General features: G+C 36.1%; 118 protein-coding genes, 4 long non-coding RNA genes and 1 other non-coding gene across 290 annotated transcripts in view; 58 read left to right on the forward strand and 65 right to left on the reverse strand.

The window, feature by feature from the left end:
* Positions 1-1,344: 1,344 nt before the first annotated feature.
* On the forward strand, positions 1,345-12,047 carry Ack-like (activated Cdc42 kinase-like). 9 transcript variants are annotated; one of them, XR_013080893.1, is made up of 9 exons: positions 1,697-1,869; positions 2,147-2,239; positions 2,313-3,851; positions 3,915-4,118; positions 4,267-4,403; positions 4,637-4,867; positions 7,897-8,462; positions 8,546-9,361; positions 9,558-12,047. XR_013080893.1 is itself a non-coding variant. In XM_076780505.1 (8 exons), exons 1-8 carry the CDS (start codon positions 1,842-1,844, stop codon positions 9,264-9,266), a joined length of 3,519 nt encoding a protein of 1,172 aa, XP_076636620.1. In that variant the 5' UTR covers positions 1,697-1,841; the 3' UTR covers positions 9,267-12,047. The 9 variants fall into 9 exon arrangements, 7 of the variants coding, with proteins under 7 accessions (XP_076636619.1, XP_076636620.1, XP_076636622.1 ...); XR_013080894.1 differs by having other exon boundaries at positions 8,546-9,349; XM_076780505.1 differs by having other exon boundaries at positions 8,546-12,047.
* Positions 12,048-21,284: 9,237 nt separating this feature from the next.
* Positions 21,285-47,770, forward strand: LOC143349430 (uncharacterized). 4 transcript variants are annotated; one of them, XM_076780682.1, is made up of 13 exons: positions 21,285-21,525; positions 37,068-37,205; positions 37,778-37,922; positions 38,046-38,132; positions 38,253-38,379; positions 39,263-39,627; positions 40,044-40,326; positions 41,318-41,674; positions 43,187-43,825; positions 44,061-45,577; positions 45,715-45,812; positions 46,121-46,853; positions 46,969-47,770. In XM_076780682.1, exons 2-13 carry the CDS (start codon positions 37,087-37,089, stop codon positions 46,984-46,986), a joined length of 4,488 nt encoding a protein of 1,495 aa, XP_076636797.1. In that variant the 5' UTR covers positions 21,285-21,525; positions 37,068-37,086; the 3' UTR covers positions 46,987-47,770. The 4 variants fall into 4 exon arrangements, with proteins under 4 accessions (XP_076636797.1, XP_076636796.1, XP_076636798.1 ...); XM_076780681.1 differs by having other exon boundaries at positions 38,046-38,131; positions 38,249-38,379; XM_076780683.1 differs by having other exon boundaries at positions 38,046-38,131; positions 38,249-38,379; positions 40,044-40,281.
* Positions 47,771-47,894: 124 nt separating this feature from the next.
* Xxylt (Xyloside xylosyltransferase) lies at positions 47,895-50,622 on the reverse strand. Of its 5 annotated transcripts, none has more exons than XM_076780698.1 (4): positions 50,518-50,622; positions 48,914-49,353; positions 48,365-48,838; positions 47,895-48,245 (listed from the first exon to the last, which is right to left on the reverse strand). In XM_076780698.1, the coding sequence occupies exons 2-4, from the start codon at positions 49,301-49,303 to the stop codon at positions 48,039-48,041; spliced, it is 1,071 nt and encodes a 356-aa protein (XP_076636813.1). In that variant the 5' UTR covers positions 49,304-49,353; positions 50,518-50,622; the 3' UTR covers positions 47,895-48,038. The 5 variants fall into 5 exon arrangements, with proteins under 5 accessions (XP_076636813.1, XP_076636812.1, XP_076636811.1 ...); XM_076780697.1 differs by lacking the exon at positions 50,518-50,622 and adding an exon at positions 49,982-50,265; XM_076780696.1 differs by lacking the exon at positions 50,518-50,622 and adding an exon at positions 49,982-50,265 and having other exon boundaries at positions 48,914-49,862.
* Positions 50,545-55,996, forward strand: Eloa (transcription elongation factor elongin A). Of its 2 annotated transcripts, none has more exons than XM_076780686.1 (10): positions 50,545-50,676; positions 50,887-51,134; positions 51,549-51,817; positions 52,066-53,039; positions 53,344-53,516; positions 53,601-53,770; positions 53,832-53,923; positions 53,991-54,190; positions 54,317-54,596; positions 54,814-55,996. In XM_076780686.1, the coding sequence occupies exons 2-10, from the start codon at positions 51,066-51,068 to the stop codon at positions 54,891-54,893; spliced, it is 2,307 nt and encodes a 768-aa protein (XP_076636801.1). In that variant the 5' UTR covers positions 50,545-50,676; positions 50,887-51,065; the 3' UTR covers positions 54,894-55,996. The 2 variants fall into 2 exon arrangements, with proteins under 2 accessions (XP_076636801.1, XP_076636800.1); XM_076780685.1 differs by having other exon boundaries at positions 50,646-50,790.
* Positions 55,997-59,060: 3,064 nt separating this feature from the next.
* On the forward strand, positions 59,061-61,619 carry Not11 (CCR4-NOT transcription complex subunit 11). The gene has a single exon (XM_076780692.1). It carries the CDS (start codon positions 59,340-59,342, stop codon positions 60,702-60,704), a length of 1,365 nt encoding a protein of 454 aa, XP_076636807.1. The 5' UTR covers positions 59,061-59,339; the 3' UTR covers positions 60,705-61,619.
* A 132-nt stretch (positions 61,620-61,751) lies between these two features.
* Positions 61,752-67,940, reverse strand: LOC143349435 (carboxypeptidase D). 3 transcript variants are annotated; one of them, XM_076780691.1, is made up of 9 exons: positions 67,764-67,940; positions 66,312-66,565; positions 65,850-65,983; positions 64,850-64,986; positions 64,571-64,758; positions 63,470-63,765; positions 63,124-63,300; positions 62,726-62,818; positions 61,752-62,626 (listed from the first exon to the last, which is right to left on the reverse strand). In XM_076780691.1, exons 2-9 carry the CDS (start codon positions 66,562-66,564, stop codon positions 62,441-62,443), a joined length of 1,464 nt encoding a protein of 487 aa, XP_076636806.1. In that variant the 5' UTR covers position 66,565; positions 67,764-67,940; the 3' UTR covers positions 61,752-62,440. The 3 variants fall into 3 exon arrangements, with proteins under 3 accessions (XP_076636806.1, XP_076636804.1, XP_076636805.1); XM_076780689.1 differs by having other exon boundaries at positions 63,470-63,774; positions 67,764-67,902; XM_076780690.1 differs by lacking the exon at positions 67,764-67,940 and adding an exon at positions 66,659-66,674 and having other exon boundaries at positions 63,470-63,774.
* A 2,982-nt stretch (positions 67,941-70,922) lies between these two features.
* On the forward strand, positions 70,923-80,066 carry LOC143349433 (methyl farnesoate epoxidase). Its single transcript, XM_076780688.1, has 9 exons — positions 70,923-71,061; positions 71,142-71,439; positions 71,506-71,694; positions 71,768-71,954; positions 72,322-72,439; positions 72,840-73,020; positions 73,188-73,447; positions 73,526-73,718; positions 79,312-80,066. Exons 1-8 carry the CDS (start codon positions 70,977-70,979, stop codon positions 73,705-73,707), a joined length of 1,500 nt encoding a protein of 499 aa, XP_076636803.1. The 5' UTR covers positions 70,923-70,976; the 3' UTR covers positions 73,708-73,718; positions 79,312-80,066.
* On the reverse strand, positions 74,027-80,475 carry LOC143349578 (hexamerin 70a-like). Its single transcript, XM_076780923.1, is given in 12 exon segments — positions 74,027-74,430; positions 74,515-74,867; positions 74,936-75,252; positions 75,678-76,084; positions 76,272-76,605; positions 76,691-76,981; positions 78,114-78,529; positions 78,660-79,012; positions 79,078-79,394; positions 79,515-79,683; positions 79,769-80,021; positions 80,223-80,475. Coding segments are annotated over 12 exon segments (3,867 nt in total).
* A 3,580-nt stretch (positions 80,476-84,055) lies between these two features.
* Positions 84,056-86,745, reverse strand: Hex70c (hexamerin 70c). The gene is made up of 6 exons (XM_076780687.1): positions 86,524-86,745; positions 86,049-86,382; positions 85,405-85,823; positions 85,020-85,336; positions 84,599-84,954; positions 84,056-84,518 (listed from the first exon to the last, which is right to left on the reverse strand). Exons 1-6 carry the CDS (start codon positions 86,743-86,745, stop codon positions 84,115-84,117), a joined length of 2,052 nt encoding a protein of 683 aa, XP_076636802.1. The 3' UTR covers positions 84,056-84,114.
* A 4,453-nt stretch (positions 86,746-91,198) lies between these two features.
* On the reverse strand, positions 91,199-92,689 carry Max (MYC associated factor X). 2 transcript variants are annotated; one of them, XM_076780677.1, is made up of 4 exons: positions 92,559-92,689; positions 92,444-92,503; positions 91,845-92,079; positions 91,199-91,429 (listed from the first exon to the last, which is right to left on the reverse strand). In XM_076780677.1, exons 1-4 carry the CDS (start codon positions 92,595-92,597, stop codon positions 91,293-91,295), a joined length of 471 nt encoding a protein of 156 aa, XP_076636792.1. In that variant the 5' UTR covers positions 92,598-92,689; the 3' UTR covers positions 91,199-91,292. The 2 variants fall into 2 exon arrangements, with proteins under 2 accessions (XP_076636792.1, XP_076636791.1); XM_076780676.1 differs by having other exon boundaries at positions 91,199-91,471.
* A 2,596-nt stretch (positions 92,690-95,285) lies between these two features.
* Positions 95,286-100,238, reverse strand: LOC143349426 (uncharacterized). 2 transcript variants are annotated; one of them, XM_076780673.1, is made up of 11 exons: positions 99,971-100,238; positions 98,230-98,380; positions 97,973-98,154; positions 97,686-97,864; positions 97,360-97,501; positions 97,201-97,239; positions 96,961-97,120; positions 96,428-96,807; positions 96,054-96,346; positions 95,838-95,945; positions 95,286-95,680 (listed from the first exon to the last, which is right to left on the reverse strand). In XM_076780673.1, the coding sequence occupies exons 1-11, from the start codon at positions 100,046-100,048 to the stop codon at positions 95,671-95,673; spliced, it is 1,722 nt and encodes a 573-aa protein (XP_076636788.1). In that variant the 5' UTR covers positions 100,049-100,238; the 3' UTR covers positions 95,286-95,670. The 2 variants fall into 2 exon arrangements, with proteins under 2 accessions (XP_076636788.1, XP_076636789.1); XM_076780674.1 differs by lacking the exon at positions 99,971-100,238 and having other exon boundaries at positions 97,973-98,150; positions 98,230-98,367.
* An 886-nt stretch (positions 100,239-101,124) lies between these two features.
* On the reverse strand, positions 101,125-106,461 carry Msra (methionine sulfoxide reductase A). 4 transcript variants are annotated; one of them, XM_076780486.1, is made up of 6 exons: positions 105,185-105,302; positions 104,091-104,287; positions 103,177-103,343; positions 102,988-103,108; positions 102,056-102,192; positions 101,125-101,995 (listed from the first exon to the last, which is right to left on the reverse strand). In XM_076780486.1, the coding sequence occupies exons 2-6, from the start codon at positions 104,160-104,162 to the stop codon at positions 101,758-101,760; spliced, it is 735 nt and encodes a 244-aa protein (XP_076636601.1). In that variant the 5' UTR covers positions 104,163-104,287; positions 105,185-105,302; the 3' UTR covers positions 101,125-101,757. The 4 variants fall into 4 exon arrangements, with proteins under 4 accessions (XP_076636601.1, XP_076636600.1, XP_076636603.1 ...); XM_076780485.1 differs by lacking the exons at positions 104,091-104,287; positions 105,185-105,302 and adding an exon at positions 106,100-106,461; XM_076780488.1 differs by lacking the exon at positions 104,091-104,287 and having other exon boundaries at positions 105,185-105,324.
* Positions 106,462-106,944: 483 nt separating this feature from the next.
* On the reverse strand, positions 106,945-114,637 carry Mypt-75d (Myosin phosphatase targeting subunit 75D). 5 transcript variants are annotated; one of them, XM_076780463.1, is made up of 10 exons: positions 114,247-114,637; positions 113,264-113,434; positions 112,864-113,127; positions 112,472-112,774; positions 112,236-112,378; positions 112,014-112,139; positions 111,859-111,934; positions 111,558-111,775; positions 111,276-111,447; positions 106,945-108,599 (listed from the first exon to the last, which is right to left on the reverse strand). In XM_076780463.1, exons 2-10 carry the CDS (start codon positions 113,331-113,333, stop codon positions 108,292-108,294), a joined length of 1,680 nt encoding a protein of 559 aa, XP_076636578.1. In that variant the 5' UTR covers positions 113,334-113,434; positions 114,247-114,637; the 3' UTR covers positions 106,945-108,291. The 5 variants fall into 5 exon arrangements, with proteins under 5 accessions (XP_076636578.1, XP_076636579.1, XP_076636581.1 ...); XM_076780466.1 differs by having other exon boundaries at positions 108,522-108,708; positions 114,247-114,636; XM_076780465.1 differs by lacking the exon at positions 106,945-108,599 and adding an exon at positions 108,671-109,050.
* Positions 114,638-114,682: 45 nt separating this feature from the next.
* Positions 114,683-116,150, forward strand: LOC143349323 (transmembrane protein 42). Its single transcript, XM_076780491.1, has 3 exons — positions 114,683-115,615; positions 115,754-115,900; positions 115,988-116,150. The coding sequence occupies exons 1-3, from the start codon at positions 115,397-115,399 to the stop codon at positions 116,126-116,128; spliced, it is 507 nt and encodes a 168-aa protein (XP_076636606.1). The 5' UTR covers positions 114,683-115,396; the 3' UTR covers positions 116,129-116,150.
* A 1,037-nt stretch (positions 116,151-117,187) lies between these two features.
* LOC143349317 (dual specificity protein phosphatase 22-B) lies at positions 117,188-126,341 on the forward strand. Of its 6 annotated transcripts, none has more exons than XM_076780478.1 (8): positions 118,099-118,323; positions 119,754-120,284; positions 121,770-121,886; positions 121,958-122,082; positions 122,329-122,500; positions 123,338-123,516; positions 123,588-123,782; positions 124,169-126,341. In XM_076780478.1, exons 2-8 carry the CDS (start codon positions 120,264-120,266, stop codon positions 124,404-124,406), a joined length of 1,047 nt encoding a protein of 348 aa, XP_076636593.1. In that variant the 5' UTR covers positions 118,099-118,323; positions 119,754-120,263; the 3' UTR covers positions 124,407-126,341. The 6 variants fall into 6 exon arrangements, with proteins under 6 accessions (XP_076636596.1, XP_076636593.1, XP_076636594.1 ...); XM_076780479.1 differs by having other exon boundaries at positions 119,847-120,284; XM_076780477.1 differs by lacking the exon at positions 118,099-118,323 and adding an exon at positions 118,949-119,161.
* A 3,095-nt stretch (positions 126,342-129,436) lies between these two features.
* Positions 129,437-131,163, forward strand: Prbp (Prenyl-binding protein). Its single transcript, XM_076780492.1, has 4 exons — positions 129,437-129,942; positions 130,101-130,163; positions 130,236-130,493; positions 130,573-131,163. Exons 1-4 carry the CDS (start codon positions 129,902-129,904, stop codon positions 130,652-130,654), a joined length of 444 nt encoding a protein of 147 aa, XP_076636607.1. The 5' UTR covers positions 129,437-129,901; the 3' UTR covers positions 130,655-131,163.
* A 435-nt stretch (positions 131,164-131,598) lies between these two features.
* LOC143349320 (uncharacterized) lies at positions 131,599-134,010 on the forward strand. Its single transcript, XM_076780484.1, has 3 exons — positions 131,599-132,021; positions 132,386-132,588; positions 132,787-134,010. Exons 1-3 carry the CDS (start codon positions 131,811-131,813, stop codon positions 133,135-133,137), a joined length of 765 nt encoding a protein of 254 aa, XP_076636599.1. The 5' UTR covers positions 131,599-131,810; the 3' UTR covers positions 133,138-134,010.
* Positions 133,521-138,083, reverse strand: Cul2 (cullin 2). 5 transcript variants are annotated; one of them, XM_076780457.1, is made up of 8 exons: positions 137,915-138,083; positions 136,479-136,671; positions 135,897-136,395; positions 135,636-135,815; positions 135,338-135,556; positions 135,089-135,259; positions 134,017-134,961; positions 133,521-133,939 (listed from the first exon to the last, which is right to left on the reverse strand). In XM_076780457.1, exons 2-8 carry the CDS (start codon positions 136,595-136,597, stop codon positions 133,808-133,810), a joined length of 2,265 nt encoding a protein of 754 aa, XP_076636572.1. In that variant the 5' UTR covers positions 136,598-136,671; positions 137,915-138,083; the 3' UTR covers positions 133,521-133,807. The 5 variants fall into 5 exon arrangements, with proteins under 5 accessions (XP_076636572.1, XP_076636577.1, XP_076636575.1 ...); XM_076780462.1 differs by having other exon boundaries at positions 138,008-138,025; XM_076780460.1 differs by lacking the exon at positions 137,915-138,083 and adding an exon at positions 137,280-137,501.
* An 87-nt stretch (positions 138,084-138,170) lies between these two features.
* Positions 138,171-139,704, forward strand: Rplp2 (ribosomal protein LP2). Its single transcript, XM_076780493.1, has 4 exons — positions 138,171-138,321; positions 139,020-139,192; positions 139,352-139,453; positions 139,536-139,704. Exons 2-4 carry the CDS (start codon positions 139,021-139,023, stop codon positions 139,604-139,606), a joined length of 345 nt encoding a protein of 114 aa, XP_076636608.1. The 5' UTR covers positions 138,171-138,321; position 139,020; the 3' UTR covers positions 139,607-139,704.
* On the forward strand, positions 138,882-138,953 carry LOC143349631 (small nucleolar RNA Me28S-Am982). The gene has a single exon (XR_013080956.1). It is a non-coding gene; the product is annotated as a small nucleolar RNA Me28S-Am982 (small nucleolar RNA).
* A 358-nt stretch (positions 139,705-140,062) lies between the features above and the next one.
* Positions 140,063-149,648, forward strand: Chc (clathrin heavy chain). The gene is made up of 16 exons (XM_076780455.1): positions 140,063-140,202; positions 140,306-140,577; positions 141,526-141,733; positions 141,919-142,877; positions 142,948-143,382; positions 143,467-143,920; positions 144,015-144,334; positions 144,433-144,698; positions 144,792-145,026; positions 145,104-145,486; positions 145,556-145,853; positions 145,935-146,375; positions 146,448-147,010; positions 147,115-147,337; positions 147,420-147,495; positions 147,581-149,648. Exons 2-16 carry the CDS (start codon positions 140,536-140,538, stop codon positions 147,712-147,714), a joined length of 5,037 nt encoding a protein of 1,678 aa, XP_076636570.1. The 5' UTR covers positions 140,063-140,202; positions 140,306-140,535; the 3' UTR covers positions 147,715-149,648.
* A 487-nt stretch (positions 149,649-150,135) lies between these two features.
* On the reverse strand, positions 150,136-152,343 carry Pop4 (ribonuclease P/MRP subunit POP4). 2 transcript variants are annotated; one of them, XM_076780490.1, is made up of 5 exons: positions 151,822-152,343; positions 151,431-151,570; positions 150,764-150,947; positions 150,557-150,682; positions 150,136-150,478 (listed from the first exon to the last, which is right to left on the reverse strand). In XM_076780490.1, exons 1-5 carry the CDS (start codon positions 151,862-151,864, stop codon positions 150,342-150,344), a joined length of 630 nt encoding a protein of 209 aa, XP_076636605.1. In that variant the 5' UTR covers positions 151,865-152,343; the 3' UTR covers positions 150,136-150,341. The 2 variants fall into 2 exon arrangements, with proteins under 2 accessions (XP_076636605.1, XP_076636604.1); XM_076780489.1 differs by having other exon boundaries at positions 150,139-150,478; positions 150,557-150,947; positions 151,822-152,337.
* Egh (beta-1,4-mannosyltransferase egh) lies at positions 152,204-157,079 on the forward strand. Of its 7 annotated transcripts, XM_076780475.1 has the most exons (4): positions 152,614-153,189; positions 153,879-154,687; positions 154,760-154,943; positions 155,001-157,079. In XM_076780475.1, exons 1-4 carry the CDS (start codon positions 153,183-153,185, stop codon positions 155,321-155,323), a joined length of 1,323 nt encoding a protein of 440 aa, XP_076636590.1. In that variant the 5' UTR covers positions 152,614-153,182; the 3' UTR covers positions 155,324-157,079. The 7 variants fall into 7 exon arrangements, with proteins under 7 accessions (XP_076636588.1, XP_076636585.1, XP_076636590.1 ...); XM_076780473.1 differs by lacking the exon at positions 152,614-153,189 and adding an exon at positions 152,204-152,342 and having other exon boundaries at positions 154,760-157,079; XM_076780470.1 differs by lacking the exon at positions 152,614-153,189 and adding an exon at positions 152,360-152,594 and having other exon boundaries at positions 154,760-157,079.
* A 138-nt stretch (positions 157,080-157,217) lies between these two features.
* LOC143349319 (retinol dehydrogenase 12) lies at positions 157,218-160,796 on the forward strand. Of its 3 annotated transcripts, none has more exons than XR_013080888.1 (5): positions 157,218-158,028; positions 158,113-158,348; positions 158,417-158,714; positions 158,793-159,086; positions 160,393-160,796. XR_013080888.1 is itself a non-coding variant. In XM_076780482.1 (4 exons), the coding sequence occupies exons 1-4, from the start codon at positions 157,756-157,758 to the stop codon at positions 158,964-158,966; spliced, it is 981 nt and encodes a 326-aa protein (XP_076636597.1). In that variant the 5' UTR covers positions 157,218-157,755; the 3' UTR covers positions 158,967-159,933. The 3 variants fall into 3 exon arrangements, 1 of the variants encoding a protein (XP_076636597.1); XR_013080887.1 differs by lacking the exon at positions 160,393-160,796 and adding an exon at positions 159,941-160,380; XM_076780482.1 differs by lacking the exon at positions 160,393-160,796 and having other exon boundaries at positions 158,793-159,933.
* Positions 160,499-164,440, reverse strand: Uvrag (UV-resistance associated gene). Its single transcript, XM_076780456.1, has 9 exons — positions 164,004-164,440; positions 163,582-163,786; positions 162,870-163,457; positions 162,600-162,772; positions 162,241-162,467; positions 161,995-162,165; positions 160,956-161,915; positions 160,798-160,864; positions 160,499-160,724 (listed from the first exon to the last, which is right to left on the reverse strand). The coding sequence occupies exons 1-9, from the start codon at positions 164,106-164,108 to the stop codon at positions 160,533-160,535; spliced, it is 2,688 nt and encodes an 895-aa protein (XP_076636571.1). The 5' UTR covers positions 164,109-164,440; the 3' UTR covers positions 160,499-160,532.
* A 550-nt stretch (positions 164,441-164,990) lies between these two features.
* Positions 164,991-180,586, forward strand: Cyst (rho guanine nucleotide exchange factor 18 cysts). Of its 8 annotated transcripts, XM_076780399.1 has the most exons (20): positions 164,991-165,140; positions 165,463-165,559; positions 168,197-168,523; positions 168,642-168,818; positions 168,897-169,018; positions 169,176-169,325; positions 169,408-169,601; positions 170,552-170,680; positions 171,025-171,103; positions 171,185-171,314; positions 171,394-171,586; positions 172,616-172,687; positions 173,934-173,987; positions 174,108-174,660; positions 174,878-175,107; positions 175,179-175,723; positions 175,813-176,018; positions 176,097-176,276; positions 176,357-177,063; positions 177,136-180,586. In XM_076780399.1, exons 2-20 carry the CDS (start codon positions 165,520-165,522, stop codon positions 177,374-177,376), a joined length of 4,329 nt encoding a protein of 1,442 aa, XP_076636514.1. In that variant the 5' UTR covers positions 164,991-165,140; positions 165,463-165,519; the 3' UTR covers positions 177,377-180,586. The 8 variants fall into 8 exon arrangements, with proteins under 8 accessions (XP_076636514.1, XP_076636510.1, XP_076636512.1 ...); XM_076780395.1 differs by having other exon boundaries at positions 168,642-169,018; XM_076780397.1 differs by lacking the exon at positions 172,616-172,687 and having other exon boundaries at positions 168,642-169,018.
* Positions 180,452-183,075, reverse strand: LOC143349282 (WD repeat-containing protein 89). The gene is made up of 7 exons (XM_076780404.1): positions 182,496-183,075; positions 182,112-182,338; positions 181,548-181,882; positions 181,324-181,452; positions 181,048-181,142; positions 180,869-180,971; positions 180,452-180,779 (listed from the first exon to the last, which is right to left on the reverse strand). Exons 1-7 carry the CDS (start codon positions 182,654-182,656, stop codon positions 180,624-180,626), a joined length of 1,206 nt encoding a protein of 401 aa, XP_076636519.1. The 5' UTR covers positions 182,657-183,075; the 3' UTR covers positions 180,452-180,623.
* A 3,988-nt stretch (positions 183,076-187,063) lies between these two features.
* LOC143349579 (uncharacterized) lies at positions 187,064-188,874 on the forward strand. The gene is made up of 4 exons (XM_076780924.1): positions 187,064-187,171; positions 187,278-187,375; positions 187,849-188,067; positions 188,505-188,874. Exons 1-4 carry the CDS (start codon positions 187,142-187,144, stop codon positions 188,872-188,874), a joined length of 717 nt encoding a protein of 238 aa, XP_076637039.1. The 5' UTR covers positions 187,064-187,141.
* A 343-nt stretch (positions 188,875-189,217) lies between these two features.
* On the reverse strand, positions 189,218-197,475 carry Dsk (Drosulfakinin). Of its 2 annotated transcripts, none has more exons than XM_076780570.1 (3): positions 197,402-197,475; positions 189,861-189,990; positions 189,218-189,621 (listed from the first exon to the last, which is right to left on the reverse strand). In XM_076780570.1, the coding sequence occupies exons 2-3, from the start codon at positions 189,986-189,988 to the stop codon at positions 189,471-189,473; spliced, it is 279 nt and encodes a 92-aa protein (XP_076636685.1). In that variant the 5' UTR covers positions 189,989-189,990; positions 197,402-197,475; the 3' UTR covers positions 189,218-189,470. The 2 variants fall into 2 exon arrangements, with proteins under 2 accessions (XP_076636685.1, XP_076636686.1); XM_076780571.1 differs by lacking the exon at positions 197,402-197,475 and adding an exon at positions 190,108-190,120.
* On the forward strand, positions 191,311-192,729 carry LOC143349369 (uncharacterized). Its single transcript, XM_076780568.1, has one exon. The coding sequence runs from the start codon at positions 191,422-191,424 to the stop codon at positions 192,418-192,420; it is 999 nt and encodes a 332-aa protein (XP_076636683.1). The 5' UTR covers positions 191,311-191,421; the 3' UTR covers positions 192,421-192,729.
* Positions 193,206-195,415, forward strand: LOC143349370 (tetraspanin-7). The gene is made up of 5 exons (XM_076780569.1): positions 193,206-193,496; positions 193,914-194,102; positions 194,374-194,544; positions 194,731-194,862; positions 195,116-195,415. The coding sequence occupies exons 1-5, from the start codon at positions 193,419-193,421 to the stop codon at positions 195,269-195,271; spliced, it is 726 nt and encodes a 241-aa protein (XP_076636684.1). The 5' UTR covers positions 193,206-193,418; the 3' UTR covers positions 195,272-195,415.
* Positions 197,476-198,075: 600 nt separating the features above from the next.
* Positions 198,076-200,036, forward strand: LOC143349580 (uncharacterized). The gene is made up of 4 exons (XM_076780925.1): positions 198,076-199,322; positions 199,391-199,521; positions 199,598-199,786; positions 199,849-200,036. Exons 1-4 carry the CDS (start codon positions 198,076-198,078, stop codon positions 200,034-200,036), a joined length of 1,755 nt encoding a protein of 584 aa, XP_076637040.1.
* A 450-nt stretch (positions 200,037-200,486) lies between these two features.
* On the forward strand, positions 200,487-202,128 carry Rpl11 (ribosomal protein L11). The gene is made up of 5 exons (XM_076780420.1): positions 200,487-200,576; positions 201,010-201,192; positions 201,290-201,439; positions 201,517-201,664; positions 201,951-202,128. Exons 1-5 carry the CDS (start codon positions 200,571-200,573, stop codon positions 202,076-202,078), a joined length of 615 nt encoding a protein of 204 aa, XP_076636535.1. The 5' UTR covers positions 200,487-200,570; the 3' UTR covers positions 202,079-202,128.
* A 298-nt stretch (positions 202,129-202,426) lies between these two features.
* On the reverse strand, positions 202,427-214,302 carry Qtc (GRIP domain-containing protein quick-to-court). 3 transcript variants are annotated; one of them, XM_076780417.1, is made up of 8 exons: positions 213,864-214,302; positions 212,031-212,564; positions 209,224-209,502; positions 208,596-209,141; positions 208,278-208,514; positions 208,034-208,129; positions 207,219-207,320; positions 202,427-205,838 (listed from the first exon to the last, which is right to left on the reverse strand). In XM_076780417.1, the coding sequence occupies exons 2-8, from the start codon at positions 212,520-212,522 to the stop codon at positions 205,629-205,631; spliced, it is 1,962 nt and encodes a 653-aa protein (XP_076636532.1). In that variant the 5' UTR covers positions 212,523-212,564; positions 213,864-214,302; the 3' UTR covers positions 202,427-205,628. The 3 variants fall into 3 exon arrangements, with proteins under 3 accessions (XP_076636532.1, XP_076636533.1, XP_076636534.1); XM_076780418.1 differs by lacking the exon at positions 213,864-214,302 and adding an exon at positions 213,220-213,238; XM_076780419.1 differs by lacking the exon at positions 207,219-207,320.
* A 281-nt stretch (positions 214,303-214,583) lies between these two features.
* Positions 214,584-215,884, reverse strand: LOC143349339 (uncharacterized). Its single transcript, XM_076780515.1, has one exon. The coding sequence runs from the start codon at positions 215,422-215,424 to the stop codon at positions 214,705-214,707; it is 720 nt and encodes a 239-aa protein (XP_076636630.1). The 5' UTR covers positions 215,425-215,884; the 3' UTR covers positions 214,584-214,704.
* A 607-nt stretch (positions 215,885-216,491) lies between these two features.
* LOC143349286 (uncharacterized) lies at positions 216,492-225,339 on the forward strand. Of its 2 annotated transcripts, none has more exons than XM_076780410.1 (6): positions 216,492-216,953; positions 220,575-222,635; positions 222,959-223,279; positions 223,840-224,073; positions 224,144-224,605; positions 224,915-225,339. In XM_076780410.1, exons 1-6 carry the CDS (start codon positions 216,939-216,941, stop codon positions 224,933-224,935), a joined length of 3,114 nt encoding a protein of 1,037 aa, XP_076636525.1. In that variant the 5' UTR covers positions 216,492-216,938; the 3' UTR covers positions 224,936-225,339. The 2 variants fall into 2 exon arrangements, with proteins under 2 accessions (XP_076636525.1, XP_076636526.1); XM_076780411.1 differs by having other exon boundaries at positions 224,150-224,605.
* Positions 225,340-226,647: 1,308 nt separating this feature from the next.
* On the reverse strand, positions 226,648-246,917 carry LOC143349581 (uncharacterized). Its single transcript, XM_076780926.1, has 23 exons — positions 246,512-246,917; positions 246,154-246,343; positions 244,958-246,035; positions 239,154-239,398; positions 238,411-238,537; positions 237,640-237,783; positions 237,413-237,540; positions 237,136-237,318; positions 236,641-236,843; positions 232,717-232,866; positions 232,369-232,558; positions 231,905-232,232; positions 231,402-231,754; positions 230,526-230,624; positions 230,152-230,422; positions 229,302-229,465; positions 229,069-229,222; positions 228,770-228,964; positions 228,517-228,573; positions 228,273-228,459; positions 227,502-227,827; positions 227,231-227,422; positions 226,648-226,887 (listed from the first exon to the last, which is right to left on the reverse strand). The coding sequence occupies exons 4-23, from the start codon at positions 239,301-239,303 to the stop codon at positions 226,736-226,738; spliced, it is 3,753 nt and encodes a 1,250-aa protein (XP_076637041.1). The 5' UTR covers positions 239,304-239,398; positions 244,958-246,035; positions 246,154-246,343; positions 246,512-246,917; the 3' UTR covers positions 226,648-226,735.
* On the reverse strand, positions 239,324-242,651 carry LOC143349598 (sentrin-specific protease 8). 2 transcript variants are annotated; one of them, XM_076780950.1, is made up of 2 exons: positions 242,195-242,651; positions 239,324-242,049 (listed from the first exon to the last, which is right to left on the reverse strand). In XM_076780950.1, exon 2 carries the CDS (start codon positions 242,009-242,011, stop codon positions 241,337-241,339), a length of 675 nt encoding a protein of 224 aa, XP_076637065.1. In that variant the 5' UTR covers positions 242,012-242,049; positions 242,195-242,651; the 3' UTR covers positions 239,324-241,336. The 2 variants fall into 2 exon arrangements, with proteins under 2 accessions (XP_076637065.1, XP_076637063.1); XM_076780948.1 differs by having other exon boundaries at positions 239,324-242,060.
* A 144-nt stretch (positions 246,918-247,061) lies between the features above and the next one.
* Positions 247,062-258,976, forward strand: Tp53inp (Tumor protein p53 inducible nuclear protein). 4 transcript variants are annotated; one of them, XM_076780946.1, is made up of 4 exons: positions 247,062-247,180; positions 253,585-253,759; positions 254,326-254,714; positions 255,356-258,976. In XM_076780946.1, the coding sequence occupies exons 2-4, from the start codon at positions 253,609-253,611 to the stop codon at positions 255,509-255,511; spliced, it is 696 nt and encodes a 231-aa protein (XP_076637061.1). In that variant the 5' UTR covers positions 247,062-247,180; positions 253,585-253,608; the 3' UTR covers positions 255,512-258,976. The 4 variants fall into 4 exon arrangements, with proteins under 4 accessions (XP_076637061.1, XP_076637060.1, XP_076637058.1 ...); XM_076780945.1 differs by lacking the exon at positions 247,062-247,180 and adding an exon at positions 247,262-247,394; XM_076780943.1 differs by lacking the exon at positions 247,062-247,180 and adding an exon at positions 247,982-248,444.
* Positions 258,977-259,923: 947 nt separating this feature from the next.
* On the forward strand, positions 259,924-264,262 carry LOC143349608 (uncharacterized). 2 transcript variants are annotated; one of them, XM_076780969.1, is made up of 5 exons: positions 259,924-262,671; positions 262,745-263,000; positions 263,185-263,333; positions 263,492-263,562; positions 263,631-264,262. In XM_076780969.1, exons 1-5 carry the CDS (start codon positions 262,603-262,605, stop codon positions 263,764-263,766), a joined length of 681 nt encoding a protein of 226 aa, XP_076637084.1. In that variant the 5' UTR covers positions 259,924-262,602; the 3' UTR covers positions 263,767-264,262. The 2 variants fall into 2 exon arrangements, with proteins under 2 accessions (XP_076637084.1, XP_076637083.1); XM_076780968.1 differs by having other exon boundaries at positions 259,926-261,501; positions 261,589-263,000.
* Positions 261,005-262,167, reverse strand: LOC143349609 (uncharacterized). Its single transcript, XM_076780970.1, has 3 exons — positions 262,056-262,167; positions 261,643-261,807; positions 261,005-261,331 (listed from the first exon to the last, which is right to left on the reverse strand). The coding sequence occupies exons 1-3, from the start codon at positions 262,165-262,167 to the stop codon at positions 261,018-261,020; spliced, it is 591 nt and encodes a 196-aa protein (XP_076637085.1). The 3' UTR covers positions 261,005-261,017.
* LOC143349607 (uncharacterized) lies at positions 264,025-268,899 on the reverse strand. Its single transcript, XM_076780966.1, has 5 exons — positions 268,434-268,899; positions 266,457-266,626; positions 264,408-264,492; positions 264,297-264,346; positions 264,025-264,197 (listed from the first exon to the last, which is right to left on the reverse strand). The coding sequence occupies exons 1-5, from the start codon at positions 268,682-268,684 to the stop codon at positions 264,025-264,027; spliced, it is 729 nt and encodes a 242-aa protein (XP_076637081.1). The 5' UTR covers positions 268,685-268,899.
* A 1,266-nt stretch (positions 268,900-270,165) lies between these two features.
* Positions 270,166-278,157, reverse strand: Ack (activated Cdc42 kinase). 3 transcript variants are annotated; one of them, XM_076780962.1, is made up of 5 exons: positions 277,664-278,156; positions 276,374-276,916; positions 275,132-276,111; positions 272,926-275,059; positions 270,166-272,686 (listed from the first exon to the last, which is right to left on the reverse strand). In XM_076780962.1, exons 2-5 carry the CDS (start codon positions 276,895-276,897, stop codon positions 272,587-272,589), a joined length of 3,738 nt encoding a protein of 1,245 aa, XP_076637077.1. In that variant the 5' UTR covers positions 276,898-276,916; positions 277,664-278,156; the 3' UTR covers positions 270,166-272,586. The 3 variants fall into 3 exon arrangements, with proteins under 3 accessions (XP_076637077.1, XP_076637076.1, XP_076637075.1); XM_076780961.1 differs by having other exon boundaries at positions 272,931-276,111; positions 277,664-278,157; XM_076780960.1 differs by having other exon boundaries at positions 272,926-276,111.
* A 1,289-nt stretch (positions 278,158-279,446) lies between these two features.
* On the forward strand, positions 279,447-292,536 carry LOC143349606 (neprilysin-1). 3 transcript variants are annotated; one of them, XM_076780965.1, is made up of 15 exons: positions 279,447-279,592; positions 281,014-281,159; positions 282,238-282,889; positions 283,927-284,152; positions 285,762-285,800; positions 286,658-286,903; positions 287,212-287,420; positions 287,887-288,066; positions 288,382-288,593; positions 289,616-289,832; positions 290,137-290,319; positions 290,630-290,792; positions 290,953-291,269; positions 291,572-291,844; positions 292,182-292,536. In XM_076780965.1, exons 3-14 carry the CDS (start codon positions 282,785-282,787, stop codon positions 291,842-291,844), a joined length of 2,370 nt encoding a protein of 789 aa, XP_076637080.1. In that variant the 5' UTR covers positions 279,447-279,592; positions 281,014-281,159; positions 282,238-282,784; the 3' UTR covers positions 292,182-292,536. The 3 variants fall into 3 exon arrangements, with proteins under 3 accessions (XP_076637080.1, XP_076637079.1, XP_076637078.1); XM_076780964.1 differs by having other exon boundaries at positions 291,572-291,840; XM_076780963.1 differs by lacking the exon at positions 279,447-279,592 and having other exon boundaries at positions 281,009-281,159; positions 291,572-291,835.
* Positions 292,537-292,923: 387 nt separating this feature from the next.
* Positions 292,924-308,138, forward strand: LOC143349303 (NACHT domain- and WD repeat-containing protein 1). 2 transcript variants are annotated; one of them, XM_076780443.1, is made up of 20 exons: positions 292,924-293,268; positions 295,406-296,121; positions 296,381-296,560; positions 298,595-298,674; positions 298,882-299,004; positions 299,352-299,494; positions 299,764-299,921; positions 299,991-300,380; positions 300,447-300,857; positions 301,010-301,356; positions 301,448-301,978; positions 302,113-302,353; positions 302,769-302,952; positions 303,896-304,370; positions 304,469-304,775; positions 305,017-305,242; positions 305,403-305,598; positions 305,716-306,244; positions 306,911-307,174; positions 307,533-308,138. In XM_076780443.1, exons 3-20 carry the CDS (start codon positions 296,452-296,454, stop codon positions 307,544-307,546), a joined length of 4,728 nt encoding a protein of 1,575 aa, XP_076636558.1. In that variant the 5' UTR covers positions 292,924-293,268; positions 295,406-296,121; positions 296,381-296,451; the 3' UTR covers positions 307,547-308,138. The 2 variants fall into 2 exon arrangements, with proteins under 2 accessions (XP_076636558.1, XP_076636559.1); XM_076780444.1 differs by having other exon boundaries at positions 296,388-296,560.
* Positions 307,881-315,092, reverse strand: LOC143349582 (bifunctional 3'-phosphoadenosine 5'-phosphosulfate synthase). Its single transcript, XM_076780927.1, has 10 exons — positions 315,076-315,092; positions 312,158-312,374; positions 311,100-311,625; positions 310,740-310,840; positions 310,458-310,645; positions 310,035-310,281; positions 309,602-309,808; positions 308,585-308,690; positions 308,175-308,351; positions 307,881-308,096 (listed from the first exon to the last, which is right to left on the reverse strand). The coding sequence occupies exons 1-10, from the start codon at positions 315,090-315,092 to the stop codon at positions 308,014-308,016; spliced, it is 1,869 nt and encodes a 622-aa protein (XP_076637042.1). The 3' UTR covers positions 307,881-308,013.
* A 27,447-nt stretch (positions 315,093-342,539) lies between these two features.
* On the forward strand, positions 342,540-531,680 carry Dnc (phosphodiesterase dunce). Of its 16 annotated transcripts, XM_076781000.1 has the most exons (15): positions 352,045-352,108; positions 358,207-361,053; positions 369,495-369,734; positions 490,717-490,905; positions 493,132-493,164; positions 495,030-495,050; positions 509,184-509,285; positions 509,675-509,739; positions 510,271-510,383; positions 522,469-522,562; positions 523,520-523,749; positions 526,652-526,915; positions 527,183-527,282; positions 527,586-528,244; positions 528,368-531,680. In XM_076781000.1, exons 3-15 carry the CDS (start codon positions 369,652-369,654, stop codon positions 528,500-528,502), a joined length of 2,088 nt encoding a protein of 695 aa, XP_076637115.1. In that variant the 5' UTR covers positions 352,045-352,108; positions 358,207-361,053; positions 369,495-369,651; the 3' UTR covers positions 528,503-531,680. The 16 variants fall into 16 exon arrangements, with proteins under 16 accessions (XP_076637110.1, XP_076637115.1, XP_076637116.1 ...); XM_076781001.1 differs by lacking the exon at positions 495,030-495,050 and having other exon boundaries at positions 352,046-352,108; XM_076780997.1 differs by lacking the exons at positions 352,045-352,108; positions 358,207-361,053; positions 369,495-369,734 and adding exons at positions 400,303-400,829; positions 410,890-411,199.
* Positions 531,681-531,905: 225 nt separating this feature from the next.
* On the reverse strand, positions 531,906-535,525 carry Klp64d (kinesin-like protein 64D). Its single transcript, XM_076781008.1, has 9 exons — positions 535,263-535,525; positions 534,652-535,070; positions 534,393-534,583; positions 534,185-534,324; positions 533,915-534,112; positions 533,450-533,841; positions 532,930-533,347; positions 532,733-532,858; positions 531,906-532,654 (listed from the first exon to the last, which is right to left on the reverse strand). The coding sequence occupies exons 1-9, from the start codon at positions 535,275-535,277 to the stop codon at positions 532,517-532,519; spliced, it is 2,037 nt and encodes a 678-aa protein (XP_076637123.1). The 5' UTR covers positions 535,278-535,525; the 3' UTR covers positions 531,906-532,516.
* A 945-nt stretch (positions 535,526-536,470) lies between these two features.
* On the forward strand, positions 536,471-555,448 carry Superdeath (Suppressor of ER stress-induced death). 3 transcript variants are annotated; one of them, XM_076781006.1, is made up of 17 exons: positions 545,949-546,627; positions 546,704-547,157; positions 547,779-548,090; positions 549,101-549,470; positions 550,474-550,772; positions 550,983-551,141; positions 551,213-551,512; positions 551,676-551,859; positions 551,993-552,149; positions 552,212-552,293; positions 552,377-552,560; positions 552,637-552,844; positions 552,981-553,258; positions 553,350-553,549; positions 553,629-553,940; positions 554,063-554,144; positions 554,292-555,448. In XM_076781006.1, the coding sequence occupies exons 4-17, from the start codon at positions 549,114-549,116 to the stop codon at positions 554,439-554,441; spliced, it is 2,952 nt and encodes a 983-aa protein (XP_076637121.1). In that variant the 5' UTR covers positions 545,949-546,627; positions 546,704-547,157; positions 547,779-548,090; positions 549,101-549,113; the 3' UTR covers positions 554,442-555,448. The 3 variants fall into 3 exon arrangements, with proteins under 3 accessions (XP_076637120.1, XP_076637122.1, XP_076637121.1); XM_076781007.1 differs by lacking the exons at positions 545,949-546,627; positions 546,704-547,157; positions 547,779-548,090 and adding exons at positions 539,913-540,045; positions 542,765-542,976; XM_076781005.1 differs by lacking the exons at positions 545,949-546,627; positions 546,704-547,157; positions 547,779-548,090 and adding an exon at positions 536,471-536,843.
* Positions 538,018-544,797, reverse strand: LOC143349620 (organic cation transporter protein). Of its 3 annotated transcripts, none has more exons than XM_076781010.1 (2): positions 544,726-544,796; positions 538,018-540,294 (listed from the first exon to the last, which is right to left on the reverse strand). In XM_076781010.1, exon 2 carries the CDS (start codon positions 540,064-540,066, stop codon positions 538,378-538,380), a length of 1,689 nt encoding a protein of 562 aa, XP_076637125.1. In that variant the 5' UTR covers positions 540,067-540,294; positions 544,726-544,796; the 3' UTR covers positions 538,018-538,377. The 3 variants fall into 3 exon arrangements, 2 of the variants coding, with proteins under 2 accessions (XP_076637125.1, XP_076637126.1); XM_076781011.1 differs by lacking the exon at positions 544,726-544,796 and adding an exon at positions 544,305-544,321; XR_013080952.1 differs by lacking the exon at positions 538,018-540,294 and adding an exon at positions 541,256-541,381 and having other exon boundaries at positions 544,726-544,797.
* A 109-nt stretch (positions 555,449-555,557) lies between the features above and the next one.
* On the reverse strand, positions 555,558-581,318 carry LOC143349583 (uncharacterized). Its single transcript, XM_076780928.1, has 51 exons — positions 581,162-581,318; positions 580,401-580,865; positions 580,011-580,194; positions 579,321-579,480; positions 578,842-578,923; positions 578,233-578,588; positions 577,597-577,874; positions 577,287-577,477; positions 576,748-577,059; positions 576,599-576,677; positions 576,223-576,425; positions 576,021-576,148; positions 575,093-575,501; positions 574,580-575,035; positions 573,768-573,948; positions 573,524-573,674; positions 573,380-573,461; positions 572,616-572,980; positions 572,269-572,546; positions 571,469-572,037; positions 568,554-568,666; positions 568,075-568,480; positions 567,857-568,018; positions 567,318-567,789; positions 566,626-566,864; positions 566,190-566,557; positions 565,822-566,102; positions 565,233-565,420; positions 564,986-565,153; positions 564,774-564,926; positions 564,103-564,690; positions 563,682-563,840; positions 562,936-563,407; positions 562,616-562,854; positions 562,194-562,555; positions 561,851-562,128; positions 561,540-561,727; positions 561,053-561,220; positions 560,824-560,970; positions 560,678-560,759; positions 560,058-560,599; positions 559,720-559,875; positions 559,357-559,650; positions 558,902-559,085; positions 558,392-558,548; positions 557,678-557,940; positions 556,914-557,569; positions 556,623-556,790; positions 556,276-556,428; positions 556,103-556,181; positions 555,558-555,975 (listed from the first exon to the last, which is right to left on the reverse strand). Exons 2-51 carry the CDS (start codon positions 580,730-580,732, stop codon positions 555,730-555,732), a joined length of 12,927 nt encoding a protein of 4,308 aa, XP_076637043.1. The 5' UTR covers positions 580,733-580,865; positions 581,162-581,318; the 3' UTR covers positions 555,558-555,729.
* Positions 581,319-582,353: 1,035 nt separating this feature from the next.
* Positions 582,354-586,701, reverse strand: Polr1f (RNA polymerase I subunit F). The gene is made up of 4 exons (XM_076781009.1): positions 586,132-586,701; positions 585,890-586,032; positions 585,628-585,823; positions 582,354-585,554 (listed from the first exon to the last, which is right to left on the reverse strand). The coding sequence occupies exons 1-4, from the start codon at positions 586,320-586,322 to the stop codon at positions 584,075-584,077; spliced, it is 2,010 nt and encodes a 669-aa protein (XP_076637124.1). The 5' UTR covers positions 586,323-586,701; the 3' UTR covers positions 582,354-584,074.
* A 447-nt stretch (positions 586,702-587,148) lies between these two features.
* On the reverse strand, positions 587,149-588,948 carry Rpl13a (ribosomal protein L13A). Its single transcript, XM_076780336.1, has 6 exons — positions 588,866-588,948; positions 588,296-588,426; positions 588,029-588,138; positions 587,696-587,841; positions 587,356-587,478; positions 587,149-587,279 (listed from the first exon to the last, which is right to left on the reverse strand). Exons 1-6 carry the CDS (start codon positions 588,884-588,886, stop codon positions 587,196-587,198), a joined length of 615 nt encoding a protein of 204 aa, XP_076636451.1. The 5' UTR covers positions 588,887-588,948; the 3' UTR covers positions 587,149-587,195.
* A 547-nt stretch (positions 588,949-589,495) lies between these two features.
* On the reverse strand, positions 589,496-600,608 carry Brwd3 (bromodomain and WD repeat-containing protein). Its single transcript, XM_076780534.1, has 22 exons — positions 600,413-600,608; positions 600,268-600,326; positions 600,168-600,197; positions 599,898-599,957; positions 599,182-599,332; positions 598,997-599,095; positions 598,580-598,917; positions 598,033-598,187; positions 597,554-597,871; positions 597,041-597,458; positions 596,723-596,948; positions 596,318-596,639; positions 596,013-596,208; positions 595,683-595,931; positions 595,161-595,382; positions 594,699-595,077; positions 594,174-594,573; positions 593,827-594,057; positions 593,477-593,657; positions 592,894-593,047; positions 592,666-592,776; positions 589,496-592,590 (listed from the first exon to the last, which is right to left on the reverse strand). The coding sequence occupies exons 1-22, from the start codon at positions 600,453-600,455 to the stop codon at positions 591,620-591,622; spliced, it is 5,313 nt and encodes a 1,770-aa protein (XP_076636649.1). The 5' UTR covers positions 600,456-600,608; the 3' UTR covers positions 589,496-591,619.
* A 900-nt stretch (positions 600,609-601,508) lies between these two features.
* Positions 601,509-603,416, forward strand: Dhdds (Dehydrodolichyl diphosphate synthase subunit). Of its 2 annotated transcripts, XM_076780605.1 has the most exons (6): positions 601,509-601,813; positions 601,994-602,182; positions 602,283-602,444; positions 602,530-602,678; positions 602,759-602,943; positions 603,007-603,416. In XM_076780605.1, the coding sequence occupies exons 2-6, from the start codon at positions 602,022-602,024 to the stop codon at positions 603,226-603,228; spliced, it is 879 nt and encodes a 292-aa protein (XP_076636720.1). In that variant the 5' UTR covers positions 601,509-601,813; positions 601,994-602,021; the 3' UTR covers positions 603,229-603,416. The 2 variants fall into 2 exon arrangements, with proteins under 2 accessions (XP_076636720.1, XP_076636719.1); XM_076780604.1 differs by having other exon boundaries at positions 601,509-602,182.
* A 995-nt stretch (positions 603,417-604,411) lies between these two features.
* Positions 604,412-606,793, reverse strand: Hook (hook microtubule tethering protein). Of its 2 annotated transcripts, none has more exons than XM_076780603.1 (2): positions 606,646-606,793; positions 604,412-606,544 (listed from the first exon to the last, which is right to left on the reverse strand). In XM_076780603.1, the coding sequence occupies exon 2, from the start codon at positions 606,536-606,538 to the stop codon at positions 604,427-604,429; it is 2,112 nt and encodes a 703-aa protein (XP_076636718.1). In that variant the 5' UTR covers positions 606,539-606,544; positions 606,646-606,793; the 3' UTR covers positions 604,412-604,426. The 2 variants fall into 2 exon arrangements, with proteins under 2 accessions (XP_076636718.1, XP_076636717.1); XM_076780602.1 differs by having other exon boundaries at positions 604,412-606,556; positions 606,646-606,781.
* A 495-nt stretch (positions 606,794-607,288) lies between these two features.
* Snup (snurportin-1) lies at positions 607,289-609,555 on the forward strand. 2 transcript variants are annotated; one of them, XM_076780388.1, is made up of 6 exons: positions 607,289-607,443; positions 607,689-607,874; positions 607,958-608,213; positions 608,293-608,481; positions 608,576-608,947; positions 609,021-609,555. In XM_076780388.1, the coding sequence occupies exons 2-6, from the start codon at positions 607,702-607,704 to the stop codon at positions 609,045-609,047; spliced, it is 1,017 nt and encodes a 338-aa protein (XP_076636503.1). In that variant the 5' UTR covers positions 607,289-607,443; positions 607,689-607,701; the 3' UTR covers positions 609,048-609,555. The 2 variants fall into 2 exon arrangements, with proteins under 2 accessions (XP_076636503.1, XP_076636502.1); XM_076780387.1 differs by having other exon boundaries at positions 607,293-607,586.
* On the reverse strand, positions 609,344-611,293 carry LOC143349584 (centromere protein L). The gene is made up of 5 exons (XM_076780929.1): positions 611,161-611,293; positions 610,453-610,661; positions 609,864-610,255; positions 609,557-609,731; positions 609,344-609,471 (listed from the first exon to the last, which is right to left on the reverse strand). Exons 1-5 carry the CDS (start codon positions 611,291-611,293, stop codon positions 609,364-609,366), a joined length of 1,017 nt encoding a protein of 338 aa, XP_076637044.1. The 3' UTR covers positions 609,344-609,363.
* Positions 611,294-611,759: 466 nt separating this feature from the next.
* On the forward strand, positions 611,760-613,469 carry Polr2m (RNA polymerase II subunit M). 3 transcript variants are annotated; one of them, XM_076780453.1, is made up of 5 exons: positions 611,760-611,898; positions 612,131-612,309; positions 612,382-612,637; positions 612,718-613,083; positions 613,164-613,469. In XM_076780453.1, exons 2-5 carry the CDS (start codon positions 612,158-612,160, stop codon positions 613,383-613,385), a joined length of 996 nt encoding a protein of 331 aa, XP_076636568.1. In that variant the 5' UTR covers positions 611,760-611,898; positions 612,131-612,157; the 3' UTR covers positions 613,386-613,469. The 3 variants fall into 3 exon arrangements, with proteins under 3 accessions (XP_076636568.1, XP_076636569.1, XP_076636567.1); XM_076780454.1 differs by having other exon boundaries at positions 611,883-611,983; XM_076780452.1 differs by having other exon boundaries at positions 611,884-612,003.
* Positions 613,470-613,800: 331 nt separating this feature from the next.
* On the reverse strand, positions 613,801-618,447 carry Mfs9 (major facilitator superfamily transporter 9). The gene is made up of 11 exons (XM_076780451.1): positions 617,920-618,447; positions 617,702-617,799; positions 616,768-616,826; positions 616,302-616,485; positions 615,913-616,146; positions 615,505-615,810; positions 615,322-615,445; positions 615,118-615,251; positions 614,902-615,044; positions 614,275-614,395; positions 613,801-614,159 (listed from the first exon to the last, which is right to left on the reverse strand). The coding sequence occupies exons 2-11, from the start codon at positions 617,774-617,776 to the stop codon at positions 613,980-613,982; spliced, it is 1,560 nt and encodes a 519-aa protein (XP_076636566.1). The 5' UTR covers positions 617,777-617,799; positions 617,920-618,447; the 3' UTR covers positions 613,801-613,979.
* Positions 618,448-621,083: 2,636 nt separating this feature from the next.
* Positions 621,084-624,411, reverse strand: Dpa (disc proliferation abnormal). The gene is made up of 8 exons (XM_076780450.1): positions 624,248-624,411; positions 623,770-624,116; positions 622,811-623,703; positions 622,416-622,735; positions 622,071-622,348; positions 621,595-621,995; positions 621,310-621,520; positions 621,084-621,220 (listed from the first exon to the last, which is right to left on the reverse strand). Exons 1-8 carry the CDS (start codon positions 624,342-624,344, stop codon positions 621,125-621,127), a joined length of 2,643 nt encoding a protein of 880 aa, XP_076636565.1. The 5' UTR covers positions 624,345-624,411; the 3' UTR covers positions 621,084-621,124.
* Positions 624,412-624,618: 207 nt separating this feature from the next.
* LOC143349387 (uncharacterized) lies at positions 624,619-626,600 on the forward strand. Its single transcript, XR_013080905.1, has 4 exons — positions 624,619-624,758; positions 624,960-625,187; positions 625,298-625,686; positions 625,797-626,600. It is a non-coding gene; the product is annotated as an uncharacterized LOC143349387 (long non-coding RNA).
* Positions 626,601-628,557: 1,957 nt separating this feature from the next.
* Exo70 (exocyst complex component 7) lies at positions 628,558-631,867 on the forward strand. 3 transcript variants are annotated; one of them, XM_076780984.1, is made up of 7 exons: positions 628,558-628,694; positions 629,018-629,254; positions 629,350-629,888; positions 629,965-630,516; positions 630,589-630,823; positions 630,897-631,166; positions 631,372-631,867. In XM_076780984.1, exons 1-7 carry the CDS (start codon positions 628,685-628,687, stop codon positions 631,641-631,643), a joined length of 2,115 nt encoding a protein of 704 aa, XP_076637099.1. In that variant the 5' UTR covers positions 628,558-628,684; the 3' UTR covers positions 631,644-631,867. The 3 variants fall into 3 exon arrangements, with proteins under 3 accessions (XP_076637099.1, XP_076637100.1, XP_076637101.1); XM_076780985.1 differs by having other exon boundaries at positions 628,567-628,699; XM_076780986.1 differs by lacking the exon at positions 628,558-628,694 and adding an exon at positions 628,700-628,832.
* Positions 631,868-632,009: 142 nt separating this feature from the next.
* Rac1 (ras-related protein Rac1) lies at positions 632,010-634,871 on the reverse strand. Its single transcript, XM_076780987.1, has 3 exons — positions 634,385-634,871; positions 633,542-633,929; positions 632,010-633,476 (listed from the first exon to the last, which is right to left on the reverse strand). The coding sequence occupies exons 1-3, from the start codon at positions 634,417-634,419 to the stop codon at positions 633,321-633,323; spliced, it is 579 nt and encodes a 192-aa protein (XP_076637102.1). The 5' UTR covers positions 634,420-634,871; the 3' UTR covers positions 632,010-633,320.
* Positions 634,872-635,475: 604 nt separating this feature from the next.
* Positions 635,476-641,662, reverse strand: LOC143349610 (facilitated trehalose transporter Tret1-like). 13 transcript variants are annotated; one of them, XR_013080950.1, is made up of 9 exons: positions 641,337-641,662; positions 640,575-641,197; positions 640,034-640,277; positions 639,552-639,962; positions 638,964-639,485; positions 638,602-638,889; positions 638,228-638,386; positions 637,855-638,155; positions 636,951-637,062 (listed from the first exon to the last, which is right to left on the reverse strand). XR_013080950.1 is itself a non-coding variant. In XM_076780971.1 (8 exons), exons 1-8 carry the CDS (start codon positions 641,466-641,468, stop codon positions 637,928-637,930), a joined length of 2,607 nt encoding a protein of 868 aa, XP_076637086.1. In that variant the 5' UTR covers positions 641,469-641,662; the 3' UTR covers positions 637,397-637,927. The 13 variants fall into 13 exon arrangements, 12 of the variants coding, with proteins under 12 accessions (XP_076637094.1, XP_076637095.1, XP_076637093.1 ...); XM_076780971.1 differs by lacking the exon at positions 636,951-637,062 and having other exon boundaries at positions 637,397-638,155; XM_076780972.1 differs by lacking the exons at positions 637,855-638,155; positions 638,228-638,386 and having other exon boundaries at positions 636,884-637,062.
* Positions 641,663-642,250: 588 nt separating this feature from the next.
* LOC143349275 (pseudouridine-5'-phosphatase) lies at positions 642,251-644,319 on the forward strand. Its single transcript, XM_076780384.1, has 4 exons — positions 642,251-642,468; positions 642,967-643,185; positions 643,266-643,498; positions 644,001-644,319. Exons 1-4 carry the CDS (start codon positions 642,405-642,407, stop codon positions 644,178-644,180), a joined length of 696 nt encoding a protein of 231 aa, XP_076636499.1. The 5' UTR covers positions 642,251-642,404; the 3' UTR covers positions 644,181-644,319.
* Positions 644,320-644,702: 383 nt separating this feature from the next.
* On the reverse strand, positions 644,703-654,212 carry Dnapol-alpha180 (DNA polymerase alpha catalytic subunit). 4 transcript variants are annotated; one of them, XM_076780379.1, is made up of 22 exons: positions 653,906-654,212; positions 653,567-653,764; positions 653,193-653,496; positions 652,667-652,937; positions 652,198-652,602; positions 651,686-652,054; positions 651,247-651,451; positions 650,721-650,989; positions 650,422-650,538; positions 650,153-650,336; positions 649,720-649,857; positions 649,231-649,406; positions 648,734-648,974; positions 648,199-648,338; positions 647,450-647,655; positions 646,928-647,189; positions 646,669-646,843; positions 645,991-646,160; positions 645,553-645,801; positions 645,302-645,377; positions 645,012-645,226; positions 644,703-644,813 (listed from the first exon to the last, which is right to left on the reverse strand). In XM_076780379.1, the coding sequence occupies exons 1-22, from the start codon at positions 653,919-653,921 to the stop codon at positions 644,808-644,810; spliced, it is 4,392 nt and encodes a 1,463-aa protein (XP_076636494.1). In that variant the 5' UTR covers positions 653,922-654,212; the 3' UTR covers positions 644,703-644,807. The 4 variants fall into 4 exon arrangements, with proteins under 4 accessions (XP_076636494.1, XP_076636493.1, XP_076636492.1 ...); XM_076780378.1 differs by lacking the exon at positions 644,703-644,813 and having other exon boundaries at positions 644,866-645,226; positions 652,667-652,928; XM_076780377.1 differs by lacking the exon at positions 644,703-644,813 and having other exon boundaries at positions 644,866-645,226.
* A 254-nt stretch (positions 654,213-654,466) lies between these two features.
* Nd-13a (NADH dehydrogenase (ubiquinone) 13 kDa A subunit) lies at positions 654,467-655,420 on the forward strand. The gene is made up of 3 exons (XM_076780386.1): positions 654,467-654,832; positions 654,917-655,093; positions 655,168-655,420. The coding sequence occupies exons 1-3, from the start codon at positions 654,698-654,700 to the stop codon at positions 655,228-655,230; spliced, it is 375 nt and encodes a 124-aa protein (XP_076636501.1). The 5' UTR covers positions 654,467-654,697; the 3' UTR covers positions 655,231-655,420.
* LOC143349273 (uncharacterized) lies at positions 655,332-657,149 on the reverse strand. The gene is made up of 4 exons (XM_076780381.1): positions 657,103-657,149; positions 656,936-657,000; positions 656,688-656,869; positions 655,332-656,631 (listed from the first exon to the last, which is right to left on the reverse strand). Exons 1-4 carry the CDS (start codon positions 657,107-657,109, stop codon positions 655,638-655,640), a joined length of 1,248 nt encoding a protein of 415 aa, XP_076636496.1. The 5' UTR covers positions 657,110-657,149; the 3' UTR covers positions 655,332-655,637.
* Positions 657,150-657,155: 6 nt separating this feature from the next.
* On the reverse strand, positions 657,156-660,496 carry LOC143349274 (activating signal cointegrator 1 complex subunit 1). Of its 2 annotated transcripts, XM_076780383.1 has the most exons (8): positions 660,357-660,496; positions 660,016-660,287; positions 659,836-659,945; positions 659,308-659,623; positions 659,063-659,226; positions 658,867-658,994; positions 658,660-658,788; positions 657,156-657,174 (listed from the first exon to the last, which is right to left on the reverse strand). In XM_076780383.1, the coding sequence occupies exons 2-7, from the start codon at positions 660,231-660,233 to the stop codon at positions 658,663-658,665; spliced, it is 1,062 nt and encodes a 353-aa protein (XP_076636498.1). In that variant the 5' UTR covers positions 660,234-660,287; positions 660,357-660,496; the 3' UTR covers positions 657,156-657,174; positions 658,660-658,662. The 2 variants fall into 2 exon arrangements, with proteins under 2 accessions (XP_076636498.1, XP_076636497.1); XM_076780382.1 differs by lacking the exon at positions 657,156-657,174 and having other exon boundaries at positions 657,245-658,788.
* A 1,979-nt stretch (positions 660,497-662,475) lies between these two features.
* Positions 662,476-732,078, reverse strand: Cad87a (cadherin 87A). 3 transcript variants are annotated; one of them, XM_076780581.1, is made up of 30 exons: positions 731,419-731,458; positions 718,203-718,265; positions 712,200-712,257; positions 704,683-704,718; positions 692,747-692,802; positions 673,937-674,154; positions 672,523-672,780; positions 672,005-672,139; positions 671,314-671,506; positions 670,916-671,226; positions 670,625-670,783; positions 670,351-670,538; positions 669,974-670,136; positions 669,441-669,885; positions 669,154-669,345; positions 668,664-668,917; positions 668,292-668,424; positions 667,968-668,183; positions 667,594-667,893; positions 667,260-667,504; positions 666,865-667,158; positions 666,588-666,785; positions 666,257-666,479; positions 665,653-666,197; positions 665,404-665,579; positions 665,194-665,329; positions 665,002-665,126; positions 664,833-664,934; positions 664,501-664,714; positions 662,476-664,317 (listed from the first exon to the last, which is right to left on the reverse strand). In XM_076780581.1, the coding sequence occupies exons 4-30, from the start codon at positions 704,685-704,687 to the stop codon at positions 664,201-664,203; spliced, it is 5,601 nt and encodes a 1,866-aa protein (XP_076636696.1). In that variant the 5' UTR covers positions 704,688-704,718; positions 712,200-712,257; positions 718,203-718,265; positions 731,419-731,458; the 3' UTR covers positions 662,476-664,200. The 3 variants fall into 3 exon arrangements, with proteins under 3 accessions (XP_076636696.1, XP_076636694.1, XP_076636695.1); XM_076780579.1 differs by lacking the exon at positions 712,200-712,257 and having other exon boundaries at positions 731,419-732,078; XM_076780580.1 differs by lacking the exons at positions 704,683-704,718; positions 712,200-712,257 and having other exon boundaries at positions 731,419-732,078.
* Positions 732,079-736,478: 4,400 nt separating this feature from the next.
* Positions 736,479-741,105, reverse strand: His2av (Histone H2A variant). The gene is made up of 5 exons (XM_076780666.1): positions 741,014-741,105; positions 740,791-740,868; positions 739,442-739,555; positions 738,762-738,891; positions 736,479-738,603 (listed from the first exon to the last, which is right to left on the reverse strand). The coding sequence occupies exons 1-5, from the start codon at positions 741,014-741,016 to the stop codon at positions 738,542-738,544; spliced, it is 387 nt and encodes a 128-aa protein (XP_076636781.1). The 5' UTR covers positions 741,017-741,105; the 3' UTR covers positions 736,479-738,541.
* A 556-nt stretch (positions 741,106-741,661) lies between these two features.
* Positions 741,662-743,397, forward strand: LOC143349351 (uncharacterized). 4 transcript variants are annotated; one of them, XR_013080900.1, is made up of 4 exons: positions 741,662-741,883; positions 742,410-742,589; positions 742,661-742,739; positions 742,866-743,397. It is a non-coding gene; the product is annotated as an uncharacterized LOC143349351 (long non-coding RNA). The 4 variants fall into 4 exon arrangements; XR_013080898.1 differs by lacking the exon at positions 741,662-741,883 and adding an exon at positions 741,976-742,274; XR_013080899.1 differs by lacking the exon at positions 741,662-741,883 and having other exon boundaries at positions 742,289-742,589; positions 742,866-743,126; positions 743,205-743,397.
* A 1,395-nt stretch (positions 743,398-744,792) lies between these two features.
* Sparc (secreted protein, acidic, cysteine-rich) lies at positions 744,793-749,793 on the reverse strand. Its single transcript, XM_076780748.1, has 6 exons — positions 749,655-749,793; positions 747,060-747,145; positions 746,780-746,998; positions 746,471-746,689; positions 745,920-746,270; positions 744,793-745,796 (listed from the first exon to the last, which is right to left on the reverse strand). Exons 2-6 carry the CDS (start codon positions 747,135-747,137, stop codon positions 745,740-745,742), a joined length of 924 nt encoding a protein of 307 aa, XP_076636863.1. The 5' UTR covers positions 747,138-747,145; positions 749,655-749,793; the 3' UTR covers positions 744,793-745,739.
* A 308-nt stretch (positions 749,794-750,101) lies between these two features.
* On the reverse strand, positions 750,102-760,588 carry Rin (ras GTPase-activating protein-binding protein 2). The gene is made up of 9 exons (XM_076780511.1): positions 760,412-760,588; positions 758,602-758,784; positions 758,350-758,530; positions 757,714-758,070; positions 757,109-757,540; positions 756,857-757,034; positions 756,424-756,683; positions 756,180-756,345; positions 750,102-756,091 (listed from the first exon to the last, which is right to left on the reverse strand). The coding sequence occupies exons 2-9, from the start codon at positions 758,697-758,699 to the stop codon at positions 755,943-755,945; spliced, it is 1,821 nt and encodes a 606-aa protein (XP_076636626.1). The 5' UTR covers positions 758,700-758,784; positions 760,412-760,588; the 3' UTR covers positions 750,102-755,942.
* Positions 760,589-761,979: 1,391 nt separating this feature from the next.
* Positions 761,980-774,401, reverse strand: Sqd (RNA-binding protein squid). 12 transcript variants are annotated; one of them, XM_076780324.1, is made up of 10 exons: positions 774,122-774,401; positions 770,735-770,770; positions 770,385-770,425; positions 770,061-770,188; positions 769,664-769,810; positions 769,461-769,592; positions 769,150-769,375; positions 766,277-766,348; positions 764,301-764,416; positions 763,862-764,101 (listed from the first exon to the last, which is right to left on the reverse strand). In XM_076780324.1, exons 1-9 carry the CDS (start codon positions 774,244-774,246, stop codon positions 764,349-764,351), a joined length of 975 nt encoding a protein of 324 aa, XP_076636439.1. In that variant the 5' UTR covers positions 774,247-774,401; the 3' UTR covers positions 763,862-764,101; positions 764,301-764,348. The 12 variants fall into 12 exon arrangements, with proteins under 12 accessions (XP_076636435.1, XP_076636432.1, XP_076636434.1 ...); XM_076780321.1 differs by having other exon boundaries at positions 769,108-769,375; XM_076780320.1 differs by lacking the exon at positions 764,301-764,416 and having other exon boundaries at positions 761,980-764,101.
* Positions 774,402-775,931: 1,530 nt separating this feature from the next.
* On the forward strand, positions 775,932-780,680 carry LOC143349586 (uncharacterized). Its single transcript, XM_076780930.1, has 11 exons — positions 775,932-775,949; positions 776,476-776,638; positions 777,200-777,378; positions 777,456-777,662; positions 777,740-777,961; positions 778,068-778,260; positions 778,434-778,644; positions 778,709-779,015; positions 779,794-779,939; positions 780,017-780,233; positions 780,461-780,680. The coding sequence occupies exons 1-11, from the start codon at positions 775,932-775,934 to the stop codon at positions 780,674-780,676; spliced, it is 2,079 nt and encodes a 692-aa protein (XP_076637045.1). The 3' UTR covers positions 780,677-780,680.
* Positions 780,681-780,751: 71 nt separating this feature from the next.
* Positions 780,752-786,602, reverse strand: LOC143349422 (uncharacterized). 2 transcript variants are annotated; one of them, XM_076780667.1, is made up of 10 exons: positions 786,450-786,602; positions 785,773-786,157; positions 785,266-785,496; positions 784,716-785,125; positions 784,365-784,621; positions 784,119-784,273; positions 783,886-784,033; positions 783,488-783,716; positions 783,202-783,401; positions 780,752-783,111 (listed from the first exon to the last, which is right to left on the reverse strand). In XM_076780667.1, exons 1-10 carry the CDS (start codon positions 786,473-786,475, stop codon positions 783,068-783,070), a joined length of 2,085 nt encoding a protein of 694 aa, XP_076636782.1. In that variant the 5' UTR covers positions 786,476-786,602; the 3' UTR covers positions 780,752-783,067. The 2 variants fall into 2 exon arrangements, with proteins under 2 accessions (XP_076636782.1, XP_076636784.1); XM_076780669.1 differs by lacking the exons at positions 780,752-783,111; positions 783,202-783,401 and having other exon boundaries at positions 783,489-783,560; positions 783,658-783,716.
* A 16,713-nt stretch (positions 786,603-803,315) lies between these two features.
* On the reverse strand, positions 803,316-844,263 carry Acj6 (abnormal chemosensory protein 6). The gene is made up of 4 exons (XM_076780744.1): positions 843,383-844,263; positions 820,640-820,696; positions 814,782-814,988; positions 803,316-810,907 (listed from the first exon to the last, which is right to left on the reverse strand). Exons 1-4 carry the CDS (start codon positions 843,542-843,544, stop codon positions 810,143-810,145), a joined length of 1,191 nt encoding a protein of 396 aa, XP_076636859.1. The 5' UTR covers positions 843,545-844,263; the 3' UTR covers positions 803,316-810,142.
* Positions 844,264-853,772: 9,509 nt separating this feature from the next.
* LOC143349553 (E3 ubiquitin-protein ligase TM129) lies at positions 853,773-855,986 on the reverse strand. The gene is made up of 6 exons (XM_076780902.1): positions 855,517-855,986; positions 855,185-855,443; positions 854,914-855,103; positions 854,467-854,661; positions 854,246-854,394; positions 853,773-854,182 (listed from the first exon to the last, which is right to left on the reverse strand). Exons 1-6 carry the CDS (start codon positions 855,716-855,718, stop codon positions 854,065-854,067), a joined length of 1,113 nt encoding a protein of 370 aa, XP_076637017.1. The 5' UTR covers positions 855,719-855,986; the 3' UTR covers positions 853,773-854,064.
* A 235-nt stretch (positions 855,987-856,221) lies between these two features.
* On the forward strand, positions 856,222-862,484 carry Remo (Remoulade). Of its 2 annotated transcripts, XM_076780892.1 has the most exons (13): positions 856,222-856,391; positions 856,686-856,893; positions 857,004-857,147; positions 857,247-857,318; positions 857,393-857,464; positions 857,578-857,649; positions 857,737-857,820; positions 857,899-858,228; positions 858,305-858,441; positions 858,503-859,351; positions 859,428-859,674; positions 859,768-860,061; positions 860,137-862,484. In XM_076780892.1, the coding sequence occupies exons 2-13, from the start codon at positions 856,706-856,708 to the stop codon at positions 862,460-862,462; spliced, it is 4,815 nt and encodes a 1,604-aa protein (XP_076637007.1). In that variant the 5' UTR covers positions 856,222-856,391; positions 856,686-856,705; the 3' UTR covers positions 862,463-862,484. The 2 variants fall into 2 exon arrangements, with proteins under 2 accessions (XP_076637007.1, XP_076637008.1); XM_076780893.1 differs by lacking the exon at positions 857,393-857,464.
* An 832-nt stretch (positions 862,485-863,316) lies between these two features.
* On the reverse strand, positions 863,317-866,094 carry Coprox (oxygen-dependent coproporphyrinogen-III oxidase). Of its 3 annotated transcripts, none has more exons than XM_076780899.1 (2): positions 865,653-866,094; positions 863,317-864,972 (listed from the first exon to the last, which is right to left on the reverse strand). In XM_076780899.1, the coding sequence occupies exons 1-2, from the start codon at positions 865,708-865,710 to the stop codon at positions 863,804-863,806; spliced, it is 1,227 nt and encodes a 408-aa protein (XP_076637014.1). In that variant the 5' UTR covers positions 865,711-866,094; the 3' UTR covers positions 863,317-863,803. The 3 variants fall into 3 exon arrangements, with proteins under 3 accessions (XP_076637014.1, XP_076637016.1, XP_076637015.1); XM_076780901.1 differs by having other exon boundaries at positions 863,317-864,976; positions 865,579-866,093; XM_076780900.1 differs by lacking the exon at positions 865,653-866,094 and adding an exon at positions 865,286-865,421 and having other exon boundaries at positions 863,317-864,976.
* On the forward strand, positions 865,100-868,085 carry Serrs-m (Seryl-tRNA synthetase, mitochondrial). 2 transcript variants are annotated; one of them, XM_076780898.1, is made up of 5 exons: positions 865,100-865,241; positions 865,960-866,078; positions 866,147-866,877; positions 867,046-867,213; positions 867,538-868,085. In XM_076780898.1, the coding sequence occupies exons 2-5, from the start codon at positions 866,016-866,018 to the stop codon at positions 867,857-867,859; spliced, it is 1,284 nt and encodes a 427-aa protein (XP_076637013.1). In that variant the 5' UTR covers positions 865,100-865,241; positions 865,960-866,015; the 3' UTR covers positions 867,860-868,085. The 2 variants fall into 2 exon arrangements, with proteins under 2 accessions (XP_076637013.1, XP_076637012.1); XM_076780897.1 differs by lacking the exon at positions 865,100-865,241 and adding an exon at positions 865,447-865,580.
* A 137-nt stretch (positions 868,086-868,222) lies between these two features.
* On the reverse strand, positions 868,223-871,160 carry Kra (basic leucine zipper and W2 domain-containing protein kra). Its single transcript, XM_076780896.1, has 8 exons — positions 871,016-871,160; positions 870,360-870,431; positions 870,005-870,285; positions 869,618-869,922; positions 869,272-869,515; positions 868,981-869,200; positions 868,727-868,904; positions 868,223-868,668 (listed from the first exon to the last, which is right to left on the reverse strand). Exons 2-8 carry the CDS (start codon positions 870,418-870,420, stop codon positions 868,659-868,661), a joined length of 1,299 nt encoding a protein of 432 aa, XP_076637011.1. The 5' UTR covers positions 870,421-870,431; positions 871,016-871,160; the 3' UTR covers positions 868,223-868,658.
* Positions 871,161-871,184: 24 nt separating this feature from the next.
* On the forward strand, positions 871,185-875,157 carry LOC143349548 (fanconi-associated nuclease 1). Of its 2 annotated transcripts, XM_076780894.1 has the most exons (8): positions 871,185-871,761; positions 871,837-873,107; positions 873,194-873,325; positions 873,400-873,846; positions 873,943-874,354; positions 874,440-874,562; positions 874,697-874,808; positions 874,964-875,157. In XM_076780894.1, the coding sequence occupies exons 1-8, from the start codon at positions 871,642-871,644 to the stop codon at positions 874,987-874,989; spliced, it is 2,643 nt and encodes an 880-aa protein (XP_076637009.1). In that variant the 5' UTR covers positions 871,185-871,641; the 3' UTR covers positions 874,990-875,157. The 2 variants fall into 2 exon arrangements, with proteins under 2 accessions (XP_076637009.1, XP_076637010.1); XM_076780895.1 differs by lacking the exon at positions 874,440-874,562 and having other exon boundaries at positions 873,943-874,216.
* LOC143349554 (NAD-dependent protein deacylase) lies at positions 874,727-876,792 on the reverse strand. Of its 2 annotated transcripts, none has more exons than XM_076780905.1 (6): positions 876,674-876,792; positions 875,898-876,218; positions 875,595-875,809; positions 875,381-875,523; positions 875,153-875,303; positions 874,727-874,925 (listed from the first exon to the last, which is right to left on the reverse strand). In XM_076780905.1, exons 2-6 carry the CDS (start codon positions 876,135-876,137, stop codon positions 874,871-874,873), a joined length of 804 nt encoding a protein of 267 aa, XP_076637020.1. In that variant the 5' UTR covers positions 876,138-876,218; positions 876,674-876,792; the 3' UTR covers positions 874,727-874,870. The 2 variants fall into 2 exon arrangements, with proteins under 2 accessions (XP_076637020.1, XP_076637018.1); XM_076780903.1 differs by having other exon boundaries at positions 876,548-876,792.
* Positions 876,793-876,921: 129 nt separating this feature from the next.
* LOC143349555 (uncharacterized) lies at positions 876,922-877,908 on the reverse strand. Its single transcript, XM_076780906.1, has 2 exons — positions 877,717-877,908; positions 876,922-877,613 (listed from the first exon to the last, which is right to left on the reverse strand). The coding sequence occupies exons 1-2, from the start codon at positions 877,769-877,771 to the stop codon at positions 876,970-876,972; spliced, it is 699 nt and encodes a 232-aa protein (XP_076637021.1). The 5' UTR covers positions 877,772-877,908; the 3' UTR covers positions 876,922-876,969.
* Positions 877,909-882,517: 4,609 nt separating this feature from the next.
* LOC143349463 (phospholipase B1, membrane-associated-like) lies at positions 882,518-886,028 on the forward strand. The gene is made up of 7 exons (XM_076780745.1): positions 882,518-882,928; positions 883,168-883,266; positions 884,010-884,221; positions 884,487-884,663; positions 884,889-885,187; positions 885,256-885,434; positions 885,579-886,028. Exons 1-7 carry the CDS (start codon positions 882,799-882,801, stop codon positions 885,728-885,730), a joined length of 1,248 nt encoding a protein of 415 aa, XP_076636860.1. The 5' UTR covers positions 882,518-882,798; the 3' UTR covers positions 885,731-886,028.
* Positions 886,029-887,470: 1,442 nt separating this feature from the next.
* Positions 887,471-892,097, forward strand: LOC143349464 (phospholipase B1, membrane-associated). Its single transcript, XM_076780746.1, has 8 exons — positions 887,471-887,574; positions 889,630-889,739; positions 889,809-890,013; positions 890,148-890,324; positions 890,402-890,561; positions 890,639-890,798; positions 890,921-891,072; positions 891,456-892,097. Exons 1-8 carry the CDS (start codon positions 887,473-887,475, stop codon positions 891,632-891,634), a joined length of 1,245 nt encoding a protein of 414 aa, XP_076636861.1. The 5' UTR covers positions 887,471-887,472; the 3' UTR covers positions 891,635-892,097.
* An 18,432-nt stretch (positions 892,098-910,529) lies between these two features.
* LOC143349367 (E3 ubiquitin-protein ligase AMFR) lies at positions 910,530-920,247 on the reverse strand. Of its 2 annotated transcripts, none has more exons than XM_076780566.1 (8): positions 919,827-920,247; positions 918,329-918,610; positions 915,694-915,951; positions 914,071-914,226; positions 913,629-913,951; positions 913,164-913,551; positions 912,861-913,087; positions 910,530-912,679 (listed from the first exon to the last, which is right to left on the reverse strand). In XM_076780566.1, exons 2-8 carry the CDS (start codon positions 918,581-918,583, stop codon positions 912,508-912,510), a joined length of 1,779 nt encoding a protein of 592 aa, XP_076636681.1. In that variant the 5' UTR covers positions 918,584-918,610; positions 919,827-920,247; the 3' UTR covers positions 910,530-912,507. The 2 variants fall into 2 exon arrangements, with proteins under 2 accessions (XP_076636681.1, XP_076636680.1); XM_076780565.1 differs by having other exon boundaries at positions 912,837-913,087; positions 919,827-920,246.
* A 5,723-nt stretch (positions 920,248-925,970) lies between these two features.
* Hnf4 (Hepatocyte nuclear factor 4) lies at positions 925,971-951,876 on the forward strand. Of its 3 annotated transcripts, none has more exons than XM_076780762.1 (7): positions 925,971-926,189; positions 942,727-942,928; positions 943,308-943,402; positions 943,534-943,670; positions 944,542-944,812; positions 946,077-946,229; positions 947,030-951,876. In XM_076780762.1, exons 1-7 carry the CDS (start codon positions 926,156-926,158, stop codon positions 947,536-947,538), a joined length of 1,401 nt encoding a protein of 466 aa, XP_076636877.1. In that variant the 5' UTR covers positions 925,971-926,155; the 3' UTR covers positions 947,539-951,876. The 3 variants fall into 3 exon arrangements, with proteins under 3 accessions (XP_076636877.1, XP_076636878.1, XP_076636879.1); XM_076780763.1 differs by having other exon boundaries at positions 946,095-946,229; XM_076780764.1 differs by lacking the exon at positions 925,971-926,189 and adding an exon at positions 930,293-930,667.
* Positions 951,877-951,937: 61 nt separating this feature from the next.
* Psf3 (DNA replication complex GINS protein PSF3) lies at positions 951,938-953,921 on the reverse strand. The gene is made up of 4 exons (XM_076780773.1): positions 953,609-953,921; positions 953,340-953,484; positions 952,736-952,865; positions 951,938-952,572 (listed from the first exon to the last, which is right to left on the reverse strand). The coding sequence occupies exons 1-4, from the start codon at positions 953,751-953,753 to the stop codon at positions 952,345-952,347; spliced, it is 648 nt and encodes a 215-aa protein (XP_076636888.1). The 5' UTR covers positions 953,754-953,921; the 3' UTR covers positions 951,938-952,344.
* Positions 953,922-953,951: 30 nt separating this feature from the next.
* Positions 953,952-976,506, reverse strand: Galphao (G protein alpha o subunit). 8 transcript variants are annotated; one of them, XR_013080919.1, is made up of 10 exons: positions 975,868-976,505; positions 971,344-971,544; positions 968,153-968,195; positions 967,648-967,789; positions 966,097-966,257; positions 964,140-964,268; positions 962,204-962,333; positions 961,737-961,890; positions 954,292-961,244; positions 953,953-954,212 (listed from the first exon to the last, which is right to left on the reverse strand). XR_013080919.1 is itself a non-coding variant. In XM_076780771.1 (9 exons), the coding sequence occupies exons 2-9, from the start codon at positions 971,459-971,461 to the stop codon at positions 961,057-961,059; spliced, it is 1,065 nt and encodes a 354-aa protein (XP_076636886.1). In that variant the 5' UTR covers positions 971,462-971,500; positions 976,257-976,506; the 3' UTR covers positions 953,952-961,056. The 8 variants fall into 8 exon arrangements, 7 of the variants coding, with proteins under 7 accessions (XP_076636886.1, XP_076636885.1, XP_076636884.1 ...); XM_076780771.1 differs by having other exon boundaries at positions 953,952-961,244; positions 971,344-971,500; positions 976,257-976,506; XM_076780770.1 differs by having other exon boundaries at positions 953,952-961,244; positions 971,344-971,500; positions 975,868-976,506.
* Positions 976,507-977,416: 910 nt separating this feature from the next.
* LOC143349587 (uncharacterized) lies at positions 977,417-978,656 on the forward strand. Its single transcript, XM_076780931.1, has 4 exons — positions 977,417-977,503; positions 977,600-977,991; positions 978,236-978,470; positions 978,543-978,656. Exons 1-4 carry the CDS (start codon positions 977,417-977,419, stop codon positions 978,654-978,656), a joined length of 828 nt encoding a protein of 275 aa, XP_076637046.1.
* Positions 978,443-984,959, reverse strand: Rab8 (RAS oncogene family member Rab8). The gene is made up of 4 exons (XM_076780774.1): positions 984,470-984,959; positions 983,105-983,165; positions 982,557-982,902; positions 978,443-980,575 (listed from the first exon to the last, which is right to left on the reverse strand). Exons 1-4 carry the CDS (start codon positions 984,591-984,593, stop codon positions 980,477-980,479), a joined length of 630 nt encoding a protein of 209 aa, XP_076636889.1. The 5' UTR covers positions 984,594-984,959; the 3' UTR covers positions 978,443-980,476.
* A 986-nt stretch (positions 984,960-985,945) lies between these two features.
* Positions 985,946-989,648, reverse strand: LOC143349472 (protein sel-1 homolog 1-like). Its single transcript, XM_076780759.1, has 7 exons — positions 989,328-989,648; positions 988,444-988,934; positions 988,118-988,365; positions 987,501-987,980; positions 987,121-987,349; positions 986,593-986,999; positions 985,946-986,468 (listed from the first exon to the last, which is right to left on the reverse strand). Exons 2-7 carry the CDS (start codon positions 988,889-988,891, stop codon positions 986,043-986,045), a joined length of 2,238 nt encoding a protein of 745 aa, XP_076636874.1. The 5' UTR covers positions 988,892-988,934; positions 989,328-989,648; the 3' UTR covers positions 985,946-986,042.
* A 522-nt stretch (positions 989,649-990,170) lies between these two features.
* LOC143349474 (uncharacterized) lies at positions 990,171-993,396 on the reverse strand. The gene is made up of 3 exons (XM_076780761.1): positions 993,181-993,396; positions 992,592-992,703; positions 990,171-992,487 (listed from the first exon to the last, which is right to left on the reverse strand). Exons 2-3 carry the CDS (start codon positions 992,611-992,613, stop codon positions 990,605-990,607), a joined length of 1,905 nt encoding a protein of 634 aa, XP_076636876.1. The 5' UTR covers positions 992,614-992,703; positions 993,181-993,396; the 3' UTR covers positions 990,171-990,604.
* Positions 993,397-995,426: 2,030 nt separating this feature from the next.
* Positions 995,427-1,006,020, forward strand: LOC143349622 (uncharacterized). 6 transcript variants are annotated; one of them, XM_076781017.1, is made up of 14 exons: positions 995,427-995,589; positions 996,167-996,379; positions 996,624-996,785; positions 996,883-997,080; positions 997,350-997,469; positions 997,915-997,974; positions 999,353-999,464; positions 999,549-999,672; positions 999,763-999,898; positions 1,000,298-1,000,354; positions 1,001,281-1,001,406; positions 1,001,484-1,001,737; positions 1,001,797-1,001,984; positions 1,002,061-1,006,020. In XM_076781017.1, exons 2-14 carry the CDS (start codon positions 996,364-996,366, stop codon positions 1,002,359-1,002,361), a joined length of 1,854 nt encoding a protein of 617 aa, XP_076637132.1. In that variant the 5' UTR covers positions 995,427-995,589; positions 996,167-996,363; the 3' UTR covers positions 1,002,362-1,006,020. The 6 variants fall into 6 exon arrangements, with proteins under 6 accessions (XP_076637132.1, XP_076637131.1, XP_076637133.1 ...); XM_076781016.1 differs by lacking the exon at positions 995,427-995,589 and having other exon boundaries at positions 995,785-996,379; XM_076781018.1 differs by lacking the exon at positions 995,427-995,589 and having other exon boundaries at positions 995,786-996,379; positions 997,915-997,950.
* A 136-nt stretch (positions 1,006,021-1,006,156) lies between these two features.
* LOC143349623 (uncharacterized) lies at positions 1,006,157-1,019,070 on the forward strand. 2 transcript variants are annotated; one of them, XM_076781023.1, is made up of 5 exons: positions 1,006,157-1,006,549; positions 1,006,662-1,006,743; positions 1,006,820-1,006,964; positions 1,018,503-1,018,634; positions 1,018,716-1,019,070. In XM_076781023.1, the coding sequence occupies exons 1-4, from the start codon at positions 1,006,294-1,006,296 to the stop codon at positions 1,018,629-1,018,631; spliced, it is 612 nt and encodes a 203-aa protein (XP_076637138.1). In that variant the 5' UTR covers positions 1,006,157-1,006,293; the 3' UTR covers positions 1,018,632-1,018,634; positions 1,018,716-1,019,070. The 2 variants fall into 2 exon arrangements, with proteins under 2 accessions (XP_076637138.1, XP_076637137.1); XM_076781022.1 differs by lacking the exons at positions 1,018,503-1,018,634; positions 1,018,716-1,019,070 and adding an exon at positions 1,007,261-1,007,456.
* LOC143349621 (uncharacterized) lies at positions 1,007,454-1,018,423 on the reverse strand. 3 transcript variants are annotated; one of them, XM_076781013.1, is made up of 37 exons: positions 1,017,650-1,018,423; positions 1,017,189-1,017,371; positions 1,016,908-1,017,104; positions 1,016,784-1,016,799; positions 1,016,334-1,016,413; positions 1,016,061-1,016,241; positions 1,015,871-1,015,993; positions 1,015,377-1,015,502; positions 1,015,240-1,015,290; positions 1,014,950-1,015,087; positions 1,014,781-1,014,876; positions 1,014,574-1,014,705; positions 1,014,386-1,014,496; positions 1,014,218-1,014,313; positions 1,014,003-1,014,137; positions 1,013,867-1,013,908; positions 1,013,672-1,013,755; positions 1,013,502-1,013,594; positions 1,013,205-1,013,363; positions 1,013,039-1,013,134; positions 1,012,819-1,012,887; positions 1,012,646-1,012,735; positions 1,012,338-1,012,484; positions 1,012,090-1,012,185; positions 1,011,697-1,011,759; positions 1,011,434-1,011,529; positions 1,010,732-1,010,815; positions 1,010,452-1,010,595; positions 1,010,281-1,010,328; positions 1,010,097-1,010,194; positions 1,009,522-1,010,011; positions 1,009,204-1,009,449; positions 1,009,028-1,009,108; positions 1,008,804-1,008,950; positions 1,008,428-1,008,675; positions 1,008,178-1,008,370; positions 1,007,454-1,007,793 (listed from the first exon to the last, which is right to left on the reverse strand). In XM_076781013.1, exons 1-37 carry the CDS (start codon positions 1,017,857-1,017,859, stop codon positions 1,007,617-1,007,619), a joined length of 4,866 nt encoding a protein of 1,621 aa, XP_076637128.1. In that variant the 5' UTR covers positions 1,017,860-1,018,423; the 3' UTR covers positions 1,007,454-1,007,616. The 3 variants fall into 3 exon arrangements, with proteins under 3 accessions (XP_076637128.1, XP_076637127.1, XP_076637130.1); XM_076781012.1 differs by having other exon boundaries at positions 1,009,028-1,009,126; XM_076781015.1 differs by lacking the exons at positions 1,010,452-1,010,595; positions 1,010,732-1,010,815 and having other exon boundaries at positions 1,009,028-1,009,126; positions 1,017,650-1,018,422.
* Positions 1,019,071-1,021,257: 2,187 nt separating the features above from the next.
* Positions 1,021,258-1,022,550, forward strand: LOC143349366 (uncharacterized). The gene is made up of 3 exons (XM_076780564.1): positions 1,021,258-1,021,392; positions 1,021,862-1,022,049; positions 1,022,408-1,022,550. Exons 1-3 carry the CDS (start codon positions 1,021,326-1,021,328, stop codon positions 1,022,537-1,022,539), a joined length of 387 nt encoding a protein of 128 aa, XP_076636679.1. The 5' UTR covers positions 1,021,258-1,021,325; the 3' UTR covers positions 1,022,540-1,022,550.
* Positions 1,022,551-1,022,966: 416 nt separating this feature from the next.
* Black (glutamate decarboxylase-like protein black) lies at positions 1,022,967-1,027,405 on the reverse strand. 2 transcript variants are annotated; one of them, XM_076780538.1, is made up of 5 exons: positions 1,027,041-1,027,405; positions 1,026,544-1,026,932; positions 1,026,133-1,026,472; positions 1,024,225-1,024,625; positions 1,022,967-1,024,024 (listed from the first exon to the last, which is right to left on the reverse strand). In XM_076780538.1, exons 3-5 carry the CDS (start codon positions 1,026,427-1,026,429, stop codon positions 1,023,037-1,023,039), a joined length of 1,686 nt encoding a protein of 561 aa, XP_076636653.1. In that variant the 5' UTR covers positions 1,026,430-1,026,472; positions 1,026,544-1,026,932; positions 1,027,041-1,027,405; the 3' UTR covers positions 1,022,967-1,023,036. The 2 variants fall into 2 exon arrangements, with proteins under 2 accessions (XP_076636653.1, XP_076636652.1); XM_076780537.1 differs by having other exon boundaries at positions 1,026,133-1,026,932.
* A 150-nt stretch (positions 1,027,406-1,027,555) lies between these two features.
* On the reverse strand, positions 1,027,556-1,040,075 carry LOC143349355 (alanine aminotransferase 1). Of its 2 annotated transcripts, XM_076780540.1 has the most exons (9): positions 1,039,898-1,040,075; positions 1,039,749-1,039,807; positions 1,039,486-1,039,639; positions 1,038,870-1,039,034; positions 1,033,198-1,033,591; positions 1,030,287-1,030,616; positions 1,029,681-1,030,125; positions 1,029,147-1,029,415; positions 1,027,556-1,028,726 (listed from the first exon to the last, which is right to left on the reverse strand). In XM_076780540.1, exons 5-9 carry the CDS (start codon positions 1,033,468-1,033,470, stop codon positions 1,028,448-1,028,450), a joined length of 1,596 nt encoding a protein of 531 aa, XP_076636655.1. In that variant the 5' UTR covers positions 1,033,471-1,033,591; positions 1,038,870-1,039,034; positions 1,039,486-1,039,639; positions 1,039,749-1,039,807; positions 1,039,898-1,040,075; the 3' UTR covers positions 1,027,556-1,028,447. The 2 variants fall into 2 exon arrangements, with proteins under 2 accessions (XP_076636655.1, XP_076636654.1); XM_076780539.1 differs by lacking the exons at positions 1,038,870-1,039,034; positions 1,039,486-1,039,639; positions 1,039,749-1,039,807; positions 1,039,898-1,040,075 and adding an exon at positions 1,034,156-1,034,321.
* On the forward strand, positions 1,034,927-1,036,250 carry Galla-1 (cytosolic iron-sulfur assembly component galla-1). Its single transcript, XM_076780561.1, has 3 exons — positions 1,034,927-1,035,311; positions 1,035,546-1,035,809; positions 1,035,880-1,036,250. The coding sequence occupies exons 1-3, from the start codon at positions 1,035,158-1,035,160 to the stop codon at positions 1,035,975-1,035,977; spliced, it is 516 nt and encodes a 171-aa protein (XP_076636676.1). The 5' UTR covers positions 1,034,927-1,035,157; the 3' UTR covers positions 1,035,978-1,036,250.
* On the forward strand, positions 1,037,867-1,044,506 carry Ctl5 (C-type lectin 5). 3 transcript variants are annotated; one of them, XM_076780547.1, is made up of 5 exons: positions 1,037,867-1,038,021; positions 1,042,628-1,042,731; positions 1,043,496-1,043,690; positions 1,043,785-1,043,990; positions 1,044,072-1,044,506. In XM_076780547.1, the coding sequence occupies exons 2-5, from the start codon at positions 1,042,638-1,042,640 to the stop codon at positions 1,044,228-1,044,230; spliced, it is 654 nt and encodes a 217-aa protein (XP_076636662.1). In that variant the 5' UTR covers positions 1,037,867-1,038,021; positions 1,042,628-1,042,637; the 3' UTR covers positions 1,044,231-1,044,506. The 3 variants fall into 3 exon arrangements, with proteins under 3 accessions (XP_076636662.1, XP_076636661.1, XP_076636663.1); XM_076780546.1 differs by lacking the exon at positions 1,037,867-1,038,021 and adding an exon at positions 1,039,804-1,039,995; XM_076780548.1 differs by lacking the exon at positions 1,037,867-1,038,021 and adding an exon at positions 1,040,852-1,041,425.
* A 162-nt stretch (positions 1,044,507-1,044,668) lies between these two features.
* On the reverse strand, positions 1,044,669-1,054,256 carry Rpl35 (ribosomal protein L35). Of its 3 annotated transcripts, none has more exons than XM_076780559.1 (4): positions 1,054,115-1,054,256; positions 1,053,551-1,053,725; positions 1,045,682-1,045,818; positions 1,044,669-1,044,944 (listed from the first exon to the last, which is right to left on the reverse strand). In XM_076780559.1, exons 2-4 carry the CDS (start codon positions 1,053,680-1,053,682, stop codon positions 1,044,713-1,044,715), a joined length of 501 nt encoding a protein of 166 aa, XP_076636674.1. In that variant the 5' UTR covers positions 1,053,683-1,053,725; positions 1,054,115-1,054,256; the 3' UTR covers positions 1,044,669-1,044,712. The 3 variants fall into 3 exon arrangements, with proteins under 3 accessions (XP_076636674.1, XP_076636673.1, XP_076636675.1); XM_076780558.1 differs by lacking the exon at positions 1,054,115-1,054,256 and adding an exon at positions 1,053,874-1,053,908; XM_076780560.1 differs by lacking the exons at positions 1,053,551-1,053,725; positions 1,054,115-1,054,256 and adding an exon at positions 1,046,180-1,046,295.
* Positions 1,047,277-1,049,818, forward strand: Uri (unconventional prefoldin RPB5 interactor). 2 transcript variants are annotated; one of them, XM_076780541.1, is made up of 6 exons: positions 1,047,277-1,047,791; positions 1,048,036-1,048,285; positions 1,048,358-1,048,504; positions 1,048,564-1,048,711; positions 1,048,952-1,049,471; positions 1,049,661-1,049,818. In XM_076780541.1, the coding sequence occupies exons 1-6, from the start codon at positions 1,047,732-1,047,734 to the stop codon at positions 1,049,772-1,049,774; spliced, it is 1,239 nt and encodes a 412-aa protein (XP_076636656.1). In that variant the 5' UTR covers positions 1,047,277-1,047,731; the 3' UTR covers positions 1,049,775-1,049,818. The 2 variants fall into 2 exon arrangements, with proteins under 2 accessions (XP_076636656.1, XP_076636657.1); XM_076780542.1 differs by having other exon boundaries at positions 1,047,278-1,047,801.
* On the forward strand, positions 1,051,686-1,057,330 carry LOC143349361 (uncharacterized). 4 transcript variants are annotated; one of them, XM_076780551.1, is made up of 4 exons: positions 1,051,686-1,051,917; positions 1,054,515-1,054,694; positions 1,056,513-1,056,819; positions 1,056,906-1,057,330. In XM_076780551.1, exons 1-4 carry the CDS (start codon positions 1,051,897-1,051,899, stop codon positions 1,057,073-1,057,075), a joined length of 678 nt encoding a protein of 225 aa, XP_076636666.1. In that variant the 5' UTR covers positions 1,051,686-1,051,896; the 3' UTR covers positions 1,057,076-1,057,330. The 4 variants fall into 4 exon arrangements, with proteins under 4 accessions (XP_076636666.1, XP_076636667.1, XP_076636668.1 ...); XM_076780552.1 differs by lacking the exon at positions 1,051,686-1,051,917 and adding an exon at positions 1,053,655-1,053,745; XM_076780553.1 differs by lacking the exon at positions 1,051,686-1,051,917 and adding an exon at positions 1,053,814-1,053,985.
* Positions 1,057,331-1,059,730: 2,400 nt separating this feature from the next.
* LOC143349359 (uncharacterized) lies at positions 1,059,731-1,062,351 on the forward strand. The gene is given in 7 exon segments (XM_076780545.1): positions 1,059,731-1,059,831; positions 1,059,833-1,059,905; positions 1,059,907-1,059,921; positions 1,059,923-1,059,970; positions 1,061,342-1,061,722; positions 1,061,813-1,062,117; positions 1,062,245-1,062,351. Coding segments are annotated over 6 exon segments (900 nt in total). The 3' UTR covers positions 1,062,095-1,062,117; positions 1,062,245-1,062,351.
* Positions 1,062,352-1,064,663: 2,312 nt separating this feature from the next.
* On the forward strand, positions 1,064,664-1,067,271 carry Pyd3 (beta-ureidopropionase pyd3). The gene is made up of 5 exons (XM_076780543.1): positions 1,064,664-1,064,797; positions 1,065,494-1,065,744; positions 1,066,010-1,066,398; positions 1,066,706-1,067,023; positions 1,067,103-1,067,271. Exons 1-5 carry the CDS (start codon positions 1,064,691-1,064,693, stop codon positions 1,067,187-1,067,189), a joined length of 1,152 nt encoding a protein of 383 aa, XP_076636658.1. The 5' UTR covers positions 1,064,664-1,064,690; the 3' UTR covers positions 1,067,190-1,067,271.
* A 175-nt stretch (positions 1,067,272-1,067,446) lies between these two features.
* On the reverse strand, positions 1,067,447-1,071,893 carry Br140 (bromodomain-containing protein 140). 2 transcript variants are annotated; one of them, XM_076780536.1, is made up of 9 exons: positions 1,071,521-1,071,893; positions 1,070,805-1,071,087; positions 1,069,893-1,070,736; positions 1,069,355-1,069,654; positions 1,068,761-1,068,935; positions 1,068,271-1,068,683; positions 1,067,850-1,068,218; positions 1,067,565-1,067,790; positions 1,067,447-1,067,475 (listed from the first exon to the last, which is right to left on the reverse strand). In XM_076780536.1, exons 1-8 carry the CDS (start codon positions 1,071,641-1,071,643, stop codon positions 1,067,610-1,067,612), a joined length of 2,688 nt encoding a protein of 895 aa, XP_076636651.1. In that variant the 5' UTR covers positions 1,071,644-1,071,893; the 3' UTR covers positions 1,067,447-1,067,475; positions 1,067,565-1,067,609. The 2 variants fall into 2 exon arrangements, with proteins under 2 accessions (XP_076636651.1, XP_076636650.1); XM_076780535.1 differs by having other exon boundaries at positions 1,067,447-1,067,790.
* Positions 1,071,894-1,072,784: 891 nt separating this feature from the next.
* Positions 1,072,785-1,073,663, reverse strand: Smd3 (small ribonucleoprotein particle protein SmD3). 2 transcript variants are annotated; one of them, XR_013080902.1, is made up of 3 exons: positions 1,073,172-1,073,663; positions 1,072,929-1,073,099; positions 1,072,785-1,072,844 (listed from the first exon to the last, which is right to left on the reverse strand). XR_013080902.1 is itself a non-coding variant. In XM_076780562.1 (2 exons), the coding sequence occupies exons 1-2, from the start codon at positions 1,073,485-1,073,487 to the stop codon at positions 1,072,987-1,072,989; spliced, it is 429 nt and encodes a 142-aa protein (XP_076636677.1). In that variant the 5' UTR covers positions 1,073,488-1,073,663; the 3' UTR covers positions 1,072,867-1,072,986. The 2 variants fall into 2 exon arrangements, 1 of the variants encoding a protein (XP_076636677.1); XM_076780562.1 differs by lacking the exon at positions 1,072,785-1,072,844 and having other exon boundaries at positions 1,072,867-1,073,099.
* A 2,233-nt stretch (positions 1,073,664-1,075,896) lies between these two features.
* On the reverse strand, positions 1,075,897-1,085,965 carry Drn (zinc finger AN1-type doctor no). Of its 3 annotated transcripts, XM_076780556.1 has the most exons (5): positions 1,085,500-1,085,965; positions 1,080,424-1,080,808; positions 1,079,416-1,079,864; positions 1,078,764-1,078,935; positions 1,075,897-1,078,674 (listed from the first exon to the last, which is right to left on the reverse strand). In XM_076780556.1, exons 3-5 carry the CDS (start codon positions 1,079,698-1,079,700, stop codon positions 1,078,526-1,078,528), a joined length of 606 nt encoding a protein of 201 aa, XP_076636671.1. In that variant the 5' UTR covers positions 1,079,701-1,079,864; positions 1,080,424-1,080,808; positions 1,085,500-1,085,965; the 3' UTR covers positions 1,075,897-1,078,525. The 3 variants fall into 3 exon arrangements, with proteins under 3 accessions (XP_076636671.1, XP_076636669.1, XP_076636672.1); XM_076780554.1 differs by lacking the exon at positions 1,080,424-1,080,808; XM_076780557.1 differs by lacking the exons at positions 1,080,424-1,080,808; positions 1,085,500-1,085,965 and adding an exon at positions 1,080,043-1,080,393.
* Positions 1,085,966-1,086,764: 799 nt separating this feature from the next.
* LOC143349497 (uncharacterized) lies at positions 1,086,765-1,092,333 on the forward strand. Its single transcript, XM_076780812.1, has 8 exons — positions 1,086,765-1,088,085; positions 1,088,148-1,088,292; positions 1,088,366-1,088,517; positions 1,088,631-1,088,943; positions 1,089,212-1,089,587; positions 1,089,658-1,089,894; positions 1,090,104-1,090,331; positions 1,090,419-1,092,333. Exons 1-8 carry the CDS (start codon positions 1,087,299-1,087,301, stop codon positions 1,091,007-1,091,009), a joined length of 2,829 nt encoding a protein of 942 aa, XP_076636927.1. The 5' UTR covers positions 1,086,765-1,087,298; the 3' UTR covers positions 1,091,010-1,092,333.
* A 46-nt stretch (positions 1,092,334-1,092,379) lies between these two features.
* On the forward strand, positions 1,092,380-1,094,445 carry Osi23 (DUF1676 domain-containing protein Osi23). Its single transcript, XM_076780820.1, has 4 exons — positions 1,092,380-1,092,933; positions 1,093,150-1,093,442; positions 1,093,806-1,093,972; positions 1,094,123-1,094,445. Exons 2-4 carry the CDS (start codon positions 1,093,150-1,093,152, stop codon positions 1,094,443-1,094,445), a joined length of 783 nt encoding a protein of 260 aa, XP_076636935.1. The 5' UTR covers positions 1,092,380-1,092,933.
* On the reverse strand, positions 1,093,063-1,103,925 carry LOC143349504 (uncharacterized). The gene is made up of 5 exons (XR_013080928.1): positions 1,103,751-1,103,925; positions 1,103,421-1,103,651; positions 1,094,120-1,095,496; positions 1,093,773-1,094,023; positions 1,093,063-1,093,683 (listed from the first exon to the last, which is right to left on the reverse strand). It is a non-coding gene; the product is annotated as an uncharacterized LOC143349504 (long non-coding RNA).
* Crh-bp (corticotropin releasing hormone binding protein) lies at positions 1,095,265-1,101,241 on the forward strand. Of its 3 annotated transcripts, XM_076780817.1 has the most exons (7): positions 1,095,265-1,095,556; positions 1,097,854-1,097,947; positions 1,099,425-1,099,585; positions 1,099,694-1,099,907; positions 1,100,025-1,100,203; positions 1,100,303-1,100,411; positions 1,100,633-1,101,241. In XM_076780817.1, the coding sequence occupies exons 1-7, from the start codon at positions 1,095,431-1,095,433 to the stop codon at positions 1,100,761-1,100,763; spliced, it is 1,014 nt and encodes a 337-aa protein (XP_076636932.1). In that variant the 5' UTR covers positions 1,095,265-1,095,430; the 3' UTR covers positions 1,100,764-1,101,241. The 3 variants fall into 3 exon arrangements, with proteins under 3 accessions (XP_076636932.1, XP_076636931.1, XP_076636933.1); XM_076780816.1 differs by lacking the exon at positions 1,100,633-1,101,241 and having other exon boundaries at positions 1,100,303-1,100,614; XM_076780818.1 differs by lacking the exons at positions 1,095,265-1,095,556; positions 1,100,633-1,101,241 and adding an exon at positions 1,097,538-1,097,671 and having other exon boundaries at positions 1,100,303-1,100,614.
* Positions 1,101,683-1,110,051, forward strand: Oseg2 (intraflagellar transport protein Oseg2). Its single transcript, XM_076780822.1, has 15 exons — positions 1,101,683-1,101,758; positions 1,102,457-1,102,600; positions 1,102,692-1,102,804; positions 1,102,885-1,103,070; positions 1,103,787-1,104,200; positions 1,104,381-1,105,010; positions 1,105,102-1,105,548; positions 1,105,812-1,106,547; positions 1,106,672-1,107,232; positions 1,107,375-1,107,818; positions 1,107,897-1,108,220; positions 1,108,302-1,108,718; positions 1,108,930-1,109,541; positions 1,109,665-1,109,834; positions 1,109,922-1,110,051. Exons 1-14 carry the CDS (start codon positions 1,101,720-1,101,722, stop codon positions 1,109,800-1,109,802), a joined length of 5,205 nt encoding a protein of 1,734 aa, XP_076636937.1. The 5' UTR covers positions 1,101,683-1,101,719; the 3' UTR covers positions 1,109,803-1,109,834; positions 1,109,922-1,110,051.
* LOC143349505 (uncharacterized) lies at positions 1,107,290-1,108,963 on the reverse strand. 2 transcript variants are annotated; one of them, XR_013080930.1, is made up of 4 exons: positions 1,108,878-1,108,963; positions 1,107,879-1,108,772; positions 1,107,654-1,107,792; positions 1,107,290-1,107,588 (listed from the first exon to the last, which is right to left on the reverse strand). It is a non-coding gene; the product is annotated as an uncharacterized LOC143349505 (long non-coding RNA). The 2 variants fall into 2 exon arrangements; XR_013080929.1 differs by having other exon boundaries at positions 1,107,654-1,107,798.
* On the reverse strand, positions 1,110,042-1,119,808 carry Sec71 (ADP ribosylation factor guanine nucleotide exchange factor Sec71). The gene is made up of 13 exons (XM_076780811.1): positions 1,119,345-1,119,808; positions 1,118,381-1,118,880; positions 1,117,868-1,118,256; positions 1,117,225-1,117,629; positions 1,116,299-1,116,655; positions 1,115,786-1,116,097; positions 1,115,370-1,115,611; positions 1,114,804-1,115,084; positions 1,114,324-1,114,654; positions 1,113,443-1,114,039; positions 1,113,027-1,113,247; positions 1,112,746-1,112,949; positions 1,110,042-1,112,429 (listed from the first exon to the last, which is right to left on the reverse strand). The coding sequence occupies exons 1-13, from the start codon at positions 1,119,460-1,119,462 to the stop codon at positions 1,111,290-1,111,292; spliced, it is 5,097 nt and encodes a 1,698-aa protein (XP_076636926.1). The 5' UTR covers positions 1,119,463-1,119,808; the 3' UTR covers positions 1,110,042-1,111,289.
* A 737-nt stretch (positions 1,119,809-1,120,545) lies between these two features.
* On the forward strand, positions 1,120,546-1,122,861 carry Ykt6 (YKT6 v-SNARE homolog). The gene is made up of 4 exons (XM_076780821.1): positions 1,120,546-1,120,765; positions 1,120,954-1,121,150; positions 1,121,504-1,121,775; positions 1,121,835-1,122,861. The coding sequence occupies exons 2-4, from the start codon at positions 1,120,961-1,120,963 to the stop codon at positions 1,121,973-1,121,975; spliced, it is 603 nt and encodes a 200-aa protein (XP_076636936.1). The 5' UTR covers positions 1,120,546-1,120,765; positions 1,120,954-1,120,960; the 3' UTR covers positions 1,121,976-1,122,861.
* A 370-nt stretch (positions 1,122,862-1,123,231) lies between these two features.
* Nd-42 (NADH dehydrogenase (ubiquinone) subunit ND-42) lies at positions 1,123,232-1,127,380 on the reverse strand. Of its 2 annotated transcripts, none has more exons than XM_076780814.1 (5): positions 1,127,355-1,127,380; positions 1,124,980-1,125,052; positions 1,124,005-1,124,643; positions 1,123,549-1,123,944; positions 1,123,232-1,123,469 (listed from the first exon to the last, which is right to left on the reverse strand). In XM_076780814.1, the coding sequence occupies exons 1-5, from the start codon at positions 1,127,363-1,127,365 to the stop codon at positions 1,123,332-1,123,334; spliced, it is 1,257 nt and encodes a 418-aa protein (XP_076636929.1). In that variant the 5' UTR covers positions 1,127,366-1,127,380; the 3' UTR covers positions 1,123,232-1,123,331. The 2 variants fall into 2 exon arrangements, with proteins under 2 accessions (XP_076636929.1, XP_076636930.1); XM_076780815.1 differs by lacking the exon at positions 1,127,355-1,127,380 and adding an exon at positions 1,125,143-1,125,226.
* Mcm7 (minichromosome maintenance 7) overlaps positions 1,124,967-1,129,053 on the forward strand; it is a 4,355-nt gene continuing 268 nt past the window's right edge. The window contains exons 1-11 of the mRNA XM_076780813.1: positions 1,124,967-1,125,221; positions 1,125,666-1,125,945; positions 1,126,050-1,126,258; positions 1,126,369-1,126,526; positions 1,126,609-1,126,789; positions 1,126,856-1,126,993; positions 1,127,276-1,127,461; positions 1,127,551-1,127,764; positions 1,127,840-1,128,317; positions 1,128,418-1,128,569; positions 1,128,652-1,129,053. The exon at positions 1,128,652-1,129,053 is cut by the window's right edge and continues 268 nt beyond it. Coding sequence (XP_076636928.1) covers positions 1,125,906-1,125,945; positions 1,126,050-1,126,258; positions 1,126,369-1,126,526; positions 1,126,609-1,126,789; positions 1,126,856-1,126,993; positions 1,127,276-1,127,461; positions 1,127,551-1,127,764; positions 1,127,840-1,128,317; positions 1,128,418-1,128,569; positions 1,128,652-1,129,053 — 2,158 coding nt within the window. The 5' untranslated portion in view covers positions 1,124,967-1,125,221; positions 1,125,666-1,125,905. The remainder of the gene's footprint in view (positions 1,125,222-1,125,665; positions 1,125,946-1,126,049; positions 1,126,259-1,126,368; positions 1,126,527-1,126,608; positions 1,126,790-1,126,855; positions 1,126,994-1,127,275; positions 1,127,462-1,127,550; positions 1,127,765-1,127,839; positions 1,128,318-1,128,417; positions 1,128,570-1,128,651) is intronic.

The raw sequence follows: 1,129,053 nt of genomic DNA on the forward strand, positions 1-1,129,053 counted from the left end.
CAGAAACAGCTGCAAATTCAGTGCCTTGTACTGTATTATTAGATTTTACGATTCATTAAATAAAATAGAGCTAATCTTTCTTAATGGTAAAGTTAACCTTTAACGATACTGCCACGATAAATCTGAAGGGAAAACTGGAATTTGAGAATGGAATGTTGTGTTTGCAAGGCTTTAAATATTATTTGTTTCATTATTAATCGTATATAACGACAGAAATTATCGACACCTTTTCGAGAAAACATAACCTTAAATTTAGAGCTAGGTCCTAACCGAAGTTGAACTATCTGTACGTTAGACTTAGTATTTTTAGCCTCAGGAATGTTTACAGTAGAACTCTGGTAAAGACTGATACTCTAGTTTCTAAACAAATAGAATAGGGATACATAGGCAAGAGGGAAATGTTGTTAGTAAAGAAAACAGCTGCAAATTCAGTGCCTTGTACTGTATTATTGGATTTCATGATTCATTAAATGAAATAGAGCTAATTCTTAATGTTAATCTTAACCTCCAAAGATACCGCCATAATAAATCTAAAGGGAAAACTAGAATTTGGGAATGGAATGCTAACTGTGTTTGGATGTTTGAATAGATTAATGAAACCTGTACTTCTGTTTGCGAATCCTTACATATTATTTGTTTCCTATGTGAAATTCATGTCAAACTAATACAAAAGATAGAATACCACCGAGTCTATTTGAAATTGCACGCATTAGTATTTCTAGCTGAAATTATTGTTATCAGCAAGCTCTTTGTATAATTATTAGCTTTTCTAATAACTTCCTTGTAACCTGCAAAAACTCATTTAGTGCTATTCAGGCATTTATTTTCCATATAACAAATTAAACCCCAGACATAGTTAAATTTACACAAATGCCTTCTTATAAAGATTTAATAAGTACAAAAAATCAGATAAATTAACCAAGAGCTACTTCTTTAGCTACTGGAAGGTTTCTGCTCAGGACTTCGCTAAAACATTCAAAAAAGTAATGTGATCAAATCGTCTGGCTTTCCAAACAAACCAAAAGAAAATTCACCGACAAAACGAAAATAATTCAGCACATTTTTCACGGTTAATTCTAGACCCATACAGTATCGCATGAACGAATTTTTGCACAAAATAAAACAAGTTGTTGGCATCGCAAGAAGCTACCACGATTACATGACTAGAAATATCCAACTCTCACCGACAAATACACAAGAACTAGACCGACAAGGTTAGCAGCCATACTTACTCTCACTACAGATGTTTTCTCAACTAAACTCTAGAGGGCCTGGAATCGAACTAGCTAGAGAATCCCCAAACCAGTGGATCCATCTGGCGGAGAATTCCAGGAACTCAGCCACAGCCCAAAGACGCGCTTGCAAACAAATCGGATGGTTCGCGATAGGATAGTCCTATCGAGCTGCGAGGACCAGGATTTCGTCGCTTAAATTGTCGCACGTTGAACGCTTCTCGCGTTCCCCATCTTGGAAACGTCCGCTCCGCGTGTACTGTAATAACTGTCAAGGCGATTAATCGTCGCTGTTGGAAAAATGTGAACCCGGGAAGAAGAGAAGCGAGGAATTTGCATGGCGGAGGGGAGAGTGTACGGAATCGAAGAGAGAAGTTGTCGCGATTTAGCAGACGGTCGCGTCCCATGACAAAGAGAGGAGGTCGGATCGTACCGTGCTGCGTCATCGTAGAATGGGTGAGCGCCGCGACGCCCAGCCAAATGCTTTATAAATAGTCTATTTGAAGCCCGACCGGGGCGTGTCTTGCAACGGAGAACCATTCTAGACAAGACCTGTTCTTCGTTTCTGGTTCCCCACTTTCTTGAGTTTTCGATTTGTTACGATTACTGATGAACGCCGATGACACTCAGGGATCGGGTACGATAATCCACTTGGTGCTCCAACAACCTGGTTTTTCAAGGCTTTCAGTAGTTTTTTTTGTATTTAGAGTAGCTGTCGACGCTGAGTGAAAGTTGTAATTCTTTTTAGAAAATTCTGTTTGTATAAGGGTGATTTCTAAATTTTGGGCAAATCGTGTATTTTGTTTAGATCGGATCAAACACTTTTTACTCTTTGATTTTGTAGAATGCGACATGTCTCTTACAATTAGTATCCATCGTTCAATTAACAACTAATTATTTCTTGTTGCATAAAGACACACAAGGAGGAATGTCCCGCAACACTGGCCCTGGTTTGTACGAGTTCCTGATGGAAGCAGAGCTCCAACAATACTATCCTGGCATTCGAGGTGCGTATTCCCCAAATCAAATTTCTTCTATCTAGAAATCTGCAAATTTCTTAGTTTCCATTTCTTCCAACAGGGGATTTAAAGGTGCATACAACGGCACAGTTGAAATATGTAACAGAGGAAGACCTAAATGCGATAGGAATGAGCAAACCAGAAATGCGTCGTCTGAAAAAGTACTTCCAGAAACACTTCCCACAGAATTACCTCTCTAAATTTAAAAAGATGCTTCTACCTAAACGCGAAGAGCAAACTTCAGGCTCGTTGACTATGCTACCTGAAGAAAGACAAGACAGACCGCCGATTCGTGTCCCGAACAAACACATGATCCCCGCGGATGCGATAATAGTAAACAAAGAGTTGGGAACAGGGGAATTCGGGGTGGTTCAACAAGGAGTTTGGACGAACGATGGCGAGAGGATCCAAGTGGCGATCAAATGTCTGTCCAGAGAGAGGATGCAGAATAATCCGATCGAGTTCCTCAAAGAAGCAGCGATAATGCACGCGATAGACCACGAACACATTGTTAGACTCTATGGTGTAGTATTGGATACCAATTCGTTGATGCTGGTCACTGAACTGGCTCCGCTACGCTCGCTGCTGGAATGTTTGAAGGAGCCCAGTCTGCGCCCCAGCTTCCCTGTCTTGTCACTCTGTGACTTTGCAGTGCAGATTGCAGATGGGATGCAGTACCTCGAAGCAAAAAGACTGATCCATCGAGACCTTGCCGCGAGGAATATCTTGGTCTTCTCGAAGAACAAGGTGAAGATATCCGACTTTGGACTGTCTCGTGCTTTAGGCGTTGGAAAGGATTATTACCAGACGAACTTCAACGTCAACTTGAAGCTACCAATTGCTTGGTGCGCGCCAGAGTGTATTTCATATTTGAAATTCACTTCAGCGAGCGATGTGTGGGCCTATGGCGTGACTCTGTGGGAGATGTTCAGCTACGGATTCCAGCCGTGGGCTGCGCTAACAGGCCACCAGATACTCGAAGCGATAGACGAGCCAAATTTTCAGAGATTGGAGCAACCGGAGTGCTGCCCGAAGGATTACTTCGTCCTCATGCAGCAGTGTTGGCAACACGAGCCTGCGAAACGACCCAAATTCTCCGAATTGATCAATCTGCTACCCGATTTGAAGCCTGAACAGGTTCAAGCGGTTCAGGATAGCGCGGAGAGTCAACTAGTTTACAGACAGGGTGATGTCATAACTGTTTTGGACAAAGGAAGCAGCAACACCCTGTGGAAGGGAGTCTTGAACAACGGAAAGACTGGATTCTTCAATCCTGCGCACACGATTGCTTACTTAGGCTCGAATTTGCCTAGCAACAAGCCTGGAGAGTTCACGCGTGGCGATGGGAAGAACGCTTTCTCCTCGCAGCGGCGCAAGATTCGAACGGACATGATCTCCTCTCCGCAGGGAGACTTGAAGCACACCGGCCACGTTGGACTGGACGGAGCTTATTTTGGGGACATCGGATTCCTCGGTGGGAAAAATCCACATTTGCCACGGCAGGTTGTCACTCCGTACAAACCACAGGAGGACAATCTAACTGAGAATTCTAGTCAGAACCAAGACACGAACAGAACGACGCAGGATCAAAACAAGCATGGTAAGTGTTTTGCGTGTATGGAATTCGTGTAGCGTTTGGTGATATTGCGTTTTCCTGCGGTAGAAAGTTTATGGTCGGACAGCAGTTCGGAGCTGTGCCAGGCAGTGGCCAATTCGAGCCAATCGGAAACGCTTGGCGCCGACCACGAGTACCACGAAATCAGCGACGAGGAAAATCAGGACAGTCCGCTGAGATTTGACAAGACTTTGAACTTCGACTTCGGACCGAGTCTGTTGGCTGAAATGGATCAGATGTTCAGATCATTGGGTAAGTTTAATAGGGTTTGCACAGTTTTGTTCCGAGATAAGCAACTCGCCCGGGATCGGTTAGTCGCGTTTATTTGGAGTCAGGAAACAGTTGCTTATTACGGATCAGGACTGTCTTTGTTGTTGTGTTATAAGTTCGTATCTGTTAGGGTCGTCCCCGCCTCCGCCACCACCAGTTCACCCGCTGGCCAGTGAACACGAATCGAGCAACGCCAGGAACGAGCTGAGGGAGATCCAGGCGAAGCAGTGCGGAAAGAAAAAACAAGCCACCGTGAGTCCGATAAATGTACAGTGATCTTTATTTATTTATTAATGGCTTCTTTACGTATCGACGAGTCAGTTATTTTGTTCGTTTATTGAGCCGCTGTGGTATCTGTGTGTGTGTTTCGCATGACGAAAGCAATAGTGACCCAGAATTCTTAGCGTCGAAGACAAGAATACACAAGCTAACGAAGTCGGATAAAACAGAAATGTTTGAGAGCGCAACACAGAGACGGTAAAGATTTCTCTTGTATTTAGGTGAAGCCTATCTCAGCGGCCGATCAGAAAACACTCTACTCAGCCATTGCTATGGCACAGGAATTGACAGCGCGTTCCATGACAGATCTCGAACATCCACCGGAGTCTCCCCGAACACCTGCCAGTCCTTCAAGGCGCAGAAAGTTCTCTTTTAAGTTGCCACATCAACACAGTCCTAAACCAGACAGACGACACTTTTCCGAAGAAGCAGCCAGTATACCTGACATACAGGTACATTTGTTTTTTTTTTTTTTTCTTTTGGATTGTTTTGGGGATACACTAACACTGTTGGGACACTGGCAAACATTACAACTAGTTTGATTTGGGAATTAAACTCTTACGCGAGGAATAGAATATGGTTTTGGTATACTTTTAGTCTCAGGGAACGAGAGTCGAAGATAATTTGTTAAGTTAGCGTTGGAACAAGGGGGAAATAATGTGTTTTAATATTAATTTTACTCGTGATGCTTTTAACATTGATAATTAACATGGTTTCACTAAATTATACTTGCAAGAATCGAAGATAATTTGTTCCGTCGGCGTTGGAGGAATTTCGAAATAATGCATTTCATTTTTCAATCGCATACAACGAGAATCAAAGACGACTAAAAGAAAACTTGTTCTGTTCATTCATTCTTTTCGTAAATTAGGAGGTTTAAACGTAAACAGGCGATCAAGTATTGAAAAATGAAATCCATAATTTCCATTGCACTTAAATACCAACGTAACAATTATTTTCGCCTGTGCAAAGCTTAAACGATAGCATGATTGGAATGATTTTCAAACTGATCTTCGATTGATAGAAACTGTTATGGAACAGAGTTAATTCCTGTTGCCACTTTGAAGAGTAGGTATACTAACTCTAGTTGTTAATCCGCCCGCAAAATCAATTAACGAAGAAGACTAATCTCGACTTTCCTCCGATCCTATCCCGTCTGTTTATTATTTTTTTGGTTTCTTGACTCTCAAACCTTTGGTTTCGTGTTGGTCGTTACGTAATTCCCTACGAACCTCTCCCGAAATGCCTTCCTTCTCCTGTTCAATGTTGCTTCTGCGCTCTGCATGCTCTGTGGCTTCTTATACAATCTTACCGAAGTGGCTGTGCTCTAGTTTGCAATCGCTGTCATCCACCGTCTCCAGCATAGAGTCCCTGGGTGCTCCGTCGACCTTAAAACTGCCTCTGTGGGACAAAGCATCCGCAGAATTCTGCTTTGCAAAGTCCAGGGAGCTTTTAACGAAGCCCAGCGCCTGGACTTCCTACGTAGACATGGATCTGGACGACACTTCCACAAAACAGAGCTTAAAATCCACTGATTTTCTGGAAAATGGGACCAGGATTCACTTAAACTATCCGAAGAGGGTGTCTACAAGCTACGTGGACCGATACTTCGAGGAGGAAAGATTCGTGGACCACTTGAGTCCCCGACCAAAGCCTTCGCCTGATCCTCCAAAGCTTCCATTACCAGAATTCCCGAAAAAAGTAGAGTTGCCCAAGTCCAGAGTGTCTTTTGCGCCCAGGACGGCGAAGCAGGAGTCTAAGAACATCGTTTACGGGTCCACGGACAGCATAAAGGCGTGCCCCAGGTCCGGAATAGAGAGAATCAGTGTCCAGAGCTTCAGAAAATTGGAACAAAATCAAAACGGGCACGAAATTTTTCCTTTTTTAATATCTAACAATCCTCTGTTCGTCGCGGAGTCCGAGAAGAAGGAGTCCCCAGTGTACAGTAGCTCCGAGAGCCTCCGGGTGAACTTCCAGCGACTCAGACGGAAATCCGACGCGGAAGCGAGCAGCAAACTCCTGGCGGAGAAGTACCAGCGCGAGGTTTCCGGCTTGGAGACCGTGAAAAGCTACCTGGACGCTAAAAAGGGGCAAGGATTGAATCTGGGGCTCGGGAAATTGACCCAGAACATGCTCCAGCTGGGCAAGAACATAGCACAGAACTCCAGGAGCACGGAAACAGCGGCGAATGTTAGGAATTTGGAGTTTAGAAAGTTAAATCTGGGGCAGAAGCTTCCGTCGAGCCCCGGAGTCCACCAGCACATTTTGGAGCCCCCCAAGCTCTACCAGAACGATACTTCTAAGGTAGAAGTAACTAAAAGTGAAGTTTTTCAAGAGAAGACTACCACTACTACCACTACCACTACTAACGTCTATCGTCAGAGGACCTCTTCGTTGTCTGAGAACAGAAAACCTACCGCGATGAATGTTAGGAGGTCCTTTCATCCGGTAAACGACTCCAGCGAAGACTCTGACTCAATTTCTCATTCGGAGACGGATATTAGGAGTAGATTAAGATATAAGCGAAGAAACAAGAGGGTTCCCCAGAACCTGAGACTGAATTTTAAGAATAAGGGACAGTTTCTCCATCCGGAGTCAGCCAGAGGATTTTCTGCGATTGAACTGTGCGGGAAATCTCCTCCTCCATCGACTAGTTTTTTGAATTCTTTGTCTCCACCCTTTTCTTCGAGGAACAATTTGCTTTCGTGGCCTGAGAGCGCTCCGAGCTCTAGCTTGACGTTTACTAGTAACTCAGAATTGGATTCGGATAGTAGTTCAGAATATCCGGAATTCAGCAACGACATTTTGACATTTCCACCGTCCCCTGCGCCGTAGAGCTTTGGGAGCTTGGGGTTTAGATGGATTTTGAGTGGGTTTCGAGGATGGGTCGGGGAATTTAGGCTAGGTTATTGCATGACGAGTTGGGGAAATTGGGACGCCAGAGTTTGAAGCGTAATTCGGTCCAGCAGTTCTTAATCTGGGACCCGTGGACCATACCACTTGACGCTTCGATATTAAAATGGCTATTAAAAAGAAACTTCTGGGTTTCGCTACGTTTTCTAATATTTATAATCGTAGGAAGATTATGGAAACTCGCTGGTTCGTTGGAAAAGCAATTGAAAACAGGATTCTTCCAGAAATCATTCAGGTTGAGGCATAATTCTTCTTGTAAACCTTTGGTATCGCTATGAGCCTCGAAACCCGACTCTGTGACGTCCCAAGTGATTCACGGTTGGCATAAATGCTTAGCATGGTTGCACGGTTACACTAATTAGCGAACAAAGTTCTATTGTACGGTTTGGATGCATTTACACGTTTCTACTGTTTGTACTCGAAGGAGATTTGGGATCGGTGGACCCGTAGAGTATCGACGACGACGATTTCCTTCGCGTTTAACGGACCCCGTCCCCAGTTTGTTTTTTTTTTCTTTAATTTCTGTTCTCTTCTTTCCCGGAATCTATCCCCTCCCACGCTTGTTTAGGCCACGTTGTCCGACGAAGCGAAGGAGGTGTACAACAGCCTGGTGGAGGCTCCAGGCGTGGACGGAAGCCAGGACACGAACCCCCTGAGGATGCTGCGGTCAGGCGTGCCAATAGTCAGGCCCAGAATCCGAGGGAACAAACATTCTTCGCTTTCGGGGCATCAGGAGGACTTTCCTGGGGATTCCTTCCACTTCGACGCATACCACAGTGGGTCTAGGACTCTGCCCAAGATCAGGGCGCCCCCTCCACCCCCGTTGCCTCATACCAGGCACTTGGAGAGACACCATTCGCTGGAGATTGAGAATAATCAGAATCAGAACAACGTGGATGAAAATCCCATTCCCCTGCCGCCCAGGGACAGGTCCAAGACGTTGCAGCCCAAGTCTAGCTTGCCCAGACACCAGAGAAAACATCCGCTGATTATTCCTGGAGGAGGGGTCACTAGGACTTTGGCGAAGATGGTCACTGCGCCTGTCGAGGACCAAGTTGATGGGAGTCAGAGGACCTGCGGAGTCGCTGGGACGTCTGCGCAGGAAGGGTACTTGGCGGAGAGTTCGGGGAACAGGTGAGGATATTGAATAACACCATCAATCAATCACACAAGCTTAACTGGCACAATTATCTAACTAATTGTTCTTGGAATTACAGTCCGGAAGAGTTCGAGCAGCGCATAGACTCGGAGCTCTCCGCCCTGGACGCCCTTCCCTCGGACGAGACCAGACTCCACCGTTTCAGCGTCATCTCCGAAGACCTTCTCGAGTTCTCCGACAATCTAATCGATTGTGACTCGTCGGATTCCCTCCAAGCCACCAAGGAGTCCACCGACTCTATGGATCGTTTCCAGAGGAAGGTCAGCGTGGAGTCGAAGAGCTCCTTGAAGACTTCTTCGAAGAGTTCTCAGGAAAGTGATGCCCTGGAGTCGAACAAACAGCAAGAAACGACTCAGGCGAAGGATTCTCCCGCCGTGGAGGGCTTCCAGGGTCTCTCGAAGACGTGCACTAGGTTGTCCAGCGACCTTTCGAGGCAGTCCGACCATGTTTCGTGCGAGGACCTTCTGGAATTCGCCTGCGACGGGCCAAACGCTCGGAGAACCCGAGGGCCGCGAAACGGAGAACAGTCGGACGAAGTCAGGATCATGATGAAGGTGTTGCACGAGCAGTCGACGCCGGAGTCCTGCATCGCGGCGTTGAATGTCACCGACTGGGACGTCCTAGCTGCGCTAAAGCTGGAGCGACTGCAGGGATTGTTGAAGAAGGAGAATAGTTTTGTTGGACTGGAGGATTGCAAGGTAATGTTGAACCAATGTGCTGGGGATGTTGTTAAGGCGGCTGCGATGCTGAGGAACGCGGACGACACTGCCGCCGTTTGAGTGGGTTTGATGGAATTGGGTCTGATGAGTGCAGCAGGGCGAAGAGAGGACGTTGATGAGATGTATGGTCCTTCTCCAGGGGGGTAAATAGATTTGTGAGTGAACTTTTGGGTAGTTTGCACGACAAATCGGATAACTTTTTGGGGTTGGGAAGAAATGTCCCTTTGAAAGTCACGAACATCAAATTTTAAAAGATCTGTCCCAGAAAAGTGTCCGGTTTGTTACAAAGTAACTTTCGTTTGCGCGTAGGATCGATAGAAGAATTGAAGCTTCATTTATTTATTATTTTAGGGTAACTAGAGAGAGAATAGTATCCTCTGAGACGGGGCAAATTTAATTCAGAATTTCTGCAGGGAAATTCTATGGCTTGATCGCACCAGGAGACAGTTTTCGAGCTGGCGTAGCTTTCTGCCTCATAACGAGTCGAGTAGTCTTAATTAATTATCAATTATGTGTCTGGGGGACTCGTTTCAAATTTTAATATGTTCACGATTGAAATTTGAAACCATTCAGAAACGATGGAAGCGATTAGTAATGTTTCAAAATTCCTTTTTAATTGGAAATATTGGATAATTTCTGAGGGTAGTTTGACATATTGCTTCATAGACGAGAATAATTCTTTTTGATCAGTTTTCAGGCTAAAAAAAATTATTGAAAATCGATAGTAAAGTCCACGCTGCGGAAATGTGGGCCCATTGTTGCTGGTCGTACGTTTCCCAGAGCTCTGTACCAGCGAAAAGGAGTCGTTTTAGTTTAGGTTAACTCTACGATAGAAAAAGATTGCGTTTCTTTTTCTTTGTCATTTCTACTGAACCGTGATGTGATAATTTGCACAATAAACGCGACGCTTTTTGCGTCCTCTGTTAGGCGAAAGTATTATATTAAGCAAATGATCCTTGTATCGTGCGATACAGTGATTGAAAGACTCTCTATATTTTGCGTTTTGTGTATTTTCTACAAGACAATCATTTTTCTAGTACCGACAGAACGAAACCAAGGATGTAGACAGAATTTTACTTTAAAAAAAAGTAAAAGTTTAATTATTAATCATAGATTGTTTTATATAGCCGTACAATCTTTAAAGAATAATCGAATATACACTTGCTATTCACGTTTTCCTTTGATGCTAAATTTTATTTATATCTTTTGGCTATTTGTTTGCAAAGGAAGGTGTTTAAAAATTAGTTTCATTATTAATAGTACCCTGGCTACGTCCTTGAATGATACTAATTGATATCGAAGATGATCGAATATCCGTTTCTTTAACGAAAAAAGAAAAGAAAAGCATGTTGCTGGTGAAGGCAAGTTTCGATTCCAAAGATAATGATCCTGATGGTATTATTGTTTTGGTATCTCGTGCACCTGTAGCTTAGTACTCGATTATAGCGATTAAAATCAACCTAGACGTGGTGGTCGAGCGAGATCTTGGAGATTTGTCCCCATTAATTTGTTTGTATCGTTGAGAAACAGAAAAATTACATGTTTAGTGTTTCGTTGCAGTTCAGGAAATTGTTTAGAAAACTTTCAATTTAATGCATTGTATTTAAACACAATTTTATTGTAAATGCATTAATAATTTAGTTGTTATATTTTTGTTTTCATTATAGTGATCATTGTCGACGATGCAAACGAATTTAAAACGAATCCTGTAGATTAGTGGTAGATTTAGAAATTTATACGCTGAAGAACGTTGGCACAAAACAAGAACTGTTTGTACAATTTTATTTTTTACTGCGTGGTATTTTTTTCAATTCAGCCAATAGCGAGCAAAATACGAAAACGAACAAAAACAACTGTCTGGTCAGCTAGAATAAAACGTTGTTTGTTTCTTGGAAGCCATGCGAATCGAGGGCCTAATTCATAAAGTATTCACCGTTGGAAGTTTCTGACCTCGCCTTTCGGAGTGTGTGAAACATATCCAGAACCCAAAGTTGGCCTAATTTCACTCACCATCGGCGAATAACAATTAAAAATTTATTTAATCGCTAGAAATTAAGTTTCGAAAATTTGGTGTTCGCGACAGATTGAAACTTTCGTATTCGTTAATCGTGAGTAGAATGGGTTCAATTATGGTAGTAGTGAATTCTGTGTGGCCAGGGCGACGAACGTTTGTCCGTTTTTTATAGTTTTCTACCGCCCCCTCCGCCCTGGTCGAGCAGGGTTCAGAAATTTGCTCACAGAAACGTAAAAGAAATCGCCTAACTAGATTTCTTTTTTTCTAATACTAAACAATAAGGGTTTGGGTTCCTCGATAAAAGAAGAAAAGAGATTTCATCGTGTGCGTGGGTATAAAAATTTCAAAATTAAAATTACTTTCTACTCGATCAACACGAAATTAAAAATTATATCATTCGAATTGAGAATTATTTTCAGTACAGTTATGTGGGTGTTGAGGACAAAATTTGAAAGAGTTTCTGAGAAATTTACCACAATTGACTTGGGGGAAATTATTTTGTTTAAAGAGACTACGCGATGAAATTAATTAGGGACATTAAAATGTCAGAAATAAAGGAACCAGGAATAAATAAGGTAGAATCAGTACTTAGAGGATTGTTCGAAAGGGAATCGAAGGAATTCGGAACATGTATTCGGTGAGAATGGGAGGAAACAATCGAAAATAAGTGAAATAGGAGTAAGCTGATCCTATAACCCGTTTTTTATACGCGATCTAATTATTATAAGGCAACATGTTTGTATGTACACGATTATTGTGTGCGGAAACACACGAGGATGTTTTATATCGACTGTATTTACGATAATATATACACCATAAACCAACAAGCGTAATTTTTGATTGTTTGTTTCTCGATATTCCATCTTATTTTCACTTTTTAGCGTAGCCATTTTTGTAGATTTTTACTCTTTTCGAAACCGTGTCCTCATCCTCCACTTATTCAAAATATCTCTGATAACAACTTGTTAAAAACAGTAAGGATATTTATTACACGAATGTCGTCCAATTGTTACGAAAGAAAAAGAGATTTTCACTCGCAATGGGTTTTATTATACTTCGCGCTGATGATTCAAGCCCCCTCGCGATGAATTATTCATTCAGAGCCTAACGGATCGACTTAGCAGCAGAATTCACGCGGAATGCATTTCCCTTCTGTGCAATCACTATACTGCGTGTACACATTTTTGCCCCTAAAGAAAAATTCTATTATAAAATACTGACAAAAACTATGTCTCTATTATACTATATAAAATAACAAGAGTGATAATTAGTAGCCATTGACTCTGTATTACAATAGATGAGGTACACAAGTAGACCTTACACCTTGTGTACTTGACCACACCTTATTAAAACTTGAATGAAACAAATTCAAGGGATGTAACTACAACTCAGAGTTCCACTAAGATTTTTAAACAATTTATCTGGACAATTATTAACCATTTACTCTGTATTACAATAGATGGTCTGATCACTAGTGGTCGGTAGTGGTCAGAGGTGGTCAGCAGAGGTCAGCATCCCTCAGAGGTTCCCTTCCAGCCACGTATACACTTCCAAAATCGCAACGAAACTCGATGTCAAAGCCAAAGGCAAAGGTGACAGTCAAGATCGTCTGATTTACAGAACTATTTCGATTGGTTCTACTTTCTGGCTATTCCTGATCCTTCACTGGGCAGCTGACCTTGAGATCAACCTCATTCTTGACCATCGACGACCATAAACTGACCACTATTGACCATCGAATAATCTGTTATCTATTAAAACCATTACTTAGTGAAAACGTCAAAACAGTTTTGCAATTAATGTTACAACAAAAATTCTGATTAATCGACATACAATCGCATCCATTAATTGATTGATTATTCCAATGAAATTAATCGCTTGATGCCCCAACTTTGAACAAAGAATTCCTGTAATTTCCTGTCTCATTTCCTCCTGTGTTCATTTCTGTAGCTTACTGGTAACGTTGAGAGTGACACGAATATGATAATGGGGCCCTAGAGTCCCAGAGAAGTGGGCCGGAAAAATACATTGGATGCAACATCTGCTCGTATACCTGGTATTACCATCTAAGGATCCCATATTGGTCTGTATTGTCGATTACTATTTTTCTCCTTTCATTCAGTTCTGTTTTTCAAGTTTCCAAATTTTAATTTCCCTTGTTACCGATGTATCCACAGGAGAAACGTGATCCATCCCGCTTCAATGAAGATCAAGAGGAGATAAATTCCGGAAATCAGATCTCTACGAAAAAGAGAGCACCTTGATAGATTGTTTAATCAACTGGTTACGAAGAAATTAGTTTGAAGTTTGGTAAATTATTTAAAGATTGTAAGACTGAGACGAGGATCCTGGATTTGCATTCAACGAAGGGAAAATAGCAGACGCTTCTTTCGAATTCAGTTTACTCTCTCAAAGTGTCGTACGTGGCGCCAAATCGACGACGATCGGCGATTCGAATTTTCAAACAGAAACCACAGAACGTAGAGAATAACAAAAGCGTGGCCGTTCACGTAATCGAGCACTTTCCACCTTCGTGCTTTTCGCTCGGAATTTACGACGCTGGAACGCAACGCCACTCTCGGTATTGCGCAACAACGGCTGTAAAACTTAATTACGCGTCTCGCAATTATTTGTAAAAGTTTGTAAAAAATACAATTTTTTCTTTTGCATTTCATCCAACGAAAGGAATAATTGTGTAAATCGAAGATGAGTCGAAACTCTAATTCGTAGTCTCGCGATTTCTCGATTAATATATCTATGAAAATATTGCTTTAATCTTGTTAAATTAAGTATAAAGGGTAAAAGGTTGCTGGTGACCACCCTTGGCCATCAAAGTCTTAATAAATATTGCATAAATTGGACGACTCAGCGTAGACAAAAGAATTCGATTGTTTAAAAGAATTGGAATCGTACAATTACCTTTCGAACGGGTTAAAAGAACGGAATGAAAACAGTAATTTTAATGAAACTCATGCGGGTCCAGGATCAGGGAGTCCGGTTGCTCTGTAATTTTCATGGGGGTCATTATCACTGGGAGGGGACAGGGAGGGGGCTCAAGGAAAGATTCCGAAGGCAGCCTTCAGTACAGTTATAACTTCGCTGCGAGCCTAACGTCTCTCGCCTCGCCTCGCGTCGCCATCGGGAACAAGCTATCTATCGCTCACAGTCTCGGTTCCGGTCGATTCGAAATCACATTCTAGACTCGAATCCTCTACTCTCGATCCCGATAATATCAATTTCGTTATCGAATCGGACTCAGCAAACCAGTTTTGTAATCTCCAATCGTTCCTTTCGGCTCCTGTTAGTGGAAACCAGTGTCTCTTTTTATTAGAAAAGCGAGTGAAGAAGGTAAAACTACATCCTAAACGTCGAATCCTCTACTAACAAACTCGAATTCGTAGCATTTGATCTTTTTTCTGATATCTTTTCACTCTTGCTACTTGGAGACAAATGTTTCTTCATTGCTGATTTGAGTTCTTGGAAAACATGAATATTGTACCGTTCAAATTGTTTCTTTCGACTTTTATTGCCTCAAAGTAAATATTTATTAATTAAAGAGTAATCAGAGAACACCAAATCTTGTACTAATAATCCCAATAGTAGCAATTTTTATATGCAAATTGAACTCAAGTACCCTTTATTCTATTTATTGTTTGGACCAAATGTGTCTGATAAAAAGCTCAAATCCCATAGTAACAATCAGGAAAGGGGGGTTTCCCTATGCAAAACAGTCCTACCAAACCCGTATCCTGCTCTTCTAATCGACTCCTAATCTTTAACCAAGTGTTACTTGATCCTAAAGTGCTTGTAGAACCGTGGCAAAGAATCTCCAGTGAAAAGGAATCGTGTCCATCGGCAGGTGACGTCCGAAATGGACCGGGAAGCAGTGATTTGAAGGCAGTTGCCAGTGTCGAAGAGTCGTTATGAGGTAGCTGAGGATCGTAACTAGGAAGAGGGTCCATAGAGAGCAAGGATGTTGTGTTTGAAGAAAAGGAGGACCTACAGCTTCACGCAGGGCGTCTGCAGCGACCTGGCCAGGCGACCCAAGAAGGACGATCGGTGTTATGAGAGATCCTTGAACGTGGCTGTTACGACACTGCCGCGTAAGAACAGGTGAGTCACCTTTCCTGCCATGATTTCACCGATTACTTTTATTTCCATCGGACCGTAAGTCGAAGAACCTCCACTCCCAGTACCATTTTTAACGATTAAACAATACTTCGCGCTGACGAGGGCGCCCTCTTTAAAACTAACATTTCGTTCCGTCAATTTCTAAATATAAAAATCGAGTGCTTCGGTATTGATTTCATTATGGTCGCTAAGTGGAGTTGGTCACTTTGACTTTTGAATGGGTTGTGATTTGTTTGGATAACTGAAGCGGTGTTGCACCTCGTTACGTGACGAAGGTTATGGTAACTGCACAGGACGATCGAGAGAAGCGTTTTCCGTTTGAAATGGTCGTGGAAGCGAAGGTCGACCGGAGGTAAAAGTAGGTAGAAGCCATGGTTATAGTGGTTTGGCAAGTGGCATGACTTCCTACGCGTGCAACGACGGGAACCGATCCATTGCCCTCGGGATGTTGTGTATCCTGCGTGTTCGCGGAACGCGGTCGCGTGTGACGCACAGGATTATGTGGGAGAGCAGACTTTTACACGATTCCCTTTTAAGTGATCCGTAAACGACATCGATCATAGTGACCGTCGCTTCCTTTCGACTGATATTCGCGTTCCAAACAGTCGAGAGTGAAAAGACAGAGTGCAACGGAAGAGGAAGGAATCGACCGGATAGACGAAAGAATAAAATATTCTTTTTTCATTTATGCAAAATAGACATGGGGGAAAATCTAGGCCGAATACATATATGGAAACGTTCGTTCACGGCTCGTCGAGCAGACGTTCGGTTTGCAATCCTTTTTCATAACCTCACTTTTTATGAATCTGGCGAACAGAAGACCGATTCTTCATCCTTCGTTGTTTAATCTAGTATATTCTCTGGAGAATTATACTATCTTAGTATGATCTCTGTTTATAAATAGTATAAATAGTAGGAGTGAACGAGGTCTGAAAATTCATGGCCAACGAGCCAAACACGGGACTCGTACGAGATTAGTTTTTCTTTTTCAAATGGGTATGCATACGGTATACACTTTTAATTTCAGTTATTAACTCGTTAATTATTCTCGTTGCCTCGCTGAACAATTTCCTTGCTTTAATTCGTACATGCATACACACAGGCTTGTGTAAATGGATAGAAACGACGGTCTCGAATACGGTCATTAGTTCCTGCTACCGTTAGAGATGGAGGGAAAGACAAGAGCAACGGTGCGAATCATAATTGCGATACTACGTTGCGTAACTTATTAGCCACCTTATTTTTTTTCCTATCTTCGAAGCCAACGTTCTCAATCTCGAACAAAGTACACGCATTTCCGTCCACGAGTCAATTCAAACTATAAAAAATAAATTTTCATCGAAAAAAGGCGCCAAATTAGATTTTCGGTAAAGAATTTTTTTCTCGAAATTGCGTAGAATTTCGGGGGTATGTGTAATGACCAAAAATGATTGCAGTTAACCCCTGCAACCGAAAATAATTTTTCCAAAACGATTTGACATTTTCTTTTTTCATCGAAAAAAGGCGCCAAATGAGATTTTCGGTAAAGAATTTTTTTCTCGAAATTGCGTAGAATTTCGGGGGTATGTGTAATGACCAAAAATGATTGCAGTTAACCCCTGCAACCGAAAATAATTTTTCCAAAACGATTTGACATTTTCTTTTTTCATCGAAAAAAGGCGCCAAATTAGATTTTCAGTAAAGAATTTTTTTCTCGAAAATGCATAGGAATTCGGGGGTATGTGTAATGACCAAAAATGATTGCAATTGACCCCTGCTACCGAAAATAATTTTTCCAAAACGATTTGACATTTTTTATTTTCGTTGAAAAAAGGCGCCAAATTAGATTTTCGGTAAAGAATTTTTTTCTCGAAATTGCGTAGGATTTCGGGGGTATGTGTAATGACCAAAAATGACTGCAGTTGACCCCTGCAACCGAAAATAATTTTTTTAGAACGATTTGAAAAATTTTGTTTTCGCCAAAAAATTTCACATCTTCTCGAATTTTTTTCTCGAAAGTGGGTAGGATTTCGGGGGTATGTCTATTGACCAAAAATGATTGCAATTGACCCCCGCAACTGAAAATAATTTTTTTAGAACGATTTGAAAAATTTTTTTTTCGCCCAAAAATTTCACACCTTCTCAAATTTTTTTCTCAAAACTGGTTAGAATTTCGAGCATATGTCTATTGACCAAAAATGCTTGCAATTGACCCCCGCAACCGAAAATAATTTTTTTAGAACGATTTGAAATTTTTGAATTTAATTGTTAATAACTTTTTAACGAAGCCTCCATCGATAAATTGGTATTCTTGATTTTCGTCTTACTTGGGCCTCTAGAATAATTAATATTCTACCAGAATGTTATTTTCAATTTTTATAATATTTAAGATCGAGTCTTCTTCGTAGAGTTTTTAATAAAATCGTTGCAGATGGGAGTTATGCGAGTTGGGAAAAGGAAAGTTGGGTTAGGAAATCAGAAACTAGAAAATCGCACGTTAATATTAGGGAAATATTGCATAATGCAATGATTCTACACGGGTTAATAATTGCATTTTTTTTAGAAATTCGTAGAAGCCGCTGTAAACCTTTCAAAATGATTGCATAAGAATATTTCGATATTATGAACATAAATATACGATGTTATTTAATTTCACGGAGCCACGTTACGAACCTGTTTGCCCATAGTTTCTCCAATACGTAATTTTGAAAGATTGGTCGTAAATAAACGACGAAATATTAACAAAAGGCGCATAAATAAATACTGTTGAAAATATGTAAAAACCATTTATCGTTCGAGTACAATTTGCAATTATTTTTAGATTCCAGACTGGCTTATAAAGGTGTGCAGAAGGTCTTCGTGTTTCCATAAATCTGTTTCCACACAGAACATCCTGTGTGAACATCTTTCCTTGAAAAATAATTAATCACATCCTGTGATAGTTGGAATAATTAGAAGATAGGTAATCGTCTGCTCCTATCAAGTAATCGATACTACGAAAAATACATTCGTGATTCAGGTTTTCCAAACTAACATTTTCTTTTTATATTAATAGGTCAATGCTTTTGCAGAGAATGGCTCTTAAAAGTCAACAACCGTTAATTGACTTTTTAAATCGAACGATTGACGATTACTTTCCCGATCTACTGTCCTCCATTTCGAATGATGTCGAACACCTGTGCCTAATCATCGCATCTGAGACGCCTTCGCCAAACGGTCGATCGATGGATCCGCGATGAATTCATATCGTTTCCCGTCCCGGAACGGAAACGCGTCGCGCCGCGAATGGAATAATTGAACGATTGGAAACCCGTCCGCGGTTCTGCGCCATGTTTCTCCGCAACTAGGCGGGGCAGCCATCGTTGCACCCTCTTGCCAAAAGGACTCCGTGTCTCTAATGTTAAACGCGCGATCCCCGCGGAATTTAGATCGTCGCGACACGACCGCCATTCTAATCCAACTCGTTTATTTCACCCAACGCTTTTCATAGCTTTCGTTTCCATCGTCTCCAGCCGTTTTAATTCAAAAAAATTCCATCGAATTGTTTTGGAGGTCAAAAGAAAAGGTGGATCATTTGCCACAAATTAGTAGAAAACCCCTCTTCCGAGTTAGTCGAAAGTCCTCGAGGATTCTGCATACGAAAGTGGAGGGGTTCGCGTTGCGCAAGATCAAGAGATTCTCGCGGGTGCTAATTATCTGCAATCACAATTAATTATGCCCCATTCGCCTGCCCGTTCTGGCCCAGCTCTGAGAACAGTGTCGTTCTCAGACAATTTGTCGGCTGTTCAGAGATTGTGTTTCGTCTCCTTTCAAGAACCATCCTCGTTGCTCACCGTTAGCTTCTTCTCCTCCGCGAACCTTGCGCCTGACGCTTTGGAAAATCCAACGAATTCGTAGAAAGTGCCCTCGAGCGATCTACCTGCGTGGTACTGAGTCCTTTCACTGTCACGGTTCCTCTGCCATCATAGTAATTACCATTTTTCATTAGAATGTGAAGTGTCCTTGACTAATTATGGTTTGTTGCATGGATCTCTGTCGAGAACGTTATGGAAGGATTAAGGAACAAGAATTCTCAAAGGCCATTCGACAATTACGATTCAAAAGTTAGGGTCTTAGGAGCAATGATGAATCTAGGATCTTAGGTTCTAATACTTTATTATAAAGTGTATTAGGTATTGGGGCTCCAGGGTTAGGTTAATTTGTAACACCCAAGATGCTTCTTTATAGGCAGAGTAGTTTGGAACGTGATGGAAGGATTAAGGAACAAGAATTGTCAGAGGCCATTCGACAATTACGATTCAAAAGTTAGGGTCTCAGGAGCAATGATGAATCTAGGATCTTAGGTTTTAATACAAATATAAGCTGTACTATGTATTGGGGCTCCAGGGTTAGGCTAACTTGCAACACCAAGATGCTTCTTTATAGACACAGTAGTTTGGAACATGATGGAAGGATTAAGGAACAAGAATTCTCAGAGGCCATTCGACAATTACAATTCAAAAGTTAGGGTCTTAGGAGCAATGATGAATCTAGGATCTTAGGTTCTAATACTTTATTGTAAGGTGTACTAGGTATTGGGGCTCCAGGGTTAGGCTAACTTGCAGCACCAAGATGCTTCTTTATAGGCAGAGTAGTTTGAGTATGTTTTTACTGTGCATGTTAACGAGGACGTCTGATATTATCGTACGTCCTCCGATGGAGCGCGATTTCAAAGGCAGAAGTTAGAAAGCATGGCTGCCACGTCGCCGTTTCCGAAACGCGATGGTTCGTTCTCGCGATTCGTTTCGGATAAGCGTGCACGATTCGCGCAGTTTTCGTCAGCTTTCGATTCCGCGCAACCCAACGACGTCTCCATTGTGTGTGTGCTTCGAAAGAAATATGGCTAAATTGTTCGAGATAAAGGCGTAAAAGAATTAAAATTTTGGGTAACGTATTTTAAATTCTATTAAATTAGAGAAATATTTATTTGATCAGTACTCAATTTGGTATAAATAAATATACCCAACAAAACCTATCTTATTGGCAATCGGTTCAACTTCACTGTGGTAAATGCGGTCGGTAATTTCTCTGTCGGTCGTAAAAGTCACAATGCTTCTTTATCGACTACTTCGCGCCAGAACCTTGAGCCGGAATTTTAATTGATCGAAAGTAAATCCATCGATTTAGTAATTAATAACAAAACATTCACCGACGCTAATTTTTTCTTTTTTCCTATCATAATTCATTAGAATCACCGAACTGTATTTCACTCGCATAAACATAAATCGGGAAAGAATAACAAGTAATTAATGGTTTACGGCGTAATTAAACTGACGAAAGTCTTTTTCTTCGCGTAAACGTAGCGGATATTCGTGACAGAGTATGCGAGTGTAATCGAGAATGTAAAACGAGGGACTGGATGCGGTTTTACGATCAATCGAGGCTCTAAAGTCGACGACGTAACTTTCTCATTGCCAAATCAATCGTTTATTGCAAAATTACTACGAAATAAGTACATTTTTAATCGAATATTTTAATCAAATGACTGTACAATCAAGCAGAGTGCATTCAATCATAGGCCTTTATTATTGTCGAATAAAAAGCAAAGACAATTGGTCATTAATTGTGTATAGTATATACATATAATAAATAGACAGAAATCAAGGAATACATCTCCAAAACAAATAATAATAAAGACGAGAAGGTCACAAAAACGCAGTAAACACGTAAATAAAAGAAAACGGGAATAACGTCTCGGAACAGTGATTAGCCAATGATCAGATTCGTGATCAGTGATCGTGATCGGTGAATCGAGGGTTGTTTACCCCGTTAATATATAAAATATAAATAATAGTTATCATTTAAGGGTTAAAATACTCCACGATAGCAGTTTGGGCGCGAAGAATCACGAAGGTTACCGAGTGTCGACGGAGATGTCCGAAGTATCACGAAGACCTACGACGGTCGAACGTGAAGGCAGCTGCTTCAGTCGTTGTCCCGCGCTTCGGGAGTGTAGTTTCGTTGGAAAGTGTCTATCACGTGGGCTTCGTCGACGTAACTAACCGAAAAACTTTCAATTCCATTCAATCGTAATCGCGGAAATAATGTATTCCTCTAACTAAAATAATCGAAACTGTTAGTGGAAGGAAAGTGTCAGTTGTGAGGCGAAACCATAGCAGAGAACTTCGATGATCGGAATGACGACTTAATCGCGAGGTGAGTTGATCACGTTTTCCTAATCTCGTAAAAATGGTGATAAATTCCCTAAAAATACACTTTTAGTTCCCCATTCGATATAAAATCGATAATAATGTTAACGGGTTGATTCCCTGTTGTATACATAAAAAAACAAGGAAAAGAAAATTTAGATGGATTAATGCAGTGTTAACCTTGTTTTAAAAAGGTGAAAAGAAGTCTAATTGCAATCTTTTTCCTCTTCCACTTAATGTTGGTCAGTTTTCGAGATTTTTCCCCGCAACAGTCTAATTAACCGGTTAAAATTAATGTTATAAAATGTATTAGTGCTGTAGTTTTTATGGAATTGGGCAAGTTTGGGTTTGTTCTTTGTCCCGCTACGCCAAAAGATTAAATTTCATCGTTTATCCGTTATACAAACATAAAAGATGCCGATCGTCGCAACGAAGCGATAAAATGTATACTGAATAGCAGGCAAACAGCAGTGCCATGCTGTCCAGACTTGTATTTAGTGCAATAGTACATTGTGACAATCTTTATAAGGAAAAATCTTGTAACTACGGTCGACTGACATGGAGGAAAAAGTTGTTCAAAATAATGACCTTAACGACATATTTCAAGTCCATTCGAATCTGTTAGGATGGATCGACAAGTTCACTTATATAGATAAAGAATCTACACAACGTTGATAACGAATTCGTTCATAAAGAATTCTACATAGACCAAACACGCAAATATGTATTACATTTCTTACTTTTGACAAACTTCTTAAATTAGGTAACATTTGATATCTTTAAGATTACAGTAAACTTATAACAAACGATTGCAAACTTTTGCAAAATTTTCACGGTTGCAACGTTGCACAAGTTTACAACTTTTTGTTATCGTGGCTCGGTTAAATCTGGAAAACAATTTATTTCGCGATAAAGTTTCGTTTATCTCTGATTTAACCTTCCAAATAGATCGAAACTTGAGTTTTCCTTGTACTTCAAATCTACAAACTTTAATATTAATATTGATTTAATATTTTTAATTCTGGACATAGAAAATGTTCAACAATTTTCTTTGAGTTATTTTTTTAGAACTTTTATCCAACGTTTACGCGAACACGATGCCCTTGGAATCTCTTCTTCGAACAATAAACACTAATCCCTAGTCTTATCTCGAAGATAAGTGTACTAAGAACTATAATCTTCGATTGTTGTATTATCGAACTAGATAACAAGTTTCGATACCTTAAAAATAACTTTACAAGCTTAAACTAAATTTTAAAAGGGTACAAGTGGATTTAGAATTGGTAAAATTGAAGAGAATTGAAGATTCAAAGAAGCATTTGAGATTTCCCTTTCAGTATTTCTGCTTTGCAACGCCATAGGCGTCGCGAATCAATCTTTGGACGTTCGTTGCGTAAAACGGAAAGAAAAAAAAGCGTTTCGTAACGCAGGTACCGTTTGGTAAAACGAAAACGGTACTCTAAATAATAAACAGGTCGTGGGACTTCTAGGAGGATTTAATTTACGCGAATTGAGGTCGTTCCCTCGATGATTTAATTAAAGCAATCGATGGAAGCCTGAATAATGAAAATTAATTCCGAGAGAACTGACTTTTTATTTATTTATTTAATTTACAGTCTATCAGGACCATTTTCGATCGAAAATTGTTTACATTTTGCCGCGTGACATTTGCAGAATACATTTCTCGAGGTTTGCGTATTTCATGGAAGTATTTACATCCTTTTCTTCAGTTTTTCTTGGAACGTTCGTGTGGAACCCAACCATAACACACAAAACACATTCGCGCGCGTCACGCTCGTGTTGTATTACGTATGAAAATGATTTTTATGAGAATGGTAATTATCAAACATCACTGTTGTTAGAATTGTGGGAAATTACGGTATTTCAACATGTTTACTATTATGGTGGTCACCGGTGACCGTCAGGACAACTTGACGGTCACCGGTGACCGTCAGAGTACTAAAAATGCTACAAATTTTGCTACAACCATATTTTTCTTAAAACATTCGTTTGGAATCCAATCATAACCTATTTTGATGAGAATAATAATTGTGAAACATCACTGTTGATAAAATTGGGGGAAATTTACGGTATTTCAACAACTTGACGGTCACCGGTGACCGTCAGAGTACTAAAAATGTTACAAATTTTGCTACAACCATATTTTTCTTAAAACATTCGTTTGGAATCCAACCATAACCTATTTTGATAAGAATAATAATTATCAAACATCACTGTTGATATAATTAGGGGTAAATTTACGATATTTCAACATGTTTACTGTTATGGTGGTCACCGGTGACCGCCACGGCGTGAATGAGAAGTTGTCTCGACGGTCACCGGTGACCGTCAACATGACCATAACACATTTTGATGAGAATAATAATTACGAAACATCTGTTGATATAATTGAGGGAAATTTACGGTATTTCAACATATTTACTGTTATGGTGGTCACCGGTGACCGTCACGGCGTGAATGAGAAGTTGTCTCGACGGTCACCGGTGACCGTCACACATTTTAATGAGAATAATAATTACGAAACCTGACTGTTGATAGAATCGAGGGAAATTTACGGTATTTCAGCATATTTACTATTGTGGTGGTCACCGGTGACCGTCACAGTACTAAAACTGCCATGAATTTTTTAGCAAACAAAAAGTAACGTTAGAACCATACTCGCGGACTGTGTAATGGAATTTTCGAGTCTGGTTGGAGAGTGGCGAAAAAACGGTGCATCGAGGAAGCTAGGAAACGGGCAACCATAACTGCACTTAGCGCAGCGGCCGTAGACCGAGACGAAATACACGTTATAGTTGGAAAACGATATATTATGCGGCCATATATATACAATATATACGTATATATTCCAGTCAGTGAAACTTTTACCCCGGAATTCCTCGTTTTGCGAATAATTTTTGTGTCTTCGTTGAATAATTTATCACTCTGATTAATTATTAGTCTGGCAAAATGGAAAGCCGATGTTGCAAAATTTTTCGAAACGTTTCCGCGAGGTATTCGGCGGCTTTCTAAATTGTTCCTCCATAATTTCGTAAAACTGAAATTACATCAATTTGTAGATCAATATTAGATCAATATTAGATCAACATTTCCAACTGAATGCAAAAGGTTTGAAACCTATTAAATTATTAGAAATAACGAGAATCGAAGGACTCGTTTGTAATTATGTAATTTGTTCAGAAATGCACGATTACGTAGCTCAAGAAGAGTTGTGTGCATTCGATTCTTCTGGATTTCGTCAAGGTCGTGGATTGGTTGTTCCGCGAGTGCATTTCGCATGCAACGAGACGCATAAGATGCACCGTTACTCGCCCTGCAATGCAGATTCGGCGATAGGTAAATGCAATTCGGTTTATACTCTTCCCTAACATTCGTTTCACAATAGTCCCATGTTTTTCTAAAAGTAATTATAATATTTAGTGCACCAAATAATTGTCATAATGTAAAATACATTTACACTTAAAAAAACAAGACAAATACCTGTTCGTGATACAACACCTTGTACAGGTTTGAATAATTAACTTTTTGCGTTATTTAATTAATTGCTACGAATTCTCAGACTTTGCAAATAAAAGACACATAAATCTTCAGATTCTTATGCAAACAAAAGACACATAAATCTCTGTATTATCGCGTATTTGGCTTTCTTATCAGTCCATACAGACTCCTCTGTTGCAGTTTTAAAATAGTCACGGCAAGAAACGCAATCAGGCGCTGACAAAGCACAAAATTAGATAAAATTATATTACCCATTCGTCTGTCTACGAGTGATTGATTTACTGGCGTCCATTTTAGTTTTCCCAGGTTCAGAAATGCTTCGCAGTTTTCCAGGCGAAAAAAGAAACAGAATAATTTAATAGAATTATTTGTTTTTCTACGGCCGGGACGTTTGCCAGTGCTATAGGCGCGGTGGAATAAAATTTCAAGTCGCCAGGCAACGAGGAAAGTATGCTCCCCGGACGAGAAAAAACGCCAGGACGACTGGGACCAGTTTTTCCAACGCGGATCGCCTGGCGAGCGATTCTCGCGAAACCGCTTCTTGCATCGGCGAAGTTCGACCGAAAGTCCACTCCGGGGGAACGTTAATCGCCATTCTGGTCGCGATTACTTTCGATCAGCCCCAAAACTTTCGAAGAAAACTGGCAAAGCTCGCCTCGACGACGAATTTCTGTTCAGAATAGTAATTTTGTCAACAAACTTTCGTTATTTTCCCCCCCTGTCGAAATAAAGAAAATCTTTAAATGAATATTTCTAAAATAGGTGCCATTTCCATCAATTCATGCATAGGATTATAGTGTCTCGTTACTGAAAATCCATTCCATTGTTCATTGTAATCATTTTTGGTGAATACATATACCCCCGAAATCCTACCCACTTTCTAGGTACTGAAATTTTTAGGCGAAATTAAAAAATTTCAAATCATACTAAAAAAAATATATTTAGTTACAGAGGTCAATTACAATCATTTTTGGTCATTAGACATACCCCCGAAATCCTACGCATTTTCGAGAAAAAAATTGTTTACCGAAAATATAATTTCTGGCCAGAAATTGTTCCCCGAAATGTCATGCGTATCTTTAAAACGTCATAACTTCTGAACGGATTGACGGATTTTAATGTTCATAAAAGCAAACGACGCGTATTTTAATGAAGAATATGTAGAAATGGTAAAAACATTGGAAAAGTTACTCCTTGACCTTGGAAAATGCGTAAAACCCCATAAGAGTAGTCCAATTTTCAAACGTTCATAACTCCTAGAATAGTGAATGTATCTCATTGAAACTTTTTTCTGAAGTAGAGCTTACGGGTACCTACAAAAAAGTATTAGACAACTTTTCTATAGAATGTCAAACAAAATTACTAAAAGTGAAAAACGAATTCTTAAGAAAAATCGACAGGGGGTAGGTGCCTAAATTTTTCGACGAAAAAAAAACATTTCAAATCGTTCTGAAAAAAATATTGTTAGCTGTGGGGGTCAATTACAATCATTTTTGGTCAATAGACATACCCCCGAAATCTTGCGCATTTTCGAGAAAAAAATTCGAGAAGATTTGAAATTTTTCGACGGAAAAAAAAAATTTCAAATCGTTCTGAAAAAAATATTGTTAGCTGTGGGGGTCAATTACAATCATTTTTGGTGAATAGACATACCCCCGAAATCTTGCGCATTTTCGAGAAAAAAATTCGAGAAGGTTTAAAATTTTGCGACGGAAAAAAAAATTTCAAATCGTTCTGAAAAAAATATTGTTAGCTGTAGGGGTCAATTACAATCATTTTTGGTCAATAGATATACCCCCGAAATCTTGCGCATTTTCGAGAAAAAAATTCGAGAAGGTTTGAAATTTTTCGACGGAAAAAAAATATTTCAAATCGTTCTGAAAAAAATATTGTTAGCTTTGGGGGTCAATTACAATCATTTTTGGTGAATAGACATACCCCCGAAATCTTGCGCATTTTCGAGAAAAAAATTCGAGAAGGTTTGAAATTTTTCGACGGAAAAAAAAAATTTCAAATCGTTCTGAAAAAAATATTGTTAGCTTTGGGGGTCAATTACAATCATTTTTGGTCAATAGACATACCCCCGAAATCTTGCGCATTTTCGAGAAAAAAATTCGAGAAGGTTTAAAATTTTTCGACGAAATTAAAAAATTTCAAATCGTTCTAAAAAAATTATTTTCAGTTGCAGGGGTGAATTACAATCATTTTTGGTCATTAGACATACCCACGAATTCCTTCGCACTTTCGAGAAAAAAATTCAGGAAGGTGGACAAATTTTTCGACAAAATTAAAAAATTTCAAATCGTTCTTAAAAAATTATTATCAGTTGCGGGGGTCAATTATAGTTATTTTTGGTCAATACATATACCTTCGAAATCTTACTCACTTTCTAGAAAAAAATTCTACAAATAACTGTCGGTTATGTATACAAATATTATGTATACTTAACCTACATAATTTGTAGCGTGGATTATAATTCGTATATAGGTTAAGGATCTTCTAAAATGTCCCAATAGTTATCTCACTTTAAATAATTTGGCAGAACTAATTGCGAATATCGTTTTCAATTATACGCGTACTATGATACGCGAAATCGCGTGAGAAAAGATGGTCGCCACGGGGAGGAACGACCGGTTGAATATTTAACATAGTAGTCTCCTGAGTGGCGAATCGCGTGCAGATGTCGATCCCCGAGCAGCTTGCGTCGAATTATCGATCGAGTTACGTACAGGGTGATCCTGAAAACTTGACCAAACTTTTATATTCCGATGCAATTATATTCCCGTATTTCTTGTCGAACTGAAAAAGGATATACACGTTACCAGTGAAATTCCCAATGGCAATAAAAATTTACGAGTAAGAACTTGAACGGTGTCTCGTTGGACCTTTCAACTTCTTCTCTTCTGAACTTTCTTTCAACTTTTTCGCCTTTCGTTTCGCGTCCCGACGTCTTATTCTCTGCCATCTGCGGACAGAGTGTCGTTTCTCTTTGGCTGGATATGGCGACCCGTAGTTTCTTTTCCCCCGCTTTCCCCTACGTTCGTTAAACGTGACCCTGACCCGACACTGGGTATAAGTTGCACGTCGCGATTAATACGCCGATTGCCACGCCACACGGTGGTTCGTATCTCCTAAAATATTAGCTTCGGTAGTTAAATACGTTCCGAGATATCAATAAAGAAATGTGTACTCAAAGGCCGTGCCGCCGCCTAAAAATAGCGACAAGGGTGCCTTGTTCCTTCGCGATAATCCGACCGACGTCTCCGCAGTGAAAACGTTGCGTGTGCAGGTGTGTGTGTGTGTCGGTGAAACGTGTGCATTCTACAGATATCATCCTCGCTGCGAAAGTGACACAACAGAAACGAGAACGCCTTGCAAATTGCGATAAAGTAATCTCTTTTGAGTTGTATCATTTCTGTAGCAGAGGTATGTTCGTTTTTCTCAAACGTTCCCGGGGAAAAAGAGAAAGTTACCCAAGAACATTCGAGATGACTGCAGCTGTCTTTCGTCAATCCCTGACCTGGCTCGACTCGAATCTGCACTTTGTCGCCAGACTGCGTCGCAATGTTTGTTCTTTACCTGTTGGTGAACTTTTCAAATAAAATAACTTATTAAATATAATGTACCAGATCGCGTTAATGTATTCTCGAAAACTGGTATTGGTTTTTAGAAAAGGACACACACGAGCCACCAGAGAAAGTAACTAAACAGTAGTGATAGTACCTGCGACACGCGCAACACATTCTTTTTGCGATTCAAAAGAGACGTCGACCCGCTTCCACCGTGATCCACACACGGCCTCCACGGTTTACTTACCTTTGCTCTCTCGAATCGATAAGATCGTACGCGAGTGGAAAGGTCCTTGAATGTGAACAACTTGTGGGACGAGGCAGGTGACAACGACCTTGCCTCTGCGACACATCCTCGTGACACGCTTTTCGCCATCTCAATTTCACCTTAAAACCATAGGTCACGTGGAAACAAGACACTATATTCTTATCAAATTTTTAGATTAACCTTGAAATGACCTTAAATGACCTTGAAAGTCTTGTACATCATTGGATTTCGTTTCGACCTTTGCCATTACATTCCGGTAACAAAAGTAAAGTTTATCTTGTTCACAGTTGCTTGTCATGATATTTGCCTCTTAAAAAAAGTAATCCTCTAAAATAACGCAAATATTAAAATTGCTGGAGTATTTCTAGATTAGGTGTACTCAAGGTCATCGAAGGTCACGCTGTTATATATCCGTTCTCCAGCAAACAGTGCGTGCAAACCTACACTCAATCAGTCCATCGACTACGTCACGTTGTACGGTTACTTCAACGCGTTCGTCGTTAAATAAATTATAGTTCATTCAGAAACTACCACATGAAACATGGCCGTGTCCAACATAACTTCTTATTTGCCTCGGTCGTTAAACCTACGTCGATAATTACAGCATTCCGATTTAGTTCCAGTAGCTCGAGGTACCATGATATCAGTAACTTCAACTTTTATCACGAATTTGAGAAACTTACGACGATCATAATCGAAGACGAAGTTTAATGATAAACGTATTTTGTATCTATACTATTTAAATGTAAAGATAAAGAAAATTTAATCGATTATCGACGTTTTACAATAATAACAATAGTAGCGAGAATAAGAAGTGATTTCGAAATTGGACGATAAAAATTCATAGCTATTGCGTGAAAAGCTATTCTGCCGGGGCGATTGAACTTATGTTTGCACTTGGTGGACACGTAACACGTCAGAATAACGAACGCTGAGACGTAACCATAGTCCCACACACACAGTGCCACACGAAACACGATGCTGTCAGGTGAGCCGTGTGTCCATGGCGTGACCTTATACACTCCACGAACAACACTCTTCCGCGAAGAAAGCTTCTCGAGTCGAGATCCCGTACACAGGATCTAACGGGTGCCCGCCAAAGAAAAGGAAATTTTTCTAACCTGCAAAAGAAATTTGATTCACGATCGAGTTCACGCAACGAGCAATTTGCTTAATTTGATGTACCGTGAATATTGGAGGAAAGTAGAACTCACCCAAAACGTCAAATAACGAATAAAAAATAAATAAATTTACGAGCCGGCTCGATCCATTGTTGAACGAAGAATGTTGGTAATAAAAACAGAAGGAACGTAACGCGATAAAAATGTCCCGGTATTACAATACTATTCGCGTTTCGTGAAGAAACACGCGTTAGAAAATGACGGTTGGCGCGTCAGCTGGAATGAATTATGCTAGCTTGTGACCCTGATCGTGTGCAAATAATACGATAAATCAGTTTGCGTCATTGGAATGGAATATTGTCCTTAAAGGATACGATGACACTCGTTGACGGCCTTCGGGGCACGTTCCGCAGTCGTAATCGTCTATTCGAAAATTTCTGTTTAGCTCGAAACAATTGGCTTCCTTCGCTGCACACTTCTTACCGGAAGTGAAGTTACCTTTGTTCTTCTAGATGGCGTCCATCTGGCCCATTTGCTCGCGTAGGGCTGGGCCTGTAATTGCGATACCGCCGTTAGTTGTGGCTGTTGCAATTTCCACCTTATTTTCGAAGGTCTGTCTCGTATTTGCACGTAAATTCGTTCTCTGCTCGTCGCCTGTTGTGTATGCGAGCAGCATGCTGACCGCAGTCTCCGATGTCCGGCGCGATAAGCACGTGTCGGTACTAAAACGGCCCCACAATCGAATTTTCGATTAATCTAACGAACGATCGTAGAATATCGATAGGAACAGTATTTGGTGTCGACCTTCGGAGGCTGCCAGTGACGACATCCTCGGAAAGAAAAGAAGATGGCGTCGGCATTGCAAGGCTGTTGTGTTGCAATCCTTCTGACGCAATCGGGCTCGAGTCGCGACACTGAAACTCACCAACCTTGCCCAGAGTTTATTTCGCGTTTCCAAGTTTCACGGCGGTCACCAAATAGTAAACAACGCATAGCAGATCGCTAAAATAATCATTTTTAGAGACACTAATTTCATTATCTTCGAAAACTGTTGCAAACCCACCTTCTATTACTCGCATGAAATAGTAATTCGAGTCGTAATAGGAACTAAAATTGATTCTTACAACGTTCAATCTATCTTTTATTGCCTCTAGCAACGCCACCAACCATAAGTGGCCACATCTGGCGTGATAGCACCTGGTGGATTCACGGTACATATTCTCTTTTCCTTTTACCAACGTTTCCATCGTGTTTCAAAGTATTCGAATATCCGAGAGTTCATTTTTCCAAGCTTGAATATCGAGAATCGAATTTTTTAAGTAAGTCGTAATGATCGTTTTGAAACGTTGTCTTCGCGCCTTCCGTGTCCGAGATTGCCCTGCGCATGCCCGAACCGACGAGGAAAGTTGTTTTCAGTCTCTTTCTCGCCATTCGGCTGGTCGCGTGAATTCTAATCGGTTTTTACGTAATATCGACGAGGAATGCCTCGTTGCGCTTCTTCTTGCACGACTGGCGATTCCTGGACACGCAGAAACTCGAAAATCTATTATTCCAACGGTAGAGTCGCATTTAAATCACTGTTTTAACAAAGAGAAATTCGATCGTGTACTCTCAGACTCTTTCCAGAAAGATCGTTACGGGCTAAAGTGTTTGAACGAATTTAACTATCGTAAAATTTCCAATAAATTGCGATGCTTTCTCGAAAGCAACCATAGAGACACTTATCTGCTTTAGGCATCGGGAGAACAATTATGGTATGAGCTAAACGAGCAAGACTTCACACCAGGTTTATTACTTCGTTTCAGATAACAATCCGCGAGCGATTATCTGCATATAGCTACGTTTCTTGATCGGAGATGCGATTGGTATAACTGGAATGGCGAAAAACTTGTCGGGGTAGTGTTCGTTCTGGTCGGACCAGCTTTCCAATCGGACCATCCTACACGACTAGTAATTAACAAATTTTGACCGTCCATTAGGGGAACGATTCGATTTATTCGCGATCGAAAGTTTGATTTAGACGTTAGGAATGGCGAATAATTGAAACAATTACAAAAGAGGGGATTCTAATTCGATATTATTTATTTCGTATATTTTACAGTTTCGTGGTTAAAATTGGTGCAAAGTTTCCAGACAGAATGTTGCATTTCCCGATGCACCGGCAGCGAACGAATGCACACACGTATGATTATGCAAGATGCCGTTGCAACGACTCCTTTCCCCTTCTCATAATTTCAGCTCTTCCTGATTCTGTTATAACGTTAGAATTATGCAAACATTCCATCGCAACGACGTGTAACGTTGCTCGACCTATTGGGCAGTAAACAATCCTCGTTTTTATTTCATCATAATATTTCTCTTGCAAGCATACTTCGTATACATTCGTGTCCCAAACTATTTCACGATTCCGATATCGAATAAGTCGTTTCTGATCTCGGAGGAATTATTGAAAATTCTTTCGCGGTTAGTGCCCATTGTAAACGATTTTTAAAGATGATCGAGACGTAGACTCGAGGGAAGCCACCCGTTAGATAAAGCCTCGATGAGTCCTGGAGCATATGCGAGTTGAGATCGAGCTCAGAAGGGCAACGCCCGAAGTGGCCTTGCTCGCGACCTCCTCGGAGAGAGCTTCTGCAGCGACTGGTCTTCTCGTCTACTCGCACGCGCATTCGACGCGCGCAGGATGCGTGCCTCCGTTGCGCACTCGAGGAAGAGCCGCGAGACGATAAAAAAACAAAAGGATCAACAGGTTACAGAGAACCGGGCAGGAGAACACGATAGAAACGACAAATAACCGGGTCCAATTAACCAGCTTATTTCCAAAACGTTCTCCAACCGATTTATTTATTTTCACCGGGCTTGAATGACGCAAATCACATAGTCACAACGTGTACGATCTCCCAATTATTCAATGGCGGGCAAAAATGGATTTCTGGTACATTATTATGCACACTGCCGTGTATTTAATTTTCAATGCCGTCACCTTTATACACTTTGAATAATAGTCTGCGAGGTAATTGCTACTGTTAAAAATGCATATCCACGCCTACTTGCTGTCACAGATACCTGGTTATGTCATAACTAGATTATTACCGATCTTTTAGTTCCCTTTTTTTGGGAAAGCAAACGTTGGGAGGGGCTTCACATTTTCTTAAATGGAAAGTGGTATTTTTTGTTATAGCTTACCTTAGATCGAATAACGTTTGCTCGAACTATTTTTTTCTTTTATTCTACATCGTTAAATTTTCACGAGCACGATTGTCTTTTATAGTCCGCGACAACGCAGATTCCAGACTATTTGAAATTCTAATGATGCAAACGTATAGGAAATTATCATTGAGCAACCGATTGAATATCGCAATTATAATTTGAAGGTCGTCGCGTAGTAGGAATAACGATCTCGAGATTAATAATACCGTATGTTAATTACACGCCCGGAGGCCATTGTTTATTGTGATTGCTGTGTGTTTACAAGCGGCAGGTGTGTTTTTACTTAGAACACACTTGTGCCTCGTATGTAACGCGATCTTGGTATGTTAATTAGCACGTTCGTCATAATTTTGCAATTAATAGACGCGTACCATCCTTAGTCGAAGCTTGACGATACATTTTTTCAAATCGATTTTTATTTCCTTTTAATCTACTAAATCTATTAAATATTAAATTTGAAACAAATTCAATAATACTAAACTTGAAATCGTAACAAGTGTATACATCGTTTATGACTTAGTAATATTTAAATCAGGTGAGAAAATAATATCCATAATTGCGGTAATTGGTTCACATAAATGCACATGATTCACGAGGAATTATATTCAAATTTATTACGTCAGTTATTGTTGATTACATTTTTTATTCTACCCTGATTGTAACTAATTACTGTGTAACATAGTATTGAAATGTGAATTATTATAAAACAACTGTATTTTTAATGGCGAGAAAAAGTCCCACGATAATGGCGAGAATAATCTAATGGCGTTATTGACCTAAACGCCGTTATTCGACGAAATTATGCCACGAAGAGTTTATTATTATTCACGATTTCATATTTTTACGTATAACAATTTTCGAAGTTTGATGTAACGTTTGATTACATTTTATTATAAAGAGGATAAAATAGAATTGGACTTTGATAATTGTACGACGATATAGGTGTGACTTCTGTAGTATCGTGGAAAAATATAAAACTACTATAGTAGGTTTGTAAGCCAAGAAAATGAGTCATAAATGATAACAGGCGCGTAACAGTTGTGCACATTGTGCAACAAAAGATAATAATTTCCAAGTTCTCCATTTGCAATATTATCTGACCAATTAGGCTAGAGAATAATTAACAACGTATTGCATAGGAAGAATATTTTCTCCTTACTTTTCCTTCCAAATAATTTCAAGGTACAACTCTTTTCTTTAATCTCCAACAAAAACAAAAAAAGAATTTTGTATAAAATCAGTGATATTTCAAAGTTATTAAGAAATCTTTTTAGGTAGAAAATACAGGGTGTTCGGACCTGGGAAAAATTTTAATGGAGGATTCTAGAGGCTAAAATAAGACGAAAATCAAGAATACCAATTTGTTGATGGAGGCTTCGTTAAAAAGTTATTAACAATTAAATTCAAAAATTTCTAATCGTTCTGGAAAAATTATTTTCTGTTGCAGGGGTCAATTATAGTCATTTTTGGTCAATAGACATATCTTCGAAATCCTAACCATTTTCGAGAAAAAAATTCAAGAAGGTGGACAAATTTTTCGACAAAATTAAAAAATATTAAAACGTTCTAAAAAAATTATTTTCACTTGCAGGGGTGAATTACAATCATTTTTGGTCATTAGACATACCCACGAATTCCTTCGCACTTTCGAGAAAAAAATTCAGGAAGGTGGACAAATTTTTCGACAAAATTAAAAAATATTAAATCGTCCTAAAAAAATTATTTCCAGTTGCAGGGGTGAATTTTAATCATTTTTGGTCAATAGACATATTTTCGAAATACTAACCATTTTCGAGAAAAAAATTCAAGAAGGTGGACAAATTTTTCGACAAAATTAAAAAATATTAAATCGTTCTAAAAAAATTATTTCCAGTTGCAGGGGTGAATTTTAATCATTTTTGGTGAATAGACATACCCCCAAAATCCTGCGCATTTTCGAGAAAAAAATTCAGTACAGGCGAAACTTTAAACGTCAACAACTTTTTAACGAAGCCTCCATCACCAAATTGGTATTCTTGATTTTCGACTTATTTTGGCCTCTAGAATCTCCCATTAAAATTTTCTCAGGGGTGGCGGAACACCCTGTATACTAAAATTGCAGTCAGTAATCTGTTTGCTGGAATTTCCATGAAATCAAGTAACCAAATCAAATCGAAAGCAAGCAAGAGTTTTACGACGCCCCGACGTTGGTTTCCGCCACATTCTAGAATTCGCCGGATAATTTGCGGGAAAGTAACGATTACGAGGAGAAAGAAGAGAAAAAAAAAATGTTGCTGCCCGTGTTAGAAAAGGCTTCTGGGAAGATTGTTCGGCACGGACGGTTTTGCAATCGATGCGCCGATCGATAGCGCAGCACAATGCAGTCGAATCTCGATTTCTCGTCGTCGAGGAAATCGTTAACTCGTCCAGTGAAAGGATTCTGCCCGCGGGCATATCGAAATCGACGTGTTCCGGGCAGAGAAAATAGCCACGCCGATTCGAAACGCGAAAAAATCCGATTTTCGAGAATTTTCTATCGATTGAGAATGAAGTATAATCGTAAACAGGGAATAAGATCGTCCGAAACTTGACAAAATCGTAGTGTGAAGCCACGTAATTGGCGCATATCCTTGAAAATTACATAAGGAGCAGAGGAGGATACAAAATGGCGGGAGGGGAGAGACTCGTTCCATAGCTCGAGGCCCTGGCCTTCCTAAATTCCAACAGAGCATCCCGTTAGTTCTCCACCTGTCCAATCGACTCGATCGAGGAAAAATTTACCACTTTCCAGTCTGTTTACCGCGCTGTTTGATGAAGATTATGAATGGGACGAGCACACTAAGCTTCAACGTCGAATGATTTATGAAATATTTATAAGCACTTCGCGTAAATATATGTTAATTATCGATGAAAATACGCGACACCTCGTGGGAGCTAAGGGGAATTTATTTTTACGGAATTGCTGGAATCTAATAGAAAAATTTTTAAATATTCATTGAAGAAGAATATGGAGCATGTGTCCGTGCACGTGACTGCAGAGCGTCCCTAGAGCGAGAGCCATTCGTGATACGCGACGACTTGCCCAATCGGATTCCATGGTTGCACGTTTTCCACCACGAGAAAGAAATGTGGTAATGGGACGGAGCAATGCGTGCACGGGGGATTAATTACGTTATTGCGACAGAAAACGCGAAGAACGACAAACTGTTTACCAAAAGTCCGGAGCAGAGAGTTTCTCTGGCAAGCCAAAAATCTTGGAACGAGAAAACTAATTTAATTCTTTTAAAATTAGCAAAATTTTAACGGGAGATTCTGGAGGCCAAAATAAGACGAAAATCAAGAATAGTAATTTGTTGATTGAGGCTTCGTTAAAGAGTTATTAACGTTTAAAATTACGCCTGTAGATAGGCAACCTGCGTGACAGTGGTTCTCATTCAGCATGAGAAATTCTACTTACCGACTGGGTGGGAACCTCTATCCATAGATATCGAATACCCTGTATAATAAAAATAATAAATAGATGTTTTTCTATTAGAATAACAGGCAAACTTCAATTACAACTGATAAATCAGAAAAGATCGCTTCTCGAGAAATTTTCACCGTGTAATTATCGTATTATTAGCAAAGCGTAATTAAGAGTGGCTTACGACTCGATGTGCTTCGTTAGATAATTATTGGCCACCTTTTATATTACGTAACCGTACGTGTGATGAACTATTGTTCGCAAAAAATGTGCGGAGAAAGTTATGCCTGCTTTGAATATAATAACCGTTCAAGCTGAAACTCCCATAAGTTGTATTATGTTATTTTTATTGTTTCGAGAGAAAAAAAAAGAGTTTCGGAGTAATTGAGACCTTGTTTTTTGTTTGTTTTGTGTGTTCAGAGAGGAGAGGCCATCTAGAATGGTTCTGACCGTGACTGAGGACACACCAGCAGACATGCTGGCCGGAAGTATGGAACTTCTGGTCCAGTTACCTCGGGAACACCACCATCAGACGCAGAGAGTCACGGTGCAAAGAAGGTGAAGCTATTTTTTAAAATTTTAACTTGTACGATTCAACTTTGAAGATAAATTTCAAGTTAAAATTTTAATACAGTCTTAATGACATCGCGAAACGTAAACAAAAGCGTTCCCATTACGAATATTCGGTGCCTTTCCGTCGATTTACTTTCTAAGAATGTTAAAAATGGCTCGAGAAGGAGAAATTCAGCCATCGGAACGTTTTTCTATGGATGACGCTTTCCAGAAATTCGGGTCGCAGCGTAGGAAATTGTAGCAGCTGGTTGCCATAATCTGTGTCTCCGAGAGAAACGATAGTCGTTCTCGATGCAAGAATCATGGCTAACGATCCGTTTACTGGCGCGAGAAACCGTCCCAAAGGAAGTTTCTATTCGTCTCGTTGCAGTCGTAGAGAAACTTCCAATTTGAGGAACGACCGCCATCTTTGGGCCACCCGGGGGCCATCGATTTTAATTAATTTCGAACAGAAATTCAATTTGGAAACCTTCTTTACATCTATGTTAATTTTCGATAAACGTATAGCGTTAAATTAAAGATGGAATTGTATAGAAAATGAATGTTTCTGTTTTCAGCACACCGATGATGGACCTCCTGGTGCAGATCGTCACTGCCCATAAACTGTCAGCCTCAAGTTACACCTTGCAAGCAATTGGAGAGCGTGGAATGGTCCTACCTCATCAACCGAACACACCTATTGGCGCATTAGATGCTCTACAGGTACACTGTCGAAGGCTTTAACCCTCTATCGCCATACTCTCGATCATTTACAGACTGAGGTGGTTCCAAAATTTATTTCTGAAGGTCTTGCTTTCCGTTCATAGCGATTAATCTCTATTCCAGGTAAAGCTGCTACCAAAACAGGGAACTTTCATCCCCCAAAAGACGAAACAGGCCAATCAACCTTTCGAAACCACTTTTAGGTTGCAGGTAAACAGACATTTTAACACAAGAATCCCGGTGAAATCAACTCAAAACGATTTTTATGAGACACGCGGCCCTTGTGTGCAAAATCAGTTTGCGATTACGACGATTGTGCAACTGCTGCAGGTGCATCTGCCCAGGAATCAACTGTACGTGTCCAGAGTCAGTCCAAAGATGAACCTCGGCGAAATTTTGGACGAAGTTTGTCGCGAGAAGAATTTGGACAGGAATAAATACGAGTTGCGTCATCCAGGTACGTTTCGTACGTCTAGATTCTTGTTCCTAGACACGAAAAACGAGTATGGCAACTAACTAATCCGTATCGACTTCCAGTTATGCTATAAAAGTGGTCCTAGAGTTCATAAAATTTCTTACCACTCCCGTTCATTTAATTAATCTTTAGGACATTAACATTTAATTATTGTTAATTTGCATATTGTGGTTTGCACGCAGTTCTAGCGGTCGCCGGGCGTCAATATCAATTTTCATAAATACCTTTCCGTGCGGCGCGTATCAAATTCGCGAAGGCGTCTGGAACTGCTTTGACTGGGTTTGCACCGACAATATGGCTTCCGAAGCCATTCACGTCACGCATATAAATATATACATATATATGCGTGCATAACTTGCTGCCCTGATCTAATTTTCCTGAGAATTCTGCATTTCTCTTTATCGCGAGAATGAAAGTCTTCTTTTTAATCTTCAACCTGTGGCACAATCCACAATTATACACTCTGGGCCAAAAAGATGAGGTTTCTCATATTTCTTTTTTCGTACGCGGTACTGTAAACTGAAGAAAACAACTGTGTGTTCTGAATAGAACTGAGTGTTATCCCCAATATCACCGTAAAACCAAACCAATCATATTTATATTTTAAGTTATATATATACTAAACAGATATATAATATTGTGTACACAAATTGTCTTTCTTTTTCTCTCTAACCTGGTCTCATAACATGTTACCCATGGTGGTAGCATTGCTAGGTCAGTAAGTAAGAGAACGACAATGCCACCATAATCCTTATCATACCAACGCCATCTGCAATAAATGCAACGAGCTGTTACCAACATCTTTTTTACGTGGGGGAACTCCCTAAAACCCTTTTTAATAAAACGATATTTGTTTTCCCCTCAGCGAATTTGGAAGAGACGTTAGACCTGTCTCTGTCCCTGCAGGACTACCACCTCCAGGAAGTGACACTTTACGCGAAGCAAGGGCGAACACTGGGCGCTGCCCTAAGTACGCAGGACATTATGGCTTTACAGAGGCAAGAGGAACGACGGAGGCAGCAGGCGAAGCAGGGTGTGTTCGGGTTCGTGTTCAAGAAGTCGAAGGAGGGCTCTTTGAGCACGGACAGCCTCGGCGGGCGGAGTGCGTCGCCCGCGAGGAGCGACGAGACGGGCAGGAGCACCAGCCCACTTTACCCACCTACACGACCGCAGAGGAAGCGGAGACCAGCACCCAAACCGCCCGTTCAGACACAGCCAGAAGTCAGCAACGTTAGTACACCAAATACAAGTACTATCCAGTGATGACTTGTTGGCTAGGCACCTACAAACTAAACGGGGCAAGGGCAAGAAGAGAAGGTCTTCGCCCCTTCTTATGCTGCACAGTAGTAGGGTCTCCATAACCACGAGAAATACATTTTTCTCCTATTCACGGCTAGTATTTTGAGCGTACGGTTACGCCAATGCCTCTCAGTCTTGCCCTATCCTACTCTGTCCCTATACGTTTCGTTCACGTCCTTTGTCAGGCGATGGAATTGTAGTTGTGAGCGGCTCAGCCAATAATGACAATGCGTCGCTATTACGCTACGGCCAATCAGCGTGCCTAGCCATCAAGTCATCACTGGATAGTATGTAGAAAATCTTATAAGAGATTTGATGATGTTATGTCTTTGCGTGATTCGTTTCAGAGTTCTGAAGAGAATGCTGGAGATTCTGGAAAGGAGAAGGTGGTGATCAGCCACAGTCGTAACAGCAGCGACAGTTCTGGTTATCACGAGGCTTCTGTTCTGAGCGATAATCCAGATTCCGCTGGAAGGCTTCCGGAAACGTTGCCAAGGCGAAACAGGGTACCCCCGGAATCGCCCAGGAAGCTGGCGCATACGTCACAGTCCAGCAAGAGCCTCGGCAACCTGGCCACCGTTTCTGGTACGCTTTCACGTGGAATTAGCAGCACCTCGTTGAGCTCTACAGGTAGAATTCTCGCTTTTTTATTGTAAACGTCCTTTAATCCGCTATTCTACGTTTCAAATTAGACCGCGAAACCTTTCCCGCCCTCGTGTTCGAGGATTATCAGTAATACGGTCACAATTACCATCATTAAAATAGGATCCCGTCTCTGATTTCGGTCACAGGTTATTAAGAGACATCCTAATTATTATTTGCTAGAGTGTCGAGAGTTTCCGTTTAATTCTCGTTGTGTCGTTTGCATCGAATCTCTGTGTTTGTGATTGTCAAATTGCAAGTAAATAAACAGAACCACGCCAAAACAAGTATATATTTAATTATTTTATAGGTTTATTTTCATGGAAATTCAAAGTAAAAAAGAAGTACAAGTTTTGAACGAAATTCTTCTTGATGGAAGGCGAATTAAAGATGGCGTTCGAACGAGAAATACTCTAGGAACGTTCATAAAATAATTAACATTTCTGTGTTACCTCCTTAAAAATACTAACCAGTATTTATATTATATTATTGTAAAAATGGTACACATGAATAAATAAATAAACACAAACACAAAAACATTAATAATTATCACACACCTGATACCTTCAGACACCAAACAACACCTAAATTGCCCTGCGAACTATATTATTATAATTGATGATGCATAATGCAGAATTGCATTTCGAGCTTCCACCCCTTTCCTAAATGAATGGGTGTTGTTCTGGCCCTTGCACGTAGTTCGTAGGGCCGGATAACAGTGTCGTTGACCACTAGTCCACCCACTCTGTCCAAGTAGGGGCACTACAACCACAACATGACGGTTGTTCCCTGGAAAGCATAACCATCCTTTGGAGACCCGACAGAATGCTAGTCTTCTACCTTTACCCAAGGGTAAAATTCTTCGAAATTAGGCTCGATTTAACATTATTCCTCTTAGACAACGACACATGCCTCCCTTCCTCGATTGAAAACACTTGTTTTTTTACAAGAATACACAGAATTCATCTTATTGCTGCAGGCCTCCGAAAGAAAAGGGCGGCGCCACCCCCGCCGATAACAAGACCCCTGTCCTCCGCCATGTCTACGCAAGCATTGGAACGCATCGTGGACTCGGAAGAGTCCTTGACCTCTGACATGGACCCTTCCAAGCCTCCTTCGGACATCGGAGTACCATCTAAAGCAAATTCGGACATCGGAATGACCACTGTAGCCCCGAACCTGTTACCTACTGCCTCGAATATTGACCAAAAGGTTGCAAAGTCCGATTTGGAACCTTATCGAAGATCCGGATCCATAAACGCTAAGTTACCGACCGTCGGAACGGGGGACCCCGTAGAAGACACCCCCGTAGACGCTAGAGCACCCAGAAAACGAGGTAAGCTAGTGCGTAGTCGCGGTAGCATAGAGGATAGCATGCCATCTTATAGTTTCGTGTCGAGGAATAGTTTCGAGCAGCTGCTCGAGGCGGAGGAAGGAACGAACACCATGAAATGTCGCCGTAGTTTGTTCGATTCGGAGAAAATTAAGCTACAGTCGAGGATAGAAGTGTGCTTCAAGTCAAAGAGTAGCTCCCTGGACTCCGACGAGGGCAGTTTTAAGAACTCTTCTAGGTTGCAGGGATCCCAGAGCTTAGTTTGTGGAAATGCTGAATCTTTGGAGGCTAGGGAATGCTTGAGAGTGTCCATCTCTCAGGGCAATTGCGACCTATCTAATAAGAAGTTGTTCATGTCAAAGGGTAGCTTCCTAAACTCTAATGACGACAGTTTTAAGGCTTCTTCTAGGCTTCAAAAGTCCCAGAGCTTTGTGTGCGCGAATGATAGCTCTTCAGGGGCATTCATTTCTCAGCGCTATCGCAAGCTGTGTAGTCAAAAGTCCTTAAAGAAACGGAATAGCTTGTTGGAATCTAAGTACAGTAATTCCAAGGCCTCTTCTAGGTTACAGGAGTCCCAGAACAATCGCAACTCATCTAGTCAGGAGTCCTTCAAAGAAGTGAGTAGATTGTTCAAAATGCAGACTCTAGTTAATTTGGACGACATAGGAACGGATTTAGAGAGCAGGCTTCACGTCGATGACAATAGTTGTCGGCCCAAGACTCTGAAACACAGTTTGAGCGTTCAAAATGGACGCAGGCTCCGGGAAACGAAAATCGTCAGCAGCTTCGAGAAGCAAAGTTCGCTACGGCGAAGTTTCCAAGTTAGTTCCTCGGATGATCAGCCAAAATTAGGGAAATTGAGTGTTACGAACTGCTGTAGCGATTCGATTTCGTCCAACCTCGATGGCTTGGATGGTCGAAGATCCAATCTCATCGCGCCGCCTCTGAGCAATTTGCAGATTTTTGCGATTTCCAAGAAACCATTGGACATTGCAGTAACAAACGTAGATCCGTTGCCTAGCAAGGTTGATAGATTGCCCCCCTTTCCTATTGTTCAGCACGGCAATTACGGACTGGACCTGAAGAAGAAACTGAGTATCCTGGAGCCCCCGCCCCAAGGCTTAGTGAGCAGAGAGGAATCCACGCAGAATTGGAACAGATTTTTGAACCAGTTGAACTCTATACTGGAAAGCAGATCTGGAGAATTCGTTTAGTTGGATTTATTCAATTAATTTCAGTATATTTTTATGGTAGATTGTATGATCGTGTACTGATGTTTCCATTCCTTCCTCAACTTCGAGAACACAGCATTATTTTAGTGCTATAGTAGATGGAGTAAGCTTTTGGGGGGATTTTAAAGTTTACTTGAAGAGTAGAGAATCTTTTTGATATCTGAGAAACCTTACGGTATCGCGTTCCTGATCCTGTCAGCTTATCAAACACATACTCTAAATGCACTTATGCTTTCTATCTCCGCTTTTTGGTTATGGTTGTTTCTTTTTCTCCTCTGCACAGTTGGCCAACCAATGCCGGTAGCTAAATGTAGAAAAGCTTTGGCCAGGCCTGTGGCGCCCCGACGCCAACTGGCGGCGTCTAGTAGCGTCCTGGACACCTCCAGTAAATTAGACTCCTCGCCAAACTCTCCTCGACATCCCGACGCCGGAATTGTCAACGAAAAACAAACGAAAGTAAAGAGAAGTGACTGTTTCGAGGACACGGTGGTGGATTCTGATTCGATAGAAATGGGGGTGGAAGCTCGAAGAGTCCAGAAAAATTCCAAAATCGGATCGAAAAAGAAAGACGTTGGCGAAAAGAGTTACAATTCGAAAATTGACGCCGTGGTGATTTCTACGATACCAAAATGCGAGTATTTGAAATTATTGACGAACGAACAGCCGCCATTGCAGTTTGGGGAAGGCAAAATGGCGCGGGATAGGAAGGCGGAGGGTGGAAAATCTGCGAACGACCATAAGAGGATCAGGATCCCTCGAACTGCGTCGAAATCAAACGATTTTGAAACAAATGCTTTGGAGAAACAGAAGCGGCATCTGACATCCTCCGATGACATAACGTTTGCTTTGAATATCAACATGGCGTCGAATTTTGGGGACCAACATGAGAGCGTGGGTGGAGGAAATCGGAGTCGAGGATCAGGTGCATGTTGCTTGTAATCGGGGTTTGAATGAAACTTAATCTTTGTGGATCAGAATTGATTAGTGAGATTTTGAGTAAAATTTAGTAAAATGGTACTTTTGGTTTAGAAATTGCAATGCAAAGAATTTCAGAGAGACTTTTTTTGTAAAATGTCAAGATCACCCTCATTTTCTTAAGTGGTATATTATATTTACGAATTTTTCAAGTAATTGCGATAATTAAATTTATTTTTTAGATACAAATCTCTTAGAAACGGACATGCTGCTGCAGAAGGTATCAGCCACCCTGTCTCACACTCTGCCACTCCCAGTCTCGAACATTGTACCTGTCGATGGGTTTTTCCTTGAAGAAACAAAACTAGAAACATCGACCATTTCCAAAGAAACGGACTCCTTTAATTCAAAGAGTCCCACGAACGAAGATTCAAAACAAAACGACTACGTAGTAATCACCAGCACTCCAAACTTAACCCTCAATTCCCAGGACACGTCGGACTACGTGTCAGCGGGCGATGAAGACCTGGTGGAGTGGGAGTACCAGCTTCCGGCTCCACCCACTGCCTTTAGAGACGCTTCCCCTGTCTTTGACAGTTCCCAAACCCTCGTTTCGTCGACCCAATCTTACGGAAATCCTACTACCGAGACAGAAAAAACTGAAATTTCAGCTAAAAGGAGGGACCCTAAGAATACTTTGGAGACAGAAGGAGAACTTTTGAAAGAGGAATCTAAAGAAAAAGTAGAGAAACATGAAAGATTGGAGACGCAACAAACCTTTAAAAATCCCAAAAGTGAAGATAAACCCGACATTTCGGATGCGCGAGAAAAGGACCCTAGAAACTCATTTGAAACAGTAGAAAACCTCTTAGAAGAGAAGTCCGAAGAAAAGATGAAGAATCTTGAAAAATCGAATGATAATTCGAGGTTGGAAGCACCCCAGGCTTTCAAAAATCCCAGAACTGAGAAAAAGCCTAACATTTCAGTTAAAAGAGACCTTAGAAACTCCTTAGTAACGTCAGAAGAAGGTCTCTTAGAAGATAATTTCAGGGAAAAACTTAAGAAACGTGAGAGATTGGATGATAACTCGAGGTTAGAAGTCTCCCAGACCTTCAGAAATCCCAATACTCGGGAAGACCTCTTGGAAAATGAATCCAGGGAGAAAATAGAGAAACATGAAAGACTGGATCGTAAATTAAGGTTGGAAGTGTCCCAGTGTCTCAGAAATCCCAACATTTCAGATGAAAAGGACCCTAAAAACTCGCCGAAGACACCAGAAAACCTCTTGCAAGAGGAGTTGAAGAAAGAAATGGAGAAACGTGAAAGATTGGGTGATAATTCGAGGAAGGAACTAAACTTTGACTCATCGACGCCCAGAGTTACTCCCACGGACAATACACTGTCAAATTTCACTATTACCACGTACACAGGGCAGCAGGATCGATTCCTAGAGTCCAAAATGGAAGATTCTAGCGATTACCAGGAGAAAAAGAGTCAGGAGCCGAAACCAAAGACCAAAGAGCTGTTAAATAGGTCCAGCAACGTTCAGAGGTCCAAGAGTCACGTGCCTGTGTGGGACAAATCCAAATTCCAAGGGAATGGCGCAGATTTCAGGGGTCTGGTGGACATGAACAACCCGGGGATGAGGTCTAATGGTTTGAACGTCACCAGGAACAACGAGAAGTTCTCGCAGTGGAGAGACAACAGTTTGAAGCGACAGGGAGAACCCACCAAAGAGAAACAGCTGCAATCTTTGCAGGTGAGTGGCTTTTAGAACACATTTTAGTGGAAGTTTAAATTTGATATTAATTTATAATTATTTAAGCTCTATCTTTTAAGACCAATCTTCTGAATTTCGTATAGATTCTTAGTATCTGTTTTGTTTGAACGTTTCAGGTACTGAAAACCATTTTGCCGCAGTTGAAAAATGCTCAACAGGCGGAGGAAAATGTGCCCAAAGAATCCGACGATACAGTATTATCCGAGAAAACAAGGTAAGTATATTGAGATAGTTTCTACAACATACAATATCTCTGAAACGCATTAAAATATATTTGGGATACCGTTCAGTTTAAGCAAATTCGAAATATGATAAAACATGATTGGAATATTAGGAATTACTGCAAGGTCTAACTACATGTGAAAAAGATCTCTGCTCTTCAAGTAAAATTTGTATCCCTGACACTAGGGGGATACGCCCCCTCGCTCCTCTTAAAAAATTAGTACCTTTTAAAATCTTAATTGATTGTTGTGTTTCATGTGCATTCATTTGTACATAACTTTCTCATCAATTTCTCGTCAGATCTAAGATGTCCGCCACGATCGACGAAAAGAGTGATTCGGAATCCAAAAAATCATCGTCAGAGCCAATTTCAAAGCACTATACTTACGCAGGCCCGCCTGCAATCATTTTAGGCAGCTGGTCAGAGCGACAACCCGCTAACGTCCAAATAAAAATGGACACAGACTATAAGTTAGGCTCGAACGAGATTACTCCGATCATAAATAGCTCAAGAACCGAGTTAAATATCGAAGACAATCATAATCGACGCGGAAACTCCGAAAAGAATAACGGATTCCATGGAAAAAGTGGGTCCAAAGACTTGGCCAAAAAACTCATAGCTCACACGACGCCATTAGGCTTCAAAAAGCCACAAAATGACGACGATAGACCAATAGTGACTGCAGTCGAGCTGAAGAAGAATTTCGTGGAAGATAAGCAGAACAGCAACGTAATAGACACGTCTCCGATGAATTTCAAGCAGCTTTCTAGGGTTTTCGGCCAGGAAGTTTGTCTTCGATCGAAATCTAAGCGATTGGAGACAAATTCTAGGAAAGAAAATGAACCTTCGAAAGGTTTCAACGCGTCCACAGAGTCGAGGAACAGTGATCAGAGATCTGGGTTACCCACGATGCCTGTGATCACTGGAGTGACCTTGAAGAGTGCTAGATCGAAATCTGCAGTGGTCCAGGACTCGAGGGATGCATTGTTAGAGTCTATACGCAACTTCGGAGGCCGAGAAAATCTGAAGAATGTAAATTTATTATATTAATATTTTGGTTTAAAATGTAAATGAACTCTGAGGAAGCATAATAGATTCTTTAAAAAAGCTATTAAATGTATTTTCTAACGAGAACTTATGATTGCAGACCGTGGAAAGATGCTGAACGACCTGGGAACCTACGAAGTGTTGCGAAAAACGAAGGATATTTTAGAGTATTCAGGGATTTTGACTTCCACAGGCATCCGGAAGGAAAATAGCGACTTGTCGTGGAGCCCTAGAGGCAAGAAAATTAGCAATGGGTGGGATTTATTTATATATCTTTTGCTCTATCCTGTTTTAGACGCAATTCCAAGGTTGCGTTTATTGTAAAGTCAAGCATAATTTAGGTTGTAAAGGGATAATTGTCTGGAATGACTCAATATGGTGGCCGATGGCAGTTACAGAATTAGTCATTCTCGTGTAAATATCGCGTGTAAAAAGTCAATTTTCCCGCCAATCGTGTCCAAATAGTCATCGAGTTTGCTCATTGCGCCACGCAGATTTTAACCGTTAAGTTTTCCCTTCATTTTGTTCTCCAACCGTCAGGTTTCAAGCAAGAACGTAGCCAGAAAATGGCAAAAATGATAGATTAAATTCTAATTAACAATTGTGCATAATATTTAAAAAATAATGGGTATAAAATTAAATTCTTACAATTCGCAATTAACCAAAAAATGGCAAAAATGGCTACGCTCTTGTTTTCGAGTCTCTAATCCTTACAATTAGCATTAAGTATCTATCAGTGGGACCAAAGGTGATATCTTCTACTTTCTTAAGCATAACTATGGATTACTGTGTTTCTTTCTTTTTTTCTCCGAGAAACAATGTCTGTTATTGTTAGAATCGAAGAAACTGCGATGAAGTTTCAAAAGAAATGGGAAAAAATATATTGTGTTGATGTTTTTGGAGAGGATTATTATTATTCTATGATACTCCTTCTCTTTACTCCAAAAACATTAAAATAGCAATCTTCGACCTTCTCCTTCCATTTCAGAATCGTGTTTCAAGACTGAGTCGTTAAAAAATGCACAGTATTGAAATCAACAAAGCTTTATTTTCCAAAAAAACCAATCTTCTGAATCGCTTTAAACATACCATCGCTGTATTTAAACTCGAATCGTTACAATTGCACAATATAAAAAATAGTCCTGTCGGCGAGTAGAAGTCCAGAAGGACCTAATTGTCAGGTACAGGGGTATTGCAGTTCCCGTGCCATAATTTGGTCTCCGAGTCGCAGCTGGAATAATTTTGGAAGACGTCCGCGTAGCCACGGTCTCTCCACCATGTGCAGAGTTGTCTGTTCCAACCACAGTCGATGGTTCGAATTAGATCTGGTCTCTCCATGCCAAGCAGCGTGTAGAAATCTTGGTCTCCCAGATGACCCTGCAAAACCAATTCCACAACCGACGAATCAATACCCCTAATTCAAGAGAGGTCACAGCTTTGAAGTCACCGATTATATTCAAACTTGTGACTTCTCTTCGTAAGTTATATTCGTTTACCTTGAAGTGGTACTTCTCCGTCATGGAATCGACGCTCTCCTTTTTAACGATCTGCTGGTAAATGGACGAATTTCGAAGCCTGTCCAGGTTGAACAGCACCACTCCGCTGTTGTAACCCGGGTAGCCACCGGACCCAGCAGGTTCACCAAACACTGTGTGTGGATGTTTATTGCGATACAAATACAAAACGTGCCTATAAACCGGTGTGAGCTCCGGCGCCAAACCGAACAAGGCTTGGCTTCCGAAACTGTTGAACTCTTCGAACAGGTCTTTAATGTCCTTGCGGAACTTGGTGTCCGCGTCGAACATTGCCGCCAGGCTCTGTTCGACCGGGGCCACTCGGTGCAAACCCAGGGACAGAAAGAACAGGGCATCCGAGTAATAAGTCCCTGGCTTGCTGCTGAAGTGCGAAGACATGACCAGCACGATATCCTCTAATCGAGACGCCAGCTCATGTACGTCATAGTATTGTACCTAAAGCAAACAAACTCATGTCGATAGAAAATCGGAGTAAAGTAAGTTTGCGAGCCGGAATAATGGTAATCGAACCTTCATGAATTTTCCAGTGGAGGACAAGACGCTGTCGAGAACTTTCTCGGCCACATCCTTGCTGTCTTCGTCAGTTATCACGTGTAACGCGATGTCGACTGAAGATAATCGGAGCAACGAGTCCGCGAAGATCTCGAACTTGCGTCTCATCGGCGAGTTGCTAGCGACTTTGGTGAATATGCACCACACGTTGTAGTAAATGTTTTCGCTCGCGAGCAACACACTCGAGAGCACAGTGTCCCCAGAACGACTCGACTGGAGGGTCGAGGCATTCTGAGGGGTAATTCGCACGGACCAACGGAAACCATTTAAGGTTTGGTAACAGTAGAACAGCACTAGGACCACGGCGAGCACCGTCAGATTTATTAGCACCTTGCGTAGCAAGAGCATTTAATTAAAGGGGCATGATCGAGCTTCCTCTGGGCATACTCATCCAGAACCTAAAAACTGCTGTGATGAGTAATGGGTACTGAAGAGATATCAAGAAACTGTATATTAAGTTTTTGGAGATGATGGTAGAGATTAAACAGAGCTGATGTTAAGTTTTTAGGTTTGGCAAACATTACAAATTGAACAGTTGCCAACAAACAAGATATTAACAATCTAGCTTCTATGAGTGTTAAGGACAAACAGTATGTTAAGTTTTTAGTTTCAATAGGTATTATGAATTAATTGTAGCTGACATCCAGAAATTAAAATATTAACCCATTACCACACCCAGCTATCTGCTAGATAATCATGCTTGCAAGGTCGATTTATTGATATCTTAAATTACAGCACAAGGGTATGTGTGGAAGCCAGTAAAGGTTAATTTGCACAAGTGAAATATACAGAATTGCCATTTTTATCTAAAAAGTCCACTTTAAATGAGCGTTAAAGTCAAACAGAGCTAACGTCAACAAACGGAATATCAACTCCATCTTCGACGAGTGTTAGAAATTAAACTGAGCTGTTGTCAACAAACAAAATACGAACTGATTAGGGACACTGTACACCTGCATAACTTCAAGAAAAATTAATACAATTATAAAGTGAGAGTTTTAAGATCGAGTGAAACTTTACGTTTACTTTAATTCCTTGCAAAATCCTAATCCCCAAGCTGCGGAATGTCCGTACGCGATAGGTTAGGAGTATTTTCCATTTCGGAGCAGCTGCTCCAATTCGCGAAAGTTTTAACAAAGCTCGTGAAACTCATTCGAAACGACTAATCACGAAGTTGAAAGATTGCTTTGGATCGAAGAACACAGCGATCAGACGCAGATTTCTCAATGTGGTTAAGACAGATCAAATACAAAAACAACAAACTGTCCATGCAACAGGTTTCTTTGCGGATTATAGTATCCGTGCATGAAACATTGATTAATTTCCAGGTGAAAACATTGACTTTTCGGAGCCGGTTATCTCTTGGTTGTGTCGTCGAACGTTATAATAGGGAAATTCTGAACACAAAAGGAGTTAGCGCCCGTGGATCCACTGATTCCTATACACCGTGTTAGATTACTTTATGAACAAATATCGCATAGATATTATTTAGACAAAGATTTTCACGGTTTCGTATAAGAAAGCGTTGGCAAAAGAATTAAATGTATTTCACAGAGTAGTACTTCACGTATAATAGTACTGTGCAGACTTGATGTTCGTGTTTAAATTTTGTTCTTAATTTAACTGTCGATATCGCGACGATGTCGTAGGTCGTAGCTAAATGAAAGACGTCGGGGTTTCGTTTCTGTACAAGTACTCTGTGTTACAACTATATTTAACTGGTGAAAAGCTAATCGTCAGGTTTCACTTTCGCCATTTTATTATATATTAATTCCCTTCGATGGCTGCGTTTCTCGTCGAAGACAGTAAATTCTCGTTTCTATAGGAGTTTTATAGTAATTTCTGATTATTAATTTTCACTTTGTCAAACGGCTATTTAAAGATGTCGTATATAGCGTCGAGTCAGTAAAAATGATCGGAATCATTTTCAGATCGCATCGTGTAAATTATATTTGCCACTTCCTGATCTGATTACGGATGTAAATCAGTCGATGGAATTTTCCGCGTGGTCAATAAACGTATATTTCTATTGAAACTACCTTTCTCATCCATCGTATCCATCTGTCCATGAATACGGGACAACAGCAGTTAGCAGCTGGCGGCCGCAATAATGTCTGTTGTGGATAAAATTAAACATTATCAACGAAATATTGAAAAATGCGATGACAATGAAGATAGAGTATGTATTGCTGCGTTAATTTCCATGTTTATCGAATTCGTAGCGATGCATACGACGTTGCAGTTAGATTAATAGCATTCGAATATAACCTCACACTAATGTTTAAACACAATCACGATAATATTTAAATTAGACGCATTATCGTTCAAACTTTTCTCTTGTACAATAACAGAAATTGGAATATGTTTTTAGCTTTAAATATAAATCGATCTGTTCGATATTCTGATTTATTTTCATTTTGGTCTTGGTCCTTAAATAAAAATAATCATTTCAGAATAATATGCGTTTTCCTTGATTAAATTTATTCCCATCACTTTTAAATTAGAGAACGTGTATTTAAATGTATCTCGTTTTTGTTCCGTATTCGATGTGTACGTATTTTAGTCTAATATATTAATTTTGGAATGTTCGCAGATATTACATTGCATTTCAAAGCTATCCAATTTGCCAGTGACTGTGCAACACCTTCAAGAGACCGGCGTAGGACGCACAGTAAATGCCCTAAGGAAGTACGATGGTGGTATAGGAGATGCTGCAAAGGCACTTGTCGCTAAATGGAAAGTCATGGTTGCTAGCGAAGAAACTAGCGAAGGTGAAGATGAGGATGAAGCATGCGTTCCCGATGCACCTGAAAGTTACAGCGATAGCCGCGAATCTCCAAAATCTGAAGAAAGTGTCACAAGGTACGGTGCATTTTCAGTTTCTTAATATTTCTATTAAATATGGTTATTATTGCTGAAACAATTATGACTCAAATTTGTATCGTACGATTGTAACATGGGGCAGAAAATCAACCGTAACTGATATTTATTTTAAAATATTTGGTGAATCTAGAAGTGTGACTATGTATCACCAATAGCAAATATTGTACATCAAACTAATAATTGTTTCTCAAAGCAAATAGAATCATATATTTGATATGACTTTTCAGACACAAGAGTCAAGAAAGTGGAAAACATAGGCACAAGATAGAAAGAAGCGAAACATCAAATATAGTACACAGTAATAAACATGCATCTAAACAAGAATCAAAATTAAAACTTGATAAACCTCAAGCTAAAAACAATTGTGATGTTGCCAAAAGTTCAGGGAGTGAAACAGAAAAGCAAAAGAAACATGAGAGAAACAAACACAGCCATAAGTATCAGTCGCGAAGCGATAAAGAATCTTTAAAGGATAATAAAAGTGCCTCTAAGAAAGATGATGTTCATAGTTCTAAACATCAGAATCATAATAAATCCGATAGCTTGGAAAAATATTCTAATAAGTTGTCTGATAGTAGTACTTTATCCAAAAGCAGCGAAGAAAATCAGAAGAAACGAAAGATCGATGGTTCGAGTACCGTGAGAAAAGAAAGCAAACGGAGAAAAAATTCCGAAAGCGAAAGCGACGAAAGTAAAATTCAAGTACCTTTGACTTTTGAAAAGCATAACAGTAACGCTACGTCTAGTACAATTAAAATAAAAGAAGAGCCTAAGGATAAAGATGTATCGATTAAAACTGAGATTAAGCAGGAAAAGAAAGACTCCCCTGAAAAATTTAAGAGCAGTTCTAGCAAACACAGAAACGATCCATCTAGTAGCAAATTAAAAGACAACGGGGAGAAATTAAAGTATAAAAGCGAAACGCAAACAAGCTGTAGTAAAGATGAAATTAAAGCAACTGAAAGTTATCATTCCAATAAGGAATCTTCAGAGTCAAAGCATAATAGTTCCTCTAGTGATAAGCATCGCGATAAAAGTAAAGATCGAAGTAAAAAAAAGGAATACAAAGAAGGGAAAACTAAACATGAAAGTAAATCTAGTAAAGAGTCAAAGCATTCAAAGCATGGATCAAAGGAACCAAAAGAATTGTCAAAGACCAAACAAGAAATTAATGGCGATGAGGGGATAGATTGCAATTCCGGTTAGTTTGCAAAAACATGTTATTTTTAAGATAATCGAAGAATATGATATTTATTTTCTTTATTACTTTAAAAGATGTTCGATACATTTGTTTCCTTACTGTACTATTTCCTTTGTTGTACTATTTTGTGATTATAATGCTTATTAAAAATAAAGTAGAATATTTTTATATAATGATAGTGTATTAAAGAAATATTCCCTTTTACGATGCCGTTCAGAAAATAATTGAGTAACTTATATTTCGGTGTGTATTTAGCCTTAAAATATTTAATCAATGCTTTTCCGTACTTTGCTCTTATATACAGGGGCTAGTTTTGCAGAGGCACTTGGTATGTGTACAATGGCTCAGCCATCTAGAAAACGTAGTAACAATTCTTCAAACCCAACTTCAACAAAACTGATTAAACAAGAACAACCAGCTACAAATAATAAAAAATCAGTACCAAAAACCGAATCGACGAGTAGCGATCCTTTACAAGTAATTTTAATTATACAACGTGTAATTATAAAAAAAGATATTTATTTATGAATTGCGAAATACAATTCATATTTTTGCTTCCAGCCACCATCTCTTTTGTCATCGACCGTAAAATTAGAGCCATTGAGCATAGATTTGGCGTCTACACTGCCTGAAATTAGTCCCAATTATAAGCCATTACCGTACATAAATCCAATGCATCGCAAAGAAGAAGACAAAGCTCTTACCGATGTGATCTACGTTAAAAATCAAAGGTAGCTTTTTAATAATTATACAAATTTACGGGATAAGTTATACGTTGATTTTTAATTCCAGAACAAAAGTGTACTCAGGAAATAAATCCAATTATACAAGTGTGCCAACTCTGTTCGAATTGTGTATTAGAGTACTGATAGAAAACATTGACGGTAAGTGATTTGTTAAATAAATTTATAAATAATGAGTAATAATTATTTTGCTTTTTATTATGTGTAGCACTCGAAGTTACTGGTGGCGTGCCTTTCGATATAATAAAACCCGTTCTGGAACGCGCAACAGCCGATCAATTGTTCATGTTGGAGCATTATAATCCTTATTTAATCGAAGACACAAATTGTTTGTGGCAGTTCCATTGTAATCGAGAATTTAGAAGTAAACAGCGGGAGGAAATGGAAACGTGGCGTGAAATGTACATGGTATGTACTCCCTATCAAATTATTATAGCATTTAACCTTTAATATATTGGTTGATTCTTGTTAAAATAATAAAGTCATGCAATTTTCACCGTATATTTAAGTTATTTTATTTATTATTTTTATTAGCGCTGTCTGGATGAAAGGGAAGCAAAATTAAAAACGCTCACTGCTAATATAAAACAATCGATCGATAAATCGATTCCCGTAAGATCTACCAAGCTTGCATACGTTGATAATGTCGTAAAACCACCGAGGAATATTCTTAAAAAACAAGCCAAATATGGTACTGCAAATTCGGTACCTAATACTGCCTCTAGTTTAAAGAAAAAATTAATTAGCGGTGGTGGTCCTGCAGCCGCAACAAACATCGCTGTTCCGCCTCCACCTATGCCTCGTATAAAAACAAGTAAGTGATTTTATATGTGTTAAACAACAATTTAAGCCACGCTATTACACTGCTGATCCTTTCATAGCTGAGATCTTCAAACGAAAGTGCATAATTGGAACGATACAGTATTAATTTTTAACATGTAACATTTACAAAGTCACTGGACTACCGAAACAATATAAAGAAAAGTTGTTTTTCTTTTTATTGGATCGAAAAGTAATATTTATTTTTGCAGCATCTGGTAATATGAAGAAAACAAAAGCACCGCTAATGGCTAAAGCTCTGCAGTTAATAAAAGGACGTTACAAGCGGTAGTTTATAAAACTTTTATCGATATTCAACTAATTAAGTAAATCATGCATCAAGTCATAAATAAATCATTTTGCGTTTATGCATGAGTCATATCAGACACTTCCGGTTACTTCATCTACTTATGAAACATGTATGTATTCTGAACAGAAATACGTTTACGACTTTCGCATGCCGCGTTAACGTCAAACTAATTAATTGTGTAGTGCTTTCGTGTTTGTTACGAACGTTATAATCGGGCTCTTAAATTGTATGAGAGAGGGGTACAAGTATCTAAACTTTCTAATGATTTATCCGAGTTTCATGAATTTTTGTACAAGATTATACGGAGCTATGAGATTTTTTTTATGAAAATATGACATTTTCTATTAAAAGTGAATAATTCGTGTAAGTTCATGTTTATGTGACAATATTGGAGACATTTAATAATTCCATAGCTTGGATGCACAGACATAGAATTCAATGCAAATATTTTATGTATCCATAGAAGTTGCTTCTATCAATTTCGTTTTACAACCAACGTAATTTTAATGCTTAGTAATTCATGTATAAAGTATCTATTCATACAAAAATTCAAAGTTGCATATATACCCAATGTGTCCTATTTGTTGCTGTGATTCATTAATTTCATTAAATTATAATTGTAAATATTTGTTTGCGAGAAGATCTAGAGAGGTGTTTGTGTTTATCAGAATAAATATTCCAAAAGCCGAATAAAATTATAATGATCATTAATATTAAGTGTACTGTGTATTTTGCATTCTTTTACGAGTCATAATAAATCTTAATCTTGATGAAACGAAGCATCACAGATCTATACAGGGTGTTCGGCCACTCTGGGAAAAATTTTAATGGGGGATTCTAGAAAACAAAATAACACGAAAATCAAGAATACTAATTTGTTGATGGAGGCTTCGTTAAAAAGTTATTAATGTTTAAAGCTCCGACCGTACTGAATTTTTTTCTCGAAAATACGCAAGATTTCGGGGTTATGTCTATTCACCAAAAATGTTTGTAATTGACCCCCGCAACTGAAAATAATTTTTTCAGAACGATTTGAAATTTTTTTTTTCCGTCGAGAAATTTCACACCTTCTTGAATTTTTTTCTCGCAAGTGGGTAGGATTTCGGGGGTATGTGTAACGACCAAAAATGATTGTAATTGACCCCCGCAACCGACAATAATTTTTTCAGAACGATTTGAATATTTTTAATTTTTTCGAAAATCTCAGCACCTACTCGAATTTTTTTCTCGAAAGTGCGTAGGATTTCGAGGGTATGTCTATTCACCAAAAATGATTGTCTTTGACCCCTGCAACTGAATATAATTTTTTTAGAACGATTTGAAATTTTTTAATTTTGACGAAAAATTTCACACCTTCTTGAATTTTTTTCTCGAAACTGGGAAGGAATTCGGGGGTATGTCTATTCACCAAAAATTATTATAATTGACCCCTGCATCTGAAAATAATTTTTTCAGAACGATTTGAAATTTTTGAATTTAATTGTTAATAACTTTTTAACGAAGCCTCCATCAACAAATTGGTATTCTTGATTTTCGTCTTATTTTGGCCTCTAGAATCCCCCATTAAAATTTTTCCCCAGGTCGAACACCCTGTATAAAGATGGAGTATATTTATAAGCAGTAATTAAACACACAATGATGCATTACAAAATACTTTCTTAATTACAAAGGAAATCAGTAAGAATTATAAATTAAACATTATTTTAGTAATCGGAAAGAAGTAGCATTCAAAATAGTACGAATTTTTTTTTATTTTTATGCGAATAATAGTTACAAATGTTATTTTTCTCCAATTCGTGATTATGGGTATGTTTACGAGAGTTTATAATCAACTAAATGCATTTAGTACAATGTATGATTTAAACGATAGTTTCGACATAAATTTTAAATGTTTTAGAATGGTGCTTTATACACCTTGTACAATAGAATCAAATGGAGTGTGTTAAGTTGATTTATTTAGGAAAATTAGTCCTGCTGCACGATGATTTAATTACGTATTTTAAAGTTCGAAATTCCATTCTATTAACCCAAGTATAATTTTATAATTTTTTTTTAGAGAGAAATTTTTATAAATTCTTGATATCTAAATGTTGTTACAATTTAATTAAATGTCAGAAATAGTTTTACATTTATTAGATGTAATGCATTAAGAGTACAGAGCAGATATTGTAATTGAAAAAGAAAAAAAAATTAAAAATTAAAAAGAGTATGCCAGCAAAACGAAAAAATTAAAAAAGAAAATTAATTTTTACATAAATGCATAATATTATTATATACTTTAAAGTTAGGTTGCTTAGGTTTTTGAATTTAATTTAAATTTAAAGATATTAAGTTTAACTAGTAGTATACTGTGGCCAATATAGGACTCAATTATAATCATGTGTGTAAACAATTTGATATAAATAGTGGCACTCGAGGCGATGTATTTATATTTTGTTTATAATATAAAAATCTAGTTGTTTCATAAAGTACGATAATTTTGTAACTGTAATTCCATAAAGTAGTATATGGGCGTCAGAACTTTGAAAATGGAAATTAGAAGGATCTATATTATTTGTGAGAAAACAATTAAATATTACTTCGTATGTTTTTAACAGATATCGATTCTTGTACCTACCTGTCTCATTTTCATAGCCAAGATTTTATTCCAATACAATGTATCAGGCTCTTCGGAAAGTTCGTTTCAAGTCTTGCACGCGAATTCAAAGGACGACATTTTGTTTAACTGAATTTGAAGCAAAACAGCTGATTTTTAAGCTCCTCTATGAATCCGAATTTCTTGTCACGAAGAAAATTTTTTAGTGAAACAGATTAAAATTTCTATCAAAACAAAGGTATTTATTAAAGCTTGTGAAGTTATGTTAGCTAAGTAACACGTCCAACGTACGAATTTGAGAACGAACTTTTCGAACAACCTAATATAACGTGCAACGATGTTCATAAACGAAGTACTTTATTATTCATATCCATTTAGATCAGATTAAGAACATAATTAGCTATTTTGTAGTTCTAATCGATTGTATACTTACGATATCTAATGGAGATTGTAATACTAGTAAAATCTGAGCTACATAGGGATAGAGTACTTCATTTTACGAACGTCTTGTAAAATTACGTTTTCGTGTAACAAAAATTGCAGAATAGAAATAAAAGTAATGGAAACAATTGTATACAATATAATAAATTACATCTGATTGATGTTATAGTATAAAAATTATTTATATCGATAGATGGCATAATGAATTATATATATGATTATAGTTCAGTGTCAGTTAAATGTAATTTATTATATTATACGCAATTATGCTTGCTTGATATTGATTTGATTCGGGAGGGAAAGAAATTAACACGTACGAACTTTTTAACGTGTCGAATTTTAATTTATCCATCTGTAAAATGATACATTTATGTACAATTCTGTAAAATTTAGATAATTGATGCTGATATACATTGGTTATGCATATTGAAATGTTTTACTAATTAATGTAATGCTAGGGAATTAAAAACTACTTAAACGTTAGGTAAAATATTTTGCTCTGCATCTATGAATGTGATTGAATTAAAACGATGAAATTACATTTTTCTCATAATTAGTGTATTATAATTCGAAAAGTAATATTTTCATATAGAAAAATAACGAGGTTAGATGATTTTCAAACTTTTCACTTAAACTGTTAAGTTATAAACTGTATACAGATTACTTGATAAATACTGTAGCTATAGTATTATATAATTTATTTTTCAATTTAATGTACTGAATTACTTTCAATAAACATTTACTGTTAGAATTGTTTAAATGCTGTATTAACTAATAAGCTCCGGCTAATTTATCGTGACTAATGGGAACGTTTTCACTTGTATTTAAATAAAATCAAAGTATATATTTTACAAGCTGAAGTTTGTCCATATATTTAGCCGTGAGCTGCGTATACATGCATAATTATATAAAATATCGCTAATATATATAAGGTATAGCGTGTTCCATCCCCACTCCTGCTACAGTCCGCTGACTCACAGTCATTGGTCGAAATCGGTGACAGCCAATCAGCGGACTGCAGCAAGAGTGGGGATGGAAGCACGCTATGCCTTCTTCTCATGAAAGGACGGTAGTTAGCGGTGAGCCGTTGGCGGCGCCACAACAGTAGTGCGACGCAAGTTTTCGTTCTTTGCTATTTTGTACGTTTCGAGTATCATTATTACGGTTTAGTGACTACTGGAAATAAATCAACGTAATCGACTGATGTTTCGGAGTGTGTCGTAGTTAATTGTACTCCAATAACGGCAGTTTATCGCGAATTACAAATTAATATGTTACATGCATTTAGTGACCTCGAATATGAATCACTGCGTTTGAAAAGTAGTATTCATGAACGTAAAGAAACATAATCAAGGTGCTATAACCTAGTTCAATTTGTTACTTGGGACATCATGACGCTTACTCCTAAAGGATTAACAAAACTGTTGGACATCCTCGAAGAGGAGAACCTTGACACAAGTTTGGAAAGCCTGTGCAACCAGTTACATCAAGTATTCCCGAAAGAAGATCGATTTAAAGTAGGAATGACATTGGTTCTTCTTTTACAACATATAGACTTATTGCCAAAAAATGTTCAACGAATAATAGCAGTGGCTCTATTATTCGACCTTTATAGAGGAGAACCGTTAGCTTCTACGCCTTTCGCACCTGTTTTCATTCAGGTGTTAAAATCACAAGAAGATACGAATAACGGAGTACCGAAAACTAATTTTTCTGGACATATTCCAGTTTTGTCGCAGTGCGAGAAAAACCTCTTAGTAAATTTGTTAGGATACAATCAAAAGGACATTTTAAAGAAGACTCCAAGACAGATTGTGGATGAATTATATTTCGTATCCGTCCCGCCTATCGATTTGAGCAATTTACAAGCGCAGTTAGCGGAACGACATTCGGAGTTACCTTCCATCGTAAAATGTGGAAATCCAGTGATTTTACCCGATATGGATCATTCCAAATTAACAGAGATCGATAAAAACACTATGAAAAGTATGACGGAAATCTTAATTGCTAACGATTGTCCGTTATATAGTCAAAGCTATCGTCCCGAATTTTTAAGATTAGCGCCTCCTCTTTATCGTTCGGTCGACGAATTACCATGGTTTAACGTCACGGAACCGTCGCAATTTACCGTCGAATACGATAGTAATATGTGCGTTTCGAATTGTGCTGGCGCAGAAGCTCGCAGATTGATGGGCAAAGCATTTAAAAGCGTGCTGACACTGCAACAACAACAACATCTCGTTAACGAGTTAGATAGAGATCCAAAACTGGTGTATCATATTGGTCTTACTCCAGGAAGACTACCAGATCTGGTAGAAAATAATCCATTGATTGCGATCGAGGTTTTATTGAAGCTTATGCAATCGAGTCAAATAACAGAATATTTCAGTGTGTTGGTAAACATGGAGATGTCGCTTCATTCGATGGAAGTTGTTAATAGATTAACTACCACTGTTGATTTACCAACAGAATTTGTTCACTTGTATATAAGCAACTGTATTTCAACTTGTGAAACTATAAAAGATCGTTACATGCAAAATCGTTTAGTACGCTTGGTTTGTGTTTTTCTACAATCCTTAATAAGGAACAAAATTATAAACGTGAAGGAACTTTTTATCGAAGTACAAGCATTTTGTATCGAGTTTAGCCGGATCAGAGAAGCTGCTGCTCTGTTTCGTCTTCTGAAACAACTAGAATCTGGTGATATTGGTGGACTCAATGCACCACCTACGAACAATAAGTTGGATATGTGTTAATAGAATTAACATTAAACTCTTGAACTAGTTGATAATAGATTAATAAGGTAACAATGTTTTTAACTATTTTTCTGCTTAATTAAATTTTAATGAACGAGAATGTAATGTAGTGTTTCACAGTGTATTTTTGAAAGTGAACATTTATAAATTTAATCATATTTTATACATAGTTTTGATATATGTAAGTAAATTATTGGCTCTAATGACTTTATATTTTATGAATTATGTAAATACCAATATGATAATACTTTCAGTTCGAAAAATGAAAGATAAATGTTTTTATAAATATATATACAAAGTATATGAATCTACATGCCCTGATTTTTCATTGTTGAAACTAACAAATTTATCCTCGAGTAGAAATAAAAAAAACATTATTATTGACATTCGTATGAAATATTACTTGTTTACTAGTATTCAAGTATATCTTATAGTACTTTGTACATTTATTTATTTAAAATATACCTATCCGTAAATCATACATTTTGTACCCCAAAAATCTAAAGAGGAAATAAATAATACTTTTTACACTTTCAACATAAAAACTGAAGTATTTTTCGTGATTATGAATTATTTTTTAGCGTTTTGTCTTATCGTAAATTTAATAACATACGTATCACACTTGTATAGTAAAACGTACAAATTTACGTGAATATACAATGAGTATTAATTAATGTGTAAATTGTATTATTTTAAATGATTCATTACTTAAGTAACAATTTAAACAATTGTTTATAAATCAAATATTATCTATATGATCAGGTATAGAATTTTAGGAAAATTATAGTAATTTGTAAAATTTATACGAAAGTATTAAATATTTTCAAGTAGCAGTCTGAAATAAATAGCTAAATAATTTGTGTTAAAATCTTGAAATTGTATAATTTAGAATAATAAAACGAGATACTTGTACAATTTGTGTGTGTCGAGCATTCACGCGCTCCGATTTCCTTCAGTTTTTTAAATAACGATGACTTCGATCCTAGCGATTGCAGGATCATTTTGTCAAGTGCATGCATATTAAAATTGCAAGGAAACAAATATTAAGTAACAATTTTTTATAATTCGTCTACGAAATTCTGAACAACAAATACATTATTTATATCTCCGTGCATTATTTTAGAATCAGTTTAGATATAACAGAACGTAGCATTTAAACTTAGGTAATGAGTTTTACACAGCACACAGTGATAAACATAAAAATTACTAAATACATTATATATTTTTAAATATTCTTAAAAATAATATTAACAATAATTAAATATCATTAATTAATTTATATTACAAATAAATTATTGGAATTGCAAAAGATTATAAAACTAAAAAAATTGAGAAACAATGGAAAGAATTCTAATTCAGTCTCTATCGCAATATTTATAAGTTAAATTGCACTTACAATTTCAACAGCTTTTAAAACAAATGTTCATTTACGGAAAATTGTCTGAATCCTATTGGATAAAATATATTTTAAACATTTATTTTTATGCTAATGTCTATAATTATTTTAATTCTTTTAACTATAATATTTTCAACAACAAAATATTCATGTGCCTTAGTAACACGAATATTTAAATATTTTTAACAATGTTTTCATTGTTTCTATTTTCAGTATAATCGCCTGCCATTTAAAAATCTAGCTTCAATTTTTGTATGATCGTAATCGAATCGATGTGGTTTATGCATGAAACAACAATGATGCGATTTGACAAACAATTCATTCGTTAAATTGTACTTGATCATCCAAACCAATTACTGACGAATGAATTAAATCCGTTACTGAGGGATGAGAAAATTCCACTATTCGCGTCGGCAGCCGTGTTGGTCCCAGGATGTGGTCGAAAATGTATCACATGATCTCGATGACCTTGATCCCTGTTTCCATTGTAGAAGCTCGATGTATTTTCATCTTCAGTTTGATGTCTCTATCATTACCATACGCGAAAGCAAACTTTTACAAATCAAATGATATTGTTGTATCATGTGATACATGTTAATTAATAGCAATTTTATTTTATACTTACGCTTGTCCTATGTAACGTTACATTGAAAGACGTTGGATGTTGTTCTACTACTCTAAATTCTACTTCTCGCGGAAGGTATCCATTCGCGTATACCTGGATTAAAAATTCTTTATTAATGCCCTGAATACTAATTATTAAATTAATTATAATTGTAACAATTTTAATGGGGGATTCCAGAGGCCAAAATGAGACGAAAATCAAGGATACTAATTTGTTGGTTGAGGCTTCGTTAAAAAGTTATAGAAACATTTTCGAACACACGGTATATTTTCGGTAAAGAATTTTTTTCTCGAAAGTGCGTAAAACGAAACCAAACTTGAAACTTTTAAATCTATCGAATTGCAAAATAGTTCTGGCATAAGTGGGTTCTGTATTAAAATATCAACTGATTATGTTACCTCGAGTTTGTATATTCCTGGTAATAAAATTCTCCAAAATTCGCCGTATTTTGTGGTAAGAAAACTGACGTCTCGCGATTTTACTTTAATGGACGCTCTCTCGATTGGATTTCCGTTTTCATCGATGACAAATCCACGTACTCCTCTGTGAGCTTCTGCTAAGAACTTAATAAGAGCCTAAAGAGAACAAAGAAATCGTACTTTATCAGTATTCGAATTAGCCTACCCCTTGCAATATGAAATTACTTTAAAATATTGTAATTTTCGATACGTAGAATGCTATCGTTTAAATACAAAACGTTTGGATATATCAATATTTCTCTATTAGACTCTAAATCAAACTTACTGCGCGATTTTCGTCCCAGTAAAATTGTAAATCGGTAGCTGGTGGATATTTACAGCACGAAAGTTCTAATGTGATCTCCATACATCCGTTCCATACGTAGTTGAAGTCTTGCATTCCTCCAGTAAGTGGGTACCATTGTGCGCCATTAGTGATACCATTTTTGAATCCCGGTTGAGACGACGAACAGGGCAGTCCTTGGTACATCGAACCATGGTTTTGCGAATATACCAGCGATAGGTGTTGAAAAACGTCGTCGTCCGGCGATATACTTGGCGCTGAAGTATAACTCTGAAACACTGAATTGCCTGTATAAATCTTTGATCGGATATCATCTTTCCAAATATCCTCAACTTTCAAAGAAAATATAGTATTCAATCGCAAAGTTTGATCGACCAGCATGAACCGCGAGGTTTGCGACAATATTTAAGACAATTTTAAATAAATTAAGCTGCTAAGTTTTAATTAATCGAAAACTGATAAGAGGATCATTCAGTTAGCAAATACATTGTATACCTGCGCATAATGGCGCTGACCGGCATATTCCTGACAGCATGAAAAGTTACACAATACGATGACATTGCTTTTAACGATGTTTATTAATGGAATATAATTTGCTTTACAGCCACAACAAGTGTTCACATGTACAGTCTCTGTAAAAAGTATTCGTACAATGGCTAATTACGAATAAAATGCTGAATGTTTACTAAACAATATTTTCTAAACAAACGTATTACGTGTATACTCGAAAATCTGTAGAGCAACAATGTCAAATAAACAAAAGAAATATTTATATTTATGCAAATATCAAGAAAAATAAACAAAATGAATGGAATAATATTATTAATAAAATCACATCTAATTTAGTTAATTAAATATTTAGAAGGCTGGCTGCAATAATAAAATCAAAGGGAAAGTAACAGTCACTGTACGAATACTTTTCACACCCACTGTACAATTCAAGTTTAATTTCTTGGAATACTCGTTGAGTTTTTTGTAAATGAAAAATTTTTTAGTGCTCAATTCAAATCAAAGGAATGTATTTGATCGTTAATGCAAAACAGGAAACGATATAGTGATAAGCGTGTATAAAACCAAACTTACGTGAATTAGGCGTGTTATCGAACGGATAACTGGCGACTAAGGCACCTCCGTGTAAGCTCCCAGATAATACGAACTGGATTTTCGATACCCATTCCTTAACAGCCTCCGTTTCCGGTTGGCTTTTCCTATTGTTTTGTTTGAAATAGTCCGGGAAATTGCGGTTCAAATCAAATCCACGCGCATTATACCTACGAGAAGTGTACAAACCTGCTCATTTGAAGCTTCGTTTGGATTGTTAGGTTTATTGTATATTATCAATAAAGAGTCGTAACGTCTTACCTGCCTTGGCCCCCTTCACAGTACCCTTCCTTTGAAACCTCGAACCCATCAGGGTTCATCGATGGAAGAATATGAATTCTAGTGTTGTCTAGGAGCCACGTAACGTATGGATCCGATCCATAATTCGTCACGAAGTACTAAATTCGAAGAACAAAATTTAATCTATGTTAGTACTTAACATAATAGTTGATTTAAATTGTTCATTTTTGAGGAATAACTTTGTTATGAACTTTTTAGAATAAATAAATTAATGTTCTTTAGTATTTATACGAACTTCGGGTTAATGGCTGTAGAAGATATACAGGGTGATCGGCCAACCCTGGGAAAAATATTAATGGGAGATTTTAGAGGCCAAAATAAGACGAAAATCAAGAATACCAATTTGTTGATGGAGGCTTCGTTAAAAAGTTATTAAAAAATTTCAAATCGTTCCAAAAAAATTATTCTCGATTGCGGGGGTCAATTACGATCATTTTTGGTCAATATACATACCCCCGAAATTCTATCCAGTTTCGAGAAAAAAATTCATTACTGAAGATGTAATGTCTGATCATGAATGAATGATTCCCCTGAAATTTCATGTGTTTCAAATCGTTCTGAAAAAATTATTTTTAGTTACAGGGGTCAAATACAATCATTTTTGGTGAATAGACATACTTCCGAAATCCTACTCATTTCCTAGAAAAAAATTCGAGTTGTGAAATTTTTCGGCGAAATTAAAAAATTTCAAATCGTTCTAAAAAAATTATTTTTAGTTGCAGAGGTTCATTACAGTCATTTTTGGTGAATAGACATACCCCCGAAATCCTACGCACTTTCGAGAAAAAAATTCTTTACCGAAAATATACTGTGTGTTCGAAAATGTTTCTATAACTTTTTAACGAAGCCTCAATCAACAAATTAGTATCCTTGATTTTCGTCTTATTTTGTTCTCTAGAATGTTTTATTAAAATTTTTCCCAGAGGTGGCTGAATACTCTGTATATTACACGGTTACTTACATGAATCAGATGTAACATTAATTCACGACCCACGGCTTCATTTCCATGTATATTGGCTACGTACTTCACATCTGGTTTACCGATCATGTGTTCATACGGCGAGGAAGAAACAACCATCACCCACAAATCGCGACCTGAAAAATTGCGATCTTGGAATTCTCCTAATTTTTAAATACTAAAGAAAATGAAAACTTTTTCGTTTCAATAATATCGAGGTAAGTAACTATTATAATATAATTAGACGTATGTAACTATCAAGATCGATTTTCAGTTCATAGTTGTCATTTGCTGGAATCAACAGGTTTCTCGCGACGAAGAAAAGAAATGGCGCCAAGACGAACTCCGCGCCTTCTCGTCGAGGAAGACATTCAGTCGATAAACAAAGTAATAGTGTATTAAAAAGTATTTAAAAAAATGCAAATAGTTGTAAGATATGATATAATTTTGTTTCGTGTGGCGTACCTTTTACAGATTTCCCGATAGAGTACAGGGCAGTTAAGTTTTGAAAACGAAGCGACGTTGTTCGCAGAAAACGGCTCATTTGCTCGTAATTATGGTAAGTGAAGTCGATACTGTATGGCTCTTCGTAAGCGTGAAAACGAGCATTGTACTGGTTGAGAGAACTGGAGAGATCCTTGTTGACGTGTTGCGAAGCAGCTGAAGTTCCATGAAACGCTCCAAACACGAAGGCAAAGAGTAAAATCGGTTGAGACATTCTGCGGATCAGAAAGCAACGCAAAGCATCTATCAATGTTGGTTTTATTTATTTTAAAAGTTAGTTACGAAAAATAAACTTTACTATAATTCACCTAGTGTATTGTTCGTACCTTGCTTTGTTCGACTAACACCTTTTCTGAGCAATACCGCGCTTTATATGCGGGAGGTGATTCGATAATGACAACGACCACAAACGTAAATGACGGTGTATTTTGCAATCAAAGAATCAGCGTGATATAATAAAGGAATATAATTGCTTTCGGAACAATGGCAGGAGATCGTAGATTATCATGGTTGGAATTATTTTTTATTGTACGCGTTTCCTGTATTGCTCTTACGATCGAACACGCTTAAGATCGATCTCTTTTTAAATGATTGTTCGATGTTTTCAATGGGCGCTTAAAAATACAAGACGCCGCTAAAAAAAATTGGGTTACAATTATTGGGGCTGGGACGAAATTAGTCGTCGATCAATCAGCGCACACTTGTGTAAAATCAAAGGTTAGCGGTATTCGCGGGAGGAAATGTAAAAATACTGTTTAAATATACCGAAATAAAATAAAAATAGCAGTTTGCGTTCCTTCTTTTAGTAAATATAAAGCAAACGATATCACCAGCGTCAAAAGATCACTTCTTTTAGGAGTGTTGTCATTTTCAATAATTTCAAGCTTGTTTTCTAACAATAAGTGACCGTAGTTTGGGTCTAGTTTAACCATAGGGAATCATAGTGATACCATAAAGAAACCAATCTCGCTATAAGTTGAATGTATCACGGGGCCACAGGCAGCGACCTCGAAAATCCAACAACTCAATTATATCGCGTAATGTCGAATTACACCGAATTGATAAGCGGAAAACAGTTTTATTTCACAGCGTCAAATACTTGACGAGGTAATAGAGGACCACACGAACCTTCAAGTAATTACATCAATATATATTTATCAATTGTTGCCTTGGAGTTGCGTGTGACTGCAGCGGCCCCAATAATTCAAACAAGGGTTAAACAATTGTCAATCGTCACGACTATGGTTTAAATAATTACCAGGTTAGACCTTATTACGATATTTATACATTTGATAAGGTGGAATACTCGTTTGAAAAATTGATTACTGTCGAACCAACTGTCGCCCAAGCGTCAATGAGCGTGTTCTTGAAGATCGTGAAGAAGAAGAGAGTAAAAGAAAGAAGAAGAGTTACCTGATTCAGCGAGGACGACCGCAGACAGAGTAGGAGGAATCGGACCAACCAGCGTGGATAGCGAAGGTAAAAAAAGGTTTGAAAAATCGTCAGCAAGCACGTGGCAAGGTGGAACACTAACGGAACTCCTGTATCTTCCTTCAGGTTTATGGTCTCAATGGCATAGCACAGTTGCAACAGTCGCAAGGCCAAGGCCGTCGCTTGCGGTTGAACGCATTGGATGCTCGATCCTTTGTAAACACGGTTAGAGAATAATCATGGAGAAAGAGAAATAATTCCGCGACCGAACAGAGGAACGGTTTGTTTCACCTGCGAGAGTAACCCGAGGTGCGTGATACTGTGAGAACTTACAAAGAGAAGCGCGAAGTGTGCCGCGCGCTCACTACCACCACCTCCACCACTACTAATGAAAGCCACTTCCTTCGTCACTAGCATCTGACGTCTGGAACGACTACCACCACACCTTCATCGTTTAGTAAATACGCAGTTAACACCATTGCGCCCTACCACTACACCTTCGGCAAAACAATGAGTAACACACGAACCGTGTCATTCTGACCCCTTCTCTTCTTTTCTCTTCTCTGCTCTCCTCCTCCTCTCGCCGCCCGCAACCAAGTCAACTCTGCTTCCTCTCTTCTCGCTCCCACCTTCTCTATCGTTCGCCAAAAATCTCAGGTAAACGGTTCCTGGATATTTCCAAGCTTCGTCCCGTTTATCAACGTCTGCGACGATATTACGCGAAACGGGTACCATTTGAGAAATCTATTCTTGGACCATTCGATTTACATAAGATACCTGCATTTCCTGTACACGCCTTCTTACTCGCTACGAATACTAATGTTAGGCACTCGGACCCATTGATTTTATGGCCATTTATCTGCTTTTTTAAATTGTTACAGAACTGCCAAAAAGAAGAGTAAGAGGCAAGGGGCACGTGGGTATCCTGATGCTGTAGCCTACTCTCGCAACTATGATCGTTACAGGGATAGAAAGGACAGGTTTTTATTGTATTATAATTAAGTCTTGGGCCATTTAAAACGGACCTTCGATTTTCTTTTTACGTGTCCGTTAATTTCTGCAAGTACTGTGCGAGGTACTCGGTTTCGCATCAGAAGTCTTGGATTCCAAATTTTTTGCACACACGCATATACGGGAGCAACTCGGGCGTAAAATGTGAATCCCACTTGAAAAAATACGAAAACAGAGCACGGCATACGAGGAACGCTCGTATAAGTTTGCTTTAAATAACGGTGCCAGTACGAATACGAGAGAGAAAGTAAGTAGAACAAAGTAATCGATATATCGTTCGAAATTTTCGAGTCAGTGAAAGCTCGTTGTTTCACACTTTTCTCGGAGGCCTACGAACGCCGACGATATTGGAAAAAGTACGCGGTAGTTTAGACTAACGATTCTTTTAAACGTGAAACGTATTCAAGTGTTTTGTAATTAATATTATTTTGTTAGACGTAAGTTTCATCTGTGATATGTCGGGTAATGTGTACGTAAGGTGGATAATAAAACGTTGTACCAGAGCGGGAAACAGCCCTTGCACTGGTTCCAGGAACTATCGAGACCAGTGTCCTACTAGCAGTGCTTAGTAAGTAACAGATCATACTCTCGGATGGATCGTTGAACCTTGTAGTATGGAACGCGTTTGAAAAATATTCCAGTCGGAAGTATGTCACAGCGGTGTATGAGTAGCTGTAGAGAGTGGAACTGGGGAAAATGGGGGTGATGGTAAGAGGGAGAGAGTGGGGAGATTGGAGAAGAGAACTTCTCACGGTCGATGATCTACCTTGAGATGACCACGGGACCTCATTCTTAAAGGTCACTGGATATTTTCAGCTTCTAATTTTAACATACTTAGTACTGCATATTTTACTTTCTCAACTGCAATTTCAGAGCATTACCGAAGATCAGAGTCATACGTGCCCAGGTCTCGTGAAACTTGACCGGAGCCATTCGTTTCTCGATAATCTATACACGTTTCTCATGGTGTTGCAGAGAGACATTTTCATTTTTTAAGTGCTGTACAAATTGTAGAAACTTTATTTGTCATTTTTTACATGCGATATATAGGGTGCAAGTAAACTACAATCAGGCCAGAGATAGAATTGACTTGATAGGCGGGGAAAGTTCGAGGAACGGGAGTCTCTACTTTCTACTTTACTCCTAAAGGTCTCTTCACGCTGACATGCAAAGTGACTTGGGCAAATTTTATTCGATCGACAAATTAATGATCGATAAACCCAATTTATTCGTGACGTTTATTCGATCTAACGGTTAAAGTTTTATCTATATTCGACATTTGTATCTTGATACCCCGACTTCCGTTTGTACACCGGTATTACAAACACATTCTGCCCTACTTCGATCTTGTACTATTAAAACGTAATAGTACAAGAGGCGGTCCACAGTGGGTCATTTATGATCCACGTGTAAATAGTACACAGGTAGAAAAGTGTTCAGAGTAGAAAGTTACTTAAAACATGCTAATGGAGATGTGACACTAACGTGCTCAAAACCTGTTCCTTATGTACACCAATACATAGTAGAGTAAACACTATCCTACTAATAACTATATATATTTTTAGTACGTTTTAAGTTACTCTCTACTTTTAAAACTTCTTTACTTGTGTTCTGTTTTATGTAAGAAAACCATATTACTCTTTCTTCATTCCGTTGCATCATCTAGCTGCAGGTGTAACTCTTTCGTAATTTTGGAGCTGAAAATCCATACATATATGTACATATGTACGTAAATATAAAGCCTTGTGCTTTGGCAGTCTTGGCCAATACCTCGGTGAAAGGATTATCTTACGTATATAATATCTTTCGAACCAATCTTTTCGGTATTTTACTTTGTCGAGTTCATGGGAAGAGCAAAGTTCTATCTTCCTTCTACAAATCTTGTTTCGATTAAAGTGAATACAGTAAGGGTCAAACACTCTCTAACATTCTGTGAAGTACCACCAATGTATATGTGTTCTAATTGGATAATACATGGTTTTACAGTTCAGTTGATTTAAGTAATAAAGAATTAATTACACAATGAAAGCGAAGTTCTTAAAATAGACAATTAAATACTTCAACGAAACAGTGCTTCAATAAATTACGTCGAGTGTTTGACCACCGTAACGAGTGTAATTATAATAATTTAAACAATAGTAGTTAGAAGAATTAGCGATATTAAAGCTATTTGCCAAACCGACAATGTGGTTGGGTATTTTGTGTCTTGTGACAGTGTTGATTTTAAAAATATTGTTCGATTATAGACGACCCTACAAATTTCCACCAGGTGACATAAGTTTCTAATAACGATTTTAAGTTGAGTAAAAATTTAATAGCAGATATTTTTCATTCGTTTTGTTATTTAAGGCCCGCGAGGACTTCCCCTTATTGGGAACATGATCGATGTCGCAAATTTACTCAAAGAGACAAAATATTATGCCGATGTTTGGAATCAACTGGCTGACAAGTATGGTCCAGTCGTTGGTCTCAGATTAGGCTTCGATAAACCGGTGGTTATAGTTTCCGGAAAAGCTGCCATTACGGAAATGCTAAATCGACCAGAATTTGATGGCAGACCGGAAGGATTTATGTTTAAATACAGATGCGGCGGTATTCAACGAGGATTGGTATTCACAGATACAGATGTTTGGCAAAAACAAAGGAGGTATATTCGCAATAAAAATCGAATACTCGAAAACGAACACTTATGTAAACAATTATAATTATACAGGTTTGCATTGAGAACTCTAAGAGAGTTTGGCTTTGGAAAGTACACGATGGATTATATAATTCAGCAAGATGCAATTGCATTGAGGGATATTATTATTGAATTAACAAAAAATGAGGAAATGACAAATTTGCAGTCTCTCATTAGCGTAGCCATTTTTAGCAATTTATGGTTCATCATAGAAGGAACAAAGTACGTGGTTAGACTGAAGAAAATTAGATTAAAAAGTTACCGAATTTCAATTGTCATGATTTTTTATGTTTAGATTCGACGTGGGCACAGAAACCAAAGAATTAAAAGAAACAATACACAGAATTAAAGATATTCTTAAAAGTTCGAATATTTTCGGTGGCATTTTAAATTACTTTCCTTTTCTGAGGCACATATTCCCAGGATTAACAGGATTTTCATTATTCAAAGAGCGACAAGTCCAAATAGATGGCTTTTTTGTGGTAAGTCATAAAGAATTTTTTTCTCGAAAGTGCGTAGGATTTCGGAGGCATGTCTATTCACCAAAAATAATTGTAATTGACCCCCGCAACGAAAAATATTTTTTTCAAAATTATTTGAAATTGTTTAATTTCGATCTTGTATACATAAACTTACTAGCTGAACTTAATTAGAGACTTTGCATTTGACCTAAGATTCGTAAATAGGAGGTAGTTCCTTTATGAATAGCTCTGTTATACAGGGTGATTCGGTCACTAGTGTACTCAAAGGCCTCATGGTCCTTGAGTACACACGCGTGTATTATAATTACCTCATGTTTTCGTCTTTAACTAACGCTTTATTTTTAACTGTTATTATTATGTCTTTCAGGATGTAATATCGAAGCATAGGGAGAATAAAATGCGTGGCCAATCGACAAACTTTATAGATTCTTATTTGCAAGAAGTGGACGAACAAAAAGCAAAGTCATCTTTCTCTTCTTTCACAGGTAATTTTGTTTCCTGTAATTATTCTTAAGTTTAAGTTAAAATAAACAGTGGTCCTCATATCATATGATAATAATATATATTTTGAAATAAAAATGGTGCTCGTCACATTTCCGTCTCGTAGTGAGAACAGTCCTGAACAACACTTTCGCAAACCGATAAATAGGACAAGGTGGAACCAACACATGGCCACCCCGGCCGCCACGGTCTCTTGACCTCAATTCGTTACATTTTTACCTTTGGAGCCATTTAAAATCGTGTAAAAAACCGTTGTTAGTTTAATCTGCTCCGCGGAGTACGGAGTGTCTGTTCTCACGAGATGCAGACGGCAAAAGATCCCATATGCGATTGTAAATGTTCGTCTCTGCCCACTTTTTCCATGGATGAAATATTTTGTTTTAGAAAATCAATTAACGTACGTTTTAAAGGATTTGTTTATCGCTGGGGTAGATACTACGGACAATACCATTGGCTTCATAATCGCGTTCCTCGTAGTACATGAGGATGTGCAAAACAAAGTGCACGATGAAATTGATAAAGTCATAGGCAGGGATATTTGCCCTTCTCTTAGCGATAAAAATCGGTAAGATATATCGTGAACATCTTATAAGCGTATGGTTTAAAAGTAAGAAAGGAGCGTAGGTTGTTTAAAATTTCTTAATCTGAAAACTCTTTTTAAGGAGCTCTAAAAATATTTTTAAACAATTGCAATCTGATTCCTTTTTTAATTTCTACTATATTCGCTTATAGATTGCCATATCTGAACGCAGTCTTAACAGAAGTATCGAGAGTAGCGAACATCACTGCAACCACTATTCCACATAGAGCGTTAGCAGATTCGAATTTACTAGGTTTTGAAATTAAAAAGAATTATTCGTTGTTAGCGAATCTTAAAAGCGTTCACATGGACAAAGAACACTGGGGAGATCCAAAAGAGTTCCGTCCCGAAAGATTTATCGATGAAAATGGACAATTCGTCGATGACCCCTGGGTTATGCCTTTCGGATTAGGTAGTATTATCTTCTATTCTGCTAGAGATATAATTAATAAATGTAACTAAATCTTTGTTGTTATCTATTTATGTCCAGGTCGCAGAAAATGTCTGGGAGAAACCGCAGCAAAAAGTACGCTTTTTCTCTTTGCAGCATGCTTATTCCAAAAGCTGCATTTCAAGCTGCTGGAAGATCATCCGGAACCTTGCCTTCGAGGAATCGATGGCTTCATCCTTGCACCGCCTGAGATGGACATTATGGTCGTTCAAAGATATTGATACCAAAAATGGTAAGATTTTATTTATTAAGCTAAATCTATCCTTTAATACGACACTGTATACAATAAACGTGTAAAAACATTTGTCTCTAGTCCTTTCCTGAGATGATATTCTGAAAAATGTTTTTTCGACTCCTAACTTTAGGGGCTGTGAACATCCCTTGATATTTTACGCTTAAGTTTAATACAGAAAAATATCTTTTTATTGGGGTATGGGAAAATGAAGGAAGATAGATTGGTAGAAAGACAAAGTAACATTTATTATAAGAAGTATGTTATTACAAAAGTAAATGCGAAGGGTACAAACGAAAGAAATGTAATCAATAAGTAATATTCATGTCGTAGTCGTCCTTGTGATAAATGAAAACTTTTTTGAACATTATGTTAGGTCCCTTGAACGGGAAATCGTAGTAAGGCTTATCCAGAGGGAAACCAAATGATTTACCATCGAACACATAGTTGCCCCATATTCTAGAATAGAACGGTTCCTCCTTCGAGACTGGATTAATGTACAAGAACAATTGGAAAGGCATTCCTTCTTTTTTGCCTCTTGGTAACAGCAATCTTTCTGGGAATCCTGAGATTCGTTTGTTGTATGTGAATGGTTCGCTGGTATTCAAAGATCTCATCACCTTTTGGTAAAACAGTTCACTCGGTTCTTGATCGGGGCTCAGGAAGTAACAGTCTTTGCTGCTACGTGTGATTTTGTTTAGTCCTGCGTTCACTGTTGAAAATATACAAGAACTCGCATTATTATATAATTTCAGATTAATTTGCTTAATGTAATAATCAAAAAATGAATACTTACGATCGACGATCCAGTTGTCCATTTCGTAGAAATATTCCAAACTCTCTTGCAGGTCTATTAATTTGTAATGCGAGGTACTTGCTGGGCCAAGGAAGATCCTAATGGCTGCCTTCATTGGTTTGTCCGCGTTTACCGCGATGTGGAAGTTGAACGGTTTGTGATTCAAACGGTATTGCCTGACTTTGATGTAAAGTGTTTCGGCCTCTGCGTCGTCTTTGACCATTAAACCGTTGCTGATGGTCGTATCGAATTGATCGAAATACGTTATTAACTTATCAACGGCGAAAGATTGGATGTTTAGATTCGGGAAAACAATTTCTTCCATCGTGTATGGCTTCTCGCGCATTTTGAATCTGCAAGCATCGAATAACGTTAACTTACCCTTTGTTTCAATGGATAAAAAATGATTTTGAATGGTCACCTGCGATAGTAATCGAGAATCCTCTTGTACAGACGGTAGAAGGCGGGATCCCTCATAGAAGCGGAATAAGTTTCCAAAGCACTAGGAAGTATTTGATAGTTGGTCATAGATTCTAAATTGAAGCCTAGGATCTTCCTGCCAAAGGCGTCGATGCTGCCATAAAACTCTCTGTTGCAAGAGTCTGCGTTACCCTCGATCATGTTCCCGAGCATGTTCAGGCCTTCACGGGTGTAAATATTGTGCCATTTCCCGTTACTGCCCAGCACAAAGCCAGAATCGATCGCTGCAGTTAATCTAGATTCCATATCACTGATATCCTTTAACAAATGCAGTCGTATTAATCGATTGGTGCTTAATTAGACTACTCAGAAGAGAGTAAGACTTTGGGGGGCGACGATTTAAGCGAAACTTTGTCTGATGGTAGAGTTTAGGATAGATAAACATTAAGTAAGACTTTAGGGGGCGACGATTTAAGCGAAACTTTGTCTGATGGTAGAGTTTAGGATGGATAAACATTAAGTTATAAAACTCTTAGGTGCAAAGTGTCGTAGGGCCCATGAAATAATTTACAAGCAAAGTGAGGTCCTCACGGAAGATGATGGGGGCCTTGTCGAACGTAGGCTTGGGTCTTGGAATTATTTAGAGATGGGCTCAGTATCTCGATGTAGAAAGTGAACTTGTAAATTGTGGATGTGAGTACTGTGAATTGCGTTGGTGAACTTTGAGAATATATTGTTCTTACCTTGATGTATTTGTATTTGTAATACGGGTAGGAGATCCAGCTGGGCCTCTGAGCGAATGGTAATCCATTGTTGAAGGTCATCGTCGGGTAGTAACCGGGGTAGAAGGGTTTGTTCCAATTAAAGTCTTCGATCTTGGGCAGATCGTTGGCCAATCTTTCGAGATTGTATCTGTTCAACAATAGCTTATGACCGTATAAATATTCCTCACCGCGGTAAGAAGGGAAACCATATTCTTTGGACTCTTGCCAGAACGGGTACTCTTGCCGGAAGAAGAAGTAATACGAGTTTAGGCCGATATCCTCCACGAAATAGTTCAATTTGTTCTCCATGTAGTACTCGCGATTGAAGTACCAGCCAGAATAATTTGCGTTGATTACGTATGTTATGTTGTTTGGAGATTCCGAAACTGAAATTAAGCATTTGTTAACATTGGTGGCTTTGTGAAAACGCTCAACCGTGGTCGTTAGTAGCTAATATCAATTGATACGACATTTTTTCACCTTTCAGTCATAGGTAGTGCTTCTGAACTGACGTTAGAATTAAAGGTAAACGAGACTAAATAAAGTTCAGGACCAAATGAATGAGATAATTACCCAACATGCCGAAATCCTTGGGATGATGGGCCTTGTTAAGCACTTCGGAGTTGAAGAAACAGTATGGATAAAGTTCGTACATTGGCGGAAGTTGAATATATTTGGTGTCTGGCCTTTTCAGCACCGCGTTGTAAAGGGCAAAGATGAATTGGCCCTCGTTCACGTTAACCCTTGCCCACAGGGCTGTCTTGTAGAAAACTTCGAAGTCGTTCGCGTAATAGAAAAGGTCGAACAGAGCTGCCATTTCTTTCAGCAACTTTGGGTAGTAAACCGAAAACATTTCCCCGCGACCAAGCATTCCATTCTCGTACACGGAGAGGAATTTCATCGCGGCCTAAGAGAACAAAGAAAAGGAAAGAATAGTAATCTTTTGAAAATTATTAAATTCGCAAAGATTAACCTTTCGACTAGTTACTGACCTTGTTCCCGTAGGAATTGGCGTTTGCTTCGATGTTCCATGCTTGGCCCTCCTCGTACAGGTCACGATTCACCACCATAGGCTGGCTAACATGGTAGAGAAGATTGTAAACTTTCTTCTGCTTGAGAAGAAAGGCTGTGTCGGCCGTTTTTGTGTCGTAGTACGCCGCCTGGACGAACGAAACGGCCAGCAGCCCTAACAGCCACAGCCTCAGCATCTTGTATCGGGTGACAAACTGGATCCCAAAGCGTGGCTGGTTGTTCCGCTGATCATTCTTATACTCCATCATCCCCTCCTTGATTATTTATTATTCGTGAACGAGCAGTTTGTTCGGTACAGTGGAACGTCGATTATTGCAACGTCAATTAACAGAAATGTCAATTATAAAAAAGTCCATTATCGGTAAGGGCGAGGCAAGCACGTACAATATCGCGAGCAGGCCGCGGATGTTTATGCGAACGCATATTTTTAAAGAACGAAAACAGGGGCGTGCAACTCGTATAGAAATTTATTATGTAATTAGAGGATTGGAAAAGTATGTTTTAGTATTGGGATACGTGACCTCAACGCTCATAATAGTTGTGCAACAATCTTTGTAATGTCATTTTAAAGGCCAAACCCGATACTTTCGCGTGGTTAAATTCAATTTTCTCAAGCGCCTTTGTACGAAAAAATTCATTTTCGTAAAAACGATTTAAACACGATTAAACACGTTTCGATGTACGTACATGTTTGTATACGGTTACTTTAATCGTAATTTATTTATATTTTCGTAACGACAGATATAAATGTATTAAGACACGCTATCGAACGATGATAATTGTTATCGTGTAAAACACTTGCTTTTTACTCGAGATCATAGCTTTTCTTTCCCGTTAGTAGTCCATGCTTCGTTAATAACGTACGACGATTCTTTTGTCTGGCCGATAATTTAATGATTTATGCTGGAAAGGAAGCCGCTTTGTCTAAGCAGCTGCTACTTTATCGCGTAAATGTTTACTTGCATTGCTTTCGTTTTAATGACAGTTTAATATCCGTAAATAGTACTAATGTTCCCTCGTATAGAACTTTGGGAACGTTAAACGCACAATTTGAAACTGTTTAAAAGTGTTTATATCGTAGTATTATGAACAATTTTATGAACAAATAAAGGTCGTTTACAAAGACACATTGTTAGGCCAATAATCTCATCACAGACTACTAAACAAGTGTGACAACAACACCCGTGTTTTACGTGTTTGAGTACGCCAATAACAGTTCTCGTGCGTTTGTTTAATAAACAAATACTTACGCTAGGATCGTGGGAGAGTACGTAAGGGTTGAGTGAAATCTATGAGAATTAGTATAATTTCATTTTATTCTGTCTCTTTATACATCTCTTTCTCGAGGAAACTATGACCGGTGATAACTTAAAAATACCATGCTCGTATCTAAACGGGAACGTTCAGCTCCTCCATTTCCTTGTGATAGATAACCACATCGGTCAACATCATGTTAGGAACGGCGAAGTGTAAGGGGTCGACTGGTCGGTCCAAGGGGAATCCCATGGAACGTCCGTCGTAGGGCTGACGACCCCAGGCGGGCAGCACGATGTTCGTGAATTTCTTCTCATCGATCGGCGAAACCATAACGAAAAGCTTGTAGGTCATGCCCTCCTTCCTACCCTTGGGCAAGATGAGTCTTTCGGGGAATCCGGTGGTCTGCGTAGAGTAGCTGAAGGGGTCAGCGCTGTCGATGCTAGCCAGGATCTTCTTGTACAACGTGGTGCTGGAAACCTCGTCCGGCATCACGTACAGAGACTCGTGGCTGCTTCTGTCGATGTTGTTCATTCCAGCTTTCACTGAAAGAATAACCATTTTGTCAGTCGTAGAAGCTTAACGAAAGCTTCTCTTCCATCAACCCCTTGTTTACCCAGTTGTTACTAGATCCTAGAGTGCCTAATTATTTAATGATTCGTGAGGTATACGTACGGTCAACGACGAATTGGTCCATCTCGAGGAAGGTCATGTAGTTCTTCGTGAGGTCAAGCTCGTGTCCATAGACGTCGTGTTTAGGTCCCAAGAAGATGCGCACCATCGCTTTGGTGTTCTTGTCGCTGTTGACGGCGATGTGGTAGGTGAAGGGTTTGTGGTTCAGACGGTGCTGGCGAGCCATGATGAGAGTGTTCATGGCTTCCTTGTGGTTGTGGATCGACACGCCGTTGTTCAGCATCGAGTCGAAGTGATCAAAGTAAGTCATCAGCTTGTCCACGGTCACGGATTGTACCTCTACGCCAGAGAACAGCAAATCTTCCCTCGTGTACTTTGGAATGTTCTCCTTGTATCTAGAATTGTTCGAATCTTTAGATTTGCCTGGCTCTCTTAATTCGTTAGTTAGTTTGATGCAAACCTGAGGTAATAAGTGAGGATGTTCTTGTACATGCTGTAGAAGACAGGGTCCCTCAGGCTAGTGGTGAAGTATTCGAGGGCGCTGGGCACTATCTGATACTTTACGTTGGATTCCAAACCGAATCCTAAGATTTTCCTGGCGACGAGGTCCAATTCTCCGTATAATCTCGGGTTGACGCTGTCTGCGTTACCTTCTATGATGTTACCTAAAATGTTAAGTCCGTTCTCTGTGTAGATGTCGATGTGGTGGCCCTTGGAGTCTACGACGTAACCAAGATCGATGGCGGTTGAAATTCTGTTGTGGAGATCCTTGACCATCTGTAACGGATTTCGAAGATGGGCATCGTCAATGAACTTGTAAAAAGGACTTCTGAACCTGGCTTTTACCACTGGCAAGTACCATCACTGCTCATTACTGGTTATAATTAAAAATCTCACCTGAATTAATCTGTGCATTCGAAGAGGCACGACTGAATTCGATTCCCTGTGTGGGAGGGGAAGTCCATTGCGATGGTGCATCGTGGGGTAGAATCCATTTACAATAGGCCTGTCCACGCTCACGTACTCGATCTCGCCCAAGTCGTTTGCAAGTCTCTCCAAGTGGTATCTGAAACGAATTTAATTATTGTGTAAAGCCACTTGTCTCGTTCATACTTTTGTTCAGGAATAAAAAGATAACAAGAGCGTTATACCTGCACAATAATTGCTTGTGCACGAAGAAGTAGTATTCACCACGAGCTTGGCTTGGTAAGTTGTACATCTTGCTTGACATGAAGCGAGGGAAGACCTGGTTTATCAAGAAGTAAAAGTTGTTCAGCTCAACATCCTCGGTGAAGTAACTCATTTTCAATTCGGGTGTATCTTTCCTCGTCACGTACCAGCCACTGTAGTTTGCTGGAAGTACGTAGTGGTTGACACCCTCCACCGTCTTCGTCACGCCCATCGCTGAATTAAAACAATTTTCATTAAAATAGGCTCCTCATTAACTTCTATTAGTACAAAATTTAAACAAGTGTTTATTCGTTAGTTTATTGGTTCTCAAAGGTACCATTGTCATCGTATCGAAGAAATGGACGACGTACGAATAGAAGAGCAAATTAGCACAGTTTATCGTCTTCTTTGACCTATAAAATGAGTTGCACTAACCTACGTCGCCCATAGCAATGTTGTAAGCTCTTTGCATGACGTCGTCGTTGAAGAACATGTTGGGCAACAGTTCGTACAACGGCGGCAGCTTGAAATGCTTGGTGTCAGGACGATGCATGATAGCCACGCTCAAACTGTAAGTGAACATCATCTCGTTCACGTTGAATCTGGCCCAGACAGCCGTGTTGTAGAAGGCGTCAAAGTTCTTCGCGCTGTAGAGGACTCGGAAAAGCACCACAGCCTGATGGCGCATTTCAGGGTTCGAGACCGTGAACACTTGTCCGCGTGGCAGGATTCCATGTTTCAGAAGGTCCAAGAACTCGGTGATTGCTTCCTGGAATTAATTATCATTTTTAAATTCAAAGGCTCAAAATGCCAAAGAAGACAAAGGGAGTAACTCGATGAATCTTGTATGTACCGTGGAAATTAATGGAAGAAATGAATAGAACAGTCTCCAAGCTTATGTTGCTGATATTTTCAAAGAAATAGAAATAGAATCGATGGGAAATCGATTGCTTCCTGGGATTAATTAACGTTTTTAAATTCAAGAGCTCAAAATGCCGAAGAAGACAAAGGGAGTAACTCGATGAATCTTGTATGTACCGTGGAAATTAATGAAAGAAATGTTATAGAAGTCTCCAGCTTACGTTGCAGACATTTTCAGAAGAATAGAAATAGAAATGGTGGGAGATTTCACCTTGTCCGAGAACTTGTCGACGTTGTCAGCGACGTTAAAGCGTCGCGATTTCTGGATGAGTTCTGGGAAGAAGATGGTGGGTTGGTCGACATGCCAGAAGAGCTCGTAGATGATCTTCTGCTGGACGAGGTGCGACTTGTCGGTGACCTGGCTTGGAATTTGCACAGCCTGCGCCAGGAAGAAGCAGCCGGCCAAAATGCACAGAACGGATCTCATCTTCGCGATCATCGTTGAACCAAAGTTGGATTAACCGAATTTGTCGAGAGATTTATATACCGTGCTTCTTATGACACTGGTCCTGATAACAGGTTGATAATGTATCAGGGTCGATTTAGACCACGGTCGCGAGGGTGGTTAATCGCTTTATCTTCTTTTTCGCTTCTGTTTCGCAACCGTTTACGTTGATAGGGTGAGATTCAGCCAAAACCAGGCTCTTTCCATCAAAAATTGACTACGATACTATCTTTAATAACAAATTAATATTTTTTATTGGATCGTACATATACTTTCCAAAATAAAATATTTTACTGCTTGGAAAGATTTGTTTGAACTAAATTTTATTCGAAGGTTGTTTGAAAAATATTTCATTACTCTAATTTATTATCAGATGATACAATATCTTCATTTATTTTTACAAGAATAAAATAATTTAATTTGGGAGAATTTTATTTCTTAAAAAGATTCTTTAAAATACGATTTTAATCGAAGGTTTCTTGGAAAATATTTTTTGTTACAATATTTTATTATTTTAATTTATTATAAGGAAATACAATATCTATATTCATTATCAATTGCATAGTTACAATTTTTTTTATAATATTGTATAAATATTTATAATATTTAATTAGTTTTCGATTATCTACTATTGATTAGGTTTGTCGTGGTCTGGAACAAACCGATTAATCGAAATATCATCGTGTTTACATGAAATAACGATAATATACTTTCTCCGGCTGCATGATCCGACACAGCAGATTTTAATGTCAAAGGTGACCGACAATCGTATAGTAGATTTCATTGGTCAAAGGATAACCTGATGTTATTTAACGAAAATTGAATATCTATCGGTATGTTATGTATGTATGTATTTCTTAAAATTTATTTCACGTTCCAAATTAATCTAAGCTTATTTTTTAATGCTTCGGGAGAAAAGAATACAAGTATTTTATTTTCTGACAATAAATTAAATAAATAAGATATTTTATATAATCACAGAAATATTTCCACGTAATATTTGAATAAAATCCTATTTTAAAAAATTATTTCAATGAATAAAATATTTCATTTTAATAATTTGAAGCATCATACTTTCTCTTTGATTAATAAATACGTGTTTAAAAGAGTTCTTAATTCGAAAGTAAATTGTGAAAAAAGAGTACAGTAGTTGTACTAAAAAGGAATTTGCTGATGATGAATTTTTTAAAAATAAAGCGCCATTTGTTTCTGCGCCACCTACAGTTCTTTTGAATTACTACTTTTGTACGGTGTGTCTTTTGTCTGTAACGAAGCGTCGACGAGGATGCCTCGTGTACGTAGGTAGGTACTTTAAAAGGTGTTTCTGAGAGGAAATTTTGCTCATTTGAACCCCCAAATTCCCACAAAATTAAAATAATAAAATACTGTACACTCTAAAAGAAATATTTTCCAAGTAACTTTCGAATAAAGTACTTGCAACTTAAATTTCTTTACTTCGTTTAATGCTCCTTGTAAAAGAAAGCAAAAATTTCGAGATTTTCATTTCTTTTACGTTGCATCGGTTTATATTACAATATTATGAAATAATTATTTCCAAATGACCATGATTATGTCACTGTCATAATTATCAGAGATAATTCCACCTCTGTTATCTTCATTAAGTCGTTTATTTGTTGCATACATACAACTGTCATGGCGTAACAATATCTTTTTAGTCATAATCGAACAAAATATTTCACAACTAAGAAAGAAATGAAATTTTGCTCATTTCTCTATCATTCTTAAGAAATTATAGTAAAAAGTTTATTGCATAATTTGTAAATTACTTTTTTCAGTCGAAATTCCGAGTTGTAGGCTTTTATTATAAATAAAACTAGTTTATTCTATTTTTATAGGCTGACTTACTGCGATCAGTGTTGCATTATTGATATAAATATGAAAAATAATTTAAATATTTTTTATTGCTTATATTTTTTTGGCAAATATTTTTCCTATTTGGAAAGTGATTAATTTTCAACGAAGTATTTTATTTATAATGATAAAAATAAAGAACTAAATCAATATAAATAAAATTTTCAGACAATTTCAACTTAGTTATAGTTTATAGGAAATCCAATTCTAATTACTCATGTTCAGAATTTCTGTCTGCCTATTAATATATTTTTCTATTTTGTTCCAGATCAATTCAAAATCAACTGAGCAAATTTTGAGTAGGTGAGTACCATAATTCTGTTCTCTAGATATAGTAATATCTACTGTGCAAAGCTGGTAAGATGATTAACAGGTATTGGCATACTTCATCCCTGTCTTTAATGTTCCTTCAGTTGCCATCATTCTGTTCTTCTTGGTGGTAGTATCAAATATTAGATATTAAAAATAAGATCGACGAATAATTTGTTTGGTACACTCAGAAAATTGTTTGCTTTATCATAGTTATATGTTCAGGATTTTATTGAAAAGATAATTATTATAATACTAGGTTTTATTTGGAAATGAAGGCATATTTTACAAATTTAGACAGCATAATATTTCATTATTCAAATTGATTTTTATTATCACATTCAAATATGAATAAACTTGAGCATTAAGTTAATTTATTGGCATAGAAACACTCAGACGCGAATATTGTTACATACAGTCACGTTCAAACACAGATACACACGGTCGCTGTTACTCACACTGGAATACAAACATTCAGATGTGGATATTGTCACATACAATCACATTCAGCTACAGATAAACGCAATATCATTTACATTACCGCCAAATGCGATTATTTTCACGTACAATCACATACAGACACACATCCATGCTATTATCGCCACATATCAATGAATTTGACGATATTTTCATACAACCATCGAGATACCATCGCATGGGGATGCAAGTGACTGACTTTGTTGGTGAGAAAAAACGAAAGAAATTTTTTAGAAATCTTTATTCGTTGATTTTTTAGTCATAATTTAACAAAGGAAAGGACTCTCGCTATAAACGATTCCTTTAGTACTTCAGTTCTTTGTCCAACACGCTGTAGATGTTGACGTCTTTCATGAACATGTTAGGAACAGTGTAGTTCCAGCCAAAGACTGGTCTGTCCAGGGGGAATCCCAGGGACTTGCCATCGAACATTATTTTACCGAACATGGGGAACTCGTAAGCGTTCACGTTGCTCTCGTCGTACTGGCTCAGGAAGAAGAACATTTTGTAGGGCACTCCTTCCGGTTTGCCTTTAGGCAGACTGAGACGGTTCACGAAACCGAACTCTCTTTCAGAATACATGAAAGGCTCGCTTCCGCCTATTGCCTTCTTCAGCTTCTCGATGAATATGTCGCTGGGCATCATGTCCTGCATCGTCATGAACGAATCTGTGCTGCGGCGGTCGATGTTGTTGCTTCCAGGACGAACTAATGGACAAAACGTGTTAGTTGAAGATCGACACGCTAACAGAGAGCTAACAAATTTAGTTAAAGCAAGAACAACTAACGTGATACGACGAACTTGTCCATTTCTACAAAGTATTTGTAGTATTTGGTCAGATACAAGGCGGTCTGTGTGATGTCGTCGAAGGCAGGGCCGAGGAAGATTCGAAGGACAGCCTTGGTCTCTTTGTCGGAGTTAATGGTGAATCTGTAGTTGAAGGGCTGGTAATTGAGACAGAGACGACGAGCCTTCAGACGGAAGGACACGCCACGGTTGAAGTTCTCCACGGATACAGCGCTGTTGACCAGAGTGTCGCAGTTGTCGAAGAAGGTCGTCAGTTTGTCCACGTTCACGGACTCGATCCTCACTCCGGGGAACTGCAACTCGGACTGGCTGTAGGAGCGTTGGTTTTCCTTGTATCTGCAAACGTAGAAATCATTAGCTCGGTGAATAGACAGTGTCGTAAGGCTGTTAGGAAATAGTACCTGAAGAAGCAAGTCATGATTCTCTTGTAGAGCATGTAGAAAGCTGGGTCCCTCATGTTGGTGCAGTAAGACTGAAGAGCGCTAGGGATTATCTTGTTCCTGTTCCTCTGTTCCATGCTGAAACCAAGTATGTCACGAGCTAGGGCGTCGTACATTCCATAGAATCTTTTGTTGCTTGAGTCGACGTTTCCTTCGATCATGTTAGCGAGCATGCCCAGGCCTTTAGGTGTGTAGATGTCCACTTGTTTCCCTTGGCTGTCCACGAAGTAACCAGAGTCGACAGCGTCCATTATACGAGACTCCAGCCTGTTTATTTCCTGAAATATTAAATGAAAGGGTTTATTATCACTGTTGTAAAATAGGATTTCCTGGATTGTTCATTCACCTTGAGGTATTTATATTTGTAGTAGGGTACCGACGAGTATCGGTTCCTCTGGGGGATTGATATTCCGTTGGAGTACGTCAGGGTGGAGTAGTATCCAGGGTAGATGGGTTTGTACCAATCGAAGTCTTCTATCTCGCCCAAGTCGTTGGACAACCGTTCGAGGTTGTACCTGGCCAATAGTTGTTTGTGAACAAAGTAGTAAAACTGTCCGCGAACCTCAGGAGGAATACCAGACTGTTTGCTGCTCAGCCAGAATGGGAACACTTGTCGGAAGTAGTAATAGAAGGCGTTCAGTCCGACGTCCTCCATGAAGTAGTCCAGCTTGTATTCACCGTTTACTCTTGGCATGTAGGCACCGGTGTAATTTGCGTAGATCATGTAAGTCTCCGCATTTTCGACTCCAGGTGCTCCACCGAAGCCTGAAACAATTTTTTTTTCGAACAATTCGTACGGAAAATTTGATCGTGTTTGAAATAAAGCGCCATGTGTTTCTGCGCCATCTAGAGTCCTTCTGACTTACTATTATTGTAATGTGCGTCTTTCGTCTGTAACGAAGCCTCGTGTGCATTAAAGGGTGTCGTTAAGAGGAAGTTTTGCTCATCTGAACCCCCAAATTCTCAAAGAAAGGTAGGTGATATATTTACCTCTGGCCATCTTGATGTTCTGTGCTTCTTGGATCACGTCAGAGGCGTAGAAGAGGTTAGGATAGATTTCGTAGATGGGAGGCAGTCTCATGTACTTGCAGTCGTTTCTGTACAACACTGCAACCGTGAAGGCTGTGGTGAAGAGACCAGAGTTCAAGTAAACGCGGGCCCAGGATGCAGTTTTGTAGAATGTTTGGAAGTCTTTAGCGGAAGTTAACAGCTCGAACAAAGCCTGCATTTCCTGTAACTGCTCGCTGTTGAACGGAGAGAAAATAGCATTGCGGCTTAACAGGACCCCCTGTTTGTAGCCCCATACGAACTTCTGCACTGCGGACTGAAAGAAAATGGTCAATTAACAATTTAAATAAAAGTGTAGCGTTTAATTATACTCTTCAAGGATAAGAAATTGCAAGGACTTTATTGTATTCGGATGAAACGGACAATTTAAAGTTGGAGGTTCTAAATAGATAGTTACCTTGTCTTGGAACATGTCAATGTTGCTTTCGAGATTGAAGTTTCTGCCTACATTGTAGAATTCGGCGTCGATTAGGTCGTTTTGCCGAACGTAGAGCAGAAGTTCGTAAATCTTCTTCTGTTTGTGCAGGAAGTCCATGTCAGCCGTGTGGCTTCCGGTGACCTTCATGCCCTGTGCGGCGCATACTGCGCACAGAGCCACGAGCAACGCTATCTTCAACATCCCTTACGAATTGCGGCCAAACCTCGAAGGAAGTTCAACGTTAAGTAGCTGGTCCTTCGACCATCGACAGCTTTTATACTTTATTCGTAACATAGTAATCGCTTTGAACTCATGACCCATATCGCGTTCCCAAGATATCGTGTGCCATCAATTGCACGTATATTTTCGGGATTGTTAACAAGCGGATCTCTTAAAAAACCACTGGCGATTTATTTGCTAAAAAAAAAAATACGTCGCGTTGTTCGTTTCTCGATAAACTCGATGCGATTTCGGTGGATTTCGTACGGTATCATTTGGCAACCATTTTGTAATATCTCTGTTTCTTATTTTGGTAGAATATTCCGTGGTCTTTAAACTTTTTCGTTGGTATTTAATTTTTAATTTTTCTCTGACTAGAAATAAGTATTTAATAGTCTCAAACGAGTTCGTTCGCCATCTTGGATGCCACCAAAGGCTTGAGAACTCGATGTGATTTTGATAGATTAGTATTTTCGTACGGTATCATTTGGGAACCATTTTATAATGTCTCTGTTTTTTTATTTTGGTAGAATATTCCGTGGTCTTTAAACTTTTTCGTTGGTATTTAATTTTTAATTTTTCTCTGTCTAGAAATAAGTATTTAATATTCTCACACGAGTTCGTTCGCCATCTTGGATGCCACCAAAGGCTTGCGAACTCGATGTGATTTGGATAGATTAGTATTTTTGTACTATCTTTGTTTTTTATTTTGGTGGTGGAATATTCTGTGGTATTTAATTTTTTATTTATAAACGCTTATAGTAGTCCAGTTTTTAAATTTATAGTGGATAGGTCCATTAATTTATGCTGCTTCTTTAGCAATCTACCAATACTAGACAAAATTTATTTAATATTAAGAAAACAGTGGGGTTTGATGTCTTTTTGTCGTTTCTTCAATATTCGACTATAAAATTTGCATAATAATTTATTTACAGACAGTAAATTGAAAAAGTAAAATACTTTATACTGTAACGAAAATATTTTTTCAGTAGCGTTCGAATAAAATGCTATTTTAAAGAACATTTCCAACAAATAAAATATTTATTTGCTATTTGCTAATTAAAATAGTATTTTATCCCGTCTCTTTATTGATTAAATTATTTTCAATAACACCCTTTACGAAACTAAACTTTCTCCGGTTGTTTGTCACTTTTGTCGTAATCTATCAAAACAGTGATACATTCGATATACATGTTTTGACATTGCTCACCACGCGGTGGAATTAACCAGCAGATGCTACTCACCTATTCGTTGACCCGTGGATCATGCAGGGTATATCAAATCATGCTCATAAAATCGCCATCGACGGACAAAAACAATAAAAATTCATCCCTGTAAACATTTGTCCTGTTCGATCATTTTAAATCTTGCGAACATTTTTATAGTCTCAAAATTAATTAGAGTAAAATCGTCTGAAGTGTCTATTTTCTAAGAAAAGGCATCAAGCTACCAAATTTTATTTCTTTTTTAACGATTTCGTAAAGCGACGATTGATTAGTTATTTACAAACATTTCAGATAGCTTTTAATTATATCAATTACATCAGAGATTAAACTCATTAAAAGTAATCGATAACATGCATCACGAGATAGATATATGTATGCATTGATTCGAGTATTATTCTAAAAGATTATTTTCCAAATTTGACGATATATTATTATATAAAGCTCTATCTTCGTGTTAAATGACGCAGAACCATAGTGATGTCGATAACCTTGCCGAACTTGGCGATTATTATAATATATTCATTTTTTACTCATGTTCTGCCATTATGTATATCTATATGTATATACAAAATGATCATTTTAGAAGTTACAGATCAAATATTTCGTAAATAATGCATTTTCAAGAGAAGTGTTTCAAATAAGTTTTTTTGTTTCGAGGTAGAAATGCAGCCATCTTGTTTATTTTTTATTTCTCGAATGTTTTTAATGTCATTCAAATGTGAACTTTGTTCTTTTAAATGGAAACAGTAGTAGTAGGACACATTTTTTTATCACACTTCTTATTCAATAGAATTAATAAAAATATTACTTCAAATAAACAAAATTTCTCAAGAATAAAACACTTTTATTTCTGAAATCCATAGTAAAATATTTTATTTTGATAATTCAAACCAAAAGGTGAAACATTTTAAAAAAGAATTAAGCTATTTATTTTTTGATAATAAATTAACTATACCAGAAATATTTTCCAATGACTTTCGACTAAATTACTATTTTAAACAATCGTTTCGACGAATTAAATAAAATATTTTCGAAAATACATGTGTAATCTGAAATAAATTATTTATTTACTAATTAAAATAGTATTTTACCTGGCTCTGCCGAAAGGTTCCTCGCGTTTCACCTCCATTGAAGCCAAAGGCTTATTTTTTATAAACAAATTAACTTCGAAACTCCGTAATTTACAACAGCAAATCAATTTTTTTTTTTTTATTTGCACCAGCCCGTCTGAATTTCTCCATCTTCTTTTTTTAACAATTCTAACACAGTTTTGATTAAATCTAATTCTTTTATTATTCAACACCATTGCCTGTTTCACACTTCTTAACTCTCTGACGTTTAACTACAGAATTACAAGATATTGTATTCAAACATGAATTTGACGAAGTTGATGCAATAATACAGCTTCATTGTGTCAGCCATTAAATATAGGCTATCCAATTACTATTTAGTTAACAATATTCTCCCAAATCTAACGTTAGTCGCGTTACAAGAGATGCAATAAATATTTCCATACAGCACATAAGAACTATAGCTACATCTTCCATTTTTAAGAATTTTGAAATTATATACAGGGTGTTCGACCCTGGGAAAAATTTTAATGGGGGATTCTAGAGGCCAAAATAAGACGGAAATCAAGAATGCCAATTTGTTGATGGAGCCTTCGTTAAAAAGTTATTAACGTTTATAGTTTCGCCCGTGATGAATTTTTTTCTCGAAAATGCGCAAGATTTCGAGGGTATGTCTATTCACCAAAAATGATTGTAATTGACCCCCGCAACCGAAAATAATTTTTTTAGAACGATTTGAAACTTATCGATTTCGCCGAAAAATTTAGGCACCTACCCCCTTCGATTTTTCATAAAAATTCGTTTTTGCTTTTTAGTCATTTTATTTGACGCCCTACAGAAAAGTTGTCTAATACTTTTTTGTAGGTACCCATGAGCTCTACTTCAGAAAAAAGTTTCATTGAAATATATTCACTATTGTAGGAGTTATGGTCGTTTGAAAGTTGGACCATTTTTATGGGGTTTTTCTTACTTTACGGGATCAAAGAATAACTTGTTCAGTATTATTAGACTTTCTACATATTCTACACTAAAATACGCGCCGTTTGCCTTTTTAAACATTAAAATCGTCCAATCCATTCAGAAGTTATGACATTTTAAAGATTCGCATGAAATTTTCGAGCTACATAAACTATATTTTCGATTAGCAATTTTTTTCTCGAAAGTGCATAAGATTTCGGGGGTATGTCTATTCACCAAAAATGATTGTAATTGACCCCCGCAACCGAAAATAATTTTTTTAGAACGATTTGAAATTTTTAAATTTAATTGTTAATAACTTTTTAACGAAGCCTCCGTCAACAAATTGGTATTCTTGATTTTCGTCTTATTTTGGCCTCCAGAAACCCTCATTAAAATTTTTGTTTTGTTAGGACAAATAAATAAATTAATTAAGAAAACAGATGGTCAAGTTTTTCTCAGAGTTTTTATTATCCTTATAATAATATTAAAATTCTTATCAATATAATTAAACTCTTATTTAAATGATAAAACAATTCTCGAACATTTGCATTACAAGAAACAACTCTAAAATTTTCATCGAATCTTTTTAGTTAAGGAATGACTATGATAAATAATCGAACTATGATAGATTATTTATGGATTACACTTAATTCGAAATTGTAACCGATAGAAAATAATTGATATTGAATTCCAGTATTTATAATTACCACTAACTTAACCGAACGATTATATACTCTATAGCTAATTTTAAAAATAATTAATAGTATATCTGACAATAGTATTATACAATATTATTTTTTTTTTTTTTTTTGTCGAATGATTAATTGATCAACAAATTAATTCCAAGTATTCTATGAATTTGTAAACAAAATAATTAAGGGGTAATTCCGATTTAGAATTTCGAAAAAATGTATTTCCATTCTAAAAAATTGCTATGTATACTCGAGACATGCCCACTACAAATCAAAGTAGAATTCTCTTTTTTAAAAAATAACAAAAAAGGTGTAAAAATTGCCTAAATCGGAATATTCCCTTAAAATATCGATCGAATACATTTAACAATAATTCTACTTTTTCGTACGATTTTGTACACTGGCTCTAACTTAGAGCCTCTAGGGGCATTCGAGATCTCACTGAAAGTTTCCTTTTTTCTTTCCCTTCTCGATATTCAGCGGTGTCTTCTTTTTCTTTTTGGAAATAAATACTTCTATAGAATTCGGTCGCGAAAGGAAAGTGAATTTTCACAGAAACGAAATGTGGATCAAAGCATCGGTCAATGATGAAGCCCTCCGACTTTTAGCTTTTTCGATTGACGTATAGTTCTGCTCGCTTCGCTATCGGAAGACTCAGACTCTGTGTCGTTGTACCCAGACATTGGTACGCCTTCTGATTTCACTTCGCAAGTTTCCGCTGCAAAATTTCCCGTTATCTTTGCTTTTTCTAGTGCTCGAACTATAAATAATACATTTCGAGGTGATAGAAATATCGTATTTCAAAAAGTTTCAGAGTTGATTGATAATTGTTCGATATGGTCCAGTCGAGGAAATCGAAAATTCCTTATTTAGATATCAAAAGCACACGAGAAAGACAGAATAAGTCTTGAAGGACATGATATTAAATAGTTAAATTATTTAGATATGCTAAAAGAAACATTCGATTTATTCGATGCTATCCAAAATAATTTAATTATCTTTCAGACATTTTGATTCCAATTTGCAAAACGGTATACATTAAAAACAATTTGAACAGACATAAATATCAAACAAAATTCATAGTTATTCTACTTAATTGATTACTTTGAGATTAGAGATTATAAAGTAATTACTTTGAGACTCCAAGAGATTATTCTGACGCTTCAGGTCGTCGATGTCCTGCTGGTGTGAGGAATTCTTACGGCGCATGAATTGTATGTATTCTGCAGCCTTCTTAAGTATCTGTGCTCTGCTTGCAACCTTCTCACCCTGCAGAGCCGGTACAGAGTCTCTGAGACTCGAGAAGCTGTCCTTAATATGGTCTCTACGTTTCCGTTCCAAAGCATTATGATGTGCACGTTTCTCTGCCTAGAAACGCGTAGTTAGTATTCTCAAACGACTACATTCACCATCTTGAGTGCCACCAAAGGCCAAAAGACTGGATTTTGAAGTTTAATCGTTAGAAATGGATTGACTTATTTAATAGTAACATTACATACTATATAAAATACTAGAACGTTAATTCGAAGCTTCGATCGAATTCCAAACTACTTAAAGAGAAATATTATTATATTTCGTGACTGTTTGGTAAACGTCAAGCTAACCTCAAAAACATTTCAAGCTTGAATTTCTTGGACTAATTACGTTAGTATCGTTGATCGAGTGGCAATTAATAATGGGAACTGGATTCGAAAGGAAATAAGATTAAAGGAAATAGAAGGAATTTACTTACTTGAGAATAATATTGCGTGTTATTCGAATGCCTCTGTCTAGAGTCGGAGTCGTCGCCTTCCTAAAAAACGATGCCTTTAAGAAGACTAATTGAAACGACGTTTTTAAGGACTTACATCGCTCTCAATGTCGATTTCACGATCATCGTCACTCATTCTAATTTCCTTGGACGACTAGCAATTGGTAAACAAATAGCTCTTATCGAATACTTTTACTGTTTGCATGCATACAAATCCATACAAGTTTGTCGTGGAATAGTTCCTATTCTCCACGCTAGATGGATTTCTCGACAAACTTTAGCGTTTTAGCACCAGGGGACTCGACAAACTTCGGCTTTTTGTTGTAGGTGGCTGTGCAAATTATGTATATCACCAATGGGTCACACTTCCTTTTACTTGTAGACAGGATGCATCATGGACAAACTAAACGTTTGAGGTGTAGTGTGTGGATGGCAGGCTTTGTATCAAATTAAATAGACATTCTAATTAAACATTTTATTAACAACATATGTATATAAGTTTGTACATTGAGAGCTTGTAACAGACTGCATGAATCCTTTTGTCTTAATTAATAAATAAATAAATATCAAATAAAGACAGATGAAATATATATATGAATCTTCTCAACCAACAGTAGCCTGCAAATTCTTAATTCCTAAATCGCCACTGCAATAAATGACGGCTTTTAATGAGGTAATACTCGATAATTTATTAATTACTCTTTTCCTGAGATTAATTTATGAACTTTTAGAGTTTAAGAATATAGCTGAGACCCTTAGCAACATTCAAGGATACTTTTTAGAGCCATGGCATGCGTTATTAAATAGTTATTAAACAATACACACTTTAGGGATCTATCGCTAATAATTAATTAATTAGAGCAAGGAGCGTAGTAAAATTGGCCCTTGAATGTTGCTAGGGATGTCTACTTTGTTCTCTAATAGCCTAAATATATGTGTCATTGTTGAAAACAAGATAATTCATCGATTAAAGTCGACAGTGGTAAAAATTTACTTTCCTCTACTTTTCTTCCACTAATTACTTAATTTTTCTTCTATTCTAAAGTTAAAAAAAATAATTCGAAACTAATTAAGTTATTTAACCATCTTTCTATGCATTATTTTATCTAATTAATTAGTTATAAACAATTTCTGGAGGCGATATGTACTTGTTCGAATATTGCGCCAAAATTGGCAAGGTATAGTATCGCCATCTATCGGAATCTTAGAGGAAGTATCCGGAGTAACCTCCCCTTGCCCCCCAAGGTTTGGTGCACACGAATGGTATCGCCATCTAAGAACAGGTTTCGTACTAAACAAAGTACAGCTACCCCCACTCCTGCTACTCCTGATATGCAGTATGCACCTTGATTATTCGTTAATAATTCCTTTTCTGAGAATAAAATATGAACTTTTAGAATTGAATAATATAGAATAGACCCTTGGCAACATTCAGGGATAGATTTTGTACCCATGGCATGCGTTATTAAATAGTTATTAAACAATACACACTTTAGGAATCTATCGCTAATAATTAATTAATTAAAGCAAGGAGCGTAGTAAAATTGGCCCTTGAATGTTGCTAGGGATGTCTACTTTGTTCTCTAATAGTCAAAATATGTGTGTCGTTGTTGAAAACTTCATAATTCATCGATTAAAGTTGACAGTGCTAAAAATTTACTTTCCTCTACTTTTCTCCCATTAATTCCTTAATTTCTTTCATTCTAAAGTTAAAAATAAATAATTCGAATCTAATTAAGTTATTCGACCATCTTTCTATACATTATTTCATCTAATTAGTTAGTTATAAACGATTATTGGAAGCGATCCTTATTCAAATACTGCGCCAAAAGTGACAAGGTATAGTATCGCCATCTATCGGAATCTTAGAGGAAGTATCCGGAGTAACCTCCCCTTGCCCCCCAAGGTTTGGTGCACACGAATGGTATCGCCATCTAAGAACAGGTTTTGTACTAAACAAAGTACAGCTACCCCCACTCCTGCTACTCCTAATACGCAATATGTACCTTGATTATTTGTTAATAACTCCTTTTCTGGAAATAAAATATGAACTTTTAGAATCCAAGAATATAGTACAGACCCTTGGCAACATTCAGGGATACTTTTTATATCCATGGCATGCGTTATTAAATAGTTATTAATCAATATCGGGAAGTCGGCACACGTTTTCGAACTTTTTAACGTGACACCTTAGGGATCTATCGCTAATAAATAATTAATTAGAGCGAGGAGCGGTGCAAAATTGGTCCTTAAATGTTGCTAGAGATGTCTACTATATTCTCTAATAGCCAAAATATGCGTGGCATTGTTAAAAAGTTGATAATTCATGGATTGAAGCAGGCGGTGATACAGCCGTAAGTGTTCCGACTTCCGATATTTGTTAATAACTATTTAATAACGCATGCCATGGGTATAAAAAGTATCCCAGAATGTTGTCAAGGGTCTCAGCTATATTCTTAAACTCTAAAAGTTCATATTTTATTCCCAGAAAAGAAGTTATTAACGAATATGTAATCAAGGTACTGCATATCAGGAGTAGCAGGAGTGGGGGTAGCTGTACTTTGTTTAGTACAAAACCTGTTCTTAGATGGCGATACCATTCGTGTGCACCAAACCTTGGGGGGCAAGGGGAGGTTACTCCGGGTACTTCCTCTAAGATTCCGATAGATGGCGACACTTTGTCAATTTTGGCGCAATATTCGAACAAGTACATATCACCTCCAGAAATTGTTTATAATTAATTAATTATATAAGAAAATGAAAATAAAGGTAGGGGAGAGTGTAAATAAAAGTCACGAAAAATAGATACTGTGATTTTAATATTTTTAATAATAAAAACGTAAGGAATGTCTTACACTTTTCAAATATCTTGAAATATTGAAAACACTGTTACAAATAAATTAAATTATCATCGAGACTTATTCTAAAACACATATGAAATGTATATTTTGTAACGATATTCATTTTAACAACAAATGTCAATTGTAAATCGAATTCTCTGTCTTGTAGTACTGTTCCTTAAGGATTTCGTCATACTGTTTCTAAAATCAATTTTGCATTCATTTAATACTAAGGAATAACAATGTTAATCCTTCGCTCTGTTTGATTTCTTCAATAGACGTCGCTGAAGACATTTGTTAATGAATGATCCAAGTGATGTTTTGTAATATCCCCTTCTTTCCTCATGAACGGATTTTCTTATGTAATTCCTATGTTGATCTAAAAATAAATTTTTAATACTTCTATATGTTTCATAAAGAGATCAACAGTCCATCATAAAAATACAAATACGATAATACAATGGGTGTGCATCATATTATCGCAAATGTATAGTAAGAGAATATGAATAATTCGTTCTGTACTAATGGAAACTTACAAATCTGAACACAATGAGTTTAAATCTTGAGGTATGAGGTATCGCGCATGCGGAGATAAATCAACAAATGGATCACCTTCATTTTTAAATCTTTCAAATCCTTTTAATCTGAAATATAATACAATACACCAATAATATTTGTCTTTGAATATAAGAATATAATGGTCATAATTTATTAAAAATCTGATGTTTTCTACAAAGTATATTTATACTGACCTTACGATAAAATGTTTACGCTGCTCCAGCGGTGAATGTTCAACATTGCGTTTCGCTAGATTAAATATTGTAAGAAATACTGTGTCACGAAAATCACCAATTTCTATGGCATCATATTGTTTAGAATTCTTTACGATAAAATCGGTTTTAGGTGTTCGTGTGATTAAAGATCGCATTGCTGGGATATCGATCCAAATAACGCGATATCCCTTATCGAGCATTTCAGCAAACCAATCAGAACCACCGATCTCAGCCACGTAATTCCACTCTGTTCCATCGTACCAATCATGTACCTATAAAATGTAGAACATTAAACAATGTGCAAAGTATAAAATATCATTGCACTCTTGAAGACAAAAGCAGCTTTAACTTACGCAACAATGGCAAACTCTCTGAAGCATTTCTCGAAAATCTTTCATTAATGCCATAAAAGATTCAGAGCTTTTAGGATATAACAGTACAATATCTGTGTTTAGAGCATGAATGCTTTCACATGATGCTTGCTTGATATTCTTTAAGGCACATATATTAAATTTATTAGATTTCTTCTGATTTATCTTTATAATATTACTTTTACCAACATTTACGCAGAACCTCTTTTCTTGTATACAAGTGTGCACGGTATACAAGATGTACAAAATTCCAAGTACTGCAAACATAATTAATGTGATAATGCCAATTGACCAGTACAAATAGGAATTTGTGTTCACGTAAGGTTCGGAAATACCAACTTCATTAGATGTATAATGACAATCTGTAAAAGAAACTTTCAGTTATTGCATACAACTTACAAATTTGAAGTAACTGATTTCTTGAAAAACATCGAAGATAAATTATTAAATAATTTTAAACCCAAAGAATGTTCATTTTTGAACGATTATAATAAAATTGATGAATGTTTGTATACCTTTAATCCACTGGCATGGTTTGTGTTTATCTATAGGGGGTCTCCAGAGAGTGTGTTCTTTACATCTTCCGTCATATAAAATTATTTTAAAACAATAATTCGATTGCTTTGAAACTTCAATTTCGAATTTTTCAGTTTTTTCGTATTTCCCATTTCTTAACTAACGAAGGAACATGAATTGTTTAAATATTAGTTATTAGTTACAATGCCGTTGAAAGATGACAAATACATCAAACTTACCAAACTTGTGTTAGAATTATATTCATTTTCTGCATAATCCTGAAAATAATATAAAAGATTAAAATTTACGATATAAAATAATATTTGAAACAAAAGTTTTATTATGCCTTATAAAGATATAGTACATAGATGATAAATTTTGTAGCATTAAAATATTACCAAAACATCGAAAGTGTATTTTAATGGTTTAACGTTCGGAACACAAATTTTATTTCCATCGTGATAATAGAATGATCCAAATTCCAATGTCGCTTTAAAAATTATTGATACTGAAAAGTCCACTTCAAAGTGGTATTTTGTACTGTAGGATTTAAATATAGCACATTAATTTTTTAGATCAATTACTGTGAAAAATTTTAAATAAATTAAAATTACTTTGTAATATATAATATAAAGACTATTCAATTTTTCTTAATACTAATTTTTATCATGTATTTCTATATTACTTTACAAAATTTATGTTTCTATGGTTGATTGAAACCTACCCCTTTGTAGTATTATATACATTGAGATATGAACACTTTAATTCTGGTTCTGTAATTTCCGTACGTTTGTAATGCGTATTTAAGAACTGATTAACTCTGAAGAATTTATCTAGACCATATTGAAATTCAATAGCATAGCATGCTGTAAATACATATGGAAAAGTCATTGAAGTATTGCTCTATGATACAAAAAAAAAATATATATATATAAAACATGTCAAATCATAGAGAAATATTAATATTATATAGCTTATAAGAACTGTACAGATTTAGAAAAACGAAGTTACCTGAAACTCATTATTATTTGAAATAAAACATAAGGTGGTTGTAGGTGTATGCACATTACTATGAAGTGAATTTTTAAAGTTGTAAGTTGCACATTTTGTTTCATTAATTAATTCATTTGCTAATAAAACCACACTGTACTTGCATGTTCTTTTTGGTGGCATAAAACTGATTTCCAAGCTAGCTGCCAAAAATGATTTATTTATAATTGGCATATATTATTATTTGAAACACAACTATGCATTTAATTATTACTTACCAGACAGCTCAAAAATTTCATGTTTAGTTTCTATTAATCGAAAATCCACATCATTTGGAATATCTTCCTTTGTACAATATCTTATGATTTGATAAGTTTTACTTAAATCAGATACTAATGAATGCTCACACTTATTGCTGGTACAAAAATACTGTAAAAAAAAAATGTTGTAAGAGATTTGTATTTAATATTTGTACCCTATATATATTTTTTGTACATTTGTTCCAAATACAATTCTATTTGTTAAATCCTACAATATAATATACTTTAAAATTCAATAAACCCGTGTAAATTTCGGCCATCCCTGGGAAAAATTTTAATGGGAGATTCTAGAAGCCAAAACAGTACGAAAATCAATAATACCAATTTGTTGATCGAGGCTTCGTTAAAAAGTTATTAACGTTTAAAGTTCCGACTGTACTGAATTTTTTTCTCGTAAATGCGTAGGATTTCGAGGGTATGTTTAATGACCAAAAATGATTGTAATTGACCCCAGTAACCGAAAATAATTTTTCCAGAATGATTTGGAATTTTTTAATTTTGTCGAAAAATTTCACATCTTCTCGAATTTTTTTCTCGAAAATGCGTAGGATTTCGAGGATATGTCTAATGACCAAAAATGATTGTAATGGACCCTTGCAACTGAAAATAATTTTTTTAGAACGATTTGAAATTTTTTTTTTTTGCCAAAAAATTTAGGCACCAACCCCCTGTCGATTTTTCTTAAAAATTAGTTTTTTATTTTTAATAAATTTGTTCGACTCTGTACGGAAATTTTGTCTAATACTTTTTTGTAGGTACCCATGAGCTCTACTTCAAAAAAAAGTTTCACTGAAATATACTCACTATTGTAGGAGTTATGGCTGTTTTAAAAAGTAGACCAATTTTATGAAGTTTTTCTTATTTTGCGGGGTCAAGGATCAACTTTTCGAATATTTTTATGATTTCTATATATTCTCTAGCAAAATACGCGTTGATTGCTTTTTTAAACATTAAAATCCGTCAATCCGTTCAGGAGTTATGATATTTTAAAGATTTGCATGAAATTTTGGTCAAACATTTCTGGCCAGAAATTATATTTTAGGTAAGGAATTTTTTTCTCGAAAATGCGTAGAAATTCGGGGATATGTCTAATGACCAAAAATGATTGTAATGGACCCTTGCAACTGAAAATAATTTTTTTAGAACGATTTGAAATTTTTTAATTTTGTCGAAAAATTTCTCACATTCTCAAATTTTTTTCTCGAAAATGGTTAGGATTTCAAGGGTATGTCTAATGACCAAAAATGATTGTAATTGACCCCTGCAACCGAATCTAATTTTTTCAGAACGTTTTGAAACACATGAAATTTCAGGGGAATCTCATTCATGATCAGACATTACATTTTCGATTAGGAATTTTTTTCTCGAAAATGCGTAGGAATTCGGAGGTATGTCTAATGACCAAAAATGATTGTAATTGACCCCCATAACCGAAAATAATTTTTCCGTGAATGATTTGAAATTTTTGAATTTAATTTTTTAATAACTTTTTAACGAAGCCTCAATCAACAAATTGATATTGTTGATTTTTGTCTTATTTTGGCCTCCAGATTCTCCTATTAAAATTTTTGCCTAGAGATGGCCGAACAATCTGTATTTCAAACTATGTAAACACATGAAGTATCAATATGTGAAACAACAAAGCTACACATTAACCTGCAAAATTCAAAAATTCGTTTCTTTAAGATTCCATACTCACATTGCAATCTGCCCATCCTAAAACAGATGAACAGTGAACGACAATGATAACTGTAATTATTACATAACCTTTATACATAATTGCACTGTATTTTTAAACAACGCGTAACTGTAAAATTTATAAAAAGTTATTGCTCCACTTCATTCTAATATCTAAATTTTTCACAAGTTTGTAACATTGTATTAGTTATATCAACGACGCACGCTGTTTCGTTTGAAAGATTAACAATACTGTTGACACTATCCGTTTTCGGTGCATACTCTTTTAACTGCGCATTTAACTGCCGACGCATTTAACTGCGTGCAGCAGAAACGTGTGGTCACTTGTCAATAATCGTTAAAAATAAGACGAATAAAAGTACTATACGCGAATGCCACACGTAGAGAACTTTTTTAAATTTATTAATAGAGTTACATATAAAAACTACGATTAAAATATATTTTATCTTCCATAGAAATTATGTTATCAATATTTAAATAAACAATAAAGATAACGAGAACAAACAAATTGTAACTTACTGATCCGAATGTACAATATTTAATTTCACCAGCAGAAGGATTCTAAAATACATTAGCACATAATTTTTCTATGTATTCATAGTATGAAACATGCTTTGTAGACCTTGATGTTTTACGTGTAAAATTATTATTATTATTTATACATTGTTATCTACTAATGTATAAACGATCTCTTACATGTAAAACTTCAAGGACTATGAGTCAAGTTTCCCCATGATCCAATTTACCTGCAATTTTGCAGGAATTATTTTTTATAAACTAAAAACTGTTTTGGAGGATAAAAGAAACAATAGTCGCACAAAAATTTCGACAGGTGTAACAATTATATTTGTTTATATATTGTAACTATTCTGATAGGAAAGAGAACGAGTAAAAAATATTATTATTTTATTCTTTTCATATTTTAGTAAATTTCATAGATAGTTATAATATATATTTTGATTTTTCTAATGCAAGCCAGTTACACATAAATAAAGTATAAAAGATACATAAAACAGATAAGTTTAAGCACATTTAAAAATGTGTGTACCCGGGGGCCGTTAATGTGCATATGCGCGTGCGTTTTTAATAACGCAATTGTCCTAAAATTATATACATCTTTCAATACTCATGGCCAATGAGATTACTAACAATAAATATTGGACAATAACACTTTTATTGATAATTATAAATTCATATTAATTATACTATGTTATCGTAAAAGGACAACTTAAACTGTTTAAAAGAAAAGTCTGCATTACTCTAATTATATCCTTTACGTCTATTTATTTTATGCGATAAAGAGTATCGTGATAAACTTATAAAACTTATAGAACGTACACGGTAATTAAAGATTATTTTTTCACAGCCTATCTAGCATTCTTACTGCAAGCTTTAATCAGTTTTCATAAAGTAAGATACCGATGTACTATTTGATTGTGTAAACAAATAATCTTATGATTCTTTTGCTCATATAAAGGATAGCGTAATGAATAGTGACGAGACTTACGCGCTATAATAACAATTATAGGAAACGAGAGAATGTAATACTAATAAAGGATACCTGTCGCGTAAATTGTTTCCTAAAATCATGCTAAATACTTGTTTGCGTTGTTTAAATTCTAAATAGATGATTTTAATCACGTTTTCCTAAGAGACAGGCGCATAGGAAATTAGAACAACACAAACAAGCCTTACATCAAACCTTAAAACTTCTTCTCGCGAAGAAATAGACTGTTTCGATATGAATCACGTGTGAGTTATTTGCAAATATTATAAGTTTAAAATTAGCTAGCAATATAAACCGTTTCCTTGATTTTCGAGCACATATTTTTGCAAATACTGCACCGCTTTCTCGCTCAAGCCAAGATTTGGCAAGTCTTTCTCAAATTGTTCAAATGTCCCAGCGCCAGCTATATAACCATTCAGTTTAGCGGCCAAAGGAGAATTTCGAAGGATTTCGTCGCTGACCAGGCCAGTAGTTTCCATCAGCCATGGATGATTTCTAAGTCGATATTTTTGGTGATAGCTGAAAAATGAATAATAAATTAAATAGTAGAAAAATCAATTTACGGCGTAACATACTTACTCTTCAGCAGGATAAAATTTTTCGAATCTTCTAATTTCTGTGAGCACCAGATCTGAACGTTTACGTTGCTGACGTTCGCGTGATTTTTCAGCTAGTAACTTCTGTTCTTCGTCGTGATACAAAATCAACGACATGTACTGAAATTTCACATGCATACAGTTATTAGTGGAGAGGAAAAGAAAAATTTTGAATAATGTATTTTTTGGTAATTCACAACATAACGATACGTCAGAAAACTAAACGAGAACAGCATGAAAGCGTTTTGGTGGCCTTGACATGTTTAGTTTGCCTCGAGCGTATCGAGTTCAATAACCGAAACGCGGCTTTAATTTCCATGCTAGTCAAGTCAGTTTTCGAGAATTTCACAACGCTAATCCTTCTACAATATGTTAATGCTTCTCTGACACTTATTAATTCCTGAAGGTTGTTTTACGATCCACCAAAAAAGTGAACAAATCTAGTCTGTGAAAAAGTCAATCTTTCGTGATACGCGCGCTATATTAATAAAGGATATTAACTACTAATATTTGATAATATCAATTTCATATTTACTACTTCATTTCAGATTTTTTCTGTTAGAGTTGTGTAAATTCAATCACCGTAAGATGAAACATAAGAAATAGTATCTGTTGGGCATTAACTTTTAAATGTCTAGCTGTATCGTTCGATGCATAAAAAATCTCAATCCAACTCGATACCATTCAAGTTTCCTTCATCAAGATGTCAATATCGGCTGAGACATCTTGTATATTTAATATGTAACTTACAATTATATATTTGCATTAATAAATACATTAGTACGTTTTACAAAACATATCAAACCGGAAGAGAGAGTAACCCGCGCGGGGGTATCCTACTTGGTGCCAACACAATGTAATAAAACGTTGCCAACCTAACTATCTCCAACAGTATCGATGTGTCAATTGATTTACCTGTCTCTTGATCTTCGTGCTAAGACCGTATTCATGATTCTGCCAGAAAAGTGCAAGTAATTGCACGTACGATATTACATCAGGATTATACTCGATGTCAACGACTTCTGTATGGTCACCGCTGTAATAAGACGAATTATTTAATAGAAAGATATAGCGAAAATAAAATACAATAGAATCGAAACGTACATATTTCTATAGGTTGGCGACTCTGTTTGTCCACCTGCATAACCTACGCAGGTTTTGATGACACCCGGCAATACGCCGAAGAGGCAATCGCCTGCCCAGAAGCAACCCATTCCAAAAGTTGCACGTTTCGCCTTGATTTCCTCCAGTTGTCCAGGCATTTTATTCGACTAATGAATTATTCCAATTGCAACACATAAAGAAAAATTTAATCATTATAGAAGCCGTTACAAACCATGTATTAAAATCTAATAAACCAGCTAATAATATTAACGCGAGAATCGCAAGCACCAGCTTATACGTTTTACGTGATTCGCGCGAAACCTATTAAATAACGGTTACGTTAAAGTTGACAAAGAATAAAAGTTTCCGTCGTTGAAGATTTCTGTGGGACAATCACCGTGCCCCGATGTTGACAAAAATAAAATTTGGCATCGCGTCTTGTTAGCTCACCAAATGGATTGATCTTATTTAACAACGCCGAAGAAATTTTTCAAAACAACAATTTTACGAATCGGCTATAGTTTTCGTAATGTTCGTAACTACAAATTTATGAAATTGTACTTGATAAGAACGATTATTGTCAAAAATATAAATACGTAATTTATGAAAATACGAATTATTTTAATTACTTTGTTGCATAAATTATAGAACATTTTCTTTCAATTGCACGCATATCTATTACTTTATTCTTTTTAGCATTGATCATGGAAATCATTGAGAACGTCAATTATCGAAACGATGAATAAATTGATCGTGTGGCATTTAAATCATTATAATGCTTAAAATATTGTAATAGTTTAACAAAATAACGAATAGGCGTGTAATGTACATAAAATTTTCTATAAAATTTGTATACTTTGCCCAAAGTTTATCTTAAACGAAAATTTACAATTTTCAAAATGAACGATGTTTACCTCTTTCACGAACAAGAGTATTATAACACACGAAACAATTTTAAGCATTTTGGCACCGACAAAATCTAACATTATTAAAGATTTTTCGTTTGATAATAAAGGATTATCTTAACATTGTTCACTGTCCTCATAGCTTTATGTTCAGAAATTCCTGTCTTTTTAGGACACCCGGTATGTAAGGTACAGGTCCGATACGCCTACAAAAAAAAACACGACCAAATACATATACAGGGTGAACCATATAACTTGATTATCTTGATCATTACTAGTTTTAAACGAATGTTCAAAAATTCTCTTGACCAATTTCGTTTGGAGATTTAATTTTAACGTACATTTTTTATAATGTCACTTTAAAAAAATTCTGAAAATTTTATTCTATATATTTTCTCCGTTGGATCGAAAAGCATAATGGAAAGGATTAGCCAAAAGGAAACGTATTCAGAAGCTGTCAATCTTGCAGTATTTAAAATGCTGTTCATCAACTTCGGACGTACTTGAACAATGAACGCCTACCTAGATCCTTAGATTACGCTACATTTTAACACGTTCGTCGAGCATTCTTATACGTCATACCTGATATTTGGTATTGTTTAAGAATCTACATAAACTTGATTGATTTATCAAAAAATATCTATTAGAAGTGTTTATTACTTCCTCTCATTGGCGTTTTGAAAAATAAAATTTACGAAAACCGTACGCTTTGTTCCAGACCAAAATATTAGTCTAATCAAAAACCAAATAGTTTTTTCATTGTACTTTCAGTTCTAACATTGAAAAATATATTCGTCGATTCTTATTAAATTCATTATAATTTTAAAAAAGAGAACAAGATTTCAAAAGATTTAGATCGTTTCACGAGTAACGAAAATGATCAAGACGATATAGTTATATGGTTCATTATGTATAAAAGACGACGCGTTACCACAAACATCAATTTTCTACGCTTCTATTATATTCAATTCAATTACAAATTTTTAAAACAGATGACCCTTGAGTAATTGGAATGAATTATAGCATATTGGCCAACTTGTTCTATAATGTGAAGCTCACCTGTGCATACTAAGAATTTTGATTATACTCAAAAAATTGTTTACCTTGATTTACAAGAAAAAAGAGAGTAGTACGTAGAGAAACAAAATTCACTTGAAATTTAACGAAAGATACCTTCATCGAGATAGAAGCAACACGAGAAACTACCGCGTGCTTCGCCCAGCACTACTTTTTATCTACTCTGTCCCCCCTCTTTCTTCCCCTACTTCGGATTCACAACTTCACTACTCCCTTCTCCGTGAGCATCGTTTTCAACCTTTTATCCTCACACGTTCGAAACTTTAATTTAATTTATCCAGTTGGTATATATTTCTATTACACCTTTTACGACACCAATCGTGGCTCGTCGTCTGACAACGAGAAACGTGCTTTACGCCACGGTAGAGTATCATCGATTAACGGTAAACGTGTCCAGATCACGTTAGTATTTACACGTTGCTAGTAACTTTTTTATTATAGACAATTCACGAATCAATAAGATTCAGAATGTCGATATTAACCTCTCTCCTGTCTGAATGCTGTCATTAATAAATGGGCTTCATTGTATCGATTGTCAATTTAAGTCTAATAAATTCTCTGTTAGTTGCATCAGAAATTTGATACCACGTGTGTCCGTTTAACTACATAGATAATAATTGCTGGACCGACTGATGTAATCTCTGTTTCCTGTAAACTAAGCTCAATTGCTCGACACTCTTGATTCAAAATGTGCGGTGCTTTTGTGACACGCATTCGATATGAAGGTTACTATCATATCTTTCGTTTCCTGCCTATTCGATGCTTACGCCGAGCAATTACTTAATGTGTGTAACTTGTAAACCTTAATCGTATCCGATAACATTAATAATTTCGTTTCGAAACGAGAATATTGTCAGATCTCGTGTCACAGTGGATTCTAATCAGACATTTTACTTAATATAATGTATGTCGTTGAAAAATGAACAGTAATGGTTACATACCGTATTACGATATCCGATTCCGATTAAACTCCGACGTAATAAGTTGATTAAATTTGGAGTGATCATCTTCGATACGAACATTTCCGAAATTACAAGTGTTCTGAAAGAAGATCCGTCCACTCATCGACATCGTGAAGCGACTTAACGCAGTTGTGTCTACTATCTTGGCTTTGTCATCAAAAATTTTGCTTTAAACGATAGAAAACCTTTTCTCAATGAATTAAAAATTGATGAAATGAATTTATTGACTGTTTTGTACCTTTAACTGGTACAATGACATGATTACTATTATTGCGTTCAACGAAGAAAAATGTCAGGGAAATTTTGAAACATTTTTGAGAACTTAGAACAAAATTTATTGTATGCTCATGATTAAAATAAACATCGTTCCAAAATTGAATCCATTGATTTTGTTTGTTTCTGCGTGTTCTAAAGATACAATTTGTTTAAAAAAAAAAAATACAATCTACATTGATATAGTATGTTCAATTTTCGAAAATTATATCTATTAACACTCCTGTTTGTCTGTGTGTATGTATATGTATATCTCTAAAGGACAAAAAAATGTTTTAATAAATGCGATATGAATTAAAAATAATTTGGGCATTATCATTGTTGATAACATCTGTGTAATAATGCCCATGATTATTTGTAGAAAATTTTAATTAAAAAACGTATTATTGCGAATGACATCCAGGGTGTATAAATTAGAAAGTTTTCTAAATAAGAAATGCAATAGTATTTACATTTTATCAGTGTCCATAAAATACATTATTGCATACATTGCACTGATAAAATATTAATATTTAGATGTTCCATAAGATATGAGATTAAGTTTAATTAGATGTCATATAATTTACGATGTATTTTAAAGGAAGAAATAGGACATATATGATAGAAAACATCGAAATTTACAAATAAATGTGTTTGTAGAAATATAGATATCTAAATTAATATAAAAAAATACTCTTTACGATTAACACTTTATAAAAAACGCGGGAAATACTCTGTACGGTATCATACACATTAGCTGCAAAGACGCGTTTCGCGCAATATACAATTTGATAATTATTGTTCGAAATATACATTATTTTACGCAATAATAAATAAAATTATGTACAAATTCAAGACACATCTTCGAATTTCATTAAAATTACCTCTCGCATTTCAATTGTTACTTAAATATTCGTTTAAGTACAATACATATTAAAAAATCCATTCGTAAATCTTAGTCTACGAGCGTAATAGTTTAAATAAAATTTACACGATTTTAATACAACCGTACGAAGTGCTCGCAAAATTAACAAGGCTTTAAGAAAATATCTCAAAAAGAGATTCGAGACTATTTAAACTAAAGATGCATTACATCGTATTCGAATTAGAATATTGTTCATTCTGTACAATTACTTCTGATTTGCTTTCTAAATTAACCCTTTCGCTTCGAGCGTCGAATATATCCGGCATCTACAGGGTGTTCGGCCACCCTTGGGAAAAATTTTAATGGGGGATTCTAGAGGCCAACAATTAAATTCAAAAATTTCAAATCGTTTTGGAAAAATTATTTTCAGTTGCGGGGGTCAATTACAATCATTTTTGGTGAATAGACATACATCTATATATATCCAAAGGTGAAAACTGAAGTCGAAGATGCGTCGTGTGCAGTAAAAACAATAAAAGATCTGAATCGCGATACGAGTGTAAAGATTGCAACGTTGGATTATGTATAGATCCATGTTTCAAAATACATTATACAGAATTATATTACTAGTTTCTACATATTAATATACTAATAATTTGCGTTACATTATTAATTATATTAAACTTTTAATTCTAAAGTCCTGTAAATATGTAAATACCTAAAAACATGTCAACTGTAATTGGTCTAATATTTTTAGAATAATTAATATAATACTGTATAAATCTTTTCATTTAAAAAATATAAAGAATACGTGCTATATTATAGCAAGAATTGTTTTATTAAGCATAGGAATTATTTAAGACTTAGAAGAACGTATATACAAAAACCACGCGCACTGTGCACATTTCTGGCGCATGTTTCCGTTCGGTGACGGCACTTCGGCGGACTGGACTGCCGAAGCGAAAGGGTTAAAAGAACACATCAGATTGTTTACAATAGTAAACATGGTAAAAGCATGCAAATAAAAGAAATTAAATGCAGCGAACGAAAAGTGTTATATGACGATGCAGCAATTTTTCTCGGAATGATTGTCGCCGACAATGTCGCTGGTGTTTCCGGTAAATCGCTGGAAATCCCCGGCAGCGTTGAGTTCAGAATTGGCGATGGGCGATACAGGAATACCATTTCCATTTGCATCTATCGAACCAGTAGATATGTGCCGATTTTGCGCCCTTTGTTTCTTCAAATCCGACAACGATTTGACAAATACTACCGAGACGTGTATGTTGATCTTGCCATTGGTATCACGGTCCGGCGTGTAGATCGGCTGCTGATTACCAACCGGTGATTCGGATCCTGTCACTGCCGAGGCAAATATGTAAATCCAAGTTTTCTTCCTCGAAATTTCTTTCCATTTCCTCTCATTCCATTCCATTTCACTCGTACACCTTCACTTCGTGTAACCCTCCACCTAATTACCCTTTCTCATATACTGAAACTGTACTTGAAAAGAAACTCGACTAGTATCAACTAGTGGCCATGCGCTAAGCGTTACATGCTCTAGCGATAAGCGTTAAAAACATTGCATCATAGAGCACCAGGAACATGTTTCTATATTCTACATGTACCTACGCAAACACTTTCTCCTCCACCCATGTTCCAAGTCATTGCAGTTATTATTAAATTTCCAAACTTTCTGTTTTCAGAAGAAAGAAGAAACTTTCAGCGACTTGTTTGTTTCTTCCTTGCTCCGATAAATAATGAATTTGCTTATTCTTTGGCAGTTTGCAAAATAAACTTGTAATCTTTGTACCTTAAATGCATCGATTCCAGAAAGAACACTTAGTTTATAATTTGTATGTAATAACTTTGACATATATATATATATATATACAATGTATATATACGAAAATATACATGTAAAGCATATAGTTGAATTCTCTGGAACATTGAAATCACTTACTTCATTTTCCTTTAAGCATGAATTAATATTATTTTGTGCTGTGTCGATGTCCAAATAACATATTTATATAATAGATTAATACCATCTCAAATCAATCATTTTTTTTATCCACTAATTTTGATTTACATAAAATTATAATTTATTAAAATATAACAGTAAATATTGTAAACAATACAATGAAACAACCATGGATTGAACCATTTTTTAATAGTAATTAATTTACTACATAATGTTAATCAGTATTAATACCTTATAATTTATTTTTCTTATTGAATTTTTCTAATAATAACAATTCAAATTTACTTATCTAAAATTTACAAATTCACTTCTCTATGGCTTACAGAAACTCAAGTCAGCTGTAATCACATTAATTTTGAAAATTCATTAAGAATTATTTCGAGTATATTACGTTTTACTTTTAATTTAACACAAAAGCAATTATTCAGTTATATAAAAAACGTTGCGTCATTATGATCGATTTGATTGTGGAATCTATAGTAGAAATTCATGAATGACTAGTATATGGTATTAAGAATGTGAAACGATCTAATGTCGTGACACAACTGACCTCGTAACGACTTTATCGTTTAGCAATAAAACTAAAAAACAGGAAGACACATTGAGTAAATACAGTTTGTCATCAGCGCAACTAATATGTTAGATCTGTGAAAAAACTTTGTTCCCCTGGATTATTGTACTCAAAATTTTATAAATGTTACAAAATTAAACAATTGTAAGAAATTAGAAATGTAATCTTAGCTATAGTTTCAGAAAAAAGTGTAAATTTATATGCGAGTCGAATAAGGTAAATCTTAAAAATGGTAAGCAGTCTTAAATAAAAATAGTTATTAAAATATCAATTAACGAAGATATTCATTCTTGTTACGGCATTATAAAATATGGAAAAAGAAAAACGAAACAACAGAATTTTCTCATAGATCTAATACATATATAAAAGTTAATCGATATGTTTAATAGGCGAAATACATTTTATTTTACTAATATATTCGTTTATATGATATGTAGTAAGTATATCTGAAATTGTTCGTTGAATATTAATTATGAATGTATTGCAGTATAGTTCAAACTCTGGTTATTCGATTGAGGAATGGAAAATTGAAAATTCCATTATCAAACATTACTAATTTCTAAATACCTACTTACTTTAAAAAGTGACGTTGGGAAAGATGTTCAAAATGTAGTTGTTTTGATTTTACTCGTATACCTAGCGGTTATTTAGTTGTGTAATGTAAATGTGCGTTTAAGTTTAGAACGCTCTGAACTGTATTAGGTATAAAAACAATGTCATTTGTAACAGTCAATAAGCTCTGCTAAACGCTAACATATGATTTGCAAAGAAGTGCTAAGAAGAAAGCCAATAGAAATTAACCCTTGCCACAAAAAAACTCGACGTGGTTAAAACAATGAACGTCTCCATACCAGAAGAACATTTTCAAAGAGAAAAACATATTACATATGCACACAACATATAGAAATAATTCATCATGTTGTTGATTAATATTTCAAAACATACGATAATGTAGAAAATTTGAAAATAATACAAACACAGCGTTCAATAGTACGTTTACAGAAATAGGAAAGTGACATAGAAAACTGACCTCACAATTATTCAGGAACACGACCCAGTAATAACAGAAAAAGGAAATGGCTAATAAATGATCAATACTTAATATTTTGCTTAATAATTTACCAGTAAAAACTACTGTTCTACTTTTTCTATGCTACTATAATAATGCATATTCATCTCGAGTAATAAATTTTATTTCTAGTCATAGAACCGATCTATGGTAGATCTTTCCTTAAATTAGGAAAGAATTTCCTCTATTATTTTAAAACACAAATAAACGTTCTGTTTTGATGCAAAACACGCATGTTACATTATAAAATTGTAATTACTATGTCACGTTACTAAGGCCAAGTTATGCGTTACGAACGCACAATTTTAGTGGACACAACACGTTATGCTTTCTTTTATTTTATGCACAAAAATACCATTTACCAGAGGATTCTACTTAACCACAACCGATGCAAGTGTAACATGTTTTGGAATATACCTGATTCTTTATCGACGTCTTCGTGAAGGAAAGATTCATTATCCTTTCCTTCTGGAGCTTTACGTACTGCTGTTGGTGGTGCATTAGAATCTGTCTCATTATTTGTATTTTCTCGTGCATTAAATTCATTTTCCGTTTGAGGCATATTCGCAGTAGAACCGCCAACGTATGTCTAAAATATATCATCTTTTTATTACTGAATTTCCATAACTTCCAATAAAGTATTCAAAAGGTATTCTTTTTTTTTAACGCATAATTCAAGATATATTGAAATTTTATTACCTGTTGAGCTTGTAATCTAAGACGAGCTTCTTCTTGAGCATCCTTTTTCGTAGTCAATACCTTATCTCTGATTGAAGTTCGTCTTACACTTTGAGTACGTGTATTTATACTTTGAGATCTACGTACTCGTCTTCCTTGTGCTTCCCGTAATCGTTTACTTTCTTGCTCTGTTTTAAGTTCCATTATCCTTTCTCTTATCTCAGGATCCTCACAAATATCTATAAAATTAAATTGAATACTTAATACTGGCATTAGCACTGCACAGTAAGTTAGCCGAAATTTTTGCTACAATCGTTTTTACCAGCTGGAGTTTCATCATGTTTGTTTTTGGCATTCAAGTCAGCTCCATTTTGTACCAATAACTCAAGAACTTCTAGCTGTAAGCAAATAACGATGTTACAAAATACTTTTCGTTCGAACAATTTAATTAACGTATGTACAATATGTTATTATTACATGTCCCCAGCATGCAGCTGCATGAACTGGTTGCCATTTGTCATTGTCTTCAACGTCGGTTGAAACATGCTGATCCAAAAGAAATTCAACTACCCTTAAGTAACCATTTGCAGCTGCAATATGAAGCTACAATTCGAAAAAGAAAAAGATTACATTCTACTTTCTAAATAACAATTTAATATTTATTGTCTGAAAGCGAGATTAACAAACTTGTACACATACCGGCGTAGCACCTTGATGATCTTTATAATCAAGATCGCCACCTAGAGTAGCTACATGTTGTAAATGTCTCAACATCTGAACTTCTATAGAAGCTCTAGTTTCATCAATTAATTCTTGAGTAACACCTCGTCTTGCCATTTCTCCTACATTATATAAAAGAAAAGTGGAAAAATGATATAATTTTATTGAAAATTATTTACTCGATCAAAGTTATATATTTTTTTCCCGATTTTTACCTTCAATACAATCCAATGTTTTTTCATCTTCACATATATCATAAGGCATATTACCATCGGCATTAACAGCTAATAAATTGGCACCTCTGGCAATAAGATTTTTGACTAAATGCAAGTGGCCGCAAGTAGCAGCGGCATGTAACGGTGTCCATTTTTCACTGTCTTCTGCATTGACGTTTGCCCCGAATTCAATAAGTAATTTCATCATTTCTTCGTTATCATCTATGCAACATTGATGTAAAGCTGTCAGTCCATCTTCGTTCGTTGAATCTGGATTTACTCCTTTTTTTAAAAGCCGCCTTACTAAAATTGTGTACCGCTTATTAATATGTAATAAGCTACAAGAAATACTATCATATATAACAAAATTTATTGAGTTCATATCATATCACCTTCGTCAATGTCATTTCTTGCTGCAGCTTCTAAAAGCATGACACTATCGCTAAAATATATATGACGCTTGTTACTAGTGTGTCTAGTTTGATGCCGCATCCATTCCTTTTCTCGTTGACGCCATACTTTTAACTGTTGGAGCCTTCTATGCCGAGCCAAATGTAAACGTTCTTGTGTCGTCAATCTTTCTACGTGTACCATTTCTGCGACTAAGTCGGAATGTTCCATGGTTACAGGCATATGTGTTTTGCAGCAGTATTTACCTGATCAAAAAGTAAACTATATTTGATTCTACTTATGTGGTTACAAATTACAATGATATTTTTGATACAATAAAGCAATGACAATAATAAGAATACTATGGTATTTAAAAAAGGGTTTGGATGCTAACTAATTTACCTTTACACTTATAAAGCCATGTATGTATTCCAAGGTATTTTAAAATTTTACGATAAACATTAGACATCATTCTGACATGATATCAAATTTGTTGTTTGAGATTCAAAAACCTTTATAATACAGGCCACTTTTTTGTTCGGTATGTAAATTAAGTGACCTTCATCCAGAACTCTGTCATAGTTATCAAGTATTAAAATAAGTAATAATTATACAAATGTTTTTAAATATTGTTTTATAGCTATTACGCAATAAATAATAATGAGTTAATATTTTCCTGTATTCTTTTTTAGATGAGCTATAAAATTATAAAGAAAATACATATCTACTTGATAATTTTGAAAGAGTTACTATATGAAAATACTATTTCTTAAAAGAATTTTATATTTCTTAAAAACTTACATAACACAATTCAATCATTAATACTTCTAAAAAAATGATCATCTTTACTACATAATAAATTTTTCTAATAAAAGTACATCAACTAAAATGTAACTAAATTATGTAATTAATAATGCAATTGATAACATAAAACAATTATGTTATTTAACACCATCTGCAATTGATTCATTATAAAATAGTGTGCATAATTCTTAACTTATCATATGCACACTGTTATACAACTTTCCCATAATGCACCCCCCAATTAAAAGGTCCGAATGGATAAAGAAAAATAACATATGTAAACACATTACAACGAAGGACATTGTTTTGCTCTCCTTCTTTATTTTTTGCTTCTTATCTGTTGAAGTACAAACAAAAAAGAAACATTAATACTTGCATGAAAGAAGTAAATAATAAGCACGGTGTGAAAATAATGAAAAAAAAAAAAAAAATAAAGATAAACGGAACGAAATATCAATGGACGTGAATTAGAAGCGGAAGTGCGGATATGTTGGTCACTTCGCGATCGTAATTCGAGAGTAAATGCAGGTGAAAGAAATCTGTTCTAGGACTGGCGGTACAAAATCGCGATATCTACTCACATTGGCAAGCTATTGCTTGTTTGTTCAATTATTCATTCGCGATCCAATGGAATGCGGAAGTTTGTTCGTTCGTTCGTTCATTCGTTCGATTTTTTCTTTTTCGTTGGCTTGGAAAACGACCGAAAAGAGTGCTGAAAATTTAGTCGTGCCGTACCCGATCTAAGCGGAACTGAGACTCGCGAGTACGACGTAGCGGAGAGAAAGTCACCACCGTGTTGACCGACGAAAATGCAACATAATTTACAAGATATCTTCGATATAACGATTCCACTGTGTAAAATTTAATCGAAGGGGCTGAATGAACCTCCGCGGTCTCGATTTCACAAAAATTACGTCGTTTCTGGTCCTGTTGCGGCGTCGTGCACGCGAGGAAACGCGTACCTGTCAGTCGCCATTTTTAAACTACCTGTAGAAAATCATTCGCGCGTTGCCCTTCACCGCGCGCTAACTTCGTCTTTTTTCAAATTACTCGTATGCTCGGCTTGTCTCCATGCGCTCGTGCACGCTGCGTGCAGATTTTATCTCGCGCGGAACTTTCAGATGTGTATTTGCAATCTACACATAACTCAAGGTCTGCAAAACTTCAAGCATAGAATATTCTCGGAAGTTCTGATATATTTGCCATTTTATATTACTGTTATCTTAACTTTCTCCAGCAAATATAATCGCGCTAATTTATTTAATCGTGAAATCTTAAAATTCAACTTATCTCAGTAGCTCATCGACACATCTACGTACTTTTATCACGTTCTGGTTAAATATTTGGTTAAATATAGTCCGAAATGATACGGTTTATTTATATTCAGCACAAAATGAAATGTGTACTATTAAATTGTAACAAAAATGATGTATTCTGTTTCTACTACTGTACACGATAGTAGAATAAGAAATTTCTTTCTATACCTATCATGTTATGTGAATGTATCACATGATTAAATGTGTACTAGTAATTAGGATATCGTTTCGCCTTCGACTAATTATTTCAAAGTACCCGCCATATGAAGACGGAATTATTATTACGAACAGAGTATAAAAATATTAAAAGTTTCAGTTCCACGTTGGTAAGGTGGAGAGTAACCTGAAACTGAGAACAAAAATTAGTATTACTCATGAATAGATAATAACCATTGATATTGCTTCCCGCGCGAAAATGTGGAAACGACAACAGACTTTAGCAGCGAAGCGTAAACTGTTAACGGATTCTTCTTCGTTGTCATCGGTAAACAGCGATACAAAGTCTAACACGGCAACATGGACAAAAGAGAGAAAACAAGATGATAAGGTCCGTTTAGCCGTGGTCGCTGGACTTTTTACAACAGTTGGAAGCCTGTTTGGAAAACTTGCTGGAAACGTCGAAGTAGTTTCTGTAGTAAGTAAAGCGCCTTTCAAACGTTTCGTTGTCCTGTATGCTAGTAATGGTTAGAAATATTAATATTCACTGTTTTTTGCATGTAAATTATGTTTTAACAATACCTTTGTAAAACATTATGTAATGTTCCTAAATAAGGTGCCATTAGTACTTAAAGGAATACTTTTGGTACTGATGGTAACGAGCAACACCGTGGGTTGCTCGTTTTTTGTGAAAGCGCTGAATGCAAGTGGATCTTCTTTACCATGTACGATCGCCAGCGCCGCCACGAGTTACGTTTGCTCGGTAATTTACATTTTTTAGATGAAAATATTAGCGCGAGAGAATGCAACAGTTTCATGCAGGTGTATTTTTATAATTTATTAATTATAGGCTCTGGCGGGTTATATAATTTTTAACGAGTCGACTTCGCTTTGTTGGTGGTGTGGTATAACGTTCGTTACTTTGGGTTTATTGTTCATCTGCCACGTCCCAACAAAACCCGATTCCATAGACAAAGTGAAACAACAATAATTAAAAAGTGTTCTCATTAACATTTTTTAATTTTTTCTAATTATTTATTCTACCTTAACGTTATTTTATCTAGGTATACGATTTTGTAACAGTACTCATTTTAATTTGTATTTGAATAAATAAATGTACAATCACATTGAGAGTTTCTTTAGAAAAAAAAGACCTCCTTTCTTCCTACTTTCGTTTTACATTAGTTAATTTTACTCGTTAAGATGCCATAGCTGTTTTAAAAACTATTCAAATTCAATCTTTGTAATTAGAACATTATCAACTTAAATACAAAATAGCTAAACAAATGTATCGAATTCTGACTGGTATGCGTATTATCAAAATTTTATTGGCGATATAGTTAATTTATCGCACGGAATTTTCGTTAATGCGCGAGTATACGCTATTTGCGTTTCGTACTTGAATTTAAGTGAGCGTATGAGAAGTAATAAAGACACGTCGTCTTCAAGTCTTATTTCTCTCTTGCTCTTACGGAAAAGTAATGAGAAATGCGGAAAGAAAAACGAAGAGACGGGCAGGGAAAAAGATCTCGAGTGGTACTTGTTTTAGAGAGCAAAGTGGATCTACGTACCTACTTGCAATAGCACTGGATAAGAGAGGCGAGGAAAATAAGAATAGAAGATTCTTCCGCCCTATTTCCTTCTACACACGGATTATGCAAATAACTCGACTTTTTTCAACAAAACAAGACTAATTGTAAACTAATATTTAAGTAAAACAGTCTCGGAGGTGTATAAATATGATTACGTTTAAAGTTCGATGAAACTTTGCTCGAAGGTCATATTTACGAAACTTGAAACAGTAATTATACATTATGCATAGAAATAGTTTAACTACGTTTACGAGAACTGTAATCCTAGGTTTCAAACATTTAACTAAATATTAACTAAATCGATAAAAGAAGTGAACATTTATTTACTCCGGGTATAGCAGGTACATACGTGTACCTACGTGTACGCAGAATGGTTTAGGTTAGGTTTCAAACATTTAACTAAATATTAACTAAATCGATAAAAGAAGTGAACATTTATTTATTCTGCGTATAGCAGGTACATACGTGTATCTACGTGTACGCAGAATGACTTAGGTTAGTAACAAACATCTTACTAGTCCAGGGTTACTAGAGCCTCGTTACAGTAGCGTACCCTAGTTGGTACCGTGTGTATGTGTACCGAGCTGGCCACTAACGCAAGTTTCAGTCGACCAGGTTTTCAGTTTGTGGGGCAGGGTCGGTGGTTCATAGGTGTATCATGCAGCCGCGAAGTACGGTATTAGAGGAGAAGCAAACGTGTAAGAAGAGCAAGAGGACGGCTTTATCGAGCGGCGACTGCGCCGCAGTGATATTCTTCACACTGCCGCCTATCGGCTGCCAGTCATCCTCCAGAGTCGAGAGTACAGTAATCTCCCTCTTTCTTTCTTTTTTTTTTTCATGTTTTCTCTTATTATTGCCACTTTAGATTTCTTTTTATCTCAACGAACCACTCATTCCCGAATTTTCCGACTCGAAACGCTCGAGTTTAAACGCCAACACACGAAATCCTTCCGACAGCCTCCCCACCTCTTCCCATTCGTTCGGAATACAGAGACACTTGATTTATGTAATTGCGCATCTCGGTAGATTTACTCACTATACTAGAATCGTTAACGCGACGCGTTCCATTTTAGTCGTATCGAGTCTCTGTAAACAGACCCATTGATCAACGCGACAGCTGTCTGTCAGAACCGTAAAGTACAATGATTGGCCACGCGACGTTTCTATCGGAACAATCGAAAAACCGATCGACCACCGTCAAATTGATCGCGAAGGACACCGAAAGCGATTCGGTTTCGATCATCTCTGTGCTTATTTTACCTCATAACCCTTTCTAAAGGGAGACCTTCGTTATTCGACGAGTTCCACTGCCCCGTGCACGCCTTACTTTCCCCCACTATATCTACACCACCGCCCCCTTGCCCCCTACCCTCTCGCCCCCTCTTTTTCATTCTCCCTCTCGGTAGCAAGTACCCCTAGATTCTGGCAACACTTCTTGCTACTGAGACAACGGGACAGTTTTCGTACGGCGCACCCTCCTACCAATAGACTCGGAACGTACGGATCCCCAGCCAGTGCGTTACGCGGTTCGCGTATCCGTTCGCTTAATCGCCCGTTCGTTGCGTGTGCGTGCACAACGTGTTAATTAGGAAAGGTGCCTATAACGTGAAAGTGTTGACTGGATTCATGGCTCTCCCTTAAAGTTCGTTCCAATCGGTTCTCCTGCACAGAATCACCGTAACCGTCGATGCATCTCACCTTGCTCCTTCTTTTTCGTCGCTTCTCACTCGATCACGATAAATCCTCGACACGAAGAGTAATTACGCGAGCCATACGTAAACTTATGCCAGAGCCAAAATTCCTGAACTTTTCAGATAAATGCTGATTTGCTCCCCATAGGTCTTACACGGTACTCTCGAATAGATCTAGAATTTTGTCCTTTTTGGAACCAGTTTCATCGATACAAACAACATGTTTATTTTATCAGGGGATCAAATTAACACTGGACGGGAATTTTTTCAATTGGCCAGAATGGTTTGCAATCAAAAAATAGTGTTTGTTGATTTTTTAATGTATCGATACACCGCTTTCGGGAGTATAATGTTTAACAAATGGCGACCTTGAATATCGTTCGATAACCTACGCGAATTGATACGATTGCAATCATGCTTCTTCTCATAATAGACATTAATTGCTAAATAAGGAAAACAAGAGATTGCATATACTTCGTCTGATTAAAATTTTTGCGATTTATAAATATTACATTTCTCTTAGATTGTTTTCAATTGTTTTAAAGAAATTGTTTATTGAGCCTTCGAGTCGTCGCGACGAAAAGACCGTTTAATTCTATTATTATTTTCTATTTATATCGCGAAACTGTTTCGTTGATCCATAACGTGAATTATCATTTAGTCGAAAATTTGATTTTTGGCAGGATCAGCACACGCAAGACTAGCTTCGATTTTCCATTTGGCAGTCGTCCAACTAATACGGTAAAACCAAAGACGCGAAAAGTTTTTAATTTATCGCCGTAGGGAAAATAACGATTGTACCCTGCATTTCATTCTCTCTACAGACGATGTTCTTTCCACTGTGCATTTAAAACGTCAGGCGAAACCGAGATGAAAAAAAAAATATATAAATCCGTTTGATTGGAAGAAACGAACCATTCCCTTTTAAATTGTTTTATCGTCCGGTAATAACAACACAAAAGCTTCAGTTCCGTAATTACTTATACCGAATAATCGAAATAGTAACATTTAAATATTTTGCATATCTGATTTTATCCGAGCCAGCATTAATTTTGCACGCACGGAACTCGAAATTGTTTATCACGATGAAAAGTCTCCGATCGTTTACAAAGTACGCTCGAGTCGTTTATAATGCAGCCTAGTGGAATAAATGCGCTTTAAAGGCTGCAGGTACATATAGATGGGTCCCAGCGGGGAAAAGTGTAGAAACGCACATGCTTTGACATACTTGAAAAGAGTTTCGTGACAATCTGCTTTATCTCCGTTAACGTATATCTATAAGATTTATGGCACAAACCGTTTTTTTATCTTTCGACTATATTGTCACAAACAGCGAGGAGAGGCAGGCTGCAAAGCGAGTTTTTCATTATTGCTCGAAGAGCATGTTTCTTATGATCGTATGAACGCGCGTTAAATTGGAGAACAGGAGGGATCTGTGTCAACAGAAACGAGTCGGTGGTCTCTGGTAGAGAAACACGGGACATTAAAGTTCGATTAAATTCTGATAAAAATAATATCGAACATGCTGGTGCGAAAATAGTGCATTGGAAGAATCGCGTTTGAGGACTTGCAAGGTTTCAATTAAAGTAATCAAGTAAAGAGGAACTCGTGTGAAACCATCTTCAACGATGATGCTGAAGGAGGGATGCGGTGGCGGGAACGAAGCAAGCTGTTGTCCAACAATAAGACCATCGGGGAGCAAGTTCGAGAGACGAAAGATAAGGGAGGATCGACGAATCGTCTTGGGTGTGACCAGCGATTAAACTGATAGTTTTTATCGTCAATCTACGATTACTTATTGCAGCCCGGGGGAATTTGCGCGCGCTACAACCAACCTGACATCATGGGGAATGGCATGAACAGGGTAAGGAACGTAGTCACGAGCAAACGATCTGATAATCTGTTACGATCGATGAAATATTATAGAATCGCTACCTGGAAAATACATTTGCTATACTATAGATTCCACGAAGAGGAATGCTTGAAAATTCTATCGAATTTAAAAGGTAAAATACCCAGACCTAACCCAATCCTGACCCAGACCTGACTCAACCTGACATCATGGGGAATGGCATGAACGGGATAAGGAACGTAGTCACGAGCAAACGATCTGATAAAATTTCCCTGTTACGATTCGTTTCCATGTTCCGTCTAACCCAGACCTGACCCAGACCTGACCCAACCTGACACCATGGGGAATGGCACGAACAGGGTAAGGAACGTAGTCACGAGCAAACGATCTGATAATCTGTTACGATTCGATCGATGAAATATTATAAAATCCTGGAAAATACATTTGCTATACAATTCTGTTGAATTTAAAAGGTAAAAGGAGGATTACACGCGTAATTACTACAGTATTACAAGTTTATAGCCAGATCTGACCCACAAATGGACGTAAAAGACAAGAATTGATCCCTGACGCAGACTTGACCAGTATTTACGACAATACAGACCTAACCCGATGTAGACGATTTTCTCACACCGGTACCACGATATTACGAGTTTCTAGAACGAACCCAGAACTGACCAAGAAATGGACGAAAAAGACTAGAATTGATTCCTTTTGCTTGTTACGTACGGTTCGCTGGTGCTTCTGATATGCTAATGGCGCACGTGCTTTCGCAACATTTGGTTTCATTATTTTAAATATATGCGTCGGATCATTAGATTGTTGCGACGACCTGAATACGAGGATCGAAATTTCAGTAGTATTTCTGGTAGTCGGTCAGACCGATTTAAACTGTTGTAAAGCGTAAACATCGGGGGCGAATCGCGAACTTGTTGGCCCATTTGTCGATGGTTTAATGGCCATTGTCGATGCATAGAACGCGAGACGGGGGGTACACGGTTAAGATTTTAATCGATGGTCCCGATGAAAAGTTAAGAGCTGGCAGCATTGTTCCCGGCGTTCGACTAGAGACACCTCATTTAAGAATGCAGCATCGATTAAACGATTATACACCCTGTCTCGACATGTTCTACTCGTTCGAGTGATCATCTACGCCGATGAATGATTAACAACGGAGCACCTGCATTGAAAAGCTGTTCTATCGATTTTTTCAATGCTATCTCGAGCACCACTAGACTCATCTCCTCGCGTTTAATTGCAACAGGAACCGTCGCGTCGATGGAGAAACGCGAATTATCGTCCCCGTGCGTGTTCAGGCATTGCTCATTACGAAGTCGAGAGCACCGGGAAACGATTCTGGCGATCAGATTGAATACATAAACGCGTTTTTCCCGTGACGCTTCGCGAATCACACGAATCACCGATCGCGCTTACGACTTGTTAGACGCGCATGAAACTTTTATTACGATTACGTGTTGTGTGTTTCGTTGTCTATAGGTCCTACCCGGCCTTTATATCGGGAATTATCATGACAGTAAGGACGCTGATCAATTGGAGCGATTCGAGATCACGCACATACTGGCGATCCACGATACCGCGCGTCGATTGCATTCCGTAAGCGCGCGAGATTATCTCTTTTTAACGAGACTGCCTGGTCACCGTTTTATTTAATCAATTGTTTGTAGGACAAACATTATTTATGCATTATGGCGGCGGATAGTCCGGATCAAAATTTGTCACAGTACTTTTCCTTGTGCAACGACTTTATACACGCAGCACGTCTACGCGGCGGGAACGTCTTGATACACTGGTGCGTACAGCTTTTCTAAAACGTTTAATTTCTAAAGGTACAAGCAATAGTACTTGGCAGGTGTGTGTAGTCACACTTGTAAAAATAACCGAAGGAATATAGATCTTGTTGTATCGTTTAATCCTTTAAATACGAATCGTTTCGATTGCATGACGCAGCCTGTGTATGCAATCTCCGCTCTTTAACGATCAATTAACAATCTAATTTCCATCCCAGAAACGTTCACGTAACGATATTCGGTTTCAGCTTAGCCGGTATGTCAAGAAGCGTCACGGTAGCAGTGGCCTATATCATGAGTACCACCAATCTTTCATGGAAAGAGGCACTCAAAGTCGTCAGAGTGGGTCGTTCCATTGCCAATCCAAACGTCGGATTTCAGCAACAGCTTAAAGATTTCGAATCCAGTCGATTGCACGAGGTATCAAAGATTCTTGTTAAAAACTACTAACCCTTTTAATTGCTGTAAACTGAACATATTCAAAAGATGGTTCTAATTAAAGAAATGTAACTTGGAAGTAACTATATGAACACCGTATGCTGTCAATCAATGTATCCTGACACGTGGAACCTACTTATGTGGTCGATCGAGGGCACAAAAACAATGGTAAAAGTTCATACAAACACGTGGCGTATTTAGCCTTGTTCCCGCGTTATAGCTAGGCAATTATTAACATAAACTGTGCTAGAATAATTAATTTTTTCGATAAATTCTTGTTTTCCTTAACGAGATATTAACAAATCTTACATAAATTACAAGAATTATTGTATAGTATATTTTCTCTTGGATGTTGTAGCTCGTGAGTGATTTATGCACGACGGGCCACTGTTCTATTTCTGTCGAGTAGCCAGACAGTTCTTGGACGAAAGATTTTCTAGCAGATAAATAGTTCCCGAGGGATCCATTGCTTTGGCCTCCCAGTTCGTCAGACTCGAATCCGCTGGACTTTTATTTTTCGGGTCACTTGAGAACATTTGCTCATTCAATATCAGTATTTGGGCCGAAGGGTTTCTTCTAAGCAGTCCCACATTACTGGGAACACAAAGGTGGCTATAACTTGGGAATAAGGTCAAATATAGCACATGTTTATGTGAAACTTTTTCCATATTGCTCTTTTGTTCTTGATCGACCGCTGAAGTAACTTATACTTATAAGAATTGTATAAGTATATTGTATTGCTTAACAGATTGAGCAACTCTAAAGAAATACGATTGTGATCGAAGAATTTAACAAGACGATCTCTTCTGATTAACATAGGAACGACGTAGGTTGAAGGAACGATTTCCAAGCTTACCACTCGCGGAATCCGATGCAGAAGTGTGTCGTACCACTTTAAGAAATTACGAAACCATGGCATTGGCACGAGAAGTGTGTGAAGGGAAATGTGCCATGGGTCGTCCTTGTCCGACTGGACTGTGTAGGCAACCTTCCAAAAGGTTCGTTACTTTTTCCTACGAAAGCATCAGATTCCAGACTATTCATCCTTCTTATTCTTTTCTGCGTTTAGAAGTCCAAGAAGGAAGGCTTCCACAGGCAGTACCAGTAGCTTGACCACCGGAAGAACGCCACCACAAACACCAAGAATGCTACCGTCTGCACCACCCTCGCCAGCCATGCATAGATCGACCAGTGTACTCTCGTCGAGACCAAGAAGCGGACCTGCTGGGTTACATTATTACACCGGCTCCGCGCCACCTTCCAGGTAACGTTATTCCCTAACATTAAATAAGTGACCTCAGAGAAATACTGTTCTACAAATTAAATTTGTTTTCTGCTTTACCAGATCCACTAGGTGATTCTTGTAGAGCTCCCAAACACGAATCTGGAAACGGAATTGCTGTATCACCCTCAGGGGTATTACGCGAAAACTGAAAACATCAGAAAGTTCCACTTACTCTTAAAAGTTAGAGGAGGGATTCCTGAATATGCTAACGTCGTTTGAACGGTTGCAAATGACCGCCTAGCCCTATAAGAATCACCTAGTGGATATGGCAAAACAAAATTCGTGTCAAACAATTATAATCGTTTCTTTGTTGCTATAAATACCTCAACGTTTGCACCCAACTGACTGGTTGTTCGATGTTTCAGGGCAGTGTCGAGGGTCGACCTGTCGGGGGCGGTGGCCTGCAGCAGTAGCAGCACAAGTTTGCAATCGATGGGTAGATCGGGCATGTCCGGGAGTAATTGGAGGCTGACGGCAGGATCCGCGCCGAATACACCAAGACCAACGCCACCGGTTTCCCCGCAGCGTTGGTCAAGACGATCATCCAGTCGACAGACGCCCCAATTGCCAGTCTCTTCCGAAACTCCATCCTCGACGACGTAGCATATGCGGAACTTTGCTTCGTTCTCGACTTTGCCCGAGTAATGACGGAGTCGATTCGCTCGTGGGACGAGTTAATTGCACAAGAAACGTCTTACAAAGAGTGAACCCGTCGTCAGACGTCCGACGAAGCTTGCAGCGATGCTAACGTAACGTCGGGACGCTTCCTCGAACGGACACGGCTTGCATATCAGAAAGCTTCAAACAGCGTTCAACGCCAGCTTGCCATTTAATTGCTAACGCAGCCTGTGAACAAAGATAGAAACGTTAAGAAAGCTATCAAGAACAGAAACCAAGTTACGAACTGAAGCTCGATTCCGAGAGCTGTTAAGATTAAGAGCTTAGCGTTCAGTGGATTCCTTAGTCGATAAACTGTGACGTTAGTTGATAAACTGGAACAAAGATGCGTCTGTTACCATAGTAGGGATATCGATGAAACTAACGTGCTACCGTTTATTGCACCCGTTCTTGGGATTTTATGGTTGTTTCTACTTTCATTAGTTAATTAGCAGACTAACGAACGGTTTTATCAGTCGACTCAAGCTCGAAAATTGTTGTTTTCGGTCGAACGCTCGCGCGGCTGCTTTTGTATTATAGTAAGTTTCTTCAAGCAACCGAACAACGCACGCGACATCGCACAAGATACTATCTTTTCGATCACAGCGAAAGCAAACGCGATCATCGAAAAAGTCTCACCGTCTGAGCAAGGGAACGGATTTCGGATAATTAGACGCGATGTACGAGGCGTTGGATCCAGAAAATAAGTTCCGATTGATTATTAAAAAAGATCGGGAATAGATTTTTTCTCTTTTACGTTCTTCGTGTGTACCTTGAACCATTTTTCTACATGGTTCCCATTGTTATTCAGATCCGGCGTGACACAATTTCGTTGAGAAGCGTCACCAAATCATTATCACGACCTTCGTTAAAGTTCCTAATCCATCTTCTTACTATTGAATCATATCTTTACGATATATTCGCGCGTTCGTAAGCATTGCAAAGCTGACGATTGTACAATTTCAAAAGAGAACTCACTTTTTGGATACGCCTCGTACGATTTTTAACTTGCGCGTGATACAGTAATCACCGACAATCTTGCGTACGATTGTACATAGACACAACGTGACCTCAATCGTATTCTCTTCGTAAAGACCGAACCTCTCGTTAATTAGCATGTTTTTTAAAAGCGCGCGATTGAAAGTTATCGTCTATAAGAGAGACGGAGACGCGAAGGATAACAATTAGCAGATATACATACACGTATATACGTATATCGAATTGTCCAAACGTATAAAAGTTTACCAGTAGAGGCACCCAAGTACTTTTCCAATATTATTAACGAAACGTAGAAGAATTCGCTGCTAGACGGTCAGAAAATCGCCGTGTTTCTAAACGCAAAAATTATTTTTATAGCACTGTGATACAGTGCACGATAATCTTTGCGTACGGAAACGTTCGTACGAGCGTCTCCTGTTAAATTCATCGGTCAGAAATTAACGATAATACCGTGCAATTTTTTAGCACCAATGCACCATCGGGTTTGCACACTCGAACGTAGAATATGTACAATTCGCGGATGAACTGCTTGAATCGTATAAGTTTTCATCGGGGCGCGTTGATTGTGTTCACGGTTTCTAGAAAAGCAATTCGCGCGAGTACAATTGTAGCCAGCTTTCCAGCCGGGAAAGCGAAGGGAATAAAGTATTGATAAGATTTTTGTCGAGATCGAATACCCGGAGGTCTGGAATCTTTGAAAAGTGACTCGACCATCCGACGAAAGACAAGAGAAGAACGCGAGTCGTTGTTCCTCGAATCGTTCCATTTCAGTTTGTTCGCAAACCGTCCATTGCAATTGTTGGATTTGTAGCGAAACCACGCTATTTAGCGCAAGTTGTTAATCCAAATGAAACCATATACATATATACGAATATATACATACATATACTCGAGGCGTGGATGTTAGTAAATGCGTTTTGTGCACAGGAAGTGTCGGATTATTATTCCATTAACCGCTCAAGGCCATTTCAGCCACTAAGATTTAGTCGAAAGATTTCTAAAGTGATACTTTACTCTTAGGCATCGATACTATTCGGATAAATCAGTTGAATAGTTGAGTAGCGTTACCATTGTTAAGAACGAAGAACGTAATCGTCTCGACTTTTGCTGTATTTGTCAACAACACTCGTAGGCTAGAAGAGTTGAGTTAATATTTTGAAATTTTTAATGCTTAAATCTTGCAAAAATTATTGAACAACTAACATTCTACAACGTAATCGTACTTGTTGTCCCTTACGGTTTGCACTTGGTTTCCTCAAAAGAAAATGCACGTTCCAAAGTGTAGATTTCCCTTGTAAATAGATAGATAACTGCAATGTGTTCTGGATCTGCAAGTTCTGGAACTTACGTTGAGCTGCAGTCCTGAAACTAAAGAACGATGTGATTTATCAAAAGTTAAAGACTCTCGACTGTTTGGTTCTATAATATATATTTTTAAACGCACTGTAAAGCACCATTATCTAGATGATCAGCCTCTTTCCATGTGCATAATACGCGTTTATTACCAAACACCTTGTATGCATACACACTCGGTAGGCATACGTTGTTACAAATGGGGATTTCAGAAAATTTTATAACTTGTTGGCAATGGTGATTATTATGCGACTATGTCGTACATTAAGTAGACAAATTGTTACAATTATTTCATGCACCGAAGTACGATTCACCGACGAACGAGACAGCAAGTGTTTGCGAACGGATCACCGATCTCATCTCTCCCGTCGTCAAAGCGTATTTAATCGATTCGCATGATAGAATCATTTATTTTTCTAGAACCATTCGATTTCTCATAGCGTAAAATGAAGAATCAATTAGTAAGTAGACATTTAAAGCGCTGTTAAAAGTATGAAAGGCGCACGTTTCATTCGATTTTTTAGCGTTATTCAATCCGAAGGATGATTTTAACAGTTTATCAGCGAGGATTTAGCTGATGTTACATCGTTAAAGTCACTTTCTCAATGTGAAGCTGCATTCTTTCGGATAGTCTGATCATTAGTCCCACCAAACCGATCAAATTAATTGACCGCTCCCATTTTTCGTTTATTTTCTTTTCTTTTTCTTTTATTAATCGTTTAAATTAAATGTTGATCAAGCAATAATATATATATATATAAAAAATGATCTAAATTAATTTCATCGGTCTTGGTTGGTTCAGTTATCGTTTTGATCGGCTCAAGAGAATACAGCGGTGATAATGTTAAAAATTCACAAAATATTTTTTATAAACTTATTGTTTTCAAGGTTTTGCTCGATATTGACATATCGCTGTTATATTAATTAAATATATATTTAAATATACACAAATACACATAGGACAAAGAAACGCATTAAGTAGGGAGGAATACTCTACGAATCGCAAGCAATCTTGGGTTCTGTTTTTCCATCTTAGAATTTTGCGCCAAATGAACAACGTTGTATTAACCCTTTACTGCGTCAACTATTTTTAAGAATAAACAAATTCTGTTGGATAGAAAATGGCACAAGAATTATAAGAATAATGCTTAAGAAATTATTTCTTACCAATATTTATGTATATACAGGGTGTTCGGCCAACCCTGAGGAAAAATTTAATGAGAGCTTCTAGAGGCCAAAATAAGACAAAAATGAAGAATACCAATTTGTTGATTGAGGCTTCGTTAAAAAGTTATTAACGTTTAAAGTTCTGCCTGTAGAACGGCAATCTGAGAACAACTGCGCATGCGTGATAGTGGTTCTCATTCACAAAACTGTAAGACTGTCGATACGTCAGTAAGTAGAGTTTCTCATACTGAATGAGAACCACTATCACGAATGCACAGTTGTTCTCAAATTGTCGTTCTACAGGCAGAACTTTAAACGTTAATAACTTTTTAACAAAGCCTCAATCAACAAATTACTATTCTTGATTTTCGACTTATTTTGGCCCCAAGAATCTCCCATTAAAATTTTTCCCAGGGGTGACCAAACACACCGTATATGGTACAGTTGTGGTACAGTATGGTACAAGATATTGTGATGAAAAAAAGAAACTGTACGATTAGACTGTGTGTAAACAAATAACAATTTCTATTAATAATCTAAACGTACATCAAATAAAAAATTTAGTATGTGTCATATACATGATATGCCATGCGGTAAGAGGTTAATATGATTATAACAGGCGATCAAGGATTCGACATATTCGTAAAAATATTTTCTATTTTCTATTGAATGCTTGAGCTACCACTACTTTCGGTTATGACTGCGAAAATAAAACACATTAAAATGAAAGAAAAAAGTACCAGAAAACCGTCTTCTAAATCAAGCAGTAATTCGATTTACGCTTATACATATAGGGTAACTTTCGAAATCAATTTAAAGTCGCTGCAAAAGATAATCCAACAAGTATCATCGTTCGATCCTTTTCTACGAAACATTAAACACGGTTAAAACAATTACAATGTACATTTCTGGACAAAATTAAATTTGAAATATTTTTGAAACGTTCCAAAGCGACTTGTCCGAGCTTCAAAAGTTATCTTTCTGTTGTGAGTTCGTGCTCATTACATATTGATATGTTTTTGTTAATTAGGTTATGTAATCATATTTTCTCAAACTTTCTATCGTCAAATGTTTTATATTTTCTATAAAACTGCATAAAATTTGCTCTAAGCATGGCGTATTATTTTGAAACATTTCTGTCGTGGAAACGGTTTCATATTTTTCAAGCAATTCAATCTCACTTTCGTTTCACGATTTCTTTAAATATATCGAAAAATTCGAGGGCTTTCAATAGATTCTAAGAACTGTTGAAAACATGTAAAACGTCTCCAATGATTTATGAAATATAACTGGGAAAACTTTTGGTATATATCTATAACACTTTAATAAAATTTCTGCCGCTTCTTAAAACAAGTTTGCAATGTTTTTCTTTCTAAGTAATAAAAGTGAATTCGTTTATATTTGCCAAGATTTATAAAAAAACAAACCATATTTGCCTCGTATATTTTAATAATAAAATATTTTTGAATGTTTCCCCATGATGTCCTCGATGCACCGGAAATTCATTCTATTCTCGCACACTATGACAAACCACACGACATACGTGAACTCTTGCAGTCGAGGAAGCCAAACTGAAATAGTTTCTATTGCGTCTAGAAAACACCACCAACGTCTACTTTTGGACAAATGTAATACGTATTCGTTCTTTCTACTTTCCTTTGTGCATGCACATAGTTTCCCATCGCAATAAGCGTAATATACACTTGAAATTATATGCATTAGTCTATTTCCATACTTTATTTTTATAATGAAGAAGGAATCTACTATTGCATGAAAGTCTGTGTCGCCATCTACGGCAAAACGCCCAAGCTCAATGCTAAATGGCGTTCCAAATATAATAGAGTCTAGTTCAGAGTTTCAGACTGATTATATGTTTGTATTCGGAAGTGATACAAACAATTTAACATCGTTTAAAATAAATCATGCCTTCTCGAAGCGAAGATATTTTAAAAGGTTTTCAAGTGTATCCTTTTTTTAATATATTAACGTGTATATCTCTTTCAAATAAACCACAATCTAGCTTGACAGTTTATAGGTTGGAATAAACTGTGGAACTTGTCTCACGTATTTCGGTCTTACAACATTTATAGAATTAGTTTCCTTGACCGTCATTTATTACAGAAACTGGATGAATTTACGAGATGCTGACAATGGTAAAATATTATGGCAGGCAAACGATGATTTGTTAGTATGACAAATTGTAAATGTCGTTACAATATAAGATGCTTTCTAGATAATGAAACGAATTGTTTAAAGGTCCGTGCCTGAAGTAGAACATGAAGCAAGAGTGCCTAAAAAAATTCTAAAATGTCGAGCAGTGTCGCGGGAAATTAATTTCAGTTCTGCTGAACCAATGGAAAGATTTAGGTTAGAACAGAAAGTGTTATTTAAAGGACGCTGTCTGGAGGAATGGTTTTTCGAATTTGGTTTTGTAATACCTAACAGTACAAACACATGGCAAAGTGCTTTTCAAGCAGCACCAGAAAGTCAAATGATGCCTGCTGATGTGTTAAAGTAAAGTTTGCACATATCATAATCATTAAAGTTTACATTTAAGTAGTAAGAATTTTAATTAACTCTTCTTTATGTCTAGTGGCAATGTTGTAATAGAGACAAAGTTTTTTGATGATGATCTATTGGTTTCTACAAGCAAAGTCCGTCTGTTCTATATCTAAACGTTTTCATTTTATCCTGATAATGGGTCCAACAAATGTGTTTCAATGTGCACTCAGGATGGAATACTAGAAACAATAATTTTAAGTAAAGTTTGTATCAAGCATTTTACTTTATGCACCTACTGTGATACGCATGTGCTAAATGTCTTTCCACAAAAACCTGACAGTGAGAGCACCATTTCTGTTTAAAATAAAGTCAATGAAGACTTATTGTGGTAACACTCAAACTGTGAGACACCTTTAAGGCACAATGCATTTTTATTTATTAACTATGAACAGACATCGTAAATTTTGTACATATTGTAATACGCTATGCTAATCTAATAAAGATATATATATGAAAACTATATGTTTTGAATTAGACATTCCGAATATAACTAAATCTTCAATCGGATTTTACATTTATTCTTTCAGATTTATAGATGTTTAGAAACAATTACTTCAGAACAGACTTGACGAACTTCTTCGTCGCGACTCGCACGACTTCCCCTTGAATTAGTCGATTCCCCCAACATAAAAAATGCAAGTGACGACAGTGTAAGACATTTCTATCCGCCACTTGTAACTAGAGTTAAACAAAACTTCAAAACAGTTATTCGTTTGAAAAATCGTTCAACATATTATGATCTGTTTCCTTTAGTTTAATTTTTACAATCTATGCCCGCAATATAAGAAATGTTACAAACTTTCCCGTCCCCGACTCGACCCGACTGAAATTTCAGGACCTGCACACCCCCAGCTATTACCATTTAAAAAAAATAATTATTGAACATTTAAAAACTATACACGATTAATTTAACGAAATATAGCGAGTATAGAAAAAGACTTGGATTTGCCTATTTTCCCACTGTACACCCGTGCTATTGATTCGTGGTGTACAAGTAATACATTTTTGAGGCTTCTCTACCCCTCTTGAGGGTGTTCATGTTGAATATATTCTATCCCCTACCCTGTCTACATTGCACAGGTGTAAGGAAAAAAAAGGAAGAAAAGAGAAAAGAAATAGCGGAGTTGTGGAGCTGCTGTAGTAACCACACGAACTTCTCAATCTGGTAGTGATTCAATTACCATTATCCTTCGTCGGTGTACCGTTCATTTAGTCTATTTGGTGTTTTAATTAATTAAATCACAATCACTGAAGATCAAGAGTGTCGCGATGGATTTGAAAGAAGAAGACGATGGTGCGAACGAAAGTGGCAGGCAGCTATTTTTGGTAGGTGCTCCGCGTGATCCGTTGGTATCAACCGGTGCGATCGTCGCTTCCTCTGGTGCACCAGACGAAATTAACTCCGGAGATCTACAGTCGACTGCTCTGGCTAGTCTGATAGGAGCACAATCGTCTTCGGTTTGCTTTCCAACAAAATTCTGTAAGTGCACCCTGCCACCCCAGACCTGATTTAATTAACTGCCACTCTCTACCTGTCGGCCTGTAAGTTGAGGCAGTCCTCAATTAAATTATTGCTAAATGCATTAAGCGAATCGGCAGCCCCTGTTTTAAATAGAGTTAGTGGTAATCAGTTTAACAGTTATGAACTATTTTACTTCGTGTGAATTCAACGCGATTAAGTGAAGCTATGTATGATTTTCCAATCAATTCCTGAACTTGTTGGGAGCATTTTACTATGTAATACACCGACGTTCAATTTTACAGTATTATCGTGCGATTAATTTCACACGGAGGAACTTGGAAGTATAAATCGCTACGTTGATCATACCTGTGCGTCTTTTTAGCCTATGACTTTTCACAAAGTCCTGGAAGCGAGGATAGACAGTCGTCCGGAGTTGGCAAAAGAAAGCAGCGGAGATATCGCACTACATTCACCAATTTTCAGTTGGAGGAGTTGGAGAGAGCCTTTCAGAAAACACATTATCCCGATGTCTTCTTTCGAGAGGAACTTGCGCTGCGTATCCAATTGACGGAGGCCAGAGTGCAGGTAATAGTTGTACAGGGTGTCAGGAAATTATACGTCACGGTGGATTATCATCTAAAGTGAAAAGTATAAACAAACATTGCTTTCATCTGTATTTTATCCAATATGTGCATCGAGTGTGAACAGTGAAGGAAGTAAAACCTTACTCTACTTTTGTACTCTACAGTTTACTTTTTTACTTACTCTACTTTTTGTTTGCAGGTATGGTTTCAAAACAGAAGAGCAAAATGGCGAAAACAAGAAAAACAGTGTAAAGTAACGCCTCACTTAACTTCGCATTTGCCGCCTTCGGACTGTCAGGAAATCCAACAACAACAACAGCAGCAGCAGCAGCAGCAACAGCAATCGGATCATTTGCTGCTGGAACCGCCATTGGGTAGTCCACCACCTATATATCTTGGCATGGAATGGGCTGGATTTTCGCCATACAGTAATGCAGCCACTGCATCGCCTCTTGTAGTCAATAGTATGAACAAACCGTTAGAATTGGAATCAGATGACAATCCCCTGTTGGATCCAGAACTATTGCAACTAAAAACTCCACGTTCCTAATGATACCACTTCGAGGCTATTTACCATAGTGTAGGGTGCCAACAATATTACTTTTAGAAGAGAACATCTCTACTGCAAATGACTGCTTACAATGTCACTTGAGTTTCGTCGTATATTGTGCAATATTATCAGTTTTTATTCATATATTGTAAGTAATTTAAAAATACGGGACCACCAGAAGTTTATCATTAATAACAGGGAACAACATTTAAAACTAAAAACACTTTGAATATTGTTATGTAGATTTTGTAAGAATATACATATAGATTTATTCTTCTTCGGGGGTCGACGAATTCCCAAATAAGCAATGTTAGTTGTATGTTACAAAATGAAATTAAATTTTTACCCTTGAAAGATTGATAAAAAGAAATTTGTCCCATACATAAAATAGTAACATTAGCTTTATTCGGTGTGCATATATTACAAATCATTGAATTAACTAAGTTATTAATTGGTTCATTCAGGAGCAAGTAAGCAATTCGGGATGCTTCGTCTGATCTTTCAAACGCGAAAGAGACATTCAATTTAGACAATTATCTTGAGGCTCGAGCAGAGAATAACCTACAGCAGCCGTTTTATCGAAACCTTATTAAATGTTCTTGTATTGTGAACAATCAAGGAGCATCCCGAATTAAATAAATTAATGATGGTAATGGATGGTACAATAAAATTATGCGACGTACGAATACTCATCTGCGTTATTCGGCGTACGTTCGATATACTGTTTATCTATGAGGGCTTCGATACATTTTTTGATCATGCTAATCGAGGGAGCAAATGTAACCTTAGATTGACTTAGTACCTGGAACGATAAACATCAATTATATCAATTATATCGATTAGATCGACCAAGAACACCAATTTAAAATGAAATCCCACCTCTTGTACAAGTTGATTGTGTCTTAAAACCCTACGACTCTTCATAGTACGGACGATAGCGGCTTGCAGGTACAATTTTCTGTCTTCGTCGACACTACGATGCGTGGCCTCTGTGTCATGGGTTTCGTGTGGTACATCTCGTTGCAACGAGCCGGTTATGCGGAATTTCGTCCTCTTATTAGAATAATTAAAATTGAGCGTCAAAACTGTGTCCTCCTCTAAATCTCCCACCGTCGACTTCTTCAAAATTTTACAATCAACCAAACTGGCCGCGTGTTTAACCAGTTGATCGTGCGACAAATGTAACGACGCGGCAGCCTCTCGACATTGTATCGAATTGCAATGCTCAAAAAGAAGCAACAATGCCATTTGATACGTTTGCACAATGACCAAATATGGTTTCCTTAAATAATTAAACTTTAATTCGCCTTGACAAAGGTGATGAAGCCAAGTGAGTTTCCTTCCGCTGAATTGTGCGTGATAAAACGTTTCGAATGCTTGTATAGACTTTTCTAATTGTTGAGGGATATGAAATGGTCCTGAAGACGGCGGTAAGGCTAACGGCCACGCACCCGCTTGCAATACATACACTACAAAACCTATGCCTAATTGATTCTCTCCGTCCCCTTCACGTAAACTAGCAGCAAATTTGGCATTCAAATCCCCTGAAACTGACATGTCGGTAAACATCCTGTGAAGTTTATTCGTGAATTCGTAGCCACACGCTTGTTTTAAATGATCGATCATAGATTCTTCGGCGTCCATCGATTGCGATTGCTGATGTATTAATCGTTTTGCTAGCATACGCGCGTAAAATTTTTGAAACACATCCTTGTCGTCGACGTATTTGAAGACGGTGATGCAACGACCCAGTTTCTCTTCAACTTCCACCTCTGACGCGGCCTTAGCTGACTTTCTCAGTAAAGAATCGCAATATTTTGCTAGCTAAATTGGAAACGTTGTATGTAACAAAACTTTCGTTAATTATTGTATAAGTTATTTGCAGGTAGGAGTGAGCGAATAACCATGATTCCGGACACACACCCCTACCAGCAACGATAAAGTTACTCACTAGTTCTGGTGCTCTTGCCGGTTGCCGTGGAACGGATCTATGGTTTACAACGGCTGCACAAGCTTTATCGAGAGCAGCCACGAAGGCTTGGTCAGCTTTGAACACATCTTTAATCAATTCCGAATATTTTTGATGTACATCCAGCATGCTATCCACAAACTGCGTGTGTACCTATTATATACCTATTATGGAGTACTGTATCGTTTTTGTAAATGTTAAATATATATTCATCATTGTCTCTCTCCTTACATTTTCTCCTTGTAAGTTTCCAATTGCCTTCAAACCTTGTTGAGTAATGTGTTCAGTAACTTTTTGTACAAGTGGAGTCAAGCCAACAGGTAATGGCCTCAATAATGGATACAGGAGAGACAAATCCCTTCTACGTTCGTTTTCTATCATGTTTTCTGCTTCTGTGTGAAGCCAGGTCACATACGTGGCTATCATTTTTTCTTCACAGCACTGCCTTACCTGGAAAATATTACTGTCGAACAACCAACTACTTTAAATTAATTGATCTCTCAATTAATATACAAGAGAAAGAGCATACTTTAGGCACAGAGCTCGTGTGAAGGAACTTAAGAGCACGAAGCTTTTCCTGGATGAGTTGCGATGTTACTTTCTCCATATAATGCGTTATATCCGATTGTTGGCGTAATGCAAATGCTTGTCTCATGTAAAATTCCCCGCTAGCCTCGAGGAAAGGCGTTTCGAATATCGTTTGATACATCTAGAACAAGATTGTTCATATCAGAATGTTTTGTAATTGATACCCAAGCTGGACAAAAAATAATGTAACATGAATAATTACATCCAGTTGTCCCACTAATTTATACTCTTCGACTCGAACAAAACTTTGTATAACACCCCAAATAACTTCTGTATTTGCTAGCTGAGCTTTACCAACTCTGTCTGCATGAATGCAGTCTAACAATTGAGAGACTAATTGTTTTCTTAATGGTAGGATCATTCTTTTCTTCCAAATATCTAAGCCAAGCTCTCCTATCTCCAGTTGCTCTTGATAATCAGCAGTCATAACGGAAGACGTACCATAAATAAGTTCTGCTTCAGAAAGCTTATGACTTTTAATATGTTGCTGATTTAGGTATAAGTATAAGCGATGTAAGTAGTTAATGCCCTGCGAATATTCGCACCAAGCACGATGATATGCCTGTAGCAAACCAGATTCGCTTTGGGAACAAACTGTTGTCAATAGCTGGAAGACATGATTGTCTAGAAACTTTTTTGTCTCATCGTACAATTCATCTGCAAGCGGCTCTGGGTATGCCACGCACATAAAATAGACATCGCTAAAATGAAATACAAATGATAGGTTTAAGACAAAATTCAATGACTGTCATAAATCTTCAATTGTAATATCAAATGCTGATACCTAAATCTAGCATTCCATGTTGCACGTGGAACATTTGACAATGTTATTATACACTTTGCAGTCTCTTCCAATAGATTCCATGTTTGTTTAAAATTAATTTGTTTAGGTTTCAGTGACATCCTTTTGCACAATTAAAAGAGCACCAAGGAATTAAGTATATAAATTCTATAATACAAGTATCAAATTTGTAACCCTACAAAAAATTATATTAATAGATTATGCTGAATGTACTTAATTTAGAGTGCCAAAGAAAAACAAAAAATTATTAAGAGTTCATTAGAAAGAGATTAAAAATGAAAAAGACGAATAATATTAAAAGCTGAGCGACTGAAATATATTCCAAGAATAATCTTTGAACTATAGACAAAGGCTGAATTTACAAGGTTTTCTTCGAACGTTTTATGCATCAGTGGTTTAAAAATAACAAAAGTAAAATACATAGTGAGCGCATTTTCATTCCGCAACCATCGAGAAATTTCTTTCGATTCGAACGCTTCTATTATTTTTCACGCGCAATATACATACGCGAGAAATTATTTCTTGGAATATCTTTTTTTTAACAACAGCACTGTAAGTTTCGATCGAACGACAAAAATCATTAACGAATCGTCATCGAACATGCACTGCGAATGATCATATTTTATTGAAAATCACGATTTATTGTTTGAAATCAAGATCGAATATTTTAAACGAAACGTCTCGAACTAATCATCGAACGAATTATAAATCACACACATAAACGCGTGTTCCCAGCTACAGCTGACTGGTACCATCCAGATGGTCATGATCAGAACCACTAACCAAAAACTCGTAGAGATAGGGATCTATATATTCTCATAGACACAATTCTCGATCGATTTTAATCTCTGTCGAGATAAATTCTTTTGGCACGTTTAACTTTAATATTTCGTTCTAAACATTCTTCGTTGCAATATACATGACATTTATGACGATTACGTTTACACAATACAGATTTATGTCGAAGTTATAATATCGATGTACAGTCACAGTTTATACAGTTGGTCCACTCCCCGTCGACTCTTTTGATCTTTGTATCGCCAATGTAGCCATGTTGTTAGTTAATTTGCGGGAAATTTTAGTAATACCGCGTATTTTAGTAACAATGCGTACCTTCAATTTCACATTAGAATTTTGTGTTTCTAGATTCCATAATACTCATAGTAATTCTACTAATGTTATATAAATACGTTAATTCATTATAAAAATATAGGATTCCGTCATGCTCCTGTTGTATTATTAATGCATCCTCATAAAACATCAGCGACACAAAAATTAAGGTAGCTAACTAACTGCACAAGTCTGACACGCATGTTACAGAGTGAAAAAATAGTATATACATTTCATTTCGCAACAGATAATTCATGAAAATACCTTTAAGTAAAATTAATTGTTTAATCATGTAATAGTATACTTACTTGAAATAATAAACCTGCTACATTTTCAATTTTTGTAAGAGCCTTTTCACACGACGATACTTGTATGCGATGCAAGTATGATTGGATACTGACCGTACATGTAAACTCAATAGAAATGTTCAGCAACGATTTTCGTAGTTTACGATGAGATTAATGTATTGCGTACATACAAGTATCGTCGTATGAAAAGACTCTAACATTATGAACTTATAAATAAGTATCTATATATAGATTATAAATACGGTTGCACGTTTAGTACTTCAGATGGCACTGTAATCGCTCAGAGGAATATATTACCTTCTTCCTGTTTTGTCTTGTCCACGTTCTTTACCCTCTGCCAACGCTACAAGCCGGTCGCACATTCTGTTCTTGAGCGTTACCCACGTTTCGTGTCGTAAGACTTAAAAGTAAGTATAAACATTATTCTATAACTTTTTAGTCTATAATATTAAATATTATAAGTATATCATATTTTAACGAACCAAACGACGTATTTTATTTACACGATAATACATCATAATTGAAGATGTTTTACGATTCGATTAATGGTTCACGTAATTCATTTGAACAAGCACACGTTCTTAGCACATTATTAAAAGTAAAAGCATGCAAGGTGTTTAGAAGAATAAAGACATACTCAACAAATGCATGTGTAGAGAAACATTTCAACATTTTTCATAAGAGCAATCTCGACAAAAAGTACTTTATACGTTTATAATTATATTATAAAGATGTACACAAGCATGTTCCGACTTCCGTCGTTTCTAATTGAAACGCGATCAGTATTATCTTATATTTTGCAACCATGTGTTGTTTTCGTCGAATATTAAATATAATACAACTAGCTTTTGCCCGCGAAGTTGCTTTAAAAAAATCCGTTAACGAATTCTAATTTACAAATGAAACATAAATTGAAGCTCTTTTATGAATAAACTTAAAATATGTATTCTTTTACTTGAAAATTGAATCTATATGATGATTTAAATATTCGCCATCTTTCGACTGATAACCATGATGGTAATTTTTTCTACTGAAAAGAATCAGTTCAATTAAAAATGCACTATAAGTTAAAACAAAGATTAACATTGAACTTTACATTTTTCAGAATGCGTTACGTGGCCGCTTATCTTTTGGCTGCTTTGGGAGGTAAAACTTTACCTAGCCAAAATGATATTGAGAAAATTTTATCATCTGTTGGCATTGAAACTGATGCTGAGAAGCTCAAAATAGTCATATCAGAATTGAATGGAAAATCAATTGATGAACTTATTTTACTAGGTATACTTTCATATAAATATAAATAATAATTGTATCTATGTACATGTGCATATGCACATAACATAAAATACTTAGTTTTAATTTTTTTTGCCATAGAATAATATATATGGCAAAAATAAAATATGTATGTATATATTTTTATATATTTTTTTATTATAGGACGTACAAAATTGTCATCAATGCCAGTTGGTGGTGCTGCTGTTGCTAGTACAGCTGTAGCACCAGCTGGAGCTGCTGCTGCTCCAGCTGAAGAAAAGAAAGGTAAATTTACATTTTGCTATTTGTCATTATTTCTTAAGGAAAAGAAAACTATAAAAGTTACTAACTTTAATTTTGTTCACAGAAGAGAAAAAGCCAGCAAAGGAAGAATCTGAGTCTGAAGATGATGATATGGGCTTTGGTCTTTTTGATTAAAATGCGTAACAGAAATAACTGCGAATGAATTACCTGTACAATACATGTATTATACAGTTTTTACAAAATGATTTGAAAATAAATTGTATTTTTAATTTGTCGTGCCTAACTATTAAATTTCTGTATTTTACAAATGAAGCAAGCATTTCTTGCATTTTCAGTTACTGATGAATGTGAAATTAACGATGTGTTAATCGGATCTTAGAAACGTACAAATGTAATTTAGAAGTGTCCAATTTTTATTAATTAATCAAACGATATATGACTTTTGTTGCATTTTCTTTGTGTACGTAACTTATTGGGTAATAGAGAAATAAATTGCGTCAAAATATTTGATGTGATATAATTGTAATTATATATTAGATTAAAGTATATTCATACACTAAAGGTTATTAGGAGAATGTATACTACGTGTACACTTGAGCGTCGTTGCGGCTTCATTCACAGTAGGTAGTGGGGGATGTGGATTGAAGAAAGGAAGGGGTGGTGTTCGAGATTTATCACAAAATTGAGTTGTATGTATTCTTACGCTGATGAATATTTAAAGACTATAATCGTTTCAACGTTGATTATAATATTGTTAGGTGTCAAATTAGGTGAATCATATAGTGTTATTATTTTGATGCATTTAAAAACGTTTGGCAATATCAAGATATAGAATCGATCGAAACACTTTTGTACTTGAGGAACTATTTTTAGACAGAGGGGCGGTCGTTGGCGGCCATGATGGGTGTCAGCGGCAAGTAGTGACGGCATTCACTTTGCGTCAGTTGGTTTTGTGCGCTGATGGTTGAGCTGAGGTTTTCTGGTTGAGAAGCGCACCATAGGTCAAAACACTTGTACATAGAAACGGTAGATAGCCGCAATATTATTTCGACTAAATAACAGCGGCTAGAAAACCTCAGAAAGTTTTGGAAAACATCAGAAAAATGACGCAGTTACTACCCATAAGGTTTCAAGAACATCTCCAGGTAAGTGACCTGTTTTCATGCCCGGTTCCTCAATTATTTCGACACGTCGTCAATGATATTCGTTTTTATGTTGTATTGTCTACTTTATGTTACATTTGTAATGTCTTATTATTCAGTTTTTTGGTTACTATTTATTACACTGATGATAGGACGGAAGTTCCGTTAAACCTTTTCAAATTGACATTACTTTGACAGGTATAATACGATTGTACGTTTTTCGAGATACAAAAATGTTAACAATTTAAGAGTACATTCGGGATAGAATATGTAGAGGTTAACCGAACATAGCGATATCGTTCTATATCGGAAAGTTGGCGAGAAAAATAAATTGATTTTTTTTTATCAATGAGGGCCATGTCTACTCGGCATATACGCCCCTTATTTCCGTCTTTATATGTCATGAATTTTCTAATTAAAAGGTTCATCTTTTCGTATTTAACTTAAGTATAGCGTGGACTAAACATATAATTTGATTTAGTATTTCGTTAATTATTTTTTTTACAGATGAGTTACAATTTTTATTAAAACACATTTTAATGTTTGCATTTATATATAATTATACACTAATTGTTCTTAGTTCTAGATGATATATTTTCGATTTTTACTATTCACTTTACATTATAAATACCTTAACATATGGTTTTCACAAAATTTTCAGAATGAATAAATACAAAGTATTCTTTCATTACATTGATTTATAGATGTTTAGATAATTATTAAGCTATATTTTATCTTGTTACTTTTTAAATGGTTATAATTAAATAAGTAATGAATATAATCAATATAACAGTATTATCTCTGTGTCTCTTGATTTGAAAATAGTTTAAAAGGATTAATGAATAATAATAGTATTAATAAAGAATGTATAGGAGATATTATTTGTAAAGAGAAATATTTAAAAGTAATATTAATTTACTTTATAAGTTTGTATTTTATTATTTGTTATAGCTTACAGCTGTTGGAATTAATGCTAACAATGTTAGTTTCAATACACTTACTATGGAATCTGATAAATTCATTTGTGTCAGAGAGAAAGTTGGTGATACCGCACAGGTAGTTATTATTGATATGAATGATTCTGCTAATCCTATTAGAAGACCCATTTCTGCAGATTCTGCAATTATGAATCCTGCGAGTAAAGTCATTGCTTTGAAAGGTAATGAATAATGTTTTTTTTTTTTTTTAATATGAATAAAAATTAGTATTACTAATGTTTAATAAAAGTATAATAATTTGTACTTTTAATTTTGTGATATTTAAATAATATTTGGTTATAAAAAGAACAGATTCTGTGTTTTAATGAAAAACATAATGATATATATTTTACATTTGTTATAATAGCGTTGAAAACACTTCAGATATTTAACATAGAGATGAAATCAAAAATGAAAGCTCATACAATGACAGAAGATGTAGTCTTTTGGAAGTGGATATCTTTAAATACTTTGGCATTAGTAACAGAGACTGCAGTATATCATTGGTCCATGGAAGGAGAATCAACTCCAAATAAAATGTTTGATAGACATTCTTCATTAAATGGCTGCCAAATAATTAACTATAGAACTGATCCAAAGCAAACCTGGCTTTTGTTAATTGGCATTTCTGCTCAGCATAATAGAGTGGTTGGTGCTATGCAACTTTATTCTGTTGAAAGAAAGTGTTCTCAGCCAATTGAAGGACATGCAGCTTCTTTTGCCCAATTTAAAATGGAAGGAAATGCAGAACCAAGTAATTTGTTCTGTTTTGCTGTTAGAACAGTACAAGGTGCAAAACTTCACATTATCGAAGTGGGTCAACCTCCTGCTGGTAATCACCCCTTTCCAAAGAAGGCAGTAGACGTGTTTTTCCCACCAGAAGCTGGAAATGATTTTCCTGTTGCAATGCAAGTCAGCTCAAAATATGATGTTATATATTTAATAACAAAATATGGTTATATACATATGTATGATATTGAATCTGCAACATGTATATTTATGAATCGCATATCTGGGGAAACAATTTTTGTTACTGCTCCACACGAAGCGTCTGGTGGTATAATAGGAGTAAATCGAAAGGGTCAAGTATTATCTGTATCTGTTGATGAAGAAAATATAATTCCATACATAAATGGAGTACTACAAAATTCTGAACTTGCATTGCGAATGGCTGTAAGGAATAATTTGTCAGGAGCTGAGGATTTATTTGTGAAGAAATTTAACATGCTTTTCCAAAATGGGCAGTATGCTGAAGCAGCAAAAGTTGCAGCAAATGCTCCAAAAGGAATACTACGAACTCCAACAACTATTCAACGATTTCAACAAGTATGTTTATAGTTTGAAATGAATTTCTGAGTATAATGTATCAAGATAAAAATAATTATTTGTATATTAGGTACCGGCAACACAAGGACAAACATCTCCGCTATTGCAATATTTTGGAATACTTCTGGATCAAGGGCAATTAAATAAATATGAATCTTTAGAATTATGTCGTCCAGTACTTGTACAAGGACGTAAACAACTTCTTGAAAAATGGTTGAAAGAAGATAAGCTAGAGTGTAGTGAAGAATTGGGTGACTTGGTGAAACAAGCTGATCCAACTTTAGCTCTTAGTGTTTACTTAAGAGCTAATGTTCCCAATAAAGTTATACAATGTTTTGCAGAAACTGGTCAGTTCCAAAAAATTGTATTATATGCAAAAAAAGTTTCATACACTCCGGATTATATATTTTTATTAAGAAATGTCATGAGAATAAATCCTGATCAGGGTGTAGCATTTGCCCAAATGTTGGTTCAGGATGATGAACCTTTAGCTGATATCAACCAAGTAAGTGTTGTAATATTGTTTACGAATACTTCAAATTATAGTATTTTTTTTCTAAAATGAATGCGTATTTCTTTATTTTTATAGATTGTGGACATATTTATGGAGCAAAATATGGTACAGCAATGTACATCATTTTTGTTGGATGCTTTAAAAAATAATTGGCCAAGCGAAGGAGCTTTACAAACGCGTCTTTTAGAAATGAATTTGATGTCTGCTCCACAAGTTGCAGATGCAATCTTAGGGAATCAAATGTTTACTCATTACGACAGAGCTCATATTGCGCAATTATGTGAAAAAGCTGGATTGTTACAGCGTGCTTTGGAACATTACACTGATTTATACGACATTAAAAGAGCTGTTGTACATACACATTTACTATCACCAGATTGGCTTGTTGGATTTTTTGGAACATTATCTGTTGAAGATTCTTTAGAGTGTTTGAAAGCAATGTTAACTGCTAATATAAGACAAAATTTACAAATTTGTATTCAAATTGCAACAAAGTATCACGAACAGTTGACCACTAAAGCATTAATAGGTATTTATTATGTTAATTATATATATATATTACATATTATTTTAATCTTACACATTGTGTCAGTTTATATAGCTAATTCTATTATTACTTTTAGATTTATTTGAAAGCTTTAAATCATATGAAGGATTATTTTACTTCTTGGGATCTATTGTTAACTTCAGCCAAGATCAGGAGGTGCACTTTAAATATATCCAAGCAGCTTGTAAAACTGGACAAATTAAAGAAGTTGAACGAATTTGTAGAGAGAGTAATTGCTATAATCCAGAACGTGTCAAAAACTTTCTCAAGGAAGCAAAATTGTCTGATCAGTTACCTTTGATAATTGTGTGTGATCGATTTGATTTTGTACATGACCTTGTACTTTATCTTTACCGAAATAATTTACAAAAGTACATTGAAATTTATGTTCAAAAAGTAAGTTTCAATATTAATATACTTTAAATTTAGAGTGAAATTAATCATTTTTACGCAAGTGATAATTTTTGTCTAATATTAATATTGTTCATTTGTAGGTAAATCCATCACGTTTGCCAGTCGTGGTGGGTGGTCTATTGGATGTTGATTGTTCAGAGGATATAATAAAAAATCTAATTTTAGTTGTGCGTGGGCAATTTTCGACCGATGAACTTGTTGAAGAAGTTGAAAAAAGAAATCGTTTAAAACTCTTACTTCCATGGCTAGAGTCTCGTGTTCATGAAAGTTGTGTTGAGCCTGCAACACATAATGCACTAGCAAAAATATACATTGATAGCAACAATAACCCTGAAAGATTTCTTAAGTAAGTTCGTAAGAATAATTTTTTTTTAAGTTTAGAAAAAAGGTTCAAGACATTAGATACTCGCTTATTATTAATTAATTTTTGTTTTTGTAGAGAAAATCAGTTTTATGACAGTAGAGTAGTAGGAAAGTATTGTGAAAAACGTGATCCACATTTAGCATGTATTGCATATGAGCGCGGTCAATGTGATCGGGAGTTAATAAGCGTATGCAATGAAAATAGTCTTTTCAAAAGTGAAGCAAGATACTTGGTACGACGCAGAGATCCTGATTTGTGGGCGGAAGTTCTTCTCGAAAGCAATCCGTACAAAAGGCAATTAATAGATCAGGTTAGTTTACATTAAATGCAATAATTAAAGTAATTACTTCGCAAAGGTATTCAACAATATGACATTCTTATTGATAGGTTGTGCAAACAGCTTTGTCAGAAACTCAGGATCCTGAAGATATATCAGTTACTGTCAAGGCCTTTATGACTGCTGACTTACCAAACGAGCTAATTGAACTACTTGAGAAAATTGTACTCGATAGTAGTGTTTTTAGCGATCATCGTAATTTACAAAATCTTTTAATTCTAACAGCAATAAAGGCTGATCGTACGCGTGTAATGGAATATATAAATCGATTGGATAACTATGATGCTCCGGATATTGCTAATATAGCTATTAACAATGAATTGTACGAAGAAGCTTTTGCTATCTTTAAAAAATTCGATGTCAACACATCAGCCATTCAAGTTTTAATTGAGCAAGTTAACAACTTAGACAGAGCTTATGAATTTGCTGAAAGGTAAGGTATAATTTGTAATAACCATAGTTTTATTACAAATTTTTTTTTTTATCAATTCGTTTCTTGTAGGTGTAATGAACCGCCAGTATGGTCTCAATTAGCTAGAGCACAGTTGCAACAAGGGTTAGTTAAAGAAGCCATTGACAGTTTCATTAAAGCAGATGATCCATCAGCATATGTAGATGTAGTAGAGACTGCTCATCGAACTTCTCACTGGGAGGACTTAGTGCGTTACTTGCAAATGGCTCGCAAGAAAGCTCGTGAATCTTTCATAGAAAGCGAATTAATATATGCATACGCGAGAACTAACAGACTTGCAGATCTTGAAGAATTTATTTCCGGCCCTAATCATGCTGATATACAAAAGGTTAATACACACGTGTTTTAAAAAAGTTATATAAAAGTTATATACTTATGAACATTAATTTATATTGTGTAATTGGTTTAGATTGGCGATAGATGTTTCGATGACAAGATGTACGATGCTGCTAAACTTTTGTACAACAACGTATCAAATTTTGCACGATTAGCTATTACGCTCGTTCACTTGAAAGAATTCCAAGGTGCCGTTGATAGTGCTCGTAAAGCCAATTCAACTCGTACATGGAAAGAAGTTTGTTTCGCTTGCGTCGATAGCGGAGAGTTTAGATTAGCACAAATGTGTGGATTACACATAGTTGTACATGCTGATGAACTTGAAGATTTAATTAATTATTATCAAGATCGAGGACATTTTGAAGAACTTATTAATCTCTTAGAAGCAGCGTTAGGACTTGAAAGAGCACATATGGGAATGTTTACTGAATTAGCTATACTTTATAGCAAATATAAACCTCAACGAATGCGAGAACATCTTGAACTCTTCTGGTCCCGCGTTAATATACCAAAGGTATACTATTAAAGATGTATTATTTAGAAATATTTAACTAAAAAGTACACTTTATATTTATTAATTAAACAGGTACTTCGTGCAGCAGAACAGGCACATTTATGGGCAGAACTTGTATTTTTGTATGATAAATATGAAGAATATGATAATGCAGTACTTGCAATGATGCAACATCCCACTGAAGCCTGGCGAGAAGGTCATTTTAAAGATGTGATTACTAAAGTGGCAAATGTCGAACTTTATTACAAAGCTATACAGTTTTATGTTGAATATAAACCTCTACTTTTGAATGATATATTACTCGTACTTGCTCCACGTATGGATCATACAAGAGGGGTTGCATATTTCAAACGGACAGGGCATTTACAACTTGTAAAACCATATTTAAGATCAGTTCAAGCTTTAAACAACAAAGCAATTAACGAAGCATTAAACGGTCTACTTATTGACGAAGAAGATTATCAAGGTCTTAGAACGTCGATCGATGCGTTTGATAATTTTGATAATATTGCACTAGCACAACAATTGGAGAAGCACGAATTGATTGAATTCAGAAGAATTGCTGCATACTTGTATAAAGGAAATAATAGATGGAAACAATCAGTGGAACTTTGTAAGAAAGATCGACTATTTAGGTAAATTATATCAACATATTTGAAGTTTTTTTAACTACTAGTAAATTTTATTTTTTTTAATTATTATTTATTTTTCTTGATTATTATATTTGCATTTCAAATAGAGATGCTATGGAATACGCAGCAGAATCTCGAAATACCGAAGTTGCCCAAGAATTATTAGAATGGTTCTTGGAAAGAGGGTCGAAAGATTGTTTTGCAGCATGCCTGTTTCACTGTTATGATTTGCTTCATCCAGATGTTATTCTAGAACTTGCATGGAGACATCGTATCTTACACTTTGCCATGCCATACCTTATACAAGTCGCACGAGAATATATTACTAAGGTATGACTATTTACAACTTCAAATACCTTTAACTAATGATGTTGCACAAATCACAGCAGCGGTTTCATGTATTTTTCAATAGGTTGATAAACTGGAGGAAGCTGAAAGTCAACGTCTTGAAGAAACTGATCATCAAGAACACAAGCCTATGATTATGCGTAAGTATTTATTCAATATTGTATAAAATTTTGCATTATATATGTATATATATATTTTACAATTATATACGTTGTATATTTGTAGCGGAACCTCAATTAATGCTAACGGCAGGACCAGGTATGATGGCATCTGGTTATACACCACAAGGTGTATATGGTGCACCTCCACAGAATGTTTATGCGCCTACTGCTGCAGCATACCAGGGTTATGGTATGTGAAATTCAATGTGCAACGCATTAAATAACAGAGATCAACAAAATCTACTTTTCTATAATATGTAGGTAGAACAAGATTATTTCAATAGCCCATAATTATTATTAAATGCTGACACAATATCGTTAAAGAGAAAAGCATTGCTGCAAAACAATTGTAATATAATAAAGATAATAAATTCAGAGTAAATTACAAAATATTTAAGCGCGAATATCTAGTTTATGGGTAACGTTTATAAAACGATTAATTTACTGTTACAATAATCAAAGAGTACCATATTATTTACTAAAATAAAACCATATTAAAAAATACATAATTTGCAAGTATGCATCATGCATGAATCTTTAAACAAACATGCAATAGTTAATTTTAGTAATCCATATTGTATTGAAACTTTCTCAAATTAAATTCGATTATTTCATGTTACTTTGCAAAGTAATCATTACATAGTTTTACATATATATCGATGTATTATGTACGTACGTGCCTTTGTTTAAGTATTGAACAGAATTTTAGTTTAAGGTAACGTAAAATTAATGGTCTTAAAAAATACTTGTAAGTTTCACTTTAATAAATATGTCACGAAATTATAAAGTGCTTCCTCTTTGGTAAAAAGATAAAAAGAAAAGAAAAAAAAATTTGGCTAATTATGTGTAAATGACCATTAAGAAAACAGAAATCCAAAATTGACGATTGTATCCATTTATGGAAAATGGTAAAAAAATATTCTAGTATATCATTTTTAGTAGGAATATGAATCTATTTAGATTCATTAAAAAGTTGTTGTCAGAGTTAACTGTATGAGCCTCAAAATACTTAGCAAAATAAAGAAAAAAAGCGGCATATATCAGTACATCAGTATAACAATAAAAAAAAACGAAGCTAAGTCTAAATTCTCTATAATGTATCTAGAAACTTAATATAGTGAGATATAAAATGCGTTTATCTGTCTATCAGTGTATACTTTAGTGTCTGTGTCGTTGCTGTGGCTTGCATAAATAAAAATTTAGTATCTGGCCTGGCAGCCAAAATATGAAATATAGAATAGCAACGTTGTTATATACTCTGCTAAAAAAAAACCGATAATGAAGATAATTCTCTGATATACTCTTACTAAACGAAGCAAATATTTAATCCATTAGAAAAGAACGAACTTTTTAACAATTCCGTCATATTGATGTATGGATATATGTACTAAGACTTGTTTATGTTGGTTTACAATATTACTACCTTACCTTTCTTTGTATACGTTAAATTAAAGCATGTAACGTCTGTAAAAATATTTGAAGGTGTTAAGACATATAAATTAATTGTACTTTCGTTTATTATCGTGTTTAGTCTTTAGAAGTGTAATTTGAAGTTTTTTTTTTACTTATTATATTTGATTTATATAATGTATGTATAGTATCATCCTATCTGGATGTATTATTCGTTATATCATTGTATTAATGTATAATGAAATTATAATACAAATATTAATGTATGTTGAGAGGTCATATTCCAATGCATATGTAGAAACTGACAGAATCGTATTATTAACGTTTCTGCTCGTTACACATTGTCTGTATAAAATGCTCTAGTAACAGATCAGGATCAGTGTATAAGATATATCGGAAAAATTACATTTTTCCTAACACATCTTACATTCAATGTTCCTAAAAGAGCAATCTTATTGCATAATACATTTTAAGTGACATTTTCATTTGTCACAAGTCTTAAAATAATTGAGGTATTCACTTATAAATTGTTCTCATGATTCATAAGTATAAAACGAAAGTTGGAAGTTGAAGAACTATAATATAACAATGTAACAGAACATTTTCAAATATATTTGAACAATGTTTGTTACAATAATTGTCTATTATGACAAAATGACTTTCGTTTGATATGTAATGAGTGCAGTAATTTTAGCTGCATGTATTAAATAAAGGTGTTAAAATTAGATGATGCGAACGAGAATCTGTAACATTCCTAATAATCACTTCATCTTCATTGAAATTATGTAATGAATAAAATTGTAGATTAAAAAGTGTATTTAATGCCGTTTTGAAAACAAATAGTAATGTAATTGTATCATTGTTTGGATATTACGAATTATAATAAAATATTAATAAATTTGGAACATACTAAGATTGATGTTAACTATACAAACATACATATATCAAATCAAAACCACATTTCTGTTATGTTGAAAGACAGTATAAATCAGTTACCATTGCTAAATTTATTGAAATAAACAGTAATATGATTTGGATACATACCTCCTTTATGTTAATTTTATATTCTTACATATTGAAATTAAACTCACTTTCTAAAGTCTCTTCATAATATTATTTCTGTATACCATAATAGAGTATTATTTATCAATTTTAGTAAGTCTTTTTAAGTAAAACATTTACAATCAAACATACTAAATATTACATTACTATAAATTAAAATGCATTGGATATAATTATATTTTTCTATAAAATGTATGTTTATTAGGTTACAAATATTAAATGGTGAGTTTACTTCTTAATAATTTTATAAATTGTAATTAATGATTTCACATAAATTACATAGTATTTGTACACAATTTTGTGTTTTTATGTTTACACATGCACACATTGCACAGAATACATTGATTCATATATTACAATTCATATATACGGCCACTCTTCAATTTTTTTATGGTACGGTCTGCAGGTTTAATGGAAATATCTTTTCCAAATAATTCCAGTTTTATTTGGTTTAAATAAATATTCATAATAATAACATCCTTAGGTATAGCTGAAAATCAATGCATATTACAATATGTAATATTTGAATAACATTTAATTTTAGGAAAATGTGAAATAATTTACATACTTCGAATAATATTATCTTTTCCACAAATTCTGAAAGTATTTTTACTATCTTGAATAACTATTCCATGTAACCCAATTAAACTAGGACATTTTGATCCTACAACTGATATTTCAGCACCATGAAAATCTGCTTTAATTAATTGTTGATTAATGGTTTCCCAATTAGAATCAGTAGGATCTTTTGGTACATTATTAAAAAACTTGTAACCTAACATTTGTTCCATATAGTTTAGCCACAATTGATTTAATGGTAATAAATCGTTATATTTCATGCTATCCTTATAACCAATTTTACGCAAACCAAGTTGCATTCGTTTTCTACTTGTTAATAATTTCCCTTTACATCTTTTCTTTTTATTCCATTTATTTTTATGTTTACTGAGTATAAATGACTACAAAATAATTATACATTAATGCATATTTAAAATACTTTATTTTATATAAACAAAATCTGGGCAATAGTATTTATTTGAATACAATAGTAATATATTATATTTTAAGTTATACAAATACTAAAGTGACCAATAATTAGAAAATAACTAGAAAATAATGGTCTTACATGAAAAGATAAATTGAATTTGTAAAATAATGCATTCAAATACATTCAGTTTAAAACTAATATGATAAAATGATTTGAACAAGTTTATACATAAAATTAAAACATTTATTAATGTACAAATTGTTGAAAATGCTAATCATATTGCTGCATACATAACTGTGCACCACAAATTATACAATTATGTATGCTGTGCATTATAATTGTGTTCTTAATTTTTTAAAAGTTAAAACAATTTATAAAATATGTTTTATAACAAGATTTTTTATATAAATTTTTTGTTTGTATCATTCTTTGTTAGATGTATATTTCATTGTACCTTTCTTAATTCATCAGCAATTGAATTACTGTCATTAGGTGGCAATGTATTTTGTAAAAAGTTTATGATATATTGTTCACTGTTTTTGCATGTACTAATTTGCTTTGTTATATTTTTAGGCAATGTTAAACATACATTCTCTGTAAGTAATAACGAATACTAATTATTAATGGAGAAACAATAGCATAGAATGATTGCAATGTTAACGTATTATTTCACAAATACATACGATTCGATTCTGCCATCACAATTATTAATAAATTTTTAAAATTAAATACTTAGATGGATTTTGTCACCATGAATTATCAATTGTAAAACAAATACAAATGCAACTACAGCGTATGTGTAAACTACAAACTAAAAGATGTCAAAACTCTATGAGTTCACATACGTGTGACCAGATTTGGCATAATTGAGTGTATCGATGGCGACATGTTACGTGAGCTCGGCTCTTCGTTCAACTTCGGGAAATCGAAAAAGAAGGCGAAGTGTGAACCTTTCTTTCTTGATATGATGAAATACACGTTTTAAAACCTCCTGACCATGTTTTAACTATTGAAAAAAAAACAAATTTTTGTTATTGTTAGATTTTGCTCATGTTTATGTTCAAAGGAACCAGAACTGGTTCGGAGAAGTTCGGGTCTGAGAAGTATATTTCAATGAAACTGCAGCCTCGGAGCCAATCAACAGCCAGTTAGGCTCCGATTGGTCGACATTCGTCTTAATACGTGCATAAAAACGGAGTCCCCTGGGGCACCCGCGGGAAACATCCCTCAACCGCCAAGCAAGACGGAAGGAGAAGAGAGACGAAGAATTTCATTGAAGATTTAGAGAAAGGCTCCCATTCACGTTCTTTATCGATTTCCCGAAGTTGCATGAAGTGTTGACCTGGCATAACATGTGGCTCGTGTGGTAGGATATGTCGGCTTTTCCCACTACTCCGTTAAACGCTAAGGAAGTTCGTCGTTTCTAGTGTCGTCGTCGATGCACTTAATTATGCCAAATCTGGCCAAACTGTTCCCACACGCGAATAAAGTGTCCCCAATGCACCGAGGGCTTCGTCTCGTATCGATGATTCTGACTCATTGAATTATTTATACCCGCGGTGATTATAAAACGACAGGAATTAAAATGTTCTTGCCAAAGTATAATGTTACAAAATGGGTATTTTTTCAAATATTAAAAATGCCCATTTCACTCTACATTTCTAAGCTGTAAGAAACGTAAGGATCAAGTTAGCACTTGACGAATAAAATCTTTTTGCAGTAATTGATAGAACTTTGCCAAACAATGACTATCCTATCGAGTTTTTAAAATATATTTGTATAATAATTTAATTGGAAAATTCCATAAAATCATTCTAGGCATACATTAAGAGTCGAGAGAATTCAGTATTTCCGCGAGACATTCCAATTATTCTTATTACATACTACGCTTTTAGGGCTTTGTTTCACTCCCTTTAAATTAAATTACCGCCAATATAAAAAATACGTGTTGCTTAGTTTTTTGTAGTTCTACAATATATGTGAAACAGAAATAAAATCTAAGGAGGATACTTATTTAGTGTTCCTTGTTAACGGAATTAAATACATACATTTTCATTACTAGTTGAGAGTGAAAAAATCGATTTACAAATTTCTTAGATTTGTTATCTCTTGTCAGTATTCTCTTGTCAGTATTTAGTCACTTCAGTAGTGAAATAGACTTAAAGGATGTGTGAATATGAGTAATTCTCTGATTCAATGAAAATCAATGAAAGGCAAGTGCTATAAAAATTATAAATTTTGTTCATACCGGTCTGTAATTATTTTATGCGACATCTAATTGTATTCACCTGTTGCCAAGGGCAATGGGTCGAGAAAAGATTTTTTCGAATAATATATCGGATTAAATTTGATTGCACAGAAAAGGTACATGTAACGAAATGTTTGAAACATCGTTTTAATCGAACAAATTGGAAGAATGATATATACTTACTAGGAATCTTAATATAATATTTGTATCAAAATTTACGAAGTAATTGATCACTCTCTGAAACTGAAAATTAGATTAATAAGTTATAATTTGAAATTGTCCGTGATATCAATATCAATATCTACTATTGTCTAATATGTTATGTAAGTTTTCAATTTACATATCTAAAAGTACAAGCTGACAAGGTTATGTTAATTTCAATGTTTGTTATTTTCATTAAGTTACAATATACTTTCTTATATAAGGAGAATTTATTACTAATTATTATTATATTTATTTCTAATCTCTTGTACACTAAATAAAAAATAAACATTAATTTACATTTATTTAAAAAGTTTTATTTTATTAGCTGTACTTATAAGACAGTTTTATTGATGTTTGTAGAATTTTATTACATTGATTAATGTTAAAAACATAGTGAAGTGTACTTATAATGTTTGTAATTGCTAATTTATTTAATTTTATAATTTGCAGGAATAATGCTGAACAGTATAACAAAACACATTTTACACTGTTGTGTATTATTTACGGTTATAATTGTTCTTGAATTAATTACTGGTGGACTTAGTTGGAGCATTGATAGGAAAGAACAATTAGACCCATGGGTTCAATATGGATTTGTTGGTGCATTTACTTTATACTTCTTACGGACACTTACATTTCTTTCTTTTCCTCAAGTTTTATTTAACTTCATTGGATTGATAATTTACAATGCATTCCCAGATAAAATTGTATTAAAAGGTTCACCATTGCTTGCACCATTCATTTGTATTAGAATAGTGACACGTGGAAACTACCCAAATTTAATTAAAACAAACGTGAAGAAAAATTTAGACAAGTGTATAGAAACAGGTTTAGAGAATTTTCAAATTGAAGTAGTAAGTGACATACCAGTTGGATTGCCTCTTCATCGTAGAGTTAGAGAAGTTGTTGTACCACCAAATTATCGTACAAGCAGTGGTGCTTTGTTCAAAGCACGTGCTTTGCAGTATTGCTTGGAAAGTTCAATAAATGAATTAGCAGATCATGATTGGATTGTGCACCTTGATGAAGAAACTTTATTGACTGAAAATTCTGTTCGTGGAATACTGAATTTTGTATTGGATGGAAAACATCAATTTGGACAAGGGCTAATAACATATGCAAATGAAGATGTTGTTAATTGGATTACCACTTTAGCAGACAGTTTTAGAGTAGCAGATGATATGGGAAAATTAAGATTACAATTCACTATGTTTCATAAGCCATTCTTTAGTATGAAAGGTTCTTATTTTGTCACTCAGGTAATCTTTTATTGCATAACTTACACTGATATTTGAATTATAGTGAAAACTTACCAAATATCTTTATCATAGATGGGTGCAGAAAGACAAGTTTCTTTCAACAATGGATTGGATGGATCTGTAGCAGAGGATTGTTTCTTTGCAATGAAGGCATTTGCTCAAGGATACACGTTTGATTTTATAGAAGGTGAAATGTGGGAAAAATCACCATTTACATTATGGGATTTTGTACAACAAAGAAAAAGATGGTTACAAGGTATATTACTTGTCGTACATTCCAAAGCAATTCCATTGAGTAAAAAGTTACTTCTAGGCATATCCTGTTATGCATGGGTAACATTGCCTCTTTCTACTTCAAATGTTATATTAGCTGGACTTTATCCTATTGTCTGTCCACCATTTATGGATTTTCTGTGCACTTTCATTGGTGCAGTGAATATTTATATGTATGTTTTTGGAGTATTTAAATCATTTTCTTTATATCGATTTGGTATTCCTCGATTCATACTATGCATATGTGGGGCAGTATCAACAATTCCTTTCAATGTGATCATTGAGAATGTTGCTGTCATATGGGGTTTATTTGGTAAGAAACATAAATTTTATGTTGTTAATAAAGAATACAACCCACGATAATAGAGTTATAAAATTTTTGTGTATATGGCAATAATATGCTTATATGAGTGCTCATGCATCATTAGTACCTGTAAGATTAAAATAAGTAGAGGTATCTTTATGTCACAAAGAGTTTAGTTATAATATGAATTATATGATATGTGCATGTAGACTGCCTAATAATCATTAGTACATTTAGAAGCCAGTATATGTATACAGAATGGGGCATTTAAAACAGTTCATTTGAGTAACTTGTTTGCTTTTCACAATAGAAAAAAAGTGTCAAAAGAAGTTGCTTAGTTTTAATAGGCTCATGATAGCTTTGACACTTTTTTCTATTGGGAAAATTAAGTGAATTATTCAGTTAACCAATTTTAAATGCCCCACCATGCATATACATATAGAGCTATTCATATAAACAAATCATTCATAAATCAGTTGTTAAATTATTTATTTAAAAGAGTTCAAAGTGTTAAAAACATTCTTTAAAGTGTTATGAGTTTTTTACTGTACCATAATTTATATAAAATTTAATAGATAGATAGATAGATAGATTCATAGATATTTTATTGTTTTCCAAAATTGGATTACAAAGAGATCGCTCCTCATATAATCTTCCTCCAACTTAAATTAATATATACCATTTGTATATAACAAATTTTTAACCTAAACATTATTTAACAACTACAAACGTAAAACTTAACTTATACTTAACTTAAACAAGGAATACACATATTCTTACATCTACTATTACATACTCCCTTATCTTTGGTCCACATATCACATACTTATATCTTTATTTTTGGAAGAACATCTAATCTACCAGACTCACTCCCTCAAATATATTTTTATTTTTTCTCTTTTCTCCTCTCTAAATTTTTCAGCCATTTCTTACCCTCTTCCCATGCTAAACTTCATAATTTTGAATTTTATTCCGTATAACACCAATTTTTTATCCTTTAAATACCTCTCTAGCCTCTAACATCTGTTGCATTTCTCCCTCTTCCTCAGCTACTTTGTTCATTAGCTTCTTTGCTAAAATTCCTGCATATTTATGCTTACTTAAATTTTTGGACACAATGTTTATAATTGACTATGTAAAGAATAAGGAAAGTACTTTATGCCAAATAATAATTAAATTTCTATCTCTTATAGTTTTTAAAATATCGGATATAAAGCACATTATTTGCAATATATAAATACTTTACAAATAATGGATTAATATTTACATATGTCAATGTTAATCAAGAACTGAATTTAAACTTTTTACATTAAAAAAACTAGTATAAAAAACAAATTTATAAGTTATATTGAAAGAAAAAAGAAAAAAACATCATACATTATGAATGTAAAATCAAGTATTACACTACAAATGCATCGTTTAAAAAAAAATTATTGTGTGTGGATGGATGTATAAATTATATATAAATGTATTTGAATGTACATAGTATCTTAGACTATGTCATATTAATATATTAACCCTCCGGCAGGCGCGCCAGTGTACAGAGTACATCGGATGTGATCGGACCGATTTCGGACCTTTTTCTATTCTTCATTTGAAAGTTTTCCTACCTATTTATCCCAAAAGTTAAAATTTCATAATATCAACGCCGCGTATACGGAGTATAAGGTACACCTGCTCGTGTTACGAAAAGAGGTGCGCCTACCAGAGGGTTAATATACCACCATATATTAAGGTTCATTCTATTTAAACTGAACAATTTAATAATTATTCAAAATTAATGTATATTTTATTTGATTAAAACAATGATAAACATTTTTGTGTTCATTATCTACGTTAAGATTGTAATTATCTAGATAGGAATGGGAAACCTGAGCTTTTTAGTGTCCAATGCAGCTTTTCATAATAAATGTTATTATTATGGTACTAATATGTTATAATAGTTGCTCTTGTATCGAAATATAATTTGTGAAGTATATACATATATTAAAGTGTATCTTAAGTAAGGCTAATTTAGAAAACGAAAAAATACTCAGAGTTTCGCAATTCATTCGTTCATAAAAGAAATATTAGAATACATATAAATATGCATTGTAACTATTTCCATTTCAATTCGCTCATCCTGTGTAAGCATTTTTTTTATTTAAATATCCGAGGAGTACGCATGGCATAGTTACTGACCAAAGGTCTTAGATAGGTCAGAAAGTAAAAATGCCTGAGCAGTTGAGATTCGAAATCATATATCGTTGACGTGAAGTCGATTAGTCGAATTTCAGTTGTTCAAGAGCGAGAAGGCAAATGTGAACCTTTCTCTCTTGACTCTCACGAGACAGTCCGAAGTGCGACCGCGCTCACTTCGGGCAGCTTCGGAGAATCGAGAAAGAGGGCAAGAGGGCATTTATGCGTGATCCGGCATAGTGTGAGGTAGTGGAATTAGGTGTCCCCGGTGCACCCGGGGATCAGTCAAGCATCTTTGTTACTACGTTTAAATATGGTATTTTCATGGTGTTACTTAATTTTACCAATAGTATTAATTATTGGTTTACTACGAAAATGTCGCGAACGTACTTGGGGAAGATATAAGAATATGGACAGTTTGCAAGGTCGGGTATTTATCGTGACAGGTGCAAATTCAGGTATTGGTAAAGAAACAGTGAAAGAATTGGCAAAAAGAAAAGCTACGGTTATCGTGGCTTGTAGAAATTTACAAAATGCTCGCAGCGCTATATCTGATATACGCTCTCACATATTTACTGGAGAATTGGTGAACATAACTTTATAACTTCTTTCTTTTTTATTATATATTAGTGCTACATACGATTGTATATGTACCTCATTGTCTTCACAGGTCCCAATGCAATTAAATTTAGCATCATTCTCATCAATCAGAGAATTTGTTACAGAAGTGATAAGAAATTTTCCTCAAATTCATGTATTAATTAATAATGCTGGAGTATACGTACCTGCTAAAGAACATGCTTTAACAGAAGATGGATTTACAATTCATTTTGGTGTGAATCATTTAGGTCATTTTCTGCTTACAAATTTACTTTTAGAACATTTGAAGAAAAATGCACCAAGCAGGTGCGTTGTAAAACATAAATAGCATGAATAAAATTTATTATTTATTTATTGTAATTTATTCATGATAGGATTGTGATCGTGACATCTAAGCTCTTTGAATTCGGTGAAATAGATTTTTCAAACTTGAATGGTGAGAAAGAGGTGACAATTAAAGGACGTATGAATCCTGCCTATTGTAATTCAAAGTTAGCCAATACCTATTTTGGTATTGAACTTGCAGAACGAACTGAAAATAGTGGTGTTAATGTTTACATGGTTTGTCCTGGATTCACTTACACAGGACTGTTCAGAAACGTTAAAAGAAGTTGGTTTCATTACATAATGTTTTCACCTGTAGCTTTACTGTTTTTACGTACTGCAAATCAGGTAATAAATATCTCTATATATTGTACATATTTTTCTAATTAATACTTTCATTATATTTGTATTCATAATTTTTCACAGGGTGCACAAACTGTGTTATACTGTGCAATCGAGCCTTCCTTATCTAATGAGAGCGGCAATATATATCGCGATTGTAAACAGTATTTTTCAAAAAAAGCACTAGACCCTGCTGTAGCACTGCGCTTGTGGACTGTAAGTGCAAAACTGACTGGTATTAATAGTGGTGGTGATTAGTACTGACTGGTATTAAGACTGGTATAATATGATTCATACGACACCACGGACGAGATATCTCGCAAGTCTATTTTTCTGAACGTCGTTCGTCGGATGATTTAGGCGATGATTTTTGCAAAGGTACCGCCAATACAATAAAAATATTATCTGATAAAACGGTACATAAGATTCCTGAATGAATATTTTTATGTATGCAAACTTACATTATTTTATTTTGAATATATATTCAATGGCCATTTGACATTTATTTTTGTATATAAATATGACAGTGTAATCATATAGTAAGTTTAATAAATTGTTGCCATAGGTTTCATAAGAAATAGTAACATATTTTTGTTTGCAATGTTATAAATAAAATACTCAAAATGAAAAGATTTTAATAGTTACAATAACGATAATATTTCTATACTTTATAGGCATTTCTATAATGCGACATATATCAAATATATACATGCTATTTAACTATTAACAAATTGAATAAAAATAAGTACTTCTTACGTACATAGGTTTATAATTTATCTTAGAGTAATTATTGTATATGAAGTTATTAACATAACATACTTAACTATGATAAGTAATCGCATTATAGAAAATATTTGATAACTTAGTAAAAAGTAGATACTTACACTGATACAATAAATACATTATAAAATACGATATTATGTTATTTAAACATTGTACATTTTGTATTTCATCATAAAAAGATATCTCATACTTTTCTGTTTTCTTTACACTGTAATATTTTGTTACGAAAGTTGCACAAATTTAGTACATAAATTACATTGTCAAGCAATAATTATTTTAATACTTTGATTGGTCCTCTCATATGTAGTTTGCATGGATAATAGTATTTTTATCTACAAAAATATGGAAACTGTATTTAAAAATCCAAATTCTCTGCTACAATTATTAACCAAATATTACTAAATATAATTATTATCAAAGTAGATTAAAATATGTTTAAATATTATTAGAATCCAACAGGAAATTGTAAATAAAACAATTAAATTATTCTAACTTAAACAAATTAACAAAGGAACTAAATAATTGATCCGTCACAAAATTACGCCTAGCAACAGTAAGTCGAAGTCAATGTTCACAATACTGAGAACACTTATGTATGTATGTATGTATCTATGTGCATACATGAATACCTAAATGTATTACGTATAGATAATACAATAGTACTAGAAACATACGTCTATCGTGTTGTATCTCGGAATTTTCAGAGTTTTAAAACTAATAAAATACAACATAAACCTATAATAGATATTAAAAACGTAACAAATATAATTCATCTATTTTTTTTAAATGTTTTTTTCCCTTTTGGTTTTTAGTAAATTCTGAACAAGATATTTAGTAGATAAATGCAGAGTTTCATATTTCGATAATTAAGGAAAAATGCATGAAATTCTTTTTGTTTCAGATTTTCATGTAATTAAGTAATAAATATCAATTCTAATTTTTCTATGCGAGTTGTGCATTGAATTTTACTAGGATCTGGTACATTTAGATATTAACTATTAGAGCAATAACAGTGTTGTGTTATATTTTAGAATGTAAATTTTACAGACGTGGTTTCATTACTTTAAAACTGGTTTTCTTATTAGCTAAAGCTTCAGTGCGTGCATACACATTTTCTGAACTACGCTTAATAATGTCAATGTAGTCACTTGATGTCTCAAAGTCACATTTGTTTGTTTCATCGTACAAATAACAGTCTGATTTCTGTGCTGTTTGTACTAATTCTGTTTCCAACTAAAATAATGAAAATAATATTATATTAGTAAGAGAAAATAATATTTCGATAAAAATTTACATACAAACTTACCAGTGGTTCTCTTTTTCCATCATTATGGCACCAATTTTTAGAATACAAAGTGTCTATCCTATCTTTCCTATGGTAAAAAAAAGGGTTTCTTTACCATTTTTATGTGTTGTAGATATAGCAAGAATTAATTATTTTTTTTTTTTCTAGTAAAAACTTACTTTGATTCTAAGTTGTATTGTTTTTGTGATACAGTATTCTTTGATGAAGGATATTCTTCTGGGTAACTACAAATAGAACTTGTCCTTTGTTTCTTTTTAGTGTCTTCATAAGTGCATAACATTATATCGTCTAATGATAAGCATGATGTAGCTAAATGTTCTTTATCGTATGCTGACGTTTCAATAGTACCTGCACTACGTTCATGAATATTAAAATTTGTTTCACTATCTGCCATTCTAGAATTATCACAATCTTGTGGCGCTTCATTCTCTGAATTATAATCTTCACTATGTTTTCCGTTTTTTAAAGCATTATCTATAACATCATTGACATTTTTTAATATTTCATTGGTAATTGAAATAAATTCTTCAGTTTCGTCTTTTTTAATTATATTATTATCGTTTGAATTATCGTCTCCATTTTGACTATTAGTAAGTGCCATTTCACAACTACTTATAGAATTTGAGCTTCTGTCTCTTACGCTCACCGAACCTTCCAAACTGTCTGCAGCGTTAATCAATGTAGAAACAGATGTAGGTACCATAATTTCAATATTACTTTCTATTACAATTTCATTATTTACTTTAGTGCTGAGTTCGACATTCTTATCACTGATATTACTTAGAATAGCGTTATTTAAGGTTTCACTGCTGCTATTACTCGATCTATCTTTTACTAGTACCAACGTTTTATTGTCAATGGCACTGTCTTCCGATTTGCAAATTCGTTTTGATTGACTGCCTAAAGCAAGGGGCTGTACAGGTTTGTCTAAACCTTGATCCAAAGAAGAACCAAGAGAAGATTTTATACTCTTCAATTGGTTCATAGATCGCGAAGCTCGATGACACTTTTCAAAAATTATTTTTTGTATCGGGGGAGTTAGTGGTATATTTTGTTTACCATTTCCAACTTCGATATCCAGGGATGAAATAGAATATGTTCGTTTTGAATTATCCAAACTATAAAGTAAAACAATTTTACGATTATAAAATATTTCGTAAATTGATGTTTAATTACAACAGAAGCTTAATTACATACTGTGATGGATTTGGTCTAATATTTATCAAAGTAGCGAGATTTGAAAGAGTTGCCCTTAAATCTGTTGTTGGAAGGCCACAGTACCACCTTAATTGAGCTATATTTTTATTCAATAGATAAACAGCATATCGAAAGTGTAGTTTATCTTTACACCGAGCAAATAAAGGAAATCTAAAAATATGATAAATTTTATCAGCTATTTATGTCACTTAAACGAAGATTTTTAGATAAAAATAAAATACTTACTGCCTTTCATTATCAGGTAGATTTTCTTTGATATGATCTATAACTTTACTACGTGATCCATAATGTATAATAGGATATCTAGTGGGTATATTAAGGAAATTAGCAATCATTTGTGTGGTATGTGCAACAAATCCCAATGCTACAGCTACTTCAGTATCATTTGACAATTCTAAATCTTCGCTATCAGGTAGATGTACATTATGTATTCGAAATTTTCCATTTCCATTCTGTATAATAAAAATATTTTAGAAATTGTGATTAAAAATATTAATACATTTTACACTTTCATTATTTAAAAAGAGGGTTAGACATATTATGTTTAGAAAAATGTATTCTTGTGTTAAGTGTTGCATACAGACCTGGGTAATAGGATATATTAAACTTAGTTCCGAAATTAATTGTCTCCTTCTATGAGCAAGTTGATTACTCAATTGAAAATATGTTTCTCTCGTATCTGTTTGATTTTGTCGCCATTCGTGTAATCTTTCTATATCTCTACTAAGTTCTCTATACCTTTCCATCAAATTCAAACCTGTAACACAAACAAATTTGTAGTTTAAAATCGTTTTACTTGAATTTTAATATATATAATGCAAAATTAATAAATAATATTATATAGTAATCGATACCATAATCTTGATTTTCTTCCATGATATTAGAATGCAACTGAGTTAACACTCTTAATTCACCTATTTTCCTTGTTCTTTCTTGTTCCAATAATTTTGCTCTAAATCTAGCCATTTCTAATTCCTTACGTATTTTTATTATCTCGGCTTTCTTTTCCTTATTTACTTTATGAGGCTGAAATAATCTATTTAACGAAGATTGAAAGTACTTTGGAGTATGAAAGTTATCTCCAGAAGCTATTCGTATCCGAAGTCTTTGCACTAATACTGTTTGGTGCATCAATGCCTCCATTTTAATTTTTAAGCTGCTTAGTTTACTCACAGTATAACTATCTTTTATTTCAGATGTATTGATTTTGATATGTAGATATCTTTTTAATTCAGGAGTTTCAATAAAACAATACACTGATGTAAAAAAACCACCATGAAATTGAAAGATTAGAGAATTCTCTTTTAGCACAGTTTCTAAGGTATTTGGTAGTTTTGGGCCCATGTATGCTAAGCCAGTAAAAGATATGCCCCATGTAAATACAGTTACATCAGTCATCGTATTATCTATAACCATCCTTTTCCATAGCCTTATGATAACCTCTGTTAAAAAATATATATTATTTATAATATAAATTTCAATGAAGTAATGAATAATAATTCTATAACATTCTCAATTGGAAAGCCTTGAGTTTCCTTGAAGGTACTAACAGATTGTAAAGCTCACCACTGGCAGTAGAATAACCGGTAGCATGTATAGTTGGTACTTCAAGGCTTGACCACCTTGGATTTGCATTATCAATTGTTTCACTTGTGTATAAAGGAGAAGACATACATGTTCTATGTAGAGTATAATAAAACCAACAAGTGTCATTACTTCCATTTGATTTTAAATTATATCCTATTACTTGTATAAGATTTCTAAGCCTCAACTGAAAATTATGTATACCATCAAATTAATTAGTATATACGTAAAATATAATTAAATGTATTAGAAGTTGTATGGATTAGAAGTTGACAGTTTATTCCATTTTTAAAAGTTTGAACATAACATCATCACTGATAACTACTATAAATTTTTACTGTATGTACTTAAATGCAACTATGTTTAAATTAAGCATACAATAACAATTTTATATAGATAATTACCTGTTGTGTAGCAAGAGGAAGCCAAGTTTTATATCGTGGAACAATACGTGGTTGTAGGGTTAAATCGAAATCTTTAATAAGGTTTGTTGTCTCCGAAACCTCCATTGTATAACTTCATAATACCGCGCATGTAATATCATTAAAGTATAAAATAAGACACAGTAAAATACAATAACGTAGAAAACTATAACTTATATTCGAAATTGTAATGTATTTTCAGGTTATCTAAATTGTTTCAAAATTTAAGCAAACAATAATGAATGATATTGAAATGCAATTTTTCTCATTCATAAAATATTTATCTTATTAATTATATTTTTTAATTACAGTTATTCTTTTTAATTATACATAAACTCGTTACAAAACATCATCATTTTCGAAGTTTTGACAGTTCTTCGTATTGACACTGATGCATTTCGATGTTCACTAGTTTTTTGACCAGATCTTTTCAGTACCGGCAAGTGTTTAAATTTAAAGTTACTTTAATACCCTTACTATTCTTAACAAAGTCAAATATTACCAGTTGCGTGTTACAATAGGGAAATTCTGAATCTAAAAGGGATTCGCGCCTGTGGATCGCTGAAGTAATCTGGAAACTTATTTACATATTTTTATTATAACTTCTCCGTTTTTATATTTAATAATAAATATTTATTAAGCATGATTGTGTACATTTAACTACTTAATAAGCAGAATTATTAGTTTGATCTAGGAGTATTATGAAAAGTTGTTGAAATAGTAAGACTATTTCGTAACAAAAATCACTGATCCATTCAGGGCGTCTTGAACGGAGAAAGTTTAAGAACCTCTGTACTAAACAATTTATGCGTTTCCATACTTTATTATTTCTTCGGCTATACGGTGATTTCGACGGATGGAGTTTTTTATGCTCTTTATCTATAGACATTACGCGGCATCAATTAGCGTTCTTGTATCGTAGTAACGATGTCAAAGTGGGGGAAGTTCGGTAAGCTCCGAAGCTTATGTTGGGCAGCACTGGGCTAGTACAAAATGGTCGACGTGCCTTGACTGCATGATACAGATTGGTGGATACAACATTTTGTTTCCTCATGAAGGAGCTAAATATAATAAACCACGTGTAATATTAATGGATTCGTAGAAATTATTACGCTTTAGGTACGTATCTTCTTCGATGTCGAGTAATAACTTTTAATAAACGCAGTAATCAATTCGTGCGTTTACCTGTCAATAAGGCTTCCTTTGGCAAGAAAATGTGTTCGTCGCCTTGATCAAAAGTATAAAGTACTTCACCCATATTCGATATTTTTCTTTCTAACTGTGAATTTTAAATATATTATTGGTGTTACGTGTTTCTTGGTTAGTAATTTTTTTTCTAATTTTTCTACATTAAATTTGTCCAGCTTTTGAGATTTCGTGAAATGTTTTCGAAATGTACAATGTAATTTAGTGTTATTTGGAATGTTTATAAATGTTTCAGTTTCCGCTCTTGGGAAAATTAAATATTTCTTCAACCGTCGGAAATAAAACAAAAAAGATGGAGAAACGGCAGGAAATACTGGCTCCGTTTTCGTCTGGTAAGTTATTACTAACACAAAGAACATTTCACTGACTACTCTTTATCTGTTGATATTATATACATTAATTGATATCTTTACTGTACACAATAAAATGTTTAAAAAGGAACCTAATATCCTTTAGAGTTAATAATATCCTGTCTATATTTAATTTATTAACATCCTATTTTTACACACCTTTATGTTGCATACGTAATTTTTTATATTTGAGCCCTATTAAAGCATTACTACTTAATGGAAATAAACATTTCTATAAGTGCCAAAAATTGTTTAATAACCTACATTAAAAATATGTGTGTTTTATTATTATTTACATAATAGATATATAGAGTTATATTGAATGAATTATATACACACTGATAATAAAAATATAATTTAAAGTAAATTGAATGATTGTACATTTCTGTACAAAATAGTAGCAGTATTTGATTTTCTAATTCATATACATGAAGGTTCTTGAATTTGCAAGCAGTTCTTAGTAACTTTTCAATGTATTAATATATAAATAATATCAATAACATTAAATATACTAGTATCAATAGTATGACATATGTAGATATTTTGTAACCTTGTTGATTTGCATAATTTCTTAAAGAGTTATGTAGTATAAGGTTACTAATTCTTCTATTTTCTTTGTAATCTTTAATATAATAGATATTATACTATATGTAAATAGTTTTTTTTTAATAACTTAATGTGACTTAGAACTTGTTTGATTTTGAGTTACAGCCATGAATGTATTTGAATTGTACTCTGACAAAATCTCATCCTTTTTTTTAGATAGTGTTTAAATGTTAAAAAACTTCCTAATGTACAACCTTCTTTTTCTCTTTTTTCTTACTTTTTTCTTCTTCTTTGAAGAAAACTTCTTTCTCTTTGGTATATTCATAGAATGTATACTGAGATTACATCTTTAATGTCTACTTCAATGGATGCGGTGTTGTCATGAATATAAAATTAATAAAACCAGTATATCAATTTTTCTAAATTTATACATTTTATCAATACTCTTAGGTATTAAAAGTAATACAATAAAGTTACTTAAAAACTATGAAACATATGCAGAGTAGTATTGCATTATTATGAAACCATGGTAAATAAATATTAAAACAAATATTATACATTAATAGTTATTAATTATATGATAGAAATAAAAATATGTGAAAAGAAAAAAGTAAATATAAAAATTATAATATAACTACATAACATGTTTTTATTGCAATTTTTATTATTTCTTAATGCATTACCTTTTAAATGAAAATTTAGTAAAATTTATGTTTGATAATGCACAAAATAACTTATTTTGTAAACTTGTTTCTTAATACATATAAACGGAATTTTCACTATACATAGAAATAAAAAAGATTATGTTAAACCAGTGTAGAATTGACTGTTGTAGCACTATAAGGTTTGTATCAGTTTTAAAGAATGATCTTAAGAAAAATGTAATTAAGTTATAATAAAATTACGATGTTAATAATCGATTAATAAAAACTCCGTAAAAATAGAATTTAATAAATTGCCGAAAAGAACACTATCACAAGAGTAGAACTTACGAACGCAGAACCACGAGATGAATTTACCAAAAAGGGTAGTAGTAAAGGTATTAGATTGAAGGTTGGAGGTCGGTTAAGGATCGGGGGTGCACGAAGGTGGGGTGGCACGCGCGGACCAACGGATCAATTCGCGCTCGGGAGCTACGGGGAAAAGCAACAGTGTGTCTATCCCCTGCTTCCTGGAAAAGTACTTGGCACGACTTGAACATATATACTTATTCTTAATACGAGGATGACAATAAAGAGCTCATCGAGTCATCGTGTAGGTAAAATAGAATATGATTGTTGATAGAACATCTTCATCGACAGTAATCGTTAAAACCTTGGTGTTTTTGTATAAGTTTATCGGCGTGTGTATAACTCTCTTTTCTCGGTGAATTGACCGTGTAACTGTTCCATTAAGTATAACAGGAAGTTTGCTTGATTAATCAAGGTGATCAAATTTAAAAAACCCATCTTATTCTTATCTGATGTTAACTAACGTTAGATCGATTCAAGTCGAATATCCTTACGCCCAAATTCGCAAGAACCGACAGACGGCCTTGAATTATCCCTGACCAGTATTAACGCGGCAAGATAAAATTACCGTTTCTAATTTCTCCTTTTCTCATTGATAAAAAGACCGAAAACATTTGTTTTATATTAACGCTTGTATATTGCAAGATGAACTGTGCAGATACGTGCTATGGAATATTTTGCCCTGATTTTCGTTGAATACGTCTTTATACATTACTGTAACATGAAAGCGGGAGGCTGTTGCGATTGTCGGGAGCAGATTCTGTTTGTTCCCTTTGCAGTCAATAGGCACGAGGACATTTAGATATCGGTTTTCTCATATCTCAATATAGTTTATAAAATGCGACATTCCTTGTTGCACGCGAGTTTTATCCTTTTTTTGGAACAATTAGGATATTTTATAATCTTTTTCTTGCTATTTGAGTAATTTATTTTGTCTCATATAATTTTTTAGTTTTAATGATCATTGTTCAAATTGATCACTAAGTGTTGTAAAATTACGAATTTAGTTTCATTATATCATTGTTACATAGTTATAATTGATTTGTTTTTAATTTATTTATAGATGAGTGTCCAAACAGTGGGGAGGATAGTGAAGAAGATGTAATAACTGATTATTTGGGATCATCGCATTCTGACTGCGATCGTATACCTCTTATTAATGGAGATCTTGGTAGTCTAAGTCTACATGGAAATATAATTGCTGAGTCCAGCTACACCAAAGACAATACAGAGAAAACGACTATCACTATGTCTGAAGGGACTGATGACCAGCAGCAGCACCCATTGCTTACACTCGGCTCTAACATTCAAACTCAGCCTAATCCATTGGTGCCAATTATTAGTGTCACACCTCATTCGCCTAGTCTTGCTAAGAACTATCCTGTTCTGGGTAAATTTCCTTGATTTTTTATCTGTTTACTGTGATGCATTGTACTGTATTGAACTTAATTCCAGTTTATGCTAAATTTTGTGCTTCTGTGGTTAACAATTGGTTCACCTCCTTGCAGAGGACAACTTACAACATTTGCATGAAATCCATGATTGCATTCAACGTATGAGAGATTTGACGCTGAACAACTGGGGATATAATCATCATGCATCCCACAATGATGTACCACAACGTTTAACTTCATCGTGTCCTTCTCTGTGTCCTTTAATTTCATCTGAGATTGCACCACGCTCGAGTAATAACGATACAGGATCTGATCCAGATCTCCTTGCTAACTGCTCTACCAATAGTTCCCCTACACATTTTCCATCAGTAGGTCCTCGTTCACAGAATGCACAGGGTATAGACAGGAGACGCAGTTGGACTGATTTGGAAGATACTCGATGTGGTCGCCGCAGATATTCTGGGCAAAATCATCTGCAAGCACAAAATATGGTTAATATTGTCTGATACATTTTTGATGAAATACATTATTTGTTGTACATTTTTTGTATGGACACGATTGCTTTATGCTTTTTTCATTTTGTTTCACCAATGCTTTTCATACTTTTTCGTTACTACAATATTCAATGATTATTTACTACAATTTCAGCGACAGCGCAGTATTAGTTTAAGTAGCCTAGACAGTGAAATGGAAATAGAATTACATGGAAAACCATGTACCAGACCTGTAGGAGTTGGTAGTCGCGCATGCAGATCGCAAGCAAGCACTCACTCGCTCAATGAAGCAGATCTAGAACAGGTAATTTAAAAGAAATTTACATCAACAAACTCTTTAAATGTTTTGTTTGTAATGAAATACATTGAAAATTTTTCTGTAACAGAGTGAATATCAGAAGATAGTCACAAAACGATTCAAAGGTAGTCAAAGATTAGCGGAAAATAGTGGTTTAATGCCTGGTGTCGCAGGTTCTCGTTTACCTCTCCAGAAATCTATTTCTACGCCTTCGATTGTTACGCCGCAAGTTAATGCTCATCTAGCAGAGTCTGTAACTAGGACAACACCATCGCTTACAGTGTAAGTTAATTATATATAATTTTAGATCGTAAAGCTAGATCAATAATCAATGAAAGAGCAGTGCATATTTTTTTTCCTTGTTTATTTAGTAAATAGTGAATAAGTTAATATTGAAATTATTACTAAATACAAATTTACCAAATTGATGTTTAAAATTTGAAATGAAAAAATTAAATTTTAATTTTACATTTATTTTATGTAACTTATATTAAAACTTCGATATTATTCGTAATATACAAAACAATATTGTAACTATTATGATCTAGCCTGCGATCTTTATGTTTTATCATATACTAGGGTGATCTATAAAACTTCGATTTTTTTTTCTTGAAATTCAAATACAATTATAGTAACAACAAGTAATAATTAATTGTTTGATGTATGGACCACCCTGGTACAAATAATACGCAAGGCAATGCACATATTTCATGTACATATTGTATTTGAATATTAATTTTTTAATTTGTACTTAAAAATCATAAATGCATGACTTATTAATATATTTAAAACAGATTTAGAAATATGCATACATCTAAGAATGCTTGCACCAACTTGTATCATGTAGATAAAACTATTTAAGCATGATTGCACCATCTATTACTATATTTGAAATTACTTCATTTTGAATTTTTAAAAATTAAAGTATATTTATACAAGAATCAAAGCGCTAATTCATATTTATACTATCTACATTTTAAAGCTGCGGAAAAGGTTTTTTTTTACATCTAGTGCATTTGATAACCATTTTTGTTTCAATCTTAATGTATACCTTCTTACTCATTTAATGGTTTTTCTTATATTCCGATCGACTTATATCTTTTTATCTTTATGGCGCTTTTGTTTCTCGGTGGTATACTACGCGAGAATATCTGATTTGCAATATCTTTTACACAATAGTCGCATACTTTGTGTTTGTACTTGACAATTTCCTACCATCCTGCATGGTACAGCCGAAATGAAAAGGGTAGTGGAAGCGAGACTGAAACCGAGGACCTTCATCCAACAAACAGCCATGAATTCCACGAAGATAGGGAAGGCACTCCAAATGCTCAAATATCCCTTGATGAATTCCTGACTGAGTAAGTATTTTATATTTTCATTTATGTACAAAATATTCTACTAACAACATACAAAGGAAAGTGGCTGGTTTGTATCAGCTTAATTACTAAGAATTTTCATGTACTGTACACATATGATAATAATACTGAAATACTATTTAAATTCTTCTGTGTGTATTATATTTCTTCATGAAATGCTTAGTTATATATGTATTTAGTTATAATTTAGATATACTTTAATCACTCTAGGCGAATACACCATAGCAACGCTTGTAGACTTTTGCTGCTGTGATAATTTTCATATTATAAATTTTGATGAAATTTGCAATTATATAATGATTAAAATATATAATTGCAATTTTCAGTGGAACAGTGTACGGTGATCATCATTCAGAAAAAACTACAAGAAAACGGGGGGCTTCCATTTTCTTTCGTAAAAAAAAGGTAGTTAAACATTGAAACGCAGATGTTTTAAATACGTTAAATATATTACAAATAATTTAAAAAATTGTAATGGCATTGTAGGATAAAAGTGGTAAAAAAACTAGTCTACAGCAACATTTATGGGCGACAATAATGGTAGGATCTCAGGGAAGTTTATTATGTGATGTTTGTATGAAACAATCAACAAATAAGCCACTTCTACATTGTGACAGTAAGAAACAATTAATATACTATTCTGTTTGTAAATACTTTGTAAATTAGTTGAAAATATAATACTTTTGTTATTCCAGATTGTGGAGTATCTGTACATCAAAGTCAAGGGTGTAAGGATCAACTAGTGCTAGAATGTATTAAGTCAAAACATCATTCTAGCAAAGCTGCCACCAAACCTGCATCGAACGTATCTACCATTTCGAATAGCTCTAATGTTAAAAGAGGTTCTACCGCGTCATTGCCTCTAGCAAGTTCATCTGGCAGCGGAAGGTAAATAACTTGTAATACAAAAATAATAGATTTTGTGCATTGGATCTACGTATCTGTGGTTCAAGATTCGCACGCAATTGGCATGGCTAGGTCTAAACTCGGAGTTTCTAATAAACTTCTCTTATTTGCAATATAAGTAATGTATAAGTTAGATAATACGTACACATGTTCACGTTTAGCAAGGAATTTAAATTCTTTTATATATATATATTTTTTTTTCTATTGCTTATTAGATTTTCTGTAAAAATATGTCATCCGATATAATGGACACAATCATTTATCATTATTTGTTTATTGATAATACAGTATAGTCAATTATCGAAAAATGATCCAATACATCGCTATTTATATGTATTGAGCAATCAAGATGATTACATTTTATGTTTTATTCTAAGAGATTTTACTGAATTTTTATATATAGTACAGAAGATGACTAGTTAGAAGGGGTATTGTATATTTGCTTATTATTCAAAAGCTTTGGCTGGCTCAAAAGCTTATTATTTCTAATTAATTTTGCAGTTTAGCCGATAGTATGGCAAGCTTTAGCGTGTTTATCCTCGCGTCTCTAACATCACTAATAAAAACTTTTGCATATACATGTTGGTTGACGTACAAAATACCACGCCCAAACTTCTTTAAACATTCTAGTAATGCTTATATAAATTTAACGTAAATTGTAGCAGAAATATTAACAGAAGGTAACAGCTATTTTAAGTTGATGATAATGGTTTATCAAGTTATTTAACCAAAGACAATATACAAACGATTCATACTTTATGCTATTACAATATGTATATCGTGACAAAGTCTATAATATTCTTCCCAAAAGATAATATTTACATATAAAGAGGTGTGTATTAAACAATTGATACGTAAAAGTTGAAAACATAATAGAATAAGAAAAATGAAGAAGGAGGGGAAACAAAAGGCAAAATGAAGTTGCCCTAATGCAGTGTGTGCTTTTTCCTTCCCCCGTGCATTCCCTCTCGTGCAACTACGTCAAACCGATCGATTGTTCGGCGATTAAAGGGAAATTAACAGCAAGAAAACCGTGACAAGCTACAGCCCTTGGCGGCGAGTTGCTACTAAGCTCGGAGTCAAGTAAGTCTCAGATATCTGATGTGTTCCTCCTATTCTGTCGAAGCGTTCGTACGTTTCTGTTCGTGTATTAATCCTACACTGTAGTAGGATGATTCGCGTCTATCGTTCTTCGATTCTTTTCTCGCACACATTGTTCAAAAGGCGATTGAATTGTCTCCTTGTGTTGTATTGGAAGAGACATCACCTTACCCCTGCCTATGCTTCTGATATGCTTGCTTCTATAATTTATGTTCATTCAATGATACATTTTGTGTACACACCTCGTTGTAATTTCACACGAAAATTATAGACCATAAGCTCACAGTTATTCAACAGCTAAGCATTTACTTCATCAAGCATTATCTAGAATGAATGTCATAAGCATTTCGTGTTTCCAAATGATTGGATTTCTCTATTATCTTCTTTTTTTAATATTCCTGCATATTAAAAATTGTAGTTCTATTTATAATCTCTTATATGTTTCTAAATGTATTTCTCAGCTCATTGTTAGCATTTTTCATTCATGTAAAATATCATTTTGCGGAGATATTGGGTCGGGTTGGAAAAAAATATATTACTCATCTACTTATATTTTTTTAAATATTTTAACAAATTGTGGGTCTTGATTTCTTCATACACATTCTAATATAAGTGTATTATTCTGTTGATATTGATATAATACAGGAATAAGTATTTAATGGTTTGGAATTTTTATATTGTATTCGGGATAGCCCCTACCCGACCTGAATATGAATATTTTTCTTGAACATACATCTATCATCAATGATCCTCTTATTCAATCTATAAGTTTTAAGTCCCGTTTATAGTAATGTCTAAAGATCCTATTTGTAGTTTAACATTACTGTCGTCTTTAAACTTGGCAATACTTCGACGAAGCAGTTACGAAAAATTATCGTTCCAATAACTAACATTCTTTCGTAGACGTAAGCGTAATTAGTTTATACAGGACATACAAAATTACGTATATACATCTTTGCGCACACATACATATCCTCATAAAATAAAACCTAGGTGCTGCTTTACAGATTACATTTATATAGAAGGTAATATTAAAAATAATAGTAACAATGCTGTAATTTGTTATTCTTGTTCGAGTAATTAATATGTTATAATATTTGAAAAAAATGCATTAAAATACTAAAGGTAAAACCAGTTTTAATATTATTTATTTCAGCAAAATATAATACTTCTCTTATAAAGAAAAAAAATAAATATTCTAATGTATAAAATTATATTTTCCTTTCAGCCAAACAATAAATGAAGAAAGAGATGGGGACGGACAACATCGTGATATGTCCAGGTTTGTGCACATTTAATTAACATTTTTCAATTAAATTCTATTATGTGAAGCGCCATTAATACTTCCGTAAATCCTTTTTATTTACTACTTTTAATTAAATAATTTAACGAAATATTTTAGTGGTTGGGAGGAATTCGATTTTGGAGATGATGCTCATCAGTTTACTGTTGCCGATCTTGAAGGTTTAGATCCTGAATTGGGCCTAGCTAAAGAAGAACCTGATTCTTGGAGTGCTGTCATTGGACATAGCGTTGCACTACGACTTGTTGATAATTGCGAGCGGAAAGTAAAAAGACAAGAACATATTTATGAATTTGTTCTTACGGAAAAGCATCATTGTTTAGTACTTCTAGCTATGGAAAGAATTTTTGCGGAAGGTATTCGACGTCACGTTCGTTTGAGCCAACGGGATGTAGAACGCATGTTTCCTCGATTACGCGATCTCATCGATATTCATTTACGATTTTTGCAAAAATTACGCAAACGACAAAACTCAAACCACGTTGTTCCTACAATTGCTGATATACTCGTTGATCAGTTCTCTAGTGAAAATGCGCAACGTATGAAGAGTGCCTATGGAGAATTCTGTAGTCGTCACAGGGACGCTGTTGAAGCTTACAAATACCATTTGCGTCATGAGCCTAGATTTGCATCGTTTGTGCGTCAGTGCCAGGTAATTATAATATAATACAGTATGGTATTAGAAACTATGAAAAAAAATTATATAATTAAATGATAAATAATCCTCATTGCGGAATTTAACATTTTCTTTTTCAATTATTTGTATCTTTGTTTATAATCTGTGTATCCGTTTATAATTTATGTATTTCATTTATTTTATTTTTTCACATAATAATATACAAACTATTATTTGGTTGATGTCCACATAGTCGCATCCTTTGCTAAAGAAGAAAGGAATTCCTGAGTGCATCCTGTTTGTTACCCAGCGTTTAACAAAGTATCCATTGTTGGTCGAACCACTTATAAAAACGGGTATTGTACAAGAGGAAGGTGAAGATTTACGTAAAGCTTTAGTTCTTGTAAAAGACATTTTAGCAGATGTGGACGCTTGTGTAGCTGTCAAAGAGAGAGAGGCTAGAAAACTAGAGATCTATAACAAGTAAGAAAACGATATTTTTTATCTATCTTTAATTAACATTACTTGCAATCGATGTTATTATTTTTATTTAGGATTGATGCAAAATCTGTTGCAACATATCGTGGTGAAAAATTCAGAAAGTCATATATTATGGAGTCTAATAGAATTTTGAAATTTGAAGGTACTGCATACTTAATGCAAGGTCGTGGAAAAATGACTGCCATTGTAGTAGTTGTTCTTTCTGACATATTATTTTTCTTGGCCGAAAGGGATCAGAAGTATGCATTTTTTGTACCTGACAATAAGGCTGGTATAGTATCACTTCAAAAGTTACTAGTACGTGAAAAAGCGGGTCAAGAATCTAGAGGAATCTATTTAATAAGTAGCAATCCAGCTGAACCTGAAATGTTTGAGTTGAAAATTCAGAAACCCAAAGATAAACAATTGTGGATTCAAGCAATTAGATCAGCTGTGGAAGCTTGCCCACAAGAACCTGAAAATGAAACTGACACACTAACTGAAAATAATAGTAGCAATGAATTGAGAGATACACGTTCGTCTTCTATATCGTTGCTTTCTGCCGAGGAAAGACAACGTCTAGTTAAAACTAAAGAATCACATATCCTAAAAATAGTTGGTACGCATAGTATTTTATTGTTAATCGTACATTTTCATTAAAGCTTAATTACATTATTAATAATTGTTGTTTTCCATTATCACAATTAGCCGAACTACGAAAGAAGGATACTGAACAAGCACTCTTGCTTGAAGAAAAAATCAATCTACAAATGCAACTTTTACATGCAGCAAACATTTGGAGTGGAAATGAATGTAGTGACACTGAAAGAATAGAAAAAATTGAGAAAGAAATTCCAGATTATACTAGACTGGTTCACAGTGAAGGAACTGATACCGCGCAGTTATGGCAGGAGGTTATAATTTTTATTATTATTATATTTTTGTGATTCTATAAATAAGATAGAAACTAAGAGAAACATTTGTTGTTATAGGTGGTTGTAACTGTTCAGGAAGCAACAAAACTTGCTAGTTCGTTGTCTTTTGGTGCAGGTGGTGCTACTCTGTCAAGAAGTTTAAGTTCTGCAGGTGAACGGTATAGCGAGGCCTATGTGCCACCTGCTCTTTGCGTTCCACGAAGAGCTGAAACATTTGCGGGTTTTGATCATAACAAAGTAAATACATAAATTTGTCTTTAGTTAAAAAGAAACTAGTTAACTGTGCATTACTGTACCAATTAAGTTTCTTTTTTTAGGAAAAATATCCGTTACGAGATTCTGCTGCGATTCATTCCGTAATTTCTCTGCCAAAAGTCGGTGAATTTATGAAAGAGAGTCCAGATGAAAAAGCAGGTCAAGATCCAGAGACGAATAAAGATCAACAGTGGGCAGCGATTCGTTTGTCTCATCACGTTTATACGCTGTTCTGTATAATTAGTAATCAAATGACGACAATCGATAGCTTACAGGCTCAATTAGCTGCATGTAAAGAAGGAAGTATGGGTAAATCGAATAATAGACCTAATCCGAATCGCCAATTAGAAGAGTTACGTAATTTACAAGATCAATTAAGCCGAGAGAAAGCAGCGTTTCGAGCAGCGTCTCAGCAAGAGCAAAAGCAACTTGAAGAAGAGCGAGCCGATTTGGCAAGGCAACGAGAACAATTGGCAGCTGAACAGCGAGACGTAACACAGCAACGAGATCAATTATATCGACGACTTGAGGCATTAGAGCGACAAGGAATGACATTAGTTACAGGGTCCGCGCCTGGTTCTGCAACTATTCACTTATCTCATATGACTCAAGGAACTGATACAGTGCAGTCACGAAAATCACAACCGGATGCTAAGCGAATACCATTAAATTTAATTAGCGCTACTAATCAGCAGAAAGTGCAAAGTAATCTTCCAGTGAAACAGCAGTTGCCTTTAAAACTTGCTAGCGGAAGCAACAATAATACTAGGTACAAACAACAGTATAAATAATGTACGTTGGTCATTTGTTTAAAATCATTTTTATATTGTACAAATAATAGGAGTGGAGGCACGAGTAATAATAGTCCAGACCGACACTCGCGGACTGGAAGTAGTCCAGCAATTGTGACTGGTTCTGCATACTCTTCACCGGAATTGGGCAACAGTCATGCTAGTACAAGTCAAATTCATTCCTCGAACCGTTCATTGCGAATTACACGATCTCCCCCGGAGTATTCCCATCAGCAACATCAACGAACTGAACAGCAACAACCTTTGGAAGAGGAGGTAATTTTTTTCTGACGACTCTTTCGTTTTGGTCGAAAGCATTCTCGATCCTCTCGTCCTGCAACTGGCGAAGCTACTCCGACTTCCACGCTAACTCCTTCCCGAAATCAATCAAAAGATGCTCAACCTAGAAGCCGTGTAAAGTCATTTTGACTTTCAACATTTTCTCGGTAATAACACTGAGTTTATTATTTTTAACATTTTTTTTTCTATTCTACCGTTACTTTCAAATTTTCTCTGCTCGTTTTCAGTTTGTGGACAATCCTTTTCCTCTCTTCCATTCTTTTCTACACTTTCTCTCTTTTGCACGTTCATTCTTTTGTACTCTTCCTTTAATTTTATTTTTCTCTATCCTTACTTGCTAACAATTTTAATCATGTTGTATATCGGAATGCAACATGATATACGTACATAAGTGATGCATTTAACGTGTCCGTAATGATGGCGTTACTGTCAATAAAAACGTATATATTATTCTCGATAAATCGACAAAGGATAATGTTACTTTTTAACTGCTATTGAGGGCAATAATATAATTTTACGTAAAATCTCATGAAATCTATCGTAAAAGGAATACATATAAAATATGTGGACTAAAAACAGATAATGGTTAGTGCTCAGAAATGTTTGTGAAAAAAAAAGTATTAAAAGGCCGGGCTTGGTGGGAGAGATCAATCGATCTTGTTGAATTCTTGCTCGTTATGTTATTAAGCTGACTGACAGTTTTAGAGACATGATTTTAGACGAATCTTTTAAGCAAATCTGTTGCTGCTTGCTAAAAAATGCAAGATAGAGAAATACATTATATTAGGAATTCATATACATAAATGTGTATATATACTTTTTCATGGCATATGTATGATGTCACACGTACGTATGTGAATGCAAACGTGCGAAAGAATATACGTGCATATGAATGAAAATAATAATGAATATACGCGTATGTGTACAACTTCATTTTACCAAGAATGTACATGTATGCACTTGTAGGTGTGTATGCACGTATTTGTATGAATGCATGAGTAACCGCGGTAGCTATTCTTATACAATAACATTAAAAGTATTTTAATACGTGCTAAAACGACGGGTGTGACTTATTATTAACAAATAATGAATCGCTATTATGTGTGCCAAGCCACAGATCGGAGTTGATTTTCTAGTATCATAATATCATTCCTTTAACAAAAAACAATCGTTTACTGTCGTTAATTTCAGTTGAATAAATAACAATTCAAGTAATGTTTCATATTCGATATTTTGCTTCGAGATTTTTCACTGCCATTATTATTACTTTGCAATTTTTTTTTTTCTTTTTAAATTATCTACAAGTTATTTTATTTATTGCATTATGTAAGATCAGTAATATTTCGCGATTGTCTAAAGTATTTTATTTATACGAGGCTTTTTCAATGAACAAAGCTTTCGAATGTTTGTGGAACAGGAACTTGTTTCAGAGAAAGTATTACACAAAATATGATCATACTGCACGTGTAAAATGTTAATTCTGTTACTTGATTTATTCATTCCTAAGATAAAAATTAAATTCCAAATTTAAATATATTAGGTTAACGAGGTGGAGATAATGATCTTTAAAACTTGGCTTTAGAACGTATTTTTATTATAAAATCAGAATTTTTTATTTTGACACACACATATATACACACACAGAGAGAGGTTTCATGTGTTTGCCTCACAAGATGCTGTAGCGTGCAATATGATCGAATAAAGGACAGCGTCGTCGAGGCAGAATGATAAAACATGTGACTAATTAATTTATCTTCGTAAGAAAACATAATTAACATTATCAGCTCGTCTCAATCAATCGTGGTGACAATAGTTCTAAAAAGTATTTCCATAAGATGTAAAGTGTGAAAAAAAAAACATAAATAATGAGTTCTTACAAGTCTATTACTAACAATGCCGAGCATATATCAGCTCATAAATAATATTATATTAACCTGTTAGTAGCCTTCATGGATGAGTGTTCGACTTCATTTCAAGAACACTTAATATAAATTAAACTGTTCTTAATATCATAATGCTCATTATAAGGGAAACATGAAACATATGTGCAAAGTAAGTTTTAACACTAAAGCGTAATTCCAAAAAGTCATTCCAGATAGATATTTAAATACTTATATATATATATATATTATATATATATATATTAAAGAATGTATTCTTTGTATGTATTAAGAACGTTCCACTATGTCGATACAATTAAAGTTCGTTGTTATTAAAGATTTTCTTTGTATAATGAAGTCGCACACCATCTTCAGGGTAACGCGAAGAATCAAATTGGGATAACAACTAAAGAGTAGTGCGGCGGCCTACATGCGTCTCGTGGCATCCAAGACGTTTGATGTCACCCGACAGCATAAGTTTAAGAAAGGACATAAAGAATTCTTAGTAACGCGGTTTTCCACGTTTTAGCGAATCTTTACGTCCCTGATGCTCATGGGAAGTATTTTTGTACGTTTACTCTGTACCTACTATTTTACTCTAAAACTATATCTACTGTTATCATTGTGATACTCGCTACTGCGATCGTCTTTGAAAACGTTAATGTAAAATTATAATATCTAATAAGTGAACGCGTATCTGTTTTAAGACGCGCTCGCTCGATGCATCAGCATTAATTCTCTTAGAGTTGAACACTTTTAAGCTGCTGGCCGTTATATCGGTTATGCTAATATTAATTGTTATAATCGTGTTATTTGCTTGATTACTTTATCAAGATTACCATTTATTCACAATACACTAAATATGTCTATTTTATGACAAATGCAAATCGTACACTCCTATTTTAATAAATCCTTACATTGCAAAGCGAAATAATTTTTCTGTAAGGCGATTTATTGCAGTTAATTTGTTACTCGGCAAAAGTAAACAAATATTTATAATATTTTTCTTCCTCTTGAAAATCATATATATATATATATATATACATACGTAAGTGTGCGCGCGCGCACGTGTGTGTATTACACACACACACTGGTATGTGATTTACATTCCTTAGCATTTATATACACATGTTTTGCTGCATTTTTCAATTGACACATAAATCGCTGTTAAATCATTAGCCACATAAAGAAATAATATCTATTTATTATAAATGTACATACAACCGTTATTGTAATAAAGAAGAACGTGAGGGAAATGTACGATTATGTTAATGTTACGTGATATTTCTCTTATGTTTATTACATTAACTTATAAAAACTCTTTATGCATTTACAAATTTTTATCCTGTCATTTTTATTCAGTATGGTTTGGTTCTGTGTTGACGGTCACGCCCTTTGCCAGTACCACACTTTGCCACCAATTTGTGGCTGGAATTTTGTTGCTTAGGTGATGTTTCTGTTTGTCTCCAAATGTTTATAAGTCCACTTTCGCCCACCGTTATTAACGAACCACTCTATAAATCATATTACAACATTTACATTTGTACTCAAGTATTATGAAATAATTAACTTTCCTTTAGATGTATGTATATTAAAACTATACCTTTTCATGCAGCCAACTGTCGCGTACAAATTGCTTATTCCCCACCATGTTGTAACATACTTCTAATCGATCATTTGTGATATTCAGGCATCTTAAATTTTCCCTACAATATTTTAATGTATAATTTTAATGTTTTATTATTTTATTGTACCATGTTTTTAAATTATGTAGCAATTTACCCTTTAACACTGCTAGTGCCTGCTATAAGAAATGGCTGTCCAAGTGCATTTGAAGCATGAAATCTCACAATGTAACAGTTGTCTGGTTCATTAATCTAAAATGAATAATTTTAATTATGTTATAATCTATTTATAGTTTTTATATTTATGCATAGATATTATTTTTAACTATTTTAAATTGATAATATACTTGTTTATTATTTTTAAATTAATAACTTTTCGAAACATATTACTGTTATTAAAAATTGTAATTTTTATAATCTAACTTATATTAACCTGGGAAAGTGCTAAGTTGTTACGTTCAAATTTAGCATATGGAGTTGCCCCATCACAGTCCCACAGTTGTAGCGAATGTGTATGTGTTGTGCACCAAAGATTATCTTCATTCAACCATCCTATCCTATCCTTTTGTATAAAACATATGTATGTCCAATGAAAAGAGTTTCATTCTACTTTGCAGTACTAATACATTTAAAATTTCATTAAGAATTACAACTCACTACAGAGGATTCAGTATTTAAGGAATAAGTTAATGCACAATCTTCAGATGGCTGTGTAAGATCAAAGACATTAATTAAACCATCTGTACTACCAGATGCTAAGATGTCCTGCTTATTAGAATGAAATGCCAAACATGTCACATCTTCCATGTGAGATTCCCAATATCCACCAAGTAGAGTATTTTTATCATACAATTTTGAATTAGTATTTCGTGTGTCCCAAAATAAAATGAATGCATCTCCTCCAATATGTTCAGTACCACCTGCTACAAGTCTTTCATCATGGCTTATATCAAAACTACATAGAGGTTTCATTTTTCCATCTTCCATACAATCTGGAAGGAACAACAGGACAGCATAAGTGGCACTATAAAATTTCTCAAAGAAACAAACATGTATAACCAAAAGAAGAAAAATGTATTGAACTACAGTTGGGAAAAATGTAATCTGATTACATTTTGCCTGATTCTATATTAAACACATTATGTACTTTGATCAGAGATGTAGACTTTGCGATAAATTTGACTCCATATTCATACTTTGAAATCTTTTATTAATGTGCACCTTTAAATTCTGCAATAATTTTTCCTTTGGCACGTAAATCACATGCTGTGATCTGTCCATTACTTGTTGCTGTGTAGAAAATGTTTCTAGAAGTAGGACTAAACTTAATACCAACAATAGGTGCTCGATTATGAGTTAATGTAATAGTTTGACTTAAACTTTCCCCAACAGAATATATTACACATGTATGATCGCTCAGAGCTGTACCAATCCTAAATTCTGGGTCACTGTACATAAGAAATGATTTATACAACACTCTAAAAATACTTTTTAAATGTATGTAAATTGGATAAATGTCAATCCAAGTCTAACAATCTAAAGCATTAAAATAATTCAAACTGGATTGAATAACGTAAAATGTTTTATAATAATACGAAGATTTGCCTTTGTGTTCCACAGATAGCAAGAATGTAATTGTGATCAAGAGATACTGTCTCCTCTATCGATGATATTAATTCGTTTCTTCTCTTAACGTTTCGATTGTCGTATTTTCGCGTACTGTGCTCAACACTCAGTCTCTTTAACGATTCGACTATTTTAGCCATGCTACTAGTTTCTTTATTTTCGAGCAAATATCACAAATTAAGGTTAATATCACATCCGGAATGTAGTAAGTTTTCCTAAATCCAAAGTGTCTGTCGTCTTAAACTGGATCCATATCGGGGAACTTTATACTAAAAATTGTTTTTTTCCCATATATAAAGCTATTTAATACACGTATTTTGCTTCAATTATAAATTTATAAAGAATTATGCAGTGAAGAAACGTTTAAGACGCAATAATCTCTGAGCCGACAAAACCAATTATAATAAAAACTAAATAAACTGTATAACACCGACAAAGTAAGAAAGGTGCGCTTTAAATGTTTAAATTTATATGACTGTCTAAGGATTAGTTTTCTATGTTGCTTAGTGTTTACTCTATAGCCATTAACTTTAGTACTGGCCATGCTGAGTAAGAGATAGCACAGCATAAACGTATCTAGGTAAGTACATATGTAAATTATTAATACGATTGAGTTTAAATAGCTGAGAGCTTGAGTTTAAAAATACAATTATTTTTGTAAGTATGATGTAAATAAGAAGCTTAATTGTTTGAAAGAATAAGCAAATAACAGGATCTGTTAAACCATGTAACTATTAAAGAAAGTGGGTATATTGTATTATTAAATAAATATATATTTATTATATGAAATAGATAGAATACTTCCATTCCTATGTTGAAAGTGTAAGATGTGTAAGATTTGCAATTCATATTTGTTGTTGCAAATATTACACATCAATTTAATTTATTTATAAAACGCAGTATCAAGATTACAAGGTATGTTTCTGTAGAATAGACTTAGAAAAGTGTAACACATTCTTTATTCTTATATTAATAAAACATTTAAATCATAAAACATGTGTTCCTTCCTTTTTATTTGCATTCCCCTCTACATTTCCCATTAATTCCTTAATTTCTTTAATTCTAACATTAAAAAAAATAATTCGAATCTAATTAAGTTACTCAACCATTTTTCTATACATTATTTCATCTAATTAATTAGTTATAAACAATTTCTGGAGGTGATATGTACTTGTTCGAATATTGCGCCAAAATTGACAAAGTGTCGCCATCTATCGGAATCTTAGAGGAAGTACCCGGAATAACCTCCCCTTGCCCCCCAAGGTTTGGTGCACACGAATGGTATCGCCATCTAAGAACAGGTTTTGTACTAAAAAAGTGACAGCTACCCCCACTCCTGCTACTCCTGATATGCAATACCTTGATTACATATTCGCTAATAACTTTTTTTCTGGGAATAAAATATGAACTTTTAGAGTTTAAGAATATAGCTGAGACCCTTGACAATATTTAAGGATACTTTTTATACCCATGGCATGCGTTATTAAATAGTTATTAACAAATATCGGACGTCGGAACACTTACGGCTGTATCACCGCCTGCTTCAATCGATGAATTATCAATTTTTAAACAATGCTACGCATATTTTGGTTATTAGAGAATATAGTAGACATCTCTAGCAACATTTAAGGACCAATTTTGCACCGCTCCTTGCTCTAATTAATTAGTTATTAGCGATAGATCCCTAAGGTGTCACGTTAAAAAGTTCGAAAACGTGTGCCGACTTCCCGATATTGATTAATAACTATTTAATAATGCATGTCATGGGTATAAAAAGTATCCCTGAATGTTGCCAAGGGTCTGTACTATATTCTTGGATTCTAAAAGTTCATATTTTATTTCCAGAAAAAGAGTTATTAACAAATAATCAAGGTACATATTGCATATTAGGAGTAGCAGGAGTGGGGGTAGCTGTACTTGGTTTAGTACGAAACCTGTTCTTAGATGGCGATACCGTTCGTGTGCACCAAACCTTGGGGGGCAAGGGGAGGTTACTCCGGATACTTCCTCTAAGATTCCGATAGATGGCGATACTATACCTTGTCAATTTTGGCGCAGTATTTGAATAAGTATTGCTTCCAATAATCGTTTATAACTAACTAATTAGATGAAATAATGTATAGAAAGACGGTCGAATAACTTAATTAGATTCGAATTATTTATTTTTAACTTTAGAATGAAAGAAATTAAGGAACTAATGGGAGAAAAGTAGAGGAAAGTAAATTTTTAGCACTGTCAACTTTAATCGATGAATTATGAAGTTTTCAACAATGACACGCATATTTTGACTATTAGAGAACAAAGTAGACATCCCTAGCAACATTCAAGGGCCAATTTTACTACGCTCCTTGCTCTAATTAATTAATTATTAGCGATAAATTCCTAAAGTGTGTATTGTTTAATAACTATTTAATAATGCATGCCATGGGTACAAAATCTATCCCTGAATGTTGCCAAGGGTCTATTCTATATTATTCAATTCTAAAAGTTCATATTTTATTCTCAGAAAAGGAATTATTAACGAATAATCAAGGTACATATTGCGTATGAGGAGTAGCAGGAGTGGGGGTAGCTGTACTTTGTTTAGTACAAAACCTGTTCTTAGATGGCGATACCGTTCGTGTGCACCAAACCTTGGGGGGCAAGGGGAGGTTATTACGGGTACTTCCTCTAAGATTCCGATAGATGGCGATACTATACCTTGTCAATTTTGGCGCAATATTCGAACAAGTACATATCGTCTCCAGAAATTGTTTATAACTAATTAATTAGATAGAATAATGTATAGAAAAATGATTGAGTAACTTAATTAGATTCGAATTATTTTTTTTAATGTTAGAATTAAAGAAATTAAGGAATTAATGGGAGAAAAGTAGAGTAAAGTAAATTTTTAGATGAATTATCAAGTTTTCAACAATGACACACATATTTTAGCTATTAGAGAACAAAATAGACATCCCTAGCAACATTCATGAGCCAATTTTACTATGCTCCTTGCTCTAATTAATTAATTATTAGCGATTGATCCCTAAAGTGTGTATTGTTTAATAACTATTTAATAACGCATGCCATGGCTCTAAAAAGTATCCTTGAATGTTGCCAAGGGTCTCAGCTATATTCTTAAATTCTAAAAGTTCATATATTAATCCCAGGAAAAGAGTAATTAATAAATTATCGAGTATTAGTTCATTAGAAGCCGTGATTTATTGCAGTGGCGATTTAAGAATTAAGAATTTGCAGGCTACTGTTAGTTGAGAAAATTCATATATATACTTCATCTGTCTTTATTTGATATTTATTTATTTATTAATTAATACAAAAGGATTCATACAGTCTGTCACAAGCTCTCAATGTACAAACTTATATACATATGTTGTTAATAAAATGTTTAATTAGCATGTCTATTTAATTTGATAAATTAAAACATTTATTAAAACATTTCGAATCGTTCTAGAAAAATTATTTTCAGTTGCAGGGGTCGATTACAATAATTTTTGGTGAATAGACCTACCCCCGAAATCCTACCCCCTTTCTAGAAAAAAATTCCAGAAGGTGTGAAATTTTTTGACAAAATTAAAATATTTCGAATCGTTCTAAAAAAATTATTTTCAGTTGCAGGGGTCGATTATAATCATTTTTGGTCATTAGACATACCCCCGAATTCCTACGCATTTTCGAGAAAAAAATTCCTTATCGAAAATCTAATTCCTGACCAGAAATGTTTGCCCAAAATCTCATGCAAATCTTTAAAATGCCATAACTCCTGAACGGATTGACGGATTTTAATGTTTAAAAAAGCAAACGACGCGTATTTTGCTAGAGAATATGTAGAAATCGCAAAAATATTCGAAAAGTTGACCCTTGTCCCTGCAAAATGAGAAAAACCCCATAAAAATGGTCGAATTTTCAAACAGCCATAACTCCTACAATAGTGAATATATTTCAATGAAACTTTTTTCTGAAGTGGAGCTCATGGGTGCCTACAAAAAAGTATTAGACAACTTTTCTGTAGGGCGTCAAACAAAATTATTAAAAATGAAAAACGAGTTTCTAAGAAAAATCGACAGGGGGGGTAGGTGCCTAAATTTTTCGGCGAAAAAAAAATTTTCCAAATCGTTCTAAAAAAATTATTTTCAGTTGCAGGGGTCGATTACGATAATTTTTGGTGAACAGACCTACCCCCGAAATCCTACCCCCTTTCTAGAAAAAAATTCAGTACTGGCGGAACTTGAAACATTAATAACTTTTTAATGAAGCCTCCATCAACAAATTGGTACTCTTGATTTTTGTCTTATTTTAGCCTCTAGTATCTCCCATTAAAATTTTTCCCAGGGTTGGTCGAACACCCTGAAGACAGTGAATTATAGTTATAATATTAATAAGCTTTAAACACTGTGCACCTACGAGTTCGAATTTCAATTGTTCAAGAGCGAGAAGAAAAATGTGAACCTTTCTCTCTTGATAGAAGAGAGGCATCTGATAGAAATTGTTTGCATTATACTATCGATAATGTTTGATGTTACATTCAGGATTTTTTCCATCTTTAGATCTCTTTGTCTGATTCACGATTAATGGTACAAGACTGCTGTCAAATTCTTTCGAACTGACATTGCAAAAAAGGCAAAATGTTAACGAAAGGAGGACCAGCTATAAGTGTAAGATTAACATCAGTATGAATGACAGCGCAAAATGTTTATATAAAATAATTTCAAAATGTAGAGACAAAAATGTTACACAAAAATATTATCATTTATATTGCAGACCATCTTTCCATCCTGCGAAGATAAAGCTAGGGACTTAGAGCCAATCGTTTTTCATGTTCCTACTACATACAACGAGAAAGTGAAAATTCATGAATGGTAAATGCACATACGTATTGAATAGGACGATTATTAATGCGTAGTATATTTTTTAAAGCACCCTCTAATAAAATCTGTATCGAAACTTTTAAAATATCGGTGTGTTAAGTACAAAATAATATTAATAATACTAGTAATACTAAACAGTTGTTATAAAAATTATAATGTCCATAAGGAACTGTTTCTTAAAACACAGTGCGTGGTACAGTTGAATTATTTACCGCGATCTATCGAATATGTTTCCCTCGTTTAATATCAAGCTGAAAGAGGGTGAAACGCAACCCCTGTTTTGCGTAGCAACCCACGTAAGTCCACCAATGGTTTCGAAACTGTTTCTGTCGCGACTAGTTCAGTGTGCACGAATTGGGAGAACTCGACTTTGAGTAATAATTAGCAAGATAATCTTTAAAAAAGTTAGCTGGTAAACGCCTCGTGGGTTGACGCGTTTAAATATTAATAGTGATTGTTTGCAGGCAAATGCGTACGTTGGCGGAGCCCAGAGACAATAAAAATATATTCCCACCGCAAGGGAATCTTAGTCTGTCGTCGTATAATAGACTGGGCACGGAAGATGGTTGCACAGGAGTTACAGAAACGCAAGCCATGCTATCCCAGATAGAAATGAAGCATTTGTACGAACCAGTTTATCCGCAACGTACCTTGCTCAATATTAAATCGCTTGCATCGAAAGTGTACGTATTTTATCAAATGTCTACGTAAAAGAGTGGAAAGTTTTAATATTTTTTTATAAGATTAATGATACCGATTTTTTATATGTGCAATATTTTTCAAGAAGCTGAATTTAAGATAAGAATTATTATATTCAGAGATCGAGACAACCCTCTAGCTCCAATTTCATTAATTCTATTCCATCTAATTATTCAAGAATTTACAAGTGTTAAGGATAGGGGAGGTTTTCCAAAAAAATTTTTATTTGCTTGTACCCTGCATCATGTATAAAAAATTCTTAAAATAAAAGAAGAATTATTTAGAAATTGAAACAACTCTCTAGGAAGCTCCAATTTCTTTAATTCTATTAATAAAATTTACATAAAGATTCCTCTAATAATAATGATAATAATGGCGTTGATTAGACGATAATAAAAAATAAAAATTTGACGTTACGTAGGTCAGTGGATAGAACAGTGCCAACCCTAATTGATGCGTTGTATGACCCCGAAGAGGCTCGTTGTATGGACTATAGAACGACGATGGAGCTTCATTACAGATTGCCTTATCCCTTAAAACGAAGACCTCCGCCACCCCCACCACCCCCAGAACCGTGGCTCTTAAATCGACGAACCATCGGTTATACCCTCGAGCAGTTGGAAAACCGAGATAGCACGCATACTTTTCTAGACGACAACATGGAAATTCATGAAAAAATAGCTGATATAAAGTCCAGACGTTACAAATCGAACGAGATTCTTCAAGAAACACCCCAATTTAAGGGTTCTTCCGCCACTGAACAAAAATTAGACGCAACTTGTCCATGTTAAACTCGATAAACAATTGCAATCATCGATACTTGTAAAAGAACAATTTTGTTTATTCTGGTAAAATGTCGCTCTATTTCTATGTATACTCTTGAATTTTGTAGATTTGAAATTGTAATAAAAATCAAATTATTAGAGGAACAATCGGCAATACTCATTTAACGACTCCCACTACCATAGTAATAATTGTAATAATTTTCTATATTGGTCTATAGTTCATTATATTTGTTACATTATATTTTATAAAACTTAGACGATTCAAATAAGCGACAAATATAATTAAAGTCGAAATATTCCATTTATTTATTCGTTACATTACATTTTATAAAGGGCACACAGGAAATAATTAATGTACTTCGTTGCTAGAAAAACACATTTTAAGAAGTAACGAATTATACACATTACGACGCAAGTAACACTTTGATTTTTATTTGTTATCAACAGTGTCCAGTGAAAAGTGAAAATCTAAGGTAACGAAATACATAATTGCAATGTAAAACATACTTCGCCTAGAGTCTAAATAAAACGTGACTCATGCAGCAACGACAGTGAAACGACACTGCACAATTGCATCTACGATCCATCAGTGTACATACTACTTATTCGTGACGCCTGCCAAATCGCATGTGACCATAATCGTCGAATTGTTCCCGTTTACCGAATCTCATATGACCATAATCGTCGAATTGCTGTCGTTTATTCAGATCCACGAAATCGTTATCTTCGTCGAAAGAACTTTCCACGGTATACCTGTAAAAGAAACATAACGATAAGGTCTGGGGAACAGTAAAAATCATTTTGGGTCTTAAAATGTTAATTATCATGCATGGTAGATGTCGAAAATTTTTTACTTTAAATAAAATATATCTGTTTTTGGGGAGATTTTTAGAAAATGTTTGGAAATTAGTGAAGTACACGTAATCGTATAATATCGTGGAAGCAAAACGTTTCGCTGAACTTATGGTAAATCGATTAAGTTTCATAATTACCCCCGTAGTAAAGGGTGGCTACGGAATTTTCGATACACATTACTAATGAGTTCTGGAGCTGCTTCGCATTTTGCGCAGAATAACCAGATAACCGCCATCGTGCAAAGTAGAGCAAAGGTTAAATTCATATCTGAAACATAAATGAAAACTTGTCGTTAACAACGTTTGTCAATTAGAAAGTTTGATGAAAATTATTCTCCGGAGTTTTAAGGAGAAACGAGCAGAGTAAAGGTAAAATGGTGTTCACCTGTATGGTGGAGGATCTGAAAACGGCGGAAGAATGCGCGATCCACACTTTCCACGTGGCTTTTTATACGTGAACTCCATCATCCCCGGAATCCCGGAGGAACGTTGAGCTCTTTGAATTTTAATTCACGTAGCTGTGGTCTGATAAACAATTTTCTTGGCTGTAGGCGCCCCCCGCTGTTGAACATTCAATATTCCATGATGGTATCCGATGATTGGCAGTTTGAATAACCGTATTACCATCTTAACTTCGCTTTTCTCTTTCTAAGACAATGGAGGCCGCTTTATCGACGCGCGAAGCGTCCCTGTTTGGCTAAATCTGAATGTTATTTGTAGATTGCTTTTCCCAGTTTGAATGAGCTTTCACACAGAGAGTGGCTTTCCTTGAAGCTTTCACAGTTCAAATTAAACCACATTGGAACAGGAGCATCTAAGAATATAATTACGCCTTGGAAATTATATAATTATTAATTAATTTCTTCATTTACGGGTGCGAATCCCTCGAGTGAGAACCAGAACTACAGGTGGAACATTAAACGTTAATAACTTTTTAACGAAGCTTCAATTAACAAATTGGTATTCTTTATTTTCGTCTTATTTTGGCTTCTAGAATGTTCCATTAAATTTTATATGCTGCATAATTGGACTATATCTACATATGAGGTGATAAAAACGAGAAGTATAATCACAGATTTCTGGCCACACATTATATTCGGTTAGGAATTTTTTTCTCGAAAGTGGCTAGGATATCGGGGGCATGTCTATTCACCAAAAATTATTGTATTTGACCACTGCAACTAAAAACAATTTTTTCAGAACGATTCGAAATTTTTTAATTTCGTAGAAAAATTTGTCAACCTTCCTGAATTTTTTTCTCGAAAGTGCGTACAATTTCGAGGGTATGTGTAATGACCAAAAATGATTGTAATTGACCCCTATAGCTGAACATAATTTTTCCAGAATGATTTGAAATTTATAAAATTCGAGATATTCAAATGTCGAAAAATTTCAGTTAACTCGGGTGATCACGATTTCAAACGTGTCATCAAGAATCCACTAGCCTAATACGTAACGCAGACAGCAAAATGGCAAACCGAATTTGACGTTCGCGGGAGGTCAGGGTCGCGGGATTAAAGCAGTTCTGCATCGGGGCTTCCGTCGTTGCAGTGCTTCGAAGTGACCCTATAAATCGCCAGCGAGGTCTCTTCGTAAGTTCAATCGCTTTCCACCTTGTCGAACTGTTGTTCCCCGTGGCCGGATGTGATCGTACGGAGCTGGTGGGGCTTCTGCTCGTCCAAGTGTTTTAGCAGCGAGCATGGCCGAAGACGTGGGCGCTCTGTTTCAGAAAGGCCTCTCCGAATGGTGGAACGAAGAAACTGAATACGTTTTCCAAAGAATCGAGAGATGGGCCGCGTACGCGAGAGGATACAATCGTTTGAGGTCACAAAGACTGTCCAGAGGACGGATGACCATGCAAGGAGGGCAGGAGTCTCGATGGAGCATCTCCTCCAATAAACTGATCATCGACGACGTCTCGTGGAATCCCCGTTTCCACACATTGAAGAAGTCTCGACGAAAGTCTCGACCGGAGGAGACCAAGATCAATTGCTGTGGCACGTTTAACTACCAATCGAACAGCAACCTGGACAGTAATTGCCTGGAAACGTACAGGTACGACCACAGTATCTATTTCAAGACGATCGGCGATATTAAGAACAGCAAGAGGGACGCTAGCGACAATAAGAACGAGCAGGACAGGATCTCCATCAGCAGCGAAGAACTCGTGGAATGGGATGTAAACTCTGTGTCGGATTTCATAGCTAACCAGCTCATGGAAGATGGTCTCAGCGATGATATTACGAGTATCTTTGCCTCCACGAGTGCCGAACAAGACGCGGATGGGATCGATTCGGTTACCTGGACGAACGTGAATCTGACGAAGCTCAATTTGAACGAGGCCGACGCCCCTGTTTCCGCCATTGACGAGCAGAACAACGAGAACAACTTGACCGTGTCAGAGATCGAAGAGGAACGTAACAACAATTACATCGAAGAGAAAAACGAGTATTTAAGGAATCAAGAAACACGGTTGCATTATGGAACTGAGAGTGAAAATAATAGCAAAGCGTTGCAGAATCGAGACAGATCTAAAACGCTTCTGGACGTTCGGAGAACCAGAAGATCGTCTAAAAAAGTGAAACAATCCCCTATAGTGGGCGATAACGATGTAATTTGGCCAAGTATTTTGTTGAATTATACTAAAAACATCGATCCCGCCATTTCTTCCCATCGTTACTGCATATCGCAAAAATAAATTTTCCTCCTAAATTTGTATAATATAAAAATTATTGAAATCATCGAACCTTCTAATCTTGATTAAAATCCTAATGTGGATTTAATAAAATTCGATTATCATATAAAAATATACAGGGTGTTCGGCCACCCCTGGGAAAAATTTTAATGGGAGATTCTAGAGGCCAAAATAAGACGAAAATCAAGAATACTAATTTGTTGATGGAGGCTTCGTTAAGAAGTTATTGATTTTGTATAAAAATAATTTATTTAGGGTTACAACAGCTGTACTAAAACGTGTAATTTAATAAACTTTATGCGTTAAACTTAATGCTGTTTCTAGTATTTTGTCAAAAAATTTTCATTACAAAAAACTGACGTTATCAACCCCTTACTGTACAATGGCGACTCTGGTTACAAGTTTTTGATGTCAAGTTTCACAATCATGAGTTTTATTAATAGAATTAATGAAATAGGAGCTTTGTAGAGGGTTGTATTTCTTATATTTTTGTATATTAAGTGCATAAACATTCACAGCTTACTCATGAAGCTACTCATCAAAAACTAACACATTTATACATTCACGAACTATTCATAAAACAAATCTATTCTTTTTCGTGACCCTTGTACGGGAAAAATTTAAAATTAAATAGTATTTGTACTATTAACAGTATAAACAGTATTTGTGGAGTATAGTATTTAGGAACAGTTGCAGCAAAGTTGAATTTATCAAATGTTTGGTGACAGTTGCCCTATCTGAGATAGATTTTTCAAAATTAACGTCGGGATCGCGTTCTTTTTATTAAAATAGGCTACCAATGGCACCAGGAAGTCCTAGAATGCGCATGCACCGACTAGTGGGGCAAGCCACGCACGCAAACACGTAAGCTCGTGCAATCTCGCTGCAAATCGATCGTCCACTCGTTACAGGAGACCACATAGTGCGTAGTGTTTTCCGAAATATTTCGTCGATCCGTGGTTGACAGGTTCAAAGAAGTCGTTGACGACCTAAGAAAAGAGATGAGCAAACGTTTGGAAGCGGTGGCCACGATGGCCTGCATGAAGACGCATCTGATGCTGTTCAACTTTGTCTTCTGGGTAAGCTAGCTGTTCAAATCCTGGTACGATCCACTCTCGACGCCGTAGGCTGAGGAAATCCCGAATCCTGGGATGAAAATACCCATCCACCCAACTGTTGCACAATTCGTTATAGTCATGCTACTGTCAGAACCTTGAATTTTCGTTTTTTGGAAACAATTTTATCACGATGGAGCAACATTTGTTAAGTTTCGAACGCCTGCTAAGGCAAATTGTTACCTTTTTTTATTTTTACAACTGTTCAACCTCGTTATAATTATTATAATTATATTCCTATAAGGTATAAAGGTACGACCCTTGTTGACCTTTTTTAAAATAATCCATAAGGTAGTGAAAAAATACTCAATTGCAAAATACAGTTAATTTTAAAGTCCTAAAAATTACCTTATTGCCAATTTGTAGAAATAATTTATTTAGGCGTCCGGTGTATTGATGCTATGCATCGGGATTTGGGTGAGATTTCAACTTTGGGCCTACGTCGACATGAGCGTGGAAGATAACGGAGCAATCTCCTTGGCACTAGTAAGTTTAGGCGCAATTATGACTTTGGCAGCAACGCTCGCTTGCTGTTGCACGGCTCGTGGTCATCCGGCTCTTTTGTACTTGGTAAGTCCAGTTGTACTTCGATATTTATTAATTTTTATAATCCATATATGCGATCAATTTGTCCCCGCGTTGAGGACGGGTCCTGCCGCCATTTTCAATTAGCCAAGCAATCTGTCGAGTCGCGCAGAAAATTAAAATATAATTATTATTAGCATTGCAACTTCATAATAGTATCGTAAATGACTCAGATGATGAGTAGAAACACGACCTGGTTCGAACTATTTTTAATTACACGTTATTCGAAAAAATATTTAAAAAATTCTACTTACAGTATGGCGCGTTCTTAGCTGTCGTCGCATTGCTGGAGCTCGGGGTCGGTGCATCAATTTACGCTTACCGTACCAATTTGAACGAGAAATTCGATCAGGGTCTTAACGAGAGTATGTCTGTCTATGGGCAGGACGCTACGAAGACTTCTCACATCGATTCTGTACAGACAGCGGTAAATTGTTAAACAGAATTATAATATTAAAATTATAGAAATACCTGAACTGGTAAAAATGATTCGTAATTTCTAATACAAATTTTTAAAAACTTACTCGACTGAATTTTGCAAAGGTTTTCTATAAAAGATCGAATAAACATTTATTTTAATTTATTAAAAGCCAATAGATTTATTGGTTCACAGTTGCATTGTTGCGGTAACAAAGGATACACCGATTGGCTCAATATGTACCATCCAAAACAAATTCCTCAATCTTGCTGCAAAGTATCAACCGATGTCTGTGACGTTAACAACGTGAGTGACATTTATGTTCAGGTGAGTTACAAATTACAATTGTTACATATAGGGTGATTTAAATTTGGGGACCGTTTGCGTCTTTCGCTTCCGTCAGTTGGCCTCTGCGTTCTCAAACGTTACACGGATAAAAGAACAATTTAATTTTAATTACTTTGCAACGATAAATAAACGTGTTTCGAACATATCCGGTTCCTTTTCTTAACAGCAACGATTTGAGAAACTTTTACAAACGTTTTATGTATTTCTATGCTCACGAAATTGTAATTTTCAGGGCTGCTACACCCGTGTTTTGGACTTAATAAATGGTAACATCGGTCTGGTCGCTGGAACAGCAATCGGTGTAGCTTTCTTCCCTCTCGTAGGTATATTCTTTGCATGTTGCTTAGCCAGCAACATTAACAAAGCCAAGTACGAGCAAGTTGCTTAGAGTTTTCGCGTGATTCGCAAAAAGATTAGCTGTACCAATAAGAGAAGTCTGCATTGCTCGTAAGAGCGGCGTTAAACCGTTTCCAAATAACAATGTTCATTATACGATTGTCTCGCAAAGAACAGGTCACCTGAATATCCTTGCCATTGTAAGTTGCAGAAAAAGGAACTGTACAAAAGTTGTACGTTTAAAATTAACTTTATTTAAATAAGGTATCCATGTTTTAATGGCAGAATTCGACGGAGTAAAGAATTTTTAGATAAAGTACAGGTACATCTATTCTAAGACTACAAGTTTTTGAGATATCCTGTTCCTAAAGTCTAATCTTGAAACTGTTACATTATACGCGTGTATACATTTAATCGTCTTTGTACACATTGTTTTAACTATTAATTTTAGGACACATGTACCATAATACTTTCACTCTCAGAACTCTGTCTTAAAAGTGGATATTTAAAAATATATATCAATTATTTAAAATAACAGAAGCTTAAGGTGGCCTGTAGCTAGTGGGACATTCTGTATAGTAACGACGATGTTCAAAGTTGCACGAACACGTAAGTACAAAACCACACAAATATGAAACCGTTGTAAGGCTGTTCTGGTAACGTCATTGCTTTCTTTCTTATGCTTGAGATTGCAGTACAAATATCAAAGCACAGCTACAAATCTACGAGTAACAAATATTCTTCCAAACCTTCTCAATATTTATCGTAATAATAAGACTGTATGCTTTTAATTCTTAATTTTGAGGACAAATAATAATTTGAACCGACATTAGAATCGCGTATTATCATTCGGATGTTCAGAAAGAAATTGTTCAAGAAATTTAAATTCCCTTTCATTGAATAGAAATCATTTCTAATATCTAATTGACGATTAGTTTTTTATTTTTATACACGATATCTCACCATTGTGTTCATATTTTTTAACGCGACAAAGTGTAGATTTTGTTAACCGCATATTGCAGATGCAATCGTTTTTAAAAATTAAAAAACGAAAGTTGTCTTTCCATTTATAGTGCAAATAGTTAGCCTTTATCGAATAGTTAGCTTTTGGGCTTTGCTTTGAAGAGAAGAAAGTAAAAGATTAAATATATGGTAGCCATCTTGGTTTTCTCGATCTTACAACACAGATATATGTATACATCTTACATAGATAAGTTACGAAAATATAATAAAATCCGTTCTTCAACTTGTTATGTAGATACTACAGAAACTAAGTTCCTAGAAATATATTTGTATTTTTTATTAATAAGAACACCTGAAGATAACGATGAAATTTTACTTTCTTGCGTCTTTAATGCGTTAAATTTTTTAAAGAAGTTTGCTAATTATTTACTAACACGACGTAAGATATTCATATAAAATATCGTATTTATATGAAAATCGTAACGATTGTTCTTTGCATAGTGTAAAAATCTCTAGATGTTTATTCTAAATGTAAATGTTTCGATCAGGACTGCACATGGCCAGTAGCTATTTATTAAATTTCCTCCATTTGTAGTATCATTCGCATATTTTGTTTTGCGGATAATATGTTGCCTGATGTGCAGCTCTGGTCTAAATGTTTCTTCTCAAGGTATTTTCGCCTACTATATCGAGAAATTAATCGCTAATCAAAAGAAAACAAATGTGTCTATTACATTCGTACATTACGTGCTTACGAGCTGTTTTAAAGTAACGTTACTTTACGATTTATTAAAAAATTATTTGCGCTAACATGCAAATATCTAATAGTGCGCAGAAAATGTTGAAACCTGCAACTATATTTTTTCATAGATGCCTTATTCAAGTTCAATTAATTGAACACGTACTGTGTTACATCATGTCTCTATATCATATTCAGATTCTGCATATAAAATATTAAATCTTGGAAAATATATTTATTATATCGATATATAAATATTTAATAAAAATATATATATATACACACACGTACGTACACATATTATATTATATTTTATTGTAAAAGATATAATTGCATGTAAAATATATTTCAATCTACACAGAGTTATTATTTGAAGGGTGAGCCTCAAACATTTAATGTTACGGAATTCGAATCACTTAATTGTTAAAATTTAATTGATGTTTTACAATAATTGTGTGATTATATATACATCATACATACATGCATATTTTACACATGTTCCAAATATTTCAATAAAGATACATGAAACGATACATCTCTAGTTTTCTTTTTATGTCATCACCTTTTCTTGAAGTTTGAAATATGAACCGGGGACTCTAACGACTAAAAAGTATTAGGATCACAGAAGGAAAGGAGACCGACGGTGAATGCACTGTTGCTCTCTCTTTCTGCGACGCTCAATGGCGCCCTAATCGACTAGAAAGAGAGGGAAATAGTGATTTGGCGGGAAATATGTTTATCATTGATCTCCTTTCCTATTCTGTAATCCTGATACTTTTTAGTAGTTACAATCCTCATTCATAAATACTGTCAGGTATTTTTTCGCGCAACATTTTAAACAAATATTGCTTCCAATAAGGAAGGGATTATAAAACTTATATACTTGATCTTCCATTTAATTTAACCACAGAGTACATGCTCTGTAATTTAATTGGTAAACGACAGGTAACTCTATAAGACAGAGACAGAGATAAGAAACAAACATATACCAAATATCTCTCATACAAACTTAACTAAAAGATATCTAAATATGAAAAAGTGAGCTGTAAATTGAATTATGCCGGGCATTTAAAACTGTAATCAATATAAAAATTAACAAAAACAATTGTCTCCAAAGAACTTTTAACTTTGATAAACTTGGTAAATAGAGAATCATGTCCATTGTGGATAGTGATGATTTACAAAGTGAAATAACAGACATCACAGTTGTGAGTTCCAAAAGTCTTGGGAATACAATTCCAGATATAAAGGCTTTCAAGGAATTGTGTATGGCTCAAACGAATATTTTAAATATCTTGCAGGGACAGATAAACAGCGACGATAATATTTCAACTAATCGTAAAGTAAACAATTGGTTGGCTCAAAAATGTACATCTGGTCCAGTTACACAGTTAATTTGTAATAAAAAAAATTGTGAACCACAGGAGAGCAATGTTTCAAATTGTTACTATTCTGAAAATGAAATAAATAAATTGAAAGAGAAATTAAATCATATTATAAATAGTTTAGGAAACAAGAAATATCATAAAACATATCTCACAGTAATTGATGAATTACTTGACTGGGTATATAATATCATATTGAATAATATACAAGTTACAAACAGCGAACCCAATGTAATAGATTCTGTAGTAGAACACAATAAATATATAGTACAGGGACAGAATCATGAAACAAGCAAAAAATCTGGTATATATTGTCCATCAGACTGTAGTATAGACACAGAATACGAAGATGCTTATAACGATTTTATGCGAGAAAGAATGTTCTCAGAAGTGTACAAAACTATTAAGAATAGTAGTTCTGATAGTGAGAATGAAATTTTTGATAGAGTTTCTGAGATATCGAATGGGCAAATACTACAACAAGAAGAATTGCTAACAGAACTTCCTAAATGCGATATAAACAGCAATTTTATGCATCAAATAACTATGAAAAATAAACATACTAAAAATTCTAATGCAGTACAAAGATCTGAAAAAGTTAATGATGCGAATTTTAATGATTCTAGCATTAATATTACAGAAGATGAGAGAGAATGTTCAAAAGTTAAGATGAGTAAAACTATGAAGCATAATGAACTCTTATCTCAATCAAAGGAAGCTATTAATCGAATTTTAAAACCAACTGTAATTAATTCAGTGCCTGTTGTTATGAATAATACATCTAATGATTTAAAACATTTCATGCAAGAACCAACAGTAAATGTGATTGAGAATGGAAACAAGGATATTAAGGAATGGAATAAGAAGACTGAAGAAACCTCTTCCATAAAATTTAAAAATAAAAAAAAATCGATATCATCAAGTGTTAACAAAGAAACTAAATTACTATCCTCTTGGGTTCCAAAGGTAATATGGGATTCAAATTTGGATTTAATTTTCGAAGGTAATTTAATAAAGTAAGTGTTGAAATGTACTTTACGTATCTATTTAATGCAATATGTATCATATCATTGTATTTGTATAGAGAATCTGGCCATATTATACGTAGAAAATTTAAAACAGACCCTATACTTTGTCGAAAATCACCGAAATTGATCGAGACAATATATCACGAATTTTATACCCTCGTTGGTGAATTAAGCGATACAAACGACGGTCAGAAATTGAAACTTTACAGTCAAATATTTTACGATTTCTATAAATAACTAAAAATACGTCATTATATTCATAGTGGTACCTAAAAATTTAATACCAAAATGTCGTCGCGGATGTCCCTTAAGAATAAAAGAGTTTTGTGAAAAATGGAAATTGCTGCAAAGTGATGAATGTACCAAACAGGAAGCAACTGATGTAGACGTGATAAGTATCGGTAGAAGTTTAAAAGGCAGGAGAATTATACCCCCATTAAAATATTGGACTGGTAAAAAATTAAAAGTTATTATCTTTGAAACTGTAATCAGAAGTCAAGAATCTTTCTTTCAGGAGAACGTGTCTTTTCTAAAGGCAATAATACATTATACACTCCGAGTACTTCGCAAGCCCCTCTGGCGGCTTTTTCAAATGATAACCCCGGTAAAAAGAAAAGTACACAAGAAACAATGAAACCTAAAAATAATAAAAGTAAAGAAAGCAATTCACGTGAATCAAAAGTGCCTACCACTAACACTTAAGCTGATATAACTTTCAACTTATTGTAATACATTATAATATTTACTCCAATTATTGTCATCTGATTAAATACTATCAAAGTAAAAGACTCAATTATTATTCCCTAACCAAGAACTGAATTCTAGCATCGATGAACAATATTTGGCGATACTTTTATGTCGTTTATAACATTTAGAACATTGTATAGACATATATATTATACTATATGAAAAAGTAGAATTATGAATTATAAAGTATACTTGCATAAATATTAATTAAAGATTCTAACAAGTCCAATTACAGAATGTACACGTTCCATGCTATTGTAGTACCATGAGTAGTAACAGCGCACAATTTTATTGCCCTAAGCAAATATTACAACGATAGTAATTGCAAAATGCGTAAATTGTTTGTGTCGACTACTGTCATCTAAATATTAAATAAAAGTAATTATCTAAATACGTTAAATTTATTTGGTTGGCAAGCCTAATAAGTGTTGAACATTTCTAATATTCGCCAATAGGGTGCATCTCGAGATACATTCTTTTCTTTTCATCATGGCGGTGAGTCTGCAGTCGTTGCGTTAAAAGCAGTTTTCTAATCCGTAAATATTAGCGACATCGTATGTGAAAAGAGAATTTCGTATAAATGACAAGAAATCTATAATTACTGATTTAACATTAATGGGATTCTTTTCTCTTTTAAACACATTAGCTTGTACAATTTTTAATATGACAGATGGGGTTATTGAATGGCGTGTGCATATAAGCATAACCTAAATAGATGTTCTGTTTTGTTTATACGGTTTATGAAATAATATCTTACATATAAATGCTAAAATGGAAAATGTTCTATATGTTCACTTTGTAATTTGCTGTTGCAAAACGAGTCGCAGTTTTGAGTATTTTTACTGTACATATTTTAATATACATTAATAAAATCGTAACCTACAAATATTAACGAATGAAACGTGCTGATAAGCCGATTTTATTACAGGATCTACAGGAAACCCCCGACAACGAAAAAAAAATTGAAAAGAAGGTTGGAAAAGCCAAAAAGAAAGTGAGGAAAGAGCCAAAAGATGCATCCAAGAATGTAATGCGTGAAGTCCGCATTCGTAAACTTTGTTTGAACATTTGCGTGGGGGAATCTGGTGATAGACTCACTCGTGCTGCAAAGGTGTGCTTTACAAATATTATTTATAATACTCGTAAATTTCCGATTACACTTATCATTACTGTCTCTCTATGCATAATGTATATTCAAATTGTTTTAGGTGCTAGAACAATTAACTGGGCAGCAACCTGTCTTTTCTAAAGCACGATATACCGTTCGTTCCTTTGGTATTCGCCGTAATGAAAAAATTGCAGTGCATTGTACAGTTAGAGGTGCTAAAGCAGAAGAAATTCTAGAGCGTGGTTTGAAGGTAATTCTAAATATTTATCGCGTGTATTTATATCGTAATTTTGTTTCCGCAAATCTAAAATTATTCTTTTGTCGAAGGTACGAGAATACGAATTGAGGAAAGAGAATTTCTCTGGTACTGGAAACTTCGGTTTCGGCATTCAAGAACACATTGACTTAGGAATCAAATATGATCCAAGCATTGGCATTTATGGTTTGGACTTTTACGTTGTACTTGGACGTCCAGGTTAGTTCGGTTTTATTACGATATAAAAGAATTAAACGTACGCACATTTATATGGCATAGATATTTCTGCATTATATCGTGTCTATTGTTTTATGAAATATGTGCTAGAGAAAATGCTTCATATTTGCAACCCATGCCCACTTCTTATACTGGGTGTGTTACTCAATTGATGCAACATTCTATATTTTATTATGCTCTAGTAGTGCCCACTTAAGTGTCCGCGTTGAAGCGGACAAAAAAGCGCGGACGCTTAAGTGCTCATTATTCGGAACTTTTCTATGTGCAGGTTTTAACGTAGCTCATAGAAGAAGGAAAACTGGGAAAGTCGGTTTCCAACACAGGCTTACGAAAGAAGATGCTATGAAATGGTTCCAGCAGAAGTATGATGGTATTATTGTAGCTGGAAAGAAGTAATATACACATTTTGTATTTTACGATTCTTCCATAAAAAATCTAAAAAGAAATTATTTGCCGTTTAATACAAATTATTCATAACACCTTACCTCATGTTACATATACAAATGTAATTTAGTATCGAAATTCGTATGCTTAATACATTTAAAATTTTTATAACTCTTGAAAAATTAATTTGATATAATAAATAAATTAACAATACGATAGAATTTGATGGATTTTATTTATATAATCACCAGAGCATAAAACAAAAAATGAATAGTACCAATAAAATTCACGTTGCCGTAAAGAAGATAATATAGAATTATTTTACGATCTAGCACCACAAACTGAAAACTCATTGCACTGTTTGTAGTTTAATATTTAGCTTATTAATTATCACAACTGTTTCTTTATACAAAACATAGGGTTGCAGTAGTGTATAGTACAATAGATAAAAGTGCAAAAGGTCCTATTATCTGCTTCCTTAATAATGGAAACACGTGATTCTGTTACTTTCCATGTTTTACATATATATATATATTTTTTTTTTAATTTTGCACGCAATACTGTGTATAAATAAGTTAACATAGAAACTTAATCGTTATGTACCGGGTATGTTGATTTAGATATTAGGCCTAGTTTTCTACATTACAGAAGAGGAACTTTACAGTAATGGTTACACGTATATTTTACATTAAAGATTTTGGATTAGAGATGTGAACACTGTATTTTTTGAAAATAATATTTTGTATTTATTTTAATTATTCGTGATATGCATGAAATACGTCAAATTCAAATATTGTTTAACAAAACTAGTTGCAAAAAGCGTTCATATTTCTATTACAGATACATCTTAAATACACACATTTAAAGGAATTCACCCTAGCACTAGTTGTCATTTTATAATTTATTTTCGACAGCTTTTAATAAGATAAAGCTACTGGGACAATTAAATTATTTTCTGATACCCTTGATAGTACTTTAGAAGTATGACTCTAATGAAATTTCGAAGATGAAGTAACTATCGCGTACTGAAAGTTTAATATCTAACGTTTTTGAATAGCAACTCTGGACAAAGCAAAGCATAAACGTTTCTCCCTTGCAGTCTATACTGCTAACGTTTTCATAATTTTCGACCATTTATTAAGTGTATCTTTGGTTTAACCTAATGATAAATATAGTGACTAATAACTTCAAGACGCGTGAAGCAGAGTCGTAACAATTGTAATAAGAAATGTGCTCTTAATCTTCTTTCCCTGACGTCCATAATTAGTTTCTGTATCGTACTTCCCTCGTAACATTTATCTAACTTGACATAACAGGCGAATAAAAAGGCAAGATATTTCCGTCAGTCTCTAAATTGTTTCCTTATCTGGACGCCATATTACCAGACTGATATAATTTAATATTTATATATTTTATAATAGATAGACATGTATGTATATTTAAATTAAATAATTTTGTAACATGTGATCAACGAAATAGACAATTTACACAACGACGAGTTATGTGTATACACATTCTGTTTCCTATCCTTTATCACAAGATTGGAATACATATTGTCTTTCTCGTACAATGTAAATATAAACTTATGTATTTAGTCTTTTGCATTGAAATAATATAAATCATATTTACTTTATACACTTTTATGTCCAGTTTTCAATATTTAATATATTAAACTTATAACATCGAGTATATTTTAGTAAAAACTTTATCATAATATATTATGTAGTGTACATATTATAATTAATAATATGTATAATAGCATCAGGTGTCTGTATGTACACATGTACATCTATACGTATATACATAATCTTTGATAATTTAAATATAAGTTCGTACTAATTTCTTTTATCTACACAATTTATTAAATATGTTATACATTTGTTTGTCACCCTGTGTACGTATAATACGAACGTGTTATGTAATCAAAATTGTTACTGTACACTTTAACTATATTAATTAATAACTTTAAATCTCAATGCAAAGGATTAAATTACATACTTCAATTTTTCCTTATACTTACATCGCTTTACTTTATTTTTTACCTGTCATGAAAGTAATTATAACAGTGCAAAAATGTTGGAATTACGTTTAAAAATAATGAAATAAAATTTTTAAATTTAAACAACTTAAAAAAAGGAATTTCTATTAGAATTACGTAACTAGTACATATAGTCAGTTGCAAATACTCGTTTAAACAAACATTGCTTACAAGTAAGAGAACTTGTTTTGTTTGTAAGGCGGGAAAATGTTAGATCTGAAATTTTGAGAAAAAGTACCACATTGTATTGTGTAAAATATCAAAAATTTAAATTTAACCCATTCAAGTGGATATAGTTATAAGTTCGAAAACATTTGTAAAGACTGTAAAACCAAATATTGCTATTATTAGCAAAGAATCAACTTACAATATAAATGGAAGTGGCTTTAATTTCGAAATATATTTTGGACGGACATTGTGTGATGTTAAATCATAGTCAGTTGAAGCTACTACTGTTCAATCTTTGTCTTCTTTTATTCTTTATCACCTCTTTATTGTATATTAAAGTCACGCACTGGTGCTTTTGGATCATAAATATGCAACCAGTTTCCTAACATGTACATAACAGCTTCGAAAATGAGGAAACTTTCAAACTTCTGCTTTAAAGATTGGTTTCGACAAGAATACCCGCCAATTATTGTAGAGAAAAGATTGTTATTATTTAATTCATGAATAGCATCATTATTTGGCAGCAGATGTCAAAATTATTTTTTAATTTTTAGTACTGTAAAGGATTAAAATATTTTTTCAATATTTCGAAGATATTATCAAAAATATGAAAAATCAGAGTTTGGAAAGTTGTTGCACCCCTAAAGCTTGGTTTTTTACATCAATACAAAATAGTAATGTTTCTACAAAACAAAAGATAGTAAATTATTTCTACAAAACTTCAGATTTTTATTACTATTATGGTGTATTCGTATGGGTCTGTTTATCAATTGCGCTATATTACGTTAGCATGCAATAAAAAAAAGTTATTTTCTCCTGATGTAGTCATCAATACATCGTTGATAATGACGAGAAAAAGTTAATTTTAGTTGGAATAAAAGAAAAGCTGTGGCATTATGAAAAAGTGGAAGACAAGCACGTTGACTGCTTATTAAAGTGTGTATAGAAACATTTTCACAAAGTTAAATCTTTGCTTATTATAGTTGTATACAAAATACAATGCATTTTGTAACCGAAAAACTATTTTCCTAGTAAAAATACCGAACATATTGTATAAGTAAAAAACAGAATTGTTCAAGTGCCTGAAGTGTTAAAAATCTATATTATTTTATCCAAAATTTGCATGCTTTTAATTTTCCCGTATTTTCAATGGTTGGTCATCAGGTAAGTAAATTAATATGATATTAGCATACAGGAATTTTTATATTGGTATAGAAGTTTTTAAGTAAAATGTAATTAAGGTATAATTCCTACCTGAACATATATTTTTGTACCAACTTTCACTAAAAACGTAGAATAAGAGGTCTCAAACCCACATGTCTATCTGGAATGAAATTTACTATTTAGAAGGCTGTATTACTTTCTTGCTGATCGATGTATTTTGTCGATATTGTGTTTCTCAGCCTCTGTGAATCCCAGAATGCTTTCAATGGCATTCAGATGACCATGATGATTTTCTTTGTCGGTTAGGAAATAGTAGATCGCCGATTTTAGGAACTGCAAAGTGATCTCTGGATCAAGGGCACCTTGATTACTTCTCGTTTCAACGATACGTCGATACATCGCCTGTTGACCAAATTAAATTTGTTAATTATTTACAAGTAATAAATAATTCTTTCCTTATATCCCATGTGTTGCATTTTCAATTATCTACATTCCTCAGTAGTGAATTTTCGTGAACATTAAATCGAGATGTAACATATTACATAAAATGAAACTAGAAAAAGTGTTTGTACTACCGTAAGCGTAATTTATTTTGTATAATCTTCTAGATTTAATACTAGTATAATGTTTATTTTTTATATAAACGGTGCAAGCATGTAACGCTTAAGCACGTGCAAACTTACATCAACTAAAAGATAATAAGAGGCTGTTTCTTCCAAGTGTACTGGATAATCTCCCCGAATTTAATAATAATGCATAATTATATGAACCAACTACATTTGTGCTTGATAATTGGCATGCAATCGCTGTGGCGAAGCATTTAATAATAAATACATTCTTTTGCAAAAATGCTTTTATAATATAATTAAAAATGGTAACACGAAGATCGAATTCCTGCTTCTATAGTCTTTAAATTTATTGCTCAATAGGTACATATTACAAGTTGTCATTTTTAACAAATACAGTAGTGCCCACATAAGTGTCCGCGACCAATCCAGAGGCGTGGTCACTTAAGCGGGCACTACTGTACTATACTGGCTATGTTGATTATATAACGTTAATTAAACTAATTTTTATTACTCGAAAATGTATAACTTTGTTATTTACTTAGAAAACTCATGCATAGCATGAACACCAATTTTCAGAATAATAGTTAATAGCTTTTGAAAAATTCAAGTGCTACCAAGAGTTTTGATACGTAATGTTAAGAATAAAAATTCATGAACGCTAAATTTGCATTAATCGACGTACTATTTACACATTTATTTGATATTTTATATTCATGCTTGAAAGACAGAATACACATAATATACAGTAGAATGAAAAATCTCTTTAATATCTAACTGACAACTTAATAGTTTTTAAAAAGAAAAGTTTATTAGTTAAACACATTAATAAAATTACGAAAAAAATAAGAGTTAAAAGATGGGGAATATAATATCAACATTTACGTATATTATGACCATGTATAGCTGCAGGATACAAACAAACATGTAACAGAACGAGGCCTACTTAAAGAATAAAATTTGCTAACTCAACAACTATGTATCCTTATTTAGGTACACAGAATAAACATTCTGCACAACAAACAGTATTTCCGAGACGATAAAGATACGTACACTGTCTTGCAAAAGAATTTGTAAAATGCAGAAATAGAAAAGGAGAAAGAGGGAGGAGTATAAAAGTTGTTTGTGCATCCTTTATGTGAACAAGTACAACGCAGATGCTTAAGAAACAGTGGGTAAGAATTGCATCGCGTGACAGTTCAGCAGAAATACAGACCTTACGTGTGCCAAGGACCCAGAGAGAAACAGCCTCCTGAGCACTTAATAAAGTGTGGCTACGATCGGCTGAAATGTGAGGTTCAGGCGAGTAGCTTGTGTCCTGGAGTGTGAGCGGCGACCAAAAAAAGTGGCACATTATTAGTACAAGAGAATCGTGAACTACGGAGCCGTACGAAAAGTGATGCACGATACTGTGATTTTCAAATTTTATCGTTTCTTTAACTTTTGGGCCAATTTGTATGTCTCCTCTTAAATTTTCGTTGCGCGTCAAAATGTAAAAAATTGAAATTTCTCTTGAAAAAAGTATAAAAATTATTCACTACGCCACATAGGAGGAGGGTAGGATTAATGTGTATAATTGATCAATACTGTCGGAATGAGGGAGAGGAATATCTAAAGAAAAGCTATATGATAGACAAACAATATCTACAGACAACATATAAAATGTCTTATTTTCTGACTTTTAAAACAGTATTCTTGAATCCAAGATTAAAATTATCGTCCGTATTATAAATAATAGACTACAGATAGTCATTTTTGTATGTTTTGCTGCTGTAAATGACTAGAAAGATTTTTTAAAATTAGTAATGCATTTTAATATTACTACGACCGGTAGAATAAATTTTAGTATATTATGTTAGAAATGTATTCCATGCTATTTTATATAGTCATAAAAATAAAGCTTCAATCGTAAATGATGTCAAGCACAAAGAATTATATAATTCCGTTTTTAATGTGCAACGTGTGTAATATCGCTATTGTAATATTGACAATGTAAATATTTAAATAAACCGATTTAAATAAAAACATTACCTTAATATTTTCTAATTCCGCTTGTGTAACTGTTAGTTGTTGAAGTAGCTCTGCAACAGTAACTTTTGGTGGCGTTTTATGTGCGTGTTCAAGTATCTAAAATTACACATAGGAAACCTAAATATTGATTGCAGCTTATGACTAGAAACTCAAGAAACACGGTGGTTAAAACTTGTGGAAAATTATTTTATCAAACTATTTTTTTGTTCTTTTACTAAATAATAAAATTAAAAATATATGTTACCTTATCAGCTTGTTCTATGCGCGCCGCTTCTTGACCTTTGGCATACATTTTCAGGTACATTTGTTTATTTCTCTCCTCTTGTTCATGTAACAAAGTCTTTTGCTCAACTAGTTCTGCTTTCACAGCCTCTAATTCCACTTCTAATTCATGAGCTCGAGTTTCCGCAGCGTCGACGTTTGGTCTAATTTCGCAATAACGTGTATTTACTTCGGCCAACTGATTCAGTAAACTCTCAATCTAAAATTTAAAACCAAAGTTGTGCTTTATTTCTCGACGATTACAAACTTTCAACTCAGTTTATCCTATAACGAAACATACCTTGTCATTGTGCTTTTCCTTGAGTTCTTGAAGCTCGTCAACGTGTCTGCGGTGCATTTCCTCGATCCTACTTTCGTAATGATTCACCAATTTGCGTCTCTCTTCGTCTCTTTCCGGTGTTTCTTCAGCTGATGTGGTATATGTATCGGAAGTAGTGTCTTCGGCAACTTTATTAGGCGTTGTGGCAATATTAATGGTTTCTGGCTGTGCTTCTGGTAGATACACCGAGTCTTTCGAGTGGATAGATCCGTCTTCGAAATGACCCGAGTCCGCCAGAGAGGAAGGTAAATCGGAATGGACACGTTTTTCTGGAGTATCTGGACTTGCGATTTTCTGTAGTGTACCCTCGTCCGGCAAATCCTTGGTTGGGGATTCTGGCGAGAATGGATTGTTTTCTCGTACGGTAAGAGCATCGCTGCTATCCGTTCTCTCATCTGGACTGTTCAGAGACGCTTTATACAATCTTAATTCCACCACCTCTTTCGTTAACCGAAAGATTTCTTGATCCTTTTCCTCGATTTCTTTTCGTGCTTCTTTCAATAGAGCCTGAACAAAATAACTTCAGTGTTAATTCTCTATTTCTGGTTAGTGTAATAAAACAAAGCTTGCATGTTTGCCCAACTCGTACCTGAAACTTCCTAACTTGTCTAGATGCTCTTTGGGTAGGCGTGAGGTACTGCTCATTGTCACCGTTATGATTGGAACAGTGAACAACGTATTTTTTTGATTTACCGGACCATGTGGTACCGTTGAAGGCAAAGGTAGCATGCTCACAGGCGCTTGCGGTACTGCAGGCACTTCCGTAACTTTTTATACTTTCCGCATCGCTATCATCGGCAATTCCTGTACTTGATCCTGCGGAGGCCGCGTGTCCAGATCGCGGCCTCGCCGGGGTCAATGAAAGGCTCTACAACACACGAAAATATTCTATTAATATACAATAAAATAATTTGATGATAAGTACACGTTGGGACTTACAAGATACACCTTGTGTTAATTGTTAAACAATACGGTACTGTGGCGTTGCTCTGCTGAGGGTAGGAACTCTGAGAACTTATCGTAGGAGAAAAGGAAAGGAGGGATACGTTTCGTCTAGGCCTGTTAGTGGACTCATCAGTAAGGCCCTGCTTTAGACGATAGGATATTGGGAATTATACAATAAGAACCGAGGGGTAGAGCGCTTGTGAGAGCGCGACCCCTCTGGTGGTGAGCATGGAAGGCGACGTCACAGTACAACAGACATTCATTATAAACACAATTTTACATCATGAAAGAACGCTGTTCACTATAAAAAAAAGAAGATGGCTTGAAAATATTAAATAAAACCTTTTTTTTCCATATGCTGCCTTTAAATCATTCAATATTATTTACTTGTATCAAAATTTCTATTAATTTTTTCACACTCGGGGTTGTTAGGCGTTTAGGAAACAATACGTGTTAGATAAATACTGATATGAGACCGTTATTTGATAGTTTTCTATCAAATGGCACAGGTCTTTTTCAATCGGTACGCTGGTCTCCTTCCTCTTTGAGCTGACCAAGAATTTACATGGCTAATGCAAGTCCTTCGGGTCACCGATTTAAGCGAAACCTTGCACACTTGTACATCTAGCCATCCTGTTCAGAAAAATGGACCATTATAGTGGCAAACGCTCAATACTTTTTTTATCACTTTAATTCTAATCTTAATTTTTTATTTATTTTCTATTAATCGATGAAAATCGTGAGGTAGAGGCTTTTAACATTCCGATTTTTTACTATGACTGGATGAAAATTTACTGATCGAGGAAATTATTACGTCATCTGTGAGTTTAATTTTATCTTATCAATTATAATATAAACAGTGTTAACGTAACGCGAGGCGTTCGAAGAAGCCGTCGGCAACGAGATCGCGGATCAAAGAGCCTACATCAAGATGTAATTAATACCTACGCGATAGGTTTTGTATTTCTCGTATATTTATTTAAACGTTCGCGGCGAAGCTTATAAATAGACAATATACGGTTTCAATTTTTCGTCGATTGTCCTTGCGTTAAGTAATTGTACGGATGCAAATGTGTAGAGATCCCCATCAGCTATTAAAATCAACACTCGCTGAGGGTCAACTGCGCGAGTTTCTGCCGCGTTGCAGATTCATGCGTCGAAAATTCTACAAAGTAGCATCGTTCCGGAGATGTTTTCGTAAAAGTACACGGAATAATTCCAAATAATTCCACGATTATTTTTCAACGTATCCACGTTCGCAATTAAATAATTTAAGACATTATTACGTTTATCGGGATTAAAGGCCAATTTCCGTTCCACTATCTCTCCGTCGTTCTTAAAGCGTCAACAAGTATTGACCATAATCGCTTTTTCACGGAATCTAGAAACGATCAGAGCGCCTCTTTGTTCCCTTATCTATGTATACCAACGGTTCGAAGCATAATTAATAGTTTAAAATTTGCTGCGCCAAGCGTTACTCGTCTTTTCTTTGCGAAGGCACACATAACCATTGATGCAATTTTTTTCTAAACTATGCGTTGCTTATTAGGACAAGAGAAAATGGAAAGTTGCTTGTCTGTGTTGCCAGCCTTTCAATTCCACAACAGTTTGACCGTTTACGCTTAAAGTTGCACCGAAGAAAATGTACAAGGCCACCATTTTTTCGCCGCCGCTCAGATAATGCAAACATTAAGATAACAAAGTTTTAAACTTTAAATTGGTAATTTATATTGTCCAAACGTGTAAAACAAAACGAACGATACGCGATAAAAAAAAAAATGAAAACAGATATTGATGTATACGACTTTGATTACTATTACGAATTTTATAACTTATTTGTATTTTATATGAATAACGAAATATTTATAATTTAATATCACTGAATAATGCTATCTTTAAGTTGAACACAACATAATTCTTATTTCATTCGGTTGTTAACGGCTTATTTGCAAACACAATTGTTTAAGAAGATAAAAAATGGTTTATACATATAATAGCATTCTTAATTTTACGCGTTTATCGTGTTTACATTGAAAATAAAAGAATATCTGTACATATGAAATAAACATTTCCAAGCAATGCAATGCCATTTTACTCTTATCTCAATAGTAAACGTCCATCTATCTTTATGACAAAGTTAATACAACAAACGATATCACCGACGGAACATTTACTTTCAGTTTAGCGTGGCAACATTTTACGCAGATTAGATCCGCAAGCCTGTTACGATTTCTATACAATTATCGTTGCATCCTTAATCTCTGATAAGCGTCCAGTTACATCCGAAGTCATCCGTAGGAATAGAGATATACTGATAAGATACGATCTGCGATCTATATCAAACCGAGTATAAAACGTAGTATCTGCTACGGACGTAGTAAATCAGCGATTCGCTCGTAGAATGATATAAACAAGGTTTTGTTAACGAATGTAAGTGTTGGTGACACTCACGAGAGAACGTTGACGCGGTGATTCAGTTCCATTCTCCGTGATGACAGGGAAAATGTGATGGTCCAGATGATGGTGTTGCTGGTGTTGCAAAAAATTCAAGCGCCGATGCTGGTGATGGTGTCTGGTCAGACCCGCGGTGGCCGCGGTACTAGATAGTGGCGATGGTTGATTCGGCGAAACCCTTTCACCGCGTATGCGCATGCTCGCCGAACGACGCAGACTTGTAGGCGAGGGTCGTGGTATTCGGGAGTCCCACGGAGAGGCTACCGAAGGTATCGAGGGTGATGAAACGGTACCCGTTGCAGTTCTGCTCGTGCTAACCACGTTGCAATCGGCATTGACCTTGGTCGTGTTGTCGTCGATACATGTTGCTGGCGACGTAGGGGCCAATTCTATCGCGGAAGCTTCATTGGTATTGTTTACATGGGTCGAGGAGCCTGGATGCATCGATTGGAGAGAATGCAAGGACCTTTCGCTACCGTGACGAGCCATCCTGTTTTGGTTCACAGCTTATCTCATCGCTTTACCGATTCCCTGCACAACAATCGAACATTTCGTTTAGTTTCGGACAGAACGAAGGGCGGGACACGTAGTTCGATTTGTTCGAAAAATTTCTACCCTCGAGACTCGCTTAAAAAAAATTCTTTTTACATGTAAATATTAATTGCGTGGTTGTATGTAACACACGGCAGATGAAGTATCGATGAATAGTACTAGATAGTATGCTTTTCTAAGTCATCAATATAGAAATGTTTTTCGAAATATAAAATTACATCAAAATACACGTAATTTATTAAGCGAAACTTTATTATTACAGGTCTCGTTTGGAACAGCCAATCTTTTCCAGTACGTTCAGCTGTAAATTATTTCAAGATTGTAACGTTTCTTTTGTTAACGGATAAAATAAAATTTGAACTAAGAACAATCGTATTAAAGGAATAATTGACAATTGAAAATGTTCCAAACTGTTTTGCAGAACACGTAGGGACTTTGTTTAAATGCAGTTGCGTGAAAGTTAACGCACAAACGTTTAATCGCAAAAGCAATAGTAAACATGGCTTCGTATTCGTTTTCGGTCATGTCGATCTCAACACCCCCTTATCTTTCTAATATACACCTGATAACGTCGTATGCGTGATCACGTATCAATAAGACTAACATAACCTCAATGAAAGGCAAAGTGACTTACGAGTGCTTTTACACAAGTGCACAGCTGTTACGAAAGAAGAATGCGGAATTCTGACAGCAACAGCGCGATTGTTTTCAGAACTACATATACCGATATTTTGCTTTGCATACGATATGAATTTATGTCAGTCGTGTCATTGTATTGCACTAGGTCGATGAATTAGAACAGTGAAAGGTCTATTTGAATGAAGTAATCGATCATTCGGTGTCCTATTTCAAGACATGCTGCAGTATTATGCAGCGTTCACATTATCCTGACAACGATAAAAGACATATCGTTTTTCATTTGTTTATCACATTATATATTTACCGACGATTAACTTGTAAACACTAGTAATATCTGGTTTTCTGCAAGATTGATTCCTATCGAGCTTTAAATATCTCGAATACTTCATATTGGGAATATTTCAAGTAACGCAAAAGTATTTTATAACTGCTGTTGGCGAATTTTTTCTTCGCGCAGGAACGTGCTCTAAGAAAATTTAGATCGACACACGCATCGTTGATTAAATAATTTACATAAATGAAATCCATGCGTCTCGACACAATACCGATTTCGCAAGACTCTTATTATGTACTGTGTGAATGGGAAATAATTACCAATTAGAAAGTAGTAATTAACGCAACTACGGAACCGTGTCTTACCTTCGAAACATAAATTTGAAATGGTAACAGTGTCCCCCCCTTGTGCGAGTCTTCAAAGGATTCTAGCATTTATTACACACACGTGTATTGTAACTATACAGTCATGAGCTTCGAAACGAAAATAAAACACGGAAAAATCGCAGTCGAGGAAGATTCGGTTTCACTATTAATTTGTGCCACGCGGGCTTATCGAGCGTAGAGATTGAACATAGCTACGAATACTAATACAGCGGTCAAAGATCTCTTACACCATGTAAATTACAGGTGTACGTTCATAGTAAGACGACTACTGTCTGCAATTTATTAAAAGTATATCCGTAGGAACACAGCACTGTACACTGATTACATCGTAGAACTTTTAATACTTTATATACAGTTATGAAAAACGTGGCCACTACGCGAACGTCAACCACCTACGATCCTGACGCGACTCGTGGAAACAAACACTGTTACGTTATAGCGGCAGAAAATCACGAGATGTCGTATCGCGCGTACCGATCATTGACAACGTTGCTATGTCAACTTGCTGGCGCCATCTCGCGGCAGCTTCCTCAAAATGGAATATAATCGACCATGGATAAATAATTTACTCGATTAACCTAATTACATCAATTATTCAATTGATCAAACACCTAAATATTTTAATCGATTTGTTAGAATGCATTTTACGAGTACTGGACAATTTTAGAAATTTAAATGAGTGATTTTTTAGTTATTCGGATCAATATATTTCATTTACAAACTTCTCTTTATACAACGAAAGGTACGATAAACATATATTAGTAGTTATGTTGGGCAGATCACCCGAATCCGACATTAATGATTATTATCTACGTGTATTTTAACTAGTACACGGATAAGTCGTTGGAAGAACACATTTTTGGACAGTTGGGTTGAATACTAGAATGGTTGGGCATGTTAAATTAGTATAGTTGATGATAGTTGTACCGTCCACGTAACAATAATAATACATTTTACAACTGGAACCTGGAATTGGGAATCTACCAGTTGTGAGACACGTAGGTTTTGTTGTTGTTGTTGATGTCGTTGGTACTGTCGATGATGATGAAACTGGCGCTTTCGTTGTAGGTGATGACGAAATTGGTGCTGTCGTTGTAGGTGATGACGATACTGGCGTTGTCGTTGTAGGTGATGACGACACTGGCGTTGTCGTTGTAGGTGATGACGACACTGGCGTTGTCATTCCAGATGATGACGATACTGGCGTTGTCGTTCCAGATGATGACGAACCTGACGCTAACGTTGAAGACGCTGCTACTGTTGATGTAGGTGGCGTTGTTTGCGTGCAAGGGTATTGTGTAGATGGCGTGCAGTAACCCGTTACAGGAGAAAATACCGTCGAAGGCGCACATTTGAATTCGTACGACACGAGTCCAACACCATTAAAAATACACATGTAATAATTTTGACATGTCCCATCAACGATCTCAAACGAGCCTTGCTTTGTGCATTTTTCCGGGGAAGCGACCGCTTGAAATATTCCAAATGGAATGAAATTAAAGACGTAAAGGATCGTCACCGCAACGTGAAAAACGCTCATCTTCTATAGCACACTGTTCTACGGACACTGTCGATATGATCGTTAATTTGCCCGTTGTTGCAAATATATTACCTTCATCGAGTTTATTGTTTTATAGCATCTGATAAGGAATCGGTTAAACGTTGAGCAAATATAATTTTTATATGCCTTGTAATACCTTCTTTGTAAGCAATTTCGGATTGTCCTCTGCTAGTATACGTAATAAATCGTTACTTGGGCAGAAATCGGTTTCCTCGTGAATCGTTTCGTGTTATTCGTCCGCTATAAATCCCTCGCGATTGAATATTCCGGGTGGCGCATTCAGAGTACGTGACTCTCAATTTTTTATTCTACCTTTTGTTTATACTCAGCGCCTCACGTCACAATCATCTCTCGAATAGTCACTCGACAATAATAGCGTGCAGCGTTATGAAACAGCTTTCGTACGTCTTATATAAAGAATTGTATTCGTTCCAAAACCGATGAGTATTGTAGAGAAACATTTTAATGTTGTACATATACTATAAAGTGTAATTTTGTTTTATTAATACAAAATTTCGATGCACACAATGTATATTTTGTATATGTATAGCCTATTGTGGAATTTCCCCTCAACATATATTTCTCATTATATTATATTATATTTCGCCTTTCTTTATTATATTTATTTTCTTCGTAGTTTTATATAATTATATTTGTGATTGTAATTGCTGCATGTTATTATATTTTGCCTCTCTTTGCTGTATTCATTTTCTCTGCAGTTTGATATTACAATTAAGACATTAAATCTATGTTTTTCATCAGTGTTGTCCCAAACGCCTTAAATGCATGCCTTGCAGTAAGTATATTTTCATTTTATACTTTTATCTGTAGAAAACCAAGGTAAGGTTGAATTCTAGTTTCAGTTATTTGAAAATACTGTTCGTTTGGTCAGTTGAGCAGTTTCTCCGAGCAACCTTAAAAGCCAGATGGGTCACCCCCAGCGCCGAATTGTTCTCCAGCAGGGGGTTCGCAGGTAAGGGAATTTTCGTGCAGGTATCCAATGTGGGAGAGATCGGTAGGTAGAAAAGGAGTTCGATTCTTCGGGAGCAAGAGAAAGGACAAGAAGATAGAGGAAGAAGGAAAACGAGAAAGAAGGAAAGAAGGAGCAAATGTATATAAGCGACTTGCATGGAAGACGCTCCAATGGACTCTCTCTTTGACCCTAGTGAAGTGTGCACCTTTCTTTCCGTTTTTCTTCGTTCTCCTTCCTCTTCGAAGTTCCTTCCATACGCTTCTTGCACCGGTGTCCTTGTTCGCCAATTTTTATCCTGACGTGAAAACGCGATCCGCTACGCGTAGATCTCGATCGTGTGTTGCAAAAATGGAACGTTGAATTCACGCATTTCGTCCAGCCGTCCTCCCCTTTTCGAAAACCTCAACTTCGCGACGCTTTTAAATAGTTCTCGACCGAATATAAAAAAAAGTGTGACAAACTCTCTGATATTGTTCTTGTGATATGCTCTCGAGGGAAACCTCGATTAAGCCGGAGAAAGATGGATGTTCTTCGAGTGAGTACAATACAATATTTCCAAACAATCGAAATAAAAAATAAAATTACATTTATTCTCGTTTCGATAGTTTGAATCGTAAATTTGTTTTATAAAACCGTGTCGTACCTATGGGGGTAGATGTTCGACTTTTCCATCGTAGATCTTCCGAGGCGAAAGCTAAACTGACGAAGATAAATCGCTGCTTCCAGATAAATTCAGTTATCAGCAATAAATCTCTGCAAAACTTTCTGAACGTGCATTTTGCAAATCAGCAATGTCGCCATTTAATTTCCATATATTTTTCATTCATAAGTTCGTCTTCTTGATCTAAACAAAAATTGTTTTTATGTAATTGTCAGTTCTTAATAAATTTAGTTATTAGCAATAAATCTGTGCAAAACTTTCTGAACGTACATTTTGCAAATCAGCAATGTCGCCATTTAATTTCCATATATTTTTCATTCATAAGTTCGTCTTCTTGACCTAAATAAAAATTAATTTTAAAATACATGTTTTTATAAAATTGTTAGAATAAAACACATACATACTTTTTTATGTAGAATTGTGCATAAAAGCACCTGATTTATCATGCAGAACACACGTGGCGAAAGTTAAATGTTACGAATTTAAAGTCTGGCAACATGACAATTTGACGATATGTACAGATTTAACTATTTTACGAAACCCGCTTTAGCGAAACTGATAAAATTTTGTTTTTAATTTCAATTGAAATTATTTAATTGCACTTAAATATAATAAAAAGTATATCAAACAAGGTGATTACATAAAATCTATAAAATATGAAAAAAAACTGATAAATTTAAAACTATTAAACAGTTGCTGTTTGAATTTATATATTTTTGTAGCGCAAGCTAGTTTTTGCGTTCAGAGAAAATATCTCTCAGAGGGAATTCTTTTACTTGGTAATTTATTACATTGAAACGGAGGAACAATGGAGGGAGGACAAAGAGAATTAATTTCGACGCATATCCGTTTGCAAAAGTTGTCGAAAGTCGGAACCGATCTGTACACATCGTGAATTACCAATTGCGCGTGGTCCAACAAGGACGACGTGAATGATGCGAAGAAAACACATGCTCAGCGCTTTCGAATGATCCTCGTTGTTTGGCATAGTGCCAACAGAGGAGCGAAACTCTTCCGTCTACGACCTAAATCTGTCGCTTTCCGTTTGCACGTTTCTTCGCCTTATCATAGTGTCAATACAAATTTTCTTCGAACGAGCTTATGTCCTTATGTCCTTATTTATTAAGTACCAGCGCGACTCGCGCGAAATGCATACCAGTCGCCTCTCACGGAAGAATGAATGCATTATAGCACCGCGTAACATTAACGCGACTGTTTCGAATTTTCTTTTGCACCGACTTCGGTCGCTTATTGTCACATTTAAGAGAAAATGTGTTGGGTAAAGAAAATTTTTTTATCATTTACCACCGGATTTCCAGTAAACAGAACCTTCCTGTTACAAAGTATGTCTGTCATCGTGACTTAACCGGAAAGCGATACGGAGATATCATCAAATATTACATTGCAATAACGATTTGACATTTTCAAACGTTGGCAATATCCTATAAAATATTTTAATCCCTTTGAATTAAATGGTAAATAATAAGATTTCATTTGTAGTAATCAATAGCTTCTAGATTCGTTGTTAGAAACAAAATTAAAATTATTATCCTGGGAATTAGGAAGGTACCTATCTTACCATCCTACATTACCGATATCTCATAAAAATTTTTCAAAATAACATGATCGAGAGTATGATGTTACTACCATCGTCTGTAAAAATAAGTCTACGATAAAAATTCACATACATAAATGATAAGAAGCTTAATATTTATATATATATTATTAATATTACTTTGAAGCTAGTGAAATTTAATGGCTGTTATCTCTTCAGTTCGTTCCCCTTTGTATATATCGGACACGAGAGTGTGGGACAATGAAAGCCAGTGAGAAGGAGCGAGAGCAAGCGAGGTATATTTAATATGGTGTAAAATCGTGACAACTTCCGAGGGAATTTTATGATACCTCGACAAATTGCTCGAGCTAGGCGGCTGATACTCTGGACTCTTTGGTTCTTCGACGTGGTCAGCAGGTGTCATAAACTGAAAAAAGAAATAAGTTTATAGCATTAGAATTGCAGTAGGAAGATTCTCATTATTGGCATTGGTTAGTCCCTATTAACTTTGGCATTCATTCAGGCGCATGTGTCGCTCACACGCGTGCACAAACACCTCGTATGAACGCGTATTATACAGATTACATGCAACCGCATATTACATCTTCTCACTATAGGTCGACTCTCGTAATACCCACAGCCCACTTACCTACATTATCCCTGCTACGCTGCTGTCTCTTCCATATGCTCTTGCTATTACTCTGTGTGAACCACCTACTCTTCAATGGAAAAAGAGATTCATCCGAAACGTGACTATCTACATACCAGTTTTCCATTAAGATCAAACGATAACGTGATTTTTAACAATTCAATCATCTAATAGTAATCCTTAAATTTCTATATTTGGAATATAGAAAATAAAATAAATATTATTCTAATCTTAAAACTTTTTCTAAATAAACTAGATTAATTTATCTTCACCTTATCCACAACATTCTGAGCATTCAAGAAATCTGCAATTTATCTTATTACCAATATGATTTAATTTTTTTTAGATAATTAATTTAGATATTAACTGTATAATGCTCAGAATAATGTGTTCTTTGAGAAAATAACTTGTCGCGTTGGCCAGGTAATTCCTTGGTCCAAAATTTTTTAAGAACATGAATTATTCAATCATCGTAGGAAATGTAAAGCGCACTTTGACGTTAGTAGGTTTAAAAGTGATATGAGGTGACTATTCGTTTTTTTTCGTTCGTTCACTTTCTTACGTAGTTCCGGTTCTCGTCGCACGTACGGTCATTCGCGAATACTCTCGTTCTCTCTCGTACATCTGCATATTTCACGGCAGTGGTAAAATAGCACACCAAGTCACATAGGAACACCATTGAATCCGTAGCTCGTGAGAAACTCGTAAGCAATAGTTGGTCGCGCAAATCTTCACTGGACTTGATTTTATGCCGTGCTTGTTCCCCTTTCACTTCTAATCTTCTGTTTCCAATAGTTTCATTAAATAAATATTCGTCGTTAGCCTTAACGAGCATTTTATTTAATACTTTCAGCTATAATAAATAAATAAATGCTCCATTTTAAGGGTCCATTGCTGTCTAGACTGTCATTCTTTCGGCCTTTGTGATTTTTTTTTTAATGCTAGGTAGGTCGTTTTGCATTGAGATTTTGCAGATATGTATATTCATCCTATAAGCATGTACGGTATTTTTTTCATCGAGAAATATTGAACATTGTGGGAGTTACAAATTCTTGTTTAATGGCTCCCCTGAAAAAGATGCTCCACTGGCTTTGATCCCCTAATCTGAAACAAAGGGGGTAAAATATCTTCGTTAGAAAGGATGTAAAAAAGATGAAAGGCGCTTGAAGTTTCGAATTTCCATTTGTTAACCTTTGGCATTTAAAAAAAAAATAGTAAAACTCAATATTGTTAAAAATCTCTAGTTCCAGCTATAAATCCTTAAAACAACCATCGACTTGTACGGTTACAGGTGTCGATATTACTCCTGATGGTCGTTGCATGCAGTACGTCAACGTTGAAAAATGATCGAGAAGCGTCCTTCGGTAGTGGTCGAAATTATATTCGTCGTAGTCGAAGAATAGCGTTGAACGAGTATCTCGTTCCACCCCCACCGCCACGACATCATCCGGTGAGATCTGGGAGGGTAGCCAATCCTCAGCCAACAGAAGCTCCGGGATACTTCTCGAAATTCATGGATTGGATAAATCCTTTCGGTTATGGTTCACCATCCCCTCAACATTCGAAGTCTCCTCCAAATCTTGAACCTTCTTTCTCCCCTCAATCTCATCCTCCACCATTCAACGTCCATCCTGGCTCTCCATCTGGTCCATCTCTGCAACCTCCTCCTGGTCCACCACCCGGTCTACCTTTGTACCCTCCTCCTGGACCACAACCCAATTTACCTTTGTACCCCCCTCTCAGCCCACCTCCAAGTCTACATTCTGTTCCAATTCTTACACCTCCTAGTCAGCATCCTGGTGTAGGTATTGCTCCTCTTGGTCCACCTCCTGGTCAACATTCTGGTTCGATCGTACCCCCTCTTGGTCCACCCCCTGGTCCATATTCTGGCTCGCTTGCACCTCCCCTGAGTACACATCCGGTTCTACCACCTCATCCCAGCTCTTTACCAATTTACAACGCTCCTCCGCTCGCCCTGCTCGATGTAAGACCCTTCGTTCTGCCTCCAAAGAACAATCAATACTTGCCTCCAAACAAGGGGAAGCCCTGCAATCCCTGTAATAAGTTTCCATGGATCCCCATGCAAGATGGAGGTCTTCGTCCCGACGTCTATCTTCCTCCACAACTTTCAAACGGTTATCTTCCTCCTGCTGTCCAAGCACATCACGATGCCCAACACGCAGCCTCGCACGAAGTCAGAATCCCAGACTTTTCTCACGCCCAGGCACATCAAAATGGGCAACAAGGCGTGGTTGGATCGCTACCAAACCCCCAGTTGTATACTGGCCCGATGCCTCCGCTGTACAAGGCAGAGCCTTTCAACCGACCATCGAGTCCTCACACGGAAAACGTGGCCCATTTGGAACCACCTCCTCTACCCGTGGTGCCTTCGACCGGTCAACACGCGAATCCACAGATCGACAACGAACGCTTTAATATTCGCGACAATCACGATCTGACGTCCAGCGGGACGCAAATAAATCAAGGACACGCGAGTGTCGTGCCACAGAATCACGAAACAGAGATCAACGAACAGTTCGAGGACCACAAAGAGTCGTTTGGTATTGCCATTCCCGATAACCAACCGCCCATTTCCGACCAAGGACAGGATGGAATATTGAATCACCCTGTACTAGATAATCAGCAGGTTATTACCAGTTTTGGATCGTCTGGTGTCGAGAATCAAGGTTTCAGCGATCAGGATAATGATTTCAATTACTTGCCACCAAATGCTTTTCACGATCAGAGCGTCGAGCACTTGAATTATCAATATTCTGATGACTTGTCGCCCAGCAGTAGCGTCGTCAAAGACTCTCACGCGGTGACGCAAGCACCCCCAGCGAGTAGTCCTTCTACCAACAAAGATCCTGTGCATTTTGAAGAATCGCCACTCCTGGATCTCACGCAGAAGAGCGAAAGTCGTACTGACAAACAGTGGCCACCGCCTACAGCCACTTACATCGATAACACGGCAAAAACCACTGCAAATTACAATTTGCAAACTAGCAACGCGTTAACCGATGATTCGCCAAGCTTCACGAAACCGATCGAGACTTATTCCGCGTCGAACATACAAAATGGCGACGGCGTTTCCACGCCATTGGCCGTAGATTTTTCCGAACATCGATATATCGAAACGTCGACGAGTAATTCTCGTTACACAGGATTTTCGTGGCCAAGTTTATCGTTGGACGTAGCTAACTCGAAGAACGAATCGTTCGAGAATGGTACGTTTGTGGATCCCCTTGTTCGGTGGCGCAATTCTTCCAGAGAAGTGCAAAATTCTGAACAAGGTAGATTAGATTCGAACGATTCTGTTCAGAGACAGCAAAATGTAAAAAGAAATAAACAAGTAAGCAAAACTGGTGAGATTTAAGGGGGTATTCTGGTGTGAACTTTTAAAAATATGAATTTCTTTCAATATAATTTGACTATGTTTGAGAGTACGCAGGGCCGCTAATTTTAACTCTTTCTCGCTCAAAAAATTTTGAAATATCACTGAAATATGTATAAATAAGTCCTGTAAATTTGACTGCAAAAGGTCTTATAGTTTATTCGCAAAAAATTCTCCAAGAAAACGATTCACACTAGAAGACTTTCTAGCGGGGGAAAAAGTCCTAACTTGAAATCTGTTGCATGATATTGTCAAAAATATAATAAATAATACAATTTTAGGTACAAGTTATTATACCGTATACGTCGGAATATACACCGATACCGTTTCAACAATCTTACGGAGATTGGAGCGTTAAGAACAACCACGAGAGAACGCAATCGAGGAAAGCTCCTCCCTCTCGCGATACAAGCGATAATTACGTTCAACAGGAATCGAGAAACGAGATTCGACTAATAAATCAATTGCAAACACAATTTAATTTAAATGATTCCAATAAACTGAGTGTAAAGCAATCAGATGCAAGACCTGCTACGACAAGAACAAATAATTCTATCGATGTGCGCAGGTTACAAAAAAATATTGATAACTGGACGATACAAGTAAGATTGATCGATTTGTCAATTATCTTGTTATAATGTATAATAGTCACGCACAGGGTGTTCGGTATATGTATGGCAAAAATTTAATGGGAGATTCTGGAGACCAAAATAAGACGAAAATCAAGAATACTAATTTGTTAATTGAGGCTTCGTTTAAAAGTTATTAACGTTTAAAGTTCCGTCTGTAGCGCGTGACAGTGGTTCTCACTCAGCATGACAAACTCTAAACTTTAAACGTTAATAACTTTTAAACGAAGCTTCAATTTAAAAACTACTATTCTTGATTTTCGTCTTATTTTGATCTCTAGAATCTCCCATTAAAATTTTTCCACAAACCAAGAATTGGTTCAGCAGTTAGGAGTAATATCCTTAAATTTTTAATAAAAAAACAGTACTAAAATAACATTATATGTCGCATATATTGTTCTACAATAGTCATCCCTATTAATCTCTATCAAATAAATTCGGTATTTTGAAATATGTCTCCCATTAAATTCTTGCCATATAGATGCTGAACACCCTGTACGATATGCATAGAATAACGTCGAATTTTTATTCAGGAATATTCAAAGTTCACAACGTCCAGTACAGTCTTGCCCAGCTCCTTGCATCCCTATCTATTGCCATCAAAGAAGATCCCAACGGAGTACTTAACGACGACAGAGCCTGGCGATCACACAAACGAATCAAACGATAAGAACGAAAGTGTGAAGACGTACTCGTTGGCTGGATTTAGTTTCAACGAAGTGGAACACGAGGGTTCCGCGAGTAATCACATCGAAGAATCTCGAGCGGTAATCTATCAGCCAACAGAAATTATTTAAGGATCGATGGTAGGGGGAGTAACTAAATTTTTGTTTATAGCCTCAGAAAGTCGTACGAATAGAGAGCTCTAAATCGACTACGAGTATCTCGGAAAGTACAGATAAGTCCACGACAAACGAAAAGTCGACGTGGGACGGATACTCTGTATTGATATCGCCTGTCAATAAAGAACGAGTTTACGTGGTGACGCCACAGCCGGTACCATCAACGTCTGCCAAGAGCAAACTCGACAAGCAAAAAGCAAACGAGGATCGAACAAATTCGAGCAACTCAAAGAAAAGCGAAGAGAGTTTGAGCGAGTTTGAGGCGATTGAGAAAGCTTACCAAGTGCTTCCCCAGGCGGTGAACAATCTTGCTGTCGCGTCTACGGGGAAGGAGGACGTTCCGTTATGGGGGATCATGGAGCACGAAGAATTTGCTTCGTTGAACTTGGATGAATCTGGCGACGAATCGGCTGGGGACATCTTGGATGGACCGGTGCTTTACTCTGGACATTCGAAGGTAATATTAGTTTTTTAAAAAGTCCTGTAAACAGAGTGAAAATTTAATGGGAGATTCTATAGGCAAAAATGAGACGAAAATCAAGAATAGTAATTTTTTAATTGAGGCTTCGTGATGGAGTTATTAACGTTTAAAATTCCGCCTGTAAATAGGCAACCTGCGTAGAGCTGCGTACGCGCGACAGTGGTTCTCACTCAGCATGAGAAACTCTACTCACTGACTTATCGACAAAGTTACAGTTTCCTGAGTTATCAATTAAAAAATTACTATTTATTTAATGTGTAACATTTATAGATGTATTATTTCCAGGTTTCTCGAGCTAAACGATGACATGGAGGTACATTTAAAATACAGAGGCTCAAAAACAATACTTAATAATTGTGAATAAATAATCGACTGATCATCTACGTCTTCTAACATTTGAAGATATTCCTGTTACTTTGAAAGTATTTTACGCCGAATGAAATAATTTCGGTGTTCTAAATGCAAGTTTAGAACATTGCTACGGCCAGTGAATACTTATGCACACTTGTATCGAGCATAAGTCAACTAGTAAACAATATGTAAAATATAAATAGCTAACTTTGTAAAAAGATACAAAGAACACTAAGTCTTCGATAAGCGTAATTATTTTACATCCTTTTATAATAAGGAAAACTGTAGTTATTACGAAAATACTATAAAATTATAAAAATCCCTTTCATTTACTTACTCGAATTTGTTATCTTGTAAATATACGCAAAAGCTGAGATTTCATTCGTATGATAAATAGAATTAATTTTAATTGTAATTATCGATAAATTAACCTGTAAATTTCGCAATTAGAATTGTATAATAGCAACAAAATTAATAACACTTGATCATCATATATAATAAATGGAACGCTTTCAAACATCACTCGACCATTAAATTTCTTGTGATTGAAACTCATTCTATTGTTTTGTGTCCACTATATAGTTACATGTAAACGTTTTTATATTATTTTATTTTAATGTAAAATGTTTAATAATAGACGGCTTATTAAACTGCTGGTACGTTTATGTTTGTTTTTGAAAATTTAGTTGATTACACGCTGGTCGATCTTGCAATATTTTTTCCTGAACGCGTAATCGTTCGTTTTCCCTTGTATCGTCACATTCGATAATTTCCCTTATTTGGTAGTCGGCCAAAAGAAGTTGGCCATTCGTATTCAGATGCCAGAGCGACGCACATTCATACATATTCCGTGTGCTGTCGGATTGACAATGTTTTAGACTTTCCCGATTATACAGTGAAAGGAGATCGCGTTTCGGTTCACGTTCTTTCATTGATTGAAAAGTGCGAATACTTTACCATAAATTCGTGACTGAAATTTAAGACGGCTCTCTACTTTTATCGCGCATTAAAATGTAAAATTCAGGAATATTTTTGCAATTTCTGATTATTTGCGTTAGGATCGGATGAAATTGGTAAAAGTTACTGAACCGTAGAATTTCGTATCACTAAAAGTATTAATGAACAATACGTTTCTTCGCGCACTGGCCTAGATAGTGAAGACACTTTCCAACGTCAAGTAAGAGTTATTCTCAATTAAGGAGCAAATCATCAATTAAAAGGAGTCGCGTATAATCGAGGAAGATGCTTATTTTTATGGGAACGTGTAGTATCGTATTTATCGCAGTTACGTCTAATAAATTTTTGGAACTGTGTCAGTTTTGTGAGGATCGAACAGGTAAACGCAAATAGTGGTCATTTGGTTCGAACAAAAGTTTTAGTCGTACGTTGTTGTCTTAACGGCGTGCGAGAACTTTTACCGGAAGATTCTGGGAAAAAACGATCTATTGTTACCGCGCAAGATCGCGGTGGTAAAATGGCTCGAGCCGCTTTTAACGAAACACTTCACGTCATTAAGTCTATTCCTGTGGCGAACGACATTGAATAAGCACACGACCTTAATTAAAGTGGAGACGATACAGTCACCATTCCACGTAGAAAATGGTGCAGATGTTTCTATTTAAACTATCTTGAAAATACCGAATTAATTTATTGAAAACATTTAATATGGTATTTATATACACGTCGGTAGAATGGAATGATTCTTGGTCTGATAGAGCAACTAGGATACGCCCTGTAACAGAAACTAAAGTACAATTAAGAATTGGCTTGTTGTTGCTTTCCCATTCGTAATTTTCTTCTCCGAACAATGAACATTTCCACCGTCCATATTACCACTGTGAATGCAGTAATACAATTCATCATGATTATACAGGACGCATAGGACCCAGTACTGTCGCGAATCACACCTAAAGCAGTCGTAAATAACGAGAAATCATATATAATTGCGTTAATGTCTATGTACTTAATATAAATAATAGACAGATAAATTTAAAACTTTAATGGGAGATTCTGGGGGCCAAAATAAGACGAAAATCAAGAATACTAATTTGTTAATTGAGACTTCGTTTAAAAGTTATTAACGTTTAAAGTTCCGCCTGTAGCGCGTGACAGTGGTTCTCACTCAGCATGATAAACTCTAAACTTTAAACGTTAATAACTTTTAAGCGAAGCCACAATTTAAAAGCTACTATTCTTGATTTTCGTCTTATTTTGGTCCCCAGAATCTCCCATTAAAATTTTTCTACAAACCAAGAATTGGTCCAGCAGTTAGGAGAAATAATCCATTCACAATCATTTGAATTCCCGATGCATTAGGTAACTTCTCAATTGGTACATAATGAGGTATTACTAGACTCATGTAAACTGTACGAATTCCTTTTGCAACCCCTAATCCAACCGCGACAAACACCATTGGAGTAAATGTATGGACAAATATTATCGCTGAAAAACGATAATGCAAAAAAACATAAATTACATTTTACACTTCTCTCTACTCAATATTGTATAATAAAATACGTACATGACCTGCTGATAATCAAAAGGCACAAACTTAGTAGATACATTATTCTTGGAGGCTGGTGAAACCATTCACCAAGAAATGGAGCCATCATTCTGAAAACGAGGTCCAAACTGCCAATGATACTCATAACGATTCCAATATCATTGGTGGATAATTTCATATCCATCAGGATGAATGGCGTCAACGTGGAAAAATTCGCCTCCGCAAAGATGGCGGCCGACATTCCCAGCATAATATTTACATATATTGGATCTTGCAATAGATCTAGATCAAACACTTGATTTATTTTCTGGAGTATTTGTTTCATAATTGACTTCTTTTCGGACCTGTAATGAAAATCAATTAATTATATACTATATGTTACGTAACTTTATTTATTTTTGTTGACCCTTGCTCCTCCATGGTTCTGTAATTAAAAATGGAGGAATGAAAATTAAAGCTACGATCAGAAGATGTATGGAAACTTTTATCATACAAATTATTAGTAATTTTAGACTAGAATGTTCTAGATCAGTTCGAATTGTCTATTCATGGCCAAGTAAATTCAGTCTGGATTAAATGCTGGTTTATCTAAGAATTAAACAAGGTTTTTCTACAGTGACTCATCCTCTTAGAGTCAGTATTTAACACGTGGTTTACTAAAAGCTTAGACTGTTATGCGAATTTTTCTCTCGAATATTGTTCCAGAAAGAAGCCCGATAACTTTATCGGTATATTTGGTGGGTAATTCCGAATCAAAGAAGTCATTTAGAAGTTTAAAGTTATACGTACTCTTCGCTGCAATCAGATCCTGTATTTACCATTTCTTTTTCTGCGTTATTTTTTAACAATAAATCCATTTCCATTTGAAAATCATTTACATTAGGAATACTCAAATTACTGTACTTCCTTTCAAACCCAGATCTCTCATCAAAAATTTTCACGCTGCTACCAAGATTGATCGTATCGATACTTTTATCTAAAAAAAAAAAAAAACGTTTATCTCTCATCTTCTTATCATTTTTTTTATACGTACACCGATCATGTTGCTTCCTGTTTCTGTATACATCGACATCCTTCTCTGCTGAAGAAACTAAATGGTTATTTATTATTGCAAACAATGCATTACCGAGAGATTCTAATATTGACCTTGAAGTGTCATTTGTTTAAAAACTTTTTAATGTAACAAAACTGGATACAAAAATAAAAAAAGAATTTTAAAAAAGCATCTAATAAAAAGTTATTTTACTTTTAGAATATAAAGTGAATTAAAACAATTTATTGATTACCGTTTATTGTATCTGAGAGTTGTTGCGAGAAAAGTATATCAAATCCGTATATACTTCCAATATCAGAATCATAATCGAGCTTCGAAGTAGTTCTTTTTCGTCTTTTTTGCAAGTTGCTTAAATCCAATACTGAGTTTAAGGAGTATTCGTCCTCTTGAAAATTAGTGTTTTTTTCATCAGAACCAGATTTCATATCTGTTACAAATGTTCGTAAATAATAAAATGGAATTGTATAAACTGTGTGCAATACGTACTAAAGGCAATTTTTATTATTTTATTGTATTTGTGAGAATTTTTACCTGTGGATTTGTTTTCTGTTCCATTTATAATTAATTCTTCGTCTGCAGTTTTCGATTGAACTTTTGCACTTTTCGCGTGCCATTTCAATGGCTGAAGTAATAAACTTCCTACCAACGAATGCAAACTATACGCTCCGTACAATAGAACAGTACCCTAATAATAAAATATTTGAACGCACAATTGAAAATATTTTATAATGAAAATTAAATTACAGTGCATACGTAACAAATACCTGAAATCCATAATACGAGAGTGAGATTGTCGTAACTTGTGGTACAATTATAGGACCGAGACCAATCATTGTTAACGCTAATGACATTGCTCGTCCCCTTTTTGTCGTGAAATAAGAATTCAGCGCGTACGAGAAGGCAGAAAACGTTATGCTCATGCCAAGTGCTATACAGAAAAACACTATTGTACGCCATTACGGTATAAAAGAAAGTCTAAAATTACTATAAGACCGATGTTCATCTTCAACCAGACTGTGAAAACCGGTCAATATGAAAAGGATCTAATGAGGGGACCTTACGGTCGTGGAAATTGCTTTTGAAAAGGTAGCAGGTGCAAATTGTAGTATACAGGGTGTTCGACCTGGGAAAAATTTTAATGGGAAATTCTAGAGGCCAAAATAAAACGAAAATCAAGAATTTCTTGACTGAGGCTTCGTTAAAAAGTTATTAAAATTAAATTGAAAAATTTCAAATCATTCTAAAAAAATTATTTTTGGTTGCGGGGGTCAATTACAATCATTTTTGGTGAATACACATACCCCAGAAATCCTGCGCATTTTCGAGAAAAAAATTCATTACTGAAAATATAATGTCTGACCAGGAATATTCTACTTCGAAAACAAAGGACCATTGTGAAGAAACCTATTAGAGTTTTTTGATACTAAATACTATAATTTGCACCTGTTATTTTATCAAAAACAATTTCCACGACTGTAGATCCCCTTGTAAATGTTAGATCAATTGTATTTTAATTATTCTAGAAAGCAGAGACGAGTAGAAAGAAATTCAATTGAAGAATGAATATCGTTCTATTTTGTCAATTTTATAATTCACGATATGAATTGTACTTACAAGCAAAGATACCATAGAATATTATAAAGAGGGTAAATGATCTGATGAACGCTGTCGTTGTTACTCCGATGCAATATAACAAACTACCAATTATAGCCATTTTTCTATATCCAAAAATTCGTAATAACGGCCCATTAATCAACCCAAGTACCATACCAAATGCCAAATTTATATTAATAATAATGGCTCCTTGCGTGGCACTGAACCCGAAACGAGGAAAAGTGTCTTTAAATACTAATCCCAACCCTTGCAATATAGGTATAGTCGATATCTGAGAATAATAATTCACTTTTTAAAATAAAAATATATTAAAGCTTATTTCTGTCGGTGAAAAAGGCATAAAAATAGTTTAAATTGTAAGTTTAGTTTATTACCCCGTTTAAAGCGTACGCTAAAGCAATCATCCAACCCCATTTTCCATTCGGAGGTACTTTAGCAGTTTCTTTTGCGGACATGTTTTCTTCTTTTTTATACTAACATCAATTTTATTGTTTATATCATACCACATTAGTTGTAAAGCGTTATACCAGTATCTTCATAAGATTAAAAGTGAAAAATACTGTAATATTTTTAAATTAAATATTTGTCTATTCGATGCAAATAACATACCTGATGGCGTAATCATGCAAACCTCGTTTAAATGATTTAATTCTCTGTAATCCTTGTGTACACAAACAATATCGCTGTACAAATTTACTTAATTTCTCTTAATACTTGCTTACCACATTATCACCACAATTTTCTACACAAAACTTGTTTTATAAATCATCACAGTATCGTTATCGTTCTTCGCGTCTGTTTGCGTAGCACTCTGAACCGTGTAAATACTGTTTGCAGTGGTTTTAGAAGTTTTTCGGTAAATTAAAACAAATTTTAGACACAACACGTAATAAGAGTATTATAAGAATAATATCAGTCTTGTGTTCTCACAATGACAGGTGTCGAAGTGTCCGCATAAAATGAATAGTCATCACGATTGATACAGATAAAAGCCTCTATAAAGTATCAATTAATCTAATCTGACCATTAGTCTTCAGTTATGCTCTATCGTTACAATAATCATTACGACACTGTTATTGGCAATTTCCTAAACGTAACGATTGCGCTGGGATGGAAAATGTGATTCGATATAAATATTTATTCATTAATAAATCATACTTGTTAACAAATTCTTTAAGTACAAGTATAAAACGTTTATTCTTTTTATTTGTTCGTTTTAATACAAAACTGTAAACTCCACACGCTTAAGCAGTTAATGGTTTGTTTTGCGTCTCGTTCTTTTCCGCTGACTTTCTTGATTTTCGTTTCGTGAGGTACCTCTCGAGGGACCAGGAAATTACAGTCAAAAATGTGAGAACATTTAGACTGTGAAGCAAGATTGCATAGTTGGATGTGATATCTCTGATCCAACCTACAAGAGGACCTAGCGAAAACGAGATTATACCGCTCGTTAACAATTGTATACCAGTTGCACCTGGAAGTCTCGATAAAGGGACGTGACCTGGAATCACAAGAGCCATGAATATCGTTCGCAAAGCTTTCCCAAAGCCAACTAGGACTGCAACTGCTATAATAATTCCAAAGTCACGCGTGTGTGCCAACACTGGAATAAATAAATTGAAGATTAAATATTTGAGGTTCAGACAGTGTTTTGAGGGAAGTTATTTCTAAGAGTATTTACTCGAATGTTATATAAATTAATTACTGCGTGGTAGAGATTTTAATTCTAGCTTAAAATTTATTAATACCTTACCGATGCGACCAATTGCCATTCCAGTGACACCCATAAGAAAGAATGTTCTGTTTTGCCAACCGATAAAATCGGCAATAAAAGGAATCGTTAGTCTGGTGCCTACATCGGTGCCAGCAAGTATCGACATTACAGTTGCGACTTGTGTTTTGGAAAGTCCGTATTCGCCCAAAATAAATGGCGTTAATAAAGCGAAATTCAATTCAGCGAAATTGGCGAACACAATGCCTAACATCATATTTGTGTAAACAGGATCGCGAAGAAGATCCAAGTCAAAAAAAATTACCAAAGACTGCAACCAAGTTGTTTTCGTCGTCTCTTTGGTGCATTCCTAAAATTAATGTTACAACAAAAATATTGTGAAGAGTAATTATCTTCTTTATATTTTAATATTCCTTGAGTTGTGATGACTTTTTCCTGACCCACAACTGCATTAAAAATTACAGGAATATATTATTTAATCTCACCACTTTTAAGAGTTTATCAGTTTCGACTTCTTCGGACGTCGCCAACTTTTGTTGCAGTTTTTGAATGCAGAGAGGATCTTTACAGTATTCAGCATCCTCGGTATGCTCGCAGGATTCATTAACAATAATCAGTGGAAGTGCAGGGAGCCCAGAAATTCTTCGTCGGTAACTTTCTGTTTCACTGTTTTGTCTTCAATGTTAAATAAATTTAAAGCTTATTACGAGCATAAACCCTTTCGCTACGATGGGCAACTATAGTCGACGTTTTTATTTGCGACACATATTTATTTTTCAACCGTAAATCGACATACGTATTTGTTAGATTTACTTTATACAACATATATTTACCTATTAAGATTTCTTACCGACGATACAGTATTTATACTAGATTGTCTGCTTAAAGGCAGCGATGGTTTTTGACTAGAATTCCTTGAAATGCTGTCCTTTCTCGATACTCTAGACGTTATTGATACAGTCGATGTATTTTTTCTGGAAAACCTATTTCAAATCGTTTCTTTTTAAATTTTTCTAAACTGTTTTTTCTTGGTATCAAAAATTATTTTTGGTTGCAGGGGTCAATTACAATCATTTTTGGTGAATAGACATGCACACCAATCCACAGCCATGTGTACCTGAGCTTAGTTGCTTTGGACAGTTTCAGGAATTCAAGAAAGAAGGCAAATGTAAGTCCTTCTTTCTTGCTTTCGAAACAGCTGAAATCCGATTTGTGTCAACCTGTGTACAATTTTGTCTTAACTACCCAGGCATTTTTATTTTTTAACCCATGTATACCTATTACGCATAAACGAGATAAAGAATAGACCTATCGTTAGTGGGATGAACGCTATCACTGTACCACGAGTGTCTTATAACATGAGACACCCTCTTCCAAAGTGGTACCAAACTTATGGTCACTGGGTGGTCAACGGTGAGGTTGACATTAAGGTCAGCGGTCCAGTGGAGATCCAGAAATGGTCAAGAGATTGAACCAATCGAAATGGTATTGTTCTCTAGACCAAGCGGTTCTTAACTCTTCACGTTGACACTGTCTCCCCACTCTTCGACTTCCCCACATGAAGACTACCGCTAGACAAGTTCTTCAGTACCCCTGGAGCATCCAGGGGGAACGGGTCTCGCGGGCCAAAGCCAGGCCATTCGTGGAGTGCTGACCACTGGGGGACCAGGAGTGACCAGGACTGACCAGGAGTGACCAGGACTGACCAGAACTGACCAGAACTGACCAGAACTGACCACTACTGACCAGTGCTGACCAGTGGAGATCCGACTACTGACCACTACTGACCACTACTGACCAGTGCCGGACCGTGATGACCACTGGTAAGAACTATTTAAAATTGCTCTCCCCACTTCTATTTTGTCGTTTGATACCAATTGAACGTTATGGAACTGTCTATCGGTTTTGCTAAATTACGAATCGTTTCTTATGTTACAGTTGGACCTCTGGTGCTGCTTCCTTGGTAATGATAACTAATGCTCAACAAGTAGTAAGTTCACTTTACTTGTTTATGTTATTATCACAGAATTGACCAGTTTATTTTATTTGTTTGGTCATAATTTAATGTTCCTTGATTGTCCGGTTTTATCTGATTATTATGTTGTCCTCCTCTATTTCTACTTCTGCCTTATTTTCTGAATTGACATGTTCGTGTTGACCCATGTATAATTCTTGTTTGATATTTTTCTTTGTCTCTGATATTTTCACTCTTCGTTGTTTATTATTTCATCGTTGGATTTTCAATTCTGGTCAATCTTTGTTTCTGTTCGTCTTCGTTGGTATGGTTCTTCGGATAATTTTCGTAATTGCTTGCTATTTTACTTCGACATTATCTCTCCTTCTATTTATCTCTCGTTACGCAAGTATAGGTAGAATACTTTGTTCGTACTATGTGTAAATTTTGTTAGGTGGGTTTAATTTCCTTAGGTAGATTTAACATCGAGAATCTCATAGATTCTCACTCTTCGGTACATCAGCACGACAAATTATTCCATCCAAATTTCCTTTCCTTTCGTATGTCACTAATATGGGTATCAATTTTAGTTTCAGATTATTAGCAAGGACATCGATGGAAAACACCACAACCGCCGAGGGACATTTAATTCTAAGTCGATTAGATTTAAGCTTCGTCGCGAATCTTAAAATTAACGTCGAAGATTTCTTTATTGTACATATTTCCGCGTCCTACCAAGCAATTATTAAACAAGTAGCTTCTCTCGCTCGTTCCCTCGTTCTTCGCTTCGGTCACCGCTGTTTCATCGATTGAAACATGTGATCGGCCGTGTATCTGGTCCTACAGATCTAATCGCCTTCCCTTGGTAAGCTTGGTTGAGGGAAAACGGCACTTCGCTGGAAGGTGTGGAGTTTCCGTATCCTGCGGAAACGCATACCTTCCAGCGGAAGACGACCCTGTCTCAGGTACTCTCTCTTTGTCAGACAGCCTAAGTCGGGTCCTTCGGGCTCCCGGCGGGTTGCGTTGGAGAAATGGAGACCTCGATTCGGGGTTGCAGTTCTCTGTTTTCTTGTTGAGATCGAGTTAGCAAGGGCAGTAGGTTCGATCCTCGGATCAGCTGCACGGTTCAGCATCGCGTCGCGTCGCGTCGCGTCACCCACGATTTAGCTTCATCCCTCTTTTTAACCACATAATTGCTTGGTAGAACTAACATCCAAGGAACCTTGTTTCCTTCTAGCGTCCGAATTTTAGCTTCGAGTTGACTAGACTTGAGCTTCGACGTTAATTTTAAGTCTCTAGTGTATGCGTCTCCCAATATTGCCAAGTAATTATTTAACAAGTAGCTTCTCTCGACTCGTTCTCTCGTTTCTTGCTTCGGTCACCACTGTTTCGCGGAACGAAACATGTGATCGGCCGTCCAGTTTGTCCGAAAGATCTAGTCGCCTGCCAATGATAGATCGATTTCTAGAAATAGAAATCAATCTACCAAGGGCAGTGTCGATTCGATCCGAAGATCTGCTGCACGGTTCAGCATCGCGTCGCGTCGCGTCTCCAACAATTTAGCTTCACCCCTTTTTAAACAAAATAATTACTTGGTATTTAGACTTAAGTCTTTAGTGTAGCCGCGTGTCCTGCCAAGTAATTATCTAACAAGTAGCTTCTCTTTCACTCGTCTCCCGTCTCCTCCGATCACCGCTGCTTCCATGTAGAAAGCAAGTGATCGGCCGAGTAGCTGGTCCGAAGGGTCAGTTGCCGTCCTCTAGCGAGACGATCCAAGGGAAAGGGTATTTCGGCCGTAGAGGGGATCAGGGACTGTTCCTGTCTACGGTAGCCCCGACTCGGGATCCCTCTCTCTGTCAGACATCCCGAGTTGGGTCCATTTGGCTCCCAGCAGGCTGCTTGGGGGAAATGGGGAACCCGTGTCGGGTGCGTCGATTCCCTTACCCTTCGATCGGACTTGCCAAGAGGCAACGAGCTGACCCTTCTGACCTCGCTATTCGGTTCGCGTCTCTCGTTCCTCGCACCATTGCATGGTGCATCGCGTCGTATCGCGTCGCGTCGCGTCACCCACGATCTAGCTTCGTCCCTCTTTTAAACAAAATAATTACTTGGCACGACTAATCTAGTTTCTAAGGATGTAAAAGGGAGATCGATGGAACTTGGATTCCATCCATCTCCCTTCGGGTCTCCACTCGCAGCAACCTCCACGTGGTGAGACCTGGTAATCGGTGTCACTCACGATAGAAAAGTTATTCTTCGTGGGTGACACCGAGCTAATGGCTGCGAATTTAGAATTGTTTCTTGATATAAAGATAGTTAAGCAGATGTTTGATTAATCATTATCTTAGGCAGGTTATTTTTATTTGGAGACAAATTCTTTTAACTCTCTTCGTTGGTTGTGCATCTTTCATTGATTGCACTTTCGTTTGTTTCTTCTTCGACCAACGATCGTTGGTCACAGAAGATCTTTATTAATAGAGGGTGGTTGGGAATCGGTTAGGGCGGGTCTCGATTCGCAGCAACCTCCTCGTGGTGAGACCTGGGTAATATTATTTAGCGTTTAATTAATAATCGTATCACTCTTAGCTGGGTAATGCAATTATTAATTAAAAACTAAATAATATTAGCAAATTAGCTGCGATCCGCTTTGCATAGGTCATCATGAATATAGAGCTTCTTCGCTAGGTAAGTTTTGATTCTCATTGATTCTTTAAAGATTCTAGAGTATTGTCAGATACGAGGTATACGAGTAGATCTTTTGTATACCTCGTCTGTGATTTTACGGTAATAACTTTTCACTTACCAACCATCATTAGCTCGTGCTATCATAGCGGAACCAGGACCGATTACGTCTATCCCAGACGCGCCATCTTCTTCGTCGTCGTAGTACAAATACTGGCTTCCGAATTTTCCTTTTGCAAGGTTCAAAGTACTGTTTTTTATGTTGTTAGCGACGTTCTCCAACGATCTGCTTTTCTCGTTTTCATTATTTGCCTCTGGCGTTATCTAGAAAAACGCAATTGCATTACGTTTAACGCGATGAAGTTTTTCATTTAATTGCTTCGTAACGTAATGCAGAGTCTACACGCGCGTAAAGAAATCAACATCGTGTAAGTTCACCATGAACAATTAGAGATTCTGTAACTATGTCGCGAACGAACATCGTAGTACCCGTGAAAAGATTCGTAGTAATTCCAGAAAGAACTGTACGACGCCAGGTTGTTAAAGCCTTGGAACCTCGTTTTACTCTCTTTGCATCATTATTTATATTATAATATTATTTATTATTAAATCGTACCTTATTGTACGTTGATAATTCTTCATCTTTGTTCGCATTTAATATTTCTGTACTTCGTTTCCGTTTCGCGTGCAGTGAAACAGGTTGCAGCAGAAGAGCACAAGCGACTGCATTAAACGCAACACCGCCAAAAATAAGAATGGTACCCTCTATACCATATTTCGGCATCAGCAATGTAACTATCTAAAAATTAATGCGTTCGTCAAACTTTTGCTTTACTTTAAAGCCCAACGTACTTTATTGTTTATAAATATTTTTGTATGCAATGCAAAATTACCTGTGGTATTATAATAGGTCCCATGCCTGTGCAAGTCCAACTGAGCCCCGTTGCAATTCTTCTTTTTTGTTTAAAATACGTGTTTAGAGCCAAAGCATTCGACGACATAGTGATACCAGTCCCAATAGCTAAAATTAAATATTTGATCAGCATCTATTTTCAAACATCTTTGTCTTAAAGTGAAGTTTCTTACTTCACTGTCGCATTTTATTCGCGTTCTAACCTACCGTATGAAATCGAAAAAAGCATCAAAACACCGACAAAAGTTTTCATGGTCGATAACGTCGTAACCGATATGAAACAAATAAGGGCGCCTGTGAACGACACCTGCCTGCAGCTGAACTTTCTGAATAGTGGACCATTGGCTAATCCTAACACACATTAAAATGTTATTAAAAACGCTTCTAAGATGCAGTAAAATTTCTTAAGGTATACTTATTTATTTTAACGATAAATTTCTAAAATAGATGAGAAATGGGGGGCAATGTAATAATTATATGTGTAAGTAAAAAAAAAGACTAAAACTTTTGCGTAGACCTAATAATTGCTGCGTTTATTGCCCCAAAAGTTAAATTCTCATTTTAATAACGTTACAGTTTGGAAGATAATATCGGTTGTCTATGAAATACCATTCTGTTTACTTCACATTCCATCGATGATTTACGATCGACGTAGAGAAATAATAAGAATCATTGCATCTAATTAACGAGACGCTAAAGTACACCAGAAGCATACGAGATTTGCTCATGACCTCACACGAATATCGATATTCCGGTAGAACGACTGATAAATGTACCAGAGATAATCGAGAAATTCGAGTATTTGGTACAATCGAGATAAGAACATATTTATTTCGTTGTCAATACGTCACGTTACTTTAATTAGTCACTATCGGTCAGTTACATCTCGAAATAACGACCGTGTTCGTAAGCAAATATTTAATATAAGCACGATATGAAGAGGATTTTAAAGTAATTAATATACGCGAAACGTCTCACCCATGCAAGCAGTCACAGCGCAGTTTATGTTAAGTATAGTTGTTGTTTCTGACGAATTGATTTCCAGCTCTGCGAATCTATCCCGAAATAATAGCCCGAAGGATTGCAATATTGGTAATACACAAAGCTGAAACAATAAACGTAAATATTTATGATACTTTCCATTCAATATTTTATCATAAAATGAAAAATAGAAATAATAAAATTTAATTTTCAATAGATGAATTACAGGGTATTCGGCCAACCCTGGGAAAAATTTTAATGAGAGATTCTAGAGGCCAAAATAAGACGAAAATCAAGGATACCAATTTGTCGATGGAGGCTTCGTTATAAAGTTATTAACAATTAAATTCAAAAATGTCAAATCGTTCTAAAAAAAATATTTTCGGTTGCGAGGGTCAATTACAATCATTTTTGGTGAATAGACATACCCCCGAAATCTTGCGCATTTTCGAGAAAAAAATTCAATACGAACGGAACTTGAAACGTTAATAACTTTTTAACAAAGCCTCCATTAACAAATTGTTATTCTTGATTTTCGTCTTATTTTGGCCTCTAGAATCCTCTAGAATCCTTTATAATACTTTCAATTCAATATTTTATCGTAAAAGGAGGAATAAAAATAATAAAACTTCAGTTTCAATTGACGAATTCTAATACTTTCAATTTAATATTTTATCGTAAAAGGAAAAATAAAAATAACATTTAATTTTTAATAGACGAATTATAAAGTTTGAACTCACGTTGGAAAATCCAGCCGCCATTACAATGATCCAACCCCAGCCACCATCGGGAGGCTCAAAGTTTTCGATAGAATTACGCGTGCTTTCTATTTTCTCTTTTAGCTGCTTTCTTTTTTCATCGTCCATTGGTACATTCTTTTTCGCAGTCATGATGTAATTTCATTGACTAGAACTATGAACACAACGACAGTTTATTCAGAAACTGGTCTTTATAGATCTAATCTCTCAAGGAGATCGAACGATACCTGAAAAATGTTAGGTTTCTCTCCGATAAAATTGCAATAAAGCTATTTTCCCTATTTCCACTTTTACTTCAATTCCATTTGAAACGTAAATAATAATAAAACTTGGTTTCTTTTCAAAACTTCATTTAATTATATTGAACGAATAAATTAAACATTATTTTATCGCCCAATTTAATATATCAGCTGTAACGTTTCGAGTGATACACTTGAAGCACTGAGTAAAATTATTCCGTGCAAGAGCATTGATAATTATTTCTTAATATCCTGTGCCAACAGAATAACACAAAAATAGTTTTAAACACAAAAACAGTACGATTGGAATTTTCATTTCACGATTAGGAGTTAAAAGAATATCTTCTTATTAATGTGTATCCGTGTTAATCGAACACTGTATTTAGGTCGTTAATTCGTACGTAAAGTGGATCGACTGACTGTTTTGACGCGTCGCGCTGGAAAGACTGACACGTTTTCGCTAGAAGCAAACCGCGCAAAAATCACGAAAGTTTAGACAAGCTTAACGTTCAATACGCGTAAAGATACTGGCCGCGTGCACCGCTTTGAAATCAAGGTACATATTGCAGCAGAGTTTTCCTTCTGCGCAAAGATGATCGATCGTCAGATCGAATATTTGACGATTCTTACAATTTCGCTTTAATTATTCACCGTAGACGATACACATATTACCCAGTGACACCGCCACATATTTAACACGTTACGTATATTCTACGATTAGATCCTCAAGGATAAATGTCTTGTTTACAGAAAAATCTCACACATTTTGCCAAAGATGACTTCTTCGCGTAAACTGCGATAGCAAAATGTATTGATACTCAACGATCGATCGCTGATTTGCTGCCACTGGATCATCACTGTTGCACTTCGATATTTATATTTAATTCCCATTTTGTGTGACATATACAAGTGACTCATTGTTCCATAAAATGTAACTTAATAAAAAGTGAAATTCTATCAATTTGTAAGCTACGCTTTAAATAATACTGTAATATTCAGGCTAATAAACATCAAGATATCGTGTAAAAGCTACACATACAATGCTGCATTTAATAAAGTTGGATTCTAGTCTTAAACAAGGATCACATCGACATCGATTATTTTCAGTACTCGCGTATATGCTTCGTCTCTAACTACCTTGGAAGAAACGTGAAATTAATACGTATAGTAGAATGTCGATTATCAGAATGAATCACTGTTTACATTTGATTATCACTGCATTTGAAATCTATATCCTTCGTATCTATTATCTTCGTAATTATTTTACTAACCTCTACGATACATTGTGTTTATATTTCAAGCGTTCGAGTTTCGTAACATGTAACTAAATACAAAAATTATTTTATAATAATCTGCAATGTTGTTAGATATGTCGGTAAGTAAGCTTTCTTAGTGGATGCACCATAGAGAGATCTGCCTAGTGCACACGGCTGTTTGCAAATTGCCGTGATCCATTCAAACGAAACGTTCATTTTTACAAGCATTTTAATAATATTTCATAACCTGTTACTAAAACGTTAATTGCAAAAAGTATACACGTCTTGGACATATAACGTATTGCAAGAAATATTTTAAATGTAGACCCTACGTACATACGTAAGAATCGTCCAATATTTATCCGCGCGAAGTATTAAAAACTATGCATTTGATCGATACGAGTAACCTGTAGAATTAATCGAATATAAGTATTAATTGCTATTTTTAATACAGACAACTATAGAATAAAATTTATATAAACATAACTTACAATTCAAAACCAATGTTTTGATCATTGTAGTCTAAAATCGAAAAGTATTTTATAAATATAAACATTTACGGCGAATAGTAGAACACACATTTATTAACAGGGTATATGACAACATTTAATTATATTTACAATGTATGTTTTAGAAAAAATATAGCAGCTATATGTTCTGTTATAACGCATCATTCTGGTACACTTGATTTATGCTTTAATTCGTTTATCAAATGCAATAATTGCGTGCGTTTTGTAGGCACCAAGTCTTTAGCTTTACTATAATCACATTCATCTACTCTTCCAGTTTTTATGACATTTTCTGTGATTATGTCTGTTAGACACAGAACATAAATTCCACAATCATACGCATTGTCCTGTTGCGGACATTCTGATTCAAAGAACTTCTTACTAGGTTCATTTTTATCAAGTAGAAAATTCATTAGATGTTTTGCAAATTTTGAAGCAATACTATTATTATAACCTTTAGACGAATCAAAATGGTAACATGTTTTATCCCTTTTACAATATACTAATAAACTCCAATGCGATCCTCCTGCTGTATCTCTGCTATTGCAGTTATTCAAAGGGAAAAATATGCATTTGCTTTCTAACATATTAGCTGGATCTAATAGTATACTATATTCAGATGGATCGGTCATCTTCATCAGTTGTGTTAATTCAGGGCTAATAAAGTATAGTTCTTTGTTTTCATTTTTGTTAAACTTTACATCCAGGTATTCAAAATAAAATCCTATTATAACATCGTTTAACCAATGCGGCCCTCGAAGTAACGTTAAATCGCTTGCTCTAATTAAACAGTCGTTATAGCTCAAAACAATTTTATCCGAGTTGTGCTTTGCCATGTTGTTCGATACATGTAGAATTTAGGTTTCCATGGAACCTAAATTGTAACTGTATTTAAATAACAAAGTAAAAGTTACGTCCTTACTTCGTAATATTATTTATTCGATGAAATACCAATTAAATGCTACGAATCTATATATATACTTCAAGAGATGTATTTAAATTATAGATTACATACTCACATTTTAAGCACATTTTACAATTTACAGTATTCTGTAAATTTCTTTGCTTAACATTAATAGTTTCATACGTATAATTTATCGTCGAAATGTATTAATGCATAAGTTAGGTCAATGCAGTAGTGTAATTACTCTACTTTCATGTGAGCTAACACATCGATCAATTTATTTTTCATCTTAACGAAAGTTAAAACACATCTGTTTATTTTATAAATTCGAATTATCTAATACGTCATACACGTATCAACTAAACTGTACAATCACATACTACGTATAACAGATAGAATGTATTTCGATAGTAACAAATTCAACTTCGTCTTACGACGCCATCTATCGTACAACAGAGAGACTATAATTTTCTAAATTTCTTTAGCGCTAAATTCAAAACTACCTGATAATACATAAAATAACAAATAATGGAGTTCCAGAAAAATATACTGTAAATAAACTACCACAAGATACATATGCTTTCTCTAGTCAATGATTAATACGTATACTTCAACAGAAAAATAAAGATTTTAAACCTTTGAGCTAATTTTACGAGCGTTACTTTATTAATAAAAGAATGTCGAAAAAGTAGAATCGAATCCAAACATTTCAATTTTCATTTCCAATATTTAAGTAGTATAAAGTATGTATATAAATTATGAGAAAATAAAATACCCAAACTAACCTAAACTGGGCCAAAGTAAATAACACAGTGAAAACTATATGTAATTAAACTATCGATTTTAAATAATTACGTTCGTTTATTTGAAGAATAGTAATTTGATAAAGAAATGTGCACAATGTTGCCTAAATATGATCCAAAGACTTATCTCCTGAAACTGTGTCGATGATGACCAGAGTCTAAACATAAATTAAATGAATATTACTTGATAATATACCAGGCAGTTCACAAGTACAAGTATAAAAATGCAAACTATTCTATACATTAATTAAAAAGATTGTTGATTCTCTGTACTAACAGAGAAGCTGTAGCTGTAGCAAAAGTTAGATATTTTCAGTTTATTAGGGCAGAAGGATTCGTCTATTCTCACATAGTAGATGAAGGGTTTACAAATGCTTGTGCTAGTTCTCTGTTGCAATACAGAAAACAGCTAAAAAAAGAACCTAGATGATTTTGTTTTGTCCTCAATAAGCAAAAAACTTTCTTCAGTTTCCTATTTGTTTAAGAATTGTTTGTATTTTATTCCTGATTAGTTCATATGTTGTGACTTCTGGGACAAGCTTGTCAGAAACAGTGAAAGCAAAGTTTTTCTAAGTCGATAGAATAATACTGACAAAATCAGTTATGAGCCATTCGGCTAATCCAATAGAACTTATAGGTATTTTATTTGCACTAACAAGTAACTTTTCGAAAATTTTGAAACTTCAATTACATTTGTCGATATTAAATCATTCTTTGTTAAAGTTATGCAGAGGTTAAAGAAGTAGAAGGTCTAGTGCTTAATAGTTCTGATGTTTCTACAGATAACATGGAAAGTTATGTGTACTCAAATAATTGTATGACCGTATTTTAAGATCGACGAAATTTGGAAAAATGCAATGGACGAAAGTCAGCAATTTTATGTCGAAATTAGGAAACTTACGAAATCTAGGGAGATAATATTTGCATTATAAACACACACTATACCGATAAACAATTCACTTCTTCCCCTTTTTTCAATCGAACGTTCTTATCGTTAAAATCATTGTAAATACAATGATGACAAAAAATTAATTATATGGCGAAGCGGAAACACGGTAACCGGTTTCATGGAACCTGTCCCACACAGAGGACGAATAGGCTCTTAATGGGTGGGGTATAAACACATAGCGACTCTAAAACCAAATTTATTACAATAGAAACACGAACTGTACTCAAAAATTTGCATAGCATCAAAAGCAACGATAATTTATTGACATTTGTTTGCTTGCCTCGCTTGGTACATATCTACAGTTTTATCTGTTTCTCATTTGTATCCTCAAAGTAATCGATGCACTTTAATTAATTTATTTCACGTGAAAAAATGAGAAATATACCCCTATCACAAAATTCATAAATTTTTAAACGTGTTAGAGACTTAAAATTTCGGTAATTTTTGGGCCTGTACCTTCAAAATGATCTAAGATAAATGAAATTGTCATATGAAAAAATAATGCACAATCCTAGTATAAAAAATCGATAGTTAAATTTTCAAGTGTTGCTATTTTGTAAATTATCGATTTTTTTCTTTCATTTTAATACACCTACCATAACCAAATTCATCTGAATTAACGTTCTTCCCTTTTCTACTACGTTCTAGAGTACGTAAAATGATCGAATGTAATTATTTTACTTTAAAACAATTTCTACATATTTTCTAAAGGTCGATAAATATATGTGACGTATTTGATAAAAAAAATTATCAAAAGAACCTAAAAATGTGTTTTGCAGTAGAATATTGCCTCAAGTTACGGTCGTTACAACATTATGATCGCTGTGTCGCTTAGAATTACTTATAATCCTGTTTTAGGGTAGAATCGTTGTCGAAAAATTAGAATTCTGTATCGAGTTCGAGTGAATTTAGTCGCGTTGATCGCGTCGTATTATGAGAAGCACTGCTACATACATATGATGCCATCTTGCCACTATGGGCAACGATGTCGCTGCAAGCTAAACGAAACTATTTTGTAGGTAGAACATAATCGATGATTAGAGAATGCACTTTGGAAAATGGATCTTTCATTTCCAACAGCAGTGATTTTCGTTTCCAAGAAACGATACGGGCTTTGGCGAAGTACCGGAAATTCAATAAACGCTGGTAAAAAGGAAGTTTTCCAAGTGTCCCAGCATTAACAGCGACCAGCAGCTGTTCGCCCAACTGAGCGTTCCCCCACCCACGATTACTATTCACTGCCGAACCAACGGATTCGCGGGCCCCTCGTCACGCATTTTGGTCGTCGATCATCGTACAAATCCGTCTTATATACGCGTCCATAAAAATAACAACGCTTTGTTAAATTGCGAAACATCGAAGTTACGCGGTTTGACGTTAATAGAACTATTCCATCGCGTCTAACCGAGCCGAAGGACGAAGTAAAAATACAAATCACCTGAAACGCGTACGCGATTCTCTTCGTTTTTTTGTTTCTACGATTAGCAGGAATGTTTCGACAGCGCACGGGAAGATTTTGCGACTCTGCGTGACCGCGGATTCCTCTCGATAATATTTATTATTGCGGTAGCCCCGTGATCTCGGGGGGTGTAACGATATCTATATCATGCACAATATAAATAACAGTAGTTAGGTGTTACATTATCATCGCGCTACATATTTCATACGAGAGCCTCGCACCGCCAGCTCCAAGACACCGAGACCTGCATCGATTTTCCACTTCCTGCATTTCCTACGATTTCGCGGTTCTTACCCTAACCCCGGGTACCATTTGCAATATCATCGCGACCCTGATGACCACGCTTTCCTTTCGGATCGATCTAAGCGAAGAAAAAGACAATCGACAAATGCACCAACTTCTCGACTTAATACAATTACCACTTTTACGACTTTGACAATCAGCTGTTCGCAGCTTATTATATTTTATATATTTGTATTCATAGTTTCTTATAATAATATTTCTAGGTCCTTTCCGGTCGAAAAACAGTTAGCAAGGGTTTATTTCATAGGGTTGAAACTCTTAGGGAAATCGCTGGCGGCGAGCCACAGTCTTCACGTTCGACCATCAAAGTGTTAAGCACGATACAATATACTATTTCCTGTTGAGCGTCGTTAGGGCAACGAGTTGTAAAATCGTCCGATGCTCGGTAGTGTACTGGCGCGTCTACACTTTCTCTATCACAACTTAATTTTATAGAGCCTCGCTGAAAAGAAATTAAATTACGTTCGTTAAGATGAGCTGTAAGGTCTATTCAAACTATTGCAAAATATGGTAGATTGACAATTATGTCGTAATTTGATTTAAACGAAGACGGAACCTACCCTTTTTGGGCGCTAGCGTAACTGTAACTGTTTTTTCTTCGCGAAGGATCGGTTGGTGCTGGAGGGGACAGTAGAATTTAGGGAGTGAAAACTATGAGAGAAAGTCGGTGTTGTAAGAAAATTCCTGAACTTCGCGAGCCTTCGAGTGGCTGCTATGGGGGAGGTTTATGGCGTTGCAGGTCTCACACGGCTATAAAAGACGATTTTTATATTAATAATTTACAAACGTCTTCAGGCAATTGCATTTTCAATTTCATCGTAGAGAGTGAAATATCTCTACGATGATACGAATAATGTAAATAATATTATATAATAATATATATTCGCTTTGTTGGATTTAAAGCTGGATTTAGCTTACGCCATATTATATGTCGTTCATCCCAAGCAGATCTGTTAAATTTAGACTCATCAACAAAAGTGACATCATCCAAACATTGTAACTTCTTTAAACAATCTCCAAACTGTCTGTTACCTCTATCCCCGCAATCTTCTTCAAATTCTGCTGTTACTTTCTTTCAGTTTTATCGGAAGCGTATTTCTTTTAAATTAAGCATAGCAGCGATTTGGCAATACTTGTTTTCTTCCTGATGAAAGCTTACTTATTTTTGTAACACATAAATTTCATGTTTATTATTATGCAAGTGTATTAAGATAATTTAAAAATGTTTACCCAATTGCAAAAACAATAAAGTCGTTCGATTTATAAATAACAAAGATATGGAGGTTTAAAGTTAAGCACAGCGTCCCGAATATTTTTGCGATTTACTGTATTTATTGTTTTAATAGCGAGTACTTTGGTGAGCCAGTGTAGATCGATGCGAGAAGGGGCACCGGGGAGTCACACGATGAATACGTTCCTGATATCGCTTTAAAAGCCCTTCCCGCAGCTCGTCCCCCACCATCTCCCCCGTACCTCTGCTCTCGCCCCTCACGACGGCTCGGCTACCCAGCAAGACAGTTGAAATCAGCTGACGACTATTACTGCGGGCAGTTGCTACCACGGCTCCTCACACGCAACAGTGTTCAGGCGAGTGAATCCTTTTCTTTATACACACTTGTTCCTCCTCTTTTTTTTACTTTCTGTCACTCTTTCGTTCCTCTTCCGCGTACACCTCTTCTGTTTCCACCGTGTCTCGAAAGAGGGGTCAACGATATCCTGTGGCATCGCGCGTACCCAATATACACGACACAACAATCATCGTTTGTCAGTGGAGATAAAAGTCGTACGATCGACTGTGCGCGTAAGTGTGTGTCTCGTTCCACATCTCTATTATTCTTTCTACCTGGCCCCCATCTACGATTAACCGTGAGTGTGAACGAAGAAGAAAGAGGATACGTCGCAAGGAACGAAGTACGATTGAGAATGCGTCCGAGTCTGCTTCGGGAGTGTATGTGAGTGACTGAATCGGAACTGCTACGAGATGCAGTGTGCGGGTCTTTCGCTCGACTACGTTACGAATGCGTCGACGGTGAGCTGCTCGATGCTGCCTGTCTTCGTACCTCGGTCCTCTTTTGAGAGGAGACGAGGGAGGGAGCAAACGCGTTCGAATTCGAATTTGAGATCAAGGTCGTTGTCACAGGCAGCTCGCGTGTGTACACGGAACTTGGCTTTTTCGTGCGGACTCTGCGCGTCGGTACACACAAAAATTCGTTGGGCAGCGCACGGTGCTTAGATACGGGTGGATCGTCCAGAGAACTCTCCTTGTACACTGTGTCCATTGGCACCGCCTACAATCGTCTTTGTAGGTCTCCCCGCGAATGGCCGTAAGAAATACGGCCAGTCGTTGACGCGAACCAAACGAACCGTCGAACGTAATTGTTTTGGACTGGCGTGCCAGCAGGGGGACGACGGTCGACGAATTTTACCGACGGAGTCATGGAGCGCTCGCGTTTGTGAAAGTGATATTAGGAAGACAACAGCAGAGCGTCCTTGTAACGCGGTCAGGATCGAAGTACGAAGAGAGAGCCCTTGGGTTTTGTGTGTATGACGGATAGAGCAATGGATGGCAGCGAGAGAGTGAGAGAGAGTGAGTGAAAGAGAGAGAATGACATATAGTAGTGGGGAATTCGATCGAAACAATGCAGTACAGGAGCCCGCTTTGGTAACCGCTTGATCGACGCGCACGGATTGTTAGAAGTGCAAGGGCAATGGCAGCGGCGTATGTCATTCGATGCGTCATCTTTCACTGTCGCTCCACGACGCTCTATTTACGACGAGCGCCAAGGAACAACGTTTGCCTGGACGTTTTCTCGTCGAACGTCAATTGTGCAATGTCGCTAATTCGCGAATGGTGTGAGAGCCAATTGCTTCTATTCTCGTCCCGATACATCCTTTTATCCGTGGATCGAACGAACTACGGTCAGTGATGGGATTTGAAGCACCTCAAATCGATTCGAATTTACATATATGTATAGAGTGTTAGACACAAGTATAGCATAGTACGCTATTTACGAACATTCACAACCATTGGAACAATTGTTTATACAACTTGTTCTTTCCATGTTTTTAGTATGTTTACTATCTTGTTGTGCAAATTCGAACCCTTTTGAAAGTTGAGATTCGAACAGTCCATCACTAGGTACAGTAGAACTCTATTTATACGAACCCAACTGCAGCGCGAGCAGTTCGTATAATAGGTGTCCAGCAGTGGTTGTTGCAATAGTCTCCCTAGGTTCATTCTGAGGGGTGAAACCTCTAATTTTATAAATTCTAACGATTCTAGATGTTCAGGGACGAATTCGAAGCGGATTTTTACCGAGGATTTAAACGATTCTGATACCAAAAATGTATTATTAATAAATTGAGTTGGGCATAAAAACAAATTTATAATTTCTTTTGTGTTTACAATCTTCCGTTATTCGGATATATGTTTAATCGGTGTGTACATTTGGAAATCATTAACCCTCGATAGCCTGAGTTCATCCTCGGTAAGATTTGATTTGCATGCAGGGCCCTCGTGAAGGATCCGTTACAAATTCGCCCCTGAACGGACCACCGTTCGCGAGTGGGCCGTGTGTTTACTGCTACCTAAACAGTTGTGATTCGTTTCGTTGGTCCTGACTATAGTCTTTCTCTTCTTCGATCTTCCACGATTCGTCCAACGATTCTGTTTACTCGAACGGTAGCAAACGAACCAGGGAAAACTACTGTCAGAGAGAGGAGTAGGAGTATCACGCTGATGGCTCTTACCCCGTTTCGCGTTCAACTATCTTCCTCTTCTTTGTTCCGCGAGTATCAACGACACTGCGACTCGATTGGTAGGAATATCGCTCAAGGGGGTATTATACATATATAGATATACAATATCCAGTCGAAAGTATACGCGAAATTTTCTATACAATTTCTTTTGGAAAGCTGCGTAAAATTTCTAATTCCATATATTATAAATAAGTTCTTTTAGGGTAACCGGGAAGGTTTGAAGTTTGGCGGAGCTTCTATTTTGGCCTCCATCGATCAGCCGCCGTATTATTAGAAACCCTGCAAACTTGTATAGAAATTTCATCATCGTCGTCATCCCGCGGTTCGGTTCTGTTCGGTCCCGAACAAACTGGTTTTAGTAATTTCACCGTTCTATCTCTCGCATTTTTCTCCGTTTTAGTTGGGAACACATTGACCCTGTTAATCGCTTCTCCACAAATTTCGTTCATCGTCATCTCGACGTAGCCAGATGCCAATGCTCGTCGCTCGTTGTTATGCAAACTAACCGCTCGCGAGGTTACATAATTTGCGAGATAAAAACGGAAATGTTTCATTTGGCACGCATTCGCGCCACTGTGGGCAATTGGATTCATTGATTCCGCGTGTATTCGGCAGACAGATTTCTCGAAAAGTCGGAATTCCAATTCTAGACAAACAAAATTATTTCAGAATGATTTATAATATTATTTATATTATAATTTTTTAATGCTAAAATGTGAGATTATCGGCAAGAGAATTTGACAAAATAGTATTTGAAATGGTACAAGTTCTCGCTTGGTCGCTTCTTTAAACTAGGATGCTTGTTTACAGTCAGTCGTAATATCAGAAAGGCGAGCTACAATTTCAGCGATGAAATCAGCGGAGTCTCGTGACGCAACGATAAGGTCTACGGTAACCAACGTGATTAGGTTGATTATGATTCACGAGGAAAGAGTGAAACCGAAACTCGCGTGTATCGGTTTGATAGCAGTCGTTACACGTGCGATATGCGCTTGAAAAGAAAACAAGATAACAGTGTGTTTCCATCGAACGACCGAAGGAACAATACCCGTGCAAGAACAGCAATTAATAGCGAAGTAACGGACGATATCGTCATCGCTCTTTTTAGACAGACGCAGTCTAGAACGTTGCGTTTTCCGTTGCCAAAACTGCTCTACGTTTTCGCTTCCTATCGTTATATGCTTAGAGCATCGATTTAACGTACACACCACACACACACGCGTCGCATACATACATGTAAACACGCCAATTCTCGCGAGAAATCATCGTCATACACGCTACTGTGTCTTTACGACTTATCCATCCCAACCATTGGCGCTCCTATCAACGTTTCAGCTTTCACACACACGTGCTGACATAGTAGCAGACTCTCCATACTTATACTATTTACATACGTTTCAAATTTCGAATATACATACAAAAATCCGGTGTACTCATTTTGCTTTGTGCTATTCATCGTTGCGTTTTGTTACTTTTTTTTTAGCAAAATTCTAGTAGCTACGCCATTTCATTCTCCGTTCCACTCTCTCTTAACGTCGTTGTCGTTATTTAACGATGAATTACGACTGTTCATTTTCAAATTAGAGAGACCCGTTATAAGGTAGTTCGGAAGCACCATTGTTAATTTCTTTGCGTTCCAAACCAACACGCTTCAAGGATTCGTATCTTTAAAGGAGACGCGTAAAAACCAAACCGTTGTCCATTAACATAATTACGCTGAGAGACGCTTAGCATAATTAAATATCGGCGGGACGACCTAACAGCGCCCGGTGCTGTGTTACATATACCCGGCGACTACGCAATTAATGGCACGGGATCGCGCGATGCGCGTAAACGCGAGGCGAAAAGAAAAGTCAAGCGAGTTATATGGCAACGAGGTATTTATACTCGCGTTAAAGAACGCGAGCTTCGGATACGTAATTCGCGCGCCGCTTGTGCATCGTTGGCAAAAAACGCTGACGTACTCGCGGACAAAACTGACCCAATTCGCTGATAAACAAACATTTCCCACGCAGGGGAAACAATTCAAATTTAGAACAGTGTAATAATTGGATTAAAATTATTCTTAATTTTTTTCGTAAAGAATTAAAAATTCTATACTAGATTTTTAGGGGCACGAAGCTCCCTTAAACTAGAAAATATTTTTTTAATCCATTTTTTATTATCGTTCGTTAAATAGTAATTAATCCTATCCATTATAGAGATCTTCTTAAAGCTGGTTGGTTTCCACTAGTGCTGAATCTATTTTAAACAATAAATATGGATAATTTAAAGAACTATAGCAGGAAGACTACTATTTAGTAAAAGATAATAATAAATGAACTAAAAATATATCGGGTCTAGTACAATAGATCTTTTAATTCTTTAACGAAAAAGCTTTAAATTCAGTTTTATATTTTCGAGAACTAGGAAAACTAGTGTATGCGATTTACCGTTTCAATCATTATCCACGCTCAACTGTTTGTTTGTTCAGGTTTAAATTTAATCCTGTGTGCTTGTTATGGTAACCCAACATTAACAATTCATTACAATAATATTTGGTTTATAATGTCATTATAGAATGTTGTTTACAAAAACAGTCGATAGTGCATCGACTTAAATTTAAAAACATTAATCAAATTTCAATTTCAAATAATTTATTCGATTAGAAATATTGAATCATTTTAAGAGTTGAATTTTTGAAATGTTTGTTAGCTGTTTCCTCGAGCTTTTCAGACCCCGGAAGTATTATTGAGACTTCAGAAGATTATTCAAATGTTGGATACCGTCCAATTGTTCCAAATATTGCAACTCAACGCTTCGACTGCCACGTTATATTGTACACGGCTCTCAGGACTTTTCACAATTAAAGAAAACTCAAGTTGAGACGTTGAAAAAAAATAAATTTAAATAGTATTTAACGAAAAGTTTTGCAAAACTTTGTCAGTGAACGTGTCGATAATGCTTATTGCGGATTATTTAGAAGTTGACGCGTAGAAGAAATGACGAATCGCGGGCATCGGTGTCACGTTTGTAATGAATTCCACGGTATGGTGTTCTCACACGTTTATCGATTGTGCAACGTTCGTAAAGTAATTGCAAGATGATATACATGCAATTAACTCGTGATCCTCGACGGAGAACCAACACAAACGCCGATTCGGTTGGTCGTCGCGCGCTCGAGGCTTCGAAACCGACACTGCCAGAGTTCTTGACGCGATTCAAAGTCTGGTGCGTCTGCCGACGCGCAACGATCTTGAAATAATTATAACATGGTGACCATGGACCCGATAGCAGGCGCTTTGCATTTTCCGTAACGCGCGCTAATGCGATTTGCGCGACTAGACCCACGCTAGTGAATTTACATTAAATTTAAATTCGATACCGACCGTTAGAGTCATCAAAAATTTCTAACCCAGAGAAGTCTTTTGTATTAAGTCGTCTCATTCTTCAGTTCTCCGGAACTTGAAACTAACTGGATCGCATAATTAGCAAAAGACACGATGTTCAGTCGTTTGCATTTTTTTCTCGAATATTCTTAATCATATTCATATTTTTGTATTCCCTGTTAAAAAATGTGAAATATTTCAAAATGAGGGATGAAATCGTGCAATTATTAGATCGTTCCACAAGTTTGGTTAGATTTGCCAAACGTGCCCTCGAACGCCATCTTGTGAAAGCACGTAACAAGACAAAATGTATTCATTTTTAAATATTTAATTAAAAATTTCATTATAGTTTAAAATATTGCTTCAAGTTGTAGTACAAAACGAACATATGGGATGATCTAATATTTCGAATATTGTTTTATAACTGGAATACTCCCTTAACTCGTGCTTGGTCAAGAATCGTTTTACGTCTTTTCAACCGAAGGTAGCTTCTAAATGGCGATCCTCATTGTTTGGACGGTTCCCCGTCGACTGAAAAGAGTTAGTGCGCTGACGCATGACTTTTAATCTTGAACGTAGAATGAATGGATTCACGATCGATTTATTTTAATCCTAACCGACTATAGATGTATGTTGTTCTTCGAGCATAACAAAGTTACAACGAAGCGTGCATATTTGTTTAACAGCACCGTTCCAAATCCTCTCTCTCCAAATCCCTTCTTTGGGATCACTTATCTGACTCACTTATCCTGAAAAAAAAAGATTTCTATAAACAGACATCTCCGAATTCTTTGATACGTCGAGACCCGTCGAGGTTTCCGTTATAATATTTTATTTAATCCCGACGATTCGTTGAGATTACAGGCGCTGAAGAGCAAGACGGTCAATATGCTGGGCAGGCTGGTAAACTATTTCGTCGGAGGTGTTATCTCAGGGGCGCAAGATGCACAGGAAGAGTCCAATAACGAAGTAGCAGTAATGCCGAGGCTCAGTCAGGTGGAGGTTGAGGGCGATGGCTGGATCCTCATTGACCGTATTGGTACGTCTGGCAGGAACGCCCTTTATCAAAGGAGCGTTGCTCAAGTAATCCGACAAAGTACCTTCACCCTTTGCTTATGTGACTGCTTCTAACGTTGGGGAGGCGTGTACTGAAACGTGTCTCTCTTGCTCGAGACGTAATATAACATAACAAAAACATTTACTGTAACTGACAGCAATACGCTATATTTAACTTTAGAATATCAGTTTATCGAACATATAAATATATACAAATGAAGCGCGTAAACAACAGGTGGAAAAATAATCATTAACAACGCCACGCTCGTACTTACCGGAATCATCGTTCAGAGCTAACTAACCTATAATTTAACTAAAGTGTATGCATCAATTCATAGAGCGCGCTCATGTCGATCATCCATTAACGGTAACAGACCCCGGTAGAAGGTTTAAACCGAAGAAAGTACCAGCAAAAAGGTTATCATATTTTGCATTATGGGCACAATGGGTCATTTTCGAGGTATTTTGATTTAAAAATGGACGTCGTGTGACCCTGGTCTTAGTTGTATACCAGGTTAGCATCGAACCTGATCTGTTTATGATCTGCAGTTGAGGGCGCGACGACGCTGGAGGAATCGTGGTACGTAACGCCACCTGCATGTTTCACACGGGCGGGACCCGTAAACGTGGAAACATCTCCGTTGGAGAACCTGCTCATCGAACATCCCAGTATGTCCGTATACCGAGCCACAGCGTTCCCGATCGCCCCTGACACTCCACCACCCACCCCGGACGCGCCGGAGGATCGAGACGCGGAGGAAGACGTTTTACCTTCCGTCGTATCCGGCGCGCAAGCGGCACTCTCGGCGGAACGCAGTCAGCTGACAAGACCCGTGAACAATCGAGAAGTTCGCAGGCCCTCCATTCGCGACGGAAGACCCACCGTCAGTCGTGCCCGCACCGAGAAGAGGACAGCTCAGAGTCGGTCGGCGCAAAAGGTGCTTGTCTCTCTTCCATTTGCAGCGTCAGCACTTATTAGTAGACTGCGTATCTTTATGCAAATTCTAGTGATAGAATCAATGAAACGGGAGCTTTGTAGAGGGTTGCGTGTTCTGCAAGTAAAGCGTTATATAACAACAAGTCTATAAATGCTTTGTTGAAAAGTTATGACAGAAATAGGAAATTTGTGAAATTTGATGTACTCTTCTATTAGGAAACATTTCAAATGAATGTCTGTATACTCGCGATTAGACTTTTGGCATTTTGAACACTCTAATTCGTTCATGAGACATAATGAAACTAAAATTGCGTTCGTGTACGACTTCAACGTTAGAAAAACGTTATTTTTACTATAACAATTAGGGTCCTTGGTTACCAACTTATAAGATGATAACTAGACTGTGGACCTAGACCTAAGCTTAAAATATTTCCTATATTCTTGCATGTTAAATGCATTCTATAGTTTTCTGAGAATTATAAATTCCCCATAAATGCTCAAACATCCGTCTAGTGATTATAAACACAATGTCATGACTTATTTTGTGAAAAATGAAGTGTGAACAAGAGAATAACAACACATGTATAGGTTGTAAGGTCCATATATTCGAATAACTGTAATATATGATTAAAATTTATGCAGGTCCTCGAGAAGAGGTCTACCCAATCGTGGAAACGGGGCCATTTGGAGAGGAGCAATAAGCTGACCGAGGTGTTTAGCGTAAAAGGCAGACGACCCCGTCGCCAAGACCGTTTGCGCGTCCAGAACAGTGGCGCGAACAACAACCGGAAATGCTAGTCATTCTATCTCGGGCCAAGGTGTACTCAAGTACCTTCTTCCTAAGGCAAACAAAAAAATAAACACACGCAAGAAAGCAAAAGAAAAGGGAAAAAAGCAAAAAAAAGTGATGAAATAACGACGACGTGAACTAAGTTAATCCCTATCGCGTTCTTGATCGTCGTCGTCGCGTGTCGCAACGACGCGGCGTATCACGTATATACACACATACACATACTAATAATCGCGCGAAAGTCACGTGGAAATTATACGTAAACTAGGAGCGATGAAATGGGATTCGACGGAATTTAATGGCGTGTCGGTGTCCTCCGCGGTCTCATCGCGCGATAATGGTTCTGTAATGTATTTTTATTTACTTGACCGGAGCTAAACGACGACTCTCTCGATCCTCGTTCGTGCAAAGGACGCGATAAGGACCTTGCGTAATTCGCAGGTCGTACCAAAGCGCGGATGACATCCGACGTCTCTTGAAACTTGGCACGGGCATCCGCGATCTATTTACGGATCGAGAAGAGGGATGGTAGAAGCCTAACTCTTGTTATCTGTTCGAGGTAAGGTAGTTGACCCAGTAGTCGATCAGTGCCTAGTAGTTGATCGGTTCCATAAATAGTACAATTTTAAAACGTTTAGTTATATATTTTTATATAATTTTTATAGCGTGATTAAATTTCTTTTACTGTATTCCGACCAGTGTCAGTGACGAACAATACTGGCCTAATAGTGGTAGCCATTCCTCAGGTACTCAAACACGCGAATAATTTCAAATGTTTGGCCGTATGGGATGTAAATTTAACATAGAACGATCTGTTTAATAATCAGATGTTTCTCACCAATAAAAACCTTTAAAAACTGACAAAAGAATTACTCTTTGCAAATATAAAATATTCCTCAGCGTTTGGTATGAATGACCGCAGGGTATTTTAAGTTTTATATGTTAAATAAAAGTGTTTTTTCAAATTTTGTCAATCTGCACGAGTAAGTTTATTTATTTCATTGCTTAACGTAAAATGGCGATCGATTACTGAGGACCTCTGATCTTATTAGAAATCAATTTTCGAACGTACTTTTTAGTGTCATTAATTTAAGTAATGCGTAAATTTACTGGGTCTGCTACCTTACCACGGGGGGGAAAAAGAAGAAATGAAGCCACGTAGCTAATTTGACCGCGATGAGATTCGGTAGGGTAATCCGGAAGCGCTTAGGGACGTCTATGGTATTCTCTTTAATCGCGTGTATATTTTTAGTCTATTTAGTATGGGCAAAATGTGTTTCTACTCGTACTCGTTAACGTTAGTTTTATTTAAAACGTGTACTTCCCCCCCAACTCACCCGTAGCGGACAGAACTTAGCGTAGACTTGGAATCCGTTTTGCTCGTCTGACGCGTTACCGGTCAGACGAACGAGCCAATCGCAGCACTGACCACGCCCACGCTTTCGGATCGTTACGTTTTTAGTTTTGCGACGCCAAAAGAAAGAGAGCCTTTTCGAGTTTGGTTCGCTGAATAGACGAGAATTGTCAGAGAAACACGGAGTAACGCTGGCCAAAAAAGAAATTCACATCGGGACCACGCCTTTTGGGTTCGCGTTTCAATTAATTCGCGCTGGAATTTCGCGATCATAGAGGGAGGGGTTAACCGGCGAATCACGAGGCTGCTAGGTGAGACGGGCCACCAGATGGCGCGCTGGCCATCCATTTGTTATCGCCCGTAGTCTTTGGAAACTCATTAGTAGATGTTACGTTACTAGAGAAAGGAACCGGTTCGAACCGTGCGCGCGATCGACGCTCCACGTGATCTTCTTTCTCGAAACTAGCACCGTCTGTACGATAAGTCCAAAAAGGGGGAAAAAATATAAAAAAAAGTAAAGTAATAAAAATAAACGAAAGGTCAGTCAGGGTGTAGACTTTAAGCAATAAACACTCGCAATTATTAGAATTTTTAGACCTCACGGCTTCTTTAAATTCCTTCTTGTTGAAAATTTCTCCTCTTGTAACCCATTGCCGTACGATGACGGGTCTGATCGTCGTAAGTTTCGTAGATTCGTTATTTTTTTCCGAGCACTGCATGCACGAACAGATGTAAACAGAATCAATTAATCATACGTCGAGGGGTTAAAGAAGTCATAATGCTGTAGTAGTATCTCACGGTTGAAATCGTTAAGTTTCCAAATTGTTCGCAATGTTTTAGGCTTTGCATTATCGTGGAATAGACTACATTGACCAGTATGGTCAACTTTAACCCAAAAGTTTCGTATAAATTTCAGATTGAGTCTCGAGAAAGCTACGGTCGTGTGTTTGTCCTTTTTTTTATGCGACAATATTATTAATTTGTGATTGTTTCGAGACTTTGATTTAAAAATCTCCGAATTATATGGACTTTTTAGCGTAACCCCGCGATTGAATTCCATTTAGATTTATAGCTAAGGGATTAGTACGTTTTTCTAAGTTTCCTGTCGAGCTTTCTTCTCGTTGCGAGATACGGTGTTTCCCCGATGAGTCTTACGTCGAGACGCATACGTGGAACGAAAATAATTTTCTTCCACGACGAGTTTCAATCGACAGTGTTTGTTGTGTGTTCGTAGATGCTATCAGCGTAGTCCGGGTCATTGTTGTTTGCGTGCAGCAAATTGCCTGCGATGTTGTCACTATTGTGTACTATATAGGGCAAGGAAACCTCTGCCTTCGCTGGCCGTTTGTATTTTACACAAGCAGTGCCTCAGCACGCCTGCCGATAGTACGATTTTGTTATTAATAGTTTGTAACCGACGGTTCTGTATTCACTAAACGCACTCGTGCACATATAGTTTTACACAATTTCGAGGTTATGAATTCGCAGTGCTCGTCGAGGAACGCTGTTGTCGTTGCTGTGTGTCTCGAGAGCGACTCATTGGACGCTACTATTGATTAATATTAAATCTAGCATTAAGTAGGATATCGTTTTAAACGCATCAAAGAAAGAAACACCAGGTTTCGGTACGTCAACGCGAATCACAAAGATTACAGACGACGTTTACGTAGCACGAAAGTAACGAAGAAGCTCGACGAGAACGATCTCGTTCGGGTACCGAAGAATCATTTCCGCGTGTGTGCTTCGATGAAATATATGTATATAGGGTACATGTATGTACGTCGACCGAACGTGGGCAGGTAGTCCGGGCCCCTTGGAATTTAAGGTGAGACAGGGCCGTAACAAGATTCCAAACGGGAGAATAGATCTCTAAATACATAGTTGACGCGCGTTGTAGCGCGTCGAAATCTCAAAACATTCGCGAATGCGTGAAGAAAACTTATAATGCAAATTGTCCACTTGGCCGATTAATAGGTTGATCCGTCGATACGCCGCCATTTCGTATCGGGATACGCGTCCTTGCCAGTGTGGGAGGATCCGTGCAACGTTCGAGCTCCTCACCCTTTCGCCCCTTGATAATACTGGGGTAATATAATACCTTATTAAATATTTAAAAACATATTTGAAGTTGTCATTTTACCTATCTGATCCAGGTAAAAGTGAAATATGCGTTTCTTTTAACTTTTTTGAGCAATTTTTTTCAATTAAACTGTGACACTATCTGCAGTAAAATTTACAGGGTTTATTTATACACATTTCAGTGATATTTTCAAATTTTTTTGGCGAAAAATAGGTAAAATTAGTGGCACTTCAAACATAGTCAAAGTCAAATGAAACGTAATATAAATGATTTTTAGACTGTATATTTCCTTCCCAGATAATTTCATCAAACGAGGACAATTTCTTATACAGGGTGTTCGGCCACCTCTGGGAAAAATTTTAATGGAAGATTCTCGAGGCCCAATTAAAACGAAAATCAAGAATATAAAATTTGTTGATGGAGGCTTCGTTATAATTTTTTTCTCAAAAATGCGCAGGATTTCGGGGGTATGTCTATTCACCAAAAATGATTGTATTCGACCCCAGAACCTAGAAATAATTTTTTTAGAACGATTTGAAAATTTTTTTTTTCGTCGAAAAATTTAGGCACCTACCCCCTGTCGATTTTTCTTAGAAATTCGTTTTTCATTTTTAATAATTTTGTTTGACGCCCCACAGAAAAGTTGTCTAATACTTTTTTGTAGGTACCCATGAGCTCTACTTCAGAAAAAAGTTTCATTGAAATATATTCGCTATTGTGGGAGTTATGGCTGTTTGAAAATTGGATCATTTTCAGGGGGTTTTTCTCATTTTTCGGGGTCAAAGATCAACTTTTCGAATATTTTTGGAATTTCTACATATTTTACACTAAAATACGCGTCGTTTGGCTTTTTAAACATTAAAATCGTCCAATCCGTTCAGGAGTTATGACGTTTTAAAGATTTGCATGAAATTTCGGGGAACCATTTCAGGCCTCAGATTATATTTTCGGTAATGAATTTTTTTCTCGAAAGTGCGTAGGATTTCGGGGGTATGTCTAATGACCAAAAATGATTGTATTCGACCCCCGCAACTAAAAATAATTTTTTTAGAACGATTTGAAATTTTTTAATTTTGCCGAAAAATTTGACCTCCTTTCTGAATTTTTTTCTCGAAAATGGATAGGATTTTGGGGGTATGTCTATTTACCAAAAATGATTGTAATCGATCTCCGCAACCAAAAATAATTTTTTCAGAATGATTTGAAATTTTTTAATTTAATTTTTAGTAACTTTTTAACGAAGCCTCAGTCAAGGAATTGATATTCTTGATTTTCGTCTTATTTTGGCCTCTAGAATCTCCCATTAAAATTGTTCTCAGAGATGGCGAACACTCTGTATAATACTAACAATAATTTATGAATATGTTTCAGGTGAAAGCAGACGCGACAGAATATTATCTCCAAGATGAATACAAGTGTATTTCATATTTTATCTTTAGAAGAGTGTCGTCGGTGGATTTGCATTTGGATAACAAATAATTAAAAATAGCCCGAACTAGGTCATATTTGGACTCATTTTCATCGGTAAAATTTCAGCGATTCGTTTATGATATTCTCGTAAAGGAACAATGGAAAATATAAACATTGTTATTCTGCACTGATTTTGGCCTATCTACAATAGTTCACTCAGTTAGTTAGCTACAATTATTCAGTCGAAATTTATCTCTAATTTTGTGGACGAGTATATTCAAATAGAATCCAAACCTGGCAAATAATTATCATTTTTGGGTATTATATATGTTTCTATTTTTCCTCCAAGGCTCCTTTTACATATAGTTTATAACTTTTTTGAAGGTTTAAATTTTTTCCACTTTTAAAAAAAATTGTTTTCAATAACTCGACCTGAACCAGCTGTTTTGCAGTAAAATCGTGGGTTCTTACACGTCGCTACAATTTCATTGCCGCGAATCGGTCATGCTAGCACAACGAATTCGTTCGAAACAGCGGAAAGGGGCTCGCGTAGAAAAGAACCGTGAACAATTCAATGACTTCGAGCGATTTCTCGTGTTTCGTCGCGCTAATTTTGCGCAATAAATTTGCAATGAAAGTTTCTTTTGTTATTCAGATCGATTTTCGACGTTTAATTGGTCAGGTAGCCGCTGAGCTCGTCGTCGGATCTCTTAAAATCCGCGATGTAGCTGCAACTGTGAACCGAGTGTGGCGTTCTATCCTTCGGGCTGAGGATCGAGTGCAGGTTGCTGTCGCAATTCAGGTTCAGTGACACTTCCCTCATGATGTCCGTGGAGCGATTTACTTCGTAGTCCACGTCGAAATCTCTGCCTTTGCGATTCTTTAGGAACAACAGTTCTAGACTGCAAATCACGCTGACGAGCTCTTCTTCGAGTTGTGGGTCGCACGAAAACGAAACCATACCAGGCTCGCAGCCTGGAGCCCCTGTTGAGTTGATTTCTTTTTTATTGCACCACTAAATTTACTAAAGATAGTGGTTCTCACTCAGAAAACTGTAACGTTGTCGGTACGTCAGTAAGTAGAGTGTCTCAGGCTGAGTGAGAACCACTATCCGGGCGCACGCAGATTGCCTATCTGCAGGCGCGACTTTGAATGTTAATAACTCCTTAACGAAGCCTCAATCAACAAATTGGTATTCTTGATTTTCGTCTTATTTTGGTTTCTAGAATCTCCCATTAAAGTTTTAGCGTAGACAACAACTTTAGAAATGAAATGAAAAGCAGGCATAGGGCTACCTTGAGTGTCTTGTACCGTTTCCCAACGGACCAAAGCTTCCTGCAGGGGTTTGTAAAGCTGTCTTCTGTTAGGGCAACACCAATTCCCTACTTTAGCGTCTAGCTGTATTCTATCTTCCCTGCATAGCTGGCTCCAGCTTAGAAACAGCTGCTTCAGTCGCGGAACTATCATAGAATCCCATCATAAGTACGCATCTATAGTCAGTTCAATCAAACGTGCATTACATGTGCAAACATCAACATTTTAAATGAGTCAAATTGGCTCAGTTCAAAATCTAGTGTTAATAGACTCGTCCACAAAATTAGATCACTAAATTTCAGAGATGCGAGAGCACCCTTTAAGTCGAAGTTACAGGTACTCAAAAAAATTAAAAAATACGTCATTGCAGTGTGTAGTTTCCACATTATCGTACCTTCGGGGATCAGGACGAATATCGTGTCGCATATCTGTTCGAAAATAGACTCTTCCATCAACTCATCGACGGTGTCTTCGTTGCTGACGGTAGTAGTAGATTTAGATTGCATCACGCATTTTCAACTGTGTGACAATCCCCGCCATTTTTTCTCCGAGTTAGAGAAAAAACACGACGAAAGAAAACAAACTCGTGACGTTCCACGGGTAACTTCTCGTGAATCTCCGACGTTTGTCACTTTAAATATTCGAAAATACTAGATTTGTCGTTCGATTGTAAAAAAAAAAAACATATAATACGTAGATAAAATCAAAAGTTCATGAAATTTTATGAAAACGAGGTTCCTGTCCATGATAAGTTGTATTCGACTTCTTTACCGACCGTGTCAACGAGAACTTCCGGTTATATGGATGCACGTTTCGTTTCGAGATACTTAAAATACGAAAAGAAGTTGTTTTTAAATCAAAAAAATACATCTGAACTATAGTTCCTGTCTGAGAGTGTACAGTGTGTAAAATAAAGTTTCTGAAGCTTCAAGAAATCCAAGATGGGCGACGAAGAGATAATGAGGCCCGAGCTCCAAGGAATCCTCGACGAATTTAAACGAATTCGAGATGTGCGGCAGACTGATTTTTAATACCGAGCTTAAAATGTTCGTAAGATGGTTATAATTTTGTGAAAATCAACAGGCATACATAGCTATGAAAGCTTACTGCGAAACCCAGGGACAGGTTTTGTCGATAGAGTACGAACGATCGCAGCGACTAAAAGAAAATTTGGAAAAACTGATGGAAACGTATCAGTTTCTCACGAATCGATACAAGGTCGACGTGGAGAAATGGCAAAAGGAGAAGGAAACTCTTTGTAAGACGGTCGAAGACCTAAAAGAACAGTGTGACCATTTACGTCTGATAGCCACCGACCGTAACAGCAGTGACCAACAAAGTAATAGACGATCGAACACATATTTCTTTCATTACATTTACTTTCCACGAAACTATTGTATCATCGATTATTTCTAAACGGTTTCTTAATACTAGATTTAGAATTAGGAATTATTGAAACCTATCATGTTGATAAGTACTTTTTTCTTTTAATTATTTTGTGCATTATTACATTTGTAACACAGCATTGAGAATGCAGGACGAGATTGAAGTTTTAAAAGCCAATTTGCTGCTACAGGAAGAGAAACACAATGAAGATGTTGCTTTGCTGAAGCAGCAACATTCTGATGAGATACAGAGATACAAGATGTTACTGAACTCCAAAGCTGCTGCTGTAATTCAATATTTATAATGATATTAATAAAGTAGAACAATACAGGGTTCCCCAATGGCTGTAGAATCCGATGCTCATTGTTTTATTTTAATGTATAAAAAGTTGTCCTTATTGGAAAACCCTGTTACATGTAATAAAATATAATTTTTATTTAATAGCTTCAAAATAAGAAAAAAGAACAACCAAACACGGCAAAGAAAACCAAGGAAAATATGCCTCCATTCTTTAGGTATTTTTTTTAAAAATAACAATTACTTTGATATTTAATTATAATATTGAACGATATATATTGTGAAGGTGGCCGGTATTGGACATTGAAAAGGTGAATGCCACTCCTATGGATATTGAGGAAGCAATTGGAAACTTTGGTAAAGGAAACAAGAAAAGGAAGTTATTTCATGAAAAAAGTGACACTCCAATTAACATTGTTTAAGGTATCTATTCTTTGTCAAGTTAGCAGACGAGTATAAAGTAATGTAATCACCCCTACTGTACATTTAAAACTAGTTAAACTATACCATTAGATGTAAATAATTTAGTTTCGCATAAAATTAGCTCCTAATTTCTCATCGTCAGTACATAAACGATTTACGATGCAGTTAAGTATCTGTACGGTGTTAAGCAAATAACGAGGAAGTTTTATTTTTACAATTCTTCTATTTCTTGTGCGTCGAGACGGATATCGATTAGATTATTTACTGATCTTGCGGTTCAGCGAGTTCCAACTGTTCGTATAATCGATCTTTAGGTGCCCATACGTGTTCAAGTCGAGATGCGGGGCTGGAATCTTTTGTATGTACTTTTCTTTCTCTACATCCGCCGCCATCGAATGATAATTTGGTTCAGAATATCGCTGCGGAACATCTGTAGAAATAATTTGTTTATAGGAAATAGAATAGAAATTATAATTTTTCGGTAGCGTTAGCTAATTGTTTAAATTTAGTATCATGTATTGAAGTTTACCCAATTCGACAGCATTCAATGGCGAGACACGAAGGTCAACGAACTCGGACCTTAAAAGAAACGATATTATTGATTAGTCGAGAAAATTAAGTAGATATTGTTTTAATATACCTGTGAAGTTCCCCCATCGATGTAGATCTACATCTGTGCTTGAATCTTCTATGATCCTCCATAAATTCATCGCCGTGTCTTATTTCTAAAAACAAAAACACGCGTTTTAAAGTAAATTTCTTGAACCACGTAGTACCGGAAGTTCCATGGTCAGCCAAGAGCATTCACTTCCTCATGGTTTATCGAACACTCGTTCATCGGTTCGCGTTATACAATGCACGCTTGAGTAATCCTCTAATTAATAGAAGTACAGTCGAGGTCTTCGCGTTTTAACAGGCTCGACTTTAATCTCTTAGTAGATTCAACGCCCATCCACGCCCTCAGTCTTTCGCATCGTAAACCTTGGATGGGTCGCGTTTACGATATGAAACGGGGACAAGAAAATTCTTATTGATGACTCGCACGGATTTCTTAATAGAAATACATCCAGGTAGGCGTTAGAGATTTTAGATTTAACTTTGAAAAATATAATAAAGCTTTAGAAACGTGGAAGACATGTCGTGACTGTTCTAACCTAAAATTTCAAGAGCAAGTGCACCCTATTTGATGGTGCAATTCCCACGTAGATGAAGAACCATTTTCCAAACAGATCCAGGTCAGTTCTTATATGACGATCGTGATTAGACTTGTTTAGAGATGTTTGAAACTAATATCTATTCATTTGAAAGAAAATTGTTAGACCATTTCCAAACAGATCTAGGTTAAGTCTTATATGACGATCATGATTAGATATTTTTGAAACAGGAATATTTATTCACTCGAAAGAAAATTGTTAGGCAGGAATTCAATTTATTCTATTTATCGGTGTCGAACGCTTTGTGCCGATGATTTACAGAAATTTCTTGGCACAGAACTTGTGGAGGAGATGCGTGAAAGCATCGCGAGTAAAACAGAAATTTCCAGGCGCGATTTAGAGCCGAAATTACGCTCTAGCCTGACAGTTATTTTCTCTCGCGGGCATTTGCAATTCAAATGACAGGTCGACGAAATGGTCGATGTCATTGAAAGAAATTTAAATTAAAAAGTAATGTTATTTCCGCGGTCGACGAGTCTACGCACGACTTTACGTTCGACAGAGAAAGTGGAGATGCTCGAAAGCCGCTGGAAATAATAATTACGCGTCGAACGTCAAATAGCGCGATGCATCGAGCCGTCCTCGCGACATAAGCGCGGTAGCATGATTCGTCACGGCGATAGAGACTTTCTAGGACACGATAGAAATCGGTCGAGTTATTGCAACGCATGATAAACGGACTATTACGACAGCCATTTCCAACGACAATTTTCCGCGAAATCGTTTCGTTCCCGTTCGTCATCGAGCGATTATTTTTATCGCCTTTTGCGACAGTTTTCTTGGCGATATAATCTCGTACACGATCCTAAACGAACATACAATCGAAAACCTTTACCGATACTTGACCAACGAATCGTCAGATCGATTGACATTAAAGTTTTTCATTTTTTTCGTACAGAATTAAAAGTTCTATTGCGCCAGACTTTTAGGACCATAAAGAGAGACGCTTAAACTATACAAAAATATTTTTAGATAGGAGTTAAGTCTTTTTCTTATACCAAAAAACAATTTATTCTTCAAGATACTACAGTTTTTTTAAATCTTCCATATTTTTTGTTTAAAATAGGTTCAGAACCGGTGGAAACCAACCAGTTTTAAGACAATTTTTCGTTTGTTGCGTTCTGATTTCTATGGTGGATGTTACAAGACTAAACTATTTAAGGAGAGGTAATAAAAAATGGACCAGAAGAATATTTTCGTATAGTTTAAGGATCTTTCTTCGTGTTCCTAATTTTTAGTTCCTAATTTTGTCGTCAGGGGAGTAGATTACATACATATAATCTTTAAATTGTACTGTTGTTTCGAAATAGGAAAGATTATTAATCTAGAATAGTTCAGCTATTGAAACGAAAATTGTACAAAGTATAAATATGGCGCCACCTTAAAAATCGACCCACCTTTGTCAGTGAACTGTTAACAAAGACCTCGATTCGATGCACTGTGAATACTGTCAGGGAAAGAGCAATTAATCTTACCAGAGAGAGGCGCGTAGACCGGAAACGGGGCGACGTAATCAGGCACCTCGTCCTCGTAGATCGGCTGGTGATAGTAGCAACTATTGTTCGTTGGCCTAGGTGGTCTACAATACAATTCTTCTACGAAAGCGGGTGCGTCGTAGCCCGGTTCTCTCGCCGAGGATGAATACCTGCAACCAGTGACGCATTATTCCTTCGTGAGGTCCAAAACAAAGGGACTCAGGGTCCCTATCTATCGAAAATAACAAACGAAGTATAGTTGTAGAATTTTTCCTCTTGCATAGCCTTCGTGAGGCCCAAAACAAAGACTCAGAGGCCCTCTCTATAGAATATAACAAGCGCAATATACTTTTAGGATTTTTTCTCTTGCAGATCCTTCGTGAGGCCCAAAACAAATGGGACTCAGGGGCCCTATTCATGGAAAATAACAATTTCCTCTTGTATACTCTGTCGATATCATTTGAAGCTTCCATATATCCACTATATGTACAGTACTTGAATAACATTTTATTAACAGAGTAGAAAATTACATAAACATTAGCTGTATCAGAGTAATGCAAAATTAACTAATTTCTTCGCGTCGGTTTCACCTAATTGCAATACATTAACAACAGTTTCCTCATCACGCAAACCGATTTACATGAATAATTAAACAGTCAATGTTACTTGTAATTCAACGCAGATAAGTTGCGTCGGTTTAACAACCGAATAGAATAAATAAAATATTATACAATCGACGAATGAAAGTAGATTTCCGACCCAAATGCTGGAACGGGTCCAAGCATGTTCGTTCAATTTCTAACGTCTCGACTAATATATTCGAACGACGGCTCGAAGGAAGATGCTCGAACTACCATGAAATGCTGCTAATCGATCTCGACGTGGCTGCATAAAGAAACCCGCTTTGTTTACGATCGCGGTGTTCTTTTTTTTCTCTCGTTCACAGTCTGTTTAACCCAATGTATTTTTCATGCCTTGCAATCTGCCCGAGAAAGATCCTATCAGTGGGCGCAAAGTAGGGCGCAGTGTTGTTCTCGCAATGTTTATCATACGTTGGTGGATTTGATGGTACGATTTTTGGTTTCAAATAATCTCTTAAGATTAGGTGGATAGGATTTTACAATTTCAGATTTATAAATGTTTTCGTAGGTGAGAGAAATCAGATTGTGAAAATCAAAACAGAGATAGTAGTTAATAGTATGCTATGTGAAAGCTATTTTATTTTCGATAGATGTCCTACTGTGAGTGGAGAATCATCACTAGAGTGTGGATATTTATGCATTTATGGGGAAATTTAAGTCTTCAAAAAATTACAGAATGCACTTGATATACAAAAATATTAGAGATACCTAAAGATACAAATTATTATATTTAGGGGTTGAGACAACCCTCTACAAAGCTCCCATTAATTCTATTAATAAAAATATGAATTTGCTTAAAAATCCACAGTCTACCATATTTACAATATCTACCATTACCATTTCATAAAAGCACATATCTTTTTTGTTTTAGAATTAAGGGAATCGCGTTTTACGTTTTAATAATTTGCTCGACATGGGCCACCAATGAGCCATAATAGTGCGGGATAGTTAATTGCCGGAAAGAGACACTTCCTTTAATCGTAATGGACAACCATCAGTAATTCGACGGAGTGCATTGAACCCCCTAACCGCGTTTAAATCGATGAATCGAATCGAACCAGTGAAAGGCGAAATCCCTTGAGCTATTTTGCGATGCAAGCTGCCCAGTTTAGTGGTTTCCAACCAGAGAAAAAACATGGAGAAAAAGACTGATCAGTCCTGGTACGAATTCCAAGTCGTGTTTGGTTAGCCATTTTAGTCAACCCTTGTAAAAGCTTCTGAGACACTAAAACTCTACTCTATATTGTACTCATTCATGGTACTATCTTCTTTCATCCTACTATTTCAAGCACTACATTCTTTATCCGAGCATTTAGGGGTTAATCGTGTAGCTCACCAATATTCAGAATGAGCACGTGCCTCCTGTGGTAGTCGGTGGGTCGGGCGTCGATGGTGTCGCGACGCCTGTTGCGTCAGGCCAGCGACGCTGTGTCGACGCAGGTACGCGTAGTTCTCCAGGTCCCACGGATCGACATAGTGGCGGCTGGCACTTCCGGAGCTGCAAGCGTCTCCGGAGCTGCCACCGGATGTCGAGCGCTGGGAACCCACAGAGTCCCAATATATCGAGGACTCTGCTGGCATCTTCATCGTGCAGATCTTCCCACTTCCTGGCGTATTTTACACCCTAAATTGATCCAAGTTAACTCTCAAATAAATCACAGTTCTTCCTTTCTTCTCAAACTTGATGTTAACTTGGGCTTTTTTAAATTTATAAAATTCGTGGGGCACGCGATAGATAATGTCTTGGACAGCAAGTAGAAATGGCGATTAATAGTCAGACGAGCCACGTAAACACCCCACAAATTCTCTCATTCGATTATTTAAAAAATGAAACATTGTACAAAGTTTTATATGTTCCGTTTGCAAGTAAAAATGTTTGAGAATTAGGTGTACACTTCCGGTCAATTTTCGAAAATAAAAAAGGAACTTCTTCGATGCTCGAAATCACCCTTTCCACAGACTTCGTTTCACACACGAGGACACCACAGAACTGAGTGTTCTCCTAAATCGTTCGAGCTTTAACTATTTTTTTGGACCGAGCCAATGCGTTTCCGGTCGATCGAAGCAGCGCATTGTGCGCGCCACGAGCACGATTTCGCTTCTGGATCCGTTCTGCCTCGAGCGACGTTGCACTGTTTTCCTCTCCTACTACCGGTCAGGTAGGCGCCGATCTCTTAGAAGACAAGTGAAACCGAAGACTTTCACGCTTGCGCTACTGATAGGCTAAGCACGACTCGAGGGTGGAGGCCAGGTGGGCCTAATTTCTTCAAATAATATAATAATCGTTTACAAATATTCCCCAGAAAATTATTCTCAAATTGCTAAGACGAGCTAATTGAAAATATATCAATAGTGTGCTTTTTGGAACACCTTCCTCCCTTTTTAATTATACCTAGAGACAACTTCTCCAACTTCTGGATCCTTAAATTCATCTTGCAAGCAGTATACAATACAGTGGTACCTCTCTAATTATCTTTAGATACAATTAGAGAGGTACCACTGTATTTTACACTACCCACAAGGTAAATCTAAGAATCCAGAAGTTGAAGTGATGATACCTTATAGTTTAGAGATGAATATAGATGAAAATAGATCCACAAAGAAGGGAAAGCTTTTTGAACAGAATGGAGATCAGATTGTGGAATCTGACAAGTGTAATGTTAGGTGTGTTTGTCAAATTATTTTACCGAGATAACTAGACAGGTTTCTCCGGTGAGAATTGTTGGCCAATTATGTTGATTCGTCGCTGCCAGTGGCGCATTTTTTGCACAAATGCTCCACCCAGCTCAGCTTAATTGATTCGCCCGAGGTATTATACGGTCGGTTGAAGTAAAATCTCGGTAATGGTTCGTGCACGACTGATATAATTAAATAGAATCGGGTTGACGGTCGTTCCTTCAAAAGGCCAATGAAAGCTTATTGCGTAACGACCTGGCGTGCATGAGACTTTGACTGGTCAAAAGAATGTCGCCTTTATAGATCTGTTTGGTTTTAGTCTATAATATTCTAGACTGGGTGTTCTAAAAGACAGGTGAACGAAAGAAATTCGATTGTCTCGTAGTTTACGCGTGTTTTATTTGTGAATATCGAACATTTTCTCGGTTCACGACGGTAGCCAAGATTATACACACGCTCCGTCGTCCCGATACGTGTCTCGGAACTTAAGGGAAAAGATTAAGAAATAGTCTGACTTCCAGCGAATAAATTAAGGCTAAAGTTAGAGAGCCAATCGACAGCGAACAAGCTTCGTTCGCTTCGTTTTGCTTGTTACACGGTGCATCGGAGCACAGACTACCTCGTCTGGACTTAACTTTCCGTTTTCCTTGCCGCAAAAACGCGTTTCGCAATGGAATTGTTGTTGTGTGCCCACTTTTTTATGCACTCTGCGTGGGTTAATTGTTTTCTGGTTTATCGGAGCAACAAAATAAAAAAAATCGATTAAGCAAGAAAATTACGTGAAATGGAAACGGGAAACATTGTCAGTGTCCATATATTTTCTTTCTCTTTTTGCTCTTCTCCCTCGTTCAAAAACGGTCGTTTAAAAAATAGTGTCTTTCATTTCTTAAAAAATAGGGACACAATTTTTGTTCGACGACTACAGCGTTTCCTATTTTCATTGTACAACTTAGACAAACTGTTACATTAAAGCTAATAAGAAACTTAGAACACAATTGTAAAATACGATCAAGAATGTGCGTAACAATCTTTCCTATCATGCAATCGCAACTCATTAGAAACGATTCTACCTTTAGTCGGCTCTCCTTTTGAATGATTTAAAGATCGGTTTTGAAATTAATGAAATTCTATTACAAAATATCCAGATTCGATTAGCTATTTTTTCTCAACTTTTCATCTGCTTTCACCCTAAGCAATGGTATTAGATTTTAATTTTATACAGAGGATTGCAAGATCAAACAGCTTTCTATAGATTCTCTTTCTGCGTAACACGGTTGAACCTCGATCGTCGAGCGGAACATCATCAGCTCTTAGCATTCGAGCACACTTCAATTACAGCTTAACTTAGTCGCTAAACGGCTATGTACACTCATGGTATTACGTAAATACAATCTACTCGGCCGGCCTATCCCTAAAAAAGTCAACAGAGAAAACGAGAGTCCTTTCTCTGTCTCTGAACAGTACTGCCTAGAGCCTTTAGTAACGCATATCACAGTTACAAATTCAACATTTTTTTTCCCAAACGCAATTTTCTCCCCGTCCAACTAAATCATTTTCTCTTTTCGTTTGTTGTGCCGTTTTATCGTCGCCCAATCGCGCCGCTTTTACTCGCAGCCACCAATTTTAATTATTATCCTCGTCCAGAACCTGCAAAAAATTGATCTTTTATTTATTTCATTTTCCATAGCTTTTCTCTTTTTTGAATTTCAAAAAAGGCTGTGGCTTCGAGTATCAGCGTCGAACCTGAAGTTCTCACGTCGAAAACTGGCATGCTGTGCTCGTTTTTTAATGGAACTTTCGTTTTAGAGTATACTACAGGCAATTAAAATCTAATGATGGACTAGTCCTTCCTTACGTTTCCCTATAAAATTCAGTCGTCTGACTCTTACGAGTACTTTCACAGAAATACTATCATGAATATGCATGAAATACGCTCGACTCGCAATCGGAGAAGAGTTTTTCGCTTTTACAAAGGATTCCAGAGAGTCGAACGAAGCCTGCTGGAACCTCGGTGATCCGTTTCACTTCCGGTCACGCAGGGCTTATTAAACGCAGTAATTATCGACGCGAAGCGCATCAGGTTCCAGATATTAGGCAAAAATACAATGCTACGTAACGGTACACGCGAATTATTTTTATTCGTGATAGCAAGTTCATTGACCTCGCTATTTCCGTTACACAATCGTTCCTCGGGAAGACGTTGTCCGTTCAAGGTTTCGAATATTTACTCGACACTTCGAAGCAACATTGAGTTTGGCATTTAAACGGTGATTCGTCGAACTTATCGTCAGATAAAACGGCAAAAGTAAACAGCAATTTTCGTTCACGAGTATATTGATTCTTAAAAAAATAATACGAACTGTCGAGACAATTTCGTTTCGTTTACAGCCCCTCTCCCCTGCGTTAAAAATATTTCACGCTGGCCTAGAAGCAATCGTTCGTTTTTTTTTTTCTTTTTTTTTGACGCGCGTAAAACGATTTGCTACGGAAGCTCGCGGGATTATGCTTGGAATGCAACGTTTCCTTTCTAGAAACTCTTTTGTCTCTTCGAACCAATAAACTGTTCTGTACAGGTCGACAAAAATCAAAATCGATTCTAGTTTTGGTCTTATTCGTGAAGAAAAAATGAAACAAATTATTGTCGTTTAACAATTTGGGTAACAAAATTCGTGTTCTTTTGGAGGGACACCGTCGTAGTCGTAGCCTCGTTTACGCGTGCACGGCTAGTGTTCATAAATATACACCTACACGTATATCGCTATAGTTATTTTACAATATTTCCAGTGACGCTCCAACACTTTTCACGCGTGCCTTCATCTGACTTGATCCAACAACAGGGAAGCCGCTAGGTCTACATCGTATTCAGTCTGCTTCAAAGCACCCTCGCATTCTTGTCTGTTCGCCAAGCCTAATCTGTAATTGCAACGTTCGATTATACAACTAGAAATGTGGATTGCGTAACTCTTATTCATAAAGTCTATTCCCAGTGCTTCTGCAATATCTACAAGGCGGTATGTACGAGATGCGATCAAAAACAATCCTTCAATCTTAATCGATCTAAATTAAAAACCGATTACTCTTAAGTAGAAATTGTACTTGTTGGCATCTCGCATTTCTTCATATGGTATTGATAAGTACTCCACACAAATTACCTTACAAGGGATTCAATCTTGGCCTGTCTGTCCTTCAGGATCTGTTTTGCAGCTTGATTGGTGTCCCAGCCAGTCGCTTGCAACGCGGTCAATATCTCCTGTTGTGACGCGTCGGTCGCCTCCCTCTGCACCTTCATCACTTTGTTCGCGCGAAATTCGTCGTTGAGGGACATGACCAACTGCTGGGAGGCGGCGGTCAATGGGGGGCTGACCCCAGAGGGATACGCCGACGCGGAGGGAGCTAATTGAGTATTAACGATCGTCTCGTTCATCTGAGGAGGCATGCCGCGCAACGAGGGGGTCTGCGGTATCATAATGCCCTCCTGAGACACGTTGGCGTGCGCTAGTTGTAGCAGATTGGAACCGTTGCCCGCGTTGCTCGATAAATTAGACTTCATCGCGGGCACCTGGCTCTGCACCAGACCGTTCTGGACAGATTTCATGGGGCTCCAAGCAGCGGGAGGAGGCGGATTGTACACAGGGGGCTGCTTCAAGTGAGAACTGAAGTCGCAGGGATGACCCTGCGTCGAGAAGTTCCTCGTTTGAGCGGCGCGAGCCTGCTGCTGCGAACCCCCAGCAGTTCCCTCCGAATAATGACTATGACTTAGATTACTAGAATCAGTGGCAGTTGACGTGCTAGCGGCGTAGTAGTTTCTGAGAATGTTCTGCTGGACGGTCTTGTTGTACAGAGTGTTAAACTCGTTCTGCGACAGCTGGTCCAGGTTGGGTACCGTTTGCTTCAGCTCGGCGTACACTTGCTCAGAGAACACTACGTTGGCGGGTTTCGATGAGACGCTGGAGTGCGTCGGTTGAAGGTCGTTCTGTATCTGAGTTATCCCGTGGCTCGCTGTAGACAGGACAGGACTCTGGAAGTTGCTGGCTTGGCCAGTGGTCGAGGAGTTGTGCGCGTGATTGATGTTCGTTTTGGACACGTTTGACTGACTTCCAAGATTGCTAGGCGCGATTTGCAGCAGGTTCAGGTGCATGTGGGTATTGCTGGGAGCTCGATTGACGTTCTCGTTGGTGTAAGCGTTCTGTTGGGACGCCTGCGACTGTTGCCAGATCTGGACCATCATCTGATCGGTAGCCGTCTCCAGCAGGCGTTGCTCGGGCTGCGCGCGTGGCGGTTGCTGTATATTAGTGGTCTTGGACTGCCAGGAGTTCTGTACCTTGCTGGGCAAATTGCTGGACCTGTGATCGGTCTGCGGAGACTTTGGTTTGGCAGATTGAGGCGGTGGTCTCAATACCGGAATCGTATTCTCCTGTAGCTTATTCACGGACGAATAGGAATCGGAAGCCCCTGGATTCTCTTGGCTGGCGTTCATGTTTTTGCTCGCCTCTTTTTCCCCCAAGTGCTTCTCCAGTTCGGCCAGGAAAGCAGGGTCCAGTTTCTTAGGTGAGACGGTGCGTGTACTGATACTCAATTCGCTCAGGCTTTGAGCAAGGTCGTGATTTGATTTCGGTTTCGACGGACTCTCGTTCGGAGCGATAGGCGGGGGAGGAGGGGCGTCGGAGCTCTGCAAGTTTCGACTAGAGACATTCGCGTACGTTTGAGCGTCGTTCTGCAGATCCTCCGGCCAGTTCGACCAACTCGTCATGGGAGGACTAGGCTTATCGATCTCGCTATAGTGATTCTGAGCGTACGCGTTGCTCTCCTCCGAGTCCACGTTCACGTTCACGTTCAAATTAATACTGTCGTTTCTGCTCTCCTTGCTCAAATTTATAGAATAGTGATTCATATCCGATCCGGACTCGGGCGCAAAGTAATTTGTACTCTCTTGACTGCTACCGGCGTCTTGGTTTTGCATGTTCCCGTACGTTTGGGTTTTTAAATATCGACTGCTCATGTCGGGTGGAACCTGACTGTAATACCTCGAATGGGGAAGCTTCATAAACACCGACGACGTGTCGAAGGGATCCGAATACGCGGGGTCTACGTTTCCAGGGAAATTAGCATACGTTCTAGGGTCGTCGTCCTGCCAGTTCGCTGGCTGCTGTCGTTCCATGTCGTCGATAGGCTCGTCGAGGATGTTGACGACTCGTCGACAAGCTGTCTCCGACTGTGCGATGTTCGTGTTAATTATTTCCTCCGGGGACAGGTCTATCAGGCTACCTTCCTGGCTGCTGCTCGTAGCTGAAGCGTTCGTAGATTTCACCGGATTAGCGCGTATATCGTTCTGAAATTTCGTGTAATTAAATTGCTTACGCGACCGTGGTGTTCCATAAAAGAATTTCTTTTTCAGGTGACTGTCCGGAGCGGTTGCAACTCCCACCACGTCTGGGGGCTCCATAGGATTTCGCAGATAAACGTCGTCTATGTAAATGGGACTGCCCCAGCTTTTACCGAACGGTGCACCGTGACCAGTATGGATAAAAGAATTTTCTAACGGTTTGCTAATGTCTTCTGGTTGCTTGCGTCTCATAGGGTCGACCAAGCACCGGGGGAAGAATCCTATTTGGAAAGTTCGTTGATTTTGCCCCTTCCACCAGTAATTTTCAGGTCGACCGTCCAGAATAACTATCTGATCGTTTTGTTCGATGTTCATTTTATCCGTTTCTTCAAAATGATTCACGGCTTTCATTACGGTCGGAACCATTCCTGTAAGAGACGTTCGCAGAGTACCGAAAGTCGGTCTTTCTGTGGGTTCACGAGCCCAACAACGCAACATCAGTTGATACATGACCGGTGGCATTGCTTCCGGTTCGTGTAATCGCTCCCCTTCTCTGTCGATCTTTCTTAAAATTTCTGAACCATTCAGACCGACCCAGGGTTCTTCGCCAAACGTGAGCATCTCCCATAAGGTGACCCCAAACATCCAAACGTCAGACGCGTGGCTAAACTGACGCGCTTTTAACGATTCTGGTGCGCACCAGGGAAACGGTACCTTCTTGTGCTCTGTCATGACATAACAGTCTTCTTGTTGAGGCAACGCCCTCATTAGGCCAAAATCACCAATTTTCACTTTGTCCACTGTACTCAGAAGAACATTTCTACAGGCTAAGTCACGGTGCAAGAAACGTTTCGCTTCCAAGTATGCCATTCCCGTGGCAACTTGCAGAGCGTAGTTGCAAAGAGTTAATACTGAAATTCGACCACACTGTTTTCTTAGATAGTCTAATAAGGCTCCAAGAGGTGCGAGTTCTGTCACCATCATCATTGGTTGCGATAACACTACACCGTATAATCTGTAAAAAATAGACGCGCGGTAATAATTACTGAAATGTTTAATTATGACGTAACTAAACAGTGGGGTAAACTTTACTTTCATTCTTATTTCACATTAGAGAGGAGGGCACAGACTTTTCTATAAATTAGCATACAATTGTCCAAGGAATAGGGATCCAAAGTAGTTTTACAATATTTCAATAAGAATTTGGAAGATTTTTTTAATCGAATGGGTTACTGACTAACGTTTAATATGTTCGCAGGGTTGACTAACGTGTATACCTAATAAGATTATGATGATCCAGTGTGTGCATCGCTTGAACTTCGGACACGAAGTCCTCTATAACGCTTGGCTGAGTTAAAGCATCCGCTTTTAGTACTTTTACAGCGACTGGCAACGACCTGCCAGAAGGGGACGTCCATTCACCGCGTCTGACAACGCCAAAGCTACCATCGCCCAGCTTAGTAGACAGCGTCACGTCCTTGTCTTGAATCAGGCACGTCAGCACCGTGGAACCTTCGACAGGTTGCGAAGATCTCTTATTGCTCTTCGCGCTACTGCCAGGTCTGATCTTAGTGATCAAACTCTTCTTCCATTGTGTGTTTCTCTTCTTTTTAACGGCGTCCAGCAATCGTCTGATACCTGGTTTCCCTAAACCTATCTTCTCGAGATCCTCCGGTTGCACGTAATCGAAATGATGCAATCGAGTCACCTGCAAATCGTCTCGTATTCTCGTGAAGAATTGCGAGAGCTGAACGTCGTGCAACAGTTCTTGCAGCCATTCGGTTCCCTCATCTTCTGCCATCTTCAATTATTCTAGCACTCTGCAATGAAAAATTTAATTAGTCTGCTGTAATTTGTCGCAAATTTATATAATCTTTTTTTAACAGGACAGTGTTATTCGTTACAATTAAAATGAAAATATTTTGAAAGAGATGTATAGAAGTAAAACTACCATGAACTTTCACAAAATGTAATAAATATACATATATTTAAATGTATATCAATTACTGTATGTAGTGTGGTACATGGTAGTGTTTGCTAAAGGTTTATAAAATCACAAAGACACAATGTTGTAGTCTGTAATGAAAAGAATATATTTTGATTAAATGAGGGAAGTTTGAAAGAAAATTGTGATAGCTAAGAAAAATAACTGTCAGTCTCATTTATTTAGTGTCTTTCTTAAGTCTTATGGTAGGGCACAAAATACGTTCTGTGGAATGATTGCGTAGGTGTGTGTAGTGTGATGTATGCTATTTATCGTTGGGTTCTGTCTCCCCTTGAACAGGAAATGAAATAATGTTTGAGTGTGAGGAGTACAGCTACAGCATGCTTTGGTTTGTACGTGCAGAAGAAAGATGCAAGGCATAAATTACAGTCTCAGCATACGTAGTAAATACTTGTGCGATATTTCGGGGAAATATTTTTACATTTCAAGGCGAATATCCTTGCTAAAATGAAACTTCGAAAAAAAAGAAATTTGGGAACTGGACGCTCGATGGAACGATCCAAAAATCGAACAAAGCGAGGAAAATTGAGGAAAATGGTTGTGGCGGGTAATTTCGAATCACCTTTTCGACGGAGAAAGAGCAGACACGGTAGCAGTTAGGTTTCCATCCCGAGTCTGTTTATCTTCATTTTTTTGTTCTTTTTCTGTCGTTCACGGGCACACGATCAAATAAAAGATTGGAAAGGGGGCGGAAAAACGGGGGGAAAAGTCGCTCAAAGAAGGGAGGAGGATGCGCGAGCGTGGAAATCGCAACCTTCGAGTCCGAATTCCGATCGCGAGTTCGAGAGACTTTCACCGTGCGAATTTCTCACGCGCATTGTTGTGCACCCGACGACGGGAGGCTCGTTTAACCTAAAACACGCGTTGCTTTTCGTTGCACTTCCGTCGACGATTATCGATCGCGGCCATTCGGACACGCGTTGCCCGTCGCATTTTGCGTCCAACGTTTTTCTCGGGTTCTTTTTTCGAGAATTTCACGCGACAGGAATCAAGGATACAAACAAAAAACACAGCCGTACGACGGTGTACTATTATGCTACTGCCACGGATTATGCACCGACGCGACTTGAACGCTCGCCGCCTAGATGGCGACACCTCCCCGGTGCAGTAATCGATCGAAAAGTGCAACGAGCGTTTCTTCGGTTCCCGCGAAGACCGTTATTATTGATTTTATATCTATCGTATCGACGTACGATTTTTATATAAAACTGTGATAAAAGTAAGCCTGAGTGTGCCGTTTCTATTCGACCGCGAAGGGATATTTTAAGTTCGCGTGTAATAGGGATTTTGATAAAAGTGAAACGAGGTTTCCAGGAGCGTTTCTGTGCGGGAAGATTCGAACACGTCGAAGCAATATTAAGAAGAACTTTGTACGCTTCTGGAAGGTAAAAATCACTATTAAATATGTTGGAGAAGTGTTGATTCGAGGATATAAATAAAAAATGCCACGGATTATGCATCGACGCGATTTCCACGCATAACGTCACATAGCATAACCTTCCAGGTGTAGAAATTAATTGATAAGTGCAGCTTTCTTTATTCGTTTCGAAGAAATTACTGTTGGTTTCGTATGTTTTTACAGCATACAGGAAAGAAAAGAGTTATATGACAGTTTTAGTTGACTGTTAAGGAATAGTTTAAGTTTGTGCGTAATATGAATCGATACGGAAGTGGGCAAGTTTTTTAGCGGGAATATTCCTCTGCGCGGGAAAATTTGAATGCCAACAAATAACGTACGTATGGTATTAGTAGTATTTAGTGTTATAGTAATTGAAGATTTGGTACAAACGATATCATTTATATGAAATATCGAAGAATATTAATGTAATAACTTTTATAATTTATTTAAATGTAGGAAACTTTATTAAACAACGTATTACATGCTGAATAAATAACTTGTTGTTTGTTTTAGTGGATTTTTGTGACGAAAATAGTTCCAATCGCATGTTTGACAACAGATCCGGTCTCGGAATATTAATGTCGATAATTGCGAAGTTGTGAATTATCATTATTGTGTCATCCATACCAGACACGTGTGCAGAATTCGTTCCTTGAATTTTAATGTCGCCTTACGAATGCAACACACGTTCCATCGAGACGTTGTTACGTCAGTCTGTTCGATATTAAAAAAAAGAGTTGCAAATCCGATCGTTCCCTGTTGCATTGTTTAAGAAATTCCTGTATTTTTTAAGCAATTCAGTACGTATAGTTTTCTCAAAATTTTTTAAATAAATAAATAGTCGCGTGTTTGTTTCACATTTCAGAATAAAAAAATCAGCTTGCTATTGGTTCAAATTGGAGCGAGGGGCGCAGTCGCGCCGAAATTCTGTCAGTCTGGCATTGACCGTCGTCCATGTTGGTGTTTCTCTCGGTTTTCCATGTCTACTGGAAAAATAAACATTTCGTCAACGAACAGTTCGCCATCGGTTAATTGAAAAATCGAAATTCGTCGCGATTACTGTGTTTCTCGTCGTATTTCTACCATTTTTTGGTAAACAATCCTTGTATCTAAAAGAAAACTAAAAAACTGTGCAATTCATCTCGAATAATTTCCAGAAATTTTCATCGACGTACTTTGACTCCCATAGTGTTAGATAATTGTTATTATTCGTGCACGATCGTTTTTCATTATTCTCGTGTACATTGTGCGTTTATTTTTACCAGTTACGAATGTAGTTGTTTATTTAAATATCAGATGGCGTTGGACGCGTCCGCGATATCGTAAAATGGGGGTGGTTTTCTCGCGCCACTTTCTACCAAAATTTTAAACAGTCGAACATTTTCTTAAATTCAAATTTTTTAAAATAAACGCAGAGTCTCGACGCTAAATTTTCAACGAGCTTCTTTCTTTCTATTCTAGTAAATATTTAACTTCGTTTTAGTGGAATATTTAATTATTTATTCGAAACAAATTATTCCCTATTTATTCGAATAGATATTTATTTATGGAAGCAAATAAAAATTTTCTTTCTTAAACAAAATTTTGCCAGAGTTCATTTTAACTCCAATTTGAATATTTTGTTTTTTTTTTTTATAGAAGGTTCCTGATAAAATTTCTGTATTCTTATGTTTGAAAATTCTTTATTTATATCATTATTAATTTCAATAAATTCGTGTACCCACTATAATTATTGTTATTTAGTAGAAACAAAAGTTTTACGATTTTGAAAGTAGCTTCAACGACTGAATTTAGATTATAAAATAAAAGAAAACTAGAACGAAAAGCAAGTAATTAAAATCACTGTACACAGTATTACAGGAATTGATATAAGATAAAGATATTAATAGAAAAGCCGGAGACATCGATCAATATTAAAACCTCGAACAAAATATTTTTAACTTTCCATCGACTGTAAATCGCTAAATAAATTATACGGACGAACGAATAATAACAAAATTATTAAAGCCTCAATCAGAATTGGGTATCATAATCATAATCATATTGGTATAAGTAATTATCCATATAAGTATTATCCCTAACAAATCATTTTCCATTCGAATAATTTTTCATTCATTATTTTTAATTAGAATTTCACTTCTCAGTTGTTTACAATTTCTATTGAGATTCCAATAGTCCAAGTAATTTCTAAAGCATGAATAATTGCGAATGAAAACTTTCTGAATCAACGTTCCAACAAAAGTCGATTCTAAAAGCCAATGCAATAAAGTTTGAATAAATGTTTCTCGTTTAGTACTGTCTATATAGACAGCTGTTGTTTGAACAAATCAGGTAAATTCTTATGAGAATATTCATCTAAGCAAATGAAATATTATTTCTGATTTTTTTAAAATAAAATTTTGGCCAACTCAGGTACAGATAAGGGGGTTGATGTTACGTTCGATTAAATTTGATTAGGGTTTCTTGATTTTTCTCAATATATTTTCTTGGATAACAGATATCGTTTGTTTTAGGATCCAGGGATACTTGGAAAGGAGAATATGTCTCCGACGATGACAAGGGAGGGGGGTTGGAACGTCGAGGAGGGTGAATTTGTGGAGCAAGTAAACCACGATGTCGATGTACCCAACCTTCTGATCATCGAACCGTGCCACCCCAGGTAAACGACTGTGTAAATTTGAAAAATATCGTAACCAGAGCTGGCTAAAGCACTATTTTAATTAGTAAGTGGCAAATAAATATTTTATTTCGGACCATACGTGCACTTTCGAAAAGAAAATAATTTATTTCATGGAAAAACACTTCACAATAGTGTTTTATTCCAAGGTTACTGGAAAAAGAAAGTATCTTAATTTATTTTTCATCCCTTTTTCAAGATCTCTTTCACAATTTTCGAATTAACAACTCCTTAAAATGTTTATTTAAAATACCTTTTCTGTAAATTTTACCCAGCTTCTATCGTGACTACCACAACGTTTAGCATAAAATAAAGTATGTTTAGGGGGAAGTAAATAATTTTGCAAATGGTATTTCTCGCGTAATCGCAATTTATTTTCGAATTAACAGCTCCTTAAATTATTTGAATCTTTAAAAGTTTGTTACTTATTAAACTTTCTCCGTAAATTTTACCCACCTTCGATCGCGGCTACCACAATTTTATTATCCACCCAGTGAACAGTAAAAAAGTATTTTTATGGCTTTAATGCGATATAATATTTAATAGCCACTTTCGCGCAGCGAGGTCTTCCATTTTATTCGAACTTTTTCGATAATTTTCAAAGAAAAATAAACGAGCCTTTTTCTAATGCTCATTATTTATAAAACATTTAATGTAATAAAAGTAAATTCTCAAAAATTCAGTCGAGTAAATCTTTCAAAAATTCTATTAAAAATTAGGTTCAAATTTTTACTACTTGCTGCGTTATAAAAAAATAGAAATGAAAAACCTTACGCAGCGTAATAGAAACAAAAATAAAAAATGTGAAACTGTCTCACGAAGTCACAATATCACAATCCCACAAAAATCACGCCACACAAATGCAACAATGCCACAAAATGACACAATACCACAAAAGATCACCAAATCACAATGTCACAAAAACGTAATTCGTGTGAACCCTCCTTCCTCGAGTGTTAAAAATTAGTGTAATTTCGATTGTTTCGGTGTGTCGTTAAAAAATGACCTTGAAAACTTGACGATCCTAAATTCGTAACAAAGACCATCGACTTTGTATCAGAGGCTGTGAAAACAGAGACGATGCTTCACTGGGAATCCCCACCCTGTTGGTGTGACTCTCGTTGTAAACAAAATCGAGGGTTGCTTCAGGTTGAGGAAAACAGAGCTGGTGGGGGAAGGGACACCGAGGAGGTGCGAGGTGTCCGTGGTAGTCGCCAGTAGCACCGCGGTCACAGATCCTTTCGGAACCGAATAGCTAGCTGATCTCCGCGGAGGAGACGCAAAACTTGGAGATTCGATCGAAATAGAAGAGAAATCCATCGTTCGAATCCACTAAAAAGCCAAAATAAGAAGTAAAAGTCGTCGAGATCGGTCGAGAAGTGCTCGATAATTGAAGATCGTCGAGGGTGACGGTTTTCGATGATCTATGACTGACCACTCGCGAGTGTGACTACGTTCTCGGTGACGATCGATCGATCCTGCTCGATCGAGAGGGCAGACGCGATGTCAAAGCTGCAACGGTCGTTGACATAGTTCTTGGATCGAGATTCAGAGGTTTGTTGGTCTAAGACGGGGTCGGTGTTTGATCAATTCGAGGAGGATCGAGGATGAAGGCTGAAAGCAACAACGGATACCTCAGGGCGACTGTGATCATCGAGCAGAACGAAGTATCTGGCGATGGACAGGAGTCACCAGCCACTAGTCCTCTTCAGGTAAAAATTAGTGTTTAGGTCTGGCCTGGAGAGAAACACTATTTCATTTAATTGTTAAATACTTGAATACTTTTCAAGTATTTCGTTCAAGTATCAAATAATTAAAGAATTAAGTGATCATTTAATACTCAAATGAAATTTGGAAATACTGTTTCATTAAATATTTAAATCGTGAGGAAATGGTGAACTGAAAATAAAACTTGCAAATTTTGAAACATATTTTCCATTCGAACGAATGTTTCTTGAAAATATTTCTAAACGCAGACGTCTTATGTTATCGAAAAAAGTGCATGCTACTGTAAAAAATTTAACGACAGAAACCTCTCATTTGCAATACTGTTAGTTGCAGTACCATTATATTAAATACTATTCAGTGAAAATTTTCCATAAATGCATAAACATCCGCAGTTTACTTATAACCTGTTCCCATCTTTCAGCTAATTTCGTAATAAAAAGATGTGGAATAAAAAAAGTTTGAATATTTCATAACATTGTATTTACAAGTATTTCTTCCTGGTATGACTTGACTCGTACAACGTGACTGAGTATAGTGAGTACACCTATTCTATCAAAAATACAACAAGTTCCAGGGTTATTAAATAATTTCAGAATGTTTTTCATTTTGCTACGAGCTATGGTCAAACTCATACTAATTAAGAATCTTTCACGTTTTTTCATTTCAAATAAATAGAATGTCTAGAATTATGGACACTGTGAGGCGTTCTTTTTTGAAATCAACTATGTTTGACTATGTTTGAGAGTATACAGGGTTGCCAATTTTAACTCTTTCTCGCCCAAAAAATTTTGAAATATCACTGAAATATCCATAAATAAACCCTGTAAATTTGATTGCAAAAGATCTCATAGTTTATTTAGAAAAAATTCCTGAAGAAATCGATTCCCCCAAAAAAAGGAGCTTCACTCTAGAAGAACCCCTCAAACGAATCTATGAGAATCGTTTGTTATTATAAATATCACCGAAATGTGTATAAATATGTTCGAAAGTCTTTCTTGGAGGAAACGTGTCCTGGTTTCAGGTGACCTACGGTCCTTGTGGGAACGCAACAACGACGGTTCTCCATCATCCTGGAAATAGGCCGATCGGTGGAATAACACGGGCCACGTCAATCATTCGTAGACGGGGAGGATCGACCAACAGACAGCAATTGCTGGTTGTGCTAGCTGTCACTCTACTCGCCACTTGTCTTTTCATTCTTCTGCTGTTGGCGTTAAACACGAGCCGCGAGTACGTGCAAGAGCCCCGTAAGTTCAATTAGTTGTAAATGGCGCCGGTTGCGTCGGACGATTCCGGTTCAATCAAGCGGCAAACGACAGGGATAGTCGAGCTTGCTTTCGGAAATAAATTATCGGTTAATATACTGCGTCTCGTAACTAGAAAACCACCCCCAAGTGTTCAATTTTCTCAATATATTCTACAATAGTGAATGTATTTCATTGAAATTTATTTACGAAGTAGAGCTCATGAACATCTACAAAAAAGTATTAAACAATATTTCCGCAGAGAGTCATATAAATGAATTAAAAATGGAAAACGAATTTTTAAGAAAAATTTACGGATAATTGAAAAATTTGAAATCGTTCTAAAAAAATTATTTTTAGATGCGGGGGTCAATTGCAATCATTTTTTGTCATTAGACATACCCCCGAATTCCTACGCATTTTCGAGAAAAAAATTCCTAATCGAAAATGTAATTTATGGCCAGAAATGTTGCCCGAAAATTTCATGCAAATCTTTAAAATGTCATAACTTCTGAACGGATTGACGGATTTTCATTTTCAAAAACGCAAACGGCGCGTATTTTGCTAGAGAATATGTAGAAATTCCAAGAATATTTGAAAATTTGTTCCTTAATAGCAGAAATTGTCACAAAACCCCATCAGTTTTCTATAATTCTTCCTTTGTCCAGAATATCGTTTCTCAAGAAAATTTTAAATATGTGTATACTTTGCTTTTCGTTTAGCAACATATAAAAATCGAAAATTTCAGAGTGCTTTTATAGTTGTTACGCATAGTGTAATTTTCAAATATACAAATGGGTCAATTAGCTACGAATCGTATTCCTGAAACCTTTCGGTTCGATATTTGTTCTCCAATATCGAAGAGGGGAACAAAAGCTACGAACGAAACTGAAATGGAAGGCTTTCAACGTCGAATATCGCGATGGTCGTGAATCGAATCGAGGCTATCGAGTTTCGCTCGAAAAGGCTGTGTCATGTCACCTCGTATCAACAGGAATTAATCACTTTACCAACGTATCCATGAAAGCCCAAGGAAAAGAAAAACGCGTGCTCGTGGTACCGTAACTTTTAATATCGAACTTTACGACTACGATAATCAAACTCTTGATTAATCTCGGTGTTTCATTTCTCGAATAAATAGTAAATCAGCAGAATATGTATAGGTATTTTAATTCTACATGAGCAACTTAATTTTTATGAAAAACATAAATGTATGTATGACACAAAACAAAAAGAAAAACAAATATTATTCTAATTTAATGCAATCTTAATTTAATTGTGGCGTCGCTTCCCATGCTCGTCACCAGAGGGGGTGTGTTCTCACAAGCGCTCGACTTCTCGGTTGCTATATATGTATATATAGCAGAAGTAATTTTGTTACCGTGTTAAAGCGAAACCGTGTTATAGGAGGGCCACTTGTATTAACTTCGAGGGATGCAAATACGGGTTTATTTCGCTTTAATTGGAAGAACACACACGGGAACGCTCCTTTTTCCACGATGATAACAAACCAACGTCGACACGCCTTTGTTTCACAGTTGTCGACACGGAAATTTGATAAAAATTGCATTTTCCACGATTTTTAAACGTGATTTTCTTTCCTCTTTTCCAGGTCCAAAGGTTTGCATGACAGAGGAATGCGTCAGAACAGGTAATTACGAGAGCTTTTCGAATTTGATTTTCTTGGAAGCCTCCCATCGGACAAAAGCGCCGTCCAATATTCGAGGCGTCGCGGCGATAGGCGAAACGCAATCAGCGAAAACTGATTGGTGGTAGGCCGGAATTGCGTTTATCTCATGACAAATGCGTGGCGTGCGCACGTACGCGAAATCGGATTAACTATTCTCCGTGGAATTGCTTGTCGACCAGCGTTGCGTGGTTTAAATTGTTCGGTCGATCGAAACAGACCGAGGAACCGAGGGCTTGAATTTTCCATTATTTATTTATTCGACGGGTTTAATCTGGGTTTCGGTTCGTTGGCACTGCAGTTGTTAATTACTTCTGCTCACAATTAATAGAATATAAAATACTGAGGGGAATTCCCGCGTAACAGCGTTTCAAGTTTATTTTTCAGGGAATTAAACGTTGTAAGAAATAAAAATAAGCCCCTTTCAAGACAATTGTCTGATTCGTTACAAGTTCTTGATGTCAAGTTTCACATTTATAAAGCTACACGTCATCAAATCTTACACAGGGAAAAATTTTAATGGGATATTCTAGAGGCCAAAATAGGACGAAAATCAAGAATACAAATTTGTTGATTGAGGCTTTGTTAGAAAGTTATTAACGTTTAAAGTTCCATCTGTAACGCGTGATAGTGGTTCTCACTCAGCGTGATTGCAGTTCTACAGACGGAACTTGAAACGTAAATAACTTTTTAACGAAGCCTCAATCAACAAATTGTTTTTCTTGATTTTCGTCTTATTTTGGCCTCTAGAATCTCCCATAAAAATTTGTCGAAAAAAGGGGCTCGCGAAGCAATTTAAAAATTTGTTTAAATGATTCCAGCGGCGAGTCTGTTGTCAGCAATGGACCAAACCGCGTCTCCGTGCGTGAATTTCTTCCAGTACGCCTGCGGTGCATGGAACAGAATGCACGTGATACCAAAAGACAAAAGCTCCACCAGCACGTTCGAGGTTCTGGCGGATCAGTTGCAAGTGATCCTCAGACGAATCCTCGAAGAGCCGCCGAACAACGACGACAACGACGCCACGTTGAAGGCGAAAATGTTCTACAAATCGTGCATGGACATCCGTGGGTACAACGAAAATCTACTAAATAAGTTTTCTTCGCTTTGTAATAGGGCTGGACAGCCACCCAAAACCATAAAAAAACACTAAACATTTACCAAAATTTCAAATTTTTCCTAATTTCTATAAAACAATACCCACGTTTTTAAAGAATTGTGAAGTATTTCAGAATTATTTATTGAAATAGTAATACAGTGGACAGGAAGAACATCTCACCTTTTGGTAGCGCAAAAGATGATAAATTCAGTGAATTTTCTCCGCTTATGAATATTTTTCTAACTGTTTTTAAATGGTTTTCAATGCTTTGCGTAGCTCGAATCAGGGAAATCGGCGATGCCCCGTTGAGGAGGGCCTTGAAACGCCTTGGCGGGTGGCCAGTAGTGGTTGGTCCGACTTGGAAGCCACCCCTTTATCCAGTTGAGGTTCTTCTGGGTCGTCTGCGCGGCGAATACAACGAGGGGGTGTTGATGGAACAGTGGGTCGGTCCAGACGACAAGAACTCCTCAGCCAACATCCTGCAGGTGCGCCGGCAAAGTAAGGCCCCTTGGTCGACGACTGGATAGCATTAAAATTGTAATGTAAACCGAAAAAGAGGGGATGAAGGGTTAAAATAACATTGGAGTTGCCTAAAATTAGCTCAGTTTCAACCAGTTCAAATGGCGTTCGAAACAGTGGCACTACTAGTCGACCGTAGGGGAACCCCCAAGTTAAGCTGGCCAGTCGGTCGCGGGGAATTCCCGTGCTTGTGTATTACTTTTAAAGCAGTTTTAATAATTAATTACGATCGAACCACAGAAACAATGCTGTGGAAAAATAGTGAATAGGAAATAAATAGGAAAAAACGTCACAGTGCTCCTCCCCCTCCCTCAAAGATTTTAATTATTTTAACAACACTGTCTCGAACGTCTTGATGGACTAGAGTTCTTCGAAGCCACCACCGCTCAACTGGAGAGTGAAAAGTTTATCGAATTAAATGTGTTTTTGCAGCTGGATCAGATGCAGCTGGCGTTGCCAAGCAGAGATTACTATTTGAAGAGGAACAGCGAGACGGAATTGAACGCGTATCATCGCTACATGACGAACGTCGCTTTGCTGCTTAACGCCAACCCCCAAACAGCCGCAGAAGAGTTCAGTCACGTAATTGGGCTGGAGAAACAATTAGCTAACGTGAGAACGTAATTTGCAAATTTATTTCTACGAGACACGTACTTTTTTATATCAACAACTTTAGAAACTGGTTTTATTAGAATAACATTGAAACGTTAGACGAATAGGATATAACTATAAAAATAGTTTAATTCGAGGGTTGATAGTTTCAAGATTGAAACAGTATGCAAACATCGACAGAGCATTCTTTATAATTCGCTGTTACAACTAGATTGCGGATGTCTATGCATTTATGGGGAATTTCAATTCTCAAAATACTATAGAATTCCTAATATTAAATCCTCATCCAATAGCAGTGAATTTTAAAATAAACAGGCGTCCTTGCCGGAGGCGGACAGGCACGACACGTCCGCCATTTACCGGAAGCTGACGTTGCGCGAATTGCAACGTGAAATCCCGGAAATCAAATGGCGTGTTTACCTTCAGGAGTTCATCAGTGCCCCCATAACAGACGAGGAACCAATCGTGGTGTACGGTATGCCGTATTTCGTCGAAATGGGTCGCATCGTTCACAGGACAGATCCGAGGTAACGAACAAAATAACCAGGGGATAGGATTTTTAACACTAAATCTACCGATACTTCGCGCAAAATATGGATACTTGGTACTTTAACCTCATACAGAAAATTAAGAAGGTGGTTAGTTCCAGAGAACACAATTAAATAAATAATTGATAATCCGATTTTATTGCATACGAGTCGTATAATCAATAATAATTGCTGAAACTTGTTTGGGTATGTGGTGTCAAAATAAATGTCAAAATAAACATAGAAGATGGCATAAATTATAATAGGTGATATATTCATTGGATAGGGGATGAAATGCCCTTTAAAATGAGCGTTTGTGAGAGTCGATAGCTTTATTAGTTCCGGAGATATAGCGATTTTAGTTTCAAGTCGATCGGATGGCTAGATCCGGAAGTAAAAGGGTTCATTGATCTCGTGCGCGCGTAAAAAGTAAACAGTGCGTAGTAAATTCTTGGAAATACTACGCCGCACTAGGTCACGCGAGTCACGTACGCGGGGTAGGTCAGCACCACGCGTGCGACAAGGAGGTCCGACGCGTTAGACGAAGACAGAGATAGTCGAATTAAGAAAAATACCACTTTACATAAATTACGATATCTCGAAAACGGAAAGTCCGATCGACAAAAACCAAAAGCCATTTTAAAGAGGAAGGTTTACCGCTGCTAACAATTGCTTAATTATTGACAAAGCACGAGTAGTTTCGAAATGGCGAGTAATTAAAGTTTTTAGTAATTTCAATGCGCGTCAGTGGTCCGCCGTAACACGGGAGGCGCCATAAGCGGAGTTTTAAAGAAATTATCGCTTCATATAAATTACGATATCTCCAAAACGGGAAGTCGGATCGACAAAAACCAAAAACCATTTTAAAGAGGAAGGTTTGCCGCTGTTAACAATTGCTTAATTATTGATAAAGCACGAATAGTTTTGGACTATTTTTAACACCCGTGATTAGACTGTTCTAAGACAGTATGGACTGTTAATATTGATGAATGTTAATGAAATTAATAAACAATTGTTTGCAGAACTTTGCACAATTACATCCTTTGGCGTCTGGTCATGTCGATAATGCCTTACATGATAGACGAGTACCAACAAAAGAGGATCGAATTTCGACGAATCCTTCAGGGAATATTGAGCGAGAGGCACAGATCGGTCCAGTGCGTCGAATGGACGAACAAAAAGCTAGGCATGGCTGTGGGGGCTCTCTTTATACGTGACAATTTCAATCACGAGAGTAAGGTGACTTTTTCCATTTCTTAACGAGACCTCGTTACGAATCGTTCTACAATTTCACCACCTTTCACAGCTGCAGGGGAAAATTTGAAATAATTTCATATAAAATAGTAAACATTTGAAATATTTTCCTATGTTTTAATTAAATACTTATTTCACAATACTGTTTCCATATGTAATAACTACATATGTGAAAAGATAGAAATATTTACATTCTATTTACCAGTTTCCCAACAGCCCTGCACAGCTGTTAATTCCTAAATCTACGATTCCACTATTTTTAGAATCGAAAGGATGGTTTGATTTCCAGGAGACGGCGCTCGAGATGATCCACACGATACGCGAGGCGTTCAATGAACTCCTCGATGAGAATCATTGGATGGACGATGAAACGCGAGCCGTGGCTAAGAACAAAGCTGACTCCATGAACGAGAGGATCGGTTATCCAGAGTTCCTCAAAGATCCTGTCGAGCTATCCAAGGAGTACTTGATGGTACGTGATGGTCCAATTTTTTCAGTCTACTACTAGTTAAGAAAATATAATAAAAAATGGAATAAAAAAATATTTTCGTGTGGTTTGAGGATCTCTCTTCGTGTCTTCAAAAGTCTAAATACAACAATCTCCAGGGAAACTCCAGAATCTCTTTCACACCCCAAAAATTCTAAAATATCACTGAAATATGTATAAAGAAACCCTGTAAATTCGACACTAAAAAGTCTTATAGTTTATTCACAAAAAATTGGCCAAAACAGCCTAAGAAAAAGACCTCGTTAATATTATGTCACAACGTTTGACTTTGTAGTTGAGCATTACTGAGGATCATTTCCTCGACAACATACTAGCACTGCTCAAATACGACGCATACCACAACATACAGAACCTACGAAAACCGGTGGACAAAGACAAATGGTCCACGGAACCAGCCGTGGTGAACGCTTTCTACAATCCCAACAAAAACGACATTGGTAAATCCAAACTTATTATTAGCAAACGTAAACAAACGGTCTTGAATGTGGACTGATCACGCGAATACTTAGTTTTTCTTCACTGACTCGTCTCGTTGACCCGTGTATAGTTCGCCTTTCGCTATAGTAGCAACCTGAATTGGTTTGTTCGTCGTTGCAGTCTTTCCAGCGGGGATTCTGCAGCCACTGTTTTATTCCCAGCACTTTCCAAAATCGTTGAATTACGGTGGGATCGGCGTGGTGATCGGCCACGAGATCACCCACGGTTTCGACGACAAGGGTCGTCAGTTCGACAAAGATGGGAATATGATGCAATGGTGGAACAACGCGACCATCAGAGCCTTTAGGCAGAGGGCACAGTGCATTGTGGATCAATATTCCAGATACAAACTACAGGACGTGGGGTTGTACATCAACGGGAAGATGACTCAGGGGGAGAACATCGCTGACAATGGAGGACTCAAACAATCCTTTCGAGTAAGTCTACGTAATGTCAGAATTCCTAAATAGTAGGAGAGGGTCTAATGACGCTCATGTACAGTTCAATCTATTGCATAATATATACAAAAACTTATCGATTGAATTAATGACGGGGTTACACGGAACTTCTAATTGTCCCACATTAATTATTTATATCTTAGAAACTATTGGATATCTACACCTAATGTTTTGTATATTTTATGAGGGATCATTCTACACATTGATATCGAAGTTATACAGTTTGTGTTCTCCACTTGAGGCCTAAGATATCAGGTATGAACTAGAATCGCGCATTCTAGGCATACAAGAAGTGGGTGTCGACCCACGGGGAGGAACCGTTGCTTCCTGGAGTGAATCTCACGCACGATCAGCTGTTCTTTCTGAACTACGCGCAGATTTGGTGCGGGTCTATGAGACCGGAGGACGCTCTGACCAAAATACGCAGCAGCGTCCATTCGCCGGGCCCGATAAGGGTTTGGGGGCCCCTGTCCAACAGCGAGGACTTCGCCAGGGCCTACGACTGTCCACCAGGCTCGCCGATGAATCCAATGCACAAGTGCAGCGTTTGGTAGGTGTGTTAAAGAATGAAAAAAGTAATATAAATGAGCCTGCTGACCTCGTTGACCTTCGAACATAGAACTAACACTGGTCTTTAAACACCCCTCATACAAGCATAGAAAACTCCCATCTATATTTCTTTAGAAAGACCAAATACAGCCTTAAAACCATAAAAAAATATACAAATTTAGGGCAAGGCCACTTTTTTTCTAATTCTGTAAATAACATGTGTTTTCGTTTAAAGAATTATGCAGTAGCTATTTCAGAATCATTCGTCACACAGTGAGACCATCAGTACGCGAGTAAGAATTAAAAAACACTCGCATAGAAACATTTGCATCACTATTGCAGGTAATGTTAGCAACGCCACGGAGAAAAGGAATAAGAAGACTACTATCATCGCAGATCAATTGTTGTCCATGATGGGGACCACAGAAGACTAGCTTTATTTCATCGTGGTTCGCTATGGCGTGAATCTCCATGAAAAGATTATATCAATGCGTGAGTGTGTACATGTGTGTATGCGTGTATCAATTGGGAATGATCAAAGGTGAGCATCAAGGTGACAGTCTAAGATCCTATGAACAACAATTACATGTGTATATACAATTTTAACCGTCTAATATTTTGCGTATCAATCGCTTCTGTATGATTCAGCTCGTCACGGACGAGCCTAATAAACTTTTCAATCAAAAGAATAACAAAAGCAGTGTTATGCAAGTAAGCGTGCCATTTACATATTCCTTTATCCTTGTTTTCTTTAGGTGTTCAATTTTAAAAATCATCTCTTTGTTTTATTTTATTAAATTTGCTCGAGTCAAACGAGATCAATTGGTCATCTCAAACAGGCTTAAAACCTATTGCAAACAGGGTCAAAAATTTAGTCAATGGACGTTTTCGTGCATAATTTAATTTCACGAAGTGTAAAACAAAAGCAAAAGCAATTTTCTTTGTGGTATTTGAACTCTGGTCCACAGTATAGAATTTTTCGTACTCCCAGTTATCGATTTTACCCTTTAACGAAGCTTGGTATTAAAAAACTGTAAACGCTAACTTGAAAAATACTAAGTTTCCACCCCCCCATGATGGTATACTTAAAGAGGGTGTTGAAGAATGTTCAAAGTATTGATTACGTAGGCGAGACGAAAATCGTGGTCCTGCTAAGAATAAAATCTGACACCCGTGAAATCGGAGGGTGAATCCGTCGAACTCATACTACGCATCGTAAACTTCCTCCTAATGTCCTGTGTGTTGTGTGTGGTTTGCGAATCTTCTCCCAGGTAGCGCTGCGTCAACCTGTTCCCAGGTGAAGAGGATCAATGCGCATGTGTGTCGACCTATCGCCTAACTCGAGCCACGCTCGGGTCTCGGTGTCAGCAGTAGTGCGGCGCCCGTGTTGAGGGTCGGTGTTTTTCGTCTCAGTCAAAGCGACAGACCGGTGAGCGCCTATTTAATTCTCTTTTTAGATTCTCTATTCCAGCCTGCCGGATCGCTTTCCGTCGAATTTTTTTAATCCCCCGACGTTACGGTACGTTCCATTTCCCGCGTTCCACCGCCCCCATCGTCGCGTTCCTCGCCCGCTTCCACGGATGCTGCGAACGTCCTGCTATTGTTTCGAGAAAATTAAGATTTAGTGTTTTTTTTTCTTTTTTATTTTTTTTTTGAGACTCCCTTAGCTCGATAAACATACCCCCACTCCGACCGCCATTTTGACTCGTCCTTACCGATCGATAGCAACGGGGTAATTGGAAATATTACCGACGCGGCGTGCTCTGCCCCCTGACACGACGAATTAAGAAAAATAATTATTCTCGCTTATCGATAGAAAGGTGGCGCTTCGATTCTGCTTTCGGGCGAATCGATCGTCTGTTTTTATATCTTTTTTTCCTTCGTTGTTCGCTCCCTTATCGCTGTTTACTATTTAAATACGATAAACGTTCGTTTACACGGTCAATCGCTCCGGAAGGATAAAATATAGATTTCGATTAGGCTCTCAGGCTAATTATTTTTTATCGCAAAATGTGCCGCTGGTTTCGTGACTATCGAACGAAACTTCCAAAGTGGCTATCGCCAAGTTCGATACGGAGCTAAATTTCAATTAGTAAATGGTACATGAATTAGTTTGGATCAATATTTTTGAAAATAATATATTTTACTCGTATTTTAAATAACCTGAAGATACTCTATTTCGTATTTTAAATCGTTTAAATAAAGTACTGTATTATGGGTTCGAAAAATAAAAACATTTTCCCTGTAAATTTTAGTCAGCTCTAATCTGATTGATGATAAACAAAGAATTTTAGTACGAGGGAAACTATTATTCAGGTTACTGTAAACAGTTTAAATAACAATGTAATTCAGGAATTGATCAATGTAATAAAATACAAGGATTGTTTAGTTTTCAGAAAATTCTGTATGTAAGCATGGATTTTATGCTCAGTTTTAGAGGGGAGTGTTCAAAATAAACCGAATATTCTTATTTTTTCGTTCTCCTCGCGTTTAATGGGTTACATGCTTATATCATTGTTATTGATTTTAGTTACTAGAATAATCTGCTTAATAATGCAGAATATTTAAGTGAGATCTCAAGACCGTGTTAAGACTTTAAAAACCAGAGGTCAAGTGAAACGGTATAAATAAATAAAAGTTATTCCAGAAAGTTTTCACTTTAAAATGATTTCTTTTCTGTTTTTAAGTCCAACGAAACAGTATATTTTTATAAATAAAAGTTATTCCAGAAACTATTTTTAAGTTTAGTATAAAAATTTTATTTTTATTTGCAAATTTCTAATAGTAACAATAAATAATTTTTGTTTGTTTGTTATTACACTAGTTTATTCGTTACAAATAGATTAAATTTGCTCCTTATTGTGAATAACTTTTGGCCAAGATAACTCCCTCTGTTCGTGTCGTAGTTTGACGTTTTATCTAGCGACATTATCGAAGGGAATATAGGTTCTTCCCTCTCGATATTGTTTGTTCTTTGAGAAATGCACTGTTTCGCCACTATGGACACGAAGAAACTTCGTAACCGGAGTTTACTGGATCGAACGAAACCTGGTTTCGTATAGTGCACTCAACGTCAGCGACAAGGACCAATCGTGGAACAGGCAGAACATCCATTTAACGAGGTCCTTTGGAAAATTTCGCAAGTCCATTAAAATTAAAGTGGATAAGACTGAACCTTCGCGAAACGAGAATCAAAGGGGTGCAAAGGGGTTGCATTCGAGAAATAAAAGAAGATGAATAATTTAAAAACCTAGAGAGCTGACTAAAATCAACGAAGAAAATATTTCAAATAATAAAATCTTTAATCTAATAATATCACTGAAAAATCACGGTTGAGAAATAATTTTTTTGTAAAGAAGTTAAATTTAAACTCGATTTCCGTGAGTTTGGAAATTCTGATGAATCTGCTACCCGCTAGAAATCTCTAGATTATTTTTAGATGGCGTTTGAAAGCACCGTGTAGCGATACCAGATGTATTATAAGTATCAAAGCGTTAGATCCCTCTGAGAACCTGTTATTATTCGTTTACAGTATGATCGAGGGACGCTTAATCTTTATGTTGCAGATTCGCTAGAAAATTAGACAAATATGCGCGCGACATAGTCCGCAGGGGGAAATTCGACAGAAGAAGATGAATGTCGTACGCGTTATTTGACCAGGACCATCAATCAGCAATACAAAAACTTGAGTACAAAGAATTTAAAAAAGAAAAGAAACAAAAAAAAAAGAAAATCGAAAAAAACGAAACTAAAGAACGAAAGGTACGAGGTAAGAAAGAGAACAAAGTGAAACGAGATAAAGGAAAAAGAGAGAAATTGAAGAAAGAAAAAGACAAAGTTCAAGGCGAGGACAATCTTCAACCAAAGTTACCTAACTAATTAATCGTCTATCGATTCCATCGTATTTCTATCGTCGACTGAAATCTATATTCATCTATAAATGTATCGAAAGTTGATAACGAGAGATTATTATTGATTACTGTTAACGTTAAGGGATCATTGCAAGTTTCACGGGACAAAAACAAGAACGATACAATCAATTTAAGAAACGATTATTATAACGAATAGGGTTGGATACATTTAATAAAGTATATATACATATATATATATATAGATGTTAAATATATTGTAACTATATGAAAGAAGTTTGTGTCCATGGGGTCCGTGTTTAAAAAGATTATCGAGAAAACGTTTGTTTGTTCTTATTGTTAGAAATTTTAGGAGAAGATTATATTTCGAAAAGTGTGGCCAGAACATCGAAAGGAATACCAAAAGATACAAGGTGATTATTCTTGGAAGTATTGAAAAAATACACTGGTTTTAATTGCATTAATTTTATTTTAATTACATTAATACGATTACTTTCATTCTAATATTTCTTAGATAATATCGTTTCTTAACGCAATTTCAAATATGGTACTCTTTGTTTCTGATTATTTTAACAGCAACATATAAAAATTGAAAACTTTATTTGTACTTATGTGTTTGGAATTATACAATTTTACAATAGCAACAATGAACTTACGCCATTTAATTCTCAGTGAATAGACTGCAGAATATTCCCGTGTCAGAGGGGACATTATTTTGAGCTGTTAGCCTAAGCGTCTTCGCAATGAATCTCGAAGTGGAGCTGATCGCGGGGGTGATCAAGGGTGAACCACCCCCGAAAAACCTGCCTGCTCCGAGGCTGATAAAAGTTTTCATCGCTGGAGAACGGAATGGTCTATTTAACAATACCTATTTAATATTCTTGTTCGTATGTGTTGGATGTTCTGTTAAATCGCGCAATTTGCATACACGCTTCCAAGCAACTGCCCAGCATCGATAGAAATATCCGTTGATTTGTTAACAATGCAACTTTGGAAATTCCAAAAGTGATGAAACTTGTCTAGAAATAGAGCAGGCCATTCATAACACACCTAATTTCCGTTCGTTCCATAATTCAATTTCACAATGGAACTCGAGAAGAAGAACAGTGATTATTTTCTTTAGTTTTAAAATTAAAAATGATTTTTTCAGAAAAGGGAGGGAGTAATTCGAAAATTTTTTTTGGACCATCTTTAAAATGTAAACGAGACGTGTAAATTTTGTTTAAACTTTTTTTCGATATCTGTTACCGTTCTCAAGATATTCGAGGAGAAATATAAGGGTTGATTTCACCCTCTGAAACTGAATTATGAAATAAACGAGAAATAGCTATGTTATGATCCACTCTACTTGTTGATTACCCCAAACGACATATTTTTTGACAATCTTTAAATGCAAACAGAAATGGGTATTATTTCTTAAGATATTATTAATAAATGTTGCTAATACCAACAAATTTAGAGTGCACAGTTTACTTAATTTAAGAGTTAAAAGGATAATGCTTTTGGAAAACTGTTCGAAAGCAGTGTAATGTCACATTTGTTTGGATTGTTGCCACGTTTTTTAACAACAAATATGTGAAGGAACTAGAAATTAGTTTAAAAACAGTTCCACGTTTGGCTCTTATTATATTTTAAGTCATTATATTTTTACAAAGCTGAACGTGCAATTGTCTGAAAACTTTTGCACGCCAAAATGAACTTGAAACGCTTTGTCTGTTATTTTATGAATTTATATTATACAGGGTGAACCGTAATATATGGAACCCGAGGGTGGGTTTAAAAACAGTAAAACAGAACTACTTATATCTATTTTTTGAACAATATTTTACAATCATTTTTTATTTTTTGAAAGGTATGGGTCAATAGTACAAAGTTCATTGCATGGAATATTCTGTCGACAAAAAAAATTAATAAAATCAAGTTATGATCATTAAAATAATTTATAATTAGGTGCACGCTTTAAACTTGCTTTTGAACACACTATAGTCTCGTTATAAATGCATTTTAATTGTTTAAAATACCAAGTAGTGTCTTAACATTGAAAGTTCCAATTGTTTATTCGATCTTCGAAATTAAGAATTTGCATAATTTTCACAGAATTTTACGTGGGTCCCACATATCACGAAACACCCTGCATTGTGTTTGTGTATGTTTTCTGTGGATCAGTGGATCGATTATGCTATTTCTTCGGCTTATGGCTGTCCAACTATGTGTTCGTAAATTCTTTTCCATTTGTTTAGAGATTTATTTCACTGCTTGCGTATTGGGGCAACGAATTCTGTGTTTGTGTACGTCTCTTTGTGTCTAGATCGTGTATGTGTGAGCAAGAATCGTACCTGTATTCTAAATATGTTTAATCGAACGATTTGTTGGATATTTAATAAATCAATTTGTTGATTATTTAATAAAGTCTTCTACCCATTTACTCATTCTACCACCTATCTAGTCTTTTATTTATCCACACCATTATTGATTTATGTGTTTGTTGCCTAAGTTCGCATATACAGGGTGTTTCCATTTACTGGGAATGAACAAAACTTATTTTTTTATAAATAATTCGTTCGTAAGTAGCGTAGTGTTTACGGTGAAATTGATTTGTTTAAATTATAAAATATTGTAAAGAACTTGTTGACTCGTAATTTGTAAACAAAGGAGGACACGTTACGATTTCGTCTGAGTTATTTTTTTAGCGAGACAACGTACTTTTTTCTATTGTGATGTTGTAGATGGCGTCGAGATCGATCAAACGATGACCTTCGAGTGACCTCAAGTATTTTAAGTGCTCAAGTTCGTTCGAAGGTCACGTTAAAGTGAACATCCTGTGTAAATATGTTGTGTATTTGTTCCCTGCGTTACGCTGCCACAATTTTCATCAAATATTTGCAGAATTCGTAGAGGAAAGGAAACACTTATTGGAATTCGTTGGACCTGAACTGCAATCGATTTATGACGACATGGGAATCGAGGTACGATAAAAGTCCAACTTAGAAAACAATTCATAACAAATTAGGAGATAAATAACTAAAACAAATTACGATATTGTGAATTTAATTAGTGAAATTTTATGTTAACGTACGTTTTAAAAGATTGGATATTATTGGTTTCGAGTTTCGATTTATTTACATTAAACATTTAATGTTTATTATTTATTTAATGACTGGAAAATTGTGTAGGTTCTCTTGGTGGACATGCAATATGCAACGAACGTGAATCCTGATAGAAACCCATACTTAGCTGAATATTTTTTTAACGAAATACATGCCGCTTATCAACACTCGAGGGGTTGTTTTCTACTAGTGAGTATGTAAACTGTATACAACAAAAGAGAAAAAAATAATTTCAACCCACACAAGGAAAATATTAATAGTAGTTTAATTTATAAAGTGACGGGGATTATAATTAGAGAGGCAGAAATAGTGAATTATTATTAGACTGTGAATATTTATGCAATGTAAAATAGAATTAATAAAATGGGGGCTTTGTAGAGGGTTGTTTCAACCCCTAAAAATAACAATTTGTATCCTTAGGTATTTCTCATACTTTTACTCGTGCAGAAAGTTCCATTGTGTTTTTAAATATTTCATATGAGGCATATACACGTGTGCAAAGTTATTAATAATTAAATGAAATTTTTGTGGTCAAGCTGCTGGTCGGAGACGAGTACAACGTTGGATGGCTGCCAACACAATTCAGCATAGAAAGTTATGAGATCCTTTCTAGTCGTTGTTCCATGATGGAGGAGTATTACGAATGCAATAACGATTGCTATGTCCTAAAGGCCGACAGGTAGTTACTTTTTATTATGGTATTTTATAGAACCGCAATAAAAACGAAGGAGGCGTGGGAGAAGCCAATAAAAACGATAGTGCCCCTATAAACGTAACATAATTTCAAACACTTGGCTACTTTTAAAATACTTTATTTTAAGAACCAACCAACAGAAATAAAAATAATGAACATCGGTTTGATCAGAGTTTATTGCTTTGTAGTAAAGTTACGGTACCTACCTACCCACTTAATTGTGTCCTGAACTATATTTAGTAAATAATTAACAGATTGAGGACGATGAGCGACAAATGGCAAAGCAAGGAGCCGGAAATGAGGGAAAGCTTGAGAAAGGTCGCGGAATCCGTCGTTTCCGATAAATGTGATACCGAAGAAATCAGAAACATATTGAAGAGCTCTGCTGAGAGGCAGCTCGAGTATGCTATGAGTAAGCTATCATAATTATTACAATTAACATTCGTTACAGTATTTGTCTAACTTTGAAACCTCTTTTCAGAATTGGACGAAACACGCGAGGGAATAATGGCTGTGATACGTTCGTGGAAGGGCAAGAAGAACTCGAAGGCAGTGACGTCTCTGAAGTCATTTGTCTCTGACAATCTGCCGCCTGAGAACATAATTAACGTAGAAGTGGATCAGAAGTCGGGTGGGATCAACCCGGATAGAGTTCACAAGGGTTACTTGTCTCACCTCTGTCGTTTGGTCGTGAATCGACTGCAGACCCTCGTCAACGCCTCCATCGAGGAGGATCCCGAAATAAAAAGCAAAAAAAAGATGGTGCAAGAGATTTACGCCGAGAGCCTGATGCATCTTGCCCTTTTAAGGGACATCAAACCTTGCGAGTACAACGAAAACGTCGAAAGGATCAAGGAACTCCTACAACTCGGTACACGAATCACTGTTTTTAGAATACACTTAATAAACTGATGCATTGAATTTGTTTATTTACCAGGTAAATCGCAGAAGCACAGACCAATATTGATAAAAGGGGGCAAGTACACTGAAAAAACCGCGCTGCTTTCGAGAATTTACACGGACGCCTCTTCCTGGTTGGATTGTCCAACGTTCAGGGTCGTTCGTCTCTATGCAGCGACTCCTAGATCCGCGTACAGTTTAGAGTTGCTCAGAGTGCTCTGTCAACACATTGGTTTCCTCTCCGGGTTGTTGGATGGTAACCTTCCTAAAGACGCCTCGTTCGATCCTCTTTATTTAAACAATTGGTTCAGCCAAATCATGAGACGAATCGAGGAGGAACCGATGAAAGAACAGCTTCTGATCCTCATCGATGACCTCCATCGACTGCAGCCACTGGAATGCAACATTGTCGCTGCCCTGTCGTGGCTACCTTTGTATTTACCAGCAGGTCTGGGCTGCAAATAATTATATTACTATAATAGAAATAGATCTAGTGGAGGGTATATTGGGGACGTTGTTGCTAGATATTCCTATTAAAAATAGTTTGTCCCCCACATTTACACCCCAAAATTAAAATGCAACGCTCTGATTGATTCTTAGGGGTGCATTTGGTGGCAACGACAGCTGTTCCCCCGGAATTATTGCGCCTAACCCCCGCACAAAAGGAAATACTACGCAGCAACGAGGTTTTGGTGGAACTACAGGACCCAGGAGTCGACTCTCATGAGTCTGAGAATGTCTTTGACGCGTTGGAGGGGCTCATAGGCGAGAACGCCGCCAACAGAATTGGCGCCATTTTGGCTTGCACGGAGTACGGGCTGTCGGAAACGGAAGTCCTCGAGATGGTCATGCAAACCACGGACGATGGTCCCTCGTTCCTCGAAGACGGACTGTTCAATTTTTCGACTTGGTGCTTGGTCAGAAGAACGTTCGACAAAAGTTTAAGGGTAACGTCTAAACGACCCATTATCCGAGACATAATTATTAAAGATGGAATCAAGTTCGATGTATAGGGTGGTCTGGTGGTTTTGGTTTAAGGTTCGCGTGATGAGTGGAAGGCTGCTTTTCGGTTGGCGCCACACGATTCGCGATCTGGCACGAAAAAAGTACTTCGTCAACCAGGAGACCTTGAAGAGCTACCACGGTGAGCTGGCGAACCTCTTCTTCTGGGAAGACTTCGACTTCAAGGACGACAAATCGTCGCCAGAAGTGGAGACGCCCAAGAAGGAAACGCCCTATCAAAGCAGACCGATATCCCAGGACATTGCGTACAATCTGAGACACGTCGAGGAGGCTTGGTTGCACCTTTTGCAAGCAGGCCACGTGGAGAAGCTGAAGAAACTGGCCGTCTGTGCTTTCGATTTCCTTCTGGCCGCTGTGCAAATGATCTCTGTCAGTTATTTGAGATGCGTTCTCGAGCACTCGAGGAGGTACCTACTGGAGAGGGACTTGGAGCTGGTTTATTATACTGTCAGGAAGTCCAGCGACATCTTGACGCGGGATCCCCTTCAGCTTGGAGCACAGCTCATTTGTTGGCTGAGACCTGTGGCAGAAGATGGAAGCGATTTGGTGAGAGACTATTCACTCAGATTGTTTTTCATACCAGCTAGGAAGTGTAGAGATGGCCTTCAGAATAAAATAGTCTGAATACATTTGTGTAGACCATTTTTTTTTTGATAGAAAACAAAATTTCTGTTTGAAAGGTTAGCAAAATGGTGACTGCAGCGATGGCATGGTGCGACGGATACACTGCTCCCTTATTGGTGCCATTGAATGGTTGGCTCCAGCCACCTTTACCCCTTCAAATTCGCAGTTTATCTTGCCCACAAGGGGTGAAACTCGTCGAAGCTACCCCTTCCGGACAGCACGTTATCGTCGTCCCTGCCCAGGGAGACGCTCAACTCTGGCACGTGATGTCTGGCCAGCTGGTTCACACTTTCTCTGGTACCTCTCTTACTGCATTAAGAAAACACTCGGTTAAGTGTATTTTAGTCCGCTATAATTGCGCTTTTAAAAACAATCGGCTCCGCAATTCCTCATTTGCTTCTTCTCGATAGCTTAGTCGTCGCTATATTCGAGTATACAAAGGTCCCCGGTTATCTGAAATGTCTTTACAAATATCAAACTGTTTAAAATTGAAATCGAATCAACCGAGGACCACTGTAGACGAGAAGCAATTGCAATTCAGAGTATTTTGTTTGGCTATCTTAGAGAGCATCGTTCGCCAATTGTTTTCAAGTAAATGTGCTTAAGCGTAGTTCCAGTTAAGCGAGCTTCCATTTTTTCCGTATCGTTGCTACCATCTACCTGCGTTCTGGCTTCCTTGTACGCTGTAACACTTTCTATAAAATCATTTCAGGACATTCGGGTCCAATCTCGTGCTTAGCTGTAACACAACACTCGCAGTATTTGCTGACAGGCTCCGAGGATACGTCGATTATAGTGTGGAACATGAAAACATTATCTATGTCATTGAAGATCCAAGAACACATCGCTCCTGTTTTGTGTTTGACTACTTCGCTCACGAAATTAGTGATTGTCAGGTTCACAATTTTATCGTATATCACTTTTTCGCGACCTTCTATCCGATCAGAACACGCTCTAAATTAGTACCAGAGTTGCAAATTAACCGTGTCGGACGTAAATGTTCAAATAATACGATTTATTTTAACGCAGACATTTTTAAGAAATTTTTTTACAGACAAATGAGATTATTAAAATATTTACGTCGATTCGTATGACACTATTTTATTACATGCAATTCTGGCTAGTACACAATTTTCAAGCGTGATAAAAATTGGCACGTTTAATTTTCACTGATTTTATATCGTTTATATCGTTTTTTTCAGATACTTTCGTAGCACTTTGTACACTCGAATCATTTCTCTACAGAACACTATTGTATACACATTTTGGGACGAAACGAAAGTATATACAGGGTGTCCAAAAAGGTTGGGACCAAACTTATATTACTTATGTCAAATAAATAAAAAAAGTTCGTATAAACTTGTGTACGAAAATTCTTTATCGAAAAAATATAAGCTTTTATAGATATTTAGGATTTATAAGCAGAATGCAGGCAAACTCTTTTAAATAAATATTCCGTCTGTTTTTTGTCAGGTAAACAATAATATTATTGAGAATTTATCGAGTACTTGCGAGAGAGCGTATCCCTCTGCTGGCGAGCGCGAGAAGCGCCACCACGTAAATCTTTGAACGCTTATATCCTTTGAATAAAGCATTCTCAGACATAAGTTTATACGAACTTTTATTATCTATTTGATCCGAGTAACACGTAGTATAAGTTTGGTGGCAACCATTTTGAATACCTTGTATATAAACTGTACAAATCTCACAAGATGAGATGATTAAATAATTACTGAAAAGTGTTATATTTTGGTCCCAAAGTGTATTTACAGTTTTTCTAACTAGTTTGAACCGCGGACCGGAATCGTCAAATGAATTCGAGTTTCTGTTTTCCTGTAGCGGCGGCGAAGATTCCAGGATCATCGTGACAAGCTTGCAGAACGGTGAGGTCCTGATTAGGATCGATCACCATAGGGGACCAGTGAACTCGATTCGCGTGGATTCCGCTGCGGAGATCCTCGTGTCCGGTTCGTCGGACTGTACAGTTTGTTTGTGGTGCCTGAAGACGTTCACGATGTTGAAGAGCATAGGATTACCATCTGCTGTGACGATGCTCGACGTGTCGGCGGATTCTGTGTTTCTGTTGGCGGCCTGCGAGGACAAGATGTTGTACCTGAGATCGTTGGCCACGGGGACCGAGATTCACACGTTGAGAGGTCGCCAGGGGGTCGTAAAAAGCATTTGTCTGGCCAGAGACTGCAGAAGAGCGATCGCTGGTTGCACCAATGGCAAGGTTTCCGTCTTCGACATGCACAGCGGAAGATTGACGAGGACTTTGAACACTAATCCTTCGGCGGACGTTACGGCTGTTAAAGTAAGGACGCGTTTCTTGCAAGAAAAGGATCTTTGCAAAGGGTCTCTGTTTAGTTGTTTATATAATTACGACCTTTGACAATCTATTTGTTTCGAAAGGTGACGGAGAAAGATGACTTCCTGATAACAGCTGCCGAAAATCGAGTGATGTATTGGAGTTTTCGCGGAGAAGAGGCGTTTTCGAAGCCCAAGAAAACCGGCAAGCAGGAATTCTTGCACCCTCACACGGCTTCCATCACTTGTTTGGATATATCCAGGGACGGAGCAATGGCTGTCACCGGGGGTGTCGACTCCCTCGTCAATCTCTGGCAACTGAACACCCACGAGTTGCTTTTCACTTTCGAGGGTCACATTGCCAGCGTCACGTGCATCGCGTTCTCGGCTTCCGGTTTATTTATCGCTTCCGGTGTGTACGTCGATCGTTTATTAAATTTCTCTTGATATTTTTAAATGTAAGAAATCCTACCTTACTTTAAGTATTTCTTATATTTTTGCATTCTACGTATATTAAGTGCATTCACTAGTTTTTTCATACTAATATTTTAACAATATTTTAACAATGATTTCTCCCAAATTCCCAAGTCATTCGTTATTCAAACAAAATATTAATACTAAATAAATACTAATAGAGAGTCTAACGAACACAGGTTCAGAAGACAAGACAGTTCGCGTTTGGGGGTTGACGTTAGGCCTCGTGGTGGCTACGTTTAAGCATCAAGCACCTGTTACAACCGTGACAGCGATGTTCGATGGTCGAAGAATCGTCAGTTCTGACAGGGGAGGTGCAATTCGTGTTTGGGCAGCCGACACAGGTACCCTAATTCAGTCTGTGTGCGGACCTGGTCGTTGCATCACAGTTGCTCCTGACATGAGGTACGTTCCACCGATTCTACTCGATAATATACTAATTACTTTGAGCCGTTCATAATCTCGTAGCAATAAGCTGATTTGAATTTTCGAATTAGCTAGTATCATTTGAAGATCTATCGATGTTTTCAGTTTTTGTACATTTTAGATAAATGTATGGTTTTAGGTATGCAGTGTGCGAAACTGGAGACAATCAAGTACGAATAGTAAGTTTAGGGGCTGGTCCTGAAGAGAAGTACCAGGTGTCGCATTCTCAAGACATCACCTGTCTCGTGGTCACTCCGGACTCTCGATCTTTGATCACGGGATCCATTGACATGAGCTTGAAGGTCTGGCAACTCGCTGGTGGCAAACTATCGCAGGTTAAAATAATTTTTTTAGAACGATTTGAAAAATTCTTTTTTTCATTTTGACCTCCAGAATCTCCCATTAAAATTATTCCCCAAATTGGCCGAACACCCCGTAACATTTTCTTGTAGGTCCTCGTGGGGCACACGGATCACGTGACCTGCGTGGCAGTTTCTGTCCTCGACAAGTCCATCGTAGTGTCCGGATCCAGGGACGCGAATCTCATAGTTTGGGACATAAATACAGGGGCCGATCTCCACACTTTGAAAGGCCATTTGGGTTTCATCACTTGCGTGAAATTATCTGGCGATGGAAGCCTCGCTGCATCGGGCAGCGAAGACAAGAGTCTGATTATTTGGGACACGAAGAAGGGCTGTTCTTTGAGCAGTATCATGTTGCACGTTCCTGTGGTGGGTCTCGAGGTGTCCACGGACCTCTCCAGGCTCGCTTTGCATCTTCTCGAGCACAAGTGCATGCCCATTCTCTGTCTGCACAATACTCCGGCGCAGTATGTCAAATTGCCGGATTATGTGGCGCCTTGGTGCGATATCAGAGATATGAGACCGCCTGGACCGAAAAGACCTAATAAGAGATTGCTGAAGAAGGAGGTGTCCTTGGATAGTGACACGTGGCACAGGAAATATGGTCATCTCACGTCAGGTGGGCTTCTTGGGTTTCAGCTAGTTAAAATTTATTTGCATATGTAAAATTACAGAGGTACTTTGAGGCACTTTTTTTTAAAACACAAATCATAATTCACTGAGTTCAAGCATTATTTTCGACAACAAATTGAAAAATACACTTTACAAAGTAAAGAAAATACAGATCGTTGTGTAACAAGATCGAAAATTGCTAACAGACTCCAAAGTATATAATCGCACTCCGTAATGGTTGCAAAGTCCTTGCAGATCATTTTTAACGTCCAATTTAACGTAATTGGATTCTGGAAAATACTGTAAACAGATACCCATTAGGAAAGCCAACAAAAGACTTAATTGCAGAAATAACGTCGCCTCTGGGGCTCCAATAATTACGAATTTTTTAAAATACTTACAATTTTAAAAAGGCTTCTTTAACTCTAGACTTACGAACATTCACTGCTTGCATTTTTATTGAAATCCGGTTATCTTGACAGTCACATTAAAATTTCGCTTTTATTTTAATTGGGATAATATATTCTTATCATTATACAAATATTTATAAGGTCCATCATCAAATTGTATTTGTAAATTTAAAGATCATACCATTTGTAATTTTTTAATCTCGTCATGTGGCGTGTTTTTTGCATTTGAAAACCGTGTTCTTCGACGTTAATATTTTATTTAGGGACATCGGCGTCTTCGGTGGAAAATTTACAACGACGATTTAGTGTAAGCGCTTCCATGGACGAGATCAGTAAAGTTGGACTAACGAATAGTCCTTCGGGCCTTGGACCGGAACAGGCAGCACTTGCTCAGTCCCAACATTTCGACCAACTCGAGGCTCTTTGGAACAAACCCTCAACGTCTTCTAGACCACGTATGCACGGCAGAACTTTGTCCAAGCAAAGCTCGTTGCAAGCCACGCGAATATCTGATTCTGACGAAGAAGGTTAGCTTTATCGGGGAATTTTTTCTGAATAAACTATACCACCTTTCGCAGTCAAATTTACAAGGTTTATTTAGACGTATATCAGTGATATTTCAAAATTTTTTGGGCTAGAAAAAGTTAAAATTGGTGTCACAGCATATTTTCAAACATAGTCAAAGATCGATTTTGCAGATATATTTGCCAAATTCTATTTTTTAAGTAAATGCAAAAATAGAAATCGACTTTTTCCAAAGGTTCACGCTACAAGTTCACACCCCAAAATTATTATAGTATTATTTTAAGACTTGAATTATTAGCGCTTCGTAAATATTGTTAAACAGAATGCAATTATGGTCGTGCTAAACGAGTTCTTTTTCAGATGCACCAGTATAAAATAATATTTCGTTAGAAGATGAATGGATTAAGCTGTGCAAAATTCCAATTGTCGTACCTTCTCCTCTCATCGATTGTCTTTCAAACAACAAAAACAGAGAAAAACGTAAAAAAATGAGTACGTCTCTAGAAACAGCTCCAAGTTACGAATTCTTCTCTGATGCAATAAACGTATCCTGTACGAAATCACGCATACATATGTATATCGATATTAAAGAAAAATAAATAACAATTATTTATTTTCATCTTTCACCTCTGCCTCATCAAGGATCGTTTCCGACGATGATTATAAATAAATTACTTTCAATAATTTGCTTGTTTTTTTAATGCACTGTTTATCTCTTATGGTAACACGTTTATTCTTTTATAACTAAATTAAAATCGAAGTGAAAATACTTCAGGTTTGTATGTATATCTCATCTGTTACATGAGAGTCGATCGAGAATTGTTGTTAGTTGATTTTTTCTTCATTTGTAATAGTCTGCTAGGATTCTCCAAGCTTTTGGTGCCATGAAGCCTTCTGGCGGATCTTGGCCAGACTTTGCCAATTCTAAAATAATTAAATTAACGTTTAAATCGGTGCTTAGCGTATAACTCGTTATAATTTTTATTTAAAAAAGTAATTTACCTCTCATTTTAGTTCCCGATATAAAACTGAAGTCTTGAGATCGTTCTGGTTCGAAGAACGCCATCTTTTTTGTTTTCTTATCGTATGCTGCTACCCTGAATGGAATTATCTCCAGGTTTCGAAGACCTGGTGCCATGGAGAGCACCCTAGCTCCATGCGTCGCGTCGTACAGGTTACCTTAAGTTGCATACACAAATATTTATTTATTTACTGACCGTCGAAACTGAAAAATCGTCGATATTTAAGTGGTTGTAATTTTGTTAAAAAAATGGGCTCATTTCAAAGAATAATTTTCTCTTTTTAATGAGTTCTCAGAAATTCTTGTAGTATTTATTCTCTCTATTTTATTTACTGATTTTATTTTAAATTTAAATAACAAAGAAATGAAATTGATCTTGTTTAGGCCTTACCATCTGGTGTTTTGGACTTGTCAGGATGCGGTAAACCCGCAGGATCGCGACCAACGATATAAAAATCAGCCCCTGCCATCATTCTTGCCTTGGCGTGCCATTGCACCTACAAAACAAAAATTATAGATCGATTGGAAGCAATATTTGAACTTGTATTATTTAAAATGCACGACATTCTACGTGTATGGAAATTTAAATTATTCTAAAGGCAATATTTTTATTTGTTTTTCTCAATTTGAGTGATTTAATCCGGACCAAAGAATATAATGGCTATTTGGATAGATAGTTTCAAAGTAAATGTCAAAACAAACATAGAAGATGGCATAAATTATAATAGGTGATATATTCATTGGATAGGGGATGAAATGCCCTTTAAAATGAGCGTTTGTGAGAGTCGATAGCTTCATTAGTTCCGGAGATATAGCGATTTTAGTTTCAAGTCGATCGGATGGCTAGATCCGGAAATAAAAGGGTTCATTCATCCCGTGCGCGCGTAAAAAGTAAACAGTGCGTAGTAAATTCTTGGAAATACTACGCCGAAACTAGGTCACGCGAGTCACGTACGCGAGGTAGGTCAGCACTACGCGTGCGACAAGGAGGTCCGACGCGTTAGACGAAGACAGCGATAGTCGAATTAAGAAAAATACCACTTTACATAAATTACGATATCTCGAAAACGGAAAGTCCGATCGACAAAAACCAAAAGCCATTTTAAAGAGGAAGGTTTACCGCTGCTAACAATTGCTTAATTATTGATAAAGCACGAGTAGTTTCGAAATGGCGAGTAATTAAAGTTTTTAGTAATTTCAATGCGCGTTAGTGGTCCGCCGTAACACGGGAGGCGCCATAAGCGGAGTTTTAAAGAAATTATCGCTTCATATAAATTACGATATCTCGAAAACGAAAAGTCCGATCGACAAAAACCAAAAACCATATAAAAGAGGAAGGTTTACCGCTTCTAAAAGTGGTTTAATTTTGAATAAAGCATGAGTAGTATAATATTACAACGATTTGTACCTCCGTAGGTCCTGCGTACATCATCGGGCTTGGAAAAATGGCGAGAATGGTGTCTGGATGTAGCACACCTTCCTCCAGAACGCTTTGGTGCTGTTTTATCCTTATCGGTAGTGGTACGTCATCCTCTTTCGTCCAACCTCCCAAAGGATGTAGCAAGAGGACTGGTTTTTTAAAATTGTACGCCTCCAGAAGCTGTTTTCTCGTATCCTAGGTTTCATTTTATTAAATTCAATTTAACGCAACAGAGCAATAACTGTAATTTCAAGTATATGACTTTTTGTCAAATTTTGACGTTGACACACGATGATAGAAATAAGAATTTAAGCCAAAGATTGAGAAACGTAAAATGTCAACTGCTTTAATAAAACAGCTATCGAAGAATAGAAGTTAATTATTAAATGGGATGAAAATATTTAAATTAAAATCGAGTTACCTGCATTAATAGTGCATGGCCATTGTGCACAGGATTTCTCAGTTGAAAAGCGAAAACAACATCGGCTCCCATTTCAGTACACTTTGCCCTAATTTCGTTTGGCGTGAGTCTGAATTGATCGAGACCATCGTTCCACCTAATTCTCTCGAAAACCTCCAGCTCCCCCCCAACCAGCCAGTCCCCAGACTTCTGAATCATTCTAACGTAAGGATGACCAGGATCGTTTGTTCCAAATTCCCTACAACATCTGTAAAAAAAATTCATTTTTATCATTAAATTAAAATATCAAAATAATACAAAATTTAGACTGGCCACTAATTTTTACACTACAATTTTTATTCATTATGATTAAACTTTTTTCCAATTTAATTTAATTTAATTTAAAATAGAAATAATAGAAATGGCAGAAGAATTTTTTCAAACCTTTCTTCCTTTCGATGTGGAAAAAATTCTGGCTTCCTCAAAATTGCTATGGTTCGGTTTTTATGAGTTAGGGTTACTGCTGGAGCGTTATTGCATCTCTCTTTTTGATCTGTGCCAATTGCAAGAACAATTGGTATCGATTGGTTGGTAACACTTCCATTTTGCTCGAGAGTCTTGAAATGTTGACACTGAAAAAAATGTTTCTCCCATTTAGTATCTTTTTTTTCAAATATTGTTGTCTCATCGTTAACAAAAAAATAACGTAAAATGTATTTTTCTCACTTGCAGGTACTCGTTTTCTCGCATGAAACCTTTGAGTGGACTGGCCCAACCTTCAGCGAGTACTTGGACCCATTGCAAATCAATATCAGTGATTTCGATACCTTTAAATCGATACAATACGAATTGTTTCTAATGTTACAAGAAGATGGAAAAGTTTTTAAAATTTTAGACGCGAAAGATGAACAGAATTAACAAAAATCCAGGTATACAAGTACTGCAAAATTTTATTTTTCATACAATTAAATAAAATTGAAAATTTTATAAATGTATACTTCTTAAATAGAAGGAATACGTAAAAACCAGACGTTTAGAATATTTTTTGACAGAGACTGACCATAATTAAAGGGTAAAAAAACTTACTGAGGAGCTTCTCCGCCTCCATTTTGGCGTCCTGAATCCTTTCATCCCCGATGAACAATTCTTCCACGCCTTCTCGAAACTTTGGAATGATTGCTTCCCTTTCCAAAAGCTCGATAACCATTTTCGTAGATGTTTCCACGCTATTAACTTCCGTATTGACGACGAGATCAGGTTGCTTAGGCACTTCGTACGCCTGGCCAACGGCCGTGAAACTTTGGATCACGCCTTCCCTAGCTTTTTTGTACAATCCCTTAACATCTCGTGCTTCGCAAATTTCGACGGAAGCTTTTATATAAATCTCGAAGAACTTCAAGTCGAATTCCTCGACGATCTTTCTGGCTAGTCTTCTGTCAGCTTCGAAAGGGGAGACGAAACTGCAAATGGCGATTATGCCACAGTCCGAGAACAGTTTCGCCACCTCAGCTGCCCTTCGAACATTTTCCTCGCGATCCTCTTTCGCGAAACTTAGGTTTTTGTTTAAACCTCTACGAACATTGTCACCGTCGATACTGTATGCAGGTATTCCCTATAATTCAGTCGAAAGTTGTTAATCAAAACTTAATTTTAGCATCAATTTTTTTATTGAGAAATTTTATTTACTGTTTATTCTAAATTAGGTGTTTTTATTGGGAGAAAAGCCCCCAGCGTGGGAGTTTTTGGATGTTTCAATTTTATTTGTGTATATTAAAATAAGAAATAATTAAAGTCTCTGAAGTTTCAAATTTATGCAACTAAAACTGAATAGGAAATATTAAAATAATACAAAATTCAATTGTTGCAAGGATAATTTTAGACTTTCTAATGATTAATTATATTTAACTAATCTCTCAATTTTACTTCTAATTATTATTATTCGATATTCGTAATGATTACGAATAATTTTTTATTTTATTTCATTAGTTAATGTTTCTGTAGTAAATATTGAAATGCTATTTAAATAAGAAAAAGAGACAGTTCCCAATTTGAAAAAAAGAATGAGCGATTATATTGAGTGATATATTATACAAACAATATACGCGATTGATATAGTGTTGTTTGTTAGACTGAGATAACTTCACCTGGGAAACGAGATAATTTTCAAGGTGAAACGAGATGGAAGTCTTCCCGGCGCCAGAAAGTCCCGTTAACCAAATGGTACAACCACGAAATCCTTTCAATCTGCCATAAGCTTCTCCTCGTTTCTCTCTCGATACGTGGTGTATCTGTTGCGTTACGTTCGTCGCGAGAATCTGCAATGCCGATAAGGAAATGAAAACACACAAAATAAACACGCAGCTGTGCAAATTGAAAACATTTAACCAACGAAAGATCCAACATTCCAGCGCATAAATAAAACGATAAATAACTATCTCACAAAATGATATACACGCTTATTAAACGAATCATTTATCAAACTTTCAATATTCCTATATACAGAGTGTTCGGTCACACCTGGGAAAAATTTTAATGGGGGATTCTAGAGGCCAAAATAACACGAAAATCAAGAATAGCAATTTGTTGATGGAGGCTCCGTTAAAAAGTTATTAACGATTAAATTCAAAAATTTCAAATCGTTCTGGAAAAATTATTTTTAATTGCAGGGGTCAATTATAAGCATTTTTGGTCATTAGATATACCCCCGAAATCCTACGCATTTTCGAGAAAAAAATTCCTAATCGAAAATCTAATTTCTGGCCAGAAACGTTGCCCGACAATTTCAAGCGAATCTTTAAAATGTCACAACTTCTGAACGGATTGACGGATTTTAATGTTTAAAAAAGCAAACTACGCGTATTTTAATCAAGAATATGTAGGAATTGCAAAAATATTCGATAAGTTGACCCTTGACCCCGAAAAATGAGAAAAACCCCATAAAAATGGTCCAATCTTTAAGCAGCCATAATTCCTACAATAGTGAATATATTTCAATGAAACTTTTTTCTGAAGTAGAGCTCATGGGTACCTACAAAAAAGTATTAGACAACTTTTCTATAGGGCGTCAAACAAAATTATTAAAAATGAAAAACGAGTTTCTAAGAAAAATCGACAGGGGGTAGGTGCCTAAATTTTTCGACGAAAAAAAAATTTTTCAAATCGTTCTAAAAAAATTATTTTTAATTGCAGGGATCAATTACAATCATTTTTGGTCATTACACATACCCATGAATTCCTACCCCCTTTCGAGAAAAAAATTCGAGTAAGTGTGAAATTTTTCGACGAAAAAAAAAAATTTCAAATCGTTCTAAAAAAATTATTTTCAGTTGCAGGGGTCGATTACAATTATTTTTGGTCATTAGACATACCCCCGAATTCCTACTCAGTTTCGAGAAAAAAATTCAGTACTGGCGGAACTTTAAACGTTAATAACTTTTTAACGAAATCTCCATCAACAAATTAGTATTCTCGATATATATCGATATATATATAGAGAGAGAGAGGGAGAGGGAGAGAAATCGTTGTTAGAAATTATATTATTCTAAATAAATGAATAGATAATTTTTTTAAATGATATAATACCTTGTCAGCTTTTTTCTTTGCACACTGATCTTCCAAGAAAGAATTCATGTACATTCCCATAGTGATTAATTTAAATACCAATTATAGTTATGGTTTTCAAATGTATTTACAAGATTTAATGTTTGTTGCACTGTATTAAGAATCGATAAAATGGTATTTAACGAATAGAAAAATTGTTTTTAAATTCTCGAAACGTCGTCTGGGTGTTTGATTTATTTAAATGTACGAAACATTGTTTAACTATTGCACCACTCGCACGATAAAGGGGAAAGTATTCAGATACATGGTTCCGACTCGACTGATGAGAATTAAGGTTCCGTTCATCCGAGAAAGTCAAAGGAAAGTAACTCGAACCGGTAGTGGGACCCACAAGAATTTCACAAGAAATAAAGAAATCGTAAAACCGCGATGAATAAGTCACGAACCATAATTTAGTATGGATTAGTTAAAAAAATAACGAATTATTTTAAATTTCCGCGTCAATTCTTGTAAATAATTAACGATAATTCCTTTCTTTTTACTGGATTTTTCATGTAATTATTCACACACTGTGCGAAAAACACATTTTACCGTGGTGTTTAGAAAAAAAATTAACGCGAGACTGATTAGAATCCGTGAACTAGTTTCGCAAGAGCGCAACGAGTGTATTTTTGTGAAGCTCTGTAAAAAGTTTGTTGAAAGGCGGTCACCGATTTACCAATTGTCACGATAATTGTTCCATTTAATTGTTGTTTCTTTTCTAATAATAATTTAATCGTACACGATTAACGACAAGGGTAAAATAATAGAGAAATACTTTAATTAAATGGTCACAACTTGCAATTATAATTTTATAAATTAATAATACACTGAATAATTAAATGTGGGCTTTTTTCAATTAAAAATTCAACAGCAATTTTTTAGATCGTCAGAATTATTGTCTTTGTTTGTAAAATTTGTTTAAATTTGGATTGTTAAGATTGAAAGTATGCTCTCACGGTACTGAATGGATTAATATAGTGAAAAATGAAATGAAACGAGAGCACAAGAAAAGTCATGCGAGCCACCTGTACGTAATTCGACCCTATTTTTTCTAAGCACGAAGAGAATGTAAACTAACAAGTTGCAAGCACTGTTGAACAAAAACAATTCAACACAATACTCGAACAACTAAGAAACTGACCAACAATCAGCATAAATCTAATATTTATTCACGTAGTTTTATGTATTTTAATAAAATTTACATTAATTTCGTTTCATCAAATACCAAATCCTGTTAAATAATACAAGTGCAATGATTTCAATTATTCTTACACATTTTTTATTAGTACTATATTGTCCAAAGTAATAATGATTAATTTGACATTTGAAAGACAAATTTATTTTTAATTTACAGGAATATCAAAACGTATTAAATTCAAGTAAGATAGTTTATAATGATAGAATTGAAATTCAAACTTCAGTTACCAATATAGAAATGAAAAATTCGATCAGCACTCACATAACTGGTGTCTCCATCGGATAGTATCGTTCTATTTTGATGGTTCATTGTTCACAGAGGTTTCCTCGTTGTTATTCGGGTATTAAATTTGCAAAAAATACCTCGATTCCGTGGCAAAATCGACCGGAGACTTGTCAGACGAGAACAATCGCATGAATTTTAAACAACAACGAGTAAACAATTTATGGACTGTGTGGTAGCACTGAGAATCTAGTGACGCACGTGTTCTTTCATATATCACCGGGAAGGGTTAAGATGGCGCGCGTTTTCCATCAGGAGGGGAGAAATTACACACCTTCTCTCTCTCTTTCTGTCTCTCTTTTTCAGTTACACGCGACCATGAATGCGAGAAAAACGAAAACTCGTGAAAAACTCGAGGACGAATAATAGCGAAATTTCTCGTCTCGAGATATATTATAGTAGAACAATGTCTAAGAGTGAACCATTTGCAAAATGAATGTTCATGAACGATTCCTTGATCGAGAAAAATTTTATTTTTATTAATTTCATAAAAAATCAATTGAAAAACTGAGAATCATAGGAAAATAGAGTTTCTCAAACTATTCAACTTTCTCCTTCGCTATTGCTTCCTATCTGGGACTGAAAAGTGATGTCACACGTTCGAGTCTCTACGATCGCACTATTATCGCTACACACAGATATATACCGTGAACAAAATCACTGACCTACATCTCTGTCATCAGAAAAACACATTTCTCTTTTTAAATTAATTATTGATTTAATACTAGATTTGCAAGAACAATGATTATTAACATTTTTACTGCAATCTGTCACGCTGATATATTCTATCAAAATCGACATAAATTGCTGGCAATTGATATTTATGAGTTTAGTAAATCTAGTGTTAATTGTTTAAACACTTTGTTCAAAGCTTTTGCTTTATAACAGTAGCCACATTATCGTTAACATTGATCTTACGAAACATATTTCCTGTCAAATGAGCCGTCACCATTATCCATAAGACTTAATTATTGATAACGGCGATGGTCACGGTAAACGATGAAAAAGCGATAACAAGATTGCGCAGATTAAAACAAGAAAAAGTCCAAAGAGATTTGTGGAATTAGTTTCTCCTAGAAAATTGCAAACTATGATTGTATCTACAGTCCCAGTTTACAATTCTATGTATATCGTGACAACTAACAATATTAGTATCCTGCAAAATCTCTAAAACATTAATTTTATTACTTATACACCTCGATTGAAGAGTCATTTACCACAGATAGGTATACGAATAAATTTTATACTTTATGGATTACCTTTGGTGGTCCAAACTGACTGCCTTACCGACCTAAAAATTCGGAGGTGATTTTAGCGTCCTTTTCTCATGGATGGCGGTTAGTTGAGAAACTATTCACTGAATTAGTTTGAAACAGCTATAGTATTGCGTAAATACATGTGAGTTTACTATGGAAGGGATTAAAATTCATTCTTTAATCTGTTGGTAACGTTGCGAATGATGCGAAAATGGTAATGGGGTTTCGAGACCCCAAAAGAGACTGTGGTCATAACGACCTAAAAATTAATTCTCATGGATGGCTTTCATCCAGATTCACTGGACTAGTGTGCAAACAAACTGTATCTTGACTTTATACAACCATACAATGCGTAATTAATTCTTGATCAATGCTGTTGTCGATATCGTATCAGAAGATAAAGTTCGTGAATTTGCTAAAGTTACCGACGTCGATAAACGGGTTAAATATGATTCCCAGAATCGTTGTTTTTAAGCACAGAGTGCGCTGTAATATTTCGATTCGTTAGAACGCAACCTCGTGTTGGATCAGTGGTGTAAACAACACCTAATTAGTCATTAAAGTATCGTTTATAATAGATCTATTTATTCTAAAACGCGTGATTTAGTTTCGTGAGTTGTATGTGAGTGCTACGAAGCGGTAAGTGTGGGCAGATTCGTGATATTCTGACGTTACAATCGATTATCGATGGTAAACAACGAGTAATAAAACACGTATATTACTTTTTGACAATTATTAAGTACTTCGAGAAGATCAGATTCTAAATTAAACTGCCCTTGACAGTCGTTTTGTCTATCCAGAAAGTAAAAATCTAAAGTTTATTCGTTTTGTTAGAACAGAAATTCTTCGATCGATAATCGGATCGAGACATTCGTCGTTTCACGTACGCACTCTGTGCACAAGAAATGCAACTTTGTGACTAGTGCTACAGTGTGATTTTCGAAGTGAATCAAGATTCTCATCCATTTATATGATTCTATAATCAAGGTAATTACGTTGTTCTAGTACACAAACTCGGTATTTTCATTCTTATATTCTGTATCTGTGCTTTTTACCGGAGGCATCCTTAGTTTCGCGAATTAACAAAGTTTCGAAAACGTGGTTTAACCTTCCTTTCCGAAACATAAGCTTCGCGAGATATTTGAGCTTCCCCATCCCGCTACCCGATTCGCGAGCGTCGTTGGCGAGAGGTCGCCATTCGCGATCTGTAAATTAACGTAGCAAGACGTGTCGAGACGTCTCGGCGTTTCGTGACTAACGAGGTTCGTATTTCTAACCTGTTGATATTTTGTCATTAATACTAGACGCGTTTATTCTCTGGCGGTGCTTACGTTTAAACTTAATGTCTTCCTACCTAAAATTCAGTCGAAATTCTGACAAAAAGTATATCATATTGCCCACGTTTTCTTTTATATCTAACCGGCGTCGATTCATAATATCTTTATAAACGAAATTACGCATCTTATGGATCTTATTTCGAGTTCCATGATTGTTTAATTATTATTAGACACGTTCATTGTGTTGCATTTGACTTTAATTTCTATTTTATTTCTGTTACAGTTTCTGGTCGAAATTCGAAGTCGAAGACATCCATTTTGAAATAGAAGCTTCGGGAATCGTCGGATTCCTCCGTATTAATTCGCGAATGATGCTGGGTACCGCGATCGGCCGCCATTTCCATTGTACAAATCGACGTAGTTAGACGTGTTCGAACCTGCTCGGCGTTTCTCGATCAAAAAGGTATATTTTTCATCAAAAATATTGCTCGTGTTTGATCTCTAACGGCGTTTTCGGTTAAATTTAATATATTTTTAATAAAATTGAGTCGAAATCGTGGATAAAAGTAAATTATATTTCGGATGCTTCTTCGTTGTCGAACCGGCGTCGGTTCATATCTCTCGAAACGAAATAACATATCTTGCAGGCATTATTTCGAGTTGAATTATTATTTAATTGGCGTTAGACATGTTTATTGGCATGCATTTGACTTTAATTTCTATTTTATTGCTATTACAATTTTTCATTGAAATTCGAAGCCGAGGGATGCCATTTTGAAGCTTCGGGAATCATCGGATTCCTCCGTATTAATTCGCGAATGATGCTGGGTACCGCGATCGGCCGCCATTTCCATTGTACAAATCGACGTAGTTAGACGTGTTCGAACCTGCTCGGCATTTCTCGACCGGAAAGGTAAGTTTTTCATCAAAAATATTGCTCGCGTTTGATCTCTAACGGCGTTTTCGGTTAAATTTAATATATTTTTAATAAAATTGAGTCGAAATCGTGGATAAAAGTAAATTATATTTCGGATGCTTCTTCGTTGTCGAACCGGCGTCGGTTCATATCTCTCGAAACGAAATAACATATCTTGCGGACATTATTTCGAGTTGAATTATTATTTAATTGTCGTTAGACATGTTTATTGGCATGCATTTGACTTTAATTTCTATTTTATTGCTATTACAATTTTTCATTGAAATTCGAAGCCGAGGGATGCCAATTTGAAGCTTCGGGAATCGTCGGGTTCCTCCGTATTAATTCGCGAATGATGCTGGGTACCGCGATCGGCTGCCATTTGCATTGTAGAAATCGACGTAGTTAGACGTGTTCGAACCTGCTCGGCATTTCTCGACCGGAAAGGTAAGTTTTTCATCAAAAATATTGCTCGCGTTTGATCTCTAACGGCGTTTTCGGTCAAATTTAATATATTTTTAATAAAATTGAGTCGAAATCGTGGATAAAAGTAAATTATATTTCGGATGCTTCTTCGTTGTCGAACTGGCGTCGGTTCATATCTCTCGAAACGAAATAACATATCTTGCGGACATTATTTCGAGTTGAATTATTGTTTAATTGTCGTTAGACATGTTTATTGGCATGCATTTAACTTCAATTTCTATTTTATTGCTATTACAATTTCTGATTGAAATTCGAAGTCGATGGCATCCATCTTGAGATAGAAGCTTCGGGAATCGTCGGGTTCCTCCGTATTAATTCGCGAATGATGCTGGGTACCGCGATCGGCCGCCATTTGCATTGTAGAAATCGACGTAGTTAGACGTGTTCGAACCTGCTCGGCATTTCTCGACCGAAAAGGTACGTTTTTCATCAGAAATATTGCTCGCGTTTAATCTCTAACGACGTGTTTGGTTAAATTTAATATATTCTTAATAAAATTGAATCGAAATCGTGGATAAATGTAAATTATATTTCGGATGCTTTCTTCATTGTCGAACTGGCGTCGGTTCATATCTCTCGAAACGAAATAACATATCTTGCAGACATAATTTCGAGTTGAATTATTATTTAATTGTCGTTAGACATGTTTATTGGGATGTATTTAACTTTAATTTGTATTTTACTTCTGTTACAGACTCTGGGTGGAATTCAAATACGAGGCATGCTACTGGCAAGGAATGGACACCATTATGGCACTTGGGAACTTTAAAATGGCGTCATCTTGAAAGGGTCCAGTAAGAATTGGTGAAATTTATACAAATTGTATTATTTTTATCATTTTATTGATTTATTATTTGTCGAAAGTGTGAGATATCAGTGCTGAGATAGAATAATTGAGTTTAAATAATAAATAATTTTTTAATTTGCTGTTTAATTGGCTTATTTTATTGCATTTTGATCGCGGTTATATATTTCTGGGCGTCAAATATTCACTATTTTTTCCAAAATCATTATGAATTGTTCCAATTGTTATTTGCATACAATTTTCTATGCAAGTTGTGTAAACCATAGAAACTACGTAATTATTACATGCTATTCAGTTACAATTAAAAACTTTAATTTTTGTACGTTTCAGAACATTTATAAAAATCGAAATATTAAATTCAATTCAGTTAATACCATCACACTTACGACTCTAATAAATAAAAGCTGATATATAATATTTTTAAATCTGACAATCATTGTATAATTGCTTTCATTAATAATATTTTAACATTTATAATTGTCGAGAAAATTTAAGTTTTACATTTCTGATGTAATTCAATGTGAACAGCAGTATTTCCATTGATAGTTTCTAACTGAAGAAAGAAACAAAGTTAGGATAGCACCAGGTGTGCTTGTGTTTTTCTTGTGTCCTTCCTTCTTATCTTTCCAGGAAAATTTGGTGGCCGCGCGCAATGCGGCCGGTAGATTCAGTGTTTGCTGCGTAGCAACAGATGTTTTTCTGGGGAAAGTGACCCCAGTAGGTTGTCGTACATATCTTAGGGAATCGCGATAATAGAAGCAGTGTTTCTTACGCTATTTTAAAGTATTTCCAGAGCATCGTGGCTCTCCTTGCTTTCTGAATCGCGAGACTAGAGTCATTTGTTCGCCGATTTCAATCTTCGGTCGCGGTAGTATAATTTAATACCTAATAAACATGATTTTCTTTTTAATTTGAAATTAAAATTGTTCGTTACCGGAATTAGAATCAGTGCATCACTGAAGTGGAGTATTTGGCGGTGCTCTAGAAGCACACAATGTAAGTATAAATTTATACCTTCAAATTTTTAATTAAAAATCTTTACAGTTTGAAGAATAGATTCTAATTGTTTTCTTACAGTTTTCTTACAGTCTGAACGTGATGCTGAAAAGCAATAGCTGTACCTGGGGAGGTATCAGGCGATGGACCACGAGCGAACAATGTAAGTATTAATTTATTTTTCCAGTTTTTTAATTAAAAATTTCTATGATTTTAACAACAGATTCTAATTGTTTTCTTGCATTCTTCTTACAGTCTCATCCTGGTGACCAGCAGGACTATGCTGACTTCGTTGATGACTTCATCATTCTACGATTGAGTGAGTTGCATGCATTTATGTTCCTCTGGTCCCCAACCATGTCGTAGGATGAAAGATCCGAATCGACACGGGTGACCAGTTGTATACTTGTTATTTTTGACGAGTCAAGTGACCACGGGTATGAAAAATACCCGTGAGTAGTAACAAAAATTGTTATATTTTTTTAGTGCAGGCTAGAGTCTTCTTGCACTCGCGTTTTTAAATGTTATAACTAAATATTACATAATTTTACTATTATACTATTTTTATAAAACTATATGAAACAATTTTTATGAAATATATGAAATATTTTTATTAACTTGAATTATGAATTGAATATAACTTAAATTGATATAATGTTCTCACATTATATTAATCATATGATGAAGTAGAATCTAAATATTAATTATTGTAACATTATACAGTCATTTTTATAATATTAATATAATTCTTAAATATCGATCGTGTTTAATGTATTTTATGTGCAAGAAGACGTTTCGCGACTGATCGATTTTTGAGTCAAAGTAACATCTATTGTATGCTAGTTTAAACTTTTAAAAAATTTACTTTGACGATAGAATCGATTATTGAATTCTTTACATAATGATTTATTAAATTTATTTCAATTTTCAAGTAAATTAATTCAATTTTAAATTATCATAATATCTGAAATAAAGTCTTTTGTTTTACATAATTAAATTTCAATTAATAGTTTTCTTGAATAATAATAGTTTTCAATATTAATACATTTTGCTATTTGCTATTTTGCTCTTTGATATAACAAGTCGAGTCACTTTGATTAAAAATGAAATAATAAATACCGTTTAGCTATGTTTAATTAACAACATTTTCTATTCAGGATTTTCAGGTTAACCCTTCCGTGTTCGTTGTCCAAGTTCATGCACACGCCCAGGTGCTATTTGCATGAGCGAGGGCAACGGGCACGATGACTTAGTTTATAATAATTTATAATAATATGTTGGCGACTGACATTGGCTAGTGCATCGTGCACGACGTACTTTCCACATGTATGTTGTGGTTAGGCTGTGGAAGTGCGTCGTTTAATTCATTACAATTCTGTATACTTGTATTAATTGCAACATATAATCTTCATTTACCAATTTATTAAATTAATTATCGATATTGCTATTGATATATCCATTTCTATACATGATAATTCTAGTAATTCATACTAGAATAATATAATAAATACGTTAGACTTGTATTATATAAAGATTTTATTCTATACTAAAATATTATCTCTAAATACGCAATGGTCACTAGGCTTTGTCAGTCGATTTCAGGAATTGGTACGTACAGTTAGAGTGTAAATGTTTGCAATGTTCGGGTGTCGGGGGAACCCCGGGGAGTCCCCTCTAGTTTAGGCCGCGCCCGAACATTAAGAATGAGAACCGTGGAGTGTATGTTTGAGAGATTGAGTTTTGTCATTTTTAAATATAGGGTTAGGTAGGTAGGTAACTTGATTTCTGGTGTGTGTGTTAAATCTAAGTAGGTAGGGTCAGGGCAGGGCTGTCCACTTTAGTAATGTCGGGTAGGCGCGTTTCTCGCGTGGCAGTCCTGTACCTTAGTTACGATTTCGAGTTGAAAAGCTGTCCGATTCAAACGGTTTCTACCGTTTGTTTTGCTGGAACTTTCCACTCTCGAAATCGCTGCGACTTTAAAGTCGCTCTTCGCGCTCGCGGTCGTGGTTAGCCTCCCTTCGAAACGCTCGTCCCGCTCGAGTTTCTCCACACGTGTTCCGATAACGATTCCTCGAATCGTTGGAGGTTCGCGTATCGCACGGAGTGCTCGAGCCTAGTATTAAGTTTCAGGCTTTGGCAGGACCGCCGAAGAAAAGAAAAGACTCGATGGAGTTGAAGAGGCCCTGACAAACTGTCTCAAGAGTGGGCTGCAACGAATGGCTTTTCATTTTCATCCTTGGATGAGGATGGAAAGTCATTAACGTTACTACTTTGTCACTTTATCTCGTCGGTAGTTTTGTAGTTTGTTTCTTTTTCTGGCTCACGTATGCATGTACTTTGTACATGATTGCACCATACATGCCAATCATCCCCTTGGCTGACTCACGTATGCATGTCCTTTGGACATGATTGCACCATACATGCCAGCCATCTCAGGGCAACTCGCGTTCTAAATATTAAATATGTTTACTGCCATTTCAAACTTGTATTAATTCTTTAATAATACTTTGAGCTTCAATATTTTTAATATAATAATAAAATAACATTGAATATATTCAATTTAGATTTTTCATGATATAATTTCTTTAAACGTGACAGTCGATATGTTAATAATTCTTCTCATTCAATATTCATAGAGTTGCGTATTCCTATTTTTCGCGTTTCCTTTCCAGGGTAGTGTTGCGAATAATTACCACTCGCGATTGTTTTTTTTGCAAACTTAGGCACCGGGAGTTTGCTTCTAAAATAGCGTTGCGAATAATTAATAAACGCGATTGTTATTAGTGTTGCGAATTACTGTTTTTCGCGTTTGCAATTTTCATACCATAAATTAGAGTTGCGATCTCAATAAATCGGGCGACTTTTTCTGTAGCGTTGCGATATTATCAATGCCCAAATTCTACCCCAAACTGTAGTAATAGAAGTAGTTAGTGTATGTGCATACACATGTACCATTAACCCCTAATTAAAGTTAGAGTTGCGAACAATATACAATATTCGCGTTTGCTCGTAGAGTTGCGAACATTTATCGCGTTGATATGTCAGTGTTTCGATTAAACTCGATTCGCGATTGTTTTATGCAAACTTAGGAACCGGGAGTTTGCTTTAAAAATAGCGTAGCGAATTATTGATAAACGCGATTGCTATTAGAGTCGCGTATTACTATATTTCGCGTTTGCTTTTCAGGGTAGCGTTGCGAATAATTACGATTCGCGATTGCTTTTGTTGTTGCAAGTCGCGTTTTGGAATTTTTCTATTATAAATTAGCGTTGCGATTATTGATTTATCGCGTTGTTTGCCCCCTTAGTGTTGCGTTTTTAAAATGTCTAGCTTCATCCCACATATGCCACTCTATTGTAGTTTGAAGTAGCTAGTTTATTTTATGCATGTGTATTTATATCGACAACTGAAGACACTAGCCCCCCAGCCAGTATTTTCATTAAAAATAGAGTTGCGAAAAATATGCAGTAATCGCGTTTGCTTGTAGTGTTGCGATTTACTATTTTTCGCGTATCCTTTTCAGGGTAGTGTTGCGAATTCCATACGCGATTGTTTTTATTATTTAAAAATAGTGTCGCGAATGCACTGATCGGTTTGCTCGTAGAGTTGCGAATTACTATTTTTCGCGTTTACTTTTCAGGGTAGTGTTGCGAATAATCACCATTCGCGGTTGTTTTTATTCTTATAAATCGCGTTTGGAATTTTTCTGTTATAAATTAGAGTTGCGATTATTGATTTATCGCGTTGTGTATCCTCTTAGTGTTGCGTTTGTAAAATATCTAGCTTCATCCCAAATGTGTCACAGTATTGTAGTTTGAAGTAGCTAGTATATTTTATGCATGTATGTTTAGATCAACCACTGAAGACACCAGCGCCTGAGCCAGTATTTTTGGGCAAATCGCGATTTTCATTAGCGTTGCGAGACATAAATATAATATTTTCATTAAAAATAGAGTTGCGAAAAGTATGCAATAATCGCGTTTGCTTGTAGTGTTGCGAATTACTATTTTTCGCGTATCCTTTTCAGGGTAGTGTTGCGAATTCCATACGTGATTGTTTTTATTATTTAAAAATAGTGTCGCGAATGCACTGATCGGTTTGCTCGTAGAGTTGCGAATTACTATTTTTCGCGTTTACTTTTCAGGGTAGTGTAGCGAATAATCACCATTCGCGGTTGTTTTTATTCTTTTAAATCGCGTTTGGAATTTTTCTACTATAAATTAGAGTTGCGATTTTGATTTATCGCGTTTTTATTAATTAGCGTTGCGATTCATTGCCCGAAATTTGACGCTGGCCACTGCTGCTCCAGGATCAAGATGTAGCTGATTGTAAGAAGCCTCAATAGGCTCAACGAGGTTATTAAAATTAGTGTTGCGTATTATTCAATATGGGTGCACGCGATATAATTAATAAAACAACCCTTTGTGGTTTATTTTACGTATAACAAGCACCACTCGCGTAGACTTTTCTATTTTATAAATTAGCGTTGCGAAAAAAGCCACTCACGGGTTGTTTTCTGAATTTATGAGTGGTCAGTTTATTTTTTTTTATATATTTGCTAATGGAAATACTGCTCAAAAGTACTACTGTTTCTAGATGAAAGTTTTTCATTTTTCATAACATATAAAAATTTGTAATTTTTATGTATTCGTACATTTCTATCACAGATTTATGATGTATTTAAAAATTGATCATAGACTGAATTCACGATTTCATTATATATATCAGCAATTATTCATTATTAGAGTTGTTTATTTTTACGGGTTAACCTTTCCGGCTGCAATATTTGTTTATAAATAGTGGATTTTTTTATAAATATTCAGAATTCTTTGCATAGATTAAAGTTTGATCGCGATCATTCTTTTAAGCGATGAAAGATAAAACTCTTGCTTGAAAAGTGTATGCAAATTACAATTCTACATTTCATAGTGAGTTAATTACCGCGTAGAATCGACATTTGTGTTCGTTATTGCATTTTTGTACGAACTTAACTTAATTCTCAATGCAATTAAATATAATTATTGCAATTTATACGTTTTGAAAATGTTGTTCTATAAAATCTATCTTAACACTCGTATGAATTTAACTTTTCTTAATACTCAATATGTATATTTCTAAATTTTCTAATATGAATTTTTACGCGCGGGAAGTCTAATTTAAATATTAACTTCATATTTTTTCTATGATCAATGATATATTCACAGTATATGATTATTTTTTTTCTGTGCACTAATCCATTTTCATTTCAGCTTCTAATCCTTTGAGTAAGTTCTTTTTACAGAGTATAGAAGAATGAAATTGGAATTGGTACCTACATGGATTCGACTTACTCGTTTCTAGGGAAATATCTATTTATACAACTTTATTTATTGTCTCAATTTATGTTTCAGGAAAACATCGTGGGATTAATGAAGACTCCAAGAAGAAAATATCTCCTCACATCTCTTGTTTTGTAATTAATTGTATTTTAGTGAATATTTTAGGAAAGCATCGTGGGATTAACGAAGACATCAAGAGGATTATTTCTATAAGTTGCGTTAGAATATAAGTATATGCATAGTTAAGTTGCGCGTAGGATTAATAATCATGGCGGTCTGTGTCATGTTAGCGCATTAATGGCGATTGTAAGTACGTACATCGTAGGACAACCGAACAAGCGCTTATTGTAACTTATTATAAAAGGCGGCGTTTAATTATAATTAATATTGCGAGGTTCATACGTGCAGTTGCACATTTCTTCTTGGTTCTTTAGTGTCACACGAGGCACTGTCAACGTCTATTTAAAAAGGAATAATTTCGTACGTGCACTTGCACATACTAGTTTCGTTCTTAGAAAACATGGGGTGATTTTGATCACACATGTATCAATATTTTGATAGGTGTTTTGTCTTTTTCTCAGACAATTTTCCTGTAAACTCACTCTGTTATTTGCTTCTAGCAACGGTCGAATTTCGATCGTTTTTTCTCATAGTAGAAAATATTCATAGGTGTTTGTTAGGATTTCTCGCCAAAAGGAAGGGTGGTTGGGGCGAGGCTAGGGTGGGTCTCCATTCGCAGCAACCTCCACGAGGTGAGACCTGGGGATTATTATTTGGCATGTAATTAATTTCATCGATTGTATAGTATAATTATTTAATAATTAATTACATAGCAAATAATATGAGCTGATGGCTGCGATCTACCTCGTTTAGCTTCTACGTCAGATCCAAAACGATCAATTCTTCGATCGTTTATCAAATCATGACTTGCTCCACATTTAGTTTCAATTATTATAATAGATATCGACGTTGTGGTTTAATTTCATTCTGAATCAATAATTAGATTTGACACCGAAATAGTAATAATTGTCTCTCGTAACTAAATTTTCAATCCTGTCTGTCAGTCGTTCGATCGCTCCACTAAAATTAATTACTCATTCCCTGTTAAAAAACAAAAGGATTCCTGTAATGTGATTTCTATTTGGTTCTTCTTTACCACTAGTTTCCTACTTTACCATCCGCTGCGATCGTTTTCCATAGTTGGCAACGTCACGAGCGTTACCGACATTACCAATGGTCCAGTTGTTCTTTACCGATAGTTGTTTCTAGTCGTTTGAGGGCGTCGTCGGGTGAGCTCGCGGCGGTCGTAGCGTCGCGACGCCGCCTCCCCTCGTGGTTTCCCCGCCTCACAGGCTTTGTTGTGACCGCGACGGCTTTGTCGACAGTCGCGCGTGATTGCGGCCGAGCGATGCGGATTTAAGATCGCTCACGTTTCCCTACTGCTAGAACTATCGCGTGTGCCGCACCTTCGATCGTCGGTTCACCCCTTCCTCCCTTTTCCCCGTGCACCTTGCTGGAAATAATCGTTCACCCACCCCTTGTACACCTTCAGTCGCGGTAGCGCGGTCAACCAGAACTCGTCGCGATCTTTGCTCCAGAAATAATTTCTGACCTCTCGTCGAAGGGACGAGCTCTCGAGCAAGAAACATCCCTTAGAGGGGGTGAAAAGCGTCCATGCGAGCTAAAGGGCGAATCTCGAGGCGTACGTGCGTCCCTATTTTTGGCAAACACGTGCTCGCTGGAGGTATCGCGCTACGGAAACGTGATCTCTGATTACGATTCGATTCCTGGACAGGAATGAGGCGATCGTTCGCGTCGCGACCGAGTGATCGAGTGGAGTTTTATGGCGTCGAACACACAACTTGCTACTTTTATCGAAAGTGGAGAGCTCAGTGAGAATCGGTGATCGCAAATAGGAAACTACGCGAAGCTTCTCGACGATCGTGGAACGTCGCGTGTGAGATCCAAGAATCGTAGATCGTTGGATAGTGAAAATGTGGTGGAAAGAAACGTGCGTAGTAAGAGTGACGTTGATTGATTCGGTGTCGTCGTAGGGAAAGAAGAAGAGCGTAGGTAAATAATTCTATTTAATTGAAATGGGGGAATTTCGATGCTTCTTTGAAACTATCTTTGAGAAATTCTGTGGGCATCGATCACCTGTTGAGATAGTCGATGCATCAAGGTGTTTGAAATAGTTGGACCATGTTTGACGCGAAATAATCTCGAGAACGATACTTGTTGCAAAGGTGGATCGAAATTTCCTGGATCTCGAGGGTTTTTAATAGTATATCGATGAATGGATTTGTCGATTACTCGAAGACCTGCAGTGGACGCGGAGAGAACTTGAACCGCGTGTTTCTAAAGCACGTCGCGTTACGAAATCTGCATTTGTCAGGCTTTCGATAGGTGGGTTCGTCGAAGTAGCGGAGTCGAGCAGCAGGGGAAAATAGCATCGAACAACCGTTTAAAATCGACGACGACGTCTTTGCGTCGAACTACGCAAATTACTGCTGGAAATTAACGGAATGAAATTTTCCAGAGTGTCTCGAGCAAAGGCGACTGTTGTTAACGAGGCTCGCGATCGCTACAAAAGTTTCTGAAAACTATTGTTCCTACCTCCGATTGTAAAGTTAAATTAGAAGTGGCCCGATCCTTTCATCGTTAAACGTTGGACAGCATTTGACTATTTAATTTTCAACGAGGAAATTTAATAATGGATCGTGTTTGAACTGATTCGATTGGTTATTGCATTGTTTGGAAAGGTTTGGTCGAAGGATAGTTCGCTAGATGCAAAACTTTCCATTGGGGTATTTCCAGTTATTTGTTTAGAACGTGACGTAGATACAGAGCCGTGCATTGCAGTTTTATGCGGATCTGTTGCATTATTTGCTTTGTTTGCAGATGTTTGACGTGGTTTCAACTGTGGTCGAGTGGACTTTATACAAAAGAACGAGCCAGGATGTGAATAACAAGAGCTTTGTTAAATACAAGTCGAGAAAAATTGCAAAAATTGCACTCGTAACGAACATTCGTTAAAATCGTTGAAAGTCTAACGTTTCTCTTATAAATGGTATAAAAATATAGGAAAACATGGAAAGAGAAATACCGTAGGGCAATATAATGGTATTTCTCGCATTCGCTGGCAGTGCTTTTCATCAGGACTTGTTCTTAGAGTTTCAAAGCCTTCCAGATAGCCTAACTAATGAATCCGGTAAACGACTCAGAACGAAATACGATTTCCTTCCATTTTATTCGTACCGTCCTTCTTAAATCTCTTTTAGCTGCTAAAGTACCGACCTTGACGACGAAAGAACAGCCAGCAGGTTCTAAATCCAATCTGAATAACGAATGACTCGAATAGTAAATGACTTAACAACTTGAAATTTTCATTTCGCGAATTAAAAAAGATTACTTCATTCGCGCTGCATGTATCTTGAGTCACCAAACTCAAATTGGAACAGTTTCCATAACGAATAACGAATTACTCGAATAGTAAATGACTTAACAGTTACAACTCTCACTTAACGAATTAAATAAAATTAGCGTCTTCGCGTAACTTGCATCTTGAGTCACCAAAACTCAACTTGGAACAGTTTGAATAACGAATAACGAATGACTCGAATAGTAAATGACTCAGGAACTCGTAATATTCACACGCCCGGTTAAATGAAATTGTTTTGTTCGCGCTATGTGTATCTCGAGTCATGAAACTCAACGTGGAACAGTTTGAATAACGAATAACGAATGACTCGAACAGTAAATGACTCAGGAACTCGTAATATTCACACGCCCGGTTAAATGAAATTGTTTTGTTCGCGCTATGTATATCTCGAGTCATGAAACTCAACGTGGAACAGTTTGAATAACGAATAACGAATGACTCGAATAGTAAATGACTCAGGAACTCGTAATATTCACACGCCCGGTTAAATGAAATTATTTTGTTCGTGTTTGAGAGTATGTTGAGTGACCAAAGAAGGAATAGGAAGGTTGGTACAATTTGAGTCGCTGTGAAGTAAGTGGTTAGTGGAAAATCGCGTGTCGAGCGGCCATTCGATGACGGTTTCGCGGTGGCAGCCACGTTAGAATTGGAAAACGCGGGAAATTACCTTCTGGTCGGATAGAACCAAGGACGTTTCCGGCTAGTGGACGTCGATTTTATGTACTCCCACGGGGGAAATGACGCGCAATCGGAAGCTGTGTATCCACTTTAATGTGGTGTTACTCGGCGTTGGCAAAACGTTGATAGTACGCATGTTCGAAATCGATTTCCTGCAAAACGAATGCACGCGTACCAAAACTATTCGATATATGAACACGTTTTTTTGGGTTTATTTTCCTTTGCAGGGGGATCAATTGCACGGTTTTACACTTTTAGTATTTCTAAAATAAAAAGGAAGGCTTCGAACACGTAACGATACCTTAATATTGCATTCCTTTTTAAATCTTTTTTTTTCAATAAACGGGGGGAAGCCCCATTAGTGGAATAATTAAAATAAGGTCACAAAGGTAATTTTAATTAGGCAAAGAACAGGAGGAAAAAACTGACCCCAAAAATTTATTGCAATTAGTTTATAAATGTTTTCTTTTTAACAATTGAATTCATATTTTGTCGATTCTGTAAGCAGTAGGTTTCGTAAAAAGGTTAACAAAGTCATTCTTTATTGCAAAATTTATTTTTCCATGCTTCAAATGAAAAAAAACAATATTTGTCCTGAATTAATTGCCTCGTTGCTTAGAACAATTTTATAATAAAATATCTTTCGAAGGCTTGAAAATCGTTAATAGCTCTCCATAAACTGCTACATTTTATTTATTTATTCATAACAATGCCAGGCAAAAATATTACAAAATTTTAAATACACAATTTTTGAATGACGTAAACAGATCCAAGGTGGTACAATAAAAATTGATCAACTGCAACAATCGAGGGCAATGATTACAAATGATGCATAAAAATGTGACCAGAGTCCATTGTGGTTGTCAAAAAACAATTATTTTTCTCGTTTACATTTCTCATCGTGTTCGATTAGGGACGCAAGGTTTTCGTTGAGTGGTTTCACAGTTTGATTCGCATAAAATGGGGAACGGAATTATTGCCAGGTGTGTTCGACCCTCGCGAAACACACGGTTTGTATCAAGTACCGCGTTCCCACGGGAAATCGAACGCAGCGACGTGTTTTTCAATTTAAAAAAAAAGCAGGACAGTCCCTTTTTTTCCACGAAAGCATCCGAAAATGTTTCGAGGGATCAGCGTAGTATTTACTCGAACGTTTTTCCGCTACACTCGCGTTGCTTTCACTTCGTCGAAAGGGAAGAAACCGATAAATATTGCAATACGTTTTTAATAAATTGCTTTCTAGGCTGAGCTTTAATTTTTATTCGATTTTTAATCGGGGCCTCGAAAACACCGAATAAAAACGGTTCTTTGCTTTAAAGGAAGTTTTAATTTAATAAATTTTATTTTAATAAAAGTAATAAAATTGCCCTTTTTCGGAGAAGTTTATACATGTTAGTAATTTGTAATCTCCTCATTTTTATAAATAAACCTTAAATCCAGTTGTGGTAGACATTCTGTGGCGCCATTGGAGTGCAAGGGGGTTCAAAGTCGACGAGTTTATAACCCAAGTTAACGCATTACCAACGAGAAATGAGAATTCTCGTTTTACGACAAGTGTCTGTTCTTTATAATGTGGATAATGTTAGAATTTTGTTGAAAATTTCAACAAAACATATTAATTACAAAAATACCAGAATTTTATTAAACACACGTTGAAGAAATTCTCTATATCATTAAAATCACCCATCGTATAGGAAATGTTTCAATGAAAATGCTTCGTCGTTAATGCGTTTAGAAACAAGTTTGAATGTGGCCAGAAACGATACAAAGAGAATAGATACAAAGGTTTTCCACCTTTGTGTATCGATGGAAATTTCTTATTGTTCCACGATCAGTCTTCTCCGCCAAATTGTTCGTAGCTTTCGAATAAATTACGAAGTTATAGAATTGAAATATTACGCAGGCAATTGGGAAAGTTTCACCAAATTACGGACAATGTCGGATGCGTGAAACAAGTAACCGATCATTCGTTTCTGTAGGGGAAATCAAATATCGATATTCGATATCGCGTACAACGCGAGCTACGGTGACAACGTGACTGGATGCAATTAGCGATACTGCCAGCCGATGATGTTAATTAAAGATATTCACGAGAACTACGCGCTCCGATAGGTCAAACGGGAACGTTGATTTAAACAAATTACGATATAGAAATCTTCTCTAGTTGAGTTCTTTATTATAAACGCTTTTTTTTTTAATTCTCTTAACATAGTACTTTATTCATTTGAAAACATCCACTTCAAATATTTGTTTTATCTTCTTTCTTTGATTCATTTGCAATTTCATTTTGCTTTGAACTTTTTCATTAAATAGAGTCTAGAATTTATCAAATTTTATTGACACGTACTTTTATAATATCTGGATATTAATTCTCTTAATATAGTCCTTTGTTAATTTGTTAAATTTTCCACTTAAATAAGTCGATGAACTGATCCATAAACGAGAGTATATCGACGCGACGCGACGCGACAGCCGTAAAGGATAAACTCGTAGCACGTAAAACGGTTCGCAGGTTCCTAGGATTCCACTTAATATTCCCTCGAAGACATCCGTGGCTGCCCTAAGCTGGCAGGCGAGGAATTCCAAGAAAGGACGCTCGATAAGCGTCGACAGAGTCCACACACTCACACACGCACTGTCGCTCTAACGAAAAGGAAACTAGGCGAAAGTCGTTAAACGAACCGGAAACTACATAAGAGGGCAAACATCTGACGTTTGCTTCGTGGAACGCGAGACATCTTACATGGCGACCGTAGTCAATCGTTCTTTACGGTTCTACGTCCTCGCGAGAACCTCACCTTTCTGTCCCTCGAGCAAACACCACGTGTGTACGGAGCTTAAAAGCCTCTGGATCCAATATGGCCGTGCTTGCAAAATATGCCTAGCCTTTGTGTGCACCTGTCCGTGTACGTCGAAATAACACAATACGCCGCACAGGCACACGCAAACACTCGACACTCGAGGGTTGACTTCGCGAACATGATTTATGCTCATAACCGAGGATGAGTCGCTTCTTTCGTCGTGGTTAGAGTCTGGGGGGGTTTTCCAGGAAGGAAGTTCATTTTATCGTATTCTACGATCGTTGCTAACTCAGGATAAACAGGGGGAAACGCAATTATCATCGGTTTTAATGCTATGCAAACACAGAGGTGCAGTTATGCTTACGTACAGTGATTAATGTCGCTTGGAATTGCATATAAACATATAAAAACGCGAGTAGTGTCAGGTTCGATCGCGATTATTGTCGATTCTATTGCTATTGCGGTTATCGTTGAATTTAGAATTTGATATCGTGCAAACACACACATACATATATATATAATGACAAAACTACAACAAATACAAACACGATTAATTGCATTTTTATTTGTAACGTCCTATCATTTTGTCCGACTAAAATCAATACATTTTTACATTGTTTTCCTTAATACGAATACCCGACAATTCAACTAAATCCATCTGTCAGAGAAATCCGCAATTACACAGTCGCCAAACCAAATATTCGAATTCAGAGAGAAATAGAGAAACCTTTGGGAAAAAACTACCCTCTGAGCCACATGATTTTCTAGAATGATCGCTCGGGAAGCGTAACTAAACGCAAGTAGCATGGAAATTCGGTCGTTCGCATGATAACGAGCCGCATAATCGTACACGAAACGCGATAACGTTCCGCGCGAACGCACCTAACGGAAAATTGGATTTAAATTTACTTTCCGAGTGGGCACTAGGAATCAGGAACGGAGGAAAGTATTGAAACGTAGGAAAATGCTTGGTTGTTGAAAACACGCGACTAAAACCAATTAATGCGATCGATCGGAATCCGATAATTGCTCGAAAATAGTCCGTGGAAATTATTCCAGTTGGCGATATCGATATCAGACTACGGAATCCGAGAGACGAAGAGTGTTTCACCCCCTCGAACTCGTTCGATGACCCTCGAGGACGAGGACGACGAGGTCGAACGTCCATTTAAATACTCGAGGAGATTATGATTCCTCGAATGTGGAGATTCGTGAAATTCCGAGGGGATTATGTTTAATTTCATATGCAAAAATTAACGGAGTCGAATACGTTGGGATATTCTAGCCAGCGTCGCTTTAATACCGTTCTAATTGAAAAGAATAATTATTTAAACCGTAACGATATTTACATGAATGTATTAATTAAAATATTTACAGTTCGCGACTGCTTGATTACGGAAAGAGCAACGACGAATATAAATTTCTGCTCTATATTAACACATTGCCGACCGGGAGACGAGAATTCTCGTTTTATTGAAATCTACGTTACCGATCGATTATTCTCGTTTTATTGAAATCTACGTTGCCGGCTGATTATTATCGTTTTACAAGTGCGTATTTTTCTGAAGATTTCTCCCATAATACAAGAAAAAAAATTCGAATATTAATGTTAATTACAAAAGTACTTATCAGATATCATTAAAATCACTCGTGTTAAAAATAATCCCAACGATAGAATTTAACAAATTTAACGAATGTTTGACGAGAAGATTATGGTTTCAAAGGTAACTTAATTGGTAGCACCAGGTGTAGCACTGGTTTCTTTTTGCAAACCGCGAGAAAACGAAAATAAAGAAATACACGAGCGTCGTTGACGCCAGTGGCCATCCCCGATAATCGAAGTTTATTAATTTCGTAACAGTTTGATGCTGAAGTAGGACGTCTGAGATAGTTGGCCGATAATATTATCTGGCATAGTTAGCGAAATAGCCTCCCTAGCAGGCCATTTCCTTCCAATAGATTGTCATCGCTAGATAGACGTGGAAATATCAAATATAGGATGACCAGTAACGAGCTTTCCACGGTTATCGTCGCGACGAGGCCAATGATAACTCTCTCTACCAGTATCACGAGACTAATGCAAAAAATTTCATACCGAGGGGAGCCTCGCTATAATATCCTCGTCCCACTCGTAACATGCGCCTTGGGGAGACATGCTGGGACGTAACGAACAAAAAGACTTAAGAATTTATTTTTACTCGTCTACCAACGAGAACTAACTATGCGAATCTAGACAAATTTCGTATAAATGATCTTCGACTCGCGATGTTACCGATAGAATTATTTGAAAATTAATCGTCTTCGTCAAAGAAAATTCTTCGTTATTCTTTAGTTTGAATAAGGGATTTATGAATGTATTTTTCTTCGTGAATTTAAAAATATGTTGATTTTAATAGATAAGGCTTGATAACAAGTAGAACTTGTAACGAGTTAGATAATATTAGAATTTTTTTTATTGAAAAACAGACACGCTTGTCGTAAAAAAAGAATACTCCTGTCGGTAACTTAGATTTCAATAAAAGTAGAATTTTGGGCAACGTATTAACAGTAAATAATATTTTGCAACGCGTCGCGATAGAATCAAAATTGTTGATTAGATTACTTCGCGATCTAGGAACGAGATTCCAGAATTATTTGAAAATTAATTATCTTGGTACATCAAAGGAAATTCTTTGTTACTCTTTAGTGAAAGGGTAGATTTTTTCACTTTTTGTAGTAACAATAAGGCGCAATTTCTTGGTCGATTAGGGAGACGGTAAACGTCAAAGGAAGTCACTGTGTTAGAAATCTTTGATATCAATTTCGCGAGGAGACGCAAGGTTAGTGGCATCCTCGTGGACGGGGACAAACCTTCAACCTTGTCTTTGTTGGAGCGAAGGGTGGTGACTGCCTCAGTGATTGGAGGGTAAATGGTTTCCTGGCCTGTAATAACTTTATATGTTCGTCAGAAAATAGAGTCGGGCTTATCCAACGAATAAGAAAATTCTCGAGGTCTGAACCTAGATCGACCAAAAGGTTGTGTCACCTGCAGATCAAATCGTTACGATTTTTTTAGTTAATTCTTACATTTTTTCGATCTTAAATTCAAAGATAAATGTTAGAAAAATGGAAAAAATACTCATTTAATAAAACTAAAATAGAAATAAAATGAAATACGTTGCTCAATAGATTAACATCGAAGAATATTTTTCGGTTATAATTAATTAGCAAAATAGAATCGCAAGAGAATGCTGTGTTGCGTAATATAAACGTGGAATTAGGATGCACGGAAATTCTAAACGCGAGTCACGTACTATGAATGGAAACTGGAAAACACACGCCGCATAGACGAGAAACACGTAAGATAAACATAAATAAATTAATGTCGGTCCTCGAACGTTCCTGACTGCAATTCAGATAGCTGTAATTCAATTGCATTTCAATTACTCTGCATTTCAATTCGATTGTATTTCGATAATGCTAGTCATTAGAATAAACAGCGATGGAATTGGCACGATTCTGACCACAGTAACGAAAGTTTATATTAATTCCTACTGAAATCTAGGGTGGTCTCTAAATATACATATAGTTCGTTCTGCTTTTCTCTCGAGGATTAAAATTTCCCATAAATGCATGGAGCATTCGTGAAAAATTTATGGTCAGGCATTATATTTTCGGTAATGAATTTTTTTCTGGAAAGTGTGTAAGATTTCGTGGGTAGGTCTATTCACCAAAAATTATTGTAATCGACCCCTGCAATCGAAAATAATTTTTTTAGAACGATTTGAAAATTTTTTTTTTCATCGAAAAATTTAGGCACCTACCCCCTGTCGATTTTTCTTAAAACTTCGTTTTTCATTTTTAATCATTTTGTTTGACGCCCTATAGAAAACTTGTTTAATACTTTTTTGTAGGTATCCATGAGCTCTACTTGGGAAAAAAGTTTCATTGAAATATATTCACTATTGTAGGAATTATGGCTGTTTGAAAATTGGACCATTTTTATGGGGGTTTTCTCATTTTTCGAGGTCAAGGGTCAACTTTTCGAATATTTTTACAATTTCTACATATTCTCCATCAAAATACGCGTAGTTTGGCTTTTTAAACATTAAAATCCGTCAATCCGTTCAGAAGTTATGACATTTTAAAGATTCGCATGAAATTTTGGGCAAACATTTCTGGCCAGAAATTATATTTTCGGTTATGAATTTTTTTCTCGAATATGCGTAGGAATTCGGGGGTATGTCTAATGACCAAAAATAATTGTAATTGACCCCTGCAACGGAAAATAATTTTTTTAGAACGATTTGAAAAATTTTTTTTTCGCTGAAAAATTTCACACCTACTCGAATTTTTTTCTCGAAAGGGGGTAGGAATTCGTGGGTATGCGTAATGACCAAAAATGATTGTAATTGACCCCTGTAACTGAAAATAATTTTTTTAGATCGATTTGAAAAATTTTTTTTTCGCTGAAAAATTTCACACCTACTCAAATTTTTTTCTCGAAAGGGGGTAGGAATTCGTGGGTATGTGTAATGACCAAAAATAATTGTAATTGACTCCTGCAACGGAAAATAATTTTTTTAGAACGATTTGAAAAATTTTTTTTTCGCTGAAAAACTTCACACCTACTCGAATTTTTTTCTCGAAAGGGGGTAGGAATTCGTGGATATGTGTAATGACCAAAAATGATTGTAATTGATCCCTGCAATTAAAAATAATTTTTTAGAACGATTTGAAAAATTTTTTTTTCGTTGAAAAATTTCGCACCTACTCGAATTTTTTTCTCGAAAGGGGGTAGGAATTCGTGGATATGTGTAATGACCAAAAATGATTGTAATTGACTCCTGCAATTGAAAATAATTTTTTCAGAACGATTTAAAATTTTTTAATAACGAAGCTTCAATCAATAATTTGATATTCTTGATTTTCGTCTTAGTTTGGCCTGTAGAGTCTCTCATTAAAAGTTTTCCCAGAGGTGTTGCGTTTAGAATTTGATATCGTGCAAACATACACATATATACATACATAATGGTTATACAAACATGGTCAAACACGATTAATGTCGTTTAGAGTGGCACATAAACACGGACAAACACGATTAATTACGCTTGTAATCGCATACATATATACACAAACGCGACTATTAACAGTACATCACTTAGAATCGCATACAAACATACACAAATGCTACCATTACCATTTTCAATCGCGATTATTATCACTTGCATTACTATTTTTAATTGAAATTGACGACGAGTGGGCAGATGGACTCGCGGAACGACCGTAAAAATAGTTGGCGACGGGTCGAATTATTCGAAAACCGCGGTATCGAGAATCAAGCTCGACGTACTCGACCGAGAAACCTCAGCCGCGGTGTGTTCCCCCGGATCGATTCGCGAGCAGTCGATGCAGAAGTCGCTTCGGAATTGTTAATTAATGCGTCGGTGAGTCGCGACCCGTGCAATAGGAGGCGAAACCCGCTATAGGGGATAAAGGACCGTCGCGTTGTGGGAGGGAAACCGACTAAAGAGGACGCGGAGGACGAAGGTCGCTGGATGCGAGAGAACAACTCGACGACCTCGTTTAACCTCGCCGCCAACGGGGAGGAAAAAGAAGGTCGACTGATATTTAGAAACTCGAATATGCAAAGCGATCGCTGGGAAACTCGAGAGCCAAGCATCGAGCATCGAGGATCGGTCCGGAGAAGAATCTTTTCTTTTATACCGGTAAAAAGTTTTCGAGGATGATTGACTTTTCCCCCTTGAACTCGTTACGACCACGGGAGGCCATTTTCCACGACGTAATTTACATTGTGCCGATGCAGAAAGTTGGCAGACGTCTCGCGTTTACGTTGTTTCAACGATCGAGTCGCCAACTTTTCTGAATTACAGTCGTTCGGTACAGTTGGAACTTTTTAAATCGTTCCAGTTAATCTTTTATTTAATAATCCTGTTTACGCGGTGCTCGACCGTGTAGTTCGTAACTCGACGGTGATGTATGAACGATTCGATCACTCTTTTCAACAGTTTCAATTATAGAATGAATACTTATTTAACTATTTATCCAAGCGATAGTCGCGTTACACGATTCAAAGAATAAAAGTTGAGTTACAAAGGCAAATTAGTTTCAGTTGCTTCGTAAATGTAATAAATAAACGCGTTTTTAACAACTTCTACTTCCTTTTTCTTAAATTTGTTTGTTCGTACAGGAAATGGCCACGAGAAAGAATAGATTTGTTTTACGAAAAATGTAAACGAGTCAGGCTCGTTATTCTATGGCAAGGGATTGACACATTAACGACGAGGCATTTTTATTAAAACTTTCCTATATGTGTAAAAATTACTAGAAAAACAGACAAGTTTGTCGTAAAAAGAGAACACTCTGTCGGTAACTTAGATTTCAATGAAAGTAAACTCGGGCGGTAACTTAACGATAAAAGTAGAATTTTTGATAATTTTGGTTAACAGTAAAGAATATTTTGCAACGCGTCTCGATAGAATAAAAAGCGTTGATTAGAGGATCCCGTTGTATCGAAGGGATTAAAAGAGACGAAGTAAGAGAGGGTAAGATCAAGGCTCGAAATGTAAAAGATATATTCACCATTAAACTGCATTCAATCAAGTGTTCTTCATGGTTTATCCGGGCGTCTGTCTTGACGGCGACGTAATCCTAGACGTCGTTTCCGCGATTGTTCGAGTGTTATCGAGAAACACTCGAGGATAGTTGCGCGATGCAATTTCACCATCGCCAATCGTTCCGCTGTAAAATAAGCACAAGTCAATCGACTAACAAAATACTCCAACGGGAACAGTGGGTCTCATTTTAAACAAACTTTTCACTCCACGATGCAAATAAATTTCTATTCGAGTACTGGAAAATATTTTATTCATTTGTTTATGAGTAATCGCCCTTTGATGAGGAATGAATACATAATTTTTTCAAAGATTCGATCGTTTCTTTCACGAAAACTGATTTCAAACTACTCCACGAGGCATAATAGTAATTTGAGCTTATTAATTTTGATCAAAAAATCTGGAAACTTTGTAAACAAGTTCCACAGAGCTGAGACTACTTAATGCTTAAGAAAGTGCGTGTTCCCAGACTGAATTTTTTCAAAGATTCGATCGTTTTTTCACCAAAAGACTCATTTCATCTACTCCACGGGGCATAATAGTAATTTGAGCTTATTAATTTTGTCAAAAAATCTGGAAACTGTGAACAAGTTCCACAGAGCCGAGACTACTTGATAGTTAAGAAAGTGAGTTCGCTGGTTTGGGGTAAAATCGTATCACCGTCGATGAAGGAAATTCGACCGAACTGCAGGCCAACGTCCTATATTCTCTCAAACACATCCAATCGATACATAAATCCACCTGCAACGGGGTTAACCCCGCGTTGGGCCACGACAGCGGCGTCCATTTTAAATTCACGAGATGCCGGCAGTGCAAAAGAGGGGGCAGGGAAAAAAAAAGAGAATTTCTCGTCTGCTCTCTGCAGTGCGTCTTGCACCATTGCGGAGATCCAGTGCAGTGCGTAGTCCCTCGTTTATATTCATCCCCAACAGCCTGGAACAGTGGTTCTTAATTTCTCTTTTCCTACTGAAAGCTTTAAGCAGCCTCACGGATCTCCCGGGACCCTCTGTGCAATGTTTTCCTATCCAAAGTTCCACAGATCCCTCTGCAAGACGAGAAACGTAGGAATCCTTCTAGTTTTCATTTTAAAAGATTTCGTAGAAAGGTAGAAAAAGGTTTCCTCAAAGGGCGATGACATAAAACAAAAGTTGCACAGCTCTTTCGTGACCTTTCTAGTTTCTAGTTTCGATTCTAAAAAATTCCGTAGCAAAACTGGAAAAATGAGTTCTTTAAAGGGCAATATTTATTTATTATAGGAATAAAAAATATAGATCAAAATTCTATCGAGGCTTACGATTTAAAAATAAACTATAAATTTGGTTTTTCGGACGTGGAAATTTAAATGGAAAAATATTCATGCCTTGTATATTTATTAACCAACCCGTAGATCAATAATTGTAATATTGTAAATCTGATTGTTTTAATCCGTGAATTTTAATGGCGAAAGATTGCAATATTTATTAGCTAACGCGTGGATTTATAATAAAAGTAATGCAATTACCGTACGTTATGTCGTCTCGCGGCGACAAATTTCGTAAGTGTGGGCAAATGATCGCACACTCTGCCGTCTCGGAGCAAACTTAAAGATCGTCCTATGTAGATAAAAGCACTTATGCTAATGCGGGTTCGATCTTTCGAGCGCATCCCGCTGTTACTTAAAGTGTCAGCCGATAATCTTGGCCCATTCTTTTTTCAAGCAAAGCACCACGGAGTTGCGTGCAAAGCAACACTCTGCAAACGATCCAATCAATTTTTCATAACCACTTGCGAAAATTAGGTACCAAGAAAGTCTCATTTCTTCCTTATTCAGATCTTCTCAGACCAGAAAACGTACATTGTAAACGACGCCACATCTTTCATTACGAGAGTATCACAAGATGGTTAAAATTATAATAATTTTCTTATTTACAATTTAAATATGCATAGAACAAAATAGAATTTATACTTGTAATTTATCAAATTCCATTATATAAATAATATTCTATGCATATTAACACAGTTTATATTTAAATTGTAAAATAATTAAATTTATTATAAATAAATAGTTATTTTAGTCCGACACTTTGAAAGGATCGAGTTTTCTCACTTGTTTAGTCATAGACAAACACACAATGGGTATTGTTACTTAAAATCGTCGTGTTATTAAAAGGAAGCATCGTTTTAATACAAAATTATTATAAAATCGCCATGAAAATGCAGATTTCGTAACTGGTGGAAAGTCTTGGCTGCTACAACGGGTGCAGAAGTTTCGTAGCTCGTGAAAAATTTACGACGCAGCGTTTTTTACGATTGCAGATGGACCTCCCGGACGTCGAGGAAGAAAGTGATGCAGCGAACAGGATCCTAAGATGCAATAAAAGTTAATTTGCTAAAATCTTTAGGCTCGCGTGGCGTTCGAGAGCATAACAGTGGCGCACACTAAACGCAATCAAACGAAATGAGCGAAATACATTAAGAAAATGTCTAAATAGAACCGTAAGATTTTCACGTTAAAACTGAACCTGCACCTTAATAAATAACTCCGTAAATGATACGTCTACCAGGGAGAACTATTTTTCTCGATCCAACGTCTTTACAATTTTTCATAAATATTCGAGCATCCACGCTTCGCTTTTCTACTCGTCGCTGTTTCCACTAGATTTTTTATCGAAACGCGGAAATAGAGGCGCGCGAATCGAGGGTCGAGAAGACGAAAGGGAATGCACAATTGATATGCACAAACGAGCGTAATTTAATCCTGAAAGACGAGAAGAGACGGAGCAAGTTAATTACAAATTTGAAGAAGAAAACTCGAGACGAAGCAGCTCGAGAAAACGCAAGCTCGAGTGGAAGAAACTAACGATCCCCCGTCAGAATGATCCGGGGAATTCCTGATGGAATAGAGGAAAAAGCACCCTGGAATTCAGTGTCCGCGAAAAAGGGCTGTTGAGAAGTTGTTGTCCCGCGGGTGTCTGGCGCTGGAAATTCTCTGGGTTGCCGGGGAAAAACCTTCTCTGTGACATTTGCCGCGCGCCAGACGGAAGGAACAAAGTGGGAAACGACGCAGAAGATGATGAAGTGCGACGACAGGAAACGCGAGATGTTTTCGAGGCGAGCGTGCAGCGAGAGCGGGCCGCATCCGGGAATCACGGGGACCGGAAGTGGACTCGGGGGCGGCAGCGGTCACCTATGGGGGAAGAGGAACTACGGACGCACCTCAGCGCCTGTCGTGGGCAACGCGAAACCGACTGCCATTATTCTGCGAACGAGGAGAAGCTGGCCAGTTGCACCTATGCACTGCAGAAGGTAAACAATTTTATTTAAATATTAATTTTCCTTTCCTAGTACACACGTTTATTTTGGGCGCAAAGAGTATGGAGTGTTCGCGTTTTCACCAGAATTTTCCTTGTAAAGGGTGAGTGTATGAAAGGAACGAAGGAGGGGAAGGTTTTATTATTTTTTGTGTAATTTATTCGGGTGTGATAAACAATAGAGCGTAGTTGCAAAGGTAGCGAAGAAGAGATGTTTTATACAATTGTTTCGATAGTAATGCTCACGCACGGGAATTTCCCGCGAGTTAAGGAACAATTTTACGAACATTCATAGAATTTTTAAATATTCTACGTTGAAGTATGCATTGTTTGCATTTTGAAACATTAAAATTCTCCAATTAGTTCGGGAGAAAATGATGAAATTCATGAAATTTCCGAGAAACATTTCCACGAATTATATTCTCGTTACAGAATTGTTTTCTGGAAAGTGGATAGGATTTCGGGGGTATGAGTAATGACCAAAAATGATTGTAATTGACCCCTGCAACTGAAAATAATTTTTTTAGAACGATTCGAAAATTTTTTTTTTCACCCAAAAATTTAGGCACCTACCCCCTGTCGATTTTTCTTAAAACTTCGTTTTTCATTTTTAATAATTTTGTTTGACGCCCTACAGAAAAGTTGTCTAATACTTTTTTTGTAGGTACCAATGAGCTCTACTTCGAAAAAAAGTTTCATTGAAATATATTCACTATTGTAGGAGTTATGGCTGTTTGAAAATTGAACCATTTTTATGGGGTTTTTCTCATTTTTCAGAGTCAAAGGTCAACTTTTCGAATATTTTTGCGATTTGTACATATTCTCCATCAAAATACGCGTAGTTTGCTTTTTTAAACATTAAAATCCGTCAATCCGTTCAGAAGTTATGACATTTCAAAGATTCGCATGAAATTTTCGGGCAACGTTTCTGGCCAGAAATTACAGTTTCGATTAGGAATTTTTTTCTCGAACATGCGTAGGAATTCGGGGGTATGTCTAATGACCAAAAATGATTGTAATTGACCCCTGCAACTAAAAATAATTTTTTTAGAACGATTTGAAATTTTTTTTTTTCGCCAAAAAATTTCACACATTCTCGAATTTTTTTCTCGAAAGTGAGTAGGATTTCGGGGGTATGTCTATTCACCAAAAATGATTGTAATTGACCCCTGCAACTGAAAATAATTTTTTTAGAACGATTTGAAATTTTTTTTAATTTCGCCGAACTGCACTTTTCTCTCGTCGATTTTTCTTCGAAATTTATTTTTCATTTTTGATAAACGCAACCATCGGTAATGTAGTAATACAATTTACTAATAGCAAGTAAAATATATAAAATTCCTACGCTTTTCGAGAGATAAATATGGAAACAACCTTGGGGGATCAAATTATATTATTTCACTAAAAATGTTCTTTTCACACGCGATGTATAAATCAGAATTATGGAATAGATGGGTAGATAAGGCAAAAGCCAAAAAAAGCAAGGACTAATACATTGACAAAGTTGAATATGAATGTTCAAACAACCCATATACTCTATCTACAATACTTCTTAATATTACACAATTATTTTTCAAAAATCTTTCTTCTAAATTATAAAAATCTTTAAAAATATCAGTGATGGTGTTAGTTATAATAACTAATACTAATAATTATTTCATTTAAGTGAATTTCTTTGGTAAAAGTCGAAGATGGTCCCCAAAAATTGAGCAAATTCAAACGAACCCACGGAGTTTATTAAATTTTTTACGCGGCTCGTTTTCAAATGAGTCATAAAGGGAGAAGCCTACCCTTTGCAGCGATCCCTCGAAAGTCGTACGATTTTTTCCCCCCCGGAGTTATCGTACTTTGAATGGAAAGTGTGCCGCCAGCGTCAGAATCACCCAAAGTATGTACATAACGTGTGGAGTTTGCACGGTCGGATTCGTACCTCGCGTGCATGTGTTTACTACAGTCTAAAAACGAGTATTGACCGAGAGAGAGTGGCGTTATTATTCCATTTAATCGAATTATTACTCCAAATAATATTGAAAACCTAAATTTTTTAATTCAATTACATTTCGTACGCATTAGAAGAAATGTTTTCGAATTTATTAAATAAGTCACCAGTTTGTCACAGTTATTATCGAACCCACAACGTCAGAGGCAGAGAAACAATTTATACACGGTCTGATTCGTTCAAGTTTTTACGTACGAATGATCAAAATGAAAGTGTATCAGTTTCACACGGGAAGAAAACAATTTTAAAATTCACAATTGTGCAAACGCGAAACAAGCATTCTCATAGTAGGTAGAACGTAGCCAATTATGGACGCTGTTGTCGGGCGAATATTACGTTTTATCGTGAAAATATTTAATTAAAGTTCATTTTGGAGTCTATTTTTGTCCACTTGTAGGCGATATTTAACTTTGCTTGCATATTTAAATGTTTTTTTACGGGAAAAGCTAATTAAATATGCAGCCATTTCCGTCTGTCGTTTGTTCCACCTTCGTCGGAAAGCAGCGAGCTCGAATCGATAAAATTGCATTCAGAATACGAGCTGCATTTAAACAGTGAATACGGAATAGCTACGAAATAATATAAAAAAATTTTCAAACGGTATCATGTTTATCGTTCGTTATTGTTCCGTGGAAACAGAATTTCTGCATTCGCGCACAGTGTCAGTTTTTGATGCGGAATTATTTCATCTCTGAACGTGAAACATGTCCAAATTATTTCAGGTTTATTTAACGCTAAATGATAAAGCTGATTATAATTGCAGGTTCTGTCGGATTAATGATAATACATTTATTATTAGTTTTATCACGATTAATTAGAATCTTCGCGAGAGAACATCGTAGAAATAATCTTCGAGATTTTTTAAAAGATCGAGTCGAGGATTGGCGAGACTTTCTCCATTTTCTTTTTACCACTATCCTCGTATGCACATTGCAAACGAAGAATTAGGTTGCACCAGCCGATTAAGCATCGCCGTCTGCTTCTCATTGTGCAAAATTCACTGGATTGAATTCCCGCTGCAGGGTCGCTTTTTATAATTCTTCTCGGATCGCAGAAATATTCGAGCTTCGCTCTGTGTTAATTAACGATATGCAGATAATATTTAATAGCGTGGAAATACGAGAAAAACGAGTCGCTAGAGTTTACGAAACTTTTAAGTAATTTTTTAAATCGTTAATTCGATAGAAGTTCTTTGAGAATCGACGGTCTCTGTTGGAAAGTCTCGTCGTAATCGCTCGTTTTGAAATCGATAGGTGGTACCACTTGCGTATTAGTTAATTCATTCTGTATCTCAGACTGACTACCCAGGTTCTTTCACCTACAATTTCATAACAGCAAATGGAGCAGACTCCTAATCTAGCCTGCAAATAATCTATGTTTAATTATAGATTGTAGAAATACATGGACAAAAGTTTCACAGTTCGTTCGAGTTAAAGATAAAAGTTTCTCAATTAAAAGTTCTACTTCCAGATGCAACATAGGCCATGTTTTAATCTAATTCCACACGCAAAGCTGGATCGCAATTTCTGCAATAACTTTCGAGCTACTTACTCGTTTCTCGCTAATCTTAATGTCCAAGTTACTTTACGAGTAATAAATTATTTATTTGTACAAATGGCCAGTGGAGAAACAATTTCAAAACGCATTTGGACGTCGAAATTGAGCTTCTTGCTCGGTATGGAAGTTTTGATTAAAACTGGTCTCCTATGGCATCGTAGGCTCCTTCTTTATCATGGTATGTCGATAAGTAACTTTGTCTTATCGACGATCGCATACTAGACATTGATCAAATCTTTGCGTTTTAAGTACTAGGTGGCTCTACTATCTAAAGTCTGGAGCAGTGGTACTCAACTTCAGGAGGCTGTTTACAGTTAACTAGATTTGAAGCTCTGCATAAAGAATTTTCAAATAGACTTTTACAGATTGTGCAATCCTAGTTGGCGTACAAACTTAGAAACTGTATTATCTTGTATAATTTAAGAATCTTGCACCTTATAGGGTATTATATAAGGTTTGAAAAACAATGGTATAGAGTTTCAGAGCTTCTTACCATTCGAGACTCGGCGCTTTTAACGTTAGGAATTGGAACTAAATACGGCAAGGAATAAAATGGCGCGAATTTAATCGTATGGTATTATCAACAAGGTTAACAATTATATTAACTATCGATCCACTTGACTAATCGGTCAAGTGTTGAGTCCCTTTTAAACAAGCAACTTCTAATTTATTATTTATGTTTTCTGTTTCAGGTGAGTCAGAGAGAAATCAGCCCGTGTAAAACTTGTAAAAATTAGGTGAGTTTGTCGCGTTCTGTCTGGAAATCATGACGTCTACTATTGCTTTGTCGAAATAGAATTATTTAATATTTCATAAGACGAATCGATCCTCAGGAAAGGAACGAACCCCACAATAAACTTCGGTGTTGGTTGATTTGACGGTGGTTGTGCGGAGCGTTCGTTAAAATTCTCGACGTTCGATCGTTGGAAACGAGCGGGTCGCCGGGCGAGGAAATCTATTTCTCGATAAATAACGAAAGAGAGAATTTATACTGGTCGTCGTTGGTTGGACGCGCTCGAAAAATCGATAGCTCTGCCTGGTCGGGGTCCCAATTGTGCCACATTCGAAACGGCACACCTGCAATTTACCCTGGCCTCGAAATCGACGCGAACAGCCCCCACCTTCCGTCGAGTTTAATGAACTTTCTTAATTGCTCGTCCGACGCGCGTTCTTCATTGGCTTTCACCCCTGTGCAACGTTAACGCGTGTTCCATGCACACGCTCTAGTCTGAGGCACTGCAATCCAGGTCCTTTTATCGGTTCCCCAGTTGCGGAGGGGTGAACTCGCCTCTTTAGTTGCTCTTCAGAGCCAGCTTTACTTTCAAACTTGCCTAGACGCCTCTCCAGCCTTCCACGAAACTTGTATAAACAATCGCAGGAGTCCTATTTTGGAAAATTGTTGCTTCTAAAAGTCGCCTTGGGATTGATCTTCTTCTATGTTGCACCATTCGATCGTTGTTGACTTATTGTTTTGTATATTATAGCACTAAGTCATTAAGGCATTCAGACGTTACATTAAAGTGCATAAGAAAGTCCAAAAAATGAAAACTATTCACAAGTGATACTTTTATTTGAAAAATATAATGTTTAGACCATGTTTCTTTCGTTAATATTCTCTTAGATTCTCAGTAATAATGATTTACACAAAACTTGTGGTTCAGTTATGCTCTTTACTGTAGTTTGATATGCAAAAGGAGATTTGTATAGATAAATGGATCTAGCAGGGACTATTAGTTGGGATAGAGGTGGTTTTACAATAGCAGGGTATTAATTAATAAGCAAGAGGCGATCGTAATCCGTTCTGGGTGCTGTGTGACCGTGGATGATCGCTCAAAGGGAATCCATCCCTTAAGGGAGCCCACCACCGAGACGCCCTCGGCCTCCAACCCCCTCCTGAACGGTTTAACTAATTTCGCTAATCACAGGCGAATATTTCCTCGTCTGAGCGTGCACAGGTGCATCGAGTTTGCCCCCGCCGTGCTATTTGCCGTTATCTCGAGACGAGAGTTTGGCAAATTTGCACAGCGGCTCGGGGAGAACGTCAACCCTGGCTGCTCGGAAGAGAGATTGTTTGGACGGGCGATCTATCACGTTTTCCGATTAACTTTGCCCTCGATATTCTATACCAGGGCTCCTTCGCCTTTTTCGCCATTCGACGAGCTTTTAATTTACATTCTCGTACTCTATGCTTAATTTATTTGTCGACGCTAATTTTCGTGTAACAGCCAAAAGATATTTCGTGGTCGATTATATAGTGGATGGGTTTCCTGTTATTTTATTTACTTTTCAAACTGACGCCTGGAAATTTGGAAAATACTTTGCAATGCACTGCAATTCATTGTATAATGAGCGTTTATTTAAAATTTTATCGTTTGCAGATTTAATTAAGAGATTTTGCGATTAATTCTACAGTGTCAGTCGTTAGACATCGATTTTATAGTGTGCATGTATTTCCTATTATTATCGTCAGAATATATTAAAAGATATTTTATATGGATATTTATTCTCGAAACTGACGTTGGAAATTTGGAAAATATTTTCCCGATTATTTGCAACGCATCTGTTTTGTAATTTCATCTTTCCATTGCAATGCACCGTATAACGAGTGTTTAATTAAAATTTCATTTTATTATTGATTTTACAACGTCCATGTATTTCCTATTATTTTATTTATTTTCAAAACCAACGTTGGAAATTTGCAAAATATTTGGATTCTATTCAAAATTTTTTTCTACAGTTTTAATTGTTACATATCGATTTCCTATTATTTTATTATTTTGTAATTGAATCTTTCCATTGCAATGCATTAAAATTTTATGAAACGTCACACACGATCGATTCTGTAGATGCGATTAAAAGATCCTCCAATTAATTCTGCAGTTTTAAGCCGTTATTACTAAAAGGTTTTTTACATTCGTGGTTGCAATCGTTCGTTCTTAGGTGCTTCGAAGCGCCCAAGAGGAGTTGGCGATCGCTGATGCGATCAACTTTCCTGTTCCTCGTAAAGTTCCCAGCGGAGGTAACTTCGTAAAACACGTTGTACACCGTTGATTTGGCACGTTTCGAGGGCAGTTTACCGTTAACGAGCGATAACTCGTGATATTAGTGCCGAATAGAGGACGAAAGGCAAACCGCGCAAGCGTTCGTTCGTATATCGACCCCTGACTATCTCTGCGAGCCTCTCTTTCACGGCTGGGAGCCTCGATTGTACGATTTGCTAACGATTATGCGCCATTCTCGTAATAGGAGGACGCACCTACGACTGTTTACCGGCTTTTGCTTTTGTTTTGCTGCAACCTCGCAGCGATAGTCGATAGGGGAACGTTTTTTTAATCATGCTCGAGTCGCTGCTCGAATAAGTTATAAAGCAAAGTGCAACAAAAGGAAATCTTAAACTGCTCGTAACGAAATAACACACGGCTGAGAAAATAAAGGAATCGTTAGATGATGAATTTTAAAAAACTACGTAATGCACTTTGCATGCAAAATATTCCCATTTCACTAACTTTGCCAATAAAAATATGAATTTGCATCGAGATCTGCAATTTAAATGTCAATCAGAGAGCCTAATAATTATAATTAAAATAAAGAAAAATCCATGTAACGATGGCCGTTTCTCCCATTGCATATTGGTTTTTAAATATCAGTTGTTATACTCTGATATTTGTTTATTCCAGCAAACAGGGAAATATTAAATAAAATTATTTGAAATGATCTGTAGCTCGAACAATGCCAAACTCTCTGGTTCCTCGTTATTGGAATATAATATTTTCCATTGGAATGAAATTTGAAAAATGACCGATCGCGTTCCCGGGAAAAATGGCGTCTTTTGTTCGGGTTAAATAACGAACCATCGAAAGGGAACGTTCCAGGCAGCATTTTAATTGCTATTTACCGAGCTTTCATGTCTTCCCTTGCTCCTCGTTGTTTCGAGTTCAAAGTGTGTCCCGAAGCACGTACTCCAGCAGAAGCGATGATGTTCATAGAGCAATTTGTGTACTTGTTTATTTTCTACCCGTTTCCTTTGTTTCGTCAATTCCCTCTGTGATGATTAACCGAAACAATGACACTCGCGTTTTCCGCGCGAGAAACTCCCCCGATCCTCGAGATTCGTTTCCAGACTGGTCGAGAGTTTTAATAATAGTGGTTTGTTTACGACAAGCTCTGCACAAGTTGATCTCGAGGATAAAGGGTTTTAATATATTCGTTCGTTATCTGGCTTATTACATCGTAGAAACAAAATCTTAAAAGGATAGATTGTTTCAATTTAAACAAAAATAAATTGTTCAATTTGATGGAATAAAAATTTATTTATCATCGCAAATGGGCAAAGAAAGAATGTATAAATATTTTTTCAAGCCTCATCGTTTCTGCTAATTTTTCTTGACGCGGAAAATTTTCATTGAGAATTCTGCGCGGACGTTTCAGGAATTGCTTGAACTATTAATGGACGTTGCATAAGGAAAACAACGTCCTTCGAGGTCGTTCCAACGCAGGTTAAGAGGAAATACTCTCGAGCTTCGTAAATTGTGCCAATCTTTGCGACAGATAGCGGTGTTATCATTTCGTACGTCATACAAGTGGGTAATAGTTGGGAGACCGTCCATTGAGTCTGTCAGTTCTACTTAAGGCGACACGATCGTCACATGACGCAAAATTATGGGACACGCGATCGGTCTGTTCATAAAGTCGCTCGCTTCTTTTCCGTAGCTGGAGGAAAAAGGTCACTGGATGAATTGGCCTGTCCCCGGAGGCACAAAATCCACTTTAAAATGCAGTAATAGCACAGTTGGGCATTATTCGATTACATAATTGATTCGATAATAGGGCAATTAAGGAGCTATCGCAGCGTAGGTGGTAATTGTTTACATGTTTTTAACACGTTCACGGACGGTAGAAATTTTAATTAGCTGCAGTAATGGACTGGCGATTTAATCTTTAGGTATTACATCGAAGTGCATAATAATTTTTAGAAATAAAAAGTATATGGTATCGAATGCTTAATGAGGCGACCTACTTTAAATGTTACAGCATTAAGCCATTAAGGCATTTAGAATTTAATGCATAATAATATTGGTTATTTTGTATCGTATAGCACTCAGTCATTAAGATATTTATCCATCACATTAAAGTGCACAGTAATTTCAAAAAATAAAAACTATTCGCAATCGAATGGACAATACTATGCTTTGTAAGTTTGTATATTATAGTACAAATAATAATAAAAACGTGGCTCAACGTCCACGAACGTGTTAAACGAAAATTGGGAAAACCTGAAAGAAAAGCTACGTCACTTTCATACCAGATTTCCTCACACGATTTCACAATCTCCAATGAGATTAAAGTTTCATTAATTTTCCACTAAATTCGATCAGTTTTGGCCAGTGTGCGGCGTCGCGTAGGTGCCCCACCGTGTTGTCGAGACCCTCCGCGTTTCCGGATGCTACGTTACTGTACCACGGCGACGCCGTCGAGAGAATCGTTCCGTCAGTCGGGTCTCGGCCGCCGTCAACGTCAATACGACGGCGCACGAGTTCATCGTCTCGTCTCGGCTCGGGTCTTCCGAGCCACCTCGCGGTAACAGCTTCGCAATCACCGTCTTCTTATCGTCTCACCCCGTCCGAATCATCCCCGTCCACCTTCTATTTCTCGATTTTTCAGCCTCTCGGTCCTCCCTGCGTCACCGATCGCGTCTGTCGCCCATCCCCGTGTGCCCAACGCCGCTTTCGCGACCCCTTCTCGCCTTCGAGTCAGTGTTCCTGTGCCAGTGCACGCTCCGATGCTCGACTTCCTGTGCGCATTTTCCTCCGCGAGCCTCCTCTCTGCCGGAAAAGTAGGCTGAAAGGACGCGGCAGGGTCTCAGGTGTCCCTGCGTGCAAGGCCACCGCGAGGGGACGCGGCCAGAGAAAGTTCTGCCTCGTGCAAACTGATTTCCCCGGTCTCCAGTATCCTTCCAGGACTCTCTTCCCCGCCATCCTGCAGGAGAAACGTCGAGATATCGTTTTAAATGCAGTGGCTAGCCGGAGTTTGGTTCGAAAGTTACGTCTTACGTGTTGTCGTTTACGGAGAATCGCAATTGGGGTGCTAGTTTCCTCGGTTCTATCGTTGTTTGTGACTTTGTGGAGATAATTATCGTTACGTGACCGTGAAACGCGGGACTCTTGGCCCCCAAGAAAGTGAAAATAAGGTGATTTCTTTAGATCTGTCTGCACGTGCGCCCCTCGGTATACTACCCTCTTCGCGCGATAAGTGTTTATTTCTTGTTTGAAATGTTTGGACGTGCCAGTGCCAGGAACGTTTCGTGCCCAGTCTACAGTCCTCTCTCCACCTCGATTATCAATTATCCCTACACACTTGCCTCGTCGAATTTTTAATAATCAAATAAATCGCCTTCAAACACGAACAAACCTCAATAAAACCACCTCGTTAAGTTCTACTCTTCTTCGTTCCCTGTTTCCTCCAATTCTTTCATCCCATAAAAGAAGTATTCTCGCCTTCAAACACGAGCAAACCTCATCAAACCCATCTCATTAAGTTCTACTCTCCTTCATTCCCTATTTCCTCCAACTCTTGCATCTCGTGAAGCAAATATTCTTGCTTTGAAACACCTACAAACACGAACAAACCTCAACAAATCCACCTCATCAAGTTCTACCTATCTTCTAAAAGAAATATTCTCGTCTTCAAATACGAACAAACCTCACCAAACCCAGCTCGTCAGTCCATTTCTGTTTGCCTATCCACTACCTCCTGTTTTCCCCGAGTTCTTTCATCTCGTAAAATAAATATTCCCTTCTTCAAACACCCACAAACACGATCGAACCTCACCAAACCCACCTCATTAAATTCCACTCTTCTTCGTTCCCTGTTTCCCTCAATTTCCCCATCTCGTAAAACAAACATTCTCGCCTTGGAACACCCACGAACGCGATCAACCCTCGACAAACCCAGCTCGTTAAGTTGATTCCCGTTTTCGTATCCGGTTTCACATCCAGGATCGAATCAAAGTATTAATTGCCGCCAGTCGGACAAACAAACGCCTACCAAATCGATTGCAATCCTTCTCCCTCTAAACATACATTTTCACACTCGTCTCTAACAGACTTCGACGAAGTCTCGTAAAATCCACTCCCTCGATTCATCGTTTTTTTTTTCCACCCCGTCCAATTCTTCCGTCGATGGCCCCATTTTTCCAACGCCGTATCCTGAATATTAATTTTCACCTTCGAACTCCCGACAGGGGCGTACAAACCTCGACGAATCCACCCCATTTCTCATGCTGCTCGCCTCCCTTTCTTCGGCTCTTCTCTCTTCGAAAGTGTCTGTGCGTTGGTGTGAATTTCTGTGCGACCATTTAGGGGTCGAGTTTCGCGAGAACTGTGCTTTCTCGCATCGTGGGTGTTATCCGTGAGCGTCGAGCGGACCTGGCCCGAGGCGAAGTCGAATCACTCAGTAAGCGCGCAGAAAACCCACCCCCGTCGAGCGAGTTGCGTGTCGCGTGCTACGTGCTACCTGTTGTCTACCACCCCTCCCACTTTGCCACCTTTTAAAACGAAAACATTTCGCTGTTAACGTATCGCCGAGCGACACGAAGCGTTCTGAATATCCATTTCGACGATTAATTCGATAGAAATAAATCACAATTGTTGGTAGCGTTCCAGTGTTAAAGTGGACACTATGTATAATATCAAGAAATTATCGAAAACGTTCTTGTAAAATTGGCAGTTTGTTTCGTAAAATAATTTTAGAGTAATGCACATTAAAATACCTTTAAACTATTCAACCTATTTTTATACAGTATTTATTAGTCTGATTAATTTCTTTTTAAATAAAGTGTAGTTGAGGGGTAGTTAGTACCCCTAGTAGTTAGGACAAGTTCTGTGTGCGACACGAGATACAGACGAAATGTATGGGCGCCAGGGGAATAGGATCCTCCGTAGTCAGACAGAAAATATCTCTTTGTAACTTCTCGCGCGTGCATTATTTTACAACTTGATTTGAACAAAATTTATGGAGGTTACTCTGAACTTTTAGACCATACTCCGAACAGTATTTTAATTTAGTAAAATTTATGTTTCAGCAGCAATATAATAAACTAACATTTAATAATCACGTTTCAACAAGCTACTTGTCTTTGTTTGTTTAAATTATCAGATATATAAAAATATAAAAATTTGGTGTCGATGATTAGATGAAATCCTCCATCCACAGTAGCTGAAAACAAAAGTGTTAAAAAATATATCTTTGCAAATGAGAAAAGTTTATTAAAAGGAACAAAACTATGTAGCTATATAGCTAAAATTACATTTGTAGATAATAATGAAACTTCGATCGTCACTGTTATAAATAAAGATACGTTATGTAGAAAATAATTAATGTTCTGTTCTAAAAATCCATATTAAAAGGAAAAAGAGACCAGGTAAAATTGTTGAAAGGTCCATGAAAAATGTCCCTGTTTCTAATTCCATCGTACTTTCCGCCATGGTTGAGATTTCGAAGTAAATTAATCGTAATTAAGCTCGAATCGTATTAACGATTCGTTTAATTTCGTGCTCGTTTTTGCCCAGAGTTTCTCTTTTGCGGTGTGTTTTCTAAACTTGGACGCTAATGAAACGAAAGGAAATCGCGAATACGAAGCTCGAGGAAGCGTCCGGTTTCCGGTCGACGGTTTTTCCATCGGCGTACACGTACCGCTCGTTCGTTTGGCCATAAACGTGATTTATCGCGGCCGCTACGATGAATTCCCACTATCTTTTCCTCGTGTTCTCTTCCGTTTCGCCAATGTGTCTCCCCGTTCTTCGCTTTCATTCCCGAACACGCGGTGATATATATTTAGAAACAGAGACGACGCTGGGAACGCGAGAAAATAAAACGTGGGCGGACGACGTAACGCAAACTCCATTTCCGCTGTATTAAACAGGAAAAAATATACAAAGTTTCGATACATTTTTAACGCTGGATTCACTGAATCTGTCAATTTTACGGGTTTCAGACTCCATACTTAAAGTGACTCGTAAATATTGTTTGTTAGCAATTTATATTGTATTTTATTTTTTAATGCATTCACAAAATTGATTTTCTTTTTTCACGTTGATATTTGAACGATTATATCCTTTCAATGAACCATTTTCAAACATAAGTTTCTACGAACTTTGTTTATTTATTCGATCATAGTACAACGCAGTTTGGTCCCTACCTTTTTGCTCACCCTGTATGCATTTCGTTTTCGAGATAATTGAATTTGAATCCATATCGAGCACGGCGTTCGATCAAATACGATTTGGTTGTCGCGTCTGACCATTACTCACCATTTCTACTTACGCCATTGTTGCCCTGATATTTCCACTGCACGCGTGCTCCATAAATTTTCTCAGAAACGAATCATCGTAAGAGGCACTTTCATTCTATATTCCCGACTTATTTTTAGTCCCTCGTCTTCTCTTGTTATCGTCAAATATTTTTAATTTAAAACGAAAATACCAGCGACCATAGAAAATCTATTTTTGTTCCTAAAATCAATAATTTGAGAAGAATGTTTCGGGAAGCTATTATTGTCACCCCTAAAATGTGTTTGACCGAATTATTGACGCCCCAGTTACCCTCAACTGACAAAAAACTGTCAAGATAAAAGACCCAATTTCTCTTTCCCTTAACCATAAAATTGAAATAGCCATTTACAAGAATTTGCATAAAGATCAACAAATATATTTCGTTTCTAATAAAGATATGAAATTCCGATCGCGTAGTTTCGATTATCGATCGTTTGGATTTGGAAATAGTCGCTGGATAACTGTAGAACTCTGCGTTTACCGATTCTGTTAAAACCATTAGTGTTTTCATTGGAGGAAAACGCGATGGACGTAGGATATGACAAAGTCATGCCATTTACGGCGCTCCCATAATTCTCGTCGAAATATCAAACATTCGTCGATTCGAGTGTAATATTCGACGCCGCTTCGAGCAGGAAATCGAGTAGTTCCGTTCGGGTATTCGATATTAGTCAGACAGAAATCGATAGTCGAGTGTAGTTATCTTCGAGGGCACAAAAGCTGAAAATGTACACGCGTTTTTCAACGATAATCTCGCTCCAACGCGATCAAAATTTATCGAAACGAGTGAAAACTTTGAAAAAAACAGTTTTCTGAAAATTACAATTTTTCAAAAGTAAAAATAGACGACCCAGTATTTAATATTGGAAAAAAACAGTTCTCTGAAAATTACAATTTTTCAAAAGTAAAAATAAGTGACCCAGAATGTAATATTCTATAGAATCGTTGGCAGAGAAAATTATTTAAACAATGATTTCTGTCTCGATGAAAGAGATTCCGTTCAGTCTTTGGAAATTTCTGTAACCTCAGAAATAAACTAGTCTAATTTCACAGTGGTTCGTGACAAATTGGCAGGAAACTTAGGAGCGAATTTATAGCGGAATGTTAATCACTCGAGACGTCTAGTATCGAAAAGTCGAAGCGTCTGAGTCTTATAAATAAATTGCCAGCGACGAGTCTCGTTTGCTCACTGTCCAAATGTCATAAACCTAATCGTTACGTCGTCCAATTACACGACGCCACTTGACATTTCCGGCAATATTGTTGCGTTTCCGTCAGGGAACCATTAATTTTTCACTCTGCTTTCCCCCAAAACACATTAAATCAAGCGAAACATCGCCATCTAACCTTTTAATCGTCCTATGAGTAATTTCTGGATATTATACAGTGTCCATCTTAACTTTGGAACTACCAACAATTACGATGTATTTATTTCTACTATCGAATGATTTTGAGGGCATGTAATTAATTAACATTTCGTTATTTTTCGCGACCAAATATCACGCTACTAGTTTAAAGTATATTTTAATTCAATTTTAATTCTCACTACTCTAAAATTATTTTATAAAACAGTGACAATTTTACGTATGATCGACGTTCCTTAACAACAATGTTTTCCAAGAAGTTCAAACATGATCACGCATAATCAAACGCGATTAGCCACCGTGCCAGGATCAAATTTAATTGGTTCTCGGTTACAAACAACTCTCCTTGTTAACGTCAAAGGGTTATCTTTTGCGAAACTTGTTCAATTTCCGCGGTTGAAAATTCCCGCGTAAGCCGATGGGTGAGTTTCGCGCGTGGAATAATCAGACCAGGCTCAAAGATAGCCTGACCGAGTTAGGCTCAAACCGGTGTAATCAAACAGAGACCGAGTCGGGGCTGGAATTTTTAATTTAACGCCAATCCACGCCAGTTTTTATTAACCATTACCCGGCAAATTGCCTGTAAAGTGCAATCACGCTGCCCGAGAAGGCTGTTTCTTGATCAGGATTGGCTGCAACACCTCCCCCTCCCTTAGTTTCTCCCCACTAGTCGAAGTTCTTTAATTTTGTAGGAAAGGAGAAACCTTCGACCCAAGAACTTGCTACGACAAAGGATTAGGGGGCTGAAAACCACCATTTTTAATATAACTTATTTCATACATCTGAGAAATAGTGTTCCGAGTGTTCTCAGGTTTTTAACTTATAGGTTCGTCGATAAAGATGTTTCCTAGGTCGATATGGGGGGGAGAGTCAAATCCCTGTAGTCTCTTGATTGTTCTCCATTCCTCCCTCCGCCTTCTTCTACAATACATCTCTCCGTCTCTCTTGCTCTCTCGTTCTAATTAAAATTCTGTTCGCGAAGCTGACGAGACGAATCTCGCGGACCGGGTAGAAATCATCGTGCGTCCAATCGACAATCAGTTTTGTGTGTGCTCGCGTTGATCGCGACACGAATGGAGTTTCGTACGCAACAGTGTGCCAAATCGTTTCGAGTGACTTGTTTTCACGCTGATACAGTGCAGTTCCTTCGAAACAGTGCCCGTCAAGTTGACTGTTTTAACCGGCCACCTGACGAAACAAAAGAGTCGAACCACGAACCGGAGGAGGGAAGATTGCGAAAGAGCCACGCTTGGAACTCAGCCGCCTAATTAGTCTCGTAGCTCGATATCAGAGAGAATGGCGATTAACGGGGGCTTAGTGCAAAGAGGATGAGCCCAGGAATCGATGTCACCGTCGCGCGAAGCTATGTTTATCCCGCGATCTGGCTGAAACATTTTCGAACACGTTCCGAGCGTGTTACCTCGCTGAAAGAGAAACTAACTGCGTAGTTCGAGTAACTCGATTGTGTTCTACAGTTGGTGTCTGTCGAAGAGACCACATGCTGTGGAGGCCTTTTCGATCTAGATCGTGCTCGTCAAGTTAGATAAGTTTCCGTGATATTGTCCACGTCGCGAACTTTTAACACACCCGGTAGATAACGCGTGCACACCAGTGTCTTCGTCATCGTCGACGTGTTCCGCGTTCTTTCCGAGAACGAGCATTCTTTTTAATGTAAAATGGAGCAGATCTCTCGAAGAAAGTCTGAGCGACAAAATTTTTTACGAAGAAAGACGACAAAGGCCTAGGACAAAGTCACAGTTGAAATTTCATTCAAGGATTAAAATTGTCAATCAAGAACGCAGTCTAAATAACGTGAAAGTAAAATACATTCTTCCTCTGTTCTTTGGGACAAGTAATTTATCACGGATAGAAGACAAGGAGTTTTCAAGTTTAAATGCAGCAATTTGTATTCGCGAAAAGAAACTGAGGAGACTGTTCAGCGAGATTGGACATTTTGTATCTGGAGGGACTAAAATGTAACAATTCAAACACTAGTCTAGGAGCCTCAAAGCCTAATCCTCCAGATTTAAAACTTTGTCTTGGTAACTTAACTGGTAGATCAGTTACCTTCGATTCTAGCACTGTATAAGGATCTAAAAATGTAGAGAATGTTCACCAACTGATGGCAGAATAAGTCTGCGAAGAGATTGCAAATTCAACTGTGTGGAGAATTCTTGTCCAAGAAGGATCCAAAGAATATATATCATCGTAGAGGTTGAGGTAGTTCTGTGACCTTTGATTCTAATAATCTTCAAGAATCTAGCAATTTAAACAATTTTAAGAAGGGTTGTGTGACCATCAAGGCTGATGAAAGAACTAGTCTGTAGAAGAAATTGTAGATTTAACTGTGTGGAGGATTCTTGTCTAAGAAGAATCTGCAGAATATATGTATGTGATCGTAGACTTTGAGGAGTAGCCTGAAGACTGGAACGAGAGTGTCTAGTGAGCTGGTGCAGGTTTTGTCCAAGTTTCCAGGTCCAGGATCCTCGTCTAAAATTGATGTAGAGAACATATGTGATCGTAGACTTTGAGAACCCCCCCAGAAGATAGAAAACAAAGTGTCTAGTGAGCTGTGCTAGTTTTTATCGTCAAGTTAAGAGGATCTAACAGAGGATCCTCATCGATATATGTGATCCTGGGCTCTGAAGTCCTGAAACAGAGTATCGAGTGAAGTTTCTATTGTCGAGTTAAGAGTATGTAACAGAAAATCAGCAATATATATGATCATGGACTCCGAGGAATCCCCAAAAGACCTGAAGCAAAGTGTCTACTGAGCTGGTGCAAGATCCACATCAGTATATGTGATTGTGGACTCTGAAGAATCTCCCAGAATATCTAAAGCAAAATGTTTAAGTGAGCTGGTGCAAGTTCTATCGTTGCGTTAAGAGGATCTAGCGAAGGATCCTCGTCTGAAAAGGATCCAGAGAACGTATGTGACTGTAGACTCCGAAGAATCCCCCAGAAGACCCGAAGCAAAGTGTCTACCGAGCTGGTGCAAGTTTCTATCGTCGAGTTAAGAAGCTGTAATGGAGGATCCTCATCAGTATATGTGACTGTGGACTTTGAATAATCCCCCAGTAGACCTGAAGCAAAGTGAGTGCAAGTTTCCATCGTTGCGTCAAGAAGCTCTAACGGAGGATCTTCGTCAATTTACGTGATCCTGGACTCTGAAGAAGTCTCCGTCGTCGAGCTAAGAAGCTCCAACGGAGGATCCTCGTCGATATATGTGATCCTTGAATTCTGAACGATCCCCCACCAAGCCTGGCCCAGAGTGAGGTGTTTCTGTCGTCGCGTTAGGGGGATGTAGCCACCTGAGGAACGTCTCCAAGTCTACCTGAGAATAATTCGCGGTGGTCGAGGGAGATTCCGAAGACGACCCTGGATGTTTTGACGTTAAGTGGCGCTAGGGTGCCGAGGTGGGGGGCGCGTGGTCTTGCTGCCTGCCGTGCGCCGGTGGCGGCGGGGGTGGGGGTGGTGCAGCTGTCTCGGGGGCCACCCCCGAGGCCAAGAAGGGTTCCACCGGCCACAAGTACCAACAGCACCAGCAAACCGGTCAACAGCAACAGCAACTGTTGCAGCTGAAGCAACAGGAGAAGCAACACCAGCAACAGCAGTCGAAGAAGGTAGCCGTCGTTCAGAAAAGTGAACTGGCGCCTTTGAGCAACCTCGACGAGGACTTGGACGACCTTGACGACGAGAAGGGAATCGATCTAATCAGAACAGATGAGGAGGAATTCGCGAAAGAGGGTGGCACACAGCATCGTCTGAGCCCCAGGCTGCACGACATCGAGGAAGAGGATGACGAGGACGGCCGCAACACCAGAGAGAGGTCAGTGAAACACGATTGTAAATTCGAAAGAATCGTCGACGCTCGTTTCTTTGATCCTTCGAATTGGGGGTTTCGACGTGTGAATTTGTTGGAAGTTGTCAGTGTAATTGGATTGGATTTTAATGGAGTCCGGTTTGTTCCTCGTTGGAGGATTGTGAAGCGTACGCGTGGAATACCAAGAAAGTCCGATGGGAGTTGAATAATGGAAACTTTGATTGGCGACGCGCTGGAGTATTGTTGTTTTAATCATAACTTTAATTGAAAATATTAATGAAATCGCCTGGATTTCGTTTCGGGGCGGTTTAACGTTAATGTACGCGCGACCAGGGCGGATTTCGGGTTAAATATTAATATTCATACACTCGCTATTGTAGGAGTTACGGTCGTTTGAAGATTTCATCATTTTTATTGGATTTTTCTCACTTTACGGGGTTGGAGAATGTAAATATTAATTTCAATTTTAAATAATCTGTGTCCCGTAAAGGGATATAATATATAAAGCTTATTACATATTATTCTACTTGTTCAATTTTGTTCGCGACTGTATCTTTTCACGAAACTCGTCCATTGTCGAGGGGATGATCGTATGGCAACGTTAATATCTATGAAAACATAACTCATGCGAGGGATTATTATCCTCTTAGAGATATTAAAGAATCCTCGTTTAAGCTATAGTCGCAAGGGTGGCGTCATTACTGTCCATTCAACTTGGGGGATAAATGCGGAGTCGTACCTTTCTGGACCACACCGTGTAGAAGCGCCTCCTTTGTCGAGGGTTTCGTTCAGCAGAAATCTTGTTAAAAGGGAACTCTTTGCTCGGATAAATTCGCTTCTCCTTTTATTCCTTTCGCCTGTGCCTCTATTCTCCTCGAGTATGCGGTTTAAATATTTGACGTTCAATTTGTGCATCGAAGGTACGCGCGAATTTACAATATCCATAAAACGGATTGCAACGTCGCGACGGAAATTCGTTCAGCAGTGTTTCGTTCCTTTTGTGGTGCCGCCTTTTTTAATTTCATGGAAAGTTGGTCCATCTTTAAAGATAAACGAGTTGTCTTGAAGGGGCCAAGACTCTTTGAAGCATTCAAAAATAAAAGATATTTGCATTAGGAAATACTGTTTCGTTAAATGTTTAAATCATCAGCAAACATTATTTATAACTCACGCTAGGTTTTGAGGTGTACTTTCGAAGGCGTCAAAGAGTCCTGCTCCCTTGAACGCTTGGTTTCAGAACGAAATGGGTTAAAATATCCGCCGTGACGCGTGTGAACGGTCAACCCGGGTCAGGTCAGAGGAATACCAGAACTCGAAAGTAGCTTCCAGGCACGTATGACCCAAAAGGGAAAGTTCGCCCGCCTAAACGCAGTTATCGCAGCAACAGATGTCTCGAACTTTCCAACGAGAACTGCAATTCTTTCCCGAACAATCACTTTTACAGTAATTTCTTCCGAAAAATTTTAATTGCAAAATGCGCTCGTTTCGTCGGTGTGGTTTCCAGTTTAACGCTAGAACTACTAATTAAAATAATTAACGTGTCGTGACTATAAAACTACCCTAAGATCTTTCAACATTTCCGTATAGTGTCAAAGAAATTTATTAAAAATCAAAAACGAATGAAAATGTTTAATTGAAAGAGAATGGGGTTGCAATTAAGAGATTAGAGACTACGTAACGTCTCTGTTTCAGTGAATTTAAACGGATACATTATCTCGGAATCCAATTGCTGATGTCTCGTTGAAAGCTAGAATCTCTCCTCGAAGTAGGAAAAAAATTTTAAACATGTTATTGCTTTTAGCGCGGGTGGGAGAGGGAGGAAAAAGAAAAATTCCTTAAAAGCGTCGCCTCGAGAGCCATCAGCTCGAACTCGCTTGTTTACGACGCGACGCCCTCGGTTTATCGATAAAACAATCACTGGTAACGTAGACCTCCGAGCAAGCTAAACGTGACAGTAATTTATACAGCACCGATCTGTTTATACAACGATGCACGACGCGAAAGTTGCGTGATCAGCCACGATCATGGCGACACCGGGGCATTAATTCAAAAAACAAGTCGCCCATTCAGGCTTCGCTCTTCATTCTAACCCTGACATCACGACCAGCGACTATTTACCTTTAAAACGTTCTATCTACTAAGAGGGTATCCTAGCGTGAACTGCATTTTTTTAGATTTTCTCGGGGAATTTTTTGTAGGTAAATTATAAAACCTTTTGCAATCAATTTTGCAGGGTTTATTTATACATATTTCAGTGATGTTTTAGAATTTTTTGGGTAAGAAAGAGTTAAAATTGGTGGCACTGCATAATCTCAAACATAGTCAAACATACTCGCTTTAAAAGTGCACTAGTCTAGAGTTTTTTAGATTTTCTTGGAGAATTTTTTGTGAGTAAATTATAACACCTTTTGCAATGTATTTTACAGGGTTTATTTATACATATTTCAGTGATGTTTTAGAATTTTTTGGGTGAGAAAGAGTTAAAATTGGTGGCACTGCATAATCTCAAACATAGTTAAACATACTCGCTTTAAAAGTGCACTAGTCTGGAGTGCATTTTGTTAGATTTTCTTGGAGAATTTTTTGTGAGTAAATTATAACACCTTTTGCAATCAGTTTTACAGGGTTTATTTATACATATTTCAGTGATGTTTTAGAATTTTTTGGGTGAGAAAGAGTTAAAATTGGTGGCACTGCATAATCTCAAACATAGTCAAATATACTCGCTTTAAAAGTGCACTAGTCTAGAGTTTTTTAGATTTTCTTGAAGAATGTTTTGTGAGTAAATTATAACACAAATCATCCGGTATATTTGTACATCCGATGGAGATAGTCATTAATGCTGTACCGATACCAGAATGTCGTTACTATCAGGTGGCTGCGGACTGTAGGTGGACCGCCATAATCAGGACTAAACAAGCAATATCGAATAGACCATTGCCACTTGAAGCCACACGCGCGTAGACAGTAATCAGAGGGCAATGCAAGGGATAAGGGACAGCTTGAAACCGTCGGGTAAAAAGGAATTACTACTCCTTAATTGTGATTGCTATGCCGTTCGAGGGGATCCGGGATTAGATTAGGTTAGATCTTCATTAGACTCGGCTATATCCACAGCAGAAGCTAGTTCGTGCATTGGTTTCACATTAGCTATGATGGATCTGCATTAGACTGTGGTAAATCTCTATCAAGCTGTGGCTGATCTATGTTAAATTGATCGTCATATTAAGATCACCGATTCAGTCTAGAGAAACGGAGATCAGATCTTTGGATCGACACACAATAGGTTTTTCTCCAAAAGATCGCAAGGACTTTTTTGTATTAGGTCGTCCTATATGTTGGTGAAAAATTAGAACAATATTTTAAACCAGAGTGTTCGACCAACAGTAAAATTCAAATAACAAATTTTATCCTCGTATATTCCAAACTATCGAACTTATGGAACGATCTAATAATATTTTTTAAGTAGAATTCTAAGAACAATTGCAACTTAGTATTGCATACAACATCATCGATCTCTAGATCTTTCGCTCCAATTATCGTCGCATGTTATTGTTATAAGGTTCTGTTTGAGAAGCGTCTGCATACGATTAGGTGAAATTCACATTAAACCGAAAGTTTGAAGGACCAAAATAGGCTCTGGAGAATTTACAGTAGAATGATTTTAGTCTTCGTTGCTTTGAGCTGCATTAGGCAGCTGGGTTAAGTTTATATTAAGGTAGGTTGGATCTGCATTAGGTTGTTGTGGTTCGAAATTAGTTTCCATCGTCACCACACTGGACGATTTACAAAGTTATGAATACGTTGGAAATATGACACGATTGCATCAACATTAAATTCTATTAAATTTGCGTCATGAATGCATGTACAGTTCAGGACAAAATTTAATGAAAGTTTAATCAAAGTGGCATTATTATCGTACACATAACTTTTATAATATATTTTTATGGTCCATTATTTAACGAATAATTTAATTTTCTGGTGGAGGGTCGTTATGGGGGTGCTTTTTGTGGAATGGAGTTGGCAATTTGGTACAGATTAACAGAATAATTAATGCAAACAAGTATTAATGCAAACAAGAATTTTTTCTTCAAAAGTGAGTAGGATTTCGGGGGTATGTGCAATGACCAAAAATGATTGTAATCGACCCCTGCAACTAAAAATAATTTTTTTATGACGATTTGAAATTTTTTTTTTTCGTCGAAAAATTTAGGCACCTACCCCCTGTCGATTTTTCTTTAAAATTTGTTTCTCAATTTTAATAAACGACGGGTAATGCAGTAACTGAATTTATTACTAAAAAATAAAGCACATAAAATCCCTACGCTTAATTCGTCAACTGTTATAATAATATCAACCTTCGAATATTCCTTTGAAATTACAAAAATCTTAAAAATGTCAGTAGTACTATTCACACTCCACAGCCTATTTTCGCGTAAATCATTCGTGTTATTTTACTCACCCTTTCCTACAGAAAGCATAGATCTTAACAGTATCCCCAAACGAACCTCCGACAACAGAATTCAATCCAACCCCTAAATCTTCAATTCGAATGTCACCCGTCACTCACAGCCGTACGCCCATAACAGAATTAATTCCCCATCGACACAGATACGTTTTAAAGGGTAGGATACGCGAAAGAGCTTCGCTATTGATTCATTTGAAACGCTATGTGGTCACGCTCTCCCAATAATGTTGCCCGAACGTCGTTTCACGAGGGTCGGGCAATATTCGCTGAAATTCACGTTCACGCGTTAACGAATCCCTCGATACAACGGACGTTAATTAAATGATTGTTGATATTCCATTGAATGCTCCCCCATAATTGGGGGGTTTCATCGATACGACGGCATAACGGGCTCGACGGGGACGAGTAGTCGCGTTTTATTCTGTGTCAGTCCCGGTAATTAAACACGACCGGGCCGGTTTTATTGCGCCCAAAAATGTTGCGTTCCGTTTACCCGTGACAAAAGAGCGCTTTCGAGGGGGGCAAAGCGTCGAACAATGTCTCGCCACGCGTGCATTGTTTCACCCACGTTGCGCAAGCAAAATCTCCCCGAGCGAGAATGCACGGAAAGCTCGCGATCGTCGAATATTTTCAGCTAACAGAAACACCCCTTTTGCACAGGCACAACGGACGCAACGGGCAGAATTTATTTGTCGCGTACTGAAAACTTTGCTTGTTAGCGGCGTTCGTTTATCAAGCGTACGGTAAGGGAGGATTCTTAATTAAACGAGTTTGTGTTCCTCTAATCTTCGATCCACAAGGTTTTGATAAACTGTTGCCTCGATCGATGGTGTATTCTGAACTTTTTCGTTGAAAATACGATGATTTGGTAACAGTGAATCGTTGTTGAGTTTTAAGGGTTGCAAATGGGGGTGTTTCTTTCGTTAAACTCGCGAGAAAAATTAAAATTTCACACCTTCTTTAATTTTTTTCTCGAAACTGGGAAGGAATTCGGGGGTATGTCTATTCACCAAAAATTATTGTAATTGACTCCCGCAGCCGAAAATAATTTTTTCAGAACGATTTGAAAATTTTATGAAATTTCAGGGGAATCAATCAACGGTATGGTCAGACATTGTATTTTCGGAAAGGAATTTTTTTCTCGAAACTGAGTAGGATTTCGGGGGTATGTCTAATGACCAAAAATGATTATAATTGACCCCTGCAACTGAAAATAATTTTTTTAAAACGATTTGAAATTTTTTTTTTCGCCGAAAAATTTCACATTCTCGAATTTTTTTCTCGCAAGTGAGTAGGATTTCGTGGGTATGTCTGTTCACCAAAAATTCTTGTAATTGACCCCTGTAACTAAATATAATTTTTTTAATGAGATTTAGTTTGCTAAAAATTTGGGTAAGGATCTTATTGGAATATTTGTTTTCTGGTTCCCGGATTGTTCCGAAATTGTATCGATAACAAATATTAGAAACAACGATAACGGAGGCTCGCAGATTACTTTTCTCCGATCCACGGTTCGTGGGTTTTTCGATAACCGAAGGGAACGTGTGGTATTGATAACGTGGCTAGTTGTAAAAAGTCGCATTTACCCAGCCAGCGAGGTACAGTTTTCATTTTCGTGGCAATCCCCCCGACATGTCGATGCATCGCGCGTTGATTCTCGAAAGCTCGACGTCATTTCCATTCGCTATTCAATTAGAGAATTCATGCGCGTATCGTGCGAACGAAAAAACGCAGGGAATTCGAGGTTGGATTAGTTTGGGAACCGATTGACGTGTTTTTCCTCTGTTAATAGTTAACGATTCGGGTGGAATATTGTTTATAATAAACGAGTTTCACAAAGTTCAGAATGTTTTGGCGAGAGATAGTCTTGTATGTTTCGGAAAATGTTTCAGTTTTCAAGTATTAGAAACAACCGTCGTTTGTCACTTGAGAATCTTTCACTATGAGGCGTATCGTAGTTTCAATTTTCATCTTAAAGCTAAAACAAGGTTCCAATCGCTAGATACATTTAATAATCGATCTCCTTGGACCACCTACGAACCCAAAACAAGATCTTACTATTACAATTGAGTCCTCAACGTCCATCCACGTTAATTAGACGCCGTCCAGGCTCCAAAGCAACGTTCAAGTCCACCTGTCGAGCGAATAATTCTCTGCCAGACGCAACATTGAGTCGACCCTGTAACAATCGAGGGTTAGTCACGTAACAATCACTACAAGCAGTAGAAGAAGCTCAGTTTATACAGACTCGCTTGATCTCCAAGCGAAGCGTGTGGTCGCTTGGCCATCCGCCAACACTTTTCAGCCGCTCATTAGGTCTCCATTTTCTATTGTATGCAGCGTACGTTTAGGATAGAACGGGACGTAATGAAAATATTTACTCTATCCTCCGGTGTTGGTCGCGCGTGTTTGCTCAGAACGCTTGGACGCTGAATTGGACTCGAGATTCTATCGTCAACACGAGAGCTTACAAACCACTGTATTACGAGAATTAGTCGCGAGGAACGACTAGCATTTTTATTCCAAGCATTCCACGGCTTTGTTTGCATCGTATAAACGTAAGAGATGCCAGATTGAAACGTTTTTGTGGCTCCTAGCATCGCTTAGTGTCTCAAATTATCCAGAAAAATTTCTTTTTAGGCATTTGGATACTCCTTTTACAGTTAAAATTTAAGAGTTCTAGATTTATTTTATTTTTAATATCTAATCTTCAGAATTAATTTTTTTGGCTTGTTAGATGTAATCATTTTCTCCTCTCTGCTTGTTAGCAATATTTTCTTCAGTTTTTTACTTTTTTATTATATAATATACTGTAGATTTAATAATTTGGCAATTTCAAGATAAGATTTATTTTCATTCTGTACCTTCAATATTAATTCACATTTACTTTCTGATTCATAATTAGAACAATCATGAAAAATTATACTCTACTCAATCTTTTGAACCACACAAAGTGCAACGTTCACATTTTATTCGCTAGAAATTCAATTTTCATTCACCTTGGACTACTTTTGTGCACTCAGTGCCTTGTAAATTCCGTTTTTGCAACGAAATATGTTCGTAATTTTACATATTCGTTCTCGTGACTCCTATAAGACTCTACCCACAATTTTATTTCGAAAACTTGAACTTGTTTAGAATGTAGATTGACAGAATTCGGATAGTTTCGCGAGCCACTCTATTACAATAGGTTTAGACGCTAAGGAATACTTAAAGTAAAGTTATTCTACCCTAGATACCACGGTTTCTATCGCCAGAAATTCCAGTTGAAGAGAAACAGCATTGTTTTCCTTCGATCTCATGAATATTTCATTCGAGTGCAGGTCGCATCCTCGAACGCGATCCTTTAATCAACGAGAACCGCGGTTCTATTAACACAGGAAGGGTTCTTTTGGTTGGCACTCACCAGGCAAATACGTGACAGTTTGTTTGCGAATTACTTTCAACACTGTTTTTCTCCCCCTTCGTCTTTGTAAGCAGCTGTCACGTTTCTTGGGCCGTGTGGCGGCCAAGAAGAAATCCGATAAAGCGGCGCTTGTTTCACCCAAGTGCTTCTTATTCGTTACATCTGGCCTGTCATCTTAACGATCCCTTTATCACGCTCATTCTTACCACCTGTTATTCGTTTCTGTTTCGTTCAAAGAGAGTCTGAGAGTGAAGAATTAAAAGATCTGCTCTACTAATATTTTCTTAAGATTTATCAGAATAAAAAAGTGCAATCCTGCAGTTTGAATTGCAATTTCAGTGAAAACTAAAATGTATTCGTAAACCTCAAGTTTATAAATAATTAATATAAAAGAAACTATCCTCTTGAATGAAATCGATGAAACGCCGTTCAATCTTGCGTGAGGTATCGGTGTTCAGGGGAAAAACAGGATGATCAAAGAAACGAGTGGTCGTGTTTGAAATCGGTCGAACCTCCGAGCGTGTGAAATTGGACGTTGGACGTCGCGTTGGCGGCGTTGTGAATTTCTTCCAGGCCGTACCAGAAGAAATCGCCGACACCAAGCGGCGGGGGCGGCGGCGGTGGCGGTAGCAGAACAGGTTGGCGATCGCGCAGAAGCATCACGACAGCTGGTGCACCGATACACCAGCATCACGTGATCGCCAGTGCAGCTGCAACTGCACAGGCCAGGATGCAGGCCGAGCAAGGGAGCATCGGTGAGCTGCGCGGCTACCACAATCTGAGGTCGCGTAGACACACTCTGGCCAACGTTCGGTGAGTCGAGCAACATTACCTTGATAGGGAATTTCGAAACTGGGGATTCAAAGTATCCAGGACGTTTGGAGAGTCGGGAAGCCTTTGGAGAACCTTGAGTCGTGGGTTACTTGTTGCTTCCAGTATCGATTGACCACTTGCGTCCATCGAGATCATGCTCACGGCGTTTCGTTCACTTTATGGTGGGGTTTGGGATGGGGATAATCATAGGGAAATATTTGATTGTCATGTGAGTTTGGTGTTTTTAAATTGAGGAGGATAACGTTTGTAGTTTGAACGAAAAGTTTAGGGGATTTCTGAAATTCTAAACAGATATCGATCAATATTAGATTGCACCATAAAATTGATATTTTTTGTCTGTTTTGAGAGGTTTCTGAGACTATCAAGTAAAACAACTGTCTACCAATTACGAATCTTACCATTCCAATTATACGAACGAAATAGAGCAGTCGTACGAATTTTTGAAAGAACATTTCTCCATCAACGCGTTCAGGTTTCACAACGTCCGGTTTCAGAGCGACGGAGTTTCTAGTCGTCCCAAAAATAACGTCCTAATAAATCATCGCGAATCACGGGGGATGGGGGACTGTCAACATTCTGGTTGAACAATCCGATTATTTCAGTATCGCATTGAAAGCGCAGACGACGTCTATTTGGACTTGTTTCATTTCGGTTTGGCGACAAATTGTAATCGTACCGTGCCAAACCCACGTTGGTGATCTATGCGGTAACGAAATCTCGTGAATCATGGAGATACTAACGTTTCTGCGAAGATCCCTGTAATATCCGCGGTTTGCTATTAATGTGCAAATTACCAAGGCTGTTTTCACGAGATAATGTTCAAGGCTACGCGTACGAAACGACGAAAATCTCGATTCGTTGCGATCTAAATCGCCTTTGAACATATTCGAATACGAGGAGAGAGAGAGATTCTTTAATGAAACAGAGCACAAATGATCGAATTTTTGATCATCTTCAATCGTAAAAATGTACACACGACTTTATTACAAATTTACATTTCGGTCGAACAGAGAAAGAAATTATTACAAATTATTATGGGACGTAGACACAGGTGTTTTGGTCGTTGAAATTTAATTTTATTTCGATAGCTGATTCTATTACGCATCCGGCAGATGAAAGGACTACCATTCTCTTCTACAATGGAGCCTTGCTATTGATTTTAGAAGAGTACCATTGAGTCGGCCACATTATTGGAAATTACATACCATTTCCTTTGTCGTATCCATCTTCGATTCTATCTTCGTGTTCGTTCGACTGGAAGCTTTTGTTGAGTGCGTTCGTTCCTCTCGAGGTTGGTTTCTTCATTCATGTTACGAACGCGTACCTCTGGCGAATTCCCTCTTTGTGCCTACGTTTTTGGATCACGGAAGACGTATCACTACCTGACGAGCATTAACACGAGTGCTACCGTTGCCAAAGGATCGTACAAAGTGCACTATTTCTGGCTGGAAAGCAACCTCGAGTCATTCTCAACCGTATCTTTGCAAAGAAACCTGATATCCATGATTCAGGTTGCAAGAATGATTAGAAAAACAAAATATTCACTCTGAGAAATTTCTATGAGCTTGTGATGTTGATAAATATTTCTTAAAATTTCGATTCATCTTGCTATATGTAAAATATTAAATGCAGATACTAATGTTCCAACGGGATGCAGATTTTAAAAACAGATGTTCTCAACTAACCCCCGCTAAATCCCCGATGCAACGTTCCGATATTCCATTTTCTCAGTCTCCAGCTGTTCCCCAGGACACACTGAATATGTAAATCAGTCTGGATCTCCGCAAGCACAGCGTACTTTTTTCACCACTCCAGGTTCAGTTTCCATCGTCGTGCTGCACGAACAGTCTACAGAGTCCTTGTCCTCCATCTTGCGTTCCTCTTTGTCCTCTTCTTGCATCTCCACAGTCTCCTGCGCGCTCGTTTCGACGTTCACCGTCTCGATCAACACGTCTATCCTTCTCGTCTTCTCGACCTTGATTTTGGTCATCCTCACCATGCAGCTTTGATCAGTCTTTTGCTTGTAGGACTGGAGTGACGGTTTCCTCGAAGACTGCACGCTAGCAGTGACTTGTTGATCGCGCGTCGGTCTTTTTACCACCGTCGGTAACTGTCTCGTCGAGTCTGGCGCTTGCAGCGACATTTGGAGCCTTTTTATCTTGCACACAGGGCAGATGGACTCGTGTTGCACCGCCTGGTCAGTCCCAGGGGACGCAGGTCTGCTCGACACGGGCAGAGCCGCCAGGATCTTGATCACTGATGAGTTCTCTTCTATCGAGGAGGATCTCGAATCCAACGGTGTATTGCTAGGCACAGACTTTCCACACATGCAGCAATTGCACAGTGCCTCAGCCTCCTCGGTCCTCTTCCCGTATTGAACGGATCTGAGCTCCTGCTCGTGACCGAATTTTGAGTAGACTCCGCTGGATTTCAGGGTCTGTAGAATCCGAAGGAAGCTCGATTTTTCTGTTTGGGAGCTGACTGTGACCGATAAGGTCACCGACGGGTCTTTGGAGATCTTCTTCCAGCGAGTCAGTCGCTCCATGATCTCTGGTTCCAAATCTACCGTAGTGCTGGTTATGATTTTAGGCGTAGCTCGTTTGAGCACCTTTGGCATCGAAGGCGTTTGCGTCTCCACGTCTGATACTGTTTGAGTTATTACTTGCATGGTAGTTTTGGTGATTTCTAGCTGACTGATCTCCGTTTGGGTTATCTCTGTTTGGACGACGTCCATTTTTATTGATGGCTCCTGCGTGGAAAGATTCGAATATTAAACTCTAGCAATTTGGATGAGACACTTAGCAATGGGCTGTGAATGTTTATGCATTTAGGGAGAATTTTAATTCTCAGAAATGGAATGCACTTATGAGGGTACCTTATAGTCGTGGAAATTGCTTTTGCTTAAAATTTTTTACACACCTAATAAATGAATTATTTAACACGCATAAAAATATCAATTTGCATAAAGATCCATAGTCTAGTTATCGATTTTAGGGGAGGAAGACTCATGTAAAATGGTAGAACGAAATGTTTTTTACGAACAGTACTAACTTCTGGCAGAGTTTCCGTTATCAAGATGACGTGAGGAGGTTTCTCTGCTCCGACAGCAGCATCTTCCGTCGAAATTCTACGAGTTCCATCGCAAATGCAAGTCAACGAAAACTTGTCTACTTTGGCTGCAGGGAACATTTCCGGAATACAAGGAGCGTCTTCGCATACGCAAGGAGGTAGAGTTTCGTCTATTTCCACGGGAGAAGTTCCCGATGAAACGCTGGGTGTTTCTTCGCAGACACAAGGAAGCGAAACCTCTTCGCTGATTGCAATTTCAGGAGGTACGATCACTGGCTCCTCCGCAATTGGCACTTCTGGCTCCTCGATAATGCCTTCCTCCAATAAATCTTTATCTACTTCCTCTTCTTCTACCTCTTTCTCAATTTCCTCCAGTTCTTCGATCGGTACTTCCACTACCTCGTCTTCTTTCGCTTCTACTTCAATCTCCATCTCTTCGTCCTTTGCTTCTTCTTCTTCTTCTGGTACTTCTGCTTCTGGTACTTCTACGATTTCTTTTTCTTGTATTTCTTCCTCTTCTGGTATTATCTCTACTTCAACGTCCACTCGTTCTTCTTCTTCTTGTTCATCTTCTGGCACTGGTGCTTCCTCTTCCTCTGGTATTATTTCTACTTCAACGTCCACTTCTCTTTCTTCTTCTGGTATTTCTTCCTCCTCTGGTACTATTTCTACTTCAACGTCCACTTCTTTTTCTTCTGGTATTTCTTCCTCCTCTGGTACTATTTCTACTTCAACGTCCACTTCTTTTTCTTCTGGTATTTCTTCCTCCTGTGGTACTATTTCTACTTCAACGTCCACTTCTTTTTCTTCTTCTGGTATTTCTTCCTCCTCTGGTACTGTTTTGACTTCAACGTCTACTTCTTCTTCTTCTTCTGGAGCTGGTATTTCTTCCTTCTTTGGTACTGTTTTGACTTCAACGTCTGCTCCTACTTCTTCCTCTTCTGGCTCTGGTATTTCCTTTTTCTCTGGCACTACCTCGACATCAACTTCTATTTCTTCTTCTTCTGTCACTGGTATATCTTCCCTCTTTGGTATAACTTTGACTTCAATTTCTACCTCCTCTTCTGTCGCTACTGGTATCTCTTCCTCATCTATTACCTCGACATCAACTTCTACTTCTTTCACAGGCACTGTTACCTTGTCCTCCACCGTAACTTCTAATTCTAGCTCTTTCTCCTTTCGAAGCAATAATTCTTCTATTCCAATTTCTTCCTTTTCTTTCACTTTTTCGACCACTTCTGCCTCCTCTTCCATCACTGGTGGGACTTCCACATCAATATCCTCTTTCTTCAATGGCATTTCAGTTTGTGGAATCGGTGTTTCCCTTTCAACTTCTTCTCTAGCTACTGTTTTCACTTTTTCGATTAATTCAGGCTCTTCGTCTTCGCGATCTTTGATTACGTCCATTTCCGCGGAAGGTTCTATTACGTCCGGTATCGCGACTTCATCGACTTCCATTGCTGTTGTGGGTTCATCCTCGTCAATTTCTACTTCACTTTTTTCAGCGGTTGGTTCCACTTCGATCGCTGGCGCTTCGATCTCGGGTAACGTGGCTGTTTCTTCGACTTCTTTTTCTATTTCTTCCGAAAGCACGATCGACTCCGCGACTTCTTCTGCTATTACGACCGCCTCATCCTCCGTCTCCGCAACTTTTACCTCGACTTCCTCAATTTCTGTCACGATCTCGTCCTCCGGCGCGACTTTTACTTCAATTTCTGCGGATTCCATCGGAGCCATTTCCTCGTCAGGTTCTTTTTTTACAGGCACGTCCTCCACTGATTCCTTCACTGGCGTCTGAAAGCAATGGTGCAAGTTTTATTGCGAACGTTCAGACACACTTAGACAAAGACATTTTACAGAAAGACGAGTTGATCGTAAATCGTGAACTGTTGTTCGATTAGAGCTCACAGACAATGAGCGTAGACTTTTATTAAATTAAAAAATTTCACGTCGTTCTATATAATACGTATATTACATTTACACTTACGCCAGTGTACTGTGCAAGCATCTCTCTCAAGATGTCAGCATCCTCCTTCACCACGAGACACTCTGGACATTTCTAAACACGAAAACCAGCTCGATTATTTCCCGACCAAAAACAAAACATTCATCCAACAGTTTGTAAAAATTAGAAGTACGTACCATTATCGTTCTACGAATTACAGAAACATTCCCCTGCCACGCTAACATATCCTCCCGTAACACAAGGATTTTATCACCAGGAGGTTCACCATCCTCGACGCGATCAGTCTCGTCAACCTCGTCTTCCTCGACGATATCTCCTTCCATCATTCCCTCCTCGTAAAGAACTTCTCCCTGGAATTCCTTTGGAGCTTCCTCCCTCGTTAAAGAAACACGAGGACCCTCTGTTTCCTCTTTTACCATCCTGTATCCTGGCAGTTCCAAACCTATCGTCTCTCTTCCTTCTATCTTAGCCATCTCTATCTCTAGCAGCTCCCTCGCAGTGACACGTTTCTCCCTCAAAGCGGTCATCTCCTCCTCGGTTAGGCCAGTTTCCGTGTCGACCAGGCCCTCCTGGCAAGCAGCCTCCGGAGGGCAGACGTAATCGTCGTCAGCGTCCAGCGCGGACAGGGAGCCCAATCGAGCTAGGTAATCCGCGGCTTCCACGAGCTTTTGCTCCTGAACGATAAAGTCCTCCGGGTGAATGGCCAGTCCAGCCTCGTCCACGTCAGGTTTCGCCAGAGTCTCCCTCTCAGTGGTCTCCTTCTTGTACAGCACGTCTTTCTCGTCCACATCCGCGAAATCGTCGTCTCCACCAATGGTTCTGTGCAAGGTGGAGACTAGAGCCTCAGCTGCCTCGTCAACAACGTCAGCGAAGTCGTCGTCCCTGCCTATCAGAGCCTCGATCTTCTCGATGCTCATGAACTTCTCCAGCTGGGACCTGCAAGTGGCCATCCTGGCCCTCAGCTTCTCCAGCTCGTCCTCCAGCTGAGAGATGCGATCGGCCATTTGCTGGTTGGCCGCTGTCTTGCTGGCCAGTTGTTCTTGCAGGGTCCCAGCTGCGTCGCCCTCGAATCTCGCCCAGAGCTCGTCAGCCTGCTGGAGAGTCCTCATGTAGTCCTCCTCTCGACGCTCCAAGTCCGCGATTTGTCTCTTCATGTTCAGCTCGGCCTCCGCCAGCTGCTGAAGCTTCTCCAGGCACATCACGTCCGTGGATTTTATGGACGCGTTGCTGGGGACCTTTTCTAGCCACTTCTTCTTGCACTCTATTACTCCACAGTCACCTTTGCAGGTTATGGTTCTGGGTTAGTACGAGAAGCTACTTCGTTAGCGTTAGTCGCGGAAGACAATTGCTACTTCGTTGTTGGGGTAATTGAGGAATAAAATTTCGGGGATCTCGAATAGATTTCAAAGCAAATGGGAATCCGGAGTACAACTCACCAGCCGTGCAAGCGTCATCGTCTTCCTCGACGCTCTTAGCTTCCTTGAGCTTCTGCACCTCAGCAGTGAGTTCTTGAATCCTCTGTTTCTGTTCCTCCTGCCTCTTCTTGGCTTCCTCCAGCCTCTTCTCTCTCTCCTCCAACGCAGCCATCTTCTCAGCCCAAAGCGTCCTTGCCTCTTCCACTCTCTTCTGCGCCTGCTTCCTCTCCGCCTCGATCTCCCTGACTCTGCAATCAAAGTGTCGACTAGGTGTGCTGGGACAATACACCTCCCCAGAAGCTGCTCCCTGGAACTGCTTCTCCAGGACTCTCTGGATGCTTGGGACAGATGCACCCTGAGACATTCGCCAAATGTTCCACACCATCACAGCCGGCATCGAGCACTCCAGTATGTTCAGTCGTTGCTTCAGGTCCCCCTGTTGCTTCACCAGCTCTTCGTTCTTGATCTCCCTTTTACCAATCATCTCGCGAAACCGTCGCTGACACTGCCGATGCAATCTGTTCATCCTTGGCCTTTCAATTTGATCCAACTTGTCCAGAGACGATTTCTTCCCACTCAGCGATAACTCCTGCGACATTTCGATGATTTCACTCAACTTTGACTGGTCCACCAAAGCTTCCTGATCGACATTTTGGCTTTCTCCGTTTGTCGATCCTTTTGTGCTTGAAGTTTCCTTTGCTACCGAAGTAGCAGACTCGATCTTGGAGGTCTTTGACGCATTCGAGGACTTGATTATTTTCAAGGAGCTCGCAGGATCGCTAATTTGGCTTCCTCGTAAGCCTCGTTCCGTTCCATTTGCCGATCCTCTCGTGCTTGAAGTTTCTTTCGTTACCGAAATGACAGACTTGGAGGTCTTTGACGCGCTCGAGGACTTGACTATTTTCAGAGAGCTCGAGGAATCGTCTGGTATTCCAGGAATCAAGTAATCCGACTCGTCGTCTTTGGAGGAATCGTCCTTTACAGGGTCTTCTGAGACCCCTTCCTTCGACATCTTTTTAGGGTTTCACGTCGAGAATCGCGAAATATCGTCAGCTGATGAGTAAAGGAGAATGGTAGAAATAGATGCTCTTTTAATTTTGACATTATTAATCGATTTTTATTTTCATTACTCATTATTAAGCTTCTGAAGTCGTTTTAAAGAAAATAAAAAATTACAAAATAAAAATCGATCGATAAAGAAGAGTTTCGAATTTTTAAAAAATAGGTTAACGAGATTGAAAAAGTCTATTTCGGGATCGATTCTCACCTGATCGATTGTACCGTAAGCGCATTATTTCGACGAGCAAATAAATCATAGTTTGTTTAACGTTTGGAAACGTTGGTTAGTTTGGTTATCCTGCTCGCTCGAATTAAATGCATTTTCAAGGGAAACACGATTGCTGGTTACACGACGTTTCCTCCGTTAAAATTTACACCGAGTATTAGATTCTCGTTGGTTCTTGGACGAATTTATCGAAAGACACGATTCAATTCCGTTTACACCATCAATTTTGCGATTTTATTTGAACGCGGTCGCGGTCGTGGCGAGACTTCGAGATGCGACAATCGATTATTCTTTATTCAGTTTCGAGTCGACGTGCAATTCGTTCGAGTTCCGTTCTTTCGAAAAATGGTAAAAAACAATTTTACACTACACTTAAACTGTAATCATTGATAATTTTTCTTTTAAAAAATAGAATCAAGCATCTTTCTAAAAATTCATTTCCTCATACTATAAATTGCATCACGACTCTCAAAATTCGACGCTCCCGATTCTCGACAACTAATTACCCCCCCGGCTTAACGCGATAAGATCCCCCTCCCTCCTCTAGCGTTTAACTTCATCATCCGACAAACAGAAGCGACTTTGATCGTAACGGTAACGTTCCTGTAACGCAAAGCTTATTCGAAAACCTGTCTCGTGCCCTTTCCCCGGGTGGAAGAGCACCGAGACCACCCACGCGTATCGTCGATTTCAGGGACGGGGTCGTTTAATTATCGTTGGTTCGCAATTTACCAGAGCCAGGAAAGAGAAAATGCCAGACAGGGGCCGTGCAATCGCGGTCAAGTTCTTCCGGGAACGTTTTCATTTAGTGCACCTTGGAGGAGGCCTTCCGTGGTCGTTGGAAATGGCACGTGAAATCTCTAGGGAATATCCTATCGTGTTTCACGCAACCACTCCGAGCCACGACCGCGTCGTTGGTCTTTATGCTCCCTGGATGACGTGTAACGATAATAGTTACTGTGTCCAAGACAAAAGAACTTCCACCGACCGGGTACTATCAACTGGGTCGCGCACTACGAGGAATCGTTGCGTTTATGGATCGTCCTTAGTAGCCAAGTATCAACGCAAAGAAAATAGAATGGTTGACGAAACTTTATTCGATAAAAAATTAAGCTTACCTTAATTTTTTTAGCGAAGGTGTATTTTTTTTATTCATCGATTGATGCGTCTTTGTATCCTCTGTAAAAAAGTATTTGACCCTTTGGGTCGAAAATTGAATAGTTTGGGAGAAGACTTTTCCAGAAGAGCCATTAAAGAATAATTCATAACTCCCACAATTTTTAATATTTCTTGATGAAAAAAATACTGTGCGTGCTTATGAGTTGAATAAATGTATCTGTAAAATCACAGCGCAAAAGAGCTCGCCTATCATTAAAAAAAAAATCACAAAGGAAAGTCGAAAAAATGACATGCCTGAACAGAAGAGCCATTAAACAAGAATTTATAACTCCCACAATTTTTAATATTTTTTGATGAAAAAAATACTGTGCATGCTTATGAGTCGAATAAATATATCTGTAAAATCTCAGTACAGAAGAGCCCATCTACTCTTAAAAAAAAAATCACAAAGACAGTCTATTGTCTCTAAAAATGACATTGTTTATTGTAAACGTTCGCGTCGATTAACCAGCGGCGAATTTATCCTTGTCCAGGTCGGAGCTTTTCTAAACAAGCTCCGTTTCCGTCGAGTGGAATGTCGACGTTGATGCAAAACCGAGATTTAATTATTTAAATGAGTCCATCCGAGCCGTATCAGACTCCGACGCGGAAGGTGCCGGACTTTTCAAACTTCTTAACGAGTTTTCTCCCCGAGAACTCGTCGGACAATTTTTAACGACGAACCCAGGGCACTCGTGGTAACAGTTTTTCGCCCTTTTCAATTTTTAAGGGCAGTCTCGCCCCTGAAACTTGAGTTATCGCGTCAGAAAAAGCACGTGTTCGCTTGTTCTTTTGCTTCCTCGTATTTCGAGGATGTCCCCTTGCCAGGAATAAGGAATAACGTCAGAATTCGTGGGATCAGTGTCCCATTTTTCACAAAATATTACCATATTCTATAGTGTAATATCGATTGAATTACAAATTAATCTTATCTATTTAAATTCGTCACAAAATATATGTAATGGTTTCTTTTGTCTAAAAATTAGTGTAAAATATATAAATTAAACAAGGCAAAGTTTCCAATCAAAAATTTCTCCCAAAATGACCGATCGTAGAAAAAGTTTAAGCTACAATCGCGAGAAGAAAAATTAATGAAAATCTGTCATCACGCATCTGTAACCGGTAGAACGATTTGGATTCGCCTGTGGCCTTCGAATAGGATCGCAGATTACCGTAATAAATTGTTAATCAAATCGCGTGCACTCGACGCGAACGAAGCACAGTCGAGCGTCCAAGCGTCCAGAATTGAACATGAATTTTTTCACGCGCGGGAACATCGTTAAGGGATTAAGCGGTATGAGCCCGGAAAAAACCCTGTTTAATGCGAGCCCGCCTTAAAAGGAGGTTGACCTCGCCCACCCTCCACTTTCTCTGCCGCCCTTCTTTCTGCAACCGTCGCAAAATCAATAGTATCGTTGTACCGGAGTTTATCCCGCGTTTGACCCGAGCCCGGAGCCGAAAGTTCACGCGCCCTCGGAACCTGGACGAGGCACAACCGGAAGCCACCAGATAGAATGCCTTGCATCGACGTCGCGACGTCGCTGGGAATCCAGATGGAAAATAATTTCGACTATTTCCTCCCAGAGACTCGATCGATCGAACGCCTTGGGTATCTAATGCATCTATGCTAACGTAGTTCCACTATTGAGACCCCCAAGCATTTAAAACGAGTTAAAAAAGAAAATTTCAAGTTTTTCAATCCATCACTGTGGTTCTCCCCTTTTAATAAAAATTGGAGTGACACCCATTTCATTAGTTCCATTAATGAAAACACGAATTTTCATAAAGTCAGAGTCTAGTAGCTCCTATCGATCATTTACTTTTTCTTCTCAATTATTTTATATCTTTTTTTGACTCTGTGGGACTTTTGTGTTTGGTTAACCCTGGGAAAGGTTTTAATGGGAGATTCTAGAGGCCAAAATGAGACGAAAATCAAGGATACTAATTTGATGATTGAGGCTTCGTTAAAAAGTTATAGAAACATTTCAGTAATGAATTTTTTTCTCGAAAGCGTTTAGGATTTCGGAGGAATGTGTAATGACCGAAAATGATTGTAATCGACCCTTGGAACTAAAAATAATTTTTTTAGAACGATTTGAAATTTTTTAATTTTGTCGAAAAATTTCTCACCTTCTCGAATTTTTTTTTCGAAAATGCGCAGGATTTCGTGGGTATGTCTATTCACCAAAAATGATTGTATTTGACTCCCGCAACTGAAAATAATTTTTTTAGAAGAATTCGAAAATTTTTTTTTCGCCGAAAAATTTAGGCACCTACCCCCTGTCGATTTTTCTTAAAAATTCGTTTTTCATTTTTAATCATTTTGTTTGACGCCCTACAGAAAAGTTGTCTAATACTTTTTTGTAGGTATCCATGAGCTCTACTTCGGAAAAAAGTTTCATTGAAATATATTCACTAGTGTAAAAATTATGGCTGTTTGAAAATTGGACCATTTTTATGGGGTTTTTCTGATTTTTCGAGGTCAAGGGTCAACTTTTCGAATATTTTTGCAATTTCTACATATTCAACATTAAAATACGCGTAGTTTGCTTTTTTAAACATTAAAATCGTCCAATCTGTTCAGAAGTTATGATGTTTTAAAGATTCGCATGAAATTTCAGGGAAGCATTTCTGACCTCACATTAGATTTTCGGTAAGGAATTTTTTTCTCGAAACTGGGTAGGATTTCGAGGGTATGTGTAATGACCGAAAATGATTGTAATCGACCCTTGAAACTAATAATAATTTTTTTAAAACGATTTGAAAATTTTTTTTTTGAAGTAGAATATTCCTGGTCAGACGTTAATTAACGTAAATTTGAGAAAATGTGGTTTGATTTAGTGTTTCACAAAGTCCGAATTTCAGTTTTTTCCCAAAGGAATAACGCGTTTACGATCGAAGGGCTCTCTCTTTCGTATAAATTCGAAATAGAATCCATTTAGTTGTAAACGCTGTTGTAATTGCGTGGGAACTTGCATATCGCGTTAATTGGACCTATTCAGGCTCGAAGGAGGGATGATGTTTTCAATTCGTAATTAAATAAGTTCACTCGACGAAGGGACGAAGCTTTCACCAACTAAGTTACGTGGATAATTATGTTTGGGACCGTCGTTTCGTTCTACGAAGCTATTCCCGCGTCTTCGTTTTCCTCGGAGGCCTAACCTTACGAACACTAAAAGATCTCCTCCATTGTTGTAATTTATAAAGTAGTACAATCGTGTTTGACGAGTCGTTTCGATAAATTGTTCACACATTAGAGTAGACATTTTTACTCGAAATTGAATTTTAAATTCTAGATACTGTTGAATGTTGAAGAAAATGAAACTAAATAGGACTGTCGAATTCTTAAGATGAGTTATCAAAGAAAATAAATCTCCATTGCTCTATGAATTTTAAACAATTTCTAATCATCTGAAACATTCGTTCTCATGTAAATAAAAATGCATGTTTTTGATAAAGATTTTATAATTATCATGTAGTGTGAATTTGAAAAAATAGATTCCTCGAATGACCCTTTCTCAGAGATTCTGTGCATCGAAACTTGAACAAACAGCCAGAGTACTTAATCTACCCCGTATTATACTTGCAAACATAGTTTCGAACTGGAATAAACGCGTTTAACTAAACTGGATCCGAACCGAAAACGAAAAAAATGAAGTTGATTTTCCACTTACACCGACGTCCAATTTCGATTTCCATTTCGCTCACGAATTTCATCGGTGCAATGTAATTCGCAATTTCCCTCGGAGATTCCCATAATTTAATAAAGCTCCGGCCAGAATTTTTCCGGCCTACTTTCCGCCACCGGAGGCAGAACCTTTAATCTCGCGAAAAGAAAACGCTACGAGGAATCGCGAGCGCGCGCTGAGACGCGTGTGTTCGCGTAATTACGAAAATTCCAGTTTTTAACGCTTTCACCGCCATGTCGTCCGTATCAGACCCGGGGAAATTTCATTTGAAATTAAAATAAGGAACAACTATTTCAAACAATATACTTCGGAGGTGTATTTTCAGTAGTTTTCTTTGAAAATAAGAATACTGTCGAGCTATTTGAGTTATTTACATTTTTATTCAAATGAAATTGTCTCAAATACCACACTTTCTCATTTTCATCATTTGAAAATAAAGGTCTGAAATAAATTGTTTCAAATAATTCTTTGAAATAATTTGAAATAATTTAATTTAGACCTTTAGAAACAAATAAGGAAATACTATTTCATTTTATGCTTGAATGAGATACATTTCATACAAAGTAGTAAACAGTGAAATATTTGTAGATGCAAATAAGGAAATGCTATTTCATTTAATGCTTGAATGAAATACATTTCACATGAAATAGTAAGTAATGAAATATTTCTAGAGGTAAATATGCAAACATTATTCCATTTGTTGCTAATTGAAGGTATTTTCTGGATTACAAAAGTGTCTGTCTATCGTATCCAATACAGAAATGCGATCATTTCTATTTGAAGCGATAGTGGCAGACTACGCAAACGCAGGAATAGCGGATGTTGCAGACGCTATTTTAGCTAGACACCTGCACTCGTAACATTTTCTTAGCAGATGTTTACTAAATAGAAAAACATTCTATATTCATGACGAAGTTGTTCTATATCTATGACGTCTTATATTTTCGAATTTTAAACACTCTACATATTAATAGTGTCCTTAGAGGTGAGCATAATTAATCTCGAGTTTGTATCTCATCCAGGGAAAAATTTAAGGAAAATACCGTAAAAATTATTGGGACGTTACAATAAAAATGCAATTAATTATAAAAGTATTTCATTCAACGTTTAACAAACGCTGAGGATTTGTAAAATTTTTAAATCTTTTTTTGTTTCAAGAGTCTACAATTTTTAATAATTCTTCGACATCTTTGTGTATTGAGATATCGACTTTTTAGATGTCGATGGTCGATTCCCACGATCCTGTAAACCATAAAGGTTGCTTTTCTAAATTTCTACACGCTTCTGCCAAAGGATTGTCTTTGGTACCCGTTTCATAGACGACCTGTCCACGACACTAAAAGCATACTCTGTTACCTGACGTTCCTATCAACATGTTCGAGAATGGAGTTGGATCTAAATATATCTTCGAGTCCATTGGATCAAGGATACGGGAGAACCGAACGGATTGCACTTGGTCCAAAGAGAACTTACGCGTTCGAGGAGATAATCGATCAGATTGTAACGCTTTCGAGGCAGGTTCGAGGCAAACCGTGACTGTTAAGAATCAGGAACAAACAGAAAAGTGAATGATCACACGATTCGCCAGAGGATTAAAAATTTTAACTTGGAAAAATGGATACTCGTGGAATGGGGTAGTTTAGAAAATCAAATATCGAAAATTTCGAGCTGGAAGAGTGGACATCGGAAAGAAGAGATCGATGTCTACTTAATTTTATTTTAAAATACATAAATACTCTTCGATTTGGTAATTAAAAAAGTCTTTGAAAGATTGAACGTCACAAAGAAACGTGAAATTTTGTTTTGAACTAAATGAAACACTATTTCCATATGAACTTCTACAAAGATTTGAATGCTTACTATTTCCTATAAAATCACATGAAATTTCCCTCAGTCCCGTTAAATTATACTGCATAACTCGAACGTATGTTACAACCCAACAATAATAACAGTTTCCAACCCCAAACGACGCGTCGAAAACAGTAAGTAATCCAAAATCCATGTGGGTCCATTCCTCCAGTGTGGCCAACTGATGAAAAATCTGACCTTGCATAGGCGTAGAATGGCTGCAACGTGCACGTACGAGGCACGTTCGCTCCGCGGTTAATGTTTATCACCTACGCCAGTCGAGGGGGTGGAGAGGGTAGAACCGAGGGCAGTGGTTCCTCCACGGATGTAGACGGACGGGGCGAAGGGGGGTGGCTAGTCGTCATGGCGACGGGTGGTGGGGTAGTTTGGGGGATCGATGCCGCAGTGGCGTAGCATCAGGTGGCCGGTGCCCTCTCTCCTTCGCCCCCTTTTTCGCGTCCAACAAGTGACGCGCTACGAACCAGCCCTTTTGCAACCCCGACACGTCGAAACCCTTTTGGGGGCGAGCTTCTTTTGGATTCGCGTACCGCTATTGAGATAACCGCGCTGGAAACCGGGGATAATGGGGTTACTGCTTGCCACAGGACCGAGATACTGCCCGGCTAAGCTACTTTTCGAACAGAGACTCCGAGGGTGGGTTTCGCGCGCTTAGAAATACCACGCCGGAGGGTTGATTGGGTCTGACGCGTTCCTCGATTCTCAGGAATCGGGATTTCATTGATCTTCGACATCTTCTTTAGACATATATAACAGAAGCCATAACATGTAACATCCAAGTCACTTTTATGATTAAAATGAAACTCAAAAATAATTTAAATAATAACATATTACGGTATCGGTTTCATTTCATAAATGTTTCGTTAGGAAACATCGATTTTAAATTAATTCTAATTCATTGCCTTAAAAAACAAAAATATTTCCACACCTTCGAAAGCCATACTTGATACACTTGATACCTGACGAAACTTAACGTAGGAACGATTTGCTTTAGAAGAAAATAAATCACTCGAAGGGTTGTTCTCGGTGGTGGAAGCTTCACTTTTAACGGCAACAAAATGCACGGCCTTTCGTCGATGCTTCATGAATTTGAAAGGACTTATTTTAAATGGATAGAGTACGGTTGAAAAGATTCCCTGGATTCGTTGATCGGGGATATTTACATCACAGAGGTTCCTGATGACGTGGTTATTTTATAAGGAAGAGATAGAAGTTTCTTTTTTCCACGTATATTTAAAAGTATAATTCACATAGCACCTGGAAACGTTCGAAAGCTTTCGAAAAGCAACTGAATATTATCTACGATATTTACATTCCGTGAATTTTCATTTTATAAACATTGCACTTCACGATTGTTCGTTTCAAAAATTGTTAAAAAGCATCGTTTACAATATTTTATAATTCTATTTTATGTTTGGTGTTCGAAATCATTGGAAGGTTATATACTTCAGACATTCTTAAATATATTTGATTATTATTGTTTAACAATTTTCGTGTAATTGAAAACAAGGAAGTAAATTTCATTTTAATATATTTGAGAATCGAAAGAAATACCAAAGAAAATAAAAGAAAACACATTTTACAGTAGATAATCTTCTTAATTGTTATTATTTTGCTGTTTTCATGTCATTTTTATTTAATAAGAGAATATTTGATGCTGTTTCCCTTTCGTTTCATCGAGAATTAAAGGAGAAATTCAGGAGTCTGATAACGTCTGATCATAGGTTGACTCATTCCACTTGGAATTTATTTCATTAATTAGAACACGTTGGGGGCGAATGGAAAAGGGCCTCTTTGTTTTCGCATTATCCTGGGTTAAATTAAAGCCCAGGAGTTTGATTTAATCGGGGCTTTACTCTTTACAAACATTCCACGGTTAATTAATCCGAGTTGAAAATATTCTGAAACTTTTGTCACATTTAATCTAAATTGGACATATAAATGAAACGAGAAAAGGTTTACTGATTCTCACAAAATTCCATTACACGTTTAAAATATTGTTTCAAGTTGGAGGGCTGTGGAAAAATCGCTAATCAAAATTAATGTAAACAGTATTGACAATCGTTCCTATACACTTTCAAGTTAGAACATACTTTTCTCTCGTCTGGATCTCCCTTTTCAAACACAGTGCGTCGCGAATTCTCCATTTCCCTCTACTTTTCCTTCCTTTTTCTCGTCTTTCCTCCGCAAAATTTCCCTTTCATCGTCCTTAAGCCACCCCACATCCTATTTCCTCCGCCACCTCCACTCTTCTCGTCCTTATTCAACGTTCTCTCTTGGAATTTTTATTGTTGATCCCTTCCTTGAATCTCTTCTCTCTCGTCTCTCCGTCCTCCTCCGTTCCCTGTCTGTTCACTCTCTTTGATCACTCTCTTTTTCACATGTACGCGTGGAAAACACCCTCGCGTGTGTGTCGCGGGCCGATATCGACGATGTTACGTCGAGTTGGAGGCTACGATGAAATGGTTGCCTCCCGTACACAGAGAAAATTGTTCCGGGGTTCATCAGCCGTGATTGAGCTTGCTTGTTGGACACTCTTTTGAATCCGCGGACGACATCCCTCTCGCGCACACCCTGAACTCCCCTGCAAAAGGGTGTATCGACACCATCCACCGATCGAAGATCCTCTTTTCGTTTCGAACCAATTAGCCCGCCAAGGCGAAGGTTGCAATCGAAAGCGAATAATCGGCTGGGCATCAAAGAGGTTCCTCTTTGACGTTGTCGCGGGACAAAAGGATTTATTTTTAACCACACTGGCCACTCTCCGGGTCGTCGAATCTTCTCGTGGTTCGAACCCTTCGAGAAACGACTGTCTCGAAAACGTCATTGTCGAGGGAGATATGTAGATTTCCTTTTGTTGCTATTGGGTGGGTTTTATGCTTGGGGGAAATTATCGTAGAGGTGTGGATATACAATATTTGGGAATTCAGAGGGAATTAGACCAAAGAAAACAAAAGAAAACACATTTTAACGTTAACTTTAATGTTCGTGTAATCGAAAGGCCTGGACGTTTAAGAAATGCTAAATTTTCTCTAGAAACGAACGGAAACGGTTCATCCCTTAATGGAACGCCTAATGTCGAGACTAATCCGGGATCGAAAGAATGCCCTAATCCTCTTCCCGAACGCGTCCGGAATTGAATTTCGAACAACGAGTTTGATCAACGACCTAGTTCGCGTCGGAATTCTTCCCTTCGATGCTGTCACTTTGACTCTTTGTCATCGATTCCGACGTTGAACCGAACGGATGCGACGACTGGGGGGCCGACGGGCGAGGGAATCAAGCGAAACTCGGGAATTTATCGAACAAAAGAGAGCTCCGCGAAGTTGTACCGTCGGCGACGGTGCAAACCGACAATAAATTCCGCCTACTATACCGCGGGGACGACATTTGTGTCAGCGAATGATCGCCAGGCAGAAAGCCGTCGCGGTGAGCACAGTACTCGTGCATCGTTATTGCAATATCTGCGGAATAACTGGATGGACGTCACGCGTGTACAGACATTAATTTCCACTTTGATGTGGCGAGGTTTCAGCGGTCGCTTTCGACGATATTGTTACCGCTACTTCGACTAGACGCGATTAGAAGACCATGGTTTATCGTTTTTCACGGTGACTCGAGACTGCTTCGACCGAGGATACGTTGCAGTAATTTTGGTGCAACGATTTAGTGAGACGACAATATTTTGTATTCTTTCGAGAACAATAGTTAGTAGGAATAGAGTTTATTTAAATGTTTGGCACATTGCAAAATTGTTGGGGTGCTAAATAATACCACTTGTGTCATAATAGTCAACAGTCCCTTCTGGATTTATTTTCTTCAACATTCAACGGTATATAATTAATGTAACTTGGATAAATTTTAGGGGATGAATCTACAATTTACGTTAATATATCTAGTCAATCTTAATTTTCAATGCAAATTCATATTTCTATTAATAGAATTAACGAAATGAAAGCCTTGCAAAGGTTTCTCTCAACCCTTAAACATAACAATTCCAATCTGACTTATTTCTTATATTTTTGCATATTAAGTGCATTCCGTACCTTTTTCAAAATTAAAATTTCCCATAAATACATAAAAATCACGTTCTACAAATCAGATACAAATGAAATCTGAATTACCGACCGTGTTATTTTCAATGCAAACACACGCTTTGGCGCGAAATTTAAAATCTACGGCACAAGGAATGTTTTCGTTGAATTTCTTTTCGCTACGTCTTAAATAAATCATGTTAAAACGATCATGGAGCTTCGAAATCATCCTTCCGTCTTCGAAAAGTCAATACTTTGGCACATAGTTACGCGGAGTTTGTACATAAGCTTCTGTAACCGTAACCGAGCATAAAATATGCAAATCCATCGACCGACACTTACCGGGGGTTGGCTTTGCCTCGGGTTACCAAGAAAGTAAGACCATGTATCAACAATGTTCAACAGTAAAATTGTCATACTTAAGACCAACGTAAATGCTCACTAAACAATTTCACAAATAAAATTTCAACAAACGGTCTCCATAAATAATCGCAAAATCGAGAAACGCTCCTTCGACAATTTCGTTCCGAATAAAATGAGTTTCACGAAACAATCACGAGCTAGGAAATCAACAATTAAATATTAAAAACTCATTCTTCTCTTTTGCGGATTAAACCATTTTCGAAAAGCATTTCTCCTGCAATTTTCTAGCTTTCAAACGCCTTTTACTCGAAACAGTTTTCATAATAACTGTATAAAAAGTTAAAGGGCTGGAAAGCGTTTGCAGTTTCGTCATTTTCTCGTTTCTGAAGCCGTCTTAATTGCGAAGCAACGTTGCATTTTTATCGACTGTAAAAAGGAGCGTCTGGCGTTGCTTGGGGGAAAATAAATTACTACGCTGGTAGTCGTAATCTGCTGTTTTTCCTTAATATCCGTAACCGTCTGGTTGCTCAGAAGTTTCCAAGGGAGAAACGACGCTTTTTGTAGCAATTAACGCGGAAACGGGGTCCGCGAAAGAAGATTACTCGACGTTGTGCGTGCTGTTTTGCATGGAGCATTGCACACCAGCTTCTTTCAATATCTTTTATGGGATGCGCCAGGCAAGGCAGCAGGTGCACTAACCAGATGGACTAGTTTTTATCCTTCGTGCAAAGAGGAAAGGAAACGTTTCCTATGAAAATGGCTCGCGAAGTAATAATTCCCAACAGTTGTTTTTCCTCTGGTTTAACTGGTTTTGTAATAATTTCTTCGTAAAAAGGTATTGCAATAAATTACGCAACGAATGACTATGGTTTTCTCCTTGTTTCAGGTGAGTGTTTCGATGGTCTCATCCAGTACTAGGAATTTTGTAAGTTGGCATACGTTTACTTTTACAAAACTGAAAGTAATTTCTCGAAGACAGCAATTTATATACTAAAATCAAACATATATTGCGCGTTGAATTTTAGACAATGTCTCGTCGAGTTTTCACACTGCAAACCGACGGCCGGTTCTGCAGGAAATGATAAAATTATATACACCTTACATAGAATAGGTAGGAAATTGCATTGCCCACTGCAGTTACCTGTATTACCTGCTCCTGATGCAACAGGTATCTTCATTACTTACGGGTGATAAAGACGAACATTAACTGCAGTCGACAATTCTTTATTCTCCATACGTTATTGCTACGAAGTATCGCTGTTAACTTCACTTACGTCTAAGGATGTCTTCTTTATCAGTGAGGTTCTTGATCGAAAACCTAACCCATTGATCGTAAAGAAGATAATACACTTCGTCTGTGTTTAAACAAACTGTACGATGGATTACCATGTAATCTATTACCATCTTATGGGATCTGGTGAGATTTCAACTTTTAGTTAGCCTCGACTCCCCCCACTTTGGGGCACGAGCAAAACTTATCAAGAATCCGAATATTAATTTAGAAAATTGACGTTACGATACAAGGTGACTGAACATTGAAGCAAGTGGCTGTAAAAATATCTTCGACTTGAATTCTCGAAAAAACAGAAGTTGCTGGGACATCTCAACCAGCAACTCTCGAATGTCATTGCCTTCGTCAGGATCACGGGTAACCGTAGTGGAATTTCGCGTTCGCGTCGCGATTTCGTTGAAGCATGCTACCCGAGAGCCACACGGATACGCGCCCCTCTAGTCGACAGCATTAGAGGCGTGATAAGGGAAAGGAATGAACCGAGATGCTGGAATACCGATAACTAACCTTTCCGAACGTGATGTCAGTCGAGGCCAAAGGCAGCACTACAACCACTTGCACTTCAGAAACCGATGGTTGGTTCTCGTTACGTGCTTATCTCGCTCTTTTCTAGTAGATTATCTCCTCGAATGTGGGGGCACAGACGAGGTACACGAACAGACCTAGCACCTTGTGGACTTTCATGGCCCAATGTGACTGCCATACCGACCTGAAAATTCCAACGTGATTTTAGTGTCCTGTTCTCGCGAATGGAGGTCAGTTGAGAAAGTATTCACTGAATTAGTATCGATGGGTAGACAGCGTCATTACAGAAATTCCATGTGATTTTTAAAGTTATTGCTTAAATATATTTCGAAAACACATTGGATGTAAGGTCTACTCCTATACCTCGTCTGTGCTGTGTAGTTAACGCTCAAACGACGTCTTCGATCAACACACTGGGTGTTTCGTTTATTCTAACCGAATCTTGTAACTCACGATCAACTTTCGATTGGCTGCTTTAATATTCCAAGCATTACATTCCTCTGGACGATAACTTCAGATGCCCCGAAGGCTTGGCCTCGCAAAGAACGATCGAACATCCCACGTTCATCTTGTATTTGAAAACCAATCCCCATATTAAACGTAGACGCAGAATACGAGACGTCCAGCGAAGGTCCACTTCGTGGAACACAGGTGAAACGAACCATCGAAACGTCGAGTGTAATCGCCAAAAAAATGGGTTCGAAACGCGACAATGAAGCAAGGAACACCAACTTCGAATACCAAGAAGACGACAGTGCCTCGACAGTGCCTCGTTTCGATCGACAAGGTTCATCGTCTGGCTTGACGAGATCAGAGTCACTCCCTGTGCTCAAGAACACATCCTCCACGGAAGTGACCAACGAAGAACGGCTTCCTCTGACCTCAGAGTCCTCGTTGGCCCGGCAGAGGAAGATGAAAATGATCGTTACTCGAATGGGATCCTTACTTTCGTCCATGTCTGATGCAACAATAGTCTCTACTGACACCTCAAAGGCCGATTTGACTGACGAAAACTACGAAGCCAAGAAACTGGAATCGAAAACCGAGCTACCTGTGCTACAGGTGAAAGTATAATACTCAATATTCCTAGTTCCCTAGTTCCCCGCGATTTTCAAAAGCAAATTGATTCTCGATAAAAAGTTAAGATCACCATTATATAATATTTTTAACTTCGAGACTAGTTGACCTTCCTTTCCCCTCCCCAGGACACGATAAACGACCCATCCAGTGAGACAATTAATCACGAAAAGTCGCGATCGTCTGAGAGAGCGAAGCCCAGCTCGTCTGGGACCGCAGAAAAGGTCACAGAAACTCCGAAAAACTCGCAAGAGGACGGCGATTTGATAGACATCGCGGAGAATCCTCATCCCTCCATCAGATCCTTCTACTTTCCACCGAACCCTCAGGAAAAGGGTCCTTCGACTCACTCGAGCATTCAGTCACGCGTCGCGAAAGACTTGGACGCTCTTCAGAGAATCGATGGCGAACTAGGTCCGCTCCAGCACAAACTGAACGAGATAACTGGCAAGTTCCGCGCCATGAATCTCGCTGTCCCATCTCTGTTGAGCCAAGAGCATTACTCCACTCGAGGCTTGTCTCAAAATATGTCTGGCTACTATCTCCATCGAACGGAGACCTTTGGTCGCGACTCGAACGTCAACAGCGTGGTGCATCTGCTCCCCAGGACTCCAGCCTTCACAAGGAACTTAAATAATCTCATCGATCGATCGTTTAGCAAGAGCACCAACGAGAATGTTAATAGTAATGTGGTGGTAAATGAAAAAGATAGTTGCCTGACTCTGAGGAACTCTGTTCAATTGGACCATTTTGGCAAGAATCCCTCTGGTTCCCTGATCCCTTGCGTCAGTAGCTCTTGTTACAAGTGTTTTAGGAGGAGAAGCGACTATCAGAGTCCACAGGTGTCTTATTATTTCGACGAACTGGAGACTGGAGTGCCCAATAGAAGCATCGACAGAGGCTCCAGCGAGTTGAACTTTGTTAAATCGAAGAAACTCGACGAGCCTAGATATGTATCGGAGGCGTTATGTGCACCTTCAACGAGCACTGAAGCTCACTGTTCAGGAAGAATCGTTGGTGGAGGAAATTCCAGCATCCTAGAAGAGAATAACTCAAAATTGATTCGACGGAACGATGGTACACGAGAAAAGAGTACTTTGACGTCTCAACCTCGGAATAGCAAAACACGCTACGTGAACTATACTCGAGTGAACAGTCAGACGTCTCTGATAATCTCGAAGAAGGATCAGAGCATAGAGACGATGGACCTTGGACGCTCGAAAAGCGACGAAACGAAGAAGAAGAAGATTCGTGACGTGGACGTGCAGTGTTCAGGCTACAATCTGACGTATCAGAAGGAAATAGTGCTTCGTAGATCCATGGAGAGTCTCTTGAGGCCCTCAGGATCCGAGGATAGCAATGTATCAAACTCGAATTTTGAGAAGACTAAGAGTTTGAAGATTCCAGACAGAGATGACAAGGTCATAGTGGTTCCAATCTTCTTCGTGGATGGGGTCCCGGAACCCCCAAAGATTCCCCTCTTCAAGTTCATAAAGTCCAAGTGTTATTTGCCCAAGACGAAGCACAGAGTGGTGAAGTTGGAAGAAAGAACCTCCTCTCTGACGCAGAGTAGCTTGCTTTCCGATACAAGTATCGAATCTCTAGCAATGGAGACTTATTTGGGACAGAAGTTCATGAACAGTAGAATGTCGGTTTCCTGCGTGAGTCGAAACACTTCTCATAGTAAGACTTCTCAGACGAACACTGTGAAAAGTTTGGAACACTATCGGAGGAGTAAGAGCAGGAGAGCCGCGAGCATGGTGTCTGAGAGCACTCGTGCTAGCAAATCGTGCTCAGAGTCGACGAAGAAAGGAACCAAGATGATTATGAGAGGCATGAGGAGCTCACCCGAAGACTTTCTTTGCGATACTTGAACGTTTCTGTCGGGTTAACGTATTGTCTGTGTCGTATGTCCGGTTGCTCGAAGCATTGCGGTTGGATCGACTCTTGGGAGCCATTTTGTTCAGTTGGATGGTTTCGTTGCAACGTTAGCAGTCGCTTCGAGTGTCCTTGAGTAGAGAAAGATGGTTTATTAACGATGGTGATGAGGATTCTTTAGGCTGTTAGGGAAATTTATTTCTTTCTTCTTTACTTTTCTATCAACGTCCATTGCTGATGATTCAGATTCTGTTGGCTATTATCAAAATTGATAGCTTCGAGTGTATTATTCGATAATTGCAAACGAGGATGCAACGTCTGTTGCAGTTTCTATTCAACTAGCTTCGATAAATGGAAAAGGAGACGCTTCTTCTTCGTTTTTCGAACGTTTCGTCGCTTTCGGGAGGATTTGCCGTGTGATTATGCTCGTTTGCACGGTTGCAACGACGCCAAAACGAATTATGCTAGCGGTGTCAGTGACGTACGTAGGTGTACCAACGCGAAAAGCGGTCGCGGATTATCAGAAGTCGGATCGCCACGGTGTTCGTAAACCGGTTTTCTGTCCAAGGAAATCTGTTTGAACAGCATTTCGCGGGCTGTTGCTAACTCATGCATGTGAAACTGCGTGCCCAATCATAAATTGAGGTTGATCAGATTGGCCAACTGTTGCATAGTTGTCGTTGGTACGCGTTCTGTCCATTCAACAGAGGGGGAGGGCAACTTCAAGCTGTTTTCAAGCCAAGACTCATCGGTTTCTAGGGAATAAATAAAACGAGACTCTTTTGTGGTAAATTATTCCACCTCTTGACAACGCAATTAGGGGCACAAACTTATCCTAGAGTTCACGAATCCCTGATAATTTGATTTATTTCATCTTTTCAATTTTTATCGAACATAGAATTTATTTTTTAAAAATTCAATTGCAAATTTTCGGTTTTGGAATGTCACAGAATTTCCTAGAATTTTGGAAAGTCTACGAGATTGGCAGCTCTGATGATAAATGTATGAAAGAAGCGTTTTGCCAACTTTTTTACTGGCATCAAGAATGTCAGAACTCGAACGACGCTGAAAGAAAATTATGCTACGCGTAAAAAGTTCCAGTTGAAAGTTTATTGTCAGCAACTCGAGCAATTATGCAAATAACCAGCACGTGGATAATTAATTTTGCGAGATAGTTTTTTGTCGAGACGTAGCGAGCGAGTGATTGCAATTGTGATTACTTCAATGTTTGTTCTTATTAACCTTTATATTAATTATTATACTAAAATATACATTTACATTTATTACACGGTCTGTGAATGTTTCTTATCGGGTGTTTATTAATTTAGAACGAATTTAAGGGGTTTTTTTTAAATGTGAAGCTTTGAAAAAATCGTCTTACAAGTCTAAGATGCACTAATATAAAGTGCATTTTAAAATCGACTATGTTTGACTATGTTTGACGCTACACAGTGTGACCAATTTTAACTTTTTAACTAAATTTTAAAACATTCCTTCAAATTTAAGTATTAATTTCGTTGAGTATATTTCAAATATAAATATTAATAATTATAATGATCATGTATTTTATTTGTACATTGATATAAGAAATTTCTCAGAAAACCGTGAATAGAAAATCCTTTAAATAGTGTTCCTAAATATATCGAATAGAAGAGCAGAAAATCCTTTCAAGAATAATTAAATTTATTTCACGAGAACATAGTCGAAGCCTCATTTAAACAGCGTGCTGCAACGAACCTAATATTTCCAATTATCTCGCGTAATAGTAAGACTAGCCAACACGGTAAATTTTAATTCCGGCCAAATAGGTAAGGGGCGTTTCACAAAGGGCGTGGAAATTAGAAGGCTCGTGTCTCAAATATGAAATGTCCTCGTTATCTCTCGCACACGTTAAACTTAAAACGAGCAGACCCTCGCCTTTGGAGCTTTCGAAGCTTTTAACGATTCCTCACAATCAGAGAGCTGTCCGTGTTCGCTGTGAAATCCGAGGCACCGGCTATTGAGTGAGTCATTAAAATCCTTTGTCGAGAGCTTCAGAAACAGGAATCCTTTTGCGGGATCCTGCCACGGCGAATAAAGGATCCTGCCGTCGTTACTCGCGGTGCAATTTCCTTGCACTTTCTTTTGCATTTGCTGTTCTCGTTACAAGAACGCTGGGCGACGGACCATTCCACGTTTTACTCTTTTTACAGTATTCCTGAAGTAAAGAGCAGTTAGTTTCAAGCGTTACGTTTAAATCAGTTTTCAATTTTTAGAAACGACCGTCGTTTGTCACCTGAGAATCTTTCGCTATGAGGTCTATCGAAGCTTCAATTTTCAGTCGGCTAAAACAAAATTCCGATCGTTCTTATTTTTCGACTTTCGATTACTTTTCCACGCACTGTAGTTCCAATTTCCAAACCGATCTTTACGATTTTTGGTACTGTTTATGAAAATTTGATCTCATTTTCGATTAATTTCCTAAAGTAGAGAGCAGTTAGTTTCAAGCGTTACGTTTAAATCAGTTTTTAATTTTTAGAAGCGACCGTCGTTTGTCACCTGAGAATCTTTCGCTATGAGGTGTATCGAAGCTTCAATTTTTAGTGAGTAGAAACAGAGTTTCAATTTTTCTGACCATCCCAATAGCAACATTTTGTTCATTGCGGTAAAATTATTTTGTAATTGTCTTGTTTCTAAATGCGAGATGAAAATCTTTCGAAGGAGATTAAAAGAATCCGCACACTAGCGGCGCAAGTGTTCTTTAAGTATGTATATCCCTATAAAATGAACTCTTACCTAACGTCTGTTAATCTTATCTTCGAGTTCAGGTTGTCTACAGTTAGTATAAACACGGTTACTGTGCATATTTGCGCTGAAGTAGTACGTACATCCACACAATCGGTTAAAACGTTAGGGTACACACAGATTAGAATATTTTCTAAAGCTGCAGCGATGGATACTGAAACGTTAACGCGGATAGAACACTGGGATATTTCTTAAGACTGATAGCCATTCACTGGTTAAAATAGTTTTAATAATCTATTAGCTGTTTATCAGATTTTCAATTTTTATTAATATTTTCCACTTGTAAAAATTAAACTAATATTTGTCCACTTAATTTTATCCACGACTTATAGTATTCTCCTAGTCTGGTTGGATGGATAGGATGTTTCCTCAGGTTGTTAGAACAGACGATGCTAAAAATATTTTACCAGGTATTATTAGCGTTCCAAAAATGTTCGATCAATGCTGTTGCCAAATACAAGATATTTGCAGGAATTAGTCGAAAGCATAAGTCGTTTGTCATCGACTCTGAAGACAAACAGGTATGACTAAAGTTATGCACAAATTCTCGAAATAAACGACCGCGGATGCAATCCGAATTTAAATGTACCGAATTCTAGATTCTCAATTTGGTGTCCCAATATTTACAGTTTCAAAAATTATATATTCAAAAGTAAATAATTTTGATATTATATCAGTCTTAAAAAATTTTCTCGGTTCTTCGAAAACGGGAAATTTCAAGAAAACAATTCAATTTGCTAGGAAGAGATCGAATATCACGACGAATCTTCGTCGACATAATAGCTTAATGATAGCGTTTCTCGGGATATCAGAAATTATAATTTGCACATCAGAGGTCGAAGCTCGCTAAGAAAAAGTCACATCTGCCACCTCTGATCTCCTGATCTCAATGAAAAGAAATTATAGCTTTGCTTTTTTAAAATAGTATTTACAATTCCCAAACACAAAAAAAGACAAGAAAAAGACTATGATAATACAAGCAGAGAGTAGGAATCCTACACGTGAGAAAGTCGTGGAAACTTGTAAGAACATCAATTTTTTAACTGAGGCTTCGTTAATAAGTTATTAACAATATTAAATTAAAAATTTTCAAATCATTTTGGAAAAATTATTTTTTGCTGCAGGGGTCAATTACAATCAGTTTTGGTCAATAGACATACCCTCGAATTCCTAACCATTTTCGAGAAAAAAATTCGAGTAGGTGTCAAGTAGTTTGAAAAATTAAAAAATTTCAAATCGTTTTAAAAAAATTATTTTTAGTTGCAGGGGTTAATTACAATCATTTTTGGTCATTAAACATACCCCCGAAATCCTATGCAGTTTCGAGAAAAAAATTCTTTACCGAAAGTATAATGCCTGACCATAAACAAGCAGGACTTTAAACGTTAATAACTTTTTAACGGAGCCTCCATCGACAAATTAGTATTCTTGATTTTCGTCTCATTTTGGTCTCTAGAATCTGCCATTAAAATTCAAAATTAAAAGACCCTGTATATCGTTTGATTGGCGGGGAAAACTGGAAAATCGTGGCTCGAATGAAGAAAAATGATCGAATTCGTAACTCTCGATCCGTGGAAAAGGCATTCGACTCCATACTTGGAGTGCTCGGAGGCCACGATGGAACTTACGGGATCCACTCTAAAAAGTTTCGACCAACAGTTTCGAATCCACTTATCCCCGAAAGTTTCCCTTTTTTCGCCAGTCACGAAACTGTCGAATTTTAACAAAATAAAACGAAGACCAAGGGAATCGTGTTCGATGAAACTTTCGTATTTCTTGAATACATTTTACAACCCGTACTCGTGGCGCGAATTTTTCCGTCAACGATTCAGAAACTCATCGATGTAGACGTATTACTTCCTTTTTTAGATCCAGCAATTAGAACTTCCATTAGCGTAAAAAAGAAATTACGATTCACGAATAATAAACGAATAATAAACGTGTGAAATAGGTACACGGAGATAATGCGAACGTTTAATACTCAAATTGCATAATCTATTTGCTTCCGTTAAAATGGCACTGCATTAATGTCGCGTCCAGACGTTAGAAATTAAACAATTTAATGTAACGTGATCGTTTAGAGATCAACATTCTTTTAATTTTCCAGAGTTTAAAAGAACGATCGTTTAATTATCAGTGGATACAACGTTTAATTATTTTATTTGTTCATTTATATATTCGATATTGGGCTATTGGAGAATGTCGATTAATAAAAATCGTGTGTTGCTATTAATAGAAATCAATTTTTTTAAAAGTGTCAAACGCCTGTTAATTTTTTTAGTCCGACGATTAATGATAAATGTAAAGTGTCTGGAGACAAATTACCAAATTAATTGCTACTGGTCTAGTACGTTTCTAATCTACTGTTATTAGCTCCTGTTTCTAATTATGTATTTCTGTTGACGTAATGGCTGTGTAATGGGCGATAAATGTGTGATGCCAATTATTGGATCGTAAGGAATGCCCAAGGCATTGCAATCACGTGTTTTTCATTACGTGTCAATGTTGTCCCCGTTAAATAGAGACGAACGAGAAGCATAAACGATGAGAGACAGGATCAAATGCCACGCTTCTGTTTCCTATTATTGCTAAATTAATTCCAAATGTGCGCCAAATTGTAGAAAATAAAACGAGAATAACGAGAAACTAACGAGCACCTCGAGAAATTGTACTTGAAAATATTGATAAAAATAACAAACTCATTAACCATTAATTAAATGCACAATTTAAAATAAAGCATCGTTCAAATAATTATAAATAATCAATCGATAAAGAAAACAAACTCATTTACCATTAATTAAATGCACAATTTAGAACAAAGTATTATTTAAATAGTTTTTAATATTAAATGAACATTGATCAAAAACAAACTCATTTACAATTAATTAAATGCATAATTTAGAACGAAGTATTGTTCAAATAATTTTAAATAATCAATTGATAAACAACAAACTCATTCGCGATTAATTAAATGCACAATTTAAAATAAATTATTATTTAAATAATCAATGAACAGTCTGAATTTTATTTTATAACGAAAAATAACGAACAAGACTAATTATATGTTCGTACAGTTTGGCATATTTATGAAAACTTTGTGTTTAGTATATTATACATGTCGAATACACATTTAAATTTCAAATGTATAATTGCATATTTATATATTTTTCACGTATAAGAAACGTTTTTAGTGCTAAAACGAAATACATATTCAAGTACACGGTGCCAGGCATCTCGATGCATAACCTGAATCGTAAAAAAAAGTATATAAAAAACTCAACACTCTTATTTGATTTTTCCACCTTATATTTCTTCCAAAGTGTTGGTCTTTTACTACATTTTTTAAGTGACTTGTTTGTCGGTGACTTAATAATATTCTCCACGTTGTTTTTCTTCGAAGTAACAATTTAATCTTGTATAATTTTATTCAAATCGTTTTGCAAGAAATCTATTAAGTGCAAGTCCACTTTGTTGACGCTTTGCTGCTAATATTGTCACCGCTTCCTACATATAATATATTTTCATATTATACGCAAATTTTGTAGCTCAAGGTCACACGTAGGTGAACATATTTATGATTGAATTTGTCCTTCTGCCAGCTATAGTATTCTAGTAACATATATAGGGATATTCTATTTAAAAAAAATCACCTACCTTGGTATTAAACAAAAATCAAAAACGAATTTCTAAGAAAAATCGTCAGGGGGTAAGTGTGTTAAAATAAAAATTTCAAATCGTTCTGAAAAAATTATTTTCTACTGTATATTGGGTGATTAATCGTTTAAGATATGTGTACTTATATTCGTTTATTACACATTGTACATTACGAAAATTCGCATTTACACCAGCTTCTATTGCAATTTCTCTCGCAGTGCCCGCAGAATTTAAATATTAGTATCAAATTATTAACCTGTAGAAACGTTAAAAAAAAGTAGCGTTCGATGAGGAACTGGGGTGGGAGAGATAGAGTTATCCCGTAAAAATAATAGCAAGGGTTGAAGGGACGCGCGTGCGATAAATTGAAAGGGACGAGTCCGCGATACGAAGGTTCGTGCGTTTCCGTGACTGTTCGTGCGAGTTCGTCGTTGGCCCGTGCGAGCCAGCAGCGCCGCAGCGCGGGTAGTTTTCGTGCCTCCTCGACGCGGTGGTCGTCGTCTCGATCGTGCTCGTCGCGATTTGCCACGGCGGTGGACGACTCGCGCGAAAAGCACACGCGCCCCGAGGAGGACGTGTGCCCAGGTTCCCCATTCATCCTCCGGCGGCCGTTGGCGCGTTGGTCAGGGCCGTCGTTCCTCGTTTCTCTCTCCCGTTGTTTTCTCCGGTCAGTCAGTCAGTCGTGTACAGTGCCTGCCGGCCGATGCACGCGACGCGGCGATTCCTACTCGGGCAAGGACACCAGCCAAACGATGTTCGTTCGGGCGTGAACCGTGTCGCGAGTCGTTTCCCGGGTACCGACACCACGATCGAGGAGGCATGCTCGTTTCGCGCGGCCGTTTCTTCCTCTCCGATCTTTCGTTCGGCTGACTTTGTGTCTTTCTCGGTGCAAGTGCGCGAGTGAATCGTACATGACCTGCCCTTTTTCACCGCCGGTGAGTGCGTTGACACGCCGGCGAACGCGCAGCGCACCGTCTAATTAGGAGGGAAAAAACCACGCAGGGAACTCGAGCGTACCGTGTGAGTAGAAAAGTTACTAGATTCGTTAACGACGCACGAGACCTCTGTTTCGTAAAATTTCTGTCGGGCCACGGCGGCCGGAGGGGGAACAGATCATTAAAACGAAAACGTGTACGCGGTTGTTTTTCGGTTACCCCGTAGCTTGGACTCGTCTTTCTCCACGCTCTGTTGCTCTTGTTGCTCGGAACGCGTGCGAATTAATAGTCGTGTCACGATTCGTTTATTTGGATTCGAAGCGTAAGGTAATCGGTTAATCCGTATAATGACCGCGACGACGATCGTTCTGATTTATCTATTCCGTGTGTCGAGTCGGGCTGTGCGTGCACTATGACGTTCTACATAACCTTACATTTCGCGGAACGCTGACAGGTTTCATTCTTACAAAATAGACGTATTATTTTATGGAAACTATCGCGTAACGGCGAATACTAGGATTTTCGCAAATTCCAGTGGATCGGTGAAAGTTAGAAGGCGAGTTTACATGCGTGAAACGTAATTTAGAGGATATGGGGCATATTTATTAAGAACGCGTTAGCTGTTGTAAACTATGTAGACGATACAGCAGATAAGACTAATTAAATGTAACCAAAGTGGTATAACTATTGTGCACTTAACTTTTCTAATATATCTTTATGGTTCATTATTTAACGTATAATTCAAGTTAATATTTACATTTGCGTAGAAGTTGTATTTAACGAAAATGTTGGTTAACCTTGTTCTTGATATCAAGTTTTATAATCATGAGGCTACTCACTCGTTAAGTTTTATATATTAAACACGTTTTAACATTCCATTGTACGAATGAATTTAAATGAAATTAAATAGTATACGTTAGAAAAATAAGGGGTTAATTGTCGAGGGACAAAAATAACTAGACAGGTTAGGATAGAAAATCAATATGACCACCCTTTGTTGTAATAATTGGTTTTAAATATCGTGGAATGCTGTTTATCGGATTCTCAATTTTTATCAATATTTTCATATTTGCAATTGATTTTGCTATCTTGCATAATAGTTATACTACTTTGATCAAATTTTATTCGTAACTGTAGGTATAAAATGGGGAATTTTTTGCATTTTGAAAACTGAGACAAACTGTAGCCTGTTTCGAAGCGAAAATAGAAAAATTCATGCAAGAAAAAATTGAATTCCCCACGTGGGACCATCTTTCGGTGACAAAAATTTTTTGTTTTCTCACGGTGTCTGTTTTTTGAATTCGGTTGCATCGACAACAACGGTACGTGGAAGATTTCGAGTCCGATGCACGGAGAACCGAGCAACAACGATATTAAATAAATTCCCTAGAATAAGTCTAGTAATTTTGAGAGATTATTAAGATTAGAAACTTTTAGAAAGCGTAAGTTTGAGAAACACTGGTTTGAGCGATCTGTTGATGCTCCACTCGCCCCCCTGGTCGCGTGCAAGGGTTGTCTGATAAATTATTGCAAATCACGTAACGTTGGAGGACAAGTGTCTCGTGCGGCGATCTTCAAAAGAAAGCGTTTAGAAATATACAGTGTGTGTAAAAAGTATTCCTACTGTGATTAATTACTGAAATATGCTGAATAATAATGTTTATTAAATAATCATTGATAATACATATATTCTCCAAAGTCTGCAGAACAAAAGTATCAAATAAACAAAAGAAATATTTATATTTATTTCTGTAATATATATACAGGGTGTTCGGCAACCCTGGGAAAAATTTTAATGGGGGATTCTAGAGGCCAAAATAAGACGAAAATCAAGAATACCAATTTGTTGATGGAAGCTACGTTAAAAAGTTATTAACGTTTAAAGTTCCACTCGTATTGAATTTTTTTCTCGAAAATGCGCAAGATTTCGGGGGTATGTCTATTCACAAAAAGTGATTGTAATTGACCCCCGCAGTCGAAAATAATTTTTCCAAAACGATTTGAAATTTTTTTTTCGCTGAAAAATTTCACACCTTCTCGAATTTTTTTCTCGAAAGTGCGTAGGATTTTGGGGGTATCTGTAATGACCAAAAATGATTGTAATTGACCCCTGCAACTAAAAATAATTTTTATAAAACGATTTGAAATATTTCAATTTTTCGAAGTATTCCACACCTATTCGAATTTTTTTCTAGAAACTGGGTAGGATTTCGAGGGTATGTCTATTCACCAAAAATGATTATAATCGACCCCTGCAACTGAGAATAATTTTTTTGGAACAATTTGAAATGTTTTAATTTAATTTCTTAACGAAGCTTCAGTGAAGAAATTGATATTCTTGATTTTCGTGTTATTTTGGCCTCTAGAATCCCCCATTAAAATTTTTCCCACGGCTGGCCGAACACCCTGTATAAACAATACATTTTCCAATACTTTTTACACCCACTGTAAGTGAAGAATAGACAAGTTCGTTGAAAGTACCAGTGCTATGTAACGCGCGATCGTTAGTTTTTCATGAAAAGATGTTACGTTTCTTTTATCTGCGCCCCCGCGAACGAAGGTTAGACGGAACACAAATAATGGAAACGCGTTTAGTGCCACGACAAGGTAAATGCAGCTTCCTTTTCTTCTTCGAGCTTTTCTTCGCGTTCGCGTGTAGACAATAGCATTCAAAGTGAAGCCTGTTCGTTAGTAACTGAGAGTAATTAATTATTAACCTATTTCTGCGGTTCTAATTGTACAAGGCAGGACTCTCCTGTTGCGGCCTCGCAAAAAGTTCCCGCGGGTTGTTTATAGTTTGGGAGAAGTGCTGGTTTATCGCAGCCAGCCTTTTCACGAGGTTCATTATGCTCGTTTCCGGCCCCGCTGTTTAATTCGTACCGAAAGTTCGGCTGTTTTTAAGAGGAATTCTTTAGTTATTTCAGACCTCCAATCGACGAAGATACATAGTTACGTTCTTTGGTCTATTATATTGATGAAATTCAGGAGTTATTTCGCTGGAAAAAATATTTCTCTGACTAAAATCAACGTAAAAAAACTCTGGAAAATATTCGACGCTGAATTTTATTAGAATCGTTCGAGAGAAGAGAAAAGAAACTAGTTTGTGGGACACCATATTGAATTTGAAACATTCTCAGTTACAAGAAAGAACCGTTAAAATTTTTCATTTCATCGAAAATGTGTAGTCTTTGGTTTCGAGATTTCTTTCGCGGAAAAAAACAGTTGTCATTTGTTATATTAACCGCTGATTTATTAAAACGAATCGTTTCTGCGACTCCAGACACCATATTGACTTTATAAACTCGTCAGTCACAAGAAAGAACTCTTAAAATTGAATTCTCTCAGTCTCTTCGATGAAAGTTCACGTAATCGTCAACATCCACATAAAATACAAGATACTTCCTCCTAGAGATCTCATTTTCCTCAACTATCGTCAAACGCGTTTAACTTAAGAGATTCTAGCTGTTTGTTAAGTTCCACCAAGATCGTTCTCGATGTTCCTAAGGTGGTCTCGAGCACCAGTTAGAAAATGGCGGGCCATCGGAGTTTGATTTAAAAGACTCGAGCATTTTTATTCGCCCTTGGCGATCGTTACGAGTATTTTTCATCGTTCTGTCGACTATATTCGTGCTGTGGCAGGCTCGCGAGAGACTCCTGTCTGTCAATAACGCTGACAAACGTCTCGAGTTAACCGAGAGATGCGTACGTGCTCGAAGAGGACGTTTCTCCGTCGCGAAATAAATCTTTTTGCTTTTATCGACGGCTGCAACGCAGAAGTCGTATGCAAATTTTACAAAAACATCGGGCAACGCGATTTAATAGTCCTGTTGGTTACATTTTCCATCTCACCGACGTTCTTCGCTGAATCAACACGCGTTTTTCAGAGGAAACTGTGATTTTCCATCGTTCCGGAAGAATACAGATTTTTCAAATAAAATAGATGGTTTCGAGGTCGAAATGTTTTTAGATATAATATTTTGGTGTCAGGTAGAAATAATTTCCCTTTTACGCGGTGTTTTGGTAGCTTAAAATTCAAATTTTTCATTGCAAAATCGATGTCCTGGATTTTGTTCAAAATTAAATAGTTACGTAGATTATACGATATTAAGGGTAGTTTATGTCATCATTTTGCAGGTTTTGAAATTGTTTAAAAAATACAGGCCTCTGAAATTTACGACTTTCTTGAAAACTATTTATGCAGAGAAAAAAACATCCGAATAGGATAAATAATTTTCATATAAATTTCGAAATCTTTAAATTTGCATATTTATGACAAATGATTCAACCCCTTTTTTTGCTTTCCTTTGGATCTTGCCCTTTAAACTTCCCTTGTAATTGTATTAGTTGCGAGCGTAATTAGCCGCGAGTACAAAGTGCATATTTAGAAAGCGGAGAACAACGTTGTCCCAGCTGGCTATGAAATTTTCACCGTTTGTAATTTCAAAAGGAAACAAAATATATTCAGCGAGAAACCGAGTCGACGCGATTTTCGCGAGGGCATTTCGCGTTTTACGTAATCATTCGCTCGAAAACTCGAAGCAAAACGAAGTTTACGCTTAAACTTTTATCGAAGTAAACTGAGAAAAGGCGAATATGCCATTACTTTGTTTAATATTATCGTCGGATGAGAGGAGACGCGTATCTCGTTTCTCTCATAAAGCCACTTTAATGACATTCTTGTTGGAAATTAATTTTTTTAACGATCGTAGATCTTTCCGTTTAAACGTGAACGATACTTGGAGGCTGATTTTCTGATTGGTAATTTGATCATTTGAAACGAGTCTCTGAATTCTTTTTTTATTTAGATAGGAATAGTGTTGGAACAACTTGGGAAAATTGTGTAATTTAGTTGCAATTTAATTGTCGAACATTGGACTGTTTGGTGTTGTTAATTTGTCATCAGACTGTGGATTTAATCAATTTTAATTGTTGAAGAATTGCAGTTTGCACAGCTGATGTTTATGCATTCATAGGAACTTTTAATTCTCAAATAATTATAGAAAATATTTCAAGATACGAATTATTATATTCACAACCCTCTACAATGCTTCCATTTCATTAATTCTATTAATAAAAATATTAATTAGAATGGTAATGAGTTACTTATCATCCAATAGAGTCGATTATTACATCCAAGTTCAATCTTTCTGCGTAGTTTTCAACTGATTTAAATAGTTGAAATAATATTAGAAGTTTACGGTTCGATAATCGACTTGCAGTTAGGTGGATTCTGCTTATTAGCTAATGGCAAAGGAGCACTTAGGTGTTTGCTACTTTGACACTGTTGTCTAATGATGTTTGCGATAAAGCCTCATCAAAACTGAGCGTAAAATGACACGTTTAACTCACCACAAGAATTAATGGTTCTTGTTAAAACACTGTCGCAATAATAGTCTTTTTTATTATATCTTTTATCCGTCGCATTTCCATCATTTTCTGGGCGTGTCAATAATTTCGTGATACATTGTAGCTGGCCAGAATTTGGACAGTCGAGTATGGAAACTGTGCTCGAGTGGCTTATAACGGATTATACGCGTACGGAAACAGGCGAATCAGTCTTGTTCGATCTGTCGTTGATGATAAACAGCAGCCAGTGGCTCTCAACGTCGCCTTAAGGGATAAGACCACTGTGAAAACCTGAAATAAAGCGTTTTTTTTTCTAGATGGGAAAGTAAGAAGATAATACTATTCAAGAATGTTATTAACCACGTCGTCAAGTGTTGGAAAAAAAAAAATATTTATTCAAAAATAGCGCAGAATAACGTAGCTGGAGCCATTCTCGCGAGACGCGTTGAATTTGAGGCACTCCGCGAAAAAAACAAAATATTTTCTCTCGATCTACACTAGTATAGCTAGAGAAATACGCAGGGGATTTTTGAAACATTAATTTTTGCATGATTGGCGAGCATTTGCACCTCAAATTCAAAACACGCTTCGCGAGAAATGGCTCCTATTGTTGAATAAATATCTTTTTCTCAACACTTAACGACATGGTTAATAACATTCTTGAATATTATTATCCTTCGTCCCGTAAAAAATCGCTGAAAAACGCTTTATTTCAGGTTTTCACAGTGGTCTTGCCCCTTAATGTCTCCGTGTCCAATTGGAGATTGGCCTAGAACTTTGAAACCGTTGAAACGATAACGAAACCTTTCCTCAGACCTCTGGGGGAACCTCGTACGTACAAGATTGATTGTCCCCACTTCCTAAGGAATCGTATCCTGGTCACTTTTCCGCGACCGCGTCGCCCGTGGATCTCCATCTGAAAGAAAGTCGCGGCGTAAATCATACATGAGACAACTTTACAGTCATTGTGTGGACGATTGGTGCTCGCGTATTACGCGCAGATAGGTGTTGCTACGCTTACGTCGCTTTTTAAGTTACCAATAAATATTAATGCGGCCTCTGGAAAAGCTGGAACCTCACGATTCAACGTTTCGTATTCTTTCGACGCCATTAAAACTTGCACGTTGACCAACGTTTGTTTGCAAAACGGCTCATACGAATTTTAGAGAGTCTCGAGATTAATTTTTTCTGGATCAAAGAATTTCTTTTTTTATAAAATAATCGAAATTCCTTTTCTGGGTGATTCTGTAGTTTACAAATTACGTTTCTGATACTTTACACGCCATGTAAAACAATTTTTGTTTTTACTGAATGAAAATTGGGAGTTTAAGATATTGACCACGAAAAAATCAGGCCTAATAATTAACAAGGGACTCGAAAGATAATATTTATCACGTGTGTATAGTGTAGAATGAAATAGTATGTATATGGGTGCGTCGAAAAGTAATTAAAACTCGAAAAACAAGGCCCATTCTAGACATGACCTCTCGTCTCTCTCGCAAGTGCTCGAGACTTGCCCAATATCCAGCCTTTTTCTCTCGTTTCTCGTTTCCTACGAGCAAAGTAACGCCATTAGTATTATCAAGAACACTCTGAACACCCATTTGCTCGGAATTTATTCGAGACCAATTTCACTGCGAAGGAATTCGAAAAGAAACGTTCGATCGTCGAACGTTTATCCAATTTCTTCAACAGCGAAGTAGAAACGCGTCTTACGCGACGAACAAAGAAGGAAAACCTATCAAGACGTGAAGAGAAACAGTCGTTTGAGGGGGTGGAGAAGGGGGTAGCGATTATGCAAGCTGCGTAAGAGCTCCTTTCAGAAGGTCCACCGAGCGAGAAATGGATGAGAACAGGGTACGCTTAAAAGCGCGGGAATCTGAAAGGCGCGTCGCGAGAAATACGAGAAACTCTTTCCCTTTGCTGGCTAATAGAATTTCCTCGTTGTCGTAGCCCCGGACGATATACCTTTGTGCCAATAAAATCTACTGTCTGGAAATATTCACCGATACAGCGACGCGTTCGCGCTTCAAAGGAGCCTGCGGACTTCTTCAATGGGCTGGTGAAACGCTAGCTCGTCGCTGGGATTTCCAATGCACGGTGTTTTTGTTTGCATACGGAGACAAGCACACTGTAAAAATATCTACTTTGTTGCGACGATGTATGCCGCTACGAAGTTGCAACAAAGTACATAGTTCAGGGACGGTGTAACGGTTCAATCGATCGAGAACATAATGTGCAACGATAAAATATTGTGGACGATCCGAGGTTACGTCGAACTTATTGTCCAGTTTTGTTGATTGTGTCCAGGGAACAGTGGATTAATCTTTGGTAAAAGACTTTGTTATTAGGAGAGTGGAAATGTTATTCAATTAATTGATGCACGAATCCAAATGTATGAAACCAAAAAAACACTTTGAATTCCTCGTTAGTTAAGAGAAATGATTCTATATGTCAGCCATACCTGGGAAAAATTTTACTGGGAGATTCCAGAGGCCAAAATAAGAGGAAACCCAAGAATATTAATTTGTTAATTGAGTCTTCGTTAAAAGGTTATTAACGTTTAAAGTTCCGCCTGCAGACATCCAATATATCACTTCATTGTTTGAATTTTGAATCATTAACATCCTTCAATCCGTTCAGAAGTTATGGTATTTTAAACATACGCATGAAATTTCAGAGAATCATTTATGGCTAGGCATTATATTTTCGGTAAGGAATTTTTTTCTCGAAACTGGGTAGGATTTTGAGGGTATGTCTATTCACCAAAAATGGTTGTAATTAACCCCTGCAACTAAAAATAATTTTTTTATGACGATTTGGAAATTTTTTTTTTCGCCGAAAAATTTGGGCACCTATCCCCTGTCGATTTTTCTTAAAAATTCGTTTTTGATTTTTAGTTACTTTGTTTGACACTCTATAGAAAAATTGTCTAATACTTTTTTGTGGGTACCTATGAGCTTTACTTCAGAAAAAAGTTTCATTGAAATATATTCACAATTGTAGGAGTTATGGCTGGTTGACTTTTTTAACATTTTGACTTCGCGTTGTTTACCTAATTTACATTAAAATCACTTTTCTAATTCGATTATCGTGTTCCACTTTGCACGGTAATGGGGTGTTCGAACGAATAAATGAAATAAGCTGTCCTGCACGGTTTTAAGGGAAAAGAGTCCATTGGAGGCTCTTCCTGGAATCTTCTTGGAAGCCTCGAGGACTCGAGTGCAGTCGACAGTAGTTGAAGAATGGAGAAACTCGAGAAAAACCGATGCAATCGATGATCCTTGTTTCTGCGAGTGACGTTCCCCGCAGTTTCGGACGTCAGAGAATTACGGGGTTTCTACACGAGATTCCTTAATAATTAGGATACCGGGGATTCCGATTCTGTCGCAGAGAGACGATCGGAATTCGTGCACGGTGCAGAACACGATCTATCGAACGCACTCGACGGAGATGCATCAACAAACAGAAAGCCACGAATCGCTGAATGGGAATCTCTCTCTGGGTTCCATCGTTACGTAACAAATATTAGAAATCGCTTTTAACACGTTGGTTGCTAGGTCAAAACCGTAGAATATTCCGCAAGACTGAAATTTTGACTTTCAGAACATTGTAAATTGCATAAACTGAAATTTCTTTGGGTATTTATTTTTGTAAGGTTGATGGAATTGCCCCAGCTTTTAGTTAACGTAAATTTTTAATAAATATAATATATTCAGAATGAAAATAAATCTAGGCGAATAAATTTTATGAACACGAAATTGAAGGTTGAAGACAAAAAAGATCATAACAAATATCATTTTACATTATATTTTACTGGCATTAATATTCATTATATACTTACAAGTACTTACAATATTACAACCATCATCAACCTACGGTATATTTTCTCAAGGATATTAAAAATTGTAGTCATCATACTTGATTTACACCCGAATTATTCCAATATTTATAGTGTCTGTAATATAGTATATTTTCTCGATCCAAGGCTATTAAAAATTCTGGTCGTTATAGCTGACAAACACCTGAATTATTTCTATATTTATAGTGTCTGTAGTATAGTATGTTTTCGGTTCTGGGGAAAAGCTGGAGGGCCCATGGTCGAACAGAAAAGTGGAAAAACAAGGGGTTGGGGAGTTGAAGTTTGATCGTGCAGAGGTAACCGTGGACGACGTAGGCGCGCGTTTGCTATTATTATTAATAAACGCGCGATTCGGTCTCAGTGAACCACATCACGATCGTAGCACCAGGTCGTGTGCAGCATGGGGGAAAGGGTCAAAGAAAGGCTTCAGCCTGCGCAATTAATGTGTATCGCGTTGCACGACGATGCAGCTGCACACGCGACCCTTATTATATTATAATTAATAAACGACCGCTCGTCGCGTATTAACTAGGAGTCACAGCGAGCCTCGTCGATCGATAATCGATCATTCTGCGTGCGCCAGGCTTCTCTTCGATGTTTTCGTTCGTTAAGAACGATCGTGGGATATTTAAATTCGAATTGAAACTTGAGAAAACTGTTCTTGGTGTTAGCAGAGTAACAAATTTGAAATTAAATGGCGATAAAATAACATTCTATGCAAGAAATTCGAAGAAAATAAATCTAGATACTGTCGAATGTTGAAGCAATTTCCAATCGTCTGAAAACAGTTTTTCATCGAACCTAGCGAATCGAAAGACAATAGATCATTTTTAACATAGAAAAGCCTTAATTAATCCGTAGGTTGTTGCGTTCTGCATAGCACTGGTAGCACTCACGATAAAATAGAAACCTTTATTGTCAAGTCCTCGTTTCGTAGTCTCCTCGGGGCGTCCAGTGTCCGGGGCAGTTCGAGTCCACGTACGATTCTCGTGGATTCGGTGGTAAAACCGAACGATCGAAGAAGTCGGTGATGCCTGACCGATGGATCCGCGCGGAGGACGGCCAGGTGATGTCGTTTTGGTGACGTGAAGCGTGACACGGTCCAAGATGAGCAGCCTTCAGGTACCGGAGCTTCGGCTTCCGGCCGGCGACGGCGGCGGAAATAGCGGAAGCAACAAAGGCACCGTGCCCTTGTTGCTCGTTCCGCAGAGCAACGTGCCCAGGAGAAGGCACTCTTGGATCTGCGGGTGAGTTTATTTTCACTTTGTACCCCGATGGACGTTTCACGATTTTTCACCAGGACGAATAGCGACGGATTTCAGCCATAACCGTGGCTGGACCTGTCCAACAGAGCGGATTCGACGGAAATTGCTTTCCCTCCGATAGACATTTTTTCTTTTTACGATCATAGATGTTATCGACAAATCGAACTGATGGAAATTTGTATCGAAATCCGACGTTTCAACCGCGTGCACAGAGTCGATTAAATTCGGGATTTGATCTTCAATTTGGTATTCTAATAGACTCTCGTACGTTTTATTGTTTTATAAATGTGAAATTATCAAATTATCTGTTTTTAGTATGTGTTACATTTAACCCTTTAGAAAATGATTGTTTAATGTATGTAAATGCAATTATTTGAAAATTTATGTAATCCTCTATTGATTCATTATTTTTAAAGTTGATTTCCATTTACCAATTTGGTAGAAATCAACAGTAAATAATTCAGTTGAGATTGAGAGTCCACTTAAGGGTTAAATCTGTTATTTAACTTCCCTACGTTTCATTTGTTTAATATTCTTTTGAATCACATATAACTAAATTTATCTCATGAAGCAAACAACTGACAATATCATCTGTTTTTATGATTTCTTATATTTAAAATCGCTGAGAGTAATGCCTCAAACGGACGTTTAAAATAAATTTAATTGCGTTTTACCATCGAACGCTCGCCAATTCCGCTCACAATCGGTCTTTTCGAGCTACGATCGCCAGCCGTGGGATTAAAATCGTGATCGATTATTCAAACGCACTTCCGTCGTCGCGATCGTGATTCGCAAGCTTATTATTCATGATGAACGTTCGCTGTACGACAGTTTAACGGGAACTCTCGCGAAAGAAAAGAAAAAGAAGAAAGTTATAAATAAAGTAACGACGAATATCGAGGTCGATATTAATTCTCCGCTCGTTTCGTTTGGATCAGTGTAGTAGATCCGCGGGGGGATCGAGGATGGACGATGTTTGGATCAGACTCGCGTGACTGGAATGCTCGAACGTCGCAAAAAGGTGCTCGTGTCACCTTAGAACGCTCGTACGTGGCGCGTGTAAATACGTGTCCGCAATAATCAGCTATTAAATATACTACGCACGAGTCTCAATGGTGCTTTCTTGGGTCCAGAGTATTGTTTATACAAGAATCGCTTCGCACATCGAATAAAATAGGAAGCACGAGTCGAGTCGAGTGTCTCATGGGTGGTCCAGAACCGAACAAAATCCTTTTGAGATAAACAGGATAAAAATTAAATTAAATGTAAAATATCAGCTGTTCAGGCATTAATTTGCAAGAAATTAATTTAAAAAATATTCCTGTTTCATTTAAATTATATACAGGGGGAAATTTTAGAGGCCAAAATAAGACGAAAATCAAGAATAGTAATTTGTTAATTGAGGCTTCGTGAAAAAGTTATTAACGCTTAAAGTTAAAGTCTGCAGACTATCGCGCGCTGTTCTACAGGCGGAACTTTAAATGTTAATAACTTTTTAACGAAGCCTCGATTAACAAATTACTATTCTTGATTTCCGTTTTATTTTAGTCCCTAGAATCCCCCATTAAAATTATTCCCAGGGGTGGTCGAATAAGTATCGTAATTCTTTCTTCCCTATTGACTTCCCCTTTCGAAGGAATTACTTTTTTATCGAGTCGATCGAATCCAGAGGGTCTCACATAAAAATTTCGATAATAAAAAATAAGGTCCACCCTATCGTCCACATCGAAAAGGTCCTTGTAACGAGTTCCATCATCGCCATACTTTTTCTGGCTGGTTCTATCCGAGTGTCTCGTCCAGAGAACAAGATAATAAACGACGTTTCGGACAGAATTCCCGTTTCTGTCGCCGCAAAGACACGAGGCGGGTAATCAACCCGAAACAGATCTACAGAAACGAGCACTGGGGGTCTCTCGTTTGAGAGGAAGGATTGGGGACAAGTGTGTCTCTCTATTTTCCATCGTTCGAGAGCGTTTTAAACCACTTTTCGCTTCCATTCTCGTGGCCACTCTACACTGTCTCTCGAGAAACCGTCTTCCATCTTTCTTCGCGATGGATTTAGACATTCTTGATTCTCGATTTTGAATTTCCTAACTATCTCGTGATGTTAGCAAAATCATCCCCAGTGGCGACTGTATATGTCTAATAAAGACTAGATATTTTTAGTACTGCAACTTTAAGCAATATTTCAAATATACAGTACGTTCGGCCATCCCATTCAACAATACTATCTACATTTATTTTCTTCGACGTTCAACGGTATTTAGATTTATTTTCTTCAACGTTTAATATTCATGTTGCATCTAAATTTTCCAACGATGACATGCAATGTTTATTTACGTAATTTGTTCGTGTACGACGTAATTGTCTAGTTGGAGAATAAATTCCAAGTGACCCGTCTCGAACAACAAACGCCGTGAAATCGATGAGCTCGATCGAGGAACGATCGACGCCGCGAAACTAAATGCATCGAACTCGATGTCCACAAAGAAGCCATCGTCGTTAGAGCACGCGTGCTGTTTCATAAAAAAAAAAAAAAAAATAGCTGCTCGAACTACGCCGAGAGGGTTCTCCTTTGTATCGCTCGCGCCTCGAGAAAGAAACGAGTTTCTCCTCGAGGCGAGAGGGGTTGCTAGGAAATTGAAATTTACCCAGCAAACAAGCCCACGATCCATATCGCGACACGCGACGATCGTTCCTCGATCTTCGCGATAATAAAATTCCCAAACGATCGCAATGAAGACCAGGAAAAATTCGAAATTGAGTCGAAGTTTAGTATTGGAATTGTAGGGCTATGAACATTTGATCTTTCAAATTCAAGATTTATTTTCTTGCATATTCAACAATCCTATCTAGATTTAGTTTCATCGACATCTGATCTTTACAATTCAACAGTAAATCTAGATAGGACTGTTGAATTCTTAAGATCAGATATCAAAGAAAATAAATCTACATTGGTCTATTGAATTTCAAAACAATTTCCAATCAACAAATTATAATCCTTGACCCTAGAATCTCCCATTAAAATTTTTCCCAGGGGTATTCGAACACCCTGTATATTCTGAAAGACAGCCAAGAAGCTTTTTGGAAACTATCATCTTACGACTAAAGTTTCGCGTAATATGGGTTTTCGAGTACCTGGCTCCCGAGTGCTTTGCATACTCGACTGTAGTAAATATTGCAATTCATGCGCGATCAAAGCAGTCTAGCGACAGCAGCGAATGGGAGCAAATGACAATGAGCGAAGGTAGAGTCGATGGCGTAAATATTTTCTCAGCTGGCCGAGCCAGAAGCTTAGGAATCGGACGTCCATAAGGCGCGACTGTGAAATCCGGAAATATCGATTTCGCGCGACCTAGGCTCGTCTTTTTTTCAGTTCTACTTCTTCTGTTTATTCTGTCGACGAAGACTCCGGAAATCGGGGCAGTTTTTCTCGTCCATGCATTCCAATATCCACGGTCTCTGCGATCTTCTTTTGCAAGAAAAATAGTATATGCAAAAGTATTTTTGTAGTTGATATATTTTAAAGTGTCGGGAGTTAATATCAGAATTTTCTGCTGGAAACGAGTATTTCTTTCGACTAGGAATTTCTTCGAATGAAAACAGATCTAACGTTCCCTTAATCACGGAGTGACAAACGTAGGGGATCAACGTCTACTTTTGTAACACGTGTCTCATTAGGTCCGGGATTCTTTCGACGAGCCACGTTACTCCAGTGACAACGGTGTCACAGGATTCCTTGGATTTTGCAACCGACGAAACTGTGCTGTCGCCTATTGGCGAACGTGCAACCTTGTGCAGCGGTTTGTATCGATCCCTCAGGACCAGGGACCTCTCCCCGATAGCCTTGCATCCAGTTTTCGTCCACAAGGTGGCCACACTTTTGGTAACCGTCCCCCTCGACAAGTTTCCAGTCACCCATTTTCCCATTCCACAGCATCTCGTTCGATAACTATAAAACACCCGGTATATACGACAATCTGGAACTCTAATGAAAGCTTCCATCGTGAGAAACAGCAACATTTTACGTAATAAACACTTTCGTGAACTATTTTTCTTGCAAGATAAGACCTCGAAGAATATAAATCTAGATAGGACTGTTGAACGTCAAAGAAAATAAATAAACATTATTCAAATTATTAGTTTTTGTAATATTACATTATATACTTAAAACATTTCTTTAAATTCACGACCTAATGTTACGAATAGATCGATTTACAGTAAATTTATCTCACGATAAAAAAACAAGTTTCTCGATTTTAGAAATTTTGTTCTGCACTCGTTATTCCGAAATTAGTCTTTGTTTTCTCTGATACGATAAAAGTTGAGCTCCTATTGTAAAGTCAGAGGTAATTTTAACGTCGTTTCCGTGAGCAGTTTCGTTTTTATCAATTCCCTCGTTAAAGCCGGTGGAATTTCTCGTTAATTCGAACGATGACGACGAAACCCCAACAGTATTGTTGAAACGAGTGCATCGCGCGTCGTGCAACATGCAATTTCACACCGTGTGCTTAACGAAACCGAGCCGCTCGTGTGTATTGGCATAATTTCGCGGTTATCAACACGCGTCTGGCGATATCTTGGCGCCTGCGTCGTCGTGAACGTGCATCTCTGTAACGACGATTGCAGCTCGATGCAATGGCGTCGATACCAGCCATAGGCGTCCACACAATTATTCGACAATTCTGTCGCGAATAGTATAAAAATTATGCAAACGTATACGTACGTTTCATATTCTGAAATTTGTAATTTAATGGAAAACAAATGGTGAATTCTTATTCTCACCGTAAAGTTGGGTCCAGAATATTTATACTTATATTTCACTGTTAGTGTTTAGATATTGTGTTTTCTATTTGAAAAGAAATAATTAGCAATTTTTTATCACAAAAGATTTCAGTCATTTTTCTAGAAGTTAATCTCTAATTCGTAATAACCATTAATTTTTAATTAAAAAGATTCAATTGCTTGGCGATTAAAGAAGTCATATCTAAGAAAAAAAATCCTAGTCTAGAGCAGAGATTACTTTCTATCGACATGCATTACTGAAAGGAGCACGTACCGTTTGTTTTACGAACGACACGTTTGTCTTTCTCGTCACGAAAAATATCACGTTTCGCTTCTTTTGGTAAAAAGGAGCACGTTTGGACCGTTAGCTGCGAAGAGAAGCACGCTTCGTCTGTTCCTGCAAAAATTAATACGTTCGAGCAATTGTTTGCGAAAAAAAAAACAAGAAAAATCTCGCGTTTTATATTCTACGCCACAGAAATCGATTTCCGGTTCTGTTGCACCATATATAAATTGAATCCAGTCTAATCAGATTTGTATCCCAATCTGGTCGTGAGATGTATTCGAAACAAAAATTCAATTATTTGAAACGATCATGCGAACGACGATAGTTTTCCTCGCGAATGTTCGAAATATGGCTGCCCTCCGCGACGAAACGATGTAATATTATTAGTTTCCTTGGCGGAAGACCAAAAATGATGTTCGTAAGAAGAGATGAGATCTACCTGTTTGCTTGACAAACTGAAATGTGCTTTTTTCAGGTCACACGATATATTGTCGAGCGATATTACTTGCTCTGGAAAGTCTGATAAATAGACTGGGGATTTTTATGGAAATGGGAGCTTTTTAGAGGGTTCTTTCAACCCTCAAATATATATTAATTTGTACTTTATATTCTTGCATATCAAGTACGTTTTATAATTTTTTTTATAAACGTCTACAGTCCAGTAATCGTAAACACAGTATCATGACTTATGTTTTATCATTGATATAACTATGTATGTTAATCTAGACACTGCTGAATGTTGAAGAAAATAACTCTAGATAGGATTGTTGAATGCTAAAGAAAATAAATAAGCACAAAATTTTGCAGTGGTATTTTAAAAGTAAACAATATTGCGACCCCATTTTAAGTTGAAAGTGCCGGTCACCGGTGACCACCGTAGCAATCACCGTGTTATTTTAAAATGGCGAATTTGAATCTATATTATTTTCTAATATTCAGAGTGCACGTTTGGTTCGAACGGAGCATCCCAAATCACACAGGTCGAGCACTCTGCACACAGAGATCGGGAATGTTTAATCTCGAAACATCGTATCGACGCGGCTGGAGCAACGATTCGTGTTGTTCCGTTTGTTTTTCGTCCGGTGGAAAACGATTGCACGAAACTGGGAAATAGCAATCGACCCGCTGGAAGGAAGATCGACGCTCCCCCGTATCTGTTAGTTGATCGTTCCTTGTCGACCCGGCTGGTAAAGCGAGATTCGATTTGCCGAAGGAAATTACCTCCGTCTGTTTTCGAGCGGAAGCGACCCCTCCTTCCGTTCGAAAAATAATGATCGCATCCCCATTGTGCCCCTGGACGCGAGACGTTCCAGAAATTAAGCTTCGAACGCGATTCCCCGCCCTCGTGATTGGCTGATGCACTCGATCTGCTTTTGCAGTCCCTTTAATTACGACTTTCGACGGGATTCGCCATAATCGAAACAAGGAACAATTATCGAAACGACTAATGCAGGGCAACCATTAAGTGGACAGGTAGAGGAAATTAGGATTTAAAAGCCAAAGTAGCATAATTTGTAATTTACCCCTGTAACTGAAAATAATTTTTTAATTTCGTTGAAAAATTTCTCCACCTTCCTGAATTTTTTTCTCGGAAATGCGTAGGATTTCGAGAGTCGTCTATTCATAAAAAATGATCATAATTTACCCCTGCAGCTGAAAATAATTTTTCCAGAGTGATTTGAAACTTTTTGAAATTTCAGCGGAATCGGAATGTCAGGGTCAGACATTGTAGTTTCGGTAAAGAATTTTTTTCTCGAAAATGGTTAGGATTTCGAGGGTATGTCTATCCACCAAAAATTATTGTAATTTACCCTTGCAACTGAAGATAATTTTTTTAGAACGATGTGAAATTTTTTAATTTTCCGGATAATAGACAGTTATGTTCAGACATTATATTTTCAGTAATTATATCTAACAAAGTAAATAAAACGAAAGAGTTGTGATACTCTAATGCATACAAGTGGTTATGTACAAAAGGTAAAACATTAAATTTCAAGCATTCTATTAATATATGAATCCTTAACATTTTCGTTACGTTACCACTCCAAAAATGGACCATTTGCAAGCAAGGACGATTGTACGAAATATGCTGCGATCGAAATTCTAATTTCTACGTTTGACCCTTTCGTTCCCTGGATAGGATTTATAATCGTTTGGAAAACCCAAATACCTACTGTGGTGTACACGTGTCTGAAGGCTTTATTTAGAAAATGATTCTAAAATAAACTGTAGACAATTTGGACATTTATACTGGTCAGCACGTGCATCTAGGATTGAATGCGTATAATCTATTAATTTCTAATATTTATATAATTAATTAATATACGAGAATGTCGTATATTATTATCTCTGAATTATTCCCCTCTATAAATATATACATTGGGAACATATGACCACCAAAAAATCTTAGGATATTTAATCCCCTTATAACATTCCATTATTAAATTCAATTATTCTAATTTCATTCGGATTTACAATTACACAAACTTGTAATTTATTACTGAGTAATAAATTAAAATATTCAAAACATACGTTATTAATATAGAAGCTTTTAATTATTGTGATGTATTCAAAAATTCAGGGGGTAGGTGCCCAAATTTTTCGGCGAAAAAAAAAATTTTCAAATCGTTTTGAAAAAATTATTTTTAGTTGCAGGGGTCAATTACAATCATTTTTGGTCATTAGACATACCCCCGAAATCCTACGCATTTTCGAGAAAAAAATTCATCACCGAAAATATAATTTCTGGCCAGAAATGTCTGCCTGAATTTTCATGCGAATCTTTAAAACGTTATAACTTCTGAACGGATTGGACGATTTTAATGTTTAAAAAAGCAAACGACGCGTATTTTAATCAAGAATATGTAGAAATCGCAAAAATATTCGAAAAGTTGACCCTTGACCCCGCAAAATGAGAAAAACCCCATAAAAATGGTACAATTTTCAAGCAGCCATAACTCTTACAATAGTGAATATATTTCAATGAAACTTTTTTCTGAAGTAGAGCTTACGAATAGCTACAGAAAAGTATTAGACAACATTTCCGTACAGCGTCAACCAGATTTATTAAAAATAAAAAACTACAGGCGGTAGGTGTCCTTCGTCGAAATTATAAAATTACAAATCATTCGGAAATTATTATACTTCAAATGAAGTTTGCACAGAAAAGTGCAAGGATTCAATGAAATCTGTGACTCTGAGAATTTGTTCTGAGCACTCTGAAACCGGAAGTCGTGGATTCCATCTGTAACCCAGATTAATAATTGTTTCAGCCACCGTTTAATGGTCACGTTCGAATGTGATTTTCAGATTGATATTCTATTTCGACAAAATGCAACCGTAACTGGCTAAAATTTGATTGTGTACCACTGCGCGGTGGCGCTTTGACGACCAGTGCTATCGACCGCCCCCGAAACGCGTCCTGGCCCCGACTCCCTTCGCGTCTCGTCGAATAACTACACCCCCTTTCTCAACTATCTCCGCCACTGCCACCCAGGCCATTAAACTTGCATTTTTTTACGATCCAATAACGAAATTCTCAAACGAAAACGCCAACTTCTACAGTAATCAATCGCGGGTATCCCAACGCGTTAGCTCGCCAGCGATGTAATTAATTAAATTCACCCCCAATGGCGGCTCTAAATTAAACCAAGTACGCGAGTAAATCTCCTCAGTGACTCCGAACCAAATTACACGAATTTGTAAAGCCCTATTGATCTCGAAGTAAATAAATACACGAGCCAGCGATGTGCACTGGATGAAGCATCAAATCAATTTTGATTACAACTAATCGTTAATATAGACATTTTTACGAAAGAAATTTGAGAAATTTTCCTTAGAGTCGTTATTCTCGTCCCTCCAGTTGTTTATCATAATTATCGATGACGGAAGTATGTTTAATTATCGATAACGGTGCAATTTTTAGTTAAAATTACCGATAATCGCTATCAATAACGAGTAGCAACATGTAAAATAGAGTAACGCGAATGGAAACAAATTTTTTTTTACTAATCTAGTCTATTATTTTAATCTATATTGATACTTGAAACTATTTTTGAACTATAGTAATACAGAGCTATATACATTATATTTGACAATACTGATTTCATCCTTCATTTATCAACAGAAAGAGAAACCCTTCTGTCTCCCTCTCTCTCTCTTTTAATTTTCTATATTTTTCCAAACGTAGTCGGTTAAAAAATTTATTTAAAACTCCCTCGCGATTTCGAATATTATCAGAAACTGGTTTCCCCCTATCGATCGTTGAAATCCGTCTGATTGAAATGCAAAAAGCGATTCGCTTACTTTCCCAAGCGTTTTCTTTTTTACTTCTGTTCGAGGCCATCGATTTCTTTTATCGGGAAACGCGAGCAAAAGTTGAAGAGCGCCAGGTAAAAAAGGGGCCAGGAAGTTATAATTTCGACTCATATTTCCGTGGAAATCAGATTCTCGATTTTCCGCGCCGCCTCCAATCAGGCCTGCATTCATTTCGCGAAATTCGGAACTAGTTCAATTCTACAATATTTTTATCCTTCATTTTAGAGCTCATCGTGTTATCGAATATTTCGAATTTGAAATTGAAAAATAAAAATTATCAAACCAGGATGTTCGGCCACCCCTGGGAAATATTTTAACGGAGTATTCTAGAAGCCAAAATAAGACCAAAATGAAGAATACCAATTTGTTGATGGAGGCTTTCTTAAAAAGTTATTAACGTTTAAAGTTTCACCCGTTCTGAATTTTTTTCTCGAAAATGCTTAGGATTTCGGGGGTATGCCTATTCACCAAAAATGATTGTAATTGACCCCCGCAACGGGAAATAATTTTTTCAGAATGATTTGAAACTTTTCAATTTTCAGGGTAATGGACAGTTGTGGTCAGACATATTTTCGATTAGGAATTTTTTTCTCGAAAATGCGTAGGATTTCGGGGGTATATGTAATGACCATAAATGATTGTAAGTGACCCCCTCAACCGAAAATAATTTTTCCAGAACGATTTGAAATTTTTTAATTTAACTGGGTCTCAGTGAAGAAATTGATATTGTTGATTTTCGTCTTATTCCGACCTCTAGAATCTCCCATTAAAATTTTTCCCAGGGGTGGCCGGTTTCGGGAGTTTCGTAGGCGTCATTCAATTTCATCCACATCGATTCGTGGCACCTAGTAACCTTGGACGATAGAGCAAAGCAGGAAATACCAGGTCGTGTGTTCTAGGCCTGGGTCAAGTCGCGCCCATTAACTCGCCAACACACCACGCCCGTGAGCTTTCGCCGCGCCTACCACGGCGAGACGAAACGAGAACTTGACCTATAAAAGCTCAACGATGAACCTTGGTAGCCGCGATGCACGCGATTCAGGTGAGAATCGAGGATCGTGCAGGCGATTCGTGTAGTAATGGTCGAAAGTACGCGCCCAGTGAGCACCGATTCCATGACAAAAACGAGGACGGTGCAAGTATATCTAAAGTCTGATATACCTGCGCCCCGAATAGGCCAGGTATTTTTTGGAGGCCACTGAGGTTTACACGAAACCCAACACGACTGTGTTTATGTATCGAGATAGGCAATCGTGATGAAAAGTTAAGACAAGCCGCTGAATAGGTTCTGGAAAAATTAACACCGATACTGAGTACATTTGTTAATACAATTTCAAATTATTTTTGACTGCGGGGGTCAATTACAAACACTTTTGGAGAACAGATGTACCCACGAATTCCTACGCACTTTCGAGAAAAAAATTCCATACCGATAATAGAACGCCTGACCATAAATGTTCCCCTGCGAGGAAAGAATTTTTTTCTCGAAAATGCGTAGGATTTCGAGGATATGTTTCTTCACCTAAAATGATTATAATTGATCCCTGCAACTGAAAATAATTTTTTTAAAACGATTCCACCTTCCTAAATTTTTTCATTTTAATAAAATGAAATATTCGAGAGTTACAAATGTTGATTTTTAAATCGCCCAAAAAGCACACATCGGTTAACTGAGCTTCCAGGGCGTCTTCTGCGCCGGATATTGTCCTATATAATCGGAGATTCAATCGCCAGGTCCTTGCATCGAGAAAATAAAAACGACGCCGTCGACAGATTGGAAAATTTTCTCGCGAATCGAAGTCGATCGAGTCGTTGGAAAACTTTTTCCACGTCGTATGAATAATTTATTTTCCCTATAACGAAGAACCGTTAATGGCGCCTGGCTCGTAACATCGTCGACGAGATTATGAAATTTTCAAGGCGAATGGACGTGGAAACGTATCGTAAAAAACGTGTTTATGCAAAATATGTAAATTGCACGCCTACTCGATGCTCACTGTGCTAAACACAGAATAGAGTTCGCGTTCTTGGATTCTGTTATGCTTTCGAAAGCTCGTCGTTGCGTGGAAGCGACTCGGAGAAATTTCCGGTATGGAACGAGTTTTATTAATAATTATCAAATTGTTCCAAAACTCGTTTAAACGCTGAGCTTCGAGAGGATGGGGAATCATAAAAAAAAATGAACGATGCTTCCTGAAGTTCCATTAACTTCTTTCTGCAATTACACGGTGACCCAAAATAAAAGATTTTATCGACCAGAACGTTTCGCAAAAAAGCTCAGCAAGATATATTCGTTCGAACAGCAGACGTTTATCGCTCCCTTTTCCACCGTGGAAGTATTCGGGAGCCATTTTGTCCATTTTTAGTCGCCGAAACGAGCTTCCTTCGAGCGTTTCGCGACGTCAAAGATTCGCGTGCGTGCGTTTAATAGCTTTATCTGCGATTGGGGGAAAAGGAGGCAAGCAGTTTTATCAATATCAGTCAGACATCCTAATCGAATTATGAAACTGCTCGGAACTTGCTTTCAGCTACGTCCCCGCGCGACTGGAACTTTTAATTTTTCTCGAGGAACTTGAAAATCGCGACAAAGGAACCTTTTTCCTCGATAGCTACGCTTAATACTCTTTACTTCAGCCTTAGCATTTCTTTAACTCGATGCATATTACCATAATTGCCATTAAAAGTCCTTATATAGTGCAATATTATAAATATAATATACAGAGTGTTCGGCCAACCCTGGGAAAAATTATAATGGGAGATTCTAGAGGGCAAAATAAGACGAAAATCGAGAATACCAATTTGTTGATGAATTAACTGACGCAAATTTGTATCTGGAGAAAAATAAAAAATTTAATAACTAGAGAAATACACAGGGGATTTTTAAAACATTAATTTTTGGATAAATATATTTTTTTTAACACTCAACAACATGGTTAATAACATTATTATCCTCGATCCAAAAAAAGTCGCAAATAAACGCTTTATTTCAAGTGTTTACTGCGGTCTTCCCCTTAAACAAACCCCTTTGGTGCTTAGGGAGTTTCGTAATTCCAGTTCAACCTAAACGCGAACCTAACCCAGACCACGGCGTGAAACTTGCAGTGGAGGACGCGCATTAGTTTCTATTGCATGCTCTCTAGTGTTTGTTTATCGCGTTAGCGACGCTTCGCTCGTTCCTCGAAACGAATCGTCGAACTGGCCCTTCCACGATGCTCGAGTCAATTTGCATTTTAATGTTCGCGAGCAATCGCGAAGCGGTTCTTGGCGCGCGTTTTAATAATGCTTTCATTTTGCGGCGGGTCGAAAACGAGGGAGAAACATTTGTTGCTTGAAGAGGAGGTGGTGGATATTTGTGTTCGAGTTATTTATGTGGTTTCTCTCGTCGAGTATAAGAAGTCGTATTTTCGGTAACTCCCATAGATTCTCTATGGGGTTGAGATCAGAAAACAGAAAAATTTTTAGTCATTTTTCACACTTTTAGCAGTGTGCTTAGGGTCTCGATCATGCATGAAAATTACATTTTCTTCTTGGAATATTTTCAACAGCATCTGTGAGATGTCTTTTTCAATCCCTCCCATAGTCAACTCACATATACAAATAGTTCCTCAATTGACCGCTATCCGTGAGAAGAGGCCGCTAAAATCATCTCCGAAGTTTTAGGTCGGTATGGCAGTCAGATTCGGCTGCAAAAGTCCATAAGGTGGATAGATCTACGCGTATACCTCGTCCGTGGTATAATACTCGTGGACAGTTAGTTTGTTCCAAAGCTACCGATGGCGCCACAATGTCGCTCGATTATTGACTTCAGATAGTCGATAGTAGAAGCAAGCTTTCAAATGCTAAAAGAATTTCGAAACTTTCTAAAACTTCAACAGATTCGAAAAATCATGAAATCACCTATTTCCGTTTAAAAACTTCTCAAAATCCAAGAGCTTTCAGGACGCTTTATCATATCAAAGAATTTTATTTTTAACGAAAGGATTTTTCGATCAAAAATTGCACGATTTAATTTTACCATCGAATTCGTTGTCACTTCGAAAACGGGTCAGTCATTTCGCGAATATATCGACGCATCTCGCGATTCCAAAGCAACATTACAAAATAACACGGATTTTGTGACAAGGCTGCGGCCTACATACCGTCCACCAGACTTTCGAGATTTTTGTTCCCGAATCCCCTTACAGAATTCTTCTACAGAGAATGTAACCGCGCTAAATTAATGAGCGTTCGCGACGGACCTTTAAATCAAATCGAAACGACGGGGAAAAGTCGTTTATTTACTGTACAACGTTTAAATCAAAGTTGAACTCGAAAAATACGCCAAGTGGAAGAGCAACTTGGCGGACGCTTCTCTTAGAAAATTATTTTTAAAATTCGAGAGAGAAACTTGATGGATTTTCTATTGCTAGATCTCTGGATCTAGAAAACTAGATACACTTTGTTTCGTTAAACATCGATTTACACGGTTCCAAAGTATTCTGAGAAGTTTTTGCGAGGGAACATGAGCAAAACATTTAACGATTCAAACTTCAGGCTACGTGGAACATTTTGTCCACCATTCCCCATACATTTACCTCTGATTATCATCTCGAAAGATACCCAATGTAAGTTTGCAACATATCGGATAGCATTAGAATAAAAAATACTCGAGTTTGTCTTCCATGAGCGAAATGAGCGTCTCGTTGAACGAGAACAAGGTCTGAAAATTAATAGACACCACCTGGAGTATTTTCAGTGAACGTTGACGATTCATCACCCAAAAGATGGAAGTTTCCCGTCGAGATGGTGGCTCGATGGACCAGGTGCGTGCACAGTTTCGTCGCGTATAGGTGCGTTCTACGATTTGGCCAGCAGCCTGAGCCAGGATTATAGCGGTTTATGATTCACGTCCCGTCTTCTTGCATCACGCGTCGTCGCGAGCGACGATGCTTTGCCAACATTTCGCACGGGTGTGAGAAAAATCGGCCACCGTGACGACGATTCTTGGCCACCGTCGACCACGGGACCACGGTTCCCGAAATACGGCCATTATAGCCCAGACACCCCTCTGGACTCCCACGACTTACATTCGCAACGCGGAGTTTCTTGTTTACGATAAATAATCGACGACCTTCCGACGGTGTCGCGTCTCTTCGCGATCAAGGCGATCTAAACATAACTCGCGTCGTTGAATCGGTTTCGTTACTCTCCCACGAACGCTTTTGCGGCTTTGAGAAAGTCGAGGATTTACTTGTGTAAATTAAGTAACGAGACTGATCTTTTTTAATTCCTTTATTCGAATAGAATTAGAACTCGCTATTGTCTCCCTCAAAGTAACTCCCTTGGGGAGCCACACAGAGCTGGAGACGATTCTTCCAATCCTCGTAGCCAGTGCTGGAACTGGGATACTGATACAGCCTTCAGCTGGTCGGTTGCAGCTGCTTTAATGTCTTCGAGTGTCCCAAAGTGGCGTCCCTTGAGGTGATCTCTCGATCTCGGGAAGAGGAGAAAATCACGAGGACTCAAGTCAGGCGAATGAGGAGGCTCAGGAGCCACAGAAAAAGATTCAACAAGTGAATAAATTTTCCGACAAAATTAAAATTTTTCAAATCGTTCTAAAAAAAATACTATTGGCTGCAGGGGTACATTACAATCATTTTTGGTGAATAGACATACCCTTCTAATCTTAACCATTTTCGAGAAAAAAATTCGAGTAGGTGTCAAGTAGTTGGAAAAATTAAAAAATTTCAAATCATTTTAAAAAAATTATTTTTAGTTGCAGGGGTCAATTACAATCATTTTTGGTCATTGGGCACACCCCCGAAATCCTACTCAGTTTCGAAAAAAAAATTCCTAATCGAAAATGTAATTTCTGGCCAGAAATGCTTCCTCGAAATTTCGTCTGTATCTTTAAAACATCATAACTTCTGAACGGATTGGACGATTTTAATGTTTAAAAAAGCAAACGACGCGTATTTTAATCAAGTATATGTAGAAATCGCAAAAATATTCGAAAAGTTGACCCTTGACCCCGAAAAATGAGAAAAACCCCATGAAAGTGGTCCAATTTTCAAACAGCCATAACTCCTCCCATAGTGAATATATTTCAATGAAACTTTTTTCTGAAGTAGAGCTCATGGGTACCTACTAAAAAGTATTAGACAATTTTTCTGTAGGGCGTTAAACAAAATTATTAGAAATGAAAAAGGAAGTTTTAAGAAAAATCGACAAGGGGTAGGTGCCTAAATTTTTCGGCGAAAAAAAAATTTTCGAATTCTTCTAAAAAAATTATTTTCAGTTGCGGGGGTCAAATACAATCATTTTTGGTGAATAGACATACCCTCGAAATCCTGCGCATTTTCGAAAAAAAAATTCGAGAAGGTGAGAAATTTTTCGACAAAATTAAAAAATTTCAAATCGTTCTAAAAAAATTATTTTTAGTTTCAAGGGTCGATTACAATCATTTTCGGTCATTAGACATACCCCCGAAATCCTACGCGTTTTCGAGAAAAAAATTCGAGAATGTGTGAAATTTTTCGACGGAAAAAAAAATTTTCAAATCGTTCTAAAAAAAATACTATTGGCTGCAGGGGTACATTACAATCATATTTGGTCATTGGACATACCCTCGAAATCCTAACCAGTTTCGAGAAAAAAATTCGAGAAAATGTGAAATTTTTCGACAAAATTAAAACATTTCAAATCGTCATAAAAAAATTGTTTTCAGTTGCAGGGGTCAAGTACAATCATTTTTGGTGATTAAACATACTCCCGAATTCTTACGCGTTTTCAAGAAAAAAATTCCTCACCGAAAATATATTGTCTGACCGTAGATGTTTCTGTGAAAATTCATGCATATGTTTAAAATACCATAACTTCTGAACGGATTGAACAATTTTAATATTTCAAAATGCAAACTATGCGTATTTTAATGGAGAATATATGGAAATTCCAAAAATATTCAAAGAGTTGACCTTTGAACCTGCAAAATGAGAAAAACCTCAAAAAAATGGTCCAATTTTGAAACGCCTATAACTCCTACAATGGTGAATGGTGAACAATACAAAATTATATTATTCTTTCTTCAATCATTAGGTGTCTCAGAAATCTGACAAATTTCTAAATAATTTTGGTCCCTAAATAATAGTGCCCCATTCAACATTGAATCCATTTCTTATTATCTTCGCTAGTGTTATAAGATTCTTGTCGAATCGTCGAGTTCCGCTGACGAAGCTAGATATGTGTTTTCGAAAATCCCTGGCAAAACCCCTGACAAGACTCAGGGGAAGGTGTTTTGTCAGAAAAGCCAGGGGTTTTCTTGGACAAACGAGCGAACAAACGACGCGTACGCGAGAAAAGCGACGTCGTTCGAAATAATCCGACTCGCTCTATAAATACAATGCGGCATTCAGTCCTGTGCGACGCGTCGCGAAGTTCGGATGTTTATCCAACGAGTGTTCCTTGTTCGAGGGTACCATTCGCCGATAAAGCGATTAAAACTCGAGGAATCCTTTTCTCGACGCGAGAATTCGTCGATCGTCGATCGATAGATCCTGCGAGCGTCGCGGAGCAGCGACGAATCCGAGCCGCGGTGCAAGTTTCGAAGCGTATTTTGAGAATATCGTGACAGCGGAGTTTCGTGGAGCTTCTGACAACAGTGTTCAGTTATCCGGGTGTCGAGTTTCCAAGTTCTCGAATCGTTTCGAATCGTTCTCCGGAGTTCTCTTTGCAAATTCTGTTTTGTTGTTAAAGATGACGAGTTGTAATCGTTGATACGAGTGTTGCTTCGGTGAGTGTTAGAGTGATTCTTCGTTTGCAAAGTTTGGTTCTTGTTAGTAAGCGTGAAATTTCATTGAATTATGAATTGTCGATGAAATATTAAACTCAAGTGACGAAAAGTCGAGTCCTGGTCGATCTTCTTTCCTCGAAGCGATTTTCTATTGAAAATACCGAGTGGAAGAGACCAAGTTCGTTGAAATTCCTTAAATTTCGTTTACGTGACTCGCCATGAGGATCTTTGGGCACATGGTGTGTGAGACGAGAGTTCGAGCTGCGAGACCAGTTTAATAGAAGTCGGAGAGATTTGTTGGGGGTCGCGAGATGGAGAGGCTCAGTGTCGCGGAAACATTGCGGAGAAAAGATAAGAGGAGGCGTAGGGGTTGGACGGTGGTGGTTGGCCACGAAGTGCGGTGAGTATAAATCACGCATATTTCACGCTGGATGAAACCACCCTTATCAGCCTCCAATCCTCCTGAGAGGATGAGAATCATCCTCTTTTCGCTGAAGAATAATCGAGCGAACGTCCTGATGTCTCTGTTCCCTGGACGTACAGTTGCTCTTCAAGAGTTAGTTGCACCCACGATAGGGTGGTTCTTAGCTAGAGGGGTTAAAATTTGTCTCAGCGCTTATAACTTAGCGTTGTAACGTAGCTAAAAATTCATGAATCCTATTCAAATTCATTTACTTTAACCCTCTGATAATATAATACATAGTACACGATACATTGTAGGAGGTATGAATGGTTGAAAGAGGAAATAATTAAACCTTAATCATTCCCATAAATTGTGACAGTTGATGATCATTTATGCCAAATTTTAGCGTGGTTGGGCAATTAGAACACGTGCCACATTTGATGTTAATAATTGTCTACTAAATGAAAGTTGGGAATTTAATGTTGACAATGAAATATTCTTTAAATTCTTTTTCATCAGCCCTAATAATTATCAAGGGACTCGAAAGATAGTATTTATTATGTGTATATAGCGTAGAATGAAATAGTATGTGTATGTGTCGTTTCTCGTTAGGGGTTGTTGCTCCAAAATTTAAACCTCGTTCAGAGATTCATACAAGTTGTCCTGAATGGTGAATAATCGAGATCGTAGAGTAAGATTTGATCACGTAGCCTAAACGAGACCTGGCAGCAGAGTAAGATATGCGATGATGCCATTTTGATCGATGGGATTACTTATACCTAGGTGACAGTCGTTGCAAAATTTTAACCCCCACCAAAGATTGATTTCTGCTGAATCGAATATTCTCTTACGTCATTGCAACCTTAATTTTCTAATAAGGGCTAACGATCTTACTCGATCCAAATCTAACAAAAACCTACCTATCATAAAATAGTTGCCTATTTGCACGTTTAGAACCGTACCAATAGATAAAAGTAAGTTTTAAGCTATCAATTTTTCACGCCCATTAATTTTCGTATATTTCGAAAAGATTTTCAGCACGTTTATTCAGAATTTAAAGTTTCGTCGATAAAATCGCGAGATAACAGTTCTGGATCGTCGGTAAAATCGCGAGATACCGGTTCTGGAGCGTCGGTAACGTCGCTTGGAGTTCGTTGATAAGCTTTTGAAACGAACAGCGTTGCCACCTTGGGCTGTGCTTCGAAAGCTCTCTGGATCAGAAGCGTCTCGTATAGTAAAGCACAGATCAATATCGCGCGCAACGATCCGCCATGTTTTTCTCCCTCAAGTTCTAACGAACGTTTTCAGAATTATTTCTAGCCGAACAAACAATATTTCAATTAATTAATTTCGTAACAATTAACTTCCATTAGAAATTAGAACAATAAATAACAGCTTCTCGAATATAATTTCACAAAACAAATTTTCCTCGTTAATTTTAATTCTCAAGTCTCTAACCAAGTTAATGGAAATAAAAAATAAATGCACTGTTCGCTAAGTGAGCTTTCACGAACGAGAAATTTTCTCGCAGAGAAAGTAAAAAAGTTTAAGTAGAATTTTCATGCACTTGGTCAGACTTATCGTTTATATTACCAGCGGAGTATAAAGTAATTTTTATTGAGTCATTTTCTCTACGAACGTTGTTTCTTTTTATTAAAAAAAAAAAATGCCTTAGCTCGTAATTGCTTTTATTTGAACGAAAATTTAAATTTGTTTTCGTATCTCTGGTTCGGTTTTTTTCTAGGTTTTCATTTTTCCTGGCTTTGAACGAGTTCGACATGTTCCCATTTTGTTATCAAAGGAACTGCAAATTAACAATTTTGCGGACTACTCGAAGGCCAGGCGCTTCAAAAAAATTTTCAACGTTAACGAACGAACATGTCGGAGTTACAAAGTAAAATTGAAGCATGTCTGTTGCAGCAAGAAATATTTTAAATACTGGCGTCGTATTATTTTTAATATTTCACATGTTTTTGCTAATTTAATGACTCGTAAAATTATATTAATTTATGTTTCCTTTTATTATTTATGTATCGCTACAATATAAATTTGTTAAACAGCAAAAAAATTAAACCTATCAGGAGAGTAGGAAATTTTTAGAATCGAAATCGTTGTCATAACGATTTCATTATACACAGACACGTTGCAGCTCTGCTAAAATTTTGATCGGTCACGGTATTTTCATGAAATGTAAATTTCGCTTGGAATGCAAGCTGAGTAAAAGCTGTCCGGGACATTGTGCAAATTTAAAGTACAAATTAATGGGTGTCGGCGTAATCCTTTATTAAAACGACGCCATTTCGCGTGACAAGAGAAATATAAAACACTCGGATTATTCAATTAAAAGTGTATTTCGTGTGGATAATTTCGAAAATTATATCATTCGATTTACAATGCATCTAATAATTATTATATGTACATATAAAATATGCTTGTATCACAAAAACAGGGGGAAATAATCGGCTCTTATCTATTTTGAATTGTTTTCATTATTTACAATTTTAAATATTTAAAATAGTAAATAATGAAAATAATTCAATGATATAATTTTCGAAATTTTTAATTTTCAAACTAAGTACATATCAGGAGTGATGTTCATCGTAACGCAAAATTGTTCACCGACAGATGTGAACATTTTAATTTAGATAATACATTTTAAAAATAATATTCTTCTGTATTTCCCACGCAAAGGAAATTCTACAGAACGAAAACGACATACCGTGCGGGAGTTTAAAAGGATTTGTAAATTAATACTTCTCTGTTAATTTTCTGTACCGTTGTGCCTGCAAAATAATTACTTTGGCGCATCGTACGATAAAAAAATAAAGCTCGTCTTCTTCCTCGTTAAGACGTTCAACATTCTTCGTCGCTAATTCGCTCCATCCGCGTTTAAACGAAAGTTACAGCCTGCCCCAGTTCTTCGAACTACCCTTCATATTTACGGTTCGTTATTACTTTAATTAGAACGAACAATTTGCAATCTATTTACGGTGTAATTTCCAGCGATGTCTCAAAGTTTCAATCAGTCGACGAACCATCGAGGAATTTCCGATGTCACCTGTAATTAAATACACACATTTTGAACCCCGAAACATTCCTTCTGACAGTCCTCTGTTACTCTTGCATCTTCTGCAAATAAGTCGACGAACGATCGAGGAATTTTCGATTCCGTTTACCTTTCGTTGGCAAGTTTGCAGATATCCGGGACGATGGTTGGATTCCTCGTAACTTGCACGAGGCTCGATGGGAATTGCAATTTGTTAAGCATGAATGGTCGTTGGCTATGAACTTCACCGTGCAATGTTTACCTACGCCCTCGCTATCGCGGTCTCCGAATTCGAAATTCGAAATTCTCCATCGAAAAATATCGGTTCCTCTTAACTTGCTTCGTTAATTACTCATTCATCTGTTTAATTGATTTATCGATCGGACGAGAGAACTTTTGATGGCGCGTGAAGCAATAATAAATAAAATAACAGATAGTAATTTCGAATAACTATTTATTTGAAATGGTTTTCTACCTTATGGTGATACATACTACAAGTATATTATATTTCAAATAGAATAACAAATACTACTTTCAATTATTAATTATTATTTCAATTTTAATTATTTGTTTGAAATAGTAAAGAATGAAAACAATTTTAAACAGAAAAGAAACGATTTAAAGGAGTTGTCAGAATTCTATTAATAAAATAATTTGTCGAGAAATAGAACGAACATTGTTATTTGTTGCTAACGTTGCTTTCCGTTTTGTTTCAGGTGAGTTCAGATGTTATGAAAACATAAGGCGAAGCGCACGCAGCTACGTAAATAATCTAAGAGCGTTTTTCGTGGCCGAAACTTTCGGTGAAACTGTTTTGGAGAGGATAATACCGGCGTGTACCGTGTATCTCTGACATGTAAAATTCATTTCTCCCCAAAGGCTAATTTCCACTTCGCTACTGCATCGTAGCCCCCCAGATACGCAATTATTTTCCAGCCAAAAATACTTTAATCGCCATTTTTCAGTCGTCTTGCCACGCTAATCGTGACATCGTTATCTTAATCGTGTTTTTTTATTTTACTGTGGTTTTCAATTGTATGACTAAATTAATTAATTGTATGACTAGGGTTGTCAGTTTCCAAATAGTAGGATCGTATTTCAATTTCACAAAGAAATAGACACAGTTTCATTGTGATTCACAAATCATTGCTTGTGAAAATTCTCCATTTCTGGTGCATTTCTTGCAATTAAATTGCATTAGAAATGTATGACTAGGGTTGTAATTTGTGATTGGGGTTGTCAGTTTCCAAATAGTAGGATCGTATTTCAATTTCACAAAGAAATACACATAATTGCATTGTGAACCACAAAACATTGCTCGTGAAAATTCTCCATTTCTGGTGCATTTCTTGCAATTGAATTACATTAGAAATGATTAATTGTATGACTAGGGTTGTCAGTTTCCATATAGTAGGATCGTATTTCAATTTCACAAAGAAATAGACACAGTTACATTGTGGATCACAAATCATTGGTTGTGAAAATTCTTCATTTCTGGTGCATTTCTTGCAATTAAATTGCATTAGAAATGTATGACTAGGGTTGTCAGTTTCCAAATAGTAGGATCGTATTTACAAAAAAATACACATAATTGCATTGCGAAGAGAATCACTGGCATCAGCTTGTAAATACTGCAACCGGGGGGGTTCCGAAATCAACCACGAATGTACACTCGGCCCCTCACCCCTTCGAAGAATTCGCCCTCTCGAGGTAGATTCCCGAGGTTGCCCATCCCCGATCGCGCAGCGACTGTCCGCATTCTCTGTCACCGGCACGACTCTAGGTACGAGGCCAAAGCCGCGTCGAGCAGCCAGAAGCGGAACAGAGAGAGCAGAGAGAGAAAGAGAGAGAGGGAGCGTCGGTGGGTGAGCACGACGCTGGTCTGGGTTCGCAGGAGGGCAGGTCGACGCTGCTAGTCTCTCAGTCGAACACCACGCGCGACCTCGAGCGGATCACGACACCGCTCGACCCGCGATTTCCTGCGTTCGTGGATCGTGGATCGCGAATCGTGGATCGTTCCCAGCACGTTCGTGGTTCGTGTTTCGCGCGGGGGACGATGAGAGACCGCAAATGCGATGCGAGGCGTGGGTGCGTACCGCGGAGCAAGTCCTCGCGGCTTCGTCCGTTTTGGTGATCCGTGGGAGGTCAGGAGACGGGACTAGGAGATAGTCGAGAGGTGAGGAGGGCTCAGAGAAATGGAGAAGAGTCCTTCGAACTGGGTCACTTGCATCGAAAGAGTCCAACTGCCCTTTGGGGATGAGAGATCGACGAGGATGTGATGGATGCTATTGGGATTCAGTGACAGAGATGTTGGATTGCTTTTTTTTGTGGTTTGCAGAGTCAGGTAGAGAATCTGAGAAAAACAGATTGCATTTTTGGGGGAAAAGTATACGATTGTATTGTGAGCTTCGATGTTCTTTTGTTTTGCGAAAGATCGTTGAAGTCGAAGAGTAATTGGGATTGTCAGTTTACAAATACTAAAATTTCATTTCAATTTCACAAAGAAATACACACAGTTACGTTGTGAACCACAAAATATTCCCTCTGAAAATTCTCTCTTATTCTTGTATCGTTCACAAATTGCAATAGAAATGACTGACTCCATGTCTGCAGTTGTCAGTTTCCAAATACTAAAATCACACAGTTACATTTTTCACCCCAAATCATTCCTTCTGAAAATGCTCTATCACTGTTGCATTCTTCGCAAATAAATTGCAATAGAAACGATCCTACAAAGGACCCTTTACGTGTCCTTTTACACACAAAAGATCAACAAGAATACTTCTGATCGATGCTTTGCCTTTCACTGACGACTGTTTCTTTTCTTTCTTTTGTAATCTGTGTAAACTCAGATGTAGAAACGTAGAATTCGTTTTAGATGTTTCCTGTCTTCGGAGACCGGATGCTCCCTGGTCAATTATGGCATTAAGTGCTCGCTAGCATCTCGAACTGAACGGTTGCGTGTTTTACAGGAACACTGTGGGGAATGAAAAGACTGCTTCAGCATGCTTAGTTAATGACCGGTTCGCTGGTTTCCGTCGAGCTATATTCGATCGTATTTATTATTAACTTCGAAGAAAAGAATAAGGCGTTACTCGCGACACCCACGGTCTTTCCTATTTTTATTGCGACCGTGCATTGGAAATCTGACGGAGATAACTCGAGCGAATTCGTTGCATTCGTAACGCTGGAATCTCTGTAATACCTGACGAGTTTACTCGTTTCTCGAATTCTTTGTCGAAATATGCAGCGACTCTGGAAAGTATTCGTACAGTGACTAATTACCATTTAAATATGAAGAATAATAATGTCCTGAAATCTGTAGAACAACGACAAAAGAAATATTTGTATTGTTTATAGAAATATTCTAACACAAACCGTTTCAAACTTCGTAAATGGTAATTTCTAATAATATAGAAATCAGTTCATCGTTAATATAAAATACTAAACAATATTTTTCAAACAAACATGTTACCTATATACTCCAAAGTCTGTAGAACAACAATATAAATATTTTTTTTCTTTACTTGATATTATTGTTCTACAGACTTGGGAGAATTTTGTTTAATAAACATTATTATTGAGCATTTTAGTCGTAATTAGTCGCTGTACGAATACTTTTTGCACCCACTGTACCGTCGAGATCTCACTGTTTCGAAACGTCTGATAAGCATTCCAGATATTAATCTCGCGTTAAAATTGCTGGAGTTTCGAGATCTATAGACGCTAAAAATCCAGAGTTGAGCTCGGGCGGATTTCGAACGTTAATTACGGGTTCTTAGTTGCGAAAGTTACGGTCGTCGTTACGCGTTGAATCCACAAACGGGAAGTTTTGCGACTCGAGGAACGAGTAAATTGATAACGCGGTCGAGCCGGGAGATGAAAATATACAAAATTAAGCACCAAACATCCGCTGTCAGTGAACCCTCGAGAGTTGAAAGATCCAAGCATATTTATAGGCGTCGGTGATTACAAATAATTAAGGAACCCCGTCTCTTCGACTTTGATTTTAACGAGTCTTTCTAATACGATAGTACATATGGTTTTAGCGATATGTGTAAAAACAATTAACCCTTTGATTATATAATTACAAGTTCTTGTTATCAAGTTTTATGTAGAACAAATTTATTCTTTATATATTTAAACGATATTAAATAATATAGATTTGAAAAATTATTTGGAATTAAATTGTTAATTAAGGGGTTAAAGTTACGAACCATGCCTATATAGCATTAATATTGTAGGGACTTTGATTTTTTCGATGCAAGTGCTCGTGGAAAGGGCTCTTCCACGATCATGGATGTATATTTTACGAACAATTTCCTTTCTTTTGGAGTACCTATGGTCACCATATCGCCTTTCTCGTGGGAAGGTTAAGAGCTCTCCGAAAAGCTCGTATAACATGATAACGCCGACCGCTCGATTGTCATAAACGTTGACAGAGAATCGATTCTGCGAAGAGGCACATCGTTCTTCTTCCAGGTTACGTGTTAAACGATTACGACGAATGAATTATCGATTCTTGTAGGTTTTTCGATTCCACGACTCGGCAGAAACGCATTAGGCAACGTGGCATGAAATGTGTTGGATCGTTTGAAAAAATAAAATGTAAACAGTCATGTCGGGTGGTGTATTTGATCTACCATTACGAATGGATCATTTTGACAGTTTTATTTAGTAGAAAATTTATTAACGATTACGCAAGTACTGACGTCTGTAAACTGTCGAAAAGAGCTGTGGGAAAATTCAATGTTTACTATTTCATATAAAATTATTTCAAATTTCCTGCTTTCAACTCAATAATGAAAACAGTAAAATTGCAACTGATATAAGAAACATCAAATCAGAGTTCGAATTAGAAATATTTCCCACGAATATGTTCAGTTTTCAAATTTATTTGCCTTATTTTCAATTTACAATTTTCTATATTCAAAACCCAAGTTTTAGTAGTATTTTCTTATGATTTAAACGTTTATTTCATTTAACTATGAAATTAAATTTCATTTAAGCGTGAAATGAATACTTAACTCTTTAATTATTTAATACTATAATTAAATGGTCGAACGAAGTACTTTGAAAGTGTTTAAGTATTAAATGAAACTTCAATGTTAACTATTTCATATAAAATTAAAGTTCCTGTTTCAACAAAATAATGAAAGCAGTGAAATTGCAGCTGAAATAAGAAACATCAAATCAGAGTTTAACTGCTCCATCATTCGAGGCGCAAGTGTTGCGAAACGTTCTCGATTTTAAAAGCTTCCTCCGTAAGAAAACACATCGTAAAACATCCCCAGCTCGCTCGTCGTCGTATTAAACGAAGCGTCGGGACGCTGTTTTATTATTATTCCACTCCGCCAGTGAAACTTGTCCTTTTCCACGTGTTATTACAAAGAAACGCGATACTGGGTTACGGTACGCGGAACACTTGGGTTTTTTCGAGACGCCAATTGTTCAAACAACGTGTACGGAACAGAGATACAAAGAAACGGATTCTCCGGTTAACGTTAGCGACTCCAAAGGTCTTTAGTTTCTTCGGTAACATCCTACTCAGGCTCAGAAAGCCACGGCTGAATCCGTCAAAGCTCGTGACTTAACTAAAGTCGGGCTGAATACTGAAATTTATCCCTTTGATGTTTTCAATTTAATCAGAGAGCGTGAAATTCTGCGAGGTTGGTTCTGCATTTATGTGTATGTGGGTGGGCACGTTATCGCGAACTCGAGCATTCAACATCCAGAGAATCTCAACTTCCGTACAGGGCTGTTAAACAATCTATACTAATTGTGTCGACAAGAAAGGATTTTATTCTTATCGAGTGTTATAGTAGCGAGGTATTAATGAAACGAATCTGTTGTTTAATTTCATCGTACGTCCAGTTAATTAATTTGTTATTTAACTATTCATTTGATGCAGAAATTTAAACAAAATTATATAGTGTACATTTTGACAATTATTTGGAATTTAATCATACGAGTCCAATAACTTGTTATTGAACTATTTCTTTAATGAAATAAATTTAAACAAAGTTAAATAGTGTACATTTGAGTAATTATTTGGAATTAAATCGAACGTGGAGGGATTAATTAATTTTCTAAATTGAAAATAATAATTAAACTATTTAAACTCTCATGAAGGAATATAACAAAATTAATTTTAGTTTTGAACTTCCAGAGAATCTTAATTTCCATCCACAATACGTACTATTAAACAATCTACACTAATTGTGTCGATAAATAAGGATTCGACTCTTATCAAAAGTCTTATACATTAAAATCGACGTGTAAAATTATTTTTAATTTAATTAGGTTCCATCCTTTTATCTATTTTCTAAAAACATGTGAATTTGCACGAACATCCATAGTTATTAATATAGAAGATAAAGAGTGTGTTTAATTAACTTTTTCTTTGAATTGAATTCTTTTTCTGATTTATATGAACGAAGCTCAGGAGGATTTTCTACCTTTTGATGGCCTCAGCCTTAATCCTGGAAACCAGTATGCGCCATATTGAATCTGATTCGCCTCTGACGCGCGCCTTTTGACGCGATTTTCTGTTTCCCATTTGCCAACTGGCGACCGAGAATTGTTTCGAAAATATCGAACGAATGCCAAGCCGCTGTCAAGGATTTTCGCTGTGTCATCGATCGAAATAATTATCCTAACGACCCTGAACGAATTGTCGATGCAATTTTAGAAGCTAGCGGATTCGGGGAGTTGGAAAACTCGTCCAACATTTCCAAAGCAAAGTCGTCGTGCTGCTCGCGACGTTCGAACAATTTTAAATTGAACTCATTTATTTTGATAAAATTCAATTCTAGGAAATTAGAAATTTAATTTCCATGCTGTTGTCCACAGTTTATGGGATTTTTTTCGTAGGATGAATACTCTTAAAGGGGTTCTTTTATTGTTTCGAAATTGAGTATCTTTATTTCAATCGAGTCATCTCTTATTTATTTTAATAAAATTTAATTCTACAAAATTATATTTGGTTGCAGGGATCAATTATAAGCATTTTTGGTGAACAGACATATCCCTGAAATCCTACCCACTTTCAAGAAAAAAATTCGGGTAGGTGTTGAAATTTTTTGGCAAAATTAAAAAATTTCAAATCGTTCTGGAAAAATTATATTTAGTTAAAGGGGTCAATTACAATCGTTTTTGGTCAATAGACATACCGTCGAAATCCTACTCAGTTTCGAGAAAAAAATTCCTTACCGAAAATATAATTTCTGCCTAATGTCTGCCCGAATTTTCGTGTGAATCTTTAAAAGATCATAACTTCTGAACGGATTGGACGATTTTAATGTTTAAAAAAGCAAACAATGCGTATTTTAATCAAGAATATATAAAAATTGCAAAAATATTCGAAAAGTTGACCCTTCACCCCGAAAAATGAGAAAAACCCCATAAAAGTGGTCCAATTTTCAAACAGCCATAATTCCTACAATAGTGAATATATTTCAATGAAACTTTTTTCCGAAGTAGAGCTCATGGATACCTACAAAAAAGTATTAGACAACTTTTCTGTAGGGCATCAAACAAAATTACTAAAAATGAAAAACGAATTTTTAAGAAAAATCGACAGGGGGTAAGTGCCTAAATTTTTCGACGAAAAAAAAAGATTTCAAATCGTTCTAAAAAAAATACTTTTGGCTGCAGGGGTACATTACAATCATATTTGGTCAATAGACATACCCCCGAAATCCTAACCACTTTCGAGAAAAAAATTCGAGAATGTGTGAAATTTTTCGACGAAAAAAAAAAATTTCAAATCGTTCTAAAAAAAATATTTTTAGCTGCAGGGGTACATTACAATCATATTTGGTCAATAGACATACCCCCGAAATCCTAACCACTTTCGAGAAAAAAATTCGAGAATGTGTGAAATTTTTCGACGAAAAAAAAAATTTTGAAATCGTTCTAAAAAAAATATTTTTAGCTGCAGGGGTACATTACAATCATATTTGGTCATTAGACATACCCCCGAAATCCTACCCACTTTCGAGAAAAAAATTCAAATAAGTGCCTAAATGCCTAAAACCGAGTATTTTCATTTTCTATCTGTCAGAGTAACTCACACGTTAAATTTTTATGCATTCTTTAATATTTTTACACTAAGTAGAATTATATAAAAATTGAGAAAAAAAAATGGAGTAAAGCTGAGAAGATATCAAAGTCGAAATTTAATTAATTCATAAATTATCGGTCGTTTCTTTGAAGATATTTATTTTAGCTACGAAATAAGGTACTTTTGTTAATATTTAAGTCGTACGTTTTGCATCTGACAACCGTGTTATAGAGGGGTTAGGTGTATTTAAGTACGCGAGCGCCCGGAAGCACATTTAGCCCCGAAGGGCCGCAAAGAGACATCCAACGAGCATCTTCTGCTTGAAAAGGCAAGCGTACGCGTACTTCTTGATAGAGATTTGCATGAAAATATAATTAATCCTGCTTTCGAGATAAGCTTGTCGCGTCTCTGCTCGTCCCTTCGTAAATATTCGCGAATCCGCTGAATATTTCATAAACAGCATTTAAGAAACATACAAGTTACTTTAGGAGTAGCTTCGAAAGTTTATTAAAAATATTGCAGTTTACCTTAGGGAAGAATAAATAGCTTCATATAGAGTAAAATAAGATTTGAAATCATTATAAGAACTACAGGAATTCGTTTTGTGCATTTATGGGGAATTTTAATTTTTGAAAAACTAGAGAATGCAAATTAAATTGCTTACAAAATTGCAGAATGCAAGTTAAATTGAATTTCTCAAAAAAGTACAAAATGCAAATTAAAATTAAATTGTGTGGGTAATTATTCTACGTCGATTGAAATTAACACGGAAAAAATTGGACTCTTTTACCTTGAAATCGCCATTTAATCGAACTGTGCATCGCCTAGAAATAAATATTGATGAAATCCACGTTCTCGCGTGTACGAAACAGGTTTTTCCAAATGAAATTAGCATGTCAACGGGAACATTAAAGCCATACTTCCCATCCTAATCGTATGCAAACGTGGCCATACAGCGAATTGCGAAATCGACGAGTAAATAGAATATTCTAAATCGCTTTCTTCGCGAGTCTCGAACGGTTTCGTTTTAAGAGTTTCAACACGGATATGCAAAGACAAGATGGAGCAACGAACAGGTCTGGTTCCCTTGGCCTACAATATTTTTGGTCAAACAATCGTGTAACCGAAGAGCAACAGGAACGTTGAAACGAGGTCGGACTAAATAAATATTCCAACTCTTCTCGCGATATCTCTGTCTTTCCTCCGGAAATCGTGCAAGCATTTCCTCAAACTGAACATTCCTTTTTATCTAATAAAAAATATCTGATGTTGAGTCGTTTGAATATTTAATAAATGGAACGATAATGCAATTTTATTTACAGTGTGTCGAGACTTTTCTGTTTAATTTAAATTAAAAATGTTTATACTAACTGTTAAAGATTCTGTGTTTTGTTCATTGCTCGATGTTAGGGTTTTTCTTTGAGGAACACAATCGCGTTTTGCAACATTGAAAATTCGTTCTCAGCCTGTAAATTGACTTTGAGCAACAAACTTGATGAACAAACCCAATATTTAAAAAATACTCGTAACGTATTCTAATTTAAATTTTAATTGATAATTATCACGCTTGAGTAATAAAATTAACATATTTCGAGTATGTTTTTGCATACTCCTGTATATTCAGTCATATTATCAGTGCACATTTGACATACGCCACTTACATATTTTGGCATATTTTATGGGCATACGCCAATGCAATCGGAGTAACGGCGAAAATATCGACGCATTTAAATTATTAACTTTATCAAAATGGTATTAATTCGACGATTCCAAAGTGCACTTGGCGTACATCGTTTCTGTTGATTTAAATAATGGATGTCCTGTAAATCGCTGAAAAACGGACGTATTTGCGTGGAAGCAGATTTCGAGAAAAATGCAGTTTCGCGTTAACGGAACAGATGCATTCGAATGCAATCCAATCAGTCCTTGCATCCGTGCGATTTACGCATCGTGGATTGTTTCTTTCGAACAGTAGGATTTACGGATTACGCGATTTTCAATTGTAATCGCCGCCATTTTAAAACGGCTTGAATTTTACGGAAAGATGCACAAAAAGGGCAACTTTTTGACGACAAATGTTCGTTAATATACAACTCGTTCGGTCAACCCTGGGAAAAATTGTAATGAGTGATTCTGGAGGTCAAAATAGAACGAAAATGAAGAATACTAATTTGTTGATGGAGGCTTCGTTAAAAAGTTATTGACGTTTACAGTTTTGCCCTTAATGAATTTTTTTCTCGAAAACGTGTAGGATTTCGGGGGTATGTCTATTCACCAAAAATGATTGTAATTGACCCCTGCAAATGAAAATAATTTTTTTAGAACGATTTGAAAATTTTCTTTTTCGTCGAAAAATTGAGGCACCTACCCCCTGTCGATTTTTCTTAGAAACTCGTTTTTCATTTTTAATCATTTTGTTTGACGCCCTACAGAAAAGTTGTCTAATACTTTTTTGTAGGTACCCATGAGCTCTACTTCAGAAAAAAGTTTCATTGAAATATAATCACTATTGTAGGAATTATGGCTGTTTGAAAATTGGACCACTTTTATGGGGTTTTTCGGGGTCAAGAATCAACTTTTCGAATATTTTTGCAATTTGTACATATTCTCCACCAAATTACGCGTAGTTTGCTTTTTTAAACATTAAAATCGTCCAATCCGTTCAGAAGTTATGACGTTTTAAAGATTCGCATGAAAATTCGGTTAGACATTTCTGGCCAGAAATTAGATTTTCGGTAAGGAATTTTTTTCTCGAAACTGAGTAGGATTTCGGGGGTATGTCTGTTGACCAAAAATGCTTGCAATTGACCCCTGCAACTAAAAATAATTTTTTTAAAACGATTTGAAATTTTTTAATTTTTCGAACTATTTCACATCTACTCGAATTTTTTTCTCGAAAGTGGATAGAATTTCGGGGGTATGTCTATTCACCAAAAATGTTTCTAATTGACCCCAGAGACCGAAAATAATTTTTTCAGAACAGTTTGAAATTTTTTAATTTCACCGAAAAATTTGCCAACTTATTTTTGTCACTCAGAAATTAACCAACATTTTCCTTCGGTACATTTCAACACAAATGTAAATGTTAATTTGAATTATACGGTAAATAATCTACGTACCATGAAGGTGTAATGTAGAAAACTCAAGTGCATAATAGTTACACTATTAAGTTTAATTTATACTTGTTTTCTTTTGCCTGTCCATTAAATTTAAAGAAAATTTTCAAGCGAACTTTCCTAAGTTTATCCTCTTCGGCACTGGCGTCGGGAATAAAATTCTATTTACTTTGGACGACTCTCGCGAACGAGTGCTGCATATGATACGACTCTTGACGAAGTCTAGTTCTGATATGTAAAGCACATGCTCGAGAAACTTAGGCGAGTAGATAGGCTGTTTTGCATAATTTAAACGTCAGCTTTCCCAGTTTCTGTCGCTTAACTTTCCTACGTCGTCCTTGTTTTCCTTCTTCTTCTTTTCAATCTCCAATTTTCTTCTCGTTTCCATCGTGTAAACGTCATTGCCATCGCGACGTTGAACAATATTTAATTCCAGCTGCGTTAAAATATTAACAAAATAATATTACTGGGACTCTTTCGAATTATTTTACATTTACTAGTAAATTCGAAATATCGTTGCACGAAAAATGTTAAAACTCGTATTTTGAAATCAGTCTTGGCACGCTGGAAATAAATATAAAACAAAAATTCCATCGCGATAGCGTTTAATTAATCCAAATCCCCCTGTTAGGAGGATAATAGCGTAATATCAATAAATTTACTGGCTCTATGCGCTGCGAATTCGACGCTTCTTTCGGTTAACCACGAAGAAGACATAATTCGTTTCGCGAACGATCTCAGCTTTAATTAAATGCCCGCGTAGGCACCCAGATAATGCAAACTGAATTCCATTACAAAGCGTCATTCTCGGTAATTTGAAACGTCCGTTTCTCATATTTTTATTATTTATATTCGAAAAAATTCTCCCAGCGTCGGTTCCTGAAATTAAAATTACATCCAAATGCTTTTTGCTTTTTTATATTCGATTCGACGATTGGTCGCTCGTATTTTCCCCGTGTTTTCTCCATTTGGCGCAAAGTGCAACCGATAACGGGAATGAAAATCGGAAAATCTCTATTTCGACGATGAAATATGAATAATAACGCGGCTCTGATAGTATGTGATGACCGATTAAATTGTCCCCGATGCGAAACCGTCGATTACAACGGGTAAAAATGAGCTAGAACCAGGTTGAAACGCCTGGAAATCGAGGTTGAACGACGTACGTTCACACGCACGCTTTCGCGATCAATAAATCAGGGGAAACGTTTCGACGTTTTTACTGTGCACGTATTAACTTATAAATAAAGCCTCATTTGTCCAACGAACGACGTTCCTACACATGCAAATGCGAAACACGAATTTATTCAACTTTAATGACTCACAAAGCAGCTTCAGAATCTCGTTTGGAGAATTATTGAGAAAATAATTGTTAAATACAGCTTGAGAAATAGATTTTTTTTTATTATAATATTATGTATCCTGTATAATTTTTATTTAGTAAGAATGAAAGTTCATAGAGTCACGTAAATATTTCGAAAGAAAGAACAATTGGTACCTTCATCTTTCATGTAAATATTTCTCGACGACAAAAATCGTCTCGTAAAAAATTTTTTCACCCCAAACATGATCGAATTCAACGTTAAATACAATTGATAAAACCATTAATTAATTAAAAATGATTAATGTGACCCACGATTACCTTCTCCCGCTTCCTCGAAATGGTAAACAGTAGCGAAATAAACGGACACGTCACACGTTCGACTTCCTCCAGCTACAAAGGGGTATGAATTTCAAATTAAAGCCCCGAGGCCGCATCATTCGCGAGTCCTTGGAGCTTTCTGGCCTCGTTCCCCGCCCTCCCCGAGAACTGACACTGCGCCAAACACGTTCACGATCCTGGATGTCGCTCCACTCGACGTCGTTTCCGGTCCCCGAGCGACTTCCGTGTCAACGATGGCCCCTCTGCTCGAGCTTTTGCCTAATCTCGATACGCTACTCTTCCAATCGAATCTAGACACTTCAATTTCACGTAGGAATTGCATCCGCTACATTTCGGTTTTTAAACAAATTTTTGTTTAACAACTGTCGGAGTAATTGATCGAAAGTCTCTTGATAAACTATGCAATCGATCATATTAAAATGCCATTTGTAACTTTAAATTGACATGCAACACGTTTGTTCGGTAATTTGCTTGATAGTTCTACTGTTAATAAAACTTTGGAAAATGTATCGAAAGCACCAGAAGCTTGAATAGTATTTTTACCAAACTCCTAGGAAATTTTCTACATAAATACGAGTCTCCGGAGGACGTCGCGTTGGAATAAAACCCGAAACGATTTATTTTTTCCCTTTCGTTCGTTCCGATTTCACGGTCCTGGGCGCGAAAGGTGTCGAGAGTGTGAGAAAACGATATAAAAAGGACGCCAATGGCGAACGCCATGTATTGTTCCCTTGAAATTCGATAGTAAGATAAATCTAGGTAATTTCCCCCTCGGTGACAAAGAGCAGGAGGGCTACGGGTCCTCGATATTCGTAATAAATACCATTGTTCTCGAATATCGCTCCCACAGAATGACTAGGTCCTTCAAAAGCTGAACACGTGATTTTAGTCGAACGATTAAACGCGAAACCGTTCAAGCGCGATCGTTTGCTGGAGAATTTCGGGAACTTTACCAATGAAAATCTCGTGAAAACACCAGTTTTTCTCCATTTTTATATTTTTGATAAAATTTTTAGTCAAAAGATGCATACTTGGTACTTTAACTTCATACAGAAAGTTAAGAAGATAAAACCCCCTTGAAAACGAATTTTGTTTCAAGTCGATGCCGTGGTTAGTTCCAGAGAAAACAATTATTTACGAAAAAAAGAGCTCTATAGAAATCCTGTATACAAATTTAAATTTATTTTCAATTAAATAGACAATTTATAGTTCAGTTTTATCGCACACTAGACGTACAATCAATAAGAATTGCTGAAACTTGTTTGGGTATGTAGTGTCAAAGTAAATGTCGAAATAAACATAGAAGATGGCATAAATTATAGTAGGTGGTATATTCATTGGATAGGGGATGAAATGCCCTTTAAAATGAGCGTTTGTGAGAGTCGATAGCTTAATTAGTTCCGGAGATATGACGATTTTAGTTTCAAGTCGATCGGATGAGACCGAAGCGCTTTGTTTACGTCCGCGAGATGAATGAACTTTCTTACTACGGCCTCGCCAAGGTCGTTGACCGCACGTGACTCGTAGTAACTAGGTCACTCGGCCACTCGGTCACGAGTCACGTACGAGACAAAGAGGTCCGGCGCGACGCGTCAGACGAAGACAGAGACAGTCGAATTAAGAAAAACACCACTTTACATAAATTACGATATCTCGAAAACGAAAAGTCGGATCGACAAAAACCAAAAACCAATTTCAAAGAGGAAGGTTCACCGCTGCTAACGGTGGTTTAATTTTTAATAAAGCGCCAGTAATTTCGAAACTGCACGCGTCTAAAGTTTTGGTATTTTTAATACGCGTTAATGGGCTATCGTACGTAAACGGTCACTTGACATGGTAGATTCAGTGTTAATAAGCTTGGAGATTGGTATATCTAATTTGTTATAAACAGACTGCAGATGTTTATGCATCTATGAGAAATTTTAATTTTCAAAAAACTAATATTTTTCAACGTGTTTAGTATTTAATTTAAATACCTGTGTCGTTCAATTTATCAATATAAAATTCCCCATTTAGCCTGTTATTAAATTAAACCTCGTCCAATTAAAATTGTTTGCCATTGATTAGATTGTATACACAATGTCGAGCGTTCTGTTAAAGTTTGCCAACCGTCGGAACGCTGTAAATTATTGAACGTCGATGATTAAGCCGTGCGTGCGAACAAATTTCCGAAGGTTTGATCGATGTATGCAGCTGACTGCAGTCACGTAGAGTTGCATATTATCTCGACGATTCCAGTTCACGAAACGAGGCATTCGGTTGACCTAGAACTTTGGCAATCTGGGTAAACCAGCTGGCGTTTCTGGCCTGGCCTACGGAGACCCTAAATCATCCGGAAACGGTGCTGGAGCGGAGGCTTCCGGTAGAAACGGCGTTGCCTCGACAATGAAACTCATACGCGATAACGAAACTTTCAATTTTATTCTTCACGGAATTCGAACATCGTTTCGTTGTGAATGTTTTTATAACCCTTTGCACTCGTGTGTCGTGAATGGAATTGATTGAAATTTATTTCTGAAGTAGAGCTCATGGATACCTACCAAAAAGTATTAGACAACATTTCCATACGACGGCAAACAAATTTATTAAAAATAACAAACGAATTGTGACGTTTAGAAATTCCAAAAATGTTGGAAAAATCGATTCTTAACTTCATAAATGGTGGAAACCTCTATAAAAATGGTGTGATTCAAAATGGAGGAGAAGTTGGACGGCAATTTTCGTAAAAGCTTACCCTTCTTAACGGAGAATCGATACGTAAATGGCGAGTGCATCTATATTCGAATGCAATCGAGCGTAGAATCTCAAGATTCGATCACGTTTTCACGTTATCCAATACGGGGAACGCCAATGCTGTGCAACATGATTTAAAAGTTAATAGTAGCTCAAGGCAAATTGTAAAAGTTAGTTTACATCTTTGGTAATTCTATTTTATTTTAATATCTCTGATAATTATTAGAATACAATTTCATTCATTCCATTATGAAAATTAAATTAAATTTTTCAAAATAACTACAGAAACACCCCTCTGCAAAGCTCCCATTTCGTTAATTCTGTCAACAAAAGCATAAATTTCCATGCAAATGCAGTCTAATAATCACTACTATGTTTGCTTAAACGATGAGAGTATAAATACTATTACCAAAATGTAATTAATATTTATATTAATAGATTCATGATCTTCACCGTTCTAAATTAAATTAATTATTATTATGTGATGCAAGTGAAAACGAAAGAGTAAGCAGACGTTCGCGTTGCGTGGCGATAATTAATCGACCGATGAAAGGGGATTGAAAAGCATAAGCCAAGTTGCGTTATGAATTTCGTTTATCTCATTTATAGTTGGCGGTTCGAGAGTCCTCGATGTTATTTTAAATGCATCGGTGAAGCTAGCGAGCAGGCAGTTTCGTATTATTCGAGGGAGAACGTGTCCCGAGGCGTTTGTTTCAAATTTTCGTTCTATTCGCTCGCTAGGGCAGCTAATTATCGCGACCTCTGACCCGATCGATGGGTCGCGGGGGCGTCAGACGCGCGGGAGAAATCAAATTCGCTTGGTAGGTTTGCCCTTTATCGCAGAGAAAATCCAGGAACGAATACGAGTTAACGAACCCATTTGGTTTTTCGAGAGAAAATTTTCAAACGCGAAATTATCTTTCAACGAGCACGCTTTGGAAAAGATGTCGGTGAAAACCAAACGGGAATGAGCGAACGCTTGAAATAGCGTGTAAACGTGCAAGACAGAATTAGAATGTAGGTTTTTGATTTTTAGAATTTGTTTTTGTCGTTAATTCTGAAGGCAAAAATAATTGTAGCGTTCAGTAATGAATTATGTTTAAATATATATTAGAAAATTAAAATATGATTGATAAATGAATTATCGAATTATCTATCATATTTCTAATTTTTCTGATATATATTGAATATAATTCAGTAATTCTTTTATCTATCGTATTTTAAATTTGTTTTATTTATTTCATTCGTTGCTTCTGACGTTTTGAATTATTTCTCTCCATTGTCATACCCGTTTCATCGTGTCTGTCACTTGGTACAGCCATGTATTTGTGTCTCCAGTTATTATATCACACAGAACTTCGTGCTGTCAACAGTCTCTGCTAAAAGGAGCATCCTGTCTCGACATGAGAGGGCAGCGAACAAAAAAAAAAGAAGAAAAACAGATTTAGAAATGCATTCCAGGGGGTGGTCTCCCAACGAGACCGAATATCTAAGAATATTTCAGTTTCACGTCGTAACATATTACATTTTTCCATCTCTATTGGCTTGTATTTATTAACAAAATGTTAAGCTCTGAATTCAAACCCATAGATCCAATTACAAACTAAAGATCACTATTTTCTATTCAAATTTGTCAAACCATCTTAATAATAATAATAATAAAATAGAAGTTTCTCAATCAAAATCTAGATCAAAATCTCACTTACTGTAAACTGAACTATTCTACTTTACTGTCGTCTAAGTACTAAGTCTTAATACCGAATTATACAGGGTGTTCTGCCAACCTTGGGAAACATTTAAACGAGAAATTCTAGAGGCCAAAATAAGACGAAAAACAAGAATAACAATTCGTTGATTGAGGCTTCGTTAAAAAGTTTGATGATTGGAAATTGTTTTAAAATTCAATAGACCAATGTAGATTTATTTTCTTTGAAAATATAATGTCTGACCAGGAATATTCTACTTCGAAAAAAGAAAATTTCTTGTATATAGAACACTCTATGTACAAGGTGGTCTATACGACTATAAAATTATTACAACAAATATGACAGAAGGCATACGAACAGATAAAACTGTTTGAATAGATTTTCTACGTCACTAAACAGAATTACTAAATCAAACATAACAAATTAACCGATAATTCCAGTGGACTTAATCCGATATATGGAGTACATAGAACTGTTAGAATAATCCGTACGAACGGATAGAAGAGACAGAACTGGATAAATAAATGTTAGTTGGATGTACGTACCAATTAAACCGAATAACGAAGTGAATTTTTACGAACATGGAAAAAAGGTTGCAACGTAAACTCGTCTACTCCGTGAAATGTAATTTTACTTTGTTACTACGATAAATGTGGCACAGAAACGTGGAATGAACGCTATCAATAAGTTAGTTGTTACTGGAAACTGGCCTGAAACTAAAATTCAACCGTTCAATGAGATGTAATTTAAAATTCAATCGGCCATATTTGGAAACTCTGACGCGAAGTTTGGAGTGAAATTGCTTGGTTCGAAATTCACCGAAAATCCTCATCAGCCTCGTCGCTCGATATTACCAGAGAACTCGATTAATCGCCATTTTGTAGAGACATTTATAATTAAATGAGAAACAAATCATTCGGTTGCAACGTGTCGTAATAAAAATGCAAAACGACCCGGGCGGAGGGGAATTAATTAATCATGACGACTCGTATCGATAATTAATTCAGCTCGTTGCATTCTGACCCAATTTACAGACGTGTACGATCTCCATGAAGAAATCGTCTCTCTGAGAAATTTCATACAGGTTTATGAGTTCGTTGATATTCTGAAATGTTAGGTCTTTTTAGTCGTTTTTTCCTTGTTCACTGTCTGTGACTCGCGTGCGGGTCACATAACAACGGTGGTTCCAGTTCCATTAGAGTAAAAAAAAGAAATTGCAGTCTGTATGGGTAGCTCGAACAGGAAAACCGATCCTATTCGCATCAATCGTCGATTCAATCGTCGTTAGTATAGATTCACCGGATATTCTCGCGAACGGTTTAATACGATTGCGGCAATTCCACTGCGACGACAATCTAATATCCCTCTGGAACAATCAAGCTGGCTGAACCGTTTCACGACACTGTAGAGAACATATTCTGCCCCGAAAACTGAAAGAAACTAAACGCTGGGTGGGCCAATTAGTCTATTCAATAATCAAACTGGTTTGGCAACTAAGTAATTAAGGATTTATTTAATAAAATAAATGGTGATCGCAGGTACTCGAAAAGTTAAAGTTTCTAATCGAAGAACGTTGTGAAAAAGTGGTTGACTCTTTCAGCAAACCGGATAGCGTAACAGATTCGAGAAGACGGGGAATCCTGCAGGAATCGGGAATCTATTATCCTTGGACAGTAATTGCAAAAATCGCAGCGTCGGAAGTAACTCGAGAGGACGTGTGATTGAAATGCGAATTTTCTGAGAGACCTTCGACCTACCGACGGCCGATAAGGAAGGACAAAAGAATCTCGAAGGGTAAAAAAAACTCGTCGAAATGGACGACGACGATACCGACGAGAAACGAGAGTCGTTGACCTTGGTGAACACACTGTCTCGCAAGGAGACCAAGACGAAAACCCTGGTGACCTCTCGATTCACTTCTAGAACCTCCACGTTAATGTCTCGACGGCCCAACTCGACAGAGGACTCTGACACTGTGGAGGGCGCTTCTGAGAACGAAGCAGAGAACATTCCCAAGGACGACGAGACGCCAGAGCCTCTGGTCACCGACGAAAAAGGCAACAGGATCTCGGGTGGTGATCGACACTCGCTGGACGTTCCTGAAGAGGCAGAGTCCCTGCTGCTGAGACGCCAGATGATGAACACCAGCCTCAAAGTGGGGGAGTCCAGGATATCCGGGCACTCTGGGGGTCGTATTGGGCTGTTGAATAAAACTGCTCGGTCGTCGTCTAGCGAGGAAGAGTACCAGCCAGAGGTGAAGAGCCTGTCCACCTTGCACAAGCAGCAACACCGTCAGCAACAGCACTTCCTGACGACAGTGAGCAGTGGGCAAATCACCGCTAGGTCCATGGAGAGCCTGAGAACCTCGAAAAACTTCCTCAGCGCTGAGGATCGCTACACAGACGACTCCAAGTCCCTAGAGTCGCTGTCTCTGTCCTCAGAGTCCCACGTGACCGGGTCTAGAACCCACTACAGAAGCTTCCTGACCTCCTCCACGAAGGATGTAAGGAAGATCGTGACCGTGGAGTCCAGAAGCAGCGATAATCTTCACAGAGAGGAGAGCCTAAACGCTGAAGTCAGGCGCGGTTTGTTCGCCAATACAGGCTTGGAGAGGAAGATCCCTCAACACCTGAGCCTACCACCGCCCACCAACGTGTTCTCGTTGACCAGCCCAGGTGGCAGCGATCGAAAGATCACTATACTGAGCCCCCACTCGCCGTTACAGCCCACGGAATTTCAGTTCGCGTGCCCGACGCTCAAGCCCAGACGCAAGAAGGCTATCGTTCTGCCGAGGTTGGTGTTGCCCAGAAGCGATTCCGAGGTCTTTTTAGAGTGAGTAGTTCACACATGATAGAGTTGATGATCGAAGAGATGAGAGACGACTCGTTTGGCTAGGGAATACATACTTGGTTGCTCTACCGACTTACCCACATCTATAAAGTAAATACAGGGTGTTCCCTGGGGAAAATTTTAGAATAGTAACTTTTTAATTGAGGCCTCGTAGGCTGTAGAATCTACCACTAAAATTTTTCTCAGGGGTGGCTGAACACCCTGTATGAGACAAAACTTTAAATCAAAATATCTTGCGAAGAAAAGCCATCGAGTCGTCTCTCGATGGTAAATGTGTCCACGAAGAGTTGACTAACGGGGCAGTCGCTTGCGTGGTGATACGCGTAACCGATACGTGGGCTCACAAAACGCTAGACTAGAGTGGGGGGCCAATTAGAGCCGCGTTCCTTTCACTTGCCTACTTCTCGCTGACGGACAGTACATTCTACACTTAGTATTTGCTTTGAACATAGCGACAATTTAAATGCTCAAGTCACCTAACGAGGGACCCGATTAAATGTTTCTTGATTTTTACATTTGATCTACATTAAGTTATTTTCTTAGACAAATTTTGGTATTTATTTGAACGTCAATAGTTTGCTTGCAAACGTGTCCTCGATAGGCAACGTGTGCAGTGTCATGAAATAGAACCGGTTGTTTCGTCGATAATTCGATTAGGCAGCGTTGTTTGCGGAGCACGTTCGGTTGTGTTGGTAACTGCTCCGTGATCGACTCGAGATATCGGTTTCTGCCCCACGCTAAGTGGATTTCTGCTTTGCTCTTGTTACACTTCCCATTCGAATTCGATCTCGTACGCGAAACCATGGAGATTCGGTTTCCACGGAGCAGACGGTAATAATCCGGGGCTCGTTAATTTCCTATTTCGCGATAGAAGCACCATGGAAGTATCCAATTTGAGATAGCTTGTTAATTAAATGGTCCTCGCGTTAAATCAAATATAGACGTGCATTTTGAAAAACGTCCAGGTGTTATTTACGAAACAAATTAGCAGTGTAGCTGAATAAATTATAATAGAATCGTCGAGGATAAAGATTCGATAAGACAAATTTAACGATGATTATTTATCGAAGAGGAATAGAGTATCGAGCATCCATACACCGATTGTAGATGTAGAAAAATATGTTTTTTATGGGCACAGATATAAGTTTTTTGTAACAAAATTGACACAATAGTGAGTAACATCGCTATTAATAATTACATAATAAAGAAGACCAGAAATAGGTAATCTAATTCAAGAAAACTTAAAACTACTGTTAGATTTGAGATTAGGAAAACTACTTTACCAACGAGAATTTTCTCGTACCGTACAGCGCTGCAGTCTTATTTCATTCTCGATCGATAACGTTGGATTCGACACTGAAATGGTAAGAGCAGTGGTTCTCAAAGTCTTCTTTTAGTTCGTGGCCTCTCGATTTTATTTATCGTACATCTATCGTGTCTATTGATGAAAATAATAGTATTGTTCGCTTATAGTGTGTAATATTATATTACAAAGCACACTACAACGAGTATAAAACTCAAATTATCAACCTTTATGGAAACTTAAAATCGAATTCAAAGTTCTGAGTGCTGTGAAAGCACCATAACGAATATTTTACCCCCTAATTACGTTAAATAACTCGATCAAAATTCTTTTGATTCTTATCTGGATAGATTAATGAGCAATTGAGCCCCAAGTTTCCACTAAATTAAATTAACTAGCGTTTAAATTTGTATAATCCAGGCAGAGGAGCCAATTTCTAATGAAGCAGTCGGTGTTGAATTTTTAGTAGATCACACTGTTCCGGTGATTTTCGTTGTTATAAGACGTGGCTCGTTCTCTCTGCTCGTAACAAGTTTCAGGGACAACCTCGGACTCTTTCACAGGGAGCTAAGATGTTTCTCGAGGTTAAAAGCTTCGTTCGAGTGTCTGGGCTCACCTCTGACGAGAAACCGAAATAGGAACTGGAAAATATAGATTCAATCGAACCATTCGAGGAGATTTAACGCGGTGGAAGTAATTCGGGCTACATTATCGCTACGAGGGGATAAATTTCATCTTCCATTTCATCTCTGAATCTCTGAACTTTAGCTTCTGATTAGTCTTGATCGATTGGACCGACATTTTCACTTTTACCATTTCTCTTTTAGTGATATATTAATGATTGAATTAGCCTGTTCATAAAATGGTAAATTCAGAGACTCGTACAAACATTTTGACTATATTAAAAATAGTAGACGATATTTTGACTATTATCATTTGATATCTACTATTATATTAACGATTAAATTACTATATTCAGAAAATGGTAAATTCCGAGACTCGACACGAGGATTGTCAGCATTTTAAAAATAGTAGACGACATTTTGACTTTTGCCATTTGATTTTTCATTTTTAATTTATCAACCCGGAAGGCCACAGCTTCCATTCGAACCGGGAAGGGTCACGGCACCACCGCCACCCACCCTCCCACTTTCCATTGATTTTAAGCATCGTGGGTGTGTTACCGAGCACGTGGTTATTGAAAGCTAAAAGTAACATTTTTGCTGCACAGAATGTACTACCTAAAAGCAAAACATAACATCGAACAAATTATCTACTAATTACGTTTTGCTTTGCGCGACGTCGACGATTTTCCGACAGTTATTACGCCGATAACCGACCGATAAATATTTATTTACGCGGAAGCTCGACGTAGAAATTAATTATAGAGAAAATTTTCAATATTGCATAAATATGCTAAATGCAAGATAAACTAAACGATTTGCTAAACGACTCGTTTGCTTAATAAATAGTTATTTTCCAATTAACGTTCTGGGTTTCTGTAGAATTGTAAAAACAACAATAAATCACAGTTTAGAGTGTTATACAGGGTGGATCTGATGTAATTTTTTAATTTAATTTAATTTTATTTTCGTATAAAAAAAGAAAATGGTAATTCCACATTTTCGATGTATTTCTTTCGATGTGGAATCGTATTGCCACGGATTATTCGACACCCTGTATATCGTAGAACTAGTATTGTCGGAGGTAACAGAATTTTGTTAGCGTCACGGTTTCTCAAAGCGACTAACAAAATAGAGGCAAACAAGCAAAGTTTATGACAAAACGACTGACTTCAATGAAACTTCCCCCTCCCCCCAGTTATTGTTTTGTTCAACCCCGGAGGCGCCTAACTTCCCCGTCAGTGTTGCTAATCATATTCCACGTTCTATATTCGAGAGATTGCGAGTTTTGTGAAAAGTGTGAATATTAATCGACGAAGGGAAACGTCCTGGAAATGGAAAACTCTGTGAATAAAATTGAAAAATAGCTGGAACATCACAGTAGAGATTCTGTATCATCTCTAGAAACTAGTTTTATCAAACATTTCTTTGATGTTAAAACTCTCGTCAAGCACAACCCAAGAATTCAACGTACCAAATCCAAAACCAGAAACCGTCAACAGGAAGATTAGAAAACTACCCCATTGTCTAGAGAAAACCATAGGTCGCTGGACAAATTGCATCCATCCACTGGACGAAAACAGAACTCTAACCTCGGTTACGAGCAAAAGTTTAACGGAACCACCCTCCTATCGAGCAGTCCACCCCTGGAGAAACGCGAGAAACGCGCGAAAACACCCAGGAAAACAACGGTTCCGGGGCAAAACGAAAAACAAAAACTGAGACCAACGATGTACACAAGGGTGAATCTTTCATACATTTTCCTCCCCCAATATCTTTACACAGCATGGCTGTATAGCAACTGTGAATTAAAACGTAGAAAATTGAATGAAAAAGATAAAAAAATCTTTCCAAAAACAATCGTGATGATTCCGGGGTGGCGTTCGAAAAACTGTCGACGCTCGATAAATAAGGTCCACCCGCTGTGCACCCTCGAAAACAATTCCACTCCACGCACCGTCTTCCGTTCCTGCCCTCCTCCCCCTGGTCGTCCTCGTTGGCCACCCCTTCCAGGAGTCTCGGCGTCGTCGTTTTCGGCGCCGAAGCCTCGACGGAGAAGGCGCTCGCGTCGATAGAGCCACGAGAGGACTCCTCGTCTTCCTCCAACGTGGCTCTCCCCTCTCTATCGCCCCTCCCGCACCACGACACTACATCCCCCGAAGAAGTTTACATTTTCCGCGGCCACGTTGGTGCTCGTCACGTATCCGACGCCCTACCGTGCCGTGGCAACCTTGCAGTCCCTTCAGTCAAACTCCAGCAACGCGATCCTGGTGATTTCGAACGACTCTCGCCTCCCAGACAACGCTCTCAAGCATCGTTGCACTCAGATTGCTACGCGATGACTCGATTCCCTGACTTTCTTTCCTTCCTGTGGTGGTGCAAAGTGTCATCCACGTGCTGTGATCGCAATGTACTGTCCTGGGGGTAGTTTCTACCTTGTCGCCCCTTCAGTCGAGCTCCAGCAACGTGATCCTGGTGATTTTGAGCGATTCTCTGACTCTGTTTCGTTTGCGTGGTCTTCAGGGTGGCGCAAAGTGTCTTCCACGTGCTGTGAACACAGTAGAGCATCCTGGGGGTAGTTTCTACCTTGTCGCCCCTTCAGTCGAGCTCCAGCAACGCGATCCTGGTGATTTTGAGCGATTCTCTGACTCTGTTTCGTTTGCGTGGTCTTCAGGGTGGCGCAAAGTATCGTCCACGTGGTGTGATCACAGTGTAGTGCCCGGGGGGTAGTGTCTACCTTGTCGCCCCTCCAGTCGAACTCCAGCAACGTGATCCTGGTGATTTTGAGCGATTCCTTACGACGCTTGGGAACATCCTTGCCTTGATTCGTTGATTTTGTTTCATTTGCGTGGTCTTCAGGGTGGTGCAACGTATCGTCCACGTGGTGTGATCACAGTGTAGTGTCCTAGGGGTAGTTTCTGCCTTCCAGTTTCTCATCAGTGGACCAGAGGAGTGAGTGACGAGGAGTGTCTCGAGGTGATCTAAATTGGAAGGATCGTGTGCGATCCCACAACTTTACTGAGAATCTTCTGGATAGATAAGATGAATATCGATGTTCTACCCTTGGATTATCTCTGTCCAAACGTAAAGCAATTATTAAAACAATACCTTCGTAAAACCATGAGGTCGTGAGAGTGGAGAAGAACGGATTTCAAGTTGGAAGTCGTTGGTTTTTAGGGGTGGTTGACGCATGGTAGAGTTCGATGAGAGAATCTTGGCGACCATCAGAGGATTGTGGAGGGTTCGAAGGTTGGAGGTTGAAGAAAATGCGTCCACGTTGGGTTCCCCGGAGGAGGACGCGCGTTCCTCTTCGAAGGCTCGCGGAGGATCGACGCGTGGACTGCTGGAAGAGGGGAAATTGATACGGTTGGACGCGGAGGATGGGTCAGGATTGGTGTGCACGTAGGAGGAAACGATTGAGCAGCGGTTGCTGCCCCTGTGGACCACGTGTTCATCCCTCAAGTAGGTTAGTGAAACGACAGGACAGTTTTTAGTGTGAACGATTTTCAAAATTGACGAAAACAAAGCTAGCTGACCATGAAACATCTCCATAAAGGATGAATCAAGGCACAAACATTGTAAAATTATTAAACAACTGTAAACAATTATTTTCAACACCCTGAACGCTCTAATTGTATTTCATTTTGAGTAACAAACATACAATAAGGGTGTTTTGTTAATCGCAGAGGCTCTGAAACGCTCTCTTTTCTCAACCGCCGAGAAACGTGCATTTATCTTTGATTCCATGCAAGCGTTCGCGACATCTTCCTCGATTTCCGCTTCGACTGTTGACACGCGCGACGCTCGAAAGGCTGCTGGCACGATTCTGAGCGTTTACCTTCCGACATCGAGGCAGGTAACACGTGACATCAGATGGGAATTTCTTCTCTGAGCACGCGAGACGCGTTTCAGACGCCTCCCACGCGCGACAAATGCTGAAACTTTTCCCACGCCCCCTCGATTTTCATTCGAACGCGTTAAAAAGAACTCTGACAGCTACACTGAACGTTCTTCGAGCAGTTGCACGTGTTATTGGATGCTGAGTCAGTCGAATTTCTAAACTGGGACCAGATCGATTATGCATCGTGATAAATTAGGATCGACATTAGGGTGGGTCCTTATTTTTCGACTATCGATTACTTGTTGACACCCTAGATAAACCTAACCAAAATTATTTATATATTTCTTGTATTTGTGACGTCTAATGATGGAGAAACAATAATATAATTTTGTATTTTTCACCTTTCTACGTACCAAAAGATTGGTTTTATTTTTTTCTTTTTTCATTGTACAGTTTCTTCTAATAAATATCCTCATTTTCTAAAATTAGGGTCGTGTTACTATACAGAGTGTTCGACCACCCCTGGGAAAAATTTTAATGGAAGATTCTAGAGGCCAAAGTAAGATAGTAATTTGTTGAGTGAGCCTTCGTTAAAAAGTTATAGACACATTTCCGGCCACACAGTAAATTTTCGGTAAAGAATTTTTTTCTCGAAAGTACGTAGGATTTCGAGGGTATGTCTATTCACCAAAAATGATTGTAATCGACCCCTGCAACTAAAAATAATTTTTTTAAAACGATTGGAAATTTTTTAATTTTGTCGAAATTTTTACACCTTCTCGAATTTTTTTCTAGAAAGGGGGTAGGAATTCGGGGATATGTCTAATGACCAAACATGATTGTAATTGACCCCTGCAACGGAAAGTAATTTTTTAATTTAATTTTTTGTGTTCCATCAGGAAATTCTGATCATTACAGAGCAAGGGATTTTATAGTACAAATAAACGATTCAAAACTTATCTAAAATCAAGAACTGCCCTGCCTCATCGAACTACCAACGAGATTCGTCCAAAAATTCTCAAAAATCGTTCGAAACTTTGAAATCCAGAGGACGGTGGTCTCTCAATTTTCTTCAATACCTTGTCCCCAACTCTCCTAAACCACAACACTTTCACAACCACGACTAAAGAGAAATTCTAGAACGCGCCTCACCCTCATTACTTCCGTTGCTTAATTAATTTCACCGCAAGCATGTCAAGAGATAAACTCAACGCAAGAGGACCGAGAGTATGCTACACCGGTGCCATTACAGATAACGCATAACAATTTCTCAAATGCACGCATAACCGTCGCGAAGGTATTCCAATGTTTCCCTAGATGCTTCCTGCAAGCATGTTACAAGCGTTAGAATACAATGTTTCGTTCACGATAAACTGAGGGGGTAGATTACGATAGCAATTTAATCGAAATCTATTTAACGCAATTTGTATTTATTCAGAGTAAACAGACAGACACTTTTGGAATATGTAATTTGATTTATATTGCACACTTTATAAACTGTATTTATCCAGTTTAATAGATAATTGAAAAGTTGTCGAATTTCAAAATCGAAAATAAAATTACACCGTTGGGATTGTAGAAGGTCCCGAACGTTCTCAAAATGTGTAATTTTAAAAGCATATAGCTCAATGACCTTTTCGAAATTCACCCAAAATCAATACCTCGGAAACGAAATTAAAATCTCGTGGAAAATCCGCAATTGAAAGAATGGGGAAACAATTGAGGGTTAATTCGCGGAATGCAGTAAGCATCGATTGACAGGGCAGTAATATCTATATAGCCGGATCAAAAATTTAATTAATACACCGCGAACCGGTTATTAGCGATGTTTCCTCGAATCAGCCGTGGCCCCTCTCGCCCCTTTCGCCCCTGGGAGCGCCGCGCGATTCGAACTGATCGATGTTGTGGCGGCGGAGGCTGCCTGGGCCAGTGACGTAATCGAGAACCTCCACCCCCCGAGGTTTGACGTCATTGATGCCCTCAAATGCGCGTGGCCAGGTGCGTATCGGAGAATCTCTGCAGCGCCCTTGCACCCTCTGTTTCTCGACCACTTAACCCCCCGGAGCTCACTCCTCCCCCACTGCAACGACGACTCATTTTGTTTTTCTTCTTCCCTCCACCGTCAGAGACGCTGCAAGGCGTATAGGTCAGAAAAATGGAGCGACGTCGGGGCTCGAAACGAGACGATTATTAGCAGGGAACAAAATTCCCGGATTTTTCCCGATCCCAGGCAATAATCCGGTTAACTCATCGCCTGGCATTAACCGTGGAGCGGGATTGAAAGGGGGAAATTGCGCTCGGAAATTGGAGCGAGGATCACTCCACGCCTGATCCGCTTAACAATCGCTAAGCTAGGGATTTTATTTCCGTTTGATTCTGTGATTTTTACACCCCACGCTAGGTGGCACGGTGCTCTTTTTCTGAAGATTCCTACTATACTTCGATGACCTTTGAAACAGTTGCACCATAGACGAGGTATACGAGTAGACCTTCCACCTTATGGACTTTCGCAACCCAATCTGACTGCCATACCGAGGTGATTTTACCGGCCTCTTCTCATGGATAGCGGTCAGTTGAGAAACTATTTGATAGGCAAATAGCTGTAGTGTGTGCATAAATACATGTGAGTTGACTATGGAAGGGATTAAAATTCATTTCTGAATCTGTTAGTAACATTGCGAATGACACGAAAATAGTTATAGGGTTTCGAGATCCAATAAAAATGGGCCGAAAAAATACATTGAGTGAAAGATCTACTCGTATACCTCGTCTGACAATACTCTAGAATCTTTGACGAATCAATGAGAATCAAAACTAATCTATGCAAAGTGGATCGCAGCCATTAGCTCGGTGTCACCCACGAAGAATAACTTTTCTATCGTGAGTGACACCGATTACCAGGTCTCACCACGTGGAGGTTGCTGCGAGTGGAGACCCGAAGGGAGATAGATGGAATCCAAGTTCCATCGATCTCCCTTTTACATCCTTAGAAACTAGATTAGTCGTGCCAAGTAATTATTTTGTTTAAAAGAGGGACGAAGCTAGATCGTGGGTGACGCGACGCGACGCGATACGACGCGATGCACCATGCAATGGTGCGAGGAACGAGAGACGCGAACCGAATAGCGAGGTCAGAAGGGTCAGCTCGTTGCCTCTTGGCAAGTCCGATCGAAGGGTAAGGGAATCGACGCACCCGACACGGGTTCCCCATTTCCCCCAAGCAGCCTGCTGGGAGCCAAATGGACCCAACTCGGGATGTCTGACAGAGAGAGGGATCCCGAGTCGGGGCTACCGTAGACAGGAACAGTCCCTGATCCCCTCTACGGCCGAAATACCCTTTCCCTTGGATCGTCTCGCTAGAGGACGGCAACTGACCCTTCGGACCAGCTACTCGGCCGATCACTTGCTTTCTACATGGAAGCAGCGGTGATCGGAGGAGACGGGAGACGAGTGGAAGAGAAGCTACTTGTTAGATAATTACTTGGCAGGACACGCGGCTACACTAAGGACTTAAGTCTAAATACCAAGTAATTATTTTGTTTAAAAAGGGATGAAGCTAAATTGTTGGAAACGCGACGCGACGCGATGCTGAACCGTGCAGCAGATCTTCGGATCGAATCCACACTGCCCTTGGTAGATTGATTTCTATTTCTAGAAATCGATCTATCATTGGCAGGCGACTAGATCTTTCGGACAAACTGGACGGCCGATCACATGTTTCGTTCCGCGAAACAGTGGTGACCGAAGCAAGTAACGAGAGAACGAGTCGAGAGAAGCTACTTGTTAAATAATTACTTGGCAATATTGGGAGACGCATACACTAGAGACTTAAAATTAACGTCGAAGCTCAAGTCTAGTCAACTTGAAGCTAAAATTCGGACGCTAGAAGGAAACAAAGTTCCTTGGATGTTAGTTCTACCAAGCAATTATATGGTTAAAAAGAGGGATGAAGCTAAATCGTGGGTGACGCGACGCGACGCGACGCGATGCTGAACCGTGCAGCTGATCCGAGGATCGAACCTACTGCCCTTGCTAACTCGATCTCAACAAGAAAACAGAGAACTGCAACCCCGAATCGAGGTCTCCATTTCTCCAACGCAACCCGCCGGGAGCCCGAAGGACCCGACTTAGGCTGTCTGACAAAGAGAGAGTACCTGAGACAGGGTCGTCTTCCGCTGGAAGGTATGCGTTTCCGCAGGATACGGAAACTCCACACCTTCCAGCGAAGTGCCGTTTTCCCTCAACCAAGCTTACCAAGGGAAGGCGATTAGATCTGTAGGACCAGATACACGGCCGATCACATGTTTCAATCGATGAAACAGCGGTGACCGAAGCGAAGAACGAGGGAACGAGCGAGAGAAGCTACTTGTTTAATAATTGCTTGGTAGGACGCGGAAATATGTACAATAAAGAAATCTTCGACGTTAATTTTAAGATTCGCGACGAAGCTTAAATCTAATCGACTTAGAATTAAATGTCCCTCGGCGGTTGTGGTGTTTTCCATCGATGTCTTTGCTAATAATCTGAAACTAAAATTGATACCCATATTAGTGACATACGAAAGGAAAGGAAATTTGGATGGAATAATTAGTCGTGCTGATGTACCGAAGAGTGAGAATCTATGAGATTCTCGATGTTAAATCTACCTAAGGAAATTAAACCTACCTAACAAAATTTACACATAATACAAACAAAGTATTCTACCTATACTTGAAGAAGAGAAGAGATAATGTCGAAGTAAAATAGCAAGCAATTACGAAAATTATCCGAAGAACCATACCAACGAAGACGAACAGAAACAAAGATTGAGCAGAATTGAAAATCCAACGATGAAATAATAAACAACGAAGAGTGAAAATATCAGAGAATTAGACAAAATTGATACAATAGTATGCAAACAAGAATTATACATGAGTCAACACAAACATGTCAATTCAGAAAATAAGGCAGAAGTAGAAATAGAGGAACATAATAATCAGATAAAACCGAACAATCAGGGAACATTAAATTATGACCAAACAAATAAAATAAACTGGTCAATTCTGTGATAATAACATAAACAAGTAAAGTGAACTTACTACTTGTTGAGCATTAGTTACCATTACCAAGGAAGCAGCTCCAGAGGTCCAACTGTAACATAAGAAACGATTCGTAATTTAGCAAAACCGATAGACAGTTCCATAACGTTCAATTGGTATCAAACGACAAAATAGAAGTGGGGAGAGCAATTTTAAATAGTTCTTACCAGTGGTCATCACGGTCCGGCACTGGTCAGTAGTGGTCAGTAGTGGTCAGTAGTCGGATCTAGGCTGGTCAGCACTGGTCAGTAGTGGTCAGTTCTGGTCACTCCTGGTCCCCCAGTGGTCAGCGGTGCACGAATGGCCTGGCTTTGGCCCGCGAGACCCGTTCCCCCTGGATGCTCCAGGGGTACTGAAGAACTTGTCCAGCGGTAGTCTTCATGTGGGGAAGTCGAAGAGTGGGGAGACAGTGTCAACGTGAAGAGTTAAGAACCGCTTGGTCTAGAGAACAATACCATTTCGATTGGTCCCATCTCTTGACCATTTCTGGATCTTCACTGGACCGCTGACCTTAATGTCCACCTCACTGTTGACCACCAGTGACCATAAGCTAGCCATTAATCGACCCATTAAAACCATTAGGAAGATTAAAGCCTTCTTACGAGGATTCCCTTACAATTTGATGCATGATCTTTACGTGATATTCTTTTAAGAATTTTGAAAACCCCAATCACGAAATTAGAATCTGTCTAGGGAGTTTATGACACGAGTCTTTATTAAACATTATTAATTTCCATGTGTCAAAAATTATTTCTTGAAATATATTCCCAGGAATATTATTCCACGACCAAGTACATTGCAATTCGATCCATCGAAGCGGTTATTAAACTGCACTGGATCTGTTGGTAGGTATTCGCTGTATGAATCTTCCTTACCAACGTACCTGCATTATCGTTCCAGTAATATCGAAAATACTTCTCTTATCCGGGGAGTATTAAATTCGTGAGCAGTTTCGTAAAAGCTTCGTCGCTTTCATCGTTCCGACATGAATAATTTATATTTCGTTCAAGCTCCCAATATATTTTTTCGTTAATTTTATTTCGACTTTTTTTCTCCACTGAAATATAATTAAATTTCCCACAAGGTTCCAATATTATATTTTTAAACATAAATGTTTCTACTTGTATCCACGTTAGACTCTCAGAAATTACTACTGAAAATAAACATTTTAAATTAACTTTTCTTGTAGAATAATCGTCGCAGTTAAGTTATCGGGAATCCATAAACAAATAAAATCTTTAACGTTCTAGTTCAATGTACTAATAATTTAAATAGTAAATTATATTTTAATATTACCGATTGAAATAATTTTTTTTAAATTCTTCGTGGTATCGAATAAAGCAGGTAAAAGTGGTCAGCTTATCGTCCAAGTCTGCTTTTCAATATTTCCCTATCGTGTGGCACACTTTCTAGATAAGGGTTCACTGATAATGCGCGACTCGCGAAATAAAATGGTAACGCGATGATAATTCGTTACGTAAAGCTTGTATAATGAACGTAACTTCTGCACGAGCGATCATTTTTTCGATTATTTATAATGCAAGCATTTATATTTCACAAGAATGGAATTGTTACTCGATTAAATTTCCATATTTCTCGAACGATTGTCACAGTAATTATTACTTTGGACGCTAAAACACAATCATTCTTTTATGGCCACTTAAATCGTCAACAAATGTCATTTTTATTATTCATTTTAATTTTTCATTAGTACGAACAAAAACTTTTATGATTTTCTTCAAATTTTTACATTACAATAAAAGCTACACACGATTTATTTTTTATATTATGGATTTACTAACAATATCTTTCCTTTTCTTGTTACAGGTAAGTCACAGCTGTAATTATTCAATACCTATTAACAACAACGCAGGTATCCTCATCTTACGTAAGTAAAATTCAATTGGATCTTTCGTTATCGTTTAATGGAGATTCTTAGGGGGATGTAACACCTTTAAAATTAAATCTTTCTTTCACTAAAATACGCGTCGTTTGCATCTTGAAACATTAAAATCCTCCCATCCGTTCAGGAGTCATGACACTTTAAACATACGCATGAAATTTCAGGGGAAACAGACATTTAGGGTCAGACATTATATTTTCAGTAATGAATTATTTTCTCGAAACTACGTAGGAATTCGGGGGTATGTCTGTTCACCAAAAATGATTGTAATTGACCCCTGCAACCGACCATATTTTTTTAAAACGATTGGAAATTTTTTTTTTCGAAGTAGAAAAAATTTTTTGCATCTGTTTGCTTCTGTGCGAGGGGTGAGAAATGGGGCACCGCGGGCCAAGGCTACGGTCATGGATGGCTTGCATTTAAAGCGCGCGAAGATATCGCAAGACAATCGATTTCTTTCCAACTCGCTCTTGCTGACGGATTTTCAGCAGTTCCACCTCAACCTTTCTCTTAGTTTGTCCTCGAGTGCAGCTCGAAACGCAGCTATCGATACATGCACCGTGCTCGCGAGATCAAATTCTAATTGTGAGATCGTTCGTACGAGAAAACTGTCGTGAAATCTCGTCTCACGAAATTCGTGCCACGCTTTTCCTGTTTTCCACGGGCAACAGATGTCTGCCTCCACAGTTTCCACTCCTAATTTCATCTCTGTTTGTTAGATTTTGTGGGAAAATTCGATTTTCCAAATTTGGACAAGATTTTCGAAAGTTGTGAGCTTTTTTGTGACCGTGTTCCATGTGTTTATTAGTTTATTTTCGTGTTTAAAAGAGCATATTATTTCATTTGAAGCATATAGATGCAATTTACGACATTGTGAAATTAATTTCTAAATTTGGACAGGATTTTCGAAAGTTGTGAGCTTTTTGTGATCGTGTTCGATGTGTTTTTTAGTTTATTTTCGCGTTTGGAAGGGAATATTATTTCATTTAAAGCTTATAGATGTAATTTACTTGGAAATAAATTTGGAAATCAATATCAAATTTCTGATGCAAGTAATTTACATCTATATGCTTTAAATGAAATAATATACTCTTTTAAACACGAAAATAAACTAATAAACACATGGAACACGATCACAAAAACACGTAATTTTGATTCCATTTCATTTGACAATAAATGTTTGAGAATGTTTAATATATAATTTTTTATAAAATTTCTAATCACGTATTCTATGTAACTTTTGCACTGTTTATTTGTCCTGAAACAAATTTTAACTGAAAAGAGATAATTTTCAAAATTGTTTGTTGTGGAAACTTTGGAAATGATTGAATGTTTACGTAAGGGGATCGATTATTCGTCGAAGGAGTCGCGAGGAGTGTAAAAATATGGAAATTCGGGCGTGTGCAACAAGGGATCGTGCAGTTGCGCCGCGACGCCCAGCGTCGCCACGTCGCGTGACCATAAAAGCGTGCCTTGTGCTTAGTTCGCGTCGCGTCACGTGGTGGTGCAGTTGTGAAACGTGTTTCAGTCGCTCTTTTTTCTAGTTTTCGATCGTTTCTCTCAATTAATTTCTCATTTCTGTGCTCTCTCTGCTTTAAACAATTTTAAATATTATCCCTAAATGTCATTGTAAACGAAAAAACTTTAAAAAAAATCTTCAAACTGATAACTATGAAATAATTTAAAAGATCTATAGACTATCAGTGAAACGTGAAATAAAAGAGTTTGTGATTTCTGTGAATGCATTGTTGATACATGTTTGTGATTCCAACGTGAAAATAAAATTAATAAAAGCACGATAGTTTTAAATAAAAAAGTAGAAACGTTCACTGGTCTCTTGGTAAACAGAGATGTTATTTATTTTCTGCGTTTGAAAAAGTTATGTAAGTCTGTGGGATTGAATATCACAAAAATTGCTTGCTTCCTGATGTTACTTTACATTCAGACTTCGAAAACTTCGATCTAACTATGGTTGAAACAGTCACTTTTTATTCTTTTTCTTTCTCGAGTTTCTAGTCTTAATATTTGACGTTTATCGTGAAAATTCACAAATATACATAATAAATAATATGAGTAATTTTCAACCGTATTTCGACTTTTAAAATTTAGACACTGTTCGTGGAAGGTTTCTGTTTTCCTGGAAATTTATTTCTGCATCGACTTCTTTATCGTCTACCGTGATTTGATCAAATGTTTATCGCGTTCACGTTAATTCGTCAGCATAGTTCACGTGAACGAAAGGAAGGCCACGGCTATTTCGCGCGCACGCGTTACGAACGTCGCGCTCGTTTTATCAAACGCTTGTTAAGTTCATTGAAAATTCAGCGTTGTTATAGAGCCGGTTATGTCATTGTTCGACTACCGAGCCGCGCGAACGAATTTGCATTCGACTGCAAATCGACACTGATCCTGCCACGGAGATACATTTTTCAAAAACATCGAATAACAAATACTAAATCTAACCGTTACTTAATGGTCACAGATAACATTCAATCACACAATCGTCCAGTCACTTTTAATTCGTAGCAAATTATCATTTACGAACGATGAACACCAATTCTGAAATAACAGATAATTAGAATTTATACGATAAATAAATTTTGATACTTTTCTTATTCCATAAATATAACAAGAAACACGAATTTTAAAATTGTGAAACAACAGATAATTAATTAGAATTTATACGATAAATAAATGTTGATATTCTTCTTATTCCATAAATATAATTTAGTATTACAAACAAGAAACACATGTTCAAAAATGGGAAATAATATCGATAATTAGTTCTCGTATAAACAGAATTAATTCCAATTTATCCAATAAATGTTTTCTTGACCAGTGACTTTGACAAGTAGTAATTATATTTGTTTATAGAAAAATTCGTGGACCCCTGTTTTTCTCGCGATTTTTCCCCCTTGAATTAAACGCGTGACACCGCGGGAATCTAAACTTTCAGTTTCCGTTTCGAGGCGTTCGCGTGTCGATTAATCAGCAATGCAAAACGATGTATCCGCGAATATTAAATCAGTTTCGTTTCGCGACGGGGGACGCGGGAATTTGTAATTAAGTTACCGTGCGAAGAGCACTGCCGGTTCAAATGCAATTAACTCGACACGCTCGGCGAGATAACATTTTTAACGCGCAACGACGACATTCTCTTCACTCCCGCGAGAATTTTTCCAGCTAGGCGACTCAAATTCGCGAATCTCTGTTGCAACGACGCTGCAAGAACTTACGGGTACACGGATAGGCACAAAGTTCTAAATAGAATTAACAGAATTAAGTGGGCAGCTAGGGGAAATGGGTACGAATTGAATTCAATCAAAGTTCTATAACTATTATGCACTTCAGTATTATATATGCGTTTGTGGTACATAGATTATTTAGCGAATAGTTCGGATTAATATTTACAATTGTGTAGAATTCACCAATATGTTCAGAAGTTATGATATTTTAAACATACGGATGAAATTTCAGGGTCAGCCATTGTATTTTTGGTTAGGAATTTTTTTCTCGAAATTGCGTAGGATATCGGGGGTATGTGTATTCACCAAAAGTTCTTGTAATTCATCCCCACAACTAAAAATAATTTTTTTAGAATGATTTAAAATTTTTTAATTTCGTCGAAAAATTTGTCCACCTTTCTGAATTTTTTTCTGGAAAGTGAGTAGGATTTCGAGGGTATGTCTAATGACCAAAAATGATTGTAATCGACCCCTGCAACTAAAAATAATTTTTTTAAAACGATTGGAAATATTTTAATTTTGTTGAAAAATTTCACACCTTCTTGAATTTTTTTCTCGAAAGTGGATAGGATTTCGAGGGTATGTCTATTGACCAAAAATAATTGTAATGAACCCCTGCAACCAAAAATATTTTTTGTAGAACGATTTAAAAATTTTTAATTTCTTATATAATTTCATATCTTATTTAAACCCAAACCTAAGTATTAATTTCATTTATACCGTTAAATAATCTATGCACCTCAAAGATATATTATAAAACTTAAGTGCATAATGTCTCTAAATAACATCGAAGAATTAATATTCGACTTTTCGATAGTTTAAACTTTTTGTCGCTCTCGAGGCGTTCAATATTAAAAATTGGAAGGGCACGCGCCCTCGAAAGTTCCATTTTATTAGAAGCTGGAATCGACAACGAGTCAGTGAATCGAGAAATCACGTAGACTCCGCGTAGCTCGATACCTTCTTCCAGGCCAGAGACATTGTTCCATGAAGTGGCAGGATCGAAGGTACTTGCTGAGTCCTCCGCGACCGGGAATTTCAATTTTCGTAATGGGTTCCATCGATTCTGTCCAGAGGAAACACGCCTCCGTCGCGATGCCATTGGAGAACCCTAATCCTTGGACATCGGATGTCGTTGGTGCATCAAATTAAATACATTGACGACGAAAATTGTAAAAAAAATACCTCGTAATCAATATGTTTCGCTATAAGATCGTCAAAGAGAATCGATATATGAAAAACTTCGAATAAACACGCGAGATTTCGTGCTCTCGTTGCCATCTATTTGAGTAACACATAGTATAAGTTTGGTCAGGGTTAGGACACCTAGTTTTCGGGCACCCTGTATACAAATATTATGTATTATGCGAAATATTAATAGTATTTACGACAAGTAACCTTTAAACATCGTTCGTAACGACAAAAATTGTGAAAAAAATTCCTCGTGATCAATATGTTTCGCTATAAGATCGTCAAAGAGAATCGATGTATGAAAACGTTCGAATAAACACGCTAAATTCGTGTTCTCTTAAACAAGGGCTCCCACAGACGATATTGAGAGCCACTTTCATGGAATCTAGCGGAAGTTCAACAAGTTTGATCGTCTCCCACGAACTCAATCGCCTTTTGTCTCGAAGAGAATCCTAGCCAGTAGATCGTGCGATTAAATTCGCGTTGTTTGACGAGGCGCAATTACCATCGTTGCTGGCGGGATTCTTTGTTCGATTCTGCACGATCGTCGTTCGATCGCTAAATATTGGCAAGGAGTATCGCGCTAGCGCACAACCAACCAAGTAATCTCGTGACGTCATCCTTTTGCAAAACGCGACGAAGCTCTCAGAGGCTACGAGCAAGGATCCCTGGGTTCGCGAAAACTATTAATATTTGTGAAGCACTCGGGCTGGCCGGAATTAATTTTTCTTCGCGACAATGGCGGGAAATTGCGAAAAATTGGACGTCGTCGACCTCGAAGGACATTATATTTTCGGTAATGAATTTTTTTCTCGAAACTGGTTAGGATTTCGGTGGTATGTCTATTCACCAAAAATTATTGTAATCGACACCTGCAACTGAAAATAATTTTTTTAGAACGATTTGAAATTTTTTTTTTTCGTCGAAAAATTTAGGCACCTACCCCCTGTCGATTTTTCTTAGAAACTCGTTTTTCATTTTTAATAATTTTGTTTGACGCCCCACAGAAAAGTTGTCTAATACTTTTTTGTAGGTACCCATGAGCTCTACTTCGGAAAAAAGTTTCATTGAAATATATTCACTATTATAAGAGTTATGGCTGTTTGAAACTTGGACCATTTCTATGGTGTTTCTCTCATTTTTCGGGGTCAAGAATCAACTTTTCGAATATTTTTGCAATTTCTACATATTCTACATTAAAATACGCGTCGTTTGCTTTTTTAAACATTAAAATCCGTCAATCCGTTCAGAAGTTATGACATTTTAAAGATTCGCATGCAATTTCGAGCAAACATTTCTGGCCAGAAATTATATTTTCGGTAAAGAATTTTTTTCTCGAAACTGAGTAGGAATTCGGGGGTATGTTTAATGACAAAAAATGATTATTATTGACCACTGAAACTAAAAATAATTTTTTTAGAATCATTTGAAATTTTTAAATTTTGTCGAAAAATTGCACACCTTCTTGAATTTTTTTCTCGAAATTGGTTAGGATTTCGTGGGTATATGTATCCACCAAAAATGATTATAATTGATCACTGAAGCTAAAAATAATTTTTTTAGAACGATTCGAAATTTTTAAATTTTGTCGAAAAATTGCACACCTTCTTGAATTTTTTTCTCGAAATTGGTTAGGATTTCGTGGATATATGTATCCACAAAAAATGATTATAATTGACCACTGAAGCTAAAAATAATTTTTTTAGAATCATTTGAAATTTTTAAATTTTGTCGAAAAATTGCACACCTTCTCGAATTTTTTTCTCGAAATTGGTTAGGATTTCGTGGATATATGTATCCACAAAAAATGATTATTATTGACCACTGAAGCTAAAAATAATTTTTTTAGAACGATTCGAAATTTTTAAATTTTGTCGAAAAATTGCACACCTTCTTGAATTTTTTTCTCGAAATTGGTTAGGATTTCGTGGGTATATGTATCCACCAAAAATGATTATAATTGACCACTGAAACTAAAAATAATTTTTTTAGAACCATTTGAAATTTTTTAATTTTGTCGAAAAATTGCACACCTTCTCGAATTTTTTTCTCGAAATTGGTTAGGATTTCGTGGATATATGTATCCACCAAAAATGATTATAATTGACCACTGAAGCTAAAAATAATTTTTTTAGAACGATTCGAAATTTTTAAATTTTGTCGAAAAATTGCACACCTTCTTGAATTTTTTTCTCGAAATTGGTTAGGATTTCGTGGGTATATGTATCCACCAAAAATGATTATAATTGACCACTGAAGCTAAAAATAATTTTTTTAGAACGATTTGAAATTATAAATAACAGAGGTATTTCTAGTGGCTCTTTAAAGCATTTTTACGTCTTTGACTTTACATTTTGGGGTAAAAATATTTTGAAACGATGTAGGTAAATATATATAAAGTTGAAAATTTCAGGTTTTATCGTCATGACACGCAGTGTATATCGAGTGTTTCGCGTAGAAGCATTATTTCTAATTTCGTGTTATCGAGAAAGTCTGGAAGAAAAATCTAACTAGCTCGTGGGGGAATCAGGCCAGCCTCGTTTCGCTGAAACCGCCATGTTGGTAGCACGCGACAACGCGAAACGGCGATTCATTATTCGCGAGATTTAGGACAAGTTCGACACGATGCAAGAACAATATTTATTGTTCTCGACGACGGCGACAATAACTACCGGAAACGTGTATCCCTCTCAATGTTTTTTTATCATGGAACGCAAGGAAACTGGACGACGTTATTTACATTTTATTCATAACTTTAGCATCGTTTTGCTAGAGAACGTTTCGCTCGCGACCAGGTGCCTCGAAACTTTTTATCTTGGGATAAAACACGAGGAGGGAAACACAGTTTTACTTTGATTGTTTTTAGGTCGAGGTTCGCGACTTTTTTAATCTCCACTGCGGATCCAAAAGTTGGACGTTAAGAGTGGAAATGAATATTGGGAATTGATCGAAACTCTTTGGATGAATTATTACATTTAAAAATTGGGACACAAAGCTCTCGATTTCACTAATGCTATTAATAAAAATATGAATTTGAATAAAGATCTACAGCCCATTAATGACAAAGGGAATTGACCGATATCGATCGTCGGAGATTAACGTGTTAATGCTCGTTTAATTAAAATAAACGATTAACACAGTAGTGTTCCCAGCGTTAATCGGTTGGGTAACTGGATTCTAACATTAGCAAGTTACATGAAGTTCGTTCAGATTTAATGCAGTTACGTTAGCGCATCGATTTTCACATGCTGATTTACACTCAATTGAAAAGCCAATTGGGATCCATTAGGAACGCATCGTGCGACATTCTTCAGCATCATTGAACCGTTCGATAACTGGATGCTCGATTTTAATCAAGATTTATCGTTACACGACATATTTTTCTCACGAAACGTTTCACGCAGCAAAGAGTAGAAAATGTGAGAAACTCGTCCATCGTTAAAGCTGCGTGCAACGTGAATTCGATAGGAAAATATGAGATTGAAAACGTACGATCGCCCAGCTTGACAATCGGTTTGAACTTTGGAAAAATATTCAACGACGTTACAAGGAAAGAAAGAAACTTTTTTTTTGGATTCTTTGTATTCGAGGCGAGGAAGATTTTCGCGGAGAAGCGACGTAGAAACGCAAACATTTGTCGTTTGAAAATGGAGGGGGAGAACGTGGGGTTTAGGTAGGAAAGAAATCACTCGATACGAGTTTGTCGAAGGTAAACGAAAACGGGAGAGCGACGAAATCGCGAATCGTATAATTCATGGGAACTGGGCTACGCGCGAGCTCAACGTTTCGAGAAGAATTTCCGTTATGAAATCGATAACGTTTCAAATAATTTCTCTCAGTGAAATGCAAGATCGACGTAAGTATCGGTGGAAATATATTCGACAATGGGTCGGAAATATGAATTTTTCTTACCTTCGATTCGATCTGGGTTCCAATTTATCAAATTCAGATCGAAAGGGTTATGGATTTCTTTTAATTTTCCAAGTCAAAACATAACTTAGGGTGTGCATTCAAAATTGAAGTCGTTATGGGGTTGAACAATTTTAAATATTTACAGATTAATTGATTCAACACGCCAGATATATTCAATTTGTTGATTTTGAGGCTTCGTTATTGAAAAATTGAATTAAAACATTTCAAATCGTTCTGAAAAAATTATGTTTAGTTTCAGTGGTCAATTGTAATCATTTTTGGTGAATAGACGTACCCCCGAAATCCTACTCGGTTTCGAGAAAAAAATTCGAGAAGGTGTGCAATTTTTCGAAAAATTAAAACAGTTCAAATCGTTCTAAAAAAAATATGTTTAGTTTCAGTGATCAATTACAATCATTTTTGGTGAATAGATGTACCCCCGAAATCCTACTCGGTTTCGAGAAAAAAATTCGAGAAGGTGTGCAATTTTTCGACAAAATTAAAAAATTTCAAATCGTTCTAAAAAAATTATTTTTAGTTTCAGTGGTCAATTACAATAATTTTTGGTGAATAGACGTACCCCCGAAATCCTACTCGGTTTCGAGAAAAAAATTCGAGAAGGTGTGCAATTTTTCGAAAAATTAAAAAATTTCAAATCGTTCTAAAAAAAATATGTTTAGTTTCAGTGGTCAATTACAATCATTTTTGGTGAATAGACGTACCCCCGAAATCCTACTCGGTTTCGAGAAAAAAATTCGAAAATGATTGCAATTTTCGACAAAATTAAAAAATTTCAAATCGTTCTAAAAAAAATATGTTTAGTTTCAGTGATCAATTATAATCATTTTTGGTGAATAGACGTACACCCGAAATCCTACTCAGTTTCGAGAAAAAAATTCGAGAAGGTGTGCAATTTTTCGAAAAATTAAAACAGTTCAAATCGTTCTAAAAAAATTATGTTTAGTTTCAGTGGTCAATTATAATCATTTTTGGTGAATAGACGTACCCCCGAAATCCTACTCGGTTTCGAGAAAAAAATTCGAGAAGGTGTGCAATTTTCGACAAAATTAAAAAAATTCAAATCGTTCTAAAAAAATTATTTTTAGTTTCAGTGGTCAATTGTAATCATTTTTGGTGAATAGACGTACCCCCGAAATCCTACTCGGTTTCGAGAAAAAAATTCGAAAAGGATTGCAATTTTCGACAAAATTAAAAAATTTCAAATCGTTCTAAAAAAAATATGTTTAGTTTCAGTGATCAATTACAATCATTTTTGGTGAATAGACGTACCCCCGAAATCCTACTCGGTTTCGAGTAAAAAATTCGAGAAGATGTGCAATTTTTCGAAAAATTAAAAAATTTCATATCGTTCTAAAAAAAATATTTTTGCTTGCACGGGTCAATTACTATAATTTTTGGTCTATAGACATACCCCCGAATTCCTACGCATTTTCGAGAAAAAAATTCATTACTGAAAATGTCTGACGAGGAATATTTTACTTCGAAAAAAGATGTTTCAACAAATATTTTCGTTTACCTATAGTGAATCGTCGACGATTACAATATTAAAAATTAGTAAAATTTGACGAAGACTGTTAAAGAACATAATTAAAGTGTGCTTCTTGGGAAAATTCATGTTTGTGATTGAACCTCTATACAGAGATCTAAAGAGTTTCACATTTGTTCTACCAAAGCTAAGAAAGAAAATTACTTAATTTCCCATCGTTTAAAAGTATCTCATCGCGAACGTGCACCAAGAAGATGAAAAGTGTTCTCCGAGTGATGGGTGAAAATTATTAAAAAGAAGAGTGATGGTCGAATGAAGAGGGGAGCCTCGAGTTCTGGACAATCGATGATCGATGCCTCGATCAATGAGCGAGCGTGAGGGAGGCGATGATCGAAGAGACGACGATGATCGCCGCATTGTTCTTCATCTGGACGATAGTCAGGTCAAAGGAGCAGCAGGATCAGAGGCAGGAGTCCAGGAAGAACTCCTTCTCCAGGGATAATCGAGATCGAAGCAATTCCAGACGAAATTCAAGGGAGACCTCGTCTATTGGTCTAGCTTACGTTGACAGACGTCGATATCGTCTTCGACGCCACTCGCGTCGTTATTACGTCGAACGTAACAAGAGGTGAGTACGGAGCCGTTAATTATATTTTATAGTGGCGCCTTCGAGGCAAATCATGTTTATTGCAGCGAGTAATTGCCTTTCTTTCAATCGGGGAAATAACATTCGACGCGTAGAGAAACGATTTGGAATTTCAGTTTTGTATGTTTTTCTGTAAAAAAAATGAAAATTTAGTGATCCATGCGTGGAAAACAATATTGTTGGACCGTAATAGAAGATCGAAGAACAGTATCCAGGAGGATATTACGAACCGGATGAAAAAGCCTCATGGAAACGGGAGCAATCCTGTTAAAAAGTCGAGGCCATGATCGCTGCATAGAACCATCCTTGGAGATCGTTGGCGGAACAAGAATACAACGACTTTTACGCCTTAAATATCCGACGTTTGTAGCGTCGTAAATTCTTCCGCGTACGTTCGATGAGTTTCTTTTACGACTTCTGGTACGTGAATATCGTACTCGGACAAGCGGAGGAAGGAGTTCTTGACACAAATCTGACGACCCTGAAGAGCACGTAGGTGATAAACACCCCTAACAACCGCGTGGCACGCCAACTCTTTTCGTGATCGATACCGAGCTTTCAGCTCGACCTTTCCAGGTGCTCGCTACTTCTAATCGGTTCGAAAAAATCTGAGAAGAAACTTCACCAACTTCGTGGACAATTTGTCTCGACCAGGGCACCTGGGAAAATTTTAAATAATTTAAATATTGGCGCGAAAAATTTTAAATAGTTGTACAATAATTTCGTGCCTCAGCCTATATATGTATACGTACGAAGGAAATTACCTTCCCGTTTTTCCTCGCCTCCACGCGACACGGAATTCAGTTGTTAGGAGTTTCCATCCTTGCGAGAGTTGGAAATATTTTGCTCCGCTTTCCGTTGAAATTTCACTGATGAATTTTCGCTGCTCCCTAGTACGATTTCAGATGAAATTGAAACGACGGGATTTAATTAAAATTACTGTTGCTAAAGCGCGTCGTCGAATAATAATCTGCTTTAAATCGGAAATTGGGATTTTAAAAATGGACGCGACCACTCAGACACGCGCGAAGGAAATTGAATTCGCGTTAATAATAACGTTAGATCTGCGGAGATGGGTAATTCCATAAATATTTGCCCACTGTTTTCGAGAAAACATTCGATTAGGTGAAATTTTTGGAAAAATTATTTTTGGTTGCAGGAGTCAATTGCAATCATTTTTGGTGATTAGACATACCCCCGAATTCCTACGCATTTTCGAGAAAAAAATTCTTTTCCAAAAGTATACTGTGTGGCAGGAAATGTTTCTATAAGCCTTAATCAACAAATTAGTATCCTTGATTTTCGTCTTATCTTGGCCTCCAGAATCCCTATTTACAGAAAGCTAATTTATTTATTATAAAAGTGAAGGCGAACAAAAGTAACATGTCCATTACAACTAAATGCATTATACATCCTTTGAAGACGTAAACATACCGAATTTATGTGGCAAACCAGTGTGAAGTAATTTAATATCCACCCACATAGAACATCCCTTATTTTCAAGAGTCTCAATTAGTTGATTTTTCATACTTTTTATTGGATTTTGTACTAAAGGACCCACGCTGTTGTAATTGCGTTTTTTAGTTCGGATATATTTTGATACTGTTTATTACCCGTATAGATTTTTCGAACAACAATGCTAGAAGTGTACTCTATTGGATTCTGGTCTGGTGAGCACGCTGGCCACTTTAAAACATCGATGTTACGATCCCCTAGCTACGGTTGCACCACTGTTATCAACGCCGGCGTTGTTTTCCCGAAAAGTCCAATTTGTTTCTTCATTTTCATTTATGAATGGTAACGATCGATCGTTTAGTATTTCAATGTATTCGTTATTATTAATTTTAGTCGTCGTGGATGCTAGAGGTAGCGTCACTATAAAAATAGTGATCGTTTACTCGCCGATTACCAAGAAAATCAATTACTTTCTCCACCAGGACACCGACTGACCTTTAAATAATTGTAATTTAGGAATCTTTATGAATTAGAGAAATGATTTATCTCGTACAATGGTCGTTTCTCACAGTTGTCGCGTTATTAACTAATAAAAGGTTTCTGGGATATTGTGCAATGACTTTCGTAATGCCCAGACGAGGATTTTCCGCGGCGTTCAATTAGGCGAGCGTGACACGTTCATTTTCTTCACGATCGACTGAGTCTATGGCTTTCCACGTCTTTCAATTTAGCCGGATCGTTCGAATCGATAAAACATCAAATAGAAACCGGTTAAAACTTGTCACTTGAACTGCTTTAATCCTGATTCTTCGATCGTCGATTGTCTTCGTTTAGCTCCGAACATGCCAAGAACCATGATTGTCCCCTTTATTCGAGTCAAGGAAACTTTAAAACGGGTTAAAAATATTATTTCTGTCGTTCAATTATTTTTATAAGCACGTTCACACCACTATAGATCAATTGTACCAATGACTTCGTTGCTATCGATTATACAATTCTTTAATAAATAATTCTTAGTGGATTTCAATGATAATTTTTTTATATTTAAGTTCTAATTACTCTGCATGAGAATCATTATTTTAATAACGATATTTTGTAGTAATTATTCAACAGAAAATTAACGAAGCTTAATATCAAATATTAAAAGCAGTTAAAATGCATCCGTAGAATTTGATAAATATATTACACAGTTTTTTACTTCTTCGAAAACAGAGGAAATTTTTGTTAAAATTTTCCAGTATTATATTTAAACATACGAAGCTCGATCAACACTTTTATCGAAAGAGAAATGGCGAATTTTCATTATTATTTACGAAGAACGAATGTCAACTGGAGGCTTCTCTTAACAAGTACTGCTACAATCTTCATTGATGCATTTAAGTTTATAGCTTCAGCCAATTTATGTTAACTGTTCCAACGTGTGGGACGTGAATTACAATTTAGTTTATCCTCAGAGAAAAATTCTTGACGTCAGAGATTTCATTGCTCCACAAATTTTCAGAAAATGGTCAGAAATTGGGTAGATCACGAGTAACAGAATCAATTTTTTATTCAGTGCACTTTGGATTAAATAATTTAACATATTAATTGAAAAATTAAAGATCATTTGATTTGTAAAACGTAAGTTTTATTATTTAATTGTTATTAAAGGTAGGAGGGTGGTCAGAAGTAACAATAAAATAGACTAGGAGCAAGAATGGTCTCTAAATGACTTGAAAGTGAATCATTTCTCTAGGGGAAAACCTATTGCAACGATCTCTTCGTAGGATCCAATAATTCAGGAAAAATGTGTTCTGGGACGTGGATTCCTCCACAGTGAATCTCTCGTGTTTACAAATCCATTTTCCCTACTTACGTTACACACTGTATTAGTAAAATTACGTTTTTAACGTTTGCCAATATTTTGGAACTTATTTGATAACGAAGGTTAAAAGGAATAAAAAATCGACATTTCTTCAAATATGTACCATTTGTACAACAATAGGTATTTTATTTAAAGTCATATCTTTATTTTCAATGTACGATACAGATCTATCACGAAATAAACATTAGTCTTATTTAAAAAGAAAGATTGTAGGAGAGAATGTGAAAAAGAATCATTCAAACGAAGGCAAACAGTTTGAGTTTGTAGGTTATAGTTTGTCCCAGATAATTAAAGGTTATATCGTTCTTTAAATTCCACATTCGACAAACAATATCGTGAAATTCTTAATTCCCAGTAATCTAATCTAAAAATTGCGAAAGTTTTATATGGTTTCAAGATGTTTGTAGTGAAGCAAGCGTACCAACGTGAAGAAACTATCATAACGAACGACGAATCGTTGCAGTTGTTGGCAGTATGGCGAAGGAGGTAGAGTGGTTTCGCGAGAGTCAAAAAAGAATCATTTAAACGGCCATCAAACAGAATGAAACAATTTTATCGTTCTCTAAAATCCACGTTTGATAGACGATATCACGAAAAATATCAATCTTTGCTCGAACATACATATCCTCAATTTTCAGTAATCTAACCTAAAAAAATTGCTAAGGTTTGATATGGTTTCAAGATGTTTATAGTGTTGTAGCCTCTCGGTAGAAAAATCAGCATTGTATCGAGCATTGTATCAGTTAAAAGCAATTTCTGAGAATATATGACGAAGGATATAATCCTGCATCGGAAGAAAATCATTCATAGTGCAACGGTTTGAGATTGTAGGTTATCGTTTGTCCCAGATAATTAAAGGTTATATCGTTCTTTAAATTCCACATTCGATGGACCATATCGTGAAATTCTTAATTTTCACTAGTCTAACCTAAAAAGAAATTGCAAAGTTTCATATGGTTTCAAGATGTTTGTAGTGAAGCAAGCGTACCAACGTGAAAACCCCATCATAACGAACGACAAATCGTTGCAGTTGTTGGCAGTATGGCGAAGAAGGTAGAGTTGTTTCGTGAGAGTCAGAAAAAAATCATTTAAACGGCCATCAAACAGAATGAAATAGTTATATCGTTCTCTAAATTCCACATTTGATAGACGATATCGCGAAAAATATCAATGTTTGCTCGAACATACATATCCTCAATTTTCAGTAATCTAACCTAAAAAAAATTGCTAAGATTTGATATGGTATCAAGATGTTTATAGTGGTGTAGCCTCTCGATAGAAAAATCAGCATTGTATCAGTTAAGAGCAATTTCTGAGAATATATGACGAAGGATATAATCTTGCATCGGAAAAAAATCATTCATAGTGCAACGGTTTGAGATTGTAGGTTATCGTTTGTCCCGGACAGTTAAAGATTATATCGTTCTCTAAATTCCACGTTCGATAGACGATATCGCGAAAAATGTCAATGTTTGTCCAAACGTTGTCGTTGGTCCGACACGCAGATACGTACACACACCTGTAGCGGCGTACATGCAACAGATACGCGGGCATATCGGCGCCAGAGTCAGTTCACAGCCGGCACGCGACCGACGAGGGTCGTTCTTCGTTTTTCTCGCGAACGATACGACGCTGTCCTTCCTAAAGGGCACGGAACAAAGACGATTCTATCGCGAGAAACGTTGTCATAACAAATTCGTGTGTGTTTCGTAGTCTCCCGTGGCCGTTTATCCGTGAAACAAAGTGCTTCGCGTTGCTTCGAATCACGATCGCCAACAATCGCCGAGAAAGAAAACGCTTTCTTCACAGTTTTCCTTCGGAGACGTTTCGAGCTGTTTTAACGCTTTGACTGCCACGTCAGGTGACACGATTTACCATTATTAGAAAAATTAATCCTCGAGACGTTGAGGGAATTTTAACAAGGTTGCAAGAGTAAGCGTCGAAACAAATGTTAGGTTATGTAGCTTACTGAAATCGAAATTTTACTTTTGCAGAATATTAGGCGGTTTTGATGTGGCAGTGAACGCGTTAATAGAGGAAAGGAAAAGACGATTTGAACAGTGATCGGTGCCGATGTGAAAGATTTGTGTCTCCGTTCGAACTCGCATTAGCGAATTGAAAACTTTTTCCACGAGTCCTGGAGATTCGTTTCTAGCTTTGATTCCGTGAGACTTTATGGGTAATTAAGAGTTCGTGCCCGCCCTTTCGACAGACTTTCTAGGTTTCCTTTCTGCCGAGATTTCGTTGGGACGAAGTTTCTTTATTTACTTCGTTTGTTAATTTAACGAAGAACCGTAGAAAGAAGGGGGATTAGATTATTCTTGGACGTTGGATCGCGATGATTTCGTTTACGTTTCCCGTGCGAATTTCAATTAAAATTTTATCTAGAAAATAGGAAGATTTTTATTTAGAAAGACAATTTTAACCTTCATATTTCGTTCTTGTTAGCGAAACTTGTTTCTCGTTAGTTTCTAGTGTCGGAGATAATGATTGGCTAGTGGAAAATCTGAGAGTCACATCACGCTATAGCACACTGGCATCAGTGGTGTATTATTAATTCTAACTAGCGTTCCTAGTCCTATATAAATAAAAATTGCCTTTTTAGAATCTTAGAAAATATCGCTCTTCTATTGCAGCGATATTTAACGTGTCAGTTTTAATTTTCGTATTAAAGATAATTGGAAATCGATACGATACGAGTATCGTGAAGTTTGATTCCTGATTCGTATAGGGGAAAACTTCGATTTCATTTTCTCGGGCCTCGGGGGATACACAGCTCCCTTTATGTCGCGTTTATTTTCGCACAATTCAAGCCAGATTGCTTTAATTTCCCACGATAATAAAGCGAAGCAACAATAAGAGTCTTCCTATTCAACGGAACCGTAATTTCCCTTAACGATTGACAATTTTACGAAACGTTACGAGAGCTGGGCGAGGCGAGAGGTTAGATCAAATATCACGAAAATGGAGAAGGGAATCTAGGGATAAAAATAAATAATTCTATTGTTTCTAGGGAGCCACGTCGAGTCGATAGTAACAAATTTAAGAAACTTTTGGTAACAAGGCGAACAAAAGTGTAATTTTAATCGACAACAACTTGTTAACTGTTTGCACCACAAATACCTTTATCGTCGTAATTATCGATCGTGTTTCCATCGTAATTTCTGAACGTTGTCTGACCGGAACAGATTCTAGTAACAATGATTTCGAGGCCAACCGTGAAACGAATACTTGGAAATCGCGAAATCATAAACGAGACGTCAGAGATGAAATTGGGGGAAGCTACGAGCAATTGTTAATTACCAGCGACGAGATTAACGCACAAAGTGATTTCGAAATCGCTTAACGAGTTTGTTTTCCTGTCGATAGTATTTTTCTCATAATTATGCGATGGAAAATTAGATTCCACGACGATTAATGAATACTTGATAAAGCTCGTGACACGGTATTCGAATGCAAATTGTTACCTTACGCATCCGTAGAAAATATATTATCTTAAATAAATAACGAATTATTAAACAGAATTGTGCCTATGTTGAAATAAAATTCCAATTCGAAAGGATATTTAGCTATAGAATACTTACGCAATTAAAAAATAAATAAAATTATAATCTCGTATCTAATTTGTTTTTAATTATTTAATAATTTCTTTTTATCGAATACAATATTTCATAATGCTTTTCTATACTAATATTCCAATTAATTTTCATTGGCCAATTAAAAACTAAGTTCATGTAGTAAATGATTTAAACATTTAATGAAATAGTATATCCAAATATTTCAATGTTTACTATATTATATAAAATTATTAAAAATTTCCCCCAGGCCTGATTATTTCATAAAATATTTTGCAATATAGGTTATGTATACGTTATATTCATAGTCCCTCGTATCTAGCCAAGTCATAAAGATTGCTTTTATCCAATACGATCTTCGACGTCGACTTCTAATCGTAAGCTGAACCGTTACGCGTTTTCTAATTTTAATACAACGCGTCTCGTATCTCGCCATGGCTCCCATTTGTCCATCAAGGGTTCGAGCTGTTAATCTTTTACGGCCTCCAACGTATACTGTTTCAAAATTTACCTCGAGTAAATCTTCCAACACGTTTTTTTATACCGAAATTCTGTCCACCCTGAAACTTTTTCCATTTCCATGTAAATCTTTCTTCCTCCCCTCGCGTCGACAAGTTTCGCGTTAAGGGAAGATTTCTCCCTTCAGTTTCGCTTACTTCCTCGTCTCTGACGACCAAATTTCGCGAGGTAACGTCGACGAGTCGTTCTCATTCTCGTTATACTTAAATATGAATTCATTAGGTTGGATAAAAAGCTTGCACCGAGTGTGCAAATATTATACGAGAGAAAATAATCCTTTTGTAATGTGAAATATGGTTATTCGATGATGAGTTTTTTATTTATTCCGTTCTCGTTGTACTTAAATATGAATTTATTAGGTTGAAATTTTTATTTTATAGAAAAAGACCACTTTGATTACATTCTTTTCATACATTTTACATCAATTTTTGTAAGTTTGCATCTTGTTGTTTCCTTCTTTCTTTGATTCAGAATTTTTTGTCACTATTTAAATGTTAGCTATTGATTGAGCTTTTAAGATTTAATCTGAAGTTGCGTTTTAGAATGTCAAGTAGTTCATACAAATTTCATTATTTTTACTTGAAAAAAATACTGTGTATACTGTAAATATCAATGAATATATCTGGGAAATCCCAAGACGAAGCAATCTACAGGTTTCTTTTTAAAAAATAACATAGAAGACCTAAAATTGTCTGTTCTAAAATACCCCCTGAAAGATAGTAATTGTGGCTTGAAAATTTTTGAAAAATATTTATTATCAAAATCTCCATGCATAGAAATGAATAATAGGTCCACTTTATCTTGGCTTTTAAAATAAAATTCGTCCCTTAACATATTTTAATAATCAAAAATTGCATAGAAACGACGTCGAAAGGGCAAATAATAAACTCTCGCGTGCAAAACGAAAGAAAATAAACCTGAGAAATTTTCTAAAATATATCCTAGCGCAGAAATTGTTTACATTTTTCGAGATCGGAGAAAACAATTACTGTTCGTCGAGGACTGGTTGAATTTTTTATTTTTCTGACTAAGAAAATCGCGTTTTAACGATTCAACGATAGATGGATCTCAAGTGAAGTTTGATATAGAGTGAAAATTGTTGATAATTATTGATGGGAAATTACTTACGCGTGCAATATTGACGTCGACATGAACGACTACGCTATTCTCGTGCCACACGAGGTCTCTTCAAGATTGGCACGCAGAGATTCGGGGACGATGAGAGTGACACTTCCGTTGACTTCGTTCCGAAGGCACAGCGGTTGCGTGTCGACGCTATCAAGAACGAAGCCACATCCTAAATTGGTCTACGTGGCCGTCCCGTAAGTGTTTTAGATCAAACATCGAGAAAAAAGAACAATCGCGAAGCCTGATATCTGAATTTTATTTATTTAGGGAGCAAAAGTATCATTCATTTGCAAAAATTATTCATTATACGTAAATTACGAAATTGGAAATTGTTTATCTCACCTCAAAATTCCTCAAACGGCCTTAAAATATTGTAATAGCGTTCACTGTCTGGTCTCTTAGCGGCCTATCCAAACGCATGGGCTTATGACTCGTATACGTGTCATGGACAGTGAAAGCTTTTAAGCTTTTCGGCAAATTTTTGTGGATAAACTATAAGACCTTTTGCAGTGAAATTTACAAGATTTATTTCAGTGATATATACAACTTGTAACGAACGCCCAGTACTCGATCACAGGTTAACGTTATTGATCAGGCGTCGAATCGATTACTGCGTACGTAGAATTCCTGATCCTGCCATTAATTCTCAGCCACTTGCCTCAAAGGTTCAGTCGCGCGAAAAGAACGCGTACCATCGTAAGTGAAACGCTGAAAGGTAATGCAAATTCTGTTTGCGTTGCGTTTCACTGGCCAGTTACTCAGCTCCCCTTTCCTTGGAACCTTAACTCACCGGTCAAACGAGCCTTTGCCATTTCCGCTAACGAAAGAATCCATTAGGAAATGAGTTCGAAATAATGGTCCGACTGATGATTCCGTTTAATTAGTCGACAGAGGGAGACTGGGAGCCTCTACGCGCGGATACAGTCGCGCGCAATTACCCTAATCACGGCGCAACGACTCATGATCGAGGGAGATTTATCGTTCGCTAGAGGATCGTCGGATTTAACGACGATCGATCAGAAGTAATCCGGCGGTACGCGAATCTCGATTGTTAATTCTCGCTGCGATCAGTGTAGTCAACCATGAAATTGTTTAAGACTCTAGAAATGCTCTATAGAAATCCTGTATACAAATTTAAATTTATTTTCAATTAAATAAACAATTTATAATCCAGTTTTATCGCACACCAATCGTATAATCAATAAGAATTGCTGAAACTTTTTTGAGTATGTAGCGTCAAAGTAAATGTTAAAATAAACATAGAAGATGGCATAAATTATAATAGGTGATATATTCATTGGATAGGGGATGAAATGCCCTTTAAAATGAGCGTTTGTACGAGCCGATAGCATAATTAGTTCCGGAGATATAGCGATTTTAGGGTTATTATAAGGGTCCGAAGTCTGTTTACACCTGTGCGGTCAATGAACTTTGAAGGTCGTTGACCACACGTGCTCGTAATAACTAGGTCACTCGGTCATGAGTCACGTACGAGACAAAGAGGTCCGGCGCGACGCGTCAGACAAAGACAGAGACAGTCGAATTAAGAAAAACACCACTTTACATAAATTACGATATCTCGAAAACGAAAAGTCGGATCGACAAAAACCAAAAACCAATTTCAAAGAGGAAGCTTCACCGCCGCTAACGGTGATTTAATTTTGAATAAAGCATTAGTAATTTCGAAATTGCACGCGTCTAAAGTTTTAGTAACGAAATGTTAGTAACGAATTTTTTTCTCGAAACTGGATAGGATTTCGGGGGTATGTCTATTCACCAAAATTGATTGTAATTGACCCCCGCAATCGATAATAATTTTTTCAGAACGATTTGAAATTTTTTAATAACTTGTGAACCAAGCCTTAGTCAAAAAATTGATATTCTTGGTTTTCGTCTTATTTTGGCCTCTAGAATCTCCCATTAAAATTGTTTCCCAGGGGTGGCCGAGCACCCTGTATAATACAGCGAAGAATATCACGTTTAGAGTGTCGAATAATGTATCAGATCCTCTATAAATTTCTAAGAGTCAATTTTGTAAGAATTTGTACAGTGTTAGAAAAGTTTTTGCGACAGATAACAACGCAGTGAATAACTCCCTAAACGCGTTAGTCAAACTTGTTCGTTATGATAACGATGGTGTCGAGTTTCACCGTTAAACAGCGTCAAACTACCATTTCCCTGGCCCACAGGGTCCCATAAATATATCTAATTAAACCCTGGTGAAACTGAGACACGACACTTTTCATATCGCAAATACAGTTCGTTGAGCGCCATTTTGGACGATAAGAAAATTTCACGTTTCCATTTAGCAACCATTTTTCGTAATTCACTAAGCAATTTTCAGCGTCAACTTTGACCCTTTATATTTATAAGATTATAAAACTAACGTTTATGGGCTTTCACGTTCCACTAATTTTTAAATTTACATTTGTTTAAATACCCAAAATAATTGAATAATTTTATTCTAAAATTAAAAATTCCGTCAATTTTGCTTGGAAGTTCCTAAGACATGGAAATTTTCAAAAGCAAAAGGGTAAAAAGAACAAACTCCGTTTTCATTATCGATCTGCGTCTTAACTTGCCCTGAAACAATTACCAGCCAAGATTGCGATCAATTCGCTCGTTAAACGGGTCTAATTACCCGGGGGGCTTAATTAACATTCTTTCGTTCTCATGCTCATCGACGTTGACCAGAAAACACCGTTCGTTTTCCTGTTCGTGATAGTAATCATTATACGGGATTATGTAAGCCACGATTAATGCTCTGACCTTGCTATTTAATGATTAAATAGTTCACTATTGTGACAGTGGTTGGCCACGCAATGAATCAAAATAAATGTTATCTTTTGGATTCAAACGAATTCAAACATTTCATTCTATCGCTTTGGTTTCTTTTTTTATTTGCTATTTCTATCGAAGATCTATAGATGAAACTTTATAGTTATAGCTATTTATTAATCCAGGGCTTGGGGAAAATTTGAAATAATTTTATATAAAATAGTAAACTGGAAAATATTACAATAGATGCCAATAATTACGAGTTAAAAATACGAAAATTAATTTCGATACCCATTTTCTATATTTTAATATCTGCCATATTTATAAACAAATCCTCACGTTTCCCCTGTAAATAATTCAAAACGTTGTCTGATGAAAACTGAATAATTTCAGATGTTATTCCAAGGGAGCAACCCCCAAGAGAAAAATTTTTTTTCTGTAAAAAGAATATTGAACCTCATGCGTCAGGCTTCTTTCGCCACGCGGTCATTCATCAAGTTTCCTTTACTCTTTGAGTCGCTCTATATCGACAGAATGACGGATTATGTGCTTTAGAAATTTTTATACGAGAGAAAATTGCGTTCGAGGTAATTCTTCCTTTAATTATCAATTGCATCATCTTCCAGAGTTGAAACTCAACGTTTCTAATTAATCTGTTGGGGATCGTGTGGCTTCCTTGCATTGCCCCGCCTAATTGTATAGCATGTACCATTAAAAATCAGCGTTTGTCAGAGTCAAAATTCTTCGTTTACTTATCAATTGCATCATTTTCCAAACTTGAGGCTTCTAATTAATCTGTTTAGAATCGAGTGGCTTATTTGAATTGCCCCGCCCAATTGTATAGTACGTATCATTAGAAATCAGCGTTTGTCAGAATCAAAATTCTTCGTTTACATATCAATTGCATCATTTTCCAAATTTAAGGCTTCTAATTAATCTGTTGGGGATCGAGTGGCTTATTTGAATTGCCCCGCCCAATTGTATAGCATGTACCATTAAAAATAAGCGTTTGCTCGAATCAAAATTCAAGGAATGAATTTTCAAAACGTGTTCCAGTGAAAATCGTCGAAGAAAACAGGTTTTCCCGGTCGCAGACAGTGTTGTGTGCGATCTGACAAGCTGAGGCAACAAGTGTTTCATTTCAGAGTGCAAACTAGCGAGTGATGGGGGTGGGGGGTTGGGGAATCGTGGCGTTTATCTGACACGGCCAAGCCTGTACAGCTAATATTAGTTGTCGAGCAGAACCAATAACAAAGAAGTGATTAAAAGGCACTTCCGTTCCGTGGCTGCCGCGCCTGTAACTCTCTTACGTAAGAACCGTTGTTCTGCATTGAGTAATGGTTAAAAGTAACACGATCGATCAACGAGGACTGTGCAAACTCAGAAATTGCCCTGGCCGAAACGACGCCCACGCTTTCATTGAACGAACATGATTTCCCTTTTGGACGAAACAAAGAAGAAACGAGACGAAATGAGAGAAAATTTCTCGCGGCGTCGCGACGACCGTGAACTTACGGATTTGGATCGCGACGGAAATAAAATTGAGATATTGAATATTCAGTAGAACCTCGATCATGCAGAATCTTCTGTTTATTAGGAGTAAATATGCTTGTATCGCCAACCTCGGTGTAATATATTAATACAAAGAATATTACGGTTCTTGGAAATTGACAAACACTGTCAAACATTTTTTATTCGCACAAAATTCCTCGAGGAAGCCTAACAAAATCACGCTTTACAGTAGACAGACTTAACACGTTCACTGTCCATGACTCGTATACGGGTCATACGCGCCATGCTTTTCTATAGGCCGCCAAGAGACCAGACAGTGAACACTAAGAAAATAACAACAGTAGGTTGTTTCAAATTCAGACTTTTGTTTTCGCAGGATACTTCGTTTTTTAAAGATTCTAAATTGTCAAACGCTGACAAACATCTTCAAAATAATAAATATTTAAAAAATGCCCAAAATATCTGATTACTATTTACCATTTTAAAATAAATAATTTACAGCTACCTAGCAAAGAGAAAAAAAGAATTTGGTCGTTGGTGAAATGAAATAAGAGCAAAGTTTCGAGTGAAATTTTTCTTTTCGAAATTGTGCAACGTACGTTCGATGCTTCCATTTAAAAAAAATTGAAATCCCTACGGAATGGAGTGAAAATTTATCGAAAAACTAATCTGTCAATCTGTTTCTCGTGACATATTGGAGTTTGTGTACAACTAGTATTTCGCTAGCAGTCTTGCGTTACAAACGAGGATCGGTCGTTTGCACGAACTAGTCCCTGTAATCCTCTATTCCCGAGCACTTTTCACGAAATTACGTCAGGGACGCTCGATTCCAGCTGCGTGCAGATTTCGCGTAATCGCTGTTGTACACGCTTGGCGTTAGCGTGACAGCTGAGCTTGCGATACGTACATCTGGAACAATGCTATTTTTTGCGAACGTTTTGTCAAACTTCAATCCACTCGGACATCCGCGATTTTTTACGATACTTTTCAGCTTTATTCGCCATTTTGCAGGCTTCAATTCCGAGATTCCTCGATCAAATATCACAAAACCACGTTAAAGAAACGATTCTGCTAGGGAAAGGTAATCGAGAACTCCTTTGACTTGTCAATTTTCGATTAAAGAAACCAACAAAATATCTAAAAGTGTGTAATAATAGTTTAATAATATTTTGCTGAGTATTAATTCGAACGGAATGACGAACCAAAAGTCTTTAGAAATATCCCAAAACCATGTTAATATTAAACCTATCATGACTGGTCAAATGATAGTTTTTAAAATTTAAATTTAAATTTAAGCCATTTAAATTTATGATTTTTCTTATAAAAGGTACACAGCCCTGAAAAAATTTTAGTGGGAGATTCTAGAGGCCAAAATAAGACGAATATCAAGCATAACAATTTCTTGATTGAGGCTTCGTTAACAAGTTATTAAAAAATTAAATTAAAAAATTTCAAATCATTCTGAAAAAATTATTCTCGGTTGCAGGGGTCAATTACAATCATTTTTGGTCATTACACATACCCACGAATTCCTACCCACTTGCGAGAAAAAAATTCGGGAAAGTTGAAATTTTTCGACAAAATTAAAAAATTTCAAATCGATTTAAAAAAATTATTTTTAGTTGCAGGGGTCAATTACAATTATTTTTTGTCATTAGACATACCCCCGAAATCCTACGCACTTTAGAGAAAAAAATTCCGTACTGAAAATCTAATTTCTGGTTAGGAATGTCAGCCCGAATTTTCAAGCGAATCTTTAAAATGTCATAACTTCTGAACGGATTGAAGGATTTTCATTTTCAAAAATGCAAACGACGCGTATTTTAATCAAGAATATGTAGAAATTGTAAAAATATTCGAAAAGTTGACCCTTGACCCCGTTAAAATGAGAAAAACCCTATAAAAATGGTCCAATTTTCAAACAGCCATAATTTCTACAATAGTGAATATATTTTAATGAAACTTTTTTCTGAAGTAGAGCTCATGGGTACCTACAAAAAAGTATTAGACAACTTTTCTGTGGGGCGTCAAACAAAATTATTAAAAATGAAAAACGAGTTTCTAAGAAAAATCGACAGGGGGTAGGTGCCTAAATTTTTCGACGAAAAAAAAAATTTTCAAATCGTTCTAAATAAAATACTATTGGCTGCAAGGGTACATTACAATCATATTTGGTCATTAGACATACCCTCGAAATTCTAACCAGTTTCGAGAAAAAAATTCGAGAAAATGTGAAATTTTTCGACGAAAAAAAAATTTTCAAATCGTTCTAAAAAAAATACTATTGGCTGCAGGGGTACATTACAATCATATTTGCTCATTAGACATACCCTTGAAATCCTAACCAGTTTCGAGAAAAAAATTCGAGAATATGTGAAATTTTTCGACAAAATTAAAACATTTCAAATCGTCATAAAAAAATTATTTTCAGTTGCAGGGGTCAAGTACAATCATTTTTGGTGAATAGACATACCCTCGAAATCCTACCCAGTTTCGAGAAAAAAATTCCTAAACTGTGCTTACCATTGGCCAGAACAATACTGGTCAAATTGAACGCTCTGTATAAATAGTACGGTATATATATGGTTTTAAAAAGGCCCAAATTGTTAGTTTTAGTCCCATTTACCATACGAATTGAACGGATGGATTATTTTTCGAACATTTCCCGTTTCTGTTCACAGTTTCGATGTGGAAAATGGCGCCTCGACACTGGACGCTGGCGCTGGAGGTGGCGGTGGCGCCTCACCAAGTGCAGGCCTTGTCCTCCAAACTCTGCCACAACGGAGAGAGAGCTTCCTCTATCGCAGTGACAGCGATTTCGAAATGTCGCCGAAATCAATGTCGCGCAACAGTTCGATCGCCAGCGAAAGGTGAGGCTCGAGAATTTTTCATTTGCTCGAACGATATACGTGTACTGTCCTTTTTTCTTTCTTGCCATCAGATGGTAGAAATACTTTCGAACCCCCGATTTGTAAATAGAAATCCCTGGGGTGTAAAATGTGGCGAAGAGCAGCTTCGATCGAACGGGATCAAAGAATTTCTTATTTTTTGAGCAACTAAATTTAGATAATGGATCAAAATGAAATATTGGAGGGTGCGTTAAACTTTCAGTAGAAACGGTCAGCCACGGTCAGACACTCGAGTTTACTAAATTAAATTTTGATTTCTAAAAGTAATATATATTTTCTAAATATGTGACGTCATAAATGAAACTTGAATCGAGCTATTGCGAGTGAAAGTTTACGAGTACGAAGAAAATTTAAATTATTTACAAGTAGAAGAAAAAAATTATAGGTAATTTTTTATTTTGTCACGGAAGGAAACGTTGCGTCAAGTTGGTCTGCATTTACGATAATTCGTTCATTGAGTTTGTCAGCTGTTTCGTATGCCCGCGAGGAATTCGTAATTACTGGTTATTCAACGCGAAACTATGGTTCATAATTAGGCGAGCTGGCTGTAATTTACGCCTACGTAAATCACGGGCTCTACTTGCAACGGGCGCCGTTAATGAGCCTGTTTATACAGAACGATGATAATTGGTATGTCGTAACGCAGTATGCATAGATTCGTAAATAATTAAAAGGTAATTACAAAATAAATGCAAGCTGGGTATCCTGTCGCTTTATCGGCTATTCGAGACCGACACGTGAACTATATAATCTTGCATTGTGTCGACCCGTCGATACTATCGAACATTTCGATTAACGATTCTCGATGGATTCGTATCGCAACTGCAGTATCGACCGAAGAGAGTTCGTCGCTACAGTATCGACCAAGAATAACGCGACTGTACTATCGATTGAGAACGTAACTCTGTCGATATCGCGTAGTATTACAGGCCCAGATAAAGTAGAGTTATTTCAATACCAGCGTCGAGTTGAATAAGACAAACCATCTAATGGTAAAGCAGAGTACTTCCTTAGATTCAAATGATTCGAAATGGAAGAATATGTTGAATTTACTATCTTATAGAATTACGAAGCAAACTATCTTTTTAATATAAAAAATAGATGACGAAGACAGTACCTTTATTATTTTAATTAGAATTGATTAGAATACTTCTTATGCTTTGGATATCTGACCGTGGTTGTACCAGTATCGTTATGGACCTACTTCCTGACATAACAGTAATTATCACCCGTTTCCTTTTAACGTGTAAATAAAAATATTGACTGTTCTTCAGTTTTGTATAAATGTTTTTTATTTCCACCATGTGATGTGAATTACTTTCGATGGGTATGTTTTGCATTTTGTCACAGTGTTTCCAAATTCCAACGATACGTGGCCAGTTGTAATTGAACAATTTTCGTCGAAGAAGAGTGTGCTTTATAAAAATCAGAGAATCGTTGCACATAGTGGCGAATCGCGTATTATTGCGTTCTTTATTTCAAGCTTTCGATGCAGCAAGGTGTGTCGAATGGAAAAAAAACAATTCGAAACTTTATTTAATTCACGAATAAAAATATAGTTGTCTGGATATTTTGTGCAAAGATTTCCTCGAATATAAAATATTCAATTCCCTATCGTTTCTACATATATTATATCTTTGAATGCTTCTTAACTTTTCTTTCGTTGTTTTATTTTTAGATTCTAACTTTTCAATCCAACGCCATGATATTTTCCCATTTAGCTGCAAAGTTTACTTTCTTCTTCATTTAACGACACTTTGTCGTGTTCACGCCTTGCTGCATCTTCGAAATTACTTTATTTTTAACCTCTTAGGCACGATGCGCCATTTTGGTCGGATGTCATCTTTTTGAATTTACGCGCCACTGTGGTGGCTCAGTCTAATGGCGCCATTTTGGCGGTTCAATCTAGTGGCGCCACTCTGGTGGCTCAGTCGTTCACTGTTTGTGTTAAGTGATAGTTTTCATAGTTTGTTTCCCACAATTTTTGCATTCTCAACGTTTTCTAACAGTGTTAACAACATACAGACAGAGTATACAGTGTTTGTTTCGATACGCCAGTGTCAGTGTCATTCGAATGTACTAGAAAAGAGTATTCTCCCGCGTAAAATTCAGCCGTGCCTAAGAGGTTAAGCGCGAGCAGTGGGTGTGGGGTGTGACGATATCATGTATATGATCCTTGGGTTACAGGTTCAAAGAGACCGAGCTTCCTGTTGAGCGAGCGTATGTACTCGATCCATATTATTTATTATAAATCTCGTTTTACTTCACATATACCCACAACACACTCACAAGACTAATCGACACCACGTGTCGCGTTAATTAGCCGCTGTGAAATCGATTCGATTCGCTGTCTGTCGATGCCTTTGTCCCATTCCTTTTCCCTCCACCTCTGCACGCGAAAATCGAATTCTGGCGTGCATGGGAAAGCCTGTCGTTTTGTTGGAGTGACGTTCAGTTCGACTGCTTAGCAAACAGAATGGGGCAAATTTTATTCACGAACAACGATATTTTAATTTTCGATTCCGTTGCCCACGCTCCCTCCATAAATTCACTCGCAAATCGGAATCCATTAACGTCCAATCGCGAAATGTAACATTTCAATCGAGGAAAAGATGTTTAGAAGTACTTCCAATGGTACAGTGGGTGTAAGAGGTATTTGTACAGTCAGTAATTGAATAATAATGTTTGTTAAACGATATTTTTTAAACAAACATATCAATATCAAGTAAACGAAAGAAATATTTGTATTGTTTATATAAATATCCCAACCCAAACCGTTTCAAACCACTTCAAACTGCACAAATGGTAATTTCCCATAATTCAGAAATCAACGATGGTCGTCAACTTTAAATCTGTACCATTTCAAACTGTTTAGTAAATGGTTCGAAGTGGTACAGATTTAAAATTGACGACCATCGTCGCTTCAAATATTGTTAAATATTGTACATTAACGATGATGTGATTTCTGAATTATGGGAAATTACCATTTATGCAGTTTGAAGTGGTTTGAAACGGTTTTAAACAACATTTAAATTCGTTATTCGTGAAAAAATTTTGCTCCACTTTGTTTAAAATCTTCTGGTAAAATAGGCATTGTTTGTGAATTTTTTACGATAAAATCGTGAAGTATTTCGAAACGAATCTGTTTCGTTTACTTTGTTATTCATTTTCCGAGGATATACGTAAATATTTTTGGTAAAAATTACTAGAAGACTCGAGTTTGCCTTCGTTTAACGTCGAATCGATTAGTAACCGCTGCTTGCCACTATAAAAATCGAAATAATTAGCTTGTTGCATACTAAACATTTCTCAACTAATCTCTCACTTTGCATTTAATTATTTAACAAACTTTTCTAAAATATTCTATCGATATTCAGTGAATTTTTAGAAATTCAGAACTCTAATTTGTAACCAAATTAAATTTTTTATAGAAAAAAGACTAATTCTGATCAAGATTTATTGACCAATTAAAACTTATCTCAAAATTAACATTTGGTATCTTTTTTTTTTTATTTTTGAATACGTGTTTCTTATCGAATAAACCATTTTATAGTTATTTTTCTATGCCTCCATATCAACAACTTTCCAGCAGTTTTTTTCGTCCCAGTAATTTTGCAATCGTAACGGATTCAATGGAATTGGGCCGATCAAATCGATTCTCGGAGCACACACACACACGCAAACAGAACGAAACAGCACAATTTCCTTTTGAAATTTCGACACGTTGTATTCCACTGGCAATAAACACTGCACAGCGTCGAAACAATGCCAATAAAAAAGGAAGAAAAGTTACAAACGAGTCTAGAGAAATGTTAAAAACAAATTGTTGCATTATTTACTAATTCCTTTTTTTTTTTATCGGTAGGTATCTTTATCGAGCAAGCAAATAGCGTGTAAAATATTCAGCCAGCTTTTGCAAAGTTATTTAGAACGATAGAAAAAAAAAGAAACAACGTTGACGTCTTTCGTTCTAATTTTTAAAAAATTTTTTTTTTTAGTCTGCGAGATATACGTAAATTAGTACGATTAATTGCATGTCGAGCATAGTGGAACGTTTTCGAATAAAAACGAATTCTTATTTTCAGGATATTTACCGATCAGTTTAGGTAAGTCGCATTATTACATAATTTGGGTTTCCTGTAATCGCTATAGTTGCAAACTGTACGCTTGGAATTTGCTTTTTTAATTGCAGAAGTTTTCCGTTTGGGGCATTTGTTTATCTACTGGTGAAGGTGGTGTTGCAAATAAGAGCAAAGGAGGATCGTTTATGGAAAGAATATTTGTTTTTTAGGTTCGAATTTAGACGAAATTAATTATCGTCGCGATAAATATTGAATGCAGCGTGAGTGCAGCGCGAGTGGAAGTGCACTGCGTGTAAATATTTTTATCTCGAGTAGAGCAAACACAGATAATACGTAGTGCAACGTATTCACTTTGGTCCATCTGTCGAGGCAAGATTATTATACATTTTACGCTTATTAAACGGTTTGAACCGGTTTGAAACGGTACAGATTTAAAGTTGACGACCATCTTCGCTTCAAATATTGTTGAATATTCTATATTAACGATCATATGATTTCTGAATTATGGGAAATTACCACTTATGCAGTTTGAAACGGTTTGAACGGGTTTCAAACGGTACAGATTTAAAGTTGACGACCATCGTCGCTTCAAATATTGTTGAATATTCTATATTAACGATGATCTGATTTCTGAATTATGGGAAATTATCACTAATGCAGTTTGAAGTGGTTTGAAACGGTACAGATTCAAAAATGGCTACACTGATAATAACTCCTAAATACGTAGTACAAGAAAACTATGTCTACCTGTTACTTGACACAATTTTTTAAAGTAATAAACTTTTCTTCAGTCCATTGGACTTGTTGCACCCCCACTATCAGGAAGTAGTTTCTTCCAACTGCAACGATATTTTCTTGGTTAAATTAAAATGAGTCACACTGTGCAATGAAGTCCTGTAAGTACCTTGCTTTCACTCGCGGCCATTTTCCACGCTTCTGAACCGTAATCAACGTGGACCCTGTTCGCGCATTGTTTCCGTAAACCTAATCTCAGTCAAATCCAAGCAATATCCGGGCAATTTCGCAGCCTCGAAAATTCCAGATAAAACGATAACGTTCCATGACAGGTTTCTTCGATTCTCCTCGAAATATCTATTCTTTGCATCCACTTTTAAACGTTTTCCAATCAAACTTCTTTAAACGTTGGTAGTTGTTTTTGTATATTTACTTTGTGACGTTTAAGATTATTCGTAGAGAAGGTTATTTATTTACTCGTAAAAGTGTTTTGTAACCTGTAGCTGCTACAAATCAAACAAGACGAGTTTAATTAATGCCACATTCCATCAAGCTCTGTGACAGTTTAATGAAGTTGTTGACAACAATATTCTCTATTCGTCTCGAATGAAAATACTATTAAACCAGACACAATATTGTGACATCCGTTTCTGTTGGCAATTAACAAGAACCGTATTTTTATATAGCTCAGAAACAAGCCCAATACAGAAAACTAATCATTCTTGGTCAACCCATAAATACTTTTTTTCAACACTCGACCGCATGGTTAATAATTTACTTTTCCATGCATCCAAAAAAAACGCTTTATTTGATGTTTTTACAGCGGCCTCCGCTCGAATCAAGACACAACGCGTCAGATTCCACAATTCTCTTCGCTCAGGAATTTATAATACAGTTAATGAAGCAAATTTTATTCTCGTAGTATCGTTTTGTCCATGGAAAACACGATTCGTCGTCTCCTTTAATCGCGAAACATTCTACGAGCCTATTAAACGTATCACTGGAGTCACGAAGCAATTGTTTCCATCTTGCAACCATCAACTATATTAAAGAATAAACGCTCCCCGTTGTCCTTGGCGGCAAACCTGATCCATCGCTTCGAATTCCTCGTCTTGGTCGTTCTACGATTCGCGATGAGGCGGTTGCATAGGTACTGTTAAAGAATCCAGGGAATTAAGAACGATTGAAGCATTCATTAAAATAACTACCGACGTTCGACGTCAAGACAGTCGTTTATGTATAGATATAGTACGCGTCTCTGGTCTATTTCATCTGTGTACGTGGCAATTACTGTCTTGCGGATGGTGTATCTCAATGTAGTACCTTCGTTTTGCTTCGAGTGACCAGTTCCTAGTGATCGATCGTTGTTATGCGTCGTTAGATATGTGTACAATAGTGATAGAAACAGTATCCTTGGAGGATTAGTCACGACAGTAATCGGTTAGACAAAAATACGATCAGACTGTTGATTATCTGGTAAAGTTTCGTTGCACATTGTCTACGTTGTGAGAAATCTCGTGTCTGTGTTTCGTGAATATCGATGACAGCGAAGGAACGTGATTAGGTGGAATATAGTGATTCGATGACTTTGTAATAGCGTGGAACGTGCGAGTTTTTATGACGTAATTAGATGAAAAGTATGATTTCAAAGTGTCTGAGAATAACTTGAGGATATTGAAAATTGTAGGTTTTCACTAACAAGGTTTATTGAGAAATTGGATGAATAGTATGATTTTTTAGTGTCTGAGAATAACTTGAGATTATTTAAATTGTAGGTCTTGGAGCAGTAACAAAATTTTTTACGAATCCAGTAAATAAATTATTTAACGCTCGAAGAGAGGACATTAAAATTCATTTAATATTCATTGGACATTTCTGGTCAACGATGCGTTAATGGTTGTTCTAAATCCGATGATCGATTTTAAATACCATCCACGGCGATCCGAAAGGAGAATAAATTTCTCTGCAATTTTCCAGTAATTTCGTTGACAAACCTGGTAAAGCGTTTAGGAAATAAACGTTTCGCGTTTTACATAAAATGGCGAGCGTTCTAGTTTCTCTCGAATCGTAATTTCTGACCTTTCGATTTCGATTCGGTTCGACGTGGACTGGTGGAAAAAAATTAATTTCAACTTCGCCATGTTTATCTAGACTCTTTTTCGCGTCGAGAGGTCAATTTTAGTTTTCGACGAACTTCGACCGCGGGAAAGTTTTCGTGTTAGAGCGATGAAATGTTTCCGAGGTGTTTCGCCAGTCTTTCTCGAATAGGAATTCAAACTATCTTCAATATAATATCACAACTTCGTATCTTCTTATACGAAAAGTTATTCGTTCTCGTAAATGTAGAATTTCGAAAAATTTCAGGGGGAACAAATTTTTGTGATTTTTGCGGTTTTAATGGAAGGTAGATAGGTTGATTTGCACTGAGATTTTGCAGGTATATTTGTTCAACCTACAACCACGTACAGTATTTTTTTCATAAAAAAATATTAAAAATTGTGGAAGTTATAAATTCTTGTTTACTCTTACTGTCATTTATTCGGTCTTTTTTTAATGGTTGGTGCAGGATATTTTGTACAGAGATTTTGCAGATATTTTTATTCATCTTAAAAGCTTCTACGGTATTTTTTTCATAAAAAAATATTAAAAATTGTGTAAGTTATAAATTCTTATTTACTCTTGCTATCATTTATTCGGTTTTTTTTTGTGATTTTTTTTTAATGGTAGGTGCAGGCTATTTTATACTCAAACTTTGCAGATATATTTATTCATCTTACAAGCATCTACAGTATTTTTTTCATAAAAAAATATTAAAAATTGTGGAAGTTATAAATTCTTGTTTACTCTTGCTATCATTTATTTGGCCTTCTTTGTGATTTTTTTTTTTTAATGAAAGGTAGGCTATTTCGCCAATGGAGAGATTAATAGACAAAGGAATGTTGAACTCGAAATTCATTAAAAGTAGAATTCCTCCATTTTCGCGTACGAAAAGAGCCAGAATAATTCTAGGATCCTCCGAGAATAATCTGGATCTGACAGTCGTAGAAAAGCCAGGAGGAACAGAACTGTCATGGTGGCAAGATGTGGAAGGATCATGCAAAAGTGATGAAACAAAATGGAGAATGTAACAACAACAGAATCGATAGAAAGCCTTGGAAACGGAAGAAAAAGTTTCCTTTTCTCGAGCAACCAAAAGGAAGAGAACCTTTATGTTGCTGCATGACATAATATGTTTACGTTCGTATAACTTTCTTTAAACGTGTGTTGTGGTATTCAATACGTTAGAATGGAGGCCATTGGTGGAATTATATTTTCTGTAAATCGACTCAGATACGTATGTCTACAAGGACGTGTTGCTTCTCTATTGTTTGAGATGATTGTTGGTTTGTTTGAACTGAAGATTCACGTAGAGGTGTGGAGTAGTTTGTTCAACAGTGAAATATCTTTTTTAAAAAGAGGCTTTCTTGAACATGAGTTAGATAATGTGGGCTTTGATATTTTCCTGAAACTGTTGGAGTGTTTTCTGTCTCCTACTGTTTCTTAATTGAAGATGCAGCAAGATGCAACTCCATTTTTACTGGATTTTAGTAATCTAGGAATAACTGGTTAGAAAAATTGTGGCTAGGTTTACAAACACTCATTGCTCGTATTTTTATTGTATGTAACTCACTGAGTTACCAAATATCTCCATTTTTAAAAATTAGTGTTACAACCGACCTTGTAACATTTTCGCTGCTCGCCATTTTTATTTAATAATTCCGACGTTCGTTAACACATAAGAAAATCGCTGTAATTCAATAATTCCAGTTAAGTAGCTAACATGCTCGTACAAGCACCGTCGTGTAACTGCAATAGTTTTTTGTAAGTGTATTCTAAAGTTCAAGCGTTAGAACCGTCATCAGTCTAACCTACACTGTGGAGGATAATTATAGCATCACTGACATTTTTAAGATTTTTATAATTTAAAAGAAAAATTCTTGAAATTGAGAAGTTTCAAATCATTCTGGAAAGATTATTTTTAGTCGCAGGGGTGAATTGCAATCATTTTCGAGATACTTCGAGAAAAAAATGATCGTTTTAATTTCTTCGATACAAATAAACACACCATAATTATCTAGTTCTAGCAGTAAACGGAATTCTAATATCATTAGACGAAAATATCCAAAGTAAAAAGAAACAGTGAAATACCGAGCGTAGGTTAGAGCGAGAGGAGCGTAGTCGGTTGGACAACGCGCAAGTTTCCCGCGCAAATCGTGCCCCGCCTCCCCCAGCCCTATGCGCCGAGTGTAATCTCTGCAAAACCAGAACACCCCGGCCAGTTGGACGTCGCGTCGGACACGAGGTGTCTCTGACGACGTCAGCGCGTCGACCTTTTTCCAACGCACGGTGCACGGTACCTATGGTTACACGCGTCACGTTGACCGTGTTTCTCCATCACGTTCCCTCGGTCTATTTTATTGCTCCCCTGTCGCGGACGTGGCGCGTATCTCGCGATCGATGCAGCGGGCCGTTGATCGCTCGTCGATGATCCCCGCGTCACTCGACGTACCGCCGGCCGTGATTACGCGTTCCTCCTAACATTAGCGTGGGCGAGAGAGGCTCTCGATCTGCGACGAATATCCGTTGTACGTTCGACGAATCACGCGACGCAATACGAGCCCCACGAGACCGACTCTCTCCTTGTTTTCTCCCGTGTTCTCGCGGTCGGCGGTCTAAAGACTGTGGATAACTGTTCAGTGACAGGGAAAACCAACGATCGATCGAGGATTCGAATTATCGTTTGCGCGGAAGTTCGCCTGTGAAAGTAAGAGTGAAAGAAAACGTTGATAAATCGTCGCTGAGAAGTGTCTTCTGTTCATTGTCGGCATCGAAGGTCTTTAGAGGTTACGCGTGCCTGCTGAGAAGCATTTTAGGCGGATTGAGCTAGAAATAGAATAGGTTAGGTCACGTTTACAGGAATGCTTAGTAAAGGAACGCGACAGGTGACGCTATCGGTCGTCTAGGTTCGAAACTTTTTTCGCGAGTCACGTCTAATAGCTTTGTGGTTAGGTTAGGAGTTAGGACAGAAACAATTGTGAATACCTAACCTAAATATCGAGACCCTTCGTGTGTCTGGATTCGAAACTTTTTTCACGAGTCACGTCTAATAGAAAATTGTGGTTAGATTAGGATTTAGGACGGAACGATTGCGAATACCTAACCTAGACGTCGAGACCTTCCGTGTGCAAACGTGACGGTAGAATGAAAATTTCATTTTCTAGACTGTGTACGGAAAATTAAAGTTCGTTTCATTGTTTAAATATTGACGAGCCAAGAGTGTACGTGCAGGAAACAAAAGGTCAAAGATTATACGACTCTTTCAACACTTTCTTTCGCTGAACGTTTTCCGTGTTTGTAACCTTAATTGCGTTTAGAGTTACACTCGAGACGAAAGGCTTCGAGTTTGTTGATGTCATGATTCTTCGAATCCTTGAAAGTATTTTTACGCCTTGTCGACAACGATTAGGAATTGCTCTGTTCGAATAATAAATTTACAACGTACGTACACCAAACTAACGTTGTTTTGATATATTTTTAAACCAGACGCAATAACGTGAACTGAATTCGAACGAACGGTAGAATTTGTAGTATTTTCCCGGAGACCAAACAAGTTTCATAAATATGCATCGAACGTGATCTGGAAAACACTGAATATTTATGGAATTTTATATACGTATCAGGCGTTTCCCCCTTTGTATTGAGTGATATATAAATATAATTCGAGCTCTGAATATTTATAAAAATTAGTTTAAATCGTTTGGAAGCCCGTTTCTACAAATTCGACGGATAAAAAGTTTTAATTAGTAAATTAACTTTCTAGACTTCGATTTTAAATATTCGTTTTGGCAACCTTTCCAAAGTATATAATTTGATACACGTATCAGGCTTTTTTCGTCCATAAATATAATTCGAGATACTTAAAAAATCACTACAAGTTCCTATAAGTTTTACTAATAAAAAGTTTTAACTCATTAGTAAATTAAATTTCTTTCTAAAAATTATCCCAAATAACATCTTTATTTGTTCCTTAAAATTAGTAATAAGTGTTCGAATTTTGGGATTCAAATGAGCAAAACTTCCTCTCAGTTTAATTAGCACGAGGCTTTATTACAGACAAAAGATACAACTTAGAAGTAACTCGGAAGAACTCCAGGTGGCGCTTTATTTCTAACAATAAGTTCCTTATTTATTCCTTCTGTTCGATGAACCCTTTAAAAGAGACCCTTTCTAAAAAAGAAACTTGATCCCAATTAGATTAGACAAGAACCAAAACAAAGAATAAAACAATAAAGAAATAAAAATAGAAAAAGACTGAAATTAATGCGAAAGCATAATTCTAGTTTTTATTTCATAACCTATCGCAAGGGAAGCATTTGTTAAAAATCTTTTTATAAACTGTTTGCAAAGGGTTAATTCATCCGTGAAAAGGTTAAAGCTTGTCTGTCATAATTTCAAACTTATAAAATTTCACAAAGAATTTTCCCGGAACGCCCGATCGCCTTTCTTCGCCGGAAGTCCTTTCAATCTCTCTGTCCACAGAGGAACTCGATTATTATCGCGCGACGAGGCACCGAAACGCCAGTCGCGAGAAAAAGATGGAAAACTCGGACTCGGTTCGGTTCGTTTAACCACCGAATCGCGCCTCGAGATTAGCTCGTAGCAAACTCTGAATCGAAAGCTCCGGAATACGTTCGTGTAATTTCGTTTGCTTGAAAAGGATCGAGCAATTAAGCGAGCAAAGAGTGAGTCGTGCATTGAAAATCGACGTGGACTTTCCCAACCAATCACGAATAATTGCACTCCACGACTTACTAGATTTCTTCTTCTCCGTGATCGAAATTGATTCTCGAGTTTCTCTTTGAGGGAAAGATATTTCGTTGAATAGGGTTCATCGAGGGGTGATGAGGTTAGAAAGTTTATGAAACCTTCGATTGTCTGTTACCTAGATTTTACATGGAAATTAATTTATCGTCTATTTTGCATTTTTAATTTATTTCTCAAAATAAGATTCTAAATTTATTTTATTTCCACCAAATTTATTTGCCATCCCCCCAGTCATGTTCCTAGTTAATTCGTACCCCAATTTTCGGCTTCTATATTGTATATTCTATTATCAAAAATATTTTTCCCGTATAATAATAATGGTATGGGGTATTTTGCCATGCTTGAATGGGTAATTGGTCGTCCCCGTTGGTTCTTATCGTAACGAGGCGGTATTCAGCCTCGAAGCAGCAGAAGAATTATGAAAATTCCTCGTGTAATCGGTTCTAGGATCGAGATTCTCATCTCGATTGTCGCAACCGCGTCGTTGCTGGAATAACGACGCTAGAATTAACGCGACCGGACGGAAATTGCAATTACCAACGGTCAGCGTTTCCCGTTTTGCGATTTCGTCGACTCTCGTTGCAATTCGTCGTGCAATTTCGTCGGCGATCGATTGCGCAGAGTCTACCAAAACACGTGGGAATAACCCATATTCCTTCTGAAATTAATCAGAAAGTTTCAAATTTATTTCCACTTCCTCAAATCTGAAAAATGGAATATTTTTTAGAATTTTACAGAAGTTTTCATTTAGAAAATAACTGTTCGAAGAATTTTCAATCACTCGGTATACAGGGTGTTCGGCCACCTTGGGAAAAATTTTAGTGGGAGATTCTAGAGGCCAAAATAAGTCGAAAATCAAGAATAGTAATTTGTTGATGGAGGCTTCGTTAAAAAGTTATTAACGTTTAAAGTTCCGCACGTAATTAATTTTTTTCTAGAAAGTGGGTAGGATTTCGGGGGTATGTCTAATGACCAAAAATGATTGTAATTGACCTCAGTAAATGAAAATAATTTTTTTAGAACGATTTGAAAATTTTTTAATTTTGTCGAAAAATTTCACACCTCGAATTTTTTTCTCGAAAACGCGTAGGAATTCGGGGGTGTGTCTAATGACCAAAAGTGATTATAATTGAGCCCCGCAATCAAAAATATTTTTTTTAGAACGATTTGAAATTTGTTAATTTAATATTTCAATAACTCAGTGAAGAAATTGATATTCTTGATTTTCGTCTTATTTTGGCCTCTAAAATCTCTCATTGAAATTTTCCCCAGGTGTGGTCGAACACCCTGTATAGAAAATAATTGTTGGTTCATGCAGTTTCTCAATTTTAGGGGTCGTTCCAAAGAAAAAACTGCACAAAATAGTTTTACCAAGTACAACTAAGGTCCACCCTTTACTATTTAGTCATCTATTGCTTGGTTTAATTTGATCGATGTTGTCGTTCGGTTTGCAAGAAATAGGACGCAATCGGAAAGTTCAACAGCTTCGTGGTGCTATGGGGGGACAAAGTTCCTCTCGTTAGAGTTGCCAAAGGGACCTAAATTACCTCGTTCCAGCGCGAACGAAACGAACGTGCAATATCCAGCTCGTCCGACGGACGACAGTAATTTTAGTAACAATATGAAATATTAACGACGACCGAACACGCTGTTGCTTTGAGTGCTTGCTGATACACACGGTTCGTGGAAGCTTCGCGACACCCACGCACACGTACTTTCGCCCAACGAATCGACGGAACGAATTTAACTGCAGTCTCTTTGATATTCAATCGTTCTAATGGCTTGTCCTCGCAGTAGAGTCTACAAAAAAGTCCCTTATTTTCCTACAATGGAAAGTAACGAGTGAATTGAAAATTCTTTCTGGTAAAAATAAGCAAATTTCCAACCGATTCGAATCTTGGAATTTTATTAAATTAAAATGGGAAGGATACTTTGACTTCATCCAGTTAACTGTTTCTGACGAATATAGTGGAAGTATACTCTGCAAGTGCCCAGCTATCAGCAGTTTTCAATAACGTTTACGATTACCAGTATCTATAAAGTGAGTTTGGAATTCGATCGGGATCGAAAGTGCGTCGAGTGTCGTCCTCGCAATTAAATAGCGAAACTGGAACCGCGTTTGGAACAGAATGGAATCCCAAGATCTCTGGTCTCGATGAAGAGAACAAAAGTAATTGGAAACCATCGAACGTCCACCAGGAATAAAGCAGCTAGATAAGCCTTGGTAATTCTCACTGCGTCGACCATGAACCGGAAGTGTCTCGAGGACCGTGTCCTCCGTCCTTAGCCAACTATGCACCTCTACGCGACATTATCAAATAGTCGAATCGAGCGACTATCGAGCACGAAAGTCATTAGGCGGGTTGGGTGTCGCCCAAAGCTGAGTTTCGAGCTTCATGAGGGCACGGATCGCATAATTTAACCGCGAGTACGTCGTGGTAACAAGTCGAGGAGCGGTTCGTTCGCGAGAAATGTGCTGGAAGACGGAAGACCAGGGTGAGATCGGGGTGAAATGTCCTGGATAGTGAGGAGCAGGGCAGCCTAACGATGTCAGGCTCCAGCGGAGGGCTAATGGACTTCTCGGAGTCCACCGGCGGCCTGAAGAGATGCGGCGGTGGCATGAGTTCGCCATCTTTGGGCGCTGGAGGCGGTGCAGGAAATTCCGGAGGGCTGCCACGGACTCAGTCGGCTTCCGCTCTACGGGTACGATCGTCCAGGAAGACTCTCTTCTGGGAGCAGTGCTTCGAATCGCCGCCAAAGAGAGACTTGTAAGTGGATGATGATCGTTGGAGGAGTTGGGGGTGTCGAATCCAGGTCGACAATCAGTCGCTAAGCTGTTTAGTAATTATTGCTTACGCCCGAGACTTCCGAGACTTTGGTCAATCGGGATTTGACGAGGGTTTCTTTCATTCCAAGTACACTCGCGATGGAATTTATGTTGGCATCGTGAGGTTTTAATAGAAATGATCAGAAATAAAGTTGCTGGTAGTATACAGTTGGGGGCAAAGATAAGTGGACAAGTAGGGGAAATTTAGGAATTAAACGTGTAATTAAATTTTATATATTATGTATCTTTATGGTATATTTACATTTGTGTTGAAATGAGGATATTTAATGAAAATTGATGAGCGACAAAAATAAGTGGACAATTGTCGGTGAAATTAAACAATTTCAAATCGTTCTGAAAAAATTATTTTTAAATTCAAAGATACAGCTTTTCAGGGCTGGTTGCAAAATATTTCGCAATACGCTGCGAAACGACGAAAATTGCTGGCTGACGTTCAAGGGACCCATTCATGAATGGCTTGAACATTTATTACCCGCATGTTTATCGGTTTGATGCATCTGCATAATGAATGAAGTAAATGACTGTCAGGGAAAATAAATCCGTATGCTTGGAGAAAGGCCAGAAACTCATTTACAGATTTTCGGCGAATCTATTTCTGCCCTTGTCGGAAACTAAATCCAAATTCAGTTAAAAACTGCAATTTTATTTATTTATTTCATCGTGCTTTCGTACCAACTCGAAATTAATATTATTTATCGGTATTTTGTTTTTCGTAACCGATATTTGTAACGCAAATGTCGAGATAATGAATTAAATAAACGTTACGCAACAACTTACTGTTCGATAAACGTAATTATCAAATCGTAAGTATTTACGAGAACGTTGTTATTTAACGTGCAATTGGATAATTACAGAACTTCTAGCACAGTGTTCGAAATACTTTCGATTCGCAAAATGAAAAGTTGAAAAAAGTCAGGAGGACATTTCGCAGAAGCTCCTTGTACATTTCCCTCGAATTGGTCTTTTAAATTGTGCCCCAGTTGAGACTCCGTAAAAACGGTTTTTCCCCTTTCATCTCTGCAGTTTCCTGCTTCCTTTCCATTCTGGTCTCGTCTTTTCGGAGTCACATCGTTGCAAATGTTTGAAAGTTCGGTCCGTGTTATTGATCGAGGGGAAGAACCATCGCGTTGACCTGTCACTAACCTGTTTTATGCAACAAAAGCTCACGCTGAGCGCGCCAAAAACTTGCTCCTGGTAGCAGACTTCGTGGACACTGCGTATATAGGTGTACGTCCATACGTGACGCGAGTCTCTTGTCCAGGGCTTTATGGAGGAACGTAGATATGTCTTCTTAGCTACGAAGACACGCTTTATAGCCGCTCAGTGTCGTTTAATGTAACCTACTTTTCCCTGGGCTTTCCAAGTTCTTTGACTAATCCTCCGGATAGAAGGAACTTTCCGGGATTTTCCTCCGCGATAGAGATGATGTCCTAGTCTTTTGTGGAAGCAATTTTGGCGGCAAGTATCTTAGTTCTCGAGTGGAATTGATATTCCAACGACTCCACGAACAAAGTTACTCGCGTCTTTTGTCTGCCAGCGTCGAATGAAATCAGGGAAATTCTGTTGAAATTGTCTGTTTCACCTTTTTTTTATAACTCGACCAGGGATCAACCTAGAGAACTGAGAAAACCAGGATTTTGGGGGAATTTACACTTTAATAACAAGCTGCATACATATGTTTTATGCAGTGGTGGACATAAATATTGGCACAGCATGTTTGTTGTGGCACAAATGCTCGTAACTTCTAAACAGATTGATTTAAGGGAAAAACTCTTTGACATATTATGTATAAATGCTCTGCAATTCACAGTACTTGACATTTATCTCTCAAAATTTAACAGTACATTCTTAAATATACAGTGCTGGGCAATTATTGGTACAGCATGTTTGTTGTGGCACAAATGCATGTAACTTCTAAACAGATTGATTTAAAGGAAAAACTCTTTGACATATTATGTATAAATGTTCTGCAATTCACAGTACTTGACATTTATCTCTCCAAATTTAACAGTACATTCGTAAATATACAATGCTGGTCATAAGTATTGTTACAGCATGTTTGTTGTGGCACAAATGCTCGTAACTTCTAAAGAAATTGATTTGAAGGAAAAATGTTTTGATATATTCGTTTATTATCGATTGTAAAATTAATATAATTAGTATTTAGTATGGTTTCCCTTTGATTTTGTTATTGCAGCTGGCAATAGTATCCATGACTGAATGATTTATTTGTATTATTTACTGATATTGGATTTCCGTTGTCCAGATAGAGTATGTCATGGTTTTAGTGGGGAGTTCGTGCTTCTGTTTCGATGAACGCAATCGCGCGTCTTGTCCATTTCGAGTTCGTTGCGAAATACCACTGCAGTGTCCTGTTGAAAAATGCAGGTGAACTTTCCAGCCCCTTCGAATCGAATTTATTCTTATCACTGCGAGCCTAACATTAGAGAATTATATAACGGTAGATTTATCGACAGACTCGTTGCTACGAAAGCATTTACTAGTTATAGTAATTTACATTGCTGCACGTGAATCGCATAAATAGAATTGGCACAAACTAGTCGATAAATTAGATTGTTTGTTCGCGTCTGGCTCGACCAGAGGCTCGCTTCTTCGCGATAATTAAAGAAACATTTAACGACGATAAATATTATATAAAAATAACCCTTTTTGTAATACTCGACGTGTAATATTTGAAAAAATCTCTGCTTCGAAGATTAAACTCGAGATAAAACGTTTGTAGGTGTCATTGTGTTCACGGTATAGTAGAACCTCGTTGCAACGCGTTTGCAAATGGAAAAGATGGTAACTTAGCAACGAGTGAAGTTGTATGGAAGAATGTACAATAGCTAGTAGTACAATATGACCTCCTCCAACCCTCTAGATTATTTCGTTCCGTCATTCTGTACATAAGTGATCACTTCTTCGAACAGCTCGTCTCTAACAAGCTTCGAAGGGGATCGTCGACTGACGAATCGAGTTTTGTATTTTACCCCTTCGTCCTGTCCACGCCTTGTCCCGAGCAGAGGACAGTATGAGAGGCGTTACTATAGCGACTGTGGAGATAATGAAGATATACCGCGTCAGTGGGGTTCCCTTTTTATTAGATCGGACGCTTTGATTATTGCAGGGATTTTCAGCTCTGTTTCCCTGCCATAATCGAGGTTCAACGTCTGTTCAATAGGGTGGACCTTAGTTATACTTGGTAAATATATTTTGTCCAATCGTGTTTGTCGAGACGCTCCCAACAATTGCGATACTGTGCGATAAAATTATGCGTGCAAAATTTTTTATTCTAATTCAAGGTCCACCTTACTGTAATTTTTGAAAACATCTGTTATTCTTCTTTGGGATAAAAATTAGTTTTGAAATGGTTGAGAACCCCTGACTCGAACAATCTAGGGAACTACCGTGGTTGCTCTTATTTGAACTTTTCACAAGTATTGTGTAATATTCGAGCTTCGTTAAGGAATTGAAAGCGTAGAAAGTACTTTGTAATTAATGTAAGGGATGATTATCGGTGAAAATGGAAAAGGGGTACAGTTTGCAACTTCGAAATGCCACGCTTGCATGCCTCTAGTGCAGTTTTGCAAACGTGCAATAGACATCGCGTGCCTCGTACCATGAACGCTCGCTGACTCCTTGTATCTCCTGTTAATCCTTAATTTTTATAGTTCTCTGTACTGACCTTCGTTTATTTTGTTTTGCAGCCATGGCGAGGAGCTCATCGTCACGCCATTCGCGCAGGTGCTTGCATCTCTGCGCTCGGTCAGGAACAACTTCGTGTCGCTCACAAATGTGCCACCAAACAAGTAAGTAAAGACGATTTTGTTTATCCAACTAGCTGAGATTCTTCCAATATTCTACAGAGTGTTTAATGGGAGATTCTAGAGGCCAAAATAACACGAAAATGAAGGATACCAATTTGTTGATGGAGGTTTCGTTAAAAAGTTATTAACGTTTAAAGTTAAAGTGTGCAGACTAACTTTTTAAAGAAGCTTCAATCAACTTACTATTCTTGATGTTCGACTTATTTTGACCCCTAGAATCTTCCATTAAAATTGTTCTCACGAGTGATTGAACACTCTGTATACAGTGAGTGTAAAGAATATTCGTGAAATGACTAATTACGACTCAAATGCTGAATAATAATGTTTATTAAACAATATTTGTGTTATGAATATATTTTTTAAATTTTCAGATCGCGAAGGAGTAGCGGCGCGCAGGGCAGCAGCACGCCACAGCCACGAATATTGGCACCAGGAGGTGAGATAATTAAAAATAAAATGGAATTTTTTACCATTACAATATTACAAATTTATTAATCTCAAAAAATCCTACATTTATTATGAATATTCAAACTTCTTTCGAATAATCGTACTCTATCATTCATTAAAACAAATTTTAAAAGTTAGCTGAATAACTGATATTCCCAACAATTTTCCAGACACAATCCTAATTATTTTTTGTTTTTTTTTTTCTATAATATTGTATCTTAAAATGTTCGATTGTAATGTAATTTTCTTTTTATCGAAGCTTCGAAACTTGTTTCATGCGTTTTTATTATACACGATTATCTTAACAACTGCTCGTTCTTGCATTGCCCGGAGCCAAATACTTAATTAGTATCGCTTTTAACTGCGTATCTCCTGCTTTTATGCTCGTTTATCGTCGAGGACGACATTGTAGTTTCTCAGAGTTTCAATTTTTCAGTAGATCCTTTTCGTTCAGCGATTAATTACATCTTTCCTTTGACACGAACACCGTCTAACGTCCCCATTTTCTTCCTCCTTTCAGAGGAGCCGTACCAGAAGCTGGCGGTGGAAACGATGGAGGAGCTGGACTGGTGCTTAGATCAGCTGGAAACCATTCAGACGCATCGATCTGTGTCGGACATGGCCTCCCTCAAGGTAGTTTCTAAGCATTTTACTCGTAGACGTTCATTTTCACCTCCATTTTGCACGTACGATGATCTTCTCATGCTCTATTCGAGGATTTATGGTTAATCTCAAAATGGTAACAGCGTGAATATTTCTTTTTTGTGAAAATTCGTTTTTATTGGGGGAAAAATTATCTTTGATTGCAGGAACCAATTACAATCATTCTTAGTCAATACGTATACCCCCGAAATCCTAAGTAATTTCGAGAAAACAATTCATTACTGAAAATATAATGTCTGACCATACCTGTCTATTACACTGAAAATTAAAAAATTTCAAATCATTCTGAAAAAATTATTTTCGGTTGCAGGGGTCAATTACAATCATTTTTGGTCATTAGACATACCCCCGAATTCCTACGCGTTTTCGAGAAAAAAATTCGATTAGGTGAAATTTTTCGGCGAAATTGAAAATTTTTAAATCGTTTTAAAAAAATTATTTTTAGTTGCAGGGGTCAATTACAATCATTTTTGGTCAATATACATACCCTGAAAATCCTACGCACTTTCGAGAAAAAAATTCTTTACCGAAAATATACTGTGTGGCCAGAAATGTTTCTATAACTTTTCAACGAAGCCTCAATTAACGAATTGGTATTCTGGATTTTCGTCTTATTTTGTCCTCCAGTATCTCCCATTAAATTTTCCCCCAGGTGTGTTCGAACACTCTCTATATTAAACAAATTTTTTAAAATCGAAATCCAGAGAATTACTTTAATAAGGAATATTTACGCTGTGAAATTGTCAAATGGAAATTAACTATAAACCCTGTGCTAGAGCATAAGGAAAGCGACGTATGTGCAAAATGGTTGGTAACGTTTGATTCTCATGCTCTATCGATGGATCCATCGTACGTGGAATGTGGTTCAAGGGCACGTTTGACCCTCTTATTCAACTATGCCCTTTGCTCGATTTATTATTTCGTCTCGTATAAATTTCCAGGCGCGTACGGTGCCCTGGAAAAGTTAGCGTGGTGGTCGTGACCGCGTTAATATATAAATATTCCATCGAATTTTGCAACACGTCCGCGAAAATCCCTATGGGGGGAATCGACCTCGATAGAATCGAGCAGCCTCCAGCGATCGCTCCCTGACGAATGTAATTTATCGCGCCCTAATTTATCGCTGCGGGCAGCCTCGCGGATTCCTGGAAAAGCTTGATAGAATTTTGAACCGCGCCAGCCTCGAACTTCTTTCTCTAGGAAGCGATTTTTACGCGACGCTTTCCTTGGCGTCGGAGGAAACTCGCGTAGAGTGAAGCGTGTCACGTAGCCGGGTCAAGGCAGTGCGTTTTTTGGCGTTTCGAGGCACGCGATCGATTACCGTGCTCTCGTTTCTTTTGCAACTTCTGGTTCGCCCCGAACGAGCAGGTATACTTGCACTCGGACACCTAGGCGTACCAACTTTTCCATACAACGAGTATAGACACACGTGGGTCGTGTCGCGCGACGATCGATCGTTCTCACTGACCGATCTGGAATAGCTTAAAGGAGGACGGGCTAGCTATAGATCACACGTGAACCTTATAAATCAAAGTAAATTTTATCGGCTGGATTCTTTGTCTAGGAATAAGACAATCGTAAATAATGGAATTCGTTTTTCGAGAAAGTTCCATTTTTAATGAATGTCCGTTAAAGATATGATATTCTACCAAGACTGCTTTCGTGGGGATGTAAATTGAGGAAATATTTAAATGGACTAGCTATACAGGGTGATCGACCAACCCTGGGGAAAGTAAATGTTGAGAATCTTTAGTTTTCAGTGTTCTGCGTTTGTTGATGATGGTTTGGGAAAAGTAAATGTTGAGTATCTTTAGTTTGGAGTCGTTTGCAACTGTTAATCATGGTTTCTGGAAACAAAATGTTAAGAATCTTTGATTTGGAGTGGTTTGCAATTGTTGATCATGGTCTCTGAGAACAAGATGTTGAGAATCTTTGATTTGGAATAGCTTGCAATTGTTAATCATAGTTTGGGAAAAGTAAATGTTGAGTATCTTTAGTTTGGAGTCGTTTGCAACTGTTAATCATGGTTTCTGGAAACAAAATGTTAAGAATCTTTGATTTGGAGTGGTTTGCAATTGTTGATCATGATCTCTGAGAACAAAATGTTGGGAATCTTTGATTTGAAGTGGCTTGCAATTGTTGATCGTGGGTGGTTTGGAGAGTAGTAGTTTATCGGAGAAGATTGTTTACAGTCTGAATAAACAACAGGCAGTAAACAAACGCGTGGGTACGCAATGAACACCAGGTGAAACGTGCACGTTGGCACGCATATAGCGAAATCGATGATGGCGCCATTCACTGTGGGACGACTAAAAAAAGAACAGAGAAACTCGTTTCCATTTTCGATTCACGTTCTTCTTCAAGGTTTAAAAATACGTTTAGAATCGTTTTATCTTTGCCCCCTACGATCTTCTACTTGAAAGAGAATAAAAGAGAACATTTTATTTTATCGATTCCCTCGCTTCTTTGATATACCCGCGTGGGTGGCCATTCTTGATGGAATGTCGTTCGAAAATGTTTATTATTCCAGCTTCGTTTGGGGAACATTAAAAGAATTGGCGGAAGCAAGATTTCCAAAGATATTTTTTGCTTTATCTTTGAACAATTTTAGCACGTTAAAATTACAAAATTCCAATGGAAATATTTTTGAAAATACAAAAACTGAAATTCTTGATGTTTACGAAATGAAAATTGTCAATTTAGTCGATTTGAAAGGAAAATGCTTTTTATGTTTGTCGGAAAGTAAATTGCAAAATCTCTGTTAATTAGTTTTCATCGAATTTACAATTTGAACAATTTTAGCACGTTTTAAAATTGCAAAATTCCATTGGAAATATGTTTTAAAATACAAAAACTGAAATTCTTGAAGTTTACGAAATGAAAATTGTCAATTTAGTCGATTTGAAAAGAAAATGTTTTTTATATTTGTTAGAAAGTAAATTGCAAAACCTCTGTTAATTAAGTTTTGTCAGGTCTCGATAGTTTTTATCAAATTTGCATACTGGTAAAGAGAATCTTGAAAAGGTAATTGGATTTCACGGTGTTTCATGCGACACTAATTGCGGGGCATAAATTTGGCTCAACGTAATCCGAGTGCAAAAACTGGAAACTAATTAACCGTTTCTTCCACCTAATTAAGATCCAATTGTTTCATTGGCTGTCCCGATAAACGCTGATGAGTTTGAATCCCGTAATTTTCTGTTACATAACTATGCACGTCTTTTAATTGTCCTACGAAACTAGAGCACATAGTTTGTTTTATTTCAGAATTCAGTTGAATAGGCGATTAAATAAAATGAGAAACAATTTTTATATTACATTTAATCTAATTTGTAATTTATAGTACGCAGTGATTATTTTCGTTTAGGTTGTTTCTGTACATTTTTGTCGCATATTTAGTTGAAATTTCTTAAATAAAACACTGAATCCTAACAGGAGTGAATAAATTAGTAATTTCTTTTTTAAATGTATTTGGTATCTGCTTGGATGTTGTTGAAATCTATGCAAGCAATTATTATCTTTATAAAGTGTTTTACACAGTTAAGTGTTTACAATTGAATTAAATTGAGGCTCGAATTTATCAAAACATTACTGAAATATAACTCTTTCGAGTAACTGGAGAATTTCAATAGAATAGCTTCCGCTTGGTGTAGTTGGGATCCTGTATCACTGTAATAAAACAAACATTCTGCACGTGGAAACCATTGGATAGGTTTCAATTGAACACGATACTAGGCTATAACACATATGACACTGTAACAGAGACTATGGGATGCCTAGTAAAACAAATATTACACCAGATCGAGTATTTGGGGCTGTTAGTATTGTATAGCTAAACCTATAAACTAAACCATATTCTAATTACAACAACGTAGATTGTCATTCTCGGTATTTAGTTTTTAATTTACCCTGTTTAAAATTCATATAAATATAAAGCTTGTATTTATTTAAAATTTTCAATTAATTAGGGTAAAATTAAATTTCTGTTGTTTTCTGTGCGTGCAAATTTCATGTACATTTTCTCCATTTAAATTTATATCCTGAACCAATCGAATACAGGCTGTTGAAACATCGGAATAATTTCAAAATATACTCTACGTGTATTATTCCTGTGATCTAAAATTTTATCATTTAATACTTTTGATACTGAAGCGCAAACAACACAGAAAACTCTTAATCCCCATTTATTTGTTACGTAAATGTAACAATAAAAGGAATTGCAGAGATTTGCGATGTTTAAAATAAATTTGGAAATTTGTATATTGTATCTCGAGTTTACTTAAATATCACAATAGGCAATTTGTCAACAATTTTCATTCTGTGCTGTTTAGAATTAATTTCAAGTGATTGTGGGGTTGTTATAAAAATTGTAAATTTACTACAGTCTCGTGTACAATTGTTGTTAGTTAACAAATTGTTATCGATCGTCCCTCGACTCGAGTACAGTGTTTTCAAGCAAAATCGTCGAAATCGAAAAGCTAGTCTGCCCACGCTTTTACGTAAGCGCCACAGCCTCTTTGCGTGTGCCAGTACATCAAATAAACTTATCAGTTCTGAGATACTCTGAGAACTCTAATTCTCACTCGAGATTAAGAATGTGGGAAACGAATCATTCTCGATATTAAATCACGTGCGATTATTTATTACTCGTAATCTGTTCAGCGGCGAAACCTTGAACCCGCTGAAAAATACTGAAAAACAATTATTTTAAATCTATAAAAAAAGAAGAAAGCGAAGAAACGAAATTTCGAGAAAAATACTAATACGAAACAATATATTTACTTTTTTTTTACTACAGGCCAAAATAAGACGAATGTCAAGAATATCAATTTGTTAATTGTGACTTCGTTAAAAAGTTATCAAGTTTCCAGAACGATTTGAAATTTTTTAATTTGTCAAAAAATTTCTCCACCTTCCTGAATTTTTTTCTCGAAACTGAGAAGGATTTCGAGGGTATGTGTATTCACCAAAAATTATTGTAATTGATCCCTGCAATCGAAAATAATTTTTTTAGAACGATTTGAAAATTTTCTTTTTCGTCGAAAAATTGAGGCACCTACCCCCTGTCGATTTTTCTTAAGAATTCGTTTTTCATTTTTAATAATTTTGTTTGACGCCCTACAGAAAAGTTGTCTAATACTTTTTTGTAGGTACTCATGAGCTCTACTTCAGAAAAAAGTTTCATTGAAATATATTCACTATTGTAAGAGTTATGGCTGTTTGCAGATTGGACCATTTTTATGGGGTTTTTCTCATTTTGCAGGGACAAGGGTCAACTTTTCGAATATTTTTACAATTTCTACATATTCTTGATGGAAATACGCGTCGTTTGCTTTTTTAAACATTGAAATCCGTCAATCCGTTCAGAAGTTATGACGTTTTAAAGATTCGCATGAAATTTTCGGGCAACATTTCTGGCCATAAATTACATTTTCAATTAGGAATTTTTTTCTCGAAAACGCGTAGGAATTCGAGGGTATGTCTAATGACAAAAAATGATTGCAATTGACCCCTGCAACCAAAAATAATTTTTTTAAATCGATTTGAAATTTTTTAATTTTGTCGAAAAATTTCACACCTTCTCGAATTTTTTTCTCAAAAGTGGATAGGATTTCGGGGGTATGTCTATTGACCAAAAATGGTTGTAATTGACCCCTGCAACTAAAAATAATTTTTTTAAATCGATTTGAAATTTTTTAATTTTGTCGAAAAATTTCACACCTTCTCGAATTTTTTTCTCGAAACTGAGAAGGATTTCGAGGGTATGTGTATTCACCAAAAATTATTGTAATTGACCCCTGCAACCAAAAACAAGTTTTTTAAATCGATTTGAAATTTTTTAATTTTGTCGAAAAATTTCACACCTTCTCGAATTTTTTTCTCAAAAGTGGATAGGATTTCGGGGGTATGTCTATTGACCAAAAATGGTTGTAATTGATCCCTGCAACCAAAAATAATTTTTTTAAAACGATTTGAAATTTTTTAATTTTCAGGGTAATAGACAGTTATGATCAGACATTATATTTTCAGTAATGAATTTTTTTCTCGAAAACGCGTAGGATTTCGGGGGTATGTCTATTCACCAAAACTGATCCTAACTGACCCCTGCAACCGAATATAATTTTTCCAGAGCGATTAAAAATTTTTTAATTTAATTTTGTTAATAATTTTTTAACGAAGCCTCCATCAACAAATTAGTATTCTTGATTTTCGTCTTATCTTGGCCTCCAGAATCTCCCATTGAAATTTTTCCCAGATGTGACCGAACACCTTGTATATGCAAAATGCATACGTTGCTATTTAAAGTTTGAGCACGTCACGATTCTTTCAATACCATTTGCGAGCATTTCCAATTACATAATTCCTCGTTCGATATTTTCTGCATAATGATAACTCGTTCACTCGCTCGACACTTCCTAAGCGGGACAAAGGCGGAGAGGCGTCGCGTTTTTGGCTCGGGAGTTCTCGAGCTTCAAAATAGGAGACAGCGATCGCGTTCGCCGAAACTTTTTGTTGACTCACTTTAGGAATCAGTGAGTCATTTTGATTTCTCTCAACAAGTTAGGTAGACGTGGTTGCCCGTGATAGTATTAGGGGCAAGAAATGTAGAAACTCGTTCGTGGATTTTATTCAAGTTCGGTCAAATTCAAACGCAAATTTAGTTTTACTCGGATGAGTCAAGAGGCAATTGTTTATTTAGCATTTGACGTAAAGTATACACTGGCATGGAAGTTCAAAGACATTCCAGAGTACTGTGCTTCCGGTCCAACTAATTTCAATTAACAGAATTTCATTTTAATTCATGAAAGATCGAGAAATCAGAGTGACTACTTGGAATATCCAGCACATAAAAAGTTAGACACCAGTGATCTCATTAATTTATTTATTCGTATCAAAAAACATAAATTAAATTCATGGAAGACTAAGAAACGATATCAGAGTGACTACTTGGAATATCCAGTGATCTCATTAATTTATTTATTCGTACCGAATAGGCAATCGTCGAATCGACACGTAAGCATTTAAATTACAGCAATAATTATCAAGTGAAAATAATGGAAAACGTGAAAATTGTTGATCGAAAGTGGAGAAACGGAAAGAGACATTTTATTGCTCGTAAAATTCCCAAAAAGTTATTTGATCAGACGAATTTTCAACAAAGAAATAGCGTTCCGAGTATCGTTCTTTCTGGAAAATCGAACAGCCATCAAGGATGAACATGAATACAAGTCTCATCGAAATTCCCTTTAAATTCGTATACATTCGGACAGTGAGAAATCTGGCTAAGAACAATATCCAGAAATATTCCCAAGAAATGTCTGTTCTTGCCTATTATTAACCACTCTTCTTGCTATCACTAATATTAGATAGTTTCCATCATGGCGGAGGAAAATTATGGAACAATAGGAATAAGAATATGACTCGATGATTTTTATTTTTTATTTCTTTTCGTTTCCTTATAAGTTTCAATTTGGGCCAAATAATTTTAAACATAATAATGGAAAATTTGCATTTTTATTTGTTCACAAACCTCATTTCTATTTTACGTATTTAATTCTACTATATTGATCCCTAAAAACTTTTGTAGATCTTTATAAATTTCAAAATACATATTACACTATATGATTTTATATTAAATCAAAGTAAAAGTTTATATTGAGATGAATGATACGTTACTTCGACAAATTTATTTTTTAATTTAACTTAACATTGCATAATACTCCCAAATCTCTGAAGATCTCGAAAACTCAAGATATTCTCAACTCTCAAGAGTTTCAAGATTCTAATGATAGTCTAAAAGATTTGGAAGCACTTCAAATCTGAGAATCACCTACAGTGGATGTAAAAAGTATTCGTACAGTGGCTAATTACGACTAAAATGCTCAATAATAATGCTTAATAATAATATCTATAATTAGTATTTAGTAGGGTTTCCCTCTGACAAATTAACTAAATTAGATTCGATTTTATTAATAATATTATTCCGTTCGTTAATTAAATCATTTTTTGTAAGTGCTCAATAATAATGCTTAATAATAATATCCATAATTAGTATTTAGTAGGGTTTCCCTGTGACAAATTAACTAAATTAGATTCGATTTTATTAATAATATTATTCCGTTCGTTAATTAAATCATTTTTTGAGTCCGTTTTAAATTGCTCGATAATCCCAGAAATGTAAACAATATAGATTAAAATTTATTTTATTTGTTTGATTAAGCAATATAAATATTCCTTTGGTTTATTTGATATTATTGTTCTACAGACTTTGGAGTATGTTACGAATACTTTTTACTCTCACTGTATCTCGACACGTGACCGGTTCTGAATCATTCGGAACTCGGTAATTATTCGAGTCACCTATTCCTAAAAGCATTATCTGTTAGCACGAGGTTCGATCCAATTGCATCGGTTCCCGCCGCTTCTCGAAATCCCACTTCTACGAGCGATTCGCGCGTAGTAACGTGTACCACCCCCTCCACCTGTACGCGATTCGCGCCAAGTATACCGTCGTCTAATTGGCGCGAGAGAGACGGAGAGCCCCGGCCGCGATAAAAACCAGGCAGACGTGATCCCGTCACGTAGATCACGTTTTGCAGTCGAGTGACGTCCACGCGACCAGCAGGCGTCCTCAGAGGCACGGTGCATCTCGTTGCGAGTCCAGTGTACCAAAAATATCAGTGAATCTTTTATCGTACCTTCGTGTATCCTGTTATTTATTATTTCGAACGATCGAAACACTCGTTTCCGGCCAACGTCCACTGTTGGGAAGTCGTTTGTTTTCGCGCGAAAGGGAAAAACCGAGAGAAGCTTCCCGAACGTAGAAAGTGCGGTTTGCAAGTTCTTTGCGGACATTGGAAGACAGGTTCTGCGGAACACTGGTGAAAGTGAGCTAATTTTCTTCGATCTCCGGAGACACGTCCACGCGGTTGTTTCCGAGCGAGACTTTGTCGAACCGTTCGAGCCATGGTTCAACAGATGGACGCTGAGTACGGGACTGGAAACGTGGACGAGTCCGCTAGGTACTTCAATTATTTGACGACGCTGGCGGATCTCACGGCCATGGCTAGTATAGTGGTCGCACAGGTAATTATGGGCTCCTTTCCTCCTAGATTGGGTCTAGATTTTATTGGAGGATCTTTCTTTACAAGACACTAAATGGTACACGAGATTTTCTTAGAGATGCTACAAATTGCCGCTTGTCGCTATTAGATATGGCAAACTATAATACAAATGAACTTGACTGAAAGAGGAGAGAAAAATATTAATGTTTTTCATTAGACAAAGCAAATTAAAGAAATGTAACTTATTTGAGGTGTCCACTGAAAAGTATAATTTCAGGAACCAATTAGTGTAAGTCCATTAATCTTAAAATTGAGATAAATAAGGATTTTGCAAGCTAGTTACAGGAAAATAGCATAAATAAATCAATGTAAGTCCATTGACCTCGCAAAAATAGCAATGCCACTAATAATTAAAAGCTCAATTTTTATTATAGAACAACCTACAAATGAACTTAACAGAAAAAAGAAGGAAAACATTAATGTTTTTCTTTAGAGAACACAAACTAAAGTAAAAAAGATTTAAAAAATTTCTCGATGCAAATTTCATTCCCACGAATTGCAAATAATGATTTTTGTAAACGATGACTGGACAGAAAGTTTATCCCCGAATTCTGTGTGCGTCAGTTATTCGGACAGACAGTCAAAAGTATACATATATGTATGCAAAACCTTGTACGTGACAATAATCACGTAAACGAAAAGTCTGGCTCGAATAAAACTATATCGATAGCGGAAAAATAACCAAAACACTTACTAATCGCGTTCTACATCTGACAGATAATACGTGTTTCTATAAATAAATATTGCTTTCTATACAAGAACAGTTTGACGTAAATAGAAACTTGTATCAATTTCATTCTAACGGTAAGCTTATCAGAGGAGCTGATTAAAAAGGTTTCGAAATGTTCAGTGTCTATTTAATTTCGTTCGTTTATATTCGTTTATGCAAATACTTTGCGGAATAGATAAAAGGAAATGGTAATTGACGACAGAATCCTGTGGAAAAACATTTGCACTCCAATTCCAGAGGCTTACTTCCTAAGATAAAATAGGAAATATTGATCTATAGAACGAGTCTCGTGGACTTAGTCGGAATCGTTTGATGCGAGTATAAATCTCGATCCTCCATGCCATATGTCGTCCACGAACGTGGCAGACAATTTCACCGTGACGATTTCGAAACCGATCGCTATCGTAACGAGCTTACGCTCTCCATTGCCCACGAAACGAGGACAAATCGATGGGAACATTGGTTTATCGATCGATCGATGTAATCGAATTGCATCTTTCTCCTCGGTCGGTAACGTATATTTCAATAAAACGGGAACACTCGGCCGGTAACGTGTTAAATAAAAAATAATACGCGTTCCAATAGCTTTCACGTTAATATCACGATTAATTTCTTAGATTAAGAACAAAGATTGAAACGCTTCCCTGACCTGGTACACTGTTGCATAATATTAAGAATGAACGGATGTACAGAAAAAAGGCGTGTTTTATTTTAATTTCTCACGATTAAATAATCGCGAGAAAGCTTCGTGGAGGCATTTATCGCGATAAGGTGACGTTGATACGCGAACACGCATCTGGATCATCGACGATAAAATTGCTCATCTGAAAACAAACGTAACTAAAACCAAAGATTTTTCCTTTTGATTTTGAGTTTCAATTTCACACGTATTTACACAGGGACAGTGTAATTAAATATTGTCCGTTTGATTAAATGTTATTTTTAGAAAATTCTATATAGTAGATCGAAGATAGGAATAAGTTAGAGATAAGATAGCAAATAAGAGTGAAAAGAAGAGTGAAAATCGTCAGTTTTAACACACATTTAATTAAATATTGCCATTCATTAAATATTTATGTTGTATGTTCAGCGCTATCAATCTGGTATAAACGAGCCAGTAATTGTCAAAGAGGAATTTGCGCCAAGTTTCGCCAAGTACGACTTTCTGGTCTAATTTAATTCCAATGGTTACGACGACGTTGATTAACGAGAACAATTGTTTTCATTTGCGGAGGCACCAACGTCTGTTTGAAGATTATCTTAGAAACTATGTGTTTCTACAGAGGAGCACGTTTAACCATTAATTGTACGCAGCATTTGCTCGACTGCGTCTCCGAGACGATCTAATAAGCTCCTCATAATCCTCTCTGGTATAATTTAAACAGCAGAAGCGATTCGCAACTTTCAAATTTTTAAAATTACTCTAACTCAAAAAATAGCAAGGCCCTTCGCAATGGGCCTTCGTTTTCAAGATATCTTTGTAAAAGAATTATTTATCTGATTTTACGGTTTATTTTTTGGGTAAGTTGGCAAGGAGGTTAGCTACGAATCTTCTGGTAGTGAGTTCGAATCCCCGCCAAGTTATTTCTTTTTCTTTCGTTATTTTAAAATGCATAAATATATTTTACTTTTACAGAATTTACAATATAATGCTATTTTACTACTGTAGTTACTATTCTTTATGTATTAAAAATTTAAAAAGTAATTCTTTTACTACATACGTACCAAACTTAAAATCAAAATGAATAATAGAAGCTTCCAATGCTTGAAATCAATACGTTCAACAATTTGTTACGAAACGAAGCAATTAGAATGCAACGACGACGCAGAAGAATTGAATGAACAAGCACAGCTGAACAGCGTGTTTAATGGAGTTTTCAAAACAATCGTTTTGATAACAGGTTACTCCTCCTTTCTCGTTTGCGCATTTACATCGATATCTACGTAATCGTAAGGGATTGTGTTACGAAGCTGATAACGAAATTGTGTACACGTAAACTTTTGCAAACGACTATACATACGTGCACGCGTCTCGTTCGTCCGTCTGTATTTATCTGCATCGAAATTTCGCAAATATCGTAAATTTCACGAGATAAAGCCCTCCTCGACGAATAGTATCTCTCTCGTTCTCGTTTGACGTGTTTCCGCGTCGTGATCACAATCGGTAAACACTAATTGTTACGTTTTATTCTGTTTGCAGTTCAAACGTATGCTCAACAAGGAACTCTCCCACTTCTCAGAGTCCTCAAAATCTGGCAACCAGATTTCAGAATACATCTGCAACACCTTCCTTGGTAAGTGTGAGATGAATATTTATTGTTCAATTGCGAATAATAGAATTTCTTGGAGAATTTTTTGTGAATAAACTGTAAGTTTGTTCCGGATAAGGTTCATTGATATTCGTAACATACGTCACGCGACCCGTAGGAGCACGAAGAAACAAAACGGAGAAAGGATTAATGGCTCAGCATCGCGAGGCCACAGCCAGGAGCAGATTTATCAGGGACAATGAAACGAGCGCCGACTCTTACGCATTAAAAGCCCTTGAGACCCCATGTATGCACGCATATTTCTCGAGCATTCATCCCGTCTGACTCGTTTTGTCTCGCGGACCTTTTTTCCCCTCACCGAGCCAGGAAACGGACGTTCGTTTACGTAAACAGTCTTTTCAATCGGTTTCGTGGGGTCCATTGCCTCCCCCTCGCCACCAGAGGAAGGACTCTTGCAAACGCTCGACTAACCTTCCATTAGCTCCTCGACCGACACCCAATATCGTCATCTACAGGTGCTCAAGTCTGGTGCACTGCCGCCAAAACCCATATCACCACCATACTAAATAAATCACGTTATCGCGCCACTATCTCCGCGAGGAAGCCAACATCGAGTGCATTCGAGACTCTTGAATCAAGAGTTCATCATGGAGCTAGCCACTATCTCGCGTGACACCCAACCCCCCATCATCCAAACTCCCCTAGTTACCAAACTAAATGCTTCAACACTCGAAAACATCCCCATCACATTCAGGTTTTTGAAATTTTTGTCTCGAGCACTTAGGAAACTCACAAAACCCCACTCAAATCTATTTTTACACTAATCGTTGGTGTTAAATGCAGGTTGAAAAGAACCCTTCTCTTTCCCATTTCTTTCACAGGAACTTGTACAGTGGAATGGAGACTGTAGGAATCGAAGATGAAGGAAAGGATCCTCGAAAGCTTCTGTTAATCAGTTTTCTGTTTGCGTGTGCGTTGCAGACAAGCAGGAGGAATTGGACTTGCCGTCTTTAAGAATTCAGGATGGAGGTGCAACAACAGGCACCGCAGATGCTCGAGCAGCTAAGAAGAAGGACCGCGCTGAGAGAGGCCCAGCCGCCATGTCTCACATAAGCGGTGTCAAACGACCGCTCACGCACACAAACAGCTTCACAGGGGAGCGTGTACCACTCTATGGCGTTGAGACACCTCACGAAGAAGAACTTGGCAAGGTAAAAATTAATATTTTCCCACCAATGATAATCAAACAAACCTGGCCAAATACGTTTCAACTCTTGGTGGTTTAATCTGCGAACTTGAATTGTTGGAAACGTTATTAGTAATTAGATCTTGATAATATGATAGTAGAAGTCACTTCCTAGTATGTTAAGCAAGGTAAAAATGAATATTTTCGTTTTCAATTGAAGTTTCACAAAGAAAACGACAGTGAAAACGTTAGTAATTAGGTCTTGATAAAAAACATATTAATACCTGTAAATAACATGATAATAAGCGTGATTTCCTAGTATGTCAAGGTTTGAGGAAAAGATGATCACGTGAACCTGAGCTCTGGAGACTGTGGTTACTAGAATCTAGTGTTATTTATCTTCTGATAGCACAATCACAGAATCTTTGCAGAGTAAAAACACTAACGCAAGACAATTTTTAGACAAAGTGGAAATTTCTGTTGCTTTTATTCCCAGTGTGCCAAGCAACCCATTCAAATTAATTCGAATTGTGCAATCGTTTCCAATAATGCAAACTACAATCGTGAAAGTGAAATTAATTAACAGACGCTTTCTACCGATCTGAAAGGCCTCGATTGCGAATTCAAGCGTCACTCGCACGACCGGTATAGCATAGTTGATCACTGTTCATTCATCGGAAAGGAAAACAACCGACTGATGAAAAACACTCGACGTTCCGTGGGAGCAAATGTTTGATAAAATTTCGTTCGATAATGAGACGGATCTATATCGCGATCGCAATCATTCGAAATAAACAGTTGCTCGTAATACCTTATCCCGTTCCCGTAGCTTTAAATCGCGGCGAAACTGCAGATCGGATCACGCGGTACTTTGCAATATCCCAGATTTGCTCCTCTGCTAATTCCACGTTGCTGGCTGATTGATTCTCAATCGGAACACGCGAGCAGAAGACATTTCGAATGCAACAGTCGAAACGATCGCTTATCGAATTAATTTAAAACTTCGTCTCGATTTATTTTACGCGAAGCTCTGGTGGTTTTACGGAAAGATCTCGTCTAGGAAATTTCCAGTCGCTCGAAAGATGCTACCGACTGACAAATATTTGCTTCCTGACGGTTCTGCGAGTAGATTACAACGGTAAACGTGGAGAGTAAAAGAATAGAAAAAAAAGAAGTCTTGGTGGCGGCAACGTTGCTGGGAAAAATCCACTTTGCATTACATAATCTATAAATACCTACTAATTTAGAGTTAATTAATCTAAAAGTTTGTCAGAAATTATGATACATTTAATAAGGAATATTTCTTTAGGGTAACAAATATTCATTAATAGATAATTGCCAGGCTTGGTTTTTAATTATTAACTGAAAACACATTGAACAAAGGACAATAATGTTATTATCGATACATGAGATATCAATTCGAAATTTACTGTCATCAGCGTATCAGTCTATAACTTATCAGTTAATATTTCCGTGGAATCATCAATTCGTTGTATGTATATACAATTAGCTGATTAGATTGCCCGACTATTTATAATTGTCAATAATTAATGAATCGAATTAAATCATTTAAAATAAGAACAATATTCAACAATAATGAAATCGAGTTAAGACACCAAAGTAAAATATTTCCGCTGGCATTTGCTCCATACATCACCCGTACGATTTGGGTAGTAATTTGGGACGAGGTCGTAGGTCGCAGATAACCCAAATTCTCGAAATTCTTATCATCGTAATTATTGTTTAACCTTAATTTCACGACGATGCGTGAAACCTGAAGAAATCAAGCATTCTTCTAACCTCGTCAACGTCACTTTGATATCTAGCAGGTGTCAAGTAGTTGGAAAAATTAAAAAATTTCAAATCGTTTTAAAAAAATTATTTTCAGTTGTAGGGGTCAATTACAATCATTTTTTGTCATTAGATATACCCTCGAATTCCTACGCGTTTTCGAGAAAAAAATTCCTAATCGAAAATGTAATTTCTGGTCAGGAATGTCTGCCCGAATTTTCATGCGAATCTTTAAAATGTCATAACTTCTGAACGGATTGACGGATTTTAATGTTTAAAAAAGCAAACGACGCGTATTTTAATCAAGTATATGTAGAAATTGCAAAAATATTCGAAAAGTTGACCCTTGACCCCGCAAAATGAGAAAAACCCCATAAAAATGGTCCAATTTTCAAACAGCCATAATTCCTACAATACTGAATATATTTCAGTGAAACTTTTTTCTGAAGTAGAGCTCATGGGTACCTACAAAAAAGTATTAGACAACTTTTCTGTAGGGCGTCAAATAAAATTACTAAAAATGAAAAACAAATTTCTAAGAAAAATCGACCAGGGGGTAGGTGCCTAAATTTTTCGACGAAAAAGAAAATTTTCAAATCGTTCTAAAAAAATTATTTTCGGTTGCAGGGATCAATTACAATCATTTTTGGTCATTAGACATACCTGCGAAATCCTACCCACTTTTGAGGAAAAAATTTGAGAAAATGTGAAATTTTTCGACAAAATTAAAAAATTTCAAATCGTTGTAAAAAAATTATTATCAGTTACAGGGGTCAATTACAATCATTTTTGGTCATTAGACATACCCTCGAAATCCTACCCACTTTCTAGAAAAAAATTCAGTACGTGCGGAACTTTAAACGTTAATAACTTTTTAAGAAAGCCTCCATCAACAAATTTGTATTCTTGATTTTCGTCTTATTTTGGCCTTTAGAATCCTTCATTCAAATTTTTCCCAGGGGTGGCCGATCACTCGGTATATACCATAATATTTTTAAGACTCGTTAAAATCGAAGTGGTACAATTGGGGTCCTTTCCTTGTTAGGAAATGCAGTAGTACGTAATTGTTTGTGTTCCCCCGATTATTTGAAGTAGATCGAGCGCTCTCTAACAAGTATCGTGGTAATAATTTGCAGCTTCTGTCAGACATCGACAAGTGGGGCATTGATATCTTCAGGATAGGCGAGCTGAGCAGCAACAGACCATTGACGTGCGTCGCCTACACAGTCTTCCAGAGGCGAGATCTACTCAAATCCTTGGGCATACCGCCGAAGACCTTTGTGACCTTCATGATGACCCTTGAGGATCATTACGTCAAGGACAATCCCTTCCACAATAGCCTCCACGCAGCCGACGTGACCCAATCCACCCACGCTCTGCTCAACACGCCCGCACTCGAGGTTAATATCGTATTCACTGTTGTCTGTTTTGATGCCCGTGTTCGCGCGAATTTCGCAACAAGGGATCGTGTCAAAAAGAACCATCGATTCCTATCTGATCGAAGCTAATTGATATTTCCTAGCACTTGCCCGTTTTGAATTAACGTCAGTCACTGTTCTCCAGCTTCGAGCAGCCAATAATTTTGAGTATTTAAACGAAGTCAAGCTTGGTGTCTTTGTAGAATTCCGACTAGTTGACGCTAATAAGAGTCGTTTCTCTTTGCGCAGTCCGTGTTCACGCCATTGGAAATTACCGCAGCTCTATTCGCGGCCACCATTCACGACGTGGATCATCCTGGACTTACCAATCAGTTCCTCATCAATTCGAGTAGGTATTCGTTTAACTAAACTCCGAAACTTGAAATCATACGAATATTATACTCTGTTATCCGAGTGTTGAAAGTGCAGATCGCTTTACTACTTAACCAATTGTTGGAATAGGTCAATGTACATATGATAATATTATTTGATGTTCATTTTGCTCGAATGAAAACAAGTCAATTAATCGACTAACGGTCGATAAAGATGAATGTCCTTAACCGATCAGTGGTTTGCTTTATCGATTCGGATAACGGAGGTTTAATTCTACTCGAAAGAATTGTATTACTTATCAAACTATTTTAATCATCAGGCTCCGAGCTCGCCTTGATGTACAATGACGAATCCGTTTTGGAAAATCACCACTTGGCAGTGGCGTTCAAGCTCCTCCAGAACGAGGGCTGTGACATATACGTCAGCATAACGACGAAACAGCGTCGAACCCTCCGCAAAATGGTGATCGACATGGTCCTATCAACGGACATGTCCAAGCACATGTCTCTGCTGGCGGACCTGAAGACTATGGTGGAGACGAAGAAAGTGGCCGGGTCTGGTGTTCTTCTCCTGGACAACTACACGGACCGTATTCAAGTTCTGGAGAACCTGGTGCATTGCGCCGACCTGTCCAATCCGACGAAACCATTGCCCCTTTATCACCGGTGGGTCGGTCTGCTGATGGAAGAGTTCTTCCTCCAAGGTGATCGCGAACGCGAACTGAACATGGACATCAGTCCCATGTGCGATCGTCACAATGCAACGATCGAGAAGTCGCAGGTCGGCTTCATCGATTACATCGTTCATCCTCTGTGGGAGACTTGGGCGGACCTGGTACACCCAGACGCACAGGAAATTCTGGACACTCTCGAGGATAATCGTAGCTCCTACTTGTCGATGATCCCTCCGTCGCCGCCGTCCGACGATCAGCAACAGCTTCAAGGACACGACCAGCAGTCTGACAGAATACACTTCCAGGTAAGATGACTTACATTCCCAGTTGAACACACAGTGGCGGTGAATTTGTCACCAGAGTTAATCCACTAGCAGGATTCCTTTCTTTTTCTGTGTCAGAAGTTGTAAACGATTCGGTTGTTTCAGGTGACACTGGAAGAGGGTGACGAGACAGGGGACGTGACAGAGACAGGGGATACGAGCGGAGCGGCCGAAACGACCCTGCCCAGCGAAGAAGGGGGCGGTGAGATGGATGAGAACGCAGCGGAGGCTGGAATGTGACGGAGGCTCGCGGGTATTTGCAGGAAGCTCCACGAGAAGGTGCAGCAGACCTGGTGGCGCGTGCGTCAGTGACGGCTAGTTCACTGTCGCCAGCCGGGTCTCTTTGTGTCGACCTATCGACCTTTGGCCAAGCTCCACTCCCTGGAACGGTGGAAGAAGCCGCCTTCTTGGGATAAAAGGCGGCGGGCAAGGATACGAGGGGAACGTGTCTAGTCGCTCTGCTAGCTAGTTCGTCGGATCTGGATAACGCAAAGGGTATTTGTTCTGATGCGTCGGGAACGATAAGAATAAAGAAATAAAGGAAAACTGGGAGAAACAATTGAAAGTGACATACACACAAGACGAGGAGGACAGCCTCTCGCACGTTTTTGTGATCGTTTCCTCCTCGCTGACGCGGGTCTCAGGACGAGGAACGGTCCTCGATCGCTGCACTTCGGCTGGCTCGAAGCGTACCGAGAGCGTCGAGTGTGATATCCTCGCTTCGCGATGGAGAGGAGCATCGTCGTCGTTACCATTATCGCCCTTTTCTTTGCCCCGTTGTCGTTCGATCGGCCCCCTCCCCCCCTGAACCCACTGTGTGTATCCGAGGCTCGAAGGAGGGGACGAATCTCTTCACGAAGTACCTGTGTACGAAACGGACAGATTACGAGGACTGATGTATCAGGAGAATTTTAAACACGAGACTCGAGGATGCAGGGAATCTCAATTCGCAGCGACTGGATCCTTACTGACATATCAATTGCATGGTACAAGCTGCGCGGCCGATGCCGCGATCTTCGAACGATTCGTAGGATCTTCTGTGCAGCCAGCTGAACCCCTCGTCGAGCAACCGAAGCACTCGAATCTCGTTAGTCGAATTATCGGATCGCTCGAAACGGGTCAAGCGTTTCCACGACGCTGTCGAGGAGGACCCAACCACGGACCAGAAAGTACGAAGTAGGCCAAAAATTGTAATAAACAAGTACAAAGAATGAATGGAAATCGTGATAATAACTCGAGGAGGGGATAATTTGTCAACTGAACAGAAGACTTTAGAGGAACATTAGCAATCGCGCTTCACGTTTATCCTTGGTTCTCCGATGAATACCTCGACAACGATCATTAGAGGAACCAAGCCTATGCCTAATCGTAAGATTTCAACCCATGCTCGCTGACTAGTGCGTAGAGAAAGTCGTAAACGGTGAATTGGAGATGGAGAGCCAGATGTAGTAGTCGCCCCCCCCCCCCCCCCCCCCCAAATGCAAAAACAGGACCGTAGTAGTTGTCGACGCGATTTTTAGAGACGCTACGTGTCGGAACGTGGAACGAGCGAACGGACGATTAATTTTAATATAGAACTGCGCTAAAGGCTGGCCTTTTATTTGGGTTCTTCGTATTAAAATTATCGTGCAGCGATGTTCTTCTCGCGACGTTCACACACACATACACACACACGCACACGCTTTACACGAGACACCGACGATTTAATTTTTAACCAAAGAGTAATGTTAATCACCGTGGAAGAAGAAAGAAAGACATAATTCTTCGTCCGAAGAACACAAAAAAAAAAAAAAAAACGAAACACACATTTCTGCGCGAGTAATCATCGCACGTTTTGGCTTCTAGCGATGGTAGATGTAGGGGATCGTAATCCGTGAACAAAGTGAAAATTAATTAGATAGGACATTGCAGCTCGATGTGTTATTAAAATAAATAAATAATAACGATAAAAAAAAAAAATCCAGAAAAAATACAAAGTACTCTCTCGCTTGAATGTCTGTGAATCGTTCAAATTCGTGCGTCGACCTTGACGAAAGTTATCTCTCAGATCCGCGATTTTATTCTAGTTATTCATGCGATCAATCGTATATCGATCGTCGAACGACGCGCTCTTTCTCGGTGAATGGGCCGCTTGCGTGTCGCTTCCGGTCAGCGACACTCGATTAGGGTTCGGAAACGGATGTTAACGTTTGATGGTAATGTTCACATTGAAGATTGCCGCGACATCTCGGAGAAAGAGTTTGATTTAATCTGTGAATGTTGATTTCGAACAAAATTGCGTTAAAGTGAACGTTGACGTTGTGTACTGACATTTCTGTGAAGCGGGCGAGTTATTATTTTTACGGCGTCCAACGACGTAACGTGTTTCTGTGATCGAATATTTTTTTTTTTTTTATTTTTATATAAATTGACACAAAAGTGGAACAAATAAATCTGCATTGTTGATTGAACAGACAAAACCCGCCACTTCCTCGCCGATCAGACGCTATTGTACGTATAAAAATTTCTTATCGAACGTAATTGGTGTAATCGATTTTGTAAAATAAGACGCGTAAAAAGGCTCAAAGGGCGAAAAGTAATAAGTAATCGAGACCCACTCGAGAAAGAAGCGGAAACTATATCTGTGTCGTAGGCATTGAACCTAGTGAATGTTTCTTTTTTTTTTTTTTTTTTTTTTTTGGTGCTGGTCACCAAAGTTAGTTCGTAGAAGTATTACGTAAGGCTACGAGACTAGATATTAAGCTGAAGATTAACTTAAACGAACTTCTTAGGGCGTAAGCAATGAGGTTATTAATTGATAATTAACGTGTAACCGTAAAAGGAAGAGAAATTGGCGTGACGCAGGCGTGCAGACGCTCTTTCGGAAGGAAAATTCGTTTTTCCATTTCCACCCCACAGGATCCTTTAAAAATTGCGACAATTCCGCTCAAAATGAAAACAAATTGAACGTACTAAAAGACGAAAACGATAATCGAATAGAATGACTCGAACAAGAACAAATCGATCGAACGACAAGGCTTTTCGATTTTTCCTTTTCCATTCTCCCGACAGATTTTTATTGTTATATTCCCTCCCCCCTCTTTCGTTTTCCATTTTCTTCGTCGATATCATTCGAACTCATGCGCAATAGTTTTCTGATGACTAATCCAATGATTGTTTTATCGTGTATGACAATTGTGATGAATTCACACAATGCGTGTATTTGTATTAATCACAAATGACAATGGTGACAACGATGACGATAACAATACGGTCACGCGACGTTAAAACGTTGATTGTTGCGAGACAAATACAGATTAAACGAGAAAAAAAAAAAAATACGTCGTGTTTGATTGCTGGACAGTTAAATGAACATGTATTAATATCGTGTAACCCTTGTACGAGATGTATGTGTAATAAAACATATTTATTGTCGAAACGGTCGGTTTCGGTATTCTTCAACCCTTTTACAGTGACTTAAAATCGTACACTTGGCGGTTCAGCTGATATTTTTTCATGTTTTATTGGAAATATATCGACTGAACCGCCAGGTGTACGATTTTAAGTGATAGAGTCACTGTTTAGGGAAACACACGAACCCCTTGATTGCTTTCCAGAACAGGGAATAAATTAGTATACAGAGACACGTTAAAACGTATATGTATAGAGTAAAACATTTTATTTCTTATCACACAGGTACAGCACAAATTTTCCTCTCTAAAATCTTTATACCAAACTTCTATTTAATAATAATTTATATTGCATGCTGTTAAATATGAAAATGTAATTTCTATATATTCATTATTAATTTAAGTATCGACATCTAATATTTAACAGACATCACAGAGAAATATAAATACGCGAAACGTAAAATCTACTGTTATGACGATCCACTTCGATTGGTACAGCTTTTGTTTTAAGTTAGAAGGAAATTATCTGATTTTAGTAAATTAAATCTCCGTCGAGTTTAGTTAGAATTTTGTTCATATTACAACTTATACAACATGATTCCGATACCAGTTATCGTAAATAGATTCTTTTAGGCAAGATATTTTTCTACTCTGTCATATATTCTTTGCTTTCATATAATATCCAAAATACGATCGAACGTATTTACTAAAAATTGGAATAAATGTGTAATTATATGAAACGCACAGTTCTTCGTACAAATTATATAAACAAAAATAAATTAATATATCTCGGAAAAAAAATTCTAAAAAAAAGGTACTTAATGAAAAATAAATATATCTATCATTTTGTAACTTAAATACAATTTTAGTGCGGAGTACGTCTGTGGGCCGTTGTTGGTCTTGGAACTCCGGATCGTCCTCTTATTTTCTTTGGTTGGACAAAAGTATTGTCAATTCCAGTATTATACGAAAGATATATATTCGACATATCAGGTTGAGTAAGCTGCAAATTAAAAATGTTATAAATGTTACAGTTTATGCTTGTAAAATTGCCTTCTTCTCGTGGAAAGACGATACATACGTCTTTGTTACTCCCTACTGGTGGTACTGCTTGTGCCTTGCGCATGTTATTACCAGTATACGCTACACATTTCAATTGCCATTCTCCAATATCTTCGTTCCAATGAACATATCTTTCAATCATCGTCTGCAAAGAAATTAAAATTATTACACGCGCGTTGTATGCATTTACGGATATAGCTGTACGTTTATACATACTTGATACTGTACAGGAATATAACTGTTTACGATCAGCTCTTGGAGCTGTAATTCTCTTCCAATACCTCTCACTCCTTCCAAAAGTCCTTCCATTTCTCTTTGATGTTCTTGTTGCAAGTCGGACAATTCTGCCCTAACGGACATTAACATCGTATGCACTCGGGCCAATTTTTTTGTTTTTCCTGCAGCTTCTTCCTGCAAAGAAGAGTATTTCTCTTCTATGTCGATACGTTCAGCTTCTTTCGCTTCGATCGCCTTTTTCAATTGTTCTTCTCTGCTTTTACGTTGCTCCAGCTCGATTGCCGCAGCAGCCAATAGCTGTTCTTGAGCTTCAGCTTTCTCCAATAAATTTTCGCCTCCGACTAAAATCTTGTTTTGTAAATTCTGCATTTTCTCTCGCAATGCTTCCTTCTCGCTCCTATAAAAATTAGCATTTACAGCAATGCCTTGAAAACTGGCCAAAGTTCAAGTTGACACCCGACCAATTTCCAACGCATCAATTCAATTTTAAAAAACTTACTGAGTCCTTTTTAGTTCTATAACATCTTTGTCATCCGGACTTTTGTCTTCTCTCTCGGCTTTGTCGATCTTCTCTGTAGAATCTGCGTCTCGGTCCTCTAGTTCTTCCATCGTTAATATCTGACTTCTTCTACGTCTTGCTTTTTTCTCGTGCTTAGTTTCTCCCGTGTCCTCAGAATCTTCAGTGTCGTCTTCAGACTCTGAGATCTCGGCACCGTTCTCTTCCAACTGTTTGCGTAACTGTTCAATTTCCACTTGAAACTGACGAAGCAAAGCATCCTTTGGATCTTCGTTGATCCTCGCCCGATTTTTAATGTTTTTAGCACGGTTCGCGTAACGAAGCGTGCTTATAGTCTCGTCATAGTTTATATCTGCGGGACTTATATTCGCACACTAAATTCAAGCAATCGATTAGTATAATTACTTAATGAATTCCATTCTTTTAAAAGAAATTACGAAATATTACCATTAACGTTTTCGAGTTGCCACCCAACGAGTCTTGAAGCAATCTTGTCAGTTTGGAATTTCTGTAAGGCACGTGTGAACTTTGACCATCGACCAATGAGGATATTACATTACCTAACGTTGAAAGTGATAAATTAATTTTTGTCGCTTCTCTTAAACGAACTCCAGAAGCTTTAGTTTTGCTTTGTCGTTCAGAACCCTAATATAAAACAAAAATTTAATACGTATATTTTGGAAGAAACGCGGTACGTTCATCGAACGAATTACATACAGCTAAATCAACTAAATGAAGTTTGCCCATTTTGACATGTTGTTCACCGTCTTCTCCAAGTTGACTAGACTCGACGGTGATTGTGAATATCGCATGGGATCTTGAACTCGATACGTTCATCGCTGTAGCCCCAACGACACCTACAAAGAAACACATTGCGTTACTATTATAACGTCGTTATTTTAACATAGAAGTTTTCTATACTTACGATTCTTGTTGCCAAGAGACATTATTCGATCTAAATCGTCGGCATTATTTACGACGTAACCACTAAGATCTTTCACAAATACTCCAATGTCGGGTCTTTCTTTTACTTCTAGTCTTGTGTTTTGATCTTTACCTAATAGATCTCTAACTTCCTCGTTATAAATCTCTAAATAAGTTGCACGTACTAGGAATCTGTTAACAAAATCGCTTTAAACATTCGTTCGAAAATGTTCATTGATGTTCCTTGAACGTATACTTACTTCTGGTTGTCGTGAGCTTTAGCTATATGCCCAAAGACGTGTGCAAAGCTGTTAGGAATAATACCTCTGAGCTGTGGCGACGTTTTCGCGCCGGACATTGTGTAAGTTTTACCAGTGCCAGTTTGTCCATAGGCAAATATAGTTCCATTATAACCTTGTAAAACTTTGTCCACGATAGGTCTCGCAGTCTCATTGTAAACATCAACTTGCGTTGAATCTGTATCAAAGACAGCATCGAAAGAGAAAACTTTTGGTGGCTCTCCCTGCGCTGCATTTGCATTTTCAACGGTTATTTCGCTATTTATAGAATCCACATGTACTATATTTTTACAATGTCCATCCAACTCCTTTCCATTTAAAGGGCGAACGCGAACCACAACCCTAACATTTTCTATTTCTCCGAGTTCCGTCGTGCTATCCTATATAAACAATCGTCAGAAAGATACATAATTAACAGAATATAGAAATTAAAATATCTAAACGTTCGATTTATATAAGTTTAATTTAATGGTACAATTACGATGACACAGTTTGACAGATAGAACTGTCAAACGAATATTTAATAATATCGCTTAAGATACGTGTATCTTAAAATATAGAAAAGTACTAACTTCAGACCCCGGCATTTCAGCTTCGTTTCGTTTTAAAGTCACATAAAAACACGATTCAGAGCATAATATTCGATCTCAAAACACTGGTGGAACGCGACGAAATAGCAGACGACCTCCGTAAACAAATGGATCGATTTGTATGGTTGCAATTACATACATGAAGATTGGTGCAGGCAAGTCACGTCATCTGTGTCCGCATAGTTGGAAACTCGATAGATAATTAATCGACGTTTCTTTCTTTTAGAAATATTTAAAAAGTAATCTTTTTAATGTAATACCATAAACGAGGTATACGAGTAGACCTTTCACCCAATGTATTTTTTCGGCCCATTTTTATGGGCCTCTAGAGCCCCATTACCATTTGATCTAGAGCCCCTTACCAACAGATTTAGAAATGAACACGAAAAGAAGCGAGACAGAAAATGAGATTACAGAAATTTTATTATATTTTAACTTTATTTATTTAAAAAATAACTCGATATCTTTAGTTTAGTAATCCAGCTTGTAAAAATGTAAAAAGGAGATCGATGGAATTTTGATTTCATCTATCTCCCTTCGGGTCTCCACTCGCAGCAACCTCCTCGTGGTGAGACCTGGGTAATATTATTTATCGTTTAATTAATAATCGTATCGCTCTTAACTGGGTAATGCAATTATTAATTAAAAACTAAATAATATTAGCAAATTGGCTGCGATCCGCCTTGCATAGATCATCATGAATATAGAGCTTCTTTACTAGGTTAGTTTTGATCCTCATTGATTCATCAAAGATTCTAGAATATTGTCATAGACAAGGTATAAGAGTAGATCTTTCACCCAATGTATTTTTTCGGCGGGAATATTTTACGCGCGAAGCAGAGCGCCACCTTAGAGTCTTCCATAGGTTACTCCAGATGGCGTTACAACCCCATTGCCACTCTGGGGAAAATCTTAACTAAAGTAAAAGTTACTAGGAAATCATTACAGAGGAGTGCCCTCTGTGATGACATTCTTATTACTAGCTTATACGTTATGGATATCAATCTTAATTATAGTATTTTGGCTTACTCTTAATATTTACAGGTATCATTGATCTGACACTTAGACTAAATTTTTAAACTGTTATTTTTAAATAAATTGTTTGTTTAAATAAATTGTTCTCTCTTTTTCAAGTGAAAAATCAGACTCTCGTTTAGGATGGCTAGTTCTGAATTGACTGTGTCCGTTATTCGCGAGTCGTGTTTCGCGCGTGCGCGTCGAAAATGGCTCGTGTGACTCCTTGATCGACTAGTTTAGAAAATTACGTAAAATGTGTTGCGAAATAAACAAAGAAGCTCTAAAGGTGGATGTTGAAATAACTATCGAACAACTAGAATCTTACTGCGAAGTTCATCACCCGAATAGCTCATGTCGAACTGTGATAATTGACTCTAGATAATTATAAATTTGGCAACAAAGGCGGAGTCTACTTTCGTTGTAAACATAACCTGACTAGAATAATCTTCGGTGTTTTTTTTATCAAGTCTTTATTTGTGCAACAAGTGAAAATAAGCTGTGATATAGTGAAATAATTATGTTGTTGTGTGATAGGATATAATGCAGGTTTGTCCCTTACTATATTAATTACATTGATTTTTCTTATTTTTTGTAGTAGCTTAACAGAATCTAAAGTTTAAGTTGTCAAAGCGGCCAATTAGTTGCATTTATTTTGTAACGTTAGTAATTTTACGAGTGTATTTTCGATTATAAGAAATATCATAACAGCCCACTAAAATCGATTATGCTTCTGAACTTTCATTTGCTAAGAATGACATTCATTATTATGCCATATTTCATTGTTTAACATTCTTTTAATGCTATTCTCATGAATAATATATTTTTTAAAAGTATAAAGCCACATTTTTATGTGACAATAAACTGTCGTGATAGTATAATAGTATTTTTTTGCTATTTTCGTGCAATTTGGTATTATATAACTTCCAGTTTCGTAATATTTGCAAAACGATAAAATTTATTGGCAGAAAATCAAAATTGTCACGTTACTGTCATTCTTATGACTTTGGATTTGTGCGTCTCTGTTTATCCAGTGCAAAATTGGACTCTGACAGCTTCACTGCGTCTCATTCAGCATGGTTAGCACTTACTAGAGTTGATTGAGAGGTTAATAATTATGTTTTGGTATTAGCATTTAATAGTCGTAATATTGAGGCAAAATTAAAATTTCCCTCCTCTTCGTTTAGTTTCTATGGTGGACGTTGGTGGCGCTGCGGCAAGACCTTCGAGTAGTTTCTATCTACCACGTTATTAGTCGGTTTGCGTCGTAGATCGTTACGCGTAATAACTCGAATTCTATAAAACTTTGGCCAAGGATTGAGAAACTGGTGGCAAGACCACTAAAAACATATTGTAAATGTTATAATTATCCGAAAGAATTGTACTGTTGTTAACTAGTATAAAAATCTGTCATATTCGTATCTATTTAGTCCATAACCTTTCGCCGTTTCGCCTCATTGCGGTCACATGGTTGTGTTTACCTCTTTCCTTCGAGCTGTGCACAGTATAATCACCCAAATAAATTAGTCGATTGGTGAAGAAAAAAGTGTAGTTATAATTACTAATGATTTTCCACCCAAGTTTCCTAGAACGAGCTTCTTTTTATTCGTAGTTGATGGGTTTCTCACTTTTGTAAATGTTTACAAAAATGGCTACTCCTTGTGTACCGTCCACTTTCCATAGTGGTTCAGAAGATTTTTCTTTTCACTTGTGTAAGAAAATAACGATATCATCAGCATTAAAACTTTCTTTGAATCGTAGACTTATAAAACGTTTTATTAGTTTGGGTGGAACTGAAGTAGTAAATTAATTAAGAGAAAGAAATAATAATGCGAGAAAGATGCAGCTGGATATAGAGGGTTTTCGTTTTCTCTGGAAGTGTTAGAGGAATAGCAAGAAGGTTTTTGTGCATTATTAATGTACATGGATTAGTTTGAATTTTAATAATGTTTCTTTTAATTTTTTTATAGTTAGAAAGGCACTAATTCTATTTAAATTGGGAATCACAGCTCGTTTGAAATGATGTTGTCGGTCCACTACCTACAGAGTCTTTGTCATGTTGATAGATTTGACAAGGTAACGATTACTTTGCATCTTGGTTGAGCCTTTCCTTTTCCTCTTTGTCACCCAGTTGGCTCATAGTGACTTGATAGGTGGTGCTAGTCTTCCTTGAGCCAGCACAAGTGGTGAAGCAGGTGTCGTGCTTTCCAAAGTTCTCTCCATCCTCAATGGTCTCTGGCATGGGCTGGTTGACAGTCTCCGGAAGATAGAGCGATAGAAACCCGGATACCAGAGCCACGAAACCAAAAAGAATCGCTGGCACCTTTGGATTCAACGAATCCAGCAACATGATCATTGGCGTGAGGGCTCCGCTGAGCCTCGCGCACATGGATCCGATCCCCAGAGCAGTGTTCCTGACGACCGTGGGGAACAACTCGGCCGTGTAATTGTAAATGACCGCGAACGAGCAAGCTATGCAAGCCTTTCCAAATAAAACTATAACGACGATCATGGTTGCAGCCAGGTCGGTGCCTTTGGGAACAATGGAAGCAATTATACAGCACACACCGCCGATCAGCATAAAGGAGCAGACCATGCAGCGTCTTCCGGTCCGGTCCATAGAGAAACACATGAAAATGTACGCGGGTAGCTCCACCAGACCGCTCAGGAACATCATCAGGAACGGATTGCCCACCAGGTTGCCCGCGTTCAACGATAAACCATAATAAACGAGAGAATTGGCAAACCAGTTGAGACACACGTTCAGCGTCTTCTTCCTGAGATTCGGCGTTTTGAAGAGGTCCAGAGCCCCGTACGATTCGTCGTTGTCCTCCTCCCTGTCCAGGCGACGAATCTTGGCCTCGGTGATCAGTTTGGCCGCGTCCACGTCCACGTTGGACCCGTTCATCTTCAGAGCCCTCTGTACGATAGCGATGGCCTCGGAGACGCGACCTTGGGCCCACAGCCACCTAGGCGACTCGTCCATGAGCCACCAGTGGCCAATCAGGAGCGAGCTATGGAGCCCGTAAACGATCTGCAGCCACATGCGGTCCTTTATCACAACTCCCCACACGGCTACTAACATGAAACCGACGGCGAAAGCCAGCTGGAACATGGCCCCGCACACGGTCCTTTTCGACGGACCCACCAGCTCCATCGTCAGGACGAACCCTGTTATGTACGCGCCCGCGGATCCAAAGATTCCGTAGAGGAACCGCAGGAACAGAAAGGTATAGTACTCGTTCACCAAGGCCACGAACACTCCGAGGAACAGTTGGGCGACAGAGGACACGTAGAATATTATCTTTCGGCCGTATTTGTCCGCCAGACTGCCCAGAGTCACCGCCCCCACGAACACACCGAACATGTAGGTGGATTGAGCCACGGAACCCATCCACCGTTGCGAGCAAACAAAGTTCCACTCCATGCCGCGGGACGATTCGAAGTATCGGGTGTCGTAGATCCACGCATCACAGTCTCTGATCGTCTCGTTCGCGTCTAGATAGTGGCAGGAGTCGATGGGTCGCGGAACGGTCTCCAACAAGGAGGAATTCCACGTGGAGGACGTGATGTTGAAAGAATCAATCACAGACGTGAATCCAGGGACGTTGCACTTGTGCGGGGGCACGGCCGCGACTGTCAACAGCGTCAACATGTGAAGCCCCGCCGTCAGGGCACCGATTATGTGCAGGGAGAACTGCCAACCTTGGTATTTACCGAACTCGCCCAGCTGGCCCATTAACTCCTCCAGGTTATTGTCCACGCTCGCCATATTTATTTTAATTTACACCTTTCTGTTCCACAGTTTACAGGTTTCCACAATCCGACAGAACTGTATAGGTGTTATCCGTCTGTCTCTCGGTGGGACTATTTATCCATTTATTCCTAATATTTTCCAAACACCCCCAGAATTTCACTAATTTCAATTTCCTTTGTTTAGGTTTCGATTATCACGAAACAATTATCTTCATCGATGTTGCTTTGCCATTGCGTGCGTGATCTGAAAGGAAGAATATTATTATTATTAACGCTACCTTCTATGAAGAGTACCGTGCTCCGCTGACTTGAAATCCCGTGGGACGGCACAGGAGCAAGAGGAGTCTGACTGCTCATCTATCTATCTTGCTCTCTTGCTCTCAGGTAGACCACATGTGTGTGTAACTGCCGCGACGAATAGCGAACCAATGTGTACGTGGGAATAGATATATCCCTTCTACTTTTCTCGCATTCCTGCCACGGGACTTCAAGTCAGCGGAGGACAGTACTCTTAAGGTGCATAGAATTCCGTCGAAAGTGATCAAAGTTTTATCGACACATTCCAAGTGTGTCTGTGTATCTAAATAATTGGAGAAGTAACATTTTAACAAACGTTAGTGCGTATGAAAGTATTGTTCTTATGGAAAGTGTTCTCACCTAGAATATCCCCTGAGGTTATTTTTATTTTATTTAACGACTCTCTTCACGTACACGGTGTCTAACACCCGAACGTACACGGTGTCTAACTTGGCAAACATCAATCAGGCGCGTTTGGCTGGCAACTTTCACACGATATTCCTTTCCACGCGGCGTTGCATCACGGAATCAGTGAACAACGTTCGTTATATTCGTTATGAGCGATCGGGCGACCAATGCCAATGAACTCGCGCGGCAAAAGTAGAAACGAAATGACCTAAAGTCACGCATTATCTCTTGGCCTTGTATTAATTATCGTTTCACAATGTACACATGCATTTGCATACGCAGAAGCAAACAAGCCACTGTCGAAATCGAACACTGTATTTTATTCTATTTTAGCCACGATCATTCGTTATTGAGTTTCACAGAAATAACGAAACCCATTTCCTTCGTCAGGTAACAGGTTATTTTTTTTTATTTTATTATATCAAGATAAATGAGATAATTGATTCCGAAATATTTTGTTAATTTTTTCGCAAGGGATGCCAAGCAATCGAGATACTCACCACGACTTGTTGGAGGTTTTGGCCAACTCCTATTTACGCTTGCACCGTACTGACGGAGATAAGGCTGAAAGGCGATTAATCGAACGATACTCGGCGGGCAGAAAATTTTCTCAGTTCGTCGAGTGGCTCTTGATTCAATTAGAAATCGTTTTAAATTTTGACCTCGACGTTAATGGACGAAAACTCGATGGCACGGTAGCAATTTTGCTTTGGCTGGTTAGTTGATTGTTCATCGAGACGCGTTTCATGACTGATGTGCTTGCCGCGAGATAAACTGGAGCAAACCGTTAAGAAAGGTGCACGTTGGATCACGTGTAATAGATCCGTGTGCCTTTCAAGTACTATCGAGATACGCACAAGTATTTGTACACTGTAATCCACAAGTGCCCTATGTACATAAACGTAAATTGCCCGAGTGTTTTACGAAACGATAATGACTGATAAAACGTTTTAATTCTTGTTACTTCTCGATCAAAGTCTGAAGACCGGATAAAATTAAAAAAATTCGGTATTTACGGGCAAGTAATTTCTTTCTGGCTAAGAATCGAAAGATACAAATGTTGAGACAAGTGAAAACTGTAGAATAATATTTATACCTATCATATCGAGAAAAAATAACTTTGACAAATTTTTAGAGCAATTTTGTGCCACCATTTTAGCCACTTAATTTAATTGGACGTTGATTTCTAGGAAAATACTTTTAATACTTCAAACGAAACACCCGTTATAGCATAGTGACATTATTCCGGATTATAAAATTTAACGCTATTTTTTATTTAAATAAACCGCTCTATTTCAACCTTGCGTCGTTCAGGCGTGTCCGTTGAAACGAGATTTCGCTTCTGAATTATGCAACTTACCACGTATTATTCATTATTCGTAACATTTTCAATTATTCACAGACATCAATTTTATATGGAACAGGAAAGAATATTTAAACAAAAATAAACGATGGACAGTTTATTCGTATTCTTGAAAAATTACAACAAAGTAAATCCGGCAAAGTTGATTGAAAATTATTCGGGAAAATACCGTGGTGTTATTTAAAAAAAAAAAAAAAATAACAAATATTTCTCTCTTGGATTTTCCATAACTGTGAATTCCTCGCGAGTAATTGCTTAGAAAGGAGCAATTACGACATACTTTTGTAACGTATGTGGCAATAATTTGTAGAAGGGAAAATTATTGTCCAACGTTTGCTTGTTACTCGTTTACGCGACAAGATTATGCTAATTTTGCATAGCTGCGGGCCTCGCCAAAGTCGACAGTTTTCTTTAACACCCTTGCCATACGCCTTTTCACTAGGAGCTAAAAAAATTAGATTAAATTCGAAAGGTTCTCGATAATAAATGTAAACAATAATTAAAAATCTGTTAGTTTTCAAACGTTCAACATTGACATCATAAAATATTGACTCTTGTTGATATCTTCTATCAAAAGGATCGAATCGAATTTTTATTACACGATATTTAACCCTCTGTTGTACGAGTTTTATTTTATTTTGTTCAGATTTGCGGATGTTGTTGGAAATCGCGATGGTGATGTATGTCGATACCGACATACTGAAGGAAACAGGAATGATTATTACGTTGGCGTGGCGGGTAATCTTGTAAGAACCGTAAGAGGAATCATGTATCGACATTCCAGGATAGTTGCCAAGCAGGAAATATTCCTAAAAGGGAATTAGAAGACGTCGGCGATGGATACAGATCTGTTCAACGGTACACAAAAATTGAGAATGCATACATGCATACATACAGGGTGTTCGGCCACCCCTGGGAAAAATTTTAATGGGAGATTCTAGAGGCCAAAATAAGACAGGAATCAGAAATATCAATCTTTTTACCGAGGCTTCGTTAAAAAGTTATTAAAAAATTTTAAATCATTCGGAAAAAATTGTTTTTGATTGCAGGGGTTAATTACAAGCATTTTTCTTCAATAGACATACCCCCGAATTCCTACGCGTTTTCGAGAAAAAAATTCGATTAGGTGAAATTTTTCGGCGAAATTGAAAAGTTTCAAATCATTTTGGAAAAATTATTTTTAGTTGCAGGGGTTAATTACAAACATTTTTCTTCAATAGACATACCCCCGAATTCCTACGCGTTTTCGAGAAAAAAATTCGTGGTGTGAAATTTTTCGACAAAATTAAAAAATTTCAAATCGTTTTAAAAAAATTATTTTTAGTTGCAGGGGTTAATTACAAGCATTTTTCTTCAATAGACATACCCCCGAATTCCTACGCGTTTTCGAGAAAAAAATTCGATTAGGTGAAATTTTTCGGCGAAATTGAAAAGTTTCAAATCATTTTGGAAAAATTATTTTTAGTTGCAGGGGTTAATTACAAACATTTTTCTTCAATAGACATACCCCCGAATTCCTACGCGTTTTCGAGAAAAAAATTCGTGGTGTGAAATTTTTCGACAAAATTAAAAAATTTCAAATCGTTTTAAAAAAATTATTTTTAGTTGCAGGGGTTAATTACAAGCATTTTTCTTCAATAGACATACCCCCGAATTCCTACGCGTTTTCGAGAAAAAAATTCGATTAGGTGAAATTTTTCGGCGAAATTGAAAAGTTTCAAATCATTTTGGAAAAATTATTTTTAGTTGCAGGGGTTAATTACAAGCATTTTTCTTGAATAGACATACCCCCGAATTCCTACGCGTTTTCGAGAAAAAAATTCGAGAAGGTTGATATTTTTCGATAAAATTAAAAAATTTCAAATCATTTTAAAAAAATTATTTTTAGTTGCAGGGGTCAATTATAATCATTTTTGGTCATTAGACATACCCCCGAATTCCTACCCACTTTCGAGAAAAAAATTCATTACGTGCGTAACTTTGAACGTTAATAACTTTTTAACGAAGCCTCCATCAACAAATTAGTATTCTTGATTTTCGTCTTATTTTGGCCTCAAAAATCTTTTGTTATAATTTTTTCCAGCGGTTGCCGAACACCCTGTATAATAGTAATTTTTTTTCATGGCGGTACAATACATTTTAATATGTATCAAACGGTTTTTCTCGCTAACTACAAATATTATTACAATGTAATCGTCGTGTCGGCGAGTTTCGATAGAACCGTGCGAATATAGATGTAGCGTTAGGCGAAGCTTGACCCAGACCACGCTGGCTCGAATCGGGGTGATCCAATATGCTTAAAGGGATTTGGAGACGCTCTTGCACCGCGAAAGCATGAAATATCGTCAGCCTGTCGATGTCTATTCACTGTTGCAGAACGTGTACAATAATAAAAAAAAAGAAAATAAGAAGAAAAAATCGAAAGAAGCATACGTACAAGACTTTGAATGAAACTCTTAGTAGTTATGATCGTCGAGTACTGTTGGAATGTTTGTTAACGTTTTACGTAAATTTTATAAAATTCTTAACGCCCGGGTCGGTCGCGGTTTGCAAGACAATGGTCGTTTCTGCGAGGAAATTAGTGAGAAAAAGAATGCGTGTACTCACAGTGAATTGGAATTGGTGGTGTGCCAGGATAGTAAAGTTGAAAATGTGTGGTACACACGAGAGTACGGAAACCGTCTGCGAACGTTTCTAATCGTTCGAAGCACTCTAGCGAACGACCCGCGTACTTCTTATTGGTAGGAGATAACGAAGAAATGGCGGTAACGGAATAAAAATTCTTTGACGGATAGTGTTGCAGCGTAACACGGTATTTTTAATGTTGCAGCTGACTGATATGGTAATTTATTCGTAGACGCGTTATCGCTAGATACGCACTGAAGATAGATTCCTAAACATTTGCAAACCATCGTCATCCATCAACACACAGAAATTGTCAAATTAGATTCTAACTATTCAATCGAAGAAATGATATATTTTTAGTGTAAGGACACTATACAATGTGGATATTTTAGCGAAGGGTCAACGACCTACTGTTTTGTGCAAACTATAAAAACCGTGTTACTGTCGTCAGCAATGAAGATAGGTGTATCTTAGAGTATAATTACGAATAATTGTTTTTTATTCGAACTCTTGAAACAATATATTAAATTCGCTTTTGTTTATAGTTTTCAGCAATCTTGGCTTTCCTTCTGCAAATATTTTCGTACGAACGAACGTGATTAATTTAGATGTTCAGTATTTGATTTTGCCTAAAGTTGGTCCTATTACTGGCACGTTTAAAGAAACTGAACTTCATTGAAGTCCGCTAAGAAGGAAGGGAGGAAGTGGAAGAGCTAGATTTGAGAATCGAGTTATCTCGGGTTATTCATTCAAGCACGAAGGAGGTAGCTCTCGTTATCCGATTATGCGATTTACTTTTACGATCGTACCTACGTACTATGTGGACGTAGCGTAACAGGGGTAAGGGAGAGGGATATATGGCATGGAGGCAAGTGGATAATGATAGCGTTGGATATGGTTGGTCTATCAGTTACTCGGTGAACCGAGTCACGAGTACCGTCGTGACAAATAACTGACCTTCCCTAATCGGTTCTCGTATAAGCAAAAAGGCTCGTTGAAACTTTCAATGAAAATCTTTCAAACTTAAGAAGTTAATTAGTTAATTTCTGCATTGGTGTTGATGAAAAGAAAGCGTGCAACATTTTATTCGACGTAGCGTTTATTTCAGACCCAGGTATTTTCTTCTAGATAAACGCGTTATTGATCATTTATTAACGGGATTAAACCCTTTAGTACAAAGATGTAATATGTAAAGAGCTACAGGTGTGGATAGTCGAACGTTATCAATTCGGTATCTGTTTTATTTGCACTACTATTGTATTTTGTAACTTTCAAGTGTATATCTCTTTGGACTCTACAAAGTATCTCCTGAGATAAGAACCGATATCACACTCGACATAAGAGTGCTAAGGGTTAAATAGAACAGGCCTGTACTGTTAAATTTATCAATGGTGTTGTTAAATTAACAAACATTTTAAGGTCGATGACAAGTTTCAAAATAATTACTGTTGCAACACACGATGGCGAATGTAACTTGCGAAATCGGTTGTCGGAGCTCTGACGCGTTGCAACACGTTTTCCGTGGTGTTTCATTTTCTTGCAATGGCCATTAATTCGAGAAAAAACAACATACGATGATAAGAAACGGACGGAGCAGATACACCGTTAATACCGAGCGTCTCGTGACCGATGAAACGAGTAATAAAATGCGCTGACTGTTAATATCGCCGTAAGCTGATCCGGTTGCTTCTTTTAGATTCTTTTGGGGAGAAGTTTGCGATACCAGCAACGTCCATTTTGTAATTAAAAATTACGTTCGACTGTAGAGAAATTGTCAACATCCCACGGCGTAGCGTACCGATTATGATAATGGTGTATTAGAGCAGGTGGTTCCTCTGGAATGAAAGAAAAGATTCCTTGTCCTGAAGTAAACAATAGTAATAGGTAAAACAAAGGTTTACAAGCTGTATTTTTTAATGAAAGGTTTTTATTTAAAATAACCATGTGCTTTGTTTGTTAGTTGAGCCCAGGTCGGTTGAAATAAATGGCGGTGTTTTGTTCCGTAAGAGTACACCAGAATGAACTGTAACCTAATCTTGGTCCTATGTGGGTGGGACACGTCCCGAGGGATCGAATTATACGCAGAGAATTTGAATTCGCCCCTATCGAAAGCCTCCCGAGAAGAAATTTGATGTCTTTTCTAATGAAATCGAGAAATGGCGTCGGATCCTCCTTTATTCGTCGTGTTTGTTACACGCAATACTTTGGAAGATTTTTCTGTGACGTTTGATCTACGTTTTGTTTGTTTGTTTGGTAAATAGAATTGCATTATCAGTTATCGTCGGTGTGAAATTGAAGGGGCTTCGCGTGATGATTCATCATAAACCGCCGCGGGTAGCAAAGATGATTTCAATCAATTAGGGACACGCGCCTGAATCAATTACCCACCTCCTGGTGATTTGGAGGATTATTGGGTACTGTATCTCGTGCCGTTGCTCGAGCTATAGCGATGCTTCCATGTGTAGTGGTTTAGCTTCCGTCAGGGATCAATCAGCTATACATATCATTTAATACATTGCATAGAATAGCTAATTAAAACGTTCACTGTCAGATCAAAACCGCGTAATATTCTGCAAAAGTAAAATTTTGATTTTAGACCATTGTAAGCTAATTTGTTAAAATTGTATCATAATGGTAAATCCTGTCACCCATGTATGAGTGACGTGACAGTGAAAGTGTTAACACGTCTGCCAGAGCAAACTTCTCAAATTAAAAGGAAATTAAATTTTTGTATTTAGACAATTGGAAATTAGCATATCAATAGTGAGTCAACGGACTGCGTCAGGAGTGGGGATGTAAACACGCTATGCCTTCTTCTCGTGGAAGGACGATACATATTTAACACTTTCACTGCCATGTCACACATATATAGATGACAGTTTTACCACTATGGAACTAAAAAATTAATTCTAAATAAATTTGGATAGAATTTGTGGATTTTAGCAAGCTTCTAAAAATAATTACTGGAACAAACTTTAGGTTGTGTAGTTTACAGTGGTCTAAGATTCAAATTTTGTTCTTGCAAAATATTGTAGGGTTTTGGTCTGGCAGTGAATATTGTCAGCTGGACGGGAAACGAGGATCGGGATCGAAAGGATGTAAGGTTACGGAAGGCGATAGGACGATCGACAGCCGGCCGGGCGATCGGACAGGAAGTTGCGCGTCGGTCCTTGGCAGTCGCTCGCAAGCCGTCGGCGCGTACAGAAGGTTCTCGCAGCGAGCTTTCGTCGGTTTATCGGTTATTTGAAAACTATCGTTCGCTAATAAGTGCTCGCCGTGATCTATTTACGCGAGTTCCGAGGACAGTATTCTCACCGCCTTTAAGCAACCTTCGACGATTGTTGATGGTAGGTAGAAGATCGTTATGAAACTCTGGATCGTTCATTAAAAATACGTTTCAATCTGAAGATTCAGTAATAGCGAGAACTTCAGTTTTCAACGATCATTTACTTTTAATTTTCTGCAGAATTATACGTTTGTTTATATTATAGAATAATTTTATTTAATTGTTAAATATTTACAAGTTTCATTTTTCAGAGAACAGTTTGTAAAATTATTTTTCGTTGAGTTGTCCGATCGTTGGTTATCGTTTGAACGTTGTATTCGAGCAGGGAACGTCCTTGGACGGTAGAAAAAACTTATAAACAGTAATAATATGTGTATGTATATCTCATCGATACTTAAAATTTCATTAGTATAATATAATAGTACATACTTCTGAGATTTAGCAAGGATTCTTTCTGGTCGTTTTATACACGGCCCTCGCGTTTCCTTGACGTGCTCAGTTCGAACGTGAAATTACTTTTAATGATCGGTTGCCTTCACCCTGTTTACACCAGCAGCCAGGAAATTTATCCGGGACAATGATCCAACGACAGCCTTGGAGTATTTCGTCATAGATGCTAATAATTCAATGTTTACGGAGTAGAAACTCGCGATGATAACCGATCGAATAATAGCACCGAGGACGAACAGCTTTTCGTCGAACTATACGTTTCAACAAACTGAACATTTATCACGTTACATTATCTACGATAAAACGACGTATGATTATTTATTTTTCGTAAAAATGACACGATTTCTAAATTTAGTTAATAATAACAATTGCAAAGAATAAGAAAGGTAAATTGAAATTGCAAGGAGATGGAAAAAAAATACATAATTATTAAATTTTTTTTAAGATGTTATATTACTTAAAAAGTTGTTGAAATCTTTAGGTACGTGTAATAGAATTTACCAAGAGGGCTTTGTTCGAATTTGTAGCGTATTCTTTAAATGGATATTTTTATAGAATATGTATATCGACCAAATACCGGAATCTAACGGGAATCATCGAACTTGTTTCTGCGGTTTTCAGGTTTGCACATGATATGACCCAGTCCCGCGAGGTTTTGGCAATGATGGACGCCCACACGACAACGTTCGGCCGGAAGCGAGGATGCACGATTTCACCTTACGGTGGTTTCCTCCTGGGTGCAGCGGTCCTGATATCCCTGGTAGTAACGGGACTCTTGGTCTATCATTTCGCGCCATGCCTCGAGGAGGAGCTCGTCAAGTCGTGCAACGATCACAGGAATTCCGATTTCGAATCCCGCGACGCGTCGTCCCCGGACTTGTTCCCCAAGAAGAAACTGGACGTCAGACTGCCCAGATCCGTCGTGCCAGACTCTTACGAGCTCAGGTTGACACCCTTTATATGGGAGGGAAACTTCACTTTCAATGGCGAGGTACTACACTGCCTGCATACCTCTCTTCTCCATTGTATCTACAGAGTGCTCGGCCACTTTTGGGAAAAATTTTAATGGGAGATTCTTGGGGTCAAAATAAGTCGAAAATCAAGAACAGTAATTTTTTAATTGAGGCTTCGTTAAAAAGATATTAACGTTTAAAGTTGCGAGTCTTGTGAGTGAGAACCACTATCATTCGCATGCAGCTGTTCGCAGATTGCCGATCTACAGGCGGAATTTTGAACGTTAATAACTTTAACAAAGCCTTAATCAACAAATTGGTATTCTTGATTTTCGTCTTATTTTGGCTCTCAGGGGTGGCTGAACACCCTGTATGCAACGTAAATAATTTATTTATAATTGTTAACCACTTCGTAGGATATTAAAACTTGTACTATCTATAATAATATTCACGGACGATAAAGAAAAACCTTTGTTATCGATTATCGAACAACCACGATTACTGTTACCCTTAATATTGTTTGATTAGTTTCTTTCTTTCATTTCACGAACAAAAGAGAATTCTAAATCCCGATACTCGCGTCAAAGGATGTAGATCAAGAGGCGAATACTTAATTCTCGGCCCCTTCTGGGTTCCATTTTTCCTTTTCATGGATTCGTGAAATAATATTGAAAACGAGGACGACGACGACGACGATTACGTGGTTCTCTGTGAGGGTGAAAGTACTCGAACTTGTTCGGTAAGCGATTCCAACTAGAAAGTTCGAAATGCTGTTTCTTCGTTCCTTGCCGAATAGTCGTGCTCCGTGATTAAAGAATAATTGGGTTAACAAATTCTTTCCACACGGATATTACAATTTTATTCATCTGTACATTTAAAGATTTCTGTTGTAAATATTTCGATAAATATGACGCTAGAAAATCAATAATTTTAGAATGAATGGAATACATAATTTTAAAACGATCTGGACCAAGTGGTTGAAAAAGAAGATTGTTAAATCGGTTGGCTGTTTGGTTGCACGGTTCCCCTTTTTATTTTTAGGTCAAGATACTAATAAACGTAACCGAGGACACAACAAATGTTACGTTGCACGCGGTCAGCATGGACATCGATGAAAGTTTCACGAACATCAAGGAGTATTCAGCTACGAGCAACAAGACCAGAGCAATTGGAATCGTGGAACAGAAAAACGACACTGAACGGCAGTTTCACGTGATTAAAATGTCGGACACGTTGGAGGGGGGCAAACAATACGTGGTGCATCTAAAGTTTGTTGGCTATCTGAACAACTATCTCCAAGGGTTCTATAGAAGCTCGTACACGGTTGGCAATCAGACGAGGTAAATGCCCAGGCAATTTAATTTACTTTTATTTTTATAAGTGTATATCCGTTATTTATCGTTTATCAATAAGAGAGATGCTTCTGATGAGAATAACTCGAAAGAGGAGTTTACTTTTCATCCGTGTCACACCCGAGAAACACTCGTCCCAGAAACTGGTGGAAACAGACAGGACTGTTCACCTGACTGTCTTCTGCTTTTCTATTGTAGATGGATCGCCGCGACGCAATTCCAAGCGACGGACGCTCGACGCGCTTTTCCCTGCTTCGACGAGCCAGCCCTGAAAGCCAGGTTCCAAATCAGCATCGCACGGCCCAGGAACATGACATCCATCTCGAATATGCCTACGAAGGGGGAGCCTATGCCAGTGTGAGTGACCTAGTCAGAATTTAAAAATTTAATTTTACAATTCTTTTCAACTTCCATATCGTATTTTTTAGACCTGGTTTACCTTCCTACGTCTGGGATCACTATGAACGCTCTGTGCCAATGTCTACGTATCTGGTGGCCTTCATAGTTTCGGATTTCGCCATGTTGAAATCGGAATCTGGGAACTTCAGAGTCTGGACACGTAGCGAGGCGATCGACCAAGCACGCTATTGTTTGAAGATCGGTCCGAAGATTCTCGAGTACTATGAACAATACTTCAAGATTAAATTCCCCTTGCCCAAGATTGACAACGTCGCTCTGCCTGATTTCTCAGCAGGTGCCATGGAAAACTGGGGCTTAATCACTTACAGGTAATTATAAACTATGCTCTCGAACAAACAGTACATTCTTTTAATGTTTAACTCAAAATCGCCGCTTTAAAGTTAACCAAGTACAACGCTACATTTAAAATAACACTGAAAATTCTCTGATTCGAATAAATTCTCTAATTCATTCGGTTAATTCTGCTTTCAGGGAGACCGGCATGTTGTATCAAGAGAATGTTTCGACCAGCAGCAACCAGCAACGAGTAGCCACGGTGGTGGCCCACGAATTTGCCCACCAATGGTTTGGAAATCTGGTCACCCCGAGTTGGTGGACGGATTTATGGTTGAACGAAGGCTTTGCCAGTTACGTAGAATACATCGGTATGAACCAAGTAAGTTGACGAATCCTTCATAAGAAAAATTTAACAAGATTCTTTCACTGTTCTCCAATTTACGTCAAGACCATTTCGAAAATCCACAAGCAAACTTATTACAAAAAACTTGTGAATTGCAAATTTTTCATAGGTGGAACCAACGTGGAAGGTTTTAGAACAGTTTGTCGTCCACGATTTGCAATCCGTCCTCGCATTGGACGCGTTGGAATCTTCGCATCCAATATCGATCGAAGTTGGCCATCCGGACGAGATCAACGAGATCTTCGACAGAATTTCCTACGAAAAAGGTATTAATTTGTCGTCGATTAAGCACAGAAACATCATCTTTCTAACGTTTGTTCACGAACAGGTGCTTCGATAATAAGAATGATGGACCATTTCCTCACTACCGACGTCTTCAAACAGGGCTTAACGAACTATCTGAACGGAAAGTGAGTATTCGTTTTCAATTATCGACTTGATCGTCAACTGGTTACTTTCCGTTACTAATTACTATTTCGTAACTTCGTGCCAGGGCATATCAAAGCGCCGAACAAAATGATTTATGGGATGCTCTGACGAAGCAAGCGCACAAGGACAAAGTATTAGATCCCGCGGTCACGATTAAGGAAATTATGGACACCTGGACGCTTCAGACCGGTTTCCCAGTAGTGACGGTCACTAGAAATTACGAAGACGGCTCCGCGATGTTGATGCAGGTCTGTTGCAAGCGAATTCCTCGCATAGACGACACAAATACCGTTTCATTGCGTCGAATCACATCGTTCGTTCCAGGATCGTTTTCTACTTCGCAATGCCACTATGAAAACCACGTCCGAAACCGAGCCATTGTGGTGGATACCGATCACCTACACCACTCAAAGCCAATTGGATTTCAATAGAACTCAGCCTTCCGAGTGGATGAAGGCTACCAAGTCGATTACGCTCTCGAATCTCAATCTAAACTCCACTGAGTGGGTAATATTCAACGTTCAGGAAACTGGTGAGACTTGTAATATCGCAGACTGTGTAAAATTGTGTTTAGCACGTTCGTTAATGGTTAACCTATCGTAACGTATAGCTTAAGTTCTGTTTCATTAACCTGCTCTTCAAAGATTATTTCGATATTGTTTCTTTAGGATTCTATAGAGTCAACTACGACAGATTGAATTGGCAAATGATAATTCATCAACTAAACGAAAACTCGTTCAAGGATATATCTACGATCAGTCGAGCTCAATTGATCGACGACGCGTTGAATTTAGCGAGAGCTGGAAGACTGGATTATGCTACCGCGTTGGATGTCACCTCGTATTTGGCCCATGAAACTGAATACTTACCTTGGAAGGCTGCTTTCACTGCCATGCATTATCTGGACGACATGTTGATCAAGATGCCAGGTTACGATAAGTTCCGAGTAAGCAATTAATTCGAAATTAACTAATGGAGAACCTTTCAACTATCGAGACGATTTTACATGTTCCACGTTTTTGCAAATATCTTTTCAGGTGTATGTTCTGAAACTTTTGGACAACGTCTACAAGCAGGTTGGCTTCAAGGATAATCCCGGAGATCCTCAGTTAACAGTTTTCACTCGAATCGACGTGCTGACTTGGGCATGCAGCTTCGGTCACGAGGACTGCGTGCAAAATGCCATGATGCAGTTCCATAATTGGCAAAACGCGTCGAATCCGAACAAACAAAATCCGTAAGTTTACGTTTACTTATTTTGATCCCGAGTTTCAGTAAAGTTGAAAGTTCAATTATTGCAAGTGATTTGTTCGCAGAATTTCGCCGAATTTGAAGACTGTCGTTTATTGCACGGCCATCAGAGTGGGTGGACAAGCTGAATGGGAGTTTGCTTGGCAAAGATATCTCGAAACGAACGTTGGTTCAGAAAAGGATCTGCTCTTGAATGCTCTGGGTTGCACTAGAGACATGTGGCTTCTAAGCCAATACTTAGATTGGACGATCACCGAGAATTCCGGGATTAGGAAGCAAGATGTATCCCGTGTATTCAGCTCCGTCGCCAACAACAACATTGGCCATTCGCTGACATTCAGCTTTTTCCGGAATAAATGGTACCGTCTTCGGGAATAGTAAGTGTCTCTTCAACTACGCTTACTGAAATAGTTTTTTAAACATTTTTCAAAGGCGCTATTCCAAAGAAAAAGAAATATTTATCAGTTTTCAATTTGTTGCGTGGCATTTTCTATTTCAGTTTCGGATCGTCTTTGTTGACCATTAACAGCATAGTGAAATCAGCAACCAGAGGCATAAACACCAAGTACGAGCTGAAAGATGTAAGTGTGAAACAAAAGATATCTATCTGAATATTTTAGTTTTAGTGAAATTGAAAATCAAAATTACTACGATTTTTATTTTATTCCAATAACACGGTATTCTGAAAAATATTATTAATAGTAAAACTGATGTATTTTCGTACGTAGCTGCTGGACTTTACGACGGAGCATAAGCACGAACTGAGCAGCGCCACGAGAACGGTTCACCAAGCGATCGAACAGTCTGAAGCCAATATACGATGGGTAAACACCAATCATGTTACGATTTACGATTGGTTGAAAAGAAACACCGCGTAATGAAACAAAGGTATTTGTGATGAATTTCTGACGTTTTCAAGAACGGGTATTCATTTTTTGAGACCGTAAGTCCCGGCTGTGTGTGGCAAATGTTCGCAAAACGCAGACGACGACGACGACGGTGTTTTTCAGATTTACAAACGTGTGTCGAGTGTTTTTGTAAGTTTTTTGTAAATATTTGTCGAATGATATATGTACAATTAAGTATTTAGATGTTTAGGCGATAGGATAGGTCGATTCCCGCCCACGTACATACAATTATTCAAATCCTCCATTCCTTGAGTGTTATAATCGAGCCACCTGATTAAGGAACCGATTGACTCCGTTAAATGGAAAGTAGAAAATTGTTATTTTTTTAATTTGAACGAATTTTACAGAATTATTTATTAGGTAATGTAGCTTTCATATTGCAGACTATTGAAAATATAATAATTATCGCGGAGTTAATAATCGCAGTTTGGCTCGAGAGCAAAGTATAACTTGGATCCATCTTTTCTAAAATTCCCAGTCGACCTCCAACCGCCCGGCCATTTTTAATTGATACCTTCAACTTCAATCTTCCCCGTTTAATCGTCATAGATAGTTTTAAATTGTTATTTATGAATTTTTGAGATCGTTTTTTGGCACTATGCCCACCAGGTACGTTAAATAATAAATTATAAACACTGTGTCGACAGTTGCAAATTACTACAAATAATTATGTGTTCGATCAGTAGGATGTGTAATGGAAGTTGTACATTCAGTATTAATCAAAGGACTTCCGAAATTAACGTTCACGGCGCACAAGATAAGATAACGATGAATTTGTTTATAATTAATAATCGTTTCTAGGCGATAAGCGCGCTGAAACGTGAACAGATCTAACTGTTACTGTTCGTGAAACGAGATTGTTGTTATATGAAAATATAAGTGTGTGTTGTGAAACAGAAAAAAATGATCTACCGTTGTAACAAGTATAATTATTGTATATTTCGGTTTCAATATAATAAAGTTGTATCGATTTTTTATATTTTTCTTTGCAGTTGACACACGTCGATAACTCAGTTTTGGACATATTTTCTAACAAAAATATCAATTATTACGCATAAAATATTTTCTTTTTTTTTTTAAGAGGAAAATTGATAAGGTCTTCGATTTTTAAAATCAATTAGACTAAAATTTATATATAAATATACATATACTGTTTTATTTTATGGCAATACCACTAATACGATACATAGTTTTTAGAAAATATACTTTGGCTTCTGAACATATTAAACATATCGATACAAAGTGTTTTTGCAATTCTCTATCGGCCAGATATATACACGATTATCGACAACACAGTCATGGAAATTATACTAAAGGCACTTGCAACTACTCTGCCAGTTCCGCTTTTAATATAATTGTTCTGGTACCAAGTCAACCACGAATCGATTTGCTTGTAATTGGAAGAGTACCAATTGTAATTTTTATTCGCGGCCGCAAGCGCTCTATCCAGCACGGACGAGATGCTCGTAATGCTTTCCTTCTTAGTATCTGCGAAATTTTGTAGCTGCAAAGAAAAAAAAATATTGTCCAAGTAGAATAGGAAACGATCAATCGTACATTAACTCTTTCTGTTCCACAGGATAAGATTTAGTGTTATATTGAAGATTGAAAAAGCAACACAATAGAAGTACCTTTGTAATTTGGGATTTGGTGGAGAAGCGAGATGCCACTTTCAAGAATAGTTCCCCGACACTTTCCCACTCGCCGTAACTAGAAGAGAAACGAACATACAGTATACAAGGTGGCTCCTCATAGGATGTGGAAGTGCATAGGAATGCAAGTTTTCTTATATTCATTTACTCACTACTTGTGAACTTGTTCATAATTTTCTAACAAATAGTCCAACATCACGTCCAGCCCAAACTGCCCAGCGTTGTAGACAGAAGCAAGTGCTGCACCCACGTCCTGCTTTCGAATGTTGGATGTATAGTTAACATTCAATGCATTTTCAATGTATCTGTGATGAAACAAAATAATGACAAATTCATTTAGTCAGGATTTTTCAGTTTTCACCACGAATTAGGATATTACGCAAACTGTTACCCCAACATTGTTTAAAATCATTTTATTGATGGATGATCAAGAACAAAGTGGAAGGTGTTTAGGTAAAAGTATGATACCCCAGCAATACTGATTTATTTTTAGACTCACTCGTATAGTAGCTCCTTGTTCAATGTGCATCCAAGAGCATCCAGTATGATCTTCTTTTCTGAAGCAAAGTCTGTTTTCAGGTATTGTGCCCAGAGGAAACGCCAATCTTCGTTGGATCCATGTTTCAAGGCTGTGCAGTAAACGGCTGGTCTCGCGTTCGGAGAAACTCTAAAAGACCATACCACGCGTAAAAGTATTTCCTTTATTACTGTCTATGTACCACAACGTCTAGCATTTTTCTATTGGTTAAAAAGTGTCTCAAACTGCGAAGAATTAATTTTAATAACTTACGTGTTTCTTTCAGCTTGACGCCAGTTGGCAAACAAATTCTTAGACGTGTCGACGCATTTCGTGTCGTTGAATTTGCACACCCAAGTGAGAATCAATTCTCTGGCCAGCTGGTCCAGATGGTTCTCAGAAATGCTGTCCACAAAACCGATGTTATTGTATATTTCCGACGTCAAGTGCAAAATGTACTTTCGAAGAAGATCGCGGCCGGTATTGTAGCCTTCGTAACGCTGCACAATGAAACTGATGTCGTTGAAGAACGATTTCCACGGCAGATAATATTTCTCCTTGAGCAAGTATGTTGTACCATTCAACGCCAGATTATAATTAATGTAACTGCCACGAGCTAGATTCAAAAGATCGTCGATGACTTGAGCACGGTTCGTCGGAGGGATCGAGCTGTGCATCGGATGTTGCCTCAACGCTTTTATCAAATTTAACCATGAATTATCGTCGTAGTTTACGCGATAGTATCCACTCTGCTGAACGTTTAGTATAAACCAGTCGCCCGGGTTGTACTGAATACTCAAACTTTTTTCTCCCAACCAAATGTCCGTCGCGGTCGTTATAAAGTTCACATTGGAAGCAGACGCCATTGTGATCGGGATCCAAAAGTAGACTTTCGTGGACTCTTCGCGTTGATTTAGCGAGAAACGTTTCTGGAATAACAACCGTTTATACGATTAGGTATAGTATTTCAAGTTTACTAGTGTTTGTTTAAAATAAAATAGTAATTTTCCACTTGAGCTATTCCAAGTAAATGATACCTGAGTTAGCGTTAATGTATTGCCATTCAACGTTGCAAAAACAATCGGATATCCTGCTTCGTTGGTCCAATTTTTCATTAAAGTTTCCATAGAAATCTTCCAGTTTCCAAAAGCATGAGTCTCCTTAATAACGGCGTCAAAAGCTTTCCAAAGGTCTTTCGGACTCGTAGTACTGTACTTATGTTCACGCAAGTATCGTTGCGTGGCTTTTGAGAAAACTTCTGAGGCCAATGAATTCTTTATCATTCGTATTACGCTAGATGCTGCGAAACGGTTAATTTTCATAAATATAAATAAATCAATGAATGGTAATTATGAAGTATCTAATAAATAGGCTTCAATAATAGCAGAAATTATCTTGTACAAGGTTTGCTCCTATTTTGCAAAAATAATCAACATAAAGATTGTTTTCTATTGTTTAAAAATAATCCTCTCATATCATGAGAACCAAATTCAATCCAAGTAATAGTATTTTTCGAAAAAATTCGTAAATACTATTTATTTTTAAAACAGTTATACAAAAACCCGCCATTATTGCAAGATAGATGCGCCATCTGAACGCAGGAAATGTGAATTAAGGGAAGGAAAAAAGCAATATGGCGGAACGACGCAGTTGGGAGTGAGTACGCGTTCGATTGAGTCTCATATTTTGCTCAAATAATTAAATATTAGTGTTAATTGTTACGACTACAAGTAAATTTTTAAGTTACTTACATTTTCCGTACGCGATACTGTCGAAGACTTTGGCGATTTCGGATGGTTTGCTAACGGGATGGTTCATGGGATGCGACGAAACATAATCATCGTTCTGCATCGCAACTTGCAACTCGTCGACGACAAAAAGATCTTCGAAATTGTGCTCAGGTTTGAACTACAACAGATTCGTATCATTTTAGTGGTAGGAATAGGTAGATGTCTTGTGCATCTATAATTTAATTCTATTAAAGTTTTTTCATACATGCATGCTCACTAAAGAACCGGGTATTTTAAAAATTTACGCGAGTGTGAAAGTGTATTGATTTTAATATACGATAGACTCTTATTCGGTTTCAACTAGTCACATTTTTGTTTAGATGAAAACATTATTAACACCGGTAAGTGCACGCTTTGTACATCGTATTAACCTTACATGCTTTGTTAGCAACATAAACTTATCGTAAACAACTCAAGTCAGAGTAATTACATTATACAGTAAGGAGATAAAACTATTAGATTTAAACTCACCAAATGTGCCACCTGCCATTGCATGTATTCTGCGAAACCTTCGTTAAGCCAAATGTGTTCCCACCAATCGCACGTGACCAAATTTCCAAACCACATGTGAGCAAGCTCGTGTGCTATTATAGTGAGTATGTAATCTGTGTACTTGGCCGTTGTTACCCCTTTCTTGTAGAATAGTCCATACTCTCTGCAAAGAATTTATAAATTTAGTAATAAAAAAGTAACCAGTAAGTAGAACCAGAGAAATTGTAGAATAATGTTGCTTTTAACGGTTGAAATTTTGCAATAGTTATGAAATTTATTTAAAGATATGATTTTTCAGTTTCAGGTTCCCTCGCTTCTGGTTTAGATGTAAACATGCTGTGCCTTCTTCTCAAGGAAGGACGATACATAGGATAGAGCGTATCAATATCTTTGCGTTTAAATCTTTCATCATGTATAATACACAATGCACTCACCTAAATGTAGCTAGACCCCAATTTTCCATAGCTCCCATCGAAAAGTCTGGGATTCCTATTAAGTCCAGTTTCGGTAAAGTGTACTGTTGATTCGTTTTCACGGCGAGAATTTCCAGCATTCGCATAGCAGCGATTTGAGCATAATCGCCGTTCGGCGCAATGTTCGGTCTACCCCATACATTTACTGTTCTGTACGAATTTCTGACATTTTTGAAATCGCTAACAACAAACGCGACCAAGTACGTCGACATTGTTGGAGTTTCGTCGAACGTTTCCCACACACGACCTGAGACACTGAAATTATAATAATATCATTAGAATGATATCATTTAACAATCCCTCTTTTTTTATGTATATACTCACGTCGGTGATGTTGTTTTAATGGGCATATTGCTTAGCGCAACATATTTCTCAGGTCTTTCGATGTTAATTACGAACGTAGCTTTAAGGGCTGGTTCATCGAAGCAAGGGAATGCTTTTCTAGCGTGAGTAGGTTCGAATTGAGTAGTCGCCAACCAGCTGAAAAACACCAGACTCGAAATATTGGAAATTGTACATTTCGTCCATGTATAGGGTGCTGATTTTAATATAAAATTATTAAAATTTTGTATAGTAAAAAAAAACCGTAGTTAACTTAATTCTCAGTCATATGTATTAAAGTAGGGAGTCTATATTTAAAGAGAATTGTTTGTTTTACCGACCTAATGTTCATAACATTGTTGAAATAATAACTTCGATAAAAGCCTTCCATTCTGTCGTTTAGAAATCCCTCGAATGCAATTTCAATAATTATTTCATCATTTCTTATAATGTTTTTCATGAACACAGTGAGCTTTTGAGTATTCTCTGTCGTCACGAAGCTGTTGACGTTTAATTCATCACCCGTGACGGATGTCGAGTTGCTTTTGTAGATTGATACTCTCTTTATTTTTAGCAGATGACTGTTGAGGACTATACGAGAGGTGTTTCTGAGACATCTTGTGAATATTTGAACCTTTCCGGTGAACGTGAAATTTTTCTCTTGGAAGTATGGAGAAAGAAAAATGTTGTACTTCAACGGAGAATGTAATTTTGGTAAACGATAATCGGTGTCTGGATAGTTCGTCTCCATCCATTCGTGTAGTTTTGGAATATAATTTTCTGCCCAGGTTAACTCGTAAGCTGCACGATTCTTATATGTATTCAAGGAGCTTCCAAAAGACGATAATTCCTTCTCCTCCAGCCAAGCAATCAAATTCATGTACTGTAATCGATGAAAAATTTACGTGAAGATAAAATTCCATGGATATACACGCATCTAGTTAGGAAAACTATTAATTACTTTGGCGTAAAGTTTCTCCGTAGACAGCCTCTTTGCAAGAGCGAGCACGATGCTTTTGATTTTAGAAACGTCGCCTCTATAGCTGTTGAAATTAAGTCACAATGTGTATGTACAGGAATAGGAGTTGGAGGAACTTCGTTACTTACTAATTGTTGATTTCGTTATAATTAGTTTTAATGAAATCAATTGCGTAGTCGGCGCCTTCTAAGCTTGCATCGATAACGTTCGTAAATACGCTGGAACTGTCTTCGAATCGTATTCCAGAATTCTTCGTGATAGCTCTGTTCAGCAACCTTTGATGGAAAATAATATGTATAGAAACATTTAATGTCGGACCCGGAACGAACGTTTGAAAAACAATAGAAATAGATTTACTCGTTCAGATAAGTCGTTTGTGTGGTGCAGGCCAGGGACTGTAGAATCACTGATTTGTGCGAAGCGACCGTAGTATTCATATAAAGCGACCACAAAATGTCCCAGTAATCAGATGGACTTGTTCTGGCAACTGTACAATAGGATACCCCGCGATAATTTGGCGGAAAACTGTAAAACGATTTCAACGCGATTAGTTTTATTCATAAAGTTGCTACAATTTGACTGAAAAATAAAAATGTTAGTCCAGAATTAAATGCTGTAATAACAAACGAAAATAAATATGTAATGAGAGTATATTTAGTATATTGTAATTAAAAGTTTGAATAGCAGACTATTTAATTGGAGCAGTTAAATATTTATTTTAAAGTTATTCGGGTCTAATAAACAATTCGAGAGCCTCGCTTGGGGGAGTTCATCTACGGTCGACCAGTATTCGAACGTAAGCACCATCGTGCGGACACAGAGGAGTCGCGTAATTAATACTTACTTTTGTGTCTGGTCATTGTACCACGTCTTAAAGTAAAAGATGGCATTAGCCTCGCAATCAGAGACTCCCAGCTCGCAAGCCCATTTGCGAACGTACATTCTCAATAGCAACCTTTCGTGTTTGTCGTTTTTCTGGTCTTCGAACTTTATCGCATCGTATATCGGCGTCAGAAGTGCAGTTAGGTATCTCTGTAACGCGAAATAATTGTCTTTAGAATGGAATTAAACTTAACTTTAGTATATTTAGCACGTAAGCCATAACAGTATCGTCTTTCCACGAGAAGAAGGCACAGTAATTTACTATTACTATACCTTGTAAGCGTCAAAAGCGTCTCTTCCTTGAAACTGTCTGCGCAGATAGGTCAAACCGTTGAAGAACGCCCGCCACGGAACGTAATTTCTCTCGTTTACAAGATACTGTGTTGCTGATAACGCGATTTCATAGTCCACGTATCCCGATCTAGCGAAATTCATCAGATCGTCGATGATCGTCGCACGGTTGATCTCGTTAATCTTGTCGTACGATTGTGTTTTCAGGAAGGTGATTATTTGTCGCCAGTGATCATCCTCGTAATTCGTACGATAGAATCCTGATGTAATTATTTTCATTTCGTTAAGTATATGTAACATGTATGATTGTTATTTTTTTACTTACCAGCCTGTTTATCATTAAAGATGCATAAATCTGTGTTGCAGCCTGGCAATGGAATGCTGTCCTCCGCCTTGTAGAACCAGCGCAACCATGGTGCGTTAGTCGACGATTTATTGGGAGATGTCCAGGTGATTGGAACGTACCACAAAGTTTCTTTATTAGATGCATTCTTGTTTTGTTCGATTAAGAACCGCTCTTGTTTGAGATGCAAACTATTATTTTTAATGGTGAAACGAACAACGGGATACCCAGGCTGAGTGGTCCATGTGTTCATGATGTTGTCGAAGGAATCTTGAATTTCTTTATCAGTAATTTGTTGTTTGAAAGCATCGAACAGGTCGTTGGGCGTGGCCACGTCGTATCGCCTAAAAAATTAAGATATTCTTCATCTTTTCCTATAGTCAGTCGGACTTTTCTTTACTCACAATTTGATTAGATAGTTGTGAAGAGATTTATGGAATACGTCGGGACCGAATAGTTCCCTCAGCATTCGTATCACACTGGCGCCTTTTGCATAAGATATTGTATCAAAGATTCCCCTAATTTCCGTTGGACTGTACACATTGTGCGTCATGGCGTGACTGGATGCGGAACTATCAGTTTCAAGGGCCGAGTGAAGTTGTTCTACCACAAATTGGGGTGCCAGGGACCAGTCGTTCTCCACCTGAGGAATAAAGTTTTCTTTTTCACGTTTCAGCGAAACAAATACGAGATCTTTTTTCAAATAAAACGTTTATACGCGAACATTGTCCGTTCCAAAGTATTGGTAGTATCTAGCGAAGCCTTCGTTCAGCCATAGGTATTTCCACCAGCGTGGACTGACCAGATTTCCGAACCACTGGTGACTGATTTCGTGGGATATGACGTTCGCTATACTTTGTTTGGTCGCAATGGTCGATTCTTTGTCGCTATACAACACGTTTCTTTCCTTGTAGGTCAATAGACCCCAATTTTCCATCGCGCCGGACGTAAAATCAGGCAACGCCACCATATCGAGTTTCGGTAGTTCGTAAGGAATGTTCAATACCTTCTCGTAATACTTTACTAAGCTTTCCATAATGGATAAAGCGTACTCTCCCTGGTTAGTGGCGTCTGGTCTCGACCACACTTTGTAAATTTTGTTATAATCGATGTAATCAAAATCAGAAACTACCAAAGCTACTAGGTACGTGGACATTTTAGGCGTTTTTTGGAAATTTATTCTGAGTCCTCCGTTTCTGCAATGATTAAAATTTTTAATTATTTTTTTTTTCTTTTATTCTTTTGTCAGGTCTAGCTGACCAATGATTGATTTTCGTCTTATTTTGGCCCCTAGAATCTTCCATTAAAATTTTTCCCAGGTGTGGTTGAACACCTTGCATAAAAAAAAACATACGTATCAAAGTAACCCAGACTTAATCCACGTTCTTTTCATTTATCACCTTTTCAGATACGGTACGGTACGGATAATTTTAATATCGCGTTGCATATTTCATGAAAATTGTAACATACTCGAGTGTAGTTGATTTTTCTATTGGCATATTGCTGATGGCTTTGTATCCTTTCTCTAATGTAACTTGCACCGCGAAAATGGCCTTCATTGCTGGCTCGTCGAAACAAGGGAATAACTTCCTAGCTCCGACTGGTTCCAAATGAGTGGCAGCTAACCATCTATCAGACAAAAAGAATTATATTTATTTACGAATAAATAGAACGGTCGATCAATTTCAATTTTAATGTTTTTAATAAATTAGCGGGCGCATCGACATCCTCGACATTTGTTTAGATTATAGTGTAACTAATGGAAATGGATTTGTACATATTAAGGTTCATTTTATTTAATTATTTTAAACGTTTCTCCGTCGAAAAATATATTGTTCGTTTAAATTAAAATGGGGGCGGTGATTAAAAATCGATAATCCCCTTCGAGTACCTTGTGTCGCCATTGCTGGTCGTATAGGAACTTCTATAGAATCCACGCATTTCTTCGTTCAGGAATCCCGAATATTTAATTGTAATAGTTATTTCACTTCCAGATTTTAATTGTTCCGATAACACGATCGTGAGTAAATCATACTTTTCGGTAGTATTCTTATTGTTAATGTTTAGCATTTTTCCCTGTAGAGAAACGGTGATCTTGTCATGTTTTATTTCCGACGAGTGCAAAACAATTTCGTTCGTCTCCGTTGTAACTTGCGCGCGAATAGTCACTTCTCCATCGAATGTAAAGGTTTTAATATGCGGCGTCACGTCAATTAAATACTCAAGAGGAATTATGTTTTCAGGCAGACGATAATAATAGTTGTCGGTTATCCAAGATGCAATCCGGTCGCTGAAACTTTGAAAATTCCTTAATTCGTATTCTGCTATGTCCAGGGAGTTTCTCAAAGAACCCAAAATGTTATTGAAAGGCACTGCATGCTTTTTGATTAAATTTTCGAATTCGTCGACTGATTTCCGTGTCGATAAACGCTGAGAAGCTGACGATAGTATGGTAGCGATCGTGCTCGGTCCCTCGTAACTGAAACAAACACGAGACCTGTATTTTCATATTTTTAATCGGTAACTAAATTGAAATATTTCTCTTTTGCAGTGTGAACGTACTATTCCGCCATTTTTGCATGATATTTATCGATGAAGTTTAATAGAAATTCTGCACCGGATAAACTGGAACCGTAAACAGCAGAAAATACAGCAGTGCTGTCTTGTCTGCGAATTCTGCTTATTTCGAAACTTTGGAGCGCGTATAAAAGGTATCTGAAACGATAAGATGGTAAGAGTGCATTGTGTCGTGAAGACGATTCGATAGTTATTACCTTTCTCTTATAGTATTGTCTTGTGTGCAACCGAGAGCTTGCAGTATAACCGATTGTTCGGTAGCCGAGTTTGATTTCGAATATTCCTTCCATAAAAATTCCCAATCGTCCTGCGATCCGTGCTTAATTGCCGTGCAGTATGCTGTTTCGCGTTGGTTTGGTTTGATCCTACGAAAATATCGATGTTACAGGAATTATCATCCATTGATAAAACGAAAAATTATAGAATTCCCTTGTCGCTTCTTACGTTGGAACTTTGGTTGTCCTCCATTTTTTGAACATCGCGGTGAAAGTTTCTACGCATCCTTCGTGGCCATAATTGCAAGCCCATTTGTTCAGTTCGCTTCTCAATAGTACCGTCAATCTATCATCGTTGACACGATCCAGGTACCCGATTTTTTTATATGTCTCTCGGATAAGGTCCAGAACAAATCTCTGGAACAATAATTAATCCCCCTCCATTAATGAAAACAACTTTTCTCATAGAATACAAGCAAGAATACATTCTACAAGTAAAACTAAGACTAAAATGGTATACAACAAAAAATCCATAAATGCTTTGTTAAGAAGTTACAACAAAAATATGAACTGTGGAGCTCGGTTGAGATTCAGAACATTGAAACGAGAAAGAATACTTGAGCGCCCAAGATGAATGATAGAAACTAAACTCCGATAAAGAAATGTTTCAGTTATTTACATAATTCTACGTTAAAAATATTTTTTCTTGCCTCGACTAACAGTTGTTCTCTTCAAACAAAATTTTAGTAAATAAAAAAACATCACATTTCATATTTTTGTTATAACTTCTTAAGGAAGCATTTATAATGCTGAAGTACCTTGAAAAACTTGTAATGTTCATCGTTTCCGGAAAGACGTTGATCGAGATAATTGAACCCAGTAAACGCGGACTTGAAGGGCAAATAATCTGTTTCCCGTTTCATATATCGTACACCATTTAAAGCTGTCGCGTAATCGAGTAAACCAGCTCTCGCTAAATTCAACAAATCATCGATCAAGGCGGCTCGATTAAGTACGTGTATTTGTTGATAGTTTTCGCTATTTAAAACGTCGATTATACGGTACCAAGAATCACTATCGTAATTCACTCGGTAGAAACCTAACAAAATTAGATTCGTTTAATGTTTAAAAATACTCTTTCAACTGTTTTATCTTGTTTGCTTATCGAATTAATTAATATACTGACCGGTTGATTGGACGTTAAATATCACCCATCCTGAATTTGTGTTTAATTTAACTTCATTTTCATTTTTATTCAGCCAATATTTTACTTTCATATCGTTGAAATTAGGCACGTCTTTACTGACCCACGTAATGGGCACCCACCACGTCAGATTCGTTGCTGTGGATTTTAAGTTTCTCAAAAGAAAACGCTTCTGCTGCACGGTCGCGACTCCGTTTTTAATGGAGACGTGTAATACTGGATATCCGGGTTGTTCTGTCCACGTGGTCATTATATCATTCACAGAGGAAGCAAGTTTTATTTCTCGACGATTGATCTCTTCTTGAAACTCGTACCACAGATTCTCTGGACGTGCTACTTTATTTTCTTTGCTAAAACAAATAGCAAATATAATATGATAACGTTATTTAGGAAGACTTTTAACGAATTTGGTCGTTACTTGTTCTTGAGGTAATTTTGCAATCCAGCTTCGAATACATCCTTTCCGAAAATAGCATTCATCATACGTAGTATGCTAGCTCCTTTGTTATATGTGATAGTGTCTCCAGCTCCGGACACGTCCATAGAATTTGAAACTTGTCTGGTCATTGGTTTGGAAGATTCAAGTCCATCTGCTGCTAGAGCGGTTTGATGCTGTTCTACGATAAATTGATCTTCCATGCTCCATGATTTTTCAATCTGGAATAATGATTTTATGGCTATTCAACACTAAACCTACCATGACCGGTTGAACGAAATTTTTTTTTCTTTTCTTTAATAAACACTATATTAATGCTGAAAACTAAACTTATAATTTTAAATGTACATGTAAATATGTGTAACTCTAATTATACGCGCACAAGAACATAGTCGAACGTAATTTTAATTCTTTAACTAAGAACTTTTCCTTTGTTAATTTAGATGACGGTTCACGACACGACATTCCAGGAGAAGGAAAGGGCAAGCACACGCGGTGAACATGAAACTAGGGTAGCGAATGCGGTGATTTTTATTCCAAAGAGAGAATCTCCAGTTTCCACCATCTTAGTCTAACAACGCGTATTAAAAACTGGCAGTCAACGTGTTAACTGATTTCCCCGACTCTGATTACGTTTTAATGATAATAACTAACGAAATAAATGTTGCAGGTACCTGTGCAGTGCCGAAATATTGATAATATCTGGCGAACGCCTCGCTGAGCCACAAGTAGCTCCACCATTCGAACGTGATCATGTTTCCAAACCACATGTGCGTTAGTTCGTGAACGATCACCGCCGCGATGGATTGTTTCGCGGCGTCGGAGGTCGTGTCTTCGTCGTAGAGGAGTCGACTCTCGCGATAGGTGACCAGACCCCAGTTCTCCATCGCGCCCGCAGAGAAATCGGGCACGGCCACCATGTCCATTTTGGAGATCTGATAGTCTTGCTTGAACAACTTCGAGAGATGATCCAGAGCCTTTGGTCCGATGCTGACCGCGTACCTTGCTTGATCGATGGCGTTAGGTCTGGCCCAAACCTTGAATTTATCATCTCCCAAATACTTAAAGTCCGAAATGATGAAAGCCACCAAGTATGTCGACATTGGGATACTTTGGTCAAAATCCTCCCAGTATTTGTTCTCTTGGCTGCAATTGAACGACTAATCATTTCTCTTACGCGATTGTCAATTAGTTAATTATTTCGATTACTTACTCGGGCACGGCTATACTTCTTGCCAGTGGCATGTTACTCAGGCAAGTGTAATCCTGTCTTTTCAAAATTCTCAACTTAAACGTTGCTTTAAGACTCGGCTCGTCGAAGCACGGAAAAGCGTGTCTCGCGTGGGTGGTTTGGAATTGCGTGGAAGCTAGCCATCTGAAAGCAATTCGATTGGTTTATCTAAAACATTTTCACGCGATATTCAAGCTTACTTAATTTTTCCCGCGGAGTCAAAGTACTGGCTTTTATAAAATCCAATCATGTCGTCTCTTAGTGTACCCGTGTACTGGAAATTTATGGTAATGTTCAGTCCTTCTCTCATAACTTTTTTCAGTTTAAGTTGAAATTGTTCCGTCTTGTTGTCGTAGGACGAGGCCGAAATATCGATTATGTTGTTTTCGTAATTCACGCTCATCCCTGTTATGTTAATTCGTCTATGATGGAGCGTTATAGTGTCCGTGTCTTGTTGCACGAGAGCGTTTATATGCACTATTCCGTTGAACGTGAAATCACCCTCGTACGACGGCATTAGTATAATCTCATAATTTATAGGAACGATCGTTTTTGGTAGTCGATAATCAACGGTCGAGTAATTTCTGTCATTTTCAGCAAACGTTTCTACATCTTCGAAATACAATTTTAATAGAACATCGATTTAAAGTAATCGGTTAATTAGAGGAGTTTTAATTACCTCCGATCGCGTCGATGTCTCGATATATAGCTCGATTTTTAGCGAACAGTAGAATAAAAATAATTAAAACGCCAGCTCGGGAAATATCCATGACGTTGGTTCTTGCGATTACTCTAGTATATTAAGAAATATTCTTAATATGGAACAAAGAACGGCATAATGAATAATTATCGAAATAAGAAAAAGCAAAGAAATACAAGGTGTTTCATTGTCACTTCATTTCATACATTAGCTTTGAAAATTGTAAGAAATGTTTCAAGTGAATTTTGTATTTAAAACTCGACAAACTTTTTATTTGCTCTAATAAATAAGAAATGAGATAAAAAAAAAAAGACTGTCGTCTTGTAGATAAACGCCCTAGTGGATGTATTGAAATAATTTGGAAACGATTTTGAAAGCTTGTCATACAAAAAGTGAACAAAAAAAGAAAGCTCAAATTTAATTGAAACAAGTTGGGAATTCGTGTTGCTTGCAATTGGAAATTAAATTTGTAAGAAAGTTTTAGTCAAGTCGAAGGTTTAAATTGTAACTTACTCTGGTTAAAAGTCTCAGTTGTATCATATGTTACCGTGTATCTTCATAGTTGGACGTATTCTTCGTGGATCAATTGCTGTTACAATAATGAGGAGGACCAGTTTGGAAGTGAAAGTTTTCTTATCGATAAAATAATGCGAGTCACGATTGTTTCAAAGGCAGGGATCACTCTGATCACATCACGATCGAAGACAGTTATCGAAATAATTATCAGGACAGTCCCTCATTTACTGGCCATGCAACCAAAGAAATTCTGACACTAACTTCTGTGAACCTGTCCGATCCCGTCCCGTTTATCGGCTCGCGACTCACTAAATTAATTACTTTTTTCCCACCCAAAAGACTTCTTGTCACCGTGCATATTTGTCTATTATTATCAATCGTCTTATCGAGTATTCGGCCATTGTTCGATGCGGACGTTTCGTTTCTTTTTCTTTCAAAGTACAACCGCATTTTATTGCATCGACTTTATCGAAACGGAGATAAGAATGTTGTAACCTTCGTATGATGGATGCATATCTCGGGACTATTCAAATACATTCTTACGGGTAATCAATCGCCAACGGTGTCTCATACAAATAGACAGGGACCAACGAAACGAAACTTTGTTCGTTTGACAAAGGAACTTGGTAATCTATCACAAGCTAATTGCGTGGGTTTACATTTCTTGGGATCGTTCGTTCGGTTCGTTGCACGTGTACCTTTTCAATTAATATTATCTATTGAACAGAGCTTTGGAAATTTTATTTACGAATAACTAACAGAAATTCTTAATCGATTCGTTTCTTATTTTTAGTAATTTTGTTTGACGCCATACAGAAAAGTTGTCTAATACTTTTTTGTAGCTATCCATGAGCTCTACTTTAGAAAAAAGTTTCGTTGAAATATATTCACTATTGTAGGAATTATGGCTGTTTGAAAATTGGACCATTTTTATGGGGTTTTTCTTACTTTACGGGGTCAAGGAATAACTTTTTCAATATTGTTAGAATATCTACATATTCTACACTAAAATACGCGTTGTTTGCTTTTTTGAAAATGGAAATCCTTCAATCCGTTCAGAAGTTATGACGTTTTAAAGATATGCTTGAAATTTTAAAGTGACATTTCTGGCCATACATTACATTTTCGATTAGGAATTTTTTTCACGAAAGTGCGTAGGATTTCGAAGGTATGTCTAACGATAGAAAATGCTTGTAATTGATTCCTGCAATCGAAAATAATTTTTCCATAATGATTTGAATCTTTTTAATTTCAACGAAAAATTTAGGCTCCTACTCGAATCTTGTTCTCGAAAGCGCGATGAATCACGATTGTTCCTTTCTGGAACAAACTTAAGTGCAGATTATGGTATTTCTGGTCGGTACATTGTAAACCGAGTATTGCTTTTAAGCCAAGCAAATATAAACACAGAAGTCATTATTGACGCGGCCTAGTATTGCAAAAAAAGAAATAAAAGAAACTTATCTTGACAAGACTTATGAAGTTGAACGTAATTCTGCATCGTTATCTGTAGGAAGTTAATAACATTCGTGATAAATGGTCGTACCTTGCAAGTATTCGTATAAAAATACAACTAATGAAATTCAGTAACATTATTACGATAAAATGATATAATTTTTATCGTTATCGATCCATTAATACCAAACTAATCGCTTTTATTAGCGATATTTAATATCTCTAAGAAATGAAAGACAATTCTATACTAATCGTATTAATTATTTTTCCTTTATCTCAAGTAATATCTTGTAAAACCCTTAAGAATATTTAAACCATTTACTATTTATTACAGTCTTCTTATTATCTATACAAGTAAATAGATTAATCGTTCGATTTCACTTTTATTTTTTACTATAATCACTTTTGTTGCTTTTGAAGCCTTTATTGCTATTTAATTGCGTCTGTGATTAACCAGCTTAAAATTTCAGTGACTTTTTCGTCGGTTTCTCTCAAAGCCCTTTCACGGTTCTGTATGTCAGCATCGCGGTTAATGCCTTTAGTTTGTAAAAATGTCTTTAACTGAAAGAAGAAAACAGAATCAACGGTTAATAAATTACTACTTGTTTAATCCATTTACGGAGAAGAGCTTAAGCTGTTATCAATGGCGTTGAACCTTGTTTATCTGGCTCTGCCTGCTGATTTTCCAGATAAGATTGTCCAGAATAATATCCATTTCGTTTGTGCTGCGAAAAAATATTAATATGAACAATTCGATTCTCCAAAAGACACAACTAATTTAATTGCTCGATAAAAGAGAAAGATGTGTATGTTTTAAAAAGAATTTCTTTCCAACTCACGAAACGCTTTTGTAAGTTTTACGGACGGTACTTTCTGGTTTATCGACTGAACAATTAGGAATTGTGAATAATAAATATAGTTACGCGTTAGAGATCCTATCGAAATTGTTTATAATAAAATCTATTTCTGCGTTTATATTCTCTGGCACGTCAGCGTCGATGTTTCGTAAGATGTCTATGGGGTCTGTGAATTCGGATATGGTTGTGCCCAGGTTCAGAGACATGTTCAAATAATGTCCAATGATCTCTGGATCCTCCGTGCAACTTAAATGGCTTAATATTTGAAACACATTGTAATCCTTGAATCTCGATCGATCGCGGGACAACGCGTCCCAAATTGATCGATTTGCAAGTTTCAAACCCATGCAAAATACCCAATATTCCGCGTCGGGTGGTACTCTGAAACAGTTTTTAAAACTTATTATAATTTTTCCTTCTCGTTCGAGGAATCTTTCTACTCGCCTGTTTGTTAATGGATCCTTAATATATGCAATTAATCGTTCATTCGCTCGTTGTTTGCATTCGCGATCGCCAACCACACAAGCCCAATTTAAAGCCTCCATTTGTATAAGCTTTACGAAATCGTCGTCGCTGGAAGATTTTTCGTAGCCAATCGTTGCAACAAAATTTTTCATCAAATCGCGAATACGCGGCTAGAAACCGTTTGCAGAAGAATAATTAGAATCATCGATTTCGACAAAGTACATTTGAAACTTAGTCCAGGCTCTGAGTTCATATTTAATAAATAAGTACTAAATGAACTGTTTGTAACAGTGAATGTTTAAGAGAATCAAAATTACGGTCGAAAAAACTTGTATACAGGGTGTTGATCGTGTTGAAAGATTATGGAAGAATCGTGTGATCATTGGGACATTTTAACTCACTTTTAAAATGTTTGTTCCATCGGTGGTTCTTAAATATTTGTCCATGTTGACAAAATGGGAGAAAACATATTTCCATACGACAGGGTCGGTTTCGCGATTCAAGTAATTTATAAGTTCCACGAAAATGGAAGAATTTAGTTGTTTCAAGTTCACCAGGTTCCATGCAGTGCCAATTAATTGAATTCGATTCCCAGCGTGTATTTTCGTGTAATTGTCCGAATTCAAGTACTCGACAATCTTATTCCAATTGGCGACGTCATAGTTTACGCGATAGTAACCTGTTATTTTACGCGTACAGTGTAATAACATTTTCTCGATAGCAATTTATGCTTTACACTACCACTCACCAGTGTGTTGTAAATTTACAATTATCCAATCATCCACGTCGATCCCTTGGATTGTTATATCCTTGTCGCTAGGTCGTAACCAATGAATAGGTTTGGTTTTTGAAAAGTCAGGCGCTGATTTAGTTGCATAATTTATAGGAATCCACCATTTTCTCATCGTTTTGTCTCGAGAAAATGGCGACGGTTCTTGGCGTATCGTAACGTTGCCAGTCGTGTAATTTCTCGTTACTGTCACGAGAGGATATCCGGTTTGTTCTATCCAACTATCCATTACTTCTTTCATTTGAATATTCGCGTAATCTGTTTTATTCAACACGCTCTGCATTGCCTCCCATAAATCGTCCGACGTGACGCTGCCATACTCGCTGAAAATCATTTAGAAGTCCCCGGTAAAATTAATTCGTTTAAAGTAATTTTTCAATTTTTCTTCGTCCCCCCAAAGACATTAGTAAATTACATTTATTACGATTAATAATAACGAAGAAAATTCGACATTTTAGTTACATCTACGAAATTTATAAATATGAGTTCGAAACTAAACTTTTCATTATCGTTTAATGAAAAATCGAATTAATATGTAAATTTAATTTTAAATTAAAATGTTTTTCTATGCTTCAATCGCACGATTAATTATGATACGATTGTGAACGATGTGCTTTAATAATAATCATGATTAGATTTTAATCGTAAAACTTGGAAAGAACCTTTTGGCGCAAATATCATTTAAGCTGAGTTTAGGTAGAAACGATAGAATAATTACTAACTGTGCACCGATGTAGTTGAGTAATCCATTTCTAAAAACCTCCTCACCGATCATGTGGGACATCATCCAGAAAATAACAGCCGCTGAAAGGGCAAACACGGTCATTTTACGTTTTCACGTTCAATATTCGTCTGATTTGCCTTACTTTTGGTATAAGTAATAGAATAGATGTTTCGGGTGTAACGACGATCGATAAAATCATTATTTATTTTATGAACATTGGAACTGTCGTCGATCGAAAATGCTCTCATTTGATCGAATATTATATTGTCCATTAGTCTCCAGCTTTTGAACAACTAGAGTAAATATTGTTGTATAAATAATTGTTTGTAAATCGCTGTACGATCTGTGTGTTATCGGCGTATGTATGTGCGTGCGTGTGCGTTTACCTTATCGGTGATATAATACCTAAAATACGTGGCTGCACCCTCGCTCAACCAATAATATTTCCACCATGATGGGCTAACCAAATTCCCGAACCATTGGTGGGTGATTTCGTGAGCGACAGTCATCGTATTCAACATTCTGGTCTGAGTGCGTTCCGTAGTGTTGTACGGGGCTGCAGCTTCTCTTAACGTTTAAACAATACACTGTTAAATTGCTGCTAATTAAAACTAGACTAGAATTGTTTTAAGGGGCAAGACCACTGTAAAAACCTGAAACAAAACGTTTTTTTGCGATTTCTTTTTGAATGGAGGATAATAATCAAGAATGTTACGACGCTGGAGCCATCCCCGCGTCAAAAATGAATCTTTCAAAAATCCCCCGCGTATTTATTTACAAACTTGCGCGAGAATGGCTCCAGCGTCGTTATTTTCCACTATTTTCGAATAAATATATTTTTTTTAACATTTAACATCCTCTTATTTTTCTATCCATCCAAAAATGATCGCAAAAAAACGCTTTATTTCGGATTTTCACAGTGGTCTTACCCCTCAAACACCATATTCTACTCTAGAGAAATGTGCATTTCTCGGTTAGGCAATCGAAATTTCCAATTGATCCAATTATATAGATAAACAGAATCGTGAGTTAGGCTCTTTAATTTAAACAATGACTTCACCAAATTGATAAAAAAAAAAAAAAATTCCGTTCGCAATAGAACCTTGGTCTCTTGGTCACTCGTGTTATCTCTCTATTTTATATAAAAATGATCCGTCTATTAAATATTTAAAAATTTCAAATAAATCTGTTGTAATACATGTAGATGATCAGGCCCCAATTTTCGCTGGCTGCGGCGGAATAGATCGGTAGAGCAACGTGGTCCATTTTTGGGACACGAACGCTGCTGTTGAAATATCGTGTCAGCTCGTTCGTTGTTCTCTCCGCGACGTCCAAGAAATATGCAGCTTCGTGGATTCTATCTGCCCTGGTCCACACTCGTATTCTGCCATCCGAGCTGGAAATGTGACGAAAATCGGAAACGACGACCACGGCCAGAATGTTGGTCGACATGATTGGCGTCGTCTCGAAATGGGTCCAGGCTTGCTCGTTCCTTTCGTCTGGTTCCACCAAGTATGCCGGCATATTCGAGAGTGCCGTGTGATTCGACAAATGTTTCAAAGAAATGTTGAACGTCGATTTCAGAGCTGGTTCGTCCCAGCAAGGGAACGCACGACGAGCCGAGGTTTTTTGAAAATGGGTCCCAACCACCGACCTAAAACAATTACCTCGATCCCATACGTCTGTAAATCCTTTTAATTTGCTTACTTACGCGTTGTTCCCCTGTTCGTCCTCATAGAACGATGTAAAAATTCCACAAAAGTCGGAACCAAACACGCCGATAAATTTTAAATGCAAAGTGTAAGTCCCAGGTTGCAAACTGTCCTCGAATCGAAGAAGCAACATTTCTCTCTCGTCGTCAAAAATATGTTCGTTCGGTTTTAAACTGTTATTTCCGTGTTTCACGCTGGTCGACGATTTGTCTATCGTGATATCCTTCGAATTTAACACGATGTTTGGTGTTGGCCTCTTCACCTTAAAATTGATTTCCATTTCTCCGTTGAAAGTGATCCTGTTTAATTCTGTTAATTCTAATTTTATATTGTAGTGTATCGGTATAGCGTCGTCGGGTAAACGATAATTGTTTACTAGATTTTTTGTGACGTTTTCATTAGCCTCCACTTGAAAGATATTAACGAGAATGAAGATATTTAAAAAAAGATTAAACCGTGTGTCGGTCATGGTCCCTCTCGTTGTTTCGATATTCTAGCTGGACGGGAAATATTATTTTATAATGGAAATATTCGCAACCTGCGATAATCGATGATAATTTCACTGTTTAAGATATATATATATATGTATATACGCGCGTGTGTATTTGGCCAATTTCCTCTGAAAAATATTGTGCAACGATTTCGTCTCGACTATTGTGATCGACCAAACGTACGAATGAAAAAGTAAATTGTAGCATAATCGAGCATCGCTGTTACACATAGTGAATATTAATGGAAACGGGAACAAAACGTATAATTTATACGATTAACCAATGCCCCGCGTTATGCAACGTTGCATATAAATGTATACGCAGAAACGTTTTTAAAAAATACTCGAAAATTTCTTATCGATAGTTCTATGTTTATATTTCTGTTCGTAAAACCTGACGTTTCAAAGAAAACGAGACGAGTTTCAGGCAAAGTTACTCTGAGGATTACAGGCGGGTTTAATTATTAAATATTGGAATAATAATCGGGCTCGTTGATTTGACCATTGATTTATTGTATCTCTTGACTCGTAGAAGAACACACACACACACACATTTACGCGGTTTCTACATAGTTACGGAATGCATTTGAATTATTTACAATAACATTAGCCAGTTGGCGAATTTCTTAATAAAATCGCGTAAAGAGGAAGGCAAGGACGAGGAGGAACGATGTGAGTACAATGGTGCTTCCGGTTGAATGAAACAGCTGTTCATTTTTGTGCAACCAATTTTCAACTGCTTCTCCATGCAAACCCAGCCAATTAATGTTTCTCGTTGACTTTTCCACCGTACTCTGCACGGTATCTGCCTTAGCGCCTACCTTGGTGTTCAACATGCTCAGCTGAAACAAATGAAAGTATTTTCATAGTTTATCGGTTCCCTTCATCGATTTAGAAACTAAAATCTCGGAGTAACTTTACAATCGATTGAGAACTATATCTTTCTTCGAGCCTAATTTAAAAATTAAATATTAAATTGTTAAATTTCACGTAATGTATAAGAAAATCGTCTTACCCGTAGGAATTGATCCGGGGTGACGACTAGGTTTCCAAGGTTATCGATGCACGATTTTATCTTGTCCTCGGAATTATTCCTAAAAACAGACAAACGATCAATTTAGGATCTTTTTAAACACGATATTATTCGTTATCATAGTTAATTACAGCTGTTTGATTTTCTCGTAATTATCAACAATGTTGTTTAGAACGAGATCGAATCCTTCCAGTGGATTATTAGCCAGCACAGACTGTACAGCGACGTCGAAGTCCATCGACGATTCTGGCAGAAGAGATTGCTCTAATAATTTCTTGAGAATCGGCAGGGACTTTGAGCAACCCATAACCGCGAGCAAAGTGTTCAATTCATCCTCATCAGCTGTAGTCTGCGACAGTGCATCCTTAGTCTTTTGCCATTTATCTTCATTGGCGGATCTTAATCCGTAACAGAGTATATTGCTCTTCAAATCGGCATCCAATCTGCGGAAAGATCGACAATCGTTCAATTCTAGGTAAAAAAGATATTTTATTGGGCATTAAAGATAGAAAAATTTTATATTAAACATATACATATGCAAGGTGTTTGGCTATCCCTGGGAAAAATTTTAATGGGAGATTCTAGAAACCAAAATAAAACGAAAATCAAGAATAGTAATTTCTCTAGAATCTCCCGTTAAAATTTTTACCCTGTATATATTGTTATTTACTTATATGTTTTAGGATCCTTCAACCATGCTTCGAATTCCTTTTCGGCGTATTCCAAGCATGCCTTTTCTTCAACTTTGCAGGCCCACTTCATAACGTTTGCTCTGTGAATTTTAGTGATATGCTCGTCTTTTTCTTGTGGTCCATACTTGACATTTTTCACCACAGCGTCTAGTAAGTATCGGACGTAGGACTGAAACGAGCAACGAACAATTATAGTGGCTCCGGTAAATGAAAAAGAACATTCTTTACTTAAACCTACTTAAAAATCGTAATCTCGAACGACGTTTTCAAATTATAACTCTGTTATACCTTGTACATGGCATAGTGCTTCGAAGTGTACAGCATATTCTGGAAAAAGTTCAAATGTCTGTTGGCTGTGATCCACGGAATGTAATCAGTTTCTTGGTGTAGGTAGAGGCTGAGCGACAATGCAACCGCGTAATCCAAGCGACTCGTTCGCGCCATTGCTAAAGCGTCGTCGATCAGTTGAGCACGGTTCACCGGGTGTATTTTGACGTAGTCCTTCGTCAACAGGTACTTTTGCAGCTGTTTCCAGTTGTTTACATCATAATTGACGCGATAGTAACCTAAAGAAAATGATCGATAAATAACTGAGAATTTTGAAAGTTTTTATACATATTTTCTTTTCGTTGTCAATGTCGACAAGTTCAAACAATGTCATTAAAATTCTCTAGAATCTCCCATTAAAATTTTTCCCAGGGGTGGCCGAACACCCTGTATATACAAATTATAATTTATTAAATTAAAATAATATGCTTATGTAAAATTTAAAAAAATTATTCGTTTTTAATAACTTTTCGGAACGTAACCCCCCTTTTTGTACTGGCTTTAGGTCTCATATAACACGGTTTCACAGAACACGGTATTTTCTAGGAACGTATCTACCGTGTTATAGGAGGGTTACCTGTATTCGAGGCTGCTCACCTGTTTGTTGAGTGTTGACGATAATCCAGTTGTCGCGAGTAGCGTTTATGGGAATGGTCAAATTTTCTGTTTTGCCCAACCATAACTGTGGTGTGGTGTTGTTGAAATTAGCATCGGATTGCATGACGTACGTAATGGGTATCCACCATTTTGTACTGTTGTTGGCCCCGTACAGCATAAATCGTTCTTGACTTAGCACAACTTCTTTATCGGTCTTGTTCACGGTGACCACCGGGTATCCTGGTTTGTTTATCCATTCGTCCATAATCGTCTCAAACTTTTGGTCCGCCCACGTATTCTTTTCATCGCCTTGAAGGTGATCGATTAGGTTCTTCGACTCAGCGATTTTGAATTCACTATAAACCATCGTTGTTAATACGTGATACCTCGATAATTATACAGAATTAAGTATCAGAAATTGTGATTAGAGTTTGATTAATCAAAGTATAGTTGCAGTAATGTTTTTGTCTTCTCCATTTTCTCCAATAGAATTGCATAGGTATATTTTCTTCGTTAGGAAAAAGACAAAGTCGTAAGAAAAGCTAATTGTGCCAGTTTTCCCCCGAATCTTTTACCAAATAAAATCGTTTAAATCTTTGATAGACTTACTACTCCTTTAGATAACTTTGTATCCTTTGTTGGAAGATCTTTTCCGTCAGAATGCTCGACATCATTCGAATGACCGATCCAGCTATAGGAATTAGACGTGTTACATTTATTGCAAAATTAATTTCGTCATTTATAATTAATCGGGTACATTTTGACTCGTAATCGTCGGTATTGCAATCTCTTGTTACTTGCGTCGATCGATAAACTCTCGAATTTTTCGACATCAAAAGTCTTAGATTTTATCTACGAGCTGATAATATTAATAGCCACGGAATAACAGAATGATCGATAGGATTACATTTTTTACGCGGCTACGTGACTGTATACATTTATAACGTTTCTATCATTGATATTAGGTAATAAATAATTCGTACGATAATAACTTATCCCGAGTATCGATGTTATCGGGCTTCGATCGGACGGTCCAAATAAAAAATAACATTTCCAAGTACACGATAATACTCTGTTTGTCTCCTTACCTTTTTGATACGCGATATTGTCGAACAGATTCGATATTTCATTAGGGCTGACCACCGCCTTGTTCATGGGACGAGTATTTTCTTTCGCGTCAGAAACGAATGCTGTTCCCTGCAGAGCTTCCACAGCGTACACTTCCATCAGACGCCATGATTCTTCCAACTAAAAAACCATTATCGTTTTGTAACGATTCTCCATTATAGAAGAAACCAACATACATATTTATCTTTGACTCTATATTTTCGTTTAATATCTGTAGAATTACAACTGGAAGAATCAGGACCAATGTAAGTGTAAAAACATTTCGAAATTATAATGGAGAAAATTCGACGACCATTTTTCGTCGTTTAATGAACAAACATTTTTATTATTTAAAATTAATAATATTAGCCACTATTATCATTTTAATTGCATCTGCTAAAATAAATATTTGTTCCAAAATAAACTTTTCCTTATTGTTTAATAAAAAATCGAATCAATATAAATAGCAAATTAAAATGTTTTTCTGTGCTTAAATAATAAGCATGGTTAGACTTCAATTGCAAAAGAACCCTTTCGCCTATTCGATCGGAGCTATCATACATTTTTATGATAGATAATTTTGATAAACTGATCATTCCGGTAAGTTTGATCGATTCTCTGTTAATCTTAATTGTGCAAGATAAATCCGAACCAAAGTCGTTTGAACTCACTTGATTCGTGATAAAATATTGGAAATAATTGGCGAAACCTTCGTTCAGCCATATGTATTCCCACCATTTTGGACTGACCAGGTTCCCGAACCACTGGTGCGCGAACTCGTGCGCTATAATCGTTGCTATGCTCTGTTTCGAACGAGTTGTGCTGACATTTTGTTCGTAAAGAAGAGCAGTTTCCCTTTAAAAAAGAAAAACAAATTAATTAATCAAATTTCGCTGTCATTTAAACATGTTTCCACGGATATTTGTCGAAAACTCTGAGTAACTTAATATCGATCGTTTAGATTTCATCGAACATTCTTTTCCCAAGAGAAAATTTTTGCAAACAGGGGGATAATTGATTTTCTGTACTCTGTAATTCACTTCTAATTTCTTGATTCTTACCTGTAAGTTACGAGGCCCCAGTTCTCCATAGCACCTGCCGTGAAATCCTTGATAGAAATCTGATCTATTTTCGGCATTTTGTCCAAATATTTAATACCCGTATAGTCGTCTAATTTTGAAATTACTTTCTCGCCAAATTCCAACGCGAACGTCGTTTGGTCCAGCGCATGAGGTTTCGTATAAACTCTGAATTTTTCGTCCTTGGTTTCTTTTTTCTCGTAGTCCGAGACTACAAACGCTACGAGGTAGCTGGACATGCGTTTGCTCTCTTTAAAAGTAGTAGTAGTCACATTAGTCTTTCCGTTTTCTACAGAGACTTTTTCAACGTCCATATTGGAGATGACAGCTTTATATTTAGAGAGATGTTTCAAGATAATTTTAAAGACTGCTTTATATTCTGGCTCGTCCCAACATGGAAACGCCAATCGCGCTCCTGTTGGCTCGAAGTGAGTTGTCGCGATGTACCTGCAACGCGAAAACGATCTTTCGTTAACGCCTTAATCTGAGACTAAAAAATTTATCCTCCGGTTGAAACGTTAAACGAAATAAATTTCTATAAGATTCACGAATTTCGATAGTTGGACTTCGTCGTAACACACGTCTATCTGTTTCGATAAAAATTTATTTCTAACTTTAGCTTTATTCAATTTTACTTTCATTCTTTAAACATCGTATATCGAAAAATAACTGATTAACTTTTAGCTGAACGTTAGTGCTTCTTCCCAAACAAAATTCTAATTTACAGCAAATAGAATTCTTACTTTATCTTGTTATCCTTGTCCAAATATCTGCTTCTGTAGAATCCTCGCTTCTTATCATTCAATTCGCCAGTGTACTTTATAGTAAGCGTGTAGTTGCCCTTTTTGAGTATCTCATCGAATCTGATGATGAGGAGCTCGAAATCGTCGTCTTTCTCTAAACTACGTACTTTGTTTTTCGGCAAAGAAACATTATCCTTTGTCAGCGTGAGATTTTTTTGGTTCAAAGTTATACTATCGACATCGTTTAAAACAGTAAAATCGATCACAGCATTGCCCGTGAAAGTAAATTTTTCTAAATCTGGTTCAAGTGTGATTTCATATCTCAAAGGTACGACGTCTTTCGGTAATCTGTACTTGGTGTTCGCCTGAACGCTTATTGCAGCGAGCAATAGCAACGCCAGCAACGGCAAACCTGACATTCTTTCGATCGTTCAGGCACCAAAATTTGCAATAATCTATTTCCGTTGCTCTCAATGTTTTTTAACCACGAAATTTAGCAAATTTATCTTTGTTCGATGTTCATACAAACCCTTCGCGCGCGACGACAATCACCTTTCGAAAGACTACACGCCTAAACGTCGGTGCTTTATAAGACTTTCGCGGTACCTTTAATCTTATCAATTACCTTCTTGTCAAGATAGAAATTGTCATATTGTTAGAAAATAATCGTTGAATCAGAATGTTCGAATAACCGACATCATACGGATTATGATCGAAATCAACAAATTATATTTCACACAAACAAACAAGTCCATTCAGCAATGATGTTGATACTAAACAGTCGACGAATAACACGTAGAAATTTTATATATTTTATTTTTTATTCATGAATCGTATTCCTACATTAACCATAGTTGAGTTTACTAAAAATCAAAAACGAATTTTTAAAAAAATCGACAGTGGGTAGGTGCAGAAATTATTTCAAATCACTCTAGAAAAATTATTTTCGATTACAGAGTTCGATTACAATCATTTTTGGTCATTACACATACCCCCGAAATCCTACGCACTTTCGAGAAAAAAATTCCTAATCGAAAATGTAATTTATAGCCAGAAATGTTGCCCGAAAATTTCACGCGAATCTTTAAAATGTCATAACTTCTGAACGGATTCACGGATTTCAATGTTTAAAAAAGCAAACGACGCGTATTTCCATCAAGAATATGTAGAAATTGTAAAAATATTCAAAAAGTTGACCCTTGACCCCGCAAAATGAGAAAAACCCTATAAAAATGGTCCAATTTTCAAACAGCCATAATTCCTACAATAGTGAATATATTTCAATGAAACTTTTTTCTGAAGTAGAGCTCATGGGTACCTACAAAAAAGTATTAGACAACTTTTCTGTAGGACGTCAAACAAAATGATTAAAAATGAGAAACGAATTTTTAAGAAAAATCGACAGGGGGTAGGTGCCTAAATTTTTCGACGAAAAAAAAAATTTTCAAATCGTTCTAAAAAAATTATTTTCATTTGCAGGGGTCAATTACAATCATTTTTGGTGAATAGACATATCCCCGAAAACCTACCCACTTGCGAGAAAAAAATTTGAGAAAGTTGAAATTTTTCGACAAAATTAAAAAATTTCAAATCGTTCTAAAAAAAATATTTTCATTTGTAGGGATCAATTACAATCATTTTTTGTCATTAGACATACCCTCGAATTCCTACGCGTTTTCGAGAAAAAAATTCCTAATCGAAAATGTAATTTCTGGTCAGGAATGTCTGCCCGAATTTTCATGCGAATCTTTAAAATGTCATAACTTCTGAACGGATTGACGGATTTTAATGTTTAAAAAAGCAAACGACGCGTATTTTAATCAAGTATATGTAGAAATTGCAAAAATATTCGAAAAGTTGACCCTTGACCCCGCAAAATGAGAAAAACCCCATAAAAATGGGTCCAATTTTCAAACAGCCATAATTCCTACAATAGTGAATATATTTCAATGAAACTTTTTTCTGAAGTAGAGCTCATGGGTACCTACAAAAAAGTATTAGACAACTTTTCTGTAGGACGTCAAATAAAATTATTAAAAATGAAAAACGAATATTTAAGAAAAATCGACAAGGGAGTGGTGCCTAAATTTTTCGACGAAAAAAAAAATTTTCAAATCATTCTAAAAAAATTATTTTCAGTTACAGGGGTCAATTACAATCATTTTTGGTCATTAGACATACCTGCGAAATCCTACCCACTTTCGAGAAAAATATTTTTGGGATTATAAGGAACGTACGAAAGGAAAAATTTTGTTATTTAAATTACTATGCACTACAAAAGGGGAAACTATGCTACAATTACAATCACAATAATAGCTTGTAAAAATTTTTATTACCACTATAAGTCATATTTGTACTTTTGTTCATTGAATATATATACTATGCATAGAAACAATAATGTATTTAATAATAATATTTTATTGCAACGTTAATCTGTTATGCATACGTATAATTCACCATTGCATAACAAATGGAAATAATGATATACATGTAACATTAATTTCAACGTACACGAAAGGAAAATAAAAATTTAACTAATTATGGAAGTTCAGTGGTAATTTATATACATGCAATATTTACAAGTTCGATACTAACGTAGTAAAATAAAATTTGAAGATTTTGCGTATGTAGACATTTATGTGTATTATGATTCATAAAACTTTACGTGTATACATGCGTACGTGTAGCACTATATTTTATACTATCGTCCTTCCACGAGAAGAAAGCACAGCGTGTTTACATCCCCACTCCTGCTGCAGTTTGCTGATTGACAGCGGACTGCAATAAGAGTGGGGATGTAAACACACTGTGCCTTCTTCTCGTGGAAGGACGATACTCGAGTCGAGTTCTCTTTTAAAAAAAAAATGCATTAACCACAAATCACGTCATTATAAAATACATTTATTAAATGTCCTAGCTATCAGCGCAGTTTTCAGTTTTAACTTGAACGTCACTAAAGTCAAATTCCGATTCGAGTTTTCTAGACTTATTTAATTTTTTGCTTTGCTTCTTCTCTATTACGTCGTTTTTATCCTCTTCAGACGCAACGTTTGTTACAAATTTCTCCTTCTTTACTTCCACATCGTGAAAAATTACTTCATCGTTCGTTGTTTTCTTTTTCTTCGAATACCTCCCGTTACTTTTCAAATCCGTTTCATTGTCGCTGGTAACGTTATTCAAATCGAATTTGTGCTTCCTTTTCGTCGAACTTTTGTTTGAAGTATAAACATCGTCGTCAAATATTTCTACTTTAACTATATCCTCGAAACCAGGCTCTATTTTAATTTCATCGCTGTCCAAAAGATTCTTCTTCGAGTGCTTTTTCCGTTTCTTTTTAATCGAAGTATTGTTGTCGTCTTCCATCGTATCGTGATTAGAACTGTTCGTAGACGTATTTAAGTCAAGCTTTTCCTTCTTAATATTTATATCGTGAAATGCAAATTCGGGATCCGCTATACTCGACGTTTTGGAACGTCTTTTTCTCGGAGTCTTTTCAGCGTTACTACTGCCATCCACATCACTTTCAGGAAACTCTAACTTTATAGAATGTTTATGTCTTTTATGTTGCTTCTGAATTGGAACTTCTTCTACTTCTTCGTTTACTTCGTACAATTCCTCCGTTTTAACAGCGACATTATCATAATCTGACGGTCTGATCTTCAATTTCTTTTTGCTTGAACTCGTTATATATTTGTCTGCAGTAAAATCATCTGCAGAATTATCAGTTTCGTCCAAGAGCTTTCTCTTTGCAGCATGTTTCTTGGACTTGACTTTGCTTTTAGATTCACTTTCCTCCACAACCAGTTCAGAACTACTACCTTCAACATGTTCCACTTTAATTTTGCTAATTTTAGTTTTAGACTCTTCGTTACACGAACTTCTTGATACATTTTTGGGAGACTTTGCAGACTTTTCAGACTTTTCATTATATTGTTCGTCTAGGCTACTTTGCGAACCGTGATCTCTAGATTTTTTTCTCGCACGCTTCTTTAAAACTGGTTTTAATTCTTGATCGCTTTCCAATTCACCATTTATGGTATTACTATTCGTAAATTGTTCCACTGTCTCTTCTATCTTAATCGGTTCGGCTATAGATTCTTTAACTTTTTTAAATTTTTTACCATGTTTCTTGTCCTCTTCCTTTATTTCAATGATCTCCGTTGGTTTCTCTTTATCAAATTTCTTCTTTGACTTCTTTTCCAGAGAAGTTTCTTTTTTTACTTTTGCTACACCTTCGTCCGAACTATTTTCAGAATCAGTAGCAAAAAATGTGTGTTGTTTAGAATTAGTTTCCAATACATTACTCTCTATACTTTCATCATTGATTTGATGGTTATTAAAATGGCTCCTATTAAATGTCTTTTCCATTAATTTACATCCTTGTAAATAATCGCTAGAATCGTAGAAAAAGAATCATAAGTGACACTGGGCAGCATTTCAGTAAAAATAATCGAAATATTACTTACTCTGGATTTAAAATGCCACGAATAAAAGGCAATTTACTATCAAAGTCAAGAGAAGTTACTTTAAATCGTACTTCTTGGCCAATTTCAAGATTATCGCCAGGCCAATTCTCATCATTATCCATTTTTGGAATTGATACGTTAAATGCTTTATGTACAAGAACTCCAATGTGGTCTATTCCTTTCTTATTGACAATTCCTATAACTTATTGCTCGTAAATAATACAGTAAAGTTTCAAAATCGCTTAATAACAGAACATTTTACCTTTCAACGAACATCCTACTTTGGGTCTGAATATATAAAAATCTGCTTCGATATCGACGTGAATGAAACAAGTATCGTAAAATATTTCGCCCAATGGAGTCAGTAGTTTAGGATTTTTGTAAGCCAACAGAAATCCTTTTAATCTGTAACAAATACAATCGTGAAAACGAAACGAAGATCACCGTTCGATTTTTTAAAAAGTAAGATATTCGAAATGAAATTAAAATAAAGTTGGTACGTACTCGGCATCGTACAAATTTAAATTCGAACTTAGGATTTCGTTCAACGCGGCATTTAGGTTCGTCAAATGAAACGGATGCAAACCAAAATGCTTTTTTAATCTCTCAAAATAAACGTGAGAGTCTTCGTCCTCGAGGAGACCCGAGAGTTCTAAAACGGACCAAGTAATGCCCGTGTACGTTTTAAACTTCATTATGATCGACTGCACGGTAATAAACAAACCACTTTAATGCAAACGCATGCAATGTCGTCGGTAGAAACGTGTAAAAATTGCAGGTTAAGCGTGTGTTTGGACGTGATAACAGACAATAGTTACGATGACGGACGTTATTTAAGAACGCCGTTTAAGCGCGAAAATAATTTAACCAACATATTTATCGTAAAAAACAAAAGAAATAATAAAATAAAATAAAAAAATTACGTGCTACAAAAACGTGACGTATTTCAATTGAATTTCTTTAGAAAGTTCCATGTTTCGTAACGTTGGGAAAAATTACCAGAAACTAGTTTTGTATTTGGGATGAGTTTTCGAAACGTAAACCTAATGAAGTGAATTATAATTTAAATGAACGAAGAAGCGTGCAAATTTCACGGAATAAGTATTTTTAACGTATACAAAATAAGATTTTTAATGCATTTACAGATCTCAAAAAACAGTTACAATTATTTTTGTAGATACGATGTCTATTCAAAACTATGCGCCACTTGTAGGGACTGCAGTCTTCCCGCTCACTCTTGCTGCAAGAGTGGGGGAAACGGCCATGTTGCGCTCAGCCAACCGGTCAGTCTTTGTTCAGCTCTCATAGCGTGTGGATGTGTCCATGCGTCTCAGTTATTTTTCAATAAATTGAGTCCCATTCTTGGAGTCTAGAGAGACGTAGGTGACATTTTCCCACATTGGTGACCCCTTCCAAGCCACTATGTCTCCGGTTACACTTCGCCTCACTGGTTCAAGGAGGGATCCCCCTAGTGGTGGAGATAAATAGGCCACAAGTAGTGTGTTAAGGTGTAATAATAACTGACTTTAGAATCTTTATGGAATTTTATTATTTTTACAATTTTCGTATTAATTGTATCCAAAACTATTAATAATTTCAGTGAATGGTTTTGTAGCTTTGACAACTGTCTGCCCAGCTTGTTTGGTAAATTTCTAAAACAAACATACAAGAGTATATAGTACAATGCTAGTAACATATTATTTCAACTATTTTATTTCTCGAAGTTACCTTGAGTTTGTCCCTGTTTTGAACCTCAGCAATTGCTCTGACACGCCTCTTGTTTTCCAATGTGCGTACCACAGCCTTATATTTCCATCCCACTTCATGAGATAATCTGCCTACGTGACAATACTAAAAAGAAGGCAATGAGGTTAGTATAACCCAAGTTTTTAACGTATACGATAACTTCGCTTTGACGTTTACTCAGTAAAATATAACATCACAATATATAAAGCAAATAATGCTCAGGCGCAAATTACCATACCATCATTGTAAAGAAATTAACTAATATATTACAAATAATTTAATTATTATTAAAAGTACAATTCGAGTCAAAATACGGCCTCACCTTCCTGCCAGGTTTTAGACACATAACTCGCATTGCGCCTGGTACAACAACACGTTTCCTACGATCATACGGTGGTGGGCATCCTTCATAAACCTTTAACCTTCTTATAGCATCCTTTCCTCTTTGTGTTTTATGTGGAATCATTCCTGTAAATCAATATTCTTTTTCATTCTTCTATTCTTATACAACAGATGCCTGAATCTTTTATACTAAACAATCTCATATAAAATATTTGTTTCATTTAATTATCAAATAATGTAGGTAAGATGTATACATAATCATTGATTAATAAAAAGTTGTATAATTTTGCAAATAATCAATGTCTAAACATACCACGAACTGTCTTCCATAGTATTTTACTAGGTGCACGGAAATGGAAGGGTCCACGAGCTGGATTTACGTTACATCTTTTACGTAAAAATGACATGAATTTCAACTTGTTCCTATAATAAATATTTCACGTAAAATCAACTGCAATGCTTAAAGATTGGAATCATATTTTAAAACGACATGTTACATAAAAACGAAAATTAAATTACATATGCAAGAATAAATTACAAAAATTAATCGAAAATCGAAGTAAAAACGCTTGTCACAAACCTGAAAAAGTTACCAGAGATATTAAGTTGTTCACTGCGAACAACAATCACTTTGTTGCCTTGCAGAATCGTTTTGGCAATAATTGCTGCCAAACGGCCAAGTAAATGGCCACGGCCATCGATTAATATTGGCTGGAACACACAATTATAAAAATTTATATATCTTTTACGTACTTATACGTGTATTTTCTCGAACAAAAATTTAGAAAATTTTTTCGGTTCTTCAAGAGACTGTCAATAACGCGTAGCACGTGTCAACTGTACAAATTAATTTTTGTTAAACTTATCGGTCATCAATTACATCGCATAATACATATTATTGGACTAATAAAAAATAGTCAAATATATAATTTCTATTTGTTACGAATAACAAACCACTGTTACAAGAAAACACGTGTGCACAACATACAACCTATGGAATTGTTGTATAGTTTTGTTCAGAAATCCATATCAAACAAATAACTTCAACATTTATTAATCTTTCACCTATGTTGTACTGATCGAAACGAGTATCTTTTATACATACGAATTGTCTTACGCGGCTGAAAATAATAAAACTTTACGTACACACCTTATTACTGAAGCCAGTCATTTTGTCACCCTACCGGAAAAGGGTCCATGAGCGTAGAGAAATGCGCGACCTCTTACCGGAAGTTATCGTCTTTCTACCTCCATCAATGCAACCAACGTTATATATTTTTTCTCACTAGATAAAACTATGCATGCTATTTGTTATTAAATTACTTATATAACACCATAAAGGTTTCTGTATATGTTAATTGTAGTATTTTACATTTTATAATCCAATATCTACGAATAAATTTATTATTATTATTAAAGACTAATTCTTCAAACGAAATTTAGAAGTTTTAATTTGTATTTTTTTGTGAAATTAATAATTGTGTCATTACATAGAAATTCAGTATATTAATAACATTAAATGTAACTATTTTGCATTTTTTATATTACTATGCAGATACCGTAATTACTATAGATATAACAAGATGGCTAGAAAAACAACGCTATCTAGTATGAACATAAAACATTAAATTCAATTTCTCGCGTAACGGTAATTGGCTGATTCGTTACTTTAAAATAAATTTACGGGAATTATTTGCTTGCAAGATTATTGTAGGTTTCAAAATAAATAACAAGTATGTATGAAACAATTTAATAGTTCTTTTTTTTTTTATTGGTGACGGTGGGTTTTGATAAATTAGGTATGCAACAGAGCACATTAGTGTGACAACTAAAGTTTCAAATTTTACAAAAATTGAAACTATCGCCGTCGTATTAATTAAGTTTTGTTATTTAATAATATTTATATACAGAAAATTATATTAATTCTGAAGATTAAAACGAGAAACATGTTAATTGTAATATAATTAATTAAATGATCCAAGTTAATATTTGTAATTAAATTAATATAATCAGAAATTCTACTTCTTGAGTCCGCATGATATGACTCTTTTATTCGAGGCATTATTAAAAAAATATTCATTATACTTCTAATTATTAATATTTATATCATTGTATATTTAATATTCTTAAACTAATATCACAATGACTCGAGACAGTCAAGACTTCCAATATTTGTGCACATATCTTTATGTTATATTAATTCATCAGTTGCATAACTGTCTTGAAAAATTTGTATCCTATTATATAATGAATGGATTAATTTTTATGCTATATAAATCTGAAAAACGTCTATTTCTATGTATGAAAAATTGCTAAAATCGCACGAGCATTGGTTCTTAATTCTCTAATGGACATACAAATTACATGTAAAAAGTTACTACTTCGTACCACAGATCGTGTATAGCACACGTTTTTTTTTTTTTACACATTATTAAACAAAAAAAAAATTGCATTTGTATTTACAAATAACATTATATTTTAAGTATAGTCTTAAAAAGCGAAAACAGTGCCATTAATATGAAACTAATTTAATTGAAAGAAACGTTTTTATTCTCGATACTATCTCAGGATGCGAAAAGAAAGAAATGTGCTACTTATGTCTTTTAAATAAATAATCGTATTCATAAAGGCACTGCCTCATTTAATAGAATTTACAAAATATGGAAGATAAGTACAGTTTTCTGTTCAATGTACAAACACTTGACATAATCAACGAACATTAAAATGTACGTGTACGATATAAAATTCAATATTTCACGATCTCAAATTAATTGAATTTCTATTTATATGAATTATCTAATTTAAAAAATGTACAAATTTGCAAATGCTAAAGTCATTAAATAAATCTTGATCAAAGCAAATAATTCATTGTAATATCATCAAATGCAAACATAAACACTGATACAGATTATTTTTATTAACTGCGTGTATGAATAGGTAATGGCTTCTTTTAAACTTCTTATGACCTTAGCACGAAAGTAACTTTTCATTTGTCAATTGACTTTACCCAAACAAGCAGAACATTAATATTTTTAAGCTAATCTTAGTTAATCCCCTGAAAATGATGGACATTATTTATGTCGTTCCAGGTACCGTCCTTCCACGAGAAGAAGGCACAGCATCTTTACATCCCCACTCTTGTTGCAGTCCGCTGATTGCAATGCCTGTGAGTCAGCGGACTGCAACAGAAGTGGGGATGTAAAGATGCTATGTCATTCTTCTCGCGGAAGAATGGTACAATAACATATTTTCAAATGTAATACAAATATTATTACATACTATTTAATTGTTTGTTACTATTATTATCGTATAGAAATTCAGAATTTGTAAAGATCTTTTTTATCGCATGATTAAATAGTATATATTAATAACAGTTTGGAATATTCCGTAAAAGTAATCATTCGTTGAAACGCGTAACGATTTAAATATTATTGCGTGTAAAAAGTAAAAATATTCTTACGAAAATAACCCTTTTTCTTGTTACTGAATCAAACATTATTACATCAATATAACGAACGAGTGTTATTATAAAGTTTCACTGTTTCCGCTCGCGACTAAATCTTTCGTTTGCTGATTCGACGATGTATTTGAACATAAGAGAAAATTACCCATGTGCTTCACAATAATGGAAGTATTTTGTAGCAGTGTTTATCATGAATTGCTATGACAATCTCAAGTGTTTATACGTACAGTCTATCTATGATCTTATTCTAAAATTCTCAGGCAATAATATCCTGGCATACACAAATTGAGTGTGATGCTACAATATAGATACAGTCGCATGTTTCAAAGAACAAACATTATCAAATAACATTTAAAATTTTTACAGTATTCTTAAACATTTGTAAGAATCATTTGAAAGATCAATAATTTACATTTTTTATTACTAGCATGAAAGATGCTGTTAGGGTGATTCTAGACTCCCAAGGAAAGCCCGTGCTCGTTCGGTCATTTTGCGTACACGTCCTCTACTACTTATACTAATGCCTAGTACGTTTTCAGGTTCTGGTAAACTTTCGTCACTATTTTCTGCATAAGACTGCCGTTTAATTTTACGTCGGTTTCTAACTGGCATTGTATTGCTTTCATCACTTTCCTCGTTGTAACGAGGACGTTTCCCACTTCTTCTCGAGTTTAGCGTAGTCTCTTGAATTTGTACTTCTCTTAATCCACGAGCTCTTCTTTGCGACCTTGATGGTGCAAAAATTTTATCCGAATCTTCGCTGTCTGAATCTTGATTATTAGTTTCGTGTTGAGACTGCTCCACTTCTTCCTCCTCCTCCTCCTCCTCCTCCTCCTCCTCTTCTTCTTCTTCTTCTTCTTCATCTTCATCATCTTCGCTTTGACTCTCAATATTATTTCTGCCATTCTTCGTTATGCATTTCAAGCTAGTAACAGGTTCAGATACTAGTTTTCGCGATCTTGTGCTAGTTTTGTTAATAACTTCTTCTTCACTTTCTTCATCCGATGACTCAATTGCAACAAATTGTTCGTCATCTTCATCTTCTTCGTCGTCGTCGTCGTCGTCGTCGTCGTCGTCAGCAGCGACAAATACTTTCGACTTTGATTTTGCTTGTTTATTATTTTTACTATTTTTCGCGCGATTTTTCTTTGTTTGCTTTCCACGGCCGCTGGGTGTATATACATCTCCAGAATCACTATCAGTACTAGCACTCGGTACTACTTTCCTTGCTCGTGTCCTTCTTACAGGCACACTACCACTACTTTCACTTTCCATGGAAGCTTCCGAGTCACTGGCTTCACTTTCACTTTCTTTTGTCTTTTTAGATATAACAGATCTAGAAATTCGAAGTTTTAACACTCGTGACGAATTAAAAGAACGTTTGGTATGGCCATTTGTCATACGTGACGGTCCTAAAAAATACGCGAACATTAGAAATACATGGATGGTAACTAAATAATTTAATGAATCGAAACTAAAATGCATACCTGGCGCAGACACGTTAGAATTCTTCTTCCTTTGTACTTCATCCAAGTCCTCGTCATCATCCTCACTATTTACGTCATCATCTGTACAAGTAGATTTTGATTTCGGCGGTCCTATACATACATTTAAATTCTTTAATACTTGCACTTAAAGATAGTTACATATTACTTCTTTACTTATTATCATGAGGCATCTCACTGAGTAATTAATGTCCATACAATTAAACATACCTGTGCCGTTTGTTAATCGAACTTTACCCTTTTTTCCTTTCCCTTTTGCATTTGTTCTATTATTATTGCGTCTTCTCGCAGACTTCCAATTTGAAATAATTTTTCTCATGTGTTCCTCAAACATAGCTGATAATCTTATTGTCATTGTATATATCTATAAAATAACAGGTTATAGAATACATTTTTGTTGAGGTACTTTAAATATATTCAATATATACATCTCAGAATGACCGAATAAGTCGAAACATATAAATTTCTCATGCAAAGTGAAATCGATAAGTACTTTGCCATTTTGCAATCTGTGACTTCAATCTCGAAATATTAAAACACAAAGTCAAACGATGTGATTATCGGTACGTATTATTTATACTCCAATTAACTGATAATACACATGCACACACTGACACATAAGAAATATGTGCTCATTCGTTTACAAATGTAAAAATTTTAACTTTTAATATCTCAATGAAGTTTCACATTGCAAAATGGCACAGGATTTCTCGATTTCTCCTCATACGAGGAATTTTTATATTCCGGCGTGCCTCGTCTTCTTAAAATACTCAGCACAATAAACATGACCTACCCTTGAACGTTTATTAGTGTTATAATTTTTGCTATTTGTAAATATTAATCTCATATCTTTGGCAAATTCTAAGGGTGTTTCATAATTACCACCCAATAAATCTTCTTTTACTGTACGTAAATCCATTGGTGTATCTATGATTTGATGATAATCCGGATGTTCTAATCTATCAACCGGTTCTCTGTCAAAAAATTAACAATAAAAATATTAAATGAAAATTGAATATAGTGTCTTACATTATAAAGCATTGGTCAAAGAACATTAGGTAATTCTGAGTGTTAAAATAAGAAAACACTCTGTATATTGAAAATAACTTTCTTTTGGAATGTGCCAATATTAACTTATTCTACCTGAAAGGAATAGAATCCTCGCATTGCCATAATGTTTCTAATAATTGGCGGCATGTTACTTTCCAATCATTTGCTATTTCTTGTGACCGTAAATTTCTACTAGAAGTTGCTCTCTGGGTACTTGTAGAAGGTTTATCTTTAGCATCTTCCACTTCAACCTCTGACTCGGAAGAATGGTACGTATCGACCAATTGATGATAAATAGCTGGCACATCCAATTCCGTAGTTTCTCTGAACGATAAATAAAACATAATCCGTTTTACATTAATATACTAAAATTAAGATGAAGTAAATACACAATATATAGACGATGTAAAACGTTTCTGTATAGATAAACCAAATCTTACTTTATAATACGTAGACATAAATCGGTAACTATTCTTGCGTGCTTTACTATTTGACTATGTGGCTCGTTAAATTGCTCTGCATTTGTCGCCAAGTATCGAACGTCGAACTGTGCCGACGTAACCCTCCGATAGAAATGATTTTCAAAACGAGCCTTTATAGTTGATAAATCAATTGGATATTCCACAACAAATGCATACGCTGGATAGATGTTGAGATCAACAGGTGCCATAAAAGGTTCTGCAATCGCAAGACTCATCACTTGATCTAATCCACGTATAATCCTACGACAAGTCGCTTCTCTATCACCCATTGGCCATTCTTCTGCCTGGGGTTGGTATAATATCGTTCGTATTTCTTCCGGAAGTACAGGAACTGCACCGCCAAGTTCTGCAGGAAGTCCTGCAACAGATATTTCAAAAATTATAGTAACAGTCGAATACTAATTTTCGAAAACAAAATTTTTAAATAAGACTTAGTAATACGAACAGACCAGTGTTAGAAATCGCTAAACATTTTATACATACTGTTTTCATCAACTGGTTCAAGATCCCAAGGACTCATTCTCTCGTATTCACCATTATCCCACCTGACGCGAAAACACATGAAAAAAGATTCTGGAAAATCTTCATCCAAAGGTTCCATTGATTGTATTTGACCCATCCACCATCCATCATCAATCATACAACGAAATCGATCTCCTTCGGACCAACTACGCGCTAAGGCCGTGTCAAACGTTTGACGTAAAACTAAGAAATCCAATACATCGGCCATGTCGTGATACTTAATAGTGAAATTCTCTCCGGTTAATCGACCATCTTCATCCATCAATGCTAGTTTTAGACAACATAATCGAGGTGGACGAATTTCGTACTTAATGCCTACTACTTTTACAAATTCCTGAGCCTACAAAAGTATTAAATTTTTTCTTCAATTATTATTCTCAAAATTATAATATTCATAAAATAAATGATCTGAAAGCATCTTACCCTTATATTAACTTTATTCCAAGGTTCACATCGCGGACCAAGTTCATACACTTTTTTATTTCTAACAGCATCTAAATAGAATTGATGTCCTTGACGAAAATACACAATTTCATCGCCCATCTGTGGATAGTAAGGAGCTTTTCTTGGTATTATTTCAGTAAGCCATTCGGAAGGTCTAAAAGCTTCTGGGACTTCCCCAATACCATTAGGTACCGGCACGGACTGAAAAAAAGAACGATATTGAGATAGAAATTTTACTAAAATAACTTGTAAATTCTGTGTTGTATAAAAACTTGTATACAAAATGTTTATTACATACTTTATGTACTTTTTTCATGAGTGAAGAATTAGGTCTTAAATTCATTTTTGTAAGCGGAATTACACAAAAAATCAGAGACATTTTTACATATGACAATATTTTTTTTAGGACTATACAACTTCTATATATTGTTATGCGTCGTATAGTTTGAATATATTTAATTTTCCCCACACTGTATGTACGTACGAACAATGCTTATTTACCTTTTTCTTAGGGCGTTTGCTACGTCTTCTGTCCGGATCACTTGGTGGAGTAAGAGATCGCTTTTTCACAGGTTTGCGTTTACTTCTCTTTGGTGGTTCTAGATTTAAACCATGATCAGCAATCCAATCTGAATATTCTGTACTAGAATCTGAAGTAGAACTATCGGAACACAAATCTTCCTCGTGAGCAGTAGAGTCATTACTGTTGCTACTGGCCGAACTTCCTGTTGTTCCTGCATTATCAAGATTCTGAAAGCATTTGGTACGATTACACATTTCACGTTTAGAAATACAAAATGTTTGGATAATTTTAATTAATTTAAAGGATACCTCGAACTCTTCATCCTCCTGTTCTTCGCCACGTGCAGCCCTAGTTCTATAACCATGTCTAGCAGTTCTATTACGTTTTCGATTTGTTAATCGACTACTTATATTGCCTTCAGTAGTGACAGTACTTGACACTGGTTGCGGCCTTCTTCGCATTTCACGTCTCCAATTCTCAAGTTCCATGTCTGCTGTTGCGTGTCTATAAATATTGTTGGATTTATTTGTGAACTTAAATAATTGATAGAAGTATTAATAAAAATTAAAATCAATGAATTAATTTTTAATACAATAAATTGGGTAAAACGTACAAAACTTTGTATTGTGTTTCTCTAACAGCTGGATTCATAGATCGAGCAAGTATAGGCTTATTCCAAGGTGTAGTATTATCTCTTTGCCAATTACCACTACTTTGTCGAACACCTTCGACATCACCGGCTCTTCTCAAGCCCGATCTGCTCCCACGAGGACTAGCCATTTGACGAACTGGTTGTTCCATTACATTTTCTTCTCTATCATCGCCACCTTCTCCTTCGACGTTAATATTTTGCCTTTGTGCAAGAGCTTCGATTAATTGGTCAATATTGGACCGTGGTTCTTGAGCTGGAAGACCTTCTATAACTTCTTGCATTCCTATTAAACGTAACGGTATATTTATTATGTAAGAATAATGGACTTTTTGTGTACATAGGAAAAGCAGAAATTAATTTTCATACCTCCAGCACCTACTGCAATGTTTGGTACTAGCTGCTCCCCTCTACAGTTTTCTCTTCCAGGAACCAATCTTTGCAGCACTGGTGGATAAGGATTTCCATCGACGTCCACCAAAAATGGCGGAGGCATTAAATGAGGCGCTGTCTGTGTTTGTTCATCCAAAACATAATTATTTGCATCTCGTATTAATGGTCTATAATCCGTATGGAAAAATAATTCTTTTGGTATCTAAGCAAAGAAAATATAGTATGTTTACTAATGTGTTTTTATATACAAAATTAAACACAGAAAAACGAAGAGATAGAACCAATGAGACTTACTATTTTAAGTTTCTGAACACCAGATCCGAAACCATATAGTAAAAGATGTCCATGGGAATCTGTTGCTGCCAACATTGTTCCATCTGGGGACCATTTTGCATCAAAAACAGCACCATTACCTTGACCTTCAATAAAATTTTGAAAACAGGCTATAGGTTCTGTATTTAATACATCCCAAATTATAAGTTGCCCATCATGTCCAGCACTCAATATTACACGAGGATCTATCGGATGGGATTCTAACACAAAGACTTCATCTTTGTGACCACGAAGAACTTTTACTAATTCACCTGATTTTGCATTCCATACTTTTAACGAACTGTCATTTACAGCTGTGATAACCCATTCATCACTTACATCCCAACTAACCATAGTAACCTTGGCTTTTTTGTTAGAATCATCATCTGGCTCTGATTCTCTAAAAATAATTAATCAGAGAATGTAGTTATTAAATTTACGATATATGAGCAAACATTTGACGATCTCTTCGTAATGTACGTTTCAAATGATTACCCAGGAAGTTTTGTAGTCATTAATAAACGTTTATGTATCCACTGTTGCTGTTCAAAATTCCATACATTTGCAGTACCATCTTTCGAACCAGAAATGAACCTCAAACCGCTATGTGCCCATTGAATACTATCAACTGTATCAGAATGTGCTTCAACCTCTAAAACTCTACGTGGACCTTCGTCTCCTAACATCGCGTATACTCTGACATGATGATCGGCTGAACCAGCTGCCATAAATGCCCCACCAGGACTGAACGAAGCACAAATCATTTGTGCCTGGCCAGGTCGCATCTTTTCATGGTACTGAATTGGTTTCGGCCTATAAAAAATACATATTAACTTCCATTAGAAAGAGAGAAGTATTTATTCAGAAAATCTCAGTAATCATAGTAGTCTAAAGAACGAAGTTACTATTTGAATTTTAGATCCTATTACTTTTTCTACTAACAAACAATATATAAAAGTAATATTTCAACTAACTGAAACACTGCTCTCTCGTTCCCCTTTCTTGTGTGAGACCAAAATGCAACAGACCCGTCTGTACTTGTAGAAACTAAGTAGTATACACCATTGCAAGATATAGGACAAAAATTCACAGACGTTATCATGCCAGAGTGTCCAGACAGAACTGCAACCTAAAAAAAAATAACGAAAGATTAAAATGAAATATTATTGAAGTTGTATTTGTATTTAATTGTAATGCGCGCGTTTTGTGATCTGCGCGATTCGCGGTTCACGGTCGACAGCGACATCTGTTCGGGGTATATAAAGCATGTTCCAAGTTAACTAACTCTCTTTCGTAGTCTAGTGAGGTGTAGGAATTGTAGTGTCGTTAAGATTTAAAATTATCTCTGTGAGTGCTAATAATTAATAAACTTTAACAGAAAATTCCTAACAAATATAAATAAACGCATAGTAATACAAATTTGTATTCGAAAATTACAAGGGATGTGCAGGTGGATCCCGAAAATATCTGGAACGCATACCCCTAAAGATTACCATACCAACGGTATCAGTAATTACTTACAGGAGACATTGTTTGAAAACACCAAACTCTCAATATGCGATCTAGACTTCCAGCAGCGAGTAAACTGTTATCAAAATTTACTGCAATGTCCATAATTTCAGCCGATGCTCCGCGAAAGGTAGCTAGTAATCGCCCATCGATAGAACTCCATACTTTAACAAGTAAATCGTCTGCACCAGTTATTATATATTTCCCAGTACGATCGAAAAGAACACAATATACTGCAGATAAATGTCCCAATGTATGTCTGTACAATTGCATTCTATGATAAAACCTTGTAGGTATCGCTTCTCGACGACTCAAAGGACCTGAATTCTCCCTTCCTTGAAGTACACGTACTATAAAAAAAATAAAAAATAGCACTGGTGTAATGTTAATGAGTATGTAAAATGTTTATTCTACAAATTACCAATTTACCTGTATTAGGCACTGATAAACTATAAGTTGATTTCATAAAGGGTTTTCCACCTAGTCTTCCAGAATATGAAACGATGCCGCGTACTTGACGTAAAACATCTATAAACATTCGTAATGTATATACGCACAAAAAATTAATAATGTCAATAATTTTTCAAATACTTTTATATTAATTTCAATCTTACCCTCGTGTGTACGTAACAAAGATTGTCTGCCTGCTCCGAGAAGAGATACTGCTCCTGGTATACATGGAGGTACCTCTTTTTCTAATACTGGACCAATTCTGGCACATATTTGTAACAAATGATTTGGTCCAATATGAGAATACTTCTTTTCCTGAAAGATTATGGCTCGTAATTTGTTTCTCTTGCCTTTTATTCAATGCGTACATATCGTAAATTAAAAAATACGTTTAGTTATAATACAAAATTGTTTTACTAAATTTTCTTTCCCGCGAGCAATTTAAATTTAACTAATGTAAAGTAGTCCCTGTCTTTAACCAATCAGAGAACGAACAAACAAAAGCGACCAATCTGAACAGCCCACTCGTCACGCACGATACCAGTTTCTATAAATAAGGTCTGAGCATGAGATATACTCATTGATCAGCTCGCGCAAGATGGCCGGAAGTTAATGCTTATTGGCTGAAAGTAATAGGGTGGGGGGAATCTTGTGCAACAGCATACAGCCATGGAGGAGAAGGGCTGAAGAGTGGGATAGAAAAGGGGTAGCACTCTAATAGGGGTACTTCATATATCCGCATTCATCTACTACTTTACGACACAATAAAACAAAATTTACCGTAATGATATTCTAAAAAGCAGCTTATTTATTCTATCATTAGTCGAGAATATTTATTTGCTAAACAACAAATTTTGGAGATAAAAATTTATTTACTTACCAACTCTTCAAATGTTTGATTATGTACACGCCCTTCCCAATCTAGCCTTTGTGGCAAAACCTGCGAAAAAAATGTAAAAATCATAAAAATTGATCGATCGATCGATCAATTGTACTCGACATAAAATTGGTATGATCCGTCGAGCATCAAGGTCGCCGACCTTGAAATTCTAATGTTTTGACAAGCAGAAACCACGTGCAAACCATGTGGAGCCGATGGGCATGTATAGTGTCACCCCGGCAAAACGTCAACTCAGACCAATCGTCTTACCTTAGCTCGCTCCAATTCACGCTTCAACACCTAAAACGTACATTTTTCGTCACGATACGTTTCGCCGTAACTCTATCGTTTTTAACCAGAAAACGCTCACCTGTGCGGCCTCACGACAAGGTCCTGCCGCTAAGAATTTGGCAATTACGAAGTACAGCTCTGTAAGAAAGAACGCTGCTTAGGAACGAACCGCACGCCTCGCTTCGTTGCGGATGGTAAGGGCGCTTATCGCTCCCATTCTTTACCTGGTGTTATTGCAGTCTCATTCTTGGACACGCTGCCCTCCATTCTGCCTGACCAATCGTTTATTATTCACTCACGGACAAAGAGAAACATTTACTTTTTAGGGTCATAGCGCGGCAATAACCATTTCGGATTTCATTTTCTCTCTCGCGAGGTCTCGACCGCGAGACGCACACGCACGCTCACCTCCTCAACGGAAAGTAGTCCCCCCCATACCCGATTGTCGACACAACGTACCGTATTATGCAGGAACGTAATTTGTTACTTAAGAACCCTACGCAATTTTCTTCAAATCATGCTTCTTAAGAGGAAATTTCCCCTACAGCATTTCAAGAAACAATGACATTAAACAAATAGTTTCGATATTATAAACTCGTATTATAATTTCTATCGTTCATGAATTTCTGTAATTATGAAACATATATAAGAACATCTATGCCATGTAATAGGGTCAATTAAAATTAAAAATTTTGAGACAGAAAACTATAATTATAGGAAATATAAACGAACTAGATAGTCTTTGCTTTAAAATTAATAGAAATTAAAGAGGGTAATAAGACTGTCGTTATAAGTGTCTAATCAACGGTTGCATTGTAATCTTTACTAAACTAAAATACATTCTTAGTAAAAGAAAAATTTTGTAATCCAAAAACAGTGCAGATCTTAGAAAATAATCAGAAAGATTATAATTAATAAAAACAGAAATACTATTTTTATATAGCTACCTACTACGTTATGGTAAAACTTTATACATCATTTTAATACATGATATAAGTAGATTAATTTTTTAATTTCAATCTTACAAATTGTTTTATAGCGTAATAATGTTCGTATTTATTTTGAAATATGGTATATCAAAGAAATTATTATGGAATAAATTGATTGTTATAATTGTTCAAAATAAATATTCGAAAATTATTATTACAAATATTTAAATGCGCATATGCATACATTCGTGAAGAATAAAAACAAATACAATTTTTCAGATAACCCAACATTCAAGATGGACGTTGAGTAACTCGAATAAAACTCAAAATATCGATGTGTAACGATACATATATATATATATGCATAGAAATATATATATATATATATATATATATGTATGTATGTAATGCTTCGTATGTACTTAACTTTTCTAAGGTTTTATATTTCTGAAAAAAATTGTTAATGAATTTAACAATAATCAAATGTAATAACATACCAATTGTATAAATAAAGATGTTATGAAACGAAGTATTACAATCCCCGAAGATGATAAACGTGTATTTAAAATGTTGATAAGGTTAAATGTCGACGTGTCGGTAGAATAATTATTTTAGTTAGTTTTTTTTTTATAGACAGTGACGTGTCACAAATTACCTCTTGTCAGTATTGTTACTAAACATTCTACAGTTACAAATGTACGTGAAATAATATATATTTTATAATAAAAGTGTCATTATACCTTGATATTATGTGCGGTGGAAAAGTATACAAAACGATAAAAAAAGTAATATATGAAAGATTTAACATTAATTTTAACAACTAAGTTAAAATTAAACGTAAAAATCATTCGAAGAAGTTCCAAATACTGTTTCTAGAATCTATATATTTAAACATTTATAAACAATGTCATGGATAAGAGATAGCACTTTGAACTGGTTTCAACTTTTGGCTATAAAAATTTTAAGAACTGGGCATATTCCTAAGCATGTGGCATTTATAATGGATGGTAATAGACGTTATGCAAGTAAAAATGGAATGGAAAAAATAGAAGGGCATACAAAAGGGTATGTACTAATGAGATACGCTATATTTACATGCATTTCATGCATTTCGTTTATGTATTGTTTTATACAATTTATATTGAATATTAATTTAAATTTTTAGATTTGACAAATTTGCGGAAACTCTACAATGGTGTAGAGATCTTGGTATACAAGAGGTGACATTTTATGCATTTAGTATTGAAAATTTTAAAAGGAAACAAGAAGAAGTAAACGGACTTCTAAATCTTGCAGAACAAAGATTTCGAAATCTTCTAGATGAAAAGTAAGTTTAAAGTTATTTGTGATTATAAAATAACTTGTTTAATCTTTATTAATGTAATGGAAAATAATAAATATTTTTATCATAGAGAGAAAACCAAACAATACGGATTATGTGTTCGCATAATTGGTAATTTGTCATTGCTACCTCAAAACATACAAGAATTAATAGCTTCAGCTATGATTTTCACTAAAGATCACACCAAAGTATTTCTTAATATTGCATTTGCTTACACGTGTAAGTGTATTTAACAAGTATAGTATTTTAACATAAAGAGAAATTAATTTTGTAAATTCTTTTCTTATACTATATTTTAGCAAGAGATGAAATTACGCATGCCATTAAGGATGTAATTGAGGGTGTTAGATGTGGTGATATTCTTCTAGATGACATAGATGAAAATCTAATTTCCAATTGCTTGTACACTAATGACTCACCAAATCCGGATTTATTAATCCGTACTTCCGGCGAAGTCAGATTTAGTGATTTTCTTATGTGGCAAGTAAGTTTAAAAAATAAAATTTCTTGTCTACACCATTTATTAATTCTTTAATATACATTTCAGATTTCGAACACATGCATTTATTTCACTAACGTGCTGTGGCCAGAATTTAATGTATGGGAGTTTCTTAATGCAATATTTTATTATCAAAGATGTTATTCCGATATACAAAAGATAACAAAAATACAAAATGTGAAGCCTATAATACAAAACAGTAGACAGTTGGCATACATAGATAAATTACATTACAAAAGACAAATTGCACTTGAAAGTTTATATCCATGAAACATTTAAACATAGTGTACTAAAATAGTATATTTGAATAATATTATTATTAGATAAAAATTTTAATATCCCGCATTGTATATTTATGTTGCTTTATAGAATTTTGCATTTATTATGTATATAAAAATAGTTTTAAAAAGTAGATTTCTTTCTGCATTTTCTATACTTGATAAAGCTGTTAAAATTTGTACAAATATGAACATTATGAATCATTCGTAAGTCTTGTTATATTCTTATAAAAAAAATGTATTATACATATTTTTGTGCCGTATGAATTCCTTTACAAAACGAGTCTAATTTATAAAATATATATTGAAAGAAATAACAAAAACTTCATGTATATTTATTTCCTTTTATATGTTTACAAATTTTTATATTATTTTCCGTACTTCAGATTTGTTTCAGCATACTAAACGTTTGGCTCGTTTCTAATACTTTTTTATTTTTATACGTCATATTTAGCAGTCTTTCCTTCATAAATCTTTCTCGTAGAAAATAATATTTTAGAAACCTCCTACTGTATGTGTGCAATTGTGTTTATTGAATAAATATTATAATAATGTTATACCCATTTCCTACAACTACTTGCACAGTGTGATCAAGGAAGGTGCCTGATGATTTAATGTAACTGTATCTAACTCTTTCTCAGTTTCTTACTCAGATCGTTCTTTAGAGAAGAGATAAGAGCAATTACATTTCATTATTCTAGCTCTTACTAAACAGAAACATACAAAGTTATGTATTTTTATATAACGTGTGTATACATATTTATTACGTTTTAAGCATAAAAATAGGAAACATGTACAATATATACATTGAGTTGCATACTGTATTATGGTTCCATATCTACTTTGTAAAAAAGCAATCAGAAATTTTGCTAATTCATTGGTGATAAATTTTGTGTTAATAATTAAAAGAATAATAAAGTGTACAATACATTTTACAAAGCATAAAGATTAATATTGCAGTGTGAAATCACGTAAGTCCTAATAAGTTAAATTCTATAAAGTCTTTAACCAGTTAGCTGTGATTGACGAGTATACTCGTCATCGCTCGATTTTCGCGACACATATAGGTACGTGCTCTCGAAAGGGAGCGTCACAGCTAACTGGTTAATTATTTTATCCGCATTGTTGCTACTACGTTTAATTCTAATTAAAATAAAGTCTATAAATGTAAATGGATAATTTATTACATATTATTTAGAATTGTAAGGCAGATGACGTCTGGCTGATGGTTGCCTTTGTCTTGCCAAAAAAGACTGCCCTTGACCGGAACTCAAGGCAGCAAGACGTCGGTCTATTGCTTCTCTGTGACAAGTCAAACCTAAACGATAGTAGGCAGACACCATTAATTTCTCTTCCATTTCTTTAATTAATTTAGATTCTTTCAAAGACCGTTCCATATCCTCCATAATCTTCCGCTGTTCTAAAATTTGATTCCTTAAAACAGCCACTTCGTTAGGAGATGAATTATTTTGTTTAGGATCCAAACTTTTTATAACACTTTTTGCTTTCTCCACGTATTTTCGGTAACGTTCTTCGAGTGCTGCATTATCATATTCTCGACGCGTTAACTTTTCTTGCAGAGCAAAAGCCTTTTGTTTTTGTGCTTGAAGCGCATTTTCTCGTTCTTCAATTTGAAGAATTAAACGTTCTTTTTCTCCCTGTGCTCTTTTCAATTCATCTTCTAACTGTATTATTTTCTGCTCTAAATTGGTATTGTCAGCTTTATTTTCTCCATTTGTTTGATTTCCTAATGCTTCCTCCAATCTATTTTCTAATTCAATTATTATTTGATTAGCTTTGCGATTTTGACCTCTAAGTACATTCAATCTTCCTTCAAAATCTTCTAACAATGCTTGAACTGTAGGCAATTTATCATCATTTCCCTTTTGCTTAAGCTTCAACATCTTATTTTCGTGTTGTAAACATAATAACTTTTCTTTAATTTCAAGAGGTATCATTTCTGTACTTGCAACCGTACTATCGGTATTAGGTTTTGCCATATTTTCTGCTGCCTGTAATTGCGTACATTTTAATTCCTCGTTTGTTTCTTTTAAAGCATCCCTTTCAACGATTAATCTGTCTCTTTCTCTTTGTAAAGTACTTAACTTTGCTTCCATTTTTTTCCCTTCAAATTCAAATTTATCGCACTTATTAGTTTGTTCGTCTAATTTATGATGAACTTCCGCGAGTTGTTGTTTACAAACTTCTAAATGATTGCGCAGCATTATAGTTCGTTTTGATTCTTCTTCATAATCTATCTTGGATTGCAAATACTCCAAGTTTTTATCTTCCAATATTTTAAATTGTCGTCTTAGATCACTTAAGTCCTCCATTTTCTTTTTGTAGGATTCTATTGTTAGTTCATATTTAGCTACTTTATCCGCGGTTTCTTTTAATGCATCTATTTCATCTTTTAAATGATTAGCCTCATCCGCTGCTTTTTGTAAATCTTCTTGTTTGGACTGTAATTCTAATACTTCCTTTTCTAATAGTTCTACCTTTAATCTATAATCATCTCTAGAAGTTTCTACCTTAAATAATTCATCTTTAAGAGCTTCTACTTCTTTTCTAAGGCCAGAATATTCTAAAATAGAACCAGATTCTTCTGTATTATCAAATTCATCCAATTTTTCTTGGAGTTTCTTATTTTCTGCCACTAATGCTGCCTTTTCTTCTTGCAGAAGTGAAAGCTGCTGATCAAGTTCGTGACATCTTTGGGCTAATTGCTCTTTCATATCGACAGTTGATTGAAGTTGTGCCAATAATCTTTGCTGAGTACCATCAGCTACATCCAACGACTCAAAGTTAAGACTAGTACCTAAGCTTAATCTTGGACCGTTCATATTACTTTCTAATTCTTGAATATTTTGCATAATAGCTTGTTGGACGGTTTCTTCCATACCCATAATTCTTGTTATATATTGTTGCTTTTGATTACAATTAACTGCACACCCAAGAATCAATTGTAATAAACGGCGTAATTCATAATTATCACAATGTTCACCAATTTTAGTTGCGTCAGGCTTAATATAACCTGATAACTGTTGATTCAAACATTCTATGTAATATTCCATTACGGCTTCGATTATTTTCTTTAGATTGCTAACTTTCAGCCGCCAGTTTGAACCTACATCAGTCTTAATCTTTGACCTCCAAGCAGCTGTGAACCATTCAGGAGCAATTTGGGCCAAAACATTTGCTAAAGCAACTCCATCACTTATATCCTCTACTGACTGGTGAGGTGCCTGAATATCAAAAGTATCTAACCATTTAATTAAATTGTTTAATTGTTGATCATCCATCGTTATCTTTAATCAAAACTGTATTAATAATATCATAAAAAGTGGTGTGTGTGTTCTGTCATAAACAATAATTCCACAAAAAACGTAAATTCTTTTAAAAATCTTACTTTATAATGTATTTAGTATATAAACTGACACAAATTTTGTCATCGCTATTATTCGATTCATTAGTAGTCTTTTCTAATTTATTTTCGGTATAACTAGCTTAAGAATCGTGCGAAAATACCACTCTGATAGTTGTTCATGGTCGTTTTCATATAAAGTAGAACTAGAGCAAGTGTAGTTACTTTGTGTTACTTTCCCTTTTAGTTAGTTTTATTGTAAACTTACAGAAATTGCACCTTATTTTTTCGAAAATACATGTTGGTAACAGCTCTTAGTTAATTGTTACCAATCATGTACCGCAGAAGAATCTATACATAGCAAAATTGTTACACAGTTGTAACACACTTTTTGTAATATTGAATAATTTAAAGTAAATATGAAGCAGTGTGGCCAGATCTGGCATAATTGACTGCATCGAAATCGACATTAGTAACGACGAACTTCCTTAGTGTTTCCTTCTTGCTCTTGAACAGCTGAAGTTCGTCTTAGCGGCATACAATTTCAAATCTCGCGGGCCCAGGCATTTTTACGTTTCGAGCTATATCGAGTATCGATATCGAGATCGTATTTCAGCTGTTACAAGAGCAAGAAGGAAAGGCTCACACTAGTGTTCTTTATCTATTTCCCGAAGTTGTGCGAAGTGCCGAGCTCACGTATACGTGGCTCGTGCGTTAGTATATGCCTGCTATCCCCACCACTCCGTTAGACGTTAAGAAAGTTCGTCATTACTAATGTCGACGTCGATGCGTTCACTTATGGCAGATCTGGCCACACTGATACGAAGAGACTATTGTCATAAGGTATGAATGAACGTAGTGTTTATGCTTGAATACGTCTTCTTCGTACAATGATATGTACGTATCATTAACAGAATAAAATGTATAAGAACATTCTTTGTTTCGCGCATAAATCGCTTAAGTTGTTGTGAAAATATTGTGGAGAGGTTTGTATACAGTTTTAATTAATCATATAAATTGATTGTTTTCTTTTATTTTGATATATAGTAATATGTTATTAACGTATTTATTTTTCATATACAATTCAGTAAAAATTCAGTTATGGCAACTGAAGTAAAAGATCGTTCGATAGGAATAAATGAAAGAGAAAATGGCAATTCACGTGCTATATTTTATAAAAAACCTATCAAAAAGGACAATTATAACCTGGATATAGATAATATTGATACTCCTCAAGAAATAAGACGTCAGCGTTTGCTACAGTTTCAAAAAAAGTATACATATTTCTAATATACGTTTACCATTACATTTCATAAGAAATGATGATAATAATAATTTTAATAACATTATTCATTAGATGTAGAGATATTACATTTAATACCGGACGAAGAATATTAGAGCAATCCTTTAATTCCGAAGAAGATGAATTTGAAGATGATATGGAAATTGATGATAGCAATGAAAAAAAATGTTATTTACCTAAACGATATAAATATTATGCAAATCAATTAATGATGTCTGAATGGATGTTAGATGTACCTCAAGATCTTTTAGAAAAATGGATTATAGTTCCTTGTCCGCAAGGCAAAAGAACTTTAGTAGTTGCATGTAAAGTATGTTAAAAATAAAAATAATATCGAACAAAGGAAGGAATAAAATGCTCCTACTTTATTAGACTATATTATTTTGTAGGGTGTAACTAAAGCATATAATAAACAGGGTAATCGGCTTGGTAAATTTTATTCAGCGCTTCCAGGTGGTAATCCCTATGGTCACAGAAGCAGTTGTACTATTATTGATTGTATCTGGATGAAACAACAAAAGATATATTACGTTTTAGATGTACTCGCATGGTCTAATCAATCTTTAATGAATTGCGATGTAAGGTTTCTAGCTTTTACATTTAACAAAATTTTCTATTAATTTTATGCCTATCGTTATAATTGCAAACTAAGAAGAATGTTTTTCATTGTAGACTGAATTTAGATTTTTTTGGTTAAAATCACAATTGCAGGAAACAAAAGAATTACAAGAAAGAGATATATATGTAAATACATTTCCAATACTATCTTTGCCAAACATCAGTTGTGATACTGACATAAGTTTAGCATTAGCTAATCTTTCAAATTTACATCCTTTGGATGGATTACTATTTTATCATCGTGATGGACAGTACACAAAAGGTCGTACTCCACTTGTAACCTGGTTAAAACCTTTTATGTTACCTGAAGTACTTGGTATTTTTGTACCAGCTTTGTTTGATGAAAAACCTGATGGATATATAGATTTTAAATATTATATTCTTAACAGTAGAGCTAAAAAGAGAAAGGAAAAGTCAGAAAGTCAAGTAAGTCCAATTATTTTTTAAACGATCCACTTTATTAATCGATTAAGTTAATGTTTTACTTTTTGTGTTATAGATGGATACAGCAAGTGGGAATTCTTAAAAATAAAATTTTGTTTTACATGTACAAACGAGCTCCTTACAGAAGTGATTTTTAATTAATATAAAAATACATTTAAGACTTTCATAATACTATATTTTATATATATATATAACTTGCTTTTACAAAAAGTAGTTATGAATGTCGATTGTAAGAACAATATTTATACTATATGTAAGATTTCAAAAAAATTGACATTACATGCAAATAAATATACATATATGTTACAAATATATATAAAAAAAAAACATGCTAAATTAGGTTATATCTGATAAAATTTGTATGTATGGATGTATGTACAGAAGTTCTATGCACGAGACTACACATTTCTAAATATCTCAAAATTGAAAGTGTGAAATATATCAAGAGCTTTTTTATTCAAATACAATAGGACACGATTCATAATGGTGAAATTAGTTATTTTCATCTGAAAATAAAAAAAGAATATTTTACAAGAAATCAAAAAAAGCATTCGCAGCATATTTATAAAAATTAAAAACGTATTTATTTACTTTGTTTTCCATTATTGTAAATGCAGAAAAATGAATTTTGCACAACATACATAGCCCCATTTGTAAGCCAGCAATTTGTAATATTTGATCGTATAAAGCTTGACGACATTTTTCTATATGTTCCAAATCAAAGGAAATTTCAATATTTGTTTCATCACTTTGATCCTTTATTATTCTAAAAATCAAAATTCATACAAAATAAAAAATTTATTATTACTGTATATACTGTACAACGTATATTTTGAATAATATTTTTTGCATCAATAGTAGCAAATATTTAATTACTTGCGAATATTTGTAAACATACACTGTTAACATTCTTATTAAATCCGAAATCTGAAAATGTACTGTTATTGTATCTGTATCCGACGGTTTTGTCATTTTATATTCCATGCACATTTTATCTGTGTGTTTTAGATGCCCTTCCTCATTAGTTGGAGTAATTACAATAGGAACAAGCCATATTAAATCATCCTCTGATACAGGTAATGCAACAACTGTACAATCAAACATGAGACTTAACACATTGTGAACAGTATTCATACCACTTTTTGTACCACGACATAAGAGGAGTGGTAACCTGATACAATTAGGGACAGTTAATTCTTTTTTAGCAGTTCCCCAAGATAAGAACATTCCATTGTAAATACATTTCTCTACAGTTTCTTCATTACTATACTTTTTGGCATAAACTTCAACCTGCAAACGTTTACTTGTTACATATTAAATACATAATAATTATCCTTGTAAAGTATGTATCAAAATTTATAACTACTTTCTTAACCATTATTTGACCTATAAAATAAGACCATTGCAAAACAGTATTAAGTAATAACGGACGTTTGTTAGGAATATTCCATTTTTATTTAACATATATTACTAATCAATGCTAATACCTTCATTGGCGGTGGATCCATTGGACTAGGTCTTGTTGCAACATTGTCCATAACATAGACTTTTGCATTGTACGTGACATCTTCTTGTGCTAATGTAATTGCAACTTCCTCCCTTAATCGTTTTGAATATTGTTTTAAATGTACTTCATCTTGATGAAAATTAAAAAATGTAGATACACCAAAAATAGTCCATGTTTTATATAATAGTTCTATAAAGTATGCAACATTAATATTAGACCCTAATTTACTGTATTCAATATTAATATTATATTTCATCGATGAGAAGTATCAAAATATATTGGTTGAGATATTTAACGACTAAATGCTTGAAACATTTTTATTTAACAATATTAGTATTTTAAATAACAAACTGAGTATTAAAAACTTAAAAACATTTTTAAGACAAATTATATTCTTACTTGTAAGGATGAAAACAGTTAGAAGAACAAACAATATTTCACTTCTCAATTATAAATATTTTCTGTTTATGACAAAGAAACGTTCGTGCAAGGCACACATTGCTGTAGAAAGAAATCATTTCCAATAATTTCTTCATTTTTACCAAACTCTATCATAAATGGAGCCTTTATATTCCACACTTGTATTCATATAACTTTTTCCATCCTTATGGAGAGTAGGAACGCTTTTAAAATCTAGTTACCTGTTTTTAAAACAGTCTGTATAATATAATAACATATCTAAAGTTACCTTCTAAAGTGTCATCAGGATCCTCTGCATCAGGTACATAATTAGAACTTAAAGTAAACCGTTGTCTTTCTCTTGTTTGAGACGTTCTAGTTGTGTTAATCGTACGATTAGTATTTTGCACAGAGTTTTCCATTTTATGATATAATACAAGTCTAATATAAATGTTTCATTTGAACTTTTGTATTGTTTACTAATTCAAAAATGTTTGAAATTTAATGCAACTTCAGACCGAGCACATAGTAAACTTTATACTATGATTGTAAAGTCGATGCAAAAAAAAAACTTGCCATATTGCAATGAAAGGTACTAGAAGTGTTAGGCTTCTGATTGGTCAAATGTAATGATGTTGTCCATTTTACCAATCGCACGTCGGAACGTGTTTAGAGCCTTTTGTTGCATTTATATTGGTACGTTATCGCGTGAATTGGATTATAGGGAGCAAAAAGTAACTCCCTAGTTACTCCCACAGATGGCGCCAATGCCAACCGTCGAGATAGATGCCAAGATGCATTAGGGGATTCGTCTCTAGGTACTTCCTCGTTCTGGTCCTCGCGAGACAGTCAGTGACTGACTCAGTGACTTTATGTTCAACGTAGAGCGTTTATATACAGAAAACAGGCTAGGGACTTACACACTGTCACCAAACAGTCATGAAAACATCTGTCCGCTAAACAAACGTCGTTACAAATTAAATTTCACGTGATTTCTACGATAAATTATATTTCGCGTGATTTCAATGTGCGTATAAAATAATGTGTACTATCTAATATATGTTGAAATATACAGTATTGTGTTACACGAAATATGTAAAAGATATTTTTATGTATGAAATTGTTTAACTCTGTAAATATTATATTTACAAACTAGTTTCGTGAAATATCTCTTAACCTTAAATCTTTGTACAATATATTATATCTTAATACTTAACATTGCAGATTTCTTTTAAAATACTATAAATTTTATATTTCAGAAGTTCATATATGCAGAACAAAAACAAATGTATCAAAAGAGAGTGGTTAACAAAATTCCAGGCGAGCTGCCACATCCACCTAAAAACCAAAATCAAGGATTTATAGACGATTTAGGAAAAAAGCAAAAATTTGAATTAGAAGAACTGTTAGAAAGGCAGAATAAGATTCTTGCTAATAAGTAGGTAAGACTTAAAATACATGTTCCATCATATGAATTGTTCATAATGCGTGATTTTTAATTTTCTTTTAGAATATTTGTATCAAAATTACCGGATAAAGGAGAGAAGATAAAATATTTTAGAGATAGAATAGTGAAAGAACTTGAGCATAAAGATGAAGTTGAAAATGCAGCTAATCTTTTATCAAGACTAAATCTAGCATCCGAGGGTAAAGATGCTATGAATGAACTAGAATGGACTGGCAATTATAGTGGAACAAAAAGTACAATAAAAATTATTGAACTTGATAGTGGTGATGAAGAAGATCCTTTGAAAATATTGGCACAAGTCAGTTTCATATTAATGAAAATTACTTTCTATCTGATAGAATTTATTTCTGAATTTATTGGTATATTTGCTACCATTAGCCTACAGGTTCTGGTGTTCATAAGAAGAAAATTATACATCTACCACCGGAGGAAAATTTAATCAAATTAGAAGATGTAGCAGAAATAGAATCTTTTAAAGCAGAATCTACAGAGGAACATGTACAATATATTGTTAACAAAGTAGAGAATACGCAGAAGACAAAAGATCAGAGAAAGGAACCATTTAAACCATATAAAACGACCAAATCGAATGTACATGATCCTGAAAAAGAAAAACGAAGGAAGCAACCTAAGAACTGGGAAGTTACAGCAGCTACACCTCCACTAATAGTTCATAGTGCAGTAAAGATTATAAACTTAAACGAATCTCTGAAGCTACAGAAGGAACATGTTGAAAAACTTCAGGTAATTAATTCTAATAATTCTGTACTTTATATTCTTATGTTCAAGATATGTATGGTGAGAGCTGCAATATTATTTATTAGCAAATTCAAGCCAAACATGCAGCAGAAAGATTGGCTGAACAACTTGGTGTACATAGTGTTGGTCCTCCACTCAAGACTATAGATAACTACCATATACGGGACGGAAAAGACTCTAGTTCATCTTCTGGTTCCGAAGATGAAGAAGAAAATGAAGTTCATGATGAAGAAGATAACGATAAAAGAGGAACGGTTGTTTTCACAGTAGATAGTATAGAAAATTAATTTAATCTATTTTATAATAGATATATTATGTAAGTATATTTGTAATTCATTATTTTAAATAAAATTTCGTTATTAAAAGTTAAAGTTATGGCAATATGAAAGGGAGTTCAGTAGAAGAAGAATTTGTTATGGCTATGAAGTACCAGGTGAATATACGTTGGTCTATTTCTCGACAAACTTGGACGTTTTGCCGTACGATGGCGGTACTATCTCTAAGAAAACTTTTTATTTAAATTAACATTTACGACCAATTTTGAGATTTTATATCAGGAGCATATGATATCCGAGGAGATGGCACAAGGTTTGGCGGTTTTCAGGAAATGATGTCATTTCAAGAACGTGATATCCGAAAAGGTGGCACCATATTCAATGTTTAACTGACAGTGAAAGGTATGCATCATAAAAACATTTGAAATAGTTTAAAATTGTATTGTATTTAATGTAAGTATACTTATTACAAGTGTAAATAACAAACGTCTTGTATAAATATATTATTCACAATTTACTCTAATTATGCATAAACCAAGTACATATTGAAAATTATATGTACTTGTTAGAATAAATGTTCAAATGTTAGAAAATTCAATCTTTTTGTTATAAATTATCTATTTCCATTGCGGGATTGTCATAAGATCGTTTTGTGTCTTGCTCTGTTTTCTGATCTTCGTCTGCCCAACTTTGTTTTTCACCAGATGCATATAAACCATATATTACAGCTCCTAGTAAATAAACTACACCAGCAATTATAAAGACGACGCGCCATTCTCCAGGACTCTGTAATTATATACTCTTTATTAATTGCTTTGTATAGTATCATATATTTTTAATCTTTTTTTGTAACTTTAAAGTTTAACTAAAAATATGTACACGCATTATAGTATAAACTTACCTTATTCTGAACAATATATCCAGTGATAATTGGACTAACAATGCCAGGCAAAGTGGCAATAGTATTCCCTATTCCCATAAGTACACTTGCATGTTTAGGAGCAATATCTAAATGATTAACTCTAAAAAATACGATATATAAGTTGATATCTCTATGTTATAATTACTCGAGTTTATGGCTTCCGGATGGATACTGCGTCTATCCGGAGCCCATGAACCCAAGTATAAATTCAGTCCACGAAAGCCTTAAAATCTCATGTAATATTAGAATTCATGATTTCTTATTCTTATATAAATTAATTATTCTGACAATGTACAAACACGTCAATAATTTCTTTGTTCTTATTATATTTGTATTTGTTTTAGGTATATGTGTGGCGCTGCTTGCTGGGCGGTTAGGAACTCGTGAGAATCGTAGGAGGGCAGGAAAGGAAAGTAGGGGGTGCGTTTCGTCCGGGCCTGCTAGTGGACTCATCTTAGTAAGGCTTTCTAGCAGGCCCTGCCTTAGACGACTGGGATACTGAGAAGTCGTTCGAGGAGTGTATAGGAGTGTAAGAGCGCGATCCTTCTAATGGTGAGCATGGAAGGTAACGCCACATATGTATATTTGGAATACGAAAAAACTTACCCGAAACCGGACCAAGCAAAGCCACCAAGGCCAACTGCTATAGTAATACAAATAATCACTCCTCCCTCGGAGAAGATGAAGCCTGCACAGGTCATAAATATCGTTTGGAATACAAATGCTCCACAATTAAATAACTTTCGCACCTACAGCAAAGATAAAAATGTATTAACAAAATGAGGAAGATATCCGTAGAAATTGTTATAAATAGCAACAAACCTGTGTAGTCGTTAAAATTTTCTTTGTTCTTAAATAATCTGCTAAGTGCCCAGAAAATTGCACGACGAGAGTCATAGCCAGATACGGTAGGGCGGATAAATACCCAGTTTTATCCAACTTGAAGTCGAGTACATCTGAAAATAAATTAGTTAAATGGAACTCATGGCTGTCGAAGATACTCGTTGAATATGTAATATCACTGACCGTTCATGAATGTCGGTAGTTGAGTGAGCATAGTGTAAAATCCCCAGTTCTCACTAAAGTGGGCTGCAATAATAGCCCAGACTGGTGGGGACGTCATCATAGCTTTCCATGGATGACTAACTTTCTGCAGAACAGAATTTGTCCATAAGAATATTTTATTTAAGTGTTTAAAAAAAAACTTACTTCCTCCTCCTTTGTCTTTCCAAGGCTGCATTTAATATATTCAAGCTCAGCTTCGGAAATGTACGGATCGTCCTCCGGTTTGTCCTTTACAATTATCCACCAGGAAAAGAACCACACGAGGCCCATTGTTCCGAAAACGTAAAATATGGAGGACCAACCAAGGTGTTCAGCCATCAAGCCAGCAACGGGCATGGCAAATACTGTACCAAGGAAACTTCCGGAGAATGCAAGGGTTGCTAATTTCGACCTTTCCAACGGAGGAGCCCATTGTGCCCATATTGCGTGTATACAAGGATATGTCACGCCCTGAATTTGAATTAATGGCTCGTGAGTCATTATTTATAATTGAACAGGGTGTCCGGTATAGAGAAACAATTATAAATCAGTTAAAATTTTAACATCATTTACCTCGCAAATTCCTTCAATTATTCGTAAAAATATTAAAATGGAGACGCTTATTTTAGCTAGAGGCGGTGTGATAATTGTGAATAAGGCTGTAGCTGCAATTCCAAGACCGAACACCCTTTTTCCGCCAATACGAGCTCCAAGCCATCCTCCAAGCAGTTGTGTGCTTATGTATCCGTAGAAAAAGGAACTCAAAACCAATCCTTGCGTCTTCGAATCCCAGTTAAATTCTCTTTCCTGCAAGTAACGCTCTAAATGCATTTAAAAATCGATGTGTTTGAAATATAATTTTCGTTCGATAGAAAACGATAACGCATCGAACTGTGTATATTAATTTTTCAAATATTCTTGACTTACGATTTATTATAGAATACCAATATTATAATACTTACATAATAAATATTTCCATGTTCATCGAGTTTTTCAACGTTCGCGGTCATTGCAACAATTGCAACGCTTAAATTGACACGTAGAATGTAAGATGTGAAGAATCCCAGAAACGCCAATATTGCGACTATGTATCTTCTTTTTTTCCAGAACATCCAGGATGATAGAAGCTCATCTTTGTATTTGACGCTGGAATATTTTCAGCATTACATTTCGAACTATGAGAAACTACGGTATCTACTAATCGAGGGAAAAAAATAATAATTTTTAACGCTTGATGTTTATTGAAATTATAGCGCGAAGAATAGAAATATTCGATTAATATAAAATGTAAGTCTCTTTTCATTTTCATTTATTAGAAACATGGCAAAGACTGCGGAATATACTAAAAACGAAAAAAATGATTTTTTTTCATTCAATTTAATTTTATGTTGTTATTTTATATATGGATGGTAAACATGCAACATTTACGTTTCGTATTCGGTATCCTTGGTTGACTCGCCCGAGGATTTCTTTCTCTCCATCGTTTCCTGAAAGGTTACTGGTTTCAAATGCAGTTCAAAGAAATCTGGTTCGCGAAGGCCAAAGAAACTGTGAACGACGCAATTTTCTACGGATTTATTGCGAGAAAATCGACCTTAGTACACTTTATTTGCAATTTGTAACGATGAACAATGAAAAAAAGTACATTCGATCGAAGTAAATTGAAATATAATCATAAATAAGCATTTTAATTAATTATGAAAGATTTTAGAATATGAAAAGCTTTTATCTTTCCAAGAAGAATGTTTAGAAAGCTGGTTCTTAATATAATTACCAATTCATTTTCCCGTCGAATACTGCATGCGTAATTCTTTTATATCGTATTATGAATAAACATAATACATACCAAATTTAAAGAATGCATAGTTCATAACAATAATAAATAAATAATATTCGATTTGTTAATGTAAAAAGAAAACCGTTTAGTCGAGTAGATAATTTATAATGGCAGCAATAAATCTAATTCTAAATATCGGAGCAAGGATTACATAGACGTTACACATGCAATGGTAGTGACCTAATTATGCCATGAAAGGAGAAAGTCCTGTACTTGAAACAGACAACGCAGTCGCAGAGAACAACGCTATATTTATAAACGTGGCAATATTATAGTATTCGAAATCTAGCGACATATTTTTAGATATTAGATAAATTATATTTATTTTTATTTTACATATTAGAAAAATTGAAAATTTAAAATTTGAAACCATTTTCCCTTTCTTTTGCAGAAAGGACAACGCAGACCATATTGCAGCAGTTACAGTCCGCTTCGTTTACGTATTTCAATACGGTGATGAAAGATGTCGTTTGGATTAATTTGTACGATAGAAGCAATGGTTGCATTCCCTTGGTCTGTCTGTACCTCATCAGAATGCACAATCAATTTTTCAAGCACACTCGTATCCATGGGAATTTTTCTGACATACTCGCGCGACATTTTCGCTGTAGGTATCGCGACACCTGTTACGCAAAGCAACAGTTGTGTTACACACGTGCGGCTCGCGCTACCAAGATATACAGTTTACGTTTGACGTTTAAGACCGACCGGTACACAGACGATAAGAATGCATTCGTACGTACCTACTTCCTCCAACCGCAATCCTGTTCATAAATTATAACGACCAGAGCAGTCGAAAAGCTGTAAATTTTCCTTTTCGATGTTTATAACATATCAAGTACTGTTCTCACTATTGTATTCGAGCTCCTTCTGGTTCGTCGTTGTTCAGCAAAGGAATATTTATTGCGATTTATAAATAATCACGGGTCGAGGCACGATTTATAAAATAATATATTTCGCGACTTTCTAATCCACGGGTGTAAAAAATTAAAATTCCAAAAATTTGGTACTCTAGTTTTAAAAATCTTCGTTTACGTTGATAATCGATACGGTTGCAATTTTGTTGAATTTTATTTTTAATCCAAATTCGAGTTATTCCCATTCGCTGTTAACAATTTCACTATATTTGTCACGTAATTTTTAACGAATACGCCACGACACGGTAAAAGATTTGAAAAGCAATCATGCCAACAAAGTACATTCGCGGTCGAGACCGAAACGATTCTCACGATGGAAAAGATAGAACTACGCTTTCAGCCGAGTACTTGGAGATTATTGATCGTCCATAAAGCCACCGTGCTACTTTCATTTCCGACATTTTGGTTCCAAGTTTCGCGCAGCAACAGGTACTCGAATAAAATCATAAAATATTATTTTGTTTACAACGAAATAAATCGAACTGATTGTGCTCCCTCTTATTTTACGTTACACAATTAAACTAGCATTATGCTATGCTTCTGGTTAACAATTACGTTCGATTGTCTTTTCAAATTTAAACGATGTTTGAATAACGTGCAATTTTAGAAGATGATGAATTTCGAACGCTATTCAAGCCAATTTGCATTGTTTTATTACCTCTTTTTAAAAGACAAATGCTTTACACTGACAGGCAAAAAACCAATTTAATACTTCATTTTGCATTATACAATTCTCGACCGACTCCCCACTACCCCAGTCGTCTAATGCAGAGCCTGCTAGAAAGTCTTATTGACGAGTCTGCTAGCAGGCCCAGACGAAACACCGGCCCCCTCCTTTTCTTTTCTGTCCTATGAAATTCTCCGAGTTCCTATCCGCAACAAAGCAGCCGCCACATTGTTAAAGAAATATGTGTAATAAGATATTCGTACAGATATATTGTATATACTACATGTAACTGTCAGGGAGTGTTATATGTAGAATGTTTCAAGGAAATCCAGTTCATTGAAGTAACTTCATTATAAAGGGGGGATCGCATATTCGTAAAAAAAATTGCGCCGGTATTTGACGAAAGAGGGTACTTGACCACCTACAAACAGGAGGAGAATGTACGCATTTGAATATTTAGATTTAGAGAATTCCGACCTCGTGGGATTAAAAGTTAGAATTCGGAAATTAAAAGTCAGTTCAGTTCATTTTCTAAGATTGACCCGAACAAACGGACATTGCGCTTTAAGTCGCCCGGTATTTCAAACACGAAGGATAAGAATTATCTTGCTTTTTACGATTCCTAAACTTCCATTCTGGTAAATTATACGATTTGTGATATCTAAGAGGCTTACAGAGCAATTAAAGACATCGAAAGAGTAATCATACCTCGTATCAGATATAATTGCTTGTGTACCAGACGATTTAGACCAGACTTAGAAAGTAGTGAGGAAAGATTTTATATTTTTTAAATATTTGTTGAATAAATTACAAAATTATTCTGATATACGCATGGAAAAATATCGTATCGATGTATATTTTCGAGATTAAAAGTAACTTTTATAACAAAAAGTCATTTAAAGATCCAAACAGATAAGAACAGGTAATCTGCTGCAGATTAAATATTAGCCGTATTAAATGTACGTAATGCATTACCGATTGTCTCGAATTATCTATTATCCTCATCGGATTTAGTGGGTAAAAATAAATTTAAAAGATAATATGTTAATAATATGAACTGAAAACATTTCCAATGTTCTTCTAAAAGAAACTCGTTCATTTTGAAAATTAACGAAACGTTAAATCGTAAAAATGAATGTGAAATAAAAACAACCGTATGCATTTGTTACACATATATATAAACTTACAACAAACAATCCTGGGAATGCAATCCATAACACACAGAAATCTCACTGTTCTACCACAGTTACAACACGTTACGCTCATCAAGTCACAAATGAGACTATTCAAAATTCTACTGCGGAGTAGTACCGATATGAAAATAATTATAACGATTTACTATCAGAGGCGTGTACATGGAATTTTGTAAACGCGAAACACGAAGCGGGCATAAGTAGTGCGGAGCGACTGACCGGAATAAATGGAAAACGTTAAATGACTATGCATTCGGTTGTGCAGGTAGAAGCTCAACATATAGGAGAATGGAAATTGGTCTCCGCGCCACTTAGAGTATCGTGTTCCTCTCGTAATGGTTCGAATATTATGCAATGCGCATACGGTATAATAATTCGTGAGTATTTTCTCACTTCCGGTCGCTGGTGTTGTCACTTTGCTTGACCTCTTAAAATAAGATTTGTCCTGAGATTTCTGGAAAAAATGTTTTCTCGCTGTAATTAATCGTGTCTTTTATGTTGTTTATATGAACGTTTTTATTCTATAAAAAAAACTTCAGATGTCGATTTGTTAAAAGTTAAAAAAGTAACAGTAACATCCGAGGCTTTTCTTTAGTAATATAGAGGGTGTTCAGCCACTCCTGGGAAAAATTTTAATGGGAGATTCTAGAGGCCAAAATAAGACGAAAATCAAGAATATTAATTTCTTGACTGAGGCTTCATTAAAAAATTATTAAAAATTTAAATTAAAAAATTTCAAATGGTTCTGAAAAAATTATTTTCGGTTGCGGGGGTCAATTACAATCATTTTTGGTGAATAGACATACCCTCGAAATCGTACCCACTTGCAAGAAAAAAATTCGAGAGTATGTGAAATTCTCTCTCCATGATAAAGGTAGAGTGTAATCGGTAGGAAGAGATAAGGATTTGAACTTAATTTTACGACCTACTGCTTTCACAAAAGCAGGAAAACATTGGTTTTCGCGATAGAGTCTAACGCTCGATTTACCATCGTCCATTTTCCGAAAAGTTTTACTCTAATTTGGACTAGATGGAAGTTAGTTTGAGCGAGGCTGTGGGACCCACTTCAGAAATGGATTCTACGCAAGAAAACAATAACAAAAGTTCATATAAAAATGTGTTCTATTTTGAAATCAATTACAAAAATAATAAAACATATAAATGAGTATAATTAAGAAATACGGATACTGCTTCTTCCGATTATTGTTAATAATCCATTATCTTGTAACTCCCTTAAAGCATCCTCGAACATCTCCCTGGTAATCATCTAATAAAGAAATTCTAATATTGTTTAAACTGTTTCTTGAATTAGTACTATCGATATAATATGAAAACTATATATATAATTTTACTGACCAGTTCAGAAGATTGTCTAATTTCACTAAATAGTTTTTGTTGACTAACTATGTGGAGTTTATTCTTGCTTCCTATAATCTTTTGTAGTGCATCACATAACTCCTTCTTCTTTTTCCTAGCTGCTGAAGATATACCAGTAGTTAAAATACTTAGATCTATTTTGCCACTTAGTGGATCAATAGCAGATTGCTTCAAAGCTTCTCGATGTAATCTATTCAAAGGGATTAAATGTTTAAATGTAATTTGAATAGTTACTAATATTAAGGATTTAATTTATTTACGAACCTCCAAGCTTCTTCAACATCTTGTAATTCCACAATAGGACTTAGTCGTACTTTAGCATGTGCCTCAGCTAATCTTATCAAAGATTCTAATTGTCTAGGGTATGCTGTTATTTGCCCACGTCCTTTTCCAACTCTTCTCATATCAACGTAAGCTTGTATTAACCTTTGTTGACTTTCTTCATTTAGAACGGGATGAACATGCTCCTTTGCAAAGACTAAATAATCACGAACAATACTTCTGTTTAGTTGTTCGTCTTCATCTTCTTCTGATGTTTTATAATATAAAGATACCATATGAGTTGCAAGCTTTTTGTCATATGTATCGCATTGTGGGTCTAATATTAAAAAAATTAAATCAAATCGCGAAAGTAGAGTATGGGGCAATTTCACATTTTCAACCACCTAAACAAAAAAATATATCTATGTACAAGTATTAATAACAAAATGTGGTAAAATTCTTTTATCAATATGGAATACAGTTCTGTTTTTATTCCATTGTGATTCGCATGGATTAGCAGCAGCAAGTATACTGGTTCTAGCATTTAACTGACAAATAATCCCAGCTTTAGCGATGCTCAAAGTTTGTTGTTCCATTACTTCGTGTAATACTGATCTGGCACTTTCGTTCATTTTATCAAATTCATCGATACAACATATTCCGTTATCTGCAAGTCCTAACGCTCCTGTCTGCAGAATCAATTGTCTGGTCTCTGGATCTTTTGTTAGATAAGCTGTTAAACCGACAGCACTAGAACCTGCAATGTTTATTTACGTTAATGTTTAATTGTATATTCTCAATTAAAACTACTTATGTTCATTTACCTTTTCCACTGGTGTATTGCGATCGTGGTACCAAATTATAAACATATTGCAATAATTGTGATTTGCTTGTACCAGGATCGCCACAGAGTAATATATTAATATCAGGACGAAAATGTTTCCCGTATATAGTAGAAGGTTTCCTAGTTCCACCAAATAATTGTAATACAATTCCTTTCTTTACATCATTATTTGCATATATACTGGGAGCAATATGCTGTGCCAATCGTTCGTACACATCCTTTTTTTGCGATAATATCTTCAAAATTTCTATTCTCTCAGTTGTAAAATTGTGTTCTTTTCCATCTTCTTGGTCATATAATCTATAAATTATAAAAGATAAATAACCAGATGAAATTATCCAGCTATTTTTAGAGTAGCTAAGTAGATTAGCTCACCGTTTAGAGTCGTATTTCCTAAAATGCACTACATCCACATATGTTCTATAAATGGCTTGCAAAGTATGTTCAAAATTGGGCTTGTGTGTAGCTGCTCTATAAATTCCAGTAACAGAGACTCGATCCCCAGGCATGACCGAGTCTACTAAATTATTATGGGCAAATAAAACAATAGTATGCGGAGTCTGTCCTTGTGGCATCTCGTCCGGAGCCTCTTGTAACTTAATCATTTGTTTATCAGAAAAATGACTTAAATTATGTATCAAAGTAAAAGAATATTTATGCGCGCAATGTGCACATATCGTAGGTTCTTTTGTCCTTCCTTTTTCGATCTCAACAAGAGTTGTAAAGGCACAAACACTGCATTTAAAATAAGCTTCTCGTATTTGTGGAATTAGTATCGATACTCTGATCACCATTCCTGGTATTGTAATTAATTGATCCACGTCGGAAGGATTTAAGTCTCTCATCGATTTAACTTTAGTTACATTAAAGGGACGCACTTGAATCTGGTGTTCTAAAACTGCTGCTGGAAATTTATCAAAGAATAACTCATTTGCTGCCATATCTAGTGTAGGGATCACCTCTTGGGGATAAGAAATTAACTGTTGATAAAGATGCTCGTCAAATACTTTTACATGAGCGCAATTAACGTTTAGGTATGGTTCTTCTAAGGTCTGTATTTCCTCCAATTTCTGAAGATATAACGGTTCTGATAAATTTATGTTTTCCGGCAGTTCGTCGTTTTCTGCATCCGGATCAATAAATTGTTTAAAAAACGATTTGAATTGTTCTTTGCACTGATTTATAAGTACATTTGTGCCCCAAACAACCATATGTGGACCTGTTGTCTCACTCTCTGATGTTCCCGGAGCTCCTTGTATTTCTGGAATCTGTTATTATAATTAAATTATTAGTTTATACCACTATAATCATAGTTATAATAAAGATTCACTCACTGGATCTTCTACTGTAAATTGACGCAAACGTCTATCTGTATTAATATCGGGTCTATGTCGAATCGGAGTGCCTCGGATACCACTTCTCGGAGTACGAATTGATCCTAAAGAACTTGGAGTGCCATAATTTACAGGGGAAGACAATTGTAACCCACTTTCGGATCCAACAATTGGTCCAGAATGATCTGTAAGATGTTCACCAGAACCAGCAGCACTATCCCGCTCAGAAGAAGCAACAATTGTTGCAGCTTGGTGTGGAAGATCTAACATATTTTGTCGCGTGCCACTGGTGCCCCATCGTAATGGAGTTTCCACATTATTATCGACTCCATTATGAACTGTAGTACCTTAGATTAAAAATTTGTGAGGTTACGTTTTACAATTCTAATGAAAATAATGATATATAGAACTACGTAATTCTAACATAATAGTGATCCAGGATATAGCAAGCATAAATAACCTTAAGTAAAATACTTACGAGGTGTACCAAAAACAGGAGACCTTATTTCTTGTGTTCTACTACGAGGAGTTCTATTTGGACTATCTGTCGTCGACGAATTTACAGGACTCGACATTACTTTTATTTTACTCTTCAAATTATTCCAGCGTAAAGAATGTTACGGAAAATTATTTTCCCGCCTTTAGTTTTCTTTTATAATTAATGTAGAGTGGAATCAAATATTTCTAAACTTATTATAGTGTAATAACTCCTACACGCACCACCAGAGGACTTTAGTGATGTGACACCAGGCCATTTGCGGAGAAAAACTCTCTATACGCCCTACGGTATTAGGTTAGGTATAATTTCTAGTCATAGGATATTATTGAGATTACTAGTTGGTAAACCTAGTTTTAAGAAGACGCGTACGTTCACACGTGGAAGCCTTTTGTTTCTCAATGTAAAAATGTACAAAGAAGAAGGAAGTGGTCGTACACCGAGGAAATAAAATCGTTTCGATAAGTCTCTCTCAATTTGACAACAGCCAACAGTAAGTACAATACACCTAGTGATGACTAGAGATAGCTAGAACTGCTACTTGTGAATCACGAGTGATTCGATCATGTTTATTTCCAATTACGATGATTTTTCGTAATCGTTTCTGATTAATAAAAGAATTTTAACTATTGAATAAAAAGAAATTTTTTTTTATTATTCCTATATATAAACGTACATATGTATATTATTTCAGATATCACTTCTGATATATCTGGCAACGTGTAACGATTACTACTGGCTACTGTCAGCCTCTGGTGACCTCTCCCAACTTCTGCTGGCCTCTGCTGACCATAGCTTATATTTCTGACAATGTATAACGATTACTACTGACTTCTGCCAGTCTCTCCCAACTCCTGATGACTTCTGCTGACCACTGCTGGTCTCTACATACTTCTATTGGTGGCAAACTTGAGTTTTCAAGGTAATATCATAAAACTGTTTCATCCAGTTATACCTCTTTTTATTTAAAGTATAAAATAAGGAGTACGAGGTACTAGGTATGACTACATGTATTTTTGAATTTTCTTACAGGGCTCTGCTGGACTCTACTGACCACTCCTGATTCTTCTGACAACGTGAAATGATTTCTACGAGCTATGGCCAGCCTCTACTGGCCTCTGCTGACCAACACTTATATTTCTGACAACATATAAGGATTACTACTGACTTCTGTCACCTCTGCTGGCCTCCACTGACCGCTGCTGACCACTCTTAATACTTCTGACAGCGTATAACAATTACTACTGTTTAATGTCACCCTCTCCCAACTTCTGCTGGCCTCTGCTGACCATAGCTTATATTTCTGACAATGTATAACGATTACTACTGACTTCTGCCAGTCTCTCCCAACTCCTGATGACTTCTGCTAACCATTGCTGGTCTCTACATACTTCTATTGGTGGCAAACTTGAGTTTTCAAGGTAATATCATAAAACTGTTTCATCCAGTTATACCTCTTTTTACTTAAAGTATAAAATAAAGAGTACGAGGTACTAGGTATGACTACATGTACTTTTGAACTTTCTTACAGGGACTCTGCTGGACTCTACTGACCACTCCTGATTCTTCTGACAACGTGAAACGATTTCTACGAGCTATTGCCAGCCTCTACTGGCCTCTGCTGACCAACACTTATATTTCTGACAACATATAAGGATTACTACTGACTTCTGTCACCTCTGCTGGCCTCCACTGACCGCTGCTGACCACTCTTAATACTTCTGACAACGTATAACGATTACTACTGTCTACTGTCACCCTCTCCAAGCCTCTGCTGGTCTCTGCTGACCATAGCTTATATTTCTGACAACGTACAACGATTCCTTCTGACTTCTGTCACCTCCGCTGGCCTCTGCTGACCGCTACTGACCACTCTTGATACTTCTAACAACGTACAACGATTACGATTACTACTGTCACCCTTTCCCAACTTCTGCTAGCCTCTGCTGACCACCCCTTATATTTCTGACAACGTACAACGATTCCTACTGACTTCTGTCACCTCCGCTGGCCTCTGCTGACCGCTGCTGACCACCCCTTATATTTCTGACAACGTACAACGATTACTACTGACGTCTGCCACCCTCTACTGACCTCTATCAGCATCTCCAGGCCTCAGCTGACCCCTGCCAACATCTCCCGACGTCAGCTGACCACTGCTGACCACTGCTGACCAGTGCTGATCAGTGCTGACCGTTGCTGACAACTTGTGTCATGATATAATGTAATATAATATGTTTTTATGTATTAAACTGTTGTATAATGTAAATTTATTGCAATAAATAATATAATTTCAAAGTATTCTATGTATTCTCATCATTTTTTAGCCTCCTTTCACTCTCCAAATCATTCCCTTAGTTAGAAAACTTTTTAAAAGGTTTCGGAGTGTCTTATAAGTTCCCCGGAATGATTTCAAACTTCCCGCCGCCAGGAATTTCTGCGAATTCCTGGAAATGACGTCATTTCCAAGAATTCCGCAAAATTCCTGGAAATGACGTCATTTCCAAGAATTTTGCAAAATTCTTGGAATCCCCAAGATACAGAACTTTTCGGCAAAAATTTTTAAGTGCTATTACGTAATATTACGTAACATTACGTAACGTTACGTAACATTACGTAACGTTACGTAACATTACGTAATCGCCGAAAAATTCCGGCCACGAGAAATTTCCAAAAGTGCTGTTACGTAATATTACGTAACATTACGTAACGTTACGTAACATTACGTAATCGCCGAAAAATTTCGGCCACGAGAAATTTCCAAAAGGGCTGTTACGTAATATTACGTAACATTACGTAACGTTACGTAACATTACGTAATCGCCGAAAAATTCTGGCCGCGAGAAATTTCCAAAAGTGCTGTTACGTAATATTACGTAACATTACGTAACGTTACGTAACATTACGTAATCGCCGAAAAATTCCGGCCGCGAGAAATTTCCAAAAGTGCTGTTACGTAATATTACGTAACATTACGTAACGTTACGTAATATTACGTAACGCCTTTGCCGAAAAATTCAGGCCGGAATTTTAGCAGCCGCCTGAAACTTCTTGGAAATTTCAGCAATTCCGAGAAGTTTCAGGGACGTCGGTAAGTTTCAGGGATCCGAGAATTTCCTGGAATTCTTGGAAATGACGTCATTTCCAGGAATTCGCAGAAATTCCTGAAGGCGGGAAATTTGAAATCTTTCCAGGGAACTTAGAAAATTTTAAAAGATTCGGAATATTTCATAATATTACATTTTATTCAGTTATAGTGCAATATATTACATTAGATTACATTAGATTACATTAGATTACATTAGAATACATTATATTGCATTACATTACAATTATATTATATTATATTACATTGTATTATGTTATATTACAATTATATTATATTACATTATATTATATCATGTCAAGAGATGGCATGTATCTTATAACTAAGGGACTAATGTAGAGAGGAAATTTTTATTGAATTTGCATCATCTATTGCCATAGAGTTACATTAGACAAAGCTTTAATACATATAAATATATTATACTATATTATATCTTGAAGAAATTGGTTGAAAATGTTTGAAGAGTTGTCAGCAACGGTCATCAGTGGTCAGCTGACGTCGGGAGATGCTAGCAGAGATCAGCAGAGGTCAGCAGAGGTCAGCAGAGGTCAGCAGAGTCCAGCAGAATCCAGCAGAGTCCAGCAGAGTCCAGCAATCGTTCCATGATGTCGTTAGTTGTCAGGAGTGTTCTTCTTTTGTCAGCACTGGTCATCAGAGGCCGGCAGGGGCAATTAGAAATCAAGAGTTGTTTGCAGGGTTCAGTAATTGCAGTGGTCAATTCTGATCGCAGTTGCATTCGTGCATTTGCAGTTAAATTCACTCAGTTATTCACTTATACTTGTATCAATAATGCACATACATATGTACGCTGATAGATACGAATACCAAATAAAAATATCTTTTTTTTTCAATAATTAAAACATATAATTTCACAAAATTTTTGTTTCATTATGGCACTTTGCTTACGTGAGCCTACATAGGTCGGAAAGTTAAAATACCTGAGCAGTCGAGATTGCAAATAGTATGGCGTTGACGTGACGTCGATGTCAGTTGTTCCAGAGCGAGAAGGCAACTGTGAGCCTTCCTCTCTCGACTCCTACGAGACTATCCGAAATTACTTCGGGCAGCTTCGGAGAATCGAGTAAGAGGTCGTGTGTCAGTTTGCCTTTGTCGACTCTCCGAAACTCTACGAGCTCACGTACGTGTGATCTGGTCAGTGTGAAAAAGTGGAATGAGGTGTCTCCGATGCACCCACGGTTCCATCTGACATTTCTGCTCTGAACTCAACTTTAATTTTTAATACGACAAAACCGTATACATTACATGTGTGCGAGACCTGTGGACCAACTGGTCAATATAATAAATAAATATATATGTGCAGAGGTGATGTAAGGAAACATTGTTAATAGTATTAATCGTTTTAATTATGTGAACAACTTAAAAAGTAAAATTAATTTTCATGTATTATAACAGTATATTGTAGAAGCTTTTAGGTTATTATTATTTAAGTTATAAATTGACGTAAGTGATTTTGTGTTTTCATTATATATGCTACATATTTTAGTTATTTACAAACTATCTAAAATAACAATTTATATATATGTAATTTAGTGTTATAATCCATCAATTGTCCACAACTTCTTAAAACAACAAAGATTTTTTTTAATTTTCTGTAATTTGTAATGTATATACTTTACAATTTGCAGATGAAATAATGCATACTACAAGAGCAGATACTTCAGAACGAAGATTTGAAATACAATGTAAACTGGAAGCAGAGATCGCTTCTTTAGAATTATTAAAGGAAGCAGAAGAAAGAAGTAGAAAATTAACTAATAGTGTTGTAGGAATTCTTTCTTCGTTGGAGCAACGTCTCGCTACATTGCGTCGTACCATCCTTCCCGTGTATAATGAAACAGGAAATCTTCAAGCACAACAGCAAAGTGTGTGCTATATCATAAATTGATTAAAATTAGTCAAAGTTGCTTTAATAATTCCTTTGAAACTCAAAATTTTAATTTATTTATTTTATTTACAGACATAGAAAGAACTTTGAGTGCTTTAGATCATGCTATTGGATATTATGGAGTATGTCAAGAAGTAGAAGGAATGGTGCAAGCAGGCCCAGGCGGGTCTGGAGACTTGGATAGTTTCTTGGAAGCGATGAATCGTCTTTATAATGCCCAACGTTATTTTCAAAAGAATAATCCCAGTTCCGTAGAACTAGAAAATGTGACAAGTTTATTTGGCGTTGGATTGGATGCTTTATATGCAGAATTCCACGATATTTTAACTAGACAGAGTAAACCAATTCTTCCGATAGTACTTTTGGATTTAATTGGTTCGGATGAAGATACTAGCGGCGAGGATGCACCACAATCTCTTTGTCCATTACCGGAAAGCATTTTGGGAGATTTACTTAAAATTGCTGGGTGGCTTGAAGAAAGAGGACATCGCAGACACGTTAAAATTTACGCATCAGTACGCTCTACAATTGTTTCGAGATCTTTACAGTTGTTAAAAGAACATCAGAGGAGTGCCAGCGGTGGTAGTACGCATGCAGGAAGTCCTTTACCAGTAAGAAGATTATAATATCAAAATACGCCCCTTATATTTTATAGATTATTAGTTATAATTGCATTGTGTGTTATAGAAAGCAAAATTTGGTAATAGACATTCATTAGGAAACCAGGAGGCTTGTGGGAGAAGAGCTTCTAGAAGATTACAGCATGCTCTTGAGAAAAAAGCCAGCAGAATGTTATTAAAAGCTTCGCAAACTACTGGCTTGGGGTTGTCCTTAACTACATCTAGAAAACCACCACCGCAATTGTCTGGACATTGTGTAGAGGACACAGCACCAGATGAACAAGAAATGGAAAATTATCTACTATTAACAGTTGGTCTTCATAAACTTATGCAAGCAGAACGATCACTAGTTGCCAAGATTTTGCCAACTACTTTGCAAGCACAAGTTTTAGAAGCTACTGTGCGTGAAGCTATGGATCTTGTAGCTCACGATGGCGAGAGTATAGCAACTCGTGCCAAAAGGTGCATTATACGGCGTGATTTTTCAGCAGTATTAGTAATCTTTCCTATTTTAAAGCATCTTGGAGAACTAAAACCTGACTTAGAGCGCACTGTTGAGGGTTGTGATTATGCTCTTAGATCAAAATTTACTTCTGTGCTTAATACTCTAAACATAACTGTACGTTATAACAATGAAATTTTCACGTATAAGTTTTATTCAAATTTTATAGTGTATAATTCAATAATGTAGGGAGCAAAAGCACTGGAAGACTTTGCTGAAAGTGTACGGAATGAGTCCAACTCAGTTTTACCTAAAGACGGTACCGTAGCAGAAAGTACAAGTAATGTTTTAGTTTTTTTGGAACAACTAGCAGAATACGCAGATACTGCAGGAGTTGTTTTAAGACGTAGCACTGATATGGAAGGTACTATTTCCATGAAACAAACAGAGAACATGTACAAAATTGTTCTGGGCACTTATATTAGTTAGTATAACATTTTTACATTTAAAAATATTGTTGAAGAAGTATGAGATTTAACACGATCTTTTTGTTTCAGAAAAAGTATTAGCACAGTTAAATTTAGCGCTCTTAAGTAAAAGCGATACTTGTTATTCAGACGTTGCGTTGAGAACTCTCTTTCGATTAAATAATCACAATCATGTTGTGAATGCTCTACGCCGTAGTTCTTTAATGGAGCTGCTATTACTAGCAGAACCTAGTGCAGAGCAAACGTACAATGATCTTTTGCTACGTGATAAAACTAATTACGTTTTCACTACTTTCGCGAAAGCACGTACCTACCTTGAGCAACCCTTTGATGAACCAGGTTTATATCTTTGAATTCTTTTACTTTGTATGCTTTTAAATTAAAAAATTATTTTTATTTATTTTACACATAATATGCTTTAGCTGTCTACAGTTATTTCAAGTTTTTTAAATGTAATGAAATAAAAAATAAGTGAATTCCGTAAACGACGTCCATTTTTAAAAATGTTAAAAAGAAGATTGTAAACGTTTTATTATTTTCCCAGGGCCAGGTGCAAAAACATTGAAAGAGAAATTTTTGGGATTCACAAGAGAGTTAGAAGATGTTGCAAAGTGTCAGCGTTCTTATTCTGTACCTGATGCTCGATTACGAGAAGAATTACGCAGTGAACTTCAACAAGCCATTGTCCCTCTTTATACAACTTTCCATAACAAATACCATGGAATATCATTTTCTAAAAACCCAGCCAAATATATAAAATATACTCCGGAACAGATATCAGCATTGATCGACACATTCTTTGATACAACAGCATAATGAATAACTAGAAGAATTTAATAAACACCCATTTAATAAAGCATATTTAGTTACAGTATTTATGATATTTTTTTATGGACTGAATCTCCACTTCCCAGATAGATTGCACAGGTTAATGGATCTACGACGATTGAAATAGATCTCGGTCCAGCCCCACTTTACATATATATTTATAATATATATATAAAAAACAAATAACATTCGATTTAGATTCAGCAGCTTATACATGTAAAATGATAGTAATAGGAATACAGTTTGAACTTTTACCATTTATGTACAATTACTCGCTATAGAAGAATTCCTTTCTCTGTCTTTCTCTCTTGGCTTTTATATGCACTCTTTCAAACATTCACTCATCCACACTAATTTTTCCCCTCTGATATTAATTTTTTGTATTTTATCTCTTTAGCCATGTTGTGCGTATCAATTACAGCAGAAACTGTAGTAACATGAAAACGCAGCAAAGAGGCAAAGAATTAGAATCACACTTGTATTGCTCACCTCTAAAACTTAGATGACTATGTATCTTATATCATGGTATGTATATAGTAATATTAACCAATTTAGTTAAAGGTGGAATTCATTTTATGCGATTTGCAACTGTATATTTACTATAAAATATATATATATATATATAGTAGAGATTATTCTACAGAAAGTAGTACTAACGGGCAGGTGTGGTACCTCATGAAAAAGTACATTAAAAACGTAATCAAAAATTGTTTAACGAGGCTTCGTTACATTTGGCTAACTGTAAACCTTGATTTTATGCATTCCAGAATAGACATGTACAACTTAAATTCATTTCTGACTTAAACACTGACAAGATCATGTAATTTGAAAATGAACATGAAAAGAATTACATTTTAAGAGTGTTTGATGATATCCTTTAAAGAACTCATTAGTCGGGTTAATGTCGTTCGGGATTATATATCTCTTGTACAAACAGTAGCATTTTTGCCACGTGTGTTGTGATTAGTACAAAGTGTATAAAATATATAAAGTCATATGTGAACTTGGAAACAAAATATTTCATGAGGAATCACTCATATCAGTTTATGTATATCATACAACATATTGTAGATATACATATAATTGACTCCAAATAGAATTATTAGAAAGATTAACTCATCTGAAAGAAATATTTATTATAGAAAAATAACATATGTAAAAGATAAATTGTTGGTTAATAATTTTGCTCCACTGATCGCTTTTTATACCAAAAATTTAAAGAATGGATAACTTTTTACCTAAAATATACAATGCAAAATTGAATAAAATGATTTACCTTTATGATTAAATTGATTAGTATCTAGTGTGTGCATGAACGCACGTATATAATAATGCTTGTTTTCTTATGATTCATATGTAGTAACTAATATTAGTAACACACTCTAGTATACTGTACATTATCAGTTCAGTTTTCATTTGGCTTCATTTCTCTGTTCGGAACATTTAGCTAATGTTCAAAACACACATATATTTTTTCCTTTTACCTTTTTATACGCATTATACAAATTGATTTGTGCGCTTTTATGGCAGATGCTTGTAGAGAGATGAATCATACAGACAGCGGTTTTTTGTTTTAATCAAAATTAGATGTCCTGCTGCAATCGAGTCCGATCGGAGGAGGGGTTATACATTTATACGTGCTCCACCGTCATCGGACATTTAATATTATAGAAGGAAACACCTGCGTTTTGGTTTTACTTGTAGAACAGGGCATAATACTGCACGGATCGCTTCGTCGAATACTGTTTTCAATCCTTTTTGAGTTAAGGCTGAACATTCTAAATATTTCACTGCACCGATCTCTTTTGCCATTGTCAAACCCTGAATAAAGAAAATATTTATTTTAATTTATTACTAAATCAATCGTGAACGATAGTAATACATGCCTGTGGGTACGTAATTGGTGCTAGCTTCTTATCTTTTAATCGCTCGATTGTTTCTTTGTCTTCGCGTAAATCCAGTTTAGTCCCTACTAAAATAATCGGAGTAGGTGGACAGTGGTGACGAACCTCCGGATACCATTTAGCACGAACGTTTTCAAAACTGGCTGGGTTAACCAGAGAGAAACAAATCAAAAAGACGTCTGTCTGGGGGTAAGACAACGGTCTTAATCTATCGTAATCTTCTTGGCCCGCTGTATCCCATAAACCAAGATTGATCGGTTTGCCATCGACCATAACATTTGCGGAATAATTGTCAAATACAGTCGGAATATATTCTCCAGGAAAGGCATTAGTAGTGTAGCTTATGAGGAGGCATGTTTTACCTACAGCTCTGTAGAAATTAACCAATTAAAGGCAATTAAATCATCTATATAAATATATACTATAATCCAAATAAGAAGGTTATTTATGCGTTAAATAAAAGTAGAAAATTTTTATCGAAAAATGTTAATGAAAAAAATAATTATTACAAGAAAACTTAACACGGGCATAAGAGAGGGGGAAGAAAGAAAAGACGTAGCAAAAGTGAAAGATCCAAGTGATGAATTATCAAGAATTCAACTATAATTAAAAAATAATATACTACTTGTCATATTAAATATTAAAAGATCGGTAAAAAAATTTATAAAAATGCATTCAAGGTAATATCGGGTGTGGTGCTTGCTTTAAAATAGTTCTGATCGGGAAAACCAATCGCCAGGATCTTTAGATCTCTAGATCGAGTAATACTAAAATAGGAAAAGTAAACATATCAACATAGATTATAATAAGTTTGAAAATACTCACCCATCTCCTACGACAACGCACTTAATGGCCTGCATCCTGAAGGTTGGGAACCGTTCACAAGTAGAAATATCCACGTAAATTCGCAGGAAGGGAGGCTAGTTCGATTTGCGGAGTACGAAAGATTAAGAGAGACAGAGAAGTTGAGTGCCGTGAAACAGGGAGAGGAATATAAAAGGGGATGGGTAGAAGAGAGATAAATAAGTAGTGTTAAACGTAAGATAGAAAAAGATCATAAAACGAGAGGAAGGGTAAGTTAGAGAGAGCGAAAGAGAGAAGAAGGAAACTGTAGAAAAATCAGAATAAACAAATGTTCGTTTTAATTTGCCCTTGTTTTGTAGTGGAAACCACAGTAAGGGGGCCTTTCATTGAATGCTGCACTCCTGACCTCGATTTGTTTCCTCATTGAATACGTTTACACGGTCCGAATGTACACCGCAGTTACAACATCGATACATACGTAGTCAAATTGATTCCAACAGACTCTGAACACTTTGAGGGGAAAGTCACCAGTACCGAGTTTACCACCTCTTCTAGTGCTCGGTGGCTACGTGTATAGACATGCAGAATAATTATACCACAGAATAATGAACATACAGAAGTTTCATTTCGAGGCGGTACCTTTGATGTAGTTGGCACAAGATACAGTTTTCTTATACGAGTGCGCATTCGTCTGCGCATGACCGATGTTTAAACGAGGTTAAAACATAATATCGAGAGACGACACATTAATAAATTGAAATAAGTTTTTGAAATATAATCTATTTCAAACGTAATGAATTCTTATCGTCGATAGTAAAAAGTAAAATTAAAGAATTAAAATAATTTTTTTTAAATTATGTATAACTTTATATAGTCCGACCCGGGAAATTTCAAATACCCGACACACTCTAAGTGTTTATATAGCCAAGTAATCACGAAAGAAACCAATAGTAAAATGACAAGGGAATAAACATTTACAAGCAAAATATTTGTTTTATTTATGTCTTAATATGTTCACCGTCCGACTTTCTGGATTATTCATTCGCACGTTGCTATGATTCACTCAAAGAACATGAGATTGTATATTACCATTATGTCATTCACAATTAAACATATTAATTGAAGTTATATAAATCTTTATTTTTATGTATTGTGTTTCTTTATAAATAGATTGGAGTATACAATTCAAAGTAAATTTAAATCGACAATTAATTTCATTAATAAACGATTTATAAAAATTAATAATAATAATCATGAGGCATTAAATTCTCGTTGAATTTCTTTCAATGATTTGCCTTTAGTTTCAGGAACTAAAAAGTAAACGAAGAAAATTCCAACGGCACAAACTCCAGAAAATAACCAAAATGTACCGGAAATATTTATTTTCACTTTCAAATCATTATAAAATTTAGTTATAATGAAAGCCAGAAGCCAATTTAAAAAACTGGCGCTACTCGCAGCTATACCTTTCACTTCCGGTGTAAAAATTTCTCCCACCATCATCCATGGGATAGGACCAAAACCCAAAGAAAACATAATAATAAATATACATACGGAAGTTAAAGGCATCCATTTAATTGAGTTTACATCTACTTCAATTTGTGTAAGGTAGAAGTACAGTCCAAGTGTAAAAGATGTTAGGAACATAAGTATTATAGATCCTAATAACAATATTCTTCTACCTAAACGGTCTATAACCAGAGTACTCACAAAAACAGCTATTACTTGCATTGCACCTACAATAATGGAAGAATATTGTGGATCTATATCGGCGCCAGTTTGTTCGAAAATATCGCTAGCATAAAATATAACAGTATTTACACCGCTAAACTGTTGGAAAAACATGAGACCATAAGCAATTATAAAGCCTTTCAAGGCTGCTTTAGATTTAAATGAAGTCAGGAAAGAAACTTTTCTGTTTCTAGTTTCCTCTAATGCCTCTCGTTGAGTTTGTAATTCACTATCTATATCATACTCAACACCACGTAGCCTTATTAAACTTTTTCTGGCAGATTCTTCGTTACCCTTTTTCAAATAATAGATTGGCGTTTCTGGCATAAACATAAAAATGCAAAAAAAGATTAATGGCATGATGGCAGATACAATAGACAGATTACGCATATCCAGAACAGTTCCCAAACTATATGACAACAGAATGCCTACAGTAAGAAGTAATTGAAAGTAAGAGCCAAGACTACCACGAATACTACTTTCAGCTATCTCTGCTGTGTACATTGGTGCAGCTACGCAAAAAGCTCCACCACTAATACCAGTGATAAATCTACCGATATAAAACATGGACACAGAGTTAGCTAAAATGATGAGCAGCCAACCTATAGTGAAAGGTATCACCATCAAGAGCATTGCATATTTTCTTCCTATTAGATCGGTAAGAATTCCAATAGGAATACTCATTGCTAGTGATCCAAGTGCAGTCAGTGATCCTATCCATGAAAATTCATCTGGAGAAATCGGTATTTTGTACACAGATTGCAGGGAGATTCCATTAGGACCGGCAGAAGAGGTCCATCCTAATACCATGCCAAATGCTAAAGCTCCAAGTGTTGCTGATAAACTGGCAACATATTGGAGCAATTTCTTAGCTGGCACAATTTCATCTTCAGTATTCGAAATAATGGTTTGCTGCGAAATTCCCAGGTTCTTTTTATTCATATTGCTAAAATTATTCCGATAGAAACCTAGAAGTAATTAGATTAATGTTAGTTATAAATAGTTGTTACTTTTTCTAGAAAATAAGCCACTGGTAATTCAATTTTATGATTGATTTTGTATCTCTAATATGTATAAATAAAAAATAATTAAATTCCATGCATTTCTTTCTACTTCAATTTAGAAGTATCAGAATTTCAACTATAATTTAGAAATTAAATTCGTTTGTCATAGTTGACAATGAACACTATGAGTTACTAATATATTTACTATGTATAATTCATTACGTTCATATTGCAATAATGTTATAGATATAGAAATAATATTGTATAGTTGTATCTTTTGTTTATGTTACGTACCGTATTGATTGAATAAAACTTGGAAAATTCGTGAAATATTTCAAGCGTCGAGAAAAACCTTTACGTGTTTCAAGTTTAATTGTAAGTTAAGAAATACGATACTGGCGGATACGACGTAATCACTACTTTGGCAGGTATTCATTTCTTATCAGCGATATGACTAAATACAGATTAATTTAGATTTCATCGGCATAAATGTTTATCGCATTATCGTTAATGCCAAACATAAATTACTAATAACACACGCGTCGTGCTTCTATTATCAAGTTCTAATATTTTTTATCCCTAATTTGTAATTTAACGTTTTACTTCTTTGCATGCATATGACAATTTAAATCCAACTCAGAAAACTACTGTAAAAGTATATAATAAGCATAATGGAAATAAATTACACCAATAATAAGAAAACTATCTTATCTATTTGATAAAATAAAACCTTGGATCGCAAAGAAATCTATTTACATTAAATGCGATGTATACAATACGATGATACAATAAAATTTGACATTTATCATATTATATTCTTATCAGTTTCTTAAAGTATTTGCAGGATTAATAGTATTTTCCGTAAATTAGCTTGTAACATCGGAAAATCATGATCAGCTTTTTCTATTATATGTTTTAAATATTGCCGATAGGTGTATTCCATTTTCAAATTTTCTTCTATCACATTTCCATTTTTGTAAATCATTTTATAAGTACGATTTTTTATATTATGTAATTGTTTTACTTTTCTTTGTTTAAGGACTATGCGATGCAAATTCTAAAAATTAATTTAAACGATTAAATTTTTGCAAAAATTCTCTCAACAACATATTTGCAATTAAAAACGTACAAGGTATTTTAACATTTCCAATTGTTCAATTTCGTCTTCCATATCGAAAATATGTTTCCTTAAATTTCGCAAATCTTGTTGACACGTGGTCAATTTATTCTCTATATTGTTTATTTGACTTTTTAATTGTTTCACTATATCATCAGTTTGTTTTGTTATCTGTCAAGTCCAGGAAAGATGCTTTTAGTAGGGATTAGTGGATATTCAAAAATTTGAGTACCCGATATCGGAGTCGGATCGTGCCAAGAATCAAAAAATCTATATCTACGAAATAATTTTCGAGTATCAGAGTATCATAAACTTTCAGGACTCGATCCAAACCCGAAATCTTGGGTACCCATCTTTAGTTTTCATTAATTGTATAAAAATTATACCTTTAAAAACTGCTTGATTTTTGATCGTTGATCGAATAAACGTTTGCGCATTATAATTTTTTCATTGTGTCGTTCTTTTGGATTTTTGTTAAGCTTATCAATTACTTTATTGACTATAATATCTCTCCTTCCTACACAGAGTTCCATATCATGAATTAATTTTTCTTGAATTCTTTTTAAATAGGAAAATCTCATTTCCATTTTATGTATTTCATTTTTCATTGAAGCTATATCACCAGAATTGCGTTCTTCTTTTATTTCTTTTATTGTTTCTTGTAGCAAATGTACCTTAATCGTGTGATCATTATATTAAGCATAAATAATAATTTTCGAAGAAATAAATTAATTATGACGTCCATTACCTTTTTACCCCATGATAAACTCTCTTGTTGCAAAGACTTTAATTCTTCCTTTAATATCATTTTTTCAGTGCACATATTTTTTAAATTATTTTGTAATTTTATAAGTTCTAATTCCAGTTCTTGAAAAGATAAAATGCATTCATTTTTTATTATGCAATTTTTGTCTTCCAATTCCTCTTTCAGATCTTTTTGTATCACTAAATCTGCATTTATGTGTAACATTTTTTGTTCAAGAGAAACTATGATCTTATTTATATTTGTCTCTTCTTTCATAAGTATTTCTAATGTATACTCTAATTTAAAATTCTTTTGTCCCATTATCATAATTTCTTTATCAAGAAGATTTAACTCTCGTAATTGTGATTCTCTCTGTTGACTTAACGAAACCATAAAACCTTGCTGACGCATCCAAAACTGTTGTGCTTTTTGAATATTTTGTATAAGTTCTTGTATATTCTTTTCTAAAGTGATAATTTTTAAATCTTGCGGACTTAAATTTTCATCGCCAATTCTTGCTGTAATCTAAAATTATTTGTTTATAGATAATTTTATTTTAGATTGAGTTATAAAAATACAAAAATGTACAACCTGCTTGATAAATTTATTTATCTCAAGAAGTTTTCTTTGCTTTCTTTCAATTGCAGTCTCATATTTCTTTATTTCCTTTTGCAACTCATCTATTTGTTTTAATTTTCCATCGTTTCTTTGCAAAAATTTTTCTAACTCTGTTTTCTGGTTTGCAATGAGATTTGTAAGTTTCTCTAATCTCAAACGACTATTTTCACATAAATTTTCTATATGTGCAACTGTAATTTCATGCTGTAACACAGCACTTTTTGTATTTAACAATAACTCGTTTACATATTGTGCTGTTTTGTCGCATATAATTTTTTCTTCCAATTTTTTAAATATTGTATCTTCTAAATTATTTTTCTTTTCGAAAATAATTTGATACTTTTTATTTGTTTGTTCCTCTTTGTATAAATAGTTTTGATATTTCTGAAAAATTAATATCTTGTAATATTAATTAAGTACTATTTTGTTCAAGAGATACAACATATTGAACATACAGCAAAAATAATATTATAAACACATTGTGTTTGCTCATCGACTTTCGTTAATTTTAGTAATTGCAATTCAATGTTTGCAACTTTTTCATTATACGTTGATATTACATTTGATACGATTTTAATATTATTCTTTATACGAAAAGATAAGGATGTTAAATGTTCATTGATTTCCATCTCCTTTTCTGTTTCTCTTTTGATCTTTTGTATTTCCATTAACAGTGCATCACACAACTTATGCACTTCTCTATGAAATACACACTACATTAAATGTAAAATTATACATTTTTAAATCCTCTTTTCGAAAAATAGTATTACTAAACCTAATAAGAATAAACAATTTCTAATATTTCGTAAATTAACCATCTACGATAATCATTCAAAAATGTTTAGAATCGTTTATACTTTCAGAGACCACATATCGTCCTTCCACGAGAAGAAGGCACTACATGTTTACATCCTCACTCTTGCTGCAGTCCGTTGATTGGCTTCTTCTCATGGAAAGATGATACTTATAGATGTTCTAATTTTCTACAATACATACTCTTGTTTCGAATGTAGCTGATCATATACATTATTCCGTTTATAAATATTAGCTACGATAGATTTCCACGTATTATGTAAGCCTTTGTTTTCTGTATGTAGAGTTTCTAAATCTGTATTTACGTCGATTATTACTCTATTAGTATCGTCTTTTTCTCTATCTTTAATTTGTAATTGCTCGTCCAAATATGCTATCTCCGCTTCAATCTTCCATACTTCTTCCTTTAATCGATATAAAATAAAATCTCGTTGCTGTTTCTTTTTGATTAGCATCTTTTTTCTATTGATATCTAATGAGGATATCTGTTTCGACTTTTTCAAATAATCATTTAAATCTTCTTCCCATTTGGATAAATAATTATAACAAGCCAACAAATTTTTTAACTCTTGAGAAAGCTTTTCCTTCTTATATCTTTCTTCCTTCAATTTACAATGATTTTCTTTCAGAACTTTTTTAACGTGCTCTATATTTTGACATCTTTTTTCTCTTAGCAACGTAATTTTCGACAATGCTTCTATATATTGTAGTATTGTTGTATGTTGATGATCAATTTCTTGTTGAGTTTGGTATAGATGCGTACCTTTTGATTCTATCTCTTTTTCAGTTTGTTTTATCGATGTTTCCTAACAATACGTAATTAAAATGTCTATTACATTAATATTATTTATTTTGTAAAAAATCTTATTGTAAATATCAAATAAGTATAGATAACAGAACAAAAATTGTAAATTTCTAATATGTTTTATATAATAAATTTCTTACTAGTTCGTATATATCTTCCGAAAGTCTATTATTCACATCTGTTAAATGAGCATGAAATGTTTTTTGAAACTTCTCCATTAATTTATCATCTGGATCAAGAACGTTTAATGTGGGTCTCTCGATCAAATCCATTTTAGTGATTTTTATAGAAAATCAAATAGGTACAACGAAGACAGAACACAAATGATGTTTATATTTATAAATATTTCGTTTTTTTAATAAATTTTGAATATTGTTTGTATTACTACCGTAAGATATTGACGTCTCGACGCTTCACTTCTATTTAAACTGATACTGATACTCGTGACCGTGACAACACTCTGAAAATGTCGCCCAATGGTAGTTAAGAAATTCAAGATCCTCTACAGCGCCACAAACGACGTACCTCGGAACTAAATATGACGAGACTGTTGCGTCCCGTGTTCGCGGTTTAGGGAAAAAAGAAGGTGGGTTGGTACCCATGGAGCGCTGACCGTTCTGCTCGGCGAGGCGCGCAAAAATCAAAACTACTCGATACATTTCAAAGTACTTTAGCAAAATTTATTTGTTAGAGTTAGCTCAGTGTACGACTTTTAGATACAACTCGGTTGAGATTGAAAATGGAGGCGGAGGCTGCCAGTTACATGATTCTGCACTCGACGCTAAGTAATCGGGTTTCAATTAATTCCCGTTGTGGCGCTATGTGCACTAAATCTACATTCACGTAATAGCGTAACAAGGTAAAGAAGCATTTATGGAGGGAAATTTGAATTCTACTTCAGATTTCTTTTCATAAATGTAATAATCTTTGAAATGTATAAATTAACACGTGACAGTAGCTTTCATAGAATTTTAAATAATGAAATACGATATAATAATTAAATAATAATAATATCAAAGGAGCATAGAAAATTAATACAATATTGCAGTATAAAAATTTAATAGTAATTTTTGTAGCATTAGGGCTTTTATAATATTACATAATAGGTGTCACTGTTCATGTTCGGCAATATTATTAATTAATTGTTATCAACAAAGTATAGCTTTTTGCAACATATAATAGAACAGTACTGATTATCACATTGAAAAATGTCTGCGAATCAGTTTAAAGATGTTACGCATTGTATTTTTGATATGGATGGATTATTGCTCAGTAAGTGATTTTATTTACTGTACTTTATTTCATTAAGTTAATTAGTATATTTGTATTTAAAGATAAAACTCGTCTCGAATTATTTTCGACGTCCTTCTACACCAAATTAACCTCTAGATAAATGTATGTTTATTCATGTGAATATAGTAATTTTGCTTTATCTATGCACGTGTAGCGATGGGTAATGCCAGAATGGCAATAATTAAGAAATCACGAGTAGTATAAATTAAAATACCACGTGTATCCATACAATGAAAAGTTTTAAAAAGCACTATGTGTGAATTTCTTATTTTAGAAAAAGCTATTTTCCCTCTATAAAACAATATTGAAAACCACACAATTTATGTTAAAAATATTTCCACAGTTATTTGGTCTAAGTAGGTGTGCATAAAACTGCAGTGGAAATAATATCAACAAATTTATAATATCCACTGTAAGAAATCACAATTTTTAAAGACTGGTATCAATACAGTTTCTACAAACTTAAAATATTAACAGACACAGAAAAGCTTTACTCTGATGCCTTCAATCGTATTACCAATCGCTATGGGAAAACATTCACGTGGGAGCACAAGGCTAAAACCATGGGATTCAAAACCACAGCAGTGGCAGAAGCGGTAGTCGAAATGTTGTCTTTACCTTTATCGACCGAAGAATTTCAACACGAAATAGTTAAAATATACCAAGAAATATTTCCTTCTGCCAACCTAATGCCAGGTAATAAACAATAGATTTATTTGAATTCGAGGAAATACAAAAGCTTCATTATTTTCGTATTTATTGTTGTGTATAAACAGGTGCAGAGAGTCTCTTGAGATACCTGAAACGAAATAACATTCCATTCGCATTAGCCACAAGTTCCAGTAGAGAGAATTATGAATTGAAGACACAAAGATGGACAGAGGTATTCGATTTGTTTCACCATAAGGTACTCGGTGGCTCGGATCCTGAAGTCGTCCATGGGAAACCAGCACCAGACATATTTCTTGTTGCAGCAAAGCGATTTCCTGATAATCCTGATCCCTCCAAGGTTCGTTACGGTGTTTCTTAATTTCTTTTCAATGAAGAAAATAAAAGTTAAATTAAAATATTGGTTCTAGTGTTTATAAAACAAACTAAAAGTGGAAATTTTGTAATATTTAAAAAGGATTAATTTTATCAAATTTTGCAGTTCATATATGGATAGACTATTGTAAAATCTATAATTTCAACAGACTATTGTTGAGAACTAAATGTAAACAAATTTAAACGTATGCAAACATAGTATTTAAGCTACGTTATTTTAGTAAATTTATAATTTTATAATCTGACAAGTTCTCCTGAAGTTTAAAAACTTTAAGTAACAAATTAATAAGAAGGTTTTATTTTAACATATTTTAATCTACTCGAATTAAATAAATCAAGTCTTACATTTTTCAAAAACCAAGAGCTAAATAATGTTTTTCTCTATTATTGCCTATTTTAGTATATTTAAATAAATATTATTTACAATTTATCGATCAAGTTTGTTGATTCAATTATTGTGGTTTCAGTGTCTGGTGTTTGAGGATGCTCCGAATGGAGTAAAAGCTGCCCTAAATGCTGGAATGCAAGTAGTTATGGTTCCAGATCCAATGTTACCTAAACAATACATTGAAAATCCAACACTAATAATAAATAGTCTGGAAGAATTTAAACCTGAAATGTTTGGTTTACCGTCACGTAATACATAACATATATATATATATATACATGTATTTCACATGTATATAGATATATGTATATATATAGCTTTTGAAAGAAGAAATAGTTTAATATTCCAGTTAAATCTATATTAAAGTATAGACATGTATGAAGAGAAAACAAGAGAGAGTGGTAAATTATATATTTGTTAAGAATATAAATTGTAAATTTACCTTGTTGTATTATTTATTTTTAATACAAATATATGGAAGGAAATTATTTTTTAATTTTTTTTTATTCTGTCTAGAATTTTAATTTGTTTTAAAATTTGAACGTGCATTTGAGCGTGCATCTTGAATTAGCTATGATTTTGTTTTTGTATTTGTTATAGATAATAGTGTAGGGTGTAGTTTGTTTTCCATTTTCATTTCTGCTATTCATTTTGCATTCTAAAAAATGTTTTAACAGTTCGAACGAAAATTCATCGTGAATAAATGAAAACGAAAGGCTTCACATTTTTATTTCATTTTTCAACTAGGATATTTTATAACAGTGTATATATATATTTAAAAAAATATTTCTATTTCAATTTCTATAAACATCCACGAATGGTTGAAATATTATTTAAATATAAAAAATATAAATTATATTCAAGCTCGCCAAGAATGTTAAAATTTTCAAATCTGAAACACAAAAGCGAAACTTGTGATTTATTATCGAATCAAAAATTAACAATAATTTGTATATAGTTTGTTTATACATTTGTTTGACGCTTTTTTCTATTGTTGAAAACAAGTGAATTATTCAGGTGGAAAGTTTTAACTGTCTCATTTTGTTACATATATACAAGTTTATTTTTTATTAATTTTTATATAACTTACTATTTCATCGTTATTCCACATTTCATCCTCTGATCTATCGGATATATCCACAATGTCTTGTCTCAAACCTGATGATTTATGTTGTGGATTAACACTCGAAAAAATGGCGTCCAAACACACAATAGAAAATGCATTACGTCTTAGTATTTTCTCCATTGCTTCTTTCAAAGAATCATAAGCTGTTCTAATGCCCTGTGGATACTGAGATAATAAATCTGAAAAAGAAATAAATCATCAGATTTTCCCCTGGTTTTCCTACTGTTTAATTGGAAAACAATTCAAATACGAACTTTTACATTTCGGTTGACTAACATCGAAAATGTGGAGATAGAAACACATCTGATTGTAAAGTTTTGTCTCTGAAAACTATAACACAATGTTGTATGATATACCAATTAACGATAAAAATACCACGCGATTACTAATTATAATAAAATATATTTTTATTTATCAACAAATCATTCATGAATTCTTTTATATTGTATACTAGTCACTGGTGAATAATTGAAGAAATATGGAAACCCTCTGTTTTGTGACTTACAATTCTATGCAAATCAGCATCGCCACAATTCCTGCATGTTGGATACTTTTTACGGAAACCTAGTGGAAGGATTTGCGTTCTTTCTCCACACAGTGGATTCTCACACTCTAGCCAACCATTATAGTAATCATTTAATGTTTCTCGAACAGCAAGTACCAATGCATTTTGTATAACATTTACATATATCCATGGTTTTGTTAAACAATCTGGATTTGAACATGCAGCGAGCGATAATTGATTCCCAGTGGGCTGTAAAATAATAATTTCTATAATTTAATTTAATTTTGTTATAATTTTACACATATATGCAGGGTATTTGGTAACTGGTGGTACAAGCGAAAAGGGGGTGATGCCACGTGAAAAAATAAGTCTAAAATATAGAATAAAAATTTTTCTTTTCTCTGTATGTATAAAAAAAATTTGAATACGACTACTTACTGTTTCGACCACTATATCTTTTATAATAATTTCTGACTGGCATTTCTCGTTTACGCAAGTGAATTTTAGGGGAAGACAATACCTAAACCTGTCGTCATTCACTAACAATGGAACTTCGTTGTTTTCTTCTGTATGTATTAGTCTCTTCGATTTGTATACAACTTCTATTCCTGTTACAAAATTCTAATCTCAACATATATTTCATATATTTAACATACAGTGTGTTCGGCCACCCCTGGGAGAAATTTTAATGGGAGATTCTAGGTGTCAAAATAAGACGAAAATCAAGAATACCAATTTGTTGATTAAGGCTTCGTTAAAAAGTTATTAATGTTTAAAGTTGCGAGTCTTGTGAGTGAGAACCACTATCACGCGCATGCAGCTGTGCGCAGATTGCCGTTCTACAGGCGGAATTTTAAACGTTAATAACTTTTTAACGAATTTTTCCCAGGGGTGGCCGAACACCCTGTATATTTAACCCTTCATGGGCGATGTGTGGATGTACCTAACACCTAGGATGTGTGGGACCCCCACATTTCATGTTAGGTTCGTGTCGAGTAACCCGAAAGTGACATTCATCAAAACAAAATAAAATTTGTCACATTAAATTAATTTTCAAATAAAAATTATTTCCCTACGTCCGTCTACAAATATTTAAAAATAAAATTAAAATATTACCCAGATTTTCAGCCAGCAAAACATCGTCAATTCCTTCGATGGGTTCGCAAATTCTCAAAACAACAGGAAAAATTTGACTCATTAAATAATAATCGACATCAATTTTCAAAGAATCGTTCTTCTTATACTCGTCTATGTGATAAGCTCGTTCGGTTGCAGATTTCTGTGTTCCGTCCTAATACGAAACAAAATTTTTACATTGAACAAAACTTGCATAAAAATCGTAAGAATTCCAAAAAATAATAATTTTGATACAAACGTCACATATAATGTATGGAACAGTGTCTCCAGCTTTCCACATTCTACCGCCATCTTTGTTTAATCTCAACGCCACTTGAACATGAGCTTGCTTAGTATCAGGATACTCGTTAGGATTTTTCGATAATTGTTTAGTAATAACCAAAGAAGACAAGGATACTTGATTTTCTCGAACGCTTTTTGCAACATTTTGCAAAATATTGAAAATCTGTTCCAATCTGTTTTCATTTGACTGATCAGAAAGCAGCTGATCTAAAATTTTCCTGAAAATTATTGACAATTATAATATAAATACAAAGTTTAAATCTAATTTATAGCAAAACAAACCCCGTATTAATAAAATAAACGAATTGAAATTTCAATTATATCATAACATTGCTTTTCGAGTTGCTAATCGTTCAATTTGAAAACAATTCTTGTGTATAAAATTAATAAATAGTAAATATTCATTATTTTAGAGATAACAAATATTCAAAATTAAAAACAATCATTTAATCTTCAAAAATTAATGTTTTTTGTTTACTTTCCAATGTCGCAAGCCAATTGACACCAATCTCTTCTCACTATGTCCAAACCCTTGTGTTCTTGGATTAATTCTATCTGGCCATTAGATAACTTAGTCATTGTAACAGCAGCATACTTTTTCTTCTGCAGAAGGAGTAAATAACGAAAGACACCATCAATATCTAATTCAACTCGTTTGTACAATTTGTTGACCTCCTGTTTAATCTGAAATGCAATTTTACCTTTTAATATTATGATAACCCTAAAGCCATGACTTTTCCATTGTTAGTAATTACGAATGTTGAAGTTAAATATTCTTTGGATAAGCGATGGTTACTATTGTGATGAAATCTACAATATTTCATTAAAAATATAACATTCTCGATAACAATAATGTTATAAAATAAGAAGTTCTTCATCGAACTATTGAATATTTTTATTTTTCACGCTATAATTTTGACAAATGTTAAGAATATTTATACAGAAAACTAGCATGGCAATTGACGTGTTAATTTTGAAGACACATATTTATTGCAACTGTTTATCATTATGACATATATATCGTCCCTTCATCTATACATTAATTAATTAATATAGTATCTATTGTGCCGTATACTAAAATTACGAAACAAAAAGTGTCCTAATATTTTTTATTGTGTAATTTCAGTATACAGTATACAGCATATTATGTAAATTAATTAAGGTATAGAGGAAAGGGGGATATACATATAAATAGATGTTTGAATTGACGGATACTTCAAAATTTACCTTCTTTCCAACGGAGAAAACTTCCTCGTACTCTAACAGATTTGTATTTATCATTATGGAGTCTGTGTCTCCATATATGACTTCATAGTTCAATTTTTCAACTAGATTCTTTGTGTGTTGTAAAATTTCTCTACCTTTTGCTGATGAAACGATATGAATTTGATAGATGTTTGGTAGTACCATTGTTAGAGGTGTGTAAAGTCCCAATATTTCGGATTCAGAATGGAAACTCAAGAATTTGTGATACTAAAAAATCCAAATTCTTATTCTTCCAAATTTCTAAATAATTTCGTATTTTATACAAGTTATATTATAGAAATGAAACCATAGAAAAGTTCCTATAGTCTTGTGTAAAAAACACTCAAAATTAATTTGAAGAAAACATAATTCAAATATTCAGATTTAGTTACCAAAATGGCGTAAATTTACGGGTTCCCAAGTATCACAAATTTTCAGATTTCAACCCAACCCGAACCCAAAACTACTGTTTAGCCACACCTCTCAAATGCTTCCACAATTATATATAATATTTCACCTGTAACCAGAGCAGCCAGCCCTTTAGCATAAAATCTGCAATGAGTCGCGCCCAAGCAGCCATACATAGAATTGGCTGTCAGTTTCAAAGCTAATTGCCTGATATTATATTGCATTTTCAATTCTGGTGAAATATTCGGGGTCTTCATTAACTTTTTCACCTCCACTCGGCTTTCGACCAATTTACGAATTTCTGTTGGAATTATTCCAGGCTCCAAATTCGATTCTGGTATCGTTAGATCCTGTAAAAACATAATTCACAAATAAAAGACGAAGATTGTGCATTCAACACTATTTTTATCAAACGCATCAAAAGACAACTTTTAAAATTTTAACTTGAAATTATTTTCTAAGTTTAGTCATTTTTTCTAGATAATACGATATTAAAAATAACATAATTCACATTTTAAAAAACTACAAAAAAATCACAAAAAATGCAAAGGTGTCATCAAATTGTGGTAGAAATGGTGTTAACTGGTGAATAATAAATATATTTACTACGTTATCGACATAAGCAGCACCGGGTACAGTGGTGAAACATAAATTGTATTCTTGAATTATGCTCGGATACAAGGAATTAAAGTCCATCAATAAAATAAGTTTATCATAGAATCCTTTTCTCGGTTCCAGAACTAATCCACCAGCATAAGCTGCCTTCTTTCTTCCAGTATTTTCTAAATGCAATACAATACTAATCAAGTTACTATAATATTTAAACTATACAGATTTTGCTCTTTAAATTAAGCTTTTTGTAAATCAAATTCACTTTTTGCAAATCAAGTTTTTCTACACATTTGTTTTCTTAAGTCACTGTAATAAAATTAAAATCCAATGTGAAGTTATTATTCCGAAATAAAAATTTTATTATATATACGTCATAATAAAATAAAATTCATATGAAATATTTATGTAACACTAAAGGTATCAATAAATTGAATTCGCAAAAGAATAAATTTGGAGTGCAAACGTGTAAAATGTAAATCTTACCTTTATTTTCAGCATCTTTTCCCTTTTTTGTGATTCGTTTATCCGGTGTTATATATTCTTTCAAGTGGAAAGCATGCAACAATAAATATTCGTTTCTTTCAGCACGTCCAGCTGTTAACGTTCTCGAAATCACATTCCCTAATCAAAATAAAATAAGTTACGTATTTAGAAAATGAAATATTTGTATAATATTAACGAAAATCTTAATCTGTTATGAATAACCATTATAATTAACTAAAGAAATAGTTTTTAGTTGTAAATAACCATCATCGACGACCAGAATTTTATATTGTTTACAAATATTTACGGACAATTGCCAGAAATTTACTTTTCAATTTAATAATGAATGATGAATGACTATGCGAATAAAAGTCAATTTTTTTATTAATATAACTATTATTTTAGATTTCTGATTGAATATATGTATACTTACCAGCAATGCACGTAATTTGCAATGCCAGTGGAAGAACATTTAGTTCGAAAACGATGCACAGAATATTCAATGCTTCCGTTAATGTTATTTTAATTAAATGCTCTATTTTCTGAATTGTACTATAAAACGACGCGCATTCTCCAGGTTTTATTTCTTTGCACTCGCTTTCCTTCTTTTTCAATACCTATAATAGTAACTGCAATTTAATTTCATTTCTAATCGATATTCGTATATATTTAGCGAGTCATATCAGTTGGTTAAATAATTACTGCTGTGCAAAGCGATTGCAGATCGAAGCTTCTAACTTTCAGGTTCAATTCTTTGGCTGATACCTGTATGTCACAGATGGGACGACCAGCTAAAACTTGGTTGAAATTTATCCTGCCCTGAAACACATTTGTTTATATCTATAATTTGAAAAAGGAACAAAGATTTATTCGATTTTTGTTAAGGGAATTGTAGAGCTGAATTACAATCGAACTAGTTGGAAAGAAATATTCAAAATATCTTAAACTACAAAGTATTAACAAATATACAAGAAAATTATTATAATTTGCATAATCTATACCTTAAATAATGGTGGTACAGTTCGCTTAAGTCTTCCAAGTCTGCTCCAATTCGAAACTTTTAAAGCAAACATTCTGTGCATTAGTATGTCAAATTGGAAACCACAATCGTATCCAATAAATAAATCTGGATCATTCGTGTTCACTATCTTCAAAAATTCTTCTAATAACTCTATTTCCGTTTCAAATTTTATTAGTTTTGTATACGAAATATTCGACAGCATTTCCTGGGCTTGTTTCGGCCATGGCGTGTCTCGTGGGTGGGTGATTACTATACAGAAATAATACAAAAAACTAAGATTAGTTCCAAAAATTGGTAAAAAGTTCAATTTTTAAATTTAAACAAAAAAACTTGCTATAAGAAAAATGTGAAATCCCACAATAATTAATTTTTCAATGAAATAGTTTTTTATTTTAATCCTAGAATAAACATTTTTTTATTTGTTTTCAACTATTCGTTCAAACTGCGATAAAATGGCAAGAAAAAATCTTAGAGAAACAGTTTTCAAGAAAAAAAGCCAATCTTACAGCAAAAGTGTTGTTGAAACGACGGTTTGGGTGGTTCCTTGTCGACGTAATAGTTTCGATGCACTAGTATAGCGACCATCACCACTTCATTCTGTTGTGTTTTAGAATTCAAAGACGTCCTTATGTTCAACGTCATTATCACTAATGGCGGTAACGTTTGTGACTCCGTTGAAACACTAATGTTCTCCATTTTCATACAATTTACCTGTTGTTTATTAAATCAATTAAAAGTAATTTGATTTATATCGTATGTGAGCTAGTTTTAATTGGCTGAATCTCAACAATCTATTGGTATCATTTTTATAAAGATAAAATAAAAATTACAGGAAGTAATATTTTATATATTTTTATATATATACATATATTCCCCATTATAACCATTCCCTTTCTTTGCCAGACAACGTTCGAGTTTCACATTCAATCATTCTTTATTATTTACCTTTATTTTGGGCCAAGTGACTTTTACTCCAGATGGCAGGGGACATTTAACATCTAACCAACATGGTCCTTTGATATTTCTTTCAATCAGAAGCAGTTCCAAAGGATTCACAGTTGTCCCAAAAACTCGTTCTATCGAAGGTCCGGAATAATCAGCTGGCATTGCTGGGTAATTAGCAGAATACCTAACTTCCAAGTACTCTGACATTGCCGGAGTACCCTCCTGCTCGAAAGCATAGTGTTTCAAAACCGTGCTGCAGCGAAACTCTTTTATTCTAGACTTATTTGCAAATTCATTGAATTCTTTGTACACGTTCTCCATTGTGTTTAATTTTGGGTCATCTTTGCTTTCTTTGGACGATGTTTTCACCTAAAATTTATAGGAGTACTGTTATTAGTATTATACTATTATAATTGGGAAGATAAATAGATACTGTCTGATTTATGAATATGGAAATGAGAATTAAAATTAAATTATGATAGTCTGGGTTTATAATAACTATTCAAGCATACATGAACTCTAGGCAGAAGGTAAATTCTTCGTGGCACATTCTTGATTGTTAAGCAACAAGAACAATATTCTTTCACAGCCGGTACAAAGACTTTCCCAAACAAATACACAACTCCAGGTTGTTTGAAAGGATCTTCATAAGCATCCCACCAGTAAAATCTAAACACTTCCTCTTGGTTTATGTTCGTCGTCACTGGGAAATCTAGTTCTGTCTCTACAAAAACTTCTAAATTAGCTTGCGTGGCGAATTCTGTGTTCAAGATCTCATTCAAACTCTCAGAGTTCATAGTTTCCGTCTTGATGTCGTCAATTTTTGCTCGTACGACTGATTTACTTTCTTTGCTCTCGTTTTTAAGTGATTTTTTAATGTTACTGACATTTTCTGCTTCAAAGTCTGTGTTATAGAACTGCAATGAATACAATTAGCTAAATGGATAACTTGTTTTATATTTTGTACAATAAAGAACTTACATCTCCAACAAACTGACTGAGATCCTCACTTTCATCATCGATTATTTGACTACTGCTCTTTTCACTGTCTTTGTTTGATATTGTTTGCGAACTAACATCATCATCTACAATGTTCTCACTACTACCCTCAGCAATACTTTGAGATTCTGTTCTCTCATTTATGTTCTTTTTTGAACAGTCAAAGATTGCAAACTCATCATCGACAGTTTCCACTGTTTTGCGTTCAGAAACTGACTGCAAATTCTGTTCTGTTTCAGTATTTCTGGAATTACTATGGTAAATGATTTGTTGAGATTAAGATTTTAATCTATATGCAAGGCAGAAGTTAAATGAATCATTTTAATGGCAAATAAAATATTTCAAAGTCAGGAAGAGAAATGATTCTCAAATTTCAGACAGACAGAATATTTTACCATGTCTTCTCTGTAGTTTCAACCAAAAAACTTTCAAGCAAATAAATTTCATGTTACTGGAATGTAGAAATTTATAAATTAGAATCAACAGACACAGAAAAAAGGCTACTCACTCATTTAATCTAGAAGCTATAGAAAATTTATTTCTAACACTATTGAACTCTGGTTTTTTCACTATATTGGTTTTCTTCAACTCAGACATCAAATCCCCCAGAATATTATCGTCGTCTAATCCGACATCCACTTTCCTTTTAGAAGGCATGTTCATTAACATGCTTTCAATTGTTCCTTTCTTCTTAGAGTCCTTATTGCTCTTCCTTGGTCCAGTAATTTTCTGTTTTCTTGCTTCCTGTATGCTTTCATTATCCAAATCGTCATCGAAAATTTCTCTGCCATCCTCCACATAACCACTTTCTCCTTTTGAATTAAAGAAATTTTTATTAAAAAGAATAGACTTAAACATCATAATTGTAAATAAAGTTATTACCGTCATCGATAATCCAATTATCATTTTGCCTATTTATTACAGTTTTGGAATATTCTTTCTCATCCACTTCCTCGTAAACATTTTCTAATTCTTCGATTTCGTATTTGTGTTTGTTGCCTTTTAATTGTTTTAATTTCTCGAACGCCGACAATCTTCCAGTTTTGTCTACCTTTTGACGCTTAGTTCTTGCAGAAGATGCTAAACAGTAATAATATTTACTTAATTTAGAGGATTTAGAAAATTTCTGTCAAGATTAAAAATTTATATTTTTTTATCGTTCTAACGATCGAAGAGTTTATTAAAACATATTTCAAATGGAAATTAGTTGTTAATACTTACGTCCCGCGTCACTCATTTTTCAACGATGAATTGTTAAAATGAAAATTTACAGAAATTAGAGATTAAAATTTAGATATTCACATTTCAATGATAAACAATAGGTATTAGTAATTTTGGCGGGAGTTTTACTGGAATTGATATATTAACGAATTGTAAATTACGATTTAGATCTATTAAGACTCGTTTTCACGTGACAATAAAAGTTACGCCATCTACATTACTAGCAATAATCTTTAGTAACTACAATATTGTGGGATGCCAGGTAAACAAATCAACTTCACGTGTAACTATAAAACGGTTTTATTACTCGCACGCAACTTGTCGTGACGGGATACCGAGACGGAATGGCGGCACTGTTATGGCGCACTAGTGCCGCTAGTCCTCTGTCTGATGCCACCAGCTGACGCCACTTGCGCTGTTCAACCTTACCAATGTTCCTAGCCTATCGTCACAATATCATGGTCTAGTATTATTTGCATTAAAATCTAGGTGATTTAGTTACGCAGATATGTAAAATATCGAAAATAATATTACGAAATTTAGTAACACGTAATGAATTGTAAATCAAAATCTCCATTTCAAACATACCAGAATAATTTTTTACTCATTTCCCTAACAATTTTTAAATAAATTTTCTACAATAGTCAAACAGGGGTCTACGCGACAACCGTTTTTATTTGATAAGGGTACCTCACTGATGCCAATTTTCGACGTGCATGTACGACAACTGCATCAAATCCGAGAACCTTAAACACTCCATATTTACAAGAAAAATCGTGATACACATAAGATATGGCAAGTAAGAAAATGGTTAAATTCTTCGAAATTTGTAATAAAACGTACAAAGCTAATTTTCCAAGCGTAATAGTACGTAACTTCGCAAATCTGCCTTCGGATTCTGCCAGAAAAGTGACTCACACTGGTCAGGTAAATTCCTCTAAAAATTATTCGTTCTCTATATATAACAAACTCTTCATTTATACTAAATATACATATAATTTTGTAATATAGTTGTACGAGGAAGACGATTATAGAAATGCAAGATTCGTAGACAGACCAAAAGAAGTTAACGACAATTGGGCTATTAAATTAATAAACGAAGTTCCACCCGAACCTAGGAAGGAGCGAATCGTAGCTTGTGACGGAGGGGGTGGACCTTTAGGTCATCCAAAAGTTTATATAAACTTGGTAGGAGTCAAATATAACATATACCAAAGGAATGTATATTGAAGTCATACTCATTTTTCAATCTTTCCATTTAGGATAAGCCAGGAAACCATACTTGTGGATATTGTGGTTTGCGCTTTGTCAAAGAAGACCACTGAATGGTAGATTAAAATAGTAGTTGCACTAAACTGCGAATCTTGTAAATAGTATGAAAAGTATTTATTGTAATAATTAATAGAAATACAATGTTGGATATTAATGAAAGTTTTTGTGGATTTTTAATGATCACTATTATTTTGCAATGTAATTTTAAAGGGATGTTCGAATAATAATCTACATTCTATGGAATACTTATGATTCTTGTTCTTTTTTTGATGTTACAATTCTATCACACTTTTCATTTATTAAAAATTTACTTTTTATATACACCCTGTTTATGCCCTTGAATATTTAAGTCTTTCTTTAGATAAGACACTTAATATATACAAATTATTTAAAATTTTTTTCACAATGCATACACAGTACACAACAAATGTAACTATTTACCAATATGGTGAAATGAAAATTACATAAATGCACAAGTAAGAATACAGAATAATACTGCAATGGGGAAAAATATATATACTTCCATACGTGGGTGGCAAATTGACAGAAGTAAGTCTGCATCATCTATTCTGATTTCGTCACCTTCTATGGTTGGTATTTCGACGATTAGTCTATTAGAAGATAGTAAATCAATTGGAAAAGAACATTTCGTTTGATTGGTGCAAGACTTTGTTACATTCTCATATTGGAAAACAGGTTTATAAATATCAAATATTGCATATATATCATTTGATACAATGTCATTGTCACTGTAAAATATGTAATAGTAGTAACCACTTTCTACGATAGTTTGTATTGTTTGCATATGTTTTCCATTAATAAAGTAATTAATATTGTTGCATTGCTCAGATGGAGTAAATTCTTGTGCTATTAAAATGGAACCACCATAACATTTGAGCAATTCGTTCTCAAAACTAGATACTAAGGAATCATTGTCAACATTTGTTTCATTTTTTATAGCATTTCCACCATGCTTGATCCCTTGATCGAGTAGAAACGGTGGTCTAATAAGTTCTTGACTTCTTATTTTCCTGCCAACCATTTTGTCTGCTCTTTTTAAATTCAATTTTCTTTGCAACTCTTTTGCATCAAGTCGTTTCTCAATATTCAATTCTCTTCTTTTCCTTTCTGCCAGTTTTTTTTTGGCGTTGCTCAATTTTTTTGTACCATACACCATTTTTCCTTGCACATTTCCATTTCGAACCGATTCTTTATAAATTTTGTCAGTAATATCTACGTTGCTATCTTCTACAGTATTTTCCACCAATTTCTCTTCAGTGCTGTTTAATATACCGTTTTCTTTGGTATCTGATTTAAATATTACTTTTACTTGGCGCTTTGCTTCCGGTAGGTATATACCTTCAATCATTTGCTCATTATTATCATGTTCAAGTAGTCCGCAAGCTCTTAAATTGTGTTCACCCTTAACGAGCAGTATGGAAGCACCTTGAAACCTACACATACAAATATTAGAGTATTAGAATATTAGTATTTAGACTTGAGTATGTACCTGGAACAAACTGAAAGCACTATGCTTGATCCTTCCAACAAATAGAATCTCCAATATTCTAAAGTGTCGTCTGGCAGAGTCATACTTTTCACAAGACGAGTATGTTTTCTGTATGAAGTTCTTTCTGGCTTTTGTGACATTTGAAATGCATTAAACGTTCTGTTCATTTGCAATGTGTGTTTCTGTACAAATGATAACAATGTCAGTTTATATTATTAGAACTATCACTTTGAATAAAGAACACTTACCGAACAGAATATTGTAGAAACTTGATCGTTAATTTCCAGAATATCCAAATCGGTTACAGTGTATACTATGTTAGCATAGAAATTGTGGCGTAAGTATAAAGGAGTTATAAGAAGTATTATTGGCAAAATTGTTGTTAATGTACAGAAAACTAATATTCGTTTAATACCTCGCATTTTCACTTAATATCGTTAAATTAAGTATTAATGTTAATGAACATTCTGTTGTGTAAGAAAATTTCCTTTCAAAAAACAAAATATTTTACAAGTAACAAATGTATACAAATGTAAAATACAATTATAAAACATACATATATAGATAATCGAATTTATAAGTATTGGTATGATTGCATTCTTTAAATAAAAATTATGGCGAAATATGTTGATAGGCACAAATAAAATGATCGATAATATTTTCGAATTTTGAAAAAATTCTATTTTTTGCCGAATACGATATTGTTTTATTGTAAAATCGATGTACGTATAGTCGAGAGAGGTTAGAAGTATTTGCAATGATAAAAAACGAAAAGCTTAATGCGATTAACGCACGTAAATTGATAAAATCTTATATTTGATTCTGATTCGTCCATTATTTTCACGTCGGGTGTTCATTGCAATAATGTACGAATACAGCATAGAAAAATGTACGGATGGAATATAACATAATATTATTAATTCATAAAAATGGCTATCGATATAATTAAATCGAATGTAATATGAAAAATTAAATTTACATTTATACAGGGTGGTCGGCTACACCTGGGAAAAATTTTAATGGGAGATTTTAGGGACCAAAATAAGACGACAATCAAGAATACCAATTTGTTGATTGAGGCTTCGTTAAAAAGTTCTTAACGTTTAAAGTTCCGCCTGTAGAACAGCAATCTGCGAACTTTAAACGTTAATAACTTTTTAACGAAGCCTCGAGCAACAAATTGGTATTCTTAATTTTCGTCTTATTTTGACCCCTAGAATCTCCCAATAAAATTTTTTCCAGGGGTGGCCAAACACCCTGTATAAAGGACATAGAAAGCTGAATTTGACTTTTATAGCCCTTATTAATTTCGAAAATTGACTAAAAAAAAAAAGTTTGATATTATGGGAAATAATATTAAATCATTTGTAATGTTTTAGAGATAAACATTATATTAGTAACAGAAACATAGGTAAAACTTGTATAACATTAATCTTTATCACGATAACGATACCAGCTTTTTCTAAACGACTTTGCATGTGTTGGGACCTATTTGGGAACTATTATGTACACTTAACACGTTCGCGGGCAATAAAAATTGTTGCAAACTGCAAAAATGTACAGGTGATTTATTTTTAATTGCGATATCCAAATTTTGATTAATCACATTTTGTCCAAGTGCTAAGAATATCACATTTTAATAGCATCCACGTCAATATAGATGAAATTGTTCAACCAGGGTAGTACCACAACTCCACAAAGGCCGATTTAAGTCCCTGAATCGCGTCGTTAATTTAATAATTCTAAAGAACTTAAGATTTTACTCATACCAAGGGCTCATACTGGTTGATTAATAAAATAATAATAACACTTCTTCTTCGAAGTGGTAATTATTGAAATCTAGTATTGTTGTTCATCATGGAGACTAATTAACTCAGAGACGTCTTTCGCGAGCGTTCGTCGCGAAGAATATCGGGACAAGGAAGAATGGGGGGCGAATAGGGATCGAGAGGAATGAAGAAGGTTCGCATACCGTTCACAAATCTTCTAAGAAATCAATTTTCGCAGTTGCTTGATAATATCCATTATTTCCAATCGTGTGACGCTGCGATATATGAATTTGCTTCAATGTGGTTTCTCCAAAAAACGTATTTTCATGAACCTGAAAAACGAGAAAATTTATTACACAATATTCATTTATTTGTATATTTTACACCTTAAACGAATATTATACACTCACTTTCAATATTTCTTGTGCATCAAATCGTTGTTTGGATACGTAACCAGCTTCCTTAGTGTCTATTCTAAATGCTGAATTCATGAGGGTTACATGGAGTTTAGCTTTCTCATTTTCTTTCCTTAATAAACCTGAAATAATATATTTCTTTTTAAATGTTCACAAAGATATTAGTAAAAAAAGATTCTGTTATAGATACCTATGCTAAAATAATGATTTATAATTTCGTCCACTATTTCTTGCAAAGCATTGTCTTTATCAATTATTTTTGCAAACAGAATGTTCACTTCTGTGGGATCATCGTTCATTATGTCAGTTCCTTGCATATATATACGAATCTGTCCATGCTGTTTAATCTTAGGTCTACAATTCATAAAGGAACAATTTTAATAAAATGTGAAATAATAATAAGTACTTTTAAGGATACAATAATATTGTTCATACTTTATGATATGATCTTTGCAGTAATCCAGAGCTTCAATAGCTTTATCTCTCTCAACATCATCAAGTAATGTGAGTACTCCGATTGTAAGGTGCAATTTGCTTGGTTTTTGAAAGAGCATTTCATCCACACCTCTGGGTGTTTTTTCCATATTCATAATATTGTTTTTAAATATATTGAATTTCATTATTATTTGACCTTCATTCAGAGGTATGGACAGGAAATGAGTGGAACCTAGACGATTTCTAGCTGATTCTATCAACAAATTTATTCTGTGACGTGCCTTTATTATCCCGTTACAATTAGATCCAATTATGACTGTAAACAAACGATCATAGATTATAGAAACTACCATCTATACTTGGATTTTAAAATGATATAAAATTATATCTGCACCTAACATTATCTGAAACATTTAATGTCAACATCTATATTGCCTTTTTATATTCTTATTTTAACTTTCAATTTATATCAACGGATTTTCCCTGTTAACTACAAATAAATATTATTATTACTATTATTATATTTACCAATGTCCCCATCCTGGCCAATTCCTGGAACTTGTATAAGTGTTTTAGTTTCGGTTTCCAATCTTTTGCGGACCGCATTCTTCGATCCAATGATAAATGGAAAAAATGATCTGAAATATTTTAATTGGTATTGATACATATTAAAAAAATTATTGAGATTTAAAAAGATATTTCTTTTACTTTGCTATGTGAAAGGTATGTTTAAATTTTGTTTCTTCGTGCGGTTTAATTTCTACAACGTTATCATATTCTTCCTCGCAATTTTTATCAAGGTCAAGGTCTAGGTCGTAATCATATTCGATATAAGGATCAATATCGTGCCTGTCGCACTCTTTATCCCTTAAACATCTATAACATCGGCCATCCACCCAAATTAATTCTGGTTTAAGGATATTCATTCTTTCGCTATTATTTTATTTCCTCCGATATATTTCGAAAAAAAATCCTCGTTTCTGGAAATAATATAAAATATCATAAATTTGACGTGACTTGACGGTTGAGCAGAATTGCCAGTAAATTACCCTGAATCACAAAGTAACAGTAGCATATGTTACACTTAGCTTTAACGTAGGTATTGTAATGTTATTATAAAGTGATTTAATGTTATCACAAAACATGACTGGATTAGTTCTAGATCTGGCCACACTGCTCCGAACCATCGACTGCCAACCAGGGTCGCCAATTTAAAATCTTAGTTTCAACGTTTCAAGTACGTTAACATATTGCCAATCGAATGGGAAAATATTTTTTTTTTCAATTATTTTTGTAGGTACAATGTCAACAGCAAGCTCAGGTGTTTGAAAGAGCAAGCAAATAGCAGGATCTGTAAACCATACAACTGTTAAAGAAAGTGAGTATATTCTATTATGAAATAAATACATATTTATGACATGCAATAGAGTACTTCCATTCCTATCTTGAAAGTGTAAGATATGTAAAGAATGAATCATTGTTAAATAATATATTCTTATCCTAGATCATGCATGCAACATCATAGAAGGGTTGTACTATTCCACAATGCTGAACATGGAGATTATTAAAATTAGAAGACGTTGTCGCTCAATAATAAAAGCGCGACCATATCTAAAAATTGGAGTTCAATGTGATCAAATGTTAGCAATGCAAAAAGAAAGGATTGAATGTTTACAAAAAGCAATTTAAGATATGCCACAACTCTCTGCAGACTAGAAGAAATTAGTAATAAAATACGTCAACATTCCTTATGTTTATATTAATAAAAAATTTAAATCATATTATTTATTCTCTATGCTTTTTATTTACATTCCCTGCCTTTCCTCACATTTTTTCATGTAGTTAATTAGTTATAAACAATTTCTGGAAGCGATACTTATTTATTCCAATATTGCGCCAAAATTGACAAAGTGTCGCCATCTATCGGAATACTAGAGGAAGTATCCGGGGTAACCTCCCCTCGCCCCCCAAGGTTTGGTGCACACGAATGGTATCGCCATCTAAGAACAGGTTTTGTACTAAACAAAGTACAGCTACCCCCACTCCTCCTACTCCTGATACGCACTACGTACCCTTGATTATTCGTTAATAACTTCTTTTCTGGGAATAAAATATGAACTTTTAGAGTTTAAGAATATAGCTGAGACCCTTGACAACATTTAAGGATACTTTTTCTACCCATGGCATGCGTTATTAAATAGTTATTAACAAATATCGGAAGTCGGAACACTTACGGCTGTATCACCGCCTGCTTCAATCCATGAATTATCAACTTTTCAACAATGACATGCATATTTTGGCTATTAGAGAACATAGTGGATATCTCTAGCAATATTCAAAGACCAATTTTGCTCCGCTCCTCGCTCTAATTAATTAGTTATTAGCGATAGATCCCTAAGGTGTCGCGTCAAAAAGTTCGAAGACGTATGCCGACTTCCCGGTATTGATTAATAACTATTTAATAACGCATGCCATGGGTAGAAAAAGTATCCTTGAATGTTGCCAAGGGTCCATACTACATTCTTCGATTCTAAAAGTTCATATTTTATTCCCAGAAAAGGAGTTATTAACGAATAATTAAGGTACATAGTGCGTATCAGGAGTAGCAGGAGTGGGGGTAGCTGTAACTTTTTTAGTTCGTAACCTGTTCTTAGATGGCGATACCGTTTGTGTGCACCAAACCTTGGGGGGTGAGGGGACCTACCAGTACTTCGGATAGTATGAATTCCTGTTCTTAGATGGCGATACCGTTCGTGTGCACCAAACCTTGGGGGGTGAGGGGATTGAAATCCTGATACTTCCTCTAACATTCCGATAGATGGCGATACTATACTTTGTCACTTTTGGCACAATATTCAAATAAATAAGTATCGCTTCCAGTAATCGTTTATAATTAATTAATTACATGAAATAATGTATAGAGAAATGGTAGAAGAACTTAATTAGATACGAATAATGATTTTAAGTGATTACAATACTTTAGAATTAAAAAAATTAAGGAATTAATGGGAAAGGTAGAGGAGAATGCAAATAAAAAGGATGGAAAATAAGTACTATGATTTTTTATTAATATAAATATAAGGAATGGTTTACATATTTAACAAAAATTTTGCATAATTGGGATTGTATTTTGACGTTATTATTAAATATATAGGCATACAAGTATTAAACAAAAATAAATGTACACAGATTTGAATATTTATTTCCACCTGACACAAAATGTGATGAATGTCGACATATGATATTTTTCTTTTATCAATGGTTTACATAAAATATGTTACAATAAATTCATAACTGATAAACAGATATTTTTACGAGCTGTAATATTCATAACCATCTAATAATATTGTGATACTGATATTAGTTTTACATTAAATGCTTATAGACATAACATGATCATTGTTAAGTTATTGTTTTTCGAGTACAAGATATACTGTATGATGAGAGCCATTCGCAGTAAATTTTGCAGATCCCAATGTACACGCGTTTTGCCGAGGACGGTTTAAGTGATAAGAAGTGATATGGCCTTGCAAATAATGTAGAATGATCATTTTCTCACATAACATTGAAATTTGATGCGAACAGCTCCATTTAACTAGCTTACATTGTATGACTATATCCGTCCACCGCCCAATGAGTCACATGAAATCTCAAATGCAAGTTGATCATCGCGTACATACCAGGGCATAATCAAATCACAGATTAATTGGATAAACATCAGTCATTTAACCCTAACTTAAATAAATATAATATACTATATTGTAAAACAGTGATTCTTAATCTGTGGTCCGTGGACCCCTATAGAAAGTTTAAATATTTATTTTCGTTGCATACATTATACCTAACAATATCACTTTAATCGTTTCAATGCCTTGACATTATGATAGTTATTAGACTAAAATAAATCTTTCTAAGTTGTTGATAGAAGTACATTGTTAACATGGAATTGAAATCTCAGTCTCGGAGCATTTTGACGTGTCGTTTAAGCTTATCTTCGTTTTCTGCGTTATAATTTAAGACAGTGATTTAACTAATATTTAAGAATATTATTACTGGAAACATGGCATATGAAAGGTCCATGGAAAAAAAACGGTTAAGAACCACTGTTGTAAAGAACAGTTGTACGTGAACCTATGATGCATGTTGATATTTTGATTGAATATTTTCTTTCTTCTTAGAAATATTTTTATGAATATGAGCTCGTTCCTTACTTACAACATTTTGTTGTATTAATGCCATAACATGACATCCATTCATATTTCATATAGAAATTAATGACATAATAAGTACGTTCTTTTTCCTTAGTTGGGAAACGCACGTAAGTTACATAAATACATACTAACCTAGTAAGGAAGTAATAATAAAAATTGCGTTGGACGGAATCTACACATTCACTTATATACATACATATCTGTCGTGCCAAGCTTCGGTTGTTAAGCTATTTCACAATGTCTATTATCTAGCATTTTTGATTTTTCTAACAATGAATCTAATGATTAGTTGGGACCACAGGTTGGCAACGCACACACATATATACATGCACACACCAACTACAGGGAAATATTTATTCCAGTAATATTGACTGTCATTCGTCGTTACTCCTCATTTTATATTCTTCGCTGTTGCAGAAGAGTTCGAATGGAAGTAGTAAAAGGTACACAGTTAGGGTAGAATTTTCTGCATAATTCGGTATATTTCACGCTCCTCTTATACACGCGTCTATTCGCAGAAAAACCTAACGATATCATCGGATTATTGTCGAAAAGGTGTGTGCATGTGGGTGTTTTTTTCCCTCGAAGGCGCGTGCAACAATTAGAGCTATGAATAAAGAGGTACAACGTACGGCGACGAAGTTATACATTGATTGACAAAGAAGTTGGCGCGAAACTTAATTTATACTAGCCCTGAAACAAATTGGGGTTGCCCATCGTGATCAAGTGTAAGTTGTGGCATTACGTTCGAGGATGGCTGAAAGGTTGATCCTTGGAAACCCATGGCTGATTCGTAAAGCTGTAAAAAAAAGATATAATACAAAAGCAACTTTAAAATATCGGGTCGACTTGAGACAGGAATTCTTCTTGGAACCAGATCAGGCAATGTCTAGGAAACAGTAACCATACTCTGGGCCGGCGTTTGCGATGTTCCAGAGTACTTAAAAATTCTATGTCCAAAAAGATTAATAAAATCGCGTACATTATGATTTCCTGGTAGCGTTGTGTAATCTGGCGTAGTTGGACGGTGCCTGTTTGTAGGCAGTGGACGCTGTATGGTAGCATAAGTATTATCTTGAGACGTATCGCCCATACCAACGCTGACACCACTTCCTCGTCTTTCCGTACCTAGGCCACCTTCTGGTTCGCTGAACACTTGCATCGTTAACTCTTGTTCTTCGTATAGTTTGAGTTTTCTAGAATTGTAAAATTTGAACCTTTTGTTATGAAGTTTCGTCTGTATGTGATTAAAAACGTTATTTGTAGATAAATAAATGGCCACCACTGTATCTAAAAATGTATGTTTCAACTCACTGTTCGATCCATAAAGGATTCTCTGTGGTATTTAGCTCGTCGATGATTTGTTTCTTTATTAGGCCGTCTTTCTTTCGTATATCGTTTGGCACAGTGATCACCCTAAAATGCGTAAGTTCATGTAGCGAACATGTTAAAAGAAGGAAACACGTATGGTTTTAATATTTACCAATGACGCAAACAACAACAAACTACTGTTACTGTGACTGCGCCAACCAATAAAACTACCAATAATGCTATTAAAGCTGCTAGTGCAGGATCAAAAGGTTCCTCCTGTACTCCAGCGTAAGCAGGCTGAAAATGTTTTAACGTTCTCGATAAATTTTGTGTTATATTTTTTGTTAACATAGAAATTACTTACCACAACATTCTCAATAGCAAAACCTGCGTAATAATCTTTCAAGAAATCATATTTTGCATCGATAACTTTAAGTACTTGCGGTACAGGAGCGATAGTCTGAGCCTTTGGTTCTACGACGTGTAAGTACATATCGCACCTAAGAATATATTTAAATGTTATGCAATGTTAAGTAAGCAATCTCTGGAGAATAAATAACAAATGCCCCTTTACCATTCTCTACGAATATGACCCGATGCATCTACGTGATACCGGATATCATCGACAACGACTCTGTTTTGCGTTGCATTCGACAATTCTGACACAATTTCATCTCGTTCACGATTCACTTCCTCCGGTGGTCGCGACAGGATGACTCTGATTAATTGCGAAGGTTCGAATACCCAAACCTTTACGAAAATGAGAAATAATTCGTTTCGAAATGAAACGCGTACGACGATAAGAGGGAAAGAGACTACTTACGTGTACCCTAGTTATGGCATATTTCTCTGGAATGGCAGTTTCTTTTGCTATGACTTCGACGATAAATCTGTCTTGATTGTATTCGGCCATATATCCACTCGTGACAAGTTTACCATCTTGAGTCACGTTAAAAGGACTCGGAACTATGGAGCCGCTAGGTTTCTCCGACCCATATTTGTAGAGATTTGCACTGACAACGTAATAATGAAGAGTACCATTCTCACCTACGTCTAAATCCGATGCTGTCACTTTTGTTACAAAATCGTTCACATTTGCCATTGAATTTACGCCAGCATAATAGTCGTTACGTTCAAAAATGGGTGGATTGTCATTGTCATCTAGAATAGTTATGGTTACATTCACGTGTCCGTGACCTGTGTTTTGCGTCAATGGACGACGCGCATCTATAGGATTTATGTAAATATCAGGATCATTGGAAGCTAGAATCGATAGAACGTATTTATCGCGTATTTCTCGGTCGAACGATTTATTTGCATAAATACTGCCATCGGATTTATCCATGTAAAAAGCATAGTCTTCGTTTCCTGAAAAATAGATTCTGTGACATTGTTTGATAGTATTCTACGAGCATAGTACTAATTACCAGCTTCTATATAGTAGTAAACTTTTGCGTGTCTCCCTTCATCTTTATCCTCTGCAGTCACTTTTCCCACAGAATAATCTTTCGGACGATTTTCTGACAAGTGGAAATGGTATTCATCGTAAAATTGTGGTAAATTGTCGTTAGTATCTACTAATTGTACAGTAAGGAGTCGTAAAGTTTCGTAGGCCGTAGGGGTGCCATGATCGGTAGCTACCAATACGAGCTGGAATACATTAACGAGGAAGAAATGTTTTTAATTATGCAGTAGACCCTCCAAGTTCGATGAAAATTTTCTAAATCAAATACATGTAAATACATAAATATAATTTACCTCAAATTTACTTTTTACTTCACGATCCAAAATAATTTTTGATTTTAATTCGCCCGTTTCCTTATTTATTGAAAATTCTTCGGTCTCTTGAATGTTTCGATTCCCAACTTTTAAATAATAACTGACGCGTCCGTTTTCACCGGAATCTCTATCGATTGCTTTTACCGTTAATATCAGATAATTTGGGACACCTGCGTTCTGAAAAAGTTTTATGCTATTTTCTTCCATCTAATTAAATGAGTAAAATGACGTATCGGTTAATTGATTTATCACGTACTTCGGGAACTTCGACGGTAGCGTTTGTTAATTCGGGTATAACAAACTGAGGTTTGTGTTGATTTACTGGCGTTACTCGAATGTCGACATAGCACCTATCCGAGTGTGGTCCTGCACCAGCACCGTCTCTTGCTTCCACTTTGATCCTATAAGAGCCAGCTCTGCCAAGAAGCGCTGCACCAGGATACAAAATTCCCGTTTCGCGGTTCAAAGAAAACGATTCATTTTCATTTCCATAAATTATCTGGTACCAAACTTCTCCATTAGTTCCTTCATCATGGTCTACAGCTCTTACCTTGTAACGAAAATATTGTATATCAGTTGCTTTTCATATACAATTTCTTGTAAAACTTGTTTCTAAGTTTTAGCCACTTCGATAAGATTCAATTAAGGTACCTGCAAAATTGGTGCAGGTGGATTTACGGGTAAATTTTCAGCAACCGAGGCTCTGTAACTGTGTTGTGTAAATATTGGTCGATTGTCATTAACGTCGATAAGTTTTACAAGTACTGGAACGGTCGTACTTCGACGAGAATTTATATGGGCCCCGTCGCTAGCCATTACTGTTATAGTAATCTCTGGTGTCACTTCTCTGTCAAGGACGGTCGCTCCGCCAACAGTAATTTCACCAGTTTCGTGACCTGTTTTTTTAATATAAATAAACCGTTTAGACAAGAAAAGTCATAGAAAGTAAATTTATTTAATTTTGTGAGAAAGTTTCGAAATTTACCAATATTAAAGTCAGCGGCATGATCACCGATAAGACTGTAACTAATTTCCCCAAACAGGCCCTCGTCTCCGTCAACAGCTTTTACTACGGTAACATGCGTCCCTGGAGGCGAATTTTCTTTCACAAAAGTATTGTACAATTCTTTCTCGAATTTAGGATCCTGATCGTTAACGTTTATTACAGTAACTGTTACTTTTGCAGCGGCGGATAATTGAGGGACACCAGAATCATAAGCGACTACCGTAAACTCCAATTGTTTTGTTTCTTCGTAATCGATATCTTGACTAGTTCGCACAATACCTATACGGTATATAAATTTTACTAAATATATTTCGTTTCACTTTCTTAAACAGAAACTAAGAAACGCGAATTACCCGTAACATTGTCTATGTTGAAATAAGGACTTGGAGGTTCAATCGCGTATCCCGCTATGTTGCTATCTGTGTCCACTGCTGTGAACGCCCCCACAACCGCACCTGTGGGTTGTTCCTCCTGCATTTCTATTAAATATCGTGGATTTTCTCTTGTCCATGGCTTCAAAAATTCCGGTGCCATGTGATTCACATCAATAATCGTAACTACTAGAGTCCCTACATATACATTCAATAAACACAACAATTTTAATTTAGCCCAGTTACTAAGCTCCCCTGATTAGTAGAAGATCCCGTGTATTTTTATATTAATAATATTTATCTTACCTCTTCCTTGCTGAAGTGTGGGTGCCGTTGTATCGCTGACAACGACGGTGATGCTGACAGTTGCTGCACTGTCACGATTTAATGGCCTAACTACAGAAACTTGACCAGTTGCACGATCGACAGCAAAGAAGTCCTGCAAATGTAATTCATTTTTAAGTATACAAATATCTGATTGTCACACAAGTCCGTTTCGTGCAGCACACCAGCTCTGGTCAATAGGAGAAGCTCTATCCTTTTGCACGATAACGTCGGACCACCTGTTGTAAACTACGAAAACTTTCTGGATGAGCCAATAGTAAGAGAACGAAAAGGACTTGTGGGCAACCCAGTGTTCAATGACGAAAATGAGGAAAATAACGTATTTGATTATACCTTGAAGGATTTGCTGTCGTTAACCCTTTGACCGTTTCTATCGATTGCCGTGATTGGCTCGGAAATGGCAAAATTTAATGCTCCCAAGTTAGTACTATCCGGATCCGTAGCTTTTAGAGATGTAAAGACGGTACCGATTGGCGTGTCCTCCGTGACTTCGGCTCGCTGAGTCTCCGGTGTAAAGTAAGGAGCCTTGTCGTTACTGTTTTCGACGCTTATCATTAAAGTCGTCGTTCCAGTTAAACTAGGAGTTCCTAGAAATAATGGAATTATAATTATCAGTTGTAAGACCAGTCGAATAACAAGTTAAAAAATTAAATACTTGGGGGAAGTACTTCGAAATGCAGAAAATGAATTGAACAAGGAACGATGTCACGGATGCTATGAAAATGAAAAAAAAACCTGGTGAACGATATGATACACACACCTGTGAACGAATTAACATACTTCCTACTGCATTAAAATAAAACTAAGCAATGTATCTACACACCTTTGTCAAGCGCTATCACTTCCACGTGATAGGTGTTTTTATTATCATAGTCTAATTTCCTGAATACTGTTATTATTCCTGTCGTTTCATTAATGGTGAAGTCATCGAAAGCCCCTTTCTGTATTCTATAAATAAGTTCTGCATTAATTCCAGTGTCAGCATCGGTCGCTGTGATTTCCTCCACAACCGTTCCTAAATATAGAACACAATGATTGTCAGATATAACAGCAGATAGAAAAAACGTTACTTATGGATCATAATTACAAGGAGTTGAACAAATTACGTACCGATCGGCGATATTTCTGGTATGCTAGCAGTGTATAAATCGTTGGGAAAAATCGGTACATTATTATTAACATCGCGAATTGTAATATTCACAATAGCAGAGTCGACAAATATTCCATCGTTTGCTTGTATAACTAGCGCTATCCAGTCGCGAGTAGAGTTTGTTAAATCGACCGGGCCTTTATTCGTTACTATGATTTCACCAGAATCTTGATCTATAGCGAAAAATCCTATTTCATTACCGTCTACTATTGCGTACGTAATTTTCGACGTTTTATCTTTGTCCCTGGCCTGTACTTTTAACTCAGGTTCAAATTTCTTAGCGCCTTCGTCTATAACGGCGCGATATTTATCTTGTAAAAATCGTGGAGGACTGTCATTAGCATCTGATAAGCTAATACGCAATGAAACGCTTGTTGTTTGTCCCTGTCCGTCATTGTCAGTCGCCTGACGAAAAAGAAAATAAGTGCTTAGAGTAGAGTGCAAGTGTACTAAATAATGTACTATAATACATATAAATAGAAAAGCTACTCACCTTATAAGTGAGAAAATATTCTGTCTGTTCCTCATAATCTAAGCAAGGTGATATACCAGGAGTTGGGCAAGGTGCCACTGTAATTGTTCCAGTTTTCTTATCCACAGAAAAGTGCTGAGCGCCTTGTCCGAGTAACTGATAAGCTATTCCAGCTGTACCGAATCTAGAGTACAATTTGCTTCTAATAATTTCATCATCTAATCGAATTCAAATAAAGATGTCATATGTTTCAATTTTTACCGATATTCAAACAGTTATAAAACGAACAATTTTAAAATTCTGAAAATCCCCAAGGATGATACGTTTAAAGAAATTAGACAAAAAAAGTGTTCGAATTAGCATGAAAAGACTCGAGACTAAATAGGAACTATTCTCACCGTCCACTATCACGATCTTTGGCAGTGATCGATATAATTGGCGTGCCTGGTGGGGCAGTTTCCAGCACCTCGGCTGTATAAGCGGGTCTACTGAAAGAAGGTGGATTATCATTTGCATCCGTAATGGCGACAGTTACGGTCGCAGTAGAGGTAAGCTTGGGATTTGTGTGAACCTCCTCCGCCACTACCTGAAAATCAACAGAATATAACTTTTGAGTTATAGCAACTAAGATAAGAATACAGAGTTACGCGAACATAAGATCCCTAAGTTTACCAGGATGATGAATTTCCGCTGGTTAGGATTTTCATAATCGAGCGAACCATTTGCAACACGAATGTTCACGGAAGTGCTGCCAGTTGCCATAGTCGGTTCGATAATAAATGCGCCATCCGTAATGTCTTCCAAACGCAAGGAAAATACGGAGTTTAAACCCTGTAACGATGCAATATTATACCAACCATGGAATGTAACGAGTTTTCTAATAAGAACGATACAACTTTCAATTGAAATGACTGAAAGTTACAAGTTAAGAAAATGTTAGAAAAGGGATTGTGAGAAACTCACAACGTCAGGATCTTTGACAGTCATGTCCAAATATGGCAGAGGCGTTCCGTTTGGCACGTTCTCAGGAATTTCAATTTTATATTCGCGACGATTGAAAGTGGGAGGTTCGTCGTTGACATCCTTTATCGTCACTGTTGCTTCTGCAGTGGATACTGTCAAATCGTCGCTACCTGGCATCCCATCGATCAATTCTCGTGCTTTTACAGTCAGTGTAAGCACTCCGGTCGAATCCTTTAACGCTTCTCTATTCAATGGCTTTGCTGTCCTAAGTTCGCCCGTTTCGTCATCCAGTAGAAAATAATCGAATGGGTCTAGGCAAGAATTGTACATTATTTTAATAAGCACCTAAGACGTCGGTACCTTTTTTATTAACCAGTGAAAATACAGTGTCGACTCACTGGTGACCAATTCGTAGATCATTTTCCTTGGCATCCCCCTGTCGCCGTCTCTGGCTTTGATAGTCATAACCAGGGTTCCAATAGGATCGTCTTCTTGTACCACACCCGTTAGCGAATCCAGAAACTCCGGAGGGCTGTTTTGAATATCCGCCACCTTGATTTCTACCCCCGTGGTTTCGTTGTTTAGTCCGTCCTGCGAGCAAATTTCATGCATGTAAAACTCATTTCTAATCCAACTTCTGGTTATCTAGAGAACGACATTATTTCATGTCATTTTATATGTATAGAATAAGATTTTCTTAACGCGTCTGGCCATTACGCACTATTTCTACTTAAGCAGATGTATTGTATACGTAAATCTCAAGAAGAAACAGTGTACCAAATTTTATTTATATTCTCAATCGTGTACTCGTTAAAATAAGTCGAAAAGAATGAACAACATTTTTTAATTCGAGCTTTCGTCTTTGAGATAATTAAATTAGATTGGCGCGTCTGACCATTATGCGTTATTTCTACTTACGCTAGAGTCCAAGTCGCCAACTAGCCACATACCATGTTAAAAAATCGAACAAACTTTCATTTGTTATTGAATAAAGAACACGATAACAGCTACAGCTGGGTAAAAGCGATCCTACATTCGCTGTACGAGTGTTAACAGCATAATTAAAATCAATTTTCAAGCTCTACTCACGCTCGCCCTGAGCAGTAATTGGTAAAAGGGTCTTTCCTTGTAGTCGAGTGGCTGTCGCAGTACCAGAGCACCCACATACGCGTTCTGGCTTTTCTCCACGTTAAATATCCCGAACTTTTCGCAGGCGTCGAGGAACTGCAACAGAATCACAATATTCACTCTACAATGATGCTCTTGGGTCATTAACCTTTTCTCTGGGGCGCACTCTGACCCAGAACAATCAATTCCATGCCTTCATTCGATAATTGACAACTGAATTGAGACTGAATTGCATTTTAAGAACATGGATACATCGAAACAGTTGTCGATATTCAATTTAGCTTCTTCGGACATCGAGTGCAAGACCTTTTTATTTTATGCACAGACCTCTTTAGAAAAGTGTACCATCATAGTTATATTTTATTATTTTGGTCCAAGGCAGCTGTTGGTCATTTCGAAAACTGATTTTAAGGGAAATATCATCGCTATCGAGCACAATGTCGAATACTTTTTGGACATATCTCGAATTAATGGGTCACCTGTGGCTGGGGAACGCAGGATAGATCTATGATGTCGCCCAATAGGTCAGGGTCCATTACTCTGATACCAGGAAGGATCGTCGAGCCAACTGGAAGGTCCTCCTCGGCCACAGCTTCGTATGGTACACCCAGAAAGTGCGGAGGATTGTCGTTCTCGTCGAGGACGATTACGAATGCATCGACACCGACGATGTTCGGTTGTTGGCCCAAGGGTACTTCATCTTCTAACGTAACACGAAAACGTATCGTGTCATTCTCCTAAAGCAGACAAACAATCACACGGTCAGACACCATTTGTCCATTCTGAAAGGTATAGAAATTACTACACAAATATGGTGGCTGTGATCGACAATTGAAAGTTCTATCGCTTTTATTGGAAAACTCTATAGTTGTCGTTCTTTTATTACATTCCAGGCTGTCGCTGAACACTGTCTCTCCATTCACCAGCAACAAAATTGTTCTTTATTACTTATCATCGGGCTGCAATATTGGATAGTTCAGCGATAAAATTATTTTACGCCTGCCTGGCTCTATCACCGGCCAGTGTAAACAATACTTGACGATTCGCACTGCAATCTGCTGGACAAAGGGTGGCCGACCCTCGATACACTTTTATTGCGAGTTTGGTGGACAGTTGACCATCAAACGAACACCGCCTCTTGTCTGCATTTCTTTTGACGTTTCGAAAAAATGGGCAATGACGTTATCTATCATAGATATTCTTCATTTTTATTGCTTCTATCACAGTATCAACATTTTATTTCTCATATATTCGAATAAAACCAAAACAGTTTTGGATCGTCTGCGACTTAACGATAACGATCGAGAGTTAATCGGATTACGTTTCATTCAAGTTTGTCGCAACACTGTTAAATGGATTCGTGAGAGACTGCGAGAAATCGTAACCATGGTAAATTAATTTCAGCTTGAGGAGACGTTTACAGAACGTAATCCGTCCGGACCGATCGGTATTGAATTAATCCAACGAAATTTGTTTCTATGGACATTCGTTCCACATTGCGCGTGGTCGCGTTAGTTTAGCAATGTGCGTAATAACCGCCCTTGCATTATTCCGATTATCTGGCGCCCCTTTGACGGCGTCGCTTTTCGCGCTTCAAATTTCTCGCTTTGATAGAGTAGCGTGCCCCAACTTAATTACGTGGCCAACCTGCCATTTAACACCTCCCTCTGTGCAAGAATTTCACGTGACCGTACAGTGGACGAAATTTTTAGAACACCATCATTTACAGACAAAACTTTACTTATTCCGTAAACGATGCTGCTTGGGATTCCGTTCTCATCCCTTAATTATTTCTTAGCATTGATATTATTATTAGAATTCTTGTTATATTTATTTTAATAACGATTTCTTGACGATCAAATCGAGGGAGTAACAATAGGAAAACGTGTTTACCTCGCGATTGAGTGGTTTTGCCAACGTGATGACCCCGGTGCGTGGATTTACGATGAAATGGTCCGTGAGTTGTATACCATATTTTACAGGCGATCCTTCGGGATCGTGGCCCTTAAGGACGAACACTTCCGTACCGACTTTGGTTGATTCTAATAGTGGCAGACCCGCAGGATATCCCCCAGCCTCCAGAATTGGTGGCTCGTTCACATTGTTGGCACCTGAAACAACAGAAAAAACTCTCGAGTCGAAATCTTTGGACATCGATCGTAGAAAGATTAAATTCCAGCCATTTCAGTACACAAAATTGGAATGTTCAAAAGGTGACTTGGTTAAAACTCACGTAAGATGTACGAATAGTAGAATCAAAGGGAATTTCGACGGGAAATTACGTCATTTGCTTCAATGGTGTCGCGCTAAACGTGCTGGGAATCTTTCTGACGGGTCATCGATTGAGAGATAAACGCGCCCAAGAAAGCCGGAAAATCATTTTACCGCCTTTGATAATACAGGAGGTAGGCGAACGGGTAAAAGCATATCGAAATTCTGTCGATGTCAAAAGAATTGAAAACGACGGCCGAGATTTACAGTATCCTTGCTGATTACTGCAAGATGGAAACAATTTTCGAGATATAAAGAATTAACTTCCCTTCCAGTGACACGAATTCAACGTGTCTACTGTTGAATTTTATTTAGACAAATACGAGATTTCCACTAGAACGACTTCTTCGAACACTTTGTCAACAATTTTACAGCTACTTACATTTCCCAACGAAATGAACTTTTGTTCCAGGCGTTTTCATAAAACAGAAGACGTTGTGTACTTCTCCTAAGCCCGACAGCTACGGATGACACGAGTATGCGCGCGTTTATGTGCTGATGTATCGCGGCGGCTTTTAAGGAAATTGCATTAACAAGTCTAAAATAATTTCACGACCGACAGCGTCGATACAAAAGGGTCGTTACGTCGTATACATTACCGCGGGAATTCATTTCATTCTTATTTCCCTGCTCGTCTCTTTTTCATTCGCTTCTTTTCGCGCTCGAGTCTCGTTGGAGCACTTTGTCCGATGGCGAAGATGGTGCGAACGTGTCGCCAAAAATCCGATTTCTTTTGCTGGCAGACACCTCGGAAAGAGCCATCGTGTACTTCTTCGTTTGCTTCGTTTCTTGCAAAAGAATTTTTCGCCAAAGGTACATAACGTCTATAAAGCAACGGATTTCTCTTCTCCAAACATTAACAATTTTCGTGAACTTTTGCTTTAACGCTCCCAGAAGTTTATTCGTCGCCAGGAAAACATCAGAAATAGCCTTTATGAAACTTTACGAAAATTACAGAATTTAACCCTTTGCAAAAGTAAAAAATATTATTCATTTATTTTGTTAATTAAGATGTGTTTCTAAAAGCATTAAAACAAAAACTCCGTAAAGTATCTGATAACTGGGGCATGTCCAATTACTCGGATAGCTATTTTAATTAATGATCAACGAACTAGCTAATTAAGTATGAAACGCGAGATATTACAGAAATGGTTCTTTGTAACTTCCGGTAGAAGCACTGTATAAATTCGTGTTCGGTAATAACACATTTCGAATGCATGTAAATCGATTGAACTGAACTGCTCTTTGAACTGAAATATCGTGAAAATTAATAAATACAATTAAAGGAATCATTTCAAATGGCCCCTCAAAATTAGATATCTAATTTATTTATTTATTTTAGATATAGAACAAATTTTTCTCGACGAATTTCGATTCGTTGCAAAGCTTTCCTAAGGTGTTAAAAAACTTTGAAAAAAATATTTGAAAGTTTCAATCAAATCGTTGACCCAAAGGTCTCGCACCCTCGTTGTAAAAGTAGAAAGAGTGCACCAAACTTTTGAATGCCAACGCACCGGTCAGCGGTGATAATAATAATCGAGAATTTGTTCGAGAATCGAAAAACATCGCTGAACAAAAATAATATTTTCCGTGCTTTCGACGAGCAGCATTTCGAACGATAACTAATGGAGAAACATTCATTTTTTTACGCGTCTGGATGTATTTCTTTTCAAGCGCGAGTAACACGACAGAACTACGAATACCGTGGAACAAGTTGCCCAAAGCTGTTCGCTATAGTTATTCCAGGAAAGTTTCGATCACTGAAACTGTTAACTTTGACCACTTACACTCGCAGGAAAGTTCCCATGGAAACCATGAGACTGCGGTACAAGTAGTTAGGCACTGTGTGCGTGCACTAGTCGCAAATTGAGACAATTTCCGAATACTGCAACCTTGTCCACGATGAACCAGAATACGATTATTTCATCGATCGAAAAATACAGTAGAAATCGAACGTAACACATTTTTTCTTATAATTTCATCATGTAATTCGATCAAATTTCTAGACATCAAGCATCAAAATCAAAAGACAGAATTGGCAAGGGGACTGTAATTTTAGTTTCCAAGGGTTTCGCGTGACTTTTCGAACTAATAAAAGAGAGATTACAAGTCCATAATAGAAAAACTTCGTAGTTGGAGACTGACAGTTAATTTTGACGCAAAATCGATAAACGTCAATTTTGATGTTAACCAACGTGTAGAACACGCCATTAGATCAATTCGTCCAAGTCTTACTGTATTTTCGAGATGGTAAATCAAATTTAACCATTGATTTTCGATGCTAATGTAATCGTAGAGAATGCATTAAATTGCTCTCGAACGCGATGCTAGTGGAATCCCATAGATCTCCACGGATCAACGAACATTGCCCTAGAAATCATGGTGTTAACGAGAGTATTAATTTCAATGGTGGGCGTCAACAATGTCATCGTCTCTCTGTACAAACGATGACGCATCTGTAGCTGGCTCGTACGACTTCCTCGACAATGTGTGCTTTGCCTACCGCGTTCGTACTGTAATTTTGCGACGTTCCCCGAGTGCACGTTTGTTCTGAACTCCCTTGACTCTGTCCTGACTAACTTCGACCAACGTGTACGAATCCAGCCGACGAAACAACACGACAAGTTATTCTTTTTCTGAAATCGAGCACAATTAATTATTGCTCGTACAAACGGGGGCCATAAATGCGTCTTGTTTACATTTCATCAACGAGTGTTTATGACCGAAAGCAACGTATTTTTAAATATGAAAAATTAATTACGATACCCAATCGATAATTCGTCGGTTTGAAAAGTCTCCAAGGGTCATTTTGAAGGTCCGTTAGAGGGGTGAAAGTGTCCTGGCGCTGGAACTAATTATTTCTAAGTCCGGGCGACGCACAATGGCAGAACGACGGAGTTTCTTTTGTAACCGGGTGCGATTAATTCCGTAAAATGGTACCCCTGAGAGTACTCGGAGCTTGCTCCCCTTGCGACGATCCTTTTGGCACGATTCCTCGCTCCGAAAACCCCGTCCGCCATGCAAATCCATGCGCCACGATTCCCATTAAGTCTCAAAATTCTCGCATCCTTCGTTCGTTCGTCTTTTGACTGTGTCTCATCTTCGCACGACGCCCATTTTCTTTCCATTTCGTCCCTCGTTCGAGATAATTTTCGAATGCACGGCTCTCTTGTAATCACTTGAAAGCGTTTTTGATCAGAAAATCGCGCCACGCGATACACGCCCTGCGTGAATATTATTCGTAACGAGAAACACGAAAATTTCAATGTTATTATTATTATATTGTCGCAAAGTGCATAGATCTCCGGTTGGAAGATTACACTTTGGGGCGAATGCATTCGAGACACTGTGGAGAAATCATTATTTCAACGGCGCGCCGATGAGAATAAAGGCGAAGACAATGGCGCTGGGCGAAAGATTTAAATCGGACAGCCACGTTGAATATTGAAGTAGACGTACCTCGAATTTCGCGTTATTCTGGAAACGAGGTAAACCATCGTAGACATTACATTTCACTCACCGGCGTATATTATTATTTCAAGAAAAGAACTTGCTCCTCGCGGTGTTTTCATTTTATCTATTATTAAAATGAAGCATCCCTTGGATACGAGTGCTTTAAAAACGACCGGAATCCTTAATGAGACAGTCTCGCAGCTACGAGGCGTTCCGGTTTCGTGCATTTTTTAGTATATTAAAAATACTCTTGTGAAATTATGATCACATGGATATTAAGACACGGTACACGTAAAAGTGTGATAATAAAAACATCGCTTAATTACTTCTTCTCAGACGTAATAATATCGAATATTTTTCAAGTTTTCAAATTAAAGACTGCAGCTTTGATGCGTAATTGAGTTATCGAGACAGTCTGTATACACGGCGGAAGAAAATTGCGGTACATTCGGTTGAACGAGATAGAAGAGTAACCACTTCGTGCAGGGACACGGAACATTTGCAATTTTTAACGTCGGATGTTCCCTCTGGACTTTCCTGCTGCATTTACGTTGCTAGCCATTTCGTTCGCGAATCTCGAAGTTAAATCAAGTAGCATAATTTAACTATAGTTGCAGTCTCGAATAGATGAGTCTCAATATTTCAAGGATCCAAAGGAAAGAGGAGCATCTCTGCTCGGTTCTAATAACAAATTTTCGGATTCCGGGTAGTTCGTAGTTCTCAGTGGACTAGTTTCTGATAATCTGAGGGTAAAAAAGTACGCGTCGCGTTCGGGAACAATATTTTTCTGGCCGGTCATAGGGCCCGCGTCCATATTTACCCATTCTCGTCTTATGCAAATGAGAGGATGGGCGCTGAAACTCCGGGGCTGATTACATTTCGCTCCGGAGCGCTGAAATTGCCACGGCGGACGTTGGTAATGAAGCGACAGGCGAAATTGAACGTGGTCCTATTTGGAAGAAATCGATGGACCGTTCGGTCAAAGCTGCAGGATAAGCGACAGGGGAGGGAAAAAATAAAAAAAAAAATAAAAGCGGAAATCTTCCTTTGCGTCGTTGAAATTAATGCAAAGCGAAAGAACCGGTCTCGTAAGTCGGCAATAATTTAAAAGCTTTCTTCCGATGGCTCGCATGGTCGAACAGGAAATGGAAAGGGGGTCAGCGAACGATAGAAAAAGGGGGAGGAAAGAAGCGTCCTTTTCTTTTTCTTTCACTCTTTTCACGCAAGCTTTTGGCTCGAACTGTTCCTTCCGTGCTACTCCAGATTCGATCGGTTTCGACCTAACCGAGGACCTTTAATTGCCTCTTCAGAAACGGATCCTTTCTTCTTTCCGACGAAATCGACACGCCAGTGTCTGCATTTCTCGGACAGCTCGGCTAACGGAATTGAACCTTTTCGTGGTTTATCGTCGATATAACGGAGACGTTTCCATTCTTGAAGCTGTCTGCAATCTTCTCACAGCGCTACAGACTCTGGATATTCGTTACAATTTACCGAAAACTGAGACAAATATTACGATCAACGTGAACGCAACAATTAACCTCTCGAGGTACGATTTAATTTTATTTAAATTTGTTCGTTCAAAGGGTAGAGCAATTTTCTAAATGAACTTAGTTCCGTGTCACGCACCAAAGTTCACTGATGAGCCTAAGTTGTTTAGTCTGATTCGATTCTTCTCGACGTTGAAAGCAAGATGCTCCTTAGGTTCTATGTCGAAAAGCTTCGTTAATCCAAGGAAGAAGAAACGAGTTTTAATTTTCGCGGAGGGAATTTGAATGCTGCTTTGCGTTTGTCGTGCGAATGATGGATAAAAGAAAAAACGCAAGATCGAGGGAAAGAAACGAGAATACCTACGGGGATGAAAGAGAGATCATGAGGAAGGGAAGACGAGAGAAGTAGACAGAAAGACAACGACAGGAAAGTTTCAAGCGTGGCACGAAAGGCTTTGGAGAAACTGGCTGGAAAATCCTTTCGGGTTTCGAGACTTTTATAGGCTAGGGAAACCTGGGAGCTGGCGACAATGATAATGACAGTTAGAAAGGTATAAAAGGTCACTGGACGGGAATGAAACTGAACTTATCAGCTTCCTCTATTTTTCCGATATTCAGAGATGTTTCACATTTTTCTGGAGTTTTTCTCACTTTACGGGATCAAGAACCAACTTTTCGAATATTTTTGCGATTTGTCTATATTCTCCACCAAAATACGCGTAGTTTGCTTTTTTAAACATTAAAATCGTCCAATCCGTTCAGAAGTTATGACGTTTTAAAGATTCGCATGAAATTTCAGGCAAACATTTTTAGCTGGAAATTATATTTTCGGTGAGGAATTTTTTTCTCGAAAGTGCGTAGGAATTCGGGGGTATGTCTAATGACCAAAAATGATTTTAATTGATCCCAGCAACTAAAAATAATTTTTTCAGAACGATTTGAAATTTTTTAATTTTATCGAAAAATTTCACACCTTCTTGAATTTTTTTCTCGAAACTGGGAAGGAATTCGGGGGTATGTCTATTCACCAAAAATTATTGTAATCGACCCTTGCAACTGAAAATAATTTTTTTAGAACGATTTGAAATTTTTCTTAAAATTTGTCTTTGATTCAATAATAATATAAATAATCCGACCTAATTGCTCTTCTTAAATTCTCTAAGCAGTTAAATTGTTTTCGTTGAAAGCTGTTGCATCGACACGATTCTCCAAGGAAAAGCGGCCTAAAGAGGAAATGCGGAAAGCTCATAGCAGTCGAGGAGTAGAGACGTACAAAAGAAGATTAGGGATATGGGTAGAAGGTTAGATGTTCCAGCCTTTACGACGTCTAACATGGAGGATTTAGTCGACCCATGTTACGAAAATCCTTTTCCCGATAAGACTATTTCGGCAGATTTTCGCGAAAATTGAAGACATCGATGTAGTATGAAAAGCCTAAACAATATAGAAATATCGTTTGACGCTGGATCGCTGGAATTTTTCTAATAAATTTTAACAATTTCAACGCACGGAACAAGTGTGTATCTCTTCGCGACTTGCGAAGCACTGCTAGATAGAAATGTCGCGTGACTGGAACCAACGAATGACAAATGTGTTGGCTGTGTCAATTGAAAGTTGTATCGGTCTTATTGGAAACCCCTATATGTCGGTGCATTTTGGCAAAATGAGATTCCACGCTACGTCGGAAGGATTGTAGCGAGACGAGCGATTTTAAATTCGGTTACAGGCTTCGTTACCCTCATTTCGCACCCCTTCACAGGTTGCCTGTTGGCGTCCTATCCATGGAAACAGCTTCGAAAGTCCCATAGTAGGAGTTTCCCAACTCGTTTTCACGTACCGTTTGTGCCAGACGCTCGCGATATCTATAAATTTACCTCTTATTTTTGTCTACCCTGGCCCCCACGACAAAATTCGCAACTCGTCTTAAGCAGCACACAAATTCGATCCCCGTAAAATATTAATTAAAAATATCGTCGTCTAGAGAAAAACGTAAGGCTCCGTATTCGCCATGTTAATTTCCGAAGTTTATTAAAGCGATAATTGTTGCTCGTCACCGGTTCCATTACATTAATTAAATGAAAATGTCCGTAGCAAACGGGGTCCGCCTAAACTGTTGCAATTTATTTTCTGCTCGCGTAATTAATTGCTCGGGAGAAAAGTTGTACCGAAGGCGGATTCTTTGCGAGAGCAGTCGATTATTAAAAGCGCCTTTGCGAAACGGGCGTCGACTAAACTCGTTGAAAAAAAACTTCAACGTCCGCGGTAGACCTCGCTTTGTCGCGTCCCTCCTCGCGTTCTCGCTTTGTGCGTTGTCATGTCAAATTTTCCCAACCGCCTTGAAAGCACTTCGTGTCGCGTGCACGTGACGCGGACGCGTTTAGAAAACCGTGCAGTCGCGAAGCGTTTCAGGTTCGTTTGATTCGCGTTAGAGGAGCCTCTAATGTCGCCGATATTTCAGACCCGTTCTTACAAGTTGCGCCTCCTTTTATTTCGTTTCCTCTCGACGACGACTTCCAGCCTTTAGCCTCTGCGCAGACGTGTTTTCAAACGCTCCGACACTCGGTATTATGCACGACACGAACTTCTCCACCAGCCGTGTCCAAAGAACGCGAGCATCCTCTGAGCAGACGGTGCAAACGCGTTTTTGAAGCTCCCGAGTTTCCATGGATCTTGGATGGAAATTGTGCAACAATCAGTGATGAACTCTAAACATCTTCAAACGATAGAAATTCTTTGATATTTGTTCAAGTTTTGGATAATCTGGCGTTATCCAAGATCGAACCGTGAGAGATGTATTTACCATTTTGTTGTATAATCGGAATATCACGTTGCGTCGTCGTGACACGGTTAATCGGCATCGTTTCGAGGCACTCCAATCGCGTTTCGTAATATCAATCCGTCGCTTCAAATATTGGTCCGCTTAATAGATGGACAACAGGATCGCGAATATCGATCGTCATCGTTAACTGTACGAGTGGATTACTCAACGACCATCGATCTACTTTCTTCCATTCGTTTTTGTATTTGCAGTTCGTTGCGCGGCGAACGAGCTCGACTTCCATATTCAATTTGCAAATATCGATTGATTACGTGCAACTGTAACCGTTGTGCGAACGCGTTCGATCCTCGAGCTGTACAGAATGGCTCGAAAATCTCGATTTTCGTTCGCTCCATCTTTTAGGAAACTTACGAATCCCCTGAGAAAAAGTAACTCGTCGATGTTCCCTTGCTTCCAACGTTCCAAGAAATCCGAATCGACGATTAATGTTCCAGTCCAACGCTGTAAATTTCTGGTTTTAAACAATTACTCGAGTTTATAATCCGTGTAATCTCGTTATACGGACCACCCTGTATAGAAAAAGGCGGAAGAGTAATTTCCTGGTGTCGCACGCAGCTTCCTCTGGCAATTCGTGGCTCGATCAATCGCACGGGCTCCTGATTGGCACTCGGAAGCTCAAATAACGGCCCTCTTTAACCCTGGAATGGCACACTGGGGTTTTCTTTTTTCCTCGACATTTTGAATGCACAGAAAATTCTGTGAAAATTCAGCGAAACGCGCTCGAGAATGTACAATTTAAACATAGAAAATTCGAACGTCAGAAAAAGTCACTCCTTCGCAAGGAGTAAAATAAAGTTAGAAATTTCTGTACGTTTCGACTATCGACGAATTATCATGTCAGTTAAAGAATGCGATACTTTTGCAATCGTGGCTTGCGTTTCACCGAGAACGGTTTCCATTTCAGCGTGTCAAATTATACTCAGTCAGTAATGGACGCCGTAGTAAATTCCAATAAGACATTCACAAATGGCAGCACGCTCCTAGCGCAATTAAAATTTATAAGATAACACGATAAATCGCCATTCTGCGTGGCGGATATTACAAATGCATGTCGGCGATTTATCACGAATGGCTGCACCGGGAACAATTTACGAAGTGTGCGTACGCGCGCCGGTTCATTTTCGATTCTCATCCTCGAGGATGGGGTTCCGCGACTATGCTCCATCGAGTCCATTGAAAGTTTTGTAAAATATTCGCGAATGTCGAACTAAGCGAGCCCGAACGCTTATCGTGAAAAAGCAGTCGATCCACCTCGATATTCCATGTCATTAATTTGCTAAGTAACAACGCACTGTGCTACGCCATATTTATTTCGACGCTTTATCGACCTCTGCTCGATCGAACTTGGACGTTTTCACAGTAATTTAATAAACCTTATTTCATTCAAAAGTACATATAGATAACGAATATTGTTATTAAAACTATAACGAAATACTGTCACGTTACGTTATATTTGTTACTCGTTATTCCTTCGAACGTTGTGTCGAGACACTTATTAAAATCCTACGCCTGGGCTGATCTTCGTTTAACGCGCGGATGTATTTCCACGTGTTTGAACGAGCATAAATACGAAAATAACTGCTCGTCCTCAATTTTTCAAAATTTCTCCACCCACTAGACTAGCCGTTTAGCGCGACAGTTAACAAACAGGCTTATTTTTAACAGTTTCCGCGTCAATCATCCATTGGTAAACGTTTGTTTTTTAACGAGAAAGTATCCAAGATTCGTGTCTTTTTCATTTCATTCGCTTGGATGAAAATATCACGCTGATTGCAACGTATTCCGTGCATAAATTTTATACTCGCGATCGGTTAATATCGGAGGACAATGAATAAACATAAAATTAAGCACACTCGTTTGCATTATAAAACGAAATGCTTAAATGTGTCACACGCTTAGGGGAGGCAATTATTTAACAGTAGAGCATTATTTCGATTTAAAATGAATCTCTTTACGAATGGATTTATACAGTTTAATAAAATTTACCCAACTCTGATCGATCGAACATGCTCGCGGCCCATCACTATCCGTACTATTCCTCTTTGAAAGCTGCAATATCGTTGACATCGTCGAAATGTTGTCGCGGGGAATTCTCGTAATGGATTTCGGTAAAAAGAAAGAAAGGGAATCGACGCGGAACATTGGATCATTTGGGAAGCAATCGAAATTTCGTGAATGTCGAGCTGGACCAAAGAGAAGGAAAAGGAAAAAAAAGACAGTGTAATAAAACGAAGTGAAAGCAAAGACAGAAAGGAAAGAGATATTTGGGAGAACGCGAGGAAAGAAGGTATTGCTATGCTTGCAGAAGAAACCCAAGAAATTCGCGCTAACGACAACGCAATTCCACCAAGCAATTTTACAAAAGTAGTTCTTTCTAACAACAGTAGTTTTACGTTCACGTTCGTTCAACGTTAACAAGTTATTATTCTAAGTTGGCACATTCGCGGAAAGCTTTTCGTTTGCTATCAGCTGAAACTTTGCAATTTCCTCATGCGAGTTTTCAAGTTGGGTCGATGGAAAATGGAATCATAAACACTGAAACTATGAAAATATAAATATAAGCGAATGGATATTAAGCAATAAATAAATTAAAGCTATTTATCAACAAAATGCATAAAACGATTTCCATTAACAGCGTTCAATAGTTAAAACAAATAAATTAAAAATAGCGAACCTGTGTTTTTGTTGTGAACTGTACGCCCCAGTTACTGTGATTAATATTCAGAGTGAAGGAGGATGCAATCAATTTCCAAAGCCTTTAATCCTTTGATTCATTAATATTTACTTGCAGTTATTTTTCAAAAATAGTTGTATAGTAACTGTTCAACGAGGCTCCGGATTTTTATCATGATAAATGTTATCGACAACGATAACAGTGGAATAACAAAAATACAAATGTTTATATTTGTCGACGCATTGGCGAGATATTAAACTGTTTTTAATTTCGCAAAAACATTTTTTCTGATAAATGCATGGTAAAAAATATACGTAAACTAGTTCTTTATGAAGAATATTCGTCGCTAAATTCTGTCGAATACTGAATTTTCCTTAGTTTGTTTATATTTATCGTTCATAGAAGGATTTCCGTAGGATAATATACGCATAATAGATAACAACGAGCGAGCGTTGAAGCTTATTTTACTGCTGTAGATTAGACAATAGAGCAAGATCATTACAACATTGGTATTTTTTGTAAATTTCTCCTATCCTGTTTATTAATTATACGTCATTTTCTTGCGTCTTTAACTTTGTGAACAAGAATCAGAAAGTTACTGTAGAAGTTGATTGACGGAAAGGTAAAATAATTTAAATACAGGGTAGCAGATATCGGGAATCGCTTAAAATAGTGGCTAATAAACAGTGTTAGTGAAATGATGCTCGCGTCTGCGTACAAGAAAACCACCTGCGTCAGCGTTAGGAATGCGGATGATGAATTATCGCGTTTTAATAATCTGCAAGAAACGATCGCTGAATCGGCTGTCGGGGCAAACACGTGAGAAAAATGATAAATTACAAATGAAATTTAGCAACCCCCAAAATTCTATTCTTTTTTTAAACTGTACAAGCTTGTCGTGGACTTTAAAAAAAGCTTTCAGTTATTTTTATCATCTGCTATAATTTGTTCCTCTAGAATGAAAATACTCCTTATATGCAGATAGCTATTGATATTTACTTTGTGCAAGATATCACGAAGCGCATCATGGAAATAAATTGACTCAGGGAAAGCTCCCCGGAAAGTGTACCTAAGAACTTTTTTTTTTATGCAATCATTTGCAGTTTGTAATATCATACATCAAACGTATGCTTATATCCAAGTTCCAAACTTGGTTAATTTATTTGCCCGACTGTATTTCTTGCAAAACTTTATCAAAATATTTTAGCGGAATATGAACCAACCGAGAATTTTTAGTAAAGGTTTCCACGGAAAATGCCTTTTCCAAAATACAAATAACGATACCTTGTTACGTAAGCAAAATCATACAAAATATAAGCATTTTTCATTATAGAACTAAACAAATTTTCCACCGAAAGCTGGGGATACCTCGTCAGTTCGATTTATTTATTAAATATACCAGTGTTGTTTTAATGCAGATCTCTTTAGTCGCTATCTGGAAACAAGTTCTACTCCAGGATAGATGGAGAATTTTTATTTCCATTGATACAGAGAGTCCTTATCGAGATCGAATCGGTAAAAGTTACGAACTGAGGCTGGAATTCGAATGTAAATTCAGATAGAAAATGGATAGGATGCATCAATTTGGATATGAAAGAATAACTCGTTCGAAAGAAACTTGGGCATTCGGGAACAAAAGTCGTTAGCGGAATGAGCGCGAAAAGCAAGTTTCGATCCGATTCGTTGCGCGTATCTATTTCTTTTTCCTCCGTTTTTTTTCTATTTTTCTCTGTTCTTCTACCCTGATACTCATTTTCTGCAATCGGAAACAGATGAAATTAACTCTCGACCATTTGGACGCGCGCAAACTATTCCATTCGGAATCGCGAACCTTTAGTCTTTTTAAAAATAAACTTTACTGTGAAATCAACGACTCTGGTAAACAAAGAATTTACAATTTCGATAACGGGAAAATTCATTTAGAAAGGTTGAATAAAATTGAGATTTGTTTGATCTCATCTTTCGGGAGTGTAAATACTAGCCGTTTCCGACGTCTGCGTTTAATAATGAAGCGAATTCTTTCTCTCGACGAGATGCTCCACGGTCGTTGCGTGAAAACGTTCGTTGTCGCGCGACTCCATTGTTGTCCACGCAGTCCGACCTATGAGCTTGAGCGGATTTTCACGGACAATGCAACCGCGTATTGGCCTTCCTTTATCTGAAGCTGCATTGAAACCGAATTGTCGAAACACCGCACTTTTTTCGCAGCGACTTCCTTTGTCTTCCGCTTCATTGTTTGCTTCGAAAAACAGCCGCCTAGAAAATTAGTCGAACGCGCCGCCATAGTTGTTTCGCTACTCTGTTCCACTTTCATCAAACGCGACTCCATTCACGATCTACGAATCAAAGCTTTTCAACCTTTTTTCGAATACCGTCCGAATGCTTTGAAAATTTTATCTCTCTTCGACACGATAGTCGATCAAGTTCTGAGAAAGTACGTACAAGCTTCACTTTCCTAAACTCTTGATCTAGTTACGTAGAAAGATAATAAAGGAATTGTTCTCGATATGTAACAGTTTGAATTGTAACTGCTGTCGAGGAGACCCCTGCAATTTTTCTTGGCAGATTTCAAAGGAAAGTCTATGTGAATCAAAACAGTTCTTAACATCCTGGTGCTTTGCAAATGGCATCCTATTCACTATTATCAAGCACATATCGTGCTCTTCGAGTTCACGCGTCAACGAGGAATGATATTCAGGCGTCTGGTGAGCGGGGGAAATTCATTCGGGATTATTAAATTCTTTTCTGCGTTACGTTTCAACGGAGATGAATGTAATCTTGCCGCTTTTCTCCGTTCCTCCGTTTCCCATTTGCCATCTTTCCTCCCTGCAGCAGGTAATAAATACTTCCGGACAAATTGCTCCGGCCATTTGACATCTTCTGTCGCTTCGGTGCAACGACCTAATAACAATCGAGTCTCGGGAATGCGAAGCATGTAAATCGTCCGCCTTTCGCGTGGTATCGACGCACGGTTGTGACATTTCGACGATCCAGGTCAGTGATTCTCAACGTGGACCGTACGCTGGGGCTCCAATTCGTTTTAAAACAATTTAGAATATAAAAATTTCTCGACAGGGAGAATAAAGGAATGAAAGCGCGTGTGTAATGGAACAAGCGTAACGATTTTTGTGTCCGCGCGATACAGGAAGGAGCAGACACGAAGGGAATTCGTACTAAAATGGAATATCACGGCAAACGCGTGAATAGACGCATGATATCTGTGTGGAGGAGCGCGATGGCAGAGGACTGGAGGAAGATCAAATACGGACAGGTGGAATAGGGGCTAGAATCGGCTAGAAAGTGGGAACAGACGTGGAATCGAAACGAAGATAGAATAGGCTGGTTGGAGGAAGAGCGAATAGGAAACAAAGAGGCAATGGGTGGTAGAAGGCTGAGCGCAAATTACTTGAGGTTTCCGGCAACTGGCGCTAATTGAATTCCCCGATGAATCGAACTCTGCATAGCGCAGCCAAGCGGAATATTGGCTCTTTTCAACGGCGCTTCAAATGGACGCCGAAGCGACCATTGGACCATCCGATCCCGCTTTACCCGGCCAACCCTTCGGTATTCCAGCCTTACAAACGACGAGACGCGGTCTCGGTCAGACACGTTAGCTAAACACGATCGTTGCTATGCGTGCCTATTGCGTTTGCATGCGCATTAAATTTCCGACTAATTTACATTTTACAAGAACTTCTGTTCCTTCGCTGTAAAGTTACCAGAAGCGTTCAAAATAATTTCTTTTCTCATGCATATAACTAAAACTTTGCACAATCGCCCTTTGAATAGCTATTATCTAGCAACAGGCAATACCATCCCTGTTCCTATCGACGATCAACGGCCGAGGTTGTAATAATCGAGGGTCCAGCGTAGTCCAGATAACAGAGTTCAAGCAGAAGATCGCTGAATGGAGACGAGAATTTCAGTTTCGATAGATGCAATCCCAAAAGACGTAACGACCGTCTTAAATTTGTCTCCCCCTGGCGCGACGCATAATTTCGAGGGCCATACGGATTATGCGGATTCGCATCGTGGGAATTGCGATCACGAAGCCAAACAGAGGGTCGAATATCGCGAATGGTTCGCGCGGTCGCGTCTGCGGCACAGCAGATAAAGGGCTGGTGGTGGATAATTACCTCCCTTTGGCTGCTACCGGACGTAATAATCCTTGTTGGGGTTAGGAACAAGAGGAGGGGGTCGACGACCATGTTGACCCGTGTCCGTGGACCGTACAAGGTTCGTTCTTCCTCCATTGCCAGGTTATTTCGCGCTTGTTCTCTTTTGATCACTTCGGTAACGATATACATGTCTAAAATTTCTTTCTACGAACTCATGGTGCTTATTCTACAATGATAAGATAAGATAAATTCGTCGCTCTCGCCTTTCTACAATTTAAAAACCGGATATCTGAGATATATCTTCGCGTTTGTAATAAAGACTGCATATTAATATAGCAAAATATTGAAATTTGATTTGATCGTAGAACCCATAGCCCTACAATCCCAATACGACTTAAGTTTTACCCAGCATATTATTAGGGAATATGTCTGTATCTGCTCGAGATCTCGCTTGTCATCGAACAAAGAATACGGAAACGGCCCAGGGCCGGGTCAAAATGGCCCCCCGCGTCCGGCGTACGAGGGTTAAATGAATGTGACCCCGGCGAAAGGATCGCTTTGATGTCAAGCCGTGGATGCAAGTAATTTATTTTCCGCGAATGCGGGTGGTAGAAGCGCGGCGGCAACAACTAGTGGTATGTTCTTTGATTACGTGCGTTGGACATGTTAATTTGCGTCCAGCCAGTTTTGTCCGTAGTGAAATTTGCGCCGTACAAAGCTGGCCCCCACGGTTTCCACGCGCATACATATTTTGAACACTTCTTCGCTGGTTGACTCCACGACGCTAACGAGGCGTGGCTTAGGCTTTGCTCGACGCTGGAAGCATTTCTGCTGCACCATACTGTGTGACATGCAGTGGGGAAGTTTGCTCGTTACACTTAACGGGACACCTCTGATCTGGACGCGGAATCTTTGGTGCTTTTTTAACGCTAAACCTACCCGACGCTTCATGTATTCCTACCATGACCGGTCGAATGATCCTTCTTTTCTCTTTTACGAAGCAACGTACTCCTAATGTTTCCATTATACGTATAAAATATTTTAAAATTCATCCGTATCTCTTTTAAAGTCTACACTTGAAAAATATTCGATAATTTTACTCTAAACGAACATATTTGATATTTTAACATCATACATAAAGTTTACAAACTACGTCGAGACGTTTGAAACAACTATTTACGAAAAAATACTGACTAGCAATTAGACAAACATCCTGTATACTAATTTAAATTCATTTTCAATTAAATAAACAATTTATAATCAAATTGTATCGCACACTAATCGTATAATCAATAGGAATTGCTGGAACTTCTTTAGGTATGTAGCATCAAAGTAAATGCCAAAATAAATATAGAAGACAGCATAAATTATAAAAGTAATTATATTCACTGGATAGGAGATGAAATGCCCTTTAAAATGAGCGCTCGTACGAGTCGATAGCGTAACTAGTTCCGGAGATACAAGGATTCGAAGCGTTTGTTTACATTTCATGATGCGCTCGCGCGAGTTCATTCATCCCGCGCGCGTAGCTAGTAAGCAGTGCGTAGTAAATTCTTGGAAATACTACGCCGAAACTAGGTCACGACAGTCACGTACGCGGGGTAGGTCAGCTCCACGCACGTGCGACAAGGAGGTCCGACGCGTTAGACGGAGACAGCGATAGTCGAATTAAGAAAAATACCACTTTACATAAATTACGATATCTCGAAAACGGGAAGTCGGATCGACAAAAACCAAAAGCCATTTTAAAGAGGAAGCTTTGCCGCTGCCGACGGTGGCTCAATAATTAATAAAACACTAGTAGTTTCGGAATTGCACGCGTCTAAAGTTTTAGTATTTTTAATACGCGGTAGTAGTCTGCCGTAACACGGGACGCGCCATAAGAGAGCTTTTAAAAAATTACCCCTTTACATAAATTACGATATCTCGAAAACGGAAAGTCGAATCGACAAAAATCAAAAACCATTTTAAAAAGGAAGCTTTGCCGCTTCTTATACCGGTTCAATAATGGATAAAGCACTAATAGTTTCGGAACTGCACGCGTGTAAAGTTTTAATAGATTTTTCTAAGATAAAGAGTGGAATTTTAAGGGAAACTTAAGATTCTCTCTTTTCATATTTGCTACATGTATATTGCCTGTTTACACCGGAAGCTAACCAGAATTTGATACCAAAGTTTGTCCAGTTTTTTACAAAATAGCAATAAATATTCAAGAATTCATTGTTCGTACACTATAAGGAAAGTCGTGAAGTTAAATATATCGCTAAAATAACATTGTACGTTAGAGATTCTAAACGAAATTTAAAAAACGACCATTTATCCTGTAGGTCGTTTAGGTTTGGCGTTAAAAAGAAAATCGTGCGATACTTTGCGTTGACTTTGGTTCGCGTTTTTGGTGATTTGAACTATCATGCGTCGATTCTAACGGCAATTACTACCGAGTCGATGCGACTTGTATATCGAACAAAAGAGTTACGGGTATCTAATGAGAGAAACGCAGAAAACGGAAGAAGAAATAATGGGCAGGAGAACGGGAGGAAGCGGAAATGGATACGGTGACGGAGACGCGAACCAACGGCGACGAAGCCGATGAAAGGGAGTAGAAGAAAAGAAAGATTGGGAATGGATGGGGGGGAAACGTTTCAAGCGATCAAATGTGATCGAACAGACGCGAATGCCGCGTATTATTGAGCGAGCGACGCATTATCCAGTAATACGGCTGACTGCATCCGGCATTATCGGAAACTCGTTGCTCTACCTCGACGAAGCCGTATTTAACAGGATCCTGAATGAATCTCTTGGGCAGAAGCCACATTCAGGAGCGAAATGACAGTATGCAAACCGGATGACCGATGGAAATTTGACGAGCACGCAACGATCGGTTCAATGTACGAGCGACTCGAATAATTTCGTGGTTGATTCTGCGATGCTTTGAATAAAACGGATTCGTTGGATAATACAAATGTGTACAATCCGTAAAACGAGAACAAATTTTACATCAAGTACGTCTCACGTAAAGCTACGTCTTTAAAACAGAGACAGTTTAAAACAACGAAGAGACGGTAATTACGGAAGAAAAAGGAAAGATTGGAATAAAAGCAGCAACCCGTTAAAAAATTTCAATGTTTCGCGGCGTTGTCGTCGGAGTTGCTCAAGAAAATGGCCGGCGAATGCATTCGTGCCTGAATGCATCGCGAGTTTCTTAAAATATTAAAGCCGTCGTAATTAAACTCGGTATGGTAGGTTGATTTTGGATTACGAACGGATTCAAGAACGGTCGCGGGGGCGGCTCTTAGATAGAGTGCGAGGGAGGGTCGACTGAAAGAGCCAATGCCAGAGAAACACATAATGCTCCGGAGAAAGAGTGGAAAAGAGATTCGCGCGAAAGGCAAACACCAACGCTGATGACTAAAGTAACGGAATTAAGAAGACGGGGATGACGGCGTGGCCGGATATAGCAGAGAAACGCGAATAAAGGGGGGAAGGAAAAGCAAGACCAAACAAGAAAAAAATATTTCTCTTTCCGGTGGAAAACCGTTTCACGGTTTCCTCGAGATACGGCGACTTTCTCGGAACGGGGAAAAAAGAAACAACCAACAGGAAGAGTGGGAACACGATTCTATGGAAGCTTTCTTGTTTCCCCTGCAGGGGGAAGGGAAACGCCTCCCCCTTCCTTTCAGTTTCGTCCCTACAAACTTGTTTTAACATCTGATATCAGAATTAACCCAAACACATGTTATTTTTAATATGATATCGTCGAGGGAGAACGATTAAACCTAGAAAATAATTACGTAAACATAGATCGTTCAAGATTCATTCAGTACACTGAGACAAAGATAATTGTTGAAAGACACTCACCGGTGCATGTGGCCGAAAGACAAATTACCAGCAGCGCGGTAAGCTTCTTGAGAAATCTGAAAGCAGAACGAACATTATTGATTGAGTTTTGCCAATGACAGGGTACGAATAGAACACAGAGAGAGAGAGGGACTACGAATTATGATCCGATTCCAAGTTTAATTAACTAGTTGCTTTGAAACGCTGTTTGCGGTTTCTATCGGCGACTCTGCGAAACTAAATTATGGAAAATAAATATTTCAGGTATTTCAGAGCTCGAAGACAAATACCTACGCATGCCCTGTGTCCTCTCATGGTTTCCCATAAAATTTAATTGATCCGAACGATGATCAATTCTTGAAATTTTTAACCTTCGATGGAGGACCAGAGCATAGTAATCTGCGGGGTTATCTTTTTCTAATACTTTCCAGGCCTTTATCGCCATGATGGATGGCCTGCGGTCGCTTTGATTCCGGCATACGATAATACTAGGCATTGCGAAATGGAAACCACGGCACGCAGCATAACCGCATTGAACGGCGTTCACTGTCAAAATGCATGTTGAGGTCAGTGAATTCCAATGGCATCAGTGCTTGTATAGCATGCACCGCAGTACGTCTCCCCGATATATTGAACGTGTATGCTCATATCTCGTACCTAATGAAATTGGTAAGTAGATTCCAGACGAAATTGGCAAGTAGATTCCAAATAAATTTTTACGATAAATAAAAATTAATTTCGGACCGAATAGAACATAAATCGTGTGCACGAGCGTTTAAAATATTATACCGCGGGCTACGTGCAAAATAATAGTAGACAAATTTAACCGCGTTATCTGGAAACACGACCAAATATGTACGCGAAGTTTTAGTATTATCGATGCATAATTATAAACAATACTTTGCATTGAACGAGCTCTGGGAATAGCCCCAATAAATTGGAAAGTGCATAGAGCATAAATTCGACAATTGTTTATTTGGAATCGAAGCCACGAAACGCGAAAATTCGACGATGCTTTATTGTCCCGATGATCAAGTTTCTTGTTTAGCAGTAATTAATTAAAACCCGTAAAACGACCATGTTATTATCAGTAGGAAAACAATAGTAGACGTGTAGGGTGCCATCGAGGCGACAAACGACGTTTGTCATTAAGTCGCATGCGAACGTAATAGGCACATAACAGCTATCGAAACACCCAACGTTCGAATTTATCAGAGTAGAGCCGATAAATAGACGCACGTTCATTAGTTGCCACTCTATATGGTTGCTACATTTACGCCACCATACAAAGGAGAATCGAGAATAGATTTAACGTTTACAGTGTCGCGATAAACTGCACTAGGGTGGACTGTCCCTCATTATCATGCTAGTAGATACCGTGCCTCATTTCCTGCCTTGCGCCAATAATTTGATGATACGGATTAACGTTGCCCCATCCCCTCGATTCGTTTCGTATTCCAAACGGGGTCTCACATACAGAGTGTTCGGCCAACCCTGGGAAAAATTTTAATGGGGGATTCTAGAGGCCAAAATAAGACGAAAATCAAGAATACCAATTTGTTAATAAAGGCTTTGTTAAACAGTTATTAACGTGTAAAGTTCCGAACGTATTGAATTTTTTTCTCGAAAATGCGCAAGATTTCGGGGGTATGTCTATTCACCAAAAATGCTTGCAATTGACCCCTGCAACCAAAAATAATTTTTTCAGAACGATTTGAAAATTTTTTTTTTCGCTGAAAAATTTAGGCACCTACTCCCTGTCGATTTTTCTTAAAAATTCGTTTTTCATTTTTAATAATTTTGTTTGACGCCCTATAGAAAAATTGTTTCATACTTTTTTATAGGTACTCATAAGCTCTACTTCCTCCCAAAATTTCATTGAAATATATTCACTATTGCAGGAGTTATGGTCATTTGAAAATTCGAACGCTTTTATGAAGTTTTTCTCATTTTACTGACTGAAAAATCATCTTTTCGAATATTTTTGGAATTTCTACATATTCTCCACCAAATTACGCGTAGTTTGCTTTTTTAAACATTAAAATCGTCCAATCCGTTCAGAAGTTATGACGTTTTAAAGATTCGCATGAAAATTCGAGCAGACATTTCTGGCCAGAAATTAGATTTTCGGTAAGGAATTTTTTTCTCGAAACTGAGTAGGATTTCGAGGGTATGTCTGTTGACCAAAAATGCTTGCAATTGACTCCTGCAACTAAAAATAATTTTTCCAAGACGATTCGAAAGTCTTTTTTTTCACCCAAAACTTTCAGCACTTACATAATATTGCATAATTACTTAATATTGCAAATTAAAGGATATAATATCTTTCCTTTAACTTGAAAAATAGATTTTTGTATAGGGTCTAATCTAGTTCTAAATTTAGAACAATATTAAGTAATCGTGATATTGCAAATTAAATGGTGGCTTGATATTTCGGCCAGCTTGCTCGTAATTTCAACAACTAGTGCGATAAGGACGTATTTCTAAAGTTTCAGAGTTTGTCTCGAGAGCACCATGCGTAGTCAACGTCTGAGCAATCCTGCGTTAGCCTAGCAACAGTAACAGTTAATAATTTATGCAATCAACGCTGAGGTGTCCGTATAGCGCGGTAGTTACTTATGGTGAAACGTGCTCAGTGTCGCCAGACACCCTCTCGGAGCGCTGTCTCGGAATTAATTCTGCTTAAACACGATGGTGTAATTAACAGGTGCCGTGTTATAGGTCCTCCTGTTGTTTACAATTTCATTCATTTTGCTACAGAGAACAAGAGGCGATCGTACCACGCGTTTTAAAACTTTAACTTCGAAACTCTGTTCACAATTTAATCGTTTTTCCTCTGATAACGTAAAATTAAAAATAATTCGCGTCAACAATTATTTTCACACGCAAAGGTGTCAAGAGACACCTTTAAGGTTGAAATAGGTATGCATAAAACCAGGGTAGAAATAGCGTTAAGCAATTACTCGAGCTATATTGAGACATTCGTCCTACGATCGAGGTACTCTACAGCCAGAACGCGCAATTACTATACGCCTCTCGTTGCTAGCATGCAAACGTGTAAGTTTCTCGCTTCTCGTGTACAGCAACACTAATGCAATCGCGGGGGCGATGTAATTAACACGTGACAATTTATGCGCCCTCTTCAATCGGAGCACACGTTTGCATTTAAACGTTTAGTCGACCCCTAATTGACGACGCAAGATTTCTATCACTGACGTGCGTGCGTGTTTTTCATACCTTCGTCTCGGTTTACATGCACAGACTGGGCCACGTTATTCTATCGTTCCTGCATACACCATTTCTCTCAAACGTTTACAATTTTAATTTTATATTTCACAAACAGATCTCTATACGAACTCATATTTTCATTAATTTAATTAATCAAAGCTTTCCAGAGGGTAGTTTTTTAAAAATTTAAATTTTCCATAAATGCATAAATATCCGCATTCTATTCACAAAATACATAATTACGTTCACTTTGAAGACAACTTGGAACGTCATTGAAAATAACTCGTTTGAGTTGATAAAATGAATCGTCTCTTATATTATATCGAATCAATAATGTTTCGCGAGCAACATCAAACGAATCCCGATAGTTAAACATTGGCAATCGGTTGGAATAGGTAATTGATATGGTTCGGCACTGTTCTCGCTTGTCTGATGAATGATTTAGGTCTGGGCAGAAGTTCGACTGACGTGACACAAATGCAATTCGCGTTGTCCGGGTAACTGCAACGTTAATAGTTGATGCAATTAACTCGGGCCTTATTAAACATGTCTACCTAGCAGGGAAGTTAGTTTAGTCATACCGCGATGGAACACCGCCATTACACGAAGTCCAAGTGACATCGATTACTAAATATGCTCTCTTGTGTGCTGGTGCTAATGTAACCATTAAGTTCAGCGTCAACTAATTAACGCTTGGTCATTTACAGTTTTCACCCTACGAAAGTGATCCCCAATCAACGAAACGTCACAATTTGTATCGTTATTGCTTCCAATTTTTACCTAATTATTACTATCGTACTACGGATGTTTATGTACTGAAGTTTCCGATACTCGAGACAAGATAAATCAGAACATACAGCTTCGTTAAAGAAAAGTAATCTGACTTTAAAATCTCCCCAATCACCTGCACAAATGATGACAAGTAATTATCGTAAGAATATTGTTTTTGTAAGTTTAATAACACACGAGGAACTGTTCCAGTTCGAGGAAACACCCTGTATATAAAGTAAGTTGCGCCCGCGAATAACTTCTCCTTTCAGGTTGGTTCTATCATGCAGTAACTTCCTGTTTCCGGGAGATAGGTACGAAAAGCTAATGTTGCTTAAGGAACATCGGTGTGGGTGGTTTTCCAGAACGCCCAAGTTTCAGGAACACCCTGTATACGCACACAGGCAGAAACGTTAGTATAATCGCGAGCATAGTCGTCGCGATTCACGTCGCGGAGTTTCGCGGACGAGTATAAACCGAAGCGGAACGAGTTGCTTCAGCTGCCACTCTGAATGTTGATTCTTTTCAGAGTCTGAACGACACCGGAAAAGAGCCTGGCATAATTTAGTCTCGATTATGTGCTCTGCCTTGTTTGCAGACGCGAGGTTAGGTACACGCTGTAATTTCCGTGGCTGCGCAAGCCGAAAGGTGCTTTTCAGCATTAAAATCGTAGCTCGAGGGCCGACGAAAAGAAAAGAAGTAACTCAACTGCCTTTTTACCGAATAGAAGTCATTTTCTTTTATTATTACAGCAAAATTCCGATTATCCGAATTACTAAGGACTAGAGCAATGCCGGAAAATCAAATATGTCGGATAATTGGACCATACCTACATATAAAGTGGTAAAAACGAGGAATTGGAGAATTTTTTTTCACATTACGGGATTCAGGAACAACTATTCCAATATTCTTGGAATTTTTGAATAGTCTTCATCAATATACGCGTCGTTTGCCTTTTGTAAAGTGATAAAAATTTAAAATTAAATTAAAATAAAATAAGAAAAAGAGACCAGTATTGCAAAGACTGGCTACACCGTCTATCTTTAAAAATTGCAAGTACATATGTATTTGCAAGTTCTCGTCTAATGGTCCTGACACTTTGGCCAGGATTTCCTGATTCCGGAGTCCAGAGTAGTTACAAATAAGCTTATTTGTCGTGGAAAAGAAATGGGAAAAAAGTAAATGGCGGACGGAGCGAAGAACGATGCAAATACACGAGCCAGCGACAGTTAATAATCGGATTAGTATATTTTCGCGTTGGTAATCCAACTACTCTGTTAGTCCCGACGATAATTCGGTTCTCGTTGAACCGTGGCTGGGTTGCATTAATCAGCGTCCGAGCAAAGAGCGATTCGTGGCCCCGGTTGAAGGAAGGATCGACTTTATCAACGATTTTATCAGGATAATCGAATAGAGTCGGCCAACCGAACTCCCCACCAGGATGCATCGTCCTGACGAAGAGGCCATCGAACGACGAACCTGACGAAGTGACTATTTCCTGTACGGAACCATCGTAAATCACAATCGACAGACCCACCAATTCGGTGCACCGTAAAAATCGCTCCTTTCACGGTGGCTTCGAGCATTGTTTGCGCTCGCGCGACTGGAAACAGTGATAGATAGCAGCTTTCGACGCTAAACCTTCACCGACTAATTAACAGTTCGTCAGCGAAGTTGGAAATGTGCGAAAAATTATATTGGAAACGAACGGAGAGAAGCTCCGTCAGAAATTACAAACTTGATAATTAGTTAATCAAAAATCTGATCCAGTGCAATAAAGAGCCGACTGTGGCTCGATGTAATTACCATAATCGGTTTGTTTCAAGCTCGCGACATCTGTCGCGTGTAATAAGAGGAAACAGACGAGCACACCGGGTATTACTAGCATAATTGTCTTGAGTTTCCATTAAGAGCACCAGTTCGCTTTTAAGATTCCCAGCAGTCGTGTCTTTTTACCACACGCTTCAGAAAGTCATTAAAGTAGTATTAAAAGTGGACTTAACTCCTTCCTCGCAGGGAGCCGAGTTTATTATGCTGCTCCGAGAATCTCAGTGTTATACTGGATGGACGAAATAACTTGACCAGCGACATCTTATTCTTTTAAAGGACATATTAAAAATCGATTTCTAGATCAGAATATCCCCGCGGACGAAATGATACGATAAACGACAAATGGTTAGGCGTCCCAGTTCCGATAAAACATATTCCTCTCTACCATAACATCTGGCGTACGAAATGTGTTTATAAATCATGTCGAATCTGTGCTTTGGAACTAAAAAAAAAAAAAGAGGGGGTGACCCATCAAGCGTGCACGCGATATACGGTACACGTGTCATGCAATAAAATTTGAACGCGGGCCATCCGTTTTTACAGCGTCGCATTTTCCAGAAAATGGCCGTTCCAAAGCCGGAAGGATGCGCTTGCTCAAAAATACAATATGATTTATTTCCACGCAGTGTCGATCGTAATTCTATCCCAACCACGTCGCTTCTAACGGGTAACAACCTATCGAACTCGATGTTCACAGAATCTCGTACGTACGCGATCCTGGGACTTTGTTGAATCGCGGCAAAGGCAACTCCTTCGAGACTATTTCGACTCAGTTTTCCTGCCACGCGACCAAATTTACCAATGCTTTTCCGCGCAGAAACTGGCGAAAAAAAGGAAAGGAGATGCTACTGATTCTTATCGTACGAAACAGCTAATCTACTTTACGACTACCCGGTATAAATGAAAGCTATGCTCTCTAAAGTAACAATACAATTCCATTACGACCTTTTTTCCTATCCATTTGTTTATGGAGGTGTCTTTAAAAATCGTGGAAAAGTGATTTAGAAAATAATTTCAAGTTAGAATGTTAAAAGACGATTTTTGACACATTTTGTAGAAATAGTGTTAATTATTCTGTGGTTTAGTTCGCGTCTGGTTTAGGTTCGAATTTTGTGGCCGCGAAGAATGATACGAGTGGCTGGCCAACCACCGTCGCCTGTTAATTAGGGAAGTTTCATTTCGGCCAGCTTAATTGAGCGCCTCACATGCTCCACGGTTGCTGTTTAGAATAGTCTCCTCCTCCTTTCGGAAAACTATACTTCCCCCAATAGAGAGCCTAAATACCTTTATTATTCCTTCAGTTTCACGATTATTATATACAAATTCGCGGTGTACCCTTTTGTCACGATAGCATCGATTTATAAAGGCAGAATACTGTGAACTATCTGTTCTTTTGAATGCTTTAAACTAGAATTAGATCGTTTAATTGTTCTGTTATCTAATCCTAAATAAAAGTGTCCCATTCGTAGCGGTGTTCTTTTAGATAAAATCGTAGATCGCGAAGCTTAGTGCGAACTTGGAAGTTCTTTAGACCCGATCCTCGGAGTTGGCTCGACTTTTTTCGATAAATCGCTGTAGGCTTTAATCAGATCGGAGGCTTTGGTCGCGACGAATCTGGACGCCAGGACGTATCGTCGCTAACGAGAGACGGATAATTGTATTTTGATCGAATAGCTTCAAAGGGTTCGTCGGCGATCAAACGCCGTAATCGGGTCCAGTGTGCTCGCCGTTTCAAATGTGCATTCGCGATATCTGATATAGGCATTCGTCCGTGGAATACAGGTACGCGTGCACATGCCGGAAATTCTCTGCAGATTAAATTCGTGCGTGCAAAATCGACGAGTGGCAGGGGGTGGCGGGGGAGGAGGGTGAATTCCAAGCCCTCGGGTGTGCGAACAGAGAACGTCGCGATCGAAGAGGATCGGACAAAGCGTCGAATATCACCGGTTCTGCGAGCATTAGGCAGTGGAACCTGATTGCCTCCACCAGACAGAATGGGCCTTGTGTTTTCGGCCCATTCTCCAGTCGAGTTGCACGAGAATCTGCCCTTAAATTTCGGGGAAAAAGTCCAGTACGATAGAACTCTGAATTCTTTACGAAAAAAATAAAAAAAGAATTCACTCTAACTTGACCACTTTTAATATTTCATTTACAGCTAGAAACCTCTATGCTCCCTATTTATATTCACGTCCAAATCGTGAACCTAGTTTCTGTAGAAATTCTAGGAACGACTGTTTCGTCGCCAACTATTTTTTTTCCTTTTAATTTCCGGTCACGTGATCTCGAGATTCCACTCATAGAAGAACATCCCATTTCCCTCAAGGATCCCTGGTGTCGTCGATCGACGCTATTGCCGCGAGGTTACGTTCTTTATCTCTCTCGACAACAACATCGTCGACGAACCGAAGAACGACAGCCACGATGACGACGACCATAACGGGGATCACATGTCGAGGTCTTGAGAAACAACGATATCGATCTGGTATCGCGCATGGAACTCCCCAACGTCTCAAATCATCCTGGTCCAGCAAACATTCGCCATTGTTGCGTCCCAAACACCCAATTTATATGTTAAAACTTCAATAATTACATTTGTTTACTAAAGTTCTATTCGATCCTTGCCCTATTTATTAACAAACGATTTGAAAATGTCAATGTTTTCATAAACTACATTCGAACTACGTTTTAACCCTTAAATGGACCCTCAATCTCAACTGAATTATTTTACTTAAATTGATAAATGGAAATCAATCTTTCCATTAAAGCATTTGAAGGAACTTAAATTTTCAAATAATCACATTGACATATATTGTACAATATTAATAAAATTTTGTAGCGATAATGCAACAGAAGAGGTTTATTGTTTCTCATAAAATTCCAATTGCTTCACTATAAAACGAATATTAATTGTCCCTGTTGCCGATGGTTTATTGTATTAGAAACGAAGCAACCGTTGCTTTTACATTGAGTACGATTTTATTGGCTGGTCGTGGTACGCGTGTGAAATATTGAATCCTACACGGAATAGCCATCTTCCTCTGTGCGTTTTTCTCGTTTTTCTTCTCGCTTGTATTCCTCGGCCACTCCATTCGCCCTAACCAGCCCTCCATGCTCTCTTTCTCTAACTCTTTTGTTAGCGAGGAAGGAAAGTTGGGACAGGGTTAGCCGCTTTAACAATGCGCCAAACTACCCGAGACTCATTGTGCGTTATTGCAAAACTTTTCCGTGCAACAACCTTCGACCGTACTTCCACTCCTGAACCCTTTACGATGCATTACAAGAGGCGACCAAGGCGAGAACAGCGACGACGACACTCCTCGAACCGATAGTTATTAGCTTCTCGTTGTTTCAGTAGCCCTAGATTAGCCCAAACGTTATTTGCAAACGTTGGATTTATTTAATTTATCACAACGAAACTATCTAAAGCATTTTATTTGAGTGTACGCTGCTCATTCCAGGTCGAAAAGTACCAACATATTGCTTGTGTTAATCTAATAAATTCCACCGACGCTGGGATATTGCTAGCAACAAAGTTTTCGCTCTATAATTATTTAAATGCACGCTGATCAAAGCGTAACGTCCTTTGTGACATTTTGCGTAAATTAATCCGATCTCCTAATGCCGTTAGTGCAATTCGGTATTTTTCGACGCGAGGCGGAACAAGCAGCACAACAATTTAAATAAAGAAGTTTTAGAGAGTGGGGAGTAGCCAAGGAGCAATTTAAAAGTTCAATGAAATTGTAAGAAATGAGAATTTAACGGTACACGGGAGCAAAAGTGGGCGCACCCGAGTAAAATGATTTGTTCAACAACGCGGAATAAGTGTCAGGAATACGAGGGAAACGAACGAATGAACGAAGAATGAGGGCGAAAGATATCATTGGAAGTCAACACGCGGACAAAACATTTTCGTGCCCGTGTTTGCACGTGATACTGCGAAAGCGTATAACCGAATGAGAAAAACAGCCGATGAGATACGCGTCAGCGATCCGCAAATATTTCCAAGTTTCGCAGAAAAATAAAGCGATAAATATCTATCTCTACCTACCAGCGTTTGCCTTTTATTTGGTCAATACGATACAACGATTTCATAACGTATTCGTTAAATCGAACGGTCCGCTTTTCATTAGCACTCGCGAGGATATTAAAATCGCGATGCCAAACAACGAACGTTGCTTTTTGCGGACGCGCCTCGGCGATCGCTTCTATATTATTTCGGGAGAATTAACAACTTGCGTAAATTTCCACTGTATTGATTCATCAACACGAATATTAAACGCTTAATTTCTTTCCTGTAAACCTAAAAAAAAACACTTGAAAAAGTGTCGCTACGTTCCGTTGCAACCTTTTGCTATTTTTAAATCGAAACAGATAAGTTCCTTGAACAAAAAGAAATCTAAAGGTCCTTTACCAGTTCACGATTGGAGACTCCGTTTTCGAGATACAAGCAGTTAAAATTCTTTAGTGCAATTCCTGGGGCCCGCCATTTTTATCCCAGTCAACGTCACGCGCGCCAAAATTTAAACAGCTCGTATCTCTATAACGAAGCCTCTGATTGGAAAGTAGTAAAATACTTTTTCATTTATTTTCTATCGAAGAATTTACGTCTTCCAATTTGATCCATCGTTTTGAGGTCTTGTATTTGATAACTATGCATGATAAAACTATTCTAGATATTCAAAGAGAATATAACGAAGGAATTTATTATTACATCTGATAATTTTAATTTAATTTATTCGTAAAAAGTAAAATTATTATTGTCCAGGTATCAGAAACGTAGGAATATTTAACGTTACGTTTGAACACATCAGTGGATCATTACTAGACTTCATTGTCAAGAAATCCAACAGAATTTTTAACATGATACGCCATTGTCAAACGCGACTTTACTCATTATTTTTCAACGGAAATATTCTAGTTGTATAACGCAGCTACATTACGAAAAGCGCTGGTGAAAGCAGCAGCTTCCTCATATAACGACGTTCAACGCGAATGATAACTGCGAATGGGAATTTTTCATTATAAGACATTCCTCTTCCGAGAATATGGATGAAAATTGCATTCCCTTTATCGCGAACTCGAGGAAAAGAGGGATGGTCCCTCAATATTCACGCTCGATCGAAAACTCCCACCATTTAACGTGTCTATAAATCGTCAGAAACGTTATTTAAACGTTCGAATAATTGTGCCAGAATAATTTAACTTCTCAAGAATTAGACTGTGATACAAATAAAAATTGAAAACACTGTTTTATACATTTTAAATCGAGTTATCTTTAAGGAGCGCAATAACAATTGCAGCTAACGAAAACGATCGATATTCCACTGACGAGCTAAACAAAACAGAGTTTCATCGAACAAACCCTTTCTTGCGTTTGAAAATGGGTCGCGTTTCAAAGCATTGAATTTTACGTTTGGTACGTGAACTATGTGTGCATGCGAGTGGGGTAAACTATTTGTGTAGCCAAAGCTTTAAATCAAACTGTCCAGGAATTTTGTAAAAAAATAGAAAAGAATTTTATCGAAGATTCCCAAAAAAATATTTGCTTGTTAATATTCGATTCGTTACGATTCGTATGCTGTCAATATCAGGTTAATTGGAACACCAGCGAGGGTAAAAAGAATAAATGCATTTTCTTCCTTCGCAACTATTGCTTCAGAAGATAATTTTTAAAATAATTCTACCCGCTAACTTAATATAATTTATTTTTTTGTTTCTGTTATCTTTTACTGTGATACGAGGATCGCTGCTTCTGGCGTTGTTTGTTATTCTATGCAAGTATTCATCGCGAATAAACTGTCAGAGCATTAACGAATACGCTGGAAATTCAATTACGAAATTTTATGACGGGCTGTTCGTTTGGCAAAATTTCGCGTGGCCGTAACGACAGATTAAATGTCAAAGGGAAAACGATTAATTAAATTCGCAGGGCATTGCTGATTACGTAAAAATCGGAAAGTGTGAGTGGTTTTAATCACACGAACGTAAATTGCTTATAAATCGGTATGGAAAAGGGAATCGAAGAGCCCTCGGTTTAAAATAGTCGAAGATACAAGGATAATTGTATTGTTAACAATCGTAGAATGGAAAACTTGTTTGTCAAAAGTATTGAATTAGAATTTGTACGTTACCTCATGTTGTACAGAGTAACTCCCCCGCGCTTCGTTCTGAAAAGAGAAGACAGTATTAGAGATTAGGAACATGCTGTAAAATTTCGATTCTTAATAATTATAAAATTCGCGAAAAACCGAATCGAAAAGTCCTTTACCATTTTGCAATTCGTGGCTTAGTTATCAAGATACGAGCTGTTAAAGTTTGCTTGCGTGATTCTCAATCAACTGATCGCGCGCTTGCGCACTAGAAATGCCTGCACGCCCACGCAAAATCTTTAACTGCTTGTATCTTGGTAACTAAGCCTCGAATTCCAAAATGATAAAGGGCTTTTTGATTTCTTTTTATTCGGAGAATCTGCCTGTGTTAGTTTGTCCTGTTATTTTGAAACGTACTGTATATCAGAAATGATTTCGATAAGAAAAGGCGAGAATTATGGATGCGTTTGCACCTTTAGGGAACAAACTAGGAGCTCCAATCTTGCACGAATTGCTTCGAACGACTATTGGCGAGGACTATCATAAATTTTCCCTCCGTATGCCGTCCATTCCTTAATTTTCCACTACTTTTCCACCTTTTTCTTCGGTTCCAAGGGTCACAATTTTCTTTGACAGTACTTCCATTCTGTGCCATCACTGTTCCTTCGCTTTGTACACTCTGCTTCAAGTGCAATGGCGTCATTCTCTTCGTGCTCAGCGTCGTCAGACTGCTTTTTATTAGCAGCAACGTCGTTATTATTCCCCGTCTCTACAATATTAAATTTCGCGTTTTCAAATTGAAGATTAATTTTAAATTTCCTTTCCTTCCTCGATAGAGATTTCGCTAAAAAGAAACTAATAGAGTACGAGGAACTTGTCGAGCTATAACAAGCAATAAAGAACAAACTTATTATTTCAATACTTTTGGAAAGATTTTTACGTCAACAATAGCAATGCATAAGTTTCTTAAGACAATTGGAGAGACGAGATATTCTCAACAACAATGGTTTGCATCGCATTGTACCGTCTGATACGTATTTCAGTTACCATCGATATCTGTATAGAATTCTTCGAGCGTAAATTCTTTTGTTCCTAATGAATTCGCTCGCTGTTCCTACTGCTCGAGCGTTCATTACTCGCATTAATTATTTTCCTGTCGCGTATCCAGACTCCTATCGTCGGATTGTCTTAATTAATGAGTCTACAACGATACTCGTCGAAGCTAAGCGTACCTCCATTTTGTTTTTGGTAGGATTTATTCGATCCTATAGCCATTTTTAACTCGTACAAAATGGTAACATATTTTTATCCCGAGAGTTCGAATTTGTCAATTTAAACAACGCGTAACAAGATTGATATTTTTATTCCGAGGCAAGCAAAATTAGGAAGCGGACGCAGAACGTTACGTAATCGATACTTTCTTAAGATATTTTCTCAGTGACGATCAAAACTGTGTCGGAGATTTAACGAGGAACGAGCGAGGAACGTAAGAAAACTTGAGACTTTGCATAATGAATGAATTTGCATAACCCCAATTAAATGAGAATCGGGCGGACGCAAAACCGCTGTGAAACTACTTACTTCATCGTTTAAAGGTTTTCCACGTAGTTGCAAGACTCAAAGGATCCCACAAAAATGGATTCTCGAGTTACGAAAACTGGACGAGCCGAAACTTTTATTTCATAAATAATATTCACGATTTTCCAGTCTCAAAGTGACAAAGAAATTTTGGAAAAGTAGATATAATTAATGGAAATTATATTGCACGATTAATAAACAGAAACAGATTTGTTATTTTATTTCGAGTAAAATGTGCCTAACGACGAAAAAATGGTTTTGAGTTCGAGTTGCCTGTATACTGATGAGTATTGAGTAGGATAGACGTCGGTATGACAAGAAAACATAACGGCTTCTCATTCCGTATTTAGAAGAATGCGTAATCGAGTTCCGGTCACGCAGTAGCGTACCGTTCGATGCACCCAAAGACATCCTAAACGAGTACACTCACACGGATGAATGATTATTAAAAAGTCGATTTGGATTATTTTCACCGTAATAAATTCACGAAATAAAAGTGGGTATAAAGGGCTCAGAAACGGCAGTTTCATTAGGGAAAACCTTGTGTATGACAAACGATACTACTCAAGCTCATAGTTTACTTATGTACGAGAGTAACAATTTACGAGTTTATTATTACCAGGTCGTTTTATAAGCTTCCGCGTATTTCCCCGTGCTGTGCAAACTTTTGGTACAAGCATACATAAACATAGTGCTACCAGTTTAATCACTTTCGTTGGAAGGACGTCGTATGTACCCGGTGGCCTATTTGCCACGGAATTCGAAACAAGCTCACATTGTGTAACTTCTTACCCCAAATTTCGAACAAAGTCATCAGCACGTTACTGGATCATTTTTATCCTTAGATTATCAAGAAATAATTTAAGAAAGCCTTCTGATATGAAACTATGAGATCTTTTGCAGTCAAATTTATAAGGTTTATTTCTAAGTATTTTAGTAATATATAATTTAATAAATTATCGATTTTTTCAAAGGCTCACACTAAAGGATTTAACTGTTAGTAAAATATGCAAAGATCTATGGTTCGCCACTACTACTTAAAGAAAGAGTTCGACGAACGAAACGCAAACTCTTTCCGTTCGAATTATGTGCTCGCATAAAGTCTGGCTAGTTATGGAAGTTTCCTGGTCCCCGAAACTTTTCTCTTTGCTTCTCGCCGATTCGCAGTTTATATCGAAGGCAACGTCTTGCATTTTATCAGACATTTCTCACGTTTCTGTCATTTATTACGACATTGTTACCGAGCATTCTGCATAACGGTACATCGACAATGATAGGAAGGGTTGGGGGGGCGTTGGATTTACCCTTTAATAAGGTGGCGGCCATATTTCAAAACGTCCCGGGCGTTTTGTTACCGAAGAAAAGTGAGACCATTACACCTGGAAACTCGTATTATACGATGGCTGTTTTCATCAACGTCTCGGACGTTGGCAAAAAAATAATACGCGTAATACGAATCATAAATCATCCAACAGTTGCAGCCAGTATAATGCATCAATTAACTTAAATGAATGCAGCCACGGGAAGAGAAAACTATGATACTTTATCACGACGGGCAAAGCGAAATAATTTTTAAATGGAAGATTCTACTTCCAACCTTTCTCATATTTGATTCAACAAATTATTCTTTGCTTAACTGCGCTTTGCGTTTCGTTTACATTTTGTTAGTGCCAATTAATGAAATTTTATTTTGATTTTTGTTGATCGAGCATTCTGAATTTCTAGCAGCTCATAAATTCGCTGATGTAATCTCGTTTAAATTTTTGAAAGTTTACTGTAATTTTCTGTAAGAGAAAATTGCACTGTATAGTTTCTTTGGTACATTATTATGAAAAACAAATTTCTAGAGTTAAACAAAACACAGAGTCAGTTTGCAAAGTTAGTAACAAGATTTACTAAAAAACTGTGGTCATTTTTGAAAAACTGTTGTGGAAAGAGATCCTGTACGAGGAAAAGAAGTAGCGAAGCTAATCGATGAAGGTAAGCCGATAAGACGCATCTACAAACTAGGGACCGGTTTCACAATGGCCGTGCAACGTTCATGAATCCCTGGAATTCGTCGAAAATCCTGGAATATTGGGGGACAGAGAAGGATGGAAACGAGGCAGATTCGGTCCTGTTATCCTGTGCTCTGATAGAGTTCAAGGATCGACCATAACCAGGACCGACATCAGCCTAGAAGTCGGTTTAGCCACCATTATCCTCCCCTCTGGGGGGTTGGTTGAATGCGAGGAACGTGGTACTCGATACGAAAACTGCCTAACACGATAAAACGCTAACAGCGTGGAAACTTGGACGAAAAATATTTAAAGATGAATTAATACGGAATTAGTTTGCTTTCAAAAGGTGACATACATCGAAAGAGAAATCCAATCGTTTATGGAAACTTATTTATATGATTTATATCGTGTATTTATAAAGTAAAACTCTTTTCGAAAGTAATTACACAGAATAAATAAAGCCTAAAAATGGTTCTTGAATGTTCAGGTATAAAAATTCATGTAAACTGTCCTCTAAAATATTCTGTATTAAATCGAGAAACTAATTCAGATTCGCATGGCCTGTTCGAAAGCTTTTACGAGTACCCGCGAACGTCCCAGCCGCGGTGAGCCAATTGTCAGATTATGGCGAATTTCGATCGGTCGGTGGTTGCACTACGCTGGAAATTACATCGTCGAAGGGTCCATCGCGCAGCTAAGCCGCCATTATTGCACCAACGTGTCAGTGAATACCGTTTATGTACAGATATGGTGTAATTTAACACTACTGGCGACCATCGCTAAAAGGTACACAAGTAGAACCTCGAGCACCGCGCGAAATCAGGACTGAAAATTTGTGCAATTATCGGGGTAACTAATCCAAAGAATTACAGTCCCATATCGACCAGGCGTGAACACGTTTTGTTTAGAATGAAACAACGAATAACAATTTGAAACAATGAATTATTTTAAATACATTATTTTTACTTCGTTCGAGGGCCAAATAAAAAAATAATTTAGAGAAAAATGATTAAAATACGGGATTTTAAAAAGTTCTTTGCGTGGAGTTGCGAATCATCTTCAGACTATAATAATATTCGAGTCTTGGAAAGTATTAAGATTTAATCTTTTGAGAACCTTGATGCTGCTTGTTAGAATACTATACAAGTTTTCGTATTTATCTGATAGAATTAGATTCGATGACATCATTATCGATAAAATCTTGCTTTCAGATTTCAAGAAACCTCCTTTCGTGCTCGTCTCGTTTTGCAACAGTTAGATACGAACAGAGAAACATAGAGATATTCGATGGTGTCCAAGGAAGAAAGAAAGAATTAACGAATTGATTCGTCCTCGAAGCTTTAAACTCTTGCCAAAACCAATTGTCTTTTTATCAATTCGATACAATTTTACGGTAACGTTGGCAACGTTCCACGTAACTTTGTACAAAAGATCTTCCATCCTTAGACTTACGAGTGGAATATAGTTTGAGTGGTAAAAAAAATTGCATCGAGCCTAGAGTATGGAGTGCACGACTGCATATTTATTCTAACGAAATAAATTTTAACGAAGTTTCGCGCACATGACGATGGAAAAGCAATCGCCATCTTCCTTCCAGCCATGCAAGTGGAAAATGCGTGGTAATAAAAATTGCGATAAGTTTTAACATCTATGCGAGTATATTTCTAACGTAAATAAATTCAAATCATGTATGAAATTTCTCTGGAACCTGCTAACGCAACCAAAGCAATCAATAACTACGATTTAATTAAACGGTGAACATTTATATTTCCTATAATTACTATCTAGATATGAACGGAATAATTCAATATTTACAATCTGAATATTGATTTTCCTTTATTTCATTTAAATATAACAGCAGAGAAATTACTGTCCTCGTTTCCACCATTATATTATTCCTTCATTATTTCGTACGTAAAATGCTAACCAAAAAATTCCGCAGAATTGTGTAAAATAAAATAATTGAGTCACGTTGTAGAATAAATATCGAAAAGTTTAGATTTTGTAGTCACTTTTTCAGCGATTAAAATTACTAGGAATCTCTGGGGAAGAAAAATCTTTAGATAAGTACTGACCATGGAAATAGAGAGATACTTTTTTAATACTTCCATTTCGAGTATTTTCTGCTATTTAATGTACAGACATGCTAATCTCTGTTCCATTCGAGAAAGAATCTTGCGATAGCACTAGTCCGTTCTCGTAAAACACGGGAAAGCACGACGTGTACTCGATTCGTAAAATCTCAAACAGCGATACGTTTACAGACGACAGAGACTGTTTCGTTCGCTTTTCCTGTTTTTCCTTACACTTCCGTTCTTTTGCTTTTCTTTCCTTCTCCTCCCCTTCGTCATTCTTCGCCCCAAAGTTTCCATTTTCGCCATTTTACCGTTTCGAGGCATTATTTGGAGCGTATTGTATTACGTAGCAAAGCGGACATTTCCTTTTTCCTCGAAAGGACTTTGCTGAAAGTTTCCTAACTATTTCCAGCGATAACCATCAAACGTAATACCGTATATCTCTAAGTCTAATGTCTGAGATATCTGTTTTTTTTTTATAATAAAATATACAAAGTGAAATTGCTATTTTGCAACGTCGATTTTCTGGGGAACAAGGCCTCGAACGAAAAACTATTATTCTTTTACTCCGACTTATTTTTCCATATAAAATCACCTCCAGCACGGTTGTTCGACTCGTCTTGCCTCGTCCTGTATATTCGTCTGCATTTCTGTTTACCCACGCTGTATATATGTACGAACATACTTTCAAAGACGCTTATGTCCTATGTAAATGCAGCGTATGGGCAGGGACCGTGAATGAACATGTTTATAGTTACACGCGAAAAATCAGGCAACGCGCCTGGAGCCTTTTAAGCTTTTTACCGCTCGAGGAATAAACGACAATTTAAAATATGTTGGGGAAAATACGGATAGAGTGGTGTCGGTGGAAATTGCTCTTCCTTCAGGCACGTTCAATGCAGGTAATGATCTATTCATTTGAGAGAAATCGAATCAACGATCTTATATTTGAATAGAAGACTCTAGGCAGAGTCGACGAAACTTGGAGAAACATTCGAAACGCAAGCATGACGCTACGAATAACTTTATTCCCAATTTTCAATTTTATATGTATATTGCCTCAATTAGATATTTAGACTACGGATATTTATGGAAAATTTTAATTCTCAAAAAGCTACAGAATGCTTAAAATTAAAGTAAAACTCCCATTTCATTAATTCTATTAATAAAAATTCGCAGTCCACTTATAATAACGTCACATAAAAAATCTGACGTTAAAATAATCTTCGTGCAGAGTTGTAGACGTATAAAACACAATTTTTGTTATACCTTTGGTATATATAATTATTCCTGGGGGCTTAAAGCAAATCGTACGACCGAAACGTTGGCAAGATTAAAATAAATGATAGACTCTCTCTCGGTCGGGTAAGTTTCCACAAAACGAAAATACCGTATGGTCGAAATTATGTTTGCTTTAATTAAAATAGTATTAAACCGATGTGCTGGAAAGTATTATTCGTCTCTGTTAATTTTCATAAAGAATCAATTTCGTTTGTGCCACGAACCGTGCTTCATTTCGTACTCAAACATTTGCCAGTATTTTACTGTTCTCTACGTAAATATACTACAGGTACTCACGCGCGTATTTAATACATTAAACTCGATGCAGTCGAAGGAACGAGAGTGCAATACGAGCTTGCTACTCGTGTAACCCTGGAAGCGAACCCAACTCAGTTATTTGAAGTATCACATGTGCGTACTCTATAATTTGTTCATTGTGTTCCCCATACTTAGAATTTCACCGTGGATATAAATTCTGGCGTTTCCAAACTTCAAAGGGTTTCGCCAATTCCTGCCGTTTCCACGGTTCGTTAATTTTACCCGCAATTTTATTCCGAGCTAACCAAATTATAAATTTCAGTAACCGTGAAGGATGTACAATTTTTAAATAGAATTAAATACCTACAACGAGAAATTGCTTTGGAAAAGTCTTGGATTCGTACGTCCAGTTTTCCCAGACTTACCTGAAACAGAAAGAAGCTTAAATTGTAGAAAATTGAAACGAAAACTTACTATTTTAAATATCTGAAATGATTTACAAACTTATTGTGGTTTGAATACACAATGAATGATATTTCGTTTAATTCTTTCGGTAGAACAAATTTTCATTCAACCTTCTTCATAGAAAATACTAGTTCAAAAGACGTTTTAAAACTTTCGAATAACGTACGGTTAATACTAGACGTTGAATATTCGAAAGAATTGTGATTTAAGCTTTTATTTTCACTTTTTCTTCGATGCAAGACATTCTTGACGAAATTCAATGATGAAGTCGCGAGGAACAAAACGTTTTCGTGGCAGAGAAAATGTTTTCTTTTCGACTTTGCAAGCTACCACGTCGAAACAATGCTTTTATCTCTACTGCCTCGTACTAAAAGCTCAAACACGCCTCGTGTGTCGTATTGCAACGCATTATGTAAACAGAATCATACACCGAAGCTGCTGTAATGAATTAAAAATTTAAAAAAGAAATTTTTCTATTAACACTATATGCCTACAACGATTTTTGTTTCCCTGAAATATGAATTTTCTTTAATTATGCAAAAATTGCGATTATTTCTGAGCACGCAAAGACCATTCAAACTTTATCGGAGTACAAATCAGCTATCGAATTGGACGGAAGATGCTTTGACCCAATTTTATTATTCGTTCCGAATGTTTAGTATTTTAAGGACCGTCGAAACTACCTTTAAAAACTTTCCAATAGCTATCCACCATGGCTCTGCAGTATAAATTGGAATAAAATTTCTACTAAAACTCGTAAATCCAGCGGATTAATATTATCAAATATCAAGTTAATTAATCGAAAAGCCCGAAATCATAACAAGTCGAGTGCTATTAAACAGATTTTGCAAATTGCTTTCGAATGCGATTAGAATGATATGAAAGCGATCGACGCATTTAGAGTACTGTATTTTCAGCGATAGTCGAGCACCATCGATTGTACTTTATTATCGATAGGTAAAATTGGTTTAGTGTTAATAGAGCAACTCGTAATTTGGATATTTGTAAAGAAAAGTCGATATCGAGGACTCGAGAAATATATAAATGCACTTATTAAAGTACCAAACGTGGTCCAAACGAGCATAGGTTTTTTTTTAACTCTTGTACCTCGAATTATGTCATCTATATTTGTTATAATAACGAAGAAAATTGATAAGGGAATGAAAAAGTGAATAAAATTTCGTTGTTCGGTGCTGGGGTTTCGAGATAATTGAATTTTTAAAATTTATAGTAGACTTAACGCGATTTGCCCGACGCGTCTGACCATTACTCGTAATTTCTACTTAAATTTTCCAAGTCGACTCGAAAACAAAACCTCGTACGATTAAATTATGTTCCACATTTTCGACTTTGGTTTCACGTAGTATTATCCCCACCAGGATTACTCTGTAGTTTGATTGGTTGGAGATCGTGCATTGTATGAACTGTTCTTCTAGGAAAAGAGACTGTAAGAGACGAGGGGGAACGAAGTTTAGGATTAAGGGTATGCAAGGGGTACCGCTAATGGATGCAATTAAAACAGGTAATAGGCTTATGACAGGGATTGCTTAGCGACGTCGGAGCTAAGCCACGAACCAAGTTACCATTTTGGGATTTTCAGTAGACCTTGGCAGTATGCTTTAGACCCTGTTGCAACGGACAGGCACGAGTTGCGATATCGTATGGAAGAGAAATGACAGAGAGGAGCAGTTAGTCTCTTCTCGTTGCTTCTCCTGTCCTCTCGCGACCCGCCAGAATCGATTTTCGCGTCTCCTCGCGAGCTGTAAGGCTGGGAGTCAGACCAGTTGGCTGAACGGAAAGAAAGAGATGGAACTAAAAGGACCGAGACCATATGTTTCTTTGAAAACGGAACCTTTTGCTCGCTATCGCGTGTACGCGTCGACAGGAACTGTAATGCCTTCTCGCTTAAAATTATCGATCTCTGAAAATCGTCTCGTCTCGTCCTTTCCCACACCGGAACAAAAAGATACCAGCTTACATTCTCTTCCACAGAATTTTACCAGGTATTGTTTTCGAGAGACTTGGAAAATTTAGGGCGAGTAGAAATGCCGAATAATGGTCAGACAAATGGACTTAAATAAATAATAAATTTTCGCTTTCAGTCGAATAACGGTGCACGTAGATAAATAATTGTTCGAGGAAACGATCTCTATACGTTCCGAGAAGAATGGGACTATTTGTCCCATTATTTTGTCGAGAAGTATATCAGAGTACGTAGTCTTGCTACTTCTCGAATCCAGGTCCCTCGACTTGAATATTCATCGCGTTAAATTGATATTTTGTAAGCCAGTGTAAGAATATAGTCACTTCGCTTCAAATGTATGCATTATGAACAAGAACTACGAAATCAAGTACAAGGCCGTGAGCACACCTGATTTAATATTCATGAGGCGATTGACTCGCGACAACGGACAAGGGAGGCTTCATCGAGGGAGAAATATGCAATCTCGAAAGGTAATTCGTGCGACGGACGCTAATACGGTGCCAAAACAATTCGGGGGAGTCGAAAGTTTGCGACGAACATGCGTGAATATTTAATTTCCGAAACAAGTACAGCGTTTCGTGTATTTCCTCGATACTTAATTTTCACCGTGCTCGCAACACAGTGCATAAATCAAAAATGTTTTACGATGTACGTAGCGTTGGCTCACTCGAAAAAGCACGAAGAATGCACGCACGAACGGTTTTCCAGTTTTCCTGGTGACTGGCCACGCTCAGCGAGATACGCCACGATTACTTACCGTGCATGCCACATTTTTTATACTTTATACTTGTAGCACAGATCGTCGTTCCGCGTGGATTTACGTCTCGAGCAACACATGGCTTCTCATTTGCGAATATTGCACCATGATCGCCAGGGTTCCTTCGATTTAAGACCCTATAAGACCCTAGACTATTTATTTCTCTATCGATTTCATTTCTTTCGAGGAATTTATGGACCATCGTTTTGAAATACCTCACATTTGGGAAGAATGTAACTCGATTATGTCACACAGTTTCTACTCAGCTTTGAATATCTATGGAATTTTCGAGATCGATAAAGCAACGTGTTCCGATGCAGGGTGACTATTTATCCAGAAATGATCGCGAATAACGTCAATACATAACGTTATTCCGTGATGTTTTGCCAATGATAACAATAAATAGAGTGGTAATCCGTTATTAAACCACCTCGCAATTATTATCTGCAGAGAATCTAGTCGATTACACCCATGGGTCTCCATCATATCGACATCGGTGCGCTACTGAAACTCGTACATTGTTACCCGCTGAAACTCAGACTCCCTAGGCTGATATAGGGTGGATCGTGTACTCGATGTTATCTCGTGTCGTTGATGTGCCTATAGCAGTGCCTATACCCCCGAGTTTCACGAGCTTGTACACAGAAATATTAAATATTCATTTTCATTGGCTAATATTTAAGTAAACATAATGTATAGAAATTCATTTTTCATTCGTATGACTGATAGGAATTGCTAAAACTTGTTTAGGTATATTGTGTTAAAGTAAACGACAAAATAAACATAGAAGAAAACATAAATTATAGTAGTTGGTGTAGTCATCGGATAGAAGATTAAACACCCTTTAAAATGAGCGTTCGAACAAGTCGATAGGGTTATTAGTTCCGGAGATATGAGGGTTCAAAGGGTTTGTTTACTTTTCATTCTATACAGCGGCGCGAGGTCATTGACCACGCGTGTAAATAGTAAACACTGGGGCACTGGGTCACGACTGTCACGAGTCACGTGCCAGAGAGAGAGGGAGGTCTGACACATTAGACGAAGACAACGATAGTCGAATTAAAAAAATTACCTTTTACATAAATTACGATATCTCGAAAACGGAAAGTCGGATCGACAAAAACCAAAAACCAATTTCAAAGAGGAAGCTTTGCCGCTTCTGATACCGGTTCAATAATTGATAAAACACTAGTAGTTTTAGAACTGCACGCGTCTAAAGTTTTAATACTTTTAATAGACTTTTGTAAGATAAAAAGTGGAATTTTAACTTTACATCTGAATTATTGGATCGATCTGTTATCAGCAGATCGTCGGAGAGTGTGCATTTTCGAAAGCAGCGCATGAATATTTAAGGAGGTCTCCGAAATCGATGATCTTTCGCGAGTTTCAAATTCCTGCTGTTTAAAATTCGTTTGAAGTTGCAGCATTTGTTTAGGGTTAAAGGGGAATCGAGAGAGAGTCGAAATGGCGGACAGCATCGGGTGGTGACGGCTAGTTAAGCACATTTCCCTCCTTGAAGTGAAGTTCTAGCGTTCGCGAATGTCGTAGAGAACATCTGCTGCACGCTTAAAGAGAGAACTCTGGACAGAGTTTCCGTGCCCGGAAGTGACAGGAATGGCAGTAGAAATTCGCTCTTTGCGATACCCCGAAACCCATGGTGGCTTCATCACTCATCCTCTTTTCTCTTCTTCGTTTATAGCTGTTTCTCAGAGCCCTCCTTTTTTTCTAACTTCTCTCTTGACTTTTGTTTTCTCTATCCTCGGTCACGTCCTCGTGTTCTTTTATCTTTTTCCCTTCCTTCTTTCATCCGAGTTGACTTCATGCGTTTTTTGCGCCACCACCCTCTTCCGACATATTTTCTATTTGCCTCGTTATCTCTATTTCCTTTTTCACGCATCTCTGTTTTCCTCGCTGGCTGGAAATCGATCTTTCTTATACGTATGCAAAGTTAACTCATGCCTGGCACGGGTGAGCTATTTTTCTAGTGGATTGAAAATAATTAAATATACTGCTCGATGGAATCCTTTACTAATTTATCTTACGAATCAATCGGTAGTCACGCGACCGGATGTGATGGCGTATCATCGAGGGAAATGAACTGAAATCGAAAAAAGAAATTCGACGGACAGCACCGGTTCTGAGATCTCGCGGTCCACGGGAAACATGGAAAATGGCTCGTATCTACGACACGCTCAGAGTGCCCTTTGCTGAATTTCCCCCGAGAAAATCACCTTACCCTCCAACTTCAATCCTTGTTTCCGTAGACAGGAATGAAATATCTATTTGCATACGAGCCCAGATCTTGCTGTAGTCTCCGAACTCCTGGGAAGGTAAATAACGATCTGAAATTCACGCTACGCAATCGATGATAGCAACCGTGTACCGTGAAACTTTCGTTCCACCCTTGTATCGTACCCAACTATAATAGAAACATCCTATTCTGCGGTGTCTTTGACAAAACTGGGAAGAAACAAAGCCTTTTCATCGTCTGCTTCAATAGAAACGTAATCAAAGAAATTACCCATTGTATAAAAAATGAAAATTTGTTAAACAGACCTGGTTCAATCAAAGTTTTACTTTAAATAAACGTGTATTATTTGCTTGGCCTGTTAACCAGTTACCCACGATTCCTAATTTTAAAGCAAATATCGCACCATGTTATCATAGTACTGCCATAGATAATTATAGTGCTCTTAGAAGGAAGACATCGTCCAATTAACGACGAATTATTCAGAAACCAGAAGCTTTGAAATAAGTAATAAGCAGCTTAAGAGAAACGCAAGCTTGCAATTGTCAGTTAGTACTAATAAAGTTATTAATTAGAAGCAGCCAGATTTCAATGGGTTTGTAGTAGCTTCTGAAAGCAATCAAAGTTCCATGAATGTTTTAGTTAGTCTTTGAGTCCTATCAGGCTCCATTTTGACAATTCAAAAAATGAAAAAAAGCTTTTCGAATCGTAATCATTTCTTTTACATTGCAAAGAATAATGGAAACATTAAATTATTCGTACTAAACGGAACACCCTATATACACGCAGGCAGCCATAGCCAGAAAAGCAACGAATATTATTATTCATCGTTGTATAATAAAATTATTCGTTACTATGCATGAAACGTACCAGCTAAAGTTATTACGTTTTAAAATAAAGTTTTGAATATAATTACCGGTTAAACGAATTTCCTTGTTCGCCGCTGTGTACGCCAGGAGAACTCCAAACAACTCGTTGCCTGAAAAAATAAATATATCCATCGTTTATAAAAATTACCAGAGCGAACAGCGTACGTATCTTGCAAAGCTAACAACAATAATAAAAAATTCAAACGAATATTTTTAAAATCATGCATCGTCGAGGAAATATTTGATTCTCTTTCGTTAAGAACATTTTTAAGATCAGATTATGTTCAGGGAAACGTATGATCTTTTCGAAAAAATTAAGTAAAACTAGCGACCAGGAGAACTTGCAACAAGTTTGGCTCGTAAAGTATCGACTGTTAGAAGGCCATTATTTCCCCGAGTCCAGAAAGTATAAAAAAAAGAGTCTTGGTACCTCGTAAAAAGACGTAAAACGTAATAAATGTTCGTTACCGCGGTGTAATTCAAGCGATCTCATTATTTAACGAACGGAACCAGACCAGAACGAATTGTTCGTTATCCAGGAAGATTTGTATGCCTTAATTCTAATTCTCCCTTCATCTTCTGACGAAAAATCCTCTTACGCAGATAACATCGAAAGTTTAAGGGATTCGTTAGCGAAAACGCGTGGATTACGATAGAAGCTATGCCTACTTAAACCTACCTCTGCGTCTCCTTCCATTTACCTCCTACAATGTCGTCCATTTTCTACCGTGTATATACCCCGGATCGTATCTTTCTAATTCCCTTCTCGTTCTAACTATCCCATTAATCGAAGCTGATTATCAAAGTCGATTGACTCGCCCGAGAAACGAAGCAAACACTAATTATTAACTGACGATTAGCCAAAGGACTTTAGAAAATATATTTCCAATTTCCCGAAATTAAACAACAAATAAAGTTGGTGCAATTATAGGCTGTTTTTGACTGTTCCAAGGCTCTTTGGATGAAAAGATGGAATCGGTATTCCCTATTTGCTTTTCACTTTCGCCGAAAATCCGTTTTCATAAGCGCCCGGGTCTCATAATTCCATCGTGGCGTTTAACTTGGGATAAAATAGCGAATCGTAACTTTTGATTAAGACGTCCGACGAATTAAGTCTCACGCGGCGGGAGCCAACACCGAGGAATAAGAATAAAAAAAGAAAGAAATTTAGGTTCCAAAGTGTCGACGCGACCTGGGGGACGAAGGAAAAGAGGAAAGACCATGGAGGAGTGAAACTTGAGAAACTCTGTCTCGTTCTTTCAACTGGTGAAAATTGAACTGTCGCAAGCAACGGAAAACCGGTTTTCCCTGCTTCTCCGATCCATACTTGTTACAGAATAACTGACTTTACGATCGTACGATTGAAAGCTAGTCCGCGAAGTCTCTCCCCTTTCCTCCAAATCAAACCTCAACGCTTTTCGAAAAACCATTACTACTTTTTACGACCATTTTATATAAAAAAGATACTGATATTTGGTGTGAGATAAATATTGGTACGACTGGGTATGAAGAGTGTTTGCCACGAATAGATCTTTTTTAAGGGCGAAAATACAGTTTCGTTCATTTTACTTGCAGTGTGATGTATGAAACTTTTCTGTTTGTCCTTAAATCTACATTTTAAAGGTTTACAAATCAAGGAATCGAGGAAAACAGGAGTTTAATAACACAAACGTTTGCCTATGCTTTTCAAAAGAGTCAATACTTTTTCTTTAATCCCGGTTTTCACCTAGGATTACCCTAACGCCTCTGCAAATTGTGTGACAAGCCTACAAAATAAAAGAATTAAACTTTATTCCGTAACTAAGGGATACAAGATTTTTAATCCATTCGTTAACTCTCTGTCTGCGACTTTGTCGAGATATTTAATTTGAAAAACTAATTAAATCGCGCACAAGGGAAGCACGAATTAACTGTACAGTGTTTAATGAAAAATATTTACAGAATAAACAAAACGTAAATGAATGAATACTTTTGTCTCTAAAATTGAGTAGAGTACCGTACTGCATAATTCGATAGAAAGAATAAAGGTTTCTGGTAAAGAGACTTTGATTTAGTAATTTGTGTAACGTGATTCCGGGCGTATTACGGTGTTCAGTCAGTTGGTAAAGTCATAATGATCGCTGTATTTGACAAGTAGGAAGCAGTTTAACAAGATTTTGCTATAATCTTCTGGTACCTAGAGACGATTACACGTGGGATTACCAAAACTTGCGAACAAGGTTACATCGTTCCTCAGAATACCTCTGGAAATTTGTATTTTAGGGTAAGTGTGAGACTTAGAGTGAGATTCCAGGGTTGTGTATATATTCTCGTAACAGTAGGACTCTACCACGAGCAAATCCACTAGGTTCTAATTTCATTAAGCTATCTGGGCACTCGTGGAAATTTACTAGATTAACACTATTTCTACTAAATTTTAATCTGAAATTATTCCCTGAGTTTAATTCTTCTTCGTAAAAATATTTTCTTCTTACAATTACTTACATCCAAATAAAATAGAGATTCAAATTGCAGAATAAAAATTTAAATCACTGTTCTGTATTTTTTATTCGAAATTAATTAGGAAAGAATTTGATTCATTAAAAAGTATCGCAACGTCTGCATTTATCATAATATTTTTACGAGGACATTGGAAAGATTTTTCCCGGCGAAAATAAATCCAAACACGACTTCGTTAAGACTACTTTTAATTACACGTATCTCACAGACGCGATTCAAATTACACTATAATTAAAATAATTTAAAATCCTAATGGGATCGTGTTAGGCGTTCGTATTTACAGAATTTCGTGCTCGTGAAACGTCACATCCCAGAATGTCTCCGTCAATTTCTCCCAGTGTAGTTGCACGGAGTTGGCTGAAACTACAAGTAGCAAGATTATGTACGATGCGTGTTCAACCATGGTGGCTAGGAAATTATAATGCAATTTCCGGCTAATGTAGTTAAAATAACGTTACAAGTTACCGTCTGGAGTTCGAATCGATTTGTTAAGTCATTAACGCCAAAGCCACCGCTTCGCCTCTGTGCGTTCCTCTTTACAGCGATCACAAATGAACACGTTCTCGTAAATCATTTATTTTTCTACATTACATTCTCTACCAAAAGACCAAAAGATATTTTTTTAAGAATCTTGGTTTATTCTTTCTCATAAAAGAAAAGTTACCATTTTATTTTCAAGTTATTTTTCAAATATACATGTATTTTTTTATCTGAATAACCGAATGACAAAATTAATTTACAATATTTTCAAAAGCTCCAATTATAAGAAAACAACCCAAAATACGATTTGTTTGATCTCTTACGTCGAAATAACGATTGTAAAGAATGTACCCTAATTGATAGAATTTTGGTTTTAGCTGAGATATTTTCAAATTCTGTTTTCCTACTTATTCCCATCGTTCTGATTTCTCGTATTGAAAGAGTCCGTAGGGCGTAAAGAAAATGCTAGGAATGATGTGTCTACGATATCGCTTTACAGACGAATGAACGCGAATTTCTAGTTCACGAAACATCCTCGCTGAGAAATATCTCTGCCAATTTCTACCTCTGCCTTCAACCAAGTTTATATCAATGGCGCAAGAACACGGTGCAGTTTAGTCTCTGCCAAAACGTTATAAAATTTTAATGAAAATCGATCTGCATCGCAACACACTTGCTATATCCTTCTCCTTTGGAGCTCCGAAGTTTTGGTATTTTCAACCGTACTATTTGATTAACAAGGCCAAAGAAAGCGAAATTTTGCCTCGTTTATGGGATAGGAAATGATAGATCCAACCGATTTAGTATCAAAAGGAATACTGAATGTCGTTCCCGGTGGCTAATCGACAAACCATTACTTCAATATCATTTAGAGTCGGACCAAAGAACTTTGACTCCATTTGTAAACTGTAATCGACCAATTGGTTCTCCAATTCATCTCCCACAACGTGCTCCCACCCTAATTTCGTGCGAACTACTATTGCAACCGTGCCCTCATCGTCCACTTTGTGCACATTCGAACCAAAGATGAGCGCAATTTTCATTTTATTACATTATATCCACACGTTTGAAACGTGTGATAACAGGAGATGAAAAATGGTTTGTCTCGAAGCGCTTCAAAAATAGATATTCGCCAAGAGAATTACTTTAAATTACTTCCAAGAAACTGAGACGTTAATTTAGACTATGCTAGTGTTAAGTGGGTAAATTGAGAGGTTTTATTAAACATGGAAGCCATGAGAGAACACTTTTTCTCTGTACTATCACTGATTTTGACTATTTCTCGTTGTAAAAATTTTTAAATAACATTGAAAGTGGCCATGCAGAAGTTGCACAGTTTCTTTTAAAAAAAAACACCATTTTACAGTAGAAGAACCCCTTAAATGATAAAACCTTTCGCTGTCGAAGAGGATATAACCGTTTTTTGGCGAAAAAGATGAGACAAATGGACGCTGCATTAAAGTTTCTTGCGTTTAGGGGGAAAGAAAACGCAATTACGTTTTGGCAAAGCCAATATTCGGAGAGAAAACCGATGGGTTTTGCATTTAATGCTTCACGCCGAGCCTCCGGTTTAAATTTCATTACGACGATTATGCGTGGTAAGCTATAATCCTCCGAGAGGATAAGGCATTTCTCACTGTGCCTAGCAGCTGGCGCCATAGCGACAGTCTCTTGCTATTTAGCTCGCAGAAATTTAGTGGACCAAGTGATATTACCAACTCGAGGATTATTTAGAGCCGTGGCACCGCAAGGCCTTGGAAATTCCAACGAATGCAGTGCAGGTGCCACGAGAAACCGGAAGCCACATATTTACGGGCACGCATTGCCCATCGATGCAACTGCCTTCGAAATTAAATTTTAATACCGCCATACATCGACGTACCACTTCGTTTTACCGCTACTCCGCCATATAACGACGAATCTCGACTGTCCCCCGCCAAATTACCACCCCCATTCTAACAGGGGAGACTCGTGTTAAATGGTAGAAGAAGAAGCGATATTTGACAATTTTTTTACAACATAAGGGTTCGATGTAACTTTTCACCACTCCCCACATACATTCTTTAACATTTCGAGATACAAATATATTTTCTTCGTTACGTTTCATCGACTTTGGATGAAATAATAAATGTTATTCCTGGCACACAGTACTACGCATCGTATGAACTAAAATCATCCTTAAAAAATGCAAAATTTTTGAAGATACACGACTCTAAACGCAAAAAAAATGATTCTTGCGATATATTTTTAATTTAATTATCCAATAAACATAGTGTAAATAATTATTATTACGAAGGATGTTAGTTCGTACGACACGTATACTGCACGCCAATCAACATTTATTATTTCGTAGTGAAAAAAAAAGAAAGTGGGGAAAAGTTTCATAGCACCCTTTTGCTATAAAAAAATTGTCAAATATCGCTTCTCAAGAAATAATAACTCTACATTCCTATACGTTCATCGATTGTAAATAAATAAAAAAGAATTCCAATATAATTTTTATTTCGTGTAATAATTTCGACGATACGTGGCTCGATTCGGAAGAGAATTTATTACAACAAAGCCTGAGAAGCGTAACGTCGGATCTCCTTCGTGTCAACGGCAGTGGAATGTTTAAACGTTAAAATAGATAAAAAATAAAACTTGACGGAAGACTTTTCATCATAAAAATGTAACTCCGGGGCGTCGCTGCGCCCAGCACTCCGCGTTTCAAATGGCAAAATGTGTACTAAAGCAAGAGGATTAAATTTGTTCAACTCATAAACATACGTATTCGGTTGCAAATTTATAACAAGTTCAGCTTTAGTTCGCGATATCTACTGCTACGCTCTGTTAAAACATTTAAGTTTCAAAACGAAAGTTTTCCAGTATCGTTTCCTGATGGACATTCTATCCATTTGAAACTTCGATTAATCAGGCTGCCTGTACGCGAGATAAAATTCGCGAAACGTTATTTTAATTTATAGAAAACATTTTGGAAAATTAATACCTCGGAATATTGAACAGCTTCCACTATTAATTAAATGCATGATAATAAAAATAACATTTTTTAACGAAATTTACTGAGACACAATTATACAAACAAACTGTTGCTATTTACTTTAATATATTTTATCGAGTGTTGAAATCCTCCGCCGTATTTAATATTTATTTATATTTTCATTAAATACAACGACGATTGATTTGTTTAGCCTCTAGAAAACTATTTCAAAAATAATGAGAATAGCAAAGAAATAATTAAAAATAAAACGATCTGAATGTTATAATTCTGGCGAAGCATAAATGAACTGTTTGCGATGAGGAAAATGGCGACGGTTTTAAATGGTTTCTGTCAGAGAATTTCAACGCAGCTACGCGTAACTGGGAACACCTTCCCTGTCCTCTGCCATTTGTGAAATTTATATGCGGAACGACCACCGGGCGTGAGTCGATGGCGATATTTTTACGAACTGACACACCCAACAAACTCAAAATTCGCCCTCGTTCGAAACGCTACACTCGCGATATCCAGGATTCCCGACTCACAACTTGAATTCCGAGTAGACGAGAGGAAATAGAAGGATACGAACGTAGTTGGAGTTAGGAACGGCTGTATAGGAACCAGAGGATCAGGATCGTGACATATCGAAGTCACGTGCCGCGAATTCCTGGTTCCTAGCTTTTCATTTATCCTATATAATGGAGCAATACGTTCCAAATTTCCATAGTTACATGCAATATTTCTTCCGTAATATCGAATTATACATAAAAGATACATAATTCCTAATTATAAACCTCATACTAGGTTCATTATAACCACCAACAGTCGACAAACTATACTATTTTTAAATATAATATAAATATATAACTAAAATCATATTGTATATAAACTTTGAACCAGAATTAAATGAAATTTTACTCAGAATTAAAGAATTCCATTCTTCTCATGAATAAATTTGTTATATATATACATATATATTTAACTCAATATATATAATTTTAGTCTACTATTTACTATATTTGTTATATACGATATACTGTAATTTATTCACGAAAAGAATGGAATTCTTTACTTCTGAATAAAATTTCATTTAATTCTGAATGAAAATTTATACGTATGAGTTTAGTTGTGCATATCAATCGCTTGAAAGAGATTTATTAAATTCTATTAAAGTATTCTCTTGATATTTTTGTTTAACCTAATACATTTATAACAACGAAAGATTATCGAAAAGTAAAAAGTGAATCCCTGGCAGAACAATTTCCAGGAAAGTATTAAAAGCGTAGAGTAGGTCGTTGTACTTCCAGTTATCGATAGTAATCTCCCGCTAGTCGAGTATCAAACGCCAATAGCGGGTAAAAAAATTCCCCGACAGTGATTTCATATCGCGAATGTAAACCGTAGAATAAAAAGAACGTTGTATCGATATCGCCGTGACAGAAAGAACAATGAGCTCTTCGCGGGACAATGAATGGTTTCCACAATTGTATCGCAGCATTTCGAGAATCTGAACTCTCCCACACGAACATGAATAGAAGCGAAATCTTGTTGTGCAACCGCGGTTTAGAAATGCGGCGGAATGCTTCCGTCGCGGCTGCATTTTAAAAATGAGAGTCGCAGTTAACGAACAAGATTGTACCATTCGTTTCTCTGTTGTCTAACGCTTCGAAGCACCGGAGAAAAATAATTCAAAATTACTACAATACTTGGCAAAGCTTTATTGAATTGCAATAGACGAAAAATCTAAATTCCTTGCGTAAAATGAAATCGAAAAGCCTTTTGCCATTTCACGATCCGAGGCTTCGTTTTCGAGATATAAACGATTAAAGTTTCTGTGTGGACGCCATTGCTGCTACGCAATCAGCTGACTAGGATAAAAATGGCGTCTGTGGACATCGATGAACTTTAACTGCCTATATCTCGAAAACTAAGCATCAGATTGCAAAATGATAAAGGACTTTACGGTTTCTTTTCGCGCGAAGGATGAAATATTAATATTACTTTTAAATTTGGAAGTTAAATTAGTTTAATAAACGATCGTTAGAGAAATTACGAATTTGAATCGATGTGATTATTCTTTTTTAAATACAACACAACGCGAGATACGTTTAGAAACCAAATTCCAATTACATTATCGTGTGACGAACGTGTAAGCGAATTTCCGGAGAGGCTGTTGGCGGTTGTTTTCGTTTTGTTATCAATTGCAGCCGCGATATTGTTCGTAGGTGGAATTGGAAAAGGGTCGGGAACAAGCTATCCCACAGTTATACGATAGCTTCGAACCAATACGGACGTGCAAGAGAATTTAACTGTTTAGCAGAAGGCATCGTTACAGTTAATGGTTTCATCAATCGATTAAATTTCTCTCCGCTACACGGTTCGACGGGCTTCTGGACCCGGAAAAACTGTCTTCGGTTATTTTTGTTAAAATTACCTCCCATTTCGTTAGAATTTCGAGTTTTAATCGCCTCACTTTCCACAAAACTTTCATCTAAATTAAAAAATACGTAAATTATAAAATATAGAAAGTACGGTACGATTCGCCAGAGGATGGCTTGACCCGAGTTCCGATCTGCAAAATAAATTCAAGTAACTGGGAACCTCCTAGCAAGGTCGTGATTTCTTGTTGTTGATAATAAAAAAAGCTACGATGAAAAATTGCAACGCGCCTGCTGAGGTCGGGCCTCGATACGTTATAGAATTTGTAATGAAGCGTAGACGTCGGTGCTTTGGAGAAGAGTATGATAGATACGATACGAAACCAGTGAAACAGATGTACAAGTATCCGGAAAGCGATTTATCACTTGCCGGGAAAGAAGAACTTCAGCGTCAGACGGCGTAACGCTGACCGTACAATTTTTCTCAATTTTATGTGTGTATGTGTGTATGTGTGTACAGGGTGTTCTCAACAAAAATCAACAACTGGAAGTTATGGAAATTTGCAATCGAATTATTCCCAGGAATTACAATCACGAACAAAACTGAAAATTCCAATTATTCTTGCTATATGTATATTACACTTTTGCTATGTTTCACCCTTTTAAATCAAATTACCACAGATGTAATAAAAATATACAAGTCACGTGAATCGAAAGAGCATAGATTTCTAAGATAAACATGGAAATAAATTAATCTCGGTCCTTCAACGTTGCGAACTACGATTCAAACGCTTCTAATTCAATTACATTGTATTTTAATTGCACTAATCGGTAGAATAATCAGCAATAGAATTAGTTGAAAAGTTTGAATTATGTAATTTAGTTTGCAATGTAATTAAAATACATTGCTATTAAATTGAAATATAATTGAATTAGCGATACTCTGCTGGACATCAAATGGGTCACTCGAAAACGTTTTACGCAATTAATTATTGTAACTGCATCGTATCAAAAACTCTACAATCCTTTCGCGACAATAAAACGACGCAATAATTCAATTACAGTAAAGTCAACGGTATAGAAAGTTGGAAAAACGTTTGTACAAACTGTCTTACTTGATGACGTTTTAATTAAAGTTATCGCCCTCTAGGCCCAGCTTTAACCATTCGTTGATTACTTGAAAAAACAAATGTTTGAAAACTCCATGGTTCAACACACGGATAGAAATAGTCTCCCTTTAATAAAAATTGCTTCAGTGTACAGAAAATTCTGTAAAAGTTCACTGAAATACCTTCGAGCGTTTAATCATATAAAATTCGAATATTAGAAAAAAGTTTAAGAACCTTTTTATTTACAATTATCTTGGAGTAATAAAATCAGTACCTTATAAGAAAAATTAGGCCCTATTAGAGATTAAATAAATAATTTAACGACGATAGATCGTCGTGTATGTTTGTTAGAAAATTATACGGGTTTCATCGTGCGAGTTGCGCTTATGCGACCACATGGTCGATGACCCAGAGGATGCGCTAACGGATCGTGTGCTATGCTGCTGAATCGAGAACCTGCGATGGCGACTCGCTCGTAAATGTCTTTGAAAAAGGTGATAAACTGTGCACACCTGTCCAGAGTAAAGTCCACTCACTCCAAGAGGCTTTAATTTTTTCCGAAAAATGATCTCCGAACGATCTATCCTTTACGATTCATCAAAACAGTCTCAACTTCGAACTAATAATTATTTTATCTCGTACAAAATGTTAGCCAAAATTTTCCTTAAAGAAAATCTTCGAACGATTCAAATTTATTACCCAAATCGAATTTTGCACCTGTTTAATTACATTTAGAACTCGTCGAAATAACAAATTTATACAAAATTAATAACTATTTGAAGTTAGAATCTGACGAATTTTGTTTGACAATTTTTTGGGACAAAATTGTACAATTTTCTACGCTCAATTTCCAAAAAAAAAACTTAAAAGGTGTAATGAATAAATAAAAATTACGATAATTTTACATTTTTTAAAATAAATCTGAACAATTCTTTTTTTATTTCAGTAAAGAATTTTTTTCTGGAAAACGCGTAGGAATTCGGGGGTATGTCTAATCACCAAAAATTATTGTAATTGACACCCGCAACTAAAAATAATTTTTTCAGAACGATTTGAAATTTTTTAATTTTGTCGAAAAATTTCACATCTTCTCGAATTTTTTTCTCGAAACTGGAAAGGAATTCGGAGGTATGTCTAATGACCAAAAATGATTGCAATTGACCCCCGCAACTAAAAATAATTTTTTCAGAACGATTTGAAATGTTTTAATTTTATCGAAAAATTTCACACCTTCTCGAATTTTTTTCTCGAAACTAGAAAGGAATTCGGAGGTATGTCTAATGACCAAAAATGATTGCAATTGACCCCCGCAACTAAAAATAATTTTTTCAGAACGATTTGAAATGTTTTAATTTTATCGAAAAATTTCACACCTTCTCGAATTTTTTTCTCGAAACTGGAAAGGAATTCGGAGGTATGTCTATTCACCAAAAATGATTGTGATTGACCCCAGTAATAAAAAATAATTTTTAAATCTGAATACTAGATTCGATTTCAATTTAAGGCAACTAAATCGACTTGGCTTCTAATGTAATCGTGCAGACGACGAGATCATATTCTTTCACTCGCAATTCCTTCGTAATTGCAACAATCAAGTACCTATTTCAGTTACACAATCGGGGCGACACTTTGTCTGATTAGAGCAACAAATGCATCAAATTGATGGACAGCTAACAAAACTCGTACAATCGTAAGGTCAAGCGTAAACAATTTTAAATTAACGATTTCACGATTAAATAAATTTGTCACGAATATTTTCTAAAATCAAATTGTAAATCAATCCTATAATAACCTATGTAGTGCAAGAATTCTCATGTTTCTACATTCATAAATAAAATGATTTATAAAATAATTGGCAATATTCGTTTACTATTTACTAATTAAAATAGTATTTTATCCAACTCTGGTTAACTTCTTTTTCACGAAAAGTAATCGTCAAATTAATCGAATGGCCCTGGCACTTTATTAAAAAACAATTTTAACTGGAGAATTTATTTTTAAGCTTGCTTTTTTTCATTAATAAAGTCACGAACATTCCAAAAATTTTTTCTTTATCGCCAACGTGGTCTAGAAACTTTCGACCTCTAAAAAAAAAAAAAATACTGAACTACTTTTTCTCTTAATGGGCGAAAAGTTTTTTTACTATTCCGAATTAAAAGACCCTTAATTATAAAATGCTTTTGCACGCTGTACTTAAACGCGATAACGATCTACAGCAAAATTCGTGAAGTTGGACATTATATTATACCCTACTTTTTTAAAAGTTAAAATCGTTAGGATTAACGAAAACGTAGATTTCGATTTCATAATTTTCCAAACTAATTTCTAAATAATTAATCAAACATATATTCATTTTACTTTTTCAAGTTATTTGGTATCATTTTACACTTATCTTTGTTTTTTCATATACTTTTCTATATTCATTACTGTCAACATACTTTTATACATTCTTACAAACTTAATCAACTTCATTTCAAGAAAGCTTGTGCAACAATTTTCAATGAGGACCAAATAATTGAAATCCAGGACGTTTTTTGCGACAAATAGCTAAAATCCTGATCACAAAACGTCTGGATACTTCACTTTAACAAATAAGTACGAGTTTGTGTTCTTTCCACGCGGGATAAACTTTCACCACCGTCTTGATGACGTTGTCGATCAACCGACCTTGCGTTCCAAGTACATACCTGTATTTAGATTACAGACATTTCTACTCAGGATACGAGCAAAACAAAACACAAGTCCCTAAACATAGTAGACTTTTCGTAACAATTATCTACGGAATATTTTTAAGTTTAGCTTTCCATTTCATGGCAACAAAGTAAGCTAAAATACAAGATAAAAATCAAAATTATAAAGACTTCGATATCGAACAACGTAGAAATTTATATAGAAAACAAACAAACCTTGTGTGAACAGTCAGAAATATTATGTATACGCTATTGCAATATGTCGTGAAGCTTGGTTTTCGCTTCCATGATCTCCAATATCCTTCGAAAATGCGATCATGTAAACATTTACCAAATCGGTAAATACATAATCGAAAGCTGCTGCATATTGTATGATTTGCTTACGTTCATTCTATCACTAAAAACAAAACATGGATCCATTTTATTTGAAATAAAACAATAAATAATTGTTTGAAATAATCGCGATACTGTATAACGCTAGATTTATCGTTTACCAAAATCAATCACTGTTTATTTATACATATATAAGAAACAAATATTTAATTCACGGTTTATTACAACTGCTACGTTTCAAATTTGGCGCCTTTGATCATTTACTTCGACACGTATAAGAAGTCTTTCATATATTATCAAATTTCAAGAACTAGTGTATTAATTCCGAAATATATATCTTTGAGACAATCAACTTTGAGGCAATCAACTAAATTTACAATACCAAATGCCCCAAAACAATGAAAACGTAATATTCAGAACCTATCGAGTTAGATTCTCAAGTATTAAACTACGGTTAGCAAGCTCGTAAATAAACATTATTTAAGAATTTATTTGACTCGCTAATTTTAAAATCTGGTCCACCGTGCATGCATACGATTGGATTTCGAAAATAAATACCAATTGTTCTAAATACAGAGTCAGTGAAATCGTTTGAAAAGCGCAAGTATTTTCATTGCACCGAGCCCGAAGCTTAGACGTTTCTAAAGAACGTGACGCTGGTAAATTGGAAACGAAACCGTGTAACACGAAGATCTTCCTTTCACCGTAACACGCCAATGTAATAAGTTGGCTAACACACAGCTTTGATCAAGTAAAAGCATTGTCACGCAAAAGATTCTTAAGAAACGACTCACCGGCCACGAACAGCAGCCCGTTCCGCGTGTCTGGTCGTCATCTCCGAGGAATCTACGGCCAGGTGAACTGTGTGGGAAGTTACGCCGAGAAGAAAGTCACAACGTCCACTCTTCGCGAAACTCGAGCCCGATCACTTCGCGACCGAACGATACATTTTCTAACGGGAAATCACTGCTTTTTGAGACCGACGGTTTCCCCACCCTTGGGCCTTCGCGCGCGCAAAAATTTAGCCGAAAGGCATAAACACCGGAAATAGCGCGGCGCGAGCGAAACGGAAACGGTTCCTCTCGCACCGATCTTCCGAAAATCGAAACACGAAGCTGTTGCAAAGCATACGAGACGTTGATCGAAGAAAGGACACTATCGGACAGCAGCCACGCGTTCTGTCACCCAGTGTGCACAAACACCCGGCCCTCTCACGACGAACCCGAGGACGATCCGTCGAGAGATCCTGTCCCCCGCGACAAAGTCGATAAAACGGACACTCTCGTCCCCCGACGAATGGAATTTACGTTTCGAACGAACGATGCTCGGCGTTTAGAATTCTAGACACGGTACGAGTAGCCCAGCCGACCATGCTCGTGAAAGGCGACTGAGCTTCTGACCGGCTTAGTGGGGAGCTCTTCCTTGCTTCTATCTCTCTTCTACAAGTACGCAAGAAGCCACACCGTACTACATTGCGAGCAGCCTCGACGAAAAGCCGCAAGGTTCTCGACCAGCCGTAGGATTGGCTGCTGGTGGGGGAAATTAGATGGTAGGAGCCGCTCCCACCGTGGTGGCAGCACTTACCAGTACACGGAGAATTTCAATTATTATGTGCAAAATTTTTACTGATAAGAGTTAAACTACGTTTTAGAGTCCTGAAAACTTGGGATCAATTTTTCACTATTTATTTTGATACACAAATATCGAAAAAAAAATTTTGGTTGGCTGAATTAATGCTATTGATCTAAACTTAACTGAGACCACAAAAATATCCTCCATCGGAGAACTGCTTCGATAATAAAAGCACAGATGAGGTATACGAGTAGACCTTTCACCTTATGGACTGAAAGTGGCCCAATCTGACTGCTATACCGACTTGAAAATTCGGAGGTGATTTCAGCGTCCTCATCTCATGGATGCCGGTCAGTTGACAAACTATTCACTAAATCAGTATTGATAGACAAATAGCTGTAGTGTTGCGTAAATACATGTGAGTTGACCATGGAAGGGATTAAAATTCATTTCTGAATCTGTTGGTAACGTTGCGAATGACGCGAAAATGCATAAAAATAGGTCGAAAAAATACATCGGGTGAAAGATCTACTCGTATACCTCGTCTCTGACAATACTCTAGAATCTTTGATGAATCAAAACTAACCTAGCGAAGCTCAATATTTATGATGACCTATGCAAAGCGGATCGCAGCCAATTCGCTAATATTATTTAGTTTTTAATTAATAATTGCATTGCCCAGCTAAGAGTGATACGATTATTAATTAAACGGTAAATAATATTACCCAGGTCTCACCACGAGGAGGTTGCTGCGAGTGGAGACCCGAAGGGAGATAGATGGAATCCAAGTTCCATCGATCTCCCTTTTACATCCTTAGAAACTAGATTACTAAACTAGAGAGATAGAAGGAAGCAATGTTCCTTCGATCTTCTAGTTTAGTTGTACCAAGTAATTATTTTGTTTAAAAAGGGGTGAAGCTAAATTGTTGGAGACGCGACGCGACGCGATGCTGAACCGTGCAGCAGATCCGAGGATCGAATCCACACTGCCCTTGGTAGATTGATTTCTATTTCTAGAAATCGATCTATCATTGGCAGGCGACTAGATCTATCGGACAAACTGGACGGTCGATCACATGTTTCGTTCAACGAAACATTGGTGACCGAAGCAAGAAACGAGATAACGAGTCGAGAGAAGCTACTTGTTAAATAATTACTTGGCAATATTGGGAGACGCATACACTAGAGACTTAAAATTAACGTCGAAGCTCAAGTCTAGTCAACTCGAAGCTAAAATTCGGACGCTAGAAGGAAACAAAGTTCCTTGGATGTTAGTTCTACCAAGCAATTATATGGTTAAAAAGAGGGATGAAGCTAAATCGTGGGATACACGACGCGACGCGACGCGATGCTGTACCGTGCAGCGGATCCGAGGATCGAACCTACTGCCCTTGCTAACTCGATCTCAACAAGAAAACAGAGAACTGCAACCCCGAATCGAGGTCTCCATTTCTCCAACGCACCCCGCCGGGAGCCCGAAGGACCCGACTTAGGCTGTCTGACAAAGAGAGAGTACCTGAGACAGGGTCGACTTCCGCTGGAAGGTATGCGTTTCCGCAGGATACGGAAACTCCACACCTTCCAGCGAAGTGCCGTTTTCCCTCAATCAAGCTTACCAAAGGAAGGCGATTAGATCTTTCGGACCAGATACACGGCCGATCACATGTTTCAATCGATGAAACAGCGGTGACCGAAGCTAGGAACGAGGGAACGAGCGAGAGAAGCTACTTGTTTAATAATTGCTTGGTAGGACGCGGAAATATGTACAATAAAGAAATCTTCGACGTTAATTTTAAGATTCGCGACGAAGCTTAAATCTAATCGACTTAGAATTAAATGTCCCTCGGCGGTTGTGGCGTATTCCCTCGATGTCCCTGCGAATAATCTGAAACTAAAATTGATACCTATATTAGTGACATACGAAAGGAAATTTAATAAACACCATGTAAACTAGACAAAGCGATGGAATAATTAAGAGTAAGAATCCATAAGATTCCCGATGTTAAACCTACCTAAGGAAATTAAACCTACCTAACAAAATTTACACATGATACAAGCAAAGTATTCTACCTATACTTGCGTAACGAGAAATAAATAGAAGAAGAGATAATGTCGAAGTAAAATAGCAAGCAATTACGAAAATTATCCCAAGAACCATACCAACGAAGACGAATAGAAACAAAGATTGACCAGAATTGAAAATCCAACGATGAAATAATAAACAACGAAGAGTGAAAATATCAGAGAATTAGAGAAAATATCTTAACGAAATAGCACAAAAATTATAAATGGGTCAACACAAACATGTCAATTCAGAAAATAAGGCAGAAGTAGAAATAGAGGAGGACAACATATTAATCAGATAAAACCGGACAGTCAAAGAACATTAAATTATGACCAAACAAATAAAATAAACTAGTCAATTTTGTGATAATAATATAAATAAGTAAATTGGACTTACTACTTGTTGAGCATTAGTTACCATTACCAAGAAAGCAGCACCAGAGGTCCAGCTGTAACATAAGAAACGATTCGTAATGTAGCAAAAGCGTTAGATAGTTCCATAACGTTCAATTGGTATTGAACGACAAAATAGAAGTGGGGAGAGCAATTTTAAATAGCTCTTACCAGTGGTCATCACGGTCCGGCACTGGTCAGTAGTGGTCAGTAGTGGTCAGTAGTCGGATCTCCACTGGTCAGCACTGGTCAGTAGTGGTCAGTTCTGGTCAGTTCTGGTCAGTCCTGGTCACTCCTGGTCACTCCTGGTCCCCCAGTGGTCAGCGGTGCACGAATGGCCTGGCTTTGGCCCGCGAGACCCGTTCCCCCTGGATGCTCCAGGGGTACTGAAGAACTTGTTCAGCGGTAGTCTTCATGTGGGGAAGTCGAAGAGTGGGGAGACAGTGTCAACGTGAAGAGTTAAGAACCGCTTGGTCTAGAGAACAATACCATTTCGATTGGTTCCATCTCTTGACCATTTCTGGATCTTCACTGGACCGCTGACCTTAATGTCAACCTCACCGTTGACCACCCAGTGACCATAAGTTTGGTACCACTTTGGAAGAGGGTGTCTCATGTTATAAGACACTCGTGGTACAGCGATAGCTTTCATCCCACTAACGATAGGTCTATTTTTTACCTCGTTTATGCGTAATAGGTATACATGGGTTGGAAAATAAAAATGCCTGAGCAGTTAAGACTCAAAATCATATGCAGATTGACACAAATCGGACTTCAGCTGTTTCGAAAACAAGAAAGAAAGACTCACATTCGCCTTCTTTCTTGAATGCCCGAAGCTGTCCAAAGCACCTAAGCTCACGTACACATAGTTGTGGATTGGTGTGGGGAAAGGACTGAAATTCATTTCTAAATCTGTTGGTAATGTTGCGAGTGACACGAAAATGGCAGTGGGGCTCTAGAGCCCCAGAAAATTGGGCCGAAATAATACATTGGGTGAAAGATCTACTCGTATATCTCGTCTGTGATAAAAGCTCCGGTGCTTAATCCGCAAATAAAGTCTTAAATTCAGTGGCGTTACTAAGGATGGCTGTTTCTGAAGCCGGTTCTGTAGTCAGTTTCTTGATGCTGCCTTAGCGGCATTCGATAACATATTCTCCATTATCCTGTAAGTTAGAGAAAATGATCTCAACACAGAGTAGTCGATTTCACGTCGTTGATAACAAATCTCCATTTTTATTTAGTATCCGTCTGGGGAAGCTCGCCATCAGAGATTCAACTATCACCGGAAAGAGAAGGAATGAAAAAATCCAGAATGAATCGCCAAAGATAATTGTAAGTATTTAAACTTAACCGTTTTTTTAAATAATGGGTAGTACGAATCACGACAAACCCCTTGCGTATTATCAATGATCACCGGTTACAAAAGGAAAAGAAACAATTATTCCGTAAACCAACTCCAAACTTTTTCAAATAAAATTAAATAAAGAAAAAAAGCTAAATATTTGTCGATCTGTCGCTTCTTAGAAACGAACACAAGACTATTTTCAAAGAATCCTCAGGTAGCATTTATCTTTTAATTACACAGCTATGGTCTATCAGAGAAAGTATATTTCTAAATCGAATGTTTTACATGCAATACGAAATGACATTACGTAGTTAATGTACAATGATGCATTTACAAAAATCATTCGTTGTGTAACAGCCTTTCAATAATATATTACCTTTAAAGTTAACTTAACGATTTTCAAAGAAGGCACAAAATACAAATTAGTATACAATTTTCCCTCGAATCTCGATATTCATTTTATCAGTGATTGGACGATACTCAATAGTAAAACTTTTCTTTATTATGAAAATGAACGTTTTACACATATCTGGTATTTAATATACGGTACAATACCCGTAGATACAGTGAAAATTACACTAAATGACACGATTAACAGTTTCATGAAGAATAAAATGAAAAATCGTGCGAACAAAATCGAAGAAAAAGTAAATTTACTTTTCTTAAAAACATATATACTGCTTGCACGTTTCAGACTGGTTAAACTTTTCTACTATGGTTTTTACATTAATAGAACACTACTAGAATAGAGATTATGATGTTTCGCGTTATAAATTTTCCAATGCCGAAATATTTTTCACTTCACTTTCACAAGAGTAAAAGCTTATCACGTTTCAAAGGCTCCAGTCTCGTAAGTTTTAGCCCATTATAGGTATAAATCATCTTTCGGTACAAGCGTCCGATCTATTAGAACGTTAATAAATTATTCGTAGCGAGTGATCGATGCCAGAGGCCATAACGAACGCATAATCAATCGATGATCCCGTACCGAAACGGTTAATTATAAGTTCGGGTCAGCTGAATCGTTCAGAATTCGCTAATTATAGTTCGTAAGTGACATCAATTTTCACGACGTTAGGAGAAACAATGTTTGAAAAACTATAGTTCCTAAAATGTTCTTACACAGAGTGGAGAATCTAAAAAAAGTATCTACGGAATATTAGTAACACATATTACTCAGTTTGAATAGAGGAACATTTGATGAAAGAAAAATCATTCTTCCTCGATCGTTTCCCAGTTCTTAAGATCAGGGAGCTTTCATTTAAATAAAATTTGCGTTTTTAATACTTGAAGAAAAATCAATTTCACCATAGCTTTCTCGTGAATTTAAATATTTGGCGCAAACAAACAAACTTGAATATCAACTGATAATGAAGGTTCAATAGTTCGCACAGAGCCAAATAAAACAATACTACGAATATAAACAAATATTTCGCATTAAATATTAAGTAACGCGTTCATAAACAGCACATAAATATATAACGCTGAATTTGTCTTTAGCTCCTTTTCTGTTAAAGTATCGATTAAAAACTTGGATACGAAGACCGATTCTGCTAAGAAAAATGATATTTCTGGTCATGCAATTTTCGTGTTTATATATATTTTTCAGCACTCCACCCTGTATACTTACATTAATATTGTGAGGACTGAAAACTTGAAAAATTTAATCAAAGGTATTTGGCAAAACGAACTTTTCGAACAGAAATTATCAAAAATTAAAAATTTACTCTAAACATATTTATACATACTATTTACCGCTGTAAGACAGTCAAGAGTATTTAATAACAAGAATGATTATGTATTTATTTTCACTTGTATCCTCATTCGAAGAGTATTAGACATCTAGATGCGAGTAAAAATTGGAAACGTTAAATATTGAAAAGTACAAGAAACTTTTTGAAATAAAAACTACGTAATACTTGTATCTATACAATATTATTTCGGAATAACAGCTTCTGCTATTACTGAATAGCAAATTTTAAGAAAAACGGCGTTAATACCACGCAGCAATTTAAAAAAAAAAAAAAGAGACAAATTTGAAAATCCATCGACTAAGTAACGGAACGAAAGATAAACTCCAAAAAACTATAAACAATTCGACACATCCAAGTCCTTAAATACTCCAACTTTCAAAATGTTCAGTATTCATGTAACGTATCGAGGATTTCTGCAGTCTTGAACAAGCCATGCTACAACGCATCGCTCGTCAAATAGTTGCAGACGTAGTAGTGTACACTAAAATTTTTCTCTATTTCGAACCTAACATTACTTTTTTCTCTTTCTGAATGCCAATTGCGTGGTAAAAATTTGTCCTTTCTTTAATTCTCATTACCTATATTAAATTATATCAATATTTGTTTTATTTATATATATATATATATCTATATATATCTATATATATATGTGTGTATATATATATAAATATATCACGCCAGTCTCGCCATCAATTTAGTAACATAGGTACACTTTGTCAACAATCACTCTGCTTGCTTCTGCATCTGCTTTTCCTACATAGCTTGAAATGTTCTTCAATGATTCACTAATTATGCTGGCTTCTGCGAACCCTTCTTTCCGATCAACGATTTGTGGATATGTGGAATAACACCTGCAAAGAAATAAAACATTTTTTCTTGACGATTGCAAACCTGTGCAGTTTGGTGCTTGCAACTAGCAATATGATGATTCCACGTTCTATAATGTTCTTGTAACTTGAAGTGTTGTATTCAATTTGCAAAAGTGAAGAAAGATTGTGTTGGAATATACCTCCTCCCGCAATAGTTGCTTTAATAAGACTATCTAATTCTTCGTCACCGCGAATAGCAAGCTGAAGATGCCTTGGTGTAATACGTTTCACCTTCAAATCTTTTGATGCATTCCCTGCCAATTCAAGTACCTGAAACAAGTTTCATTTCATGGTAAATTCAGTCTAACTTTATACTAAAATATTAGAAACCCGAGAAATGGTCGAGATAGATCGAGTCAGAATTCTCGACGTTGTCGAGGATCCTGACTAAGATATTATTTTTGAGGCATATGAATATTTTGAAGAAACGTCGCCAGTGATCGATCCGTTCGGATCAGAGCCTTAAATAAAGAACGGAGTATTGACTGGTATCTTCGATAAAAGAGAAATTGGTTTAAATAGATAGAAATTCGAACCTCTACCCCGTGTGGGTTAGCGGGTGGTGGGTAGTTAAGATGTAAAAAAGTAAAAATAGAATATTCATGTTTTGGAGTGCGATCGTCGAAAAGGCGGGAAAAGGCGGGAAACGGCGGCCATGATGGTTGAAGTTAGTAACTCCGCCATTAGTCGCTAGTAACGCCAGCGTGTATATAGTTCTGGTTTCAGATCTTCCTATTGTGCGTATTTGTCCCCGTTCCGCCATTACCCCTCTCTCTATTTCATCATATATTTCTTCCATACAACACAAACACATTCTTACCTCGGCAGTTAGGTACTCCAAGATAGCTGCACTGTACACCGCCGCCGTAGCACCGACTCGACCATGACTTGTGGTTCTGTTTTTCAAATGCCTATGAATTCTGCCAACAGGAAACTGGAAAAAACGAAAGGAAAACAAACGTGATACGTATGAACACACGCATGAAAGCTCGATTGTATCGAAATATCGGTTCCGTGGCTAAGGTAAATATTTACAGGTTAGAACGCATCTGTACGTAATGTCTGTTCGAATAACATAAGGTCACGCGCGTCAGCAGCTTTTCATGCAAGAAATATCGAACGAGGAGCAATGACACGACTTTTCGCAACACTCTATATTTACAGCGTTTCACGACTTAGACGTTTTCCACGATTATGTTCTATCCATTTGTCCCGGGCATAAAAACAAACCTCATTCGCACATGGGAACTACACAGCACGGTCCTCTTTTTTAACGCTACGGATATCGAGCGGTACACGATGATTCAACTTTCTCGAGCTTTCCAGCTTTAGTCTGTAGTTTCATCATTCAATAGTGCACGCCCTATATTTTATTCGTTTCTGATTAAAACAATCGTCAACTCTTAGAAATTCTGAGAGCACGAGGATCGCACGAGGAAGATTCTCTACTGTATGCCAAAATTAGTTTACGAAACACTACCGTCGCATTTGCGTTTAAATAAACACTCGAAACGAGCTAAATATTTGACAAATCGTAGCAGCCGATTAATTTGTCGATTAAATATTAAAACGCTACAATTTACATCAATAAACAGTGTACGCATCGTTTTCAGTAAAGTTTCAGTGACAGGTAAACAAAAGCAACAGCAAAATTTTATATTCTGTCATTTAAAATTACTACCAGTATAATTGTCAGAATCAAATAAAAATGTAAACAATTTTCGCGAAATGTCTTTACCTCGATTATTAAACAATGTATTTGAATGTAAGTAAAATAATTGAATCGAAAGAATTGAGAAGGGGGCGTACAACAGACAACCGTCTCATTTGAAAACTTCCGAAGTTAAATGAAACCACCGTAATTTTAATTCGAAAAATAATATATTTCCCTACGATTTTCCCCAATTTACCGTCGTGGTATGCGTAGACTAAAGTCAAATGAACCTAATTCACATCGTTTATTTGCCTAATAGTCGTTAAACCTGCATACAAACGAATCGTCGATTAGTTACTTAAAAACACTTCGGTTTTACGCGCCAATCGCGATGATTTCACCTGTTCACCTTTAAAAATTTAAGAAAATAACGGCGATCGCGTACATTATCGATAGACAATAATTATATGACTGTAATCTACGCGTTTGAATTAATTAAGCATTGATAAACTCGCCTGCAAGCCGGCCCTCGCCGAACGAGAGACCGCTTTCGCCTTCGCTTTGCCAGAGTCCTTGCCCGCCTTTCCGCCAGCCTGTTAACGAACAAAAATCACGGTTAATTTACAAGATACAGCCATGAAACTTCGCCAGTAAACAGTACGAACATCGTAGAAGATGGTGATGCGGTTACGAGGTACGGATGGCTAAAGGATCCGCCGAAAACTCGCGGATACTTACCATTATGCGACGAGAGCCTTTGTGGTTCACTACACGACAGACTTACGAGGAGCACAGACGACGCCGTCTAAGCGCGGTCCCGCCAAATACGCTTGGCGCTGTCGGCGTGTCCCGCGGTCGTCCCATGTGACCAACTTCCACCAATCACAGACGCTCGACGAAATACCCCCTCGCCACCTAGTGGAAACGAATCGTTATTACAATTTCGGTTAAAACGTATATGCAATAACGTCTTCGTCTCGTATCGCTTGAACATTGCATCGCGTAACATTATCCCTACTTTAGATAACGTTCTATATTGCACAAAGTAACTGAGTAAAGTAACCAATTACAGTAGACTCTCTCTTATTCGGTTCTCTTTTGATCGGTTACATTGTCGTTTAGATGGAAACAATCGAACAACAGAAAAATATTAACAGATTCCACTTTAGTCTTTCTCTCATTAATTTTATCTAGTTTGTAGAACCATCAATAAGTATACAGCCGGTATATTATATCAACCATACATACACATACTTGTTTTGTTCATTAACAACTGATTAATGATAATATATTGGTATATATTTGATATGTTGGTATATTTTGGACTAACCAGCCATTCATTTATCAGACCTGAGAATCAGTCCCGTAGACACCGGACGAGTGAGCGTCTACTGTACTGTCATACGAACTAGTAATTGTTTAAAATTAATTAATTAATTAGTCCATTCATTTGTTACAAGTCGCATGCCCCTTTACGGGGTATTAGCGACCATATTTGTGTGGTTCATGTGTATTATATGTATGGGGTATGGAGTGCAGTGGTTAATAAATGCGTTGTTTTTATTATCTATTTATCGAAAACATGTGGATCTTTTTCGATATTTTAAGGTATGTGGAGGTATTACTGTCCCCTAACTAGAAATCATATGCTTGAATATTGCCAGGAGCCTTCACTAGGGAATTAAACTCTAAAAATTGCAAGTAAAAGAGTAATTAGTAAATTATCGAGCAGTGGTTCATTAAAAACAATAATTTATTACAATGGCGGAAAAATATATTTTATGACACCATCTACGGCGAAACGTCCAAGTTTATCGAGAAATAGTTCCTTCCCGCCAACGCTAAATGGCGCCACAAATATAATAGATCGAAAAATATCTTGTTGTTTTTATTTATTTATTTATTAACAACAGCTAAGCCTCTCTTTGATTACTATATAAAATTTATATTTTTAATTGCACTTATATCTTATACGATTTTACTAAATCAGGCTTGATGTGTATGTTTAAATTTTGGTACTTATGTCTAGGTTAAATTGGAAGTTTGTGATGTAGTAAAAACGCCTCAGAAGCACTTTAATATTCTAAGAATGTTTTAATACAGTGTGGAGGTTTGACATGTGTTTAATTTTCAGATCTCGCGTCATCTTATTCCACTGTTCCTTCATAAGGTGTGCAGTCCTACAGAATGTGATCTATGGTATCATTCGCTGTATCCACAAGTGCATACAAAGCTTGTAATAATGTGGCATCTTGCAAGAGAGGATGCAGGATTGCAGGGCTGAGCCTGAACACTTTATTTATCACCCACATGAGTATGATTTCCCTATATTTATTTGCCTCTATATGCATTTACAAAAAGAGTTACGTACAACTATTTTTATAGATATGTCAACAGCAAGCTCAATTGGTTGAAAGAGCAAGCAAATAGCAGGATCTGTTAAACCATGCGACTGTTAAAGAAAGTGAGTATATTCTATTATGAAATAAATACATATTTATGACATACAATAGAGTACTTCCATTCCTATCTTGAAAGTGTAAGATATGTAAAAAATGAATCATTGTTAAATAATATATTCTTATCCTAGATCATGCATGCAACATCATAGAAGGGCTGTACTATTCCACAATGCTGAACATGAAGATTATTAAAATTAGAAGACGTTGTCGCTCAATAATAAAAGCGCGACCATATCTAAAAATTGGAGCTTAATGTGATTAAATGTTAGCAATGCAAAAAGAAAGGATTGAATGTTTACAAAAAGCAATTTAAGATATGCCACAACTCTGCAGATTAGAAGAAATTAGTAATAAAATACGTCAACAACATCGAGATTATGACATTATTAGTAAACACTAATTTACAGATACATCTGTTTAATTAGAAATAATTTATGATACATATACATATACTTTTTTACTTTTAGATTGTATAATTAATGAGCTTCGAGAACCAGGCGTTGGCGAAGAAATAGTTAGTCCACAGAAAACCTGAAATTATGGCAAAAAACCGAAAGAATTCGATTTACAATTGACATTTGTTGTTAAAATTGATGTTACTGTAAAATGTACATTACATATATGTTTTAGAATAAGACTAGAAGATAGAATTGTTCAAAATATATTACTCAACAATTTAATTTATTTATAAAAGTGTTTTCAAAATTTCAAGACGTGTTTTTGTGTAATAGAATTTGAATAGTGTTAAAACATTCCTTATGTTTCTATTAATAAAAAATTTAAATCATATTATTTATTCTCCATGCTTTTTATTTACTTTCCCTGCCTTTCCTCACGTTTTTTCATGTAGTTAATTAGTTATAAACAATTTCTGGAAGCGATACTTATTTATTCCAATATTGCGCCAAAATTGACAAAGTGTCGCCATCTATCGGAATACTAGAGGAAGTATCCGGGGTAACCTCCCCTCGCCCCCCAAGGTTTGGTGCACACGAATGGTATCGCCATCTAAGAACAGGTTTTGTACTAAACAAAGTACAGCTACCCCCACTCCTCCTACTCCTGATACGCACTATGTACCCTTGATTATTCGTTAATAACTTCTTTTCTGGGAATAAAATATGAATTTTTAGAGTTTAAGAATATAGCTGAGACCCTTGACAACATTTAAGGATACTTTTTCTACCCATGGCATGCATTATTAAATAGTTATTAACAAATATCGGAAGTCGGAACATTTACGGCTGTATCACCGCCTGCTTCAATCCATGAATTATCAATTTTTCAACAATGACACGCATATTTTGGCTATTAGAGAACATAGTGGACATCTCTAGCAACATTTAAAGACCAATTTCACTCCGCTCCTCGCTCTAATTAATTAGTTATTAGCGATAGATCCCTAAGGTGTCGTGTTAAAAAGTTCGAAGACGTATGCCGACTTCCCGATATTGATTAATAACTATTTAATAACGCATGCCATGGATAGAAAAAGTATCCTTGTATGTTGCCAAGGGTCCATACTATATTCTTCGATTCTAAAAGTTCATATTTTATTCCCAGAAAAGGAGTTATTAACGAATAATTAAGGTACATAGTGCGTATCAAGAGTAGCAGGAGTGGGGGTAGCTGTAACTTTTTTAGTTCGATACCTGTTCTTAGATGGCGATACCGTTTGTGTGCACCAAACCTTGGGGGGTGAGGGGACCTACCAGTACTCCGGATAGTACGAATTCCTGTTCTTAGATGGCGATACCATTCGTGTGCACCAAACCTTGGGGGGCGAGGGGAGGTTACTCCGGATACTTCCTCTAACATTCCGATAGATGGCGATACTATACTTTGTCACTTTTGGCGCAATATTCAAATAAATAAGTATCGCTTCCAGTAATCGTTTATAATTAATTAATTACATGAAATATTGTATAGAGAAATGGTAGAAGAACTTAATTAGATACGAATAATGATTTTAAGTGATTATAATACTTTAGAATTTAAAAAATTAAGGAATTAATGGGAAAGGTGGAGGAGAATGCAAATAAAAAGGATGGAAAATGTGTGCTATGATTTTCATGTTTTATTAATATAGGAATAAGGAATGTGATACACTTTTCTAATTCTATTTTACAGAAACATACCTTGAAATCTTGATACTGCGTTTTATAAATAAATTAAATTGATGAATAATATTTTGAACAACATTATTTTAAACATATATGCGGTGTACATTCTGTAGTAATATCTATTTCAACAACAAATATCAATTGCAAATCAAATTTCCTCAGCTGCGTCAACGCTTGGCTCTTTTGTGCATGCACGTACAATATACATTATACAATTATACAATAATTATATGATTAAATACAAATACTGAACAATTATTAGTAATTGTATTAATAATGTAAAACGCGAGGAAAAATAATAAAATTTCTTGGATAGCAGATGAAAAAAGTGTACTATTTTTTATTTTAATTGATAAAAAGGCAGTAATACGTTTATACAAAAGATGTATGCGTACGTTGTTGCTAGCAAAATAATATCTAATGTATAGTATATGGAAAGAAAACTAGAGACGTCATGTTTTTTTTTTTCTAAATCACTATAGATAAAAAGGTTTCCAGCTAGTTAGAAAACTATTATGGAATTGTCGAGTATAATCTCCAACGTACAAGTCTCTATATATTAGATTGGCAATTTTTCAAGCTGTTTTTCTCGGTCTCCTAGCTTTGTTCCAGGAGTAATATGAAACTTGAAACTTTTAATTGGTTCTGATATAACAGTAATTTGTTCATTATCCAGTTTTCTATTTATAGAAAACATAAACATAAGTTTCTCCAGAATTTTTACTAATCGAATAAAAAATAACTGTTAAAATTGAACTTTTATTAATGAAACTTTACTGTTTCATTCAACTCCTGATTTACTTTCTGATCTTTTCTTTCTTCCGTTCCTTTATCCAACCGCAAACACCATATCCTTGGAATTTTTATGGTAATTAGTTATTATTGGTCAAAGTTTGTAGCTTCAGCCAGCTCGTCGCATTTGTCGTCCAAAACGTCCTACAATTGTTTAAATCAATATTAATCGATTTGTGCTTTAATTTTACATTGAATAAATATTCTGATAATTAAATTTAAATAGGTCTCTTATATTACTAATTCTCAAGCATTGAGAAACTTTACCTCCTCCAATTCCAAGCATTTACCCCATTCGGCGAGGGTAATTTTGTGATCGTTGTTGACGTCGCAAGAATCGAGGAATGGTGCGATGCAATGCTCAAGAGCCATCAAGGGTGCTTTAATGGGGAAAAGTTCGTGCCTTGAGACAGCCCTGTCGTGTGGGTGGCCATCTAAATCGCACCATTTCCAAATGGCGGCGTTGGTCCAACGTAACGTGTGATTCGTTTCTGCTTCCCTTTGCATTTTCAAGTAGTGAGATGGTAATTCTTCACGATCGGCCAAATCCCTCATGATGTTGAATAGCCAATCTCTCATACGCCATGGGAAGTAAGCCATTTCTTCCTCTCTACACATCTACAAGGAAGATGGATACTTATAATCAAGTTTTGAAGATTCTAATTTGATCAAAAATCAGATTATTTCCTAAAGAACCGTTAACTATGACTGACTAACTCTTTGATAATTAAAATTTAGTACTGTAAAATTAAGACTTTACAATGAAACGTAAGCTCTGTGAATTTATCGTTTAAATATTCTGTTCTGTGAATAGTTACAGGCATCTGTCTACATTCGCCATAGTATTCGATATGGACGTGTTGATAGTCAGGTCCCCTGCACCTAGCATCACCCGTGTCACAGAAACAACGGGCTTGGTAAACCTGACAATCACTGTCAAACGTTTCGTTGTAATTGGTGCAAACTTTTCGCCTGGGGTCGACTTCTTCGCCGCATGCGTCCACGCAAACGCATTCTGCAGTATCATCGTCGATGGTCTGGAATTATAACAATTTTTACAACCAACGAACAAGGATGGGGGCAGATTTTCTTGCGGTGACCAATCATTTTGTTTCTTTCTGACGAACCTTGCAAACTCGTCCGGCACCACAGTGTTTCCCTATGCACGGATCCATACGAAGCAAGCTCTGACGCTTCGAACCGTCCACATTTGTGCCATCTTCGTTGGTGACCTCAGCTTTCTGCGCCTCCTCGGCAATTTCGTCAGCCTCCAGCATGTTCATGACCTCATCCTGAACGGTAGCTTCTGTAGTTGTGGTCGTACGACGACGATACTTCCTTCGACGCTGAAAATTTATTCATTTTGTACGATGTTTACAATATATTTATTTATTGGTGTCGTCGTACCTGTTGCGCCGAAGAAGTGTCCACCAAGATGGCCACCAACAAGAATGTAAACAGAAGAAATCGCAGTTTCACCCCCATTGCGATCCCTGCAACAAAGAAAATCGATTAGCTTTACTTTGCAGTTAATTTATTTAATAAACTCATTATTCAATATTTTTTGAGAAAATTACGTTTAAAGTTGTGCATAAAATAGACCGGTATGTACCAAAAGTGACTAGGTAAAAAATTAACAGACAAAAGTCAAGGTAATCTGAACTTTTTAAAGCATACAACAATTTTTGACTTGCATCAGCTGTTCTGGAACCAATTAGTACGTAAATTTGGTGTGTAACCGTAGGAAGTATGCGTTTATTTTTGTTTTCGATGTCTGGACGGAAGGATAGAGCCTTATCTTGGCAGATAACGCCAAGATAAACTTCCTTCGCATCGAGTGTCCGTTATTTCGACCCCGTTCGACCGTTATAGACGTTACGAAGAACCTAAACCTCAAATTATGTATCAGGTCAAGTTAAAGTTCTTGCATCGTCTCTCATATAGGATCTATTAGAGTAACAAGTTCTTCGTAACTGTTTAAAGAACCTAAACCTGTATTGTAACAGTTTTCAAGCTTCGATTGGAGATCGTTCGAAACGAACGATCTGTTTGTGATTTCGTCATAGTTAAATTTGAAAAATTTACTGTAACGAAACCATACACGATACGGTTTAGGTCAACGTGGCTAGCGATAAATCTCGGAGACCTTAATAGGAGCAACGAAGCGATAACCCAGATACTCGGAAATCACGATTATTTACGAACACTTATTGCAATCACGCAATTCGCTTCACCGATTCCTCGCATAAGCGAAACAGTGCTTCTTGCGACAATTGCGGATGATAAAATCTATTTATACGGTAACGTTACTGCTTGCAATTGACAGCATGCAACGAAGGCTGCGTTCAACTGATCGTCGGAGCATAAACACCCACGCACGACTCGAAGGATGGAATTCCGTGAATCCCAACTGACTTTTTAGGCCAACAGCTCGTTCATTAACGTCTCTTGGATTTATTATTATTTATTATACGCTCTAACGGAAATATATTGCACGACGCAATACTTGTTATGGAATTCGTTGAGAATTATTTAAGAATAATTATCGTAGATCTTGTTTTTTTACGATAATTTAGAAAATTGAAGTACGAGTTCTCAGCTTTACTGGACTAAAGCTAAATATATCTCGTTTGGTTTATGCGTAAGCTTCCAACGAGCTGTATTAGATTTGGCGCGTGAAATTGCCGCGAAACGATAAACAGGGGCCGCCCTCAGCTGGTCTATCAATACACGCGTTAATCTCCATTTTATTCCTTTAAACTCCACGAAAAGCCTCCACGAATTTTAAAACATTTTTCTACGACATTTTCTCGACCTTATTGTTATTTCATTCCGACATTTTCAATAAACTTTTACTACTTTACCAAAAATGAACTGTGTTTACATAGATTGTTATTGAATAAATAATTAATCTAATAGAACAAAGAAACAAGGCTACAGTATTATAATAGGTATCGAATAAATAGTTTCTTTGTTCTCACGAACAAAGTGTAGCAACGAGAGACATTCGTTCTTCGTATGTATATCCATTCGTTTTTCCACGAAATCGCGTTGACCTAAGAGCTCAAGCATGTTTTACGTTTCAAATGTCGAACGAAATGAATACTGTCCTCCGCGTAAGCGTTGCTATTCGATTAAGGTACGCTTGATTACTGTCCACGGACGTCTTTGTTGGAAATTCTTTCCGTTGATCTTTGTGAAATTGATCCACATATCGCGTGTCATTATACTGCAGAACTTAAATTACACTGACACGCGAAATTGATCAAACACTATACTTTTCATTTAATTCCTACGTTAAAAAATAAATGCTACGAGCATCGAGAAGAATATTCGTTAGAATAGCAATTAAAGTATAAATGTTTCTTAATAATAATAGTAATTTATATCCGATAATAATACTCTTTTCCCCAAAGAGGATGTTCAATTTCCGTTCTAAAAAGAAGAATTTCCTTCAAGATAAGTTTAGTTGTGCAACGACGCCCACCATCGATGCTTTTATCGAGCATATTCCTATCCACGTTGTACAACCAATAAATTACATTAATTCGTTAATTAAAGGAACGAATTTGTAGCTTCGATATAACTTCCTCGTCGACAATCCTTAATTAAGCGATTGGTGAAACGAACTTCCGTGTCCAGACTCTCGTAACAGCCATGTTACTTATTAAAATTAAAAAATTGCTAAATGCACGTACTTGAACTATTAGTTCCAAAACTACAAAAGTTCATTTGTTTACATTATATGAATTACTACTTTAATTATTATAAAATAACAAAAATAAAATGTGTTTTGACATTATCGATATAAACATTATTAGTATTATATTCTGTTATTCTATATAATAATATTATTATAAAATAATAATGTTTCTCTGACCCAATTTGTTATCTTGTTATGGTATCGAAGCAATTCCCAAGATAAGGCCCATACGATTTTCACTCTGAGTCATCGTAATAAGTGCATATGCACACCTGTCCTTGATGCAGTTGCATATTTACCTGAATTTCGATCTTCTGGACTGTTGCTGGCCCTTTCTCCGACCGTTTTCGGGACCGGTCAAAAGAACACTCCAAATCGGTTGCTGGACCGGTACTGACTGAGCGCAGCGTAAAGTCTCCATACTCACAGTAACCGACCAGTGATGATCTCATCGTTTTTCTTTCCTCCAACACCCCGTTTGATCTTTCTGCCATATGCACTGCTTCTCGATCCTCTTGTCGCCTTGTAGCCGAGATCCCACGACGAATTACGCAACCTCGTGTCCTCCATTTTATTTTATTTTCCAGTCTTCTGCCTATTATTCAACGTAACAGACAAAACATTAACATTTCATCCTTCACATTGCTCTTCCTGGATCCATTTCGATTAAATAACGTTGATAACGTTAAAATATAACGTGCTGAAATTAACAAGAAATTCATTGTAAGTCAAAAGATGGCAGAAGGTCATAGAAAAAAATGACACACATTTATTAGGCAAATTCTATATAAAATTGATAGTAATTAATAATCTTACAACGAAACGCAAACGGACTTATACAACCCATAATCGTGGCTAAGTGTGGAAGTATAGAAAGAAATAGATTGTATTATATACACTTTTTAGTATATCGCCATTTTCCAGAACTTTCTAAAAACCATCTCGATAATTATACGATGTTATACATATATGGCTACGGTACGACTAAAAATTAAAATATAAAGCAGTATTAAGTAAAACCTCGTTAATCCATCGACAATACTATCGATTAAAATTCAATTAATCATGCATAATTTTCTACATATAAATGTATCTATATAGAACGTTTAACCGTAGAAACTTGATTGAAATCACATGCGATTGAACAATTCGATAAACAAATTCGAATTTTTCAAGACGAGTAATCTTGAAATTCATTTTCTTTTATTATATATCTTAATTTTCTACGTTTGTATAATTACATGGTCAAATTCATGTAATATTAGTATAAATTAAAAAAGTATCAAATGTCTAGATTATTACGTTAAACTTTTGGAATACATATATAAATTCTTCCATCGATTCTTACGTTAAACGTAAAAAATTATAATTTTAAAATAAATACCTACTCTTAAAGTTCCACGTGACGTATAAATTTAAATAAATAAAGGCTCCGTTCGTTAATGTTAACTATTGTGCAGATTAAGAGAATTATTGAATTATATAACTACTCCTTCTCTATTATATCGTTTAATTTTGCTCTTATAAGCGACTAAACGATTGATTTCGAATGAAATATTAAATTACGTGTAACGAATCTACTTAAAATCTATTAGCCATTATTATACAATGTAATTAATAAGCCACTAGAAAACGGCTAAAAATTTTAATCGGATTTCTGTTTAATTTTATTCACAAAAAGATTCAGAAACCTTTAATCTTAAGTCCATGAAATGTGATATTTAGATATACCGATAGAACCTCGATAATTGCACACTATTAACGAGCGTTAAACATTTATATATTGGGAATAATAGTTACCCTGCAAGTATCGAAATTCTATATTACTATACTTTCTTGTTTAGTCGAGACGAGATACTATATCGTGTAATATCTGCTCTATAAAAATAAAATACAATGCATTTGCGTGTTTAAACGATGTAAACGGTTACAGATTCTCAAATTGTTCAACAATTAACTAGGTCGCAATTGTGACAAAAATAATAACTACAGACAATCGTGGACTCTATTGCCTCACATTTTTATTCAGCAATAAGAATAAATTATTTCATTGAAACAATATATAACTTACTTAGTAAAACATTCGTCTGATAGAACTATGTACAAGAATTTATGCACTTACACAAAATAAATTGTGTATAATTAATTGGGATGCAAGCACCTTACTAATCTTTACAGAAAAAAGTTATTAAGATCCTGCAGTTTCATTCGAGACTGTTTCCTTTTGGAAAAGGAACAAATTTCCCGATGAAAAGAAACGTGTACAAATTTGTTCAATTCGAAATAATTGAATTATCGTTGAAAGAAATCGTGGATGACAACATTTATTGAACATTATTACTATATTTGATTACTCGAGTACTCGTACAACATACATAATATTCAAACAAGCTTCAAGGAAGCTTCAAAGAAATGGTAATGTTCAGATAAATAAAAAGATACTGACAGGAGTTGGTAGTAAGGTAGGTATATTATACTAAATGCAAAAAGTTACAATACATTTGACGTTTGTTTGTTTGTTTTTTTTTCTCCATTTTCCTTTAACATTATTTTGTTGTTGTTGTTGTAACGTTGTCCATAGTTGTACACACAAACTGGCCTAAGCAGACCGAAATAAAAATGTATGCTACAAAAATTCACAACTTATTAATCGCCATCCTCTAATTATTATATTGTTACAATTATTTGTTTTTCTTCGTACCTTCCTCTCTTCGTTCGTTATAATTATCTTCTCGTTATTATTATTATTATTAATATTATTGTTATTATTAAAAATAGTCACTTAAAAACGAAAACATTCACACTAAAAATTTTTGCAGCTCCCGTTCAAGTATAAAGAGACAATCTCGCGTAAGCGTGGCTTTTCCTTCCAATGAATATTGACAAAGTAATTGTCGATTGGTTCACAATTATAGAAAAATAATGCACAGGCGTTTGAAGTTTCAGGGAAAATCAGAATTAGTGAATATAATAATTTCAAGAGCAACACATTAATTCAACCAACTATACGAAATTGTCTCTTCATCTATGACTGAGACGAAGCAGCTTCACCACTGTAGTACGAGAGCAATGTTTCTATGAAACATCGAATTATTAACTAACATGCTTCAACACATTGTCAACCGATCGTGGAGATCTCCATCATACTACAGAATCTTATGTTAACAGTAGACAAGGGTTGCTTTCAAGAATATTTTTCAGTAACGTTGACAAAATTGCACAGAAAATAGTCCCACTTAACAATTTCATATATCTACGATCAGAGTTGGGCAAATTTTATTATCGAACAACGAATAAAAATGTTACATTCGAATATTGGTTGAAAAAATTTATTAATGGATCCTAATTTATGAATGAAACGTACATAGGAAGCTTATATGAGTCGATCTAAAATTTGTCATTCGTTCTTGGTGAACAAAATTTGCCTTCTGATTGCAGGTGTTGTAGAAATTCGAGTTAAGTCATGTTATTGTAGTTTAGGACAAAGTATGCGGTTGACAAAGCGTTGAAAAACCAGCGTCGACTCTGCTGCATCCAAGACATAGCAATTGCAACGTATTTGAGTACGAACTATTACGGATGTTTTAACATAGACTACGCAACGATTTCGTGGATCGACAAGAAACGTAAATAATTAGTTTTCTCGCGTTCTCAGCCTTAATTTCACAGCGTCTGGCCGTTCAGACGCCATGACGCTTTGATAAGTTCCTGTTTTTCTGTCAAATTTTCAATCTGTTAATTTTACCGCCTGTTTCATCACCGTTATTGGAAAAAAGCATCGTCCCGTTTGTTTCTTTGTATGTTCGTGCGTACACTTGTGTCGGGGCGAGGTGTATTTGCAAAATGGCACGGAAACACAATGCACGTGATTCGTTTTCAAGATTTTGCATTCGTTGTTTTGATATTATTTTCAACGATTTTCTTCTAATCGAATGATGCGTCGTCTTGTCTCTAATAATCGCAGCACTTGCCGAATCGTGTATTATCTGCAAGCATTTATCTCAAATTAATATATGTATAGAAAAACATATTAAAATACCATTATCGCTTTTTTAAATAGTTTGAGGACAGCTATATCAGCTTTCATTCATAATGATTCAAATTTTATGGCATATTTTTGTCACAAGGTATAACGATTAAAGATTTATGTAAATCTAATAGTCTTGTATCAAGTACAAAAACATCTAATTTGGAATTAATCTTCTTTTATACTTCCCTAGCTCTAATTTAAAACAAAATAATTTTCGAAATACAATCATACCTCGAATTCACATACTAATTGGTTCCAGAATGACATAAGTCAAGATATACATAATAGTATATGCGTGTATATACAAATGCATATGTTAAAATCGTATTAGATTAAGAGATAACTTTTCTATACTTTAGTCAAAGTGACTGGGGAGATAAAGATTAGAGTATAATTATGTTTACAATTACAAAATATATCAATTGAAGCACGTAAACAAGAATCTGATTATCTAAACAAACGTCTGTCGCTGCTAGAAACGACGTAAGTCATCGAGTATGACTGTATATATCATGAGCTATTTTTCTACCTATGTTCGATTATATAATATAATTTGTATTATAGAATACGATAATGTTTGGAAATTTGAAAATTTGAGTGAACAATCTGATTGAAAAACAATGGAAAAACGTGATTATGCTTTTAAGAATTTTCTAGATTTATACACACTCCTCGATTCCATTTTAGGATTTTGGGTAATTTGAAAAACTTTTGCAAATAGTATTAAAATTTAATATATTGTAACGCTATGCCTACTCCCTACATCGCTGCGAGTACTGCGATCACCAGAGACTATGATTACAGGTAAACTTGATGTAAAAAAAAGAAGCAAAAGACTTACAGGAAAAGGATAAGCGAATTAAAAAAAAAAAAAAATAGAGCATAGAGCCGAATTTACGTCTCTTTACTTTGCACGATCATTCATAGTGAACAGTATAAACATTGCTTTCATCTGTATTTCATCCAAAGTGAACAATGAACAAAGTACAGGTTTTACAGAATATGCATTGTCCAAAGATAAATTTGATTTGAATTTGAATTTGAAAGGTTGAATTTTATTTGAAAAATGCGAATTTGATTTACAAAAAGTTTAATTTGGAGTGCAAAACTTGTAGAATCGAATTCAATTTTGTAATGAAACGAACAAGTGCAGTGAATGAATCTAGGCATAATGCCGCATTGTTTTGCTATTGCTATCTTTCCTGATGTTAGCAGTATTGAAAGATCTCTTTTTTATGGAAATACGAATACATGGGAACAATTTAAAGAAAATTAAATAATATATATTTGAAAAATTACGAATGAATTTAAGATATAAACACAAACAGAAATTCATTTATAAATGGATCTTCATTATGGGTGGTTATTGGAAGTGAAGAAATGTAAATTCGGCTTAATCGAAACTCGGATGAATTAGGAAACGGCGAGACCAGCTACAGTCTAGATACTTGTTCAATTAGCAATCGATACCGGTCGATTGATAATCGGCCACGTTCTCGTGAGAAAAATCGTATGTTTGATGTGCGACCACAGAACAGCCGCGGTTCTCTACTCGTTAATCAACACGGACCAAACTACCACCTATAAACATTATTGCCGACTTTCTACAATTAGGTGGAACGTTCCATCGGCAGTTGACGAATCAAACTCGAGAGCATACGAAACGCACGACCGATACTTTTATTATTAACGCGTTTCGTATCCTCACGTTTCAAATTTCGTCTTGTTTGGCTCGTAACTTATTTATACGACAGCGGAAATTCGCACCGCTCGTGTATCTCCATAGTGCAAATTGGCAAACGGAGAAAATTAAAATAGCGACGTGCACACGACTCTCGCGATATTCATCCGAAAGAAAAACAAAATGGTATCGAATCCTAGTCCGACGTATATAGTGTGTACGTTTTCGAACACTGTCCCATGTTTTTCTGTCACGCACATGTACCGACGATGTTCTTTCTTCGTCCATTTTGTTCTAAGGTATTTCTTCCGCACTACACCACAACTTGGCAACGAATTTTTCCTTCCGTGGACAACGTTGAGTTGATCGGGAGACAAAACACATCCATAATTCTAAGGTGGATATCACGTGTCGCTCTGCTGTACATATACGTGTATATGCGAGTGGTTTGTAGATTTGTTTTCATTGTAAAGTCTTGTAGGTTGCCTGACGTCGATGTATGAAGGACGAACTCGTAGTATTTCGCTTCATCAAATATCCAACGAACCAAAGGTTGAACGTTTAATGAATTCCTTTTCCTACGTCGTTATTCTTTATCCACGAACACGACGAACCTATCTTAAATGCAATTAAACCCGATTTATTCTACTCGAGTTCGTATTCCATACAGTTTGAGCTGCGCCATCAAGTGTTTCTTGCTTGACGAACGATGCAAGGCGTTGTTTAAGCGTAAAATGATAGCGCCTTTAATCACGTCGAATGGCTATTCAAGATAGTCTTGGATTTTCTGTTTTGGAAATGAGGATGGTAGATATATACCGATGACATATTCAAGAATAAAGAAATTGGAGACTGCCTTTAACGTTGCTTCCGGTATTAGCGACGATTCTGATAGCTCGGATTACTTGGATTACCGGGCTGTCGCATTCCACCGCCTCCCCTTACTCCATCGCCGCCTCGTGTAAAGCCTCCTCGTCCGCCTCTCGTACCATGCTGTCCACCTCTCATTACGCTTCCAGGTCCACCTATAAAAATCATAGCAATGCCAATTAAACTTCATTCTTCCTTCGCAAGATCGAAATTTTAACATACACTTTTTGAAACATTACTAACCAGGGCCTCGTTGCTGTTGCTGTTGTTGCTGTCCGCCCATTGCTCTCATGTTACCATCGTTCGAATTCAAGCGACCTCCGCTGCCATCCATGGATATTCTAGGCCTCACCTTCTTCTCTTCCACGTTTAATGGTTTTTGCCCGTTTCCAGCAGGATAATAAATCGGCTAAAACCGTAAGACAGAAATCTAAAAAACTCCTCGATGCTTAAAAGAAATCCGTATCGTAATACAAAGAAAACCGACCAGGTTTTGCAACACTTTGTTGACAACTTGCTGATCTTCGAAGGTGATGAATCCGTAGTTAGGCACTTTCGCTGTATTATTCCCTTGCGGTCCCTTGCATCTGTCGTTCGATTTACTGTGTATACGAAGCTCTACTACTCTGCCATAAGTTTCGAATATTTGACGTAAATCGTCCTCGGACGCATTGTGCGGCAAGTTTCCAAGAAACAGCTGGTGAGCATCGTTATATTGACTTTGCCTTGTCCCACGGCGATCGCTGTCTGTAAAAATTGTTAATTACTTCGAGTTATCGACAATTTAGCCGCAACATTAATTAAACAATTCTCTGGGAAGAAGGTGTACAATAAAAACGTTCCAATTCTTTATTTACAAAACCTATAATGAGCTAGGATTTCGTTAATAGACTTCCTCGATCAACAATAACCATGAGTACCTCGTTGCACCGCTCCACCCCTAGGAGTTCGTTGTTGTTGTTGCTGTGGCTGTTGATTCCCGACTCTATGAGTCTGCTGTTGCGGCGTGGAGACGTTGGTAAATGTGCAGAGCGCGGGTCCGCTGCTGGTTGGTTGCAGCGACGATCTGTCATCTAAACGCAAGTTTGTCATTGGAGGCTAAAAATAAAGATTTGTACAGTAAAGGAGACTTTAATCGCTGGAAAGAATCACTGCAACCATGAAATATATACCGGTGACATGGACAGCTTAGGAGCTTGAGGACTGGTAGCGCCGGTGGTGCTTGGAAACGATTTCACAAGATTGGCATAAGTTTTCGGACCGCTGCTGGTCACACTTGCGTTGGACACTTGAGGTTCAGGTTCGGATTCTTGCACGGAAGCGGTGAACGTCTCAGTCTCTGGTTGATCATGGATCTCGTTCGTCTGAGTCTGTGGTTCGTTCTCTGTTTCTGGTTGTTGTTCGGTCGCGCTATCCAGCTGCGTTTCCTGAACGAATTGTGTTTGGGATGTGGGTTCGGTGATGTATTGGTGTTGCTGCGCGGGTGGTGGAGGTGGTGGCTGTTGTTGCTGCTGCTGTTGCTGCGGTGGCGGTGGTTGCTGACTGATAAGTGGAGTTTCTTCGTGAACCGATCCGTTTAGAACCTGCTGCATCACTGGATGTACCTGGAAAATATTACTTTCGCTGGTACAACCAAGGACTTACACCAAAATGAAACATACTGGTACTACACCAATCAGTATTATATCATTTTCGGTATAGCTTTGATGAAATAATATCGGTATAAAGTTTTCGAATACAATGTCTTATTAAAGTATTTTAATTATAACAAACTAACATGAGACTGTTGCGGTGGCGGAGCGTAATACATTTGCTGTTGTTGAGCGGGCATGAGCGGTGGCTGAGATTGTGGTTCCGTGGACGCAGCTGGTACCGAAAGTTGCTGTCCTTGACTCTGATGTTCATCTTCCTCTGGCTCCAGACGACCTCCTTCTTCACCTTCCCTTTCAGTGGCCTCACCTACACCTCCTTCCACGCCACCTACGTCCGCTTCCTCTTCGTCGGGAAATATCAAATCTTGGTAACGAAATATGTCATTGTGCACGTAATACGTTTTCGGTGCTTGTATCGCCAACACGAACGTTTGTGTGAAACGACGCATCGGTTGACCAGCATTGGACAACTCTCCAGACACCTACGAATGGAATAGAGCACAGTAATTTACTTTAATCGTTATAATAATACCAAATATGTGTGCAAAATTTAATCACAAGCAAAATTCTATTACTGACAAATTAAATGGGAAATAATAAAATTATTGAACATTTATAGAAGTACAATAAGTGTAGAGTATTATAAACAATAAATCTTTTCGAAATTCTATGCAAATACGTAAGTGAATTATCGTTTCTCATACAAACTTTTTTTATTCATTCAATTATGCTCCTTGCTGTATACTAATACTGATGCTTACTTGCACAACGACACCATTTTCAAGCGTAAGCTGCGAATCGACTTGACTTATCTTGGCATGGCAATCCCGAAAGTTTAGTTGTTGAATTTTCTGATGTATTTGCTTCTGGCCAATAGCTGGAGTCGATTCTCTGTTGGAATCTAATCCTCCATGTACGAAGGAAGAATGCTGATTGTAGAACCTACAACAATCGTTTATATAAAGTTGCGTCGTTATTCTACGAACAAAAACGATAAACTTAAATTATATTACCTGTGGAGGTGTGCAGGAGCTTGATTAAGTAAAGTATAGTATTGTCGGACAAATTCACGGCCGACATTTTGTGGAGAAGGGGATGCCTCCATGACCATTTTCTTACTTCTAACGTCTAAAATAATACTTTGCTTAAACAGCAATGGAAAGTTCACCTGGCTAATATTAATATTAGAAAAATGTCTGCAACAAAAGAAAGACGGTTATAATGCATACAGTACCAAGAATCATGCAACATTTAAGTAAATAAACTTTGTTTTTTCTTGTGGATGAGTACAGAGCTCTCAGAATTTATTAACTGCACCAAAAGAAATTAATATGCGCATAAAACATCTAACAATGTGTAATAATAGTTTAATATATTGTATACTCAAGCATAAATAAAGAAACAAATAAATATTTAGATGAAAATTAAAAATATGCACATCAATCAGAGTGGCTATCTGTGGATATCACATGAGAATGATGTGCTTGACATTAAAATGCTTTCAGAATAACATACATATTTGTAGAAACTTAAAATCTGGAATACTTTTTTCCCCCATAGAATAGTTTGTGCTAACAGATCAATTATTTTTATGTGAAATATATTTTTATTTAGAAACATTTAAATTCATGAGCAAGTTGTAAGCAAAGACAGATTTGTTAGAATTGGAAGAAGATTTCTTTATAGATGCAGATGTAAATCTTCTATAAGATGAAAAAGTTACTTCTATATAAAATTGAGATAATGTAGAATAAATCTGTTTATTAATAATTTTGTACAGTTTTTTAGCACTGGACAGTAACCGCTATGACAGTCAATGTGTTAAATATTGATAAATTTGTTTGAATAATTTAGAAAATGAAGTTTTAAAACCACAACATTTCTCTACATTGAAACAACAGGCTATATATAAATTTCCATTGGCAAGGCCATATTCAAAACACATGTTTCATAAGCATACATTATTAACAATGCTTATTATACTTTACCATATATGTATACTAAAAATTTGTACTATATCTGCAACTACAAAGCAATCTACTTCTACTTCTAAGAAGTCAGTTCTTTTTTATATTCAGAGAGATTCACAAATATTCATAAATACTGAAAGCTAATTTTATGTAAACAGAATTGATCTTGGAATCTGTATTCAATACTAACTATGAGTACAATTACCCATTAATTGCTCCAAAATTTACATATTAATTCTACACAATTCAATTGCAGATTCATTTTTTCATCACCCTGTATATATATATGTATATATATATATCAAGTATTTGTATCATTTGTAAATGGTAAACACAATAAGATCTTGAAACGTATAATCTCGATGTGTATTGGAATCTTGTTAAGTTCGGACGATTCTACGATAAAGTACGGAACAAGTCGGGTAGGAGAAACATGTGCTCGTCTAAATGGAAAATTAAGAGGAATTCGTGTTGGAAAAGGAGAAATCTATCGATGATCTCTTGAACTCGTGAATCGTGCAAGGAATAGCGAGGTCGAGGGCAAAGGGCCGGTCGCACGAGCAAGCATGGCGATTTTTCTCAATCTCAGAAACGAGTAACGCTAATTTCCCCCCAGCCGCGAAATTTCGGCAGAATGTTTCGATAAATATCATTCGAAACGGGTATCAAAGTATTCGTTAAGTCGAATGGTATTTTACGAACAGCGAATATCGTTCTAATTCGCGAATGATAGGCCGGGTTCCTCACGATAATGTATCATGCTTGCCTTCCTGGATTGTTCTAAGGCCTTTCCACCGAGAAGTCGAATGAAAGAACATCGGCGAGGCCGATTCTTATGGCGTTCTACACTCACCCAATAAAATCACTTGTGCGCGACACAACCCACTGGTTTTTCCCCGTGAAAATGAGAAGCTGCTACAAGAACAGAAAAGTTTCCGCGAACAACAACAGTTCACAATAACGTTAATTATAAAAACAGTTCAATGTATGAGTCCTCCAAGCACCTTGATGTCAGCACATGCAGCGGAACCTGCACAGAAGCATCGATCGTACAAAGACGAACGACTCGGTCACAGAAAGTGAACCTATCGCGGATTAAACACAAACTACAAAATACAGTGGCTCCAACTTCATGAAGCGATTGGTAGTACATAGAAAGAAAACATGTAAATAAAAGTTAAAATCATTATTATTAATATTATTATGAATCCATTATTAGTAAAACTGACAAATTTCTATTACTTATTTTATATTTGTTGTACATAAAATCAAAGCAATAGATTAAATGTCGTTTTCAAATTTAGAGTAATAGAACAAACTTCAATCATTCGATGCCATGACGAATAAACGAATAACTAATAATATTGAATGAATAACAAATAACAAATTCTGGTATCAACAACAGATGTTGAAATTACATATTATATTACATTCTACTGTAACTCATTTGCTATTGGCTAACTTGTCGAATGGCGCATTTTAGACTTACGACGTAATTACTATATACTCGATAAATTATTTGTAATATTCATTACATTTTATTATAAATATATATAAATCATGATATTAAAATAACTCTATTTATTATTATGCAAAAATTCACAAATATTTTATGAAATAACGATGAAAAAATTATCATGGCAATCTACCTTTTTACATTATTAATAATAAAATCATTACCCTATTGTTACATGTTAAATTTACATACTATTAATTTTAATCATCTCATGTATAAAATTAATATTACAATGACAATCATTTTGAACGATATTTTCTAAAGTTGTATTTTAACCTAAAAAATACTGTTAACTTTTAATAAATATACTTATTACAATACATACGTATAATATAATACTTTTTGCAAATATTCATGACTTTTCAATTCGTTCAATTGTCAACCAAAAAAATTGTATCGTACAATCGGAAGTCATGATAATTATTTGCAAATATAAATAAATTTTTTATTAATACGTACAAAATAATTACCAAACATTTATTAATTTAAATAAAAAATGAGAATGACCGACATTTATATATAATAAATTTTGAAACATTAAAAATTACATAATATTAAGCTTGAGTTTGTAATAGTAGTTCCACCTTGTACTTCGTATTTAGTTTCGTATTAATAAATAGTAGCTCGATAGTATGTTATTAACAGAAAATTTATTACACAAAATACGAAAAAATTTGTTTAATCGATCATGCTTTTTACTACTAAACGTAGATGACAACGTTTAAGTTTGGTTATGAAATAATCGTTCTTTTCCTTGGTTACATTATAAAATATAATACTTTCAAAAGTTTAAGTGGAGAACCTGAAAAAAGTATTAAACTTATATTTTAAACAAAAGGAAAGACAATTAAAATTATGATTACAGGAAAGGTACGTAACATGGTCAATTAAACAGACTGGAAAAGTTTGTTTTCATTTAGAAGTCTAATTTCTCATTTTATTTCGGTATTTTTGTAAGTTTACACGCACAACACAGTAAAGAAATTAAAATGGTAAATTTGAAACATTAGTTTCGTAACTTGCGCTCTTATTACGTATGTATTGATTATATGTTCTCGTGATAGTTAATTTAGACTTGCAAGTATATTCTACACTTGTAAATAATATTACAGGTTAATCAAAAAATTTCATATTACGAGAATATTGCTTCTGAACGTGTTTAAATAAAGTATGGAAAACACAAAACCTTTCGATATATTTAAATTAATCTTTATGATTCGTTCTTTATGAAAGAAGTTTCCTAATTTTAAGATTTCGCGTTTTCTATTACAATTTATACAATTTTATTTTATATATTTAACTTATCTGCGAAGTTGTTAATATATTTAAAAATATTTTAGTTAAAATGTTGAAGTATGAGATTACATCGAAACACAAGCTGTGTCTAGAATGTACAATTTTTTGTTACTCCAACAGGATAGAAGTGGATATAAGTATCACATGCAAAACTCATTTCATTTTTTTTTTATCTTGGCACAAACCATCAAATAAACACGAAAAATAATTTTGTTTACTTACTAAGTAATATAGTAACATAATTATTGCACTATAAAATACTGCAATACTGGACTGTAAAAAAATTGCCAAATAAAGAAAAGAATTTGGAATTTTATAAATTTATGAAATATGAAACTATACAAATATAAATTTGTCTAATTTTCTAAAATAATTCTTTCGAATTTGTATATAATATTACAAGAAATTTCAATTGTGTAATTAAAAGGCAACACTTTTTTTTCTCTAATTTTTTTTTTAATGTAATACTTTTGTGACATGGAACAGTGTTGAATTTGAGAAAAATACAATATTTCCTTTTACTTTAAAAACCTTATTACGACGACCTTTTTTGTCTAGAATGAAATTGTCGATATATATATAAATATAATGTACAGTGTTATCATTGAGTGTAGATTAAAAACTGAAATATCTAGCTCGATACAAGTACTGTAGTAGAATCAGCAAAATATTGTTTGCAATGCAAATTCACAAAACCTCCGTGTCAGTCTTATTTAAATCTAGTATATCGACGTTCATCACTATGTTTGAAAGAAGTATTGTGTACATATTTCGTTTTTCTTTTCAAAAAATTAAATTATTAGGATCGGTCAACAAAAATACAAACATACGCGAGATATATTATGTACACAACATGAATTTATTTTATCCTATTTTTCTTACCAATAAGGAAGCAATAATCTTTTTACTTCATTTCATTCTTCCCACAATCATTATAAACAACTCGGTACTTTTCATTTTTTTTGTCTTAACGTAGCCGTGTAAAAAGTACATTGCCTGCTTACTCTTCTATAGTGGGTTTTTTCATCTTATTAAGTTTAGTTTTATATAGACAAATTAAAATAATCTTATTGTTAAAAATAGGGACGAATTTGTTCTTCGACAGTCCCAAGCGGTGAATAAGAAAACTTGATTCTTCCTAATATCTGTATTTTAAATTATTTCCCATCTTCTGCTTTTCCCGTTTGCACAAATATTTGTTGAATACGTTACAATGCTTCATCGTAAGGTATGTAAACGTCGATTTAGTCATCCATACGTTTGGCATTATCATTGTACTACATTTTATATTGTCAATGTACAACGTTAATTTCTTTGCAAACGTACTACGATACGACAGGGTGCCTTACACTGAACGAAGTGTAACGTAACGGGCAAGTAAAAAAAAAAAGTTAATGATAAATAAGATGAACCGAGACCAATGAAAAACATGAAGTATCTTTCGCTTTGTACAAATGGGTAAACGAGAGATGGAAGAAAGCATCATGTACCTATATGTATATATATATATAATATATATATGTATATATGTTTTGCTTCTGTTGTTTTCGATAATACAGATGTATTGCTAAACGCAAGATGTGAGAAGCTATTACAGTTTTTGTCGTGACTCCTGATGATTCATTTTATTTTGCGGCAGTAATCTGCGTTGTTGAAATTCTTGTTGAAAGAGGCGTGGTTTAATGGAATGATGATTTAACGAGTTATGAGATTTGTTGTAGGACAGGAAACCTGGAAAGAAAAAATAATCATTGAAACGTTGGCGTCGCGCGCGTTTCATCTATCACGTGTCTAAAATTAATCTAGTCGCATAAAAAAGAAAAAAATAAAAAAAAAACAATATATGTTTGAATGTAAGTGATATTGGAAGAGGAAGAAAAAGGTTGTTGATATCGAAGTTATAGATGTCAGGAAAGTTATGATGACTCACCAGCGGTTACAATGCGAATTGCATTGCGGTCGCAATGAATGATTTCCATTAATAGGGTTGGTGCCTTTGGTTCTGACGACCACCTCCCCTCTGCTTTCCGCCGTAGCCTGAGCCTCCTGAAACAATACCCATGACGTACGTTAGTCCAGCAACTTCGTTATTCCCCCTCTTCCTTCCCACCGTTTCTTTTCTTTTCTTTATATTTAATATTAAAAATTAGAAAAAGACCGTAAAAAGGTCTATTCATGGAAATTAACGCACGCACACTTCTATCAATAACAGAATAAAGTATGAAATAATATGAAAATACAGACTAACGTAATGGATATAAAACTACGAAGAATCTACATAGAGGCTACAGGCTAAGGTAGTAAGCTGCAGGCTGCGTTCTGATTCATACTCTCCTTTTCTCCTTATACATTTCTGGAATCTTCGTATGCTGGAATACTAAGAGATTGTATCGAATACATGTTTAAGAAAACTTTCGAATTACTTAAACAATCTAAAAATAACCTTAAATAAGTCTTTACTTAAAAAGTCTTAGATTAACAGCATGATTTTATGTACCATTAATAAGAATAATTTTAAATTATTTCTACAAAATAACCAGAAATGTTTAAGGTTAAAGGATATGTAAGTGAAACAAAGATGAGATGGATTTAGCGGTGTTGGTATGAAGTACAATTTTCCATTCTTCATTATTTATAGTTTAATGCGTACTACTTTGCATAGACGATAAATTTTGATAAAATTCAACATAACATGCAGAAGAAATTGAGTAAGACACCAGTGAAAAACAAACTATAATATTTTTGTTACGTAATTATGAAGAAAACATTAAACAATATTAATAGTAAGAATTATTATTTGCAAAAATTGTATAAAATAAATTTTTCTTTAACCAAACATTTTCGAAACATCTAACATACAGAATACATACGACGTCTTTTATATATCATAAATAAAAATTTTGCTTGCATAATAAAATTTGCAAAAATATTTTTCAGTACTTCGCTATAAAATAGCGCTATGTAATTACCAGTTTTATTTGAAGTTAATCAGATCATAAGAGATGGTATCTCAAGATCAAAAGATTCTTTATCACAAACCATCGTTTCAAATAATTCCTAATTTATTTAAAAACCTTTAACTCGATTTCCTAAGTGAAGTCAAAGCAGTATTTATCGCTAATAGCGTGTAAAACGTATACTATAGTTCAGTTAAACGTGTTACGTACTATTGCCATTCTCAAACGTGATTAAGAAAGCAGTATAATATTAAGTAACCATGTATTTTTTTTTATACGTGCTTTTTCAAATCGTTTACTGCGATGTCACCGATAGATAGTTGATAGGCCTTTCACTATGGAGCTAAAAAAATCAATTATTAATGTCAAATGTTAAGAAAAAACAATCAGTATAGGGCTCATGAATTTCAGAGTCCAACTGTCTAATAAAAAGACGTAGACTTTTGTTATTTGGTTAAAGAAAACATAGAAGTAACATCGTTACGTAAAGTACCATCGACGAGTGCAACTGTTTAAAAACACGACGTAGATATTTATTATTTGGTTAAAGAAAACAAGGTACGTAACATCGATTTGCAAACAAACTAAACAAGCAAAATCGATGGAAACATCTATATGAAAGAAAGAGCAAAGAAAATTAATGTTTCTATGCATTTAGTAATGCGCATTAGATAAATGTTGAAAATCCATATTATCCTTAACAGTATCGTAAGTATGAAAGTAGTAAAATATAAGTTTCATATGCTCACACGTACATGTACACACATACTTAGAGAAAATAAAGGGAAACGTTGACGGGAGGATAAAAGGCAAACAAGATGGTGAAATAAAGTAATGGCTGATGAAAAATAATCGATGAAATGAAAATGACTTTTGAAAATGGACATATTGCTAACAAAGATGGGACGGTCGGGGATATACAAAATAGAGAAGGAACGCTAATGCGTACCTTTACCGCGTGCACCACCGCGCCCACCACTGTAGCCACCATCGTAACTACCACCGCCATAGCCATAGCCGTCTGCGTTTCATGGAACACACGGTACAAGAGACAATGGGGTCAGTATTAACATGTACCGATAACTGTTACTTTTATTTTTATGGTTTTCTTTTATTTCTATGGTAAAATATTACTATGATAATAATACTAAATTACCGTAGATGTATAAACCCGCGTTTGTCATGTCTATGTAAAGAAAAATCTTGTCAGCTTTTGAAACTTTGAACATTAAACGCTCGTTGCAAATATATTCGAAATCGTATCACGCAATACAAGTATTTTCACAACAATGTGACAAGACAATCATGTCTTCCAAAGGGTTCATTGTTTGCACATTTAATTATGTAACATACAACATAAGTGCAGAGGCTGTTCATAAAATTTTCTTTTTCGAAATACTATTTGAGTCAATTGTTCATTGAAATGACATGCACTTGAAACTTTTAAACATATATAACGGCGAAAAACTTTCAATGTGATGATTATATAATGATTCGCCAAAGTCCCAGGGAAAGGAAAGTGTATGCAGGGTCGAACACGTAAATTCATAATGACAATTTTGCTTTTACGTTATTTCGAATGAAAATATCGACGCGGTGTGAGTAGCGTAAAATAATTTTTGCAAGTCGATTCCGGTTCGTTTGTTCTTGTAAATAGAAATAAAAATAATCATGCCAAAGACAATGGAAAGCAAATTAATGAAAAAGAAAACGAGGTCAAACACAATTTTCGGCAAGTGTCGATAATTTGAATATTGTCGAAGGAGCGTGTTAAACATTATATGAATGAGGTGATTACGTGAAATTTGGAAGTATGTAAAAACATGCGTATATCGGGATTAAGTGGCAGGACTTGAAAGCAAGGATTGAAGGTTTAATATACCATTTCATACGACATATAGTCCTGTGTAGTTTTGCTTTAATGTTCTCTACACATCATAAATTCACATATAAGTATGTTACAGTGACTGCGTGCATTTGAAGTCAGCGAGTCTGCAGAATTTACAAGAGAACAACCCGACAACGAATTTATTTATTCCACTGATTCACTGACATCAATCAGTGAACGTATGAAATATTAATACTTTTTATGCGTCAAGAAACTTTTTTGTTCCGTGTATTCGATAAACGACAAAAGATGGCTAAAAACTGTTTTGCTTCAAGAGGAAATGAGAATAATTTGCTGCGTAGAATTCGTATTTACGTATATACAGAGTCTAAATATCAAAGAAAACTGAATCGTTTATATTAGAGACTTTAATATAACGTTCATTTTCTTCACACATTCACTGTTACATATTATATGATATTCTGCTTTCTTTTTTTTTTGTTTTTTTTTTTTTTTTTTTGAATTTATTGTTTATGTTTATATTCATTCGCATGTATGTGTGTATATATATATATAGATGTATATATATACATATTATGTACGTGTATATATACATATATATAAGTTAAATATTCATAAGGCATCAAAGAATATAACTTAGCAAATTGCTAGAATAAATAGGTAGTTGGTCACAGCTCAAAAACAGCCAACCCTCTGGAAGTAGGGATTTACTATTCGGATCATGATGTTCAACCTTTCTGTTATGAATTTAAAAGTGTTTGTTTCGCTATATTCTAAAGGAGACATGTAGCAGCGTATTTCACAAGGTAAAATAACATAATCCGAATGTAGTTTCTACGTATTTGAGCTGCTGGTTTACTTCGATGAAGTAACATTCAACAGTATTCAAAACTCGAATTTAGAAAATAGTAAAATATTTGTCAAACCGCGTCGTACGTTTGCAATGAATTTATTCGATCATGTGAAGTTTTAAAATAATTAAAAATACCGCTGATCCGCCTGCAAACCAGCGCTCACCCTGCAGCGTCAGTTATAATTAATATCACACATCTTTTTATCATTTTGTATGATACATACAAACAATACCAATTTTAGTCATTCCATCAACGTACTACCAAGTAAGTAGTACTATATAGAGGCAGACGATTTGGATTTATGTATAATAATAATTAAAATTATACGTAATACGAGTTTTACTCAAAGCAATCATTAGGGACGCAGGCAACAGGAACCTTGAGTCAGATAATAATTTTTAAAAGTTTTATTGTATGTTTCTTGCCACATATATGTATTATATACTTGACACTTGTTTCAGGATAGATTTTATATAATCGGATACTACGTTCAAACGTTTGGATTCTCCGAACTGAAAGTTCTGTATCGCAACTCATCTATGCTCATATTTACGAACTATATTTCTAGCTTGTGCGGTATCTGCAAAAAAAAGATGTTGTCGTGGTTGACATTAAACCGTTTCTTGTCGATCGTTGGAAATTTTAAGTACTCCATCCGATTAAATAAAATGTGTTTCAAATCGTTTCGTTAAGACTGTTTGGAGCATATATGTGACAAAATGTTCAGATATTTGACCAAAGAACACTCGTAATTTCGAAGTCCTGCACAACTCCCTAAATTACGGCGTTAAATGAAATATGTCTATATATGTATATATATATGTATATATAGAGATGTATATATATATATATGTATATATATATATATAGAGAGGAAGACTAGACAGGTTGAACATAAAAGATATAACTTATAATAATTTTAAAGTTATGATATCGTCTGCCGAATACACTGGGACGGTAGTAGCAGATAATCTTCTGCTATTGATTATTATGAAAAGGAAAAAACCAAATTCTTCGAAATGATCCTACACAGCGATAAGCGCGTGTAAGTTCTTTAATAATAATCAATAAAATTACCGTATCCACTGTAGTCGTAACCACCATAGCCGCCGTACCCACCGCCGTAATAATCGTAGCCTCCTCCGTAGCCATCATAGCCACCGCCGTAGCCGCCTTGACCGTAACCGCCGCCGTATCCACCTCCGTATCCACCCTGTCCCCATCCACCTTGACCGCCGAATCCGCGTCCTCGTCCGCCTCTTCCTCCGCGACCTCCTCGTCCACCAGCACCGCCCCGCATTCCTCCCATACCATCTGGTTTAGGTGTAGCTTTTTTCACGTCGACCTATGTGTACAATATTAAATCGTTTCAATACACGTACAAATTTTGCTATCTATCATACACGATCATTCATTGTTTTCAAACGTACCTCTTTACCATTGATCGTCTGCTTAGGCGTCTTCAACAATTCATTTACCACTTGCTCGGATTCAAAAGTAATGAAGCAGAACCCTTTCCGTTGATTCTTTGTCTTGTCGAATGGCATTTCTACTTCGACGATCTGAAACAATAATTGCAGTTAAAAAAAATTGATAGAACTTGATGAAATTGAAGAAGGACAGGGAAACTTACAGTTCCAAATTGAGAGAAGAAATTCTTGATATCGTCGTCTGATAATTCTGTCGAAAGACCGCCAACGAAGATTTTACCGTGCCTAGCTTTCGCTTTTTTGGGATCGACTTTCTTGTTATTGATTACATGGTCGCCAGCTGCCATAATCTGAAATTATCAACGACCTTTAACAATATTCTTGTAAGTTGTCTTGATAAATTTGTTTTGTCATTTTTAAATTCAGCTAAGGAAGTATCATCAAATAAGTCAGTAGCAGAACTGACAATAAAAGAATATCATCATACTGAAACTTTCTCAATAGTCTCATGACTCTCAAAAATTTGATTTTGAATTTTCAATTTCTAACAATTGTTGGTCTTGAAATAAGTATTCTGTTTATTTTCTGTTGTTACTCTACCTTGTCTAGAGATTCAGCTTTTGCAAAAACAATGAAAGCAAACCCTCGCGATCGTCCCGTGTTAGGATCCGTTTTCACATTAATGCTCTCAATATCTCCATACGTGCCAAAGTGGTCTCGTAATTCCTCTGTAAAACAATAGGTTTGGTTTAAAAAATAATGAAGTTATGAATATTCATTATAGTCGATATAATTATGATAAAAAACAACTCAGTTCATAATACTATCTCATATGACAAAGTCATCTGAAGGTGTCCTAAGAAGAAACATCATTGTTTATGAATAAAAAACAATAGTTAATCAAAAGAAAAGAAATATACTCACTATCTGTAGTTTCCCAGCTTAACCCACCAACAAACAATTTTCTGTAAAAAGCAAAAATAAAACAATTGTTGAACGACATCAATTTTCAGTTTTTTTGAGGACTATAGACTGAATCTTTTTAATAAGCAATATTCTATTTGTTGCAATAAGATATTTGTTATTGACAAGTGTTTGAAAATTTGACAATTGTAGTAATATTTTTCCTTGAAAATTATAATCCAATATTATTAATAAATTAGCTATCATTTCAATATGACGAGTACACAATTCACTTATTGTATTTTTTGAAATACTCACTGACATGCATGGACTTAAAAACAAAAGAAAAAGATAATAAAAATTGAATGTACCTATCATTCAACGAATCCTGGTTACTTCCGCTTGACCTGCAAAGTAATGTAATGAATTTTATTACAACGATCTTTGAAATTTATATTATAAAGGACTAAGGTTGAAGCAAAAATTTTAAGTTTTGTTACAAATCATTTCCATTTATATTTGAAAAAGGAGTTTTGACTTGACCCCTGGAAAAATTAGAAGAGTTAAAATATTAAAATTTAATATCAACAATATACAAGAAACGTAATTAGACCAGTATAATATTATCGTTCGGAAAAGGGGCACTGGATAAATTTTTGAAGACATTTGGTAAGGAATTTTATTTAATAGGTAATATATATATATGTTAATTTATTAAAAGCTTCTTATTCGATATAAATATTATTATATACTCGTGTATAAATGTATTCTATAGTCGATCAAACAACCTACAGTAATGTCTACTTTAAAATTTGGAAGAATATCTTTGTGAGAGTAAAATTATCTTAATTGTGATAGTTAACGGTATTAATAAAAAACATGAGAATACCATATTCCTAGAATAAATGAACTCACTGATACAAGGTTATCATACAAAAGATACGTGTTTATCCTTAATAAGAAACATAGGATTATAAGAAACAACCATGAGAAGAGACTGCTTTGCACACCACATAGAGACCTTGATTTGAACTTCGGATAAATGTGCTTGTCAACAAAAATTAAAGGAAAAAGTTGCAAAAAAAGTATATGTAAAAATTAACACAATGAGAGAGCAAAGTACTTTTCGTGACGTTCATGTGAACCCGAACAATAGTTACAACTCCAGTTGACATACAGCTGCTCCTAAAGGAAATAAGATTTAACTTTTCCAAGTTGAACTCTGACTGCTGATTGGCCCAAAGAATTGGCATATGGTAGATAGACTGCAACTCTATTAAAAAGCTAAAAAAATTGTTTTTGCATTACAAGTTAACGATGAACTTCTCGATACTTTTTTAAATATCTATATGGCACACAATATTGGACGTTTATTTATATTTATGTATATACGTATATATATATGTTATATTTCTTTCTCTCTTTCTCTCTCTTTGTTTAGTCATCAGCAAAATATTATTATGTTTCGACTCCTGATATATACTTTTCAGCCTTTTCATATACAAATATATATATATATAACGAGCTGCAATATTTTTCACTTTTCTGGCAGTGTGATGGTAGTTGTCTGTACTTAGATCGATCTTTTCATGTATCATCTAGGGCTGGTGATAAATACCGTAGGCACCAGTCACTCGCCGGTAATCAGTTGTTGGTCGGGTCACGGTTAGCCGGTTGCGAGCCGCCCGCCATAATCGCACTGGGTCGTTTGCCACCTGCAGACCAAGCCACATAAACTGGGTTAATGGCATTCCGACCTATTGGAGTTTTTCGCATTGGCCCTAGTGACTCTGTGCTTTGATCACGCCCAAACAGCATTGACATCGGATCAGAAATTACTCTACGCGTGACCCAGCAGGCAAGTGTGTGTCTGTGCGAGACTTATTGATCTGACGTAATTGACTCGACTTCCAGTGCTTGTGTTGTGACGAAACATGACGGACTTGAACTTGACGCAGACTTCTCACAATAATTCAGACTCGGAAGTCAATCATAAGGCTTCACGTTTCGGTTCACAGATCCCAGGAAAGCGTACATACTGTCAATCGTATACAATTGACTAACCAGAATTCAGCTGCAATGAATCAACGAGGAAGACTCAGCCGGCCAAAAATGCATTTCAAAGTTTATGTTCTATAAAAATATTACAATTATTATTTGCGCAACGTGTACAAATTTTTATCATTGATGAGATCATAACCTCTTTTTCACGAATTACAAAACTAGAATATAGAATTAACTAGGTAGGAAGAGCAGAAATTAGGAGTTTACACAAAAATTACAAAACTTTAAACAATTAAACTTATACCTCGCAACAACAGCACATATAAAAGTTATAATTAATACTTATTCTTATATGTATACAAGTATCTTATCTTAGTTTTCAAAAAAAAGAAAAAAAAATAACGAAAGAAAAAAAATATATAACATGCAACATTTATTTTTATTTCTCTCGTATTATTATGTTTTCGTAACAAAACAGTAGAATGCCGGCCATCAGTTATTTAACTCTTGTTACTTTCTGCATAGAAATCACGTCCCTTACACGCGCAACCGTTAATTTGTAATGGGTTAGAGGAGGCACACCTCCAAATTCTTATCACGTCTTGAACGCAACATGCTAAAAATAAGCATAAACATATTCGTATATTAACATTTAATGTGTCTTTCTCCAATAACAGTTTCGTTAAATTTGAAGGTTACATCTTCTCTCCCAATATCGTTTAAAATATTTCTACAAGTTAAAATCTAAGAATAGCTTACCCATATTGCAAAAACATACCCCAAACTATGCAACAAGTTTGCGACAATCCAAAGCTGTAGGGATACAAGGGAAAAAAGTCAAATAATCCCTTTGGTATAGAACCCAAAATGCTGTGATAATGAAAAGAGAATAAAGAACGGATGTAGTGCAAATATTACAAAATATTTACATAAGACTGTGTTCCGTACATCAACATCGACATCGGACTAAACTCGTCGGTAGGCAAATCGTCCAGCTTGAGATCTCGTTACGCTGAAAAAGGGGAAAGGCAAGGTGCTGTGCCACCAGCCACCAAGAATTCTTAAAATCTACGAATTATACTTTTAAAAATATCACGACGTTACTAAATTAACGAAACATTGCGCATTTCCCTCCCTGAATAATCTACATATCGATTAACATTTACGTAAAATTATTTATCAAGTATCCTGCTTTGTTCCACGAAATGCGTGATAATTTGTTGCGTGGGAAAATTCCAAGACGTGATACGATGTAATCGTAACAAAAGACAAAACACGAACCCAAGCAAAGTGCGTTTAAAGATACGAATAAAATACGTTTTTCCATCGTTGAAATTCACTTTTCTCTTTACTGCTTTTTACAACAATGCGTGGGCGCGCCCTTTCTCAACTTGCGGCCGGCATTCCTACTTGCCTCGCTAAAAATCACTTCCCTCTATTGTTCATAGCTTATTCCAAAAAAGATTAATACCTAAGGATTTTCCATACTGCAGCAGATGAAAATAAGTTAATTGTAATACTCGAAATACTTGTTTCATGATCGATGGAGATGGATTACAATTTTGGGAACCTCGCGTATCCGCCATTTTGTCATTCCGCGATAATCGTGTATCGCACAAAGCAATTTCTCGGTACGGAAGCGTTTATTGTGAATTCACGCGCGATTCATGAGCATCGGGTTGTAATTGGTAATTTTTGCTAATAACGTTCGATTTAAGTGAAAAGAATTGAGATCCAGAGACGGGAAAGGTTACCTGTCCTCCTGCGACTCTTGGCCATTTTCTGCGGCGTCCCCGCCGCCGTTCTCCGCTTCACCGTTCTGCTCGAAGTTTTGATCGGCGATATCTTCGCTGAAGTCCTTGTTCTCCTGATCGGCCATTATTTTATTATACTTTTTTCAGTTTTTTTAATAAAGAAAACACAAAAACACAATTATAAATCGTGCTCTAGAGAATATTCAAATACACTGCACGAGCTAACAACACTCTCACGTCCGTACTGTTCGGCCGCCGAATGGAGAAGGGAGAAGTACGACTTGCGCTCAGTTTGACTCAGGAGATTCCGCGCAAAGCATCATGGAATCTCTTTACCTCCCCTAATGTCCGCAGCCAATCAGATTTCAACGTCCAGTGTCGTATCATCGCGACACCGTGCCACGTTGAAAATTCGGAAATATTTATATACAGTAATTTCTATACTATAAACAAAATTACCTTCTTTTCATACAATTCTAAGGTAACGCGGAATTAAATTACTTTCTCCAAGTGTTACGTATTTTACACGATTTGCTTTCGCAGTATAAAAGAAAGGTTTTATACGAACTATTTTTATTATATAATTTGTCCCTAACATTTAGTTTGTCGAATATATACAATATAACGGGTACGATTAGAAAAAATTACATTTTTTCAGGTGAATTAATTCAACCTGGTCAATATTATTGATTTTTTCCTCGGGTACTTTTCACATTTCTTTCCCCAGTGAAAACGTATTATTAATTTCCTTAATGCGGAGTAAATATTATTGTAAAATTCGTCACGTAGGATGTTTCATTCCCCGTAGAAATAATAAAACGCCTAATTTTTGAGGGATTGATGCGTCCCTGTTTCGCCAATCGATGCTGCTGGGCATTCCATGATGTTAAGGGGGAACAGTGGATATAATGGTATGCACACGAAAATTTTAGACGAGCGTGGGGAGCGAAACGAAAACGAAGAACCAATCACATTTGCGAGAAACACTGAGAAGCATGAATTGGCCAATAGGGACACGCGAGGAACTGGCTCCATTCAGTAGCATCAGTTCCCAGAATGCTACGCGTAATAATTTCGAAGAGATCAATAAAATATCGCGTAGGAACTTATTTTACTTCACTTACGTACATTTTCTTCAACAAAAAAATTTTTATTTTTTTCTACCATTTCCCATTTTTTATTTTATTAAGCTGGAAGGAAAAAACGATCCGTTCCCGCGTTGTTGACCAATAAAGCGGGAAACGTTTATCGTTGATTCAGCGTTCTCATGTAGGCGTGTAATAGACGCTAGCAGCTGGCGCTGGTGTTGATCTAGATGTCGCCACGTTTCGGACGGTTATTTGTGGAATACTGCTAGTATTTACGTATAAAGCATTTTTCATGTAAATTTTAAATTAAACACTTTGTACGCATATTATTTTGGCATCCTTTTCATATTTCTTCTCTTTGGATTGTAATTGTCGAGGAATTTATCATCCATCGTTGGAACTTGTTAATTATTACCCATGCATTGTACGAAAAATTAAAAACTAATCTACTGTATATTTTCTGTACTTATTTATGAAAAATCCTTTCAAGATAATTATTCTTAGAAACGCACGAATTACCAATTCTGCATTATCTTCTCATTAATATAATTGAAACGCTCAAATAACCACTCCATTAATTACTGATGATACTTTGTATTTGTAATGAAAATATTCGTCTATCTTTTGTTTTTGGAAGAGTCTCCATGTGTTTCATAAATTCGTAGATAGTTTCGTAGTAAAATTTTCTGAGTGAAATATTTGAGGCCTATCGTACTACAGAAATGCCCGAGGAACAGAAGGTTCGTTTCCCCCCATTTTCTAAAATAGGATGTCGAGGGGAAATACGAGTATTCCGTCTGCCCCTTGATAACCATCGTTTATTATGTCTATAGATTTTGAGGCTACAGGATGTTTGGCGTACATGCAACAAAATACGAGCAGCAATATTTCGCGTAGGATTCGATCTATGGAATTACTATAAACCTCTAGATCCTAACAATAATTGCTTAATTTCAGGTACAATTATATGAATTGCCTATAAATAAAATTATTTATCATGAGATTAAATCTATGTGACCAGGAACAGGAATTCGATATGTAGTTATGCAAAAGAAGTATTTTCATTTTTATTAGTTCAAATTTTACGTATAATAAATAGTTGAGCACCTTTTGCATTCCCGCCAAAAATGGTCCGGCACATAACCTCGTTTAATTCAGATATTGTACACGTACAAAATTAATTTTAGCATAGTCTTTGTCATTATAAAATTATTACTCTACATATATAAATGTTTATTATATACTTAAACATCTCGTATGTAATATTTTTGTTCATACCCAGAATCGAAGTTTGTTTCCGTGTTGGCTGGCCCTTTAAAAGATAAAATTGGTTTATCTGACAAAGAAATTTGCGATCTGACTGATTACTTTCGTGTACAAGATGGCAGAATCTTTTACTCCCAGTTTTGCACCATTATTCACGACAGCGGTATACATACTTTTTTACTAAAATCCTTTTAATCGTACGTTTGATATTATTTGTAACCATCAACAGTTACAGTATTAATTATATTACATTTTAATGCAAAACGCGAATATTATCTTTTATTCGAAAAGAAATCGTACAAGGTACATGTATCGATAATTGATTCACTGAAGAAAACCCAATATTATAATAATTATCTTATTATAATTAATCACAATATTGTTTCTATCTAACGTTTAATAACGATACACTTACTTTACTTAAATATTGAGGAAACAAATGGTTAGAAATGCCACCTAGAAGGTTTTGAAAGCCACTGGCGTGCCTAAAAAGAAAGGAATTCGTAGTTGACCAGCATACCTGACCCAGTACCGTTAAGTCAACTTGTATATCCTCTTCCAAATATCCGACCCATGAACAATGCCATGCAGTTTTCTAACAGTTATCTACCTACACGAATCCAGGGTCGGGTAAATTTTATTCACGAATAACGAATAACAATTTGCTCGACGTTGTAACGACCACGAAACTGCATCTAGAAAGAAACTACTGCTTTCTCTACAGTTCCTCGATTCGATAAGAACAAACCACTCGTAACCGGTTTGGAATGGGAAGATCCGGAGCACGTAAATCGCCTAAGTGCAACCGAGTATCGAAAATTATGCCTTATCGTTACTCAAATAGCTATTCTAATTAACAAAAGGAGACTAGTATTGAGGCCTTACTTTCAAGATTACGAGCTAGTACGTCGCAATTTGCATTTAGCTATTAAAATCCGATGATAATATAAACCAGACGGATCTCTAATTATCGTTTGCAGATCGCGAAAAATGTTGGAAGCGTCACTTTTACACATTTTGGACGAATCTTGGCATTTCTGGGCATTGTTCTCGATTCCGAAGAGTTTTGTTTATTAGTAAAGAGATTCGCCAGAGACGCCTACACTATTAATTATGTGGCATTTCTACAAGCAATCGACGAAGTTCAGGCTTACTTCGACAAGCATGGAATGTTGTCTCTCGATGGAGTAATATTCAATTATGATTCTAATTACTTACAAACCATCGTCTTAAATTATTCATTCGCGAACGATTCTTTCGAAAGAGAATCCTTGATCAGTTTCCCGGTCGAATCATCACGGCGGAACTGCCTAAGCTTCCTCGACCGGAAATCGGGAAAAAGATGGTCAGCAGGGTATTTGGAAAGCAAACTGTTTTCCATCCGGTGATCGAAGAGCCCAGGGAGCTCATGCCTTTGACGGAAGTCATTCAACGAGTTCAAAGACACGTTCTCGAGACTCGAATGCGTATTTCCGAATTTTACAAGGTTCATTTTTCCATGTCCCCTTTATCTTATTTAACACTGTTTCAATTTTAAAGTAAATTATGTTATCATGAAACGCGAGATATTCAATCAGAGATATTAATGGCAGAGGTTCGATTCTCTGAATTCTGGAAAAGTGACGATTTCTCAGTTCAAGAGAGGTTTGGACGGTCTACAAATTTCAAGCTTAGGACGTTTGTACCTAGCAGAACCGGAAATCGATGCCCTGATTGTTCTTTACAAAGATCCAAATGATCCAGATCGTGTCTGTTGGCGCACCTTTGCAGACGACATCGATCAAGGTATTTCTTCGACTCTAAATTCTAGAATTACTGTCTAAACAAAATGCATTTATGTCTAACACAGTACATCTTTACAATTATAAGCGTTTTAGCCAAAAGACAGATAAAAGTATAACAGTAATAATAATATTAACAATATTAGAAATGAAAAGTTTCGTTAAAACATTTTTTAGTCTTCACTGTCAAAGAGCTCGATAAGTTACCGAATCTGAGAATCGAATCACCGCCGAAAGAAATAGTAGAATTGAGTCGAAAAGGGACGTCTAATTGGCAATGCGAACAGAAAACCATAAGAGACCTTTGTGAGGACGTTTTGGAAAAAATTCGACATCGCGTGATCGAAAGAAGAATTTTGATAAAACAGTTTTTCAAAGATTACGATCGGTACGTACGGTTAGTTTATTATAATAAAAATACGAAATCACAGATTTCCACCTCCATCTTTTAGACACAACAATGGACACGTGACGCGATCCCAATTTCGACAGGTTTTAACGACCGTAACCGTGTTACTTTCACCGGAAGAGGAATTTGCATTAGAGCAGAGATACAACAACGATTTAGGTTTTAATTACGTATGGTTTTTAAAAGAATTAGAAGCCCATCCGGTGGAGGAATCTTTATACGATTCTTTGTTAAAAGAGAAGAGACTAATTAATGCTGAAAAACCCCCATTAGAAGCTGATCCCGACGAGACAAATATTGTTTTAATTTTAGCTAAAATCAAAGCAAAAGTTGTTCGCGATAGAGTCAAGGTAAACCATTCAACCTTCGACTTAATACAATTTGTTTTCAATAGTATTGCAGATTATTTTCTCGAAAAGTCTTTATACAGGGTGTTCGGCCACCCCTGAGTAAAATTGTAATGGGAGATTCTAGAGGCCAAAATAGAACGAAACTCAAGAATAGCGATTTGTTGATGGAGGCCTCATTAAAAAGTTATTAACGTTTAAAGTTCTGCCCGTTCTGAATTTTTTTCTCAAAACTGGGAAGGAATTCGGGGGTATGTCTATTCACCAAAAATGATTGTAATTGACCCCTGCAACTGAAAATAATTTTTTTAGAACGATTTGAAATTTTTTAATTTAATTTTTTAATAACTTTCTAACGAAGCCTCAGGCAAGAAATTAATATTCTTGATTTTCGTTTCTAGAACACTCTGTATAGTTTGGGGGTCATATTCAATTCTTTTAAATTCTTTCGCTAGAAAAGATAGAAATGAATGTTAGAAACGAGCTGTTCAGAACGGTAAAATTTATTATATAATTCTATTGAAAAACCTGAAGGGTCGGGACCTTTCGAATTTGCCCCCCTGGGTCGAAGGGTCTCAACAGCCGCGGTGCGTCATACAGAAGGTCCTTCCAGGTCAAAATGCCTGCAACTCTAAAAGAAAAACTCCATTCAATCATCGAATATTTATATTTTTTAAACATGGAAAACTAGCATGGCATTTATGCATCTCATTTCTTAATATATTTCGTATTTACCAGTTTTCTTCTTCAAATATTCTCGGTTTATTCGTATGTTTCGAAGGTTTCCGAATTTATGCGTCAATACGACGTCCATAAACAGCGCGTTATAAAAAGATCAGAATTTATACGAGGTCTCGATCAGCTGGCTTGCAATTTGACTTGTACAGAAATGGCCACCATTATGAAAGTTTTCCAAGCGCCTTTAAGGTATCTATTTTAATGTAAAGATTGAAATCTTAATATAAAGAATGAGTAATTGTGGGTGTATATTTTGAATTTTAAAGATCAAATTACGTGGATTATGTGAAATTTGGGGAAGCCATCGAGGAGGCTGTTGCTATGGGGAGTTTAGAACGAGCTCCACTTTTAGTGCCTGTGCAACACGTGCCCTCGGAAGCTTCGTCCAAATCGTTCTTAAATTTCGACGAACGGCATTTGGTTACTATGGCAATGGATAAACTGTCTAGAGTTCAGCATCCGAATCTTGAAGAGTTGTTTAAGGTCGGTGAACGCATTAATATACTCGTACCCAAACAGCTGAGTTTGGAAATTAATTTAAATATTGCGACTAAATAAAATATCCCACTATGTGGGACAGACATTGCACAGAATATACAGAAATTAAGTTCACAAACTCGACCATGCTTGCGAAAATATTGTTTTCAATTTGCATACATGAGTGTCGTCTTTTAATACAAAACAACTGAAATAAATCTGTTCGATTACAGGATTACGATAGAGAGAATATTGGCACGGTTTCGAAGGTCTGTTTGATCAAAGCTTTATCCGCTAGATGCATGTTGCAATTAATTAGCATAAGAGAACTGGATACAATACACAAATGTTTCGCCGTCGAAAGAGGTGGACGTTTGGAAATTGATTACCGGGCATTTCTGCGAGCATTGCACCTCATGCAAAAAAATAGGAAGCATCTGCCGTTCTAGATTGTTCCATCGATACAATAATAATAAAAATAAAAATACTAAACAATCATAACTTATCATTACAATGATTAATTACATCCATTTTTGCTTAATACATATACCCCCGAAATCCTACGCGATTTTAGCACCGTAGTTTACGTATCTTTGTTAGAATCCTGTATAATTTAATGATAAGAAATGAAAGATGAAAACTTATACGAAAGAAAGTATCGTATAGAGGACAGAAGATCGAAGAAATGAATACGTGATGTACGACCTTGATTCTCGACAGAAATTCAAAGAAACTTTCAGTCTCCTCGAATTTCTCCATATTTTCATACATATTGTTTGTAATAATTATTAATTAACATCAGGCAATAGTTGAAATAATGCTCGATAGCGTGGGTTGTATAAATAATTATTTTTAATACCATTTTGCGTAGAATATTAATTTTTCGGTCAAAGGCACGGTTAACCGTTAATTGATTGGTGAACTCGCCAAGGACGGTCATCCCCACCCCTTGAACTCTTCCGCCTGAGGCTAAGTTGCACTGCTGGTGACGAACTCTCTCTCTCTCTCTTTTTGTTCTAGGCTGGCGGACGTGACGGAACCTCGCGGGTCAGCGCTCCACCTTTACTCACCACTACTGACCACTGGCCGAGCACTGGACAACTCCAGTGACCAATACTGACCATTAGTGACCAGTAGTGACCAGTAAAGAGTGAGTTCTGAATTTCCCCTGTCCAATTTCTTTTTCGACCTTCAAGTGTCTGTTGGGCTTGAATGTGGGGTTACATCTTTCTTTTACTCCTCTGGTCCCGTTCCATATTTTACTACTGGTTCCTTGTTTGGTTTGTCCGATGTAAAATCTGTTTCACTGACCACTATCGACACAGTGGCGAGTGATATCTCAATCTCCAATTTCTTACTCCTTTTTCGACATTCAAATGTCTGCTGGGCTTGAATCTATCGGTTTGCCTCGCTTTCATTTGTCCGGTCTTCTTACATATTTTACTTCTGGCTCCTTGTTTGTGAAAGGGGTTTGTTCCTCTATTTCATTCTTGCTTAAACGTTGCTTATTGTACATGTTGTGTTAACTAATCGCAAATGCAAACTTTTTTAGTTTCAGCTTATTTACAGGCCATCGTTGGACATCGCGGGACATCGTGGGACGACAACGCAAGGACATCGAGGGATTTTTATCTCTAAGGCCCTTAGAGTAAATTTAGTTTTAAGACCGCGATACCGAGCAATTATTAACTTAGCTTCTCGTTCTCTCGATCTCTCGTTTCTTGAAACATGATTCGATCCTCGGATCTGCTGTACGGTACAGCATCGCGTCGCGTCGCGTCGCGTCTCCCATAATTTAGCTTCACCCCTTTTTAAACAAAATAATTGCTTGGTACATTTACTCCCATGTATGCGTCTGCGTATATGCCAAGTAATTATTTACCACCTAGCTTCTCGTTCCCTCGTTTTTCGTTTCGATCACCACTGCTTCCATGTAGAAAGCAAGTGATCGGCCGTTTAGCTCGTCCGAAGGGTCAGTTGCCGTCCTCTGGCGAGACGATCCAAGGGAAAGAGTATTTCGGCCGTAGAGGGGATCAGGGACTGTTCCTGTCTACGGTAGCCCCGGCACATGATCCCTCTCTCTGTTAGACGTCCCGAGTTGGGTCCATCTGGCTCCCAACAGGATGCTTGGGAGAAATGGGGAACCTCTGTGTCGGGTGCGTCGATTCCCTTCCTCTTCGATCGGACTTGCTAAGAGGCAACGGAGCTGACCCTTTTGACCAGTTACTCGGTTCGCGTGTCGCGCATCTCGTTCCTTGCGTCGATCATTGCTGATCGACATCGCGTCGTATCGCGTCGCGTATTCCATAATTTAGCTTCATCCCATTTTAAACGAAATAATTACTTGGTACAACTAAACTAGAAGATCGAAGGAACATTGTTTCCTTCTATCTCTTTAGTTTAGTAATCTAGCTTGTAAGAATGTAAAAGGGAGATCGATGGAACTTGGATTCCATCTATCTCCCTTCGGGTCTCCACTCGCAGCAACCTCCTCGTGGTGAGACCTGGGTAATATTATTTAGCGTTTAATTAATAATCGTATCACTCTTAGCTGGATAATGCAATTATTAATTAAAAACTAAATAATATTAGCGAATTGGCTGCGATCCGCTTTGCATAGGTCATCATGAATTCATCAAAGATTCTAGAATATTATCACAGACAAGGTATACGAGTAAATCTTTCACCTTATGTATTTTTTCGGCCCATTTTTATGGGGTCTCGAAACTCCATTACCATTTTCATGTCATTTGCAACATTACCAAGAGATTTAGAAATGAATTTTTGATGATTTCTGATCAATGATTTATAAAAAAATATTTTTTAATTTACACGTGGATTTATTTAAATTTCTTGTTTTTATTTCTTAAACTTCTGCGTATTCCTGCAACAACAAAAACTGGTAGTAATTCAAATCGAATATGGTTAGAATTATGTATATGTGTAATTAAAAACAACAACTTATATTATGTACCTGTGTTAGATTTATTTACTTCCGCAGGTTTAATACGTTTAGAAAACTTTTTATCAATTTTTGGGCAAAACATAGCTGGCATTCTCTCAAAATGTTTATTCATTGGAGTTGGTACTATCTTATCCAATGGAATCCAAGGAGGATTATGTAAACTATGAAACTGTTCATCGTATCCTGTATGTATATCAAAAACGTTTTTTCTAGAAGAAAAAGGACCATATATGTAAAGAGACAAAATTAAACACAAGATAAATGTACTTGTAACAGTATAATTTAAGACCTTTACCCGGGGGTTTCTACTTCTTTATAAACAGTTGCAAATGACCCATTTCTTACTGTATGCCTCATTATATAACGGCCTGGAGATAGATTCGTAAGCGATTGAATGACATTATGTAAAACTGTCAAAGAATCTTCAACTTTTATGTTATAAAGCCGTTTGACTTCATTGCTTACAGACATCGCAGTACGGTGTTCCACTTGTAATATTTCTGATGTTTCTGCCAATATCCGGACTAAAATATAGCAATATTAATTAATAATTATAAATACTGTACCAGGTTTCATTCCAGACGAAGATTAAAGAAATTGATACTACACAATAATGACGTAAATAGATATATGATTCGATATAAGAAAAAATATGCACGCGCATCTTGTTTATTTTATACAATATGAATTTACCTCGTGCAAGGAATGTAAAAGGTCTAAATACGAGAGATATCCATTGTTTTAACGATTCTTCTAATGTTACAGCTTCAGCGCCAAGATCAATTTGGTGCTCCAATTTTGGTGCCAATAGTAACAATTTCTGTTCATTATCTTGCAAAGTCTTTAATCAAATAAATCATATTATTATTTCTTACACTGTAAATATCTTTTCAGACAAGTTTATAATATATATAATATATACAAACCTCATATCCATCTACTTTTGTCCTCACTAACATTTTATAGTCTTTAATAACATTTTTCATTAATTCATTTTGTTCTAAAGATTGTGGTCCTATGGTAAACAGTTTATACGACACATTGTCTTCTATATTCATTTCAGAACTTTTATTTTCTGCACCTAATTCATAAATTTCATTATATTTTGAATACGTTTAATACAAAATTAATATTATTTACTACTTTAATATAGATACTAGGAGAGTATTTACCTTTAGTATGTGTTGAATTAGAAGTATTGGAATCTGGAATACTATGCAAAGAATCTTCACACTTTAATTTTGGGTCTTCTGGAACTGGGGTATAAATTTTTAAATCCTCTTCTCTTTTTAAAATGTTTTCATTATCCTTTGTTTTCTCTGATACATTGAAATGTGATTTAGTTTGAACACGTGGTGAAGCATTTTCATATTCATCTTCCAGTCGTAAAATTTCGTCAGAATAAATATCACCAATATACTCTTCAATACTATTATTGCATATTTAAAAGTATCAATTACGGTGTTATTAAATAAAGAAGCAGTACTTGTAACAAAATATTAATAATAAAAATTTTATCTTACTTTTCTGAAATAAGATGCTCGGTAAGGAAATATTTAAGAATGTACTTGTATATCCAACTATTCTTGTTTGGTACAGTGTTTGCATTTGGTGGTGCTGGTTTATCTATGTAGATAACATTTTTATCATTGTGCCTTTTTATAACTAAAGGTAAAATCCAGGAATTCGAGTAACTTGGTCCAATGTTATTTACTAAACAATTAAGACCACTGGATGAAATTACGAAATCCACATTATTATTTTCAGCCAATTTTTGACAATTTGGATCTTCACTTACTGGTAATTTGTAACAAACTGGCGACTCATTGCAAATATAGTTTTTAGGAGGAAACCTTTTTTGTAACTGTTCAGAACTTATATGTAGCATATATGGTCCAGTGAAACTTGGCAGTACTATTTTTGGCAACTGACCCTTAATAATAAGAAACATTTATTAACATTGTATACACAATTGTCTACTAGAAACAACAATCTAAGTAACATTTAACATTTCAAAAATAGTTGTTTTTTCATTTATTTGTACTCACTGGTATACCATTATAAAATACTCACCATTTGTAAACAGACAGAAATAAATTTTACTTCAATGTTTTTATCTGCTATGAACGGTACATTTGTAACTTCAACATAATATCTAGGAAGGCTATGAACATATTGCAACTTTGATTTCCAACGTAAGTTCATGTAATCTTCGCATACGATTCTCAGTGATCTTTCATGCCATTTGCTTTCAGCAAATTCTAAAAATTCATCTTGTTCTCGAGATATTAGATTTTTTAAATCCTAGAAGAAATTAATAATACAAAGCTATACAAACAACATAACCATTATTAACTCTAGAAAGATCAAGCCATAAAATACCATTTAAAAGACACTTTGGATCCAACCATGTCTTCTACTAAAGAAATACTATGAAATTAATAAAAGTAAATGCACAGCTAATACGAGATGGGTCTTTCTAGGGTTAATGCCTACGGAAAGTCTATAATTTATTTATAATTTCAAAGAATATAGCTTCCAATATAAATAATAATTTTTAACACAGAATATTTTATTTACCATGTAATGCTGTAATTCCTCTCTTTCTGTTTGAGTTATTTTTGGTTTATCAGATTCTGAAAATCTTAATAAGACTCTTAAACACATTGCTTGTTGTTCTTTGTTTAAGTTAGACCTTCTAGGAAACTTAAATATTGGTTTAACAATAGCAGGTACATATTTATCTGCTTGTTTTTCTTTTTCTATTTCAATAGATTCAATACTACTGTCCACTTCTTGGTTAATGTCTCTCATTAAATCAGTATTAATCATTTTATACTCTTCTTGGATATTTTTAAACGGATCAATGAAATTCCCGGTCATAATTTTATGCATAACACTCTCTTTCTCAAATCTTTCTGTGTTCATAAATGTGTTATCTATCATATCTTCCAATGGGGGATTCCTAAAAAATACACGATTACACAAAACATTGATTTTAACGAAATTACAAACCATTCGTTTGCAAATCTGTTTTTACGTTTCTTTGCAGTATTGTTGTACATAATGAATGATTCTGTACTTTTTAATTCTGCAACGCAAATCTATTTTTAAATAATATTTTACATGTAGAAACAGTTTAGCAATTGACGATGTTTGAAACACGGATTAGTATGGTTTTGCATCGTAGTAACGTGTGCTTGGATTGTGCATCGATTAGGTTAAGTTTCAAAGTTATTGCCAAAAGTTACACTTACCAATTGATATTTAAGAATCGATCCATTATGTGTAAAATAGAAACAATTGTTAATAAACTGTAATATGGTTAAACTATCTTTTTGAATCCATTTTTCTTATGGGTAAGTACGTATGTACCACTGCTAGTGCCTAGTACTACTACGTATATCTAATTCGTCGATCAGGGGGGCCAACATCGTGTATTAAAAGTTGAAGTTGTAGAAAATCACTAAGTTGGCGCCATTTACCGCCTTTACCGCCATTTACCCAATTACCGTTACCTTAAACAGTTTTATTTAGAATATAAAGTAAATTTTATAAAATTGTATATGAAAATAACTCTAATTTATAATTATGAGTGCAACTAATATGATAAAAAGTGTAATATTTAAGTTAATATAAAATGATAAAAAGTTTTGACTCGATTGAAAATGCGACTTCCGCCTTGGTGAAAGAAGAAACAGGATGCTAAAGAAAAGGTTATCATCGTGGCAGTGGATGAGTTATAAATATAATAAAATATAGTAATTATAATTAGAATGATAAAAAAATAATAACAATTGCAATTCCGACATGTAGCTGGCATGCGTTCGGGTATATAATATGTAGTATTTTTCTTTTATTTGTGCTCGATTTATTCGGATACTATCGGCGTCCCTTACGAATAAATAATAATGGCCAGAATAAGAACAAAAGAGCTAGTAAAGCAAAGATATACTTATTTATTTGTAGGTAAAGTGTTAGATGGAATAGAATTACGTAATAAAGAAGACGAGATTTGAAGGCTATTAGGAATGAAGGACGTTAAAAGAATTTATATTTTTTTATTGGATTTTGTGAATGAATGTGCTCTTGGAAACGTATGCTGTGAGTGTTATACTAACATACCAATTATTAATAAAAGCTGTATGATGCATAATTTTCGTTTTATGACAATGTTTGTTTACGTTTATGGTTTTACCTAATCTTAGGAAGGAATAATGAATAATAGTAACGAAGAGAGAAAAAACCCAGCTAAATGCGACGCATCTTGTTCGTTGGCCAGTTCGCGAGGTGCTAACTTATTTCCGGTATCGGGTAATTATGAAATATTATACATAGACGATTTTACACGCATCAAATTCGATTGAATTCTTAAATTCATCGTCGTGGGAGACACGCTGGTCAAACCCCGTTTGTTTTCATACGAGTAATATTTTTTTGCGACGACGTATGTTTCTCGTGACGGTTCGTTCCGCTCGAGGACATCGCGAAGTAAACCTCCGTGCGATTACGTCGGTGTGGGTACACCCGCTTAAGTACAAATGATCATAATACATAGAAACAAGCGCAAACGAGCGTTTGAGCGGTATTGAATAGTCAGAATTGTCATTAAGCCCCGAGGATGGTTCCCCATTGGGATCCGTGGGATCCCCCGGTTGCATCCCTCCACACAAACACGTTTAGGCGAACCTAGTCGCACAAACGATACACACGCGGCTATCCTACGATTCCCTTGATTCTTACTTCGACCCCGACAGATCTGATATCATCCACCGCCATCCCCAGGGTTCTCACTCATCTCCTGACAAAAGAGCATCTGCGCGATCGGATCTGTAATGCTACTGCAACCTGTTCACAAGTAGGTTGCCCTATGCGCACCATGAATTCATTATCAGTCTGGTATAAACATATTGCCACTATAATCGGGGGGGCGTAGGGTGGCCGCTGTCAGCGGCGAAATGCAACGCTACCAGCTCGAATCGTCTTCCATGGCTTACTATTCTTTCATACGTCAATCAGCTTATCGAGAAATTTCATTTACTTATTTCGACAAGTGATCGCCCGCTATGGAATAGTCGCGAAACTGATACGTTTACGTTTGTAATCGATCCGCCTTAAGTCGCGTTTACAAACACGCGACTCTTCTATCAATATTTATTAATTATATTCGTAACTCGTCAAAAATAATAATAATAATAATGGGCAGAATGCTTTTATAATTGTAATTTACGTTGAATATTAAATACTTGATCGATCGATTGGTATCTCAGGATCTTCTATTTAATCAAATATAACAAGTAGTCAGTTAGTAGCATGAATTTTGTTAAACACGGAATATTTTATACATTGTTTTTCATATTCTTCTTGACGTTATTCCATTGATGAAATTACTTTCTATTTGGGGTTCGTAGTAGTAAAAGAACGTTATTTTCTTCTTTGTCTTCCGTTTCGTTAATATTGTCTTAACAAATCTGATTACTCGTCTCGTGTTCCTCATAATTCTTTACCTACAATTACTTTATCAGAACATACGTTAAAGGTCAATATTATTTCAGCATATCTAAGCAAATCAAGTATCGGTGCAAGAATGTTAATTAGAAATTCCAAGGACAAGGGAAGCAGTATATTTGCAAGGAAAAAATCTGTAAGAATCCTTAGAGGGGATCAATATTTTATGGACGAGCCAGAAGACCGTAAGTCGATAACCACGTGACGCTTAACGAACTATTTTTAAAGCGGTGAATCCTGGTGAACCACACTTTTTACGGTTCGCTGAACGTACAGCGAAAAAAGCCTAGTAATCTATTTAACCGATTTTGACCGAAATCCATGGATAATGAGTTTTGGCAGAGCAACGACGCGAACCGTGGCGGACTGTAGGGAAATCAGGGTAGCTAAAAAAATTCTTGTTAGACGTAGCTGATATAGCAGAGTTACCTACAGAGACGCGGATACACGTATGTGGTCAATGGCAGGCTGACTGTGTATGCAGGACTGCGGTGGCAGGTGACGGCGTGTTGTGAGCTGCATAATGAATAATGCCAAAGCCGAACCACAAGCCGTTCCTGTCCTTCCACTTGGTTGACTGAATGACAGCCAGTCTAGGAAAAACCGCTGATTGGCTGTACATGCTTCTGGCTCTCGTGCCTGTCACATTCTCTGTGTCTACCTATGTGGGGTTCGATCGAAATCAAGTTAAACTTAAACAGAAGAAAAATTAATCCCTGTCTAAATCCGAACAACAGTTTGTTCATATAGAATTTTCAATATCTTTGCTCAGACGCACCAAACACACGCACTCCATCCTATTCTTCGTCGCCGTCAGATTTTTTAAACGGAGGCTCGTTGATCGATGGTCCTCGCATTCTGATTCAAATTCATCTTCGTTATATCTGTTATTATTTTTTCTCATTTACTTCTTCATCTTCTCACCACAAATCTTTCTAGTTGTATTGTTCTCTTGCATCTGAGATCCTCAATGAAATTACAAATTAACAAGTTATCTCGATTCGATGGATAGGATTTAAATATTTAATATAAACGCAATAATAAAACCATCGAATGGTCAAATACAATGGAACTATTGTTAACATTGTAGATTCATAACAGTGCACGTAAAGTACAATAATGAATTTGACTATTCGATCGATGGATTTTTAGGGTCTGGAAAATGTTTATAAACAATAGTGCATCGTGCACGGGTGCTTCCAAAGTTTTCCTGACACTTCGCGTACACGGTACCATCTCTGAAGCTGTATGGTCGATGTGATGTTACTGCCACGATATAAATTATAATTAGTGGAGCCCGTAATACCCTTTGAATAAATAATCAACGAGTAGCAGCAACTACCCGTACGCTCGCCTCCATTTAAGTCAAGGTCTCGGTACTCATTCCTTGTCAGACCTTTATGCTCCCGTTAAGCATAAATTTATGCGATGTTCGCATCTCAGGAGCCAAATAAAAGATATTACGTCGATAATTCGCTTCGTTTAATTGATTTATTATGTAGCTTGATTTTTTTCCATGGCTCGCACACAAACACAGTGTTTTATTTATACAGAGTGTCGTCATTTTCTCGTGAAACGTTAGGGTTAGAAAGATTTTGTGTTCGGTAGAATAAAGGGACCTCGATGCACAGGTATGTTGAGCCAGAAGGGTGAAGGGATTCGGCCCTATCAATTTTTGTTCAATTCAAGTTCGATAATTCGGTAATTCGGTGAATTTTTTAACAATTTTGAACAATTTCAGTGGGAATACGATTATCGGTGAATTTTGGAGATCCTTGCACGTGTAAGGCTTCGTTTAAGGGATACTAAAATTCCTAGCTTGCAACCCTCGATAACCGTGACGTCGCTTGGAGAATCGAGAACTACTTTAAAGTAATTAGAGGATTGTCAACCCATCCCAACCCATTGCCTGTTCCCATTAGGTATGTTCTTCGAGTGCAGACTCGAGTGGGATGAGCGAGGAAAATCCCGGCTCTCGAACCCTCTCGCATCAGAAATCAGACTGAAATTGCAGCTGGATATCATTTTAGGAACTGGAAAATGTTATTAGTCGCTCGAATTCTTCGAAACAAATAAAAACAAACGTTTTTATTTAGCAATTTGGTCTTTTGCTCTTAAATTAGGTTTAAATGTAGAAAGAGTTTCGACATTCACGTCACATTAGCGATGTTTAATGTGGAGTTTTTTGGTAGCCTGTTTCGGCTAACAAATGGCAGACGGTTTCTAAAAGGGCTTTTGGAAACTTCCCTTCTTCGGAATTCGCCGAATTCGGGATGGTACCGTGGTCTCAGTTTCCTAGAACGCTCCTTGCACGCAAATTGGGTTCAACGTGAATACTTAATGCGAAACCGTGGTCGAGCAGGAGTCAAGGTGCAGTGATGGGAGACAGAGAGGAAAAGGTCGTTTGGCGACCGTCCGAGGTGCCAACTCAGTTAGACCGTCTAACCAAGCGACTTCACACGGTACATCACATGAGACGTACGATCGTCATTTCCTCACGTTTACAACATTTCCTTCAAATTACGTTACTAACGAAAAACTTCTGACGCGATAGAACCTCGGTTATACCAACTGATTTCGAAACACAATCCTTGGATAATCAATATTTTCCAATAATCAATTTATTTAATAATCATTTACTAGTTATCGATGTCTCCTTCGGTCACGGTACTCGGTATACAGCGATAGTGTTGATAATAAAACTAAGAAATTAATAAAATAGGCAATAAAAATACAAATAATTGTCGAAAGAAATAAACACGATATGTACATAGATTTCTGAACACGTTATACCGTATGCATAAACATGTATCTAAAGAGAATCGAGAAAATGAGAGTTAAGGGAATAATTGATATGTATCAGCATAATATATACAAGTAGAGGAAATTTTCTGTTTGATTCTATGAGAAGATCTTTTTATCGGACACGATATTAAAGGAGGATCTTACATATTAAAGAAGATCTTGCTTCTAAAGCCACGTGATTCGTATTTGAGAAAAATCAGAAGAATGCAAGGTACAACGTAATACGGTCGTAATGCCAGCTGAATTATTTCGGGTTGCATTTGAATTACGGATCGAAAGTTTCCAAGGGAATTCATTCCCATAACTAAAGGATACACCGAGGTATATTATAAATATTTATGAACGTTGTACGGTACGTTAGAGAAAAATAACTGATATTGATTCATGACGAAGACTGATAAAAGAAAGGAAATCTTTTAAGGGTACACACGTCGAGTGTTAAATACGTTTTTCATTCCTCTCGTAACGCGTGTCCACGTTTCTCCCACCCTCCCGTCTGGAACAAGACGAAAAATTGCTAGAAACAAGGGTTGAACTCGATTAAAAAGAAAAAGAAGAAGAGTAATAACGAATTGAAACGAAGACTCGAGGTAAAAGACGTAATAATCGTGAGGGAAGGATGATGCTTATCCTCTAATATAACATTCCGGATGTCCAAGGTATCGTGGTCACTGCAGTCGCATTAGTTAGGACTAACAACGCCGACGGACAATCAAAAGCTGATGGGCCATGATTCGCTATGATAATGAACCATGAATACGGCATGAGGCGAGTGAGTTGGGGACGGCAACTCCTCGCCTCGCTCGCTAGGCTTCATACCGTAGCCAATGGTCGGGGTTAAAGGGAGTTGAGGTGGGAATATGAAGGGATGAGAAGAGTCGGGGCACCGATGTGCGGTAATACCTCTGTTGACGCTCGGATTAAAGTCTTTTTCTACGCATACATCGAATCGGTTTCCTCGGTATCCAAGTCCTCTTGTCTCCCCTGGTCTCTCTGTTGCAAGACTCTTACCCCTTACGTCCCTACATTAACGACAGCACTTTGGAAAAATCGATCTTCCATCAGGGTGTGCCTAGTAATTCCATATTTCAAAATTTTTCATCTCTTTATCGACGATTGTAGGGTTCTCCGATAGGATAGGAACATTCATAGCCGCCATATTTGTTACTCCCTTGCCCGAGTCGCGTGATATTCGTATCCAGTGGTAATAAGACTCGTTAAAATACTTTTCTTTTGGTTTGTAGATCGCTGCCGTCACAGTACGTCTTCCTGCAAATGTTTAAAGGCCAAGTCAGTGGATGGATGATGAATTTTAGGGGTTACAAGTGGTAAGTGGAACGATGGAACCATTCATAGCCGCCATATTTGTTACTCGCTTGCTTCAGTTACGTGACATTTGTATTCAGCGATAGCTAGACTTGTTAAAATAGTTTTTCTTTTGATTTGTAGATCGCTGCCGTCACAGTACGTCTTCCTACAAACGTTTAAAGGCCAAGTCAGTAGATGAATGATGAATTTTAGGGGTTACAAGTGGTAAGTGAAAAGATGGAACATTCATAGCCGTCATATTTGTTACTCGCTTGCTCCAGTCACGTGACATTCGTATTCAGTGATAGTTAGACTTGTTTAAATACTTTTCTTTTGATTTGTTGATCCCTGCCATCACAGTACGTCTTCCTACAAATTGTCAGTAAACGAATAATGAATTTTAAAGCTCACAAGTGACCATATTAGGTACTTTTACCGTACGTTGTTGGCCCCATATTGCGGATGGTAGAAGTAGAAAGAGTCATTGTCCAGAGAACTGTAAACTATAGAAAAGTACATAAAGCGAGATTGTGAATGCTGTTGGCGATAGAAGCGGGGGGTTAGGGCATAAGAGGAAGTTAAGGGTAAAATAAGCAGGAGCATCGGGTGACGGGGGTGTGAAAGGGGAGACGAAGAAGAAGGAATATGCGTGCACGCGAAGGTGCGTGTGCTGTATAACCGCGGAGGCACTGTTTCAGTGTTTCACAGAACAGACCGGAGCCGAATGACTGAGCGAGGGTGCGGACTCGCGTGGCCCGCATTGGCTGCTGAATTATAAATGAATGGAGCGTAAGGGCTGTTGCCTAGCAACCGCATACACCACGTTAAGACAAAATGGAGAAGCACGCAGCATCCGTGCACAGCCTTCGCCGCGTTCTCCCTTTCTCTGTCTCTTTTCTCTTTTGCCGTTTCCTATCGTCTCGGGGATTTTAAGCAAGACTCTTCTCTCTTCTTCAACCACTGCACCCCCTCCCCCCTCCCCCCTCCCCCTACGTCGTCCACTTCTCGTGCCCCCAACGAACCGCCTCCGCTTCGATCGGCGATGATCTTTCGTGGGATATTTTTTCCGATTTGTTTTGGATTTTGAAGCAAATTATTTTTCTGGGGCCCGAATTATTTATGTAGATTATACCCACAGTATCAAAGCAGTCGATTCAATTTTGTACGATTAGAAAAATGGCTGTCCCTGTAATATTACTAAGTAGTATTTCAAATGAGCTGAAAATTAAAGGGTCGAAAATTAGCTTGTCGAAAGAGCGATAAACAGTTTTTTATAAATTTGTGCCTGGAGTGGAAAGTTTCCACGCTTCGCGATATTTTTTACATGCTCTATTTCTGCTGTTTTACATATGTGCGCATTAAGCTGGTAAGTAGACGTATCTTTGACGATAGCAATGGACGTCCATTAGCAAGCTTTGTACCGATCTCTGTAGTCTCCTACCCCCTCACCATCCCCACCAAGCTCACTACCCTAACCATTATGTTCCGACTATATCGTACGCGGCGAGCCACGTACTGTTCTTCTTCCCATGAGCGCCATTATTTGTTCCTTGTCCGTCTTTGAAATATACTTGGGTTGTTTCGCAGTTGTCTTTGTATCCACAGTATTGTGCAAATTAATCTGAACACGGGTTATCGCAAAAATATACTTTTCACGTTGACCTTTTGAATATAAAGTCGATAAATGAGCTAGCACGTAACAACAATTTTATGGGTTTTCAATACAATCGAAACTATCGAAATCTATTGATTTCCTGAGTGACTATTTTTCCGATATCCAAAGAAATAAAGAGTTTTACCAATGACAATGTCCCAAAGTTTATTATTGTATGGGATCGAACGCGTCTAAATAGTTTCAAATTATTTCTTCTTATCAATATATCGAAGAGACTGTCTGGGTCGTGGCAAACCATTTCTACTTACCAGTTTAATATTGGAGGGAATGTGTCTGACTAAATTATTTCCACGTCCCAATATAAATTTGAATGTCTAGACCTGACTACTACCTGCAAATATTTAGGTCTTTTCACTCTCGATATTCGGTATAATGCCCTTCTGAAATCAGAAACCTCATTTTTTCACGAACTTTGTATTTCTATACGAATTATACATATTTCCACAACGAAATAAATCAATTAATTTCTTTCAATCGACGCGTTTGCGTTTAAGCAGATATAAGATACAGAAAAGAAGAATTATTTTTCAGCGATCGAAGAATCAGATAATCAATTTTGTTTGGAATATTTACGGATCGAGAACTCGTCGTATTTCTCTTCCCTCGAGCATCGTCTCTTATCTCTTTTTCTTCACAATCCACTTGAACCGATCCTCTCGGCACCTTTTTTCACCCAGCGGATCACATCACAGATTACGACCGCTTCCTGGTGACACATATAAGAGGCCGGTTCCAGTCCCAATACGGCCGAAACAAGCCGATCATCTCAAATTACAAAGGGTATCGGAAACGGATTTATTTCGCCGCCCTCTTCTACTCTATTATACGCTTAATAGCCTACATATAAGCTTCAAATGGTCCTCTCTTTGCGAACCTACCCGATTATGCCATATTCAAGAGAATACGAAATACATCGATTCCAATACAATTGTTTATTTATCTACCAACTATATCTACCAACTTCGTCACCCGCTTTGTATTCCTTAATGACTTAAATATCGATCCATGGATCTTTTTCTCCATTCTTGGAGCCTCGTGAATTTCATCATTGAAATTTAGTTATTTTTAGTCGTAAGTCTGAACCGAAAGGAATTCGATTGAAATTAAATATTGATAGTAATGGAACTGAAAATAGTCGCATGGTTATTTAAAGATATATTTCTCAGTTTAGTTATTATAATGGGCCCAGGTGTTGTGCATGTACGTACGATTGATTAAATTCTATCGAAAAGTTGCGTAAAAGCGATTCAATTAGGAGCGTATCAGAAAATGTTTGGCCCGTAGTTAGATTAAAAGGGTAATAATCAAATATGGTACACTTAATTCCCTTGTATCCCTACATAATTCCAAGGAAAATATATTTCTCCCCCAATCTGAGGACCCCACCCAAGCTGTTAAATATAATCTGGTACCGCGTTTGTTACTTCTTACTCTTCCATCTCCTCCTCGCAGTATTCAAGCTCCCAGTTTCCTCGTGTAGGCTTTGTGGAGGCAGAACAAGGGGTTAACCTCATACATTATTCAACCGTTCATTATATATGAATAAATTTTCGAGTAATGCCGAGATAAAGCTGCCAAGTTTTAGGTACCTGCTCCGCTTGAATATTTAGGAGACACTGTCATGCAGTACCGTTATGCCCCGTCTTCTCCTTAACTTTCTCAGATTCATATACAGGGTGCTTCTCCAAGATCTGCCATCCAAATTACTCGAAAATCGTTTCTTTCGTGGAAAAATGTTTCCAAGAAAAGTTGCAGCCCACCAAACGATCCATATCCTAATATTACAAGTATTTTTATTCGGTTACGCGAATGTTTAGAACTCAGTTTGTTGGCGTAAGGTTGATAATATTGAAATTGCATCGTCACTTTTCTATGCTTTATCCGCGTCAGTTCTATGTATATGGGGCAATGGGGAAGAATATATATGGAAACGTAGCGAGTCGATACTCGTTACTTTCGACTAATTTAACGTGATAACGTGACGGCAGACGGGTCAATAGGAATTTACAGTGTTTGCCGACGGAAATCAAAGCGGGGCACTTAACTGTGTAGACAGACGACAAGCGGCGGAGAGAAGCAACCTGACTGCACCAGGAAAGAGAATACAAGGGAGAAGAGAAGAGAGCGAGAAAGAGAATCGTACAGACGGATAGAGTGGGAAAAATCTAGGGGATGAACAAGTAGAGTGGATCAGGAATGAGGGTGAAATACCGGGAACAATAATAAAGAGAACAGAGGAGGAAGAAAAGGAGAAAAGGTCGAAGGTTTCTTCGAGAACCACACGTGCTTTAGGAACAAGGACAGAGACAGAGTTGAGTATTCAAGCATATTGGCTAAGACTTCCGACCAGATGACCAACTACTGCAACGAATCACGAGGCAATGGGCAGTACTAGTTGGTCAAGGAACCAACTACTTTAGCAGCCGACGTAGTTCCTCTTCTTTCAGTGTCACGTCACTACCTAGAAAAGAAACGCGTTAATCTTTTAAGAGTATTGGCTGACCGACCCTCAGCAATTCCCTGGGTAAACCGTCGCCGCTTCAATTGACCATTCCTCAGAGTTTTATACGCCGCCAGCAATCGGTCTGCCCGGTTGACTTGATATAGTGGGAACGAAAAGAAGCGTGGTTTACAGTCGTGCAATTCTTTACCCTGTAATAACGTCATTTGAATCACGCGAAATTGAATTAGAATCGGATGCACGCGATACTTGCCCCCGTTTTATCAATTCTCCGTTTCGTTCGGTAGAAAAAGGTCGATATGTTTAGAAATGACACCGTTTTGTTTTTAAATTGTCTGGCAATTTACCGTGTCCAAAGGTGTCTTCGATTACAGCGCGAAGCATAGAAATGTTCGATAATTAAATGGTCATTTTACAGTGTTCGGATGGTTTGTATCGGAGGTCGATCGTAAAAGTATTGTCGATAAATGAATAATGAATTTTAGAGCTCACAAGTTGCCATATTAGATACTTTTACCGCATACCTATCGTCGCTCGTAAAAGTACGATTAAGGTGGGCAGCATTGGTCGTATTTGGGGAGGAGAGAGATAGAATAAGAAGGAACGTGTTAATAAGATAACAGGGATGGAAGCATAGTCGGACGATTTGAAGTGGTTAGGCGAAGAATAGAAGGGGGCGAGACTGCATCAACATAGGGTGGCTGTACGAGTTTTTGTATTATACGGAGATTATCAACCTGTTCGGTTCCATTTCGAGGGTGCAAAGGGCGAAGGCGAGTGGGGGTGGAAGGGGGGAGTCAGTGTGATGGCACATAGACCGAAAGGGGGACGCTTGTACCGGAGCGAGGAAAGTTGGAAGGGGTCGACGAGGAGGTAGAACGACGAGGGTCGTTGAGAAGGGGGTTTGTCCCAAGTTCGGGGAAGGGGGTCGCGAATAGAGCATGCAAGCACGCACACGCTGCATTCCCTCGGGACGAGGCCGCTCTTTATGCTCGATATAATACCGCTCTGAAAACATACACACTTCTCCTGTTCTCTTAACGTGTGTAGCCAGGCACACGCCGGAGAGCGAAGCAACCTAGGGGTGGGTGGGGTTCTTCCAGCTATATCGTCTCTCTGTGGCTCAACAATACGCTTTCTACCCAACGAGTCGCGAGTCTGCACAGCGCAACTTAAACGGCAGACACCGGGATCACGTCTGTAATTGATTTGCGAATCGAAAACAATGTCGGAAACTCTTTCATTCGACAGATTCTAGCCTCGATTTCGATATCCTGCATAGTTGCCTATATTGAACCTCGTTTTATTTATTTCCCGTATATGAAACATTGTATAAAAAAAGACAAGAGTCGGTAAACATGCAGTGCATCTTGCAGGTAAGGCAGGGTAGTTTATTCGGTCGGTGAGGTAAGGTAATTTACACGGCCGGTAAGGCGGTGTAAATTACTTTCTCGGTAAGATAGGGTAGTCTATTCTGCCGGTAGGGCAGGGTAGAGGCTGTCCTGCAAGTCTGCGTAATTGATTGGAAAATCGAAAACAATTTGACAAACTCTTCCATTCGACAGATTCTAGCCTGGATTTCGAGAGTTTCCTATATCGGACCACTGTTTTATTTCTTTCCCCTGTATAAAGCATTGTCTAAAGAAAAACAAGAGTCAAACTGTTCTATCATTTTGTCCAACGCTATGAGATGTATTCCATAATTGGTTTGTCTTTTTTCCCCATATATGTACCTTCTACTCGACTTTTCGTTCCTTCTGACTGCAACCCCTCGAACTGCTCCCCTTTTCTTGCAACTCCCGTGTGGTATTCTTTGGTAGCTTCGTAGCACTAAAATTCTACTCTTTCTGTGCACGTCATTGTCTCGTATCGCGTCTAATCATAAGGCATTTCCTCGTCCTCGCATGCTAAGCATCCGTCATTGTGAATTCTCACCCCTGCCATGCTCGTTCCATCAGCTACGTGTGCTTTTCCCGCGTTTTCTCGCATCAGAATTAATTATAGCTTTTTATTTCTCTGGCAATAACTTTGGCCATCTTTCGAAAGGATACCAAACAATTGAAATGTGAACTTTTTACGAGCGTTTTTGTTAAAGTTTTTTGTTCGTAGAATGTGTAGTAATACTTTCTTTTAGTAATACATGGCACACTTTGTACATATATCAACTAAGAAAGCTTCTCGGCGGTCTTATCCTATTACAGTCAAGCTTGGCACTTTCTAGCTAAGTCGAAGACAAGACCCTCCGTTGCTCCCATTTAGTAATCCCCGATGTTGAACGGAAGTTTACAAGGAATATTTAAGTCTCCGCTAAGCCCGGATTAAGCGAAGACAAACACTTTGATTAGCGGAGAGCAGGTTTTGTCTTTGCTACCGCATCGTTTCCTAACTGCCGCAGCAATTTCGATCTCGTATTAACATTAAAAAGTCTACGAAATTAATTTATGCTCGTCTTACCTTTGGTTATTATATAAAATAACAAGGTAAATGTTTTATTCGACGACTTTGCGACGCCCACGATAAATTATTTATATTTTATACAATTTCTCCGTTAAGGTGTGAAATTAAAGCACATTAGGAGTAAAAAATGAACGAGGTCATTATAGGCACGAGGATACAAAAGGAACTATAAAATGAATGACAAAGTAAAGTCGTTATATCTGCGCACAGAGGAATTGGACACGAGAGAAGTAAAGGGTTTTAACGATATACTTGCTATTAGACACGAAGAAAGAGTAATCTAGTTTAAGTCTCCGTGGTTTTGTTCATTATCTCCAGCAGCGGTGACTAATTGAAGTAAATATTTTCGTTTCTTTTTTTTTCCTGAAAAGGTTTAACGCAGGAAATATTTAAAAACAAACTATAAACTATCTTAAACAGATTTATATTTGTGGATGTCGTGCGTTTAAAAATGTCTGTGCGCGAGCGAATATTAATAAAAATGTTTCTTTCCCGAGACGACTTAAATCAATTCTCCCTTACGACGCGGGAAGAACCGAGCTTAATCTTTTGCACGGAAAACTACAATGTTTTATAATAACGCGGCAAGTAAGACAGCGGTGGTATTAAGGGGAACAAAGTACTCTCCGGTGACGACAAAAAAGTTCATATTTTTTCAATTAAGACGGACGAAGAAGCGAGGGTAGATTCTCGTCAAGGCAAGAGAGGGTCTTTCGACACCATTAGCGCTCTCGTAAAAATACGAAAGAGCGTCGTCTACGTTGCGCGAACTCTTTTCCACTTAAATATAAGATCAAGAATTAACAGTCGACGCTGAAAGTAGTTGCATTTAATCTACCCCGAACGGACAGAGTTTTAGTTTTTTCTTCTGTCTTCGAAGGGCAACATAATTCCGACGCAATCTTAATTCCGTTCCACTGTTCGCTTAATTGCTTATTCTCTATGTACGTTTATGAATATCGTTTCGATAATCAAAAGAATCGTTTACATTTTTCTTTCTGTATGAAACTAAAGTAATTTCTACTTTCAGAACTCGATGGAAAAATGTCAACAGCGATCGAACTTCTCCCAAGTCATATTACGTAAGTATCTTTAATTAATATCTACGTTGGAAAATATTCTGTACGAGACTAAAATAATTATTACTTTCAGAATTCGAAAAATGTGAGCAGTGATTGGACTTGTGCCGTGCTGTGACACTATGTGAGTACTTTTTAAACAGAAAAATGCAATACTGCTTGGCCTATTTAATGGGTATTGGAGCATTCTAATGGTCGATACTGGGAGTCGAATTGTTCGATCGGTTTGGAAATTGGTAAAAAGTGGTTGGCCGACAGTCGAAGCTGTCGGAGACGCGAAAAGGTAGCAGAGTATCGGCATCCATACGGCCAGTCGGAAGCTGAGGGGCGGTTTTCGGACGAGTTAGGAAGGTCGAGTAGGGTGATTGTGTTCTGTATCATGTATAATTCACCCACATAGCTCGGGTCTCCCGTCGGCAACTACTGCGTTCTACCCGTTATATCTGCTCTACCGGCCACGTACTATGCTATATCCAACCTCTCACTGTCGCAACATCTTGGATATTTTCCACCCTCGACCATCCTTTTTCCTTTTCTTACCCCATCTCCCTCCTCCTTCTGTTTTCCTTTATCCTTTCTTTTACTTCTATTCCATTTTCCGTCCGCCTCCTACGTTTTTCATTTCCGCGTTCGTTCGTTCTTTCGGCCACATCGTTCTTTTAGCTTCTCCCTTTGTTCAATTTCGCGTGTCACGGAGCCCTTTGTGTACCAGGCCGCGTGTCTCGCGGCCGAACAATGTCACATAACTTTGATAAGTCCGCGAAACGTTGCATTATTCACGAGATTGTCATTGTATCGCAATAACTTTTATGATGAGATCGCACCGTAATGTCCCCGGATATTCCTGGGGAAATTTACAACCAACCGACTTGTTCTTTTTTGCCCTTCCGCTTTATGCGACCTCATGACGTTCGGTTCACGGTTTTCTGAAAATCTAAGAATGGACAGCCCCGGAAAAACCGACAATTTCTCAGACTACAAATACGGTTTATGCATTTATGGAAAATTTTTATTATCAAAAAACTACAGACTCGATATAAACCTTTGTTTGCCTTCGTTAAATGTTCAAGTCTTGTGTTTTATAATTAAACTTGAGAATTTGCATAAATATCCATAGTCTAGTCACGATAAACAATTATCAGAGTGAAAGAATAGAAGAATACGCTAAACTACCGATCAAATTGTAGGGAACAATATATTGCGAATGCGATGGTCAATACGTAACGAAATTTACAGAAGTCGAATGTGTGTTTAGGGGTAGTATGTACATTACTGGTCAATATACCGTGCATTTGTTTATCATTCGTTCCAATTTTGATACTATCCATCCCCCGAAATGCAAGCTGAGCGTTTAAAATATCGGAATTGTAGAATTTTCCAGGGTGAGTTAGTTTACTTAATTATCGTTGGGCCAAACGAGTCTAAAAAATAACTAATCAAGCCAGCCTGGAGGGCAAGCTAGCTGCGCATTTGTCCCCAGGCTATTGGGCCATCGAGGACGAGTGCACTGCACCGGCTAGAACCGCACAAGTGTAGCAATAATGTAAACATGATTTGTAACACAAAGGCTAGGCGAGTTAGGCACGCCTGCCACATGTTCAGGCTCGAGTGCAGGAGTGTGGCGTGTCAGCGTAGGCTCGTTCGCGTATTCAACCACCCCCACGTATTCCTCTATCCTTATGAACAGTGTGTACACAAGCAAACAACCCTTAGGTACCGAACGGCTGTTTACATGCCGTACCAATTAATCAGCAGATACTATAAACTCGTTTCCCTTGCGGCTTTTTCTATCCCGAATTCTCCTTCGACACTATAACAGGTTGTTCCCATAGAACTGCAGCTGTTCTCAGCTGATCTTTCATCTCGATACTTGAGCTATCGAGGCTCGTTACCTCCTCAAACATTCACTCAGATCCGTTGTGCTCGTAATGGAAACCTTTGTTTGCCTTCATTAACCACTGCACTTCATGCACCGAGTCCCATTGTATCGAACAAATCGAGCTTCAGTTTGTGATCGATCTTTTATAATTAGACTGCAGATTTATGGGGAATTTAAAAACTACCGAATGCACTCGATATGCAAAAATATTGAAACAACTGCGTAAAGATCTACAGTCTATTTATAATGGGTATAGTAAAACATTAAGAATAGTACTCTTGAAGTAATTGAAAATATTAAATACCTACAGTCATGTAATAACGATAAGGCGAATTTAAAAAAATCTTCCTAGACATAATGTTTTCCGACGAATTCGTCGGATATTAAGTGAAAGGTATTAACCTAATTAGTAGGAAAGAATTAATTGGATGTTCCCTTTAATGGTAGAGTCATGAAATTTCTCGATAGCCATCAGACGTGTCCGCGACGATACTATTATCCGTTTTATGAAAAGCGTGCATTCAAGTGCGATTTTCTGATTTGGATAAATAAGCTTTTTAACGGTGTATTCGTGTTCGTGTTATAAATTTATAATTCTACGCAATAGTTGATAGCGGCACGACATGCAACGTGTCTACGTCTGGATTCGGTTCAATAAAAATATTGCACGTGATTGTGTCGCGCGCATTGAACTTCCTTCGTACATATAAGATGTAAAACAAAGATTCAGAATTTTTTTTTTTTTTTTTTTTTTTTTTTTTTGGAAAAGCTGATTTGATTAAAATTTTTCCTCGAGAAGATCCTCTTTGATCCACGTGTAAATAATCCAGAAATTAATAGGGCCAAGAGTGCCAGGGAGACAGCCAGGTAAAGGAAGATATACAAATTTATTAATAACATCAAGGTTTACTTTATTATACTATAATATTTATAATTGAGTAGGTACTTGGAACAAAGTTGGACACAAAGTATGGTGAATGAGTTATGGCACATGATATGTACAGTATGGAGGAAAATTGTCTCCCTTGTTCTTTGTTTTACATTGCGCGCAATTTGGTGTACTTAAGAGCATATTTATTTCTCTGTTTACTTTGGTCTTAGGAAACTGTTCGTTTCGATTAGAGCGTCACTGTCTTTTATATATGCGATTCACGTCTATTCGTTAGTTTACAGACATCGTTTGTTTCGAGAGTGAAAGAATCGTGTTGATCGTTCGATCATATGTAAATGAAAATCCGTCGAAACTATCGTACACTAGAAGTTTACGCGTTTACAAAAATTCTCTGGTGCTATGAAACGACACGAACAATTCTTTCTCACGTTGTTATTTATGTCGACATACATTATAGATCAAAAGCGAATAGAATTTTACTAGTGCATCAATTATTATATACCAATTTACAAAGACAGTTGGTTATATACAAATTCGTGATAGTGTCTACGACAAGTAGAAGTAATGAGATTCCTTATCTGAATTAAATGAGAAATACGATAATGCTATGTGTGTTGCTACCTCTCTCAAATAATCCGTTAACTTTACATCGCCTCGATACGTTTATCCAAGTTGCACGCAACATATTTACATATAAATTCTACAATGTCAGGCAATTAAACTAATACTTTATGATATGTCTTTATTGTATTATATCGTTCGTCGATTATGGTCTTACTCATAAATGGTGTTTGGGTACTTTTACAATATATCCTGCTAGATCTCGTTATATTTTACAGAACCTTTTTCTTCTTTTCTTTTACCAAATCGCGTCAGTTTTCTATACAATGATCTTTGTAAAAATCAATAAATATTCTCGAACGCTTACGACTATACCCGAATTTTTTTACGAAGAATTATTGACGGCAACAAATAGAAGCCTCAGGATTTATACAAATGAAATGAAAAATCTTAACCGTGTGTGATTCGTGATCTGTTTTCTGTTTCGTTGATACCATACTCGGAATAGGACATTTTATAGGTTGCATAGAAGGTGCAGAGTGTGAGCGTATTCCCTTTTTTTTTTCTTTTTTTTTTCAACTACATGGTCACTTACAAAGACACACGCACGCGATAAATAACAGAGACTATTGCAGTTTAATCGAACGTATTTGTAGGTTGAAAACTATATTCGTAATTTTGAATTACAATTCAATTTTGAAAATGTCTTTATTAAAATAGTCAATCTTTAAATTCATTTCAAAGTAATGTTTTTACATATTTCCTCGTTTTCTATAGATCCTTTGTGATTAAAGTAACGCGAAATAAAGTGAATAAAAGCAACGAAGCTCGATCGTTAGAACTGGCATATTCCACTAATTAATGGTTGATCGCTTTGGAGGAAAAACAGCGGAGGAAACTGATCACGCATACACCTATGAGTAAGATTCTATGTTTAACAATTCATTTTGGCTTCTTTAGATTTATTATAAACATTCAATCTAATTGCTGCTAGTAATTATTTATACTAATTAATAGTTCTCGTAATTCTTTATACAAACCTTACCGTAGTCGCACGTGTCAACGTAATACTTTTCGGTTAAATTGTTTTTTTAGCTTTTTGACTAGTATCCGAAATAAACGTCGCTACTTCGTGCGACCATTTTACAAATAAAGAAATAATTTATACATATGTATATTATACACAAGAATCTTCGACTTTGGCGCACGTAGGTATACGCGACCTTTTCGAATATTTTCTTTTTTCTTTGCACTGCGTTTCTCGGAGAGTTCAAATCGAGTATATGCAATGTTATTATAGGACAATCCAAGTCAGCAAGCTTTGAAAATTAATTGCAATTACTATGTACCTTGTTTCAACTTATAAGTTTTAAAGATGTTAAAAAATCCTGGAATTATAGGTTTATTTACTATAAACGTACACTTCGGAGATTTAAAAAACAATCTTTTGGCCCCTTGTTAGATATTCTGATACAATTTTTTTTTTTTTTTAACTATTCCTCGAATACGTGGTCTTCGATAAAATAAATATACCGCATTTAGCGATATGATTCGATTCGATCGAACGAATAAATAAATATTTTATATTTATATATCAAAAATTAAAATAATTCAAATAAATCTCTAACGAAACGAAAATTGTCGAATGTTTAATAGGTATTTTAACAAGTCAGTTTAGTAGTACTAAATTGAACAAATATAGTTATTAAAATTTGGAAACAATTGTAAAAACAAAGCTGTGCTTTCGTGGATAACCCCATGTTTATAATACGAGTATATTTGCAATTATTGCAAGTGTAGAATGTATGTACATAAGGTTTATACCCGATTCATCTACGAGTTAAAAGTTGGAGAATGTTTCCTTATCGTTATGTTTAACGACATATCGGATTGTACATGCATCTGAATATAATGTATTGTTTTTTTTATAAGATTGTATACGTTGCATCGTAGTATTTGGCACGCAGAATGCACGAAAAAGAGATTTAAATTTCTTATATTTTAATCGTGTATGAAAGAACAATATCGTTAACGAATGATATTGTTTACTGATTAATTGTATTACACGATACAACTAAAGAGCTTATTTTGTATCCGTTTGACACATTGCTTCGAGAATCTCATTCTATTTACGAGTAACTTAAACTCTGGAAATATTACATAGACTTCCTATTCACTCGTCAGATTGTTTTCATTCTTCGTTTTATGACTGTATATGTATAGGCCATTCCACGGCAAATCGATCACTTTTGTACCCAACATGTTCGTTTGCAATAATAAAATTACTAACACGAACAATCTGCAACATAAATAAAATATAAAGAGAAGGAGGGAGAGGTTTCATAGATCTCAATGATTTAAACAACAAAACAAATTGAAAATTTGAGAAAATAGTTTGGAGCAGAAGTAGAAAGCACTATATAAAACAATTGCAACAATTATTACAACAGGAACACCATTAAAACTTTAACAATGAAACATTCGCCTCAACGGACAAGATCACAATAACAGATATGAAAAATACAAAATCAGTTTCTTTTAAAAAGGTGACGCGTGATTATACATATAAACATAATAATCTTGTCTATAGTAAATAATTAACAATGAGATTTTCGTAGCAATAAATACTCTACTATCTTTTTCAAGTACTACAACATGGTTGAACGAGTGTTTGCATCCCCAATAGTTTGCACTCTACCAGGTTTCCTATCTTGTTGTGTCGTGTTAAATCAAAGATATTTTTATTATTTTTGTGTTGTAAAAATCATTGTTGCAATTCAAACAAAATTCATTCTCGAGTAAAAAGTAGAAAGTGCAAACTTGGAAGGCTCGTATCTTCCATAAACAATTAACTCGAGTTTCGTAGAAAGTAGAGGATCAAAAGTGAGAAATTTCGCGTAGAATGGCACGTGTATACACGTATGCAAAATAGTGTAGTAAAGTTTTCCGTGTATTTACGGCACATATACCTACTCGCGCCAAACAGCAAGGCTCCTAGTTGTACATTACGATAATAATAATTGTTAAAAGCATACTGCGATATGACTTGTTACCCTGTCGTTAGTGTCTAAAGAACATTTTATTAGTAAGAAGAATCCCGTTTCTGTACAAGCAATCAGAAATGTCGGTTTAACGAAGTTATTGAACGAATTCCTGGGCGTGTTAAATTGTCGTAAGAAGAGTAAGAGTTGACTGTTTTATTAAAAACAAGTTGGTACGTTTTTTGATTGAATATTGCGCGACGATATCGAAACAAAGAAACAAATTAACGAATATAATAATAATAATAATAATAATGTCGTCAGACTTTATATTGCACTACAATTTTCATCCATTATCTAGTAGAATGGCAATAGACTATTATTCTTCTAGAAAATACCTATCCTCTTACGTATGTACAATTTGAAAATTACTACCATCCTTCCGCTTATTTAAAACTATTATAATGACAAATAGCCTTATTTTTTCGCCGAATATCCTTGTGGTATTGCTCGATGCACGCGAATAGATGAGTATAACGACTCGTCTACGTCGTAAAGTTTTCTTTCTTTGATCGTTCGGCACTGAAAGTAGTTTTTCCCGGTTAGTATGTGATCAGCACTTAGGCTACGTTTCCACGCGACCGACATTGGAACGTGTTCGACGAGTCCCTTCGAGTATGTTTAGCGCACAGTCGGTCGAGGATTTCGTTTTTCACGCTGATCAAATTTCGTTGTCGTCGAGGGACAGCGAAATCGTTCGGTAAAGAAAAATGAATCGCGCTAAATCGCGAGATACGACGAGAAGTTTAAAGAAAAAATCATGTAGGATCAATTTGTCGATGTTTGTTTGAGCGATCGTACGCGGTCCCAGCTCACGCGAGTAAACACGAGCTATCTTATTTGCTATGCGCTTATCCATTCCGGTTTTATCGTTGAAAATATTAAGTCTTGGATTGGTTCGTTTCGAGAGAGAAAAAAAACAGTTAATCGAACAGCGCTTTCTGCCATTTTTACCCTTTTCGTATCGTACGAAGGCCTTCGAGTGCACCGGGAACGCTCGATCACGAACAATACAAATAAAGTTCATTATTTCGCCGACTAATACTACAGTATTGCTTCAATATGATATGATACAGTCTTTTCACTGATTGTCCAATATCACTACATAACACATTCTCTTATTTGTTTCCTCTATTATGGTTTCTCACGTTCTTTCTCTCTGTCATTCTCACCTCGCGCAAACTTATTCATCGATACATTTTACTGGAATGAATCGTGTCTAAGCGTTAAACGCATTATTTAGAGCGATTATGAAAAAGAAACTTTCCTTTTGTTCGAAGCTTTTCAAACCTTGAAGTCGTCGACAACGTTTCTGAAACGATAGATACAATCAGTGACAGACTCTAGTAAATATACAATTTTTCTATAAATCGTAGTTTTAAGAGATTCGAGCTTCTTAAAACTTTATATGTACTTGTAAAGAAACAATCACGTTCTCTGAAATATAAAGTTACGTTTAGAAATGTTTTTAGCTGGAACGATTAACAGATATGATTAATGAGGAGGATTCGTTTGAACGAAACAAGGGAATTGTCGTTTCAGAATGCGATAAAACTTTCACAGAAATCATCAAGGTTTGTTCTTCTCAAAAATCTTCGTGAAATTTGAAATAGCAAGTAAATATTTATGGAATTACGTTCCATAAACATAAAATCACAGAGATTGATGTATTCAAGTAAAAACCTTATTCTAGTATTAAATATATCGATGTTCTTCACTCTTACTTTTGTTACACGCATACTTTCTTTTCTCCATTTCTATCTTTTCACTTTTTACATTGCACCGAGTGTCTTCATTAGGATTAATATCACTTATTTCTTCGGCGCGACGTATCCGCGCGTCGGTTTTATAACAATACGTACTTTTATATTTTTATGTTTCGAATTGTACTTTTCAAGACGCGTCGACGATCGTTCCGCCAATCTTTTTCTTATTTGGCTCTTCTTCGTACGCGAAAACTTCCCTCTTCTTTCCTCTAATAATATCGCAAACAAATTCGACGCAATTCAAATAGTTCTGATCTTTTTTTACCAGTATTATCTTCTACTTATATTCTCTGAAGTTTCTTTCGTTATTCGTTTCACGCTAATCCAAATCTTTCATACTTTTCTCTGTGAAAATGTTGTTAGCGATGGCACGTATCGCAAGTAAAAGTATCCTTCCTGGTTAAAAAATATAAATAAAGAGAAACGTTCGTTGAATGATTTATAAAATGCGTCCAGACGTATAATGAAGTTCAAAGACACGAAATATTAAGCGAATAATATATCTCTTTTTCATTTTAACTTGGAAAATGAATTCTCAAGTTGAATGTTGTAGAAAAATCTCGCAGAAAATGTTACGGGCTTTGGTGTTGGCAGTCAACATGTTAATAATTAAAACGTGCTGTTTTAGATAGACGTTGAATCTGTAAAAGTTCGGTAAAACCTTTGAAATAGGCATCGAGGACAATTTCAACGAGTCTAGAGGGTGCTCCAAAGGTGTACACGATCGTAAACTCTTTTATCGCGATCGTAGCCGATATCCTTCGCAAATTTTATCTCACTTTGCAGATGATTTCTACGGTTCCCACATGCACGCTTTTGTACGATCCCATACGATATTCTTGACGTTTTTCGTTCCACTTTTATTGCACGCGTAGAATCGTTTTAATTCAGTGTCAACAGGAATTAGAAAGGAGATGCTACAAACTCTAAAGTTCCACTGAAAGTAAGCAAGAAAATAGTAAATCGAATAGGAAAGTAACAACTTGCTTAATTTGATAGTATCGAGCGAAGGTCATCTTCTTCTCAACAACGAATTATTTTCCAACGCGTTAGAAATAAAGATCAGACCGTAGGGAGTCGGCGAGGAGCGTTTTGCAAGGGTGTTACTTAGAAATAAATCGCCAGGGCTCGAGGGAAGAGACTCGCGAGTCGATGAGCCAAGTATCGTTTCTGCCGATCGAAAATTCCACAGGAGACGCGTCGAGAATATGACGCACGCGCGCGCGCGCAACGACTACACAACAGTCAATTCGTTTAAGCCTGTGACAGTTTGACAATCGTCTGACCACAGTGTCGAGCAACCATAATGCAACCCACTTGTAACCGAGAAGTCTTCCGTCGACGTGATCGACGGTGCACACCGGTTGTTTCTTCCTTAGAAACCTAGTGTCTTCCATCTTCTCGTACGCCGTGTTCTTGTTATTACGGCCAACCCTGAAACTCGGTCAAAGGTTCTGGTTTAGGCTCGAGACTGGGCAACTGATACGGTCAGTTTTGCTGTCACAAGCCACCCTCGGGTCAATGTTGAGCCGCGAATTTCATGCGCTTTTGCTTCTGTCGCTGATTGCAAAACCAGACCCTGACTACGTTCTTCTTCAGGTCGAGTTTCTCCGCGATCGCGGCGATCTTCTCGCCGGACGGTCGCGGTTGCACGGCGAAATACGCTTCCAGCGATCGTTTCTCGGGCGCGGCTATACTTGTCCTCTTTCTCTTCTTCTCACCGGCGGGTAAAACGGAAGGCGCGTCGGGATCTCGCCTCTTATTCTTCGCCTGAGCTTCCGCCTCCTCGAGCCACGCTTGGAGGATCGGTTTCAGGGCGATCATGTTGTTGTGCGACAGCGTCAGCGACTCGAATCGACATATCGTCGACTGAGAAAGCGCCCCGACGCCTGGCAGCTTCAGATTCGCGAGTGCCTTTCCAACGTCGGCCTGCGTCACACCGAGTTTAATGCGTCTCTGTTTGAATCTTTCTGCAAACGCTTCAAGTTCTCGAGGGTCCGTGTCCGCGTCCGGATGCAAACCGGCGGCAGCCGCGGCTGCAGCCGCCGCCGCCATCGCTGGATGATGGTGAGCCGGATGTGGCACGCTGCCACCACCCCCGCCGAGGTTTCCGTGATGATGATGATGGCCCATCATTCCGTTCATGCCCCCGTAAACCGACGGCCCGTGAATACCTGCGTGGTGTCCAGGACCCCCGCCAGTGTTTTCCGACATTGGCGTCAACGTGGTCATTGAATTTGCTGGATCCAGCATGTCCAGACTCTCCATCCCCGGATGGCTCATCTGGAAAACAAACCAATTACACGCTTTCAATTTACGTAATCACATTGGCATCGTGTCTTGATTACATCGCGAAATTTCTTTCAATTTCCATTATTTTTTCCATAATTAAATTCGGGATAGATTATCGACCAATTTTAGTTGCAAACCTTTGTCTAGGAAGGTTTGCATAGACAAGAAAATTGAGAAGAGAGAGAATGTATGTACTTTCCAGAGCAAACATGATTTTACGAAGATTACTTTGCCTCAAAGTTAGTTTGAAAAATGTCGTTAGTATTGTTTACAGTCTCGGAAATAGAACAATCGTAGATTTTTCTATAATTATTCAAGCTATACTCGTTAGCTGACGGCATAGTTTCTCGATTAAAATTGTTTATAATAAAAAACGACTAACATCGGTGGGGTACAAAGAGAGGAAACGAGGAATCGGACATGAAGAAAAAACTTGTGCAAACTAGTACGCACAATTATGCCGCACGTGCCGTGGACGTTAGTGTGCGCGACCCCTTACAAATTATTTATGAGCTCCCTTTATATTTTTCCTCCTAGAAAGTGGCGCAACATCAGCCCCGAACTTTGTACATTATCTTTTCGTGAACCAATCAATTTCGACATTGGTTATAATCTACAATTAAGGTTCGAATACAAGTGTTAGAGGTGAAAAAATTTTTCATCAAAACTGAAAAATTTCAAATTGTTCTAAAAAAATTATTTTTAGCTGTGGGGGTCAATTACAATCATTTTTGGTCATTAGACATACCCCCGAATTCCTTCCCAGTTTCGAGAAAAAAATTCGAGAAAATGTGAAATTGTTCGACAAAATTAGAAAATTTCAAATCGTCATAAAAAAATTATTTTCAGTTACAGGGGTCAATTACAATCATTTTTTGTCATTAGACATACCCTCGAATTCCTACGCGTTTTCGAGAAAAAAATTCCTAATCGAAAATGTAATTTCTGGTCAGGAATGTCTGCCCGAATTTTCATGCGAATCTTTAAAATGTCATAACTTCTGAACGGATTGACGGATTTTAATGTTTAAAAAAGCAAACGACGCGTATTTTAATTAAGTATATGTAGAAATTGCAAAAATATTCGAAAAGTTGACCCTTGACCCCGCAAAATGAGAAAAACCCCATAGAAATGGTACAATTTTCAAACAGCCATAATTCCTACAATAGTGAATATATTTCAATGAAACTTTTTTCCGAAGTAGAGCTCATGGGTACCTACAAAAAAGTATTAGACAACTTTTCTGTAGGGCGCCAAACAAAATTATTAAAAATGAAAAACGAATTTTTAAGAAAAATCGACAGGGGGTAGGTGGCTAAATTTGTCGACGAAAAAAAAAATTTCAAATCGTTTTGGAAAAATTATTTCCGGTTGCAGGGGTCAATTATAATAATTTTTTGTGAATAGACATACCCCCGAATTCCTTCCCAGTTTCGAGAAAAAAATTCGAGAATGTGTGAAATTTTTCGACGAAAAAAAAAATTTTCAAATCGTTCTAAAAAAATTATTTTCTATTCGGGGGATCAGTCACAATGATTTTTGGTCAATAGATGTACCCCCGAAATCTCACTCACTTTCGAGAAAAAAATTCATTACTGAAAATGTAATGTCTGACCACGCGTAGACCTATTCCCCTTAAATTTTTGTTGCGTTTACCTTTTGCGATCTATACTGCAAATAATAGTGAAAAATGATTGATAAGAAACTGGTGGTTATCGGTAGAGCAATGCTCGTCGGTTTGAGCCTGCATGAAGTGGTTTGCGAGTAAAATCTAAGGTATATTCCGGGAAAAAAAACGGAAAGTGTCTGTGCAAAGATGCGCCTACGGGCCGTTGGTTGGTGGTAGGTGTGTGCGGAGGGTGTGGCACGTATGCGTATGAATACGTTGGTGTACGCAACATGTATCCTCGCGGGAGTACGGTGTACAGCGAGCTAACTGGATGGGCACGGTTTCGGTCCGGGGGTGCTACGGAATAGCATAGTTACATCAGGAATGCAGGGGTGGGGTTGCGGGTGGCTGCAAGCATCACGAAAGAGGAAGAAGGAACAAAGTTGAAAGAGGATGGCGGCAAATATGGAGGAAACGAGGGACTAGACCAGGGGTGTACACGGTAGGGCCCTAGAGACCCCTGCAATATTTCATCATTATGCTGACATGTCGGTAGGGTTAGTTGGATCTCTCTGTCGCTCTCTCGTTTCTCTCCTTTGTCTCTGTCGTTTTTTCTCCCGTGCACGGCCCATCACTCGTCACGATTCCTCGCCCTGCTCTCATCTTTGGACCCCAACGTTTTTGCCAATGATACAAAACTCGTTACATGCGTTCGTGAACGTAATACGTCGCGCGTTAAGCAACCCGGCAGGACATCGCCGTTATTGAATTCGTCAGGCTCGCGTATAAAAACAGAGTTTATGGAGCACTTGCTGTTTGACCATCTGTACGAGAGATTCACGCGAAAGAGCGGGACGAAACGATGTAAGCGGAAAGAGGGTGTTTTCGCTACCGCACTGCGGGAAGCCAGAATTGCGATCTATACATCCCGTTCGATGGCCAACTATACCCGCGACTTACGGTCGATCGAATTTTCGCGACAAAAAATTCAATTGTAACAAAGATGAGCAACGTCCTTTAGTTTTCAGCGATTCATCGATCGTAGGAAGGAATTCTTTCTTGGTTTCGTGACTTGTGGGTCAGTTTTTAATAATCGATATATGACCTGGTGTCATGGAAACGAAATTCTGTCAAAATTGATCGCGTTCCGCCCAGTGTGTTGCGAATCGTCCCGGTACATAGTGAGATAATATACGAGCAACGCCCCTACGCTCGAGAAGATCATTCCGGGTCGCTGCACATTGGTTACTTCACCCTACTGTCATACTATCCTCCACTCATTAGCCTCAGATTGCTTGTATTAGCATAGACCCCCGAAAACGACAAGCAGCAAATTGTAATTGAATTTGGCCGCAGTTATACCTTGCCTGTTTATTCTCCATTAGATCACTTTCAAATAGTTATCGGTATTTTGTGAAACCTAAATCTACTAGTTCCTCTATATACATAAGAAATATTAAGAACAATAGACCCTGTTTATCGACATTAGTATGTTAAAAATTATTATCGTACACGGTTCGTGAAATTTTTTATTTCTATTTATTACTTAAAATTATGCTTGTGCCTTGATTTAATAGTTAACTTATCGCTTTATTAAAAACATTACGTATTAACAAGTATTTATTTAAACCCAGCATTAAATTTTCGTGCCCGAATGTATAAAATTGTCAGCGTACATGAGAATATCGGAGGTATTAATGATTAATGTGCGAAAATGAAAACTGTTGCTTGTATCGTTAATGATATTAATAAAGAATCGGTGGTACTCAAGTGTTTAATTGCGGGATTAATTATAAATCGTGATTAATTGCTACGCTTAATGAATTATTTTCAATGATTTCGTCCACCGTTGGAACTCATTTCATTTTATTATGATATTCGAGTATCGGATTTTACGGAATGCCGGTAGCAGGACTCCGATACAATTTATTAAAATAATTATTTTATCGGTAAGCTTTTGCTGTTGATAATAATGCAAAGCTGTGGCAAAATTATTGTGCCCCAAGCACCGTTTCGCGTGGAAACTATTCCAATTATGAAAATAAAATAATATTAAATAAGAACAAAATTACCGAGTCTCTGGATGCGTAAAGTTACGTTCAGAAAACGAAATTTTTGATGTTTCCAACCGTGTTTGGATGCGTTTTTATTAACTAAGAGATCCGATAAGTCTTGAAAAAAATTTGCTAGGTAGGAACTAGATGGATTCGTAAGAGATATCGATATGAGTATAATATGTCAAAAAAGCAAACTCACAAAGAGGTGTGAATGTACCTGATGATGCGGCCGGTTATTTGGATGGGGGGTTGGCATGTGGGCTCCATGATGATAGACGGAGACAGGGTCGTGCTTCAAAGGCATTGGGGTGCCAGCGTTGTGTTTTCCCAAATCCGCAGCCAAAGCCTCCGCTCTCGAAAGTAAGCCGTCTTGTAGACCGCTGTTCAAGCCCCCGAATAAGTCACCCTGAAACGTTAAAAGCGACACGTGACACTGATTGAAGAATCACGGATCGTGCCTCGAACCGAACTAACGGTCTTCAAAAGCCTCTCGTCTTTTTAAACGAATTTAAATCGCATCAGAGAAATCTTGTAACGTCTCGGATAGTGCTCAATCTTCACATTTTTCGCTTTAACTCCCCGATCGCCTTTCTATCTCATATGTATGTGTTCCTATGGGATATCTATCAAACAGATATCACGTTTCTCATTTCTTTATTTACATAATCAGCGATATCGATATAGGAACTATGGCAATTATAATGATTTCTTTTTGTACCAAAGAAATTAGAATGATAGATACGCGAAGAAATATTTAATGCAATGGAAATAAATGCTTGTTAATTTTGACTGCTTTGGTAGTTCCACTGTTAAAGTAGCATTGAATTCTGTTAAAGATTCGATTTGGTGGCTCCTTGAATGCTCGTGATTATAATCGACAGCATGCATGAAAATATTATTTGTCGAAAATTTGTGTCACTGTCGTGTACGTGTGTGTGTGTGGAAAAAAATACGCGGTTCATTTGTATAAAAGTACCTTGTCAGAGAGTCAGAGGTCACTCTGCGTACTCAACATGGCCGTGCGATCGATACTCTTAAAATAGTTTTGACACTGGAAACTTGAGTTTAGCTTTTTCCAGACTTTCATGAAGGTTCAATTTAATTGAAAGTTTAACTAATGTTAATTTTACTAGCATTACCAATAATTTGATAACAATAAATCAATATACGTCTAATATAATAAATCCTGACACGGATTATTCAACTTTAAATTACAATATTAAGAAAAAATATTATTTTTACAATATTTCTGCCAAACGTTTATTTGCAAACTTTATATAATATTTCTTTTTCCCTTTGATATCTTAAGTTTCCACAGTTTGGTGAAAGAATCACGAGATACCTTGTATATTTGGAGCACACTTTATATTTTCTTCTAATATTGCTGTTATTTTTGTTTAATTATTATCATCGATAATTATAGATGATAGCATAATCGAAGAGGAATACAATTACGATTCGGTCAGCTAAATTAATGTTATTCCAAACGCGACTACGTGTGACATACAAGGTTTGCTAATCAAATTCGTTTGGTTGTCAAATGTCGAAGGGGTCGTTGGACAGGTTATTTTAGGGTAGATGTGCTGCTAAAACTGTACGAGCTAAAGGGTCTGGTGTTTCTTGTTTATGTTTAGAAAAAGTTGCTTCCTATATACACATATATTATTACACTACTAATTCCAATAACTAAACAATTAAACAATTTTAGTAAATGCGATAATGTAGCATATGCTTTGTACCATTCAATATCAATGTGTAACTTCAACAACAATAAACAAAGGATAGATGAGGGTGCAGAGGTAAACTATCTCTGTTTCAGCGATATATTAATGACAGTTGTGAAACGAAACCATGGTTTCGTTTTATTCGGGTACTTCTCTATACTGTGGCAATCGATATTATATGGGATATTTTACGTCAACCGCATCTGTCACTCGTAGCGTATTGCAAGGTTCTGTTACACAAGGAATATCGTCACATTATTCGAGAAAAATCAAAGCAACGATGCAAAGCAATTTTATTAAAAATCACGAAATAATCGGATGTCAAAAATTTTTATAGTCAATTTTTATACGTTTACATAGAGTCTAATCGAATTTGCGAAACAATTGATAGTCCTTCAAAGAAGGTGGGTCAATTTTCACTCATATCGTGTCACGATTCATACAGTCGTAAGCGTTTCATAGAAACTTTGTGAATGTTAGGCATCAGTAGTTAATTAAAAAAATTACAAAACATAATCAAATAAAAGTTATGCATTTAAGTATATCTGGAAACTTTCATATTGGCCATAACTGACCTTAGTCGTCTGCGGTCTGTTTGTTTTGTACTTTTCTTTTCTTAGAAATGAAGAAATAGAACCATTCATAGAGGAAAGAGGTAATATCAATAATTCAGACTTCCTTGAAACGAAAACAAACGCCGAATGAAATTTTGAATCATATTCTCTCGTGAATGAATTTAAAATCTTGGTATACAATAATAGTATAATATTTAACAGTACTTGAATATTGCTTATAATTTGAGTTTACTATTACTAAAACAATTTTACTTTACTTTAATAGTTTCCACTACAAGATATGAGGCTTTTATATTGAGAAGAGTTCAATGAAAGTGTTCAAAACAATATTAATGTTCCAACTATAAAGTTGAAACGCCTTGAAATAGTGATATCGATCTCTGTTCTTCTTCGTTTTATTAAATATCGATAAAGGTCGATTCATTGTCAAAACAATTTAACGGAAATCCTGTGCACCTCAGAGTTTCATCAAAGTTGTATGAATCTGTTACAATCAATTCGCATCGTCGCGATTGTTTTTCACTCAATAATGGAAAACAGTGTATGTTAGACTTTAAACGTTTTAAAAATAATTCCTCTGATGAATGAAATGGGTGTGAGTGTAATATTTGCGTCAATTTGTTTACGTTGTTTAGTATTTCCAGCATGTTTTTTAGAGTTTTAGTGCGTGTGGCGTGTGTATAGTATTTTGGTAGCATATGTTTTGTAATTATGTGGTTCGTGTGAATTCTCTGACGTCTATATCATAATACTTTTTGTGGCGCGTATAACATGGTCGACGTACAAAAGGCGCGTGCACGCACCCTCATCTCCTAACACACGAGTATAATACCACACGCGTCACAAAAACATTATACACACATAATACGCAATGCCTTAAACATGGTTCAAATATATATACACAGATGAGCATATGTAAAAGATAATTTAAAATTTACATAATGAATAAACATTTAGCCTTTCTTCTATGTCGGTTATGTAAACGTTTAAATAAAAGTGTGTCCAACGTCCTAATAAATTATGAAATAAGTAGAAAGAGAATTCATTCAAGAGTTTCGTTCGTTTGGTTGTATTAAGTGAGGTTAAACGCGATTCGTTATCCACTTATTTCATTATAAACTGTAATGTCCGCATCGGTCGATCAATATTTCATGTGAAAACTACCGTCGTACTTCAGCGCTTCGATTATTTATGAACTCCTCGGGTCTTCGAGGAGTACGTGTACGTACTGTCTGTCTGTAGGTTGCTGAACTACCGCCACTTTTTCTAATTCCGAAGTTCCTCTATCTGTTTTCCGTTGTTCTGGAAAATCACCGGTTTACCGAACATTTTCTTTTTAATTTTCTACCGTGAAAAAATATTTCTTTATATTTATTTACTCTATTCTTTTGTCACGTTTCGTAACTAATAACGGTTTAGATTAGTGTGGAGGTAATAGTTGGATTAAAAATCAATGAACGTACAAGCTCATAATTTTACGATTTATTCAAGGCGTTAATAGAACAGTTGGACGAGACAAAGTGACTTCTCTCGTAATGTACGATAATTGACGTATAAGGACGAGCTACGTAAACCATTTGTTGCGTAATAGAGAGTGTTGCTGATGGATACGAATGCTTTACTCGAACAAAGTGTTAATAGGCCAATAAATCCTAAATCGCGTTTTCTCTTAAAGCGAGGGAGAAGATCTTGGAAGATGGGGTAACTTTAGTCTTGCAAGCTCTATGTGTGGGTGTATCTATAGTGTATAGGTAATCGAATCGTGTAGAGTTCTATTAATTGCTTTGTTGATCCAATGACAAAAGCTGGTATCATTGCAGGTACACCAAGAATAGGTTTATAAATGTTTACTTGGCGTGAAAAACTACCGAATGAACTAGTAGAATTGCACGACACGAAAAAGTTACTATAGAGACTTGTATATGCCAGTAGAGATAAGAAAAGCGACGGCAATGTTGGCCAACTGATACAGATTGCTCTTGTTAGTTGCGTAGTTAGCACCTCGTGCAGTTGTTTAGCAAAGTTTCTACCGAGTCCCCCTTCGAGCACGGTTCAGCACGTCCCCGTGGTTAATAGAGTCATTTTTCCGAGCTGCCTGCAACCGACCCACCCGTTAAATACGTCTTCTACCTCGGCCACGTTAAAGATTAGCCAATTACAATTGAATTATCGCGCCCCACAAGCCACCCGTGTAATTTATGTGTCCAGGCTGATTTGCGAGAAGCCAAGGATGATTAACTTCCCAACCTAGTGCACTACTACTTTCCAAATAATAATTTAACCCCCCGATAGCGATTATGAGACTTAAGTGGATTTTTGGGGGATTCTATAATATGTGCATATAGAGAAGATACTAATTTATTTATCTTTATTACCGTGCCCAATAAATCTAGACATTCAAAGTTTTTCAAAAAAAAATACACAATTTATGCATCGTTCGGAAGCTTATTAGGATCGTCATAGTTTATAACGAATGCAAAGAGAAAAAACGAAAAATAGGAATGGGTTGTAAGGTAGAAATTCGAATCGAAAATATTACTCGGTTAAGATTCAGCGATTAAAACGATGGTTACTCGAGTCTAAATACAGATCGTTCTCGAACCGACGGCCAATGGATATCACAAATTGGGACAATTATATTATTTCCGTCTGATAACCTACATCGCGAAGTAGTCTGACGCATGAATAAATAAATTCTTCCAGAAAATCTGACGTTTAACACGAGAACGAGCAGACTGTTCGAATTATCACTTGCATGGCGGAGTACCTGATGTCTAGAGTAACGAGTATACATATCTCCGCGGTGCCGTTCCCCCATGATCAAATTCAGTTTCACTTGTGACACAGACACGACTAAAATCCCACCGTCGCCTCCATCGATTTAGAAACAATCTAAATTTACATCGCGCTCGATATTTTCCTGCAGGAAGCTCGCTCTCCGGTGTCTGCCAGGACGCGCGACTTGTCGCTCCCCAGCTTTATTCGATATTGTTTCCTAATAATTGATGCCCCGTTCATTAAATAACGTAAATACCGGTGTATCAACGACAAGAACTGCGAAATCCGATGTCCTATTACAAAATACCATTCGACCAATGCAAAAGTTCAATCGTAACAGACTGTTTGTAATTACTAGACTCCCGATCTTTATGGAAATTCATATTTTTATTAATAGAATTAATAGAATTTTCCTAGTGGCCCATCTCAACCCCTAAATACAATAATTCGTATCTTAAAACATTCTGTGAAATGAAATTGTCGATCGATGATAGATTCGAATCCAATAATTAATATCGACAAGTTGTCGAGCCGAAATTATGCACTGTTCTTTCGATTATTTCACGGTAGCTCTTTTCATTGCACTCAAACTATCTCGCTCCGCCTCATCATATATCTAGATAATCAATTTACTACTGGCCATAATCGTAACCACGAGTTAGCAAGTTTATGTCAGCCAAGCCACCATAACTACGTGGTTTCATAAAGCATAAATATTATGAAACACTTCGCATGACGGAACAGAGTTCAAAATTATTCTCTTTCTCCGCGTTTTCCACATATTTTCTCTCTATTTCCACCTGGCTTTTCCAACTATTATTATTTACTTCTACCCCCATCGACGGTTGTTATTCGCAACGCACGTTTGGTTTCATATTTATTCCTGCTTTGACTCTTCCAATGGTCAGAGGTTGTATTCTTTCACGATATATAGTATAAATCATTCAAGAAGAAAATTAGTAGTTGTATCGTGTACTCACGTTATGCCTTGGTGACCAGGAGTTGCACATAATGGAAGCATCTTCCAATATACGACTCTGAAAAACAAAAACGTTAATTTAGTAAGTGTTCTACTTTCCTTTCATGGGAACAATTCATTTTTCGAATACGATAATCAATATGTTCAATTACCTAGGAGTTTTCTGACATTTAAAAAACGCTTATTTACATTTATCAAGACCCTGGTGCTTATGAAACAGCTACATTCATCAATTGTGTATTTAATTGTATTCGCATTTGGTCTTTTTATACGTGCTAAATGTCATTGAACTCCCCAACAATAGGTGTCGAGTACTTAAAAGTTAAATCAAGAATGGAAAGCTGGTAAAATTTGCCAACGTCAAGCTTTAACCTCGACAGTCTGTCTAGACTAGTTGTCATCAATATTAATTACTCATGGAGCAATCTCGCGCACATTTATCATAGACCTTTTACCTTCGCATCGCGCAATGAAGATGAACTATTACGGGAGAAATACGTATCGCGTAAAACCTAATTTCCTATTAATATCGAATAGATCGCGATGTACAAAAAAGAAAACGATGCTTTAAATGAAATTTGTATTTTTCGACCACTTACAATCCTACAACGTTTCATCAAAATCGATCGTTATCACTTGAAAAGACTATATTCCTTTCTTATTGCTATTTTCGAGAAAAAATGTTAAAACGATGGTTTAATTAGTCTCATAAATAGAATAGGGTAAAATATTTTTTGTTATTTTGCTTCTTTACGAATGATTAATTTATCCAGTGAACACAAAAACCAAAGAATTTTAAATATTTGTAATTTTAATTCTACAATTATAATTTCATTTTATTTTCTTATAAACTAATTAGGGTCCTCTCGAAATTCAATTACAATGTGTCGTAAATTATATCTGACGAAGAAAGTTTGCAACTAAAATTAAAACTTGGATTAATAAATTGCATCGTCTGGTCTTAGCATCGAAACGTTTACCGTCCTAATAAATTTCGTACGAGTTCTTCGATGAAAATAAATTGAAAACACGTGTACGAGATACGTAGAACGCAAGAATGAAATATGTAAAACGTTTGTAAATCGTAAAAAGCAAAAAAAAAAGTGAAGAGCAAGAAACAGTCGTTTATTTACATCGCTTTAGCGTTTGTTAAATTTCTTTAGGCTTGGAAACTAATCACCTATGCGGGGAAATATTTAATACTGGCTAGAAATCTGTGTATATCAGTGCAGTTTATCTGTCAACAGGATTTAATATTCATCTAACTTGCATATTTTATTCTCAGCAATCGCGTGATATGTATATTTAAAGCGTACCGCTAAGATTGACAGAATCGGGCCATACCGGCGTCGCGACGCTGGCGTCACAAATTAAATGAGTCATTTTAGGATTCGCGCAGAACTAGGTAATTCAATATCGTTCTCATTAAAGCGTCGGGCAATTCTGAGTTCGATTGCTACCGATGACAATGATTATGTCATTCTACCCATCGCAGTCAACATTAATATATCATATTCTCATCTTCGTTAAATTGTAGTTCTTTTAACTTGTTTCGCCAATTGCTTTATACAATTTTATAGTCTCCTTCATAGTCTAACTTCAGAGAATAACAATCATTAGAAAGTCTAAAATTATCCTTGCAGCGTAAATTAATTATTTTGCTAAAATTCCATGAGCAATAATATTTACTATAATCTATATTTTGTTTTTGAAAACGATTAATCGTTTACTGCAATAGATGAACAAGCAGTTTAATATATTCGTAAAGAGTTCTAGTTTGGATTTGTCTTGTTAAAAATAAATTTGAATGATTAAAAGATGAATATTTGTAGCAGTAATCTGAGTTTCTATGGAAGGAACTAGTTGAGAAACTGGTAAATTGTTTTGATATGCAATCGAGAAATAGTTGGAGTTGAAAAATGGTGATTTATATTGTTCTATCGCGTAGTCACGCATCTCGTTCGTTATTTCATAGCTTATATTCGAAACATTGTTTTATACATCGACGAGTGAAACCCGAAATTGCGAGTTGCTAATTATTCAAAGCATCGTACACATCAGAACGATAGATCTATATGCGTACGTACATTTGCAATCACCGCGAGAAAAATATTGTTTCGTCAATTTTCAACGACGTATCGATGTAGTTCTATGCCGATGCAGTGCACATATGCTTGCATGTATGCATCTACGGCTTTCGCGGGCACATACGGTATATCAGCAATCAACGCCTGTATACGCCTGACGGTCGTGTGTGTGCGTGTGTTTTCCAGCAAGCTGTATGTGTTCAGTGCATCGACTGTAAATACAAAGCTTGGATAACATCGAAGGCGTGTGCACACGGGTATTTGCAAATTTCCCATTGTTAATTTCAAAATAACTTCTCAATTTACACCGTAAGGTCGAATAAAAAAAAGTCGAACGCTTTACGGTGTCTTCGCGTGTAGCGTCATCTCTCGTACTCGCCGCTAGAGGGCCACGCTCTTGTCTCCCTCTCTTGCAAGCGCTTCCAGGACGAAAGGTTTCCCCGTTATTAGAAGCGTTTCAATTTCCCCGGAACAATTTTTAATTCTCATTCTGCGGGTAATCGCGTATGTAATCAGAAACGTTCGTGTAAAAGTTAGTATTACAAGGGTTGTACGTGTGTGCAGCGTGTGCAATGCATCGGTTGTAAATAGAGAGGGTGGTGTGTGCACACGCAGCAGCAGCAGCAGCAGCACACGCGCCGTAGAGAAACACGTATTCCAGCTTCGAGACGAAATACATTGCCGACTCCTGCCCGGGCAAACAGCCGCAGTCGAAACAGTTTGCCCGGCTAATTGATTTTCCTTGGTATCCACGATTCGGCGTAACCGGTGAATGCACGCGCTGCACTCTCGGATATAGGGACACAGTCGTGCCGCGCATCGTACAAATCCAATTCGAGCCTCCCGTTTGATTATCAGGGAAGCTGTGCCCGACCGATTGTAAATCAACCGCAAAACTCCGCTTCGTGGAATTATACGGGACATGGTAGATCGTTTTCACGATCGATCGTTCGATGCGCTCGAGACGTATAAACCAACAAAAAAATGGAAAATTAATCGACGACAAACGCTGCCTCGATCGTGTTTTAGAGAATTCAAATTTCGATCTGTAAAAGAACCTTGTACGGTTTTATTTCGCTCCTGTAAGAAGATGGAACGTCAACAAATATTGAGGATATCAAGATTGAAACTGGAAAGCAGATTCAAGCAATGTTTGGAATGGTTCGAACGAATCTGCTGAATAATAGAGAGTGGTAGACAGTTACTGTAAGGGAGCAGGTGTCTCCGATTATAACAATAGTGAAGGGGGCGAAGCTTGGCTCATTTGTTATTAACCAGCGTAGTGGAGCGTCAAAGTGCAGAAAGACTTGGAACACGACTTCACACTTTGACTCGCAACCCTTGGTAAATTTAGTTAATTATCAGTAAAACTTCTACGGAGAACTTCGTCTCTTCTGTCTCTCCCGCTTGTCCAATGCTTCTCCCTCTTCCAAAAACAGAATTTCGTTTCAATCGTTATTACTTCTGCCTCGTTTTACCAACGACTCTAACTCGTGCAAATTGACCATGTTTCTAGAGAATAATAATTACAATTTTTTCACAATTATCATCGTTATTAACAATTTGATAAAAGGTCTAAGCAATACTGTGGTTTTTACTCGATCTAACGACAAGTAGCCTCAGATAGTGTATCTTTACGTTACTTATGAGGCACGTGTATGGTTTCTTATAGTACTTTTCTTGTTACTTAGCGACTGTCCCCTCCACCCGTCGATATCATGCAATGGACAAGGTTCTCATGCAGTAATCGAGGTTCGACTGTATATTCTTGCGAACCTAGTGGTCGCCAGCGACTGGTCGATAGTCCATAAGGGTACTTAACCCTTTCAGTACTGGACGGTTGCAGTGGTCGAAGCCTCGATCAACCAATATGTTTCCTACGTCACCTGGGACACTCGACCGCTGCGAATGATTTCTGAATGGCGACCATACCGTCCTGAAAGGGTTAATGCTTTCGACGATGAGAGAAGATGATCCCTGCGTAGATCATTTTAGATGCAACAGTGACCCTTAACGCTAGGTTTACCGGAACACGTCAATTTCACGCGTTCAGATTCCGTAAACCTAACGTTAACGACTCATAAATATTATTCGTTAACAATTTATTAAGGCTTTCTAGCAGGTCTTGAAACGGAGGGGTCAGTCGAACGCTTGCGAGAGAGACAAGAGCGTAGCCCTCTGGTGGCGGGTACGAAGGGTAAATATATACTCTAATTAAAAGAAAAACTCCACTTTAATAACAACACAACGGATTACAATAAAAATAAGTGCAACGAATGGTCTATTGGTCATATTTTCAAGTTTATCTAGAAAAAAAAACTAATATTAAAAATAAAAATCATAGATAAAATGTTCCTACGTCGACTGTAAATGGTAGAGATATCTTCTATATTCGGTATTATTTTTAACTCGCGTAATAATATTCGCGTAATTCACATTTCTTCGAGTATGATGTTATTTTCCGATCGTACCAGACGTGGAGTGGATAGGCAGTCATACGAATTCATGTTCACTCGGTTCATTACTATTTCAAGTGAAAAACACAGGTCCTGACGAAGCCCCAAGCGTCTAAGAGCCATCATAAAGAGAATTTATGAAATTTCGTAATGTAGTATTCTGATTCGTAGACGCTCTTCCTGCTACTCGTCAACTCTTTACTGAGTAATTTTTTGCTTTTAATGCAGAACACGATTAAGTTACCCCGAGGAACATCGTTTCAGCCGATTCGTGCTGCAATACGAATACCATCTTCAATTCAGAGAATTTTCAACCCGACGAGATATGTAACTTTCATCTTTCATGTAGATAATCACAAACGTTTTATGCTTCTTCTGTTTCTCGTCATCGTCATTGAGGTTTCTCTCGATTTATCTCTGTTTATTTTTTGATTTGATAACACCGTGATAATTCGATGGTCAATAACACATTATCATTTGCATCGATGAGGAAACCCCTGTCCTTTTGTTGCACTATCGTAATTGTTTTCCATCACGTGATGCACGGAATCTAATACAGAAATCGTGAAACTCTACGAAGCTCGAACGATGCTCGTTTGTCGACTAACATTACTCGTGTTATTTACTCGTTTTAAAAAAAATCAGCTAACATAGTCTTTGCTGTTGCATAGCAAACGTAGAATCCTGATACGATTAATTAGAAATTAGCACCTCTTGCCAAAATACTACCAGAACAGATTAAAAGTGCAAATATGACAGTACTATCTACCTGAGAAAGGTTACTAGGCCAGAGCAAAATGTATTTGAAGGTTAATATATTAGGTCTTATTGTGTTATTGTTTCTTGTGAAATGGACTTTTGACAATTTTAGTAATGGAATTTAACTAGTGATGCATATAGCTAGCCATAAAAATGTTAGCCTTAATAAAGTGACAATAAGATTCAGATCTGTAATGTACCCTCTTTATACTTATGAATCCAATCATCTCTCAGACAAGGTCTAAAGTACAGTTTATTCCAGGTACACTGTGTCTGTCACGATGTCACGCTGCATACATAATATGACGCTAGGCTCTCGATCGGTGGAATGACACTGTAAGTGTCATGTTTTACCAATTAGGGATCACCTATGTCGTTCCAGCAATCGAAAGACTTTGCATCAGGGTGAAACGAAACGTCAATTTCTGCATACAATTAATTATGAATAAAATGAAAAAATGAGATAAATTTGTTTAACAGAAAGACGAATGTGATCTGCAAGGGGTTAATTTGTATCTCGAATATAGTTTTTAGGATTAGAGACTTTAGTTATCAAAATTGTTTCCGTAAAATGATGAAGAGGGATGAAAATAAAGAGAATATTAGTGTATTTTGACATATAATTCACGATCTGATTTAAGGGTTGAAAAAAAAATGTCGAATTCTTATCGGTGCACGGAAGGGTGACGCGTGAGCGATCCATAAATCATGGTGATTCGCTTTATGGTATTTACAGTTAAGCCGAAATTGACGGTTGCTGAGCGGAAAAATCAGTGATTTCGTTACCACTATGTATCGAGGGATAGACACGCTCATTGGCTACGTGGTGTTCCGCCCCCGCAGCCCCGCCAATCAGACCAGCCGTTCTCTCTCATCGATCCAGACCATCTACACTATACTCAGCCGCCATGCAACTTCACCCATTCCCCTATTCATCGTCGACCATACACCGATCTGAACTAACAATCTGTAAGACTCGGTAAAACAAAATTCCAGCCATGACAGAAATTGTTGACCAACGTTTCAGGTTCATGGTTGCGTTTGTTGACATCGTTCCAAAAAAAAACCTTCGATCGCTGGTTAGATTCGATTACGTTAACTTCGATTTCTTTCCTCTTTGTTAAACCTACACAAATTCTATTTTTGATGCAACAATCATCGTAGATTCGACTTATTTTGGAGTCATTAACGACAGTTTATTAAAAGTCTTGTACTTGGTGCATGGGTCGTTAAATTACTATTATTTGCAACAAAAGGATCCGTTACACTGTGATTATTAAACTAGGTTAATTATTTAAAGAAAAACGCAAAGATGTGAAGAGAGAATAACGAAGAATGTTAATAATTAAAATCGTCGTTGCTGGTTATTTATTGTGAATAAAACAATTGAATATAAATCGAGTTGATTTAAACGCGACATAAAAAAGATCCCCTAAAGTAGCCACGCTGTACGAAATAGGGGAAGAAAGAGATGATTGAGGAGACGGTATCAAGGGCTCGTATTTCCTACGACTCGGTTTATAAAGAATAAGATTACTTCTTGGGCAATATTACTTAATTTCAGACACCGGGAAAGCTGAAACTGATCTCTGCAATTTTCTGTAGCCGATTTAAACTTGATTCACACTATTCATCGGGTAGTCAAGGGTGACGAACATTGAAAAATTACCTGATAAATAATGTGTATCGAATTTTCAACTAAAATAACATTAAAGCATTGGAAAATATTATAACGCTATTCATCTCTATTAATTTTCTTACTCTTGGATCAAACATTGAAATTAATATTTCATAAAAATGTTTATCATGTTGAAGAAGAACTAAACTTTCTGTTTTCTGACACGATCGTGTTGTTCAAACGCAACCGAAGAGTGAAATGAAAGGGGTGAATATGTCGTAAGGGTTATTTCTCCCTATTTCAGCGAAATCTCTAGTAAGGGAACTATGATAAATAGTATACATTTCTCTGTATCTTCAATCATCCAACACATTATTTTCTAACATCCGTTTGCTCTTCGACATTACAGTTTTAATACCCTTTTCTATTTCTTCCGCTTAATTTACTGTCTAATTACCACCTAAAATTAGTCATTTCTACTCGCTATCTACAATGTGAATAGACTAAAAAGATTTATGTTAATTATTAAATGAACTCACTCAATTAATCTCTGCTTTGTTCTTTGTATCATCTTTTTGTTTGGATGTAGTACTCTTAACACGTTCACCATACCAACGTATATACGATTGCAGAAGCGAGACGTTATTACAACTCGACTGATACAAACAGACTAACGATAAAGGTACCTGGTACTACTGAAGACAGAACATCAAAACATTACAGAGGATAACGAGTTTGAAAATGTAAACGAAAACGACCGTGCTACCTGCGGGCTCAACAAAATTTTCAAACTCGATTTTCTGGTAAATAAAGCCTCTGAGAATGGTATTTCTTTTTCTAGACTTGTTTTCGCACGCAGACCTCCAGAAATCCATTACTACCATGTGGTCCCTGTATTTTTATTACAACATTAATTGCCACATATTTTTCGAACAAATCGTAGTATTTGTTAGCCGAATTATTAGGATGTGGTATAATGTTCACGGGGGCCTGTGAGTGCAATGAATTGCTCTTAAGTATGATTGAGCGATATTCTTGCGTAATCGTTTCTCATCCATCACACGTTAGTTGACAAGAACCGGTGTAGATTTCTCAGACGAAGGGATAAATTTTGTTGTTGTTGCTTCAAAGTTATTATGACACCATTAAAATATTTTTTCTACCATTCCCTATATACAATTTTAATCGTATAATATACCGAAATATAATTAACACATTCATTGACTGCCAATTTTCAAGATTTCAGTGTAAAAATATTCAATTGCTTATTGATTTTGAATAAACACTGTATGATTATATTATCTGTTCATTTATTAATAAATTTTCTGTTCATGCAAGCCAACCTTGATTCTTTATTCTGCTCCCTGAGGCTATCTATTTATATTAAACTGATATATAAATTTCATCGTAGCTGCACAAACATGGCAAGTAAACAAACTACGAGATCGTAATTGGCAGTCAACGTGTTAAAAAAGATTGTTGCGCGTAATAGATTGTACATTAATATACGTGTATTTAATGGACAGTAATTTATAAAAATGAAATATTATCGATTGCAACCAGCTCTTCCTCGTCTTTTAACGATGACATCGGAGACATTCTTGTCTGTGAGTTTAAAAAAAATGGGAGTTTTAAAGAAATATGCGACAAGGGAGCCGCTAATAATCAGAAATGATTATCTTGTCAGTTCTATCTAGTTAACACAGAGCCTCGTCATTACTGTGGCCGCAATAACGGCCGTATATGACGACGGCAGAGTTTCTCTAATGGAGGTCTGCTTTTACCTATTCGGGCTGCGTACCCATCCGCGCAATCCCATTTTCGCCACCACCCTCACGATTAAAATCGCTCCTCTCCAACTTATATTCTTTTCCTCTTCCTCTTTGCTTCTACATTCCTTCGTTCCTTTACTTTCCTCTCTCGTGCTGCCTCCCTTTTTCCTTTACCTCCATTTTTATCTATACCAGTTTCTATTTACTTTGTCAAATAATTAATATTGTTCCCAATATCTCTCCTAGCAGATTTTACTCATTTTTTTTCACTCAGTTGTTATTTTCTCTCCATCATGAACTTTCCTCGCTATACACTCTCGATAGGAAAACTCTTGAAACCACTTTTTTATCGAGGAAACTGTAGGGAGGAGAGCATCGGTGATTCTGTGCATTTATATTTCATATCCTGAATAAAGTGGATCAGCAAAAGCTAAAATCACAACTGAACTTCTTCTCTTATTTTTATAAAAAGTGTTCTAGATACTGTTTATATCTCGCAACATTCTCCAAACAATAGAACCTAGAATTTTCTATTATTATTTAAATCGACTAGATACATATGTCGATAATTAAGATATTTAATAATTAGTATTTTTAGAAGAGCTATAACCATCAGTTTTATTAAGAATTCATGTTATTTGCAGCAATTCACTATTAAAATAGACTGTTTCTAATAGATTAGTCTGCACAACAAGATCTGTACGCCGTTTCTTCCATTTGATATCTCTTTTATAGTAACTTGAGGCGGCACTTGCATCTGATTTTCGTTTCGGGCTTGAGAGCCCGATGTTTCACGTCATTTCAGTTACCTAAAACGTCGCGACCTCCGTTTTCAATTTTCGGTTACCCGTTCTTAAGCGACGGCTCGTCTGCCACGCTAGAAACTATTTTCCAGACCTCGGTCGTTGGAGGAAATTATTAAAATAGAATCTTCCGGTGGCAGTCTTGACTTCGTTGCTAGTAAATTAGAAAGCCTTCGTTCTCCCACCTTTATTAAATGCGTTCTTTTCCTTCGTTTGTGCCAAATTTACTGAATTTACACGTACCAATAACCACAGATTTGGTATAAATCATTTTTTACCACGGTTAAGATAAATATACAGGGTGTTCGGCCATCCATGAGAAAAATTTTAATGGAAGATCCTAGAGGCCAAAATAAGACGAAAATCAAGAATACTAATTTGTTGCTTGAGGCTTCGTTAAAAAGTTACAGAAACATTTCTAGCCACATACTATATTTTCAGTAAAGAATTTTTTTCTCGAAAGTGGGTAGGATATTCTCGATTTTCTTCTTATTTTGGCCTCTAAAATCTCCTATTAATATTTTTCCCACGGGTGGCCGAACACCCTGTATACAACGAATAGACAACAAATACGTTCTGAACAATGAAAACTACTTTAAATGATTTTTTAAAATTGTATATGTTACTTTTCTCACCATCTTTTAGTTTGAGATTGCTTTGTAGTTTATTGTGAGTTGGTTTCCATATTTTAACAAGATTATACTAACACAATAGATACGTAAAGTTTTCTACGCGTAGCAGTTACTTCGTTTCATCACTATCCGAGTTGTAATTTTGCTTCTAATAAAGGAATAACGTTATCGACCATGAAACTATTATAACTTGGTCTTTAACGGTATCTATATGAGGTCAAACAATTTCCACATTATGCACTTTATACATACGTACGATATAAGAGACTTCCAAGTTATTTCATCGAATAATTGTTTGAGGAAAATGATTGTTTTAATTGCTTGAAAAATGTATTTCTTCTATCGTTCAAAAATGATATTTTTTTCGTAGAACGTGAAACAGGAAAACAGCTTTTTCTCTTTATCTTAACAAATTACAGGATTCGATTAATAATTATGCTTTGGAAATGTACACTTACCGAATTCTTTGCCCAATTCTAAAATTAAAAGTCCACTTTTGTGATTTTTAAGTTCACTCGAGCCTTCAACAAAAAGGCTAAACTTTTACAAACAAGTCAGGTACAATTATTATTTTATCGACCTCGGCTATCACCCGGACTTTCTCACGCATTCATTTTACTAGGAAAATCATCGTTAACCAATATAATAAAAATGCAGAAAATAACATTATTATCAATTTCTGTTTCGTATTATTCTGAAAAATACAAAATATACGAAGATAGATTGAAAAAGAAGTTGCTTTTTCGAAAATACACGTATCGAGCTTTTGCATTGTTCCTAAAAGCGATAAAAATATTTGTTATTAAAGTAAATGGACCAAAAAGGAGAACAGCATTTCAACATTCCATTATGTAAATGTTTGATTTAAACGAACAATTGATTTATAATTTAATAATAATATTACAAAAACTTGCAGGTTTTTGATTTTTACCTGTGTGTTGCAGTTTTATTATTTATTAATTTTTAACAATGACGAGAAAACGAAATTCTATTTTAAAAACAAAGCTAAACTACTCGTATTGTTGAGAATCGATGTGAATAATCGTTTAATAAAATACAGTACAGTCTTATCAATTGTTCCTACGTTTCATATTTCACTGTTCTTTTGTATTTACAACTGACGCTATTGTACTGTAGGCATTGTGATTTTTTTACAAGATAAATAAAATGCAATGGAAATAAATGATTATTCGTTCTTTTATAGAAAACTACGGTAAAGCAAAAATCTAGGCAAATGTTTTACAATTTATATTAGAAATTACGAATCATTTTGACGATTTTTAGTGTCAATTCAGATAATCGAAATTTTATTGTAGCCAATAGAGTAGAGACTCGATCGTTGCAGGAAATCGGGGTCGAAAATTGCTGCAATAATCGACGCAAGTAACTAATCGAATAAGTAACAGCCCTACACAGCCTATTTCCACCACTAACCCTAATCTTACTCGATGCTTAGAGACCATCCTCTCTGCTTGTCGACACTGTGCAACGAACGAGGCTTTCATGAAACGATCGAGGTTGCAATAATCCATGTATCCGTACAGAGCAAAACAATCTCTTTTTCTTTATCTACAACTTGACATCTCTTTTCAAATTAAGCAAGGAGTAGAGGAAAGTGTATGGGGACCGTTTAGGATTCTCCAAGCCCTTCAAATCGATAGGTGTACACGAAACGAGTGTCGTTATTGACCCACTTGTAAAAATAAAATAGGAAATAGGGTAGATCCGAGAGGGGTGTCGTAGGAATAATTCGAACGCGACTGACACGTAAATTCAGTGGGCCTGTAATTGCAATTGTAGTAATGCACTTAAGGAAGGATGAGAGCAAACACGGGTGAGTAGCAAGTTGGTCACGTGGCGGGCACGCGACCGCACGTGGCAATAACAGCCAACTGTAGCTTGTCGTGTTGTCCGGTGCTCGGAAAACTTTTAGCAACACGAGGATTTCGGTGTCAGACAGCGAATAGAACGTGTCCTTACGACTCACGGGTTACATCTTTCGGGAGAGGACGGGGTCCCGCACGCCAATACCCCATCGGGGAGATGAGCGCATTAAGAAAATTGAAACGTCGATTTGTCCTCGAAACTCGGCTTGACGATAATTTCATTAAGACCAGGGGGGTTGAAACCCCGATGCTGGAAGATAGACGCCGCGGAAGACATCTCACGGTCGATATTGCTTTAACCGGGGATGATGCTAATTTCAGCGGACGTAGCCACTTCGGCTTCGTTCCTCCCAGAAACATCTTCTTCTGTCCGACGAGAAGAGACTTCCATTTATAAACCCTCGCAGCATTCCGCTTTTTCATTGCTTTTAAGAACCAACTTGCCGGTCAATGATTTATGAGATTTCGGTCTGATAGATATCGTGGCATCCACCTTAAACGCGTACCCTGAAGAGAGCTTTACCTCCTACAAACCACTATTGTTACGAAGCTTTATTAATCATATCAATAGATTTTAATTTTAAGTCTCGAACAACAACAGTACAGTGCATAATCTGGGTCGATATTAATTATTGGATTCGAGTCTATCGTCAATAATGAATGTATCGAAGATTCCAACAATAGTAAAATGCTGTATTTTTATAATTACTACACTCAATGCATTCAATATGCAAAAGTATAAGAAACACGTAAGGTACAAATTATTATATTTGGATTTAAAATATATTATTATATTTTAAAATTGGGCAGCTTGTTCTATACGGTATATATACTTCAAATAAACTTCTCGAGAGAGAAATCAATAGAAATGGATCTTTATGCCTAAGGTAATACCTGTGATATGAAAAGTTTACCTGTCTGTGCAATCAGGTGTTTCTGATCGCATGTATGCGCAAGGCCACCCGTTGTTCTGACTATAGGCACAGCACACGGAAGTACAAAGTAACGTATACTTTGAAGAAATAATTCTTATTAAAAAGTATCCGGGTATAATCGAGTTTCACGAAGTTTTCGAGTCTATATTTGTTTCTGTCGTAATAACAGTGGTTCGTAATTTTTCAAGCAGCAAAACATATAATTTCATTTGCAATATCTTACATAAAAACCACGTCTACGTCTCAAAAAAGCCATGATATTGTTGAAATTTTATGATAAGGTGAAAAATTGTGCTAGTGTAGAGACAGTCGAAGAAAACAGGTCGTATAGGGGTGGTCTCCTTTTCGAAAAACATTGACAACGCAAAAATATTGTCGACAAACGGCACAGTATGGTATTTTATTTGAAGAATGACACATATCCGACGAGGATGTTTGCTCTGCCCACACATTCTGCTCTCACCCATGTATTATCGTGCTCGAGCAGGTGTACGGTCTGCCCCCTGGCCTGAGCTCGTCTCTCCCCCTTCGCCAAGATACAATCGTGGCATAAACATATGGTCATAATAGTAGACTCTTGATTTTTAGGAGGGGTGTTCCCTTCGAGTGTCCCGTGATTGTTTCTCTAGTACCTAAACGCGAAACGCGTGGATGGTCTCCCATTAGACGGGTCCCTTAATGGATAAAAAATGGATTTCCGTCAAAAGCATACCATCGAAGCGATACAGTATATTTTTAAAATGACAAACTTTTATTTCGTCTTTCCAGCAACTGCGTAAAAGCAACCGAGAACAATTTTATTTCGAGCAATACAGTATATTTAAAAAATTTCTCTGACAATACCTTCGAATTAAATTACTTTATAGAGTATTCGGTGCAAATTAGCCATTCTTAGAATTAGTTTCTGTTTTCTCTGTCTTTCTTTGCTCTCGATACAATTTTCTACACCTGTAAAATCAAACATGGAGGAGAGAACGTTCCACGATTGCCACGAAGCATATCGAGTAACACTGTTTAATACTTTTAGCAGAGTCGGAGTAGACACTCGTACCCGTTGGGTGGTTATGCTTCGCACGACATAAAATATATCGAGAAGTAGTATCCTTCTCCGAGAAGCGGCACACGTGTGACCCGTATGTATCTAGTTGTAGATGGGCAAGGGGATGGGGGACGTGTACGTGTAGAGGGTGGCATTTGGTCCAGGAAGAGGGGATCAAGCTAACGGAGTAGACACGAGCACGGACCATTCCCCATCCGAACTCCATCGGAACTTGGCAATTCTCGCGTTTAACAGTTCAGTCACGTATACAACTCTCGTCTGCTATACCACACGCACCACCAAATTGCTTATGTTTTATAATCGTCCACGTCTCCATGAGCGTAAAAGATATTTTCACGTAAATCAACGAAAAATTAATATTTCCTTCCTTAAATATAACATTCTAAGATACGAGACAACTCTCTACAAAGCTCCCATGTCATTAATTCTATTAACACTAGAACTACCAATATGCTCAAAATGACCCATTTGTAATTTCCGATTAAAATTGTAAAGAATGTATTCGACTCGATTTTTGAACGAATAAACATTTATTTCCATTGCATTATACGTTTCTTCGGTAGCTCTAGTATTAATAAAAATATGATTAATTATAATCGATCGAAAATGACAACGAGAAAATTATTTATTCAAGGGGCAAAGAACTGGAGATAATTGGGAATAAAAAGAAAATAAATTTTCAAAGAACAGTCGGTGTAAAAAAGATTAGAGATAATGACAGCAAGAAAAGAGGGAAAGATTCGAAAAAAGAGATAGAAGGTAGAGGTACGGAAAAGTTTAGAGAGGGTGTAGAAGAAAAGGGGTTGAGGAAGGGAGGAGAACCCACGGAGGGATCTTGGTAAGTATTATTGTAATTATACACTTAGGTTTATTTCCTGCGTATCCGCCCATGCAGGGGCTGATAGCATTATATACCGCGGCTCCCTAATAAAAATAATAATATGAGCGTTAAACCGCGGAGGACCGAGCGGAAGTAATGTTCGCCCTTTCTGCTAACCCACACCATGTACCTGTTCCAGCCCGACAACTTTACCCTAATGCAGGAAACCCCTCGTAATAGTACTCGTATTAATAGCGTTGGATTGTTCCTGAACGTGTCTGTTTCTACGAGCATGAGAACCTTTCGATGGATTTAGTGGCCTTTTTGTGGTAGTTCGTCGATTCGGTGCGATATGACGAGACTTTAATTCTCAAAAAACTACAGAATGAAAGAAACTACAAAATTTCTGTTAGCAATAGGAGGAAATGTTTTTTATTCGAAACAGCCAATGACTACAGGTGGAATAGACACGTTGCATGACAAAAGTCTATATGTGTATATCTCACAGTCGGTATAAAGGTTCCATTAGTAAGTATCGTTCGAACATATGTGCATGACTAAACTTCCACTCTTTTTTTTTTACGCCTGTTATTAGCAAGTACCATTTTAAGTCCCTACTTCGTTATTCTCGCCACTTATTTCTTGTTCTAGCTTTATCCATCCCCTCGTGCTTCGTTCGAAAGAACGTAACTCTCATTTCTTTGACGTAGTTTAAAACTTACATTTGAAAGTAGTTCGTGTTTATACTACCAAATATCGAAGCCACACGCGCTGCTAAAATAATTTTCACTTAATTCCGTAGTAATTAATTTCTCTACTCGTGCACGAAATATTAATTAGTCCCTTTCGCCCGCGTAAAGTGTTTAAAATTCTTGAACAGTCCAGAAATTCCTGTGATTCTATTTAAACTTGAAAAAGAGCTGTGGTAAATCGAACCGATTGCTATAAAATTGGCGAATTAAGGGAACGGCAGAAAAATCAGAAAAACGAAGGGTCGACTAATTTCCACGGTAACGAAAAGAAGATCGATAACTCTTTGCGAAGTTTCTTCCGTCGATGACTTTTGCCTTCGGTCGCGGTCCATAATTTTCAATTTGTGCAAATTAACGTTTCTGTTCTCCGCGCGTCTCCATGAAGCACGATAAATAAGGGGCCAAGCGAGTAGTAAATATAAATCAGGAGTGATTGGATGTAAGTGGGGAGCGTTATGTGTCCCCAGTGTCCCGTGTGTGGGATCGTCCGCGGCTGTTCTATGGCTGTAAGACACACGTACGTGTGTGGAACACGTAGGTGAGACGATGCACTATCTCCCACCGAAGGGACCTACCTACTATCCCGTTTACATCGCCTCGATGTTTCTCCGCATCGAGAACTCTAGTGCAATGCGACCGACTCGCATCTGCACTTTATTCTATTATTCTTCTCCTCCGAATTCTCGCCATAAATTCACTTATTCCATAATACGCCTTTGCAACGCGAATTCTCCTATTATCTATTCCCATTCTTTCAAAATTCGCCTGCATTTTCATTTTATTATTTAATTATCGATCTACGGTGTTCTATATCAAAACTTGTGCCATAAACAACACCAAATTAACACTTAATCTAAAAAAGATCATTCTGATAGTGTACCATTTACATAGAAGGTTGATGCGTCTGACCATTATTCGATATTTCTACTTGGCGAAGTCTATATGGACGAATAATAACTTGTACATTATTTTTTTTTAAACAAACACCATGTGTGATCATAGTTCTATGACAAAACTTGTGCCATAAACAACAGCAAATTAATACTTAATCTAGAAAAGATACTTTTAATACCACACCATTTTCTTAATAAAAGGTTGAATATTTTATTATTAGAGACATAGTTATCTCCTGCATATTTCAAAGTACTTTAAGTGCATATAACGTATTTCGCGTAAAAACATCGCGTTATGAATATGGTAATATAAAGAAGCACTCTGCAATAAGGTTAATGCAATATAATTATCGTAACCACAAATGTATCGCGTCGTTTAAATATAAACGAGTCTTTTAAATTTCCTGTTCAATGAATACTTTTCGTGGGAGAGATGAATATGGTATATTATTGGCCTCACTTTTACCTAGTACTCAACAGCAGGTCAGGTTCCCTCAGTTGCAGTAAGGGTTAGTTATAGAAATGAGAGGGCAGCAAGTACCGCGAAATGTGGAACAGCGAATAATCGTCAAGTTTCTCGTGAACGAATGAATACAGCCGGTAGACATTTTAACCAAACTCCAAAGGTACATTAGAGAAGAGTTCTGAAAAGATCTTGTACGGAAATTCAGACTTTTTTAATAATATTCTCACTATTTTATCAACTACAGATTGTCATCAACTTTTAAACGTAAACTGCCTACAGCTTGACTGCATTACAGATGCAACTCTGTTTCTATTAATTGTTCTTTTGAATTTCACATAGAGTCAATTTCCTTTCAATTCGCCAGCAATGATCAATTCTAATTATTATTTATTCAGATCGTGGAAACAAACGTTTGCAGTTAATGTAAATCATTATTAAGTATAGCATTCAATTTAAATTTGATTGTTCAAAGTTTGCAAGAAGTTATCTGTCCCTTTTAATGTTTCACTCAACGTTCTACACGAATATTGCGAAATTTTTTAAATCAGAGTGATGTATAATACTATCCACGCTCGCTGGATTCTAACATTTAAAATTTTAAGCAACACGAACTTCAAACTTTGTAATGGAACACATGGGAGATTTCGAAGTTTGTTAAACGAGGTCACATTCAAAATTCTATTTGCAAAATCCAATTTTCAATAATGAAATTTATATAAAAATTTCCTTTATTTCCTTCTCACGATATTGTATTCTTATTAATGGAAAAATACAATACTGGCATTAACAATTTATCTCTCGGCGTATTGAAAGAAAATCAACATAATCCAAAAATACTCTCTATATTATAAAGATATAATAAATTCAATACTTATGCATATTGTAGACAGCATTTAGAGTGCTATAAATGGGAGAAAAATAAAACCTGGAGATATGCTAACTCTAAAATTTGCAATATTTAATAATTAGAAAAACATCGATTATATAGGAGATTAAAAATAAAAGACTGGGTATGAAAAATAGGAAAGATTTAAGTAGAGTTATGGAAATTTAGGTGAATGTATCGAAGTAAGGAAGTTTCAGTGATTGATTCGAAGGCATATAAATATACCGATGATAAGCATCCACGCATGACCTTTTTCAAACGCGTTCACCTTTCTCCCCCGTACACAGGTGCGCACTTGTGAGTGGCACAGGTGTTGTAGAGATATCGATTATGCAATCGCGTAGCCTGCAGCCCCGTGTACAAACGGTAATGCATGAATACGCGTGCATCCCTTTTGCCCTGTGTGCTACCACGATACGAATAAACCGGTCCGAGCTCAGTCTGTCAAACAGCCCTGCTGGTGCTAATTGTCGACTCACCATCCCTGCTACGAAACCATCCACTTTACGCATATGTCACTTTACAGATTTCCATCTCGTCTATCTCGTCCTATTTCTTACATTTTTACTACGACTCGATAATTCCATTAATTTACCTAAAACACATCCAACTATCAAATATCTGAATCACCGAAAATCTACAAATAACAAACCTGTTTATTCTATTGTAGAAACTAAAGGCGGAAACAATGGAAATGAAATTTCCTCTGTAAAAGGAAATTTCAACAAATGTCTCGCGGGAGTCAATATTTTACAGAACTAGCAAATATGCATACATGTACAGATTCTCGTACATAGAGTAGTCCATCGTAAATCTAACAGTAGAAGCAGCAAGAACTGACGTCAGTTGGCGTACTAGGTTGCAAGGATCTTCTGTTAGCTCTGGTAGAAATGTACGAGGTATTCAAATATTGAATTCCTCGAAAATTCTGGAAATCAGGCCACTGGATACAGGATATCTGTAGAATAACAGTCTTTGGAGAAAGCCTTGTTACGACACACAAAAGGAGCACTGTCCAAATTTCAATTATTGAGAAGGCTGGTTCTACGTGATTTGACTAACTCATCTTCATTTTGGTACTTTAACCTTCCCTTGTAACGTTTTACGTTTATAATATATCCGTGTGTACCATTCATAAAGGGACAATGATTCGATTGCAGGCTTTCAGAACAATTATGCATGTTTTACAAATTTTAATATGAAAGTGAATTACATACAGTGACTATTAAAACTGTTACAATGATTTACTTGTCTGGAGAACATTGAAAAACACACGGCTTTTATGTAAGTGGAATAGAACTTAATATGAGCGTCAGCGCAAGTAGAAATAGCAGATAATGGTTAGACGCGCCTGATATTTCAAATTCAATTATATCGATGACGAATAACTTTAATGAAAATCTCTTGAAACTCTGATTAATATTACTATTTCATTAACACAATATAATACATTTTGAAATTGCAGGAATGTTAGAAAAATAGACTGCAAGTAGTGGCGAATTGTGTGTACGCGATACAGTGATCAATAATTACTATTTTCAGATAATATTTGAAGTTAATTAAGTTCCACGTTTGAAATACCAATAACAATATATTTATAAGCTTGCAAAAACATTGATTTTCAAACATTGTATACTGACCCAGAATGTGCATTGTATATTGATTACTTATTCATAAAAAATTGTTATTAAAGTCACGTAGAACTTAATTTCTAAATTGCGTAAATAATTTGACAACTGTATAAGGTGCCCCCGAAATAACTACTTCGATGTAAATAATGTAATCCAAATAGACCCAGACGAGAGTTAAATTCTTAATACCAGCACGAGTACTATCGATACTATACATAGAAAATAAAATTTTTCGAGTTTCCAGCGTCGTTGTTTCGCCGTTTCCCGGTACTGTATCGGAAAAAGAACGTTCTCTTTTAAGAGTTAATAGCTGATGATGTGGTGAATGTAGCCGAGTAATCGATAATAGCCATCGTCAAGTCCCTCAAGAGTCGTTACACTTATCCGGTGTTACTCTTTCCCCGCAATATTCAGTTCAAGCGTTCGGACATAATAACCGCAATCACGCATGATTTTTTCTTCCGTCAAGTACCTAAAATGTTGCTGTTCAAGCATGTTCGATTCGATATTATCAGCAAATACACAGTGTCTCGTAAAATGAAGTACTAGCGACTCTACGACTAATGTTTCAAGAATAATTTTGCTTTTGTTCTTAGCGAGAACAATGTAAGCAGTTGCCTAGCTATCTACCCGCATGAAAACGGTGAAACTTTATTTTTGAGAAAATTAGTTTGGAAAATTCGCTGGATATACACGCGATTCAATATGACTTGGCTAACGTCTCTCCGTTACTCATTATTTCTATTTGTATCGGCGTTTGTAAATATTAATCGTGGTACAATGTTATCTATTACTATCATCTAACTAGTTACACAAGATAAAGTCACGCACGATCAATATTTATAAACGCAAATAAAAATAATAACGCAACGAACAGACACGTTCCAAGTTTCAGCAAACTTTTACTTTAAACATTACTAAATAATAATTTTCTTCGTGTATTCCTTTTGATAAAAAACACACACCCAGAAAAGAAAGAAACAAAAAGTACATTTAAAAAAGACTGTTATTGAGACGTGTTAAGACAAAACATATAAAAGACTAATACGAGTAGTAATTGCATTGAAATTTTAAAACACGAAGTGAAGGTTGATTAGAAAATTTAGCAATATAAAAAAGACGACGTTAATTATTAAATTTCATCATTAATATGATGATCAAGCGGAAGATCCGACGCGAGAAACGTGCGAAACGATGGTCACCGAGATATAAATAATTACCAACAGTACGATAAATGGGTAATGCGAAACTATATCAATTATCATGGATAATTAACGCCATGGGCAAAGAATACGAATTAGATTCATGAACGGTTAACGTTATTAACGAATTTAATCGTTACTACAATAAACTCTTTATGGGATTTTACAAAGTCGTTAAAACCCTACATGATGATTATTCAATTAATTATTTACATTGTTGAATCATTAACACCATATTCTACCACGTCAAACATTCGTAATTTAAATTTACAATTAAAAGATTAGGCTTTTGGTCAGATTATTCGTTCAATTCTTTTTAAGTATTTATTTGTATTTTAGCATATATTTAAGTATCGCTTTAGAATGAATAAATACTTATCTATTCCATTGCATTATACAGTTTTAATTTCTTTGGTACAAACACACTATAATTTTCAGTAATTCTAGTGTTCATAACTGTAACAATTGCATTGGATAAAGCACCGATCGGAAGTTGAATCGAAAGAGAAAGCGAGATCGACGTGAATAAAATAACGATCGTTGCGTGAAAGACTGTGAAAATCGCAAGAAGAAACGATTGCGTCGGATTCGCGTTAACGGACGTAACAGTACGGCTGTAATCTCATCTGGGCACTCAACTGGTAGCGACGGTTTTTATCCTATTAGATCGCATGAATAAACTAAAGACCGTGGAATCCGCGACATAGTCGGAGGGAAAAGATCGCGAGATTGGGGGTGGGACAGATCGACGGTTCGACGTGTGTCATGGTTTCGAGATTCGCGTAGGGATACGGGACCACAATCTGAAAAAAGATACGTCGTGAAGTGTGTGGGAGCTGTCAAGATACCGGATGTAGGACTAGCTTCCACACTGAGCTCCGATTGATTCCTTTTAGATGCCTTCAATGTACTTTTCGTGGACCGAGTATCACCGACGACACGGATAACCGAATGCTCTTGGGCTTTTGCATCTTTCTATCGATGGTATCGATGGTTTTCTAGGGTGTCAAATCCGTTTCACACATTCGAGAACCACAATTATTATACAGTAATTATATTCTCATTTTTTCTATTATGTTTTTTATCTTGTCTCACTTTCTTTCGTACGTTTCAAGTATGTATTCGCGTATCACTAGCTCGAGAACTACAGTTATTATAGAGAAATACATATTCTCATTTTTCTATTACGTTTTTTAACTTGCTTCACTTTCTTTCAAATATGCATTGTATCATGTAATTTTGTTGTCGAAGTAGATAACGCTTTCCCTTGAATCTATGATATTATCGCAGGCACATACTTACGAATTAGAGTTAATGTTTACATAGTAAAAATTCTGAAAATAAATAGTGCCAAAAGGGGTGGAAATCGTAGACATTATTGGTAAGTAAAGCCAGTAAGATAAACGACGGATACAAGGATCGTGTGATGCATGTGACAAGGGAAACTTGTGGCCAATGAAAATGGATGATGCGAACTTTCAATGTCTGTTATATCGCCACCCTTACATTCCAAAAGTATTGGGTCAATTCTTCAACCCACCAACTTGGTCATGTATAATGTATTGTTTACGTCTCGAAGGGTTTCGCGCGATTTATGGTACAACACAATGACAAGAATCGATTCGTTTAACGAAAAGAAAGATACACGTACTAATAAAATTAACAATAGGTTTACTCGACATTAAAATGCAGTTTTTCTATTAACTAAGGTATATTAAATTCAACATAAATTGCTAACAGATAATATTTATATGTTCTGTAACGTTAAATTTAAAATCTGAATGCGTAAAATTAAGGGGTTTCGTAAACGTAATGTCAAGGCTGTGCAATATTATTAATGGGATTATTATTCCGAACAATTCCAAAATTAAAATGACGATATCGAATAATAGGGAGCTTAGAATCGCGTTTGTAAGATACGTCGGACCGGTGATGAGTAGACTGTGTAGAGGGTGAAAGAACCCTCTGCAAAGCTCCTATTTCGTTAATTCTACTAATAAAAATCTGAATTTGCATAAAGATCCACAGTGTAGCGATGAAAGAAATGATGGTTTTGGTAATGTTAAGATGTTAAGGTGTTATTTACCGTTGGATTTGGCATACATCGTCGCGGCGGGGGCGGCATGGGATCCGGGGCGGCACGATAAGGTGGCGGCGAGTATCTTCCCGAAGGGAAACAGCCCGGGGCAGTGATCGGTGCCCCGTGGAGTCCCTTGCTCCCCATCATCTTGTCCGGTGAGTACATCATCCTGCAGCCCAGCTAAGTCTAAGCTCTATGGCTTAGACCTAAACCAGCGAAAAACCGGTGACCCTCGAGAGTCGAGCGATACTAGCAGCTAGAGCTGCGCTTCTTCTTCGCCAGGATATTCGCGGTTCGCATCTGTGTGCGATAAGAACTCGGAGAATGTCCTCGCGACCAACGAAAGTACCTCACTTCATTCACGAAATCGCTCGAAATGGAATTCCGATGCACCGACGGGCACGACGGATCGAGGAATCACCGTGAAGGGTTGTCGTACATCTACACTCTCATTTTACGAGCCACAACTCATCCCCGTCGAAGCTCTCAGTCTGCCGGTTTTAGTACGATCGACCGTAGCGATCGTGGATCTCGCATGTTGCACGTGATTCGCGCACACAACGGCCTCTAATCCGCACTGTTTCGCCTCCTCTATGTTCTAATCATCGCAGCGATCGAACATTCCGATTGACTGGCTGGTAAATCCGGCAACCTCAATCACTGCACAAAAGAAACGTAAAGCACGTCGTTCCTCGGAACAGTATGAATAAATAATTCCCTATCGAGGAGCAGCTGATCGAAACGAGTCCACCGGTCGAGAAGACGGGGGATCTGATCGGCCGGATAAATAATCACATCACCGATCGAACCGTTCGCGACGGTTAATTCCGCAAATGTTATCGATAGCAATTAACCAGAGAGAGAGAGAGAGAGAACACCGTACGCGAATCTTGTCCTGAAGCTGTGCACTTTTTGGCGCTGACTGGCCGGCCGAAGAGTGCTCCGCGGATGAACTCTTCCACGAGGGATGGCGGGAGCGCGCGAACAAGAGGGAAACTTAGGGGTAGGGGGTGGCGACTAGCCAGGATATTCGCGTACCGGCGCGTGCTCAGACCGGTGAGGGGTTGTTCGGTACAGGGGTGAGTCGAGAACAACTGGAACGGAGGGGTAACACCGTGCATAGGCGGAGTCTAACACGGTCACGCGTGCGCCCCTAATCCGATCCACGTCGGCCATCTTTGCCCTTGCCTTCGCGTTTCGCGTGGGTGTCGCTAACCGTGACCACTCGTTTGTCCCTCCCTGCATTCTACCCTCCCTCAGTCTCTCCCTTTTTCTCCCTCTCGGAAATTCTGTCCTCTTTCAACCCCCACCAGGCCCTCCACACCCTTCCCAGTCACCATCCTAGCGCGAACCACCCCTCGTACGAACCTTGCCCCGCGCAACCTTGTCTTCTCGAAGGCGCCTCGTGTTTTCTACCTACATTTCTTCTCCCACGTCGTGCTTTTGTTCGACCACCGCGAAATCTCTCGCTTGGCTGTCCGCCGTTACTGCTCTTGGATTAGTAGCTACGTCGTAAACCGGTCGGCCCCGATCGTCCTTCGTTTTAATACCAAGGTCGCTGCCACACCGCGCCATTTACCGTCGATGCCCCCGCAAATCACAACTATATCACCGCAACTTGCGCAATTTTTACTTTTCGTTCGACGAACCCCGTCGGACAATCAATCTGGAAAGGGTAGTCGTATTAGTGTCTGGTCTCGGTGAAACAACTATCAACTTGTAAAATAGGCTTAACTAGTGTTGAACTTTACAAAACTTGCTTATATTAACATTTGTTTTATGAGATTTTACGAGATCCTTTAACGGTGTGTTGTGTTTTCCGATGGATCCATCGATCCTCGAAATAAAGAAGGTGTAACTGGTACTGATGAGGGGGCTCCTAGGTCTTTTCTTTTACTTGAATTACCGTTTCGTTCGACAACCCCCGTCGGAGGATGAACCTGAAAAGAATATTTATATTAGTGTTACATTTAGGTGGAATAACTGCTATTAATTTATTCTATTACATAAAAATAGGTTTAACTAGTGTTGAATTGATTTAAAATTCAATCCCTTTAATGGTGTGCTGTGTTTGTAGACTAATGGATCCATTGATCCTCATCTTCTTCAAAATAAACAAGTGCTACGTTCCAAGCTTAAGTCTCGTTTATTCCTATAAACTACAAAAACTTGCAGTAGATAATTGTTATTCGTAGTATACTAGTAATATAAAAACAGTCTGTTATATAGTACATGAACTATCTTCCACTTACGTTTCATTCTGATATTATTATGCAATTTTTAAAGCATCATAGAGGCAAGAGATGAAGTATCCTTTGTTTTACATGCAGTTCTACCAAGCTGCATCGTCTTTTACTCCACTGCTTATCATGGTATTACCTTAATGCAACAAAGTTCAATAAATAACATGAATTCGTTTTCAAAGTTTAACTATTATACGTCCATCGAAATCATGTTGCTACTTCCGTGCAGTTTTGTTTTAAAAGAGTGCATGCATTATTCATGAAAATAATCGATCGTCTGCCGTTCGGTGGTGGTTAACCAACGTCGATTCGAGCGATCGGTATTTTAAATAGTCCTCTATGTCGCGCGTGAATGTGTTTTTAAGTGGTAGAAGAACGGTATAACCGGAATAAGTAGAGATAACTTTGTTTATCGGGCAGAAAGGGCATGGAGAATCGTTTATTTCGAAGAAAAAGAAGAAGCGTCACGGCGGTGTGGTTTTCGCGACTGGACTGGTCTGGTCAGCGAAGAAAAGACAGAAAGGTAGAGTAGCAGCGGCATAGCGGATAGAGTATGTAGGATGGAAGAGGTGGTGGCGAGAAGCGCGGGGGCGGAATCCAGCGAGTTTGGCGGCAGTCGTTTTCCGAGGGATGTTGGGCGGAAGGTTCCCGCGGGGCCTGTGTTATCGCCTCGGCAGGATGACCAGCCCGCGGTATCAAATATTAAACCTACTTGCACCGGCAGCCTATCCTCGACAAGGTATCCAAACCTTCCCTCCGACCCGATCATCTCCCAACCATCCCTCCTCCTCGGTCCACCACCGACTCGCCACCGCTATCTGCCATCAAAACCTACGCCTAGTAGGTTTACTGCCGCGTCTCGATCTCTCCGGTTAACCGTGATGCTTACACCGTTTCTGCGCTTCACCTAGAACGTCGGGACGTGGCTGATCCTCCTCCAACGACCCACTCTTCCTTTTTTCTTCCACCAAATTCCATTCTTTGAAATTTCGCGAACGCTAAACACACCCAGGAGGGGATTCTTGGGTCTATCGAGGACCGTATACAGGGAAATTAATAATTTTTCACGTAGAAAGGGTAGGGAATGCGATTCTCAATTGCACATGCACTGTTATGACCTGAAACTGTTTCATGGACACTGATCGCAGTTAATTTAATCTATATTGTACCTGTAGTGTACTGTAAACACAAAAAAATCTCAGCAACTTCTGCTTGAGATGTTTAATCAGCTTATCGTGAGAAAAATTGTAGAAATCTATGAAGACCAATGGGTAAATTGTATCCCGTGTATACGGTGGAATATTAATAAACCATACAAATCACCGTGGTTCAATTCCAGGGTTAAATCCACGAGCATAGGCCATAGATTACAGCAATTGGTGCCGGAAGGTAGAAACAGAGCGTAGAAGAAGGTGGAGGGGTCAGAGTTCACCGGGTGGGTAGGAAAGGCTGGCGGATGTCGAGAATAAGGGAGAAAGAGTCTAGCAGGTTGGGAACACGAAAAGAATCCACGGGAGAAAACGGGCAGATCGTGGAGCGGTTGTAACACGGCGAGAGAAAACGTAGGACCACGTTTCACCATACAATACATACATGGGTGAGGCGCGGGCGGCGATCGCGTGTGCGTTCTGTTACACGTACACCCACGCCTCACGGGCACACAAAGGTTACCGCTTTCACATGTACGATCACGCAGACAGGGATACGGTCACACCGACGCATAGATTGCATACTTATGCCAGCACTGTGCACATAAAGTTAGAGCAGCGTGCGCTCTCCTTCGCTGCCGCACAAGAATAAGAAACACGGTAGCATACATAAACAAGGAGGTTGGGGATGCAGCAATTTAAAACGTACCCCGGAATTCCTCCCAACGGAGTCGTAGAGCGGCCCTCTATATTACGAATTCCTCCCTTCCTCCCTGCCTCCTCGATGCCGCCCACGCCTCCGCCACCTTTGCTTCTTCCTTCTGGCAGTGTCCTCTTGCATCTTACCGGGGAATTTTGGTTGTACAAAGTAGGACTATGCCGTGTATCAGCGAACGCCTTCGCCCACGGAAAACGAGCCACCTGGCCCGCAAAGTGGACTCGAATGATATGCAATTTGCACTGCTGGGGGACGAGTTTCCGGTGCCAGGCTTCGACTTCTAATCCGGTGACGAACGCGTACCCCGACCCCTCTTCAGATCCTTTTCAATTCCTATTATTTTTTAATACAGGATTCTCAAAAAAAAATCTCAATTACCATAAGCCATACGCCATATTTGTTATTATTGGGTCGTCAGGGTCGTAAAGGATTCGTAAAATGGTTAACACTAAACCTACCATGTTATTTCAACGCCATTTAACTTCACGACTTTTTTCATAGTATAAAAACAATGAATTTTTCAATATTCACTTGTATTTTTATTGTTTGTTTTCTGAGAAAAATATCTAGTCTGTCTTGCGTATATTTGTTTGTAAAATACCGGATAAAATTTGGTATGAAATTCTGATTGGCTTCATAGCAAAGTTGAAAGGAGTTTCCACCGTCTTGGACAGTCTAACACCGCGTACCAAAAATACTAAAACTTTAGACGCGTGCAGTTCCAAAACTATTAGTGCTTTATCAATAATTTACCCATCGTTAGAAGCGGTAAAGCTTCCCCTTTGAAATGGTTTTTGGTTTTTGTCGATACGACTTTCCGTTTTCGAGATATCGTAATTTATGTAAAAGGTAATTTTTTTAATTCGACTATCTCTGTCTCCGTCTAACGCATCGGACCTCTCGCTCGCACGTGCGTGGTGCTGACCTAGCCCGCGTACGTGACTCGCGTGACCTAGTTTCGGGCGTAGTATTTCCAAGAATTTACTATTTACTACGATCACGTACGGTCATTGACCGCGCGCCGACAATGAAACGTAAACAAAGCTTGAAACCCTTATATCTCCGTAACTAGCCACCGCATCGACGCGAAACTAAAATCGCTATATCTCCGGAACTAATTATGCTATCGACTCGTACGAGCGCTCATTTTAAAGGGCATTTCATCCCCTATCCAATGACTATATCAACTATTATAATTTATGCTGTTTTCTATATTTATTTTGGCATTTACTTTGACGCTACATACCTAAAGAAGTTTCAGCAATTCCTGTTGATTGTACGACTGGTGTGCGATACAATTGGATTATAAGTTATTTGTTTAATTGAAAGTGGTCGGTAGGTTTAGCGTTAATTGCTTTCTTATTCGATGGGTAAGTAAAAAAATGTCTCGAAATTTCAGAGACTTGTATCAGTTATTCCGATAGGGTTGAAATTTGAATCCTTTCGAGTTAATACCTATTATGCAGATCAGCAGAGTGAATGCACGGCTAAGTCAAATAACGTTAACAATGGAGAATTTGCAAGTTGCTTCATCGTTATGAATCGAGCGATTGGGTGTTTGAACGGCGGTATCGCCTCGGGCGACTCTGTTTGCAGACACAAGGGAGTCGGGGGGCCGAGCTCTCGACAAGTCTGGGGAGTTGAATTGGTGGCGGCAATCCTAGTAATGTACCCGCGGGGCACTGTCAAAGTGCTTTCTGGAAGAGAACGATGTTGCATTCAGCATTCGGAAAGTTCATTCTTGGCGAAAGTGCTATCGCTCGTCCAAATAACCAGCGCCTCTCGATCCGAGCTTCTTCAATTTACTAAAAATTAGACAGATCACCCAGTGTTCCTCCTCTCTGTTGCAACTGTTTCCTGTTCAGATCCGTAATTGTATTAATATACAGCATATTTATTTGCAATTACACCTTTTGTTCCGAAACGTGTTTGGATTTTGTTTAAAAAACTTGTTTGTCGAAGGGAATTATGTAACGAAGAATAGAATAGAATTGTAATAGAATCGAGGAAGTAGACGTATCTCCGATAGCTGAGTATTTTCACACCTCCACGTCCAGGGACTCAAGTTTAAAAACCGTCAGCTGCATTATGTATATCACAGCGGCAACAGCGAGCGGTAAAACAGTTATAAAAACGCCGGCAACTACGTTAAGATCAATTATTTAAGATGTACAGCTCCGTAAAGAGAGAGTAGACCAGTCGTAAAGGGGGCGGAAGAAAGTAAGGCTTCTAGGACGAACCGGAAGGGTAGGGAAAAGGAGGCCATCGCGGGAGTTATAAAGGTAGCAGTTAAAAGTTGCTTGAATTATCAAGGGACTAACTGTTCCCAGACGATGGCAACCGTTATTTTTTAGATGTTGCGTATTGGAATTTCTACGTGAAAATTGATGTCATCTTGCCGCGCTGACAAAACTGTCGCATTAAGATGGATGTGTAATACTAGATACGGCACTGGAGAAATATACTTCGACAAGCACTCTTTGTTGTCCACTGTCACTATATGATACATTAATATGGTACATATTACATAAATTCATGTATAATTCTTCTATTCTTTTTTTAACCAGTCCATTATGTATTAACAACGAAGAAAATTTAAATGCACTATTCAAATCAATTTCTCACGTCGGCTGTGAATCTGAAACGTGTAATTAATTATTGTTACAGTTAATAAAATAACAAATTACAAGGTAATTTCTGCTTTTTGAAATTGTAACACGCATCCATAATTTCATAATTTTTTTTTTTGCATATACACAGAGATCACATACATCGATGTATTATATAAACATAGTTCAAAGCTTATTTTTATTATAAAAATAAATTATAAATAAATTGTACAGCCATCTACGGCAGAACGTCCAAGTTTCTCGAGAAATAGTACGCTGTCTTCGCCACTAGATGGCAAAGTAATCGCTTAGAAAGAGAGGGCAATAACTGAACAGCGTGCATGGGGTGATGTAAACAAATCGAATTAAATCTAAATTACGTTATTAATAAGATTGGTATGTCTATCATACACGAATAATACTATAATATTGAATGTATTAATTTTTTTGTAATTGCAGTAGAATTCCGATTATCCAGCATACTGGAGACTGAGGCAATGCTTGATAACTGGACTATACCTACGTACGAAGTGATAAAAACGAGGAATAGAATTTAAAACACATCTTGACCAAAGCTATAAGCAGGTATATTTTATTATGAAATACAGGGTGTTCGACCACCCCTGGGAAAAATTTTAATAAGAGATTCTAGAGGCCAAAATAAGACGAAAACCAAGAATACTAATTTGTTAATGGAGATTTCGTTAAAAAGTTAGTAACGTTTCAAGGTCCGCCCGTACTGAATTTTTTTCTAGAAAGTGGGTAGGATTTCGGGGGTGTGTCTAAGGACCAAAAATGATTGTAATTAACCCCCGCAACTGAAAATAATTTTTTTAGAACGATTTGAAATTTTTTAATTTTTCCAACTATTTCACACCTACTCGAATTTTTTTCTCACAAATGGATAAGATTTCGGGGGTATGTCTATTGACCAAAAATGGTTGTAATTGATCCCTGCAACCGAAAATAATTTTTCCAGAACGATTTGAAATTTTTTAATTCAATTGTTAATAACTTTTTAACGAAGACTCCATCAAGAAATTGGTATTCTTGATTTTCGTGTTATTTTGGCCTCTAGAATCCACCATTAAAATTTTTCCCAGGGGTTCTATTCCTAGCTTTAAAGTATACATATAAGTGTATAATATACTATAATAAACATACATATAATATTCTGTCATCCTAGGTGATGGATGCAGGAAATCAGAAACCAGAATGTGGCAGAGAACATTATAGAAGGGCAGTACTGTTCCACTTTACTGAACATGATTATTGATTAGAAGAAAGATGTCGTCGCTCAATATCTAAAAATTCAAGACCAATATGATTAAATGTTGGCAATGCAAAAAGAAAGGGTTGAATGTTCACAAAATGCGAAACATCTTTACAATGGGACTGAGAAATGCAAGTTAACATAGAAAATCTCAATAACGTACCGCTGGAATTAAATTGTAAGTTTTTGCCAAATGAACAAGTGTCTATACAAAATTTAAATCACTTTCAAAATGTTGCAAAATTTTCAAACTTTGGTCAATTCATTAACACATATGTTTTCAGGGGCACCTATCGAAGAATTAATTACAGCGAAGGATCAAAATTGTTATTCTTTAGTGTAATAAAACTAATTTATTGTCTTGTTACAATTTGCGCGGCCGTTCGCCTCAAAGTCCATCGATGAAATTGATCTTCTTTTGTCTCCTCGCGCTCTATCATGCGTTTCAACTTGCATACAATGTATATTCTCTTACATTACTATTAATTAAATGAATGTAAAATTGAGATTTGTTAAAATGGATATCACTGCAAAATGTACATTATATATACTTTTTAAAATAAGACTAGAAGATAGAATTGTTGAGAATATGTTACTCAACGTCTTAATTTATTTATAAAACGCGTTTTCAAGGTATCTGTTTCTGTATAATAGAATTTGAAAAGTGTAAAACATTTTTTATGTTTATATTAATAAAACATTTAAATCATAGCACATAGTTGTTTAATTTTTTTAATTCCAAAGTATTATAATCCCTTAAAACCGCTCCAAATATTTATTACTGGAAGAGATACTTATTTATTCAAAAATTGACAAAGTGTCGCCACCTATCGGAATCTTAGAGGAAGTATCCGGAGTAACCTCCCCTCGCCCCCCAAGGTTTGGTGCACACGAATGGTATCGCCATCTAAGAACAGGTTTTGTACTAAACAAAGTACAGCTACCCCCACTCCTGCTACTCCTGATATGCAGTACCTTGATTACATGTTCGCTAATAACTTCTTTTCTGGGGATAAAATATGAACTTATAGAATCGAAGAATGTAGTATGGACCCTTGGCAACATTCAAGGATACTTTTTCTACCCACGGCATGCGTTATTAAATAGTTATTAACAAATATCGGAAGTCGGAACATTTACTTTCCTCTACTTTTCCCATTAATTCCTTAATTTTTTTAATTCTAAAGTATTATAATCACTTAAAATCATTATTTGAATCTAATTAAGTTCTTCTACCACTTCTCTATACATTATTTCATATAATTAATTAGTTATAAACGATTACTGGAAGCGATACTTGTTCAAATATTGCGCCAAAAGTAACAAAGTATAGTATCGCCATCTATCGGAATGTTAGAGGAAGTACCCGTAAGAACCTCCCCTTGCCCCCCAAGGTTTGGTGCACACGAATGGTATCGCCATCTAAGAACAGGTTTTGAACTAAACAAAGTACAGCTACCCCCACTCCTGCTACTCCTGATACGCACTATGTACCTTAATTATTCGTTAATAACTCCTTTTATGGGAATAAAATATGAACTTTTAGAATCGAAGAATATACTATGGACCCTTGGCAACATACAAGGATACTTTTTCTATCCATGGCATGCGTTATTAAATAGTTATTAATCAATATCGGGAAGTCGGCACACGTTTTCGAACTTTTTAACGCGACACCTTAGGGATCTATCGCTAATAACTAATTAATTAGAGCGAGGAGCGGAGCGAAATTGGTCTTTAAATGTTGCTAGAGATGTCTACTATGTTCTCTAATAGCCAAAATATGCGTGTCATTGTTGAAAAGTTGATAATTCATCGATTGAAGCAGGCGGTGATACAGCCGTAAATGTTCCGACTTCCGATATTTGTTAATAACTATTTAATAACGCATGCCATGGATAGAAAAAGTATCCTTAAATGTTGTCAAGGGTCTCAGCTATATTCTTAAACTCTAAAAGTTCATATTTTATTCCCAGAAAAGAAGTTATTAACGAATAATCAAGGGTACATAGTGCGTATCAGGAGTAGGAGGAGTGGGGGTAGCTGTACTTTGTTTAGTACAAAACCTGTTCTTAGATGGCGATACCATTCGTGTGCACCAAACCTTGGGGGGCGAGGGGAGGTTACCCCGGATACTTCCTCTAGTATTCCGATAGATGGCGACACTATACTTTGTCACTTTTGGCGCAATATTCAAATATATAAGTATCGCTTCCAGTAATCGTTTATAATTAATTAATTATATGAAATATTGTATACAGAAATGGTTGAAGAAACCAAATATATTAGAATAACATTTGGAGCGGTTTTAAGGGATTATAATACTTTGGAATTAAAAAAATTAAACAACTATGTGCTATGATTTAAATGTTTTATTAATATAAACATAAAAAATGTTTTACACTTTTCAAATTCTATTATACAGAAACAGATACCTTGAAAACGCGTTTTATAAATAAATTAAAACGTTGAGTAACATATTCTCAACAATTCTATCTTCTAGTCTTATTTTAAAAAGTATATATAATGTACATTTTGCAGTGATATTCATTTTAACAAATCTCAATTTTACATTCATTTAATAATAAGGAATAACAATTTTTTTCCTTAATTAATCATACTTTAGTAGATTACATGTATCACTTAAAAAGAACAGTTTAAAAATTTCGTTTTATGTTAATGTATGAACTGTTGTATTCAGGTAGATTGTATAAGACAGACATCTAAAATGCAAAATCGTGCTCTGCATACAGGACAAGTACATTTAGAATAATACCATGTTTCTGGTGCATTTTCATCTAGTCTTGATGCAAACCTATAAAAATATTTAATTAAAATATTAATATAATTAAAGTACTACTAAATATTAAATTCTAACCATTTTGCCATGCAATCAATGCACCACAATGGACGACAATAACACATCATACAATCTTCAGAATCTCCGTTTCCTATACCACTACTGCATTGTTTAAACAATTTGACGTTCGAGGTAGCTTGTATACATCCAAAACACTGATTTAATTCCTTAAAATATTTATATGCTATTACTGGTTTATGAAATAAGATTCAATACTAGATTTACAAACTAAAACTTACTTCTGTGCTTCTATAATATGGATTTTCTTCAACTTGTTCCTTAAAATTATCGATGAACTGATCGAGTAAAGTTTTATGAAAAGTAATGTTTTGTAATATCGTAATAGGACGTGAAATTTTATCCTGGAAATTTTTAAAGTCCAATGCATTTAATCTTATATCAAATGATTGTGCTCCGGTCCTTGTGGGCTTTACCTATAAGTAGGATATATTTACAATTAATACAAAGTAATAATTCATTTAATAAGAATCCTCCCATAGCCAAGCTTTCCAAGTGGTTTTATCTAACGTCGCCGACACCTCAGCTTCTATCGTGTTTTAAATTTCGTATTTCACGCTTCACGGGCTCCAAGGAGGATCCCCTCATTTGGGAGGGATAGAAATGTAAGAATCATTGCTGTAACTGCAGTAACACAAACAGGACTACTTTGAAATGTATAAATATACCTCAATGTTAATAAATTGAACTTCTCCTCTTGTCACAGGAAACGTATTGTGAGTGTCACTTTTGGTAACTACTAACACCGTATCGCTCTGGTGTGCAACTAATATTTTATAAGGCATAACTTTAATTATCCAATTGTTTGTTACTATTATACAAGTTATACTATTTGTGGTAATTACAATTGTATCTACCCTAAAATAAAATTTTCATTGTTTAGTCCTTTCTTTTAAACGTAAATTTTATATTTTAAATAATATGAATCCAATACGTAACCAATCATATTCTTTGTTGATATTGGAAGCTACAGCGGTCCATGATATATTATTGTCATTATTATTATTGCGATAAAGTGCTAGATTTTGTGCTATAGGATGTCTAGCCCAATTATTCATAGACCATATTAAGATTTTATATAAAGTATAGAGAGGCAGAATCACGGTACAAATGAGAATCGTTAACCATAAATTATTATGGCCCAATAATATTTTTATACTATCCACATATCCAAATAGAAGTACGCCAAAAACATAACCTAAAAGAAAACAAAACATAATCAGTACTAAAAAGTTTGGTTATTCGGAAAAATAAAAACTGATTATACTTACCAAAGAGAAGAATGGAATGTATAAATAATGTAATTACGCTTCTTTTTATGTGATACTGTATAAAAAATGTATTTTCATTGCCTAACCACTTTGAAAAAATGTCTTTTATGGTTAGTCCAGCTGATACGAATTCGTTAGGTGGATATATAATACATCCTGACATTAAAATATAAAACAAAGAATAAAAGAAAAAACCGGACATATTCCAAAGAATATACTTCTAATTGCGTATTTTCTCTTTTTAGTACTTCACCATTCAAAAATCTTTTAGATAATTATATTCGAGAATCCCGTGTTTAAATTCTTAGTTTTGTCGACGCTATTTAATGCAAACTACATAATGGTTAGGTATTGAAATTATGACAAATACCCATGAACATTGTTGTCAAAAGTAATTTTATCACTCATAGAACTTGTAATCATTTATTAACGAAATTTTAAATTCTGCATCATAGTTATATCGGTTTAAAAGTGTTTACATTACAATTATACATATATTCTTTTGAATAAAGCAAAAGTAATCAAAACCTTTGAATACTATACAATACGTGAGAATCAGCCTATTATTGTTTCTACATTTTAAGTGATATGTATATGGTAATATATTGTATATGTATACATGATATATATATATATATATATATATATATATGTATGTATGTACACACCACACATGTATACATACATATATAGTTAGTTTATGACAGTTCAGTTCGTAGGTTCATAGAACTCGCGGTGTTTGTTCTTTCAGTATTTTTCCACCCTCGTAATTATTTCCAATGATTATTCGCAAACAATAATACGCGGAAATAATACGTACAATTTTCCATTTAAATAATATGAGAAATATAATTATTTTGATTATCGTGAATATTGTAAGTACATGTTTTCCATTTATAATTTCATCGTTACATTGCCTATTTTTCTCCGATACCTTTCTCTCATTTCTCATTATAAATTTATTTATTATGAATGAAAGTTGCATGTACGATAAATTAAAAATGTTCTTGAATGTTTTCTACCATGTAAAGGAAAGAATAAAACTGTTAATAAGTAAATACACTTATTACAGAAATGTTTACGTATATAAATAATTTATACAATTAATTAATTAAATAATTAATATTAATAATATTTTATTTACCGATTGATATGTTATCGTTATCTAGGTTAGAGTCATTCTTTTCTAATGATGAAGGCTGTCCTCATATTCTTAGTTTTAACTCAAGCCAGAGGAAAAATAATTCAAACGTGTCCACAATATTGTACGTGCAAAATTGGTGCACAAGCAGAATGGTTACGTGTTAAATGTGGTAATGAATTACAAAATATTAAAAGTATTAATATTGATATTGTCAGTGTGGAATTAGTACAATTGTAAGTATGCTATATGAGTTTGTTAACAGAAAAAACATTTATTTCTATGTTATGCCATAATATATGAAATTTAATATAAATTTTGCATTGTTTTTAATAATGTGTTGCAGAGATTTAAGCAAAAATAAGATTTATACCATCGAAGCTAATACATTTAAAAATTTGACAAACCTGAAACGTTTGGATTTATCCCAAAATAATGTGACATCTATTGGAGAAGGTTGTTTTAACGGTCTTGAAAATTTAGAAAGGCTGTAAGAATATTATTTAGATTTATTATAGATTAAATTACATTCTTAATTGTTGCATTTGTTAATATTGAACATTAATAGTATATGCTTATTTAATTTTAGGGATTTAAGTAAGAATCAAATTTCAACCATAGATGCTTATTCATTTCGAAAATTAACAAATTTAAAAAGACTGTAAGTTTATAAATTATATTTCACTGCATATTGTTACATGTTTTCTTTTATCTTAAAATTGTTTGTTTAATTAGCGATTTGTCAGGAAACAACATAAGTATTGTGATACCATCATTATTTCATGATTTACTGGCTTTAGAGCACTTGTAAGTGAGTTTATAATTTTGCTTTTTTGCATTTAATAATTTAAAGTATTCCCATATAGATAAAATGACATATTTAAATATCTAATGTACCATATTTTACAAATATGTTTTAGGAAATTGAATGAAAATAGATTAACAACTTTGAAGGAAGGTACCTTTTCTGGTCTTAAATCGATAAAGCAATTGTAAGTAAGGCAAATAATATTGCACAATGCAAACATATGTAAAAATATACGTATATTATTTTTATCAAATTTAAATTTATATTTTAGAGACCTGTCTAATAATCCATGGATATGTAATTGCGAATTATTTTGGTTCAGCAATTGGATTTATAAGAGCTCGATTAAATTAATGTAATGTATTAAAATTTCTTTTTTATTTATATATTTATACGTCCTAATGTTTATAATTTACCTTCTCTAATATTTCAGTCCTGCTCCAAAATGTGCATCGCCCGCAAATATTAAGGGTGAATTTGTGAGAAAAATAAGATATTCAGAGAATATTCAGTGCCAATGGTTGCCTCCTACAATCGAACTTTGGCCAGTTCACAATCAAGTAGTTTTTGTTGGAGATTCGTTAACTTTAAAATGTAGAGCACCTAGTATTACAGAAGATAGAAATGCAAAATTGAGTTGGTTATGGTATCCTAATACTACCAACGAAGTTATGGATTTAAATACATTTACAGATCCGCAAAAAAGTTTATCCAATATTAAAATCGATAATAGATACCTGACAGACAGTGGCATTGTAGACAGGTATTCTGATATTTAAATAAATTTTAGCTAAAATTTCCACACGTTGATATACAATAATACTATAATTTTTTTATAGTTCGCTTAGTATTGTTTCGGTCAAAGAAGAACATAACGGACAATGGAATTGTTTATTAGTGTCTGTAAATGGTAACAGATCTAAAGCAATCAGTGTAATCGTTATTTCTGATCAAACTCGTTATTGTCCTTTAGTAGGTAAGATAAACCATATGTTTTCATTTTTTATGTAATTATCTAATCAATAAACATGTTACAGTAACTAAAAACAATAAAGGCATTTATACATGGCCGAGGACCGTGGTAGGATGGAAAGCAGAATTACCTTGCGAAGGGAACCATTTATCTGGTGTAATGCAAATACCATCAAAAGCTTCCTACTTTTGTAATATCACCGGTTACTGGGAAAATTTGAACACGGAGTTATGTCCTTACATATCGCACACAACCAAAAGCTTGGAACAATTTTCCAAGGTTAATCTTTCGCTCGCAAAAATCAATTTGATAGAAGCTGTGAAAAAATTAAAAAATTATACAGGACATGGAATAAAGCTGACTGATCCTGTTGAAGTAAATTTTATAACACAAACTATAGAAAATTATTTAAATTTTCTAACCGAAGAAAAAGAACTTGGTTCTTTGTTAATTGATGTTATTAGTACAGTAATTAATTTGCCAAAAAATATCTTAAAAAGAGCCGAAATTTCTTTTAAATCTTGCTCACGGCTAATAAAAGCTGTAGAAAAAATTGTAGAATTTACTCCATCCATACAATCTTATAAAAAAAATATGGCATTGGAGGAATTTAGAATAAAACGCAGCGGTTTTACCGGTTTGATATGTACATGGTATTCAAATGCTGCTTTTGCAAGCGATTCAGAATCAAAATTCTTACAATGCACGACAAACAATAGAACTACTCCTATTAATATAAAAGACAGAATAATCGAAGCTTCGATACATCTGCCTGCATCTTTATTGGAATATTCGCAAGAAGCCGTTGTTCATCAAGTAATGATTTCTGTATACAGTAATAATAGATTGTTTCCTAAACTCGTCAACACCGATAATATGGATATTACATCGTGCATTATTGGAAGCAAATTATGTATGTTATAATAAATAATATAAAGGATATCTATTAATCGTGAAAGAACAATACACAATTTGAAATTTATTTTCAGTTGGAATATCGATGAAAAATTTAACCGAACCAGTATACGTTATGTTAAGAGCACCTTTATATTACTATGCTGGAAAAAGATTATTACCCGTAGTTTGGGACGAAACGTTGAATAAATCGGGTGGTTGGACAAGTAATGGATGTTATTTAAGAAATATGTTGAACAATTTAATAGTATTTCATTGTAATCGATTGGGATATTACGGACTTTTGCAAGATACATCGTACCTTGATCAAGATGGTAACAGGTATGTATCGAAGGAATTTTTTATATTTTAAAAACAGGTATGTATCGAACAAATTGCTTATTGTATTTTAAAATTTATCATTTTTCTTTCTAGTATTACCGGAGCAACATTTAAATATTTAAATCCAGCAATATATATTGGAAGTATTATAACGATAACATGCTTAATTATTACATGTGCAACGTATATTATTTGTTACACATCTATCACTATGCCTAAAAAAGCAAAACATTGTGTTATTAATACTTGGTTTGCCATGGCACTATTATCATTCTCTTATAGTGTTGGTATTCACCAGACAGAAAATATTCAAATTTGTCAAAGTATTGGTCTAACGCTCCACTACTTGTCTTTGTGTTCCTTATTATGGATGGCAGTGTCTGCTAGGTAACGATCCTTTTATATTTTACAAAATTATATATAACGCAGTATAACGGTATTAAACATTTGGTTTGTTTGCAGTAATATGTATAAAAAGTTTTCAAAATCTGACCTCGAAGATATTCCAAATAACGAAATCCAGGATCAACCGATACCAAAACCATTATTAGGTCTTTATTTAGTTGGTTGGGGTGTAGGTATGATAATTTGTGGTATATCAGGAGCAATAAATTTACGAGAGTATGCAGGATATTCATATTGCTTCCTCGCATCTGGTCCTGCTCTTGCTGCTCTTTTTCTTCCAGCTGGAATTCTAATAATGTATCTGATCATTTTTTATTTGCTTATTAAGTGTGCTATTCAGAATATCGACGTGAATGCTCAATTGTCTGAAGGTACACAAGCTACAGAGAACATGGATTTAGAATTATTGGAACCAAGCACAAATTTATCTACAAACAGAAATAGTTTACACAGCACACAAGATTCTTCCGATATCGTGGATTCCGAACATTCTCAAATAACACAGTTAAAGGGCCAAATTATCATGTTAATTTTATACCTAATATCATGGATTGCCGCAGCGGCGTCAACTGTAAAACCATTAAGTGCATATATTTCTTTCGATGAAATTGTATTTGCTACATTATATTCCCTTTTCTCGAGTTCGCTTGGCATTTTTGTTCTTTTCTTTTACGGAATTATACGAAATGATGTTAGATCGCAGTGGTTAAAAATGCGTTGCTGGCTTCAAAAGCGAAAAAATCGGTGTTGTAGAACAAGAAGCATTTCCGATGCAAATCCCGTAATTCCAACGCATCCTTTGGTACAACATTTAGTACCTCCGTTGTCTAATTCTCAAGCTACTCAAGTAACATCCGATTCGAATTCCATTAGCTCGTCAAGATGTACCAACAGATCACAGACTTGCAATACTTTAAAATTTACGGATATTATGAGCAATCAGGAAGCTTTACCTGTTGGAAGAAAAATGGCAAACGTAAATTTAGTTGTGTTACACCGACAACAATATAGATCTAACAATTCCGTTACGACGTATACCGAACCAATTTGCGTAGAAATGTTTTACAATCCCCGTCAAAGCGGAGTTGCTAGAAAATTCTTTAGAAAACAGCGTCGTCATACAAAAAACAATAATCTCGGTCCTAGAAAACAAGGTGACGGTGGTGCAACAAGCGATGCTGGTAGTTGCATTTCTGTACCGCGACCCGCTGCAAAGTTAGAAACTAATATAGACCAAACTATCTTAAGCACTAGCGCGAAAGTAAATAATACAAATATTCATGTCGAACTAAATCCAATAAACGATATTAAAAATATTAACATTCTCTCGGATAGCGGTGGTAGCATATCGGAAGAAATAAGTGTTCCAATGCGCTTTGTTATCGGTCATGAAAGTCTTCTTCGAAATGTGAGAAAAATCAATAACAATTGCAGATTGCAGGACCATATAAGCGTTAATACAGTATTAAATTCTTCGAGAAACGATTCTTGTCAAAAACTAGAAGTAACGAATACAACTTCGCATGATTCAGATATAGACATAAAAACGGACGAAGAAAAGTACTTACGAAATGTTTCGCAACAATGTAGCTTAGAATATAGTTCAGAAGTAGAATCTACTACCCAAATGACTAGTGAGAAAAGTGATCATAATTTACCAGAAATTTATGAAACTATAGAGACAGGTGTAGAAGAACAATTTGTAAGAAAAAGATGTCAAAGTATCAACGAATCGTACAAGACAGAGAAACAACACTGTAAAACAAACTTAAAATGGTTGTCTCATTCTAATAGCATGTACTGTCTTCCAATAGACACTGCAAAAGCATTGAGAAATAACTATTGTAGTTCACTGAACGACATCTCTTCTGTTATCGATTCGAAGAATTGCAAATATTTAAAACCGTCATTCACGAATTTCCAAACTATTACAAACTCACATTTGTACAATCAAGTTTCCATTTCTCAAAAATCATTTAATCAGTCAGAATTATCATTTTCCGAAGTAAATAGTTTAACTAGCGATAATATGCATAATTTAGTACAGACAACCGTTAATTCTTCATTGAATATCGAATGCATACCTAAAGTATGTACCAACGAGTACAATTTTTGTTTTACCGCAGAGGTAACTTTACCTAGTTTAAATTGTACAAATGTTGCACAAGATTCGAAAGAAAAGACTACAGACTCTCTGACCGATATTAGATCACTTATGTCAAGTCCTTGCAATATCGTAAAATGTTTTGATTCGGGAAATGAAGTAGAAAGTGTAAGCAAAAATTCAAATTTAGATAGTTTACAACAAATTGAAGTCAGTAAAATATACTTGAAAAATCCAAATATTTATCTACAAGTAACCAAAAAAGAAACAAGCGTTTAATCCGATTATTTTACTTTAAATATAATATAAATAACCTGTTTATTTTAATAGAAACGTTTCATTCGGAAAAGTAAACATAATTTCTGCTTACACTTACATTTTTATTAAATCTAGAAAATTAACCATATACATATACATATATTATTCTACCAAGTTACTGTTTTTGCAGAGTTACAGTTCCTATAATGACAAAAATTATTCTTTCTTACAAACATATTCTCTTAACCTTCCTATTTTTTGCTGAATGCCAAATATTTCCTACATATATTTTTCTTTAGATAGAAATGTAAGACATTTACGTCGCCAATTTACGTAACAATCAAAGTATTTATTTATTGAAGAAAGAATGTATATAGTTAAAAGAAATGAATTTTAACCACTTGCAAACATAAGTTTTGCAGAAAACTCATTTCTTCTTTCATCTTATCATATATATTGTTTATAATGATTAAAAAAAAAAAGACAACCATTTATACAATTGTAATTTATATCCATTAATATTTGCTTCCATCGTATATTTTTTAAATTAAAATAATCGTCCATATTTTATTCTATTTAATTATTCGTTACGCATTTTCATTATTATTTTTTAATAATAGTGTATACAATTTATATTAAAATGTCGTATCATTTTTATATAACTTCAATATTCTCTTGTATGTAAACTGTGTTTTCCTAAGACTGAATATTTGACCAAGTTAATTGAGATTATATCAAATGTGTAATGCAATGACACTGTACTATGTTATATATTGGTACATAAAAAAATCATGTAATTTAAATACTACTGCCTAAATATTACACATTGTAAATAATCTATAATTCTACCTTTAATATAAAGAAGTTTATGTATATTAAATAATATTTGTAAAGATCAATAACTGATATAGCCAAGTTATTTTATATAATATTTAAAATAACATTAAAAAATAACATACATGCTCATAGATATTCGTAGGATATGAATATTACTTTTACAATTACTTTCATACAATGTATACCGATATTAAACAAAACTTTTATTTATAATTTATGTAGTATTTAAATATATTCATTTTATGTACACAAAAAATATATTTAAATGTTTCAAAAGTATAGCTGTATCTTGTAAAACTGAAATTAATACTATGTTTTTGTAATTAGCTTTGTTTATTTGCTTATGTACGCACGCGTTTCTATAAATCAATGCAAATTCATTTGCTAATCGAATAAAAAATATTATAATAAATCATGGACATCTTAGTTTATATTATTCATTTAAATGATAATTCTGATAATAAAAAGAATAATATTCTTTATGTATGGAGACATTTTGATAGTATTCCATTTATACATTGAATATTATTTTTGTAAATTCAACCAATCCCTAGGATTTTGTAGTACATCGATAATTTTTGCTTCTTTTGACCCAGGGTCTGGTTTATGCATATACTGCCAGTTTGCAGATAAAGGTAAAGACATTAATATACTTTCGTATCGTGCACCAGGAGTGTATAAACCAAATTTCGTACCGCGATCGTATATTAAATTAAATTCAACGTATCGTCCTCTACGTAGTAACTGCCATTGCCTTTCTGCATATCCATATGCATCATCTTTATGCTTTTCCACTAATGGAATATAAGAGGGAATGACAGCTTCTGCGCAAGATTTTACAAATTGAAATGCATCATTTTGATTTGGCATATCAAGATCATCAAAAAAGATACCGCCGACGCCTCTACATTCTCCTCTGTGCGTAATAAAGAAATAATCGTCGCACCATTTTTTATATTTAGGATAGTAAGAAGGATCGTGTTTATCGCATGCACGTTTTAAAGTACTGTGAAAATGTTTTACATCATCTTCATTTAAGTAATAGGGTGTCAGATCGGTACCTCCTCCAAACCACCACTGAATCGAACCATCTTGATTTTCAACCTCAAAGTAGCGATAGTTAAAATGTATTGTTGGAATCATGGGATTACGTGGATGAATTACAGCGCTTACACCAGCTGCAAAGAATGGCATAGGTCCTTCTTGCATCATTTTTCCACGTGCTCTCATCTGTTGCACAGCGCTTGATGGCAATGTACCGGTAACAACAGATACATTTACACCAGCTTTCTCAAAAACAGTTCCATCTTGTAAAACGCAAGTAATTCCTCCACCACCTTCCTCTCTGATCCATCGATCGACTTTAAAACGATAAGCAGGATCTTCTAATGACTCTAAAGCTTTACAAAAATCTCCTTGGGTTTTCATTACTAACAATTCCACTTTTTTTCTCATATTATTCTTTTTCTTTAATTCCTCTATGTCGGTAATAGGTTGTGCCATGAATTGTTTCATATCTAATTCATTTTTAGCTGCTAAAACTATATTTCCAGAAGTATTGTATACCATGATGGCTGTGAAAAAACCAATACCAACATATTTAGAACTTTTAATTTTGTTTTGATCTTTATAACAATTACAAAGAAAATAACGTAGAGAAGTCCAATTTCTGAATAAAACACGGGCAACCATGACTACCTGTAATTGACGTTATTTACAAATATTAGTTTAATTACATTATTTATGTAGGACATTTAACTTTGTTTCCAAGTTATAGCTACAAACTCAGTTAGTACAACTAACTCTAACAAACTGTTTGCACATGTTGCTTCTTAACAACTTGCTATCTTTCAACTTTGTTGATTATCATTCTATGATTCAATGACACAGAAAATTATCTATAACCGAGAAACAAAGTTAAACAAGATTTTTTTTTTTTTCATGTCTCCCGTTCACCATCGAAGTAGGTACCACATATCTTGAAACTTCTAAACGAATAGTGCTTACCGTTCTTTTTATGTCAAGTAAATTTGCAAATATTACAAATGATACAATTCTTGGTTATACAAATCACGAACAACTTAATTTATTCAAAGTAAAAAAATGTATGAAAATAATTTTATACCGAAACAATAAAAATATTGTATAATTATCGTGATATTATTAAATACATAAAGTTTCGGTGTTTAGTAAATACCGAGAAAGCACGTTTATTATTTCTAAGAATTGTGGAGATAATCGTACGCAAATACGTGAGACAAATTGTTTCTTAGGCTACATAATCATAACAAGAAATATACTCGTAAGCGATGAATGTTGTTCTTCTTTCACTTTAAAAGAAATTAAAAGTTTATATTAGGTCGGGAAATCCAACCTACATATACGAATACTCCAATGTCGGTTAAAAAATAGTAGTCACCATATATCACCATATTGAAATTACCATTATTTTAAATTTGAATAAGTAGTGTTTTGTAATGATTAAAAAATTACTTCGCACGTGGAGTCATCGTAACTTTTAACTTTACCGATCTTTATACACTTACTATGCTTTACTTGCTTTAATTTACGCTCGATGCACACCAGCGGTACGTCGCCGTTGTGTTTCTATGTTTTTTCTTGTCTTGAAATTGCATTAGATAATCAATATATTAACAAAAAAATATATATATACATATTAGGTTAATTAAACATCACCAGTAATATACACATATGTATATATGTATGTACGCATAAAATGTGGTTCATTAAAGGGTGTAATCGGTTTCTTAAACATCAACGATTTCAAACACAAGTTTTGGTACGTTATAAATTATTCTATCTTTTTTTTAGATATTATTAATATTTCACTCGGATAATTTGTTGTAGTTTAAAAAGCGATATACACAAAATGATGTAAACACAATACAACAAATTCCAGAACCTGAGTATAATATAGAATTTTTGTGTAATCCATCAAATCGAGATATTATTTTAAATAACATAATATCAAGGAAAGGTGTTGGAAATATTGACAAAGTTCTTGAGTTTTCACAAAAGCCTGAATTAAAAGAATCTTTTTTGTATGAATTAAGTAAAATTCCAAATCAGACAGATCCAACCATATTATCTTATGGTAATGAACCACAGGTATTAAAGAAATGTGGATGCAAGCCAGAATTTGATTTTGAATTACAAGAATTTTCAACGTTAGTTAAAAAATTAAAATTATTGAGAAATGAAGCCTTAGGTCCCTTGGTAGGACAAAGAGGTTATATATTCATAGGAGATATGGCAGAATTGGAAGAAGCATTGGTTCTTTATACAGTTAATGAATTAGTAAAACATGATTTCAAACTTGTTTCAGTACCTGATATTATTCCTACTAAAGTTATAGAGAGATGTGGATTAGTATCAGATAATGAACGAACTCTAGTATATAATTTAAATTCTTCCTATGGAGATAATTACAGTTTATCTGGAACATCAGAAATGGCATTAGCCTACAAAATAATGAATACCACATTTTGCACTGATGATTTACCATTAAAACTAGCTGCTGTGAGCAGATGCTTTAGAGCAGAAACATCTAGTACCATAAATGAAAGAGGAATATATAGGTAATATTTAACTCTATTTAATATTAATACATGTATTTTTATATAAGTTTGATTCCTTCTTCAGTTACAGTTTAATACGGTATATAATATCTAGCAACTTTCATAATTTAAAAAACTGCAAGAATTAAAATTTGAACATCATATTTTAATTAATTTATTTATTTTAAGAGTTCATCAGTTTACGAAGGTTGAAATGTTTGTATGTTCAGAGCAAGAAAAATCTATGGAAGAATTTCAGAACCTTCAAGCGTTACAAGAAAAATTATTTTCTTCTTTAAATTTACATTTTCAAATAATTGATATGCCACCTTGTGATTTAGGAGCTCCTGCATATAGGTATGAACATACAGGGTATCTCATTTCATTACAAAAAGTATTTCAAGCAAAAATTGTATAGCACAGAGGGGAACAAATGAATGAAAGAGAAATTGAAATATGATGCTATTAGTAGGTTTCCTCTATTGTTTGTAAATATTTAATACAAATCACAAATGCTAAACATAATATCACCATTTGCCTAACTCAAACAGCATGATTCTGTCCCCCCCCCCCTGTGTTACACAACATTTCTTTAAAACATACTATTCTGTATGTTTCAATATAAATATTTAATTTCATTTTAATCTGTTAAATACTGCATTTAAAATTTTATGTAATTAGAAAAGTTGATATGGAAGGTTGGATGCCTGGAAGAAAATTATATGGAGAATTATCTAGTTGCAGTAATTGTACAGATTATCAATCACGACGACTTAGTATAAAATATAAAGCAAGAAATGGAAAAGTCTTGCATGTTCATACATTAAATGGAACTGCATGCGCAATTCCCCGTATGTTAATTGCACTCTGTGAAACACATCAAACAAAACATGCTCGCATTAAAGTTCCTGAAATATTAATACCGTACATGAGAGGAAAAACACTTATCAGAAAACAACCAGTTGCAGATATGAGAATCTATAAATACAAGCAAAAACTTTAGTGCATCGACGTACATGTATATTTTGTCGTAACACAAATACAATTTCTATAAATATTCTGAATATTTAAAATTGTAATTATAGAAAAAGTGTGTAAATATAAAAGAATAAGTATAATTTATTTGAACAGTATATATATATATTTAATTTTCTTTAAATGAATGTTAGTTATGATTTTGTTGCTAATATAAAAACAAATAGGTTAAGTACTCTTAGTAACCGGTCAACTTAATACTGTTAAAGCTTAAATTGTAATATTAAAAAATGTCATTATTTTATTTAGAAAATTACTAAATTGAAATATTTATAATTACAAAATTGATCAACTTGTCCCAGAAAAATAGGGTTTACTAAAACTTCAAATATTAAACACCACCTGACAATATATTTTCTATAAACTAATACAATATTCTTATACAAAGAAAGAGGGTCTGAAAATTATACATACATAGGGATAAAGATCTATTCTTTGATAACCTTTTTTTTTTGTTATTCTGTATATATTTTGTAGCGGTGTTATACAAACGTAACACAAAATATTTTTTCTTAAAGTAATACAATTTGAAGACATTGCAAATTTACAATTTATCTTCCGTACTAATTGGATGTTAGTATAATGTTGTTTCCTGTCTATCAATAATTAAAAAGTTTTATATATTTGTTTCGTTATACTGTCTCATAGTAATACAAACTGGTTTTTTAAAAATTCTGTTTATCAGTACGACCCAATTGCAGTTTATATTTGATTCATTTTTGAAATTTCGAATAAAGTTCAAATATGTTATTTTCTGACAATGAAGGTTATATTATTCTGAAATGTAAAAAAAGCTATATAATTGAAAGAATTTTAATATATTCAAATAACATACTTTTGTTGCTTTTCTTCTTCTTCATTTCCATCTTCCTCTTCTCCAGATTCAGACTCCTCCTCAGCTATCTGTAACCACTCAACAAATTTTTTCATTTGCTGCAAAAAGAGTAGTTTTCCTTTAACCGAATGACCCTCCTTATACCACTTTAAAATTACTTCCTCTGATATTACATACGCTAAAATAAAATGTTATTAAAAGTAAAAAAATGCTACCAAATCTTTATGCATACTGTATAGTTAATTATAACGTACTTTTATAAAATAGCAAAACAATTTTGTGGAAGACTTTCATAAAGTTCATATTTTCATAACAGAATTCCTGGACCTTGAGTATGAGTGCAAGCTCAGATTTGGCAGTGACTGTAAAAGCACAAAATAGTGGAGTATATACTTTTAGATGTTTCAGTGCCTGATCAGCTACCAATTCTTCCTTTTTATTCCATTCGGCTTGTCCCATTACAACGCCCCAAATCTGTAAATAATTGTTAATGTTTTCTTTTGTTAGCATGATTATAACAATAATTGTAATAAAACCACAATTACCAGGCCAATAACTTCATGTTCAGGAATGGCACATCTTTGTGCCATTTGTTTGAGATCGAATATAATATCTTTCATAGAACGATTTTCAGCTAAATCATCCAAGAGTAATTGTTGCAAATCTCGTTTTGCTTCTTGACTTGCTTGAGCCTTATGTAATTTCACAATATCTGCAAGACCAACAGCCTCAAATACAGATCGAAAATATTCCTCTGTTCGTCTATTTGGTGGTACAAATTCCATTAACCTGTTTGTTACGAAAAAAGAAAAATAATAAAAAATTCAAGTCCTTAAAGTTTTGAAACACTTTTTTTTAACACTCTGTACAGCATAAAGAATATTTTTATACCTTCTTTCGATGTTGCCCTTTTTTAATGCAGTCATTAAACTAGAGAGACCTTTTTCCTCTCTCCAAGTAACAAAAACTTCTAATAAAAAGTCTAATGCTAAATTATCTTTGACAAGATGTTCATTAATTAAAACTGAAAGCACAGAGGGTGGTACAGAACCATTGGAAATCCATAAAGCTGTCATTTTAGCCAATTTTGTTCTTTCTACAGGAGAAAAGCCCTTCATAAAAACCAATACTTTTTTCATTTCATCTTCAAACATTTTTTCCAAGTATTTATATCGTCGCATAAGTTTAATGAAAACCTAAAAATAAAATTACAACCATAATCATATAATAAAAGATTAATAAATTTCCTCTAAATATGTATTGTATCTAATATATCACTTGTTCAAAGTTGCGCATTGATTCCATATCTACTGGTTGTTCAAAAACACAAGCGGTAGCTTTAACAGGTTTATCGCCATCTTGAGCAATAGAACCACCTGGTATTAAAAGACCGCCAGCTATTAAAATGTCAAATAGGTCTTCTCCATATCGGCGGTAGTCTAATTTAGAGCCAGCTGCATCCAAGTACTTTGAAATTGCATCTAAGTCGTTACCAGCCTTTTCCAAACCATGAATAATTGCATCTCTGAATCCCGTTGGATCATACTTTTCTTTTTCATCTAATTTGTAATTAAATTTTATGTTATAATTTTCAACAAATATTAAACAAAATTCTCTAGTTTTCGAAACATACCTCTTTTTCTGGTCTTTATGCGTTGACCTGATAATATTGGTTTTTCTATTTTTTGACTCATACAATACCTTTCTGAAATTATAAAAATTTCTATAAATACTATATTTAAAATATGTTTTAACCGTCATAATTTGAAAAAAAGTTAAATTTCAGACTATGTTTATAAGATGCTCTACTACTAATATTGTGCAATAATTGTACAAAATTTTGAAAAATCATTCCATCGTACATGTATATAAACAGTTATTCAAACATTAGCTATACTTAAAAGTATTTTTATTTGCAAATACGCATTTAAGAGTGTTGGAAAATCAAACAAGACTACCAACGCGACCACAATGCGCGTAACATTTGACTTCAAAGCTGTCGTTGGCACATCCCTGACAAATGGCGACATCCCTGACAAATGGCGACATTTGTAAAATAAATTATTATATATAAAAATTTCTGATTATTAATTACTTTATACGATCGTATTATAAATGATATAAAAAACATGTATTTTAACTAATTCATTGCTCTCTAAGGTTAAGGTCACGCAATGAGACCACGATGGTTGAAATCTATAAAAATGTTCAACTCCTTACAATGGATGGATTATCCCAGAAACGAGAAAATATTAATCAATTATTAGCCATTTTACTTTCTTAACTTACATAAATGCACGTAGAACTGTAAAACTACCCCTTTCCAGGTGTACAAGAGCAATACGAAATATTCCAAAGAAGATTTTGAGCACTTAAGTTCAGTGAAACCGAAGAGAATTAATCTAAGAAGAAGTCACGATTGGTAGAGAATAGATAGGTTACTCGAATTTGTATTTCATAACGTGTTTTTAACGCCATCTAAACGGCTTACGGTGAAAGAGGGCGCTAAAAAGTGCTACGAACTGTTCAGCCAATAGTAACACGCGAGCGCCATGTTAGATTCAAAAACCAGAACTAAAGAACATTGATAGAATAACATATAGAAACGACACTTGTACAAAGAGTAGCCGTACAATTGAATCTACTTTTTGATCCGAATTCACATGCATCGTTTTATTTATTGTTAATTGATGCGGCAGCCTACGTGGCGAGTTTTTGTAGGAAATATACACGTTACTGTTTTCACCGCACATGTATGAAGAAACTAGACAATTACAAGATGAATTATGTTATAACGAAGTCACGTAGACGTGCTAGTACACACCGATTTTATCAAAATTGCAGAACTGGCAAAGGGTTAACGATACTGGTTGAATAATGAAATTCATGAAACACGCATTAGAGTTTTAACAAAAATGTCACATCAAATGCGCATTGATCAATATTATAAATCAATAATTAGTACACAAAGATCAAATAATACGATTGGCATTAACAAAAATTCTAGATTAAAAGATGTATCGTATTCAAGATCTGTAAGCTACTATTTATTACAATTTTCAAGTGCTTATAATGTAATATAATACTTATGTTACTTGTACCCTTTTCAGAAAAAGAAAAAGAAAAATGAGAAACAAAATATTTCATTGCCTCTATGCAGTGCACAATCCATGGAGATGTCAAATTGTATAATTATGGATAAAACATTCAACAAAACACATACCATTAATTCTGATAATGAAATTAATTTAAGAACACCAAAACAAGAATTAGGATGTAGTTTTGAGATGAGTGGAATATCAATAGATCATAATAGTAGTATGGAAGTAAAGAAGGAAGAAATAATACTAAGTCACGATGATAATATCCATTTAAAAGCATTGAATGAAAGATTAAGGTCTCCTAACAAAACTGATATTCGAGTTACAGACTCCCATGATTCTACTTCTCCATTAAAACGGTTAAAATATTCTCCAAAAGTACCATCTAATAAAACATTGAGAAACTTGCCACAAAACCTTTTGGGTCACACTCAACATAACGACATTATAACTAAAGCAATTGAGCATATGAATTTAGCAAAGCATGGTGCTATTCCACCAAATAATTTTAATTTGGAAAAAATATATTCTAATAGCAGATTTAATTATCAGTATAATTGCATAAACACAAAAACATCAGTAAAGTATGAAGAAAGTGAAATAATTTTTTCTAATAATTTAAATTCAAAAATCTTGTCCACTACTATTTTTACTGTTCTTTCTAATCCTGTTAATTGTGGTTACTTTGATGAAAATGAAATGGACTTTATATATTCCATTATTACTCTTCCTGTAAATGCTCAAATGTTACTGACATGTATGATAAAAAGGAAGAGAACATGGCATAGAAAAAGTAATATAAAGTATCCAGAAATAGCTTCAAATTTACAAGATGTGTTTAAACTTCTTGCTTCACGATCTATTTGTACATTTGATGTTAACAATGAAAACTTATCTACTCTACTCCATTTATTGCAAGTTGGTGAAATACGTCAACTTTGTCAAGTTATGAAAATAGATTCGAATGGAAAAAAAGAAAATATCATAACCAAATTATTAAAATTATCAAAGAACAAATCTTTGTTTCCTGGTATGAAAAGTCCAAGTGATATCTTATATACTTCTATTTTTGATATATTGGATTATTGTGTATGTATAACTGACAGGACATGGAATATTATTGATAAAATAATTACTTTACTTGTACCAAATCAAGATCCAAAAATGAGCATAGCAGATACATTTTTCAATTTATATGATGTTTATTTAGGAAAAGCAATCTTTCCCAACATTCCTGAAATTCGTTTTCCAATATTTTCTTGCAAATCACATTTACTAAAGTAAGATTTTCGTACTTATCATATAACTATAATGTTAATGTATGAAAGAAGTTCTTTAGTTTATTTAAATTCATTTGTATTTACAGTTACATTCACGCTAAATCTATGTTGTTTACTACATTGGAATTTATTGAGAAGAAAAATTGGGAGAAAGTACGATATTATGGAAATTTAGCTATGGACAAATTGTCAAATGTATTGAAAATTGAATCGTTAAGGTATTTAAAAATAGATACTCATTTGCTGGAAACAAATTTCAATATTAATTATACTTGAAATGTACATTTTGCAGATTAAGAAATTCTACGCTTCCCGTGCATGTTAGACGTTTCTTGCCTGAATACGTGTGGTTGAAAATACTTTCAAAATCCATAGAAGCATTTAAAAAAATTAAAGACAAAAAACATGTCTTAGAAATTTTAAACTTCTTATTAGAGCAAGATTGTCACATGTCTAAGAATAAAGGAAGCTGGTACAATGAATTAGCGCTTATTAAAATGTATCACCACAAAGATGTAGACGCTAGCGCATTAGTAATCATAGAAGCCTTAGGGACAGAAAATTTATCGGAAGTAGATCGAGTGGAACTTGTTGAAAGAGCAAATAAAATTTTTAAGAAAAAAACAGGTGTAAAGCCACTTACAAAAATCAATATTGATAAAGTTTTAAATAATCATATTCACCAAATGCCAAAGTACGAAGTTTCATCTATTACTATAAATGCTTTAGCAATGCCTAAGTAAGTTTAGTTGAATCCCCGATCTTTTAACAAAAAGACAAAATCATATATTATAATTTCATAATGAGTCAAAGATTTAATGTAAAATTATTTTAGGAGAGGGATTGGAAATAAGAGTGTTTGGTGCATAAAAAGTAATAGTGAAAGTCAAAGTTATGGATCAGTAGAAATGCTTGCATCGTATCACTATTCTGAACAAGGATTTCCTAATGCACTACATTGTGAAGGCGAATTACCGATTCTTTTATTCGTTACTTTATTCTGGGAAGAAATTTATGAAATAGATATTCCAGGGGCGTTTGTAACACTGTATCAATATGCTCCAGATGATTTATTCACTGAACATTTCTATGAAAATAGAAAAGAGAAAGTAAATATAAAACTTGAAATTATTAAGAATTTTGATTCAGAAACTTTAAGCTTCTTTATGAAAAAAAGATTTGAAACATATAAACAATATCAATCTATAATGAATTCAAATTTACTAAAGAACAGTTTACAGTTAAAAGTACGTATTTTTTTTTAAATTATTTTGTATCGTATGCTATGCTATATAATAATTTGTAAGAAAAGAACAAAATTATTACTTTTAGGAAATTGTATACTGTTTAGGAGTTGAAGGTATTGTAGGAATTTGTGAACGACTTATTCAGAACTTCAAACTGTGGAAGGCCGGATTTCCTGATTTATTTGTATGGAATTACGAGACTAAGCGGGTAGATATTTATATAAATTTATATATATATATATATCTTTGTATAGTTTCGAAATAAGAACTGTCTGTATACATACATTTTATACAATATACATTTTTGTTAAATCTAATAAACATAACTTGTTTCTTTTACAGCATAAAATTATAGAAGTAAAAGGACCACGAGATGTTCTCTCAACAAAACAACAATTATGGCTGCAATATTTAAACCATCTTGGACTTAATACTGAAGTATGTCTAGTACAAGGTAAATATTTTATTAATACTAAATAATTGTATCAAATTCTGAACTTACACTTTTTAACGAACTTAAGGTTTCAAAGCTTCTGTTACTGTAGTAGTGCAGGGCCCCTCAAAGTGATAGCTTAAAAATAACAAAAAAAAAACGTTACTTTGTTACAGATAAACTCGGTGCAAAAAACAGATAGAAAACATAGAAGCTCTGGATAGCTACGAATTTAAATATTTTATGTACTAACATAAATTATTTAAAAAAATCGATTTAAATCTTATATAGATAATTTTTACATAGATTAACTTGCTATTTATTTCATCTAAAAAGCATTTAATACAATTTTGAATTTAACTTACTCAAAGTGTTTCGTAGCGGGAGTTGTTTCTAAGTTAAATTCGGCAACGGGAATATTGCGTTTTGCTACTTGTGGTGCAAACATTGCTGCAGGATATACAATCGACGATGTACCAATAATCAAGCACGCGTCACAATTTTCTACAGCATCATCTAGTATTTAAAAATGAAACATTTTATTAGTGTAATATTGTAATATATTATTTTATGTATTATTAAAGAGTATTTACTGGCTTGTTTAAGTACATCTTCGTACAAATTTTCACCAAACCATACAATATGAGGTCTTAGCAAACCATTACAGTTTTCTTTACAACATCGAGGTAAATCATCTTTCAAAATATCAGAAACCATAATGTTTGGATCTGGAGATCTATGGATACGTACATAAATTATATTCATAGTATAACCTATATTATATTTATAATGCAACCATGTCCCTACCCTTTTCCTTCCAATGCAGAACATATTGGAATATTTTTATTTATTGCAACATCTTGGCAAACTGTGCAACGGGTTTTATAAAGCGATCCATGAAGTTCCACTACGTTGTTTGCACCTGCTCGTTGATGAAGTTCATCAATGTTTTGTGTTACAATAGTAACAATCTTACCTTCTTTCAAGGCACGATCTTGAAAGGCTGCTATTGCACTATGAGCCTAGATATACCAGAGTAAAAGTATTAAAATTCATTGAACGGATATAAAATATTAGGTAGCAGAAGAAAAAATTGGATTATCTAAATACTTTATTGGGTTTAGCTTCGCTCGCTACTCTTCTACGATATTCATAGAATTCCCAAACTAAAGAAGGATTTGTTGCAAATGCTTCTGGAGTTGCAAGCGTTTGAGCTTGATACTTTCGCCAATAACCACCGGCACCGCGAAAAGTGGGAATACCAGATTCCGCAGAAATTCCGCTACCAGTTAATATTAATATGTTTTTTGCATTTGATAATGTTTCTCGAAATGATTTCATGATATTCATATTTCACATTTCTAGAACACTTAGGTCAGGCAGTCTTCGCTTCGTGAAATATGGTGCAGTGTCAGTCTTTCACTGATTATACTATTTGAAATAAAGTATTATGTAATTAGAAAATAAAACGTTTCTATAAAAATATGCAATATTGCGATTTAGAACCAAAATTAGTAGAAACGTCGAGTGTTGGTTAATAAATTTTCATAGTTAAAAAATCTTTTAATCTTTTTATTGTTACAAGTTGAATACCATTAATGCTCCATATACGAAGTCACAGTACCAAATTGCATAAATTTCTACCAACATGCACATCATTTCAAAATAAATAGTTATCGTTTATCAATAATTTTTGGACAATTGTTACATCGATAATATCATTCATGATTATTTAGTTAATTTTACATGCATTTCTCTACCTTATGAATCTCTCACGCCATGAAGTATTAGACAGTGATAATATTCAAAAATCAATTTTATTGAAATTAATTAGTTATAATCAATTATTGGAAGCAATAGTTCTCTTTCTTACGTCGTTACGTTACCTAAAGTATTTGAAAAAATGTGGTGTCATCTGTGAATTGATATTGTAACTACTAAGTTTCTTAATAGAAAATCTTCGAAATCGTGAAACATTTAATAACAAATTTAGTAAGTCTGATTTCTACATAGGAAATATTATCATGGTATTCTGGCATTTTATTTTATATTGAAATAATAAGAATCAATAGAGACATGCATATACACATTTACATAAATTTAAATTAACAGAATAATAAAATAAATTGAACTATTTATGAAGTTTCTAAGAGAATGAAAATTTATTATTCTTTATACATATTTAATCAAGTGTTAACCGAAATTTGTTACGTTTCTTCTCCTTCCTAGCTTCCTTTTCTTCTAAAAATTGCTTAATCATAGCTGGTGGCAATATTTCACCTCTATATGTTTTTTGTATTCGTTCTTTTTTCAAAAGAGCAAGTCTTTCGCTAACATATGTTTTTGCATCAAATGCTTGGGCTTCTTTAATCTTTGCGATTAATTCTGCTTGAAAATTTTTTTCTTTTTTCAAATTACGTATTTGTCTTACTTTTGCCCAGACATACTGCATTCTCTTGCGAAGCTTCTTCCTCTTATGTTTCTTCATTTTACGCCTTCTAATCACTATTAGGTTTACTGCAAATTTTCCCACATTATTGCTTGGAGGAAGCTCTAAAGATTTATCTATAAGTGGCAAGTCACGTTGAATAGGATATTGTGTTAAAGGTTCTTCTATCGATAGTATATTCTTAAATGGTATTTCAATTTTATTTTTATTTAAAGCACCGTCTGCATTAGCAAAATCTATATTAAGTGTTTTTGGTACGAATGAAATATTTGTTTCCGGGTATGTTATACATATTGCACTTTTAGAAGAATACAGTGGCAAAACATTACGTTGTGTCTCTGATAAATAATATGAAATATATCTTCCAACAACATTATCTAGAATAACAACAGTTAATAACATTATATGGAATTTTAAATGAAAATGAATTAGGTTATATTTCTCTTGTTAGACTATTTAAAAGTAAAACGTCGAACATACTTTGTCTGCCTACTGTTATTCGTCGAAACGCTGTGCACAATTTATTTAGAGACATTATTTTAATTATTACATATATGTGTAGAATATTGTACAGCACTATTTTAAGAGATACTACCACGTACGACGAATACGGTAGACCTTACATCCATTTTCCTGAAGCACTAGCGCCCCATTACCAATTTCGTGCCAATGAAATTACAGAAATTTTATTGTTTTTTAACGGAATGAAAGCTGTACGGTCCATCATTGCACCTCGTGCAAAAAAATAGGAAGCATCTGCCGTTCTAGATTGTTCCATCGATACAATAATAATAAAAATAAAAATACTAAACAATCATAACTTATCATTACGGTTACGAATGCTTTAAACGGTTTGACGGTTTAGCCGCAAGAGTGCGATAGTTTCGAAAGTCAACGTACCGACATAATTTATTGAAATTTATTTATGTTTTTATATTTAAAAATTATTTTTGTTTACAAGGATTAATTACAACCATTTTTGGTTAATACATATACCCCCGAAATTCTACGTGTTTTTGAGAAAAAAATTCAGGAAGGTGGACAAATTTTTCGAGAAAATTAAAAAATGTCAAATAATTTTTCCAGAACGACTTGAAATTTTTCAATATAATATTTATAATAATTTTAATATTTTTAAAACATTTCAATTGGTCGACACGAGAAATGTTCTCGTATGTTTCAAGATTAAACCCCTCGATGCTTGAATATTTTCCAAATTTACGATCTAAAATACACAACTTCTCTTCGTGTGCATTAATGTGTATTTTGTTGGGTGTTGCAACATATTGTTTTGCGATTTTAGCACCGTAGTTTACGTATCTTTGTTAGAATCCTGTATAATTTAATGATAAGAAATGAAAGATGAAAACTTATACGAAAGAAAGTATCGTATAAAGGATAGAAGATCGAAGAAATGAATACGTGATGTACGACCTTGGTTCTCGACAGAAATTCAAAGAAACTTTCAGTCTCCTCGAATTTCTCCATATTTTCATACCTATTGTTTGCAATAATTATTAATTAACATCAGGCAATAGTTGAAATAATGCTCGATAGCGTGGGTTGTATAAATAATTATTTTTAATACCATTTTGCGTAGAATATTAATTTTTCGGTCAAAGGCACGGTTAACCGTTAATTGATTGGTGAACTCGCCAAGGACGGTCATCCCCACCCCTTGAACTCTTCCGCCTGAGGCTAAGTTGCACTGCTGGTGACGAACTCTCTCTCTCTCTCTTTTTGTTCTAGGCTGGCGGACGTGACGGAACCTCGCGGGTCAGCGCTCCACCTTTACTCACCACTACTGACCACTGGTCGAGCACTGGACAACTCCAGTGACCAATACTGACCATTAGTGACCAGTAGTGACCAGTAAAGAGTGAGTTCTGAATTTCCCCTGTCCAATTTCTTTTTCGACCTTGAAGCGTCTGTTGGGCTTGAATGTGGGGTTACATCTTTCTTTTACTCCTCTGGTCCCGTTCCATATTTCACTACTGGTTCCTTGTTTGGTTTGTCCGATGTAAAATCTGTTTCACTGACCACTATCGACACAGTGGCGAGTGATATCTCAATCTCCAATTTCTTACTCCTTTTTCGACATTCAAATGTCTGCTGGGCTTGAATCTATCGGTTTGCCTCGCTTTCATTTGTCCGGTCTTCTTACATATTTTACTTCTGGCTCCTTGTTTGTGAAAGGGGTTTGTTCCTCTATTTCATTCTTGCTTAAACGTTGCTTATTGTACATGTTGTGTTAACTAATCGCAAATGCAAACTTTTTTAGTTTCAGCTTATTTACAGGCCATCGTGGGACGACAACGCAAGGACATCGAGGGATTTTTATCTCTAAGGCCCTTAGAGTAAATTTAGTTTTAAGACCGCGATACCGAGCAATTATTAACTTAGCTTCTCGTTCTCTCGATCTCTCGTTTCTTGAAACATGATTCGATCCTCGGATCTGCTGTACGGTACAGCATCGCGTCGCGTCGCGTCGCGTCTCCCATAATTTAGCTTCACCCCTTTTTAAACAAAATAATTGCTTGGTACATTTACTCCCATGTATGCGTCTGCGTATGTGCCAAGTAATTCTTTACCACCTAGCTTCTCGTTCCCTCGTTTTTCGTTCCGATCACCACTGCTTTGATGTAGAAAGCAAGTGATCGGCCGTTTAGCTCGTCCGAAGGGTCAGTTGCCGCCCTCTGGCGAGACGATCCAAGGGAAAGAGTATTTCGGCCGTAGAGGGGATCAGGGACTGTTCCTGTCTACGGTAGCCCCGGCACATGATCCCTCTCTCTGTTAGACGTCCCGAGTTGGGTCCATCTGGCTCCCAACAGGATGCTTGGGAGAAATGGGGAACCTCTGTGTCGGGTGCGTCGATTCCCTTCCCCTTCGATCGGACTTGCTAAGAGGCAACGGAGCTGACCCTTTTGACCAGTTACTCGGTTCGCGTGTCGCGCATCTCGTTCCTTGCGTCGATCATTGCTGATCGACATCGCGTCGTATCGCGTCGCGTATTCCATAATTTAGCTTCATCCCATTTTAAACGAAATAATTACTTGGTACAACTAAACTAGAAGATCGAAGGAACATTGTTTCCTTCTATCTCTTTAGTTTAGTAATCTAGCTTGTAAGAATGTAAAAGGGAGATCGATGGAACTTGGATTCCATCTATCTCCCTTCGGGTCTCCACTCGCAGCAACCTCCTCGTGGTGAGACCTGGGTAATATTATTTACCGTTTAATTAATAATCGTATCGCTCTTAGCTGGGTAATGCAATTATTAATTAAAAACTAAATAATATTAGCGAATTGGCTGCGATCCGCCTTGCATAGGTCATCATGAATTCATCAAAGATCCTAGAATATTGTCACAGACAAGGTATACGAGTAGATCTTTCACCCAATGTATTTTTTCGGTTCATTTTTATGGGGTCTCGAAACTCCATTACCATTTGCAACATTACCAACAGATTTAGCAACATTACAAAAATAATTTTTAAATATAAAAACATAAATTTTCAATGAAATTATGTCAGTACATATCTGTGTTGGTACATCGACTTTCGAAACTATCACACTCTTGCGGCTGAACCGTGAAACTGTTTATACCATTCGTAACTGTAATGATAAGTTAAACAATTTTGAGCGTATGTAGAGCATATATAGAATTATGTATTACATAATTCTTTCTGCTGTCCAAGCTTACTTAGAAGCTAAAAATTTATCCCTTAAATGTTCAGCAATTTTTTATTTCCTTGTAAGTTGAAAACTATAAGAAATAAGAAGAAAGTTGTTTCTTAAATATAAATTTATCACGTGGCAAATGATTTGTCAATGTTTTCAAACGATTGAATACAAATTGTAAACAAAAGTCGATATTTAAATAATTTGTTTATTTTTCACGTAGAATCTTAATCAGTGGTTTACTGTATAGTTTACTTCGATAGTTTTGTGTATCTTTATGTTTGTTAGCGTTGAAAACATTCTGTACTTCCTTTTTATTATTCTTTTCGTTACATAGTGCTGATCATGCGATCTTTTTTGTTCCACTCTTTACGCAAAACCGAACATTGCATTTTCACCTTATCCTATTGACAGTTCAACCTCGATTTTACATTCAAACTCGGGATCTGTGCTTAGAAGAATTTTTCCATCAAGTTTACATATCGAATGTATTATATTAGCATAAATATTCACACACTTTTTTATATTTTCCATTACATAATTTATTGTAACCATTTACGCAGGTTTAGAATATAATTAAATTATGTAACTGATCGTGAGACACGTTACACGTTTGTGTTAGTAATTTTTAGTTATAATTATTTCAACGAAATATCAATTTTATTGAGATACAAGTTTCTAATCTTCGACGATCGTACTTAGGAGATTTAGGTTGTAAGAAGTGTCTCTGCTTTTTTAAATGCGGGAAGTCGCTGGTTCTTTGTTTAAACGCTTATACTGAAATATGCACGGTACGTGCGTAATTATTCAAGAATATTTACATCGGTCGCGAAGTATCCAGCATCGTCGATTTAAGGAATTACGTGTGATAGTCGTGCGTGCAATTTTAATTTTGAATACAAAAGACGCCATATTTTCTGCTGTTATTGTTCGAGCAATACGCGGAAACGACGAAGCTAGCAGCAGCAACTTAGCATATCTCCGTTTCCAATTGTCATATCATTAGAGCAAGTTCTTGCTTGATTAATAAATTAATGTAGTCGTTCCACTTCATTTTTCTCCGTTCATTATAAATAAAGTAACAAAAAGGACGAGCTCGTTTTCAAATTGTCAAATTTGCAGAGATGGTATCATTCTATCCACAAAAAGTTACTTTGTGGTGTGATTTTTGCCTTTGTGCCTCGAGAAATGCAGATATCAACCGACCACCAAGATCTTCCAAGTCGACGTCGTTAGAACAGTTGTTCGTGGAGTTATTATAAAGCTATTTCAACGAATCAAAAACTCTATCCATGTGTATCAAAACCAAACGACGAGTGTCAGATTGTTTTTTATTTCGATTAAAAGATTCATCGGTCGTTATTGGCGAACTATTCAGATTATACCATCAGATAATGGAGTTCCGTAACTGTTTCTCACGCGTCCTGACGTCAACTCGCGCAAACAGAGATCCGTTTAAGACGCGGAGGATCGTGTGGACACGATTACGAGCGGTGGTTAAAAAAAAAAAGAAAAAAAAGGAAAAAATACGCGAGGTCGATGTCCAGTTATTTTCACGAGCCAACTTTTGCGGAATAGCATCAGCGAGTCTTTGACTTTTTTTGTTTTTTCAATCAGACCGATGCTAACTAGCGACCTTCGTAGCGATCATTGAAACACAGAACCGGCTATGGTACAATCAAGGTCGCTGATGATACGTGCACGCAGCAGCCAGCGCGGCAGTTTTGTATTGTTCCGCGAGTATTTCGATCTCAGATCACGGCAAACCGCTGAAAGGAAACGCGACCATTTCGGACTTGTTCAGTGTCGTCGATTCGAGCCGATCGGAAAAATTCAAGTTGTCGCGTAGGCAGTGGTCAGTTCGCGTTTTGGAACAATCGACATGAAGAAACTCCACCTGTGCTTTGTTTTGGATATTTGCCTGCTGGTAGCCTCGCAAAAAACAGCCCTAGACTCGCCGGACAACCTGCGTCTCTACCGTGAAATTCGTAATCTGATCTTTCGAGTTTTCGGTACGTCAATAAGCTTCGACACATTCATTTTTAGGAATATTTATGGGAAATTTTTATTTTCGAGAAACCACAGAATGCATTTGATATGCAAAAATATAAGAAACATCGTAAGATACGAATTATTGTATTTAGGGGTTGAGACAACTCTCTACGAAGCTCACATTTCATTGATTCTATTAATAAATATTCAAATTTATAAGCCACACTGTCATGCATTTTAAATAATAAACATTTTGTAGGTAACGCGGAAGGGCAAGAGCGAAAATTTTTAGCAAATCGTGAGCAAAAAATTCAGGAAGAAATTCCTCCAAATGTTCCCTTTCCTTGCAATGTAACGGGTAAGTAAAATTTACTATTGCTATTTTTCATTTTTTCACATCTTTTTTTTAAATCTATACATTTAAGGATTTTAAACTCGTTAAGGTATTTCTATTCTCTACGTTTACCCTAGTTTCTCTGAATGGCAGCGGATTACGAATTCCGATCTGTTTAACTGCTTTACAGCTTCGTAAAGTAAAACTGATAGAGGTTTTTCACTCGAAATTCAATTTTATATAAGAAGAAAAAACTTAAGAAAAATTCTTAAATAACATTAAGGAATCAGGAAACAACAGCTACTTAATCGATATATGCTGACGAGTTTCAAGGTCCCGGTGCTATATCAAATACTCAACCTAATTAATGCACTTCTTCTTTGTCTTCTTTGCACGACGATCTTTCATTCCCCATGGAATTATTCAGAAAGTGATTCAAACAATAATTATTCAGGAAATCATTGTGAAAGGTCTAGCAAAAGATAGACAAAGCAACAACTAATCCATTCGCCAAGAATGGTGAAAAATTATTACTTCGGTTGCATTTTTCATCAACGTCCTTTACAGATTAATGAATTTTTTACTTCGTAAGCATTAAATATACGGACTCGTTTTCTTTGTTACAATCGTCGTACATTTCCTTAAAAAATTTTCGTACTTTGCTCTGGCTTTAGTAATCTTTTTACTTAATAAAATTTATAAAACCTATTGCATATTGCTCTTTGGGGTTCTCTGTTGCATTGTTTGCTCTTTAATTTTGCTTTTAGGTGGCAGGTCTTCGGAAGTGCCCGATTCGGTTCATCGTTTGAGGCCAGGTGACATAGACGTGATCGCCGCGATGGGCGATTCTTTGACGGCTGGTAATGGAATTTTTTCAACTAATTTATTACAGGTCGTAATTGAAAACAGAGGCGTCACGGCGAGTAGCGGCGGAGAAGGAAACTGGCGAACGTATCTGACGCTCCCCAATATTCTAAAAGTACGTTTATTGATCATCCTCCGTCTAAGAAATCAATTTTCCCTTAATTGGGAACTTGAAGAATCGAAACATATATTCTTTAAAATTGGATAATTACAATAATTGAAACAGTTTAAATGATAAAAACTATCTCGATTTGTTAATCTTGCATGGTGAATCTTTTTCGACGAACGATATTCATCAAATTATATTAGATATCCGATAAACCCGATGTTTCTTACGTGTGCGTTGAATTGTAAATATTTACTGATTGTTACATACGTAGGAATTCAACCCGAATCTAATAGGATACGCGCAAGGAACTTCTCAAACTTCTCATCGAATTTCCCAGCTGAATGTCGCCGAACCTGGCGCGATGTCCAGGGACATGCCCTTCATGGCTAAATATCTAATCAACAAAATGAAAAGTGACCCTAGGATAGACGTTAAGAAACAGTGGAAGGTTCGTGTTTCAAGTAAGAAAAATTCATTCCGACGAAAGTATGTATGCGTTACCAAATTTACTTGACAATTCTCCTACTTGCAACTGCAATCGCTCGACAAGTTAAAATTAGATTAAAATAAAGATTTATTAATAAAATAATGGTTCTACATTTCCTAATAAATACTAATTGTCTTCAACTTCACTATGGAACGACGTTTCTCAATCTAAACTAATAAATTACAGCTGATTTCGTTGATGATCGGAAGCAACGACTTCTGCACCAACTTATGCGAGCTGCCATCGCCGTTGTCCATTTTAGAAGATCACAAAATTGATCTAATCAACACTCTGAGAATACTGAGGGATAATCTGCCAAGGACTTTCGTTATTCTAGCTTTGCCACCTCATTTGAAAGCGCTCGTCGATACACGAGAAGGGAGAGATTCGTTCAAGTGTTACACGATGACTACCTTCGAGTGTCCCTGCTTGTTTGCATTGCAATTTCGGGACCAAAAATCGAATTACTATGACGTAATAAGAAGGTTTGTATCGGTTGGAAATTATATGCAGTTGGTTCTTCTAATTATTATCGATTGTCTATTTTTCTTAGATGGCAGGAATTGGAAGAAGAGATTGCTGACTACTCAGAATTCCATAGAAACGATTTCACGGTAGAAGCTTTGCCTGTTCTTAAACATTCGAACATACCTCTTGCCGCTGATGGATTCTCCGATGTGTCGTATCTTGCCTTCGATTGTTTCCACGTAAGCCAAAAGGCCAACGCATTATGTAAGTTTAATTATGCTAATTTAATGCTAGCGATATCAGAGGGTTAAAACTGACTTCTTCGTGATACATTTCTACACCTACGATAAAAGTAAATAGATATCAGTTGCCAATAGTTTTAGCGTTAATAAATTCTTTTTTAAAAAGATGCCAATGGTCTGTGGAACAATTTGCTAGAACCTTATGGGAATAAGACTGAACATTGGACCACACCGTACAAAAGGTTCTTGTGTCCAACGAAGAAAAAACCGTTCCTGATGACGCGCGAAAATTCACGCAGGAACAACAAGCTACGATAATAATAATTTCTTTAAATACACTAAACGTTTCCGTTGCAAGTTTTCCGCATTCCGAATTTCATGCATCATGTTTGTCATTCTGTTTTCATTAAATTATTATCAATGGATCGGTAGGTAATTTTGCCTATCAAAATAAATCGAAATGTTTTCAAACTTTAGTATAGTAATGTCAAAGTGCCATTTTAGCAAACAATTTTATTTATATGTACTAGTAAGCAATATTTATTCCTATTTAATGAAAATTAATTTGTTATTTTATACATCACTATTTTGTGTACGACATTTAAATAAAGATAACGAGAACACTTGGTTGAACTTTATTTATACGATGTTAAAGTAAATATTAAGTTTTTCTAAAATATGTTTCAGTTCCTTTTTACTATTATGTTTCGACAATCTGTCGTGGCCAACATTTTTTAGAATAATGTAAACTTTAACTTTGACTTAAAGTGGGCATTTTTTTGGAACATTTACTTGATCTCGAATATCGTTATCACGGTTATTATAGTAACTATACCGATGGTCTCAAGACGAATTATATGTAGTTTCGCCACTCTTACTCACGTACGATGACTTTACTACCGCGTAAGAATACAAAAGAACGTGCGTGTTTCGTTCAACAGAAAAGTAGAGGGGCCCCATCGATGGATACGTTTACTTTTTTCCTCAGCTGTCTTCATTCATGTTCTGCTCAATCTTTCGCTAATACTAAATGATCATCCATGAAAGACAAATTGTGCTCCACGTGTGATCAGTGTCACTTCGTTGCTTTGCGTCGTGCAAGAAAACGAGATAGTGAAAAAGTGTACGTTAAAGAAATTCTTAAAAGAAAAGTAATTCGAAACTGGCGGAAAAGTTGTTGACCACACTACTGCGATCAGCTGAGACTGACGATAAGGTACTTGTTCGAGTAATCGAACAATTCGTTATTTTATTTAATAGTCTAATAGTTGAATTTTATGATGTAAAAAATATCAATCGTACACACGATCGTTTTAATTCATTTCTAAGGGACGCAACATCCTATTCTTATTTTTTCTTAACTGTCCAATTACTGGAACAGTTGCCATAATAAATAATTTAAATTTTATATTTATTGTAATTTTTGTGAAATATATTTTCAAGTTTTTCAACTTTTGCTGTTCGAGCGAACCGTCGAAAGATCCTGTTCGTCGAATTTCACGTTTGCTTGAAGGAAATAGGTCGACAATAAAGGAAAGTTTTACGCGGTATGCATCCTAATTTATTATTAATGTCGTTTCATGTAAACAATTAAAATGCAATTTTAAATTAGCCTTTAAAAAGGTATCTGGGCTGACGAAACATTTACATAATTCATTATTTCGAGAGATTTATTGTTACTATTAGCTTGAAGATCGAGTAATTGGATAAAAAATCAATTAATTCGAACAATATTAGCTCTTAGAGCATTCGAGTAGAATTTTTTCCAAAGACCAAATACTCAAGCTATTTAAACACTCGAATACTTGACTCGATTTGGGAAAAAGTGAATTTGTTTTGGTCTGAATTTCAAGTACTTGGACAGCAGTAACTTGTGAAAATTGCTCAGGTTCAAGGTTCAAGGTTCTCGACAAATGCACCGACGTCAAGGAAGTGGAGAAAGTTGAAATATATCCTCGTAAGCGATAAATTCTCGAGGAGCATGAAAAAAAGAGGAACGATCGTAAAAATATTTGAATTATTTTTGATCTACCTTCTGCAAAGAGGATAAAGAAATCGCCATGAAAATGGAGTCTATGCGTTTGCTGCTGGTACTTATTATAGCACCAACAGTCATAGGATCCCTCACGGATTTTTTAAGAAGCATCTTTCGATTGGGAAGGGTGAGTCTCCTTGGTAAGGATTATTAACGTTAAAACACGGATACGTAAACGACAGAAATGGTTTAGAAATTTTGGGGAAATCTTGGATATTCCAGTAATGGTGAAAGTTCACTATAACGATGGATCCAATTCATCACTGTTGGCTAATTCGGTTACCCATCTGACCAACAATAGCGATCGCTGGCCAAAAATGGTTTAGCATGCAAGCTACACTATGCGAAGAGTCAAACGTGATTCGAGAGCCAATTAATCTGCCGTTATCCCGATGCTTTATAATTCTCTATGTCTTGATTCTTATAATTTTCTTTTTATTAATGCATCTGAGCAGAAATACTCAAACATAAACGGTGTACAATATAAATTATTAAGATTAGGCGGTTTATAAGCTACTTTAATCAAAATTCAACGAGAAACAAGACGTTTAATTATCAAAAAACACGAAAACTCAATCGAAATCTAAAGTCTATTTCTATTATACTTAGTCGGATGAAAAAATTAAATTTTTCTCAAAATAAATTTTGTTTAATAACTAGTAAAGTTGTTGACGTTAGAAAAAAAAGACGTTTGATAGAGTCTTTTGTCTTCTGTTGGTCTACCTCTGACCCTTAAGAATCATATTTTATACGCTCGTAGGGTGAAAAATAACTAGAAAGGCTTTGCAATATACTTTATGGTTGAAAGTACTTGGGTAGGGGAAATTTTAGTTATTCAAGAATTCAGTTATGGTGCAAAGTCTAAACTCACTATGTGTAGCCTTGAGCTGCAGTCTTATACTGATATTCATAGTGAACGGACGTTTCTCTGCATATTATAACTCCTGCAAAATGTATAAAATGGACGTCGTATGTGCAGTGATTGTTTGTAAAAGTTTAATCATGAGGGTTAAAATCGACACTGCTAGATTTTCGTGGATCAAAAGGATGGGAATCATAATCATAATTGATGTAGTGCATTAATAAATTGGATAATTTCTAATCGTAACTATAACAAAACGTAAGAAATATTTAAAAAAACAATCAAACATACCATTTTTCTATTTACCAAATAGCTGCAATATGTTATATCAGTGGAGAATATTTTTTTTTCGACTTAAAATTTTGTTTGAATTCATTTCCATTGCAAAAATTTAATTTATATAATTTGGTGCTCGTTGAAATTTGTGTTTTCGAAGGTTGGATATTGGAATAGTGTTGTGTAACTTCGCATGCGATTGATAACCAAGTATATACATATATTTACAACTGTAACAATGAATGATAAAAACGTTTCACATATTATTATATAAAACACTTGGCGAACGAAAAAATAATTGAAACTAATTGATCCTCAAGTTTAATCGGTGACAAATCCAGAGTGCGATGCATTAGCATAATGCGAAGACCTATGTTACGTAAAACCGGAAGAACGACTAGACGGGTCGGAAAGAAGGATACTTTGCATGATGAACAATTGGAGAAAGGCCAGAACTTTTCTTTTCGTTCGAAAGACTTGACACGACTTGAAAGAATGGTCAATCTCGGTGTCTCTAATCAATTAGGCTTTACGGTTTCACTTTCTATTAAAAATACTAACGATGATACAAAAACACTTTCGAAAGAAGAAATTGCAATAGTAAAGAATAGAAAAAGATTTGTTATTAGAATGAAAATCAAAGCAATTTCGACATATATTTTCTGACACATCGATCGATGCACGTTTGTTTACAAGTTCTTATTCTGAATCTTCATAGAAGCGATACACGGTGGCGTCGCCCCATTTTGTCGGTAAATTATTTATATGCGACGGTATTTAAGCCACGGCGCGGTTGAATGCAAATGAAAGAAAGTCATCGACGAGGACGTGCTCGTTGTGCTAATCTCGTATTTCGCCGACGATCGACGGAGACTTAAATTCTGAAGAAACTACGCGCGCTGTGTACCGGAAAAAGCACATGCTTTGAAACTTTCATGCCTTTCGAGAAACCTATTATTCAATGGACCAGAATCCATTGCCAATGCAACAAATAAAAATAACAATTCTAAAGAGGGAAACATAAAACAATGATTGTTGTTTTAGAACGATGTTGTTAAACATGGAATAACGTATCCTGCAACGTATAGCGGAATAAGAAGTCAGCCTCGACTTCCGGATCATTTTCCATTTCCCTGCAACACTCGACTAGGGAGGTACGTTAATAAAATTGCAAGAAATGGTTAAATAATAGGTTCGATAAATATTGAAAAATTTTGTTTCAGATCCTTATCAACGCCTGATAATGTGCATCGCCTGAGACCAGGCGACATAGATATCGTCGGTGGTCTCGGCGATTCGTTAATAGCCGGAAGCGGAGCTTTGGAAGAATTTGCAATAGGAACATTTATAGAAGCGCGCGGAGTTAGCTGGTGCGTGGGCGGTCAAGGTGATTGGAGACGGTTCTTAACCGTTCCTAATTTACTGAAGGTATTAATCGCATTAAACGTACAACGTCTTCTTGAAATCAACTTGTTAGCGAAACCATAAACCATAAATGTCTTCGATATTCCATATGCAAAATGAAAATAGTCGAAATTGATTCAAGACAATTATTATAACAGATGTTTAATCCTAATTTAACTGGCTACTCCACGGGTACGGGGGAATTTATCTCGTCGAAAGCCAAGCTAAACATCGCGTTTCCTGTCGCGGCTACCGAAGATGCACTGCAACAAGCACGAATCCTCGTTCAAAGAATCAGAAACGACGCCAAAGTAAACGTAAACAAGCAGTGGAAGGTACCATAAATTTTAATTAAATGTAAATCAAGACTTTTATGGGACAAACAAATATCATATATTTATGCATATTGCAGCTCATAACGATATTCTTTGGTGCAAACGATATTTGCTCTGCCCAATGCTATAGTCCCACACAATTTTCACCAGCTCGATACGCTCTCCATTTGCGAAGAGCTCTGGATTTTTTGAAAATAACTCTACCTCGAACTCTAGTCAACGTTGTGCCGGTTATAGGTGACGTATCATCGATAACTTTACGATAAAACTCGACTGTCGACTTTATTAATCACTGAATTTCTTTTTATTCTTAGACGTCACAGTCTCCATTAGAGTTCCACGAAGTGCTATGTGCAATATTTTGCATCCACTTTACTGCGCTTGCATGCACAAGGGTACTCGACCGGACATAACTGCATCAAAAATGGCGTATTTTTATCAGCAAGCCATAGAAAATCTTATCTACTCTGGAAGGTATCGTCTAATTATTACTAAGCAACTGAAAAAATAATTACTGTAATCGATTCGAGAAAATGATCGATACTAGATTTATATTTAGACGAACAATGAAATCTAACTGTTATTTTCTATTTCAGATACGACAAATCCGCAGATTTTACAGTAGTATTGCAACCGTTTATGAAATTATTTAATGCTCCAAATGCGGATCCACGCAAAGCATCGCCAATCGATCCTACTTTAGTGACGTACGATTGTTTTCATTTCAGTCAAAAGGGCCACGCATTGGGTGAGACTATTAAACGATAAACAGGCTAATAAACAATAGCAGTGAATCTACATATACATATTTACGGTTGCGCCTTCCACGCTTGTTCGTTTCTATACAAGTGTGTATAAACGGTTGCATATCACCAGGCGCTGTAATTATTCAATGAACGCGTCGATATTGCAGTAAACTACAAATTACAAAAATTTGAAAAATAAGACGAAAATCAAAAATATCAATTTGTTGATTGAGACTTTGTTAAAAAGTTATTAAAAAATTAAATTAAAAAATTTCAAATCCTACCCACTTTCGAGAAAAAAATACTCCACACCGAAAATATAATTTCTGGCCTGAAATGTTTGTCTGCATGCAAATCTTTAAAACATTATAACTCCTCTTTACAGCTGCTAACCTTCTTTGGAACAACATGCTGGAAGCAGTTGGAAATAAAACGGATCGAGGGCTGCCTGAAATATTCGAAAGGATTTTATGTCCGACAGAAAGGGCGCCATACATTTTTACAAACGTAAATTCAAGGCATTTTCAAATGACAGGAAGCCAGGAGAAGATCGTGCCAAGATAACGGATAGAAAGATCATTTATATCGATGCTTTAGTTTGTGATAATTACTGATACGGACTTGGGCGCTATCAGAATGGAAAATTCCCCACCAGCATCGCTACAGTGTCTTAAAAATGGCATCTGACAACGAAAAACGTATAAACAAATGAAGAAAGGACGTATTATTAATTATTACAACACTATTTTCTTTATAAATTTAAAATAAATGACATTACTTAACGTGCTTAAATGATTTTTGCGATAAAATTTGATCATAATTATGACTTTTTCGAGGTCAGATACGCGTTTTAAAATACTGTACGTTTCTAAATAATTACGTGAAAGCGTGATGTACTAATTCTAAGTGACATACCTATGAAATGTGCCTATAATGTGTTTCTGTGACAAAAATTTACTGTTCGTTTCGTAAATAGAATATTCCGACGAATAAAAATAACTTTGTCTGTGCCAGATAGTTGATTCCAGTTGCATTGCAAAATCAACCAAGAGTTTAGTACGTCATAGCTGTGTAAGATACGTAGTTTCGTTTAGATATTTTTACTAAAAATCATCCATCATTATCTAATATTTAATGAAATATTATAGAATAAAAATGAATTGAAAAAGAAAGAAATTTTTATTATGCACACTGGTAACATTAATTCTGATCTCCAATAAGAATTGATTGTCGTTTATTTAATGGTATTATAACTATCTTTGTAAATATTGTTACTATCAGTCTTTCTTGTGATTTATTGTAATAATCAATGAAACCTCAATATCTGCAACTTGTAGCTTTCTTTGTCAATTTGCTGTTAACAATTGGCAACAATTGACTGTGAAATTAAATCAGTGACGAGTATGTGCGCGTAAAAACCGATTATTCAACCGAATGGTGTCAGATGTCTCGTGAAAGGAACGATCTCCGAGGATACACATATACTTTCGAGAACACTTTTAGACGTTAATGGAACTTGACCTCGAGACATTGATAACGAAGGTCGAAGAATGACCTTCGATTAGCCATACTTTCTTTTACGGAGTATACACCGAGAAACTGCTTTTTGGCTCCTGAATTAACCCTGGAATTACACACCGTCTTTCAGATTTGGCGTGCATTTACGTCCATTTTGAATGCATAGAAAATTCTATGAAAATTCACCGAGACACATTCGAGCGTCAATTTTAAGCGTATTAAATTTAAACGTGGACTAAAGTTATTGTACTAAATGATTAAAAAAAAACAATGTATGTTTAGAAATAATCTACTATGTGATAATAGCAAAGATGTAAACGTTTAATAAAATAGTATTTAATTATGTATTTATGAAGTATTTGAAATTTTCCCCAGTCTTGTATTGCATTATAGAAGTGGCTGACGATAAACTTCGTTTTTAATTATTTCGAAAAACAGTAATCAAACTGCGTCACGTATGAAAAAGAACGTAGCCATGAAATTTGTCCTCCAATCGATTATCAGAAATCTGGTAATAATACTTGATCTGCGCAATGTGCAAGAGAATCACTATTTTTGTGCCACGCAACAGGTTTGGTAAGGTACATTTTAAAATGTACTCCGATTATGGTATCGCCAAATTATGTCACACCAACCATTTAAATTCCACCGTAGAAAATTTCAAATAACACGGTGATAATATTAATTTAAAAATACTTGCTCTTGTAAAAATTAAGCAAATCGTATTATACACTGTCGAAACAGTTTGGCAGTGATAAATTTGGACCATGGTTGCCCCACATTCCTTATCAAACTTATCGAAAGCTTCGTAAATAGTGAAACAATTGAAAACATTCATCTTCAATGAAATGTCAAAGTGTCATCGGGTGTTTAACTCTTAATCGCTTGGGAACGTTTATCGTGCGTTCAAAATGCTTAATTAATTAATGTCGCGATCGATTGATATTTGCACAATAGATCCATTAAGATTAGCCTTGGTAACACGCGGAAATAATCTTTACTTCGGCTTAACGATTTCGATCTTATCAACTTTATAATATACACGACCAGAAGGGGAATAAATTTATCAAGAATAACAATATTCTCCAGTGTCTAGGCTTTTTAAAAAAAATACATATCTCTGGACTCCTAAATATACTTCGTTCTATCAGTGCACATTCTATATCGTTTAAACGTAATTTATCAAGCAACATTTCCTCGTGACCTCCTAATTTGCATACGGAAATGTCCTTTGCATGGCGTCGAACGTACAAGACTACCTCGAAGCATTTAACTTGGTAAATATTAATATTAAATAATAGTTGATACATTTAATAATTATAGGAGATTCTCAAAGGAAATGATTAATACGAAGAAAAATGTAGAGTTACTTTTCTTTGTACGCTCTTTCATTTAAAAAATAATCAATCTTTAATAGAGGACTCGTGACAAATGTTTCGAGATGCTTCTACCATGTTTACGAGCTAAAAAATTACAATGTTATTGAAAAGCAACTGAGCTAGGCGTAATAAAAGGTAATTGCAGATTAATTTAAGTTTCTTCTTCCTCTTTATATACAATTTCTTTCTTTAAGGAAACGATTATACACGCCTGATTAGACGCACCTTCTTGTGCGGTCCAGTAAATACGACTTCGACAAGGACAAAGTATGACAGATAATTGCAAATTTACTATTTTATTTTCTACGTAATATAGTCATTTGCAAATAACTATTATAACTCGTTTGTTAGTTGAAAAATACTAAACTATTTAGCTAGTGTTGCATATGGAGGTCAAGCTCTTTAGTCTACAAACCGAGATAAAATTCTTCAGGTCATAATCTCTTGGTTCCCGAAACAAAATGGCGCTGCTTGCACACCAGATACATTTAACTTGTATTTCAAATCCTCCTTACTTTGCATTTCACTTTTACACGATGTATTTTTATTTAATTATCTCGTAATCTTCTTATTTCTCTTAGCAAAAGCGTTTGAAATCTACCATTATCAACGTACGTGCTTCGATTTTTAAATGCACAATTAGCGTTCAATGGAAGCTCCTTCCCTCCATTAATAATATTGCAACATGATTAGAGTAACAATAGAAATCTTTATCTTTGTTCAGACTTCTTTCTTTGTCTTTGTTTCATTGTTTAATTAGCAGAGCACCGTTATTACGTGTACATAATTTCCCGTTGCAAATAGATAAACCATCGACAACTGCTAAAATTAACAAATATAAAAAATGCAAAGAAACTGACATATATAGAGTTATTCAAAATAATTATTAAACTTTTAGTTTTATAGGTGAAAGAAGAATTTTTTCTATTGGTACAATTATTTTAAATTACCCTTCGCTTTTAGTTATTATGACTGCCAATTTATAATTACTTAATAATGTATGTTTAAGGAGAAAATGGAAGTATTTTGTATATCAGGATTAGTTAGGACTGTTACATCATAGTTTCTGGAATTTTTATAGACTGTACGTGTTATGAAAAATAATATTTTTCCATTTCTTTGTTCTATTAATGGATAAAATAAATTGTACGATGGCAAGTGTCAAGAATCGGACATGTTTGCATTATAGTATATATATCGTAAAGTTCGACGAGGTTATCAGCATTAGTATGATTCTGCATCGTATAGTATTAAAGTAATGCTTTATAGAATATTATATTTGTCGTATGTTTTACGAAATAATTTAATAAAATGTTTGTTTATGGCATCGTTAATTATTTAATTATTTTTTTTAAATATTTTGACCTTCCTGTTTGGTAAAATAACGTAACAAATTAACATTCGACGCGTAAACTTGCAAACTAATCGATTATTAAACGGAATTATCATTTTTTTCGATCGTAAAACTTTAACGCCGGAAGCAGAGGAGGACTGGTATATAAAGGCATAGTTAAATTTAGCTATGTCTACAGTAAGAGTATATGTGTTTTCACCTATCTGTATTTACGTAAGGTAACAATGACCCCGCTGAGCGCTCTAAATTTTTAGAACGTGCCCTAAGCGTTAAGTGGGCTCTTACTATACCGCCCACGAGGCTGTAAACACAACGAAAATATAATTTCGAGATACTGATTTCGGTCACGGTACTGCAATACAATTGCAAATGAAAAGATTCTTCGACTTCTTTCGAACGTTTCATTTTCAGAGAATTGAACTATATGCTCGATAGTGTTTCGGTAAATTTTTACAGAATTTTTCTGGCGTTCAAAATTGTGAAAAACTGTGTCTCGATTCAGGGTTAAGATCGTCGTTCTGAGAAAGGATCCACGACCTCCAGGCTGCCAAAAAGGAAGAAAAGGCGAGGAACCACTGCGTTAGACTAATCTTGTTTGATTTCCAAGTGGACATAATGTGACGTCAATGGTTTTTTGGTAAATGTGCAGATGTTGAATAGATGCAAAGGTCAACATTCCAATACACCGTTTTAAGGTGCGTGGAATGTATGTTAAAGGTCGTTGAAGGTTAACTACGAGGGAAAGTAATTTACATCGAGGAACCGATCAAACACTTTGATGATTTACTTGTTTATTTATACGCTATTGATGGAAATATTCAAAATAACAACCACTTTGTTGTTCGCTTTTCCATTTTCTTGGCTTTGCCAAATATCGCGTGAAATAATAATATTGGGGCGCTTACGCTCAAAACGTTATGCTTATTTAACATTTAAACTTCGTTATAAAAAAAAAATGTCGCATCAAGTGCTATAATTATCGAGTGAATGCATTTTAAATTACTATAAGCACGCGACTCTTGCCTAGTTTCTTTTTAGCTGCTAAATCACTTATCGAAAAGATTAATACGCTATTTCTACTGATTATTATCTGCAACAATCACTTTTAAAATTAAATTTTCCAATCTTTATAAAATAGTCATACGCAGCAGAATTATTTTAGGAAATACGAACAAAATATTTTCACTGTTCCGACACATGCTATATTTGTTTTCTAAATTAAGCACAAGTTTTCAAATGTACGTAATTCGATATTATCGTTGTTTACGATATTTTGAAACGCTCGCTCGGTGATAAACAAGCAACAACTAATTTCTCGTACAATTGATACTCGTACTTTGATAAACGCAAATCGTAAAACATGATCGAATGTTTGTTTATATTCTACAACGATCAGAAGAAAGATAAACCAACTTCCGGAAAAGACAGGATCGTGTTTAGTCGAATCCTTGAAATAAATTATTTTCCATCGTAGTTGACTTTCAATAACCTTGAATGAACTTTAACCATAGGTTGTTTTGTGGCACTGTAAAACGTTATTTTACAAGGCAAATAAAATGATGCAGCAACCTGTGCAAAAGGAAATACAAAGTTGCATTCGTGCTTCCTCTACTTACAGAAAAAAACTATTGACATCGATTATGTTTGAATAACACGATATTAAAAGTAACGTAATATGTATTAAGAATTATTTCCGCGGTTAATTGCGTCAAAAGACACCTTTTGATCGAAATATCTATGCATAAATTTATATTTTATTAACGACAAACGCCTGTATCTCGCCACTTGAAGAATAAGTCTTTGCTTGTTTGAGAAACGTAAACATTTCAATTGAAATGTAAGTAGCGAGCACTCGTCTTTAATATTTGCACAAGTTCAGTTATTCCTGGGCCATACCGAACGCTTATTTAATAATGTTCGACCTCAAATATTTGTACAAGTTTAGTGCCTTAGTCATTTATAGAAGTTTGTAAAATGAACAGTATAGCAGAATATATCTATTTTACTAACCATGAAATTATCTGGCTAATTAACCTAATTAATTCTGCTGCAAGAGAATCGAAAACACAAAGAAATTAGGTTTCGCGTAGCAATTTGTCGCGGTCTGACTTTCAAGCCATCAAATATGCGCGCGATAACACTTTTCCAGTTGATCGTAGCAATTATGCAATCAATAAGTTATACATTATCAACGATATGTTCCTTAGCAAGGACAGCTAGTCTACTAGTACGCAGCACAATGGATCGAATTGCTTTTAGAAGCGCTATAGCATACCGGAAGATGATCAATTCAAAAAATTCATACCATGTCGTTTCTTGAAACATTAATAATCGCTTTGGAATTATTTCATTAACGCTGATTATCCTGTCTGATCGTAATAAAAGTCACAAATTTAAATTTAACCTAATTTATGGTACACTATTTCAGTGGTAAGTGTCACGCGTTTCTCTAAAATTACATCATTCTTTTTGTTTTTTTTTTTAATGGATATATTTAATATTTACTATTCGAGGATCTTTCTATGTCTTTTTCAGCGGACAATGTAAACACCCCAACGTTATTTTTACTGTTGACCATTGTGTTATTGATTATCGTTTAATCAATATTTTTTATAATATCGGTACGCCTAAAAGAAACAAATATATATTTACCTTTCTGGGCAAGAGATTAACACGTCATATTTCGACGAATAAATAATAAGTCGATTGTCTAATTGGCGTTGTGACAAAAAAATCGTCTGGCATCGTAATAATCGTTTATCTAATACTACGACACAACGTCTGGAATGCGTCTCGACTTTTAGTGCTCGGAATATGTTCACAATTAATTTGACACATGCTGTAATCGGAGCTCGGTAAAATTTATTGGATATCGTCGATGACGTGGTAATTTCGACGTTCACGAATAACTTTTCATTCGTTTAAAACGAAGGATCTATCGTGTATGCAAATTTCCATTTAAATCAACACGTTTCCTATTTATACGCGTTTGAAAAATTTGCCTGCGCAAATCGAGGAAAACGTATAAATGTATGATTCAGTGCTTCATTTTTTGCAAACAATTTTTAATAATCATCTCAAAAGACGCGCAACGAAATTGAGGATGTTTTGTACAACTCTAACTCTAGTAATAATAAAGATTAGTGCGTGAAAATTATGCTGCGTTACCTTGGAAAATAATTTAAAAATCTATAACGATACTTTATTTTAAAAATCAAACGGGAATACGATACAAGGGTGAAGGAGACAGAGGAAAATTGAAGAACAGATCGTAAAATAATAAAATAAATACGTTTTTATTTGATGAAAATTCTATGTATATAAAAGAAATAAGTTAAAGACTATAGGTGTGGTGCGAAAATATCGCGAGTACATGTTCTCAGGATAACGAATTCGATGTCTAATACTGACTTTTGACTAGCAATATGAAAACAGTGGCTACAGGCACCAGAGAATAGCCGAGATACATTCTCGTCGACTCTGTACGTGAAGTGGAACAGCTTTGAATAACTCGAGTTCCAGCAATTATGGCACACTGTGGCAATGAACGTATCGAAGTTTCGTAATTTCATCTACGATATAAACGATAGACTGGTCGAGTAGCATATGTTTTCCTTTGTGGAAAGTCCGTGTGAAAGGCTGAGATGTTCCGTGGAAGGAAGTATCCGGCAGGATGTCCTTCGATTATCAATCGGAGCGAACAGGAACGATCGATTTTCTCGATGGCGATGCCTGGCATCGCGACGCCAGTAGCACTTCCGCTGGCTTCGTGTCGTCGAACTGGATAGAAAGCCTGTTTTACCAGTTCATGCGCCATCGCGGAAAACTTCGTTTCCGGTCCATTGGTCTGTTCTCACGAAGGCAGAGAGGATCAAGCAAAAACGAAGGAAGGAAAGAGAGAGTCCATGCGACGCTTTTCCTCTTCCGCGGTTCACTTTCGGCCCCATTGGAGAACGCCTCTGTGGTTCGATGATCGACTCAGGGATCCATTGCTACCCTTCGAACTGTCGCTTCCGGAACTCGACACGCTCTCCGATCTCCTGATGGACTTCTTCGTTGGGTCCAGCAGACGATCCAGCATCTGGCGGATCGTGCTGTGTTTGCGATTGAATGGATTCGTGTACATCGTGCTCAAATTTCGTCAGAAGACTCCTTTGGTTTCACTTTGACCGGCGTTTAGACGGTCACTTTGTTTCACTTAGTCCGAAACGAACGTTTTTTTCACAGATAAGTAATGTAGGTACTTGTCAAGCGACCTCCACTAATTGCGTTCACTTGTGATACGCGCTGTGGTCAGTCTTGGAATGATTGCGAACCGGCGCTCGGGCTGGGTTTATATACGCGGAGGCACTCATCGACCTTCGGGCGAACTCGGCCAACTTCGATTCGCGACTGGAGGCGCGCAACCGGTCCCACAGGAAATCGTGGGACCGATATAAACGAAGGGATTAGAGACACGTCTGTTATCTTAACCCTTTTTTCTCTTTTTCCAGACACCGATTGCCATTCGGAGAACATTCTGGGACTATTTTGGCCCCAGTCTTTTATCGTCGATACATTCTGGCAACCAGAAATCGAAAATGCAACTTTCGATTAGCTGAATTAGCGCTGTTAACCCAGACCGCCTATGTAAATTTTTATGTCGACGAATATAGAGTTAATGTCAAGCTTAATCGATGTACTTAAAAGCCAATATGTAAATTTTCCTGTTATTTATACAACGAATGCTCAGTATAAAATTTAGTAGATAAGTCTAATCATCGATCTAATACCAGTTTTCCCTGTCTAGAGATATCGATATTTTTTTCAAAGTATAGCGTAACGAAAGAGTCAAATATACACTCGTCTTTAAGAGATTTCGAAGCTCCAAGCGAACTGAATAAATTGCACCAGGAGAGACTGAAGAAATACAAACAATTAGGGATAGATAGTTATACATAATGTGTTTTTGGCACCGTAACGTAAACGCGTCACTCACATTCGATATGAGAAGCGAAAAAACGAAATGAAAAATACCACGGAGTCGAGGTCAGCCGCCTAAGTGGTCTCGTGTCGTTTCTCGTTCAAAGAGGCAACGGACTCGGTCGAAGCAAAGCGAAAACAGGGCCAAAAGAAGAGGAATCGCGACAGAAAGAAAGAAATTCAGCGATTCGACGTCGAGAAAGAAGAATTCACAAAAAATAAATCCAATTCTGAGATCGACGAGGATAAGATTCACATCTTACTGAAAAGTTACCGTCAGATTGATTTCCATAATAAACATCAAATATTCCTATAAAAATATTATACAAAGGAAACATCGACGATGGACTTTGTATACTTTGAAAATGAACTATAAATGTGTTTTTCTTTTTATTTGTTTTCCTGGCAATTTGCAATCGATTCTTGAGGAGGGAATTCTTGGTAAATATGACGATCTATTGGCCTATAAAGCGAATTGTTTGTTACATTTGTTAAACATGCGTTAGGAAAAAAACATAATATCGCGATCAGTTTCGATGACGTATTTAGGTGAATCTGTTACGCAGTGTATAAGTGCAATGGTAAACAAGCGGTAATGGTCACGTAAAAGCAGGTAATCGGGGAAACCCCTTACTATATGGCCTTCGTCTCGTGATGTACGGTTTCTTCCTGTGAATAACCTTAAGAAGAAACCAGAATTCTTTAAGATACCTATTGGATCGGCCTTGTCTGCCACGAAGACCGTGCAACTCGTTATTACTGCATATATTAAATCATATAGAAGGAAGCAGGTGTCTGTAAATGACCTCCTTTCCTATTGCTTATCGAAATTCTTCCAATAATTCTGCCAAGGATCTGTCGTCAATATTCTTTTTATTCTTTGTAGCAACAGTATAGTATAAAACACCCAATTACTCTAAGCTATTTTATTTAATTTTGCATTTCTTACGAAGGCCATAATACTTTACCGGTTTCCCAAAATACAGATTTAATCTTCGTGTTTCGTGAATTATGAATTATGCATGTATCTTTTCTTTAAGCACGGAATAAATAAATTTGTTAGAAAAACGAAAAATCCCTCGTTAGAGGCAACAAAACGAAACGATGATAATTTATAGCTGAATAAAAATTTATATTTTCCTTTCAAGTTATATTCCCAAACGGACATACCTATGTAAACAATTCCTGGAGATGTTAAAATGCCATCTCGAGTTCTAGGAATACACGTGTTCTTCCATGTTTAAAAAAAAAGACGAGTATTGTATGTAAAAAGAATATATTTTAATATAGAAGATTCTGCAACACCCTTAAAATATAAATTATTATATTTTAATATTTTGTTATTTTCCTCGTCGACTTTATACGTATAATATGTTTAAACAGATTGTGCAATTTCTTGCAACTGAATTAATTGGATGTCCGTTAAAGAATGTATCGCAGGGGATATTTAGATTATTATATAAAAACTGTGTGACGTCTGCGCGATAAAAAATTAATACCATCTCATTGAACTTCCGACGTTCGTGAAACGGTGAGGTTGGCCTTAACATCTCCAGGTATTTGACGTCATTCGTAGCACGTTTTTCCTACAATGGACCTAGTAAACAGAAGATAAATTCACCTTGCTTCGCATCATCAAGCAAGATTATTCCTCGAAGCGTAACAGCCGTTTATCCGTAAATAAGGTTTATAATTAGTGTTTAGAAAATACAAGCAAATATGACGCTTAAAACAAGTGTAATAGCCTTTAAACAAGTAGGAGACAACAATTTCAAACGAAATAGCTTATTCGTTTTTTAATTACCAACGACACCGACATATGGAAAAATCAATATACGTATCGATTACAACGTACGTACTTGGTTTCAATTATCGATGCTTTTCTAATGAGAAACTTGATCGATATCAATACCGCGTAAACCGATCGTCGATACTGTACATGTACATACATAGAATAAACAATTGCAAATAGCAAGAAATAACATAATTATCTATACTTTTATAAGTATAATAAATAGCTCGTTATTACTGCATATAATTCTTGTAGAGAAACAAGAGAGGTTTTCATGAAAATTAATGACAATATTATAATATATTTCAAAACGTGTGAATGCGTCGAGATAATTAACATTCAAATGTTTTTTTGTGGCTTTTACAAAAAAAAATAACTGACGTAGATACTTTTCAATTCAATTAGGCTTCTTGTTGAACTGCACAGTCATGTCGCAAGGAGAAAAAATAATTAATATTGCAATTTTAACGGAACGCATAATCGCCAGACATCGACGTCACTTTATGTATACAAATTTTCTATGAGATGCCGTTAATCAACAAAAAATTACTCAACAGTGGACGGAAGTCAAACGCGCAGCCAAAAAACCTCGATTAACTGAAATATTTTGCAATTTTCTTTTTTAGAAAAACGTATCGAAAAAAAGAAATTTGCGTTGTAAAAGATAATTTATGGAATATTTATCGAGAAACAGCCTTTTCAAATTGTAAATTACACAATCATTGTATCAACAATTATCATTATTAATTGAAAACTAACTAACAATAAGCGTGTCCTTATCAGGTTGATCTCCATACTTGTAGAGGAAGACAAAGTTATGGCTTACATTATAGTTCGTGGGCAAAGTTTGCAAACTTTCTTCTTGTTTGGAGCACTTAAAAATTCTAGTGAAAGTTGAACGAACGAAACTTGCGGAAGAAAGTTCGGCATACATATTTACTCGAATCATTTTTAAATTTCGTAACTTCTAAATACAATTAAAAATAATATTCATGTATCTGATCGTCTAATACCAAACAACAGGAATTTCTATGTATATCGTCGATTTTATATCTCGTAATATTATAAGAGGCAACATTTCATAGAACACCTGCTTAAACAATGTCGCAGAATTTTTATCAAAAATCAACAACATTGCGTTATCGATGCAGTAAAGATAAGATTTGATTCTGAACAGAATTTTCCATCGATAAACGTGTTCTTAAATATGTTAATAATAAATGTAGAAAGGTGTACCTCGTTGATTCACCTCCTAAAATATTTACTAAACAAATTAAGGGTAAAAGTCGAGTTTCCATCGAAAGGGCGTTGCTTTTTTGGAATGATTGTTTAACAGTTTGCGGAAGAAAGTCTTTTAGAAAAGGTGTAGATTCATGGGAATGGTGGCAGCGACCTAGAAATGGACAGACCTCACGCTTTAGTTACAACTCTCGAGTTACTCTTACGGTTTCATTCAACTATCTTTATTAAAGTGAAAGTGCCTCCCAAGTTGTCCCATCGGTCGCGATCTTTGCTTCGAGTGTAATACACATTCGACGGGTGTCCTTGAATTCTAGGCCACTGTCATCCTAACTCATGTGTCTCAGTGTCAATGACTAGGCGGACTTTTCGTATTATACGAGTGAGTCAGGAAATATTCCAAAGAATTCAAAGTTTTAAAACCTCAGTTCTAAACCAAACAATATGGAAAAGAAAGCCAAACCATAAGCCCCAATTATCTATTTACAGAAAATTATTCCATCGAAAACCAAACAATCGTCTCTGATTTATTTTAAAAAAGATTCTGATTTAAAAATAATCATTCATCAAATAACCCATTAACAGTTAAATGAACAGTTTTCCCTATTAAACGTTGAATAGTTTCCTTTAAAATTGATCAGTGTTTTCAACTTCTTAGAAGGAGTAAAAGTAAAGATATTTTTAAAGAAATTAATAATTAATATATTCAAATAAGTTACAGCGACATTTGTTACATTGAGACCTATTTGCGTGTCGTTTACGTCAAAGTAAAGAAAATGTTATACGTCAATAGCAATTTCTTACGTTAATTTTTGTACTGATCAATACTGTTTACAATGTTCGTCTACAATGTAATTTAAGTATGTTTAGGAAAAAAAGGAAACATATATTGTAATTGTAGCAGTTTGCTAGCATGTCTGACTGGTTATAGTATAATCTACTTCATATAGATCCATCTTTCAGGAACTATTGCAAGTAGATTATACTAGAACTAGTCAGCCCAGCCAACGTCTCGTCTCTTCAAACATACGAATATCTATTTAAATTTTTGTTTAATACTCGAAACGTGATAAATGATAAATTGTTATTTTTACGCGTTTAACATAGTCCCTGGATTTATTTTAAACGATGCAAAACATCTTACGCAAAACATGATAAACTTTTATAATAAAAGGAACGACTTTTATTTTTCAACAAAAGACATTAGCGGGAAAAAATACTATCGTTGTTTTTTTATTTTCTTTTCCCGTTAAAAAGATCGAGACGTTCATTTTTTTTTTATTTAATTTCGTAAACATTGTGGCTTTTTTATTAATGTAGGAAATGAAATATAATAAAACTTGTCTCTGTAGCGCAAACTTTGCGTGGAATTCTAACGTATACTTCGTGTAATATGGCATTACGATTGCACAAGAATTTCGCACGATTCCTCCGAAGAACATTAAGGAATTAATCGTCATTGGTGACCACTTCGAATGAGAAGGTCAATTGTTTCATTTGCTTCAGTGACGCACGTACTACATGTTGAATTTAAAGAATAATGTATACGATTGATACATTTAAGAGCAGAGATCCATAGTCAACGGTTATGGGAAATATTTTATTAACACGACAAAGAAAAAGACAAAATTCCTTGCACGTATAAAAATGCGATTACTCCTATATTTAATGATAATTTCTTTTATACAAAAAATATGCAAGCAGATAAAAAAGTTTGCTAACGATTTTGATATTTAATCTTAACAACGGCCGATTATGTAATTATGCACCATGCTTATAACGAAAAATTCAATACCATTCTAAAATAAAAATGATTGTAATTGACTCTCGCAACTGAAAATAATTTTTTTAAAACGATTTGTTCAAGTTATGAAATTTTTTAATTTTGTCGAAAAATTTCACACCTTCTCGAATTTTTTTCTCGAAAGTGGATAGGATTTCGGGGGTAGGTCTATTCACAAAAAATGATTGCAATTAACCCCTGCAACCGAAAATAATTTTTTTAGAACGATTTGAAATTTTTTTGTTTCGTCGAAAAATTTCACACATTCACGAATTTTTTTCTCGAAAGTGGGTAGGATTTCGGGGGTAGGTCTATTCACCAAAAATGATTGCAATTAACCCCTGCAACCGAAAATAATTTTTCCAGAGCGATTTGAAATTTTTTTTTTTCGCCGAAAAATTTCACACCTTCTCGAATTTTTTTCTCGAATGTGGATAGGATTTCGGGGGTAGATCTATTCACAAAAAATGCTTGTAATTGATCTCTGTAACTAAATATAATTTTTTCAGAATGATTTGAAATTTTTTAATTTAATTTTTTAATAACTTTTTTACGAAGCCTCAGTAAAGAAATTGATATTCCTGATTTTCGTCTTATTTCGATATTTCGTCTAATCTCCCATTAAAATTTTTCCCAGGAGTGGCCGAACACCCTGTATAGAATGCATCGATAACGCCGGCGTCATATTACACTCGACACGCTCGATGTCGAAGCCACTTGGCTTCTAAGAATTGGTGGGGATAATTCTGGTCATTTATGTGGACAAAAATCCAGTCACTTATGTGGGCACTACCATACAATTATGGTGTCGTTTACGTGGCAATTGTAATTTTGTCGAGGATGGTTAATAAAATTACGAGCAATAATTAAAATACAACTACTTTCACTAATACCTTTATTAATTGCTTATCGGCTATATCCTCTCCACGCGTGCACGCTCCCTTTTCGATCCCTTCACTTTCTTTTTTCGTTCATTCCTTCGTTTTTCCCGCTCGTCGTTTATCTCTCCTCAGCTATTCTCGCCCGCCTTCGGACGTTCACGTTCGCTCCATGCACAACACACACACACATGCATACACTATTCTCAGACAATAAAATAATCCATGGTGTCGAATTCCAATCAGAGACTGCAACAGAAATGAAATAGAAATGCATTAAAGTGCACGAATGATTATTATAATTAAGTAATCATTAAAATCGAAACAGTATTGCAAGAGATCGTAATGAAAACGCGTTTAGTAATAATGGAAGAATAGTTTGAATCATATTAGCTTTTTGCTTGGTTGAACACACCGTTCAGAATTTCACTCTAGGACTGTACGATATGGAGAATTTGTTTAATAACTTCCCCTTATACGTTCTCTGGGTAGAAACACAACATCACATGAGATTATCTTTGTTTAATTAAAATAGAAAAACGAGGGAACAAAAGAAACAAATTCTGCTGTAACTGTAACCGGAAACGGACGCCATAGACACCGCTCGCCACGCCACCCCGCGGATACATTTCCAACAAGTCATAATAGCATTTACATGCTCACAGGCTCGCATGTCTGAATTTTCCACATCTGAGAAATATCTAAGAAATAAGTATACCGTACAAGATAATTAAAAAGTTCCCCTTAGCAATGCACATTTTCACGCACGTGCAGATTGGAGGGACATTAGAGTAATTGGGATTTCCCGTATTCAGTATGTATTAAATAAGTAATAAAGTGGACTGTACGAGGAACGGTCTGTTTTCAGTATCATCTTTCCCAATTACGTTTCTTTGTTTAACGAGCGAGCTACAGTTTTCATGATAGTTAAAGTCACGTTGCATAACACATCTACGCATTAATCTTAAAAGGAACGTATAGTACGCAACGAAAATTCAGTTGATTGTTTGAATTGATTTACAAATGGGGAATATAATGAGCCCAGAAGTTATAATAATTCTAATTGAAATTATTTGAAATAATTAAAATAAGCGTAATAGTTTCGAAATTTGTAATACGACAGACGATAAACATTGATCGTCAGACATGTGTACATACGAGCATGATTTTTGTTGACAATGGTCTACGATTTTCATAACGCTGTCTGCGTTTGTACTAAAAATACTTCCTTCGATGCGCTGAAAATTATAGTACGACGAAAATGCAGTCTCATCGTGTCGAACGAGAATTTCAAAATAAACGATATTACGTAATATTCTTCGAATTTACGATCTTCTGCTAACGCATTAAAAGAACGCAAAAGATTGTAATTTTTCTCTGAATTGTGCATTTATTTTAAGCCATAATTATACGAGCACGATTCCTCCCTCAGACATATATACTTGTTATTAGTTTTTTGCTTGGTTGAACACACCGTTCTGAATTCCACTCTAGGATTGTACGATATGGAGAATTTGTTTAATAACTTCCCCTTATACGTTCTCTGGGTAGAAACACAACATCACACGAGATTACCTTAGTTTTATTAAAATAGAAAAACGAGGAGACAAAAGAAACGAACTCTGCTGTAACTGTAACCGGAAACGAACGCCATAAACACCACTCGCCACGCCACCCCGCGGATACATTTCCAAAGTTTTGATTTCAAATTATGAATTCTATAAATGGTATTTTCAATTATATTTATGCCATTATTATTATATTTAAGTCGGTCTAAATATCGTTCAAACTAAAAGAACCATAAATAAAGCTTCAGAATAGAAAAAAAGCAATGCATTTCGTTTTGTTGTTAAATAGTAAATTAAATTGTTTCATTTAAATGTTGTGTTTCATTGAAAGTAGTTATAATTTGTCATTATACATTAGTTGAATAACAATTTGATTCGTTTGCTAAATTCTAACGATAAGTTTCGATTATTTTTTATTTTTTAGCGACACGTGTCAATAGGAAAGCTTACGCAGTATCGTGTTATGTATTAGCAAATTATACACTTGTGCAGATTAGAAATAAAATGCGATCACATGTTTTAAACACATGTCGGAGATATTTAACCATTGTAATTATGTAATGAGAGTTAACTGTTAATGCACAGATTAACGATCAATTCCATTACTATCGTGGAAACGCAATTTACAAAATAAAAATACATAAAAATAATATTGATAACTTATTATTTATTTTAGGTCATTTTAAATATCTTTTATTCAACCAGTTGCAGTGGCAACTTTCTTTGTTTGTTACTTTGATATTAGAAAATTACTTCTGGGTGCTTTTTATCGAGCGTCCGTGATCTGCAAACAATATATAATAAAAGATGCTATCAAGATTTTGAGGTATATTCATTTAATAGAGTTAGAAATGTGTAAATATTCCTTATAAAACGAGTTTTTAAGATTTCAAGATATGTGTCTCAGTATAATAGAATTTGAAAAGTGTAAAACATTTCTTATGTTTATATTAATAAAACATTTAAATCATAGCACATAGTTGTTTAATTTTTTTAATTCCAAAGTATTATAATCCCTTAAAACCGCTCCAAATGTTATTCTAATATAATTGGTTTCTTCAACCATTTCTCTATACAATATTTCATATAATTAATTAATTATAAACAATTTCTGGAAGAGATACTTATTTATTCAAAAATTGACAAAGTGTCGCCACCTATCGGAATCTTAGAGGAAGTATCGGGAGTAACCTCCCCTCGCCCCCCAAGGTTTGGTGCACACGAATGGTATCGCCATCTAAGAACAGGTTTTGTACTGAACAAAGTACAGCTACCCCCACTCCTCCTACTCCTGATATGCAATACCTTGATTACATATTCGCTAATAACTTCTTTTCTGGGAATAAAATATGAACTTTTAGAGTTTAAGAATAGAGCTGAGACCCTTGACAACATACGAGGATACTTTTTCTACCCATGGCATGCGTTATTAAATAGTTATTAACAAATATCGGAAGTCGGAACATTTACGGCTGTATCACCGCCTGCTTCAATCCATGAATTATCAACTTTTCAACAATGCCACGCATATTTTGGCTATTAGAGAACATAGTAGACATCTCTAGCAACATTTAAGGACCAATTTTGCACCGCTCCTCGCTCTAATTAATTAGTTATTAGCGATAGATCCCTAAGGTGTCGCGTTAAAAAGTTCGAAAACGTGTGCCGACTTCCCGATATTGATTAATAACTATTTAATAACGCATGCCATGGGTAGAAAAAGTATCCTTGTATGTTGCCAAGGGTCCATACTATATTCTTCGATTCTAAAAGTTCATATTTTATTCCCAGAAAAGGAGTTATTAACGAATAATTAAGGTACATAGTGCGTATCAGGAGTAGGAGGAGTGGGGGTAGCTGTACTTTGTTTAGTACAAAACCTGTTCTTAGATGGCGATACCATTCGTGTGCACCAAACCTTGGGGGGCAAGGGGAGGTTACTCCGGATACTTCCTCTAACATTCCGATAGATGGCGATACTATACCTTGTCACTTTTGGCGCAGTATTTGAATAAGGATCGCTTCCAATAATCGTTTATAACTAATTAATTAGATGAAATAATGTATAGAAAGATGGTTGAATAACTTAATTAGATTCGAATTATTTTTTTTTTAACTTTAGAATGAAAGAAATTAAGGAATTAATGGGAGAAAAGTAAAGGAAAGTACATTTTTACCACTGTCGACTTTAATTGATGAATTATCAAGTTTTCAACAATGACACACATATTTTGGCTATTAGAGAACAAAGTAGACATCCCTAGCAACATTCAAGGGCCAATTTTACTACGCTCCTTGCTTTAATTAATTAATTATTAGCGATAGATTCCTAAAGTGTGTATTGTTTAATAACTATTTAATAACGCATGCCATGGGTAGAAAATGTATCCCTGAAGGTTGCCAAGGGTCTATTCTATATTCCTCGATTCTAAAAGTTCATGTTTTATTCTCAGAAAAGGAATTATTAACGAATAATCAAGGTGCATACTGCATATCAGGAGTAGCAGGAGTGGGGGTAGCTGTACTTTGTTTAGTTCGAAACCTGTTCTTAGATGGCGATACCATTCGTGTGCACCAAACCTTGGGGGGCAAGGGGAGGTTACTCCGGATACTTCCTCTAACATTCCGATAGATGGCGATACTATACTTTGTCACTTTTGGCGCAATATTCGAATAAATAAATATCGCTTCCAATAATCGTTTATAGCTTAATAATTATATGAAAATACGTTTAGAGTTTATAAAAATTAAGGAATGAATGGGGAAGGTTGTAGAGAATATAAATAAAAAGTACGGAAAATATGCGCTTACTATAATTGTGATTTATTATTAATATAAACATAAGAAATATTTTACACATTTCTAAATACAAAAATAAACGCTTCTTTGAAACATTTGGAACAAGTAAATACATAAACCCTAATATTTATAAACTTCTGAGCATCATTAATGTTATTAGGAACGCAGTAAAATAATAATTAGACTGTTCAAGTATTGAATGTTTTTATTTTTTACACTATAATTTGGACAATTGTTGATGATAGATAACTCGACGTTTCCGTGGTGTTTAGAGTGAACAAAAAACATGGAAAATCGAGTAATTTATGTGTGAAATAACACGAATGTATCACAATTACTTTTCATGTTTTAAAACGTAATTATTTTAAAAAGCGCAATACATACTTTGGTTCTTATTACAATAGCTGTAATTTTCTAAGTGTTTTACACATTTTTTACAAATATGCTAATAGTAATAAAAAGATACGTATTGTTCGTTACATACATAATATAATTTTTAAAAGAAATGTAGGCATCTTAATATCCAAATTAAAAATTTTTTAAACTTTTAAACGACGCATAATTTATTGTCGTGTACCCTAACAGCTGGGAAACAGAACAGTTTGCAGCAGAATACAACAAATATAAATATTTTTAACATGTTATTCGAAAAATTTCATAATTTACATGATTTCATGGCACTTGAATGATTCATTCTTTTAGATTTTTATTCGTTGTGAGCAGTACTAGGTGCTTTTCATTGTATACATTTCTAACAGAAAATAGTAAAGGGTATTCGAAAACAAAAATAAGAAATTATTTATTTCACATATTCTACTCCGAGTACTTTTTATATATGAAACTTTTCCTGGGTTTGTGTTTCATTAACATTTAGATACAATTAAAAATAATGCTTTTTAAAGAAAAGAAAACACTGCTCAGAAAATATGCTTCTAAAGTTTATAATGAATGCTGTAGTTCTATTAAGAAAGAAACGAATTTTTCTTTGTTATACCATAATAAATAATATTTTATTTGCAAACATATGTGTTTTAAATATTATTTTCTCAAACAATTTAAATATTTACTTGCAATTACTTATATCTAAAATCAAACATTAAATATTACAATAAAATTAATAACAAAAAATATAATAACCATTCACTAGTAAAAACGCTAAATGTTTTTATTCTTTACTTATATGAAATAGAATGTGGAAAAAAGATGTTGCCTTCGACAATACATTCTTATCTTTATCAGTCCTCTAATCCACCGATGAGTATATAATTCACAACCAGTCGATATTAATCTTAAAATCTTCTTTTCCTATTCTTAAGAAAACTATTTTTCTTACGAACAGAAAACAAAAATTCTAAAGAATACACTAAAATTGGAATTAGATTAAGATTCTCAAGAAAAATATTTCTCTTAAGAAAATGAAATGAAAAATTTAACTAAGTAACTTTTTTCTGAAATTAAGAATGGTAATTTCAGTAAGAAGTTATTTCCCTAAAGTATGAAAAGATTAAATTTCCCATTGACATATTTTTTTTTTAAATATAATATGAAGTATCTTGGGAAAATTTATTAAAAACAAAATTCGATATTTTTGAAATCGTTATATTACTTATCGATTACTTTAATAAATAAAGAATTAAAAAATAATTAAGCAAGTAATACTTTTAAGTTAATTTTTCCTTATTATTACTAAAGAATTAAACAATTAATACTTTAAGTTCATCGTCCTTATTTTTACTTGAGAATAAAAAAACGTATATTCTTAAGGAAAGTATTTTTCTCAAGAAAAAGAAGCATACAATTTTTGAGAAATCTATTTCTAAAAATCGAATAAAGGTAGAACTGCAAATATTCGACGATGCCAAGCAAAGATGTCTACAGAAACTGAAGAAGAAATTAATTGAAAATTTATATCTCTAAAAATGATTTTTCTTAAATATAATAAAAATTAAGATTGTTAAAAAATATCTCAGGAACAAACACACTGGATAAGGAATCGTAGTTTTCTCAAAACTAAGTAGAAGCAAAACTTGTAAATCGAAAGAATGAAAAATAAGTAGACGTCCATGGACGCGTTACCAAAGAAAATCAGTCGTATAAACTTCAAAGAAGATAGCTGCTACGAAGCACGACAAATCAAACTTTGTATTAACAATAGTTCTCTGTGTTTAAGAGATGGCATTGGAGACACGCTGATCAGTTTCATGCTTTTTTCGACGTTTCTCGAAGTATCTCCTCCTAGCACCGAGTATCATGTGTTCTTTACGACGTTGGAGGATTAGCTCTCTCTCGGTCGAAGATTTAGAAAATCGTCCTCCTAAACTGGAAGGTTCTTCGCCGCTGAAATTTTTCAATATGAACTTTTATTTACAGTATGAAACATGTACACAGCATATAAATTCATAGACAAGTTTTTTAAAGCTCTACGAACGATTATTTCGTATCTTTGGCAAAGTAAAGTAGTACAAGTATCTACGTAATAAAGAAACAAAATTACCTGTCAGCAATAGGAATGTCAAACCTTGGGTCGGAGGGTGGCGGCGTTGAAACGGTGTTTAAGGAGACACTAATCTCAGTAGTATTCGTGTGGATCTGAGAGACGGATTCCGAATGCGGTTCTTCGATTAAATGATGAGGTGGTATCAGCACTCCATCAAGAATGTTCTCAACGGTCCATTCAACTGATCTCGTTACTCGGAGATCTTCTACAATCAGGTTGCGCGGAAAATGTGGAAATAGCTGCTGCACCTGTTTTAATAACAAATAATACGTTAATAACTTGAAAAATTTCTAGACACGTTTGTCAACTTAAAGCAGATCCTACCTGTCTGATCATAGCGTCCATTTGGGAGTTGTTGTGCGCGATGGTAGAAATGTTTCCACGTAATCTATTATGAGAAACTTCGACGGAGAAGCTCGGTAACCAAGAAACGTATCTCGAGCCATCGAAATGGAAGAAATGATTTTCGTTTCGTCTGGCTGGTGTCTGTGGTTCCGTCGATAGTTCTTGCGTGTTCTCACGATGATTCGGTTGCATGTTCAAAGCAAGTCTACAGGTGGGACAAGATGTGTCTTGCTCTAGCCAGGATTGTAAACACGAATTATGAAAGAGATGACTACATGGTAGTTTTCTAGCAGTTTCCATTTTCTCCCAACAAATAGCACAATTGTCCGAGTTCTCTGCCAGTTCCTCTTGCGTTGCCATTGGATAACTGAAATAAATATCCAAACGGATTATTTAAATCTACTAAGATATTGTCTATTAAACAAATTTATAAGGTATGCTTACTTCTGTTCCATATGATTTAAGACAGCAAGATAGTTTCTGTGTTTTGTAATTTTCCGCTGTATTTCGTAGAAAAGGTACCTAAGCTGCATGCATATTACAAGGGAGGCCATGCTCAAAAAGATGTTGCTCCAAAGTAGCATGTGGACATGATGGAGGAAGTTTATAACCAATATTATTAGCTCTGCCAATAGATCCGTATAATAGGTTAAAAGACCTCTCTTGTCCCAAGAACGTTGGAAAGGGGTTCCAGCTCCTCGCGTATCATACAGGTGAATAATGTAACGCACCATTACGCGAATTGTTCTCACACCTAATAGCATGCACTGTTAACAAGGAAATTAAAATATCATTATTACATCTTTCTCCAAAGTATCATACAAATATGGTTGAATTAACTAATGCGGTTGACATATAAAAATGCACAATATAAAATTGATATTACCTCTGCTGCTGTGAAGACAAATGTGTTGAATGAAACGAAGAAGAAAGCTGCAGCTGTCCATAGTAGCAGCATGAAAGAAGATAATGCTAGAATTGCAGTAAGAAGTCCAAGAAGTTTCGCATGACTCCAGCCTGGTGTAGTTGGTGAAAAGGACAACTAAAGAACGATAACAAAGCCATTATTAGTAACAATTATTATATATATTCTCTTAGACCAGGATTGCACAAGCTGGATATCGAGAGAAGCATTTTACGACTGTTTTGTTAATATCAATTCCTATAATCCAATAACCAATCAATTTGAGAAAGTTGGAAAAGTTTTGCTTCTAAACAGCTCGTTTATTTAAAGAGAAATATCCGTGGGATTCGACGAGTCAACAAATATCGAAAGAATCTATTTTTTCATCGGGATATGATTTTAGAATACATTTTTATCAATCGTATATTTTCGATCAATTGTGTTCTGTTTTTCGTAGATCTGTAAGGCATTCTAAATAAAGTGATACAAACAATTTTTCTAGTAGTTATAAATGTTCGTACATAAAATATTATGTTCGGTATTGTACGAAGCAAACCAAGGAAAACTAATGTCATGTAACGAAGAGTGGTATAACCTAGTTATCTCTATTCGATTATACTAACGGGATTCGCACGAATTCATTGCATAACGAAGTCACGAGATTCTGTATTTTTGTGTTACAGAATTCGTCATCCAATGAAGACGATTTACTTATCGTTTACGTATTTCCTTGTCGATACTTCTTTTCGTCATTTCTGACGAATTTGTCAAGTTCGTAATAAAAGTTAACTAAAATTTTCTTATGCTTAAACGACAAGGTAACTTAAAATCTGTTTATTCGTATGTTTGGCTTCTGACCATTTACGTATCTTAATATCTGTGTTGCTCATGATAGAATAAATATTACGATCGAATAAGAATTCTTTCTCAAGGTCATTTTTTTCCGATAGAAATAATGAAATTTTCTCGTGTATCCTCGTGTCTCTAATCATTTGACAACTACTACGTACGATAGTTATTTGAAGAGAATACTGTAAATAAAAATTTTTACATTAAAGTCTTTCGTTTGTACGAAATTGCATTACGATGATTCTACTGGTATTTCGTTGCAGTGCCAACTGTTCGAACTATACCCATTTGCGAACGTAGAAAACTTTGCTAAACAAATGAGCAACATATTGATTTAGACACATATCACGCGTAAATAAAAGATAACCGGTAGTGCGATGCATGAGATAAAACGATGCAACTGTTCCCTAAGAGACGTATTCTAACCCAGCACGTTCGTCTCTTAAATCTGTTAGCTTTACGACGTATTCGATCTATACGTAGATCAAAATATTTGCACTTAATTCATTTAGAAAAGATATTTTCGCGGCTATAACTATGTACGTTCTATCGAAAACTTTCTCATGTTTTTATCGATTTCTTAATTAATATGTTATAAGTCGTGCAACATTTCCCGCCACTTTCTCCCGCCTTTTTCGTAGCGAAAGTATCAAAACACGTTAACCTCGTCGAAGTTAAATTTCCTACGTCACTGTTTGAAATGCAGCTTTCCGATAGTTGCGTATGTTATAATAAAAGTATAGTAATGTCGCTTACGTATTGGAATCGATCCTTGCAGAGTTGACTGAGTAGACTTAGGAAGCCAAGCGCGGTGAACCATGCCCACCAAAGGACAACTTCGTCCATGTACTGAACATTCAGCACACCAAATAGAAAGATGAATTTGTGAAACACAAAGTTCCAAAACTTGTCCTTCAGATGCTGCCTCTCCGATGCTCGAAGTTCACCAAACACGAGCTTCTGGATCGATTTGCCCAGAAGGATTAATACGCAATACGCCATATTGATCAGAGTCTGAAAACAACAATAAAATTCAACTAACAATGCTGTTCATTCTTCGAGAAATTTTTACTAAAACAGGGCTCTCTCGACACATTCGCTTACGAAATAGGGTTAATGTACTTACTAATAAGATTAAAATACGTGTAAATAAATTTGTACAATTAAATAAAAATATTATTACGAAATATGTAAAATAGATTTTTTCCCCCTCTTCTGACTACCAAAGGACTGTTTATTCATCGTGCTGTTTAAACCCGATTATATGTATAAATACGAGTTTAAATTCAAGGGCTCGTATAACAGATTCTAAAAACCTAACTTTGCCGGCAAAGTTTTACACTGAACGTAACAACTTATAAAAGTCAGTACACATATGTAATTTATAAGTCTATAGCCGAAAGTTGCATCGACATCAATGTCAAACCTCTCTTAAATTTTGTTTATCGGTCTCATTTGAGTCACGGTAGTGTTTATTTAATTAATGAATGTAAATAAATCAAGGGGTACAAAGATCCAGTAAAATGTATGCATTTCGATACTTTTACAGAGCTGCCCAGATTATTTACAATCTTAAATATTTATTTCCATTGTACCGTTTGTTTATGAGATGCCTTGAACTCACTGCGGAATAGCGTCTTTCTATTTGGCAAAAGAAGTAGGAAGCAAGTGGTAACAAATGCACTGTCAATGTTAGTGTTTGCCAAACGAGTCGAACGAATAGCTAATTTTAGTTTGAACCAAACACTTTGACTGTTTTGTTCTTGGTAAAATTTTCGGATGTGCAAACGTTGTAGTATGCATCGAAATTCGTCATATAAAATAAATAAAATAAATTTTATTCGCGTGAAATTTTGTTTTTAAGAAAACCAACAGATATTTCGTCGAGTACAAAATTATCAAAGCTCGACGTGTAATAATTTCTTGATAGATATACGAAGTTATTAAAAAGTAACAGAATAAAATACTTTTCCGTATGTTTACGTACAGTTAAACGACAAATAGCCAATTTACAAAAATAATGTGACACTTTGAAAACGTTTACAGGTTTTTTTGCATTGTTTTTATTGATAATATGTATGATAATTTTCATTACAAAATTCTTATACACGATAAAAATCCTTTCCCTTATTTGGTTCGTAAGTGCACCTGAAATAGTTTAAGGCTGTTACAATTTTCCAAGTTTATATTGCATTTACAATAACACTTATTACTGTATTGTTACGTCATTTGAACGATAATACATTCTACTGCTTTTTTGTGGCCATTGCATATTTATATGGAATGAAATAGTATACATTTGAAAATGTACTTGTAATTAAATCGTATATCAAAGAGTTAAGCAACCCTATTAAGACGATCATAGATCCTATTTCGGTGCCGTGACCATGACCATGGTAAAAATTTGTATTGGCTAACTTAGGGGTCACTCGTGTGCCTGCTTTTCTTTCTGGTCATTTTCTTTTTTACAATATACAACATTCGTCATCAAGGAAACCATATAATGCTGAAGAAGTGACTATGAGGCTAGCTGTAGTGGGTAGCAGACACCACGTGCGATATATTATATTTAGCCGCGCCTTTGTACCGTGGTAATAGCGGACAATTTGGTGGGGATAGCATTTCACTCCCGGGAGGCAACTTTGACTAGCACTGGGTTAAAATTAATACATCGTCAGCCCCCACCCCCTTTCCTCAATTCAGAAAACTACTCGGACCAAGCGACAATGTTCAGATTGCCACATTGTATCAAAATTGCAACCGCGAGTCGATACACGTAATATAGTTTCATCTATCTGTTTCTATTTTTTAAATCTGCAACATATCTGATAAAAAATCGATAAAGTAATTGATTTGTCGTAATCGTATTTGTCTGGATTATTTATTGATTTTAGAAAACGTTGATCAAATAAAAAAGAATGAAAATTTCTAATGTCCTGATCGTTTACAGTTCGTTCACCGAGTCGAGTCGCCAGATGTAAACAAAATGTGCACGTGTTACGGCACGCGAGAGATGCAATGGCCACAGTTATTGACTGGAACAAATCAACACCCGCTAGCAGGGACGCCTTTGTTCCTGATATTAATTCGTGACTCGGATAACTGAATAATAATTACGACAGCTATAAGATCCTATAGTTCTGCAAGAAACGAGAACGGAAAATTGTTAAAAAAAATTCACAAGCACACTTGCTAATCTCTTACAATTGAGTAGTATCGGTTTACTTGTTTGTTCGTGTTCAGTGAAATTCATCATCGTTTATCCAAAAGCCGCTATCGCGCTAGGGCTAAGTTCGGGATGTCTTCTTTGTAACAGATTTCTTTTTTAATTTTTTTAATTCGTGATACTTTCACAAACTCTCGAAAAATAAAATCGGCGCGTACTACTTACCCAGATGCAAATTGGTTCGTCGAGCATGCATTCGAGTAGTTCCTTCAAATGCATTCCGAAATTCCTTGGATCGGACTCGGCATCACCGGTGATGACGTTGCTCTCGATTTCGACATACGTGTGATTACTTTTCCAGGCAGGATCTTTGATGATTTGTACAGCATAAAACACCGAACAAGATAGAACGGTGAAACTGACGGCCGTATAAACTCGCAGATTTGGGATTGGAAGTCGGTCCAAAATTTCCATCGGCATCTTCGCGCGTGTTGTTTCCTCTTGCTTCTAAAAATATATTTATATTGTTCTTCGATCTTTATCTAATTTATGATTTATTTAGAGAAGAGTCATTTAAACTGGAAGGGCTTTTCAATGTTAAACTACTTGTCCCTGTATCAATTTCATTCGTTCCTTTTCATTCTCACATTCTACAAAATACAAATTGCACATGTTACGATGGTACTGTGATCATTCTACCATGCATTATAAGGAATAAATCAAGATTCTTGCATGTACCGATCGAAAGCTGGATTGAAACTTGTTTATAATAACTATTTATTCATGCATGACCCATCCTCTAAACATCTGGTCTTCTTCAAACTAAATTCTTTTAATAGCTTGGAAATAACTAACACGTACTACTAGAATAATAAAGTGTTGTTATTGATTATTTTTAGACTACTTTGATAGTTTTTATTATAACGAGTCCACCAGAGTTAAACATTAAATATGTTATTCTCAGAAAGTAGTAGAGAACCATCTTCAAAGTAATAGAAACAAAAGAAATGTTATGTATATAATCTATAGTTAATACTTTTGTAATTCAATGATTAAAATATTGGTTATTTTACCCAAACATATTGATAGTCGAAGTAACCTAAATCTGTGATAAATAATGGAGTTAAAAAAAAAAAAAAAACAGAATTAAACCAATCCAATTCAGCCTTTCTTTTTATTTCAAAATCATTATTGTCGTTATTAACGTTATTAGATACATAACAACAAAGAAAAAACAATGTGAAAGTAGTCACTGTCTGTCAGAGAATCACATTTAATTCAGTGAATGTGTCAGGTTTAGGTTAATTTTAACAGAATTTAAAACGATCATATCTCTGAATATAATTATTTACGCCAAACAGGAAAAACATATTCGCGTTCAGTGCAACATAATACACCGAAAAAACATAGTTTTTTAAATTCCAGTGAGTGGTTCTTCGTAAAATTTATTCAATAATTGATGTTCCGATAAATAACAATTTTTGGTATGTTCACGTTTTTACATGTTTTATCTTTCATTCTTTTTTCTTAATTTATCATCCTTTCTCTCCATAATCGTTTATTCAGTCTTTTACTCTCTGATCATACGATGTTTGATTATTGATATTAAATTTTTGTGTACTATCATTATACATGCCAAATAACATGTTGCAGATAGTCAACCACACTTGATATTGCATTAGTATACAAAAATCCTTTATAGATACGGAACAAGTGAACTCACCTGAAATCAACGACTGACGAACACGTTACCCTTAATCCATCATCGAAAAAAGAAAAGATATTTTCCAAGATGAAACTCCTGACAGCTTAAAATATACCTAACGCATATCTGCACAAAACTGAGAAGGAAGGTAAGAATACCGGACGAGAACAGACACACCGGAAGGCTATTGAAAGTAAGACTTTCTCGATCGAAATCGTCCACCATCTAACAGCATAGATACGATTCTACACGATTTTACATGACACAGGTACGACTGAGCTCATGAAATTATTGTATTTTAACAGATTCCGAGGTAGCAGACGGTTTTTCTCACTATAGTTCCTTTATGTGGAGATCCGGGATATTATTACGACACAATATGACACAACGTATCACAACAACTGCAATGCTCGAGATCACCGAGAAGACTAAGTTACACAGTCGATAAAGAAGTATCGATTGCATATGTGTCGTGGAGTGGGGAGAAACTAGTTAGGTCAGGCGTCCATAGTTGTCCATCTGTTCTACCCGCGCAATTTAAATTCCCTTTTTCTCATCGATGTGGCAAGTAGTTACTTCTTCGCTAATGTTAAAGGAATTGTAAAGAATACTTGCACTTTATTTATATAATATTTTGCAATACATTTATCTATTCCAAGTACTATATATTTATCTTTGGAAAATGTTTATTAAACATTTTACTTATGAAAACAGTTTACCATCAGCTGATATAATCGATGTAACCATAGACCAGAGATGTCAGTCGGAGCCTCAGGTGCACCGGGAATTGCAAACTACTCCTGGTTTCTGCTGGCCTCTGCTGACCACTGCTGACCACTGCTGACCACTTGTGATATATCTGGGAGAGGCTGGCAGTAGCCAATAATAATCGTTATACGTTGCCAGATATATCAGAAGTGGTCAGCAATGGTTAGCAGTGGCCAGCAAAGGCCAGCAAAGGCTGGTAGACGCTGGCAGAGGGTGGTAGCAGTCTGTAGTGGTCGTTATAATCGTTATAATATATGTAATCGTTTGAAAATTGGACCACTTTTATGGGGTTTTTCTCATTTTACGGGGTCAAGGAACAACTTTTTCAATAGCGCGTTATTTGCAGTTGGAAACATTAAAATCCTTCAATCCGTTCAGGAGTTATGATCAGGCAAACGTTCCTGGTCAGAAATTATATTTTCGGTATGGTATTTTTTTCTCGAAATGGGTAGGATTTCGAGTGTATGTCTATTCACAAAAAATGATGGTAATTGATCCCCATAATCAAAAATAATTTTTTTTGAAAGCTAAGTAGTAAAAGAGTAGTCTTTCTTAACTCATTAAATTATGAGTTTACCCAAGTGGTTATTGACATATGTAGTCACATCGGAGAGCGGAGGAATGTTACTGGAATAGCAGTAATATATTCTTTTTATTATTAATTCGCACGTTATCTCTGCACGTAGTGGACTATTAATGGAAATAGTTTTTGTTTGTCTGTCATTTGTATAAAGTTATTGCACTAAAAGCTAAGTATACGAATACTTTTTTACCCAGTGTATGTTACGTAATTATGAGACAGAGAGACGCGTATCTGTTCGTGTCTTCCTGATGTATGTTTCACAAAAATTCTGGGCGAACCAGAGCGAGTCTCTGGACGATAAAGCTCCATCGTCTCGCTTCGCTCGGTATAAGATAACCTAAGGACCCTTGGTTGCGCAGTAACAAAACGAAATCTACTTGCGTCCATCTTCATCCTCTTTACCTTTTGCGAATTCATGCATGCAACGTCGTTTGTCCGTGTCTCAAAAAAATTCATAGTATCCTAAACGAAGAAAAGAGTACGGTAATATCACGTTTAACGATGGAGATGGTCAATTTTTACTTATACTATTTAATGTCAGAATTGCTATTAATATAGTCTAATGTCATCGATGATACTACATTGTACGTTTATCTAAATCTTGTGTCCTTTTTACTGGATTACTAATATTCGTCTGAATTACTAAATTTACCAGGCCGTATCGATAGTTTTGCTTTATACGCATTACTGGCATGCCCCAATAACACCAAGTGGCCTTAAACTCTTATGTATCAGTATATCCGTATCTTATATAACTAACTCTCCTTAACGTTTCTGTGACAGCGATAAACATGCGCAAAATAAGTGATTTTCACGTTTCAATGTAACACATATAAGAAGCAGACGCTCGATTTTACTGTCATATACGTTCTCGACGCTTGCATTTTCATCTCGAAATTGTAGATGGTGGTGATCAGCCTTGCAAATGTAATAAATATGTTAATCACAACGTTTTACACGGAGACGATACGATTAAAGAATTGATAAAGTAGTATAACAGGTGACATTGGTGAAGCTCGTGACGATTATCGATTCTTGAAAAGTTTATTTCCCAAGAAATAACAGAAGAAACATTGGTGGTAGAATGGTGTGATTCTATGAAAAAAAAACTAAGTTGAATATATAAAATAAAATTTGGTTACTCGAGGGATCACAATCAAATAATATTAATATCATAATAACGTTGATTCCTTAGATATCGTTCATTATAGAAGCGTGTTGCAGTAAATGTGTTACCACTACACGCAACTAACGCAACAAGCATATCCACGGATTTTCGATTGCAGTATCTTATCATTATGACGACTCGATAGAAACTGGTAGTCGACACCAAAAGATAATAGCATAGTAAGACAATAGATTATGACAGTGTATCGAGTGTGCACGACATCGTGTCATACAGTTATGCACAAATGGGAAAGTAAATAATAGCCTGCATCGAGATCCGTTCCACCACGATAAAAATAAATATACATACATGTTCTACTTGAAGAATATTCAAAATAAGTTTTTTTCTATAAAATACGTACATGGTAATTTGTGGGTTTACAGAACTGGACTATAGGCCAGTAACAGTTATAAATAAAACGAATACATTTAGCATTTCTTGCAAGTACTCCCATGAAAAACTTTTAGATAAGATTCGATCTTATTTCTTTCGATAAATTGATAATGTTTATGTAATGAGAAGATCCTGGTTTCGATAATGGTAACTACATTGCTTGCCATGTTCACTTATCATTGCGTAATACTTACATCTATTATTTAAAATTGCCATCTATTATACATACGTGTGCCACTTGAAAAATTACAATTAGTGTACTGTAAAATATTTATGACTTCTTTATTGTACACTTGATTTCTTTATTCTCAGTTTAATCGATGAAACTATTTTTCAACGTACCTCATACATCTCTGCAAAACATGTTGCTAGCTTTAAGGGGCTTGTAGCGCTTTGCTCACTCTGCTCTTTCCCCAAATGATATTTCATTACAATAAATATTTGTAAATTTAACGAAGATGAAAAATAACATTTGTTGTAATGAAAATAATCTTTGAAAACGTACCAAGTATGCGTGCACTTAATTCCTAGATAAAGACTTACTGGATCTTAATGCGTATCTTTCTTTCTACATATACAATCTACTAGTTTATTAGCGTCAGATAAGATAAATATTCAATAGGATAAAATGTGTACTTGGTAAATGTTGTATTTTGTTATCCTAAAAATTGTTGGAAGCGTAGTCTTTGTTATTGTATACGTATATGGGCTCTCCATTCTAGATTATTAACAACTTCTAATGCACTCGCATTTCTAGAATTATGAAAACTGGTGTCAATAAAAATAAAGTAAAACGATACCTTAAAGTAATCACGTTTGGTTTTGATCGATGAGAATGACGTTTATGGAATTTTATACAATCTTCACGATAAGATAAATATCCGTTTACCTGAAGTAACACAAACTCCACTTTATCTTTTATAGTAAATTATATGTAGTCTTTAATTTACTATGATGAAATTTTTTTTCTGTTACTATTAAAACATAACGATACACTCTGGTAACGCTGTCTCTGCAATTGCACTGCAAATGTTCGACGTTTAACAGGACGTGATTAATAATAATTTTCGTGAATAAAGGAACTTAATAGTGACAAAAACAGCAATTCGTTTTCAATGTTACATTACGCAAGCGTATCTTCATATTGAAATTTTCTGAGTACACGCATGTCCATCTGACTTTTTCCATTACTACGGATGAATGCTAATAGTTACTTCTCTTTACCAATTTGTCTTCTTATTCTTAAACTGGACACCTTTGTATTTGCTTTTTTACTTTCTGCGTTTTAGAATAAATTTACAAATCCTTTTCAAGAGCTGAATATGAACGATACTCATAGTTTGCCGCGTTAGAATAAGCCTACATTCAAGGCTAAATTATTAATATTTTCGTAAGGGCTAACAAACGCGGGTAAAACAAAATCCACAAACCTCGATACTTGTACTTTTTGAAAATCAATCGACGAGAAAAGAATTGTTATTTATTTTGTATTTTAATAATAATTCTTCCCGAGCTCTGTTTCCAATAAATGTGGCGGAAATGCTATTTTTCGTACGTCATTGTTTAACGATGTTATCAAAACAAATTCTTGTACAGTGTCATGTAAAACTTAAAATAATGTGTTGCTGTTGGAAAACAGCTTTAAACAGGCCTAAAGCGAAAAAGAGTATGTACTCGATCTACGGTATTTTTCTTGGAGTATTATCATTTACATAATCTTCTTATCGCACTGATATGTGTCATCAACTTTCGAGATAACAATGCTTGGGAATAGAATCAACCTTGACTCAGTCTTTATCGAAAAAGTTGCCTTCCAGGCTGAAAGTAACAATGGTTGGTAAACAAGTAATAAATCGTTGTTTACCACAGATTATTCCCCTTTGTAATGTAAAACATACTGGAGCTAGTTAATCTCGGTGCATTGAATCATCTTCTTCTTCAGAAAGAAATTTGAAAATTGATCGGTTAACAATTTTCACATACAATTTTTCTTTTATAAATTGCATTATTTGGTAATCGATAAAACAAGAATTTTATAATTTAATTCCTAAATGTTAATATAATATTTATAATGCAAGTAATTTGATAATTCGATAAAAGTGTTGAGTTTCGATGGAAATCGATAGATTTTATAGTAACAAATATGTACTAATCGTAAGTTTAAATAATGTTTCTGAGATCTATCGTTTTTCTTACTCGAGTATTATTAATGATTACGCGTCTAGAACGCGATCAATTATTTGTAATCTAGAGAGATATGTATCGACTAATAATTGATAAACCTTATCACTGTGTGTTATCGTTGGTTTTAAGAAATTAAAATAAAAAATAACGATGCAATGCGGCAGGTGTATTAATTAAACTTTCTATGAGATCAAATTAATCTCTAGCAGATACTTGCCGGCACCTCCTATTTAAGATAAAGATTCACAAGTAAATACTACTACGGTACTCGATATGGAAACACGTCGAGTGTGATATTACAATTATATTCTGACAATAATTCACGTTTTCTCTTTCAAAAGATTTGTCTGTTCGTTGGAATATTTAGTTAGAAATGTAGGTCAATATCGCAGATAGAAAATAAAATATATTTTTATCTTGTAATTGAAATTAATTTCAATTTTTCATTCGATGGACGTATAAAATAGTTACGTTGCTTATTATTTCTATGATTAAAGGTGCAAGCAAGCTTATTTAGGCGCTGTGTTGGAAAACGTTCGGACAATCGATAGGATGGACATTCTACGGGGTTATCGACTAACTGACCCCTTCCTTTATAAACTTTATTACAAGCAACCTTCAGTTTGCCATGCGGTTAAAACGTGTTTTGATTTGTCAATTGGAAGCTTTCGTTGCTCTTTTTCCAAGTGCACGTGTTACTTTCTCGTCCCGCGGATCCAACGAAAACTCTGTGAATTTTTCAAAAATGAAACTGAAAACATTGAAAATTTAATCATTTACATATTTCGAATGTTTCAGAGTTTAATAATCCGAGTTAAATAGTTGAGAATAAAATTCTGTCGAAATATTAAAGTTGGAAAATTTTTGCCACGCAGAGTCACTGTTTCGACCATTGTAGTTTGCATAAATTTATTGTAAAAAGCGAGTCCGTTAATACTACTTTGTCCAGTGTATGTGTAGAGCGCGTTGCGCGTGTAACATAACTGCCCACCCCCCACTATTCACCATGTATGTACAGTGGCAATCACGGGAAGTGGAGGTTTTGATGTCCAGTCGTTCAGCGACCTCCGTGCGCGATGGTTGAATGATTTGTTAATTTTATCGTTCGCCAACGGCCGACCGTGCAGTGATAGAAGTATGACAACCACGTGAAGGCATTGTCTATGCCTCTGTTACTCTTATGCACACGCGAAACATCGTTCAACGCCGAGTTGTACTGTGAGTGAATTAAGTACAACGACAGACACCGAGATGCGATTCGACGATCAACTTTTCGAGGTTCTCGGTAAGTTTTACTCGATCATTATTGTTACTATTCATTTTCATACTTGATTCATACCGACGATTACTCTTTACAGTCCATATAGTTCACATAAAAAAACTATAAAATACTTTGCATACAAAGTTCTTCGAAGTTAAAGCTTAATCAAACTTTGAAGATTATAAATGTTTTCAACTAGGAGTTTTCAGAAGATTCTTTAAACTTGGAGTATAACAAAGCTTCTTGAATTTTAATTTTTTCGAACAAGAATTATAAGATTATCTTTGAAGCTTGTATTAGAACTGAAAAGAATTCTTTCAGTGTAGAACTGAACGAGATTGTGCATCTTAAAATTATTAGAATTTAACATTTTCTCTTGCATCTTTTAGAAATATCTTTCTGAATTAGCTCAACTTGTGCCAAATAAATCTCATATTCTAAAATGATTTTATCAACACCTATACTTAGAAAAGAATTCATCGTCGTGTTTTATAACTTTAGATATAAAAATTTGAAATTATAAACCTTTCTGCAAGTAAATCATATGGTTTCGATGACGTTTCCTTGATTCAGGGTTTCGAGTAATTTTTAATCTGAGAATAAACTAATATTAATGTTTCTGTTTAAACTGTCGCATCAATTAATTTAGTACGAAGTAATTTGAAGGAGTTAATTAAAGCTAATTTGCTGACACTATCTGCGCGTGTTTTGTAAGAACCGTGATTAAACACGTTCGTTCGGTAGTAAATAACAGTTTCCTGAAAACGCGACAGCAATATTATTACGAATTTTATTCATTCTAAAAGCGATGTTACAACAATTTCGTGGAACAAAAATTGTAGCAATAATCCGTAATACGTAATATTTTGATATATACAGTTCTGTGGAAGTCTGTTTTTAAGAACTTTGTTTATTCTCCATAGCGGTTTCAGAAACGTGCCTAACAGTATAAATGATCCGTGATTCAGTATCAAAATAAACTCGAAAAGTAACAATTTGAATTGGATTCTGAACAATTCTATGTCAAGTATTTACTCTTGTTGGTGTGATGCATGCAATACATACAATTATTTATCATTAGAATGATTTTGACAGTTGCTGGTTACTAATTGATAAATCTGAACATTTTCTTTTAACGTTGATTAGTAGTAAGTAGCATGATTTTAAAGTCTCTGACTATAAATTTGTAGTTTAACAAATTTAAAAATATTATATCTTTCGATCTAAGTTGAGGAGGCTATATTTACGAAGGGAATTAAAAATCGAGAGATTTTACGTTTAATAAATTGATCGAGCTTCTTCTTTTCGGTTAGATCAGAGCTAGACAACACTAAAGTTCTACAATCCATTCTGTATACTCGGTGTGTTACTAATTGTGTGTCAGTAGAAGAATGTTTCAGTATTTTGAGAGGCAGATTTACAATGAAATTCTTATTCGAAGTGTAATTATCGTCCTGTCGGTAGATAGTCTGCCAGCACATAATGTGATTCATTTACGGCTGTCTCCCTCTCTTTCCTTGCATGTGTTTTTGTGCGTTTGTGTGCACGCGTGTCTCTCGTTGTCTGAGCAGAAACGGCTTCGTTCCTTTCTGTTTATCGCAAACTGACTCATTAGCTAGTTACTGTCTTTGTTACAGTTTTCTTATCCCCTCCCATCTCGGTTTTCCTCCACTCTTTGCTGTGGACGACGTCCCTTAAATGGAAATATACCTTGTTCCAGTGTGCCATAAAATTAATTGAAATCCTTTGTCGACGACTGACGAATCTGGAAAGAATTCCAGAAGATTGTATTCCTTTTCTTAATCGAATATCATTGTAGTATATAAAAATTAACCAGGAAGATCCAATCACGGAAAGTTTTCACGACTTCTGCGGGACTCCGAGAATTGCTAAACGAAGAAATAAAAAGCTGATATCAACGAAACGAGAATAATATCCCTCGAATTGAACGAGAATTGCATAGTCACTGTGTGCTCGTACTTCAATTAATAATGTCACAATTTTAATTACTTTTTGGCTAATTTAAAGTATATGTATATCAAGATTAATCGAATCGATTATCTTATAAATAAATCTTATTACCAGACTGGATTTGAATTTTTTTATCACAAGCAACCCCTCTGGGTGTACAAACTTTTTATTAAAAATAATTCATTTGCATTCTAATACTTTTAAAAATGAATATAATAGCCTGTAAATGTTATTCTGGGTTAACTACGATGGAACATAACTTACTCGTGTCTTCTTTGGTTGTTAGTATATTACTGATGTATTTATTATATGGATCGTAGAATGTAAACAAACGTTTAATCATGTTTTACGCTTCGTATTTATCTGTGTCCGACCAAAGTACGGCTTTATAATATTCAGACATCGAAAATGAGTTATGCAAAAGCAGAGAAAGTTGATATGGTTTTCGTTTATGGCGAATGCCACTATACCGAATGATTCCCTCTCTAATACCAGACACTCTTCAAAGTTAATATAAATTTTTATAAATAACAAAATGCGACTCAAGATCACCATTTTAAACCATTATATTAGAAATTTTATCTTTACGCAGAAATACGTAAATTATTCAAGCGTTTTTAAGCTCAACTTTTCCTCTCTGAAGATACTATCGTGAATATTTTATTGTGGTCGTTCGATTCAGCCGCTCTAATAGCCAAATGAAGCGAAAGAAATCATCTAACGAGTTTCGCCTCGAGTTAAATTTGATATTCGAAAGCGTGTAAAGCACGCCATTGCGATAAAATATTCTGATAAACGTCAACATACTTGAAGACATGACTTTGCGTTATTACGTGCAGTTTCTCGTTTCTATGCATATAAAGTATCAAACACACACATATTGCGAATTCTAAAAAATTGTTTACGACTTTTATACGCCTGTATGAGGTACTTATCGTAACAATTGCAATCTTGTGCGACAATTTACTGCAACAGAAGTGCACGTAAAGCTAGTCAAACTTTCGTCGATGAGTGACACCTTTAAAAATTTCGGTACATATAAGAGACATTAATTTTTTTTTTTAAATTCAATGATCAGATAACGCAACGATTTTGTTCAGCAATTAACTTAAACGTTCTGCGAATATACTTATTAAATGCGACTGTGAGATTTCTGTGTGCAGAACCTGTAGAGTTATTTCTACTTTCCATGGTTTTTACGAACATTTACTTAATTCTTTTTTTAATTAGACAAGTCAATTGTTAGATAAGCGAATAAATCTTTATTTCTTGTGTAAATCATAGAATAAGTGACTAAAATTTTACCTTTAATATTAATGATATCTGAGGAAAAGTATGACACTTTTAACTGAAGTTACATTGTTGACAGTAATACTCTGAATAGCATGATGGAAACATGTTTCACTCAAGTTGTTCGAGAGTCGACAAGAAAATTATGTGCATAATACGACTGTAGTACAACATCACGACATGGGTTTGTCGAAAATGTTAGTACAATCGGTAGTATTAAACAATCCTTTCATATATCATGTTCAACTGTTTTAATATTGTGGATCCTATATATTTTGGAAGTTCTAGGGATACAATTATGTATATGTATAAATTTCACTCGGAAAAAATAAGTGAAACGACAGCTGTTTGACTGAAATCATGGACAAAGCTCACGTTCTACTATATTTAAATATATTACTCGTATGAAAGTTTTTTCTTTAAAGCGCAATTTTTAGTCTTTCGATATGGTTGGTTTGTGCTTAACTATTTCTACAGTTATTTGCATGTGAAAAGACACCTGTTGGTTATGCATAAAACCAAGGCAGAAACAGTATTAAGCAATGTGGCACACGAGTAAACGAGGTTAAACTCTTGTAACGATTATTTTTGACTTGAAAAAAACTTTCGCCTGCATTGTTTCAAACGAAAAGTCTAATTTTACTGCACTTTTAGTCGAGAAATGGTTCGAGGCGCGTGCGGAACCGTCGAATCTTAAATACTGCCGAAAGAGTGAAGTATTTATTTTCGCGCGTTTCATCCCCACCCTTTGTTTTCTTGGACACATTAGCGACTCCCCCACCCCACTGTTAATCTCCTCGCGTATGGACTCGAATCATCCCCACTCCTTCCACACGAGCCGAGCGCAAAACGCGTCAGCTGCTCGCCAGTCGTCTCCGCGACGTTGCTATGAAGATATTAATTTTTTTTTTTCTTTTTTATTTTCTTAACGTTTACTGTAATTTCGGCACGCGATCGCGTCTGCATGTGCGTCTCCCTCCCCCCGGTTCCTCCCGCTGTGTGCTTCGTGATCCACGAAACAGTTTCGTCGACGTTCGACTAATTACGCAATTAATGCATCGCCGGTCTATCGCAACGTGATTTTCCGAAGCGTCGTCTCGATGATAATAACTATAATGGAGGTTACCTGCACGGAGTTGTTTTTAAGAACGATACGAAGGAGCGTACGGACGATCCAAGATCCTGACGCCTGATCCAGAACTCTCTATTTTCCGTAGTTGTTTTCGAAATGGGACTGGCAGGTAAATTATTGAAACAAGTAAGAGATGTTCCGATAAACACGCAGACAGGCTTATTAATAATCATTTTTTTTTCACCGTGTATCGCTGATAAGCGTTCCTCTCATTTCACGTAATTTTTTTTTTTTATTAATACGAGGCAAGTTAAGTTAGCAATTTTCTCTTTTAAATTATGTAAGATTTTTTGTCGATTTCGAGAGCGAAGTAGATATGGATTGTTTATACAGACAGACGTGACTTTCCACTTTTTTTTTTTAGCTTCCGCGTATCTTCTCTTCTCCACTCTCTCCCCTCCTTCCCCACCTTCCAGCCATCGCCATCTTCCACCCCTGATAGGTATTTATCCAGCAATAGCTCGAATAATTTACATCGCTTCGAAATAGGAGCGTTCGACGATGATTTTCAAACTGGATTTAAACAATAATCTTTTACGTGTTAATTTCCAGTTTATTTTTCTCAAACCGTACCGCTATCGGAATTGATAAATGAGTCTGCTTATCTGCGGAATTAGACGCGTTTGCGTTCTGAAACGAGGTGATTTGCGAGAACTGCCTTCATTCCTAGTATTTCAACAATTTATATTCCTTACAAATTAAATTCTATAGTATATAAAAATGTTATATGTATAGGTTAGGTTTACATCTCATATAGCCATATGCAATATTTTGTCATTATCTTTTCTTCGTATTCTATAACTTATACTGTGTAAAATTCATCATTGCATCGATTCTCATTTTGAAATGTGGAAAATTTTTAATAAATTAGAGCAGAACTCACACTCGTTATCAACATATTTATAAGTAAAAAATTATACGTAAATATAATTTAATAAAACGCTTGAATATACTTAGATTTTGAGTTTTATTTTTTACATTATTATATTTCGAGGTATTCTATGTTGCAATACTATGTGTCGATACAAACATGTGTACGTATTGACAAATTTTTGCTGCTTCTCTTTACGTGGTCCATCATTAACTGTATACAAAATAGATGATTGGTCGTAAAGAAATACAGTCCAAAGTTCAGACGAGATTTTTTTAATAAATGTGTTTTCGTTTTCCAAGTGAAAAGTGAATTTAAAATTCCTTTTGGTACACGTGCACTTGACTCGGAATTTGTTGACTAGCTACACATACTACGAATTCGTCTGGAATAGAATCGTCTGTATTTACTAGAACTCTGGTATATCATAATTATTAAATAAAATGGTGTTGCAAAGGAATTTTGGAAATCGTGAGCTTTCTCGATATTTCAGCCTTTCATGAAAGTGTTATCATTACATATGTATGTTTAACGTTTGAGAAATAGATTATGGCAGTATGTATTAAGAAATACGTAATTGGTGATCATATATAATATTATGCAGTTGTTATCTGGGAGTGACATAATTTTATAGCTGACGAATCACTGTATTACACATGGAATCGTGATAACGTTTCGGTTATTGAGTACTATTTTCGAGCGTTCCTCTGTGTTTGCTTATGGTAATGTCGTTTCCACAGAACAAACAAAAGGGGAACTGCGAATTAACAAGTAAAAGAAGCTTTTAGCTAGCAGAGGCCGCATTAATTATTAATACTGTTAGTCCGCCGCGTCAACGTGTCTCTGAGAAATACGAGGGTATACATATACGTTTCAATCTTTTATTTTCAATCTGCTATTTGCTGACCTTGCGTTTTGATGAATTTTCATAGAAAGAGACAGGATCGTAAAAAAGTAAAATGCAAGATTACAAATGTTCTACGTTTTCCCAGTTGCTGTACAAAATTAATATTACATAATGCACACAAATTTAACGACATCCAATTTGTTAATGTTCCAGTTTACAGTGAAATAATCGTTGGTTCGATACCATATTCCTGTTTAATGTTTTCGATCCTCGATAATAATAGTAATATATTATTAGTCTGAGTTTAATATAAATCGACAAGAAGGTATATCAAATTTTGAAAAATAATCTTTCTACGCTCACCTGCGATATATTTATAATCGATATGTAACTGTTTTGAAACTGATATAGAACTGATACAATATCGAGACCGATACGGCTGAAAATATTATTTAGAATAAAAGTTTTTCACATCTGTTCCAATAACGAAAACTGGAAACGATGTTACAACTGTTTCCAACCCCTAATAGCAACAGACTAGTTATAGAATACTGGTCAGAGTAATTAGCAGTGATTTTTAATAATTCTGGCTCGAATTTGGGACATTGGCGAATCTCGAGATATTCGATGAAGCAAATTTTGTGGAATTCGATCGAAAATGGTATCCTACTAGCAAGCTGGAATCCAGCGGTTCATTCGCTTACGTAATTTAATGCGACACGCACGCGACGTTTCTCTTTCTCTGTTGGTTTCACCTCAAACAGAACTGTCTTTCTCTCTGATTCTTTCTTCTTACCTTAGCAGACGGGTCTGCTTGTCTCTTTCTCTCCGTGGCTTTCGCAATTCGTATTAACCTCGTAGATGAATCAATTGGTCACCTGAGTCTGAGAGGCAGCCTCACGCATGCAAACGGCAAGTCAAAATCGAGGACTAAAGTGAAAAGTCGTGAAATTGCTAAATGAGAAACGGTTGTGTAATAAAATGTAGTAATTAATCGTTGTTTCGTAACGAGGCTTTCCTGGTTTAATCATCGACGATTGATTCCATTCGGGTATAAACATTGCCTGAATCTTTTTTTCATAAAGAACTCGATCGTCTAATCCATTTTACGTTGTCGTTACGTTGGATTTGGAAGACAATTAGTCGTTTGAATGAGAATAATTTCTTTCGCACAAAGCGTGCAAGAAACACCACTTGTTTCGAAGAAGAACATAACTAAAACTTTTATTTTATTAAAAATTAAATTACAACGAGCGGTTAAACAATTCTGTGCAGTATTGAAAGCAAGTTAAAGTGTATAAATGTATAAATATCTAAAACCAAAAGGAAAATTTGGTGGTGGAAATGAAAGTTACAAATAACAGAAACAGTGGAGCCATTTTCCCATAAAAGAATGTTATCAGAATGGTAATTTCAACACGATAACGGCCCCAAACACTGTTCTAAATTGATTAAGGCACAAAAAATTACGAAAATATGGTCAGAAATACCGGTTGACTTTTGCGTTTGATTATTCGAATTAATGTCAGGCAGATGTCGTGCAATCATCAAATCCAAGGGTTATCCAACATCTTATTAGATTGTTATGAAAGTTGCGGACATCTATACGCCGTTATTTTTATTAAAAGCAGTTGTATAACTGAAACAATGTTTGTTTGTTATCTTTTGTCACGCAGCTTTTGTTTTGTATCTTAAATTCAATTTACTGTTCGATAAAAGATCATCGTTTATTGATGTACGAAACGTTATCTCGCCTATAACAACAGAATTCTACGAACAATATTGTGAAATAGTATAATGCAACATTATAAAAGAAAATAAAATGTTTGATTTGTTGTGGCGTGTTTTGTAGAATGCAGAAATACGTCCATGGAGAACATTAATTAAATCGATGATACTTGGTATGCGTTTGTAAATATTAGTTCCCCAACCTTGATCTAATTCTAATGATGGAAATATACTTCTGTCGATTAAATTTTCTTATCGGATCGAGCCAATAAAACATTCGGTGTTGATGTTTACCACAAAATTCATTAACGTGTATCGAACGTTTCCAGTACTTGTTTTTCGTACTTTTAAACGCTCTTTGTTGGCGTTTTAAAGTACTCTCGATTATGGCTGGCGTTGATTTATTCTACATTTGGCACGTGGCGATCTAGGCACTTCAGTCTGTCGCATCGACGAAGAATTTAATAATCGTTGACTCTACAGAAGGTCGCAAAGCATTTCTAGGTGCAGTTTTTCCACGAAGAATCATGTCCGTGGCCCTAAGTAATCATTTACACGCTAGAAGCGTCTATTTGCTTTCGGCCATCTTTGTTGAGTGTGACATTCTTGGTGGACATTCGATGGCGGCTGCTGGATGGTGGTTTACTGGATCGTTGCGGACTCGTTTCGTAAAAAATCTACGTTTTTCTTGCATCCGTTACGCACGACTGCGAATACGAGATGATCTATTAGCCTATTTAGATCGAATCTTTAATTCATCTTCGCGTTCTTCTCGTTTCTGTTCCGCTGCTTAGCGTCAGAATTGATACGACAGGTTGTTAAAACACGAAATTCTAGTTTCGAGATATGTATAATCAAACTTACTTAAGATGTCTGTATGAAATTATTTTTTTATTACTAAATGGTGAAATGGATTCCAGATGGGCTACGTCGAAAGCAATTAAAAGGTGCAACAAAATATCTTAATTTTGTATTGATAAGACAGTTATAAAAAATCCTTGAAATAATGAGTAAGAAACGCTGCATAATACCAGAGAATTCATTTACATAATATTATATTTTCTTGCAGAACAAGGCATCCGAACAATTAATTTCGTAATTCGCGTTTAAAATTTACATAAATTGATGTTAAATATACATACACTACTCAAAATATTTGCAAGATCAATAGCATGTTTTTCTTGTCTGGAGCTCTGTTAAAAAATAATACAATATTTACCTTTTTACGAATAAATATAAATTTTTAAGCTTGGAATTTAAAACTTTTCGAATCTAGCATAATTAAACTGTATCAAGAAGTCTTCCATTATTATAGAAACAACGGTAATGAAGTTATATCATTGTCATGCCCTCCTCCTACCCCCTATTTCAAGCTCCATCCCTCAGCCTCACATTCTACAATAACCGATGACAAGAAATTGGCAAGAATTTGATAACAATATTGAAGAAATGCTAAAAAATAATTAAGAAATTTAGAAACACTATTTTATTTACGAAATTTGTCACGAAATTTGTAATGTTAATAAATGGTACTGCCACAGTGATGATTAATTGCTTCAAATGTTCTGTTTTTTTAATATTTTTACCTAATTTTAGTAGTGTTTTACTGAATTTTCCAATTCTTTAATATCGTTACATTGCTCCACACTTTTGCATATTGCATTTAGATTTGACTTTTGTCGTTTCTTCTTAACGCAACACAATCTCAGTTTTCCCTTTTAAATCGTTGATAATGCATCGAAATCGATTTTAATTATCCAATGTTTCGCGGTATTCCGTATGCATCATGCTCGATCAGCTCTGCTCGTCTTTGGTACTAATTTTAGCTGTTAGCTCGTAGTAGAATTACGTAAAATTTGTCTAGTGTCTGAGATGTGTAAATATTTCCGAAGTAGGTTTACGTTGAATTTCTGTCAGAGGTAAATTACTAAATAACGATGATTTATCTTTTAGATGCGAATGTACGTACATACTTCAGTTATCGACTAATTCGATTTATCTGATTGCTCGCTCGATGACTGACGATCTGATAAAAATTATTTTAAATCGTTCGTTTTACAGACGACGCGCTTTTTTTACTTTTCATTCGAAAACAAACGTTCTGTCGTTAAGCTGGATGGTAAACGTGATTGATTGTTATGAGATTTAGATACTTGAACGACTCCATTTTGGATCTTGTTATCCTGATTCCAGTTTCTATTCTCATTTAGTAACTTGTCCAGAAATTAGACTTGGAAAGTTAATGATATAAGAATGTTTTTACTCCATGTACCAAGTTTTGTCATACTTGGGGATTAGGTTTTTCCAAAATAAACAAATGAAAAGATTTAAAAAATTACGATCGACTCGAAAATTGTTGCTAAAATTGTTTAAAAAATATTGACGTATCACCTGATGCCACGAGAGTTTCGTATCAAATCGGTCGCCGGTTGAAACGCGAGGCGAAGTGTCTAGTGTCAGAGGTCCGTAAGATAAACGATTCTCTCGAGGACACGATTTCTTTTTTATACGGGGATTTTTTGTCGCGACGATCCGCGGCTTTATGAGCAGGCTGGGGATTTGATTTGAGCAAGTCGTTTAGTATCGAAAAAGCGCGCGATGCGTACGCTGAGCGTCTTGGCTGCGGGATCAAGGCCCGGTCAGCACTCAAGTGACTCTTGTTTTTTGCTCTCGTCAATGCGGCGTTACAAAACCGCTGGTTTGCCTGCTCGGTAGAATAAGATCAAGGTGTTGCTCGATAATTCACATCGAATAGAGAACAAACGGGACCGCCATCGATCCCTCACCATAACTCGATAGGACCTCGACTGCCCAAACACTGTCCAACCAAACAACCACAACAAAAATACCACTTCGTTCGACACAATTTCCAAAATCCAGTGTACTCCTTAGAATGTTTTTTATCTCGTAAAATTTTAGGATTTATTGTAGGAATATTTCGAACAAATAAAATTTTCTTCCGATAGATATTTATTAAAATGATTTACGACTGTCAAATATGCTCGTGAAAAAAAGTTCATTATCTAAAATATTTGGGTAAGACTTAGTAGTCCATATCTTCGTGAAATTATCTCACCGACTAATTGTCTCATTCGCTGGAATCTTTGGTTCTACATCCACTATAAAAAATTCGTTATTGTACTAATATTGCGAAGAAAAATAATCTCTGTTTATTCCTAAGGATGTTGAAAATATAAAAGCTCGTAAGTTTGTATCGAGCTTTGTATTAGCGTCTTTATCATGCGCATAAAAAAAATAAAGCAGTGCAGAAGAAGCGAGCTACAACTTAATTGTTGTTATTGAAACCTCACCTCATTAACCTATACAGGATGTCCCGTAGTGTATGCGATTCACTTCAGGGTCCTAATTAGCACATAGAAACCATAAAATAAATTCGTGCCTACACATGTATTATTTTATTTAGCGTCTAAGGTTACCAACCTTTTACTTTCTTTTTAACTAAATAGAACCGTAAACATTTTATGTTTACGTCGATAGAAATGTTTTTGCATGAGAAAATGCCATACCCCATCATTCACCCGGTGTATTTCTTTTTTTAACGTTCGAAAAATGATTCAACTCTTTTCTCGAGTTTTGTATTTTACTATACATTTTATCAATTATCAATATTTTGACGAGATATCGATAAAATCGGTGAGTCTATCTTTAGTTTAGGCAGCACCTAAGGAAGGGTTATTTCCATGAATAAACATTGAATTGATAAAGCTTGTAAAGCTCGCACGACATTATTAAAGTATCAAGTACATCACTGTTGAGGATGCAATTGTCTCCAGAATATGGTTATCTCTAAGTGACTCATCCATCGATTGGAATTTTTAAAACCAAAATTTAACTCTCCGTGTTAGGTGTAAATACTCTATTCGCACATTAACGATAAATATTATTTTACAAATAGTTTCTTTGTAAACACAACACTGTTTACTGAACAGATACTGTGGTTACAAAATTTGGAGCACCCTGTTCCTTCAGAACAATAAAATATGTACTCGATTCGAGGGCTGTTATCAATTTATTGGCCAGATTCTTCATCTTTAGATCATTGAGTGGCTATTGAAAATCGAATGGCTTCTACTTGCATTGTAGAGAACATTTGGAGAAGAGGTAGAACGAGTGGGTAGTGAATTGCGACGATTACGTCACGAGGGTCAGTTCTGCATGTCATCGTGTGTCAGCAGAATCGACCAGAGGCAGAACATTCTCCCAGAAACACATTGGTGCATCGAAATCGGTTATAAATCTTTTAGAATTTCTCTCCCTTTAATGAGAACCAGGACTGTGCATCGACCATTTAACAACAAACACGATAACTTTTCTATTTGGTTTGGTTCTCGTTGGTTTTCCGTTACAATCGTTTATATTTCTTTTTCCATATTTAATCTATTACTAATCTCGAATTTTTTAAGCTTTAAAAAAAGTTTGGTAAAGTTCTCGAATACTCAGGGAGAGTATGCTAACTCTCGCACGTAATTTTTAACAGATTCTATAATAATAACGTACTGTTGTTGATTTCATTTTTGAGATGCAACGTACTCTTTAATTGTGATTGATACTGTCGTTAAAATCGTTAAAATATAAAAGGGGGTGGAATTTGGAAATTTAGATGCAACTGGTACTCGATTATATTAATTGTTTTCCTTGTCTTAAATTCGTTTGCATAAATTTTGTGTGTCGTTGCAATGAATTTTCTACCACCTCGTTCACGTATCGAGATGCATAATCAGAGCGACATAATCGTCGAAAGATACAGCGAATAGGGTCATCAATTAGACTTTGGCTCGAGTTAAGGCAGGTCCCGTTCGCTTCGGTATCGCCAGTAAAATAGAATCGTCGGTGCATTGCACGCGATATGTATTCCTTTCCATGCACATCTCGAATTAAAACTGACCTTTTCTAATAATAAAAAATTTGTTGCTAACTAAACTAGTAATTTAAGCAATTTTAAAGGTGTTAAAATTTCATCTTCGTTCAAGGAAAACAACGTTTACAGTTCGATGACCTAATCCTGTCGTCTCTTTTTGAAAACTGAAAGTGTCAGGGCAGAAAAATATTACATTGAACTTGACACCGTGCAGTAAAAATTGTTCATAAAGCGAGTCTAACGAATCGTGAAAGGCCAATTCTGTTTCATGATCACTCAAGAGCACATTTCATGGTGCACGCCTCGAAATAATTGCAACGATTGGGCGACGAAATTCTTTGCCATTTAACGTTATTCGTCCAACTCTTTTCCATGGCTTTCCATCTATTCGGAAATCTAATTAGCCAACAAGGCGTAGATAACATTAAAAAGCAAACGTGTCGAATAATAATTTATATAGTGTCGTAAAACGTATCTAATATATTCGTGATCGATTGTTTCCGAATTATTAATTCACTTTTACGTCAGTGAACGTGCTATAATTATGTGGCTGAACTTGCTATGCATTTCAAATACGTCATAACACGTTTGATGGATCGTTTTGCTCTTTTTATCTTGTCGTTCGCGATTGCTTCTCTCTTATTAATGAATTAATTTATCGGAATATTCAGAATATTGTGGCGAATAGCCACCTGTTGCGGATATATGGACACGTTACAAGTCAAAATGTCTAAATTCCACTATTTGAATATTTTTACATTTCGATACAATGCATTCTGTCTTTCTATCAAGCATTGTTTCGTCGATTTTTGTACTTGATCTGGAGGATTCTTGCCCAAACATTTCTAATTATTGATAAAAATATTAATGATTCGAGGCTTCGATAACGTAACATAATAATGCTTTATTGAACGAAGCGTTTCTCTTGAACGATTTTTTATTCACGGTTGGCTATCATTGAGTAAATGTTATTCGCTATTTACTATTCAAAGGATTTCTTTATCGAACGCAGCCAGAAAATATGCAAAATCCGCAAGATAAACGTGGCTGCGAGAGGTCAGTCGGTCACACGTAGTAAAAAAGTTAAATATTTCTTTTCCTGGCCGACAATGTGCAGCCAGATAATATCATGCATGCACTGATAGATAATATGGGCATAAAAACCACGGCGGACCTTGGAATAATTTATAACAAGCAACTTATTACGCTTTATTGCTATACTATTTCCATCCGTGATCAATATTCATCCTTTTTCCTATCTTGTTCGCATTACGAAACTCTTTTACAGTCATCTCACTTTTTTCTTACCTTGTTTCATCATTACGAGTTTCAATGGATCAATGGTATTCGACAAACGAACAAACGATACTTAGAAACTCTAACTAATGCAGTGGACGAACCACTGGCGAACAGAACACGTGGTTCTAGGCGCCATTTTTTTTTATTAATAAGATGAAAGAGATGAACATATTTCATACGGATATTGTAAATAAGACTGGCTGCTTTTAAATACTATTTTATTCTTATTTGAACCATATGTTAAAAATGTTTGTATTATATTGATATAAAGTAGAAGCTGACTGGAGTCTTACAAAGACTGATTGAATCCTTTGCACCAAAGAAAAGATGTCCCTATATGGAGGATTTAATTTTGTCTCTTATAAATATTTTTTATCTTTATTTAGAAGTAAGCTACTCCTTGTCAAGCACCAAAAACTCATCGAACCTGTAGTGTCACTTTAATGTAAATAGAATGCAAAAATTACAACTGCCTGTTGCATACATTTAACTTAATTCAATGCAAATTATCAAGTCATAATTTTTTTCCTTTTTCCTACGACCGGTATGGCTCCCTAATATAACAATAGGAGTAATAAGTTAATGGTTGCATATAGTGAGATAATTAAAAAACGATGATGAATTGGTAGGTGAATAATGAATCATGGAAATTCGAGATTTAATGTTATCGGTAATTCCATAGCTAGCTTTCGAGGTCTTTTTGCAATAGTTTATCAGAAACATTCAAATATTATCTCAAGGCCCCCGAGTACTTTGCATACTTAACCCTACAATGACCCAACTTGATATTTTTACCTTGCAAAAACTCAGCGAAGATTTCTTACGCTTAGATACTTGTATAACCGAATTACAATCAATTTATAATTGCACGGGCGCACGTGTAATTAATAATATAAATTCAGAATTATTGCTAGTTCAAGACACTGCAAGACAGTATCGATTACCATTCGAAATTCGTCCAGACACTTGAATATTTATTCATTTCATTTGCATGTTATTTTTAAAAATGCTCGCGATAGTTGTTGAGATAGCGTACCAACACCGACGTAAAAATAAGCGATGCATCCGTGTTAAAATAATAAACGGTCAGGTACAACATTCAGATAACACGAAGCCTCAAGTATTAAAGATCTTTTACGATAAAGATGTTTGGAGTGACCTTGTATACGAAAATAATTTCTATAGTCAAGAAATAAGATTGGGGGTTTCGCGTAGTGGCTGATTCTCGTGTAGTAGTATCAGTGAAGATAGACAGAATGCCACACTGACGGAAAATACACAGAAACCCTCGTAGAGAGAGAGAGAGCAAAATATGAAATAGACACAGAAAAGAAGCGTTTAACATTTGTATACGTGATATTAATCACAGCGTTTAATTTTACCTCGTGACTTTTTGCTCTGACTTTAAACGTTTCGAAGATATAGCCTGACCCAGTTGCGTAGGACATCCTGTATAGAGGACCAGATAATAGATAAGTACTCTAAATGAGATCCAACTGTCCAACAATTAAAATCAGATACTCAACTGAATGAAATTAAACAATGATCGAGAGAAATTTTACTAGATTAAGTGGTTTTCCATTTTTAAGAAAGAATCCTTGCTTGGTAGTTGCTCAAAGATTGTAATTATTTGCTCGGTCTTTTGAAAAGGACGACAATGATCCCGCGTTGGTGTACGTGATTGATAAGTAACGAAGTTATCTGTAGGTTTATTACGAACAGCAGTTTCGTAAAGAAACGTACTAGAAAAGAGACCGACGTCTGAGCGTTCTTTATCATGGAAATATCGTTATTTATATGTCTCAGGGCGATAAGGGAATCGCTGCGTTCTCGAAACGAGATTTCGGATGGCATTTCGTTTACTGCTCCCGGGTAATACCCTGTTATTCCCATTCGAGTCGAATTTTTATCGATTCAGATTTATTTATGTGGGTTACGTCGAGGTAATTTATTGTTAAATCCGGGTTATTGTTTAACCGAAATCCATGCGACTGATAATTTGTTACACTGTACTTTTCGTCTGGAAAGTTCGTGTGCAATTTAAAATTATTTCGAATTCGAATTAAGTAATCTGCGAGCATCGATAATAGTTTGAAAAAGCAAAGTAAATAGGTCGTTTTCGACACAATGCATTGCACTTTACTTTTCGCGTTTTCGTTCGACCGAAATTTCATTTTATCTCCGAGCGATAATTTAAATTCGTACAATATTTTTACTTTTACAGTGCATGATTATTATGCAAGTAGGCAACGATAAACGCGCGAGGAAATATAATCGCTGCTACAGCGAATAGAAGAGGCTAGATAAATGACTGTGTATGATCAATTGAATAGCGGAGATACAGCGCACGGAATAATACACTATAATTCGACTTGAAATCGTAATTCATTGCTATCAGATACTCGGCATTACTATCAAAAATTAACAAAGACGCGATACACTTGGGAAAATCGTAGATTTACGAATCAGTTGTTAATTTTTTGATAGTCCTGGCACATACTGATTGGAATATGTATATTAATATTTTAAAATGGTACGTTACAGACGCCGATCTGAGCATGGGCGCAGGTGCAGCAGGTGGCTCGGTCCTCGGTTTACCGGGATCAGGCGTGGGTGGTGTTCTGTCTCAGCATTGTGCGATCTGCGGAGATCGAGCAACAGGAAAACATTACGGAGCCGCCTCTTGTGACGGTTGCAAAGGCTTCTTCCGGCGATCGGTCAGGAAAAATCACGTGTACACCTGCAGGTTTGTAAAACGAATTGAAATCGTCCCCTATTTAAACGAATTTAATATTCTAAAATTGTATAAAAAAATAACAAACAGCAGGTGCAAGTTATACTATACACCCATTGTCAAAAAACCCTATTCCCTCGTTTTCGAGATATTTTTATACGTACATACAGAGAGAATTATTTATCTTATTTTATAGAATTACTATTGGGTACAACGCAAATATTAAAGTAAACAATCCTTGAATTTTTAATACAAAGGACAGTAGTAGGTACAGTAGTAAAATAGAATTACATTTACATCGTAATTATTATCAATTAAATTTTGTATTTGGTTACTTTTGGCCCCAGAGGTTCGTTCACGAACTAATTGCAAGCATTATTGTTTATTGCAGATTTAGTAGGAACTGTGTAGTAGACAAAGACAAGAGGAATCAGTGCAGGTACTGCAGACTACGAAAATGTTTCAAAGCTGGTATGAAAAAAGAAGGTGAGTGCAGTAGTTTGGTCTTTGATTTCAGTTATTTTTTTACGAGGAAATTATTAATTAATTCTAAGTAAACGCGGGAAGTCACATGGGTGATTATATTCCTTTTTTTTTTTTATTTTGTTTGCATGTAGCTGTACAAAACGAGAGGGACCGAATAAGCTGTAGAAGGCCAAGTTACGAGGAGCAGAGTAGCAACGGAAACGGACTCTCCGTAGTTTCTCTTCTTCAAGCTGAGATGCTCAGCAGACAAGTTGGAGCTGCCCTCGAGGTCAGTTTAACTCAATTCTTGTTTTAGTAATTTTACAAAGAAAAATCTAGATCGGATCTTAGGTAAATTTTTATGTACCACAGTTGTCAAAATTTTATTGACACTTAACAGAGATACGTTCGTCTCGAAACACGTGGCTTAGCTTGAGACTGAGCTAATATCACTGCGGTATTATCGCTATTTGTTATTGACGGTACACGATTGCAACGTTTATCATTTGGTAATTTTCCATGTACACATAAACATACGTTCAATGTTAAAAAAATGTTTTCACACAAGGATGACATAAAACTTGAGAGCATTTCTCTGATATTCGCCATGCGTCAATAACGTATCAATCTTTTTAGATATCAATATGTTTAAAACACACTTTGATAGTAATACTAGTACCATGAATTAAAATTTGATCAAAAAGAATTCAATTCTCGAATAAGTTATAAAAGGTTTCTCTGCTCGTTTATTTTTTGTCAATGCACCCTTTTGTTTATTCGTTCGATGGAAACGAATTTATGGTTCCCGTCTCAATATTTAAGAGATGGAAGAGAATTAATGAAGCTCGTGGGAATATTGGGTCTTTTCAGTGTATGTAAATGCCAAGACGGACAGACATCCGGTCACTTCCCCCACGAATAATTGTAATTTTTAGTCTTAAAGTTTCGAATATTTAAATTGTCTCGAATATGCACTCATTAGTATAGTTAACATTCTGAAACGTGAAGTTTATCTGGATATTTATAAATAATTGAACACTTTAAATACCAAGATGAAGTGAATTGAATTTATTTGAACGAACAAAAATGTTTTGTTGGATTTTATTAAGTTTTAAAGGAATGAGATATTAAGGAGGATAATTCAACGTTCCTTTAAACAGCTAGGCAGCCCAGGTGGCGATATTGACCTAAGTACGAAGCAAATCGCCAACATAAACGATGTCTGCGACAGCATGAAGCAGCAACTACTGATCTTGGTGGAATGGGCCAAATATATACCAGCATTTAGCGAGCTCACCCTCGACGACCAAGTGGCACTGTTGAGGGCACACGCTGGTGAACATCTTCTCCTGGGCGTAGCCAGGCGCAGTATGCAACTAAAAGATGTCCTCCTATTGGGTAACAACTGCATTATCACGAAAAACTGTCCTGGTACGTTTTTCTCAAGTTTATTAATCATTTGGTATCTGTTGAATGTTCGTATGTTCTAACGATGAAAAGTAGATTGTAGAAAAAGTTGTCATTAGGCAAACTAGTCGACCAATTATCTAGAAACAGACTCAGCATTCCTAGAGACCTGTATCATACTTAATCTGACCTAAGCAACCACTTGGTAGCCTAAAAAAAAATAATCGTTCAGCGTGGTGTATAATAATTTTTATTGGAGTAATCTAAAAAAGAATAAATTATATTAAATATACATATATCGCTGGACTTTCAGAACGAATTAAATTGAAACTTAAAAAGTTCAAACAGTATTGAAAATATTATTGCGCGTAATAAAGAGTACCACAGAGTATTATTTCATCTTTCGATAGCACCGATAGATAAGATTTCAGAAGATTAAGTACCATAAAACAGATACAAGCATAAAAAAAATTCAGTCACCGATAACACATAATTTAAAAGACACTAAACATCTTAATCGACGAAAATTGCATTGACGATTCAGGTGAAAATTTCCAAGTGGTTCAATGAGAAATTTTCAAGTATCAGTTTGTGGCAATTTGTTTAAAACGAGAATGTTTCTGTGATTTTGTCATTTTTCTGAAACTGTAAATTTACTTAAACAGGTATAGCATAATTATTAGGAAAATGTGGGTGAGTAAATAACAGCATGCATGCGAGAATTTTGTATAGTTCACTAAAAATTCTATTTCCACAAAAGTTTGGCCATTTCACAGTATTTATTTAATCGTGGACGTTAGATTAATCGTTGTTTAATTTGTATAGAAGCGCAGATAATGTAGGGACACTTTCCTTATCATATGTTGAATTTTTGTGGACAACAATTGTGTTTTTAACATTTTTATCGGAGCAAAGCTAAAACGCGCAGAGCGAGATAATCGATAGAAAATCAAACGTCACTCGTAACAGGAAATTATTTCCTACGATCTCTGATCCCATTTTATCTGACATTTTGTCAAGTACATTTTCTTAAGTCAAGAGTTTTTAATATCTATGGATATTACTGAACAACTATTAAGAAATCGATAGTCTCGCTGCGTTAGTTGCATGAACTTGTAATGGGGAATAGTAGACTGAGTCCAGTCTTGACGTTGCAATTGCACTAGCATGAGTGCAGATGGGTTCATTCAACTGTGTTGGTTTCGTAGCTTGTAATACCTTGTACTGTATCTGGACTCAGTTGATTGGTCATGGGATCCGATAGGGATGGTTTAACCGTCGTTATCAGTCATATATTTGTCCGCAGAGGGTCGCAATCAAGACCTAGACATCAGCAAGGTGGGTGTCAGAGTGATGGACGAGCTGGTGAAACCGCTGAACGAGGTGCAAATCGACGACACAGAATTTGCTTGCCTTAAAGCAATCGTCTTTTTCGATCCCAGTAAGTTTCTCTCTCGTTATACTCTGATTAAAATTAAACACTCTGTCTCTCTAGTTCTCTGATTTTAGTTTCTCACAAAACTAAACTAAAATGTAATATATTTTCTCAACGAGCTTTGCAAGGATTCTTTTCATTTGGATCTTCGATCAAGCACGTTTCGTAATATGTATTATTACGCTATATTGACGTCGTGTTCATCGTATCTGATAGAATAATAGGAAAATTCGACGAGTAGTCCTATTTCTAGTTTGAGTAAAGTGGAAATTAGCAAATTCAGAGGATCGATGATCGTCAGCGATCTCGCTTCGCAATCTGCAGTCGAAGGGAACGAAGAATTTGCGTGTCATTCGGCCAAGATGTGCCGGCACGCGAGAACGATTGTCTCAATAAGATTTAATTGATCATTGGCGGCGCGGTCGCCGCCGCCATGCCGAAACGAATTGCAGACGATCCTAGATTCGCTGTTACGAGGTAACAGTGCGAATTTTTTTGAGAATCTCCAACATCACAAAGTCCAATATCAACTTTAACGGTGTGTCTTGATTAGGACGATCGCCCACGACTTCTCTGGAGTCGTTGTACCTCAGGATCACTTTCATTTCGATTGTTTCACAGCATGGACTTGATTCACAAAGTGATATCTTACATCTTAACTTTAACAGTGTGTCAATCACCTACGACTTCTCTGAGTCGTTACATCTTTGGGATCAGTTGCATTTTTATTGTTTTACAACGTTCGTTCGCAAAGTGATAAGTTTTTTTAGCATCCAAGTATCCTGTTGTATCCTTTCTGTCGATAGATGCAAAAGGGCTGAGCGAGCCGCAGAGAATTAAGCAGCTGCGTTACCAGATTCAAATCAACTTGGAGGACTACATAAGCGACCGACAGTACGATAGCCGTGGTCGTTTCGGTGAGATTCTGTTGACTTTGCCAGCTCTGCAGTCCATCTCCTGGCAGATGATCGAGCAGATTCAATTCGTACGGCTGTTCGGAGTGGCGCACATCGACAATTTATTGCAAGAGATGCTCCTTGGCGGTGCTACGGCCGAGGTGAATGGCACCGTGACGCCGATTCCGATCTCAAACGCTGCTGGTAGTTACGTGAGCAGCAACGAGAGTCCTAGCAGTCCTTTGACACCGGCGAACGCGCCTCCTTTGAGTCCTCAGGATCACATGCTGGCCGGAGGAAGTCCTGTGATGATCCTGAGGGATCTAACACCGATCCAGAATCAAGAGGACGTGACTAGCGTGACTGGATTCAGGATGTTCAAGCAGGAACCCAGCCTAGAGAGCGAATCCAGCTTTTAAAGAGTCCCGACGAGCTCAAAGGTGATCAGGAGATCCTATGAAAAGAGAGTGAATTAATTCAGTTCGTTGTTACTACCTACCTTGACGATTTTTCTGCTTTCGAGTACTTACGATACGAATTTAAAGATGTTGAAGCACGCCAGGAAGATGGGAAACATTAGAGAAGCAAAGAAGGTACTAGATAGAAGCATTTTCAACGTGATTAGTGTTACTCTTCTTTTGAATCTTTAGACTTCGAAAGGATCGTTTGATATCCGAGAGAATGTTTGGGGATAAAGTATCACAGGATCGTCCGAGCAGTCGAAATTTATATTAAACTTGTGATCTTTGGATAATCGTTCAAGAATCCTCGAGACGTTTTTGGAAAGTAAAACCATCGTTTTGAAGTCTTGCGACACGGAAGAACAGCAAATAATTATATGGAAATGTAATCGAGAAACGTTAAGAAATGTGTAAAAGTTTCCAAGATATTAAGAATTATTTTTATAGATCGTACAGAATTTATGATACTTGAAAATGAAATTATTCGTACGTCGAGGAAGTGTTGTTTCGAATCTTTACGACGAAAGCAGATCGTAAAATTTCTCGAAAATATTTAATGAACGATAGATAAACAAATATTTTCGGATAGCTTGCTGGATGTCGCAAGATCTTCGAGAAATCGCTAGAATGAAAGTCAATTCTCAGAATTCTCTTCAACTTTACGATGATTTTTAGTGATCTTTTTGAACAATTTTTAAATGTCAGTGCCACGGATCGAACGTTTTTATAAGTTGTGATTTTTTTTTTTCTCTCAAACGTTGCAACACGAGCAACAGTTTCAAAATCACGGGTTCTCAAAAACCTCGCACTCATATTCCGCATGGTTTACATACTGAAAGTACAGTTTTTAACACTAAACCTACCGATACTTCATGTGTAACCATTCCTACCATGACCGGTCGAATGACCTTTCTTTTTCTCTTTTACGAGGCAACGTACTTCGAATTTTTGCCATTATATGTATAGAAAGTTGTGTTCTGAAGTTTATTCGTAAGATTTCTCTTTCATGTCGCGCATTTTAAAAATCTGTACAAAAATATGCAATACTTTTACTCAAAACTAGGAAAAGGAATTGCTGAAACTTCTTTAAGTATACAGCGTAAAAATAAATGTCAAAATAAACATAGAAGACAGCATAAATAATAATAGTTAATATATTCATTGGATAGAGGATGAAATGCCCTTTAAAATGAGCGCTCGAACGAGTCGATAGCTTCATTAGTTCCGGAGATATAGCGATTTTAGTTTCAACTCGATGCGGTGGCTAGTTACGGAGATATAGGGGTCCGAAGCTTTGTGTACGTTTCATTGAGATCAATGAACTCGCGCGCGCGTAAATAGTAAACAGTGCGTAGTAAATTCTTGGAAATACTACGGCGAAACTAGGTCACGCGAGTCACGTACGCGGGCTAGGTCAGCACTACGCGCGTGCGACAAAGAGGTCCGACGCGTTAGACTGAGACAGAGATAGACGAATTAAGAAAAATACCACTTTACATAAATTACGATATCTCGAAAACGGAAAGTCCGATCGACAAAAACCAAAAGCCATTTTAAAGAGGAAGCTTTGCCGCTGCCAACGGTGGCTCAATGATTAATAAAACACTAGTAGTTTCGGAACTGCACGCGTCTAAAGTTTTAATATTTTTAATACGCGTTGTTACACTGTCTAAAACAGTGGAAACTGAACTTCCAGTGGAATCTTTACCATTTACATCGGAAGCTAACCAGAATTTGATACCAAATACCGGTCGTGGTAGGTTTAGTGTTGAATTAATTTCGTGTCCAATATAAAGATGTAGTTGGCAATCGTTTGAAATACTGTGCGATCTCAAGTTTTTGAGTAACAATCGTGCTAAATATTGCTCAATTAAGGTAAGGTAAGGTCGAATAAAGTGACACGAAATTGTCTTGTCGCCGCGAAGTCAATCTAATTAAATAAAGTCATTAATTATCTATTTCTCTCTTTTTTTTATTTATTTTGTACAACGTTCATGCAAGTAAAATTATTGGAGGAATTAGCAGTTAGTGTAATCGAAATCGAAGAATGGTCTTCGAGTTCTAAAGAAACAATATACATATACAAAATGGCGTCGAAATAAATGGTCTCACTGTGGTAGCATATTCGACTTTTTCTAAAGATGAAAAATAATCATATAACCATAACTTTTCATTTTCGAGATATAAGCACATTTTTTAATTCAAACAAAATGTGTTTATATGTATATTGGAGAAGAAGAGTTTCCAAGTTTCTACGATCTCTTCTTCCATTTTTAAAAAGAACAGAATAGACTATCAAAATGGGACCACCAATTTCGAAACCAGCCAATGTATATACATATACTAAATAGTTCGTTATTATTAATTTTTTAAAAGGAATCATTTTAGTGTCATTTCAATTTTGTAACGTAGTAAGTTTATGTTTAACAGATAGCAATTTTTCTATTTTAATTATTTAACCTCGTTAAGAATATCTATTCATTTAATTGAATTGTAAACGACCGACCTCTGAATACGACAATATTATAATTAATTGTTACACACGTAGGAATTAAGTTTACTGTTATTTATACAAAGGGTTAATTATATTATTTATAATACATTCCTGCAGAGAATATTTTTGTTATCGCGATAATCATCTTGTTACCCCATGTTGTAAATGTAATGTATTATAGAGACACAGTGATTAATGATTTTAATAATAATCGACTATTTTTTATGTACAGACAGTAATACCTCGTTAATTGATCGACTTTATTATCCGATAACTGAAGCTGTGAATAGCTAGATTCCATCCAGTCTCGATATATCCCATTTTTAAAAAGAAAATTACTACTTTTCATCTGTAAATACACAGGAGTAACTCGATTTCTGATCGGTTAGCGAAGTAATACTGTAGCTTAGAGAAATATAGGTGCGTAAAACACGGGATGCTGTAAAAGTGTTGTTATTAAACCCAATCTCAATGTTGGCATTAAATCCAGTTTATTCCGTAGAGGAGAAAAGGAATTATACCAAAACAAAGACAATTCTTAATCTCTTAAAGGATAGTGGCACATATATGTACGTTTACTTCTTAATTTATTTTAAGTATTATAATATGGAAGTCACTACTAAAATTATGTGCATACAAGAAACGAGAAAATAATTAGCACATAGTTTTAGCACCTCTCTTTATAAAGAACGAAGCACACGCCATTGCAATGCAATTAATTCTTAGCGAAAGAGTAAGTACACTCGCTTCCCATCCTACAGAGCTGGGGAAAATTGTCATTCAAATAAAAATCTCGAGTAACAAATATCACGAAATAATTTATAACAAAGTGGTAAAAATTAACGCGTCATCTTTTTTATTGATTCTATCGGTTATTTATTATTTCAATGACAATTTTCCCCAGCTCTGCCATTCTAGTTACCAAATGAAATACATTTCATTGCGTAGAATTATTGTTGTGCCAATTTATGCTAGGCGTTTAAACAATTATATTTGTATGCAGCGGTTCTTTTGTCGCATGTGATGTACCTCGAGTTAATAGACTAAAAAGGTGATAAATTTCAACAAATTTTCAAGTCTTGATCTTGCAAATCTACGAAAAAATTATTTCGTACTTTTACGTATTTTTCTCAACATTCAAAGGGGACAATATATTGCAAATATTATTACTGTTATTTTATTTTGGCCGATTAAAAAGTTTTTAAAAAGAAACAAAAATAGAAATAAAAAGCTGTTTCCATCTGTTATCAGGGCAAGTATTGCTCAGTCCTGTTTATAATAAATGTGTTTAAATAACAATGAAACGATCAAGCAATCCTGCTAAGATCTGGTAATGTTAATTAAATTAAAATAATATAATTAGTATAAGGGGCATTCGTATAAATAAATAAAGGAAACGTAAAAATCACTTATGGCAAACGTTCAGGAACTTAGCAGGGTTAATTTTTTAATTAACGTTTACGACATTTTATTTTTTGTTCCATACTTTGCTCAATAAGAAAAACATTTTACAATAATAAAATCGCTGATTTCATACGTTCGTCGGAATTTCTTTTAGATTTTATATTTATGGCCGGATAGGAAGCAATAATACAAATAATTTACGAATACTTTAAACATTACTACATACTATAGTATGTACTAAATCGTAATGCGAGATATAATATATAAATATAGTTTTTTTATGTAATACATGTGCGCGCAAACAAATTGTAAATTAGTCAAAGTGATAAACATTGTCATTAATAAACAAGGAAAGTGGTTAAACAAAAGACAACTTGTATCGACTTTCTGCATAAATATTTTCTATTGTATTTATTTTTCTATGAGTTTTGTTTTTATTACATTAAAAAAAAACTTGAACAACAACGTGTAAAGTAAACTATATTAGTTAATAGAAGTATGAAATTAAAGAATATAATAAATAAATTACGTTACAAATGTTTCTTATCGCACGTCAAACATTTTATCTTACAAAACACACACAACACATTCTTCTCAATCTTCATCTTTTCATGTATCTTTATGCTTTTCATATGTATATGTATTTATCACTGTTTTCGTTATTCTCAACACTTTCAGAAGTAAAAGATTTGTCACGAAAATGCGCAACAAGTAAGAACAATTGTATTCAAAATTAAAAACTAATGATGATACAATTAAATAATCAACGCCCACGCTTATACGGTCAATTCGCTTTGATCACCGATAGATTAAAGTCTTTTCAGGTTTATTTTTAATATTCGTGCAATTATGCTTTATGAAATCTGTTAATCGAGTTCGTAGTCCTCGCGTTTTCGTTTTTTTAAGTTCGCCGTAATTTCGGAAGGAAGAATGCTATTAGTACCCATTCTCAGCCATTCCGATAAACGTGCTCTAGCCTTTCTCCCAGACTGATAAATGTCTCTTTCGAGTCGAGGAAGTCTAATATCCAACGTTGGATCGGATGTCGGGTTTTGAGCCCAATCCATAACTAATCGAAAACGAGATTTAAACGTCTAAAAATAAAAATAGAAGTGACTAGAATTCCTACAACAATATATGCCTCGAATTGACAACGATAATCTTGAAAAATTACAGTACTATTCTAAGTTTTAGCTGCCTGACTTGCTGTACGAGTCAAACTTTATGTCTACACTTACGATTCGTTAACTGATTTACCTGTAACAAACTTTTAGTTATCAGTTCGGATTCTCTGACACCAAACTTCTGTACATAAATTCCTAATTCGTAAAAGTAAGGATTCCATTTGCTTAAACCAACAGCATCTGCATCGGCTTCTAAAATTTCCCTAAGAGATAGGTTTGTTCAAATTTCTAGACCATACAACCTCCTTAAGACATTTAAAACACGAAAGGAATGCAACCGCAAAGTTAAACGTACTAACAAAGTACTTTAAGGACACAAGAAGGCTATGAAATTCACAAAGTATTACATATATGCATCGATACTGGTTAATCGCGTTAAAAATATATCAAGCCCGCTACTGAAAAGATTGTTTTTTTGTCTAAAAAATGCTAGAAACACCTACATCTCTGTTTGATTGCAGATAACGAAAGCTCTACCTTATATAAATAATGTTACATATATATAGAAATACAATTTATTAAAAAAACATATTATTTGTAGCATTTGTTTAAATTAGAAGCAAAGGATAAGGTAAAAAATATAATGTTACAACTTATACGAAACAAAATTATTAAGAACTTGGCCATATAGACGCAACAAGACCAGCAGGAATAAAGAAAAATATTAATAATCATACCTATATCCTTCCTTATATATACTCGGTACATCGATGGTGATTATACGATTCTGCAAACTTGTCATTGATTCGGCTAGCCATAATGGAAATTGTAACTTGGTTCCCGCCTTCAAATTTCCCGTTTGGGACGAAGAATCCAAGAAACCTTAAACAAATAGAGTATTTTCATTTCAGCTGTGTCCTAAGTCCCCATTATGCTACATAAATCATGGTACATTAAACACTGCGTTCAAACTACATTTTACAATTTGTTATAAATTAATTATTACCTAATCCAGGCAACTCTACTTCGATTTTGCAGAATAAACGTTCTTCGGTGCATAAAATATCATTCAACGTGAAATAATTAGGCAAATAACTTTGATGAAATGCCATTTCAATAACTGTACATAAAAAACGCGGGAATAACTGCATGCACTACTTGGATGCTAGGCGGCGTCTCATGCTGTATTTTGCCGCGCCATCTACGGCAAAACGTCCAAGCTTCTCGTGGAATAGTTCTCGAGAAGCTTGAGCGTTCTGCCGTAGATGGCCCCTTTGTTGTAAAAATAAATTTTTAACTAAATCTATTAAATAAACCGATGTATATAATCTTAATGTAACGTACATTACCCTTAATGCGATGTGAAACTATGTACAAGCACAGAGAAAGGTAGAAATTACGAGTACATCTCGCATTTCCCTCGCTCCTTGAGCTGTGGAGGCAGTCCCTTCATAACTGGCATAGTTCACAATAGGGCCCTAACATTTATTGCAACGTTATTACAAGTGTTATTATCAGTGTAATATCAATAATCGCTGCAAAGATGTCGCAATGTCTGGTAGCCAATATGACGAGCAGGGACTTGTACCGATATTGTACAGGCCATAACCCTAATTGAAACCGAAAGATCGTTCTTTACAATACACGAGTACAGTTTTCTAGAGTTTTACCAAATATTTCAATACATACGCACTAAAAATGGATATTACGTGGCCCCTTGCGGGACTGGGTTAACAAATTCTAGTATACAAATTGTTTGAAAATGAACAAAAGAACACTAAAGGAAAGAAAGATGTTTATGTAACTGCATAAGAACATAACAATTATTTTGCATATTGTTATTCATCTTTCCTTACGAGACAGTTTGTATGGCAATAAAAACCGCTCGCCTTTATTTATTCGTTTATTTCGACATTTCAAGATGTATGGACAATTATGACATAATAATTATATATATTTATATATGTATAATGAGAGAGCATTCTCCTCTCGCAACATTCCATTTATCATTCCCCGGATATCCCCCTGCCCCCTGTCGTTCACTCTCTCTCTCTCTCTCTCTCTCTTCCCTTTCCTCTCTCATCCTGCGTTCTCACTCTTCCTTTGTTTCTTTATGATAAAAGAATGAAAAGGTAAAAGTAAGAAAGAAACGGCGTTGATTCGTCAACCCTATGAATGATTTTACGAAACGATTTGGTTTTGGGCGCATTATTTTATCATTTAATCACAAAGATTGTGAAATTTTTCCCATTTTTTTTTTTTTTTTTTTTTCATCCACGTCCCTTATTATCATTTAGCGTTTATCAATAAGATTATGATCATTACCATTAATCGTTACAATTACGATAATAACACTAGTGTTAGTTACTCCCGTACTTTTCCCGCGATTTTCCTACTCCCACCATGCGGTCACCTGTCCCCTCCCCAGCACTCAGGAACCCTGACGTCACGTTTTAATCGCGAATTACAATTTTTGGCGTACCGTCAAAGAGTATGACTGCCAAACCATCGTTCGATAGTAATTTTTCACTCTACTTTTTCATTCTTTATTCCACTTTTATAATTTCCCCTTTCTTTATTTTATTTATTCCTTTCCGTGACCTCTCATACTGTATCTCTCTCTCTCTCTCTCTCTCACACACATCATACGTTTCGCATTTCATATTTCCCGTACATAAGAATTTTGTCCCCGTGAAAAATATTTTTTGTTCGTTCACTTAATTTCCTTTTTTTATTTTATTTTTTTATTAACAATACATATATATACATATACATATATGTATCTTTGACTGCAACTTACGAACCGTAAACTGCTAGCGACACGTTTTTCGATATGCAATTTAGCAACGTATCTTTTTATGTAGTATCTTCTGAATGCAAATTCAAAGTCTGCAATTAAATTATTATAATAGCATTCAGACTCGAGAGCGTCGTTTGTTAAAAATTGCAAATCGAAAATTCGTAGGTTGTCAATACAATAAATATGAATAGAAACGTGTGCAGAATTGCAAAATAGATTCGTTGGGTTTGTCGCTAATTAATATGGGACAATTCTCTGGATTACGCATTCAGTGAACGAAAACGAGAAACGTTCAAATAATTATAAAAAACTAGATATCAGAACTAAAGTTCAGAATAATAATTAGTAAAAAAGAAACTAATTCCTGAAAGTGGCTCTTGATAGAAAATTTATCACCTTCTTGTGATCATACATAAACAATAATTTTGATGATTCCGATTAGGGAAAAATAGATTTGAGGAAATTACGGTACGAACGGCATTACGATGCTATCCCAGCAAAAAATTAAAATTAAAAATGCAGTTTAATTCGTACGATTTATCGTCCTAAGTTGTTATAAATTACTGTAACTCGATAAAATACAATTTCTGGTTAAAAATTGCACTTAAAGAGAACTACTCTTAAATTTGTTTAAAAATTATGAACGTTGTTGAGGTACAATGATCGAGTAATAAGACTATAGTCTGGCCGGCGAAAAAAACGATTTCTGAGACTCCCCATTAGTCATTAGAACTCTTTTTCACAACTCGTTTCCTTGACTAATGATTCTTAGGTACTCATCGATTGGTCATTATTCGGTAAAAAATAGTGATGGGAAACGAGTGTATCGCGTGTACATTTATTTCTACGAATGTTTGTAAAAAAAAAACTTACTGGCAATCGTCAATACACGTTGAACTTGATCCTAACATTAAATCATCGATATAAAATATTATTTATTACTTGTTACTTTTAATTCAAAACACTTATCTCTTTCCACATATATCCATTGATATAATTTATCGTTTGAAATAACTACAACGTAAATGACGTAATATAGACAATGCCAATTTTAAAAGCAAACTTATACGTTTCAAGCCAAGCAAATCATTTTCAAAAATTATTGAAATTGTTGATGACAATGTGGTTATAAGTATATGTATTATGGTTGGACGCCTCGTTAAATTAAAAAAGAAATGAAAATAGATACGTATGAAAAAATGCCTAATAACTAAATACTTTTCACGTTTATATTTATTTATATCTGTACATTGTAAACCCTAGATACTAGACGCCATCGACGTTAAATTTCTGTGTCAATACGTGTGATTATGGAACACTTTTTCATACGTATTTGGTTTAGTTTAAATTTCATTAATTTCTTTCTTAATTAAACGATACGTCTAACCATAATATCGTACTCTTTATAAGATATCGATCAAAACGATCTCATTGATTAGAAACATAAACAATATATGTATATTGTTTGCTTGCCTTTAGGACTAACATTGCTTACATTGCTATTCCACTGGCCTCTAAAGTGCGTTGTATGCGAATGAAATGGTTTCGCGTAATGATTAATTATTTATAACATATTATACTTCAGTATTGTCTCTTCGAACATTATGCACTTCTAGATTATTCAAGAAAGTTGTACTTTATACGTTTTTATTACATTGTAAATAAAAAATACATTATTTGTAAATAACAAATAATAAATAACTTATTTAAAATTGATCTCTTACATCTCAGATTTATGTTATCATTAATAAATGATATACATATAAATAGAATAGATAGATATGTAGATAATGTATACAATGTATAAAATATTAGTAAGTTGTAATAATAATAACAATAATAGTAGTTACAATAATAGCGAATATTATCAACGAAAATCGTTAAGTGTTTAAAATACTTCGCTACAAGCGTTCGGAACAAGTCGGTTAATTCGTCAGCCGGACTATAGGTTCATTTTCAATATTTTAACAGTTCTTTCCTCATTTCGCAAATAATTAAAAAAAATTTCTTTATTCTACGCTGTCACAATGTTTCAATGGTTTGTTCGGATTTCAATTTCCAACTAAATTAATTAAACATCTTCGATTGATAAGTAAATATACCATATGTATATCCTAGAATTCTCCGTTTAGATTTAACGCGTTAAACGAAATAATCATTTTCCAATAAAAATATTTTTTAACTTAGAAAACATTTTCTTTTCTTTGATTTACCATCGACTACCCAAGTGCAATTTATTTGGTATATTTCAATTAGCGACCAGATCGAATTTAATTAATATTCAAATAAGATTTCTTTCTTGTTCAATGTTAAACTAATCTTTACCTCGATCGTGTTTGCACGAGTTAGTACTTTTCCTAACTTGACTAGAAATTCTATGTATGTACTTATTTATACATAATTATAGCTACTACATATAGAAATACTTAATTAATCCATAACTCCTAAAATTAGGGTGTGTTTATGCGTGTATGAATTTTATAGTAATATGGCAACAGCGGTGACACTAATACTATTTTTGTATCCCTAGATCCAACTAACGATATAAAAATAATTCTTAAAATCAGCGTAAAAACGGAAACAAAAGTCGAAGCCTAAATGAAAAAAATGTTTTCTTTTTTGGTACTCGTAGCCGAAAGAAAAGTAATAGCTACACTCTTGCCCTTTTCTTTACACGTGATTCAGACTATTATCAATTTCGAGATTACTTAATTTGTTACGTCATAATTATTGTTCTACTCGGTTCTTTGGTTGTTTTTGGTTAAACACTCTTCTCGGTTATTAGTTAAATTATAATATAATAGCGTGGAGTTGCAACTGCAACATTTCTTCTAAATTTTTTCAATATTCTCCGAAGAAGATATCTCGCTTAAGATGCATTGAAACACTTTTAGACAGGAGCATTCAAATTTTTAAAAAATACTATAGTTTTTGTAGCTAAAATCCCAACAAAAAGCATCATAAAATATATTTTTTAATCTCCACTACGATGTCAAAGCTAATAAACAAATCACTAGATCAAATAATTTTTTAGAAAATTCTTGAGATAAATTTGCAGCTGCAATTTTCATTAATTAAATATTTAATTTAAAAAAATGGAAGAGAACTGCATTTGTACGTGGAATGTTTCATTCGTAGTTGTAAATCACTATTTTTTAACGTATAGTAAACAAAATTATGTTTGCAAACTTCCAAAATATTGTTAAGAACATAAATTTAACAATCTGTAGGAGAAACTTGTTCCAACAATGGAAGTTTCACAACTGTTTTCTAGTTCTCATTCGGTGGAATCAGTTTTTTCGTCCTTTTAACGACGCGAAGATTTTTCGTGTTTCGATCCAAAAATATGTATATGCGTGTGCGTGTGCGTGTGCGTGTGCGTGTACAACTGTGCGGAAATGTTTGTAAATTTGTGTAAATGTGCGTATCGATGAAACAAATAGACTTTTAAGTCAGTTCCAAAAGTATCAAAATGTACAAGTACACGTAAATCTTTCGATCGACATGAAACAATATCTATCATCAATTTTTCAGCTTTAATATTCTTCGAGTTAAATTATTAAAAGTTTCAGAACAGCGATAAACTGAAATTGTGCAATTTTAATTGTGAATTTTGCAATCGGCTTAATTTTAAATTTCCTTTTATATTTTATGAGTTTTGAATTTTTGTGCGTTCGAGTGTTACAATTCATTTAAATTGTTTCATGTACTCAGCCTTTTAATCTTTCGATCGACACAATTTTAAAACGTTTACATTGGCAAAGCATTGAGCATTCTGGTGATTCTTAGTGTTCCGACGTTGATCGTGCGATTTTTTATTTTTCTGATTCAGTCTTCCAATTCAAAGCAACTGATCAAGAACTTAACATTATCGCGTCATTGTTTAAAAAAACAACCGACGTGTTTAAACGATATTTTAAAAATTGCAAAGCACGTATTTTCTCGTCGATTACTTGTGCGCGACTTATGCGACCGACAATAAACAATAAACGTACTCGTTTAAGTAAAGCTAAGACGTTGAATAATAGTTGTACAATATACGAGGGGAAATAATCGTATTTTGTACGACAGAAACCGTTCAGAGACACTTCCAGGTAGAAAATTGATAAAATTGATACTTATAATCATCGTAGAATAAATAATAAAAATTTCAAGACAAAATCATATTTGCTTTCTAGCAAAGTATGCGATTAAGAATAATTCTATTATTCAAATATTTCATTGCTTTTAGATCGGTTTTGTTGCAAAGATAAAATTACTGAAAGGAATTACTTAATGAAAATGAGAAGAATTGATATTTAAATGAAAATTAAAGCAAAGAAAATTAGGAACTACGTGTTTTACACGTTGACGACTCGCTTGCTAACTCACAATAAAATTAGATTAGAAAATGTTGAGATCCAAGTGTGCTTTATGATTGGTCTTTGTGCTAAAAATCTGAATCGATCATTAGTGAGTCTCGTTTCAATTTCTCATTTAAACGCCAAATCTTAGAGGACCGAACTGTTGTCTTCCACTTGCGTGTAATCTTTTCACTCTTCGTTGATCGGAGAAGTTTCAAAGCAAACCTTTACTTTCTGGCTTGTCGAGTCTTAAAGGATTAGAAACACTTGTCCACTTTAAATATTTGTTCAGCTTTGAACAAGCAATTAATTACATCGACTATCGCCGCGTCTTTCGTCCCTCGATTCTACCTAATTCTTCCTATTAAAAGGGTCAACGATCTTATTATCAACTTCCTTAGTATTGAATTTTCACGATCAACAGAAACGTAATCGTCTCCTTCACTCGACAAGACGACGAATACGATCCTCCAATCATAGTGTATGTACCTATAAAGTGCTTCTTTATCGGTGAACGCACTTTAGGAACGTATTCGATAGTTAATGACACGAAATACGACTTGCTTCATCTTGTTCTCAAATTACAATTATCTTCCATTCGTCTTGATGAGCTATTAAAACCAATTAGATTGAACTGTTTGCAACAAACGTTCAAGTATCTTTAATTTATATAAGTTCTTGTTCCTATAAACTGAGCTAAGTTATCAACAGGCCGGTATTCGGATGGATTAGTAGAAAGTTAATATATATTGTTTGTAACTTGAAAAATTAGTACGATTATCGAAGTTTGTTCACATCCCATGAAAGTTCCCGCTAGGAAGTTAACTTGACTGATCGAAATTCAATGAAATTTCAAATTTGGCATAATAGTAACTTACATAATTTAAAGATACTTAAGCACAGAGATTCAGTTCTTTTTAGCTCGAGAACATTTTCATAGAAAGTTCCTTGCATTGGCTTTAAATGGTGAATCCATTTGCAGAGTCGGTTAGTTAGTGGGGTCTCTCTCCTATAAATTCTGCCTGTTCGTTTACCGCAAGAAAAGACAACGTCCAAAGGGATAGGACGAAAGGGTTCTTGTTAAAAAAAAAAGTTGAGAAGGTGGATATCCGCAGGTGGTCGGTAGTAGTAGCGGTGGTACTTAAGTGTCCCTCTCTTTCTCTCACCTTCTATCACCCTCTTTCATTCCAGCTGTCAGTCTCTCACTCTCTCATTCTCACGTGTTCCCTCGTTCTCGCAACATGTCTGTCGTGTTTATGTGTGTGATTGTGAGTGTGTCGGTCGATCGGTTCCGCGACGAGAATATTTATCCTAATAGAGACCGCAACCACGGAGATTATTGGCGATAATGACATCTGTGACTGCGTCGAACACGAACTGAATGTTGTTTGTATCAGTGGCGCAAGTCATGTGGCAGTAGATCTCTTTAGTGGTTGACTTGTTCTTCGCCTCAAATTGCGCCTGGATGTACGCCGCGGCCTCTCCGAACTCTTGCGCCCCTGTCATACACAATAAACACGTCCGTTATCTCCAATTTTCTACACGTTTTAATCAACGAGTTATCTCTTCTCTTCGAGTTATTCTATTCTCTTTCCTTTCTTTGTTCTTTCTTGAAAATTTACTTCATCGACTAAGAGGAGGTAATTTTATCAGTGGTAACATTATCAACGAGCAGTTAGGTGCGCTTTACACACGTACTTCCAAAATAAGCGTAATTTCAATATTCTATCTTTCTTCTCCTAGACCTATCTTCTTCTCTTACCGCTTCCTATTCAACAGTTATTTATTCAACCTTCTAAAGACAAGGTTTACTGAATTAGCCTTATGGAGGAGTTGGCCAGCATCCCTAAAAAATCTATCCAAAGGAATTTCCAACTCTTTTTCACAGTTCTTACATTTATTACTGCGCTGTGATTCGATAAAACGGTAGATTATAATGATTAGAAACTGAATTGTCAGTCGATGACGTGAAAAAGAAAATAGAATCTCACCGGCATACTCGGGGAAGCAAATCGTGAGCGGTGACTTGCGAATTTTCTCCTCGAAGAGATCCTTCTTGTTCAAGAAGAGAATAATCGAGGTGTCAGTGAACCATTTGTTATTGCAAATTGAGTCGAACAGCTTCAAACTCTCCTGCATTCGATTCTGTGAAAAGAGATATAATTATTATTCATTTTTGATACGTTTAACGCGAACGTGGAATCGTCTTCTCACTTTCCTACATTCTTTCAAAGGCATTAACAAAAAATACAATAAAGAATGAATCATTCTAGAGAGGACAATTGCAGACTTTTTCTGGGTTCTTGAGTTTCTTTATTGTTACGAATTCGAGCACCGTGACGGATCACGTATCTTCCCAAGTGCATAAGGGATTATAATGTTGGTTTAGTAACTGTCGCTAGTGTAACTTAAAATACGACAAAAAGAAAATAATGCGAAGAAACGGACAATCGCTTACCGTCGTTTCATCTTCGTGCAGGACTTGATCATATTCGGACATCGCAACGCAAAATATGATCGCAGTAACGTCTTCGAAGCAGTGTATCCACTTCTTACGTTCGCTTCTTTGGCCACCCACATCGAACAATCTGTCGCATAAACAAAAGCCCAGCGATTAATCGACAAACAAGCAGCCAAGCCAAACGATGCGAGACACCCACTATAAATTTCAAACGCACAATGATACGATTATATTTTAAACTTTAAAAATTTAATCGTAGTCAGTATAATTTACGAATATGCAGGGTGTACCAAATAAAGTCTTACACAAGTCATTTCAGCACAATTACATGTATGTGCAATAGTATTATCGATTGTTGATTATTGATCGCATCAATTTCACACGATTAGTACGAGATAATATTTACATTTAAGGGTGGATTTTACCCCTCAGACACTTGTTTCCAAATGTACAAACACAGTTTTTTTTTCTAATATGGCAGGTTTACTGGAATAAACCCATAGCAGCACAGGAAAGGACAGGGGTTACGGAAAAGAACAATTTCCTGGATTCGATAAGGGAGAATAGCTAAAATATATTGTAAATGAGTTAACAAAAAATAATCGAGACCTGTCTGTAAACGTCAACGTAACTAATAAAAAAATATAATCCTTTTGCCCTTAGAACCACATTTCCGTAATTTTCTTTCCCCACTGTCGACCGAACCAACCCCCTTACAGTTTAAAAAAATTAATACTCGAGCCAAGTAAATTAAAATAAAAAGTAAAACGTATGCGTCGAGAATGTTTAGTTATAAAAATTCATAGAAAATATAAAGATATGATACAGAGTATAAAAAAATACTTACAAGGGAAGTTTGGGAATCCGTTCGTGCCATAATTCACTTTTAGGGGGTGAAATCAACCCTTAAAGAAAATGCAAAATTATCTTTCTCGTCGAATATCTCGAGAACGGTGAGGGATATTGAAAAAAAAAGTTTAAACAAAGGTTGTACGTCTCTTAGGTTTATATGATTGGTAAAAAATTTTGAAAAGTTTTTCTGCACCAATCTATTAACGATTGATAAATCTATACATATACACTTTACTTACAATTCTCGTAGCAGAATTGATTGTAAATGCTCCAAGCTATAATAAACCAAAAACTAATATCTTAGAATGACTAAGTTTATAGAATTAAACCCTTAAAGCTCGCTTCTTTTTTATTAAATTTATTACTCAGCTACAGAAAAATGCGTTCTGTGCTAAAAAGATTCATGACGGCAATCACTTTCCACGATGTGATTGAATATAAAATACACATTTATCTTATAAAGCAAACAAAAATTCATCGCTTTAACGGTATCTACGTCATTCAGGATGTTAACATGAACAATTTAAACTGTATTATCGTAAATGTAAAAGATAAAGAAAACAGTTCGATTATGGAATGGAAAACAGTTTCTCCTTTGTTAGAGTGACTCTAATATTCCCAAAACGATAACATTCTTTCGTATCAGTGTACACTGATAAAATTACATCTGCATTTGAATTTTACTCCAAGCAACAGGTAGAAACAAGTTGTCATAAACAACGATTCTACTCGTTTTTGTAATAAACCTGTAACTTGTTCATTACAAATAAAGTCACGAATAAATACATGTCCATGTGTTGCCTTATTTCATGAGCATTATTCATTTATCGAAATAAATAACCTTTTGTCTGCAACATTATTTAATACCATCGATAGATTCGAAAATATTCGACTGAGTTGATTTAAATGGGACACCCTATATGACCCTATACGACGATTTTATTAATAATTCAAACGACAGATTGAATAAAATAAAAATAAAAAATCATCTTTAGTTCGTTAAATCTTGTTAACTTTCCCACTGTTTCAGCTTAGTGATATAAATATTATTTATAAATAAATTGATAGCGCAACGACTTACTTGAAATTAAGATTCTTGAAGGAAAAGTGGACTTCAACTATACCCGTGGTTTTAACACGAGTCCTTAAAATATCTTGCTCTGTAGGCTGATAATCCCTTCCTCCTAATCGGTTTAGGTCGTCCAGGAAACTGGAATATCAAACAAATTGCAACATATTAGTCATATGTCCTAATAGTTCGAAAAATCTTAATTGGTATCAAAAGGTTTATACTCGACATAAAACTATTCATTAATTTCTTTCTCTCGAAATGCATGTAAAACATTTTAATAGCTGTTTAAATTTCAGTAAGTTGTTGTATTTATCTAATAGGATGGAAAAAATTATTTTTCACAAGTTATTCATTGTATAGTGGAGTCGTGTTATGTCACCGCAGATGAGGTTGTAAGAGAGAGGAAAATTTTCTGAAAGGGTAGTACGTTAACATCCCTTCCACGCGGACAGAAGCGTGCACACGAGCGGGAAAGTGATGAGATTTCCTATACTAAGCGTTCAGATGTAAGTATTTACATACATAAAATGGAAAGAAAACTGCTTTGTTTTCATAATAACAATGGTTGTCGAAATACGTACAAGTGCATAAGTAATTTTTTGTATATTAATATTTACTCTGCACTTAATTCGCGTTTCGTTCTTACTGCCCCCTTCTCTTTTAAGTCCAGCTTTAATTCCCAACTCTTTTGGTGATTATTAAGTGTCCAATTATTACGAATTTCTCAACAGAAGTGGAGTTTTCTTTCCATTGTCTTCTCCCCTCTTCTTAGCCCTATCATTCTCGCATCATTCTATTTTCTTCCTCTTCCTCGCGTAAAGGAGTAACAGAGTGAAAGACGAAACAGTCGGGGGTAAGGTAAGATTGAAAACGAGCGAGCATGTAACAGAGGAAGAAAAAGGGGGGGATGGTGTCGGCGGCCATTTTAGGCCACGTGACACGGGCGTGGCGTGACGTCATCGTCGATCAATATGCTGCTGAATCTAAATAAGAGAGAAGGACAAACTGAAAAGAAGATAACGTTCAAAACCCTAGAAATGCATATTTTTTATGTTTCTTTTATCTATGATTCCTATATTCCACCGAAATCAATTAAATATAAAAAAATCCAACGGACCTTTGCTAAATTAGATTTCTGCATACTCGAGAGCGATCAAATATTTAGGATTTATTCAATTCCTTGTATCTATTGTGCACCTATTGAAGTACACTAATTAAAATATCGATATAGACTGAGTACTACATGTCCGAGTCTACGTCTTCGTAGCTAGAGTATAATGCCACATTTAGGCGTCAAGACTAAACAACGCTTATCTCGGTAACAGATGGGAACAGACCTGTAGCCTATAGGATCTTTTTGGTCCAAGATGGCGTAGCAATTGTGCCGCTGGTTGCACTTTATTCCTTGTACTCATCACCGATACAAGTTATTAATTCTAGGTCCCCTGTACGATTATTTGAAATTACAGTTTTATTTCATCGTGTAATTACAAATCTTTTCACATTTCTGAAGGAAATGGAAATCGTACAGTGTTTCTAATACTACGCTCGAGATATCTGGGGCAGTAGGAACAAGACAGAGAGCGAGGGAGGTGGGGTTGGTTCTCGTTCATGGAACTTTCCTTGCCAAGCTTCTTCTTTGACACGACTATAGACAACGAATAAAATTAATTACGTATATTCTATGCTTATACTTTATTTAAACATTTGATTTTTGTCAATGTAACAAAAAATTCTCTTACCACCCTCGCTCCGTGATCCTTTAGGAACAAAGTCCTCATCCTTTAGCAATACGTTTGCAAAACCCTTACGTTCCCTAAACTATGCCATTGTCAATGACTTATTTCGCCATCGATACAGCTATAAAAGACCTTTAGAAAGCCAAGTAGCGTCGGGCTATCTGCATGCAAAATATCCTCCATGTACATCGCGACCAATATAAGACAGTATTAATCGATCTGCTTACTATTTCGCCGAATCGTTGAGTTGATACTCGTTGCTCCTGCCAAAGCATTCCTGGACCCCGTTGTCTGCCCAAAGCCTCTTCATCGCAGCTAGGAGCTCCTCGCTGAAGGGCTCTGTGTCCTCCATTCTTTGGATTACGTCAAATACCATTTTCGCGTCCGTCTAGAAACCAATTTTTCAACTTATTATTGGCCTGTCTAAAAGTCTCTAGTTCTATTTCCAATCATATTAACAGGTGATTTATTCTTTAGTCATTACATCAAAGTGCAGAATAATTTCATAAAATAAAAACTATATATATATATATAGAATTGAATGCATGATAATGTGGCTTGTAAATTTAAACACAATTAAAATGAATACTATAGTTTTTGGAAATCTTTTAACATATCAGATGCTGTAAATAGTATCACCAGTTTAAAGACTGAAGTTAAAAGTATCACAAACGAGAGGATCTCATTAAAATTTTAAGAAGAACCGAGACTTCCAAGACTGTCTGGGTTTTAATTATATCTGAAGCTTCTGCGACCACTTTGGAAGCTCTTAATTAGACACTGTTGGCCAGAGAGACGAACGCGATGAATATTTCTAACGAAGAGAGTATAAATTAGTATGTGGAGGGATCGAATTGAGAACCGCTGGTTTGAAAAGTCGGATCAATCGGTACTCGAGGCAGCCCTTCATGCTTGTTGTTTTTAAGGCGGTGGCTCGTTATTCGCTCTAAGGTAAACGACGCAGCCGCGATGCTGCACGATCGGTAAATATGCCGAAGAGGGTGCTTCAGAACTGCCTCGAGATGCGCATCGATCGTTCAAGTGCACAGCCCATCGATAATTTTTGACTTGCTTGTCTATAGCCCCTTAGCCTACAATCTACACCACGATTTTCAGAGGTTCTTGCAGCCCTCTCTACACAATTTTCCATCAATTAATTCGTCATCGTCGTCGCTGAAACACTTTAAAGCTGGGAGAAATTAATTTTTAGACCACTTGAGAATACTCATTTGCATTTGAGAAGGTACTTGAGTGTGATTAAGACTAAGATTTATTATATTAAAACGCATTATCTTCATTCTCCTGCCTCAAAATCAATCCGTCATTGATAAAAAATCATATCATCTACAAGTTGCTTCGATAAAAAGTGAAACATAAAGACTGGTGGTGGATTTAAATTTTATTTGGAAACAATTCTCAAAGCTGGAATTGCAGAGAAATCTAATTAAATCTGTTATGTACATTTCTCCCTACTTGACTCTTTGACCCTTTCGGATGGCCGGAAATGCGCCCGTCTAGATAGGGTCATCGCTCTTACGATGATATGTTGTGATCAGAGTTTTCACGAAATTGAAATTAAACCAAAAGCGTGCATGAGCCCCACCCACTACTTTAAGACAATTTTTCAAGTATGAAATGGGTAGAAATGTTTAATAACAATCTATCGACGTTGATTACTTAACAAGAAATTACTTGCAATGACTTATTTATCAATTTATTGTATAATTTTTCCCCCAAAAGCCCAACATAATTTCTTGGTAAAAATAAGTTGGATTTACCTCTCGTTCATTAGTCGTAAAGCTGATGCCTAATGTCGGCATCGATTTGAGAATAGCAACTAGAGATTGTATCGTGTTGCTGTACACAACCGGCCTGTACTGCTTGAAGTCTTCGGGTGTAAATCCACTTTCATGGATAATTCTGCAAAAATAAACAACAAATACTCGTCAGCTTTCGTAAAATTTATAACTAACAACGAATTACTTTAAGCATTACAACTTTAGTGATCAAATTGCACGACAGAGATGATTCGTCGGTGTAGAATACCGTCAGAATACACGTGATCTTATTCAAGGGACGCTATAAATGGCTCCATTGACGAGAAAAGAAGATTTGAAACACGTTTTGCCGCAACTGTTCTTTCAACATGGAAAATATTGATTTTTCGAGGTGAACGACCGACTCAATACATATACCCATAATATAGTTAACAGCCAATGGTGTTTCCAGTTTTATTTTTAGTAATACGTAAGATATAATAAAATAGCATTTAGAACTACTTACTTCATTTGTTTTACGATAGTACTTTTTCCAGACTCGCCAGCACCTGAAACATAAAAATAGTTCCTATTTATAACAACTGTAAACAATGCAGGAAATCTTGGATAACTGGCTAGTCATTTTCAATCAAAAGTGAATACTGATCGATGAGACAATATGTGACTATCTAATTAACTCAACAGGATATGTGAATACCACAAAATAGGAAACCAACAACCACGTACAATCTCACACTTGCTATACACGAATAAACTAAAGGTACTAGCATCGCAAAGCACGATAAAATTTAAAGAAACGAACATATCTCCGCTGACAGAAACATAATTAAATAACAGAGGAGACTGAACATTATACAAATAATTTTTAAACGCAACGAAAACAAATTGATGCACTTGAAACGGAAAAAAGCGGCGCTTAGGGTGGAAGCATAGGACCGGAAATGACGCGTGGCACAGTGTGCTAGCGGAACTTGTTTTCCTGCTTATGGATGGTGGGTCTCCCCCTCTTTTAAAAAGCTCTTTCATCCCGAACTACACTACGCTTCGAATCGCTCGCACTTACAGCTACGTTCTACTTTTCTACAACAGTCGAATTCTATTCTATCTAATTGTTACTGAGCAACGCTTACGTTAACGCATTTAATAAATTAATTGCACGATTCGTACAAATAATATAATTCTCTCTCATTTTTAACCGGGGAACACGTTAACGATGATCGTAGAGAAATCTGTGAAGCCACGTATCCACCTGTCGCGTACGCGGTTGCCGCGAATGCACGTTACGACCAGAGCGTGTGGAGAACAGTGAAAATTACTATGTAGAATGAGATTAGGCAACGTATTCACTTGCCGCGCAAACGCGAGCTGTTCATTGCGATTGCTTGCTAACTGTATCCCACTCGTACACACTGTTCTCTACCCTTTTACTGTTGTTGAATGCGCGACTGATAGATGCACAGCCTAAAACAGGTGTCTTATTTATCTAAGACACCAGGAAAACAATGTACAAGATTTTCTAATAAAAATAAAATGAGAACTATAAAAATTTGTACATTCGATGACATCATAGACGAAATACAATATCATTTAATTTTGAATTTAGTATTTCAACGCTGGGCGATGCTTGATAACGAGCTGAAACAATACGATATTTCTATATTTAAAGTTGATCATTTGTTTTCAAAGATTCCCATTCGAATATATGTATACTGTACAATTTTAGCTGCGAGATGTTCTCCAGACCTAGTCATAGTAACGATACCTTTGTTTTATATTTAGAGAGTTTCTTTACATTACTACGCGATAAATATAAATACAAATAAATATAAATTTTACAGCGTGATTCTACAGGTTAAATTAAGGCGAAAATTAAGAACCATACAATTGTTATTTTGTTTGTCGATCATTGTTGCTTGTCCGAGAACACATATGTCGATGACTGCCCGTAAATATTTCACGCACATTCGAATTAGCGAGTGATATAGGGGTCTTTGAGAAAACGATCGCCTGCCTGCGTTTCCTGCAGCATAAATGGGATGAAAATACTCGGAGAAGACGCAAGCAAAAGGAATGACGTCATTGGAAACACCAATAAACAGGACCCAGATTTCCCTCGAATAATCTCGCTTTGAATGCCGACCAGAAAACCAGGGATTCTTTGTCTCCGCTTTAATCGGACATCCGAATTTCGAAAATGAATGTTTTAAGCGAATACTCTGATGTTTAGATGTTAATTTCATGATAAAGATTTAAAACCAACATCCCTCAAGAGAGTAACTCCAAATTTAACTGTCCCCTTATACTTTTTATAAAGAAAAATGTACGATTCAAAAATATACTATTGCATTATTACTGGATTCACTAAATCAATATGACACAACTAATAACTAACTATAAGATCACACGATAACTATAACTCGATCACAAACCGCTGCCTATAATAATAAACACAACGGCTATATTATCGTGATTAACTAGGAAATTAATGCTCATCGGCAGTCTGTTACTGCCGACATCACCATCCAAGATGGTTATTAAGAACCGTTGTGATTATTATTCTATAAGCTTCCTGTACTTTATCAGCCCATACATCATTACCACTCAAGTTTAAATTATTACATGCTACAAATACGTTTAGAGAGACATGTATTCTAAGCTATTCCGATTCTGTTTATAAACATGCACTTCTAAGTTGTGTGCTTGGCAATGCAGAGATTATTTGCCCTCTCGTTCCTCCTTTATCTCTGGTCGTCGCTCTCGTATATTTATGCGTCGCACAGGGGGCAATAATACTTCATTTTAAACCGAAGTAAACAAAACGAGACACACGCTAAACGTACAGTATACATTCTCAGAAAACATACTATAGATATAAGCCAAATTCTGCAATCTCCACGTGGTGGAGTCACGGTATTATGAACAAAGACGACCGACACCTTTATAATTACGCCGCGTTCTGGCTTCATTTGACCATCGACAGACAATGTGGTGTTTTATTTCAGAGATTTATTACCGTTAACCTGTGGCTTTCATTTCTTTTATTCCTTTCCCGCATCACCAGGCCATCATCTACACTAAAATATATGTATATTGTTGTTTCCCTTTTCATTGGAAGAAGACTCGACTTGTGATTATTACAAGACTCTTCAATGATCCACACTGTTTATCTTTGTCGAAAGCTTGCAGGAGGGTTACATTTTTTAAGGTAGAAGCTGTACATGCCAAGATTCGGTTTTCTAAGGATAATAAAGATAGGACAACGGTCAACATCTGGCTTTCAGGTGGAGGTCTTCGCTATACGTTGGGCTAGGTACGTGGATGTTAGCAGTTCTGTATAAATATATAATAAATTCTTATTAGCAGTAGCTTTGTAAACACGTATAGAGATTAGGAATGATAGGAACCGTTCAGGAAATAGTGTAACACCTGGTGCATTTTCAGAAAACATATTGTTAGCTTCAAGGAAATTCTTGTACGTTCCCTGCCACAGAGTTATTGTCCTTAAAGGCGTGGCTTGTTTCTCTTCCACGGGTTTAACTCTTTCTCCCAAAAAACATGCTCGAATCAGGCGTTTATTCTGACAAAATTGATTCGTTTCTGAATAAAGAAAAGTAAGAAAGTAAAAAAAAAGGAAAAGAAATGGTCATTCGAAAGCGGGAATTAGCGTAGGATGCAAAATGGTGCGAGGCTACTCACCAAGCAGCAGTAGCTTGATGTCCTTGGCAGCTTGAATGCCATCCTCCTTTAGATTCTTTTCAATTTGCTTGCTACGGGCCAAGGCGGCCCGCTCTTCCGCCGACATGGCACAGCCCATCTTGCCACAGGTTGCCCTCACAAACGCCACCACCAACCACTAAATTCGTATTTCCCTTGAGCGCTTCTTTCTTGTCTCTACAACTATACTCGGATCACATTCAATTGTTTCTTCCCAACTACTGTATTCCACGCCAAATCGCATAGGGGAGACCGGGGCTAGAAGTTCCGGGGGTAAGTTCTTCCGACGGTTATATCTTTAAGATGAAAAAAGATAGCGTTGTGCTTTCGATTATTTTGAAAACATAAACCTGATCACGCCACGCTGTTAAACATTTTAATAGCGTCCGTGACAGCGAATTGCGTAGTTTTAGACAAGAGGTAGTCACGTATCAGCTAAGTAAATATTTAATAATATTTAAATATGTAAACAAAATATTTTTTAAACATTGCCACGTATGTAAATTGGGGCTAGTTGTTACCGTAACAAGTTTGCTTACCCCAGAGCGATAACAACTTGCCCCACGACGGGGTAAGAAGTTCCGCTTCGACTAATCACAAAAAAAATAAATTCGAACTGATAATCTTAAAAGAAAAAAATAATTACATTATTTCCTAGACATTTTTTATGTTTTCTCAAAATCGGAACTTCTAGCCCCGGTCTCCCCTACATTTTTTAACTAACATCTCGGTTTTTGATCAAACTTTGATACCTCGTAGTCTTTAGCAATATTTAACACGTTAATTGCCACGCCAGTTTAACATGTCCAAACATGTCCTTAACATTTGTTCAAATTATAGAAATATAGAAGTATGATGAATTTGGTATTTTACAATATTCCAAATTAAAGTTATTTACAATTTTACAAGTATTAGACGACCACCGTGGCAATCAACGCGTTAACAGCGACATTTTTCAGCTATTTCAAGTAAAATTACAATGAACTTGTAGATACTGATGGTGTGAACATGCAAGACCGACAATTGTTTCGCTTTCAAAGTAATTAGCTGTAACTTAAAGACCTGCCCTATCTATGGATACATAAATGAATTGTTCCTAACGTTAAAAACACATTTCTTTCATAAATATCACTTTCGTGACCATCATTTCTAGTAAATAGTTGTACAGAATCTACGAGATATTTATTGATATTTACTATTTCCCACAATGTAACTAGAGCCTTGAAGTTATTTTCTCATTCAGCAAAATAATAAACATCGTCGTCGTTTGGTGTTCGATTTTCACGAAATAATCTTAACTTAAATTAGCTAATTAGCTTGATTAGAGGTTGTAGCTGCGTAGCTGACTAGAGGTGATTCACCCCTCGCAATCCGTAGCGGTGGGAGGTCATAAAGCCAATAAATTCTCACCGTGAGATATAATTTATGTCTAATTGCTAGGTTTCTTAAGAATTAAGATACATATTGAACAGTCCAGGAAAATTGGAAATACCCGAAATATGGAGAAATTGGGTCGCGAACGTTCCCGAATGTTCGTCACGCAATTGCAAGATCTTGCCCACACGAATGTTTCTGTTCGCGATGGGATTACACACGAACGCTGCACGAACTGATAGAATTATGTATTACGAATTCTATCGCGACACACTGGTGTTTGTGAATCAGTTACAAGGTCCCGTTCACACAAACGTAAGCGATGAGAACGCGACCCTGTTACGTTACGTGCGTGTAGACCCTGTTTTACTTAAGTTTGACATTCTTGTTTAAAAATCTAATTCAATACTATCTAATTACACAGATAATACGAGCAAACTGAATCGTCTTCTTGGTCTAGTAATTGTTAGAGGCTTCCAAATTTAATAAGAGAGTTAACAGATCACTTGTAACATCAGTCTACGATGATTTGCTTGGAACAACTAAACTAATGGAAATAAAGAATCGACTAAGGTTGATCCTCTTTCCACGCAGATTAATAAATACTCTGATTTTTTTAAAAATATGTATGTCTATAAATACTCTGGTATTTTCTTTATATAACGTGGCAAATTTGTGCAGTAATCTTTTGCAAGTGATTGTAGACCACCGTCTCGACAATTTCTAGCTAAAGCGTTTTAAATTTTCAACATAATTAACGAAGCAGCGAAATGGAAACGCATGGAACGGTTCAGGCTCGCGAGGAATATTAATAAAGCTATTCACGATTATGTCTGACCCATCAGGGAACATGTTTCACGCGGCACTGACAAGGAGCGTCCTATCTTGCGGCAAGCTTTTGATATTAAGAAGTATGTACTTAAAAGCTTCGAAGAAAAATGATATCTGCTTGTAAAAACCGAGACCTGGTTCTCGCTTTCGACGCGACCTTCGTGCTTCTTATACAACCGTCTTTTTACTTTTCAATCTACAAATAAGAAAAGAAAATATTTGGTAAAATACTCTTTTTTAATGGAGAAACAATTCTGATTATTAAAATTAATACCATTTCGATTCCGTGGTACTGTTCCAATTGTCTGCAAAAAATAATCAACGTTCTTCTTTAATAAATTTCTCTGGGCAACGTTGGAAAATAATTGATTTTCGCTTACCTTGCGAATCACTCTTTAATTATTTGCTTAGAAACGCTTAATATTGAGACGTAGGGCGCATCGCGAGTCCAAGTTTTTTTTAGAAACACGCTTAGAAAAGAATTTACTGCTCCGGAAAAAGAAACGCGATCCTGCCTGCTTGACGAGGTAAACGTTCACGGAGTCGTTCACGAATAATATCTTTGCGGTCAGAGTTTTTTTAAACTCGTCGATAACTCTGACACGACGCAACAAAACAAATTACTCATTCTGCTAAAAAGTTATCGACCGTGTAAACGAACTCTAAATTGATAAATACTCATTTGTAATTAATATCGTTACTTTGCTCTCACGTATTACTGATACGCTCAATGTGCTTGATAAACTTGACGTGTCGACGACGCATACAACATTTCCTTTTCCATATTTTCATTCCGCCTTTCCGGGATTTTCTGTTTTCGAGAGTTCGAGAAAAATTCACTAGAAATTGTTTACCGACGATGGTCTTGGGACTCTAAAACAAATTCAAAGGTAAAATACTGGAACAAATCGCACAAACATTATCTCTTGATACACTATCAACCCGGAGGACCGGTGTTCTGAAGAGTAGGTTATGACAAAACACGTGAACAAGACATTTTTAAATTCGTTCCATCTTTAACCTCAATTCAGATATTCGATATTCTCTTATCTTGCTTAATTACCTTAACTAGCCTCCTCTTGTGCAAAATATGTATACATATATTGCAACGAATCTCCAAAAGCTCCATTTTAATTCGAAATAGCCGTTACACACGTATCTAACCAAAAAACAACATGGCCGCCTACTAAACAAACGGGAATCTGAACGTTAGTTAAATATACAGGGTGTTTGGTAACCGGTATTACAAGCACCAATGCGATTATTCTACGTAAAAGAACGAATCGAAAATTGTTGTACGCAACTTTTCGATTCGAGACAACGCATGTTGAAAATAAATCAGGAACACGCGCGATTGAGCACGACTTGTCTAACGTGTCCGTCTATTACTCGCTGTTTCTACTTGCGTTGGATATTTATCGATATTGGTAATCATTTGCTTCGACTAGTTCGAACTAGTTGGGCAAGATTTACGAAAAAGAGATAATTCTGTACTAAAACGCAAGTGGAAATAAGTCAGGTTCTCGATCGCATGCGTACTCTAGAAATTTTCAAAATGAACTTCCTTGAAAAGAAAGCATCGTACGCGAAAATGTCCAAAATCGATTAATACGCCTCCCACGTCACCCGATCTAAAATCATAAATATTTTATAATTGAACAATACATGGAACGTGATTGGTACATGTATAAATTTACTAATAGAATCAACAGTTACTTGATATACATATGTACTCGAAGCCACATTGCTAGGATTAGGGTTAAGAGACCACTGTCTCTCGTCGATAAATCAATCTATTAAACTAATAAATTGTTTCTATTATTTTGTGCCCTATAACCCATGGTAAATTTGTTCGAATTACTAACGATCTGTCTACAGGTATCCGAACCCTTTTCATCAAAGCTCTTTGAAAAGAAACACCTTTTATTCATCGATTCGCACTTCTTAGCACCCCTTCTTTCAGGAAACGTTTGTCCCGTCTATCGAAATAGGGTAATTTTGTCAAAACTAAAGGATTTTGGTGAAACGATTGAAAATAGGAAAGATTGCTATCAGAATGGAAATGAAAAGATACGGTGGAATCCGAGTGTCAGAATTATTTAGTTCCATTAGAGATTAAACGTCTGTTAATAGTCTTTTTCTCGACGGACTCGTTGCACGAAAAGACTTTGCCTTCGAAGTGGCGAGAAGATACGAATAGAAGAGAAGGTAAGGGAAGGTAAGGGAAGGTAAGGGAAGGTAAGGGAAGGGAAGGGAAGGGAAGGGAAGGGAAGAAATAAGGGCGTAAAAGTGGAGACTCACTGGTGAAGCCACCCCGCGTCGTCCGCTAGGTGCCAGGGTAGCTCTCCGTCTCTCCGGGCGCGGACATAGACGCCTGTAGATACTCCCGAAACCTTTTTCTCTACGCACCTCTTCCACGTATATTTCACTTATTTCACTCTACGCGTTTGTATCTATGTACGCACGTACGCCCGTATCGCCTCTCGAATCGATACGACCGGCGAGTTGCGTTTGACACGAAACTGAACGCGACCCGTGGCGTGCGAAAATTCGAAAACGGTATCCCGTAGATCGGATTACTGGTTGATCGTCGGTTGACGAACCGATCGAGGGGCTGCGGTGTATAAAAATCTAAGGTACGGTTGAAGAATAATCGACGGGAGAGGGGAGAAATAAAACACTAAGCTCACGTTTAGCTCTCTCTCTCTTTCCGGACGATAACCGTGAGCTTTTGTTCTCCGATAAACACCTGTGCGACAGCTCTGGCGGACCGTTTATGAAAAGGTCGGTCGAGAGAAAAGAGAGAGATCCGAGCGAACGAGCAACTTGAAGCGTTCGAGGAGCTGGACGCGTCCCTGGTGGGCTCCGGTGCACGACTGAAGCGCCCTCTCGCCCCGCCCAGAGGCACAGCGGCACTCACAGCCGCGAGGTTCGACGGGACGTCGATCGATCCGCCAACTGACCCCACCACTGGAACTTACTGGACGATGAGGAGAGATTCACTAACGCGCACGCGCGGGATTTCCTTCTCGATAATCGAGAATCGAAAACCTTCCGAAGGATCGAGCGGAATTCGAGGATTTGAAATTCAACTATTCGTACCCCACCGAGGGGAGACTAACTATAACTCATATATGCGTTCCCCGTAAAATATTGAATATATCCGGAACGCAAGATTAGATAACCCGATGGCGAATCAAACCATGGGGGACTACCGTTTCGCACGCGTGCAACCCGTGATGAATTAACTGACAACCTATTCGTCACAGTGGAATTCTTGCACGATGAATCAATCTAACTCATCGTATCAAAGGCTATAGCCGAATAAGGGGGTCAAAGGTACCCCTCAAAATCGACATTCAACTTGTCACGAGTAATTGCATGAAAAGTTCTACAGGAAACTTTTGCTTTCTGACACTGTAACGCGTATTTGTAATTTCTATGTTTATTTCTAATACACATCAACTTGAGAGTATATACAACGGTGAATTTAATAAATTTAACCCAAAGTTTATTTTTATAATAAAGAAGGAATCTACTGTTAGATAAACGACTGCATCGACATCTACGGCAGAATGCCCAAGCTTGTCGAGAAATAGTTCGTTGTCTTCGACACTAGACGACGACTCATGCGTATTCTGCTGTGTCATCTGGCATCGGAAAAAACAAACTATTTCTCGACAAACTTGGACATTTTGTCATAGATGGTACCCCAAGTGTATGCGATTTTTGAACAAATTAATATATTACTAAATTTAATTTATTTCGAGAAATCGAATATATAGACTGTGATGTCATTTCTAATTTTGAACCTCTTTGTTAGTAAATAGATTGAGTCAAGTTTCAGACAATGGAAAACATTCAATTGAATGCACCAAACATTCTTCACTTCGAGAATAAATTTTGCGATATAATTTACGAAATTCAACAACACACTGTACGACCGTATACTTCGTCTATGATATTTCTGATAATTTCTGCAAAAGAAATATGTTAGTATATTAGTAGCAAACTTGGAAATTATATTTTTCAGAAAGAATTGGACAAATTAGAAAAGAAACATTTTCTAATATGCGAGGAGCTCTGCTCGAAAGAATCACTTTTACAGAACGAACGAAGAATATCGCATGATCTGCGAGCTCGTTTAAAATTAGCAGTGGACACGATTAACCGATTAGAAGAAGAGAAAATACGCGATAAAATTAATTATTCAAATGTATTAATTAACTACGACAGCGTGATCAAAGAACGTGACATTTTAGTAAAGGAAACACTTTCGAGTCAAACGGAAGCCGCTACATTTAAAATGAAAATAGCATGTTTAGAGAACACGCTAGGGCGAGAAATACGTAAAAAAGTGGAACTAGAAAAGGCATTGATTAAATTGAAAAATGACAATGAAAAAATTATCGCAAATATCGACATGTAAGAAAATATACGTATTTACACTCGCCAAGTCAGAAATGCTGGTTACAGTGTCCACTTTACATATTAGAATGGAAATATCTCTGAAATGTTTCATTACTTAAAATCATATTTTCGATCAATACTACTTATTTTTAACATAGCACAAGAGCATTTGATAGAGTACATTTCAATGCTTAGTATTATTAATTCAGAGTAAATAATAATATACTTTTATGACTATTTCTGTCTTTTATCGTTTTAGGAATATTGCTAAAATATCAAAGGAACAGAAATATTTACTAGAAAGCAGTAGATCTATAATTTGTTTAAACAAACGGCTGCAAACGTTTGGTCTTTGTTCTTATGCGATACATGAACAAAATAGAACAGAAATAAAGAATTTACGACACAAGCTAATTTCATTCTCAACAAACAAATTGAAAGCATTATCTACTAATGATAAACTACATCCAGAAATAGAAACCTTATTATTCAAGGTATGCTTATACTGCAATTTAATAGGTAATTAAATCATCGTTATAGTATTTATACTATTCATTCTATTTCAGTTAAAAGAAATGTCAATGGAATTGAAATCTAAGACGCAAAATTCCACAGCAATTGAAGAAAATTTAAACAAAATTTTCCAAGAGTTGTCTCATAAACACAATACTACCAAGTAACTATTTGTTGCTTTTTCAATTTGTTCGTTTGTTACTTAGATACCAATATTGTGTACATTGAATCGAACAGTTAATCGAAAAAATCTCGATTTGTTATTTCATTTGAAAAAACTTGTTTTACACGTATTCTTACAGTCCAAGACTATGCGAGAAATTGGTATTAAACATAATAATATTAATAACACATTAATGGAATTATAACATTCCTTACAACTAATAGTAACGTTGTTAAAGATAAGGATGAAAAACGATACTAAAAATAATAACTGATCGTCTAAGATTAAGGACAGACGGGTTTCGACAATAAAAGTAAACGAATAGGATTAATATAAAATGTATTATAATAATCGTATATTTAAGTATAAGTGGAAACAGATCGGAATCCCTTTTTCTTGTATAAAAAAAAAGGAGAAGCCTCTGTTTCCTCGAAAAACTATTACAACAAGCGTTTCAAACGAAGACAAATTCCGTGTTCCACCTTTTTTTTTTAATTACTTCAACAATAAAAAGAAAGAGAAATGAAATAAAATCGAAAGAGTTTTTTCTTTGAGACCGGAAATTGCGCTAATTAATTAATGAGTTAATTAATGAAGATTCCCCTTCGATTCGGTGAAAAAGCTAACTTGACAGCGTGTGTATGTCTGTGTATTATTGTGTGTGTCTGTCTGTGTGTGGTGTGTGTGTGTATGCGCGCGCGCGCGAGCACGAGCGCGTGTATATACATATACGCATACATACATATGTATACATACAGATGTATATATATATAAGTATATTTACTTATATATTTATATATAAAAAATGACCGCCCATTGTTTACCTATCCGTACCCCCTTCTTTTTTTTTTTTTTTATAAACAGATAGCTGAAACTACTTAAAAAAAGAAAAAATTTCTCATTCATGAAAGAAATTTTCTCCTTTTCGGTTCGTTTAAATAAGGTTAATGCAAATATATGTTAAAAATCGATCGTATCCCTTGATTATTTGAAAAATGGAGGAGAAACTTTGTAGTACGTACTACAAAATAAATATCTTTTGTCTTTTTTAATATGCTTTCAATTTTAATCTCTTTGAAGATATGTTGAATAATTTATATAAATATTATGTAAATAAAAACAGTATTTTCAAATATTTTTATTGCTCTCGCAAATGCTCAACTTGTACGTTAACATTTATTACTTTATTCTTGTTTTACCCTACTTTAGTCGTTTTGTAAATAAAATAATTTTACAACAACGTAATGCAACTATATATTCCGCTAAATAAAAAAAAAGAATTGCACAAAACTTATTGGATATGCAATTTTCAATATACATACAATACTAGTTTTATCAAACTTCTAAATTATTCGTTGATCATGTTATTAATTGAAATTATCCTCCTCAATTATGGATTCTATTAGTTGTCACAATTATTTAACCACAGACAAATTGTTCAGTAAATTGCATCCCGAGTTCAATTTGTTATATTATCTCCATTATCGCGAAATGAGTAAAGGGGTAAGATTACAGTCGTATCTTCGGATTTACGTTTCCCACTCGCTTTAACATCGTTAGAAAATTATCAAAAATTATCACAATCCGCGATCGTTTCCTTTAATCTTTAAATATGTTTTTCTTATGAGAGTAAGGTGAGTTTCTCCTCCAGGATAAAAGAGCTCCTATGATTAATCAGTAAAAAAGAGAGACCGGTAGCGTCGGAGGGAAACGAAGGTGGCTGTCAAGGAGTAAAATCACAGAAGGACTCGCATCGTGAAGCGAGCGAAGGAGACCGACGGTAAAGAGTAGAGGGTGACGGTTGAGGTTGCGTCGACCGAAGGGTCAGAGTATGGAGCATCGTGCAAGCCAACTTGGTGGCTTCCTCTGTGGCTCAGATGCTTTCAGCTGATGTCCGCCTCCCTTCGGTGGATTTGACGCTTCCTGTACCAAAGTATTTTCATTATTAAACATTTTTTTCTTTTTTACATAACATATCTACGGACAAACATGACAATCAATATTGAAAATAGTCCAGCAAACTTTGCTGCAGGACAAAGAAAAATGTAAACTGCTACACTGAGAAATATGTATACATATACAGAGTGTTCAGCTAGCCCTGGGAAAAATTTTAATGGGAGATTCTAGGAACCAAAATAAGACGAAAATCAAGAATACTAATTTGTTGATCGAGGCTTTGTTAAAAGGTTATTAACGTTTCAAGTTCCGCCTCTAGAACGGCAATCTGCAAACAGCTGCGTGCGCACGATAGTCTGCACACTTTAACTTTAAACGTTAATAATTTTTTAATGAAGCCTCGATCAACAAATTGGTATTCTTGATTTTCGTCTTATTTTTACCCCTAGAATCTCCCATTAAAATTTTTCCCAAGTGTGGCCGAATCTAATATTATAGTAGACTTAGCAATATATTTAAGATATTTTATACATGTATTATGTTTTATAAGAATACCTTTTCTGCAAAGAATAAATTTATCAATTATAAATCGAAAATATTAATGGAGTACAGTTTTGACATAGAAGCAATATTGATTGTTAAAAACAAATGAATGCATATTAAACGCAATGTTCGTCGTGTTCGCTACATATGCTTATACATTTATATGTAGATGTATAGGTGCATAAGGTACTAACATAAACATGATTATGTAAGACAAGGTAGACAGAAAGTTATGACAGTATGTAATGTGTAGGCATTAAATACTGTCTCAATGAATAAAAGTTAGAAATGTGCGGGATTAAGAATTACCTGCCCTAAACTTTGCATACCTCTAATAAAAGCATAACTGAGAAGAGATAAAATTTTTTTAATTCAAGTGTAATTACCGTTTACATTGAATAAATGTGACAAATTAATTTAGTACAAGCTAAGCATGAACTATAGCAATTAAAAATTACAGAACAATTTCATATAACTTAATACATTACGACACATCAATGATAAACAATTAAATTGCAAGTGAATATGCAAAAAGAATACATAGAGTGGTAAAGAGTTACCTTCTGCCGATACCGACCCGCACCAAACACAGAGAAATAGACACAGGAAACAAAAAAGACAGTGGTTAATCAATATATAATTATATGTTATATTATATTATGCAATAATATATTGACTCGATGAGTAAATAAAAACAGCGACTGTAATATTTCAATGTAAAAGCGCTAAACAAATTTATATTAATAAATGTTTCTTTTTACCATTTTATATACATATAAAGTGTTCTATAATTCTATCACCAGAAATATGTATTTTATTTCGAAAATCTTAAAATATATATATATGCACATTTTTTTTAAATTTTTTATGAAAGTACGATTATACATATATCTACCCTTTAACATATCCTATCAAGTATTACACAGGCCACACCTATGGATCTGTAGTTACACATATCTAATCTAATAGATTACACCCCAATTGTTTACAGTCGATGATTTTATTTACTCTAGCTATCAAAGTGTGTGCAATGGAATATTATCTTACAAAGTATACTTTATATTATTAACACTTCTTACATGGAACAAAATGGACGTTTCATCTAAAAGTTATGGGGTGTTTGCAACAAAAGAGACGAAAAAGATATAAAAAATAGGAGAGGAATGAAACATTTTTGCAAAATTTATAATGTCAAATTATAAGTAACAATAGAACACAAAACGAACATTCAACTTTAACATTAAAAAGAAAAATGGGAGTTCATTTTTTCCTCAACCACTACCACCACCAGAAGGCTGTTAACAATCTACAGTCTTTAATACTTTGTTAAATGACACAATTTGAATTATTTGTATTCTATAATAATACGAATAAAAGTTTTCAATCTTTTCTTATTTAGTTTAGTACTTGAAATATAAGAAAAATATATGAGAAGAACAATAATGTATTGTGAAAAAGTACTTACCAGTTTCTTCTCCATCTTGGCCTTAATATCTCGTGCTAGAGTGTAAAACGCCTCTTCAACATTAATGCTGGATTTAGCAGAAGTTTCCATAAATTTAATTCCATACTCGACTGCAAGCTGCTCTCCTCGTTCTCTCGAAACCTGCCGTTTTTCTGTAAGTTCACACTTATTGCCCAATAGCATTTTCTCAACATCCGCTGATGCATTTTCTTCAATGTTTCTAATCCAATTTTTTATATTCTCAAAGCTCTTCTCGTTAGTCGCGTCATAAACTAACATTATTCCCATTGCACCACGATAGTATGCTGTAGTTATTGTACGAAACCTTTCCTGACCTGCTGTATCCCTTTAAAATGTTGTGAAAAAATTATTGTATTAAAAGACTATATTATTAAATTGTTAAAAAACTTGTTAAACAAAATATTTTATTTGAAACATTGTTTATAAAATATTTTACTTTTGTAAAGAGAGGTGATTTAAAGGGAACTAATTTAGATATTATCTGCTCTTTTGAGTTTAATATTTAGATTGAAATATACATTACATACCATATTTGTAATTTTATTTTCTTGCCATCCAATTCTATTGTTCTGATTTTAAAATCAATTCCTGAAAATAACGAACAAGTGTATAACTTATATATGAGAAAGTAAAATAATATATGCACATAAATAAAAGGATAATCATCTTATATGTACACATTTCCTATTATTGATGATTTCATATTAGTATTACATGTTTAAAAATATAAAAAAGGATAATAAAAGTTATTTTTGTAATAAACTTCTACAATTATTAATATATGAATTTCAGATAATCTTTTAAAAGCTATAAGTTACAATGATTCATAATAACAGATATTGTGCATAAGAGGGATTAGGACAAAGCAACAGATAAATAAATATGCATACATGACATATATGTATACATATATCCCTACAGGGTGTACCAAAAATCTAATTAAAAATATAAGTTGGTAAATACCTACACAGTTGAAGTAAAAAAATAAACAGACAAAAAAGCAAGGACAAAAGAATGAACAACATAACACTACTTATTATTCTATTAAGACTTTATATACTTGGCAATTAAACTTTATATCTCAAATAAATAAACAGAAATAGCAAAGGTTTCTATGTAGAAAGAATGAAAGATTTTACTGGTCTGTATAAAATCATATTAACTATAATAAGAAAATAATTAAGTCAATATATATATTTTGACAATATTAACACAATACGTGTCAAATATAGCTTTAATGTTTACATATAAAATTAAATATTAATAGATTCAAATAAAAGATCATTAATAAGAAATACATAAATATATATGATATTTCTATATATACACATGCAAGCAAAGAAACGTAGCAATAATCAATTAGCAAAAGTATGAATAAATACAACTGATAATACAGAGTGGTTTAAATATTAGTCTACATATGTGTTTAAATAAATTAAATATAATATTATATTGTAATTTAGTTAAATAGTTGTAAATACACAAATAACACGATACAACTATATCATTATAATGCATGAAATTTTACACCATCTTAAATTAAATATTTTTACAGTTTAATATTCTATAAAAATTAATGAGTGTTTTCAGAAGATCGGATACACTGAGAAATGTTTAAAACTTCTCCTACATGAACAGAATCACAAAAAATCTAGTAACAGGTTGTATGCTTTTAAAATCTTAAGCACTTGCTTAAAAGCATACTATTGATGACAAACCTTCATCCAAACATAAAACTTTATAGATAATTTAAAACTTTTGTCAGGAAATTCTACTGTGATGCTTGAGTGTACTTTTTTAAAACTTGCTAATCAAGAGTAAATAAATAAAAAAAAAGGAAAAAGAGAAGGCAATAAAATGGTAGAAAAATGGAACAAAACGGAGATAGTTACCAATAGTTGAGATGAAGGTCGTATTGAAAGCATCTTCAGAGAACCTGAAGAGAACGGACGTCTTGCCGACCCCTGAGTCACCAATCAGCAATAACTTGAACAAATAATCATACGTCTTCGCCATACCCTTTGTTTTCAGTCTCTCTCTCTCTCTTTTTCACGTGTTTCCGTTCACACTACTTTTATTCTTTTTTTTATTCTCTGAGCCCTTCGGGCGACGATCTTTTCAAGTGATCGTGATCCTTGGAATTCCGATGAGGCACCCTTTAAACTTAAACGAGCACACTTCGTTTTGCGATTCTGTTTATCGAGATAAAACTGAGTTTACAGAAAGTTTAAAGGAAGAATTTCTGCTGGAATCTGTTCGGATAGGGCAAAACTCGCGTAATAGGACACGTAAAAACATCTGTCAGAAAAAGCGATGACAGCCATCGGTAAGTACAACTTTTTCTTTAGTGTTGTGGCCAGCCTTCTGACCGCACCACAGGTGATGCGCGCGTGTGTATACGCATACGCAACACGTGTGTCAAGATTAAGCTGCATCCTCACGCGAAGAAACATTATGGCGCGTTCATGTAGAACCGAAGTTACATTTGGTTTCAATACTCGTGCGATACAAGTGGTATTGTTTATAATTCATATACATATATCGTAAATAAAGTTGGACAAATTCAAATGAGCTTTTATTTAAATAAATATTAATATATTCATACCCAATGCCTTTGCTTTAAAAGAACTAACCAGCCTTGCAATGTATATGTACATATAAGATTCTGTGGTCTTGCTTTTTTTTAATGAATGCCTCTATGATTTAACTTCCACAAATGCATGGCCAATGCGCGAGTCTGGACAAGTGCCTCCTTTTCTGAATGATTCCTCCATAAATGACTTTCTTTTTTTACTTGAATTGTAAGAATCTGAACAGTTAAAATTTGTTCATTTTAATGTTTTGTCTAAATAATAATGGTCTGTTTTCATCACAGTAAAGCGACTACACACGTTCCGATCAACTTGATAAGCACACCTGAACAGGTCGGCTAGATGCCCATTAAACACCTACACGTTTCAGCTTCCTTCGGTTTTTTTAATGACAATGACTTCATTAGAAGATCCTTCAACAATTGCAGGATTATTATTTTCTCTTTCTCTTTCAGATTTTATCCAAACACTATAAAATTGAAATTAAAATATAATTATCACAGAATATACACTCCGCGACAAAACGATAGAACAGACCCCGATTTTTTGAATTTCTCAAAATCAATAATGTATACAGATACTTTGAATAGACGTATGTAAGCAGTGCATCTTCCTTAGTAATATACGAGAAAGCGGTCATTGTTCACACTGTTTTCCGGCAAATACATATATCTGTTCACCTAATGCAAATTAAAACGTAAACATTTCGAAAAAGCACACACTCATAGAGATTAAAATGTTCTTGTGCAAATAAGGTGGTTCAATAAAAACAACATATCGATGTGCACGCACGTGCGTGTATTTATGAACCATTAGTAACAAACTTGACTTCATCTAAAAGAAAGAAAAGGATTGAAACAAAAATAATTAAGTATTAATTAATTCTAGGCGGAGGTGGTGGCTGTGGCCTACGGAAGTAAATTATTAAACTGAGCATGCCAGTGAGCATTCCTATGAGATATAAATCCCAGTTCTGGCCCAAGAGCTGGTCCCATTTATTCAGATGATCAACAAGGCTAAACTCTTGTAGGTAATCTAAACCAAAAAGGAAAGAGAGTTTGATAAGAGCCAATGCTACAGGAATTTTGGCATCTGGACTGGCTTCTGCTGCAAGATCGTAACATCGCTTAGCTAAATGTCGATCCCTTGCTAAACCCAAACCACGTTCGTGCATATATCCAAGATTAAACATTGCTTGCGCATTAGGTTGTTGCTCAGAAGCTGATCGATAATGACTAGCTGCAGCCTCATAGTCAACTTTCGTTCCTTTACCATAATAATGTGCATCTCCTAGTTTGACCTATTATAATTAATAATTTGTAAATGTCGGCAAAAGCCTCCTAACTTCTAAAATGTGATTCCATAAATAAACTGATACAAGTTGATAAAGACTAAATTATAAGTAGCTATTTTATTATAAATACCAGAGCAGCAGAGTATCCTTGTGAAGCAGCTCTGGCCCACAGAGCAAGCGCCCTAACCAATCCTTCCTCTTCCGACAATATCGTAGTTTCTCCTTTATCGAGTATAAATGCAGCATTACTCTGTGCAACATCATAACCCATTTCTGCAAGGAGAGCAAAGTTGACGAAAGCCTCGTTGATTCGACCTTCTTTGTAATCTGTATGAGCAACCACTAGCCGATCACTCCATCTGCCTCTTTCAGCAACAGTTTTTAAAAGTTCAACAGCAGTTGTGCAACTACGCATCATGCCTGTTCCAGTAGCATGCATTTGTGCTAAGTTATAATATGCCAAAACATGACCAGATTGACTAGCCAAATTGAAGTACTTGTTCGCTAATTTGTAATCGCGTTTTACACCTGTTCCACCTATTAAGTAATACAGTTATTAATTAATCATACATAAAGTCATAAGTAATTTACTGAATACAAGTATTCTTTGTAATCACATTCTATATAATTAATAGGAATAGAAGATAAGATAGCATACTGAAATACATGTTGCCAAGTTGAAGTTGTCCATCGACCCATCCCTGCTCTGCAGCTTGACTAAAATATTTAAGAGCTTTTACGGTATCTCTTTCAACCCCCCTTCCATAAAGATACATTAGTCCCAAACCACTTTGTCCAACAGGATTTCCAAGCTCTGCAGCTTTTTTAAAATATTTGTATGCCATTTTATTATCCTGCTCCACTATGTCATTACCCTCTAAATAAATCTAGAAAACAATAATGCATTATCAAATGTAAAATTAGCACTGTATTAGCTAACACAAATATAGTAGTGTCCACTTGAGCGTCCACGGCTGGTCCCGAGCGCGGACACGTAAGTGGACACTACTGTTCATATAAATTCAATATTCATGGTACCTTTCCAAGATAGGCCATAGCAACGTGATTTCCAGCATCAGCAGCATGTTGAAAATAATGCATGGCTCTTACATGATCTAATGGAACACCTCTGCTACCCTGATAATGTAACTGCCCCAATCCAACTTGAACCAGCATGTCTCCTTTTTTCGCTAGCAACTGATAGTATTCTATCAAATCCTGATCAAGAATTCCCGAGTTGTATCCAAGATTTTCATGTTCATCTAGAAGTCTAACTCGTTGAACAACTAGCCCTCCGCTAAAAGAAACTTCCTCTGCAACCTTATTAGCAACTCTACGGTAAAAGTCTAAAGCTTTCTCGCACGAAGCTGGTGTCGTGACACCAGCCCAATAACGATAACCCAAAGCCATTTGTGCACGAGTATCCCCACCTAGAGCTGCTGCTGTATAATGAAGAAGTGCCTTAGCCTGTGAAGCGTTTACTCCACCTAATCCTGTTGCATATAAAAATCCCATGCCCTAGAAAACATTTGTGCGTAAGTAATGAAATTATAATAATTTATAATTTATAATTTATGACTGTAGCCTTCAATCAGTAATTCATTAGCCTATTGATATTCTTATCTTATATGTGAATAATTATAAGATTTATGCACCATATGAGCAGATGGTAACCCAGTTTCAGAAAGTTCTTTAAACGTTCGATAGGCAGCTGGAATGTCTTGACTAGATGTCCAGAAAGAAGTTGGACCAAATTGCATCCCTAGCAACTGAACCCATGCCAACATAGATCTAGCTTCACGATGACCAAGAATTGCAGCAGATGTTAACAATTCGTAGGCTTCTGCTTTATTAGGCCGTGTGGTGTTCAAAAGTCGCTGTGCTTTTCTATATATTTGCTCCGCTAAAAATTAAAATAAAAATTGTTTCAATTCCAGTGTAATGATATTAAATACCATTTAGAAATTGTGTATAAAATTACCCTCTTGTTGTTCCGGTGTAAGTGGTTCCTGAGTCTCTTCGTTATAGAGTTCAAGTAACTCTTCTTCATTCCATGCTTCAGGTTTTTCTTCCTCGATTCTTAAATTATTACTATTTGGTAAGTCTATATTCTTAGTCTGTGCTAACATTGCCTTCATCCAAACATTTCTCATAACAGAACTTTCTTCTTTAGTTTTTGGTTCATTTTCTACTTCTTCTTTTCTTTTTGTAATTTTTTCGCTAAGATACGGCTCAGAAACTGGTACCATCTTTAAAATAGTATCATGCAAAACCTTTAGTTCTTGCAAATGTTCAAACCTATTCTCTTCCAAACTGACATCTCTTTCTGTTTCTTCATCAGAAGCCTCAGATCTTTTCTTGGAAACTTCCAGTTCGGACGAAGCAGACATAACCAGTAAGAGTAAAAGTAACTCCTTCCGTAGCTTCATTTTGTTGGTTGAATTCTTATTGTACTTCTACCAATGAACTAATCTTAATGTGAATGAAAAAAATTATATTTTAACATTTTTCTTGTTTACATATTAAAAACTTTTATAGATAAAAATTAAACATTAAAAGAAACTAAATCTAACCCAGACCTAACCCCGATCGGTGAACGGTCCGTTTGCTAGGAATATACCTAAATTGCTGTTGTAAAACCTTTTCCATAAACTACATCTTTCACTATATAAATCAAAATATCTATTTCATAAGTACAACAACAATAAAACTTCACTTTAGAAAATATATTTGACATATCAACATTCTTTGTACACAATAATTACAAAGATATATTCTTTACGTACTATAACCTAAATTTTGATAAACAACATATAAGAAGGAAAAAATATTATTTCAAAGTAAAAGAAATATTTAATTTCTTACTTTTAGTTCGAACAGACCGGTGAGAACCTTCTTGAGTTCATTTTGTAGTATGTTTCTCGAAAATTCGACTTTTCATAGCAGAAAGACAAAGTTACGTCATTGAGACACGTCAACGCACATCTTCAGTTATTGCGCTACTGATTTCTCGTGATTATTTCTAAAGATAAGATTTTTCATGCTAAACTAATATTGTTTTATAATTTACTTCAACTATCGAATATCAGAACACATTGCATTTTCAACTATCAATGAATCAGCTGTTATACAGATGTTTGTTTTCGAAAATTTTAATGGTCATATACTCTGCTTTAGACAACTGAAGCAACCTGCACGTTAATATGCACGTAAATATCGGTTCTTTTTCATTGAAACTAAGCAAAAGATAAAATCTCGAACCTGAAGAAGTTAAATCTTTTTATTAATAATGTGCAATTATTTATACATGTTTAACATAACCCTTAAATGATCAACAAGAAAGACAAAATCAGCGTTTTTATGTCTGCCTTGGTTGTTCTCAATCGGAAGGCAAGGAAAAACATAGAATCGCTGCTATATCGCAACGGGAAAAGCTGCTCGTCTGTTTCCAGCCTTGCACTGAAATTTATACAGGTGACATTTTCTTTATTAATAGAAATGTACAGTAGTGCCCTCTTGTGCCCTCTTAAGTGACCGCACTTTTACCCACTTAAACGACCGCGGTTAGTCCCGAACGCGGACACTTAAGTGGGCATTACTGTATAATGAAAAAAGCAAAATGTCTATACAGGATATGCCACTTGAACGTAAACAACAAAATATTTCGAAAACAAAACTTAAAAAAAGAAAAAATGTTTTGAATACAAATTAGAGGATTTAAATAAAATATATGTATTATTCATTTCTCATTCGCAGAATTATACAAAAACATGTAATAAAACTTATTTAAAGAACATCAAAACTATGTAATAATAAACTAATAAATAAAACTATCACTATGCTTTAAATAGCAATAAAAAGTAAAATAACAATAATAATACATAAGGTGTTCGTTTCATTTAAAACATATAAGTATCTCAAAAACTATGCATGATATAGAAAAATGTTTCAAACAAATGTATGATATTGAGGACCCATTGTAACGATTGGTATATAATCTTGCACTGACCCTATTAAGCCCTATGATAGTCATGTTTAATTTTCTAAATTGGACCCTATATCTTTTATTAAATATTTTTGCAGCTGTTATCAAAACATGTCCATGAAAGTTAATATTAATAATATTAGAGGTAATCTAAAAATTATTCTTCATTTTTTTTGTTACCAGAAATCCAATCATCATATGCCTTTTTTAACAAAATATATGCCTCTGAGTTTTTGTAATCCTCCACTGTTGATTTAGTTTTCTTTTTCTTAGCTTTTTTAGGTATAGATTCTTTGTGATTTTCCGTTGTTTTTTTCTTTTTCCCAGCTTCACTGGAATGTTCATTAGGTATTGCTTTAATTATATCGAGAATCACATTTTTATTACACTTAACAAATTTTGCAACTTCCATTAACAATGTTGGTTTCTCTTCTTTTTTTGGTTTTTCATCATACACGTTACGTTGTATACGTAAATAAGCGTCAGATGATGGTTCCTTTTCGAAAGATTTTATACTAGTCACAGTGTTCCATTTAATTTGATCTATGAATTCGTTTCTGCCTGCTAGAAAAATGTATTGCAGAATTTCATCGCGGTTTCTATTTGGCGGACAATGGTAATAAAATTCTTTATCTTCTCGTTCATTTTCCATATATTCTGTCACCACAAAGCTTAGAAGATCGTCTTCAGCATGGATTTTGTGTATGGTAGATTCGTCAGTCATAGAGCAAAGACCAACGTAAACTGCGTTAGCAGTAACAGAATAACCAAATACAGAAGTAATGGTATTAAATTCTACCTCGTTCGTGATTGTACGCCCTATACTTGAGTGGTACGTCAACGAACATATGTACAAAGGGAATTGCCGTAAGGTTCGTGTAGAACCAGCAAGATCCAGTAACCACTCACGATATGCCGGTAGAATTTGATAATAAGAAAGATCACAACGTTCAACTATCTCTGAACTAGAATATTTGTCGTTTATGGAACGAACAACAAGAGACTGCAACTTCTTGTCTTTATAAATCATTTCTTCCAGGCGAACAATGTTGTGCACGCCTTTTTCGTTTATGTGTACGTATTGGCAACCTTTTACCAAAAGTAAACCAGGTAAAAATTTATTTTTCTTGTTGTTTCTTACAGGTATACCAGTGGCATAATCCATAGGTATAATTTTACCATCGTTTAGATAAAATGGTTCTACAACGTAGTCTTTTTTAGTAGATTTCAAGTGTTCTATTAAACGATACGAACGAAGCGTAATGTCATAATGATACTGAGCCATGTAAATAGTATCGAAACGCTCTTCAGTGAAATATTTTGGTCGAAAAAGGCAGTATAGTAAGTATCGCAAATTGAAATAAAAAGGAACATTGCTTTCAGACTTGTAATTCTCAAACTTTTCACGAAAAAGTGATAGTTTACATTTAAAGTTATTGTCAAATGACCGCATATTTGGGCTTAATATGTCTATTGTGTCATCACTAAGTATATTCATAATGTATGAATTGTTTCTGTTGTGAAGTGAACAAGAAGGGACAGCACCAGGCTGCATTTTATCTCCAGAAAAAATTAATTTTATATTGTTTTTGAACGACACTATACACAGCAAAATTAACAGCAGTGGTGAGGTTACAGTGTATGTATCCAAAATAATAATTTTTATAAGATTACTGACATGAACGTAGCTTTTGGCATATGTAATTAGCTGATAAAGTACTCCAACAATATTATCACTTTTTTGAAACATATGAGATGCAAAATTATATGACAAACGAAAGTTACGCATACTATAAGACATATAAGTATATGCATCAAATTTTGTTAATAAAATTTTGCTAGCCTGATTTCGTGTGAAAGTAATAAACTGTACTGGTGCTGATATGTTCTGACTGTAATTATAATATGATGCTGCCAAAATGGACAACATAAAAGTTTTACCAGTTCCACTTGGAGCATCAATTAAGATGATCTGCTCTTCCTTAAGCAATTCATATAGTTTATCATATGCAACCTGTTGCTCGTAATTCAGTTCCTGAACTATAGTGTTGCATATCAGCAGCATCAAACAAGAACAATACAAAAAAATGTTATTATCGTATAATCTTATAATATTAAATTGTTTAAGGAAGAAATTACTTTACCTTTATTCTTATTATTATTCATGATGTCTTCTTTCTCCAAAAATTATGTCTTCGCATAGAACTACTTGGATATTTATCTACATTTATATTCTTGATGTAAAGAGTTAAAAATCTACAATTGTAACAAAGGATAATTATCAAACAATAATCTTTCACAAAGAGATTTACCTATACTACTTATCATTAAATTTATAATGATAAGATAAGAAATATATCCTCAAGGTACAATATTATTTTGATTTTTTTGAAAAGGGATTTATAATATTTAATATTTATAATTTTTTTTTTTAAACTACCGTTAATAGTTGATTTATTTTTACTTATGTTTTCACTTTTGTACACTTGTGTTGGTACGACCTCTAGAGCATATACACAGTTTCATCTGTTCCTTAATATGTTATTATCTTTGATTTTGACAAACCAATACCCAATATTAATTTTCTATTAAATATCTGAATAGATGTAGAATACTTCATTTCGTTTCAATATTCAATACACTTTAATTTATATAACGAATAACATAGGCCACAAAGAATTTTCTCCAACAATTACATGTAAACTTAATTCAATATGTGTAAAAAATACTTACAGTTACATTAGCTTGGTTTCAATTGTAGAACAATGATTGTTAATAAAATTACTTCAAATAAGTGCAACAATAGTAATATTGTTGCACTCGATACTACGTCTCGATACTACGTTCAAGAATTCTTCCAAAGAACTGATTAACTTCGTAACGTGCTACGATACTAAAAAGAAGATAATGCGTATCGAACTCGGGGAAGTCACCGTGATCAGACTGGGATTTTACCGTACGATTGGCGCAAATAGTTCACATCCATAGACAAATGCGTAGAGGGAGCTAAATACGTTCTGATTTCCGATTGGTAGAATGAGATTGTTGACGCGAATTCTACCAATGAAAAAACGGAACATTCTGCTTTCCTGTATTTAGTTACAATATCTAGTCACAATAATGCCCGCTTTAATGCCTGTGATCGAAACCAAATCCGGACAATTATAGCGGGAAGTGATTTCTAAGAATTCCATTACGAGGAACAAGAATGAATGGATGTGAACCAGAGATACCAGATTCAGTACCCGGTGCACTACCCACACGTGCCAGATTACGCGTACGTGAGCTCGTGGAGTTTCGGATAGTCGACAAAGGCAAACTGATACATATTCTCTTCCTCGATTCTCCGAAGCGACCCGAAGTAATTTCGGACCACCACGTCGGAGTCGAGAGAGCCGCCCAAATTTGTCGTGGAATAGTTCGTTATTATCAACGATAGATGGCGCTTATTTTTCGACCTCAAACCCCCTGGTGCTAAAACGCTCAAGTTTGTCGTGGAATAGTTCGTTACCTTCAACGCTAGATGGCGCTTATTTATCGACCTCAGGCCCTCTGGTGCTAAAACATCCAAGTTTGTCGTGAAATAGTTGAATCATTAGGTTATAGCCGTAAAACACTAACAAATACAGCTCTTTAGAAGGTATGGAGAATTCTGCTTTATTCTTATTATCTATTAAACAAACTTTTTGTAATCGTCTCCTAGCAATAAACAAAATCATTAACATTAACGTTTCTAACATAACAAGCCTTGATTTCAAACCTCCAGTCGGTAGTGTAGAACGCAACCGCCATCTATCATTGAAAATAACAAACTATTCCACGACAAACTTGGGCGTTTTAGCACCAGAGGGCCTGAGGTTGATAAATAAGCGCCATCTAGCGTTGAAGGTAACGAACTATTCCACGACAAACTTGAGCGTTTTACCATCCGGATTTCCAAAGTGCCCGGAACATTTCCAAAATGCTGGCGGCCTTGCGAAGAGGTGGCATGTATCTTATAGCTAAGGGAATAATGGGGAAAGGAAAAAAAAGGTAAAAATGATGAGAACACATAGAATTCTTTGAAGTTATATCATTTATTGCTATAGATTTACACAAACAAAGCTTTAATACATATACATATATCATGTCAGTAGTTGTCAACGGAGGTCAGCAGTGGTCAGCAGGAGCCAGCAGAGGCCAGCAGAGGCCAGCAGAGGCCAGCAGAGGCCAGCAGAGGCTGGCAGAAGTCAGTAGTAATCGTTACACTTTGTCAAAAATACAAGCAGTGGTCAGCAATGGTCAGCAGAAGCCTGTAGGAAAATTCAAAAGTACTTAAAGTATTTTGATTTTGAAAAATCGTATTAATAATTTACATATATACGCTCATACATAGGAATAATAAAAAAAAATTTCTTTTTTTTCAATAGTTAAAATATGATGGAAGGGGGGGTACTTTGCTTATGTTAGCCTACATAGGTCGCAAAGTAAAAATGCCTGGGCAGTCGAGATCCCAAATCGTATGCCGTTGACATGAGTTCGGATTTCAATTGTTCAAGAACGAGAAGGCAAATGTTAGCCTTTCTCTCTCTAGTCCCACGAGGCGGTCCGAAATTACTTCGGGCAACTTCGGAGAATCGAGAAAGAGAGCATGCGTCAGTTTGCCTTTGCTACGAGCTCACGTACATACGCGTGATCTGGCATAGTGTGAGAGAGCACCTTCGGTGCACTTCTGGCACCTCTGATGTGAACAAGAAAGATATTCGTCCGCGTGCAGATGCAAATTTGTTAAGTACGACCGTTAAATGTTTTACAATTAATCTGTTTCTCTTTTTATTACTAAATACATTCCTAAACGGAATATTATAAGCGAAAGAAATCAGTACGTAGAACGTTTCGGCTTTTATTAAGCAATTTTCAGCACAAAGAGAAATACGATACTAGGTATTAGAGATAACGACTGAACATGAGCAAACGTAATTTGACACTTATAGGAGGAGCGATAATCTGAATGCAAATGTACGGAACCGTTAACAGCCAAAGGTTAAAAATATGCATGGAAAAGTTTGGAAGAGTCAGGCGATCCACCATAGCACTGCTAAAGAACCAGGACTTTATCCTAAAAGATTCGGCCATGGAGTAAAGAAGGCAACTTACCTTCTGGTGAGAGAATTGTAACTGGCCCCAGAATCTTTAGCAGAAACGGTCTTCGGTATATTCCTAAAAAGTAAAATAATAACATTTAAAAAAAAACAAAGTTGATCTTTACATTTTTTCAATAATTTTAGTTAAAAAGTAAGTTCTCTTTGAACTACACATTCATTGTATAAACAAGTTTTTAATACGTATCGAAATTTTTTTAAAAATAGTCACATTGATAACTTTTTAAGAATAACCCTATACAGTCGTGGATACATTGTCATAATCTAACAATTATGAGCTATGATATGATGTATCATTGAACTTTCGAAAACAGAGATGACGTAATTGAAATACACGTCATACTTAAGTACCTACAGATATGGCGTAGGGCGGTGCCATGTGTCACCAGTTCGATCGATAATTATTTCTACGATAACAAGTGCTGAAGTCGATCACCAATCTTTTGTGTGAACGAACTTCATCTGCTTTTTTATTATGCATTGCCGTTTGAAGATTATCATTATTGTATTCGTAAGGGGGAATGTTGACTAAAGAGAGTAACGATGTTATATGTTATATAGAACATTCAATTTGACAGGCGCGAGCATCGAACTGTGGTGGGACAATAAAGAAGTCGGTTAAGAAGTCGCGCAGTTGTCTGCGATTATTCATCGTTAGATAAACGGTTGCTTACGAGTTCGCGTTTTGTTAGTAATTGATTTCAGTAATCTTTCTATTGAGATAAAAAGAAGAAACACTTAACGTGGGAACAAGATAAAACAAACAACGGTCGACATGGGTGATAAAACAGGTGAATGTGAAAATTCAACTAGATTTCCTTAAAAGTAAAATTTAATAAATTTTGTTACATGAATATTTTATGCCAACAGCTGATTGCTGTCCAAACATCTATCAAATTCAAATTATTTTTGAAATAGTATTTTTAATTATTGAGAGAAAACAATGAACAATCTATGTAGTTCTACATATTTCCAACATAATTGCAAAGTGTTAGTTGGTTCTACTTATATTTTACTTTTGTTTTCATTTGTCAGAGCACATTGTCATGACTCCCAAATGTAAGACTGCAAACTCCACCACACTCATAATAGAAAGACAGGCTTTAGAGTCACCAGCAGAAAATGAGAATGAAACCAATGTTCATATTGCTGGAGGAGACCACAAAGGGATAGTTATTAACAAACAAGCTATTAGTGGTATATATATTTACAGACACGTGCATTTATTTTAAATGATTCTAATATTAAAATATTGTTAATATAAAAAAAAAGTAATGTTATATTTTGTATATAGTTACAAATGGTGAACTTCATCCAGCACATCTTTGCTTACAATTTAGAGTATTTTTGGTGAGTGGTCAAACTGGGAAACATACCCAAGAATCCAGAACTCTTCAATTTTGGTTCATAGATACACTTTTAGAGAGTGAACATCCAAGTGTAGCGCAAGAATTCTTTAGAGAATTAGTTAGTCCCCAAGAATTTCCACGAGGTAAGTTGTTTATTAATAATAATTAATATAAACTTAATTTATTTCATGTAAAAAAAGAATATAATTTTTAGCTGTATATGTATATGTTATAATGTTTAAAGTTTTAACTTCTTTTAATGTTATTATTTTAATAGAAATACATAAGAATATTTTAACCATTCGGCGGGCGTGCCCGCCGGAGAGTTAAGATTACTTTTCATAATTTTACTTGTCCTTAATAGTCAGATTAATGTAATAATTATTTTAGTAGACGTATAATTTTTTTACAGATTATGTTGGATTTATAAAGAAACTAATGAAGTTAATGTTGCACAAGTATCCCAGTATTAAAAAGATAGAAGTGGAATTAAAACAGTTGGAGGAACCAATCAATCTGCCAGCAAGACCATGTAAGTGAAATATTCTTCTTTTTGTAATCTTAATCAAATAATATTTGACAATTAAGTACATATTAAAAAAGTAATATACATATAAATCATTTATGCTGTGTTCAATTTTTAATTCTGATATTGGAAAATTATATTTGAATATAGAATTATTATATACATCCAGTTAGTTGATAATATCCATAATTTATCTCTTATTTTAATGAATCAGCTGTCAAGTAGGGAGTAGCATCAAGATTTATTTGATTAGACCTATTGAACTAAATGGTTCTTTATTGAAAGATATCGAAGCAATGCATCTTTGGTGCACATTACAACCAAAACTAAAGGAAATGCACACATAAGATTTGTACAGATCAATCTATTTATTTACACTTTCATGTAAATATGTATTCTTCTAAATGGTTGTATGAAATAAACCTTTTGTTTTCATCTCTCTTATTCACAGCTAATACTGGTCATATACTGTTCACACTTCCTCCATGTAAGAGAATTAATTGGAAATCAGGTTGGAGAGAATGAAAAAATTGCTTATTTTATTGCATTTTTGTTATCTTTATGTAATTTTTTAATGTAAAATCTATTACATAAAGATAATAATTATTTAATATTTGCCGGTCAAAAATTTGACTAGAAAATTTACTTTTCTACGTAACTATTATGTGTATAGATTTATTGTGCTTTCATTTTATCCGATTACATGAGTAATATGTAAAGTATAGTACATTAGAAAAGAATGTAATAATAAATAGTTATTCTTATGTTGACCGGTAGATAGATATACAGGGTGTTCGGTCACCTCAGGGAAAAATTTTAATGGGAGATTCTAAAGGCCAAAATAAGACGAAAATCAGGAATATCAATTTCTTGATTGAGATTTCGTTAAAAAGTTATTAAAAAATTAAATTACAAAAATTTCAAATCATTCATGGAAAAATTATTTTCGATTGCGGGGATCAATTACAATCATTTTTGGTCAATACATATACCCCCGAAATCCTACTCATTTTCGAGAAAAAAATTCGTGTGGGTGGACAAATTTTATTAATAATTTTTAACAATAATTTTGTTAATGACTTTTTAACGAAACCTCAATCAGCAAATTAGCATTCTTGATTTTCGTCTTATTTTGGCCTCTAGAATCTCCCATTAAAATTTCTCCTTGGGGTGGCAGAACACTCTGTATTTTCAACTGCTTCACACAATAAAGTGGTAACCATAACTACATTGATTTAACACAATCTGTTCCTTAGTTTTTGCATTATATAATAATACAAAATAATAAATTTGTATTATTTTCTAACGTTCATTTCAGCGAACAACTAAAATAGAAATTTGTAGTAATTTAATCTACAAGTGATATTGTACTAGTAATGCAAGTGCATGACTATTAACAAGTTGATAAAGACATTTTTTATTTTATAAAATTCAAGGCTTTAGTGTAGATTTAAATTAAGTCATTTAGACGACAAAAAATAAAGGGGCCTAATGTGCCTTTAAATTAGTGATGTATTTCTGCTGTTTTACTATTTAAAACAACAATAACATCCATATAAAGCACCATTCACCTTATACTTGTGATTATACTTATTGCCATATACATATGTATAATGTGTAGACTTCATTTCTGTGTTAGTAATTTCACAAAAGGAATTAATAGTAAGAACTATGTCTTACTGAACTACAAATAGCTTTTCACTGTTCTTAAATAATATGGTAGATGCATATTTGGCATTCCCAAATTGTAGTTATTTATTCATCAATATACTGTTTTTATTACAAGACTAATTGCACAAAATTCACTTAATGCTGATCAGTTATACACTTTACACATTTATGTAGTATGATAATACGATATTTTAATGTTTCATTATTATGTTTAACAGTATCTACAGATGAAACAGTCATGGGTCAAGTGATTGAACTAACACTGGAAAAAGTGTTAGAATTAATTGAATCTGCTTATCCAAATCCAGTAACAGTCATTGATTTATCAAAGTAAAATTTCTATTATATACGTTTCTTAATTTATTTTTCACCAAAAGAACCAATATTTGAACGTTATACTAATTTTAATTGCAGAGAATATGGATGGGATCCTTCTGCTATTGAAACAAAATTAAAAGAATTACAGGAGAAGGGTGTCGTAAAAGCAATGGAACATGGAGCTTTCACAAGAGTTGTACATCAAGATACACAGATTCAAGTAAATTTCATTTAAATATTATGTCTTTCTTACTGTAATAAACCATTTCAATATTTAATGCTGGTAATATATTTTATTATCTGTTCGTAGGTCGTAAAACAAATGCCAACAATGGCAAGTGCAAAACAACCTACTATAGCAATTATTACGGCACAATATTGTGAGAAGCTTGCAGTTGATTCAATGATAGAAAACAGGGAAACCTTTGTTCGTTATACTACTGTTGGTAAGATACATCTTCTTCAACGTCGCATAATTACCTACTTTTTCTATCACCCCCGTATGTATATTAATCTGTATTGATTATATACAGTTATACGAAAGGGACAGTAAATATATAGTATATGTATATGCAGGGTATTTTTAAATAAATGCTGCATGAAATAACTTCGGAACAGAAGGAGATACAAAAAAAAAGTAAGAAGGTTTCCCTTCTTACTAATAATAGTTTCATGTGGCATTTATGTTATATATATATATATATATAATTTAATATAATTATAAAATAATTGCACATATAAACAATGTTGAACAGCTATATTAATTTTAATATCATACGAATCGATGGTAAAAGTACAGAATGTGTTACAAATATACGTATATTTCACTACACGTGAAACTTTAGGTACGGCAAACTCATCAGATGCAACAAATGGAGTACCGCGAGTGATATGCCGTTTTGGTAAAGTAGTTTGTAATATAGCTTCTATTCCATTTTAATGTCACGTTAATGTTATAGCTTGCCAATTGCTTGTATCCAAGAAATGTCGCAGAGCCATTGTGCCACATAAAGCATATATTAAGAGACATTTTTCTTAGAATATTGTTTTTTATATGACAGAAATCATATTTTGATATTTTGCAATGAATATCATATATAAAATTCAAAATATCACCTCATGTGTCATGTCCTCATGTTTAAATATTCACTCTTTCAGGAATAAATTAAATTAATATTTATTGCACATAAATATTGAAGGGGCTTGGTTTAAAATCATTCACAAATTGTTTTCGTTTTCATGGGTTCTTTGTTTATTTTGTTTCTGTAAGAGACGTGCTATATCATTTTGTCCTTTTTTTTTAATTTATGACTGATATTAATCTTTTGTAATTATTGTTTATTTTATGAAATCAAATAGTTAATACTATAAAAATATTTACCAAAATTCAGTTAGTTATGATATATATATTTTTATTATTGTTATCCGTTATTAGTGCTTTATTTAATTCACTTTTCATTTGAAATGTTGCAACAATGTTACATAAACTTACGTATTTTTACATAAAGTAGCATAATAAGTTTTGTTATTTATAAATTGCAACTAAATTATGCTCGCCACTTATCACTTTTTAAGAGACTTGAATTATTTAATGTCCTAATAAGTTTTCAATTGATTAATTTAATTATGTATCTGATAACAGATACTGGGTATAATTGCATCTGTATGGAATGATTTCTTTTTGATCAATTTATTCACATATAACACAGGTTCGATATCAGTCTGTCTATAGCAGCACAGTGCACATGTATCATACACACATTTCAAAATGTCTAATATAAATCTATAAAATTCGTATGATGGAAGATGCAATTATTTTTTGTTATAGGAGAATCAAACGTTTATACGTTAGGCAACATTGGTGCACATAGAATTGTATGCACAAAATTGCCAACTGTAGGTCATACGAGAGAAGCAATGACTGCAGCAGGAAATACTACTACTAGATTATTAGGTAATATTAAAAATTTGTCGAATTGTTAAATTAATTTATAATAAATATTGCATCTAAATATTTAATATATTATTTAGGTACTTTTCAAAAAGTAGATTTCGTTTTTCTAATTGGAATTGGAGGAGGAGTACCTCATTACACAGATTATAACAAACACGTACGACTTGGTGATGTAGTTATTTCATATCCTATTCCTCTTAACAAGAAATACATTTATGTATATTGCGAAAGCGTAAAGGCGAATAAAAGCGGTGATTATCATTTTGAAACCAAAGAATATTGTCCACCAAATTTATGTCTTCAAGAAATTGCTGCTAATCTTAAAGAACAGGTAAATTAGTTTCACTTTATAAAATGGAATGATTATTTAAAAATTTTGTGATGTCCTAGTCGGAAAATGAGACTAATCCTCCATGGCAAGCGTATTTGAAAGAAGGTTTAGATATTCTAAGTAACCAAACGGAACACGATTTTAAAGCACCTCCGCCAGAGTCTGATAAGTTGTACATGGCTATTGGGGAAAGAGATGTTATTGAAGTGGCACATCCTACCGCACCTTTAGATGCTACGAACAAAAGGTAATTATTCTTTAATATGGCTTCAACAAGTTTTTTTATAAATTAAGAAGTGATTACTGTTGCGTTGGTTTTACAGAATGGATGGCTGTCCTCGAATTCACTTAGCACCAGTAGCATCTGGTAGACATATCGCGCGCGATGATCAACTTAGGCAGAAATTTGCGGTTCGTTTTGGAGCCCTCGCCTTTGACGCGGAAATGGACGCCGTAGTTGAAAGTATTTTGGGCAATTGCCGTGAAAGTTTTGCAGTTATCCGAGGTATTTCTGATTATAAAGATGGTTCTCGTATTAAAGAATGGCAACCCTATGCGTCATTAGCTGCTGCTAGCGTAATGAAATCTATCATTTGCGCAATGGATCCGCCAACTAACGTGTAATACGATTTCTGATGGAATGTATAGGGTAACACAGTAGCATTAATGGTTTTACATTTACCATTCTACACAGCATTTATTTATATAAAATGGACCAACTATTTTTATTAGTTAAAAGCTATCGTTGTTTATATTGGTGCACTTACGAAAAATAAGGCGCACAAGCTTCATAAAAATTACTCGACAAATAGTGTAATTTAATTTCTTTTGTTTTATTTTTATATTTTACATCGCATTTAATGCGAAACGAATCAGTCATTTAATTTATGATCGAGGGGAAAGTAAGATCGTAATGAAAAGATACGAAAGTAACATGCACAAAGTGCATTTTAATCGATTAAGAAGATGTAGTAGGTAATACGAATAATTTTTGTAGTATGTAGTAGGAAACAATGAATTAAACACAATCACGCTTCCGAATAATTTACATTTATATTGCTCAGCAGTTATGTATCTGATTGTGATAAAGGTATGTACTGATTTCTATTTTTCTTTTTCAAATTTATATCAACACGACTATTTGATGGATACTTTATACAACTTGCATTTTTAAATATAACTTGTCGGAGTTAACAGTTTTTAACATCAATTAATAGTTACTAACATCAACATCGATTTACTATACTAATTAATTTTTTAACACGTTTTCATATCACTTTGATATGATTTTACAGATTGTATAGATCTATTCCTATACATTTTGCACTTTTAATACTGTTTTATTATTTTATAATGTATAAGAAAAATCGGTTCAGCGATCCTAAGACTGGTGCCATTTTTCTTCTATGCCGCACATACATAGATTTCATAAAATTCTCTTACGTGGAAAAATAGCTATGTAAAGTAAGAAATTATAATGTTTGCAATAGTTATGTAGTTTAAATATTATTATGATAACGAGTCTCTCAAATATGAAATCTTGTCGGACGGGATCCGAAGTAAAGTAGATAGGAGGAACCAGTGAAAGCTTTAAACGAAGCCTCGATGTAGTCAGCAAGGCAATTTAAATATAGAATTTTACGATACCTGAGATTGAAGGCAGAAAGTACATTTGGCAGTATTTGTCTAAACACGATCAAATTGTCGTTACAATATTATTCTACAAAATATTACATGTTTCCCAGAGTATATCGTCGTTTTAAAAAGGTCTAATCACTATATTCACGAAGCATGCAGCAAATGCATCTTGTATATCTTTCGAATTCGGTAGAAAAAAGGAAATATGTATAAACACTTATACGCTATCGTCCAAAAGTTTTACGTATTCGTTAATACATTTCTTGCTTTAAACGAAAATCTCTCGATACATCTTCAGTATAAAGTACACTTAGTTCGCGCAAGTGTAATGTATTTCAACAATATTTTCCTATTTTCGAGCGTCTCCGTTTCTTTGTCACTTGATGACATGTAACACCTGCGCTGTTTCTATAAACATTTGAAAATTTTATACATTTAATATATTTCAAGTTCAACATTTCTAAAGAGTTTAAATAATCTAGAACACTGTATCATGTTTCATATCTGATCATTTCCATCTTGCTAAACGTGATTAAATTTTTGGGCGGTAGTATATGTACCAAATATATTTGAAAATGTACAATTAATTAAGTGCCAATGTGTTCAATAAATTTGGTTGGTGTAAAGGAGATGAGAATTTTTCTAAAAGATACATAAGTAAGAGATATTTTTTAAGTCAATTAATAATATATATCATTACTCGATAGTTTTACTTAATGCTGAGAAATTTTAATTAATTATCCTTTTCGTAGTTTGAATATCTCATTCTTTATCTTCTGGAATAAGGTTCCCATTACCTGCACAAGAAACCAATGTTGAATTGAACTCTATTCTTAAAATTCAGATGTAAATTGTCATGTCTTTGAAAATCCTTTTATAATGTTTCAATAGTATTTTTAAACTTTGTTGATAACGTTAAATGTAACTTCCTCTCTTTTCAACGTTTTTATAAATTCTAAAGCACAGGGTAGCATATGAATACTTTATACTTAAGAAATATTTAAATATCGGACTCGAGCATAAATCTAAACAATTAGAAGGGTAGTACATACATATAGATATATACATTAGGGTAGACCTTAGCTATATTTGGTGAGAATTTTATTATGAGATTTTTACGCGACATCCACTAGAATTATGTCGTTGAATGAAAAATTAATATGTAAAAAATTTCAAGTCGACTGGACAACTGAAGAATGTACCAAAATGTATTGTAACAACAGACCATAATGAAAAAAGGCGTATTGCAAAAATAAAAAACGTTCATATTCGATGTGACACCACGTTTTCGAATTGTCCGATCGATTTCAAATTTTAGGGTAGGGGAGGGTCCCAAGAAATTTAACGATCGAAAAATAAGGTCCACCCTAATATACATGTATTGTTAATAGCGTTCAAAACCTTACAATTTTACAAGTATCATACGAGTTTCAAACATGTCACTGACTACATTCTCAGCGACAATTTAAAATTCTATTTATTTATTTATTTATTTATTTATTCGATGCAAAATATAATTAAGGCTCTTGAGCTGTACAACGTGAGAAATAGATTTTCCTTTTTTGTCGGGGATATTATTTATTTTGTATTACTTTAGAAGAACATTGTTGAAATATTTAAAATAGAAAACAAAATGAAAGATGAATAATAATTTGTACAGATAGAAGAACCTCGGATCAATTTAATTGATAAAAAAAATCACTTGTTGCTTAGAAGCACATTTTTGAAATTCTATAATGAATAGAGAGTAATTATTACATACACATATTATATTATAAATATAAAAAAATGCGTATAAACATAGATACACAGCTATGTAAGTAAAGTATTTAATATGTAATATACAAATCGTGAATTCTATTATGACGTGAAACTTTAAATTCGATTTACCTGATGACAGATTCCTACTTAAGGCCTAAATATTAATTGTGTACCGAATGTATGAACTTTGTTATGTTAAGCGAGGCTTTCGAGCTTCGAGCTTCCAACTACATACATGTATATTTACACATACTTGCGTTAGTTCCATATAGTCGCGCGCTTTCAATGCTAGTCGCACTATTGTGTTTTCCGTCTGTTTATATCTAGGGTTTAATGTTAAGTAACAAATACTATGTGTACGTCCACTTAGTTTTTATTTACGAGAAATTTATTAGCTACCGTAATCTACACATAATTGTAATGGATTTCGATTTTTAGCAGTTTAAGGTTGTCTCCTCAGTGTTCATATTTCGGAAATATAGTACCGATCATTTTACACCGTTTACAAACTAAAAAATCAACGAAATCTAATTTTAGAACTGACAAATGTACTTGAACGCTATTATTACGTAGTTGCGTATCGAAGAGAGCTTAAAGCTTCAGAAATCAGAATCCACGCTTCAAGCTTATAAACGAACGAGTAGTCTTCCTCTCAATAAAAGTATTCGTTGTTAACATTTTGAAATAAGACTTTGGCAATTGATCTTAGACATCGTCTATTAAACACGAACGAGTGTTCGATGTGGTTAATAATATGGGTGCTGCCAAAACATTTTCTTAATTTTATTTCGATATTTTACATTGTTTTGCGTCATTAGAATTGTAGCAAATGTATTTATATGTGAAAATATACACGGTATCGTGTAATTTATACACAGTTGAAACGGGGATGATCTCTTATGTAAAACGATTTAGGAAAGTCTTCCCTATCTTTTCAACCAAACTAAAGCTTTCTAGGTTTCATGCAATATTTCACTTTTGCCAAAAATCAATCTTTTTTAAACGAACACGTGTGTTCGATATTATCGATCCGTGAATTTCAATGTTCAGTCAATGTTCGTTTTGTTTTTCCACATACGTAGTCTATCGAAACAGAAAATCTTAAAAATTCTTTAAATCGTACTTATTTCCTTTACATTATAATATTATTTTCTATAATGTCGGATAAATTTAATATGAAGGATAAGAAGAATATAGCCAAGGCTAAAAATCGTTTTAAAACGATACTTGACATTAAATTGTTCAACCAATGGGAGCACATAGAGCCCGATATTCGAAGAATAATTTCTCAGAAAACTTTTTTAGAAATTCAAATCGGAAAAAATGTAAATTACGATGATTTATGTAACTCGTGGATTTATCCAACAAACCTTGTCTACAATGGATCGCAATATGTTGTATCACAAACTCCAGGTATACATCTATATTTGGCAATATTTGACAGATTACACCTTCTCTATTTCGTACATAACAAAATTTAAGAATGTTAACAACTTGTTAAGCTGTATAAAACACTTATTTACAGAAAATAAATTCACGAGGGAATTTAACAAGAAACGCAACGATATTCTTTTAAAAAAGTTGTGGGAATTTTTCAAGTTCGTCAGGTATGATGTATAAATATTTAAAAAATAAGTTTTACTTTTCAATTTCGTAATTATAAACATATTAATTATATTTTAGGTTTCGTTCGTTCAGTGCAAAAGGCATTTCCGCAATTTTAGGAATCGTATACTTGACGCATTTATTTTTCCTTTTGAACCCATGGTGGACAGCTAAAGAAATTTATGAGTTTTTTCATCAAAGTATGTTGCTGTACGTCGTATTGGTTCGTATTTTTCATACCTTTTCAATATTATAACAAGTATTAAATTAAAGCTTTTTTAAAAAACAGTGATTAACTAAGGAACAAAATTGTTGTCAGGTGTGGGTTGTCCCATCTTTTTAAAATACCACCCTCTATATCTTCTAATTATGATATTATTATCTGTGAGAAAACATTGTTTAATGATTTTTTTTATGATTAAAATAATAAATTTGTCGAAAATTAAGTATTTATTCTTAGAAGAGTATTAATATTGAACCATTAAGATTTTACTAAGAAATGTGAATATACAATTTTAGAATTCTCCAAAGAAACTAGAAGTATTTACCATGAGTGAAAGTAGTCTTCTGCTCGAAGCATTCCATGAAATATGCATGCAGAATCTTATATTATTACGAATTTTGTGCCATGCAAATTATCATTTAATTATAAATCTACAGGATCAGGCAAATTTAACTCGGAAAAATTGATAAAAGTATTTCCAAAAGTAAATAAACCTATTCTACGTACATTTATTCTGTAAGACCAAACAGTAACATTAATAAGTACAATAAGAAAATTCTGTAACGTAGAATAATGCGATAAAAAAAGTCTAATATAGTAGAGTCATGAAATTCATTGTTTCAATTTTATCGGTCAAAACACTCTAGAATGTTCATTTGCTAGTAGATGACTGATAACCACAATCGTGACTTTCTTCTAATGTTCTTCCGGTATTCTCTCCATTACAAAAATTTTCATTGCATTCTAGATTCTTTTTCCGCAGTTCGTTTATCAAGTACTTCATTTTTGGAAACCACCAAGCGTTACCACGTGTCGAAACGCGTAATTCCTAATATAAAAAAAGTATTAAAAATTCATCATGGTAAAATGAGAAATAGGAAATGGCTCTCCATGATAATATATCAAATGTCTATAATAAATTTATATCTTACAGAATATTTCTGAATAGTGACATATTATTTCTTCGTTTATAAGTAAAATTTTATGAAAGAATGTGTTGTAAATAATTTTAATTGTAAAACAATGTTAGCTTGAAAAGTAGAATTACACTCATTCTTAATACTTTTCTTATTAGTAAAATAAACTAAAAAAAGAAGCATATTTTTAACAAATAAATGCTAAAATTATTACGTGTAAAACATCTTTTCCCCGGTAATAATACTGGGAATAATACTTTATTATACATATAACAAATGTATAAAAATGTACTAACTTTTTCAAAAAGCGAATATTTCGAGTTTGTAGGAATTATCAAGCCTGCATTTTGTGCTACAATCGATGATACCACATGGCATCTTATGCAATTATTTTTAACACCTTTTCCACCATATTTGTGCATTCTTTTTAGTCTTTGAGTCAGTAAATGATTAATACGTTTGAATCGTTTCGTTTCGTGTAAAAGAGCCCTGAAAAATAATTTGAGATTATAATGAGAGAGAGAGAGAGAGAGAGAGAACACTTACTTTTTCTTAAATCCAAGTTGTAATAGTTGTTGTTGATAAGATTTCAATTTCAAACTAAGATTATTTAAATATTCTCGTTGCTCTTCCATCCAAATACGAATACAGGAAATAACGTATTGCGATTGATTACAAAGTTCTGATCTGCTCGTGGCTGTTTCCGTTAATTCCGCTAACATGCAGGCCAAAGACTTATTTTTTAAGTGGCATTTCTTTTTTAATTCCAACATAGATTTATGTGTCTCTTGTAGCTAAAATAAATTCAAATGTTAAAGAATTTTCATTTATATAATGAACACAATTTATTTTTATATTACGATTAAAATTCTTTTTTTTTTTTTCTTTTTTCTTTTTTTTTAATAATAAAATAGCATTTAACCTCTAAAATGATTTTACTATTATTTTCTTCTACCATAGCTTTTTCTTTAATAAGAATACAATTTTGTTCCATGCATTTTTGAAGCTGTTGAACTAAATAACATTTTGACTCTTCTAATTTCTTGGTTTTCTCTTGTTCTCTCTCAATCTGAAAATATAACAAAAATAACGTTTGTACTATTTTAAAACTATTTGTAACATTTATGTTTACTCAGGTATACACACTATATTTTTCAATTGGCAAACATCTTCTGTTGTTTTATTTTCAAAAGCATTGTTCTCTGCTCTTAGAATACAATTGTCATTCTGTAATAACAAAAAATTCTTAAGAAATATCTATTCATGATAGTAAGTGTTAAAATGAAAGGAAATTATTTGCTTGATAATAGATATTTACATACTTTTAGTATTTCATAATCTGCTTCTAATTTAGACATGATGTTTGATTTTCTTGTTAGCATACTTTTTAGAGACTGTATTCGATCGTGCAATGCTGACATCTCTTCTTCGGCGCCGTTTAACTCGGATAAATACTCTTTGACTTCTTTGTCCTTCATACTTAATTTTTTCTCAAGTTCTTCAATGGTGTCAAATTGCTTTTTCATAACAATTTCATTATTCGTAATTTGATTGCATAACGTATTAATCTAGGAAAATTGAAATTAAACTATCAATATTTTGTTATTTATTATATTATGAATATATTTATTCATATATACCTGCATCTGTTTATCTTCTAATTTTTTAAACAATTTCTCAAATTTTACATCATTTTCTTTAACGAGTTGCAACTTTTCTAATAAATTTTCCGTCTTCTTTGCTTGCTTCTTTATATCAGATCTGAGCTGTTCATTTTCATAACGTAAACGACACTCTGTGTCTCTTATTTTTTGAAATTCAAACGAAATCTGCTGAGTATAAGTATCGCTTTCTCTTTCTATTTTCAGTTCTTTATCAATGATATCAAAATCTAATTTACATTTTTGTAATTGTTTTTTCATATCTTCGTTCTCTCTGGTTAAAATGTCTATTTCTGACTGTAACTCGGATCCATATGGCAAGATTTTAATTTGTTCTTTAGTATTACATATTAACTCATTAAAGTTAAGTGTATCTTGGGTGATACAAACTTTATCTCTGGCTTCTATTTTACACTGGCACATTTTGTCTTGGTAAATCTTTTTCTGCTCTGGTTTTGATACTGATTTCCTAAACAAATTATTTAAAAAATTATGTTTCAAAGTTGTAGAATTGTCTTGTTCGAAATACATATACATATATTAAGATATATTACTTTAGTTCTTGTAATTTTTCTTCTGTTTCTTGCCACAACTTCTTCATGTTTAAGTATTCATTTTCCGAGGAGCATTTTAACTGCACTAGGGTATCTATCTACACAAAATAAAATTAACATTCGTTTAATGAAACAGGTTGCTAAAAATTTCGATTTACTTATTTTTTATTTTATTTTATCATACCTTGTACTTCAAAGTTTGGATATCGTTTACATGCGCTTCTAATTGCTCCTAAAAATATTTACAACAATTAGTGAATATTATTTCTAATACTTAAAATATGTTAACATTAATATGAATTTATTTTAATAGCTACAACGAAGATTGCATAGCTTTTATTCCAGGTTTCTCTACCTGAATTGTCTTTAGAATAGAATAATGCGTATCGGGGATAGAAGTAATAGTTAAACAATTAGCATATTCCAAATAACAAATCCTTTGCTGAAGATGACAAATCATGTCTCGCTGTAGATCCAATAATTTGTTTTGTTTAACAGCCTTTGTATAAAAAAAAAAAAACAAAGATTTTTCTTAGTAATCGAATAAGTATAGATTAAATATTTTTAATAAAAAATTCATATTTTAAGAGTATTAGCATTAACACTGATTATGAAGAGAAATATATCTAACATACCTCCGCAAAACATTCATTGTACTGACTTTGAGTTTCTTCCACACACACTGTCAATAAACGAATAGTTTTACATTTTTCTTCAAGCTGTAAATAATAACCCACTCGATTGTTTTTCTGACATAACTCTTGAAAATGAATACATATTTCCAAATTAATGTTTCAAATAAAAATTTTACTTTTCTATATTGTTTATTGTAAACTTTATTAGTTAAAAATACACTCTATACTTTGAATTACAGGGGAAAGTGTTAGTAAAAAAGCCATTAGTATACACAATAAGGCCGTGCTTAAATATTTTTATGCCCAGAGTAACAATTAGATTATTCTTGCTAGATCAATTTGATGCCCTTTGTTCGTCGTCAAAACATTGTTAATCTTGAATGCTGTGTGAAAAACCCGTAGTAAATCAAACAATTTTCACTGTATATGTCCAATATTGGTAAAATAAAAGAATAGAAAATTAAAAAATTGAACGCTTGTGTTAAGTTTTGGATTATAAAAGGTGAAAATTAATACTGATTATTAAAATTGTACTGAAAGTTATTATATTGCTTTTTGAAAATATTACAGTGAATGTATGTTTTTCTATGCAGATTGGTTCAAACATTATTTGCACACATTATTACAAATTACAGTTTAAACATCATGCACATTTCCATGACTGTATGTGGAAGATGAAATTGTAGACCACTGATCACTCACGTCGCTCATATTTCTATATCCCATTTGATCTACTCGTCTTTTAACTTTTACAACGGTGTTCTGTAAGTGCCAAATAGTTTGAGTTTGAAGCTCGTTCTAAAAAAGGAGAAATCTTTTGATTCATTAATGGAAAAATAGGTCGATATATCCTTAAATTTATATCGAATATTAAATCGAGTAAAGTTGTATTTTAACAAAAAATATAAATTAAATGTAATATTTCATCTATGGTATTCAATGAAATTAATCAAGTTAATACAAACCTGTTTTAATAGTTCTTGTTTTTCTTTCTCATAGTGAGAGATTATTTGATCCTGATTATCGATCTAGAAATGTATATTTTACATTTTCTTGTTAAGATTTCAATATTTATAATGCACATACCTTTAGTATATCTTGTTAATATTTAAAAATTCTTGCTTTTTAGATTCACAATGTCTTGATTAAACAATATGTATAAACATCAAAATTCTACACATGCTTATAATATATAAAATAACATGAAACGGCATATTTTCGACTTACAACAAGTATAACAAATTCTTGCAAAAGTTAAAAGATTTATACAAATTATCTATTTAACTTTAGTATATAAAATGCACTACTATTAATAATACTAGCTTCGAATAATACATAATAAATGACTTTTAACATACCTTCTTTTGTAAATTTTGATGAAGCTCCTTTAACTCAGCTTGTGTCATCTCAAGAGAATCCTTTTGAATTTTAATAATCTGATCCATATCTTTCAACTGCACATACAAATACACATAATCATTAATTTTTTTTCAAAATGTCACCTTGGAACAGGAATTGCGTGAAAAAAAAATATATTTTTACAAATAAATTGTAATATTAATTTATTTATAATTTGCTTATTTAGTTATAAATGAATTACACTTACAAGTTTATCCTTTTTACATAAAGCATCTTTAAGTTTTTCAATTTCTTGGAAAGAATTCTCTAATTCATCTTCGTATTTTTGTAATTTGTCCATTAAATTCATTATCGATTTTGCAGAGCAGCATGAATTAGTCTGATCTTCACCAATCTGTAAATGTATTTATTTTTAAACAATTTAAAATTTCAATTCTTCTTCTTTTCACAAGCATTTATATTTTCACCATAAACGTAATACGAAACTATAGAAAATGAAACGAAATATTAATAAGGAAATTGCAATTACTACAAAACTTACAAATTAATACGAACCAAATTTGTAAATTCAATTTTCAACTCTTGAAGGCCAGTTTTTGTCGATCTCATAGTATCTTGTAATGTTTTCAATAGCTGAGGTATGATCTGAGAATACAAATCAGTTTACCATACCGCGTTTACTTGCACATATACATATATTTTACGTGTAGAAATTTATAAACATTTACCATTGTATCGTGTCGAAATTGATTACATTCACAGTACAGTAGTGTTTCCTCGATACTATGTTCAGCATGCTTTATGTTAAACAAATTAGAGCATTTATCTTATTAATTTATGGAAATTTAATAAATTTATTAGGGTATACTACTAAATAGGTTTATCCTTATTAAATTTAAAAACAATAAGAATACAAATAAAATAACGTTTATAGTAAATTAAACTTACAAAAGAATTCAATACTTCCTTAGACTTCTTCAATTCTAATTTGCTATCGTTTAGTTGTTGTTGAAGATCACATTCAATTTCCTCTTGCAATTTGAGCTGAAATTTAAATATATATTAATTATCTAATATATAATGTAATATAATTTTAAGTTTAATTAATATTTACAGTATTTTCTAACTGTATTATCTTTTTTTGTAATTCTATATTATCTTCGGAATGCAATCGCTTATAGTTCTGTGCTTTTGCTTGTACAATTTTAAGTTCCCCTTCTATCGATTTAACGTTCTGCTTCAGAAAATCGTTTATTTCTTGATTGCACTTTGCCTAGAAAATGTAAAAGAACTGTTTAACAATAAATGTTTCCTTATTTTTGAATACAAAAATTATAGTAAACATTATGGATGTTTATGGAAAACGTAATCTTAATGTTGTAAAGTAAATTACATTATTATTATTATATACCTCGTGTTGTAATATTTTAACTTGATCTTGTAAATCGGTCATTCTGCATTTCCATAAACATGTGTTCTCGTTGCATTCTATATAAAGTGATTTCTATAAAAAATTTATTATACATAAACGAATATATATATTTAACATACAATAAAAATTATTCGTAATAATTTTCTCACTTGCGATAGTTTGTATTTTAATTCATCATGTTCCTTTCTTAATCTGTATAAATCTTGTTTGATTTGCAGTATTTCATTTAAAGTCTAAGATAAAAAAAAGAACAATACAAATTAGATAGATGTACATACGCGCATGTTTATTTGAATAAATTCAGAAACTATAGAAAACAATATAGTTAATCAATATATGTATACCTGTGTATATAGTTGAGGTTCTGCGACATTATTGTCACATACCTGTTAAACGTTGGTTATAAAGTTAATTAATGTCAATGAAAACATTATTCTATCACAATATATATTTAATTTAACAAAAATAACAGATAATTACCTGATTCTTTGAGGAAATGAATTTTTCCAATATATGTTGTATTTTTGAGTGAATTGCATCAACTTTGCTTTCTAGTTTCCTTAACTTTTGCTCCTTTTGGGACAGTGTTGTTTCCACCATGTCATGCGTTAATAGCTACAAACAATGAAGTGTTTTTAATTCTAACACCAATAAATAATATTTTGTTGCACTTTTAATAATATAGGTGTACTTACCGCTTCGTCCATTTTTTGCTGTAATTTTTGTATAAATAAGTCCATTTCGCAAAACTGATTCTTTAGTTCTTTCGTATCTGACGCGATGCAACATCCCTTAAAAAGTGTTAATATTATTCATTCTCATTCATTCTCAATTTCCAATATATAATTAAAAAATAAATTTACTTGAGCTTGAAATACTTGTAGACTGTTTGATGTTTGTTCTATTTCCTCAATGACTGAATGCAACAACTCATTGCACATACACATTTCTTTATAATTGGATCCAATATTTTCCTAAAATTTAAATATGCGTAAAACAGTTATGAAATTATAATAACACTGGTAATAAAATTGATCAAATAAAATTTCACCTTTATATTAGTTTGCATTCCTGTAATGTGACCTAATAAATGGGACTGAGCATGATTTATTTCATTTTTAATATCCTTTAACTTTATGTTTCCGGAACTAATTCTTTCATTATGCATTATTCTTTCGTCTTCCTATATTCAACACAAAATTGAATTTAACGATATTATAGTAATGATATCAACGCGATAGAAGTTAATAAATCTTACTTGTAATTGCAATCTATCAATTGTTTCGATTATTTTTTCCCGACTTCTTATTAGTTGATTTTGTACATTTACGATCTCTTTATTTAAATCAGTATACTGCGAACATTTTATATTATTAATACAAAAGTTAAAGATAAATATTTGACAATATCTTCCGATAGAAACTTACTTTTTGATGTCTAGACTTGAAAGTAGAAACTACAATATCAATTTCTTCTTTGATGTCTTCTGTAGTGACCTGGGCTTCAATAGCGTATGTTCTAAATAAATCCATTAATTTAAATTGTTGATTAACATCTGTATCTAACTAAAACAAAAATTTTCTTTATATATCAATATTACTTACACATTATATGATTTACAGAAAAGAAGTTAATTATTTAATACTTGTATGATTTGCTAAAAAATAAATAATACAGATACACAATTTGTGTTTAAATTTCATAAAATAATACTTACCGATAAATTTACACTTTCTGTGTAAAGTGAATTATTGTTTTCCAATTTTAGCTAAAGTAAAATAAAGTAAAATTTGTTACATAATATTTGAACGTACAATTAGTTTTTACAGAAAATATTTAGAAAGCTAAACGTACTATAATAGAATTAATACTTGCGATCGACGTCTCTTTTTTTGAACACATTGTGTTTATATAGTCAATACTTTTAGTCAGTTCAGAAAGATTGTTCCTATTGAATTCATTCTTAACTTTGTGACATTCCTGTACAATTAAAAATTACAAATATCATTATTTAGCAAAAATGTAACACTCGGTAATGTTTCTCAAAAGAACAAATTCAAATTATCCAATTTTCCGAACGAATTACCGATTCAACCTAAAAATAATACTATCTCACAGCATTTTTACAATCAGTTAAATAAAATATTGATGAATATTGCTCTATCATAGGATACACGCTAATATAAAATTTATATTTCTCTATATTTTATTACAATCGAAAGAATGTATCAATATGCTTATATTTATTTAGAAAAAGCCTATAACTTGTCTCAGTTCCTAGAATCACTCTAAATAAAAACCCAATACATTCAATAAGTTATTTCATAAATTATATTAAAGTTACCAACTTGATCTTTAGCAGAGCATAATTTTTCTAAAGTCTTCTCTAGCTCTTCCTTTAATTTAAGAACATCCTCTTTCTCTTGTTCCATCCATGATTTTACTTTAGTCAAGTATGATATTACTTGATTCTAGAAATACAAATACATAGTGAACAAAGATCTAATTCCTTTGAATAGTATCGTAAATGAAACTTACGTCAAAAGTTTGTTGGTCATTTGCTACAACCAAATTTGAAATTTGATTCTCAAAGTTGGCACATCTCTTGAGATTGTCACTAAAGTTATGAAATTGAGTAGAATATTTATCAGTAGCATCTTCCTTAGTTTCTAATTTCTTGTTAGGTTGAGTTACTTCATCTTCCGATTTCGTTTGATGTCTAAAAAATATGTGAAAGCCCAATTAGTAGTAGAAGAAATTTAGTATATCTAGGAGTCCTAGATATTCAAAATTTCTTTTATTTATACTTACTCAGCTGTTTTTTTTTCATTTTCATGAAAATGTTCAATTTGTAATTTTAAGGACTGTATACATTTCTGATTTGTCTCTTCCTAATTTCAGAATTGCAGAAATAATTTAAAATTAACCCTATTTGCAAATAGTATAAAAAATCTAATAAGAACTAGTATAAGAAAAACAACAATAGTTTGTATAACTATTTCATACACCTTCCATTTATTTTGCATAAAATGTATTTTTGACAAAGTTTACCAAAGTGTAGAAAATCAAAATGTAAAATAAACAATATACATCAATTATATAGATCCAAGGAAAGAGTAGGTTTAATTAAAGTGGTCTTAAATGAGGAGGATGCATTACGAAAATACTCCCATTTAATGGATAATCTGATTTATTTGAAAGGCCATGGCTAATTTTTATTCTAAGTTTAAATCTTTTATCAGCATTTAAATTTATATTTACCTGGTCACAGCTACAACTGTAAAAGCACAAAAAGAAAATTACTTGGACGCATTAAAGGACACTTGTTCAGACTTATCTATGATACGCCATGCAAGGATTAATATAAATAATAAAAAAAACTTACTCTACAGGAATAGGTATATCGCTAGGTCCAATTTCAAAGAACTTTATCCCTTCTAAGTTCCAATGCTTTTCTTGTGCTGCACGCCGTATCAATTCTAGTAACCCTCTAATATCACTTTGAAGAAATTCTATTTTTTGTTGCTTATATTCTTTATCCTTTTCTAAATTGCTAATACGATTTGAAAGCGTATTTATATTCTATAATAATAGATTATTCATTATATTACGTTTGCACCTATTTTTATTTTAATCATTTTTTTATAGTAACTTTAAAAATCTTACCTTTTCTGTGTCATACATGTTTATTGTATTATCAAATACTATCATCGACGACTGTTTTAATTTTTGTTCTAATAATTTCACTCTATTTAATGCAGCTTGCTCCAGATCTTCTACTATTTGAACCAACATAATATTTTGCTCTTTTAAATTCCTGATCCATTCTCTTGAAATTTCCAATTTCATCTTTAAAAAAATACTTGTTATTTAAAGAAATCACACTATCAAAAGAGGAGATAATACAAGAGATTATAGAAAATCAGCCGTATACTATTAAATGAGACAAATAATAAAATAGCTGAGTAAATAAAACAATTTTGGTATACAGTTGAAGCAACGACAAAACCATGGGTTAGGTTTACAATTAGGTTAGGTTTAGGAATAAGATCTTTGCTTTCTCCGATTGCGAATACATAAGTTTTAAAAAGTTTTATATCTTAAAGGAAATCTTCGATAAAACTTACACAGACTTGATCAATTTCACTTTCGAATTCTTGATCAACGTTTTCGATACGATCCTCGTACAATTTTTGAAACTCGTCGATAATTTTTAAACCTTCCGTTTTAACGCAAAGGTTTCTGATACTCTTGTCAGTATTAGTACAATTACAATCTTCGTCATCAAGCGTAGACATATTTTGAAAGGGTTCGATCATCGAGTCAAGTTTGCTCATGACACGTAAATTAGGGAGATGATAAACAAACGAATCAATTACATAAAGTTCATTAACGTAAAGAATCACCTTACATTCGCTGTCAACGCAATCTTTAAATAAATACTAACACGTTAACTCGTTATTTAATTAATGCAACCAATAATACGTTTTTAATACCGTAAAGTAAAAGTCCATGCATACCCCGTTGCCGACTATGATTAACGCTAAATCATGTCATATGCAGTCATACCTTGGTAACCAATTGTTAGGTTAGATGGTTACTAACCCAGACCTAAACAAAATGCAAAACAATCACAGAATGACATACAGGTACTCTAAGCAATCACCCTAGTCGGTTTTCTTGCTTTATTAAACTGTAAAAGTTGATTATTTGTTAAGAAGGAAAGCGTAAGTAGTTAATATTCGAGTTATGTTTACGTTTTTTTGTCGCGTTTCTTTGTTTACTCACACTCCCTCTCCCTCTCAACAAATTTGTGAGGTATCCCCTAGTCAGGGAGATGATAATAATACTAATACATATTATCAGAGAGACTATACATACTCCCTCCACTCATTGTGTAGCGAGGTGGGAAAATTTAACGATGTAATGCCTACATTTTGGTGAATTCATATTTACTGTTAATTATTTATGGTGTTGCAGAATGCTCATGAATTACAAGGAGATAATGAACATCCGGGGAAAAGATCAGTCGATGGAAGCAAAATAACATCTTCTCTATGGGAGTCGGATATAACATTGAAAATATCAATAATGTACCACCACATTTAAGTTGTATGTTTTTGCCAAACGAACAAGTTTCTACGTAAAATTTTTAAATTACCGAAAATTCATTAACGAAATTAATGTTTTCAGGGACGTCTATCGGAGAATCAAATAGAGCGAAGGATAAAAATTATGATTCATTGGTATTAAATGAATGTAACATTGATTTTAGAAATAACATGTTAAAATACTTGAGGAACAATCCTGTAAAACCGAGAAAATTCGATTTATAATTGATATTTGTTGCTAAAATGGATATTACTACAAAATATACATTGCATGTATGTTTCAGAATAAAACTAGAAGGTAGAATTGCTCAAAATATGTTACGCAATAACTTAATTTATTTATAAAAGCGTTTTCAAGATTGCGAGATGTGTGTTTTTGTATAATAGAATTTTAAAAGTGTAAGACATTCCTTATGTTTTTATTAATAAAAAATTAAAGTCACAATACATTTATTTTCTATACTTTTCATTTACATTCTCCTCCACCTTTCCCATTTATTCCTTAATTTTTTAAATTCTAAAGTATTATAATCACTTAAAATCATTATTCGTATCTAATTAAGTTCTTCTACCATTTCTCTATACATTATTTCATATAATTAATTAGTTATAAACAATTTCTGGAAGAGATACTTATTTATTCAAAAATTGACAAAGTGTCGCCACCTATCGGAATCTTAGAGGAAGTATCGGGAGTAACCTCCCCTCGCCCCCCAAGGTTTGGTGCACACAAATGGTATCGCCATCTAAGAACAGGTTTTGTACTAAACAAAGTACAGCTACCCCCACTCCTTCTACTCCTGATATGCAGTACCTTGATTACATATTCGCTAATAACTTCTTTTCTGGGAATAAAATATGAACTTTTAGAGTTTAAGAATATAGCTGAGACCCTTGACAACATTTAAGGATACTTTTTCTACCCATGGCATGCGTTATTAAATAGTTATTAACAAATATCGGAAGTCGGAACATTTACGGCTGTATCACCGCCTGCTTCAATCCATGAATTATCAACTTTTCAACAATGACACGCATATTTTGGCTATTAGAGAACATAGTGGACATCTCTAGCAACATTTAAGGACCAATTTTGCACCGCTCCTCGCTCTAATTAATTAGTTATTAGCGATAGATCCCTAAGGTGTCGCGTTAAAAAGTTCGAAAACGTGTGCCGACTTCCCGATATTGATTAATAACTATTTAATAACGCATGCCATGGGTAGAAAAAGTATCCTTGAATGTTGCCAAGGGTCCATACTACATTCTTCGATTCTAAAAGGTCATATTTTATTTCCATAAAAGGAGTTATTAACGAATAATTAAGGTACATAGTGCGTATCAGGTGTAGCAGGAGTGGGGGTAGCTGTAACATTTTTAGTTCAAAACCTGTTCTTAGATGGCGATACCATTCGTGTGCACCAAACCTTGGGGGGCGAGGGGAGGTTACTCCCGATACTTCCTCTAACATTCCGATAGATGGCGATACTATACTTTGTTACTTTTGGCGCAATATTTGAACAAGTATCGCTTCCAGTAATCGTTTATAAGTAATTAATTATATGAAATAATGTATAGAGAAGTGGTAGAAGAACTTAATTAGATTCAAATAATGATTTTAAGTGATTATAATACTTTAGAATTAAACAAATTAAGGAATTAATGGGAAAAGTAGAGGAAAGTAAATGTTCCGACTTCCGATATTTGTTAATAACTATTTAATAACGCATGCCGTGGGTAGAAAAAGTATCCTTGAATGTTGCCAAGGGTCCATACTACATTCTTCGATTCTATAAGTTCATATTTTATCCCCAGAAAAGGAGTTATTAACGAATAATCAAGGGTACATAGTGCGTATCAGGTGTAGCAGGAGTGGGGGTAGCTGTAACATTTTTAGTTCAAAACCTGTTCTTAGATGGCGATACCATTCGTGTGCACCAAACCTTGGGGGGCGAGGGGAGGTTACTCCCGATACTTCCTCTAACATTCCGATAGATGGCGATACTATACTTTGTCACTTTTGGCGCAATATTTGAACAAGTATCGCTTCCAGTAATCGTTTATAAGTAATTAATTATAGGAAATAATGTATAGAGAAGTGGTAGAAGAACTTAATTAGATTCAAATAATGATTTTAAATGATTATAATACTTTAGAATTTAAAAAATTAAGGAATTAATGGGAAAGGTGGAGGAGAATGTAAATAAAAAGTATAGAAAATAAATATATTATGACTTTAATTTTTTATTAATAAAAACATAAGAAATGTCTTACACTTTTAAAATTCTATTATACAGAAACACATCGAATATACATATGTGCACTATAATTTTGTAAATATATTAAATAGAATATACATATGTTAGCAGGTTATAAAGTTGACAATATCAACTTATAAAATTAAAAAATGCGAAAAGCGTATGGATTAAGCAGACAGTTGCTGTCTAGGATGATAGCTCGTCTGTGAAGGAACGGTAGATTTGTTTTATCGTCTTCGGGGCGTAATAAATAATGTACCCAGTGCCAGAATGACATTTCATTATTCTTTTCTGTTGCTACACAATTGACCACTTTACGGTGTACCGCCATCGCGAACAAAGTTGAACATAACGATTCTCCGTCGTTTATTCCCAAAGGAAACTGTCGATCTAGCAAATATACTATCGATAAAGCGAATTTTATTCGATCGACAATGGAGAATCAGCCACTGAATCAAGGAACTGACAAGCCTCCACTTTATTCCGACGTTTTTTCAGAAAGTAAGCAATAAAATTCACATTCAGTTGTTAAAAACACTATCATCGATATATCAAGTTGAACAATCGAATTCGACAATTAAATATAATCGTAGACTTTTTCAATTGTTATTTTATGGAATTAGCAGAATTCATTCGACCAGTGAAAATTATAACCTATGAAAGAATGCAGAAAAACCTTACCTCAATTTTTTTTTATTTCTTAACTCATGCGCAACAAACCGAGTTTTTCTTTTAACATTTTACGAAATTACATTTTTATTCTAATTCTTAACTAGATTCGTTTGGTTAATGAAAAGTATAAACTAAAAAAAAAAAGTTAATTTCATTAAATTCAAGCACAGATGTATTACAAACCTAATATGTCGGTGATTTGTTCTCTAAAAACTCGGACATTGAAATTTCAAATCTTCCTATTTAACAAATCGTGGTTAATATAAAGTACTTAATGCAATGTTAATGCTTTACACAGCAACCATTACATCGAAACCACCTTCTGAATACAGTTCCACGCAAGGAAGAGGTATTTTGCCACCTGGTTATTACCCCAGTGTTCCTGGAACTAATACCTCCAACTATGTAACGTCTTATGGTTCCACCCAATCTGCTACAGTTACCATACCAGAGACCATCTTGGTCGGTGTCTGTCCTGCTTGCAGAGTAAGTATACTTTCACTCATCTCAAACTATTACTCAGATTCATTGATATAAAGTATGGAATAAACAAATTGTTTAACAATAAAAGTATTTTGTAATACATTGCGATGCTAATAAGTATTGGGTAATTATTCAGAATAAGGGAGGATGCTCCAATTACTTTACACATAATATAAACATATATGGTTCATTGTATTCAAATTTTTTTTAAACAAGTATCTGTTACAATATTCAATTTGTTGTTACTAATTTGTAGTAAATGGTCAAAATCATCGGAGCATCTTCTGCTATTCTAATAATTATCTAATTTTCCCGTTCCCATTACCGATATTTGCAACTAAAATAGAATTTAAAACCATAGATGGGTATAATGGAAGACGATTATACGTGTCTGGGACTCTTGTGCGCAATTATGTTCTTCCCCATTGGAATACTTTGCTGCCTGATGTTAAAGACACGACGTTGTTCCAATTGTGGAGTTTACTTCGACTGATACGTACGATTAATATTAATATTACTCATAATTAACATCAATGTGAGCAATGTTTCCAAATTAAAAACAAACCTGACCAAATTATACACACACACACACACACACACACACACACATTACAGACAGATAGGCAGACAGACAGACAGACAGACAGAGAAAGAGAGAGAGAGAGAGTTGTAAGAATAAAAAATATAGTAAACTACGTTTCTAACAATATGTAACAGTGCATTTAACATTTTTTTTAACTTTTCGAAATCTTCTATGTATAAGTTCTAATTACTATTGCACTTATTACAAATACATATTGTTATAAATAATACGTATTATTACTACGGTGCATTTTAATGCACTATAATATATTTTAGAATTTTAAAGTGAGAATATTTCTGTAACGACTTAAAATGTTATTAAAGATTGTTGAATATTGTCTCATGGTTTATTGGTTTCCATTGAATTTTCAAAACCTTTGTAACACGTAATTCCTAATATAATCTTCTTCACAGAATCTCCTCTAAATCCCCGGCGATCCTCTCAATCTCCTTCGCAAAGAACCTCATATCCCTTTCTGTAAGAGCAGAGTTCTGTAGAACGAGTCTAAAAAAGTTAGGCATCTCTCTCAACGGTTGATAACTAATCATCATGGTCCCATCCTTCATCATTCGTTCCTTGACCTTAGGTCCGATTTTCTGCATCACTATCTCCAATTCTTCCGTTCCCAAGTGTCTCGCCGACGGAGGCACGTACCAGAAACAAACGTTTGTGCATTCCGGTTCTAAAAGTAATTTAAAACCTTTTCTGTGTTTTACAAAATTTTTAAAATACTGAGACAACTCGAAGACGCGGTCGATGTGTTTCTCAAGTCCCAGTGTTCCCTTTGCCTTCCACATGAACCAGAATTTCAACACGTCCGCTCTACGGCCGCATTGGACGTGTTTGTCGCCAGAGTCCTGACTGGAATCGTAGAATTTGTCAGGTTGGAACAAGTAGCTAGCGTGGGAGCCATGGGCGGCTTCCAGGAGGCCCTGGTGGCGCAAAAGCAACGTGGAGCACTGCTGCGGAGCTGCAAGGAGCTTGTGAGGGTTCCAGGTGACAGAATCCGCCAAATCGACGCCGTCCAGAAGGTGTCTGTGCTTCCTGGAGACTAGTACTCCACCGCCCCAAGCGGCATCCACGTGCAACCAAAGATTATGTTTTCTGCAGACGGCTGTTATTTCTCTAAGAGGATCATAGGCACCTAGAACTGTCGTCCCAGCCGTAGCAGAGACCATAAAGGGTGTTGCACCGTCGGCGATGGCCTTGTTGATTTGTATTTCTAGGTCCGAGACACTCATTTTTCCTAGGTTGTCGGTTTTTATATCATAGACATTGTCCGAGCCTATTCCAAGAAACGCGCTGAGCTTTTTTATCGAATAATGGGCGTCCTGGGATGTGAAGATTATTAGCTTGCCAGAATTGGATAAACCCAGAGACTTCAGATGGGGAAACCTGAGTAAGATGAAGATTCAAAAGTAGAATTTTACCGCGGATTTCAACTGTTCAAGGAAGTCTAACAACTATTATCGATAAACTGTACTGTTTACTTTTTCCGTTCTTTAGGTATATTTATAAAGTCAACGAATAATTCCAATACAGCCCTAAATGAAGCGTAGCGTGTTATTATATTATTGAACCATCCGGTGCATTACCTGTAATGACGCGCTAAATTTATAGCATATCCGTTGGCTATAGAACCACCTGGACAGAATATTCCATCGCCTCTGCCATCCTTCCAACCGACCATCTTCCTCATCTCTCTTAGAAGCTCTTCTTCCATCAGAGAAAAGACCGGGGAGACCTCGTAGGTATACACGGATGGATTCAAAGCATCAGTCATCCATTGTCCCAGGAGTCCATAGGGATCCACGCTGGAGTACAGCTGATTCACGAATCGGGGATGGCCCGTTTTCACGCTGTACTTAATCACGTTACGAGCAAGCAAAAGTAATTCTTCGTGAGAAACTCCTTGGTTTGAAAGAGTTAGATCGATGGCTGAACGAAGCTCGCTGGGCTCCATCCACTCCACCACGCGATTCTTCCTCGAAACTCCCTACAAATTATGCAAAATATTTATATGTATAATAAACGTTTCGAAGCCAGTGAATTAGGAAAAACAAGTTTTCAAGCTTTTTCTAGGTCACTTAGGCTTCATAATTTCGATAATTATTTAGACAAAGGGTGATCAAAGTAGAAAATAACAAATTACTAAGATACACGTTATAATTAAAGTAGAATAGATAATATTCTGGACATATTCTGTCACGGTTTAAAAGACACAAGATATTTCAGATCTGTTACAGTAAGTAAATAAACCAATGTATTCTTTTCGTAATAATTTCGCTGCAATTCTCTTCGTTAAACGTTAAGACAGTGTTTAATATTGAATTATATTAACAGAGGCCTGGAGAAATTAATCACACAAGACAGAAGCCACGAAATAATTTTCTAAACAACTGGAATTCACGCTACAGTATTACAAGTGCTTAGAAACAGAAAAAAGTAGAAATGTTAACTTATGTGGCACTCGCTGTAATCTAAAAAGAAGCTGATTCTTAGCTTTGGTATGCGATAATTTATGCATTCCATTTCACAAAAACGTATACAGAATTATAGTTTTTACTCTACTTCATTACAAAGTAATATTGTAAGTGTATCTTATGAAATTTTCCTTGATAACTAATGAGTAATTGAATGGAATTTATTTTATCGAGTATTCAATTTAATCGTGTTTTTATGTGTACATGTATTTTGATTTATTTAGGAAAAAAAGAAAACTTTAATCAACATAAGAAGAAAAAAGAAATAGATAGACAACTAACTCCATTAGTTATAAGAAAATAAGGATTGGAATAGGGATCGAATTCGTATCAAGATAGAAATTCCCATTGCCATTGTTATTAGAGCATGTCAAAGAGTTCTACTATTTTTTGTTTGGTCTTGGAAGAGTTTTTGCGTCATATTGCTTCGTTATGTTTCTCAAATCGTAACGATTATATAGCGCAGTACTTAAACGAGTGACTCACTGTACGAGCAGAAGAAAAATGATAAAAACTTTCAGAATGAATGTGATGCGAGACTACAGTGTACGCAAAGCTATCATATTTAACTATCACCGTACTCCTGTTATTTTTTACTTCGTTCGGTAACTACCTTGCATATCAAGTTGAAGAATGACTAAGAATAAAGAAGCAAAAGCGTAAATTTTGAAACTTTGTAACTTATTGAGACATTCTAGAAGATGTTTATATCAGATTCAATGAAATTATTTTTCTAACAGAACAAAGTTTAATTGTTTTTATCAGTAATTAGCAAATAAAAACTTTTAACAGAATTTTTCTAATTTGATTCAGATGTAATCTAAACTATCTTTGTCCCGGACAAAGTTTATTTGTCTTTCTATCGGTAATTAACAAATTTTAAACTCGATTTTTCTATCTAACTTGAATAAGGTCCATTAAAACTACTATATTTGTCAGAACTCACACTATTTCTCTTTAAGCGTTGATCATAAAGTGAAATAAACGGCTCAACTGTCTGTCTAAAACATCTCATCTCACCTCAAAAATTGCTTCTTCCAAGAGCAGATCGACGAATCTCCTCATGAACTTCTCATGCAGTTTTCGCGTGGGCAAACTCTTGTACCAGTCGTCTTCTTCACTATTTTCCTCGGCAACGATACCCGAATAATCCTCTAGACGTTCAACTTCATTTTCTTCTTCGCTGGAGCGAGATGAACTCTTCTGGAATTCATTAACTGCTACGGAATTCCCAGAGACTTTCTCTAAGAAATTTTCTGTCGTTCGAGGCACAGTCTGTTGCGAGGAATCGCCTAGAGTTTCCTCGTTCGCAGGCATGGTTCAAGTATCGACGTTTTCCTCGATCTGCTCCCGAGGTGCTCTGGTACAGTTTCCTTTATACGTTTAAATGCTCGAGAAATCAAGGACAAAATCGTTGTGTGCTAATTCTACCTTCCACGCGTTTCACACAGAAACGCGAGCGACTAGTTTTCCTTTCCAGCTTCGTTTTTTGACTCTTGATTCGTGGCAAACCTTGGTTGGTGAATTGGAAAATTGCTGTGGCAGCTCGAAATAAAGAATAGTAAGCTAGCATATCAGTGGTGCAGAATTTCATTAGCTAATTGGATAAATAAAATAAAGTTTAGTTTAACCGTATTCGTTATGAACATCGTAACGCCTCGCCATTCAAGGTGAATGAATGCTTTCGAACGCAATCAATTACATAATTTCTTTACTACGTTTGTGTAATAAAGTTACTATCATACATCGATAGTCCATGTACGGCTCACGTAAGTCAGAGAGTGCAATCTTCTGTAATTATATGCTTTTTCTGACAGATCCTGGAAAACAATACAACTGTTAAAGAATAATTTCTAAAGATTCTCTAACAATATTAAGTAAAGAAACGTCAAATTTTAACAACGTTATTCATAAAATTTCAAACTTACAGTTAAGTTTCTTTTAAGCTCCAACACTGACCTTGATGCTTTTAAATATTACATGACGTTTCTGTCATTGGGAATGCTGTAAAAAAGCAAATACATCATTCAACTATTGGCTGTTTCCGTTTTTTCACACCATAATTTCAACAAGTATCGAGGACATCCCCAAATACGGGGAACTGGCATCGCGGCCAACCTGTTAATTAGGATTCTAATACAAATATAAATTAGTTTTCGACGATAGACACTCGAAACCAATTATTAAATTTTCCATTTTCACTATTATTAATTTGTTTTTTGTATCGAAACGAGCCATTTTAATTTTAATATATTAATAATATTATATTTGTGTGATGTCACTACCCACAGATATTAAAATTTAAATATCTCCTAAATCAATGATTTTTCGACATAAATAACTTAGTAATTTCCAAGGTATTTGTGCGAACCAACCGTTACGTCATCATTTCGGTTCTCATAATTGAATTTAATTGAAAAGAACGTGATTAAGAGGTAATAAATTATAATTGACAATGAATAGTTTGTTTAATATTCAACAAGTGGGTGGAGTTTATATTGTTAGTTTCTCGATCTCGGTCAAACGTGAGCATAAAAGTATCGGCGATTAACAATTTTGTTCCATTCTTACATAAAACTGCAATCTAAACCATTTTCTCGTTTATCTATACAATCTGTTTATATAGTTTTTAGGTTTAAAATATTTTGCATAACAAAAACAGTTTACAGTGGCGGGTACAAGTCGACACAGACTTCATAAAAACGTATATGTGATCCGTTGATCACCTCAGACGCACGGCAGACATTTAATCACGCATTCCACACTCCTAAAAAAAAGCTCATGTATCATAAACATGATTATAAATTCATACTATTTACAAATATTCAACAAATTCGTGTAAATAACCAGTTCAAATAGAACTTTAATCTCTCGGGTGCGAAAAATTGTGCCTATAACGGATTTGCACAGTTTTTTGTTTTACAAGTCTTTAAAAACTGTTTGATGCAATATATGAGCCATTTACAAGCTACATCGATTAAATCTTTACTTTTAACATTTAAAAATATTAATACCAAAGCATTTGATCAATATACATAAACTTTTTATATTTACAATAAATTTCCTTGACAATTATATTCGACGCTAACAATTGACAATAAGAAATTCAAATTTTAAAAAAGGAATGTATATTAATTTATCAATTTCTTTTCTTTTTCTTTCATGGAGTTCATCGGATTTAGCTTGCAAATGACTCATACATGTTATTCGAAAAAACTTTCGTTAATTTATATAAATTTTTCGTTACAGTTTACATGAATTTAAATACTCATTTTCATGAAAAATCAGTATTACTGGCACTTCGAGGACTAGTCTGAAATTTAATGACATTTGGATTATTTATACTCTGCCAGGAACTTGAGATGAAACTGTCTTAGGCTCTCGAGCATCGTTTTTATTTTTTCTTTCTGTGGTAAAATTGTGGTCCTAAAGTGATAGGTTCCAGGTCGTTGTCCAAAACCCGAACCAGGTATTACGCATATCCCGGTGGACTCCAACAATTTGAAGGCGTAGAAAACGTCCGGCTGCTGGCCTGCCGCCTCCGCCGCTTTTACGGCTTTCTTTGGTAGGTCGATTCGTGGAAATACGTACATTGCGCCCATTGCTGGATTCACCTATTATTTAAATAAAAATATTCGTAAAATAATTGAGAAACGAGTAATTTCAAGGGTTTCAGGGGCTTTGAATCATTCGGTACTGAAATTAATTTGTTATTGTAAAAATATTAGGCCATAAAGTCGAGAAACCAAAGAAATTGAGATTTTCGTCGTTTCTTTCTTCTATTACAATATTTGGAATAATTTTTTCCTGGGTCCCAAGAAGTAAAGGGTTTAAAATAATTGTAAATAAGAACAGGCAACAACAAAAAGAGCATAAAATACTAATGGGCAAAAATTTATAATTGTCTATTTCTGTGATTTTTTTTAACTATAAACTATACTAGAAAATAGAATGATACATTTGTTTTTTTCATGGTACGTAGAATTACTTTGATAATCAATGGGACAAATCAATGAAAATGTTTGTTTTCGTACTTTGTAACCTGGAATGCTATTTAGTGTATCGACCACCAGTTTCGACCTTTCCGCTAACGAACGCAAAGTATATTCCTTTTCCTTTTTAAATAGTTCGTACGATGGTTCCTGTGGTTTTGGTGGATTCACTACAACGTCCATTACGATTTGGCCGAGTACGGTCGGGCATAGCATCGCAGAGATCGATTTCAATAAAATCGCCATTACTTTTGGATCCATGTTTACGATCTCCGAGTACCCACCACGGATTCCACACTCTCCCATATATCCTGCAAAAGACAATTATTAAAATTGTTAGTATTATTTTCGATTATCATTTATTTTGATCGTCGACCGGTGTTGGTGGTCACCGACACGACCACCACGAACATTTTCACATTGTAGCAGTACCGGTCACCGGTAAATATCACGCTAATTTTCAAATCGTACTGTCAGTTACAGGTGACCACCATACTAATCAGAACACACTGTGAACTATAATAATTTTCAAATACAATAAATTTCTTCAGACGTTGCTGACAAAAAGAAACCCACCTTTAGACACAGACATAAAAGACGCAAGTTCCATTTTGGAATAAGGTTCTCCCATTTCGGTCATGACTTTTTTGAACGAGTGGAAGGCACTGTCCTTATCATAAACATTGTCCTGGTAAACCTCATCCGCCAACAAAAACAAACGATTCTTGTACGCAAATCGAATCACATCCTCGATATTATTGCGTGTCAGAACCTGACCAGTTGGATTCCCAGGATTTATCACAACCAACACTCTAGGATTGCAGTTTCTTTCAGATTCGTTCAATGCTCTGTCCAATTCGGAAGAGTCCAAGGCCCATTTGTTCTCCTCGTTAAGGTAGTAGCCGATCTGGGCCAAGCCAAATTCTGCCAATGTGGCTGAATAGAGAGGATACTGGGGAATTGGAATCATCACGCCGGATGGTTTTCCATCTAATCTCTCGTTGAATAGTTTCAGGAACGACTGCAATAAAACACAGTGCAAACTTTCGAGTAAAATATGCATCCAACATCCAGTTAATTACAATGTTTAAAACTATAATCTCTATAATCTATGCATAAAATTTCATTAGACAATTCGGAAGCAACTATAATTTCGCCCTCCTTCAATTATATTTTGCTCACTTTAATACCATCCGAGGCGCCATTCGAAAGGATGATATTTTCATAGTTGCATGGGATTCCATCACGATCTTGAATATACTCGGCCACGTGCTTGCGAATGACCTCGATCCCAGCTGATTCAGAGTATGCTCCCACGCTGCCCCCTTTGCACCCGCACAGAATGTTTCTAGCTCGTTCTTTTGCATCCTCTGGATAACTGGGGTCGTCCATGAGGTTTGGAGACACTGTCAGGGTCAATACTTGCCTCAGAAAGGTAATGGGTTGCTGACCCATTGCATGGGCATCTCCCACGTTGGCCTTTATCACTTCTTTGAATGGTTTCTTGGCCCCCTGAAACAAAATTGATTAATAATAATTAATACATATCTGTGATTTATTCACCCTATATAAAGGAACAATGATTAAATAAGCTCTTTACTGTTTTAAACACGTTAGAAACGATATACATACGTATACAGAGATCATCCTTTGTTCAGTTTTATTGTGTAATATTTAACGATTTATCGGTAAAATAATTATTCTACGCAAAGTATTTGTTACATTATTTCTTTCATTATGAAGAACCATAGTTCACACGTTCTGCGAATTCCCAGACGATCAAGTTGTTTGTTCCTTAACAAGTTTTAACATGCTACAACCGCCAATTGAAACGAAACTGCTCATGAAAGTATGATGACACTTAAAAACGAGCTTCTAACGATGAATGCGATGAAAAACCTTCATTTTTTTCAATTTCTTTTACCAGAAAGTACTTTTTATTCCTCCGTAATTATTAAAAAGAATAATAATACAATTTTTAATTAAAGAAGAAGGTTTGAAAGAAAAGTTTACAGAAATTTGGAATTTTATCAAACAAACAGGCATCGGTTCGATTTAATTAGGTCACTTTGTACACATATCTACACGTATATTCCCATTTATAAATATTTTAGAACATTTCTAGATAAAATGAGGCCATAATTCTCAAGTTAATTGTGAGAGTGAGAATATACTTTTATGAGTCACTGTAGGTATGTAAATAGGCACCATTTACGTCGTAATTATGAATACGAGTTACGGCACGAAGGTCGCTGCATGTTTGTGAAACTTTTATCTCGTACCATACGGTGTTAAATTACATGACTAAACAACAGACCACTTCATCAGATTTTCTTACAAAGGTAGTTTCAAACAGTTTCATTTTTATCCATTCCTTCTGTAATATTTCACTCGATAATTTCAAGTTTTATTTTTATTCGTACAAGAATTTTAATTAATCAGAACAAGATAAACTTTCGATGTTGTCAATTTTTAATAAATAAAACTAAATTCTATAATCTCTTCCTTCTTTCTTGTTCTTATTGTTTTTGTTAAAAATTTAAACGTAATTTTAAAACTCTTTTTATTTAGACCCTCCTCGAATTTTCTGGTATATTTCTTTTTCTTTTTTTCGAGGATCCTTCTATGAAAATACAAAGATATTTTATTACATCAAACAAATTCAAGTTAAAATTATACATATGTACTATATGTAAATGTTAAGTAGTTTAGTTTTTTATCTATGTGAATTTTTCTTGGAAATTACAATTTTTCTACGTATCTACATATAATATACAGAAAGAAGCAATAAAATGATGAGATAATTAATTATCTACATTGTTAAATCTTATCAGATAAGAAATTTAACGCACAAACAAAGGAAAATTCTAGTTCTCTAATATAATTGTATGCTTCTAGATAAGACAACTAATAAGACTAACATATATTAATTTATTCGGTCAAATAATTAAATTTTCGCCAATTTCTCCTGAAATATTTCCTTCTATAATCGATATTTTTTTCATTTTTATCCGACGAGTAACATATAAAAAGTATATGTTGTATTTGTTCTATTTGGAACTTTTATCAAGATATCATGTTTTTTTAAACTGATTTTTGTCAAAGTTTTGTTTTCTGAAAGTATATGTTAGTAAAATTTTACATCAGATTAGCAATGATTTTTGTGTTATTTCGAAAGTTGAGGGGCGTTTAAGTAATAGACACGCCAATTGGAACTCTATTCTTAGACGGAAACACCTTGAAAACGTCCGCTGCGTCAGGTGGTTTCAACTATATCATAAATCAGGACTAATGGAATATCTAAAATGATAGAAATGGCGTCCAATGAGGTAGCGAATCTAGAGTTCAATGTATCAACAAATCTATATGTATATGTATATTCGATTCTACAACGCAGAGATAAAACATTAAATTATCTTTTATGTTTGTGTAATTTTAACCGAAATTAACAATTAAACCTCTTTCAATGTATGGAGCGTACATTTGCATATATTATTAAACATTTTTAAGATTTGCAAAGTCGAAACATTTCGAATACGCGCTCTCTCGATTCCGCCTCGAGTTTCTCGATATCGAGTACATATGTATATCGACACGCGCGACCACACTCATAACCACCCTCCACCACTCGCCTCATTCGCCAACTCGAAACAATTCGAGATCCTCCACTGACGCTTTCGATGTCGTCTATCGACATCGAGACTACCGTACACTATAGAGATCGGAACAATATTGTAATCGATCAAATTGTATTGACACTTTTATCGCCTTTTATTTTTATTCACCTGTTCACCTGATATTTCCTTGTTTTTCCATTTCAAGTCCAATATACGTGATAGAGATCGAACCATACTCTATCATATTTATCAAGTGCATTGACACATTTACCCCGTCGTTTTTTATTTTAATCTATCGATCGCGAATATTACATTTCCTTACTTCCTGAAGCTCCTTCCTCGAGTCTATTGTACACGATATCGATCGAATTATATGTATACTGTCTAATCTACGAGAGTGCACTGACACATTTCGCCCGTCGTTTCTCAGTGCAAATAGTGCAAATAGTTAATCCAACCACGAGTGATAATCTTACCTTCTGGAGTTCCTTTTCGATCTCGATGGCACGCAATAAAAGTGGTCCGCGCACCGCGTATTCCATCTTCCGAAGGTTCATGAAGACGTTGTCCTCGGTGAGGACCTTGTTACCGGGCGTGACGCTCGCCATGCCACGACGGAGTGTTCTGCCGATGGCCGGCCGCTGGACTCTGCTTCCTGGCGTTACTGACCCCACAAAGGCATCCAGTCGTTCCCACGTCCTAGGCCGACTGCTCGCGATAACGGCGTTCCACCAACGTGCCCACGGCATTGTTCCACCGTGCGTTCCTCTCTCTTTACCTCTTCCGTTCAATCAGTCCGCCGACGGTTCCGGTAATTCGCTCCGCAAGTCGTCTGGTAGGGGAGGGGTTTCGCGCATGCGCACCACCACCCTGGAAGAAACCAAACGCAACGGTATACGAGCCATTCACAGGCCAACTCCACTTTTTTAATTTTTTTTTTTTTAACGTATACCGAGTGACCCACATTTTCTCATCAATTTTTTTAATCTAAATAAAGAAAAAAACAAAAAAACAAAATTGTTATGTACATGTCCCTTAGAAGTTTGTTTGAAACTTATGGAAATATGGAAATATTAAACTAACAAATGTTTATTATTCCAAGTGTTATTATGGTTCCTTTTAGCAATTTAGCAAAGCTGGAGCTACTGTCAGTAACTGTCAGACCCGTTAAAAAGGGCTTACCTTTGAACTTGCACAGTTCCGAATCTACGTCGCGCACAAACTATTTCCATTCGATTCATTACTTAGAGTAGTTACAAGTTACAGAAATTGCAAAATAGTTAACACAAGTTTCGTTTTAATCAATTTAGATCGACGTACCCTAGCAATTTTCACAACGTGAATACGTTATTCGTTCAAATTTCCTACAGATTAAAGAAAAAAGGCCCTCTAGGAAGCTTTCTTTTGCATTCTTCTGTTACACCGTTCTCTCACCTTAAAACCTCATTCGTCAAGCCCGGAACGAATACGTTTGTCGGTTTCGCGGAGGAACCACGCGGCCGTTAGCTTCCATGAATCTGAGCAGTTTGTCGTTGTGGACGGTCCGGTTCTCTGCGGAACGGAGCGTGCGCAAGACGAGGCAAACCAATTCTTTTCTACATCAATTGGATCGTCTATTTTATTCCAAGGCATGTCTTGGGTCACGATCTTTGCAAGTACTCTGAACCGCCATAGGTCCTTAACCTGTTCGATAACCTAACTCTGTCGCTATTGAGGACGAGATATATCGATTCTACGACGTCTATACGTTTATTTCTTTTTTTAAATACAATCATTAAAAAAAATTAACTTTGATGCGTTGTAGTTACTAATTAATGATTATGAGTGAGTATAATTATTTTTGGTTACCGATAACGAATATACGTAGCAAAGTAGCAAAGTAGTTAGTGACTGCACCATTGGTAAATCTTGAAAAACAGACTTCAAGTTTTGCTGGTAATTAGTCTCTTCTTTACCGACAATGAAATAAATTTAAATATAGTAATAGAGGGCGTATACATATAGATTCTATGTGTACATATATTTTCCATGCATAAATGAAAAGAAAATACAATGTTATGTAATTAAGTAATTTAAGGTATCTTTCAAGAGTTTCTTGACATGAAATTGTGTTCGAAACTGTTGAAATACGCTACAAGGTGGTCCACCTTAATTACTTTGAAATCGTTCAAATTTCTTTAATAATTCGTTTTCCTTCATTTCGAAAATCCTTCTTTTATTGTGAAATATCTATTTCTTTTATCTCAATGACTGAAATAATTGTAATGAGACAAAATTCTAGCGGAAAAGTCCATCGACATTGAACTTCCGGACGTAGTGATGACGTAACTAAATGGCACGCAGAGGTTAGGTTCATTGAAATTTTGCCATAACATAAACAAATTCCGACGATGCATCGTTAATTGCTATACGAGACCAGGGGGGAACGGGGCGAGAATGTTGTCGTTTTTACGAAAAATCTCTATCGGGGGCAAGATAAGAGATGGTCTGCCAACGGGAGACGAAATGGACGTTACGGAAGGCTTTTCGGATGGAAGAAACCTAACTCTGATATCACAATCCGATACCGAACTCAAAGAATCTGTTTATGGCAAGTTTCCATTACAAAAACAAAATGTTACAGAGTCCATTTTCAATCTTATTTCATTATCATCCGTCTTAATCTCTGCCAATCAAACTTTATTTCTTCTTTGTTCAACAGCTAATAACAATTATTATTATTACTTCTTACTTTCCCGATAAAATATATCTAAACAATTTTAATTTAACAGTCTATTTACAAATCATTTTTGTTGAGCTTGATAAAATTGAAAAATCATTGTAGATTTGCTAAGAACTATCAAGGATCCTGAAAAGCCGCAGACATTAGAGCAGCTGGATGTTGTTTACGAAGAGTGCGTCGAAATTTCCAAGCAAACACCGAATGGAGTGTCTGTGATACGCATTGAATTCAATCCAACCGTTCCCCATTGTTCTTTAGCAACCTTAATCGGTCTTTGCATTAGGATAAAACTGGAGCGTTATTTAGTGGCTCTTTTTAAACTAGATATATATATTAAGAAAGGTGCACACTCTACGGAGCAAGAAAGTAAATATAACATATTGCATAATGTTAGTCGAGTATTTTCTTGGTATTAATGGAAGGTTTGCTATTTTAGTAAACAAGCAAATAAACGATAAGGAACGAATCGCTGCAGCTATGGAAAATCCTAGTTTGAGAGAGCTAGTAGAAAAATGCATCCAAGAAGAGGAATAAAAGATCCAAGTTTCCAAATTGTAATATCTACGATATTATTTTTATGTAATAATTTTCTAATCAAGAACTGTTGTAAATCCAATTTTTAATAATTGACTATTTAATCTGATGTAAATAATCAAGAATATACAATTCGCTATAGCTATAAAGAATCCTTGTTTGAGAAAGCTGGTGGAAAAATCAGGGTTTCCGAAAGAGAGTGATATTGAAAATGTATAGTATTGTTAAATGTACACCTGGTGATCATAAGTTTGAATAAAATAATTTCTATTATCTATTTCTAGAAAGAGTTACATCCATGTTTCCATAAGCTTCGCGACATATTTTTCTAATTAGGTTTCCAAACCTTGAATTGTAAATGTAATATTCCCATTTCTGCTTGGTCGACATTTATCGACTAATTTAGTACAATTATTCCATATTAGCGTAATATTCAAGTACAAAATGAATCACGACTTAATGTTTCTATATTATAATAGAACAAGTTTTATTTAACAAAAAATAAATTATTATGACTATCCTTCTGTTTTCTTTAAAATTGCAGCTGCATTTTTTGACTTGCCAAGGTTTTTTTTCTATATAAGTAACCGCTATATTTCGATGCTTTTTGAACGTTAATCAAGAAAACTATAATTAACCTTTTGTATTTTAAGAATTTACTTTAATAGAGCGATTACCTATGCAAATTTGAGGCGTCATTTTAGGGAATTAAAATTGTCTTTTATCCCAAAGAAATTTATATAAGCTTGTAATTAAAAATTTCTTAATTTGTTTCGTTAATTAAGTTTGAATCGAGTTGTGATGGGTATCGCCGTAGTGGCACCATTGGAGCGCAAAGGGTTTAAAAAATTAAGGAAAAAACAAAATTTGAATAGTTTACTGGAAGAAAGGTGTATGTTACATATGACTAAACTTTGATTTATTGTGGAATATTGTATTTTATACTTATTAATCATATCTTAATGCCTCTGTATCATGATGAAAGAAGTTATATTTAACTATAAATAAATTATTGTGAATATCATCTACTATACTTGATACAGTAGACATAGTAATTAAAAAAAAAATTTTTTTTACAGTTGTTTCTCTTGATTTATCAAGGTTTCATTCTGTAACATATAAGTTGATGTTATACATATTTTGATACTTTTCAAACATTAATGAATTAGTCAGCTAAACTATAACTAAAGAAATTCAGAAAAGAAGCAATTATTTTGAAATATCTGACTTATTTGAATGCTTGAACTTGATTTTATTATGGAATTGTGGTCAGTATAATGTAATTTCTAGTTAATAAATCATGACTGAATCCTCAATGGATTATTATTTATTTGTTAAAATGAAAAGAAGCATATGTTATATTAGCTTTGTCTGTTGCACTGAGCATAAAATGTAACAGACACATCTTTTTTCCAGAAAATTATTCACTTATTCAATACAAAATCTAATCAAAATTGTGTTCCAAAAAAAAAAAAAAAACAAAAAAAAAATACTATTGATGGAAGAGTATTAATACCTCTGCACCACAATACTTTACATCATAAGTCCACAAGGAAATCACAAATAGTAATAATCTATTATCTGGCGGAAGGAGGATTCCTTTTAAAAAATCAACTACAACTAAAATTTAACTCGAATGGAAAAAAACAAATCGTAACTCTGAAAGACCATCGACTTCGAAGAAGAACTCGAAGAGTTAACGGGTGAGGGGAACGATCAGTGAGAGGTGCCGCGGGGACGGACTGAGAATTATCCAGGGCCCCTTTCAGGCCCCCGAAGATGTTCCCCAGACGGTCGAGTGGGAAGAATCTAGGTTACTCGAGCCAGAAGGGAATGTGGGCCGGCTATATACCGGTTCACTTGCTCGTACACCGCAGTTCATTCTTCTTTCTAGTCGCGATTGACCAGTCGACGAGCTTGCGCGATTCGACCAACCAGAAAACTAAGGAAACTATAATAAATTTGTCGTTAATTTTTCGTAAATAGTTCGATAGTTGAGGGCTCTTGGTGAACCTAAAGGACGACCCAGAGAAGATTTTTTTAGGTAAGTGTAAGGGAAAATCGAAAGCGGCGAGGTCGCCATCGATCGCCTACCTTGTGACCTACCGGACGAACTCTGAGCTTTCTCTTCGATGATACGGTTTCCTATTTTTATCATTTTGGCACGATCTACCTTAAAAGCGTGTCTGTTTTTACGTGAAATTTAACGAGTATTGTAATGTAAATGTTTCTTTTCATTGATGTTTTTGTGGAAATGGAATCTAAGTTGGAATGAAAAAGAAATAGAATACAGATTGGTTCGGAAATTTCTTTTAAGAAAATTCTCTTTTTTAGAAATTTTAGATACGATTTCGTATCGAGCGTTTTAAAAATAAAATCCAGTTTCATACGAAACATTCTTTCGGGTACGAATATTTTAATTTTTAGAAAAGTTGCGTAAAAGAAATCTAGACTGACTAAAAAATTTATTTTTGATACGAATATTCTCAATTTTTCAAGAAATTTCAATTTTCAAACTATGACAAAGTACCATAAAATGATAACAACAGTGAATAGTTTTTAGTGAAAAAGTTACCAAAAAAGATTCAAAAATGTATATTTTGCAATAGAATAGTTCCTTAAAATTTGTATAATAGGTGAATGGTGATGAATTTTAAGAACATAATTTCTTGCAGAATTTTCAAACTATGATAGGGAGCCATCAAATGAAAACGATAGTGAATTGCCAAAATGATTAAAATATAAAAACAAAAAGAAAACAAAAAAAAAAAAAAAAAAAACCAAAAATACCAAAAATACATAGTTTGCAGTAAAATAAACTTAAAGTCTTTGTTTCCAAAAACCAAAGAATATATAATCTATAGGCCCATTAATTAACATATAGTAAATTACCTTTAATTAATAGCTTATCCTTGATTGCCTGATTCATTGTTCTACGTTTATGTTTGTATTCTTTTCCCAAATTCATACCACAAAAATCCAATTTTCTCGTGCTTTTCATATCCAAGAGATTTAGTAGTTCCCAAGTGCAATCTCTTGCTAAACAGGATCTGCTTGCTGTTTAAAATAATAAATTCATAATAACAATGATAAAGCAAAGAAAACAAACAATCCTACTTCCTTAGCATATACTTAAAAGAATATTGCAAAATTTATAATGTTGGAATAATACAATATAATAGAGATTAAAATACACAAACATTCCAAACCAAACTTGAGTTGCAAAATAAAACAATTAAAAACAATACGGGGATTGATTCCAAAAAATTTAGAAAAATTATAAAACAAAAAGAATATCCCACGTAATATTAATCTCATTACAATAATAACTTAATTAAAATGATGATTTATACAAAATGGATTATGACTAATTTACGTGCAATTTTGAGCCACAATTTTTCGAATTTAACGATTCTGATGCATCAAACTATAAATTACGCATTTCCGAAAGAATGTCCTCGACTGGGTAAACAATTTTCTAGATTAATAACTTTTGTTGTTTTCTTACAGTAAATTTTTCGATTTTCCAGCATGAATGTCGGTATTAGGTTTTGAGTAAACATGCTTGTTTCGAAGATCCCTCACTTTCCCTTCGATTCGTGAACGGTGTAGAGATTTATCTTCGCGAAGGTGCTTTCCTTGCGTAAGATCGGTGCAAGTCTCTGTACGTGTACGTAACAATTTAACGAGAAGTACATATTATCTCTAGTGAGAATTCATTACAACTAGATCTTACGATATCCTTTCATGAAAGGAAAACTAGAGACTAACCTGTTTTTTCATCGTCAGTTTCTGTCTGAAAATTTGAACGAAAATTGTCTTCCACGATGCTGCAATGCGAAATATTATTTTTAGTAGGGATTGCGTTACTAAATGTTGCGATATCCTTCTATGAAAGGAAAAAAGGGAAGCCAACCTACTTTTCTTTCTATCGCCAGATTCCAACTGAAAATTCTTCGGCGATCGAAACTTGGAGAGAAATTCTCTTCCATGATGGCCGAGTTAAGTTCTGGCAAACGTGAGTTGAAAATGTACACGCTTTCGAAAGAAATAAGTGGGACAAATTCCCCGACGTTTTCGTAGGGAAATTAATACACATTCACCGTACCCGTTAATTTCATTTTAACTATATGAATAGAAAGAAAAACCGTATTATAATATAACTAGTATCTACAGCGTAGGTTGTAACATAGAGAAGACACGATTCTATGCGATCGTTTCTTCTTTGTTCCTAACCTTGTTTCCTTCTTTCTCCACCTGGAAATGTTGGAGTAAGAAAGATTGCTGGAAAGAAATATGGGGAATTAGATTCCAAACGTGTAGTCGAAAATATGTTTCTAACCAGAAATAATTCTTTTTTTTGCATGTAGATGCCCTATCTCTCCTATTATCGAAATAAATTATGTCCCAACGACCTGATAAATAGTAAATTAAAAATAAATTTAAATTTAAACTACGAATCAACGGTCATTTTTACACACAACCCACATATTTTCTGAAAACACGCAGTGTTCGACATAACAGGTGCTACCAGTAACCTACATACATTGTAGGTACTTACTTCGGTGGGCGCCTGAATAATCTCTTGGCATAAAAAAGCGATTAGTTTTTTTTGTTCACTTTCTCAAATACATATATACTATTTATTCGTTTCTAATTAGTAGGAAGGTTATATATTCGAAATAAAATTCATTTAAAGCATTTCGTAATATGATTTTAGATATGCTTTCTCAAACAATTTTACTCACCAATTTTGTTCTTTTTCTTTTTTTCCGTCGAACGCTTCGGCACGCTCGTGTTCGTTTTTTTTTATATTGGTGTACTCGTTCCGAATACTTGAGACCTCCTCATATGCAGCGGGCTTACTAACAAACGAGGAAGCCGTTAAGGGAGATGCAGTCACACACAGCCAATTGTGGAACCGGACGATATAAAGCCGGCCAAATAACGGTTTCACGAGCATACATGCGGATACAAAATAAACTCACAATATCTTTCTCTCTCTCTCTCTCTCGCTCTCTTTGTCTCGTTCCTTTGCCAATTGCCCTTTCTTTTAACACATTTGCTGGCATGGTGGCCACACATGGTAACTGGTGCTTTTAACCTACGTTTCGTTTTTAAACGTTATCGATAATATTAATACTAATTGTATCGAATACCATAAAATAACAGTATTCTATTAAAGTTTCTCTCTTTCTTCTTCTATCGCGATTCTCCTTTTTTAATACATTTATTACCATTGGTCACCGATGATTCAGCAGCCGATAACAGCTGTCTGTCAAAATATTATATATCTCGGCCGGTAAATTGTTTCTGCCGCTGGTAATCTCAGACTAAACAAAGATAAAGATTCAATTATTCGGCGATTACATTTTTTTACGATAAACATTAAATCATTTGATGTGAAAGTGAACGGATCTCCTCGATTATGTTGTAAATTGAGCAACAGTTTGTAGAATTTTATTGGTGATATTTCACAACTTTTATAAAAGGTCTTGGAGCGAATCGAAAGTTAAATTTCAGAATGAAAATTGATAATTAGATACGATAAGGAGAAGCAAAGTACGTTGCAATATGTAATTTGCACGGAAGGTGTTAAAATTTCCAAAGTAGACGGTTGTTGACCGGATGAGGCTTTCGACACCCATATTCTATTAACGACAATCTTTCACAGATACATTGTGCAATAATTACCGTTTCGTTACGAAGCATTAAGAAACCCAAACTCATACATACACTTTATTATTAAATGGAAAATATTTTCTTATTAAAATCAAACGTAAAGAATTGAAGAAACTAAAAGAAACAACAAATTTGGATACACATTTTTTAAATTGAATTCTCCGAGAAAATGTTTTCTTCAAAGGTTTATTGTACACTACTTTAACTAGAATTTCGTTTTGACCGTTAAAGACGTTAGTTTTCTTATGCTAGAGATAGTAATCGCGATGGTACAGTAATTGTATTTTACACTGTGTTGGCGCACTTCAAGCTATTAATTACGAATCGTCTGACGGTGTCGCGTAGATGATTTAGAAAGTTACAAGCCCATAGAACTATAAGGAAAGTTAGACAGCGCGTTAGAAAAAAAACATTAGACCTGTTGCAAAACCCCCCTCACATTTTTCACTGTCGTTGGCGTGAAAGAGCAATCCCCGGAGATGTGCATCCTTTCCTTCTCGGATCATAATTCATTCCTGTAAAGTCTCCTTTCACCCTCGACAAAGATCCCTTCCCAACAAACTTTTACCTACTAAACATTCAGAACGGAAAATAATTCACGGTCCAATGCTTCCTCGTGAAATAGAAACTTTAACACGATCTTCGATACTTTTTTATTTATGGAATTTTTCCTCAGCAATGATCATAAGGTTAATTAATTTTTTATCTGACGATAATATCTATATCGTTCTTTTTCTATTCTTATTTTAATTCCTAATTTCTTGTATCGAAAGATATTTTTTCTATTGTTGAATACCTTCTTATCCGAATCAATGTCTCTGATTTCTTTTATGATTCTGTACTTTTTGACTGTCGACCTAAAACAAAAAAACAATGCGCCAATGGGGAATCAAAATGAAATATAATTTATTTTTTATAAGATTGAAGTAAATTAAAACGCAACGTTCTTTGTTTTCGTTTTCTTCAAGAACCAAAAATATGAGGACGTTATGGCTGATGGTCCTCCTTGGTGGAATTATGGTAAACGCACAACGGCGACTTGCTCTCCCCGATGCACGTAGTTGTGCCAACCGTGAGTACCACTTCAAGATTTACATCATTAAAACAGGATATTAAAACATTAATGCATGCAAACAAATTTCGGGCTTATCGACTGTGCCTTTATTTCGTTTTGGGGGAAAAACCTACCATCTAATCTTTCAAAGTTGAATGGCTAATCTAAAATATTCTAATCATTGTTGTCTCAAGTGTTGCAAAGTTGTTTTTAACGAAGCAAAACATATTTAATTTAAGTACTTGTTAACACTGATAAATAATTGATTCTATTTATTTATGATAATTATTCTGAATTAATTTGAAAAATGAGAAACAAAAATTTCCATTATGCATTTGAGTTATTTCATCCTTAACATACTTATTAATAAATAATCGTTATTATTTAATAACTTTACTCTTTGCCGTTTACTTTCTACAAAAACCCGTCAACTATCAAACAAACCGCTTTCTCCGTTATGCAACCACTTTACAAGTAAATAAGATTAGCATTTAGAGTCTTCTCTACAAACTAAAAAATTCTGTTATTTTATCCTTAGTAAAATATTTAATTTTAATTTTAATATAAATTTAACTGTAATTATAGTTAGATTTTGCTTTTTCTTCGTCCTAAAAAAATTTATATTTTAACCCTCGTACTATTTTCCACAAGAACTGGTCAATTTTCAGAAGAGAAATATACCATTCTTCTTGTTTTTTACTCTCTTTTAAAAAATTCTTTCACCATCTTACAACGTCTTTTCTTTTTACGGACCAAATTAAAACTGACCGAATCTTTTTCAGGAGTGCGACACGCCACTTACAGGGACGCCAGGGGCGTCGGTCACTCGTATTTTTTCAGCTGGGAACACCAACCAACCAGAAGTTTGGAGGTGGACTGGTTAGACGCTCGTAACATCTGCAGAAGGCATTGCATGGACGCAGTTTCCCTCGAAACTCCCCAAGAAAATGAATTCATTAAACAGAGACTCGTCAGAGGTGAACAATACATTAAATTTCATTCCAATTTTTTTCAACTAATTAATTCTCATTCAATCAACTAGTTATAATTGTTCTATTTAAAAATTTACAGGAAACGTGAGGTTCATTTGGACTTCAGGACGCAAATGTAATTTTAATGGATGCGATCGACCAGATCTCCAACCGCAAAATATCAACGGTTGGTTTTGGTCAGGATCTGGAGCTAAAATAGGCTCCACTACACAGCGTAACTCTGGCGATTGGAGCAATACAGGTGGTTACGGACAACCACAACCTGACAACCGTGAAGCTGCACAGGTATTTGCAATTTCTAAACAATATTACACGATTCTAATGCGTGGATCACTATATGCGTATGTTAATGATTTTCTGTTCCAGGGCAACGACGAGTCCTGTCTGTCTATTTTGAATAATTTCTACAATGACGGCGTCAAATGGCACGACGTGGCCTGCCACCATCGAAAGCCATTCGTCTGCGAAGACAGTGACGAGCTTCTAAACTTTGTGCTCTCCAGAAATCCTGGCATACGCCTCTAAACCCTCCGCAAAAGCTTCCAATGATTCTTAAACGTTCGATCTCTAAAGTTTATGCGACAGAAAATATTTAAAACATACTACGTTTCATCATCATTTAATACTAAATTAATAGCAAAACCTTGCGAAATAAAATAGTTAGAAGTCGAACGTTTGATCTCTGAGTTCATTTGATAAAAAGTATTTCAAATATATTCTGTTTCATTGTCATTATTTAACCAATTAATATCCACTGTTAATTTAATTTATCTGCAAGCTACAATGAAACGATTCGGAAACTTGTGGAATTAAATAATTACGAGTCAAATGAACCAGAATATCAAACTTTTTGTCCGGAAGCTGGCCTACTATTAACTTTTATACTCTTTTATATAGAAAATAAAAAGCATTTGCAGATGATTTCAGGAGTTTAAATTTCATTACCGTAAAATTAGGTAGCACTGAGTTTAAAAAAAATTTTTATTTTGTCCCTTATTAATTGTAGATTACACTTTCAGAGCGTATTTCCTTGGAGGGAAGGCAGATCGTTTGCGAATCTCTTTCAGTGTCTTTCTGGTGGCCTGGTAAGGTGTTAGAGCCCTTCTTAGGGCTCTTGTTTTCTTTGGCCTCAAATCCAGAGGCTTATACTTTTTGTTCTTATACAACAGACGCAAGTTCTCCTTTTGCTTTTGGTGCATGATTATGTAGACCCTAGCTATTGCCTTCCTCACTACACGGCTAAAGTACACAAAATTTACAAATTAGTACAAACAAACGAGAAACAAAGATTCAAAAATCAATAATTAGGTTAATTGCATTCTGTATGTTATTAAAGGAAGCTAGAATTCTAAGTAGTAAACAAAAAAAATAATAAGATAAACTTTCAATGCACTTTGAATTCTTCAATTTTTACTTGTACATGGTTATTATTTAATTCTTACAATTTCAATGAAATACTTGAGACAGAAAACTTGACTTTTGCTTTAGCATCTAGACCAAAAGATCTTATTGTAAATTTGAAACACTTTTGTTTCTAAATTGATTTTTCTTGACTTTCAGTCGTAACATTTTACTTTAAACATTGACTATAGAAGATATACACATACATATACATGCAAGTACAAATATGTATATGTATAAAGACTAAATTTTGTTCGCTGCTGGTGATTCCAATCAGAGTCAGTTGATAGCGATTATCCTGAATAATGAATAAAAACTTAAACAGTATGAATATAAAAATGGCTCTGATCAGTGTCAGTGGTGCATGGCATTTGTCTGCAATAAATGTGGTAAATGACTGGATATCTACAACAATTTTTTCAATATCTCCATGTTTATAAAATCTAACACGGCTCTAATTTGTTTACTAACTGTGTTTAACATGAACGTATGAAAGTTCTGATTTGAAATGTGTAACAGTCCACGAGTTGATGATATATATCGGTAAACGAACAAGTTTCAAAATTGATACATACATCTTCGAAAGCTTGGAAGCAGCTCCCCCGGTGACCTTGGCGACACGAAGATTTGTCAGCTCCATTTTGAGCTCCTCCAGCTGCTTCAACAACTCTTTTTTATCCTTCGTCCGCAATTCGGTACACTTAACCTTACCCTGAAATAGCAATCACAATATTCTCCATGACACTTTTCAAACACATTCAATATTTTCAAAGATTTAATTATTATCGCCAATAGAAACATTTCAACATTTTTGAATGATATCATTCTTTAAGCTGGAATATTTTGAACGTCATTCAAATAACAAAATTTTTTATTAGTACTTTGAACGTTAAGTTTAAAGTGAAAATAAAGGTTATGTTTTCATGGTTGTGTCGTTTTCCACGCCATTATTGAAAATAAAAATATATGGATATTTGGGTTCACAGTGGGGTCGAGATAATTATAATTAAAATTTTAAAAGACGATCGACAATGATGATTTAAATAGAAATGGATTTTCACTAGACCACTAACCATCTTGCGCGTATTCTTCTTCAACAGGAAAAGAATCAAGGGACAAAGCCACGAATCAACGACACGTGTACGTATGTGACTCTATAATACGAAAGTAAACGTTTACGCCATCTGGTAACTAAATTAAGAACATTCGTTGCGTATTTGTACCAATGAAAACAATTTTAGAAAACCTTTCGAAACGAGGCTACAAAAAAGTTGGACATTGAACTAAATGAGATGAGACAGTGTACATTTCAATGTGTGCAATTTATCTAATTGTTTTAGTTCCTTCTTACTCTTAAACGTCTTCCTTGTTAGCATCTCGCATTCTCTCGGTACTTCCAAATGGCACCACTATTTCTTACCAACTATTAAATATATTAAAGGACTAACTATAGAATTAAGCCCTAAAAGTTCATCAATTAATCCCAAGAAAAGAGTAATTAGTAAATTATCGACCAGTAGTTGATTAAACAAAGTGATTTATTATAATGGCGGGAAAATATCTATTATACCGCCATTTACGGCAGAACGCCCAAGTTTGTCGAGAAATAGTTCGTTTCTTCCAACGCTGGATGTCGCTTCCAATACAATAGATCGAAAATGATCTTTTCTTTATTTATTTATTTATTAACAACAGTTAAGTCTCTCTTAGGGGTAAAACTGCAATTAAAAATTTAGATTTTTTAATTGCAGTTATGTGTACATTTCTGAAAGTATTACTATGTACTTGAATTTTTATGGTTATGTCTAGGTTAAATTGGATGTTTCTGATTGAGTAAAAATGCATCAATGATAAGAAGCGCCTTAATTTTCGGTTTTTTGTAATAAAACACTTTTTTTAATCAACTACTGGTCGATAATTTACTAATTACTCTTTTCTTGGGATTAATTGATGAACTTTTAGGGCTTAATTCTATAGTATAGACTCTTGACAATATTCAAGAATACCTTTTGAAACCACTCTATACGTTATTAAATAGTTATTAACCAATATCCGAAGGCGGAACGAAAAAGCTCATGATATTTGTCTTGTCTCTTGAATCAATGAGGAGTTCTCGGTGCACCGAAGAGTTCGTCTGGCATCACTGTGGCTGTTCTTCTGGCAAAAAGTTTTGTTATTGTTTCACAAATTATACTACCATCAATTATTAAATCTTAAATTATATATAAAGTAATGTACATTTAAACTAATTTAACTGAATTGATCTCCGTCTGCATAAAAATAGTCTAAAAATCGCCATACAGCCACGTGAAAACCAACTTAACGAGGATTAACGTCGATTCTATAATTTAGAATAGAAGAAGATTTTGGAGAACAATACTTTCAATTGGAACAACAATGCGATTAATAAAATAACTTTATGAGATTCGATGAAATTTGTCAGTGTAAAATGTTTCAAGAATACTAACTTATCGTAATTGATAAGTAATGTTACTGTATTTAGACGTATAATAAAACAAATAAACATTAATATTATTAGGCTAAATAACCTTGTCAATTCAATTGCTTAAAAATTAAAATTAAAAAAAAGAAAAAAAAAATATTGTTAACCTTAAATTTCCAATAATGAATGTCGACGAATCACAAAATTTTCAACATTTACTCCTGGAACAAGTTTTTTTGAAGGTAGATTTGAGTAAGAATAAAAGAATTACTTATTAGTTCAGAATTGCAAGGATTTCGATATTCAATCTTTGATGTATAGTGAATAAAATTAATTTTTCATATTCTGAATATTTTCATAAATATTCAATCTTCGTTCCATCATAAATTAAATTTATATTACATATTTAGAATCTAAATCCTACAATAAAAATGCACCTAAATAAAGTTGGAAATATTGTTAATGTTATAAATAACTTTTTTTAAGGGTATACAACAAAATGAACAGCTGTGCAAAACATGGACAGCTTACAGAAATGGTCATTTAAAAGTTTCTGAAGCATTACAAGCTTTTCAAAAGGATTTACATGTAAATTGCATGGTTCCGATTGGAAAGCGAGCGCTAATGAAAGGAAAGCTAATTCATACTAACGAGGTTTTAGTTTGCTTGGGCAATGGTTATTTTGTCAAGTACAGTGCTTTTGGAGCAGAAGCTTTGTGCAAACGAAGAATACAAGGTATCAATAAACTAATTAAATAAAATTGTACGATTGCAAATAGAATTTACGTAACAGTGATGTTTCATGTAGAAGCGGAGGAAACATTGAAAAACCTAGATGTGGAAAGAGATTTGTACGAAACTAGAATGACTATAAAGGGAAGTGATCTTTTTGGAGATTGTTCCAGCAGTGAAATTGTAGAACATTGGAACCAAGATCAAGTGGAAGAATGGAAAAGTAACGATCTTTTTTTAAGTTTTTCTTAATTTGGTATGTAAATTTTTGATTTGTTGCAGAGAAACACAGAGAAAGGGAGAGGGAGTACAATAAAAAATTGGCCAAACTCAGACAAGAGGAACAAAAGAAGATCCAAACGGAGGAAGATCTATTTCAAAGGCTCGATCAGCTGGAAATTGAGGAAGAACTGGCTGATGAATTTAACAGGTAATCTGTTTGTTACTGTTTAGGAGCGTAGTTAATAATAAATTGAATCTTCTTTAGAAATAAAAGGTTGAAAAGTGTGGAAACATAAGGAATGAGAATTACAAGCATTCGATACCACATTGATTATTTAAATATTCTATATTTGACTGAAAATTAAATAATTAGTAATTAACTTTCAGTCTACAATTTAAAAAAAGTTATATGTTACCCTTGTTTAATCTGAAATATTTTTGATTATAGACTGGAGGATGAAAGATATCAACTCCTTGGAGAGGAATCCTACAAAGAAGAAGAAGAAGAAGAAGAATCCTACGAAGAAGCTGAAAGTTCTTCAGAAAGTGAGAAGGAAGATTCTAAACAAAATGAGACATCTATTTCCAATTCTGAAAGGAATAAAAAAGAAATTGGACAATGCAAAGTGAAAAAAACAGTTTCGTTCGTGGATGAAGAAGATCTAGTAAATAAACAAGTTAAAAATACAATAAAAGGAAGGGAAGAAAGCGAGGACATAGAAGATTTGGAGGAAGATGTTCTTAAAATAGAATTTAGTCATTCTGGAAACAATGCTGTTACTAAATCGGACGACGATTCTATTAAAACACCTGCAGATATTTGTACAACATTTTTAAAAGCCAAATCTATTTTGAAGAGGTCTCCTAACGATGTTCCTGTTAAAATTGCTTCTCCTGATTATAGTACAGAAGAAGAAGAAGAAGAAGATGGCGAAGAAGCGTGTATGAAATGTTCTACTTACGAAACGGTAAGAATATTATCTATTTTTATTGAATTTTAGGTAGATCAACAGTATTTTTACATAAAGACATCTTTTAGTCGAAATAGTAATGCATAAAACTGTGATAGAAATATGTAATGTTAATTCAAAGTGGACATATTAAGGTAGAAAAACTATAAATTAAATAGAAAATGATAATACTTTTGCGATTTTTAGGTGGTGAAAGACATTAAAGAAAGAGATTTGTCTCTGAAAGTAGCAGCTTCGAGGGTAGATCAAGAAACTAGACCAGTGAGTAGATTTAAAAAAGAACGTAAATTAAAAATGTAGCAATTTAAACATGTTGTACAATTACTTTAATACCACTATCTTTTTTAATAAAAAATATTTTCTAACGAAATATTGTGTTTTGTTCCTATTTTTCATGCTGTGTCTAAGGAACTCGAAATAAAGTGTATGCTGTATAAGTGTATATGCTGAATCTAAATATGTATAAAGGAAACTTTGGTTTCCTTTAAAAAAATACCAAACAATCATCATGGATGACCAGAGTTAAAATTTATTTGGATTTATTTAAATCATCCACAGTTGGTTAGATGTTAGATAAGAGATTTAAAGAGAAGTGGTTCGTTTATAACATCCCTGATTCACTTTTAATCTCGATGGCCGACGATCGAAGAGGCTCGGTATGGCAAAAGTGACGAAATAACAAACATTTTGTTAGACTTGCAATGAGCGAAGCCTTTCTTAATTCATTATTCACATCGTGATGTTTCATAAGAAACTAGGTACATTAAACATCGTGCATAGACAAGAGATGACTGAAATCGTCCGAAGGATTGTTGCATAATGTCGGAATGAATTTAGAGCATGCTCCATTGAAGCTATGACGACCTTGTCCATCATGCTAGCTCGGGGAAGATTATCAGATTGCTTTCAGCCATCAAGAAAGTACTGGAAGAGACTCATTGTCAGTACCATTGTGCAATAATAATCCTCCAGTTAGAAATTTAGTTTAATTCGTGTTACGTCACGAATGTTCGTGTTCGCATTGTTTGTTTTAATTAAACAATTTTTTATTTTCTCTCATTTCTAAAGTGAATTCCCATCTTCGATAATAGTTATTTGATAACGAAATTTACTTTTAAAGGGGTATTTTAAGATTGAAAAGTCGATAATTAACACTTTTAACAATTTTTTAAATTATTTATTCTTTTCTTTTATTTTAATACCTGGTATAGAACTATAGTGAAACCCATCTCACTTAGGAAAGAATCTTTTTAAAACGCGTAGAATGGCCGAAATCATGGAAATGATAACAGAATGTTTTTTTGGTGTCCCATGCCAAAACCAAGTAGACATGGTGGTTAATTAAGCAAATGGTTGTGCAGGGAGCAAGGTGTTTATCGCAACGCTGTAGCTTCCGTTCCGTTGACGTAACGGAGAGCAACAATCGGGGAAAGGTTACGAAAGGAATCGAAAGTGAGAATTCGCACAGTAAATAAACAATAAACCAGTCTTGATTAGGTCCCGTTTGACTCGTTGATTCAGGAGATTAGATCGATGCCACGATTAGGCCCCCCATTGTCATAAACGAGATCAACGATTATTAATCACGTTCTACTCTGTAATCAGAGACCACTCTGTAATCTGACGAACCGTTCTCAGATCCTGCAAAATCAAATTCGACCATTGGGTATAACAAAGTTTTATCTATTTATCGATGGAATCTTGAAAGAATGTTCTTGTTAATTGTAAAAGATTGTTTTGTTGCGTCTTTAGATCTAACAAATTTTCTTCCAACAGGCATTACATTACAACAACAGTTCCATCTACTTAGAAGGTAATTCGAATCTAGCAAACACCGGATCTAGAATCCAGTTTTATCTCTATTGCACATTGCTTTTTATCTCTGGTAGTTTCGAGGTATGGGTACATACATGTAATTCCAACAGGATTACATGATCTACCGAAACTTTCAATTCGCCGAAACTCAGGATTATGCTTCGTAGATGGACAATGGTCCTTAATTAGGCCTCGATTGGCTAATTAGTAGACGAAATGCTCGAGGTGTCTCACGACGGTGAAGCAACTAGCTTTCTCCAGGGTGGAAGACGCGCTGCGCCTCTCCCGACCGCGTTACTCTCATACCGGCCCCGAAATCATGCTCCGGGGATTCGCTAAATAATGGGAAGCAATGTTTTCGCACACACGTACACGTTCACGTTCCTATGTGAACTAGAGTACACGCTGACAAAGTGGGAGATCCTACTCGGATCCAGGGTCCTCCTCCGAGTCTAGATCAGGTCCCAATCCAACACAGGAAATGAATCTTCGTAGGCGTACACCGAGCTAGCTCTCTATATATAAGCTATCTAGGAAGGAAAACCGTCAACCATAATTCAGCAATTCGTTAGACAGTTACTACCGGGGATATTTACTTGTTTCGAGTATGGATAGGATAGTGCGACAGGTAAACATGTTTTCATAAGTGTACTCGGGTGTATTTCGGTGCACAAGGTGCTTTCTTCCACGACACCATTATTAGAATATCTATGGTGATAGTTTTGCTTGCGTTGTTGGTTTGTGACCAGTGATTCCCCATGGAAACGTTTTTTCATTACGAGGGGGGGAAAATTCTACAACATAGTTGTAATTTTATAGTTTTAAATAGTGCATTTTATCGTGAATCGACTTGATACGGTTCGTGAGAAAATACTGCACAGTAAAATTAATTTCGATCCTATTCTAAACAAAACGATTCGAGTATAATGAATTGAAATATTACTGAAACCTTATTCTCCCGCTGATTGTTATTACCGTATTTCGTCCCGAATTTTAATTTCAGCGCTTGTAATACGTACAAACAAGTATTAAACAACATTTCCGTAGCGCGTCAATCAAATTTATTCAAAATGAAACGCGAATTATTAAGAAAAATCGACAGGGGGTAGGTGTCTAAATTTTTCGGCAAAAAAAAAAAAAAAAAAAAAAAAAAAAATCAAATCGTTTTAAAAAAATTATTTTCAGTTGCAGGGGTCAATTATAATCAGTTTTGGTCATTAGATATACCCCCGAATTCCTACGCACTTCCGAGAAAAAAATTCATCACCGAAAATATAATTTCTGGTCAGAAATGTTTGCTCAAAATTTCATGCGTACCTTTAAAACGTCATAACTCTTGAACGAATTGACGGATTTTAATGTTTAAAAAAGCAAACTACGCGTATTTTGATGGAGAATATGTACAAATTGCAAAAATATTCGAAAAGTTGACCCTTGACCCCAAAAAATGAGAAAAACCCCATAAAAATGGTCCAATTTTAAAACAGTCATAACTCCTACAATTGCGAATATATTTCAATGAAACTTTTTTCTGAAGTAGAGCTCGTGGGCACCTACAAAAAAGTATTAGACAACTTTTCCGTAGGGTGTCAAACAAAATGACTAAAAATGAAAAACGAATTCTTAAGAAAAATCGACAGGGGGTAGGTGCCTAAATTTTTCGGCGAAGAAAAAATTTTCCAAATCGTTCTAAAAAAATTATTATTAGTTGCGGGGGTCAATTATAATCATTTTTGGTCATTAGACATACTCCCGAATTCCTACGCACTTTCGAGAAAAAAATTCCTAATCGAAAATGTAATTTCTGGCCAGAAATGTCTGCCCGAATTTTCATGTGAATGTTTAAAACGTCATAACTTCTGAACGGATTGGACGACTTTAATGGTTCAAAATGCAAACAACGCGTATTCTGGTGAAGAATATTTCGAAATTCTGATAACGTGTGAAAAGTTGTTCCTTAACCCCGTAAAGTGAGAAAAATTAATCGAGAGGGGTAGGTGGTTAGATTGGTCGTAAGGTCTACTCGTATGCCACGTCTGTAATTCTATTCCTCGCTTTTATCACTTCATATGTCGGTATAGTTCAATTATCTGGCACATTTGATTTTCCAGCATTGCCCCAGTACCGAGTATGCCGGATAATAGTAATTTTACTGTATGTACGTATAATTTATTTCTAAACGGATCGGTAGATTGTTCAAGTATAGATGCATATGTATATCGATTACTATGGAATTTCTAACCCATTCCCGTTGAATTTACCTCGTTCCATAATTGTTCCGTAATCTTCCATACGTAACGATGTGTCCATCCCTTAAGGCAGTTAAACAGTACATCAATAGTAGTGTCGTAGAGTGTTCCAAGTATGTATGTTCGGTTCGAAGTGCAGTTCATCGGTTCATCGGTTGGGACACGATGCACGGGGTACGGTAGTAGGCTGTTGAATAATTTCATTATGTAAGTGTATCTACTTGCTTGCGTGCACTCGTCTCTGTTAATTCACTACGCTGCTGGTTTACACGCGAGAATATAAATAACAAACAACACGAACATTTCGCAAGAGGGTACAGCACAACTATTCTTACGTGTTAAATGACACGATCATCCACGCTATACTAATTGTTGCGTGCCTGGAGCATTATCGTTAATAATTGGAAATTTTTCACAATTGCAATTGGGAGAGATTGCTCGTTAACGGTACAAGTATCAATATTTGTTCTGCACGATTGCACAGAATGCACGGAAAACATGTAAAGCGTGTCGGTCGAATTTGTAAAATGAAAAGTGTTGATCGTCTCAATTGTAAATACATACTACTAACTGTACCTATGATCCGTTCCTTCTGTTCGTATTTGCGTTTTAATCTGGCACTGATTTCGAACGGTACCAGTGATGCAATCTTCGTGGAACGTTCTCACGAAGCAAATGGTAGGAAAACAGTTTTATTTCTCGCCTACGCAACGGCGAGCTACTTCTGATCATCTCGTGTATGCCTGGGAATCTATGTTCCATCTTTTGCTTCCACTGTTGCTTTAACGACTTTTAGCAGTAATTTCGACAACACTTTTCTAATTGTATGCCCATGGTTATTTTCAATGGTCGGACATCGCTATTCACGTTCCATTCGTAGAAAATTTCCTGCAACTTTAATGAAAAATTTAGTGAATCTTAAGTAAAATTGATACGTTTAATTTTAATAAATATTAAAAGAGACTTTAATTTTCAGGTATCGCTAGCGTTGGTGATTAGTATGGGAATAGTGTATTGCGAGCCTCCATTGAGCAGTCAATATGGTGTGCCAGGAAATTATGCTGGCAACAATAACAACCAGGGCTCGTCTAGTGGAGGAAGCGGCTTCGGTAATCATCATTATGATAATGGAAACGACAACGATTATGTTGATCAGGTCAGTAATTGTGCTTAACTCTTAGTTAGTATCTCGCGATTACACGTTTAAGACATTTAAATTCCACTTTGTTTTATGCTATTTAACAATAAAATTTCGTACAACTTTTAACGAAATAAGACTTCTTCGATCATCCATTTTCGTCATATCGTTTCATAGTAAATTGATGCGAATAGATCTGGGTTACCTGCAGTTTCTACAAGTAACATTGAACTTTACAATCTAATTACGTAAATATAGAACGGATCGATCGATCATTGGCTTCGATTATGCTTTGTACTTTTAATGGCATGGGATCTACATTGGTTCGATCGTGAAACAACACGTATAAAATAGGTAATGATCGTTGAATTTTTCTACAGGGAAAACTATTTAATTTATACAAATTTGCAAAATTAATCCTGGTTCATTTCTGATCTACGCTAACAACAAGCTGCTTATTGAACGCCAGAAAATGGACTTGTCAAGCTTAATGTCGAAAGTTACTTGGTATTTTAAATAGATATGTATTGCAAACGTGAAAATTCTATTAGTCGATTTTCACGGCGCGAAGCTTTGAAACAGGGTTGAGGATCGTTTAAAAACGAGACCATTTTCCAGTGTCCACGGCTTAGATCGTTTCCTACTATTATTAAGCAAATTTCTAAGGAAATTTCTAAGCCTGAAGCACCCTATAACTCGGTTGCGACACGCACCAGTAAACCACTCCTTTACCGTTGCAACGCTGACGAAACCTTAATGCGCTCACCTACAATGTAAAGAAGCAGTTGGAAAGATGGTAAAGCATTTTAACGTTCGAAATAGCCTATAACGCAAGATAATTATTTATTTTTTTATCTATATCGATTTATACATCATTTGTAGGGAAAAGTCTTTCGACACCTTGACTTGAATTGTTATTATCAAAGTTTACACCAATTTTTGCATACGGTTGGGAATAAAAATTTCTCTATTGTAGTAATTGATTAAAATTATCGGACGGTCGTGGTCTGGTTTCCGATGATTGGCAACAACAGTATTTCGTAGTTGGTGAACGCCGTGAGCGACCGTGGCACTTTTCCGACGCGAGAGATTGATGATTTAGGGAGATGAGAGGGAAGAGTATGAAATACTGTTGCAATAGTGGAACGAAGTAGCCCGATTTTCATAGACGGGGGTATAGAGGATGCACGGGGAGCACGTGGCCGAGAGGAATCTACTTTTCAGCGAACGCATCTGTCACGTATGAAATCAGGAATGCTGGACGCCGCGCCGCGCCGCGCCGCAACTTTCCAAGGATCGTAATAGAGGCCTCGCGTGCCCTCGATAATATAGAAAAAGACAGTCGGTGTTTAGAAAACTAGTCTTTAGAATAAGGGTAAAGTTATTCTATTGGATTTGCAGAAAAAGATCTCCTATTTGATAAAAACTGTTCCCGAAGTACATGTAAATGATGATGCAATTTAATCAATCGAACTTGTTGAAACAGAAAAAGCTGTCCGTGACACGCATCCAAGATCAGGAAACCGCATGGACCCCGTGTCCCTAAATGCAACACATTCGTACGTGGCGTAAATCCGCATCGTGATGCAAGAATATTAATAGGATGAACCGCGACCGCGAGCATAGTCCACGGTAAATCGTTAGTGCCGATTAGCTAATCGATCTCGAGAATCTAAACGGGTCGGTTATAAGCGAATCTGCCCTCAAATATTCTCAAAGAAAACTGTACGAGTTTTTCTTACAACTTTGGAGAAATTGTTATAGGTTGAAACTGAAATATTATTTTCTCCAACACTTGAAAGAAATGAAAGAAATGTTGTAAAAAATGGTTTCCAGCCGATGTCGTATGAGTTTGGTTACGCGGTGAAGGATCAGGCAACCGGAAACGACTTTGGTAGACGAGAAACCAGCGACGGCGAAACCGTTCGAGGGGAATACAGAGTACAACTGCCCGATGGAAGGACGCAAATAGTGACTTATACCGCTGATTGGAGAACGGGTTTTCACGCAGACGTTAGGTACGAGGGCACCGCAACCTATCCTGATCAGTACAACACGCAGAACAATGCTAACAACAACCCTACCGACCAACGGTTTGGTCTCCAGGGAAACAATATTGCCGCTGGATACAATGGAGGTCGGGGTATTTATCTATCACTTTATCGACTTTTTAAAACAACTAGATTACTATTTTATCCGAATTAACTTTCCTATACTTTGTCGTTTAAGGGAACAATGGAGGATACAATTATCAACCCCCGAATGGAAATTACAACAATGGAAACAACAATTATCAGTTCGGCTCCAATTCTCTGGATAACAATTACAACAATTTTGGAGCTCGGAACGGTTACGACACGCGAGTACCATCGGCCATGTACGGACCAGCGTTCCATTGATCTTTAGTTTAGTTTACTATTTCAATTGCAAGTAGGATAAGAAACATCCTGTAAACACTACTTATTTTCTAATAAAGCTATTTTTTATACCTATATAGTCGATAATTGTCACATTACTGTCTCCTCTGACAAACAAAGATATTGTTCCTTCAATGTGATTATACATAGAGGAGAAAATATGTATGCAGCGATCGTGCCTAGTATAGGTACCATATACATACGATACAATAGATGTAGATATGTAGATATGTACATAGAAAAGTCTTCCGCATCGCAATGATTATGCAATCGGCGTTTATCCCCGATTACGGAGTACATATTACTCGCGTAAAAACGCTCGTGAATCCTTCATTCCTACCCCTCGGAACTCTGTTTTGCGCGTGTGTGTCAGCAGTAATTAGTGATAATTATGTCGGGATTAATTAGGCACTACCCGGGTATCGGGTTCTAACGCAACCTGCCCGGTTACGAAATCAGATTAAGAAATGAATTAGCACCGGCAGTCGTAAACACCGGGGCCGAAGGGGAATAATTATAATAAATTGACGGTACCATACTCGCGCGCAAACGTGCCCAACCAATGCGAGATATATCTACCTATATGTATGTATCTTTGCGCAATGGCTGATTAATGGGACGATCGATCGCCGATACTAGAATCCTATCGCGAGAGATTTAGAGAGGCGGCAGGGGCCACGCGCCCGACATTCTGGGAGCTTGACACTGAACTGAGTTAGGTCGGGGGGTAGTTGTGGATTAGGGCTAACCGCCGTATCATTCTCCTTTCGAAACTTAATCTTTTATTCCTTTAAATAAACCATTTACTTTTTTCGACTATATTGTCATTTTTTTTATTTTTTAGTTTAATTTAACCAGAATTATTCCTAATTTTATTCACGAATAGCGAGTAAAATTATTAGATTCGCTCGAAAATTAACTTTTATCCACGGTTATACTCGCTTGAACGTTAATTAAGTTTAGTTAAGGAATAAATGTAAAAAAAAAATCTTCTATTCGTTATTCGCAAATAAAGGTTGCCTGTCTGACTCTGGCCAGCATTCAGGATTATATCAATGACCGTTGCAATTACTTAAACTCTAGTTTAACGCAAGTATTACGCCTACTAGTTAACGTCATAATACTTGTCGTTTAATCGATGAGTTGTTAGTTTTTATGGATCATTTTAAAAGTTTACAATGCATTTTGCATACCATCGCGTGTCTCTCCTACACTCAACTGTCCCCGGTTGAGATATTACTTTATTTCTCGACTAATAATAGTTGGATTCGATTTTGTAACATAGGTGGTAATACGTTACGTCATCCTCTTTTTTCCCCCATCGATTTCAAGACGAACAAATTACGTATAATTTTCTCCCCACCGAAAGGACAAGTTATTTCAACCATAATCGCTCCGAGAACTCTATAGGAAATTCTAATAATCCTAATTTTAATACTTCTCGACTAATTGTAGTTTCCACTATAACACTTTTCTACAGTTTTCTTGAGCAGAAAAAAGAAAAAAACCCACGAATAACAAAAATGTTATATCGATGTGCAGGAAATTGGATCAAGTTTGTTGCGTTGACAATTTTCTAGCTGAACAATTTCGGAGAATCACTATACCGGAACAGTGGTGTAGAAATAGCGTTATAGAGGAAAACTAACGGTTCGAGCATGTTATATAACCGATGGAGGGTAGTCTTAAGTATGTTTGACGCGTAGATATGCGTCGGATGAGCTCTCCTGCTAATCCTTTATCTTCTGCCTCCGCTCGTTCAATCACTCGCCGAGCCTATTTCTTCATCCACCTTTCATTCGTATTACAAGTTAGTAATTGGTTCAGCACATTCGAGCACCGAGATTTCAATCTTCGGACTGAGGAATTTTTCAACGTCCACATAGAAACTCAAAAGAAATTTCGCAAAGTTAACGAACACGACTTCCTTCGATGTTTTATTTTAATAACCAACGTAATATATTCTTCCAGAGCTTCCTGTGGACTTAAAACGGGGTCAGATGTTGAGATTACCGACACACATGCACAGAGTTCAAAGTTATAGCCACATAAAGATTATAAATATTTTGGAAATTTAAAAACCCTCAAATTAATTTGATTTTAAACAAATATTTTAGTTAATTATTTAAAAATTAGTTTATAGAATATTTAGAAGAATCGATGATAAATCTCTATCAAGTTTATAAAATGATGGCGATGATTGAAACTCAAATTGAAAATTTCAATAGAGAAACAGATAGAGAATGGTAAATTACCATTTGTCAAGACTCTTTGAATCGAGAGAATTTCGAGAGAATTTCGAGATAATTGCGAGATAAAAGTGGTAATTCCACTTGATTCCAAACATCAGTCAATAAAACAATTTTCTAACAAGTGAAATTATCGTTCCCATCTTTCGAGATGCCTTATTTCCTTCACTTGGAAATATCTGAGCTAAATTTTCCAACATTTCCATTGATTTTTTTTTCATTTAATTTTGATAAATCAGGGATTCGTTACGCTAGTTGAAAATAAAATTGCAAAAGGAAAGCAGAGTGATCACCTGAGGATGTTGTCGATTCGAAGGATAGTCGTATGAATCCGGGCACCAAATAGTCACGTGCGTAGATCCAATTAAAATTTAAAGCTGTTTTAGTGATGAACGGGATGATGCCTCTTCTTCTCTATGATGCATCACCGAGTGAAGGGAAGATGGGCTCCTCTCCACCTCCCACACCCACAGACGGTCATTCTAATACGCTGGTTAATACGTGGATATGCACCACTAAGGATAAACTGTAACAAAGGGTCGGTACGGTATATAAACTCTGCCTGTGGATCATCTTCTCTAGTTCGCTCCGCATCTTCGGTCATAACAGCAATATGAATTACCACCAGGTAGGCTATCCTCCATGGTTATGGTTCCAACTAACCGCAAGGCTAACGTGTCGACAATGGTTTCCGGGTTTCTCCTTAAATTCATTCCCCTACGATGTTAACACCACTTATTACAATCTTTTATTTTCTTCTAATCTGAAATTGAAATTCTCTATTTAAACCATTCCCGATCTACTATACGAATACTTGGCCAATTTTAAATGTTAAAATATCTTATAGATTGGATTCAAATCTATAGAACGATTCGACTAATATCAATACTTTGATTCGTCACTCTATACATATACAATACTGGCTCTATTCCGTTTAAAATTTAAATGCTCTTACATTTTAATCATTCGCCGCAACGTCTTCGTTTAAACATTCTGTACGAGTATTTTTTATGATACGAAATGAACACTTTGTCGTCGAAGGCATGTGCGCATAGATCTAGACTAAAACACTAGGGTAACCTTTTTGTTATTAATCATTTAGTAGCAACTATATCGTCACTACCAAAAATGGATTGATAACATTTTTGTTTAAAAAAATAGATAATTTTGCACAAGCGCGTACGTAAATATTAAATACGCGCAAGTTTCAGTATAAAATGATTCAGAATATTTATAAACAAGTATAAACTCGGAAAGTAGTCTGAAAGGGTTTGGAAAGCAACTTTGCCCGTTGTATGTTTTCAAAAGAATGTCCTTAAAGAGTAAAAAGACGCGAGGCAACTAGAAATCGTTCAGCAATCATCCTCGACTCCAGTAAGACATTAATTTCGACACACACGAATTACGGTCCGCGAATCATTGGCTTTCTATTTGACTATGGCATCAACGTAGCGGCGACTCTTTTCATTACTAACGACGTCCAGTTACGAAATTCATCCTAACGGACAAAACGAGGAGCGTGACTGAAACGCATCATCATCACCACTGTCTTTAGCTACTTGCGATCCGAAGAGGAAAATTCTGTTCGCTTTTAGCATGTTAAATTTACACTATCAACCACTAATACGCTATTAAGAGTATTGATAATTTACATATGTATGTATAGGATACCTATAATATTGGCCGCAACTATAGATCACAGATCCTATTATTCATTATATACTCTGTTTTAGTTTTACGTATTCCATTAATTTTCCAATACTCTATCGTATTTCTGATCCCTATATGAATATTTATACTAGCTACTCTATCTCAAGTTGTGCTTTTCATTTTTACTCTGACGCGTACCTCTACTCTCTATTTTATTTTATTCTCTGGCTAATTCTATGCTTCTATTTCCATTCGCTGTACCCTATTCGACGAGCCACTATTGTTACATTCAAGCATCCTCCGTTTGAAAAAGCAATTGTTAGAAAGCAGCAAATCGGTCGCATTACAGTTAACGGAAGTGCTGTTGGTGCTGTCGTGTCTCAGCAGTAATGCACTGGCTGGACTGCTGCCGGGTGGCGGCGCCGGTGGAAGTGGTTACCAGTACAACAGACCAGGTGGAAGTGGATTCGGCGGCCCAGGTGGATTCTCCGTGGACGTAGGCACTAGCAGGGGCAGTGAGTTCGCCGGTGGTTTCAGGGGGAGACCATCCGGGTCCTACGGATCACCAGGTAGCGGTGGTGACACCGGTGGTTTCGCCGGACGACCATCCACAACCTACGGAACTCCTGGACAATTTGGTGGTGGCGGTGGCGGTGGCGGTGGTGGTGGTGGATACCAGGATGGAGGTTACCAAGGTGGTTTCGGTGGTTTCAGTCGCGACAATGGAAGGGTAACTATTAATAGACAGAAATTTTAATTGAAAATCAGTGAAATAAATTTTCCGATCGATCAATCGAACGATTTATGTATAATTTTACAGCCTCAACCGTATAACTTCCAATACGAGGTGTACGATCCTCCAAGCGGCAATGATTACTCGCAACGCGAAAGTAGCGACGGTAACGTCGTCACCGGAGAATACAGAGTCCTGCTACCAGACTCGAGGACACAGATCGTTAAATATATGGCCGACGACGCGAATGGGTACACCGCGGACGTTCAGTATGAGGGTCAGGCCCAATTTTCTCGCGGGGGTGCTGGTGGATACCAAGGAGGTGGAGGTGGAGGTGGTGGTGGAGGGGGATACCAGGGTGGTCAGTAGAATTTTAATATTACTAAAGAAAGGTCAGACCAAGTTTCGACTCAAAACAACAAGTATGGATCATTTATATCCATCAACGACTATTTTGTTACCCAATCTTTATACTGTAGAGAGGTTTCGGAAAAATTCACCAATAAATGTTCGTAATAGGTTCTCGGAATACAAGGAATACATCCTCGTTAAATAAGCGAAGAAATATTTTCTACCAAATTAGAATCCTTGTAGATTCCTTTTATTAATAAATTTATGTTTTTTTTTTATTCTAGGTAGGGGAGGGGGATTCGGAGGAGATGGCGGCAGTAATCAGTATTTACCACCGCGATCCAATTATCGTTAATAACCGGCTAGATCGTGCATCACCATCAAAACGAGACACATCTCCCGAATACTGGACGACAACCGTCACGGACCTCCCTCGTTTACAGCTCTCTACTATTACACACTCAAATAATCTTACACCACAGAGTCACATGCACATTTACGTTAATAATCACCCACTGGTATTTATCTGTATATCTCGATTAGGATAATTTAACGTTTCGATACGCAAGTATACGCCCCCGCGTATTTATATCTATACGTTAACTTTGTACATGGTAATTTTTTTTTTTTTTTTATTATGAAACATACGCTTGTATCTTTCTGCTAAGCGATCGTCGAACCTATATACTTGTGTATGTATTTATGTCAGCTTGTAGTAAAACATAAATTAAATACTCTTTCTATTTAATTAAATGTGTTACAATTAAATGTCTACCTTGAAATTATCATTTCTCGATAACAGGAAAAAGAAACTATACTATTTTTAAATATTAGCTATATTTCTGGTTTGACCCCTTGACGAATAACTAAATAACTTCATAAACATTAATAGTCAGTTAGTCAGTTAGTTAGTTAGAATAGAATATAATTATTTTTTAAACCAGCATACAAGGAACGTATCAAAGGTTAATAATCTCAAGTTAGGTTTGATTTAGATTTCCAAATATTCCGAAATGTATCTAATACTTACGCACTCTAATGCACAGCCACGTGTAGATACACGAGCTTCGGCGCTTTGGGGACTGGAGAGAAAACAGGCGGCGAATGTGAACCTTTCCTTCTCGCTCTCGAAACATCTGAAATCCGACAGCAACAATTACAATTCGATCCAGATGGAAGTTCTTTAACACAAACAACAATTTCACTGGAAATTTTTTATTTATCACTCTAAAAAAATAACAGAATCATGGTTTTACGCATATACCTTAAGAAAAAATCGTACCACAGTTGCAAAGTAAAAATAATTATAAAAAAATTGTTCGCGATAAACGAAAAAATAAATTTTATAAATAAATTTATTTGTGTATCGCTCTCGATGACCGACGATCCAAGGTCAATTTCTCTCAAGAAAAACAAGTTTACATATTATTTTCAATAATTGCCTTCTGATACAGACATGTTTAAATTTATTGACTCATGATAGTAGATAGTGCACCATTAAAGCACACGATAAGAACATACATACTTCGTTACGCGTCATTAGGCTTATCAGTATACGAATCTTGTGTACATACACGCTTTCTTTAACTGTGCCGCTTAAAGTGGAAGATTACCCAAACTGTTCAGCATTTCATTTCATTTCATTAAAGGTAACATTTTATCTAATATAACCAGGTATCTCTATTGTTTTCAACTTGGAAAAATCTGAAATATATCGAAATATTTTCGATTATTATTCAATGAAAAGTTCACGTCAAAGGTATACGATTTTAAGGTTACCAATTTTTTTTTTAACCAGAAATCCAAGTACTTTAGTCTGGTAATGTTGAGTATGGCAAGTTTCAAACTCAAACACTTTAAATATCTATGGTAATTACCTTGAAAGTCTGCAAAAAAAAAGAATGAGTATAAAATTCTAGTTTTTAAACATGTATCAACCAACTTTCACATATTTTAATAATTAATAATAATAATTTATCATGGTTTAAAAATTTTTTCTAAATATTTAGAAATACAGAAGATATTCAAGTTACACGTGTATCTACTGAGATTTAGTACCCATCCAAGGTCATTGAAAAACATTCTCTAATGTTTTTCTAACAACTTTTTTTGAAAAGAGTACTTTTTCAAACCAAAAATATTTATTCTACAATTGGTATTTGAGCAATTTTAATTAAATGAATCTGTTTTTCGGAAAAAATCACCAACCAGGATTTAATATTCCGTCGATATTTATAAAACAGTTATCTTTCGTCCAAGATAAAATTGATATGGTTCGATCAAAAATACAAATATTTATTCCAGGTTATAATTAAATAACTCAAGGCAAATACCAACGTAGATAATTGAATATAATCTTTTCTTCGATTCGTGTTAATATCATACGATTTTTGAAAGATTTACGGCCAACTGACGAAAATTAATTATGTATCTTACCGAACGTAATTGTTTCAGAACGAAGATTAACGAACGTTGTTATGATGTTTACGCGAACTAATTCTATATATATTCTGTAAAATGAGTGTAGGCAGCAATCGTTTCCAGTCCACTGCACGAATATCGGCTCGCCGTAACCTAAAATATTCGAAGAATATCGAATAAGTATCATAGCAACATGAGCAAGACTATATTCGACCAAACTATCGACGACATTTTGGAGAAGAATTTGCCAGAAAAGGAATTGGCCGAAGTGAAACGTCTTCTATATGGCAGTGAATTACAGTAAGATTCGTTATTTCCTATTTATTTCTTGTTTCACACGGTTTTATACGTAAAATTTCTAATACACTAGCTTGGTGTCTTAGACCAGGACTACACGGACATTTTGCCGAGCATCGAACTCGTTGAGAAAATGCCCGTGTAGTTCTAGCCATAGACGTACCGACAAAGAAAAAATTCAAACTAAAATCCATATGGCTGTTGCCGTCTTACTGTCGTGGTAATACAGATCATCACACTTATCGAGTACCGATGGTAAATTCGTAATTTTCGTTCAAATATTTTCCTATGGAATTGATCGAATATTATTATTCTTATTACTATTATTTAAATGGATTATATTACAACGTTAACATCGAGAAGAAGAATTAATATTTTACTCTTCGAAATACTGATATAAGATAGGGGAAAGAGAATTTAATTTAAAATTTATATTATATGCAAGCTATATTAATCTTTTTTTAGAAACATAGTATACAAAGGAAAATTATTATTATTATTACAACGAATAATCTATTATTATAGTATATGTATAATATTCAATCTATAAAACTGTATCATTATAGTTGCTCTGTTCAATTTTTATTGCATAAAGAAAAGAAAATATATTACGTGTATAGAGAATTCTCTAGATAATTTTAATTGTCAAATGTATAAATCTTTAATTTACTATTCGTTAATGATAATACAAATTGCTAGGAATTTGGAGCTTCCACAATGGACAGAAAATATGAAATTGGATGTAAAAGGATATGTAATGAACGGAGAAGTCCAGGAACAATTACGTCCACCGCGAATCGTTAGAGTCGGACTTATTCAACACTCGATAGTCTTGCCAACTACAGAACCATTGCATAAACAGAGAAACGCTCTACATTTGAAGATCCAAAAATACGTTAACCATGCAGCTGCTTGTGGCGTCAACGTTCTTTGTTTACAAGAAGCTTGGGGTACGAAACAATTTAAAAACTGAACAACCAAGTTTTAGATATCGAAATTGTATAGAAAAGCTTCCAAACTATCATAATAAATTAATTGTCAAATTGAATAAATTTCTCTCGATAAATCGAAAGTAATTTATTTATAGTTTTGTTATCTGAAGCTCAGTTATAAAGATAAAATCACTAATTTTAAAAGCTGTGATTAAATCGTAAAACCCAACTTGAACGTTGTGTATCAACTTTGTATTAATAAGAATTTTTTACTCTGTTCTAGCTATGCCGTTCGTGTTCTGCACGAGAGAGAAATATCCATGGTGCGAATTTGCGGAAGAAGTAGAAAATGGACCAACAACAATATTGATGTGCGAGCTGGCTCAACGTTATGGAATGGTGATCATTTCTCCGATTTTAGAAAGGGACGTAGAAAACGGTGACACATTGTGGAATACATCGGTGGTAATTGGCACGGACGGAAAGGTGATTGGGAAACAAAGGAAGAACCACATTCCTCGCGTAGGAGACTTCAACGAGTCCACATACTATATGGAGGGCAACACTGGACATCCTGTTTTCGATACTTGCTTCGGACGTATCGCTATCAATATTTGCTACGGACGCCATCACCCGCAGAATTGGATGATGTACGGTCTCCATGGCGCAGAGGTGAAATCATTTATCATTAATTGCCACTGTTTCTACCAAAAGTCAATAATTAAATCAATACTAAAGTACTCAATGGGAAATATCGATAGTTATTTAATAGTTTTGATAGCTACGTTTTTGATACTATGTACTCGATTTCAAATACGATTCAAGTTGAAAGGACCTTTTAAAAAAGTAATACAATAATTATTCGCACTAAAATACAAAAGTATCGTAATAGATATGCATATGAAACCTCGGTAGAAATAATGTTATAAATCTTTATCTATCTATGTAAATCCACTCTACCTTTATTTAATTTGTCTAGATCGTTTTCAATCCGTCAGCAACTACCAGCCACACGTCGGAGCCACTTTGGTCCATCGAAGCAAGATGCGCAGCCATAGCGAACAGCTATTACTCTTGTGCCATTAATCGAGTGGGAACAGAATTATTTCCCAATGAGTTCACGTCTGGAGATGGAGCTCCAGCTCATCACGATTTCGGACACTTTTACGGATCCAGTTACATCACAGCTCCGAATGGAACCAGAACTCCTGGCTTGAGTCGTTGCAAAGACGGGCTTCTTGTTTGCGAACTGGACTTGAACATGTGCCGTCAGATGAAAGACATGTGGTGTTTGAGAGTAAGTTGACGTTGAATACTACGTTGTAGTAATAAATTCCCTTCGATACGATTGTTTAATTTTGATTTCCAAATTTCAGATGACTCAAAGACTCGACATGTACGCCAAGGAACTTACAGAGTACGTGGAAAAGAATCTGAAATTAAACAAAGAGGCGAACCAATAAATAATGTACATTTCAAACTAGATTCTCCACTGAGTTTCTAGGGACCAAACAATAATATAAACACATATTTTTGAGAACACGATTCACAGAATACTTTCTATATCCTGCCTCGCAATATTCCATTTGAAATTTAGCAAAGAGACGAAGCGATGAATTATATGTATATGGTCCAAACTTCCAAACAAAATCTCTTTGCTAAGTTTGCACAAACTGAAAAAGAATTTCACAGGACAGAATCTCAGAGAATATCATATAAATACTGATTTTCTCAATTTTAATTCGCTCACTATTTAAAAAAACGTTATAAATAGAATTTTGGAAAAGTATGATTCAAGTTAAAACTCGATATCATTACAATTCTTTGTACATACTTACAAACCCTTAAACTAAATTACAAATATCTTATCGGAACTCTAAGAATTAGCTGGTTGTTCCAGTATTCAGTGTTGTGTTATGAGTTTGCTTGCGATAATGAAGAGCTTCTTGATATGCCTTTTTCACAGCTTTTCTGTCTGCTGGTTTTCGAGATTCTATTAACTTTGCTTCGTCCAATTCTTGCGAGACTCCCAGTTTCTCCAGTTTTTCACCAGGTAACCACTGCCTGCAATAATTAAATATTTAAATACCAAGAAAATGACTACTCTACGTAAAGTGATTTACCATGTTCGTTTGGTATCGAAGAATAGAACCAAGAATACAGGTTCTTTATAATTGACTGCAAGAGCTAATACGTCGTCAGGTGGCGCAGGAATTGGTACACCCTTGTGCACCGTTCCCCTAGGCGTATTAGGATCGATGATCAAAGCTGGATACCAAGGATAGCCCCGACACTTTGCCCAAACAAGCTGCAGAGCTTCTAAACCGTTATTCGTCGCAGCCTGTTTGCTTTCTTCCTTCTTTGCCTCATCGATTTCCTGTTTTTGTTTCTCTTCGTCCAAATCAGGAGTGCTGGATCTGCTCGTTGAACAGCTGCTACAGCTCGATGACTGGCTTTCGCCTTCTCCCACATCACTGTCCATTGTTCCACTCCTACAAATGCACAACTTTAATAAAATACTCGCGAGAGGCACAAAATGTTTACCTGTAGACTTTGAAGCTATCGCTTTGTTTCTTCCTGTCGTCTTCCACAACGAACACCTGATTGCTCTTGCTGGCTCTTGCCCTGGCTTTACGAGTAAACAGAACTACGGTTCTTCTATTCACGCCTCCCATTTCCTTTTCTCCATGCAGCGTTTCGATTTCTCCACGACTTCGATTCGTACGATCTCTTTTCCTGGATTTAGAGACAGTTTGTTCAGATTCGCTGACAGGATCCAAGTCAGGGTAATCTTTGCGAGCCTGTTCTATCAGAGTTCCGCCTTGCTCTTTCATTTTTATCCCAGCTCGATAGAACATTGTATCCTTGCGATTGTATGCCAGACAATTGTTTACCATTAAGTTGAAGTCCGCTTCGAAAGCTCCTATCGTATCGTATTCTTGTCTTTCTACTTTATCCTGACGTAGCAGTTGACAAAGAAAAAATTTCTAATTGTTATGGAAACGAAAAGAGTGACAGATTAAGGCGTAATTACCCGCATTGTGGAGAGATCCATGGGACGGGACACGATTTCTAAATAGTCTGGAACTTCCTTCGTATTCACCGGCTGACCAAATACATCGTTCACGTCCTTCACTTTAATGGCTTCTAACAGAGTACGCAGAATACTTTCTAGGGGACGTAACTCGAACCACAAGCACTTCTCTTTCCTACAAGATTATAGTTGATTAAACTTCTAGAGTAACAATCAGGGCCAATTTTCGGACTTGGACGATCAGTTTCATTGAAAATTTTAAATTAATTCATTCGCTACAAGCCGAAAAGACCTCGAAAAGTATTGATGCTCTTGTAAAATCTATTCGAGGGGAAAAATTTGTTTTCGTTCAGTATCGCAATAATCGAAATCAACTATCGAGTAATAAGTAAATTTCTTTCGTGTAACAATTTTATGCTTCTTCAAATACTATTGACCAAAACCTAGCAACTACAAATAATTATTTTGGATCGACGTTTGAATTCTTCCTCATCCAGCGTGAATATTATGCCTTCATTTTGCGGAAAACCTTACGTCACCAAGTTCGAAATTAACCAATTTCCATTGAGGGCCTTTTGTTGCTTGAAACCTTACACTTTGAATAATTCTTTTTTCAATTTTTCTCGCTTGCGAACCAGTTCGCACAGAAGTCGAGCTCGTTCCAGATCCTGACGCAAACATTGCCAGTATTTCAGTTGACGATACAGTTCGCCACGCAGTTCACCGTCTGCTGGTGGTGTGGAATGATCTCCAAGTGGTGGTGGCCTGGACTGTGGATGCGAACTCTGAAGCCTTCGCAAAAGCGGAACACCATTTCTGTACTGGCGTTTCAGAGTCCAGTATGCTATAAGGCGCTGTATCAGTTGACTTTTCTTAGGCAATCCTTCTGCTAAGCTAATGATATCATTACGTTTTAGAACTTTTATAGTAAAAACACAGAAAAATCAGTGGTTCGAGTTTAAATGATTCAATAAAGATCTTTAAAAAAGTTCTATTAAACTACAACGAGTGTAATTGAGATATATTTTTTGTTGTTTCAAAAGTTTAGGTGCGAGAAACATCAACAATCTTAAAACTCTTAAGGACTCAAAGAAGCAAAGTCCATATAAAAATTGAATTTGTAAATCAATACCTAGCAATTTCCTTGATTCTTTCAGGCGGAATGGTAGGAATGGAGATAACAGGAGCGGAAGAGCTCTTCTTGTTGGCGATAGCTCTTCTTCTGGCATCTGCAGGATTGGTGGAAGGTTGATAATCAGGGGGAGTGTGCGCCTCGCAGTAAGCAGTCTTTTGTACCAACATCGGTTCTCCGTTGGCTGGTTGCACTGTCCTCATACGCATACATAAACCAGCCTGTTGCGCACAGGTCACATGAAATGCAGCGTAACAGTTGCTTTTGTGACACTGGATGCAAGCACCAAATCCTCTGCGCTTGCACACGCAGCAAGTGAGTCTCCAGCGAGCAGCAGGAATGCTTTCTATGCTGTCGATAGGCTCCAGGAACACGGTGTTCGCGAACCTGACTTCTGGTATCCACAAGGCACAGACTACATGGGCCCACGAAGCTGGACGATCTGTTTGCTTGAAAGCTCCACCTCTGTTAGGGCACAAAACGCAATCTACAGCTCTTGAAGGACTTTGTAAGCATCGTCTGCACAGCCATTGGCCCTCTGGAATATACGGTACACCGTAGCAATCTTGATGGACCGCAAGATTGCACATATCGCAAAATAAAATTGCGTTGCTGTTTTGACACTCTCCATCCATGCAAATACAACACACTGCGTCTTCGTCGGCTGCCACTCCTCCGCCACCATTGGTTTGCTGCTGGAAGTACGATTCCTTCTCCAATCTGTCCATTAATAGTTCAAAAGTGTCAGGTTCCAGAGGTGGTGTCAGCCCAGAGGCTAATCGTCTTTCATTCACTATAGACAACCATGCAGTGTCCTCTTCATCCAGATCATATTCCACCTCCCCTAAAGAAAGATTGTCTTGATTCTCAAGTGCTTTGTCGCGTTATCTTATTAACAGAAATATTGCTTACCATCCAGCTCTTCGCCACTGCGTTCCATGAACCTGATGTAAGAATTTGGTAGAGGTTCAGCTTCTCCTAGCTGCTGTTCGTATCCTTCTATTTCTTTTACCATCGCAACAGGTAAACTGTTCAGCACATTCTTTTCATCCTTTTCTTTGTCCATTGATAGATTGTGGCCTTTTTGTATCATGCTTTTCTCGTCAAAACCGTTTCCTTCTAACGAAATGATTGGCACAGAGTCTGCAATACCTATTTTAAATGTCTTATGCGCATCTTCTCCAATCGGATTTACCTTAAAGCAAACCATAGTCGGATTAATTGTTGTTGCAATGTAAAGATCAATCCAACAATGTGTTTTCCTCTCCATTTGTTTTTTAATGTTTATTTCAATACTTATCGTGGAAATGAATTTTATTTTATGATATTGAAAAATTGATACATCGAAAGATAGCATCGGATATATTAGGGATTTCTTAACAAAATACTTGTAAAAATGCATTCTAATACTTTTTATTTAATACTACTTCTTATATAATAGAATCTTGACCAGCAATTGACAATTATTTGGAAATTATAAAAATTAATACGCAATTGCTACTAATTTTACAGAATCTTTAAACATAAATATTAAATTATTTATAATCGAAAACATTACTCAGTGTGTTATCTTTTCGTCACAAAATAGTATTTACAGTAATAATTCGATTGAAAATATTATTTCATACCAAAACGAATTTCGTAGATTCTTGCAAGCTTTGTGTTTCTACGTTCGTGGGACTGGAACACTCGTTATTCATTCCACCGACTCTGTTTCTGCCCTTCTTTTTATTTGATTGCGGTGTATTCATTTTCTTTAAACTAGTCGTGTATTGTAATCGACAAACTTTAAGGTTATGTCCACTAAGCTTCGCTTCAAATCCTACTTAGATACGGTTTACCTCACGTTGTCCAAGTATAGTGATGAATTTACATTTTCCACGAATATTAAGATCGAAAAGCTTAATAATTTGTTCATTTTCTTTTCCGCATCTGAATTTAGTACAAAAACGTTCAATAAAGTTTAAATTGATACAATGTCTAGAATTAATTACCCCGCGACTCTTCGTTCCACTTTCGCATACTATGCCAGCTCACGCGTAAACAAGTTCGTAAAGTTTCGGAGAGTCGAGAAAGACAAACTGACACTCACCCTCTCTCTTGATTTTCCGAAGCTGCCCGAAGTGAACGCAGATACACTTCGGACCATCTCGAGGGAATCGAGAGAGAAGGTAAATGTGAACCTTTCCTTTTCTATTATATTTGGAGCACCATCTAGCATTGGAGGAAACGAACTATTTCTCAACAAACTTGGGCGTTCTGCCGTAGATGGTGGTATAATCGTAAAGTGGCGCGTACTTTTGAATTTAAAAAAAATCAGCTATGGAGTAAGTTTATTAAATAGAAATACGCACTAGAAAAAGTTGAGAATATAATCCTATTTGTCTGCTTTAATTAGTAATTTTAAAAAATGTTGACACTTTTAAATTAATTTTCAAATTGATCCGCTCCCATCTGTGCAGTACTAACAAGAAAAAAAACCCTGTTTTCATAATTTTTTTATTTAAATCTGCAAAATGATGTACCCCTCATTTTAAAATACACCTTCTTGAATTACAGTAACAACTAAATGTATGCATGTTCAAGTTTAAATTAAATTCTGCTAATGATGGCTAACATAACTCGAGATCTTTTGAAAGAAATTAGCAATTGTCATATACGATTACAATAATTTTCGAATTTTCGTAATACACAGAATAGTCTACTGTTATACTTTTTTAATAGCAGATGGCTATTAAATTCGAAAAAGATAAACTTTTGCGTTTTCCCACGATTTTATGGTTTTTCAAGATTCAGGAAAGTATGTTGTTCTTGGTAAAATTCATATTATAAATAACCATCATTGTTTAATGATGTTTAACAAAGGAATTGAATAGTAAAAATAATATTTGTAAAGTTTGTTCACAGAGTAGAGTCGCTAAATATAAACAAGAAACAATTGTCCAATTGGTTCTAGAAAAAATAAGACAAATGCAGAGAAAAATATGGAAAAAGTGTTTGCATGTATTTATTGATACTCATAGAATTTAGTCTTACGAATGTAGAAAGAGGCACAGGCTTAAGTCAACAGTTTTCCTTTTTGCAATTTTACAATTTACCCTCGTCCTCTTCCAGCTTGGGATCCTCCAGGCTGGTTTTGTTGATTAAGCCATGGAGCAGAACCGGTACCTCTACCCCTCTGATTCTGCCCTCTGCCCCTTCCACGAGCTAAACAAAATTTAATTAACATTTCAAAGAATTGCTAATGATCAGAAATTTCTAAAAGTTTTCTAGACGAACCTTGAGCACGCAAAATGGCGGATTTTCCCCTGCCAGCAGTCCCCGAGCCTTTCCCACCAGGTCTCTTGAACATTGGAGCATTTTTTAACATATCTGGCAATATGAGAAACCTAACTTTCGACCCTCTGATATAAACGTTTTCCAACTGAGCCTCACGACCGTCTCTATAGGTGACCGTAATATTTTGCATTTGACAATTCATATTGTCTTCAGCCTCGATTAATTTTCCGCGGTAGACTTCACCGGTGTTCGTTTCACAGGTTACGGTGTGACCCTCCGCTTCGTGGAGTACCTTTATCGGTACCCCGATCGACATCGCGGCCGTCTTGATTGAACAATGTGAATATTACGATCCGAAATTCTGATCGATGGATTTTATATACGAAATCTGTGCGTTTGAAACTGTTTTGTCTATCGGAATTTTTTAAACGGACAACTTAACCTCACTGAGGTACGCGGCTACAAAGTTCAAGTCGCGCTTGGATCACAAGTGGTAGGGGACTTTTGCGCATGCGTAATTAGAAACAAAAAACGAACAATCCGAATAGAGAAACTTTCGAGCATTGAAATAAGAATTTTATTTATATAAAGTATTATTATTCTTGGTTGCTACTATTAAAATGTTATCAACATTATAATAGGCAAATAGACTATTCGAACGGAGAGAGAAAATGATTAGAATGTAAAAATTATGATGATTAAATAAACTGCGAAAATAAGTCATAGCGATAAATGTAATAATTACTTTTAAAAAAATTAATAAAAATGGTTAAATTTTGCTATATTTACATGAAAATTACCCCTCAAGAGAACCATCAAATTAGCCTCCGTGGGTGGGGGGGGGGGGGGGGGGGGCGATAAACAGGGATTAGGTTAAACAATTGTATAATATATGCGAATCTAAAAGCGTGCCAGAGGATGGTAAATCGTAATGATGGTAATATATTAAAGTCGACGTTACGTTTTTAATCGCTTAAAACTTACTAATATCAATCGTAATAATTACAAGCATCGTTACGTCCTTATATAGTCAGCCGAGCAGCGAACGTCGCTCTTTACTTCTCGGTCACCTACGTTTTCGCTTTAAATTTATCTTTCAACTCAATTTTTCCCTTTTGTGCCATTCACTCCATTGATTCTTTCATTCTTTCATCGTTCATTTCTTTTAACGTTAGAACTACCCAAGACCGATTCTTTTGAAAAAAATAAACATTATGACACATAAAATTCTGTTTTCTGTATCAAACTTGTACTCTACTAACATTGCAAACAAAAGTTACATCGTCGACAAATACGAATGTTACGTTTCGTTTACAGGTGAAAGCAATTATCATAGAACTTTTTTAAAGAATATATATTATTTTATTAACTTCTTTACTTATCGTTTTGTTAAGTAAATCAATTGAACAAATAAGCGACTCGTATGTTTTTATGAAAAGAAGAATCGTAGCTATCCAATAATTAAAGTAAACATAACAAGTTTGTTTTCTATACAAATGCGTAAATAAAATTTAAAATATATTAATGAGGTTAAAATGATCTAATCTTTAAATTATATATAAATTTTACACAAAAAACAAGAGTTAAAGAAAAGTACTTTGTAAAATTAATTATGTACAATACTTCGATTGAAGTTACAAAAATTGAAAGCATTGAAAATGAGAAATTGTTATAAAAAATGGTAGAACAAGTAATTTTGAACCTCTTGGTAGATCTAGTGTTAATAATTTCTTTCTTTCATTCTTCTCTCTCTCTCTCTCTCTCTCTCTCTCTCGCTCGCTCGCTAGGCAAGATAATTATTTCCGGATAATCGCGTTACATCTTAGAAAAATATGCTATGTCTAAAATAGGATGAAGGCCTGAAGGCAACTGTTCTCGTCGATATTATTGATAAATTCTTCGGTGTGTGCGTACCTTCGATTAAATTTAATTCTGCCCCGACACTTTTTTCATTTATCTTCATGAAAGGTGCAGTCAGAACAAAAATTACTAGCATCGATAACAAAATGAACCGATACTCTTTTCTGTGGCCATCAGAATTTTTTTTTTATTGCTTTTCGTCGAGGGACGAGAAATTGGAGAATTAATAATCATATTTCACGATTTCAATGTGTTGATATATTCATTCTTAATTATTTCCAATTAGAGTTTTTTTTCAACACTATTTTTGACAAAGGTGTAGCAAAGACCAAAATTATTTTTTGGGTTTAATTATTTAAATTATTCTATAATCGTATAAAATGCCAGATTTTTCTTTCCAACACTATTCTTACCAAAAATATTCAAAAATCCAAATTATTTTTCAAAGTATAATCGTTTTTCCTTATTTGATCCTTCCCATAATAATTTCTAAAATTAATTTATCCCCCTTTAACATTTCCCTTAATTATTTTATCAAAAATCTCATTAGACACCTTTAAAATTAGAATAGTGTTAATTATTATAAAAATTTGTTTAAAGTTCCAATATAAATCTAATAAATTGTTAACAAATAATATTTCTGAGCATTTTTGTGATTTTAAATTTGGAATTTACAAGAACTTGGATTGATTCTATCGAAAGAATACGATTGTTTATTCGCATAATTTCTCCCTTTTTCGATTATAGAAAAAGTTTAAAAAAGAAATTCTGACGAGTCTCGGGCCCCGCACACGCATTCTTCCGACGTTTATGCTCGGTGATCCAGATACAATAATTTCACTAAAAAAGGACTAACTATAATGTGTGGTACTGAAATAAAAACGATTTAGTTTATTCTACAAACGTAATCGATATTACAGTAATTCGTTTGATCACGCAGAATCGAATAATTCGTTAATTAAGGAAACGCAATTATTTCGAAGACAGTGGTTTAATTATTTAATTATTTATTTATTTCGTTTTTCGACCCTTTCACGACTATCGATTCACACGTTTCAAACAAGACTCACAAATAATAACCGAAATTTCATTTCTATTTTTCCTTTTTTTTTCTTTTTTATTGTTTTTAAGTATACTAGAGTTATTTAGTAACTAAAATTCTTTAGAAGAGGGTTCTTTTAGAGATTAGGACTCCGGATACGCTGGGGAGACAAATTCTTTCAACAGATGAACTTTTAACACTAACCTTACCCATTTTATTGTTTTCCTTCTTTCACTGAGTTTAGAATCATTTTTCGAAAGTTTTTTTCTTTTAAACTTTTTTTACTTTCTTGTAGCTACAGGTCGAATGATTTTTAATTTCGAATAAAATAATTCTGTATTCACTGTTCCGCAATAAATAAGTAATAATTTTTAAGTAAATTAGATACATACTTTTTTTTATTTTTACATAACTCTAACAGAACTAATAATATCCAAGTTACAAGACAAAAAATATTCTCGTTTGCAGTTGCCAATGTGTTAAGTTGGCTATTATTTGCAAAATTGGGCAAAATAACTTTTACTTTAAAATTAAGTCTCGGTATGGCTAGTGTTAAAAAATAAATATTTGAAGAATTATAGTTGATCAAGATCGTATATTAAACGAAATGTCCATAGTTCCACATCATCCTAATATTAGTACTTGCTCTTAAATCATTAAGAAATCACAAAGTTTAAAGGTACCATTAACAGAAATGAAACAAGTTTTCGATTTCTTTTTAAATTAGATAAATATACATTGTTTCGGTAGAAACTTTTTTTTTTTTTTTTAACAATTCCTATTGCTATTAACGAAAAGCTATATCTTCAAAACGATCATACCTACACAAATATATCATCGAGGCAAAATGAATCTACATCGAACAATGCACAAACAGAATGCAATTTTATTTATTTAAATGCGTCAATGTATCTAAAAAATACAACTCGAACTTTTTCCAAATAGAATTTTATAATTTCTATCGGACCATTTTCCATAATTTTTTAATCTCCGTAAAAGTGTATTAAGGTACTTGTGCCCTAAACCTGACAGAGTTATAACGTTTTGAAGCTTAAGTACACCAAACTAGTTCAGAAAACTTTAAAGTGATGTAACTCTTAAACTATTAGGATATGAAGGATAAAGTACCTTAATATGTTTTCGTAGAGGATTGTAAAACTTCGTAAAATGATGCAATTGAAATTACGGAATTCCATTTTAAAAACTAAAGTAATTGCATCGATGCATTTAAATGAAAAAATTAACATTTCCAATTCGTTCCCAGAGATATATAAATCATTTCTCATCAAATAAAAGATAAATTTAAAGTCCATTTTATGTTTATTTCAAAAAAGATTGTTAAAACTATGAAAATTTCGTTTTCTTTTTTTTTTTTTCATTTTCCTACGGTGCAGTCGCATATTTAAGAAATCAATTGAGAACACTCAAGAATCGATTATATTTTCGGACAAAAGTAATCCTCGTCCAACTGAAACCCTAAAGGGAATCAGAGAATGAAAAAGGGTTTTTACTTTCTTGCGGACGAATTATTTCCGCGAAAAATCGGCCGTAAATAATGGATTTCCAATAATAATTTGAAACATACTTTTAATGAGGAATAATGCTGGTTATATTCACGTGAAATTGGACATAAACACACAGTACTACTTTATACTTCATTTGCATTATTTTATGAATCAATAGGACTAATATTACTTAATCATTATTAGACTAATCATTTAAACCTAGGATTGTGATCACCCATCAACGTCAGCCACTACCTAAGCAACATTCCCATTATTTTTTTTTTTTCCTTTTTATTCCATTTAATCTTTTGGATAACACGAACGAAACAGAAATCTCTCTCTCTCTCTCTCTCTCTCGCTCTCGCTCTCGCTCTCTCTCTCGCGCGCCCCCACCCCTCATGCGACCAAGAATCCTTCGGTTTTAGTTTCGGGGGAAAAAAACAAAAACAAAAACAAAAGCTTCGAATTGGAATTTTGCTTTTTAAGTAAATTAATAAACATAACATAGAATAATAATAATTAAACCGTAATAATCGTAGATATTAATAATAGGTAATAGTAGTTAGCTGGCAGCAATTAGAAACCAAAAATCATTGTTTCAGTATGTTTTTTCTCTCGGTTTAAAAAACTCTGACAAATGGCACTGGCATCCAAAATCAGTTTTTTAAACCCCCCACTCTCCTTTTATACACACACTCTGAATTTCTCTCTATTTTGTATTTTATTTTTCTGTTACCGTTTGTCCCAAGGAAATATCGTCTCCAATTATTTTATTTATTCATTCTCTCCCCCTCACGCACTCCCTCTCTCTCTCGCCTCGCCCCCCTCGATATATTATCAGCTGCCAGATAATTTATTCTCGTTTTCCGCCGTTTTTTTTTTTTTAATATTCTGTTTTGTTTATATAGTTATATAACCATTTTCCCAACGACTACGCACTAAATAGTTCAAATTTTTTGCACTTTTTCACCAACAACCACCGGATTATTACGCCGAATCTCTTGGGCCCCCATTTCTTTGTAATCGAACTTGCAATCGTGCTTGTCACTGTATCGATGCACAGAGCAGAACAGTCCTCCACAACGGCACTCGAACCCTGTGAACACACAGAAATACCCAGCATTACACAATCAGTATAAGAATTTTATAATAATTTAGACTTTTTAGATTGTAGATTTTACTTACCGGTTAAACCAACTTTTTTGCGACACACTGCGCAACGATTTTTCTTCTTCTTAGATTCTTTATCAGTCTCTTTTCCATCGAAGCAGTCATCTGCATCCCCACTACTCACTGATCCCTCTGCTACTGCTCCGCTGCTTACGCCTACTTCGCTCTCCTGGTCTTCTCTGTTAATCTAACGGGAACATAATTATTGTCATCAGTTACAATCACATGGTAGAATGGTGTTTACAATTTTTAAATTCAAAGGTTTGTAATCTGTTGATCGTGACTGTTCTTTGCTTTATGAAATTGAGTGTTTACACAGATGCAGTTGACGTAAAACTACAATATCTCTTTAGTTTTACTTTCTTACAATCTTCTGTTACTTAAAATAACATAAAAACGTACTTGACATCGTTTTAACTACATTCAAAGAATTTTAATTATTCTTGTTTATGTAACACTATGATAATATCCCTTTATTTTCATTGACATTAAACAATATACGATCGACATTAAACTATTCTTAGGAAGTAAAGTATTAAGTTATTCAAAGCTAAGATTATATATTATTTTAAGACAATATAAGTATGAAAAAAATAGATCATAACTTTGAAGAAGCTTCCAACTTATTCTTAATATGTATGCTTGAATGTACTCAAAAAGGTCTTACTTCTTTGGGGTTGGGCAGATCCGTCATTGGTTGAGGTATGGTAGGAATGGTAGGTTGGGCCGTGGTTCCTGTAGCAGCCGGACTACCAAAACCGCCCTGCAACGTGCCAGCGTTACCAGAGACGGTCTGTGACGTTGTGACAGTGGCGGCGGAGACGGGTGGTTGTTGCTTCTTCTTCAAGTTCTCCTTGTAACAAAGCGAACAGAGGCCATCCGTGGCTGGCGAGCCATAGAATCCGCAGCCGCTGCGGCACAAAGCTTGCATAGGATTCGATTCCCTTTCCATTTTGACAGTTTATCCTGGCAATATTTCTCTTCTTTTATCCTAATTGCAATTACTCGACGAGTATCGAGTAGTCGCAGTCAGCTGAACGGCAGATAAGTAAGTGTCTCTGGCCACGGCTCGCTCTCTGATTGCTCCGTGATGACCGTGTGTCACCATATATTCACCTGACAAAAGTAACACTTTTTAATAGAAACTCCAAAACAAACCAAATACAATTTTCTTTGCGTTTTAGAAATTCTAAAGGTCGCAAACTCGTTTACACCCAATAAATTAGATTTGAACATGGAGTAATGCTGTCGAAGGCTCTTGGAATGTGCGTTAGACTTAGTTCTAGATGCTCACATTTGTTCCTCTACGGTGCACGACCAGTGGGTAGACGTTTAAGCATGATAAACGCATCCAAACAGCACAGCGACAGTTTAAAGGGGTGCACGAGCATGGTGATCATTACACAGGTGTGAAGGAATATGAGCAGACATACACCCGGTGGTTCCCACTCGCGCACACACAGTGGTACACATAGAATTAGAGACCATCAAGGTATGGGGCTTTGGAAAATTGGTGATTGGAATGAAAGGGAGTGGGAAACAGTGGAAATTGGAAGATAGATGGGTAGATTGGATATCGATAGCGAAAAGTCGACGGGGCAGAGTCGATTTCCCACGTTCGACGCAGTAGAATCGCAATGAAGAAGGCGGGATCGGGAAACGTGATATTACTCACTTTCCAACACGCAGTCGTGTCGCAACCAACGCACAACATGGAGTAAGAATACGTTCGAGGCATTTAAGTGGGGTTTCTCGTATCCTTATCGCGACGTTAGGCGACGTGCCATCGATAGCCACTGGTCGAACCTCGATTCCTCTCGTATCTCGTTCGATTCGAGCACTAACGGCTCGAGAAACCACTAAGCTGCGAGCTTTACGTACGAGCTTTTTCTGTGTTGATGATTTTGTCACGAAAAGGCTAAAACGAAACGTTACCAAATAGCTCTCCCTTTCTCTATCTTTGTATTTGTGTTTGTATACGTGTGAGTTCCCTGTCTTTGTTGCTCTTTGTGCGTCGGATGTTGCGCTCGAGCGCTCGATATTACTTCAATCCGAGGAACCTACAAGGACGGAGAAACAACGATAACGACGATGGCCGAATGTTTTCATGATGGCGATCATGGAGGTTTTGGGCGGACGTGCAACAGAGTAGGAGATACGAATTAGGTTTAAATTTTAGCAAATGATCGTAAGTGGGAATAGGGGAATAGAAACAGGGACTGTCAACTTCGGTTTTTTAAATGTTTTTTTTTTGTTTTTGTTTTTTCCGGGTTTTTTTCTTTTTTTTTTTTTTTTTACCGTGAAAGATTATTATTTTGGGGATAACAGATGACACAGAATTCAGTATCTTCTAGTGAATTGCCGAATATTTATTAATATAATATATAGGAAATTAAAATGTGGGAATTGTAATAGTTACTTAGTAAAGTACTAATAACTATAGTACGAAACTACACAACATGTAGTTGTACTTCATTTAGAGAAATTATCGATGACCTTGAAATTTTGTGCACACGTGCGTGTTCTCCAAAAAATGACCTTGAAAGAAATTTTTTTTTGTTTCTTTTTTCTATCATTGTGTGCATCACTTCAAGCAATAAAACTTTGTTTTCAGATCTTTTTTACTACAACAATAAATATTGGAAATATTTAGGGGTCCTGTTTCTCGTGACTCGCCTTGTATGACTGTGAAATACATATAATTGGTAGCAATTATAATCGTTAAATATTTCGATACGACAGGCAGACAGGTTTGAATTGTAATAGGAAAGTACCAAATATCTAACTTAACCACAAAACGAGTATTAACAGTTATAAATTTGTTAATAATGCCATTGATATTAAGAAGAAAAGAAAATAACAAGTACTTTATTGAATATTTCTATTTGTTATGATAAGATTTAAAAAACTTTCGACTATGTCCGTAGTAGAGAGGAAAAAGTAGCGTTAACACGTTTACAGTCAGTGGTGATTCTAACCTATATCTCTTTAGAATGCACACGATAAACAAACCTCAATACTTGGAATCTTTTAAATAATGTCATAGATATCAGGAGTATTACGAATTAAGTTCTTCCTTATTACTTATTCTATAATTTGAGGAAATTTCAAGTGATATGATAAATCTTGTCATTAAAATTTTCATGATTTTTAAAAGAGTCACGTCATAGGGAAAATGTTGAAAAAATAGATAGATATACCAACAAATGTCGACAACGAACCAATATGTTTATGGATGTTTTTATTTTCTGCGCTCAAACACATCTACAATTACCGAACAAAATGACATTTTTCACGAATAAAATAAAAAAAATCAAACTGTACAAATATTTTATTCAAGAATTATTATTTATTCGATGCTGTATTAAGATACCTATCTCGTAAATGAATCTTTGATGACAATCAAACCTGTTGCTTTATTTAAACGCTATTAATTTATAAATTACTGAATTTATCGACATCGAAAATCAAAATTTCGGTTCGACTGTTTTGGCAACGTGTTAATTGTGATAATCTTTTCCAAACACGATGAAACGGTAAATTTTCAGTTTTTATACATTTTACTTACAGATGATAAGTAGATTTCTTTCGAATCTGTACGTTTACCGACAGACGGTGTCGGTATACGAAGTAATAACCGACACATTAAAAATTTGTCAACTAAATTTTCCAGTAAAAACTCTTAATAATGTAAATGTTATTATTCTATTTTACATTTGATGTTCTTCCGAATTATTTTTGATTTGTAATTGAAAAATGAATTATTTCCATTAATTAATTTTATTTAGTTTTCGAAATATCTTTAAGATTAGAAAATCTGATTAGTTATCGATGAACAATTTCGAAGGTTCTTGAGCTCTAATATTAACTCGTCGAATTGCGATCGTGCAATAAACATCTAACCGATAGCTAGGCGCGTATCAAAATTAACAATGGCAGCCACGTGATGTAAGAATTGTACGACGTCGTATTATAAATAAAATCTATTCTTAATTGCGCAAGTTTTTTTATAGAAAACAGAGTTCGACTACCAAAGGATCGATTTTGAATGATTTTTTTTGTTTGTAAATTCCAGGAAATTTATTTGGTTGAAACGAAGACTCGAAACGTTTTCGCAAGTCAAGGTTTATCGCCTGTTTAACGTTCTCGCGATTAAATTAGATACACGCGTGACGAATGACCGAAAAAATCTTCATTTCCGTAAGCAAGAAGATAAAAAAATGATCCAACTACAGTTTCAAATGTTTTTGAAACACGTTATCGATATACTTCCTTTCGAAATTTCGTTAAATACTGTAGAAAACGATATTTTCTATATTTGTCAGGTTTTTCTGGCCACGTGGTTCATAAGGGGAGTCGAATTTGAAAGAAAAGAAAGGCAAGTTAATAGAGACACGATATTTGTTTCTATTATAGCGTGTAAAATCGAAATATTGGATAAATAAATGAATTTTATTTACGTAGAAGAAGGGAGAGGTCGATTGTTTCCTATTTATTTAACGATCTAAATATTTCAAATGGTTTCATCCACGCCTCCTTTCGTTCGTTCCAAGTGGATTCTCCAACGGAAAGTGACTAGAACCGGTGCAAAGAAAAGTACGGAATTGAAGTTTGAAACAAAGTAAAGATCGTCCTCGACGATTCTAACACGATTGTCTATGTTTGACTCATTCAGGGTGGATAACAATGACGCGCGTTCGCACTTTCCGCTTACTTATCGAAACGCTTTTGTTTTGGAACAGAGAAACATGTTTATTGCTTGGTTTCGTACGCGGTCAACCTTTTTTTGCCGCGGCTCTGACAAATCCCGAACAATGAAGAAACCAATGCTAGCTTGAATCGTGACTCGATAAACATACGATGATCCTGTGAAAAAATTTCTTTTCCCACCTGTTAATAAAAAATCGAATTTTGTCTATACGACTTCCTCTATGGAAAATTAAGAGGTTGTATCTGTGTATGGCGTGGACTATGCGGGACCAGAGTGGTCGCGATAGAAACGATTAGTAGGTTGTTGGTTGTGTTCGTGTAGATTAGAATGAGCCACACCTCGCTTTCTTCCGCTACGAGCGATGGGAAATGGCTGCATGCACAATTACTAACAGAGAATAACTTTTATATCGTCCGATTTCGCTGTCGTTTCTGTGTACCACTGTGTGTGCGTGTATCATCGCTTGAAGAAAACTGTTGTAACATTGTACAGTGAGTCGCAGTAAAAACCGTACAGCACGTATCAGAAAATGTTTTGCATTCTACCTCTCTGTATTTTCTACCAATACATTTCACGGGCATCATTTTAACAGGCTAGTTAGTATAGCAGTTTCAGCTTTTAGGAAATGGGCTAGGCCTGATTAAGTTTTTTTCTCGTTGTCGAGTGAAGCAACCGCCCCCGCGACACCTAATCGTTAGGTTCGCAAACATAAAAGATGCCGATCGTCGCAACAAAAACCGATAATGTATATTGAATTGTAGCCAAACGGCAATGTTACGCTGCCATAGACGCGTGTGCATTCAGTGTACCAGTATATGTATACATATCGATAGTTTTTTGGAAAAAATCCCAAGCCCAAAAGCCCAAGCCCAAGCCCAAGCCCATTCGAATCTCCGACAAGTTGACCGTTGTCTTTCTTTCTTTTTTTTTCTTTTATACATGCGCAACCAAAATGTTACTCTAAATTTACATTTTCGTTTAATTGTACTTTTAGACTATATAAATAATATAACACACAAATTTTCTCATTTCTAATAATTTCAATGTACTAATCTAAGTGGTGTTTTAGTAAAAAAGTTACAACATAACAACAAAAAATCTAACCTGATCTTACTAGAAAAAGAAACCCTTTTAAAAACTTTCGAAAACTTTCATTTCATCGTATTATACGGTAATTATACATATAAACATGCTTACTATTATAACAGTCACATGTTAAAAATGAAATAAATTCCACCGATCGAAAATAGACCCGATACCACCATCTCTTCAATACCAAATATTATGTTTACACTATCTAAAAGTATAATTCGTCGAGTATCGAAATTTTCCTATTTTTACTACAGTAAATCTACTAATAGTTTACCAATTAATCGTCATAGTTTCCATTTAGCGATCACACACATATTTAAACCCATCACATTGTCTCTATGTGTCATTTGTCATGTGCACTCGAGTTACGATGTGCCTTTAAAGGTAGTATGTGTATAGAAAAATATATTTTGATTAAATCTATCAAAGGGCAGCTAAAAACGGGAGAATTTTCGAACGGATTGCTAATTAACCCAAATAAACCAGAAGAATTCCAAAAACCCCAAAGAGAGGGAGTATTAGAATCCCAGTGCGGATGTGCCCTCAACGGGGGTATGAAAACCTTTGAAAGGGTGGGGAGTGGGGGGGTGGGGATAAATGCACAAGTGTGGTTTTGCGCTCAAATCGTATCGGCGCTGCCGTCGTGCGAACACACGCATGCAGTCCAAGATCACGAAGAAACGAGACGGACATGGCTTCCATCCTTGAGAGTACACGCTTAATCAGAAATTGCGTCGTTCGGTTCTCTCTTTGTCCCCGCGCCGTGATACGTATATATTACCCCTGTGACGGACATCTTTTTTTTTCCATCGCTAGTCGACTCGAGACAAAGAGACAAACGTTTTCGAACAAACAGTCGGAATTTCGATTCGGTAGGTGGATGTCGATTATTCATGGGTAATTCGATAAAAATAGTCGAACGAGCCCGAGACGTATTGCGACACTTACCCAAGAGCTGTTGCGGTGTAGCAGGGCGCAATATGTCAGCTGACTTGACGTGTGACCGATCGTAATCCTGCGCCAGTATCCGACATAATTCCTCAGCGGGGCATTCGGGACTCTTCGATTCAAGAAATCCGAGAATTTACAATTTTTGGTTTTGCTTTCGCACCGAATCCCCGCACTCTCACTTTGAACCACAGATATCCCCGATTATCTAGGCGACACCAACGTCGCAACAAACTTTCAATCGGGAGATTGTCGACCAAAGCTGCGGGCCACGGGAACAAATACTGCCGATGACTGGTGTAAAGTTAGATCTCTTACCCTCCCCCCACTAACCGAGCGGAGCGACCTAGGGTCGACAAGCTTCGACGGCAGAGCTGTTCGATTCTGGCTGGTACGACCGTGGAACGATAGAAGGCGCCAGTCACGCACAACACGAAAATATATTTTTAAACCTCGAAAGAAATTGTTCGATGACGCAGATTTTGATTCGACCATTTTTCTCGCTCACAAAAATCTCTATACAAAGAAAATACCGAATAAATTTTTAATTACTGATTTTAAATTACATCTGTTTGTTTATTCAAAGGCTTTGAACCAAGTTTACGTACGAACAAGTACGATTCTAAGATGATGGACGATGCCATCGTTGCGTGATAAGAAAATAGAGCTTTGAAATCTTGAAAATAATTGTTCGACGGCGCATTGACATACCATTCGCCTTCCCAGTCCTAGTGATCCTAGACCAAGTCCTCGGTGCACCGGGAACCCCTCATTCCATTTTCGCACACTATGCAGATTACGCGTACGTGAGCTCGTCGAGTTTCGGAAAGTCGACAAAGGCAAACTGACACATGCTCTCTTTCTCGATTCTCCGGCCGGAATAGTTGGTTATTTTCAACGATAGATGGCGCTTATTTTTCGACCTCAAACCCTCTGGTGTTAAAACGCCCAAGCTTCTCGAGAAATCCATCTAGCGTGGACGATACGAACTATTCCACGACAAACTTGGACGTTTTAGCACCAGAGGGCCCGAGGTCGATACACAAGCACCATCTAGCGTTGAAAACAACCAACTATTCTACGACAAACTTGGGCGGCACTCTCGACTTCCACGAGGCGGTCCGAAATTACTTCGGGTAGCTTCGGAGAATCGAGAAAGAAAGCATGTCTCAGTTTGTCTTTGTCGACAGAGTGAGAGAGCACCATCCTTATATGTCCTTTACGCGATCGTTCGGATTTCAGTTGTTTCAACAGCGAGAATAAAAGGCAAATCCTGGAACAGTGTGCAAAAGTGGAACGAGGAGTTGTCGGTGTCGTTGTCGATGCACCAACGAGGTCCCGTCTGACATCACTGTTCCTAGTTTTTAATTTTGTCATTTCTATGAGTAAAAAAAGTCGACCGAGATTGTTCCACACGAAGAAAATATCGAAGAAATTTGCAATTTCGATAGAACTTTATGGATAACTCGATTACAGTAACAAATACTTCTGACTTGAGAATTGTATTTGCATCTGTCGATTCAAAGACACTAAAAATCCCCAAAACGTTGGAAATCCTTTGCTTTCCTCATCAATTGGTAAACGCGATAAAATCCTGCAGTCAACTTCATACCATCGACTTAATTGATATTGTCTCGAGTAAATGTTAGAATACTTTGAAATAATTAACTAAAATCCAACTAAAAGTTTTCCGATTCACCTTTATGTTTTCACGTCAGTTTTAACGCCAAGTTTTCCTATCGAATTTTAACTTGTAAGAGACTCGAAGAAATATAGTGATCGATAAAATTCGAATCGATATGGAGAGAAATACCGGTCGGAGGTTCGAAGAAGAGGCAACGGAGCAGCCTGTGGATTACAGCAAAAAGTATTCCGAGCGAAAATCGGCGAGACAAAATCCGATCGATGGATCCTGTAAGAAAGAATTCGTTGATAACTCGAAAGTCGATTTATTCGGTGATTATGCGGAAACCGATCTCGATCAGCCCACGGATTATAGTTTACGATACGCAGAGGACGATACCGATGACGAGGAGAAACAAAATCCAGAATACTTTTCGGAAAGTGTCCAGGAAGACACAGTGAAAACTTATTGCACCGAAGGAACGCCATACGAAACGCCTTTTAACTTTTCCACTGCGACCTCCATGTCCGATCTGCGCCTTGAAGATACAAAGGAGCCCGCAGATTCGCAAAAAAAACTGCACAAGAAACCAACCGACCTCGCCCGTAAGGATGATTTGACCTACGAGCAAAATCTCGGAGTGAATTGCGTTGAACGTCGATCGCTTCTTGTCGACAAAGAAATAGAAACCACAAAAGCTGCACGAATGCGGAAACCAGATTGTCTGTCGCCCGAAAAATTGCTCGACTATTATCAATCTTCATCGTCTGACGGATTCTCTCGTGCAAATTCTCTGAGCTCTCTCGGCGGAACCACGACACAAAGAAACAGTAATGGAAATGTTTCCAAGGCATCTTCGGTGGAAACTACGGATAAAATGGATCGTGGAACGAATGGATCCATAGTCAATGAACCAGACAGTCCCACAGAAGGGAAAAGCAACAACAGAGTTGATAAGGAAGGTAAGTGGACATCTGTGGTACAGATAGCCAATTTAAATGATGTTTCTAAAAGTAAATTTTAGGGAAAATGGTGACATTTAGTAGACAGGACTACTATGCAGAGCAAACTCCATTGATGTTCTCACGCTGCAGTTCGCTAGGTTCATTGAGTGGCTTTGAGCAACACTCTATACACGACGACAGAAGCTCCGTCGTCAGCGACTTCAGGCAATACTATTTATCAACCCATGCCAAGACACGATACAGAGAAATATTCAAAGTTTAAATTCCATTCCAACAGTCGCAGGACCAGCGGTGTCGTGTCCCCCAGCGAGCTGCCCGATTCTCCTACACAGACCGTGCCACCCAGTCCACGGACACACAAGAGTCAGTGCACGGATTTCATAAGCAAAATACCAGAAGAAGCAGTAAGACCGTCCGTTCGACATTTATGTATGCAATACTGTTGATCGTCAGTGAAAGAGATCATGAAAAATCTTTTATTCGGACAATTGTGATCAGAGTAGTATCAAAGTGTCTATTTTCTCAATGGGGATTGTTTTCAGCATACTCAAAGTGCCATGTGCCACGGACCAGTGTCTTTGAGGATGACATTGCCACTTTCAAGGAAGAATCCACACCAATCGAGTTCTCTACCGCAACTAGTCTCAGTTCTCTGACGATAGATGACGAGATGAAGGTTACTAATGGTTCCAAGGCACAGAATGGATCGAGTGATAAAAGTATTAAAGGAGATTCATGCGCGGAGAAAGCGACACATGCAGATACTGAGAAAGATCAGGAACAGGTCAGCGATGGCGACGAGGATGACGAAGACATGTTGGCTGCATGTATCAGTATGGGCATACAAAATAATAGGTAATGTATGTAGAAATTTGATTTTAATGCTATGTTCTATGTCCTTTCCTCCTTTAAATGGAGTTTCTGCAAGTTTAACGTTACGTTCATTTTGATTAAAATGTTGAGAAAAGTATGTAAACTTTTGAATAATTGTGGATATTTTTTTATGAAATTAGTGAATTTCATTTGTTATTTGTCTTTCAATTATTAACCAACTATTACTAAGAGCATACAAGTGAACGTTTACTAAATTACTAAAACTCGGGAGCTTTATTATTGATTCCAGGTACAGACAGTCCTTTAAAACTTCTGGTATTCAAAAACCCGTTCAACCTGAGTCTTCCATGCTGTCACGCTGTCAGAGGCCAGCAGTTTTAAACTCTTCAAAACCAAACAAAAACACTATAGAAGTCACAGCGCCAGACACAATGCACGTTTACTGCACGGAGGACACACCAGCAGACATTTCCCCAGTTGGGTCGCAATCGAACCTTTCTGCACTCTCCATGCCAAGTGTTCAAGAAGGCATGGAAAGGATCAAAGAAGATAAACCCTCCAGCGAAGTCGAATCTCAGAGAAACGATCTCTCTGACGAAAGTTCTAATCTCTCTGGGGAAGATGAGAAGATTCTGGACGCGTGTATTCAATCGGGAATTCCAAAAGTAATTATCGATATTAACGATAAGAAGTTTAAACGATTCTGTGTGGGATTACGATACTTTTTTCTGTTAGGTTCGACAAATTACACCGCCACCGAGTTGCATTCCCTTTACGCAAAAGGGAGAAGCAGCTACACAGAGATTTAATATATGTGGCACACCTTCGTCCTCTCCTGTTGAAAATGGGAACAAGAACCTTGGAAAAAGTCTAGAGCATCCAACTTTGGACAATGATATGTTCGACGATAGTCCTAATCATTCTGACGATGAAGCTGTTTTGAACGAATGTATTCGATCTGCTATGCCAAAGGTGCATTTCACATTATCACTTTAAATAATTTTGCGTTCCACAATAGTTGAAAAAGCATAATTATCAAGGAAAAGGTGTATGTTGCGATATGAATTTAATTTGAGTTGAAAGTCGAGCAGATGTAGAGATCGCAAGAGGTTGCGATTTAATATCTGTATGAAATATTGTAAGGTATCGGTGTGATATACTTTTTGGTATGTCGATTTCAGGTACGATTGAATATTTCGACGTTGACGGGACACAGTTTGTCGCAGACTTTAGAGAAATCGAAACAAACAGTTCGAAAGCCATCTTGTTCTGCGTCGTACAATCAGTCATATGCAGAGCAGAGTAAGCAAAAAATGAAGAAACCAGTTGCGTTTGATGATAACTTTAGTCTTTCGGAGGAGGAGGAGGACATTATGTTGGCTCAGTGTATTAAATCTGGTATGCCAAAGGTAAGATTGTAAAACAGATTATTTTTAAGTGACGAGATCCTAAATAAAAATTCAAACCTGTTCATCATTTAATGCCTTTATTTCTAGGCATTAAATGTTTCGTCAAATTGTTCCCTGGTGTCTTCGAAGAAACAATCGGATCAACACTCAAAGTCGAAATCCACCTTTTACATAAACAAGCCCTTCCCGATCAGGAATTCCATCATCCAAACTCAATCGACTCCGAAATCCTTTCAAAACGGACCTGGATCTATCTTTCAATCGCCAAAAATCCCAGAAATTAGACGATCAACGCTCGTCAGACAAAATCCACCATCGTCATCTTGTAGGAAGGTTTCACAGACGGAACAGGACCTCGAAAGTTGTCAAAACCTGAATGAAAACAATTGCAGATCCCCAATTTCCAATGGAACAGACGAAGACGAACCTTGTCGCAATTCCAAGTCAAACGTAGCTCCTTCTCGCCACAGTTCTGTGAGTTCTTTGAGCGAAGAGGGATCTCTGGGTTCGATAGAAGAGTGGACGCTCCTGGAACTTTGCATAAGTTCTGGAATGCCAAGAAACAAGTATCGTCTAAAGGCCATGAAGTCAGAAAGTTCGAACCATGAAGAACGTGACGGAATAAACGAAGACAATTATTCGATTTGTACTTATAATTCGTACGTTTGCAAAACATAGATAAATCTGTTTTGTTGTATCTTTTTTTTTTACTATCGCAGCGAGTTTGGTGAAGTTAAACTAGGTTTTAGGGTATTTTTTTTAGAATTTCTGGAAAATTTTACTCTTATTTCCAGTTATGGTATTGTTTTAGATCAATATTGATCGAAGAAATGTTTGAAATGATCGAGAAAGTCGATAAAATTAGTTTCGGGAAGGTTTCGTTTTGTTAAACGCATCGTGAGTAACTATTTCAAAGACAATGGATTTTAATAAAAATTTACGTTGGAAATTGAATAACGAATAGTGGAAGGTGAACAACGAATACGATACGTATGTTTTTACGAATATTGGATTAAATTATTGTGTAGCTTTTCGTTTTGACTGTTTTTTAATCGATATATTTGTTAATTGGTAAACGTTGAAGCAAAGAGTAGATGAACGATGGTAAGATGAAGTCTGAATTGTTGCGTTATTGCAGTATGGATAATAATAAAGTCAGTTTATTGTGAATGGAACACTTTTCTCCTCCATTTCCTCTCTTTCTCTCTTTGTGTGTATGCGCGCGCGCGCACGTGTGTGTGTACTGTTATTCTTGGAATATAAGTGGTCAGCGATTGCGGTAAAGTATTAACTTCGCGACAGTAAGGACGAGGTGCACCGTTTGGAAAGAAAATCGTAGCAATTAGGATGATAATTCACAGTTATTAACTTAACTCTAAGCGCGTAGAATCATTTTGTTAAATTGGCATATCGTGGAATATTCGTATTTCTGGTATTTTTATAAATTTTTAATCGTTCTCTAGCACCAGTTATTTTGAAATATTATGATTTGCTGTTCGACTTTAATATGATTCTAATTTTTATGAAAAACGAAACAGGCGTTTGAGTAATTTAAGATGGAATCATATAAATCGTCATGTTTCTGATAATTTACACTGACTAAACGAGTAGAATATTGTTAAATTAGTATTTAAGGGAATTGGTATTCGATCTTTATAAATTTCTACCGTTCCTAGTACTATAAGTTAATAAATAATCCTCGAAACCACCGTCCCTTTTTAGCATATTTGATATTTGACTGGATTCTATATGAATCTGTTGCTGCATTATTATTTGTTCTAACGAACAAAGTTCTATATAGTTTAAGGAAGTTATATTTCAATTTACTACGAATGCAAATGAACGATTTCTTAAAGATTGTAAATGTATCGTGTTGGAACAAATTTCCAAAGTATGAGAATTGATTTTACTATGACTTTAATAAAGTTTGATTTTAATCGACTACGAGTGGAAACAGAGGCCTTAAAAATTTCAAAAACAATATTTAAAATATTGAAAGTGACGATTACAAATAGATAATGTCTAACAATTCTTCTAATATAATGTTTGAATAAATGTTGAAAGTTTCGATTTCCTTGACTATAATTGTAAGTTAGAAATGTTAATATGTTTTATTTGATTACGAATAGAAAGAGATTCGTTTACGATTGGAACGAAATAGTGTTTGGAAAATAAAATAAATAAATTTGTTGTGTTGGAATTGAAAAAACAGCGTTGCCAGAAATTGTTGAAAGTTTGGATTTTACCATGATTTTTCAAATCCTCCGGACAGACACGTCCGATTTCTAATGGTAATTTTAGTAAAAAAAAATCGTAACCGCGATAAGGTATATAGCAGCATTGATAATTCTTGGGGCGAAATCAGTATGCAGGTAGCATGGTGGAGGTTTCGAATTGCATAGTAAGGTTGCTGGAGCATAAAAAGCGCCGCCTTTTGACCGCTACCTTTGTTGCCGTTCGATGAGTCGTAATGACTGTTTAACCGGTATGTTAGCCTATTTCCTGGAAGTATAAATCTTGATATAGCGAGGGTGGATCGTGTACAGTACGTCGTGGGCAAACTAGGAGAAGACATCTCCCGTCGGTGTGTTCGCATATCGAGGTAAAAAGAAGATTAGTAGTATTCAAAGTGGTTGTTGATTCGAAACAAGATCTCTCGATTTGATGTTAATATCGTAGGAAACTATTCGGTACAATGTAAGAAAATATAGAGAGTGATATTTGCATAGAATTAGAGAAACGTAGATGTGTATTTCTAGATAGAAATATTAATAAATATATTTTAAAGATTCTTAATAGTTTGGTTTTTAAATGTTAGATGCATCCACGTGCATTGTACGTGTTTGCAATCGTGGTTCACGCGACCAGAAGCGTCGAACGCGAAGATAAAGTAAGATGGTATTCCGGTTTGCGGACTGTGCTGAAGAATTGTCCACCAGAGTCCTGGAATATGGATTCTGGCCAAGACGAGTTTTTCGAGACGTTTCGGAGGTGCGTGCAAGACCGAGCTTTGGCAGCTTTCGACTCGCTGCTGGATGACGACGTTATCCCAGTTTTCGACGGACTGGATCTCGTTCGATTTCACGAGAGCAGAATTAATTATACGAATAGGTAAATTGGTCATCTAATCCAGATCGTCGAAACACGCACACGATTTACAGATTTGTTGCTGTCGTTTCACAGTCTACTCTACACCCTGACGCAACGTTAAACACAAAGCGAAATACAGTTTTATCGTTATTCAGTCCAAACTCAGACCAAGCAAAAGTAATAACAGTCGTTTTTCGGTATTATCAGCACCCTCGATATGGCTGTACACTGTGATAGTAGGTACATACCATGTACCTTCATCCTTGAGAGAAAATAAACAACTGGATTAGCGTCAACGCCTCGTTTGGTTCACTCGGATAAAATGGATCATCGATCACAAACAACACTTACGAGATTTAAATCATAAAATATTATTTTGTTCAGGGAGCCCGGAGTAGACGAAACGAACAACTGGACCGCAATAATTGTGAAACGACTATTGCGAGTTCTGCGCACTCACGTATTCAAGGTCGACGTGGATCATCTGACCAGCAATATCCCTTCTCCGGGAAACGACTCGAAAACGGAAGTAGAGAATAATATATTCCAAGGTTCGTCGAGTGTTGTTAATTGCCCCAAGTTCGATATTAAAAATTAAACTCCTGTAAATTTTTAAATGTGAAAAATGTAGTAATGCGATCGGAAATGTTTAATAGAAAAGAGAGAGTATGACGAGTCGTTTTGTTGGTTGTTATTACCAGGTCGCAGACGACGCCTCAGACGAAGACATCAGCACATGATGCCCTTAATGTTGATGGGGTTTCTGTTAATGGGTTCGATTTTCATTCCCATGGGCTTCCAATTCCTGGCAGTGCTCGGTGGAAAAGCTTTACTTCTAGCAAAAATGGCTCTGATTCTCTCTAGTATACAAGGATTGAAAAAAATAGCCACCAATGGTGTAAATTACGGATTATACCATGCTCCAGTGGCGGATCACGGTTGGCACGAGAGGAGCCACATAGAACCATCCTCGCCTCATTTGGATCTACAATTCCCACCACACCCGCCATTTCTTCGACCCTAATTTAAATTTAATAAAAACCATTAAAGAAGAAGAATAATTTACGATTCTGTTGGAACAAATTGTTATTCTCGGTTATCGTTGTACTAGTTACCGATTATACAACTATAGATATCAAATGTTTCCAATAAAGAAATAATTATACATAGATGTACATGTTAGATGGAAGAAAGTAGGATTTTTAATGTTTATCTGGCACCAGCCAGCCAGAATCGTGAAACGATGTCTTTAGAATTGCCGACAATAAATGTTAGAGGAAAAAAGCGTTTTACTTGATCAAATAATGGATGGACGAAAGGCGTCGTAAATCTCGCGTACGTGATTTAATAAAATTCAGAAGCATTCCAGTGAATAATTCAGTTCCCTATTCTTGTATAACGAAAAGGACGGAGGACACTTTGTATAAATCGATAGCTACGCGCGCGAGTACGTTTCCGACGGCATTATAATGTTTATTGCGTTTTCTTATTTTGTTCCTTTTTATCAAACATCATTGTTAGAAAAATATGAAACCGATATTCTATAGATAGGTGGTATGTATACTACCTACATTGTATCTGTTCACGTAACAATTTCATCATAAATACAACCAAAATACATATACATGTATAGTGAAAAAAGTAGTTGACAAGAACCACATTAGTTGTAAATTATACGTATTAGTTTTCGAAGCCCGTTGATCAACGATCCGAAGTGTGCGTACGTAGGCCAGGTAGGCGAATCGGTTATCGTAAGCGTAATCGTCGTTATGTTCGAACCGTTCGTTCGGTGGATATGCGCGGACGTGTCGGACCAGCGGACTATAAGAAGGGACGCCTCGCGTCGCGACGCCGCACAATCTCCACTTTGCCCTCGCTCGAACTTGGTGGCGCGTCCAAGTGATATTCAGTGCCCACGGAAGAGGACGGAACGCGAAAGAGAACTGTTTTCTTTTTATCCATCGCTCTATCGTCCGTTCGATCATCTCACCCTCGATAAAAGAACAAATATGATGCTCGTCGATGGATCAACAACGCGTCGACTTTCCTCGATGATGTTCCTCTTTGCTGCTTTTCTGCAACCCACTTTGGCTTTAATTAACGGGAACAATGATTATCAGCATTATCGACAACAGGTATGGTATATCTACATATAGTTTGCGGGCTTAAACTTCTTATAAATAGTTGCTTGGCTATTCATTTTACTGTTCTTTTATTTCTTTTTTTAAACCTTGCTCGTTTTTTAATTTCAATAATGGACCATTCAACTAAACTTTACTCCTTGTCTTTTTCTTTTAAAACTTTTCAAAGACTACAAATAACGAATATACAGGGTATATTCGTTCCAACCAACGAATTAAATAATTCCATCGACGAACAAATAAACATTAAATTAAACTACATACAATCTCTACGCATACTTTTCCATTATAGTAAACTTGTTACGTTATCACTTACAACGTCCTAAGAAGGTTTCGATAATGAAATTTTCACCGACCATTACTCAAACTATGTTTACGTCTACCTCCCTTGGGTAATTGCAATTAGTTGCACGAGAGTACCTAGGTACCACAGACTGATTTATACATCCTCCAATTAACCAACCGTTTAAGAAAAACTAAAACTAAAATAATTAATTAATATTAGTATCGTACCAATATCCTATAAACAATGTCGAGTTGCGAGACGTAATCTTGCGCGTCGCTTCCTACGTCGAACCATATTCTATCGTCGTTCTTGGCATCTTACATTATTATTAATTTAATCATTATTTTCTTTAAATAATTAATCATTTAAAAGATACTATTTTAATAATATCATCACGACCAATAGGTTCGTTCGTACCGTTCCGATTCGATTCGTTCGTAGAGCGTCTGAAAAAATACATTAGATTCTTTCTTTTTATTATTTCTTCAAGAAAATTCTCTAGAGATCCTTCGTACAATTTCACTAAATTGAGAGTGTCGTTTCTTCAGGGGCTCCTGGACGGAGCTATACACTTTCATTAATCAGATTACGCCTCACCCCACCCACAAACGGGACGACTAAATTCAACTTCCAAGATCAACCTTTCAATACACAATTTACAATTAGTTGGAAACTCAACGGTCGGGATTGTTTGTCCTACGCAGAAACATTCTGATTCAGCCCCCTCCCGCCATTGAAAATTTATTTCCTGCATTTTTAAAACAACCAACGACCGAATATTTAAAAGAGAATTTTTTCCAAAACTGTTTACATTTTTCATTTCTCCAAAACAAGCTTTGGAGAATATTCGTCGCGGAAGAATTTCAAGCAAGGTGAATCCGTGTCATATCAAATATTTACAACGGCTGTTCCGCTATTTGTTCCACGATTACGTGCTTGTAGTAGATCGTAAATTCAGTAAATTGCCAAGTAGAGTCTCTGGTTAACGCGTAATAATTCTAATCCTCCTGTTTCTCGTATTACATCAACCGATTATTCTTTCCTTTCGCCGCGCTGCTACACAAAAAAACAAATTATTTTTCTTTACCAACTTTCCTACTTGACCGACGTACATGTACATGTATGTAGGTACATTAATTAATCTTTTTCAATCGAATTATTTAGATTTAAAGATACAAAGCAAGATAATTATTTCAGATAATCGTTTGCCAGTTTCCCATTTTTTCCAGTTTAAATTTACTCACCGTTTATTATTCTTCTTTAAATTGTTCTTTTTAATTTATCCATTCTTTCGAATTCTCCCCCTTTTCTCTTCTTTCGTTTCGTTTCGTTTCGTTTCTTTTTCTTTGTTTGTTTGTTTGTTTGTTTGTTTGTTTGTTTTTTCTTTAAATATATAGCAATTTTCCTATATTTAGTCCAAGCGTTGCACGGTTTTTCCAGTTTGCGACGTTGATTCGCTCGCGATTATTATTAGAGATGCAACGACAGCGTTATCGACGATCGACACCCTTAAGGTTTTCACTGGCGTCGCGACGCTCGTGAACAAATTCATGTGACGTTGTCAGTTTTCACAAGACCTCTGAAACTCTTGTTTATTTTGATTTTTTATAATAATTTTACTAATATTATCCATTTTATTCTATTTTTAGCCCCACTCTGATCGATGATTCGTTTCACGCTATTGATACCGGTTGTTGGATCAGTATTTTTAACGAATAACCCATACGATTCTACACCCTATTTAATCAGTCGAACGGAGGAGAGAAAAAAATAATTCCGTCGTCGATCAAAAAACTATTTCTACCACAAATAATGATTACTAAGTAACGCGAATCTTTTCAAGTTTATATTTATTAGTAATGTTTATTTTTTCAAATTAATTTATTTCGATTTAAGAAAGATTTATTTATTTATGTCGAACATAATAATACGTACATATAAAATAATTATAAAAATAATTAGTTCGACACGAGTTTCTGTCAAATAAATATTTTATTCTTTCTAGGTTGCTGCTGGAGACCATTTTGCTAAGGACTTTTATCGCGCGAATGTGAAAGATGACTTTTTAAATACGTACTCTTATTACAAGCCCGTGACAGGTAAACTTTTCATAGTACATTTTTTTTATTTTATTAAGGAAACGTTCAGCTGTATTTAATCGTAAGCACGATATCTACCTATACAACTAGACTAATCGTAAAAATAACATTTTAAAGGGGTATAATTCGGGTGTATACAATAAAATTACGATTATTGATACGCATTCTCGGGACTAGGATAATGCCGGAAAATCAAATATGCCAGATAAATGGACTATACGTACATAGCCATCAAGTGATAAAAACGAGGAATAGAATCACAGACGAGGTATACATGTACGAGTGGACCTTATATCGAATCTAACAACCACCTACCCCTGTTGACTATTTTAGGAGTTTTGGTCGTTTGAAAATTTCACCATTTTTATGGCGTTTTTCTCACTTTATGGAGTTAACGAACAACTTTTCGAACATTCTTAGGATTTCTAATTATTCTTTACCAAAATACGCGGCGTTGTTTGCATGTTGAAACATTAAAATTCAGGAGTTATGATTTCTGAAAAAAAAAAGCACGGAATTTCGGTCAACCATTTACAGCCACACATATTTTCGGAAAAGAATTATTTTCTCGAAACTGGGAAGGAATTCGGGGGTATGTCTATTCACTAAAAATTATTGTAATTGACCCCTGTAACTGAAAATAATTTTTTTAGAACGATATGACAATTTTTTTTTTCGTCGAAAAATTTAGGCACCTACCCCCTGTCGATTTTTCTTAGAAATTCCTTTTTCATTTTTAATAATTTTGTTTAACGCCCTACAGAAAAGTTGTCTAATACTTTTTTGTAGGTACTCATGAGCTCTACTTCAGAAAAAAGTTTCATTGAAATGTATTCGCTATTGTAGAAGTTATGGCTGTTTCAAAATTGTACCACTTTTATGGGGTTTTTCTCATTTTGCGGGGTCAAGGGTCAACCTTTTGAATATTTTTGCGATTTCTACATATTCTCTAGCAAAATACGCGTAGTTTGCTTTTTTAAACATTAAAATCCGTCAATCCGTTCAGAAGTTATGACATTTTAAAGATTCGCATGAAATTTTCGGGCAACATAAATCTGGCCATAAATTATATTTTCGGTGATGAATTTTTTTCTCGAAAATGTGTAGGAATTCGGGGGTATGTCTAATGACCAAAAATGATTGTAATCGAGCCCTGCAACTAAAAATAATTTTTTTAAAACGATTTGAAATTTTTTAATTTTTCCAACTACTTGACACCTACTCGAATTTTTTTCTCGAAACTGGCTAGGATATCGGGTGTATGTCTATTCAGAAAAAATGATTGTAATCGAGCCCCGCAACCAAAAATAATTTTTTTAAAACGATTATAAACTTTAAAATTTCGTCGAAAAAATTAGGCACTCTCCTCCCCCCGCTGTTTTCTGTGTTTAAAATCAGTTTCTTTTCTAGTAATGACAGATCACCTGTTAAAATATTTTTCTTTAGTTGGTGAAGAAAACATTTGTCTTGTTTGCAGAATGCATGTTTGTGACGACAGAGCCTGGATCGTTCATCTATAGTTCGAAATCCGACGACGCGGAAGTCTGTGGCGTCCATTTTCTAGCAGGGCCTGATCAAAACGTGGAGATTAATTTCATTAGTTTCGACGTTCCTTGCGAACATGATGGATTAATATCGGTAATTACGATATCGATTAGCCTAGTTGTTTGAAAAATGTACCGTAGAGTAGCGTATAGTTTCATAGTTTCCCGATTCCATATTTAGTTATCGTGTGTTGTTGCGTAGATTGTGGATGGCTGGGAATTAAATGGCGAAATATTCCCCAGTGAAATGGATCATCGATTATCTTTGAAGCAGAGGAACAGCGAGTTTTGTGGTAAAAGTATGGGCATGAAGAGAACGTTGGTCAGTTCGCAGAACGTTGCAGTTATCCGGTATAGAATACCCGTGGCTGGGAAAGGATTCACGGTCCTTGCACGATTCGTCAATAATCCAAGACGTAAGCAACCAAAAACTAAAAATATTCTGGTTAACATTACTTAAATACTATCTATATTTTAGTTTATAATTTAAATTATAACATAAATGGCGAATTGTTTCTAATTGGGTGTTACAGCTTGCAACGTGGTTGCATCGAGTCTGACCGAGCCATTCACGCTTCGGAATTATGGAAGACGCATAAACTGCACCTACGTCGCCCTTTATCCTGGAACTGTGCAAATAATCGCCCTTGGTGTCGGAATAACAAACTTTTTAGGGTCCATTCGGGCCACAGAAACTGGAATTATACGTAAAGTTAGTGGAAAATAAAATCTATCTATTTAAAGTGTATCTGTTGTAAAAATTGTTTGTCAGTGAGCCCAGTGATGTAAAATGTCTTTCGTTTACTTGCAGTGCGATCAAAAGAATCCACAGGATCAAGTGGTAATTGGAGGCAGTTACGGTTTGGATACGAGTAAAATGGAGGTGGTCGATTCTATTTGCGGGATGAATTCCAAGCCAGGTAACATGATTAATAACTTTACCGAGAATCCTGTTGATTCTCAATGGGGGAGTAAATTGAGTCAATATCGTTTTATTCATCCTGATCGATATTTACTCACGTTCCAAAATAGATACGATCATACAAGACTAGGAAAGCTAACTTTAAAGAAACTTTAAAGTTCCAATGATTATTAATTATCAACGCAACTAAAAGAAAACCTGTTTTTCTTTCTGTTTCAGATTATCGAGAGATGGTGGAATATAGCGTGACTTCTGTAAAACTAATATCCAGTGGTTTCTTTGAAAATTCCGTAACCGTGCAAATTCTACCAATCAAAGATGACTTTCACGACACAAATATAACCAATTAACGATCCAAAATATTTAAAAAAAACTCCATCGTCAACGGTTCAAGTTCTATAAAACTCCATAAATATTGTTTCTCCCAATAAACAATTCCTAAATCCAACCATTAATAGTTCCACGCTCCATTATTTTAAACAGAATCATCGATTCTGAACCTATTCGAATAGTTTTTAACCGTAATTGTTATATTTATTTTACATTTATTTCTAAATTTCGATGTTTAATTCAGGAGTTATTCTACATATAAAACAGACTGAATTTATTTTTTAAACATTTTCCTTAATTATTATTATTATTGTTAATCTTAGGGTATTTATTTAGTTTAAAATTGTTTAGAAGACCTTCGGACGATTTGATTAATTGTGGGAATTGTGATAATTGCGTGTCGATAAATGTGTCAAACGTGTAGATTTTTCTCTGGTTAGTATGTGTTATTGTATAGAAAATGGCCTCGAATTTTTATTCTTCTAGAATGCAATTATTTATTAAAGTGTGGCTGTTCATTGAGACGAGTTAATTAAATAAACCTAAATTATTCCTCACTTTTTTACTGGTTCTTTTTATTACTTGAGATTATTTTTCGTCAAATAACGATTTACTTCGGTCGTCGGGAATCTTTCGAAAAATCAATTTTTTTTTAGTTTTCCAACATAACGTAAACGAGTTTTCTTCCGACGAAAATAATGTTTCGGAACGATCAATTATCAATATTTCGCGTTGATTAAAATTTCAAAGAGAGAGTTGAAAAATCACTCTCTTGCGATCCCTCGTAGATTATGCTAGCTTCCGACGCGCATGGTTTGTTCGAAATACATAGTTGCTATGCGACCCAACCATAAACAAACCACCTCGTGTTGTATCATGCCAGAGAACTATGGTTCGCGTAATAGCATTATTGATCTAATTGCGACAGGAAAATTCTGTTCGAATTAACTTATGCTATTCGTGGTCGTCGATCAACATGTTACTAAAATATTTGGCAAGTGTGATGGACCCACTGGTGAGAAAATTTTTTAATTTATTCTAATATTTATGAATTACTGTACCGAATTGGCTAATAAGTTACGAATTTTTCAAGTAGACATCTTTTTTGGAAAAAAAAAAAAAAAAACAAAAACACGTATTGCTTAATTTCTCTTATACTCTTCTTATACTGAAAATTTTCAAACGAACAAAGATATTTTGAACAAAGATATTTTAAAAATTGAAAAAATAATTATTTAAACGTCGATTTCGTATTGAAATTACGACACGATTACATTTATAGTTTTACAACCGTGAAAGTATATGTATACCGACATATAATTGTTTGCATTACACTTTCTGGCAGGCATATTGAAGAAATTACCAAATCACTATGATAAATATTAAGTTTATTTAGTAAATTTTGCAATTTCTGAAGCTTCGATCGAAACTGAGTCGGCAAAAGAAAACCGTTGTCGATAATGATATCCAATTTATTTGAAATAAATAACTAGTGTTTCTCAACGGAAAATTCGTAAATTACTTCGATCAATGGATCGATTGGATCATTCTAATCGAAAATAAATCAAACTATGACTCTGTTCCGGACTATTATTTTCAACCGCGTACAAAACAAAAGGCTTCCGAGTTTCAAAGCAATTGGCAAAAACCACGTCAATACCTCTAAAAATAGCATAATTATCGTGCTAATAGGGTTGTTTTCATGTAAATCAGGATTATGAAAATCAAGTAATGGGTATAGTTTGGTCCCCCAACGGCTTAAAACTAGCTATCGCATCCTCCGATCGTTTTATTTACCTGTTCGACGACAATTGCGTGAAACGAGACAAATTTTCAACTAAACCCATCGATTCAAAGGCAAGTATAATTGGATCCAAACAAGTATAAACATTCTGTAAACTCGAATTTTAAACTCCAGACTGAATTCGTTTTATTTAATTTGTTTCAGTTTAGCAAGAAAAGCTATTTGATCAAAGACATAGCTTTTTCCCCAGACTCTACCAAAATTGCAGTTGGTCAGACCGATTGCATCGTTTACGTCTACAAAATTGGCGAACAATGGTAAGTTAAATAGTATAAAATACAAAAAAAAATAGTAAAAATTGCGAAAATAATTGATCAATTTCCTTTGTTACCGACAGGGGAGATAAGAAAGTAATTTGCAACAAATTTCGCCAAAGTTCGTCGGTAACTTGTTTAATTTGGTTACTGGAGGGACCTATTATAGTTGGTTTGGTGGATGGAAAGATTCGTGCAGCGTTACCAAAATCTCAGAAAGCTCAGACTCTCTATGCAGCTGATTCCATGACTATTGCATTGGCTTCCAAGTAATTTGCATACGTTTAATTACAATTTTATTCGTAAACTTCCATTTATTCTCTTTGTAAAAGTTTTTAGTAAGTTTCGAATTTTTGTTTAGTTAAATCGGTTTACAAAGGATCTAGTTTTTCGTTTTTTGATACCACAACAAACAAGAAATCTTACCGACCGTCAAGTTCTTTAACGTTACAAATATAATTAAACAAATACAATTTCACTTTTTGCCTCTGCAAGTATATAAAACAACACTTTTGTATCCAACAATTTCGAATATTTTATGTAAGGAAGTATTTTTATACGAAATAGTAGTGCATTTCTCTATGTTTAAATATTAATAGGGTTTGCTGGTTTGGCTTACCGACCGTGGAAACATCGACGTCTGCCTATTCGATCGTAGAGTCCTTCAAAGTTAGTTTTCTTTTTCTTATTTTCGTTCCAAATTAGAAACTCATAGGTCTAGTACAGACAAGGTACACGATAGACTATGGAAGTTGGTTTTTTAATATTCGCAACCGTTAGCTCGAGAGTGTTACTTAATAGGGTATTGCCCAGTCCTTTGCTCTTCCTTTCCATTTTTTCCAATCTTAAACTAAAATAAAAATAAAAATAATCTGACATGTTAATACGGTGAAAGGCCAGAATAGAAACTTTGCTTTAAAACTGTACGTGTAAAGCGCCAGTTGCTAACCTGAAAACCTAAAACTCGGCTGTTTTGGATTTCCAGTGTCCGTGGCACGGGATTTCTATCGAGCCACGCCGATGGAAGTATTATCAAGTATCACTTGACCGAGGACGGCAGTCACGAGCCATCAGGGCGAATTTGCACGCACAGTGTGCCCGCGTATGCTCTGGCATGGCCACAATCACACATCGTGGCAGCCGGGTGCGACAGACGGGTCACGTTTTACGATTCTCGCGGGAAACCGGCCAAGAGTTTCGATTACAGCCGCGAAGACGAGAAAGAGTTCACGGTGGCATGTTGCAGTCCCAGCGGACAGAGCGTTGCCCTCGGATCCTGGAACAGAATCAGGATCATGGACTGGAGTCCCAGACGCGATATCTGGGAAGAAGCAAACGTTAAATCTTTGCCCAATTTCTACACGGTTACCGCCATCTCGTGGCGTCGCGATGGATCAAGGCTAGTTCTTTGCAATTAACATAAAAACTGTTTTTGCCAAAACTAAGAAAATATATAAATATATTATACTTTGTTACCTTGAAACATGTCCAAAAGCGTGAGAAGCTTTGTAAAAGATATCTTTGCCTTAAACTTTTAACTTTTCTTTGAGGTTGTCACAAAGTAGTCTAATACTTGCAGGCTCCTCGTGGGCAGCCTCTGTGGCGCTGTGGAACAATTCGAAACTGTTTTGAAGAGAACAGTAATAAAAGGAAGCCACGAGGTGGCTTACGTGGGTCCTAGTCAAGTGGTAATTCGACCATTGAAGGAAGGCAACAGGCCAGTGGTCATCAGATCGCAAACTGGGCATGAAATAGAGGACGTCAAAGTCCTGGGACGGGCTGATAACAATGTAATTGCTCGTACAGCCGATACATTACTTCTAGCCGATGTAGAATTGAACCTAATCAGTGAAATTCCATGGGATGAAAAGAGTAGTAGCGAGAAATTTTTCTTCGAATATCCCAGAGTGTGTCTGATCTTCTGTTCTGGGGAACTGACCATCGTAGAATATGGAAATAACGAACCATTGGGCGCTGTGAGGACAGAATCGGTGAATCCCCATGTGGTCAGTGTAAGAATAAACGAAAGACAGGCGCCAGGAGCTTTAGATAACAAAAGATTGGCTTATTTATTGGATCCCAGGACAGTTAGGATAGTGGACCTTGTAACTAGCGCCACGGTCGCCATGATTGCTCATGAGGTGCGGGTAGATTGGCTGGAACTAAGCGAAACTGGCCAGAGACTACTGTCCCGCGACAAAAAGGCAAGGTAAGAAAATCGTCTTGATTGAAGAGAATTCCCTGTACCGTGGTAGTTAATATATCACAAATAGCCATTTAAATGAGAAATAAATGTGCAGGTTGTGGTTGAGCGACGATCTAGGTGGACGAAGCTTGCTTCTAACCGGGGTAAGCTTCGCCTCTTGGGTGTTAGGCAGCGACGTGGTTGTGGCCCAAAGCAGCCAAACACTGGCAGTTTGGTACAACGTCGACGCTCCCGAGGTGGCTACGCTGATTCCAGTCCGTGGAGATGCTATGGACATTGTTAGAGAAGACGGCCGAACTTCTGTGACAGTGGACGAACTCGGTGGAAAAGTAGCTTACTTATTGGACGAACCTCTGATTGAATTCGGTACTGCATTGCACGATAACGACTTTGGTAGAGCTCTGCTGTTTCTGGAAGAGCTGGCGGACAGGCCACAAGCGGAGGCCATGTGGGAAAATGTGGCCAGAAACGCGATGACCACTAGACAATTGCTGGTCGCTGCCAGATGTTATGCAGCTTTGGGAGATGTGGCTTGTTCCAGGTTAGAATCACATAAAATCTCCCCTCTGAAACACTATCGATTGTTATTTGAAAGACGTTAAAGCAAATAGACCTTTCTCATCGTTAAGATAGTGGATATTCGGTTCGTATAAACCGAAGGGCAGACAAATGGGTTAGGTTCATGACGCTGTACACGATTATTGCAGAAAAACCTTCCAATCTAATATTAGTTTCGGTACATTCTTTCATTTTCTTCGGACGAAGGAATGCCACATAATCTCAAATTGAGTTAAATTTCTCCAGATTTCTCAAGAACATCATAAAAGTCGGTCAACAGTATAGTTCAGAAACTGGAAACGATCCTCTTTCGAGCCCAGACTGTTGGGCCAAGCTTGCAATCCTAAATGGCGAGTTGAAGACGGCGGAGGCAATATACTTGGAACAGAACGAATTGAATCAAGCCTTGGATATGTACCAAAAGTATTGGCGGTGGGAGGACGCGCTGCTCCTGGCACAGAATCGTGGCTGGCCTGGCTTACAGGAGCTTAGGGACAGGCAATTAACCTGGCTGCTCGAAAGCGACCAGGCAGCCAGGGCAGCCGCTATTTTGGAGGCCTCGAATCCCCGGCAAGCCGTCAAATTGTACCTAGAGTCGCGACGAGCCGGAAGAGCAGCCAGATTAGTCCTGGCCGACGATAATCTGTTGGAAAACAAGTCGATTGTCAGTGAAATTGTTAAGGTTCTGAAGGCGACCGACTTGATGGAACTAGCTGGAGAAGTTTTCGAGAGGACCTCGGAACCCCTGGAAGCCATCAAGTGCTACTCCAACGCTGGAGTGTTCGCCAGAGCACTGGAGTTGGCTCGAAAGGTGGAGCCAACTTCTGTAGTGGATCTGGAACGCGATTGGGGCAAGCATTTAGCCTCTGCGGGGCATTACGACGCGGCTATCAATCATTTCATCGAAGCTGGAGAGACTGCCCTTGCCCTGGACGCCGCTATCAATGCCCGCCAGTGGAGAAAGGGTTTACAGATCGTGCAAGTATGCTCCCTAAATTAGTTTTACCGAGTTTTATAGACTCTTTTATGTCCTAAATTGTTGAAAAGATATTTCTGTTGCATCTGCAACACAGAAACTTCCATAGACTAACAACGTTCCCTTCTAGGTAATAGAAGACGACGGGCCGGCAATACGAAAAAAGTGCGACAAGTTGGCAGAGTATTTCGCCGCAATAGGCGAAAAGAGCCTCGCGGAGAGGCTTTTCGTTCGCGCGGGGGACCTCAGACGCGCCGTGGAGGTTCACGTGCAGAGTGGGGATTGGATGCGCGCGTACCAAGTGGCCCAAGACAATATGACACCTGAGGAAGCTAATCAAGTATTGGGGAAGCACGCGGCCGCTCTGTGTGATTCTGGAGATCTAAAACGCGCCGAGGAGTTGTACCTCGCTATAGGCGAGCATGACACGGCCATAGCGATGTACAAAAAAGCAGGCCGTCGGACAGACATGGTCAGATTGGTGGGTAAATACAGGCCGGATTTGCTCAAGCCGACTCACGCGCATTTGGCGCGAGAATTGGAAGCTTCGGGCAAGCCCAGGGAAGCTGAAGAGCATTTTATCGCGGCTGGCGATTGGCGAGGCGCTCTCACTGCCTATAGGTCAAACAATCTCTGGGAAGATGCCCTAAGAGTGGCGAAACAGAATTCTGGGGACGGCACTGCCCAACAGGTCACTATTCTCGTTCAATATGGAGTATTTTAACTATACATACATGCAAATTAAGAAAATTGCGAATGGGGAGGAGTGAATTTTACTGATCCCATTCGTTCAACTCGCGCGATACTAACTTGACTTTTAACAATGTCTGTAGGTTGCCTTAGTGTGGGCACGTACCCTGGCCCCGGAGCTTGGAGCAAGATTGCTGATGCGGTTAGGCTACCTAGAGGGTTGCCTTCAGCTGGCCTGCGAGGCTGATCTCTTCGACTGGGCCCTGGAAATCGCCAAATATGGCGACCAAGACCAAAAGAAGGAGGTCCATTATAGACACGCGATGGTTTTAGAAGACGCTGGTCACTTATCCGAGGCTGAAAAAGAATTCATCAAAGCGGGTAGGCCCATGGAGGCGGTTCAAATGTACATTCATACTCACGACTGGGAATCTGCTGAAGATGTTGCGCAAACGATCGACCAGGATGCTGTTGCGCAAGTATTGGTGGCCAGGGCCGCAAATGCAGCGGATTCCCAAGACTATTCCTTGGCAGAATCCCTTCTGCTTAGAGCCCACAAGCCTGAAACTATCGTGGATCACTACAAAGTAACTAGTTTACCCTAAAAATTCTCCACTTTTGTCCTTTTCTGACCCCATAACACTCACACTTTTGAAACGTTGCAGAAGGCAGGAATGTGGTCCGAGGCTCTGCGCGTGTGCAGAGAGTATTTGCCGAGCCAAGAAGCAAATCTTCGTCGAGAATTGGGCCAGAAAACCGTCTCATTAGCCGACGGAGACGCTTTAGAGGAAGCTAAAAAATGGCTGGAAGTCGGAGAAGTCCGAGCTGCTCTGGATGTCTTAATTTTAGATCCTCAAGCACCTAGATCCTCTCTTATCAGAGCAGCAGACATCCTGATTCATCAGGCTGACCCGGAAACAGCAAGTCAAGTGGGTGGGGGCCTTGGAACGAGATTGTTCGAGGTCGGTGAACACGCTTTGGCTGCTCAGGTTTGTGGTGACTTGATTCCTATCTAGCCTTCTATTTCTGATAAATTTTTTAAATCTATTAAATCTTGTGAATCTTTGCAGGTATTTTTGCAAGCAGACAGACTGAAGGACGCCATTGAAACGTTAGCGTCGGTAGGAGAGTGGGAAAAGGCCAGACGAATCGTAAAAGAACTGGCACCAGACATAGAACCTTACCTCGAAGAGAAATACAGAGAGGCTATGTTAAAAGACGGACAAATAGATCGGTTGGTGGAAATCGATGTGGATGCTGGCTTGGAAATGCTGGCGAACAAGGGCCAATGGAGTCAGCTGTTCGAAGCAGCCAGCTCCCAGGACTCTCAGATTCTCCACAAATACATTGCGCAGCGAGCTGCGCAACTTTTGAAAGGACACGCCCCAATAGAGGCTCTGCATCTGTACGCAAAGTACGGGGCGCCGCCCATCCCACAAAACTGCAATCTCTATTTACAGTTATCCGAAAGCGTCCTGAACTCCGAGGTAAGAATCGGTGGAACACTACCAAAGCTTCTGGCGTCTCGAATCTTTTATGTTCTAGAGTTATAACGAAATTATTAACGACGAGCAAGTATAATTGGAAAATTAGAAAATTACTAAGAAACTAACTTTTAAAAGTATAATATACAAAAGTGTTGGTACCTCGATACACGATCACACTAACGTTTCTTCCCTTCATTTCGTTGACAATCAGGCGTACTACGAATACAAGTATCTGGCCCTTCTCCGAACGGTTCTCCTCGACATTTGTACCAATCTCAAGTCCTCTGCGACTCCCAACTCCAAGTTCGAACGGTTTCTCGAGTCGGCACATTACTCGGCTGTGAAGCGTGGGTGCCAGGGTCACCCAGTACTCTCTGGTCTGGTTCTAAAGGCCTCGATTAGCTTGTTGAGGTACACGGACTTCCTTGTTGCGGACCGTGCATATTACGAGGCCGGCGTCGAAGCCAGAACAGCCGGTTTAAACAGCGAAGCTTTTGTTTTTCTAAACCACTTCTTGGACCTGGAGGAGTGCATCGAAGAGGGCGACAGCACAGTGCTCGACGTCGACGATCTGGTCGTCACGGATTTTCCTACGCAAGTCCCGTTGCCCGAATCTCTGAGCATGTCACCGGAACAGCGAGAAGAAGCTCGAGAATGGGTGCTCACGGTGTCGATGGACCAGAAAGTGGATCAGACTTTACCTACCGACCACCGTGGCGTCTATGTGGGATCACTGAACTCGCCAACTACAGAAATTGAGCTCCTTCAGGGCTGCATATTAACCGGGTACCCAGTACGAGGCTCGACAATTCGATTTGCGCAGGTATTTTTCGTAAATATTTCGCAACACGCGCCACGTTTCGAGGATTTACAGGTCGGAAGAGAGTTTTATTTATTATTTTTTATAAGGTTGCAACCGTATAATCGATTACTATGTTCTTACCAGAGTGAACGTGTGGCAGACCGAGACGATTGGTCAAAGCTGATCAACACAGCTCAACAAACTCCTCAGGACTCACCGCTAAATGATATCCTAGCTTTCGTACAAGAATGGTGCGGAACAGTTCCCAGCTATTACTTCTGAAATAATTTCGCATTAGTTTCTCTTTGAAAAGTGTAAGAATCCATCTACGAATACAAAACTAGATGCAAACATGTTCAATTTTTTACTTACAACTACTCAATGTCTTTTTTATTTTCCAGGCTTGATTCGAATCTACCAAATCTCACTAGATACAATCTGATGCACAAGTGAAATCAGGAACAAAGAACAATTCTACGATAGTCTTTTCATTTCGAGGATAGTAAATCAATCGAAGGGTGTTCGTTTCTCTAGAATTTATTTAAAGAAGTCTGTATTATGTAAATAATTAGTCTAACTTAAGCATAAATATTTCTGTACGGTTTGAATATACGTGCAACGTGTGTCCGTGGAGATTCTCAATGCCTTAACTTTTCAATTGAAATCCCCCAGCGAGCTATTATAACTATCACTTGTTCGCATACCAATTCACGATGGATAATTATGCTACCGATGAGTATGCGTTACATTCACACACGGGTTTCATTTTTAAAAACGATAGTACGAGTCAGAAATACAGCTGTTTCAAGTACAATTGTTTCAACGAATATCTCTTTCCAATTCTTCTCGGATTATTGAGTCTATTTCGAACAACTGCACAAGGATCTAATGAAACGATACGTTGTTTTCAAGAAAGTAATGTTAAATCTTCGCACACAGAATTCAGCCAGAAACATTTGAAAAATGCTGGAACACGCTGGAAAACGTCGCTTCATTTTTAATCCTCCTCCCATTTCTTCCGACAATTCAACACGATTCAGGATCGAAATACAGTGTTTTATACCACCATTTTCCAAGTGTCTCAACACTAAATTAAAACCGCAAAATCTAAATTAAAACTTGACAATTCTTAAACCTACGATTAGGTTTCTAACTTATTCGGAGCTGAAATTAATAATAGATTCTATGAAAATATTCGAAACGAATACGAAGATCACTGAAGATGATGCAATTCGATTTTCGAATTCTTGTTTGTTGGACAGTGTTATTAAATACCATGCAGACTTGGAATACCTGTGCTTAACTTCTCCGAAAAGTAATCTTCCGTACCAGAAGAAAAAGAAAAGAAAAAAACGAAGAATCTATTATAAATACATAGGACGATAGAGAATATTATTTCAATACTTTTCCTAGAGTTTTACATAAGCGACTGCTTTACTTGGACAACAGAATATACTATAGCAACGATATATGCTAATGTTTTTGTCTGCTGATAGTATAATGAAGGAATTGAAACTACGAAACTATACAAGACTATACAAAAAACTTGCATCTTGCCAGAACCAGCGAATTTTTTTTCCCCCCGCAACGATCTTCTCAATTCACAGAAAGTATAACGAAAGAACTGAAACTCTACTAACTATACAACGCGCTCAGTTTCTTTTGTAACGGTCTTTTCCATCTGCAAAGATTCTACTAAAGAAAACGAAAACTCTACTACCTATACAAAACGTCCCCCTGCCTTTTCCAATAACCCCTTTCCTCCTTTACTAATTACAACTACTGATCTGCGTAATCCTAAAGACCGGTCCAATCCGCAAAAAGAACCTCCTCAGAACAGACCTCATCTCCGGCTTCAAATCAAAACACATCACCTCGCATAGCATTGGATAGCAACTAGACGCATGGACGGCGAACCTACTATCCGTCATCTTCAAAATCCTAGTCAAAAGCAATAGTAAAATAGGCGTCCAGGCATCCCTATGAGCCTCGTTGGACAATTCCAAAAAGTACTCCAGGGCCTCACAAGCCACTTTCACCAATCTACTCTCCACTTTGCTCCAATCCCCCCTCCGTGCCTCGTCGCTATACATTTTGAACAAAATTCTCAATGCACAGGCCAATGACTGAGTTTCTTGCTTTAAAAGATTGGGTTTCGCATTCCCGCGAAATCCAGCCTTCCAAAGAACATTCCTTTGCTCGTGATCGGCGTTGAAACTCTTGGCGAACCTGTGGGATCTCAGAAGGCATTCCACCAGCTGCAGAAGGTGCGTCGTTGTCAAAGAACAGTACATCCCTTGTTCCTCCTTCTGCTGGTCCCCACCGACTCTAACTCCGATTTCAGAGGACTTTCCATTGAACATGTCCGCCTGGGCCAGAGCCAAGTTCTCCTGGTCCTCCTTCCTGGACGTGGCCGGGTAAAACACCACATTATCTATAGTTTGGATCAGCTCCAGTTGCACCACGCACTTAATTAATAGGGCAGAGAAGATTTTGCTCTTTGTAGATTCTGTGTTTGTTAAACTTTGGGAACTGGTGCTGCGTTTGAGGATGCCTGCATGGACGTCCAGATCCCCGGTGATGACCTCCAGGTCAGATTCCTTGTTGGGCGACTGTGGTCTCCAAGTTAGGAGAGCAGAAGGCAAAGTGCTCTTGAAAATGTCCAGTACGCAGCAACAAGTCTTTTCCCAGGTTTGTTCGTCGAATTTTATCCCGTTGCTGATTACCAGATTCTCCAGACAGTTAGTACCTGACCTTGCTAATTGTTCGTTGTCTTGTTGGACGCACCAGAGTAACTGAGAGTAGAGTTGCTCGAGGAGGAGGGGACCTAGAGTGTCGTAGAACTGGGAGAAGACGTCCACGATCGCGTAGAGGGCATGATTACAGGTTGTCGTCATCCATTCTGCCTTCTAGAAGAGAAAAAGAGAGAATTAGTTCTTGAAAGGATTTACATAATTTTTAAATCATTTTCAAAGTTGGTTTAGCTTTGGCTTTCCAATCTAATGATGTCTGCATGCCATCTCCGTTACTTGTTCCTTTACTGTTGCTGCGCTCATTGCAAGCTTTCGCTCCACATATTTGGGATTATAAAGCTAGCTAAATGCTCTGTTATTAGAGACCGTAATTTTCTATACGCATATATTGCAAAGGATCGAATAACGGAAGAAACATATATCTTGATTAGTCAAAAATATTAGCTACGCGTAGAAAATAAGTTTCATTTACCTCTGTATGTTGCTCGGGAAGTTTCATATTGTCGAATATTCTGAACAGAACTTGGAAAAGGTCTTTCCACCAATGCGGTTTGAAAGATGCTCCGTGGGTCTTGACAACGTCGAACAAAACAGTCAGTGCTCGTGTTCGTACGTCAAGTTTGCATCTACTCACTATGCACGACAGTTCGAACAGCAGCGGAAACCATCCCCTTACCTGAACGATCGATCAATAAGCTCCGATTACTAGAAAATAACAGAATTTGGCTATCGTCGAATGGTCAATACCCTTACCCAAGCTCTGTCCTCTTCGGACACCATTCCGCTGTCATCCATCATGCCCTCCGCAAACAGATTTGGATTAGCATCTATGTACGAGGCACAAGACCGTATCAGTCTTATGGCCTCCATACTAGTCTCCGGGAAAGAGGCGTTACAAGCAAATTCACTGAGGCACTTGACTGCGTCTTGGAACGAATCGACCATAATACTGAAGTCCTCTGCGTACAACTCGTCTGCAACGAAACAAAGTATCATAACAATCGAGATAATAACAGAATTAACTAATTCTATGTTATTTGAATTTTTAATGATCGCAAAGAACTAGATGTTTAGGAATTGTTAAATATAATATTTCAAGTTCCTTTTTTTTTATTACAAGGCACATGATTAAGTTACCGGAGACTTTATCGTAATTGTTTCATACTTACTGATAATCTTTCCCGTCATGGAGAAGGCCAGCTCGACAACAGCTTCGTCCCTGTCACTAGCAGCGTGATGGAACACGCTGAATATATTTTTCCATCCAGATCGAATATTAGGAGCTTGCGAGTGAACGATCTGTGCCACGCAGCGAACAACCATATCCCTAATCACCGGAGACCTATTCTTCTTCATGATGTGCTCGAACGGTCTCAAGAAATCCTTCTGGAACCTAAAGTTCGCGAACTCTCCCTTCTCTATGAATTTGGTTGCCAGCTGTCGCAGAGAATCCACTGCAAAGAAGGCGATGTCTTGTCGGGGACTGCAGCCAACCCTGTCAAAGTGGTCTCCGATCACTTGCCAAATCCTGGACCACTGCAGCCTGATACGACCCATATTGTAGTAAGAGATCTCTACGATCTTGGTCAGGGAGAACATGCGAGGCTGAGTCGGGTGGGACAATTCTTCCAACGACACTTGACACAGAGCTTTCACAAATTCCACGATAGCATCGCCGTCCAGTCTGGTGGATCCTGTGAAAATTCTGTCGACAGCTACCACTACGCTCTGGGAACTCGTCTCCCCTATCGACTCCTTTACGCTGGCTGCAAAGATATTGATTATCCTTAATTTCCAATATTCTTTGTGCGAGCCATAAATCTTCGAAACTGAACTTTGATAATCATCAGACAATTTCCTAGCATTAATTCTTTAACAAAATATGTATAGTTGTTTGCAGAGCATAATTTCCAGGGACTAAAAAGGATTCGGAAAATAACTGTTTCGAATCGATTCTGAAAAGGTTGTATATATATTGGATTCGAAACAATCCATTACATTGGCTAATAAGTAACGTTTAATCTTTAAATTAAATTGATCCAAGACTTACGGTCGAGTGAACTGAGATTCAAATTGTTGCTCTGGTGCGAACTATTGTGTGTCAGAGTAAAGTTCACCAGCGGTGATGGAAAATGTGGCTTCGATGGAGGGCCCAAAAGCTGAGGTCTGACTCCTGTGCCAATTAGCTGTGCCAGCTCCAGCTGCGATATACACTTTACTACATCCAACCAGGAACTACCTAAATAGTTGCCATCCGTATGAGCAACGGTGATCAAAGTTTTAATTGTGTCAATGTTCTTGGCCTTCATCTCCGTGATGGGGGAGTTTGCAGTCAACAGAGTGAATCTGGCCAACGCTTGAACATACGCGTCTCGTTCCAACTGCAACACAAAACAAAAATTCAACGCCAACTCAAGTGATCGATTTCAATCAGTATCCCCCATATCGAGAATGGTAATTCGTCAGATCCCAGAGAATTATTTAAATCATTTTGTTACACGTTTTCTGGATATCGTAAGTATAGGTTTACCGTCATGTGAAAGATGCAAGCTATACGTATGGCACATCTGATACCATCCAAACATAGAGAAGCGATTTCAGGGTCGTCACAATCCTGCAGGCCCACGCTAAACGCTGCTAAAAATGGCGTCCAGGCGATTTTAAACATCGGACGCACGTGTTCCAGATGTTTGGCCGTGGTGAATGGTGCCTGAACGTGGCTAACAGATTCCATTAGGTTCTTCGCTGCCGTAGAGATCACTTCCATTTCCATGTTCCACAAAAGTCTTCGTTTCTTCTCGCTGGAAATCACTGGAACATCAAATATGATTCAAATTACAACTCTTGGAGGTCTAAAACCTCATAATTGAGACTTTTGTGTTTGGTATACAGTCTGTAAAACATTCGTTACGAAGTCTATTGGTGGCCTAATCAACAAAAATTTACGGCCACGGTTTTTATTTTCCAGTTTTCAATGTTTTTTTTTACCATCTTAAGTAAAAGAATGCATCGAAAAATCGAAAGTTATATAAGAAATATTTGGAATTGCGAATTAGCATCAAAAGTCCAAAAAAATCTAAAATAATCTCCATTTACCTTGTTTCCCAGGTCTGTTGGGATTGGACTTCATTTTAATTTCATTCCCAGCAATTTCGTCGTAGATCTTCGATAAATATTCCTCGGGGAGGTCCTCGTTATCACTGCTTCGCCTGTTCAATTTAATATACTGCTCTTTCGTCATTTTGTTCTTCACCTGAGGCGAATGGAGGTCCGTAGTCAGCATAATGATGGAAAACCCTAACACGTAAGCTGTGTCTGCGCTTGTGAATAATCCGTTGCTGGAAAAATAGAAAAAAATTGCTGAAATATGTTTCTTTTTGGCACAATAGTCTTGTCAATAAAACTTGTTCGACTATCATAGTTTTTTCACAGAAAGACAATTGTCTTTAAAGCCCAGAAAATTGACACTACTAGCATAGTTTTTGTCATAATTCGATTAAAAATTCGCATACTTGGGATTACACTCGCAGTATCTACTGGCGAACTTCTCCATCAGTCGATCGATCTTCTGAGCCTCTCCCGGAAGTCTGAAACCCTCCAAGAAGTACCTCAAAGCGGTCACCAAGTCTCGATCATTAAAATTCATTTGATCTATGTAGCTGTACATCGCCTGATTGTGATTATGATCGCCTAGGAAATCGCCGATGGCAGTCTTGTCCAATCGTTCGTCCATGTGAAGCCACCTGGCTACGTCTTCCGACGAATTCCCCAGGAGTCCCTGTTCCTGAAGATACTGGACACCTTTACTTGGCTTTCGATTGAATCTAAAAAGAAGAAAAATAGTATTTTATTGTAGTGTAGTTTTAGTTTTGACCGACAGAAAGATGATAGCGATTGGAAAAAGGACTCTATGATATTAAATCTCATCAATTTTAAACCGTGTCTTTTATTCCAATCGTTTAATATAGTTTTTATGCCACAACAAAATCGGAAACCAAACAATGATAATATAAATTAATACATACATATTGATTCCAGTTTCCCAGGCCTCTTTCTGCTGCTTCTGTACTTCGTACTGTTCAAGCGAGTCAGGAATTTCCTTGTTCCCCGCCAGACTAGAATTCGCAGACGACAGGCTCCCAGCGCTTCCATAACGTGGTAATGGAGCCTCTATGGGAGGATCTGGTGGCTCCGTTGCAAGTTGCTGGTCCGCTGGGATACTTGGGTTCACATAAAGATCTCTGCTCCACTCTACCATGCATTTCAAGATCGAGACCAAACACTCGAGTCCTCTGATTCGCATCGACTTCTCCTGATTGGGCGAAGCTCCCAATTCCAGGGCTTGTCTACCCTGGGCGATTTTCGATAAGTCATTGACAAGCCTACGACAAACAAAAGAAGCAAAAGATCGATCGTTGAATTCTAAAGATGGTTTGTCGCGTTATTAAAATGGAAAATAACAAGTTTCTCATATCTCTTTGACTAGATTATGGAATTCTTTACACAGAAATAATTCTAATCTTTGATTTGGCGATAAATTTTCAATAAAATGAATTTTCTTTAATTCGTACTTAAAATATACTAAATATTTTTGTCAAAAAAAACTGTTTCTTTCTCAAACAAAGTCTACTTCGGAGAAACTTTAGACATCCATCCTCCATTCGTTGAGCCCTTCAAACATGAAATTTTTGACAAACTTGTTCCTCGCATAGAGTTAAAACACGATTTAAAAGGAATATGATATTTCGACATAAAGCTTGGGATTCTAATTTAATTTCTTAATCAAATTCTGCAAATACTATCGTCCAGTAGAAATTTACTTCGTATACCAAGAAAAACAACTATTATTATCTATACAAAAGCATGATGCAGAAACAAAAGTCAATAAAAAAGATTGAAACATTAATAAACATAAGGTTTTCATTTATATCGTTAATAAATATTTCCTCACCTTTCGAACAAGTTCGCAGCAGAGAGGTCACAATCGTAGTTGACGTAAATGTCAACAACGCTTTGTGCATCCGCACAAATGCGAGTTAAAGCATGAATGACCATCCATTTGTGTTCGAAAGAGCTGCTGGAGGTTTCGAGGATGTTCATGAAGATTTCCTTGAAGAAAACTTCAATCTGCATTTTTAAGTGTACTTTGAAACGAGCCAATAGAGCCAGGAATAGCGCCAGCGAGAGCTCAAACACCTCAGGGACCGAAGATACTCCATTTTTTGACAGTGCCACGCAGAGATACTGTTTTATGGCTATGACAAACATTTCGTTCGATCGTAGAACTGGTCCTGCATTCTGAAGGATTCCGAGCAGAAGCTGCAATGACAGGATCTTCGATCTTAAATGGTGCGATCTAAAACACATAAAAAAACCTTTAAAAACACTCGAAAGGAATGGAAGAATAGAATAGAATAGAATGGAACCACAAAATAAAATTATTAATGAAAATTCCTGCGACTTTGCAAATATGAATGCAGGACTGAAAGAAAGATGGTTTCATGCTGCAAACTACTACACTTGCTTTAGAATGCATAGATCTTTGTAACATAGATATCGAACAGTTCACCTGGTACATATTAAGCCGAACGTACTTGGGATCCAAATTGCCATCCGGAAGTGGTTTCATGGAAAGTTTGCAAAGTGCTCTGAAAACCAAGAACGCGTCCTTCTGCAGTACATGTGTGAACTTGGCTCTGACCATGTTGTCACTTTCGGCCACAGCTTCGTCAGAGTTGTCGTCGATGGGCACTTGGTCCAAGCTTGCATCTTCTGAAATTGCTGTGGCCACACAAGTCGAGCCCTCTGGTACTACGGAGTTCATCACGTCCTCCAGAATTCCTCGAACGATCAGCTGCGGTTCCTGGTTGGGCTCTGTTGAAGTTTCCTCATTGTTCGCTGCCTCCATTTCCAGGTCACCTCCAGAATTGCAACTCTGGACTATCTCAGATTGATCCATTTCATTACGGACACACTCTTCTTCCTAGTAACATAGGTTTCAATTTTAATTTAAGTCTGTGTAGTTACGTACCCCATTAGGTTCAACGATTTGCCGACGTTTCCAAAATTCCATCCATCGTCATGAATATTCTACTTAATGAACTCACCGCTTGCGTTTCCATTCGAGCAAAGATAACATTAATCATCTGTGTTAGAGTTGCTCGAGCCGTTGTCTGATTGACCAGGTTCTTCGAGGCCAAGTAGACACTGTAAACGATTCTGATTGCAAGCAAAACAGTGCCTTCGTGAACTTCGACATGTTGACTAGTCATCACTGTTAGCAGGGCCTTTATAATTTGTAGCTGTACACCTTCATCCGTCTGAGGTCCAATAAAGCATCCACAAATGGTTTCCACGATGCGAACAATCAACAATTTGTTTGGCTCTATGGAGTCTGGAACGTTTCCAGTGAGATGACCATAAGCAATTAATTTTTGCAGACAGTCTAGAGCAGTAACCACGATTCGTGGCGATTTGCTCTGGCACGCAAGTTCGAAGGGAAGAAAATACTTCTCCGCGGATATTACATAGGACTCACTGCGCGGCTGTGGCAAGGCAGTGGAAACCTGCGTACCTGACACTTCCTTGATTTCATTGCGCAGATTGTCTGCGAACAAATATACATTGGATTCAAAAATAGTGAAACAGCCAGAGACAGTTATGTTAGAACTCTTCCTGCTACAATATGGCATTGTGGACAAAGTAAAGAACCTTCATGATACTCAAACACATCATTCTGGATCTCTGCTTCGTGGTATTAAATTTCCTTCTACGTTTCTTTCGATTTTGCACCTTCATTTCATTTTATTATTCTTAAGGATAATAAATGTAAAACTCAAGCAAAACAGAAACTCTAATAAATGCGAAAGCAATATTTTGAGTTATAGCAAACAAAGCTAAAAATGACAAATTCGCCATTAATTTTATGAAATATTCTGCGCAATAGTCTCTCAGGGCTTCTAATGTCCGTCGAATCTAAGCAAAACAGGAAATTTATTGTTGTGGAGGTTATAAATTGAGTATGCGCGTATTAGAAGTGGAAACAGGGACTAATATTTGTAAAAAGTTTACCGAGCGCAGTTTCACAGGACTTCCTGAGTTGCGAAAGGTGCGACCGCTTAACATCCCGGTCGGCCAGGATTTTTTCCAGTGCTCTAATAATGAACATTTCTTTAGAGTTATCTTGCATCGTCGCCAAGCCAATTCTCCGCTAAGCTGGGACCGGAGAATACATGGCCCGACCGGAGATACGCATCGTTACAACCATAGTTGGTACTATTCTTCTTGCATTCTTGATCACCAGGAGGTGGTCCCTTCGAGGTAGAGGTGGACACAGATTCTGTGAAACGAGGATCGATCAGGGAATTTATTTTGGACTCTAACGATGGAGATAATGTGTTTGTCACGGAATTAAGGCTTCGTCGCGAAGCATTTCGAAGGAAATGATGATGAAATATTGAAATTGACAGCAGTTTTGTAGAAACAAGATAGAAGATTCCGAAACGTCGAAGGTGAGCCACGCCGATCGTACTAACATCTTGCGGCGCGACGCAGAATCGACTTTGCAGAGGTAAAGACTGGTTTTCACGAGGCAGCGAAAGGTGAGTTTCTAGATCTTGGAAGATGGCAGAGTTTTATAAGAATTTGTAAATAATTTTAGGCCAAGTTTGATTTTGTAATACTAACCTCGTTTTTACGATGGATTGGGTATAAATCATTGTCAAATTCAACACAAGTCAATATACATGATAGAAAGTATCGATCCATTAGACAGTACCAACATAGAGTAGAAAAGGGTAGGCACAATTTACTTTTTATTCTGTATATGGAGAGTTTCTATTCTTCATGATTGTGTATATATAGGGTATTATTTGCGTTTTATATTATTGTTAAGTAATGTATTGGTATTTTGCAAAGCTTTATAGATGTATAAACATAACGGAAATTGTTTCCACTTTCACACTATTTAAATGAATAATATTTTCACCTCTCTAATCTAATGGAAACGATATTGATAACAAAATAATTTTTAAGACTACAAAAACAAAAATAAATTTTTATCATTAATATAACAAAAAAAAAAGAAAATTTATCGCAGTTTTTATTTTACCTTCGATCGTAATTTTTGTAGAGACCATTCTGACCTCAAACCTAAATTTCACTATATTAAATTTATAATTTGTAATATTTGTTAATCCAGGCTCAACTGGTATTATCAAAATTAATACTTGCATAATATTAACAATAGTAATAAAATATTTGCATCGCAGGCCATTTTGTGTTCACAACTCGATAATGACAATCGTTTCAAACGTATTATCGATAGTTTATCGAACTGGAAGACGCTGTTGCCAACATGGCGACCTCCTCGTCCCATAAAATCGAAGATCCGAATTGCGAATGATATTAATAATTGTTGAATCATCGTTGAAAATAAACAATTCTACACAAATATTTGACGAATCGAAACAAAGAAAACGTTTATGCTAGTGGTAAGTTTAATAAATATATTTTCGTATATTTTCTCCATTATTTATTTAACTTGATGCAATATTTCCCCCATAATATTAATTTTTCATTATTGAAAAATTCATTTAAAACATATTTGAATTTCTTTCAAATTTCTCTCTTCACGTTAAATAACAAATATTAAATTAAGAGCAATTTGTTTACTTGACAGCCAAAAGATGGTAAAGTTGTATGCATTGTCGGTCCTGTACAAGAATCCCACATCGGCCATTGCATTGAAGTCTGCGTACGATGTGGAGTCGTTCTCATTCTTCCAGCGGGGAAGCGTTAAGGAGTTTATGAGTTTTGTTAGCAAAACTATCGTTGAACGGACTCAAATTAGTTCCAGGCAGAGCGTGAAAGAAGGAGGTAACGCAATAATTTCACTAACTTTTAAAATACAATTTTAAAATATTACTCTGCTAGTGAATAAATTCCATTCCACTCATATTTAATTGTCCCGAGTTAAAGTTTATTGCGAAACATTTGAATATAAACTTAGAAGCTTCACACCTGTGTTTAGAATCAATCGAGCCTAGTAGTGACCTAAGAAAGAATAATATGTTGAATTAAAATTGTTTTAATGGTAGTTTCGAGCAGTTTATTCGCAATTATTTTGGAATCCATCTAACTTTTCTAACTTTTAATTAGTTTTGAATGAAACAAATTGTCTTAGACGACAATGGTGTGTAGAAATGTGAACAAAACTAATCTTCTACCAGATTACATGTGTCATGTGTACGTAAGAGCGGACAACTTGGCTGCAGTTCTCATATCAGACCACGAATATCCCAGAAGAGTTGCACACACTTTAATAACAAAAGTGATGGATGAATTTGCTGCAAAGTATCTGACTTCGACATGGGAGACTCTGAATGAAGCCACGACAGACTTTGCACAGATCAATATATATTTAGCAAAGTATCAGAATCCGAACGAGGCTGATGCTCTAACAAAAATGAAAAATGACCTAGATGAAACTAATATTATTCTGGTAATTATCTAAAGAACGATTCGAAAGAACATTTTTATTTTATTTTGTTTAACTTTTAGCATAATACGCTATCAGCTATTCTCCAAAGGGGAGAAAAATTGGATGACCTGGTTGCCAAGTCAGAGGGCCTCAGCATGCAGTCAAAAGCTTTCTATAAAACCGCACGAAAGACCAATTCATGCTGCAGTTTGACTCCATAAAAGGTTTTATCAACTTTCAGTTAATATCACTGTCGGTTTCATTATGCAACTTGCAAAGGAATTAATATTATACGCGTTGGAAGAAACAAGCATTCGATGTACAGATTGTACTTAAGTACGTCAAACTTGTAAATTTGCGCAACTGTTAGTGATCTGGGGAAAGAAATTCGAGCTGCACATTCCGATTCTTCTATCGCCCAATGGAAATGAAACACGAAAAAAGTTAATCGTGCAAAGAATGAATGTACATTGGGAATACAATTTTTAAATTTATTAGAACAAAATATTTATTCGTGTTTCAGCGATGTGTGTTTTAACTTGTGACTGTAGCGTACAACGAATGGTACTTTCAGTATTTACGATACCATTTCTTTCTTATTACATCAGGTATATTAGTTTTACGTAGCATTCGACAAATTTTCTATTGCGTACGACCAGAATTTACTATTTTTACACTCGACTTGAAAAGGTTGTAAGCCTGATGAAGTGAAAATGATTTATTTGGTGAATTTTGTAAACTGTTTCTGTATAAACTAAAATATTTATAGAATTTTTGTGAACCGTTGTGGCAAAACTTCTCCGTAATCAATGTTCTCGTTTTTGAGGGATACGTGTAATATGGAACCAAGTTCCAACTAACCGTGCTCTTCATGAGCAGGTTTATATTTTTAACATGTATGTTTCATGTCTTAAAAACAAAATAATAATAGAATTATTCAATATTATATAGTGTTTCCATAGATTAATTTATTATTTATTATTTGTTAATATGTGCCATAATTAAGAAAATGAGTGAGTTGTCTGTTTCATTAATCACAAACAACATAGAAACAACAATGGTTCGAATAGGTTTTAATCAAATAAATAAAGATTTTTTGCAACATAATGCAATTAAGAATTCGAATTTGAAATGTAGAACAAAATTTCAGTGTTTTGGTACAAGAATATTCAGAAATTAAGAGGAATGTATCGAGCAGCTCTGCCATAATTAGCGATATTTGAACTTGCAAATAGTAATTTAACAGTGGATCACAGGAATGTTTTGCATTAATAAGGGTGAAGTCGCACAGATTTTGTTCAAACTTTTTGATGATTATAGACCAAAAATAATCAGACCTATGTTTGAGCTATTCTGCCAATAGCCATTATTTACACCATCTAAATTTTTAGACTTTCAACTAGAAATGAAAAGGAAAACCTGAGTCGTGGCTTAAATCTTCCAGTATTACAAAGGATTTCCAAGACCAAATTCATAGTTGCATTCGTATTATTTTATTTCATAATAATATTACTTTCATTCATTATGAGAATGTTCCATGTTATTTTCGACTTTTACCATTCTATATCATACAAACCTCAGGACATGTATTTGTCCCGATTCACAAAGTCCTGCGGCGTTCGACGTATCGACATCAAGCTGAAATGCGACCATGTCCACGTATTGTTTTCGCCAACTTCTATGTTGTATCCCTCACGGTTCTTTTCAGAAGCACACTTGAAACAAATTCAAACAAACGCGTTAATTTTAAATATTTTTAAAATCTATTAATTTTTCAAAAACAAATTTAGTTACATTGCTGAACACTTCGTCCACTTGCATCAACTCATCAGCTGTCCAAGATAATTCCCTGGGACACTCAAGTGTAGAACTCTGACATATTTGAGAGAGCGCGTCTTGTCTACACGGGCCATTTAAAAGTCTAAATTTTTTAACCTCGTCCTTATTAATGAACACCCAATCATGCAGTTTTTTTTTATCTGCATGGTGCTCAAAGTTTACATTCTCGATATCCTCAATTACGGTCGAGAAATTAGTTTCTTTCGACCAATCATAAATCAACAAATGCGTATGAGATTCCAATGGTGCTAAATATTTCTCTTTATATAATCTCTCAAGATCGTTCAGATACTCAGTGGAGAAAACTTTCGAATTAACTTCGTACGTTAAACCTTTCTGTTTTATTTTTTCCTGCAACACGTCAGTTGGAAGTATAAACAGTGCATGAAACTATTTTCAACAAAAACTTACCTTAATAACTTCTACAGGGGCGTCCAAATATATTATTAAGTGCGGTCGTTTAACAAATTCCAGTGTAATGTCTCTAACTATCATATAGTATTTCATCACATTTTCCGTAAGATATCCAGCATTCTTCATGGCCTCTGTGAAGACTATATCCGAGTAAAGACACCGGTTCAGAACTACTCCCTGCCCGGTCGATAACATATGGAGCAAAGCATTTGCATATTGGTCGTATCTCATTAGAAAATATAACATTTGGAAATGAGCCGTCCTTTTGTCATGGGGATTTTCTAAAAATCGCGGCAAGTCGAAACTTTTGGCAAAAAACGGAAACTGGGGATCCAGTTCTCGAATGTCAAAGCCATGGACATTGACATAGTATTGGTCATGAGTCGGCGGTGGCATGTAGAGTAAACCAAACTCGTCAGCTACTTTCTCACAGAATTTGGATTTTCCTACTGCTGGCAGACCATCCACGACCACTAGTCGTGTGTTTTCGTCAAACCTTTGTAACATCGGATCAAAGAGTTCATTGAATATGGTATACTTTTTCCTCCAATAGGGAAATGGGGCAGGTTTGTTTCTAGGCTCTTGTCGGACCAATCGAGTCAGGAAAGCAACTTGAGTTGCATTGGGAGTTTTTGTCTAGAAACAATATTATTATTATTATTATTATTGTTATTGCTTTATCAAAGTTAATTTTTTGAACGATTAAAAATAAGGTATATTCCTAGCAAACGAACCGTTCACCGATCGGGGTGAGTTATACGTCGTTCGATCAGTCTAATTCGGTACATTATAAATATGTATTTCATTATTTGCGGAAATTCGTTATTTTCGTTAAGTACAGTAAGAACGGTCCGTTTGCTAGGAATGTTAAAAAAATAATTAAAAAATAATTTTTGTTTAAATATTGTTATTTTTTTAACGTCTTTTTTTTTTTCTTATTCGATTTAGTGGAATTGGTATTATAATACTAACCTTACATAATCGAGCGAAAGATACAATGGTATTTAATCTACAGGCACCGACAGAGAAGGTCAACACCATCGTGCTGGAATTAATATCATTTAAACGAGGAATATTTAAGTATAAATAAGTGAAATATGACAATAATATTATTGTTTTTAACGTTTTCTCTTACCATGTATACTAATGGTTACGATCCGCTCTTGGTGGCAGCACTGAAAGTACTCCCAATGACACCACTACCAATCACATATGTACGTACACATATTGAGTGTAGGAAAAGTCACGATGTTTAATTGTGTGTATAATGAAATAATAGCAGTAACTATAAAAGGGATCAATACGAAGCATTCATTTCAGGGGAAATGATTTGAATTAAAAAGGACATTGAAAATCTACGTTATGTCATAAGTGAAAAGAATTTTTTATTTTCTTTTAGTTCTTTTATTCTTCGAGTTATTTCATCTCTCTGTAAAAGATTTTTTATGCAAATATGTTATACCTTTAAGAGTAGTTTCTCCAGAAAAATTTATCACGTTGTTTGCAAATTCGTATTTATAAACATGGCTTCGTTTGACGTCTGCTATTTTCTCCTTTTCCGCAAACACGCATTATCGAGCAAATATTCGACATGCGAACTATTAATTAACTTCCGATTAAATTAATTAGAAAACATTTGGTAATTATTTGTTAATCAGAAATAAAGAAACGGCTGAGAAACGGATATAGAAGGTTAAATTTCAAATTTCGATAATCGTTTGAAAAAAATCGATTTAGAATTGAACGTTCCTAACCTGAAGATAGTAGACATCCGGTTTGAATTAAGCGGGAAGAATACGTTAGAAAGTGTAAGAACTTGTGAATGTAGTGTTTCAATCTATTCAGAAACGTAAAGAGTTTAAATCAAGCTAGAGAAGAGTTTTTCGAGTAAATTCGCAATGGCACAAAAGATATCGAAAGATTATGCAAAAGCCAGAGGTGGGTACTATTAAATATTATAATGGTTATTAATCAACTACCGATATTTATATTAAAATTTAAATGTTCCTAATGTATTATTTAATTTTTATTTGTTGTACTAGAACAATTCAAAACATTCTTGACGGAGTTTGTAGAAATGGATAGTAAAACTGGTGAAAAAACGTTTAAATATAGAAATCAACTTGTCAATATAGCTCATCGTGAACAAGTAGATCTTACGATAGAGTTGGACGATGTTCATGAGTTTGATGACGAATTAGCAGAATCTATTGTAAATAATACACGAAGATATGTTAATTTACTTTTGAATGTGAGTAAATGTTATAATTTTACATACAAGTATTATGCATTGGCTTAAAGTAATTAAAATAAATTTCTACTCGTCGTAATAGATAGAAAAATGTTTTTATGTGTACGTAGCTTATTCAAGAGATGTTACCTGACTTTAAAGAGAGACCCGTACCGCCAAAAGATGCTTTGGATGTATATATCGAACACAGATCGTTGATGGAAAGTCGTAACAAACACGACCAACGCGATCCAAGAAACAAATATGCTCCAGAACTTATGAGACGCTTGTATTTTAAATATTTATTTTTATTTCATTCCCATATATATGAGTTTAGACATATTATAATAATATAAACACTCACATTATAGCGAAGTGTACTTCAAAGACTTTGGTACATCGAAGGAATATTCCGTAAGAGATATAAAAGCAGATAAAATAGGAAGATTGATTACAGTACGAGGCATAGTGACAAGATGTAGCGATGTAATGCCCTTGCTTGTTGTTGCTACATATACGTGCGATCAATGCGGCGCTGAAACATTTCAACCGGTAAGGAAACAGTAATGTATCGACGAATAGTATTAAATGAAATTTTACTAAAATAAAGATTTTTAGGTACAATCTTTGAAGTACATGCCACTGCGAACATGTCCTAGCGATGAGTGTCGTATAAATAAATCTGGCGGTGTGTTAGATATGCAAACAAGAGGCTCAAAATTTATAAAATTTCAAGAAATAAAAATACAAGAACATGTAAGTTTTCTAATGAATAATATGTTGTTTAACCATTTTCGTTAGCAGTCGATTCGCAATTGATATACAGAAAATGCATGCACTCGTTGGAAAAGTTTCGTTCGAACTTGTCCGTATCTAAAATCATCCGATTAATTTGATCCAACTGATTACCGATACCATTATATAAAAATGAGAGGTATATGGTAACGTAGGTACATCTGCGTCGTTAATGTCGCGTAATTGCGGTTAATAGTTGATAATGCGATTAATAGTTGATAATAATAATAGGAATTATTTTAGAGCGATCAAGTTCCTGTCGGTCATATTCCAAGAAGTTTAACAGTGTACTGCAGGGGTGAAACAACAAGAAAGTGTTTACCTGGAGATCATGTACTTATTACGGGTATCTTTTTGCCTATCGTAAAATCTGGTTTCAGTGCTCGTGTTGGTGCAGCACTTTTGAATGAAACATATGTAGACGCACACGTAAGAGTTTCGAATATTAGCAGTTTCATTGTTGATAGTTGTCAGTATAGAAGATTATAATTAAAAGATACTAACGTTTTACGATATAGAAAATCGTTTGCCTCACTAATTCCCAAACTGTCGACGATACTAATGCTGGATTGTCCGAAGAAGAATTATCTTTAATAATGGAAGACGATTTTTATAGTAAATTAGCTAATTCTATAGCTCCAGAAATTTATGGGCTTGAAGATGTTAAAAAAGCTTTACTATTACTTCTTGTTGGTGGAACTGATAATCACAGGGAGGATATTAAAATTAGAGGTTTACCTTTTACATGCTTGTAATATGCGTAGGTTATTTTTGTTATTTTTACTCAAGTATTTCTGTTATTTATAGGTAATATAAATATTTGTTTAATGGGCGATCCAGGAGTAGCGAAATCGCAGCTACTTTCATTTATAACGAGGTTGGCTCCTCGATCTCAATACACGACTGGCAGGGGATCTTCTGGAGTTGGTTTAACTGCCTCAATTATGAAAGATCCTTTAACTGGTCAAATGATGCTCGAAGGAGGAGCTTTAGTATTAGCTGACGAAGGTGTCTGTTGTATCGATGAATTTGATAAGATGGCAGATGCAGATCGAACGGCTATTCACGAAGTAATGGAACAACAGACAATATCGATAGCTAAAGCAGGAATTACAACTCGCTTAAACGCAAGAGTTTCGATATTAGCTGCCGCGAATCCTGCTTATGGCAGATACAATCCTAAAAGAACAGTTGAACAAAATATTCAGTTACCTGCTGCTTTATTATCGCGGTTTGACTTATTGTGGTTAATTCAGGATCGAGCAAACCGTACTAATGATTTAAAGTTGGTATTTACATGGTTATACATATACGTATATGTATATGTATATGTATGTATAAATATTTTTCTATAATAAAATACTTGAATAAATGTACCTTTCTAGATTGGCTCAACATATAACTTACGTTCATCAACATGGTATACAACCTCCTATGGAGTCGCAAGCGTTAGATATGAATTTAATTAGAAAATACATTATTCTGTGTAAGATGAAACAGCCTGTAATTCCTGAAGATTTAACAAATTATATCGTTGGTAAGAATTGTTTTCAAAAATTGAATTGCTCTCCCGTGTAATAACGTTATTCGTAATGTGTTTACGTAATCGTTATTTCCAGAATCTTACGTAGAAATGAGAAGGGCGGCTCGCAATGGTCACGATAAAACTTTTACGTCTGCGCGTAATTTACTAGCGTTGTTACGTTTGTCGACTGCTTTGGCGCGTCTGAGATTAGTACTTGTCGTTGAAAAACCGGATATTGACGAGGCAATTCGATTAATCGAAATGTCTAAACATTCTATCAACTACTCCGAAACACTGTTGAAAAATGTAATTCGGAATCCAGTTAATCGAATCTTCCATATGATTAGAGAGTTGACGGGCGAGAAGAAAACTATTAAAGTATCAGATATTCTGGAACGATGCACAAGCAAAGGATTTAAACCCGATAAAATCAATGACTGTATCGAGGAATACGAAGCGTTGAATGTGTGGCAAGTGAATCAAACAAGGACACAAA

Source organism: Colletes latitarsis, chromosome 13, assembly GCF_051014445.1.
Source record: "Colletes latitarsis isolate SP2378_abdomen chromosome 13, iyColLati1, whole genome shotgun sequence".
Taxonomy (NCBI): domain Eukaryota; kingdom Metazoa; phylum Arthropoda; class Insecta; order Hymenoptera; family Colletidae; genus Colletes; species Colletes latitarsis.

Excerpts from the sequence above, each read along its gene's own strand:
- Max (XM_076780676.1), bottom strand. The coding sequence starts at position 92,597 with ATGAGTGACGATGATCGTGAAATCGACATTGAGAGCGAT. Across the intron at positions 92,080-92,443 it reads ACACGCAATATTATTCTCAA|GCAGAGAAACGTGCACATCA; the intron begins GTAAGTAAATTC and ends ACGCGTTTCTAG. Across the intron at positions 91,472-91,844 it reads TAATCTCTTGGAGTCTCAAA|TTCGAGCACTAGAAAAAGCA; the intron begins GTAATTACTTTA and ends TATTATTTATAG.
- Dpa (XM_076780450.1), bottom strand. The coding sequence starts at position 624,344 with ATGTCGAGTCCTGTAAATTCGTCGACGACAGATAGTCCAAATAGAACT. Across the intron at positions 622,736-622,810 it reads AGGAAATACGACTCTAAACG|ATTATATGACCAAGAAGATG; the intron begins GTGAGCTAATCT and ends TATAATTTATAG. Across the intron at positions 621,521-621,594 it reads GATGTTGAAGAAGCTTGGAG|ATTACATCGAGAAGCTTTGA; the intron begins GTTCGTAAATAA and ends CCCTTTGAATAG.
- LOC143349319 (XM_076780482.1), top strand. The coding sequence starts at position 157,756 with ATGGTATTTTCATGGTGTTACTTAATTTTACCAATAGTATTAATTATT. Across the intron at positions 158,349-158,416 it reads AAGAAAAATGCACCAAGCAG|GATTGTGATCGTGACATCTA; the intron begins GTGCGTTGTAAA and ends TATTCATGATAG. Across the intron at positions 158,715-158,792 it reads TTTTACGTACTGCAAATCAG|GGTGCACAAACTGTGTTATA; the intron begins GTAATAAATATC and ends AATTTTTCACAG.
- Sparc (XM_076780748.1), bottom strand. The coding sequence starts at position 747,137 with ATGGGGGTGAAACTGCGATTTCTTCTGTTTACATTCTTGTTGGTGGCC. Across the intron at positions 746,271-746,470 it reads GCGAATGTAGACAGATGCCT|ATGTGTAGAGAGGAAGAAAT; the intron begins GTAACTATTCAC and ends TCTTCCTTGTAG. Across the intron at positions 745,797-745,919 it reads AATGCTTGGAATTGGAGGAG|GACGTTTTGGACGACAAATG; the intron begins GTAAAGTTTCTC and ends AAACAATTGTAG.
- Msra (XM_076780485.1), bottom strand. The coding sequence starts at position 106,180 with ATGTTCGTATCGAAGATGATCACTCCAAATTTAATCAACTTATTACGT. Across the intron at positions 103,344-106,099 it reads GAATCGGATATCGTAATACG|TCGAATAAAATGCCTGGACA; the intron begins GTATGTAACCAT and ends ATAATTCATTAG. Across the intron at positions 101,996-102,055 it reads AAATTTTATCCTGCTGAAGA|CTATCACCAAAAATATCGAC; the intron begins GTAAGTATGTTA and ends TTCATTTTTCAG.
- LOC143349317 (XM_076780478.1), top strand. The coding sequence starts at position 120,264 with ATGGGGAATGGCATGAACAGG. Across the intron at positions 120,285-121,769 it reads TGGGGAATGGCATGAACAGG|GTCCTACCCGGCCTTTATAT; the intron begins GTAAGGAACGTA and ends CGTTGTCTATAG. Across the intron at positions 122,501-123,337 it reads AATCCAGTCGATTGCACGAG|GAACGACGTAGGTTGAAGGA; the intron begins GTATCAAAGATT and ends TGATTAACATAG.
- LOC143349370 (XM_076780569.1), top strand. The coding sequence starts at position 193,419 with ATGAGCAAACGTTTGGAAGCGGTGGCCACGATGGCCTGCATGAAGACG. Across the intron at positions 193,497-193,913 it reads TGTTCAACTTTGTCTTCTGG|GCGTCCGGTGTATTGATGCT; the intron begins GTAAGCTAGCTG and ends TAATTTATTTAG. Across the intron at positions 194,863-195,115 it reads TGAGTGACATTTATGTTCAG|GGCTGCTACACCCGTGTTTT; the intron begins GTGAGTTACAAA and ends TGTAATTTTCAG.
- Rin (XM_076780511.1), bottom strand. The coding sequence starts at position 758,699 with ATGGTCATGGAGGCATCCCCTTCTCCACAAAATGTCGGCCGTGAATTT. Across the intron at positions 757,035-757,108 it reads CTAAGCTGTCCATGTCACCG|CCTCCAATGACAAACTTGCG; the intron begins GTATATATTTCA and ends CTTTATTTTTAG. Across the intron at positions 756,092-756,179 it reads GCAACAGCAACGAGGCCCTG|GTGGACCTGGAAGCGTAATG; the intron begins GTTAGTAATGTT and ends TGATTTTTATAG.
- LOC143349323 (XM_076780491.1), top strand. The coding sequence starts at position 115,397 with ATGTGGAAACGACAACAGACTTTAGCAGCGAAGCGTAAACTGTTAACG. Across the intron at positions 115,616-115,753 it reads ACGTCGAAGTAGTTTCTGTA|GTGCCATTAGTACTTAAAGG; the intron begins GTAAGTAAAGCG and ends TTCCTAAATAAG. Across the intron at positions 115,901-115,987 it reads CCACGAGTTACGTTTGCTCG|GCTCTGGCGGGTTATATAAT; the intron begins GTAATTTACATT and ends TATTAATTATAG.
- Oseg2 (XM_076780822.1), top strand. The coding sequence starts at position 1,101,720 with ATGTTACTAAAATATTTGGCAAGTGTGATGGACCCACTG. Across the intron at positions 1,101,759-1,102,456 it reads CAAGTGTGATGGACCCACTG|GATTATGAAAATCAAGTAAT; the intron begins GTGAGAAAATTT and ends CATGTAAATCAG. Across the intron at positions 1,108,221-1,108,301 it reads AACACGCTTTGGCTGCTCAG|GTATTTTTGCAAGCAGACAG; the intron begins GTTTGTGGTGAC and ends GAATCTTTGCAG.
- Mfs9 (XM_076780451.1), bottom strand. The coding sequence starts at position 617,776 with ATGTCGCGCGAGTATGTCAGAAAAATTCCCATGGATACGAGTGTGCTT. Across the intron at positions 616,827-617,701 it reads TGATTGTGCATTCTGATGAG|GAAACGATGGAGAGAAAGAA; the intron begins GTACAGACAGAC and ends GTAACCTTTCAG. Across the intron at positions 616,147-616,301 it reads AACATGGAAATATTTATTAT|GAAAGAGAATTTAACTGGGA; the intron begins GTAAGTATTATA and ends CGTTACTTGCAG.
- Rpl11 (XM_076780420.1), top strand. Across the intron at positions 201,193-201,289 it reads GACTCACTCGTGCTGCAAAG|GTGCTAGAACAATTAACTGG; the intron begins GTGTGCTTTACA and ends AAATTGTTTTAG. Across the intron at positions 201,665-201,950 it reads CGTTGTACTTGGACGTCCAG|GTTTTAACGTAGCTCATAGA; the intron begins GTTAGTTCGGTT and ends TTCTATGTGCAG.
- Acj6 (XM_076780744.1), bottom strand. The coding sequence starts at position 843,544 with ATGATGTACTCACCGGACAAGATGATGGGGAGCAAGGGACTCCACGGG. Across the intron at positions 820,697-843,382 it reads GATGTATGCCAAATCCAACG|AGTCGTATATTGGAAGATGC; the intron begins GTAAATAACACC and ends TTTGTTTTTCAG. Across the intron at positions 810,908-814,781 it reads AGGTACATTCACACCTCTTT|ATGAGCCATCCGGGGATGGA; the intron begins GTGAGTTTGCTT and ends TTTGTTTTCCAG.
- LOC143349422 (XM_076780667.1), bottom strand. The coding sequence starts at position 786,475 with ATGGATCGATTCTTAAATATCAATTG. Across the intron at positions 786,158-786,449 it reads CGATTCTTAAATATCAATTG|GAATCCCCCATTGGAAGATA; the intron begins GTAAGTGTAACT and ends TGTATTTTTTAG. Across the intron at positions 784,274-784,364 it reads TAATTCAACACATACTAAAG|GTGCAGAAAATAAAAGTTCT; the intron begins GTAAATACTCTC and ends TTTATGAATTAG.
- LOC143349361 (XM_076780550.1), top strand. The coding sequence starts at position 1,054,181 with ATGCAATCTTCGTGGAACGTTCTCACGAAGCAAATG. Across the intron at positions 1,054,217-1,054,514 it reads ACGTTCTCACGAAGCAAATG|GTATCGCTAGCGTTGGTGAT; the intron begins GTAGGAAAACAG and ends TTTAATTTTCAG. Across the intron at positions 1,056,820-1,056,905 it reads TGGATACAATGGAGGTCGGG|GGAACAATGGAGGATACAAT; the intron begins GTATTTATCTAT and ends TTGTCGTTTAAG.
- Cyst (XM_076780395.1), top strand. The coding sequence starts at position 165,520 with ATGGAGAAACGGCAGGAAATACTGGCTCCGTTTTCGTCTG. Across the intron at positions 171,587-172,615 it reads AGTTCATCTGGCAGCGGAAG|GGAAATTAACAGCAAGAAAA; the intron begins GTAAATAACTTG and ends CGGCGATTAAAG. Across the intron at positions 175,724-175,812 it reads ACATATCCTAAAAATAGTTG|CCGAACTACGAAAGAAGGAT; the intron begins GTACGCATAGTA and ends TATCACAATTAG.
- LOC143349474 (XM_076780761.1), bottom strand. The coding sequence starts at position 992,613 with ATGAATAATAATAAGAATAAAG. Across the intron at positions 992,488-992,591 it reads GAATAATAATAAGAATAAAG|TTCAGGAACTGAATTACGAG; the intron begins GTAAAGTAATTT and ends GCAACACTATAG.
- Dsk (XM_076780570.1), bottom strand. The coding sequence starts at position 189,988 with ATGAATTTAACCTTTGCTCTACTTTGCACGATGGCGGTTATCTGGTTA. Across the intron at positions 189,622-189,860 it reads AGCCACCCTTTACTACGGGG|GTATACCGTGGAAAGTTCTT; the intron begins GTAATTATGAAA and ends TTTCTTTTACAG.
- Osi23 (XM_076780820.1), top strand. The coding sequence starts at position 1,093,150 with ATGCATCCACGTGCATTGTACGTGTTTGCAATCGTGGTTCACGCGACC. Across the intron at positions 1,093,443-1,093,805 it reads AGAATTAATTATACGAATAG|GGAGCCCGGAGTAGACGAAA; the intron begins GTAAATTGGTCA and ends TATTTTGTTCAG. Across the intron at positions 1,093,973-1,094,122 it reads AGAGAATAATATATTCCAAG|GTCGCAGACGACGCCTCAGA; the intron begins GTTCGTCGAGTG and ends TGTTATTACCAG.
- Chc (XM_076780455.1), top strand. The coding sequence starts at position 140,536 with ATGACGCAGTTACTACCCATAAGGTTTCAAGAACATCTCCAG. Across the intron at positions 143,921-144,014 it reads GACCACTAAAGCATTAATAG|ATTTATTTGAAAGCTTTAAA; the intron begins GTATTTATTATG and ends TATTACTTTTAG. Across the intron at positions 145,487-145,555 it reads GCTTATGAATTTGCTGAAAG|GTGTAATGAACCGCCAGTAT; the intron begins GTAAGGTATAAT and ends CGTTTCTTGTAG.
- Galphao (XM_076780771.1), bottom strand. The coding sequence starts at position 971,461 with ATGGGCTGTGCCATGTCGGCGGAAGAGCGGGCCGCCTTGGCCCGTAGC. Across the intron at positions 968,196-971,343 it reads CATCAAGCTACTGCTGCTTG|GTGCTGGCGAGTCTGGAAAA; the intron begins GTGAGTAGCCTC and ends TTTATGTTTCAG. Across the intron at positions 961,245-961,736 it reads TTGCTTCCCCGAGTATGCCG|GGGCGCAAGAGTTCGGAGAG; the intron begins GTGAGATTCTAT and ends TGTGTATGACAG.
- LOC143349274 (XM_076780383.1), bottom strand. The coding sequence starts at position 660,233 with ATGAATATCCTTAAACCAGAATTAATTTGGGTGGATGGCCGATGTTAT. Across the intron at positions 659,624-659,835 it reads TGGCCAGGATGGGGACATTG|TCATAATTGGATCTAATTGT; the intron begins GTAAATATAATA and ends GTTTGTTTACAG. Across the intron at positions 659,227-659,307 it reads TGCAAAGATCATATCATAAA|ACCTAAGATTAAACAGCATG; the intron begins GTATGAACAATA and ends TATGAATTGTAG.
- Snup (XM_076780388.1), top strand. The coding sequence starts at position 607,702 with ATGGCAACTGAAGTAAAAGATCGTTCGATAGGAATAAATGAAAGAGAA. Across the intron at positions 608,482-608,575 it reads AATCTTTAATGAATTGCGAT|ACTGAATTTAGATTTTTTTG; the intron begins GTAAGGTTTCTA and ends TTTTCATTGTAG. Across the intron at positions 608,948-609,020 it reads AGGAAAAGTCAGAAAGTCAA|ATGGATACAGCAAGTGGGAA; the intron begins GTAAGTCCAATT and ends TTTGTGTTATAG.
- LOC143349433 (XM_076780688.1), top strand. The coding sequence starts at position 70,977 with ATGTGGTTGGGTATTTTGTGTCTTGTGACAGTGTTGATTTTAAAAATA. Across the intron at positions 72,440-72,839 it reads ATCTTTCTCTTCTTTCACAG|AAAATCAATTAACGTACGTT; the intron begins GTAATTTTGTTT and ends ATTTTGTTTTAG. Across the intron at positions 73,448-73,525 it reads GGTTATGCCTTTCGGATTAG|GTCGCAGAAAATGTCTGGGA; the intron begins GTAGTATTATCT and ends ATTTATGTCCAG.
- Sec71 (XM_076780811.1), bottom strand. The coding sequence starts at position 1,119,462 with ATGCAAGATAACTCTAAAGAAATGTTCATTATTAGAGCACTGGAAAAA. Across the intron at positions 1,115,612-1,115,785 it reads TACTGCGAGTGTAATCCCAA|CAACGGATTATTCACAAGCG; the intron begins GTATGCGAATTT and ends CTATTTTTCCAG. Across the intron at positions 1,112,950-1,113,026 it reads CCGAAGAGGACAGAGCTTGG|GTAAGGGGATGGTTTCCGCT; the intron begins GTAAGGGTATTG and ends TCGATCGTTCAG.
- Dnapol-alpha180 (XM_076780377.1), bottom strand. Across the intron at positions 650,990-651,246 it reads GTTTCAACAACACTTTTGCT|TAATCACCCACCCACGAGAC; the intron begins GTAAGATTGGCT and ends ATTTCTGTATAG. Across the intron at positions 646,844-646,927 it reads TTCCATACATTATATGTGAC|GACGGAACACAGAAATCTGC; the intron begins GTTTGTATCAAA and ends GTTTCGTATTAG.
- Uri (XM_076780541.1), top strand. The coding sequence starts at position 1,047,732 with ATGAATGTCGACGAATCACAAAATTTTCAACATTTACTCCTGGAACAA. Across the intron at positions 1,047,792-1,048,035 it reads TGGAACAAGTTTTTTTGAAG|GGTATACAACAAAATGAACA; the intron begins GTAGATTTGAGT and ends ACTTTTTTTAAG. Across the intron at positions 1,048,712-1,048,951 it reads CTGGCTGATGAATTTAACAG|ACTGGAGGATGAAAGATATC; the intron begins GTAATCTGTTTG and ends TTTTGATTATAG.
- LOC143349497 (XM_076780812.1), top strand. The coding sequence starts at position 1,087,299 with ATGGAGAGAAATACCGGTCGGAGGTTCGAAGAAGAGGCAACGGAGCAG. Across the intron at positions 1,088,944-1,089,211 it reads ATGGGCATACAAAATAATAG|GTACAGACAGTCCTTTAAAA; the intron begins GTAATGTATGTA and ends TATTGATTCCAG. Across the intron at positions 1,089,895-1,090,103 it reads TTCGATCTGCTATGCCAAAG|GTACGATTGAATATTTCGAC; the intron begins GTGCATTTCACA and ends TGTCGATTTCAG.
- LOC143349555 (XM_076780906.1), bottom strand. The coding sequence starts at position 877,771 with ATGTCTCTAAATAAATTGTGCACAGCGTTTCGACGAATAACAGTAGGC. Across the intron at positions 877,614-877,716 it reads AATAACAGTAGGCAGACAAA|ATAATGTTGTTGGAAGATAT; the intron begins GTATGTTCGACG and ends TTGTTATTCTAG.
- LOC143349282 (XM_076780404.1), bottom strand. The coding sequence starts at position 182,656 with ATGGCTAAAATAGTCGAATCGTTAAAGAGACTGAGTGTTGAGCACAGT. Across the intron at positions 181,883-182,111 it reads AATTATTGCAGAATTTAAAG|ATTGTATGGAAGATGGAAAA; the intron begins GTGCACATTAAT and ends TGTTCCTTCCAG. Across the intron at positions 180,972-181,047 it reads GGCACTAGCAGTGTTAAAGG|GGAAAATTTAAGATGCCTGA; the intron begins GTAAATTGCTAC and ends AAAATATTGTAG.
- LOC143349606 (XM_076780963.1), top strand. The coding sequence starts at position 282,785 with ATGAAGGCTGAAAGCAACAACGGATACCTCAGGGCGACTGTGATCATC. Across the intron at positions 284,153-285,761 it reads CGAGTACGTGCAAGAGCCCC|GTCCAAAGGTTTGCATGACA; the intron begins GTAAGTTCAATT and ends CCTCTTTTCCAG. Across the intron at positions 290,793-290,952 it reads TCCCAACAAAAACGACATTG|TCTTTCCAGCGGGGATTCTG; the intron begins GTAAATCCAAAC and ends TCGTCGTTGCAG.
- Serrs-m (XM_076780898.1), top strand. The coding sequence starts at position 866,016 with ATGTGGTTCATTAAAGGGTGTAATCGGTTTCTTAAACATCAACGATTT. Across the intron at positions 866,878-867,045 it reads AATGAAAGAGGAATATATAG|AGTTCATCAGTTTACGAAGG; the intron begins GTAATATTTAAC and ends ATTTATTTTAAG. Across the intron at positions 867,214-867,537 it reads TTAGGAGCTCCTGCATATAG|AAAAGTTGATATGGAAGGTT; the intron begins GTATGAACATAC and ends TTATGTAATTAG.
- LOC143349435 (XM_076780689.1), bottom strand. The coding sequence starts at position 66,564 with ATGTCTCAACCGATTTTACTCTTTGCCTTCGTGTTTGGAGCGTTTCAT. Across the intron at positions 64,759-64,849 it reads TGTGAAGGGGGCCAAGGCAG|GTATAATGCGCGTGGATTTG; the intron begins GTAAGACGTTAC and ends CACTTCTCGTAG. Across the intron at positions 62,819-63,123 it reads CAGGAATATACAAACTCGAG|GTATACGCGAATGGATACCT; the intron begins GTAACATAATCA and ends TTTTTAATCCAG.
- Eloa (XM_076780686.1), top strand. The coding sequence starts at position 51,066 with ATGTCTGTTGTGGATAAAATTAAACATTATCAACGAAATATTGAAAAA. Across the intron at positions 53,771-53,831 it reads ATCTACGTTAAAAATCAAAG|AACAAAAGTGTACTCAGGAA; the intron begins GTAGCTTTTTAA and ends TTTTAATTCCAG. Across the intron at positions 53,924-53,990 it reads ACTGATAGAAAACATTGACG|CACTCGAAGTTACTGGTGGC; the intron begins GTAAGTGATTTG and ends TATTATGTGTAG.
- Prbp (XM_076780492.1), top strand. The coding sequence starts at position 129,902 with ATGCCTTCTCGAAGCGAAGATATTTTAAAAGGTTTTCAAGT. Across the intron at positions 129,943-130,100 it reads ATTTTAAAAGGTTTTCAAGT|AAACTGGATGAATTTACGAG; the intron begins GTATCCTTTTTT and ends CATTTATTACAG. Across the intron at positions 130,164-130,235 it reads TGGCAGGCAAACGATGATTT|GTCCGTGCCTGAAGTAGAAC; the intron begins GTTAGTATGACA and ends AATTGTTTAAAG.
- Hex70c (XM_076780687.1), bottom strand. The coding sequence starts at position 86,745 with ATGTTGAAGATAGCGTTGCTCGTGGCTCTGTGCGCAGTATGCGCCGCA. Across the intron at positions 85,824-86,048 it reads GAACATCAAGATGGCCAGAG|GCTTCGGTGGAGCACCTGGA; the intron begins GTAAATATATCA and ends AAATTGTTTCAG. Across the intron at positions 85,337-85,404 it reads ACAAATATAAATACCTCAAG|GAAATAAACAGGCTGGAGTC; the intron begins GTGAATGAACAA and ends TTAATATTTCAG.
- LOC143349607 (XM_076780966.1), bottom strand. The coding sequence starts at position 268,684 with ATGAAGATGCCAGCAGAGTCCTCGATATATTGGGACTCTGTGGGTTCC. Across the intron at positions 266,627-268,433 it reads CGTGCTCATTCTGAATATTG|GTATTCATCCTCGGCGAGAG; the intron begins GTGAGCTACACG and ends CACTGGTTGCAG. Across the intron at positions 264,493-266,456 it reads GGTCTACGCGCCTCTCTCTG|AAATAAGACACGGCGATGAA; the intron begins GTAAGATTAATT and ends TTTTGTTTTTAG.
- Smd3 (XM_076780562.1), bottom strand. The coding sequence starts at position 1,073,487 with ATGTCGATCGGGGTACCGATAAAGGTACTCCACGAAGCGGAGGGTCAC. Across the intron at positions 1,073,100-1,073,171 it reads CGCCATTTTGCGTGCTCAAG|CTCGTGGAAGGGGCAGAGGG; the intron begins GTTCGTCTAGAA and ends AATTTTGTTTAG.
- Rplp2 (XM_076780493.1), top strand. The coding sequence starts at position 139,021 with ATGCGTTACGTGGCCGCTTATCTTTTGGCTGCTTTGGGAGGTAAAACT. Across the intron at positions 139,193-139,351 it reads TGATGAACTTATTTTACTAG|GACGTACAAAATTGTCATCA; the intron begins GTATACTTTCAT and ends TTTTTATTATAG. Across the intron at positions 139,454-139,535 it reads TCCAGCTGAAGAAAAGAAAG|AAGAGAAAAAGCCAGCAAAG; the intron begins GTAAATTTACAT and ends TTTTGTTCACAG.
- LOC143349582 (XM_076780927.1), bottom strand. Across the intron at positions 310,282-310,457 it reads CCACATCGAAAGGAAGAAAG|ATGTTGTAGGGAATTTGGAA; the intron begins GTTTGAAAAAAT and ends TTTTTTTTACAG. Across the intron at positions 308,097-308,174 it reads ATCGGGAACTAAAATGAGAG|AATTGGCAAAGTCTGGCCAA; the intron begins GTAAATTACTTT and ends TAATTATTTTAG.
- Ctl5 (XM_076780546.1), top strand. The coding sequence starts at position 1,039,805 with ATGCTGCAATGCGAAATATTATTTTTAGTAGGGATTGCGTTACTAAAT. Across the intron at positions 1,042,732-1,043,495 it reads TGCACGTAGTTGTGCCAACC|GAGTGCGACACGCCACTTAC; the intron begins GTGAGTACCACT and ends AATCTTTTTCAG. Across the intron at positions 1,043,991-1,044,071 it reads ACAACCGTGAAGCTGCACAG|GGCAACGACGAGTCCTGTCT; the intron begins GTATTTGCAATT and ends TTTCTGTTCCAG.
- LOC143349583 (XM_076780928.1), bottom strand. The coding sequence starts at position 580,732 with ATGGACGTTGAAAAAGTCTCTGTAGAAAACGGAAAGACTAATGTGACT. Across the intron at positions 563,408-563,681 it reads GAAAAATCAACTACACTCGA|AAACGGAGGACTCAGAATAA; the intron begins GTATGTTACAAT and ends TAATCATTGCAG. Across the intron at positions 562,129-562,193 it reads CTTTAATGATAAACAGGCTG|GATTCTATCGTACGAATTAC; the intron begins GTAAGTAAAAAA and ends TAATTACATCAG.
- Ack (XM_076780960.1), bottom strand. The coding sequence starts at position 276,897 with ATGGCAGAAGATGAGGGAACCGAATGGCTGCAAGAACTGTTGCACGAC. Across the intron at positions 276,112-276,373 it reads GATCATCATAATCTTATTAG|ATTATACGGTGTAGTGTTAT; the intron begins GTATACACGTTA and ends TATTTTTTACAG. Across the intron at positions 272,687-272,925 it reads AAGATTGAATCCCTTGTAAG|ATTAGGCTTGGCGAACAGAC; the intron begins GTAATTTGTGTG and ends TTGCAATTACAG.
- Ykt6 (XM_076780821.1), top strand. The coding sequence starts at position 1,120,961 with ATGGTAAAGTTGTATGCATTGTCGGTCCTGTACAAGAATCCCACATCG. Across the intron at positions 1,121,151-1,121,503 it reads GCAGAGCGTGAAAGAAGGAG|ATTACATGTGTCATGTGTAC; the intron begins GTAACGCAATAA and ends ATCTTCTACCAG. Across the intron at positions 1,121,776-1,121,834 it reads ATGAAACTAATATTATTCTG|CATAATACGCTATCAGCTAT; the intron begins GTAATTATCTAA and ends TTTAACTTTTAG.
- LOC143349320 (XM_076780484.1), top strand. The coding sequence starts at position 131,811 with ATGGATTTGAAAGAAGAAGACGATGGTGCGAACGAAAGTGGCAGGCAG. Across the intron at positions 132,022-132,385 it reads TTGCTTTCCAACAAAATTCT|CCTATGACTTTTCACAAAGT; the intron begins GTAAGTGCACCC and ends GCGTCTTTTTAG. Across the intron at positions 132,589-132,786 it reads TGACGGAGGCCAGAGTGCAG|GTATGGTTTCAAAACAGAAG; the intron begins GTAATAGTTGTA and ends TTTTGTTTGCAG.
- Rab8 (XM_076780774.1), bottom strand. The coding sequence starts at position 984,593 with ATGGCGAAGACGTATGATTATTTGTTCAAGTTATTGCTGATTGGTGAC. Across the intron at positions 983,166-984,469 it reads GACCTTCATCTCAACTATTG|GAATTGATTTTAAAATCAGA; the intron begins GTAACTATCTCC and ends CGTTATTTTCAG. Across the intron at positions 980,576-982,556 it reads CCAAGATGGAGAAGAAACTG|GAAGCGTCAAATCCACCGAA; the intron begins GTAAGTACTTTT and ends ACTTTGGTACAG.
- LOC143349579 (XM_076780924.1), top strand. The coding sequence starts at position 187,142 with ATGTTAACGAAAGGAGGACCAGCTATAAGT. Across the intron at positions 187,172-187,277 it reads AAGGAGGACCAGCTATAAGT|ACCATCTTTCCATCCTGCGA; the intron begins GTAAGATTAACA and ends TTTATATTGCAG. Across the intron at positions 188,068-188,504 it reads AAATCGCTTGCATCGAAAGT|GTCAGTGGATAGAACAGTGC; the intron begins GTACGTATTTTA and ends GACGTTACGTAG.
- LOC143349339 (XM_076780515.1), bottom strand. The coding sequence starts at position 215,424 with ATGAGCGTTTTTCACGTTGCGGTGACGATCCTTTACGTCTTTAATTTC.
- LOC143349623 (XM_076781022.1), top strand. The coding sequence starts at position 1,006,294 with ATGTCGGATAAATTTAATATGAAGGATAAGAAGAATATAGCCAAGGCT. Across the intron at positions 1,006,550-1,006,661 it reads TGTTGTATCACAAACTCCAG|AAAATAAATTCACGAGGGAA; the intron begins GTATACATCTAT and ends ACTTATTTACAG. Across the intron at positions 1,006,744-1,006,819 it reads GAATTTTTCAAGTTCGTCAG|GTTTCGTTCGTTCAGTGCAA; the intron begins GTATGATGTATA and ends ATTATATTTTAG.
- LOC143349463 (XM_076780745.1), top strand. The coding sequence starts at position 882,799 with ATGAAGAAACTCCACCTGTGCTTTGTTTTGGATATTTGCCTGCTGGTA. Across the intron at positions 884,222-884,486 it reads CGCTCCCCAATATTCTAAAA|GAATTCAACCCGAATCTAAT; the intron begins GTACGTTTATTG and ends TTACATACGTAG. Across the intron at positions 885,188-885,255 it reads TACTATGACGTAATAAGAAG|ATGGCAGGAATTGGAAGAAG; the intron begins GTTTGTATCGGT and ends TATTTTTCTTAG.
- LOC143349586 (XM_076780930.1), top strand. Across the intron at positions 776,639-777,199 it reads CACCATTATTCACGACAGCG|TTCCTCGATTCGATAAGAAC; the intron begins GTATACATACTT and ends CTTTCTCTACAG. Across the intron at positions 779,940-780,016 it reads GTTTTCCAAGCGCCTTTAAG|ATCAAATTACGTGGATTATG; the intron begins GTATCTATTTTA and ends TGAATTTTAAAG.
- Pop4 (XM_076780489.1), bottom strand. The coding sequence starts at position 151,864 with ATGTCGCCATCGATACACTCAATTATGCCAAATCTGGTCACAC. Across the intron at positions 150,948-151,430 it reads TTGCTGATGAATTAAGAAAG|TCATTTATACTCAGTAAACA; the intron begins GTACAATGAAAT and ends ATTATTTTGTAG. Across the intron at positions 150,479-150,556 it reads AAAAGATAATATTATTCGAA|CTATACCTAAGGATGTTATT; the intron begins GTATGTAAATTA and ends ATTGATTTTCAG.
- Hnf4 (XM_076780762.1), top strand. The coding sequence starts at position 926,156 with ATGCGATTCGACGATCAACTTTTCGAGGTTCTCG. Across the intron at positions 942,929-943,307 it reads AATCACGTGTACACCTGCAG|ATTTAGTAGGAACTGTGTAG; the intron begins GTTTGTAAAACG and ends TGTTTATTGCAG. Across the intron at positions 943,671-944,541 it reads AAGTTGGAGCTGCCCTCGAG|CTAGGCAGCCCAGGTGGCGA; the intron begins GTCAGTTTAACT and ends TCCTTTAAACAG.
- LOC143349621 (XM_076781012.1), bottom strand. The coding sequence starts at position 1,017,859 with ATGAGCAAACTTGACTCGATGATCGAACCCTTTCAAAATATGTCTACG. Across the intron at positions 1,017,372-1,017,649 it reads GTGAAATTGATCAAGTCTGT|ATGAAATTGGAAATTTCAAG; the intron begins GTAAGTTTTATC and ends ATTTTTTTAAAG. Across the intron at positions 1,010,012-1,010,096 it reads GAAAAATTACAAGAACTAAA|GAAATCAGTATCAAAACCAG; the intron begins GTAATATATCTT and ends TAATTTGTTTAG.
- LOC143349553 (XM_076780902.1), bottom strand. The coding sequence starts at position 855,718 with ATGTCCGGTTTTTTCTTTTATTCTTTGTTTTATATTTTAATGTCAGGA. Across the intron at positions 854,662-854,913 it reads TTCAATTTATTAACATTGAG|GTAAAGCCCACAAGGACCGG; the intron begins GTATATTTATAC and ends TCCTACTTATAG. Across the intron at positions 854,395-854,466 it reads CATATTATAGAAGCACAGAA|GAATTAAATCAGTGTTTTGG; the intron begins GTAAGTTTTAGT and ends AAATATTTTAAG.
- LOC143349584 (XM_076780929.1), bottom strand. The coding sequence starts at position 611,293 with ATGGAAAACTCTGTGCAAAATACTAATCGTACGATTAACACAACTAGA. Across the intron at positions 610,662-611,160 it reads TCCTGATGACACTTTAGAAG|AACTATTATATAAAACATGG; the intron begins GTAACTTTAGAT and ends CATACTTTATAG. Across the intron at positions 610,256-610,452 it reads TGGATCCACCGCCAATGAAG|GTTGAAGTTTATGCCAAAAA; the intron begins GTATTAGCATTG and ends AAACGTTTGCAG.
- Brwd3 (XM_076780534.1), bottom strand. The coding sequence starts at position 600,455 with ATGGAGGGCAGCGTGTCCAAGAATGAGACTGCAATAACACCAG. Across the intron at positions 596,949-597,040 it reads GTGTTCAGAAACTTAAAATA|ATACCAAAAGAATTATTTTT; the intron begins GTAAGTCTCATT and ends TTCTTTGCTTAG. Across the intron at positions 592,777-592,893 it reads TCGATTAACAAACGGCACAG|GACCGCCGAAATCAAAATCT; the intron begins GTATGTTTAATT and ends ATGTATGTATAG.
- LOC143349273 (XM_076780381.1), bottom strand. Across the intron at positions 656,870-656,935 it reads TTTCTACAATATTCTGTTCG|AAACACACATTGCAAATGAA; the intron begins GTAAGTGTTCTT and ends TCATTTGTACAG. Across the intron at positions 656,632-656,687 it reads GTGCTTTCAGTTTGTTCCAG|GTTTCAAGGTGCTTCCATAC; the intron begins GTACATACTCAA and ends TTGTATGTGTAG.
- Mypt-75d (XM_076780463.1), bottom strand. The coding sequence starts at position 113,333 with ATGATGTCTAATGTTTATCGTAAAATTTTAAAATACCTTGGAATACAT. Across the intron at positions 111,935-112,013 it reads CAGCTGCATGCTGGGGACAT|CTAGAAGTTCTTGAGTTATT; the intron begins GTAATAATAACA and ends ATTTGCTTACAG. Across the intron at positions 111,448-111,557 it reads TTAGATTACAAGCTCAACAG|ACATACGTTGGCGGTTCTAC; the intron begins GTAATAAAATTT and ends GATATATTTTAG.
- Coprox (XM_076780899.1), bottom strand. The coding sequence starts at position 865,710 with ATGGTGATATATGGTGACTACTATTTTTTAACCGACATTGGAGTATTC. Across the intron at positions 864,973-865,652 it reads TGGAGTATTCGTATATGTAG|TCATGGTTGCCCGTGTTTTA; the intron begins GTTGGATTTCCC and ends AATTACAGGTAG.
- Polr2m (XM_076780452.1), top strand. Across the intron at positions 612,310-612,381 it reads AATAAGATTCTTGCTAATAA|AATATTTGTATCAAAATTAC; the intron begins GTAGGTAAGACT and ends ATTTTCTTTTAG. Across the intron at positions 612,638-612,717 it reads CTTTGAAAATATTGGCACAA|CCTACAGGTTCTGGTGTTCA; the intron begins GTCAGTTTCATA and ends TGCTACCATTAG.
- Not11 (XM_076780692.1), top strand. The coding sequence starts at position 59,340 with ATGACGCTTACTCCTAAAGGATTAACAAAACTGTTGGACATCCTCGAA.
- LOC143349286 (XM_076780410.1), top strand. Across the intron at positions 222,636-222,958 it reads ATGTAAAAAGAAATAAACAA|GTACAAGTTATTATACCGTA; the intron begins GTAAGCAAAACT and ends ATACAATTTTAG. Across the intron at positions 224,074-224,143 it reads ACATCGAAGAATCTCGAGCG|CCTCAGAAAGTCGTACGAAT; the intron begins GTAATCTATCAG and ends TTTTGTTTATAG.
- Cul2 (XM_076780457.1), bottom strand. The coding sequence starts at position 136,597 with ATGTCACTGAAACCTAAACAAATTAATTTTAAACAAACATGGAATCTA. Across the intron at positions 135,816-135,896 it reads AATTAGTGGGACAACTGGAT|ATGTATCAAACGATATTCGA; the intron begins GTAATTATTCAT and ends ATCTTGTTCTAG. Across the intron at positions 135,260-135,337 it reads GAAACTTACAAGGAGAAAAT|GTACACACGCAGTTTGTGGA; the intron begins GTAAGGAGAGAG and ends GGTATATAATAG.
- Hook (XM_076780603.1), bottom strand. The coding sequence starts at position 606,538 with ATGGATGATCAACAATTAAACAATTTAATTAAATGGTTAGATACTTTT.
- Rpl35 (XM_076780558.1), bottom strand. The coding sequence starts at position 1,053,893 with ATGATCGTGTCATTTAACAC. Across the intron at positions 1,053,726-1,053,873 it reads ATGATCGTGTCATTTAACAC|CCTACTACCGTACCCCGTGC; the intron begins GTAAGAATAGTT and ends ATTATTCAACAG. Across the intron at positions 1,045,819-1,053,550 it reads CGGAACAATTATGGAACGAG|GGTAAGGTTAAGTGTACCGA; the intron begins GTAAATTCAACG and ends TTGCTATTTCAG.
- LOC143349426 (XM_076780673.1), bottom strand. The coding sequence starts at position 100,048 with ATGTATAAAGGTTATGTAATAATTACAGTTATCATTGTCGTTCACTGT. Across the intron at positions 98,381-99,970 it reads TAGGATGGGCAGATTGCAAT|TATTTTTGTACCAGCAATAA; the intron begins GTGAGTATGGAA and ends TTTTTTTTACAG. Across the intron at positions 95,946-96,053 it reads CGTAAACATTTTATCGTAAG|ATTAAAAGGATTTGAAAGAT; the intron begins GTCAGTATAAAT and ends ATTATATTTCAG.
- LOC143349355 (XM_076780540.1), bottom strand. The coding sequence starts at position 1,033,470 with ATGCCGTGGGCACGTTGGTGGAACGCCGTTATCGCGAGCAGTCGGCCT. Across the intron at positions 1,029,416-1,029,680 it reads TTTTATGTCTGTGTCTAAAG|GATATATGGGAGAGTGTGGA; the intron begins GTGGGTTTCTTT and ends TGTCTTTTGCAG. Across the intron at positions 1,028,727-1,029,146 it reads ATAGCATTCCAGGTTACAAA|GTGAATCCAGCAATGGGCGC; the intron begins GTACGAAAACAA and ends TTTAAATAATAG.
- LOC143349464 (XM_076780746.1), top strand. The coding sequence starts at position 887,473 with ATGAAAATGGAGTCTATGCGTTTGCTGCTGGTACTTATTATAGCACCA. Across the intron at positions 890,562-890,638 it reads CAACGTTGTGCCGGTTATAG|ACGTCACAGTCTCCATTAGA; the intron begins GTGACGTATCAT and ends TTTTATTCTTAG. Across the intron at positions 891,073-891,455 it reads TCAAAAGGGCCACGCATTGG|CTGCTAACCTTCTTTGGAAC; the intron begins GTGAGACTATTA and ends TCCTCTTTACAG.
- LOC143349366 (XM_076780564.1), top strand. The coding sequence starts at position 1,021,326 with ATGGAGAATCAGCCACTGAATCAAGGAACTGACAAGCCTCCACTTTAT. Across the intron at positions 1,021,393-1,021,861 it reads TTCCGACGTTTTTTCAGAAA|CAACCATTACATCGAAACCA; the intron begins GTAAGCAATAAA and ends TGCTTTACACAG. Across the intron at positions 1,022,050-1,022,407 it reads GTGTCTGTCCTGCTTGCAGA|ATGGGTATAATGGAAGACGA; the intron begins GTAAGTATACTT and ends TTAAAACCATAG.
- LOC143349548 (XM_076780894.1), top strand. The coding sequence starts at position 871,642 with ATGTCACATCAAATGCGCATTGATCAATATTATAAATCAATAATTAGT. Across the intron at positions 873,108-873,193 it reads TGCAAATCACATTTACTAAA|TTACATTCACGCTAAATCTA; the intron begins GTAAGATTTTCG and ends TTGTATTTACAG. Across the intron at positions 874,355-874,439 it reads AGAACAGTTTACAGTTAAAA|GAAATTGTATACTGTTTAGG; the intron begins GTACGTATTTTT and ends TATTACTTTTAG.
- Psf3 (XM_076780773.1), bottom strand. The coding sequence starts at position 953,753 with ATGCAGTTATTCCCGCGTTTTTTATGTACAGTTATTGAAATGGCATTT. Across the intron at positions 953,485-953,608 it reads AGTAGAGTTGCCTGGATTAG|GTTTCTTGGATTCTTCGTCC; the intron begins GTAATAATTAAT and ends TATTTGTTTAAG. Across the intron at positions 952,866-953,339 it reads ATATATAAGGAAGGATATAG|GGAAATTTTAGAAGCCGATG; the intron begins GTATGATTATTA and ends CCTATCTCTTAG.
- Polr1f (XM_076781009.1), bottom strand. The coding sequence starts at position 586,322 with ATGAAGTTTAAAACGTACACGGGCATTACTTGGTCCGTTTTAGAACTC. Across the intron at positions 586,033-586,131 it reads TTAAATTTGTACGATGCCGA|ATTAAAAGGATTTCTGTTGG; the intron begins GTACGTACCAAC and ends TATTTGTTACAG. Across the intron at positions 585,555-585,627 it reads CGTGGCATTTTAAATCCAGA|CGATTATTTACAAGGATGTA; the intron begins GTAAGTAATATT and ends CTACGATTCTAG.
- LOC143349610 (XM_076780971.1), bottom strand. The coding sequence starts at position 641,468 with ATGGATTTGATCGAGAGACCCACATTAAACGTTCTTGATCCAGATGAT. Across the intron at positions 640,278-640,574 it reads CAGCTACATTCGAAACAAGA|AGAAGTGCATAAGTTGTGTG; the intron begins GTATGTATTGTA and ends TGTATTTCATAG. Across the intron at positions 639,486-639,551 it reads TAAATAAATTTATCAAGCAG|ATTACAGCAAGAATTGGCGA; the intron begins GTTGTACATTTT and ends AAATAATTTTAG.
- Exo70 (XM_076780984.1), top strand. Across the intron at positions 630,824-630,896 it reads TGTTCTGGGCACTTATATTA|AAAAAGTATTAGCACAGTTA; the intron begins GTTAGTATAACA and ends TTTTTGTTTCAG. Across the intron at positions 631,167-631,371 it reads GCAACCCTTTGATGAACCAG|GGCCAGGTGCAAAAACATTG; the intron begins GTTTATATCTTT and ends TTATTTTCCCAG.
- LOC143349608 (XM_076780969.1), top strand. The coding sequence starts at position 262,603 with ATGGGCGACGAAGAGATAATGAGGCCCGAGCTCCAAGGAATCCTCGAC. Across the intron at positions 263,001-263,184 it reads TAACAGCAGTGACCAACAAA|CATTGAGAATGCAGGACGAG; the intron begins GTAATAGACGAT and ends TTTGTAACACAG. Across the intron at positions 263,334-263,491 it reads TGAACTCCAAAGCTGCTGCT|CTTCAAAATAAGAAAAAAGA; the intron begins GTAATTCAATAT and ends TTTATTTAATAG.
- Egh (XM_076780469.1), top strand. Across the intron at positions 154,688-154,759 it reads GTTCTTATTTTGTCACTCAG|ATGGGTGCAGAAAGACAAGT; the intron begins GTAATCTTTTAT and ends TCTTTATCATAG.
- Nd-42 (XM_076780814.1), bottom strand. Across the intron at positions 1,124,644-1,124,979 it reads CTTTCGCTCGATTATGTAAG|ACAAAAACTCCCAATGCAAC; the intron begins GTTAGTATTATA and ends TATTGTTTCTAG. Across the intron at positions 1,123,945-1,124,004 it reads CCCCTGTAGAAGTTATTAAG|GAAAAAATAAAACAGAAAGG; the intron begins GTAAGTTTTTGT and ends GACGTGTTGCAG.
- Pyd3 (XM_076780543.1), top strand. The coding sequence starts at position 1,064,691 with ATGAGCAAGACTATATTCGACCAAACTATCGACGACATTTTGGAGAAG. Across the intron at positions 1,064,798-1,065,493 it reads CTATATGGCAGTGAATTACA|GAATTTGGAGCTTCCACAAT; the intron begins GTAAGATTCGTT and ends ACAAATTGCTAG. Across the intron at positions 1,066,399-1,066,705 it reads ACGGTCTCCATGGCGCAGAG|ATCGTTTTCAATCCGTCAGC; the intron begins GTGAAATCATTT and ends TAATTTGTCTAG.
- Kra (XM_076780896.1), bottom strand. The coding sequence starts at position 870,420 with ATGAGTCAAAAAATAGAAAAACCAATATTATCAGGTCAACGCATAAAG. Across the intron at positions 870,286-870,359 it reads CATAAAGACCAGAAAAAGAG|ATGAAAAAGAAAAGTATGAT; the intron begins GTATGTTTCGAA and ends ATTACAAATTAG. Across the intron at positions 869,923-870,004 it reads CAATGCGCAACTTTGAACAA|GTTTTCATTAAACTTATGCG; the intron begins GTGATATATTAG and ends TTTTATTTTTAG.
- Black (XM_076780538.1), bottom strand. The coding sequence starts at position 1,026,429 with ATGCCTGCGAACGAGGAAACTCTAGGCGATTCCTCGCAACAGACTGTG. Across the intron at positions 1,024,626-1,026,132 it reads TGGAAGAAGCAATTTTTGAG|GGAGTTTCGAGGAAGAATCG; the intron begins GTGAGATGAGAT and ends CATAATTTGTAG. Across the intron at positions 1,024,025-1,024,224 it reads AATTTAGCGCGTCATTACAG|GTTTCCCCATCTGAAGTCTC; the intron begins GTAATGCACCGG and ends CATCTTACTCAG.
- Xxylt (XM_076780698.1), bottom strand. The coding sequence starts at position 49,303 with ATGCTCTTGCTACGCAAGGTGCTAATAAATCTGACGGTGCTCGCCGTG. Across the intron at positions 48,839-48,913 it reads CCACTGGAAAATTCATGAAG|GTACAATACTATGACGTACA; the intron begins GTTCGATTACCA and ends TGTTTGCTTTAG. Across the intron at positions 48,246-48,364 it reads CGGAGAAGTACCACTTCAAG|GGTCATCTGGGAGACCAAGA; the intron begins GTAAACGAATAT and ends TTGGTTTTGCAG.
- LOC143349303 (XM_076780443.1), top strand. The coding sequence starts at position 296,452 with ATGAATCTCGAAGTGGAGCTGATCGCGGGGGTGATCAAGGGTGAACCA. Across the intron at positions 301,357-301,447 it reads CGTTCGACAAAAGTTTAAGG|GTTCGCGTGATGAGTGGAAG; the intron begins GTAACGTCTAAA and ends TTTTGGTTTAAG. Across the intron at positions 306,245-306,910 it reads ATATGGTCATCTCACGTCAG|GGACATCGGCGTCTTCGGTG; the intron begins GTGGGCTTCTTG and ends TATTTTATTTAG.
- LOC143349587 (XM_076780931.1), top strand. The coding sequence starts at position 977,417 with ATGGAAAACATTCAATTGAATGCACCAAACATTCTTCACTTCGAGAAT. Across the intron at positions 977,504-977,599 it reads ACGAAATTCAACAACACACT|AAAGAATTGGACAAATTAGA; the intron begins GTACGACCGTAT and ends TATATTTTTCAG. Across the intron at positions 977,992-978,235 it reads ATTATCGCAAATATCGACAT|GAATATTGCTAAAATATCAA; the intron begins GTAAGAAAATAT and ends TTATCGTTTTAG.
- Dnc (XM_076780988.1), top strand. The coding sequence starts at position 450,919 with ATGGACGACGACGATACCGACGAGAAACGAGAGTCGTTGACCTTGGTG. Across the intron at positions 509,740-510,270 it reads ACGAATATTGGCACCAGGAG|AGGAGCCGTACCAGAAGCTG; the intron begins GTGAGATAATTA and ends TCCTCCTTTCAG. Across the intron at positions 527,283-527,585 it reads TCAGTTCCTCATCAATTCGA|GCTCCGAGCTCGCCTTGATG; the intron begins GTAGGTATTCGT and ends TTTAATCATCAG.
- Galla-1 (XM_076780561.1), top strand. The coding sequence starts at position 1,035,158 with ATGTTGTCGTTTTTACGAAAAATCTCTATCGGGGGCAAGATAAGAGAT. Across the intron at positions 1,035,312-1,035,545 it reads ACTCAAAGAATCTGTTTATG|ATTTGCTAAGAACTATCAAG; the intron begins GCAAGTTTCCAT and ends AAATCATTGTAG. Across the intron at positions 1,035,810-1,035,879 it reads ACACTCTACGGAGCAAGAAA|TAAACAAGCAAATAAACGAT; the intron begins GTAAATATAACA and ends TTGCTATTTTAG.
- Crh-bp (XM_076780816.1), top strand. The coding sequence starts at position 1,095,431 with ATGATGCTCGTCGATGGATCAACAACGCGTCGACTTTCCTCGATGATG. Across the intron at positions 1,097,948-1,099,424 it reads TTATTACAAGCCCGTGACAG|AATGCATGTTTGTGACGACA; the intron begins GTAAACTTTTCA and ends TCTTGTTTGCAG. Across the intron at positions 1,099,908-1,100,024 it reads ATTCGTCAATAATCCAAGAC|CTTGCAACGTGGTTGCATCG; the intron begins GTAAGCAACCAA and ends TGGGTGTTACAG.
- Superdeath (XM_076781005.1), top strand. The coding sequence starts at position 549,114 with ATGACCCAGTCCCGCGAGGTTTTGGCAATGATGGACGCCCACACGACA. Across the intron at positions 549,471-550,473 it reads ACTTCACTTTCAATGGCGAG|GTCAAGATACTAATAAACGT; the intron begins GTACTACACTGC and ends TTTTATTTTTAG. Across the intron at positions 553,941-554,062 it reads TGGTACCGTCTTCGGGAATA|TTTCGGATCGTCTTTGTTGA; the intron begins GTAAGTGTCTCT and ends TTTCTATTTCAG.
- Sqd (XM_076780317.1), bottom strand. The coding sequence starts at position 774,246 with ATGGCCGATCAGGAGAACAAGGACTTCAGCGAAGATATCGCCGATCAA. Across the intron at positions 769,376-769,460 it reads AGACGATCAATGGTAAAGAG|GTCGACGTGAAAAAAGCTAC; the intron begins GTACGTTTGAAA and ends TTGTACACATAG. Across the intron at positions 764,102-766,276 it reads CGGTGGTGCACGCGGTAAAG|GTTTCCTGTCCTACAACAAA; the intron begins GTACGCATTAGC and ends TTTTCTTTCCAG.
- LOC143349554 (XM_076780905.1), bottom strand. The coding sequence starts at position 876,137 with ATGAATATCATGAAATCATTTCGAGAAACATTATCAAATGCAAAAAAC. Across the intron at positions 875,524-875,594 it reads TCTGCATTGGAAGGAAAAGG|ATCTCCAGATCCAAACATTA; the intron begins GTAGGGACATGG and ends ACGTATCCATAG. Across the intron at positions 874,926-875,152 it reads CCCGCTACGAAACACTTTGA|CTATCACTTTGAGGGGCCCT; the intron begins GTAAGTTAAATT and ends GTTATTTTTAAG.
- LOC143349580 (XM_076780925.1), top strand. The coding sequence starts at position 198,076 with ATGTCCATTGTGGATAGTGATGATTTACAAAGTGAAATAACAGACATC. Across the intron at positions 199,522-199,597 it reads ATTAAGCGATACAAACGACG|TGGTACCTAAAAATTTAATA; the intron begins GTCAGAAATTGA and ends TTATATTCATAG. Across the intron at positions 199,787-199,848 it reads CCCATTAAAATATTGGACTG|GAGAACGTGTCTTTTCTAAA; the intron begins GTAAAAAATTAA and ends TCTTTCTTTCAG.
- Br140 (XM_076780536.1), bottom strand. The coding sequence starts at position 1,071,643 with ATGAATACACCGCAATCAAATAAAAAGAAGGGCAGAAACAGAGTCGGT. Across the intron at positions 1,071,088-1,071,520 it reads AATCTACGAAATTCGTTTTG|GTAAATCCGATTGGAGAAGA; the intron begins GTATGAAATAAT and ends GTTTGCTTTAAG. Across the intron at positions 1,068,936-1,069,354 it reads AAAAAAGAATTATTCAAAGT|GAAAGAGAAGTGCTTGTGGT; the intron begins GTAAGGTTTCAA and ends ATAATCTTGTAG.
- LOC143349367 (XM_076780565.1), bottom strand. The coding sequence starts at position 918,583 with ATGCCGATGGAAATTTTGGACCGACTTCCAATCCCAAATCTGCGAGTT. Across the intron at positions 915,952-918,328 it reads ACGAACCAATTTGCATCTGG|ACTCTGATCAATATGGCGTA; the intron begins GTAAGTAGTACG and ends TGTTGTTTTCAG. Across the intron at positions 914,227-915,693 it reads GCAAGGATCGATTCCAATAC|TTGTCCTTTTCACCAACTAC; the intron begins GTAAGCGACATT and ends ATCGTTCTTTAG.
- LOC143349430 (XM_076780681.1), top strand. The coding sequence starts at position 37,087 with ATGGTTCTGACCGTGACTGAGGACACACCAGCAGACATGCTGGCCGGA. Across the intron at positions 38,380-39,262 it reads ATACGAGTTGCGTCATCCAG|CGAATTTGGAAGAGACGTTA; the intron begins GTACGTTTCGTA and ends TTTTCCCCTCAG. Across the intron at positions 39,628-40,043 it reads CACAGCCAGAAGTCAGCAAC|AGTTCTGAAGAGAATGCTGG; the intron begins GTTAGTACACCA and ends GATTCGTTTCAG.
- Remo (XM_076780892.1), top strand. The coding sequence starts at position 856,706 with ATGATGAAGGCTGTCCTCATATTCTTAGTTTTAACTCAAGCCAGAGGA. Across the intron at positions 858,229-858,304 it reads GACAGTGGCATTGTAGACAG|TTCGCTTAGTATTGTTTCGG; the intron begins GTATTCTGATAT and ends ATTTTTTTATAG. Across the intron at positions 859,352-859,427 it reads CATTATTGGAAGCAAATTAT|TTGGAATATCGATGAAAAAT; the intron begins GTATGTTATAAT and ends ATTTATTTTCAG.
- LOC143349609 (XM_076780970.1), bottom strand. The coding sequence starts at position 262,167 with ATGCAATCTAAATCTACTACTACCGTCAGCAACGAAGACACCGTCGAT. Across the intron at positions 261,808-262,055 it reads ATTCGTCCTGATCCCCGAAG|TTCCGCGACTGAAGCAGCTG; the intron begins GTACGATAATGT and ends ATTCTATGATAG. Across the intron at positions 261,332-261,642 it reads AACGGTACAAGACACTCAAG|GGGCTCCAGGCTGCGAGCCT; the intron begins GTAGCCCTATGC and ends TCAACTCAACAG.
- Klp64d (XM_076781008.1), bottom strand. Across the intron at positions 534,325-534,392 it reads GTCTCTTGGCAACAAGAATC|GTGTCGTTGGGGCTACAGCG; the intron begins GTAAGTATAGAA and ends GTTTCTTTGTAG. Across the intron at positions 534,113-534,184 it reads TTCATTTAGTTGATTTAGCT|GGTTCTGAACGACAAAGCAA; the intron begins GTATGTAATTCG and ends GTTTTATATTAG.
- Uvrag (XM_076780456.1), bottom strand. The coding sequence starts at position 164,108 with ATGGAGGTTTCGGAGACAACAAACCTTATTAAAGATTTCGATTTAACC. Across the intron at positions 162,468-162,599 it reads TAATATATCCTATTACCCAG|AATGGAAATGGAAAATTTCG; the intron begins GTCTGTATGCAA and ends TTTATTATACAG. Across the intron at positions 160,865-160,955 it reads CAATACAACTTAGAATCAAA|GAAAGATAGGATAGACACTT; the intron begins GTAAGTTTTTAC and ends TTTTTACCATAG.
- LOC143349622 (XM_076781017.1), top strand. Across the intron at positions 999,673-999,762 it reads ATCAAGATACACAGATTCAA|GTCGTAAAACAAATGCCAAC; the intron begins GTAAATTTCATT and ends ATCTGTTCGTAG. Across the intron at positions 1,000,355-1,001,280 it reads GCGAGTGATATGCCGTTTTG|GAGAATCAAACGTTTATACG; the intron begins GTAAAGTAGTTT and ends TTTTTGTTATAG.
- Rac1 (XM_076780987.1), bottom strand. The coding sequence starts at position 634,419 with ATGCAGGCCATTAAGTGCGTTGTCGTAGGAGATGG. Across the intron at positions 633,930-634,384 it reads TGCGTTGTCGTAGGAGATGG|AGCTGTAGGTAAAACATGCC; the intron begins GTGAGTATTTTC and ends TAATTTCTACAG. Across the intron at positions 633,477-633,541 it reads CACCAATTACGTACCCACAG|GGTTTGACAATGGCAAAAGA; the intron begins GCATGTATTACT and ends TTCTTTATTCAG.
- Drn (XM_076780554.1), bottom strand. The coding sequence starts at position 1,079,700 with ATGGAAAGGGAATCGAATCCTATGCAAGCTTTGTGCCGCAGCGGCTGC. Across the intron at positions 1,078,936-1,079,415 it reads ATCTGCCCAACCCCAAAGAA|ATTAACAGAGAAGACCAGGA; the intron begins GTAAGACCTTTT and ends TGTTCCCGTTAG. Across the intron at positions 1,078,675-1,078,763 it reads CAAAAAAGTTGGTTTAACCG|GGTTCGAGTGCCGTTGTGGA; the intron begins GTAAGTAAAATC and ends GTGTGTTCACAG.
- LOC143349472 (XM_076780759.1), bottom strand. The coding sequence starts at position 988,891 with ATGAAGCTACGGAAGGAGTTACTTTTACTCTTACTGGTTATGTCTGCT. Across the intron at positions 987,350-987,500 it reads CTATGGCCTATCTTGGAAAG|ATTTATTTAGAGGGTAATGA; the intron begins GTACCATGAATA and ends ATTGTTTTCTAG. Across the intron at positions 986,469-986,592 it reads AAGGATACTCTGCTGCTCTG|GTCAAACTAGGAGATGCACA; the intron begins GTATTTATAATA and ends TAATTATAATAG.
- His2av (XM_076780666.1), bottom strand. Across the intron at positions 739,556-740,790 it reads CGGCGAGGGCCGGCTTGCAG|TTTCCTGTTGGCAGAATTCA; the intron begins GCGAGTTTATCA and ends CGTTTTTTCCAG. Across the intron at positions 738,892-739,441 it reads TGGAGTACCTAACTGCCGAG|GTACTTGAATTGGCAGGGAA; the intron begins GTAAGAATGTGT and ends AACTTGTTTCAG.
- Nd-13a (XM_076780386.1), top strand. The coding sequence starts at position 654,698 with ATGGCAAGTAAGAAAATGGTTAAATTCTTCGAAATTTGTAATAAAACG. Across the intron at positions 654,833-654,916 it reads AAGTGACTCACACTGGTCAG|TTGTACGAGGAAGACGATTA; the intron begins GTAAATTCCTCT and ends TTTGTAATATAG. Across the intron at positions 655,094-655,167 it reads CAAAAGTTTATATAAACTTG|GATAAGCCAGGAAACCATAC; the intron begins GTAGGAGTCAAA and ends CTTTCCATTTAG.
- LOC143349369 (XM_076780568.1), top strand. The coding sequence starts at position 191,422 with ATGGCCGAAGACGTGGGCGCTCTGTTTCAGAAAGGCCTCTCCGAATGG.
- LOC143349598 (XM_076780950.1), bottom strand. The coding sequence starts at position 242,011 with ATGGCAAAGCACAACTCGGATAAAATTGTTTTGAGCTATAACGACTGT.
- LOC143349620 (XM_076781010.1), bottom strand. The coding sequence starts at position 540,066 with ATGGCGAGCGTGGACAATAACCTGGAGGAGTTAATGGGCCAGCTGGGC.
- Qtc (XM_076780417.1), bottom strand. The coding sequence starts at position 212,522 with ATGGCTCGTCACGGTAGCGAAAGGTCCTTGCATTCTCTCCAATCGATG. Across the intron at positions 209,503-212,030 it reads CACCGCGTCAACGTTCTCTC|AGCCTTTCATTGACCCCGGC; the intron begins GTGAGTGTCACC and ends CGTGTGTTGTAG. Across the intron at positions 205,839-207,218 it reads GGGTCCTTGGCACACGTAAG|GCGATGTATCGACGTATCGT; the intron begins GTCTGTATTTCT and ends TTTGGTCAACAG.
- Rpl13a (XM_076780336.1), bottom strand. The coding sequence starts at position 588,886 with ATGACTGGCTTCAGTAATAAG. Across the intron at positions 587,842-588,028 it reads ACTATGGAAGACAGTTCGTG|GAATGATTCCACATAAAACA; the intron begins GTATGTTTAGAC and ends ATTGATTTACAG. Across the intron at positions 587,280-587,355 it reads AAAACAGGGACAAACTCAAG|AAATTTACCAAACAAGCTGG; the intron begins GTAACTTCGAGA and ends TGTTTGTTTTAG.
- Dhdds (XM_076780604.1), top strand. The coding sequence starts at position 602,022 with ATGTCATGGATAAGAGATAGCACTTTGAACTGGTTTCAACTTTTGGCT. Across the intron at positions 602,445-602,529 it reads CGAAATCTTCTAGATGAAAA|AGAGAAAACCAAACAATACG; the intron begins GTAAGTTTAAAG and ends TTTTTATCATAG. Across the intron at positions 602,944-603,006 it reads GTGATTTTCTTATGTGGCAA|ATTTCGAACACATGCATTTA; the intron begins GTAAGTTTAAAA and ends TATACATTTCAG.
- Cad87a (XM_076780579.1), bottom strand. The coding sequence starts at position 731,459 with ATGACGACCAGACACGCGGAACGGGCTGCTGTTCGTGGCCG. Across the intron at positions 667,505-667,593 it reads TGCCGCTGACTTTAATATTG|GTCACGAAACTGGTGAAATT; the intron begins GTAAATTTCGAA and ends TTAAAAAAACAG. Across the intron at positions 664,715-664,832 it reads AATCCTTTATGGATCGAACA|AAAACTCAAACTATACGAAG; the intron begins GTGAGTTGAAAC and ends TTACAATTCTAG.
- LOC143349581 (XM_076780926.1), bottom strand. The coding sequence starts at position 239,303 with ATGACTGCGAAAAAGAATGTACCAATGGACGATGAAAAAAGAAAGCAG. Across the intron at positions 237,784-238,410 it reads CGCTGTGACTGCTTGCATGG|GATTAGCCAATGGTCCACTA; the intron begins GTGAGACGTTTC and ends AATGTGTGTTAG. Across the intron at positions 226,888-227,230 it reads AACTGCTGGACCAATTCTTG|GTGTGATTCGCGACAGTACT; the intron begins GTTTGTAGAAAA and ends CGACTGCTTTAG.
- Ack-like (XM_076780502.1), top strand. The coding sequence starts at position 1,842 with ATGAACGCCGATGACACTCAGGGATCGG. Across the intron at positions 3,852-3,914 it reads GCAGGATCAAAACAAGCATG|AAAGTTTATGGTCGGACAGC; the intron begins GTAAGTGTTTTG and ends TTCCTGCGGTAG. Across the intron at positions 4,404-4,636 it reads CCACCGTGAGTCCGATAAAT|GTGAAGCCTATCTCAGCGGC; the intron begins GTACAGTGATCT and ends TCTTGTATTTAG.
- Tp53inp (XM_076780943.1), top strand. The coding sequence starts at position 248,325 with ATGCGTCATCTTTCACTGTCGCTCCACGACGCTCTATTTACGACGAGC. Across the intron at positions 248,445-253,584 it reads ATGTCGCTAATTCGCGAATG|GCGCTGAAGAGCAAGACGGT; the intron begins GTGTGAGAGCCA and ends TTGAGATTACAG. Across the intron at positions 254,715-255,355 it reads AGAGTCGGTCGGCGCAAAAG|GTCCTCGAGAAGAGGTCTAC; the intron begins GTGCTTGTCTCT and ends AAATTTATGCAG.
- LOC143349275 (XM_076780384.1), top strand. The coding sequence starts at position 642,405 with ATGTCTGCGAATCAGTTTAAAGATGTTACGCATTGTATTTTTGATATG. Across the intron at positions 643,186-643,265 it reads TTCTGCCAACCTAATGCCAG|GTGCAGAGAGTCTCTTGAGA; the intron begins GTAATAAACAAT and ends GTGTATAAACAG. Across the intron at positions 643,499-644,000 it reads ATAATCCTGATCCCTCCAAG|TGTCTGGTGTTTGAGGATGC; the intron begins GTTCGTTACGGT and ends TTGTGGTTTCAG.